Source organism: Aspergillus tanneri (assembly GCF_003426965.1).
Source record: "Aspergillus tanneri strain NIH1004 chromosome Unknown AapTan_1_pilon_pilon_pilon, whole genome shotgun sequence".
Classification (NCBI taxonomy): Eukaryota; Fungi; Ascomycota; class Eurotiomycetes; order Eurotiales; family Aspergillaceae; genus Aspergillus; species Aspergillus tanneri.
In genome coordinates, this window is record NW_022984628.1 from 4,607,373 (window position 1) to 5,611,102 (window position 1,003,730).

General features: G+C 46.6%; 316 protein-coding genes and 4 non-coding genes across 320 annotated transcripts; 162 read left to right on the top strand and 158 right to left on the bottom strand.

Moving 5' to 3' along the window:
• Positions 1 to 645: 645 nt before the first annotated feature.
• Positions 646 to 3,175, top strand: ATNIH1004_003496 (uncharacterized protein; the record flags this gene model as incomplete). Its single annotated transcript, XM_033568173.1, has 8 exons — positions 646 to 889; positions 990 to 1,123; positions 1,325 to 1,423; positions 1,490 to 1,647; positions 1,694 to 1,752; positions 1,819 to 1,916; positions 2,546 to 2,631; positions 2,677 to 3,175. The coding sequence occupies 8 exons, from the start codon at positions 646 to 648 to the stop codon at positions 3,173 to 3,175; spliced, it is 1,377 nt and encodes a 458-aa protein (XP_033430168.1).
• An 855-nt stretch (positions 3,176 to 4,030) lies between these two features.
• Positions 4,031 to 4,244, bottom strand: ATNIH1004_003497 (uncharacterized protein; the record flags this gene model as incomplete). Its single annotated transcript, XM_033568174.1, has 2 exons — positions 4,031 to 4,035; positions 4,091 to 4,244. 2 exons carry the CDS (start codon positions 4,242 to 4,244, stop codon positions 4,031 to 4,033), a joined length of 159 nt encoding a protein of 52 aa, XP_033430169.1.
• A 122-nt stretch (positions 4,245 to 4,366) lies between these two features.
• ATNIH1004_003498 (uncharacterized protein) lies at positions 4,367 to 6,466 on the top strand (the record flags this gene model as incomplete). The annotated part of the gene is made up of 4 exons (XM_033568175.1): positions 4,367 to 4,594; positions 4,655 to 5,115; positions 5,181 to 6,042; positions 6,104 to 6,466. The coding sequence occupies 4 exons, from the start codon at positions 4,367 to 4,369 to the stop codon at positions 6,464 to 6,466; spliced, it is 1,914 nt and encodes a 637-aa protein (XP_033430170.1).
• Positions 6,467 to 12,542: 6,076 nt separating this feature from the next.
• Positions 12,543 to 13,433, top strand: ATNIH1004_003499 (dihydrodipicolinate synthase family protein; the record flags this gene model as incomplete). The annotated part of the gene is made up of 1 exon (XM_033568176.1): positions 12,543 to 13,433. One exon carries the CDS (start codon positions 12,543 to 12,545, stop codon positions 13,431 to 13,433), a length of 891 nt encoding a protein of 296 aa, XP_033430171.1.
• A 138-nt stretch (positions 13,434 to 13,571) lies between these two features.
• ATNIH1004_003500 (Zn(II)2Cys6 transcription factor) lies at positions 13,572 to 15,962 on the bottom strand (the record flags this gene model as incomplete). Its single annotated transcript, XM_033568177.1, has 3 exons — positions 13,572 to 14,621; positions 14,678 to 15,672; positions 15,728 to 15,962. 3 exons carry the CDS (start codon positions 15,960 to 15,962, stop codon positions 13,572 to 13,574), a joined length of 2,280 nt encoding a protein of 759 aa, XP_033430172.1.
• A 526-nt stretch (positions 15,963 to 16,488) lies between these two features.
• ATNIH1004_003501 (uncharacterized protein) lies at positions 16,489 to 17,703 on the bottom strand (the record flags this gene model as incomplete). The annotated part of the gene is made up of 5 exons (XM_033568178.1): positions 16,489 to 16,746; positions 16,796 to 17,247; positions 17,297 to 17,374; positions 17,424 to 17,629; positions 17,678 to 17,703. The coding sequence occupies 5 exons, from the start codon at positions 17,701 to 17,703 to the stop codon at positions 16,489 to 16,491; spliced, it is 1,020 nt and encodes a 339-aa protein (XP_033430173.1).
• Positions 17,704 to 18,180: 477 nt separating this feature from the next.
• HAO1 (alpha-hydroxy acid oxidase) lies at positions 18,181 to 19,620 on the top strand (the record flags this gene model as incomplete). The annotated part of the gene is made up of 9 exons (XM_033568179.1): positions 18,181 to 18,190; positions 18,243 to 18,276; positions 18,327 to 18,429; positions 18,492 to 18,726; positions 18,779 to 18,931; positions 18,981 to 19,055; positions 19,112 to 19,365; positions 19,415 to 19,491; positions 19,545 to 19,620. 9 exons carry the CDS (start codon positions 18,181 to 18,183, stop codon positions 19,618 to 19,620), a joined length of 1,017 nt encoding a protein of 338 aa, XP_033430174.1.
• A 2,416-nt stretch (positions 19,621 to 22,036) lies between these two features.
• Positions 22,037 to 23,721, top strand: ATNIH1004_003503 (putative MFS transporter; the record flags this gene model as incomplete). The annotated part of the gene is made up of 4 exons (XM_033568180.1): positions 22,037 to 22,271; positions 22,336 to 22,597; positions 22,659 to 23,303; positions 23,493 to 23,721. The coding sequence occupies 4 exons, from the start codon at positions 22,037 to 22,039 to the stop codon at positions 23,719 to 23,721; spliced, it is 1,371 nt and encodes a 456-aa protein (XP_033430175.1).
• Positions 23,722 to 24,529: 808 nt separating this feature from the next.
• ATNIH1004_003504 (zinc-dependent alcohol dehydrogenase family protein) lies at positions 24,530 to 25,804 on the bottom strand (the record flags this gene model as incomplete). Its single annotated transcript, XM_033568181.1, has 4 exons — positions 24,530 to 24,574; positions 24,631 to 25,077; positions 25,131 to 25,520; positions 25,640 to 25,804. 4 exons carry the CDS (start codon positions 25,802 to 25,804, stop codon positions 24,530 to 24,532), a joined length of 1,047 nt encoding a protein of 348 aa, XP_033430176.1.
• A 1,022-nt stretch (positions 25,805 to 26,826) lies between these two features.
• Positions 26,827 to 28,473, top strand: ATNIH1004_003505 (uncharacterized protein; the record flags this gene model as incomplete). The annotated part of the gene is made up of 4 exons (XM_033568182.1): positions 26,827 to 26,951; positions 27,007 to 27,340; positions 27,388 to 27,816; positions 27,892 to 28,473. 4 exons carry the CDS (start codon positions 26,827 to 26,829, stop codon positions 28,471 to 28,473), a joined length of 1,470 nt encoding a protein of 489 aa, XP_033430177.1.
• Positions 28,474 to 30,495: 2,022 nt separating this feature from the next.
• ATNIH1004_003506 (uncharacterized protein) lies at positions 30,496 to 32,217 on the top strand (the record flags this gene model as incomplete). Its single annotated transcript, XM_033568183.1, has 7 exons — positions 30,496 to 30,683; positions 30,746 to 31,164; positions 31,212 to 31,352; positions 31,401 to 31,615; positions 31,664 to 31,861; positions 31,936 to 32,079; positions 32,134 to 32,217. 7 exons carry the CDS (start codon positions 30,496 to 30,498, stop codon positions 32,215 to 32,217), a joined length of 1,389 nt encoding a protein of 462 aa, XP_033430178.1.
• Positions 32,218 to 32,853: 636 nt separating this feature from the next.
• Positions 32,854 to 34,418, bottom strand: ATNIH1004_003507 (uncharacterized protein; the record flags this gene model as incomplete). Its single annotated transcript, XM_033568184.1, has 5 exons — positions 32,854 to 33,184; positions 33,466 to 33,545; positions 33,611 to 33,996; positions 34,055 to 34,088; positions 34,188 to 34,418. The coding sequence occupies 5 exons, from the start codon at positions 34,416 to 34,418 to the stop codon at positions 32,854 to 32,856; spliced, it is 1,062 nt and encodes a 353-aa protein (XP_033430179.1).
• A 1,631-nt stretch (positions 34,419 to 36,049) lies between these two features.
• ATNIH1004_003508 (H-type lectin domain-containing protein) lies at positions 36,050 to 37,057 on the top strand (the record flags this gene model as incomplete). Its single annotated transcript, XM_033568185.1, has 1 exon — positions 36,050 to 37,057. One exon carries the CDS (start codon positions 36,050 to 36,052, stop codon positions 37,055 to 37,057), a length of 1,008 nt encoding a protein of 335 aa, XP_033430180.1.
• Positions 37,058 to 38,820: 1,763 nt separating this feature from the next.
• Positions 38,821 to 40,542, top strand: ATNIH1004_003509 (FAD-binding oxidoreductase; the record flags this gene model as incomplete). Its single annotated transcript, XM_033568186.1, has 1 exon — positions 38,821 to 40,542. The coding sequence occupies one exon, from the start codon at positions 38,821 to 38,823 to the stop codon at positions 40,540 to 40,542; it is 1,722 nt and encodes a 573-aa protein (XP_033430181.1).
• Positions 40,543 to 41,678: 1,136 nt separating this feature from the next.
• On the top strand, positions 41,679 to 42,028 carry ATNIH1004_003510 (uncharacterized protein; the record flags this gene model as incomplete). The annotated part of the gene is made up of 2 exons (XM_033568187.1): positions 41,679 to 41,933; positions 42,026 to 42,028. The coding sequence occupies 2 exons, from the start codon at positions 41,679 to 41,681 to the stop codon at positions 42,026 to 42,028; spliced, it is 258 nt and encodes an 85-aa protein (XP_033430182.1).
• Positions 42,029 to 44,858: 2,830 nt separating this feature from the next.
• Positions 44,859 to 46,379, top strand: ATNIH1004_003511 (FAD-dependent oxidoreductase; the record flags this gene model as incomplete). Its single annotated transcript, XM_033568188.1, has 2 exons — positions 44,859 to 45,165; positions 45,217 to 46,379. The coding sequence occupies 2 exons, from the start codon at positions 44,859 to 44,861 to the stop codon at positions 46,377 to 46,379; spliced, it is 1,470 nt and encodes a 489-aa protein (XP_033430183.1).
• Positions 46,380 to 50,239: 3,860 nt separating this feature from the next.
• ATNIH1004_003512 (uncharacterized protein) lies at positions 50,240 to 50,608 on the top strand (the record flags this gene model as incomplete). Its single annotated transcript, XM_033568189.1, has 2 exons — positions 50,240 to 50,251; positions 50,303 to 50,608. The coding sequence occupies 2 exons, from the start codon at positions 50,240 to 50,242 to the stop codon at positions 50,606 to 50,608; spliced, it is 318 nt and encodes a 105-aa protein (XP_033430184.1).
• Positions 50,609 to 52,598: 1,990 nt separating this feature from the next.
• Positions 52,599 to 53,207, top strand: ATNIH1004_003513 (uncharacterized protein; the record flags this gene model as incomplete). The annotated part of the gene is made up of 2 exons (XM_033568190.1): positions 52,599 to 52,884; positions 52,945 to 53,207. 2 exons carry the CDS (start codon positions 52,599 to 52,601, stop codon positions 53,205 to 53,207), a joined length of 549 nt encoding a protein of 182 aa, XP_033430185.1.
• Positions 53,208 to 58,313: 5,106 nt separating this feature from the next.
• On the top strand, positions 58,314 to 59,280 carry ATNIH1004_003514 (uncharacterized protein; the record flags this gene model as incomplete). Its single annotated transcript, XM_033568191.1, has 2 exons — positions 58,314 to 58,361; positions 58,432 to 59,280. The coding sequence occupies 2 exons, from the start codon at positions 58,314 to 58,316 to the stop codon at positions 59,278 to 59,280; spliced, it is 897 nt and encodes a 298-aa protein (XP_033430186.1).
• A 1,853-nt stretch (positions 59,281 to 61,133) lies between these two features.
• Positions 61,134 to 62,585, bottom strand: ATNIH1004_003515 (uncharacterized protein; the record flags this gene model as incomplete). Its single annotated transcript, XM_033568192.1, has 3 exons — positions 61,134 to 62,027; positions 62,105 to 62,481; positions 62,534 to 62,585. 3 exons carry the CDS (start codon positions 62,583 to 62,585, stop codon positions 61,134 to 61,136), a joined length of 1,323 nt encoding a protein of 440 aa, XP_033430187.1.
• Positions 62,586 to 65,726: 3,141 nt separating this feature from the next.
• ATNIH1004_003516 (putative oxalate/formate antiporter) lies at positions 65,727 to 66,995 on the top strand (the record flags this gene model as incomplete). Its single annotated transcript, XM_033568193.1, has 3 exons — positions 65,727 to 65,874; positions 65,942 to 66,034; positions 66,088 to 66,995. 3 exons carry the CDS (start codon positions 65,727 to 65,729, stop codon positions 66,993 to 66,995), a joined length of 1,149 nt encoding a protein of 382 aa, XP_033430188.1.
• A 650-nt stretch (positions 66,996 to 67,645) lies between these two features.
• ATNIH1004_003517 (oxidase ustYa family protein) lies at positions 67,646 to 68,699 on the bottom strand (the record flags this gene model as incomplete). Its single annotated transcript, XM_033568194.1, has 5 exons — positions 67,646 to 67,890; positions 67,946 to 68,045; positions 68,100 to 68,230; positions 68,286 to 68,417; positions 68,474 to 68,699. The coding sequence occupies 5 exons, from the start codon at positions 68,697 to 68,699 to the stop codon at positions 67,646 to 67,648; spliced, it is 834 nt and encodes a 277-aa protein (XP_033430189.1).
• Positions 68,700 to 71,674: 2,975 nt separating this feature from the next.
• On the bottom strand, positions 71,675 to 72,001 carry ATNIH1004_003518 (uncharacterized protein; the record flags this gene model as incomplete). The annotated part of the gene is made up of 1 exon (XM_033568195.1): positions 71,675 to 72,001. One exon carries the CDS (start codon positions 71,999 to 72,001, stop codon positions 71,675 to 71,677), a length of 327 nt encoding a protein of 108 aa, XP_033430190.1.
• Positions 72,002 to 74,619: 2,618 nt separating this feature from the next.
• Positions 74,620 to 76,017, top strand: ATNIH1004_003519 (Gfo/Idh/MocA family protein; the record flags this gene model as incomplete). The annotated part of the gene is made up of 3 exons (XM_033568196.1): positions 74,620 to 74,729; positions 74,780 to 74,913; positions 74,978 to 76,017. The coding sequence occupies 3 exons, from the start codon at positions 74,620 to 74,622 to the stop codon at positions 76,015 to 76,017; spliced, it is 1,284 nt and encodes a 427-aa protein (XP_033430191.1).
• Positions 76,018 to 77,692: 1,675 nt separating this feature from the next.
• On the top strand, positions 77,693 to 81,431 carry ATNIH1004_003520 (cation-translocating P-type ATPase; the record flags this gene model as incomplete). The annotated part of the gene is made up of 10 exons (XM_033568197.1): positions 77,693 to 77,898; positions 77,950 to 78,023; positions 78,076 to 78,615; positions 78,799 to 78,931; positions 78,986 to 79,226; positions 79,278 to 79,654; positions 79,729 to 80,052; positions 80,175 to 80,708; positions 80,763 to 81,080; positions 81,131 to 81,431. 10 exons carry the CDS (start codon positions 77,693 to 77,695, stop codon positions 81,429 to 81,431), a joined length of 3,048 nt encoding a protein of 1,015 aa, XP_033430192.1.
• Positions 81,432 to 82,026: 595 nt separating this feature from the next.
• On the top strand, positions 82,027 to 82,956 carry ATNIH1004_003521 (NmrA/HSCARG family protein; the record flags this gene model as incomplete). The annotated part of the gene is made up of 1 exon (XM_033568198.1): positions 82,027 to 82,956. One exon carries the CDS (start codon positions 82,027 to 82,029, stop codon positions 82,954 to 82,956), a length of 930 nt encoding a protein of 309 aa, XP_033430193.1.
• A 121-nt stretch (positions 82,957 to 83,077) lies between these two features.
• ATNIH1004_003522 (type I polyketide synthase) lies at positions 83,078 to 89,787 on the bottom strand (the record flags this gene model as incomplete). The annotated part of the gene is made up of 8 exons (XM_033568199.1): positions 83,078 to 84,556; positions 84,602 to 85,351; positions 85,396 to 87,578; positions 87,634 to 87,827; positions 87,880 to 88,868; positions 88,914 to 89,202; positions 89,251 to 89,459; positions 89,644 to 89,787. The coding sequence occupies 8 exons, from the start codon at positions 89,785 to 89,787 to the stop codon at positions 83,078 to 83,080; spliced, it is 6,237 nt and encodes a 2,078-aa protein (XP_033430194.1).
• Positions 89,788 to 90,173: 386 nt separating this feature from the next.
• Positions 90,174 to 90,634, bottom strand: ATNIH1004_003523 (EthD domain-containing protein; the record flags this gene model as incomplete). The annotated part of the gene is made up of 2 exons (XM_033568200.1): positions 90,174 to 90,431; positions 90,491 to 90,634. 2 exons carry the CDS (start codon positions 90,632 to 90,634, stop codon positions 90,174 to 90,176), a joined length of 402 nt encoding a protein of 133 aa, XP_033430195.1.
• A 305-nt stretch (positions 90,635 to 90,939) lies between these two features.
• ATNIH1004_003524 (FAD-dependent oxidoreductase) lies at positions 90,940 to 92,323 on the bottom strand (the record flags this gene model as incomplete). Its single annotated transcript, XM_033568201.1, has 4 exons — positions 90,940 to 91,235; positions 91,278 to 91,562; positions 91,609 to 92,197; positions 92,240 to 92,323. The coding sequence occupies 4 exons, from the start codon at positions 92,321 to 92,323 to the stop codon at positions 90,940 to 90,942; spliced, it is 1,254 nt and encodes a 417-aa protein (XP_033430196.1).
• A 221-nt stretch (positions 92,324 to 92,544) lies between these two features.
• On the top strand, positions 92,545 to 94,143 carry ATNIH1004_003525 (cytochrome P450; the record flags this gene model as incomplete). The annotated part of the gene is made up of 4 exons (XM_033568202.1): positions 92,545 to 92,589; positions 92,634 to 92,928; positions 92,974 to 93,156; positions 93,203 to 94,143. The coding sequence occupies 4 exons, from the start codon at positions 92,545 to 92,547 to the stop codon at positions 94,141 to 94,143; spliced, it is 1,464 nt and encodes a 487-aa protein (XP_033430197.1).
• Positions 94,144 to 94,318: 175 nt separating this feature from the next.
• Positions 94,319 to 94,971, bottom strand: ATNIH1004_003526 (uncharacterized protein; the record flags this gene model as incomplete). Its single annotated transcript, XM_033568203.1, has 3 exons — positions 94,319 to 94,651; positions 94,702 to 94,835; positions 94,884 to 94,971. The coding sequence occupies 3 exons, from the start codon at positions 94,969 to 94,971 to the stop codon at positions 94,319 to 94,321; spliced, it is 555 nt and encodes a 184-aa protein (XP_033430198.1).
• Positions 94,972 to 95,309: 338 nt separating this feature from the next.
• On the bottom strand, positions 95,310 to 96,416 carry ATNIH1004_003527 (iron-containing alcohol dehydrogenase; the record flags this gene model as incomplete). Its single annotated transcript, XM_033568204.1, has 1 exon — positions 95,310 to 96,416. The coding sequence occupies one exon, from the start codon at positions 96,414 to 96,416 to the stop codon at positions 95,310 to 95,312; it is 1,107 nt and encodes a 368-aa protein (XP_033430199.1).
• A 237-nt stretch (positions 96,417 to 96,653) lies between these two features.
• ATNIH1004_003528 (uncharacterized protein) lies at positions 96,654 to 98,886 on the bottom strand (the record flags this gene model as incomplete). Its single annotated transcript, XM_033568205.1, has 4 exons — positions 96,654 to 97,805; positions 97,854 to 98,463; positions 98,516 to 98,667; positions 98,716 to 98,886. 4 exons carry the CDS (start codon positions 98,884 to 98,886, stop codon positions 96,654 to 96,656), a joined length of 2,085 nt encoding a protein of 694 aa, XP_033430200.1.
• Positions 98,887 to 103,400: 4,514 nt separating this feature from the next.
• On the top strand, positions 103,401 to 107,778 carry ATNIH1004_003529 (uncharacterized protein; the record flags this gene model as incomplete). Its single annotated transcript, XM_033568206.1, has 7 exons — positions 103,401 to 104,142; positions 104,323 to 104,330; positions 104,387 to 105,203; positions 105,534 to 106,050; positions 106,103 to 106,417; positions 106,474 to 107,079; positions 107,136 to 107,778. The coding sequence occupies 7 exons, from the start codon at positions 103,401 to 103,403 to the stop codon at positions 107,776 to 107,778; spliced, it is 3,648 nt and encodes a 1,215-aa protein (XP_033430201.1).
• Positions 107,779 to 109,629: 1,851 nt separating this feature from the next.
• Positions 109,630 to 110,518, top strand: ATNIH1004_003530 (uncharacterized protein; the record flags this gene model as incomplete). Its single annotated transcript, XM_033568207.1, has 3 exons — positions 109,630 to 109,949; positions 110,009 to 110,073; positions 110,136 to 110,518. The coding sequence occupies 3 exons, from the start codon at positions 109,630 to 109,632 to the stop codon at positions 110,516 to 110,518; spliced, it is 768 nt and encodes a 255-aa protein (XP_033430202.1).
• Positions 110,519 to 112,651: 2,133 nt separating this feature from the next.
• Positions 112,652 to 113,740, top strand: ATNIH1004_003531 (uncharacterized protein; the record flags this gene model as incomplete). Its single annotated transcript, XM_033568208.1, has 4 exons — positions 112,652 to 112,756; positions 112,810 to 113,036; positions 113,089 to 113,435; positions 113,490 to 113,740. 4 exons carry the CDS (start codon positions 112,652 to 112,654, stop codon positions 113,738 to 113,740), a joined length of 930 nt encoding a protein of 309 aa, XP_033430203.1.
• Positions 113,741 to 114,343: 603 nt separating this feature from the next.
• On the bottom strand, positions 114,344 to 115,854 carry ATNIH1004_003532 (uncharacterized protein; the record flags this gene model as incomplete). Its single annotated transcript, XM_033568209.1, has 2 exons — positions 114,344 to 115,023; positions 115,086 to 115,854. 2 exons carry the CDS (start codon positions 115,852 to 115,854, stop codon positions 114,344 to 114,346), a joined length of 1,449 nt encoding a protein of 482 aa, XP_033430204.1.
• A 726-nt stretch (positions 115,855 to 116,580) lies between these two features.
• On the bottom strand, positions 116,581 to 117,725 carry ATNIH1004_003533 (Spg1/Tem1 GTP-binding protein; the record flags this gene model as incomplete). The annotated part of the gene is made up of 4 exons (XM_033568210.1): positions 116,581 to 116,679; positions 116,728 to 116,802; positions 116,851 to 117,143; positions 117,215 to 117,725. 4 exons carry the CDS (start codon positions 117,723 to 117,725, stop codon positions 116,581 to 116,583), a joined length of 978 nt encoding a protein of 325 aa, XP_033430205.1.
• Positions 117,726 to 118,429: 704 nt separating this feature from the next.
• RRB1 (ribosome biosynthesis protein RRB1) lies at positions 118,430 to 120,058 on the top strand (the record flags this gene model as incomplete). Its single annotated transcript, XM_033568211.1, has 3 exons — positions 118,430 to 118,628; positions 118,691 to 119,960; positions 120,034 to 120,058. The coding sequence occupies 3 exons, from the start codon at positions 118,430 to 118,432 to the stop codon at positions 120,056 to 120,058; spliced, it is 1,494 nt and encodes a 497-aa protein (XP_033430206.1).
• Positions 120,059 to 121,118: 1,060 nt separating this feature from the next.
• On the bottom strand, positions 121,119 to 121,829 carry NRPS5 (Nonribosomal peptide synthetases (NRPS)5 single domain, non-ribosomal peptide synthase-like protein; the record flags this gene model as incomplete). Its single annotated transcript, XM_033568212.1, has 2 exons — positions 121,119 to 121,440; positions 121,795 to 121,829. 2 exons carry the CDS (start codon positions 121,827 to 121,829, stop codon positions 121,119 to 121,121), a joined length of 357 nt encoding a protein of 118 aa, XP_033430207.1.
• A 1,420-nt stretch (positions 121,830 to 123,249) lies between these two features.
• Positions 123,250 to 123,561, top strand: ATNIH1004_003536 (uncharacterized protein; the record flags this gene model as incomplete). The annotated part of the gene is made up of 1 exon (XM_033568213.1): positions 123,250 to 123,561. The coding sequence occupies one exon, from the start codon at positions 123,250 to 123,252 to the stop codon at positions 123,559 to 123,561; it is 312 nt and encodes a 103-aa protein (XP_033430208.1).
• Positions 123,562 to 124,281: 720 nt separating this feature from the next.
• ATNIH1004_003537 (uncharacterized protein) lies at positions 124,282 to 124,722 on the bottom strand (the record flags this gene model as incomplete). The annotated part of the gene is made up of 2 exons (XM_033568214.1): positions 124,282 to 124,585; positions 124,649 to 124,722. 2 exons carry the CDS (start codon positions 124,720 to 124,722, stop codon positions 124,282 to 124,284), a joined length of 378 nt encoding a protein of 125 aa, XP_033430209.1.
• Positions 124,723 to 125,157: 435 nt separating this feature from the next.
• On the bottom strand, positions 125,158 to 125,518 carry ATNIH1004_003538 (uncharacterized protein; the record flags this gene model as incomplete). The annotated part of the gene is made up of 2 exons (XM_033568215.1): positions 125,158 to 125,377; positions 125,439 to 125,518. The coding sequence occupies 2 exons, from the start codon at positions 125,516 to 125,518 to the stop codon at positions 125,158 to 125,160; spliced, it is 300 nt and encodes a 99-aa protein (XP_033430210.1).
• A 3,685-nt stretch (positions 125,519 to 129,203) lies between these two features.
• ATNIH1004_003539 (uncharacterized protein) lies at positions 129,204 to 130,376 on the top strand (the record flags this gene model as incomplete). Its single annotated transcript, XM_033568216.1, has 2 exons — positions 129,204 to 129,386; positions 130,197 to 130,376. 2 exons carry the CDS (start codon positions 129,204 to 129,206, stop codon positions 130,374 to 130,376), a joined length of 363 nt encoding a protein of 120 aa, XP_033430211.1.
• Positions 130,377 to 131,596: 1,220 nt separating this feature from the next.
• On the top strand, positions 131,597 to 133,551 carry ATNIH1004_003540 (uncharacterized protein; the record flags this gene model as incomplete). Its single annotated transcript, XM_033568217.1, has 6 exons — positions 131,597 to 131,828; positions 131,880 to 132,280; positions 132,330 to 133,023; positions 133,073 to 133,182; positions 133,245 to 133,344; positions 133,388 to 133,551. 6 exons carry the CDS (start codon positions 131,597 to 131,599, stop codon positions 133,549 to 133,551), a joined length of 1,701 nt encoding a protein of 566 aa, XP_033430212.1.
• Positions 133,552 to 136,214: 2,663 nt separating this feature from the next.
• On the top strand, positions 136,215 to 136,868 carry ATNIH1004_003541 (uncharacterized protein; the record flags this gene model as incomplete). The annotated part of the gene is made up of 1 exon (XM_033568218.1): positions 136,215 to 136,868. One exon carries the CDS (start codon positions 136,215 to 136,217, stop codon positions 136,866 to 136,868), a length of 654 nt encoding a protein of 217 aa, XP_033430213.1.
• A 2,590-nt stretch (positions 136,869 to 139,458) lies between these two features.
• On the top strand, positions 139,459 to 141,688 carry ATNIH1004_003542 (Zn(II)2Cys6 transcription factor; the record flags this gene model as incomplete). Its single annotated transcript, XM_033568219.1, has 5 exons — positions 139,459 to 139,624; positions 139,678 to 140,896; positions 140,952 to 141,100; positions 141,158 to 141,355; positions 141,405 to 141,688. The coding sequence occupies 5 exons, from the start codon at positions 139,459 to 139,461 to the stop codon at positions 141,686 to 141,688; spliced, it is 2,016 nt and encodes a 671-aa protein (XP_033430214.1).
• Positions 141,689 to 142,104: 416 nt separating this feature from the next.
• Positions 142,105 to 144,216, bottom strand: ATNIH1004_003543 (nucleobase cation symporter-1 family protein; the record flags this gene model as incomplete). Its single annotated transcript, XM_033568220.1, has 8 exons — positions 142,105 to 142,446; positions 142,506 to 143,471; positions 143,552 to 143,568; positions 143,618 to 143,701; positions 143,759 to 143,830; positions 143,893 to 143,979; positions 144,030 to 144,096; positions 144,160 to 144,216. 8 exons carry the CDS (start codon positions 144,214 to 144,216, stop codon positions 142,105 to 142,107), a joined length of 1,692 nt encoding a protein of 563 aa, XP_033430215.1.
• A 487-nt stretch (positions 144,217 to 144,703) lies between these two features.
• Positions 144,704 to 147,910, top strand: ATNIH1004_003544 (uncharacterized protein; the record flags this gene model as incomplete). The annotated part of the gene is made up of 5 exons (XM_033568221.1): positions 144,704 to 146,838; positions 146,894 to 146,997; positions 147,051 to 147,127; positions 147,179 to 147,382; positions 147,443 to 147,910. 5 exons carry the CDS (start codon positions 144,704 to 144,706, stop codon positions 147,908 to 147,910), a joined length of 2,988 nt encoding a protein of 995 aa, XP_033430216.1.
• Positions 147,911 to 149,169: 1,259 nt separating this feature from the next.
• Positions 149,170 to 150,454, top strand: ATNIH1004_003545 (putative GPI-anchored cell wall protein Pst1; the record flags this gene model as incomplete). The annotated part of the gene is made up of 3 exons (XM_033568222.1): positions 149,170 to 149,236; positions 149,301 to 149,673; positions 149,746 to 150,454. The coding sequence occupies 3 exons, from the start codon at positions 149,170 to 149,172 to the stop codon at positions 150,452 to 150,454; spliced, it is 1,149 nt and encodes a 382-aa protein (XP_033430217.1).
• Positions 150,455 to 150,681: 227 nt separating this feature from the next.
• ATNIH1004_003546 (DUF3431 domain-containing protein) lies at positions 150,682 to 151,832 on the bottom strand (the record flags this gene model as incomplete). The annotated part of the gene is made up of 4 exons (XM_033568223.1): positions 150,682 to 150,796; positions 150,847 to 151,428; positions 151,511 to 151,652; positions 151,703 to 151,832. 4 exons carry the CDS (start codon positions 151,830 to 151,832, stop codon positions 150,682 to 150,684), a joined length of 969 nt encoding a protein of 322 aa, XP_033430218.1.
• Positions 151,833 to 162,093: 10,261 nt separating this feature from the next.
• On the bottom strand, positions 162,094 to 166,355 carry ATNIH1004_003547 (Nonribosomal peptide synthetases (NRPS); the record flags this gene model as incomplete). The annotated part of the gene is made up of 3 exons (XM_033568224.1): positions 162,094 to 165,516; positions 165,591 to 166,112; positions 166,353 to 166,355. The coding sequence occupies 3 exons, from the start codon at positions 166,353 to 166,355 to the stop codon at positions 162,094 to 162,096; spliced, it is 3,948 nt and encodes a 1,315-aa protein (XP_033430219.1).
• A 318-nt stretch (positions 166,356 to 166,673) lies between these two features.
• ATNIH1004_003548 (isopenicillin N synthase family dioxygenase) lies at positions 166,674 to 167,891 on the top strand (the record flags this gene model as incomplete). Its single annotated transcript, XM_033568225.1, has 3 exons — positions 166,674 to 166,973; positions 167,040 to 167,108; positions 167,163 to 167,891. The coding sequence occupies 3 exons, from the start codon at positions 166,674 to 166,676 to the stop codon at positions 167,889 to 167,891; spliced, it is 1,098 nt and encodes a 365-aa protein (XP_033430220.1).
• A 425-nt stretch (positions 167,892 to 168,316) lies between these two features.
• ATNIH1004_003549 (uncharacterized protein) lies at positions 168,317 to 169,624 on the top strand (the record flags this gene model as incomplete). Its single annotated transcript, XM_033568226.1, has 6 exons — positions 168,317 to 168,449; positions 168,506 to 168,642; positions 168,867 to 168,955; positions 169,026 to 169,130; positions 169,201 to 169,527; positions 169,576 to 169,624. The coding sequence occupies 6 exons, from the start codon at positions 168,317 to 168,319 to the stop codon at positions 169,622 to 169,624; spliced, it is 840 nt and encodes a 279-aa protein (XP_033430221.1).
• A 404-nt stretch (positions 169,625 to 170,028) lies between these two features.
• On the top strand, positions 170,029 to 172,445 carry ATNIH1004_003550 (uncharacterized protein; the record flags this gene model as incomplete). The annotated part of the gene is made up of 3 exons (XM_033568227.1): positions 170,029 to 170,196; positions 170,259 to 170,364; positions 171,067 to 172,445. 3 exons carry the CDS (start codon positions 170,029 to 170,031, stop codon positions 172,443 to 172,445), a joined length of 1,653 nt encoding a protein of 550 aa, XP_033430222.1.
• A 1,095-nt stretch (positions 172,446 to 173,540) lies between these two features.
• Positions 173,541 to 175,667, top strand: ATNIH1004_003551 (purple acid phosphatase family protein; the record flags this gene model as incomplete). The annotated part of the gene is made up of 4 exons (XM_033568228.1): positions 173,541 to 173,890; positions 173,980 to 174,675; positions 174,754 to 175,194; positions 175,295 to 175,667. 4 exons carry the CDS (start codon positions 173,541 to 173,543, stop codon positions 175,665 to 175,667), a joined length of 1,860 nt encoding a protein of 619 aa, XP_033430223.1.
• A 2,883-nt stretch (positions 175,668 to 178,550) lies between these two features.
• On the top strand, positions 178,551 to 180,391 carry ATNIH1004_003552 (uncharacterized protein; the record flags this gene model as incomplete). Its single annotated transcript, XM_033568229.1, has 3 exons — positions 178,551 to 179,978; positions 180,056 to 180,243; positions 180,319 to 180,391. 3 exons carry the CDS (start codon positions 178,551 to 178,553, stop codon positions 180,389 to 180,391), a joined length of 1,689 nt encoding a protein of 562 aa, XP_033430224.1.
• A 1,313-nt stretch (positions 180,392 to 181,704) lies between these two features.
• ATNIH1004_003553 (uncharacterized protein) lies at positions 181,705 to 182,237 on the bottom strand (the record flags this gene model as incomplete). Its single annotated transcript, XM_033568230.1, has 3 exons — positions 181,705 to 181,882; positions 181,935 to 182,034; positions 182,078 to 182,237. 3 exons carry the CDS (start codon positions 182,235 to 182,237, stop codon positions 181,705 to 181,707), a joined length of 438 nt encoding a protein of 145 aa, XP_033430225.1.
• A 2,070-nt stretch (positions 182,238 to 184,307) lies between these two features.
• akr1 (putative aldehyde reductase (AKR1)) lies at positions 184,308 to 185,659 on the top strand (the record flags this gene model as incomplete). The annotated part of the gene is made up of 8 exons (XM_033568231.1): positions 184,308 to 184,354; positions 184,407 to 184,494; positions 184,543 to 184,556; positions 184,604 to 184,688; positions 184,738 to 184,830; positions 184,880 to 185,074; positions 185,127 to 185,240; positions 185,306 to 185,659. 8 exons carry the CDS (start codon positions 184,308 to 184,310, stop codon positions 185,657 to 185,659), a joined length of 990 nt encoding a protein of 329 aa, XP_033430226.1.
• Positions 185,660 to 185,932: 273 nt separating this feature from the next.
• Positions 185,933 to 187,242, top strand: ATNIH1004_003555 (MDR family NADP-dependent oxidoreductase; the record flags this gene model as incomplete). Its single annotated transcript, XM_033568232.1, has 5 exons — positions 185,933 to 186,508; positions 186,586 to 186,724; positions 186,782 to 186,851; positions 186,898 to 186,955; positions 187,015 to 187,242. 5 exons carry the CDS (start codon positions 185,933 to 185,935, stop codon positions 187,240 to 187,242), a joined length of 1,071 nt encoding a protein of 356 aa, XP_033430227.1.
• Positions 187,243 to 189,719: 2,477 nt separating this feature from the next.
• On the bottom strand, positions 189,720 to 190,657 carry ATNIH1004_003556 (putative short-chain dehydrogenase/reductase; the record flags this gene model as incomplete). The annotated part of the gene is made up of 3 exons (XM_033568233.1): positions 189,720 to 189,782; positions 189,832 to 190,556; positions 190,618 to 190,657. The coding sequence occupies 3 exons, from the start codon at positions 190,655 to 190,657 to the stop codon at positions 189,720 to 189,722; spliced, it is 828 nt and encodes a 275-aa protein (XP_033430228.1).
• Positions 190,658 to 191,760: 1,103 nt separating this feature from the next.
• Positions 191,761 to 192,352, bottom strand: ATNIH1004_003557 (uncharacterized protein; the record flags this gene model as incomplete). The annotated part of the gene is made up of 2 exons (XM_033568234.1): positions 191,761 to 191,847; positions 191,924 to 192,352. 2 exons carry the CDS (start codon positions 192,350 to 192,352, stop codon positions 191,761 to 191,763), a joined length of 516 nt encoding a protein of 171 aa, XP_033430229.1.
• A 6,970-nt stretch (positions 192,353 to 199,322) lies between these two features.
• ATNIH1004_003558 (uncharacterized protein) lies at positions 199,323 to 199,685 on the top strand (the record flags this gene model as incomplete). The annotated part of the gene is made up of 1 exon (XM_033568235.1): positions 199,323 to 199,685. One exon carries the CDS (start codon positions 199,323 to 199,325, stop codon positions 199,683 to 199,685), a length of 363 nt encoding a protein of 120 aa, XP_033430230.1.
• A 3,458-nt stretch (positions 199,686 to 203,143) lies between these two features.
• On the top strand, positions 203,144 to 203,599 carry ATNIH1004_003559 (uncharacterized protein; the record flags this gene model as incomplete). The annotated part of the gene is made up of 2 exons (XM_033568236.1): positions 203,144 to 203,279; positions 203,361 to 203,599. The coding sequence occupies 2 exons, from the start codon at positions 203,144 to 203,146 to the stop codon at positions 203,597 to 203,599; spliced, it is 375 nt and encodes a 124-aa protein (XP_033430231.1).
• A 755-nt stretch (positions 203,600 to 204,354) lies between these two features.
• ATNIH1004_003560 (uncharacterized protein) lies at positions 204,355 to 204,648 on the top strand (the record flags this gene model as incomplete). The annotated part of the gene is made up of 1 exon (XM_033568237.1): positions 204,355 to 204,648. The coding sequence occupies one exon, from the start codon at positions 204,355 to 204,357 to the stop codon at positions 204,646 to 204,648; it is 294 nt and encodes a 97-aa protein (XP_033430232.1).
• Positions 204,649 to 205,411: 763 nt separating this feature from the next.
• Positions 205,412 to 206,948, bottom strand: ATNIH1004_003561 (FAD-binding oxidoreductase; the record flags this gene model as incomplete). The annotated part of the gene is made up of 3 exons (XM_033568238.1): positions 205,412 to 205,541; positions 205,593 to 206,668; positions 206,739 to 206,948. 3 exons carry the CDS (start codon positions 206,946 to 206,948, stop codon positions 205,412 to 205,414), a joined length of 1,416 nt encoding a protein of 471 aa, XP_033430233.1.
• A 708-nt stretch (positions 206,949 to 207,656) lies between these two features.
• ATNIH1004_003562 (uncharacterized protein) lies at positions 207,657 to 208,121 on the top strand (the record flags this gene model as incomplete). Its single annotated transcript, XM_033568239.1, has 1 exon — positions 207,657 to 208,121. The coding sequence occupies one exon, from the start codon at positions 207,657 to 207,659 to the stop codon at positions 208,119 to 208,121; it is 465 nt and encodes a 154-aa protein (XP_033430234.1).
• A 4,997-nt stretch (positions 208,122 to 213,118) lies between these two features.
• Positions 213,119 to 214,227, bottom strand: ATNIH1004_003563 (uncharacterized protein; the record flags this gene model as incomplete). Its single annotated transcript, XM_033568240.1, has 4 exons — positions 213,119 to 213,299; positions 213,355 to 213,780; positions 213,830 to 213,899; positions 213,948 to 214,227. 4 exons carry the CDS (start codon positions 214,225 to 214,227, stop codon positions 213,119 to 213,121), a joined length of 957 nt encoding a protein of 318 aa, XP_033430235.1.
• Positions 214,228 to 215,838: 1,611 nt separating this feature from the next.
• Positions 215,839 to 217,570, top strand: ATNIH1004_003564 (uncharacterized protein; the record flags this gene model as incomplete). Its single annotated transcript, XM_033568241.1, has 3 exons — positions 215,839 to 217,264; positions 217,318 to 217,362; positions 217,419 to 217,570. The coding sequence occupies 3 exons, from the start codon at positions 215,839 to 215,841 to the stop codon at positions 217,568 to 217,570; spliced, it is 1,623 nt and encodes a 540-aa protein (XP_033430236.1).
• Positions 217,571 to 221,416: 3,846 nt separating this feature from the next.
• Positions 221,417 to 221,886, top strand: ATNIH1004_003565 (uncharacterized protein; the record flags this gene model as incomplete). The annotated part of the gene is made up of 2 exons (XM_033568242.1): positions 221,417 to 221,597; positions 221,642 to 221,886. 2 exons carry the CDS (start codon positions 221,417 to 221,419, stop codon positions 221,884 to 221,886), a joined length of 426 nt encoding a protein of 141 aa, XP_033430237.1.
• Positions 221,887 to 224,022: 2,136 nt separating this feature from the next.
• ATNIH1004_003566 (Zn(II)2Cys6 transcription factor domain-containing protein) lies at positions 224,023 to 225,270 on the bottom strand (the record flags this gene model as incomplete). Its single annotated transcript, XM_033568243.1, has 1 exon — positions 224,023 to 225,270. One exon carries the CDS (start codon positions 225,268 to 225,270, stop codon positions 224,023 to 224,025), a length of 1,248 nt encoding a protein of 415 aa, XP_033430238.1.
• Positions 225,271 to 229,161: 3,891 nt separating this feature from the next.
• Positions 229,162 to 230,273, bottom strand: ATNIH1004_003567 (uncharacterized protein; the record flags this gene model as incomplete). The annotated part of the gene is made up of 3 exons (XM_033568244.1): positions 229,162 to 229,818; positions 229,872 to 229,938; positions 230,002 to 230,273. The coding sequence occupies 3 exons, from the start codon at positions 230,271 to 230,273 to the stop codon at positions 229,162 to 229,164; spliced, it is 996 nt and encodes a 331-aa protein (XP_033430239.1).
• Positions 230,274 to 231,396: 1,123 nt separating this feature from the next.
• On the bottom strand, positions 231,397 to 231,995 carry ATNIH1004_003568 (uncharacterized protein; the record flags this gene model as incomplete). Its single annotated transcript, XM_033568245.1, has 2 exons — positions 231,397 to 231,701; positions 231,752 to 231,995. 2 exons carry the CDS (start codon positions 231,993 to 231,995, stop codon positions 231,397 to 231,399), a joined length of 549 nt encoding a protein of 182 aa, XP_033430240.1.
• A 715-nt stretch (positions 231,996 to 232,710) lies between these two features.
• ATNIH1004_003569 (uncharacterized protein) lies at positions 232,711 to 236,499 on the top strand (the record flags this gene model as incomplete). Its single annotated transcript, XM_033568246.1, has 6 exons — positions 232,711 to 232,767; positions 232,820 to 234,315; positions 234,527 to 234,721; positions 235,015 to 235,211; positions 235,265 to 235,881; positions 235,942 to 236,499. 6 exons carry the CDS (start codon positions 232,711 to 232,713, stop codon positions 236,497 to 236,499), a joined length of 3,120 nt encoding a protein of 1,039 aa, XP_033430241.1.
• A 140-nt stretch (positions 236,500 to 236,639) lies between these two features.
• ATNIH1004_003570 (NADH:flavin oxidoreductase/NADH oxidase) lies at positions 236,640 to 237,878 on the bottom strand (the record flags this gene model as incomplete). Its single annotated transcript, XM_033568247.1, has 1 exon — positions 236,640 to 237,878. The coding sequence occupies one exon, from the start codon at positions 237,876 to 237,878 to the stop codon at positions 236,640 to 236,642; it is 1,239 nt and encodes a 412-aa protein (XP_033430242.1).
• Positions 237,879 to 238,390: 512 nt separating this feature from the next.
• Positions 238,391 to 240,389, top strand: ATNIH1004_003571 (uncharacterized protein; the record flags this gene model as incomplete). The annotated part of the gene is made up of 6 exons (XM_033568248.1): positions 238,391 to 238,682; positions 238,733 to 238,824; positions 238,886 to 239,538; positions 239,798 to 239,840; positions 239,909 to 240,206; positions 240,271 to 240,389. 6 exons carry the CDS (start codon positions 238,391 to 238,393, stop codon positions 240,387 to 240,389), a joined length of 1,497 nt encoding a protein of 498 aa, XP_033430243.1.
• A 316-nt stretch (positions 240,390 to 240,705) lies between these two features.
• Positions 240,706 to 242,490, bottom strand: ATNIH1004_003572 (uncharacterized protein; the record flags this gene model as incomplete). Its single annotated transcript, XM_033568249.1, has 5 exons — positions 240,706 to 241,554; positions 241,888 to 241,958; positions 242,016 to 242,113; positions 242,169 to 242,209; positions 242,263 to 242,490. The coding sequence occupies 5 exons, from the start codon at positions 242,488 to 242,490 to the stop codon at positions 240,706 to 240,708; spliced, it is 1,287 nt and encodes a 428-aa protein (XP_033430244.1).
• Positions 242,491 to 243,620: 1,130 nt separating this feature from the next.
• Positions 243,621 to 244,795, top strand: ATNIH1004_003573 (uncharacterized protein; the record flags this gene model as incomplete). Its single annotated transcript, XM_033568250.1, has 2 exons — positions 243,621 to 243,745; positions 243,799 to 244,795. 2 exons carry the CDS (start codon positions 243,621 to 243,623, stop codon positions 244,793 to 244,795), a joined length of 1,122 nt encoding a protein of 373 aa, XP_033430245.1.
• A 2,690-nt stretch (positions 244,796 to 247,485) lies between these two features.
• Positions 247,486 to 248,869, top strand: ATNIH1004_003574 (SMP-30/gluconolactonase/LRE family protein; the record flags this gene model as incomplete). The annotated part of the gene is made up of 3 exons (XM_033568251.1): positions 247,486 to 247,703; positions 248,124 to 248,280; positions 248,345 to 248,869. 3 exons carry the CDS (start codon positions 247,486 to 247,488, stop codon positions 248,867 to 248,869), a joined length of 900 nt encoding a protein of 299 aa, XP_033430246.1.
• A 2,327-nt stretch (positions 248,870 to 251,196) lies between these two features.
• ATNIH1004_003575 (uncharacterized protein) lies at positions 251,197 to 251,444 on the top strand (the record flags this gene model as incomplete). The annotated part of the gene is made up of 2 exons (XM_033568252.1): positions 251,197 to 251,287; positions 251,377 to 251,444. 2 exons carry the CDS (start codon positions 251,197 to 251,199, stop codon positions 251,442 to 251,444), a joined length of 159 nt encoding a protein of 52 aa, XP_033430247.1.
• A 1,515-nt stretch (positions 251,445 to 252,959) lies between these two features.
• Positions 252,960 to 253,248, bottom strand: ATNIH1004_003576 (uncharacterized protein; the record flags this gene model as incomplete). The annotated part of the gene is made up of 2 exons (XM_033568253.1): positions 252,960 to 253,060; positions 253,140 to 253,248. The coding sequence occupies 2 exons, from the start codon at positions 253,246 to 253,248 to the stop codon at positions 252,960 to 252,962; spliced, it is 210 nt and encodes a 69-aa protein (XP_033430248.1).
• Positions 253,249 to 254,833: 1,585 nt separating this feature from the next.
• Positions 254,834 to 256,321, top strand: ATNIH1004_003577 (uncharacterized protein; the record flags this gene model as incomplete). Its single annotated transcript, XM_033568254.1, has 1 exon — positions 254,834 to 256,321. The coding sequence occupies one exon, from the start codon at positions 254,834 to 254,836 to the stop codon at positions 256,319 to 256,321; it is 1,488 nt and encodes a 495-aa protein (XP_033430249.1).
• Positions 256,322 to 257,041: 720 nt separating this feature from the next.
• Positions 257,042 to 258,454, bottom strand: ATNIH1004_003578 (uncharacterized protein; the record flags this gene model as incomplete). Its single annotated transcript, XM_033568255.1, has 1 exon — positions 257,042 to 258,454. One exon carries the CDS (start codon positions 258,452 to 258,454, stop codon positions 257,042 to 257,044), a length of 1,413 nt encoding a protein of 470 aa, XP_033430250.1.
• A 785-nt stretch (positions 258,455 to 259,239) lies between these two features.
• On the top strand, positions 259,240 to 267,265 carry ATNIH1004_003579 (Type I Polyketide synthases (Type I PKS); the record flags this gene model as incomplete). The annotated part of the gene is made up of 10 exons (XM_033568256.1): positions 259,240 to 259,335; positions 259,381 to 259,634; positions 259,721 to 259,945; positions 260,045 to 260,283; positions 260,342 to 260,589; positions 260,645 to 261,131; positions 261,185 to 265,995; positions 266,053 to 266,370; positions 266,426 to 266,489; positions 266,556 to 267,265. 10 exons carry the CDS (start codon positions 259,240 to 259,242, stop codon positions 267,263 to 267,265), a joined length of 7,452 nt encoding a protein of 2,483 aa, XP_033430251.1.
• Positions 267,266 to 270,368: 3,103 nt separating this feature from the next.
• ATNIH1004_003580 (ABC transporter ATP-binding protein) lies at positions 270,369 to 273,767 on the top strand (the record flags this gene model as incomplete). The annotated part of the gene is made up of 9 exons (XM_033568257.1): positions 270,369 to 270,499; positions 270,570 to 271,176; positions 271,245 to 271,500; positions 271,546 to 271,815; positions 271,874 to 272,046; positions 272,105 to 272,260; positions 272,403 to 272,638; positions 272,709 to 273,675; positions 273,741 to 273,767. 9 exons carry the CDS (start codon positions 270,369 to 270,371, stop codon positions 273,765 to 273,767), a joined length of 2,823 nt encoding a protein of 940 aa, XP_033430252.1.
• Positions 273,768 to 275,145: 1,378 nt separating this feature from the next.
• Positions 275,146 to 275,883, bottom strand: ATNIH1004_003581 (ubiquitin carboxyl-terminal hydrolase; the record flags this gene model as incomplete). The annotated part of the gene is made up of 1 exon (XM_033568258.1): positions 275,146 to 275,883. The coding sequence occupies one exon, from the start codon at positions 275,881 to 275,883 to the stop codon at positions 275,146 to 275,148; it is 738 nt and encodes a 245-aa protein (XP_033430253.1).
• Positions 275,884 to 281,587: 5,704 nt separating this feature from the next.
• On the top strand, positions 281,588 to 282,442 carry ATNIH1004_003582 (retropepsin-like aspartic protease; the record flags this gene model as incomplete). Its single annotated transcript, XM_033568259.1, has 2 exons — positions 281,588 to 281,603; positions 281,694 to 282,442. 2 exons carry the CDS (start codon positions 281,588 to 281,590, stop codon positions 282,440 to 282,442), a joined length of 765 nt encoding a protein of 254 aa, XP_033430254.1.
• Positions 282,443 to 283,810: 1,368 nt separating this feature from the next.
• On the top strand, positions 283,811 to 284,541 carry ATNIH1004_003583 (uncharacterized protein; the record flags this gene model as incomplete). Its single annotated transcript, XM_033568260.1, has 3 exons — positions 283,811 to 283,882; positions 283,971 to 284,364; positions 284,414 to 284,541. 3 exons carry the CDS (start codon positions 283,811 to 283,813, stop codon positions 284,539 to 284,541), a joined length of 594 nt encoding a protein of 197 aa, XP_033430255.1.
• Positions 284,542 to 285,682: 1,141 nt separating this feature from the next.
• ATNIH1004_003584 (retropepsin-like aspartic protease) lies at positions 285,683 to 286,384 on the top strand (the record flags this gene model as incomplete). The annotated part of the gene is made up of 1 exon (XM_033568261.1): positions 285,683 to 286,384. One exon carries the CDS (start codon positions 285,683 to 285,685, stop codon positions 286,382 to 286,384), a length of 702 nt encoding a protein of 233 aa, XP_033430256.1.
• A 712-nt stretch (positions 286,385 to 287,096) lies between these two features.
• Positions 287,097 to 288,216, top strand: ATNIH1004_003585 (uncharacterized protein; the record flags this gene model as incomplete). Its single annotated transcript, XM_033568262.1, has 5 exons — positions 287,097 to 287,415; positions 287,530 to 287,798; positions 287,846 to 287,951; positions 288,039 to 288,087; positions 288,168 to 288,216. 5 exons carry the CDS (start codon positions 287,097 to 287,099, stop codon positions 288,214 to 288,216), a joined length of 792 nt encoding a protein of 263 aa, XP_033430257.1.
• Positions 288,217 to 290,316: 2,100 nt separating this feature from the next.
• On the top strand, positions 290,317 to 290,994 carry ATNIH1004_003586 (ankyrin repeat domain-containing protein; the record flags this gene model as incomplete). The annotated part of the gene is made up of 1 exon (XM_033568263.1): positions 290,317 to 290,994. The coding sequence occupies one exon, from the start codon at positions 290,317 to 290,319 to the stop codon at positions 290,992 to 290,994; it is 678 nt and encodes a 225-aa protein (XP_033430258.1).
• Positions 290,995 to 293,398: 2,404 nt separating this feature from the next.
• Positions 293,399 to 294,708, top strand: ATNIH1004_003587 (uncharacterized protein; the record flags this gene model as incomplete). The annotated part of the gene is made up of 2 exons (XM_033568264.1): positions 293,399 to 293,576; positions 293,663 to 294,708. 2 exons carry the CDS (start codon positions 293,399 to 293,401, stop codon positions 294,706 to 294,708), a joined length of 1,224 nt encoding a protein of 407 aa, XP_033430259.1.
• Positions 294,709 to 295,390: 682 nt separating this feature from the next.
• Positions 295,391 to 295,966, bottom strand: ATNIH1004_003588 (uncharacterized protein; the record flags this gene model as incomplete). The annotated part of the gene is made up of 2 exons (XM_033568265.1): positions 295,391 to 295,414; positions 295,679 to 295,966. The coding sequence occupies 2 exons, from the start codon at positions 295,964 to 295,966 to the stop codon at positions 295,391 to 295,393; spliced, it is 312 nt and encodes a 103-aa protein (XP_033430260.1).
• Positions 295,967 to 296,651: 685 nt separating this feature from the next.
• On the bottom strand, positions 296,652 to 298,523 carry ATNIH1004_003589 (cytochrome P450; the record flags this gene model as incomplete). Its single annotated transcript, XM_033568266.1, has 5 exons — positions 296,652 to 297,079; positions 297,134 to 297,736; positions 297,785 to 297,853; positions 297,912 to 298,128; positions 298,191 to 298,523. 5 exons carry the CDS (start codon positions 298,521 to 298,523, stop codon positions 296,652 to 296,654), a joined length of 1,650 nt encoding a protein of 549 aa, XP_033430261.1.
• A 324-nt stretch (positions 298,524 to 298,847) lies between these two features.
• Positions 298,848 to 301,257, top strand: ATNIH1004_003590 (putative C6 transcription factor; the record flags this gene model as incomplete). Its single annotated transcript, XM_033568267.1, has 3 exons — positions 298,848 to 299,133; positions 299,316 to 300,443; positions 300,494 to 301,257. 3 exons carry the CDS (start codon positions 298,848 to 298,850, stop codon positions 301,255 to 301,257), a joined length of 2,178 nt encoding a protein of 725 aa, XP_033430262.1.
• Positions 301,258 to 305,565: 4,308 nt separating this feature from the next.
• On the top strand, positions 305,566 to 305,910 carry ATNIH1004_003591 (uncharacterized protein; the record flags this gene model as incomplete). Its single annotated transcript, XM_033568268.1, has 1 exon — positions 305,566 to 305,910. One exon carries the CDS (start codon positions 305,566 to 305,568, stop codon positions 305,908 to 305,910), a length of 345 nt encoding a protein of 114 aa, XP_033430263.1.
• Positions 305,911 to 306,428: 518 nt separating this feature from the next.
• Positions 306,429 to 307,769, top strand: ATNIH1004_003592 (putative guanine deaminase; the record flags this gene model as incomplete). Its single annotated transcript, XM_033568269.1, has 1 exon — positions 306,429 to 307,769. The coding sequence occupies one exon, from the start codon at positions 306,429 to 306,431 to the stop codon at positions 307,767 to 307,769; it is 1,341 nt and encodes a 446-aa protein (XP_033430264.1).
• Positions 307,770 to 307,883: 114 nt separating this feature from the next.
• optF (small oligopeptide transporter, OPT family) lies at positions 307,884 to 310,735 on the bottom strand (the record flags this gene model as incomplete). Its single annotated transcript, XM_033568270.1, has 7 exons — positions 307,884 to 308,083; positions 308,134 to 308,403; positions 308,464 to 308,678; positions 308,725 to 310,052; positions 310,116 to 310,304; positions 310,547 to 310,615; positions 310,673 to 310,735. The coding sequence occupies 7 exons, from the start codon at positions 310,733 to 310,735 to the stop codon at positions 307,884 to 307,886; spliced, it is 2,334 nt and encodes a 777-aa protein (XP_033430265.1).
• An 816-nt stretch (positions 310,736 to 311,551) lies between these two features.
• On the top strand, positions 311,552 to 312,717 carry ATNIH1004_003594 (FAD-dependent oxidoreductase; the record flags this gene model as incomplete). The annotated part of the gene is made up of 3 exons (XM_033568271.1): positions 311,552 to 311,905; positions 311,967 to 312,364; positions 312,420 to 312,717. 3 exons carry the CDS (start codon positions 311,552 to 311,554, stop codon positions 312,715 to 312,717), a joined length of 1,050 nt encoding a protein of 349 aa, XP_033430266.1.
• A 677-nt stretch (positions 312,718 to 313,394) lies between these two features.
• On the bottom strand, positions 313,395 to 313,466 carry ATNIH1004_003595. The gene has a single exon. It is a non-coding gene; the product is annotated as a tRNA-Arg (tRNA).
• Positions 313,467 to 322,828: 9,362 nt separating this feature from the next.
• Positions 322,829 to 323,651, top strand: ATNIH1004_003596 (uncharacterized protein; the record flags this gene model as incomplete). Its single annotated transcript, XM_033568272.1, has 2 exons — positions 322,829 to 323,081; positions 323,146 to 323,651. 2 exons carry the CDS (start codon positions 322,829 to 322,831, stop codon positions 323,649 to 323,651), a joined length of 759 nt encoding a protein of 252 aa, XP_033430267.1.
• A 922-nt stretch (positions 323,652 to 324,573) lies between these two features.
• Positions 324,574 to 324,954, top strand: ATNIH1004_003597 (uncharacterized protein; the record flags this gene model as incomplete). The annotated part of the gene is made up of 1 exon (XM_033568273.1): positions 324,574 to 324,954. One exon carries the CDS (start codon positions 324,574 to 324,576, stop codon positions 324,952 to 324,954), a length of 381 nt encoding a protein of 126 aa, XP_033430268.1.
• A 382-nt stretch (positions 324,955 to 325,336) lies between these two features.
• Positions 325,337 to 325,980, bottom strand: ATNIH1004_003598 (uncharacterized protein; the record flags this gene model as incomplete). Its single annotated transcript, XM_033568274.1, has 4 exons — positions 325,337 to 325,525; positions 325,579 to 325,683; positions 325,753 to 325,862; positions 325,977 to 325,980. The coding sequence occupies 4 exons, from the start codon at positions 325,978 to 325,980 to the stop codon at positions 325,337 to 325,339; spliced, it is 408 nt and encodes a 135-aa protein (XP_033430269.1).
• Positions 325,981 to 327,739: 1,759 nt separating this feature from the next.
• On the top strand, positions 327,740 to 328,069 carry ATNIH1004_003599 (uncharacterized protein; the record flags this gene model as incomplete). Its single annotated transcript, XM_033568275.1, has 2 exons — positions 327,740 to 327,752; positions 327,804 to 328,069. The coding sequence occupies 2 exons, from the start codon at positions 327,740 to 327,742 to the stop codon at positions 328,067 to 328,069; spliced, it is 279 nt and encodes a 92-aa protein (XP_033430270.1).
• Positions 328,070 to 331,375: 3,306 nt separating this feature from the next.
• ATNIH1004_003600 (uncharacterized protein) lies at positions 331,376 to 333,541 on the top strand (the record flags this gene model as incomplete). Its single annotated transcript, XM_033568276.1, has 1 exon — positions 331,376 to 333,541. The coding sequence occupies one exon, from the start codon at positions 331,376 to 331,378 to the stop codon at positions 333,539 to 333,541; it is 2,166 nt and encodes a 721-aa protein (XP_033430271.1).
• Positions 333,542 to 335,772: 2,231 nt separating this feature from the next.
• Positions 335,773 to 337,534, top strand: ATNIH1004_003601 (sugar porter family MFS transporter; the record flags this gene model as incomplete). Its single annotated transcript, XM_033568277.1, has 4 exons — positions 335,773 to 336,074; positions 336,123 to 336,246; positions 336,302 to 336,378; positions 336,454 to 337,534. 4 exons carry the CDS (start codon positions 335,773 to 335,775, stop codon positions 337,532 to 337,534), a joined length of 1,584 nt encoding a protein of 527 aa, XP_033430272.1.
• Positions 337,535 to 339,018: 1,484 nt separating this feature from the next.
• Positions 339,019 to 340,206, top strand: ATNIH1004_003602 (uncharacterized protein; the record flags this gene model as incomplete). The annotated part of the gene is made up of 2 exons (XM_033568278.1): positions 339,019 to 339,566; positions 340,020 to 340,206. The coding sequence occupies 2 exons, from the start codon at positions 339,019 to 339,021 to the stop codon at positions 340,204 to 340,206; spliced, it is 735 nt and encodes a 244-aa protein (XP_033430273.1).
• Positions 340,207 to 340,680: 474 nt separating this feature from the next.
• Positions 340,681 to 342,138, top strand: ATNIH1004_003603 (TLC domain-containing protein; the record flags this gene model as incomplete). Its single annotated transcript, XM_033568279.1, has 3 exons — positions 340,681 to 340,806; positions 340,887 to 341,615; positions 341,668 to 342,138. 3 exons carry the CDS (start codon positions 340,681 to 340,683, stop codon positions 342,136 to 342,138), a joined length of 1,326 nt encoding a protein of 441 aa, XP_033430274.1.
• Positions 342,139 to 342,748: 610 nt separating this feature from the next.
• Positions 342,749 to 343,557, bottom strand: ATNIH1004_003604 (uncharacterized protein; the record flags this gene model as incomplete). The annotated part of the gene is made up of 3 exons (XM_033568280.1): positions 342,749 to 342,931; positions 343,012 to 343,288; positions 343,415 to 343,557. 3 exons carry the CDS (start codon positions 343,555 to 343,557, stop codon positions 342,749 to 342,751), a joined length of 603 nt encoding a protein of 200 aa, XP_033430275.1.
• A 964-nt stretch (positions 343,558 to 344,521) lies between these two features.
• On the top strand, positions 344,522 to 345,495 carry ATNIH1004_003605 (uncharacterized protein; the record flags this gene model as incomplete). The annotated part of the gene is made up of 2 exons (XM_033568281.1): positions 344,522 to 344,751; positions 344,814 to 345,495. 2 exons carry the CDS (start codon positions 344,522 to 344,524, stop codon positions 345,493 to 345,495), a joined length of 912 nt encoding a protein of 303 aa, XP_033430276.1.
• Positions 345,496 to 346,348: 853 nt separating this feature from the next.
• Positions 346,349 to 347,790, top strand: ATNIH1004_003606 (chitin deacetylase CDA6; the record flags this gene model as incomplete). The annotated part of the gene is made up of 2 exons (XM_033568282.1): positions 346,349 to 346,562; positions 346,670 to 347,790. The coding sequence occupies 2 exons, from the start codon at positions 346,349 to 346,351 to the stop codon at positions 347,788 to 347,790; spliced, it is 1,335 nt and encodes a 444-aa protein (XP_033430277.1).
• A 430-nt stretch (positions 347,791 to 348,220) lies between these two features.
• On the bottom strand, positions 348,221 to 350,299 carry ATNIH1004_003607 (uncharacterized protein; the record flags this gene model as incomplete). The annotated part of the gene is made up of 2 exons (XM_033568283.1): positions 348,221 to 349,929; positions 350,014 to 350,299. 2 exons carry the CDS (start codon positions 350,297 to 350,299, stop codon positions 348,221 to 348,223), a joined length of 1,995 nt encoding a protein of 664 aa, XP_033430278.1.
• A 217-nt stretch (positions 350,300 to 350,516) lies between these two features.
• ATNIH1004_003608 (uncharacterized protein) lies at positions 350,517 to 356,931 on the bottom strand (the record flags this gene model as incomplete). The annotated part of the gene is made up of 11 exons (XM_033568284.1): positions 350,517 to 350,894; positions 350,947 to 351,345; positions 351,396 to 351,896; positions 351,946 to 352,281; positions 352,337 to 352,570; positions 352,622 to 353,254; positions 353,315 to 353,611; positions 353,688 to 353,756; positions 353,818 to 353,929; positions 354,857 to 354,986; positions 355,269 to 356,931. The coding sequence occupies 11 exons, from the start codon at positions 356,929 to 356,931 to the stop codon at positions 350,517 to 350,519; spliced, it is 4,752 nt and encodes a 1,583-aa protein (XP_033430279.1).
• Positions 356,932 to 358,148: 1,217 nt separating this feature from the next.
• On the top strand, positions 358,149 to 363,721 carry ATNIH1004_003609 (uncharacterized protein; the record flags this gene model as incomplete). The annotated part of the gene is made up of 3 exons (XM_033568285.1): positions 358,149 to 362,512; positions 362,569 to 363,202; positions 363,362 to 363,721. 3 exons carry the CDS (start codon positions 358,149 to 358,151, stop codon positions 363,719 to 363,721), a joined length of 5,358 nt encoding a protein of 1,785 aa, XP_033430280.1.
• A 513-nt stretch (positions 363,722 to 364,234) lies between these two features.
• Positions 364,235 to 367,463, bottom strand: canA (putative cullin binding protein CanA; the record flags this gene model as incomplete). Its single annotated transcript, XM_033568286.1, has 3 exons — positions 364,235 to 364,651; positions 364,723 to 365,061; positions 365,121 to 367,463. 3 exons carry the CDS (start codon positions 367,461 to 367,463, stop codon positions 364,235 to 364,237), a joined length of 3,099 nt encoding a protein of 1,032 aa, XP_033430281.1.
• Positions 367,464 to 367,693: 230 nt separating this feature from the next.
• ATNIH1004_003611 (ribonuclease P Rpr2/Rpp21/SNM1 subunit) lies at positions 367,694 to 368,272 on the bottom strand (the record flags this gene model as incomplete). Its single annotated transcript, XM_033568287.1, has 1 exon — positions 367,694 to 368,272. The coding sequence occupies one exon, from the start codon at positions 368,270 to 368,272 to the stop codon at positions 367,694 to 367,696; it is 579 nt and encodes a 192-aa protein (XP_033430282.1).
• Positions 368,273 to 368,646: 374 nt separating this feature from the next.
• Positions 368,647 to 371,021, top strand: DBR1 (RNA lariat debranching enzyme; the record flags this gene model as incomplete). The annotated part of the gene is made up of 3 exons (XM_033568288.1): positions 368,647 to 368,700; positions 368,801 to 368,902; positions 368,955 to 371,021. The coding sequence occupies 3 exons, from the start codon at positions 368,647 to 368,649 to the stop codon at positions 371,019 to 371,021; spliced, it is 2,223 nt and encodes a 740-aa protein (XP_033430283.1).
• A 604-nt stretch (positions 371,022 to 371,625) lies between these two features.
• On the bottom strand, positions 371,626 to 375,182 carry ATNIH1004_003613 (uncharacterized protein; the record flags this gene model as incomplete). The annotated part of the gene is made up of 3 exons (XM_033568289.1): positions 371,626 to 374,425; positions 374,475 to 375,055; positions 375,123 to 375,182. 3 exons carry the CDS (start codon positions 375,180 to 375,182, stop codon positions 371,626 to 371,628), a joined length of 3,441 nt encoding a protein of 1,146 aa, XP_033430284.1.
• A 934-nt stretch (positions 375,183 to 376,116) lies between these two features.
• Positions 376,117 to 376,979, bottom strand: ATNIH1004_003614 (uncharacterized protein; the record flags this gene model as incomplete). The annotated part of the gene is made up of 2 exons (XM_033568290.1): positions 376,117 to 376,393; positions 376,651 to 376,979. The coding sequence occupies 2 exons, from the start codon at positions 376,977 to 376,979 to the stop codon at positions 376,117 to 376,119; spliced, it is 606 nt and encodes a 201-aa protein (XP_033430285.1).
• A 74-nt stretch (positions 376,980 to 377,053) lies between these two features.
• ATNIH1004_003615 (uncharacterized protein) lies at positions 377,054 to 377,386 on the bottom strand (the record flags this gene model as incomplete). The annotated part of the gene is made up of 2 exons (XM_033568291.1): positions 377,054 to 377,240; positions 377,304 to 377,386. 2 exons carry the CDS (start codon positions 377,384 to 377,386, stop codon positions 377,054 to 377,056), a joined length of 270 nt encoding a protein of 89 aa, XP_033430286.1.
• A 7,061-nt stretch (positions 377,387 to 384,447) lies between these two features.
• On the top strand, positions 384,448 to 385,900 carry zpr1 (zinc finger-containing protein ZPR1; the record flags this gene model as incomplete). The annotated part of the gene is made up of 2 exons (XM_033568292.1): positions 384,448 to 384,564; positions 384,617 to 385,900. 2 exons carry the CDS (start codon positions 384,448 to 384,450, stop codon positions 385,898 to 385,900), a joined length of 1,401 nt encoding a protein of 466 aa, XP_033430287.1.
• A 935-nt stretch (positions 385,901 to 386,835) lies between these two features.
• On the bottom strand, positions 386,836 to 387,634 carry cyp5 (putative peptidyl-prolyl cis-trans isomerase; the record flags this gene model as incomplete). Its single annotated transcript, XM_033568293.1, has 3 exons — positions 386,836 to 387,396; positions 387,482 to 387,547; positions 387,623 to 387,634. 3 exons carry the CDS (start codon positions 387,632 to 387,634, stop codon positions 386,836 to 386,838), a joined length of 639 nt encoding a protein of 212 aa, XP_033430288.1.
• A 304-nt stretch (positions 387,635 to 387,938) lies between these two features.
• On the top strand, positions 387,939 to 389,369 carry ATNIH1004_003618 (uncharacterized protein; the record flags this gene model as incomplete). Its single annotated transcript, XM_033568294.1, has 2 exons — positions 387,939 to 388,123; positions 388,208 to 389,369. 2 exons carry the CDS (start codon positions 387,939 to 387,941, stop codon positions 389,367 to 389,369), a joined length of 1,347 nt encoding a protein of 448 aa, XP_033430289.1.
• Positions 389,370 to 389,786: 417 nt separating this feature from the next.
• Positions 389,787 to 391,237, bottom strand: ATNIH1004_003619 (queuosine 5'-phosphate N-glycosylase/hydrolase; the record flags this gene model as incomplete). The annotated part of the gene is made up of 4 exons (XM_033568295.1): positions 389,787 to 390,229; positions 390,292 to 390,523; positions 390,593 to 390,747; positions 390,820 to 391,237. 4 exons carry the CDS (start codon positions 391,235 to 391,237, stop codon positions 389,787 to 389,789), a joined length of 1,248 nt encoding a protein of 415 aa, XP_033430290.1.
• Positions 391,238 to 396,078: 4,841 nt separating this feature from the next.
• On the top strand, positions 396,079 to 398,589 carry UBA2 (E1 ubiquitin-activating protein ubaB; the record flags this gene model as incomplete). The annotated part of the gene is made up of 10 exons (XM_033568296.1): positions 396,079 to 396,171; positions 396,262 to 396,432; positions 396,559 to 396,810; positions 396,864 to 396,988; positions 397,044 to 397,108; positions 397,163 to 397,442; positions 397,504 to 397,679; positions 397,743 to 397,855; positions 397,918 to 398,261; positions 398,313 to 398,589. 10 exons carry the CDS (start codon positions 396,079 to 396,081, stop codon positions 398,587 to 398,589), a joined length of 1,896 nt encoding a protein of 631 aa, XP_033430291.1.
• Positions 398,590 to 398,938: 349 nt separating this feature from the next.
• On the bottom strand, positions 398,939 to 399,930 carry ATNIH1004_003621 (SDR family NAD(P)-dependent oxidoreductase; the record flags this gene model as incomplete). The annotated part of the gene is made up of 4 exons (XM_033568297.1): positions 398,939 to 399,096; positions 399,151 to 399,204; positions 399,290 to 399,548; positions 399,610 to 399,930. The coding sequence occupies 4 exons, from the start codon at positions 399,928 to 399,930 to the stop codon at positions 398,939 to 398,941; spliced, it is 792 nt and encodes a 263-aa protein (XP_033430292.1).
• A 584-nt stretch (positions 399,931 to 400,514) lies between these two features.
• Positions 400,515 to 400,913, top strand: TCEB1 (elongin C; the record flags this gene model as incomplete). Its single annotated transcript, XM_033568298.1, has 2 exons — positions 400,515 to 400,641; positions 400,726 to 400,913. 2 exons carry the CDS (start codon positions 400,515 to 400,517, stop codon positions 400,911 to 400,913), a joined length of 315 nt encoding a protein of 104 aa, XP_033430293.1.
• Positions 400,914 to 401,484: 571 nt separating this feature from the next.
• SEN54 (tRNA-splicing endonuclease subunit SEN54 family protein) lies at positions 401,485 to 402,977 on the bottom strand (the record flags this gene model as incomplete). The annotated part of the gene is made up of 3 exons (XM_033568299.1): positions 401,485 to 401,933; positions 401,990 to 402,789; positions 402,862 to 402,977. The coding sequence occupies 3 exons, from the start codon at positions 402,975 to 402,977 to the stop codon at positions 401,485 to 401,487; spliced, it is 1,365 nt and encodes a 454-aa protein (XP_033430294.1).
• Positions 402,978 to 403,236: 259 nt separating this feature from the next.
• Positions 403,237 to 403,558, top strand: ATNIH1004_003624 (uncharacterized protein; the record flags this gene model as incomplete). The annotated part of the gene is made up of 2 exons (XM_033568300.1): positions 403,237 to 403,287; positions 403,367 to 403,558. The coding sequence occupies 2 exons, from the start codon at positions 403,237 to 403,239 to the stop codon at positions 403,556 to 403,558; spliced, it is 243 nt and encodes an 80-aa protein (XP_033430295.1).
• A 620-nt stretch (positions 403,559 to 404,178) lies between these two features.
• Positions 404,179 to 405,508, bottom strand: ATNIH1004_003625 (arrestin C-terminal domain-containing protein; the record flags this gene model as incomplete). Its single annotated transcript, XM_033568301.1, has 3 exons — positions 404,179 to 404,421; positions 404,484 to 405,368; positions 405,431 to 405,508. 3 exons carry the CDS (start codon positions 405,506 to 405,508, stop codon positions 404,179 to 404,181), a joined length of 1,206 nt encoding a protein of 401 aa, XP_033430296.1.
• Positions 405,509 to 407,024: 1,516 nt separating this feature from the next.
• ATNIH1004_003626 (putative DNA polymerase delta subunit 4) lies at positions 407,025 to 407,770 on the top strand (the record flags this gene model as incomplete). Its single annotated transcript, XM_033568302.1, has 3 exons — positions 407,025 to 407,394; positions 407,461 to 407,528; positions 407,627 to 407,770. 3 exons carry the CDS (start codon positions 407,025 to 407,027, stop codon positions 407,768 to 407,770), a joined length of 582 nt encoding a protein of 193 aa, XP_033430297.1.
• A 1,370-nt stretch (positions 407,771 to 409,140) lies between these two features.
• On the top strand, positions 409,141 to 409,823 carry ATNIH1004_003627 (uncharacterized protein; the record flags this gene model as incomplete). Its single annotated transcript, XM_033568303.1, has 3 exons — positions 409,141 to 409,221; positions 409,276 to 409,414; positions 409,480 to 409,823. 3 exons carry the CDS (start codon positions 409,141 to 409,143, stop codon positions 409,821 to 409,823), a joined length of 564 nt encoding a protein of 187 aa, XP_033430298.1.
• Positions 409,824 to 410,808: 985 nt separating this feature from the next.
• On the bottom strand, positions 410,809 to 415,652 carry ATNIH1004_003628 (putative ubiquitin-protein ligase (Asi3); the record flags this gene model as incomplete). The annotated part of the gene is made up of 5 exons (XM_033568304.1): positions 410,809 to 411,314; positions 411,370 to 411,453; positions 411,523 to 411,866; positions 412,860 to 415,141; positions 415,203 to 415,652. 5 exons carry the CDS (start codon positions 415,650 to 415,652, stop codon positions 410,809 to 410,811), a joined length of 3,666 nt encoding a protein of 1,221 aa, XP_033430299.1.
• A 681-nt stretch (positions 415,653 to 416,333) lies between these two features.
• ATNIH1004_003629 (NEDD8-activating enzyme E1 regulatory subunit) lies at positions 416,334 to 418,074 on the bottom strand (the record flags this gene model as incomplete). Its single annotated transcript, XM_033568305.1, has 2 exons — positions 416,334 to 417,632; positions 417,700 to 418,074. The coding sequence occupies 2 exons, from the start codon at positions 418,072 to 418,074 to the stop codon at positions 416,334 to 416,336; spliced, it is 1,674 nt and encodes a 557-aa protein (XP_033430300.1).
• A 650-nt stretch (positions 418,075 to 418,724) lies between these two features.
• RKI1 (ribose-5-phosphate isomerase RKI1) lies at positions 418,725 to 419,612 on the top strand (the record flags this gene model as incomplete). The annotated part of the gene is made up of 2 exons (XM_033568306.1): positions 418,725 to 419,103; positions 419,158 to 419,612. 2 exons carry the CDS (start codon positions 418,725 to 418,727, stop codon positions 419,610 to 419,612), a joined length of 834 nt encoding a protein of 277 aa, XP_033430301.1.
• Positions 419,613 to 419,820: 208 nt separating this feature from the next.
• ATNIH1004_003631 (WD40 repeat domain-containing protein) lies at positions 419,821 to 421,000 on the bottom strand (the record flags this gene model as incomplete). The annotated part of the gene is made up of 3 exons (XM_033568307.1): positions 419,821 to 420,619; positions 420,685 to 420,940; positions 420,991 to 421,000. The coding sequence occupies 3 exons, from the start codon at positions 420,998 to 421,000 to the stop codon at positions 419,821 to 419,823; spliced, it is 1,065 nt and encodes a 354-aa protein (XP_033430302.1).
• A 206-nt stretch (positions 421,001 to 421,206) lies between these two features.
• ATNIH1004_003632 (GTPase GPN2) lies at positions 421,207 to 422,376 on the top strand (the record flags this gene model as incomplete). Its single annotated transcript, XM_033568308.1, has 3 exons — positions 421,207 to 421,495; positions 421,566 to 421,666; positions 421,720 to 422,376. The coding sequence occupies 3 exons, from the start codon at positions 421,207 to 421,209 to the stop codon at positions 422,374 to 422,376; spliced, it is 1,047 nt and encodes a 348-aa protein (XP_033430303.1).
• A 131-nt stretch (positions 422,377 to 422,507) lies between these two features.
• Positions 422,508 to 423,213, bottom strand: ATNIH1004_003633 (Rpp14/Pop5 family protein; the record flags this gene model as incomplete). Its single annotated transcript, XM_033568309.1, has 2 exons — positions 422,508 to 422,875; positions 422,961 to 423,213. 2 exons carry the CDS (start codon positions 423,211 to 423,213, stop codon positions 422,508 to 422,510), a joined length of 621 nt encoding a protein of 206 aa, XP_033430304.1.
• Positions 423,214 to 424,200: 987 nt separating this feature from the next.
• Positions 424,201 to 426,404, bottom strand: ACL1 (putative ATP citrate lyase, subunit 1; the record flags this gene model as incomplete). Its single annotated transcript, XM_033568310.1, has 5 exons — positions 424,201 to 424,628; positions 424,693 to 425,788; positions 425,844 to 426,033; positions 426,086 to 426,202; positions 426,262 to 426,404. The coding sequence occupies 5 exons, from the start codon at positions 426,402 to 426,404 to the stop codon at positions 424,201 to 424,203; spliced, it is 1,974 nt and encodes a 657-aa protein (XP_033430305.1).
• Positions 426,405 to 428,648: 2,244 nt separating this feature from the next.
• Positions 428,649 to 430,164, top strand: aclA (putative ATP citrate lyase subunit (Acl); the record flags this gene model as incomplete). The annotated part of the gene is made up of 2 exons (XM_033568311.1): positions 428,649 to 429,089; positions 429,148 to 430,164. 2 exons carry the CDS (start codon positions 428,649 to 428,651, stop codon positions 430,162 to 430,164), a joined length of 1,458 nt encoding a protein of 485 aa, XP_033430306.1.
• A 2,269-nt stretch (positions 430,165 to 432,433) lies between these two features.
• Positions 432,434 to 432,852, bottom strand: ATNIH1004_003636 (RING finger protein; the record flags this gene model as incomplete). Its single annotated transcript, XM_033568312.1, has 2 exons — positions 432,434 to 432,704; positions 432,776 to 432,852. The coding sequence occupies 2 exons, from the start codon at positions 432,850 to 432,852 to the stop codon at positions 432,434 to 432,436; spliced, it is 348 nt and encodes a 115-aa protein (XP_033430307.1).
• A 266-nt stretch (positions 432,853 to 433,118) lies between these two features.
• Positions 433,119 to 434,357, bottom strand: ATNIH1004_003637 (FAM50/XAP5 family protein; the record flags this gene model as incomplete). Its single annotated transcript, XM_033568313.1, has 3 exons — positions 433,119 to 433,433; positions 433,493 to 434,060; positions 434,116 to 434,357. The coding sequence occupies 3 exons, from the start codon at positions 434,355 to 434,357 to the stop codon at positions 433,119 to 433,121; spliced, it is 1,125 nt and encodes a 374-aa protein (XP_033430308.1).
• Positions 434,358 to 434,740: 383 nt separating this feature from the next.
• On the top strand, positions 434,741 to 435,803 carry fip1 (cleavage polyadenylation factor subunit FIP1; the record flags this gene model as incomplete). The annotated part of the gene is made up of 3 exons (XM_033568314.1): positions 434,741 to 434,878; positions 434,934 to 434,986; positions 435,041 to 435,803. 3 exons carry the CDS (start codon positions 434,741 to 434,743, stop codon positions 435,801 to 435,803), a joined length of 954 nt encoding a protein of 317 aa, XP_033430309.1.
• A 741-nt stretch (positions 435,804 to 436,544) lies between these two features.
• HSP10 (GroES family chaperonin) lies at positions 436,545 to 436,981 on the top strand (the record flags this gene model as incomplete). Its single annotated transcript, XM_033568315.1, has 3 exons — positions 436,545 to 436,733; positions 436,833 to 436,891; positions 436,957 to 436,981. 3 exons carry the CDS (start codon positions 436,545 to 436,547, stop codon positions 436,979 to 436,981), a joined length of 273 nt encoding a protein of 90 aa, XP_033430310.1.
• Positions 436,982 to 439,235: 2,254 nt separating this feature from the next.
• Positions 439,236 to 440,105, bottom strand: ATNIH1004_003640 (uncharacterized protein; the record flags this gene model as incomplete). The annotated part of the gene is made up of 3 exons (XM_033568316.1): positions 439,236 to 439,253; positions 439,301 to 439,444; positions 439,503 to 440,105. The coding sequence occupies 3 exons, from the start codon at positions 440,103 to 440,105 to the stop codon at positions 439,236 to 439,238; spliced, it is 765 nt and encodes a 254-aa protein (XP_033430311.1).
• A 542-nt stretch (positions 440,106 to 440,647) lies between these two features.
• On the bottom strand, positions 440,648 to 440,735 carry ATNIH1004_003641. Its single transcript has one exon. It is a non-coding gene; the product is annotated as a tRNA-Asp (tRNA).
• Positions 440,736 to 440,885: 150 nt separating this feature from the next.
• ATNIH1004_003642 (TauD/TfdA dioxygenase family protein) lies at positions 440,886 to 442,457 on the bottom strand (the record flags this gene model as incomplete). Its single annotated transcript, XM_033568317.1, has 5 exons — positions 440,886 to 441,065; positions 441,128 to 441,568; positions 441,623 to 441,742; positions 441,799 to 442,348; positions 442,402 to 442,457. Coding segments are annotated over 5 exons (1,347 nt in total), but the record flags the coding sequence as incomplete, so codon positions are not given.
• A 903-nt stretch (positions 442,458 to 443,360) lies between these two features.
• ATNIH1004_003643 (nucleoporin FG repeat-containing protein) lies at positions 443,361 to 444,570 on the bottom strand (the record flags this gene model as incomplete). The annotated part of the gene is made up of 2 exons (XM_033568318.1): positions 443,361 to 444,312; positions 444,368 to 444,570. 2 exons carry the CDS (start codon positions 444,568 to 444,570, stop codon positions 443,361 to 443,363), a joined length of 1,155 nt encoding a protein of 384 aa, XP_033430313.1.
• A 1,922-nt stretch (positions 444,571 to 446,492) lies between these two features.
• On the top strand, positions 446,493 to 446,984 carry ATNIH1004_003644 (uncharacterized protein; the record flags this gene model as incomplete). Its single annotated transcript, XM_033568319.1, has 1 exon — positions 446,493 to 446,984. The coding sequence occupies one exon, from the start codon at positions 446,493 to 446,495 to the stop codon at positions 446,982 to 446,984; it is 492 nt and encodes a 163-aa protein (XP_033430314.1).
• A 1,070-nt stretch (positions 446,985 to 448,054) lies between these two features.
• ATNIH1004_003645 (uncharacterized protein) lies at positions 448,055 to 450,027 on the top strand (the record flags this gene model as incomplete). The annotated part of the gene is made up of 5 exons (XM_033568320.1): positions 448,055 to 448,179; positions 448,241 to 448,366; positions 448,422 to 448,514; positions 448,577 to 448,973; positions 449,029 to 450,027. The coding sequence occupies 5 exons, from the start codon at positions 448,055 to 448,057 to the stop codon at positions 450,025 to 450,027; spliced, it is 1,740 nt and encodes a 579-aa protein (XP_033430315.1).
• A 509-nt stretch (positions 450,028 to 450,536) lies between these two features.
• ATNIH1004_003646 (haloacid dehalogenase superfamily protein) lies at positions 450,537 to 451,629 on the bottom strand (the record flags this gene model as incomplete). The annotated part of the gene is made up of 3 exons (XM_033568321.1): positions 450,537 to 451,259; positions 451,385 to 451,544; positions 451,610 to 451,629. The coding sequence occupies 3 exons, from the start codon at positions 451,627 to 451,629 to the stop codon at positions 450,537 to 450,539; spliced, it is 903 nt and encodes a 300-aa protein (XP_033430316.1).
• A 253-nt stretch (positions 451,630 to 451,882) lies between these two features.
• ATNIH1004_003647 (uncharacterized protein) lies at positions 451,883 to 452,834 on the top strand (the record flags this gene model as incomplete). The annotated part of the gene is made up of 3 exons (XM_033568322.1): positions 451,883 to 451,963; positions 452,042 to 452,659; positions 452,733 to 452,834. The coding sequence occupies 3 exons, from the start codon at positions 451,883 to 451,885 to the stop codon at positions 452,832 to 452,834; spliced, it is 801 nt and encodes a 266-aa protein (XP_033430317.1).
• Positions 452,835 to 453,910: 1,076 nt separating this feature from the next.
• Positions 453,911 to 455,578, top strand: ATNIH1004_003648 (MFS transporter; the record flags this gene model as incomplete). Its single annotated transcript, XM_033568323.1, has 4 exons — positions 453,911 to 454,021; positions 454,095 to 454,115; positions 454,178 to 454,235; positions 454,425 to 455,578. 4 exons carry the CDS (start codon positions 453,911 to 453,913, stop codon positions 455,576 to 455,578), a joined length of 1,344 nt encoding a protein of 447 aa, XP_033430318.1.
• A 7,593-nt stretch (positions 455,579 to 463,171) lies between these two features.
• On the bottom strand, positions 463,172 to 464,531 carry ATNIH1004_003649 (serine/threonine-protein phosphatase; the record flags this gene model as incomplete). Its single annotated transcript, XM_033568324.1, has 6 exons — positions 463,172 to 463,244; positions 463,307 to 463,379; positions 463,443 to 463,976; positions 464,036 to 464,141; positions 464,236 to 464,277; positions 464,370 to 464,531. The coding sequence occupies 6 exons, from the start codon at positions 464,529 to 464,531 to the stop codon at positions 463,172 to 463,174; spliced, it is 990 nt and encodes a 329-aa protein (XP_033430319.1).
• A 593-nt stretch (positions 464,532 to 465,124) lies between these two features.
• ATNIH1004_003650 (proteasome inhibitor PI31 family protein) lies at positions 465,125 to 466,266 on the bottom strand (the record flags this gene model as incomplete). Its single annotated transcript, XM_033568325.1, has 2 exons — positions 465,125 to 466,017; positions 466,134 to 466,266. The coding sequence occupies 2 exons, from the start codon at positions 466,264 to 466,266 to the stop codon at positions 465,125 to 465,127; spliced, it is 1,026 nt and encodes a 341-aa protein (XP_033430320.1).
• Positions 466,267 to 467,655: 1,389 nt separating this feature from the next.
• Positions 467,656 to 469,182, top strand: ATNIH1004_003651 (uncharacterized protein; the record flags this gene model as incomplete). Its single annotated transcript, XM_033568326.1, has 4 exons — positions 467,656 to 467,769; positions 467,821 to 467,954; positions 468,007 to 468,643; positions 469,108 to 469,182. 4 exons carry the CDS (start codon positions 467,656 to 467,658, stop codon positions 469,180 to 469,182), a joined length of 960 nt encoding a protein of 319 aa, XP_033430321.1.
• A 102-nt stretch (positions 469,183 to 469,284) lies between these two features.
• On the bottom strand, positions 469,285 to 470,067 carry ATNIH1004_003652 (uncharacterized protein; the record flags this gene model as incomplete). The annotated part of the gene is made up of 2 exons (XM_033568327.1): positions 469,285 to 469,840; positions 469,886 to 470,067. The coding sequence occupies 2 exons, from the start codon at positions 470,065 to 470,067 to the stop codon at positions 469,285 to 469,287; spliced, it is 738 nt and encodes a 245-aa protein (XP_033430322.1).
• Positions 470,068 to 470,640: 573 nt separating this feature from the next.
• Positions 470,641 to 471,217, top strand: ATNIH1004_003653 (uncharacterized protein; the record flags this gene model as incomplete). The annotated part of the gene is made up of 2 exons (XM_033568328.1): positions 470,641 to 470,801; positions 470,866 to 471,217. The coding sequence occupies 2 exons, from the start codon at positions 470,641 to 470,643 to the stop codon at positions 471,215 to 471,217; spliced, it is 513 nt and encodes a 170-aa protein (XP_033430323.1).
• An 879-nt stretch (positions 471,218 to 472,096) lies between these two features.
• On the top strand, positions 472,097 to 473,368 carry ATNIH1004_003654 (phosphatidylserine decarboxylase; the record flags this gene model as incomplete). The annotated part of the gene is made up of 1 exon (XM_033568329.1): positions 472,097 to 473,368. One exon carries the CDS (start codon positions 472,097 to 472,099, stop codon positions 473,366 to 473,368), a length of 1,272 nt encoding a protein of 423 aa, XP_033430324.1.
• Positions 473,369 to 473,663: 295 nt separating this feature from the next.
• Positions 473,664 to 475,381, bottom strand: ATNIH1004_003655 (acyl-CoA dehydrogenase family protein; the record flags this gene model as incomplete). The annotated part of the gene is made up of 4 exons (XM_033568330.1): positions 473,664 to 474,000; positions 474,063 to 474,431; positions 474,495 to 474,720; positions 474,775 to 475,381. 4 exons carry the CDS (start codon positions 475,379 to 475,381, stop codon positions 473,664 to 473,666), a joined length of 1,539 nt encoding a protein of 512 aa, XP_033430325.1.
• A 3,870-nt stretch (positions 475,382 to 479,251) lies between these two features.
• Positions 479,252 to 479,718, bottom strand: ATNIH1004_003656 (hydrophobin family protein; the record flags this gene model as incomplete). Its single annotated transcript, XM_033568331.1, has 3 exons — positions 479,252 to 479,305; positions 479,352 to 479,419; positions 479,475 to 479,718. 3 exons carry the CDS (start codon positions 479,716 to 479,718, stop codon positions 479,252 to 479,254), a joined length of 366 nt encoding a protein of 121 aa, XP_033430326.1.
• Positions 479,719 to 481,306: 1,588 nt separating this feature from the next.
• Positions 481,307 to 483,948, bottom strand: ATNIH1004_003657 (NADPH oxidase family protein; the record flags this gene model as incomplete). Its single annotated transcript, XM_033568332.1, has 5 exons — positions 481,307 to 482,426; positions 483,044 to 483,070; positions 483,356 to 483,364; positions 483,421 to 483,461; positions 483,517 to 483,948. The coding sequence occupies 5 exons, from the start codon at positions 483,946 to 483,948 to the stop codon at positions 481,307 to 481,309; spliced, it is 1,629 nt and encodes a 542-aa protein (XP_033430327.1).
• A 2,095-nt stretch (positions 483,949 to 486,043) lies between these two features.
• ATNIH1004_003658 (uncharacterized protein) lies at positions 486,044 to 488,669 on the top strand (the record flags this gene model as incomplete). The annotated part of the gene is made up of 8 exons (XM_033568333.1): positions 486,044 to 486,173; positions 486,224 to 486,417; positions 486,529 to 486,535; positions 486,590 to 486,633; positions 486,706 to 486,812; positions 486,896 to 487,110; positions 487,161 to 487,323; positions 487,373 to 488,669. 8 exons carry the CDS (start codon positions 486,044 to 486,046, stop codon positions 488,667 to 488,669), a joined length of 2,157 nt encoding a protein of 718 aa, XP_033430328.1.
• Positions 488,670 to 489,718: 1,049 nt separating this feature from the next.
• On the bottom strand, positions 489,719 to 494,030 carry ATNIH1004_003659 (uncharacterized protein; the record flags this gene model as incomplete). The annotated part of the gene is made up of 6 exons (XM_033568334.1): positions 489,719 to 490,284; positions 490,332 to 491,361; positions 491,535 to 492,215; positions 492,676 to 492,889; positions 493,834 to 493,889; positions 493,938 to 494,030. 6 exons carry the CDS (start codon positions 494,028 to 494,030, stop codon positions 489,719 to 489,721), a joined length of 2,640 nt encoding a protein of 879 aa, XP_033430329.1.
• A 531-nt stretch (positions 494,031 to 494,561) lies between these two features.
• ATNIH1004_003660 (uncharacterized protein) lies at positions 494,562 to 496,020 on the bottom strand (the record flags this gene model as incomplete). Its single annotated transcript, XM_033568335.1, has 3 exons — positions 494,562 to 495,126; positions 495,147 to 495,939; positions 496,005 to 496,020. The coding sequence occupies 3 exons, from the start codon at positions 496,018 to 496,020 to the stop codon at positions 494,562 to 494,564; spliced, it is 1,374 nt and encodes a 457-aa protein (XP_033430330.1).
• Positions 496,021 to 498,627: 2,607 nt separating this feature from the next.
• On the top strand, positions 498,628 to 499,122 carry ATNIH1004_003661 (uncharacterized protein; the record flags this gene model as incomplete). Its single annotated transcript, XM_033568336.1, has 1 exon — positions 498,628 to 499,122. The coding sequence occupies one exon, from the start codon at positions 498,628 to 498,630 to the stop codon at positions 499,120 to 499,122; it is 495 nt and encodes a 164-aa protein (XP_033430331.1).
• A 4,983-nt stretch (positions 499,123 to 504,105) lies between these two features.
• ATNIH1004_003662 (sugar porter family MFS transporter) lies at positions 504,106 to 505,976 on the bottom strand (the record flags this gene model as incomplete). Its single annotated transcript, XM_033568337.1, has 5 exons — positions 504,106 to 504,500; positions 504,574 to 504,835; positions 504,886 to 505,252; positions 505,354 to 505,732; positions 505,790 to 505,976. 5 exons carry the CDS (start codon positions 505,974 to 505,976, stop codon positions 504,106 to 504,108), a joined length of 1,590 nt encoding a protein of 529 aa, XP_033430332.1.
• A 626-nt stretch (positions 505,977 to 506,602) lies between these two features.
• MFSD11 (putative MFS transporter) lies at positions 506,603 to 507,900 on the bottom strand (the record flags this gene model as incomplete). Its single annotated transcript, XM_033568338.1, has 2 exons — positions 506,603 to 507,645; positions 507,693 to 507,900. The coding sequence occupies 2 exons, from the start codon at positions 507,898 to 507,900 to the stop codon at positions 506,603 to 506,605; spliced, it is 1,251 nt and encodes a 416-aa protein (XP_033430333.1).
• A 656-nt stretch (positions 507,901 to 508,556) lies between these two features.
• Positions 508,557 to 510,743, top strand: ATNIH1004_003664 (putative glucokinase regulator family protein; the record flags this gene model as incomplete). The annotated part of the gene is made up of 4 exons (XM_033568339.1): positions 508,557 to 508,789; positions 508,871 to 509,300; positions 509,375 to 509,751; positions 509,798 to 510,743. 4 exons carry the CDS (start codon positions 508,557 to 508,559, stop codon positions 510,741 to 510,743), a joined length of 1,986 nt encoding a protein of 661 aa, XP_033430334.1.
• Positions 510,744 to 511,304: 561 nt separating this feature from the next.
• Positions 511,305 to 511,788, top strand: ATNIH1004_003665 (uncharacterized protein; the record flags this gene model as incomplete). Its single annotated transcript, XM_033568340.1, has 3 exons — positions 511,305 to 511,340; positions 511,401 to 511,482; positions 511,535 to 511,788. The coding sequence occupies 3 exons, from the start codon at positions 511,305 to 511,307 to the stop codon at positions 511,786 to 511,788; spliced, it is 372 nt and encodes a 123-aa protein (XP_033430335.1).
• Positions 511,789 to 512,624: 836 nt separating this feature from the next.
• On the top strand, positions 512,625 to 513,965 carry ATNIH1004_003666 (aspartate aminotransferase family protein; the record flags this gene model as incomplete). Its single annotated transcript, XM_033568341.1, has 1 exon — positions 512,625 to 513,965. The coding sequence occupies one exon, from the start codon at positions 512,625 to 512,627 to the stop codon at positions 513,963 to 513,965; it is 1,341 nt and encodes a 446-aa protein (XP_033430336.1).
• Positions 513,966 to 519,138: 5,173 nt separating this feature from the next.
• Positions 519,139 to 519,681, bottom strand: ATNIH1004_003667 (putative capsule associated protein; the record flags this gene model as incomplete). Its single annotated transcript, XM_033568342.1, has 1 exon — positions 519,139 to 519,681. One exon carries the CDS (start codon positions 519,679 to 519,681, stop codon positions 519,139 to 519,141), a length of 543 nt encoding a protein of 180 aa, XP_033430337.1.
• Positions 519,682 to 522,277: 2,596 nt separating this feature from the next.
• On the top strand, positions 522,278 to 523,549 carry ATNIH1004_003668 (uncharacterized protein; the record flags this gene model as incomplete). The annotated part of the gene is made up of 5 exons (XM_033568343.1): positions 522,278 to 522,298; positions 522,360 to 522,425; positions 522,492 to 522,599; positions 523,175 to 523,271; positions 523,317 to 523,549. The coding sequence occupies 5 exons, from the start codon at positions 522,278 to 522,280 to the stop codon at positions 523,547 to 523,549; spliced, it is 525 nt and encodes a 174-aa protein (XP_033430338.1).
• Positions 523,550 to 524,594: 1,045 nt separating this feature from the next.
• ATNIH1004_003669 (uncharacterized protein) lies at positions 524,595 to 525,371 on the bottom strand (the record flags this gene model as incomplete). The annotated part of the gene is made up of 5 exons (XM_033568344.1): positions 524,595 to 524,599; positions 524,661 to 524,782; positions 524,838 to 525,042; positions 525,094 to 525,309; positions 525,365 to 525,371. The coding sequence occupies 5 exons, from the start codon at positions 525,369 to 525,371 to the stop codon at positions 524,595 to 524,597; spliced, it is 555 nt and encodes a 184-aa protein (XP_033430339.1).
• Positions 525,372 to 528,458: 3,087 nt separating this feature from the next.
• Positions 528,459 to 530,242, bottom strand: ATNIH1004_003670 (uncharacterized protein; the record flags this gene model as incomplete). The annotated part of the gene is made up of 4 exons (XM_033568345.1): positions 528,459 to 528,645; positions 529,408 to 529,957; positions 530,010 to 530,093; positions 530,152 to 530,242. The coding sequence occupies 4 exons, from the start codon at positions 530,240 to 530,242 to the stop codon at positions 528,459 to 528,461; spliced, it is 912 nt and encodes a 303-aa protein (XP_033430340.1).
• Positions 530,243 to 533,180: 2,938 nt separating this feature from the next.
• Positions 533,181 to 534,227, bottom strand: ATNIH1004_003671 (uncharacterized protein; the record flags this gene model as incomplete). Its single annotated transcript, XM_033568346.1, has 1 exon — positions 533,181 to 534,227. One exon carries the CDS (start codon positions 534,225 to 534,227, stop codon positions 533,181 to 533,183), a length of 1,047 nt encoding a protein of 348 aa, XP_033430341.1.
• A 3,155-nt stretch (positions 534,228 to 537,382) lies between these two features.
• On the bottom strand, positions 537,383 to 537,799 carry ATNIH1004_003672 (uncharacterized protein; the record flags this gene model as incomplete). Its single annotated transcript, XM_033568347.1, has 1 exon — positions 537,383 to 537,799. The coding sequence occupies one exon, from the start codon at positions 537,797 to 537,799 to the stop codon at positions 537,383 to 537,385; it is 417 nt and encodes a 138-aa protein (XP_033430342.1).
• A 3,571-nt stretch (positions 537,800 to 541,370) lies between these two features.
• Positions 541,371 to 542,834, top strand: ATNIH1004_003673 (uncharacterized protein; the record flags this gene model as incomplete). The annotated part of the gene is made up of 3 exons (XM_033568348.1): positions 541,371 to 541,607; positions 541,754 to 541,899; positions 542,273 to 542,834. The coding sequence occupies 3 exons, from the start codon at positions 541,371 to 541,373 to the stop codon at positions 542,832 to 542,834; spliced, it is 945 nt and encodes a 314-aa protein (XP_033430343.1).
• Positions 542,835 to 545,768: 2,934 nt separating this feature from the next.
• ATNIH1004_003674 (uncharacterized protein) lies at positions 545,769 to 546,794 on the bottom strand (the record flags this gene model as incomplete). Its single annotated transcript, XM_033568349.1, has 1 exon — positions 545,769 to 546,794. One exon carries the CDS (start codon positions 546,792 to 546,794, stop codon positions 545,769 to 545,771), a length of 1,026 nt encoding a protein of 341 aa, XP_033430344.1.
• A 1,514-nt stretch (positions 546,795 to 548,308) lies between these two features.
• On the bottom strand, positions 548,309 to 549,721 carry ATNIH1004_003675 (ceramidase; the record flags this gene model as incomplete). Its single annotated transcript, XM_033568350.1, has 7 exons — positions 548,309 to 548,483; positions 548,588 to 548,705; positions 548,769 to 549,053; positions 549,134 to 549,277; positions 549,343 to 549,403; positions 549,479 to 549,491; positions 549,540 to 549,721. The coding sequence occupies 7 exons, from the start codon at positions 549,719 to 549,721 to the stop codon at positions 548,309 to 548,311; spliced, it is 978 nt and encodes a 325-aa protein (XP_033430345.1).
• Positions 549,722 to 551,666: 1,945 nt separating this feature from the next.
• ATNIH1004_003676 (uncharacterized protein) lies at positions 551,667 to 552,624 on the bottom strand (the record flags this gene model as incomplete). The annotated part of the gene is made up of 2 exons (XM_033568351.1): positions 551,667 to 552,252; positions 552,350 to 552,624. 2 exons carry the CDS (start codon positions 552,622 to 552,624, stop codon positions 551,667 to 551,669), a joined length of 861 nt encoding a protein of 286 aa, XP_033430346.1.
• Positions 552,625 to 556,133: 3,509 nt separating this feature from the next.
• ATNIH1004_003677 (uncharacterized protein) lies at positions 556,134 to 558,003 on the top strand (the record flags this gene model as incomplete). Its single annotated transcript, XM_033568352.1, has 6 exons — positions 556,134 to 556,447; positions 556,508 to 556,549; positions 556,606 to 556,850; positions 556,919 to 557,030; positions 557,084 to 557,792; positions 557,860 to 558,003. 6 exons carry the CDS (start codon positions 556,134 to 556,136, stop codon positions 558,001 to 558,003), a joined length of 1,566 nt encoding a protein of 521 aa, XP_033430347.1.
• A 2,027-nt stretch (positions 558,004 to 560,030) lies between these two features.
• ATNIH1004_003678 (uncharacterized protein) lies at positions 560,031 to 561,190 on the bottom strand (the record flags this gene model as incomplete). Its single annotated transcript, XM_033568353.1, has 2 exons — positions 560,031 to 560,926; positions 560,977 to 561,190. The coding sequence occupies 2 exons, from the start codon at positions 561,188 to 561,190 to the stop codon at positions 560,031 to 560,033; spliced, it is 1,110 nt and encodes a 369-aa protein (XP_033430348.1).
• A 664-nt stretch (positions 561,191 to 561,854) lies between these two features.
• ATNIH1004_003679 (uncharacterized protein) lies at positions 561,855 to 562,157 on the top strand (the record flags this gene model as incomplete). The annotated part of the gene is made up of 1 exon (XM_033568354.1): positions 561,855 to 562,157. The coding sequence occupies one exon, from the start codon at positions 561,855 to 561,857 to the stop codon at positions 562,155 to 562,157; it is 303 nt and encodes a 100-aa protein (XP_033430349.1).
• Positions 562,158 to 563,789: 1,632 nt separating this feature from the next.
• On the bottom strand, positions 563,790 to 564,251 carry ATNIH1004_003680 (uncharacterized protein; the record flags this gene model as incomplete). Its single annotated transcript, XM_033568355.1, has 1 exon — positions 563,790 to 564,251. The coding sequence occupies one exon, from the start codon at positions 564,249 to 564,251 to the stop codon at positions 563,790 to 563,792; it is 462 nt and encodes a 153-aa protein (XP_033430350.1).
• A 54-nt stretch (positions 564,252 to 564,305) lies between these two features.
• Positions 564,306 to 565,688, bottom strand: ATNIH1004_003681 (uncharacterized protein; the record flags this gene model as incomplete). Its single annotated transcript, XM_033568356.1, has 6 exons — positions 564,306 to 564,674; positions 564,721 to 565,118; positions 565,170 to 565,252; positions 565,296 to 565,409; positions 565,458 to 565,528; positions 565,590 to 565,688. The coding sequence occupies 6 exons, from the start codon at positions 565,686 to 565,688 to the stop codon at positions 564,306 to 564,308; spliced, it is 1,134 nt and encodes a 377-aa protein (XP_033430351.1).
• A 456-nt stretch (positions 565,689 to 566,144) lies between these two features.
• On the top strand, positions 566,145 to 567,335 carry ATNIH1004_003682 (uncharacterized protein; the record flags this gene model as incomplete). Its single annotated transcript, XM_033568357.1, has 4 exons — positions 566,145 to 566,303; positions 566,352 to 566,456; positions 566,513 to 566,880; positions 566,933 to 567,335. The coding sequence occupies 4 exons, from the start codon at positions 566,145 to 566,147 to the stop codon at positions 567,333 to 567,335; spliced, it is 1,035 nt and encodes a 344-aa protein (XP_033430352.1).
• A 3,544-nt stretch (positions 567,336 to 570,879) lies between these two features.
• On the bottom strand, positions 570,880 to 571,695 carry ATNIH1004_003683 (uncharacterized protein; the record flags this gene model as incomplete). The annotated part of the gene is made up of 1 exon (XM_033568358.1): positions 570,880 to 571,695. The coding sequence occupies one exon, from the start codon at positions 571,693 to 571,695 to the stop codon at positions 570,880 to 570,882; it is 816 nt and encodes a 271-aa protein (XP_033430353.1).
• Positions 571,696 to 572,476: 781 nt separating this feature from the next.
• On the top strand, positions 572,477 to 572,752 carry ATNIH1004_003684 (uncharacterized protein; the record flags this gene model as incomplete). The annotated part of the gene is made up of 2 exons (XM_033568359.1): positions 572,477 to 572,635; positions 572,684 to 572,752. The coding sequence occupies 2 exons, from the start codon at positions 572,477 to 572,479 to the stop codon at positions 572,750 to 572,752; spliced, it is 228 nt and encodes a 75-aa protein (XP_033430354.1).
• A 2,476-nt stretch (positions 572,753 to 575,228) lies between these two features.
• ATNIH1004_003685 (uncharacterized protein) lies at positions 575,229 to 575,981 on the top strand (the record flags this gene model as incomplete). Its single annotated transcript, XM_033568360.1, has 1 exon — positions 575,229 to 575,981. One exon carries the CDS (start codon positions 575,229 to 575,231, stop codon positions 575,979 to 575,981), a length of 753 nt encoding a protein of 250 aa, XP_033430355.1.
• Positions 575,982 to 578,078: 2,097 nt separating this feature from the next.
• Positions 578,079 to 578,731, top strand: ATNIH1004_003686 (uncharacterized protein; the record flags this gene model as incomplete). Its single annotated transcript, XM_033568361.1, has 2 exons — positions 578,079 to 578,152; positions 578,221 to 578,731. The coding sequence occupies 2 exons, from the start codon at positions 578,079 to 578,081 to the stop codon at positions 578,729 to 578,731; spliced, it is 585 nt and encodes a 194-aa protein (XP_033430356.1).
• A 555-nt stretch (positions 578,732 to 579,286) lies between these two features.
• On the top strand, positions 579,287 to 580,095 carry ATNIH1004_003687 (uncharacterized protein; the record flags this gene model as incomplete). The annotated part of the gene is made up of 3 exons (XM_033568362.1): positions 579,287 to 579,524; positions 579,579 to 579,867; positions 579,927 to 580,095. The coding sequence occupies 3 exons, from the start codon at positions 579,287 to 579,289 to the stop codon at positions 580,093 to 580,095; spliced, it is 696 nt and encodes a 231-aa protein (XP_033430357.1).
• A 1,108-nt stretch (positions 580,096 to 581,203) lies between these two features.
• Positions 581,204 to 582,370, bottom strand: ATNIH1004_003688 (fumarylacetoacetate hydrolase family protein; the record flags this gene model as incomplete). Its single annotated transcript, XM_033568363.1, has 5 exons — positions 581,204 to 581,367; positions 581,477 to 581,801; positions 581,865 to 581,978; positions 582,049 to 582,129; positions 582,197 to 582,370. The coding sequence occupies 5 exons, from the start codon at positions 582,368 to 582,370 to the stop codon at positions 581,204 to 581,206; spliced, it is 858 nt and encodes a 285-aa protein (XP_033430358.1).
• A 757-nt stretch (positions 582,371 to 583,127) lies between these two features.
• Positions 583,128 to 584,159, top strand: ATNIH1004_003689 (2,4,5-trihydroxytoluene oxygenase; the record flags this gene model as incomplete). The annotated part of the gene is made up of 1 exon (XM_033568364.1): positions 583,128 to 584,159. One exon carries the CDS (start codon positions 583,128 to 583,130, stop codon positions 584,157 to 584,159), a length of 1,032 nt encoding a protein of 343 aa, XP_033430359.1.
• Positions 584,160 to 585,637: 1,478 nt separating this feature from the next.
• ATNIH1004_003690 (uncharacterized protein) lies at positions 585,638 to 587,998 on the top strand (the record flags this gene model as incomplete). Its single annotated transcript, XM_033568365.1, has 6 exons — positions 585,638 to 585,851; positions 585,942 to 586,018; positions 586,073 to 586,395; positions 586,459 to 586,793; positions 586,913 to 587,504; positions 587,938 to 587,998. 6 exons carry the CDS (start codon positions 585,638 to 585,640, stop codon positions 587,996 to 587,998), a joined length of 1,602 nt encoding a protein of 533 aa, XP_033430360.1.
• A 352-nt stretch (positions 587,999 to 588,350) lies between these two features.
• On the bottom strand, positions 588,351 to 589,006 carry ATNIH1004_003691 (uncharacterized protein; the record flags this gene model as incomplete). The annotated part of the gene is made up of 2 exons (XM_033568366.1): positions 588,351 to 588,413; positions 588,680 to 589,006. The coding sequence occupies 2 exons, from the start codon at positions 589,004 to 589,006 to the stop codon at positions 588,351 to 588,353; spliced, it is 390 nt and encodes a 129-aa protein (XP_033430361.1).
• A 784-nt stretch (positions 589,007 to 589,790) lies between these two features.
• Positions 589,791 to 590,180, top strand: ATNIH1004_003692 (uncharacterized protein; the record flags this gene model as incomplete). Its single annotated transcript, XM_033568367.1, has 2 exons — positions 589,791 to 589,928; positions 589,998 to 590,180. The coding sequence occupies 2 exons, from the start codon at positions 589,791 to 589,793 to the stop codon at positions 590,178 to 590,180; spliced, it is 321 nt and encodes a 106-aa protein (XP_033430362.1).
• A 237-nt stretch (positions 590,181 to 590,417) lies between these two features.
• On the bottom strand, positions 590,418 to 591,668 carry ATNIH1004_003693 (uncharacterized protein; the record flags this gene model as incomplete). The annotated part of the gene is made up of 5 exons (XM_033568368.1): positions 590,418 to 590,466; positions 590,525 to 590,819; positions 590,871 to 590,935; positions 590,991 to 591,435; positions 591,482 to 591,668. The coding sequence occupies 5 exons, from the start codon at positions 591,666 to 591,668 to the stop codon at positions 590,418 to 590,420; spliced, it is 1,041 nt and encodes a 346-aa protein (XP_033430363.1).
• A 745-nt stretch (positions 591,669 to 592,413) lies between these two features.
• Positions 592,414 to 593,393, top strand: NAT3_1 (arylamine N-acetyltransferase family protein; the record flags this gene model as incomplete). The annotated part of the gene is made up of 3 exons (XM_033568369.1): positions 592,414 to 592,808; positions 592,857 to 592,930; positions 592,981 to 593,393. 3 exons carry the CDS (start codon positions 592,414 to 592,416, stop codon positions 593,391 to 593,393), a joined length of 882 nt encoding a protein of 293 aa, XP_033430364.1.
• A 250-nt stretch (positions 593,394 to 593,643) lies between these two features.
• PGLYRP1 (peptidoglycan recognition protein 1) lies at positions 593,644 to 594,714 on the top strand (the record flags this gene model as incomplete). The annotated part of the gene is made up of 1 exon (XM_033568370.1): positions 593,644 to 594,714. The coding sequence occupies one exon, from the start codon at positions 593,644 to 593,646 to the stop codon at positions 594,712 to 594,714; it is 1,071 nt and encodes a 356-aa protein (XP_033430365.1).
• A 152-nt stretch (positions 594,715 to 594,866) lies between these two features.
• ATNIH1004_003696 (Gfo/Idh/MocA family protein) lies at positions 594,867 to 596,423 on the bottom strand (the record flags this gene model as incomplete). The annotated part of the gene is made up of 1 exon (XM_033568371.1): positions 594,867 to 596,423. One exon carries the CDS (start codon positions 596,421 to 596,423, stop codon positions 594,867 to 594,869), a length of 1,557 nt encoding a protein of 518 aa, XP_033430366.1.
• Positions 596,424 to 596,854: 431 nt separating this feature from the next.
• ATNIH1004_003697 (uncharacterized protein) lies at positions 596,855 to 598,545 on the bottom strand (the record flags this gene model as incomplete). The annotated part of the gene is made up of 3 exons (XM_033568372.1): positions 596,855 to 597,340; positions 597,401 to 597,465; positions 597,513 to 598,545. 3 exons carry the CDS (start codon positions 598,543 to 598,545, stop codon positions 596,855 to 596,857), a joined length of 1,584 nt encoding a protein of 527 aa, XP_033430367.1.
• Positions 598,546 to 598,882: 337 nt separating this feature from the next.
• GNA1_1 (Glucosamine-phosphate N-acetyltransferase-like protein) lies at positions 598,883 to 599,469 on the top strand (the record flags this gene model as incomplete). The annotated part of the gene is made up of 2 exons (XM_033568373.1): positions 598,883 to 599,154; positions 599,220 to 599,469. The coding sequence occupies 2 exons, from the start codon at positions 598,883 to 598,885 to the stop codon at positions 599,467 to 599,469; spliced, it is 522 nt and encodes a 173-aa protein (XP_033430368.1).
• A 1,340-nt stretch (positions 599,470 to 600,809) lies between these two features.
• On the bottom strand, positions 600,810 to 603,038 carry ATNIH1004_003699 (Zn(II)2Cys6 transcription factor domain-containing protein; the record flags this gene model as incomplete). The annotated part of the gene is made up of 2 exons (XM_033568374.1): positions 600,810 to 601,001; positions 601,047 to 603,038. 2 exons carry the CDS (start codon positions 603,036 to 603,038, stop codon positions 600,810 to 600,812), a joined length of 2,184 nt encoding a protein of 727 aa, XP_033430369.1.
• Positions 603,039 to 606,965: 3,927 nt separating this feature from the next.
• ATNIH1004_003700 (uncharacterized protein) lies at positions 606,966 to 608,357 on the bottom strand (the record flags this gene model as incomplete). Its single annotated transcript, XM_033568375.1, has 1 exon — positions 606,966 to 608,357. The coding sequence occupies one exon, from the start codon at positions 608,355 to 608,357 to the stop codon at positions 606,966 to 606,968; it is 1,392 nt and encodes a 463-aa protein (XP_033430370.1).
• Positions 608,358 to 608,718: 361 nt separating this feature from the next.
• On the top strand, positions 608,719 to 609,042 carry ATNIH1004_003701 (uncharacterized protein; the record flags this gene model as incomplete). Its single annotated transcript, XM_033568376.1, has 1 exon — positions 608,719 to 609,042. One exon carries the CDS (start codon positions 608,719 to 608,721, stop codon positions 609,040 to 609,042), a length of 324 nt encoding a protein of 107 aa, XP_033430371.1.
• Positions 609,043 to 613,851: 4,809 nt separating this feature from the next.
• Positions 613,852 to 615,084, top strand: ATNIH1004_003702 (uncharacterized protein; the record flags this gene model as incomplete). The annotated part of the gene is made up of 4 exons (XM_033568377.1): positions 613,852 to 614,299; positions 614,374 to 614,540; positions 614,591 to 614,685; positions 614,748 to 615,084. 4 exons carry the CDS (start codon positions 613,852 to 613,854, stop codon positions 615,082 to 615,084), a joined length of 1,047 nt encoding a protein of 348 aa, XP_033430372.1.
• Positions 615,085 to 616,182: 1,098 nt separating this feature from the next.
• On the top strand, positions 616,183 to 616,524 carry ATNIH1004_003703 (ankyrin repeat domain-containing protein; the record flags this gene model as incomplete). Its single annotated transcript, XM_033568378.1, has 1 exon — positions 616,183 to 616,524. One exon carries the CDS (start codon positions 616,183 to 616,185, stop codon positions 616,522 to 616,524), a length of 342 nt encoding a protein of 113 aa, XP_033430373.1.
• Positions 616,525 to 617,175: 651 nt separating this feature from the next.
• On the bottom strand, positions 617,176 to 618,573 carry ATNIH1004_003704 (uncharacterized protein; the record flags this gene model as incomplete). The annotated part of the gene is made up of 4 exons (XM_033568379.1): positions 617,176 to 617,347; positions 617,395 to 617,768; positions 617,803 to 618,258; positions 618,325 to 618,573. The coding sequence occupies 4 exons, from the start codon at positions 618,571 to 618,573 to the stop codon at positions 617,176 to 617,178; spliced, it is 1,251 nt and encodes a 416-aa protein (XP_033430374.1).
• A 5,264-nt stretch (positions 618,574 to 623,837) lies between these two features.
• Positions 623,838 to 624,800, top strand: ATNIH1004_003705 (class I SAM-dependent methyltransferase; the record flags this gene model as incomplete). The annotated part of the gene is made up of 1 exon (XM_033568380.1): positions 623,838 to 624,800. One exon carries the CDS (start codon positions 623,838 to 623,840, stop codon positions 624,798 to 624,800), a length of 963 nt encoding a protein of 320 aa, XP_033430375.1.
• Positions 624,801 to 636,080: 11,280 nt separating this feature from the next.
• ATNIH1004_003706 (uncharacterized protein) lies at positions 636,081 to 637,779 on the bottom strand (the record flags this gene model as incomplete). The annotated part of the gene is made up of 5 exons (XM_033568381.1): positions 636,081 to 636,374; positions 636,499 to 636,910; positions 637,024 to 637,459; positions 637,526 to 637,562; positions 637,612 to 637,779. The coding sequence occupies 5 exons, from the start codon at positions 637,777 to 637,779 to the stop codon at positions 636,081 to 636,083; spliced, it is 1,347 nt and encodes a 448-aa protein (XP_033430376.1).
• Positions 637,780 to 638,925: 1,146 nt separating this feature from the next.
• ATNIH1004_003707 (uncharacterized protein) lies at positions 638,926 to 642,271 on the bottom strand (the record flags this gene model as incomplete). Its single annotated transcript, XM_033568382.1, has 4 exons — positions 638,926 to 639,238; positions 639,299 to 639,681; positions 639,742 to 642,156; positions 642,206 to 642,271. 4 exons carry the CDS (start codon positions 642,269 to 642,271, stop codon positions 638,926 to 638,928), a joined length of 3,177 nt encoding a protein of 1,058 aa, XP_033430377.1.
• Positions 642,272 to 643,024: 753 nt separating this feature from the next.
• On the top strand, positions 643,025 to 644,299 carry ATNIH1004_003708 (uncharacterized protein; the record flags this gene model as incomplete). The annotated part of the gene is made up of 3 exons (XM_033568383.1): positions 643,025 to 643,378; positions 643,428 to 643,511; positions 643,565 to 644,299. The coding sequence occupies 3 exons, from the start codon at positions 643,025 to 643,027 to the stop codon at positions 644,297 to 644,299; spliced, it is 1,173 nt and encodes a 390-aa protein (XP_033430378.1).
• A 434-nt stretch (positions 644,300 to 644,733) lies between these two features.
• On the bottom strand, positions 644,734 to 646,148 carry ATNIH1004_003709 (uncharacterized protein; the record flags this gene model as incomplete). The annotated part of the gene is made up of 4 exons (XM_033568384.1): positions 644,734 to 644,800; positions 644,855 to 645,615; positions 645,668 to 645,751; positions 645,810 to 646,148. The coding sequence occupies 4 exons, from the start codon at positions 646,146 to 646,148 to the stop codon at positions 644,734 to 644,736; spliced, it is 1,251 nt and encodes a 416-aa protein (XP_033430379.1).
• A 558-nt stretch (positions 646,149 to 646,706) lies between these two features.
• ATNIH1004_003710 (uncharacterized protein) lies at positions 646,707 to 648,113 on the top strand (the record flags this gene model as incomplete). The annotated part of the gene is made up of 4 exons (XM_033568385.1): positions 646,707 to 647,078; positions 647,135 to 647,218; positions 647,272 to 647,996; positions 648,056 to 648,113. The coding sequence occupies 4 exons, from the start codon at positions 646,707 to 646,709 to the stop codon at positions 648,111 to 648,113; spliced, it is 1,239 nt and encodes a 412-aa protein (XP_033430380.1).
• Positions 648,114 to 648,785: 672 nt separating this feature from the next.
• On the top strand, positions 648,786 to 650,180 carry ATNIH1004_003711 (uncharacterized protein; the record flags this gene model as incomplete). The annotated part of the gene is made up of 1 exon (XM_033568386.1): positions 648,786 to 650,180. One exon carries the CDS (start codon positions 648,786 to 648,788, stop codon positions 650,178 to 650,180), a length of 1,395 nt encoding a protein of 464 aa, XP_033430381.1.
• A 1,229-nt stretch (positions 650,181 to 651,409) lies between these two features.
• On the top strand, positions 651,410 to 652,807 carry ATNIH1004_003712 (uncharacterized protein; the record flags this gene model as incomplete). The annotated part of the gene is made up of 1 exon (XM_033568387.1): positions 651,410 to 652,807. The coding sequence occupies one exon, from the start codon at positions 651,410 to 651,412 to the stop codon at positions 652,805 to 652,807; it is 1,398 nt and encodes a 465-aa protein (XP_033430382.1).
• Positions 652,808 to 653,421: 614 nt separating this feature from the next.
• ATNIH1004_003713 (uncharacterized protein) lies at positions 653,422 to 657,085 on the top strand (the record flags this gene model as incomplete). The annotated part of the gene is made up of 4 exons (XM_033568388.1): positions 653,422 to 653,514; positions 653,585 to 656,302; positions 656,356 to 656,732; positions 656,791 to 657,085. 4 exons carry the CDS (start codon positions 653,422 to 653,424, stop codon positions 657,083 to 657,085), a joined length of 3,483 nt encoding a protein of 1,160 aa, XP_033430383.1.
• Positions 657,086 to 660,320: 3,235 nt separating this feature from the next.
• ATNIH1004_003714 (uncharacterized protein) lies at positions 660,321 to 661,565 on the bottom strand (the record flags this gene model as incomplete). Its single annotated transcript, XM_033568389.1, has 4 exons — positions 660,321 to 660,613; positions 660,679 to 661,072; positions 661,124 to 661,413; positions 661,496 to 661,565. 4 exons carry the CDS (start codon positions 661,563 to 661,565, stop codon positions 660,321 to 660,323), a joined length of 1,047 nt encoding a protein of 348 aa, XP_033430384.1.
• A 3,846-nt stretch (positions 661,566 to 665,411) lies between these two features.
• On the top strand, positions 665,412 to 666,441 carry ATNIH1004_003715 (uncharacterized protein; the record flags this gene model as incomplete). Its single annotated transcript, XM_033568390.1, has 3 exons — positions 665,412 to 665,727; positions 665,790 to 666,043; positions 666,106 to 666,441. 3 exons carry the CDS (start codon positions 665,412 to 665,414, stop codon positions 666,439 to 666,441), a joined length of 906 nt encoding a protein of 301 aa, XP_033430385.1.
• Positions 666,442 to 667,002: 561 nt separating this feature from the next.
• On the bottom strand, positions 667,003 to 674,000 carry ATNIH1004_003716 (Type I Polyketide synthases (Type I PKS); the record flags this gene model as incomplete). Its single annotated transcript, XM_033568391.1, has 9 exons — positions 667,003 to 667,974; positions 668,103 to 670,560; positions 670,620 to 671,555; positions 671,614 to 671,642; positions 671,695 to 671,976; positions 672,035 to 672,219; positions 672,278 to 672,617; positions 672,683 to 673,348; positions 673,431 to 674,000. 9 exons carry the CDS (start codon positions 673,998 to 674,000, stop codon positions 667,003 to 667,005), a joined length of 6,438 nt encoding a protein of 2,145 aa, XP_033430386.1.
• Positions 674,001 to 674,534: 534 nt separating this feature from the next.
• On the top strand, positions 674,535 to 676,147 carry ATNIH1004_003717 (uncharacterized protein; the record flags this gene model as incomplete). The annotated part of the gene is made up of 5 exons (XM_033568392.1): positions 674,535 to 675,419; positions 675,486 to 675,592; positions 675,644 to 675,833; positions 675,901 to 676,004; positions 676,063 to 676,147. 5 exons carry the CDS (start codon positions 674,535 to 674,537, stop codon positions 676,145 to 676,147), a joined length of 1,371 nt encoding a protein of 456 aa, XP_033430387.1.
• A 3,320-nt stretch (positions 676,148 to 679,467) lies between these two features.
• ATNIH1004_003718 (uncharacterized protein) lies at positions 679,468 to 680,012 on the top strand (the record flags this gene model as incomplete). The annotated part of the gene is made up of 2 exons (XM_033568393.1): positions 679,468 to 679,676; positions 679,742 to 680,012. 2 exons carry the CDS (start codon positions 679,468 to 679,470, stop codon positions 680,010 to 680,012), a joined length of 480 nt encoding a protein of 159 aa, XP_033430388.1.
• A 4,093-nt stretch (positions 680,013 to 684,105) lies between these two features.
• Positions 684,106 to 684,194, bottom strand: ATNIH1004_003719. Its single transcript has one exon. It is a non-coding gene; the product is annotated as a tRNA-Pro (tRNA).
• A 694-nt stretch (positions 684,195 to 684,888) lies between these two features.
• ATNIH1004_003720 lies at positions 684,889 to 684,977 on the top strand. Its single transcript has one exon. It is a non-coding gene; the product is annotated as a tRNA-Pro (tRNA).
• A 2,297-nt stretch (positions 684,978 to 687,274) lies between these two features.
• Positions 687,275 to 687,805, bottom strand: ATNIH1004_003721 (uncharacterized protein; the record flags this gene model as incomplete). The annotated part of the gene is made up of 1 exon (XM_033568394.1): positions 687,275 to 687,805. One exon carries the CDS (start codon positions 687,803 to 687,805, stop codon positions 687,275 to 687,277), a length of 531 nt encoding a protein of 176 aa, XP_033430389.1.
• A 2,955-nt stretch (positions 687,806 to 690,760) lies between these two features.
• ATNIH1004_003722 (putative MFS sugar transporter) lies at positions 690,761 to 692,374 on the bottom strand (the record flags this gene model as incomplete). Its single annotated transcript, XM_033568395.1, has 2 exons — positions 690,761 to 692,109; positions 692,164 to 692,374. 2 exons carry the CDS (start codon positions 692,372 to 692,374, stop codon positions 690,761 to 690,763), a joined length of 1,560 nt encoding a protein of 519 aa, XP_033430390.1.
• Positions 692,375 to 694,321: 1,947 nt separating this feature from the next.
• ATNIH1004_003723 (glycoside hydrolase family 75 protein) lies at positions 694,322 to 695,185 on the bottom strand (the record flags this gene model as incomplete). Its single annotated transcript, XM_033568396.1, has 3 exons — positions 694,322 to 694,579; positions 694,640 to 695,023; positions 695,090 to 695,185. 3 exons carry the CDS (start codon positions 695,183 to 695,185, stop codon positions 694,322 to 694,324), a joined length of 738 nt encoding a protein of 245 aa, XP_033430391.1.
• A 4,627-nt stretch (positions 695,186 to 699,812) lies between these two features.
• Positions 699,813 to 700,503, bottom strand: ATNIH1004_003724 (TNT domain-containing protein; the record flags this gene model as incomplete). Its single annotated transcript, XM_033568397.1, has 2 exons — positions 699,813 to 700,394; positions 700,444 to 700,503. The coding sequence occupies 2 exons, from the start codon at positions 700,501 to 700,503 to the stop codon at positions 699,813 to 699,815; spliced, it is 642 nt and encodes a 213-aa protein (XP_033430392.1).
• A 7,538-nt stretch (positions 700,504 to 708,041) lies between these two features.
• ATNIH1004_003725 (uncharacterized protein) lies at positions 708,042 to 708,939 on the bottom strand (the record flags this gene model as incomplete). The annotated part of the gene is made up of 3 exons (XM_033568398.1): positions 708,042 to 708,502; positions 708,568 to 708,660; positions 708,720 to 708,939. The coding sequence occupies 3 exons, from the start codon at positions 708,937 to 708,939 to the stop codon at positions 708,042 to 708,044; spliced, it is 774 nt and encodes a 257-aa protein (XP_033430393.1).
• A 1,202-nt stretch (positions 708,940 to 710,141) lies between these two features.
• ATNIH1004_003726 (uncharacterized protein) lies at positions 710,142 to 711,686 on the top strand (the record flags this gene model as incomplete). Its single annotated transcript, XM_033568399.1, has 4 exons — positions 710,142 to 710,207; positions 710,271 to 710,992; positions 711,048 to 711,064; positions 711,118 to 711,686. The coding sequence occupies 4 exons, from the start codon at positions 710,142 to 710,144 to the stop codon at positions 711,684 to 711,686; spliced, it is 1,374 nt and encodes a 457-aa protein (XP_033430394.1).
• A 438-nt stretch (positions 711,687 to 712,124) lies between these two features.
• Positions 712,125 to 712,840, bottom strand: ATNIH1004_003727 (uncharacterized protein; the record flags this gene model as incomplete). Its single annotated transcript, XM_033568400.1, has 2 exons — positions 712,125 to 712,758; positions 712,830 to 712,840. The coding sequence occupies 2 exons, from the start codon at positions 712,838 to 712,840 to the stop codon at positions 712,125 to 712,127; spliced, it is 645 nt and encodes a 214-aa protein (XP_033430395.1).
• A 921-nt stretch (positions 712,841 to 713,761) lies between these two features.
• Positions 713,762 to 714,529, top strand: ATNIH1004_003728 (uncharacterized protein; the record flags this gene model as incomplete). Its single annotated transcript, XM_033568401.1, has 1 exon — positions 713,762 to 714,529. One exon carries the CDS (start codon positions 713,762 to 713,764, stop codon positions 714,527 to 714,529), a length of 768 nt encoding a protein of 255 aa, XP_033430396.1.
• Positions 714,530 to 714,776: 247 nt separating this feature from the next.
• Positions 714,777 to 715,472, bottom strand: ATNIH1004_003729 (uncharacterized protein; the record flags this gene model as incomplete). The annotated part of the gene is made up of 1 exon (XM_033568402.1): positions 714,777 to 715,472. The coding sequence occupies one exon, from the start codon at positions 715,470 to 715,472 to the stop codon at positions 714,777 to 714,779; it is 696 nt and encodes a 231-aa protein (XP_033430397.1).
• Positions 715,473 to 717,260: 1,788 nt separating this feature from the next.
• On the bottom strand, positions 717,261 to 717,770 carry ATNIH1004_003730 (uncharacterized protein; the record flags this gene model as incomplete). The annotated part of the gene is made up of 1 exon (XM_033568403.1): positions 717,261 to 717,770. One exon carries the CDS (start codon positions 717,768 to 717,770, stop codon positions 717,261 to 717,263), a length of 510 nt encoding a protein of 169 aa, XP_033430398.1.
• A 1,260-nt stretch (positions 717,771 to 719,030) lies between these two features.
• ATNIH1004_003731 (oxidase ustYa family protein) lies at positions 719,031 to 719,907 on the top strand (the record flags this gene model as incomplete). Its single annotated transcript, XM_033568404.1, has 5 exons — positions 719,031 to 719,067; positions 719,127 to 719,255; positions 719,320 to 719,411; positions 719,506 to 719,620; positions 719,672 to 719,907. The coding sequence occupies 5 exons, from the start codon at positions 719,031 to 719,033 to the stop codon at positions 719,905 to 719,907; spliced, it is 609 nt and encodes a 202-aa protein (XP_033430399.1).
• Positions 719,908 to 724,684: 4,777 nt separating this feature from the next.
• On the bottom strand, positions 724,685 to 725,373 carry ATNIH1004_003732 (uncharacterized protein; the record flags this gene model as incomplete). The annotated part of the gene is made up of 2 exons (XM_033568405.1): positions 724,685 to 725,093; positions 725,198 to 725,373. The coding sequence occupies 2 exons, from the start codon at positions 725,371 to 725,373 to the stop codon at positions 724,685 to 724,687; spliced, it is 585 nt and encodes a 194-aa protein (XP_033430400.1).
• A 3,667-nt stretch (positions 725,374 to 729,040) lies between these two features.
• On the bottom strand, positions 729,041 to 729,808 carry ATNIH1004_003733 (GNAT family N-acetyltransferase; the record flags this gene model as incomplete). Its single annotated transcript, XM_033568406.1, has 1 exon — positions 729,041 to 729,808. One exon carries the CDS (start codon positions 729,806 to 729,808, stop codon positions 729,041 to 729,043), a length of 768 nt encoding a protein of 255 aa, XP_033430401.1.
• Positions 729,809 to 730,284: 476 nt separating this feature from the next.
• ATNIH1004_003734 (uncharacterized protein) lies at positions 730,285 to 732,808 on the bottom strand (the record flags this gene model as incomplete). Its single annotated transcript, XM_033568407.1, has 5 exons — positions 730,285 to 730,727; positions 730,800 to 730,977; positions 731,014 to 732,156; positions 732,208 to 732,679; positions 732,741 to 732,808. 5 exons carry the CDS (start codon positions 732,806 to 732,808, stop codon positions 730,285 to 730,287), a joined length of 2,304 nt encoding a protein of 767 aa, XP_033430402.1.
• Positions 732,809 to 735,732: 2,924 nt separating this feature from the next.
• ATNIH1004_003735 (uncharacterized protein) lies at positions 735,733 to 736,961 on the top strand (the record flags this gene model as incomplete). The annotated part of the gene is made up of 2 exons (XM_033568408.1): positions 735,733 to 736,100; positions 736,157 to 736,961. The coding sequence occupies 2 exons, from the start codon at positions 735,733 to 735,735 to the stop codon at positions 736,959 to 736,961; spliced, it is 1,173 nt and encodes a 390-aa protein (XP_033430403.1).
• Positions 736,962 to 739,563: 2,602 nt separating this feature from the next.
• Positions 739,564 to 740,538, bottom strand: ATNIH1004_003736 (fungal specific transcription factor domain-containing protein; the record flags this gene model as incomplete). The annotated part of the gene is made up of 4 exons (XM_033568409.1): positions 739,564 to 739,571; positions 739,750 to 740,056; positions 740,118 to 740,391; positions 740,504 to 740,538. The coding sequence occupies 4 exons, from the start codon at positions 740,536 to 740,538 to the stop codon at positions 739,564 to 739,566; spliced, it is 624 nt and encodes a 207-aa protein (XP_033430404.1).
• Positions 740,539 to 746,047: 5,509 nt separating this feature from the next.
• On the top strand, positions 746,048 to 746,586 carry ATNIH1004_003737 (uncharacterized protein; the record flags this gene model as incomplete). The annotated part of the gene is made up of 2 exons (XM_033568410.1): positions 746,048 to 746,306; positions 746,363 to 746,586. The coding sequence occupies 2 exons, from the start codon at positions 746,048 to 746,050 to the stop codon at positions 746,584 to 746,586; spliced, it is 483 nt and encodes a 160-aa protein (XP_033430405.1).
• Positions 746,587 to 749,771: 3,185 nt separating this feature from the next.
• Positions 749,772 to 754,557, bottom strand: ATNIH1004_003738 (uncharacterized protein; the record flags this gene model as incomplete). Its single annotated transcript, XM_033568411.1, has 3 exons — positions 749,772 to 752,175; positions 752,287 to 752,950; positions 753,003 to 754,557. The coding sequence occupies 3 exons, from the start codon at positions 754,555 to 754,557 to the stop codon at positions 749,772 to 749,774; spliced, it is 4,623 nt and encodes a 1,540-aa protein (XP_033430406.1).
• A 2,337-nt stretch (positions 754,558 to 756,894) lies between these two features.
• Positions 756,895 to 757,616, bottom strand: ATNIH1004_003739 (uncharacterized protein; the record flags this gene model as incomplete). The annotated part of the gene is made up of 2 exons (XM_033568412.1): positions 756,895 to 757,500; positions 757,560 to 757,616. 2 exons carry the CDS (start codon positions 757,614 to 757,616, stop codon positions 756,895 to 756,897), a joined length of 663 nt encoding a protein of 220 aa, XP_033430407.1.
• Positions 757,617 to 757,670: 54 nt separating this feature from the next.
• Positions 757,671 to 758,270, bottom strand: ATNIH1004_003740 (uncharacterized protein; the record flags this gene model as incomplete). Its single annotated transcript, XM_033568413.1, has 1 exon — positions 757,671 to 758,270. One exon carries the CDS (start codon positions 758,268 to 758,270, stop codon positions 757,671 to 757,673), a length of 600 nt encoding a protein of 199 aa, XP_033430408.1.
• Positions 758,271 to 758,425: 155 nt separating this feature from the next.
• Positions 758,426 to 758,977, bottom strand: ATNIH1004_003741 (uncharacterized protein; the record flags this gene model as incomplete). Its single annotated transcript, XM_033568414.1, has 3 exons — positions 758,426 to 758,688; positions 758,781 to 758,843; positions 758,899 to 758,977. 3 exons carry the CDS (start codon positions 758,975 to 758,977, stop codon positions 758,426 to 758,428), a joined length of 405 nt encoding a protein of 134 aa, XP_033430409.1.
• Positions 758,978 to 761,694: 2,717 nt separating this feature from the next.
• On the bottom strand, positions 761,695 to 762,286 carry ATNIH1004_003742 (uncharacterized protein; the record flags this gene model as incomplete). The annotated part of the gene is made up of 2 exons (XM_033568415.1): positions 761,695 to 762,055; positions 762,114 to 762,286. 2 exons carry the CDS (start codon positions 762,284 to 762,286, stop codon positions 761,695 to 761,697), a joined length of 534 nt encoding a protein of 177 aa, XP_033430410.1.
• A 2,283-nt stretch (positions 762,287 to 764,569) lies between these two features.
• Positions 764,570 to 765,591, top strand: ATNIH1004_003743 (P1 family peptidase; the record flags this gene model as incomplete). Its single annotated transcript, XM_033568416.1, has 2 exons — positions 764,570 to 765,131; positions 765,206 to 765,591. The coding sequence occupies 2 exons, from the start codon at positions 764,570 to 764,572 to the stop codon at positions 765,589 to 765,591; spliced, it is 948 nt and encodes a 315-aa protein (XP_033430411.1).
• A 4,616-nt stretch (positions 765,592 to 770,207) lies between these two features.
• Positions 770,208 to 770,959, bottom strand: ATNIH1004_003744 (uncharacterized protein; the record flags this gene model as incomplete). Its single annotated transcript, XM_033568417.1, has 2 exons — positions 770,208 to 770,481; positions 770,952 to 770,959. 2 exons carry the CDS (start codon positions 770,957 to 770,959, stop codon positions 770,208 to 770,210), a joined length of 282 nt encoding a protein of 93 aa, XP_033430412.1.
• Positions 770,960 to 772,986: 2,027 nt separating this feature from the next.
• On the bottom strand, positions 772,987 to 774,398 carry ATNIH1004_003745 (uncharacterized protein; the record flags this gene model as incomplete). The annotated part of the gene is made up of 3 exons (XM_033568418.1): positions 772,987 to 773,583; positions 773,721 to 774,147; positions 774,208 to 774,398. 3 exons carry the CDS (start codon positions 774,396 to 774,398, stop codon positions 772,987 to 772,989), a joined length of 1,215 nt encoding a protein of 404 aa, XP_033430413.1.
• Positions 774,399 to 779,108: 4,710 nt separating this feature from the next.
• ATNIH1004_003746 (alpha/beta fold hydrolase) lies at positions 779,109 to 779,927 on the top strand (the record flags this gene model as incomplete). Its single annotated transcript, XM_033568419.1, has 1 exon — positions 779,109 to 779,927. The coding sequence occupies one exon, from the start codon at positions 779,109 to 779,111 to the stop codon at positions 779,925 to 779,927; it is 819 nt and encodes a 272-aa protein (XP_033430414.1).
• Positions 779,928 to 785,197: 5,270 nt separating this feature from the next.
• ATNIH1004_003747 (mitochondrial 54S ribosomal protein mL38) lies at positions 785,198 to 786,014 on the top strand (the record flags this gene model as incomplete). The annotated part of the gene is made up of 2 exons (XM_033568420.1): positions 785,198 to 785,375; positions 785,440 to 786,014. The coding sequence occupies 2 exons, from the start codon at positions 785,198 to 785,200 to the stop codon at positions 786,012 to 786,014; spliced, it is 753 nt and encodes a 250-aa protein (XP_033430415.1).
• A 586-nt stretch (positions 786,015 to 786,600) lies between these two features.
• On the top strand, positions 786,601 to 788,154 carry ATNIH1004_003748 (uncharacterized protein; the record flags this gene model as incomplete). Its single annotated transcript, XM_033568421.1, has 5 exons — positions 786,601 to 786,828; positions 786,922 to 787,203; positions 787,269 to 787,319; positions 787,367 to 787,926; positions 787,989 to 788,154. The coding sequence occupies 5 exons, from the start codon at positions 786,601 to 786,603 to the stop codon at positions 788,152 to 788,154; spliced, it is 1,287 nt and encodes a 428-aa protein (XP_033430416.1).
• A 282-nt stretch (positions 788,155 to 788,436) lies between these two features.
• Positions 788,437 to 789,349, top strand: ATNIH1004_003749 (class I SAM-dependent methyltransferase; the record flags this gene model as incomplete). Its single annotated transcript, XM_033568422.1, has 2 exons — positions 788,437 to 788,565; positions 788,621 to 789,349. The coding sequence occupies 2 exons, from the start codon at positions 788,437 to 788,439 to the stop codon at positions 789,347 to 789,349; spliced, it is 858 nt and encodes a 285-aa protein (XP_033430417.1).
• Positions 789,350 to 789,418: 69 nt separating this feature from the next.
• ATNIH1004_003750 (uncharacterized protein) lies at positions 789,419 to 790,651 on the bottom strand (the record flags this gene model as incomplete). Its single annotated transcript, XM_033568423.1, has 3 exons — positions 789,419 to 789,821; positions 789,878 to 790,392; positions 790,457 to 790,651. 3 exons carry the CDS (start codon positions 790,649 to 790,651, stop codon positions 789,419 to 789,421), a joined length of 1,113 nt encoding a protein of 370 aa, XP_033430418.1.
• A 418-nt stretch (positions 790,652 to 791,069) lies between these two features.
• Positions 791,070 to 794,012, top strand: ATNIH1004_003751 (non-ribosomal peptide synthetase; the record flags this gene model as incomplete). The annotated part of the gene is made up of 1 exon (XM_033568424.1): positions 791,070 to 794,012. One exon carries the CDS (start codon positions 791,070 to 791,072, stop codon positions 794,010 to 794,012), a length of 2,943 nt encoding a protein of 980 aa, XP_033430419.1.
• Positions 794,013 to 798,694: 4,682 nt separating this feature from the next.
• Positions 798,695 to 799,152, top strand: ATNIH1004_003752 (uncharacterized protein; the record flags this gene model as incomplete). The annotated part of the gene is made up of 2 exons (XM_033568425.1): positions 798,695 to 799,036; positions 799,093 to 799,152. The coding sequence occupies 2 exons, from the start codon at positions 798,695 to 798,697 to the stop codon at positions 799,150 to 799,152; spliced, it is 402 nt and encodes a 133-aa protein (XP_033430420.1).
• A 1,107-nt stretch (positions 799,153 to 800,259) lies between these two features.
• ATNIH1004_003753 (uncharacterized protein) lies at positions 800,260 to 801,078 on the top strand (the record flags this gene model as incomplete). Its single annotated transcript, XM_033568426.1, has 1 exon — positions 800,260 to 801,078. One exon carries the CDS (start codon positions 800,260 to 800,262, stop codon positions 801,076 to 801,078), a length of 819 nt encoding a protein of 272 aa, XP_033430421.1.
• Positions 801,079 to 802,089: 1,011 nt separating this feature from the next.
• On the bottom strand, positions 802,090 to 803,613 carry ATNIH1004_003754 (phosphatidylserine decarboxylase; the record flags this gene model as incomplete). Its single annotated transcript, XM_033568427.1, has 1 exon — positions 802,090 to 803,613. One exon carries the CDS (start codon positions 803,611 to 803,613, stop codon positions 802,090 to 802,092), a length of 1,524 nt encoding a protein of 507 aa, XP_033430422.1.
• Positions 803,614 to 805,616: 2,003 nt separating this feature from the next.
• Positions 805,617 to 807,314, bottom strand: CNDP2_2 (Metallopeptidase M20; the record flags this gene model as incomplete). The annotated part of the gene is made up of 5 exons (XM_033568428.1): positions 805,617 to 805,794; positions 805,848 to 807,004; positions 807,063 to 807,130; positions 807,184 to 807,221; positions 807,283 to 807,314. 5 exons carry the CDS (start codon positions 807,312 to 807,314, stop codon positions 805,617 to 805,619), a joined length of 1,473 nt encoding a protein of 490 aa, XP_033430423.1.
• A 2,644-nt stretch (positions 807,315 to 809,958) lies between these two features.
• ATNIH1004_003756 (uncharacterized protein) lies at positions 809,959 to 810,244 on the bottom strand (the record flags this gene model as incomplete). Its single annotated transcript, XM_033568429.1, has 2 exons — positions 809,959 to 810,085; positions 810,132 to 810,244. 2 exons carry the CDS (start codon positions 810,242 to 810,244, stop codon positions 809,959 to 809,961), a joined length of 240 nt encoding a protein of 79 aa, XP_033430424.1.
• A 1,114-nt stretch (positions 810,245 to 811,358) lies between these two features.
• On the bottom strand, positions 811,359 to 813,602 carry ATNIH1004_003757 (uncharacterized protein; the record flags this gene model as incomplete). The annotated part of the gene is made up of 3 exons (XM_033568430.1): positions 811,359 to 811,808; positions 812,549 to 813,243; positions 813,572 to 813,602. 3 exons carry the CDS (start codon positions 813,600 to 813,602, stop codon positions 811,359 to 811,361), a joined length of 1,176 nt encoding a protein of 391 aa, XP_033430425.1.
• Positions 813,603 to 815,876: 2,274 nt separating this feature from the next.
• Positions 815,877 to 817,222, top strand: ATNIH1004_003758 (Gfo/Idh/MocA family protein; the record flags this gene model as incomplete). Its single annotated transcript, XM_033568431.1, has 3 exons — positions 815,877 to 815,992; positions 816,049 to 816,182; positions 816,234 to 817,222. 3 exons carry the CDS (start codon positions 815,877 to 815,879, stop codon positions 817,220 to 817,222), a joined length of 1,239 nt encoding a protein of 412 aa, XP_033430426.1.
• Positions 817,223 to 817,882: 660 nt separating this feature from the next.
• On the bottom strand, positions 817,883 to 819,731 carry ATNIH1004_003759 (FAD-binding oxidoreductase; the record flags this gene model as incomplete). Its single annotated transcript, XM_033568432.1, has 5 exons — positions 817,883 to 818,073; positions 818,338 to 818,350; positions 818,449 to 818,897; positions 818,971 to 819,500; positions 819,721 to 819,731. The coding sequence occupies 5 exons, from the start codon at positions 819,729 to 819,731 to the stop codon at positions 817,883 to 817,885; spliced, it is 1,194 nt and encodes a 397-aa protein (XP_033430427.1).
• Positions 819,732 to 824,737: 5,006 nt separating this feature from the next.
• Positions 824,738 to 825,457, bottom strand: ATNIH1004_003760 (GNAT family N-acetyltransferase; the record flags this gene model as incomplete). Its single annotated transcript, XM_033568433.1, has 1 exon — positions 824,738 to 825,457. The coding sequence occupies one exon, from the start codon at positions 825,455 to 825,457 to the stop codon at positions 824,738 to 824,740; it is 720 nt and encodes a 239-aa protein (XP_033430428.1).
• A 799-nt stretch (positions 825,458 to 826,256) lies between these two features.
• ATNIH1004_003761 (uncharacterized protein) lies at positions 826,257 to 826,691 on the top strand (the record flags this gene model as incomplete). The annotated part of the gene is made up of 2 exons (XM_033568434.1): positions 826,257 to 826,539; positions 826,606 to 826,691. The coding sequence occupies 2 exons, from the start codon at positions 826,257 to 826,259 to the stop codon at positions 826,689 to 826,691; spliced, it is 369 nt and encodes a 122-aa protein (XP_033430429.1).
• Positions 826,692 to 827,582: 891 nt separating this feature from the next.
• ATNIH1004_003762 (SDR family oxidoreductase) lies at positions 827,583 to 828,548 on the top strand (the record flags this gene model as incomplete). The annotated part of the gene is made up of 3 exons (XM_033568435.1): positions 827,583 to 828,021; positions 828,084 to 828,433; positions 828,486 to 828,548. The coding sequence occupies 3 exons, from the start codon at positions 827,583 to 827,585 to the stop codon at positions 828,546 to 828,548; spliced, it is 852 nt and encodes a 283-aa protein (XP_033430430.1).
• Positions 828,549 to 830,516: 1,968 nt separating this feature from the next.
• Positions 830,517 to 831,965, bottom strand: ATNIH1004_003763 (uncharacterized protein; the record flags this gene model as incomplete). The annotated part of the gene is made up of 1 exon (XM_033568436.1): positions 830,517 to 831,965. One exon carries the CDS (start codon positions 831,963 to 831,965, stop codon positions 830,517 to 830,519), a length of 1,449 nt encoding a protein of 482 aa, XP_033430431.1.
• Positions 831,966 to 832,763: 798 nt separating this feature from the next.
• Positions 832,764 to 834,581, bottom strand: ATNIH1004_003764 (GMC family oxidoreductase; the record flags this gene model as incomplete). The annotated part of the gene is made up of 1 exon (XM_033568437.1): positions 832,764 to 834,581. The coding sequence occupies one exon, from the start codon at positions 834,579 to 834,581 to the stop codon at positions 832,764 to 832,766; it is 1,818 nt and encodes a 605-aa protein (XP_033430432.1).
• Positions 834,582 to 839,237: 4,656 nt separating this feature from the next.
• On the bottom strand, positions 839,238 to 840,134 carry ATNIH1004_003765 (alpha/beta hydrolase; the record flags this gene model as incomplete). Its single annotated transcript, XM_033568438.1, has 3 exons — positions 839,238 to 839,585; positions 839,647 to 840,013; positions 840,061 to 840,134. 3 exons carry the CDS (start codon positions 840,132 to 840,134, stop codon positions 839,238 to 839,240), a joined length of 789 nt encoding a protein of 262 aa, XP_033430433.1.
• Positions 840,135 to 841,667: 1,533 nt separating this feature from the next.
• On the top strand, positions 841,668 to 842,062 carry ATNIH1004_003766 (uncharacterized protein; the record flags this gene model as incomplete). Its single annotated transcript, XM_033568439.1, has 2 exons — positions 841,668 to 841,728; positions 841,815 to 842,062. The coding sequence occupies 2 exons, from the start codon at positions 841,668 to 841,670 to the stop codon at positions 842,060 to 842,062; spliced, it is 309 nt and encodes a 102-aa protein (XP_033430434.1).
• A 6,432-nt stretch (positions 842,063 to 848,494) lies between these two features.
• On the bottom strand, positions 848,495 to 850,206 carry ATNIH1004_003767 (putative MFS transporter; the record flags this gene model as incomplete). Its single annotated transcript, XM_033568440.1, has 2 exons — positions 848,495 to 848,733; positions 848,790 to 850,206. 2 exons carry the CDS (start codon positions 850,204 to 850,206, stop codon positions 848,495 to 848,497), a joined length of 1,656 nt encoding a protein of 551 aa, XP_033430435.1.
• Positions 850,207 to 855,341: 5,135 nt separating this feature from the next.
• Positions 855,342 to 855,893, top strand: ATNIH1004_003768 (uncharacterized protein; the record flags this gene model as incomplete). The annotated part of the gene is made up of 1 exon (XM_033568441.1): positions 855,342 to 855,893. The coding sequence occupies one exon, from the start codon at positions 855,342 to 855,344 to the stop codon at positions 855,891 to 855,893; it is 552 nt and encodes a 183-aa protein (XP_033430436.1).
• A 341-nt stretch (positions 855,894 to 856,234) lies between these two features.
• ATNIH1004_003769 (uncharacterized protein) lies at positions 856,235 to 856,479 on the bottom strand (the record flags this gene model as incomplete). Its single annotated transcript, XM_033568442.1, has 2 exons — positions 856,235 to 856,310; positions 856,379 to 856,479. 2 exons carry the CDS (start codon positions 856,477 to 856,479, stop codon positions 856,235 to 856,237), a joined length of 177 nt encoding a protein of 58 aa, XP_033430437.1.
• A 732-nt stretch (positions 856,480 to 857,211) lies between these two features.
• On the top strand, positions 857,212 to 858,534 carry ATNIH1004_003770 (Zn(II)2Cys6 transcription factor domain-containing protein; the record flags this gene model as incomplete). Its single annotated transcript, XM_033568443.1, has 1 exon — positions 857,212 to 858,534. The coding sequence occupies one exon, from the start codon at positions 857,212 to 857,214 to the stop codon at positions 858,532 to 858,534; it is 1,323 nt and encodes a 440-aa protein (XP_033430438.1).
• A 658-nt stretch (positions 858,535 to 859,192) lies between these two features.
• ATNIH1004_003771 (cytochrome P450) lies at positions 859,193 to 860,745 on the bottom strand (the record flags this gene model as incomplete). The annotated part of the gene is made up of 4 exons (XM_033568444.1): positions 859,193 to 859,493; positions 859,541 to 859,625; positions 859,678 to 860,503; positions 860,581 to 860,745. The coding sequence occupies 4 exons, from the start codon at positions 860,743 to 860,745 to the stop codon at positions 859,193 to 859,195; spliced, it is 1,377 nt and encodes a 458-aa protein (XP_033430439.1).
• A 491-nt stretch (positions 860,746 to 861,236) lies between these two features.
• ATNIH1004_003772 (uncharacterized protein) lies at positions 861,237 to 861,908 on the bottom strand (the record flags this gene model as incomplete). Its single annotated transcript, XM_033568445.1, has 1 exon — positions 861,237 to 861,908. One exon carries the CDS (start codon positions 861,906 to 861,908, stop codon positions 861,237 to 861,239), a length of 672 nt encoding a protein of 223 aa, XP_033430440.1.
• Positions 861,909 to 865,449: 3,541 nt separating this feature from the next.
• Positions 865,450 to 867,960, top strand: ATNIH1004_003773 (uncharacterized protein; the record flags this gene model as incomplete). The annotated part of the gene is made up of 2 exons (XM_033568446.1): positions 865,450 to 865,973; positions 867,069 to 867,960. 2 exons carry the CDS (start codon positions 865,450 to 865,452, stop codon positions 867,958 to 867,960), a joined length of 1,416 nt encoding a protein of 471 aa, XP_033430441.1.
• An 820-nt stretch (positions 867,961 to 868,780) lies between these two features.
• On the bottom strand, positions 868,781 to 869,419 carry ATNIH1004_003774 (uncharacterized protein; the record flags this gene model as incomplete). The annotated part of the gene is made up of 2 exons (XM_033568447.1): positions 868,781 to 868,870; positions 868,925 to 869,419. 2 exons carry the CDS (start codon positions 869,417 to 869,419, stop codon positions 868,781 to 868,783), a joined length of 585 nt encoding a protein of 194 aa, XP_033430442.1.
• A 3,046-nt stretch (positions 869,420 to 872,465) lies between these two features.
• ATNIH1004_003775 (uncharacterized protein) lies at positions 872,466 to 874,578 on the top strand (the record flags this gene model as incomplete). Its single annotated transcript, XM_033568448.1, has 7 exons — positions 872,466 to 872,492; positions 872,548 to 872,595; positions 872,647 to 872,841; positions 872,893 to 872,955; positions 873,004 to 873,132; positions 873,621 to 874,129; positions 874,182 to 874,578. The coding sequence occupies 7 exons, from the start codon at positions 872,466 to 872,468 to the stop codon at positions 874,576 to 874,578; spliced, it is 1,368 nt and encodes a 455-aa protein (XP_033430443.1).
• A 515-nt stretch (positions 874,579 to 875,093) lies between these two features.
• Positions 875,094 to 876,786, top strand: ATNIH1004_003776 (uncharacterized protein; the record flags this gene model as incomplete). Its single annotated transcript, XM_033568449.1, has 3 exons — positions 875,094 to 875,204; positions 876,068 to 876,231; positions 876,294 to 876,786. The coding sequence occupies 3 exons, from the start codon at positions 875,094 to 875,096 to the stop codon at positions 876,784 to 876,786; spliced, it is 768 nt and encodes a 255-aa protein (XP_033430444.1).
• Positions 876,787 to 878,321: 1,535 nt separating this feature from the next.
• On the bottom strand, positions 878,322 to 879,015 carry ATNIH1004_003777 (uncharacterized protein; the record flags this gene model as incomplete). The annotated part of the gene is made up of 2 exons (XM_033568450.1): positions 878,322 to 878,580; positions 878,930 to 879,015. 2 exons carry the CDS (start codon positions 879,013 to 879,015, stop codon positions 878,322 to 878,324), a joined length of 345 nt encoding a protein of 114 aa, XP_033430445.1.
• Positions 879,016 to 882,150: 3,135 nt separating this feature from the next.
• Positions 882,151 to 883,301, bottom strand: ATNIH1004_003778 (uncharacterized protein; the record flags this gene model as incomplete). The annotated part of the gene is made up of 6 exons (XM_033568451.1): positions 882,151 to 882,332; positions 882,396 to 882,460; positions 882,519 to 882,904; positions 882,971 to 883,080; positions 883,155 to 883,221; positions 883,299 to 883,301. 6 exons carry the CDS (start codon positions 883,299 to 883,301, stop codon positions 882,151 to 882,153), a joined length of 813 nt encoding a protein of 270 aa, XP_033430446.1.
• A 2,454-nt stretch (positions 883,302 to 885,755) lies between these two features.
• On the bottom strand, positions 885,756 to 886,775 carry ATNIH1004_003779 (uncharacterized protein; the record flags this gene model as incomplete). Its single annotated transcript, XM_033568452.1, has 2 exons — positions 885,756 to 886,667; positions 886,719 to 886,775. The coding sequence occupies 2 exons, from the start codon at positions 886,773 to 886,775 to the stop codon at positions 885,756 to 885,758; spliced, it is 969 nt and encodes a 322-aa protein (XP_033430447.1).
• Positions 886,776 to 887,254: 479 nt separating this feature from the next.
• Positions 887,255 to 891,034, top strand: DEP3 (Efflux pump dep3; the record flags this gene model as incomplete). Its single annotated transcript, XM_033568453.1, has 12 exons — positions 887,255 to 887,365; positions 887,417 to 887,479; positions 887,558 to 887,923; positions 887,987 to 888,028; positions 888,089 to 888,469; positions 888,526 to 888,567; positions 888,636 to 888,795; positions 888,851 to 889,006; positions 889,069 to 889,334; positions 890,025 to 890,246; positions 890,605 to 890,715; positions 890,882 to 891,034. 12 exons carry the CDS (start codon positions 887,255 to 887,257, stop codon positions 891,032 to 891,034), a joined length of 2,073 nt encoding a protein of 690 aa, XP_033430448.1.
• Positions 891,035 to 891,631: 597 nt separating this feature from the next.
• Positions 891,632 to 892,461, bottom strand: ATNIH1004_003781 (uncharacterized protein; the record flags this gene model as incomplete). The annotated part of the gene is made up of 2 exons (XM_033568454.1): positions 891,632 to 892,330; positions 892,426 to 892,461. The coding sequence occupies 2 exons, from the start codon at positions 892,459 to 892,461 to the stop codon at positions 891,632 to 891,634; spliced, it is 735 nt and encodes a 244-aa protein (XP_033430449.1).
• A 1,347-nt stretch (positions 892,462 to 893,808) lies between these two features.
• ATNIH1004_003782 (2EXR domain-containing protein) lies at positions 893,809 to 894,456 on the bottom strand (the record flags this gene model as incomplete). Its single annotated transcript, XM_033568455.1, has 1 exon — positions 893,809 to 894,456. The coding sequence occupies one exon, from the start codon at positions 894,454 to 894,456 to the stop codon at positions 893,809 to 893,811; it is 648 nt and encodes a 215-aa protein (XP_033430450.1).
• Positions 894,457 to 894,765: 309 nt separating this feature from the next.
• Positions 894,766 to 895,137, top strand: ATNIH1004_003783 (uncharacterized protein; the record flags this gene model as incomplete). The annotated part of the gene is made up of 1 exon (XM_033568456.1): positions 894,766 to 895,137. The coding sequence occupies one exon, from the start codon at positions 894,766 to 894,768 to the stop codon at positions 895,135 to 895,137; it is 372 nt and encodes a 123-aa protein (XP_033430451.1).
• Positions 895,138 to 895,466: 329 nt separating this feature from the next.
• ATNIH1004_003784 (uncharacterized protein) lies at positions 895,467 to 897,278 on the bottom strand (the record flags this gene model as incomplete). Its single annotated transcript, XM_033568457.1, has 5 exons — positions 895,467 to 895,990; positions 896,057 to 896,564; positions 896,615 to 896,659; positions 896,726 to 896,918; positions 896,974 to 897,278. 5 exons carry the CDS (start codon positions 897,276 to 897,278, stop codon positions 895,467 to 895,469), a joined length of 1,575 nt encoding a protein of 524 aa, XP_033430452.1.
• A 743-nt stretch (positions 897,279 to 898,021) lies between these two features.
• Positions 898,022 to 899,348, bottom strand: ATNIH1004_003785 (uncharacterized protein; the record flags this gene model as incomplete). The annotated part of the gene is made up of 3 exons (XM_033568458.1): positions 898,022 to 898,524; positions 898,809 to 899,091; positions 899,169 to 899,348. The coding sequence occupies 3 exons, from the start codon at positions 899,346 to 899,348 to the stop codon at positions 898,022 to 898,024; spliced, it is 966 nt and encodes a 321-aa protein (XP_033430453.1).
• A 421-nt stretch (positions 899,349 to 899,769) lies between these two features.
• ATNIH1004_003786 (uncharacterized protein) lies at positions 899,770 to 901,985 on the top strand (the record flags this gene model as incomplete). The annotated part of the gene is made up of 5 exons (XM_033568459.1): positions 899,770 to 899,922; positions 900,004 to 900,946; positions 901,026 to 901,048; positions 901,107 to 901,539; positions 901,591 to 901,985. The coding sequence occupies 5 exons, from the start codon at positions 899,770 to 899,772 to the stop codon at positions 901,983 to 901,985; spliced, it is 1,947 nt and encodes a 648-aa protein (XP_033430454.1).
• A 1,842-nt stretch (positions 901,986 to 903,827) lies between these two features.
• On the bottom strand, positions 903,828 to 906,114 carry ATNIH1004_003787 (RTA1 domain-containing protein; the record flags this gene model as incomplete). The annotated part of the gene is made up of 5 exons (XM_033568460.1): positions 903,828 to 904,264; positions 904,319 to 904,412; positions 905,143 to 905,681; positions 905,749 to 905,841; positions 905,901 to 906,114. The coding sequence occupies 5 exons, from the start codon at positions 906,112 to 906,114 to the stop codon at positions 903,828 to 903,830; spliced, it is 1,377 nt and encodes a 458-aa protein (XP_033430455.1).
• A 5,428-nt stretch (positions 906,115 to 911,542) lies between these two features.
• On the bottom strand, positions 911,543 to 913,141 carry ATNIH1004_003788 (uncharacterized protein; the record flags this gene model as incomplete). Its single annotated transcript, XM_033568461.1, has 1 exon — positions 911,543 to 913,141. The coding sequence occupies one exon, from the start codon at positions 913,139 to 913,141 to the stop codon at positions 911,543 to 911,545; it is 1,599 nt and encodes a 532-aa protein (XP_033430456.1).
• Positions 913,142 to 917,088: 3,947 nt separating this feature from the next.
• ATNIH1004_003789 (uncharacterized protein) lies at positions 917,089 to 917,412 on the bottom strand (the record flags this gene model as incomplete). The annotated part of the gene is made up of 1 exon (XM_033568462.1): positions 917,089 to 917,412. One exon carries the CDS (start codon positions 917,410 to 917,412, stop codon positions 917,089 to 917,091), a length of 324 nt encoding a protein of 107 aa, XP_033430457.1.
• A 46-nt stretch (positions 917,413 to 917,458) lies between these two features.
• On the bottom strand, positions 917,459 to 918,664 carry ATNIH1004_003790 (uncharacterized protein; the record flags this gene model as incomplete). The annotated part of the gene is made up of 3 exons (XM_033568463.1): positions 917,459 to 918,352; positions 918,406 to 918,546; positions 918,590 to 918,664. The coding sequence occupies 3 exons, from the start codon at positions 918,662 to 918,664 to the stop codon at positions 917,459 to 917,461; spliced, it is 1,110 nt and encodes a 369-aa protein (XP_033430458.1).
• Positions 918,665 to 919,034: 370 nt separating this feature from the next.
• ATNIH1004_003791 (cytochrome P450) lies at positions 919,035 to 920,679 on the top strand (the record flags this gene model as incomplete). Its single annotated transcript, XM_033568464.1, has 3 exons — positions 919,035 to 919,151; positions 919,210 to 919,683; positions 919,744 to 920,679. The coding sequence occupies 3 exons, from the start codon at positions 919,035 to 919,037 to the stop codon at positions 920,677 to 920,679; spliced, it is 1,527 nt and encodes a 508-aa protein (XP_033430459.1).
• Positions 920,680 to 922,052: 1,373 nt separating this feature from the next.
• ATNIH1004_003792 (uncharacterized protein) lies at positions 922,053 to 923,420 on the top strand (the record flags this gene model as incomplete). The annotated part of the gene is made up of 1 exon (XM_033568465.1): positions 922,053 to 923,420. The coding sequence occupies one exon, from the start codon at positions 922,053 to 922,055 to the stop codon at positions 923,418 to 923,420; it is 1,368 nt and encodes a 455-aa protein (XP_033430460.1).
• A 561-nt stretch (positions 923,421 to 923,981) lies between these two features.
• ATNIH1004_003793 (aromatic prenyltransferase (DMATS family)) lies at positions 923,982 to 925,329 on the bottom strand (the record flags this gene model as incomplete). Its single annotated transcript, XM_033568466.1, has 2 exons — positions 923,982 to 924,120; positions 924,176 to 925,329. The coding sequence occupies 2 exons, from the start codon at positions 925,327 to 925,329 to the stop codon at positions 923,982 to 923,984; spliced, it is 1,293 nt and encodes a 430-aa protein (XP_033430461.1).
• A 1,019-nt stretch (positions 925,330 to 926,348) lies between these two features.
• Positions 926,349 to 938,087, top strand: ATNIH1004_003794 (putative Nonribosomal peptide synthetase; the record flags this gene model as incomplete). The annotated part of the gene is made up of 2 exons (XM_033568467.1): positions 926,349 to 930,890; positions 930,957 to 938,087. 2 exons carry the CDS (start codon positions 926,349 to 926,351, stop codon positions 938,085 to 938,087), a joined length of 11,673 nt encoding a protein of 3,890 aa, XP_033430462.1.
• Positions 938,088 to 939,086: 999 nt separating this feature from the next.
• Positions 939,087 to 941,960, bottom strand: ATNIH1004_003795 (uncharacterized protein; the record flags this gene model as incomplete). Its single annotated transcript, XM_033568468.1, has 5 exons — positions 939,087 to 939,544; positions 940,193 to 940,438; positions 940,528 to 941,110; positions 941,161 to 941,374; positions 941,437 to 941,960. The coding sequence occupies 5 exons, from the start codon at positions 941,958 to 941,960 to the stop codon at positions 939,087 to 939,089; spliced, it is 2,025 nt and encodes a 674-aa protein (XP_033430463.1).
• A 3,212-nt stretch (positions 941,961 to 945,172) lies between these two features.
• ATNIH1004_003796 (uncharacterized protein) lies at positions 945,173 to 946,357 on the top strand (the record flags this gene model as incomplete). Its single annotated transcript, XM_033568469.1, has 1 exon — positions 945,173 to 946,357. One exon carries the CDS (start codon positions 945,173 to 945,175, stop codon positions 946,355 to 946,357), a length of 1,185 nt encoding a protein of 394 aa, XP_033430464.1.
• Positions 946,358 to 948,324: 1,967 nt separating this feature from the next.
• Positions 948,325 to 949,439, top strand: ATNIH1004_003797 (class II aldolase/adducin domain protein; the record flags this gene model as incomplete). The annotated part of the gene is made up of 5 exons (XM_033568470.1): positions 948,325 to 948,583; positions 948,660 to 948,920; positions 948,967 to 949,099; positions 949,150 to 949,318; positions 949,365 to 949,439. The coding sequence occupies 5 exons, from the start codon at positions 948,325 to 948,327 to the stop codon at positions 949,437 to 949,439; spliced, it is 897 nt and encodes a 298-aa protein (XP_033430465.1).
• A 212-nt stretch (positions 949,440 to 949,651) lies between these two features.
• ATNIH1004_003798 (uncharacterized protein) lies at positions 949,652 to 950,107 on the bottom strand (the record flags this gene model as incomplete). Its single annotated transcript, XM_033568471.1, has 2 exons — positions 949,652 to 949,921; positions 949,976 to 950,107. The coding sequence occupies 2 exons, from the start codon at positions 950,105 to 950,107 to the stop codon at positions 949,652 to 949,654; spliced, it is 402 nt and encodes a 133-aa protein (XP_033430466.1).
• An 857-nt stretch (positions 950,108 to 950,964) lies between these two features.
• On the bottom strand, positions 950,965 to 951,641 carry ATNIH1004_003799 (uncharacterized protein; the record flags this gene model as incomplete). The annotated part of the gene is made up of 3 exons (XM_033568472.1): positions 950,965 to 951,188; positions 951,238 to 951,300; positions 951,431 to 951,641. The coding sequence occupies 3 exons, from the start codon at positions 951,639 to 951,641 to the stop codon at positions 950,965 to 950,967; spliced, it is 498 nt and encodes a 165-aa protein (XP_033430467.1).
• An 848-nt stretch (positions 951,642 to 952,489) lies between these two features.
• Positions 952,490 to 953,163, top strand: ATNIH1004_003800 (uncharacterized protein; the record flags this gene model as incomplete). Its single annotated transcript, XM_033568473.1, has 2 exons — positions 952,490 to 952,753; positions 952,813 to 953,163. The coding sequence occupies 2 exons, from the start codon at positions 952,490 to 952,492 to the stop codon at positions 953,161 to 953,163; spliced, it is 615 nt and encodes a 204-aa protein (XP_033430468.1).
• A 559-nt stretch (positions 953,164 to 953,722) lies between these two features.
• Positions 953,723 to 956,105, bottom strand: ATNIH1004_003801 (transcription factor domain-containing protein; the record flags this gene model as incomplete). The annotated part of the gene is made up of 4 exons (XM_033568474.1): positions 953,723 to 954,997; positions 955,048 to 955,747; positions 955,804 to 955,950; positions 956,020 to 956,105. The coding sequence occupies 4 exons, from the start codon at positions 956,103 to 956,105 to the stop codon at positions 953,723 to 953,725; spliced, it is 2,208 nt and encodes a 735-aa protein (XP_033430469.1).
• Positions 956,106 to 956,437: 332 nt separating this feature from the next.
• Positions 956,438 to 958,613, bottom strand: ATNIH1004_003802 (putative copper amine oxidase; the record flags this gene model as incomplete). The annotated part of the gene is made up of 4 exons (XM_033568475.1): positions 956,438 to 956,573; positions 956,624 to 957,594; positions 957,645 to 958,221; positions 958,282 to 958,613. 4 exons carry the CDS (start codon positions 958,611 to 958,613, stop codon positions 956,438 to 956,440), a joined length of 2,016 nt encoding a protein of 671 aa, XP_033430470.1.
• A 307-nt stretch (positions 958,614 to 958,920) lies between these two features.
• On the bottom strand, positions 958,921 to 960,920 carry ATNIH1004_003803 (glycosyltransferase family 31 protein; the record flags this gene model as incomplete). Its single annotated transcript, XM_033568476.1, has 3 exons — positions 958,921 to 959,280; positions 959,334 to 960,316; positions 960,899 to 960,920. The coding sequence occupies 3 exons, from the start codon at positions 960,918 to 960,920 to the stop codon at positions 958,921 to 958,923; spliced, it is 1,365 nt and encodes a 454-aa protein (XP_033430471.1).
• A 6,140-nt stretch (positions 960,921 to 967,060) lies between these two features.
• ATNIH1004_003804 (uncharacterized protein) lies at positions 967,061 to 967,619 on the bottom strand (the record flags this gene model as incomplete). Its single annotated transcript, XM_033568477.1, has 2 exons — positions 967,061 to 967,297; positions 967,617 to 967,619. The coding sequence occupies 2 exons, from the start codon at positions 967,617 to 967,619 to the stop codon at positions 967,061 to 967,063; spliced, it is 240 nt and encodes a 79-aa protein (XP_033430472.1).
• Positions 967,620 to 971,829: 4,210 nt separating this feature from the next.
• ATNIH1004_003805 (uncharacterized protein) lies at positions 971,830 to 973,567 on the bottom strand (the record flags this gene model as incomplete). Its single annotated transcript, XM_033568478.1, has 5 exons — positions 971,830 to 972,440; positions 972,501 to 972,626; positions 972,701 to 972,871; positions 972,913 to 973,336; positions 973,388 to 973,567. 5 exons carry the CDS (start codon positions 973,565 to 973,567, stop codon positions 971,830 to 971,832), a joined length of 1,512 nt encoding a protein of 503 aa, XP_033430473.1.
• Positions 973,568 to 974,267: 700 nt separating this feature from the next.
• Positions 974,268 to 975,685, bottom strand: ATNIH1004_003806 (uncharacterized protein; the record flags this gene model as incomplete). Its single annotated transcript, XM_033568479.1, has 7 exons — positions 974,268 to 974,529; positions 974,595 to 974,699; positions 974,752 to 974,826; positions 975,087 to 975,115; positions 975,173 to 975,336; positions 975,401 to 975,456; positions 975,507 to 975,685. 7 exons carry the CDS (start codon positions 975,683 to 975,685, stop codon positions 974,268 to 974,270), a joined length of 870 nt encoding a protein of 289 aa, XP_033430474.1.
• A 2,561-nt stretch (positions 975,686 to 978,246) lies between these two features.
• Positions 978,247 to 982,699, top strand: ATNIH1004_003807 (cytochrome P450; the record flags this gene model as incomplete). The annotated part of the gene is made up of 11 exons (XM_033568480.1): positions 978,247 to 978,573; positions 978,619 to 978,693; positions 978,921 to 979,442; positions 979,573 to 979,593; positions 980,535 to 980,567; positions 981,046 to 981,165; positions 981,217 to 981,333; positions 981,461 to 981,482; positions 981,645 to 982,034; positions 982,082 to 982,246; positions 982,302 to 982,699. The coding sequence occupies 11 exons, from the start codon at positions 978,247 to 978,249 to the stop codon at positions 982,697 to 982,699; spliced, it is 2,190 nt and encodes a 729-aa protein (XP_033430475.1).
• Positions 982,700 to 982,871: 172 nt separating this feature from the next.
• Positions 982,872 to 984,401, bottom strand: CAS41_3 (solute carrier 35 member; the record flags this gene model as incomplete). Its single annotated transcript, XM_033568481.1, has 8 exons — positions 982,872 to 983,213; positions 983,273 to 983,529; positions 983,590 to 983,740; positions 983,790 to 983,889; positions 983,944 to 984,060; positions 984,102 to 984,111; positions 984,174 to 984,241; positions 984,310 to 984,401. The coding sequence occupies 8 exons, from the start codon at positions 984,399 to 984,401 to the stop codon at positions 982,872 to 982,874; spliced, it is 1,137 nt and encodes a 378-aa protein (XP_033430476.1).
• A 3,877-nt stretch (positions 984,402 to 988,278) lies between these two features.
• ATNIH1004_003809 (aegerolysin family protein) lies at positions 988,279 to 988,785 on the bottom strand (the record flags this gene model as incomplete). Its single annotated transcript, XM_033568482.1, has 2 exons — positions 988,279 to 988,600; positions 988,652 to 988,785. 2 exons carry the CDS (start codon positions 988,783 to 988,785, stop codon positions 988,279 to 988,281), a joined length of 456 nt encoding a protein of 151 aa, XP_033430477.1.
• A 2,812-nt stretch (positions 988,786 to 991,597) lies between these two features.
• On the top strand, positions 991,598 to 992,063 carry ATNIH1004_003810 (uncharacterized protein; the record flags this gene model as incomplete). The annotated part of the gene is made up of 2 exons (XM_033568483.1): positions 991,598 to 991,677; positions 991,742 to 992,063. The coding sequence occupies 2 exons, from the start codon at positions 991,598 to 991,600 to the stop codon at positions 992,061 to 992,063; spliced, it is 402 nt and encodes a 133-aa protein (XP_033430478.1).
• A 1,201-nt stretch (positions 992,064 to 993,264) lies between these two features.
• On the top strand, positions 993,265 to 993,579 carry ATNIH1004_003811 (uncharacterized protein; the record flags this gene model as incomplete). The annotated part of the gene is made up of 1 exon (XM_033568484.1): positions 993,265 to 993,579. The coding sequence occupies one exon, from the start codon at positions 993,265 to 993,267 to the stop codon at positions 993,577 to 993,579; it is 315 nt and encodes a 104-aa protein (XP_033430479.1).
• Positions 993,580 to 993,676: 97 nt separating this feature from the next.
• On the top strand, positions 993,677 to 994,123 carry ATNIH1004_003812 (uncharacterized protein; the record flags this gene model as incomplete). Its single annotated transcript, XM_033568485.1, has 1 exon — positions 993,677 to 994,123. One exon carries the CDS (start codon positions 993,677 to 993,679, stop codon positions 994,121 to 994,123), a length of 447 nt encoding a protein of 148 aa, XP_033430480.1.
• A 1,897-nt stretch (positions 994,124 to 996,020) lies between these two features.
• ATNIH1004_003813 (TDT family transporter) lies at positions 996,021 to 997,245 on the top strand (the record flags this gene model as incomplete). The annotated part of the gene is made up of 5 exons (XM_033568486.1): positions 996,021 to 996,243; positions 996,306 to 996,372; positions 996,421 to 996,717; positions 996,765 to 997,053; positions 997,105 to 997,245. The coding sequence occupies 5 exons, from the start codon at positions 996,021 to 996,023 to the stop codon at positions 997,243 to 997,245; spliced, it is 1,017 nt and encodes a 338-aa protein (XP_033430481.1).
• Positions 997,246 to 999,666: 2,421 nt separating this feature from the next.
• On the top strand, positions 999,667 to 1,001,747 carry ATNIH1004_003814 (uncharacterized protein; the record flags this gene model as incomplete). Its single annotated transcript, XM_033568487.1, has 7 exons — positions 999,667 to 999,687; positions 999,969 to 1,000,094; positions 1,000,149 to 1,000,211; positions 1,000,258 to 1,000,569; positions 1,000,622 to 1,000,777; positions 1,001,167 to 1,001,427; positions 1,001,499 to 1,001,747. The coding sequence occupies 7 exons, from the start codon at positions 999,667 to 999,669 to the stop codon at positions 1,001,745 to 1,001,747; spliced, it is 1,188 nt and encodes a 395-aa protein (XP_033430482.1).
• A 32-nt stretch (positions 1,001,748 to 1,001,779) lies between these two features.
• ATNIH1004_003815 (uncharacterized protein) lies at positions 1,001,780 to 1,002,132 on the top strand (the record flags this gene model as incomplete). The annotated part of the gene is made up of 2 exons (XM_033568488.1): positions 1,001,780 to 1,001,805; positions 1,001,874 to 1,002,132. The coding sequence occupies 2 exons, from the start codon at positions 1,001,780 to 1,001,782 to the stop codon at positions 1,002,130 to 1,002,132; spliced, it is 285 nt and encodes a 94-aa protein (XP_033430483.1).
• Between the last annotated feature and the right edge of the window lie 1,598 nt (positions 1,002,133 to 1,003,730).

The following is a 1,003,730-nucleotide window of genomic DNA, read 5'->3' on the forward strand; positions in this document are numbered from 1 at the left end:
CACTACTCAGTAGGATTCTATAAGTGCCATTTGGGTCTGTGGCCGTCGTCAGCCATTCCAGTTGTAGTCTTTTTCTTAAGTGCATGTTTGCTTATTCGGTTATCTCGCAACCCTCCATATGCTCCGCTTTAAATACAAAAGCCATAAGACATGTAACTAATGATTAACCATTCATATGTAAAATAACTATAAAATTGCTTAGTATAAACTAGAAGACGGCAGATGGGCTGCCCAAAACGGCCGCAGTCGACGCCGTTTTTGGCCGTCCATCTGCCACGCCTTCCGCCACTCCCCCATGCACTTACGTCCACGCACCGCCAAGCACTGAGGGTAGACCCACCTAAACCTCATTTGTCCGCAGCGCAGTATACCTACAAGCACACTGTTCTGGAGGCCAGCCAATGCTAACATCCCATACCCTTCGCTGCGGTCTCTGAGACGCTCTAAAAATGGCCTCCTCTCCAAGTGCTTTATAAACAACGGCCGGTCCCTCGATTACCCTTATGTCCTACATTCATTTGCGTCTCTCATCTCCCGCTTTAAATCCGAAATCCTCGGCGAGGCATCGAGTACTACAGAGACCTTAAGTGAGAGTATTTTACGTCAAAAAGCCTTTTGCTGCTGGTTGCGTTGCATCTTCACCATATGGCTCGCTGCCGTCGAAATTTCGGCCCGTCATCCGACGACAGCGACTCCTCTAAACGAGAGAGCACTGAAGACAGTCAATATGGCACGGACCTGACGGAGCCTGAAGATAAGGGCTCCCAAGACAAGGACGTCAGTGATGCGGCACTTCTTTTTGCGGATAACAAGCATCCACCAGAGTACTATATCCAGCAGCTTGCGAACTTCGATGAGACCGACTACACCAAGGAGGACTATGGAAAGAGTACCACTGCCCTACTCAATCGGGTGGAAAAGAAATAGTCACAGTATGGCGTATCCATTTCCATCGTTGATACATGTTTGCCTAACTCTGGTCGCCATAGATTCTGCGCCTTTCTTTGAAAAGACCCCCGAGAGGAATTCGCACGCCTGTCGATTTCGATCATGTATACCTTCCTGGATTGGGTCCTCAATCTACGGCGTGGAAAAGATGGAAGGCGGCTCCCAGGTACAAAGTGTAAGAGTTCACTTGACACCTTTTGGAAGGTGTTTCGCCTGGTGTATGAAAAAGAAACTTCGAACAAGGTCACAAAACAAATAAACCGACAGATGCGCCGTGTACGTTCAAACAAGCCCTTCCGAGAAGCACAGAGCTATAATACAGACGATTCTTTGATATCTTATACTTGGCCCGGAGCTGATACACTATGATGTCTAGGTGATTCGACGGCTGGCCAAGAAACACAAACTGTCCACGAAGGGGCGCGACAAGCCTCCGATGGATGTCGAGGACTTAACCAAGATTGTAGAGACCACGGTTAGTACAACAAAAAAGAAGTTTGGTCATGGCCGTCATTGTATCGAACTGGCACTCTTCCTGCAGCTTGCCGGCCTAACAACCAACCGTCCTCAGGCCATTCTGAACCTACGGTATCGCCATATTCAAGTCAGCTTGCTACGTGACCCTCAAGGCGGGCCTTATCGCATTATTATCGAGTTTACTTTTGAGTTTACTAAAGAATGGCTCGGTGCAAAGGATGCGTAAGTTCGCAGTGGCTGTTTATTTTACATCTAACCTGTCCTTCAGCAACACATACATTCTCCCTGAGATCATCTTCGATCCTTGTCTAATACTGTCCCGGCACTGTATCGCAAGCTGTATGGACGCGTGACTTGCGGATTTTGCTGACCGTGCTTTTGACCGCGTTAAAGGCGAGGAAGTACTTGTTTCTGCAAGCCAGATCCCACAGCTTCGGATTCGCGATGGATGCATCGAGCTCTCCCTGCGAATTAATCCGGCACTGGATGACGTGCCCATATTCTGAATGTTAGAACAGACTCTGCAAGGTATCACCATATCTCCCGATAAGCCGCTTCCTTATTCGACGATTGAACCTTGGGTAAAGAAGATAAGGGTGATTACCGGCTTTCCGCAAGTCACGCGTCCATACAGCTTGTGATACGGTGCCGGGACAGTATTAGACAGCAGCGGTACGTTACTCCAGCATATTGGCCTTCGATGCACACCAACTAACGTGTCTTAGGATCTGTTAGTGATTCACTGCGCAATCTTATCATGCATTATACCGACACCCGCACCTTTTTGCGCTATTATCTCAGCAGAAGGATTAATAAAAACCTCCCTGCCATCATTCGCCGTCTTAACCCTGAAGACGACATCATGCGTGCCGCATGCCGGATAAGCCGGTCTATTAATCCGAATCGCCCTCAGGAATTAACTACCGCACAGTCGTCCTGAGTCAATCAAGATCCGGAAATCGCTGACTTGATTCGCCGGCGTGACGAGCTTAGTCGCCAAATGGGGCGCCCATTGTCGAATCACCATGGGACAGAGCAATACGCGATGTATAAGAAGCTGAACCAAGAGATTGCAGGTGCCAGACAGCGAGCAAGGAACGCATTACTCACTTAGATTCAGGCAAAGTACGACCGCGAGCAACCGATGCTGGAAATCAGACGTCAGCTGTCTGGATTCAACCTGGCCAAGGAGGAAAAACCTCTCAAGTGTTTAGAAGCGGTACCACTACCTTAGAAGCGACTGATTAAGAGTCTCCTCACCCTACCTCGCCCGACACTCGAAGAGGAAGTAGCTAGACGGACGGAAGCAATTGATGCCGTAGCTGCTTATGCTCTTTTCGAGGAAGGTGATACCTGCCGTCTTCCGCGCGATAAGCGTTCTTCTACAGAGCCCGCCGCCACCGGACCAGATCACGGTGTCAAAGGAGAGACGCAATTGACCCGGCCTTCTTCCCCGACGAATGACGGACTGGTATCCGCGATTCAATCTGTAATAAAGGACAAGCCCTCTAAGAAGGGTATCGGGAGGCCTCTCTTCTGTTTCATCTGTCTTGGGCAGCAGGATTTGGATATTGGAAAGCGAACGTACAAATTCTCCAGCCATGGAGATGTTACCAAGCATATTAAGCGAAAGCATCTTCGCCATATCTCCACGCAATCCGAAATAAGGTGTAATGTCTGCGACGAGCTCTTCTCGTGCAAGATGCACCTCCAACGGCACGCATTTGATATGCATGCGACCGTGACATAGCCTCGGCCTCTGCGACGATGACGTTGGCATTAGATAGATGCCGAATTCTTGCCTCGCGGTCGTCTTACATTTCTTTCTTTCCCTTCATTATGGATGTGTATGTTAGTCTCCGGTCGCGGGGCAGCTGGGACACATACATGTGTGGACAATCTTTTCATTTAGATATTCTATTAAGAAGAGTATTGCAGGCGCGTGGGAGAGCGACCTATTTGAAGTGAAAGGTTGATCATCATTCACATCATGTTATGTTCATATATCCTGGATGTCAAGGCAATCTCTCTTACTATCACCGGGATGGTTTGATTCTCCCCATTAGTCGTTCCGTCTTTGCTATCAATCCGCCGGCTATTTTTGCTTTTCTCCTTTTCCTCGGTAGTGCGTTGGAGAAATCCAATAAGTCTCCAATTGGTGCACGCGTATCATGTACCAGACACTAGCGCCGCAGCCTTGCTGCTCACACATGCTATTGGACCGCATTTAAGGGGATATGTATCCATCCAGCTGCGGTGCTAACAGCTTGGTGGGCCAGTGCTATCAATACAGCCCTCTACCCATAGCACCCACTCGATCATGGAGACTTATCTATGAAGCTGCGCATATCTCCTCAGCTAACGATTGCTGGATGTACTTTCCATCTGCTTGATCAAACACTCAGACCGCATTGATGGTACATTTAGATCTACCAGCTGACAGCCAATCAGCTAGACTTCATAAAAGTAGCTTTCATTGGCTGCGGGATCGCCTCCTTCCAGGGTGGGCCTAAGCGGCCAATGAGCTGCGGCTTACCGATGAGCCAGGTTAATTTCAATTCCGCCGTGAACAAAACATTGGTACAGAGCCTAAGCACTGGTCCCCCTACACTATGTGTTCGCTTGCCTGGACTTACTTGGTCCTTCCAGAAAGGCATCGACTTACCTGCTACCGGTGTGGCCTGCGGCCACTTTTTGTGGTGATCATGTGCGCTTGAGGCAGCCAGCAATGGGCGGGTCCCGTTGCGGGCAGGATAGCATGATTGAAGTAGGCGCTGCGGCGTATGGGCCCCGTACCGCAGCGCACCGCAGCGATTCATTTCGCCATTATGGCAAATCATAACAGAGGAGTCCTTTTCCCGCCCAAGGTAAGTGACAATGGCAAGGATTAGGGTGAGCAATCTAACATCGAAGAGAAACAGAACAGTAATGTTGGAAGGGCATGGGTAAAGAGGTGAACCCCACAAACCCAAGCAAGCTGGTCGAGCGAGGGAGGCGCAATAATTATCGGCCGGCAGCACCTGTCAGCATACAAATAAGCGCCGTCTTCTGTGTGGTCTCCAACTATTCGGGCGGCAAACCTGACCTCCATTTTCACTATCCCCTGGACATCATCATTAGCAGGATGCTTTTGAAACTCCCAATCGAGATAATCCATATTACGCTTGAGGTGTGGAAATTGACGCCCAATTTCTCGTTCACAGCTAATTTACTTACGTGCACTAACTAGTATCTGGAACGAGCTGATCTCAACAGCTTATGTCGAGTTTCAAAATACTTTTACTCCGTCACGGTTCCATTCCTATATAAATCCGTCACTCTGAAGACCGATGAAGAGGATGAGGACTTCGATGATTGGCGGAACGTTGATGCAATATTGCAAGCACCCACACATCCAATCGATCCCCTTATCCATCTACGAACAATTGAGATAAGATCACGGGCTCGCGTTGCGATCGGTTGTTTTCACAGAGATCCCTATCTGGTCAGCGAATCCGACAGTGAATCCGACAGTGAATCCGACAGTGAATCCGACAGTGAATCCGACAGTAAATCCGACAGTGAATCCGAGGACGTACCAAAAAGTATACCGAGGGCCGACCGCAGGAAGTACGGACACCTGAGCTACCCCATCAACACTCTGTTGCAGATTATTGCCAGATGTATGACGGATAAACTTGAGAGCTTTATGTACGTGCGTTCTGCGTTTTATAATCTACCGCGAGAAGAGATGATCTAATTCTGTCCTGAAATAGTTGGGACCTGGGCATGTGCGTTCCAGAGGAGCTCCTCGGTTCTTCCGGCCTTCTACTACAAAAGCAGAAAAAGCTCAAGTCTATTAGTCTCCGGACTGGTGGCTCTTGCCGCGATGAGTGCGAGGAGATTTCCTTGTCAAGATTCCGATATCTGGAGAATATATCATGGCCCAAGATAGATAATTGGGGTCACATCACTGAATTATGCTCGGCCCTAGAGCATAACTCATCTCATCTTATCCGCTTGGATGTCGGTGTGTCGAACTGGTATCTTAAGCCGCTGAATTACATGAAATGGTTTTTCGCGAATGAGATTGCAAAGATCAGTGACAGAAAACCAGGGATCGTATTTCCTACGCTCCAATATCTTTGTTTGACTAACATGGATTTCCTATCGACGCACGAAAAGCTTTCTTCTACTTTTAGTTTCGGCTCACTTCGATCCTTGAGTCTTTGCCTTTGCAAAGGTTGGGAGGAGCTCTTACACAGCATTCGCGATTCTGGTTCGACCATTTCTTTGAAATCCTTGTTGATTGAATCCGACCCCTATATGGACAACACGGAAAGCGCTCTCGCGCTTTCTAGCTTCCTCGGCGCGTTCGAAGGACTTGAAGAGTTGTATGTCTCGGTAGTGAGCTTCTCAAATCCATTGTCGATCTGGGATTCTGCACTGTGCCATAAAAGATCCTTGCGGAGGCTTGTCTATCAGCAATTATCTCATGATAGTGAACCCCTTGGCGATCCCGTGATGGCATTTACGCCATCAGAGGTGGAGAAACTGTCGGCTGATGTTTCTCAAAACCCGTTGGCTGGGCTAAATCTTGAATTTCTCGGTATTTGCTGCAATGATTTTGACATACTGGTACGCCAGACAAACTGCGTTTTCGTTAAGAGCTGCCCACTAACCACACTCCCAATCCCAGAAAGCCCTTTTGTCCTCGCCCAACATTAGGGAGAGTATTCGAGTGCTACACCTCCGAGTTCCAGGATGGCGATTTGATGACTGGGATGATAGTTTGGTCCCTCATCACTGGAGTCATGTTCCATCCTCTCTTTGTTCTTTTATGTCATGGGCATTTGGACCCGAAGGACCGCCTTTCCTTCACGTGATAGGGCACTTCTACGAGAGTCCGTCTGGAAGCCTTCGCGAAGATACATTTTTCTGCAGGGATACAGAGACCAAGGAATGCTACGGTTATTCTGGTTTCCAATATATCCAGTCAACGTCGGGCTATCTTCGTTCGTACTGCGATGCATTTGGAGCCTTTCGAAGCACGATTGACTGAGATCGAAATATCAGGTCGGAACTTTCCAGTATGTACCTTCGAGGTTGAAGAGTAAACAAGATCTCGACTCGTACGGGGATACCCAAGAGTTGCAAGATCATATGCCATGGCATTTTGTCCATAGTGCCTTAATCTCTTAACAAAGTCTCGGAAACCGACTTCGAATTTGTGGCCCACATGGGTTATGGTACATTTCCAGGTGCAGTCGGCACCTGAGCATCAAGGTAGCCTTCATTGGCTCATGCCATAGCGCCTCCGGTATCCCCTCCGCAGCGGGTGGGACCAAGCGGCCCATAAACTGTGGTTTACACCTGACTCAAAGGTTGGCATCACCAAGGTAGGATCCCGATTTTCTTCTCACAGGGCTCCATTTAATTACTTCGCCATTAATCTAAAGGATGGAACTTGGCCCATATCTTACCTTCGACGGGATAGACTATGAATGTACTCTCTGTGAGAGGGTTTTTGCTTCCAAAGATTCCCTCTACGCACACTGCAGGAACACATCCCGACACGAGTGGTGTGAGAGGTGCTGTCGAGTCTTTATTTCGTCCCATTATTCTAGATTCTTCATTCAATATAGCTTGTCCCTGTGGTGTGATGTGAAAGGGAAGTTTCCTCAGGGGGGTTGGGGCTCCTGACTGAAGAGATGGCTAGTGAGTGGACGGACCAACCACTATGTGTGCGGGGTTCGTTAATGCCCGAGCGTCTTAAGTCTTGTCGACTCTGACCACATCGCTTCAGCGGGGTCGAAAGAGAAAAACACATCCCAATCCAAGCGAGAAACCCAACACCAAGGCCCTGAAATTCATCATATTATTTCCACAGGTGGTTCTCTTGCCACAAGTATCCGAGTTCACTGGCCCATACGTTTGTGAAGCCGAGTTTACCCTTAGCTTCTGCAGCTTTCGTTTCTTCCGCAAACATGGAGACCTAAGCCGATATTCGCAACAAGCTCGGTGGTCAAGGTATGTGGATTTGCAAATACTTGCATTCAAATTAGAAGCTCACAAAGGTACCCCAAGCCTCCGAGCTTTTGGAGTGGATCCATCTGATTGAGAGTAAGTGAGCTCTTATATTTTGCTTAAGGCCTATCAGGTTAATCATTCTATTCTTAGAAAACTTCACTTCGCTGAAGAAAACAGCTTGTCGTATACGCATTGAAGAGATTGAGCCAATGTACAAGAGACCAGCTGCGTGGAGGGTTATTGTGTTTCAAACAGTATCGGAAACATACGACCTGGCCATTCACATCCATGAGGACAAAGAAGGCATGTTTCGCAGAAGCCTTAAAGATGTACTTGAGCAGGTTTTCCTAGAAAGTTGCCAGGAAGAAGCACCTTTGTAGGACACGACATTGTTATCACGATCACTACACACTGTGATCCAGAGCTAGAATTGCCAGTTGGGTTCTGACGTGCGTGACCGCCATCCGGATTCGGCCGAGTATTCACCTCGAGTATCTTAACTCGACACTTTATTGTAGCTAGATTTCCTCCTCACGCTTATTATTCGGCCCTCGGCACTCCGCCTTCTTGCACCAAGTTCATGGAGGTATTTTCGGAGGAACGCATGGCTGAAGGTGTGGTCACTGTTTATGGCTGTGATTGATAGCGGAATTCCTGTCAAATAATATGGCCATTGGTGGACCAGAATCATATGACTGGATCGGGGTAAAACCCCCCCGTGGAGCACACAACAAAATAATCAATCAAGAATAACCAAGAGAATAATCAAGAAGAGCCCAACCAGCTCAATTCATTCAAATAAGACCTTTTCACCAATCATACCCTATTTCCTCTTCGGGACTAGCCGTATATCTGACAATTCCTTACGATCAAGACTAGTACGATTGAAGTTGTCGGTCAGCTAAATACGCGTATGAGCTAGTATCACCGATCATAATCATAATATGGATCTGCATTGAAGAATGAGGTCTCTAAGGTCTCTTGTCTATCTGAATCTATCTGGGAGAGCTGGATAAAAAAGGTGAAAAACAAAGGAATAAAGTCGGACCGAGCGGATGCTGAATATTGTGTAATATTGGCCCACTTTGGTCGACAACCCTTCAACTTTTGTCCAGGTGCCATAACAAATCAGGCCTTTTCTCATATACCTTAGGCACGTTTCTCTACAATAAGGATGTTCGACGACGTGAACGCTACGTGGAGTTCGACCCCAGTACTCTTCTACAAGAGGCAGGAAAACATATTAGCCCTAGCCACGGACCCACCGCGAGCATAACCAAACTCGCCGAAGGAGGCTTCTATCGAGTATTCCTCCTGATTATGGATGATGGATTTGAGGCCGTTGTCAAAGTTCCATATCGAATAGCAGGGCCCAAGCAATACGCGACCGAGAGCGAAGCTGCCACTCTATATTATGTCCCACCCAAAGGGTATCCCTGTACTCGGGGTGTATGGGTACTCCTCTTCGGAGAGGAATCCTATCGGTGTGGAATATATCGTTATGGAGATGGCTCCAGGTATCGGTTTTAATAAAAAATTGCTTAGCATGAGCAAGTGCGAAAGACATAAAATTGTCTCCAGTTTGGTTGAAATTGAGAAACGATTTTCTGGAATGCAATTTGTATCTATTGGAAGTATTTACTTTAAGAAAGATGCCCCCCCGACTTTCAAGCACCATTGTACTCTACCAGCGCCAAAATGAACATGGCTCGGAGGCGCTTTGCATTGTCCCGACCGTGAATTACATGTTTTACTAAGGAAAACGAGCTAGCCTCGATACTTACCATGGACAGTGGGGGTTAACTCATTGCTAGATGTCATGATGTCCAGTTACTGACTTTTGACTATAGTGAATGACTCCAAGAAGTGCATAGCATCGATTCCACAGAAAGAAATCGAATGGACCCGGCGGTATGGAAAGGCGATGGAACATGAATTTTCCCATAATGATGTTTTTTCTGGGGAAAAGTCACTAAAGGATGATTTCTAATTCTAGACAAAATACTTAGCCTTGGTCCCATATCTACTTCCAAAAAGAGCTGTTAGTCTGCTTAACCGTCTAACTCTCCGTCATCCAAGTATGTTTACTTCATTGGATTTACGAAATAGCCCGACAAAATTGAGAGTTGAACCCAAATAACTTTTCATATCACCTGACTCTGGGACTGTCCTTTGTATAACTGGCAGCACAGAGTTGTCGAACTGCGTCTGCTGGTTGCAGGTTATCCCCGAGCATTCGAAAACCCAGATCCTGAACAAACTCTAACCTAATCGAACTGTCGCTTCCACAGGGTTATAAGACACTTTCAGCTGAGAAGATAGCCAATGCGGATGAACTTTATCGCTGACGACTCAAACTTTTGCTACTATCATATCTTCAACGGCCACTTGAATAAAACATATCTTGAAGCTCTTCATGACCCTATTCTTCTTCTGCTTCAGCATCTTGTAGCTGGAGCGGGTAGGCAATGGAACAGAAATTTAATTGCTTTAAAGAGGGACATTGGTCCTTATTATCGAGTATTGGCTTTATTTACAAGATACAAAGGGGTTGGTGTGTCCAGTGTAGTTCACAGAAGCTGAATCGGACGTCTTCTTTGGAGAAGAACAGCTTTGGTTTAACTTGAATAAGGTAGTGAACCCTTGGCAGGACCAAATCTGCGGGGTAAACGAAGATGGTTGGATTAGCAGTGAAAAGTCATGAAGATACTGTCCAGAAGGTTGCTGAGCTCTAAATACTCTCTTATCGCTACTGCGCAAGGAGATGATTAGAATATTCATTTGTCGGAGAAGGGTTGTTTAGCGACCATTAGGAGATTAACTAATGTATATAAAGAAGTATGGGGTTTATGTCATTCCCTCATACTAGGCTTATGTGTATCCGCTTTGATATGAACGGTAGGCATTAGGTTTTTACTCATCTTACAAGCCACCGACACTGTCGAAAATACTTATGCTGGACATGTTTATTCCAGATGGGTACAACAACTAAGAGCACGCACTGCTCGGTCTTCGGGCTCAACGAACACCGAAGGCTTCTTACAATGGACAAATCATATTCTGATATTCTTTGAACACCGCTCATGCCACTTCCGACAATATCCGTCTTCATAGAACCCCTAAAGCTTAAATAGACCTTCTCGTTCATTCATGTACCAACAACACATGGTGATTCAATATCCAAAACAGACCACCTATCATGCTAACCCTACATATCGCCTACACTGAACCCGTCAACTCCGATGATTCCATCCCGCCCCTAACGCATGAACAAGTTTGGAATGGCTTAAAGTGCAAAGTCAGACGTCCACAGGATTTCATCCCTTCCCTGACAGACTGCAAAGTGATTGAAGAAAGGGACGATGGAAATTTTGTCGTCCGGGAGGCATTGGTGGCACCAGAACTTAAGGCGTCCCCTATGGCGGGGATATCGGCCAGGGAGGAATGCAGGTTATACCCACCAACTAGAGTATGAAAGTCTCATATATTTTTTTTTCCCCTGAAAATGGAACTGTTTCAGGTCTAATCTGGTGGATAGACTTATTTTACTCTTCCAAATGAGTCTGTGGTGCAGAATATTCTGTCCGTTGTGCCCGATAATATGCTATATTTGACGTTCACGTATGATTGGAAATTTGAAAATATGGAGCCTGGAACTGAGGAGGCACGCAACATAGAGGAAAGCCATATGGATATTGCAAAGTCTTCTGTTAAAGGGACTATCCGCGCGGTGAGAGCGATGGTAGGAAAAGGGAAGTTGTGAAATTAGCATTCTGTTTATATGGCTATTATATTTGCAGCACTTGTCTATCTGATTTAAGTTTATCGTTGACACGGACTATTTTAGTCTCCTCAGAGATATGGATATTATGAATACAGCAATGCAGCATCTACAACTAGATATATTCTCATATTGCGGGCTTGATTTATCAGCGGAGTCAATGCAATATGTAGCTTCATTCTTAGTTTGCAAGAATAGTACGGCATCTATCCTTTTCTAAATTTCATAGTCAAAGGTTTCTCCCACAATCTTCTCGCTCAAATTCCACAGGCGTTCAGCCTCAACCGAATCTCTTCCGCAGCAACGAACAGTTTCAGCAGCTTGGATATTACAGTCTTGAATGTAGATACCATTATTGCCTGTTGATCATAATTGAACTTTGGCCACTAAAAGAGGAGTATTCAGCATTTATCTTACTGAAATATATTCTTACGGCAACGATAGAGGAGGTAACCTATAGCATAATTTATCTGAATCCATACATTTCCATCGCTCGGTCCATCAATTTCCTGGCCATCAATTCCGCCGCGAGGTTTCGAGTAGCAACTTTCCCCGGTTTGACAGGAGCATGAACACAGGCGGAGACATTGTTAATAAGTCAAAATGTGTCTTAGCCGTCAATCAAGTGCTACATGGACCTAGCCATCTAGTAGGTTTGTACCCCCTGTTATTGTTAGGTAGCGAGCCCAAAAATGGGTATCTGTGTCACTCCAATTTTTCAAAGCAGGATTGATTTTATTCTTAATACCTCCATAGTAACCAGGAAAACTTCATTTGCAGTAAATATTCTTGAAAGGGCATCGACAACCTGTGAAGAGGAGACTGCACCATTTACGCACTGCTAGCTTTCACACACATCCCGTATCTTAGCATCTACCAAGAATTAATTTAGCAACATGGGCATTCAACCTATCCTACACCTACTCGCCAGCTCGTTGTAAATTGCAATGAACATGTTGGGTGTCGGTAAGTACCGTCACTGAGGACATTTGACGGGGCTCCACTATGGCTACCAGGCGCTGAAATAGTACATCCCGACTAGCCATTCACGTCGCAAATGGGCCTGGGCATGACCATACTAGAATACGAATGATGTAATTATTGCAACTCGGATATAGTGATGTGGGGCAATGGAAAAAGCAAGTGATTCTTCCCCCGATACGTCCATACCCAACAGGAAAGCGGTTCCGCAATACGCGATATCACAAGTACATAAAAATGTATCTATCATTGTCCTTCATACCCTCCATCTCATCTTTCTCTTCATCTCCACAACCAATTCCACCTCTACTTTTCCTTCTTTTCCACATTTGATTCCCCCAGCGAAATGGCATTCCTACACGGCATCCTGGTGGCCTTGATCACCCCCTTCACCGACGACAAGACCAAAATCGACCAAGGGCGCCTCAAATCCCATATCGACCACCTCATCTCTGCTGGCGTGCATGGTCTAGTCCCCGGCGGTAGTACCGGCGAGTTCACCACAATGTCAGTCGCTGAGCGGAAGGAGCTCACCGAGCTTTGTGTCAAGTTCGCCGCTGGTCGTGTTCCTGTTGTGGCCGGTACGGGAAGTACTTCTACTGCTGAGGCTGTTGAGTTGGCCTCTCATGCCGCTCAGGCGGGTGCAGCTGCGCTTATGGTTGTACCGCCGTTCTATGATCCTGTGAACCTTGAGCAGCTCACTGAGCTCATGGCTGAGATTCACGGCGCCTCGAAGCTACCCATCGTGTACTACAATATCCCTTCCGCCTCGGGGTTGACACTAAGCCCGGCTGAAATCGCGGGACTGTCAAAGGTGGGCGTCAAATATCTCAAGGACACCTCGGGCAATGCCCCTGCATTTACTGAGCTGGTCTTCGGCCTATCGGACCAGATTACTGCATTTAATGGCTGGGACAGCCTTACATTCTATGGTCTGGCTGCCGGTTGCTCTGGTGGTGTTTGGGGAGCCGCCAATCTCATTCCCGATCTGGCTGTTGAACTATGGGATGCGATTTCTGTGAAGGGAGATCTGAAGCGAGGCCGTGAGCTCTGGACCAAGGCCTGGCCTATTTGCAAGTTTCTCGAATCTCACAACTATGCCGCTGCTGTCAAAACTGGTGTCGAGTTGACGGGTCAGTCTACCGGTGGGTTGCGGAAGCCATTTGCCTTGCTCAGCCCTGAGCTGCAAGCAGAGCTGAAGCAGCTGATGAAGAATGCCGGTGTCAAAACGATTTAAATGCGGGAAATGAATCTATGAGTGTTTGAACGGAAATGAATGTCATATAATGAATATAAAGACTTGCATTACCTCGTACCTCATAGCACGTAATCCACGTAAATCGCTAAAGGGAGTGGAAAGTTGAGGTAGATAGTATCAACAAAAGAGGGGCCATATTTGTCTCTCTTTTACAATATCAATCCACGTCGGCATCGGATCGCGGCGATTCGTATCCAAGTGCTCGTCCTGTTTCCTCCATAAATCCTTCATAATGTTTCTGGCCGTCTTGAATGCGGCAAATCCGCAGGTTGACTCTGCCTTATCCAACCATTGCATGATTGCCTGCCGTCTTGACGATGTGAGGGCTTCACACCCCGCAACAAAGGCAGGCCACGCGGTTCCAGGACCTGTGGCTTGATCCTGTGGCAATGCCACATTGAAGTCTGCCAGTGCCGCAATGACACTGTCGACATGACCTGCCAGAATTGCCGGGTGAGCCTGGCGTATGCGTCGATAGAAGAAAATAACAAGAGCTTCGTTCAGCGCTCGTAGCATATGCCCATGTGGCCTAGATGGGTCAACGTGTTCCGGGGCAACACCCCGGATGCGGCCGAGAACGAACGAGCAAATCATGTTCTCCAGATGGACACTGCGTTTTTGCAGCGTTTCCCATGCTTCCAGGGTGGTATTTTTATACGACCTTTGTGCAATACGAAAAGTCTCCATGACATTGGCCAGCCTTGTGGTCTGTGACAGCAAGCTGAGCCAGGTCTCTGGAATTCCATAGATCTGCTTATACAGTGTGTCAGAGAAGCTACGGGAGTCCTGAAGGTGGATATCATGGAGACCAGTCTCCCTATCCTTTGGCTCATCGATGTTCAGATCACTGTCCGCGTAATGTGCTTCCAGACGTAAGAAGTCATCGAGCCGAGGATTCCGCTCGTTTGCGGCAGGTCCATCTTGGCCGGCCATCTGGTCAGGGCGACGCCGCCGGAAATTAGAATCGAGGGCCTCGATAAATGAGTTTGAGGGATTATAGTCGTGTAAAACATACGTGCTCTCGCCGACAAGTCGCAGCCATGTGTAGACATGGTGTAGGAGGCGTGCCTTCTGAGAAATTCTGCATTTCGGCAATCCTCGCATGCGCAATATGTGTTCCGCATTTACCATGAAACCCCGTGCATGTTGCTGTTGGCCTGAAATGATCTTTGGCGGTCATTATCCTGCTGTTAAAAAGCCCAAGCTTGAAGAAGGAAGCTTACCGCATATTCTGTCAAGCAACAAATGGCCATCAACTGGTCTTTATATTTTGCCCTTTTCGGCTCCTGTGTTTCATACTTCAATGACATCTGCATATAGTCTCTAGCCTGCTGGAACATCTGGTCCGCAGCTTGCTGCCAATGTTCAATTGAGTCCACTGGGACGATGCTCGGTTTCAAAGCTAGATGAATGGCTGAGCAGGCCAGTACGCCATAGAGATTGGCTAGACGAGCATGACTAATATTCTGAGATCCGAGTATCGTAAGGTCGCTATAGGTGCCCATTGCAGATGGCATGTTGAGGATCTTCCATGGTGATTTCTCCCCCAATGGCATGGCCATCATCTGTGGAATTACGTTCTCGTGAAAATTTTTGAATAATAAGGGGGCATCAGCCAGGGGAGCCGCATCCAGTATCGTCGAGGCCATTTCGGCCGTGCTATGTGGCGGTGTCATCATCCTCATTGTGTCTCTCTGGTCCCTATCTCTCTGTACCGGACCAGCATCCCCAGCCATGCCATAGGAAGGTGCACCAAAGTTGGATTCCGGGTCAAGACCTCGAGGGTCAGAGCCAAAGCACATGTCTACGTCCAACGTGGGCGGCTGGAAGAAACCTGGCTGATCAGGACTAAGACCCAAGAGATCAGACCAATGAAGAAAATCATCTATATGCGACAGGGAGTCAATTTTTGATGACATTGGAGCAAATGCTGGCACCTCCTCCGCAGCCACGAAGTCGGAAGAAACCGTTGGAGGTGTACTAGCCAGGGCAGGCTCGGGAGTTGTTCCTTGCACTTGACTGGGCTGGACGCCCCGCGGCATCCCCTGTGGTGCAGCTGGAGCAAAATCAAGAACTGCGAACGGACCGACGACAATGTCGCCTGTGGGCGAACGGTCGGGGTCCCGCGATCTGAGATCAATCTCAGCTAAGGAAGCATTGATGGAGCCGGAAACCAGGTCCGAGCCGAGGGAAGTGCTCATGGACAGTCTGGATTGTTCTAAGACGTGAGTCAGCGGCGGGCATCAGCCGCGACCAAAACAAGAAATCATCACCTGTGTAAAGGTGCCGGCGAGTCCCATGGTGATCATCCGCATCATTGCTGCCACTGTTGCGCATCCAGCGGACTTCGTTGGAGAAGCCCTCGCAAGCAACGCCAAGAGCACGACAGGTGCGACAGGTGGGGCGTTTCTGGTCGCACTTGACATGGCGACGTCTGCAGGTGCGACAGGCTCCTAGGGTGTGGGATCGGCGGAGGCGAACTGATCCTAGAGGCCTCGAGCCCGTCATCGGGGCATTGGATAGAGGGAATATACAATTTGGAAATATGAGAAAGTGATTAATTTGGAGTGAATTGCATGAATGTGTCTGGAAGGAGAATACAGGAAGAGAAGACGTGCCGAGGGGCGGATCAGGTGATCGGAGTTAGCTACTGGATTTGGACTGGTCACGTAGAGCAACGAATTGTGATACTCATACTATTAAGTTGTGGGATGGGCCTGGATTCATCATGGAAAGTAGTAATGGATGGTATTGATCAACATCCAAAAGGCCTATTAGCAGTGAAGCTAGCGGTCTTTGAGGTTGCCGTATCGAGAAGGATTAATATATGTTGGTACTGAGCGTTCTTATCCAGCATGTTGGATTGGAACGCTTAAGAATATTTCATGTACATTAGTATTTAATTGCAACCGGTTCTATCTAAATGCGATAGGAAAAGAATATAGTATGTATATAAGACTGTCAATGAGATAATTCGAATACATGCACAAACTTAAAATCATTCTACTTCGTATCATACTAAACATGAGGTATTCTAAAGCATTCCAAGGCGACTCGCCTCAACACGCACAGTATCGGGAATCTCCTCCTCTAAAGACTTTCCTTTTGGACTCCACCCTAAAACCTGCCGAGCCCGCTGTGAGTTTTGCTGAGCGTTTGTGCCCCAGAGAATCCCGGCGTGGGCCGACAGCCTGTCTGCTTCGTCGTGGTCGAGCTCTTTTACAGACGTCGAGTCTGCCAGGCCAAGGTTGTGCACCGCCTCGGCCACTAGTTGTGAAATTCTCTTAAAGCTCTGCTCGCGTTAGCCATATCCATGTATGCTAACTCTAGATAGAACCCACCACCATGGCGTTGCCAGCAAAATAAATCCCGTTCTTGTTCCACAGATTTCCGTCCTCAGCCTGTACAGCCTTCTCAATCAACTTCACAAAAATATCGGTGATGTCTGAAATATGGACGTTGCTCCAGGTGTTCTCTCCCTTGCCCACTTGCACCGCCGTCCGGGTCTGGATAGCGACTCTGGCCAACTCAGGAATTTGTACACTGCGTTGTTTGATTACACCTCTCCCCTGACCGTAGATAATCGGAGGGAGGACAAGAGCTGTCTTGGGACCGGCCAAGTTGAGTAGAAAGTTGTCGATGGCCCGTTTGGCCGCGTTCTGGTGGATAATATCGCGAACTTCGTTGGCGCCGTCGACATCACTAAAGACCTTGTCAGTTCCTTGTCCGTAGGTGCTGTTGACAATGTCGGAGATCGAAAGGGCGCTTGCGCCGGAGACCTGGATCCAATAGCCTGGGATAGTTAGACTGCAGTATACTTCTGATGGGCAATGTATTCCCACCAGGACTGGATCCATCGCGTCTGGCTAGCCCACGGGCAATTGCTTCGACACTCTTGATATGACTCGAACTGGCAGCATCTGAATAGTGCATTAGTAGAATCCAGCATGCGATAACCGATCAACTTACGGACAATAATATCCGCCTGACGAGCCTCTTCTTCAATTAGGGATGTGGAGTCGAGGTCTCCCAGGACAACCCGGACATCAGGATAGGACTTGGATATGACCGCCACTTTTGCATCGTCCCTTAGCAGGACAGTGAGGTTGTATTCTGGGTGTGCCGATCGGAGGGCTTGTAGGACATCCCCGCCAATGTAGCCTGAGGCGCCTGTGCTGTAGCGGGATTAGCATTCATAATGTCGGATGTTTCATGCCACTCACAGAAAGATTCGTGCCGTACTAGCCATTATTTTCGAAATTGAACTAAGCAAGAGATGGTTGAATCTTGCAATGTCTTGCATTAACAAAAATCTGCTGCTGGCGATGTAATTGCCATGACGCTGGTTGATCGCAGCAAGAAGGCAGGTGATTCCGCGGGGCACACAAAGCGGGAATTCCGCGATAGGAAACCATTTCCCCCAATCTATACGTATTCTAGCGCTGGAATATTTGCCTTATTCTTTTCTTGACTGTGGGGAAGCATTATGATGATGATTATACTTCTAATTATTCATCTGTTCCGCCTAGGGCCCTTCCGTCTGAGTCTCTAAACACTTTTTAACAATATCGCATTTTCCTTCGTCCTCAACAAAACCGCCACTCTCTCAACTATTCCTTGTTAGTGGTTTAATATCATCGAAATGGCTCATCGTGGAGAAATCCTAAACAAAGATGTATCATGCATCGCGGACTTGAAGGCTTTGGGGAGTAGTAAACTTCCCACGATGGTCAGAGGTGTGTGTACCATGTCAGCAACATGGTGTCGTTTCGATGCTGACCTATACAGACTACTACAATGAAGGCGCAATGGATCTTATTACGTATGACTTCTCTCCTTCCTATAATACTGAACTGGCTTGACAATTCCCAGCCTGCGCGAGAACGAAGCCGCCTTCGACCGGTACAAAATCCTTCCCCGGATTCTGACCAATGTCGACCACATTGACATGAGCACTGAAATTCTGGATACCAAAGTATGCTTCTCTACCAAAACAAAAGAATGAACCCATACCAACCTATACTTTTTGAGTGATAGGTATCACTTCCATTCGGATTCAGCCCGGCCGCCTCGCAGAAACTCGCTCATCCTGACGGAGAATTGGCGTCGTCTCGTGCGGCCGCCAAATTCGGCATCTGTATGGGCTTATCATCCTACTCGAATTATTCCCTAGAGGATGTGGCCGTTCAAGGAATGGGTAATCCATACGTGATACAGGTGTGTGTATTACGAGATCGATCTATTACTCTCCAGCTCTTGGATCGGGCGGAAAGTACGTTTTCATTTGTGTACTAGTTGTGCTACAATAATCTAATGCACCATAGAGGTGGGATACAAGGCACTCTTCCTGTCGGTTGATGTGCCTGTGCTAGGGAAGCGATTGAATGAGTATCGCAATAACTACCAACTGCCAGAGGACATGAATTGGCCCAACATTCTTAGTTATGGCGGTGATACTTCGAATCGGACTGATTATGGTAGGTTCTCCAGGTCTATTATTTGTGGTGGAGGTGCTGACATACACAGACCCCAGTCTTGACTGGGAAAGCACGATCCCATGGCTCAGGAAACATACATCGCTGCAAATCTGGCTTAAAGGAGGTACGACCACTCCATCCTAGGGCACTATCCTTTGTATATTGACATTGCTCCGATAGTCTGCTCCCCTGCCGATGTGGAACTGGCTATCCATTACGGCATCGATGGAATCGTTGTCTCGAATCACGGTGGTCGACAACTCGACGGTATTCCCGCGACTTTAGATTCCCTTAGAGTATGTGCCCAGGTTTCCCGAGGACGGATACCGCTTGCTATTGACGGTGGCATTCGACGTGGTTCGGATATCTTTAAGGCGCTAGCACTAGGGGCGAGCTACTGTTTTGTGGGAAGAATTCCAATCTGGGGGCTTGCTGTATGTATTCATTTCGGAATAGACATTACATGCAAACTAACAAATGCAGTATAACGGGCAAGAGGGCGTAGAGCTGGCCATCAGGATTCTGCGCCAGGAGTTGAGAATCACAATGGCGCTGGCTGGGTGGGTTTCGTTCAGACATGCAGTTTAGACCATCTGCTAATCGTCGACTACAGGTGTCGATCTATTAGTGAAATCCGAGAAAGCTATCTGTCAATTTTATATCCTGATGGAAAGCTCTCAAAGTTGTAGGACTAGGTGATGTTAGACCTTCACATTTCTCATAGAAATACTAGTAAATTGCTGTACGTGTTGATCATTAGACGTAATACCAAAGCTCACTTCCAGGTCGAAGACAATTATAAACCAGCCATTATTATTATCAATTTTTTCCCCACAGTACTAGGGCTTCCATAGATCCAATGCTTCGCGTATGCAACCGGCTTGATTGCAAGGAAAACCTCGCTTATCATAACATATCTGCCTCCATCATGAACCAAACAAACCTTCTTAATGTTCTGCATCTCTAATGCTTAATCTCGCTCCATGGCTTCTTTGCCATTTGTGCTCCCTATTAACGTAATCTACAAGCGAGCATTCTACCCTACGCGTTTTCAACACACTCTTTATTTTCAAGCAGTTCCAACCAGCACTATGCCATGAAAAGCGAGCATGACATCAAGAGATTCAGTTGAAAGGAGAGAGAATGAACTTACTTGCAACATCCGATACTAAAAAGCAAGAAATATATGCTCAATTCGCGAAGCAGCACATATGTTTAATATGTTCCATACCATAATCCGCCGCTGATTGAATGGCAGTGTTAATCACGCTGAAGGAAGCGCCAACAACCATAAATTAACTCAAAATAAAGAAGATTTGCTCTCACAATAGACACTTTTCTGCAGACTAACATAGAGCAGCGCCTAACCCTCCTACGTTTAAAACATAGCCAATATCCTTTTATTAAAGTGGCTCTACAGACTACCAGTCTGTTGGCCAAGATTGGTATACAACTTTATTAAACACTATGAAGAGTTAAAGACCAGATATTTCCGATAATATAAATATCAGTGTGCCAAATACAAGGATCCTAAAATTATTAAAGAAAGTTTGATCATGCATAAATCACTATTATACCCTAATGAAAAGGGAGACGCGAACGCAGGATTGGGGAGCTTGAATTTTGTTTCTTGCATTAGAGAACTATATTAGCAGCCACTCATATGGTAAGCGTAGCCATTGTGAGATAATGAAAGATAGTATGGAGTAGATGATGACACTAATTTTAATATTAGATATGTTATCGATTGTATTCAGAATGCAATTGTATTTGCCACATGTGTATTTTCTAGTAAAGGCGTGGTGTCACAACAAATAAAATATGGAATAGATTCAATATTGAAGGAGTAGATGGTGAGATAAACTGCAAATGGCCAGAATTCTGCATCACTTTTGAAGACTGCAAGTGTGTGATTTGGACCGATAAAACCTGTTGTTTCTCTTGGCCGTCATCGTAGAGCTGTTCGAGTCTGGCAAACAGTGCTGTGTAGGAGAATTATCGGAGATTTCCTAGATGGTCTGGGTCAGTTGTTACCTCTGACCAACGAAAATGTCTGATTCACAAGCGTGGCGTAATGATATTTGGTCCCACTCACCGTTATCAATCCATCAAAAGACAACAGTTTTCTGTTGTCAAAACTACTAGATCCCGGGATGGACTATCAGTCACACGGCACCACATGATCCATCCCTCAACGAACCAGCAACAGCCATGGAGTACAGAACACCCCCAGTGATTTTAGCTACGAATACGAGGCAACCCCACTAGATCTAGTTAGGATTGGATTGTACTGTAGATACAACTATATATTTCCTCTTCCTTATGGGTCTCATAATTTGACAGGAAGGGGTGCAATGGCACGGTGTCCGACGACGAAAGCTGGGAAGAAGTTTACTACATATTAATATTATTCCGGGGTGTCAGCACATTTACTATCTAGATCGCAAATAGTCATCCTAGACTAAATGTCTTGGCTGATCTTAAGTTTTGCGGGCGCCGGCCGAGTGGCTAATTTAATGATTCTCTATCAGGGGATGGACCCGTAGAACCTATAGTATAGGCTATGAACAAAAAGGGAATCGTTGAAAGAAAGAGAAATAGGGAGGAAAGCCACGTGTTGTGGGTCATCGAGAGCCAATGGGACCAACAGGCCCCGTGGGGGCGATAGGGACAATAGGACAGTAGGGACAGTAGGGAGAGTAGGGACAGTAGGGACAGTAAGGACAATAGGGTCAACAGGGTCAACAGGGTCAATTGGCCCAAGAGGTTCAACAGTTCAATTCCTAAAAACTTAATCTAGGCACTTTTCCGCTACAGAAATTCACCGACAGCCGATTTCGGCCATATACCTTATCTTCTGATAAGATTACTGTAGACAAATTACACAAAGTCTTGGCTAAACGAAATGCAAAGCATCTTAATCGCAATGCATACACATATCATATCAAGATAACGGACGTGATAGAAAATCAATTTCCTAATATGATTCAGAATAAATGCTTTAAAGCTAAGGCTCGGGCTGGTCTCAACTCAGGTCAACATCATCTCTACGGAATTTAATTCCACGTGGAGTTCTGACTATCATTCTAAGGCATTGGAGGACAAATGTCGAGCCGCAAAGCACTTGAACATATCCCGACGAAGCCACCGCTTGACGATGACGCGAATACTAGTGTGCAGCGTTCGGAGGTTGGTCGGTCCGTGGCCATAGACCCCCGTGCCGAACGGAGTGTGGTCTCGAAGTTTGACCTCCGCATTCTTCCCGTATTAGCAGTCATGTATCTCTTCAATAGCCTTGATAAATCGAACCTTGGAAATGCCAAGACTGCTGGTCTGGAAAGTGCGTGGACTGGGTCCTATTATAGGATTGGTGTTTAGTGACTGATATGTATTTGTTTGTATAGACACCCTCCATCTACATGGTAACCAGTACAACATAATATTGAGCATCTTCTTCATTCCATATGTCTTGACGGCCCCATTTCTTGGAATTCTGGGGAAGATGTATGGTCCCAACCTTGTTTTGCCTTGCATGATGTTGTGCTTCGGCCTCTGCACACTTCTTGTCGTCGCCGTCTACAATTTCGAAGGCCTTCTCGCGATTCGATGGTTCCTGGGCATGGCGGAGAGCGCTTTCTTCCCACTCGTGATCTATTATCTAACCACGTAAGGGCTCTCGACCTGCAAGCTCATATTTAATGCTAAACAAAGATGGCGTGGCAAACAGGTTTTATCGTCGAGGAGAAATGGCAAGGCGTCTTGCCATTTTCTATGCCGCCCAGAGTATCGCTTCTGCCTTCTCAGGGCTGCTTGCTTTTGGCGTTTTCCGGATCAAGTCCGGTTCGCTAACCCCATGGCGCTACCTTTTTCTCATCGAAGGCGCTGGTACTATCGTCTTCGCCATCTTTGCAATCTGGTATTTGCCGCGGTCTGCATCTGAGGCCAGCTTTCTCACCCCATCAGAGAAAGCGCTGGCATACGAACGGATGCAGCTCGATAGTTCTTCGGTTGTCAATGAGAAGCTCAATATTCGCGAGGCATTTACCATCTTCAAACATCCTACCAGTTGGATGATTCTGGGTATCCAAGTTTGCTTGGGTGTTCCACTACAATCCGTTCAGCTCTTCTTGCCACAAATCATCAATCGACTAGGATACAGCACCGTCAAGACGAATCTCTACACGGTTGCCCCCAATGTGTCCGGGGCTATCATGCTTCTAATCTTAGCATTTCTCAGCGACTGGACCCGGTGGAGATTTCCGTTCATTGCATTGGGTTTCCTCTTCACATTCATTGGATTCATAATTTATGTCGCCATTGATGTTAGGCACGATATTAATGTTGCCTACTTTGCTTCCTTCATAATGACATGGTAAGCTAGATCCATTCTTTAACATTCTACGATTTCATTATATTTTCCACTAACCGGGCATTTAAGGGGCACATCGGCTCCATCTGTTTTGCTGGATGTTTGGTACAACAACAATATCGCGAGTGAAGGAAAACGTGTGATTTTAACCAGCATTGCTGTCCCTCTGGCTAACCTGATGGGCCTAGTCAGTTCAAATATCTTTCAGAATCAGGATGCACCAAAATATATGCCGGCTCTTATCACAACCGCTGCTTTTGGAGGAACTGGCATTGTGTTAACTCTGATTCTTGGCGCCTGGATGATAATAGACAATAAGCGACGGAATGTGAAGCAAGGCATCACCCTCAGAGCTCTGGATGTCCCAACAGAAAGGTTGAGGGAGGGTCCTGCTAACCCTGATTTCAGATGGTTCTACTAGATATATTGATTTCTAACACCGACGAATTTATATTTCCATATCATTTTATTCTTATTTCGGGATATGAGACGCAAGAAGACAGTTATTCAAGCGTTTCTAAGTAAAGGAACTGCACGATTTCTAAGAAACTTTCCAGAGATTGCATTTGCACTCTTCTGTAAGAGGGGCGTAGAGTCACTCTGAGAAACATCAAAATCAACAGCTTCTGAAACACGCGTTTCTAACGTGTCAAATACATTTTAGAGGTCTTCAGAACCCAGAGGACAGCCATGGGTCCTCCGGGTCCCCATCCATGCTGGTGGAATAATTCACGCGTTAAATAGGGAGCCAAACAAAGGTAGTATTAGCTGCCACCTATGGATTAAGAAATAAAAACTAGCAACCTAAGCGATGACGCCTCTGTTTATAGATACGGGCAATAATAGTAGAATAAATTAATTTAAAAGTGAAAGCTTTGGAACTACCTATAAAATTAAGATAGTAAATTAAGAAGCAGTCATCTGAATGGGGAATTAAAAAATGATAGTATCTACTTTAAAAAAAAAAAAAAAAAAATTAATACTGTATAAAGTAGTTCTGGGAACCAAGGCTGGAAATAGTCTGCCAACATTGTTGTGGAATTGGTTATTATAATTATAATATATAGAGTAACGGCATGTAATACTACACGAGGGATAGTATGTTAACACCTGCCTGTACAGTGTAGGACTACAGAGAATGAGAGTATACATGATGGCAGTATGAGTTTCACTAGATTTAAAATGGCGTAAATACTCTTCCTCCACGCATTCTCGTACCTCCAGCTCACTCAGTCGATCTTGATAGTTAGCTTGCCAAAGTGCTTTTGATCCCACTACACTTTAAGGTTAGCAAGGTAGTTCATTCCTAAGCAATGACCGACAGTCTTACCATGTATTCATAGGCCTCTCTGGCATGATCGAGAGAAAAGACCTTTTCATCCACCACCGGATGGATGTTGTTCGCCTCGATAGCTTGGATCATATCTTTCATCAACGCCTTGCTTCCAACATAGATGCCTCTCACAGTGCAAATGTTGCTCAGCGCACTTAGGATTGGGGGTTGGCCCTCGGCATCAGTGCCACCAACGAATCCAATAATATTAATAACACCCTCGAATTTGATGCACTTAAAACTCTGGGTGAGGGTGCCGGAACCGCCAATCTCGATGATGTGATCAATACCAACATTGTCTGGAGTTAGCGTGCGAGCGATCTCGCCCCAGTTAGGGCTCGAATTGTAGTTGATAACGTGGTCGGCCCCAAGCTCCTTCAATTTCTTAGCCTTTTCGTCCGACGACGTGGTCGCGATGACAGTGGCACCAGCCGCTTTGGCGAACTGCGTTATGGGTTAGCCTTATAGTGCCCCAGGGCCTTTAGTGGGGGCCCTACCTGCAATGCGAAGATGCTCACACCGCCAGTTCCCTGCACCAGTACTGTTTGACCAGGCTTTAAAGGTTTTAGACCATACAAGGCATTCCAGCTAGTAAGACCCGCGCATGTCAGGGTGCTCGCCTCGAGATGATTCAGATTCTTAGGACTCTTGACCACCCCATTCTCATTAAAGACTCCGTACTGACGCAGCGTACCAGGCAATATTCCCCCCAGACCAGATTGGGCCGCCGCAAAATCAATGGGGCCGTACTGGTGTTGTTGGCTGAACAAGGTAACTACGCTGTCGCCTTTGTGGAACTGGGTTACTTTAGATCCAGCCTCGATAACCTCGCCGGCGCCATCGGAGCCCGGTACCGTTGGTAGATTAATATCGAATGGGTACAATCCCTGCCGTAGAGGCCCAAATGTCAGCCATACCGTACCGTACAGCAGGCAGCACATCGTGGTGGGGGTATAGAAAAAATCGACCACTGGTCAGGATCTACTAGAAATTCGCATCAACATACCTTAGTGATTATCAGGTCACGATAATTCAGTGATACTCCATGGAACTTCACGAGAACCTCATTCTCGCCCACTTTGGGAACCGGCGCATCGCCATAGACAAGACCATCAAACCCTTTCTCCTTGCTTACTACCCTCCACTGCTTCATACTTCCAATTGTCACCATTGCTCTTGATTTATAAGCCAAAAGGATTTAAACAACAAAGGGTCGAATGAACCGGGGAATGTTTTGGTGGAGGGGCATCCAGTCCACTGAATAAGCGTCCCGTTAGTTAACTAGTGGCAGCTTGGTCTTGACGTAAGACCTCCACCTCCAAGACGATATGCTTCACAATTTAACTTTTCTCTTTAGTCAGCACCAGCTTGGTCTTCATTTACTAATATCATGCTTTAACTATTCCACTATCTCCATTCTTACTATAACTCAATTGGACACGCTGTCCCATTAGGAAAGAGTTGTTCATGGCGGGTCGCATGGTTAATTAATCCATCTATGTCAATTCTCAGAGTTGTCGATCTTGAACTACAGAACCATGGATCACTTCCCCATGCGATCCCTAATTTACAGACCCTTGATATTTCTGAGCCCATCAACCATGTAGAGTATTAGGTTCGATCCGATGAACTTGTTTTTATAGGCACTACTGTCCCTTGACAATAAACATACCCATTTCTTAAAGAGAGGAGAGTGGCCAAATGCTGTGTGAGGAGAATCAACAGTGATAAGAAGCCCGTTGCGTGGATTGGGGGGGAAATAACTACTAAACTTTGACCAAAGCCAGGGACTGATGCTAGTATTTGTGTATCTCCCTAGTTCGGTTCTGTTTCGCACAGCCGACGGTCAGTTGGACATGGTTGCATTTACGCATATGATTTTCGAGGCAGGCCTACAATAGTGGGAGACCTCCAGCCTCCACATTGTGACATCGCTGTGCATTAATAAATACACGGCATTGGCTATAGACCAGTGATTTCCTCAGGTATACACTAATTACCAAGTCTAACGACATGGGCTTTCCTTTTCGATCCACACCAACACATGGATGGCATGATATTCGGAATCAAGAGGGACCACATTGAGAATACAAGTCCGAACCCAATATGCTAGCGGCATGAACCGGCATAATATCAATAAGAAATACCAGCCTTTGATCTCTGCTACTCACAATATTCAACTCATCTATCAACATGGCTGACCTTTTCGTCGACATTGTTACTCCCAACGACCACCGCTACTCGCAGCCGACCGGCCTCTTCATCAACAACGAATTTGTTCCATCGGGCGGACAAACCATCACCTCCATCGACCCCGCGTATGTCTTCATCCTGCTACTCCTCATCCTATCTACTAACGTACGCATTCCATAGCACCGACAAGCCCATCGCCACCGTCCACGCTGCCAGCACTGGCGATGTCGACCGCGCTGTGAACGCGGCCAAGGCTGCCCTGGTCAATCCATGCTGGAAAAAGCTTCCCGCCACCGGACGCGGGCAGATGATGGCCAGACTAGCAGACCTGATTGAGAAGAACAGGGAGCTATTTGCCTCCATTGATGCGTGGGATAATGGTATGAACCCTCCAGACAGGCCTCCTCGCAGAATTCAGCTCACGAACCAGGGAAACCCTATCATGTCGCCCTCAACGAAGACCTCACCGAAGCCCTCATCGAAGCCCTCATCGAAGCCCTCACTGAAGCAATTGGTACGATTCGCTACTAAAGTGGCTGGGCCGATAAGATCTTTGGTCAGACCATTAGCACCACGCCTGAAAAGTTCGCATACACTATCCGCCAACCGGTGGGGGTTGTTGGTCAGATCATCCCGTGGAATTATCCTTTGTCTATGGCTACCTGGAAATTGGGACCTGTACTGACCTGTGGAAATACCATTGTGCTTAAGCCGGCGGAGCAAACACCACTCAGCACCCTTGTTTTGGGAAATCTGATCAAGGAGGTTGGATTCTCTCCAGGCGCGGTCAACATTACGAACGGCTACGGCCGCGAGGCTGGCGCTGCTCTAGCGTCGCACCCGTTGGTCGATAAGATCGCATTTACAGGCTCCACCATGACAGCCCGTGAAATAATAAGAATGGCTGCCGGAACTCTCAAAAACATCACCCTTGAGACTGGCGGTACATCACCACTACTGGTCTTCCCAGATGCGGACCTCGACGAAGCCGTGAAATAGTCGCATTTTGGCATCATGTCCAATCAGGGTCAAATCTGCACAGCTACATCGCGCATTTACGTTCAGAGGGACATTTTCCAGTTCTTCCTGACCAAGTTCAAAGAGGCCGTCAAGACTACCTCCAAGATCGGCGACCAGTTGGACGAGTCAATCTTCCAGGAACCACAGGTGACTCGCGCCCAGTACAAGCGTATTCTATCTTACATTGAGATGGCCAAGAGCGAAGGGGCCACGGTCGTCACTGGCGGCTCTGCCCACACTCCCGCTAACAGCAAGAATGAGAAGGGATACTTTGTCGAACCCACCGTCTTCACAGACACCACCGACTCCATGCGGATAGTCCGCGAGGAAGTCTTCGGGCCGGTAGTGGTCATTCTGTCCTTCTCAAGCGAAGAGGAATCCATCCAGCGTGCAAATAGCACAACATATGGTCTCGGTGCTGCTGTCTTCAACCTTGAGCGTGCGCACCGTGTGGCAGCGGAAATCGAGTCTGGTACGATATGGATTTACAGCAGTCAGGACTGTGATCCTCGTATTCTCTTTGGTGGTGTTAAACAAAGTGCAATCGGGAGGGAGCTGGGTGGGAGAGGCCTTGAGGCGTATAGCCAGGTAAAGACCGTTCATATCAATATGGGCAGCAGGCTGTGATGATTCTACTACTGAGCTACGAAACGGTTATAGAATAGAGTAGACAGATTTTGAAAATGTAGAGTTTTGCATACACATAGTGATAGTCATGTAGTACTTTGCACTTGCTCAGTGGCATAGCGAGGTATAGCAATGTATGAACCCAAAGTTGGGTACGGTGTTCACTAGGATATCTTGTCAGTACGTGTTAAGCTCGGACTTCAAGCACCACAGCAGCATAGATGGTTGAAGGAAAGGATATTCATAATTGATGGTGTCACGCGGGTAGTCACCAGTCACGCTTGTTTAGTTTTGTTTCTAGATCATCACACCAGTCAATGATAAGGTGGTATCTGGCTGAAAGAGATGCGCTCTACAATACAATCATAACGTCCCTAGTGACTGAAATTTGAATAATCATCCTCTATATTTACTATCAATACTAGAAGAGGATGTGCCATCCCAAGTTTGTTTCTTAGACATCTTACATATAGATACAAGTCTGATATCAGCCACATAATCCGTATACCGTGAGTGTACCTTTAAACTCAGATGGTATATAGACTCATCAGCAAAAATGCCACGGGGCTGCTATACTTACCCTCGTTCAGAGTGGAAGCATTTGGCGCCGCCTAGGTCCTTCGAACTAACCAGAACGCCATGTCTTAACTCAAGTCAGAGTAGGCGGAACAATTCGGTCATAGCAAGTCTGGACACCCGAAAAGAATTAAGTCAGTGCTATAGGATCCCAAACGAGCAATGAGAAGCGTATCAAGGCTACAACCAAATCAGCTGTTCACTCGATTAAAGGCAGGTCGTAACGAGAAGGCCCGTGGAATTCCCGCAGATAGACAATATTTCTTATCACTCACCGTCTGTATGCTGCGATCTAGGATAGTTTCGTGGCCATTGCAGTGGCGAGGGAAATCTAGAAACATCACAATCCGAAAGCTTAATCTCAGGTAGGAAGGCGATTCCGATGACCCTTAAAACGCAAAACCGATGCATCGAGGGAACCCCAGCAAATACCCCTTTTTAAAATAGAAGGAAAACCCGGAATACGTATGTTTTCATCTATATCTTAAGCTTCCGGTTGGTTAAGGGTCTTCGGAAATAAACTGAATCTCCACATATACCTTCCAGACTATTATAAACTTTCGGCAATTCCATCCATAAAAGGCCACAGGCATGGCGCTGAATCGAGTACATTCCCCAGTAGAAGCTGCCTGTTGAGTTTAGTCTTCTTCGATAGGCAATCATGAATAAAGATTGAGAAAGAGGAATATCTCTTTAAAAGTTTTCGGCAGCGCGCGGCAGGCAGGCTATGGCGAATCCAGTTTTGCCCCAGATTATCATTAATGGAATCCACAACACAGTGTGTAACAAGAACCTGGGGTCGCGGGATCTGGGGTAGAGTTTGTCAGTATCGTTATAATTCTGGCTTTCGGCTCTAACGTAATTAATGGCCAACCAGGGGATAGTGATTGGAATAACTTAAGTTTGCAACTAGCTAAGTTCAGTATGTCAGTCACAAACATACTCTATCTTAGAATGTTACAAACGCAATCCTATCACTATCTCCTATCTACCTCGAGTGTCATACTGAATCCATAGATACGACATTCCCCACCCTCTATCTGGACGGCATCTAGTTTCACTCCCACCATCCCCAGTCTTCTCCTGGTGGTTGTTGGGACTCCACTCGCCTCCATCCGCTCCGTGGCTATCTTACGTCGCTGGCTGCGATTTGCAAAACCCCATTCGCTTTGGAGCAGCCCCCTCCTCTCCTCGCAATTAACTCTGTGGCAGCTGTTTTGTTCATATCCCCCTTCCCCCCTCCTCTCTCTCTTTGATTTTCTATTCCCCCAGTGTAATATTTCGCATTCTCCAGCGTAGGCCATTCAAAAAACTTGGTTTCCTTGCCTTTCCCTATATTCTTATTCTTTATGTGTTTATTATCCTCCTTCTTAATTCGCTGTATTCTTACCTCTCGCAAAACTGCCGCGGGAAAACAGAAATAGAAAACGCACATACTATATCACTATGAATCCTCAAATCGTGGATATAACTCCTCCCACGACCAACCTTGAGACTGGCCAGGAAGAGAAGCCAGGAACCAACCATGCCTCCATTGGTATTGATGAACAGAAGGGTGAAACAACAGCCTATCGCCAAGATGTCTTTGGCGATGAAGAATTTGCAGAGGTCAAGTACAAGGTCTTGAAGTGGTGGTATGGACTCATACATTCATTCTATTGACTCTACCAGTTGACTAATTGAATTATTCTCACAGGCAATGTGGTCTACTGATGGTCGCCGAAACCATCTCGCTGGGTATTCTCTCCTTACCAGCGGCCGTGGCAGGCTTGGGCCTCATCCCTGCAACTGTGATTCTTATTTCTTTGGGTCTTTTGGCCTCGTACACCGGTTATGTGATTGGACAGTTCAAATGGAAATATCCCTACATTTCCAGCATGGCCGATGCAGGCGAAGTACTCATGGGTCGATTTGGTCGGGAGGTGCTTTTCGTTGGTCAGATGCTGTTTCTGGTCTTTCTTATGGCCAGCCATCTATTGACTTTTACGGTGGCCATGAACACTCTTACCTCACATGCCACCTGCTCCATTGTGTTTGGGATCGTTGGACTCATTATCTCCCTTCTCATTTCCCTGCCACGGACCCTGGAAAAGATGTCGTGGCTTTCGTTGGCTTGTGAGTCTTTACCGTCGGAATTCATGCGCAGACTAATTATATCTCAGCCTTCATTAGTATCTTCAGTGCGGTTCTTATTACAATGATTGCTATCGCTATTCAAAACACCGGAAGCGTTGTCAAAGCTACAGCTGAGACAAATCTAGTCACTGGTTTCACCTCAGCCCTAAACATTGCCTTGTCATATGGTAAGTCCAAACACAGAGATGGAGGCGGTACCTTCTAACAGGTCCTAGCAAGCCATAATACGTTTTTTAACATGATCGCCGAGTTGAAGGAGCCAAAAGACTTCCCCAAAGCACTCACCCTACTCCAGTGTATCGACATCTCTCTTTACCTTATTGCTGCCGTTGTCATCTACCGTTACGCTGGTGATGATGTTGCTTCCCCAGCACTTGGCTCAGCTAGTCCTTTGATGTCCAAGGTCGCCTACGGTATTGCGCTGCCAACTGTACGCTTGCCTCTCACAAAACAAAAGCTTAAAAACTAACCGATTCAGATCATTATTGCCGGTGTTATTAACGGCCACATTGCTTGTAAATCCATCTACACCCGCATATTCGCCGGTACCAATCACATGCACAAGCGAGACTTTATTGCCATTGGATCTTGGATTGGTATTGCCCTAGGTCTCTGGGTTATCGCCTGGATCATATCCGCAGCTATTCCGGTATTTAGCAGCCTTCTCAGTTTGATGGTGCGTTGCCCTAGTCTACCTACGACGAATATTCGGGAGTAAAGAAATATTATTTGCTAATTCTTAAATAACAGACAGCATTATTTGCGAGTTGGTTCAGCTTTGGCCTTCCCGGTGCATTCTGGCTGTACCTTAACAAGGGACAGTGGTTTTCTTCGCCCAAGAAGATTCTCCTTACAATTGTCAACACAATTTGTATTTGCATCGGTATCATCATGGTAAGTTCTATCTGTTCATCTAGCGCTTTAAATGCTAATTTCAGCAAACCTCAGTGTGGTCTTGGTCTCTACTCCTCCGGCAAGGCCATTCACGATGACCCCCGTAGTGCAAGTTTTTCATGCGCGAATACCGTATGAGTTTTGACAACTTTTTTTCTTTTTTCATTTAATTTTTAACTGGGTATTGTAGGATACAGTTTATTGGATTTCAACAACAAGGGCACATTGACAGCGAGGGGATTTTTAGAAATCGTTATGACCACCGTGAATATGACCTTTGTTGTATATAGAGAACCTTTGCTGCTTGTAGAGTGAGTCCGATAGAAATTAGTTGTATAGAAGTAAATACTCTATGCTAGATGTTTGAAATTGCAGTATATATTTGGCACAGGCCATTTGTATAGCATATGCTCAACTAGGATATAAAACGTCTGGGCGTATATCTTCGGGTACAACAGGTTAAGGCTGGTGAAAATAGCCACTTGTTTTATGTGTGGTGATCAGATTGGATCTGCCTTAGCCTTATGAAACTAAGGGATAGGTTAAGGGTTGCTTGTGAATTCATGATAAATTAGAGGAACCAGATACAGAAGACTATGAGGATGTAATCTAGAAAGCATAGATTTCGTTTCACTCCATTATGTATGTAATCTATCAACCTCTGGGGATTTTGCTCGTCTTTCGACTGGAGAATTGCTCTATAGGGCACAGGATAATGGACTCAGCAACAGAAAGACACAAAAAAGAAAAATAAATGTACATAACAAGTCAAATTCACGATTGGGTTGGCATTATCACACTGGCTTTGGTACTGGATGCATCCTCGCTATGCCACAAACTCGTCACCATTTTCTGTTGAGTATAGAACTGCAGACCCGGCTTTCCATAAAAAGTGTTCGCACCACCACCAGCCATACTCTTCTTGTTCCCGGTAAACGAAAACATTGGCAGGGGCACAGGGATAGGAACGTTGATTCCTTGTTGACCTGCTTCGATGTCCTTCTGGAACTTCGAGGCAATGGGTCCGGAGGTTGTGAAGACGGCAGCGCCGTTGCCGTATTCATTTGCGTTGATAAGATTGATGGCATCGTCGAGAGTTGGAACGCTGAGACACACGAGTACGGGCCCGAATATTTCTTCTTAGTGACATTTCATGTCGGGGGTGACGTCGGTGACAATTGTTGGTCCGACCTATTGGGGCAGTAAGAGCGCGTGAGTCAGTTATCCAGATATAGCATCACATAATATGATTTTATCTTTAAAGCAGGTGGCATTGAGGGTGACTCACGAAATTGCCATTCGGGTATTTCTCAGGCTTACAGCCCCTTCCATCAAGCAGAATAGTAACACCCTCTTCCTCAGCACTTGTGATCAGGTCCTCGATACGCTTCTTGCTCTCGAGTAATAACAGGCCCCAAATCTGAACCATCCTCAAACCCACCGTTGACGTTCAACTTGATCGCTCGCTCCGCGATTTCAGGAATCCATTTCCTGGTCTCACCGACGGTGACGAGTGTACTCAAAGCCATACAGCGCTGACCAGCTGCACCAAAAGCGGCGTGATTGCATTCAAAGCGTGATTCTTGTTGCAGTCAGGAAGTAGCGCAGCGTGGTTCTTAGCACTAAGGTTGGCTTGAACACGCTTGCCGTTTGCTGAGCCGCAGGTATAGATATATTCACCAGCCCGGTTACTTCCAACACTAATAGCTTTGATAGCAGGTTCATCGATGATATAGTCGACGGCCCTGGTCGTACCGTGGACGATATTGATGACACCTGGTGGGAAGGCTGCTTCTTTCGCCAATTCAGCGAGGATCATGGCTGCACCGGGGTCACGTTCGGAGGGCTTCATAATGGGGCAGTTACCGGTCACGGTAGCAATGGGAAGGCACCATAGGGGAATCATCGCAGGAAAGCCTAGGCAAATTGGTTAGTGTTGAGTTCTGTGGTTTGATTCCCTTCGGGATCAACTTACTGAATGAACAAATGGCCAGCGGTTCTCGTAGCTTCTAGTCTCCATGTCTTTAGCAACTTCTAGGACTTCACCGGTAATCTGGTTGTAATCCCGCAGGCTGTTTCAGCAACCTGTAGACCACGCAGCACATTACCTCTGGCATCAGCAATGTCTTGCCCTGTTCGAGGGTAATAGCTGCAGCCAAGCGATCCCAGTTTGCACGAATGAGATTCACAAACTTGAAGAGGATCTGTTGCCTAGCCATGATACTAGTTGCCCGCCATGCAGGAAAAGCCTTTTCGGCGGATTCCACAAGAACGTAGCTCCTCATCTGTGCTTTGTGGAACTCTCGTGACAAGGTTATTTGTTGCTGGATCATGGACATCGATCCATTGAGTTGCCTTTGAAGGAACGAATTCGTTGTTTATGAAATTTACTGTGTCAATGGGATTCGCGATAGAGTTGTGAGTTGTATGGTAATCGGTTGCTGATGTCGCGTCTAATGAAGTTGCCGGGGCGAGGTGTTTCGCAATTGCGTGGAATCTACGTGAGGGGATATGAGGTGCAACTTTCTGACCAAGGGCAGACATGATGAAAGAGGGAATAAATATTGATACTGGCCTCTATGCTGCCGCTATTCTGACCGGGGAAATACAAGCGCGGTGAGAAGCAGCTCGTAGGGGGCGGGCAAGAAGCTGAAGGAAAGCAAGCCATGGAACGAACTGTTCAACAAATAAGAAAAGCCGACAACTGGTAGGAATTGAAAAGCTTCAAAGCCCAACCGGAAGCTGGAAAGATGCTTCTTAGAGGTTTTAAAGATAAATATAACATATCGGACTCTTGGTTATCCCATCGCCGAGCGATAGCATCTATCAGCCACTTACCAGTCGGACTGCCTTTCCGGATCAGTGACGCCGGAAGGGACTACTTAAAGCAGCCACAAGACCACCCTTCGGATATGTAGGTTGCACGGGATGCAATAGACGATGGCAACAAGGTTCATTTCTGGCACAGAACGTATATGTGAATGTCAATTTTCTCTTTTATGGTCGTTGCAAAGCCTTAAAAATGGGAGAAAAGAAAACCGATGCTGCGTTACATATTATCGTCACACACCGCAGAATGGCAACTCTCACCCCTGCATTCAAGTGGGTCAGGTGAGTACATGCCAGAGCATAGTAAGGTTTAGAACAGGACTAGAGCATGCAGAATGGTAAGTAAATTTAAAGAGAGTTTGGATACGGCTAAGAGATCAAGATTTTCTGAGGCAGTCACGGGGTGCCGTGAAGCATAAAAGAGCAAGTGCTTCCGTCGCTCTTCCTGGAGAAGTGGCCCCTCTTGCGTTTGAAATGCCTATGCTTGATTTACTTCCCGATAGGGCCATTAACCGAACCACTCCAGGCTAGCCCCACGGGGTTGGTTGATGTTCAACCGATACACAAATGCTTGGCTTGAGTACCTTTTGTTTGTAACCTATCCCGCTGGCGTAAGAACGTCTGTAAATACGTCTGTGGGTTAAAGACAACTTCAGCCTAATGAAGTGTTTGGACGAGGTTACCGCCTAATGATGGAACAAAACCTATTTCCGGGCTTTAAGAGGATTCGAGTCCCCAGCACAGGAGTTGATTAATAGGTCTAACAGGCGTGCGGGGAAGAGAAGAACAAAGCGAGAGCGTTTTACTTGTATCAGGCAACCGCAGAATGCTGTCTTGGGTAGGATTGGGCATTGCTACGTAGGTCTCTACTCTGCAATAATCCGAACTGGGTATTACTTGGGTCGAATTATTGTACAGGGAAAAAGAGGGATCCGCCGGGACAACTTATAACCTATGCATTGTGCCTTGAACGGATCGTGCAGGAGTTGAGCAGCTCTTTGTCTACGACACAACCAGTCATCGAACAGATTTAACAAACCGCCAGAGTATTATAGCCGGTGAGTACATAAAGACATTTTCCAACATATCTAAACTAATATACCTTGATTATTACAGTTCCAGGGGCCTTCCTTCACCAGCTATGTCGGTTTCGTATCAAGCCAGGCAGCAGATCCCTTCGGAGCATTATACATTGATACGTCAAGGCAAATACCGGTTGGAGATCGACAATCACCCCAATCTAAAGCCTGTTAACAAAGAAGGCCGCTTGGATGTCGGTAGTTTCAGTGGTAATGCATTCATCCTGGCTCAGATCGGGGATATGGGCCGAAAGATTGGCCTCCTCAACGACTGCCTCAGGTTTGAACGCGAGGGAGAGGCGAAACCCCCGATTTACGGGCATCGGCTCGTAGTAAACGCTCCAGTCTCGATGGCCAACCGCAAAAATGCAGTTAGTAATCGCCCCGGCGACTTTCATGATAATGAAGACGATGACGACGACGACGACGACGATGATGACGACGCTACTGATAACAACAGTGCCAATGACAACAAGCCCAACGGCAGTAATCCCAATTCCAACCCCAACAGCCAACCCCTGCTGTCTAATGGCCATTTGGAAGGCCGAGTTGAAGGATTGGAGAGGCAACTTCGGCAACTCTCAACCCTAGCCCCTGATAATGGTTTGGCGCGTCGAGTCCAAGGACTGGAGGGACAGCTTCAGCGACTCTCAGTCCCGGCACCTGATGTTGGTTTAGCGCACCGCGTCCAAGAATTAGAGGGTCAGCTCCAGCGACTCTCAATCCCGGTCCCTGACAATGGTTTGCTGCGTCGAGTCGAAGAATTAGAGCGTCAAATTAGGGGTGCAGCGCGATCGGATAGCCTCCCACTTGTGGATGGTGGGTCTTACACCACCCCGTATTTACCTGGACAAAGAAGGGAGTATCGGATCAACTTTGCGATGAGATTCCAACGGCCTCCATCTGTGATAACGAGCATCTCTATGGCAGATGTAGATAGAGGCGCCAACCTTCGGTTGAGGGTCCAGGCGCAGAATGTGGATACGAACGGGTTTACGCTTTTTGTTGAAGCTTGGCATGATACTAGGCTCTACCAATGTACTGTATCCTGGGTCGCTCTTAGTAGATGATTTCAATTCAGGATCATCGTTGCTTGGACAGCAGGCAGAATTTGAGGAACTTTGCTCTCCTGGTCAAGAAGACTGGTTTTCGTAAATTATTTTCTACCCACTGAAGCAAATCTTGGGCGATACTTATCGAAAACTACTCAAACGATACAGCTTCTAACTCAAGTGCATACTAACTAGAGTCTGTACACCATAGGTATGAAATAGGGAATGAATCGGAATATTTTGAAAATAGCTTTTGATGACGCTGCTTTGCCAATATCACCCAGAAAAATGCCTATTGTTTGTTCTGGGGCGGGGGGTTTGACACTACTTCCAGACCACAAGATACGTTATGTAACAATTCAAGTTCTGCCAGGAATTATAGCAAAGAGGCGAGATACCCTATAGATAGGCGTTGGTATTACAAGAATCCATTGAGGGCTTGGGCTTTTCAATGGAGATCCACAGACTACTACCTAAAGAGCCTAATTCACTCTCATTCCCTACCTGAGAGCTGTTTTCTCGGTTGCCTTGCTCGACGACAAAAAGGTTCTTTGGCGAGATGACGAGGCCCCAATCAACTATCTCGCTCATGGGAGGACGACGTCATCCATCTGAAGGGCCGTATGTCAATATGTTCCCCTTGGCTGTTTGGAACTTATAGCCACACATATAGTCTATCATTTGGTCGAACAGTTGTCGCGGGGGATTGTATGGAGGAAAATGGGGTCGAAGGGATCATGCGCGGCCATAAAACATACTATCTACGGTTATACATGGTCCCAAGCTGGTTATACGAACCCCCCCGTCAGTTCATGATTCGGGCCATGATTGGCACGCTCGGAAGTGAGACAATTGGATATAACAACCAGACGAGGCTCAATTCGATTGTCAGTCATCAGTCACAACAGGAGGAAGGCTGGAAGGTGGCATGTCCTCAAGCATCTGAACAAACAAAGCATATCGACGGAATGTGTTAGGCGCCTGTGCATAATTCCAGCCCTTGATCGGCAACAAACATGCAGGCCATATCCGAATACTTTGGTCGGGACGTTCTGGAACGTGGTGGATTCGCCAGTGTGGGGTCTGCCAACCACCGTACAGAAATATCTGCCTAGCGCAACCTTGCCATCCAATAAAGATATCACTGTTCTCTTAATCAGGGTCTAGGATACTTCTGAGTTGTCACGAACGTATGATTGGGAACAGTTTCGGCTCAAGGGTAGTGACTACCCAACAGCGTAGTGCCTGCCCAACTCTCTTGATGGCTGTGGTATAGGCTCGACGGCATTATTATGCACTGACGAATGTTCTAGAAAATAATTTCAGCAACTCTGCATGGCAAGGCTCCGAGTCAATGCGGCGTACAAGGCCATCAGTTTGGCATGCTCAATCTACTGGCTCAACCTACTGACTCAATTACGCACAGTTCAATGTCAATCCCCCGCAATGAGCGGAATGGGCCGGCTCCAAGTACATAATAGCTACCACTGGTGACTGCTTGAGGGCTGCGAGGCGAGGTATTACTTGAATTGTCGCCGTACATGATGAATCCCAGCCCGGGTAAGCGCTTCGGAAATACATTGAAGATTTCACTAGATTTGGGCCTACAGTTCGACCAGTATAAGAACCCAGAAGTAGTATCATATCGATCCGCTTGTGTCTGCTCTTGTGTAACTCACTTAGTATCTGTCACATAGTATATGCTTCCCGTTGCACACAACTCATTACCTACCTGCCCTTAATCAATGCCCGCCTAAGTTAAAAATAAACTGTATCAAAAAATGTCGACCCTTACCGCAATTACCCGCGAGAAGATCCCATACTCCAATACGGATATTCAGCAGGTCATCAAAATATTCAGGGAAAAGAAAATCCCCATCTACGAACGGGGAGAGGATGACTATGAACGTCATATCGCGACCGCCAACACCCTCTACCGGTTTTCAACCCCCCCATGTGTGGTTCAGCCCAAGTGTGCCTGCGATGTTCGAGAAGTCATCCGGGCCGCAAGACCAAGAAAAATCCCAATCACAGTCAAGAACGGGGGCCACTCCTACTCGGGCGCCTCCACGACGAATATCGGGATCTTGATGGAACTCGGCCTAATGAACGAAGTGGCCCTCGACGTGGACTCCAGGAGCGCTACGGTCAAGGGTGGCGCACTCTGGTTTCATGTGTACAAGGAACTGGTCAGCAAACATCTCGATGGCTGGGTTATCAATGGAGGGCGCTGTCCCACCGTCGGTGTGAGTGGCTTCATGTTGGCGGGCGGCCTCTCCCCGTTTACGAGGAGCTTCGGTATGGGCTGCGACACTGTCACGCAGTTTACTGTTGTAACGGCGGAGGGGAATGAGGTGACCGTGTCAGAGCGGGACGATCCCAACTCAAATGAGGGAAGACTCTTTTGGGCCCTCCGCGGCGCTGGAAATGGGAACTTCGGCGTCGTCGTCGAGATGAAGTTTGCCCTGCAACAGCTGATGACCCCGTTTGTCGTCGCGGGGCGATATACCTGGTTTCCGGGGCGTGACGACACCGACCTGTTCCTCCCCACGATGAATAGCTTCTATACCTGGAACTGGCCGAGGGAAATGACCATCGACAGCACCTGGATTTGCGATCTTTCCAACAACAGGAGTGACCTGGCGGTTCGGTTTACAGTCTCCTACAATGGTCCCCGGCAACAGTTCAACCAGGCTATCGACAGTTGGACTCCACAGGATGCCACGCCTCAACAGGGCCGGCTGAAGGAGCAGCTAAAACAGCGATCATTACAGGAGCCGTCGTCACGCTATCTACACGAGTCGCTTGCAGCGCAGTGGATCGAGGAGACTAGAAAGGCCTTTCCGACCAACAGAGCTTACCGGATTTATACTTCCTTCGTGTTCGAGAACACCCCGGAGAAAATCGAGCCAGTCACCCGCATTATTAGAGAGTGGATGCAGATATTCAAGAGCCGGTTCGCAGGCGAGTCCGGTCAGATGGATGTCGTCTGGATTCACGCTGGAGGGGCAGCAAACGACAGGCGGCGTGAAGACATGGCTTTCCGCTGGCGCAGGTCCACCTACTACACATACGTCATGATTGAATGGGAAGAGAAGTGGCTCGAGCAGCCCATGCGAAAGTTTCTGGGCGAGTTCAAGCCCAACTTAAGCCCATACGGTATGGTCAGATGGGCCACCATCATGAATTTCCCCGACGACACACTCCAGCCAGACGCTCATGAACAGGCATATTACGGGAAGAATCGCAGCCGGTTACGCGAGATCAAGCAGATTTGGGATCCAACCAACTATTTCAATTGGTCGCAGGGTATTCGTTTGCCGGCCGAGACAAGGCGGAGAGGCTCAACCGATCAGGATAACAGCAGTCTCAAGCAAGAGCAGGTTCTGATCGCAGAGGAGGCGCTGACCGATGTCATGGCCCTACAGCAGTGGATGTCCTTCAGCCCTCCTTCCCCAACTGATCCTTATGGCAGTGGAGTTTTGCCGTCCTTGGTTTACTGATCAATGGGACTTTCTGTCTTTTGCTTCCTTGAAGCGGAATGGTACCCTCCTATAGCTTGACAATCTTGTAGCTCAATGCATTTTTTTGTATTTTTGACTTTAACCTACAGATTAGTCACTGGTTGATTGGACGAGAGCGTCCACGATACTCGTTTGAATGTAGCCTGCCCGGGGGGGTTAGCAGACGGCAACAGCTCTACATCGGCCTTAACTTCTGATTCCCGTCAGATGGGCCGTGTCTAGCTATTCTGACCTGCTATCGGCATGCATTGGAGTCAGCGCCGTGTTACTATCCCCGATATGTTCGTTGGTAAATCAAACTAGATTCCACGTTGAACGTTAACTAGTTAGTGGCCAAGTTGGTGTCGAGACCACCTTTTATGGTATAATGCACAAAGTTGCACGGTCGCTAAAGAAAGGCGCCAGATTTGGGAATTCACAGAATATAACTTGGAAAAAAGTCCCTTCACTACCTATTAAGAATAACACGAACTAGTCAGAATCAATGGGCAAGCCTAAAATCCAACTGTTTGCTACCTACCTGTTTTGCGGGTATTGTTTGAATATTCTTGACGCTCCTACGCATTCGAATAGCACAGAATAAGCCGGAGGCCCTGTGGATAGTCTGGTAAGAGCTGGCGGCGAGGTATAACTTATAAGCCAAAAACAGGCTGTAATTAAATTTGGGATTGAAATAATATAATATAAGTCTAGCTCTTAACTAGGCTTAGCCTGGGTTCACCGTGAAGAAAGACTGGTGACCACTTTTCTTGGCACTTTCCAAATATTTTTTTCTTCTTTGTGCTAACCTAATAGATGCAAAGGGATTCTCCAATTCGGCCGTCTCCGGGAAAAATTTGGGTTCGTCCCGACTGAAAACAGCTAAGAATGTAGCTGCACCCCTTGCTTGCGGCCTTCCGCAGCACACCCAATCAATGTGTTGTGGGTACATCATCAGGTACAGGTTGGTTGCAGGGATGCCAATTTAGAGTAATCTCTCTCAGACAGCATGCCATGCCCTTATATTTAAGGCATATTCCCAACAAGCCTAGGCATTATTTCACCAATTCTCAAGCTTTACAGCTCACAGCTTTCTTCAATCCATTCCTCCACTACTTATAAATCAGAGGCCCACCATGAAGTTTACTACCGCCCTCGCTCTATTCCCCCTCGCCGCCTCTGCGTGGGAGGTTACTACTGGTTACTGGAAGAGCTCTGAGACCGATGTTTGCGCAAAGGCTCTCTTGCCGAAGGGCTTCTATGTCACTATTAATGAGCTGCTTCCCGGTCAGAAAGTTTTCTTCTTTTCGGATGATGAATGCGAGGACCTGGAGTTCTCTGTTCACGAGGTGGGTGCCGTGAAGCTCGACAACAGGGTTAAGAGTTTCACAGTACTGGACTTTGAGCAAAAGCAAGACCTGAAATAAGAGAATGTAGGAACGGTGCATATTGTGCTATTGAGCATAGCTGATGGATTATACAGTGACAGAAGATCGAAGTGTATGGCATAAGAAGGTGGTACTGCTATTGTTGGTCTCTTTTTGCGCATGTATGACAACGTTTATAATCATTAGTATTATTTATTATGTCATTACCAGGATTGAAATTCTCCGGATATTTATACATAGGTTTGAGACACTGTTTTTAACCTAAGAAGTCTATAGTAAGAGTCATCCAACAGGAGCATCAGTAATATCCACCAGCCATGTAAGGCAAATCTTGCATTAAGTCGCTTGACGAACACTGCGAATACCAATATAGTATGTCGATATGAAACACCGTTAGTGCTAGCCACGGCTTTCTGCCATGCACAAATCGTTGACCTGCTTTTGAAGAACAATGCAATTCCAAGATCAAAGGTGCTGCCTGCACCAAGTTATGTTATTGAGGAGAGGAGTGAATATGGAACTCTTAATCATTCTGTTACATCCAGTGCACTAGGAAAGAGGAGAGGCATATGATTGACTTTCACTCGATAATGAGTATCTTCCAGGTGAGTTTCCTTGTGACCTATATGATGTGGAGTCCATTGTCACTGAGACAGGAACATAATGCTCCGAAATTTTGCGATAGTGACCAGGCTTCTTGAAAATTTGGCAAATGCATTCTTAAGTGGCCTGGAACAGACTTATATTAATACTCTTCCCGGCGCAACGACATTAAGCGGCTGCCAGCTCCTATACTTCTGAGAAGGGACTGTCGCTTTAATGTACAGCCCTATGGAATGATGAACCTGAAACTGTCCGAATCTTGCTCATGAAGGAAATGGCTTAGATATATCATATTTATTAAGCATTTATTTAATTTGGCTCATAAGTTCCTCTAGACCCTCAATGTAGACAACTACCAGACACCGAATGCTGCGAAAGTATCTTCGTGTGCTAACTTGGAACAAAAAGTGCGCTTCATGAGAATTTTAGTGTACATAACAGCTGTTCTACTTATCCTCAGGGTCTTGATTTTATTTCAAACATAGCCCTGAAAGAGGAATTGATGGAAGCTCATTAGCTGTGCCGGGACTGGCAATGATAATTCAAAGCAAAAGTTGTCCATAGAGAAGTAGGCGTAGCCTTCACGCGATGTGCGACATTTAGTTTCCAAGCAAAATCAAGCTATATATCGTAAGAGCAGCAGCCAATTCTAGCCAGTTAACCCTACTTCTAACAGAATACTCATCTTATAAAGCACAGAGGCACATGGCTCGGGCCTTGGAATGCAATGGAAGAGATAAATATTCAACTCTTTATCTAGTACAGAGGTACGTTCAAAATATTTTTTTGCTCTAGTAATTTTAGCGTTGTAAGCGTGTGTAAGCTTCCACCACAGTAAAATATATGGCAACAGGCTCCAAACCAACATTTCTATAAAATAGATACAAAATTGAAGCTATTTATATCACCTCTGGTAGATTATGGCGCTTGGAAAGTTTTCCCCTTAACTCGATGACCCTCCCACTCTCGTGTATTAGTTCCTGTACGGCCTTTTTTATATTTATTTTCTCCTTCTAACCTAATTACTTTCTTTATATAACAAATTAGGCATTTAATCCAACGCTGGATTTACACCTGAGGCAGATTATCCCATGCCTTATACCAGTGTTCCTTATTAGTCTTCTTGTCTCGAGAGGCACCTTTTAAAGTTGTACGCCGCTTTAGCCATGGCCAGGCAGGTTCAATTGCATTTAGGCCTGGAGAGTTGCCTGGTCTATATAGTTAGTAAGTACTTCTTAAGTAGCTGTAGAGTAGTTACCTGGCCATTGGACCAGTTTAAACCCATGAGTATTGTACACAAGGTGTTAAAAATACTGGCGATAAGCTGGTGCTCCATTCTCCACAATTATAGTATCAGGATGCTTAATCATGCAATTCTAGGCGAAAAAAAGGCAGCTTTGATAGAAGAATCTCCTAATATCTATGCCAATCTATCCCACCATTAGACTCCCGAACAAGAAGGCCTGTTTTTTTTTTTTTTTTTGTGCTTCCTTTTAGCTAACAGCCGGGAGTACGGCCGTTTCGAAGTTTTATTTTATGCATGGTAGTTTCAAGCTCCCATTCTTCCTTATAAAGGGGTTCTAGTAGTATTAACCTCCTTTTTAGATTTCCGCTTCTCTTGAGCAGTTTCTGGCGTCCAATATATAAAGGACCCTTTTTATTATAAAAAAAACGTCCCTATACTATACAATCAGACTTCCCCTTCCAACGACGCCATATACAAGACTGTTTATGAGACTTCTCTGTTTTTCTCCAGATTCGTACTGCTCCTCTTCGTTGGCTAAGAGATACTGAGCTTTTATCAGTAAAAATAAGGTTTCTAGTGTTATGTTCGATTGTTTTTTTAAAAAATAGGCAAAATTCAAGGCATAGTTTATTCTGTGCAGCATTACAACTAGTTATAATGTTAGAGTTGTATAGCTAACCAAATACGGTCAGCATCAAAATGTGCTGGAAATAGATTCACCTCATTGTGGCTTCGGAAATTACGAATATGCAGGGTGGGATACCCAGCATTAACGCTAAGATTTAAACTTTCCTCAACCTGCTATAAAAAGCAAGTGGAGGCTAGGGACTACTTACTGGTAGATCATTCTGAGTCAAGCATCCCGAAAATCAAGGAGCACCTATGCTCAGGTTCAGCCGAGACCTTGGTCCGCCCCACCTGGGTCCTCAAGTCTTCAAAATCAAGGGGGAGTTGAGAAACCCCTAGCTAAGGTTGAACATCATTGAAAAGCCCGACAATTCCCAATGCAATTCAAGTTGTCCTCATCCATGGCCTCACCGTGGTCACAAACTGTATATATATGAAAACAGTGAGCCATTATGGTATACGCTTTCTTCCTTTCTCTTCTAGCATTGTTCACAACCACTGCCGCCCTTGCTGATAAGGCCACTCTTCGCAACTGCCTGACTGCTGCCGTTGATCACGATGCCACCCTCGTGGCGCTAGACGGAGACCTTCTCTACGAACTACACGCCGTGAAGCCGTACAATCTCAACTTCCCTGTCACTCCTGCTGCAGTGACATTCCCGAAGACATCGCAGCAAGTCGCAGGGGTTGTCCGCTGCGCGAGTACCCATGGATACAAGGTGCAGGCGAAGTCAGGCGGCCACAGCTATGCCAACTATGGTATGCACCACCTTCCCTGATGAACAAACCCAGGCGTAAGCTAATGAACAGGCCTGGGCGGCACGGACGGCGCCATCGTCGCCGACCTCCGCAACATGAAACAGTTCGCCTTCGACGACACGACCAAGCAGGCCACCGTCGGCGGAGGCATGCTAAGCGGCGAACTCGACTCCCACCTCCATGCCGCTGGGAACCGCGCCATCACACACGGCACTTCCCCTCAAATCGGAATCGGCGGACATGCCACCATCGGCGGACTGGGCCCAACAGCTCGTCAGTGGGGGATGGAACTCGACCACGTGCTCGAGGCGGAAGTTGTGTTGGCCAACGGGACCATCGTGCACGTGTCATCCACGCAATACCAGGATGTTCTGTTCGCGATCAAAGGCGCAGGTGCGAGCTTCGGCGTGGTAACAGAGTTCATACTACGGACGGAAGAAGCACCGGGGCAAGCAGTCGTGTACACTTATACACTCAATCTCGGGGATGCGAAGTCCCGCGCTGCTGTCTTCAAGCAATGGCAATCGCTTATCACAGACCCGCAGCTCAGTCGAAAGTTCGCCAGTGTGTGCACGATAACGGGGCCCGCGATGGTCATCTCGGGCACTTACTTCGGCAGCGAGGCCGAGTTCAACACCTTGGGCCTGGCCGGGCGGCTTCCTGGCGTTACGAACTCAAGCACCGTTGTCTTCACGGACTGGTTGGGGCTACTTGCGCATTGGACGGAGCAGTCGCTTCTAGATTTGACAGGCGGGATTCCGGCATCGTTCTACTCCCGCTGTCTGTCATTCACGGAGAAGACACCCATCACCGAAGAAGGCATCGATCGATTATTCGAGTTCCTGGCTACCAAGCCGTCCGGGGCACTGATCTGGCTCCTGTACTTCGATCTTGAGGGGGGTGCCATCAACGATGTGCCGATGGATGCGACTGGGTACGCGCACCGCGATGTGCTCTTCTGGATGCAGTCGTATGCGGTTAGTTTGGGGCCTGTGTCCACCACGACGTACGAGTTTCTGGATGGGCTCAATGAAGTTGTAAGGGATGGGACGCCGGGGATCGGTATCGGTGTGTATCCGGGGTACGTTGATCCGAGACTGAAGAACCCGCGCGAGTCATACTGGAGCAGTAATCTGGAGAGGTTAAGTAAGATTAAGAATCACGTGGATCCGGAGGATGTGTTTCACAACCCGCAGGGAGTGCTGCCACAGTGAGGGTTGTCAGTATTTGGAATAGTGCCTTGGTGCTCTTTTAGTCTTTATTAATAGGTGTAACCCACTCCTGTAAGTATGTATAGATTGCTGGAGCAAATTAATTAGGCCCATATGGGTTAGTAGCAACAATGACACGCTCCATCCCCTTATTGCATATTTCCTCTCTTCCGCTAGATTGGGACCCCATTTGTCACCTTCCGGGGCCTACTCCTAGCTCTATGCAACTATGCTTCAAGGCAGACGCTGGACTCGGGGAAACATCGTCTTGCTGTTAGGTCGTAAACTAGATCCTTAGTGTGTCCAGTGCTCAACCAACACGGCTGTCAGTTGGCACGCATGCCAGGCAACGAAAGAACGTTGTACTCAACTTTGCCTCTCGTGTACCTGGCCAAATACAGTTGTAACTCCACAGTCGCGCCCCGAGAAGAGCAATCTTTCAGCAAAACACCAACCATCCATTCCAAATAATGCCCTGTCGATTACTGGTCCAGGAACAGTGGTTCACAGTTGCGGGTCGGCTCCGATTTGAACAACACATTCAAGTACGTAAGCTTCATGTGGATATTCACCCGTTACCTTCGATCGACCAAAGGGAATGTAGTCGCACACTAATTGTGTCTTGCGACAATAATATCCTCGGCTTCCTTCAGTGGATGTACTTGCTTAACGATCCACTCTCTCTTCTCGACGTCCAAAAACTGCGGATGCGGTCTCCGACACCGGGAGTTTTCTTCCGGGTATCCCAAATATTTCGCGACAACCCACTTCGTCCCATTGATACCCCCCTTAACAAATTCGTATTCGACGACTGCAAGCCGACGTTGCAAATCCTCCGCCTCTGCTCTTTTCCCAGAGTTATAAAGGTCGAAGATCTCCATACATGTCTAATTCATACATTAGACCATCAAGCTAACGTTTACTACAAAGCCTCACCTTTGGGTATAGATTAGCCAGACTGGTGATACATCCAACGCCGCCGGCACTTAAACACGGAACTAACCAATCACTCTGGCCCGCTAACGTGACAAATGCAGGATCCGCTGTATCCAACCCCGGGCCAAACTTGGCCGCTGTCCTGGTCACCGATGAAATCGTTCCACATGTCAATTTAGCTGCTACAATATTCGGATGTTCACCCAGAATTTCTAACATCTTCCAGTTCACATTCAACCCATTCACCATTCCCGGATAGTTATATATCACCACCGGGATCGGCGACGCGTCCGCGACCTCCTGGAAGAAAGCCACAACGGTCGCGCTGTCCAGCGCGAAATGGAAAAAAGGAGCTAACACCAGCACAAAGTTGGCTCCCGCATCCGCAGCAACCCTTGTATCCTGGATGATTGACCGTGTGCATCCACCATACGTCCCGCATGTGATTGGGAGATCTGCACGTCCTAGTCGTTTGGCAATAGAGCGTGTAAGACGGAGGAGTTTCGTCTTCTCTTCCGTACTGAGAGTCGCTGCTTCCCCATTCGCTCCGGCAATGACAATCCCATGCAGACCACTGCGAATTAGGAATTCGAGATGGCGTTCTTGCAAGTCCCAGTCCAGCGTTTGACTGTTGTCAGATTTGAACCATGTGTAGCTGGGGACGTGGACGCCTGATGGGTATGGCAGTTTAGATGACATTGTTGAATAAGAATATCGGAGGCGATCATCACGACGGTGGGCAGGATGTGCGGAGGGATGCGATGATTTGAAATGGTTATGATTGGGATTCCGTACTCTCAACTCCCAGTAGGTTTTCCTACGGGAAAAGGAGATTACCGCTTCAAAAGGGCAATTTATTCGTTGAGTTATGTCACGGCGACGGCGTTGTCTCTCAACTGGTGGCTCATTCTGGGATCCGGATCGAGATCGATCACATACAACGGTGATATAGTGGACATCGTCGGATCCAGGACGTTTTTTCGAGCGGCGTTTTACCACTGCAAAACCATTATCTCGGGCGAATCGCTGCAGGAATTGAAAGGCTTCAATTGAGGAGTCAAATTGGCATAAGGGTGGAGGAGGTGGAGGATACACGTCGGGAGGAGGATCGATCTTATCAGCTTCACTCAGCACGTTAGAATTATTCTCCAGCTCACCAGTACTGCTGCGAAGCGGAAGACTCATAATTTTTCGATATACGTCGCCCACATTGGCATGTTTAGCCGTGGAGGAGTTGGTTGAATGGAAGAGTTGTTGGTTGAATCTCTCAGAAACGGTGTTTGGACGGTAATTAGAATATACTTCCTCTTTAGGAATAGTACAATCAGGTGACTATCTCATTCCTAAAGGGGTTAAATGGCGTCATTTTAGGCCAGCTTGGGTGTCTATTGAATTGGATTCGTTAAGTATGGTGCTTCCAGTGTATTACGGGGTGATTTTTTAATAATAATTTCCAGTATAATAAAACAACTGAGAACATTTATTCATATGTCATGTTATCCATGCATAGCCCTTATACTCTGTGACTAAGGTGGAGTAAATGGTTTGGAGCGTACGAGATACTTGCTTAATCAGGTATTCACAGCCGGCTATTTACCACTTTTAGAGATGAGCTCTTCAATTATGTTTTTCTATTCTATATGAACAATTGCATATATCCACTTGTTAATAGCAATAGTATATAGTATGCATGACTTGTTAATAATATCTATCAGATTCCGAACGTTACCAGATATCCATCAGGTACGATGCCGCACACATCCTTGAATGAAAACAGCTTTTATACTAAGGTGCAGCTGAAAATGATATACTCAACGACAGAAAACCTGAAAGATAGTTTGTTATAGAACGTGAATCTAAGAAATTGATTTCACTCCAACACAACTTAGATATTTGTTCCAGCACCACATCATATCTTAGGCGTATCATCTCAATTTCATCATGTTGGGGAGTGGATCCTGTGTATCTTGTTCACTTCTATTTACAGCGACGGACATCACCTCATCCATATTGAATGGTGCTGTGCCATGAGTTATCACGCTCTGTAGAAATCATGGGAACATAAAGTAGAAAGAGTGTCGCGGTTGAACCCAGTATGGTGCTCAGACTAAGGCCTTCGCTACTATATAGGGCGTTAGATGCGACTGGTCTTCGACCAGTCGTCTTCATATGGTCAAGTGTTTTTATATCTAGTAGCGCAGAGAACCAAACCATCACGAAGAGTCAGGAAAAAGCCTATAAAATGGCAAAAAAATTGAAAGCTCGGCATGCTGCCGAAATTGGACTCGGATACGATTATTCTCTATCGACCTAACAGTGGATCAAAGCCAAAGTTCTCTAGCAAATCGGGAACCGCGTAAGAGACGTAGATTTGGCTGAGATATCTGATAGTGGGTGCAGGAAGGGACAGTTCTCGCGGAGACTTAAAACGAAGACCTTTCTTCAGCCTTTCTACATCAAACTCATGTGTATGAGTAATAGCAATGTTGTCGCTGACTTGGGCTTTTCTCGGCACTGCTCAGTCTAATGGGTACACACAGTGATGTTACTCTTCCCAGGCACGTCTCAAGTTAATAGTGGAATAATGATGGTCCTTGATCCAGGACAGTTGGAGCCTTGTAAGGTCCTTCATCTGTGTCTTGAAGTATCTCAACAAATGACCCGCACATGTGATATATTTGCATGATGAGGTCATGTGTATAACTAGGAAACTACTTAATAGAGTAGCTTAAGGCTCTTTTATATCCCTTTTCAGGGCATGTGACCACTGGTTATCACGTCAGCATTTTCTCTCTGCATTAGCTCGAGTATTAGCTTCCCCTCACCACATCTCTCAGAGAAGTCTTCACCTCCTTTCAACTACACTCTCTCTATTATACAATATAATCAAGAGTTTCATTATATCGCACAAACAGATCACTTAAATCATGTCTTGCATAGTAAGAGTATTTCTGACAGCTTGCATCCGCACGATACTGACACTACTATAGAAAGACGAGGAGGCATCGAAGGCCATCCCATCCCTGAAACACTCGCCATCGCTCAAAGGCTTCAACCACCTTGCTACCGACGGAGTGTACCGCAGTTTTAGCTCGAGTGGCGAGGTAGTAGATTATAAGCAATTAAGCCCAGCGGAAATTACAATGATGCTGGAGTTCCATGAAAAATATATGGACTTAGAGATTTTTCAGAAGACTAAGAAGAAATTTGACGGTGTGGATGGCAGAAATGTGACCGATTTGGCGCAACTGCTTCATCCAGGACCAGAAATTCGTCCTGTGAGATTTAGAGAGTGAGGACAACACAATTTTGTTGACTTCTATCTGCCTGTCTAGAAATATATGAGGATAGATCGGAATGTCCTTGATTGGTTATTGGGTGCATTGAGGACAATGTAGGCCTGCTGGCATGATAGTAAAAAGAAAAAAGCATCTCTTGTAGAATCCAGGGCCTCATAAATCATTTGGATACTCTCCGAGCGAAGTTTTAGAAGCCCCATTGTTTATAATCTGATGCCCCATATTCAACTTGTTCCGTTGTTGTTACAATGTTGATGAATTAATTAAGAAAGTCAAATGAGTCATACGTAGAAACCAGGGCTAGCCAGTTCTGGATGCTTTCTTTTAGTCCTTCAACCACTACGAGAATCAGAGTTGGGAATAAGGTTGTCACCGAACATGCAGTTAAATATCCAAGGGATTTTTTTCCCGCTTCCTCTGGGCCTATTTATATGAGCAAGAGAAAGTGTTGCTAATATATAAATTCAGAAGCCATGTCTTAGACGACTCGACAAAAACACACTCTGCGTTGGAGATCATAACCTTAAATAGAAGCTTGGTGTTTGGTCTGCGACCAAACATAGTGCCTTTTTGTGCCATGGACGTAATGGTAGAAACCAAGCACTAGTGATTGTTACAATATATGTGGTACTGGCCAAAAAAGAAAACCAGCAAAGGGGTCATGCCCGATCAGTCCGCAACTAGGGACTCCACTGGAATGTAACCTAGCGATAGTTTATTACAGGTAAGCTCTGGTGTTAGAGGGCCTCATGCCAAGCCAAACAGTGTGATATTGTAGTGACCAGCAGTAAGATGAATATTGCCACCAAGGAAACGTGACCACTGATGATGCTTGATCACTGATGATTTGGTCGATGATGATAGCTGGTCACAATAGCTGAATACTTTAGCACTCCTAATTTGCATGTAGGGCCCGCGGATGACAATACCCTTCTCACTCACTTCGTTCGTTTCAGGGCAAGCGAAACCTTTTTTTTGCGTATGCCCTTGCAGGGACGTTTACTATTATCACTTCCGCTCACTAGGTTCATTTCAGGGCATTCAAAATATCCATAAATAATAAAAATATAGCTATGCTAAAGAGTATTACTAGGTTTTCATTTTGGTTTGTATTATATGACTTTTCTTATAATGTATGTTTGCGACGATATATAATATATCCTAAGGAGTAGAACTAAGGTTAGATGCAGTTCAACTCGTATTTTGCCTTATAATTTATTATAAATATAATAAGCACTTGTGTTCACATTTTGTAGCGAAGCAAGTTTTGATTAACTTGTATAAATTTGTAGCACGATCTGCTGACAAAAAAAAAAAAAAAGAATACGATTATACGAGACACTCCTCATCAGCTCGTGAAACAGCTACCAGCACAATAGTGTAGGATATGCAATATACCAACAACCTACATATCTACTTTATCTACTTTATCTAATATATTGCTAAAATTCAATACGCAGAACTCCAAGTTGATTAGATTGTAAAAATCAGTAATATTTGTCGCCTTTAGACCAAACAGTTCTTTTAAATATTGTCTAATACCAAACTATGGATGAATCAAACAAGTGCGTAATTTAATTCAAGGAGAAAAAGAAAGCAAAAGACAATACTGAATTGTTTACTAAGATCCTACATCTGATGTGTGTAGCCAACACCATTAATGGCTGTCATGCTTTCAAGCAATGAACCTTTCGGGTAGTTCGGACGGAAGGTGGATTTCCAACGGACGATCCCTCGTGAAATGGTTACTGTTAAGGCATCCATTGGTCAAGGATAAAGGCCCGATCATTCCTAGTCTCCCTACCATGTTGCTTAGGTCCTCTGGCTGAAGACTCTGACACATCCAGCGTCGGGCCAGGACAGACTTGGTGACCCTCTAATTAAATCAGCAGGGGCGATCTTTATTTAAAGCATTGCTTTCCCCCTTCCTGATTATATGCAAAGGTAGTTATCTCTCACTTCTGCTAGATTCCTATCCGCAGAAAATATGAAACTCCTCCCAGTCTATTTGGTGGCCACCCTGGCCCTCCTTGTCTCCGCCGACAACGAGTCAACTGGCTGCTACAGCAACCCCGGCAGTATTGAAAAGGCCAATTCATACACATATCAGAGCCCGGGACATTGTTCCAAAACATGTCAGGAAAAAGGAGCACAAGTGGCAGCCCTGCATAAGGGCGCAGAATGCTGGTGTGGTGATTCCGTGCCAGCCAAGAAGTACCTCGCCTCGGACGATGAGTGCAATACTGACTGTTTGGGGTGGCCTCTTGACAAATGTAAGTTTGCCCTTGGGGTGCTTAAGGTAACGAGAGGTACTAATAGACGATATCTTCCAGGTGGTGGTGAACGCGCGTGGTCTGTCTTGAAACTCGCCGACGTAGTGGCACACGAAAGCTCCAACGCTAATTCGACTTCAACTTCGACCACGGTTGCTCGCTCTATTTCTGCCAAAACTTCGTCATCGGGTGGCTCAAGTGCTACGCCATCTGCGTCTACTGCAGAATCGGGATCAGCTTCGCAAAGTGCCATATCTAATGCGGCCTCTAGTACTTCGACCTCGGGTGCGAATCGTCGGCTCAAACTTCCATTCTTCCTCTAATTAAGGGGAGTGTGCCTTTGTGAGGTTCCCACTGTTGTTGTTTCACAGTACATTTTTATACTATAAGTAAACACAAGATTGGATTCGATATACTGGTCAAAGCAGTGTAGGAAACCCACTGGTCAATGTTGAGAATGGTGAGGAGCTAGGGAATTTACAACTCTACGTACGTTTTTAAGTGCACTTCATCCTACCTGCTAAGGAAGCACATTAAATGAGCTCTGAAGGCCCAATAACGCGCTCTGGGGTTATTTTGCTTAGAATATTTCCTCTGTGCTCGACCCGTACAGTCAGTCTTCAGCGATTTACTTGTCAGGATTGCAGTACGGGAGAAGCTGTGTCCCATGACTGCTTTCATCTGAGTTCGTAAGTTGTGGGTGGCAAGAGGGGAAGATTGAGCTTTAGGTTTCCCAACGAAGCACAGCGATAACCGTACCTATGCCTTTCTTCATAACTTTTAAGTCCTTTAGGGCAACGTCCAATAGCTCATTGAGCGGTACATATGGCAATGATAAATATTAACATTTAACTTAATCGGACACCGAGTGTCAAGCATTTTCAGGCACACAGCCCCTCCGCCAGTATTACCACCAACCACCATGAAGAAATATGAAATTAAGAGATAATAATAAAACTAGAGCTATTTAATTGGATATTTTAACTGGTTATGGCTAATTTGGCCACAGTTACTACATTTTTGGGGCCTTTGTTGTCTCTGGGATATCTCCTTCTCCTTCTGCTGCTCCTCAATTTGCTGTTAGGCTTTAAAGCCAGTAAGACTACCCCCATTTTGAATAAACTTTTTATATAGCTTTTTCTTCTTTGGCTTTTCCTGTTTCTCCTGCTTCTCCTGTGCTGCATAGAACTAATATAGTTAATATTTAACTAAAATGCCTTCCTGCATATTCTTCTTGTTATGCGTGGGGGTTGGTAACGAGCTGAATGGGGCGCTACGGTGCGAAATGGAGTGTCTATATGGGAGAGAAGATAGGACCACGTATATTGCAGAACTAATCGCTGGCCTTCAAGAGTTCAGGCCCGCGGGTGCGAATATAAACACTTCGCACCTGACTAAGCATCTTAGCTAAGGATCTAGCTATCGCGCTTCCGAGCGCTCCTAACAGATACCCGAAGGTGCCTTAGGCATCCTGGTTTTCAACAGATTCCTATTGTCAAGGGCTAAACCTCTATAACCTAATAACTAGGGTGGATACAAAAGGAATCGTCGAAGAGGAAAGAGAAGAGGAAACAGCGATGAGACGATTGCGAAGTAAGGGGGGGGAAGTCACATGATAGAGTGTACTAATCAATATACTAATCATGTGGCAGGCGAGGAGAAAGGAAACACGAGGGCTGAGGGCCCGAGTAGGCTGAGGGGCTCTAGCCCCTTACATATATACCTTGTTTTTTACAGTATTCCAGCTTTATATGCATAGCTTTAAAAATAGTTTTTTAGCAAGCCTTATTATTTATAATTTTTTACACCAGTTAATTAACAGTGCCTTGCTAATAAAAAGTTTTATTTTATATAAAAAATTTTATAGCTTTTTTTTAAAAGGTATAGTACTTTTTGCTGCTTATTTTTTTTAGCTTTTTAAATATTATTAACTATCTGGCTATTTTCTATGACTCTTTAAACTATTCCTTAGTAAAAAAATCCAGGTAATCCACAGATTTCACATTATTAGAAGTTATAGGCTGGGGGCCTATAATTTTTATAAATAAGGCTTTTACCACAAAAGTACAAAACTAAACTCCCTTGCTAGAAAATTCTTAATATTATCTTCCTTAGCCTCTTATACAGCTTCTTTAGTTAAAGGCTTTTTAGATAGTCTGTTTACTACTATGTTTTTTGTTCCCAGGATATATTGTCAAGGGTTGAACCCATAGAACCAGGCTGGTTTTCCATCGCGGGTATTACTAAGCGAATCAATCCATCGGAGGATGGATTAGTATGGATATGGATGGATTATTTGTCCATCCTTTTCCATTCCTGCCTGGGCCGCCTTACCACTTCTTGCTTAACCCCATTTTCCAGTATCTCCACACATCCACGTTTAGACTTCAATTTTTCCCTCAAGTTTTAATCTCTATTATCTGAATATGGATTCTGAAGCAGATCTGTCACTCCTTGCTCCTTCAGCAATATTAGATTCAAGCTCAGTTTAATCAACACGAAGCTGGACAGCCCTTGCGACATGGCCCATGCTCGTACAGCAGTAAACAATAACGGAATTTAAAGGTAAAACCGATTATTACTGCATTTATTTCCACCTAAATTACTATATAGTAGTCCAATTACTACTAATTTTCGAAGACATCTGAATTCAAAGCATTAGATTAAGGTTACAGAAGATCCGCGTCGGGTACAATCAGCTATACTTGATAAACTTCAGTAACTCTATAATACAGCAGATTCGTCAGGCCATGCAAGAGAAATAAATACTCAAGTCCTCCAAAAGGTCCTTAATCAAGATATTATCGATCGGGCATTGGTTTTATTAATTGTTGTACGAAACCTTTTATTCTGGATTGTTAAATGGCCAGAGTTTCATGCATTTTGTCGGGTGCTTAATCCTGAATTAGAAAATTATCTTATTACAGCTCACTCTACAGTCCCTAAGCTAATTGAATCGTCATGGCAAACATAAAAAGATATTGTACAAAAAAAGCTTTAATTAGCATTATTGGATATTCACCTTTCACTTGATATATGGACCTCTCCGAACCGGATTCTTTTTCTTGGAATTTGCGCTTATTTTGTTGATCAAGCTTAGGAAAAACTCTTAAAAGCCCTCCTTGCCCTTCGTCCAGTGATAAATTATAGTGGTGATAAGCAATTTGCTGTTCTTCTTCCAGTTCTTCAGGACTATGGGATTGTACAAAAGCTTGGCTCGATTATTTGTATAATGCCTCTTTAAATAATATGCTCTGCCGTACAGTGAGCACTTATCTTTGGAAGGAAGAGGAGATTAAATGGGATCCTGTATTTCGACAAATTCGCTGTATTGGCTATATTATTAATTTGGCTGTACAAGCTTTTCTATTTCACAATCTAATTGAAATGGATCAACTTGAGTTATATAACGAACAAGAAGCAAAAGGAGAAATAGGTGATAAGGAGAGGAAACAGTTAGCTTTTTGGATTATAGGGCCGCTGGGCAAGCTTTATAATATTATCTCACATATCCGTGGTTCGGCAAGTCGTACAAAGGAGTTTAAGGATCTAGCAGGAAGAATGATTCCACTTGATAATTGTACAAGATAGAATAGCTGGTATTAGATACTTGTTGTGGCTGATGAAAAGGCTGGATTTATTAATACCTACACAAAAAATCACTTTACCACACTCCAGGCTGACTATCTTTCTCCAAATGACTGGGAACGACTCTGTATAATCAAGTCTTTCCTTCAACCATTCCATCGAGCAACTTTAGAAACACAAGGAAATAATGCAACAATTAATCGCGTTCTCTTTACTATAGATATTCTTATTTAGTATTTTAAAAGTTCCCTTGTAAGTATGCATCTGACTTTTAATAGAATTAATATTTACTAATACTTTCTAATAGTCTGATCATACGTCTGATAAGGAGTTCTCGTCTTGGATTCAAAAGAGGTGGGAGATTTTTAATAAATACTATAGTAAAACAGACAACTTGCCTTTTTATACAGCGGCCCTTATCCTACATCCAAACCGCCGTACAAAGTATATTCGTGCTAATTGGAAAACAAAATAGCAAAAGCCTATGTTAAAAAAAAAGTCAAAAAGCTTTGGATATCTTATTAGGAGAGGGTTCCTCCTCCCACTTCTTCCTTTGTACGAAAGGAAAGCATCTTAATATCAAGATCTTGATGCTTTTGATCGGATTGCTCAAAATTTAGGAAAGTATACTCGACCAGCAAGTGAGGATAAATATAAGGACTATAGTAATGGAGATCCATATAATATTAGTAAAATATCTGCGCTTAAATAGTGGTGTTAAGATCAGCAAAGAAAACGCTGGCCTAGATTATTATCCATGGCAATAGATATTTTATCTATTCCAGCCATAGTGATGAACCAGAGCGAGTTTTTTCGGGAGCACTCGTACAATCTCATGGGAAAGGGCGCAAATTGGGCTGATACTCTTGAAAAAGTAGAATGTTTAAAGCATTGGGAACAAAATGTGCTTCAGAAGAACATGTTTAAAGGAGAAATTAATTTAATACCTTCTTTCTTTAAGTCTGCTTTTATTATTATATATAATAATACGTTTAATAACTTTAATATGGAGAGTAATGCACCGGCTGTAATAATGCCAAGCATTATGGACCTCGGGATGGATAAGGATGGATAAGAATGGATATGGAGTGTCCATACTAATCCATTCCGAGAATGGATTGAAGCGGGTATTATGTAATGGAAAACCAGCCTGCATAGAACCTACAAGATAGGTTATGTACAAGAAGGAATCGTTGAAGAAGGGAAGAAAGGAAGAAAGGAAGAGGAAACAAGCGGTAAACAAACAAGGTGGGGAGTCACGTGACATCGATCGAGGGCCAATGGGCCAAAAGGGTCAGTAGGGACAGTAGGGACAGTAGGGACAGTAGGGACAGTAGGGACAATAGGGACAATAGGGACAATAGGGACAACGGGGACAATAGGGACAATAGGGACAACGGGGACAGTAGGGACATTGGCCCGAGAGGTCAAACGGGCTCTAGCCCTTTACATATATATAGCTAAAAAATTAAATATTTAAATCCATGCAATCTATCTTGCTACTAAAAACCCTAGGAGGTCTGTGGCAGTGTGATTTAACTATATAATAAAAATAGCTATATTTACCTTTAAAGTAAAATACACTCTAAATAGATAAAGCCTAAACTTTTTTAGTATTTTTAACACTGTGTAATATTTCTTTTTTCTAGTATTATAATTAAATTCTGCAGCATTCCAGAGTCCGCTCTTAAATCTTACTGGATGCTGGCATGCTGCTTTGTCCTATTAGGTTTAGTTTATATTAATACTTCTCCCTATTCTCTACCACTATTATCACATACCACAATAATTTCCCCTACTACTTTTACAGTCCCACTTCCAAGACACCACTTCTTCTCACCATGTCGAACGACGACCGAGGATATATCCCAAAATGGGGCGAGTTGCCTGTCGAGCAATACCTAATTGCAGGTTTCCCTTACAGGCTATACTGCTCAGAAAGTTCGCTAAGTTCCGCAGAGATACTGGGACTTCGCAGCGACAGAGTCTCCCGACCAACAGCGCCTCCGGCTCATCCGGCAATTTATCGATCTGGCTGAGATACCCCGCGAATGGGATCCCGTCAATTACGGCGCACCACCGCCACGCATGCCCACGGCGGAGGAGATCGACACGGTCCTCCGTCCCTGGCGGTCGGACGAACTGCGCCAGAAAGCATGGCAAGTACTGGAATCAGGCAACGCCGCACCGATCTTTCTCCGGACGCACTATGACCCGGAGGACGACGAGAAGATGGAGGAATGGGTCGGTGCATCGGAGGAATTTGAGAACCAAGCCTGGTGGGCGTGTCTGAACGATGCAACTCTCTTCAACTTTGGCTCTGACTGGCAGCGCGTATACGACATCATGCCCGAGGTTGCGGGTCCGGTGAGCGGTGCCGGGTATCAGCGATACCTGTCACCAGAAATTGTGGAGATGTCACGAACACAATTTAAGACCTCCCTCAGCAAGACAAAGCAGAATGAGCCCGATCGGTGGAGGGAGGATCCGCATCGCTTTATCGAACTCGAGGCGGCCGACCTCCTCCGCACAGTGGCAGCAGCGTACATTCTCGTTGCGGATCAGGAGTCCTTCGAGACCGGCGGCCAATTGCGTCTGGTTTATGTGGACGGTAAGCAGAATGTTATCCGGGAGACCCGCGTCGAGGCCGATGCGCAGACTATCACGGACGTTATTATGGACTGGGATCAGTTGAATCTACCCCCGGACTTGTGGGAGGAGGGGACCATGGGTGATAGGTACCGCGTTACTGGGGATTTGGGGAGGGAGTTATATCAATTAAGCGAGGCTAATATGGCGGATCCTTGATCTGCACGTCGGAGCAGGGTGGGTGCTGCCGGATGCCATTAAAACGCACAAGGTTAGAGAAAGCTCGAGACTCAAAATGCAGTGTACCTAGAGATACCAGCGTTATGGGCTCGCTACATGTATGGTACAATACACAAGACCAAACAAGGCTAGGAACGAGAAATTAATGGGATTAAGGACAGGTTATATAACTTCCCAAAGTGGCTGAAGTAGCTTAGTGTGAGATATTTTCTCACCAAGGGACACATTGAATGTATCTGAACAGGCCGTAAAAAAGAAAATGCTACGAAATTATTTGCCTGTATTAGTTTTGTTATAAGTTACAGTGAGGTAGTTTAACAACGTAGGGCCACTGGAAGAACTGTAACAAAATAAATATTTGTACCGTATTTAGTGGTTAACCAACTGTTTTTATCCCCATCTCCCAGTCGATAGGAGTCCTGTCTTGGTTCTAGCTATGTGGACGACCCATAGAGTCTTGGCCACTGGGATTTATTTAATGGCTCCCAGAATGCCCAAAATCCTGGGATTTTCTTATTCGGGATTAGCATGATACTAGGATGCCCTTATTCCTGGGAATATCTGACCTGGAAAACACTGGCTCCTGGGTGTCTCCGTCGTTGGATACCCATGGAACTAGGATTGTGTGGTTCCTGGGAATCCATAATTCTGGATCGTCTGCCACCTGAGAACTCTTGATTCCTGCGAATATCCGACCTAGAAAACACTAGTTCCTAAGTGTCTCCGTCGTGGGATATCCATGATACTAGGCTTGTTTTGTTCCTGAGAATTCATAATTCTTGGTCGTCTGCCACCCCCCCTCCTTTATGTCCTTCCATCATTTCACAGCGTTATGTATTCTCTATTTTGATTTATTCTTGAATGCCCAAATACTCGGCCACGCAATTATTTTCCTTAGATTAAGTGAAGCATTCCTTTTACTTATCGGCGATCAACATGGCAAAAGATGCGCAATCAGTCTCTCGACACGGCCAGTCAGGTGATCACTGAGATTCAAGAGGACCTCAAACAAGCAAAAGTCCATCTAGTATATCTAGGCACTGTCACTGCTGATGTCAGGCTGCTAGATAGTCAACTATAGCTACATGATAATTGACAGCTGGACTGTAACCATATAACGAATGGTGTCCAAGTGAAAGCCACAATGTCTGAAGATAACTTTGAGTTGTCAATTTGTTCGTCACCCTGTGTAGTGGCAAACTATTCGTCAATATTGAAAATACCTTAAATACCACTCTTATGCCTCTCCTAGAGACTATGGGTTTGTAGGTGGCTGAGTGATAATTTTTGAATCAATACTATATCTAACTAATCGTATCTTTCTCCTCGCAGTTCTGCCATTTACTTTCAATAATCCTGAGATGCCTTTCACTGTGAGGTTAGAAGAGAGCCAGAAAGGGCTTTGGCCGTGAACTGATGCCCTGTACTGAGTAAAAAGGGGGTTGTTGATCATTCCCATCTGTTGTCACCGAAATGGAAATTGAATGCTTAGAATATATGTGAAATGATTAAAGCCCTGACCAAAGCAAATGCACAGGAAGGCAAGTCGGGGTTGTATATTCACCATATAGGTTAAACTCCCAATAGTTACCTACGTATCACACCTGAGTCGAACTCGAGCAACCAATGATTCGGACAGTCGCCATTCCTTTCGGCATTCGTTGGCCTATGTACTCATTGTCTTCAATCGCTGCATCTTTTATAAAGTCATTCACCTTCCATACTCCAAAACAAAATTAGATTTTCTATTTATCTATAGAGCTAGATTACAAGATCTATACCGTGGATATAACCTGCTTGGACTCTATATCCTAGAACTTGTCCCGCTAGCCTCAAAGGCCCAAAAGTTTCATAACCCTCTCATAGAATGCATCTGCCCCAGGACTCTCCATAGCTTGGATAATCCTGTTCCCGCGAACTGCACTCAGCCATCCCAGAGTATCATCATCAACCTCTGTTTCATTCACACCATTCGCCCTTTTCTCACCACGTCTATCAACCACATCCATTCCGTATGTCCATTGCCCCTCCGTTTCGACTCTTATGTCCCGTGGACTACTTAAGTTCCATGCCGTGTTATTCTCAGTCAACGCATACCACATAGGCAGCGGATCATGTAGGACAACACAAGGATCCGATGTATTTTTCTTATAAAGCCCAGTGAGATACGTATTAACCAAAGTCACAAGTGGACTACCAGCATCGAGCTTTGGCTTGATCGATTTGGAAAAGCGATCATAATCCACACAGTTAGTAAGCGTGATATCCAAAGGGAACAGCTTTACGGTGAGTTGTTTTGATAGTTTCTCGGGATACGGCCCAAGAGGGATCTTGCAATAGTTCGCTGGAGGCATGGTAGATGCTGGGTCGCGAGATGATAGGGCAAATGACCTTGCGCATGCAACTGGGTCGTAAAATGTGTTGAATTCAGCCACTGGAGACATATTCCCGGGACTGTCAATGGCTCCGCCCATTACAAGAAGTTCTTTCATTCGAAGGAGTGCTTCAGGGTCTTCTGCTGCAGCCAGCGCAATGTTCGTCATGGGACCAAGGGCAAAAACCGTGATCGTGTTCGGCGGGTTTTCTTTCAGAACACGTATTATCTCTTTGTGAGCTGGAAGTCTTGAGGCGTTAAAATAGTTGAAATATTCAGGTCTCTCCTTCGGGCTGGGCACGTCATCTTCGAAAAGCGATTTCCAAGAGTCGTCTGGTGCAAGATCAGGATGCTGCGTTGGTGTTAGGCTCTCTCCGTTTTAAAAGTCCCATTGAAAGGCCAAGGAATCATAAATGAGCTCTATCATACCAATTTGTAGAAGTTCTGTAGCCCATCGGGTCCATCTTGCAGCATGTAAGTCAGATTCGATTTCTTCCAGCACAGAAGGTATTTGGGGATGCTAAACTCACGGAATCCATCTTTTTCTATTACCACAGGTTTTCCCAGAGCATGTCCTGAGCCAAGACTAACAAGAGGTTTGAAGGATCGAAAGGCTTCAAAGCCGAGAGGCAGACCCTGTTTCTTGCGCCAGTCCATTTCCAGGGACAGGATATGAAACATTGAGATAATATTTTTCAATCCCTTTTCCACATTTACATTGCCCCAAACTGCAGTAAGTAACACAACCTCCATCACTGCCGGCAGGGCAGCCATTGCTAGTAGCATAGCTGTCATGTCATCTCCGCCTATTTGCATATGAGCTATGAACAATCAAGCGTATTACCTTAGGGAACTCACCGACATCCGTGTCAATGATGACTCGAGTCGCGGCCTGGACAGTAGCATTCATTTTAGTAATATATGTACTACGATTAGAGTCGGTTTTCTGTCCTCATAATCGGGGAAAAAAACAATTTACAAGGGAATCAGGCACTCCTAAATATATCCCGATTCTCAATGTAAATTGAAGCGTTCTACCGTACATTTACCGAGCCGTTTCTTAAGAGGAGTAGAGACTGTATCATTCTATGCCTGTTTAGGGAGGCATAGGCTACATAACCACAAAGAAGGTGCTGACCACCAGCATTATGACTACCTATCGTCCAGAACCAATGGTGGTCCTGGGTGCACTGGGCAGTACCACTCGAGTCATACAGATGGAATGGTCTGACTAAATGTTGGAAAATTTCTCCGCCGTCTGGGGGTGGAATACGGGGTATGGGGTACAGACCAATTTCCCTTTTGGGATTCGGCGAAGCTAAATCACTTCAAGGACCAAAAACGGGAAACGGAGGCTACAACAAGCTCATTCGGTTTAGCGGCTATGCCGATCGACCCTTTTTGCCCTGAAACGAACGAGGTGAGAGATGAACAGAGCTCCGGCCCGGAGTCAGGTCACCTGTGTCCTGCCCACGAGCCCTAGCCGCAAAAATCTGCCGTGTTCTCACCTTGATTTCTCGCGCCAAGCCTCGACTCTCGTTGGCGTTCAGTCACATGTTTCAATGTCATGTGACTTAGGTCTCTTTTTCAAAGTCTGCCTTGAACGATTATAGTCAAATCCATACATTCTTTGTATGGATTATACATATAAAACCAATCATTTTAGGATGCATCTTCTTAATATTATAGGTATATTCTTAACAGGAAAGACATTTTATACTGGTTTTAGTTTTATGTGTAATAAAAATGAAGGGATATATTCCTTTATTTATCCTGTTTACTGTCCTGCTGTCAAGGATAGGCTGGGAATCGGTCATGTTCGGGTCCTGAATCTTTATCGATAAGCCGGGTACACGGTAACCCAAAGCTGGAGCAGTGACTACAATGGGTCTCCCGGCCGATTCCGAATGTCTATCCGACCTGCAATCTGAGCAGAGGGATAACCCGATGTTCTTGCACTCTCACGTGCCTGCGCCTAAACAGATTTACCGCCTTGCAACAGAGCATTGCCCATCAGGGCTATGCCGAGCGAAGCTTGTATTTTTATCTTAATTACTCATTTTTGTGTTAGTAACTAATCCCTTTTGCCGACTCTATCCTCGGTCCTTTCAAGCTCCTGGACTATCTACGCCAAGAAGGTAGATACAGTACAGACCGTAATCAGCCCAGATATTATTGCATCATACAGCCACTACTGATCGAGGCTCGGTGAAATAGAAGAAGAGAGGCTCACGATCGGAATCGGCTTAATTGAAAGTTAACCCTGCGTTCATCATTCCGCATATACCTTTAACTTTCGGATGAGCAGAAAAACAAAATTAACTCTACCTCTGAAATAGAACAGCTCACTCAATATAATACTCCATATGGACAATAGATATCTCTAGTCCCCCACTTTGATGCTTTCAAATGTATCCTGTCTCGTCGGAATGTTAGAAGCCGGCCAGAAACCATGTCACTTTGCGTCCCTCGCTAAACCGTTATAGTACCGTACTCTAACCGGAATTAGGGGTTTGAAATCACGGTAAATCTTGTATAACTATTTCATACACTGTGGAAATACCAGGGATTTTAAATTCCATAGTATACAAGGTATGTATGAAAATACCGGTAAGATAAAGAGCCTGAGCTTAAGTTCTTCATTTCGTGGATTTCTTCATTTTCAGGAAAGAGAACACATACCTCCAAGATAGAATATGATATTTTTATAGTAATTATATACATACTCTACGAAAGTAATATTTAAACATAAATATTTCTTACTAACATATAGTACACTTGCTAACGTAACCGGTAATCGAGCATTCTATATAGGCGAGCCTTTGTTCGGAGCGCTCGGAAGCGCGATAGCCAAATCCTTAGCTAAGATGTTTAGTCGGGTGCAAAGTGTTTATATTCGCATCCTCCGGCCTGAACTCTTGAAGGCCAGCGATTAGTTTTGCAATATACGTGGTCTTCCCTCCCATATAGCTACTCCCTTTCGCACCATAGCGCACCATTCAGTTCGTTACCGACCCCACATATAATAGCCTTCCTGCTCTGCATCCATATAAAATGGCCAGTTTTAAACCTTAGATATCTCAGCAATGACAAACCTAGAAAAGCTGTAGTTTTGTTATTAGTATTATATTATATTACAAATCAATATATTATGTATTGGGCCTCTCAATTTCTATAATTCTTCTAATATAGCAAATACCGTCGTATTTTTGTGTATTTTATTAATTACTACTAGGATACAAGGTCCTAAATCTTATGTAAAAAATCTATTACATTTATGATACCTTAGAAAGGAGTATATATTATGACCATAAAAGAATTAAACAATAAAACCCCTATTGCTGTTGAGATATTCAGGTTATAAAAAAGACTTTTATATGAGACGTCGCTCGTCTACATGGAACGCAGCGGACGCTCGCTTACTGGTTACGTTCTATATCTACTATTTACTAGTTAATACCTATGCTTACCTTACCATATGTGCTATTACTAATATGTATACAATCAGGGTTTGCTGTTATATAATAGATACACCGTATCAACAATAATTTCGACCCCAAATTCGGGCTTGAGCAGTTTTCGGATCTTGTTCCGGCAATGGACAAGCGTCCATCGGCCATCCTCGCACAGAAGCACCATCACGTGTCTGTGAAAACCCCTCCACCACGGCAGCCCGTTTCATATTAGTTGTAAATAGTGTACTATTTTGGGTCACTGGTGTTGATGATTGCTTTGTCGTTGCATTTGTGCTTTTGACTGATAATATTTCCCCCATTTATTGATATCCACGATTTCTTAGACTTCCATCGTATTGTCCCAAGCATCTTCGCTATTAGACCAAGGCGGGTTAATGGCGAACATAGATTTAGAAGCACCCCAGCCTGTCTCGAATAACCTGCAGTCAACAAATGATTCTGTTGAGAGAAGACCCTCCACATTCCTTCAGGAACCTGTCTCCGGAGTAAGAACTGAGGAACGAAGTGAACATGAAGGAAAATACCCTGAGGGCGGCCAGCGAGCATGGCTTGTTGTTCTGGGCTCATGGTGTGCGATGATGCCTTCTATGGGGCTTTTGAATACCATTGGTGTTCTGCATGCCTGGACAGCAAGTCATCAACTCTCAGATTACTCGTCGTCCAAGCTTGGATGGATCTTCGGCGCTTTCAGCTTTTTCCTTTATTTCGGTGGCGCCCAGGTTGGTACGTAATATGTGCCAACAATATCTTTCAATGATTTTCTGAAATCTAAACCATCAATTTTTTACAGGTCCTATCTTCGATAGCCGTGGGGTGCTGCCTGTGGTACTGCCAGGATCCATTGGCTTGGTCTTAGCCGTGTTTTTCTTCGGCGAAAGCACAGGTAGCCATCACCTTCGTTCAACACCGACCTAGTCCATTTGCTAACTCGATCAGAATACTACCAGATATTTCTATCCTTCAGCGTCCTTGGTGGCATTTCCTCATGCTGCCTCTTCACCCCTGCCGTATCCGCCGTCGGCCACTGGTTTAACCTCCGCCGTGGACTCGCAACCGGCATCGCCTGCACAGCCGGTGGCCTCGGCGGCATGCTCTTTCCGCTAATCATCATATATGTGAGCCCCAAGCTCGGTTTCCCATGGGCAATGCGAATCATCGGCATCCTCTGCTTCATCCTATGCGGTTCCGCCTGCATACTACTCAAGACCCGTCTCCCACCCGATCATAAACGAGGCATGGCCATCGATCTGAAAGCCCTTTTGGATCCAAAATATGCCCTGACGACGCTTGCCGTCTGGCTCGTCGAGTTCGCGGTGTTTGTCCCATATGCCTACATTGTATCTTATGGTCTCCACGTTGGAATGGAACCGACTCTAGCCTATCTACTAACAGTGTTCTTAAGTGCGGGGGCTATACCAGGCCGAGCGTTCCCTGGTCTTCTCGCCGATCGAATGGGTAGATTCAACGTCATGTCCTTGACGGCTATAATTTGCGCGATCCTTACCTTAGCGCTATGGTATAAAGCTGTCAGTAGCAGTGCAGCAATGATAGCTTATGTGGTGCTATTTGGGTTTTGGAGCGGTGCGGCTATCAGTCTAACTCCTGTTTGTATCTCGCAGGTGTGCCGGACTGAGGATATTGGGAAGCGGAACGGCACGGCGTTTACACTGGTCAGTATTGGTACTCTGATTGGGATTCCACTGGCTGGTGCAATCCAGGAGTCTAATGGCGGGGATTATTGGGGACTGATTATATTTGCGGGGATGTTGTATCTGGCCGCGTCTGTGGCGTTTGTAGTTGCTAGAGGTGTTGCTGGTGGTTGGGGGTGGAGAGTAAAATTCTGATCGGTAGACGTCTTGTCATAGACATCTCGTCTAGTGACTGTCAGGTCAGTTATTGTGCCCTAGAAATATGCTAGGTGTACTCCAATCCCGTGTGTATATGCCTTTTGGTTGATCCCCTTGAAAACCTTCGCCCTTTCAATGATATCTGATCTGAGCGTTACCAGATTGGGGGACGTGACTACAAAAGGAAATACAGGGAATGATCAGTTAGGTAACATAGCTATTGTTAGCGCTAACCTTCATCATACAGAGGTCTGCTGCGAGTGTAGCTTGGCTGTCTTATATATTGGGCGTTTAGTAGTCCTTATATTTGTATACTATAGTCTAAAAATATATCTAATGTTGGCCTGCCTTACCCCTTTTTTTTACATATAGATTAGAAATGAATAATAAATGTAAACAAGATCATTTGTAGGCTAATTCTAAAAGAGCAAATTTAATGTTACTGTAGAGTAATACCAAACATTTAGTATTTACTCTTAACCGCGAGTTGGCTTGGGTAGCCAAACTAATTACTAATAATCCGATAATTATATTTGCGTGAGAATAATATTTTGCATAAATTGATTAATAGCGCTTACCACTATACTCTTCAGGAAGTAGGTCGCTTCTTGAAACGAAACCAACACCGTTCCTAGGCCCTGGGTTAATTAAGGAATCTCCGGATAGACCCTATCCCCACTCTCCGGTTTCTCCTGCAAAAAATCCGGAGGAGGAATTTGAGGCAGCTGATGATCTTGAGCCCATTGTCGAATCTGATCGAAATCCCTACATCGATGGCGGGTATTAAAGTCAACGAAAGGTCGTGGGTCCTCAGGCCAAACCCAAACTTGACCTAGGACTCCAACATCAACCGTGCACATGAGCTGCTGGCGAAGAATGTCTAAGCAATGCGCTGTCGGGCTAGTTAGTCTCCGTGAGAGTTAACTTATGCTGGGGAGGACACTCACAGACATGCCGACGAACAATGTAGTCATTGTTCGAGAAAGCGCCTTCGCCCCGGGAATGATAGTATTCGTAATTGTAATAGAGTGATTTACGAAGGAGGTTCTTGTTAAGAAATTAGCTTCCATAAGTGCGTACTAACATCGTGTATAGACCTACCAAACAGTGTAGGTGGTGTAAACCTTCTAGGTTTGCAGGATACCCACCCCCATATTGATCGTTTATCTTAACTTGATCTGGGGAGATTCCAGCCTTTTCTGCGTCCTCTGGAGGAACCCGCAAGGGGCGATCTTGGTACATTGTTAGGATCTGCTGTCTTATGCATTGGTCTATAGATATACTCACATTCAACTCCCAAAGATTCCCATGCTGCATCAACCTCAGGACTAGCATTGCCTCGAAAAATATTCTCTTTGAGAAATGAGCCGTTGAATTGCTGAATATGGTAGGTAATATCTTGGTCTTTCATCAAGGGGGCTACAAGGGATTGGACATCAGTGATCACGTTGCGAAAGAATTATCGGACAACCCACAGTACTGAGAAATGTGCTGAGTGCAACGACTATCCAGGTTTTGCCAGTGATAGCCAGCTACACTTCCGAATATAAAGATCAAGGAAATGGCTACGAAGTACAGAAGGGCCGTTACCCATAGAGGGCCATTCCTTGTCTTGCCTTTCTCTTTTGGCATCCGTGGGCGCGACTCTTCATCGGAAAGCAGCCCTTCAGTAGGGTCGACATCTGGAGACGATGAGATCATTTTGGGAAATTCCGAACTCCTTGTCTGATATGCACGTAAACAGGTTTCACATGAGCTATCTTTAGTCAAACAATGCACTGGTAGATAAATAATTTATTAAATTTGTAGCTCGAGTACGTGATAGGCATCTATGTAGGAAGGAATTGTCGGAAAGTTTATCCACACTCTTACATCATACAGCAGGGTTTTTTGTAAGTGCTATTTCCGAACCCAGATAAACTTTTTATTTCGATCAAATAAAATGCATATTGTGGCTGGTTCCGAAATCAAGCCTGCTGAAAACATCTTCATAAAGACGTGTGTGTTGGCTGACCTGAGTCTTGTCGTCATGGATTCTTATTCCGCATACTCCAACTTTGACAGAGACCCCGATTTCCTGACACAAAAGGTAATACAAGGACACAATTGAATTTACTGTACCAAACTAAAAATAAATGGATAATAATAGAACCCAATAGGCTTGTGTTAAGAGATAATGCAGTTTAAATTTAGAATAGAATATAGTGATCATCATGACGCACCCGTGGCCTCTCCAATCTACTCCATAGCTATTTATAGGGCCATATACGTTGATACTGTTTGCATTTCAGCAGTCAGATGAAATCTAAATCTATTATACCATCGATATCTTCTTCGGATTATTAGAACCGCCTTTATATAGGCCGCAATTTATTTGCAACCATGCGCTTTCTTGGAAATATCACGCTGCTAGCTGTTCTGCTCCTTGGCGCAAACGCACTTCCTGTTGACCAAAAGAGAGCAGAAGACTCTGGGGTAGCTAGCTATCCTAAATATAACCCTTACAAATCCTACACTCCCTACAAACGGGATGTGGAACAGGGTGAGGCTGAAGCAGACTCCGGAGTGGGTAGCTATCCTAAATACGATCCTTACAAATCCTACAATCCCTACAAGTGAAATCGTGAACGATTTTGAAGTCGATGGCCATGCAGGCTATGGAGACCACAAGCTCAATAGTCAAGGTGCCTGCAGGCCCTATACTTCTAAAAAGAGGTGGAGCAAGCATTGGACACGATGGGAGCAACGGTCGATATTAGGCTGTATTTAAATTACTATATCATATATAATTAATACAGCTCCTACAGTAGTTTGCTATTTAATCATAAAATCAATGAATTACAGTCCTTAATAATATATATTGGAAATTGCCTCTACGCATTGGATTACGGAATTTAAAGAAATGTGAGCCATAGGGCGTAAGAATATGGCTCGAGACTACCCTTTGCTTGAAAAGACTTGGTGGATGCGAGTAATAGAAAAGAGATTGACAAAGCCATTAAATAATAAAACACTATTACCCCCGGTATATTAGTATACCAATTATGCTTCAAGTCGGACACTCATCTTCCCCGCTAAGGCCTCCTTTCTCATCACTCTAATTAGGATGATTTTATTAGCTTTTTCGGTTCCTTTCATACCAGATTTTAGGATAGACCAGCAATCCAGACTACCACCCTCTGGCCATAACCGATTTTTTCCTGGCTGCTCCTCTGGTACCCCTCAATGGCGGTAAACGTTGAATCTCTCCAAGTCTCATCTTGCCTTCGGCACTGGAGGACGTGCTTGTCCAGGGCTACATGTGGCTGTAGTGAGTCTGTTCGCCGCATGCGCCAAAATTTTTTGGTTATTTGCGCGATGATGATAGATATGTACTCCTATAGAGCTTTTAGACAAGGCCTTGGACGGATCTAAGCTATTTTAAATTTGCTTTATTTCATTCTTAAAGATCTGGACCAAGAAACTCATGGAGGAATGGTAATAAGCAAGGAAATCTGGGTTCATGATTTGTGATGCTAACATCGATATCAACAGGGTTATTATTATAAATTCATCACATACTGTTTATCTAACCCGAAAAATGGAGAGTTCTGAATGACACCAGGGATCTTACAAAGTGCTTAATAGATCCTTCAGGAAAGCAATATGTGGAGGCCTGGAAGATTGGAGTTTTAATCTCAAAAGTACAGAGCAATAAGAGGCAGCAGAAGAAACAGGCCTCCTAGATAGTGCTTAGTATTATTTTCTATGCGCTGGGAGCGCCCACATCCCTGCCTCTGGATGCTGGAATGTAACACATGGTGCATTGTCATTGTCCTTGGAAAATAGCGCATGAGCTATGAGCGGGGAAGAAGGCTATAACTAGCAAAATACATGTACATTGCATATTATGCCTTGTTACCATGACCCAATGGTCAAGAATATTAGGATTTAGGAGCATATGAGCTGACCCATCGGCAACTTCCATGATACTTTTATATTAGCCACCTACCGATACTGGAAGGGGCATATAAAGCATGGTTAGCTTTACACTAATGTTCTTTATTGAGTAAATAAGAAGTAGTAATATTTATTGTTAAAGAAGCTCCTGGTGTAAGATAAGTTCTGTTGAATTTACTATTTACGTAAAATAATGTCTAGGTGATAGTGTGGCAGTGGATCGTAAAAAAGAGATGTTTCTTATACAACTTTGCAAAATCGGAACTTGGGGTTCTATCTAATTGTAAGAATATACTACAAGCTTCGTTCGTCATTGAAAAAGGGAGCATTCTACTTAATTCGAGTCTCGTCGAGTTCATCCTTTGAGGGTCTTGATCAGTCTTTTAAGAGTATTCTCCGGGCTGTGGGCGCTCATCTCAAATCCACCAGGCATAATAAGCCCCTTGACGCCCCAGCTCTCCATTCTAGTACTCTGGCGGACGTACTTGCGATACCGCGGAGCACCAGGCTGACCACATTATCGGACACGATTAAGCTGTCCGACTTGAGGAGGCCCACTTCGTCGCAAATTTTCAAAGCGCGAATATACAGGTCTTGATCCAGGAACAGGCAATCGATAGTAGTAAGCTTCCCTTCAGCATGGAGCCTCTTCAGAAAATCCGCCGCAGACCCCACCACTACCCTGACAATATCACTCAAGCTGGCCACATCAGTCAGGTTCATGACAAACGATGCAATTAGCGGGTTGAATTCCAAGCTCCAGAGTCTAAGATGGTGCTGCTTGTCTCTAGCAGCATGGCCATAGCCTCACCAAAGGAGATGGCAGAATCACCGACGTATCCACCTAGCTCGACCAGAACATTTGGTTTCTCCTTTTCCATTATCTCGCGGACTTTGTCAGCTTTGTTGCTATCGGTGTTGATGAGAAAGTCGTTCTGTGCTGCGAACTCGTCCATCACGCGGAGGATGGCCAAGGGAGAGCCTCGCAGCTCGTTTCGGGTGAAATGACGGTAGGGCCAGAAGGGCGCTTTCGCGCCCATCATGCAAATCCACGTAGTCATCATTGGCGAACTTGCGTAGAGATGGGTATTTGGTGGTGAGTTCTTCGGGAAAAGACATGGTGTTTTTTCTTACATGCCGATGGTGTCTAGCTTGAATATAATCGAAAAGTTTTGATGGTACTTCAATAGACCAAAAAGAGATGTTATAAGAATCAGCTGCAGAGCAACGCAGATATTTATAATCCCCTGCGGGGAACTTGGGCAATGCAAACACAATAGTCTTTTAATGAGTCCTAGACCTTTCATCCAATATTACTAGGTCGAGTCTGGCCTATACTATATGAGGAGAGCACGTACTAACTAGTAGGAACTTTTAACCAATCTACCTTGCCTTTACTTACAAAAATCTCATAATAGATTCAATGTTCACAATAATAAGGATAGTTGATTACTATATAAATTCACCACTAAGTCTGTCCAGTACTGAGCTTTGGACTTCAAATCAGAGGAGCTCATTGACAGATGATTGGAAATAATTTGATCCTCTTTGGTAGAGACTTATCGGGGTTCGGGATCCGATAACCCCAAGCGCTTTGGTGAGCACTTAGCGTCATCCCCCTGAATCGCTCCCATTCCTTTAGATAGTCATTGGTGAGAGAGAGCACATTGGCTACGATGGCTGAATTAGTTGATTATTGTTACTACTGTGATAAAGATCCTAAGTAGGCTACTGGGATAGCTGGTATACTGTTATTTGCCCACCACACCCGACCATGAGCTAATGATCATAACATTATCACAGTTAGGAGCGAGTCCCGGCTAGGTAGGGAAGGGGAACAATAATATTGTAGTCGTTGTTGTTACAGGGTCGTAGTTAGAGTCGCAGTAATAGGCTCAGAGCTAGTAGTAGAGGTAGTAGGGGTCGCTGTCGCTGTAAAGGTAGTTATAGCGGAAGAGATGGTACCGATCACACAATATCGCTAACCAGCTACAAGGGCGGCGCAACGGCAGTGCCGACAGCGCGACGGTACTGCTCGTCTGGTGCCCACAATGGACTGCATAAAGTGGAGTGCAATGACACCGTTGTCAAGCTGTGGCTAGAGCTCTCATTACAGAAATGGAATCATTCTGCGGCCCATATTCAACTAGCGTCAATGTTAAAGACCAAATGGACTTCATGCTAGGAAAAAAATTTGAATCAAGTGTTGCTACTAGCCTGAAGCTTCCAGCGAAATTTTCACACGGAGCGTTACGCGACAAAACTGGAATTGGGGAAGTATTGTAAGGGGCTAGAGCCCCTCAGCCTACTCGGGCCCTCAGCCCTCGTGTTTCCTTTCTCCTCGCCTGCCACATGATTAGTATATTGATTAGTACACTCTATCATGTGACTTCCCCCCCCTTACTTCGCAATCGTCTCATCGCTGTTTCCTCTTCTCTTTCCTCTTCGACGATTCCTTTTGTATCCACCCTAGTTATTAGGTTATAGAGGTTTAGCCCTTGACAAGTATACCCCATTTCATGTTTCCTGAACAGCTTGCGGAAGAAAACGGACACTTGCCACATATGTGTCGTTGGTTCCATGCATCATGGACATTGTTGCCCATGTGAATGATGTCATGTCGTTCTTTAAGGGAGTCAGTGATTGGCACTGACATGAACAAGCATCTCCTGAATAGAGCTCGAACCTCATGCTGCAGCTCCCATAATGCACTGGAGCAAATGTGCGTAGAGATGGTGGAGACTATGTACGTCGTTAATAATTCAGCAAGAGACACAGCCATGTGGCATGCAAGGACTTTAAAGTGTCAGAGGCATGAAGGTGCCTTTTAAGACAGCATGTTTATTCGATCCAAGCCGCGTATCCTTGCAGGTTACGAACGGCGAATGTGAGACGGTGAGGTGTTGATACACGTATCCATGATACGGTTAATGTAAAATACATACTAAAGGGGTTAGTGGTGATGAGGTCAGAAAGCATAGTGGTACAGATATTTGCTGAGCTCTATTGGTAGGGCGATGCTAGTATACAAGCCACGAGAGGAAGATAGAATGCTAGAAGTTTGTCAGAGAATTTACCCAGTAAAAGGATTATCAGGAGTAGATTTCATATACCTTCTCTGTCTATTTTGATAATTCACTCTATACTGTCCTCGGCTTGTATATCCCTTGATTATTATGACAATCATTCATATCCGAAGATGAAGATACAACCAGTTATATAAGTTACGAGGACGAAATTTCAATTCTCATATCAAACATAAATCCATATTAAATCATGAGTAGCCCACCGTCGACTTGCTCTCCGGCAAAAATCTGATCCATGAAATCTCCCATTTGGGAAGGGGCTAGACTTGGACGTCCCTAATCAGGAATAGCCTTGCAAGGATCGCCCAATCCGTCAGCACCTCACTGGAGGCCAATCTCTATGTCGCTTAGACATAAAAAACAGGAAACACTGTAAAGGGGCGATATTTCTCTTTATCATCCATGTGATATCAATGCGACCCTCAGAAAAGTTTATCTGACTCAGTTGGGGCTGACGCGATCGATCCAACGCGTGATTACATGACGTCATCATTATCAGAGTGCGAACGACAGCTTAAATCCCACTGCCATAATTGCAACCTACATGATCTGATTTGATTTAAAGAGTCATATAAAATCTAGAGGGAGATATCGCGATGGTTTTCGGCGTGCTGTATCGTATCTACACAGGTTTTATTAGTCCTCCACCGGTCCGGAAGCAGCGTGATCCCATACGATTCGGGCTCCTCGGAGCGTCGAATATCGCGTAAGTCCATCTTATTCTATTTCCCAAGTCCGGTATTGACATGAAGATAGCCCAATAGCCCTGATTGTCCCAGCCAAAGCACATCCAGATGTGATCATCGCTGCAGTTGCAGCCCGAGATCACAGTCGCGCAGAGGCATACGCCAAGAAACATGACATTCCTATCGTCCATTCCTCCTACGAAGGTAAGCAATATATGGCACCCTAATATAACTTCCCTTACAAGCAACATTTGTTCAATAACTACAGATCTTCTCAGCGACCCTTCAATCGACGCCATCTACATCGCCTTACCCAACAGTCTCCACTTTGAATGGGCCCTGCGCGCCGTCCGCGCCGGCAAACACGTCCTCCTGGAGAAGCCATCTTGTTCGAACGGCGAAGAAGCCCATGCACTATTCAACCACCCCTTGATCGAAGCGCCTGGTGCCCCTATTGTCCTGGAAGCATTCCACTATCGCTTCCATCCCGCATGGCAGGTATTTCTGTCCTACATCCACGGGGATCCTACCGTGGGGCCAGTGAAACATGCTCTTGCACAGCAGTATCTTCCCAAGGGAGGAGTCCCGATTACCGACATTCGCTGGCGGTATGATCTTTCCGGTGGCGCGATGATGGATTTTGGGACGTATCCTATGAACTGTCTACGTCAAATTCTGCGGGAGGAACCGAAAGAGGTAGTTGAGGCAGAAGGGAGGCGTGTGCCTTCCAGCTGTGGGTTGGACTACGACAAGCAAATTGACCAGGCAATGACGGCGACATACAGAACAGAGAGCGGTGCAACGGGAAAGCTGGTGGCTGATCTGGCTGCGTCGGGAGGCTGGCCCTTACTTCCGGCTTCGTGGACGAAATGGCTACCGGGTTTCGGCTGGCCTAAGTGCGAGGCTGAGTTGGAAGAAAAGGAAGTGAAGGGCCCGGACGGTAAAATCCGCTCCGTCAAGCGGAAGGTAACTATCTGGAATCATCTCATGCCGAGTGTGTATCACCGGATTGATGTGGATGATACGATTACAATCCGGCGTGCGGGCCTGGTTCTGAACACATGGAAGGAATCCAAACGACTCAAGGCGTATAGTTGGCCATCTGATGATGAACGAGCGATTGTCGGGAAAGAGTGGTGGCCAAGCTATCTCTATCAACTGAATGAGTTTGTGAACAAGATCAAGGGGCGCAAGGGTTCGGGCGTCTGGGTTGATGGAGATGATAGCATCAGGCAGATGGAGGCTATTGATCGAACCTACGAAAAGGCTGGGATGAGACTACGACCGACAACCAGTTTTGAGCTATGATGTTTTAATAATATTATTTATTCGGAGATTCCTTGACATTATTCTGTTCTTTGAGGCATCGGACTACTTACTGGAGTAGCAGCGGGTACATTTGATCCCACCACCCCTTCGACTGGGGCGGGCTTTTTTATATTCCAAAAGCAAGGTCTTCTTTGTCTTCTATGGCTTTCTAAACAAGATCTACGTCTTAAGTTGAACGTTCAATTTATAGACTCGAAGATAACAATTCAATGCGTACACCCCCAGTTATATGATGATTCACCCTATTGAGTTCTTACCATCGCCTCAATGCTAAAACTAGCATCTACCATAGGTCATATGTATATACGGAATTTATTCCGCATAGAATCATATTGATTTCTAATCAATCCGATGTTCATCTTGTATATAGAAACCCTCAATTTTACGGATAAGAATAATAACAATCAATCCTCTGATTTACAACAGATTGAGTAAACTGAAGCGATCTCGACACGATCACTATAATTCAGGGGAAAGTGGGGACAGAGGAACACCATATCAGCTACACGCACGTAACGTACTAAGGACCATATTTGATATCTATCTTGCCTTGAATACTATTTGATGAACACATACTCTTATCCAGCAATAGGGCCAGGTTCTCAGGGGAAATAGCACTCAGGGTGCCGAGGTGCTAACTTAGGCGCTCGGGTCGGGTCCATATATTTTTCATATCATTTCCCTCTACTTCTCTTTCACTTAGCACCCTGAACTGGAGCTGGTTATGTTGGAATATACAATATCTATTTTAGTAGCACGTAAGCAGGCGACATCTAGCTACAAAACTAAGAGAATACAATATATCTTCTTAATAGTACGTAACCAAGTTCCTCTGATTCACCTACCTGTCAAATGTAAGACCCATAGCTGGGAAGAATGCAAATTAATGACAACTCTTAGGATAATCACTCGGAGCTAAGGACCCATACCAAGAAATTCGCGTTTAGCACTGCTTGCTGCTCAATAAGTGGGCCACCCTATCACGATACCCCTTCACACTGTGTAGAACATGTCAGGCTTAGTGGCTGCAGTCGAGACACACCCGCATGCTGCCAATCGGGAATTAGCCAATGGGAACATTAATATGCACAGGCCAAGTTAGGTCAGATCTAGCAAAGTCACGTTGGCCCCACACAGCACGCAGCTGCTATTAGAGGTGGAGGCAGCAAAGCTTAACATAATTTTGCTTGTTCCTATAATTTAGAGGACTGTCAATTTGATCTTAAATTTGCCGCTGATATTTTCTTGTTTATGGTGGTGCCTAATTATTTTTTCCCCTTGCCTCCATTAGGTTGGAATATTAGACGATAAGCTCACAGCTCTTAGCTCTGAGGGAATAATGTCCAAGGTTGCATGCGAGTACCGGGAGCATTATCCTCTCTCGAGTAGAGCTCAGATGGAGCTGAGACTATATTGTGAGGGATTTTGCCCGTACGAGTGGACATCCGCGTTGAGCAGGAAATGCCGCATCAGGTGCCGCCCTAAGCTCTGGGTGTCGTAATTCGCGCACCCATCATCCACGCGACGCCATGTGTCAGTCTAATTTACACCGCATATGTGTAAAACCTATAAAGCTCAAAAACTAAGAACCAATGTCCTCCAACTTACGAAAATTTTTCTTCCAGTCCTTGGATCTCAGCTGGCGATTCAGAGGATGGATACCGATGGCAAAGCGGACCCAGCGCGGCTTCGCTGGCAGGATGCCGACGAGGAAACGGGAAATAGAGCTTCCTCGAGGACCGCTAATCTCACTCGAAAGAACTCAACTGCCTCGATAGCATCACAGTTCTCGATTCGCAGTATGAACCGCAGGACCACAGTTGATCCGTCGCTGACGCTTCCAATCCATTATCGTACCATGTCTGTGGTTTACTATATATAGTTGCCATTGGTGTCTGACCTATCTTACAGCTCCTTTGAGATCGACGAAGGCAAGGAACGGAAGCGAGCTGAGGCCGCCGAAGCTAAAGATGCCATCGCTGATGGTATGTCCATACATCTTTAGGAAGTGAGATTAAGCTGACAACTGATGTGTAGATCTTTCAAATCTCGAATGGCATATCCTATCCGCGATAGAACTTCAGAAACAATGGCAAGTCGATGCATCACAAGGATTATCTACCGAACAGGCCAAGCAACATATCAGCCAATATGGAAAAAATGCTATTTCGCATATGCCACATCCTTGGGTTTCACAAATATTGGGATACTTTTTCAAAGGGTTTGGGGCAATCCTACTGATCGGCTGCATCCTGGTGTTTATCTCGTGGAAGCCACTAGGCCAACCACCGGCAGTAGCCAACTTGGCACTGGCCATCGTTCTGTTGGCAGTGTTCTTTATACAGGCTGCTTTTAACGCGTGGCAGGACTGGTCATCTTCCAGAGTCATGGCATCTATCACAGCTATGCTCCCAGAAAGCTGCCTTGTCTTGCGAGATGGTTCCCAAAGCATGGTGCCTGCTTCAGAGGTTGTACCCGGTGATATTGTTTACCTCAAGGCGGGTAATAAACTGCCGGCGGATATCCGCTTCCTTGAAGTTTCAAATGATGCCTGCCTGGATCGTTCTATCTTGACAGGTGCGTAGCCTGCCATACGTTCCAAGAATAGTCTAACAGTCTCAGGCGAGTCACTCCCAATTAACGCGACGGTGGATTCCACAGACAACAATTATCTTGAGACACGTTGTATCGGCCTTCAAGGCACTCACTGTGTGTCAGGAAATATCCTTGGCATAGTCGTCTCTACTGGTGATTCAACAGTTTTCGGTAGGATTGCAAAATTGACAAATGAGCCCAAGACGGGATTGTCAACTCTGGAAAAGGAAATTCTCCGCTTTGTTATCCTCATTGTCCTCATCATGTTGATGATGGTGATTATCGTTATTATTGTTTGGTATTTTCTAATCCCTCCTCCTAAGCTCCGTAGAAATAACTAATCCACCCGTAGGGCTACATGGCTCCGGAAAGATCATCCTGGCTGGATCAATGTTCCTACTTTGATTGTTGATTGTGTCAGTATTGCTATCGCCTTTATTCCAGAGGGCCTCCCAATTGCTCTCACAGCAAGCTTGACTATCACCGCAGCCCTCATGAGCAAGAACAAAATCCTTTGCAAGTCGCTCAAGACAGTGGAGACTCTGGGAGCTGTGTCGGTGATCTGCTCTGATAAGACAGGCACGTTGACTAGGGTACGAATCCTAATATAGTCAAATACGTGGGGCGCAGCTGACATGTAATAGAATCAAATGTTTGCCACCGACAGTGCGGTTGGCTCTTCGTCTTTCGACCCAGCCGCGATCAAAGAGGACATGCTGGGTGTCCAACATCTACGGTCTATTGCCGCCCTTTGTAATGCAGCTGAATTTGATGCCTCCTCTGCTAATATTGACCTTTCCTCGAGACGTATCTACGGTGATGCAACTGACCAGGCTGTCTTACGATTCTCTGAAAGTCTTGGTCCTACTGATGAACTCCGTCGCAAGTGGAAAAAGACACACGAATTGCCATTTAACAGTAAGAATAAATTTATGGTGCGCACCTTAACACCGACCGATCCGGAAGTTATCCCGCTCGCCTTGTCTGCTGCCGAAGCATCGGAATTTAAGCAAGAGGACAGGTAATTAACACCCCCCACGGAGCGGGCCCCAATTATGTCAAATATACAAACTTGTAAACTGACTAAACTGCCAGATTACTCACCATTAAAGGTGCTCCTGACATTTTGATCGAACGTTGTAGTAAGACCACCGGTGTTGACGGAAGCTTATCAGCTTTGGACAGCTCGACCCTTGCAACTGTCAAAGAGCTTAAAGATCGCTGGTCTAGTGAAGGGAAGCGTGTGATCCTTCTTGCACGCAAGGTTCTTCGTGGATCCGAAGTCGGCATCATATCATCATCGCAGCAGTTTGATTCTGAGGTCCTTCGCCAGGCAGGCAGTGATTTGATCCTGGTTGGTCTTCTGGGTATTGTCGATCCACCTAGGGGGGAGATCCCTGATGTGGTGAATACCTTGAGGTGTGCAGGGATTAGGATATTCATGGTAAAATATACACCCACTTTATACTTTCTTAGATTAACCATGTTCAGGTGACCGGCGATTTCGGGCTTACAGCTTTATCAATTGCGCAACAATGCAGAATTGTAACAGCGGCGCGTGTCGACGATATCAACGCTCTACAACGATTTCCCAATCCTAGGTCCATTGAAAAAGAAGGAACTGTATCTTCGGCAATCGTTATAACGGGTGCAGACCTTACGAGTCTAAATGATCATCAATGGGATCAACTCTGTAGATATCAAGAAATTGTCTTCTCACGCACAACCCCGGAGCAAAAGCTTCGTATTGTGCGGGAATTCCGTGCAAGAGACGAAATTGTTGGCATGACCGGCGATGGAGTCAATGATGCCCCATCACTAAAAGCAGCAGACATCGGTATTGCCCTTGGAAGTGGGTCGGACATTGCTATTGAAGCGTCCGACATGGTATTATTGGACTCGCTTTCCGCCATCGTTGAAGCCGTCCAGTACGGCCGTGTGGTATTCGATAACTTGAAAAAGACAATTGTGTATCTTCTTCCTGCCGGATCCTTCTCCGAGTTCTGGCCCGTGATGGCCAGTGTGGTCTTTGGTTTGCCACAGGTTCTATCTTCCTTCCTTATGATTATCATTTGGTGAGAAATCTCCAGCCACAGTTATAAATACTAGGATACTAACCAATGAAATAGCTGTTTCACAGACTGCGCTGCTGCGACCGTTCTTGCATACGAGAAACCCGAAGCGGACGTCCTATTGCGCCCACCTCGCAAACCCAAGCGTGACCGTCTCGTCAACTGGAAACTGATCTTACACGCGTACGGTATCTACGGAATGCTAGAAACCGTTGCGTCTTTCTCCATGGCCTTCTGGTATCTTGAGCGTAACAGGATTCCCTTCTCCGCATTATGGTTTAAATTCGGAGCGCTCCCCGAAGGCATTGATCAAGACTACTACAATGCAAAGATGAACGAAGCCAGCTCGGTGTACTTTATCAACCTGGTTGTCATGTAACTCATGCTCCATCCCGGCCCATTGTCACTAAACTAACGCATGTTAGGCAATGGTTCAACCTGATGGCCGTCCGAACTCGCCGTCTATCGATCTTTCAACATCCACCCGCATTGGATAAACAGACGCAGAATCTGCTCCTTTTCCCTGCGATTCTATTTGCCCTCGTGATGGCCGTGTTTTGGCTGTACATACCATCGTTGCAGGAGGTTCTGAATACGACCAACGTCCCTGCCGAACATTACTTCCTTCCGGCTGCTTTTGGTCTCGGGATTCTTTGTCTTGATGAGATGAGAAAAGCGGGAGTGAGAAGATGGCCGAACGGGATATTGGCGAAATGTGCCTGGTGAGGAATAGATATTTCATGTAGCAGTCGATGTACATGCCTACATTTGCATGTGTTACTATACTAGTGAAGTGCGACTCATAACAGTGGAACTGCATATAATACAAATTACACTATTTTTCATATTCCAAATTGGACCTTGAATCTGGTATCACATGTGTAGGTCACCTGTTGCAGATCCAAACACCACCAAGAGAAGGACTAGTCCAGACCATTTTCGAACCACACCTATATCACATCTATGTCATTTACACAAGCATCCCCCGCTCGTTCAGCATTCTGTCAGAATAAAGCTAGTCCATATTGAGACATCATGTGAATATACTTACCCAATACTCCTCATAGAGGGGTGCTGACAATCCTTCTGAATACAACCACTTCAGACCCCCCCAATAATAAACACATTCCTACCGTGGTCACCAACCGGAGACAAGCCCCGAACGAGCTTTATCCATTGTCACTCCCTCCATCTCGGACTCCGACCTGCGAGTATACAATTTAATACGTATCTACACCTCTCGCCCTCCCACCTATTCTCTACCTACCGACCAACCTCAATATCAGCGAAGTAACTCCCCAAAAAGCAGCCACCATCCAAAATGTCCAACCTCGTCGTCATCACGAACGCAACAAGTCAACAAGGCCGCTCCGTGATCTCCGCCATCCAATCAGACCCGGTCCTTCGCAACCAGTACATACTGCGCGGAACTTCACGCGATCCGACGCAACCCGCCGCCAAGACCCTATCAACACAAGGCGTGGAGATGGTCCACGCAGATGTCACAGATACAGCCTCCCTCCGCGCAGCATTCACCAATGCACACGTCATATTCGCATGCACAATCACCACCTACAACGGGAACACCTACGAGCATGAAGTGGTGCAGGGCAGAGCCCTCGTTGACGCGGCTGTGGACATGAACGTCCCATATTACATCTTCTCCACGTTGCCGAGTATCCTGGCTGAGTCGAACGGCGCACTCACGAACGGGGTCCACTTCGATGGAAAGGAAGAGGTAGAGAGGTATATTCGGACGTTGCCGATTCGGAGCGCGTTCATCGCGCCGGGTTGCTTCATGTCGAATTTTAGTCGGTCGTTGGCCCCGAGGATGCGGGACGATGGGACCTATGCATTGTCGTTGTTTGTCCGTCCAGATACGCAGCTTCCGTTGCTTGATACGGAGGGGGATATGGGGAAGTGGGTTGCTGCGGTGCTGGCGGATTTCGAGAAATATGAAGGAAAGGTGATCTGTGCTGCGACGAGGATGTATACGATACTGGAGATCGCGGAGACGATTGGTAGGGTGGTAGGAAAGACGGTGGTTTATAATCAGATGCCGAAGGAGGTGTGGGAGGAATTTTTGCCTGAGGAGATGGGTCCTCATTTGAGTGATATGTTTCAGTTTATTCAGGATTATGGATATTTCGGTAATGGGACCCAGGAGAAGGTAGCTTGGGGGGCGCAGCAGGCGCGGGGAAAGTTGGTGACGTTTGAGGAGTATTTGAGGGCGCATCCGCTGAGTTTGTGATATATTCTACTCCGTACTGGCGGCATGATATGGAAATGGCCTACGTATGATATTTATGGCATGAATAAATTAAGTACTTTTATTTATCCAAGAGCAATATAAAGGATCGACTAATATCCCATCAATTCATCGCACGTTGGAGAAATTGCCCAAAAGCAGACATATGCTCTCCCCTCTCCATCATTGAGAAATGGTTCACCCCATCCAGAACCGTTATATGTAAGTTTGGCCTGCCAACAAGGGAAGCCCACCCATCACCACTGAAATCTTTCCGGTCATTCAACAACCAGACCATCTCACGGGGATCGTCTGGTCGAATCTCCATTTTAGGACCGTCATGACACACTCCAAGGGTTGCGTAGATAAGATGTGTCCGGACAGTGAGATTAAATGGACTAATCTTATATGCGTCCAGGAGCCGGATGAACGCATCAAAATGCGGACGCAGCCAGCTCGGCGCAGTTCCATTCGCCCCGAAAACACCAATTTCATCAAAGAAATCGTACATTCGCTGTGGAGGATTCTCAAGCCCTATTGGATTCGGAGCATCGATTAATACCAACCGAGCCGTACTCTCCCCTGCGTCAGATAGTTGTCTTGCGGCTTCGTACGCACATATGCCGCCTGCAGACCATCCGGCGAGGTAGTAGGGCCCAGTAGGTTGGCGTCGACGGATCTGCAGGATGTACTTTGCAGTGAGCTCTTCTAGGGAACAATTCATGTCATGAGGTGTCTTCATGTATGGACAATTGAGGCCGTAGGCAGCTGTGTCGGGGATTTTGGGAAGGTGAGCGTAAGATGTTGCGGAGCCAGACCCATCTGGGAAAAAGAATATTGTCTTCGATGCGGTTTTTGTGTTGCCCCAGAGAAGAACTGAGGTTGATTGGGGACCTGTTGTGGCGTCCGAGGACGGAGATACAGGTTTTGCTGGTGGTGGTGGGGGTGTGCTTTTGTCAAGACCGAGTGACTTGCCAACTTCCGAGAGATTGGGATAGTCGGCGAGAATCGTGGATGGGATGTCTACTCCCAAGGTTTCAGAAAGCGTGCTGGTGATAGTGAGACCTAGCAGTGAGTCAACACCTAGATCAGTGAACGGAGTGGCTGGTTTTATATCGCTGATCGCGACTCCTGTCTCTGATGCGATGGTCGATCGAATGGTGTCCAGGATGGAGTCACTTGAAGCCGATTCGGTCATGATGCCAGTTTCGTGGCCAGATACACTGTCACTTGTTGCTGAAGAGACCGTATTTGAAGCACCAAGGAAGTTAAGAAGGTCGTTCGGAGTAGGGTATTCAGCGAATAGGGACGATGGAACTTCGGTTCCTGTTTCTTCCTGGATTCGGCCACTTATTGTTAGCGATAACAGTGAGTCAATTCCATAGTTCGCGAAACTGTCGTTTGGGTCCATGTCATTTGCATCAACGCCGGCTTCGCTTGAGATGATACTCATTATTCGAGCTGTAGTATTGTCCGTCTTTGGAGCGATGGAATTTGCTTGCGGCTGTCTCGGGATGGCCTCATTTGTTTGCGGCACTTTTTGGCCGGCGGCTTTGGGACCGGAGAGCAACCGATCAAGCAGTCGTCGAGGAACTCCTTGGAACTACGCCAGTCAGCCTGCGTCCTTTAGACTGATAATTTTTCTCACCTGAACTCCTTCGTATAAAGCAACAACAGTATCACCTTCCAGGATATATGTGTCGCCAAGGTATGTCGACCCTTCCTCTAATTGCATCCGGTTGTATACTTGATATGTCTTCCCCCGAGTTAGGGGCACTGCACAACGCATACGATGCCATCCCTGATTAACAAACACCTGTGTGTTGCCTGGAGAAATATCGCTGTTCATATTAAGCCCAGCGATATGACCCAGACTATCTATCCAGCAAGGGTTGAAAGTGAACCCGTTCTCGTCAGTCTGGAAACATACCGTCGCTGTAGCTTCATGTTCATCTGAGTCGAGAACGACTTCTTGCATGCCCTGGTAGTCCGAACCGTATTCAACCGTTGTTGCGAAGAGTTGGTACGCTAGACGTTTTTTTAGAACATGTGCGTTGCCATGAAGTGTGCTGGCCCGAAGGGACGCAATTCGCGAGAGAATTAAGTATGTGTTTCGTTTCCAGTCAGCAAGCCAAGTCTGTCGCGGTGTAATCCGGACGGAAAATGTAGCATGTTCTGTTGTATTGCCTTCGGGACCACTGAACAGGCGGAAGGAAATGAGGTTGGCGGTCCAATCTGCAGTGGCAGAGACGTGATATAGATTTGCAGATTTGCCCTGTGAAACCAGTGGATTCTGTACTTGCATATCTGCTACGTCAAGACCAACAGATTCGTATGACATATTCGACTCTTGGATCATATATGTAGCGATTGTGAGGGCCACGTCGGCGTAAAGGGACTGATTGGTTAGCACAGAACAACAGTGAGTGTGTTTTGACTTACCGACGGACAAAGAACAGCTCCGTGCACAACATGCCCCTTCAAAATTGGCGATAGACTTGGATCGTTAATGTCAGACACAGCCGACAATGTGGAAGTCGTAGTTCCATGCTCCTGCTTCAGGATCTGCTGAACAGAAGGGGACAGGAAAAGGGAAGTTTGGCTGTCTTTGGCAGGAGCCCGACATTCGCCTTTCGTAAGACAGAAATCATTCTGATACTGGATCCAATAATTTTTCAAGTCCCATGAATATAATGGGAGTGGAAGAACCTCCTGCTGGGTCATCCATGGACGATGATACTCTGTCCAGTTGATATCTAGGCCGTTTAAAAACAGTTGTTCTAGCCCTGCGGTCAGCACCTCCCATGTATCGACATTCTTACGCAGTGATGCGACGGTGGTTGCGTCCTGGCCTAGGATTCCTTTGACCATGCCAGAGCAAACCGGATGAGATCCTATTTCTAACCACATGGTTTTTGAACTTATCAGGTTTGTTGCTTGTACTGCCTCGATTGCACCCTGGAAATTCACAGGTCGTCGACATGCCTTGGTCAGGTACTCCGCTGTCAGGGTATGGCCATCACCTGCCGGGACAGCTGCATCTAGTAAAGGCGAGATGTAGGTGATCTGTGGGGCACGGTAGCGTATATTTTGGGCCATGGTTTTAAAATCCTCGAGTATGGTATCAACCTGCGCCGAGTGAAATGCGAAAGGCACGTCTAGCATGGTGCATCCGATTCCGCGGACTGCCAATCTCTCCTTTAGAGAAGATAACTGGCGAATTGGTCCGCTAATAACGTTATTGTTGGGTTGATTGAAACAGGCAACAGCGCAGGCGCTGTCCAACTCTCCTTGGATGTTGACGATTGAGTCCCTCACAGCCAACATACCATGCGTCCTGGGCCTAACTTTCTCGGCCAGTAGTTCAGCTCGTTTACCGACAAGGTATATTACGTCCGCAGCGGAAAGAACTCCGGAAGCATACATCGCTGGATATTCGCCTAGACTGTGTCCAATGGTGGCAATGGGTTTGACTCCTAGGGATGTCCAAAAAGTGTACAGAGCCATTTGGAGGCAAACCAAGGCAAGGTGGTCCCTCATTTGATCGACATTATCCTCTGTGGATCCATATATGAGGGAAAGGAAACCTGGGAACCCCTGTCTTTCGGCAATGCTATTGAATCGCAGGAGATTGTCCCTGAAAGGCGGGATTGCATCAAATAGCTGTTTTCCCATGCCAGAGTAGAGGGTGCCCTGGCCGCTGAACACCATGACAACTGGTCGGTTACTAGCCTCCTTATGTGTTTTGGTTAGATTCTTTTCGAGGTTATTTTGGATGGAGCAAATATCCGCTCCGGACACAATGACTCGGTAAGTCTGGTGCATACGTCTGGCTGTGGTGGTATACGACAGGGATGACAACGATGTATCAGGATTGTCTGTCAGATACTGAACCAGATTCTTTATATTTCTTTCGAGAGACTTGACTGTCTTTGCTGTGACGGCAACAGTATATCGAGTCCGTGGATCCGGTACATCTGACCTGAGCTTCTCTGGTGCGTCCTCCAACAGCACTGCGGTGTTCCCACCGGCAGCACTGAAATTGTTCAGAAAAGCCAAACGTTTCTTGCCCGGATCTCGTTTCCACTCCTTTGGTTGAAATATAATATGAATGTTCCTGTCTAGTAGGTCATCCGGATATGTGTGGTTGATTTTCGTTTTAATCCCACAATGGGGTGGGATGGTACTGTGTTTCAACATCATTAAAACCTTGACCATAGAAGCCACACCGCTTGCTGATTCTGCATGCCCAATATTTGCCTTTGCAGTGCCTAAATGAAGTGGAAGATTCCTTTTAGACTCTGGCGCAAACACCGACAGCACCGACTTCATCTCCGTGGCATCTCCGGCCTGTGTGCCTGTACCATGCATCTCAACATACCCTACATCCAGGGGATCTATTCCGGAATATCGAGTAATACGATTGAACACAGCAACTTGATCTCCCTCAAATGGGCGTGTGATAGAATCAGTCCTACCGCAGTGATTTGTATATGCACCGCGGATAACGCCAAAGATAGGATCATTGTCGTACAGTGCGTCTTCAAGTCGTTTCAGGAGGACGCTACCAATGGAGTCGGACCGGCAGTACCCGTCTGCAGCATCGTCGAAGGCGTTACAGTTACCTGTTAATTCAATAAGTTTCCATCCTGTTAAGTATTGGAAAGAAGGAATGAGTACCCTTTGCGGTAAGAAAATGCCCACGATCCAGTCCACAAAAGTTATCTGGGTTAGTCAAGACATTCACGCCACCAGCCAGAGCAGTATCGCATTCTCCCCGCCAGAGATAAGCACAAGCTGTCTGAATTGCTGCAAAACTCGACGAGCATGCCGTGTCAATACTCAAGCTCGGACCACAGAATCGAAAAAAGTAACTATTCCGCCGTTCGTCAGCGAAGTCAAAGCTCCGTGATAACAAGAACATACCTCATCCGACCCGGAATGAATGCCCTATTCCCCCCCGGGATAAAATATGTATCAACATTCTGGCCACTGTTTACCTCTCTCCAGTCATCACTGGTCACGCCATAAAACACGCCAATACGGTCTTGCTGCGTACTTGCGGTAGAGTTTGGAACTAAACCGGCCATTTCAATAGCTTCATAAGCTGACATAATACCTAACCGTTGAGCGGGGTCGGTGTTTTCTGCTTCTCTGGGAGACATATTGAAAAATCTGGCATCAAAAACACCCGGCTCCTTGATGAAGCAGCCATATTTGATACGGCTTGTGTTCTTCGTTTTTCCGGTCGCATCGTAGTGCCGTTCCCAGTTGAATCTATCCGGTGGAATGGTGCGATGTACATCCCGACCTGCGAGCAGGAGGTCCCAGAATTCTTCATTTGAGGCAGCATCGGGGAACCGGCCTGAGTACCCTATTACCGCAATTTTGGAATGGGAAAAATTTCCTGATGTGGGAGTCGTGATTATTGCTGGGTTTTCGATCGAAAAGTCTGTGACAACTGTTAGGCCAGGGGAGATCTGGGATAGAGCGTTTGAGATGAAAGAGCCGCGGTATGAGATATGCCAAATTTTGCAACTTGTGAAAGCATGGTGGGCTAGTTCTGTAGCTAAGCAGTCGACTACAAGGTTGCATTGTAGGGGCCTGGTCAATGTCTCTGCAACCGCACGGCGAAGAAGATCTTCAAAGGTGAAGGAGGTATGGACCTCCCCCGACGCGGCAGATATGATTTTGACGCGCTGCACCTGCTCATACAGTGAAGGATCATGTAATTCCCCGATAATGTCTTGGCTAGGAAACAGGTGCGGGGCGTGGTATGGCAACTCAATGGGCAATAGTGAGTGTTTTAATGCCGATGACATGAGAAACTGAGGTAAGAGTCCAGGTGGTCCACTTATGGAGACGCTGCCGGTGCTGAGGGAACTGATATACAGCTGATACACACGGGGAAGATGCTGTTTGAATTAGCTTTATCCACCCATTTAGAGAGTTATGCAAACCTTTTCGGTGTTGAACTTCTCTATAAGATCCTCCGCTACGGCTTTCTCGATCCCAACGACGGCGCACCACGCCTTCTGGTCCTCATCAGGGATACACAAGTCCTCGCGGACTATCAAAGCAAGCATTGCAGTCTTCAATGCCACCAGAACGGACTCTACGGCAACGGGGAGCAACTCCGAAGGCGTGGGCGAGATGCTGATGGCCGAAGCAGCGAAGGAGCCTGTACAAGCGCCAACAAGATAGGTGCTGTCCGTGGTAGGGAAGGGCCTTGAAGCCTGACCATAATACCTACATTCTTAGTTCCGCTTCATACAGAGGAGTGTTTATGGATTATACCTCATATACTGCGCGATCTGGGTTGTGCAAAGGAGCGAAAACTTCAACGCTGGACAGGCATGGCTCTTTTCATGCTGCGCAAATAAATCGACCAATGTTGTGAAGCATGGAAACCAGTTTTGCTGATGGATTGGCAGAGTGCCAACATATCGTCGAAGGTGGTACCCAACCCGGTCAAAAAAGGCCGTCAGTATAGGGTCATCTTTGACCTGCAGAAGAGTATGCAGGGTCGTTTCGAAAGGCACAGTTTGGTCACCGAAGATAAAGACGTCCGCTGATTTAGGAGACATTGAGGTCTATTTTGTTCTTCACGTGTAAATGTACTGTACTGAAGTGGATGTTGATTGTAAGTTGTCGTCTGAATTTATCCACGGTATAAATGGCATAACTCACTATATTGTTAAGCATGCTACACATTTTTTGCAGGACATCGGGTCCCGAGAATATCTGCTTGTTGTCAAGGTTTTTCAGTGGCAGGGGATAGGGTTTGTAGTTCGGGGCCACAGGGTCCGACGAGGTTATGGTATCAGATGACATGCCAGATTCGGATTTTTGGAAATACAAATGTATGCAGAGTGTATATTGAAGGCAGGTGTATGCCGAAGGGTTCAGTAGAGGCTATTTTAATGGTAGTGGTCGTAAGTCAACTGGGTGATGCTAGACAAAAATGTTGACAGAGCGATACCGCATATTGCCCTACAATAGCTTTACTCTTATATAACCCCAAGATGTTTTGTGTCCCTTGCTATCAAAGACAAGTAGATGTTTGTAAGACCCTTATTCATCATCTCTATAGTTGACTACACCAAGAATAATATAACTCATGATGACTAAATCTCTTGCAATAAGGACAAACCCTGAACTATAAGTAAACTGATTATATCATGTAGCTACACATATCAATAACCCCAACACATAGATTGCTAGACCACCCGTCCATTAACTACAAAAGTCTCCACCCAACCAGTAAAGAACACTGTCTTCTCACTATCCGCAAAATGCTGATGATCAGGAACAATCACATCCCGATAGTACGGATCATTCCTCGCCTTCAGATAGTCCTCTATATCATGGAAAGTGATTTGCACGAGACAGTCACAGTCTGCTGTGGACTTTTGCGTCTGGGGGTTATCACCGAGCACGCGTGCAGTCATGGCTTTTGTTTCGGATGTATTATGGGTCTCGTCATTGTTAGTTTCTATTATGTATAGTCTCGTCAGATAGGTGATGGTAGACTTACAATGCTGTAGCTAACCATTCCCGACTTCGCTAAATGGTGTTTGACGACGTTGGAGTGGTGATTGCTGAGGTATTCATGGTAGGCCTCTTCGGAGAGGTCTTTTCTGCGGTACGCGCAGATTACCCAGGCATAGAGACGGGCCATTATGGAATTTGGGGTGATATTTGAGGTGTATGAGAAAGTAGAAAATCTTCGTGCACTTTTATGTCCTGGATGGGCTCACGGGGCCCGGACGCCGAAAACCTTTGTAGGGTTTGTAACTTAGGTAGTATATTATTTGTGCATATGAAAATATGGAGTCATAGATGATAGTTAGCAGTAGCATTACACACGCACTTTATATGCAGTAAAATTTATCCAATACTTTCAGATTTTTCTCAACTTCATTATGGCAATATTATTGTTGAACTTTTCAAAAACATTCAATTTCGTGTAGAATAGAACCAGCATTAAGTACCAACAGTAGTAGCCTCCGGCTTCATCCTCTCATGGCGCTCAGTATCATGTCCCTCCATAGGCCTAAACCCCTGCTTAAACACAGGGCTCTCTCGCACCTTCTCCCAATCATGCAACATATATCCATTCTCTATTGAACAAGTCACCTCGTCCCTACCACGCGGCACCATTTCTTCCTCATATGCTATAATTTCCTTTGCCAGCGTTGATTCTCCGCTCGCAACCTTTTTGATACCGTCCAGCAAATGCGACACATCACAAATACAGTGATTCAAACCTTGTCCACGGTCTATTTGGTCAGCAAGTTTCGTAGCTCTAGTAAGGAACTTACAAGGAGGCATGGGATGTGCCGCATCCCCAACCAAGGTAATTCTTCCCTCTCGATTATCCCATGGCTGAGTGATCCAGAAGCTGATATCCGCTTTATGAACCTGAGTGTCTTCTGGAATCCACGTAAACGCCGACCGGGCTGGCTCAGCCAAAGTTTCGGCTTTCTTACGGATCAAACCCAACCTTTCCTTATAGTCAGCCGGTTCTTCGGTGTCTGTGAACCACGCCATCGCTAGATGAAAGACCCATGTTTCTGGGTGGTCTACTCCGTCTGGCATACTCGATACTACGACCGTTAGACCCGCACCTATGCAACCGGGATAAAGACTCACTGGACTGAAAAGCATGGAACGACCGATCACTCAAGGCCAGATAACTAGTTGGAAAGCGCTGGCGTAGATATCTCGCTCTGTCCGCATCGTAGGACACCGTCATGTTGGTATGGAAGATCGGAAACCGACTCACGGCTGCTTTCTCGACACTTCCCATGGCGAACTCGCGCACAGTCGATCGAGGACCATCAGCTCCAATGAGGATCGACCCAGTGACGATGCTTCTGTCTTCAAACATTGCCACGACTTGGCCGTTTTCTGAGAACGCCACATCTACAAGTTTCTTCCCGTACTGGACGTCGATGCCCCCTGCACACAGCTCCCGCATTTTGCTCCGCGGTACACGGAGACCTTTAGCATAGGGGACTCCAGCCAGAAGGTTACCCGTTTCTCCATGGATAATGGGGTATTTGCCCCCGGCGTCGATGGGGATAGCAGGGTTGCATGACACCTGCGTCATGGCGGCGAAGCGGTCAGCTGGAAGGAGAGCCTCGAGACGGTCAAGAGACCAGTGGATTGCCATGGTCCATTCATTGCTACGATAGTTGAGCGAGACTTCCTTTTCGAAGATGGTGTAGCGGATACCGGCCTTTTTTCGTTAGTAGGGTCTTTTGGATTGAAGATAACGGACCTTTTTGAGCGACTGGGCCAGAATGAGGCCGGTGATTCCTGCACCAATGATAATGATATGGATATCTGGGTTTTGGAGAGCCATATTTGTTACCGGAATAAAGTGTCCTGTGTTTTTCGGTGTTGTTGTGTTTTTCTGGTGAATAAATTGGTTCTGTTCTAACCCTCTCCCGGACATCGGAGTCCGGGGGACGGGGCCTGGGTCAGGAGCCCGGATAGGCTTTGAAATCTAGCAGAACTACTGTATGCCTTTAATCAAACAATCATCAAGATTCGGCACCAACTCAAGAGAGAAAGAAGGTTGCAATGGACGAAATTTGGAGAATTATCTTTCTAGCAAGCACCACAACAGTATGTGATCTATCACTGTACACACCAATCTAACAAGTATCCAGCTGCTCCTACTAGCCCTATATCCCCTCTATAACATCTTCCTGCATCCCCTACGAAAATATCCCGGCCCAACCCTCTGGGCTGCCACTCGACTCCCATGGTGTTGGCACCAATTCCACGGCCAACTTCATCATGAAATACTGCATCTTCATGAGAAATACGGAAAGATCGTGCGCGTGGCCCCGAACGAGCTCTCGTTTACATCTGGCTCTGCATGGAAAGCTATCTACGGGCCACGCCCGGACGAAATGTCAAAAGACCCGGTGTTTTCTCTCCTCACACCTACCGGCGTGCAAAGTAGGGTTCCCTTTTACACTAGGTGGCTGATATACTAATCCGTAGACATTTTAACTGCTGATCGAGCAACGCATACAAGACAGAGACGGCTCCTTTCCCATGCCTTTTCGGAAAACGCCTTGCGAGAGCAGCATGATATTATCGAGGGATATGTGGATCAATTGATGGAGCAGCTTTCGCTGCGGTCTTCTCGGCCGGTCAACATCGTCGCATGGCTTACATACACCGGTAAATACTCTCTAGCATCGTCGTAAAAACCAGTCTAATATGATAGTATACGACATACTCCGTGATCTCTCGTTTGGTGAACACTTCACCTGTCTTGATAATGGAAAGGCAGATCTATTCGTCAGTTCGATACCCGCCATCTCAAAGGAGCTGACCTTTATCCAAATATTCAGATTCTATGGTGTCGATAAAATCCGACGACTGTTCATGCCGAAGTCAATATCCGGGGCTAGAGCGCAAAACATGGCCCGGGTGGTGGAAACAGTCACGCGAAGGACAGAACGGAATACAGACCGGAAGGACTTTCTGCATTATATCCTTGCAGCCATGGAGACAGACAAAGGCATGTCGAGGGAGGAAATGGAGGTCAATGCATTCTCATTCAGCATTGCCGGGTCGGAGTCATCTTCTACAACACTCAGCGCATTCACGTTCTATATCTGTACTCATCCTGATGTGTACAACACGTTAGTCACTGAGATAAGGGAGACGTTCGCATCGGAAAAAGAGATCGTCCTGTCAGCGGTGGCTAATCTCCCTTATTTAAATGCCGTCCAGAATGAGGTCCTCAGGATCCATCCCCCTGTTGCTATCACCCTTCCAAGGGTGACTCCTGCTGCGGGTGCCATTATTGATAACTGCTTCGTACCGGGCGGTACCACAGTGGGGGTTAATCATTTCGCGGCGTACCATGATTCGAGAAACTTCCATTGTCCGAACGACTTTCTTCCTGAGAGATGGACTGGAAGTGATCCTGTGTTCGAGAAAGATGAGAAGGAGAGCTTTCAGCCATTTTCCTTCGGACCTCGAAACTGCTTGGGACGGAATTTGGCTTGGGCAGAGCTGCGGCTGATTACGGCGAGATTACTGTATCGGTTTGATTTGAATATGATCGGATGTGAAAAGTGGGATGACCAGAAGATCTGGGGCTTTTGGGTCAAGGAACCTCTATGGGTGGAGTTGCACAACAGGGATGGATGTATTTAAGTTGTTGCTGTTAACACTGAGCAGGATAAGGAGAGAATATATTTCACCAGGTACCTAGTGTTTAATCTTCAAAACTACTGGAGGCAAATGCAGGACTAAAAAATAATTCAATTTTCGATAGTTATATCCAGAAATAAAACGCACATCCAAACTGTAGTACTAAGACCAGATTGATCTATCCCTTCTGCAGCTGATCAATATACCTTTCCCCATCCGTCTTTTCCATCTCCATCTCATCAATATCTTCCCGCAACAACGGTACCGTTGCAAACCTCCTCAACGCCTCCTTATTAATCTCCGGAGTCAACACCGTCCCATTGCCAATCAACTCCTCCAGACACTCGAAATACCGTACGAAGAACCCGGGGGTAATCGTATTCATGAATATCGCGTCCTCGTCAAACGGATTGCTAAATCTATGAGGCAACCGGATTGGAATCACGACGAACTCCCCGGCCGATGCATCTACATCATCCCGTCCGGGCGAATGGAAGCGCACTTTTCCTTTCTAATGAACCTTAGCCATTTACTGAATCAGAAAGAAAGTGAAGCGTATACTGTGACATAGAATCCCTCATCGTGCATCTCATGAAAATGGAACACGGGCCCTTCGCTATGTGGTGGGATCAGACTTTCGATCGCTGAGAGGCGGTATTGTGTGTGAGATCCATCTTCGACGACTCGGTATAGGTCTGTACAGATTAGATTAATCTTGGGGTTTCTACCAGGAAGGAACTCACATTGGCCAAGACGACGCCAGGGGGTTTGTTCTGGACGGTAATGGTGGATAGTTAGCGATCTGGCAAGTTCTTTGTCGACTCGGTCCATTTTGTCGGTGAGTTTTTTGTACTGTGGATGGTGGGTTGTTCTGGGGTATTTGAGCTGGGTTCGGCGTCCGGGATGCGAAGTGTCTACTGCCATATGTTGTATCACGAGACTCAAATTTATCATTTTGCAGTAAATAACGCGATATGACGGATTTCCAGGCTATGCTTTTATAGTCAAAAATCTGACAGATTTTAAGGTAATGTAGTATGCTCCTATAAAGAACGAGTTGTGTGATTGTCACCTGGATGGTAAGATTAATTTAATAAAAATCCAGTAGACCCGTACTACCTGGTTATTGCAAGTATTCATTATTAAGGCTATCTTTAAAATCAAGCAAGCTAAAACAATTCATCGACCAATTTTTCCATCTCCTCAACCCGTACATCATCCCCCATTGCCCTCTTCACAATCACACTCTTTTCCTCTGTCCCCACTCCCCAATCTCCCAACTTCCCGTCCAATTCCAACTCCCTCACCAGCTTCAAAATCCTCTCTCCAACAAACATCGCATCAGCAGTATCGTCCCCTGTCCTGACCCCTCCAAAACATGGAGCCAACCTAGCAATGTGCTCTGCACAGTTCTTCTCCCTTGCCTTCAGCAATACCACCTTTCCTAACGTCAAACACGATGTCGTTCCATGTGGAATCCCATACGGCGCACCAAGCGCATGTCCCAATCGATGCGACAGCCCCATCCCCCTAATCCCAGCCCCCTTGAGTCCCGAACTAGCATACGCCGCTAACATCAACCGCACTGTCACCTCCTCATCTACTGGGTGCGTCTTCGCTTGCGGCAGACCCTCCCATAACTCAGCCGCAGCCCACAGCGCCAGAACCTTCCAGGGTATTTCGCTTGCAATCGGATTATACATGCATTCCACTGCGTGGTCAAGGGCACGCATCCCTGTCCGCAGCCACAAATCCACAGGTGTGTATTTCTTATACCCCGGGTCGTAGAATATACTAGATACTCCCATCCCCGCATCTATGATTGCCTTTTTAGTCCCATTGGACGTGTAGCCCCCGCCGGGGGTACATTCTGCTGCGCTCAGAGTTGTCGGGATAGTAATGTGGGTTAGCCATACGTTGTGTGCTTCGTGGTATCGATGGGAAATGATTTTCGTTGCGTCAATGACTGATCCCCCGCCGAGGGAGATTAGGGTGTCGATGTTGCCTTTCTGAGGGAGGATTTGCTCTGCTGTGTGGTCGATGTCGCTGACGGGGGTGTGTTGGCGGATACAGGATATTGTGCCTGCGTGGTGTTTGTCCAGAAGTTTTTCGAGGTTTGGAAGTAATGGGGTTTTGCTCAGAGATTGGCCTGTTATGATGAATGCTTTGGATGTGGGTGTTGGGAGGGCGGAAAGTAAGTGTTGAGATACGCAGTTGGGTCCGTAGTGAAGACGAGGCAGAGGAGTTGGCAGCCAGATACCGGATAGAGGAGCCATTTTTGTGGTTGATTGAACATGGATGTATAGTTAGTTCGCGGTTTATCTAGTGTTGTCTGGGATTATGTCCATAAAGCTCGGAATCCGAGGTCCGATCTAGCAGCAATCGCCTAATAGGGCTATGAAACTGAGTAGATTAGATAATTAACGAATGAAATGAGTAGTTGTATGGTATCTGTCACAAATTTATGCAATAAGACTCAACAATGTACATGAAAACGATATTTTCATCGTAGGTTACATTCCCCCATCCTCTCTCCTTCTTTTCCTTCCCGGTTCCTCAAGAATCGACCAAGACAACGCATCCGTATCCTCCAACCCCTGTGATGATATTAGCATTTGAGTTAACAAATCCGGCGATGCAACACGCATAGACGGAAGCGGAGTAGGAGGTCCAAGAGACGGTGCCCCCAATGGTGATGAGACAGACAACCAGCTGTCCCATGTCAAGGAAGCGCTTGACGGAGGAGGCGGTGGTGGCCAGATTTCTGGGAGTTCAGAGTCGATGGACTCCCCACTCGATTGGTTTATGGGCGCGGATGATGTTTCTCGGGAAGTACGGATCTTGTCGATGACGTGGAGGAGTTGGGTCAGGATTGAGGAAACTCTGCGGTGGTGGTGGGATGGTGGGAGGCGAGATGTTTGCTCCGTGTAGCAGGTTGACACGCGGCCAAGGAGGTCCCTGTTGGACAGCGATTGGGTAGTAGTATCCTGTGTGACTAGTTGGTCTTCTAGGAGGAGGAAAAGCCCTGGTAAGGAGAAGGTATCTAGCGGAGTGAAGAACGGGCTGCATGGTGGTTCTGGCCCTGATGTTTCTGTCCCGGGGAGTATAGCCCGCAAAGCGTCTTGGACCTCGCGACTCTGGTCCCCATATGCTATAAGAAGTAATAGACAGCTGGTACGAGCGTCCATATGGGCCTGTGGAGACTGGGACTGCGAGCAGAACGTCAGAATCCGCGCAGATAGAAACTCCAAGACCGACACTACTCGACACACTATTGTAGGTGTTGGGCCGCATAAGACTCCACTCTCAACAGCATACTGATCCAGCTGTGTCTCAACAGGCTGCATCGACGAACTCGTATGAGCTACTCGGTAGATTTCATCCTGGATGACGGCCAGTCGCAATTGCTGTGCGTATAAGCTCTCACGCGACATGGCAGCCATCTGTCCGGTGAGGTTAAAATCCTCCCTTGGCAACCAGCAGAGTGATCCACGAGCAATGCACAGACTGCGATCGCGTGCATACAGAGCCTGCAGCACTTTGGTCGTCTCATGCGAGTTCTCGTCCAACGTGCCATGAAGACGCATGCTGCGCGCCAATAGGCATGCATTTGCGAAGATCAGCTCCGTCCAGTCCGGCGGATCCAACTGCTGTGCTGCAACGCTCTGCGCCAGTTACCTCAAGAATCACAGACAGACAAGATATAAACATACAAGCAGAATAAGGGTCTGCACATTGACCAATCTCTCCTTCGTTAACAATCTCGAGCTAACCAGCGACGCGCGGCTCGGTAGCATCGAGCGCGCAAAATCACCAAACAAGACTCCCGCGCGAGCAATCTCCAGACCCAACACTAATAACGTGATAGTCTTGAAGCAGATCGCCCACGCGTCATCCGGTTGCTTATACACACGGTCTAGCTGCGCACGCAGATGTTCCTGCTCAAACACATCTGTCTGAACGTCGACATTGTGGAGGAAATGCTCGATTGCAGCGCTCACCTGCGGTTTGGGCAGGAGAGGTACCGTCACATCGCTATATGGCGGAAATGGTTCTGTTGTAGATGCATGCACGCAGACCGATTCCAGTGAACTATCGATAGCCGCCGTGGTCCGTCCAGCTTCGCGCACGCGGCCTTGAAACCCTCGGCAAAGGGACGGCAATGACGGGAGACTCTTCCAGCGGGATTCAGGGATCGTCTCTGAGCCCATGTCTACCCGTGGCGATTGTCGCGCTGAAACAGATACCTCTGGATTATGCAGCCGACTCAGATGCGATTCAATCGAGGTCAGTCGGTCCTGCAGTCGGTCGACACTGTCACACCTGAGTAACACGGGTAAGCATGGAATACCACCTATATTTCAGCACCTCTTACAGGAGTTTTAAGTGGTTGACTCGTTTCACCGGGTTCTGGTACACACAGGGAACATCTTCGCGTTCGCAGCTGCGGCAGTGCGGGCGCTCGCGGCCACATCTGATCTTGCGTTCGCGACATCTGGTGCAGGCCAGGTCGGAGGGCTCGGGGTTCTAACATATTAGCGATGTCAAGTACTAGTACCTGTTTGGGGATCGTACCTGTTTCTCTGTTCCCATGATACCGTTGAAGGTTGATGGTATTTTGGCTTGTATGAGCCTATAGACTACTATGCACAAGATATCGGGGATTTCGGGGATGTCGGTCGAGGTGATATTGATCTGAGGCGACTCTACTATGGCCAGTGGCTGGGAGATATAATGTTGTGCCATGTTCTAGAATTGTATGGGAGCTGTCTACAAATATCTACATATGGTACGACTCGAGACCAAATATAGAAGGACTCTTTGCGGACCGATATATTCTTTGGTAGAGAGACCCCTCTCTTAACCAAGTTAAGAACAGAAACCTATTCAGGAAATTGCTACTTGCTCCAGTAGGAAGTAAATTGTAAATTTAAAAATATATTCTAGGCGGTTCAGCCTCTCAACCACTGCAGCCACTCCCGCCACCACCTCATAGCCACCACCTCCGGGGCTTCCCTGACCAATCCATTCTTACCAAAATGGAATTCTGAAGTCCCCCCACCCCCATGTTCTACAGGCGTATATTTTGTAGCCTATTTGGCTGTGAGTAGGAGGTTGAGACACGGAGTTGTGGCTAAGTCAAGTAAAAATAAACTGTCGAAATATAATCTAATTTCTCTTCAGGAAAGGACTGCACTTGTGAATAAAATAGTCCTAAGAGGCTTAGATTTAGGCGTCTTTTGCCGCCAAGAAGGGAGTTGTTTAGATAGAATGGCATGTTACATTGAGAATTGAACGGCAGAATATCACTGTGGATGTAAATGCATGTGAATTGGTTGCACCAAATAGGTACCTCTTGTAGGACAGATGGACGATACTTCACGGCCAAGGAAGTAGTTTACTGGTTGATTCCAACGTCTGTGACACATGTAAGGGCAGCTGGTTTATATTATAATTAGGTCTTCATATGGTACAGTAGGAGGAGGATACATAGTGGATACGTTAAGGATACCCAATAGAGATACATTAACATGCGAACAAGAAGTAGGGCGTATAGAAAAAACCAGGTTGATCATTGTATTGCACATGGGTCCTCGGAATCTTCATCTCTCCTTTTATTCACCTCTTCTTCATCCCCGCCTCCAAGGCAGCCATACGTGGTCCCAACCGCTCCATATCTGGCCCTTAACCAGGCAGCGTCCGGATTGCCTCCTCAGCCAGAATCGCCTCCCGCATCAAGGCAAAGTTCAATGGGACAGCACAGGAGTTACCTACTCCACAGGTGCAACTAAAGGAGCAAGAGTACTCTCCTCCTGGTAGAGAAGAGAATGCTTTGCGGATAATATTGACGCGTCAGTGTACATGTTCGTTGCGAGATAGGAATCTCATGCGTATTCTATCATCTGTCACTTAAGAACACATCATATCTCATTTCGCAGTTGCCAGCCTCTCACCTGCATCGGTACAGCTGGGCCAACATATACTTGATTTGGGTGGCCGAGGGCAAGGGTGAGAGATCTTCGAGCAATTCAGACTGCAAAGAGAGCATTGCGAAGAGCTCTCCTCATTTCAAACTGCCTAGGATGTGCACCTGGCCGTAGTAACCTGGTGATTCATCGTCACGCTCGAGTGGCTCACTAGGATCGTAATCAGCGTTGACAGCCGGCACGAAGTTGATGAAGTCACCAACGAAAGAAAATGAAGATGGACCGTATACGAGTTCCCGGTACAGTGCGCAAAGCTGGGAGAGTCGACCGCGAGGAATACTTTCTGGTTGACCTGTTTCTTCTCGTCAAATAAAGGTAGAGCAAGGTCGTGGAAATGTCTAATGGGTTAGCATCCGATCTACTCCGCACCGCAGGAAGTGGACATAATTCGCGGCGTTGATGTCCCCTCTGGAATATCCAATAACATTCCATCAAACCAAGGAAGACGCAAGTATGACTTCAGCTCACCATTTCCAGTGTTTCCCCGCCCCCAGCCATTGACATGTGCCTAGAACCTCTGCAGGAACTCGGCTCATTCCGTGTCCGTATGTGAGTATGTGAGTCGATAAATCACCAAACCCACGCTTTGCGGCCCCATTCCTCTTTCCGCCTCGCCAGGGGACTCGCCATCCACGGCTCTTTTGGGCATTGTCGCCGCCTATCTCCAAACCTCAATATGGAGTCGCTTCTAACACTCGATTTGGTCCATGCACGTCTTATACAGCGACTGCGAATTCCCCTTCTCGCGTCCTGCTCCTCTCCCTTCGAGATGTCTATAGTATTTCCTGACGGGTGTGAGCCTTCATTGGTCTATATACCATTCGCAACGCTGCTCGATACTCCTCCGCTGACCGGTCGGCAAGGCTCCCGTCCACCCCTTATATCCTTCCATCGGAAGGAGAATCATATAGTCCACGAGGGCGGAAATTTACAGCAATGCATTATACCCAGTGATGCGCCCGTCCAGTAATCATTTCATACTTGGCTTCGATATACTCGGTCCACTGCGCCATGATACTCACGCTCCCTTTGCCCTACGCCGTTCACAACTCTTTCACAATATCTCTGCCTCCACCCAGTAGTACCAGATCAAACTGAACGTATCGCGCAGGTCATTCAACACCTCTGGCTGATTCAAGTACTCAGACACCACCAAGCAGAAAGATACCATGTCAAGAGATCTTCATTCTCTAGTAAATGCGGGCTTTTTAGTATTTTCTTCAGCCTAACGGAGGTACGAGTGGTTATTCACCTCGCATTATTTTTAGCCAGACTGTTCTCAGGCATAAGAGAAAAGAGAGTCTGGTACGCCAGCTGTATTAATACAATAGGTTAGTAGAAAAAGGACTACAAAAGGAGTAAATACCTTTCGCATGAAAAAGTATAGTGTAGAGCGGTTGTTGGCTAGACCCCCAAATAGAACTTCCGCATACAAAGGAATAAAATATGCTGGTGGTGCACCAAGTCTGCACAAAGTTGTTAAACAATGCTGCAAGTGTTCTAAATATTCAAAAATATTTAAAAAATTAGGATTGTGGGAGAGAGTTGAATCTATACACAAGATAATGTGACAGTGAACAACATTGCTGTATGTCGTGTTGGGCTGATTTTTAGTCGCGTGAGTTTATTGTGCTTATATATATGTTAACAAGATCACAAGATTATATATAACATTTAACATGGAACATCCAATTAAGTTGACGATTAGTCTCCTAGCCTTTCTCCGCAGGGAGTGTTGTGATTGTCCGGTGATCAGTAATAAGTTCTCTGTACTTCGTGCCCGTTGTTTTTTAATGTAGTTAACCACCTTTGTTCACAGTCAGTCTATCGTCTCTGCCTTATGTGAGACCCGTCATCTAGTTTCTGCGCAGGGATCTGTAGCATATCCTTCTTATTACAGTTTAGGCCTCGGTAAATGGGTATCCATGGCAGAAACGCTTCACGCGGCTATACCCTGGTTTAATGAATGGGCTACAAAGGAAAGCCTCGCTTCTGTTACGTTTAGAGTTAGATTCCAAGATGAAATCTGGAGCTTCAAGCAAAAGATTAAATAATTTATGTAAAAGCAGGAGCACTAGCTTCTTGTTTCCTTTCGAAGCATCAGATAGACCAAGAATTTCCGTTCCTTACATATTATACCCACTTCTCTTTATTTTTGTTCTCTATGTGTACATTTAGCACCTGTGCTACAAGCTCAAAGAAAAAAAGGAATCTGCGTCTCTACTCAGGTATAGCGAGAAATGCTGAAAGAGATTCTGTCGAATCAAGTGCTTGGAATCGCTACTGTTCACTCGAAGATGTAGCTGAAAGGATTGAACATTGATGATCAATTATTTCATACTCATATAATTTTTAAATATAGTAGGTGTATAAATACGCAACTTCTAAAGTATTTAAAGTTAATTAGCAGGCGGTTAATAATAACTACGTATTATTGTGTTAAATCTTTGGCTTTAAATTTTATAGCTGCGACGACAGAAGAGCAAACGATGGCGCAAGATGGGACACCGTTTATTCGGCACTTATGTCCATTGAACACATAATATCTATTATTTTACTAAAAGATAATTGCCATTTGTTCTATTTGTTTCAGCATAAGTAATTATAGCTCGTCTCCAATAAGTCAATTCCCTCCTGATTACCACTTATAGCAAGAATGTACAAATCTAATCTCGCATTTTTCTTCCACCCAGAACCCTCAAGGTCTTGATCTAACCAGCCCTAAAGGTGAGGGAGGGAATAAAATGGAATGTATGTGAAGGTCCGGGACTTGGCAGACGTGAGCGTGCGACTCTTAATGCATTCCTCAGGAGATACCCCAGTGCACTTTAACATCAAATTTATCGGCAAGCAGCTACTCCAGACCATAAAATTACTGCCTTTTTGATTTCTCTACAATATAATTTTTGCTTCAGAGTGCCCTCTTTCCCGATTTTCTAGGATGCATTTTCTCGATCCTCTATCGGTTCGAGGTGTACAGCAAACGCTGTTGCCTGTTTCAAAAAGCGGCCAGGCTGGATGATGTGAGCGAGCGCGACGTAGCTGAAGCAGCTCCTACTAGGCAAAATGACAAGGATGCTACTTGGAGCGGGGGCAGGAGCCTATAGGATAGACGGTCAAGCCGCCCTTTTCTACGCTAATGCATCACCTCCTCAGGTCCAATATTTGGGGAGACTCCACGCATCGAACCGACTCTTGATGACAGCTCTCCTCTTCTTCGCCGTTTCCCCGTGGATACGCGGCTCCTGCGCCGTTTCACTGAACCCTTATCCAATGGCGGGAATAACACCCGACCAAGCGTCCAAGGTTGTGGACGATATCCGGTTAAAGAATGGCGGCATCACTGATGAAGAGAGACAGGCAACTCCGCCTGGTGTGCTAACAGCATTGAAGAACATCCAACAACAGCTATCAAAATATCTACTCCCTCGTGACGGTTTGTCGCCAGACACAGAGTTTATATTCGACATAATTGGCGCTACATCCTTGTTCAGCTATAGCTGGGCTCTCGAAAAAGGGGCGAAGCCATTTCTCACATTTACCCTGCTTGCAGACCGACTAGTGATTGAATCGAACGACGATGGATGCACTGAAAGCGATGTCAGGCTACTCTGTGAAATTAAGCCGTCGTCATCCAAGAAGACAAGCTGGATCAGTGCCGATTCTCTACGAAAGACAGTCAAGATTGCCAGTAAAGTGCACATCCAGTCCGGAGAGTTTTCCTTCTCTTTTCAACAGAAAGAAGGCGATGGCAGACTAGGGATGATAACGCCAAAAAACGAAACAAAAGAGTCACTCCCGGAAAGTGTCCGAACACGGATCACTCTTTTCCTCACTCAGTCCCAGAAATTTGCTATTCTATCCAAACACATCGAGGAGATATCAAACCGCGGATTCATGCTTTTTGAGTCCCAGTGCAATAACTTCTCGTTCAATATCAACCCACCAAACGGTGAGCCAAGCCATACAGCTCTCACAATCGAGGGGGGCAAATATAACTGTTTACTTCTTACCAGTACGTGCAACGGAAAGGTGGTTAAGGATCAATATATAGTTTTCAAGTACCCAGCCATGTCCCAGGTTGATACAATATATCTGTGTTTCCCAGTATATCCGGGGACCTTAAGGCCTTTGCTCCAGACTCAAAAAACTTATCAATTGACCGCGACGTGTGCGTTTCCTAACAGTCAATTAGACCTTAATGTGAGTTATGTATTCCACTGTCATATTAAATATAATTCAACTAACTAATTCCCTAGGTTGCTATTTGCGCACAGTTTAGGCCAGAGGAATCGAAGACAGAAGCAAATTCAAACATAAACTATTCTGCCCATGATATCTTTGAAAGGATAGCAGACGCTTTGTATCAGGCAATCAGTTCCAGTTTTCTGCGATCTTCCATGGAGTATGAGTGGGTTCAGTATATTCCGAGGCCCAGTACAACAAATCAAGATTCTCAAAAAGTAGCACAATACCTATACAAGGGACTTAAAATGGCTCCTTTATTTCAATCCCAGAATGGAACAAGGAAGATTCTATCCTCACTTGTCTACTTGTTACCTTGTCATTGTGACCAGCACAACCGGCCTTTGTTTGAAGATCTGCAAGATGATGTGTACCTCTCAACCAGATATACAGAATACATTGACTACCTGAAGCCTCTTGGTGCACGGCAAATCTCAGATAAACAACTGCTGGATAGGCTAAAGCCTTACTGGGCTGGTCCGAGTCCCCGAATTCTGCAACTCATGCTTTCTGATGATTGGCACAGCCGTGTGGCTGAATTAATCGTATCATGGCTGAAGACTGAGTCAAGGTCTTCCTTGGCAGACGAAATTCGCAAACTCCCACTTCTTCCTTTATCAGATGGGACCTTAATGCGAGCAGCGGACGTATCCGCTGCTAAGGAACCAAGGATGATTATCTTCCATACTGACACCAGTGGTGCCACCATTCCTCCGCTCTCACACTTACGTACCATCGAACCGCTGGCTACAGTAAATAAAGAGCGCCGACAGTTGTTCCGCGAACTTGGTGTTATATCCGCCTCCCCACTGCTTATATTCGAGGAGATTAGTTCGTCGGTCCATAGAGAATTTTACTGGCAATCCATGCGGGAGTCTTTGTGTACTCTCAGATATATCTATCATGCTTGTTTACAGAATCCTGGCTTGGAAATTCCTTGTTTGCTCCTCATGAAGGAATCTGGAAGTAGTATGACAATATGTCGTCCTCATTGTCCTTCGGCGAAGGAGCCAAACGATATTTATTTCAAAACAACTGGAGCCTACGGAACGCAGGAAATTGCAAATCTACTTAGAAATCCTTTTTTCAGACGACCATCGATTCATATTTTGCACCCAGAATACTACAATCCAATGCTATCTAAGATACCATTAAGCGCAGACAAATGGAAGCTATGGCTCGAAGAGAGACTTTCTATTCGCACGGTTCCTAGGATCAGACATATCCATGACCACGATCAACTTTCCCCTCTATTTCAGGAAATTAGAGATCGTTGTCCGGGCATCCTCCTTGGTGTTCTCAAGAGGCACTGGGCGGTTTATGAGAACGAAATGACACCCGCGGTTAAGTCTGCAATCAAACAAGCAGTTGTCCCAACCCTCAGTGGCAGTACGAGGCTCGATCAGACTTATTACCCATCACCTAAACTTCTGAAAATTTGCGAACAACTTCTCCAGTCAACCAAGTTATTGCCTTTTCTTACTGGCCTGGAAAGTATGGGTCTGGATATCAAGATAGACTTGAGTTTCCTGAAAATATTTGGCGTTACCTGCGATGCGACGGACGTATTCTTTCGAGGAGTATTTGAACAGCTGCATGCCATGCCAATGAGCATTAAGAGTTCCAAGATCTTTGTAATGTACGAGCTACTGGCAGAGAGGCCTGTGGATGAGATACGGTATGGTATAATCCGAACGACAGCGAAGCGTAGAAGATGCTAATCTTCATAGTTCCTTTTTTAAGTCAGGACCAACTGTATTTATCCCGAAGGACACTGGGTGCATTACTGATACGAGCCTGTGTGTCTGGGATGGCCCCCGATGGCTAAAATACATCCATGTCCTCTCTTCATACAATGAGTATGCCCAGAACTCGAAGCTGAAGCGTCTTTTCCAAAATACACTATATACTATAAAAGCGAACCATTCAACATATTGCATAGAGTTGAACTTGGGTGTTACAAAAGTTAACGTTCAACATATCCACCAAATATACAGGGGCATGTTTCAGGATGTCGAAGACACTGAAAGCTTGATGAGCCTCCGGTAAGACACATCTGTGAAGAAAACAACCGATATGTTCATGTTCTTACGCTTCTCAGCGCCAACATTGACAACGATAAATTAATATACGATCCACATTCGGAGAAGCGGTATCCTCGAGGCCAATGTATTTGGGCTCCGACACGGATTGGCAATCAAATTGGCCTCAGCGAAATTTACCCAGACTTGGAAGAGTTTTTTGTCGACAGGCTTCTTATTAAACCACCATCTCTTGACACCTACTTCTCTCAGTTGAAATCCTTATCTACTGAGAACAGCGTCAAGTACGATGACGTTATTACCGCCATTCGGAATATAAACGACTTTAATCCCACCGAGCTCGACCTGGAACCTCTGAAAGCTGTCCAGTTTCTTCCCGTTAATCGACACAATCAGTCTCTTGAGGTTAGCTATGTATCCACCGCAGAAGAGTTCTTTATCGTAGATCGTGACGGCTGGCCGGCTCTGTTCTATGAGAAAGTCCCTACACTTTCTATGTCGCTGGATGAGATTCGGGGAATAAGGCCATTTCTAAACAGCCTAGGTCTAGACAAACGATTCATATCCACAGCTGCAGTGAAGAAAACAGCAGTCTATCCTAGACCCACTGAAAGCGCTCCGGGGCTTACTCGTGAATTCAGAGAAAAGGCTAGATTGTTATGTCGGTATGCAACTTGCCCTCCCATTACTATTGTCTCCAATTCAGGCTGATCCATAGCAGGTGTGCCGTGTACTATAGCGGTGTGAAAAGTATAGCCGCTGAGGAGATATACAATATATATCGAAATGCAAGGGTTTATAAGAGCGCCTATATTGCTGCAATCTACAGCTTGCAGCTACAATCGGGTGAGCACGTTTCTGTGGATGCATACAGCAGACTACACGTGGAGTACTCCAACGAGCAACTGGATTTATTTGTACCAAGCGATGCAAATGAACGGCGCATTTGTTACTCAGGGCAGCTTCCGGAGACTCTGACGAACTACTTGCCCATAAAAAATCCAGTCGCACGAGGCACTTTTACCACTATTCTCCAACAGCCACTTGATGTTTCGAACAGCATCCTGGCAGAGGACGGCATCCCTGAACTTCCGAAGCTCGAGTTGATAAGCCCGGTAGTTGCCGAAAGTGAACACTCAGGCGATGAATCCCTGGAAGAGACGTCTTTCACGCCAACAGCTTCAATGGCCGAGTGGCATGAAAGTCATAAGAAGGCACGCGCATTAAGGGACGACTGGCTATCTAAACGATCGAATAGTAATGCTAGTACGCTAAAGGGAAGTGTTGATTCCGAGAACGGGGTCATTGATAACCTCCAGTTATCACTACGAGATCTTAAACTTCCGGGTAGTTTCGATCCATGAGATTGAGGTAGGAACAATACTATATTGGTCCTTTATTTCGTACAGAAAGATGGAAGTATGCTCAGACTGAGCATCTGATACTTTCAATAACAAAACTATTCTAAATATAGTTCTATTGTGCTCCTCTGACAGTTATTTTCCCTCCTAACTTCGATCTTGTACTGTTTCTTGGACCTTCAGCAGTGTTCACTTCGTTGCAACGCTGGCAATTAATCCAGGCCTGATTTTATTTGTTTGTTGTGGTATCTGTGGTATTAATGTAATTGTATACCATCTTCCTGAAAGGAGTTGCCAATTAAAATTAAGTGCATAATAATACCGGAAGAGAACTTACCTGTTGTGAGCACATGCAACCGTTGCAGCTAAGAGGAATAAGAAATATATACTTACAATGAAATAAACACACCAGCTCCTTTAAATTTGTAACCGAAAGGTTTGCTAACAGGTCATATGTAAGAGCAAACAGATCATACGTCATGCAGTTCGCCTCGCCGGCATGCAGACGAACATGAGATAATTAGTATTTGTGGAGCAGTATGGCGGAAACTATAGGCAGAAAATGGGAGGATCAAAAAGCCGCCTTCTATTTTTGTCTTCACAACCTCTATTTCTTGAAGTCGCTAAGCACCATGATCTATCAGTCAGCCATTCCCGCTACTTGTAAATGATTCCGAAAATTTTACTATCTTAAATCTCTTGAAGTTCTTATACTACATGGCCAGCTATATGAGTACTGCATACCAAGAGGGCAGAACTGCGCGGTTGGCTCCGACAGGTGAGCTTTAACAGTTTGGAACCTTAAAGCTAAATTGAGTCGCCCGCTGTTTCATGGAACTGTAAATCCCCCACTCTGGTATGAATCATAATGGCCATGCCAAATCAATCAGTCTTTCTTACGGAACATTCAGCAGATCGACATTAGATTTGGTTCTGTGGGTCGCCTAGTAGCCAATGCCAAGACGAGGAGTTTAATTGCCCATAATAAATCATGGGCAGGGTGGGTCTGATCTGCCATGGTCGTCAGCCAGCAGAAAAAAGTATGTCTCCCGTGATACTCTTCGGATTCGGTGATGTAGTTGAAGTTCCATGGATCTTGCGGCAATAATGTAACCTCGTGTGGATGAGAGCGAACCCCGCGGTTCCTTTCGAATATTCTTTAGAACCGCTACCGTTGAAAATTTTCTCACATCGATTCAATAGCGACTTCAATTTTTAGAAATACAAAGTACTGAACATATTCCTTCGCCTGTTGAGATATCCGTGGCTTGTTACTCTTTAGAAGCTACAATTCGCGTCTCCCATCTTCCGATACAAAGGTGGTAAATGGCGCGATGATCTGAGATATCTTTGTGGTACTAAACGTTTCTGCTGGTATTCTTGCCAGCCCTGCAATTGCTACGATGGAATTGGAGGGTAGAAGCAAAGCAATTTTTGTGGTCACCACTGTCTTCCTGTGCATTTCGTTCATTACGGTTTCTCTACGATGCTACGTACGATTGAAGTTCGTCAAAGTCTTTGGGTGGGATGACATCCTAATGGTGTGTGCAATGGTATGTAGATCATACTACTCTCCTATAAAATCAATGAGCTGGGTTAAATATTTAACTCACTAGGTGTTAAACATCTGGTTCGCGGTTTGTGGAATCGCCGGATCAGTGGCAGGACTAGGGAGGAGATTTTCAGATTTTGATCAACGCGAAGATATTCAAAGAGCTCTATTAGTATGTTATTAGCTTTCACACCCGACCCAAGAAAAAAAAAAACTCGTCGCTGATAGCTCTGAATTAGTGGTGGTGGCTTGGCCAGTGTGCCTACCCTTGGGTAGTCTCGTTTGCGAGACTATCCATTGCCATGCTCCTCCTCCGGATAACTGTTCGACGACGTGATGCCGTGGTTACATACGTGGTAATGGCGCTGACGATACTTATCGACCTTCCCTTCTGGTTTGTGTTGATACTGCAATGCTCTCCAGTACGAGAGTTTTGGGAACGGACGGGCCAGGGTCACTGCATGCACACTGATTATGTCATCGATGTGACCTACCTCTTCAGCGCAGTAGCCTGTCTATGCGATTTCACCCTCGGCCTGTATCCGATATACCTTCTCAAGGATCTACAGATGAGTAGGCGCTCAAAATGGGCATTGACTGGAATCCTTGGCCTAGGATGCATGTACGCGGATAAACCACAGCTGTTCCTATCCTGTTGTTTTGCTCTAATAGCTTCTACAGTGCAAGCGCCGCCGTTGTTATCCGCATCCCCTTTCTCAAGTTTTATAAACGTACCGATTTTCTTTGTATGTGAATCAAATAACTCTATACGGATACATTGCGGACATTACTATTAACAGGTTCGCAGATACCACATACAGTATTTCCATCACATCGAATATTGAAGCCGGCCTAGGTATCACAGCTGGGAGTCTGGTGACTCTCCGCCCTCTGTTCCATTTCTTCAGCCCAAATAGGTCAGGTAGCAGGGGCCAGTCTAGTAGCAGGGGCCAGTCTAGCAGCAGCAGAACTCGGGGATCCCATGCTAAACTGAATACTGGTGGACCTGCCTGGCTTCCGGGCATGGGATCTGCAGAACAACATGCAATCTCGACGATCGTCACGAGCCAAAATTCCCGGAATCCGAGTTGGAATGAAGAGAGTGTTGCGGATGACGGGCTAGTTCATTGTGACATTAACGTACAGAGAACTATTAACATGTCCACTGAGCGGCGAGACGAGTCGCCATAGCAGTTGTGATATGCAGCGCATAAATTGACTTACTTGGTAGGATTGATAGCCGGAATTCGTATATACGGGGGTTTACCATTGCTTATTTAATCGGTACTTAACCGGTCACGCAAGATATCTCAGCAGCCAAACCATGCCAGAGGTGCATTCCATAATGTATACTATATATAAGTCACGTTACTCCACAATATAATTCTGAATTTATGCAAGTGGTTCGCAGGGAAACTAAAGCAAAGAAAAAGTAAAGAAAAAGTGAACAAAATGTGAGTAGACAAAGAGGGAATATAAACAGATATTATAATGAGCAAAAAGAAAGGCAAAGTGAAGTAGCAAAGGCAAGGTATAAAAAAAAGATACAGTGAAAAAAGACTAAACTTCTACTATAACTGTGAGAACCTGGTCTAGATAGAATTAGAGCATTTCCTGAAACCTTGATCTACGCTGTTTGCATTTTCCTGTTGGGTCAAACTAACGAGGATCTTGTGCAAAAAGATTAAAATTGAATAACCCGTGGGTCTTCAGAGGCTTATACATAATTGCCCTTCTTCCGTTGAGTCCAAATAGGAGGTAGTAGATTGTCTGTGCCAACCGTCTGCGCAGGTGCTATAGTGCTCAAAGTCGAGCAAAAACTCGCGAAGGAAGGGTCTGTAGCTTATTGATAAATTGGCGCAGTTAACTCTGCAATAGCCATCCAGCGGTTGGGTGGTCTTCGAGGCAAAAGTCCAAAAGTCTTATTTTCCCTACAGTGACATGCGCAGTATTTACTGTTGTAACACAATTCCCCCGGCGTCCATGACACTCACTAAGAGTCCAAGTTTTTGTCGAATGGTTTTGTGTATTAATTTAATTTATTTTATTTTATTTTATTTTTTGATAGAGAAATATTTGGGATTCGGTAAGTATCCGATTACTCCTAAAACCTTGGCGAGCGGCGGCGATGGTGATTAAATACAGTTAGTTGTTACTACTGTGAAAAGACCCCTTAGTAGGCTGCCGGCGTGTAGCTCGTATAGTGTTCTTCTGCCATCCATTCCTTCCCATGAGCGAATAATCATAACACTTTTGTTGGCCTTTCTGGGTTTGACGTGCTTAAAACCATAACGTATGGAACCAAAGACATTGATGGTTTTATCATCTGAATGCCCCTAAAGAAGTGAAGAGCAGTATTACACTAGAGTAAAAAGGATACCAACCTTGGATAGGCCAGGTATATATTCTGATAGACAAGGAAACAGTTTGGACAGGTGTGATAAGGAGAAGGAAATGGAAACAAAGCTTGATTACAGAGGAGAGCTGGTAATATCTACGACCTTGTTTGCATGACTTAGATTCCGAGTGAAGGTGAGATGCTACCCAGTGACCACATATTGTTAAGTGCGACGTGTTAGGCAACACTAGTAGTTAGCATGTTATTAAATGGTCTGGTGGCATTACATGGATACAAGTGGATACACTCCGCAGTAAGATACAGTCCAGATGCATGTATGCACCTTTTAGAGTTACTTGGAACTAACATGTTGGGGATTGGGCTATTGTGTGAAAACAACCAAGACCTAGCAAATCGCATATAAATCTGCAGAATTTTAAAATTCATCCAGATCACCTGTCTTATTTCTTTCACTTGCGCAGCCCTCATCTAACGGGCCGCATACGTTGATACATGGTATGTTACTATATATATCCTTCAGAAGTACCACCTGTCCTCGAATTGGTCCTGCCCGTGAATATTTATAAACCTGATAACATAGCAAGCCAAGCACTAAATTCTTCCGTCCTCCGCTCTCCACCATCTAACTCACGGCCTCGGGATCCGCGGAGTCCGCCGAAGACAAACTCATACAAATTACTGCCTTGGGAAGCTTAAAGCCTGACAAATAAGACTTAAAAACTGACAAATAATATATAGATCCTGACAAATAGTGTCCAGAACTCCGAAGAAATTGGAATGTGCCATACTACTCCACATTCACCACCTGCTCGAACAGCACATGTAGGATTTACAGTGGGGCTGCCATTACGAGATGCGCAGCCAGGTAACTATATCAGACAATATACCTATAAATGACAACAACTCGCGCCTTTGGTCATGCCCATCTAAACTCCCTAGAGAAACCTCATTCCTCATAAGTAATCATGGGTGTTATAGCCGTCTCTGGAGGCACTGGAAGCGTTGGTAGGACAATCGTGGAAGCTCTTGTCGCTACACAGAAACATAAAGTGATTGTCCTGACCCGCGCTGTGAGTCACTACATCCTAATAATTTCCAAAGCAACTATTAATCTTTTCTGCAGGAGAGGGCTTCCAATAAGGACATCACCTATCTCCAAGTCAACTACGAAGATGTCGACGCCGCATCTGCAGTATTGGAGTCCGCGGCCGTCGACACTGTGATATCTGCATTGAGCATGATTACCGAACAGTCCAACGAGGCACAACTGAACCTGATCCAAGCAGCTAACAAGTCAAAATCGACACGACGCTTTGTGATTAGCGCTTTCGATATGTATCTCACTGAAGAGTCAGTTACTTCCCCCTCCTCAACATCTGTGTAATGTGTCTGACAGATCCAGATTTGTTGAGTTGGTCCCCCAAGCGAAATGGCAATATGCCGCTATCAGCGCTCTGGAGAAGACAGATCTTGAATACACTCGTGTTGTCAACGGTTTTTTCCTAGACTATTACGGTGTTCCACACTGGCCTTCCCATCTAAAGCCGTGGATCACCTCTATATCAGTAGCTGGCAAATGGGCCGTGATTCCAGGCGATGGGACATCAAAGGCAAATTTCATCACTACTCAAGATACAGCGAAGTTTGTGGCCCGTTTGATGGATCTGTCCAAGTGGCCTAAACTGAGCTCTATCGTTGGGGAGGCTCTCACGTTCGTAGAACTTGTCGAGATAGCAGAGAAAGTTCGAGGTATGTTCTTTCACCTGTTTTGGATCAAGGATATCGTTAATGTTGATAAAACAGGGGAGAAATTTCGCGTCATTTTTGACAGCTTGGAACACCTTGCCGGAGGAAAGATCTCGTTCCCAGAATTTCCGGAACCGGACTATGGGTTATCCCAGGATGAATTTGAGGCAGCAGTTGCGGGGATTCATTACCTGGCTGCGTCTAATGCGGCACTGGTCCCGACGGAAGATCCTTTGAATAATTACTTTCCAGATATTAAGTTGACCACTGCGCAAGAGGTTATTGAATCCTCATGGAAGGGACGGTAGTTTAGTTATTATACGCTGTGGGTTAGGCGAGACTTGCTCAGTCTACTATATTACCTATGCGATCTGTGAATATTGTGTACATCCAGCTGTCTATGGAGGATTGTCTTCCTTTGAGAGGTTCAGGCCAGAGTAGACAGAATACATGTGCTTGAGATTTATCTCTGTGATATATACGCCCCGATTTGTAAATGGGTTTGTTTGTAGATGTTCTATATCTATTTGCCGCTAGTGGTATTCTATTTAGTAGTCTGATACATGAAGTTTCTGTCGTTCATTGTTTGTGAGGTTGATAGGAGTGAAATAAGGCGAAGGTGAATAAAAAGTTGAACATCTCAAATACTTCTCCAGAAATTCAGTTTCGAGCCTACGTTGCTTTAATTGCTTTAGTTTTTATTAGTTTTCCGTGAGTGTATTTCACATTCTCATCATTAAGTACAGGACATCAGAGACGTATTTCGTCATGGGGTGAATCTCCCGATGCTCTCGCAGGCTCATCATTGACAAAATGAAATGTAATATGTCCACTACATCAACATATTACCAACTCAATATGTCCACCGATAATCACGTATGAACAATCCAACGATCATCAACAGGTCAAAATCAGCTGTAATATCTCCCCTCCATAACAATCTGATATAACGACATAGGATCCAGCACCTCATATCTGAGGACAAGCATATTGATCGTATCCCCATGGGACAAAAGCCCGTTTCTATCCAATGTCTCGACAAAAAAGCGAACTCCCGGCCGGTCGTGATGATGCGCCACCTCGTTCCAAACGTCAACCACTCCAACGCGGAACTGCAGCTTCAAGACGCTGCTCAGCCACGTAACCGAAGCAAAATCGTCTCTTCTGTCGTAGCGGAAGATGGATCCAAACCCGTGTCCGCCGTTCCAGAGCTCCATGACGCGAAGCTGCGGCATCTTGAGCGCGGCTTTTCCGGCGAGAAACAGCAATTCGTTGACACCCTCTAGGTCCATGTCAGGTTGGAAGAGATTGGATGTCAAAGCCAGTGTGAGAAGATTATCCCAGCCCCAGTTGCGGCGAATCCCGATGAAGAATGACGTGGCATCCACGATGAACCCCGCAGATAGATGTTCCAGACGCTGACTCTTTGCTGCGAGAGCGAAACCGACGGATGGGTCGATATCGCGAAAGAGTTCGTCGTGGAACTCGGCCGGTCCGTGGAACTCGTAGATGAAGTGTTCATTGAAATCCTTGAAGAGGGAGAGGCTTTTCAGGGTCTGAGGGAAGACGGTCCACAGAAGTTTTCTATTATCTATTCATCGTGACAGAGGTTAGCATGGTGGCATGTGCATGGTCAGAGCTTCTTGTACACACCTGCATCCATCACAGGCTGAGATGATCTCGAGAGCTCCCTCCAGGTCTCGTGGCGGATATAGCGAAGATTGGGTAAATGGCAGACGATCCGACTGTATGATTCTGCGGAAAACTGGCGATGCGTCTGACGACGCACGATCAGTGTGGTGACCACACCCACCATGGGCAAGGTCAGCTCAGGAAGCAGGGTCATTGGCAAGGTAAAGAGACGGATAATGGAAATGCTCCGCGTGTCTGTGACATGGGGATCGAGGCAGTTGCACTGCTCGATAGGGTCATAAGGAGCTGTGTAGGCAACTTGGAAAGCCCGGGAGCCAAACGCATCGCGATAGTCGCCAGGAGCGTGGGCACTGATTTCTAAGCTGATCCCGTTACCGTTCTCGGTGTCAGTCAGGCACCAGCGACTGAGGATGTAAAACAGATTCGAGATGGTTTCTCCGACGAGGACCTTGCTGCTGTAAATATCAGAAATCTCGTGCGAAACATAGCACTTCACGCAGTTGTAAGTCTTTAGGTTGATGCAAAGCCAGATGTGACGGATCATGCTCCTGGGACGAACGAGTCGGCTGAAGGCTCTCAAACACGCAGGTGACAGTCTAATATGGGCAAAGTTTCTCTTTTCGAAAACGTCCTGCCATTCCCGACACACACATACGTAGCAGGACAATGGCCTTTTTCCAGCGGCGGGATCCTGGAGACCAGGATCTTCCGCCAGGAGCTCCAGAATGGCCAACCGAAGCTCAGTAGGAAGGTCATTCCAGCCTGCCATTTTCTAGCGTTAGAGACAGCTAGGTGAGAGAAGTGAGGATGCGAAATGAGCGGGAACCCTGAATAAACAGAAGGAACAAGATAAAGAAATATAAACATAGAATCAACGCTACCCTGCTGCAGGTAAAGTGAACTGAAGCACAAAAAGAGACTTTTATTTGTCTAGCAACAAAGTGGGCGTGTTGTGAGGGACAGCGCCCACCTAGAGCTACATATTGACATATTTCCCAAAGCAGAGCGGATGCAAGGTTGTTCCGACTCCAGGGATAGAGGCCTGCATTCACTCACAGGTGCAGGTGGGACTGTAGGAATAATTCTGACATTTGGTTCGTCAATGTGAGCTAGATATTTTCACACGTTGAAGGAAAAGGGTTAGACAGGTTGGCCCACTTGGCATGCCCTCCGGCTTGCCCTGCCATCCATGACCGGGACATTGAAAAAGGGCACCAAGAGGATGAACAGAAACTAGAAACACAAGTGGGGAATTGAACAGAAGAAAAGAGAAAAAGAAAGTCAGTAATAAACATGAAGGAACCCTGGACGCATCCCAATGCTAAGGAAAGAAAGAAGAGACAGAATGAAATTGTAGGGTGAGCACCCAAGTTGTGGCCAATCCACCATGGTCATCCCACTGGTCTGAAGAGTATGAGAAGTTGGATCCATCGTCAACATGCCTTCGTCCAAATGTACATCATAATCGTTACCCACCTCCCCATTGCCGTCATAATTAGACATTCTTGTACAGTAGCAGTGGCTCGCCAACGTTTTCGATTTCGGGGATAGTACACTTCAGGTCGAAGGCTTTCGCCAGGACAATTTTGAAGATCTGTACGCGATTAGCGGACTATGTCGGACAACTAGAGACAATGCAAACCTTTTGCACATTGATACTGTGACTGGTACTGCTGAAGATTAAGCTCGCCTTCATTGCCCGGGCGAATCTCCTTGCCTGATCCTGGTTAGTTGCAACACTCGATCACCATCAAACACCACCTACCTGAATGGATATCTCCTCCTGATCCTCACGTGGAAAGTTGACAAAGTGGTCATATTTCGTTCCAATCAGGAATGGGATAGCCGTCTTGTTAAACCCACGACCCTGGCGGTACCATTCCTTGATGGAGTTAAGGGTACTCTTGCGCGTAAGATCGAACATGAACAGGATCGCCACAGCATCGTTGCACACGAGGGGAAGCATATTAACGAATTCGCGCTGACCACCAAGATCCCAGATCGAAAACGTGATCTCCGTATTGCGGATAGAAATTGTCTTCTCCATAAAGTTGACGCCTAACTCAATAGGTCAGCCAAAGGGCCCCGTTGCCTAGCTCTTAACATGGGGTTGGCGAGATTCCACATACCTAGCGTTTGAATGTAGTCTTCATCCCAACTCCCTTCCACGTATTTGACCATCAAACTAGTCTTCCCGATCTGCGCATCGCCAACCATTCCAACTTTAATCACCACGCTGTTTTTCGTCTGTTGGGATGATTGTTTCTGACTCGACTCTTGGGTGGGCTGCGATTGGCCCTGTCTTTCGTGACTATGGGAGAGATCCGAACTCGGTCGTGATGATGATGATGGAAGTGGCTGATGGCTTAGAGACGAAGAGAGGTTCGGTCGGGACTGATCACCATCGACGGACTGGACGTCGCGTCCCGGGGAGTGGAATTCATAGCTGTGGGATGAATAGTGGGCGCGCGAGTCGCTGCTGTACCCGTTGTTATTGTATGCCGGTCTGGCGCGAGTCTCGCCTGGAGCCATCATTTCGGTTGCGGGACCGGGGATTTCGTGCGTCTCCTGATGTTCTTGGGGGCGTTCCGGGGCGTCGGGAGGGCCAGTGGGGGGAATATGTGTCGCATCTGCGTCCATGCTGACGGGGGTGTTTTAAATGAAGGAAAGAATCTCGTTCGGGGCCTGTGGAATGTAAACATGGTCAGCTCCCGGTGGTACGGTGGAGCGGGGAGGCCGAGCCAACCGAATTCCAGGATCTGGGTCAGAGCAACGGCTCAACAAACTTCATAAAGCGTTGTTTATTAAGTTCGATATTAAGGAAAGAAATAATTTCTGCAGCGAGACTCGACAGTTAGCATGCGTACTTCAACAACGATGGGGGTCGTCCACAATAGCCACCGTGTCGGGAGGCAATGAGGAAGATTTGTTTGTATGCACCTTGCAGCCAACAAAATGTGACGTGTGACGGCCGAGTGATGGATCCACTGAAGAGGACACCACGATATAAATGAATAAACCCGCACTCCTCAACCGTTGGACAGAGCGAGTGATAGAGCAGCGAAGATGGACGAAGCTCAGCAGCCCCTTTGGAGAGAGAGCCTGAGGTCAACACAGCCGCACCTCCAAAAGTGGGTGAGGGAATTGACCGGATCGGCTCTATGCCACGATAGGTTTAGCGTTGATGCCTGCCTGCCTCGGAGAAAAGAAAAAAAAAAAAAGTTCCTGAACCCTAAGCAGCAATTTTTTTCCCGTGGAGCAGTCCTCCACCCATTTTCTTGCTGCACGACTGGCTCGTCGACGGCCCTGGAGGAAGAGTTTTGCACATCTTACATTCATTCATCATGTCCAAACGAGCCGCTGATAATTCGGACGAGCAATCTGCCGCTCTTAAGGCCGGAGAACGCCCTTTCACCGACGCCCCTCCAGACGAGGTGGGGGAGTTTGAAGATGAGTTTGAGGATGAATTCGAGAGTGAGGATGAGATCCTGGAAGCCGGTGTCGATGGACGTCCCGATGCAGAGCTGGAAGAGGAGCAGAAGGGTACGTAGATTCTACAAACGGATTGTACAGGCTTTTCTTGCTAACCCCGACTGCGACCCTAGATGCAGAGGCAATGGAGTTAGATCAACAGACATTTATTCCTGGAAGGACGAAACTCGGCCCCGGAGAAGTTCTATCTCCTGATCCATCGACATATGATATGCTACACACACTCAGCACCCCATGGCCCTGTCTCTCGTTTGACATTGTGCGTGATTCCTTGGGCGACAACCGCAGGACATACCCCGCAACAGTTTACGCGGTCGCTGGTACGCAGGCCGAGGGTGGACGATCAAAGGAGAATGAATTGATGATACTGAAGATGAGCGGATTGAGCAAGATGGACAAGGGAAATGAAACGGACTCAGAGAGCGACTCGGACGACGATGACCTCGGTGAACCCATCCTTGAGTCCAAGAGTATCCCGCTGGGCTCCACGACAAACCGAATTCGGGCACACCAGACCCCATCCCAATCGGGAGATTATAACAAACCCCCTCAAACCCTCACCGCCACCATGCTTGAGAACTCACAGGTTGTGATCCACGACGTCACCCAACATCTTGCCAGTTTCGACGTCCCTGGCACCGTGATACCCCCTTCCGCGTCGAAACCAGTATCGACACTCCGGATGCACAAGTCGGAAGGTTATGCGCTCGACTGGTCTCCGTTACAGCCATTGGGGAAGCTGCTAACGGGCGATAATGATGGATTAATTTATGTCACGACGCGCACTGAAGGAGGCGGATGGGTGACCGATACCCGACCGTTCACTGGCCATATGTCCTCCGTTGAGGAGCTACAGTGGTCTCCCAATGAGAAGAACGTCTTTGCCTCCGCTAGCAGTGATGGCAGCGTCAAGGTTTGGGATGTGCGATCCAAGTCTCGGAAGCCCGCTGTGGATGTTCAGGTGTCCACCACTGATGTGAACGTGATGACCTGGTCTAATCAAACATTCCATCTTCTCGCCACCGGTGCCGATGATGGGCAATGGGCGGTGTGGGATTTGAGACACTGGAAGCCGGATGCTTCGGCACCCTCCTCACAGATCAAGGCGTCCCCCGTAGCGGCGTTCGACTTCCATCGGGAGCCCATTACGAGTATTGAATGGCACCCGTCCGATGATAGCGTGGTTGCTGTTGGGTCTGCAGATAACACGGTTACATTGTGGGATTTGGCTGTTGAGTTAGACGAGGAGGAGAGCCGACAGGCTGGCATGTCGGACGTACCACCACAGTTGCTGTTCGTTCACTATGCCGAATCGGTCAAGGAGGTGCATTGGCAAGCTCAGATGCCTGGTACTGTAATGGCTACTGGAGCTGCCGGGTTTGGGTAGGTTCTCTTCCCCTTTCCAGCAAATATTGTTGTTGATATCTATCCATTTAATGCTAACTGACATTTATAGTATTTTTAAGACAATCAGCGTGTAGATAGAAAAAGCCACTTGGTCTCAATAATGATCATGAACTTGGGAACATATATAAGTGCTGCTGAAAAGAACTTGCCTCGGGCTGGGGACCGACATCCTTGGCAGCTCGCCGTAATTATTTTCTGGATTATATACATGCGAACTGGGGCGGAATCGATCAGCGCCTTCAATTCATGGAAAGCACAAATGGTAGCCGGTGAACAAAGAGGGATTAGCGGGGCGTCAATGGCTAGAGGGTTCTGTGAGACAAGGAGTTCGCCAGTTAATAAACTGTGCTGGTTCAAATTGGGAACACAATGCCATGATTCACTTGCTTTCCCTCCATTTATTTTTTCTAGCCTAACTATTGGCATTCGAGCTAAACACATAGGTAGCCGCCGCATCGAAAAGCCGACTGAGAGAAGTAGATTTGTGTTTGCTACTGTTGTGAACCATGGCTCGATCTAGGAGAAGAGCCTTACTTTCGGAATATAATCCGTATTGAATCGGATTAATAGGATATTACCCGATAATGATACTCATCAAGTATATATCCCTCAGGTTTACAGAAGAGAATTAGAACAACAATATAGAGAAGCATATTATATAAGATTCTTGGTTAATATCTATACAATTTCCATTATATCAGTCTTTTAGCTTTTAATGATCATGGCTGCCTAGCTCGGGGGTCTTCTACGTCCGTCAAAAAATGTCCTGTAAAATAAGCAGCTATGCAAGGCGAATCAAGGAATTTGCGTTTGAGAAATCTAGTCTATCATGTCCTGTTTCAGTATAATCTAGACTATGCACTGCCGGGACTACTCGAACTTCATCTAGCACCCCAAGAAATACTCCTGTTTCCAGGAAACCCTTTCGGACTTTCCAGTAATGATAAAGTGGCCATGTCTGGTTTTATGTAACTCTCTCTTCGGTATGATTTGTGAGGCGGCACCGGACAACTTGTGAAAGTACATATTGACTACGGTGGAGCGCTGAAATACAACATATATCGAATCAAATAATGAAGTTTGATTTCTCGATGTTGCCCCTATCCAATCCTTGCTCTTGCTCATTCATGCGTACTAGGCTCTGTCGGTCGACATTCCCGTTGTCTGTGTGGGGAACTCGTCCAGTGAATAAATCACAATATCGGGGACCAAGAACGAGGATACCGTACCCGCGAGATATTTACGAAGTCCGTCTTTGACAGATATGGATGTGACAAAAGCAACAAGTTGTCCATGAGACATGAAGGCTGATGCGCCGTCAACTTTGCCAAAGGACAGTATAGCAGGCTCGACATCTGATTCGAGGTTGATTAAGAAGCCCCTATTCTTGACCACACTGTCCCTGCGGCCGCAGAACTGTAATCCATGCTTGGTATGCTTGCCATAGTCTCCGGTTCTGTAAATCAGAGTCCCGTTCCTTTTAACAAAATTGCTGTCGGTGAGATCTGACTCATGGAAATATCCCAGTGCGAGACCTAGGGCAGAGATGCAGATTTCCCCTTCTGCGGATTCCAGACAAGCCTCGTCAAGTAAGATAACAGTACCATAGAATATTGGGAAGCCAATTGTGACAGGAGATCCAGGCAAGAGTTCTCCCGCAAGCGCTATACATGTTGACTCACTAGGCCCGTACGAGTTGTATAGCCGTCGACGGAGAGGGGACTATGCCTCGATCAAGGATGGGCTTGGGCTTTCGCCACCGAGGAAAATCTTTACACTGTATCGAAGCCCACTTGGGGGTCTAACGTACCTAGAATTCTTGGAGTCAATGGCAGAATATGGCATGTTTTGGTCGCGGCTTCAAAGGTAGACGGAGCTGCTAGAATCAGGGTTTCACCATTGCAGAGAGTGTTAAATATGACTATGGCACATACTACATGATTTAAATTAGGGGAATGCTCACATGATGGCAAGGTATACTCAAGGTCGAAGGCAACTGAACAGATAAGCAACACACTTGTGCCATGTTTGGGGTTGGAATTAAACGGTAAATTGCCTCCTTCTTTCACGCAACCAGAAATTGATCTCCGGTCTATCTTCACTCCTTTCAGTTTTCCTGTCGCACCGGATGTGAAGGTAATATATGCAATATCGTCTCCTCTATCACCAAGGTCTTTATTTTTTCGTGACTAATGGGTCACGTTACTCGTTGCTATCTCACTGAGCGATACATTCCGATGCCACAGCTGGGTATGGGTAGCAATCCTTCGGACACGCCGATGTTGATACGATGATTTGCGGGTTGATGGTTTCGAGAACAGTGTCTATTCGATCACTTCGCCACGAATTAGTGCCAATGGGCACATAAGCCCCGCGAAGCTTAAAGACAGCCAATGTTGCTGCTACCATTGCGATTGACTTTTTGGATAGAAGATGAACTGTACAGTCTGCACCCACACCGGTCAGGAGAAGCCGTTTGCTCCATATGTTGGACAGAGCATTGAGTTGAGCATATGCGACCCTTGACCAGGCCCTCTAGTTTGCAGACTGTGTTCCATCTTCAAGTGCAATTGATGACAGCCGATTTTGCAGCTGGATGAAGAAGTGGTCTGGAGAGTGGGAGTTTGGTGGGCCGTTGTAGAAGATAGCTCTATAGTGGTGTTGATGATAGTGTTGTTCATTAAAGCAATCTTCCAGTTAGTATTATCAAGCCGTAGAACTTCAAAATGAAAAATGAACTTGAGCATGCATTGTCGCTGCTTGAGCGTCCTTGTCGCAGGAGCTCAACTCTTGTCTCGAAGTATCTCCGACGTGGCTAGATTCGTCAAGCTTAGTCTACCAAAAGTTCCTAGAGATAGTGCAGGTGTTGGACAAGCTTCTTGTCACCCTGACTCCGCCCCATTTGACTTTGGTAGATGGGATTTTTTGTAAACCTTTCAAAGAACCATACATTTTGCATAAAGGAATCAGTCTGATTTGAGATTAGCTTTTACAAACAGCAAAGTCCTGTTATATGCGTGCGAATACGCGCTGGCAGATCATGTCCAGAAGCTTCAGACTTGCAGCATTTCTGAGCTAACCAAAGCCGCCGGACTGCATGAGCAAGGCCTCTTTCAGATTGTTCGGCATCTTCGCGAGATGGGCTACTTTTCTCAGGAGCCTAAAAGCGGCCAGTTGTCCAACAACCGGCTATCAAACCTCCTCCGCTGAGACCACAGGGCCACCTGGCCCAATCGGGTTGACTCTTTCTCTCGCGAGTACTACGATGTTCTCTCCCGTCTCCCAGATCAGCCGAAAGGTGATCAACCGTAAACTGCTACAGAGCTTTTTTGCAATACCGACAAGCCCATCTACCAGTATCTGGCCGAAACGGGTAGAGCTGCTGGATTCCACAAAGTCACCCGTACAGGTAGTGTCGTCGAGCCTCCTGGCCTCCTACACATGGGACGATGTAACGTCGGATACTGTGGTCGATATTGGGGTAGGAGTAGGAGACTTTATTCGCTGCTACCTGGAGAAGTTTTCCGACGCTACGGTCGCTCCATTAGAGCTTCCTTCAACTGCAGAGATTCTCTAGCAGCAATTTCCTGCCGAGGACCCCCTGACCAGTAGAATTGTTTCCATCACTGGATGAGACTTCTTCCAGGAACCAATCCTAAGTCACCTATTTATTTTCTCCATTGGATCTTGCACAGCTGGAGCAATAAGGATTGCATTGAGCTGCTTTGGTGGATTCGGGAGACCATGAATATCAAGTCAGGGGTAAGCCGAGTCTTGATTGTTGAGTTGGTCTTGTTTGACGGACGTCTGGGCCGTGGGGCTCGGTACGTAGATATCCGCATGCCGACTCAGTGTAGAAACAAAGAACGGACTCTGGAGGGGGTACCGCAAGCTGGTGGAAGAAGCTGGATTGTGGCTGAACAGGGTAGTCTCCCCTCGAGGATGTCTAACACAAGTTATTTTGCTCCACCGAGGACGTGTAGTGTAGTGTCGCCGCATACTAGTTGTAGTGGCAATGGCGTAAGAGGATTGGAATGGGAGTCGGAGTTGATGTAGGGAAGATTAGTTAGACCTTCTTTATTCCCCTGACTACGTATGCACTTTTTTTGTATATCTCTTCACCAACATACTGGTCAAAATTCCAATTTCTACAGCTAGAGATCTTCTTACAGAATGGCACTTTTGGATTAAGCTATTATCTCATATTACAATGAGCAACATCGCCACCCATTCTACAATGTTAATTAAGGTCCTTTTATCATGCTTTCTTCGAGAGTTGTGGTCCGCCCTTGATCACTCAAGCGGCCCCGGTGCATATTCTCCTAAGAATCATAGTTGCTCCTGCAAAGTACATCAAGCCCGTGAGCTTGTTGCCTTCGCGGTCTTTAATTGCTCCTTCGATAGGAAGGCCGGTCAATCCCCTAGCGCGATGACCAAGCAGAGCGCTCACGAAGCCGCCACTGATAAAACCAAAGAGTAAGGAGAACACGATAATACCGGCCAGGTACGTTTGAAAGTCCAGTGGCAGCCAGAAGGCCAACACCAAGACACCGGATAGAGTTGTCACGATGCATATGGCGTTGAATTGTCCGATGGCGTCACTAGCCCAGCCAGGCACAATTCAACCAGCCATAGATCCTGCATTGGCGATAGCCAAGGTGTACAGCGCAAAGTCCCCAAATCCATGAAGCGAAGCCATCTCCGGGAGGTAATTAAGGGGCGCAAAGAGGCCCCACATGGTAAAGATACGAACCAAAACGAAGAAAGCTCAAGGCCAATTCTTAATCCACGGACGGATACCACTGCTGGGAGCGGCATCTCTCTCTACGTGGGATCCTTTACCCAGCCGGGGGAAAGGAGACGAACAGAGAGGATTAGCAATAAGCAAAAGAATACCTTGCATTAGTGCGGTCCAACGAATAGCTGACGCGAAGCCGACCTCTTGGATCAGTTGAGGAAGTATACGTGGGTAAATGACTCCGCCTGTGTCTAACATTCGCCATCTATGAGTTAGCTTGTTTCCGACGTGTGTATCCTCACCTAGACTGCTACCCGCAAACACAATTCCGACTGCCAAACCCTTGTTAGTCGAAAACCACTGTGTCGCCTTTGCCATAGCGGGAAGAGATAGCCCAGCGACAGCCAGTCCGAAGGCGACTCCCCGTGCCAGCATTCAGAACTCGGGGCACAAGCTCAGCATGCACACTGAAAATACTGCCATAATGCTGAATGGTGGGAGCGTCTTGCGGCATCCACAAACATCAATCATTTTCCCAACGGCGGGACCGAACATGAAGAGCAGGAAGATCTGCAGGGCGGTGATCCAGGCCAAGGCAGACGAGCTTTGGTCCTTGAGCATGGTTTCCTTATAGTACAGTTGGAACACTCCGCACCTATTCTTGAAGGATCAGCCCGTTGTTATAGGATGCAGGGCAGAATGAGGTGAGAGAATACTTACGCGTTGACGTAACCGAAGGAACAAAACTGCAGCAGAAATGAGCCCGCAACACAGGCCCACGCCTTAGCACCGCCATTGGGCAGCACGAGCTCGATGCGATTGAGGCCAGGCTTGCTCCTCTTTTCCTATTGTGTTGACTGGGTGGATTGTCCGGGAGGCTTTCTAGTTAAGCATTCCGACACTGTGAAGGAGGATGTGCGTTGAGAAGCAAATACCGCCAAGGATCAGAGTTGGAAAAATACAAGGTACGAGGCATGATGAGGAAACAACTGCGGACGATTTTAAGTGGGGCCATGATAGGTCAGCTCGGGTCCAGAGGATATCCAGAAGTTCGGCCTGGATGCAGTGACGAACGATTCGTGCGAAATGAAGAGGAGGGAGAGCTAGAAGACGAGAAAAGTGGCAGTAGTGACAGAAGGTCATCCTGGATGAGTCAAATCGGGCAAGCGGCGATACATGCAGCAGCTCGGTCGAGGTGCCGGACGCATGAGCACGGCCGAAGAGGACCCGTAAAAAAGGGAACGATATAATTACTTTTTTTCTTTTTCTTTTCCTTCCTTTTCTTTCTTTTTTTTTTAGATCAATTTAATGTCCGACCCAGCCGCTCTAATATACAGCTATGCATATGTACTTGAGTTTCTAGGCACGTCGAATATTTTTCCTTTCCATTTAAGTCGCAGCCTGAGCAACTAACGTAATCCACCACGAAACCGCACAGGGATAGAGCTATAAAAAAATATATACTAATTTCCAATTATATTTGTTTTAACTTTAGAAACTAAATATTATTCAAGTCTACTATGCAGGAGTAACAGGAGAAAGAGGGCGTCCTTCAGGTTATTATTCCATGTCAGCTGCAAAGACCTTCCACCTTGCTATTTCCGATTTTTTTTACCTCGCATTTCGCCAGTACACACTCTCCAATTTCTCCGGCTACTTTTACTGGGGCACCCCATTTGTCCTTATCGCTACCCTAAATGAGAACCGTTATAGAGAAGGCTTGTGGTATCTCTGCAGTCAACATCGTAGAAGGACATTATTTGTTTTATTAGCTTCTAGATCTGATAATGCTTGAAGAATGACTGAAGGTAGCATGTCTTATGATAGAACAAAGGAGCAATATCCAAGCAGCAACTATAGACATACTGTTAGAAGAAGCTGAGAAGATTTTAATGTCTGACGCATGTATAAGAGTTAATCGCCAGAGTTACAGCAACTCTCTATATCCGAGAAACGAGGTAAACTCCCACTAGAGGATATGCGTAGCATATTATCTTATCAAGTACCTTCTAAACCCATTTATCCTGTATTTGGACATAGAAAGAAATAATAGAAAAAGAATTAAACCTACGGTCTCAATAGGTCATCTTGTCTCACTCCCTCTCCTCCACTGAGCGTAAACTCCTCAACTTGGGGCCATGTGTATGTTCTATATGTTGCCTTCTCCCAGTGAGATTATAGTATTTACCGAGCGAATGTGGTTGGGGCCCAAGCAATGAAACTGAGACTAGTAAGCGACAATGAGTACAGCATGGCAACTATAAGTGCTGTAAGATGCCTGTTGTAGTTCAATCTTGAATAAGGCTCCAGGAGTGTACCCAACTATTTGTAAGAGGAGAATACAGATCTCTTCTGCTGAGATTTCTTCCCCATCATCTGCAGGGTTCCCACCATCCTAGGAGTTGGTGAGAAGGGGGTTAAAGTTGAATAACTCAGTAGAATTTCGCTGAAGATGGTATAGCAAGTGGGTATTAGAAAATTACTTTTTGTTTTTTAGGCCAAGTTGTAAGAGTGTAGCTACTTTGACTGATTTCGCCTATACGGATAGCTGTGTTGAGGGGCAAGAATAATCAGCCTCAGCCTTGCAGGGTGTCCTGTTGAACCGGGTGGATATTCTCTAAGACTTCTTATTTATCTGGTCCACTGTAACTTCTGTGATGCATTGGTCTTTAGCATACAGCAACCTCCAGACCTTGGTAACAGAGGATAAGTTTCCGATTGGCTTCATTGCCTCGCCTTACACAAGTATGTGTGAATACTTCGAGATTCAGCAATTTTGGAGACTAGCTGAATTGAGATTATAAGAGGAGTGCCACTTGTAGCTGTCAGAATAGCTCAACTTGGCTTTGCGCCCTAAAAAGGCTTAAGCACCACTATGGCCGACTTGTCTTTCCCTCTCTATGATGTCTCGTATGAACACAATTCGTCCCACACAACCAACCATGCAGGTTCTACTCGAGGCGGCCGCCACATTCTTTGGCGCTGAGAAAGTGCCCCCAGGTCAACCAATCTTTCTCCCCTACTCTGTAGTTTTTCCAGAATATGGTAATGTGTTCCACCGCCAACATGATCACAGCCGACTCCAAGGTACTTTCCCTAAGATGATTGACGGACTTAGGGTCAATTCTATTTTGCGAGACTTCGTATTTCCATTCAGCTGGAGATGTGATCACCGGAGCTAAAGGGTTGAGGCTCTCAGAGAAAGAATGGAGCACGAAGGGGATAGCTCCTGTTGGTTGGTTGGTTGCAGTCGGAGAATAATCCGTCGACACCCCCTTTGTTCAGGAGACACCCCTAACTTCCTATTGAAGCATAAATCGTGGCTATATTCTTCGTAAGCACACTTACTTCTACTGTACCTTTAATCAGGCTACTCTATCTAGTCTAATCTAGCTAAATTTTATATAAACCTGCCCACCGCCTATTAGGGCGGAAAGAGAGAAGCTTGCAGCAAACCATACAGATATAACTTACAGACCAGGCAGGTATAGATAGATCTTACAGGCAGCCTAAGGTAGAAATTATTTTGTTACGTAATTTACTCATACTGGTTAATTTTACATTCTTGTGACTTAACTAGGTTTACAATGCTAAAGTTAGTCACGGTGCTAGCTATTGTTGGAAGCTGGGGGTGTTGTTGAACCTAGGGGGCGCTAATCGAACACTCCCCTTGCTTTTTTGCCCTGGCCTCGGTGATATGCAGGCTTCTGAATCGCCATGCGGCCGCTTACAAATGATTTTATTTCAATCAGACTGTAGGGGGTATTTCAACTACTATTATCTATTATCGAAAATGGAATAATATAGTGTTTATTATAGTTTGTGGTTTAACACTATAAATAGCAAAACACTATTATAATAATAATGGAAACAACTTACATACTCTAAGATTCAGGAATTTAACAAAACATTAGCCACGTATTGTAAAATTTCCTTGCATTTAACTATTTGCCATTTTCACGCAAGTAAACTTTGAGTCACTCCTTAAGGCCCTACGACAGCCATGTTGCTTTTTCTGCCCAAGGATACATTCCCTTGGGATCGGCCCGTATGTGCTCCATGATTTGCTCTCAGCCATTCTTGCGAGGCTTAAGGTGCACATCTACCAAGCTGAACCTCGTATCCTCAGTTTGAACCATGAAAGTGGGTCGATATTTTTGGTAAAAACTGAAATTACCTGTCCGAACTCGGGGCCAGAGAGGGCTACTAACTCGTATCTGCGTCCTGCAGCATGGCGAGCGCAGGCATGGAGAATGGTTAATTGGAGTAACCTGAGGGTTATCTCGCAAAAACAAGATACTCCAGACGGAAATCGAGATGAGCAGGGCCCCGAAGACATAAATACCTCCTCGAACCTCCTGTTTTCGTCTACATCAACAGCAAAGATCAAGCATTCAAACAACGACAACGAAGAGACACTCACTCACCCACTTACTAAATCAATCAATTAATTCTTCCTAACCTCCAAGCATACTACCAAAATGCATTTCTCCAAGATCATCACTTCAGGGCTCCTCTTCACCCTGTCTTCTGTGGCTATCGCTGCCCCAAACCCTGACCCTCTTGAGGGCCGCATTGCAGAGCTAGAGCGCCGCACCGAAGGGCTGGTCGCTCGCGCTGGTTGGACCTGTGCTTTTGGTGGCAACAAAGCGTGCCAGGCGAAGGTATGCAAACTGTAGTCCTTGCTTTGCGAAGACCAACGTTCATGACTGACTTTACTGTACTTAGTGTGTCCTCGAGGGGCATTCTGGCGGATTCTGCAATGGCGAGAAGTGAGACCTCGCCCTTCTCTAGTTGGTCCATTAAAGATGAAGGGTTATGCTGATGAACTCCTGTTTAGTGTTTGCACTTGCCACCGTGGGTAAGGGAATCAACTTTATGGGATGATTCCTCTCCGCTTGTGAGAAGGATTTCCGAGGCTGAAATCTCAGAATGGAGGAGAAGTTGTTTTGGGGATTACGGTGCTTGCACGGGGTTTGAAGTGTTTGAAGTGTTTATTCTCTTTGTCTTTCGTTTGATCTTGACTTGGAAATGAACATTAGACAAGTATATGGCAGGGCTTTGCCAGGAAATTCAACTTCCAAGCCGTTTTGTCTTTATTGTCACAAAACTTAACTCCTGTTTGTCGCCAGTTCATCCAAGGATAAGTGGTCACTAATACTCTTTTGGAGCCGTACGGGGGGGGATTCAGTCAATTATGGTACCAGACGGGGAACGTCCACAGAGAGAAAGAAAGATCCAAATCTGCGATACATAAGAGAAATCCCATTTAAAATATAACCCTCCTATTTTTAGAATGTTGTTACTATTTATTTATTAAGAGGTTAAACTTCGGAATACCATCGGGCAAGAGATGGCGACCCATTAGCAAATAGAGCTCACCTATCTGGATGATATGCTGGCTGATGACGACACTTGAATTTTCAAGCTGGACGACGTAAGGGAGCCGTTTCAGGAGCTTATATGACGGGCAGTATATAGATGTTGAGTACGACTGGGTGGCAGGCTTTAATCCTGGGCGAAAGTTTGAGCACCAGCTCTACATGGGCATGAAGCGTTGCGGCGAGTCGCCGCCTCCGGACGATATTAGGATTCAGTTCACGAAAATATCACAGGAGCAACATTCGCACGAGCTGAATGTCCCTTACGACTAGTCCTGTTTAATTTGATCTAGGGGAGTGGTGTGTTTTTGGATTATAGTTGGGAGCCATCTTTTCGTGCATTCCATCCAATGATTCTACTACAATGGATATTATTGTTCTCGAGTTATTCTCCTGTTTAAGCTACTAACTGATGGCTAGCATCGCATTCTCTGTGCCTCCAATTCGGGCTGTCCTTGTCTTGTCAGCCTCATGCGCCTGCTTGCAAGACCAAGTAGGGACTCCTTAAATTCTTTCTCTCTCTATCCCTTCCCAATTTCGGTGGCATATGCCGCCACGCATAAGAGAATGTTCTAGAATGACATGTAGACAAACAGAAGATAATAATACGATGCGAAGTTTGATTGCCTCCCCTCCAAGTTTATTGTCATTCATTGTCTTGGATGTATCTGTAAACAAGCGTTGGTAATACTAACGTTAATTGAGCAATTTTTGTAGGTAAGAAAGAAATGGCCAACATGATGGCTTCCATTATTAGACATACATAGACCAGTGTATCAATGTTCATTATATTAAATATGATGTTACCAACAACGGGTTAAGTGAGGTGGTTAGATGTGTCTTATTTGTGTCAGAAGTTGACAAACCTCATATTAACATGGGAGCCATGGCCAGTAAGAATTAAGAGCTGCGAACAGTTCTGTACTTGTGTAAATCTCAGTGGCATAGCGAAAATATGGCAATCCTTATTGTTTTTTCTCCGTACCGTTTCTCTACAGGTTCTGGGCCCGATCTGTGGCACTAAGTCTAGATAGGGCCCCTGACGGCGATCATCCTCATCGGCAACTGACGGTCAATTGCCGCTGATATTGCTGTGATTAAATGCCTGTAGAGAGGTAGCTATCCACGTAATGAAAGAGACAATAAAGAAAGTGGAGCAATCAAGATATATCACTGGTCCATATTCTTAACCTCCTTCTAGCACCATTGACTTTGAGTTGGCACGATTAAATTACAAGACTAGAACCGCCGCATCCAATCCCCGCACGGTGCGCTGCGGGGAAATCCTCCACCTTTCCAAATTTCCCCATACTTGTTCTATCTGGTGCTACACCCACGACCTTCCTCCGGCTCCCACTATAATATCCCACATCGCCACCTAAAGTTCAGGTCCTGAAAAGCAATCACACTATCTAGTCCACCCATGCAATCGTGCGTTATCGACTATTTTCCCCAGCGCTCAACGCTCAGGGTCACCTGCCCCGCAAATTGCCATGAGAATCGGACGTGGATGTGAACATTGTCGCCTTCGTCATATTCGATGCAATATCCGATCAGGAGCGTCCTCGTGTGATTCATGTGCGCGACTGGGACGGATATGTCGACTTGATCCGCTCTTCCGTTTCAAATCGGTCCGTCATGTATACCAGAAGAGCCAAGGGGCTGCGGCGAGGTTTGAACTGGACTGGGACTCGGCACAGACCTGGGTAAAGGTTCCGCAGTCCTGTAAGTGGATGTTTTTCTATTCATACCAGTGCATAAAACTGATCCCTACAGTGACATTTGTGCAAGAGTCCACAGAAGAGTCGATTGACGGTGTCGGCGGCGCTGCCGAATCTGAGGACGAGGAGCATCCCCCACATAAGAGTGCTTTGGAACCTTCATTCGGTGCTCTACCGAGATCAAGCCACTTGCCTCTCTCTAGTCTTGCGGGTCCTCCCGAGGTGACTGGAATCATCGCAGCTGAAAACTCGGGAACAGGTGAGCAACCAGCAGCGTCATCTGCTATGTCCCCACAAACCATTACCAGCATTATCTCTCCCCCCGCGTCAACAAGTACATTGACCGGGATAACCTCACCGACGAGTCCTTCAACTCCACGTTCAACCACTGCAATCTCCCTTAGCTTCCGCGAGGCATTTCTACTGCGCCTTTTTATTCAGAAGATCGCACCTTGGGTACGTTTGCCGCCGGCCATTTTTCCACCTAGCATGTCTGACCATACAGACCGATATATGCGACTTGCGTTCACATTTTAGTGCTGAGGTGCCGCGTAGAGCTCTTCAGGTGCCGATGGTCCTCAAATCCGTGCTGGCTCTCTCCGCACGCCTGGATGCCATCTTGTCCGACACAAGCGACTGGGAAGCAACTGAGTATCATGGGCAATGTTTGGAGCTGTTAATTGATACCCTTGCGAAACCGGAGGATACATACGACGATAACCTACTGATTACGGTAGTCATTCTGCGTATCTACGAGGAGTTTGAATGGGAGAATGGTGAAAATTGCCACTTCCTTGGGTCAAACAGACTGCTCAATACCATGACCAAATCAGCATCCTCCGGGGGGCTTGCAGAAGCTGTCAGCTGGCAGTTTCTACGACAAGCGATCTTTGCGTCTATTGTCCAGTGCCAGCCCATGCAGTTAGATCTTGGCAACTATGAGCGATCGGCTGTCTTTCAGCGTAAGGACGATGCCGCCTACGCCAATGTGATTGTTTTTTTTTGTGCGCGTATTATCCAACTATATTCCTGTGGACCGGGTTGTCTGGTCGATGAGGACGAATGGCATATTTTGTCAGAGAGCGTGGAAGAATGGTATCGCACGAGGCCGACCAGCTGGCAGCCGTTGCAATATAAGGCCGCAAGCCCGGAAGATAATCGGCCATTTCCTGAACTGTGGATGATGTCTGCACCTGCTGGTACGTTGGCTGGAAGTAGAGGTCCGTGTACGCATGCTAATTATGACAGCGGTGGGACTGCAATATTATCATACCTGCTGCATTCTTCTCACATCGGCTGATCGACACTGGGGAACAGTGAGCAATTATGATCTGGCGCGACTACGACGGGTAGAAGAGGTTCGTTTATTGCCTCTATTTGTTTTCTTCGTGTTGAAGAAGCACTAATAAAAACGCAATAGAACACCATCGCCTCACACATTATTCAGGTCATAGGACTATCCATCTCCAACGAGACTGTTGAGAACGCATATTTCATGGCATGTCATTTACTCGTTCGATGTATGTCTATCTCCCTTTCCTCGGCCTTGACTAATTTGTCTAGATGGATACTGTCTCCGCCATCCTGTCGTGCAACGTGGGACGTTAGAGTTTCTAAAGAGGGTTGAGAAGGTAATAGGTTGGCGTACGGCAAATGCGGTGCGAGAATTAAAAAAGCAATGGGGCGAGCTACGGGACTTAGACTTGTGGGGAGGGGACTCGGCATAATCGAATAGAATTCGAGGTCCTGTACTTGACTGCATCATACTTCTGTAGTGCTCAAGCCTCGCTACTTTTTACTCACAAAATACATCGGAACACTCCCTAACTTGATTTCTTCCACGTCGTAAAGTTTGCTCGGCTATGAAACCCAGGGATTTGGGCAAGTATGATATAGGAGAACGTCTACGGCTCCTTGGCGACAAAACGTGTCAGCTTTTAGACGATCGAGAAATTAGGAAACGTAACGGATTTACGAATTTCTTTGGGCTTGTCCTGTTTTTGTAGCCGCGCTATAGTGGCAAGAACTCCAGCCCAGTATTCCCAAGTCTGTGTGCTCACTGAAGGGAAAAGAACGGCGAAGGGGAGTCTATCGTCATAGTCTGCAGGTTGAAGCTGTTAACTACATGAGGATATCTAGTGGGAAGAGAACAATGTTGAGAAGAGAAAAAAGGAACAAAGACATAGAGACAAAAACAAAATCCAACGCTGGTAAAATAGATTGCAAGATGGGTCTTTAATATGACGAATATATGGAGACCCATTGTGCGGAGTGTGGCATGTATGCATGCACGGAGAACCGGTTGTTCTCATGAGAAATAAAAAAGAAGCATATAGATTCGCATCACTAGTCCCAAAATGGAAGCCAAGACGCAGACAGAAGATGGCCCGTGTATATGGCCAATCAAAGTGAACAAAATGCAGCTACACTCTGATTGGTCTCTGGCAGTATATCTGTGCTAGCCGTTCTTCATGGATCCATGATGCAATCTGACTACATGGGCAATACCGTAATAGGTCCTGGGTGCCAGAAATATTGCTATGTTCTCCAATATAGAAGTTCAGAAGTAAAGAGGAAGAGTTATCCAAGTGTTTGGCCATAATGTATGTCAAAGCCAAGCTTAACTTGGGTTTGGCTGAAGGCTTGTGGAGAGATATTTTATCCGGTGGGATATGATTCGAACCTGGTATGGATGGTTTCGTATAAAAGATTGCATATACGACTTCCATAGAAGACAACATGCAGCGAAGCGGGGATGCGGAGGACATAATATGATTGTCGTAGCCAATTCCGGTTCCTAGCTGATCCGGGTTTTTTCGCCCGGGGCTATGTGTCTTTTGTTGACTTGCTGGAGTTTTATTTTATTTTATTTTTCATCTCCCTCTCTTCGGGTAACAGAAAGGGAAAAATAGAGGGAATGAGAAAAAAGAAGGATGACTAGGTATGTATAGCCCTATGGAAAAATGTAGACTGCAATTCTCGCTTACACACAGAGTGGATGCCCCTACAGCTTCCATTTTCGCTGAGATTATCTATATAATATATCCCATCCTTCACTGTTTTGTTACGGATTTTTTTTTTCTGCGAGGCAGCATTCGGTAATCTCAAGAAGTGTAACAATTCGTGGTTTCAACCCCACCCTGCTCGTATTTGCATTTGGTTATGATATTGTTAGTGCGACACTCGGAGTTTGCCACAGTTCATCCTTATTCTGAGAATGCGTGGGCAGTGCATTTCTGGTCTTCAGGTTGATCGGATAATATTTCCAACATATATGTTACTTTTGGTCGTACAATCCCTCTCTGCATATTGAATTGCAGGGAGCTAAGTTGGTGTTATATTTTAATAAAGTAGAACAAATTGAATGCAAAGGTTTAGAGAATATATAGTTCAGAATACTTTGTGTAGCGCACTGAGCTAAAGGAAAATCTTAGCCTTAATCAGATTGTCAGATTGCTCATTATTAGTACGACAATCTCTCCTCTTATTGCGTCACGCCATAAAATGCTAAAATTCGAAAACTAGGCTCAGCCTAGAGGTATTTTAAAGCTCGAACTTCCGGCTTGGCTTCCTCTTTTAGTTCTTGGCATGACTATTGTATATACAATACTCGTCAGCTAACAGAAGCAAGGAATACCCTTGCGGTGATAGACTTTCTTCCTTCACGGTCCCCGCAACACATTGTTGTTTTAATGATCTGTTTCCCTCCAATTCACCATAGACTACCACCTACTGCTCACCTCCGATTGATGCTGAAAGCCCAATGCAATCCAATCGCGGGGCCATGGATATATGCCATTTACAGCTCTTAGTCCCCAAGGTGCATTATACATTTTTGACATCTCATGGAGAGGTCTACTCCCCTGCAGTATCGGGCTTCGTTTCATTCGCAACTTCTTCAATTCTGGATTCAAGGGATTGTCCCAGGGTCAATATTTACCTTGTCCGATTTTTAGGGCTCGGAAAACGAAACTCACTGGCGCGTCGTGATACTAGAAGCTGCATACAGCGACTTACAAGACGTGCCTCGACTCAAGATCATTCCAGAGTGGTGTTTGAACATGACAATTGCGCAAGTGTTGCAACAGTGATACAACACAACCTTAACCATTCTCCAATTCATCTGGAGCAAGGTCATGGAAGAGCGGTACTGGGGTATCCTTTTTTACTTCCAATGCCACTTGTTCTACCCGGATCAATGGAAATGGAGCTAGGGAGTGTCTCTTACGCAATCAAAGCGACGGTCACTTTGGCATCTGGAAGGACTGTGGACACCATGCAAGAGATAAAACTACTACATCGCCTTGTCCTTCGACACTCTGAACCAATAGATTATTTTCGACACTACCAGGACGCCAAAATGATAACAGAATTGCATCTAACACCGACTATGTCTCTGGATGAGACAGTACAGGCGGCATACTGTGCTAGATTGCTTGCTCTGCAGACGATATCACAGGGCAAAAGAAAGACTGATATCAAATATGCCGTGATTAAAAAGATCAAGTGGCAAGTAGAAGAGACAGTCAGCATAATGGCGGTCCCATATGACGCCAACTCGGAAGAAAGAACAGTGACTTGCAAAGGCAAGCATCTACATTCCCTGTGCGGAGGGAAATTGAAGGGCCGTTGGATTGCCGGCAGGGATGTGCAAGAGAAACACAAAGACATGATTGAGGTTCATTTCAATATCAGTATTCCGCAGGTAGCCAAGACAGCAGGGGGTCAGGACCTCCTTTCTTTACATGGTTTTGATGGACAGGAATGTCTTCAAATAGATGGACGCAATGAAAGAACAGCAATCAAAGTCAACCACCGGCTAAAGCTTGATATCATCACGGGAGAGGATACTTTTGATCGGACGACTGGCAAACTCGTGGATCGAAAGCCTCTGTGGAAGACCTTTCGCGCGTTCTATCCTATTTACATAGATCCAATGGTTGTGGGTGATGATATACCAGAAGGTGTCTTCAGCGCGGGTGATCCTCTTCCAATATATGAAGATGCATATATTATGCCTCCACATTATGAATCAGCATTGTGATCATGGTGTTACTATTTTATTGTTGCAACACAGACATGCAATACCAAGGCAACGTTGGAATTGCGAACTTATTTGTTGCATATACTCTGGTCATTTTTTTGCATATTTGTTCGAAGACAGCTGAGAAAGCGAATCGCATGCCCTCCGTCATGGGCCTGAGGAACTCCTGCCTACCGAGGACTCTGAAGCGAGATTGGACCACAAACCAGATGACGGTTGTTCTATCCCAACCTGCGCCCAAATGTCACAATATGACCAACGAGCAGTAAGGTCGATCTCAATACAGAGCCTGCCATAACAGAACTCCCTGGGGGTGCCACCAGACGCAAGCGGACATTGGTGTCTAAAGAGACAGCGCTCGGTCAAAGTGGTGGTACGGAAAGACGGATGATTAGTATCGGGAGTTAGTTATCCCTCAAGGTTTGGCTAAAAGAAAGACTGGCTCTTGAAAGAGGGCTTGGGTCGATTGATTCTTAGTGTGAGAGTCTGTATCCATGCTATCCTTCAAATTTTAGCTGTCAAAGTATTAGAGGTAACACTACACTGAATATATTGTACATAGCTGATTATATTATACCCTTGCTGATGCATCCACACTTCTACTATTTCTAATGAATGTTAGAGTGGACCACTTATTCCTATAGGATTACATACATCATTCTATAAACAAGATAAACTTTAACTAAATATAAAATGTACACTTACCCAGTACAACAAATCCTTCATCCTAAAGCAAATACCTATTACCCCCACCTCCCATCCTCTCCTCACAAACCAGACCCCCTCCAGTCTCCCTACACCCTCAGCCCAGTATCGGTCATACAGAAGAGCTTCTCTCTACAATCTCACCTCTCTCCTAATCAGACCAGCATACCCTGACAATCCAACGTTTGCGTCATCATCACCGTCAACATCAGCGACTGTACCCACCCCCGAATTGATAACATATCTGCGTCACTTGGTTCTTGTGAATAGCGACCCCCACCAGCAGCGTTAGTCTAGGCTGTGCCAAGGCTAATGATACTTTTCCCTAGAAAGGGAAGGAGGAAGAACGTAAAGGAGAGAATAAAAAGACAATAAAAAAGACAAAGAAGAGGCAAAGTGGCAAAGAAACTGAGCAGGTACCTCAAACACTATGGAATACTTAAAATTTAAAAGGAATGAATCGAAAGATACTGTAATACAGTTGCTGCGACATCGGTGCGTTATGTATGTTATGCATAGTTAACGTATTTGCCAAGCGAACAGAGCTTGATACCCCAGATCAGGCTGGGGCTACTGGCCCTCGCGTAGGCTTGGAAATGGCCTAAAAGCCATTATTGGCCAAGGAAGAGAGGGCACAAAGGGTTAAACTCTTCATAAGAAAGGCTCACCTTCTTATTTTCCTTCCCCAATGATTCCTTCGTGTACATATCTTGCTCGACAGGACGCAATGTCATCTAGCCCGTGGCAGCTGCCCCTCAACTGAGCGGCCCCCTCTGTATTCCATATAAAATAGAACCTTTTAGTACTTTTATATCTCCACAACCAGAAATTATAGAGTTATACCCGTTAATAAGAACATAGACATATATTATATAAGAACAAATCTTATTTTCTAAAATTTTTATACAATTTTTCTGGCCCTTAGTACTAGTGAATGAGAGGGAAGTGGTAGAACTCCGAAGGAGTGGGGAAAGGAGACACTCAGACAGCTCAGAAGTTGTGGGCCCTGACCACACAAGTTCCTGACAGGAGAGAAGACAACATTCCCCTTACGCAGGTGCGCTCCGTGGTCTGTAAGAAGGTTGTTGACTGTCTATTACCTCTTCGAACGAGGACTTAATAGTTATCCATACAAATGTCACATGCCAATCCCGTTCCTCCACTACACTAGAGTATTTTAAAATACCAAAAACACAGCTGTAATTAACAATAAAAGCCTCTCTATCTGACGTACAAAAATAGAATACTATGTTATTCTATATACTAAATTCTATACGCTCTAGAGGCTTTGCTGCTGAGATATTAAAGCACTAAAAAGTGCTATTTTATATGGAATACAGTGGTGCGGCGTTCGCTTGGCAAATACGTTTAGTCAACTACCTGTCAAATAATATGGCCGTTGGTGGACCAGAATCATGTGACCAGATCGGGGTGTTAGGGACCTACCATATTTGGTATGGTCACGTGGCCTCACTTAGTCACCCACCTAGATAGTCAGCTCGCCCGAGCCCCCGAATTGAAGAGAATTGTGCCTCGCGAACACGGGTAAAACCCCCGCGGAGCACACAACAAAATAATCAATCAAGAATAACCAAGAACAATAATCAAGAAGAGCCCAACCAGCTCAATTCATTCAAATAAGACCTTTTTACCAATCGTATTCTATTTCCTCTTCGGGACTAGCCGTATATCTGACACTAACTACGCTGTGCAGCTGCTGAGCTAAGCAAAGTTCCCCGGAGGACGACCGACTCCGGTCCGACCCGACGGGGAAGTGGATTCACTTCACGACTGCAAGTCCAGTTGAAACCCCCCATATTCTGTACCTAGCTCCCTCGAGGCCCAACAGTCGAGACTCCACTCATCCTGTGTCGGGGAATCGGCGATGCGGAACCAAAGTACATCGTCAGAGTCCTTTCCCCCTAAACCCCGCAAGTTCTACATCCAAAGTCAGTTCGGCCACCCTAGGACTCCCAGGAGTCGCAAAAATCGACCGTGCGACGCCTGCCGGAGGCGGAAAACCGCGTGCATTATTCCGGACAAGCCACCATGTAAGTTTTGGAGCCGATCATGCTGGTCTCCTGCGGCTGACCAGTGGGCGAAGGTCTATCCTGTAAGAGCAGGGGATTTGATTGCATCTCTTCGTCTGGCGCTGGTCCAACTGCCAGTAGCCCCCACCCTGGATCAGATGCGAGTGCATCAGATTCTCAGCCTCTATTCAGCGTCAACCAGGCTAGTTCAACCCCTGTGCTGCCGATTTCCAGAATCCTGAATCAGAATCTGGACCCTGGCTCGGCGTCAGTGACCGCAGATGGGTTGTTAGCTCCTACGCAGGGTATCTCGCCGCGAGACCCTGCTGCGGTCCCTGCGACCTACACTCTAGAAGACATACCGACTAAAACAGCCCATTGCATGGGTCCAACAGCCGAGCAGGACACTTATCTCTTAGACGCCTTCCGCTCCGTGATCATGAGCGAAGAAGAAGTCGATGCTGACATTATCCAAGTATACTCAGGCGACCGTGGCTCCAACGAGGATCCCGTTCATTTCCTATTACTGCAAGACGAGTTCCCCGAACATACTAACCGCGCCATGGAAGCAGCGTCGCATGGCATCGAATCCACCGTATGGCCTTATGGCCCAGATCTGGTGCGGCTTTTCTTCCGGCACATCCATCCCGTGTATCCCATTGTGTCCAAGGTGCGCTTTCTTCGCCAATATATCCGTGCCAAGGAGGAGATACCCACTTCCCTGCGAGGAGCCATATACGCGCTGGCATGTGTCTTCTGGAATTGCGATCCTTCACTACGCAATCGTCGGTCATTTGTGCAACACGAGCTTCTAGACCATGCACATTCCGCTCTTCGGCGTGAGTTGGAGTCACCCAGTCTGTTCAAGCTGCAAGCCTGTCTACTGCTACTTCACTTACGACCTCCGGAAATCGACAGCGTCGAGACACCAAGCACGTGGATCTTGACCTCGCAGGCCGTCGCCTGTGCGCAGATGATGGGTCTCCATCGAGATCCCCGACCATGGAATATCGTCTCATCGGAGAAGAAGCTTCGTAAGAAGCTTTGGTGGGCAACGTACGTTACCGACTGCTGGTCCTCTATAAGTCATGGAAATCCACCACATATCAGCGCAGACTCCTTCGATACTTCTCCTTTAGATATGGAGGACGTACGGTTCGACGAAGATGTCCCAGACGACCTGTCATCTCTCGTGGATTCCTCAGATACAAGCTTCCGGGTGGTCGATGGTGCTCGATTCATGAAAACGGTCGAAATTGCTCAATGTCTACGGACTGTTTTAGATTGCTCATTGTGAGTCAACCCTACTCGCTTTTACTTACAAAATTAAGAACTAATTGTCAAACAGCCAGATAAAACCAACTCGGGACCCTACAATACCATCCCCAAAAGCACAGCTGATCCGGGCAAGACATACATTAGTAGATTGGCTCAATCTTCTACCGCAAGCCTTGGGGGTTGGATCAGCAGGGGGGCCTTTGAACCTCCACAATAATAGTGAGTTTGAACGGATCTAATTCAGCAAAGACTATCGTGATGTTGATTTTTTTATAGTCCCCCTCCATCTATCATACTACGCAGCTCAAGTTCTCCTCTTCCGAGCCCTAATGCATCCAGCCACCAAAGAGGCACGGGTAGACCCGGAATCCAACCTACGACAATGGTTCTCTGCAGCGCTAGACGAGTTCAAGTCTTTCACTACTTTTATGGATTCTCTCTGCGGGGATGATCTGGGATGTTTCTGGCCGCGACGTAAGTTATTCCTCCTCTTTACCCTATCTATACTAATTATGTTATTTAGATACGCGATCGCAATTAATACTCTGTGGAAATTTCCTCATCTACATGTTCCTACTCGCGTACACCCCGCACGACATCGAAGCCGCATATCGATTACTAGAGAGCTTCCAACAGTCCCTACAACGTCTGGAGACCGCAGAAAGTATCGATGGGAGATTAGTTCTCCGCCCAGTCACGCTACGGATTAACTCTTTTTTCGCGCAAGCTTCGGATTTACTCAAGGGGGCGAGTTCGAGCTCAACCTCGATCGGTGTGAATGTGAATACCCCGATGACGCCTATGTAAATGAATTCGATATCACGTGAGACAATCCATTTACCCAGTACTGTAGACTACACGATGTGACTAACTTGGTTACCCCATGCTCTTAGTTAGTCATGTGCTATAGTTAGTTCTTGCGCATGTCAGAATTTAACATACCAGCGGGCACGGGCTTAGCGGGCAGAGATTCGCCGACGATTTCTATGAGAGCTGACATGCTAGGTAGCATCCTGCAGGAGGCCTGGTTTTTCCTTCCGTTGAAGAATTTGGCTACATTATAGTTATGTATGGCTTTTGTTCAAGGTTACATACATACGCACGTACATACAACATACATGTCTTTTTGAATTTCTATCGTTCTGCTTTATTATCTCAGGAGTTATATACATCGACTTTGTACATATATAGTGAACAAAATAACAAAAGCTAGGTATATCACATCACATCGCCACCGCAGTAGTTCCAGCCCCCTTGATAGACTCCTCCACACGGGAGGCAGGATAGGCATACTCGGAGATATCCAACCCCTGTGCCGGGGAAATCGTCTCCCATTTATCTTCATAGTATCTCCGGACTTCCTTGGAGGTGACATAGCTCGATACGAATTCCTGAACGCGGCTCGCGGGAAAAACGAAATGTAGCACTGTATACACAACTCCGCTGGAGAGGAACCCGTACAGGTAGTTGAGAAAGTACAGCTCGGTTGCACCATCGGAGACTTTGACTGACGTATTGACTGCCGCGATGAAACCGGGTAGACAGGGTATAACACCGACAAGCCACTGCCAAGAAAGGTTAATATCACGTGACTTACTCTATTGATCGGGCGGATAATACTTACGGCGATGAAAGCCCGATAGTTGATTCCCCATGTGTACCAGTATATACTGCTGTCGGAGCCCACGTACAGATGGTCGATGTTAATCTTCTGTCTGGCGACGAGGAGATAATGCGCGGCCATGAGGCCGGTCATAGGGGCTAGGAATACACCGTAGCTAGACAGCACCGTCAGGAAGGTCGTGGCCGTGTTGACTAACCGCCACGGATTGACGATTGGACTGAAAGCAGCGATGATATACGCGCCGCGACGGATGTTTATGTATCGAGGAAACACCGAGGCCAGATCGATCCCGCCTGAGAGAGCATTGCCGGGAATACTACTTCCGATCTGGGAGATCACCAACGCGAGACCCGCGAAGAAGAGCGCTGCACGAGTGCCCGGACTATTGTCTATCTCTAGAAGACGAACGAAAAGAGTAGGCGGATTCCACTCCGGCACGCCGCCTAGTCGTTTCTGAGTTGCGGCGGTGACGAGGATGCCGATGACGGATGTGAAGATGCTATAGAGCGGATAGGCAAAGGCTTGGCCCCATATGGCATCACTGGGACGTCGCGCCAGACGAGCATAGTCGTTCTGGTTTAGAATCCCAGCCGCGATACTTCCAATCGTCGACATGATCCCGCTGACCATCATCCAGGCGATGCTATTCGGTCCACCTGTCAGGGGTACTGTCCTATTGCTGCTTAGTGTGTCGCCAAATCCCCCAGGCCCCATGGTCGCCAGCCCCCAGATCAGCAGAACCACGAAGAAGACCAGCGTGATGGTGCTGGCGGCGTAGAAGAATTTGTCCAGACGGTGCGGCCGGATCAGCAAGGCCGGCAGACTCACGATGCAGAAAATGAAGTATGAGAGGAATTGCGCGGACGTCATGCCTGTCGAGGCTGGGATGGTATTCGGGATGTGCTGTTCATATTTGGGGTCCCACGAGAGGAGGATCAGGTAGAAGCACTGACCACCCACCCAGGCCTGAAATCCGTACCTATGAATGTGTTAGTGTTTTAAACGTTTTTCTTTTCTTTTTTGAAAAAATAGTCTAATCTCGAGACCGTGGGAACGTACCAAACTGTACACAATCAGTAGGTAATAGACAGACGAGTATACGTGACACTTACCTAGGGAAAGGAAGATTCGATTCCAAATGACAAACTGCGATCCCCACATTCCCCATACCGCACGACTGAAGACCGGAAAGCCGACTAAATCATTGATCAGTAATTGTAACGGTCAGGTTGCAGGACAGGTAGGTCGTATACTGTGGTAGTGTGCGCCAGCCAGAGAGCTCACTATGATTGCAGCCGTGGCCAGGATGTTGCCAATGATGATCGCTGAAATGAGAAATAAGAAATAAGCCTGATTCAATGTCCTGTCCCAGATTTGAAAGTATTACCGATCAATGCCTGCCACCAAGTGAGGCCCATCGGGATAAGCGCACTGCCGGTCAGATACGTCGCGATGTTGCAGTTGATCAGGAGCCCTATCCACCGTCAATGATTCCATCTTCTATATTCGGTGTATTCGTCGTACAATAATTCTGGAATGTGAGAAACGTCCAGGTGCGCCGTTTCGACTCGACGGGGCGAACATCTTCATTCTGTGTAGACCAAAAAGATCAGTCATAAATCGAAGGATCAAATGTGTCAGCGTAGCAACGTACTATCCATCGAGAGCCGTGAGATAGCTCAATGCGCTTGATTAATGTAGCCAGTCCCATTGTGACCCACTGTACGGCTCCAGCTTCCGCAATATTCAGGAACCCAGTGGAGTGGTTTTCAAATGGAGTTGGATCCACGATCAGACTATTACGTCCTTAAAAGAAATCTCTGCCCCAGGAGTAGTGGAGGTAGAAGTTTCAATAAGGTTGGCCGCGGGATTCCTGACGGACCGACGACATCGCTAGTAAAAATTCCCCTCAGCTTGATTTTTGGTGACGGCAACCCATCGGTTAATCTGCAAAGTTGACCGAGACAGATGTAAGAATCGTGTTCTTATTATTGGTTTGTGCGCCCGTTGAGGAGCATTAGTTTTCCCGTTAGCGCAAAAGTTCCCCGACCGCCGGAAAAACACCACAAGCGAGGAGATCTATACTGCGGGATCGTGCCGCGAAAGTGCCATAAGAATGGCCCTTGTGGGAAAGTGAACTTAAAACAAGGGGCATCCCGGATCACCCGACAACTTCTACGAGGACAAAACATTTAATCATGTCCTTGTATCGCATCGGAGTTGACGTCGGCGGGACCAACACCGATGCCGTCATCCTAGATCTGAGGGCTTCACACACCACTGGACGCGGCGTACTGGCTTCATACAAGACCCCAACTACGGCAGACATCACCAGCGGGATCGAGGGTGCAATCCGGGCGGTCCTTGAGGCATCAGCGGTAGACCAGGACCGCGTGTTGAGCGTCACCATTGGCACAACCCATTTCATCAATGCTCTCGTGGAAGCCGATGCAAGAAGACTGGATCGGGTCGCAGTGGTAAGACTCTGTGGCCCCTTCACGAGACAGATTCCACCCTTCTCCGACTTTCCAGTTGGCCTCCGAAGCATTCTGGACGGAGGGGTCTACTACCTCGATGGAGGTCTAGAGATTGACAGCCGGGAGATTGCCACGTTAGACGAGGTGCAGATCAGAACCACAGCAAAAGATATTGTGGCCTCGGGTATCCGTTCCGTTGCCTTAATCGGAGTTTTCTCGCCGCTCGACCATGCAGGAATCCATGAGGAGCGATGCAAGAAAATATTATCCCAGGAAGCGCCCGAGCTACGAGTGGTCTGCTCTCACGATATCGGTCCAACTGGCTTTCTGGAGAGGGAAAATGCCACCATTCTCAATGCGGCCATCCTCAGAACAGCCGACCGGGTGACTAAGAGCTTCCGCCGCGCGATGACACGCCTGAAACTCTCATGCCCCCTATATCTGTCTCAGAATGATGGGACATTGATTGAAGCGGACGCTGCCGCAGAATACCCCATCAAGACATTTGCCAGTGGACCAACCAACAGCATGACCGGCGCGGCGTTCTTGGCAGGCCTAGACCAAGTAAAAGGCGTCAGCTCGACACCGGAATCCAATGAGGTCGACGTAGAGGAACCCCAGATACTGGTAATGGACATCGGGGGAACGACGACGGATGTATGTGCGCTCCTATCTTCTGGTTTTCCTCGCCAGGCGCCAGGGTTTGTAGAGGTTGGAGGGGTCCGAACGGCATTCTCTATGCCTGAGGTGGCGTCCATCGGACTGGGTGGTGGCAGCAAGGTCGTCACGAATTCTTCGCTGTGTGACGAAGTGGCCGTCGGTCCTGCATCAGTAGGACACCTCATTCAGCAAGAAGCAAAAGTGTTTGGCGGTCAAACTTTAACAGCAACCGATATTGTCGTGGCGATGGGGAAAGCTCAAGTCGGAGATCGGGCACTCGTGCAAGACGTACCACAAGCAATCATTGAGGGGGGCTGTAACGATATAAGGAACACGCTCGAAAGTGTCGTCGAGCGCATGAAAGTATCATCGGCTCCAGTCCATCTTCTCCTGGTAGGAGGAGGCTCACTCCTTGTCACGGAAAGTCCACGGAACGTGGCCCAATGCATCCATCCGGTGCACCAAGGCGCGGCCAACGCGGTAGGTGCTGCAATCGCCAAGGTCTCTGGCAATATTGATGTTGTGGAACTGCTTGAAGGCCGTTGCGAAAAGGCTGTCGTCCAGGCCGCATGCGAGAAGGCCATCGATCTGGCAGTCTTGAAGGGGGCGTCCCGGGACAAGGTGCAGATTGTCGAGGTGAACAAAATGCCTCTACAGTACGCGAGCAATGGAGCCATCAGGCTTCAGATCCGCGCAGTAGGAGAATTGGCCATCCCCGGTGAACTGATTCCTCCCCCTTTAGTTTCCCTGGACGCCGAAGCCGCGTTCGACGAGAAGGACGAGGGCGAAAAGATCGCCGTCCGTGATGCACTCGAGTCGACCATCAAGCCATCTCTGAAAACAAACCTAGAAACATATCGACCGGAGGTGTGTAACGGTATATGGTACGTGTCTGAGATCGATCTCGAGCTGATCGCGACCGGGTGTGGCGTTCTGGGAACAGGAGGCGGCGGACCAACACATTACGAGTATCTCAAGAGTCTTCATGCACTCCGAAGCAGCGAGAAGGGAAGGATGCGCATTGTTTCACCAAAATCCCTCAGGGATACCGATATGGTCTGCTTCGGCTCCTGGTATGGCAGCCCGAGTGTGATCAATGAACGTATTGCGGGAGGAAATGAGATTTCCACGGGGATTGAAGCCCTTAGCAAGGTCTTGCCAAATACCTCCTTTGACGGGGTCTTCATTGATGAAATGTGAGATGAAAGCTCTCCCTGGATGTGGTAATTCATGACTGATCATCTGATCCAGCGGTGGCGGAAATGGAATGAGCGCGTTCCCTACCGGTGTCCATCTTGATATTCCCGTGGTAGATGGCGACGCGATGGGACGAGCATTTCCGACCATGTATCATGGTAAGCATGAGCCGACGATGTCTATCTACCTACCCACTAACCATTATCACCAGTCACATTCAGTATCTACGGTCACTCACTGGTTCCTTGCGCGTTGGCTGATGCCAAAGGCAACGTCTCCCTTGTGATGGTAAGGCGAAGCAATGCTGCTCAAATACATCTATTTGACTGACACCTCTAGAACGCCGACTCCCCTGAGCGACTTGAGAAACTCCTTCGGACTACCGCCATCGAGCTCGGACTTGGATGTGCAGTGTGTGCCAACCCGCTGTCGGGATCCGCCGTCAAGTCACACGGCGTTCCCAACACCATCTCCCTCGCGTGGTATCTTGGAAGAGCAATTCATATGGCTCGGCGGCAGAAGAGCAGTTACATCGATGCGATTGTACGTCCGATTCCACACCGCTGATGAAATGACCGAGACCGATACTGACCCCAGCTCTAGTTCGACGTCTGCGCAGGCAAACTCCTCTTCACCGGCAAGATTGTCGACGTCCGTCGACATATCGGTGATGGGTACACAATGGGAGCCGTCATTATTGGCCCTGACAATGACGATTCCGATGGGAGCTCAACTCCATCTTCGAACAGCCACATGATCATTCCATTCCAAAACGAATATCTATACGCCGCTCTCAGTGATTCTGTTGGGTCGGAGAAGTCTCAGGAGGTTGTCTGTACCGTTCCCGACTTAATATCCATTCTGGGCCAGGACGGCGAAGCGATCGGCTCCCAGGACTTGCGGTACGGACTGCGAGTCAGTGTCATTGCCTTGCCGGCTCATCCGCTCTGGAAGACCGAAAGGGGGCTGAAAGTGGGAGGTCCAGTAGGATTTGGTTTGGCAATGCCGGTGATGGGCGTGGATGACGATTTTGTCGAATCGAGGAGCGTTATTGACGAGTTTGGGATGTAATAGATCAGGCAGTTAGGTAACGATATGATATCCAATTTGGAAGTCTTTGTACAAAGTTTTCGGAATTATTCCTCAGTTGATGACTCGTAGGAGTGCTCCGTACGAGTTGATCAGACAAATTTCAAGGTGCAAATGATGAACTGTGCTGATTGACAGGTCACGATTCTAACTTTTGGGAAAAAAGAAAACCAATCTCTGCCATTCACAGTAGCAGATCAATATGCATATTTAATATCAAAAATTACGATCAATCCCTACTGAATAAATATATACTGCCAAATACAGCAGACAAAGAGCCAGGCCGAATAGCATATGAGTACAAACCTTGATTCTGCAGGTCACCTACAATTCTTACTACATCTGCAGAAATCAGCACCTTCCCCAAAGCAGTAATCCATGACAATTCAGTCTCAGACCCGCAGCTCAACTGCCCGATTCGGCCATCCGAATTGTCGATGCCTGATGAAGTGGGTAGTTCGGTCTTGGCATTCCTTTCCATCCTCATCCATTTGGTCCCCGATTTGGCAGTTAAAAATAGACGGCGACGGACAGTACTGAATAGGCCATGAGCGGGGATTGTTCTTAGGCATCTATTTTCTTGTTGTCCTCTGTAATTGAATACGAAGTCCTGATCATGCCATTATCCATGTTCGGGTCCTGCCAATGAGGGGCGTGTTTGTAGTCACGATTGTTATAGATTGTTGTTGCCTCAGTTATTATTAGACGTAGTACTGCGGAGTAACACCTGCCAGTAGTGTTATTTAATATATTTAAGCCTTTTATTTTATTGTTCCATTGATCTTTTGTCCTGTGTCGATGTGCGAGGGAGATGCGTCGGAGGATATCTGGCATCTTGGCACTTGGCACTGAGTTTTTTCCAATGAGATCCGGAGCACGGAGTCCTCCGTGCCACTGGATAAGACCATCAACACGGGTAGATAACTCTGGGTGACATAGGGCTGAGTCTATGGAGAAATCCACGGGGTTGAATACCATCTAGGCAACCTTTCAGGACGAGAAACCACCACTTCATGATTCCATAAAGTACTAGACTTATATTGACCGACGATCAAACCAGACGCTATTTCAACTAATTCCCGCCCCGAAGCAACCGGGTTTATGCTCCGCCACAACCCCAATATGTATTTATAATTTACCAGGATCTACCCAGCTATTAGACCCGCCCCCCCGCGATGGTTCATATTGCTCGAATATCCCCTTTCTCGGTCCCTTTTTCCTCCTGTCCTCAACTCTGACGAATGCTCTCGTCTTCGTTCCTATGTCTGTCCCTGGCTGCGCTCGTCGCAGCCAGTTCGGATTCAAGATGTATATACCCACAATACTGTACCTCCCTCACTAATACGAATACTAATATTATAACCTGTACCAGGCGCAGGAGATATCACCATCTCGACACAATCCGACGCAGACGCCCTCTCTAACTGCGATACGATTTACGGCCCATTAACCATTACCTCCTCTGCGCGCGGGGCCATCTCCCTCCCTAACATAGAGGGAATCAAGGGTCCGTTGACCATCAAAGACACGCAAAATCTCAACGCCGTCACGGCAAAGGATCTCGAGTCCGTATCGGGTACCGTCACAGTTACGGGAAACAAGGCCTTGACGAGTCTGGAATTCAATGACTTGGGTACCGTTGATGGAGAGCTCAAGGTGCAGGACAATGATAATCTCAAGGAGCTTAAACTCGACGGATTGGAAACTGTTAATAGGGGGTTGAAGCTCTCGGGGGATTTTACTAGGTCGGTTCTTTTTGCATTCCTATCCCCATTCCCGATCCACTATGCATTTGTAATATTAGCTAACGGGAAAAGCCTCTCCTTCTCCAATCTCGAAAATGTCCATGGCGAGTCCAACATTCAAAACAGCGGAAACTTATCATGTTCAGTTCTGGATAGACTACGCGACCAAGGCGCATTTCAAGGCTCGTACTCCTGCTCTAATAGCAAAAGCGGCTCATCCGGATTAAGCGCCGGAGCGAAAGCCGGTATCGCCATTGGCGTGATCCTGGGCGTGCTCCTTATCGTCCTGTTGGTTTGGATGTGTGCACGACGACAAAGACGACAACGTCGCGCCCAGAAGGAAGCCATTGATAACATCGCGGCCGCGGGTGCCGCCAGGACCATCGTAGACGAGGAGAAAGCCGAGCACAGGGTATCGGGGACGCCGAGTCTGCCTGAAGATTCGTCCCAGATGCAGGCTGTTAATTCTATTCCGCGGAAACCGCTGTCGCCGCCGCCGCTAGAGACTGAGGCTGGGGGAGGCTCAACGTCGCTGCCGTCGGCGTTGGTGGTGGGGGATCAGAGGGCGTCGATGGGAGCGGGGACGAACGCGCAGTCGGATCCATCGTTGTTTTTGAGACCCATGCCGAGGAGACAGCCGTCCGAGTCGGATGTGCCCATGTTGGATAGTGGGGATGTGCATGAGGCGCCGGTGCAGTCGGCCCGGGAACAGGATGCGCCGTATGAATTGGACGCGGGTCCTGTGCGAGGAACCCATCAACAAGCGATTCATCACGACTGAGTAAATTTTGATATGATACATGCATGACTACCTTAGTTACGTTGGATGATATGATACCAAGAGGCTTGCTTTGCTATGCTACCAGTCGTATCTGAACCAAATCGGTTATGGGTAGAACAGTGCTGTCTCGTAACCACGGTGTATGTTCCTTCCCGTCCCAATACCATGCCATGAAGGATATATGATATGATAATATACATCGACAATCATTAAACAATTTATACCTATTAACTCCACTGATGCTTGCCGGTGGGGGCCCGCACTGCCTGCAGTGTTTCGCCCGATGGCAACGGTCCACACCATCCGTATGTATCACAACGGCATTGCTCGTAGCGGGGGCAGCTAATCACGTTAATCTTGTTGAATAGAAAGAGGCAATAAACAAGACTTACTAGATATCCTCCATCCCAAAAACGACATGCCACACTTTTTCAAATACCCACCCCACTCCAAAACTATCCGTCAACTCCGTCTCGGCCGCCCACTTCAACATGCGCTCGTAGTCATACCGCGGCCGCTGTCGGATACGCTGCCGACTCACGGCAAACTGTCCACAGCAGACATTCCCAATATGCTCCGGCACTTTCTCCTTGCCCACGTTGAACAGTGTCTGGTACACCTGCGGGAAGTACGCACGGATATCGTCCTTTTCAATATCAATCTTGGTTGGACTCCACGGGTGCACGTTAGTCGGACAGCCGGGCTCGTGTTCGCAGCGCAGGTTGACGTAACCTTGCGCGTCCACTGCCTCGAGACGTAGATGGGGTAGTGCGGAACTCGTGCGAGGTCCAAACAGGTCATTATGCCACTGGTCACGATTCGAGTGGATGAAGATCGAGTAGTCCGGGAGATGGTCGTAGTAGTCAACCACGAAGGAAAGGTATGCGGTGGCTTCGCGACCGCGCGTGGTCCGCGGGACGAGTAGGTGAGGTTCGGGCGTGGCGTCGGTGGTGTAGACGAAGGGGGTTGTTCCACTAGGTATGAGATGTCAGTCTTGTGTCTATCTACCTATCCCAGACTTATAATCTCAGGGGTAGGGAGAAAAGTGGGTCTCACTGGTCCCTGCAGTAGTTGAGTAGCCAATTCAAATCCTCTGTCTGCGTCGCGGCCAACACGAGTCCGATTTTCGTAGAATTGGCGTAGTTGTTGGTGATTTCAGAAAGTTGTCGCATGACCTCGCCGTAGACTGGTTCCGGGCCTATTCCTATCAGCATGTTATAGGACATCGCGCCAGGTAGGCCAACGTACTACTAGGTTCTGGTTCCATTGCCCGATTCGTGTACATCATCAGAGAGAGGAGCGACGTAAGAACCAGGGCCAGACACCCTAGCCCAGCTGTACGGCGGGCAGGCCAACGGAGTACCCGCCGTTTCGACATGGTAACGGCGGCAAGCGCTCTCGCGGAGAAGCGGTGGAAGATGTGATATAAGGGGAAAGGGAAGAAAGAAACGTCAAGGAGGCTGGAGGGATGGGTGTTATGGAAAGTACAATCGACGATGCATGGGAAAAAAAGGATGGCAAGTCAGCCTGCGATATCGGTCATTTTGCTGGCGCACGAATGAATAATAAGAACGGAAACTTGATCAGCCTCATTGGGAGAATGGTCAGGGCATGGGAATGGGGAGAGAAAAAGAAGAAAAAAAAGAAAAAGAACAGGGCTCGCCAAGATTTGTGTGGGCCCAACAACGACAGGGCCTCGCGTAAGGGGCAACTGAGAGCGGCACAATTCTGGGGATTGGACTGATTGGGCTGTCTGGATTCGTCGACGGTTCCATGTGGGGAATGTTGATCGCCTAAATCGGATTAGGGGTGGGCATATCATTGGTCTAAAACCCACACAAACACTCGCTAAGCCGGGCCCCCTCCTATTAGTACGGCAAGTTACTCTGTGCTGGGTGTTAAGTGACAGATTAATGCCTTAAGATTTGGAGAGTCTGTGGGTGGTCGATGGGCATGATGTCCCGGCAACCAGGGAGAGATTATCCGCCTTCGGGCGGACTGCACTATCGACGACGGATTATCGGCGTATTCCGACGAGTGATGGTGGAGAACGGAAAGGGGCCAAAACAAGGTGTTAGACAATATGCGGAGCCAAGAGGCCAACTGTTCGTCCGCTAGCCCTGTCACCAAAAGAAGCAATCGCCAGTCGGCTACCGAGTGGAGTCTGCATGAGGAAAAAGAGATTCCCTGATTCTTCTCGCGGGTTACATAGCTCTGAATGTCAAGGGCATAGAGTACTCCGTACTTGGAGGTGTTATTTAATATTTAGAGAAAACCCGTGGCCGTTGATTTCCGATAGATCCTCAGTATATGTTCCGTGGATATAGTATCATGGCGACCAACCATGAGGTCATCCGCGGAATAGAGTTTGTTGCCCTATCTATATATAGCACAAGAGATAATTCTTACTACTACTCTATCAAAGTGTGCATACATATCTACTCCGTAATCCGTACTGCTTTAAGATATCGCACGCAGTCTTTTTACATAATCCCTATCGACAGATACTTAACTAACTAGTTAGAGCGTATTAAAGCAAGATAGATGTCCGCTAGGCCTTACGGGTCGTAAATGAGAGCCTGCACGTTGCAACTCGAAAAACCTTTCTGTATTGCTGGTGAAGAGCACTAACGGCGTCATTGCCACGTCCTCGAAAGTGTTGTGCGGTATTTCAGGTAGGTGGGCGGCCACTCGGATAACCGGGAAGCGACCGAGAGGACGAAAGTAAACGTTATCGATACATTTGGAAAGGCAGAAAATGATGGCCTATTCAATAATGTTAGCAATTATAATTTAACTATGCATTTAGACTGAGAACATATCCCTTACTAGAGAGAAAATCAGTATAGCTGCAGGGGCCAAGTTCCAGGGCTCTACTGAAAACAACTGTCAGTCTATTAGGAAAGGCGGCTCTAGAAGCAGGATTCTTTAATCCTAACTTAAAGCTGGCACTTTCACCGAAACATTGCCTGCCACCTTTTTTTTTGGGACCGACAATCAGGTGGCCGTAGTGGTTAATTGACTAGAGATTTTAGAGTTAATTGGTTCTGGCAAGGCGTGGAGAATTGTACTGTTGACTTTACTCTCCCAAGTTGTGAAGGATATTAGGAATGAGCGGAACCAGATCTTCTCTCCAAGTAGACAAAACCGGCGGTCTCTTCGAGCACATGAATATCATCTTCCTACGATTTTAGAGATTTCTAGTGGAGTGTACTATGTAATAATGCCATACAGCCACTCTGTTAGTGCCGGAAGCATCGCTTTTTAAATAAGGTCGGTTAAGTTTAAATCTTGCAGAGCCTGCCCATTGCATCACGTACAACTTAAATTAACTATAACCAAAAGTTCTCCAGTAACCATTTGCATTAAACTTCGATGTATTTGGTTGATGGTGTTGTTGAGTATCAGTGTTAGATATAACCCGCCTCTTCCGTTAATGTTCCATGATAGGTCGAGGCCAGGCTAGCGGTTAGGGCTGATCCCTTGACTGTGATCTGGAGCTGTTGTAACGATTCATTATGATGTATTATGTTGGACTCACTGGGAAGGAGTAGGTATATATTTTGTCTGATTGTCTCGATGATTCAACACCCCTAGCTCTTCCAGTTCCATTTAACAACTGTTTCTTTCCACCATATATACATACCAGTGGGCATATGTCAAAAATACAATTCTCAGCCCTCTGTTTCACTACGAATGCAACTCTTTTGTCTGCATCTAGTGCACAGTCGGCGTTACATGAAGGACGATTTAATATCTGCTAAGACACTTGCTTCGAGGACGAATTCGGTGTCCCAGAGGCTGGGTAAGTAGTTCTAAAAACCCTTTGATCTATAATCAACTAATATGATCCCAGGAGCCCCAAAACAGGTATGTTCTATCTTCTCAATGCAGCAGCGGATATATTCTGACAGATAGTGGCCTTATTGTTGGACCTGTTGTCATTATGATCAAAGCTTTAAGGCAATGGCTTGGTAGCCGGACATGTAAATCCTTAGTAGCACTTGCCTTGCAATAAAGCGTATTGAACATGCCTGCTTGCTATCCAGTTCGAAGAGAAAAAAATTTGATATTCATGGGCATATATATATATCCGCTTCAGGTAGATAATAATTGAACTTGTCGCATTTACACTGTCGGCAAAGGATAGTGTATTGATAAATATTCTTAAGAATGTGACTCGGGAATGTTGAGCTTCGACATACATTATTCATCAGAACGCATCTTATGGGAAAGACCGAATTTTCCCGACCTGCTTGTCTAAATCGTTGAAAGGCCTACTTACGCATAGTATGATTTTGAGGGTAACTGGATGCACAGCATGAAGGGTCCCTATCTCCAAGGCTAAATGTAATGTACAATGTGTCTCGAATAAGATATGCTATTCAGTGACATCTTTCAGATCACTGCAGTTTATCACCACAAGCAGCTCCATCGAAACGACGAACAGAATGAGTACTGCGACAGTGTACTAAACATCCTGTTAATTCTTGAGTCAGTCACGCACCCACTGCAGGCCAACAAATATTATGGACCTCTGGTTAGTCTCTGTTCAATAGTAGCATTCTGGAAGGCCGTTGAGGGGCGATGATAACAGTACTTTTTAATAGCTCTTGTTCACTTCGTCGTATTGAATATATAGTAACCACGTCGCATATCTATACTTTTACATTAGAGTCATTACTAGAGCGGAACCCATATATATGTCAGAGCAAGTGCTTAAAACAAGTCACTTAGAGACAGCCCCTTGAATCACACCCATTCTGCGCCAGAGTCCACACGATCAATTTTAACGAGAGCATCGAACGCCGGATCTAGCATTGGACAACAAGATGCTGAGGCCAACTCAAGCGATAGCAAGCAAGGGGAAGCTTGTCGAACCGACTTACGACCATCCTTCCAAGTTTTCTAAAATATTCTGCGGCGACAAAATTGCTTGGAGGAGGAGCTGGTGCACATTGAATCCAGCCTGGGTGGTGGTATCTTTCAAAAGAAGCTCGCATTGTGCGCATGGCTCGCTCCGAACTGTAGCGCACATATAGGCCCTGTACCTGATCGATGTGAAGTGCATATTGTCAACATGGTTGACACTAAGGGCATATCTGTTGTAGTGGTCATTGATGAATTGTATAAAACCACTATGAGCGGCTGCTATAATTACTGGACCATATCTTTCGAGAATGCGAGGGAGTTTGGAACATGATCTGGCGCTGCTCCGAGTCTTGAGTGGATTCGATGGCGGTGCGGCTATAGCCCATTGCATCTTCCCATGATACACCTTGGATGGAGATGCGGCCTAAAAGCCCCAGCAATCTGTCCCGTAGGGTTTTCTTCTACACTGCCTCAGCCCTCGAAATAACCGAGCCTTGATGTTGCCTTCCTGCCTCTAATTCCTGTAGGGAACGATTCAATGCCGATATAAGTACTTGGTAACACTCATTCGCGAACCCTCAACGGCATTTGACCTGTACTAGGGCTTTGAGTCTCTGGTGCTTGCCAAATGTTGGGATGGATATTTCATATAGGGTTTAGCAAGAACTAGAGGGAATTGATGATAACAGAGGTGGAGATTTTACGGGAGAAATTTTTCCAAAGATAGAATCAGTGGGAACCGCCATGGTCTTAGAGGCAATGCTTTTATATCTAAAGGACTAAGTAGATACGTGCCTAGTGACCAACAGCTTGAAAAACTTGCCACTTATCCCATATTAATTTACCTACTGCTTGAAACTAGTTAGATACTCCGTAGATAGATAGAATTTCCTTACGTATTGTCCGACCAAATCATCAGAGGTCATGTGTTCTGCTTCGTTTCAGCAATATTTCCCGGGCATTGTAAACAGAGGTTAAAATCGTCTCAGCCGGTATAGTAGTAGGGTATCATAGAGATTCCAAGCTATGGTTGCTTTCTAATGCTCCCTAAGGCAAAGCAATCAGTACCTGTATAGATGTGGCTGCATATTTTGCTGCTATTTTGGAGGTCTAGATATTTGCTTCTTAGGCTAATAAGTATAAGACTATGGAGCCTATGTATAGTTCATATCAATACTCAGCCCTGAATATTTGATAAGTAATATGAAAGAAACAGAATGTCAGACTGATTTGGCCCTTCAATGTACTTCTGCTCCTCCGGTGAAGTTGGATGCATTAAACTAGTGTGTCCGAAACCCTAGGATTCTGAATTTCTGTGCCAAAATTGTAGCAAATTCTACATATGTGTGGAAATGAATCGACATGTCATACATATACCCGAAATCTCGCCGCTGGTAAGATTATATTATTTCACGCATGCCTGCTAATTGGATGACTCATATGGTGTGTCATTCGCCTAAGTCTCATCCGCCTTTAGCGAGCACGTTCATTTCTTGGGTCCATGCTACAAAATGACTCCGTAGTCTAATCTACACACTGCTTGAGACCTTAGTGAGAATGTGCGTGCCAGATGCATGAACTCTGTGGCTGCAGATTTTGCGGCCTCTTCCGGGCTCAACGGTTCCCATGTCTGGGGGAACGCTGTTCTGCCAGGCCCTCCAGGAGACCACGATATCCAATCACCTTGAAGAAACTAACGGCATGCAAATATTCTGGGGCTGGGGCGAAGGCATTTAGTAGCAGTGGTGAGTGTCCCTTGGTTCCGTGGCCGGTCAGATAGTTAATCTAGTAATAGAAAGGTTACAGGTGCTCTCCAAAACTTTATGCTACAGCACGCAGATATCCGCACGTTTATTCAACATTACAAGGTGGATATCGGTATCGACGTCCAGGGAATTGTCTACAAAACGGGTTCTTAAATCCCGCTGGTGTGATTTGCTTGTTTGTAAATTATCTAAATCCTTTAATAAGTTCCCGGTAGTTCGTGAGCAGCAGGTTACAGTTGACAAATATAAGCGGAAGTGAAAAATTATAAAGCCAAGTTAGGACATGCTAATTTGATGTGTCAAGCCACATTTGGCCATCTTAATAAAGGAGAGCTTTCCAAACATCACTGTTTGTTCGCTACAAAAGAAGTTGGAACTTTTCCTGCATCAGACAATAGAAGCAAAGTGAGGTATAACAAAGCTGTCCGTGAAATGTGTAGCAAAATATAGTAATAATAAAACTAACAAATCTAAGAGAATCTAAAGTGATATAAGAACGAGCAGCCTGTGATCAACTTAAATTGTAGTTATCAGGGAAACTGGTGGATACCAAGGTAATAGGGGCCCTAGAGCACAAGTTCTTCATGCCTCCAGAGAGTTTAATAGTGATTAACACTGTACCAACCGTGCCAATTGCCATTCTTAACGCAGAGTATCAGCGCTTAATCCATGCGCTTAATGAGGCTGCTGCATTTTGCAGTTTGGAAAAGCGCGGCCACGTATTAAACGACTTAATCTCGCCGCCGGCGTACACCCTACAATAATAATTTAGGCCCTCCTGCAAGCGGCAACGGGACTCAGTGGATAGCAAGATCAGGATTGTTCTGTGCCAAGCAATTGAGATGGTGAAAATCAAGTCCCGAAAAGAGCGACTATAGATCTGCTTTATATGTGTCGGGGATCCGAAACTCTCAGGAAAATATGCAACGCCTGGTTCTCTTGCAGTTTCTACGAAAACACGTGAACCCTCCCAGGCCGGTCGAAGGGGTTAAGTGTAATATCTGTGGGAGGGAGCTGCTCCAACAGAAAGCCAATCTTTTAACTCAGGGGAGGCGACTCACGGAACAGCTGTGCGATGTCGCGATCAGGAGAGGCTAGCAGTCCAATATCAATACACCAAATTTAGGCTTGTGTCATAAAAGTAGCTTCTAAACCGAAAGTTTTGGTGATTGTTTATAATTTCCTGCTCTGGTTTATGAGCTTATCCTGCTGACCCTAGGGACGCCTTTGTTTCTTACAGTTCATTAGTAACTTATTTCATCATCCGAAGCGGCATGTCTCTCACGTGACAGTGGTCCAATATTCCGTTAATAATGATCACCCACGAGTGACTAGCGATTGTATTTCAGTAATTTACAATTCGCAGGGGTCAAAGGCCCTGCAAAGTATCACAGTTTACTATGCTAATGTATGGGTGCTGTATGAACTTACTTTTATAGTAATACCGCAGAATTATATTAAATATATGCAATGACGTCATATGTTCGTCTACCCTAATTTGCTTTCCGATACTGGAGCGGACGAGGATTTAGGCCAGCCTATTGCCATAAGGCAACCAATAAACATTGTCCCAACATTGAGAAAAAGGTTATTTCAATAGAACGTTCTAGACAGCACAACCTTCTTCTACAGTTCTACTGGCCGGGCCGCATCCGCGCCCTTCCGCAACCATGATCCATGAGGCTTGTTGAAGATCCACCTCACCGGAGTTAACTGAGGTTACGACGACTATGAAATTTAAGTTGAAAGTTGCAGACATTTCTCATGGGCATCCATTAATTACCCGTTTACCGTAGCAAACTACATCATGGTTTGGTCATTATCCCTTTGAAGACATGTAGCTGATACTAAATCCTACCCTAAGCATAATCTCTATTGTCTCGAGTAGATGTCATTTGTATGTCAGTCTCTCATTGCTCCAATGAAAACACGCAAAAGCTGGTCTTCATACCTTCTCCCGGCAGGCATACGTAAACGACTAGGGTGAACGTAGACCCAGTACCGCCGCAGTCGAGCATAAATATGCCCTTCTTCTCATGAAATGGCGAAATTTCTTCCTTCACTCACGTCAACTTTGACAATATCGCTTCAAATACATTTCCTAATTACGGTCAAGCTTCATCACAGTGGTGCAGTAACTCTATAATCCTGCAAAATGAAGTTCTCCACTGTTTTTCTGGCAACCTCCGTTGTTCTGTCTGGAGCAACCGCTAGTACACTTTGGTCAGATTTCGACTTTACCAATCAGCTTTGTTGGCAGGCCTGTTTTCCCAGTAAGCCTAGATGTCCAAATGGATGGGTAAGGGCATAATTATCTTCATTCTTCTTGGAATATTGCTAACACTTAAGCCAACAGCATGATCAGAGACATGGGGTGAGGATCAAACTCATTAACAGCATATTGCATTGTATCCCCGAGAAATCAGCTAACATAGTATCCTAGCACTGCTGGACTTGCTGCAGGACATACGACGCCAACGATGGTGATGACAACTTATCTGAGTGGCTCTAGTGGCCTGTTTTCAATCTCGCGGGTGTGATTGAGCGCCAGGAACAAAATATTGAAACAATCCTGTTTTGAAGGAGGATTGAATCTCGGTTCCAGAAAGCAGCTTGCATCTTAGTTGGTACTAGTATAAATTAATTATCCTGTGCGGAACAGTGAGCTGAGCTGTTTTCTTATAAATGTCTCTTTTCGTAACAATGCCGGAAACATTGTTTCAACCTGTCTTTCTCTAAATTTCCTCATAGCAGGTTAGTAGGCATAAATCATGACCATACTGTAACCCAGCCTTGGAGCGACATCCTGAATGTGAATTAAGCTCGTTCTTAATCAACATTCTATCCAATCCTTGTAGCACTAATGCTAAAGAAACTACTCCATCTGATCACCTAACAAATGATTCTTAGAATGAACATAAGTTAACTTTCTTGTACGAGAATCCCTTTGTGTAAAAAAGGACATGAGTAGATAGCGGCGGCACGATTGACAAAGGCAATCACTACGGTTCTGGTCAAGATATCTTTTTTGTAGGAATCTGTGATGGTATATACTTGACTGTACCAAAACCCATTTCCCGAATAGGATAGCTGGCATCATGTGACAGATTTATTTGTTTACTTCATCGCACAAACACCTGACCTCCTCTCACTCTTCCTATTTCTGCTCTCTGTTCTTAAGAGAAGCACTGTGTACTGAAAAACCAAGGACTCAGATACTCGACAAATTGAATCTCTTATAAGCCTAACGACAACTTGCACCTACCGAGGCAAGCAATGGATGAATACAAGCAACAAGACAACTTCAGTCTGGCCTAAACAGCAACAATGGCAAGCTCTCGATCAAGGTTACGAAAGAGTTCGCAAAAGGAATCTCGTGTAGCAAAGTCATCAACAAGGCAGTTAATACCGATCGAAGACGGCGTGTCTCCCAAGCCAAAGTCCAATAAACTACTCCAAACACAACCTGCGACTTTAACAAAGTTTGGTAGTTAATGGCCAGCACGAATTAATTCTCCAAGTCAATAAAAACGCCACGGGTGCAGGCGTGAAGGCAGCAAAACAGAGGACAGTCACAAGATATGCCTAATGAGCTCTGTGAGTATGCAGCAACCATACGCGGATTTCTTCCGGTACACTAGTGGCCGCTGGCTCTGGGATGAAGCGCAACACATTTGCGATCGATCTTCACTCCAGAGAGTTGCTGCAGGCAGCATTAGAGCGACCAAATATGCTGCAATCGCGAAACTGGCGGAAGGCACCTTTAAAACTTTCAGGCTTACAATGGAGTGTATACGTCAACAATCCTGTCAAATGCCATACAGCAAATAAGTAATGGATCTGAAGGGAGCTCGTCCAACAGATGAAACACCATTCATCCTTTATGAAGAGAGTCGAAGCAAGAGCCAGAGATGGACGCCCAGGGAAGTTCAAGAATAAAATGCTTCTATTTTCTACAGGCACCCTTCCATGATCTTTTACTAAATATGGGGGTTGGTGAACAGTCTGCAATGGCGCCTTCTTCCTTTTCTTCCAGCATTGACCCGGGGGGTTGAGTGTGGGGTGTAGGAGGGCTATGAATCTTATGATGGAATTGGCGGGGCCCTGGCAATATTAAAGTGCTCGAGATTCGAATACTCTGATTGTCAGGTACATTTAAACAACCTCCGGATCCTAAAGAAGCAAACCAACAGATCACCATATACTGTTAATATTTTTTTGTTGTAAAAGTCTTATTCTAACTTGGCCAAAACAGCCTGAAGATATCTCGCTTTGTAATACGGTTGAAACCTTGTTATTATAAACAGCTCCAATTCGTTGTAATACTTTAGAAAGCGGGCCAAAAAGATCAGCTGACATCAAGAGGACGCAAACAATGTGTTGAATAAAGCAGATAAAATTTTCTCTAAAGAAACCAGATCTTTCATTATTTCGACCCTCTTTTCCAGAGAAAGGTCCCTCCATATATCTTCCAATTTCACTCCAAAGGTTTCATCCATAATTATGAATTCCTTCCTGAATCTATATTCTTTTAGCAGGCAATTTAGCTATTCTCGTACGAGCGTACATATATCTGTCGCCTAAATCCTCCCCTTTCTATCTGGCTACGGCACGGTTTTTAGGATCCGCATTTATAGCTTTTATTACATGAATATAAACTTCAACACTGTACTGAATGAAGATTGTTGCTCCCCTTTTCCTGCGCCCTTGGACACAGCGAAAGATGCGACTCCTTAGGCAGTTCATTTTTAAGGCTGCCATCACGCGGCTCTTTTGTATCCCGTTCTTTTCTTCTCACCATTTGATTAGTGCCGCTTGGGAAGACTCTTAAGCCAAAATTTGCTATACTTATGAATCCCTGCATACACTTGTCGCATAGTCAAGCATGTCCCGATTCTCCTACCCTCTCTGTCACTCTGGCATACACGTTGCCGATCAGGCTTATTATTGGATGCTTTTCATAGAGGCAATGTGCTCGCATGGTGACGAGTATTGTAATGGCTATGATGATCCGAAATCCAACGAGGGGAGACACAAATTCAGAGACTGTGAGAGTATTTGTGCAGTGTCTACAAGCCTGCTGGCTAGTGCACTGGCGTCTTCCGCCCTCATGAGTCCACTGGAAGTTAGGATTTCGACTGTCAACTGGTCCTTCGTCGTAATGGAGCGGACCAATACTTGATGGGACAGGTTAATTTTCGCAGTCCACGATGAATCGGCACATAGAGCTCCGTTCAGTGAGAGGGGAATAGGCTTCTTATTTCCATCGAGATGGTTTATTATAAAACCGAGTTTCGTCCTCTGCGGCCAGTCCGTGCTGTTGGCGATAATGTCGGGAAGATCCAAGTAGCCATGGCGAGCCACTTGAGCGTATTGATCGTGTAGAGATTGACAGAGGTTTGACAAAGTTTCCGTTCGTAGCAGGCGTACCCGAAAAGGGTTGATATTGATGCAGGGTCCGAGCATTGTCTGGACGCCTTGTAAAGGAATGTCGCGAGTGTTCATAACCACACCAAACACAACATCATCCTTCTGCGCTAACTGTGCCAAGACAATGCTCAGGGTTGCGTTCATTAAAGTCGCCACTGTGAGGTCCTGGGGGGGAGCGGGCAGATTCCCACTAGCTGATTGCCTGATATCCACGGGAATGCGGTCATTACAGCTAGAGAATAAAGGAGCTGGCGACGTCATGGATGAGCCTTGGAGGTTTCCTCGCCAGAATTGGAATCCTTCCTCAGTTCTTTGTCGATTACAGGCGTATACGTATTCCGCGAATGGTGTGGCGTGTGGAAAAGTGGGTGTCGTCTTATAGCTGTTGTTATAGTAGGCAGAGATGGCTTGGAAAAGGACAGGAGAGGAGTAGCCATCATACTGGGCGTGGGAGAGACGGACCATCAACGCATGCTCTAAATCTGAGCTGGAGATCAGTGTGAACTGGACAAGAGGCTTTCCTGACAGAGGCGATGCGCTCAGGTCAATATCTAACATTGACTGGCAGAATGATTCCAAGTTTCCCTTAGTTCGAATATAATCGAAGGCGTCATCAATCTCTTTCAACACGATCTGGAAGAAGCTATCACCGAGCTTTGTGAACACGGTCCGCAAACTAGTGTGTTGGGATACCACAGCCCGGCAAGCAGCGCGAAGTCGGTATCTGTCAATTTCTCCATGCAACATAAAGCGAAATGATGAAAGCGTCCATTGAGTAAGGAAAAAAACTTGGGATTCCGTCGCAGGGATGATGTCAGCTATCATATTCTTCGATCTAGCCTTGTCCAACTCGACCGGAAGTTTGGCCATAAAACTTTCTGCGTCCACGAGGGAAAAAGGTCTACAGTTAACCGCGACGTTAATTAGCGGTCTTTTGGAAACGACATGGGCCAAATGACTCAGTTTTTGGTATTCCAGTATATCTGCCAGCGACAAGTCAAGTCCCTCAGACCGAGCGAGGGCGGCAACTCTCATCGCACTGATCGAATCACCACCCAATTGAAAGAAACCATCACCTGCTGCAATGGAGTCAGATTGCATTCCAAGTACGGATGCCCATATATGCTGTAATCGCCTTCCCGTCTCGCAGTTTGGTCCTCGTTTGCCCTCTGGCAGCTGCACTTTTCCCAGCATGTCTAGAGTCAGCGTACCACAAATATCTCGTAATTGTCGTCTGTTCTTTTTTCCGGTAGTTGTCATCGGGATCTGGTCTATTGGGACGAAAGCGCTTGGAATCATATAAGTCGGTATTCTATTGCCGAGTTCCTTTTTCAATTCAGGAAGAATCCTTTTCAGGGTAGCCTTTATATCTCCGTCCGCACGTCTGGTGCATTTTCTGGGAGCGAGAAAGGCCACGAGCAAAGGACTATGGAGTCCCTTTGGTGTAATGTCATCGACAACAATGGACATCTCAGTGTCGTGGCCCAAACTTCGCTCAATATGGTGTTCCACTTCGCCAAGCTCTACGCGCTGCCCACGAATCTTAACTTGCGCATCTTTGCGGCCAATAAAACAAATACTTCCATCGGATTCATATCGACCTAAGTCCCCTGTTTTATAGATCTGCTCCGGTGGAGTATTACTGCGAAGCTGTTGAAGCCAAAGGGGTGCGGGAATGAAAGATGCGGTTGTTTCCGTTGGGTTATTAATGTATCCTCTACCAATACTTGGGCTCTCGATCACCAACTCACCGACCGCACCCACGGGAGCCAACTTGTTATGATCGTATTGATCCACAATCCAGATGACAGATCCACTTCCATGGCCTATATTCGTATGACTGGAGAATGCGCCCATGCAATTCCGCACCGAGGATACTGTAACAGTTTCACAGGGGCCATAGGCATTAATGAGATTCACACGGTCTGCCCAAGTGGCGATGTGGAGCGGTGTCGGTGACTCGCCGCTAAGCACCAAGTGTTGAAGATAAGGGACATCACTCGGTTTCAACAGGCTGGCCACTGATGGAGTCAGACTGGCCCAATTGACCTGTTTCTGGGCCATAAACTCCACGAGGCTATTGTGGCGGTCAAATTCGGACGGTATACAGATACAGCCACCAAAAATCAAGGTATATAAAATATCGCGGTTACTGATATCAAAGACATAATTGGCAAATTGCAATACTCTTGACCGGTGATCCAACGACAGCGGTAGTCGATTTGCCATCGCCCTCAAGTAGAAGGCACCATGTTCAATGGCCACGCCCTTTGGTTTGCCTGTCGACCCAGATGTGAATGCAACGTAGACTAGATTGTTCACCCTTGCGGACGAACCAATACTTTGCTGCTCAGACCTATCGGGGTTGGAGCTAAACTCTTTTTCTGACAACGTTACTGTCCGCAGGCCCAGCTTTGCTCCTATTGCGGAAGAATTGACTGAGCAGACAATCACGTTTACATGCATATCTTCACACATGCTGGCCATTCGAGATAGCGGGTAGGAAGGATCCAAGAAAGCATAGGCTCCTCCGGCTCGAAGAACTCCAAGAAGAGCAACTACGGCGAATTTGGACTTTTCAAAGCATAATGGCACGACGGACCCTGGACCGACTCCCACTGCATGAAGACGTACAGCAAACTGAGATGACATCCAGTTCAACTCGCAGTATGACAGGATACCATCCCAGGAGTCAATGGCTGGTCTATTTGGAGCTCGAAGACATTGTTCGATTATGGCGTCATGGACACAGACCGAGTCGCGGTAAGGCAAGGCCACATTCCACTTGCTTAATTGATCGATATCATGGGCACTGCAAAGATTAAAATCACCCACTGGAGCATGAGGCTCGGCGTGAAGTAGATTCACCGCAAGTCTGAAGGTTTCGACCAAACTCAAGGCCTGCTCTTTACATATAAGAGAAGTATCGAAGTCTAGGGCTGTTATATACTCCAAATTCCCTACCTCCTCAACCTGCAAAACCATACCGATGTCCTAGAATCTGGCATTAGCGGGGACTTCGCTATAATCTATTCAGCCCCGGAGCAGAACTCTAAATTAGAACAAACCTTAAAACGCGAAGTAGATTGCGCGGCACTTTCCAGAGCAGCCAGATTCTGTACTAACGCAGTGTTGCACCTTGTGCCGTGCCTGTCCTTCAGACGACGCCAATCATCCCACAAATTTCCTTGGATCCGGGAACCACAAGTGGCATGGTTGACCATGCTTGCAAGTGATGTGGCATTGGTCAATTCGAAATCACACACACATGTTTCCACCCCGCTGTCATCGGTCTTAGCGTAAAGGAAAATAACATTCTCAGAGACAGTATATAGTCTGAGAACCATGGCCCATGCCAGCTGAAATAACAGGGACAAATCTTCCGACTGCCGAGACAGTGCAACTCCCAAATTCGAAACATAGAGCTGTCGTTCCGGGGTGATTGGCGCAGAATTCAGACGTGGGAAGAGGCAGTATCTGCCCAAATGGCCATCTTCTTCTCCATTGATCGTCATGGCACCGGTTGGGAAATAGATGGAAAGGAACGCTGACTCTAGGCAAGTTGTAACCGGGGCGATGCTGTCATCATGCTAGTATGTCATTGAGCGTTCCCTACGTCGGACGGGTGGACAGGCTCCTCTTGACCTGAAGAAGGACATAATGTGAGGTATGTTGTTCCTCCTGCTGAGGAGACAGTGGGCTACGGATGCATACGGACGAACGCATGCGGACAAACGCATGTGGACGGTATGCCTGTAGGGAGAGCCCTGACGTGTAATTCTATGTCTTAGAAAATTATTTGGGCTCCAGTTACAGCAGCATTCCCCTACCATATTGACCGAATGCGGCGCTTTTATTGCAGCAAGTACTGCGATACCACGTTCGATGAAACGGGGTCAAAATCTGCACGCTACGGTAGCCCCTGGACAGATCGGTCCAACCCACATTCCTGGCATACAAGGGCGTTCATAGCCAATTAGTCAACTGGCTGGAAAACACCAGTGAGTGACAGAAGCAAGGGGGGTGGTTATAGCAAACCACATTCAGGTCCTCTATCGTCTCTACTTATTGTAATTCAAATTATGGGTGACGGGGTCGTACAACTGAGTCTGTCTCATTAGCATCGCATCGTCCTACTCTATAACCGTACGATGGAAAGCTTCACGTCTATCCCTGTCATCGATTTCTCACTGTCCTCCTCGCCAGCGACTAAGCCGCAGTTCATCGAAAGTCTGCGAAATGCTGTTGTCAAAGTGGGGTTTTTCTACCTCAAAGGACATCCCGTTTCCGACGCCATCCAACAGGTATTACTTTACCGATCCATGGAGTTCTTTGATTTACCTCAAGAGAAAAAACTGGATCTGGCTATGGTGAATAGCAAACATTTTCTTGGCTATGTGGGCGAGACTGCCACAACGGCAGGGAAGACAGACCATCGGGAGACACTAACAGTATGTTGATAAACAAGGTCCGATTCCTGCGACTCGGTCTGATAATAACCGACTTATCTTCTACAGCTAGGCATGGACCATCCCCCTCCTCGGTCGGACGAGCCTATATATCGCAACATGCGTGGCCCGAACTTGGTATGTCTCCAATTGTTTTGAGGTATGTACGGATTTATTTAACGTACAATCTAGTGGCCCGATAATACCGAGCTCCCTGGCTTTCGGCCAGCAATCAGGAGATACATTAACGAGCTCGAGCAGCTAGCAGACACTTTCAAGATTCTAATTGCCGAAGCGCTGGACTTAGAACCAACCACCTTCACCAGGCTTTTTGACGAACAGTCCAACAGTCGGTTGATGCTAGCGAGATATACTCTTCCTTCGACCTCCCCTGACGATGACAGATTACGCTTCCAAGGCATCGGGCCACACAAGGACAGCGGCTTTCTAACCTTCCTTTTTCAAGGGACCACGCATTCGGGTCTCGAAGCACAGAATAAAACTGGCAATTGGGTTCCCATTTGCCCTCTGCCCGGGCACCTAGTTGTCAACGTCGGTCGGCAGTTGGAAGCGTTGACTAAGGGTGTTTGTCAGGCGACCACGCATCGCGTCAGTCTTCAGCGGCGACATTTCCTGGACAGCGATGGCAAAGCATTGGGGCCCCGATATTCATTTCCCTTCTTCCAGATTCTGGGACTGGATCTGAATCCCGGAGCCGCTTCGATCACAATCCCGCCTCACATTGCAGATCTTGTCAAGGATGAAAAAGTCAGATCCGATGCTGCGGCATATTTCCAGAGGTACTTCAAAGATGGGATTGGGAATGGGGTCTTTGCGATGCGGATACTCAGGCATCCCGCTGTTGCGCATAAGTGGTATCCTGGTATATTAGAATCTCTCCAGGAACAGCAGAGCCAATAAATTCCGTATTGCTGGGGTTCAATTCTAGCTTTTAGACACCTTCGCCAATTTATTTAAAAAAAAAAAAAAAATTAAAAATAGAAAGAAAGAAAGAATAATTGAAAAGGACAAAGTAATGGCAACACCATAGCAAATCAACAATTTTTAGTCTACATGTGTTGTGATTGCTGGGTGGACATAAATGAGGGTCCAAAAAGCGGCTCACGGTATACATTCCTTACCTTTTAACGGCACGCATAATTTGTTGTAAAGGTGGGGAAGGGGTTGCGTTGATAAAAGCCATCCTGATTCCAGTATTTCCCTTTTTTTACTATTTTTTTCGTCTCCTTTTGATCTCGTGTCTAGGGATAATTTATGGCTGGTTGCAGCTTTCCATCATACTGTTCAGGTTCCTTCTACATGAATATTCCCGTACACAACCCAAGATGGCTGCAACTGAACTATTAGACCTCGAGAGCAACTCGGCTGCAAGAGAGCCTGAAAGTGGTGAGCAGATTTCTGAGGGCTCTTTTGCCCCGAATCGGCCTGTCATTCTGACTGTCTTCGCAACGTTCCTGGGTAATAACTATGCCTTCCCGCAAGGAGCCCAACAGGCTACTAACACGTGGAAACAGGAGAGCTTCTTGCCAGTGCCGATGAATCGCTCATGACTGCTATGTATACTGCTATTGCCTCTGAATTTTGTAGTCTCTCGCAAGGGTCATGGCTGCTAGTCGCATACAACTTTGGATCCTGTGTCTCGTCTCCGGTGGTTAGTCGTGGTTGTCATGGTCTACTAGCACTTGGAGAGGAGGCCACTAGTTTACTAACCTATATCTGTTGTTGATCAGTGTGGCCTGCTCGGAGATCTCTTTGGACGCAAAAATGTTGTCATCTGGTCTTCCTGCTTCTTTTTGCTAGGATGTATCGCCTGGTGAGGTCTTTGTGGCATTGTCGGGCCAGAAGTGCCTGCTAACACGTTGACAGTGGAGCTAGTACATCAATGAGCCGATTAATTGCGGCAAGGGCTCTGGCTGGACTCAGCGGCGCAGGCATGGTTTCGTTAGTTTCCGTCATAATCGCTGGTAAGCGTTCTGCTGGAGGCTTCTGGATCATTCGATACACTAACATTATTACATACCTTGTTCCTCCTAGTGAAGTTGCGGTCTATCGGAGTTATACGAATGTGGTCAGCACTGTCGGACGCAGCCTGGGAGGGCCTGTTGGAGGCTTTCTGACCCAGACTGTAGGTTGGAGATGGTAAGCGTTCCTATAAGAAGGGGATAGGCCACGCAGGTTCTGGGTTTCTGACTTGCTATACATCGTGCAGGTCATTCTACGGTCAAGTGCCGTTTGTCCTCGTCTCTATTCTCATCACGGTTCGTCAAATGCCGTGTTCACTTAACCGAACCAGAGAAGGTCTTGATTCCACCAGCTCAAAATTCAAGCAGATTGATTTCCTTGGGATTGTCAGCTTCACTGCTACGATCTACTTATTCCTGGTTATGCTTCAAAATTTTGGCTCGAACGAAAGCCAACAATCTCACCAGCTCTACGTTCTTGGAGGCGCTTTGTTTGGATCTGCTACTGTCTTCTTTTCGGTGGAAGTCTTCTGGGCCACGACACCGTTGATACCATTGAATCTAATGAAAACGAGGTTTGGGAGCTACTGCATCTCGCAGCTACTGCTGACCACGGGTCGCAGTGCGGTAATGCTCCCTGCTGCCGACCAAGGAGATCGACTTCTGGGCTGACCTAATAATATAGTTCATCCCTACCACTGTTCCTTATTTTATTCGAGTATATAATGCGAGCGACCTTACCGCATCCCTAGTTAATCTAACCGCTATGGTGGGCGTACCTATTGGAGCCTACCTGGCAGGTGTCTGGATTAAGCGGTAAGTTTTTCTTCTACAGCGCCTGGTCGGATAGTGACAATTGCACATCAATGTCTCACGGTCGTTCTAACTCACACGACACTGTGTATTACAGCACTAGCCGGTACAGAACGATAGACCTCATCGCCGCTTGCGTAGTAGCATTGGTATATCTGCTCATTTTCTTCCGATGGCGGAATAGTTGTAGCACGTGGGAGGTCTTTTATCTCCTCCCATATGGCTTTGCAATGGGAGTCCTTTTTTCAACCCAATTCATAGGCATGAGTTCAGTAGCACCGACGGAGCGTGTGGGACAATGCATCGGAACATACTATCTTTTCCAGCAAATTGGCCGCATTTTAGGCCCTGTCTTCGGCCTCTCCTTGATCCAACAGGTTTTCAAAGATAGTCTGTGGAAAAGCCTGGGCTCTGTTCCCGAGAAGCAGCAGGTGAGCTTGAGATCATCCTTATAACAAACGCTAGGAACGTAGATTCTAAATATTGGCTGCAGCTCATCCAAAGCATTTTGGACAATGCGCGATTCGCTATTATGCTCCCCAAGCTGACTCAGGAGGTGGTGCGCTCGAGTTACCTGACCGGATTTCAGTTTGTCCCTCGTATGTCTAATTCTGATGTCTTTTTGCGGCAATGTGCTAATGTTCTCTGCAGTCTTTGGTCTATTGTGTACATTTATATCCCTGCCGGCGATGATACTTTATCGGGGGCGCAACTCGTAGCCCCGTGACTTAGTATTTATTAAGATTTTTATAGTAATTTATTCACATATATATCAATATACAAAAGATTGATCATTCCCCCCATATCACGAGAGGCATTGCGATGTCGGAAACGTCAATACAACAGAGCGAACACTGAAAGTCTATGCACCTGGATGCACAAATTGTGGTACTGTACCACACTAGCGGTATCTGAGGATCCCACAGAGGAAGCAGCGCTTAAGGGCACGATTTCTAGTTTCGGTGGCCAGTGAGGCCAGTGATTCAGTGCCAAAAACGCCTGCACCATACGTAGACAAACTAAAACATAATATGATGTGTAACATTCGTTGATTACCGACCTGGTGCAAGCTTGGCACTTGTTTGCGGATATTGGTGGATGAAAACGTCTACCCGGATTGATCCCAAGGAACATCATCGGCTACCGTCGTACCCCTCAAAGAGCCGTAAATTCTCCGGCTTTCCTCAGCTTATTTTATCCAATATTTACATATAATTTTTCCAGGGTGGCCAGAAAAAAAAAATAAAAATAGAGGCAGATAATGACTCACGGACAGTCCGTTCTCCTCGACTATACTTTAGAGGACCTATATTCACAAGATGGGGATGCTTCGAATCTCGTACTGGTCTTCGCCTGTCCTACTCCACATAGCCAGGGCACAGAATCAGACCCACTGTCGAAGAAATTCACATACCAATCACCTCTGGCCCCTTCCACCAACAAAGATGCTGTAGCAAGACGACGTCTACACAATATCCCGTTGAAATACGCTTTCATGGCTGGGAAATTGCCACTGGTACTTCTAGATTTGAAACCTTATGAGCATTGTCACAACCAGGGCAGATTAAGTCCACATCATCTCGATACGTTTGAGGTGCTGGGGCAACTGCACCCGTCCCAACGCCCAAACGTGACATTTGTCCGTCGTTTCGAGGATATCAGGCTGCATCCTGGCTCGAAGATTGTTGTTCTTAATCCCTTAGACCGTGTGGCACATCTACCGCATCTTGTTGACCCAGAGGTTCACTACGAGTTGCTCTCGAAGAGAGGTTTAGCTTACAGTGGACTACCGACTCCCAAAACATTCGTGATAGATACTGTGCTGGGGTCGAAGGGTGACAACAGTACCGAGATCTTAAACTGCCCCACAAAGTTGAGTGAAGAGGTCGAATGTATGATCCACCTGCTTCGTCAGCGAGAGCTACCATATATTGTCAAAGTCCCACAATCTGTGGGAGGGCTGGGGACATTGATAGTTCGAACCGAATCAGACAGACAGATGGCTGAGACAGTGTTGCGGGCTGAGTTACTCAACATGTTGCAGGATGTCAACCCATTCAACCGCCATATGTACCCATGCAGTCTAGTGGTCCAGGAGTTCGTGCCTGGAGATACTGTGGGCGTGTCCCTGTTCGTGACACAGCAGGGCCGGGCCATCTTCATCGGATGCTCAACGCAGAATCTAGATAGTTCTGGGAGATGGGCGGGAGGCCTGATGTCGTACCCCGACCAGCCGCGGCTGGAGAAGGAATATGCGGACGTCATTAGGCAGATTGCGACATATTTGCATAGTAAGGGCTACTATGGACCCGTGGGGGCTGATATCATGAAGGACCCAGCTACTGGTCGCCATTTAGTCATAGATCTGAATGTCCGTGTCACTGGGTCGTATGCTCTTGGCTGCTTGAAGAATCACTTCGGAAAACGAGGCTTGTCGCAGGGTTATATTTGTCAGTTTGGTGTCCATTGCAGTCGGCAAATGTATCTGGAGCATTTTCGAAAAGAGGTAGAGGAAGGAAGCTTGGTTCTGGCCTCGTGGACACCACATCTTCCTGATGGCTCTAGCCTGGCTGTTATATGTATAGCAGCGCCTGATCTGCTTCATCTCAAGCAGTTCGTTTCTAGAGTGGAAGCGTTCGTATTGTTGGTAAAGCCAGACGGAAACGTATCAAGCAACTAGACAATATCAAATTGAACAGCAAGCAAAGTCTCTCTGAGTCTTCTTTTCCCTTTGTGGCAAAATGTCACGATTCACGAAGTCCTCCAAATTATCTATATTCAGGAGATACAGTAGAGAGGGCTCACTTGTAACTGTACGGGAGTTATCACTAACACCTTTCAACTAATACAGGGCCAATATTGTGTGCTAGCTATACGGGAATGCAGCTGCGAAACTAGAAGAGATCCTAGGTCGTGGAGATTAAATGCTTAGCAGCAATAAAGGACAGTAATAAAAGTTAAGCTTTTAGAGATGTGGGTGTTAATAAAGAGTAATAAGCATGGAGGGGATAAGAATCTAGAACTGGTAGGCTTTGCACGAGTATTGAGCAGCGAAAATTGATATGGACATATGTACCTGAGCCCCCTGAATTTAAGAGGTTTGTGCTTCGCCAAAAAAGCCCGCACAAGGTGGGGCACTGAGTTCATAATTATTCCAAATTTTAGGCAGATAAATCACTTATCAGATATTGTTATTGAACAGAATAGACAATGGATTGTCTGATATGCACAGTATCTGAGCCGAGCTCTAACTTGGATACTTTCTCATATTCCACGTGTTATGCTGCATGTATTCAGGTAACTTTTCCAAATGGAGTTCCACCATTATTATTATAATAGACGATTTGTAAAAATGCGTATTTGTCGTCATAATGCCCCATCCAACGACATTTACCAATGCACACACTATTTCGTGACATATGTCAGGCTGCTGGACCCACCGAGCACGAATTGCCGAAAGGATAATTCCGATAGTTACTGGGGCTGGCAACCAATCAGAACACCTCATTTTAGGCACATGGTGCCAGAACACGGACACTATGTGGCTGCCTGGTACGTAAGGCGAATATTGAGTTTGCCTAGATTAATTCCCGTTGCTTGTCTGAGTCTTGGCCAATCCCGAATTGGACTATGCGCACGTGTAGATGCGATAAGCACGAGCGGACTATGCAAAGTACGAGATAAGCAAGCCGTGGAGGCTATATAAGCGGGCAGTTTCCGTGAACCGGTTTCTAAGAGTTCTAACTTATGGTCCCCAGCATTTGTCTCAACTATCATGAAGGGAGCTGCTGCATTGCTTGTCGCTCTATCCACGAGTGTGGTGAACGGTCACCCAGTCGTCGACAATCGCTACCCATATACGGGTCCTGCAGTCCCTGTGGGTGATTGGGTTGACCCAACCGTCAATGGCAACGGGAAGGGATTCCCTCGTCTAGTGGAGCCTCCGGCAGTCAAACCCGCGTCGACAAACCCGAAAAATAATGTCAATGTAATTTCGTTGTCGTATGTCCCGAACGGAATTCACATCCACTACCAAACGCCGTTTGGATTGGGCGAGGCCCCCTCGGTCAAATGGGGGAAGTACCCTAATGAGCTGCATCATATTGTCTATGGGTTCACCCACACGTATGTCGGTCTAAATCCTATTAATCAACAGCCTATTTATTTTATTTTATTTTATTTTATTTTTGGCAGGAATGCTGACCAACGTTCAGGTACGATCGGACTCCGTCTTGCGCTGAGGTCAAAGCCGTTACACAGTGCAGCCAATTCTTCCACGAGGTCCAGCTGAATCACCTGAAGCCTGGAACGACATACTACTATCAAATTCCCCCTGCCAACGGAACAACTGCGTCCGATGTTTTGAGTTTCACAACGGCCCAGGCTGCCGGTGACAAGTCCCAATTCAATGTCGCCGTGTTAAACGACATGGGATATACTAATGCTGGAGGCACGTACAAGCAGTTGGTCAAGGCTGTCAGCGAGGGAACCGCTTTCGCCTGGCACGGTGGTGACATGAGCTACGCCGATGACTGGTATTCTGGTATCCTCCCTTGTGCGGACGACTGGCCGCTTTGTTACAACGGCACCGGCACGACGCTCCCTGGCGGAGGACCGATTCCAGATGATTACAAGACACCTCTACCAGCTGGGGAAATCCCTAATCAGGGGTCACCCCGGGGCGGGGATATGAGTGTTTTGTATGAATCGAACTGGGATCTCTGGCAACAGTGGCTTGGCAATATTACCACCAAGATCCCGTATATGGTCCTGCCTGGAAACCATGAGGCTGCCTGCGCAGAGTTTGATGGAGCTGGAAACGTATTGTCTGCATACCTAGACGAAGGCATCTTAAATGGTACTCTTCCAAAGACAAATCTTACCTACTACAGTTGCCCGCCCTCCCAGAGGTAAGAACATCATCCTACCACTGCTTTAAAAAAAAGAAAAAAAAAAAAAGACCCCCCTCAATCTAATTCTATCCACAGAAACTTCACTGGTTACCAACACCGCTTCCATATGCCCGGCCATGAAACCGGCGGCGTTAGCAACTTCTGGTACTCCTTCGACTACGGGCTAGCCCACTTCGTCTCCATCGACGGCGAGACCGACTTCGCTAAGAGCCCCGAGTCCCCCTTCCAAACGAAAGTCAAAGGCGACGAAAAGCTCCCCACCGCGTCAGAAACATACATTACCAACAGTGGTCCATTCGGTGAAGTCGATGGCAGCTTCAACGAAACAAAGTCCTACGCCCAGTTCAAATGGTTAAAGAAGGACCTGGCCAAGGTCGACCGCAAAAAGACCCCCTGGGTATTTGTTATGAGTCACCGGCCCATGTACAGCTCGGCGTATTCTTCGTATCAGAAACATGTGCGCGAGGCCTTTGAAAGTGTAATGCTTGAATATGGGGTCGATGCCTATTTCTCTGGGTAAATAAATCTACTGAACCCCCTCCTTCTCTTTCTCTTCTTATCCCCATTTCCAATTCCTAAGAATTTGTCCAATGACTGATATATGGTATGGATACAGCCACATTCACTGGTACGAACGTCTCTTCCCTCTTGGTGCAAACGGGACTATCGACTCCCCATCCATTATCAACAGCCATACCTACCGCACTAATGCAGGTAAATCCATGACACACATTGTAAACGGCATGGCAGGTAACATCGAAAGCCACGCGGAGTTTAGCAAAGGCCAGCATCTCACGAATATTACGGCCGTTCTGGACAAAACCCACTACGGATTCAGTAAGCTCACTGTTGTTAATGAAACGGCCGTCAAGTGGGAGTTTATCCGTGGCGATGATGGGTCAGTGGGGGATCATCTTTTGTTGCTCAAGGGGTCTGGCTCCAGACCTGGATCTGAAGGTGGAAGGGGGGGAAGAGTATATGCAGTCTAGAGGGGTAGAAGTTTCTTCGTATGTATGTTGTATGAAGTGTGTAAATACAGTTATTTGCTGTACAGTTTAGACGGATACAATGGGCGGATCCATGACTCTGCCTTATTGAGCCACTTTGTGGGCCTCATATGATTGATATTGCATGCAAAGATTATGAGCACAAGTTACATTATCAGTGTGTCCATTGTGCAAGAATGAATTATATGTAGATGAGTGAAAGATTGACATCTGACTGGTAATATCCTGGATCCGGATTGCAGACGTGTCTTTGTGCTGGGGCATGCTTGACCCCGTTTTAGAATGTGCGGCCGTATCGATATCTAATTTTGGCCTGGTAATCATAGAACTTCTCGGGAGACGCAAAACTACGGTAGGTACGGCGAATTGGCTTATAGTTGGCTTGATGCTGGGCACTAATGGCCTTTATTTCGTCTATCGACCATCCGCCATCGAACTCCCGCTAATAGTGTATCCTTAGCAGGCCGATGCAATTCTTCGATCTCTCCGTTTTGCTCGTTCGGGAAAAATAGCAAACTCATGCCACGGTGACGTTGATGCTAGAGAACCGCAACCCTCTCATCGGATATAGGTGGACCATCGTTTCTATCCATCTTCGGTTTTAGGGATTATCGACCAATTCTTTAGCGCGATATCACATAGTTCATATCCTTCCACTATTCTATCCTTCTCCCATTTCCGCAGCGGCGTCCAGCGCCATAACAATCATTCTGGCTTCTGGATAAATCATTCTTCCCTGTATCCTTTGGACCCTGATGCAGGGACTCTTCGATACGCGCAGGAAGTTTCCCCAGATCGGACAGAATTTATTTTCATCATTGTCCTTGATACCTGGTAGATCCTTGCGGGGAGAACTGTTGAACCGGTAGTTGTACGACAAGAATTGTTCATGCCAGTATCTGTTATGTGATTCCAGGGGAAGGATACCGGGTCCACAAGGCCATTCTTGTCGGTTGGCCGCTCACCTGCCATATTACCTGCTGCAACCGATGGCTTGTGGCCTCTTTGGTAGAGGATCCCCACACTTTCCAGCAAAGTATAGGCTGCACCCTTACCACGGGACATAACTCGCAGTGCTGAACCGTAGGGCATTATGAGGGCCAATCCCCACGAGAGCTCTGATCTATGACCATTCTCTAGGTTGGCGTAGGTCATGTCTCTGAGAGTGATTTAAAATAACCTGCAGTGCTTCGGAGAATTTCACCCTGCTAAGAAGGTTCGTGATTTAGCAATCTGGTCCTAAATGGTCATTGTTCATTATTTGGCTAGGTACACTAGAGAACATGACGGGGGAATCCTCGCTGGCAGGGAACAGACTCTAGTGACTCTCGATACAGCCGATGGATGTCCTACATATGGTGGAGTGATATGCAACATTAACCAAGTCTTCGGACAAATATTCCCTGCCGTTCGAAAAAGATTTCCACGTCAACGACTGTTCCTAGATTACCCAAAAATGTAATACTCTGCGGGCTGCTTACGCAAGCTATGATGATGCGGCTGCTGGAGATGTTTAGAGGTACTCAGCAGCGTCGATTTCACCGACACCGGGCCGCAAGCATGCAGTCTCGGAGCTCTGGCATGGGCGAGACAGCGAAGCGGACACGCGTCCAGGATGCGGTAGCCCACGCATCCTTTTGTGTAATTGCTCCCTTAGCATATGCTGCTGCAATTTCGCCACTGGAATAGCCAACCACCGCTACAGGTCGAATATTAAGGGGTTTAAGGAGATCTACCATAGCTATTTAAAGGGCTGTGCACAACGGTTGTCTAAGGTCAGTTTTATTAACAGGAGATAACTTTCCATTGTTGCACAGAGCTTGAATAAGCGACCATGGGCATCCAAGGGAGATCAGATACTTGTCAGCTAAGTGGATAATTTCGGAGTACGGACGGCACGCCATGAATTCTAGACGAATTTGTGCGTACTGAGTACCTTGCCCTGTGAAAACAAAGCTGTTTTTGGCTGCTTGTGTGGATCGCACAGATTGGTTCTTCGAAGATGGTCTCGAACAGGCGAAAGAGCTTGACGAGACAAGGGTGGCAAATTGAAAGAACCATTTCACGGAATTCCTGTCACTTTAAAGCTGCAGAAAGTGTAGAATAAACTTCATTTTGCCGGGAAGATGCTGATGGAGTGGCCAAACAGCATTTTGATGAAGTAGGGGGCTATGGCGTAACATTGGGTTACGTTGCAAGGAGGAATAATATATCTAAGCAGGATTCTACCCTTGTAGCGGCGTTGTGTGCCTCAGGTGCTGTCTTCTTCTGCAAGACAACATGTACTTCTGTATAGTGCTTGTTTATGTGAAAAAGGGGTATAAAAGTTTACTCGATGGTGGGTAACGGCCGATCTTATTTCTAGGCCATGACATGTTTTCGTCGGCTTGGAAAATCCTCCGCAAGTTTATGTGAAACTACTTCCCGATAAAGCAGACCCGGTATGACCCTGTACAAATAAGTGCAAATCTGGTCGTTCCACTATATACCGCACTAGAACGCTCGAGAAGGTCTACAGTATGTCTGGAATCATTGTATGCCTTCTGGAGAGCCCATTCGTGACGATCGTTCATTGTGGAGCCTGAGACCAGTAGTCCGGTTCCTGATGCGGCTCGTCTACAAGACTGTTTCGAGAAAACTAGTGTTTCCCACAGGGAAATATGGTTCCACTTCAACGATGTTTCATCATAAGACTCAATTCAGTAGATCTTACGATGCCGTCGTGTTTGAGAAGTATCCGAATTATTTCCTACCGAATCGGAACATCGTGAGAATGCCAAGATACGCAATTTCCGAACATAAATAAAATCAGACCAGCCCGAGCCTACCCTCCGCTGTATACCCGCCACAAGCTGTACTTCAAATATGTTGCCTCGTGCCTTTGGTTTGGGTCTCCTGCTGACTCCATTCGCCGCAGCACAAGGCCTTGTCTCTGTCGGATGGGAAGTGTCCAACCCCGCTTCCTCCGGCCTGGAGGAGATTACCTTCCCCATGCGCATTAAAGCAGCCACTCATGAGGCTGGATATTATTTTTCTCAACAGTTTGGATTCGAAGGCCATTCGGACATTGGGTATACTGGGCTTCAGCCGCGTCCCGATGATGGAGGAAGAAGCGTGCTCCACGCCGTGTTCTCCAGCTTCATCCCCGAAACTACTTCCAACGACACCAACTGCCATGACGGTGCCGACGGAGGGCCGGGTGTGAGCTGCGCAGTGGACGTCTTTGGCGACTACTCGCATACCTACCACCTGCGGGTGCAGAAGGCGCATGACACCACCTGGGTGGGCACGTTGATCGACACCGTCACCAAGGAGGAAACACATATCGGGTCCTACACACTCCCCAAGAGTGTTAAGGGCATTCAGAGCAGCTATACCGGGTTCGTCGAGTGGTATGTGTGGAACTCGATGTCCGTGCATAACTGCAGCACATTGGGTGAGGTGGTGGTGGAGTTTGGTGCCCCTTTGACTTCCGCCGCTGGCCAGGGAAGGATTCACAGCGTCCACGAATATGGCGATTGCCATGGACAGCAAAACTTCCATTACAAGGACCTGGATGATGGTGTCGAGGTCACAGTTGGCTTCAAGCAACCCCCTCCGCCATTGTCCGACATCGCATTCACCATCCCATGGACCATGCCTAATATCCCATCCTCCGGCCTCGCAGACGTAACATTCCCTATCACCGTCCGCGAGGCCGATCCGGAGGGGCGATATCTGTTCAGCCAGTACTTCAACTTTGGAGATCTGTCGTACGGTGGGGCCTTGGAGTTCCAGCCTTCCTCGGCCAGCAGTCAGCTAAATTATCTTCACGCTGCATTCTACGGCTTAGTTCCCGGGACTACGACCAACGATACGAATTGCAAGCCTGACCAGTGGGGACTGGCCACTCGCTGCTCGGTTCTGTTCCGAGGAGACTATTCACACACCTACCACATGAAAGTCCATAACAGTGAAGGCAACACATGGGTCGGCACGATCGTCGACACGAAATCCGGTAAAAAGATCCACATAGGGGCCTACGATATCCCTGCTGGTGCTGGTGCTATTACTGGATCTCAGCCGGGAACGGTGCGATTGGACACTGAGAATTTTCCAGTCATCCGTAATTGCAGCGCACTAGCCCAGATCTCCGCTGTATTCGGGCTGCCATTTACCTCCGTTCGTGAGGCTGGTGCGGCGGAATTCGGATACGTACGCGCTTCAGAAGACTGTGCTGAATACAGGAGCGAGAAGAATGGCGATGGCGTGGAGGTATATGTCCGGTCCGAGGGTAAGTCGGAGGAACCGAAGGTGAGTCACTGAACACTGTCCTGCCTTAATAGAGGTATGTATGGAGCTTTGCTGGGCTACTCGCTAACTATTCGCAGGATAATACACAAGCCATTCCGAGCCCTACTCTTTCTGCACCGACTCAGACTGTTGCTACTGCCGTCAAAACAACCTCTACACAGAAAACGTCCGACCAAATGCCAGCCTGGGATGGACCGTCCCCCGACCGGAAATGGGACGGCCCTCTGCCAAATCCTGCGTGGGATGGACCTTCTTCAAACCCCAAGTGGGACGGACCCAAATATCGCGGGAATTAATCAAGTAATATATGTATGTGTGGCATGCTAAAGTTACTTTACAGCCAGGTGCATATTCTCCGACTTGCACATGGGCATCTTACCGATCAACATAATGAGATTCTCTCCGACAGCTGACATTTTGTTTTGTATTATATTATTCTACCAATGTTTCGTAATTATAGAACGAATAAAATATACTTCTTTAGGGTCTCTCTTAAACTTATATCGGCATTTTGGGAGATGCAAGGAGATGTAACGGAACGCTCTTGTTGATCTGCACGTAGTTATATCAAATAGCATACGATTGAGCCAGCCATATTTGGTGGATCAAGTCTAGACCTGGGATCTGCATGGACTCTTGCGAACCATGGGTACGTTTCTCGTGAAATAATATTATGACTAGGTTTGATTTGCTACTTCTCCGTCACTCTAACTGGTTGCTTGCTCTCCAAAATATCTTGAATCTGATGTATAAAAGCAAAGAAAGGATATTTCACCTGCCCCTTAATCTGTCCCTTATCCTCGCTCACCATGCTCAGGTATATTAGTTGCTGGCCAGACAACTCCAGATTTTGTCAGTGGTTGCTGTTCATATTTATTTCTTGCCCAGATTTATGTGTCTTGTATACTGTGCCACATGCTTAGAACGCTAAATAACATCCGCTATCTTCCTTTATATTACAGACCTATCATTGCTTCCTATCTTGGATGACACATGTCTTGTGTATCTTCCAGTTCACCTTCTAATGCTCAGTCCCGCAGTAATCTACGGACTTGCATCACACGCATTTTTCTATCTCCACCGCTGCGCGCGAGGTCGCGCGTCACCAGTTAAGCTAGAAATGGCGAGAAACTAAGCCAGATATAGTAAGACACAGAAGAATGAATCGGCATCGTGTGTGGCCGAAAAAGCTTGAGTTATTTGCAGCGTTTCTCGCTGGTAAGCGTCGCAGGGGTGGTTCTGTTCCCTTGCTCTCACTTTGTTCATTTCGGGGCATGTTGAAACCTCCATATGATTATCTACATTGGCTTCACTAGAGTCCGGGATTTTAGTTGGCTGAATGATTTGTCTATCACCACCCTTTCTATGGTGACAAGTGGTAATCGGAATACCACATACATGTGGTCCGCAATTAAGATAACTCCCTACACAGATGGCCAGTCCCTAAATCTTATATGGGATATTCCATCCCACCAGTGCTCTTATGAGTTATCTGGATGGTTTATTCCATGATAGATCGGTTTATCTCCCTACGTATCTAGTGGATACCTTTAGCTATACTCCAAAAAACCTAAAGATGTGGATGAACTCTCTTCACGGATGGTGACTTGCTTGGAGTCTCTGCTGATTCCCATTATTTATAATTAGTATATCCTCGTCTAAGACAACTGGCAAAGGTATTATTACCTCAAATTGAAGTATCACCAACCAAACCTCTCAGCTCTTCTCAAAAACCTTCAAAAACAATCTCTCCAAATACGTCCAAATCATCTCGAAACTTCTCTCGAAACTCAACATTGCGGACAATAGAGAGGACAATGGGACGAACGCTCAGGCCGGCTTTAGGGATATTGTTTATATGTTCCGGCTTCCTCCTGCGGATTGTGAATTTTTCCTCGAGTTTTCTATCGGTTCAATAACCTCCGAATTGGACATTCCATGAATGGTTTCCATCACCTTGCGAAGCAGATAGTGACTGCTCTGAAACAGTTTCTCACTAGCATTTGCTGTGATAGGGCTTCATCTTCGACCGTCTGGACGATCAGGAACTTCTCGTCTGTACAATGAATTCAGTCTTCTACAGTCGGAAAATCAGCCACATGCCGTGGAGCTTAACGACGCGAATTTTATATTCGTGTTTGGAATGAGGAACAGGCTCGCCCGCGCCATGAATATAAGCAGCTTGTCAATGCTGCTGCCCAGCTTTCTGCTTCGAATTTTATATGTGGTAGTCTGCGCCGTGAAGATGAGCGCATTCATCGTGGTGAGTATATCTCCTGTATATCGGCGGGGCTTACATTGGGAGACGTCGAGGAAGAGAAGGGAAAAAAAAGCAAAATTGAAAATAGTAAAATCATCTAATGAATTGTTCTCGCTGACCGACAAATATTATAGAAAGGTCAAAAAAAAGGGAGCAAAAAATCGAAGAAAATTAAGAAAACAGGTAAGGAAAGGGAAGGATTGGCAATTTTCTTTGTTGGCGCCTGTGTTTTATCTAGCAGCCCTGTCATATAGCCAAAAAAAACATCAGCTGGTGAGATATAAATATCTTCTTCTCTTCTAAGCTTGTAGAACTCATCGATAACTCGAAAGGATCGTAGATTTCATAGCTGGAGGTCCCCTGATAATAAGCTTCGGCAAGTAGAAGAGCCCTAGCTGGTCGGTATCGAGTTCGATTGCATATGGTTTGTATATAACGCCTTGATGCCCTTGTAAGCGACAGCTGCTGATCTTTGATGATTATAACAATGGCTGGTTAGAATAAATTTCTGCATTGACGTTAACAGAAATATTTGAAAATTGGCTGCATACAACGGATTGTTATGTTTGTTGAATCTCTAACACCCTTGCCACCAAAGCAGGTATTTGATATGGTTAAATCCATGTCAATATAATGCCGAGAACCTCAAATCCGGGAACAGTTGAGATAGAACAGTATCAGCTATGCGTGGACATGATGGTTCAGGGTCACTCGCAATGGAAATCAAACAAAATCTACTCCTAGCACGTACAATGAGTAGATATTTTGTGTTATTTAGTAGAAAGACCTATCAAAGGTATGTACAACTCCGTTATACACATCCATCAGAGTGTCGATATACTCCGTACATAATGTACTCTCGTTTATAATCAAAGCAGGTTTTGTAATAATAGGATAATCTCTGCAGGTCGTCTGCATGCTTTAGCAATCGGAAAAATATCCAGTTTGGGTTTGATGAATGGACCCTGATACTTTCTTGGCGGAACTGTGAGTTATAGACTGGATAATACATGAGATCCATCAAACTAGTAGAGAAATCCTAGATTTAAGTCGTAATATATAGTCTACAGAAATAATATTGGACCTAATCGGATAATCCATTGTTTTCAAGCTATACTAATGTAGAATACTATAGTTCAACTGCAGGATCCGAATATGTATATCTTGCTTTTCGTAATAAACTGCAATTCTCCGTATTAGATATACTGTTTGACTGGACTATATCCTGTCAAATTGATGTAGAAGTGGAAAATTGTCCTGTGATCTCAAATTAATGACATACTGCGGAATCCACAATTCCAAGGTGCAGTGCTTAATCATATCAAGCACACTGCGACGTCCAATGGGAATGCAGGGGCCACTGAGTGGACATCGGTCACGTCATAGGTGTTAGTGCAGGTTACCTGAGTTGGTCATTCTTCCATCTTGGAGATGTTATTTAACTTTGTGGATTGGCCATGGAAATGAGCCGAATATTTCCCTGGACGGGAAATAGCCAAAGTGGAAAAGAAACCGAGAGCATGATTGGATTGGGAAATTATCCGGGCGGATAAATGCGCCGACAGGTGGCTGATGTAAGCATTTACGCGGAAGGGGCCGCCGGGCATCGGAGGAATGTCGGCCGACATGACATCATCGATCGCACCAGTCAGGGGCACCATACCAGGTCCTGGAATGCATGGAAGGATCGAAGGTGACAGTAGAAGGCGTGAGATTCTCTGGTCAAGGGACGCACGGGATGGTGGCATCCGTTGGACACATAGAATGGCACCTCAACAACAACAACCGATAGGAAAGTCTGATCAGACTCGACAGGCCATCCCACGCACTGCCCCCACGGAGGGGTACCTGGCGGGGTCAAGCACTGGGAGTAAGTGGAGGAAGCCCAGAAGGGAATTACTGGCACGCAATGCAAGATTGCCTCATTAGGACCCCGCCGAAGAAATTAGGTTCAGACAGTCATTTATTGTCTGCCTTTCTCTCGTTTTCGTCTTCCTTTTCCTCGTCCTCTTCACTTCTTCTCTCATTCCACCCCCATTTACCTTCTTACCCACTCTACCACCTTAACCATGTCTCTCGGAAAGAAGTTCACCCTCAACACTGGTGCTCAGATCCCGTAAGTTCCAGGTTTCCGCAGCCCAAGTTCCCCACTCACTGACTCGAAACAGCCAGCTGGGATTTGGCACCTGGCAGTCTGCCCCCGGTGAAGTTGGCGAGGCTGTCTACCATGCCCTGAAGGCCGGTTACCGTCATTTGGTAGGTTAACCTATGTTCACGCGACGATGCATCGCTAATGAATTTCAGGATCTGGCTACCATGTAGGTTCGCGCATTTTTCCGACGACCGCAATACTGATTTCCGATAGCTACCAGAACCAGCGCGAGGTTGCCGAAGGTATCAAGCGCGCCTTCAAGGACATTCCCGGTCTTAAGCGCGAGGACCTGTTCATCGTATGCCACCTTGACCCAGCTTGAAGGACGCGCACTCACCTCGCCACAGACATCCAAGCTGTGGAACAGCCAGCACCACCCCGACGTTGTTGAGAAGTCTCTGGATAAGTGCCTTGCTGAGTTAGAGTTGGACTATCTCGATGTACGTGCCCGCTCCCTTTGGATCCTCGCGGCTTCTCTGACACCAACAGCTCTACCTCGTCCACTGGCCCGTTTCGTTCAAGACTGGCGACAACTATTTCCCTCGTATCGAGGCCAGCACCGTTGAGGGCGGTGATGTCCAGATTGAGGACAATATCAGCATCGTTGACACCTGGAAGGCCATGACTAAGCTTCCCAAGTCGAAGGCTCGCGCCGTCGGTGTCTCCAACCACAACATCGACCATGTGCGTATCTGCAGACATATACGAGGTTCAAAAGACGTACTAACCGCAACAGATTGAGGCTCTTATCAACGCAACCGGTGTTGTCCCTGCTGCCAACCAGATTGAGCGTCACCCAGTGCTTCAGAGCAATGATTTGGTGGAGTACTGCCAGAAGAAGGGCATTCACGTGACTGCCTACTCTGTATGCCTCCTATTGCGTCCACGCATTGGCGTCCCTAACAGATGATACAGGCCTTCGGTAACAATGGATACGGTGTTCCCCTGCTGATCAACCGCCCCGAGATCAAGGAGGTGGCCGACTCTGCCGCCAAGAGACTGGGTACCCCCGTGAGCGGCGCGCATGTCATCCTGGCGTGGTCCCAGGTTGGCGGCCACAGTGTCATCCCCAAGTCGATCACTCCTTCCCGTATTGCCGACAACTTCAAGGAGATCGAGCTTACTGCGGAGGAAGTGGAGAAGGTGTCTGCTCTGGGCAAGGAGCGTCGACGTTACAACACACCGTACGTGGCTAACAAGCCTCGTTGGGATATTAACATCTTCGGCGAGGAGGAGGAGAAGCCTGCTACTCACAAGGTTATTCTGTAGTAGTGCTGGTCACTGAATTGATGTTCATAGTTGGTAGAGCGGTAAACAAAATATATGATAATGAACTAGTTCTTATGTCAGACTAAAGCATTCCCCCTCACTAGCAGGGGTGAATTCTCAGCTATGGGGCGGTACAAGTACATCTTATAAATCAAGAATCCTTCTTGCTTAGAAATGCAAATAGTTATATTAAACTTCACTATCTGCAATGCCTTACCCAGATCCAAGACAGATCCTAGAACAAATACATACCACAAAATACAGAATATCAAAATGCCCACCCTAACCCACCAATGGATCCTCAACTCCAAGCCACTCGGTCTCCCCATCCTCCCCAACAAAGACATAACCGACAACTCCCCAACTCAAACCTTCAAACTAACAACCACGTTTCTCCCATCACCATCTCCCACCCAAGTCCTGATCAAAACCATCTACCTATCCAACGATCCTGCCCAACGCGGCTGGATCTCCGCAGCGGCCGACCCAGCTCGTCTATACGTCCTGCCCCTCAACGAGGGCGACACAATGGGCTCCTACGGCATCGCGGAGGTGATTTCCTCAGGGGACGTAACGCGTCTCACTGCGGGGACTCTAGTCCTCACAAAGACTAATTGGACAGAGTACTCGATCCAGGACATCGATGACTGTCATACAATTCAAACGGTGGATGGTCTCAGCCCCACACATTTTCTAGGCTCGTTTGGTCTCACAGGCGTGACGGCTTACTATGGTCTCGTGGAGGTGGTCAAGGCCACGAAGGATGATAGTGTTGTTATTAGTGGTGCGGCGGGTGCGACGGGCAGTATGGCTGTGCAGATTGCGAAGTGGATTTTGGGGTGTCGGAGGGTGAGTCTTATCCTCCTTGTACCCTTGCTTTATACGTAGACAGGATGAGTAGTGTTAATGGGTATGGTATCATATAGGTAATTGGCATCGCCGGATCTGAGGAAAAATGCCGCTGGGTGGAGTCCATCGGTGCAGATGTCTGTATAAATTATCGGAAGGAGTCATTCGAGGATGACCTAAGAAGGGAGACGGAAGGGTTTGTGGATGTTTTTTACGGTTGGTTTATTTTTCCCAATGTATGCGGAGCTGATACTAATTGCCACTTTTGTATAGATAATATTGGAGGCCGTATTCTAGACTTGATGCTGCTACGTGTGAAGAGACACGGCAGGATCGCTGCTTGGTACGTCATCTTGCCTCTATTGCTGGGAGAGGAACTAATGATGTAGCGGGACGATATCAAATTATAATAAAGATGCGGATCCAATAGGGTTGAGGAATTTCTATGTAGGTTATTACGGTTATTATACTCTGTGGTGAGTGTTGTGTTGTGCTAATATATATAGGAAATTATCTCCAACCGGATTACCGTTCATGGATTCCTGATCCTTGATTACTACCATAAAATACCCGAGACGACTGAATTGCTCGTGCAAGCATGGAAAGATGGCAAAATCAAAGTCAACGATGCAACAGAAACCGTGGTGGACGCCAAGTTTGAGGATATACCATCTGTGTGGATGAAGTTATTTGAGGGGGGGAATACGGGGAAATTGATCACGCGGATTATTTAACTCTTTAGTCACAGATTTAGGGTTAAATGAATGTGACAAGGCCGAGATTAAACACAATCAAGACCGTACTGAATGACTGGCTACAAATAATTCTCACAAAGGTTGTCAAAATCCAATTCTCCCGTAGTATTGCTCTCTCCGCGTCTGCCTTGCTTTTTCATAGTATCCCAGTTGAACACACCATTCCGGACCGACTCCAGAAGTACTCTTATAGGCTTCGAACTGCTCGTCTATTTTTGTCTGAGCGCTCTGCAGCGAAGGCATCCACTGATTTGTCCTTTAAATTTTTATGCGCCTCATTCAAGGACTGTCACTCACAGCATACCCAACACGCGTCAACCACAGCGCCTGGCATCTCTACTAGTTTATATATCAAGATGTATTGTCCTCTAGCCTTCCTATAAACATTAGACTGACTTAGACGGTGTTCTGATACATTGATAGACCAAGTAAAAGAATTGAGCATGCCGCGCCTTGCGTCTTTTATATATATTTCAATAGCTGTGCTTTGCCAAAAGATTCGAAATCCAGTATTGCACTGTACTATTTTATACCACTATATTAAAACATCATTTAAATTAGCTGAGAATCTAATAGGCAACACTTATATTCTACTCTAATGTGCCAATAGATTTACAGTCTCTCTGTATCTAACCTGGTTGAGATATTACTGATTTAAAAGTGCTATGTTGTATATATACAGTGGTGTGTCCATTTTCTGTTTATACACCGGGTAGTACTCTAGGGATCATTATAGCTGGCAGTAGCTGCATCGATTCCCACTTCAATCTTTTTATTGGTTAACTTCGTCTGTGACCTGGCTAGTCAATTCCAATGCCCCTCCTCTTATTCTGTAATTAGATATCTACTTATTTCGTTTCATCCCTTTGATTATAATGCACTAAACCTCGTTATCGCGAGATAATCAGAGAGGCCTAAATATCTCGTAATATTGAGGCCCTCGTTATATTAATCGTTTGTTATTGGTTGCTAACACGCTTGTATGTATGGAATTAAATCTTTTACTAACCTGCTATAGTTGTAAGGGCAAATCATAAACGAGAAATTATAGGACAAAGCCATCGCTACAACGACATTTTGCACGGGGAAAATAAGAAGACTCGCAATAGCGAGGGATCTCACTGAATTACATGAGAAAATAATTGGGGAAGCAAAAATCCTTTCTATATTGAGGATCTCGCAAGGCTCACTATAGCGAGATATCACTACTTCTCCACTGCCTGAAGGCTCTAAATCCAGCCGGAAGCAAGTTCTATTCTGGTTGTATTAACTCAATGTGTATTCACTCCTTCCTGTTTTACAATTCTGAGTATCCTTACAGAAATCTGCATGGCTATGGGGTAGAGCAAAGTTGCGAATGCTTATCTTCCATAGCGTACATCCCATTTGTAAATAAAATATATTTATGGACTGGGGTTTGTTTATAAATTGCTTCATCATAGATATAATCGCAGCGTTGTCTTGATTAACAGTGCTCTTAACAGGGATGGTACATGACCTTAGAGCTACTTATAACGACACTCTATCCTAAGTTCAAAATATAGGTTTCTGATAGGAAGCACACTGTAAACCAGAGGTGACAGCCGCAAAATGAATGGTAAAAATAACATAAAGAAACCTCACATAGTAATACTATTCCAAAGCTATAAAGAGGCAACTCATTCACCCTTTTCCCAAGGCAATATCAATCCTGTCAGCAGCGGTTGTTTCAAAGCGCTAGTATAAGACCAGTTCATACCGATGTAAGTACCAAGATATAATCCCTTCAAGAAACGGCAGAGACTGTTAGGAGCGCTCAGAAGCGCGATAGCCAGATCCTTAGCTAAGATGCTTAGTCAGGTGCGAAGTTTTATATCAGCATCCTCCGGCCTGAACTCTTGAAGGCCAGCGATTAGTTCTGCAATATACGTGGTTCTATCTTCCTCCCGTATAGATACTCCTATTCGCACCATAGCGTACCATTCAGCTCGTTACGGACCCCACACATAACAGAAGACACTGTACTTAGAACGAATATCTGGGGCAACTATATGATACAAATTTAACAATTACAACTCCCCATACCATATCCACAAGGCCAACCCACTGTCCAAATCTCGCTTAGGGGGGTTGCATCTGTGATTATTACTATTACTCTACTGGCCGAAATATTGGATACCTCGTCCAAGGAAGTGGAGGGTCGACTAGAGGCAGAAGATTCCAACATAAGAGAGATACTTCAGTCCTCAGAGCAATTCCGCCCGCTGTTGCGAAAGTAATCTATTCCAGTTCACTAAACTCTAAGTAAAAAGCTGTGAAATAATCAGGCAATATTTTTAAGAAATCGATATGACTAACAACAAAACAACAAAATACAGAATTTGCTAACAACCACATTATATGTGCTCCACAACATAGCACCCAAACCAGACACCATATATACAAACCAGGTACCTAACTTCCAGGCATCACAGATATCACCGTATAGTGAAGCCACCATCCACCCGAATATCCGCACCATTAATCATACCACTTGAGTCCTATTTTCGGTCAGAATCGACTTCAGGCTCCTAGAATTGGATGTCCTACCTGACAAAGAAAAACCACAGCTTCGGCAACCTCCTCAGGCAGCGCAAACTTCCCAGTTGGGACATTCTTCAAGAAAGCCTCTCTGACGGAGTCTTCTCCCCACGCCTTCTTCCCCAATGCAGTCCAAGCGATCGTGGGTGACACACTGTTCGCCGTAATGCCGCGACCGCCCCATTCGGAAGCCATACTGCGTGTTAAGCCCAGCAATGCAGCCTTGGAAGCACAGTATGCACCATGGCGGTGCAGTGCTACATGTGCCGCCTGGGACGCGACGTTAACGATTCTCGCTGGAGGTGGAGAACTCGTCGAGAATTCTGCAGCCTTTGATGCCGCAAAGTATAGTCGAGCGAATGCTTGCGAACAGAGCATTGGTCCGAGGACATTCGTGGTCAGATGCTTCACTGTCTCTTCTGGAGGTGTTTCCTCCATATCACTTAGGGATACGTATCCAGCGGTGTTGATAAGGATACTCGGGAAGACTCTCTCAGCTGGAGATGTGGACGACGGCGATGCCATTTCCTTTTCCATTGTGTTGAAAGCTATCTGGACGGAGTCTGGCGAGGTAATGTCACATTCATAGGCGCGGATTCCATCCTTGTTGAGAATACCTCCATACCCGGCTTCCAGCAATTCATCCCTTCGGACGGCCTCGAATGGGGCATACAAAATGGCTAGGCGAGCGCCCTGTTGGCTGAGCTTCTTGCCGATGCTTGATCCAAGGCCACCTGATCAAGGTTAGCGTTGTCAATTTGACAATTTGGGTAAACCCTTAAGCTGGATATATACCTAGGCCACCGGGGATAATAGCCAATCTGCGAGCAAGCATCTTTGTTATTGAGTGTGTTGAAGGAAGGACGGTGTCTCGTCTATTTAGTTCTTTGTTGGCGCTAAGATGACGTCAGCTTTTCCCCTCATTACTTGTTGTCAGAATAAAGCTAGTCCATATTGGGACATGATGTGAAGTAATAAAGTGACGTGGCTATAACTATAAGCCGTGGCTCCAAAAGAATAGGGGTAATCACAACACATTTTTTTTTTTGAACACAGAGAATGTTCAAGCTCTCATAGAATCATCCATATATTTCTGACAGTCTCCCATGATTGTGCCACATAAACTGTTTGGCCGTCAGGTAATGTTTCGTCTGCACTGCCTCTAAGCGGGTACGAGAGCGCTCCATATCTCAAGCTCATTATTACTCATGTCCCTCCATACGTGACTCCATTTCCGACATCAGAAGAGTAAGTCCTGAACCGTCTTCCCCTCACCGTCATTTTCCCCACACCCAGTTATTCAATCATACGCAGCTGTACAGTACTAACAGCGCTGCTTAGGGCCTCAGGTTGTCGTAGAGAAACCTTGTAGTAGTAGTAATAATCAATTTTGTATAACCCTCCATTATATAATCTTGACGTATAGCTAAATTGATTGGATAGGAAAATAATGAATTAATGGCGAGCATCGACTGCCATTAATTAGTGCTCACCTATTTACGAAGATTTGCAGCTAAGGCAACCATTTCTAAGTTGGCCCATTGGGCCTATATTAAACTCTAACCTTATTAAAATATCTTAATCATTTCCAACTAAAACCAATAATACCTCTACCGAGCTATCTTTGTAATACAACATAAGCACCTAAGTGGTAGAGCTGGAATGACTTATCACCTGGAGTTGGTGTTATCAGCATGTAGTCCTATAGAGGATTAAGCTCAAAAGTTTCACTAACAGGAACAAGTGAAAATACTGCCCTATACTAGCAACCCACGGGCATGAAATTGGTTGCAACCAGTACACGTGGCGGTCCGCCGCCGAAGGTGCAGAGATGTCCATGAGACGATGATAACTTGATGTTGTGAAATTGCAACCGTGGGCAACGGACAGACTAGCATCTGTAGCAGTTTGAGACGAGGCTCCAGTGTAAGGCTTTTTTCAGAAATCCGACACCGCATGATTACTAGCACGGTAGGAGCTGATAGGCGCGGGCAAGGTATTAGTCCCCAAGGAATGACTCACAGACTATATGTTGACGAATTGAACATCAGTAATAGTAAGTAGCTTCTAGGTAATCAGATGGGATCGGTCTAAAGCTTACATATTTGCTAATGACCTTCGTTAGGGCAGGGTTGAGAGCTTTCCACGGGAAGACTTTCACTTCCCTCATTAGGCTTCGTGGCTTTGGCGTTGGAAACCCCATGATTACCTCAAAAAAGTAATTGCTACTAGCTCTCGAGACTGTGAGAGGCTTGAAGCTTTCCAGGTTCCTCCGAATACGATTCTTCTCCTGCAATGTGAACCGAAAAGCAACAAGTGCTTGAAGTAGATGTATGATGTCAACACCTGTAACAAAATATTCCTTCTTATCATCCCAGTAAATGCAACTGATGCAAAAGCTATTCTGGGCATACTCTTTAAAAGCCACAGCTCTAAAATCCACGTGGATCATGTTGCCGGTTTGTGCACGGGTGAACTGAACCAAACGCCGTTTAGATTTGCATTCATCTTTGGTCCATTTCTCTGCCATTGTGTCTAAGTCCCCTTGTATATTCAAAATTACCTTTGATGTGCATGTGCATATTAAATTGACGTGGTCTGGTCCAGCCCTATTCGACCGTTGCAGGGTGGATGTTTGGAGAAGAGTGGGCAAGGGTGATGTTTGTTGGGGGCGACGATGAGCGAATGCAAACTGGGAAGATGGAGCTTCGATAGACAACTGCGTCATTGATGACATGGCTATGTATTGAGTTGAATTAGCCCTGGGCGAGGATGCCACATCATATTGTGCTGTATGCCCACCTTTGTTGGTAATGCACTGCAAATATGGCGAGGTGGTCACAGAATACAGACATGACTGGTTTATGTCCTGAGTTGGCTGGAGAGCCGACCAGTCCCTTCGCTCTAGCTCATCTGAATAGGAATGTAGTATGCTCCATGACCCGTCTGGCGGTGATGAATCGGAAGTATCTTCATATGTATAGACGCCCACTTGAATCATAGTAGGACACCCGCCTTGACTTTGCCCCACTGCTAGCTGCAAAGTCACAGTGGATAAGGGAGAGCCTGTACAGACAAATGGAGGCGCTTCCACTGAGAGTCCATACTGAAATGCAGAGCCTTGCAACTGGAAGAATTCTGGGATGCACACACACCTCATCGAGCCAAAGGCTAGATAAAAAATTGAATATGTTGGCGTGTGCAGACTATATGGGGACTGGATTTGTGCAAATACTCGCGTCCCTTCAGGTCCTTTTTGGGGGAAATATACCGTAACCTCTGGGAGCATTTGAATATTTTCGCGCAATATGGGTGCCTCTGTCTCAGTATGAAGACGGTGACACTCTGCAGCCTCTATGTAGGGAGCACCATCAGATATTTGACCTGTATGATGGGCTATACGACTGGATACTGTCGGCCCGGTCACATATGGGACCGAATTGTGACCCGCACAGAGTGCCCCGTCATCAATGTGCTGGGTTGAATTGCTATCTTTGTATAACCTCAGCAAGATTGGTTTATTGGCGGGAATGTTTATTCGACATGGCAGTCAATGGCTGACCGACTTACCGATATAGGCCATTGGTGCAGACTTCTGATAACTAGAGTTAGGCATTCCAGTTCTAACTAGTCAGGCAGATATCGAGGGCAGTGTATCGTGCGAACCTTGAGGTGACAAAATGCTATAGGATATTAATAGCAATGCCCTTGGTCGGAAGTAGGAGACGGAATGGTTGACTGGAAAGGGATATGTGAGAGGAAAATTGCCTGCGCAAGGCATTGCCAATCCGAGAAAATGTGTGATGGAGAGATAGGGCTATCGACTGCAATAGAAAAGATACAACAGAGTTCGAGTTCAGCCCGAAAGGACCAAGGTTTGACCCAGACGTCTACCGACGGCTAGATGTAACCCACGATAATCAATGCTAGGAATATCCCACCAGGTGCGGGGCTCACCTGACCGTATACGTAGAACTCAAATTGCCAACAGCTTTGGGAAAGAAACATTATTATCAGTACCTACAGGATAAGCCCTAGAGTACGTGAACGTCGGTGATCCACGCAAGAATTTCGAGCAAAATAAGTCCTGGAGATACCTGTGCAATTAAAGCTACAAAATCTGGGACTGAAAAGACAGTGGACCATCTTAGAAATATAAGCCCTTTGATGATCTGGACTACCTGTACAATGCGTGAACCGAGAGATCTATTCAAAAGGAGCCTGAATGGATTGACCAAGGGCCAGATGAAGCACCCGCGGCGAACCATCCCCGAGTCGCCAGCTGAAAGCCCTTGAGACATAGCCAGTTATTTTGGCTTCTCGAAAGTGGCGAGCATGGGCCATTGTCAACCTGACAAGTACCGCTAATCTATATTTGGTTATCTAGAATGCAAGCTTGAGTATTCCTAACTGTAGGGCCGAGATTTTATGTGCTGATGCAATTACTCATTCAGCAGATGCGACTCCTTCCCAGCAAGGGTTGTTCTGGTACAGTGGCTCTTACCCAACTAAACCCAGAGATACCGTACCACTGCTAGCTCGTTTTAACTCGCTTGTAGAGTCAGTATAATCGAACGCCCATCCGGTCCCAGACCAGATCACACCAACAGAGAGCAAACTCAAAAAGAAAGATAGAGACATGTAACCATAGTTTCTCCACCGAACTAATTCTCTTGAATTCGAAGGTTTAGCATACATATATCATAAGATTTGGGCTGATTGTAAATTGATCCGGCCGTAGTCCGCACGATCAGGAACAGTTGCAACTTCTTGGCAACGGTCTGACCAGAGTTTGATATCCACTTTGCAACAATTAAAGTTTTGTTAGTTTTCTGGGCAGTACAGTATCCAAAAAAGAAAAGTAATATTGTATTTCATCTACATAGGATACTGTCTGTAACCATTTAAGAATTGAATTTATGCATCGTTATTACTAGCTTTCTTTCTTTTGTTTCCCCCGTCATATAAAATACAGTGGCTATAGTAGTGAAGGTCTCATCAGGAGGAAAACATGGTAAGATGAGGACTACGAGGAATGTGAAAGTTCAAGGTAGTAGTAGCCTTGGCAGAATTTGGAAGGCGGTGATATTATCGTAATAAATAGCGATTTTAACAGGTAAGATATACGGCAATAGAGGTGGTGGAATACCTGGTTGCAGAGTTCATCTCATTGGCCCGCGAAAGGTTGCACTCAGATACGCTGCTCATTAGACGAAGCAGCGGCAGAAGTCCGAAAAGCGCGGCCCCACTTTCTGGTCATTGCCAAGCGGAGCTTGTCGCGGATCCATGGACCTGACTCTGAAGGCTTCATAATTTAAGCCGGCATAGCATTTAATCTAATACACACAGAAGGTCAAGGCAGCGTGGGCCCTCTTGCATCATTCATGGCTAGTGCAAACTGTACCACAGCCAAGAGCTCGATGATTAGTTTAAGCCCGGAACGGGGCCTGTTTGTGCTATTTTGAGACATGTCAAATGCTCTTTTTCACGTCTTTCGGAGGCTGTGAGCTGGAGGTCCTCTTGTTGGAGCGTGATATTATTTGTTGAATAGAAAGGCACAGTTGTATTGAGATTGATTGTTCTGGGTCACCCGAGACAGTAAGACCTAGTTCTATACGGTACGGATCTAGCCCTAATGTAGCAGTAGTGCGGTCAGGATGAAAAACAGTCAATGATAAGTACATGGCTGAGATGCTCTACTACAATGCTGGACTGGACTGGACAGGGTACCCAGTCCACAGCCCACCCAAGTGCATCCATTTTACCCTAGGAATATCAAGAGATATGACGACTAATTCGCAGCCCTTGTCGCCAACCTCTATGTCATCACCCATGTAGCATCTGGTAAGAGAAACATATCGCAGAAGTTATAACACAGAAAATAAACTTCCTTTACGAACAGCCCAGGAAATATATTCAGTGTCACAGTAACGAGGTGTAGGCTAGTGTAAGGCAGTCCCACACACTGGGAAGGATTTTGCCCTCGACAATGTTTGTTGAATTAAAATGTCCCCATGTTGACCGACAGACAGAGACAATGAATGCAAACCAGATAAGGCCAGTTGAATACTAGCACGACGGACCTACCTGCGCGGTAATGAACTACAATAGGCTTTGAGTGCGAAGGCCTAGCTGCATGGAAAGCTTGTATGCATCTCGCCTTAGAGTAAGTGAATAATCTTGCGGACCCAATTTCCATTGTCATGGAGCCATAATTTCTCTCACGTAATGAGACGCCTCTGCAAGGGTCGCTTACAGGCTTGTTTTTGTGACCAACATTTGACTCTATGCAGTAAGTTCTGGGAAGGTTTGTCGGTAAGGAACTTCTTGTACCATAATCCAAATAGACTGACTACTGTAAGTGCCTTATCGATAAAGGGTCATGGGTTCAATTCACCGTAAACAACGCCAGAATTGTCCTAGTCATTGAAAAGTATGGTACTAATATATTTTAATTTCAACTTTCTTCACACTCAAAGCTGACGCGTGGTCGTTAGGACCAACGGAAGGCTGTTTGAGAGAATTGATGACTATGCTAGGTTACTTGCAAAACTTGGAAGTATTGACAACTAGAACGGCCTAATCCATTGGCCCAAGTGCAGCAGCCATGCACCAAATTGTCCACTTTTAATGGTGACAACCTGCGGCTTCAATGGGCTATTACGTTATGTTATCATATCTGCATTGTGAATCACAAGCCTGGCCAAATTCATGGCGCTGCAAACTGAGATAAATCAATTGATCGAGGCCATAAGGAATTTGATCGACGAACACGATCTAAATCAGATCTCTTTTCTAGCAGAGCGTTTGCAGCCATATAGGATTGAGAATTATGAAGTGCCCACTAGTGACCATGTTATGGACAGAATAAGTTCTAGTTCTTGAAGGTTAGAAGCGAGAGCCATATTAAAGTCATATAGATTTAACCCACTTTGAGATGTAATCCACGGGCCGAAAATCAGGCATCGGAAACCTGCGAGAATACAAATGCCGGATCCTCCAATGTCACACTCTGCACTGGAGTATGGGATATTCCACCAGACCTAACGAAGCTAGCCGGTACCCGTCACCTCTGACCCACACCGCCTTCGCGGTATGGGTCATCCCGGGCTCAACGGTATTATGGGCTCAATGACACTTTTTACCACTACACCAATTTCTTTATCAATTTTCTCACTACCACCATGCCTGAAAACTATTCAGAAGTTGAAAATCGAATCACTAATGCTCTCAGCGCGTATTCCGATCGTGACAAGCCCCAAATCAAAGCATTGGCGCGGGAATTTGATGTTCCTTATAGACGGCTGCTTCGACGTGTTCATGGCCATAAATCTCGTTCGACACGCCCTGCTTCCAATAAAGTTCTAGATAATGCACAAGAACAGGCATTAATTAGATGGATATCTCTTCTTGATGATGCATGTGCTGCACCAACACCTGCAATGATTGAGAGGTGTGCAAATGAGATATTGGCGCGCAATGGTAAAGATCGACGTGTTGGTAAAAACTGGGTCTACAGCTTTATTAAACGCCTTCCAGAACCCTATAAATTTACCAAGCAAAAACCAAAGGAGAAGAAAAGAATAGCAGCAGAGAATATCTGTACTATTTCAATCTGGTTTGACAGGCTGGAAATACTGTTTAAACGCCATAATATTGGGCCTGGAAATATCTACAATTTTGACGAATCTGGCTTCCAGCTTGGCCAGGGAAAGTCCCAGAAAGTTGTTACAAAAAACAAGCATACTGCAGCATATGTCGGAACTGGAGGAGTAGGAGAATCAGTTACAGCAATTGAGTGTATTGCTGCAGATGGTTGGATAATGCCCCCATTCTTTCTCTTCAAGGGCCAGTACCACATGGAGCATTGGTATAGGAACCAGCCAAATCTTCCAGATAATTATTATATTGCTCCAGCTGCAAATGGCTGGACAAATAATATTATTGCTTATCAATGGCTTCAATTTTTTCATGAACAGACAAAGCATCGTGTTCAACGTGGATCTTACCGCCTGATCCTAATGGACGGCCACAAGTCCCATCTTACAGAGGATTTTGCTCGATTTTGCCACCAGAATTATATTATTCCTTGGTGCTTTCCGCCAGATCTTACACATCTTCTCCAGCCTCTGGATGGTCATCCATTTCAGGCGTATAAGCATTATTATCGGAGGGCTAATAATGCTACTGTACAGTGGGGTGGCTCTGTTAAAGAAAAGTCGGATTTTCTGCGTGATATTCATGCTATTCGAATGCAGACTTTTAAGGGTTCTACTATACGGCATGCATTTAGAAACTGCGGGATTTATCTATTAAAGCCTGATGTTATTCTCCAGCCGCTTCAAGACGCAGAATCCCCTGTTCCTGATCTGGTTGTTTATGATGGTAATGAGACAACAGAACTACCAATCTGGGGTCAAGAAGCTCAAGTAAAAGACTCAAGAAGAAGCTCAATTAGAAGCTCAACTAGAGGCTGAGCTAGAACCTCAACCAGAAACTCCACCACCTTCAAGCTCTACAACCAACTCTCCACCAACAACAATTACCAAGATGCGGCGGAGTATTGCCAAGGCACAGAAAGATCTTGCTGCACTTCAAGCACAAGCTGATGCAGCTGCAGAATCTAGCAATTTAGTTAGTATAAATACTGATAAAATTGCTGCTCGTTTTGAGCGCATTTGGCAGGGTAGTCTTACCAACACAGAACTTGGTGAACAGCGTGAAGCAGACATGACCCGTATTCTTGCCAACCAGGAGCATCACCAGGCTCGAAAAACTCGTCGCCAGGTTCGAGCAGGAGGTCCTTTATCTGTCAAAGATGCAAATAGCCTTATTCTGTCCCGTGAAATAAAAGAGGCAGAGAAAGAAAGACAACGGTGGAAGCGGAGGGCTAAGAATGCCGCGGATAAACTAGCACAGAGGGCCACAAAAGAGGGATTAGGGGATGAAAATAGGGATGAAAATAATGGCTGGGTGGCTGGAGATGATGGTCAGCCTCTATATTGTATTGATTATGGCCCAGGGAGGGAATAAATAGCTTCGACGTGGCCATGAAGGGTAAAAAGTGTCATTGAGCCCATAATACCGTTGAGCCCGGGATGACCCATACCGCGAAGGCGGTGTGGGTCAGAGGTGACGGGTATTCTGGAAGCCAGACTCGCGCGATTCCAATCTCCGATACAACAATTTTAACCAAGAAGGTCGAGGATCAGTTGTGATATTCCCACCAACAAGCCCCATTGGCTTGTGTATTACTGGCACAGAGTTCTGTCATTCACGATTAGGGAGTTCTGGCATGTCTGCAAATGGCAGCGCATATATGAACATTGCTGAAACAGTCAGGGAGCCTTGGGTGGGAAAGCTAACCGCTATATCTCAGACTGAAATATCATGGGCAGTTCGAGAGAAAATCCAGTATATGCTGTGCTTCACATCCTACCCTGTTTGAGCTGTACGTATCTAGTTCTTATTATTTCTCTATCAAACCGTAATTCATACTGATGCTTCAAACTTTCTCTGTTCCTCTCAATTTACCTCCCAAATTGATGCATTACAATGCGGAAATTTTTCCATCGGTCGACATGGCAGAAACTGGAGCTGAAAATATGCCCGAGTCTGAGCATGTTAATGGTGGCGATGCTGGTAAAATAATTGCTGTACTACCTTCTATGGAATCGCCTCCGGAAGTGAGCAGAAACGCTGCTGCGCTGATTTGGACTTCAGAAACGGATAACCGGCTTTCTACTCCAAGCACGACAGCGGACTTACAAACAGCAAGCTTATCGTTCCAACGGCGTCTAGGACTCAATTACACACCCCAGCGGGACATTCAGCAGCTGTCAATTGGCCCTAATGGCAGTTGAATGCATAACGGAATTAGCGAGCGATCGATGGCGGACACAGGAGACCTACCGGAGGCTCTGGCGGCGGGGGACTGTATCTGAGAAGACTATATCGAGTTATTGGAATCCAATTTACTGTCATGGAAAATATATGGCCTGTGGCACAAAAACCCTATCACATATGCTGGGGGAGCCGGCGTTGACAACAAGTGGCTGGAAAATATCTACTCTTGCATCTGTCAGCTTGAGATCCGAGTGTGCAATGATCCAGTGAGGAAGCGTATGGCATTGGATCTTCTACGTCTACAATACGAGGATATGTTTCGAAACTTGAAAGTAACGGACTAATGTACGCGCGGGACCTTGGCCGGTGTGGTGAAGCAAGTCGGATTATCGACTAAATTCTTAAGTGAATTCATCCTGAGTGGGATCGTTGCGACACTAAGAAAAGATTGGAATTGTGAGCAAACTTTCGCAGCAGAAAACGATATAGCAAGAGATGGGAAGTCCTGGTATCAGGTCTGGGTGCTGCTATATTAGCTATCTGCTACCTAAACTTGTCACTATGGTGTAAGGATGCCCCATATTTATTTACAAGCGGAATCTAACAATTATCGGAAGGTAGAATACTAGCATCTCCGTCCAGCAGCTTGAAGATTTCTGCTGCGTGTTCAGACAAATATACACCATATAATTCCTACCCTAAGGCTGACAGCCCCAATCGTGCTGTCTTTTCCAGGATGACGCATATGGCAAATATGATACGGAATTTTATCCTTGAGAAGCTACAATGTCTCAAATCGAAAAGCTCACTTAACGACATAGAATGGATCCATGACTGGATGAGTGAGAACATTATCTTTGGTATTGGAAGAGAGCGGAATGGCAGATTCTTGAACATAAATATGCCTGGCTAGGAAATGCACAGAGGAATTAACCCATACAGCGGAGGGGAATTCCCTTGGTGAGAGCAGGACAAGGTTAAAGTCCTTCTTGGCTGCTTCATCTTTAAGCGTTTCTTTCTTGGACACTTGTTGCGGAATGGGCTCAATTGGGTCTGAGACATGGGAGTAACGCCCTAGTTGTGTGAATCGCTTACTTGCCATATATTCTGGCATGGGCTGAACTTGCTTACCAGCCTTTAGGTCAGAACAAGTATTCCGCTAGCTTTGGGCAGTAATAGATTCCCATACAGATAAGGATGGCTAGGAATACATCCAGTTCTTTGGCGTCTACTTTCTTCAATATTCACCCCCTTTCTCAATTGCATAGAGATTTATATGCTTGACTAGAAGGGAACTATCAGACTATCAGTAAAGTGTTGCAGCCTTCTATGTAGTAGGACTACTTTTGCAGGTCTAGGTGGTGTTATTTCTAAAGGTTGAAACACGACATCTTCTGGACGTGGGATGTTGGAGTACTCAGACTATGACTGCTTCTTAGTACATTTTGCAGCACTTTTCCAAATTTCACAATGCGATATGTTACAGATTCCGTGGCAGGGATGCTATCTGAAAGAGACAAGAGGTATTTTGAGCAGTACTATTTTGCCTAGAGAGTTATAAAAAAGGTGAGGCTTTGGGGGATGAAAACTCCGCATGGTTGCCAAGACGCTAGCTGCACATTATACCTTCATAATATATCTATAATATATCAAAACAAGAACACAAGAATTGGCTGTTCGATTTCTACAAGATTGTTGAATTTCTGATACGTGCTGATATTGTTGGGGTGGTTTTCTGCAGGTCAAATCGTGACTGACTAATCAGATCGCATAGTGTGCAGCATACGCATTAAACTTAAATACACGTTACGTAGATGCTAGCGCGGTAATTAAAGGGATAGTCCTGTCCCTCGCGGCGACTATTGTTTTTTTGTCTCATCGCTCTACGCCAGATCCTTATTTCTCCATGCCATTCGCCAAGACAGACCGCAGCCTCAGTAAAAATAGCATTTCTAACCGTCAAGAGCCCAATTGTTATGAGTAACGTAGAAATTTAACCGCTTCTTCCTCTCCTCAGTAAGATCAGGCTTCATATTAGGTTTAACAGAATGAAAATCTTCTTGCCGTAGAATACACCACACAGATGTAGTAGATACCAAGAATTCAAATGCAAGGATCTCACAATATTTCTCACGTCCGTTCTGGTCCTTCCTGAATGCCTCACTGGGGGCATTTTCAGTTGGTTCAGCAACCTTTGGCCAGCTAGATTGCTGACCATTCTCAACATATTCAATAAGAATTCAGGCAACCATAGGGTTACATAAATCCTCGCTCCTTTACCTTCCTATTCCAGTATTGAATAGCATGGTAAGACATCTAGTGCTGACCTTAATTTGATCCACACTAACAACACCAGAATGTAACTAGGCAAGCGCTGGGACGCGGAACCCAGTACAATGACACTTCCCCTGCATCGTAGGCAGGCAGGTAGGGACACAATGTGAGATTGAAGCTTAACACTACCATCTGCAGGTTCAACGCTGTATATTTAAAAAGAAGTCAAAACTGGAGCTCTGAATATCTCCACGTTGCTTTTGTTAGATATTGGCCTGTCAACGTATCCAAATTAGTAGAGCGAGCTCCCCATAGAAATTAGTATGGTAATAACCTTACATGGATGTACAACCAAAACGCCACATTTAACTTTGCGCATTTGCATGAATTTAGAAACGCACCTCTGTAGTGTCCCGCTTTATTCTTGACCTAGGAAGAAAAAGGTAAAGCCCGCCCATACAACACAGTGAATGGTCACACCGGTGCTCACGGCGATTCCGGCGTCTTTGGGTATACTATCTGTATACAAAGTGGGTAACTAGGCACTAGCCGACCCACCTATATCCTCTCAGCACGACCAACCTATCATGAGACCACTAATAACCCAGAATTCCCACATCTACCTTGCTGCTTATATGGTTAGGACATGATTCACTCAGGAGTCTGGTAGGATTCATTTGACAATTTCAGTTTGTATGGAAATCTCACCCCCGATGATACCTGGAAGAGTGACCAGACATTTCAGTTGTATGCACGGAGTATTGTAATCTTGTTTTAGGTATATCTGTTTCATTTGGAGTATAATATGTAACTTACGGCCGCCCGGAAAGATTTTGGAAAGATTTATAGAACCCACCATCTATCTCAGTTCACACCCCACAGCCGCTGAACACCATGTCTAAGACAAATGCAATGACGCTAAGTGTAACAAATAGAGTTGAGGAAGTCTATTCACCAACAATAATTGGGCTGTCGTGCCGGTTAGTGGGGAATATCCTATTTTGGATCACATCACTAAGATGGATTAGCGTAACTAACGTTCTGCACTGCCTAGATGGCTGTTCCAACAACAGGACTGGAACTATATTCAGTGAGACCCACCTGCGGACTTTGGTAGGTGCGGTCTGCATACAAAAAAAATCAGTTGACCTCCATACTAACGGAGCAGATCATTCAGCTTTTGCCAGCTTATCTGACAATCATGCGCTTCATGGTTCCTTCTCTTGGCGGCGGTACTGCCCTCGTTAGCAGCGCTGTTCAAGCAACCGCTGCCAACTGGCTCTACACCAGCGATCTAGATGCAGACGGGCAAGTCACATCGCCCTGGCATTACACGAGTTCAGACACTCTATAGCTGGAGGTTACCAAGGCCCCAAGTCTCTACCATTTACCACGATATAAACCTTACCCATTGAAAGGTAAACAGCTCTGGATCCAGTTACAAGACCGGTCATTTAGTCCTATCAAAAACCCCGTTCCCAAGTACCTCCGTCGCCCAAACTACAACACGATGACTGCGACAGCATCTTTGTTGCAGGCGGATGGGTGGCAATGCATTGGAACCCGCATGTCCTTGCCGGTTTCCAGTATCTGTTCAATGCTCTTACGAAAGCTTTTGGCGGCAAGGTCTATGGCCTCAACCTGCGAGAAACCGTGACCGAGGTCCAAAATGAATGAAACCCAGGCCAAACTTCACCTGTCATGTTACTTCAGGGTGAGCTAGATAATGCCCGACATGCGACTAGCGTCTTCCGTAAACCTTCGTGGTACAATACGTGAACTTTTAACCCTGTAGATGGGCAAATGAGAATAACTACCTGTCTGACTCAATTTAATTCTTCGTAAACAATGGCATTGAATTTGGTAGTCAAGACAATATCCCATACAAGACAACCATAGAGAGCAACGCATACCAATACATGTCTGAGTATCGCAATAAGGTTCAAATCTCTATAGTTGCAGTACAAGTGCCGGATTAGGCTGCCATCAACATAAATACTAGCAAACCCTTCACAAAGGAGGAATTGGCAGATTTTGCGAATAATCGGCTAGGAGTAGATATTATTTTTGGTCACTGTCTACTCCTTGGCTCCATCAGTGAGTTTGGCTGGAGAAGGAAATGTCTATGGATATATTTTAGAATTGTGGGAAGGCTTGAAAGTAGAAAAGGAGGGTATATTACTATTAAGATCAAATGTATGGACGCTATCTCCTTCTTGGGTTGTTTTGTATTCTACGATTTATGGAATAGAAAGTTTTTGTATATTCCCTGATCAAAGGATGAGCTACCTAACCACAGAGAATATACGTATGCTCTCTCTATAGGAGTGGTCTCCATACTGATAATGGTATCAAGTAAACAAGATGATAAGGAGTGCTCAGGTTTTCTGGCTCCCGTGTATTAGCAATGACATGATTGAACGTACGCACCTGAATATTGCACAGACAGTCGGAGTCCTTGATGTGAAACCCACAGAGCTCAAAGAACAGATCAAATCTCACCTCATCTCCGAGCGTGCTGGCAAGTGGCTTCTAATTTTCGATAATGCAGATGGTATGAACATGCGGCTATTAGCTGGTGACGCAACCCTGGCTCTCCAGAACTTTCTACCTCAGAGCGAACAAGGCCACATTCTGTTCAACACCCGGAACACAGAAATTGCGGTGGAGCTATTATTATCCAATATCATTCCTATTCCAGAGTAGATAAAAAAGCTGTATTGAAATATCTGGAAAGTCATTGGAACAAGATAGTTTACAAGTAATATAACTAGTTGGTGCAACTGTCCGGAATGCAACGTCTGAGGGCAAGTTTCAATCCATGCTATATGCCTATTCACAGGACACGTAGGGTTCTTGCAATAAAGATATGGGCGGAAGAAGATCTACGGTCTTGAGTTGATGATCTTGATTTTTTAGACGCTGGGTGTCATCATGGCCTCGAACGGCGTGCATAATATGAATGTGCATGCGTAGCTTATTTGGTAGAAAATCGTGGTTGGTATGGGGGTCGGTGCGATTGCCCGCTAAGTGTATCATTACCTCAGTAGTTGCTGTTTGCTACTGTAATCTGTTCTTGCTCCTCCCTCTATATCCTGGGTTGATTTACCGCAAAGGATTATATATAGCAAGTACTGTAGAAGCTACTCTTAGAAGCTACTCTATGATCCGAGCAGATCACGCTACCGTGTTATGTTCAAACAGCGAAGGAAACATTATCTGGATCAGGCGTTGTCGCAGAGACATACCAAATAAATATACGACCATCTACATATGAAACTCTTCTATTTACTAGATCGAGTTTCGATTCATAACAATTCTCATTTGAAAGGTAGGCGAGGTCTCACGTTCCAAATCCGAGAAGGCTAATCAGGTACCAGTCCGCAACCTTGGGATATGTATTCAGTAATAACAGTAGTGGTGATATAACCACCCAGCTGTCCTATTCAAACGTTTAATTACTGATAGCTCATGATAGAGGGAACCATTCGTTGAAACGGCCATGTGGGTCCATCTGAGCCTTAAGATTTCTCAGCCGTTGGACATTCTCGCCGTACACCACGGACAACTCTTCGTCTCCATATGCGCCATTGATATAACTTGGTGAGATTAGCTTTCTCTTTACCCAAAAGTATTGTGCGACAACTCACGTGCAATTTTTAGTCAAGCCCGATGTTGATCGTAGCAAGTCGCGGGACTTCAACCCCCATTCCCTGGCTACTGCATCGAGGCGCGAGTCTACAACTGACGGTTCTACCCAGGTATTGAATTTAATCGTGCTGCGGAAAGGATAGGCGTAGTCAAGAACGTCCGTCGATTCCCGGATGGGATTACCGTTCATAATGACTACGCTCTTTACCGCTCCGGTTTGCTTGACAAATGTCTTGTATTCCTGGAACAGTTCGCGCCAGGTGGCAGGCACCATTCGTGCAAGACCAGCACCATACCGCTGCTTGCGTTGGCCTTTTGCGCAGCCCCCATCTTGAGGATCATTCCAATGATCATAGGATAGCACCCCGGCATCATCGGTCTCAGGTCCAGCCGCATAAATGGTTGAAAAGGCTTCCCTGCCTGCGCTATCTGTACCGTAATAGAAAAGGTTCGCCGTAATAGAGAAAGAAATATTGTCGCCGGACTCCGATGCTGAAAAAATCAAATTGATGGCCATCTCTGGACGGAGAATGAGAGTGTCCATTGCCTGGACGAGATCCTCAATTTTCTTCTCAGAAAATGTTAGAGTAGCCAACCAAGCACTCAAACCGGACTTGTCAACAGGGTAAGCTCGCATTGTAGCAGAGGTAACAATCCCAAAGTTTTGACCGGCACCCCGAATCGCAAACCAGAGTTCGGAATTGCTCTCGCGGCTGACCTCCAAGCGGTCTCCGGCCGGTGTAACGATATTTACGGAAATCAAATTATCAATGATAAGGCCGTAAGCTCCTACCAAATTTCCGTAGCCAGCACCTAATCCTGCGCCAAGCTGCCCGATGCAGTTACAAGTTGGCGTGGGAACAATGGTATTCCTTGCGAACGCAGCGGCCACCACATCACTGACCAATGCACCTCCTTCCAACCAGAGTTCTGTTCCCGCAGCGTTCACGCGAACATGATTCAGTTGTTCCAAATTGATGATAACTCCGCTCTTGTCCAAAGTGAAGGTAATTGAGGATCCATGGCCTCCATTTTGCGCAAGGAAGGGAATGTTTTGCTCAATGCAATATCGAACCTGGGCGAAGACAAGGAAAATTACATTTGTCCCACAGAGCGGAGTAGGAAGATGGCATATGATTACACACTGTCACAAGCACATCATCCTCCGTGGCAGGATTTACCACAGCCCCCGCGTCGGGTGCTGGAAATTCGCTCCATCGTGGAGCTCCAAGAGTGTCATAGGCGATGGACGCATCTGGAGATAATAACCCACGTAATCCTGAGAGATCTGGGCCATAACACAGGACATTACTGATAGTGAAGAAGTATAAAACAAGTACGGCCCAAGCGCTCATCTTGGTGGGCGGAGATAGTCTGGCTGGGTGGGTTTCAGATGGGGTCGTTTAGTTGTGGTGTGCAGAACGTGTGTTAGGTACAGTGTCCCCAGAGGTAAAAGTCCTGTCAGGTAGAGTATATAACAGAAATTCAACGCTCTCGGAGAAAATCCGTAAAATGATCTGAGTTATGTTGCAATAACACAGTACTGTATTACGCTTTGCGCCAAACGAATCTGCCAAGTATAATAGCTTGGGATCTAGGTTCGACGATGGTGGAGAACAATTGGCACGCGTCCATGGAGAGACAGAGTTTATACCAAACGAGGAGGAGAGAACGTTTGCACGCGAAACTCAATTTGAAGACCCAACTGGATGAGTCTAGACGAATTGCATATTCATATAGTTCACTTTAAAAACCTTGATTGGCTAGCTGCCAGATGTTGCCACCTCGCTGAGACAAATAATTATATTACATCCGGATCCACGTCATGACGTGATTAATACTGTACTCCAGGCCAGCCAGCTTATAGTTAGGATACATTCTTTTCGCTTTCATGTAATTCTTTACGATCTTCTTACTGTTTACATCTTCTCATTCACTAGAAACATCTTTACTAGATCTGCCACAAGTCTTTTGTCAAATCCTTCGGAAGGCTAAACTCGAAATCTCCAGGTTTCTATATACAACGCATCAATAATCTGGAAACCATGTTGCTGAAACATCGAATGGCACTAGTACTCGCAGTCACTGCAGCGCTTCTATCTGTCACTGCCGTTGAGGTCTCCGTAGGTGGCGAGAGCCGGAAGAGTGGAACGACACCTGAACCTGTTATCGAGGAGCTTGCTGAAGGAAGACAAGCAGAACCTATAAGTGTCCACGTCGATGGAAGCGGAAATCAGGTCCAGCTCAACTTCCGCAAGATTACAATTCCACCGAAGGGCAGCACCGGCCCACACTGTCATTACGGACAGCTCCTCGGCGTGGTGCAGAAGGGAACACTTACGCTCTACGCCCCTATTTTTTCCGAAGGAGTTCACAAATACAAGGCTGGTGAATCTGTGACGGAGGGAAGAGGATACGTGCATGAAGGACATAATGAGAGTGACACTGAGGATGTTGTGCTCTGGGTAACCTATATCACTCCTGAGGGGAAGCCTCTCGCGGAGGCTGATCTTTCCAAGTGCAACTAGAACTGCATTTAGCAAGTTAAGAATATACTTATAGCGATTGTATGAAGTTGGAAAAATACTGTATAAGGATCATGAGCTGACATGGCGCCTGTGATACGGCCACACAACGCGGGTCACGTAGCTCATTAGCTGATGATATGACCTATAACGGCTTTATGTGAATAATTGCTTTTTTCTCTACTGTTGATGTTTTCATCAAACGAGATGCTACGTTTGCGCCTCTGAAGTCGCGTGTCACAACGGATTTGAAGTTGAGGTTGTGTAAAAGTAATCAAGTAAGGGTGGAGAAAAAATAGAATACTACCCTACAGCATACGTAGGGCGCATGTCATACTACATTTAGAGCCGATCGAAGTCTTTTCACAATACCTGTCTTCTGTACATTCCTTGCAGCCACTTGATGTCAGCATTTTTAGTCCTTTATCTACAGCCTGCGGCAATGAATTGGAGCAATTTCTATGACTACCAAAGCATGAGAAATATTACTAAGCAAGACTTTTCATGTTTTGGCCTGCGTGGAATAAAGCTTTATCATGGCAGGATATTGAAAGTGCATGGAGATCTGTTGGCCTATATCCTTAGAATCGGAAAGTGGAGAATAGAACATCGTCTGGTGAGTCCTCCTATCTATTTTAAAAGCAGAATGCTGGCGGCGCATTGAAAAGCTTCCCCGGCAAGTTGGCTTTGACGTATATGATCAAAAACAAAAAATTGAATGACACTGTCATATATCTACAGAAAATATTATTCTTAAACTGTACTGTACAGGCGTTGAAAATGCCCTACAAAACGAACAGAACAAGGGCTAGTGTAGAAAACCCCTTCAGTTCAAATTGTGTACTCCAGAGCATAGTAATGCAGTCTTTTACTCTGGTATGAAGATTTAACAAGCTCGCTCGAGCCAAAAGGAAAGTGCTAATATGGCTTGCCAACACCGCTAAATAAAAAGAAAAGCTTTGCCGACAACAGGAAACGGAAGAGAAAAGACAATTAATTGAAGAACGAAAGAGGAGGGGTTTTAATAACGAGACAAGTGAGCTGGAAGCTGAGCAAAAGAGGCATCAAAAGGAGGATAAGAGATTAGCTAAGAGGCAGATCTACAGGTTCGGAATGAGTTTAAACAGATCATAAGAGGCAAGAAGGGGGCCTCTGCACCTACTGCAAGAAATCAGAAAGATACTGGTGATCAAGATTGATAGAAAAATATTCGGGATTCGGGATCCGATCATTCCTTGCGCCTTGGTGAGCGCTACTGAATCGGCATCAGGTGAAGAATGGAACCGGCTCAACACATCCCTTGATGGCAATCTTGTGCGGCTGAATCCCATGGGACATGTCTGTCATGACCCGACATTTGACCAGACAGCTTGTGATGAACTATTGTCTTTTACACGGAATAGTGGTTGGAGGTCTTCTCGGCCAGATCAGTTCCGTTCCAAATGCCAGACTCTCGTAACTCAAAACCACTTAGATAGATCCGATATAGAAGCCTTACAAGATTGGGTGTGGGAAACCAGGTCATTTGTGAATGAGACCTTTCGTCGGAAGATCACACGAAGCACTATGCAACCAAGGTCATGTTTCTCAGTCCTCAGCCACTGTGCGATCTCCTCAGTATGTTCAACAGGCCGTCCTGTTCGCCAGAAAACACAATCTGCATTTGGTGATCAAGAACACCTCTCATGACAGCGCCAGTCGTTCGGCGGCGCAGACTCGTTCCTGGTTCATACCCATTTACTCAGGAGGATTCAGTATCGCTCGGTATTCGTAGCCAAAGGTGCGACCACCACACCACCTTAGGACCTGCAGTCACTACTGGGGCTGGTGCAATGCACTGGGGGCTGTAAGAAAGAAGCCCTCAGGAGGGCTACATTGTATTGGGTGGAGAATATCCCACTGTGGGCGCTGCTGGTGGCTTTCTCCAAGGAGGAGGCGTTTCCAGCTTTCTCAGCCATCAGAGGGCACTGGCCGTCGATAATGTGCTGGAATTTCAGCTTGTGATGGCTAATATATGACTGCCAACTTCTACTGCCTCCCGGGTTGTCACCCGGCCATGCTCCGAGTACACCCTAATAATCCTATTGTGGTGTCAATTGTGTCCATTTCTGCACCTCGCACGGACAAGACCTTCTGGGAAAAAGGAGTCTCAGGCCTTTTTAAAATGTTACAGACATGTAACCACGGGAATGTCTCAGGGCAATTCATCCTTGATCCTCCGCCATCCCTTCACTGGAAGCAACCCTCACACTGTACTTCATGAACAACACCGAGGTGTCCACAGTGGGGAAGCGTATTCACAGAAATCTTCACCCCTTGTATAGCAATGGACTATCCTACAAGTTATTATTCAAATTCCTGCCCATGGTGAGCTCCGACCTTCGAATGGCACCTGACATGTATGCCGACAACTGCGGGATTCTCCAAGCATCTGTACTCGTACCCAACCAGCTCTTCACTCCCTTGAAGGACCAGTACGGATAGCTGAAACCTTCTCCAAACTCCCTCTGGGCTCCAAAGATATCCTTTTTACTAGCAACCTCGGAAGCCACGTTAATGTAGAGAGTGACACTACTTTCATGCACCCGGCGTAGCGTTCTTCGGTACAACTCGTAAATTATGTACGTGGCGTTGAACCGACCATCGATGGAAAGCGGAGGGCTTTGGACGAATTACATAGAAATGCCTATTCTGCACTTACTAGAACCGGGATTTAATTTCTCACATCTCAGTCTGGATTAAGAAGCATGTAGATAAGGGTGGACTATTCATTACTCGGTTTGGGGTGGGGAGTGAAGAGTGGGATAATGAAGGAATGTGCAGGAAGAGAGCAATGGGCTGGGTATCTCGTGGCTGGAAAGGTCACCTCCCTGGACAGTCATGAGTATAGGCTATAGTATTATGCGCAGTAGTAGAGCTTAATGCACGAAAAGCAGAGCAATTTACTAATATGAACATAGTGTATTCAGACCCATATTATAGATCTAGAGCACGTATCTATAAATACTAGAGTAAATTCCCCCTACTCTTCCTCCCCCTCCGACCGTTCATGAAGAGAAGAGAAAGGCCATTCCAAGTTCGAGGGTTCAATTCACCAGCAAGCCATCGATGGCTTGACCAAGCAACCCAAGACCCTTCCGGCTCTCCTTTTTTACAGCATCGAGGGACTGCAGCGTTGGACCCATCACTCCCATAATCTCGAGTTCTATCCCAGATGCGAAGAAATCCGAATTTTGAAAGAAAAAGCGCACCATATGGCATCCACGATTGCCCACAACAGAGTGAGTGTGGATAGGGGAAGCGCGTGAGTTGTCCACCGAAGAATTTACAAAGTACTTCCACATGGAAGCCCATCCGCTGATGCATGAACAACCATATGTCCGTCCTACAGAAGCCTTAACAAAGTCGTCCACCTGCACGCCCTGGAGGCCTAACAAAGTATGTCACCTACTATGCCCTCGATCGTAGCGCCGTCGAGCTGGCATCGACCTTACAAGCCATCCCAATCGAGGGTTTCCACCACATTCGTGTTGTCGCCCTTCACGAGACTAACGATGGATCCATTGGCTTAAGGAGACTCCAGAGATCTGTGAATTGCCGCACTGCATGCTTCTCTTCGGTCTCACGATCAGCAATTACTCCAGAGAGAATCCCGCGGCTTTCTTACGCCGGATTGCGGATCATGCTCTGACAGGGAGCGCGATCCAGAGCTCCTCCATCTTCTACTATCGATCGCTGTAAGCTTCCTACGAATGTTTTACGCGTCTATACCTGTAACGGGGTGGTGCTGTTTGCACTCCAGGCGTTAAGGTATGGCAATCGACTTCTGAGGAAAGGACACAGAGGAGGAAGGACTACAAGTCCTGGATGGGGAGGAAATTGTATCCCGATGAATGGTGCTTTCACAGTGAGAGGAACTACATCCTTGGCCGTCATGAGGCATCGTTGATTCCGCGCGGGAAGGATATCGAACTCGGGCCCCCTCTGGAGGGAGTGGTGGTCTGGCGGGAGGAGAAAGGTCGATTTGGTTGTAGCTACAAATACGACCAACAGGAATGAGAGGCGCTTTTTTCTGATGTATGTGTTTTATTGGAGAGGCAGCTACGGCCGACCGGAAGCATGACTATGATAGACATACATGTGAACAGGGGTATCAATTCAAAGTATCCTTTTAGAACCCTTTCGTAATGCAATGTAGCTAAGAGGATTCTTAGGCTAGCCGTTATTAACACGCCAGGGGAGTGCAGTACAAATACTGCTTGTATTTACTAAAGAGAAAGTTAGGAAGGTATTTTTCCTCCCAAGCGGCCGAATTAATTCTAGTATACACTCTATCTATCGTAGGACAGGCAGTGACTTCACAATATATGTAATTATACGAGTTGAAGATCTTCAAGAAGGATCACAACCACCGTCCTTTCTCAAGGCTCTCAAACAGGGAGAAGACAAGAGCGCTGCCGGAGGGTAGAGGAAGAAAAAGCAAGAATATTCAGACCAAGAAAGAGTACTGACCGAAAGGTGTACACTATCCTGTGACACTCAGCTGACATAACGATATATTAGATTATCAGAGTGACATTGCAATACCAGTCTGAGCGACTGGTATAAATTGAGACTTTACGACTCCCAAGATGTAAGAGATACTGGGATAAGGACTTATTCTCTAAGAATTCTTCAAATTGACTTTTATAGATACTACGGGCGTAGAGAAGGTTTTAAAATATCATATCGATAGTGAGGCATAGTGTACACATCTGCGCGGACAAGGGCATGTACTATAGGAACAACTAATCAGGAGCGGAAGTCGAAATACGTGCTCGTTGATAGAGCAGCCATAATTCATTACAAGATCAACCCGACCGATTCAGAAAGTACAACGAAAGGTCGGTTCGTCTATAATAAAGAAATATCATTCAGGCGTCTATGTTTTAGTCTAACTAGGATCGATTGCTCAATTAGTAGCATGCTAAGTTCGTAGAACAGAAAAGCCGGAGAAGGATTTATATAAGAGTGTAACCACCGTCCACTCTGAGGTCAGCGCCTGTGACATATTTGGAAGCATCACTGAGCAAGAAGGTCACAGGCCCCATAAGATCCTCGGGGCTTCCCATCTTGCCGGTCGGAATCAACGACGTCCATTTCTCCTTCATCTCTGGCTTTTCATCGAGGATTTTGCGTGTTCTGAGAGTATATTAACATCCACCCAATCAGTCGTTGGTCAGAGACAAGGACTCACAGTGCAGTCAGCATGTAACCTGGGCTAATACAGTTCACTCGGATGTTGTAAGGAGCCCATTCGACGGCCAGAGAGGCGGCGAGCTGGCGCACTGCTGCCTTGGCAGCGTTATAGGGAGCTTGGGGCTGAGGAACATTGACAATTGCACCGGACATACTGCCAATCATGACAATACTTCCAGGGCTCTGGCGTTCAATCAAGTGCTTTGCGACGCCAACTGCGAACAGATACGTTCCATCCACGTTAACCGCCCAGCATTTCTGCATACGGTCATACGGGTAGTGGATAGCATCGAAGTTCTCGGTAAAACCGGCAGAGGTGACCAAATTGTCAATTTTGCCGTGCTTTTCCAGCACCTCGGCGATAGCCGCATTTACTGAGTCGGGGTTGGATGCATCTGCATAGTGTGCAGTAATCGTGGGGAGCCTAGGAGTTATTAGAGTCAGATTCAACACTCCATATTCAGATTACACACTGTTCCAAGCCATTATTCTCCTGCTTGAATTGCCTCAAGAGATTCTCTGCCTGATATTCTCCTTCCTCCTCTGGCAAAACTTAGTTCCTCGTCGAATAGCTGCTATTTTCCGACCTACTATTAAGATCCACTATGGCCACGTTCGAGCCGGACATCACCAACGCCTGGGCCATTACCAGGCCCAGACCCCGAGCACCGCCTGTGATCACGCTCACGGTGTTCTCCAAGGAAAATTGAGCGAGGGTCCGCTTATAGTGCATGCCCTGCACAAACGGGGAGTGAGGCATTTTGTTCTCGACTGGAGGTTGAAACATCATATTCTCGTCGGTGCTTCTATAGTTGCCTTGCGCCCCCGGTGTCGTGGGCTCTGGGATGGCCTCGTCGGCGTGGGGAGACATAGTTGCGAGTGACAGGACGAGGGGCAGAGAGAGAGCAGAATAAGGCAGAACAAGAAAGTAAATATAGCTAAAGTGGAAGTAGACGGGACGTATGCTTCCAGGATCACTGGGGGCACCTTCTCTTCCTAAAAAGGTCTCCCGCTAGACTAATCTTTTCTTGCATCCTCCATACCCCCTTCGTCACTGGCCCAAAACGACATCGTTCCTCATCGGTTCTCTAGCAGACGGTTTGTCAGCTCTGTTATGCGAAGGTGGGGGGATTCAATTTCTACGGGTATATTACAAGGACAAGTTCCACAGAATAATACATAGTAGAGGTTAGAATTGTGGATGGGGTAAGAATAGCGAAAAAAGAAAAAAGGAAAAGAAAAAGATATGTTGATTCGAAAACGGAGTGAAAGCCGAGAAACTCCGTCGACCTCGACGGGATGGGGCAGTCGGATTGACTAAAAAGCGCCGATATTTATTGACACCAGCTGGGGGACCAGAGGATGGCAGAAATTCTTGTTAGCATGTACCCTTCCCCAGGCCGACTAATAAGGACTGCTATTCACCATTATTTTCTCCACTTATTCCATACTACAACCACATACACTGGGCCGGGTCTCGAATCCACTCTCAGAGCCCACACTCTCTCCACGGGCCTTTCGTATCGGCACTACTGTAACTTGTCTCACATGGGTCCTGTATTACCACCACAACAGCTGGATCTGTGATAGTACAGATCGAAGAGATTCCCCAATTCAGTTGCTGCGTTAGAGGAATTATGCTAATAGCTGTTAAGGATGACAAGGAAGTTTTTATTGTACTAAACCCTTTGGAGCTGCCAGGTGTCCCTTAGCTCGCTGACCACAGCTTTTCTGGTGGAGGGCAAAGTATCCTTAGAAAGGCTTCAGGGTTCCGACCACAACTTAGCCCTGTGTAAGGCCCTCTGGGTAATATGCATGACTCTAAATCCTTTAGTTTAAGCTCGCTCAAGATAGAAACAAGTGTATTTAAACCACCTTGGGCAGCACTTCGTCAGGGAATCAAATCATCTAAATGGCAACCTGGTACAATGCATCCGAGAGCCTATACCATACCATGGATGAGCCTCGTAAGCATCGATTCCGACGGCGCTTTGCATTATTCGGTCCCTCTGGCCGGGATGACGGCGACAACGACTGAGACTGGCACAAATACAATGTTCAGAGTACGGCAACCAGTACAGCCGAATCACCAGGCGGGTTCAACATGTTACGTTTTCTTGGACAGGGCTTATTTCTCTCTGGGGAAGGCCCCGCTGGTGTAATCATCAGCTGTGGGACTCCATACAATTTTCTTAAGACGTTTACTTCTAAGCTCTCATCTCTGGGGTAATTGCACGGCTATGCTGTCCGCAGTTCCCTCAGTCTGCGGTTGATTTGGACATACCCTGTCTAAGACATTAATGACATCTCTTCCACCGCTTCTCTGCTATCTGAGGCACATCACGCTCCCTTCCCTTCATTGTGGTATCCGTTGTGTTGCTTTTTGAGCTCGTCCAGTGTTTTGTGCCGTAATAGCGGGCTCGAAGAATTCGACCTTTCACCGGCTTAGTCTGGTGATCATCTGCACAACAAGTTCTTTACAATGAAGGAACAAGCGCATGTGACCGAGTCCTCGACAGGAATCCAAGCGGATGCCATTACGGAAGAGCAAGTGAACAACCCTCCCACTGACCGGAAGCAGCGTCAGTGGACCGATGACTCTCCCAGGGCGACCCTGGGAGAGTCAGATTCAGGCGAAAAAATCATTTTGACCGAAGAGGAATGTTACGAAGAGCTGGGATTTTGTTTCCCCAGGTGGAAGAAATGGATGATCATCTCTGTGATTTTCCTGGTCCAGACATCCATGAACTTCAACACCAGCTTGTATTCCAATGCCATCACCGGCATCTCGGAAGAGTTTAGCGTCAGTATGCAGGCAGCTCAGTGCGGTGCAATGATATACTTAGTGACCTATGCATTCGGCTGCGAGCTCTGGGCCCCCTGGAGCGAGGAACTCGGTCGTAAACCCATCCTGCAACTGAGTATGTTCCTGGTGAATATCTGGCAGTTGCCTGTTGCTCTCGCCCCGAATTTCGCTACCATCATGGTCGGTCGTGCGTTCGGAGGGCTAAGTTTAGCGGGTGGGTCGGTCACCTTGGGCATGGTAGCCGATCTGTGGGAGGCTGATACTCATCAGTATGCTGTCGCTTGTGTCGTGTTCTCCTCTGTGGGTGGCTCCGTCATTGGGCCTGTAGTAGGTGGATTTGTCGAGAAGTACCTGCAATGGCGATGGGCCATGTGGATCCAGCTCATCTTCGGGGGCTTTGTCCAACTCATGCACCTGTTGCTTGTTCCGGAGACTAGAACGACAATCTTGCTTGAGGTGATTGCGAAAAAGAGACGAAGAAAGGGAGAGAATGTCTACGGGCCGTACGAACTCATCTCCTGGAAGGAGCGCTTCTCCATGAAAGAGATCCTCATCACCTGGGTTCGCCCATTTCAAATGTTTCTGACAGAACCTATCGTGCTGACCCTGTCGCTACTGAGTGGGTTTAGTGACGCACTCATCTTCATGTTCATCCAGTCTTTTGAGCTGGTCTACAAACAGTGGAGATTCGACGCTTCTGCCCTGGGTCTCTCCTTCATTCCCATTCTCGTGGGCTATATGATTGCCTGGGTGTCTTTCATCCCCGCTATCTGGCGGAACGAGACTGAAAGGCAACGCAAGCCCGACGACGAACACGCGCAGTACGAGTCCCGGCTGTGGTGGCTGCTATATACGGTGCCCTGCCTACCTATTGGCCTGATCGGGTTTGCCTGGACCAGCGGCGGGCCTCCAGTGCACTGGATGGGCAGCATGGTCTTTTCGGCCCTGGTAGGCATTGCCAATTACAGCATCTACATGGCCACCATTGACTATATGGTTTGTGCCTACGGCCCTTTCTCTGCGTCGGCCACCGGTGGCAATGGGTTTTCTCGAGATATTCTCGCCGGTATCCTGACGATCCCTGCAAGGCCCTTTTTCGAAAGTATGTGTCCATGCAACAACAGGCTTGCTTATGCTGACTGGTGTTAATCACAGACATCGGTGGAGACCGTCATCTGGAGTACGCTTCAACCATTTTATGTAAGTGAAAAACTGCGGTCTGGCCATTGGTTTAATGCCCCTTCTAAATTAGACAGTCTGTATCTCCATCGTTCTGATGGCCTCGGTGTACGTGATATACTGGTACGGACCGAGGCTTCGCAAGCGCTCGCCATTTGCCCAGCAGCTTTCCCAGAGGCAAGCAGAGGGACACTCACAACGTCGACGGGCCTCCGCCGTGGCTCCATAGCGCCACGCCGGATATTACAACCTGCTTGAATCTCGGAGAACATACAGTGGGTACTATTATTCATCGATGTTCTTCCATAGTGCATACCAAATGGGGCCTTTTACTCAAGGCCAGCAGACAGCTTCTTTGGAATAGAAAAAAATGGATAGAAATATTTATCACTATAGAGGTTTTTTATTCCAGGTGTTACTTAGACCTCACATCAAATGTAAGGTCCGCGTGTGCCAGAAGCGTCGTACAGCCTGAATGGTAAACTCTTAAATTTCGGTCGTTCGCATTTTCTCTCTATAATGTGGATATTATCCCTCTAGTTTAAATTTCACATAATGCTTTAGACAAAACCGTGTCTACAACAGAACCAGGTGTCTTAAACCGCGGGTGCAAGCTCCTGCTGGGCTCTTGGGTAACGTCCAGCAAGGTCGATGCGGATCTCGATTGTGATCACAATTGTGGATGCCTGAGGGGGTGAAAGAATAATTAGTGGGGAAGGGTTTATTGGCAGACGCCAAGACGGCAAAATCGCCGTAAGCTCCGGCATCACTTTCCTTCTTTTGGTCCTCATGCTGGATCTACTTTTTCTTCTTGTCTTGCCTTTGTGGAGACTAAAAATACCAAGCCCGTCTTATATTTCTCCTTGTATACTGCAGACCTTTTGGTGGCCAACAGGAACAGAACGAAGATATTTATCAGTTATTTACCATAATTATATCGACACTTAAGACAGGTCTAGTATTACCATACTTGATCAACTGACGTCCAATCCCTATTAGAGACCTACTGTATTCCGTAACTATAGTCACGTAGCCTCTCTTAGGCATCCATCCAGATAGTTAGTCAGCTCGCCCGAGCCCCTTGAACTATTCCGAATGCCTATCCGACCTGTAACCTGGAGGAGAATGGATTCGCGAACAATCCAACCTGACGCCCGAGTCCGATTTTCATCTGCACACCGACCCGTTTAAATAACCACAACATCATCAATATAGACTATTTAGGACCGGATAAAAAGGTCAATTATACAAAAAAAAACATAAAATCATGGGGTTAGCTGGTCCACCCTTCAAGGCACCACGGCAGTAATTATACAGAGTTCTCTTCAAAACCAGTATAAGAATCAGCAAATTCTTAGCAACCAGCAGTTAAAGAAGCTTATTGGATAAGTTAACAAGCTTATTGTATGCGGCCTACCACTATCCTATAAAATATTGCGAAATTTCGCGAAGAAAATTGCTGAAAATAAATGTCACGGATTAAACCCAGTATGGTGCTCAGATTTAGGTCTTCGCTACTATATAGGGCACTAGATGCGACTGATCGACAGACAGTCGTCTTGGATCTTTAATATGGTCAAGTTGTTTTATCTCCACTAGTGCAGGGACAACCAAACCGTCACAATAAGCCTGGAAAACACTGGCTGGGCCGCTACTGGAAGAAATATTTTAATATATTTATTTTTGCTACGCCGGCAGGATTAATTCTACGTCCGAGGGAGCTACTTCTCCATATAAATATGTACAATATTTTGGACTTATAGCCAAGAAGATTAAGGACTACGGGATTAAGCCGTTAGATATATATAGCACGGGTGAGAAAGAAATTCTTTATTAAAGTACTACCAAAAGGTTAAAAAAAAATTTTCAGAACAATGCTCTAAGCAGGGAGGGTGTGATGGTTTGGTTGTCTCTGCGCTAGTAGAGATAAAGCCACTTGACCATATAAAAAGGTACAAGACGACTGATCGAAGGTCAGTCGCATCTAGCGCCATATATAGTATCTTACAGGTTCAACCTGTGACAGAGGGCTCAAAAAGCGTCTTTAAATAGTAATAAGAAGTGCATTACTGCAATTACCTGTATTTCGGCTGATGGGATTTTTTTTTACCTAGTCTTTACCAGGTCGTCTGCCGTCGCTTCATGAGAGTATGGAAGTCGGAACTGCGTACCTGGTTCTTGGTGCTCACCCTGCCACTCTATCTTTCCAAGCATCAACCTTCCGGCTTCATCTAGCACCATCGACTACTGAGTACTGAATGAAATTGACTTGTTCTTACCCTGAGTTTGCGTGCTTTACATATGGTAGCATGTCCTGCGATGGTTGATCCTCCGGCCTGACTACTTTTTTTCTAGCTGTTTCTTGAGTGTTGACTTGTTTAGTTCGTCTGTTTACTGCGCCATACTGTCTTTTGCTTTATCTACACTTTACTACCTGTCTACGAGCAACCTTGAGATCTCCAGCTTGGTCGTTTTTCGGCAGGAGCTTCAAAGAGCTGAACTTGGTTATCAGATAGTTGCGTTCTACAATCTTGTGTACGGGGTCCTACGTCAACGTGCTAGATATCGAGATCGTTTATCAAACTAGCCTCTGAACGAACTCGGGATTATCCATTAGTTTGGAATATTAATCGATCCACTGTCAATCGAGCAGTTCGGGAGTTTCCACGTTTAACAAACTACCTAATCGAAGGTCAGGAGTTCTGGAGATGGTTAGGTAGCCAGCCGACAATTGGGCAGAATCCTTTATGTTCTTGGGTCGCTCCAGCAGATCAAGATTATCCCGAGTGTCTTCAAGAGCGTCTCTGATTGAACCAGAAACCTCGTCGAATCAACCTCAGGCACCTCGTCAGCCCGGCCAGGCCAGTGAACCTTTAACTATACAGCGAGCTGCTACACCAGAGAAATTCCATCCGCTGCTTGTCTATTCTCAAGGATTTTTGTTTAACAAATATTTGTTTCCGAACAGCTAAATACTAGGAACACTGGAGACACCGTTTCTAAACCAACTGACGAAGTTTTACCAGTACTGTCGACCGTTGAACTTTGCGAGGATACCGAGCAAGACCTATATCAACTGGTTCCCATTCTACCGCGGCACCGTTAACTATTTGGCATGTCTCTATTATCCCCTACAGGTTACCAGCCCAGCGGCCCGGGTGGAAACTCTTTATCAAGTGCTATTATTTAGCACGATGGAGGTTCTATAAACGCTCTGTTACGTGTTCCTCCCGTAAACCCTACGCAGGATACCTTAGCCCAAATCTTTACTCGATACCCCAGATATATAACAGGTTGCAACGATTGGAAAGCCGTAACAACAACCAGCCCCAACTTCGTCAAGGACCTCCTGGCCCTATGGGAAATGGAACGCCTTGGCGGCCGTTGGAAGAGAGAAAATGGAATACTTTTGGCCAGGCCTCAAGGATGATGTTGCATCGAAACAGGTGAACAACCATGTTTACTACAAGGATATGAAGGTATTCGTGGATAGAGCTAAATACGTTATGGCATATAAAGGTGAGGATATGGTGAAAGCTAATCTTCAAGCCTGTTTTCGGTGATTGTCATTAAGCTGGCTCACTTCGAAGCTTTCGGAGTTTGAGAAGGAATCTTTACGATCCTTGCCGCTTGCAGAAGGTTAGTTAAGCCAACTTAGTAGACACTTTAAGCCAAACCCTTTAGAAGCTTCAAACAAGGTCTACGTTCTCCGGTATTCTTATAGAGACGTGACCGCAGGTAAATCCCACAAGCTTTAGGAAGTTATTTGTTTAGCCCGAGCTGCAGAGATTATCTTACCGTTTCAGCAAATAGCTATGATTTGGAACGCTTTATACCCCATTTTACGACAGCACGTCAGGCAAGCGACCCCAGATATGTCGAAAACAGAATTCCTGTAGGAACTTGAGCGCCAATATGGCAGAACCTGGCATCTCGAAGCCAGATCCCCAAAGGTCCTTTTATGGACAAAAGCTACTCCGCAGGCCCAAGCGCAGAAGCACTTCAAGAGGAGTAACTATCAAGGACCTCAAGCTAATGGTACGCGAAATCATGGAAAAAAATTAGCTAAGCTCTAATGTTTGGTCCCGTCCCGGATAGTGGTCGTACATTTGCAGCAACACGTCTGGATCACCTCAATTCCACCGATATCTCCTCGATCGCCCGGATTCTTGTCCTGATTGGCAGCAACGCGGACGAAGCGAAGCCATTTATCAAGGGTCAAAATGACACATGGAATGCCCTCCTGCCATATACAGGTAAATTCATCGATTTCGTGAAAAATAACCGCTAGGATCACCAGGGGCACGCACCGAAAACGACCGCCTTTCTCTTATCCTCACAGACCATTTGGTCCAGAGCCCGATTGCAGCCTATTCAGTGGAGTGTACCAAGGTCGGCATTCCCAGATGGAGATACGTTTTCAACCCAGGCTTTCCCAACGAGATTTTCCCAGACAGTGGGGTGATTCATGGTGAAGTTGCCTTTGTCTTTGGCACTAATAAGCAGGAGAATGCGACTGAGTTCGAGCTCAAAGTGAGCCAATAGTTCCGACTAAAAACGGCTTATAAAATTCGCATCTCTGTGCCACAAGACAATATATCAGCACTTCTCAGAGTCATTTCCGAGCGTTAATATAAATACTCTGGACCTAGATGTCTTTGGTTTCTAGTGTTTGTTTTACAAGTGAATCTCAGACAAGTGTTCTTCCGGCGCCTGTATCTGTGTCCAGCAAATTATTGGTATGTCTGTGCAAACTCGTCTAATACTTCAAGCTACAGTGTCATTCAGACGACTTCTTAGTCCCCGTCCAAATATTCAGGCCCACCTTCAGTCCATCTATAGTTGGAAGTTCAAATTGCAAATTTTGCTGAAACACTGCACTCCCAGGAACCGGCAAGGCCGTCAACGACTCTGTATTAGTGCAATTTACGAACTGGCACCAACGGGGGTCTTCATCGTCCTAGTTGCTGTAGACACCAGGAAAGTCCGTACCATAATTCTGACACGTCGTATCAATGATCCTAAAGAAAGTGGTCTCACGGCTATAGCCGAGGTTCTGTGATGTGAGGTTATGGCCCCAGTCATAATGGTACCGAATTTCCTGTCCCTCCTCGTCCTTTCTGGCTTGTAGAGTTTCAATTCGGGATAACGAAATAAAGCCTGGGAATTTAGCTGCACGTTAAGTCATGCAGAGCACATTGGATTGGCTTTGGTGAGAAATACGATTGGACTAGTTCGCACTTTGGAGGTCAAGTTGATCCATTGCTGCTTTACGCTTTGGAGCTATTATATAGTGGCTCTCTAGTTTTCGGGAAAGGCACTTAGAGAATTGCAGACCGAAGCAGGTTATAGATGTATTGTGATAGCTTACTAAACTGATACTGTACAGCATGCCTGAAGGTAATGTTTATTCAGCCTGCTTGAACATTCCTATTACTACAAAATAGTACCCAATATAGCTTCATTTAGCTCTCACCTTTGACTCTAAACACCAGCATGTTCCATTTGTAATTTTAACAAGCTCAAAAGTGAATACCACAGTCTTCCTTGATACCCTGAGAAACAAGGTAGTTGTGCACTTCGTCTATCTTATTCCCTGTGACTGCATGGATCGCCTAGGCAAGGGAGTTTCCGACTCTTTGTCTTCAGTATTGACCTTGGCACTGTGTTCGATAAGCAGCTTGACAGCATCAAACTGAACACGTTCACATCTTTATCAAAAGACAAATAAAGAGAAATAAAGGCAAACATACATGTTCTATCACCTACCTTTTTTTTTAAAAAAGAACTTAGTACCTGATAAACCTCACGATTACCGGCATTGAAATTAACTCACTTACTCCTCCAGTGAAATAAAATCCATGGAATGATGACAAGCAGGATCCGGCCAGGTACAAAGTCTTTCCCTATAGATCTTTCCCAGCACAAGGAGGCGCCGTAGAAGCCTTATGTATTATTCCTTGCCGGGTATATTGCTTCTTTGGCGATGAGCACGTAGCTACAGTGAGAAAATGATATCCAGCAGACGTGTCTGCCCTTGCTAAGAAATGACAAAATTTGAAGCAGCAGATTATGTAATATTATCTGCTTCTTTAACTATTCCATTGCCAACCACCTTTCCATGTCAAGTATTTCTGGTGATGTTGTAGGTTACTAAAATATGTCTTTAAAATGATTACTATTAGATAACTAACTAATATTAAGTACTATAAAGGTAGTTCTAGAAATAGATTAAGGAATTTTAGAATATTAGGACCGGAGGCCTTATTTTAACTATATACAATACAATAGAATAATCATAAATATAAGCAGTGTCTCAGTGGCTGAACCTGTAGAACCTATATGATAGGTTATGTACAAAAGGTATCGTTGAAGAAGAAAAGAAAGAGGAAAAGTGAGGAAAGCCACGCGAGTGCCAATGGGGCCAACGGGCTTGTAAGGCACGTAGGGGCATTAGGGCCATTAGGAGCAATAGGGATTGAAGGGACCATAGCATCAGTGGGGTCTACAGGGTCAACAGGGTCAGTTGGCCCGTGAGGCCAAATGGGCTCCATCCCTTTACACGGTGCTGTGGCCTCGGCTATGATTTACATGGCATGCTCGAGGTGGTTCAAGTGTGGGATCATATCCGTAGGTATATATAATTTTGCGAGCTAAGTTGGTTTCGTGGCATGGCGATTCCTACGTAAGTGACTCTATTCTCGTCATTTTGTCTTTCAGTGCTTCTATAACACCTGATGTCTTTGCATCATTCGATTCCTCAACGTCCGATTCTTTCAAAGCCGCCAAAAGTGATTCTCCTTGCTTGCCGCAGAGAAGCCCAGCTCTTCCGGAAACACTATCACAGTTTGGTTCCTTTGAGATACAACAGTCTTCAGGAAGGCCCAATGCAGACTCGACGGGTCTTATTTTGAGCTGCATGAGTTGTACAAATAATCGACCGAAGACATTTTTTGGAGATGGTACCACGAATCCTCCCAGTGAAACCTTTGGCGTTGAATGCAGGATGAAATCCCTCACAACTGGGTTGCTTGATGCCTGCTCGAGGACGTATGAAAAGATGCAATCATATATAAAGACGAGCTGCAAATAACAAGACATGGCAGTTAACGAATAAGAGATGTTCATTTGCTGTGGAAAGCCTGGAGTTCCCTGTTGCTCCCTGCGAGTGGTCATACTCCTTACGGTATTGAGGATATGCTCAAACTCTGAAATGGCCTCAAATGTGCTGGTGAGGGGGTTGAACTCCCGACTTCCGTCGCATGTCTGTCTTTGATAACTGCAGGGGCCGCTGTCCAATTTCATAACAGCTGTAATGTCCCATGATAACGACCGGAGGAGGAACAGTTGCTTGGAGAGTTTTTGTTGCAGACGTGATAGTTGGAATCCAGGATCAGAGTTTTGGTCTAGAAGGTGAAATGATTGGCGGCCGACACTTGAGTCACCAGAAGAACTCCATGTAAATGGGAAATCTGTCGCTGGCTCGGGATATTTGAGCAGAGGGTCCGGAAAGTCTTGAATATACATCTGGGGCGATCCCGACGAGAAGAGCGTCGCAGGGTCACTTCCGCTGCCCTCCAAAGAAAAGTCGGAAGGGACCTCAAAGAGGTCTTCAGATATGATTGACCCATTACCTGGGACAAACCCGGAATCGAGTGCCTTGCTACTATCCAAGCACATGGGTCGGGTGTCCTGATCCACCCGAGTGTAATTGTGTTGACCTGAAGGATTATTTCGCCCAGCAGGACGGCCTGGCGTCTTTCGCAGACTGATGATGCACTCCGCCTGAGCCTGCATACACCTCAAGCAGGGCTCGAAACCGTTCTCATCTCGCCGAATACACTTGAGCTTCTGGTTCCGGCATCGCTCACAAGCTAGACGTCGCTTCGACATCCGCTGTGAGGAGTCCGAGTGGTCTGTTGCCAGCATTTGGCTGGCAAGTAATAAGAAGTATTCAGTATATAAAATTTTCTATCTTAGGCTTATGATGTTGGAAAGGACTTCCGTAGAGGACTAATGGAGCCGAATGAGACGTAGATATAACCAACAGCGATTGAAGCCGCGCAAAATATAGGCATCTTTAATGCAGGTAGTCTTCAATGGTGGGCAAGGGACTGCAAGCAATGCAACACAAAGACATCACATCGTAATCGGTTACGGCTTACAGGAAGTGGCACTAGTTAAAACAGTGGCTTACGCGGTTGGTGAGCACTAACCTAAGATGGTAATGGCCATTAGGTAAAAGAGGGCGAAATTAACTCCTGCAGAATCACTTTCGCCTAGCACACTCGTACAGAATAACGACCATACCGGCAGAGGCGCAGCCAAGACATTATACGAACGGAAAAACGAAGATCAAAGCACGTCATTATTCTTCACAACTGAGCACTGATGCAGCAAGGCAAGCAAAATACAATGGCCAGATTGCTGCTAGAACTGGTAACGTACCCCTGCAATTACCAGTTAGGCGACCATGTGTTTTCTGCCATAAAGCTTTATTGGCCAAGCGGTCTCTCTCCCGTAGCATCTGAGCTCTGTTCGCTGGTGACAGTTGGCTAATTAAACTGCCACTCTCTACTAGATCCCGTTGTATCAAATATCAACTCATAGTGCACATACTGGCTGCTGGCAAGACGTATGAGCCGCGTTTGTCGAGCTGGCTGATTGTATAGTGCTGTCGGAGAGCAGGCGTATCGCTTGTAACATAGCAGTACGGCCCACGTATGATTTATTACCAAGCTGGTTAGTTAATTACCTATAGTTCCCGAGTCATCTATGAACAGGTTCCGACATCTACCGGTGGTAAATCAGTGAATCCATAAGGAAATCGAGCCTAACTTATTATTTACCCATAAAGGAGATTTGTGGCGTCTTTCTGCCGTATGTCGGAGCCCTGTGCAGGTTGTACATCGAACTAACTATGTATATTTATTATCTAATATAAGTGGCAGAATTTTAGTGCCTATAGTGGGCCTTTACGAAGGAAATCACCCGGTTAGACCGTAGTAGGCTAGAATACTAGCAGAAAAGAAATACAGTGAACGCCCGGGCCTTCGTTGATCTTTGGAGGGGCACGGCAAAACCCCAGTACCGGCAAAACCCCGGTACCGGCAGCATTTCATCTCCGAGAACCTTGATGGAACCGGTCCGTACCCCCTGAAAAGCAGCCTATTGATCAGCTGGTGTCAGCAAATAACGTTGCATTGCTGTCAAACTAATTTCGAGGTGATTATCTTGATTCCACTACAAGCCTACGGGGCAATATCCATTTATAGCAAGCAGTATTACAGATACCGATTTGGCCCCTTTCTTTGTTGATCTTGTGGAGCCACTCCCTCTCTACCTGGGCGGGGCACTGCACCCTGAATAAAATTTCAAGAATTACTAAAGTTGCCCAGAGATGTACTCCGATACTTGACACTTGATCAGCCCTTGGCAAATATTGGAATGCCTAGCCAGGAAAGAATATCATCCTTTGAAGTACTTCAAATAAAAGAACTGTGGATCAAATGTAACCCAATTATTTAGTCCGTGTTTAAGTCTACTATACCTGTCCTTAGTGCTGGCGGGTTCATCGATGGTAGCCTATCGTAGGGATGCCATACCAGATTTCGTCAGTGTAATGATTGGTGGAAGAATGGGAGGGATTGGAACTACTAACCCTGCTTGGGACTACTCCGTAAGGCTGTTAGCATTCCGATCGGCTAGACGGAGCTAATGTCATTATGCACTTGAGCTATACATTATCGCTGTCGGGGCACTGTAAAAGTAGATAAGCGAAGTCTATATTCCGGCGTGGTATTCAAAGGGGACATTATCTTATCAAGGTTACCGGAGGGAAGTGATTGAACGAAAGTGTTGCTGAATAACAAAATCGTTGTGTTGATGTTCTGGTGAGCGGGAACTATATAGCCACGGGCGGGAGACCCGATAGAGATCCTGAGCCGACTCCCGCGGACGCCGGAAGATTTCCTCCCGCTCCCGGAAACTTGCGTAGTCGGGGCCCAACGCCGGGCGCTCAATAAATTGAAGACATTGCTGGAGTCAAGAAGCTTCTCATCAACCTGAAAGGAATTATAACCCGATAAACTAGCATCATTACAGCCGCGAATGCAGGCATCCAGGAAATTAAATCCAAGCGGCAAATCTAAAAATTAAATAATCATAAATTCCTCTGAAAACTACTTACCACAGTGTTAAAAGTATACAATAGTCTCTATCAATATCATGGGCAGCCGTAGCTGCTTATAAGCTTTCCCACGACCTGCAAGAAAGCAACTTGAATATATTTAAATTAGTACACAGTGCCACAGTTGAACCCAGTATGGCGCTCATACTAAGGCCCTCGCTATTATGTAGGGCGCTAGATGCTATCGATCTTCGATCAGTCGTCTTGTACCTTATTATGGTCAAATGGTTTTACCTCTACTAGCGCAGAGACAACCTAAACTTCACACACTGGTTTCATAAGATACCTATCAATAAAAGAACCTACTGATTTCTTGCTCCGAGTGTTTGTAGGAATACCTCCGTAGAGAGTTTTTTGTTTCTTTGTCCGGCGTTACTTTTTTTGTTTCGCATTGTTACTTTTCTTTCCGTTTCTTTCTTTTTTTTTTTTTTTTTTTTTTTTTTTTGAAGGGTTTATGGCCTGCTGTGGCCCAGAGGGGCTGCATATCCTAATCCAAGATAACAAGGCTACCACCGTAACCATAAGGCTCAAAGTTTGCCTGCATGACATGGTATGGTATATTGTAAATAGACTACAAGGATAATTATAGTTGCAGTAGCCTGCATATCCCCTAGGCAGGGGTCAGGGTATATCCCTGCGAGCTCTTCGGATCAGATTATCGTACATGATGTACTACCGTATAAAATGTAACCATCTACACCCTCAGCTGCAGAGCTTGTGTTGTACAAGCATTTCAGCTAGAAATGATGCCTTCCATTGCCGGAGATCCTTAGATACGGTTTGATTGCTAGGATCTTCTCTTATTGCTGATATAAATAACGATACTGGATTGAATCATGCTTCTGATGTTTCTAGTATTTCTGGTACTATTGGAGCCGTGCGACAAGTATCTTGCTCCTTTTATTGTTGGTCTGATATATTTAATGATGACTGTGCTGCAACGTCTGCAAGATAGTTAATTAAAGTCCGATATATGGGATGTTATCTGCCTGGCTCATGGGGTTCTCGCATCCTGAGCTTCTGTTTGCAGCATACGCAGGTTCCAAATTTCTATATTCTTTATAAATTGATTGAGTTTATTCAATGGAACATGAAATTTATTCTACACAGCTGCTAGAGTAGTGCTATATTGTTAGGTGTGGGTGCGTCACCTAACATTACAGTGCGCCACTATAGAAGGTGCTCATGAATATCTGATCGGATATGGTGGACTTTTGGTCCAGTGGAATAGTTAAGATCCTGAGATTGGCTATAACATATATCTTCCGATAATTGCTGCTCTTTATCAAGTATTACATCTCTGGTCCGAACCACCTTATTCAATCTCGGCAGCCAAGTATAATACATAGACGGAATTATATCTTACTGGATATTTTATTTATGCTATTGGTCTGAATCGCTGAAGTCCTTCTTTTTCTGGGTTCTGAATGACCTGTAAATGATTTGCATCATATGTAGACTTTTACGTGAGCTTGCTAAGGCTTTCTATTATCCACAAAATCAAGTAAATTCACAAGTTATATCAGCTAACCACATGAGAAATTTTTTTTTGGGTTGAGAGGGAATCGTCTGAGTCTATATTGCCTCGACTGGCTTGGATAAGCTGCCCCCATTCGTTTCATAGCATTCCGTTAAAAAGTGGCCTGTAGCTCCTGCGCCATTCCACCAGAAAGCGTTGTCTGTTGCTTTTGGATAATATGGGGCAACTCATACGTCTCGTACTTCTTCAGGTACCAATTCTTCGCACTCGACTCGTCTCCATTGCTGTCCTCGAACTCGGTTGAGTCCGACGCCCGCAAGAAGTACGAGATGGAGTAGCGATCTTCGGTTTGGATTCCGCCCAGGGGCAGCACACGGTGGAGAGCAGAGCGAAGGCGCTTCCCCGAGAGGAACCGCAACGTGTCACCCACGTTGACAATGGCATGGCCTGGTCGCGGTTCAACGTACTCCCAAGTGGCATCTCCCGGCGAGAAGACTTGGAGACCCCATTGCGGCGCATATAAGATGGTGAGTGTGCCGATGTCAGTGTGCATGTTCTGACCAACTTTGCTGGGATCCTGACTGCCAGGAGGATAGTGAAGGAAATATAGGGTGCTCTTGGAGCGGCAGTCGTCACGGTGGTGCGTCTCAAGACGAGCCTCTCCCTTGAGATCCAATTCGTCCGAAATGCAGTCGAGCAAAAGCTTCGAGATGAAATGACAAGCGGCGGTGAACTGATCAAACAAGACCAGGTTGTCTTGCGCAACAGAAGGGAGCGCCCATCGGCCGTCCAGTTCGAATTTTCCAATCTAATCTTGTTGGAAACAGACATGGTAGTACCGGTAGAGGTTTAGGAGCATACCTTGAGGGCTTCAAAGCCGTCCTTGAGTGATTCAACGGCTCCCGACTGGTTACCTACAGCCTTGAATCTGATTTCAAATCCCGTAAGTCAATTGACAAGTCAAGATCAGTCGCATCGATATGAAGCTTACCCATGTGAGAGAGAAACGGTAGGCGTCTTCAGCTTAACATCTGTGGGCTGAGAAAACCATTCTTTGGTGATGCGGTCGATCTCGTATAGGTCTTTCCAGAATTTTTCGGCACCCTCACTCTGGAGGTCGAGGTAGAAAAACCCATCTTTCTCACAAGCCTTGATGAGCTTCTTCAGCTCCGCCTCATCTTTATCAAAAAGATTGGAGAACTGGATGGTGGAGAGGTCCGCGGTACGGACATTCTCATACTCCGGCGGACGACTGACCGTCATTGTGATGAATGGAGATAGTGAGCAATGAAAGTTTTGATGAGGGTGAATTTGGTGATTCAAGTGCTTGGGACTTGTTCATCTTTTATAGAACATATGCGCTCTTATATTCTTCGACATGTTGACTATCCAGTAGGTCGACAAAGTCCACATGCTCGTATAATTGCTTACATCACCCCGCCGGAGGAACAGATTTAGGATATTTTCCCAGTTTGCCGCAAGTCTTTTGCGAGATTTCTAGGCGAACGTGTTTCAACTATGTGGCGTTCGGACATGCAAGTCAGCCTGAAGCGGCCAAGAATCCCTGACGAGTGAAGTTTGTTTTCTTGACATCGTGGAGACGCTCGCAACCGGAGGATTTGCCTCGGCTAGGAAAACCCCTTCGGCGTCGGATTAAAGGACGGTGACTGGAATAGAAGAGCTTCCGATTTGTTTTGTCTTCCCTACTCCACTGCAGACTGCAAGTCTCACTTTATCTCCGAACCTCACCAGCCGCATAAGATAAACTTTTTCAGCTCATTAGCTTGGCTTGGCTTAGGCGATAACTCGGAGATATTTAGTGTTCTGTAGCAATCTCGTAATCTAAGGCTTCGGAGACAGCGTGGGTTCTGTCTAGGTCACGGCAGTATTGTTGCCTCTTCCATATTCATAGCCAGTCTGCCCCCGCACGTCAAATAGGAATCGGCAATCTCGAAGGGTCTCGTTCCGAAGAGCCATTCTCGAAGAGGAAGGTAGGGCCTGATTCGTACGTATGCTCGATCGTTCGTGGAATTGGATGTGGTGTACCTTGTAGGTGTCCTACTACACTCGGACTGGCCACAGCATTCATCGAGCTATCTGGCTCCAGCATGGCCTTGCTCAGCGCCTGCGCCTTATTGGGATATCCTCACCAACCTATGATGCTTGTAGAGCTCAATTTAGTCGTCATTTTGTGATAGAACGCAGTTGTGCAAATGTCTTTCGGACTCTCAGCCGCGTTCGTCGCAATGACATTTAACTAATTAAACACCGTGTAAGAAGCAGAAGTCACAGCACAAAAACAAGATCTTCTCAAGCTACGACTTGGGACGAATGTATAATGCTAGATTGGCACATACGAATTATCGAGTCTACCTTGTGCTTCTACTCAGTGCTGAGCGCCCGGGCCTTCAACCATAGCGATCGAAACTCCCTTCATACCATCAAACTCCCTGTAGTCTTTCATACCTAAATTCTTGTGAAAAAGATGCATCTTGTCCGTCGTCAGAAGCATCACGCGTCGAAGATGCGGCCAGCTCCGAAGCTTCTCATTCAAGATTTCGAGTACCCAGCGGCCGAGACCGGCTCCTTGATGCCCGTCCAGGATATACACATCGGTCAGGTAGGCGAACGTGACGTGATCCGTAATGACTCGGACGAGTCCGATCTGCTTGAAAGGGGGAGACGTATGGTCTGTGATACTCTTAGCCAGAAAAGGGGCCGATGCCTAGCAATTCACTTACTCGAAGGTTCGACTCCATTTGATGGCGAAGAAGACTCTATTCCATTTGATGTCCCTACGGCTGATTTTTGGTAGATGCCAAAGCAGAGTGAATTGTGTAGTGCCTCTCGAAGGGCATCTGCTGGCAAGTCCCCAGCCCACCACACCATATCTGAGCCTAGAGCGGCATTGACAGCCTCAACCTGGAGGAGCTCCGGATCTGTCGAGACCAGATAATCGCCACGATGCCAGCTTTCTGGTACCATACTGATGGAAAAATTTCAGTTCAGGGCTAAGCAATCCTTCGGCCAAACCGATGACTATGTGATGAGCATATAAATGATGCTAATGAGGGGGCATGAGGGGGGAAACCTGGAGATACACAGACAGACAAATCGACTCTGCCCCTGCTCTGAAATGTTTACAAGGCCAGGCCCGAGTGGGTCCGTAAGCGCGCATCGGAACAATGATACGAAGCCGATCGGCGTGTCGTCATGTTAACAATTTCTTTATGTACGTCACGGCAGTTCAAGGGCCTGGACCTTGACGATCGTTGCTACTACAGAGTCTCCGAAAATGGATCTCCCCGAGAACAATTGATTTGCTCGGCCCATTTTCTTACTCCAACAGATGGAGTCGCAATTATGCCGCATCCTCGTACTGAGGCTACAGTAGAATTCATTCGGAAGAAGAATTACGACACAAGTATCAAGTTGCGTCGTGGACCCTAAAAGCCCTGTTTCAAACATTCCCCTACCTTTGCAACCCTGGCGTAGAAAACCACGTAGTGAGACTCGCGGCCATCGGAACAATGTCGGTTAGCGGGGTGCATCTTGATGTACACTAGATCAATATATATATACATAAATTACGAGCACCACGTTTTCTGATCCGAGTGGTCGAATACGTCAGCCAGTGCATTACCATAAAAACACCCACTCCGTATTAGAGGCCAATCTTTAGGTCCTCATTCCGCACACAATGACGTTCCACAATAGCACTGAAGCTGACTCGTCTAGAGAAAAACAACTTGCAGAAGTAAGTATGCATACCCTTAATTTAGAGCGAAAAGCTAACAGTAATGATTTAGCTTGTGCAACTCGTGCAGAGTATCACGTCGCCAAAGGTCCATGTTCCTTCTGGGGCGTCGGAACCTAGCAGTTTAGATGGGCAAAGCTCAAGCAAGTCGACTGAGGAGTTTCAGCAGCTTCTCACCGGCTTTTCTAACGAGGGACTTGGTTCAGAGGGATTCGGCAATGCAGTCTCATTACTCAGCCAACATTCAGTCAATAACTCGTCGCCCGGCTTCTTAGGAAAATTGGTCTCTGCGCCTTCGCCGCCAGGAACTGCTGCTGATCTGTTTTTGTCTATTTTCAACAACAACGGACATGTGTGGCGTGCGTCACCGGCCCTCACAGCTGTCGAAAAGCATGTCAGCGGAGAGTTGGCCAGACTGTTCGGCCTTCGGGGCCCACACGCTGGAGGTGTCACGGTGCCAGGCGGAGCTGCCAGCAACATGCTCGCTATGTTGGTTGCTCGCAATATCCTGTCACCCGAGTCCAAGCAGCAGGGCGTCACACCTGGGAAATATGCTGTCTTCGTCTCGGACGCAGCTCATTACTCAGTGTCCAACGCGGCACAGACCGTGGGGTTGGGTAACGACTCTGTTATTAGTGTGCCTGCCTTGGATGATGGGACAATGGACGTTGACGCCCTCGAAGCTGCGGTGGATGCTGCCATTCAAAGTGGAAAAACGCCTCTATTTATTAATGCCACTGCTGGGAACACCGTGAATGGTGCCTTTGATCCCATCGATAAGATCGGCGCAATCGCAAGGAAGACGAACGCCTGGTTCCATATTGATGCCTGTTGGGGAGGAGCGGTTGCATTTTCTGGCAGTCTGAGACATCTGATCAAAGGGAGTGAACTTGCGGACAGTATTGCTTTCAACCCTCACAAGATGTTGGGTGTGCCTCTCGTGTGTGCCTTCTTGCTAACAAACGACCTGCGGACCTTTTGGCTGGCCAATAAACTCAACGCCGGATACTTGTTCCATGACAAGACGGCAGGAAAATCCGAACAATCAGCTTTGGGTCTGAATGGAGCCAAAGAAAATGACTGGAGAAACTCCAAGCTCTTGGACGATGCCCCCGAGGTGGCTGATATCCGAGACCTGGCTTCGCTGACGGTACAGTGCTCTCGGCGGTCCGACGCAACCAAGCTGTTCCTGCACTGGATCTACTATGGAACTAAGGGCATCGCCCGCGAAGTCGAGCAAGCCGTCGACAGCGCGCAGCATCTGGCCAATCTTATCAAAGCCCATCCGCGCCTAGAGTTGATCGGAGACACCGAGAAAGTTTTCGCCCAAGTTTGCTTCTATTGGATGCCGAAGGGAGAAGAAAATGGAACCTCCAGTGGAACTCGTACAGCAGCCGTCAACAGCCGCAACACTCATGTATTATACAAGCACCTTACTGAGCATGGATGGAAGATAGACTACGCGCCGGATAAGGTAAAGGGGGAGTTTATTCGAATCGCATGTAACAGATTAACGACACGACGAGGAGTTGAAGCGTTGATTTCGAGGTTGGTGCAATTGGGAGAATCCTTGGGATTGTAAATATTGTCTTTTTCTAGAAGCAGGGGCATAGAACTACTTGAATGCGACATTAGCTCAGATACACTTTTTTTGTTAATTACTCGGGTAGGGCTGTAGTAACAGTGGTCTTATATGTACTTGTTGACATGCTCCCATTTGCTACCGCGCTCCGCCCGAGTTTTTGCGAAAAGTTGCAAGTTTGCTACGTCGCATCTTGAGTGGAAAAGCCCCTTCTACCTTCCCCCTCTTCCTCCTCTCCGAAGAGGCTGTTAATGCAATCTCGCTCAACTCGAAATCCGACGGTCCCTCAGTGGATCCTCTGATGGAGTCTACGGCCAAAAATGATCCACACACTAACGTAGAACATCTGCGGGCTCTGGATGTCACTGGCGAGTAAGCTCTGTTTGTTAGTTAAAGCGCCGAGAATCAGGGGAGTCTAAGGGACCGGATGATATCTTGCATATATCACTAAGAACTCCGAAATTCCGAAATTGTGCGAGCGGCAATTCCGCCAACTAAAATAAAACCACTGGAAATTTTGGCTCACAAAGACGGTCCAATAACTATAAGTGGCCATATATTGTAATAAAAGTTCCGATTTGGGAAGTCCAAGCCACTCTCTGCTGCTCTTTCAGTTCCATGGCCCATCGGATATTGATGAGGCAAGCGGATGCGATATCACAAAGACACGAAAAGGAGGACGATTCCAATGGGGCCAGCTCCTCGGGAAATGAAGATACAATATCACCAGATTCCAAAGAATTGGACATGGGCGAGAAAGGCAATTCCGTCGCCGCGAATCCTGCTTTAAGCCACATTGTCACAAACAGCGATCGGAAACCCGCTCCACCACCGGATGGAGGCTGGAAAGCATGGCTAAGCGGTACCGTCTCTTTTCTCTATAACAAACGGTGTTGGTCTAATCGTGTGTCGTAGTACTATGCGGTCATTTTCTCTTCATGAATACCTGGGGTTTCATTAACAGCTTTGGCGTATTCCAGACGTATTACACGACACTTCTGGACAAGTCGCCTTCGGACATCTCCTGGATTGGCTCGATCCAAGTTTTCCTCAGCTTTTTTGTTGGCGCTTTCATCGGCCGCTTCATAGATGGCGGGTTTTTACGCCACGTCTTGATCAGTGGCACGGTAATAGTCACCGTCGGCATCTTCACTGCCTCGGTTTCTACCCAATATTGGCAATTGATTCTTTCTCAAGGAACATGTTGCGGCCTCGGCAGCGGCTGCCTTGTCACCCCAGCAGTATCTGTAGTCTCCACGTACTTCGAGAAGAAGCGCTCGCTAGCCATTGGTCTCGCTACGTGTGGCTCTGTAACGGGAGGGCTCGTCTTTTCTGCCATGGCAAGGCAGCTTATACCGTCTGCTGGAATTGGCTGGGCATTACGAGGCATCGGATTTGTGCAGGTGGCCACGTTACTCTCTGTCACTACCTTCATGAGACCACGATTACCACCACGCAAGGGTGACAGGCTTGTGGAGTGGGTCGCATTTAAAGAGCTGGAGTATGCATTTTTTACGGCCGGCATGTTTTTTGTATGGCCCTCGCCCTCGACACCTATTTCTCTGATTCACATGGCTGACAAAATGGCTTAGAACTTCTGGGCCGTGTTCTTCGGCTTTTACTACCTCGCTTCCTACAGCCGCGACATTATCACCCCCCACTTCTCCTACATAGACTCCCTAAACGTCCTTCTGATTCTCAACGGTGTCGGCGTAGTGGGCCGCATGATAGCAAATCACTTCGCTGACACCATGGGACCGCTAAACATGATGATACCGACTTGTCTGATAGCAGGCATTGCGCTGTTGTCGTGGATGGCCGTGCATACACCAGGCCAGCTCTACGCTTGGACAGTTGTGTACGGCATCATTGCCGGTGCCATCTTGAGCCTGTTCCCGGCCGGGCTGTCCAGCCTGACCACAGACTTGTCGAAGCGCGGCGCACGCATCGGTATGAACTTTACAGTTGTGAGTTTTGCCACGCTAACGGGAAACCCAATCGCGGGAGCGATTATTTCGGCCGATGCTGGCAAGTACATTGGGGCTCAGGTATTTATGGGCGCAAGTTTCCTACTTGGCGGGGCGTTCATCTTTGCGGCGAGATTGACCAGGCAGGGAAAGACGAAGGGCGGATGGTGGATTAAAATATAGATGGCCTCTGTCGACAGGTGATATGATGTAATTACAGAATTCTCTGGCTGTTATTTAAGAGACGTATTATTCTAGAGGTAAATTAAATATCTTCAGAATGGCCCAGTATGAAGCATCTATCCTCTATTGCTGACAGTCTATCACGAGCTCTTCTGTGCCTTCTTTCCACGACCATCAAAACTCCAGTCGATCTGAGTGGCCATCCTCACCTTCACACCTAGCTCGTTAGCAAAGGCGCGAACCAAGCCAGGGTTCTGCTGGAACCAACGTCCAGCCTGTACTGCATCAATACCAGACTGTACCACCTCCTCGGCCAGAGCCCCCGTCTTAATCCCACCAACAGCCGATACCAGTAACTTGTCGCCCACAGCTTTCTTGACTTCTTGGGCGAGATGTACCTGATAGGCAGGGCCTGCGCGAATGGCGATTGCGGATTTGGGGTGCACACCACCTGAGCTGACGTCCACCAAGTCGACACCGCAGTCAGCCAAGAGGGGCGCGAGCTGAACCGCCTGAGCAAGTGTCCAGCTCTCGGGAAATTCTTTCTTTAAGTTATCGTCGAACTCGAACCAATCCGTAGCACTAATCCGGACCAGTAGAGGCATTGTTGTCGGGATACTAGCCCGAACCACCTCACAAACTTCCAAGAGCAGTCTGACCCTGTTTTCAAAGCTCCCTCCATACTCATCCGTTCTTCGATTACTAACAGGGCTCATAAACTGGTGTAATAGATATCCATGGCCGGCGTGAATCTCGATAACATCGAAATTGGCCTTGATGGCCCTTTTCGCAGCCTCCCCGAAGTCTTTCTTCAACACCTCAATATCCTCCCTGGTCAGAGCCTTGGGAATCGTGTTGATTCCGTGCTCATGGGGGATAGCCGAAGGGCCAACGATCTCATCCGGCCATCCACCGACTTCCTTAACAGCCATAGCGTTGCCGCTCAACCAGGGAGCAACGGCACTGGCCTTTCGACCGGCGTGGGCTAATTGAACAGCTATCTTCTGACTCTGGCTGTGGGCAAACTCCGTGATGCGTTTCAATGGCTCGATATGGCCATCTTCGTAGAGACCGATATCCTGCGGTGTGATGCGGCCCACCTTCTGCACGGCGGTCGACTCCATGATTGCTAACCCCGGGCCGCGCTGGATGATTCCGCCCAAGTGCGTCAAGTGCCAATCACTGACATAGCCATCTTTGGATGAGTACTGACAGAGAGGAGCAAGGAACAGGCGGTTTGGAAACGTCACACCGCGGATGGTGATGGGGCTGAAGAGCTTCGTTGATCCCTCGATCTGCGTGCCTGCCGGAGGGTCCTGAGCTGGTGTGTAGTAGGAAATGCCTTGGGCGGCGATGTTGTCGATTATTTCCTGCGTCATGGCTGGCTTGATCTAGCGGGTGGGTTTGGCGGGAGGCTGATAGGGTTAAACAGCAGAACTACGGAAAGAGCCTTAAGTAGTCTATAGTTTTAGTTACCTAGTTATGTAACGACTGATGACAAATCGGGCATTATTAATTAACTAATTCAACTCCTAACTAGCCTACTTCACTAGCAGGTTATAGTTAGGTCTTAGGCAATTACTAATGTCTTGGAGTTAATGGAGCCACCCCTGTCGATACTCCAATACGCTCCGAGATCTACTTACTCCGATTCAAAGTCGGAGCATTAAGACATTGACCAATCGCTACAGTGTCACTTGCATATGACCCGCCTCAGTGCAGATACTGTCGCATCCGGGTTGATGTTCCTCGTCTGTCACTTATTTGCGCGATTATGCGCTCTCTCTATCTGACGTCACGTATTCGGCCGCCTGTACCCCTGAGTAAGGTTGGGTACCTCACCCTGAACACGGTCGAAAGAAAACAACCATTATCATTTCTGACCACCAAAATGTCTTGGGAAACCATAAGCGAGGAAGCTCAGGTCGCAGTGCTGGAGTCCATTCCCGCCCGTTGGCGGCTGGATCTCGACAAATACAGGTCTCTGAGGGACGTCACGAGCGTGCCCTACACAAGTGGCATCATGACTAGCGACCAGCTCAAGATTACTGAACTCTCGGCGGTCAAGATAGTAGAACGTCTTGAGTCCCGTGAGTTAAAGGCAGTGCAGGTTTTAGAGGCTTTTGCCGCCCGGGCTGCCATTGCCCATCAGCTGGCATGTCAATTGCCCTCAAAATGGTGGGGTTAGGCTAACGGACACAGGTTAACTGCCTGACCGATTGGTTCTTCGAAGATGGTCTCCAGCAGGCGAAAGAGCTCGACGAGTCTCTTGACAAGGGTGGTAGTTTGAAAGGACCATTGCACGGAGTCCCTGTCGCTTTGAAGGTACGGAAATGTAGAATATGCTTGACTTCGGCAGAATGGTGCTGATGGAGTGACCAAACAGGATTCCCATGAAGTCGCAGGCCATGCCGTGACAATGGGTTACGTTGCAAGGAGGAATAATATAGCTAAGCAGGATTCTACTCTTGTAGCAACGTTGCGTGCCGCAGGTGCTGTCTTCTTCTGCAAGACAACGATGCCTCAGTCAGGAATGGCCTTGGAGACGGTCAGCAATCTCTGGGGCCGAACTCTGAACCCATTCAATAAAGATTTGGGAGCCGGCGGTAGTTCGGGAGGGGATGCAACTTTGGTAGCCTTGAGAGGCAGTCCCATCGCCCCATCGACAGATATGGGGGGATCCATCCGTGTACCCGCCGCTTTCAACGGACTATATGGCATTCGACCTACGTCTGATCGCATACCAAAGGGTGGCATGCACAACACTAATACCGGGAATATTACGATTAAATTGTCGTGTGGACCTGTCTGCCGCTCTCTTGACGACCTTGAGTTGTTTACTAGCATCATCAATGCGCACCCGCGCAATAAATACGATGTGACCTCCGTACCAGTTCCCTGGAGAAGCCTACCTTCTCTAGACCGCAAACTCGTGATCGGAATAATGAAGTGGGATGGGGTGGTAATGCCTCATCCACCGGTACTACGGGCTCTGGAACACACCAAACAGACTCTCGAGAAGGACGGACACGAAGGCGAGTTAGCAGTTTATTCTGCAACTTAAATTGTCCCAACAAAACGCTTGTTAACCTGTTTTTTACAGTCATCGCATTCGAGCCACCTTTTGATTGCTGGGATATTAAGCAAACTACAGTAAGCATCTCGTTGAAGCAGCAAAGCTGTATCATTAATGGGGCAGCCAGTTCGATATCTACTACCAATCAGGGTCTGCTGGGTCTATGTCCACACTGGCAGCTTCTGGGGAGCCTACTATACCAGCTTTTGCTGATCTGCTCAGGGTTTTCAACACCCGGGAACACTCCGCCGCAGAAGCATTACAAGTATGTTTCTTCATTATGCCCTTGTTGACACAACCAGGCAACGAAGAGCACACTGACATACCGGACAGCTGAATCTCAAAACGAGAGCCCTCAAAGAACAGTTCGCAGATGCATGGAACGACACAGTTGGCCGCACTACCTCGGGCCGTGCCATTGATGCACTGATATTGCCCCCAGCTCCTGCAGTGGGCTACCCTCATGACTTTAATATCTACTGGGGATATACCTCGCTGTTCAACTTTCTTGATTATCCGTCTATCATCTTACCAATTGCCAACTTCAAGGTGGATCCTCAGCTAGACCGTGTAGATTCCGAATACCGACCGCTAGAAACGAATCCCTACGACAAACCCAATCATGAATTGTGTAAGTCAGCTAAGCTAGCCCCCACCCCCTACTACCGCAGTTTCTAATCAGTTGTTATTAACAGACGATCCGAATCTGTTCGCAAACCAACCGTCAACTATCCAGATCGTTGGACGACCTTTTGAGGATGAAGAAGCTATTCGAGTAGCGTCGATCCTAGATACACTTTTTAAGGCTCCATAGGTTGGATGGAGTTAGTAATGGCGGATGTGGAAATTCGCTTAATCGAGAATCACCTTTCACGTTAGGCGACACGTTTGTAGATTAAGCGTGGACTTCCCAGGTACATAGACTGTCATCTGCTTATTGATTAATCTTGTAAACATTTACCTTACCTGTAGGTGATGTGAACGTCTTGACCTCTCTTATCGACGTACTCTCAAGGTACACTGGGTGGACAAGGCAAGAGACTATCTACCTTTGTTATTGTGAGGTGGACAAGGTTTCCAACCGTCCTAGCTCGCAAGGAGCATCAATTTCTAATATTCGTGGGTCTTTTCTATAACCTATATCTAAAGTGTTTGTTCTCTTTGTCGGTCAAATCTTGATAACCTTCCCATAAGTTCTCCTGGAATGCCCCTGGAGGTACGCTTCGGTCGCGACGCTTGTTCTCTATCCAGCACCATAAAGCATAGACAGATTGGAAAAGGATGACCGCACAATAAGTTCCAAGTAGACCCTTGATGGCGGTAGGGTATCGTGGTACCTCTTCAGATAAGAACATATGAGGGCCGACGATATTTCCAACGACGAAGGAAACAAAGTAGACTCCCAGCGTTGCAGTCCGCTTTGTGTGACCTGCCACATTGACACCGGGGATTGTCCAGTTCAGTATGATGGGAGCGCCGACAAAATTCTGCATCCAACACATGGCTAAGAGGGCGTAGCGACGGTCAATAGGTATGGTTAAAAGGCCAATCAGTCCAATCATGCCAGGCAGGCAACCCAGGATAACCGAGAGGCTAAGCATGTTCTGGGACTGAGAGACATAGCCCAGTAGCAAACATCCTACTATCTCAAATGCTCCTCCTGGCGCTTGCATCAGAGACGTCCGTAGTGGGTCGAAATTCAAGCCCTTGATGATGGCCGACATGAAGTTTGTCACACCACTATTCAGAATTCCAATGCCCATTCCCGTTATGAAAAGTAGATAGCATCTACCATCGAGAAGTGCCTCTTTGATCTGATGGGTCTTGATTGCGGAATCCTTGATGCCCATCTGATTCTGTGATACTCGCCACACTGCCACGACTCGCTCATACTCGGAGAGCATCTTCGCATTGTGAGGGCCATCTGGCAGATAGGCAAGTATGACGAAACCCCACGCGATAGTCAAGATGCCAACAATCTGAAAAGAAGGAATACTTCATCAGCAATCAAGGCAATGAGCAAAATTACCCACCGAACTAACCAAGTAAATTAACTTCCAATTCGGTATTGTTAGTCCTTCAGCCATACCCGTCCCATAAGCAAGCAGAGACCCCAGAATGCTTGCAAGGCCGTTCGTGCAAAGCCAAAAAGAACTCCTCAGCGATTGTTCCTCGCGTGTCCATAACATGGAAGTGAGAAGCACCCAAGATGGCGAGATACATGCTTCAAATAAACCAAGAAAAAAGCGAATTGCAAAGAATCCACCCGCGTTGAAGACTGCAGCCTGCAACATGCAGACTGCTCCCCAGACAAACAACATTCCTCCGACCATCTTTGCAATCGGGACACGTTGCAGTAGAAAGTTCCATGGCCATGCGCCACCTGCGGTGTTTGGTTATTAGGCTTTGCCTTTCTCAAGTTGATGGATCCGTAACCTACAGAGCCAGCCGAAGTAGAGGGCACTGACAACCCAGGGATAATCATCTCCAGTCATGCGGGTATCCTTCTGAAGACCATATGCATTGGAGTAATTAAGACTAGCCCTTGTGTCAAAAATACAGTTCCTGGTAAAATTCTAGCAGTCTCACTTACGTCTGCTTGTCCAAGAACGATAGCATGTATGTTGTCATCATCTGGATGAATATCAGCATGCTGCCGCCTAGAAGTAATGTGAATTTAATCTAACCATTGGGAGAACTAAAAAATCCAGTTTTCGTCTGACTTTGACAGAATCTGCTTCTAGCTGAGCTTGGTCAAAATGCAGAGATTGCTGCAGCATATCTTGTGCCAGTTTATTGGGGCCATTTTGGGGACTCAAACGCCGGAAGAAAGATTTCTTGAGTGGTACAGTGGATGATTCTGTTCGAGTATCGCCCTTTTCGAGATTGACAGAATTGCTTTCTTTGCTATCCATGATGTTGTCGTGAGTGCTAATTAGACCCTTGGGAGAAATTATTACCGTAGGCAAAAGTTGCATGCCATCATAACACAATGCAAACTAGACAGAGACTTATAGCTAACAGCATTTTCATACAAGTGTGGGGTATTATGGCTACGATTGACAGGGCCTATTAGGCCTGACGAGTTGTAAAAGGCCAGCATAGCTGTCGGAAGATGGCCCCCGAAGTTCAAGGCCCGGCGACTTATCTCAAAGCTGTTTGAGTGATAGTTAGAAATGTATTGGCACTCTAGAAAGGACTTCCGCCGATGCACTAGCCATTGCTTCGGAGTAAACGAGAATTAGAAACGCGCCAAGTTCGGATAATCGCCCAGAAGATGAGAATCAGCAACTTATTACTCCACATTATAATCTTCCGAGTGGACTCCGAAGCACCTGACAGAAAAGCCGTCTACTTGATGCTCCAATCAACAACGCACAAGGGTCCGAGTACAAAGGACGGAAGATGGGAAATTACTTATCGATTGCTTTGAATTCAATAATCCGTGATTCGGCGCCATTTCTCTTTCATTGACGCCTGAGGGACGTTTGTATTAGTAGCCAATACTCACGTCTAAAGACCTTCGCTCACAGTTGTGCCACGAACACCTGTATCTCCCCTACCCCAGGATGGCGCTGCCAATCGACTTCATCTTTTCCCCATGGGTGGCCCTTGCTGGGCCGGCCTTCGTTCTACTGTATTACCTCGTTCCTTATTTCTGGACCTTTCGTCACTTGCGGGATATACCTGGGCCCCTCGCGGCTCAACTCTCAAACTTCTGGCTTTTGATTGTTTGTCGGGCAGGCAAGCGTTACAAATATGTTGACGAAGCCCATAAGCGATATGGTCCCATCGTCCGCATACAACCCAATCATGTCAGCATTGCTGATGAGGAGGCCATTCATACTATATACGGCCATGGGGGTGGTCTGCTAAAATCGTGAGAGAGTCCCCATTGCCTTGGCTGTACTTATGATCGCTAAGACTTCTCAGGTCCTGGTATGACGCTTCTCTCATCACTACCCGCAGTATTTTCACTTCCAGGGACCGTGCCGAACATTCCCGCAAAAGGAAAGTCGTATCCCATAGTTTTGCCCCGCAATCAATGCGAAACTTTGAACCGTTCATTCATTCGTGGTTGAAGGTCTTCCTCGAGAAGTGGGATAACATCGCGGAGAAGAACGCCGAACCTGACGGCTATGCAAATGTGGAAGGGCGCGTGTGGCTCAAGTAAGACTCACCTTGCGAAAGAGCTGGAACAGATAGTGGATTGACTTTGACAGTTACTTGGTCCTCGATATCATCGGCGATCTTGCATTTGGTGCCCCATTTGGTGTGCTTGAAGGTGCTTCAGAAGATGTCAATGTTCGCATCAGCAAAGACAAGACCATTTCTCTGCCCGTCATCACGAGCCTCACCACCCGCAGCGAAATCGCAGCGACTGTAGGGGCACTGCCTGAGCTGCGACCCTATTTGAAGTGGATTCCAGACCCTTTCTTCCATGCGGGTCTCACCGGAATGAACAACTTGCGCAGCCTAGGGAGTGCCCGCATCATTGATCGCCTGAATAACCCACCGACTGCGGACCGCCACAAGGACTTGCTTGAACGGTTGCGGGAGGGGCGAGACGACAAGGGTGAGCCTTTTGGGATGGGAGAGCTTACCGCTGAAGCTCTGACTGTGCTCATCGCGGGCACCGACACCACTAGTAGCACATTCGCCGCATTGATGTATCATGTCGTCCGAACACCTGGGGTTCTGAAAAAGCTGCAAACGGAGCTTGACTCAGCCCTTCCAGCCGACACTGTGGTGCCCTCGTATGACCAAGTTAAGACCCTTCCATATCTGGGAGCTATCATCAATGAATCTCTACGACACCACTCCTCTATCAGTCTAGGTCTTCCCCGTGAAATACCAAGAGGCAGTCAAGGTATAACCCTTAAGGGACGTTACTACCCCCCAGGTACAGTTCTGAGTGTTCCGATCTACACGGTTCACCATTTGAAGGAAGTCTGGGGTCCCGACGCAGAAGAGTTCAAGCCTGAAAGGTGGGGGAACCTCACCCCACGCCAAAAGAAGTCTTTCATCCCGTTCAGCTACGGTCCACGGGCATGCCTTGGACGTAACCTTGCGGAGATGGAATTGAGGCTGATTACGGCGACCTGGGCGAGGAGATATGATTTTGTTTTGAGAAAGGATGAAATGGAGGTGAATGAGGGATTGGCTAGGAAACCAATCGCTGTAAACGTCGGACTAAAACGGCGAGAGAGTGCAGTCTAAGTAGCCGTCCATAGAGACATCAGCATAAAAATTGTGGGATGGGGATGGAAGCCCATGGAGGCAGCACTCCTGGGGGATAGCCAACTTCTTGTGATTGCCTGGCAGACAACGCAGGGTTTTTCCCAGCTAGACAATCTTTACCAGTTTAATTGGAATTAGCCCTTCAGGAGACGTTGTAGCAACTGGACTTTACCGAGATGGATGCAGCTTGTCGTGGGCAGAAAAATATTCATCATGGGTAGTATTTTCTTGGTAAACACTCTATCCCCACCCAGATCCCAACATTACGGTGAATTGACCCGCTTCTGGATAAGACTGTTACAGATAGACGAAATTTTCCGGAGAGCGGATCGCTTATTGCATGAAGAATATATATCTAGCTGTTTCCAATATACGGACAAGTAGAATGAAAGAGAATAAATATCGCAATATAGACTAATTTATACAGACAAGGCAGGAATAAGAAGATCTAATAGATTAAGATGATGCATAAACTTATCGAACACTTAAAAGACATGATATTTCTCAATATTAGTAAAGAGTATCCTACAGTCAGCTTGAAGAAATTCACAATAACGAAGACAATTCTACTAACATGTATAAAGACTGTGATAACGTGGCTGAGGTAAAGAATATTAACAGGAATAAAGAGAACAGAATATTCTCTAACACTATATTACGAAAAAAATACAGACTTTAAAAATACAAGAAACCTTAGATACATATAACTCTCAGAGAGCGAAGAAATTCCATTATGCACGAGATGACTTATCTACAGAAAATTCTCTTTTCGTGGAGATAATCACAGATTTTTCTAAGAACTCTATAATATAAAGAAGCACGTAGCCTTATACACGTTAAAGTCGTGCGTTAATATAAATATACTATTTTTGTCTTCAAATAGAGCCATTACGTCCCCCTCCAACCTGCTTGACTCAATCATTCAATCTGTATCTGGCGGTTAACTAGCATAAGCTGGGCTGGCTTTAGATTACGTCGTAGTCTCGATCGGCAGCGCACTTCTCTTGATGCCATCTTCGATACACTATATGGCTTGGAACAATGGGTGCACATGCTGTAAAGGGTAGATGGATGGAGTCAGAGTAATCATCAGCACGTACGCGCCGCTGAACCTTCTGTTGGCATACATTCACAGTTTACATCCCTCTTAATCGGATGCAAGACCATAGCCAGGCCCTAGCTGACGGTAATTCCACAACTTTAGCCACCATGGATATAAAGACACTTCCCATACAGTGTAGAAGAGGATTCAAGACACAACCATGAATAACGCCACTCTACAATATTGGTTGCCACTGGGCTCTCCCATTTTGCCTATACTCTTCCTAATACATACAGAGGCAATTCACTGACGACCGCAAAAGCGAGCTGGATACACTGACGATATGGCAATACTCTTCTTTGGCAAACAACCCCCTGGATAACACAGCGGAAGCAGTAACATTAACTGTAGCCTTCATTGTGCGTTAGGGGCAAGACAACAGCACAACCTTCAACCTTGCGAAAACTGAGGTGAAGCAGGTTACAAGGCATAAGAATGCCGGAACTCTAATATCAAGCACCAGGACAAAGGTAATAATAATATAGCTGCGATAGTTAATTAACCATTGTTAGCACAACCAACTCAGTACCCATTGATTAGCAAGTACAGGCTCTGTTGAATTGGGGTGAGTTGGCCGGCATCATCAAACAGGTTGATAACCTCTTGAACTTGACTTGATCGCCACTCTGCCGCATGGTAAGCATATCCGATTGGTCTACCGAAGGAGGGTATTTACTACAGCATCTGGTTGTCCAAAAAGCTGTCGGCACAGGACGTCAAATATAAATCCTTCACTAGTATTATTAAAAGAAAATTTCCGGTATGATGGACTCTGGCGGTTTTCCCCATCAATTACTGTAATTTTCACTAAAACTGCGGTTAAGATGGAATTAAGCACTAGTAATTATTTATCCGATTGGGGCCCACATATCTTATTCTCCCCATTCATGACTTCATGTGCATGTATGGATTGGATAATCTCCAATTGCTCCTAGTGGGGCGCCGATATCTGTCAGAATAAAGCTAGTCCATATTTGGACATCATGTGAAATGTATATGCTCTATACCCCTAGAGGGGTTGGGCAGGACATCTTTCTGAGTACAATCAATCCAAACCTCACACTATATCGAACAATATCTCAAACGCGATCTGAGTGGGACCCGAATCCTAATTGCTCCGAGTGGAGACCTTGGCGTGTTACGTAATTGCTCCGAGAGGAACGAGGCTTCTGCAGGTTTGGAATATAACCCGCTCCATGGGAAGCTAAACACCCCCACGGGCATTGGCCAATTAGGAATTGCATCTCTGTAATTCGAGTTTAATAATCTCTCGGGAAGCGGAAATAGGGGGCGGTAGAAGTCCTACCATTTGAGTCTTGCACGTAGATTCGTTATAGTTGCCCTTGCCAAGTCGGTGTCCATGTATATTGTGTTTATATGCCAAGTCGGATTCTGGTAGCAATCGGGCCTAATGGTGTGCAATCAGTAGGGAGGTGAAATGAATTAAGCTTACACATTCATATACCTCCATTGCATACAAACGACGCATCCCCCCATACCCAACAAAGCGCTGTAGATCTCTATCCTGCAGCCTACACATTCTCTCATTGGCGTTCGTCCTGCAACAATGCGTTCTGAACCTCTCTCCATAAGCGTCCTGGGTGTCTTGCAATTGGCTACAGCTCTACTGAGTCCCTTGCCACTTGAGTTTCGGAACACGCCGGCTCAATGGGCGTACCTGTCCTACGATAACCCCTCGTTTGCCGTTATCCCAGGTCACTTTAATCGGTCTGCCTTTGTTTCGCAAACCGACAGCGTAACATCTGATCCTGAAGTAACTAAAGCGTGGGTTTTTTTTTTTTTTTTTCCAAGCTTGTTCTCTGCTTCCCTATTATCGCTCCTCGTCCTCTCTTTTTATTGTGCGAGTACTAAGAAGTCTACAGCTTACAGTATATTAACTCCACCGACTTCGTCGCGTATGACGAAAGATTCTTTGATTTAATTGGTCCCGACGCGAGGATTCGTCGGCTACATGATCTTCCCTTTCAGACCCATGAGGCGCCCTGCTATAACCCTTCGTCCAAGGAGCTCTTCTTCATTGAATGGGGACCTCCTGGGGGCGACGACGGTTCTCACGATTGGCAGTACCTCCTGAATACGGAGACTAATGAGCTACGCAAAATCACTACGAACCCCCCCCCCCATTTATAATGTTCATGGATGTGTTTTTCACAATGGAGACTATTACGTCGTTACCGACGGGAGTCATAACGAGACTGCATCGCTGAATAAGATTATTCCCGACACTCTTGAGAAGACTACCTTGCTTAACAATTTTTATGGGTTACCCTTTCAAGGGCTTAACGACCTTGATATAGACCCGGAGGGCAATTTCTGGATAACTGATGACCACTATGGCTGGGTTAGTAATGACGCTGTACACAACCAAGCTGGGATGAATACGGATACTGATATAATGTGTACAGGGAAGGGGAGTCGTAAATTTCACTCCACCCTTACTCTCGACGGTCTATTTTGTCAATGGCACTACCATGCGTCCGAGGCCATTTCACGTCACGACGTATCAGGCCAACGGTGTTGCTTTCTCCAAGGGTGGCGATGGCAAGGGTACCATTTATATTTCTAATACTGGGGCTGTGTCCCCTGATAAGAGCCATGCAGAACACCCTTACCGCCCCCGCACTATTGAAGCGTATGATGTATCATACCCAGGCGCGCTGACAAGCAGTTCTCGGCTAGTCAGTGTTCCAATCTCTTTTGTCTACGATGGTGTCAGAGCCTCTAGGAACGGGTGGATATTCGCCGGTGCGGGCAACGGGGTGGATGTGCTCGACCCTGAGACTGGGCTGGCGTTGGGGACAATTCGCGTAGGTGGAGGGAACTACGTAGCAGTCAATACAGCATTGGGAGAGAACGAGCTATGGATTGTTGGTGCAGGAGGAGTCTGGCATGTAACTGGCATTCGTGAGACGCTAGCTAGAGACTTTTAGGCTTCGGGCTGAATCTACTCACGTCCATGATTACTACTTCGACTGCCATTGCTTTCCAGAACAGGGATGGATATCTTCCCAGTAAGACCCCCTTGGATTCGATCGAACGCAGGTCGAATCCTTGCGGACCGAAATGCCACAGGGACATCAGCCTATAATATGTAATCGTCTCAATCACTAGGTTCTCACGCTTTCGTATCTAAGGTAATAAATATAATGTAGGTGTAGAGAACATCATGACTTCAGACGAGACGTCTCAGAGCACTGTAAATTATACAACGGTGGGTTCCACGCATCCCAAATGTTACCCATCCCCTTCAGCGATCCAAGTGCGTCAACTTATTGACTATCACTGAGCCATTGTATCTCTCTCCTCAGTCAGCTTCTTATTTGTGCCGTTATAAGTCCTGCGCTACTAAGCGTCCTTTCGCTCTCTGCAGACGATGATAGATTGTGAAAATATCTACCGCCATCAGAGATAGTCATGGCATATATTCCTGTCGATCTTCTACCAATTAATTGGCCTGCTCCTGTCGTGGTGACTGTTGATAACATCCTCTGCACAGTATCGAGTATATTTTATATCAGCCGTCCCCACCCCCTACTGTACTCTATTTTGTCTTCCGGCTACTACTGCGGGGGCCAGACGCTGCAAAGTACAAACCCTGGTTTATGGCGACCCAGATACGCTCCTAGCAAGTCTCTGCTCGATGGTATCTATTGAGGCCCTATTAGATGCAACAAAGATCTCGTTGTTAAATTTGCCCTGTCTATGCCTCTCCCAGACCGCCAAGCGTTTGACTTTCAAAATCTAATTGGTAACTTTTTGTCTTCTGAGAATATACTCGGGACCAAAGTTGATCGAGAAGGCGCCAATTCTTTTGCTGGGTTGAAGACAACAGTGCCAAAATATGTGCTCGTCAGACAGTTGCAGTACTTCTGCGGCTCCTTCGATCTGAGCTTGATAAAGATATTTAGTAATCTACAGGCTCTGTTATAGGGCCTGTCGTAGATGGTATCTTGGACGTTCTTCCTCTCCTTGCTAACTGGATCTTCAACTTCGCAGCACTTGCGAGCGCAGTGGTATATCGGAGAATCTACTGGTCAGCTCCTTGACATCTTGGTATGATTCCCTTGCATAATAGAGTCAATATTGAGAAGCCTAACCGTAGAGTGGTTCTCTCATAGGCGCTGTTTGTATTCTTTCTTGTCAACACTCAGTCAGCCCAACAACAAATAGTTCATATGATAAGTAAGGACTTTTGTGACAATACGACGATTGGACTGCGGAAACCCCTCTATCCATGTTCGCTGAAAGAACTACAGTGTAGTATAGTGGCATAATTGAATGGCGCCACTTTGGTTATGAAACGAGTCTAACCCAGCACATACAGACACCAGGCCTACCGTTTCAGGAATATTTTGCGGCAATCTCTATAGTAAGAGCATGTTGTAGCTCTTCTGCAGTCAATTGTCCGCCTCGCACATGTTATCTATGGCAATATCTGAATAGCCAGCTTTTGCCGATCTGGAGTCTGTCCCTGTATTCTCTCCATAGCGCCTCTATAAGCAGAGTTATACGCACTGGACCCAGTAGAAAGTTTTGATGGTGCTTCTCGAAGACGCTTCTCTTACCTCTTGCCGGTTAGAGAGTTAATATAAAGTTTGGCAAGGTATCACCTACCAATATAGACAGAGAGGTTGATTCTTGTTGACTTGATACCTAATAACCTAATCCGTATACGTCTGTCACGACTGAACAAGCGATCTGATTCTTGTAACTATCCTACTACCTGATTCTATATAACAATCTGAGTGGGCCAAAATATAGTAAGACAAAATTAATATATAAGTATTGACTGACATGATCACTAGCTCTGTAGCTTGCAATGCATCATAGCAAAATGTAGGTTAGCGGTACTCCCTGACTGACATTAATTGCGGGAGATACTACTATACTATAGGGATACGTACATCTACTCCATAGATTAGACTTGACAAAGAATATCGATTACCTGCTGGAAATAAAACATCCGCTGTTGGTCGCGGAATGCTGAATTAAGAGTTAGTAATGAGTACTTGCATTGGGCTAAGCAAGGCAATTTACGAAGAAGTGACGGCCAGGTGCCTGGTGTCAGGTTGCTTATAGGTAAAACCTGCTGAGTCAAAATAAAGCCCCTTCGTTCTCCTACCGTGCTCCTTTCATCGATATAGATAACACATCATATCCGGGCCTATCTTCCCCCTCTGAACTGTGAGATTGGACCAGAGTCGAAAATCGTTCTTGTTATCATTTCCCACCCTCCAACATCCACTGCGAAGTAACCATGGCAGCATTGAAGCATGAGAAGGGTCTATATGATGGGGAACGGTTCTACAACAAGCATTCGACCATACAGCACTCTGCTGTGGATGAATGTATCTGTTGTTACGCTCGACTTGTGACCATATAATATCCAATCCAATCTAATGCCTAACAAATGGTGCCAAACTGACCATGCCTTTAGGCAGTAGCATTACTTTAGCCGACTATGGTTGCTCCGAAGAGGCCAACTCGCAAGCGCTCACCTCTTGACAAGACGAACTTGACCAAATTGACATCATACTAGAGTGTACATCGTACAAAAGACTATGGCGCCTATCCAGCCCTGAAATCCGTCACGGTCACCTTCAACGACACCTCTTCGAACGGCTTCTCCGGCCTATGGTCCACTATCCAGTTCACTTTACTCGGACCGGGAGCAGCCTGTCTCTGTTCCCACCGCTGGTGCCCCAAAGTTTCTATAATCAGGCATTCCAGGATGAATCATTGTACATAGGTTTCTCAACCACATCCCTGCATAGGGTTCGATGTCTCCAATCGCCCGAACGGTACTGGATCTCTGAGGAGGTAATCGCTACCAACGCACACTCCGATCTGCTTGATTTTCTGGATCAACGACATCGTCAAACTTGCCCGGAGGGTCATCTGATTGTCTGTTTCTCTACTATCGGAGGGCTATCAGCAGTAGCTTCGGTCGAATCTCCCAAGGAGGGCCTGGCGGACCTCGTGGAGAAGTGCTTCGTCTCTTACGAGACAGCGACTGCATATTTACCCTGTGTAGCTGCGGAAACCGGAAGAAGTTAATCTAGCATAGAAGCAGGTGGCGCAAAATTGGATAGTTGAGTGCAGTTCCAGAAACAGATCAGACATACAACTTATGTGAAGTTTCGCGCAGTGGTGGCTAGGACATGAATTATGAGGCAGCCTTGATAGAGCTTGCTAAGGCTATCTGTGAAGCATTTCTTGCAGGTTTCCTTTGGAGGGAGGTTAACTAGAACATAATAATAAAACCATCTTGCATGGATTACTACATACGATGCTGAGAAGTCTTCTCCAGAAGCATCTGGACATCCCTTTTAGTGGTACCTTTATATTTTTCAAATTGAGGAAGATTTGACGGATAATAAAAGCAAGTTTAAACAAGAATTATATTGAATTATTGTATATTATAGTTTATACTAAATTCTGTTTAAATATCTAAGAATGCCCCAGCGACCTAGTATAATATTTTATTAAAAATATTGTTCTCTTCTAGAACTTGTTATTAAGGGAATATACTATTAATTAGATACTAAGATAAAGTCCCTTAGTTACAAGTCCATCTTCTTCGCGCTAATCAACAGAAAACAAGGCCTGTCGATCTCCTTTCACAATCCTGGTAAAAATCCAGCAGACCTCCAGGCTTTAATAATATCTCCTCCAAATCCGTGAGAGCGACGCCATTCTCAAGGAGGAAACACAGATAAGTTTAAATAGTCCGATGATGCTTACAGAGCCCTACCCCAAGCTAATAGCTAACACGAGGGCCTTCACACCTGTAGCTATTAACTAGCCAGAAATACCGTCCATTTTTATCTTGCTGCCAGCTTCCGTTATCTGCAACAGTCCAGACGGGTGCTGAACCGAGAAGATAAAATATCTATCTTGCTTCAGGGTCCTGCGGGCCTGCTTGACAAGACTATCTAGGTTCTCCAAATAGTGCATGACAAGACAGATATACACAAGATTAAAGGTACTGTCTGGAAGCTTAACATGGTCTAGACCTGCCTACTCGAACATAATGTCTTCCTGGCCTCCGTGAAGCTCCTGCGCTTTCCTCAGCATGCTTGCTGAGTTATCGATCCTGTGGACTTTGGCCGCGCCGTTATCTTTAGCCCACTGTAAGAAATGTCCGTGGCCACACCCGAGATCAAGGATTGCTTTTCCTTGGATACCGGAACTTTGCACCATTCTTCGCACTGATGGCCATTCCGGCATGAAGTCCACTCCCACGGGGGACTTTGTCATACTCGGCGGTAACTCGAGGATCATCATATAAAGCAGCCGAATTTGTCATGATGAAAAGAAGTCAGGTAGAGTATATACCCTTTGAGGAAAGTTAGGAGGAAAGAGGATACTAATGACAGACAAGAAAGACCAAAGCAAGGCATGTCAATATTGGGCCCTATAAGGACTCATTTGCCTTTATATGTAACAAAGAGGCATATTTAGAAGAAGGAATGACGGCATGACCTTCGCTCCTATATAGCGCGCTAGATGCGACTGATAGAAAGATCAGCCTTCTTGTACTTTTTATGGTGGTTTTACCTCTACTAGCGCAGAGACAACCAAACCATCGCACCTTTTTTTAATTGATAGTTGCAGTATTTGCCCTAATTTAGACACACCAATAGAGTACCTGTGTCAAGGCTGAACCCATAGGACCTATAGAATACGCTACACACAGGGGCCAATATTACTCGTTATTCAGCATCCGCACGGTCGGACTTTGTTCCTCTTTTCACCTTTTTATTCGGTTCTCCCAGATAGTTTCAGATAGGTAGAGACCTTAGAGACCTTATACTTTTCAATGCAGATCCATATTATCCTATGATCGGTGATACTAGCTCATACACGTATTCAGCTGACCGACATTTTGCCAGCTGTGGACTGTTACATGTAGGGTCCCGTAAGGGAATTAAGGATCTACGCTACAGCCTCATTAGAGAGGCTAACCGGGCCCTTAAATAATGAACAAAGAAAGTATAGGACTGAGATCAAGCAGAAAGGGCAAGCTGGGTTCTCAAAGAAGATCTTAAAAAGTGTAGGCTTATTATAAATTCTGCGATAGCAAATGAATTGCAAATTCCATGTACAAACAGTAATACAACTGCATAGCAATGAAGCACACAGAGAATATAAAATAAAACAATACAAACCAAAGGGGGGAAAAGGTAGCAAAAATAAGCCAGGCTGTCTCTCCAAGTAAATTAGAGACAAAACTAAATTACATTGCCATCGCAAATCTTCTTATCTTTAAAGTATCTTAGTCCAGAATCACTTTACAAATTAGTATGACTGGTTGAACCACTCCTCCCAGATGTGACATACCTCCAGTAAGCAAGTCCACAGCAGCATTTCTGCACCCTTCCACGAAGGTGCGCGAGACCGCCTCAGGTTTACCTTTAGTTTTTTCAGCTCATCTGCAATCGACTTCGCTCTATAATTAAAGGCTCTATCATTCAGTATGACATTCCTACGGCTGATCGATCCTAGTTCATTTTCAAGGAGCTTATCCTGCTAAATGCTAAAAAGCACTACCAACTCGGGCCTCACAGCATGCATATGCAAGGGCGGATGTGAGACATGCCCCTACACGGGAGGTAGATGCACGAGGATACAACGAATGTCAGACAGTGCATGGGAGGGTAAAACATTATTTCTCTACATGGCATGCATATGCAAGGGGAGACGTGAAATATGCCAGGCGTCGTACTTGGCAAGGAAATATAAGTACTGACAATAAACAGGGCAAGGCGACATGCTCCACCTACAACAATACAGATCAATCTCGATCTCAATCAATCGCACTGGCGGCTGACCATCAGCCACAGCCATTGAAGGATTCCATTCCTGGAAGCATCGATCCCCCTTTGGTAAACATGGCCAACGAATGGGTCGAGGCTGCTGCCCCTCTACAACCACAATCAATCCAGCTAGCACCCCTGGAGCAATATTCCCCCCGGCTATTTATTAGCGCTGTTCTGTGCTTTCACATTCCACCCTCCTCCCCCTTTTTTGCTGAAGACATCTATTCGCGGTTGCGAGTCGGCCTGAGCCGAACCCTGGTCCAGGTTCCTGTGCTGGCCGGGCGAATATACAACAGCGCCGAAGCCGATGGGAAAGCGACCATCCGAATCCACTCAAACGCGAGGGTGGAGTTTTCCTTCCGGCATTACACTAGCGGGGACCTGCTTGCGCCGTACAGCTTTGCGCGCCTGAAAGTCCAGCAGTTCCCGATTTTTAGTCCGACCTGCCTAACAATTGACCTGTTACCGGTGTCGCCAGTGGTCGCCGACGACAGCCCAGTTTTCGTGGCTCGCGCGAGTTTTATTGACGGTGGCCTCCTCCTGGCCTTCGGCGTGTCCCATGCCATCGCAGATGGGACTTCTGTCGGGATTATTCAGAAGATCTGGGCTCACCATACGCGCAATGCAAAGACGGCCATGCCCAGTGTCCTCTCTCCGTTGCCTTTTGATAAGGATCGTGCCCGGCTCTTTCACGGAAATAATCATGGTACTTTATCAGCGATGAGCCCTTGGAGAATCTGCGACCGATCCTGGAACGCGCCGCTGAGCTTAAAAACGCTCGAAACAGCCGCGGCGACACAACTGCCCCAGGATGCTAGCTGGTCCATTGGGCCCCACCGCAGCAAGGCAATCTGGTGCTTCAGTCCCGAGAAGCTGCAAGAGTTAAAGCAATGTGCATCGACCCAGGACCCTAGCCAATGGATCTCGACCTATGATGCCGTGGCGGCCTTGATCTGGCAACGAGCCGCCATCGCCCGGCGGTTGGGCAGTCGTGGGTATCTCACCGCAAGATGCTGCATCCCCGTTGATGTACGCCAGCTCCTGCACCCCCCTCTGCATTCTGAATTCGTGGGGAACGCTGTGGACACCATGTTTGCTGAGCACCCAACATCTGAGCTCAAGCGCCCAAGCCTTGACCTCTTGCCGGCGCTGGCGCAGAAGATCCATAATGCGCGACGGAACTGGCGTCTTTCCGACTGGCAGTCCCTGGTGGGAATTGTGGGCTCTCTACCGGCTCATCAAACGCTGAGCATGGACTTCTTACCCGGGGATGACCCGAGCATTGTCGTCATCGACGCGTCGAAGTTGCCCTCCTACCAGCTCGACTGGGGAGAAGGGCTGGGTTTGATCCATCATTTCCGAGCACTAGATTTAGATAGCGACGGATCCATCTCCCCGGTCTCAATCGCCTGCATACTCCCAAAGCGACCGGATGGTGGACTGGAGGTAATGACGATCTTCAGCGATGAGGTGGTGCAGACTTTGAAGGCGGACTCGAATTTCACTTCTTTTGCCGCGTACCGCTGCGGGAAGTCACCCCGTCCGATGGCGCTCTTATAAAGTTTTCTTTGATTAGGGCAACCTGTAGACGTTCTCCATATATGAGGGCTGACCATTGCATATGTCAATGTATCAGGGCTCTTTGTTCCTAGGGTATGCATTTTAGTTGTGGAAGGAGCTTCCGTCAGCCACTCCACTTTATCAGGGATTCTCTACTGGGCATGGGAAGCCATAGACAGAGAGCCAGCCATCTTACTAGCACACAGCACCGGAAGTTTCAAGGTTAAAGGGGTATCTTTCCAGTGGAGAGGGTTCTGGTTGTCTAAACCTTCCGTTGCGCGACTGACATGTGTTTGGCGAGATGCCAGTGACAGATCCTGAGTGAGAAAACCTGATATACTTCACCAGAGCTTCTAACCGGAAAATAAATATATAAACCCAGTTCACTAGTTAGGGGAGGGGGAGCGAGGTGCACTGGAGCACTTATGTAAACAGTTATATCGGAACTACTTCACATGAAGCCATTATTCTAATCCATGAAATCTAACCAAGGAAGAGCTCTATCTATACCTATTGTGATACGGGGACTATTGAATATGGTCTGAAAACAAATTGTATAATATAACTATTCTCCGCGCATTTGCTTAGTGAGATATGCTTCTCGGATGATATTTAGTACGCATTGTTAGTTCAGCTCCTAATTCACTTGGGAATAGCTCAGTGGAACAATCAGGAACATGGTTGCCCTGGTTTTTTATTGTAAAAGAGTCTCCTGCCAGATTAACTGCATCTATATTGGATATACTCTGCGAACTCCGCATCCTGTTTCAATCTCTCCGTTACTTGATCGTCAGCGGATATAAAAATCTCCAAGCCACCATCACGCAGGCGAGGGGAAATGTTAACTAGCCCATCAATCATTGGTAGCCATGGAGGACGGATTGCTCGCGGATATTCTAAATTTTTACCCCAGAAGCTGGAATAGAGGGGGACAGTTGAGATATTCGTGATTTGCAGGGCATTATGCTCAACGTGCACGCTCCGAATAACATCTCCTACACGTGGATAAGCTTGCATGGAGCATAAAAGGCTTCCTATATTATCGGGAGTCCACCAGCTAATGCTTTCCATAACAGCTGATGAGATTTGGCCAATAGCATCTGAATCGGATGAGTGGAGCTGGACAGGCGACATCAATGCCCTGCAGTCAACAATGGCGTTGCCGGGATAGTCGGGATGGAGCGGAGGGTCAAGGCGGGATCTGGCGTCACAAGTCGTGAAAAGGGCAACCTTAACGTCAAGATGCTGCGGGCACCTCGCTTTGGTATAATGGCGCCAAATAAAAGCCGAAAGAACGCTGTTTTCTGTTCCTACGGGGCTGTTTGCGCTTCTAGGCTTTGCTTTTTCCTGTAGTTCAAGGAGTTTGTTTTTGGGAATGTGCCAGCACGTTATCGTAGGAATTCCAGAGCTTTGAGAGCATCCGGGTGCTTTCACTCCATTATCCGACCCTGATGATTGAAGCATTTGCACATCTGTGAAACCTGGAAATTCACAAAGTCTGCGACGGCACCCGTGAACAGGAAACAAGGGCCAGCGCTCCAGGGCCTTGGTTGTGCATGTCTCTGACGCAGAGACGATGTGACCTTCAGAAACAGCAGTGGTTTGTCGAGACCAGATTTTCCAAAGAACAGCTACCCCGGGTCCATCGACTACCGAATGGTGGAAATTGAGTCCGAGGATCAACCCACCGCAGATGAAATTCGCTTGGACAGTGAGACAGGGAAGGCCTTGCTGAGGTAAATGTTCAAGGAGAAGAACCGACGCATCGAGCTTTGACGGGGGGAAATAGCCTCTCTCAAGTTCACTAAAATCTAAGGAGCGATTTTCAACATCTCGCAAGTTTTTGACTTGGAATGGAACGCCGGCGTCCCCTGTGATGTGTAGTTCAAGCGTGTTATGTGCGGCATTCTCCACTTCTAGGTATCCTGCGAGAAAATACATGACATCCAAAGTGTTGGCAAGACCCTGTTTTAGCTCTAATGATAGTTCTTCAACTGGAATATTTGTTTTCGTTTTGAAGAATAATAACAACGGTAGGTAGCCGCGTGGAGCGAACTGGTCGAATGGAGAGAGCTTGATAGTCTCAGGCACCAGTGGGAAGTTGGGCCGTACGTACGTTGGTTTCGTATCCATGACCGCTGAAGTAAGATGCGAAGAGACTTAGATCTGCCACCGCAGGGTTCTGTAACCCATTTCAAAGAGATATCTTTAGATGCGCAAGAAAAGAACGGGGGAAATGTTGCATGACTTGAAAGAAATGGGTAATATGCTAATCTGCGAAGGAAGTGGACACGCCGAGCGATCTCATAGGTCATCATTCGATATTAGCATTTGATCACATTGTTCCATCTTGATAAAATTTTAGCTTGATCTGCTGAAACATTCCTCAGTTGGCAATGCATTAGCATGCATGCGGATGCGTATCGAGTAATTTTTGGACGATCCAGAAATGTGGACTATTTCCCTTCCCTAACATGACCGCCCTCCTTGCGTTGGATGTTAAGCCGGAAGGTGCTTTGGTTAAACCGCCCACATTGTAGTTGGGTTTGGACTTTCACGTATCTGTTTCCTTCAGCAGGTGGCAGTTTAGAAAGACAATACTCAAGGTCAAGAGCATAAAAGCAGGCCACTTGTGTCAAACCACGTGCTAGTTGGCACCAAAGCTTCTCTACTATTTTTCTTTCCTTTACTAACAGGGTGGATTGGGAATGAATTTATCTACCATCCCAAATATATAAAGGAAGACTGGCTAGTTCCTTAATATCTTCGGGAATTCGTGGAACATGCGGCAAGAAATGCACGGCGAACGCACCGGCGGCAACAGCGATAGCTGTAGAAGTCGTTCGGAACCAATAGCAATTGTCGGCATGGGCTGTCGTTTATCAGGGATGGCAAGTAGTCCAGAAAGACTTTGGCATATGCTGATAAACGGGCTGTCCGGATGGTCCTCATCGGCTGACTCCCGGTTTGAATTGAGCTCCTTCCACCACCCGGCAACTGGGACAAGTGGTGCAGTATGTGCAGTTTTTATCAGTGAGATCTTAGCTAACTTCCGTCAGTTCAATACCAGGGGCTTGTATCTGCTCACGCAGGATGTTTCGCATTTTGATCACCAATTCTTCAAAATTAGTGCAACAGAGGCGGCTTCTATTGATCCCCAGCAAAGGCTACTGCTCGAAGTTGCGTATGAGGCATTTGAAAACGCTGGCATATCAGCGGAGGCGTTGTCTGGAACAGAGACTGGGGTATATTGCGCAATATCGAATCATGATTATGAGACTATGCAGGGTCGTGACCCTGAATTATCTCCAAGGTGAGCCACATAAACCTGTGACCGGGGCAAGATGCAGGGCAAGGTCGGGAAACCAGACACAGAGTTGACCGCGTGCAATCGAATAGGTACCGTTTCACTGGAACTGGTGCCGCCCTGGCCTCCAATCGAATCTCATATTTCTTTAATATGAATGGTCCCAGTATCACCTTTGATACGGCCTGTTCTGGAAGCCTTGTGGCGATACATGCAGCCTGCCAGGCGATTCGATATGGCGAAATCAGACAGGCGCTTGTGGGCGGCGCAAACCTGATTCTTGATCCTGAGCGCATCAGCGTGATGTCCTCAATGGAGTACGTATAATGTCGAACGTGTTGAGGTTGGCGTACAGATAAAAATTGACAATTGCATAGCGTTCTCTCCGATCACGGGCGTTGCTATGCATTTGACAGTCGCGCGGACGGCTTTGGGAGAGGTGAGGGAGTTGCTGCGATCGTCCTCAAAGTACTAGATGACGCCCTTCGGGATGGGGACACGATACATGCAGTAATCCGAGGGACTGCTGTCAATCAGGATGGTCGTACGCCAGGGATTATGGTACCATCTCACTCGGCCCAAGTCAAAATGATCTGCCGTGCCTATCAAGAGGCAGATCTCGATCCAAGATACACAACATATATTGAGGCGCATGGTATGATGTCTACGGCGGGGATTGCCCACACGGCTCTGAAATGCTGATGTCGGCGTAGGAACTGGGACGCGTATGGGCGACATGATAGAATCATCTGCAATTAACGAGGTCTTCTCTCGTGATCGCCCTGATGATTCTCCGCTGTATGTCGGCAGTGTCAAGACAAATGTCGGTCATACGGAGAGTGCAGCTGGCCTAGTAGGGCTAATTAAGACAGTCCTTGTGCTGGAAAATGGGGTTATTCCGCCAAATTTGAATTTTGGCATTGCCAATCCTGAAACTTCGCTAGATCAATTGCTCATAAAGGTTAGGATGGATGAGACTCTTTTGCCCACAGATTCCAATTTTAACTAGAAGCCAGGTACCGGAAACCTTGCATAACTGGCCGCATAATGGGGCACGGCGTGCGTCTGTCAATAGCTTCGGATATGGGGGAACGAACGCACATGCCATTCTTGAAGAAGCAGGACCTTGGAGATTTAGGGGATATGGGCAACGACAAACTTCGAATGACACGGCTGACGTCCTTAACAGTAGCACCGCCATGGGCTCAAGTAAAAGTGTGGCAGGAAGACGATTCCTTATTGCATTGACACATGCGATGGATTCCGGAATCAGCAGGTTAGCGACAAACCTGAAGAGGTATCTGTTGGGTGCTAGATCCGAACAAACAATTCTCCCAAATTTAGCCTACACTTTGGGCGAACGAAGATCCCGGTTCGATTTTCGCGTGGCTATAAGCACCGCAACGATGGACGAACTGATTAACGCCCTTGAGGATGTTATCCACGGGTCCATGCGTCCTCAGAAGGTGGTTCACGGTCTAAGAATGGCCTTTGTTTTCACTGGTGAGAGTCATGCATGACCATGATAAGGACCAAGCTAAATTAACCACGTCTAGGACAAGGAGCGCAGTGGGCTCGTATGGGCCAGAGACTCTTGGATGTTTATCCAACGTATGCTAGGGCTATTAGTAAGGCCGAGAAACATCTTAAAATGCTAGGTGCTACCTGGTCGCTTGAGTCGGAGTTGGCACGAACCTCCGCAGAGAGTCGAATAAACGAAGTCTCTATTTCACAGCCTTGTTGTACTGCGGTCCAACTGGCTCTCGTTGATTTGTTACGAGAGTGGAATATCTATCCACAGATTGTATGTGGTCACTCAAGCGGGGAAATTGCTGCTGCCTATGCTGCTGGGTTTTTGTCTTCCTTGGACGCATTACGCATCGCGTTCTACCGTGGAAGTATACTGGGTCGATTGAAGGAACAATATCCTCACATTAAAGGTGGTATGCTCGCAGTAGGTATGCCATCGGATCTGGCCCTCAAATACATATCCCAATTTGTGACGAACTCTCGTAGCGCTGAGGTTATCGTCGCTTGTATTAATAGTCCAGAGAACGTGACTTTGTCAGGGGACACGCTTGTCCTGGAAAAGATAAGAGTGAGTCTTAATCATGATGGAATATTCAACCGTCCCCTTGCTGTGGATGTTGCGTACCATTCCCATCACATGTATATGGTTCAAGAAGAGTACTTCGACGCGATAAAAGCCGTTCAGCCATTGAAGCCCAACGGCCATGTACGAATGGTTTCATCTGTGACTGGTAAAGTGTGTGAATGGTTTGAGATGGGTGGCTCGTACTGGGTTGATAACTTAACGTCGCCGGTTCGGTTTGTGGACGCTATTGAAAGCGCGCTAGCAGTGTCGTGCAATATCAAGAGCGATACTCGACATACGCTGGATATTGTTCTGGAAGTAGGTCCACATTCAACTCTCAAGGGTCCACTGCAGCAGATTTTCAAGCGGAATGCAGGTATTGCTCCTCCGCGTTACGAAACAATTCTCCTTCGGAATAGGGATGCAGTTGGAAGTGCGGTCGGAATGGCTGGACGCATTTTCACCCTCGGATGTGATGTGTGCTTTGGTAGCATTAATGATCCTTCACACAGTTCCGAAAAGAAGGTGCTAACAAAACTACCGGGGTATGACTGGGAGCATTCCAGGACTCATTGGAATGAGAGTAGGATGAGTTATCAATATCGACAACGACAGCTTCCCCGACATGATCTCCTGGGAGTACCAAGCCATGATAGCCACAGTATGGAGCAGGTGTGGCGTAATTACTTGCGATTGTCTGAAATGCCCTGGTTGTGTGGACACAAAGTTAACAATCAGATGATATTTCCTTCCAGTGCCTACATCTGTATGGTAGTGGAGGCCCTTCGTCAAACCACTATAAGGAACGGTCGTGCATGGAAAAGGGACCAGATCTGCCGCTTCAGGGAGGTCTTTGTTGAAACCGCACTTATTGTTTCCGACGCCGGCAGTGGAATTGAGATTTTGTTGACCGTGAGACCCTATATCGAGTCTGCTACTGAATTATCTCCAGACTGGAAGGAGTTCAGGGCTTTTTCGCTATCAGATACAGGGAACGCAACCTTGCATTGTCGGGGACTGGTTCTTTCACAGCCGGCGCATACCTCGAACCAGGTGGACGGCGGACGTGAGATCACTTTCCTGAGAGACGCGGACCGGAAGCAGTTTGCAGTTGAAGGACAGGGCCACCAAAGTTTTATGGGACGCGAGCAGTTCTATCGGAAACTCAGGTGTATCGGACAAGAGTATACCCCCCCGTTCGATAACCTTTTTGATATTCGCGCCGGAAAATCTGCGTCATTCTGCAAATTCAGCATCCCGGACACTAGGAAATCAATGCCTGCAGAATTCCAACAATCCCACGTCATCCATCCAGCGGTTCTGGATTCCTGCTTTCAGTTGCCTTTAGCCTCGCTTCTCTGTGCGGGAAAGGCGCATTCTGGTTTTGTGTTATCAAGCATCTCCGAAATAACTATATCTACAAACGTGAGCTCTGAACCGGGAAGCTTGCTCCGAGCCACTGCCACTGTGGAGCCATTCAGTCGCTCGAAACCACTCGCTGATGTGAAGGTCGGAAACCACGATCTAAGCAACCCCTCACTTATCAGTATTAAAGGGCTATGTTTCACGTCCGGCGGCAAATTGAACACCAAGGAGGCAAATCTTTGCTCTCGAGTCAACTGGGCTCCTGATATTACCTGTGCGCAGCCCAGAGACATTCACCAGCTCTGCTATGCAAGAGATCCAGAAGAAGTACTAATAGACCAATGGCCTCTTTACGACCGATACCTCGACATGATTATTCGTGATACTCTCCCACTGGTCTCTCCTCATGATGAAGCCTCCATGGCTCCACATTTCAGGAATTTGTTACGCTGGATGCGGTCAAGACAGTCAACATTCCCTTCTACCGCAGTCTCTAGCCTACGGGATCGAGTACAGTCGGTTCAGCCGTTCGGCACAGCAGTGGTTCAAGTTAGTGACCATTTACTAGATATTCTGCAGGGCCGTGCAGACGCACTCGACGTTCTAATGAAGAATAGCCTACTCTACCAATTTTATCAGGCGGATCACTTTCAAAGGTGTCATGCTCACCTCGCTAACTACGTATCACGGCTTCAGTTCAAGAATCCCAGTATGAGGATACTTGAAATTGGCGCCGGAACAGGCAGTGCGACGCTCTCTGTGCTAGGAGCATTAGGTCTAGGCCCTTCAGGCCATGTGGGGAACACCGTAAAAATGGACAGATTCTTCTTCACGGATATTTCGGCTGGCTTCTTTGAGAAAGCAAAGGAAGCCCTAGCTCAATGGGGCGACGCAATAGAGTTTAAAAAGCTTGACATCGAGCACTCTGTAAAGGAGCAAGGGTTCGCAGAGGGCTCATTTGACCTGGTGATCGCATCCAATGTTCTACACGCCACAAGGCGGATGTCCAACACCCTCCAAAATGTACGGAAGCTTCTGAAACCGGGTGGAAAGCTTGCCTTGGTAGAAATCACAAGCCCACATGACTTTTGGTCACTTGTTATGGGTGTCCTCCCGGGATGGTGGCTCGGCATTGACGACGGCCGAGTAGATTCTCCCCTTCTTCAATTGCCAGAGTGGCATACTCTACTCTGCGAAAATGGTTTCTCCGGTGTGGATGCTGAGATGAAAGACTATGAATCGGCATCTCATCACCAGATAAGTCTAATTGTTTCTACCGTTGTGCCCGAAACAGTTCATGTTGGTCGCATTCCTCCGATACACATCGTTTCGCGACACGAAAACAGCTCTGTGGCGGATAATTTATCAAATCTTATCAAGGTTCAGGCCCCATCATGCCAGATTCAAAAGTCTTATATAGACAATCTGGATCCTACCCCTCACAAATTATATGTGATTCTCCTCGAGATCATCACTCCTTTCCTTGCTTCTTGCACTGCACTGGACTTCCAACGACTGAAGAACCTTTTCAGTGAGGCTAGGCGAATCCTCTGGGTGACTCGAGGCGCTGCAGTAGAGGCAACTGATCCTAAAATGGCAATTATCACAGGCCTTGCACGAAGCCTCCGATCCGAGGACAAGACCCTTGAGATGATCACTCTAGATCTAGACCCATTAGCACGGTGCAGCCCTGAAGACATGGCACAGCATATCCACAGTGTCCTTGAAGGTATGTATCTTCAACCTAGTGACGAAGGTGCATCTTTGCACGAGCACGAGTACGCAATACGTAACAATAAGATTCTGATACCCCGAATTATGGAGGATGCACCCTTGGAAGAGTACGTTCGGAATCGATCGTTCAACAACGAACCACAGCGTGCGGAACTCCAGCAATTTAACCGATCCCTGCAGCTGGAGGTCGGCACCCCAGGATTGCTAGAGACACTACGCTGGGTGGAGAGCCCCACCCATAGCAGAAAACCTCTCCCGAATGAAGTCCGTGTCGAGATGGAAGTGTTTGCCCTCAACTTCAGGGACATAATGTCTGCAATGGGACAGCTGGATGCCCGGGCGGGAATGCTCTATGAAGGTGGCGGCAAGGTCGTGGAAGTTGGTGAAGGCGCCGAACAGGAGTTCCAAATTGGTGACCGAGTGTGTGTCACAAGCACCAGTAGTTTGGCAACGAGGAGCAACATAGATATTGCTTTCGTCCATCATGTGCCAGAGGGTATGTCCTTGGAAACGGCAAATGCGGTTCAGATTGCCTATGCAACCGCGCTCTATGCATTGAGAGATGTTGCGCATCTCCAAAAAGGGGAGACAATACTAATTCATTCGGCCATGGGTGCTCTTGGACAAGCCGCAATTGCCATGGCAAGATATCTCGGGGCAGGGGATATTTTTGTTACCGTTGGTAATGCTCATAAGAAGTCTTGTCTGATCCGACGTTTTGGTATACCGGAGAAGTACATTTACTCCAGTCGCGCTGTGTCTTTCAAGCATGGAATCCAGCGTCAGACCAAGGGTAGAGGGGTAGATGTGGTCCTCAATTCGCTCAGTGGTGAAGCCACCCGTGAGAGCCTGGAGTGCCTTGCCAACTTCGGGCGTTTTATCGAGGTAGGCAAGGGCCAACTGCTGTCAAACAGAAGAATGGAGCTTCAGAGCCTTGAGGGAAATAGAATCTTTGCCACAGTGGACCTCTTAAGCTGGGCAGATCACAAGCCGTCGGAAATGAAGAAACTTTGTGCAACTGTGCTCGACTTGATTCATACGCTACAGGTGCCTCTCTTAGCACCAATTACAATAAATCCAATCAGTAATCTGGTGGAAACTTTCCGATCCATGCAGACAGGGAAGCATTTGGGCAAAATTGTCTTGCAAGTAGACAGTCAGTCTCAAGGTCTAGTACGTTACTCGCATAGCGTAGACGGATATATGAGACTTCAAACTGATATTCCTCAGGTTTTACCTCCGACTCCTGTACCATGCCGGTTGAAAAGTGACTGCGCATATCTTATCGTTGGAGGACTGGGTGGCCTGGGAAGAGCAATTGTCCGACATTTCGCCAGCCTCGGTGCCAGGAATATCGTTGTCTTGTCTCGCTCTGGTGTAGCAGAAAGTGCTGAAAGGCTCCTTCTTTCCCAAGAAATGCACGAGGTCGGCATAAATCTCATGGTCCATCAAGGCAGCGTTGGCAAACTGGATGATGTCCAGAAGGTCAGAGATATTACAGGAACTATGGCTATCCGCGGCATTGTCCATGGAGCCATGCACTTACAGGTAAACTCTCCATAATTTACCTCACACTGGCTACGACTAAGGAATGTGGCATCAGGATTCCATTTTTAGAAATATGTCTCGTGCCCAATGGCAAGCGTCAATAATGCCTAAGGTCCAAGGTACCATTAATCTTGACCGAGTATTTGGAAATAGTCTCGATTTTTTTGTCATTCTCTCAAGCCTAGGGGGTATCATCGGCTCCAAGGGCCAAGCCAATTACTGCGCGGGATGCACATTCCAGGACGCTTTTGCTCGTCACCGCGCATCCCTCAGCAGACCAGTCCGTACCATTGATCTCTGCGCCATAGATTCTGAAGGCTACACCGCCGAAAATCAATTTGCCGCAGCTCATGCTATTCGCCAAGGCAGCCAGATGATGAACCTGGAGAAGCTCTTGGCGCTGCTAGACCACGCCATCTCATGGCCGCTTCCCACGGAGGCCACTACCGCACAAGTCGTTACCGGAGCTCGACTCCAAGATTCTGCGCATGTATTCGGTTCCAGTGAGGCAGATCCACGGTTTTCCCACACGTGGGAGCGTCATTCTCGCCAGAATGTCGTTAGTGATAAAGGGGATGAGGGGGATCTGTTCTCTCGCTTACAGGAGGCTTCAACCCAGCAAGACGCTCTCAACATAGTGCAACGTGCGATTATCACGAGGATATCGAAACTTCTCGACGTTCCGACGACCGATATCAACCCCAGGCAGACTGTGTCGAGCTACGGAATTGATTCCCTAGTCGCAGTGGAATTCCGAAACTGGATTCTGAAACACTTGGAGGCGAACGTACAGTCGTTTGAGCTCTTAAGTGCGTTTTCCATCCAGGAGCTGGCTCAAATAATAGTTGAGAGGTCCAAATTCGTTCCTCCTGCTATGCTTGTCGCAAAAAATTAGTCTGCTCCCCTTGGGGCCAAGCATATGCCCTAGGACCCTTTGGGTTGATTTACATTTACGGTCTGCAGGTGAATTGGTTATTTAGGGTGCAAAAACCGTAGATCGAGATCGGAGCTTGTCAGCATCCAGTAACCAGTGGAGCATTAATAACTCAACAACCAAGTACCCGGAAGAGATTTGATTTTGTCCTCCATTCCAGCGCTGATAATGTATGTTTGGTTGTCTGGAATACAAATTTGCGTTCTACAGTAACTGCAACTTACATCACTAGCGGTCGCGGTCGCGCTATGTGACCCTCATATTAGTTCTTTTGTACTGAGGCATATTGCCATATTAAAGATATTAGATGGTTAGAAGAATTAGATCGCACCGTAAGTCGTGACATGGCGTATAGCGCCAACAGGCCATTCCTACATGTATGAATTTAGTGTCAAATCAATCAAATAGAGACATCTATGGACAGATTGTTTCGCTTGGTAATTCCATGTGGAATATTGCACTGTTTGTATTATTGCCTAGTAAATAATTTGAACACGTAGAATACATACCTGGTATATTTTATATAGCCTGCATCGGCAACTTAAGAATATGCAGCATCCGTTTACTATTGCTGAAGCTACTAGTGTTCAAAGACTGGTCAGTCAGTGTAATAGTAGGTGGCCCGCGCGCCCTGCCAGCGCCAGGGGCGCAAAAAAGACGATCACGGGTAGAGTTTTCTTGGCACTTTTTCTACGGTACGGTACGGGTTTTGTCGTAGGCAGGTCCGCTCCGGAATAAGATGGTCATGGGTAGACTACTCCGGAGTAAGTCGCTTCTAACCACAATGGGCTTCTCTGTGGGGTGGACTTTATACCTATAATACACTTTACCTGTAGGGCATGTGTCTAGTAACGCTGTAGTATATAGCAAGTATAAATAATACCTTACCTGAAAAATATTATATATAAATAATGCACCCTGGTTGGTAGTTTCCTGGTCAGCCAAGATTATACACAATTATTAAATACAAATAGAAATAAAAATAAATTCTAATTAAATTACTGTGCATTACCTGTTTTACTAAAATTAAGCAAGCTACTAGTCGATGCTAAGAAAATCGTATTATGGGTACAAAAATTAATAAATATACCTCATCATGGGTGGAGAAGCCGGGTGCGGAGCTGATCATGGGTACGGAGTAGAAACATACCAGAACCATGCCGATAGTTATTCCATTCCGACCTCCACACCGATTACCAGCCCACCAGCGCCTTTGGCCGAAACGATCAGATGGAGCATGGACGATGCTACCACACTTTCACGACCCAGTTTCTTTACCACTCAACATTCCACACGCATCTCAATCGTCTTTTTTTTTTTTTTTTTTTTTTTTGGACCCATCAAAACTGAGCCCATTGCTTTTCTAGGATTCAAAATCGAAAGTTTATTTTGACTATATCATACTATCTGCGATAACTACCGCTCGGGCTGGTAAGGTAAGGACTAGTAGGAGAACTACTTAGTTTGGCAGGATACTCTGAATTAATAGATTCTACATATATGACTTCATCGAATGATACGCGATCCGGATGGAGCGACATCTTTACAGCGCATACATCCTAATCAGCGTTGCATGCCTCTGGGCAGCTCGTCCCAGTTTGGGCGAATCAGCGGCCCGCATTGCCATGCCCAAGCAGTTCGTTCCATGGATTATTGGTGTTGCGACCCTTGACACAACGATGCTTGGTATTTGGGAGATCATCCATCCTACAACGGGAGTACTGTCTTGGGTCACCACTTCTTGGCCTCTAAACGTCTTGCAGGTCTCGGCCGGTTTTGTCTACCTCTCAATCGTCGTGGCTTCGGTGTATACGGGGGCCCGATCGTTCAAAAAGACAAACTTTTTTGAAAAATAATAATAATAATAATAAAATAAAGCCCTTGCCCAGCTACTTCATGCATTAATAGTCTGAAGCTAGTTCGATGGGGGAAATCCGAGTGTCTGTATGATCACTGTTACCCAGGAAACTGCCATGCGCAACGAGGGTATATTCGAGAATCAAATAGAGGGATCCCGCACTTCAATGCATAAAGGGAAAGAAACCGAGGACATATCCAAGCCTACTACTCTGGCCACGTACCTGGTAATTTCCGATCCTTCTGCCTCGCCATTTCGCCATTATTTGTTGTCCTGTGGTGCGTGACTACTAATCAACCCTTCTCGCTGCGCAGCGAATCCTCTCCTATGGCTCGAGGGATGGCGGGATCTTTGCAATGATCGTCGGCCTAATATGTGCGGTGGGGTCTGGAATTGTACGTCGACCGGAGTCGACTCATCAGGTAGAACTTGTTAATGACCAGTTAACTCCTCGGCTAGGCTCTTCCTATTGTCAACATCATCTTTGGACGAATCGTGGGCGACTTCAATTCATATTTTACGCCCGATACGAGCTTTAATGAACATACGTTCAAATCATCTATCAACAAAAATAGGTCTGGTCTTACAATAATCGGTTTGCACACACATAAACTAAGCTCCTCGCAGTCTTTACATCGTGTACCTGTTTATCGGCAAGTTTGTGCTCACATATATTTCTATGGTTGGTGTACCACTCACTCCTCTTGAAGCATGGAGTGCCTTACATGACGGCAGATATGTTTTCGGATGATCAGTTTGCGTGCATCTGCCGCCCTACGAATAGAGTATACCAAAGCCCTATTTTCACTTCCCCTAAGCAAATTGGACGATATCTCGCTGGGTACCGTGACGACCGCGATAACAACACAGTCGAATGTCATACAACAAAGTGTCTCGGATCGACTTGCTATTCTTTTCCAGTCGGTGGCGGTGCTTATTGCATCGTATACTATCTCCTTTCGATACTCATGGGCACTGACACTTGTTGTCAGTTCAGCTATTGTCTTTCTGGCTCTCTGCTTTTGCCTGACGGTACCGTTCCTGGTTAAAAGCCAGGAATACGTAGATGAAGCCAATAATAAGCACGCTGCCATCGCGGCCGACACTTTTACCTCGATACGAACAGTGCTTTCGCTAGGCGCGGAGGGTTCGATGGTCCGAAAGCACTCCCAGTGGATTGATGAGGCCTGCAGACGCGGCTGTCGAATGTCCCTAATGAGCGGAATTTACCTTGCAGCCCTTTTCTTCACAATCCATGTTAGCTTCGTGCTGGCTTTTTGGTTCGGCTTAAGGCTTTACCGAGAAGGCCACATTGCAAGTGTTAATACTGTGATCACGTATGCTTGCCACTGCTGGACATTACCGTTGCTATTTATTTTATTTTATTTTTTCCTAACTCCAAAATAGGGTGTTATTTTCTGTCTTACTGGCAGTCACAATTATGGGAGGCATTGCGGTACCATTAATGGCTATCTCGAAAGCTGTTAGTGCCTCTGGGACGTTCTTTAGTGTGATTGACTCCGAGCGGGCCCCAATGCATGGTCTGCGCGAACCTGATGTGTCCAGTCAAGCCGATATTACTTTCAAGGATGTCACGTTTGCCTATCCTACCCGACCAAATACACCTATTCTGAAGAGGTTTAATGCACGATTCAGGTGCGGTAGAACCACCGCGATTGTCGGTCCATCGGGCTCTGGGAAGAGCACCATTATTGGATTAATTGAGAGATGGTATCTAGTTCAAGCATTTCCGGACAGTACTCTCAACCCTATACGAGGCCAGATCCTGGTAGACAACCACAATATCAACGAGCTGGAGATCAAATGGTGGCGGTCTCAAGTTAGATTAGTTCAGCAGGAGCCGTTTCTTTTCAATGACTCCATCTTTAATAATGTTGCTTTTGGACTGATAGGGTCAAAATGGGAAAATGGATCCGAGACTATGAAGATGGAGATGGTTCGCGCCGCTTGCAAGGAGGCCTTCGCTGAAGAATTCATTGAACGACTCCCCGAGGTATCTTCCCTATCTCTGGATTCTATGTCCGATCATGACGGATAGGTAGAGCTGATGTCACTTTCAAGAAATATGGTACTATAGTGGGCGAAGGGGGTATCACTCTAAGTGGTGGTCAGCGCCAAAGACTTGCCATTGCTAGAAGCATTGTCAGTCAACCGCCCATCCTAATCCTCGATGAAGCGACAAGCTCAATCGATATTCGAGGTGAAAGGATTGTACAGGCCGCTCTTAACCGCGTGTCTAAAGACCGCACCACAATCATAATAGCGCACCGTATCTCGACGGTTCTCAGAGCAGATAATATTATTGTGATGCAAGACGGTAAGTGTGTAGAATATGGTTCTCATTATGAACTCATGCACCAAGATGGGGTCTATCACAGAATGGTAAACGCGCAGCAGCTGGAGCCTCTACATGAAAATCAGGAAAGCAGATTTGATGATGTGTTCTGGTCCCAGAAGGAAGAGTTGTGGCCACAGGATTACCCAGTCGACGAGAAAAGGGAGTGCGACAATCCGGAGGTGCAGCAAACAAAAAGCAAAAGTTTCTTCCAGAGCTTAGCTGTAATCCTTTATGAGCATCGTGCTTATTGGCTTCTATTACTTATAGTCCTTATGTGCGCAGTTGGGGGTGGATGTAAGAGTCCCAGTTTATGTCACTGTCGAGTGAATTCACACTAACAGACTATACTTAGCTGGATACGCATTGCAGAGCTGGCTCTTCGCCAAGATGATACAAGTCTTCCAATTCACGGGCCAGACGCTCACAGATGCGACTAATTTCTGGGCCCTGATGTTCTTTATCCTCGCCGTCGCCATAGCTGCCATTTATTTTACTCTGGGAATCTCCTCAAATAGAATCTCTGTGGTAATCCAACCACCCTGCTCTCCCTGTTGTCATCTCGAGGCAGATAGCTAACGAAAAGGAGAATATTGGATCTACCTACGGCAAGGACTACTTTTTCAATATGTTGCAAAAGCCCGTGTCATACTATGACCGCGATGAAAACTCGTCGGGGAATCTAGCCGCCCGGCTCTCGTTAGACCCGAAACAACTGCAAGACCTGTTTGGCCCGATGGGAGTGTCTCCTATTATCTCCTTATTTAATATTATTGGATGTGTTTTCATCTCATTTTCCTTTGGATGGAAACTGGCGGCGGTTACATTTTTTTGGAGCGACACCCTTTATCCTCTTCGCTGCCTTTATGCGCATGCGCTATGAGACCCATTTTGAGTCCATGAATGCTGAAGTCTACGCTGAAAGTTCGAAGTTTGCAACGGAGGCTATCCGCGCATTTAGAACCGTTACATCCCTGACTATGGAGACTTCGATTATTAGTCGATACTCCACCTTATTGAAGGAACAAAGAAGGAAGGCATTCCGCAAGTCATGGTATGCGACATTTATTTTCGCATTATCTGACAGTATCGAGTTCGGTGCCATGGCACTTACCTTTTGGTAAGATTCTGTTTTCAGTTCTTAGACGCCGGTTTGACTGCATGAGCTCACTAGGAGCACCAAAACACAGGTATGGTGGGCAGCTTCTAGGATCAAAGGAGTATGACCCGGTTGCATTCTTCGTCGTGTACATCGCAATCATCCAAGGGGGTCAGGCAGCCGGCCAATTCCTTTCTTTTGGGCCTAACGTAGCACAGGCCAAGGCCTCCGCCAGCCGCATTCTCTCCGCTCGCCATCCAATCGAGGGACAGTTTGAGAGCCCTTCCATGGAGCGCCTGCCACATGGCCTATGTCCGTCGATTGAGTTCAGAAATGTCACCTTCCGCTACCCATCCCGCAATGTGGTGACGTTTGCCGGCCTCAACATATTCATTGAATCTGGTCAATTTGTTGCATTTGTTGGTCCTTCAGGCTGTGGCAAGTCCACGGTAATTTCCCTCCTAGAAAGATTCTATGACCCCGTCGAGGGCACTGTTCTCTTCGGTAGTCGAGACATCACCTCTATTGAACTATCATCTTACCGAAATGTCTTATCTCTTGTAGGTCAGGACCCTAAGCTCTTTGAGGGAACCATTCGGGACAATTTGCTTCTTGGTGTCCAGGACGCCAGTGACTCCCTTACTGAAGAGCGGATGATTCAGGCCTGCAGGGACGCCGAGATCCACGATTTTATCTTATCTCTTCCCGACGGCTACCAGACCAGGCTTGGTGTTAACCCGCAACACTCAATTAGTGGTGGTCAGAAGCAACGTCTCTGTATTGCCCGAGCGCTTATTCGAAACCCCCGTGTTCTTTTGCTAGACGAGGCAACGTCGAGTCTAGATTCGCAGTCCGAGAAGCTTGTACAGAAGGCCATAGAGCACTTAGCAAGTAAAAGGAGCATGACAATTATAGCTGTTTCTCACCGCCTGGCAACTATCCAAAAGGCGGATATGATTTTTGTCTTTGGTGAGGGTGTAGCCAATGAAGGGTCACGAATTCTAGAGAAAGGCTCGCATCACGAACTTCTACGCAACAAAGGCCCCTATTGGCAGATGGTATGCATAGCTACTTGCCCTGTTTGGAGGGGATGGGGGTGAAAAGAGTGCTAACCTTGTCTTAGTGTCAAGCATACGCATTGGACGCGTAATGCTTTTTAATATACGGTCGGCCATGTTCTAGTGAACTAGCCACCGTTAGTTGCTCGAGCTCTTCAGCATCTTCCACGCTGTAGTAATAAACCTTCTATAATGCTGCTTACGGAGCAATATATTATAGAGTAGAGCTCAGGGTATATCTCTATTTGGTATTAATAAACTTGACCCAATAGCCAACTGTATCTATTTACTCGAGTATTTAATCATGTTAGGTAAATAAATCCCCTACTGGGTCGAGCCTGGATTTATAACACTTCCCAGGCCCGATTCTTCTTCAAACTTTCCAACGCCACTGAATGTTAAAGTTGGAGAGCTGAAACTGCGGTTTCTAAATAGCAATAATAGGCATAAGACACTATACTATTCTCTCTTCCAATTACTACTTCAGTCACACGTTGCCCACTAGGATGCTCTATTGGAAGGATTATCGTATTATAGTCTATTCTATGATTGCAGTAAATGGCCCAACCCTTTCTAGCCCGGTTGATTTTGTTCTATATATATTCTGATCTCTTCGATTCGGCCACCCAGAAGAAAACGAAAGTTTCTTACTTGCCAATACCCACCATCCGAACTATCGCCAATTTACACCTTCAATTGGCCTTTTGGGAAATTACAAATTCAATTCTAACATAGTCTTTAGGTTAGGATGCTGTCGTCCATTCTATACCATTTTACACAATCCAGATGTCGTGGCAGCTTGGAAACAATATGTAATAGTTTACAATAACTAATTGAAACGGCTGAAATGATTTGATACTCTCTCTCCTTGCGTTACCTTCGGGTGTACGCCGAGCTACTTAAGTAGGCTTGTGACCTGTGATCCGCCGGGTCCATGTTAATGTCCAACCAGTCCGCGTACACAGATCTTCCCAGTTGGATTTCTCCCGTGGCAATGGGGTCCGTCTTCCGCACATTTTCATCCCTGAAGACGCTAACATTATATTTGGTTCCAGGTTGGAAGTTCCACCCAGAGACAATAGGGAGAATTTGTCCGTTCTTCACCACCGGCCAGTGTTATCTGGTTAGCGGTCTGTGTGGTATACAGACATCGGTGTTCGGAGAACTTACATCGGTTGCAGAGACTTCTCAGAGACGGTATCAAGAACCCCAATCACTCCCGATGATAGTTTCTGCTCAGTCAATGGAGTGACGAGCGCGGGCTTCCACATCGAGAGTGTTGATGGGATATGTTGGCTGTATTTTAGCTACACTGAGATGAGGAAGAAAAGTATATACAGGACGCGCCGTCGCGAGAAGCTGATGGGGGGCGCCAAGGCGCTAGTGCGCGAGGTGACCCCGAAGTCATGTGACTCAGCCATGTGACTTGCAGACATCAGCCATCACAGTGAGACGATTCCCAGTCAGAGCCTAAGGCCTGCGTGCCAAAGCAATGCAGCTAAAAAGAAGGTTCTCTCCTCCTCCATCCGCGTTCAACTTGATGATCCTCTTGATGCCCATGTCAAGCGCTCGCGGACTGAGAACGTCCTCGTCGTCAGCAAGACTTCCTCTCTCCAGTGGACCATTCCTCGACCCTTCAAGCTCCCAAAGCTTCCCACCGCTCTTGACAAAACTCACAAAATGCCCACCATTACGCTCAGTCGTCGGATCCGCATAGCTGTCGCCGGCCTGTTCGACCGACTTGTGAGCAAGTTCGAATGGCTCGCTGTTGTACAGCATTTCGGCGCGTTTGGTTATATCCAGCGGTATGGCGAGGCTTCGTATCGCCGCGAGATCGGAATCACGCTTGATAAAGTCGACGGCCGGACCGTTGATCAAGCTATGGAGCAGACCGATCGAGCCGCAGGCGTGGCCGATGGTCTGCTTGAACCAGATGACCGGCTCGTCAGGGCCGGAGCCAGTGTAGGGTTCTTTGTTAGCGTCTTCGGCCTTCCGACTTCGATCCCAAGCTGGTGTAAGTGGAATGATGACCAGCAGAGCCAGGGCAGGTCGAGGGATATGTGCGAGTTGTTCGGGTTCATCCAGGGAATAGACGTCGTAGAATTGGAGCTCGGACGATAGACCCAACTTCGTTGCCAATTGGTTCATTACATCGGGGTTGTTCTCTGCCATTTGCGATGAGTTTCTACTCAAAGACAAGTGGTCCATGAGGGCTTAGGTCCCTTACCAAGCATTACCCATGTCTTCTTTTCCATTTTGGGGAATCAATAGATGGAGGACGTCGAGAAGTCAGAAATGTTGGTGTGGAACGGAGAGCTTAAGGGGTATTGAAGCAACGGAGTGAGACTAAATATAGTGGGCGGTAGCTGAGGTTACGTGAGCCGCTCAGACCAACAACACCACAGTGGGCATCTCACTGACAGTTGGCAGGAAGGAGATGGTGTAGAGATTGCAGGATCTGATTCTTAGAGCTATCACAAAACAGGGCGGCTCTGCCCTAAATGGAGTCGCAGGATGAATGGTTCAGACCCACGGTTATGTGGGAAGACTTTGTAGACGCCTGAGCGCTTACAGAGACTGATCGGCCGCTCAGCTGACGCGAGTAGCAGAATGAGGGCACCAATCTCCTGTAATACCATGCGAAGGATATGCTAAAGGAAAAAAGTGGTCCTTCTGCTACTGTGTGCCATGATGATTGGTTCTTCTTGCTCTCTAGAGCCTAACAGGGTCTGACCACTTAATTACTTCTAATTACCGCATACCTTAGGGGTAATTTACTATGGAGCGTTCTTATACCGCTGGGAGCAGAAAAAAGATCGGGCACTTATTAGATCAGACCTGACAGAATTCTGCAAGAGAAAACAATATATGAAAGGATGGAGCTGCATTCCCCCCAGGCATAATTACGAATATTTTCCGCGGACAAAAGACCACGGCGCAGGAAGATGGGATGTTCTGATACATTGGCTTATTCTTATTTGGAGCCTGCTCAAGCAGCCCTCCCAACTGGAGTTGGTTGACGACCTTGAGAGCAAGCTGCAATGCTATGTTTATGACGCCGAACCTATAACAGATGACCCCACTTGCCATTTTGATGCCTTAAGTGTGCTAATCTCCTTGTATAAGATATTCTAATATAATTAGGTGCCTGCAGACATTACATTTAAACTTTTTTTTTTTTTTTTTTTTTTTTTTTTTTTTTTTGTTTTTTTTTTAAAAAAAAAAAAAATTATATATATAGTTAGTTGCTCAAAGGTTAACTTCTCTATATCTCTTTTCATGTCGAATTTGGTTGGAAGCTTCTTAAATAAAATACTAAAGCTCCTTTTACTACTATAATCTTTACTTAGATTGTACGGAACAGCTTCGCGGAATGTGGAATTTGGCCGTTTAACCCTACAATTGTTGTTCAACCCTTCTTAATGTATGTCTTAATATTACTGGCTTTGATCCTACAGGCGCAGATGCGAGTGGAGAGCTTTGAATACCCTCTCCTAGTATACTTTTTTTAAGCTTAATTAACGCACCAACCACACCCCGGAGTATACGCCGAAGCTTTGGAAAGGCTAAAGGCTATCTTCCTATGCCTACCCAGCCATCTAAGGACCCTGTAAAGCTAGAACGGCGATGTGAACGACTAACACGCTATACAGTTACTAAGTATAAAGACTCCGCACTTAAAAACACCACAATTAAGTTATTTCGAACAGTTCTGACAAAAAAAAATACTACCAAGTTAAAGCGCCAGATCTCTTCACACGGAATACTTACACTTAAGGACGCGAATCGAAAGATTTATCAACGTTCTATGGATGAGAATAGGAAGTGGGTAGCCGGCTAGATTACGGCGTGAAAATGCTAGAAAATAGCAACAAGAGCAGGAAAATGATAATTTAACACCAGAAACGTCAAAATCAGTAGCTGGAGGGGACAATAACGTTCTTTTTTTTTTTATTGATTCAGATGGGGATAGCTCTCTACGCGTGTAAATAGTCAAAATATCATGTTGGTGTTGGGACTACCTACGTACAACGCCCTTCGGCGTTGTACGTCGTCTCTGCTACAGATACGTCGTTATTCGCCTTGACCATCGATTTTGAAGTTGCAGGCGAAGGCGTTGATCATCAGACTTATTAGCAGGTTGCTATCGATGAGACAGTCGACATTAGTTTCCCATCACCAACACTGCATTGGGCTCGATATCTACAGTCCCCCAAGTGATATTTGCTCACCCAGGAAGAAATAGCCGCCGACGCCCACCAGGATCTAATTTGCTTTCTCATGCAACGGCATCGTTAGACTAGTCCCTCGGGCCATCTCATCCTCTGCTTCCCGATTGCTGGGGGGCTAGAAGCAACCGCGTCCGGCATATCTCTACGGGAGGCTCTTGCCGATCTTTCTCAGGAGGGGTTGATTTCACAAGACGCAGCGTCCGCGTTCAGGTCACCAGTAGACTTGAGAAATCCCGAGGAAGTATGTCGCGCATTGAGACAATCAGCAGACAAGTGGTCAGTGGAGCGGCACTTTGAGGCGCAAATCGAACATCCGGCATATGTGACGTTCCGAAAGCGTGCAGCCCAGAGCGATGATACTGAAGAGGCCAAGATAGTGTTTTCTCAGAGTGTGCGCGATGCATTTCTTGCCAACGTGTGTTGTGGCAGTCCTAGAGGTTGTGCGCCAGTTCCCCTTGACTGATGGTCAAGCAGTGCAGGATGACAAGTGTATCTTGGATATGCTAGGGAAGAAAATGCAGTCCCGATTCCTGCAGAAGGATCTTAGCATGCCATTCAGGAGCATGCCATTCAGGAGCACGTTTACATTTATCAGGCTGAGGAAGCTCTCGAACAGCGCTTGAGATAGCAATCACGTGGAGGCAAGTGGCATATCAGTATACCTCGCCTCCCAAAACATTAGTGAATTGTGCTCCAATAGGTGGTCATATTAGCGTCCAATGCCCCTGGTATTGCATGCCCAGTAAGTAGATTCGCAGAGCACTGCTGCGTATCCAGGGTAGAGTCCCAAGGATCTGTTGCCGTGTAGGGCCTGCATGCCCAGCTAACAGGCTCGTTATACTAGGCTCCTTCCTTTTAATGGGGAATGTAAATTTTGGCCCGTAGATCTCATGTTTCTTAGGATGACTTTGCACATTAGCAATGGAAATCTGCCTTGCTGAGCCTGTTGTCTTCCAATTACGTCGATTTCTGATCGATAAATATACAGCGAATTTCTTGGTCTTCAGCCTGCTGCTTTTGTGTCTTCTGTACAGTCCATTCACTGGTACATTTGGTAGTCCTGAAAAACTCCCAATCCCAGTTTGTAGCTGGCGCAAGACGCCTGCGCTTTAAAGAGAGAAAGCGTTACATAGCTTTGCCCATTCAGGCGACCCATAGCTAGAGGCTATGATGCCGTAAAGTCTCATTATTAGGCACATTAGTAAAATCGCCAACATCTGATTGAGGCGCTTAAAGGATGACTGGAAGGCCTGAGACTGGAAGTTATCTCCGGACAGAATGCTTTCACTATACAATGCTTCAATTCCGTTCTCGTGTATTAGATAATTGGGACGATTCCGCTCATCAGCTCAGCCACATTCGCCTAGCACAATAGGAATTGTAGCTGTATAGAGGAAGAATTAGCGATCTTTGAAGACAGTTCTGAAAGTGAGTCGGTGTCGCAGGTAAAGAGTTGCCCATCCTAGTCAAGTATATAACCAAATGTACACCAATACGCTCGGTGTCCTGTTAATCCTTGGAGGCCTCGTAGCTGAAGCACCCAATTTCGCGGGTCCCGTGGATGTGGCGCTAGGCAAAAATGATCTCGTCTTCTGTGGTGGAGATTGTAACTATCCTGAAAAACAGGCCGCGTTCGCTCAAAGGCCTTCTATTCCAAACCCCACCCGGAAGCCAGCACCACATTGCGAAGGGGGCTGGCCATGTCATTGCGACGCATAAGAGTGCATGTGACAGTTTCCAGCATATGATTCAGTTTCTGCAGTCCAGCAATATTGATTAAGAACAATATAGAATTCGACCAGGGTGAGTAGCTGATTCAGTTCTTACAGGATAAACTCAGGAGAGAATTCAGATTATCAATTCTCTCACTCTTCCTCTCAATCGATCTGCCTATCATACCTCCATTCTTGACATCACGCACTGCTCGGCATTCAGTTACTGGCCCAAAATAAACACTAAATTTATTGGCTGAACTAAAAGAAAATCCTCCACATCACAATATTGACTTACTACTATTAGTATCATCGCCAACAATCATTATACTAATAATAATATCCTCAAAATGTATACAACCAGCCGTGATTAATATGGACAGTTCTGAGCTAACCTATGCTGATCTGATCAGCAATGTATAGTCATGCCACGTTCAATCTAGTGTTTCTCACTGTGATGTCTATGATCCATCGTCTATACCTAAAATATAGGCTTCATTATGGAAAGTGGCCCATTGTGAAGACCGAGACAGAAAGTTTAGATAGCGGCCTATTCTATAAATGGGAGTATTGCAAGCCAGTACATTCCATCTAACTACGGCCAATATAGACAAGCCCGTGGTTTTGAGGGGCCAATTTTCCCACGGTACGTGTAAAGTATTAACCATAAGAAGATATAGATTAATTTTAGAAAGAGAACCAAGAACGAAAGGGCAAACAAAGAGTCCTATAACATTATATGACTAAAGGTGCGCTATGGGCAGAATGTAATCTATAGGAATATATTAGTGATTACGGGATTTAAGATGACATATCGTATTAGCATTTCAGTTGGCTGTGTTTCATATAGCCGAAGTGTGAGAAAACTAGATATAGAACAATACATGAATGGCAAAGCTATACTTTCTAGACACATTTTAAAAGAGCATGGCAAACTATTGAGCGTTATCTCCAGTCTCGTGTAATCCCTGCAACGCCTCAATTTCTCTACACAGGAAGTCCCTTTCAGACTATGAAGAAAAGAATATGGTAAGGAAAGAGCCTCTACTCCTGAGATTGTATTCCAAAAAGAGTGTAAAAAGTAAATAACAGGCCAATTAACAGGCTGTGGCTGTGCTTCCAGGCGATATATGACGGCCGCATGATGACGACACGTAAGAGACAACAGGACTCAGGGGGTTTCAATATATTATTCACTCAGCCTTGCGTTTGCTATCTGGCCACGCCACCCATGTCTGAACAAGATGTGATATACTTAGAAAGTTTCTATCCCGGGGAATTTGCCACAGATAATGACAGTAAACCGAAGAGGTCATATATACATCTCAATGTACAGTTAGGAATGAAAGAGCCTATTCATCCGTGTGAAGGATAGTTGAATAACTGTGAGAGTCTTCTAATATGAGAGTCAAAGGACTAGGTATAAAACTACAGGAACGGCGGGATGATATTCTGAAGATGAATGCTGCGTCAGAATGACTCGAGGGAGTGTGGCGTTTACTCTTGGACTCCAACAATGCCCTTGAATCTAATGTTTGACCTGTACCAGGTGAGGCGCCTGGACATGTCTACAGTCTACACGCCGTACCAATCCTTGTTTGTAGGCTCCGGTATAAATTAAAGAGCGGGGCAGATAGCTGTACAGGACTTCATTATGGAAAGGCCTTTGAGAATAGACAGAACGAGTGGGAAGGAGAGACATGACGTTCAGCACAACCCATCCCACGATGCACGTTCATTGGGCGAGTGGCATTCCTCGACTGGAGTACCGTTGGGCTCCTTTGATGCCATCACTGCCAACTTCACGCTGAGCTGGTCAACAGCAGGCGGGGCATTGAATGCCTCATAAAACTTTCCGCCCTCGAAATCGAGTAATTAGATACTCCTTATTATTCTTCTTCCATTGCCCTTTCGAGAGTCAGAAACCGAACCCCTCCTTTAGCCGCCTAGTTGCGTCAGAGGGCCATCATGTGTGCTGACGGTTGTAAGTACTAATGGACCCCGCAAAAAGCAATGAGGATAAGGCGAATTTAAAATGAAATGCTGACATCTTCCTTTGCCTACTCTGATCAAGTGACCAATGTCAGGAGGTTGATTCAGGGTCTCAGGAAGTTACCATGGCGGCTATTCCCTAAACAAAGACGCCGGCATGAAAGCAGGATTCTCGACGGCGAGCCGAAAGCCTTCGAAGAACACTCAGATCATTTCAGTGCCACAAGCATATCATACAACAAAGACACGTACACAGCAGTGAAATACTCTCCACCATCCGCGGGCTCAAGCTTCGATCCTCCATCGGTGCTCTGTCAAACGAGGACGCCGACCGACGTTTATCCAAATAGCACAGATCAAACCACTCCACTCCAAGGGGGATATGGAACAGATCCAATCAAAGAAGTCGATCCCCGTCAACGCGTGGCACTCCAAGTCTCATCGGAAGATAATGACGGCTGGGTGTTTCCCGCTTTTATAATCACGGCAGACGGCCGTAAGGAGGGAGCCCTGATGTCGTTGGACACTCAATCAGGGACAAATTTGCTAAGTGTCGAAAGGTGGAGAGATCTAGGATTAGCGCTCGAGCCATACCATGTCACTGTTCTTCCTCTGCAGAGTCGGTCCACGAACCCAGCTGGAATCGCCACCAGAGGTATTATTCGCAACGTGGATTGGCATTTCGCGGGCGGCACAGCGACGTACATGTCTGATTTCTTGGTTATTGACATGACTGAATATGATGCCATTCTCGGCCAGGTGGACATCAAGAGATATAGGCTTCTAGACCCAGGCCCTGGCCTTAGGCGCCCAGTTGAGGTTCGCGACTAGGGTTAGAGCTGCGCGACTGTGGACACTTTGTTAGTGACAGAAGAGGTCTTGATGTTGAACGCTCCAAGTCAGTATACTCTCTGGCATGTTTGGATATGTTCTCTTGCCTGCGGGAGGATTAGAACAAGGTCTTACTAGGCCTACCAATGATTGCCACAGCCTGGATGAGTATCATTTCGGCGCTCCTGGTGGTTCTGCTGCCCAGACCTATCACTGTTTCATTCACTGGTCCATATCTTATAGGGCACATGCGCCCGGTTTAATGACAATTTGCGAATCCATTGATTGACTTGGCTGCCGATCGGTTCGATCGAATATCCTCTGCATAATCCGAGTCAATAGAGCAGTCAGCCACCGCGAGGGATATCGATGATCATCTTACATGTTATGATGCATGTTATATAAAACTTCGTCGCGGCATTCCTTTGACACGTTTGTCTGTGTCTTGCGAGACATTTGGCAGGTCTTTGCACTGTCGCCTGTTACAACCGCTCTGTTGCATAAATCTGCTAGACTTTATTACTATCATACATACTAGATTCTGCATCAGATTAGATACTCCACTCTACCTCGTCTCACGTGTTTTTGCTATTTTCCACTAGGCATTTACGCAGCCGCTTCTAGGGACACAGTACAGGATAGAATGTTGTACATATTATCAATTATATTCTGTAGTTTACTGTAGGGACTCGGGGAGTCGCACTAGGTGCAACCTTCACGTCTTACAGCAGAGGTATCGCTTACTGTGTGAGTATATCGAATATCTGACTTGCCAAAGCCTCTGCTACTAGTTTCACCAACATGTCACCTTTTTTTTTTTTTTTTTTTTTGACAGTGCTGACTAGCTTTAGTTCCTGTAACACAACGGGTGTTTCCCCCATGATCTCGGACTCCCGGAATCAGATGGTTTATATGGACTAGGCATGGCAAATGGCTTGTCAAGAAAATGGTGGTATACATTGTTCGAAAATAGGTCCTAAGGGATTGAGTCGATGAAGTACTACCTGCCTGTACATGCCGTGATTTTATACACGAAGCAGTACTGGATGCTCACTTTAGTCTCGTTACGATCTACGGGTACTAACTAGCATTTCTCCCTTCAGTTATATATAAACCGCATGTTTCACGTTGACGTGCCACTTGATTCTTCCGATAATTGGAGAATCGAATTCCTTACAGGGTTGATCGAGTTGAACCGCGTGATGTCCACTTAGGGCCATATTAGGGAGGGAGGCACAAACGGAAAGTGCTTTCATGAAACCAATTTCTAATGCAGTGGTCAGCCGGGAAATTTTATGTCAGACCAACTGGTGGCGGTTGATGATCCTCTTTCTGGGTGTGACGCCATGAACTCGTCTATATGTAAAAATGCAGACGTGGAACGTCAGCACGTTTTTGGGACAGTGTTCTCCTGTAAACAGCATACTTGAAATATCCATGGTACGTACGTTATTTAATCAAGGTTCTTGCATCCATTTTTATCATGCTCTTTTTGAATGGCAAATAAGTTCTGACAGAATATCTCCAGGCAGAGCCGAGTAAAGTGGAATTATACTGTTTCGGACCGGGCGAAATCCCACTCCGTCTGAATGCAGTTATCTCTGACAGACTCGATGCGAATATTCTTACACAGTATGGACTTCAAGCATTGCAAGGTATTCAGAATGAGATCTCTCCCACCGAGAGAATGCTTTACAGCACTGAAGGTGCCAGATATACCGTCCGCGACGTGGTTAAACTCCAGATCTGGAGATCCAGAGAAGCTAGAAGTGTGAAACTTGATTTCCACATTCTGCTGAATAATGATACATTCGTGCAACGCAGTACCCATGCAATCCTCGCTGGAAACGCCTTCATGAGCAGAGCAACTGGTACGAATGGAGTTCCTGTGGCTGTGACTCGAGTCAAGGAGTTGACTGAAGGTGGGTGTGCGGTGTTATCCAATCGTAGGATTTAGCTTACTGTTTATAGAGGAAAAGAAAAAACATGAGGAAGAGGAACGACAATGGCGGGAATTTGTAGTGGAACGTGATAGAAGACGACGCGAGCGTGAGCGAAACCAGAACGACCCAAGAAATCAAACAGTGGCACCAAGATGAGAAATTTTTACCGAGTGTCTGGCAGAACTGCGACAACAGTGTTATCTGATAATTAACAATGTAACTGTGTTTAGAGGCCTGCCTAGACAGTTTGGCTTTATTTCGTGGCTATTGCCTAAAATATCCAGATCGTGTTTATTTGATGTAATTAAGCTACAGATAAATTGTGGTGAGAGAAAACTGGAATATCTTGTACGTCGTGCTACGGGATAATAAAACTCAAGGTAATGACGTTGAGCCATAGAATCTCATACATATATTCTCCGAAAGCTACACAGTGCATTGAGGGGAGGGCACATCCTGGTGGGTCCTGTACGATCCCATTATAAAAGCCATTTCGGGTTGCGTGGATATAATCAAATCGTGTAGATAAACTCAAAGGCCATGCCATCTAGAAGCAACATACTAAATCTGCATGGTTTCTATATATTAATTTGGACGTTTGAAAGACACGCCAAGGAACTAGATATGAATAGGTCTTGACAGTATTTGCCATCCAATGTCATTTGCCTGGCCGCAGAAATACATTACTACTAACAGCACGTAGGTATGGATTACGCCTCGGAACATGTCTGAGATATACGTTGTTTAGGCTAATGCTAATACCCGGGAACAACTGGCTTGGTGGCTTCACGGACTCGCGTTTCCTATGGCTGAAATAGAAGAAATCAGGGCATGATGCAGATCATCCCTCATTAACAAACAGCAAGGCTAGACTAGGCAGCGTATTGCGTAGTCAAGGAACAAATTAGCCAATATTTCCGGCGAGTAGTCGGCGAAGACTGCCGGGGCAAGACAGTGTCACCACCCTCGCGCATCGCTACTTCGTGTCTTCCACTGCAGCGCAATTTCCCGCCCTCTTTGGACACAAACGCATATGATTGTGTACTATTATCTTCTAGATACGAATCTAGAGCCATCGATAAACCGGACATTGTATTAGAAAAGGACACATTATAGAGAGGCCGAGCTGATAGCTCCTAAAGAAGGGGACGTACCATCGTGTATCCAGTGTGGATGCGGACAGACACATGGGTAAGTAGTGAGTTGGTTTTATTTCTGATTTGATATTAATAGACATGTAAATAGCAGTATCCTCCCGGGCTCTCATTTCTTACTGCGCAAATAGCTTACAGAGAAGATGCCGTGCTCGCCGTATTCACTAAAAGAAAGCATTTCATCTCTTCTACTGCGGTTTACCCCAAGGAAAAGACATCCGGAGACTGTGCAATCAATTCCTCCTACTCGTCTTACACTGCGGGATTCACCTGTCGCGGAGTCTCCTACCGTTGGGGTTCATCATTGTCATTCCACGGACAGGGCTCCAAACCAACCTCTTGAACACTCCCAAAACCCACGAATGAAAGGCTATGGCGTTTCCCCCCAAGATAGCGAGGAGTTAATAGATACCCTCCATTGCACCCTCCGCGGACACAATACCTTGCATCCTCCAGATTCATCTGAACTCCCGCCACAGTGTGACTTTATATATGACGTCATGCTTCTCGCGGATCAGAATACGTGGATACGAAGACGTATGGTGGTGGATTTCGAAACGGACATAAATATCATGAGGGAGGCAGTCTACCGGAGGATGAAATACCGTGTACAGCCATATTCGGGGGAGATAACATGGTGGAATCGACCCAACACAAAGCCACTGGGAAAACTGAAAGCTACATTGCAGATTTGTGGTCGTGGAAGGACATACTATGCTGAATTTTACGTCGTCAAGAATGCGGAGTTTGACTTGCTTCTAGGGAGACCTTCCGTGCGTGAAATTGGTCTGTATAGAGCCGATCCGGCCGTGGCAACAAGACTACGTTTATCCAACCAGCAATGAGAATCGTTCTGTACAAGACTGGGCATGTCGACATACGTTTTGCAGTGCAACCAAACATTGAAGTAGAGCAGGTAGGGAAGCTAATACGGTAGAAATAATAAATCGAAATCATTCTATCGTCTGTTTTGGTCAGCATAGGTCTGGAGGTTTGCGGGCGTCCATGTAGGGCTAATATTTGTATCATTTCAGGTCAACTATGTGTTCAAAAAGATGTGTTAATGGACCAAATTATATCCAAATACCCTCCTCTATACCGTTCGGTCATAGACCAACGCATGTCCAGTGCGTAAATCCTTGCATCCTTATCCGAGAACCTCTCATATCTCTGTTCTTTCGTTCGAGGCCTAGCTATCGGGTGATTCAGATAAGTAAAGAGTGGATTGGCACCATCAGTAATTGATGAGCTACTCAACATGAGGCAAGGTAGCACTGATACAAGGCTTAATAGTAGAGCAAATCATAGCCATTCTATGTCAAAACATGTTTCTCTCCTTCCAGCTACATAGGGCAGACATGCCCCAACACTTGGGCATCATCGGATGATGTGGCATGCGTCAATACTGAGGTGCCCAACTTACAGATCCCAACCTTGTTTGTAGTATAGATTTTAGAATTCATCTAGTGAAGAAGTGCAGAAGTCAGAATGACCGTGTTCCCACGAATTCTCATCCACAGATCTAGATCAAATACGGAGGCGCACTTATAGGGAACCATGTCAACCACAGACAATCGCAGATTAGAGGGTTACGATAAACTTGCCACACTATTCGCCTCTGATTCAGGGCTAGCATGTTTCAGGCGGTTTGATAAACTGAATGCGAAGAATCTTCTATACTATCAAGCAGAATTGGCCATCATAGAGGAAGACCTGGAAACTATCATTCAATCTGATAAGTGCCACTCATATGAGGAAAAGAAGTTCTATCCTTGCTGCGTGCGCGATCTGAAGGATTCATTGAGAGGCGAAAAAGGGGTTGACAGTTTACAATGGCGAAAGTTCCTTGAGGCGCGAGAACTGCTGAAGGAGTACAGTAAGTCATAACCAAACTGCACTTTAATTTCATAAGTGTATGTCCTCCTCGGAAATAAAAATGTTGCATTTGTTATCCGTGACTAATTCTGTTACTGGAGTTCTACTGAATCAGACAACGCATTGATCCAACATCGGGAATTAATCCACTTCAGTGCTCCTGATGAAACTGATTACAAGGTTTTCGAGCAGTGGATGATGACCCAGGAATTATGCCAGGGTGTCCGCTTTGCCAGCAAAGCAGAGATGAATGTCTACCACAAAGGCAACAAGAACGACCTGATTGCGCTTTGCAACAGGCAGGAGGGCGTAGACAACCTTACCAGGTGGATATTTGATCGACCCATAGCGTGGTTTCAGGGACGTTTGGGGGCGCATTTTGAGGTATGCTATTTTCAGCGCATTGGTACGTTTCTAATTGGTGTCTTTAGGGTGTAGAGGATACTGAACTTGGAACTGTGCGGTATAACGATCGAAGGATAAGAGCGGTTACCTACGTCGTCAGCATCTTTGCTGCTGTTATACTGCCCGTGTCATGTATGATTATCTTATACTTTATTGAGGACACAACGGCAAGACTGTTGACAATGGCGGTATACAATGTTTTATTTTCACTGTCCTTAGGCCTATTAGTGAAGGCTCGCCGGGTCGAGATATTTGCCGCTGTTACTGCGTAAGTTATTATCTGCTTTCTCTCTGTCTTTCTTTTCTCGTTACACTTGCTTCTGATTCAATGACACTAATAGCCCGCAGGTTTGCTGCCGTGCAAGTTGCCCTGATTACCAGTTCCGGAAAGTGTTGACGGTGAGATACAACAGTAAAATACGTAGAGATAGTTCTAGATGGCAATTATTGTCCCTCGAGATGAATACCAATAAGCGGATTTCCCGGTTTCGATAAGCCCTAGAATTCAAATGTAACAGGGAACTTCACTACAGGGTTCTGATATTGTCATTATGAGAATATACGTTGGCGGCATTGTATTGAGATTTCTTCTAGTTTGTGGACGGACTTCATGAATGAGCAAGTACCTCCAGTTATGCAGCTTGTGTAAGAACATTCGGCGGCATATACAGGCTTAGTCTGAGCTAGGGATTGACATGAGATATGCGGATGCAAAGGAGGAACACTCACAGAGGTAAATATAGGTACTCTTGCATTCCCTCCCCAGCTTTAACAAAATTAAAGTATAAAGCCAAGACCTACTTTCTTGGCAGGGTCGAATACGAACAGATAAACATCGTGTTGTGTCTATAGAATAGTTTTTCATGCAGATCTCAATGGCATCCATCGTCGGGAATGGCAAGGACTATTAGATATATAGCATCCGCTCTGTGCTAAGCACACGTAGCAAAAGTTCATCTAATCCAAGCCGCAGAGTATTGCAGAACTCCATTGGGCATTTCGCCTGACTACCTAATAGTCCATACGCTGCTATCCTGGCCTTATATAAGGCAATTAGTCTCAATTCAGCACGCAGACAATTTACTAACAGTTTGTACACTCAGAGCCAAATAATGCCGTGCGATTTCCTGATCGTCTGGCTACAAAACCTCTCCTACTCGATATGTCTACGCGAGAACAAGGTGGAGTTACAAGGTGGCTTAGCGTGCTTGTTCAACTCTCTGGATCTCTTTGTCTCCTCGGCATCCTTATTGTGCTTGCTTTGCGAAGACAGTGACCAGCGGTGATGAAGCACTGAGTTCTTGGAGGGTGGTAACATATATGTGACGACTAAACGGTAGCTTTGGGTCCAATTTGTATTTCTTTCTTGATGCCTCGATGGACGGACATACTGGTCCCTATATTACGTTGTATTCCGTCACAGGGGAGCTGGACAGGATGCTATCAGAGCAGAGATGGGTAAGGGAAAGTAGGCTTGCAGGTTTCAATGGTACTCCTAGATACTATCGTCCATTTTTTGATAGTATCAAAGGCGTGGAAACAAGAATCATTGAAAATAATAAGTCCGTTGCTATAAAACATTCAATTAAGAACACGAACGTCAGATCGGAAAGTTAGGTTCCTTATTACTGCAGTCTCAAAAGCTTAACGCCGCCTGTGGAACACAATCTGCTCCCTAGGTCGGCGCCTCGTTCTCATCTTGGCAACCATACCTTATCTACAATAGGATGCATACCGACTATTAAAACCACTTTGACCAATCAGAGCCCTTTCAGTCCCATTCGAAACGGTGATAGGGACACAGGAGTCAGTTAGTAATTACGACAACAGGAGCTAAGCGAAAGGTATAAAGAGCAGAAGGACGAGCGAGAGACTACCATACCTTAGCTCCCACCATATTCGCGGCCTACGACGAGCGTGAGGATCGTGCATCTAAAGACACTCGTGCCATCACTGGTTCGATCTCCGTACTTTCATTTTTCGGACTTAAACACAGTCTCGGGAGTATAATCGAGGTAGTCCTTCATTTGCCTCTAGAGCTTCTGTTGTTGGTTGGTGCATTTCTCGAGAGAGAAAACGACATCAATTATTTATGTCAGATTAACCGCCAGTTTCACGTTCTCATTAATCCATGCTTATACCGATATAAGTCACGAAGCTCAAGAGGCTCGGCACGGCTGTGGGCTGCGAAACACGGTATTGAGGCTACAGCACGGATTAGCATCTGAGAGGAGGCTCATGTTAATAAGACAGATGATTGCGGTTCAACCGCATTGTCCTGGGCTACAAGAGAAGAATATAAGGAGATCATCAAGCTGTTGCTTGAAATGGACCAGGTTGATGTGGAATTAAAAGAGTTCAATTATGGTCGGTCACCGCTATCCTGGCTTCAGAGAATGGACATGACACCGTGGTGAAGCAGTTACTTGAAACAAAACAAGTCGACATCAACTCTCGAGATTCTACTTCTGTAACCCCACTATCATATGCCGCAGAAATGGGGCATGAGACGGTGGTGATGCTTCTCCTTGAAACTGGTAGGGTAGATGTGGATTCAAGAGATTCCACCGGTTCGACGCCGCTATCCTGGGCTGCAGAGTACGGGTACGAGACAGTGGTCGAGCAGTTACTTGAAACCGGACAGGTCGACATGAACTCAAGAGGATCTAACGGTGGTCGAACGCCGCTATCTCGGGCTGCAGGAAATGGGTGTGATACTATAGTCAAGCTCTTAGTCAAAACTGGGAAGGCTGATGTGGACTCAAAAGACTCTGATGGTCGGACCCCACTATCCTGGGCTGCAGAGAATGGATACGATACGGTGGTCGAGATATTACTTGAAACCGGACAGGTTGATGTGGACTCGAAAGATTCAAGGGACACGACACCAAGGAACGGGCACGAGGCGGTAGCAAAGCTATTGCTTCAGACTGGACAAGTTGAAGTCGACTCAAAAGACCTCAAGGGTCGAACACCGTTGTTTCAGGCTGTGATAAATGGACATGAGACAGTGAAAGACCTCTTACTAATGACCAGCCGTAGCCTCGAACAGGTCCACCGGCTCCTTGCTAGTACTTTGCCTTTACATTACCGAGGGAGTTTACATAACAGCAATGCCTTCAATATCTTTGTAGTCCAATGTCAAGAGGTCATGCTTTGTGATTTCAATAAATAAAATGTCTGATTATAGAGAGTAATGAGGACGTCTGACAGATGGCCGGTGGTTTAGAGCCATGCCGAACCCCGGCAGCTCGATACGACATGAAAGAAGCGAGAATGTTGAAAACATTTCTAACATTCAATGGAAGCTGGAGGTATCTTGAGGTGCTTTAATCATATTTATGAAGGCCACCATAGCCAGAACTAACAATGGGTTGACGTAGGTGTGAACCCTCCTATCCGTTCCTCCCGACGAGGATTTTATTAACTCGCGCTAAACACACATGTAGCGCGTTGGGAAAAGCACATTTTGAGCAGCTCCTTGAGACTTTTAGGGCAGTGTTTTGGTTACTTGGGTCTAGGTAATGCAGCTTACTGTTACGGAAACACTATAATCCGCCCGACTTGGCGGTGCGGAAATATCTACCGATCCATTCTACCCCTCAATCCTTTAGTTAGTTGAACACCTCAATGAGAATATAGGGAACCGCTTAGTAGGCTCAGTTGGTTGAGATACTGCGATTCCTGGTGTTTCCACTGAATGACATCTACTTCCTAATTAGGCTAGTTGGCCTGTAGCTGATAGAATAGCTCCCTACGCCCCATTTCCCCTGAGTTCACAACACTTACATAAAGTGAGTTTATACTATTAACTATATACCCTGAAACGAACGAAGGGAGAGAATGGGAACAGCACCAACCCTATGATCCCTACACACCAAAAACTGCCGAGTTTTCACTCTGATTTCTCGCGCCAAGCCTAGCGTTTTATTGGTGTATAGTCACATGCTCATCTGGCAATAATGGAGGAGCAGCGTTTCCTCCTAAGATGAGTGCCGCTTCGTATTCTTTATACACTTTTGTGGATGGTTGGGTGTGGGAATAGTATATGTTAACTGGAAGTAGTAGTCACAAAAAGAAATGCCCATATCGCCGTGGGTATCCCAATGATAGGATATAGCCTGGCATTGGCTTTCCCGTTCTATATAAATCTCTTCCGGCTTGAGAGAATGGATGAACATTTCCGGCCCAGTGTGGGAATTGTCCCGTCGCAGGACAGGCTTTCCGACGAGGAACAGAAGATTTAGCGGAGCACGTGGAAAGGACCAGTCGGTAGTATAGAGAGTATGGACCATGGTCGTCTCGGCCTTTCTTGTCATATACGAATGAATATGTGGTTCTAATATGATCCATATAATGGTGTTTAATGGTGAGTAAGATTATGGAAGTATCACTGTGAACGTGTGCATCTCCCCTATCCTATTCGCAACAGCGGGTATCCTGCATGAAGGCTAGAGTTGCACATACTCAAGTACACAAATCCTAGAATGACCATAAGAAAACAGAGAACATACTACATCCTCGATCTAAACCTCAAACTTGAATATGTCGGGGAACTTTTCTTCCACATACTCGTCGCGGGCATAGCTGCTGGTTGTGCGAAACTCGAGAATCACAAATTACCGATGGATCAAGCCTAGAACATGGTGAAGGCGGGAATTACCATTTTAATCGCCCCGTCGGCTGTCCTCGTAGGGTGAATCGGTCTCCCTTGCCGAAAAGAATAGCTCTGCCGCAAGGAGAAGCGGGGAGATTATTTTCTTCTCAAACTTATGCCTGCATATGTGACTAACGCCGGAAGTATAGCTTCTCATTGCCATTGCTTTTTCCCTTGCTTTTATCGGTATTCGAGTGGTTTATAGCCTGATTGTTCTGTGCACAGAAGGTCGTATCTCGGTCCCACTACTGGGTAGCTCGCCATTCGTGTGCTACTGGGTTTCCTACCAGAATTAATTGCAACACTTGTACAGAGTATATATCACAATTGGAATCAAACCCCGAGAATCGGCTAAAAAAGACTAACGACTGGCAAATGGCTGCTAAGTCGGATCCCCCACTGGGTTGTTAAGCATTGGCTTAATATTTTACTTTCATTGTTCCCGTATGTCGCTCACAATTTGAAATGATGATTGAACCAAATGAAGTTGATGGCCTGAATTAAATTTCAGTGTGTTCTTTTCTTCTCTACCTGCAAAGCACATACTAACACAGTACACGCGCACTTGAGCATGGGTAAGTCACTGTTGTTGTTTGTAGGGCGTGTTGAATACGGGTACGGGGATCTTATTGGCTGGGTGGGTGACGCAATGCGGGTCAAAAAAAAAAAATAAAACCCAGAGCCAGTCATTTTTTGGTGATTTGCGGAACTCCATCAAATCTCCAATTGAAAGCCCATCAAAGTCACCAGAGATCAACCTACTGAGACAGTCAGTCGCGCCTGTGACTCACCGGTAGAAACGGACACCAGAATCGGACTAGCGGTAGTCATGTGACCGCGCCCTTTATATCCTATCCGTCTAATAACCTCATCTTCGACCTCGCCAGGTCGGTCGTTCTTTATCCTCATGAATCCTCAAGCAATGGATAAGACCATAGACCTGAGTCATGCGCTATCTGCATCCATCTGTTTAGGAAACTGCCAAAATCGGAATGCAGCCTACGTTCCTTCATACTCTACAGGCGACAAAGTCGAAGGCGTGATTTCAATCGTTTCAGACTGCGATTTACGTTTCGATAATGTGCAGATTTCTTTTGTAGGTGCGTCATTCTCGAGTATTACACAAGGCTTCCCAATCATAGTACGAGGATTCCCGTTTGCCCCTGAAGCTAAACCGTAGCAACAGGGGAGCAAAGCACGAACGTACGCAACCACCCGAATAAAGCTCACTATCGATTCCAAAATGTCACACAGAGTGTTCAGGAATCGAGGCTTCCTGATCCTCGGGTTCTGAAGAGAGGTCGGAAATATGACTTCGATTTCTCGTTCGAGGTCCTCGATTATCTACCCGCCTCTTCTTGCAATCACACAACCACTAGCCCTCTAGTAAAAGCAGCTCATCTCCAGCCTCCTCCAAGCTTTGGCGATGCTACTGTATCAGGGTTCGGTGGTAAACTGCGAGACGACTTTGCACCAGTATCGTGCAAAATTATCTATTCCATTCAGGTCAAGATAAATAGGATCAGCTTGGTCTCGTGCAAACAAGAGACCATATTCTCTAGGAGATTCAAGGTCCGAGTCAAGCCAGCACTTGACGAAAGGCCACCTTTAAATCTGGATAACTTTGGCGACGAGTACTGCTTACACGCTGAGGAGCCCGTTCGTGACAGCCGTGCAAAGGTCACACTTGGGTCACTGTCCGTAACACTGGAGCAGCCCAAGACGTTTTGGCTACCGTTACGAGACCCTGTTAGCTCGATCAGTCAGGCTGTTCGGCTATTTCTTTGCTATAGACCAGCAGATAACAACAATTCAACATTACCCAAACTGAAATCCCTGCGAGGACAAATCACGGGTACTACACTTTTCACCACCAGCTTCCATAATGATCTACCGACCAAGAAAAAGGCTATTTTCGGTCGACCGCTGAACTTCACAGAGACCGAGTTTCCATCCTTTACTCTATGCATCCCAACACCGCAGTGGACCCGTGACGAGTCAGGGTGTTATTCTGCAACGTTGCTCGTCCCGGTGACGCTGCCACACGAGAATTTCATCATAACATTTCATTCCTGTTTGATGTCACGGATGTACACCCTTCACTTCAAACTTGCTGTTCAAGGAACCTCGGCGTTCTCTTTAAGAGCTCCAGTCGACATTGTTGCGCAACGAGACTCCTCTGTGCTCCCATCCTACAACGCCTCCGTGGGCTTTATGTACGGTGCCTTATAACTTAGACTCCGTACATGATCTGATGGATCGGACTCATAATGCGTCCTAGTTCTCAACAGTGCGATACTATGTGCACTAGTCTCTACCCCAAAACCTGATTACTTACCTTAACGTTTTATTTTCAGGTGGCTTAACCCTACAAACCAACTTGTGGCAAGAGGAAGATATAGATACTTCCTTGGTCGAATCACCTTCGCCAAATCACCTCAGCCATTTATGGCACTACGACTTGACATGAGTCGACTAATTCAACATTCTTACGTAGCCACTAATACTACCAGCTGTGGCTGAGTACATATGATACCCGGCTGTTCACAGGATTATTATTATGCTCGACTAATATCGTGGTAGAATTTTTATTATTGTATATAAGGAATCAATGAAGATGAAAAGGATATATATCATCCGCCTACCCCAACTAGGCTTCATGAAGTACTACTAAATATTATCTCTACTGGGATGCTCGAATCAGAGAATCTGAAGTAGATCCACCCGCGCTAATCACATACTAAGCTTATACACATATCTTTGCTTTACTGTATGGATCACCCCTCGTCTGAAGTGTCATCATCGGTCCATCCCTGCCATAGTGAGAATCAGACTCTTGCATTAGCACTTGCTCACACTTTACTCGCATCTGCATAGTGTCCTCGGATACAAGCGCATGCTGCATGTCATAAGGCTAATCGGGAGAGTTGAACTCGTTCTATGCTTGCAACATGCATATTAGCTTGATAAACCAAAAGGTTAGTATATACAGAGAGAGAAGGGGGGAACAAACCAAAGAATAAAACCCCATAATCTCAAACCCCCTTCCGTATCCTAGCTGAAAATGCGTAAGTCCCGCCCGGGTAAATTCTCCATCAGTTCCTATTCATCCATCCGTCCGTTTATTCATTTATTCATCCATCCAGAGGAAATATCCAACACCGGCAAAACAAACACATTCCCTCCCTCGCAACAAACTTACCCCGACGGGTTCCCCATCTAGCGCCGACTTCCCCCTCCTTCGTAACACGGCGTACGTCTCGTGAGTCATGCTGTGATAGTGCGGGGTCGCGGCGTCTGCTTCGCTGTCGATCTTCCATTGGCCATCTTTTATCCAGGCGGTTGTGTCGATGGCGGAGAGGACGCCGGAGGGTGTTCGATGCGAGTCCTCGAGGACGTTGCGGTAGATGAGCACGAGGAGAGTCGAGTTGGGTGAGTGGGGGTTTTGTGGGATAAATAGGGGTTCTGGAGTTTTGGTTTTGCTGGGCATGGTATGTAAGTATACGTATGATACGGATGGTGAGTAGAGATTAAGGTGGTTCCGAGGTGTATTTATGTTTCTATCTTGGATTGCGAAATAGTAAGAGGTTCTGTGTTACCATCCATATAGCCATGCTGTTTGCTGGGTTGAGGCCCTATCGGATGATAGTGGACTCTTTTCCACTTAGATTGGCTATCTTTCCTGTGTTGACAGGAATAAGTTAATTTTTTTAATAAATTGTGGTATTTGTAAATAATAATGGATATCCAGACTTACACTTAGTATTAGTTGGCTACAAATCGTGTCAATCTCATAACTACAAGATGTTTCTGGTGTAGGACACCTGAAATGCTTAAATTCTAGGCATAAAGGCTAGTAAACTACATCCTGTGTCACTCTTTATCCCTCTCTGTGCTCCGAGTCTCCGAGTATACTAAATGAGGTGCAATGCAGGTTTATACAACGTTTTATGCATTGTTTGATGATGAAGTTAAGAAGTGGGTGAAATGAATAGTCAAAATGCATGCAATAAACAACTTAGAATGTAGTCACATTTCTACTCTCACTCCTACTGACATACATATTACGCTGTGAAAAATGTGGTAGGTGGTTATTGTAAGCTGAGCTGTTATGGGAGCATTCAGGAAAGAGAGACAACGCAGTTACAGTATACCATATAACATCAAAAACTACATCAGAGGTCCAAGGAAATCTCCTCTTCTCGTCTCCGAACCGCGATACTCCCGTTCGGATCCGCAGACAGGGAAGCACCGCTCTTTCTGGGCTGTGGTGTGAACCCTTGAGCCAACTTGAAATCGTATTTCAGCAGAACATGGCACAGGGCAATCTTGATCTCGTTTACGGCAAAGAACCTTCCAGGACAAGCATGTTTTCCATATCCAAATCCCATATGTTCGGGGGACGGTGACACCAGCTGAGATGAAGTCTCGCGGCCAGGACTATCCCGTAATTTGAGGAATCTGTAGGGGTCAAATGTATCGGGGTGGGTATAAAAATTGGGATCCCACATCCATTCACAAGAAACTACCAATATATCACCTTTGGCAATCCTTGTACCGTCTGATAGCTGGATGGCGGCCTTGGCTTGACGTCGCATGCTTGCTGGGACGGCATTAGCACTGCCCTTCGTTCACTAACTCTTGAATACAAGCTTACCAATGCCAATTGGTTTCATTCGCTGACTCTCCTTGATCACGCTGTCCATTAGCCTAAGTTTATATAGTGTCGTTCTTTTCCATCCTCCTTCTCCTATAGTAGTGATGACTTCCTCACGGAGTTCCTGAATTAAGTCTTCCTTCCCCGCAATGTCATACAGAACTTGAGTGATCAAGTCGGATGTTGTATGGATGGCTGCGAACGAGAACGACATCTGCGCAGTGGCTGCATCGTAGGGTCGCCCTTTGGCGCACTCCTCCATCCATTCCATAGCATCGTTGTAATGGTCCGGGGTTCTACCTTGCTGAATGGCCATCTCTTTGTTTCGCCGTCGCTCTTCCAGTACCGGCCGGATAATGCTATATGCTTCGGCCATGTCGTTACGGACTTTTCGACAGGAGGGAAGGAACCAAGATACAACGGGGCGCACAGGTGCTGGCCAAAGTCGTAATTCCTCCGCTGCGAGGACCGAATCGACTGTGTAGTCAATTGTGATTCGAAGCCAATCCGGGTTGCGACAGATTTTGTCACCAAGGAAAACCTTGGAGGACAACTGGGCAACGATACGAAGGATACTAGGCCGAATAGCCAGGTGATGCCAGTCTGGAGCGGTCAGTTCTTATTCTCGGCCTCTATGGTGAAAGTACCTACCACGGTTGTTAGTCCAATTGACCTGGAGGGCATCTGCTGTCTCCATGGACAGAGGCTCTGTAATCTTTCCTAAGAGCATCGATTGGTCTACGGGCAAGTTCGGGCGAAAGATAGATTGGGGCCTTACCGAGACTTGAGGTGAGTTTCATCCGCACGGCATCAAGAAATACGTTGGATGACGCAGTGCGTTCCTTGAAAACATTAAACCCCCGGATGTTGCCATGAAAGTCACTAGCAATTGCCGCATTGAAACTCAGTTCCTCAATATTCCGGATTTCGTTGGCGTACTTGGGAGACAAGACTATTTTATTTCCATTCTCGGTGACGATTCGAAATGCAGAGGTCTAGGATGCATGTTTCAAACATGTTCAGTCCCATAGTCATCCATTCCTGATTATGGTCATACTTTTGTGAGCCCATTTTTGATCAAATTGCGAGCGTCCGTCACGAATCGCTTTTTCGCGTTTGCATACTGTAATTCAAAGGGTTTTTTATCATTCACCAAGGGTAGCTGTGGTCGTGTCAAGGGGGTATAGAAGAGCGTCAGTGCGCTCAACAGCAGAACCCCCAGTAGTGGGAAGATGTCCAGATAATGGGACGCGTCAACCAGGTCAAAGAGCATGACAACGGTTTGATAGACGATGTATTGTTGTTGTAGGGATCCAGCTATGCAATGAATCGAATCCGTATAGAATATCGAAGCAGACCCTTGCCTTATAGGTTTCGATGTCGCGATCATAAAAGGCATAAAGTGAATTATGCCAGACGTAAGGAAGTATATGCCGATTACACTATGTCTGGCATGCAAGGATTAGAGCGGGGTTAGGACTATATCAGAAGGGATAGACGGTTTGATGCAGATCTCCCATACTGGTCTGAAGTCTGGTGAGCGATTTAGTGCTCCACACTTCTGCAGCGATGGCCGTTGACCTATCTAGGGCTCTCCTGTATCAATCTTTCCAGAATTCCTTTATGAGCATAGTTGTGTGCATAACGCATCTTCCGTTATTCATGATGGAGTTGAATAACGATCTGTGTAGGGTAATCTGGAGAGAAGTCAGAAATGACATCTGACCGTGAGTGCCAAGCGTCCACGTGCCCAGGCGCCAACAACCCCAGCCCAATCCATCCAATCCAAGATCCATCACCAACAACTTCAACGTGCGACGACGACGCTCGACAGAGCGAAGGGACGGGGCGTTTTCGTCTGGTGTCATCAACCACTTCCCCGCCGTACCAGATCCGTCGGTCCAACAGTCCGTCTGAATCGAACTCCGCCCGGAATGGCTTGCGGTTCGAGCCGCCTGAATCCTTGGCCTGCGACTTCCTCTGCCTCAGTTGCCTCGTTTGTGGGTGGAATCCACCATGACTAACAGGGACCCCGAGTTTCGGCATCAACTGGGCAAATTCCGTCTCGACTCTTCTCTAGCTTCCCTTCCTTCCTCGTCCTCGCAACCGCCCTTTTCCTCTTCCTCCTCCCTAGGCAATTCCCTACAATCACCACCCCATCTCTCTTCTCCCACCTCCACAGTTCATCGCAGCAAACGCGTCTCCACCGCCTGTGATTTCTGTCGCAAACGCAAGAAGAAATGTGACTTTCGCTACCCCAATTGCTCCGCATGCACACGCGCGGGCGTCCGATGTACCGTGCCACCCCCCGGTCCACAAGTCGCTAGTGCCTCCGTTCCGCGAGATCAGCTCGAGAATCTACAGAACCGAGTCCGATGGCTGGAGGAAGTCGTGCGCCGCAAAACCGGCATCCCCATTGCCGATCGTCCAACAGGGAGTGCGTTGGATGGGGAAGGGGATCCGGACTGGTGGTATCAGGTGCCAACCATGCTGATGGGCCGTAGCAGCAGCCTGTCCCGGCCGTCAACGACAACCGCGTCCAACAGCCCGGCGAGCGCGTCGACGGTGGGAACGGAGCTGCCCAATGTCGGCGAGATCTTTCGGGATCACCTTGAGCATCGACCACCATCCGTTGTCCGTCCTCCGGTCACGTCGTCTGCTCCTCGTGTCCTTCGACTCGCTTCACTGCAGGAAGCAGAGCGGGTGGCTTGTCAGTATTTCGATAGTATGGGCTATCAATATCCGTTTTTACATCGTTCGGACTTCTTTCCTCCTCTACGCCGCATCTACGCCGGCGAGACCCCTGCTCCGGAAGTCCTCTATACTTATCACATTACGATCGCCATCTCCCTATTAATTGGGGCATCGGACGAAACCCGGGCTATGGAATTCTATCGCGTGAGTCAGGAAACACTGCCAATAGCGCTGCAGAATGAGGACCTGGCTGCAGTCCGTGCTCTACTCAGCCTGGCGTTGTACACTTTATTTGCAACCAGCGGTCCTAGCGTGTGGCATGTGCTGGGCACTGCCTTGCGTCTGGCGACCAGCCTGGGTCTACACAAAGCGCGCCCTGTAGCGAGCTTGGTGGAGGAGGAAATGTCCAAACGGGTGTTCTGGAGTCTCTACAACCTGGACCGGTTGATCGCCAGTACATTGGGGCGACCGTTAGGGATAGTGGACGAGGACATCAGTGTGGGCCTGCCACGCGAGTTCAACGACGACTGGACCGAGGCGCCAGGGACCAGCGTGATGACCATTCCCGTGCAGGTTGTGCGCTTGCGTCGGATCTTCTCGCGCATCTATCGATACTGTAAGTAGCCCCGGGCTAGTGTATTCAGTTGACACCCCTAACGTAGACAGTGCATAATAATCAGCCACCTCCGGAGCCAAGTGAGGTGGCCCACATGCTGAGTCACTTTCGTCAAGAGCTAGATGACTGGCGTCGCAATGCTCCAGTGTACCCGCCGGCCCTTTTATATTCCACCAGCTACTACGACTACCTCTACGCCACGACACTGTTACTGATGTACCGTCCCAGTCCGCGGAACCCCACACCAGACGCGACCAGCATTGTCAGTTGCGGCGATGCCAGTATCCAAGTCATCCGGTCCTACTGGGACAGCTACTCTGTGGGAAAACTGAAGTGGATCTGGCTGACGCTGAGTCAGACGTATTTCGCCGGCATCACGATCTTGTGGTGTCTGAATCATGATCTGCTCGCGGTGAGAGATGGCCACCCGGCAGCTTGGCAGCCCGACGATCAAACGATGCGTCGTGCCATCCAGGCGGTGGTAGTACTCCTGGAAGAATTTGGCAAGCGACGACCGGGGGTGGAACGGCTGGCTGAGACGTTTCGACAGCAAAGCACAATGATCTTCAGTAATCTCGCATATCAACAGGAGCAGCTAGGTCAGCAGAACCAGCCACCGCCGCAGGTCCCGTCTGTATCACAACAGCCACACATCCTCGTAGCACCGCCGGTGCCGTTGGCGCCCGTTCTGGATGACGTGCTCCTCGTGGACGAGTCGGGAGCGATGCCTGTAATGGATCCTCAGTTGGCACAGCAATTGTTTTATTCGTATGATTGGTTTCAAGAGGAGATGGCTACGTATTATACCCTGTGATGGCGATTGTATATATGTTACTATACGTTCTTGTTTTCTTATAGCTTTCATCTTCTGGACACCGCCGCTTTAATAAGGGTACTAAGGGGCTTACTCGGTGAGCGCTCAGGACCTGCTAAGTAAATATTCAAGTGCTCTCTATGCAACTCACCCACCCTTTATTTTGTGCGGGTAGTTCGACGGCCATGTTTGACAAACAACCCTTAAGATTGCTCAGGTGCGTCCAACCTACCATAAAAGATAATGCAAATAGAAATTTATGGAGGCGAAGTAAATCCTAAATGGCGTACTCTGAAGCGAAGCGTACACGCTTAAGGCAACTGTAAACTAATATAAAGATAGGTTCCAACTATATGGCAGGTATTTTCCTCCTTTTTAAGGCAATTAATTCCATGGAAGCAAGATCCCATCGGCGATTACTCCTTTTATTTACTCTACTTATATTACTTTTTTTTTTTTTTTTAATTGTCTTATTCCCATTAATCTTCCATACTCGTGCCTTTCCCTGTTCGCTGACGAGACGATGGGCGAAAGAAGTTTCTTCCGACATGAAGCAAAAAGAAAGTGCATCAGGCAGTCAATAGCTATATTTTAAAACCTCTTTAAAAGAAAAACGCTATACAGAAGAGATATAGTCGGACCAATAAATTAAAAAAGTAATAATAGGAATGTATACCCCATTACTTGGGGTGGGTTATCGCACAGATGATCTTATTCTTTACGCTTGCTAACCTCACTACGCCAGATTTGTGACAGAAGAAGATTATAAACCAGTTAGATACCAGATCACTCCCAGCTGCCCAGCTCTGGATATTGTCATTATTAAAGATTTTATTCGCTTGTATAATGGTATCGTCAGGAGCACAGGACATCTTAGTTCAAATAAGCTAGGTACTGTAAGGACTACCTTGTAATATACTAAAAGGGTTTTTAGCGGCTTTTAGGAAGTAACATGTAGCAAGATTATGCAGGACAATCAATCCCACGGAGATATATTTAGTATGCAGATCCTATTTAACAAAGAGCCAGCTGGTATCATAATGTAATTAAAGTAAATTAAAAAAGCCTTAACAGCAGAGGGTAAAATTGAGCATATTAAGAAACAAAGCTTAACTTTACTAGGAATGACTTCACGGATCTCGAGTCTTTAATATGGACCCGTAATAGCCCCGCTTTTATTCCAGATCTAAAACACAGGAGTCAGAGAGGCCTTCGATATAAAGTAAAGTAATCAAGTGCTGATTTCCTTAGCTATAAGCTTTTGTTTTAACTATCCATAGTATATCGAGCTGGTGTTCTGCAGTCTGAGCTAAAATAAACCTTGGAAGGTAGCTGGTGGATCAACCAGCCAGCAATAGCTAAAGGAACGAACCCAAATTATGCGGTGTAAGTACATTTAAAGTAGGGCGCGGATCGACTGACACTTAATTAATATCAGAAACAGGATAGGGAAGGGCAGAACACGACACATGAGAGCAAGTCGGACAGTTTACATTAGTTTTGTAACTGGGTGATGCACGCTGTTGCACGCTGTGGCCCTGAAACAAAAACCGAAACGAGAAAGTGGTGGAATCTCAAAGAAATTTGAAATGCGATGAGAATGAGACGTGAATTTAAGCCTTTTGTTTTTCTGGAACGATGTGATATTATGAAGTGCCAAGACGGAATCATACAGATGTCAAGGGCTGGAGCCCGTTTGACCTCTTGGGCCTATTAGGCCTACAAGCCCTATTGTCCCTATATTCCCTCGATAATTTATCATGGAAGGGAACATCCCTCGAGCAGTACATGACGAGATACCTCAACACCGTGGATGAAGCTTACAATCAAATTTTGATCCGGAGCCCAGACAAAGTAAAAGCAAAGAAGCTGCTACATATTGTTACCGCTGCACGGTGGCCGCTGTCCTTGGCGGAGCTATCGCTGGCCATGGCGTTGAAGACAGAGGGTCAGTCCGCGAAGTATATCATGGACGAGAGAAAGCCGGTTGAACCATTTTAAGACAACATTGAGAGACCTCTACAAGCTGCTTCTGATGATCATCGATAACAAGGTTTACCCACTTCATCAGACCATGAAGGAGTTCTTGGTCCAGAAAATATCACTGTCATACAAGACTTCCTCACATGACAGCTGGAAGCATGCCCTTGCTTTAACGGAATCAAATAAAGTTCTTGCAGATATATGCATTTGGTATCTTCATGCTGCTCTGGTGGGAACTGGCTTAGACGTGCTTTAGAGATATTCAGCTTGCTATTGGCCTGCTCGTTTCCATGAAGCCTGTTTCTGCGATTATGACAAGATTGCAGTTCCTTGAAAGCAACTATGTGCAAACAGAATCCAAGATATACGAAACCTGGTCACGTATATATGACCAGCAAGTAGGGACGCTTCCGCATAATGCCAGGCCCCTTATAATGGCATATTTTCTTGGGCTTGAAGCGGTTGTCCGCCAGCTTCTTGGAACTGGTAAGTGGATATGAACTGCAAGGAGTCCAGCAATTGGACACCGCTCTTCTTGGCTGCAGCAAATGGATATGAATGTGGTAAAGCTACAGCTTGACACTGGGAAAGTGGAGGTGAACACTAGGGACTACACCATTGAGACAACGCTCGCATGGGCAGCAGATAATGGACATGAAATGTCCTAGCAATACTCAAGACATCGTAACTTTTGCTTTCAATCGGTCAGTGCTCAATATCATCTTGTTGCTTTGTACAGGAATGCGAGGATGTAATTCGTACTCCTTGTGCAATTTCCAGAGGAGATGCTGGGCATCAGGCTGTACAAAAATCAGTGATACAAATCGAATTACAAGAAAAGAAGGTGGGAATGGAAAAGCAGACCGCTCTGAATCAGTAATGCTTCTGCCCAAAACATAGTCATCTGAGTGAGAAAGAGTGGCCATGTTGGTTCTTAAATCTCGTATTTGGTCGAGCAGCTCCAAGTCCGGTGCTTGTTTGCAGATAATGATGCCACATTTCCGCGTCCTGGGTTGGATTTTTATAATATATCAATAATCCAGTATATTATACTTCGAGCACCTGCCAGAGAACAGGTTCAGAAAAACCTAATGTTAATTTCGTCATCTATATACGCGTGAAGAATGCTAACCACGGCATGTAGAAATTATTTACAACTAGTGCAACTGGTGAGAAGAAGAGCATGCCAATCAGACTGCTTCATCGCTGGTTATGTGAGGGAATTTGGGAGGGTGGCAAGATTTACTGCTATCTCTTCTCCCTAGGCGTTTAAACCTTGTTCTCCCCTAATTTGACTATAGTCCTGGTATCTGTATAGTTAGTCACAATATCCACAACACAATAACCATTTTACAGGTCGTCGTTACAAACCTTACCTACGTCAGTGCATCTCTAATCCAATGACATTCCTTTGTTTTTAATGTAGCACGGGTAAAACCCATATTCTGCATCACTCAATCAAAGCGCATAAAGAGAGTTTTTAAAGCCTGATGAGATAACAACCAGTTGGCTAAACAAGGATAAATCAAGGTAGCATCGCGGTTTTTCGACCAAGGAACCATGAAATATTGGTAGAGGGGATATCTTAACCATTATTTCAAACATCCGACTAGACTTGCTAATTCCGCGCTCTGTACTTCTGTCTACAGCACTTTGCCAATTGTTATTCTGTCCGAAATACATAGGCCTTAGCTGGCAAATCGATGCTTATATATCTGTTACTCTCCCATCTTCGAAAGCCGATGCTTTGGAGATTGTCGTTATGTTGTTATCAACGAATAAGCAGAGCGACTACCTGTCCGTACGAACGCTGAGATACCTGGCATATTGATATAGGTCGTCACGTATCCTTGATTACCCCACAAGGAAAACAGTGACGGTGAGTGTTGAAGAGAAGCATGATTTATATTTAGCCAACATTCCAGTTTGGGAAATTTCGAGAGAACTTGTGTCTCAACACTCAAAATGTAAAGGCAAAATATTCGGACAAGTCGGCTTCAACTATATGTCTCACATACATGGGCTAGCATACAACCAGGATCGTGGTCCCTCCTAAGCTTCATGGTCCCACGGGCAGGCCAGGCCTTCAGATACCCGAGGTTTGTACTCTTCTTCTGCGTTCTCCCGTGTATCGAGAGTCTGAAGACAAGCTGGTGGACCAAATCTGGTTGTATTCATAGTTACACGGCAAAGTCTTCTCACCTCCCCGGGATCGCATCTGGTGATTGTATTATAGTCTGGTTGAAGGGTGACTCTGGCATAGACAAAGGGGGATACACTAAGATAATTCTGTCACGAGGTGTGAGCCTCGACAACAGGGTAGACATGCCTGTGACCTTGTTCCACGGTCGACTCTCAAATACCCCCGCCCGGAGCTTTTCATTCAGTCAGGCTAGTTTCCAAGCCATCGGATTCAGCCCGGAGTTGAAGGTATCAGTGGAGAATGGCAAAGTTACCACAGAACCATTGGCTGGGACGGAATTACGCAAAGGGACAGAAGTCGAAGTCAATCGTCTGCGGCAAGATTTGCTGAATGATCCCAAAGAGATCGTGGAACACGTGCTGTCCGTTAAAGCACCGATTGGAGAGATTCATCAGGTTGTAGAGAATAAAGAAGGCACCATTATGGTGGAGGATCTGATGTCTGTTCGATCACGTTGTAGTGTCTAACATCTTGGGTCTTGGGGGACAGGCACACTTCAGCTCGAAAAGGATGCCAGGGATACATTAGAATCATGTTCCTATAGATCACGGCGACTGGTACTCGAAGCCATTCAACATATAGAGATTCAGCCGAGGGAGCTATATGCCGGGGCCATAGTAATGCTGGATGATGTCAAATCTCTTGAAGCGCCTCTCGTTCTTTGTAATGTGTTCCAGGACAATCATAAGCAATGGATACAGGCTGGTGCAAGGATCATTTCACAGTCGAATCCAGAAAGAGAACTCACTGAAACTGACGAGAAGTTGACCAGGATTGCACCATCTGTAGTTGAGGAGGCTAAGTAGTAAGAGTAGCTCGTAGTGATAATATGTATGGTATTCTTTTGAGAATAAGATGTTAGAAATTCTGTTTTCTCTTCCTTTCTGTATAGTTTTCATCCCGTGCCTGAATCCACGTGGGTACCCCTCATCAATTCTCCTGAACCAACTTCTCTACTTCAACCTTCCAACCTCCACCCAACACCATGGCCCACAGCTTCCACGGCACTCTCATCCACTCCATCTCCCCCTCTACCCTTGAAATCCTCGCCAACACCCTTATCGTCGTCTCGTCGTCCGGAACCATCCTTTCCATCCACCCGTCCACCGACCCGGACGACATCCCCTCGCTCCTCTCCCCCCACCACCTCACCCCATCCACCTGTCCCACGCTATTCCTCTCATCCTCTCAATTCCTCTGCCCGGGCTTCATCGACACGCACACCCATGCACCGCAATGGTCCCAACGTGGTCTCGGCCGCGGCCTACCCCTCCTCGCCTGGCTTGAAACCCTCACCTTCGCCAACGAAGCCAAATGCGCATCTCCTGACCACGCCACAAAACTCTACACCTCATGCGTCCGCGGCGGTCTCAACCAAGGCATCACCACAGCATGCTACTACGGTTCGCTGCACAAATCTGCCTCATTGATCCTCGCCCGCATCTGTCTCCAACTCGGGCAACGTGCCCTGATCGGTAAATGCAATATGAACCGCCACGCACCCTCCTGGTACACCGAGTCCTCGACCGACCAATCTCTCGTCGACACTGAGTCCTTCATCCACGAACTTCAAGCCCTCGACCCCATCCACAATCTCATCACCCCCGTGTTAACACCTCGCTTCGCCATTTCTTGCTCCCCTGATCTTCTCTCCGGACTCGGTGATCTGGCCCGGAAACACCCCCATCTCCCTATTCAAACCCATTTCAACGAATCCCGCGCCGAAATTGACTTCACGGCCTCTCTATTCCCCACCTTCACCTCGGAAACCGAGATCTACGAATCCTTCCATCTCCTCACCAACAAGTCGATTCTCGCACACGCCATATTCCTCAAACACGGGGAGCTGGACCGACTCAGACAATTGGATTGTGGCATCGCGCATTGTCCTGTCTCGAACACCTGCATGGATGAATACATGATTGCGCCGGTGCGAGAGTATCTCGATGCCGGGATCAAGGTCGGACTGGGCACTGATTGCGGCGGCGGCTACACGAGTAGTATGTTGGAGGTTATGAGACAGGCGTATTTGGTTTCCGTGGCGCGGAAGACCATCTCCCAGGGTAAGGGTGAGGCGTTGTCGGTCGATGAGGGATTTTATATGGCCACGTTGGGAGGAGCCAGGGTTGCGGGTTTGGATGCTAAAGTTGGGAATTTCGTTCCCGGAAAGGAACTGGATGCCCTGTTGGTTAGTGTGGATGTGGATGGGGTCATGGCTGATGTGGCCGAGGGAGAGAGCCGTAGAGATGTGTTTGAGAAGTTTGTTATGACCGGGGATGATCGCAATATTGTCGGGGTTTGGGTGAGAGGAAAGAGAGTCAAGTAAATAATATTACGAGGTAGATAATAATGTCATGGTGTCTCGGATATCTGTATTAGCATTATTCATGTCGTTTCTATGGTCTTCTAGTCTATTCACATATCGCTGCAATATATGCACTCACTGCCATGTCCCTATCTCGGGCCCGAAAAATCCTGATTCGGGCAGCTTCTTCCACGGAGTCCCCATCCCATCAGCCGTCTGCTTAAATACCTCATTCCCCCACCAGTGCAGCGTGCCAGCGGGAAGAATAATGCAAAAGAAGATGACCACGGTGGCTACAGCGACGCCCGAGTCCAATGCGGCAGACAGAACGTAGTCTTTTCAGGATCAGCTACGTCAGCCAGAAGGGGGGGATAAATGCACTTACTATACTTCGCCCACCAAGCCGGTTTCCGTCGCTTGATGATTCCATTGAAGATGGAGTTCACTATCCACCACGAGGAAAAGCTGATCCCCGTCGCTGGAGGGACCTGGCTCATAGCGCCGAACGCTACCGGCCATGACACATAGCTGAACTGCTTCCAGCGACGTCCCAGGAGATATGTGATGACCACAACAACAGGTCCAACTAGGAAGAACCACAGTAGATTGCCATAAATCTCACCCGAGGAAAAATTTCTCGCAGGACCGAGCGCGCCTAAGAAGTCAGTACCAAATTCTTACTTCTGTAGAAAACTAAAGTGGGAGAGTATCATACCCCATATCAGAGACGATGAGTACGTCACATGTCCATGAGGGCAACTGAATCCACCGGCTGAATCTGGTTCACAAATACCATCAACCCGAGTAATCATAAGTACGGTCACACCGCATTGCACTGCAGCGCCGATCAGCGTAGCCAGTCCCTGAGCCAGAAACAGTATGCGGGGAGGAATGTGCAGGTAGTGCGCGAGTTTCATGTCGGCAACAAACCTACCCAGTCAGAATAATTTCGATTGGTCGCCCAGGATGAACTTACTCAAGTCCTTGTGATACAGCCACATATCCATAGAACTTAAAAGCCATATTGGCAACAGGACGTCCGAGGAATGCATATCCTCCGATAAACTCTGTGATTAAGTTCAGCTGGTTGCTCGAGATATTAGTCACCGCTTTGATAATCCCAATTGGAATGAAGTAGACCGCCGGTAACAGATACGCCAGAAGCACCGCCCAAGCGGGTAAGCCCGTATGCCACACTTCATTGGTCACAATACTCAGGACAAACATCAGGAGCGTCACAACGCCAAACCACCACCATGGTACTTCGACGTACGACTGCATCAGTCGCGAATGGATATCTTTTTTGTTCCGTCCCTTCCATTGCTCCCATAGGTCTTTCCAATGGTAAAGTCCAATGTGGACAAAGATACCAGTCAGGTTCGCAAACGCGACCCCGTAAGTCACCGCATAACCCGCCGGAAGGAACATGGGGGAGTAGCTGCGGTAAGCCTCTGCATTCACCGAACCGTCTGGATTCATGACACGATTAACCTTGTAAGGTTGACCCTTATTGTCAAAGGTATTGGGGTTGAGCAGTGGCAAGTAGGCAGAATACCAGGTGTTAGTGTAGTACAAAATCGGGCAGATAATCCAGAAAAACAGAACAAATGACCCCATAACATTACACCCAGCCCAAAAAGGAACCAAAAGCGGACTTTGGTTGGCAAAGACTACTTGCGCCCAGTCAAATGTGAACACCGACATGCCTAGCCCAGTCCGCTGGCCAAACAGCTGATTGAGGACTACGTTCGTTGGCGCAATCCAGCAGATAAAGCTGAAGGTGCTCAGCGCTGTGAAGAGGTAGCCTGGAACGAAATACCAAATAGCTCCAGCGAACAAAACTAGGAGGAAGAAGCGCAGGCGTGAAATGATCCAGCCATCCGCAAGAATATTGGACCGAGAATGCAGGGTAGACAGAAGCGCAGCGTTGGATAGGACCTGTGGCCAGATCATCGTTGCGGGCCCCACGAGCCAGCGTGAGGCCATCCCAGCCAGACCAAGCCCAAACAACTGCGTGGTGATGGTGAACAGGATCTCGAAGCCACCCTTGGAGGGCATGCCATAGAACTTGACCATGGCTTCGATGACCTGGGTTGCTGCAGCCGAGCCAAACGAGACATTGGCCATAATCGTAACCAAGGCATGCTCTTTGATGTTGAAATGGCGATCCGGATTCAATCGACCCAGCGGCATCCATCGGGCCCAAGCACAGCCAACAGGGTATGCAGCCAGCTGTGCAACCAGCGCACTGATGGTGACACTAGGCTGCCGCAAGCTAAAAAACTGATTCAAACCGCTTCCAACCTATAGCCGTCAGTCTCGTCGGAGGTCTGTGCTACACAGGCCCATCTATCCAATCAGACATACTACGGTGAAGAGAAGTCCAATTATCCACATGCGAACGGTATTAATCGGTAGCAGTACATCATCCTTGGGCTGCACAGCAGCCCGTACCTCCGGGAAAGGGGAATCATCGGCTTCGTAAGGTAGGATCTCCGCGGCATCCCGGTCGCTCAGAACGGCAATGTCATGGTCTGTGCCCCGGGGGAGTGGTACCTAACAATCAACGGGGGGTTAGAATATAGTGTCTCGGGGAACCACGGGCGATCTTGACTGTTGGGCCCCTTCCACGACGGGGGTCGGGAATGGGCGGTTTCCAATGCAGTAGGGCCACCAACCACGTGGGAAGCAGGTCAACCGAAGAACGGGATAGGGGAAGGTTACAGAGCAAAACAGACAGGGCTGTGAGCAAGATTGTGATGGGGTAAGGTTGCACTGGAAAAATTGGGTCAACCCACCTGGATTGAGACGTCCCGCAGCGACTTTTCATCAGACGATAGCTCTATAGGCATCGCACATGCAGCAGGCTAGCAGGAACAAAATCGGGATTAGCATGAACCTGAATGTGGGAGAAATCGGCACACTGAGGGTTTCTGATTCCTGAATCGTGCCAGATGGTGGCGGCAGCACAGGTAGTGTGGCCCCATCAGGTTTAGTGCCTGAGCCCGTGACGCCAAGCCGCCCGATTGTCGGCACCTTCCGCTGCCACTTGCTTCTTTCTGGAATTCAAGAATACAACGAATTTGTTGCTCCCCACTTGGTGTTTGGGATTGTTCAGATCAATATGGTGACGATCTTGGACAGCTTGTGCACAACCCCTCCCTAATGCAGCAGTACAGAGTAGGTAGTCCAGACCGTCCACTACTGTGCTCCAGTGTAGACTAAGTAAATGTAGCAGGTGATTTACATCATAACCGTGGCTGTCGGAATAGCCCGCCAGATCGGTCACGCAATTGCTTCCCACGAGCCTGAGAATGAATCACTGACTCGCTGACTATCTGCGGCGGTCTGTCCAACAACCGGCTACACCTTCCTTTGATCAGAATCCGAGAAAATTATTCTAATTGTGTGTGGAAGTTGCACCAAGCGGGTTGAGCCGACGGTCGGATCTAGGCGCTTCCACCCGACAGCCATCTCGACTAGTCAACACAACAACCCAACCGTACTCCATAGAAATTCGATGGCCAGTCATCCTCCGTGAGATAAGATAGTCGTGACAAATTGTCTGTTCCGTGGGGGGATAGAACGGCCGTGGCTATGGCGTGCAGAATACCTATCGAGTGGAATCTGACAAATTGATTGGCATTGCTTCATCCTTTGATCTCTATATTTTGCCTCCTACATTTCTCATTTTGATCCTGTCTTGTTTTGTTGGTTCTCGCCTATCTAGTGACTATCCAATCTAGAGAGGGGCCTTCTGATCTGGTCTTCCAAAGTGTGGATAATACTATACACAGGCACAAATGGGGAACGACACACCCTTCGCGCAGCGCCCTGTCATCATTTTAGGCGCTGGGATTATCGGCTGTGCTACAGCACGACAGCTACTTCTCAATGGCTTTCGTGTTATACTGGTAGCGGAGTATTTACCTGGCGATCAGAACATCTTCTATGCATCCGCTTGGGCCGGAGCTGCATGGCATGCAGCTGGCGGCATCTGTCCCGAATATCAATACCTCCAGGCTGTTACTCACCGTCATCTGCTCATGATGGCCCAGGAGGATCTGGAATCTGGGGTCTGTATTGTTGATTCCCGCGAATACCTCGAGCAGCCCCCTTCCAGTTCCTCTCTCTGGGGGAAGAACGTGGTGTCCAAGGTAAGGTGGCGGACTTCAGACAAGGCGAGGGAGAATGGCCAAACACTAAACCTGAGATCAGTTTCGAGAGTTGGGCCCTGACGAATACCCCTCCAATTTTAGTTGTGGGTGGGCCTTTGACTCTCTTGTTACAGATCCTACACGACATATGCCATATCTTGGCAAGAAGATCACGTCGCTTGGTGGTCATTTTATCCGGAAGCGAGTCGAATCTCTGCAGGAGCTATACACCATGTTCCCTGAGTCGTATATCTTTATCAATGCCAGTGGACTGGGCAGCAAGTCACTCACTGATGTCCAGGACGACAAGTGTTTCCCTGAACGAGGTCAAAATGTGTTCTTGCGGACGGGCAACTGCAAAACAATGTACTTCCGCAACGGCAAAGAATATACTTACATTATTCCCCGACCACTATCCAACGGCCTTGTACTAGGAGGGGTCAAGGAAAGGGATAATGTGTACGTGGTCGAAGTTTTGCTACCTCAAATCTAACCCTTGGCTGACCATATGTAGTTCTCCTGAAGTAGACATGGAAATTGCTCGAGATGAAATCGCGCGTGCCCATCGTCTTGCCCCCGATATTATCCCGGAGAATCCCAGTGAAGATGCACTCAGCTATATTGTTGGTATCCGTCCCTCGAGGCAAGGCGGATTTCGTCTGGATTCCGAGCAAATCGGCAGTCGTATAATCCTATCTGCCTATGGCTTTGGTGGAGGTGGATATGCCTTTTCGTATGGTGTAGCCGACGCTCTTACGAAGATGGTTGAAAAGGCGGAATGTGAGAATGTGATTCTTCAAGCTGGTTCTTGAATTTTTGGACTCAAAATCGAGGGTCTTGTCGTATCTGTATTCTCTGGCTCATCTTTAGCTAGACTGAGGTTGGTCTACCTTTATGTATGGAGATACATTTGAAGAAATATTGGGTTAGCATAATTTAATACACTACATCTTTTAGCAATTAGTATGGATCTATTACTTTTCTCCAGACGGCTTAATTTGATTCACTTTTTTTATTAAATGCCCAAGCTCACACAAAAGACAAACCACCTTCCGATCTCATTCTTTCCATAAAGATAGCTTAAGCACACCAGCCCATTTAACACAAGGCCCTTCACTCCAAGTTGCATGTCTTGAATTTCTCTTCGCCTAAGGGATATATACAATGGAAGAACCACCCCCCCAAATACCTATAATGCAACCTGCGAAGCCGTGGAGATATTCCAACCTGTAATCAACATGCGTTTGTTCAAGACCGACAACACGGGAAACCCAAACATTCTTCGGCATGTAAAGCACATAAGCCAAGACCTGGAAAAGGACTTAACCAGAATTCTGACTATCAGCAGCATTCGGGTTCGCTGTCAAGTTCAGGATACGAACGAAGATCTGTAGGCTCGATGGTTTAATCTAAGGCAAAAAAATTTTTGGAAAATAAAAACCTGAAAGTAAAAAAATTGAAACATGAGAGAAACATGAAAAAGAATCTTTGACCGACGCAGGGATCGAACCTGCAATCTTTTGATTCGTAGTCAAACGCCTTGCCATTGGGCCAGCCGGCCTTTCTTGTGTTGAAAGTGAACAACTTTTGACATTATTAACCTTCTCAAAATATTGGTTTAAATCACCAGCCGCTAGCTAGTATATTACGAGGCCAAAGATTCTCTAGTGTAGTCACTTTCAAGTGCTGCTCAATGACAGGGCTTAAATGGATCCGATATACTGAGGTTCTTTTAGTATATTAAGCTCAAGATGATTCTCCTCTCTGCACAATGTACTATATAGTCGTGGGTTGCAGAATATTAAAACCCTCAAGTTGCGACGCAGGACGTCGAAAGGTTCTGTCAGCTTCTTATTTTCTGCTTCCAATTTCGTCATCTGGGTAGTGGTGGTAATCACTAGAGAAGGAGGCTTAGCCAGCCAGCGATTTTCGTTACTTCGTCTACTTTGCTTAATCGGTGACGACGGATAGACTTGATTTTCAATTCCATCGTTTTATGGTTTTTGCCAAAGTCAAATGCCGTGTGTGCTCGGGCGTACATGAGAGTGTCGACCGCTTGAAGCTGATCAAGAAGTACTTCCAACATAGCTGAATAATCAAAAGAAGGCGCATACGTTGATTGAGGTACTTATTCTGCCCGATTAGTCTTCGCAGAAGACAATTTGAGTCTGCTGCCTACTATCACCTGGACTACTTTGGTTTGTCCTCTCGTTGATAACGGCATCTGCCTCTTGAGCTTTCAATGGCTGTCAGTCCATCTTTGAATAGCTGTATTTATCGCACCCTTGAAGAGTTGTATCTGCATGTCACGGCTTTCAACGACCTCTTTGTCTGGGGACAATGAATCACACCGTAGAGCTTTCTTCCTGTATAGTGATGCGAGAATTTATGTTTGCGCGTAGATTTTTGATAGAAGCCCCTTCAGGTCTAATGTATCATTTAGATCGGCATGTAGGTAGGGAACACATGTCAGCTCTTCTTTCGTAGCCAGCTCTTTGCAGAGCAAGAAGTATTTCAAATGCAGTATACAGGTAGTTAATCCCCTTGGACATAGCAGTGCTTTTTTATACTTAAAATCGTGGCGAAAACCAGTAGGGTGAAACTATCCTCAGCCACTTAATTAGCGCTTTTGAAAGTACCAGAGTACGTTGTATATGGTCCTAGTTTCATACTTATCTCCATCAACGCAGATCGAATTAAGACATTGGAGAGCCGTATCGAATTCCTTCTTTTGTTGATTGAAACTCACGGTCCTCTGGACTAGACAACGATACTGGCAGAAACTCCGCATTGTCAAATTTAAATGTTTGAACGAAGCATTTTTCCTGGCCAGATGATATATATGAAACTGTTGCTTTGGTCTGCTACAGTCAACCAAAATTTTGGAATCAACCATGAGCTTATATGGTCCTAATCATGAGTATAAATGTTTTTTATCTTCTATGCTTGCTGAATATTTATGATTTAGACAAGGTACATCTGCTGATACAAGTCCGAAATCTGAATTTTTTTTTTTTGGCAGATGAAAGGGGCCCGTATTATTCTCTGATTGGCATTGCCTTTCTATATGTATAGCACAACGTGGCTATGATCAGGCTAAGAGCCACTCATAAAGGTTTTGTCAGAATGAGAGTCACTTAGAGCTGCACTAGGTCCCTACATATGTGAAGTATCCGTGGTTACTTTTGAATCCTTCTGGAAATATCAAATATATTAAGGAGCCACATCATAGACCGCAGCTCTAAGGCGATTATTTATGCAAGAACTGTTGCTGATGTGCTCTCTTGCCCTTGGGTGATGTAGAAGGACGTTGGAGCTTAGGTAAATATAGAGAGAAATAGTGTAAAGATGTTGTAGAATGAGGACATAGCGTACCATTTCCCTTATTTATATAGCCCAACTACAACCTGGATTAATGATTTAAACAGTGCATAGTAAAGAATGTATTGCTTATACTTTCAGTAGTAATGTCTTTATTCTTGCTCAATTGAATTTCCAAGGACAAGTAGACTAAATAAACGGCCAATATTCAATAAATCAACCCCTAGTCAATCCTCCCATAAAAAAGCTGGACATATAATTAATGTAACAGTTATTTGCTACAATCTTCCTTCTGTTCTCCCCTGTAAATGACTGGTTCTCTAAGCCTACCTTCCCTCTTGCCTCTGCTTGTTCGTTGCACTGCCGATAATAGCCATTACTCTGACTCCTCTTGTTGACAACCTGATATATGTCTCCATATAAAGAGCCTCGATCTATTATTTGTGCATAGCTTCAGCCCCCCCCCCCCCCCCCCCCCCCCCCCCCCCCCCCCCCCCCCCCACACCAGGATAAATCAAAAATTGGCTTGGATGATGAGTTATTTAACTAGAAGTCTTAGATATGGAACGTGTCAGCTTTTTTTTTTTTTTTTTTGGTCATGTCATTCTGCCACCTCTATCAATGGAGAAAAAAGTCTTTAAGGGCGCGCAGTTCAACCCTTTCTTTGGCGAAGATTATTTAATGGTGAATTAGTATTAATAATGAAGTACTCCGATCTGCGTATACAATACAAACCGCCCTAGTCCAGAGAGCGGATTTCAAACCTTATTCCAATGGTTCGGGCTCCAGCCTAAGCTGCAACCTACAGAGTATGCATGCTACATACCGCGGAAGCTCCGGAAGCTCACCTACGTTCCTTGCCATTCCCAAAATGATTCATGGGTTCCAATTAAGCAATTTCATTCTATAACGTAGACTTCTCATTCAGCCCAACGACGATTTCCCCTGTTGGTTGTTCGCTCCACACAATTGAACACCTTTGGGCAACATCGATTTACGACTGCCTCTCGCAAAGAAATAATTCAATGTCGTAACGTCCAAACCGCTGCGCGATATTCTCCAGGGGTTGACTATTCCTAAATTCCTGATATTGCACCCTCCCATCCAGAACTTCCACCTTTCAACCCTGATCAAAACCTCGTCGACTCGAGAGGATTCTTTAGCAGTTCCGACATTAAGAAGAATCCTCATTGATCAATTCGTGGGAAATCCAAGCGGCAACTCATCCCGCATTTTGATTAAAGGCACACCACGGTCACTATATATGGCTTCCAACAACGGCTCATCCGACTTGCCCCTGCGAGAGGACTCGGATAGGGATATCAATAAGGTGATTAAAAAAAGGGAAGTTGACGGCCCTGAACCAACACCTGCAGCAGAAAGAGGAAGAGGCGGTGGTGGTGGCGGAGGTGGAGGTGGAGGCGGGGGAAGAAGGGGGCGTCAAAAGAAAAGTGAAAGAATAGAGGAAAAAATTGATGAGGAAATAGATGAGGAAGTGGAAGTGGAGGGGGGTGGGGGAGGAAAGGAGAACGACAGTGCAGGGGGTCAGGGTGGAAAAATGAGAAGAAGAACCTATATAAAGAGGAGAATCAGAAGAAGCAGACGAGACAATGGTGATAATGAGAAAGAGGAAGGAGGAGGCGGCGGCGAAGGTGGTGGAAGAGGTGGAGGTGAATGGGAGATTTATCCTAAGGTCAAGTCGAAGTTGTAAAAGTATTCCTGGATGCTTGTATATATTTCCATGTTTCTGATCATAATATCGATTGGAACTTCTTTGATTCAAATGCTTCCATCAATTGTATTCGTGCCTAGTTTCTTATGGTAGACACCCCTATTTATAATAGTAAGAAGTATCTAGCCAACACATGCCCTAAAAAGAGAAAAAGGACTGCTCAGTCTCTCTCAAAAAGCCACTAAAGGAAGGAGTAACCCCTACCGCTTCTATCCTAAATCCATGTGTAGGGAGTGCCACTTGTTTTTATATAAAGATTTAGTTGCGAAATGTTGAGAATCTCGGGGAAGGAGCTATGTCGTGAGGTGCTAGGATAGCGGTGACTGGATAGTATATTGAAAACTATCGTGCGATCTAGTATCGCTTGGTGAGTATATTCTTCTATCTAGTAGAGAGAGCGTAGACAAACGCTTCCTCATGTCTACGTGTCCCTTAGCACCTGGATGTGATATATCACATCGCTGCGGGACTAGGACATATGAAGGTGCCTTAGGCATCCTGATTTCCAACACGAAACACTATTAAAACTACTGCAGATCTTAATACTGTAGTGGAGGAATTCGGGGGATTGGCACGTGACATTTGTATGGATAGCTATTATCTTAAGTCCTCGTTCGAAGAGGTAATAGACAATCAACAACCTTCTCACAGACCACGGGACGCAGTTGCGTAAAGGGAATGTTGCCTTCCCTCCTACCAGGAACTTGTGGGCTCGGGGCCCACAACTTCTGAACTGTCTAAAAGTGTCTCCTTGACCTACTCTTTCGGAGTTCTACCATTTCCCTCTCATTCAGTATCGTTATTTCCAGCGTTATCAAGGACAAAATAGCCAATTCTGTCCTGCAAGTTAAATTTGCGGATAATTGCTACCACACTCTCTGCAATATTAATGCTATGATAAGAGCCGACTAGCCAGGGGATGCTGAGTAGAAACTGATATAGCTTCCCATGTATATTAATAAAATAAACCACTAGGCTGTAGAGACTAAGGATGTTACGTGACTACCATATGTTAAAGGATATATTAACCTTTCCTTGTACTATTTTAAAAAGCTCTACAATCACACCCTTATAGCCCTCCCAATCCTTTATAATCCAATCCCGAATTGTTTTGCGAGTAGGAAGACAGCCTGCTTGTTTCAGGCTTTTATTGGCACAAAGCATTATCTCTTAAAATGCTGGGCTATCTACCTGATCAAATACAACATTATCAAAGACTATCCAGCGTGTAAGGAGCTTTTTAAATCTTTTAGGATTCAAAGAGGATATAAAAGAGTTGATAAGACGCTGTTCTAGTGGCCCATAATTAAAAAGCTGTTTAAAAATCGGAGACCGTTTTTGTATTGGCCCTTTCTCTGTAAGTTGGTGGTGTTTTTCAAGGTGCTCTATTAGGCGTTTAGTAGAGCTGTTTTTCCAGATATATCCAGTACCCTTCTGCCTAGGCTTTAATTTAAGGCAGCGCTTGCAGACAGCATACTTAATAGTTAATACCTGTTGCTGTTTCCTTAATCTTATACATCTGAGTCCATATCCATGCTCTGCGACCTAGTTTTGAGTGATAAGGAACCTGAAATCCAGGAAATAGGTCCCAGTTAAAGTTACTATAGCCAGTTTTTTCTATATTATAGGAGGTGTCAACTTCAACGGCCTCACTGCTATATTCGGATGTCCGCTAAGTCTTAGAGCTATTATCTTACTGTGAGTAGCAAATACGCTAGGTAATTGACTCTCACTATTTAGAGAGTGAGACATAATGTTAGTAGTAATAATATAGGTAGGTTATCATTAGATTTATAGGTTCTGATTAGGAGGTTGTCTAAATTAATTGTATTTAGAAAGATGTTCTGCCCAACCCCGCTATAAGGGGTATTGGGTATATATTGTCAGATATACGACTAGTCCCGAAGATGAAATAGAGTACGATTGATGAAAAGGTTTTATTTGAATGAATTAAGCTGGTTGGGCTCTTCTTGATTATTCTTCTTGGTTATTCCTGCTTGATTATTTTGTTATGTGCTCTGCGGGGTTTTTACCCCGATCCAGTCACATGATTCTGGTCCACCAACGGCCATATTATTTGACATATATTCTTATAACGTCCTAATCAGGACCAGTTACAAATCAGTTCAGTTCAGTTCAGGGCGGCCCTAAATGCCCGCCCTATTCCCATCCCTGCGCTATTAGAACTGGTTAAAGATTAAGAAGGTAGATAAGATTTACTATATCCACATTAATCGTCGAATTCTAGACCGAAAGAAGGAAGCGAAGGAGAAAATAAGGAAGCAGATTAATAAGCTAAATAATAAGGAAGCCCTTAAGCTTAAAGAATCACTACCAGAGATCATAGAGACTGGAGGTAGTGGTAAGTTTAGGGATGGAGAAGCCGTAGCACACCTACCAACACCGCTTTTCAGCGTTGTGGGTAGGCCGCACCCCAACGCAACTTCGCAGCCCAACGCAACTTTTGAAGTTATTCAGCTATTTTTCATCACCACCAACATGCCTGAGCAATATATCGAAGTGGAAAATCGTATTATTAAGGCCTGCGAAGCACTCAGGCGCTCAAAAAAACCCAACATCGCAGCTACTGCGCGTGAGTTTCAAGTGCCAGTCACGCGGCTTTGGGCACGTTTCAACGGCCGTGACTCTCGATCAACTCGTACAATCACTACTAAGCGATTAAATCAATCGCAAGAGGATGCCTTAGTTCAGTGGATTCGGCAGCTTGATTTAGTTAATCTTTCTCCCACTGCAAGCACAATTACTCAATGTGCGAATGCGGTAATCGCCCGAAACACGAAGCCAAATTAACTCCCGCCACCACCAGTTGATAAAACATAGGCTTATCGCTTTATACAGCACCTCCCTCCTGATTTAACGCTTGTTAAGCAAAAGCTAATCGAGCGTAAGCAAATAGAGGCCGAGGATATTAGAATTCTCTCTATTTGGTTTGATAAACTTCAGCCATTTGTTGAGAGAATACCACCAAAAAATATCTATAATTTTGACGAAACTGGCCTTCAAATCGGTCAAGGGAAAGCTTAGAAGGTCGTTACTAGCTCGGCATCTTGTAAAAAAGCATCAAAGATAGCTACAGGTGATGCCGGGCAAACAATTACTGTTATTAAGTATATCTCAGCAGCCGGCGAAGTACTTCCCGCATATTTTATTATTATTAAAGGGGAGCACCACTTAGAGATGTGGTATCATGACCAGCTAACTATTCCTAATAATTATCAATTCGCGCTCTCGCCAAAGGGCTACACCAATGACGAGATTGGCCTTAATTGGCTTCAGTTTTTTGATCTTCACACGAAGAAAAATGTTATTAAAAACGAGGAGCGACTTTTTTTAATAGCCATGGATCACATCTTACATATGAATTTCTACAATTTTGCAAGCAAAAAATATTATACCCTTCGCCTTTGTCCCACATACTACTTATCTTACTCAGCTACTTAACAGCAAGCTATTTCTCGCATTTAAAACAATTTCCGAAATAAAAATAACCAGGTGGTTCGGTGGGGGGGATCAGTTAACAATAAACATAATTTTTTTTGAGATATTGCAGAGGTCCGAGATAAAATATTTAAATCTCGTACAATTAGACATTCTTTTGCAGATCGAGGCATTTATCCGTGGGACTTATCAAAAGTCATCCAGCCACTTCTTAACGCAGAAGGTCTAACTCAAGACCTTAAGTGGCCTGATAGCGAGCGTAATACACCTCCACTAAGCTCTAGTCTTACAGTATCTCCAATTCTTACTCCTCGAAGCGCTTAAAAAAGTGTTGAGAAAACCAGGAAACTTCTTTAAAACAAGATTAATCCTTGGCTTAGGCGCGACTCGAGCAGCACTTTCAACGTGACCAAATCGCAGCCGAGCTTATCGCTCAAAATCAAGCTGATTTAAAGCAGCTTCTTACTCTTCCTGAGGCTTAAAAAAAGCCTAAATCAAAGCGTCATGTCCAGGCATCAGGTCCTATTAATAAATCCGACGCTACACATAAAATTTGGGAGCGAGACGAAAAAGAATCCCGGAGGGGCACCAAACGAAAGGCCGCAGTTTTGCCGCCAGCTCACGCACAAGAAGATCCCTTCGCGAATCTTATACCGGGTCAGTGGGATCCTACATATCCACAGCTTATCAACAATGCTATTTTTTTTTTTTGTAGATAGTACAGGAGAAAGCCATAGGATAGCTGAATAACTTCAAAAATTGCGTTGGGCTGCGAAGTTGCGTTGGGGTGCGGCCTACCCACAACGCCACAAGCTGAAAAGCGGTGTGGGTAGGTGTGCTACGGCAACTACTGAAGAGAAAAAGAGATCTATTGGATGTGTGAGTGAGAGAGTGCTGGGGTCAGTGACCTGAAAATATATATTTCTAGGGACCCGTAAAGTATAATGTAAATTATCAAAATTTACGGTCAATTTACCGGTAAATTATAATTGTTAATTTACGTAAATTTACACTGGCCATCCCTACCTGAGGGTTCATATGCAAAGAGGAAGCTCTATTTACCTGATCGATCCTCGATTCACAAGAGGATTTATATAATGTGGAAGGGAACGTGCGGGATGTAGGATTACCATACAGAACGATTGAAAAATTGGGCACGGGCCTAGGGGTACGTGGGAGGAATGTATTCTTATTCGGGGTACGGAGTACGCGGGAGAAATTAGGTGATATATTTTTAGTACATGCTTAGTTACAAAACTTTACGTCTATTTGTTGTTGAGATATTCGAAGCATAAAAAGTGCCATTTTTATATGTAAAGCAATTCAACCCACCCAGTTTAGCCCTAGATATAATATCTATTACGGTGATTACTGAGTTCTGGACATTCAATCTTGTTGATCAGGATGCCACAAGATGGCCCCCAAACAATAGGCTCTGTAAAAAACAATTAGCCCATGATGTCTAGCTTGACAGCCTTGCTGATTTTTTATGGATCGAGTGATGTGATTGTAGATCATAGCCGTCTTGGGACATTTCCAGCGGATCCTTTCCCTCTCTGACATGATCATAGCTATTTAACTAGAGGTTTGTGGGCTATTTATTGTGCAACTCCCCATCGAGGCACCCGGGCCTCATATTAAGACAAACATGGGCTTGAACCCAATTGGAGGAAAGAAAAAAAAGAGAAGCTGGCAAGGAGAAAATTAGAGAAACTCATAAGAATGAAACAATCCGACATGGGCCATCGCAACCCTAAAAGGACCGGCAGACAGACTAACTGGGATCATTTGCTATCCTTGCACCTAGACCATCCAATTAGGCCTACCTTGCACTGGAGCACTCATTTTACTTACTTTTTTTTCTTTTCTTTCTTTCTGTTGTGATCTCAGGGGTAAAGGGCAGATTGAAGTTGTATCAGTTACACTCACGTAGCCTACTGATGATCGGATGCCGTACAATAGATACTCTATTATGTCATTTATCTATAGACGACTATCTCACTTGCATGGACCGCTTGTTCGCTTGCCTATCTCTTACTAACAAAGAGGGGTAACATGGGGGCGGCGATCAGCCGAGCCACTAGGTCTCATAGAATTGTATCACTTTCTAAATAGTCTACTCCATAGGGGCGGGTTCTTTACGTGCACCAGTTCTAAGACTGCATCTTATCACTTAGCAACAGCCCTTACGGCTTAAATCCCAACTTCACACGCTCTGCTTCTATCTGTGTTCCCGCTGTCCATTTCTAGCTCTTTTCCCTTTTTTTTTTTTTTTTTTTTTTTTTTTTTTTTTTTTTTTTTTTAATTTTATCTTCGCATTGCACCTACCACCCTCTCAACTCTCCTCCAACCCATGCCTTTTGGGCGTCTTTATACCGCCCCTAATCTCTTCCATGAGAGAAAAACCGACAATGTACCTACTGTCACTTCTCTACGCGCTTGCCATTACCGGCTTTAGCGTCGCGGAAAAGTGCTACTGGCCAAATGGCAAGGAAGCAGAGGACAACTGGGTCCGCTGTCCGGGCCGAACACACTGCTGTGCGTCCGGGGAAGCCTGTCTCTCCAACAATCTCTGCTACGAGGCACACTTGAATATCGCATATCGCGGGGCCTGTTCCGACATTTCCTGGCCACTAAGCACCTGTCCCCGCGTATGCTACGAAGGTAAAGTGTGCAATATATATCTCCTCGCGCCAGGTTTCCGGGCCAATCTAATCGTTGAAAATAGAGGTTCCTGATCTCTGGGCGAACATGTACGCCTGCCCAAACAATACGAATCAAGTGTTCACATGCGGAAGACCTGGTGGGTGGGTGAGGGAAGTCTGTAATGATCAGATGGCTACATATACGTGGGATCCTAAGCCGACATATTCAATTGCCTATGTCGAATTGCCGTCGACTTCGGCTAATGCTTCTTCATCGGCGACTACAACCCCCGTTCCTACGAGTACATCTCGAATCAGCTCCACGAGAGCTGGAAACACGACCCCTACGTCCGAAAGACGCGGAAGCTCAGGTAATGCGGTGGCACTGGGAGCTGGTCTGGGAGTTGGGCTCGGTGTCCCTCTTCTCTTGGTCTCACTTGGGTTCCTGTTACTGTGGTCTCGGACAAGGAAACGAGCGCAGGCGCAGGCTATGACCCAGAATCCATTGATTGCTCCTGGTAAAACTGTGTACAATGCCCCGGCAAGGGAGATGGACGGGTCAGAGCGACCTCGGGAGTTGCAGGGGTGATCGATTTTTACTTTCTCTAGCTTTTGTTCAAGTTACTGGAGCAAGGATGCTTGGTATGTAATATAGTATTAATGATTTTTATGAGTGATAAACCGGTATCAAATACGATTTATCAGAGCTCAATTATCCCCCAATAACCACTGTCCTCAGAATCACCACCGATGAATCACATAGTATTACCAGCTAAATATCGTTCTAGTCCGATACCTCTACTTTCTTTTGCGCGGTTTCAGTGGACCGCAGCGAGCATTGCTTGGCAGTCTAGTATCGCATAGCCTGAACACCCCTTTGTGGCTGCATCCACAGGTGCAAACTATCAGCTCGTAGTAGTAGCACCTTTTATTCTATTAGCATCTGTAAACCTTTCAATGAAGCCTTTCATAGCGCTGAACTTACATAGCAGCTTGCCAGAGGGATCAAACGTAGAAAACCGTTCAAATGTTACACGCAACCTGGGTTGACAACGCCCTCAGGTGCAGATTTAAGTTCGAATGCTGAAGAGATGGGCTCGCTGAAAAGGTGAACGGAACGCAAATAAGTGCTTTCAGAGTCTATTGCATCTGCCCTTCAGTATATGCAGCCCACAAGGAAGGCACCGAATGACCTATGCCTTAGGACCTGGGTGTTGTAGATAGATCTCATATACTAAATACTGCTTTCAAGAGATTGATGGAAGCAAATTCCATAAAGTTATGTGACCGGTTGGTCATCCTATGATGCAAACATAATTAACTTGAGGCCATGGGACTTTTCAGTGATCAATATCCTGTTACCATTAACTCTGACCTATGATGGCTTCAGGCATAGCATATTTTTGGGCAGAGCCAGCTCGGGATGTTCTTAATCTATAACCTCAGTGAGGCAAGGCCAAGATAAGATTGTATATGGCTCCACAAAACAGAGCATCAAACGCCAACCTGCCATGGACACCCCTGCTGGTTGGCTTCCAGTCGAGCTAGTTCATGAAATCCTTCTCGAACTCGACCCAGTCAGTCTTGGAAAGCTGCATCGAGTTAATGCCCGCGATATTTGCGCGTCATGCAAGCTGCAAAGTGCGCCTCACATTTCTCTATTCGACAGCTATTTGCAGAGCTATGCCACCCCTGGTGCCGGACATGTACTGATTCTGGCCCTTTTATTTACATTCCAACAGTATCCCGCTCATGCTGTCGCTGTAGTCGTATCCGAACCCCAGCACCAATTGGCTTCTCTTGTCGTCCGATTCCACATGGATCTGTCGGAGGAAGACATCAGATCGCTTCCAAACATGCGCATTCACCGGCTGAGACATGAAGGGAATTGACAGCGTTGAATGATTGCAATTAAGCCAGGATGGAGGACAGTATCTGACTGACCCTCTCATTAAAATCCAACTCCACAACATCACTCGTAGCCTCCTTACGCCCAAACCTACCGCCACAGCACGAGCTTTGAAGCAAGACCCTTCATACAGGTTAAGATCCGACTTCGCATCAACAATGAACACACCTAGCACCAAGTTAGCATTCAAGGCTCTCTTTATAGCCGTGTACATGCCCTCGAATCCAGCCTGCCTAAGATACTCATACTTCCCAATCTGACTAGCACCAGCAACACACCCAACATACAGCGCCACGTTTTAGTAATATGATCCAGGAGTAGCTCTCTAGCCAGAATATCGCCGATCGCGATCCTTCCGCCGGGCTTCAGTAGGTGAGCAATCTCTTTAAAAACGGCCGCTTTGTCGGTAGGCGGGACCGATTGATGACACAGTTGTTGATGATGCAGTCGACGCTGGAGTCTGGCAGCGGTATGGAGTTGATATTTGCTTCGATGGATTTTGCATTGGAGAGCTCTGCTTTTTGGATATTCTTTTCGGAGAGTTCGACCATACTCTTTGTCTACTATCAGTCCTGGTCTCTGCAGAAAGAGGGCCTCAAGAACTCACTTTTGTCATATCAACGCGGATGGTCTCTCCATTAGGCCTGACTCTACGAGTCGCTAGGAGTACATCAATGCCGCTGCTGCTGCTAAGGTCCAGAACTGTCTCACCCTGCTAGAAAGTTAGAACCTTCCATTTGTCACCGTGGAAACAAATCAATCAAGGAAACAACAAACAGACCTCTTTCACATTGGCAAATCCCACCGGATTTCCACAGCACAAGCCAAGATTAGTCTTCTCTGGCAGTGAACTAAGATCTTCCGCAGTCAGACGGAGAGCGAGAGCGATGCCTTAAAAGATATGAGCAGTGATCTCGACCTACTTGAGGATGGATCCCTCTTGGGTAGGGCGCTAAATTCCACTCTGTCATAATTTTCCAACCCCATGCATATGATCTAACCCACCCATCTCCTCCTTGGCCTCAATTTACTAGGGCCCATTGAGAGCACAATTCCAGAAGACAATCCCCGACTCGAGTTTCATCCATTACTATCCATATCTCCCGATAAATTTACGGATTTCCTTCAGCAAACCAGCTGCCTCCAATTTCCCTTGAAGTCGAGTCAGATCCTCGATCCTTACTTCTTCTACCGGAGAAGGATGTAACAGACACGACCCTAATCCAGAGTTATCGAGAGATGAGTATCAAGATACAACCGTGTGCGCTGTGACCCTAGAGCTGAATTATAATACAAAAAACCTAAGCATTTGAAGCTTGATATGCGACTTCGATGCGGGTATAGGAGCGCGCGGTTTCAATGGGAAGGCTGCAGGGTCGATAACCGAAGTTTTGTTCGCTGTGCTTGATGAGTTTATAGGATGATGAAGTTTATTATTTGCAACGTATGTGATATTCGGTATACCCTAGTACACTTACACTGTTTCTAAATAGAATACATCAGCCTAACAACCCAAATACTCTGAAATAGAGTACCAAGAATAGTTTAAATATGGCCTTTCTTATTAAAAGTAGTATCGAGGAATTGTAGGTAATAGGAAAAGAGTGTACTACAGTGCTAATAGTTTATGAACATTCAAACCGTAAGGACTTAGTGCTGATTACAATCTGTGTCGGAATGCTAGATTCATGAGTCACATACAGGAGACTGCAAGTTGAAGCTTAGTAGCTCATATAACACTCTATCTTGTGGTACCTCAAGCAATACCCTATTCCTGCAAGCTAGGGCTTCCACCTTGTCGTTCCACTACAGAATGCGGGAAGGAAGAGCACAACCCCCATCACTCATATTATGTATATAAGAAAAGACAGGCATAAATATGTCATGTTTCTTAGGTACCACATGCTTGACTCCTGGTCTTTCTTCAAACACTTCAAGACAGGACCTGAAAGCCTGTGAACATCTCCTTGCCAACCACACAATCTATTGTTATGGAAGGCCGCAGGCATCAGCTAAGGAGATCACGATGTTCTTTCACAAAGTCCTCCACCATATCAAGAAAGCCCACAATCTCCGCTTTGCTAGTTCCTAGGATCAAACTCAGCAAGCCATCTGGCTATCCAGTATCCATTCCGAACAGCATAATACCAGAACAAGTCTTTCAATATCGCTTCCGCGCCATTAGGCTGCGAGACTAAGTCCTCCAACGCAGGTGATTCCATTATCTTCAATATCAGACTGCCTATAGAATCTCTTCTGCCTGCAAAGAGCTTGAAGAGCTGATTACCACTCCCGAAGTTTGGATCGATGAAGTTGCTAGATCCTACCATAACAGCGTTGCGATTTGTTTAGCTCTTGACTTAAAATTCATAGGCTTCTTTCGGGGGAGAGCCAACGTCCCTTGATGTGTTGGTACAAGTTTCTGGAGCTTCGAAAACACTTCTAAGTATATCTGCCTCTTTCCCCAGATTTTCTGTGCAGAAATTTAATCTTAATGCAGATTGTGTTATGAGACAGTGTGTGCTATGCCGCTTTTTCGACGAGCCTTCACCTGAAATATACCTACTCAATCGTCGTTCTGCTTGCTTACTAGATGATAATTTCTCTTCTTGGATATATTATCTGTGAATTTCCATCCCTTGTCCCCAATTTGAGACCTGCTAATTATGAAGCGTGGACATCGGTTTCCGAATGGGTTCTTGTTTGCTTCGATATGCCTTCGAAAATAGCTACCAGATCCTGATCGTCGACATACAACAGCATTTGAAATGGCTTTCAAGAGTATGTATATTTATACAATGAAAATAATGGGGATTCTTCTAACATCTCCAGCGGATATGCCGTTTTATCAGTACTATCAGTCCGCCGATAGGGAAAGAGGCATGCGCTTCGACAGCGCCATGGTGAGATATTTTCACAGTTCAGCCCAGTTGCCTATTGAATCAGTCTTCAACTTCGATGAGTTGAGGTATAATTCGATCATTGTAGATGTGGGAGGAGGGAGAGGTCATCATTCAATTCGAATCTTCCGTCAGTATCCGTCGAAGGGAGAAGGCTCTTATTACCAAGACAAAAAGGTCAATACCCCGGTCGTATAAGTATATAGCAGTATGTAACTATTTCGCATCGCCTGGAGTTAGGCATTGCAGTGTTCTTCCCATTTTTCCGTAGTAACTATGTCAAAGTATTCGTAGCAGTACTTCAGCTCGTTTATTTTACAGCCTGAGGCCCGGAGCGCTCCTTGATTTGGCAATCTTGAACATAATTAGACCACCGCGGGCGAGTGAGACTAATTAACATATTAGTAATCAGGATGTAGATAGTTAACTAAGGGACAAACTATAATTAAAGAGGCTAACTTACCTATTCAAGTTACAACCCCCCACCGGACAACTTCCATTAATGGGTTCCTCCCCGGGCCGATAGAAAACACTTAGTCTTTGGTGCAATAAAACAATAGGATCTTAACCATGCTGAGGGTTTCCTGAAAAGAGAGGAGCTTGTCTGACAGCATTATCTCAGCGAGACGCTGACAATCAGGCTGTGCCTTAAAAAGACAATGTGTAATATTGTTATATATAATAGCTTCCAAAGCCTTTTCTCCTAATTTTACCTGCGTCTCTACACGGCTTTTAATCCACTCTTCTCGGTATTTAGCTAACTCCTATTAAGAAGATTGGTTTTCAAGACTTGCACTTGCTTTTTTCTAAGTTTAATAGCAAATTTGGTTTCTTTATCGGCACCACTAACATCGCCATTGGGGCCGTTCTTATCCTCGCCCTTATCCTTATCCTTATTCTCCTTCTTAGTACTTGCAGTCTATTGCAGCGTTAGTTCTCGAAGCCTTTGTTCGAGTTTTTCAAGTCTTTGTTTTGTCGAATAGCATGATGTCGCTCCGCTGGCAATTATTTTGGATATCCTATTACACGGTATTTGCCCACACCTTTTAGGTATTTAATGTGGTCGAGGCGCATAGCCTCTCCTAGGAACGCATCCATGCTACTTAGAGCAGAAGAACTATCTATGTTACTTCTTCCAAAAATATTAGGATCCTTTTGGGTGAGGATCTGGCTTCTTTCCACTTCAGTTGCCACTTCTATAAACAAAGATTAGATTTATGCTGCTCCACAAACTAGATTGAAACCTACTGTCAAGTCTGTTGGCAAGGCCTCGCCTCAAAGTGTGGATTGTTATAATCTCTGGATATCCAACATTGCTAACAACTGCTCTAAATAAATAGCAGAAACACTCTCGAGTCTATGGGCTTTTGGATACTCCATTAAATCTGGTCACTATCCGTAAAACCGGTTCCTTGGCCACAGAGGGATCCCAGAGGAGCGGAGTTGGCTTGTTATAATCAGGATTCCATCTTTTTAAAGTCTCTAGTAAGTTTATGTGTAGAAAAGCGCCATCCTAGAACACAATTTCCGACAGGAAAGTAACTGGGTTATATTATAGCTTTCCATGCTCTCTCATCGCGACACGGAAGCTGGTTTTATGCTATTAGCAGATAGGTAGACTTGGGGGCTAATAAAGCGAAATATACACTGTATTCTTTGGATTATTATTATTCTTAACCCATATCTCGCTAAGACAAAAGAAAAGTTCAATCTCGCCATCTGGTCTGCGGTAGATATAGAGCTTAATATCCTATAATAAGTTAGCATATATAAAATTAAACAGAGCAAGATTAAGTAGCATACTTTGTATCTAAGTCCATGCACCTCAGCTTTACACGTGTTAGGTATAAATATGCCGATTCGGGCCACTAATAGCAGTAAATAAGAATAGCAAACGTCAACTGAACTGTATATCTGGGATAAATAAACACAGGGTCATCGTCATTCCACAGCGAGACAAGAATATTTATAAGATCACAGTGAGTAAACATGTGCTTCGCTCTTTTTTTATCTTTAATAACTCCCTTTTTAACAAGAGATTTTGTTATCCACTATTCTTAATTAGTACTCCGAGGTAGTACTTCTTCACAGGTGATAAGTCACAAACCCTGTACACATCTTAAGTGTCCTTCTTATCAAAAACTGACTTTGTCAGGCGTGTAAATCCGGCAAAGAATCACTTGGCAAAATTTAGTACAGAAGACTTCGTAGCATGCAGTGAGATCTTCCATGCGAAGAGGAAATATAAAAGTGTATAAAATCCTTTACAGTTGCAAGATCAGGTACTAGTAGTCCATTACAAAGGCCCTCATCTCGGAGCTTTTCATCCTCTTCGGATGTCCATCTAAAAGGGGAAAAAAGGGAGTGAGCAGGGCGGCCAGTATAAGCAAAAGAAATAACCATCACTTACAATATGTAAACAGACAGAACCTTGTCCTGCAGGGCGAGAGATTCATCAGAATAATGATATTCGCAACGATGCTGGTCTTGTTCTCAGTTCGCTCCTCGAATGTAGCTGTTTGCTGCTGCAACAGCTCGTCTGTCAACCCTTGCCTTACCTTCCTTATACATTGTTGTGGCGGAATCTAGGCTAATTCACTTATCCCAAGAATGCCGACAGAGGTGTAAAAAAAAAAAAAAAAAAAAAAAAAAAAAAAAAGTGTATTTTTGCAGAAATCAAAAATAAATAGGCAGCTTAGGAAAACAACACACGTTGCACAATCATACGAGGCTTCAGGGGGTGGAAGAATGAGAGGAAGAGAAGCGGACTTCGTCCAGAAGCGGTGTGGGGGGCGATGGGCCGAGTATCTTTTATGATACTGTTAGAAATCACTCCAGTTTCTTGTCCCTAGTTAGTGGTGAGTCAGAATTATGCATCTAAACCAGTAGCTAGAAGGGCGGGTGCCAGCTCGCCGTGGGTGTACTGGGCACATGGGATTTCACTTCCTCTCCGATCTACCGGTCTGATTTCACATGATGCAACAGGCTGGCCAAAAGGGGATTCTGAAACGAGGGACAGGCCCAACATTCCAATCCTTTGTTCTGTACATACCCACACTGGTAAAATTACAGGATATGGCCGCCAAGAACACATATAGTATACATTTGGTACCTGAATACATAGTAAATACTGATAAATACTGATAAATACAGCTCACCACATGTATTATACACCTGAGGCCCCCCTGTCATGTCCGCCCCGCGAGGCTCCAGGCTCTGGTCTCCTCACTTTTGCGCCTATAAAACAAATTGCCCCCTCCAACTCTCGTCATTCCCTCAATATTTTTAGAATCTATAATTTACCCCCTTCTAGGGTAGTGGTGTTCGATCTGGTTAGCTAAATGCACCGTTGCCAAGCCGTCCCGATTTGGTCTCCACCCAATTCCATCCTATCTGACGCCAGCATTCGTTGCTGTGATCACTGCTATCTTCCGTGTCTATCATCTTCTATATAATATTGCAGGCTCTACTTGGCTGGGGTAAATGGTCGAAGAACCTCAAGTAATGTCTATACAACAGCGCATCGCTGCCCTGAAACAGGCTCAGGCTGGTCAGAGTCCCGAAGACAACACCCCGCCGTTCCTGGGTTCGCAACAAATACCCCTGCCGTCGCGTCCAGCTCCATTGCAGAACCCAGCAATCAACATCCCTCCTCCTGCATATGAAGAAGCCCTACAAAAACCAGTTGCTCGACCGCCACCCCCGACAATAGCAAACGGCCAGAAACCCAAAGTTCCTCCTCCTTTACCCGCCCGAAAGGCCCCAGCGATACAAGCCCCAGCACTGCCGCCGCGCAGACCCTCAGAGATCTCCCGAAAGATTTCCTTGGAATCAGTGGCTTCAGATGTGTCGCGATCAACTTCTACAAGTGCGGGGAGGACTACAGGAACATCTGCTACCTCGGTTGACTCTGGGTCCCTTCGTGGTGTCCGAGCTCCAGCATGGGGTGAAACAGAATTACCCCCTCTACCTCCTAAAAGGCAGGATACTAAGCCCGTCAACCACCAGTTGCAATCGAGGCCAGCAACTGCGAATTCTACGAAGTCGGCGACTTCAAGCAGGAGTCGATCACGGCCTCGACCGTCACTGCCTCCTCGACGGGAGTCGACCAACAGCAACTCAACAGATGGAGGCTCTTACGCATCTCAACCGCCTCCACCATTACCATCTCGTGGAAGCAGGGATAAGTCGCCTGGTATGCATGCAGAATCCACCGTTAAACCACCGCCTAGAAAGGTTCCTCCGCCGCCACCTTCGAGTTCCGCTCTGGAGAAAATACAAAAATCTGGGTTTGGTGGAATATCTAATAGTTCCGATGCATCGGGGTGTTGTCCAAATGAGACCGCCAAACGGTCCACCTCAAACACTCTTCTTGGCAGAATAGGTTCCGGATTAGAAGGAACTGCCAAAACCCCTGAGATTCCCGAGAGACCTTCAAGTCAGCCTGCTTCAAATCCTCCTTCGAATGGAGTGCCGCCACCGGTGCCCTTGGCATCTCGCCCAGACCTCTCAAAACTCCTGGCAACCAAGCCTCGCATGTTCAATTCTGGATCCCCCGCTGCAACACCTAGCGTGCAGTGCCTGAAATGCCGTGACTTTGCGGGCCCGGACGCGCATGCGGCTCAATATCCGCGCGAATCTCTCCCAACTCATGATCTGGCCTGGTTAGCGAGAGAACTGACTGCACCATTCCCTTCCCTCACAGATAAAGCTAGGGCCCTGTTTACCTGGTTCCATCATAACATAGAGTACGATGTCCACTCATTTTTTAATAATTGCGTAAAACCGTCGACGCCCGCCGGGACACTTGCAACAGGGCTGGCAGTATGTGAAGGCTACGCTGGCCTGTTTGCTGCACTTGCAACCCACGCGGGGCTCGAAGCCATGGTAATTTCAGGTCATGGCAAGGGATTTGGCTACGAGAATCCAGCTCCAGGCTCCGGTCTACCACCTTTCGAAGCGGGACACGCATGGAATGTAGTGAGGATCGACAATGCACAGTGGAAACTGATAGATGCGTGCTGGGGCGCTGGGGTTGTCCAAGGCGCTGGGCAGCCGTATAAGAAGCTATTCAGCCCAGATATGTTCACCATGTCAAATGACGAGTTTGGGCTCCGCCACTTTCCGTCCGACCGAGGCCAATTTTACCGAGATGATGGCCGACCTGGGGTGAGTTGGGAGGAGTATATTCTGGGCAATCCGAACTCGCCATTTGGGGCGGAGCAGCCGACGATATTCACAGATGCGAAGAAACACAGCATAGGGGAGCGCTCGGTCCGCCCGGATGCCAAGCAAATATCGGTATACCACCAAGGCCCGATACGCTTCCAGTTCGGGCTTATCTGCGAACACTGGACACTGGCAAACCACAGCCGAGCCCAACCCGGGCTTTTCCTGTTGATGGTCCACGGGGCTGATGGCCAGCAGGATGATAGACTGCTTTTCACTCACGTCCGGGGCTCCGGACCGAATGGGGGGGGAGACATGTGGTATGTCGATGTCCCGAATGCTCGTGTCCTAGGTGCACCGGGGCAGAAGCTAGCAATCGCCGTTCTTACTAGCTTCGGGGATCGGAAGGATGCACGGGGCGTTACTGCGGAGGAGTATCAGCGACAAGTTGGTCGGGTGGGAATGTCATGGGCTTACGTTGCAGAGTGGGAGCTGGTGTGAAATCCCTGCTTGCTAGCAACGGTCTTGCCGGGCTTGGCCTATGTCAGTGACGCTCCCAAGTGCTTTTTTCTTTTCCTTTCTCTTTTTTGCATTGATTTGGCGGAGGCCTTTTTTTTTTTTACTCACTTGGATCCTACTCTGTAATACCCACATTGATGGATTTCCCATTACTCGCATCAGCATACGATTTTTGGCATAGGAGGCTTACTCCACACTAATGATAATGATTTACATCCCATACCACGCCTCCCTAGGACATGGGTTTCTGTATGCATGTGACACCAATGAGGTGGCACCATTTGGCTATACATTTTTTTTGATAATTTTTCTTTTAAAGAAAAACAGGGAAAAAGGAAACAATATTAATATTAGCTATTCTCCACGTAGGTTTGTATCTCTCTTTTCTCTGTTTCCCCTCCGTTAATTACTCCGGAGTAACATTTCCAGAACTAAAAGCCTCTACACCAAGATTGACTGGGGACTCCGTGCAGGCGAAATCCGGAGTGAACCCATACATATTACTCACTTTACCCCGGCAGTTCGGCGAATTTTATAAGCTATTCCGAGATAATAATCACTCAGGGCGCAGCCAAGAGAACTACAGGGGTAGAGAATCGCCAGAGAGTATCTAAGCATTGTGGCTGAATACAAATGAGAAAGAATTAAGGAGCCAAGGAAGTTAACGAGTCATTGGTAGCGAAAGAAAGAGAGTCAGGTAATTACTCCATGGTATAGTTGGATGCTCCGTGGTTTTAGCGAGATCCATTCCATGTGTAATTCCATGATATTCAGGCTAATTGGCAAGACTAAGTTGATCACTCTTTTCTCTGAACTCCATAATGGGAAGAAAGTGTTATGATTCTGAATAAGCAAATTTAAGGTCCCCTCTGATTGGTGAGATTTCCGTATTGGTGCGGGACATGAACCACGGTACGAAACATGAGTTCTCCAATCAGCGGTGACTAACTGCCATTAAGCCATTCTTGGAATTCTCTTGTTCTTTTCTTGTTCGCTCACGGACAAAAGTCGGGAACTCCATTCCATTCCCGAATGCAGCCATTAATCATACTCTGGTTAATTGCTCGGGGCTCTATCCATGATTGTTCGTCTCTCCCGATCCCTGCTCCATACGTCCACATAATGGAGTTTACAGAGTACGGAGTACAGCGCAACAGGTGATCCTGCCGGTTCAATTCATCCATTGGCCATCACCATCAGCAGTTTCCAAACTTAATGCGCGACCGGCACCATTACTCTCGTATGCTATCCAATTCTCGGCGTAGTCCGAGGTGACACCGCTGCCTCGCTGCATTGTCGGCTCGCAACGCCACCGCTGCGAAAGGAATCATGGACTGCCGATCCGCCTTTGTTCGGCCTGGTTGTGTTGGTGGGACCTCCGTGTTTATTTTGGACGGCATGTCGGTCCCATTGACGACTGTCTGTCGGCTTGGCGGCGCTAGAGTCACCCGCATCATCTGGTTTCCCCGGATCCCTCCACGGTTCCGTCGTGGCTCCTCGACCGACCCGTAGCGTAGCCCGGCTGGCCCTTTTTTTTTTTTAACTTAATCGCACTGGCTTTCTTTCTCGAATTGGTGACTTAGATTCTACCGTCCTCCATGTTGCATTCGGCTGTACCTGGAATGGGCTATTTCATTGCTATTCCGCTTCTGTGTTCCGTAATCAATAAGCCCCATGGTTCAATGATGGGTATGGGCTGACTTTTTGAGTCTGATCCCCCCACAAGATGCCCCATAATCCGCCTTCTATTTCTGATTCGGGCAGGGGCAAAAAATCACTCATCTCATGTTACAACGTCTGCACGAGTGGATCGTCAGTTGGCTGCGTGCATGCAGTGATTGGATCCCCAGTATTTACTGTCTAACCATATGCCCTCCAGTCAGCTCTGCCAGTGAAACTGCTCTTATCCCCCATGGGCCCCGTTCATCAATTTCTGGGGCGATTCGGTTAGGTACGAGGAGCTGCTGCAGCTGATTAGGTTTCTGCTATTAGGACCGGATCGGGCTGTTACCCCTAATATACGTAGTATAGACGTAGTCAGCTTTTTATTTTTATTTATTAATTTTTTGCCCCCTCTCTCGGGTCTATTACCACCGATTGGCTTCGCCCACATGTTTTAAAATCATTTCCTTCCCCTCGTGCACCCCCTTTTCCTTGACTGCTGTCTTCTTCCCCAGGAGCCTGACATAGTGAAGTTAATCTCTATCTTCGCCATGACAATCGGCAACCTCTACGCTATTGCAGCCATCGCCGTCATCGGCGGTGGTCTGTTCGGGTTTGATATCTCGTCCATGTCCGCTATCATCAGCACGAAACCTTACCTTTGCTACTTTCACCAAGGGCCTATGGAATATGATAACCATGGAGAGCAGATTTGCAAGGGCCCCTCAGCAGATGTCCAGGGTGGCATCACAGCCTCGATGGCCGGTGGCTCTTGGTTGGGTGCTTTGGTGTCTGGTTTTATTTCGGACATTCTTGGCCGGAAGAAGGCCATCATGGTGGGCTCCGTAATTTGGTAAGGCATCTTATACAATTGTACCTTTGCCCTCTAACATGTGGACAGGTGCATTGGCTCTATCCTTGTTTGTGCCTCCCAGAATATTCCAATGCTTATCGTGGGCCGTATTATCAACGGATTCAGTGTCGGAATCTGTTCCGCTCAGGTTCCGGTGTATATCACCGAACTTGTAAGAATCTCTCTCCAGGGCTTCAAATACTTGATGCTGACAACGCGCATCTTAGGCTCCCCCTACCAAGCGTGGTCGTCTGGTTGGTCTCCAGCAATGGGCAATTACTTGGGGTATTATGATCATGTTCTAGTAAGTAAATCACTTTCGTTCTCTTCCTATCGGCTCCTAACCACGTCCTCCTTGTAGTATTTCCTACGGATGTAGTTTTATTAAGGGAACCGCCTCCTTCCGGGTCCCATGGGGCCTTCAAATGATCCCCGCCATTCTTCTTTTCTTTGGAATGATCTTCTTGCCTGAGTCACCCCGTTGGTTGGCCCGCAAGGACCGCTGGGAGGAGTGCCATGCAGTTCTTACCTTGGTCCATGGCAAGGGCGATCCCACCTCGTCTTTCGTGCAGCTTGAATACGAAGAAATCAAGGGCATGTGTGAGTTCGAGCGTCACAACGCGGACGTTACCTACCTTGAACTCTTTAAGCCAAACATGATCAACCGTACCCATGTTGGTATCTTTACACAGATCTGGTCACAGATGACAGGAATGAACGTAATGATGTATTACATAACATATGTATTTGCGATGGCAGGTTTGGAAGGTAACAATCTTCTTGTATCTTCCAGCATCCAGTATGTTATCAATGTCGTCATGACCGTTCCGGCCCTAATTTGGGGTGACCGCTGGGGCCGCCGGAACACCCTTATGTTTGGTGCTATTTTCATGATGATCTGGATGTATGCCAATGCCGGTCTCATGGCTTCGTACGGTCACGCCGCTCCTCCGGGTGGCCTCGACGGTAAGGAGGCTCAATCCTGGGTTATTCGCGGGCCTCCCAGCAAGGCTGTTATTGCCTGCACCTACTTGTTTGTGGCCAGCTATGCGATTTCCTGGGGACCGGCATCTTGGGCTTATCCCCCTGAGCTGTTCCCGTTGCGAGTACGTGGCAAGGCCAACTCCCTCTGCACGTCTTCCAACTGGGCCTTCAATTTTGCTCTGAGCTACTTTGTGCCTCCTGCCTTCGTCAATATCCAGTGGAAGGTGTATGTCTTGTTCGGGGTCTTCTGTACTGCCATGTGCATTCACGTCTTCTTGATGTTTCCCGAGACCTCCGGCAAAACCCTGGAAGATGTGGAGGCCATGTTCACCGACCCTACAGGCATTCCGTTTATCGGTACACCGGCATGGAAGACGAAAAATGAGTTCTCGCGGGGAGCTGTTATTGAGCAGGCTGGCGCCGATGATGAAAAGCGGGCTGGTGTCGTGCACAGCGAGACGGCGACTAAGGCATGAGTGGATGAGAAGTATATACCCTGTATGTCATACCTTTATGTACATGTGTGAATAATTTGAATATGGAGATGACTCGCTATATTGACTTCATTTGCTTACAATTGTTAATTCTTATTTTGATCTCTGCTAGGACAGTCGATTAGCCCTTGTACCCAGTATGCCTTGTACAGTCTTGGCTTTTGTTGAGCCTACAGCCTATGAGCTATACTAATAAGAATAATGCAAGATTTATAGGGAGAGGAAGTCGTTTTACACATCATCTCCCTCACTCAGATATCTCAACCCAATTTATATTTAATTGAGTGCCGTAATGACCTGAGCAAATGATCGCCATTATTTCCACTGAACATTTATGGTTGGACTGATCTGGAATCACTAAAAGTACCCTCAAGCTTACGCCTTCTTCTCATCTACCAGTATCAGGATAAGAATAGATTTCCAGATTCCCATGGAAAGTCCTATAGACTCATTAATTGTAGGTCTCGGGTTTAGTCAGGATACTGCAATTCAAGGGTCATAAGTCCAAGACCATGTGGTCATTGCCTTGACATTGAACCAGCCCAGCTGATAGCAATGAGAGTCTCACGGTTACATCGGTATCTAGAAATGGGTTTGCATACTAAGGCTTACCATTGTGACGGTCATCCTGTATGCTGACTGTTCTATTCAGGTCAGAAATAGTATATTATTTGGCTTGATCCCTATGTGAATTTGTTTGTTCTATGATAGCTATTAAAATATATATACAATGTAGTACATTATTATATTTTTACTAGTATTTATAACAAGATTTGTACAAAGATACCAAAATAGATCCACTAAATTATGTCAAGTTTAAAGAGTTTAAGATAAATAATATCCATATTGCGATACTCGAACTCATAGACATGTCAGACGGAGTCCGGAACGATGAGAACCGTCTTTATATCCATTTGGGTAGCATGATAGCCAGAAATCCTCATTCCTCACGCTTTTCGGTTATGCAATGGATGATGGATACTGTAGCGGCGATCTTTTTTAGTGTATGGTACCTAGAGTTTATTGCTTGAGCTAGCACTAGGCAGCGGCAAAATCGAGGTTCTAGAATCTATAATCTCTTGGCTATCGTTGTTGGATGCTTGTCTCGGTATACAATGCTTGAGTCATTCATGGATCTGTTATCTCCAAGATCCAGTCGCACATATACTCGGGTAAGGACAGAGTACAGCTATTTGGAATTGAGTTTGACTCTACAAACCATGAAATACCAAATAGATTAGATTGACAATGTCAAAATAATGATTCCAATTTTAAAGCTGGTAAGCACTAGACGTAGCTCGTCTCGTAAAGCCCACCATGTGAGTCAGGCCAATGTACTCCATACTCCACATATATATAGTTCTAATTCCCACATTATCAATATTCCGATTCCCCTCACTTCCATCTCAACATCTATACCGTATCTATTACTGTCCAGTTGAATAAGTAAGCACGGTTCACTCACCATGATACCTGAATCCCATCCAACCATCGCCCTCGTCCCGATCAACCTCCACAATCCATCCGAATATAAAGAACTGCAACAACAACGAGTCATCTGCGGATGGAGCTTCTCCGATAACACCCTGAACTCTTACCGCGAAAAACAAGATCAAAAACTCAAATCCTTTTTCTGGATCACCATCGCCACTCCCGAGCCTTCCTCCACCACTGCAGACCCATCCATAATCCGAGCAGGTCATATATCTCTGGACTCTTACGCGGATCCGCCGGACCCTGAACTCGCAGCGGCGGATAGATCCGTGCTCACTATTCAGAACCTCTTCGTGCTGCACGAGTATCGCAAGGGAGGCGTTGCGCATGTCGCTATGGATATGGTGGAGGATATGGCGTCGAGGGAACCATATGGAAGTACGGACTGTCGGTTTGTCACTGTTAATACGATGAGTAAGAAATATGTGTATCAGGAAGGTCCAGAGTGGAGGGGTCTATGGGATCAAATTGGGGAGACGAGGCCCACGTTCAGTGTTCAGGACTGGTATGAGAGAAGGGGGTATGTGTTATGGAAGGAGGAAGAAAGATATGATTGTGTCGCGTTGGATGGGAGGGAAGTGAAGATAGTGGCTGCTTTCTTAAGGAAACAGGTGAGGTAGGCGTTTTATTGCTATTTCTGGATATAAGCATGTGGTTATATAATGATGTTGAGTTGAGAATCCCATTTCAGCTATATGCAATATTATAGCACCCTTGATATAATTGATACTGGAGCACTGCTCCATTGAATTTTTAGCTAGAGATACTTCCATCTCAGTAGTAATCGTTCATACACAGCGTGATGCAGAAAAGTGATCCTAATAATTAGCTATATCATCGCTACCTCTTGAAAGGTTTCGGTGCCACATCGATGTATACAAACATCGCATAAGATTTTCCTAACACAGTTTCAACATCTCGAGTAATTCGAACCAACACAAACATTCCTGTTCAAATTGAGGCATTGGATCAGAGCAAGTGAAGGTCTTGGCAAGACTATCGTTGAGCTAGTTCAACTAGTCCAGCAGGAATGCTCCTCGCCCCAGACTATGGAGCATGCCGAACTAGACCCTCGCAAGACTCGCAAGATGTTCCTATTCAAAACAGCCTCATATCCCAACCAATCCTCTAGGTCATCAAATCCAATAAATGCAGAGTGAAAGCAAGATGCCTCGGCTGTGGATCAAGGATTTCCCGATCAGACACGATGAGTGGGGTTTCTGGTGGAGTTACAACGAGGGTAGAACGCAGACAGGGACGAAAAAAAAAAAAAAAAAAACCCCTAAAGTCGAAGATGCCATCATTCAACCTCCCCCATCAACAATAACAACAACTTTCTCCTCTCCTTTGTCTCCCACTTCCCACACATTCCCTAGGGTCGAAGCACCGTTTGTTTTTCCTTTCTTTAGCCTTTTTTTTGTAATTACTATTACTTGTATTATTTCTTCAATCTCTTCGACCCTATCCTCTCCTTCCTCGTATTCGTTTCCGAGGTACTTGCCCCCCTTTTACTCCGCCGTTTGGGGAAATTAGTAACGTGTCCAGCTGTCGCAACGCGAAAATTCAAAGCGAGTGGTCGAGAGAAACAGTCGCTTCCAACTCGAACGAAGGAACGCCCTTCCGCTTCATCTACCATGGCTCGTGTACGGAGAAGATCAAGTAACTTGGGTGCCGACATTCGCGGTGACACCAGTGCCCCGGCCATGTCCACCATGAATGAGGTCAGTCCTACTGAGTTGGATGCGCCGAAATGGGATCAGGTACGAAATGCCAACTTCCCAGATATTTACCTCGTGCGATCCACTAGTTCCCTATGGTACCCCTTCGCTCACCCTGTCAGTCACTGCAGTCTCGTCCCGACAAACCCATCAAGCAATCGAAACGCCGCAGAAGTCGATCCGGTCTTCGTCGCTTTAAAGACTTGTGCTTGAAGCACACATGGGTCCTTCCACTGCTTATCATGACTGTTCTCCTCTTCCTCTACGCCGTCAATCCAACTCCATCCAATCCAATGCACAGTGCTATCTTCCTTTCGTATCCGCAGCCCCCGAAGTTTCCCGGGGGCCCGATTATGTATGGGAAAGGCACCAAGGATATCGCTTTCGTCTCATTCTATACGGTTGTTTTGTCCTTTACCCGCGAGTTCATTATGCAGCGCCTAATCCAGCCGTGGGCGGTGTATTGCGGAATTCGCGGTAAGGGCAAAACCGCACGGTTCATGGAACAAGTGTACACGGCTATCTACTTCAGCATCTTCGGCCCCTTCGGTCTGTATGTGATGAGCCGGTCCAATATCTGGTATTTCAATACCACGGCTATGTTTGAAGGGTTCCCGCATCGAGAACATGAGGCTCTGTTCAAAGCGTATTACCTACTCCAGGCTAGCTACTGGGCTCAGCAGGCTATTGTGCTGATGCTGCAGTTGGAAAAGCCCCGGAAGGATTTCAAAGAGCTCGTGGGTCACCATATCATTACCCTAGCCCTGATCGGCTTGAGCTACCGTTTCCATTTCACCTACATCGGCATCGCCGTCTATATCACGCACGATGTCTCGGACTTCTTCCTCGCGGTAAGCGTAATCAGAATCTCCGAATTATGACGAGTAAGCTAATCCGCAGCAGACCTCCAAAACCTTCAACTACCTGGATCACCCCATCACAGCCCCCTACTTTGGATTTTTTGTCATCATGTGGATCTACTGCCGACACTTCCTCAACCTCAAGATCCTCTGGGCTGTATTGACGGAATTTAGGACCGTTGGTCCTTTCGAGCTGAACTGGGAAACGCAACAGTATAAGTGCTGGATTAGTCAGTATATCACATTTGCTTTGCTCGCTAGTTTGCAGGCGGTCAACCTCTTCTGGCTCTTCTTGATCCTTCGCATCTTGAAGAACTACCTTTTCAACAGCATCGCGAAGGATGAGAGGAGCGAAGATGAGGATGAGGAAGAAATCCCCGAGCAAGAGACCAGCACCAACGCCGCTGTCGCAACCGGTACCGATGTCCCAAAAATTACTGCGCGCAACACCAGCAAGGAAAATCAGGCCCCGCAAGTTCTGGTCAACGGCGAGCCCGTCAACAAGGACTCCTGAACAAGTAAAACGAAGGATTGTATGTACGTTCTTTGTTTTACCTGGGAAGGTCCCGTTAACTTTTTTTTTTTAAAAAAAAAAAGCCTCATCTCATCCGCATAGCATAGTTGTTCATATCTAAAAGTGTTCAACAGCTGGCTATTTCTCCTTCCTTTTATGCAAATAAATGTCTGCATAGTTGCTGCCAGTGTTCATGGCGTGAGAGTTTCTTCATTGCACAATTTTTCTACATTCTGTTATATATTCGGTCATCATCGGGCGTTTCTGCATGATGCTGAATTGATATAGTGATGATCCCATGACTGAGCGATTTGTCTTTTTATCGGAAGTTGGAGAGGACACGGGGAGGATAATACGTCAGCTTTAATTATAATCACAATAATAATAGATCCGCACCGAACACTTAATCGGGGCAAATATTAAGATCTATCCCAGTTCCTGGTGCAACTAATCTGAACATGGGACAAGTGGAGGATATCAGACACCTGTCGTCGCTTGCATACAACAAAACACCAGATCCATCGCCGGCTCGATTCATGACTTTACATTCACATTCACCAGTTTACTATACGACACAATCCATCGGCCTGGGAGAAGGAACGTTGGTATGTTAAGCCTGAGGCTGTTCCGGATAAACAGCTCCCTTGGCCTTGGCTGTCTCTATCTCCGCTTCAGACTTTATATTCTCCCCCGGTTCGTTCACAAGAGGATTCGATGTGTCGGTATTGGAAATACCTTCCTGTTTCGCTGAAATACTACCAGTCGAATCGCCAGGCGCTTTCCGACTCTCATGCTAAGGTATCAAGACCGTCAGTCATTATTCTGCTCGTCGGGTATCGTATCTGTATCCGTGAACGATCAAGTTGTTCTTACCGGATCCACATTCGAGTGCGCCTCTCCCAGGGATGATCCCTGCGGTTCCTCGGGCTTGGATTCCCCTTCAGTTTTCTGCTCCGCGTCACGATCAGGTTGTGGTTCTGGTTTTACTGCTGCGGCGGGTGTTTCGGCTACATTCTGCCCCTTCTCCCCCTCTTCGACAGTCGCATGGTGCTCGTCACCGTGGAGATCATGATCATGGGGTTTCTTCTCCGGTACGGACTGAGATAAGTAGTAGATTGTGGGACCGCCCAGACCAACTGATCCCAGGAGCCTGTTACATTATGAAGTGGTTAGCTTATAGATGCTATATGGAGGGTAGTATTCGATTCGTCCCGTGTGTGGGTAGGGAATAATGTGTTTTTCTTTTGTTAAAAAAAGGGAAAGAAGGAAAATTCACCATGGTAAATCGCTCGACTTCTTCCCCTCGTGCGACTGTCCTGAGGCATACGTTCGGCGAGCAAATTGTTGTGCCGGCCCACGAGCCGTGGCCCTAACAGCTCTAATAGAGGAACGCAACATCTGGGCACGTGCGAGGAACATTGTTGACTGATTCTGAGATTTGAATGGAGTATGCAGGTGCAGAGACAGAATATTATCTATTATGTGGGAATAGCAATTGACATGGAAGGAAGGAGGAGAAGAGGAGGAGGCTGGGCGGAGATGCATGCACGTCGCATCATTGTACCGTGCCCTGCAACGGCTCGGAGTTAGAGCTGCCGGCATGGTCAGTGTGATGTAATCACGGCGTGGCGGAAGTGGCTGCTGGGGTTGGGGTTTGGCAGTGGCTGGGTATACGGAGTAGAGTACATGAAATAGATTGAGATTGAGGATTAGCGACTGTTTGCTCAGGTAGAGGAAACGTTGAATTCATCCTACAAATAGGCAATAGGTAGTACTGAACTACCTGTATTAGCTCTGCTAAAGAACTCTCATCAAAGGGACTTAGACCGAAGGGATGGGATGGGTTACTGTAGCTTGCTGGAGGGATTTAACACTGGAGCTACCATTCTCGATGTTGTCGATGAATCGGGGCGAATGATTGTCAGTATAAGGCCATTCTCGTGCCATACCTGTGGGGGTCTGTTTTGAGTTATATGTACTCTCCACGAATGCTTTATACATACCCAGTACTCGAGGCCATTCTTAGATTTATTAGAAAATCAATCATAATAACTACCTTCAGAGCATTTAATCCCAAGAATTATGTTCATTTCCATCTGCTGTTGTATCTCAACGATTTCAGAGTGAGTGTTCGGAGAGCTCCCCACTTTATTTATGCCTCAGGCACTAGTTCAGCCAGTGATCTCCAGTCAGTGATCTCGGAGTGAATAACGACGGTCCATCATCGCCAGGCACACTTGGTGACATCCTGCTTTCTTTCAGGAACCCCTTTCAATCGCTTGCTACTGTGGAGGCAAGACCTCAATCTACTCTCACCTCTTCTTATCTCCTTCATCACTCCTTCTATAATCCACCCGTCATCCGGTGCGGGGTCCCTACAATCATGGCGGACCGTCAAGCAATTCAGCAAAACCTCAACAACCAGCTCTCAAAACTGGATGACCCGGACCCGGATATGAGATATATGTCACTGAATGATTTGCTCGGGATCCTCAGTAGCCCTAGCTCCGCATACTTAGCTCATGACCAGTTCTCGGCCTCGCGCCTAGCCGACGGCCTTCTCAAAGCCCTGGATGACCAACACGGTGATGTCCAAAATCAAGCCCTGAAATGGTAAAGTTTGGGAAATTTATTTTACTTATGGTGCTTGCCTTGACTGATTCTCTCCATTCCAGTCTCGGTCCGCTCGTTGTTCGACTACCACCCGAAAGTCTTTCCTCCGTCCTCCAGAAACTGTCAGACTTGACGGCCTCCCAGACTATAGATACCTCGGTCCCCAATACCGCATTAAGAACCATCGTCATGGCACTTCCCCGTCCTCAGACCGGTCAATTACCCACCCAGGAGGCTTCCACGGCGTATGCGGCCGTTTCAAATGTTCTTATCCCTCGCTTGACCGGCCCAACAAAGTCCCACTCAACCAGGCGAGGCTCTGTCGTGAAGGGAATGTTAGAAAAGGACCCTTCCAATGGATTCAGCAGCGATGCGATCGATGTTCTTATTCAAGTCGTCACCTGCTTTGGACCGCTTCTGAGGGAAGCCGAATTGACTGCCCTCCAAAAGTCAGTGATGTCTATTATCGAGAATGACACGGCAGGCACCGTGGTTACAAAAAGGGCGCTGGCAGCTATATCCGCCATAGTTCTGCATCTCTCCGATAATCAAATTAGCTCTTTCGTGAACGATCTCTTAAACCGCTTCAATTCTCCCCAACTTAGCATCGTGCATCGCCGTCACTTGATTGCCACAATCGGCAGCATCTCAAGGAGCGCTCCAGCCAAGTTTGGTCCTCACCTTCCAATGTTGGCCCCATATGTGTTTTCGGCTGTTGGTGAGGATGAGTTGAGCCAGGTATAATGCCATTTCATTCTGTCCGAATGGCATTCGTGTTCCTAGTTTCTAATTCTTGCAGTAGTTAAACTTGCCTCCTAGTGCCCACCGCATGCAATCAGTAGCTTAGACGATGGATTAATGGAAAATGGTATGTAGCTGCTGTAGGTCTACTTAATCAGAGAGTGTTTTCTCTTACCGTATGACAGGACTTGTTGAACGAAATGTCCTTATCATTGACTGCACGCTGGACGAAAATAATGGCAATGATAGTTGATCGGATGCCTGAGTCGCATCCTTCATAGTTGATCGATTAATTGCTCCTGGTCTCAATACGCTTGTACTGCGGTCTCGGTATGTCTACTACAAATGAATAAAGCTGAGTAGCTGTGGGGATACCATAGCTATGATCTACTCTGCTTCGCGTACGTGTAAGGATTGAAAGATGTATTCTGAGCACGCGGACACTACGTCATTAAACTTTTGAAATTTAAAGGGAAGAAAGGAGGCTCGACACAATCATAAAGGTGCCTTAAACAACTGTATAGCTTACCAGGCACACCGTGGAGAAGTTGAAGACGGACATGAAAGAAGGATTGAGTGCTCCACTTGCATGCTCTTGCCAACACTGTCAGTTCATTCAGCACCGGTTCTTCCCAGCTGCTGTTACCTAGGCAGTTAGGTGTATGTCTGGTCTCGCTCCTTCCTCAAGCACCATCGGATGACCTACAACACTGCTCGGTTCTTGCTCAGTACTGTTTTCCCAACTTTCATTCCTTTTCTTCTCAGTACAGCTCTCGCTGGAAGACTTAGATTTTATACAGCCTCATATTCCCCTGCATTTTATCTTTCTCTCTTATCAAGCTGAAGCCTCCAAAAAATGTTTACCCTTCTCTTTGTTGCATTCGTTCCATTTCTGGTGGCTTCTACTGCTCCACCTACTACCTTTGATCTGTCCGCTGATAACCCAGTTTCCTACATTCTTGGCCAGCAAGAAGACAGTGCTCTTCAGGAATTGATGAATCGCAGGACCGACGGTCGCTGTGGCCCTGGCATTGGCAAGTGTCCTGATGGCTACTGCTGCTCCACTGCAGGTATGTAGCTATTATGTCTCCTTGGAACACCAATACACGGAACTCACTCAGTCTGGATAGGTTACTGCGGAAATACGAAGAACCATTGCCGTTCGCCAGATTGCCAGATCGATTTGGTCATTGTGATGCACATCAGTCCCCCGGAGGGCCACCAACAGATACCATTCCTCGTCCCAAGTTGGGGGAGGTACCGTATGGTCCGCAGACTATTCGCTCTTGCACTATCCCGGGAACTATCGCATTGACGTACGATGATGGCCCGCACCAGTACACTAGCGATCTCCTCGATATCCTTGACAAACATCACGCGAAGGCAACCTTCTTCATCACAGGTAACAATAATGGTAAAGGAGAAATAGACACAGGCGAGCAGTGGATATCGCTGGTTCAACGCATGCACAGCCAGGGTCATCAGATTGCAAGCCACACCTGGTCTCATCAGGATCTAAGCAAGATAACCGAGGACCAGCGCCGTGTTCAAATCCTGTGGAATGAAGTAGCCCTTCGTAATATTTTGGGCGGCTTCCCAACTTATATGCGTCCTCCGTACTCGAGTTGCACTCCTGAATCCGGCTGTCTGAACGATATAGGAGTGCTGGGATACCATATCATTTTGTACGACATTGACACCGAAGACTATCGCCATGATAGTCCAGATATGATCCAGGTTTCCAAAGATATCTTCGACAAAAATTTGGCTCGGGGGAAGGCGTCTGATAGCTCGTGGCTAGTCATTACTCACGATATTCACGAACAAACAGTCCACAACCTCACAGAGCACATGTTGGAGAAGCTTTCAAAGGATGGCTATCGCGCAGTGACTGTTGGCGAGTGCTTGGGCGACCCTGAAGAGTTCTGGTATCGCAACGATGACAGAGTTGAGAGCCACCTGCGCCTCAGAATGCCTTCCAATAGCTCTGGGGCCAAAATTGTTTCTCGTGATGGTGTTTGTGGCAGTGGCATTTCCTGCACTGGGTCCAGCTTTGGGCCTTGCTGTAGCAAGAACAACCGCTGCGGCAATTCCACTGCGCATTGCGGCGATGGCTGTCAACCTGATTCGGGCATGTGTTCTGGTTCTTCTAAGTCAGACAATTCACAACATAGTGGCCAGCATATACTTTCTGGTACGGGAAAAACCGCTTTGAAGTCGGGGGTTACTCGTTCGACTCCCAAGGACCTGTATGCCGCAGGCTTGATACTTGTGTCGTTGCTGATATTTCTGGCATGAGAACCCGGTTCTTTCATTTCTCATAAAACGAGCATGTTCCATATCGCTTACTAGATATTTTTCTACAAGCAGGAATAGGACTAGAGTTATTTACTAGTGAAGCAATTGCATTAGTGGTCACTCTCTTAAAGCCATTTCCTTCCACGGAATTCACTTTTGAAAGCTCTGAGGAGCGGATCACTACAATATGAAAAGAGAACAAAAAAAAGAAAAACTTGCGTAGAAGACGAGAAATGCCATAATGAAAGTTAACAATGAGACTACCATGTGAATCATGACGTGTTCCACCTTTACGCCATGCTATTTTCAAACTTTTGGATGATATACAGTACAGTGGAGCCAACAAGCTCGAGTGAGAATTGGATAAGATACACAACTAGATCTCCACTAAGGAAAGTGAAAACGGTACGACGGAAACAAGGAAGATATTTCACCTTCTAACAATCTTCAACAACGGCGAAATTCTAGCCCGTCGACTCAGGCCCACTCGGTACGGGACCTTGCTTGTAGATGAGATGGGACTGTGTTTATCTGGTCCTTTGGTGGTTATATCTGGGTTGGGATCCGTTGATGATTGGAGTGGTGTTCCAGGGGGGGGTTTACTCGGAGTCATCGGTGCGTTTGAGATGGATGTCTGCTTGGGTGGTGATTCCGAGTGGGACGATGTGTTCTGTTCTTCAGGAGATGTGATCTGAGCAGGGAGGGTATTATTCGCTTCAATGTTCGTGGTGTGATTGTCTAGTGAAAACGGATTATGAGCATCTGTATTAAGATGGGAGGATTCTTCATGTTGGTAACTGGGAGGATTATCTGGTTGTTCTGCAATGGGCTGTGGCTGATCCGATGTTTTTTTTCTTTTACGGCCGCGTTTCTTCGGGGCTTGTTCCGACTGTTGGATTGTGTTGGATGGATTCATCATGTTTTCGTCGTCTTGTCTTGTCTCGTCGGATACGTTTGCGTGAGAGGGAGACGGATTTGCTATTTCGATGTTGACTGAGAAAGGTGCTGATGTCACGTCTTGGAGTGTTGTGGGGGATGGTCGCTCATCGACCCAGATCACGTCGTCTTCGACGTCGGATTCGTAGGTTTTCTTGAGCACTACTGAGGTGGTTTTGCCGCGTTTCAACTTTTTCTTCTTGGAGTCTTTGGTGGGGTTCGTTAGCGGATTGGTTTTGTTGTCGTGGTTTTCGGCTGAGATATTTGTTGCTTTCGGTTCGGGAGCGCTGTGTTGGATAGGTGGTTGAGATGCATTGTTCTCTGCTGTGTTTAAGGTTTCATCATCTGTTTGCTTTGGCAGGGGCAGCGTATCATCTGGGTGAGTAATCTGGCTTATCCTGTCCACACTGGTTTCAGCCATCTTTTGGTTCTTAGGAGGTCGACCTGGTCTACGCTTCTCAGGTATGGACGGCTGATCAACAATCTGGTTCCCAACAGGCTGAGCAAGCTCATTCTCCTCGTCATTATCTGGAAGACTTTTCTTTGGTCGGCCTCGTTTCTTCCCCACTGGTGGGATCTCAATAGCCACGGGCAGAGAGCGTTCGTCCACACTTAGGGACTGGAGAATCTCGTCCGCGTTGACGTTGTCACTTCTGGACCTAGCAGCTTTTGCTGAGAGAATAGATGAGTTGGGCTCCGTGTCATGTGGTGATGGCGGTGCGCCTTGAATCGAGCTCCATCGCCTGGGACTCTTCTGCATCGTCTGCGTTGATATGGTTTGATAGGATTTGAGCGTTGTGTTGTTTTCAGAGTATGCACTTTCGCATGGTCGTAAGGATGACTCGAAGATGTTATATGATGTCCCTGATTGCGCACAACCATGGCTAGATAAACTGGTGCTGTGGTTTACCGGCGCAGAAATGACATGCTGATAATAATAATCGTCGGGGTTGCTATCCATACGGCCATTGTTTTGTGCGCCTAGTTGCTGTATTGACGGAAGGGAAACAGCACCTGTGTCGACAATAATATTTATTTCACGTTGAAAACCGTTTTGCCCGTCGATGAATCCATTCCTATTCTCCACTGTCTTCGAACCATCATGCTCGTCCTCGATTCTTGGACCTGACTGTGCCGAGGTATGGGCATCCTCGCCATCAAACAATTGTTGCTGTGCGAGGCCAATTTCAGTCATCATAGTTCCTGCCACATCAAGCAATCCGATCAGCCAACTGACTTCTAGTAATTAAATAAACCAAAATAGTGCCCGGGGTATTATTATCTCACCAATTGACCCGTCCCCAACACTGGCTGGTATCCATCTTTCTTCTCTCCGCTGCTGAGAGGATGATATCCCCGCTTGCGCGGCTCCCTGGGAGATGAGAAACTCGTCGAAATCGATCGCTATTTGTCGGCTACTTTCCCCGTGCAGCGGATCGTCTGACATGTCCCCATAGCTGGCATCGGGGGTATGGCTGCGATGGGCTGGCGCAGGGTGGATGCGAGATGGGCACTCCTCCAACAAGGGATCATCGTCGTCATCGGAGTCTCGGATTACGCGGTCGTAGGGCATTGGAGAGAGTTAAATAATCCCATGAATGTACGGATATTGTGATATTTGCAGTTGATGGACTTGGATTTTTGCCTTATCACTCTCTCGGCGCGCGTCGTGGGGCCTCGACGACGCGCAGGCACGTGATAAGATCTATCCACGACGAATGTATACAAAGCTGAAAGGAAGAAATCTATTAACAAAAAAGTATCGTATTATAATAACCACATATAATTCATCATTCAATTGTGCTCTGCGGTCGCATTACTCCTCTTCCGAAAAATTCGCTGATAACCCCAAATCGGTCCTTGGACCGCTGAAGCTCCCCTTTGAAAAGATCATGCTGGTCTGCGGATTCCACCTGTCTCTTCCGGATAGCTTTGATCGTGGAGTTCTGCGGAGCGCACATTGGGCACTCGGCATCTTCATCTACCTTGTTGAGACAGCGTTGATGAAAAGAATGTTTGCAGAGGAAATGAACCGTGGGGAGATCAAGTGATCCCCCACAAGACATGCATCGGCGAGCTTGAAAAACGACCGGTTTGTTGCCCAGCTGCTCTAGTTCCTTTTTCTTGCTCTCAGTTTCTGTACTATAACTAGATATCAAACGGCGGTTCTAGGAAAACAATTAGCCTGGAAGAAAACAAGGAATAAGACAAGGAACTGACCGTGGCTATGTCCTTGCGCTCGCGCTCAATATTATCACTCAAATATTTTTTCACGCGGCCCATAGTTACAAACGCGTTGTTGCTGAGGGTTTGGATAACCTGAAGAGGTGACATAAGTCCATCTTCATGGATTTTTTTGAGCACGACGTCCAGTTCTTCGCCTGCTTCTTCAAGAATCTTTGGGCTTGACGCAAAATACGATAAGGCATCCACATATAGCTGAGGTTCCTGTGGGCCATATTTCCTCAGAGCTTTGATAGCTCCTTGGGTGTCCTTGGCGGACGTAAACGATCTAAAAATATCCGAGCGAAGGCCTTCTTGCTCTCGCACTAGAGTCGAACCTTCTTGGAAGCCTGAGAGATCAGACAACAAAAGAACACTTGACGTTGAGATGGGGATCTGACAATTGTTAGAAAATCCAGAAAAACGTGGAAGCTGTGTGGTCTTACGTCTTTGCCCTCGATAAGTTGCTTAGCCTTATTCTCCCATTCTTCCTTCTCACCAGCACGCTTTTTCCGGTTAGCGGTGTCCAGGTACATCTCAAAGAGCGTTGTATAAAGATCCACTCTGTCCTCCCTGTTCAGATCATCCTGCTCTATAAGCGCCTCTAAAAATGTAATGAACTCCTGTGGATGTCCCACAAAAGCAGAAAACGCTGTCCTAGGTTTCGGGACTTCGTACTGAGGGATATGCTCGGATGTCTGGTCCTGCGCTGCTGGTGGAGGATCTGCCACCTCTGTCCGTGTGCCCCTGGCGCTCATTAGAGAAAGAGGCAGAAAGGCTGCCAGGTTCTGTAGGGTACTATTCGAATGTGCCTGAGGTTCGGCTGGGGGGACGACTTCCGTCCTTGGCTTAAACTCTCCTTTATAATACTCAATGAAAAGGTCGGTTGTCCTTTGCGGGCAATTGGACAGCAAGACGCGAGCATACTTCATAAGATAAGGGTATGTCTAATAAATTAGTATCGCACCATTGCATAATCAAGCCATATTGACGCACCAGTTCAGGTTCGAGCCTCCAGATATACTCCACTGCCTCCGCGTACTTCTTGGAGTCCTCGATCAAGATGTCAACAACCATTTCGTTTTCGCCGTACTTTGTAGCTAAATAGGCAGCTTGCTCGTAGTAGCCGCCTTGCCGACACATAGCGATCGCGGTTTCCAAATCAAACTTCAGCTCACCTGGAGCTTTAATGAACGCATCCAGCTTTCCTGTGTCTTTCAACTTTGCGTAGCAGTTCAGAAGTAAAGTTGTATGGTCAACTGTGGCTCGATCATGGTCATGCAACTCCTCGAGATACTCAATTAAATTATGAATACGCTGCGTGTCAAGGTACTATTTCCAGAGTTAGTAAATTCAATAGTAAACTACACAACACACAGAATGTCACCTTTCGAATAACTTGCGACGGCTCGGTGTTATCAATAGCTCTGAGATACTGCTGCATTGCTGTGTCATAGTCGCCCCTTTGGTACAGAAAGTCACCGTATTTGCGGTAGATTGTATTTTGCTGCAAAGCATCGACGCCTGTCTTCTGGGCGAGATTGATTGCCAGTATGTAAAGATTGCGTTGATAGAGGATTTCGAGTTTCTGTTGTAAACTCTTTTCACGATAGCGATAGATCTAACTAGGATAAGTCGTAGAACGCGATCAGGGTTGAGGGAGTATGCATACCTTTCCATCAGTGGTCAAGAGAAACAAATCCCCCCATTCGATGAATACCTTCTTCACTGAAGACACGAGAGACTCTGAATGGGCTATGAATTTGAGGTCCGTGTCCAGCAGGGTGAAGGTAGATGTCGAGAATATATCAACAGATTGATTAACGCCCAAGTTTCGCAGAGAATCTGATCTTGAAGATACAGCCTTGGGCGGGCACACCAAGGCGACATAATCTTTAAATATGTTGATTGAGCTTTTAAGGCTCTCGAAGGCATAGCTCGGACCACGTCCATGGGGCCCATACGTGTACATTGCATCTTCCCTTGCAACAAGCACATCCCCTGACTCTCTGTCTAAAGTCATACAACCAAGGGCACAACCCGTATCTTCAAGAACGCGTGCCGGCTGGCCTTGGCCCCTACCAGCGATGATCAAAGCCAAGATTCGACTTGTCGTAGAGATATAAAGCGTTGTTATTTGTCCGCTATGCACTTCCAGACCAGTGACCGGCTCTTCCGACTCGAAAACAATACGTTGTCGCGCACCGCGATCGTGGATCAAGTCGCCGCGAATAATTGTAACGGACCCGTTAGCAAACCCGATTGCGACCTGGGATAGGTCCTCCAGGGCTGTGAATGCCGATATCTGTTGAAATAGTTTCTCAGTCAGAAAGTGAGAGTACAGATTCTTGTCCGGCAAACATACAGGAAATAGTCTTCTTGCATTTTGAATCCCCGTCGTTGACAAACACCTAGGCGTCCCAGTCTTCTTCTCCGATTTATCAAGTGCCCAAACTTTTAAGATTGGTTCATTTAAAAGGTCTTCCGCTATCGTAGCAAGAAGCGATGACCCTTCAATCTGTTTGATATGCGTGATGGAGCCTGTGTCGGATGCCTTGAACGATCGAATAATCTTAAAGCTCGACGAGATGATATGAACGAAGCCATCGGTAGATCCAAGGAAGAGGTTTTCCGATCCGGTACAGAGGGATGCAATATCTGACTATCACCCAAAAAAAAAAAAAAAAAAAATACACCATTAGCATACTATGTTATTAAGTGAGAAAGGTTGCGCATACATTGAACACCGACGAGCTCTCTTCGGACAGCTTAACAGGAGAGACGTCGAAGAAGTTGAACGCTTTCCACTGCAAAGAAATACATCAGCAAATGACACGTGGCACTTTAAACAGTGTATTCGGTTCATACCGATGTTAAAGCCATTTGGTTGTGGCCCAAGCCATGGACCGATACAAGCAAGACAGGCAAACGAATGGTCTTTGGAATCTCCAGGTACGGGGATGTATGGCGGAGCTCCGCGCTAATGCTCAGAACGGTTCACCAACGTCATTGGAGACAAACATGCCAAGAACAAGTGCTTCAACGTCCAGCTAAAGGAAATTTCGAGTCGTGTATTCATTAATGACCATATTTCAACAAGGATTTATTTTGTGTGGAGGAGGGAGGAAGTAGAAACTATAAATTAAGGGATTGATCAAGCGACACCAGCTTTCTTGGTAGGTACGGCGCCTGGCCATATAAGCAGAAAATCGATACTAGAGACCACTACATAAGGTTTAGTAACTACGACCAAAATCGTTGGTTGTATAATACAAAAGAAAAAATATCTGCTGAGACAGATTAGTATCCTTGGGCTCTCCATACTTATGCATACAGAAGCAGCTGGAGCAAAGGGGGAAGAGACACGCAAAGTAAATATATATTCAGTGCCAGCTACCATATTTGGGGGTTTGCGTTACCTTCCAAAAATTACCAAGGCCGGTAGAGAGCTATAAAGACATTATGGTATACTGGAAAGTCTTAAGTTTCCTTATAGATTATATTGTATATAGGTTAGAGGTCTGAATGTCCTATCCTCTACTTCGTAAATACAGAATGATAATCAGTTTCTGGACACAAAATTCAGTACTAACAGAAACGCAATCCCCGCTATAATGCAGATGCAATGTGGAATGGTATCCATATATCCAAGATGCTCATGAAAGAAAGAAGATAAAAAAAGGAAAGAAATGTAATCGGAGGCGTAGAATAGAGGGAGAAGGGAGAACAAGCCAATTGAATAGTGAAAAGACTAGATTCACTGTTGAACACATCAAAACCTATGCCTCCGAAAACGTAGCCAGTACTTGGCCGTAGCACACATGGGCATCTCATTATATGTGGCTAACTGATCGTATCCACACCTACCCTCGCTTGCTGTCTATCACCAGTGGAGGGTGGTCCAGACCTGTAATTTCGGCATTGATCGATATCTTTATTAATATCAAAGCTCTGCTGTAGCCAGCTTCCTGCTTCGGCGATAGCTTGATTGAGATTAAAGCTCTCTGCACCCGGAAAACCCCCTTGCGCATCCTGATCTGTCGGGGGAGTCGTCCCTGTTAGGGTCATGGGCAAAGCACTGTGCTGTGTGCTGATATGGAAGGGTTGAGAGTGTATCACGGAATCTGGGTTCCTTTCAGTACCAGGTTCGGAACGTGTTTCGTTGTTTTCAGGCGATGGGGTTGACGACCCAACAAAACTGCAGGACTTTGGCTTTTTGCTGCTTGACATGCCAGTGGGAGAAAATATTAGGCCATGATTCTCCTTTTTTTCTGTACTGAAAGTGAAAGGGGTCATAGCGTCAATCATGACCTTCGTACTCATCATGTGCGCATCAACCATGCCATTTGGCCTCGGTTGATCGTTCCCTCTGTGGTCATTTGGCGTGCTAAGTCGGTAGAAAGGAATTATATTACTTGCTGTCGGTGAGGTACAATTGGAAAGTTGAGAAGCACGTCGCTTTCGCTCTGGGGTTTTGGAGTCGCGATGATAACTATCAAGGTCATTTTGAAAAGACTGCTGCGCCAAGAGTAGCGCTGCCTGCGTGGATAATTCTTGATCAGCGATAGTGTCGTCCTCAGCTTCCGAATTGACTTTTGTGATAGCTATTGAGTGTAGCGATGTCAAATAGTCGGATACTGTCGGGTTCTGCCGTACTTGTTGAGCGGATGGGAGTTTGTCACTCGTCGCCTCTTTGGACTGGTTGTTTACTGATTGAACTCTCTCCGAATGCGAGGCGGGGTCATTTTCTAAGGTATTGGAAGCGCTAGTCAATGTGACAGAGTCCTGCGGATTCTGTTCGGGCTGAACTTGGTTCTGCCTGGTGGAATCCATCGGTAGGTTTTGCTGGCGCACCGGATTTGGCTGATGCAAGATCCCAAAGCCTTTGGAAGAGGCAGAGTGGCTTGGGCCCTCCTGATTCTCCATATAGGTAGTGATGGGAGGGTCTTTATTGGTCTTTGGGCTAGTAGAACAACGTTTCTTCCGACGATACCCAAACCCGGGTAGGTGCGATGACGACGAAAGAAAGTGAAATGATCTTTCTTGGCTGGAAGATGTGGAAGAAATGGGAAGCTGACCCGTATGAGAAATTGGTCTCTTGCTACCGGGAGGGAAAGACTCGACATTTGCAACCAAGTCATCTCCTACGCGGGTCGCAGTTACAGCAGATGTTTGAGAAGTTGGCTGGTTCTGTTGATCATTGTACATTCGTTCTGATTGTTCAGTCCGGACGGTTCGAGGTTGACCTTGGACAAGGGTATGCTTGACCACAAGATTCTTTGCTCCGCAACAACGGGAGGATGTCTTCGTCGTAGGGGAAGTAGGAGGGTCGATGTCCTGGAATCCGACATGGTCCCGATCCTTCCTCAACCAGCCTCTATCCACGTCCTTGACATGAGCTGCATGCTTCGACTGCAATTTTGACCGTGTTGTTTGTTTCTTCGCCCTCGAACTGGATACTTGCGATAGCGATATTGACATCTTATTACGTGCATCTTGTCGAGTGCTAGGATTTGAAAAGAGGGCTGCCTCCTCGGAAGAACATTTCTTGATTCTTGAAGAAACGGCCGTATCTGAGTTTGGGCGAGCAGAGGACGATTTAGCATGGTGAGGTATTTGGGACTGAAGGAAACATGTCCGCTTCCGAAGGTTGGTTTCTTGTATCACCGGACTCTCAGCGCTATCTTCTCCTTTATGCATCCGCCGAGAATCCTGTTCCGTTGTATCATTGTGTCTTCTGTTTTTCCTCCAAGGATTCACCCAGTCTTGGTCAAAGGGTCCTCTTAGTGAAGCAGAGAAAATGAACAAGGGTTTGCCCTGAAGGTAAGCGTTGGCAAGCTTCTCAATCCTGCGATGCTGGGAAGCTCGACCCTCATTATCTAGCTCATCATCAGAACCGATGATATCGTCACTGTCCGAGTGTGCAGGCGGAAGCGAGCATATTTCTAGAGAGAGCGGGGAGGTGGCCCGATGAGGTGGCATCTGGGTAGAAACAGGCTGTCGTTAACGAATGGAAACTGAGTGCAGCGCGGCAACAATAGAACAGCGGCCGCATCTGAGCTGCTGAGTGGTACGGGATATGTGGCTGGGGGACCTTCATATCTTCTAGGGCAACCGCTCGATGGATGTCATGGTAAACCGACTCGATGCTCACGATAGATGATATTCGGATCGTTATCCAGCAGCTGGAAGTCACGCGAGAAAGAAAACCACTTTACACGTTCCCCGCGACGATTGCCTAGCAACGTGATGGCTTATGTAAGTACTCAACAATGAAATTAATAAACTTAGTAACTAACCTACCCAGTTGGGGCATCATACTGGATACATTAGTCGTACCAAACAGTCCATTCTGTTACATGAAGACATTCTTCATCCATGGAAAAGTAGCTGCCATCGGGTAAACCTTGCCATTGACCATGGTTGTGAGGCAGTCTTATCCGATACTATCGTTTCTTCATACCTTGCACGTGTAATGGCTAGTAGGATCATCTTCCGCAACTCCCTCGCTTCGGGTAAGGGCAAATGTAACTGTACCTACCTCTGCGTCTATATTATATTGCCAATTGAAAAGTCCTTCTGCCTAATACACCTACTTACCTTACCTACTGACGGGATGGAGACTTCGTACCTACTGAGTACCTTAACATTTGGGCATGGGTGCCAACTCATCCAAACTTACCCCAATGTATCGTATGTAACTTACAGGCCACTCGACATGAAAGCACCACAGGGTTGATGTAAGGCACAAGATGGGATAAACAAGCGTCTCTGTAGAAGGGATAAGCCTTGAAACAAAATTTCATGCGCCTGAGAGTGTTTTAATCTCCTGCCAGATAGACGGTGGCGAACTCGGTGAACCGTGGGGACAGTTGCTGGGGTTGCCCCGACCACCCGAAACTTATCGATCGGCTTCAGGTTTAATGTCCCTCAACTCCACTTTAATAACAAGGTCATACACCACTTTATACTCCGCTGCTAGCCTCTCTGCAAATATTCTGGTTTCTTTTCTTTTCTTTCTTTTTTTTTCTAAATTAGCATCACGTTTTCTTGCAGATTGTGCAGTTTCATAGTGTACGCATTCAATGCTTTGCATACATCTATTTTTAGCGTTTTCTATGTTTGTTGTATTCACTGAGGCTTTTGTGATCGCGACACGCGCCGAGCTTATTTAACTGCGGTCGCGACCATTTTACACAATGGGCAACGCACCATGGCTGGACAGCCTTTCAGACGACTGGGTATCCGTTCCAGGGACTCCAGCTAGCCCTGTTCCTGCTCGATCTATCAATCACTCTCGTCGCTCGAGCTTACAAAACTCTCCTAGTCGCATTCCTGTCCCCGCGCGTCGCTCCGTTGAACCATCCCCAACTGCAGACGGAAAGAAGAAGGTCTCGCGTCCTTGCCATTTCGTCAGAAGGGAACCGCCGACCCCAAAGACCCCCCGCACACCCAAGACGCCTTCAAAGTTGCGCTCACCAGTACCCGACAAGACTAAGAAAAGCTCGAAGCCGAATTTGCCCTCCGGGCGTAAACAACAGCAGCCCACCATGGATACTAGATCACCACTACGATCTGTATCGAACATGTCCAGCCAATCGTTACAACAGGACACTGTTCAAGTGAGGCCAAACAAGAGGAAGGATAAAGATGGGACTCCGGAATGGCGGAAGAGATTGGTCCATGGAGAACTACATCCTGGCGAACAGCGCGATTTGTTTGCTCCCATTGGACTGGAAAGTGTCTTCAAACCCCCTACTCCAGCCTCGGAGAAAACGCAGCAAGATGTAATTCCGAATATGACGCAGCCGGACAACCTGTGGGACTTCGGCGACTCCCCTGAAAGAAGCCGTGATATAAAAGCACGAAAGTCACCACTAGCACCGACAAATAACGATGATGAAGACGCTGGAGACTCCTCTGTTCGGTTTCCCGAATCCCCCATAAGGAAGTCCGAATCGCTCAACCGAGAAGATTCCAATGAGAGCCCACAATTATCACGCAATGGGACCCTAGAGATCAGAAAATGTGCAGGTAAACTTCATGCGAATGACGGTGATAATCACAGCGACTCCCACAGTGATACGCAGCTGAGAACTGCGAGTGGTATAGAGGACCTCCGCAATGAGGGCATCACACCTATTACTTTCTCTCGGACCAATACAGTCGATGGAAATGGGACATCGGAAGTCATAAAGTCAGCACTAAAGCAGGTCACCAACAAACTTGAAAAGCTCTCTATGGTACCAGGAGAGCGACCAGACTCAAGAGCAAGTGACAGCATCCTGCTCAACCAGAAAGTGACCAATGCTACCGACGCATTTCCCGAAGACGAAATGCTCGATGTTACAAGTAATTCTCTGCCTCAGGATTTATCTATGGGAACCCTGGATTATCGGGGGCGTGGAGCCTTCACAAATCTCGGTCGCGAACAATATTTTAGTGACGCTTCCTTCCAGAAAAGGCGGTTCTCCCCTCCGTCCTTTCCTTCCCAACGCCTCTCTCCATTCATCCCAGCGAATTATAGAATCCGAAGCTCTCCCCCTTTCTATCCAAGATCACACCAGATGGCTGATCCCACTACTCACCCTCGACCTTCGTCAGCTCACGTCAAAGCTTCTACGTTTGGTCACTCTGAAGCGGAAAGGAGTGAAGTCATGCCATCGTCTGGGAGCCCTTTGAAGCTTTTTGGAAACCATGACACTTTCACAAACAACAGACTGTTGCGCCGTATGAGCCAGTTTGAAGAAACATTTGGCGAATTGTCTGAGGATGACGAGCCGCTTTCACCGTCGGAGGAAGCTCGACGCAAAGGCGAAAGTAGGAGTTTTTTGAATGCTAAATATGACACTTCGGGCGATCAGTCAGTGACAGCAAGAGATCTTCCAAGGTCCCAAAATGCGGCCAATCTTCGCATCGGTCGATTTGGGGATGGCCAACTGGATGATTTTGACTTTTCCGATACTAGCCCTTATGAACCAAAATTGTTAAATTACGAAGACTCGGGGATTAATAGTCGTCCCACTTCGCAACGACGGCGACAATGGCAACATAACTCATGTAGGAATCACGGCCATGGCTCTAAAACGGACGAATCGAAGTTAATCGAAAATGTGAGACCCCTGGCTAGATCGAATACGCCATCTCAAACTGGAGCTACAAGAAGGCAGTATGCACTTTCAAACGAGACAGAGGATGGACCTGAGATGGAAAGGGCACCCAATACTCCGGCAAAAGACCCAACACCAAAGAGGCGCAGAACGTTCTTGAGATCTCATAGCTCGAGAAGAGATCATGACGCTAGCATACAAGACATCCCGGGGCAGCAAACAGACACCTTATCATTACTACAGAGAAGCCTGATGCAGCATGGCGTGAAGTGTGAGGAGAATAGTTCCTTGCTTCATACGCAATCCTCGCAACGGCCAAGAACGCCAACCCCAAGTCAAGCAAGATCATCAACAAGGAAGAGGTCGTTGCCGAGCAGGGATCTGCCACATGCTAGCTATGAACATGAGGAGTCTCCGGCGGATCAGAGTGTGCCTATGGTCAAAGTGACTGGCGTTAAGGACGAGGTTCGCAAAGGGTCTATTACGACTCAGGATTTCCTCAATGAGGCGACTAAGATAATGGATATTATTCGAGCGAAAGGTAGAGGAGCAACAGGAGGGCTGTCAAGCGTCGAAGAATCTGAAACGGAGGACAAGAACAAAAATGATAGCTTTGAAGACGAATCAACTCGGGAAGAGTTCTCTCGACCCCCGAGTCGAGAGGGTGTTGATATGAGAAAGCTCAGGGAACCGAAAGAGCCTAATCCAAGAATATTGAGTCATCTTAAAAAATTTCAAGAACACGATGACTTGGAATTTGACGTTAACGCTTCTGTTATGTCACTGCATCTCGACGACGGACAGGAAAACGACCATATTGACGATAGTGCCGGGAACAACTCATCACAAGAGACTCGTCAGCGAGAAAGAAAACTTTCAGCATTGACCACAGCTGAAGGTGATAGTCTCCCTGAGTTGTTGACTCTTAATACACAGGTATCAGGGAAAAGTCTCAGCGCTCGTTCTGTTCCTACCGGATCCTCACAGAGCTCTCACGCCAAAGGTGTTTTGTCGTCAGACCTGGTATCCCATTTAATTCCTGAGCAGGTCAACGGGTTTACGTACGACCGTTACAAGCATTTATGGATCAGGGAAAAGCCACGGCCCTCCCCTGAAAAGCCAAAGGGTGACGAAAGTGAAGACGACCCATTCAGGGACATCCCTGACCTCAGTGTCGATGAACTTCAGGAGATGATGATGTCCCCTGAAAGGGCAAAGAGCTCCTACTCTGTGGATGGCAATGCCACCAAAAGCCCGTTGAGCGCCAAAGCTGCCTCTCCAAAGTTAGAGGGGCGACCACAGACAAAGGATGGAGAGCCATCTATGAATGCCAGCTCAGTTCAGTCGAGGGTAACCCAATTTACGTCCAGTATTCCCAACTCGGGGACTGGAGCCACTTCATGGGGTTCGAGTCGACCAAGGAGTAGAGAAAGCTCCAGCGAAGTTGAGCATGAAATTCAGCTCCACGAGGGTCGTTTATCAAAGCCTCCACGACGTCAGAATGATGGCAATCACCAAGCACGTGTTGTTACTATTAGCTTTTCGTCCCCTCTTGTTTCGCAAATCGCGTACAGCGACTATGAGAGTCCTACAAAGCTTCGGCGAGAGCTGATTACAGATTCTGGGCATGGCATGAAAAGCATGGAAGATACAAACGATTTCACAAAACAGTTGCAAAATCCGCCCCTCGAAAATGACCAGCCATTCTTTCAGCGTTCTATATCCCGGATAGATGAGCGAGGCGAAGAAAAGTCTGAGAATCTGAGCTTGATACGAAGGGACCTGGAGTTTCCCGAGTCGACACCTGTTAAAAATGCCAGCGAGAGCAACTCGTTGATTCACATAAAAAACAATCTGGATATGAGTTATAGCTTTCATCTCAGTCCCCTGCCTGATTTTACTGTCGACCAGATTGACCAGTCTTTGCAACTTGAAGTGAGTTATGTGGCTCAACGCACTCATCCTACATCCTTACGCCAGGTTCATGGGACATTTGCCCTGGCGACTGAGAAACTGGTCAAACACATCACGGAGGTCCAGCCATTTGAACCCTATTGGGAATATGTCCGTCGGTTGATACTTCGCCGCAAGGGGTTGATCACATTACACAAACTTTGCGATTTTTGTCCTCGTTTAGAGGACCTGGACGTCTCGAGCAATAGTATTGGGCAACTCAGTGGAATCCCCCCAACTTTGAGGACGCTGACGATCCAACGTAATTGCCTTTCAAATCTGACCGCGTGGGGTCATTTGATTAACCTCCAGTACCTAGACGTTTCAGGAAATGAACTGGAGAGTTTGGATGGATTCAGCAGTCTTATCCACCTCCGAGAACTCAAAGCGAGCGATAACAACATCCAGAACATCAATGGTGTCTTTGAATTAGACGGTCTTTTGAGCCTGAAACTGGGGAATAATGGCCTGACGGTGATTGACTTTGAGGGGGCGGAACTGTGAGTCTTACAACCCTTCTTTAAAAGGTTTTGGATGGCTAACAGATTTTGAACAGAACTCGTCTGCAAGAGTTAGACCTCAGCCATAATCAGCTGGTGTCGCTCCGTAACCTTGACAACCTGACCTCTTTGGCTTCGCTTGATCTCAGTTCCAACCAACTTGGCAGGCTTGATCCCTCAGGGCCTCTACGTACCTTGCGGTCGCTGAAGCTATCTAGGAATAGGCTGCACAGTCTGGATGTCGGTTTCTTTCCGTCTCTGTCTCTTCTTTATGTTGATCAGAATTTCCTAACCACGATTTCCGATTTTGGTCAATGCCATAACTTGGAAGTCTTCTCTGCTCGTGAGCAAACAATATCGGATGATCTCAATTCCGGGTTCTTTGACGTTGATCTGGGTTTGGTGAAAGATATACGCAAAGTATTCCTATCTTCGAATAGGCTTTCTTTGCAAGCCCTTTCACCCTCTGCCCCACTTCTTAGTTTGCAACTTTTCGACGCCGCTTCTTGCAATATCCAGAATCTTCCTGTGGATTTTGCATCGAATTTCCCCAACATCAAAGTCCTTAACCTCAACTTCAATTCTCTCTCGAGCATAAACGAACTAGCGGGCGTTAATTGTCTTTCTCGGCTGGCAATTGCCGGAAACTGCATAGTTAGATTGAGGAGACTGTGTCAAGTCTTGAGCCGGGTAGGTAGAACTAATAAGAGAAGAATCTCCACCCTTCAGAAAGTTGATATAAGAGGAAACCCCTTAACTGTCAGGTTTTATCCCCCTGCTGTTACGGGAATTGGAAGATCGGACAATGCGAAGAAATTACGAGAGACTGAACATATTCCTTCAAATAAGTGTTGCTTTGATATCCCGCCTGTGCTGGCCGATTTTGGTCATCATGAAGAAATAGCCCATGCCACTATGGGAGAAGATGACGAAAACATTCCCAAGAAAGACTCTGACATTGATGACCCGTATACCCTTCCGCCATCTGACCCTGAAGCGGACCAGAAATATGTGTCCCTCTTGGATGAGCCAACTCGGCTCCGACGAAGGGTTTTTGAGCTTATGCTCTATGTGGGTACTGGGGGCTCTATTAAGTTCCTGGATGGGCTGGAATTGCGGCCAACTTTTGAGGGAGGGTCCGACATGGATCATGCTTGGACAAAGCTTGAGAAACTTGGCGTACTCAAAAAGAAGGTAATCACTGCTTAGGCTGAATGCGTATTGGATAGGAATTCCGGGATATCGATCTCTACGAGCTTGCTTTGCTTTGGTGATTGTTGAGGGAGCTTAGTCCGGCGATGCGCTAAGGCGTTGTGGGGAAGGGAGAAGGGGGTGAATATTTCTTTGACCCCATTTAAGATGGACGGGTTATTTTAACTGTTTGATGATGGACACTGCTGTGTAACGAATTGCATAGTCGGCGTTTGGGCATTCATGGCACTGCTGAGCGAGTCCATATTTGAGTTATACATGAGCGACCTATCTCTATTCATTCATGACATCCTTACAGCTACAAGGAATTGAAATTTGGCCTGAATTTTTATTTAGGGAATGCCTTCGGTGTAATCATGGTACGAACGCTGATCACGCATGCAGCGCACGTCAGTTTTAGAAACATAAAATCATTTTGCCCTCGCTATCGTAAATTTATCACTGCATCTTTCTGTACATGTTTCTTGACCTATCTATCACCTTGTAGATAGTAGACAAACCCAGCCGTGCCTAAAATTCCGTATCCATGCTCTTCAGCTGCGTAGTAAACGTCTTCCGGATCCATTCCATGTATGATTTCCATTTGTGATGCTCCCCAGAAGCCTCAGCATTTGGGAATGCTTTGCTCAATTCGCGGGAGATCTTAAGAACACCCATGGATGCTTCCTGTGCTTTTTCAAGGTCTTGCTTCACAGCATTATCCTTGGGTTTGAAGGACAGAACAATGCCGTAGCGCTCCGATAGGACATCAAGGTATCGCTGCGTCTCTTCTGGAGCGAGTGTGATGAGTTTGGAGGTCATAAGGTTGCAAATAGTGCGGATATCTTGCTCGTCATCGATTCCCGCTAGAATACGATCGAAAAATTCGGAAACGTGGGAAAGTGAAAATGTGGTGTCCAGGGACGCGTAGAGGGTTTCGTAGGCACTCTTTCAAGGGGTTAGCTCAATCGGGGGTTGCGCGGAAGAAGGGAAGAAAGTAGTAATTAGACTGCACCTACCTTACGTAACTCAAGACCATCATCGACCTTGTGCTTGAATGGCCCCATCTGGACTTCACGAATGAGTTCTGGTTTAATTTGTGTGTCGCCAAATACTGCCGGAAGCAGTTCATTGAGGTGCGGGAGAATGATTTCCATTTTGTTATGGATCGCTGAGTTCAAGGTCGTCAACGCAAGACGATGATTACCGAGATCACGATCACTGAGCATTTTGACTAAAAGGGGGACAATCAACGGCCGCAACACATCGTTATAGGTGTCGCTTGAGTCGGAAAGTGTGTAACGGAATGCAGAGATGACAACACCCCGAATGCCGGCATCAGTACTGGATAGGTATTCCTGATTACGAAGGGATTGATCAGTGAATGCATTACCGACAGTAAATGATCATATCCTACCTGGAAATGTGGTATGTAAGCTACGGGGTCAATCAATGCCAGTCGACCAACGCATTCCGCTCCAACAGCTCGGTTGTCTTCCTCTTCCGAAACCTGGAGAAGGGCCTGCCAGAGCTTGAGCGCAGAAGGTGCCACATCAGGCCGCACAATTTCAGGGTGTTGAAGCAATTCTTTAACGGAGTGAAGAAGCAGGTAGCTCTGAGGGTTCGACTGCTCCAGGCCACCTAAGATAGTGGGCAAATACGCTTTCACATTACCCGCAGCAGCATTGCCCAGGGACGTGGCTGAAGCCAACCGTACTTTGTCTGACTTGGAGTCGAAATGCTTAATGAACAGTTCCGGTGATAATGCACACTGTGCCCCCATGCGCAGACCAATTTCTCCCAAAATAGCAAGGGCGAGACATTTCCGCTGAGCATCTTGCGCGGTTTGTAGTTCTGTCATAAAGTCTTCCATCTTGACCCCTAACCTTGAGCCGCCGTGGACCAAAAGCGTCCCAATTGCTCTGCCGACAACGGAAGTGTCACCATTGATGCCAACATCTCTCAAAAGCTTTCCCATTAGCTCTGCTCCAGCTCCCTCTTCCCCGATAACTTTAACGAGTAGCAATAATGCCTTTAGTACGGTGCCAACCAGGGGTGAGACGACAATCAAACATAGAGCAGACACTAGACCTTCGTTGACAAGGAGCGGGGAATTTCCAGGGACGAGCTTTGCCAGGATAATTAGGGCAGGCGCAAGGAAATGGAAATCCTCAGCACTGATGAGGGGCAGAAGGGAGTCCTCCAAGTCCTTCATCGTTTTATTGTCGTAATGGGCCCTAGTATTAGGATTCATAGCGAGGCTGCGAAGAGCCTCCAAGCTGGCACCTCGGAGCACGCGGTCTGACTTGCGTAGTTGAGCACTAAGTTCGATAGTGACCTCACTGACCCACGTCGAAGGGACATCTATCTCACGGCTGCACAAGACGGCAACGTCGTCCACAGCGCGAACGGCTGCAAGCCTAGTAGTCTCATTTCTCAGACGATCAACTAAGACACTGATACCCCTTGAACGGCGGTCCAATGAGAGGAAGGTAGAACCATTCTCGCCTGAGGTCCGAGCTAAGAGCACACCAAATACATGAATAGCTCGCTGGCGAACCTCAAGGTCAGCACTCGTATCAGCAATGCGATCCTGAACCACATCATACAGCTTCTCCAACTGTGACTCGAGATCCTGGGACGTCATGGATACTCGAGGTGGCGTAAGAGCTTTCATTATCTGTTCCACAGCCCCAAGAGCTTCACTGCTAACCTTATAGTTCCTGTCTCGGACAGAGCCGATAACGCCCGGAATTAAGGCGATCAAGAAAGGCAGGAGAGCATCCGATGTGTGTGTTTCAGCAATGGCGGCAATCAGGCTCAATGTCTCGACCTGGAGGGTTCCCGCACTGACTGCCGCTCCAGCAGGGGCGGACGAGCCTCCCGAAAGGGATGATGACTTGAGGACATCCACAATTGGGTCTTCGATCTGCTGAAGATGATCAGCTAGGCCACCGTAACGAACAAGAGCCAGGCTCTTAAGCAGGACGACAATAGCCTGTTTCAAGGGGACAGAAGCCTGCTTCCACATCTTGACGACGCTTTGTACAATAATAGGCACCGAGCGAGCCAAGTCAGCCTGCGGCCCAGATTCGGGTGACGATGGGGCAACAACCGGCGTGCCAACAGCAGATGATGTACCAATACTTGGCTCAAAGTCGATCATGTTTGCATCACTATCTTGCCGTCTCCTCTTCCTCGAGTTTTTTGATCCACCAACCGACTCCAGGAAGCCACTAGACGTTATTATCATAGCACCTTCACCGGTTTTGCGAACCAGAGCCGTCATTGTGGAAACCACCTCAAGCCTCACGCTTTCTTCCCTTTCCTTGCTGAACCGGGAGATAAGGGCAGGCGCAATCTGCTGGTATAATGAGTTGTCCAATGCGCGACCCCTCCCATATGCCGAGATAACTGTGTAAAGGAGTTTCGCTGCACATCTCCGGACTTTCCAACTCATATCATCAACATCGCTGTATCCCCCATCCTCCTCGAAGTCTCCAAACTCGTCGTCATCCAGATCGGCCTCGTCGTCCTCTGAACCATCATCCTGGGTACCACCCATCTCCTCGTCTTCTTCTACATCTGCGACATTAGGGTCGTATTTGAGGTATCGAAGAGCAGACTGCACTGTGTTGGACAGGTAAGGTTGCATCTGCTGGCTGCAAGAGCTAATTAAGGCCTCCAGCGTAACGAGAGCGGTCTCGCGGAGCTCATCCTCCTGAGGGTCGTGCTCGTCATCTTGAGAATACGACGACATGGCGTCGTGGGAAATATGTATTGTATCGATATAATAGGGAGGGCGTAATCTAGTCAATAGTAGAGAGAGAATGCGGTGTCGTTGACGTGAACCGGAGCTGGAGAGCTTCAATGCTACCCCGCGCTAGACCCCAAACGATTTCGGACCAAAATCCCCCGACGGCCGGTCTTGGCATAAAACTGATTGTGAAAAGAGCAGAGAAGAAACAAACCCAAAAAAAAAAGAGATATTCACTGCTGAAGAAAATCAAAAAGATCCAAGGACGAGGAACTTGCCTGGGACTTTTGTTTAGAAGCCAGGAGAGCCTGCAATCCCCCTTGTTTTCTTGCCTTGGCTCTTTTCTTACTACTCGCGTTCTCTGCTGCCTTATTGGATTTCTCGGTCTCTACAGATTCTGGGGCCTGTTGGGGAGAAATGACCCCTGTAGATGTATTCTCTGTAACCGTACTAGGCGATCGAGGAGCTTGAGGCCGGCATGATTTCTGTCGAGCTGGCATGATGGTTCGCCGATGGCAACGAAGGCATTTGTAGACAGTGGCTCCATCAAGAGTAAATCCCTTTGCAGCGGATACACGTTTTGCTTTCTTTTTGTTGATGCGAATGGTCTTAGTGAATTCATCATTTCTCATACTACCACATGCCCCACAGGAAGCTTCTTGCTGCCTCTGGTTCAATGGCCTGCATTCAGCCAGAAAAATGTGATTATGGACAGTCATAAGATAAGCAGCTGTAGAAGGACTGCAAGCGCTTAAAGCGCCTGCAGATTCCTTGAGGAAATTCAATCGAGGGGTGTAGTCACTGAAAGGCATGCTGGCAGTGGTAGTGAACGATGGCGATTTTTTGAGAGAGATGATGAAGAGAAAGGGAGGACAGGTATAGATCGTACACTGATTATTGATTGGGCGGATCTGCTCCAAAACGGCGGCCGACCCCAACTAACTTTGTTCCTCTTCTCTCCTCGCCATCTCTATCGCTCCTTTGTCAATCTCTCTCTCCTTTTCTCCCTCTTTCTCTCTCTCTCCCATTTTGAATCTTTTCGTCTCTCCAGTACACTTGCCCCCCGGGGGCTGACTTTCTCGAAACACATCTTGACTGCATGTCTTCTCGTAGACCACTGAGCTGAAGATCCGTTCTTTAGCTAATCTCCAACATCGGTCGTCTGGCTGACTTTCTCTACAGAACAATGGAAGCGCCAACACCAAATTCTGCATCAATCAGGGTGGCTCTTGAAGGATGTGTAGGTTCTTCTTCTTCTTTGTCCCTCTTTACTCTTTTGTGCATCTCCTGAATGGATCTACTGATTCCTTGCCCTACATTAACACAATAACCTTCCCCAGGGACATGGCTGCCTCCATGATATCTACGCATCAGTCGAAAGGTCTGCTGCTTTGAAAGGTTGGGATGGCGTTGATTTAGTGATAATCGGCGGAGACTTCCAGGTGAGACGTCCAACCCAACAGCGTCCGCTCCAGTACTAACACCAAAGCTTAGGCCGTTCGCAATTCTAATGATCTTGCTTGCATGTCTGTCCCACAGAAGTACAGGGAACTAGGCGATTTCCACGAATATTACAGTGGAAAGCGTACCGCTCCGTACTTGACTATCTTTATTGGCGGCAACCATGAAGCTGGGAATCATTTATTCGAACTGTATTACGGCGGATGGGCTGCGCCTAACATTTACTACATGGGTGCAGCAAATGTGATTCGCTGTGGTCCTCTACGTATTGCTGCCATGTCCGGTATTTGGAAGGGCTATGATTACAGAAAACCGCACTTTGAAAGACTTCCCTATAACCGTGATGATATCCAAAGCATATATCATGTTAGAGAACTTGACGTTCGCAAGTTGCTCCAAATACGTACTCAAGTCGACCTGGGTCTCTCACATGACTGGCCCAAGCAAGTTGAATATTCTGGCGATTTCGAAACCCTGTTTCGTACCAAGAGAGGATTCCGTCAAGATTCACAGGACGGGAGATTAGGGAGTTTGGCAGCTAAATATGTTCTTGACCGCCTGCGCCCGGCCTATTGGTTTTCAGCTCATTTACATGTGAAATTCGTCGCCTCTATTCAGCATGGCGAATACACAATCCCGGGGAATCCAGCAAAAGGGCCGGAAACTGCTTCGGAACGTACCATCCCACAAAACTCGAATGCTTCACATTCGTTTGGTTTGGATGGTGCGACTGTCTCTTCCTTTTTATTCGGAAATGACGACCAGGAATTTCACGAGTCTCCGCGAAAACGCATTGCAGACAATGTGCTTAATAAGTCTGTGTCGATCCCCAGTGAGCAACGCCAGGACGAAGCAACTGAAACAACAGACGTTCATCCTTCGCACTCACAGCCGGGGCCTACAGAGGAACATCAAGTCCATACAGACGCGCCAGACATTAAAGTCTCGACCACAGATCAAGAAACCCTTGGAGATACACAGAGTCGGATATCAGCATGGAATAGTTTTCATACAGTCGCTGCTAAAAATGAAGCTGCTGAAAATGCACGCTACTTAAGGGAGCAAGAACAAAGTCAGGGAATCCCTCCTGATGTAAAGCACAATTTAACTTGGCGCAAGATTGATGTTGATGAAGATGGCACTGGCCGAAAGTTGACGAGCATCGAGCAAAGTGGTGGTACCGAAATCCCTGAAACCAAGAAACAGAAGATACAACACGACCCCGTAAAAAATGAGGATGAAATTGATCTGGATCTGGATAGTGACTTGGAGGACAAACCCATTAATGCCGGTGTCAACCCTGGGATACAAGCCAAACTCGAGCCCTCCAAAGAGAATATTGCGCCTCATGACGGCGATAGCAAATCATCGGACTTGCCCAAAACCGCTCAGGGGGCTGAAGCCGAAGTATCTGAAGAGTTACGCAACCAGCTCCCTGCTAGCTTCGCCCGCCCTCAGGCTGAGCTCCGCCATTATAACGAGTCGCTGCCTGATGCTATCTCAAACACAACAACTCATTTTCTCGCTCTGGACAAATGTCTTCCGAACCATGAATTTCTTCAACTAGTAGAATTTCATACTGTTTCAAATTTAGATGGAGCGCAATGTGAGCGTCCTTACCGACTGCAATACGATAAAGAGTGGCTCGCGATTAGTCGGGTCTTTGCCGACCATCTCCACTTGGGAGATCCTGAGGCTAAGACACCAGCAGACAAAGGGGATGCTATTTACAAACCGCAAATCATAGAAGCAGAGCAGTGGATTGAGGAGCATGTTGTGAAACCTGGCAAAATGACCATTCCGGAGAACTTTGAGCCAACTGCACCTTTCTACGATCCCTCGATCCCTATCACTACCGACGAGATGCCGTTCGAGTACACAAATCCCCAAACTACACAGTTCTGCGACCTAGTTGGGATTGAGAACAAATTCCACCTTAGTGATGAAGAACGCCAAGCGCGCATGGCCGCTGGCCCGCGTCCTCCGCGACCCTCTGATTTCAAGGGCCCTCGGAATCATCGTCGGGGTGGCGGTTCTGGGCCTGGGCGTGGACGAGGCGGATTCGGGCGTAATCGTGGTGGTCGTGGTAATCGTCGCTAAATTTCTGGCCGCGTCCATCCACATGCAAATAAACCTCTTGAACTCCATTCTGAACATCGGCTCTCATGATCCACGCTATCGTACGTACATGGAGGTCTTTGATTGCCGGAGTCTTCGAAACTCTCCAATTTTCACATAATTTTCCATTTGATAGGAATGCCGACTTAAATGCAAGACCCTACATGTTTAACAACGTGTTACTGGCTCATATTTACAAACAAATCGGGAGTTTCTAGTTTTAAGGGATCTGTTCAGCTTGGAATGCATTTATTTGCTTCCATCTCCTTCATGATGATGATATACAGCTTGATGAGGCGCTATTCATGTACTTATAGTCTTCTATTTCTCTACCATGTTTTATTAGGATCAGGGAGGCAGCATGGCTAATATGAATGTAATAAAAAAGTTTGCTACATTGCACCAAGTGACTCTATGTTACATTTCGTTGTTTGGTAGCTCGCTTTACATTTGTTATCCAATACGTAAAACCTAACCTTCTGTCCAATCGCAAAATAGGTGAATAGGTCCAATTTCCCAGTGTTGTTCGGACCAAGTGAATATTCTCATTTAAACTGTTTGAGGATACAACGCGAATGCCATAACCTCACTCAATCTCCTCAATCCTAGGACGAGTATCTTTGTTTTTACTTGCCAAGGGATCAATACGAAGACCAGCAAGATTATCGCCCAATTCCAGTCTTGGTTCGTTCCCATCACTCCCTCCATGGGCGCCAATTTCCCATAACAGGGACTTCTCCAGCCAAGCATCTAAGCTCTCGATAAGCACACGAATGTGGCCTCTGACAATGGTATCTGTCTCGCGGCTCTCCACGAAGGCCAATGTGCGAAGCATATAGGGTATATTTCCGATAGTTGTGGGTCCTCTAATGTTTATATTCTCAGTGCTCTGAAAACTGTTGTTTCCCCCTTCGTCGGAAAGCGAGAAGCCGAAGCCTACGCCTTTGTTCCGACGTTTTTCTTGTGCAGTATCGAGAGCCTTCAGGATATCGAGAAGCAGGCTAGCGCTTGCTCGTCTGATGATCGCGGACTCTGGCTCAGGTTCTAAGGTCAGAGTTGAAAGGGCTAGATCAACTGCTGAGGAGATAACCGAGGGGCCAAGGCCAGCAATGTTAGCTTGGACTACTGTGGCTAGAATGGATAATGCTGAGGCTCGAACGCGTAAATCATCAGGTTCCTCATCTGATGTCGCACCCGCTGCCCATGCCGAGATAATGTTTGCGGAATATGCGGCTTGCTCAGTGGACTCTGAGTCTTCATCCTCGTCTTCTTGTGCTGTTGGAATAAGCGCGGGAGAAGACAGTTTCCAGCCTTCCGGCATAGAGGGCCCTTTTTTCTGGCGCTCTTCGTGCTCCCTTTGTCGTCTTTCTTTTTCAAGTTGTTGGTTCCGAGCCTTTTGTGCTTGGGGTTTGCGTGCTCGTCGTCCGGCCACAGTTATCATGCCGTCACCTAGAACTTTTCCGATGTCTCCAGTCAAGGCTTCACCAAGGTCCTGTACGGTGAGTAATAGCGATTCGCCAATTTTTAATCTCTGGTCAAGCGTAACTGTTTCGTCTTTGTCTGTATAACGCTCAACGAGCGTCTTTATAACCGTTCGTGGATGTCGTGACGCCAATGTGCCGACGAGCTTTATGGCATTTAGGTAAATAAACTCATCGTTGGAAGCGGTTTCAGATGATTCCAGGAGGATAGAGAGGAGGAGGTTTAAGGTGGATGGGATATCAAGTACTGGCGACGCCTTCTTGACCAGATCAGAGAGAAGGGAGAATCCCTCGGCTTGTACTGGAGGAAGATCGGAATTAAGATTGGTCAGAGCTCGACGATGAGTTTCAAAATCAGAAATCTCAGATGATAATTTCTCGCGTCCTTGTTCCGCTGGGGATGCAATGTTGATTTCTAAAAGCATAGAGGCGGTCATCCCCGACTTCGCTATTGATGATGGGAGGTGTGGAATTAGTTCGTCCAGTTTTGCTTTGATACTTTCCAGGACCGGTAGATTTTCTTTTGATGCAATAAACTCTGGAGAGGCGAGAACAGTAGATAGTAAGCTGAAAACTTCCGGCAATGATTCTGCTGAATCTAACCCAGTTGTACTTTCTTCTCGCTCAGCATCCTCCGACAACACAATATTGGTCAGTGAGGAAAGAGAGATTTTCCCTGACTTTTGAGACATGGCCTTTTTTCTTTGGATATGCGAGCTGTTGAGTTCACCGTCCACAATCTGCTTGATGAGTTCGAGAACCCTGAGAGGACGGCGAGAAAGAACATCCTTGAAGTTTTCTAGAAGTGTTTCTGAAAGCTTTGCACTGACAACCTTCTTCAGTATGTCGGCCGAGCCGTCATTCTCCTGAGGGAATTGCAGCTTATTTAATGATTGGCCATCAGACGGAGATTGCGTGAGCCAATTTTCGCTCACATACAAGAAAATATCTCCAGTTCGTTCTTCCGTGCTGGGATCGGCTCCAAGCAAACTCACAAATAGCTTTGTTCGAGACTGAAGTGTATCCATCAGCCCGACAAAATTAAATGCCCCTGACGTTTTACTTTCGCGTTTCACTAGTGACACCTCATTACGTAACTTAAGAGCGTATGTCCAAGAGGGACCCCCATCCCAGAGTAGATTATCCACTAACTTCTTGAGTGGATTGGATCCCACAGATATACCAAAGTATGTCCGCAACACTGTCATAATCTTTTCGTGAAGGGTGAGGTGCTGCTGCTCCAAAGCAAAACAAGCTAAGCCCCACAGAGGAACGAGTATCGGATAAATTGCCCTCTTCACAAGCCCTGGATTCGGAGGCTGGAGGACTAAGCTTCCCAGTCTATTAACCACCAGAAAAAGCATAGATTCACTGACCAGAACTTGTTCCGGCAAGTTTTGATCTGTGCCACCTGGTGGTCTCATCCAGGATCTGGAGGAATCGTCAAGTTCTGCAGTAAGTGTCTTGAAGATAGGCTCCAAAAATATTGAATAGCCTATTGTCCCAGGGGCTCCATATTGGCGCTTGCCTAGAATCCCATTGCCGACCACATAGGCCGCAGTCTTCCTCAGATCCGGATCTTCACCATCGATCAGCGATAATAACTGCGGTGCAATTGTAGAGAAGTAGTAGACTGGATCCATCTCCTGGGGCACTGAGGATAATAAGCGAGAATTTTGCATGATTGCTTGTACGGTGAAATGAGGGCCAGTGGAAGCCTGCGCATTTGCTTCATTTCCTAGCGAGGGGCTAAATTGCGAGGCCAGAAAAAGTATTGTTTGCAAAACCCCATCATGTCGCAAAGGAATTCGCGAGAGTTGAGTAGATATTATATTTTTAAACCATGGAGCTGGATCAGCCTGAAGGAAAGTCGACAGTGTTGACAACAAAACTGGGCATGGGGTACTGCGACTACTTAGTGCAAGCATGCGTAGGCTAGATAGGTGAGACCTACTCTTCTATGACTCTCATAAATAAATTCCGATTCCATTCCTTTCTTTCATTTTGCAGGGACACTGAATTGAAGGCTAAGTCTGCGGCTGCGCTGATGATATCACTTAAAATTCGACCACGGATCACAGGTTGTATGCTAGGCCGTGCATCGAAGAGAATATCAGAAAGAGTTGACAATATATTGTCTAGAAGTAGCTCGTTTCGGGATGAGTCATGCGCGACTTTCTGTTCTTGCGCAATAACACCAGTAGGAAGCACAGAAATCATTCGCTGCTGAAGTGGTATACCCACTCCCGATGAAAGTGACGGATAGATGCCCTCCAGCGAAATCAAGTCCAGAAGTGCATGAAGCATTCGACGGCGCTTTGCATCTTCTAAGGCAGAATCCTCTGTCTTTTGGCTACTCTGGCAGAATTCTTTCGTATCATTTACAGGGGCGACAAATGCTCTATGAATGCGAGAAAGTATATCCAACGCTTTGCTGATGACTGTTTTTCGTATAGAACTGTCATCTAAGACAGCATCAGGAATGCCCTTGCCCAAGATCTCCAAAATGGAGCTTCCGCGGAACTTCTGGAGCTCCTCTTAAGTCTAGTTAGCATTGCACTATAGTATTCGGTGTTGAGATTTCCATGCCTCTTTGAAGGACAGGGCTCAAAAACTCATTTGCAGCGTTGAACGCTTCATTTAATTGTCGGATATCCCCCATGTTCTATCCGGGGTTGCGTTACTGAATTCCGAATGTCTTCATCCTGCGACCTTGATTTTCACATCGAGGCCAGGATTGGTTGGGAATATTATGTTGAATCGAAATTACGAAATAAGTGGCGATATTCGTTCCACGTGACCAAATGCACTAGCTATTTCTGGATGAACTGGGTTGACACCTCAGGCAACAACATCGCTAGAACTCACGCTCAGTGGACTGATACTAGTTGGAAAGATGAGATCCATGGATAGAGCTACCTCTTGATGACCAGATTTGTCTAACTTTTATTAAGATCTGATTTGGGTACGCTTTGCTTTGTTTGTACATGTAAAGGAATATGGTTGGTGGATATATGCTAATCTGACCGGATCCCGGAGGTGCTTACAGACGCGAGATAGTAACAGTGTCATTGCAGCCTCCTGTACTAAGACATTGCCATCCAAAGCTTCCCCCCCCCCGAGTTCTTTACAGAGCAAACGAAAGTCCATAGTAACGAATCAATAGGGCTTGTCAACAGGCCAAAAAGGCAGAATGTTTGGTCAGCTACCAAACACCAAGCTACTGTACAAGGTCATATCGTGACAGTAAATATATAATATGAGATTAATCCTGTGCACACATTGTCCAACGACGCTGGTGTTCATCGCTGATGGTGTTCGACTACTGGTTTTGTTGGTTAGACTCTGGTATTCCATTATAACCCGACCCACTAGTGCTTAGATCCTGTATTTATTAGCAAAGCGCCAGCATAGTTAAATATTTCATAGTTAGGCTCTATTAGGTTAATAGAGTTTGAATTAAATTGAAATTAGATCATCCACTAGCGCTTGGGACTGTAGCGGCTCATAGCGCGGGGCCTGGCGCCATATAAGAATAATAGAATCGGTATAGGGACCATAGGACCGTGATAAAGCCGACAGCGCTGAATTCCCAGTTAACACCGAGGCTGTGGTACATCTGAGCCGCCCAGCACCGAGCGAATGAAGACATTGGCGGCAATGGCACTGTTGGCAGATATTCCGTATACGTCGATGACGTAGTTGAGACCCTGCATAAAGATAATAAGGATGCCCATACCCATAGGGGCGCCTGCGAGAACCTGTGGCACCCAGACAATGTGTCGGCTGGAGGTCCAGCCAAACCAGAAGAGACAGACGGGGAGTAGTATGGAGGTAATCATCATGTCAACGAGTCGATCCTTGGGAACGACCCTACCATACTTAGCCAGCTTGCGGGAGAAGCGGGCCTTGGTATTGTAAATGGTAATGCAGGCACCAAACAATACGCCGGCCAAGATGCCAGCGAAGGGTAGGGCGGTGCCTCCTTCGTGGGCCCAACCGCGAACTTCGTCGAAAAATACTGGGTAGGCTTCGAAGAAAAGATAGAGGATTCAACCAGGGCAAGGTAAATCGTGACATAGACGAGGATTGGTTCGAGAAGCAGCATATAGAAGGGCTATAGCAAATACTTCTTCCCAATCTCTGCGAGCGCCGGCCGGTGCAAAGTCCGCAGGAGTGGACTGTAGGTCTCGGGAACGACGCAGAGAGCAACCAACCCGGTGAAACTCCACATGATCAGCGTGCTCCATGCAATCCAGCGCCAGCCCAGATACGAGTCCGTAATGAACCTACCTCCGATAGGACCGAGAGTAGGCCCCAGAACGTGGCTGAGCTGAAAAAAACTGTCGCCACACTGTCCCAGGTATCCGTCATCATGCCGCCAGAGACTGCCAGTGAAGAGCTGCCAGACATCAACTAGGAATCGACAGACCATAATGGTCTGCAGGTTCTTGGCCATAGCTACAGGAATCTGGAAAATAGCAAAAACGGCATAGCCAAAGAACAGTGGCAGGCGACGGTCGTAGAGGTCACTCAAGGGTGCTCCAGAGCAAAGCCAAAGACGACCAGGCCGGTACCCAGGTTCATGGCTTCGGTGGGGACGTCAAATTTCCTGGAGCTCGCTCGGGTTCCCGTCGAGAAGACGCTGGATGCAAACGTGATCCACATAGTCATGGATGATAAGGTCAATGTAATGGCCCATTTTCGCAGCTTCGAGAGACTCTGGAGGTTAGTACCTGTGTCGTCCGGCCTATCTCCTTAAACAAGGCCGTTTTCGGCCCACCCCTCTTTTGACGCATTGTTGTTTCCCTCGACAATGTCTTCGGTGTGTATACGGCCATGTTGCTCCATAGGGAGTCGTCGCATGGTAGCAGCTAATTCAAATTAGCGGGTGGTTGTGTGCGATAATAAAGTAGGAGGCATCTATAATACGTAGTGTAGCAAATTGAAAACGCGTTGTTCAGCCTCGTGGTTATGCTATTATTCCTTGAAATGAGATTTCATGGGCGACCCCCCTTTGACATGGACATGGCTTTAAACAAACCTAGGGAGCGCCTGCTATTTCCCAACTCGTGGCTAACGTATCTCATTCGCTGGATTTTACATGGGAATGCGCGAAGGATACAGCGAAAGCTACTGTCATGTTAGTATACAATTAGCCACCATATTGCAATGACTTATCACACGTTGCCTTGTTAATCTTTCAACATATCGGTAGTTAAATCAGCGGTCACTTAACTTATTCAACCGCGTTAGCAATCCACCACAGACAGATATATAACGAAGAATTTGTATAGTATTTTTAAAGGAACCATACATTGTTATAAATATTTTATATAGCTATCAATTAGTTGATTAATATACAGCTAAATTTTAATAATAATTCTTAACTGCGGCAAGCTTAGGGTTAATTATTTGCAGCGATCCTGAACCCGCGCCCAACCGCATTTGGAGTAGATCTGTCTGAAATCTGCACCAAATCCCACGGTAGCGCGAATTGAAACAAGGTGCTTTCTAAGTGAGTGTAATATTGTGAGTCCACAACGCTTTCTTATTTTTATAGTGTGGCAATTGGATCTTTGAAAACAACCTTGCTTTACATTGCGTATAGGAGCCGTGGTAAGGGTGAAAGAACACTTCAAGAAAGTTTCATGTGGTTGGTGGATGGATAATATTTAGCACTGTACTGCTGAATTTACGGAACAAGGTTGTTCAAGAGCACACACAGAGGTCTAGTAGCGCAATTCCCCTTGGATCTCGTCCGGTGAGAAGAGGACGGCGACACATATCGCATGCTAATTAAAATGGTTCTTCCCTTTAGTGGCACTGACATGGTGTGCTCAAAGAATGATACAAAACTTACCTCGCTCGGACCATGGGACTCAATGAGCTGGAATGAAATGCGATGTCGCCGCTAAATCTGGGCTGAAATGATAGACGGCATAGGTTGTACAGTCAAACAGATATTGAAGAGTAGGTTATGCCCCATTCCTGCGGCGAGGACTACCTCAGGCAGCGAACAATTCTGATGGTCAGATTGCTTGTAATAAGTTATTTAAACCCTGGTCGGCGATATTGTAATCTTAGAAAGTATTGTTTCTGCATAACTAGTTGCTTTATAGATCACCCCCAGCTGGGTGAAGTAGGTGTTCCTTTCTGTGTCCCTCCTAATAGTTTGGAGATTTACCTTCTTAACCAAGGCTGCTATGCCGACTCCTAATAGGATTGGGGAGAGTGGGGAATCCTGCAGGAGTCCTGCGTGCTAAATATTTTTTTTTAATAATATGTTCACGACTATACTTGCCTGGTAATTAGAATAAAAAGGGCAATCCACCTTCCTATTACTTCTAGGATCCGGCTTTCTCGTAGTTCGTCGGAGTAGCACCTCGTAAGCTACCTTATTATATTATTTTTTAATATTAAAGCTCACTGTTAAAGTGTGTAGGGGAAGATGGTATGTTGTGAGGTGCTAGGATAGCGGTGACTAGATAGTATATTGGAACTATCCCCATGGTGAGTATATTCTTCTACAAGAGAGAGCGTAGACAAACGCTTCCTTATATCTACGTGTCCCTTAGCCCCTGAGTGTGATATATCAGATCGCTGCAGGGCTAGGATATACTAAGCTGCTTTAGGCATCCTGATTTCCAACACTAACTAGGCTAAAATCCTTTCCTACTCTTCACGTGTTATACATGCTTTCCACCAAGATACTTAGTGTTTGACTGCAGGATTGCTGCCTTCGCACTCCGAAATGGCCGGTCAGGAGCAGTTAGTGTCGTTACCCTAAGTAAAAAGCATTGCAAATAGCGCACCTTACAGTGCTGGAAATATATTTGGTAGTAGTATGTGCTTCTGCGCACTTTTTATATATAGTTTATTTATGCATCTGGCTGTCTTGTGTCTATATTGCTGGCAGTTATGGCATCGCAGTAGCCTTTCTCGCTAATAATATATATCAGTAAATGCTGCTTGACCGCTGATTTGTATAATTTTGTAATTTAGCAGTGTCTGGGCATCCAAAAAAAAAAAAAAATCTACCATACAGCCGTGCTGTTTAGTTCTACTTAGCCACCTACCTATCTTCACCTGCACAACCGCATTTTCGTAGCTGAATATGTTGGCAAAGTCGTCTTGTAACTGTTTTTGGTTATTAAAAAATATCTGGTTTCTTGATATTATATATTTTAATAAAAAGTCATTGTTCACCCCATAGGCGCACCGCTGGGAGGGCTTTTGTCCAGTTTTAATATTCTCTGTTTAATTGTGTGATTTCAGTGATATTTTAATTAGTCCTCGGAGCTCCACCGGCTCTCAGAGGGACTCAGCTAGCTAATAAGCGGCATAATGGGTATCCAGAGTAATCATAGGTAGACCGGAGTTTGCCTGTGTTGCATTCTTAGAGGTTGGGGTCTCCTTGGTAGTACTAACTATTGATGCCCAGCTTGCGTAGAGGTTGGCTACTTGTGGTGCTTATTAGATAGGTGTTGGGTGGTTGAAGCCTAATGCTTTCCTTGAGCTCTGTAATGTCGTTGCGCACCATTTCCAGATCATGTTAGACTTCGTTCCGGCTGTGCCTGTTTGTATTGTCATTACTAAATGTTGTTTTCGTGGCTTGTAATTCTTCGAGAGTCGTTGCCAGTGCTTGCTTTACCTTAATTATTTCTGCCTGTAGCTGGGCGAGCAGCTTCTGGTGTTCGGCTTTATATCAGTGGTGCTCTATTTCCTTTTTTTTTTTAAAGCTCGTTGGCCACTTCTAAGACCTGTGTTTCAGCATCTTGTTATCCTCAGCCAGTCTGAGTACTATTTAATTGAGCTCGGTACTATTAGTTTTTTTTTTTTTCTATTTTCAGAGTGCGTTTTTATTAAAGTTGTTTTTTCTTCCTGGCTATAATGTACCGGCTTAACTCGTTGGCGGCTGGTTAACGACGTGGTGGTGCACCAGAGGTTTCGAAGATAGCACCCAACGCTTTCTTCCGTATTGACACGTTGGCCCCTCCCGCATTAGTCTTCCCCAGCACCTCCGACCTCCGAAGGCATTGCGCCTGGTGGATGGCAGACGATCACCTGTCTATTAGAATGAATTGATTAAGGATCTCACCCTTTACTATATCCTCCTCACTCGTTCCTCTTGTCTTATGATTACTTGTCAACATTTAGATGCCGCTATCCGGTAAGCGAGCTGGCCATGAAAGCGAGCTGGCCACATCTGTATTGCGTATAAACGGCACTTTTTACAGTCTTCATAACTTAACCAACTTTATGGCTATGGATGATATAGCCATGTGACTATAAGGAGGCTCTTGAAATGCCAGAGCTTACTGCCGGGGAGAAGTATAAATTAAATGGAGAGATAGAGAAGAAATCTGTATCGACTGACACATGAGAATCCTGCGGATCTTTGATTGGCCTGAATATCCTATTTCCTCAAAGCTTACCTTACTACCTAGGTACTAGGAAGTAGGATAGATGTTAGTGCGGGGATCGATCCACCTTTTTATCTCTACGGAGTAAGGCAGCAAAGCTGGCTGACCCTCCGCAAGAATACGACAATGCGTATAACGTAAGCACGTGCTACAAGACCAAAATACCAACTGGCATGGCCTGACAATATCCTATATATCCCAAGGCCACTTTTGTTAGGGTATAAAACACAATTTCTGGTCTATGGCTGAGATGTTTTTGGAACTCGGTAGAAACCGTCTCTCCCGGCTATACCCTGGTTTAAACTGACAAGATTCCTGTCCACGAGTATTCAAAGTGAAAAAAGAAAGAAAAGTAACCTGTGCTAAAATGTAGATCTATGAGCAACAACAACAACAAGAAGAAGAAGAAGAAGGAAAAAGAAGTCAGATATATCCGTTTCTATGAAATTTTGACAAATAGGAGCAAGCAACTGTGGAGTCTTCAAGCTAACTACCTAGTCAGGCTTAGCCCATACTAGTCCAGTAAAAACGTGTCGGTCAGCTGAATACGCGTATGAGCTAGTATCACTGATCATATAATTATAATATGGATCTGGATCGAAAGGATAAGGTCTCTAAGGTCTCAAACTATCTGAATCTATCTGGGAGAATTGAACAAAAGGCGAAAAAACAAAGGAATAAAGTTGGACCGAGTGCTGAATAATGGGTAAATATAACTATTGGCCCACTTTGGTCGACAAAACGCGTCGCGCCGGTCCCGTGACTCGTGTCATATTGCCAACAACACATGTCGAATTGTATACTTTCTTCTTCCATCATGCAGCAGACAGAACAGTCGTGCTCAAACGGCTTTGTATGGGCCAATATATTGCTCTTGTTTTTGACTATCGGCCAACTTGATCCTTGCTTGATAAATCCTCCTTTGGACTCGATTTCTTTGACGATCCGTCGGCGTCTTGTCAGATGCGTTCATTCATCACTTGGCCCGGCCTCCGCCTGTCGGGGCATCAACTGTACAGATTCTATCCTCTTCCTAGCTTCCCATTTTCTTCTCTTGCATTACAATGCGGCACCTGCCTTTTAGCGGCTGCGAAGAAACCTGGGAGTCTAACCCTAATGTAACCCAGTCGGTCAAATGCCACTGTGGCAGAAGTTTCGCGGTATTGCGTGGCGGAGTCACCAACTAGTTGAATCGATCCTTGAAGGACTCGAGGAGATGAACGGTTTCCGATGTCCAGAGCCTAAGATAGTAAAAGACGGTCTACCATGCGTCTAAAGTTTCTGAAAAGGACACGCGTCGGTTCACCAATGCTGGGCGTTACACGCTGATCATAATGGATGGGTTTTCTATGCTTGAACATTGGGCAGTTGGGAGCGACAGTAGGTGAAACATGTCGGGCACCCAGTTGTTGTGGGTTGTCTTTGGGATACTCTTGACGGCCATGTATGGGAATACGAACGGGGGCACAGGTGCAGGTGCGAGAATTATGCATTGCAGCTTGATCAAATCGAACACAACAATATGGTCTTCGGACTTTTGCCTACGCGCAGCCATGAAGTCGGGATGTCACATGAATCCACTCGTCAGGATCAGCCTAATATTTGATATCACCAAGGTGTTTAATCCAAATATGGTTGCAGCGAGGTTCATTTGCTTTCTATACTTAATGGCTCTTGGCCAGTGATTGCTGCCTATGCAATACCGCCAGATTCTTCGGCTTGTTGTCTCGTTCCGGCTGTTGATCAATCATGAATGCGGAATTCTGTTGCCTTTTATGTGGTTGTTGACACATTTTCCCGTTCAATAAATGTCTACAATCCCGTACATGTTTCCAACCTCGAGAAGCCTAGGCGTCTCGTACCTACTCTCCAACTCCTGATACTCAATTAATTCTCTCCTTTCAGAGGCTAGAAACCCCCAAGTCACGGCACCAGCCACCGACTTGTGCTTCTAGGGAAGATTCTGATCGACCGTGTTAACCATCTCTTTGCAACGCAGATTGCAAATAGATTGATGGGCGCCGACCCTGGCGACGAATTTTTCGTCGTCCCTCCTTCTGGGGAGAATGAAGCGGTTTTTAAGGATGTTGTTTGTCCGCTTCTGCCAATGCCCTCCTATCCTCAGATGGGGCGGAGAGGAAACAAAAACCTGTCCCCGGGGATACTGTACTACACACAGGGGCTCCTTTCAAGGCTCATTATGGCCATTGAAATGGGACCTGGGATTTTGAAATGTCATTTGTATAAGTCGGACGGCGTGCTGAAAAAGAATCGAGAGATGGAGCGCTTGCACTCAAGGTATCTGGCTGGATTGGTTCAAAATGATGAGCGTTTACTTCTCCCTATAAGGAACGTGAGACGCTTACTACTGCATGCGTTCGTGGGTTGTTACTATGCTTCATGCCGTTCAACATCCTTTTTTCTTGCGTCATACAGTGGCTTCATTTCCATGATCCTTAACGATTTCTTTCAAGTCGACATTGCTGCGATTGAAGCGAAGCCAGTTGCTCCCTCCTCCGTTATGACACTTAAGTTCTGTCCTTTGTTGATGGAATACGCTCCCGCTATACCCACTGGGATTACAATAAGTCTAATAGTGGGCATTTGCGGGACCTCTCTAAAGTGAGGATCAAAGCCTAGGCTTGTCTGCAATGCTTTTCTGTTGTCTTGTTCTTTCCAGTCGGAAACGGGCTGGTACCATCATGGACCGGTTAAGTGTATAGCGACGTGAGTATACTCTTGCTGAGATTATGAAGCAGCTTTGTGTGGCTTCGAGGAATGAGTGTTTGGGTGAAGGTGGCCATTGTATGTTCACAGGTACAAATGCCGGACGTTTGCTTGACTGGTTTCAACCCATGAACCGCCGTTTCCTCTCGTAGGGAACGGCCCTTTTTTTTCTTATAAGTTCCCCTAAGTCTGGCAATCATATGACATGGCTAACTACTCCCAAGGAACATGACAACGAACTATGGACGCGCGCTTACTTCCCGTGGATGATCAACTGTTGATGGCTATTTTGGAGAATGGTGTATGAGTCGAATTTATGACAATGTTCTTTCATTTGAAGTTAAGCTCGACCTATAGTCAGCTAGTTGTGGAATTGGCTTTGGGTCTGGATTCTACGACTTTCTAGGTAGGACAAGTGCCATAATGTCGGCGTCCCAATTGCATATAATCACCAATTCTAGTGCTCTCACCACTTTACGCCTTAGAAATACACGTATCTCGCTTTGGTTGATTTAACTATGTACGTAGTTACTAGTCATTTTTGTGGCTGACTAATAATGTCACCGCCGTTCCCCCTCCCCTAAAAAAAAAAAAAAAAAAATTGCCCCGCCGCGATAGTAGAAGGAAAAGGAACGTTCCGGTGACAACTAGATTTTGGTCTCCCCCTCATTTTTCTATCGTTTGACCGTCTAGTCGCAAAGTTTCTTTAATATCCGCTATAAGTACCGCGAACGTATTTATTAACGCTTATATTAATATTTCACATATATCACGATGTCTGCAGAAGACAATGTCGAGTCCCAGTTTCAGAAACCGGGTGACTTGGTAGAGCAAGATGATGATACGGGTGTAATGCAGCTGGAGAGTCTTTGCATGAATTGCCATGAAAATGTATGGTCATTGATGACTGGGGGGAAAGGAAGCGAACTAATGGAGAGTATAGGGATTGACCAAGCTTCTACTCCTTCGAGTGCCTTTCTTCCGTGATATTATCCTTGAGTCTTTCGAATGCGAACACTGCCATTTTAAAAACAACTCCGTCAAATCCGCCGGCCAGATCCAGGAGCAGGGATCGAAATACACACTGGATGTCGAAAATGAGGATGACCTTCAGCGACAAGTCATTCGAAGCGATGTCTCGACCTTCAAGGTTGAATCTTTGGGGATTGAGATGCCAAAGGGCGAGAGCCAACTGACGACGGTCGAAGGAGTCATTCAAAGGATCCACGAGTCTCTCTCCAGCGAGCAACCCCTGCGGAAAGAACAGGCCCCTGAACTCTACGATGCACTTGAGCCGATCATTGAAAAGCTTCAGAAGATCCTTGATAGAGAGGGTTATCCCTTCACAATTTCCCTAGATGATCCTACCGGCAATTCTTGGATTGCCCCTACTGCCAGTGACTCAGGAAACAAATACCGACGCCGTGATTACCCCCGTACCCACGAACAGAACGAAGAGCTTGGAATTACTGCCGACCCCGATGCAGTGAAAACTGAAGGCAAAACTCTGGAAAGTGCCGATGATCTTGATGACCTTGACATTGTCGATGGTCAGGTATACAGTCTCCCTTCGGAATGTCCTGGCTGCAATAAGGCATGCTTCGTCAATATGAAGAAGGTGAACATTCCGTACTTCAAGGAAGTCTATATTTGGGCTACGTCCTGCGATCACTGTGGATACCGCACCAGCGAAGTTAAGACCGGTGGTGAAGTTCCTAATAAGGGCAAGCGCATCACCCTTAAGGTCGAGGATGAAGTGGATCTTGCTCGTGATATTCTGAAATCTGACACTTGCGCGCTTCACAGTGATGAGCTGGAGGTCACTGTTCAGCCTGGCACCTTGGGGGGCCGTTTTACTACTGTCGAGGGTCTACTTACAGAGGTCCGGGACCAGCTTCATGGCCAGATATTTGACATTGATGACACTACCGGTAGTGGCGGTGACAGCATGGCGGTTTCTGACAAGGAGAAATGGGACCGCTTCTTCAGCCGTCTTGATAGTGCCATCAAAGGGGAGATGAAGTTTGTCATTACGCTGGAAGACCCAATGGCCAACAGCTACGTCCAAGATATGTGTGCCCCGGCCGTCGACCCCAAAATCACGACCGAGGAATATGAACGAACCGAAGAGGAAGAAGAAGAACTAGGCCTGAAGGACATGAAGGTTGAAGGATACGAGGCTGATGAGCAGACGAAGGATCAGCCTGTGGAGGAGCAGAAGTCATGATCCATATACCCAGAGGTTTTACCTTTTTCTGTTCTGGCTATTCCTATGAGCCTTTGTTGCTTCATGATGTGCACGATCTTCTATGTCTTCTCATACTGTAACGTCTTATGCATGCATGGTGGTACCTCTACCAACTATGCCTGATTTTACTTCCACTGATAGATATCCGATGCAGCTGTGGCTTGTTTTATGTGTTTATATGGGGTTTTTTTCATCTGGATTTTGGGGGCGGGGTGGGTTTTGGTCTTTTGGTGGCTTAGAAAAGTTTGATAAATCAATGTTTTCTAACGTGAGATAGATGCTTGTGGAATGGGTGCGGTCGATTTCCGTGCTGCTCCGAAATCTGGTGGCTATGGCAATGTTACTATCCCAAGGTTTCTACGTAATTAAACTATTCTTAAAATACAGTAATGAATGCTATTAGGTGCACCTAATGATCATCTATGCTCTATAAAAATCTATCCAAGTTGCTATATTGATAGAATTAATGACGATGAAACTAATGCCTACTTGTCTCTTAGTATATTAGCATATCTTTGCTTCTCGGCAAGTAGTACATGATTAAGAGACTCTTCGCAATATTTTGTCCCAGTTCCATTCCGTATAGTTTGGGAAAGTATAGCATTTTTGATGTCTTGGTAGGCATTTTGATGGCTATCAGCAGCCACTCGCTGGATACCGATTATCCATTGATGCTTGGAAGCTGAATTAAATCGCACAGGTCGACACGTCTGTTAGTCACGTCTTCAAGACGCCTTTCATAATCTGAATACAATGGTCTGCCAGCCAGAGCGTTCGCGATCGCTCCTATATCGACCCTTGCCATGTTGCTGAAGTCTTTTAACTTCTCGCCATGTACCTTGCCTGGAAAGTAGGATCATCCAATAGCCATTCTACTGGAGGACCAGCTGATGTGTCTAAACGAAAGAGCCAGTTCACTTCGCAAATGGATTTGCATGGATTGTCACCCTTTTGATCCGTAACGCCTCATGTTCCGTCTCACCCTCTTTCGGTTGAACAACCCTTCCCTTTTTGTCCACCTTCACATTTGCCTTTTCTAATAAACTCAACACATCGCCACCCTCGTCCTGCGCCGTCAAGTTTAACACCTTTCCGAATACAGTGCTAGCACCATCTAAATGCGGCGCCGCGGCGAATGTAATGAAGAACTGGCTTCCATTGATTGTCGTACCAGTCGCGCCCTGGGACCCAGGAGCCGTGCGGTCTTTAACAGGTCGTGACGCCATAGAGAGGATTCCGCGCGTGTTGTGTCGGAGAGCCGGGAGATGGATTTCCTGGTCTAGGGCGGCGGGGTGATAGATTGAAGTGCCTCCTTTCGGGATATCATCGAAGGGGAACATAGGTTTTGTGGATGCCGAAGTGCTAGATGCTGCTGGACCAAGGGAAATATCACCACCTTGGACCATGAAGCCCGGCATTAGACGGTGGAAGGGGGTGTCGTTGTATGCGCCGCAAGCGCAGAGTGCTAGGAAATTCTAATCAAGTAAACATGAGTATATTCCGTCTTGATGTGGCGGAAAGCTTTGGCTGGAGCAAGTCTGAATCATGATTATTACCTACCTCTGCTGTCTTCGGTACTGCCTCACAAAAGAGCTCGACTTTCACGTCGCCGTGAGTGGTATGAAGCTACAGATTATGATTAGTAAATAAGTCTATGCCAGCTGAATATTTATTTGCGTGGGAATAGTAGCTATAACTCACAGTAACAGACATGATGCCGTGCTATGAATTGCCGTATATTGGAGCCGAGAATAAATGGGGATGAGAATGAAGCTTCCAAAACCAAAACACCCGGTCACATGACAATCAGCGATATAGCGACATTCTGTTGTCGCTTTCGTAAGTAAACTTTTAGAGTCCCAATCACGCATTACGAGCTATAGAATACTGTGTTATGTGACCATGCTTAATGGGTCTTAATTTCTATTTCCATTCCCTGCTACATTCTTTCGAGCTCCACTTTTCCAGCACTACCTACTTCTTCAATCGTCTTTCCATGACAGCCTACTAGCTCAGGATGAATAACAGACCTGTCGAGCAAGCATTGGGCACCCTATTGCCCACCCATGTCAATGATTTGCCTCCAGAACTCCTCAGCTTGGCTCTCTCACTAGTTGCGCAGTCGCGGAGCTTTTCAAGTAGTCTGAAACCGGAGGAAGAAATCGCACGCCCCTACGCCTGCGCCGAAATTGCTTGCAGAAGGTAAAAAAATTATTGATACAAATCAAGTTCCTTTATCTATGCGCAAATGAAATAAAATGCTAATTATTGTTTGCAAATTTTTAGACTAAGCAGAACCCTCAAACTACCTCCTTTGCTCGGCCATCCACCATGCCCTCCACGCGCCTACAAAAAGCTCTTTGCGTTCCTTGACCGATCCCTCTCATCTAGTACAAAGCGTACTACAGGCAGATCAGCCCAAGGAACACCCTCACGAACTGGATCCGCTCCGTCAACTCCTACGAAAGAGTCTAAATCGATTCAGACGCCCTCAAAAACAGCCGCTACGCCGCGAGGTTTACAAAATACCCCCGGCAAGTCGACTCCTTTTCAAAGATCAAATACCTATATTAAGAGCCTCTCTACATCACGAACGCCAAATGTGTCGGCTAGGTTTCGTCCCAATGGCATTTCTGCCTCCACTGATATCCCTGATGCGCCTTCGTGGGTGATGGATGGCATTCGGAGTGTGTGCAAAACCTTGTCAACGCCCGCCCCACGGACGACTACCTGGTCTCGGCCTCCGATTTCACGGACACTTCCACCCCATGTTTTCACGGGCGTTTCTTCCATCTTGTACTTCTTGTCTGATAGCAAACTCGAAGAAAATCTTGATGATGAAATGCTGGAGTTCGTGGAACCCGTCGTGCTTGCTAAAGATAAGGAAAAGGACGACGATTTCAGAGAGCTCGTGAGTGCGTTGATCGTGGCTATTTATTTCCTTGTTCTTGCTCGTCGGCGGACTCCCAGCCCTTCAGCCGAAACTCAGTCGGGTGAAGAGGCGAAGAAAATGGATAAGAAGACCTTTTCGGAAATGCGACAGACCGCGCTTACAAGTCTTTGTCTTCCTTCGACGGAGCGAAGGCACCGCGATGACGTTGATCAGTGGATTGCGTTGATCATGGAGCAAAACTGGGCCAACGGGAAGGAATGGTTCGAGAATGTTCCGCGGGCAGGCGACTTGGATGGTGACGACGCGTATCTTTCAAATGCGAGTGGCGATGACGAAGAGTTGCGTGGACGTAAACGAACGAAGATGATGGGGAGAGGTCGTGCTTCTCTCTTTTCTAAAGATTCTTCCCGAGGTCTTCTACCAGGTCTCGGGACCATGATGCAGGATCGGGTGGATTATTTAAGTGAAGACCGTCAGGAGGATTATGTCGAATGGAAAGCGGATATCATGGCGCGAATCGAGCAAATGGAGAGGATTTCTCAGCCTGCTTGTTGAGTAACGATCTTGTTACACAAAATCTTTCCCGTGTTTAGATTATGCTATTTACAAGCTGGTGTGGACATGGTAGTCCGAAGTAATTTGTGATACCCTTAGAATGTCAAAAATATGAACTTTCAATTACAAAATCCGGACCTCATGATATTTCTGATATATTGTATCATTCCGCAAGGCACGAAGGCCCAAAGTGAGTCTACCTACCAGAGATAGACAAAAACGCCAGCAAACCGGCAAGTTGACGCTCCCATATGCAAAAGGCCTCAGCGCCGCCACAGAAGAAAAGCAAGGTTGGTATCACTGTCTAGAAGGATCTTTCATGCAAGGACCAACCAACCAACCATCTATCCCAATATTAAAAACAGGTTGACAAGGGTAGAGCCGGGACGGAATGGAGATCATTCAAGGGTTCTAGCTTCAGTACCAGATGCTCCTTGTCCGGTGATGGGGAATTGACTCTGCTCCATCACTCTCCAGCTCTTTCACTGTGTCATAAAGGAAAAAATCTATGAGAATGGCATTGAAGCCCGGGCCACTGGGTTCTTGCACGCCTTTCTCTGGGTGGTGTTTCTGTGTGCTGCATTTCTGCTTCTCGTCTTGCAAGGTTCCCAGATGCTGCGAAGGGTTACTTGAGTTGCCATTTGCCGGGGCTGAAGCTGTTACTAGCATAGTCTTGGTTTCTGGGTGTTGTCGTTCGATTTCTCGCCTGATCAACTCGACACACCAGATGCTTGTTGCACGCAATTCAACTTCCCAAGTTGAGCCGCTGGGGATGATCTTTTGTTTGCGGATATGAGTTTCTAGTGATGGTGAATATCTGAGACACCCAAGCTGGTGCAGCATTTGAGGGATCCGATAATCTGTGCGTATTGTTAATGACGATGATATAAAACCAAATAGTGGGACCATAGGACTGATGTACCAGCGAACATTGTAATTTTGTCAATGTCGTAGAATTCGCCGAAGCTTTCGCCGTTGAAGCAAGCCCACAGGTCAGCGATCAAAATCTGCGCCCGCTTGTATAAACGCACCCTCTTTCCCTGAAAGGTGGTTTCGTCACGGAAACAAGGGAAACTCTCTGCCAGGAGATTCACAAGAGCTACAGCTGAGTAGTTGGCGCTGTAAATGCAATTCAAAAAGCTGCCGTCAAAATCCTATGAAGCTTGACTTGTAAGCTCTGTGATCCTCTGAACGGATGTGAAATATGAAGGCTCTAGACACACCTTACAGAGGACACGGCCTGCTTCACGCAGACATTGAAGCCTCTCTTTGAGTAAAGGAATCTCTTCCTCAGTTGCAGATCTGAACACATGCTTGAGCAAAGCTTCGTTGCATTCATCCTCGTTCGTCCAGAACTTGGGGGTCGTAATTGGGATCTCTGCGAGCCTTAGCATTGGCCCATTTCGCTGAACACCAGAATCATTTTTCAACGCTAAAAAAAGAAGCTTACCTTCGTCCAAGGCTCTCTGCAGCGCAGCGACTAAACTCCAGTAGCCTGTCCATTTCGTTCCGCGATATTCGATAGCAAATCGCTTGTCATGCGATAGCTCGGACCAGAAGCTGAAATTCAGGAGATCCATGGTAAACACGAAGTCGACAGTGGCCTCATCCTTTGATTTTGGGTGCAACTTATGTTGCGACCAAGTCTGTGTGGAGTAGCCTTTCTTCAGCATCTGGCGCCATATCGATTCGGCCGCTGCTTTAACGTTGCACGGGTTCAGAGCGACGTCGATAGCATTGTCGAAAACGAATTGCGCATTCTCTAGGACCTTCGTCTCTGCTGCTCGGGGGTTCACTGGGCCTCCACCCAATCCAAGAGATTTCCGAAGAAGAGCGAGCAATTCGGGGTCAGCTTCATCGTCGGACATTTTGCTCTTGCTTGATGTTCAGATCGTGATTCAGAGAGGGCTACAGATCGAGAAAAAAAAAATAAAAATAAAAATCCTCTCGAGAATTGGATCTCAACCAATGCAGGAGAGGGGTCAACTTGTTGAATCAATTTCAAAAATCAAAGCCAGAAGAGAGAAACAATGGCTCATCTAGCGCATAGGGTCCTCCACTCAGGCAGGCACCAAGAAGAGGCCGCTTGTCGTTGATCCAAAACACTAGCAATTGTCAAATTCCGCCGCCAACCGATAGGATAGTGGGTACTAAGTATGCAGAGAAGCAATTAGACCAAATAGAGAGCGAATGTGAAAGTGTACAAAACTAGCAGAGATGTCTGATATGCAGTCAGCTGATATCAGGACTTTAACTAATTGTTTAGTCATGCTTGATGCATCTCATCAGCCCTGTTGATTTTTTTTTTTTTTTTGAAGGGGGGGGAGGTTATGTAAGCACAAACTGGCCCCAAGTTTGTGCAAGTTGTGGTGAATTGGGTTTTCAAAAAGGGGGTCAAAGTGGATTATTTCTGGATTGCTTATACTAGAGCCTATCTAGCAGCAATATTGATCTCTCTCCGTGGAAAAGGAGAAGCCTTGGTTGTTCCCTGAGAGGCATTTAAAATTCTTGCAATATATCTTGCATACAGAATATTTAGTAGTCTACTCAAATACTCAATGAAGGGGTAGGGCATTCAAAAAATCCCCCAGGGATGTCATTTACTACTTCCACTCTAACTAAAGAAGTAGAACTTTAAAATATGCAGTCTATTCATTCCCTGCTGAGGAAAAAACTATTGACGCCAAGAGTAGGCGTCAAGGTGAGTGCCGCCCGCTGCCAAGCCTGGGGTTCCGCACAGGGCGGGCGGACTAAATTCGGCCAGCCCCAAGCCTTCTCCGCCCACCGCAAGAGAACTACAACCTGATCTTTACACAGACTATGGAGCACCTCTTCCCTTCTTTAACCCACGTCTTGTGGCATCTCGATGATGCTGCTCGCTTGCTCACAACTTTCTGAGTTTCTGAAAGCAATCCGTCTGCTGTTGGCAGAGGATCGTGTTCGATTTCTCGATTTTCCTAACCTCTTAATCTAGGAAGCAAACTTTGCTGCTGCAACAACTCTGAACAAGCAAGAGCACCTAAAACAGGCGGCTAAATTACCCAGGGAGCTTACTTTCTCTTAGATAGACTTATTACAGAGCCGCTATTGGGGTAAACTTACCTTGATAAAGAAGAGGCCCATCATGATGCTCTAGAGGCTCTGGAGGAGAGTTCTGCTTAATACTGCACTGAATACTTAAGTGCCTTGAGTTTTTCCTGGATTATCTATATGAATAATGTAAAGCTGATGCAATCAAGAATGCAGATGGGGAGAATTTCCGACAAGGAGATAAATTAGTTAAGATTGGGAACAGACCGGATTTGGCCATAACATTTGAGCAACGGACACCCCTGGCTGCGCCAGTTGTGGCAGGAAGGCGATGGCAAAAACCAATGGGTTATGCAATGTTTAAAAACCCTCCGTGGATAACAGCGAATTCTGAACGCTGCGAGTCTTATGACTAAAAGCATTCCCATCTAATACACATGGCTTTTAATGCTATATCACCAGAACCGCCGTCCAAGCAAGGTGGGATATAGAGCCCCTAGATTGACCTCTGAGACCAGTGATAATAAAAGCTTCCTGGAAACCTTGAACAGATTGTGCAAGCAGTTTATTCATCTCCGATATTAGCTACCTAAGAAACAAGTACCACTTCTATGGATAGACATGTAGGAAGGGACGATTGATGCTATCTCCAAGGGAATTACAGAATGGATTCTCTAGAATATTTTCTTGTATCTGGATCACGACGCTGCAGCATTGGTTTGGGATTCGCGACGGGCAAATAACTCGTGGGTTTAGGCTGTTAACTCAGACTACGACCCAGACAAAACTCTAGTGGGTTAATGCTACCTGCGCGTTCACCTTTAGCAGCTTATTTGTAGTTTCTACGTCTCCCGGCGCTGGCACACAGATAAGCTTTCCATAGAGGACTTGTGGAAAGCGGCCCAGAAGGAGCCCAATAACAGCTCATCTGTCTTAGTAAAAGACAAAGTGCTATTTTCTAATAATTCAACCTGGGAAGCTATAACCACCCTTTAAGTAAAAAGGAATTAGCAGCCTTTTAATTCAGGGCGTATAAAATTTTATCTAGTTAGCATGTCTATTCATCAAAAAACTTTAAATCTTCCATACTGCAACAGGATATACTATAGACCACATAACTATTTACACATATTAGAAGCGGATCCAATACGGCATGCCTCTCTAGCAAGACTCCTTAACATTTACCCTTCTTCGTGTTTAGGATGGGGTTCACTTGTAGAGACAATCCAGGGAGATATTTGCTTCGTCCGCCATGTCTTGGCAATACTTTCCATCATTCTGCATCATCGATTTGCTGCAGTCATCCGGGATTCCAGTAATTATTGGACCTGGAAGTCCACTGCTTGTACTCTGTGTGACAGAAGTATTAGTGCGGCTGGCAGTGTGCGAAGCAGTGGCGGTGGTCCCTCCTCGCTGTACAAATATACCTTCGCTAACTTTATTGTCAGCAGATATCAGCAAGAGCTCCAAGAAAACGAAATAAGGATGTGAATAAATACGAACAGGCCGGAACAGTCTCCGTTCAAGGCAGGATTCTAGGAATACACATGCTTTTAACCGGGATGTCCCAATGGTTAGCAATGTTGACATGAATTAATAAAACATCGTCCAGTCTTTATGTCACATCTTGAACTCGAATCCAGACGGGCTCTTACCTTGAGGCATATGAAAATCGGTACAACCCTATTACCATACTACTTATGGCTTCGGAGTAGGGTTAGTGGACGGTGTGTAAGTGTTTAAACTGCCGATAGAAGATACAAAAACTCCCGAGTACTGAGTGCTTAACCGCCCCGTGCTGTTTGTTTTGGTGTCAACAGATATCCAGATCCATGACGAAGGTTGAAAGCAGCTGTCGTCCACAGTGGCATTTAAAATAAAGCAGGAAAATGAGGGCACCGATGTCTGTCCTGGTGGAGTTCTTGTATGCTGGGGGCACTGACATCACCAGGGACCTAACATAGATCTAGTGGCCAACAAGCATCTCAAGATTGTCATATCCCCTACTAATATCGACATTCCAGGGTATCAACTGGGACCTGGTAAATGTGTAATTGTATGCCTCCCTAATACCGTAGCATGTACCATCTTCCTTAACAGTGTAGAAATCACACTTGTAAGGCATGCACAATTTTGTCCCCTCCTCAGCAAAGTGGAGGATTCATGTTTCAAGGTTGTTAAGGTACAGCATTCTACAGTGGAGACCTGCTAGGAACAACCAATAGAATGGCAGTCATCACCTTCCGAAACCATATAAGTACTGCTACATGGCTTGGATGCTCCAGCGGCCGTCGATTGCATAGCAGTTGCTGTAGCGCTCTAAGGGACTGTCGCAGGAGGAGGCGAAGTCACCGAATAGTTAGCTGCGCCGCAGGAAGAGGTTAAGGATAAAAAGCTGGACACTATATCATCATCATAGCCCACAGGAAATCCCAGCTGTTCCTGGTATGTTCCCAGCACACAATCAGAGCAACTCTGTTTGGGACCGTCATCATTGCTTTATCCTTGGTAGTGGTATAACTAGTAAAGGTTGGGGTATTAAGGTCCTAAACAGGGCCATTTCATATGTAATACAGAGGTACCCGACTCGCTTACAGGATACGTTATATGTATATATACCATAGTGCCACATGCAGCCTAAGGAATACATCCTATCCATCCATTGTTGGAAGCGGTTGCTTATTCCATTGAATGGGTGACCGTGTGGCTGCTAACTTACGACTAAGAGCTAGCTTACATAAATGATGACTAAGCGAGGTCGAACCGGGGGGAAGGCGCCCATGCTTGGCGATATTCCAATATCCATTCATAACCACGTGATCTTGGGGGACTAGGGAATTCTGGAATATTCCTGTTCCGATGCCGAGGAGGGCCTGAGTGCCTGAGGCAAGCCAGGGCTGACGGATTCAATCAACCCACTAGCAGAACATCTGTAAGAGTAAGACGAGTGTTTGCTAACTCTTTCTTTATTCGTTTAAGGTAATAATGCTAGAGGAGGTTAGATGTGGAAAGACGATTGATGATGCAATGTATGAAGCTATGCAAACTGGTACAAACAGTTACGTAATGCTCTCTATAGTGAACTCTCGTTTGCGACTGCAGCAAACAAATTAACGAGGTACTTCTCCTTGGGGGCGTGCAACTGAAAGCTCGTATCAATCAGGTGCCTGGTCTGATTGATTTTGCAATAGTATCTGATGTGTCCAATAGATGCTGCAGGAACGAGAGAGGTTTATAGTGGATATGACCTTGGGCAATGCCTTCTGGTTGAATGGCAGACCACAAGAGAGTGGAAGAAAGAAGATGGCAAGTAGAGGGTTTCCACTGGCGACAATGCGCGTTTGAAATTACTATAAAGAACTACATAGGATTGTTGGGTTAGAAGTGCACAATGGAAAATCACAGAACAAAAAAATGTAATTTACCCTATCAAGCAAAAAAGCAAATTCTGGTTTCAAGAAATGGCTGTCGTCATTTCGGTGGCTTCGGCGCACCTTCTCTTATGCGGCTTCAGCTCCAGCAACAAAAAGAGTCTCACTTTCATCTTCCCTTCATCCTCCTTCGCTCTCCTCCCCATCTCCAATTCCTCCTTCAAGCTCCCCTTGGCATTTGGCAATGCCTTTCCACTGGTTCTAACATTCTCTACCTTTCCTTTGACTCTGTTAATCTTCGCGCAGCTATGGCGCGGGACACTTACTCCCAGCGTTCCCTCGGGACATTATCCAGGCGCATTAAAGAGGTAGCAGGCGTTCCTATGAACCTTTTCACCCATGTTTAATCTCCTTTGAACCTCTCCGGGCTCTCCGATGGGCTTAACTGGTGCGCTTCCTTTGCTGACAGCATTCTCTTTGGAATTATCTAGTCGCGTGTTCTCCTCGTAGGCGCGGGCGGCATCGGCTGCGAGCTACTCAAGAACCTCCTGCTCTCCGGGTTTGGAGAGATTCACATCATCGACCTCGATACGATCGATCTAAGCAACCTGAACCGTCAGTTTCTCTTCCGATACGAACACATCAAGAAGTCGAAAGCGTTGGTGCGCCACCCTCCATCCTCCTCCCTGCCTTCTATCTCGCGAACGCCCTGTCCTTGTCCGGCGCCCTTTTTCCACGATATTTCTTTTTTAGGAGAGAGAACTGACCTTTCTACTCGAATGATGCAGGTTGCGAAAGAAGCTGCTCACAAATTCCAGCCAAAAGCGAAGCTAAATGCCTATCATGCGAACATTAAGGATAGCCAGTTCAACGTGGATTGGTTCGCGACTTTTGATATTGTGTTTAATGCCTTAGACAATTTGGATGCCCGTCGACACGTCAACAGAATGTGTCTAGCGGCTGATGTACCGTTGATTGAAAGCGGGACGACAGGTTTTAATGGCCAAGTTCAGGTCATCAAAAAGGCAGGTTTTATTGTGGTCACGATAGATTACCGGCTCCGGTCGAGGTAACTTTTATTGACCATCAGCAGGGTGTAACGGAGTGCTACGATTGTACTTCTAAGGAAGTGCCCAAGTCATTCCCGGTTTGCACTATACGCAGCACGCCTAGCCAACCCATCCACTGCATCGTCTGGGCCAAAAGCTATCTCTTTCCGTAAGCGGCCCCAGACGTCTCTGAACCTTCCTAGATTTGTCCTAAACTTCTGCAGTGAGCTTTTTGGAATAGGTGAAGATGAGACACCAGAGCTAGATCACTCGGAAGATGCGGAAAATGGTGAGTCGTATGTTAAATTGACCCCGTGCGATTCAGCTTCTGAGTCCATTCTAGCGGAAGAGATCGCCAATCTCCGCAAGGAGGCACAAGCTCTCAAAGAAATTCGTCAGTCGATGGGATCCCCCGATTTTGCACGAAGGGTATTCGAAAAGGTTTTCATATACGATATAGACCGGCTACGCGGAATGGAGGATATGTGGAAAGTTCGCGACCCTCCAACGCCGCTGGATTTTGGAAAGCTGCAAGAGGAGTCTGCCGACATTCAGTCTGCCGTCTCCGTTGAGGATCAAAGAGTATGGTCGCTGACAGAAGATCTCGTCGTTTTCAAAGACAGGTGTGCCATACAACTCCCTTCCTCGTCCGGTCTGGCACGCATGATGCTTACTACATAATAGCTTGGATCGATTATGTAACCGTCTAAAAATTCTTCAAGAGAGAAAGACAAGCGATGTTAGGCCAGTCCTAGACTTTGACAAGGATGATGTCGACACGCTGGACTTTGTCACGGCAAGCGCTAACTTGCGGGCTTCGATATTTGGAATTGATCCAAAATCCAAGTTTGATACTAAACGTATGATATATCAATCCCATTCCCCTGGTCCAAATTTTTTACCCATGTTGATTCATTTTTCAGAGATGGCGGGTAATATTATCCCGGCGATTGCAACTACAAATGCCATGACCGCCGGCCTTTGTGTCCTCCAGGCAATGAAAGTACTAAATGGCGACTATGACAGTGCGAAGATGGTATGTGGTTCAACATTCTGGCTACTAGAGTGATATTAACTTATTCTGTCTACCAAAACCAGGTCTTCCTCGAGCGGTCGGGTGTCCGTGCGATAAATTCTGACTCTTTGAAACCTCCAAATCCCAATTGCCCAGTCTGTTCGGTTGCCCATGGCAGGTTGAAGTTTGATCCCGAATGTGCTACAGTCGGCAACCTGGTTGAAGATATTCTCCGTCTGAAATTGGGCTACGGCGAAGAATTTTCAATCAGCACTGATTTAGGCGTAGTCTATGACCCAGACCTCGAAGATAACCTTCCCAAGAAGTTGTCAGATCTTGGAGTCAAAGATGAAAGCTTCATTATCATCGTCGACGAAGAGGATGACGAACCACGGGTGAATCTCGAGCTCATTGCGGTCACTAAAAAGTAACTTAGAATCTTGCGCTGTTTATTGGGCATTTGCTAACTTATTTCTAGGTGCGAATCGTCCCCCGATGAACAGAGACCTGTCTCCCTAGACAAAGTTCCACAGATCCCCCTCAAGCCAAAGGCACCTGCACCTACTACTGATGAGCATACCAATGGTACCTTGGGTCTTAACAAACGCAAACGCGACGCCGAAGAGGCCGGTCTCAGCAACGGCAACGACCGTGCCAAACGGATGGCGAGTGTGTCAGTCGCCGATGGTGACGGAGCACGCCCCATCGTTCTGGATGAGGCTCAGGGCGGTGCTATTTTAATTGATGATGACTGAATGAAAATTGATCTAAAAGAGTACTTGTGAACCGGGCATTCTCTAATATTCTCATTCTATCATATTCAAAATTTTGTCACTATAAATTTCTCTCCCTTTTCCTTCTAAAGGCACCTTTGAAGGTCTTTGGGTCACGTTGGGTTATCTTCATTCCTCCTTTTCTCCTGTAACATACACTATGAACACGAAGAGTTTGCTCAAAATAGAACTTAGTATTTGACTTCAGTGTAAGAATGTCTGTCTCAGTAGACAGCTCCCTAAGAATTAGTATCAAGGCAAAAGATAGGGTTTAGATTCACATGCTCATCAATCGAGCTTCTTGTGTCCTCGCCCAGTAACACCATTATTCTCACACAGCACTCAATCCCCCATCAAGATTCACCACGCAATTATTAGCATACTCATTTCGAGCCAGAAACACGGCTGCATCTGCGACTTCATGAGGAAGACCAAAGCGTTGTAAAGGGATGCTGTCTTTCAGTCGAGATGTTTCACCTTGGCCAAAGTCTGGAGAAGTATAAGACGATGCCTTTAAATTTTCTAAACCTCAAAGAAACCCACCTGCAGTCATCGGCGTCTCAATGTACCCCGGAATAATAGCATTCGAACGAACGACTACATCCCTAAACGAACTCGCAGCCTCCACACACAAAGAACGTGTCAGTCCCAACAGACCAGCTTTAGAGGCGGCATATGGCACCGCCCCAGTTCCCCCCTTTGAGTGCAAGTAGGGAAGAGATGTTGATGATACATCTTGAAGTTTTGGCGGGGTCGGATTCGCCGTTGGCACTGCGGTTTCTGATTCGATTGCGGATCGAGGCGCGAAGTAGAGCGCGCGAGGTTAGCATAGCTCCCTCAAGGTTTGTGCGTAAAATGTGGGAGATTTCGACTGGTTCGGTCTTTGGAAGAATATTGGATACTGAGATTCCAGCCGCATTGACAAGAATGTCGACCGGTTGCTATTTGATATATTGTTAGATCTGTTGATATTATCTATCTAGGGATGGGAGTGGAGTTCACCATCGCCTTTTCTAACTCTCGCATCCATGACCTTGTGTCTGATACATCGCCCACGAGTAAGCTGATTCTATCTGATGTGGAAACTAATGTGCCCTGTCTTGGCTGGGGAGTTCCCGTTGCTGGGTCTTGCTTTGGGTGCTCTTCTTTTGGTATCCTGGGCTTCAGTCCGCTATTGACTGAAGATGTATAGTCATCTAGTCGAACAGCAGCATTTAGAAGTCGTTCGTAAGATCGGCCAACTATGATGATTCGTTCTGAGCCTTCTTGGAGGAATCTCTCTGCTATTGCGAACCCGATGCCGGATGTCCCACCTGTTATCATGCAAGTTCGGCCAGAGAGTTTGTTTGAAGATTTGGAAATAGGGAGCTTGTCTTTGGCTGGCGCTGATGAGATGGCCCTGTTAGATAAATGCGATGTAGGAGATGGTAAATGACGCCGAATGGGTGAAGATAGATTTTGACAGAGTAGAGATGATACTGGTGCGCCATTAAGGCAAGAACACCGTATATAACTCATTTTTATGCACAGTAGAGCTGGATATTATCTGTTCGGATGTCAACTATTGAAATGCAGGACAGGCTGCTTCGGGTCACCTTTCATTATTTAAAAACAGTATACCACAAGAGGTGAATGATTGTACTGTTATATTTTCCAGGCTGTGTGAGATACTGATATAGAGTTATAGTGAGATTCATTAAAAAAAAAAAGAAAATAGACAAAGGCCTCTGATGACATCACTGGAATCAGGACGAAGTAGAAAGTAGGCTTGATGCAGCAAACCAAACTCCATTATCGAAAGCTTCAGCACGGACCATCATCCTGAGACCACGCGCTTCTTATTCTAAGGCACCATTTTATTCTTCCTCTCAACGCGGCCCACAGTTTACTTTCTCCACATCTTGAAAATGGCTTCTTCAGCAGCCCAACAGTCCGAATACGTGACCTTAGTGTCAGGGGATGGATTCGAATTTGTCATTCCCAGAGGTACAGCGTGTGTTTCGGGTACGATACGACGCATGCTTGAGCCGTCGAGTTAGTAATTTTTTTTTTTTTGCCATCTCTCTCGTTTTTGACTATGAGATATAACAATTTTCTAACTATTGTTTTCTGGGATAGGTAAATTCTCCGAAGCCTTGACGGGTCGTTGCGTACTGGAAAATATCAGTGGGATTGTCCTAGAGAAAGTGTGCGAATATTTCTTCTACAATCTAAAGAATAAGGATCAGAGCAATGTGCCAGATATGGATATCCCACCAGAGCTGTGCTTGGAGTTGTTGATGGCGGCTGATTATCTGGATACGTAATAAGGTCGGTATACCTATCAAACCGTTTGGGACTTGCTAAGGCTGATGTCAATGGTGTCTAGGGATTATTGGCTATTGTGATGATTTATGGGAAATGAATTTGCCACGAATATTTCGAGCGAGTTGGGTTCTCTGAAAGAGTTTTCTTTCTTTCTTTCTTTTTATTTTTTACAGTGAATATATTGAGACGCTGTTGAGGCTTCCAGTGTATATTTCTTATCAGGTATTTAAGAGCAGCATAAAGTCATCAGTATCCTGAGGACAATATCGAACGGCTCTGGCTCTTCCCCTGCTGCCTAGCAGAATCGTGTCTTGCAAAGCCGCCACAGGCGTCTAGACACAAGCTTAGCCATCTGGCATCTAACATCCGACCTTACTTTATGGACGGACGTTCTAAAGAAGATGGCAGATCAGTCAAGACAAATCTCCCTTCTATTTAGTCCTCATATCCACTGTTCCATGGGTGGCAGGACCTTACTCCAGGAGAAACATGCCTCTCACTTCATGGCCCACAGGAAGCAGCATTAAATATAGATGTCAAACCCTTTGTTTGCAATGAATCGGCCAGCCCTCATCGACCTTTTGGAGCGGGCCGTGAAACCCCGCTCCTTTTGTTTCCTTTCGGTGCCTTGTCTTCATATACTTTTTCCTTTCCAAATGCCGCATCGGCAATCCGGAGATAACTCACGACCCCTTGATCCACGACGGCCATTATGACATTACGGTACCCTTGTCGCAGGCGCATATAGAGGTTACGGTTCATTCTCTCGCCCTGCGGTGGGTCCAACGGTGTACTGTCGAGTAGACTTCCTATCTGGGCCAGGGTAGGCACGGTCGTTTGTGTACGAGCGTTGACAACAGCGATTCGGAAGTCCGGAGGAGGAGGGGCAGTCTTGCGGAATGGCGTTGACGGTTTGTAGATATGGAACACGACACGGAATGGCGGGGATGTACGTGGTTGAGCGGTAAGAGCAACGGGGTCATACCAAGGGATAAAAGCTAGCTTGCGGTAGATGTCATCTGTAAGGGTTTAGAACCACCATGTCGCCCATATACAGGGGGAGAAAATAACTCACTATAGTTACGATGGATTCCAGGGCCTACGAGGGGCCCCACAGCTGTGGTATTGGATTTGTAGAACCATTCCAAGAATCGTCCATAAATCCCTGCTAACCCTGGACCTTGTCTTGACATTTCTGCAGTTTCAGGGTCCGTGCCCGTATCCGTATCATCATCATACCACCCGGGTGCTCGAATGACCGAATAACCTAAACGTTTCAGACCCGTGTAAACCGAGAACCTCTCCATCGTCAGCCCCCCGCATCCAATGAAACATGAATATGCAGCCTGCAGGCTCATCGGAATGGAAGATCCCTCTGCCTCGCATTCATCATTACAACCTGCTAACGAGGAAGGCCATCTAATATCCAAACTGCCTCTTTCCAATAGATAAAGTGCCTCCTCTGGAAGGAGCCATACTCGGTTCCACCGGTCTGTACGGCCTAAGGTCTTGAAGAATTGGCCCTTTGGATTCGGTATACAGACGCACGACTCAGACGGTACATTACCAATCCCTCCGTCTGCCTGTTTTGTCTTTTGGGCGTCCGTCTCCGCGCGGTTTTGCGGTGCATTAGCATTATCCTCCGCAATAGTGTCTATCGTTTTGGACGAGAGTAGAGACGGTGGGGGTGCCGCGCCGTCAGGTGTATAGAACCCTACAACTTTGTTTTTTGGATGATGTACTCGGGGATGTGAGAGAGCATTGTGCATAGCCTGCCGTGAGGCAGCGAGGATATCGGCTTGTAGGAGGGTGGGATTTGGTTCGAAATCTTTTTCACCGCGTTTGGGGAGACTTGTTTGAGCTGTGTCTGTGAGGCTGCAGCAATGGTCAGTAGGTGGTATATTATGATGGACAATGGTAACCAAGGAGACACTGGAAATGACTGACAATGAGATATTGTTCAACATGCGAAAGTCCTGCGTCTCATCCGACAGGTCGGTTTCGAAGTGTGCCGCGGAGTCATGGGAGGAAAGATTAATGGCAGCTTCATCATTATCTGTCATCTTGGTCGGAAAAGAGCTCTAGTGGTCTAAGTATTGTTTGGCTCGTTGGGGTGAAAGAGAAAAACAAGGCGCGATGCGCGTGACGGAAGTCTAGGAGCTGGATAGATACGCAATAAAAATCTCGTTGGCCCGAGCTTATCAGATCATCAGATCCACCCGCATCTTCTCTTCAACCCGTTCTTCCTTCCTTCACGCCTCGCAGCTTGATCGGACCAAAGGCTGGGAGAGCTTAGTCTTTTTCTTAGTTGTTGTACATATAATGTCTAATTTTACTGGTAATAAACTCAATTACAATGAGATTCTATCTCAGGTGTGTTGCACACATTCTCCACATTACCATGTCTTATCCCTCACTAGCTCTATGCCCTTTTCTAACGTCATATATTCAGATCTCCGTGAATCTCAACAATGCACTTAACACCTTCGGTCCCAGCTCCTCGCAATATCAAGCAATTCTCGAAATTCTCAAAGACAACCTTCAGAATATCGACCGCCATAGAGACTATGATGTCCCCGAATTAGACCCTGACACATTAAGCCTTGCGCTGGGGTTTTTGGAAATCGGAAATAAAGCATCCTAGAGCTCTTAAAACAAATAGGCTTCCAAAATGCAGACTCGCTATGTGCCCGAGATGACGCAAGGCAACAATTTAGGGGGAATGTGGAGTTCGCAGGCCTATGCCAACTACTTGACATGATACTGCATACGAGGCGAGAGTCCACATTTTATGAATTCAATTCATCAGATAGGAATGGTGGCTGGTATCAAGATCTGGGCTGTAAATCTTACACATTAAATTGGGGTTACACCGTTTGAAAGCCACACAGAAAATCGAGTGGCCCTTTGGCCGAAAGAAGGCTCCTTCCTGGAGCTAACCAAAGCTAACCCAAACACCCCCGATTTTCCCCCGCCAGCAAAGAAGACAAGAATCAAAGGCTATCAGAAACACCATGCAACAACCAAAAGGCAGAAAGGTTTAACTCCGGACCCATGCATTCGTAAGACATGATCAGGCTATGCTGGATAGCATGATGTAATCAGGAGTGATTGCGACGCAGTCTCCCGTCACGTGTTCCCCAGCCTCGTCTCTCTGGTGGGCTGGTATATAGATTGGGTATTGCATAGGTTCACTACGAGCGAGTGTAGGTGGGTTTGTTTATACTGGTGGCCGATTAAATGCTTGGACGTAGATAGACTCGCTCAGTCTATTAGTGGCTTCTTTTGTTTACCGACAATCGCTACGCCAAGGTGGCGCAGGGCGTTCTGATCCGTAGGCCGTACTATTGAAGGAAGCGGCAACATGGGGTTGTCAGGATTCACATGAACGGCTTCTCGAGCCGCTAGCTCGATAGCTTCCATTTCCTCTTTGCACCCGGCGTGGTCAAGAGGACAAACAACAATTGGGTGGCGAATGACAATGTCTCGTGCGGACGTTAGGTGAGCCTATGAGGTCAGAATGAGTGAGTTGTAAGCTAGAAACCGAAGAGAGAATGGGGAAGACAAACCTTTACCGTCAGATAGTATTCGATCTTATAGAGACTCGCTGTGGTTGTGAAGCCGCTAACAGCATACATAGGAAAAGCGGCTTTGCCTCTGGGTAGGATTCCTTCTGCATCTCGCATATCTTTTGCCGGGAACACAAGTCCGAGATTTGTCAAAAAACCTGACGGTGGCAGTTTCACCCCGACCGGCTCAGTTCTCTTCGTTAATGTTTTCACTTTTCTTTGTGGTTCGTCGCCTTCATGATTGAATATGATCTCCTCGTCGATCCCAATGGTGATCTTGCTTATTGTAACCTTCCTAGCCTTACTTATCCAATCCGGGTTGGGTGAAAGCTTCACGTAGACGCTCACTGGGTCAAGAGGGCCATAGGACCATCTCGGTAATGATATCCCCAACGTAACCAAGTGATCCGACACTCTTTCTGCGGACTCGGGGCGATTGTACATTCCGAATGTGGACAACGTATCATATCGAGTAATAGGTACAGGGAATGAATACTTCCTCTGCTCCGAATGTCCCTGTTGAACCATCACCACAATCTCATAGTATGTCTCCGCCGTGCGGCTAGGGAGCTGCATGCTGGCGGGGGGAACCCTCCTGGATGCATCTGGCCCCCCACGCCCGAATGGGATAAAAAGCACAAATGGCAAATCCATTGAAATGACCTCTTCGTATTCTCGACCGGCTGGACAGCGAAAGAGGAGCATTTCCTTGCCCACGGTGTCCGTGATTTCCTTCCTAGGAGGTGCCAGGCGCTTTTTGGTCATCGAATCTGCCGAAGGATGTATTGTCTCGCGCCGATGAAGCGATATTGTAATAAGTGATACGTGGACGGGAGCGGTGACGCCGACACTTGGCCTGATTTCGACTTTACCTTCAATACGCGGCTGAGGTAATGTTTAGTAGGGAGAACTGGCAGTGAACTTAGGAAAACAAGGGAGAGACTCACCATCGTCGCTGATATACCTGGGTAACCGATCAAAAAATTACCATTCGGCGGGCCCGACACTCGCACGAAGGCGGCCATGATGAGAGCGCTGTACCCGCACCACCATGGGCACGCGGCACTTGAGGGTAATGCACTCCGGGAGCTTTCCGGGCGGTAGACGACCTCGACAACCTAGATACCTTGAGAAGGTACATAGAGATCAGAGTTGACGAGCGATTGCCGCTTGATCGCGCTGCGCCGGGAGCCTTGCCTGCAGGTGCAGTAAGCGGCTCCTCGGACTCGAGCTAGGAAGGGTGAGCGAGTCGATTGGAGTACCAGCAGACCTGGACCTGCTATTCTGGAGTCAGAAGATGCAGATGTCGCAGGATCAGAAGTGGTGAAACTAGAAGCCGTTGAAATGGAGACGGGTGTCGCAAAGAGGGAACTGTTTATTACCGCCAATGTGGGGTGGTGAAAGGTGATGGGGACGCATTCGCAGCGGCTACGGCCAGCCTCGCCTCTTCTGCTGTCAGGGATCTGCAAGCAATCGGAGAATGGCCCTCTGCAAACTCCAGTTTCGACCTGGTCTGTCCGCTTAATCCCTGAAGCACGCGATTCACCCCATCCAATAAGTATTGAGGGGTTGTTCTACCGTATGTGTTGTTATCCTGCGGCCTTGTTGAGTTACAGTGTCCTTAATGATATATTACTCTCCTAGCAGGTATGATCTACAAGACCTACGTTCAACATTCCCCGCTATGAATCTCTTTTCTTTCTTTCTTTCTTTTCTTTTTTTTCTTTTGCTCGATCTTCTTTCTGTTGAGCACGAGCACTCTCAACTGTTCACATAGGGTGATCTAGACCATCCTCGAAAAGACGTGGGAATCCTGGAACGAAGGGGGTTTTGGTCCTTCGGCACATGATGGAATAGGGGATTGGACTTTCCGATCGATATTCACATCGGCAGTAGAGTGTCCAATACATGGCCTTCTGAGGTCCTGAAGTCGACGTGCGTATGTAAATGAGGCCCTTGGGTTGTCGCTAATACACGCTTTTCAAATCATCGCTACCTCCCGGTGGAGAGCCATTACAAACGAGACCCCGTGATCAAGAGCTCCTGGTATAGGCTTCTCTTTAGGGGCTAGGACCCTCCCTACTTTGGACATATAACTCTGTTGGCTCCTACAGGATTGCAAGTGAGGAGTCAAGGCACAGTAGAGATGACATATTTTTTAGTCTTGGTTCCTCAGGCATCCAGGCACCACCCCATGTATTATGTAATTTGCAGAGTGGCCGGTTGGGAGCTTTAATAGATGTATTGCTTTGCTAGAGTCTGTTGATTTCAATAAATCGTAGAGCAGTCTATAAGTTGCACCTTGACCGGCATTGTCTTCTTTGGAGCCAGCCAGCTCAGGTCTATTTGCGGTTGCCCTGTGCAACAGCCATGACATCGTCTTTCCCCACTGCCAACGGCTTAGCCAGAACTGGAATTCATCCTTCTTTCATCATTCAGGCATAGATAGGTATCCATTATACGCCGGCGAAGTGACGCCTAGATCCATCTCCTGTTCGTTCTGAAGACTCCTTCCCTGCATATCTACTCTAGTCCCCGACGATGCCTCCCACTAATCGCCGCCGAGTTAATACCACTGCCTCTTCTCGCTCAAGCCAGGCGACGCTATCATTCGGTTCCAAATCCAGAATCACCAAGCCATCTGCAACAGCCCCAGCTAAGAAATCGAAGGACCTTAACACCGTGACTACCGTCGTTCCTGAAAACACCTCTCATGATGCGGCCTCCCGGCTTCAAGACTCACCGATTATTCCCTTCGAGCCGCATGTGGCGGAGGTTGTGGTGAGAGACCAGGCAGAAACAGAGATGCAAAAACTTCTGTCGGAGGAAGATAAGAGAGCAATGAATATGACAGAGCAGGATCTACGGCACTACTGGAGCAAAGAAGAAGACAAAAGAAGGGGCCCTCGAGGTGGGTATTGGGCTGACTATTGGGATTTTGGACCGAGTTGACTAACAACTTCTTTTGAACATATAGTTCATCAAGAGGAGCTCTCATTGCATGACAAGATTTTGCGACACTTCGATCTCTCCAGTCAGTTTGGGGTATGTTTGGTCATCTTCCATTTCCTGGCTCCTAGAGCTTCTTTTTTCCTTCTTGCCTTTCCTATTCTTTTTTTTATATGATCTAACCATCAAAGTAGCCCTGTATCGGGATCCCTCGACTAAAGCGTTGGAGACGGGCAAATACGCTGAAACTCAACCCACCCCTTGAAGTACTGGCTGTACTGCTGAAGCAAACCGATGATACAAAACAGAGAGCCTATGTCGATGAACTGATGAGTTGAGGAGCTAGATACCACCTGGGTCAGAATGTGCCGTGTACGATGGCCCCTTCATGAAGGAGGGCTAGTATGGGAAGGTGCTGGCGTTGGCTTCTATAATAAGCAGGGCGTTTGGGAACTTTGTACATACCCTTTCTAATGTGATACTTTTAATCAGTATGCTGGCTCACCCCTCTATATAGGACGTGAAATTAGTTCTGTATTGCTGCATACTTTTGCATTACTGACCGTTGGATTTTCTGGCCTTCCTTGTTTCGAAAATTCTTTGAACGCCGCAGACAAGCCTGGTGGAGAGGAATCGAAGTATTGTACCAAGTAAATTAAGTAAATTGTAAAAAGTCTACGACATGTTCTAACTGGTTTGTCAAACACAACATGTGATAGCCACATCTAGCGGACACTTGATCAGGTTGCACATCTCGGATTATATATGACTGCGGGCAAAGGTTCCGATTTCCGTCCACTTTCTTAGTTGACCTTATATATAATCTATTTATAGGTACACCCTAGAGGAAACACGGGTTTCTCTTAGTGACCCAACTCAAAAGAATGAAGAAGGACAGTTTTCAAATTCGAGCTACCTTAGGTTCTGACAGGCGGGATACTACGCTCCACATGATCTGCCCGCATTGTTTTTACATGGTGGGTTTTGTATGCACACACTAGCTCTAGCCTGCAGGTGGTTAATTCGCCAGGCAGCGGTGATGTTACATTCGCACTGCGAGCCGATACGCCTCCCAGAGCTCCTATTAGCCATATATCTCGACTTCACATGGTCTATTTCTAAAATGATCGGTTTTGCCTTCTTGCGCTACAGAAAACCCTGCCAGATGCTACCAGATGTGACATCCATGTAGGTATATAACATACGGAGCGGTTGGCGTGTGGTTTCACCAAGGCAGCTGCATATCTTACTGCCATGGGGGTAGGTACTGGCTACACCTGTATCACGTCAGGGGCGGAAGTATCTCGACGCCAATGGAGGACAGAATTCCAACCTAGTAGGTTCAGCTTCACCGTCCATGTTACATAGTGCCTTTGCTTACATTTGATTGGACATTTAGGCCTTGTTTAAAAGCTGGTAGCTTTGACCATGGACGCACACATCTGTCAGTTCGACGTCAACATCGGAAAAGTCAGACGCATGTGACGCAAGAGTCAAGGATAAAAGGCGACACTGCAGCTAGAGGGAGAGGTACATAAGCCTTTCTTACGTCCATCGCGGTAAGTAGAAATCTAGATCTTTTCTCCCAACAACTTCCACTCATTACGAGCTAGGCAATCCTTCTTGAGACAATACACTCCTTTCTGACAATTCCAAAGCATATAGTTTAGTATCAAAGCCATTATAGTGATCTACCGCATCTGCGAAAATGAAACTTCCTCTCGTCTTCATTGCTGTCCTTACTGCCGGTCTCTCTAATGCCCAGCTTGGAAATATTCCTCGCTGTTCTGTGAGAGAGTCCATCAACCTACCCACGACTTGTTAAACTGATGTTTCCTCCCAGGTGAACTGCTTTGTCAATGCTCTTTCTAAAGATGGATGCTCTGAGTTGACCGACTTTTCGTGCCACTGCCAGAAGACTGGGCTTGTTGAGACTGTCACTCCTTGTGTGCGCGACGCCTGCGATCAATCAGACCAAGTCGGTGCGTGATCTTGACCTTTCCATACCATCTCACTACTTGCCAATTGATTACTTATGCTTGGGCAGCTGTCTCAAGTGCTGTTGTCCAGCAGTGTTCCCAAGCTGGCCACCCCATCTCTGTCCCACCTGTGACTACCGGGCCCAAGCAGACGTCTGGCCCTACCTCGACAGCTGGATCTACAACTTCAGGGGGTATGGGTCTTCCTACAGCTTGCTCGTCGAGTCCTGGCTCTTCTTCGCATGTCCCTTCTTCTTCTCCAGCTTCATCCTCGGCCAGTCACTCGCCAACTAGTTCTCGTTCTCAGCCGCCCGCAAGTTCCTCTGCTCTTTCGACCGGCGCGGCTTCACATAATAAGGACAACATGGTTGGCGCGGTTGTTGCTGCCGCTGCAGCTGTTTGCATGCTATAAATCCCGTCATAATCAATGTGATAGTAGATGTATCTACATGAAGTTAGGGCAGATTGTTTTGCAGCAAGCTCTCTTTCGTCGCTCGAGACTGTATGACGATGATGAGCGTTTTGGTTTTTGATTTATTTATTTTCTACACCATCCTTTTGTCACGCATTTTCTGCGTCCTTTCGGGTGTGAATTCTCAGTTAGCGGAGATTATACTGTAATCGTGGAGGACATTTATGAGTTTATGAGGTCAGATCTTCTTCATATCGCCGTCGACTCCATCCAATGGTATTTGGCGAACGACCTATTTGAAAACTTAATGCAACGTTTGAATGAAGGACGAATCCTTTCGTTTCCGTAAGTTCGCAGGATTCCTTATCATGGATCCATGTAAAGAGCCGATTGGATTAATATCCGCAGGACCCTGTTCGATTTGATTTGATTTCTCCTTTTTTTCTTAATCCTTTATTCCCTTTCCTCATAATATTCTTGATCCGGCAAAGTGAAACTCACTAGAAGCCAACCGTCCTTTCCATCCAATGGCATATCATTATTTCATCATATCATCATCATATTATAGCACTCATAGTAGCCGTAACTGCCATCATGCAAACCGCTTAAATTCTGTGACAAAGAGATCCATGGAAACACCAGTCCTGCAAACCCATATAGAAAAAATAGAGATGAAGGGATATGAACGTAAAGAAAAGTAGAGGATGATGACCAATCATTGCCTCCGCGTAACGTTTCCAGGTGAATTTGCGCTCAGATTTCTGTCCAAAACAAACAATAACAGAACCTAGCGTAGGAATTTCTACTTTCTCTTCTCTTTTTCTTTCTCACTTCCGTCAGCGTACATCCTCGTTCTTTTTCACTGAGCTGAATAAACAGAAACGAACAGTGACAGGGAGAACCCACCTGATCCAGATAAAGAGTGTCAACCGACTGGCCACCGAGTCCGTCTGTTGTCCGGTTGGCTGGCAGGCAGTCACTGTTGTTAAATGCCAGCTTCTATTGCTGTTCCCTGGTTGTCGTCATCACTATTATCTCCTCCTTCTCCTCCAACATCATCCTCGCCATCATCTTCTTCCTCGTCACTACTATTGAGACCAAACTCCCAGAAAGACCCGGCCTCGAACTCGGTAGAGCAGTCCGACTCATCTGCATCATATTCCGAATCAACAAGAAAAAACAGTTCCAGGTCAAAGTCATCGAACAGACCAAATGGACTGTTTATTCTCGCTGCGCGGCGGCCAGTGGCGGTATGGTCAATCGGGTGCACGGCGCGGTGATGAGCCCTGAGACTGGCAGTTGGTGTGCTGGCTGGATCGATGCCGTTCTGCTCAATTTCTTCCTTGTTTCCGATATCGATAGCCACGGTGGGACTATGTCCGTTTACAATGCCGTTGCTGGGAGTAGCAGTATTGGCGAGCTGGGTGTTGTCCATTGCAATGGTGGGGGTGTTCTGGTGAGTAGTAGTAGGAGCCCCATCTTGAGAATCACCTGGTATATATTAGAGGCCATGATGCTAACTGAGGAGATAGACTTGACTTCCTACCAGGATGATTGGTGTTGTTACCATTTGTGAGCTCAGTGCTTCTCGTCCCAGCAGTGCGATTATCATGGTCAGTAGCAAAGACATCTGGAGATTAGTAGTTAGCAACAGATGGTCGTAATACTGACAGCAATACAGAGACAAAATCCTTTATACCAGAGAAGTTGAGGTCGATTCCATTGGCGCGGGGATCGATTTCGATCATTTCACCAACAGCAATGTCTTCAATGTGCTCGACCTCTGCGTCAGAGTTCTCTGAGTCGTGATTTGCATTATCAGTGCGCACAAGCTGGAGATCACCGTTTACATTGACAATCCGGAAAGTGTAGACAGTGTCATCGCCGACGCTGGCATTGTAGTTGTTCACAGCGCGGGGGACTGTGGCCGACTGACTGGTTGCAGCAGATGGACGAGCGCTAGAATCATTCATCTGCAGATTCTGCGTATCTCTGTTGGTGGTAAGGCTATTTGACGACATGTCCTTACACGTAGTATGTTTTCTGTTCAGAGATGCCTTAAAAGGGTTCAAGGGTTTCTCCAAGCGAAGACTGTATGATCGTAGAACAGGGTGTGGAATAGATATAAAAACAGAGCCAGGTGCAATTATGGTTTGTGTTTATCAAAACTTAATAGAAGGCAGTATGGACAATAGAAGAAAGAAGTGAAAGAGTGAACTGGTTAAATGATTTAGTTCGAAGTGTTACTGTTATGGTGCTAGGTCACGCACAGTGAAGAAAATGGCCTCACCACAGGCACAAATCAACGCGTTGGGTGCAATTCTTCACTGCTGGAAGGGATCTCTTCTGTACTTAACGCAGGCTTATGGGTCAAGAGATCTCCTGCTATCAGGATTTGATTGTGGCATTGTTCATCTAGACTAGCAAAGTATCGTTCAGTTCCTTTCCCTCAACATTGTCTTAGCATAATAATATCTACACGCAAGGGCAAATTTGTTCCTGATGTAATTATAGTAACATACAGAATGCCCAGAATTGTTGATTCAACATACGTTGAAGTTGTTTGCAGTAAAATTATCATCATGGCGTATCTTCATGACATCTCTCGACGAAATAACACTTCTACTTCGGAAAATCTAAAGCTTTGAGAAAACGCCTTATATGAATCTGATTACAAGTAGAAAGTCTTTGCATTAGATATAAATCGGAACTATACAAAGATATAATGTCATAAGCAATATACAGTATATTCATCATGCCAACGCAATGGTAGAAGCACAATATGCAACGATAGGAGATGAAAATAAATAGACGGCCATAGTAGAGGGAGAACAAGCTGTGGATTGTCGGAACTGACTACAACTTTGAGACATTTATGGTACCCATAAACGTACAAACCCTCCAACCTCCTGTCGGCAAGTCACACAGCTTCCGAAATTATTCATAGCAAGACTCACTCGGCATTCTTCACACACGCAAAGACATCGACATGGCCAGGTAATGATCGAACGTGGATTGGTCTGGCAAATCACACACGGAGGTCCGCTGGGCCCAAGTCCTGATGCCCCAGACTCCCATGTCTGCCCGTTAGAAGGCGACGCTTGGGAGCGCCGCGAAAGGATGAGCTTTTCTAAGATTTCACTCTCGTCTTCGATGGTTGGCCTACGCTTCCCATCGCTCTGTGCCCCTGCTCTAAGCTGGGGTAGTTTCGAGGATAGCAGGATCTGTGCTCGCTCGCGTTCAACTTGCTGTTGAAACTGGCGACGGGTCAAAATGCGGCCTTCTTGCCCGGCTGACAGGTGGGCAGCCAGAATCCGCGCCTCTTCCCTGCTTTCCTGGTCCCGAGGGTCAAGGAGGCGTGTAAAAGAGCCAACGTCCATGAGTGATTCTTGAGCTGGCGAACTTTCCCGGGAAAATCCTGCCGGGAACGGGTTGGCCAACGTGGGCGTGCGACGACCATCGGATTCATCCTCCCATACTGAGTCGTTTGTAGACGTTGATATAACACTGGTCGTGTCGTCCATATCTCTAATTGAAGGAACATAGTCCGCACTATGATCTTGATTTCCCCATGAGCCACCAGCCTTCCACCAACTATAGAGTTTCTCGTCAAGCCGTCTTTCATCATCCTGTGCCCAGTTGATTGTGTTCGAACGTTCCCGTTTACGCATCTCCTTCTCCACATCGAACTCGTGGTTATCCGGCAATTCCAGCTCGTCATTATCAGTCAAAATCCAGAAATCTAAAGATTCCGTAGTGCTGCCGCTCCTCTTTTCCTGTGTATTTTTTCTACGAGGCCCGACAATCTTCTTCAGCCACTGCGGCCGCGCTGCGATCCCCAACTTACCGAGCAGTTTGTCTAAGCCGTGAGCAGTCCATCTAAGAATGAGATAAAATATTGCTCGGAAGAATGAGAACCCATGATAGCATCGAAGCGCACCTCGGAAGGCACCAACGCCGCCAGGATCTGTGTGGGAACGAAGGGACCGGGAGCCATTTCTAGGCTTCTCGATCTTCTTCTCTCGACCGTATCCGCTTTCCCACTCTGACGGTGCATGGGATATGTCAAAATTCATAGATTCAGTTTCAAACAGTGTGTCTTGGGCTCGAGTGTTCCGAGTTTGACCGAAACGGTACGTCTGTCGAGAAAACTCAATCTCCGTTAACCTGTCCTCTTCCAGCCACGTCATATTCCGAGCGACCACTCCCTTCCCTTCATTCAAGAATACTGCTTCACTGGCAGCAGTCAGGGCGGTATAGCCGATTCTTAACAGAGTGGTGTAGAAGTCCTCATGGCGGTTGAAACGAACGTTGTGTACCTGCGTTGAACCTTGCATGTTTTCATGTGCTGTTGCGAATCTTTCTCGGAGTGTCAATCGCTGAGAAGCGTCTCTTGGTAGTGAAAAGGCCGTGATAAAGAGAGCTAGCGAGTAGATAATCGCACACACGACAATGCCAAGTAAAATAAGTAGATGAGGGACAAATCCCACAATGCAGACCGTTGGAAATTTGAGTACCATACCGTCGCTTCCTACAGACGAGCCGGGGAGTAAACCCCAGGCCATCGTCGACATAAAGCAAAGTCCCCAGAAAGCGGTGTTAGCAAAACGATACCGGCTTTGCTTTCCAAAGACATCCAGAATATTCGAGGTGAGGCTGTTACAGCATGAGATTAGAGCAATCAAAAGTAATTCCGGAGTGACATTCATCCGCTCTAAGACTTGGGTCCTGCTGAGAAGATGAAGGGCGGATTGACTACTGTCACCGAGATCTTCCTTGCTCCCATTCTGCTTGGGCAAGCCAAATAAGCCCAGTCCAAGAGATTGGCTGATAGTTGATTCTGCCTCAGCAAATGCGAGTGAATGTTCAAAGATAGACATTCCGGCTTCCGTTACGACGGCTCTTCCTTGCAAAGCACACGACAGGGTTTCCACAAAATGATTCAAACAGAGCCGCAAAAATACTGGCCACAGGAGAACAAATGATCCGTGTGAATTAGTAGATGCATTAGCAGGGCGGCCCATGTTGACGGCTAGGCATGACTGCTCGTCAGTCTCCCACGGTAGTAGTGTGGATCCAAATGCATTTAAAAAGCCCCCACTCCCTGCATGGTCGAACAAAAGCCGTTTCCCGGTTGTACCGTAGCGGAGAAGTGAATAATCCGGAGATGTCTGACACCGAATGGCGCGGAGCAAGGAGATGATCTGGGACAGGAATAGAAGAATAGGAACGATTCTCAACGCTAACCGCCTGGTCCAGTCTAGGTGGAGTGGTCGTCTGGTGGATGCGTATATGGTGATCCTATTTAAAATAAGGGCCTTTAATCATTAGAATCGCGTAATCATGAACGTCCTCCAGTGCATTATGGAATGTGCTTACCACAGTGAAGCAGGCTAAGGACCACCGACTCGTCAGGTAGGAAAAGAAGCCACTAAATCGTACCACTGCCTGGAATATATCTGTGATATGATGGCTTGCATCAGCTTGGGCTACAGCATCAGCTACTCCTTCTCCGGTAGCATCAGCAGCCGTCTGCATTGCGGCAACCGCTGCATCGCCTCCTGCCCCTGTTCCAGTCGATGCTCCCCTAAAAAACGTAGCCATCTCTTGTAACCCCACCAGTCTCCCAATCCGTCTAGGTAATGTAGAAAACGCGAAAACTTCTGCCTGATAAAGACCCCGCAACGGAAGAGCGATTAGATCGCGAGTGGATGATAATAAGGAATGAGTAGTTAGGGTCGTCGTTCCGTTACTGACAGTTTGTGCGGTTAATGACGGGGCGGCAGTTTGGATATTCCGAACGTTCCCAGGGTTTTGCAAGGTAGTCATGGTTAGTTGTTATTCAGATTTGAATCAGATCACCGTCGTCAGCCCGATGAAGGAAATCCAAATTTGGAGTTCCCAGCACTGGGCAATCAAGGCGAAAGAGGTCATCCGTCTGCGGAGAATAGAATGCGGAGCAAGAAAGGAAAGAAATGGGACAAAGTATCACCAACAACGCATGAACTAGAAGAAAGGAATAGGAGCAACAAACTCCATGTGCATCGTGGCCACACATACAATGGGGTTCTGGTTAGGCAAGAAAGATCAAGCACTGCAAACCGTCGACTTTCTTTCCTGCGGAATTGTCGGGGAGTCCAACTTGTCATTCTTGGGGGGTGAAGGTGGCGCTAAACTCCATCAGGCGCACGGATCTGCACATGTCATTGACGCAATTTCATACCGACTCCACCAGAATAGACAAATTTATTCTCCTCTCACATGTATTTGAATCTATCTTCCACACATAATATCTAATATTTATAGCTTAATTTTGGAGAAGTATTTATGCATATTCCGCATACCCCATGTAGATGGTTAAGAGGTGTACATAGATGCCAAGGTGCATCTAAGATATGTGGCCACTATCATAGTAGATTTCATGGATTCATTTCATCAAAGTTAAGCTCTATGGACATGGAAAAGACACCAGCTCCCTCGTCACAATCCCCACCCAACTTCATTAAATCATTATAGCCTATACATCTCACTACTGCTTCGCACACCGTCAAAAATGCAAGTGTTATCCAAAGGCACGTACTGCCGGGTAAGTACCTTTAGTGCTTCCTGAGCGACTAGTCCTCCTGTAAGGGCGGAAATGTTGTGTAACTCGCCACCTTCGGTGCGTCGTAGCTCTTGGACGGCATCCAGGATTTGTTGGCGTGCATCATCATCAACGGTTGCTGGATCATCGCGATTGAGCGTATCGATGATACGATTGACGTGGGTACTCCACACTGTTTCATTCTCCAACAACTCGGTAAGGTTGTTCCCTTGAACTTCTGTGATGACGCTATCCAGAATTTCAAATGCGATATAAATAGGAATTCTGGATTCTGCATTGCTCAAGTTATTTCGAATCATTTTGAGCGTGTGGGCATCGTTATCTATGCGGGGAATAGCACGGCCCTTGATAACCTTGATGTGGGCGGCATTCTTGCAGAAGAGTTCAATCTCTTTAACCTGGACTTCAAGAAAGCGGCAGCCTTCCAACTGTGATTCGAGTTTCCTAACGATGTTGGTCACCTCTTCCATGTCCTTTCGCGCCTTCATTTTATAGATGTTTTGAAGAGCAACATAGTCGGCTGACTGAGCTTTCATATCGGGTAATGATCCTGATAAAGGCAACACTTTGTGCTTGTCATAGAATTCTCGGACAGCTGCTGCGATGATCCAGAAGTCGGTAGATTCTGGCTTTAGGTTCATGCATTCCTCCGTCTCGAATACTTCGCGAACCGAACTGCGCAAACTAAACGGATTTAACGCTTTCAACACTGCGGCAACCGCCTCATCGTAGTTTTCTTCGCCACCTTCAGGATTATTTGTTCGCGCGCTTGACCGTGCCATCTCCCTGAACTCAAACTTCTCCTTGTAGTTAGAAGGAACGTTTCCGTTGTGCGTTTGCTTCCACTTCTCCAGGTAATGAAGGAGTAATAATATGTACGGCACATGGCCATGCTGGTGGTCATCCATGCTGTCCAAGTTGCTGACACTAGCAGCCGCTGCAGTCAACTCTGGCCAAGGAGTGAGAAGACGGAGATCCTGTGTCGTTTCCGGATCCGGGTGTGTCTCTACAATAGGGAACAGCGCCGGGAGCTGGACAGAGAAGCTAGAGTAGAATCCGACAGAACGCACATAGATCACGGGAATATTATACTCTCTAGCAGCGCCGCAGAGAGCGTCTAGAGAAGAGCTTTTCATGGGACCCGATATCACGACCAGCTTATGCGTCGGGAGAAAGGCAGGATCCTGTAAAAGCTCTGTAACCGGCTGGCATTTCAATTTATTAGCATGAAGGTCGTTTTTGCGCATATTTTAATGGAACTACGTGATGTACCTTTTGATGGAAGCTGCCATCTACGTCGGGATTGAGTTCTCGTAACAACCGGCAGGTCTCTTCGGCTCTGGGTTTGCCCAAACTCCCTTCTTCGAGAAAGAAATTCACCCCGAGGTCTGATTCGGTGACAACAGCAGGATCAACGACGGTAAATCCTCCAATCCCCGGTAACACGAGGTTTTTGAGAGTCTCCACGCCCGCTACCCCTGATACACCGGTGTTTTGGGCGGTCCAAGGTCCGTCTGAATTCACTAGAAGGACCCAGGAGTTTTCAAGAGCTTGTTGACCACTAGTAGCCCATAAGCGTAGTTGGCGGTCATATTTTCTTTCTTTGGACGAAGGCCCACCTAGGGCATTATGGAAAGCCTCGGTCATAACGGGCGGTAGGCACAATAAGAAGCAACAAGTCGGGTGTATGAAAGAGGGTGAGGAGAATTCTGATACGTCAAGTATCCAGCAGGAGTCCCTAGCAGCACAAGGGGTACAGTCCGTATCTGGGTATGAACGATTGCCTGGTAGATGTTGCGACAACCTAGAGCGACTCCGCAAGTACTTAGACGCCCGCTAGTCACCTGACGGACCCTGCGACGGCGGCTTGAAGCGGACAAGCCAGGCTATGACGACACTGCCCCGCCTCAAGGGATTTCCTCTGCGATTATTACTTGCATGATTGTGCTGGAAGAGCGGATAAGAGAGCCCCGAGAGTTGCTGTCGGTTCATTGCATATGCCATGTCCCTTTCCACCCCTCTGTGCGGTGGTGTCCCTTTGTAAGTGGGCTAATTCTCTGGCTGAACCATTGATCTATTGGAGCTGAGGACTCCCCACACTGCCACCTGTGGTTCCTCCCCCAATTATTTGCAGCCGCTAGAGAAGTTGACCCCGGCACGGCATAGCCACCAATTAATACATTTGCAGAATCCGATTCTCCCATCTCGTTTCTCCTATTTATTCTCGCGTTCGTTCACATCCTTTTCACCTCTCCTCCTCCCGACTCCCTTCCACCATTCCTCGCCTTCAATCCACAATGGCCAGTATTGTCGAAGAAGCAAAACGCGCAGCCGGCAAGGCTGCCGTGCAGAACCACTACCCTAAGGACGCTAAATTTGTTGGAATTGGAAGCGGTTCTACAATTGTCTACGTCGTCAAAGCCATCAAGGAATCCGGGGTAGACACCTCTCTCACTAAATACGTGCCAACAGGCTTCCAATCCAAACAACTCATCGTCTCCCATGGATTGACGGCTGTGGACTTTGATTCAATCCCGGAGGGAACTATTTTGGATGTGGCCTTCGATGGTGCGGACGAAGTAGATGACGATCTAAATCTAATTAAGGGTGGTGGTGCCTGTCTGTTCCAGGAAAAAATCGTTGCTCTCCAGGCGAAGGAGTTCATCTGCGTCGCAGGTAAGTGAACTCAGTTGCGGTGAGCATAGGCCTATGAACGCTGATACTTGATAGACTCGCGCAAACTCCAGTCTCGTCTTCTTTCCAACTGGAAGTACATTCCCATCGAGGTGGCTCCCATTGCCGCGCATCGTGTTGTCTCCGCACTTAAGGAATTGGGCAGTATTGAGCCTGCAGTCCGCTTGAGCTCCGCCCCGCAGCCCAATGTTCCTACAAAAGAACCACTAAAGACTGATCAAGGGTTTTACATCATCGATGCTCCGTTCAAGACTCTGCTTACGAAAGCGGATGTGGCAGCAGGCAAGGATGGCAGTGGAAAGGATGGGGTGTGGGAGGTCGAAAAACTCTCACAGGCCATTAAGCTGATCCCTGGTGTCTTGGATGTAGGGATTTTCTCCGGTTTTACTGGTCCACAGGCCCAAGCACAGGGCGGCATCGGAGGCCAGAAGCCCATTGCGGCTTATTTTGGCATGTCTGATGGCTCAGTATCGGTAAGAAAGGCTGCTTAGATATGTTCCACGTACAGTTAAAAATTGTGTGGATGATATACGGTTAAGAGATACAATGATGATACCATTTGGAGATTAGCATAAACTTGAGTTGTTTGTGTGATCGGCAGATCATGTACTATGGAGATAAACCAGCGCAAGGCGGTTCAATATCAAGACCACGTTTCAGATCATAATGAAATTTATCATAGAAGCTGGTTATTTGCATTTATTTCGCCCCTTTCCCTTTAGCTTCCGTCTCCCCAAGTTCACGCACGTAAATGTTGACTGTGCCTCCGGCTATATCATCTTTCCCGTCTTCGAAACCGGGGCTAATAGCTATTGCCAAATACTTCCCATTGCTGCTAAAGTCTACAGCAGCAACGCTTGACGGATACTTCTGGTATTGCCTAATTCTCCTTTTCGCAACCCCATCCCAAAGGGCGACCACTCCGTCCCCACCTCCAGATGCGAAGGTGCCATGAATGGGATTGAATGAAAGCGCATTAACTGGGAAAACCACATCTACTTCATCTGATGTCTGTCGGTGGCACTTGAATGCATATTTCCGTGCTTGCGACTCCGCAGATGGGTCGAACCACTCAACTGCTACTCGTCCCTCAATGCTCGAAGAGGCATATCCTGCATCGTCGGGCATGCAGGCCACGGAGCGAGTCATGAACTTGAGACTGCTCTCCCTTCTTTGCCACGGTGCCACCTCGATCTTATTCGGAGCTGTGCCGTCCGACTGCGCTGTCAGAAGAGCCAAAGACTTCAAATCATATATATTTAAGGCGCGCGAGGCCATTGCGACGACGAGTTTTGTGGCGGTAAGAGACATGGAAAATGGCTTGGAAGGAAGAGGAATAATTGCGGGAATAGCGTTCGTGTTATCGGTACAGTGTACATGTAATGTGGAATCCCACGAAGCCGATATCACCAGGTTGTGTTCCTTGCTGTAGACAACGCTTCGAACACCTGCATCGTGGCTGCTGAGTACGGTATGCGTAGCCGATGCTACGTCAATCCTACAGAATATTAGCAACATATGCGCAGTGGCTGATACCTCAGCTGAATAATTACTGACACTCACTTCTTGACGTCCCAATCCAAACCAGCCGTGTAGATCTCATCTTCGTTTGCGCCGAAGCACACATCTAGCACCGGAGCGCGGTGCTCAAATTTTTGCAACAATTTCCCTTCCCCTACATTCCCATTCTCATCGCGCAGCTCGTATAGATAAACGTTCTTATCCCACGACGATACAACGAATCGTGTAGAATTAGATTCGGGAGAGAACTTCAAAGCCGAAATAGCGTCTGACGGAGGGGAGGTAACGGTAAATTGATCTGAAACTCCATTAGCTTGAGCCTCGATTTCCATACGGCGACGATCTTACTCGATGCCATGGTCTGGGACAAAGCACTAGATACGGCACACTGTCTGGGGTTGTTGATCGAGCGGCGTCATTGAGCCTTTGCCTTTCGGATCGTTTTCTGCCGGGTCTCGCCGCCCTAAGATATTCTGCCATCATCGGCGGCACAGAGCAGCAACTCAATTCGTCCATATCACCAGGCCCCTTCATTTTCTATACTTTCTCCTCGCGCGGCTCACCATGCCGTTTGCACAGTTGGTGATTGGCCCTCCTGGTGCGGGCAAGTCCACATACTGCAATGGGATGCATCAGTTCCTCGGAGCGATTGGCCGCAAATGTTCCATCGTGAACTTAGATCCCGCAAATGATAAGACGTCGTATCCGTGTGCGCTGGACGTCCGCGACCTTGTAACGCTGGAGGAAGTCATGAGTGAAGATCATTTAGGGCCGAATGGAGGTATTTTGTACGCGTTGGAAGAACTGGAAGAGAACTTTGACTGGTTAGAGGAGGGCCTGAAAGAACTTGGAGGTAGGCACTTTCTGATGCAATGTGCTGCAAATCCTTCCAGATTGGCTGATTGACATGCTGGATGTTACAGATGATTATATCTTGTTTGACTGTCCGGGTCAAGTTGAGATCTTCACGCATCATTCCTCGTTGCGCAACATTTTTTTCAAAATACAAAAATTGGGATATAGAGTGCGTACTCCTTCTCTCCTCACCAAGTAGCTTGCTAAACGGGACAACCACAGTTAGTTGTAATTCATTTAATTGACTCCTACAACCTCACACTGCCGTCAATGTACATATCCGCCCTCTTACTCTCTCTTCGTGCCATGCTCCAAATGGACTTACCCCACCTCAACGTTCTGACCAAGATCGATAACCTATCGAACTATGCACCCCTCCCTTTCAATTTGGATTTTTACACAGACGTGCAAGACCTTACTTACCTCCTCCCACATCTGGAAGCCGAATCGTCCCGGTTGTCACATGAGAAGTTCGGGCCTCTCAATAACGCTATCATTGACCTAGTGGAGGAGTTCGGTCTGGTATCGTTTGAGACGTTGGCTGTGGAAGACAAGAAAAGCATGATGAATCTATTACGCGTCATCGACAGAGCTAGTGGATACGTGTTTGGACCCGCTGAAGGTGCAAATGACAGTGTCTGGCAGATCGCTGTTCGCGAAGGGCTTGGGACCATGGATATTCGCGACATACAGGAACGATGGATTGATGCGAAGGACGTATATGATGAAAAGGAACTCAAAGAGCTGGAAACCGAGGCAAAAGCAAGGGAGGAAGCTGCACAAACTACGGGCAAAGGCACCGACAATATTGATGACTATGATGAATTTGCTCGAGGGCCGCTACCCGATAGTGGCGTGAAAGTCGTACGAAAATCATGACATGAAACTTGATCGTTTATATAATGTACATATGTATCATAGGGTATCTCTAAAAAATAAAATCCGTCCAATATGTGACTGATGCTTTTCACATTCAAACACCAACCCCCATCCACGACTTATCGCCGCAATCAATCATCATTTTCATCATCACTCGCCATCTCCACATCTTCTTCCATAGCTGTGGACAATCCATCTTCCTGCCCTAACTCCCGTACCAAGCCCTCTAGGACCCCTACTTCTTCCGTGTCTCGGAGCCGCACAATCTCCTTTCTCGCTCGTCGAATGGCCTCTTCCTCAGCTTTCCTCATTGTCCCGGAAACCCTTATCACGCGAAACACACACGGTCTTGTTGTAGCCGCAGCAGCACCTTTCGGCCGACAGCCATTGCCGAATCCCGGCACGCCAGACATATAAGTTAGAGCGGTCCAGACGAGACGCAAAGAAGCCCGCGGACAACGGATAATGGCGGTCGATGTAGCCGGAGACAAATATTTCACTGGAAGACATTCAATTAGCTTACCGCGCCTTGACAAAAGTAGAGCAGAAGGTAAGAGGGAAGGGGTAAATAATAGCTTGCGTACCACTAACACCACCTGCTCCAACCCCCCCGAGTCTACCTATTCCCCAATCTCCAAATATCTCCGCTACTTCCTCCCTCACCATTTTCGCAAGTAGTCCGGGTGTCAAGGCATCTGATGTGGGCGCGTGGATCTGGAGTTGCGACTGTGCTTGAGACGATAGGGTATATTTGCGTTGTGGTGTTTTTGACGGCCACGATGAAGGGTCTGGATAGAGAATATCTAGGAGAAGGTAGCGGTGTTTAACGCGAACCATTGATTCGGTTTGGTTTTTCCCTAGTCGTCGTCTTGGAGCTTTTTATCTTTTTTTTTTTTTTTTTTTTTTTTTTGTCTGGGGGTTGTTGAATATGAAAAAAGACTCGGGTATCTCCTAGGGATAGCCAAAAAAAAAAAAAAAAAAAAAAAAAAAAAAAAAAAAAAAAAGAGCCGTCAGTATTGTAGGTAGACCTTCATAAATAAATATGCAGGAACGTCAGGCGGCTGGTAATTAGTATACTAAACTGTTAGTAGGATGTGTGAATAAAGTGAGAGATCAATGTGTTCATGTCGAGATAGGTGTTTCGCCAATCGGAAGTGGGGAAGCTCGAATAGCCGTGCCACCACAGTCAGCTTCATATCTCCTCCACAAGTTACTCTACTGTTTGTACGACCCGAACCGCTTTCAGGACAATATGCAGCAGCTAGAATATGCAATAGCTGCAATTTTATAGTCTAGACTCTATTCAGAGGAATCGACCACTACTGCCAAGCAGTTCTTGAGTCTGGATGGGTGATAAATTTGGCCCCACCACCAACAACTAGGATTAGGTTGACAAAGTGCACGTGTTAAACAGTATCCGTCCAAGCTGCATTTAATGGGTGTGAAGTCATAGTAAGGACATTGTCATTATTTTGTAGAAAACACAATCTGCTGGAACTATGGCACTTAAAACATGGGCTACTAAGCCACCGTTCTATCGTAACTTATCAAAAACCAGATGCAGGCTGCACCTGCTCAATTGCGTGGAATTCGTCAACCCTATCAGCTAATCATACCACATGTGCGCACTATAGATTGTAAGTTGGGAACAGGATAATATGAAAGAAATTGGGGGAAAAGAGAACAATGCAAAACGCAAGCTATCATAACTCCAACGTCAGACAACACGACGGATTTTTACGAAATTACCAGGATCCCACTCTGGCCACTTCTTCCGTTTATAGAAAAGGAAATATCAGAGAATTAATAAATCGGTATAAATAATTAAATGTTGACCTCGACACGACCTTCCGAGCCACCCTTCTGAAGGGCAGGAAGCAGGTAGGTGATGTCATCCCACGGGTGTCGGTAAAGACCAGTGCGCAGGCGCTTCTGATCGAGGTAGTGCGCGATCAGACCCATGCTACGGCCAAGAACGAAGAGGCCGTTGAGAACGCCCATGCGCATGTAGTCCTCGACTTCCTCAGGGGAGAAGGCGCCACAGTTGCGCATGAGATCAACGAAACAGACAGCAACACAGCCGTCGACGTTCAAAATGAGATTGTCCTTCTTGGAGGTAGTGACAGTCTCAACAGCGATGGCGTAGTCAAGCAGCTTGGTGTTAGGGAAATGCTTCTTGGCGTACTCCTTGACCAGCTCCACACGTAGATCAGGGTTGTTACGAGACTTGATACGATGTCCAATACCCGGGACTATTCACGCGGTTAGTAATGTGCTTATGCTTGTATTACAGTTAGAAACTGGGGTTCTGCGTACTCAGCTTGTTCTCCTTTCTCATTCCGTCGACGAAATCACGGGGGCTAAGGCCCTTGTCGAAGGCCTTAGTGAACTCCTCAGCAGCGCCGTCGAGGGCACCACCGAAGCGAGAACCAATAGTAAGCAGACCAGAGACCAGGGCGCTGATCAAGTCCTTGCCTGCACGGGTAGTGATAATAGTGTTCATGGCACCAGAAACGGCAGGACCGTGGTCAGCGGTGAGCATAAGAACCATCTCCAAGAACTTGCTAGCATAGCTTGGCAGACGACGACGGAACCACAGCAGAGACATGACACCGCCAATGCCAATATCCTCCTTAAAGACATCAGAGATGGGCATACCAGCGTACAGAAGCTCTTGGCCACGATCATCGGAGATAGTAGAAATGAAGGCAGCGGGCTTACGAACAAGACCCAGCTCCTGGGCCCACGAGTAGTCGATGGGGATCTTGGGGGGAACAGGTTCGGGCTGAGGCTTGATGATGCCCTTCCGGACCTGTTCATCGTAGACCTCTCTCAGCACTTGAGGGAGCTCCTCGAAAGTGTCTGGAACGTAGATACCAGCCTCACGCATGGCCTTGTTCTTGTTCACAGCCGTCTCCAGTTGGGAGTTGGCCGAGGCACCGGCGTGGCCAAACTGAACCTCCGTCTTGAACATGCTGGCACAGGTACCAATAGCCCAGGCCACAATGGGCTTGGTGATAATACCCTTCTTGACAGCCTCAATAACACGGTACTCCTCAACACCACCAACCTCACCAAGCAAGAGGAGGATCTTGCACTCTGGTTCAGCTTGGTAGCGGAGCAAATGATCAATGAAAGTGGTACCAGGGTAGCGGTCTCCACCAATAGCAACACCCTCGTAGACCCCATCGGTGACTTGAGAAACTATGTTGTTCAATTCGTTTGACATACCACCGGACTTGGAGACGTAGCCGACAGATCCCTTACGGTACAGCTTAGAAGCGACAATATTGTCCATCATACCACCAGTGTTACCAATCTTGAAAGCGCCGGGCTTAATTCCCCCGACTGTAGCAGGGCCAATAATAGTGATGCCCTTCTCCTTGGCAGTCACCAGTATCTCACGAGCACGCTGTGTTTATGTTAGCTAGCTGTCATGTATACACAAGCTGAAACTGGTCACATACTCTCTCCGGAACACCCTCCGCAATGATAGCAATGGACTTAATCTGCGGACATTGCATCAATTCCATCGTGGAGCTATATACGGAGCGGGAAGAAGCGAAGTTGACAACAGTGTCAACATCGGGATGCTTGGCCATAGCCTTGGAGACATCCTGGTAGACAGGCAAAAGAGTCTCACTGGTGCCCCAGTACCTATATACCCAGTAAGCATTATTCCTGGAATGATGCGGCGTTTATGACCTACATCTTGCTCACGAATTGGCCACCGAAGGTGTAGATGATACCAGCGACGGAGGGAGTGCTGCGCTTGCAAATGAAGTCGAAGTCAAGCATACCCTGCACAGCCCGGGGCTGCATACCACTATGACGACCGTCAGAAGTTGTTCATAATCCCACCCCTCCGCTGCTCAGGGTACTCACTATACGAAGCATCGTGTCTTGTTGTGAAAAAGGGTATGGGTGAAAGGGGAGAGCACCCGGCTGGGGGGTTCGAAGCGAGTGATGTTATCGTTGGCATTGGATCCGCCATTGGCAGTGTTGACCAAAGGAGCAGAAGCGGGCATGATGGCTGATTACTCTGGCAATTCAACGTTGGTTAGCTTACTGTTAACTAATTGAAGATGGTAAAGATCTGTGAAGTATCGAGCAATTCGAAGCGATGAATTGGAAGTAGTCTTTATAGCTTGCACCAAGCCCGATAGCATACATACCTGTCAACAGAGCACTCAAAAACAAGATCCGTTAATAGAAAAAGATTAGACGTATTATTAGGGGAATAGGCAAGAAGGCACAAGGGATGAGAAGTAGATTAAGAAGCAAGTCGCGATGGTGACAGCGACCTAGCAAGAAGGGGGATGTGTAGAAGTGGGAAAGAAAGGAGGGAGATGACAGTAACCAAGGAGATTGAGAAAATAGAATTGGAGGGGGAAAGCTGGATGATGGAGTGGATTGATGGGAAAGAAATGGAGAAAGTTGAATGGAGAGGGGAAAAAAAATAATCAAATAAAAGTATAAGTAACAAACAGTATGTAATTTTTCGAAATTTGAACAAAAAAAAAAAATCCCCCGAAAAAACTAGCTAAGAGGAGGGGCAACCATATCGGGATTCTTGCGATGGGGTCAGCATTGATGGATCGCCTGTATGGTATCGTACCTTGGAAACGAGGTACAGGTCGTCTGGGTCGGCTGCAAGTTGGGGAAAGCGTCAAAGTACACGGTTGAAACTAGTAGCGGAATTGCTATAATAATAACTACGGAGTATGGGACCATTAAATAACTAGGACAATAATAGGACCCGATATTATGCTATCTTGCTAAGTCGTTTCATAGTCAAGATGGAATACTAGTCTGCTAGAAACCTACGGAGGAAGGATATGACTCCGTGATACTGCGGAGACACCAATGTCGTAACGCTCAACAAATCTAACCCCCGAGTCTCTGCTTCTTGCCTTCTGTCGTACCCAGCCAGATAAGCAGGGGCAATCCAGCTGCTGAGCGAAGATCGTACCAACCCAAAGCCCAATGAGATACACCGCCGAAGCCCTCTGGACCAGTAGAATGTCGTCGTAATCCTCGTTAAACTAGGTATCTACGAAGTAAGAAGGGAAAGGATACATACATCATCGAGACTGAAGAGGGGCGATCTGGTTGGGATAGGACAGTGAGTGCAGTGGAGCCCTTTCAATGGTGCAGGAATGGGGCTGATAACCAGCTACCAAGGCGCCACTTAGGTCTCCTCCGTGCTAAGCTGTACTGCGTAGTCTAGTTCATGGGCAGTGCTCACCGACACTAAGGGAACTGACCATCCCCGATCACGAGGTCGTTTCCGCTGAGGGACCCTAGTCGCTCAAGCCTCAGGCCTACAAATTTCCCAATTAGTCAGGCTGTTCAAAGAGAGGATTTTTCTAGAATGGTAGGGGATTTCCCATATGGCCTGCGGAAGGCTAGAGGCTGAAGATTGACATCAATGGTCAAAGTATACAAAGACCTCATTCTAGCATCTCTTGATCCTTCACCGAACCACTTTCGCTGATATTTGGACTATTGTCTCATCATGTGTGACCCGGTCGTCAACAGAACCGAATCCGAACCCAACAAAAAAAGACGCATGCCTTCCGGAGAGACCGTGAGGGCGCAAATCGGCCATCAAAGGGGGTTCAGTATTGAGGCTACAGCGTAGGGCAGATACTGAGGCCTAAATACCCGTCCCGAGAATCCCCAACATAGACAAGTTGGCAGTCTTTTAAGTCCGGCCCGCCTTTTCCCCACTGAATCTCAACGCCGCTAACCCACTTCCAGCGATGACGGTCCACTTTTAGCCCGAGCTCGGCCCTGAATAGTTGTCGATACAGGCGGTGTATCAGCTGTGGTAAGATACTGCGCCTACAATGGTCCAGGTATCCATCCGTATTCCCAAAAAAAAAAAATCACCACTCCAATTCTTCGTTGGCCTACAACTCCGTGTAGACCACCGTTAACATCCCCGACGTTCGGTCAGTTTCTTTTTTTTTTTTTTAATTAATCTCCCGTCTCTTTTCTTCCTGTTTCTCTACCTATCTTTACCTCTTGGAAAGTTAGTGATCAGTACGGCGACTACCTACTATCTTTACCGCCAAGCCCGGAAATAAAACAAAAATATTTTTGTTTTCCTCTTCTCTTTCCTTCCCCTCCAATTCCTCCTGTCCTATACTCTTAATCTGGGGTTGACTTCCCATAGCACCTTTCTCTCATCCTCACCCATCCATTAACTATTTCCTTACCTCTTCTTACTTTCGTCCTTTATTATCAGATAGTTTCGATTGTCCATCATGTCCGCCAAGTCAATCCTCGAAGCTGATGGCAAGGCCATCCTCAACTACCACCTCACTCGTGCTCCCGTCATCAAACCAACTCCTCTTCCTCCGTCTACCACTCACAACCCTCCTCCTCGTCTTGCCTCCCTCTACTTCCCAGAAGATGCTGCCGTCAAGGATGTTCTCGACCAGGCGGAGGTTCTCTACCCATGGTTGTTGACTCCTGGGTCCAAGTTCGTTGCTAAGCCCGACCAATTGATCAAGCGGCGAGGCAAGAGTGGCCTGCTGGCTCTCAACAAGACCTGGGCTGAGGCTAGGGAATGGATCGAGATTCGTGCTGGAAAGGAGATTCTGGTTGAGACTGTTACTGGCGTTCTTCGTCAGTTCCTGGTTGAGCCTTTCGTCCCTCATCCTCAAGAGACGGAGTACTACATCAACATCAATTCCGAGCGTGAGGTAAAACTATTCATGGACAAATTCAACCACAGGAACAGGACGCGCTAATATATTTTAGGGTGACTGGATCCTCTTCACCCACGAAGGTGGCGTCGATGTCGGTGATGTTGATGCCAAAGCGGAAAAACTCCTTATCCCCGTCAACTTGAAGAACTACCCCTCAAATGAGGAAATTGCTGCTGCTCTGCTGAGCAAGGTGCCCAAGGGTGTTCATAATGTCCTGGTGGACTTTATCTCTCGGCTTTATGCCGTTTACGTTGACTGCCAGTTCACCTACCTGGAAATCAACCCCCTGGTCGTCATCCCCAACGCGGACGCCACGTCTGCTGAGGTTCACTTCCTGGACTTGGCTGCCAAGCTGGACCAGACTGCCGAGTTTGAGTGCGGCACCAAGTGGGCTGTTGCCCGTAGCCCCGCCAACTTGGGCCTAGCTGCTCCCTCGAGGGATGAGAAGGTTAACATCGACGCTGGACCCCCCATGGAGTTCCCTGCTCCCTTCGGTCGTGAGCTAAGCAAGGAGGAGAAGTTCATCTCAGACATGGATGCGAAGACCGGTGCCTCTCTTAAGCTTACTGTGCTCAACTCCAATGGCCGTATCTGGACCCTTGTTGCTGGTGGTGGTGCCTCCGTTGTGTACGCTGATGCCATTGCTTCTGCTGGTTTTGTCAGTGAGCTGGCCAACTATGGTGAATACTCCGGTGCTCCCACCGAGACTCAAACCTTCAACTACGCCCGTACTGTCCTCGATTTGATGTTGCGCGCTCCCACCCACCCCGACGGCAAGGTCCTCTTTATCGGCGGTGGTATTGCCAACTTCACCAACGTCGCCTCGACCTTCAAGGGTGTCATTCGTGCTCTGCGCGAAGTTGCCCCCGTCCTGAATGAGCACAAGGTCCAGATCTGGGTTCGCCGTGCTGGTCCCAACTACCAGGAGGGACTTAAGAACATCAAGGCTGTTGGTGAGGAGTTGGGTCTCAACATGCATGTGTATGGACCTGAGATGCACGTCAGTGGTATTGTACCCCTTGCCCTCCTCGGTAAGAAGACCGATGTCAAGGAGTTTGGTGCCGCGTAAAATGAATGATTTTTTCTAGTTCTACTTAATTTAATCTTATGTGTGACTCTTTATATTCCTGAACGCATGGCATGATATGGTTCCCATTTTATTCTCCTTTTTTTTTTCTTTTTCGCTTTACATGTTTGTTTTTATTTATTGTGGGTAAAGTTCAAATGGAACGACGGGATGAGCTCGTCGATCGATATATCGGTCCAGCGAGAGGGATGTCCATTGTCCTGGAGTTGGTGTCTCTAGACTTGATTCAAACAGAGTCAACGAAGTTAGTCGTTAATACAAGATATAAATATGTCTATATATAAAAAATGATATTGCGTAAACCAGTGATCAATAAAAACAACTGAACAATAGAGTGCGAGAATCCAAGAAAGAAAAATTAACAAGCACAACTATTGTGCACGTGACACAATCCCAGCCTGAGGAGATGCAAGATCTGTGTATAGTTGAAAACCAGAAGCTCAAATAAGCTTAAGAAAAAATACCACTAAAGCCCAAAACAGGTCCACAGGAGCTACGAGCTTAATTCCCATGCACGAGTTTAAGATTTAATAAAATTAAGCTGTGTGGTGGGCTAAAAAGATTTTCACAACGGTTCTTGAACTTCCGCACGCCCGAGAGTGAAGACTCGGACGTGTGGATGCGGGCTGGAGATGGCATGGCGCACGGGACGGGCCATTGCAGATGCCAGATGCATGGGAACTTAAACAGACAAGGGGCATAGGGTGGGTAAGACAGTAGGTTAATTATAAATTAAGCCTATGTTTGATATTTATAGTCATTTGGATTGAAATGTGGTTTTGGTGCTTTTACTGTTCTGCAGGACATATCAGGTAGTGGGCATTGTGAGTTTGTCACTAGTTAGTGATAGAGAATTTCTCCAACACTACTGAATAAGTACAGATGGTTAACTTGCTGGCTAGATTGATAACCAACCTCAAGTTTTCTTCACTCAAGCTATAGTTACAGTAGTAGGACAATATGTTGGTGAGTATTGTGCATACAATAGAATGTTTTGGTGAGGCTGAATCAAAGCGGGGAAATTCCGTCGGGCGAATGGAAGTCGAGATACAGAGTAGTTAATAAGCATCTTCAGATAACATCACTCAGGTATTTGGTACTTATTAGTTGTTATTGGGTCTACTTATTTTGTACATCAAAATCCATATTCAAGAGCTAGATTCCATTTGTATGGATGCTTACTGGATGGCAAATATTTCGTCCATTTGCTGTTGCTCTAATGTGGCTATTGTGGACGTTAGGTACAGATCTTTTTCCAGCGATATATATTCCTCGATGAGTCTGCTCAGAACATCATAGAACTGCTTTGCAATGGGTCTACGAATATATTGCGCTCGAGCTCTTTAAAAAAAAAAATAAAGAGAAAAATGAAATAATAAGTTTCTAGTTTTGTATACATAAATAATATTGGTTTTATAGGGACACTAGAGTGTAGGTGTGTTGGGTGTGGTATATAGAGCTAAGGAATATCAAGCCCAACACCATCTTCCCTTTCCTATGCCTGTTCTATATTTTATATCAACTTAACCTCTTCAAAACAGGAGTCATCTGACTGTCCTGTTGAAAAAAGTTGTCATTTCAGAAGGACCCGTTGGCCGTAAACGTGTGAATGGGGATCTGCTCTTCCCAACATGACATGGCTACTCGAGAGAAGTTTCCTTGGATCTGGATCACCTCGAAATCGTTCAAATAGTACTCTATCGTTCGGTAGATACGACATGCCCGTAGCAGGACGCGAAGGGGCCGTTAGACGTGTTCGGTGTTGTGGAGTTGCATTTGGTGGATCGCCTAGAACGGTCTCAGTAATCTTTCAAAAAGAGTATAAATTAGGACATACAATTTCTTTTGTTTCCCATAGGTCGGTTGGGGGGTGGCATTGTAGTAGTATCGGGCCTTCTTGCTTTCTTTGAACTCCCAGTGCCGCTACGTTGATTCCTGTTTATCTGCTCCACCCCTTCTTGATCGACGGGGAATATATTCTGCTGACGAGAAGGTGTTTGAGGTGGTATGAATGCACCTTCTAGTTGTTCTAGTGCACACATTGGAGGGCTATTTCGAGATCCTCCAATAGTATTTAGCGCTTGGGATACAGAGTTAGATGCAGCGGTTTGCATTTCAGATCCCATAGCTTGAGATTTCCATGTTGGCATTATGGATTATCTTGTCCATTTGAGTGTTCAATGCTGAATATTTATCAGTCAGTGTTTTTGCGAGAAATTCCTGGTAGAATCTTTTCCAATCAGCATACGGATTACGAAGCTCCGTGGCGGGTTACCAAGCCGCACATCTCTTGCGTGGTTTGGTATGTCCAGAAGAGCAATGCTCGTCCCGCACATTCCATTATTGTATTTGGATCGAGGCCACTGAGCACACTAGTTTTGTAATCCTCTGTCGGGTTCAGGACGGTTGCGACAGCGTCGTCTGGGTTGATTAGGAGAGTCTGACAAGCTGGACACAGACGTTCACCGGGTATAGGACGCGACCGACTGAGGGCATCTGCACATTTCAGACAGAAAATATGTCTGTTGGAGTAAGTATATTGGGATTCCTCGGGGTAGTAGGCAACTGTTCTTGTAGATTATGAAAGACTTACGAGCAGGTAGTGACGACTGCCCTCTCCTTCAGCTGAGATCGACACTTCAGGGAGTTGCATCGCAAGAAGAAATCCATATTGAAATGCTTGATTGAGAACGTACGAGGATTGCTGCAGGGCCCTCAGGGATGTTGGTGAAAGTAAAAGGTGCCCCGTTTGGGCGAAGCCGCTGGTCAGGAGACCACCATAACCTCAACTATATGGGCCGGGGAAAGAAAGGTGAAATAGGGACAGAGGGATTGTACCTAACGGCCTGCCTAGGGACTGTCATTGTTTTCGCTCGATTAATATATAATATAGGCCATATAATTCTCTCAGAAACCCTCCGATCTTATATATTAGATTAGAAAAAGAACGTATTTCCAGCCGCATCGCGCTTTGTACAACGCATCTTTTCCTCAAACTCCGGACCAGGTTCGTATTCCCGCCACAAACTGGCGGGAAAGATATGTTTGTTCCGCTCATACCAACGTCTATCCACTACCTTGGTCAGTGTGGGGTCTTTATCAGCTCCCTCGAGCCCATTGTGGCTTTGTGTTGACAAAGGGTTGTCCGTAACACTGGCTGGGGGAGGTTTGTTGGTGTAGTCAAACAGTAATCCGCCGGTACGAGAGAAGCTAGGTACACGATTGGCAATAAAATAGTAAAGCTCGTAATGCTAAATGAAAGTCTATTAGTGTACGAGTAAGAGGATACTCTGGGGCATAAAGCACTTACATGTGGGATGATTATCTCCCCCTTCACAAGCATCAAGTCATCAACACTAACCCGAGCCCATTCACGGCGATTATCTCTACGCCCTTTGGTCGCTCCGCTGTTACCACCGACTCCCAATTCGGCACCCACTTTACGACATCGATCGAGAAACAGCCATACATGGTCCCCTTTTTTGACCTTGACGGTTCCTGCCGGTATATTTGTTCCATCATAAAAGATAAACGGGATCAGAATTTCAGTGTTCTTGACGGCGTCCTGCATCGCCAAGAATTCCTTGCGTAGCGCGTCTCGAGCCTCTGCTTCCGCCTTTATCGTTGCTTTGGTCATTGCTTTCGGAGGGGGCGGTGCATTGGGGTTTGGCGTAATTCGACGAGAAGACGGTAAAGAACCGTCATCTACAAGCGTCTTTGAAGCAGATCGCGCGATACTTAACTCGCCCGCAGTGGCGGTGGAATCGTTCCCAGTATCGTCATCTTCCTCATCATTTCCAAAGGACAGTTTGCTCTTAACAACTGGCTTCTTCTTTTTCTTCTTCTTTGGAGGCCCCTCGCTTTGTGGCGTCGAGGTACTAAGTTGTACGATTAGCGACACAATGAAGACCGGAAAACTGCGCCACGACTCACCCGTCAGTTACGTCGCTTGCTGAAGGGGTAACGCCTCTTGAGTTACCAGATGTAAGCCTCCCCAGAGACTTATCATGTGCCTCTCTTTCTTTCTGCTCTAAAACCTCCGCGCGACGTTTGCGAAAGTCGGAGAGATGAACCAGACCAACCGTCTGCGATTTTAGTAGGTCCTCTGCAGAGACAGTCTGACCAGTAAAGGATCGTGGTGTTGAGCTGTGGCTATCATTTTCTGAAGATGTCATTTTGTTGGAATTCTATGGCTTAGTCAATGAAGAGTTGCGTATCGCAAGTGCAGCTCACATGAAGAGCCATTGATGGACGTGGCACGTGACTTCGAAGAGCATTGGAGAACAAAAACTTGAGAGCGGAGGTTCCCCAAAAAAAAAAAAAGATCCTTCACCGGGTAATATAAATAATATAAATCGCAACACTTTGAAGTCTTTATATTTATTCACATACATGGAATTGCGTACTGTTCGCTTCAAAATGGTATCGCGTAGGCCAGAGACCTTCTATGAACAAACAAGCCAAACTTCCCGGCCCTTGATGCGACCTCCGCAGGATCCCATAAAAGTATTTCTTTGTGTTTTCACCTCAGTTGTATCCATCCCGAGAATCAAACATCATGGAAGAAGAGGACGACGATTTTTATGATCCTGCTGACGCAGTGCCTGTCGCGAATCCTCAAAATCCCCCAACGAATGCCACACCCCAGCAGTCAAAAGATACCGAGGAGGAAGAAATTGAAGTTGAAGAAGATGAAGTACGTCCACCATGCCTTGCTTACTTGATACGTACTAAGATCGTATCTTTTTCAGGACGAATTTAACATCATCACGGAGGCTGCCCCTGACGCTCCACCCCCGGAACTGTGAGTCGACATGCCAACAGCTCAATTTGAGAGCTCCGTCTAACGCTTGGACAGCCCACATCCCCGTCATGCCAGCCTACGATCTGAGGCTCAGCGACCCTCATCCGCAGACTCTGCCAAATCTGCTACGCCTACGGTGACTCCAAAGGTGGAATCAGTAACGCCTGTGCCTGTCAGCGCAAGACCCGCCGTGCCACAAAAGCCGGGGTCTGAATACCCCCCTGTCCACGCGTCAACAATTGATGTGAACGCAAACCCGACTCATCCCACTACTGGAAAGCCCATACTTTCGACGGATATGGATACGGATTTCCCCGAGGATGACAAGCCTTGGCGACGGCCGGGGTCGGATATTTCAGACTATTTCAATTACGGATTTGATGAATTCACCTGGGCTAGCTACGTATTAAAGCAACAGGAGCTTCGGCAGGAGGTCGGGGACCAGAAAAAACAACTGGACGATATGCAGACCTTCTTAACTATGGGACTTCCGCCGATGCCTGGGGGCCCTCAACCAGGAGGACAAGGAGCCGGCCCCGGAAGTGCGCCACCGCCGATGCCAGGCATGCCGGGCATGCCAGATATGTCTCCGGAAATGATGCAAGGTATGCTAGGCAGTATGATGGCACAAGGTCTGGATCCCTCATCTATGGATCCTATGTCATTCATGCAGCATGCTCAGGCTATGATGGGCGGACAATCCGGCGCGGGCGGCGGACAACAAGCTCAACCGGGATTTGGTGGACAAGGAGGTCAGCCTCAAATGGGATTTGGAGGTGGTTATGGCGGAGGGCGAGGGCGAGGTCGAAGATGGTAGAGGGATATGGGATCATGTTTCTGTCACGTTATAATCATTATAATGCCCTGGGTTACATTCTAGGATGTGCATTGGCTGCGTAAATTAATGTACGCCATCAGCAAAATCAAATACTTAGTCGATTGTTTTGATCACGTTCTGATTTTTAATTGCTCGGAGGAAAGGAGCTAGTTTGGAGCTTGATGGCACTCATGGCGTAGAACTACTCGCCGTTGTGCTTTAGTTGCCCATGACTATTCAGAAAAGTCTTCGAATTTAACGGTGAGCCGAGATTATCGTATCGATTTGAAGGCTTTTGAATGCAAATACAAATCCCGCGGACTAGAACTACTGCGCATCCAATACCCTCGGCAGTGGTGGAAGTTATCGGATGGTCTTGGCATTCTGGAAATTTCTCGCGGGTGGCCGAGCCCAGATCTTCTTCTTCCCCGGTCGTCCTTTTCTTCCTTTCGCTCTCCAGACCTCCATCCTTCTTTCTTCTGCCTCCTCCACTTGATTCTACGTCGATCCTCGTTCTTAGCCTTCCCGTCAAAATGGTACGTGATAATTTCCTATGCGCACGCACGAGTTTTAGTAGCTTTCGTTGGAATTTTTCATTTTTTGCTGTCTTCGTTCCTCCTTGAAAGATCAACCTTCCATTGGCAATCCAACAATGTCTTTCAGAGCAAGCTTTTAGCGTAATTGCTAATACTTTTTGTCGCTTAGTCTTTCCTTCGTAACATCAAGAACCTCACCCCTCTTATGGACCGCGTCCTGGTCCAGCGCTTCAAGCCCGAGACCAAGACTGCTTCGGGTATCTTCCTTCCTGAGAGCAGCGTCAAGGAGCAGAACGAGGCTCAAGTCCTCGCCGTTGGCCCCGGTGCCCTTGACAAGAACGGTCAGCGCCTTCCTATGGGTGTTGCTCCCGGTGACCGTGTCTTAATCCCTCAGGTATGTTGGCTGGTGTTATAGACCATGGGTTCGATGGCATGGATTCGGAGCATAGAGTCTCTGGTGTGTGAGCTGAATCTAACGAAGACTTTGTGACAGTTTGGTGGCAGCTCCATCAAGGTTGGTGAGGATGAGTACACCCTCTTCCGGGACTCTGAGTATGTTTCCTCATGTTTCTTCAGATCTTAGTCGCACCCGAAGCTGTCCACTAATATCTAAATAGGATCCTCGCCAAGATCAGGGAGTAAAGGAGTTCGAAATGAAATGACCTCCGCTTTGTCTTTCCTTCGGTCCTGGAATGAGTCTGTTCCAGTCGAAGATTTGTATTATACCATACAATTGAGCTTCCGTCACGCCCCCCGACAAAACTTAAAAATCGCCACAAAACAGAAATCCTAACGAGATCTTGGATGGAATCTGTTTCCGTTCTTGTGTTCTTGGACTAATATTTCCTTTGCATCTATCGTCTAAAGCGTGAAATAACTATTTGTTGCATTTTATTGGATGCATGTACCTTAAATCTAGCAATCACCATCTCATACGCAGGCTGCGGGATGATATGAGTATTCAGATATGATAATCTCCACTCTGTCTCTGTGTCTTATAACTGCCTAGTTTCAGCAGGTCTCGTACAGTATATCTAACCCTCATCTCACTATTGGTGCTGCAATGGGCAATGCATTTTTACATCGACCGATGCTACATCATTGCGGCAGATTTAAAATCCAATGCCCAGTCACACTACCAATCTCTCTCCACAACTGCACTGATTCTCTCTATCGCCCTCTCACCTAATAATTTTCCGAAGAGCTCTCGACGATATTCAGGAGACATCTCAATGAACCTGGAGAGCATCCCAGTCCTTTCCTCGGGAAGGCCAAGTGCTTCAGATTGGCCTTTTGTGTTCTTTCCTTGCCCTTCGTTCTTTAAGATAATAAGGACAGCCTGTGCAGCGAACGGGTTTAACCCTGCGCGCCTAAGAAATATTTCCCAGGTTGTCTCTTTCTCCATAGGAGGATTACTAACCATAACCTGTGGTTTTGGGTTCCTTGGTAAAAATAAAATGTGTCGCGGGACTTCAGCAGCCACATTGGGTAATTCGAAAGCATGTTTATGCGTCAGTGAAAGGACCCATCCTGCAAGGGCTTCTGGAGAGGTAGGAACCAAGAACGGGATAATAGTCGAGCATGAGCTCAAAGAATTGCAGAAAGCGATCAACGAAATCAAAGAGGCTCGCGTGTTTTGGTCTACCACCCACGCAGGTTTCCTACCATGGGCACTTTGACCGGGGCTTGTACCGTGGGAGATGAATAGATAGAGACACTCGTAGCGTGGAGCGAGCAGGAGGATCTGTTCCCTGAGCGGCGAGTTTATGAATTTGAGGTCGCCTTTCTGCGTTCTCCTTGGAGTATGACCTGGTAAATATAACTGGGAAATCGTTTGGGACGTTGTCAAGAGAATCCCCGTAGACGGTGAAATGATAAAATCTGCCTCTTTTGGCAGAAATTGGCTGTTATCCAGCTGGGTTGTACTCCTGAAGGCCCCCAAACCCCTAATCGTGTTTCCATAGTCCCTATAAATCACCGTAGGTGCATTATTCGCCTTTTCGATGCATTGAATGAGACGGAAGTGATTCTTCAAGAGTGCAGTTGAAATGAAGAGGAAAGAGCGTCGGCCACTTTGGCTTTGGAGCTGAGGAAATTGTTTTCCTATAAATGTTGATGTGTCATCAATATTCCCAAGTTCTTCCGTATTGCTTTGCTCTTTGACAATGTCATCTTTTGACTGGCTGCCCGCAAAAGAAGGACTTTTTGCAACATGACGCCGGTTCATGATCCTCCCCCTGGTTTCCATGAAAGATGATAGTGATCCGAGAGAGGCTTGCAGTGGCAACGAAGATATGGAGGTACTTTTCTCTTTCCTAGAAGATAGTGCACTTTGTTGAGTAGATTTCTTTCTTTTATGTGAAGTTTCCTCACTAGTGTCCCTCTTTCTGTTTTGTGGCAGAGCTTGTTCGTTGCCCAAGGGTGACAGGCGTACCGAGAGAATGTCTGTATCCCCTAGATGCTTGTTTTTTCACCGATGAATGAAGCATTCATTGAAGATTCCTCGCAAGCATCTAACTGCATTACTGAATGGCTCTGTGTTCGGATATCCAGCGATCCAACTGGACATAAAAAGCCCGCATCATTATAATGAGCTCTTCTACCATTGTCACAATAGTTGAATGGTGCTTGAGGCTGTGTGAGAGAATTTGTTGTGGGTGATTCAACAATACTCGTAGGGGTGCGTTCATTGAAGTGTAATGAGGAACAAATGCTAGATGAAACACTGGTAACATCCTGAATAAAATTCTTTGGACCATTGACTGCTCTTGTCAGCTCAGTCGTGGAGCAATGAACAAGAGGTAACTCAAGTCCAGGTTGATTTATTTCTTCAAGTCCGGGTTTAATCGGGTCTAGTTTCAAATTTCTCGTGGCATCGGAGGGACTTGATATCCAGCTATCGTGGAGACAAGTGCTATGGGAATGTGAATGGTCTAGACACTGTATACTATCCCCGCCGACCGGTTTCTCAAATCTCATAAATGACTCTGGCGAGACGGGGCTAGGTAGCATCTGCGATTTTGCATCCGACGATGGGCTCCTGCGGTATGTATCGTGGACACTGGACAGAATGAGAGGTGGAGGTTCAGGGAAAATAAGATCATCCTACATACATGGGGAGATATTTAGTGGATTTTTCATCATAGCATCAATATTAGCTTACCTGGCCGAGCCTTGTTTCACTTGAGAAAAGTTCTTCCAACTCGTAAGCCGACGGTGGACTACATTGTGCGGCATTCTGTATTAACACCAAGGAGTCTTTAGTGCAGCTGAGCTTCTCTGCCTTTATTTCTTCCATGGCTTGATTTGAGTTGCTCAGGAAGTGACTCTGGGGTTTGTCTTCCGTAGAGACCTCTAAAGGCTGTAGGTCGATGTCACTTTCGCTGTAGATTAAGGGACTCCGAGAAAGTAGCATGTCTGTATCATGGACTGCTGATAATATAGGTGTTTCCAGCCTGAGATTGTCAACATGGTCGAAATCTGGCAAGCAGTCATCCCATTTGATCTCCCCCTTTTCAGCTTGGATGATAGATGATAAGAAACGGACACCTCCTTTCCTAATATTAAGCTTTTCTTTGAAAATATTCTGCTCGGGGGAGTGTTGAATTCCCTGGAACTGTCTGTCAACAACACTGTGTTTCAGCTCGGGAATAGGAATCTCGCAACTCTCGTCGATATAGCTTTGGGGGTCGACTGCCGTGAAATTGTTAGCGATCCCGAAAAACCGAGCATATTCCAACAGACAATGGTTCTGGGGGTTCTCCATTAAGATGTGGGTATCGGTTGCAGCATGCCCAAGAGATAATAGGTATAGTTAGTGTCAAAATAGCAACAAACGACATGGTCCTAGTAATATTCAATTCCGTAGTAGTGTTCAGTCCAACCTAAATGCACGTGCACTACTTCCCTGGGCAATTAAACATTTCGAGACAAAAGATAGATCTATCAACATTGCGGACGAACGAAACCCTTCCGGTCTTCGTTATTGCCCACTATAATCGATAGGTACTCACCTATCGCATAAGAAGTAATAGCTTAAAATAAATTAATCCTATCTTTATTCAGGGGTTTGGAGTCTGTACACCTGTTCAGACATAGCTGACTCGCAATTGTTTAAAGCTGTCCATTACATCGAGCTCGGATATCTAAAGCAAAATATATATTTACAGACTTGAACGTCCAACAGCTCCTCGTATATGTCCATACGGTAAATAAATATACAAGATGAAAAATGCAAGAAAAAAGGATAAGTTAGGAATCTCTCTAAGTAGAAGGTTAAGATAAATATAAAAATCAAATATCAAATTTCTCCCCGACTGGGAGTCGAACCCAGGTCTCCCGCGCTTGTTCTCATATGAGTGACAAGCGGAAATCATGACCGTTAGACCATCGAGGAAGGAATTGAAGTATTGCTTGATGTACGCTAATATAAAACACTGTATTGAACTCATAACTATTTCAGAGTGCGATGAAAAAGAATTCCCCCCAGGTTGCTCCAACGCCAGCGTCGTATGTGTGTAAGAATAAAAAGATAGTGCTCCTAAATTCAATCATTATAGTTTGATTGGCGTGAGCCATCTTTGTTAACAGCTGGCAAGTTATAAAGTGCAATGTATTCTTCCTCCTGTGATTTTCCTGCCGGATCGAGGACAGGGCGCTCAGCATGGCAAGCTACCCGAACAGCGTGGCGACGGTGTGGAGCAAATCCATAAGAAGCGGAATGGTTCTGTTGAGAAATTGTTAGAACTTGAAGAGTCTCTTCGTTGAACCCCAGGAATTGTTACATACCGTAGTTCGATTATCCCAAATAGCCACATCATTTTCCCCCCACTGGAAGCGAGCATGAATCTCCTGCGTTGTTGCAATAACCTCGGTGAGGTATCTGATAATAGCATCACTCTCAGTCTTGGGAATCCCAACTATCTTCGTCACAAATCCAGGGTTGAAAAATAGGCTATTCCAGCCTGTAACAGGATTAGTCCGAATCAAAGGATGCTCTGTGGTGACTGGCTCGCGGCGCACAGCCCGCCCAGCAGCCCGTGTGTCGGATGCCTGCATATCTGCTGAATGGAGAGCAGTTAAGCCCTTTAGGTACGTCTGCATATACGGCGAAAGGGCATCATACGCCGCATATTGAGATGTCCAGAGGGTGTCACCACCTCCTCCCCGAGGAGGTCCCGTCAGAAGCTTCAACGAGGTGTAAGAAGGTGGTTGGACTTCGTAGGTCACCTTAGTTAAGCAGTTAACTCAAATGTACCACAAAGGTTGGGGTAGTCCTCATACATCAGAGTGCCAAAGAAAGCTGGGCGTAAACATTGCTCGTTGGTCAGTGGAGTTGTCCCCAGAGAAAATGACATGGACGTCCTCCAAGCCACCCTTCTTCGGGACAGCGGTTGTTGCATGCTAAAGGTCATTAGATGCAAGTCATTGCTGACAATCGAATGGAAGAATTCCCGTACCCTGTGCAACTTTCCGAAATGTTTCCCCAGCTCACGTTGAGCTTCAATGTCGAAATCCCCCTGGTTCCTAAACATAACGACCCCGCGGACGGCAACAAGTCGAGCTAAGTCGTTCTTTTGTGCATCTGTTAGCTTGGAGAGATTGACCCCAAGGACCTCTGTTCCGATCTTTGGCGTGTAGTCGAATATATCAGTCGCATCCTGCAATAGGTTACGAAATTTGGTATCGCCCTGGAGGCCCTTATCTTCGTATGGGGTTTCTTCTATAGGGCCCCAGTGGACATTGGGAAATGACGGTAGTAGATCATCATAGGGATAGTAACCGTGGTGTTCAATGGTAGTGCGTCCTGGCCGGTACTGAAACTTGTTGTCGCTCTTGTTGGCAGTCTCTTTTTTGGAGAGGGCAATCGGGTTGGGTGCTAGGACTGGATCCTGTAGTAAAGGTGCCATGTTGGGTTTGGATGTGCAGAAAGCCAGTGTCTTTTTCCCGTCAAAGTTCTTGAATAGAGTGAAATGGTAGTCTTGCTCGACGGCTATTTGTAGTGTGCTTCTATTATTTATGTATAAGTTATTAGTACCCTGACAGCTGAGCAAAATATATACACCACTTCCCAAAACTCGGAGGCCACAGAGATGGCACCATCGCTGGTGAAAATCACCTAACCGATAGTTAAAATGGCACTACAAGGAGTCCTAGTATAAGGAAGTTATCTATGGTTTGTAAGCTTCTATTGAGAGCCCCCAGAAGCGGTGAATCGATCACGTCATGTACTCGTTGCATGTTGGAATGTTGGTGTGGGGCGGTCCTAGGAAATTGAGTCATCTTTAAAGGTTCTCAGTTCTATGTCAATAATTCTTGATAAAGTGTCAAAGAAGCAACAAGATGGTCATGACAGGAGGGTGAGAATATTGTGGTCGACATAGTGGTTGATTGCGCTGGGATATTCCCCGTCGACAGGCTGGTATCTGTGAGAGCTTCTGATATTGCCTGGATTTGTAAGATTGGACAGCCTCAATATCAGCTGGCTGATAGACGGATTATCATGGATATCCCGTTTTTCATTATGGATCGGCCCCCAGTAGCCACCAAATACTACTCTTTGGTATGGGGCAGTATCTCGGAAATCTAAGGGTCAGTACATTGGAGAATGGAGCGCCAATGTGGGGAAAGCGGTGGATAAAAATGAACTGCGGATGATCACGCAAGGCGGCTAACTTTTGCCTTTGGCTAAGTCTATAACGAAGTTCATAGTTTACTGTACATAATAGTCGAAGATGGAGTCGCTCATTGCTTTCATTGCTAAATCATAGTTGCGGATTTTTGCAAAGGCCCTTAGCTGGATACTGTGCAAGACAGTAAGTAGATTGCGCAGAAGAGATATATTCCCCAAGACTTGACCATCGCACAGTATTTTTGGCTAAACTAAAAAATAAAACGCCTAACCTTCATCATGCTAAATCACGTAAAATATCCATCTTCCCTTTAACCATGCACACGTAAGGGGGAAGAATTGTCATAATATACAGACAAACAAGTCGGCACGCTGGAAATAAATTAAGTTTTATAGACCAAACCTCCCTTCCCCGATTGATGGCGGGCCCATAATTACCTCTTGAGCTTGTTCAGTTACTTCCCCAAGGCGACTAGCAACACCTAGAATGCCAGTCTCCACATCTCCGAGGACAGCGGCAAGGTCATTAAGAATTGTCCTGGGCGTTCCCACAGCCGTGCTATCACGACTGCGCGAGGTCACAAATTCATGGATCTGTCGCTCTAAGGTTGATTCCACACCATGTAGATGGTCTTCGATTTCCTTCAAGTTCCGAGTGTACTGTTCAAGGACAGTGCCCATTTCGTCAGAGCGCTGAGAGAAATAATCCACAAGATTGACTGGTACACCATTGACAGTGGTAGTAGTAGATGGATCACTCTCGACATCATCAGGAAGGGCCAAGGTATTCTTACGGGTCGACCGCAACGATTGTCGGTCTGACACCTTCTGGTCCTGGGCTGACCACCATACAGGCCCTCCAGCTGACTGGTACTGCAATGGCAGTTTCAGAGTATCAATCGCGCGGAAAGCGACTTGTGCTTCCGCTGCATCCCGTGCCACAAGGCTACGCAATTGATCGATATCGTGAGCATCATTTTCCAGAGCGTGCTGCATTGTCTCTAGTTTCCCCTGTACAAACTCCACATCGTTCGGAATGGTTTCGCCTTGCACCGCAATGCTGGGAATAATGTTCGCGACCTCATTGCACATCTGTATTTGAGCGAGAACTGCCGAGTCGAAGCGCTCCAGCTCTGCTTTGATTTCATCGGCGCAGCTCTCAAATTTCGTCGTCGGTAAGAGGTTACTGACATCCACTTTGACCCCAGGGACCATGGTACTCGTTGACGCGGTGGACTGTGCCGGTTGTTGAGTTGTGGTGCTCTGATTTCCAAAAAGGGACAAGGTAGGTTTCTGGGGCTGCTGTTGTTGCTGCTGCTGGTTGTTTAGAATGGACCCGCCTCTGCACCAAAGTCAGTGTTATGCGCAAAAATTTCGTAACGTGAAGGGCTACTCACAAGAGACCGCCCCCAGTGGTTGTAGAGCTTCCTAGACCGCCAAACAGTGACTTGGTCTGGGGTTGCGTGGTGTTACTTGCACCTGCAGTGCCGCCGAAAATACTACCGGTCTGTTGTTGAGCGGATGAAGCTGCTGTAGCGTTCCCTAATAGGCCCCCGCCTGCTGTGTTATTCTGCTGTTGCCCGCCTAGGCCTCCAAACATGTTTGATTCAGCTTGAGTCTGTTGGGCAGTTCCACCACCCGAGTTCCCAAAAAGACTACCCGCTGGCTTTGGCTGTGCCGCTGAATTGCCCAGATGCGCGAAGAGACTAGCTGTTGCCCCTTGTGGTGTTGACGAAGTACCTGTTTGGGTTTGCGTATTGGTACCGCCACTAGTTAAGATAATTATTGATTAGCTTGTCTCTATGCCGTCAATTTGCATAAATTGCCAATTAAACCAAGGAGGCCAAAAGAATAAAGAACATGGTTGTTTAGGGGGAACAAGGAGAATAGGTAAGAAAGGATTGCAGTGTTCGTGCAATATGTGGCAAGCGCTAGGCATATATGAAACCACTGCAAGATAATAGAATAGAAGAAACACGCAAGGCCAGAAGGTTTTGAAAGAAATGCCCTTACAGGATTGGATTCGCGGAATTGGTGTTTAAGGATAAGCCGCCTGAAGGTTTTGCGGAAAACATTCTGAATGCTGGTGGAATGCGGTCGTCCAATTCAAGGGGTGTGGGTGAGCAAAGAACCGCAGGGAAATCGCAAGACTCGAATGAGACCTACAAAGACGCGCCTGCTGGGAGATACCAGGTAATAAATGATAGAAATGTTCAACCCAGCCAGCTTGATGGAAAGCTGGTTGATCGGTTCGCTGCAGACACTTAGCTAGCTTCGGGCTAGGATTAGATAGGGAAAGATTCACCGGCCTCCGATGTTCAGCCACCATCCCGATCTAATTAAGGCAACTTTGAACAAACCTCATCCCGTTCTTGGTTGTGGTAAAACTGTATTGTTGACTGAAACCAACCATGTACGTTGCTTGCAGGTACCATCTGGATTCACACTGATATTGCCTTGCGTCGGTGAATTCGCACTGTGTGGGAATCACGGTCTCTGCAAGATAGAATTGGGGAATACTATCTGACGGTTTTACTGCTTTCAGTCTCCCCCTTTGCTAGGCTCTACCATCTGGCTCCTAGCCTAGTCGCGTGAAGATAGTCGTATGCTTAACTGGTTTACGGGGCTTTGGCAAAATTGGAGCATATTTGATATTATTTGAAACGTCTTCTGGATTGCTTTATGTTATCTATTGCTTCAATAATCCAGAGGCTATACATAAGCACTTCCTTTTATACCATACTTAGACAGCGTCTGAAATTATTATACCAGCTGTGCTAACAGCACAATGTCTCAAGAGAGAACTTCCAGCTTGGCGCCTATATGTGTGGCTGCGACACATGATGAAAATGCCTCCAAAAAAGAGTCAGGAGAACACAAACCATGCTATTCTAGTTCCAACTACGTGAAAGGTGTAGAATGGTATGGCTGTATAGGATCTTTCTTTTTTTCCGTTACATGGCTTACTTTTATACAGGTCCCCGGATGGTACCACGGTCCTGACAGATTCAGCAGATCATAATATAAGAACATATATATTGTTGGTTATCATGTGTAGACTGTCTGGACTCCAGCTCACCGTGATTTCACAGGCCGCCCGATCTTTTAGAGGAGAAGCCGTCACCGCATCAGCTGTCTCCTTACTCTGTTCTACCTTCCACAGAGCCAACTTATGCTAGCGCGATCTACCCTTTCTATTCCCTTCAAGATCCGTCTACCACGCTATTTCTCTCGTCAGTTCGAGACCATCCGATCAGGCTTGCATCTGCTCTAGCGCCTTCCACATTGGCTACCTACTCTTTGATCCATCCGACAACTGAAGCATTTATAACTCCACATTCCTTAATCTATCCTTCTGCACTGGGAGGCACACATTTCCTAACAGGTTCAGATAGCCTTATATGCCTCTTTGATGTGTCTCGTCCTGGCACAGATGGGCCGGTGGCGTGGATGCCCACCATACCTAGTAAACGTAAACAAGCGGTAGGTGGTGGAATTGGGATGAAAGGTATCATTTCAGCAATGGCCGTCAGCCCTGATGGTGATGGTGTGTTGGCTGCTGGTACTTTCTCTAGGCACGTTGGACTCTATGATTCGAACGGAACTGGTCAATCTCTGGGCACATTTAGCATTGCAAGGACCGAAGCGGACCGCTATATTGGTGGCCGAGGAGTTACTCAACTTGTTTGGAGCCCTTGTGGGAGATATCTTTACATCGCAGAAAGGAAGAGTGACGGGGTTTTAATATACGACATTCGAGTCACGGGACAGTTGCTTGGCTGGCTTGAAGGCCGTAATGCCATCACTAATCAGCGAATGAAAATTGACATAGTGCCAACTCGACAGGGCGAATCACATGAAATCTGGGCTGGAGGAACTGATGGATATATGAGACTGTGGAGAGATCCAGTGTCCTCTGCTGGACCGCGAAAGCCAGCTTGGGAATGGAAGGTTCATGATGGTGAGCAGCAACTATCCATAAATATAGAAGCCAAGTATGCTTATACTCTATAGATTCGGTCAGCAGCACTGTGCTACATCCATTGGGGAGTATTGTTGCCACAGCATCCGGGCAGAGACATTATTTAGATGATGCAGTTGGTGACAAAGAGCTTTCCCCTTGTTTTGATAATAGCTTAAGGATTTGGTCCATGCCATTTTTGGACTGCAACTTCGAAGGATGACATCAAAATAAAAGCTTGACCAAGGCGGTATCTACCAACTGCCGAGAAGATTCTCAGGCCCGTCTAAAAATTTCGTCGTGTGGTATCCACTAATAGCTGAATACGACCATAGGGATGTACAGGTTCAAGTAGCCAAAGATTGGAACCACCAGCTTTGGGGGGTTCGATCGGCTATAATATGCCGTTGCATAGCCTTCCTAATGTCAAAAATAACGCACAATATCAAGATCCCTGCAGGCCCTTTGTCTTCAGAGTATGACCAATCCGTGGAACAATCCGATTGTTTCCTATTCTGGAGCTATTGACATTAAACATCGCGTCTGACGCGCAGCCACCAGTTAAAGATGCCAACGCTGATTGGTGCGACGAGCAGAACAATAAACATGAGCCTCATCTCCCCTGGCCACAATGTGCATGATTTTACTGGCGCTAGTTGTAGAAGAGGTACTAAAAAAGGCACTAGCAACTATCCAAACAATATGCTACTTCTGGCATGCACCCTATTCTCTTGCACCCAACAGTCCACTAAGCGAGGGAATTCACACTCTGTGAATGGCTGTTTCTGCTTATTTTGGAGTTGTTGATGAATGATGCTGTTATTCATGTTTTGTTGTATTCATTTCGCCGGACAATAGAGCTGGCATTTCTATTCTTCAAGTTCTTCACAGTCCATGGGCTTTATTATTGTCTCTCTTTTCTTCTCCAGAGTATCCCCAAACATAATTTTCTTCATTTTTTTAAGTGCTTTGCCTAGGTTAACTATCTTCTGACTGTTAAACTGCCTTTGCTGCCTTTACTGCTGGTTCTCTTTGGCCGTGAAATAGTCTCATCTTTTTCTAAGCCTCGTTTTGGTGATTCTGCATACTTAAGGACTTTCTGGTGTTTTCACCATTTGCAAAGATGTCTGGATATGATGAGTGGAATGTTGCTTATGAATGGAGCTCTCTGTCACAGCTGGATCAGGCTCACGCATCTGTTCCTGATATTGGACCCGACCAGAACAGTTTCCTCCTAAATAGCGAATTGTGAGATTTCCCTTAGCAATCCAATAACCTTAGAGCTCTAACTGACATAGCATGATAGTAGCAACTGGACTGCCGATGGAGGCCATCTGAATGGAGCACGGGTTGGAGGTAATGCGCAAGCTCCGCAGAATAACATTGTGAATTATGTTCAGGGCCACGGCCTGAGCATTGGACCAAACAAAGAGCAGTATAGTACCTACTTTGATGCATTTATTGAAAAATACTGATTGTTTGATGTTTAGACTTGGTGCCTCTCTGTCTGATGTCGAGATGGTACCCAGCCCTCCTTATTTTGCACACGAAAACTCCACTGACGATGGATTTCTTGCATCTCAGTATGTTGGCTCGTCAACATTTGATAAGAAAACTCATGAGCTGATATGCTATACTCAAGCAGTTCCTTTTCTCATGAAAGAGATAACACTGAACATGCACTTGCATCGCCGACCGATAGTTTTGTGCCAGAGCCTACACCGTCCATGAACGAGAATAATTCTACGTCTTTGGTTCCAGATTTGGTTGACCTAATGGACTCTGCTGTGTCAAATCCATTTCATAATACTACGCTTTTCCGGTCTCATGAGGACGCCCGTGCTTTTTATCAGCCCAGTGAGCCACTTCCTTATGACCCAACTATTCCTCGCGCACAGGAGCAAAAGCAGGTTGTTGTGAGAGAGATGTGCAAAGCTATGCTCAGCGTCGATCATGCAACAGATAATGAGGGAATGATTCTACCATTCAAGAACGGCAAATACTCTGACGAGCGAGTCGAGGCCTGCTGCTGGCAGACTTTGGTAGGAATACCAAAGAAAGTGACGCTACTACCCACTTTGCTAATAATGCTTCTAGGAAACCGTTATTTTGCGTCAAACTACTGGTCCGCTTCTAGCGGCGTTCGAGCCCAAGGGAAAGATTCACGATGAGCCCGGCACTTTTGCTGAACGAATGACTCGCATCATCGAATGTCTTTATAGACATAAGACCGTCTGCAAGCATATCTTAGACCCTCTTTATTTGTACAACTTAGTCGACAATCCAGTAGCAGCTGAGAGGCGTGTCGAGAGCAACAAGCTCCTGAACAAACGCAAAGGACACATAATGACGGCAGGAAAAGAGGCTCTTCGAATTGGAAATCGTCGCCAGCCCCCAGCAGCCAAAAAGACCCGAAAAACCAATGCTCAGAAGGCTCCTAGAACCACTAGGAAGACAGTGTCAGCCGCAAGAAAGACAGCTGCCAGGAAGGCACCAAGGACAGGGACAGTGAACACATCCCAGAAGTCGACTAATTCAATCAAATCATCCCACTCGGACACCTCGGACTGCCCAAACGATAACACTGCGATGTTTACTCCCTCCAGCATAACTGAAACTATCCGCTCCGATACAGGCACTCACAGCAACGCAGTTGCACCTGCCGGCCATCTGAGTTCGTCCTCCTTGATTAACTCGCAGGCAATGTCCTACTACTCTCAGCCTATGGTGAGTGGAGAGTCGACATACAACGTCACTTCAAGCATGGCATACCCTGCTCGTCCTGATGGTCATCATGCATACATGTCCACCGTACAGCCCCATCGCGTGCCCGCGCCAATCTCCCATCCCATGCCTCCAGTGGATTTCATGGCTAACCCTGTCACTTCGTTTTTTTCTCCTAGCCCTGTGGCAAATATGCACGCTGTTCCAGCTGCCATGGGTGAAGGTGTAGGCAATTGCAACCAACATATGGTCCCTGCGTCTCCTGGGCAGATTCCAGTTCGTCGCGCAAGGGGTGGCGGGCGCAAACGCTCTACTGCTACAACAACAACTGACTCGGGGCATTCTTCTTTTATTGAAATGAGAAAGCGCTAGAGAAAGCGACCAACCTTGTTTACTTTCGGCAGTGACGGGTTCTAGAGCTGACGTTGCGCTTGGGGATCCTTTCTATGTGACTTTTCTCTTTTTTAAATTTGCTGCTTTCGTTTAATGCTTTTTCTTTTCCTTCTCTTCGATCTCGGTCATTTTCCCTTCGTGGCGTGGTCAGTAGGCAAAGCTTCCCTTGTCACAAAAGACACTAGTGGCTTAAAGACAGGGATATTTGCCGAATTACTCATCGTCTTCTATTTGCCTCTCCCCTCTTTTATTGATTATTTGCTTCGTTTGGTAACTTTGGGAGGAAGGAAATGGGAAGAGCTGAAGGGTCTACTACCATGCTTGATCTTCATCTGCCTTGGGGGCCACTTGACCTGGATAAGTGACCTAGATGGTTGGAAGTTCATATCTTAGGAGGAGGGATTTGGTTTTTTTTACATGGGTATCATGCCTTTTATTTCTCTTTCATGTACAATAGCAGATACTGCCATGGAGTACCGGTTTATGTTCTAACATCTGGGCAGAACTCCATCTCCGGCAGGTTGAATGCCATATCTTTCATAAGGGAAGTTCTCTAGCGTAGGAATATAATCACCCCATCCATCATGTAGCTCACCCGGTTTACCTGATCCCTTCATCCTCTCCGCGGACAACTCTTCCGCGTCCTTTTCGGGTGTAGACTTTTCCTCCTCTTTGTGCTCTCCCGTCAACCCTGCCAGTACTTCCGCCTCTCGGCCCTTATACGCTTCCAGCAGACCCGGATGCGGACACCAGACGACCCTCATCCCAGCTCTACGACCCGCCTCCACACCAGGGACCGCGTCCTCGAACACGAGGCACTCTTCCGGCTTGATCTCGACCTCCCCACGCTGGCGCAAATTCGCGTTGACGGTTTCCAGCGCAAGCAAGTAGATATCTGGTAAGGGTTTACCCCTTCCCTGACCAATTCGCTCGTCATCACCCAGTACGCGCTGAGATTCAGGGAACAGCGCGAAAAGATCCTGCAAATGGTCGGTCTTCAACTTGTAGTTACGGTAATGAGACGACGTGGCCAGAGCAATATGAACAGGCTGATCCGTGGTTTGAGTCGAAATCAATTTCGACAAGAGAGTCCTCACTCCGGGAAGAGGCTGAGAGTTCGGGAATTTTTCGGTCTGAAGGGTGGCCTGTCTGGCGGCATATTCCTCGCGAGTAATGGGAAGTTGAGCCCAGTGATGGAAGATTTTAGCGGCCTAATAGAGAGCGTATTTGATGTGTTAGGAGCGCCGGTTGATGTAGTACAGGTCATCGGGTTTCCCATTTCAAAGACGAGCTTTGCCAGGGGATTCACTGTCTGGTGCTGACGGTAGTACAATACCTCTGTCTGTGGTCGGCCCTGTAACTGCGCTTTGATTGACCATGGAAGCAAGGATTTGCCATTCTCTTGCAGAATCTGATTGGTGATCTCAGTGTAGATGTCCTCCGAGTCGATCAGGAGTCCGTCCATGTCGAAGAGACATGCCCGTATGCGGGGCAAACTGCGGGGAGTACAGATTTATTAGTGTTGATGGATTTTACGTTTCGAAGGGATTTGGAAACCTACCTCGAAGGGGTGAATGCCATGATTTCTTCAGGGAGTGTCCTCGATAGCGACAGGAATGGAAGCCCAAAAAGAGTTGACAACGCGGACGAATGGTTACTGACGAAGAGAAGGCGGGGAATGGTGCCTGAGGGAGAGGGGCCTATCAGTGTAGAGCCTAAGGTATTTTCCCCATCGGACCTGGTCGGTCGGCGGTCGGTCAATGTCCATCCCGACTCCGTGCCATCTCTCTCTCTTATTATCAAACATAACGAGACGCAATCATATACAAGGAGCATGGGCCGCTCCACAGTTACTCACAGTGATAGCGAGGAAGAGGTTTTCCACGATGCACGATTCCCCGCCAAGGAAGAAGCCGTGAGTGTTGAAGCAGCTCCTTCCGTGTCCAACCCCCGTTGCCATAGTGCTGATATGAATTATGAATCCCTGCAATAGCAACTTCTCAAGGAATCTAATTCCATCAAGGCTGAAGCAAATCAGTTATTTACAGCTGCCTGCTACGACCAGGCTATTTCCTGCTATGACCGTGCCCTAGCCTCATGCCCGAGCTACCTTGATTACGAAATTGCCGTTCTGCGGAGTAATATGTCGGCATGCTACCTAAAACTAGAAGATTGGAAGGCATCGGTGGACTCTGCGACCGCATGTATTGACTGCCTCGATAGAGTAATTCCACCATCGGCAGAAAGTGATACGGCCAGTACGAAAGACAAGCAACAGGACTCTGAATCAACCAATGCCGTGGTAGAGATCTCCGGTGATGACGACGAAGAGCAGAAGGAACTCCTACGCTTGCAGATTATGGATCAGAGAAAGCAGGATGTTATGCGGATACGAGCAAAGGCGCTAATGCGCCGTGCACGTGCGAAGTTACAGCTTGGTGGATGGGGAAACCTACAAGGTGCTGAAGAGGACTACAAACTGCTTGCTGGTATGGATAATCTTCCACCAGAAGATAAGCGCGTTGTTCAGAAGTCTCTTCTTGAGCTTCCTGTAAAGATTAACAAGGCGCGCGAGACTGAAATGGCGGAAATGATGGGCAAGCTCAAAGATGTGAGTTCCCATATGGTTGGGCTTGTTGGGCGCTCGATCAAGTGCTCTTGGATCAAGCTAACTAGGATCCCAGCTAGGAAATGGTATTCTCAAGCCATTTGGGTTGTCCACCGATAACTTCAAATTCACCCAAGATCCCAATACTGGGGGGTATAGTATGAATTTCCAATCCTGATATTAAGGCTGGAAGCTTTTTGTCGCTCCCATAATTGTGTATTCAGCAACCTTTGGTTTGAATAAAACGATTCTAAGGTACATTGGAAGCCATGGCTATTATGGTTAGTGACTGCACTTAGAGGTTCTTTGTGGATCTTCGCATCACCCCCTCGGTCCTCGATGTGGTATGCCTTTTTAATGTACCAGTCTAATCCAAAGTTATTCACAGTCCCTCGAATGTGCCTCCTAATATAGCAACATATTCACTATCTATTGATATCTGAATTGGCATTATAATTGCAACATGCCTATGAGGACTAATTTATTCAAAGTGGATCCAAAGTTTATACACTCACAAAGCATGGGTCTGTCAGCATGTATCTAGAGCTACGTACCTTGGTGCTCCTTTCTCGGAGTTGTAAGTCCGAGGAACCTGTCAATTAGAATACTGGAAAAGGTTAATAAATAGTACACATTTCTGGTTTTGAAAACGGTCCATAGGACATTCGCGCGATCTTCTAAGCCAAATCTAGGATAATTTCTTCATTGTGAAATATGTTGTTATTTATGTTGGCGTCAGATCTGCAGCCAAGGAAAATCGTTTAAATAATGAGGCGATGCCCCCATGCAGGGGAAGATTTACCCATGGAGCAAGCCATTGATGCAAGGCTTAATTTAACCATGGGATCCGTCTCCTCTATTACCAGTAATCTTATTCTGTTTCTTGTTTTAGGAATTCATCTTTTCTACAATTACGTACGGAGTGTATAAATATTTGCTAGCTGACTATTAGAATGATCGGGAACTGGTTATCATCTGCGTCTGGGCCTCTTTTAGTTGACGATTCGGGGCCCGCGGTATCCGAAAGATGATTCAACATTAACCATCGACAGGTTTTTTTCTTCCTCCACAATCTACCTACGCAGGACTGCTTTGGCGCCAATTTCAAAATATTTGGAAACTTTTACTTGGCACCGGAGAATTGACCCCTTTCTTCAGCATACTAGTTGTGGGAGCCGTTCCCACGTGACTTCATATTGGCTCACATTCCGCCAGTCTAGGGAGCCGTCCCGTTTCTCTAGGCTCCCTGTGATCATGGGGAAGCTCTGGCCTGGTCGTGGAGATGATGCAGAACCGCCCGTATTTCTTGAGTGGAGGTCATCAAAGCTTTTTATCACATTCGTGGTTGTATTTGCCGTCTTCACTGTATGCCACCAGATTGCTTGGCTCCCAAAGCGAGGTTACCAATAAGCCGTGATGCTAATGGATTCTAAAACAGGATATCTTGCTCTATGGACTAGTATGAGCCTGTATTCTGCAGCATGTTATACCCTAGCGACGGCTTGCTGATATTGGTGACAGATTGTTCCTGTAGCTCCCACGGCTTTGCGCGATCGAGTAGGTTTATCTGACAGCGAAGGTAAGTCACTATATTCTCTCCAAGTTGGCTTATCTTTATCTTTCTCAGCTAACAGGATCCATTAACTAGTACAGCGATGGACGTCCATATTATTGGCTTTATATGGAGCTTCTATGCTATCTGCTTCGCGTAAGGATCGCCCGTCCTTGAAGGTAGCGCAACACTTACTAACCGAGTACTGTGTCGCAGCTATGGCGGGCTACGTAACTGATCGAATCGAGTCCCGATGGTGGCCCCTTATGATTGGCCTGATTGCCTTGGCCGGTGCCACTGCTCTCCTCTGTGTCGGGACTAATATAGGCCTCTGGGTGGCCGGACGATTGCTCCAGGGAGCTTCTGCGGCCGTGGTGTGGACAGTAGGATGTGCCCTTTTAGTGGACTCAGTGGAAAAAGAAGAACTTGGTCAGTCTATGGGCTATATTGGTATGGGAATGACTCTTGGCATCATGGGAGGACCTCTTCTTGGAGGAGTCATCTATGAAAATGGAGGATATTATGCCGTCTTCGGGCTAGCATTTGGGTTGGTCGGACTGGACATCGTGTTCCGAATCGTCATGATCGAGAAGAAACATGCCGTCCGATGGCTCTCGCCTCTCCAGGAAAGAAAGGACAACGAATCACCTCAAGCGGCTCCTGGATGCGCGGACTCGGTTCAACCGTCACCTGCACCGCTCAAAAAGCGGCCTCTGGGAGCTTTATTTATCCTACTGGCTTCCGAGCGCATGCTGGTTTCCTTGTGGACTTATTTTATTGTTTCCATGGTCTTGACCTGCTTTGATAGCGTCCTGCCTCTCTATGTTGAGGAGACATTTGGCTGGGAGCAAACCGGCCAAGGGCTTATCTTCATTCCCTTGTCGATTCCTCATCTCCTTGATCCGTTAGTGGGATATATCATCGACACGTATGGGGAGTCCAGACGCTACCTTGCTTCAGGAGCACTCTTAGTCAGCGTTCCACTCCTTGTGGTCCTCCGATTCGTAACGCACGACTCCATGGGGCAAAAGGTACTGTTGTGTGCTCTCCTGGTGTTGATCGGACTTTGCAACGCAGTTTTGATACCGTCGATTATGGTGGAAGCTTCTTATGTAGTTCAGGCTAAGGAGGAACGGACCCCCGACATCTTTGGGAAAGGCGGTGCGATGGCCCTTGCTTATGGGCTTTTGAATTCGGCATTTTCTGCCGGTACTATCATTGGTCCTTTCTTTGCGGGATTTATTCGCCAAAGTGCGGGTTGGGGAACGATGGCGTGGGCGATAGCCATCCTTACGGGGGTGTCGACAATCCCGACCTTGCTTTGCCTGGGCGGGTTTTGGTTCAAAAGAAAGAATAATACTGATGGCTGACGAGCTGCGATATCTACGTCTCCATTAGTCCTAGTTAGATTATTATTATTGCTAGTGTCTAATACTAATGCATCCAACCCCTTCTCCACAATCTCCGAGACTCTCTTTCAGCCAAAACAAGCCCTGTGGAGATCCCGCAGGCTCCGCTGTCTGTACGCCTGACGGTTCCACAGTCTATAGACACGCACCTCAAGATCATACATATATACGTTTCTTCCTGTTTGTTTTGGTAGAAACGATATCCGCTTCATAAGGAGCATCCACCGTAAAACACGACAATATACAACTACAATAAGTGGGAAGGTATACTCATAAAATCCACGGAGTATAGGATCTCTGAAGAGAATGTGGATGATCTCGAGTCACAAAGGAAGCGCGGCATTAGCCTCGAAGATACGGCACCCACGGGAGAGTCATCAAAGCGTCGTTCCCAACAATGGGTAGATTTGCTGGTTCGCGCGTTCCTAAGACAACGAAAATCTAAAGCTAATGTTCGAGCATTGATAGCCACGATTTATATATCCTTTAATCGAGGTTGTCGTTGCCCTCATAGCTGTTAAGCCTTGCCCATGTTGTATACAGCCTTCAAGAGATTCTAGAGCTGAAGCCCCTGCTTCTCCTTCAGTATTCCGTGAATTCTAAGATAAATACTCATTTCCAAGTCTTCGTCTTCTACGCTCCCAAGCTCTTCAATTTCGATCTCCTCACTTTAATCAGGAAGAAACCCTAGAAGACAAAACTTCCTGAGCACCAGTAGTTGAAGTCCGTGTAGTCATCGCCCATGCTGCCTAGAGGTCTAACAGGTGGGAAGCATTGATCTACGGGTACGTTGGACAAGGGCACGTGTCTGTTCTGTAAGCTTAGTAGATCGAAAGAAACATAGCCCTCGTATTGATCGTAAATATGCGAGTTTCCGGAATTTCGTCAGTTTGGCATGAGAGCGCATCCTCACCGCTGCCCCTAAACCTGGCATAAGAAGGATTTCCACGTCCGGAATTATAACAGGATTGGTGTACTTCCAAAGATAAATTTGCCTGGCAAGTTGCACCATTGACGGTGAAACTTGTGGAATTCTCCCCCGGTGAATAATCATAGCCTTGAGTTATTCGCTTCTTAACCGAAGCGTTTTTGTATAAATCTTGTTTGGATTATTTGCACTTGAGGCCGGAGAAGCCGGTAATAAGCTCGGAAGACTGACGACGCTATCTGAGTGTCTTGGTTGTTCCAACCTCATCTTGCCATATGCATCGTTGAGTGGCTCCAGTTGCGGACTTCTTGCACTGGAGCCAGCACAGCTGCCTCTATTGAGGATGGCTTCTGGCGAAACGATTGGCGAAGATTCGGGAATGCTTTCAGGTGTCTCGAAGACGAAAAAAGCGTCTCGTTCCTCCCCAAGTTTCATTGTGTAATCTTGTTTGACGCCATTGACTCTGAACTTAGCACGGGTCATACTGTCAGAACGTGAGTTTGCGGATAAGAACGGGACCACAGTTTATTGTACCTTCATTTCGAATGGTTCGAGGGCGGAGAACTCCTCAAAGCGAATGTAGAAAGGGGAAACTGCAGCGATCCTGTCGCAGAATATCAATAGAAGTCTGGGAATTAAAGGTGCATCGTTCAGTTACTATCTTCCTGTTCAACAACAATGACACCGGCAGTGACAAATACAGTCCATCCATCTTCGTTCGCGTTGTTGGTACTGGCCCCCTTCCTAATCAGCAGCTATATCACCTGCTCGTGCCTATTCTCGTAGGGCAACAGAAGCGGTGTCTACCCTGTCCTGCTCATCTGGTTAACGTCCACTCCCTTATTTAGCAATAAGAACATAATGCCGTCATTTCCCTTCTCTGCTGCCCACGATAGCGGGGTCCGACCATCGTTGTCTTTAGATTCCACATCAGCACCCATATTCAGTAATAGAATCACTACTCCTTCATTTCTGGTCTTGGCAGCTTATGCGAGGAGGATCTGCCATTACTGTCTTTGGGATCTGCAGTGTGTTCCTTTATATGTAGTGTATTAATCAAGTCGGCCAGTCCAAAATATGTTGCTAGATGCACACCCTCTGTCACGTTTCTTGGGATATGCTGGATGTATTTTGAGCACCAGCCTCCTTGTTTAGAAGCTAACAGAGATTGTAATAAAGCGGATTATTTAGCAACCGTTTCTAAAACTTTTATCCACCAAGCAGATACCGGTACCAAAAGGTACGTATTGCAGACGACTGAAATTCGATTTTGCTTTGGGAATTGGCATGTTCGCTCGAAATATTCCTTTGTTGTGTAATGGAGACAAAGCCACTCTTTTGGTCCGTCGTAGTTAATCTGGCACATATAGAGCCAAGGGTATCTGCATCAGGGATGAACTTTCATTTAGACCTGTCGCGTCAACCCTGATAGCAAGAGTGTGTTGTATCTCTGCAAGAGAATATCCTCTCTTGCTGTAAGTTAGCCAAGACGAAGTCCGTAGAGCAAGGTCTTGGTACCCTTTCGGTTGGCTTCGAATCCTGTCTACCGCTTGCTTGGAGGTTTCATCTAAACGTTGTTCTCCACGAGGTAAATTGCCAATGCTATCTCAAGGTCTCCTAATGTTGGTTGACCCAGGAGGAAGTCTATATGTAGTTGTGCAAGGAAAAAAGTATGGCAGACTTTAGACAATGTATTCAAGGATCTCATTAAATAGGAAAGTTACTACACATTCCATTCGCTGCATCGACGATGCTACGTCGGACTATGCCTCTGATTTCTGGGGAACTTGATCCACAAAGCCTGGAAGCCTGGCTATTCACAAAGCATAGGATATCATCATCCTTCGCACGTATCATTTTCTGTACGGATCCTTCGCACTGTGACATGATCTCTTGTATGGGTAGCGAGTTGTGAATAGATTCAGTCCTGTGTGTGCTTGGACACGGAACAATTCGACGATTATGGTTCTCGGGATTCAAACTATAGTACACATCCTGGAGAATTGTTTGGTGACCGAAATCAATAACTCGATGATTTCGTTAATTGTTGGCCTGGCCCCTTTTTTGCTGTGATTGCCATGCAGATTCTTGATTTTCGGAGGAAAAACCTGCCGACTTTGCCGAGCTGTTTTAGAGGTCTAGGAGATATATGTAGTGTTTTGCTTCAGTTGAGATTGGTAGTTGCAATATGCATATGAAATGCCAGCATCAGATCCTTTTCCATATTTTTCTTCTCGTGGCTGATGATTGTTGAAGGTAATATGGTCTTCCGCACCTGGTATACCGGGACAGAACAAAGTCTGTTGGATTTGGCTGAGCCATTCCTGGAGCTTATATGAGTCTAGTAGCTACTGTCCAGTCCCAACTCTGGCTGAGGACCATAGTCAGTTATAGTGAGCCAATCTAGGACTCTAACCTTATGACCATCATCTACCGTTTTTCCTATTTGGGACACTTCTGCCCCTTCTTTTCAAACGGTTTTTGCGACTTGGTCGATATAATTAGCATAATGCACTGTTCATTCTTACCGAGTAAACATACACTTTTCAACAACCTCAGCTGCCACCTCTATTCTAGCAACCTCCACGGGGTGGATTACATAGGTCTTTTGTGTAGGCAGCAGCAGCAACAGCAGCGTAGGGTTGCCACCGTTTATTTTTGTGATCATCGACGTAGGCACAACTAAATGACGCATATTCGGATCTACAACGCCGGAGTGAATGAAATAAATACACAGAGACCAACTGATCTTAAACCACGCAGAACATGAGAAGCCTTTTTCGAAACTCAAAGCTAATACTGGCTATGCAAAACTGCTTTTTAGCATAGAACTCAGAGGTGCAGCAGGTAAGGGTACCACGATGATGTAAGGGCCTAAGGTGGAATATTATTTACAGGTATGAACTAATGCTACAGCTTAGATTATTTGACTTGGTCCTGCAATGTAAGGTGGCTCTGTTCACTGCCGACCTTAGACTGTAACACAAGCATAACTGCAAACTTCAGCAGCTTGTACAGTGCTTCTACTGTATCCAACGGGAATGTGAAAGCTATTTAACATGTGTGTACTATAGCCAGTTACGCATTAAAATTAGGAATGAATAGGTCGGGACTGCTATAAACAGCTATTTTCTTGATCCTTTACACTCAGTACCCTTCAGGCAAAATTCGGTCGAATTCAAAATGAATTGATTTGCTCTCAATTTGCAACATTGCAGAAAGCATTCAGTCATACTAGCCTACGCAATTACCACCTGAATGGCAAAGAGATAGGAAGTCTTCCCATATAACACTCAATATGTGTCACGTCTTGGAAAAAATATCAGACACCACTGTAATGTGCAAAGGCGGCAACGGATTCCAGGCACCATAGACAAAGCTGGCTATTTGTTGTATGTTATCTACAAGTAGCCCGATTGATATTGAAAATATATCCTGCTGCTGCACTCATTTATTTACTTGATTAAGATCACATTTATGATAGACAATTTCATTTATGTAATTTCCACTCACGACGATGGTTATGTCTAGTCTATGACACTGGTGTTTCCATAGTCAATTGTGCTCCAGCAACTGGAAAATGTGGACGGCCGCTGTATCTCCAGTAACCCTATGTATAGGTGTTTAGATAGGAGGCTATGAGATGAGCTGTCGCCTTAGAGCTTTTTTCGGTGGTGAGGAATAAGTCCGAGAAAGGCAGGTCTGGTTACATTTATTGGGGTATGATCATGTGAGGGAGTCCAAATAAGGTCTTTTCTCTCACCCTAATGAGCATCGGGCACCATTGTTGATCATTCGACCGATGTTCCCTCTAAATGCACAATTCTCGAAGCCACCTGCTAGCACACAAATAAAGCTATAAAATTACAACTAAATAAACAATATAGTAAGTAGACTTTTTGGTGTAGAATAATGGATGTAACGACGCTATATAGCTAATATTTAGTATCTCAGAGTTGCTGGGAAGCTGTATTTACCTCAACTATTTATGATAACAGGTGCCTCCATTATTTTCTTGCTTTTAATATTATCTTCCTTTTCCTTTGCCGCACATAGTAGACCATGTAGCATTTTCTTGTTTTTAGTAGCCTGCCTAATATTATTTTAAAATAATACAACGCGTGGTATCCATTTGACTGGCAAGACGTTAGGCAATTTAAAGCCCTTTTCTGCTGCAGTTTGCATTTTATCACCACGCACAAGTGCAGTGAAAGATACTAGAGCTTCAATGCTTGCACTCTATAAGCAGTTTCTATCTCGCTCATGTAACGGTGGCCTCAGCCAATGAAGCTCAGCCCTACACGGCCTAATATCCTTCCTGCACAATTGAACATTACAGGATACACAGCCAAAATAACTTGTATACAGCATTACAGGCCTTTGCCTGAGAAGCAAGAAATTTACACCAATGACACTTCTTACGCGGTGACTGCAGTTGGATGGCTTGATGGGTTCTTGGTTGCTCTTCTAAATCCTAAGGATTTTTATCTCGCTTCCCTGAAGCTGATTCCTGTAGCACTAGCTTAAAAAGATCTTCATATAACTCCTCTCGGAACTCAAGATGGGACCTCTGCTTCATGCACTGCTGCTTGTATGCTACTTTAGTAACACAATAAGCATTAATAATGGTGACATCAGGAGTCCAGAAAAATATTGGCCACCAAGAGCGTAAAAGTTTTTTTGATGAGTCTCATAGCTCGTGGCTGATTCGCCCGATCTATACCTCGCGTATGAAAGTTATAGTCGTTCATCAGTCGAGGGATTAGTAGCTCTTTTGTAGGCAAACCATTAAACGGTGGACGAGTATTCTTAGCATTTGTAGATGTAGTAGCAAGGTATTTGCGAAGACGAGAAATCCAATCACTTTCTTAATATATAGTACGTACCGTTGACATAGCAGTGGCTATATTATTATCCTGCCATGTAATACATAGCACTTTCTTGACACCAGATGGAATTCCTGATGGAATAGCATATAAAATATTCAATGTCTTGGATTCTTTAACTCTTTTAGAGATGAAAAATTTTTTGGAATGTTTTAGATGCCTTGTGTAGTTTCACATGCACCAACTCCCAGCTGTCGAAAATGATAAAACAGTGGTATAGTGGCAAAGTAGCTACCCATATACACGGTATGTATACCTTTTGTGCCTGAAAGGCAGACCTTGTTGAACGCTGTGGTACCATTGAGCGAGCCAATCAGATCCTTTTGCTTTTTAACCTCCACGAGAGACTAATGGATCTCTCATATCCACTAAGGATGTATCCTTAATCTGCAAAAGCAAAAAGCGTATATCCCTGCTTAATTGATTCTTTCGGCATCTTAAATGTACGATGCGAATAGCCAAACCCTCGGATCATAACCTTATCCAAAGGAACGGCATGCGATGGCTCCCAGTACTGCAAGCAGACAGTAAGCAACAGAGGGCTCAAGCCTATACCACCCATCTGATTAGGCTTCAGATCAAGCTTTATAGCCTCTTTTACCGCCTCAGAGTCAGGATCAGGAACATCACAGAATCGCTTAATTTGTTGGAATTGCTTTAATCCGATGAACCTGCGTGGCATATGAATTGGCTCCTTATCTCTCCAGTAGAATTCATCACTAGACGAGATACGAACCCCCGTATATATGAGAATTGCAAAGAGCACCTTAATATCATGCTATTCCCGACCAGTTTCTCCTGTACCTTTGGTCCTTGCATATTTATTGGTGTTTTTTGACAACATGATAATCAATTCCTCTGGAATAAATGAGAAGAGGCTGTAAGCACTGAGATCAGTCCCAAATGGGATTTGTGCACGAGAAGCAAAAGGCCTAGCTATCTCAAGAGGTCTAAAAACAATATCTTGCGGAGGAGGGACATCACTGAGTATTTGCGCTAAATCTAGCTCTATAGGCTTAGTTGGAAATGGAGATATAGAAGAAACAATTGATGGAGCTATGGAAGTAACTATGTAATCAGGGCACTTTGGTCCCTTTGGTCCCTTTGCAAAGGATAGCCCCATGAATCCATGAAGCGACCGTGTAGAAAGTATATATTAAACGTGTATGGCTTCATTGACCATTTAGCAAATCACAGGGGCGAGAAAATATTTCGACAAAAACGGAAAGTGCGAAGGCTGCCAGCTAAAATCCTCACCCAACTTGTTTTATAGCTTCAGTCTGCGCATGGGTCATGGTTTCCAAGAGGTTAAAAGCTGACATTGCTCAACCGGGGTATTCTATTTGTCTAGGGTAATGGCGAGTGAGGGCAATAATGATTGACATCATTTGGGGAAGCCATGTTGGCGATCCAAAGAACCAATCTACAGATATCATGATGCCCAACCAGGCTGGGCATCGTAAATACCAAGATAGGCAGCTATGAGGTCATTCGAATTACTTGGCCTTGCCAGTTGTTCACCAACAGTGGCCTAATAAAAAAAAAGAAATGAGAATCTTGCGAATGTCTTTTATTTTCATGGATGGTATCAACACGGCCAGAATTAATGGACATACAATTATCCAGGCAGGTCGCCTTTTCTGTATGCTTGTTCCAAATCCCAGGAGCCCTTTCGAAGGGTCGGAGAGCGTCATCTTGCCGGAGGTGAGAAGGTGAAAAGAAAAGTCTATCAGAGTCAGATCAGAGGAAATAATCAGGTGTACGCCTCGAGACCATGGGTTCTCCCGCACGCGGGCACGGATCAAACTGTAAGCTGTAAAATCACACGTCAGCATCAACCGTACGTAACAGGGAGCAACCGGGGGCCACACGTACAACGTATACTTCAGATGCTCATCAATTTCCATAATTGCGGCTTGGTTACCGCACCGGTAGCAGTAGTTTGGGGCTGGAAGGTAAGAAATTCGATTAGCAACGCCCAGGAGGTCATGGTTGGCCACTGCATCCATACCTGAAAAGATGGTGACTACGTTTCGATCCTGCGACCAATTATATCCCTCCATCACCAGCTGATGCGCTCGTGCAACCAGAGTCAAGCCGTTGTTGTGATTAAACGCTTCCGAGATATCCTGCCCAAATGTGTATCCAGCACCACGGGGAGATATTCCCCAGCCGCATCGATCGTCGGGATCGCTCCACAACAAGTCACACATCGGTCCTTCATGAGGAACCTCCTGAATTCGATCCAGCGACCGGATATTATCGAGTGTGTCGATCGACGGACTCAGACCGCCGTGGAGACAGAATATCTGGTTTTCAATAAGCGCGGTGAGGGGGAGATAGTCAAAAAGATCGGTGAAGTATTTCCAGACGTTGGCATTGCCGTATTTGCGCAAGCATTCGTCGTAAAAGCCGTAAACTTGCGTAATCTGGCGGGACTCATGGTTTCCTCGTAGAATAGTGATACGCTGGGGATAACGGATTTTAAGGCAGACAAGGAGCGTCACGGTCTCAACGGAGTAATAACCCCGATCGACATAGTCACCTAGAAATGATAGCAGTGAGCAAGAATGTCCTCGGAGGGTTAACAGGGACAATTCCTACCCATGAACAAGTAGTTCGTATCTGGGTTGGGCCCTCCGATGCGGAAAAGCTCCATTAGGTCGTGGAATTGGCCGTGAATATCACCACACACAGTCACTGGGCATTTCTGCAATTGCGAGTCAGCCATTTGAATCGACCGCCGGGTCTCCAAGGATCTCCAGTATTCTCAAAAACAAACACGGAAAACAAGAGAAACATACAACAGGCTGCACGTTTGACTCCTCCTGCAATACCTCTCTAGCCTGTAATAAAAAAAAAATCCATATTAGAATCGTAGCCCATCACCTCGGTCTACAATCTCCTCATATGAGCAAAATCCCAAAAGGCAACGCACTCGGTCACATAGTCTCCGAACATCCTCCTCTGCGAGTTGCTTGCAGCTCATCAAGTTTTCGATCCAACCATCCAGTGTCGGTATCGACCCAGGGTCGGTGGTAGGCGACAAATGGTGGGGCTCGGGCGACCGCGCCGCATCGATTTCCATATTGTTGTCCATTGCAGCGACGACGAACAACGATGAAGGAGGACGAGAGAGCCCTAGATTGCTGCAGTCGAGGAGGGGCAGGAAAACCAGGAGGGGATGGTCTCGTGAGGTAGGCTTTGATCTTTTCTGCTGAGAACAGTGATCCACACACTCACGGGCGTACAGGGGGGAGGGCTTGAAAACAGAATTGGGAGAATACCCAGACAAGCGGGCGACGAGAAGAAAACCCGAGGGCTGGAGTAGAGGGGAGGGATGGAGAACGGCGGATAAAACGATGGGGAAGGAGGAGGGCTGACTGTTGGTGGTGTGAAGGGGAGGTTTGCTGGCTGCCAGTTGGAATGAATCGAGCTTTGGCCGCTTTTGGGCTGCTGCCGTGCGCCACACCGGCAAAGCCACACTCCCCAGGATCGCAACCCCGCCACCTCCCTGCGCAATTTTGTGCCTTTATATGCTAATTCAAAGTTGGTAGGTATTTCAAATTAGACTTCTCGCTACTAATTATCATAGACTCGTCACATCATAGACTAATACATAAACATAATCCGTTCCAGCGTTACAGGGTGCACCAGAGATTTCCCCCACCAAACTTCTACTTAGCCGCGCGCTTAAATGATGTCACCGCCAAAACCGCCGAATCCTCCACCTGCGCCGCGTCCACCAGCTCCTCCTCCACCAAAAGGCCTGCGGCCTGGTCCGAATGGTGCATCTCCAGGTCCGACCGGATCATATCGTGCTCCAGGTGGTATCTGCGGGTCATACCCACTGTTACTTCTATCGCCACCGAATAGGGGATCATCAAAGGTTGGGTGCATTCCACCCCCTCCAGGTGCTAGGCCAGGACCGATACCACCTCTCAGAGGGTCATGGGGGCCAAGACCAGGGGGATACAGGTCTCGGTCTCCGATATTCAGGGGGTTTCTACCCCCCCAGCCAGGTGGGTATCCTCGGGGCGGTCTCTGGATCTCAAATTCGTCTTCAAACCCCGGTGGGGCGAAGTCTCCCGGAGGTACAGGCCGGCGTGGTTCTGCCGCTAAGGGATCATATAAAGGATAGGGACGAGATGGTCGAGGAATAGGGTCATCTCTCAAAGGATTGCGTGGAAGAGGCCTCTCTCGAGATTCCCGTGTGGTCTGACTAGAGACTTCGTAACCTTCTTTGTAAACTCCAGGGGCGAGCTTTTGGATAACATTGATCTTGAACAATGCTATCAAGTCATTTAAGCGCGATGGAGATATAAATACTTCGCTCAAGCGGGCTGGTGGCAAATCCGCACTAGAGGATATGGGTAGAGAGGACGGCGAGATAAAGTCATTGGCGGTAACATCAAACGACGTAGGCTTGTCATCACCTAAAGCCAGGGCCAAAATGACAGCATTGCTCCCTAGTCGATTGATTTTAAGGAGATACTGCATGGATGATCGAGGGTGAGCGTACCGGAAGGAGATGGTGTCGTTCACGTTCCATTCTGATGGCAAAGAGGGATTGTCTGAGGAGCTCGCTGCCAAACCCGACAAGCATTAGAAACGACACACACTAAGTTAGGAAGGCAATATCACAAACAGATTGTATGCTCTTCTCCAAGTCCTGCGAGTCTGAAATCGACGGCGACCATACAAGCGTGGCCGATGAGGGCGATGGCCTCGTAAGGAGATTTGAGGCTGAACTCAGTGGTCTCATCGCCCCGCAGAGCGTGATCTGCAAGTGCCAGCACATTGTCGGGGCGTAGAGCGTCTGTGTTTGTGGCCATTTTGAATGTGGAGTTGGAATGGGATAGCTGGTTAAGTTGCGTCAACCCCACTTTTCCCAAGATAATAAGTAGGTAATATCCAGACAGTAATGATGACAACAGCCTGCGGGGCCTGTCAGATTAGTCATTGGCTCGGCCGCCGAACTTTAGCGACTAAAAAATTTTCGTTATCCCGGCAATTAAATTCGCATGAAAAAAAAAAAAAAAAAAAAAAAAAAAAGGTAATCAATAGTAATAAAAAAAAATACAAAGCTATCTAATTTTTCCTTAGTTAGATTTATGAAGGATCCTTGAACTGTAAGCGCCAAGCCAACTTAAAATGTAGATTGTCGCGTGGCGAAATTAATGCGGCAACGTCCCCGGCACCATCCATCACCAATATATATATAGTTCGAGGCTTCCTCCAGCCACATTGTTCCCGGTAAGGCAAAGCCCTCAGCAGTCTCCCACAAAAGAACACATTTGTTAATTTGTAAGCTTCTGTCGAAACTTCGCTAGTATCGACGAGTCTCCAACTAACTTATGGTGATTACTATTAGTCATACCTTTGTTGGTGCGCCCTCAATTGCCAATTCGGGTAGTTTCTCCAACTCAAATCAGACTATTAATTTCCAAAAATCAAACAGCAACCTCCCAGCAAATCTGTCGCACTGCGGTATGCCACGATTGGGTGTGTTACTAGCCCTTCCAATCCACTTCAATCATGCCTAACATTTATGCAGGTCCCGCGTGCTTGACATGCAGGGAAAAATGTCGCAAGTGCGATCGGACTCGTCCTGTTTGTAACCGCTGTCTTTCGAAGGGTCTGGTGTGTGGTGGATACCCAGAAACCTTCCGTTTTTGTGGCATTGCCAGTCGCGGAAAATGGAAAGGTGCCCAGGTCCCGGTCGGACCTCGGAATACGAAGGCGAAGAAAAGTAGAGTCGTCCTACAGCAGGCCAACATACAGCCAATTCAGCGGGGATCAGCGTGTACTTCTGAATCTCCGGTGCAAACGCAAACCCTGCCAAATATAGAGAAGCCTATCGAGAATGAACCTGATCCGTCTGAAGAAATTGTACGAATTCTCAATTTGCCGGAGACAGAGACTCTCCTTTCTCACTGTAAGCTTGGCTTCAGCCTTACTGAAACCTCTCACAAGAATGAAAAAAAAAAAAAAAAAAAAAAAGAAAAAAACAATAACGTGGCTCTCTAGATGATAGCTTCATTTGTGCCCACCAGATTGCCGAGATTGGCGCTGATGTAGATAATCCCTATCGATCATATATTCTTCCATTGGCACGGAAGCAGATTGGCTTATTATATGCGGTGCTTGGGTTGTCGGCGTCTCATCTCGGACAGTTGACTGAAAATACCACGCTGCAAGTGTCTACCGCGGTAGAATATCAGATGAGAGCAATACGTGCACTGAGCAAGGAGATTCGACGAAGCCAGAACGAAACTCTGTTGGAAGATGAACAAGATGCTGTACTCGCTATAATCCAGGTTTTGCTGCTCCAGGATGTATGTATGGTACATGGGACTCTGTGTGTTTCTATCTAACACTACTCATAGATTGCTGAGACTGGCGTTTCATGCAACGGGATTCATATTACAGGGGCTATGTCTGTTTGCAAACGATTACTGATAGCCGAAGGATTAAGTGGCCACCGTCAACGGGCTGTGTTTTTCTTAGGTAACTTGGCTTGGTAGGTCGCCTGGTGATTATACAGTTTTTCTACATGGGCTTACAAATGGCAGGCTTGATATTGTACGGGCGTTTGCTGGCGCAGAGCGATTATGCTTTTCTCAGGATATCCGGGAGATGGTCGCGTGCGCGAGTGACCTTAAGTTTGAACTGGTTAACGGGTGCCCCAGGGATGTCTTTCTGATCATCGGAGGCGTTATGGAAAAGGCCAAGGAGTACGCATTAGGGTGGCTGACATGGGACGAATATCAAATTGCACTACTTCTGGCCAAGCACAAACTATATTCCTGGGATCGGAAAGGAGCTTCGTATCCGAACAGCGACTCTCGCTGGATGGCGGCGGCCGAGGCCTTTCAGTTTTCATGTATATTACGGATCTATCGACTGCTAGATCCACTAAAATCAGCCAACAGTCCAGAGATACAAGACTGCGTGACAAGAATTCTGGATGCCACCGCCCAGATTCCCAAGGATTGCTCAATTTTGGAGCTCTTAATCCTGCCACTCTTCATGGCAGGAACGGATTCGCTTTCCACGCACTCGCAGTATTATATTCTGGCACGTTTAAATGAAATTGAAAGGAGATCTGAGTTTCGAAACCCAGTACCACGAGACTTGCTGAAAAAAGTGTGGGATGCTCGGGTTGCTCTAACTTCCGAGGAGGATCGAAATGTGTCGTGGACGGAGTTCGTGAGTTGCTCTGTATACCTTATAATTTCATTGAAGATATGCTGATATTGTACAGACAAACTCACCTGAATTAGTACGACAGCATGATTATCTTATAATATAAGATATTCACTCGTGGATAGCTCTAAATGTGTTCCTTCTTCTTAGAAGTATATGGAACGACATTTGAGGTGTCGAAGAGTAAAGTATCTACTGTTTTGGCACAAAACCCAACTCAATACAACATGTAGCTTTCAACAGACAAACCATCGGGCCGATATTTCTTTCTGGATTGGCATTTTCCGCTCCATTTCCAGAAAGACGTGGGCTTGGATAAGAAAGAATTACATAAACTTTTTGTGTGCAGAAATCCCTGCTCCTATCATTGAGAATAAGGAAGGGAGGGAAAGAAGTACATATTAATAGGAAGTTGGAGCTGGCTATGTCCATAGAATATAAGGTTGCTTGCTGAGCTTCCTGTCCAGGTAATGTTCTCCATAGTTCTACAGCTGCCGAACCTGTACCTTGTCGCCCGCAAGCTTGAACCGAGACATTATTGAATATCTTTATAAGTTATAATACTGGAATTGTAATCCCAAGATAGATACCAGTTTTATCTGAACATAGCATAAATGTGAGACATCTCTGTTCTAGATACACCCCTAATGTTTTCGGACCATTGACGCCACCTTCTTGAACAACTTCAACGAGTTTGAGCAGCCCAGTATCCTCTGTGGTTGCATGCATTTTACCCCTCGCATTTGGTATAGAAAAGCAAGTAGACTGGTGATCACAATTATTTCCTGTCCATGATTCTTGGACTGGCCACGTTCAGGAAGTAGAAGCACACCTTCGCTGACGTCAGCTGGTAGCCAAACAACGAGTCCAACGTGCTGATAAATAGCCAGTACGTGAGCCTCTGGAGATAAATTTTGTGAGATCGACGGTGTAAACTCTCCTTCATAGCCTAGATCAACCAGGAGGTATCGAAAGAGGCTGTTAGGACCTGGATGGATCTGCCATTGAACGAGCCTTTCAGGACCATTCTTATGTTCTTTTAGTCGAAAGGTAAAGAAGGGATGTGGGATTTGGTACTCTCCTCGGATGCTAGGATCGAGGGGATATGATGCTTCCATGGGAATACAAACAGGATCGTTTTGTTTTTGATTGGAATGGGCTATCAGTAGAGATTGATCTCCTGCAGGGGTCGGGATGAATCTGCTGATATTAGAAAGAGAAAATTTATAGTTATAGGCTTCTTACGCATCAACTATGGCATCGTCATCTCGAAGGAGAGCTCTGCGTTCTACTTGTATGTGGACATTTTTCTCTTCGAGCGTATCCGGGTTCAAATTCACAAGATACTCAACAGGAACGTCCAAACCCTCACCACGTGGCTTTGTCATAAGCCACAACTTGAGATTATAAAGATTGCTGCCAAACATAGCATCTTGGATGGTGTTTATATGGCGATCGGAAATATCATACAAAGGTAAATGTGGTGTAAATGAGTCGTGACGAGGTACATAGAGTACTCGAGTGAGCTTGCTTGCGATGTTGCATAATAGAGGATCGGACGACAAAATGAACGCGGTTGTTTTGGGTTCTGGTAGGCACTTGGCCTGACGAGAATCGAAGCTCGGAAGAGGCGAGGATAAGCCTGAAAGACACATAGGTAGTATTCAAATGGAATGGAATTTTTAGACTGTCAGATGTAGCCACCAGTTATACGGAGCAGAGTTATATATGCCCGTCCATATTGATACGGTTCGTCACCCTCTTAGGAATGCAAGATTGACTCATTTTGCCAAGAGACAGCTGGAGTTAGTGATATGCCGTCTGAGCGTGGAAGTTCAACATTTCAATTACGTGAAGAATGCTGGAGATCGCATCTGCGGCGGGACTTGCCGTAACAGGCAAGTCGGCCAGCACGCAGGCATACGCCCACTCTATATAAAGGGAAATACGAGGTCCACAACAATTGGCCGTAATAATCCATCTCATACATTCCATCAAACATGACATCCTCCAAGGAATGGCAGAAAATGATTAATGGCGAGTTTTACTGGGCATGGGATGCGGACCTTCAGGCAAACCGTGCCCGATGCAGAGCGGCCTGTCTCAGATTCAACGAAGCAGGCCAGGTATCGAGACGTCGAAGGGTAGAACTATGGAGAGAGTGAGTGATATGTCAGGTGCTGTATCGTTTGTTTTCTACAACGTTAATGAACGAGTGTGCACAGCATCATTGGAGACACACGCCCCCTCCCACCGGTCCACGCCGATCCCGAGGAGGATGAGAATCTCTTTAACGAAACGGATCCTTACGTGGATCCCCCGATATCTGTGGATCATGGATTGAACTTCAGAGTCGGCAAAGGCACATTCTTGAATTTCAACTTGCTGGTCCTTGACACTTGTTTGATTACCATTGGTGAAAGGACACTTTTTGGTTCCAATGTCTCACTCTACGGTGCTACACACCCCATGGACCCAGCCGAGCGAGAGGATTGGAAGGACCAGAAGCAGGAAAGAAGATTAATATTGGAGACGATGTGTGGATTGGAGGCAGCGTTGTCATCTTGGCTGGGGTGACAATCGGACGAGGTAGCACTGTGGGAGCTGGCTCGGTTGTGACCAAGGTAAATACGTTGAGGGTCCTCTCGATTACAGTGGAATATCTGTGCTGATGGCAGGTGATAGGATGTACCCCCATTTCATTTTGTTGCTGGAAATCCTGCCCGGGTCATCCGGCGAATCGAGACAAGCATGGACCCAGAGCAAAATTTGCACAGAGAAGGGAGATTTTAATGAAGTGAATCTTAATACCTAGAATGTGGATGTGTTGTTTCTTCTTAGACTTCCACCAATTTGCCACTATTATTGTATTAAGAATCATATGAAGCAATACATGCCTTGGTTATTAGATCTCTTCCTATGTCCACGAACTTGTCTAAACCAAAAGGGCACCGTGATCTACTTCAATTTTTTATACGTCATATGTTAGATTTTTAAATGCGAGACAATATGTAATGATTTCATATACTGTTCCTTATCACACTCGAACTTTCCCACTGATGAAAGCCCAGCCTGTTCTACATCATCGAATTGTAATCCGCGCAACGGCGTGTCCTCCGGAACTGCTTGCTACGAGTTTCCGCGAGCATCAGACTTATCAGCAACCGTCTAATTCTACATTCCAGAAAGTCTAGACCGACTAAATAATACACATAGAATATGTGCATCCTCTCATAGGATAGGATCAGTGAGTCTCACTCCAACCCAGCCTTGTACGTCATCATGACTTTCTAAATGATGTTGCCATTGCAACTGTCTATCGTAAACAGGGCCCTTGGAAGCTGTATAAGTACGGCGTCAACGTCCTCTCAGGTTTAGATTATTCTGACATTCAAAACCAACCAACAATCAGATTGGAGCGTATTATCACATTTACGTGCAAATCTGAAAACAATCATGTCAAGATACAGCCCAATTGTTCAGGAGCTTCGCGACGAGCTACTTTGGGAAGTCGATGACCTCGAGCAGGCTGTTAAAAACGCTAGGAGATGGGACATTCCCGAGTTGGACAAGTATGGCATAATCTCGGCCAGAGGCTTCCTGGACTTTGCTGACTGGCTGGTCCGAGGCTGGGTCCCAACTGAGGCGACCCAAGGTCGGGATATCTACTACATTCTCTGTGTCTTTTATTTCATCCTGTCCCAGGAGCCGTTGGGCTCTCGTCAGACACGAATTGTCCCCAAGAACATCAATAAGCCGCTCAAGCCGCTGTCCGACTGGGTGGTCAATTTTGCGAGGGAGATAGGAAGAAGTATGGACAAACCATCCTCAATAAACGAGGCGGCCATAACGAGCTTTCGTAATTCTCCGCTCTATCGTGTCTTCGAATCCGAGGCAGATGCTCCCAATTGGAAAAGTTTTAATCGTTTCTTCTGTCGGAAGCTGGATAGCCCTCGTGAAATTGACTGCCCCGATGATGATCATGTTGTGGCTTTCCCTGCGGATTCCACATACGCTGGGGCCTACTCGATCAGCGACGAGAGTGAGGTGGTCCTCAAGCATGTCCCATGGAAGGTAAAAGATCTTCTCGGGAAATATGGCGAGACTAAGCTTCCTGATGATAACACTCGCACCTATGGGGAGATTTTTAAAGATGGACTCTGGTCCCATGTTTTCTTGAATTCCTTTGACTACCACCGCCAGCATTCTCCGGTCTCAGGAACGGTGGAGGTTATTGATGTGATCGAAGGCGCCGCCTATCTCGAAGTTCAGGTCAAGATGGACCAGCAGGTTGGCCACAATTACCTGGAGCTCTGTCGCCGGATCGGTGAACGTGAAAATAATCCATCTGGTATCATCACCCTCGCAGCCCCTGACACTCCAGGCTATCAATTCCTTCAGACGCGAGGAGTCATTATCATCAACAATGACCATCTGGGCAGGGTCGCCGTCCTGCCTATTGGAATGGCAATGGTCTCTTCTGTTAATGTGAAGAGAGAGCTGCAGGGGCAGAAAGTCAAGAAGGGTGATGAGATTTCATACTTCGCCTTCGGCGGGTCCGACTGTGTGATGATGTTCGAGCGAAGGGCGCGAGTTTCGGGCTTCCCTGATTCTGACCCAGCCTCACGAGAGCATTTCTTTTATGGGGAAAAGTTGTGCAGGGCATACTACAGAGAGGAAAGAGAGGTTAAAACTTTTGGATCCCGTTTCGGTTTGCCTTCCAGATAAAGGATGCAATTGATGAGCTGGACAGAAGTAGCTGAGAGGAACCTCATGGTATTGCGTATGTCGTTAATGTGCATTTGCTAGTGTTTACGTGCATCTTGAATTAAGTGTTGTTGACTACTACATGAGGACCACTGGTTCGGCTAGAATTTTATTTCTAGACCAAGCAGTAAAGAAGAAGAAAAATAATGTAAACAGCATGTATTACACTCTCATAACGATCCTAATAACCATGTGACTGCGACTTGGGTATCCTGCCCGAATAGGAGTCGCAACTCAACAATATATCCACAAACATCTATAACATTGCCTTGGGGAATTTCTTCATCGCCTGTCGCACTCCCAAGTCCGACAGGATTTCCTCAGTTCCTCCCAGAATAGCATCGAACTTGTAGGTCCGATGAAACATCTCGACGACTTTACCCATGCCACTCTGAGTCAATCCACGACCGCCAAAGATGTTGGTGGACATATCGGCAATCTCTTGTGCAGACCGAGTCGCGTGAGACTTCAGCAGAGCAATCGGTCCGCCTAGGTTCGAGGCCTGTTGGGCGTACGTCATATGGCACATTTGGTAAGCGATGGATTCCAACCAGGCCTGGTTAGACTCGCAGAGCGAAATCATCCGGGCGAGTCTACGATTCGATTCATGAGAAGTCAGTCTTTGCTTCAGATTGGAAAGTGGGGGAGGTAATACTTTTGTCGCATGACAGGCTGCTCGATCAATTTCTTGCCGAAGACCAGACGTTGGTTGCACCATTTCAGGCACTCTTCGACGACGGTCATGGACATACGGATCACAGCGCTGGCCATCATAAACCGTTCATGGTTGAAGTTGCTCATGATTACGATAAATCCCTTGTGCTCTTCGCCGAGTAGGTTCTCTACGGGCACTTTAACGTTCTCGAATTGCACATATGCTGTGGCTGCTGCGGTAGAGTACGAGGTCTTAATCTGCTTAGTCTCTACGCCGTCGTCGCGCGGAATTAGAAGCACAGTAAATCCCTTCTCTGTTCGGCAGCCCGTGACAAAGTAGTCAGCGAACATGCCGTTGGTGATCCACTTCCTGGTGGAATCGGTCAGTCACGGACTCTGTAGACATCGGTGGAAAGGAGTCAGTCATTCATACTTGGTACCATTGACGATGTAGTGCTTTCCATCGGGCGTCTTCTCGGCCGTCGTACGAAGTCCAGCCACATCGCTACCCGCAAATGCTTCGGTGATAGCTAAACACATCTTCTTTTTACCCGACAGAACTTCCTCGGTGACTTGCTCACGAAGAGGAGCATTGTGAAGCCACTGTTGAACAGCCGTTAAACTAATGGCCATGCCTGCCATGTTCCCATCCTGGAAGCCTGTCAACAGTTAGATATTGACTTTTCCAGGGTACAGAGATCCAGACGACGAACCTCGTGCATTACTTCTCACCATCTCCTGTGTGACGATCATGTCATGTATATAGTCGAATTCTTTCCCATCCACGGCGCCCCCGACCAAGGTTCGACCATGCAGATGCTTCCCAGGACCAAGACGCATAGCCAAAATGTTTGTTTCAGCCATACGGTCAATCAACTGCTGACTGATGTAGGTACCATCGCTCTCCTTCTCCTGAGCCTCGGGTGTGACATAGCGGCTGGTGAACTCGCGCATGGCGCGCTGCAGCCGCCGATGGCTGTCCTTGTAGTAGGGGCTTTTGAACTGCGGGCGTAGCCATAGGGGTTCTGCGTAAGGAACGGCGCTCAGACTGTCTGGTTCTGGAGTGGCGATCTCGGGCGTCTCTCCCTCGATTGTGCCGATGCAGAGGTCGTCGCGGTACTTATCCAGCACCTCCTGACGGTGAAGGTTGTAGAATTCGGCGGTGGCATCTTTACCGGCAATCTGGGAGAGGACCACGCTGCCACCGGGATGCGCGTCCAAGAAATCGGTTAGGTCATAAACTCGATGGTCGATGATACACCAGAGCGAGTCTTCGGAAGCATGTTGCGCAACCTCGGCGCGGGAGAAAGTCTTCGACATGGGGGGAATATGTGGCAGGAAGAGTCAGGAGGGTCAGTCAAGTACCATCTGGAGAGGACATGTGAGGGAAGATATAAATAGGAGCTCTCTGCTGTCGTTCACCCCATGTCTGCGTTGTTGTTGCAGAGGAACGCCAATCAGCGCGACCCCATTACGGAATTCCCGGCTGCCGAGGCAATTACCTGATCGGGAACGCCCCCGTGCCAGCCCATTTCGTCTACATACTCAACAGCGACGCGCCCGCTCGGTCCAACAATTCGGCCCACCTTGGCTCCTCTGCAGTATCAAAAGTACGTCTTTGCTTGGGGAATGGGAAGATCGCTAATCGCTTCTGTCTAGTTCGGATTTGTGCATACTATCCGGAGGTAGCCGATTCTATTCCTGCCACTCTTAAGCCATGTAAACCGAGTACGACAGTTCCAATCTTAACGCACCGTGAACATACACAGTATACCGTCCCAGGCAGAATCGCCGCCTTCAGGTCCGTGGAATTATATGGAAGCGACCTTAACACGTTGTTCCCGTCCTCAACCAGTCCCTGAATGTATACGGCCCGCCTATGGTAGCAACTGATGGACCGCACAATTCTCTGTAAAACTGCTTGACTTATTGAACCTAATCAACAGAGTAAGTGGGCCCGATGGTCTATAAGGAGATCCCGCACGGATCCAGGAGGAACCTCCGGATGATTTGTCCGGTGTGCCGAGGCGACAGATTTCACACCTGCGCACACCGACTCTATGTATCGAACACCAAAGTTTTCCTAGCACGCACTTCGAGACCATCGCACAGAAAATCGCCGAAGACACCATCAGCATACACGGTTAGCCAGTATTTCCCTCCTTGACATTTGCCAATCTCAAATCGGCCATTCGGATTGTGGAATATGTGAGTGACGCATGTCTGGAAGTTATCGGAGCGTCTATCCATACACGAGTTGTATGGGAAAGTATTTAGTGAATAGCGCTTCATATGGCCAGATCTTGCGCTTAGCAAGACTACTAGGCACACTATTCAACCAGGATATATCCTGGAAGTCCGTTAGATCAAAATTACTTAAAAGCATGGCGTTCATGCCCTCCCCAGGAGATGTGTCGTTGACATTCCACGTGGAACCGGCTGTTTGGCTACGCATTGGCTGATCGCAAGATGCAGACGCTTCCGACGTGACTCTCTCGTATGGAATCTCGGGAGCGGCGATACATCGCCGGGCAGAAATACTGTAACTTTGATATATACGCAAAAATTCAAGCGCGAAGTACCGCGATCGAGAGATAGCGCTGTCGGTAACCTCCTCTATAACTGTCGGGCAAATCCGTCCTGGAATCAAAACTGTGGCCGCTGTATACACATCTACTGCTTATTAGTTCCAAAAGAATTGTCTGATGTGCGCCAGAGAACGAACACAAGATGTTATACCACCAGGCTGGGAGTGGGCCTGACGTTCCATCGGCAGGAATATTATTGTAGATTAGCTCATTGACTCTGAGGAACCTTGACACATATCGCAGAACACTGAAGCGCGTTTTGAGGGAATCAATCATTTAGCGAACAAGCGGATCAGAAGCCACAATATCGCGAGCTATGCAATATTTTGACAATATAGGCCGAAATAAAAGCATGCGCACGTGGAACCGAGCCCCAGGGTACTTTCGATATCATCTTTGGTCAGCCGAAGGGCCTATAACACATCAGAAGTAATCAGACATGGGGAATCCTGGTAATGTACATACGGTCCATTAACACAACCGTGTCATATTTTGCGTGTGAGCTGCTGCTCTTGTGGGTTCTGGAGGCAAGCAACAGTTTGGGAAAGATGTAGGCCTGAACTTTGCGCGTCACGAATGGCTAATCCAATGACTATCCAACATTGATGTGCCAAATCCGTACTCTGTAGATATTGCGCCATGAGAAGAAGACACTGGATAAGTCCAGAGGACCTAGGATTCCAGCGGTTGAATTGCAAAGTTCTTTTGCGCGCGAGAAAATGGCATCTGCTGACGCTTCCCTCACCCGTAGAGGAATTAAATCTGCTGAGACCCCAATGCAAAGATGACATTGAAAGTGCACATTGTCATATTCTCATCCGACAGGAGGGTCTTGCCCATCCAGGTCCTCATATATTCAACTCACAGCTGGATAGTATCCACGAGCGGATACAGTGGGAAGACGGAGCACCAATAGATTTCCATGACACTATCTGCAGTCTTGCGTGGAGGCGAAACACAGTTGGGCACGGTGGATGGCCTAGCTTTTCTGCCAGAAATTAGACTGGAGGGCGCCATCCCTAGGATGGAGTCCGAAGTCCGTCAGTGTGGTGACGACATTCACTTATCCACAGCCATTTTTACCTAGCGCATAAAACTAGGGGCATGGAGCTACTAAAGACCCTGAGCCGGTGGATCCTCCTCCACTGCACCCACCATCGCATTTACCCCATCTACACGTTCTACTGCTTGTAGGACTAATTTGGGCGAGTGCTAGGATGGAATCATAGTATGCTTGCTTGCAATCGTTGCACCACCTCCTAGTGTGATGCGAGAGATACTGCATGTCGAAGGCCGTTTCCCGTTGGTAGCCGCAGAAATGTTATTTTTTATGCGCGTTGCTCCATTAGGGTGGCTAAGGGAGTATTCACAGAAGTATACTCTCCAATACGTAGGGGCGATACCGAGCACAGCGGTGAGGTATACTATATAGATTGTCAGATTGCCCAACGTTCCGTATTCAGTTACGGCTATGTCGTGTAAATTCACGTCCACGGGTCTTGCTTACTGGGGGGTATCCTGATTTCCGGTGAGCAACCCGTTTCTATACTCGTCGGGACAGAACCCGGACTCTCTAGATGTCTGATGCAACTCTCCAAAGTCGCGATGTAGCTAGATTGGACGTATTTTAGCAACTCGTTTGACCCACGAAAACATCTGCAAGGACCTACTTCTGGACGGCACCCTACTTTTCCGGCTCCCTAGTGTAGGTACATTGTACACCTTGATCTGACCTCTTGGTGCAGGGTCCACAAACTCGATGGGAAGAATGTTAGCACTACTGATGATTCATTCTGAAGAGGTCTTGGTTGCGGTGGATGACGTCGCATCGGACCTTGCAAACAAGGTATTCGTTGCAGGCCACAGCAGCCGTACGCCGTTTGGGCCATCGTCGGTCAGTGATGTCAACCCGTTGATGCCCTAATGAGAGACGGACTTGTTCATAGGGAGAAGTTATATAGGAAAGGGAGAAACTTGGAGCGAGTTGCGAAGAAGTGAGAAGGCTTGGCGCGGGATGTTCGGGTTGTGGTTCCGAGTGCAGCCTGAGGCACACTGAAAACATGTACTGGCGTGTCACTACTGCCTGTTTGGCGAATTGGACAGTATATACTTGGTGATTGAGTTTACATGTAAGTAGTTATACAATTGGATATGTACATAAAATTTCATACACCTCCCAGTATATATTTTACGTTTATGTGCGTTCACAAGAAACAATAGAGGATACCGATCTGACATCTGAATGGCTTTTCTACTAGAATTTTTTTGCTATGGCTGTCTTCCACCTTACACGAACATACCATATAGCAAAGGCGAACTGTAAAAAGAAACAACGATAATGTTCGATTGCTTTTATCATGAATACACTCGTACGAACATCGACCGAGTGTAGAAATCTATCGAACAGAAGAGCATAAGTGCAACAAGCATAGAATAATACCCTATGCACATTCATCCAGGGAAAAAAAAAAAAAAAATTATCATTCAGCCCTATCAAAGAAAACAGGGGCTGTACAATCCATCGTATCTCCATCACTGCAACCTCGAAAATCATACTCGAACAATTATCGAAGTAAGTGGTGCATAGAGTCATATCCACGGCTTAAACGCCAATGGGAACACCAATACAAGGGAGAGCCACATTAACACCGTTGTTCTATTCCGTTAGATGTGCCTTATGTACCTGGAAAGTTAACACTTACAACGTTCGGCCCGGAGTTGTCGCAGCAGGCAACGGTGTCCTGGCAGTTGCCGGGGATGAGCTCAACTACTGTATCAAGACAAGTTAGAAATTGTCATGGAAGATTACTGGATGGGGGATTTACGAGAGCTGCAACCGGTGTAGTGACCGGTGTTCAGGCCGGGGAGAACGCCGCCATCGAGAAGACCAACGAGGCTGCTATACTTGTCCTGGCTGAAGTGGGTGTCCTCGGTCTCTCCATTGCAGCAGAAGCGGTTGCCACCAGAGCATTTTGCGTACAGCTCCTGGGCTTTGTTGCCAATCTTGGGGTTACCGGGTTGGGCCAGCACAGTGGCAGCGAAGAGAGCAGCAGCGACGAAGAACTTCATGATGGTCGATCTGTTGACGGGAGGACTTTGAAGAATTGAGAATATAAGAAGATCTGAGAAAAGATGATGATGATGATGAGAATGGAAGGGACGAAGAGATTTGACGAGTGGAATTGGAGGAGCTTTTATATCTTTTGAGCTCGTTGTCTGAGACTATTGAGGGCTTCTGGCCGAGTCTATTCACATCCAAAGCACAGCATATGCTTCTGACCGCATCGAAGAAAGATCCCTTACCTGGCTAAACTGGTGACGAACTATGATCAGGATCGATGCCCGCTTGAATCAGTGACCCAGAACTCCGACCTAAGAGTGGGATACCTTTCACAGCGTTGGAAGAAGTGGCAAGCGTATAGCTGCATCTCCCCTGCAGAGTACCCCAACGTTGCTCTGCGTATCCAACGCAAGGACTCAAGCTGCTAGGATCCAGGAACAAGCTACTTTGAGCAACCCATATAGTTCTCCTGGCATAGCGATCCGAATTTCCTCTCGTAAGTGTTGTAGTGAAATTATAAACTGCTACAAAGATTCTCCAAGTGTATGATTTCAATATTAGAGAGGCTCAGTCGGAAGCAAGATCGTATCAGAGTTTACAGTGATTATTTTTCTTTTTCTTTTTCTTTTTTTTTTTTTTTTTTGTTCTGTTTTTAATCCCCGCTGCGCAGCGTCGTTAGAACGTAGGAGGATGAGGAAAGAGCTAGGAGCCAAAAATAAGGTTGATTTAGGATGACGATCGACAATGTGGCGAAGGGCCATGGAGCGCCCTCAAAGAGACCACTCTGTGTGTTCCTACCCGTTTAGTCATCGATGAGAAGAGAAATAATTGAAGCATGATTCATGCATTGATGCAGTTGCCAAGGGTGTACTGGCTTATTGGGAGAGGGAAGCATCAATCTCTACACCAGAGAGGCTGGTCTTAGCAACGGTGATGGAAGGTTATTTGGAATCTAATTCTGCATATTCCAGCCTCGTTGATCAGAGGCGTTCAGCTCATCGAAGGAGGTCTCTTGGAGAGTACTGAATATTGACCGAAGAGTTTTATCCCTTGCCAGTAGGGAGCAGTCGTAAGCAGTGAGTCTGGATCGTGGCTTTCTGCCACAGAAGAAATGGCGATGGCGCGGATGAGATTTTTAAAGTGCCAATAAACCCCACTGATATGCAGTGGTTCGCAGTAGGACATCAATAGTGCAGTTCGCTCTCGAGGTGGGAGTTGATAGGTCACAAACGTTGCAGAAGCAAGGGGTTTATAAGTAGAGTGTGATAAACATGGCTCACCCATCCAGCATAGCCAAGTTCTGCATGGGTCTGCCTTCTCTATGGCCTTACGTAGTGCTGCTACTGGTTGATCAGTATGTCGATTTCGAGCTACCCGTTATAGCCTTACATAAAACATCTCTTTTTCAAGGTCTATGCACAGTATATGTAGGTTTAGTATCTAGACTCTTGGATGATCTTTGAGGAGCATCTCTATCCACAAAAGCTCTATATTCCATCTTATGCGAAATAGAAAATGAAACCAAAGCAAAAATGGTCCACTCCCAGACACGGGATCTATACAAATATATTCAACAACATGAAGCAGGCTCTATAATTACCAGCTGAATGATTCCTCGACATATCGAATCCCTTGGTAGCCCTGCAGCATGGCCAGATGCACAGCAGATCGAGCCTCGTCTGCCATTGTGGGCGGTCCGCACACTAACACAACAGCCGAGCAATTCCTAAGTTGCGCCTCATGCGCGTGGGCGAGAATGCAAGATTGGAGGTCGGGTCGGCCTCGGTGCATTTCAAAATCCTTATCTGGTATTCTGTTATTCTGCATGGGGGAGTATGGATTGGCTGCATCCACGCTATCGCTGTTATTGCCTGTTGATGTGATGTAGAACGAAGCATGAAAGTCATATCGAGAGAGAGCTGGACTCAGCTCGACGGATGCAATCTGACGCACAAAATCTAGCTGGCGTGTTGTCCAGACTAGCTGGATGTCTTGGATGTGGGTGGTGGGCTCGCCTGGGGCAGCAGACCGATCAACGTGGTCTTGAATATACGGTAAGATTGCCGCAATTCCAGTCCCACCTGCAACAAAAAGAACTGACTCATACTTCCACAAGGGGAACTGTTCACCGTATGGACCCTCTAGGAGGATTGTTGTACTGAGGGCCCCGTCCGGACATTGCTTGCATTGTTGACGGAGAGAGCGCGTCCATCCATCATAGGGCCGAATCCAAAAGATCAATCTAAGCTGCGGCGGGGTGCTGTCTTGTGAGCATCCCTCAATGGACTGTAATTCGGAACTAGAGGCGTCAGAGAGCAGAGGAACCTGGGTGACATCTATAGACTGGTGGTCTTTTGAACCGCGTATTAACGACAAAAAAGACGGACTAGACTCCGTCTCAGATGACCAATATCCCAGGGTAAATGGATGGCTCTCCCATCCCGTAAATCGGAAAGGCTGGTATAAATAGTAAAACTGTCCGGCAGTTGGGCAGATGAATGAGGATGCAGGCATCATCTCCAGCCGAATCACATCAGCTTTCTCGTCGTAAGTGGCCAAACTGCGAGTATATTGGATTCCCTTTCCAGAATGGAAGCGGACATGGAGGTTGCAGGAAATAAGGCGAATTAAACGTAAGACTCGATCAACTCCCCAGACACCAATAACAGGCCACAAGTAAAGCCAGTATTCATGTTCTTCAAAAATAATCGTATGACTGAGAATAACACGTTAGGCAAGAGGAGATAGAGAGCAGGGCGCTACTGACTAAAAACAACCGATGAGGGCTACCACTGAAAACAGAATGTGAAGAAGGAGGAATGTTTCGTAACTTTTCCGACGAAACCAGTCCACAGCGGTAGGCAAAATAAGAAGCATCGCTGTCATTCCCTGGAAATAGATCAGATGGGCAAGATAGATAAGCCAAGCGGTGCAAGCGCATACCACTGTGCCCCATAACAAATAGGGTTTCTTAAGCTTTTTTGACGCATGTCCATCTACAAAGGATGACGCTGTGAGAAGAAGGAGATACATATTATATATAGGAGGACTTACTCTGAGTCAATAGTACAAAATATAAAATTGTATGTATCGTAGCTTGAAGAGTTGCTACCCAGGCCACGTGACGATGAAATATATTAAATGTAGCAAAACTCCAGCCGGTTGCCCAGAGAAATACGTTATTTCGACCGGCAAAGAGCCACAGCAAGGGAAGATTGGCAAATGACATTATACCTGTGCGATCGGCCACATAACGCAAGATTTGAGAGGAGATTTTGGGCCAGCTTGAAACCGGTTAACCAAAAAGAATATTTGATATGGAGTATCACTTACTAGATGTTGTCCGAGAAGACCCGATAACTGGTAATGGACAGGAAAATGCTCATACACCAGAAGAGAAAGACAACTAGAGCTTCGATGCGCGTGGGAAATGTCCAAAAAAAGAGATGTCGGCCGTGAGATGGCAACGGTGCGGGCACGATTAAATGGGTCTCGGCCCAATTATATACTCCTTGAAAAGGTATACATAGAGTGTATACTCCTCGAGACACTTTGCGGCATGTGTCGAATCGCCGGGAAAGGTCAAGTTGCTGAATCATACGATGCAGGATGCCGACGGCTAGAATGCCGGCCCAGAAGCCATACCCAGCAAAGCTGTTTCGTCAGAGCTGCCATGGAAAAGCCCCTGGGCAGGGAGGTCAGTGACCTACCCATATGCGAAATGTGTCCATGTCTCGTACTCCCAAGTATCCTACCATTAGCAACAATTAGCAATTTAGGTAGGGACCTGAATTAGAGAAACCCACAATTGTCCGATAAGTACGATCGAAATGCGACGAGGATAAGAGAACGGGAGAATCTACATGCAGAGTGCTAGGAAGTTCCTGATAGTCAACAACTCGCATGTGTGTAATCGCATCATTGGTTAAATTTTTGGCGAGCTGTTCCTGGGGGATCAGCTCTAGTTGGCCGGCTTGTTGGCAGAGGGTAGCCAATTGGGAAAGGCCTGGGGCTCGCTCTGACGGGCGGCAGTACACCTGAGAGGCGGCATAAATGGATGTGACTTTCAATGGATTCTGACAACGAGTTTCCCAGACGCCAACTGCAGAACTTCCACCAAATGTAATATAGGTATATGCAGTGTAAATGGCCTTGACGCAACGTTCATTCGGCGGGATAATGCCGGATAGAACAAGACCGGTATTCAATTGCAAGACGAGCCAGTATAGTGTACGCATGTCTGGGAGGTAAGGTATGATATGTCTAGTAGGGAGAATATCCGCCTAAGAACTGGTAGGTACATGGAGAACCCGACCGGAGCATTACGGGTGAATCGATAACACTCTTCGGTGAACCGGGCAATGAGTTTAGGGAATACTCAACTGTGTGATGTGAGAAAAGTTAGCAGCGGGGTATAAATTGGACAATCGCTAGCCAGCGAGATAAACTTGTCCCACGGACTGCGCTGTCTGGAGGAAGGTGAGAAAGTTTGAGGAAGGTGAGGAAGTTGTGAGGAGGGGGAAAATTATCAGATGATTATCAGATCAGACGGGATGGCGGGATATCAGGTTATCTAATCTGATCATCTCCGATAGCTGAGTCATCCGCCCATAATCGAATCAAGCGAGCCGAGCAATCAAGCGAGCCGAGCAAACAAGCGAGAGCCACTACATTTGTCTGTGGGCTAAATATATTTCTATTATTGTAAACATCTTCCTTCTAAATATAACAATTACTATAGTATAGTTGCATCTATATATAAATAGTATATATTGAGGATATGGTTTTCTCTAGGGCCTCCTACATTCAATGGCTCTAATAGACCAGTCACCGTTAGATTCTCCCTGCGGGACGAGACCACCGCCTTTCACCTATCAAATGTCCACACTAATTATTGCGGCGGGAGGAAAAAATCACCTGATTAGCTAGTCGGGTTTAAATTCAGGTACACAGAAACCAAACGAGTTGGCGTGAGTATGACGAAGGAGCTTGGATAAATAAAACAAGTGGTAAAACATACAAAACTTATAGAAGCCGACTATGCGCTCATGGATAAATAGAAACGTCGCCTGGAAGTGAAGCTATTATCTTATTATCATTTCTAATGTATACTGCTGATACTACTAATATAGTGTTGAAACTCCCTATCTGACTCACTATTATGGCTCTCGTAGAACTATGTTTTTGTGGGTCGAATGGTTTGTCTTGATATATATTATACTAAAAAGGATAATATTATTAACCCCAGCGCAGCCTGGAATATTAATTAAGTCTTCTAAGTATATAAGGTACAGTAACTGTTGCACACTTATACAGGTCGGAACTGCATAAGTGGTTCTCGGCGCTCACCCTAGTTCATTCGTCCATAGTTCGAGTGTTTGACCTCGTCCACCTTCAATCTTCAACTTCACACTACTTAATGAAATGACCATGTTCTTCCTCTGAGCTTTCGTGTTTACAGTAACTCTCTAAATAGCAAGATAATAACTAGTACATAGTAAAGTAACTGGAGAAGCTTTCAAGCTACCTATTATATAAGATGTTTCATAGCGAGTTAAGTATAAATTAAACAAGGGAAAGAGAAATCAGGGTGCTCTATAAGTAGTGCGATAGTATTTTCAAATTTGCTGGTGATAGACGCCTGTATGGCCAAAAGCTACTATTGCAGGCCATGGGACGTTTCATCCCGTATTCCCCGATTAGCTGGGTAGAGGCCAATCAAATCAAAGGGCTTAAGTAGAGAGTGGAGTCCAGTAGTCATAGCAAGCTTTCAAACACCCGAGGAGCGTGACCTTGATGCTTCAGAGGCTGGCTGTTCTTTAGAGTACTGCTTCATAAACTCTTCAGGGACATTTCGCCCACCTTTACTAACAGCAATGTTTACCACTTTAATAAGGACATATAAGGTAGCACAAATATATTACTCACCACGTTTTAACTACATCTAGGAATATTTAAGTTACCTATGTATAAAAAGACTCACCACAGGAATAATACTGTCTTTGTCGGACGACGATACCCCGGATCCTGTTCATTTCCCCAGACTTCTCCACCTCATGGAAGGTGGGGATCATTCGGGAGGAAAGAGGGGATCGGGGTTCCCCCTCTTCCAATAGAATTTGTCCGGGATCAGCATCCCTCCCTTCTCTGAAAGTTTCCCAATCATGCGACTCAATGGACTGCCAAAGTTTTGCCATTGTTTAACGTTATGCTGCGGATGCATGAAGTTGTACTCCTATGTAATACCTCCCCCCGCTGTATAAATACCCCGTGGATGCCACAGGAGTCAGCAAGCCTGACAAAAGCAAGCCTGGCATAACTTCCTTATAAACCATGCATAGTTATATTACCAGTCTCGTTAGCCTTGTTGGGGTTCTTTCCCTTGGTTATACTGCCGCAACACTGCAAAATATCACCAATGACTCGTATTTCTACGGCGATTCACCTCCCGTTTATCCCTCACGTAAGGTTTTCCCATTTCTCGTCGATATAATTACTGATACGTTGCCCTAGCCGAGGGCACTGGGACCGGTGAATGGGCGTTAGCCTACGAAAAAGCCAAAAAGCTGGTCGCCAGCCTTACTCCTGAAGAAAGGGTCAAGCTGACAGCTGGAGTTAATGCTGATAATAGCTGCTCAGGAAACATACCCTCTATTCCACGTTTGAACTTTCCAGGTCTTTGCGTCTCCGATGCGGGGAATGGTCTTGTAAGTGATTTGATTTCGTTTAGTTATCTCAACCTTGTTTGTCTAGATTATAGCTGACCTGTGTAGCGTGGCACAGACTATGTTATGGTTGGCCTAGTGGAATACATATAGGAGCGAGGTATAGCTCTGGGCTCTCACAAGGGAGCATCTGCTAACTTGCTATGTCATGTAGTTGGAATAAAGCTCTTTCCCGGCAAAGGGGCCTCCACATGGGTGGTGAGTTTTACAGAAAAGGTGTACATCTTCTCCTTGGGCCTGTTGTAGGGCCCATTGGGAGAATTGTTAAAGGGGGCCGTAACTGGGAAGGCTTCTCAACAGATCCCTACCTCAGTGGCGCATTGGTTTACGAAACTGTTTGTGGAATACAATCTGCAGGTGTGGGTGCGTCTACCAAGGTGTGCATTGCAATGGAAAGCCACGGACGCTTAAGAAACTAACCCACACAGCATTATATACTTAACGAACAAGAGACGTACAGAAACCCTCAGAAACTTAATGGTCTCGACATCGCTGCTATCTCATCCAATATTGATGACAAGACCATGCATGAGCTGTATCTTTGGCCATTCCAAGACGCTGTGCGAGCAGGAACTGCATCAATCATGTGCTCTTACCAAAGAATTAATAATTCATATGGATGCCAGAATAGCAAGACCCTTAATGGGCTATTGAAGACAGAGCTGGGCTTTCAGGGTGGGTCTCTTTACTTCTGGTCGTAAGGCTTTGTGACTTACCGACCACAGGATACGTGATTTCTGACTGGGGTGCCCAGCATGCTGGAATTGCTACAGCCAACGCTGGGTTGGACATGGCCATGCCATCGACGAAACTGTGGGGGCCCAAACTCACCGAAGCTATCGAAAATGGGACTATGGAAGCATCTCGTTTGGATGATATGGCAACCAGGTTCGTGAAGCGATTCGCTTCTGCGCGAGTTTTATACTGACGATGATAGAATTCTGGCAACATGGTATAAATTAAAACAAGACGTCAATTTCCCACCCTCAGGCATAGGGATGCCCAAGGACGTCAATGCAGATCACCAGGTTATCGTCGGGATAACCCCGGCGTCCAAGCAAACCCTGCTTCAGAATGCGATTGAGGGCCATGTGTTGGTCAAAAATATCAACAATGCTCTCCCCCTCCGGTCTCCCAGGTTAGTATCAGTCTTTGGCTATGACGCCAAAGGACCCGACAGCTGGAGCACCAATTTAGAGTTCTGGGGATATAGCCCCCCGATTCAAGGAAACCATACCTTATATGTTGGTGGGGGATCGGGAGCCAACTCACCCGCCTATATTAGTGCGCCCCTGGATGCCCTCCAGGCGCAAGCATCTCAGGATGGCTCATCTCTGATATGGGACATCACATCTCTGGATCCCGCTGTGAACCCCACCAGCGACACTTGCCTAGTTTTTATAAACAGCTATGCCACGGAGGGTTATGACCGGCCGGGTTTGGTAGATGAGACTAGCGATGTCTTGGTGACTAATGTAGCCAGCAAGTGCGACAGCACAGTTGTGGTTGTCCATAATGCAGGAATCCGCCTAGTAAATGCTTGGATAAATCACCAGAACGTTACCGCTGTGATATTTGCCCATCTTCCTGGGCAGGATTCAGGGAGGTCTGTGGTAGAACTACTTTACGGCAGATCAAACCCTTCGGGTAAACTCCCCTATACCGTCGCAAAGAAGGCAGAAGACTATGGACAATTACTCCATCCAATGGAGGCAAAGGAGCCATTTGGACTTTTCCCCCAAGATAATTTTAGCGAGGGGATCTTTATTGACTACCGTGCCTTCGATCAGCAGGGAATTGAGCCCCAGTTCGAATTTGGATTTGGACTATCATACACGACCTTCGACTACTCAGGCCTGCACATTGACACTGTTAGCGCGATCAACACCCCATATCCACCGCCAGCTGCAGTACAGGAGGGTGGGAACCCGCATTTATGGGATGCCTTGGTGAGGGTGAGAGTGCAGGTGAAGAATAGTGGCTCGGCGGATGGTGACGAAGTGGCTCAACTTTACGTCGGTATTCCAAATGGCCCAATCCGTCAGTTACGTGGATTTGAAAAGGCGCATATTACGACAGGTTCCACAGCAAATGTCATGTTCTCGCTGACCCGTCGTGACCTGAGTGTATGGGACACCAATGCACAACAGTGGTGGTTGCAGCCCGGTACGTATCAGGTATTTGTGGGCCGTTCCAGTCGGGATCTCCCTCTGAGGGGTCATTTTACACTCTAAGGTAGCATTACACTATGGGAAGAGGCATTTATGTGTCAATTATGCATTCTAGGCCTTCAGCTCCCTTGGCTATTGTTGAGGAAATTATAGCCGGCCAATCATTTGCTTTCCTGGCTGTCATTTTTCTTAGCTATGTTCATCGCAGTGTTAAATAGACAGGGGCACAAGTTGGTCCTTGCCTATTTTTCTTTTTCTAAGAATCTGCCGCACTCAGACAACGTTTGCTGCTACCCACTGAGGGGTTGCATGTTAGCTGCATTGTAGCGTAGCGATCTCGGTGGTGATGGTTCTCAACTCCAAATCAGCAGATCTTTGACTTCAAGTCCAACAACCATCTATCACTCTCGTTCCATCATGAAGATTAGTCTCCGCGATTTTGTTCAGCAGAATGGCTTCACTAGCCCGAATGCCGACCATTTGGGACTGGATGCTTTGATTGTCGGTGCTGGTTTCAGTGGCGTATGTTACTGCATGAACTTCGGATTGTGTGGAGTTTAAGGCGAATGGGCGACTCCCATCGACACGTTCTGGGCTTGACAATCTGCGGATTTGCGAGCTTATTCTATATGTATGATCAGAATGGCCAGACAGCCGCATTCAATGGGCCAATCTGCATAGAATTCGATCCCACAGCGGCCACAAGCCATGCCTGGAAATACCGGATTAATAAGTTATCGAATGCCACGCTCTTCCTAGCCACGAAGTCAACCTACATGGGAGGTACTTTCCCTGGGAAGCCTTTTGAGAAGTTAATTATACGGCAGGTATATCATCCTACCATGCCGAGATTCGGACGGTGCTGCAATCACTCAAAGGATTTTCCGCAGAGATGCAATAATCTTCTGGCTACAATACATTCCTATCGTTTCAACTGAATACTTGTACCTGCATCTACTCTTTTTTTTTTTTTTTTTTTAACTAGAATTTCACTTCTCCAGCACTTTCTTGAAAGTGAACATTATTATATATATAGGCCATCCATTCTCTCCTAGTACCATCGTATTCCCTACATTCTCTATGCCTGTCGCATTACAAAACATCAATAATTATTAACTAGTCATTTCATATGCTACAGAGCGCTCATGGATATCTTTTTCAAGATGCTTCTGGCATACGTCATTTTCCACCATGTGTCGAAAGAACCCATTGTCCCTTTTTATTAACTCTGCGGGAGGCCCGAATTCCACCACCTTTCCATTGTCAAGAACCAAAATTCGATCAAAGTCGACTATAGTTTGAATACGATGCGCGATAACAAGCAATGTAGTATCGTTGCAACAAGACCGAATCGATTGTTGGATGAGCTCGTCTGTTTCTTTGTCAACAGCGGACGTGGCTTCGTCAAGAATCAAAACGGCCGGTTTCGAAAGTAATGCTCGATCAAGACACAGCAACTGTCGCTGTCCATGGGATAGATTGGACCCTCCATTGGACACTGCAGTATGTAACATGCTCAAAGATGTTACCCCTTTAGCAGACCAATGGACCTGCTCTAAGGAATGCAACAACACGTCTTCGCCGAGCTCACCGAATGGGTCAAGATTGGAGCGCACGTTCCTGAAAACAGGACTGGGTTTTGAGGTATAATTGCTAATCGACTGCGTAAACATTCCAGCTTCGTTGTTGATATATCGATGCTATCTATCCAAATCTTGCCTTGACATGCCTCTAGGAACCGAAATAACGTCAGTGCTAGCGACGACTTCCCTGCACCTGTGCGGCCAACAATCCCGATGCGTTGCCGCGGCTCTACATGAAAGCTGACATTGCACAACACTGGTGGCAGGTCTTGACTGTACCCTACTGTGAGATCTTTGACGACAATCCGGCCGTCCGTAGGCCATGATAGAGGGGCGGTATCTCCCATGCCACCTTCCATGGGGAGGTTCGAATACTCCAGTATCCGTTCGATGCCATTCATATCCATCTCCAGGGTTGCGTAGGTCCGGCTCAGAGAAATCAGGGCGAAACATAAATGGTTCGTGAACACCATTGCAAAACCAGCTATGGAGCCGGTAATGTTATTTCTCCATATAACAGCGAATGCTGTCGCGGTGGAAAATAAAGCACCTAAAGCATTGACCCAAAATGTGAACCACTGATTAAATAGACAAAGATGCCATACAGCCTGTGCGTGCCGATCGATCTTGGTATGAACGGCCATATAATAATATGTACGGCGATACGCTCGGATCGTCACTATCCCCTGAAAAGCTGAGCTGAATTGTTGATATATTGGGCTTCTGGCAATACACTCGAGGCGCTTTACTTCGCGAGCTGCTGAAAGGTACAGACGAGTGTACCAGAAGGTTGCATATATTAACAACATGGCAAACGGGATCAATATCGGGCGAACTAGTACGGCGCCCATAATGACACATATGCAGTCCATGCCGGCACTGAGAAACCCCATAAAGTCGAACCCCAGCCGAGAATCCATTAGGTAGAAATCAGCCGTGAACCTATTGAGAAGACATCCTATTGGAACTGCATCGGCCCATTGTAATGGTGTTCGTAGCAAAACGTAAAGGAGCTGGCGAAAAAGGCTTTTAGATGAGCGAAGAGATATCGCAAGAGCAACATAAGTTCGCAAAGTTCCCAGTAGACACGCTGCGATTGCAAGTCCAAAATAGTTTCTTAGATAAAACCACACGTCAGAGTCGTTTTTGGTCCAGATGCTTACCCACCAGAACTATGCCAAGTCAGTTGAATCTTTTAAGTTGACATGAGGCGACTGTGAAACCTAGCTCATTCTCAAGACTCACCTGAGCTAATTGAAGAGCATTATAGGTGAGATAACACCCAGAAAGAAGATACCAATTAGACCATCCACCAGAGGATTGAACATATCGCTGAAAGAGAGACCATTGATGCGCCTTGCTCGCGAGTCTCATCTGGCACAAATTTCCTGTATCTTTCCGAATTTGTAGGCTTGGTTATGACCTGACTTTGGCCATTGTGTTGAAGAGCTGTATCATATGGAGGATGAGCAATATGTTTGCGAAAATATAGCCCGGCGGTTTTCATGTTCCTTGTTCCTTGTTCCTGTGTTTGAGAGTGTTGAGCATGACCCTCATCTCTCGTAATGCTAACATCTTCATCTCTCCCATTATCCAACCGTATCATGTAGTCAGCCTTTGCGATACATAGGCCAACATGGTGCGTAACCAAGATTCTAGTCCGTCCCTTAGCCAATTCGCCTGTCAAAGCATGATCAAACAGATGCTGAGCCGTGTGGACATCCACAGCACTGAAGATATCATCAAGAAGAAGAATACCAGCTCGGGAATAGATAGTACGTGCAAGGCTTATACGTGTCCTTTGCCCGCCACTGAGATTGATGCCGCCGGGTCCGATATCAGTCATATCACGCTCTTCAAAGTCATCGATATCGTGGACCAATGCACAAGCTCTCATAACATCCCAATATCTCTTTGGCTCAAACGGCAGTCCATAGAGGATATTATCACGTACAGTTCCGGCTTCAATCCAGGGGGTCTGGGCCACGTAGACCATCATATTATCAAGAACCCACCGTCCACAACGCTGTAGGGGGTATAAATATCTCCATAGGGAGGAGGATGCGGTCTCTGTACTTTCCCAGACACAATGTTACACTCGCCTAGTATCGCTGCCAATAAGAGGCTTTTCCCAGAACCAGTAGGACCTGAGACCAGACTCAAACCATGGGATGGGAAATTCACATTGATATCTTGCAATGTCCCCACTTTTTTGCGAGATGTAGGAGAATGGTAGGACAGAGTGGCGCTTATAAACTGGATGTTCTCTGACGCAGTCACACCTTCTTTCTCGACATTGAATCCTGAGAAATCTGCCATGCGTTTTATGCTCACGTTTGCAGCTATAGTACCAGAGAGTAGCTCGGGCAGAATTCCCAATATGAACTGAAGGTACCCCAGTATGGAAATACAGGAAATGCAATGGCTGGCGTAAGCCGTCCATATAATTTGGCATACACTCCACGGGAAATGGTTGATACCAGTACCGGACCTAGAAGATGGAGAGTCACGTATATGACTTGCCAGTTAAACGATGTCTGTTGCGCTTGCAGCTCATTATTGCGCAATTGATTGATCTTCGCCTCCCATTTTCTCTCAAGTCCTGCAAACTTCACCTGTCGAATACCCTGCAGGACCTCCGTCATAACGCCTATCTTCGTATTACGGGCCCTCATCAGGGCATTCTCCGCAGCGGAGCATCTTTTAAGACAGACAGAATGCAGTGGGAAAAGTAAACACAGGGAAAAAATTCCCGCCAGGAGGCTTTGCCATCCCAGAAGTCGACCCAGCAATATACAAGCAACGATAATCTTCATTGGCTGGAGAACACAGCTATAGAGGAACCCGGCAATTGTCGCGATTCTGGGCGCATGTATTGCTACTAAATTTGTTATATTTTGAAGCCCTATGCCACTTTCTTCCTCTTTATGACTATTAGCCAACGGCGTAAGATTCACTGTGTTGTCAAAGAGGATGGCGCAAAGCTGCTGCGTCATAGGGATGGATATTCTGCTCTGAGCAATCCAGAGTAGCCAATTCTCAAGCCATGAAGAAACCCCAATTCCTAAGCCTAATGCCAGTGCCAATCTCATAAGCGCTGCATGATGTGTCTGTTCCTTAGTTCGTGCTTCGAGTAGTAGTATCATCTCCCGTAATGCAACATGGGGCGTGAAAGCGAGCACTGCTAGAGGTACAGAGAGAATGGTCTGGTAGAGAATATGCTTTCGGTATCAGAGGAACAGCGTCTTCCAAAGCGGCCTATGAGAATCAGCAGACTCCACTCGTTTAAATGTATCCTGTAAGGTACTCGCTCGAGTCCTGCCATCTAACTCTGGAAGAGTTTCAAGGCTGATATTGGGTTCGATTCCGATCTGTCGAACAAGGGAGCAGCCCAGTGGAAACATATATGCCCAATAATTGATGACGATCCCTCTCCATCAACTAGTTTGCCATCACGGAGTCTACGTCGGCGTCGCGGGATTGAAAGACTGACTAAAATAGTTGAGACTGCCAGGATCTGGCACACATAAAGTGAAATAAAGTCTTCATTTGAGTTTTCGAGTGGAGGTATAGTGTAGAGCTCCACAGTCATGGTAACCATTAATATAGAGCAGCAAAGCGCTCCTTTCAGTCCCATGGCATACTGAGGTGTATGCAGTGGTTCCACAGCAATCATCACATACTGAGCCAACAAAACTACCTATACTAGGTCAGTGTTATTCTATAATTGAGATACTTCTTATCTTACCCAGGTAGCAAATAGCAGCCATGCTTCCAGAACGAGGTGCTCAGTGATACTGATCGCGGCACGGACGAAAGCAACTGCACTCCCAGCAAACATCAAAAGGACCAGAATCCATGGTCGTTAACCTCTCCTTGTCATACCAGTGCTATGTCTAGATATTTTGTCTAGCGTTTCGTCATCGTGGTTATGGCTCTGTCTTTGATGCACCCTTCCGCGGGAAAAAAGGTGCAAGAGAATCTCTCGTATGGCCGGGACACATAGCTGGAGCGCCAGTCCTAGACTGGTAATATGTGTGATTAGGCAGAGCGTTCTAGGCTAAGCATCGTGTGGTGGGTGTTGCATGCAGGGTTGAATCAAGGGGGTGTAAACATTGCGGCAGCCATACACTCCTGGGTAACCAGGCAGACACGTTATCTATCGATTTTATGCTTTGCATATTCGCACGGTCATGCTAGGCAGCAATATATATCATGCATATCAGGTATTATGTGTGGGCATGGCATCCACCAAAAAAAAAAAAAAATCAACTTTTCCACCTAGCTGCAGTGGATTTAATGATATAGGTGGTTCAGGTTGACGAGATATCTGGACTATGTACCAAACCATGCCTATATAAACAACCCACAATTAATCCTCCGATGTAAACACCTCGTCCCAATGTTTTTTCACTCCCTCACACACCCCTGATCTATCCTTCCACGAATCAAGCGCATGCTCCAGAGTACATGCCACCGTCTTTGTCTCCTCCCACGTCACCTTTTCAGCATCATATCCTATTCGTTGCAACGCATCCACGCTATTCGTCCAGATCCGAGTCGGCTTTCCATTATGTAGCGTCTTCTCCAGGAGGACCTCCCCTGGATTAAACTCTGGATCGTGCGCATGTATAAAGAACCCGCGAACCGACCCTGTTACGCAGTGATCTTTGACACATGGGTTTTCCTGCCTGGTCCGCTCGTAATCTTCTATTGGATCCGCCTGCAACATAGCGGGGCGGATGGTAGGCGCATGAGGATGGCTCCAGTCGACTATCGGCTCGCTGACGGTGTAGAACTCTTCCCCAATAGCCGTTGCGGCCTGGATGAATGTGTCATTGTCACCTTCACCGGGCCCACCTTGGCATAGAAGCTTGTAGTAGAACGACGGCCCGTAGTAGTTATAGTAAGTGGCCAGGAGCAAGGTCAGCCAGTGACTCTTTTAGAAACGAGTAACACTCCGGCCTCGGTGGCCGGACGCGCATTGGTAGGTGGTTCAGGTTGACGAGATATCTGGAAGTATAGTGGTGAGGCGGTATTCGTCCAGAAATCCGGCCAGGTGACCAGGCCAGTCGAGGTGAAGGACTTCGATGTTAGTAACTGTGCGGGATCATGCACCGGGATGCAGTCGGCGTCCATCCACAAAATAGATTCAAACGACGAAAAGAGTATTGCGAACGATTTGAGCTGGAAATCCTCAGTAGTGTCGTGGTAATTTCTCTCGACTGGTAGAATCTCGGAGAGAACAATGCATCGGGCATTCAGCGGCGGGAGAACCACCTCGCAGACGTACGGCTCGTACTCCTGATAATCCCGCATGAATAGTTCCACGGGCAAGGTAGATCCCGTCCGTCGCAGCATGCGTAAGGTGACCACGAAGGTAGGCATGTAGTGGCCCCCAGCTGCTGATACAATCCCCTTGGTCCCATTGCGGTAGGCGCGATAGTTGCGATTGTCGGCTATTGTGTGTATATCTAGCGTAAAGTTGTCGTGGGCATCCTGTAGAGGCTGGCAGATTTCATCAAAGTTGTACACAAGGTTTTCTCGAGGAGATTCGTAGACCGCATCAAACGGAGGCATTCCCACGGTGCCGATGACTATTGGTGAATCACATTGTGGTCTATGTTTTTCAAGGATGGCATGCAGCTCATACGCCAGCTGAGCCTCACGATCCGAAAGGAGATAGGGAGATGTCGAGGTTAAGAAGGAGCTGTTCCAAAAGAGGTATATATTGAGGAGAAACACGGTGACTATTAGGGTGATGGTAATCCTCCGGGGCGGGAGCGAGTGGAGGCAGGCCTTCTTTTTTATATACGATATGCCCTAGTCATGATCTGGAGATAGCCGCCTGGCTTCCTGAGGCTGAGTGGACATTCCAAAACGGGATCAAATGTACACCCGCGTAATTTTGGCCTATTTTTAGTGACCGTAGAAAATACATGCTTCTAGGGAATTAGGGCCTTGGCTGACAGCAAGTCCATCCCTATTATCGTGACCCGAATGATGGTCATTCGTAGTATCTGTGCGTACGAGAGATGACGGTCTATGGTATATAGCAATACGGAGAGGATCCATGGTAATATTTAGGAGACCCCAACCAGACATTGTCATTCTGAAGGAGGGCGCCCGGTAAATGCGAACCTATCGAAGATGGCCTATGCTACCTCCCAGTAGTAGGCCAGAAAATGGCACGCGGCCAGCCAATATATATATATATTAGACCAGTCCTTTGCTTGGGCGTTTTGGCGGAGCGGCGAGTGCTTACGACACAACGCTCATATCAGAGATTCAGGGGATATTACACTTAGTAGTAGGCTAGCTAAAATTAATCTCGCTATCCAATTGACTAAGGGACGGCGGCTAATACAAGCCACTTATCCTTCCTCTATTGGTGGTGTCAGGTAAATCCTAGCTCTACCCCTGCACGAAGCCCGAATATCCCACGGTCATTCCGGAGCAATCCCCTAGTGGTTTCAGTGTAACTGCCAGGAGCATCAGAGCGTTAACCTTGGTAGGAACTTACCATGATAGCTAGTTATATGCGACGAATAAAGTGCCTCGGCTACGGATGTCTATGTATATGTACTATCATTTAACCATTACTTGCTATAGGATGTTCCATCTGATGAGATATTAGTGGCGGTAAGGATCAGTAACTGACGAGAAAGTGGGTAGCTTGATCAGTCCATGTCCGTACTCCAATAAATAGTCAAGCACTCCAGCCCTCTTTCTTGCCCAACTGCAGAGTACGGAGTAACTAGTTCGGGTCTTCTTATTAGTAAGGCGGCGCAGGAGGGATCATCGGTGATCCATGGTACAGTAAAACCCGTCTAATTGCAAAACCAATATCGGTAAAGCGCTAAGTGGGTCTTAACTTCCACTTATAGGGCAGGATTTGTTGCATTTATCACAATAAGTGCAATTCTTAGTCTTTTTCTCTACTCATATACATATGCATATACAGAGTTATGATCACGTGTAGTGCTTGTGATTGGCTAGAGCCGGTTTCTATAACTGCATTCCTTCTCTAAATGCATCCAAAATGGCGTTCCGAATTGATTGCATTTAACAGGGTTTTACTGTACTAGCATGCAATTAGGAGGGGGATTTTGGCAAAATTCATTATTTATTGTCGGATATTTGGCTAGTCCTGAAGAGGAAATAGAATACGATTGGTAAAAAAATGTCTTATTTGAACGAATTTAGCTGGTTGGGCTCTTCTTGATTATATTCTTTTTGTTGTGTGCTTCGTAAGGGGTTTTACCCCGATCTAGTCACATGATTATGGTCCACCCACGGCCATATTATTTGTGTCGACAATTAACTATGGTAATATTGATTATTCAGCACCTTTCTCAGTCAAATGTTGTTGATGATCCAACATCATCGGATCGCGTATATTTCCTATATTAGTTAGTTTGCATTCTTCATTTGTTTACCTCGCCTTTATAAACGCGAGATGTTTTGGTAGTTTAGTTGAATCAGAGACCTAATTCAATGAAGGATCGATACTTGCGAATACGCGTAGTTTTATGGTTGACAATTTGACATTTATCGATTGTGACATTCAACTCAAAATTACCACTAATCAGTTAGCGCCAGCTAAATTAGCCCTACCAGTTAGAGCGCACGTCTCTTACTCTAGACGCTGGAGTGGAGATAAGCTGCATTCTATCTGCCAACCAGGCTGTAGGTTCATATTGCCTAGCTGGCGCTATATTAATGAAACTGTTCACTGCTTGTTTGCATGTGCAGCTATTCATTCACACTTGAACTAGAACTAGCAATCATTTATCTGTTTGCTGAGAGCAATTGAATTCTAAGGGCGATAAGTGCTGAAGTAAACTCTAATATTACCTGTTACGCGGGTATGTGATACTTCCTGCTCTTCTTCTTTTGCTGTGACATTTTCTCTTTTTCGGGGGGATCATTAGGGGCCGAGCAAAGGTTTCCAGCCAGGTGAGGGGCAAATATTAGTACGATCGCCGCCCTCAAATTGAACGATTTCCAGCCTAAGTCTTTCGCGCACCTTCTATCCATGAAATTATGATGCCAGTATTTGCCAACTCCCACCGACAAGCCCTCCTCTTGCTCGCTTTGCAGATTTCAATCCTTCCCAGCATACTTGCGAAGCAATGCTACTGGACTAGTGGTGAACAGGCTAACGACGAATTTGCTCCCTGTTTTCCGGACAAAGCGAATAGTGCGTGCTGTGGAATCAATAAAAAAAACGACCAACCAAATGATTTCTGCACCTCAAATGGTCTCTGTTTACCACAGGTTAGACGGTGGTCGGGCCTCTACTTATTAAATGCATGCACAGATCAGACATGGGATAGTTACGAGTGCCCTAAGATCTGTGACTTGAGCAGTCAGTATTTCGTCGGTATATGTCATCAGTGTAGTACAGAACTAACAATAGTCTCCTCTTTTTAGAAATGAGTCAAGGTACCGCCATTCATATCCTTCCGTGTCCGAACAGTACACACGGTATGAACTCTTGGTGCTGTAGTCCCAGCGGTGCCGATTGTTGCGATGACGCCTTTCAAATGGATATGGGCACCTTACTTATCCCCGCCTCGACTACTTCCTCGAATTCTACCTCAACCGCTACCGCAACTACGACCGCGACTGTAACCGCGGGCACGACTAGGATCAAGGATAGTGGCACGGAATCCAGGACAACTGCCGTCGGGGCTGCTGTGGGAGCTGCTTTGGGTGCGTGCCTCTTGGCGGCTCTCGGAACAATTTTGTTTCAACGGCGGACATACAAGAAGAAGCTGCAAGAGATGCAACAGATTCAAACTACTCCTGTTTATTATTGTGCGCACACTACTGCTGAGACTCCAAGTGAGTTGCCTTTGAATCCCAAACCCGCCGTGTTTGAGTTAGGGGAGGAACGTCAACAGGATCCAGCTGGCAGGAGTCCGTGACTGGTCCACTAGGTACAAGAGGGTATACACAGATGGCTATTTAAATGGCGAAACGTGTATAAATGGGCATTTTGTTCTTTCAATGGTCATATCCATGTGGTGTTGTATATAATATAAATCAATAAATAATAATTTGTCAAACAATGCCTCCAATTACTTGATTTTCTATTGAAAAGAGATGCTGTATAGTATAAACGCATACGCTATAGCATGCACCGGCTGACACAGCTGTAAGGTAAATCTTTAGACAGGTTAAGATAGATTTGGTGAACATAAAATGCCCATAGCTCTTAATGGTAGTGCATTATCACGGGCTAGAGAGCATTGTGTCCTGTCAAGCACAGTATGTCCACGAAGGAATTGTTGGGAAACAAAAATAAAAACGGGAGACCTTCTTATGAATAATTTAACCCATTGTGCCCTCGCTTCAGTGATCAATAATGGATTGTGCGATATGTCTCATCAGGCCGATTTCCAAGTCTGCACGAGGGCTGGTAGCCTGAGCATCCTATGTGGTATCAACCCCTCACACCAGCTTGCTTATGTCCCAGAGTATCCCACAGAAGCCTTAAGCCATTCAGTGCGCATACAAATTGTAACGGAAACAATATAATCCGCCTGACTTGGTGATGCGGAGTATCAGACGATCGATTCACCCCTGAATCCTTTAGATAGTTGAACACCTCAATGAGAATATAGGGAACCACTTAGTAGGCTCAGTTGGTTGAGATACTGCGATTCCTGGTGTTTCAACTGAATGACATCTACTTCTTAGTTAGGCCAGTTGGCCTGTAGCTAATAGAATAGCTCCCTGCGCATCACTTCCCCTGAATTTCACAACACAAATTTATGTGCTAAAGCATATGTCTCGATATCCCTCGACATGGCACCTATAAAATAACTTGAATTATGTAAGCGTAAAGGGAAGAGTCGAAGCTTTTATCAGGGCCATTCGACTGAATTGAATTGACAATTAAATGATTTGATGATCTGAATGATATCATGAAGAGCTATCTAGAGGATATTTATACTCTCATCTTGAGCTCATTTGGCCTTCATGGAATCTAGTGGAATTCTACTTCTTCTTTCCTAATTTGGTAGCCATCCGAGCAACCGTTATCATGCGTTGAAGCGTTTAAAATTTATGAATATGCAGGCAGAAAACTAGGTGGGCCCATGAGTGATCAGCAACTGAGCCAAGGTGCCATGCATACTTCACGCTGGAAGCTACGAAGTACGGTGTAGGTAGTTGTACTCTCATCACAGTTTTACGTAGGCACAACGATTTTAAGAAACCTGGCCGTTATGTGGACAATCGACTTCTAAAGACACCCTTAGTAGAGATAAGATCTCGCCGGGACCGGTGGATTTATTGGGAGACTATTACTGCGGTGACTGTTTAAAGCAGCCATTCCAAAGTGTAATAAACTCGGAGGAAGAGCTTTGGTGGGAAATGTCTTGGTATAAGGGGCTGCAATATAGGCGTACTAACTACACACGAACCAAATGGTCATATGACTGTCAAAACGTGTTCGCGAGGCACAATTCTCTTCAATTCAGGGGCTCTGGCGAGCTGACTATCTAGGTGGGTGACTAAGTGCGGCCACGTGACCATACCGAATATGGTAGGTCCCTAACAAAACGAGTTAGCGACCCGCTATCAGCCGAAGCCTTGTCCGGAAATCTACAGTCACGCATTATCTTTCGGGAACGGCAAACTCAAAACGGTGACATTCTTGAGCTTAAAAAATGTATAGTTAGGCAATCTGTTGAAGCTTAATCAGCGAGCTGAAAGAGCTTTGATTCGTCATATCCGCCAAAATACTACCAAACCATTAATTTTCTTATCTTCACCTTCAAAATCTACACACCAGCTTCATATCAACACTACGCGCAGATATCTGAAGAAAAACGAGGTCTACGCCTTTAGGCCTCGTCGGAAGCCATTTCATACAGGAGGCAAAAGAGACTGCGGCTTCAGTGGGGACTGGTAGTGTGTGATCTTTTCAGACGAGTCAAAATTTGAGCTCGGTTTTGATAGTTCGGCACCTTAGGTACGGCGTAAAAAGGGTCAAGTGTTTGAATCACAATATCTACGGCCAAGTTTCATATCAGGACGGTCAACTATAGGTGCTTAGAGTTGTATTTCATATAATCTTCGGCCAAAGCTTAAAATTCTACCGGATGGCAGTCGTATGGACAGTTTTATTATTGCAACAAGATTTTAAATGAAATTGGGCAGCCATATTATCAAGAATTGGCTGAGCTTCAAGAAGATGCAATCTGGCAAGATGACGGCGCGAGATACCAACCACACTTCAAAGGCTACAAAAGCTTATGAAGAATGCATTTCTCTTTAACAGATGGAATGGCCGCCTTCGTCACCCGATCTTAATCTAATTGAGAATCTATGGAGCCAGGTCAAGCAGCGTATATCTAGACGTTATATAATCCACTCAATTGCTGAATTGTGTGGAATTATCCAAAGGGAATGGGATGCATTCGATCAGGTTGAAATTCAACATTTATTTGAGTCTATACACAGAAGGTGCTTTTAAGTCATCAAAGCTAGGGGTGGCCATACAAAATACCCATAAAAATAAAGCTTAGATGCCTAGGAAGCGATAAATTCAATTAAAAATAAAAAGATATTTTTGATGGTGATATTGTTGATAGAAATGGAGTGGTTTTTTTTTTTTTTTTTTTTTTTTTTTTTTTTTTTTTTTTTTAATTTTAAAAAAGGGGGGTTTTTTTTTTTTTTTTTTTTTTTTTTTTTTTTTTTTTTTTGATATGAGACATTTTACCTGGGGTGGCACATAATTACCGGTAGGGTACTGTACTTGTTGGTGACATGAGGTAAGGGAATATATCCAGTCTTTTGAAATAAATCGAATGAAAAGTGTACCTCACATCTTCACGGGTCAGACTCCTGGGATATGGAACAGACTTGGTTCCCAGTACATCTCAAATAACAAACCATCGCCCTAATATTTGCCAACCAGATAAGTTTTATATTTATCCAAAATCTGAAACTGTGTTAATCCATGTGATTTCTGTGGTAGGCGCCATGGCCAGAAAAGTTACGGCCTTGACCAAATTGATGGCGCGGACCGTGGTGCCGGTTCTCCCATGCCGAATCCATAATACACAATGGTAGGCTTATTGTTAGTCTCGAAACTGTCGGTAACTGATTTTATCTGTTCAAGTTTGAGTGCGGCAAGACGCAAGACCGGAATGTGGAGGTATGATATGGCTTTTTCGGTGAGGTTTTCGATAATAGTTGCTGTAGGCTGGACTCATTGAGGCTGATGATATGTTCGACTCACTCTTGAACCAAGTACTCAATTGCATTGGTATCCATATACTGGTCTGTGTCCTTGTGTTCGTAATTTGGGGCGGAGTAATGTGCTGGACTTGTTGGAGCCCACCCGAATCGTCTGAAAGGGGGCCTGGTTTCTGGAACCGGGTGGATTCCAAACAGAGAAGCAATATTATTTGCCGCCCTTCGCAAGAAATGTGCCGATGCCGTCTACCTCCGTTTTGGAAAGTGTAAAGTATTATTAGAAAGGTGGGAGATACGTCAAGCACCATTGTACCCAGAGATACGAAGACGTGTTTCGGTGCCCCATTTATTATAACCTGAGGTGTTTCCGTTCTCATTCCTCTGTAGGTAATATACAGGGGCTATTTTCCTGAGGGTGAAGTGATTTTGATGGTCACGATCAAATAACCATATCCGTGAATCATTGCCAGTATAGCCCCAAAATGTAAGTCCTGACCACCAACAGCTGTAAAAACTTGATTGGTATCAAGGTTGTTGAGAAAGATTTTTCCGGTCTTCTTCGAAATGATCATAGCCACCGCCACCACTGCCGGGAGGTAAACTTCCAGATGAATACCCTAGAGCAATGGACAGAAACAGAAATACATGAGCAAAGTGCATATTGCCGCGAGGTCAGAGAAAAGTAGGAGTAGAATGAAAAGACTGGTTTAGTTTGTAGAGATATATTAACATGGGTAGGTAGGTGCCGGTACTTATAGCTTTTTGCCTTCTTAAACACATACCAAACTGTCAGGGCTACATTGCTTCTACGGACAATATTCCCAATTATAGCAGTGGAAAATGCCTTCTATAACGTCTCGATAGTAGAAGTAACAGTAATAGCATTCACCGCAGCCTAGTACAGAGACTCTGTATACAATAAAAATCACTTCTAAAGGTATGCACAGCCTTTTTCATCGAGTTTTCTAGACAAGAGTTCCCAACCCCTTTTTTGCGAGGCATTTACGAAATAACCTAGGAACTACACCCTTATCTAAGTCCCACAGTCGCATTCACATAAAATAATATATAACTGTTATAGTAAGGCAGAGGAGAAGTATAAGACTAGTTATAATGCTAGCCACTATGTAGCCAAATACTTGGTAATGGCAAGACGGCTTTGCTTTTTAATTTACTTATATTTATATAAAAACAGGATAAATTTTCGTTTATATTTATTACCCTTACTAGCTATCTTTTATCGGCTTTATATACAGGATTCAGGATGTCGGGTTCTTACTTTATTGAGATTGGCCCGTATAGCTCAAAGCTTCACTAGTCAAGCTGCAACAGGTTAATAGGACCTCAATCAATAGCTTAACTAATTAAATATATCAGGAGCGGGAAACAGTGTGGTACCCGCAAGTGTGGAGTGGCTGTATCATGTATCTTATTTTGTTCTCAGCAGTGCATAATTTAGCTGAAAGGGTCAGTATAAAAGTAACTACAAGAGTTTAATAGTTGTCCCTGTGATATATGCATAACCGAAGTAGCCATACTTTAGGGCCTGACCTTCTCTGTCCAATGGAATAGACTGAGAAACAGTAGGTAACAATAGGATTATAGTGGCCTTCCAAACTCAGGATTTAATTATCCATACATACAATACATGTTAAAGGGCTGTTCATGTTATCATACTTCATGTATGCAGTGTCGTCATGTTATACACCTCCATCAGCCCCTTCTAATCCATCCGTGCACGTCGGGTCCTTCCATATCTCCCTCGCCACGCGAGCTTGCACCTCTAGCTCTTCGACATCCTTATTATCACCAAAGAGCTCTGCCACCTGCTCTAGAGACTTCTGCGCTGTCTCTGGAACAAACAAGAATGAGAAGACAGTTGCCCCGACACAAAAAATACCAAAAAAAAGAAACGTGCCCCATCCAATCTTGAGAAGCATCTCCGGGACCACCACCCCAATAATGAAATTGGACAGCCAAATCATTGCCGTGGCTGCGCCGACGCCTTTCGCTCGCTTCGAGCTAGGGAAGACCTCCGCCGGTAGGACCCAAGCGAGTGGTCCATAGGATATTGCGTAGGATAGAATGTAGATATCTAGAACACAATTTAGCTACAGAATAAGCGGGATGCCAGGGTAACATACATATCAGTACAACGCAAAACCAACCTGCCGCTTCATGGGAGGGCCAATCTTCGCTGAAACGACCCATCAGTCCTGCCATTACTAGATGTGGAATTGCCACGAGGATTCCCCCCAGGACAGCGAGCTTTCGACGGCCGATACGGTCCAAAAGTATGAGAATCGGAATACCACCGATAAGTTGACAGACGTTAACTAAACCCGAAAGAATGAAAGACATGTCACTGCTCTGCCCCAGTGCTTCGAAAAAGGTCGGTGCATAGTATACGAATGCGTTTATTCCTGAAAACTATTAGATAGTCAGATATAGTCCTTCAGTTCAGTAATTAGGCTACATACTTGCTGGAAAAATGGAATGGCCAGGGCTACTGCTGTTCGTCGAATATATTTAGGTTGAAAAAGTCCAATCCACTGCTGCAAGCCAGTAATCCATGGTTTGGACTCATAACTGGGATACTCGCGCGCAAGAATTTCGTTCTGAAAGCGGACTTCAGACAGAATACCCTTCCACTCAAGCTGCACCTGCTCATCACGAGAGGGGCGCTGACGTAGCTTAGCCAGAGCTGAAAGGCTATCATATTTACGTCCCTTCATAGCGAGCCATCGGGGAGAGAAAGGGAAAAAGTGGATTGCACAGCCGACAACTAAGGCAGGGAAAATCTGTAGTAGAAAAGGCAGTCGAAAGGCCCAATCGCTGGGGATCGATCTATTGGAAATATTAGAGGAATCATTACATTGGGAGAGTATAGAAAAATGACCTTGTCCCATAAGTAATCCAGTATGCCACGATTGCTCCAATGACGATACTGATAGATCCCATTACAAGAAGAGCGCCTCGCCAAGCGGGGGGGTGCAATTTCCGAGATATACAACGGGCTTCCCATGGCTAGGGTGCCTACACCAATGCCGCCGATGAATCTTCCGGCAACCAGAGAGTTGTAGTTCAATGCGGCTGTTTGGATAACAGCACCCACAACGAAGAATACTGTGGCGACTGTCAGGCCCCATTTACGGGACATCCGGTCAGCAATCGAAGGCAGGAATAAACAACCAACGAAGGCCCCGAGCTCCAACATCGCCGTCATAAACCCCACATGGAATCCATACCGTGGGTTATCGGGATGTGTCTCGGGGTATTGGCTCCGGAATTGGGACATTACTAGAATTAGAGAGATAACCCCCTGGTCTGAAGATCAACACAATCCGGTTAGTTCTCATTTTTGGGTTGGAAGATTCGACGTACCATAACCAAAGGAAAATCCACCGAAAGATGCTAGTAGTGCTGCTCCAAACACATATGGAGAGCGCAGGATATCCCGCAGCTCTCCGTTGTCGTACTTTACCGGAGTGGTCAATAGAGCTAAGGCGTTTCCGCCAGCAAATTCATCATGGTCAGTAAACGGTTTGTCGATTGTCTTTTTTGAGTCCATTGAGATGTTTGTGATTGTATACTTTGTTGCCGCAAATTAGCTACCAAATACGTAGCATTTAAACAAGTCAGAGAAAAGAGTGACCGCAATCAGATATATATAGTGTAAATGTAGAGTGCAGCCTAAATGAGTATTTTTCTCCGCAATTTTGCTACTGATCTCCACTTTTACCCCAAGCTGCGCAATCCGGGGATTTCCCCTTAGAACATTGAGTTTGAGAGAGTCATATATGACTGGTCCATTTTCGCGGAGGAATTTACCAACCTCAGCCATTACCCAATTAGACAGTTTTCCCTATGGGGTGGTACCACCAACCAGAAGCGTCAATTGCAGAATCAACCTCAGGCTATATGCTACGAAGCTGTTCTTGGTAATAAGCTATTCTGTTTTTGAGATGGCTGACAGCTAGAAGATGTTAATAGTGATGTAGAGAGATGTGGGGTAAGGACACCCCGCATTGGCCAAATGGCATTTAGCGTGGGTAGAAACAAGGACAGGAAGAGCAACTACGAAGTCTGAATTTTGCAGAAAACGTGCAACAAATTGGTCAACTATCATTAGCTCAAACGATAACGCCTATACAGAGATCCAAAGTCTAACAATAAGCAAATTATCAGCGTGCTGTATTACTCCCCAGATATTGTTTTATCATCCCTTGGCTCTGGCTGCGTACTAGTAAGAGTGACGGCAAGAACCGACGGAATAGCAATAACCAAAGCCCCCATACAAAGACCCCAATCCATAGCGAACTGAGTCATCGGGGCTTTACCAATTGCGTTAATCCGCCAGGCCATTGCCCCTCCTGCGGCCTGGAAGGTCTTATATGACCCCACGAGAATAGCAGCGACGGCAGGGGAGTTGGACTGGGCCCCCATAAGCCAGTAGCAGAATGATTGCCAGAATGCATCGTATGAACCATAAAAGATATATAGAAAGATCGGCCCTACGGAGATAGAGCTCTCAGTATAGTCAATATCTTGTTTCAGACCCAGTTCTTGCCGTCGGGTTGACCATTTTTGAAATGCATATCCGCCACCCCAGATTGCCATGCCAGTCACGAAGAGGAATAACCATCCGAGTCGGGCTCGGGTGGGACGAGTAAGCTGGGGCATGTCAAGCATGAAACCCATGATCAGACCTCCGAACATCTGGGCGATCCAATAAAGCGCTCCATTAAGCGACCGGGAACGGATGTTGAAGGTTTTCCCATTGACTTCATTTTGCTGGTAGGAATAGAACACATTGGCACAGAAGAATAGCGGAAGCATGCACAGAACTCGCCAGTGGGACATGATGCGAACGGTTCGAACGCTGACTTTTTTCCAGTTCTTTTCCTCTTCTGTCGGCGCTTGCAGCTGCACTGTCCGGATTGATGATGGTGGACAAATGAAGATACCGATCAGCCATCCGACCGCCATGATGATCAATAGTGCAATGTACGTGGCGTTGGATACGGTGCCACTTTGCGAATGATAGTTGAGTGCGAAGCTTGCTAAGGAGCCAACTCCACCACCCAGGTTGAATACGATCCAAAACGTAGCGATAGCGCGACCTTTTTGAGATTCAGGAATATAGGTTGTCATGATGGCGCCTTGAGCCACCCAGAGGAATGATGCGCCGACACCTAAAATAGCACCCGCTGCGATAACAAAAGCCCCGTTGCTGGTGGCTGGATTATATTAGCATACAAATACGGAAAATTATGGGATGCCCTACCGTTGAAGCACAAAAGACTCCCGGAGTACAAAGGATACGTCCATCCTCCTATCAATAAACAGACACGAGGACCAACACGGTCAAAGATGGGCCCGACTACGAACAAAGCTGTTCCGGCTGTCGCAGAGAGCAGAGCAACGTTGGCATTCGCAGCTACCGTCTGGTCTACCTGTCCGGAGCCACCCAGACCGGTGAGAGCATTATACATCTGGATAGACGGTTAGGAGTGACTAATATTGGGACAATTCGATACCCACTCCCGGACAACAAAAGCATATAAAACTAATGAGGAGTATCTGAAACCAGGAATTGGTATACAGTCCACGTATTGCGCTTGAACGTTGGTTTCTCTCCATTTCCATCATGGGAGTAACTGTCCGATTATTAGAATCATTTGCCATGTCAAAATAGATCAATGAGCCGAAGACAAGAGTGAAAGCAGTCAGAAGGACCACCGTTTGGAGCTTATTGTTGGGTGGACGCGCCACATTTATTCGATCCTGATCGGCGAAGTACCACTACCATTGGGGAAATGTTATGTGGTAGAACTGATTGGGACTCATCAGCACTAACAGGGTCCGTTGATATTTGGTGTTAGATATGTCTTGGATATAATTGGTGTATCGGCAGGAAAGGATGCTTCGAAAGATGCTTGATTGGAGGCCCAAGTATCAGACGGAATGTGCTTCTCCACAGAACTCGAAGCGAACTGCTGATGCATAACACGATACGACCTTGCGAAGTAACCCCCACGTGGAGAGACGGATCGGATGAGTGGAAACTCGATCAAACGTGCAGTTAAGTACCACTAAATTTCTCTTCTTATGCAACGGTAAAAGTAAGCTGCTACTTGGAAATAGCACCATGGATCTAGAGGGCTTGTCACAGCTGCAGACCGAAGCGGTCAATCCGCGAACGCGACAGATCGACCAGATGTCAACTCTGGAATTGTGCACGGTCATCAACCACGAGGATCAACATGTTGCTTCTAGCGTTGCATCTTTCATTCCTCAAATAGCCCAGGCTATTGATGCGCTTACGCCTCGCGTGCGTCGAGGGGGACGAGTGATCTATGTTGGCGCGGGCACCAGTGGACGGTCAGTCTAGCGCATGTTTCAATTCCACAGCCTCGTACTTCAAAAAAGAAAATATGATGACGAATGATTAGCGTGACTCAGATTGGGAATCCTCGATGCGTCAGAAATCCCGCCGACTTTTGCCGCTCCGCCGTCTCAATTCATAGGCTTGATTGCGGGGGGTGACGCCGCTATTCGGCGGGCTCAGGAGGGTGCGGAGGATAGTATTGCATCAGGGGAGGCTGATATGATCGCTCTCAATTTACGATCGGATCTCGACAGTGTGATTGGCATCGCTGCCTCGGGGCGCACTCCCTATGTGCTTGGATGTTTGGCATCAGCGAAGAAAACCGGTTGTCTCACGTTGGGTGTTGCTTGCGCCTCACCGTCAGCAATGAATCTCAGCGGAAATGTTGATTTCATGATCTCCCCTCTGCCTGGACCGGAGGTTGTTACGGGAAGTACTCGACTGAAGGCTGGAACTGCCACCAAATTAGTACTGAATATGTTGAGCACCGGCACCATGATCCGCGTCGGTAAAACATACGGAAATCTGGCAAGTCTCCCTATCTCAGTACCGCTGACGTCAACTGACCAATTGGCTAGATGGTGGATCTCGTTGCATCAAACGAAAAGCTAAAACAACGGTCGCGCAATATACTCCGTCGACTAAGTAAGACATGCGATCTAATGAAAAATGCCGACCTGGACAATCTGCTTGATCAGTGTCAGCGAAGTGTCAAATTGGCCCTCTTAGTCGCGGAAACCGGACTCTCTGTAGAGCAATGTCGGTGCGATCTCGAGTCTGCGAATGGGGTACTAGCAAAGGCCTTGAAGAAGTCCACAACACAGACAGAGAATGACTATATCAACGGTAGACAGTTTGCCCTCTGCATCGATGGCGGTGGAAGCAAATGTGCTGCCGTGATCATAGACCAGACAGGAACGATCATCGGGCGTGGGAGGTCTGGACCATGTAATTTGTAAGTACCGAATTATAGGGTGTGGGACTTATACTGACTGTCGCAGGACGGATGGCCGCAGTATGCAAGAGGTCATAAGCAATCTGGTTACCGCAACCCAGAGTGCCATGGATGAATGCAAGAAGGATCAAACAGTCGCAGCATGTTCCCCTGGTGTAGCATCTCTACAGGGATGTTTCAAGACCGCCTGGATTGGACTAGCGGGCATGGACCGGAGCGGATATCGAGAAGAGCTATTACCGTTACTTCGTGAGAAGTTTGGACTGCATTCCCCTGGTTCTCTTCGTCTAAGCAATGATGTGGACCTGTTGGCTGCACTCATGTCTCAACGTCCAGAAACCAGATCCGTTATTATTCTAATTGCTGGCACAGGTAGCGTAGCAATGCGTTATCATCGGGACAGCTCCGGGGGGGCCACTCGCGTCGCTCGTTCAGGCGGCTGGGGGCACATCTTGGGCGATGAAGGAGGCGGATATGCGATCGGACAGCAGGGAATCAAACTTACTCTGGCATGTCTCGAGGAAAGAAGGCTCGGGATATGTGAGGAGCGTCTTGGGGAGTTTGAGGATGCGATTCTTCGACAACTTGGATGTCTCGTTCCCGACCCTAATTGCATTGATCTTGTCAGTCAACTTTTGGCTCAGAACCAGCGACCGAGTACCAAATCTCAGATTGCAGCTGCCGCGGAAGCGGTTCTGTCTGTGGCAAAACATAGTGAAAAAGCGATGATGATCCTGCATGACCAGGTTCGTCATTTGGTGGATCATACGCTTGGACGACTTCTTCATCCTCAATGTGCTGGATTTGTGTCCGACGAGGAAACCGGACTGGTTCTCTCAGGGGGAATTTTTAGCCATCCGACATACCGGGAACTCTTCTTGGAGAGACTGTCTGTGAAAAGGGTGAGTTTCGCCTATGTGGAGCGAGTTGAAGATGCTGCCTTGACTGGTGCTATTTCTTTGATGTCAAAACCGCCAGGACTTTCGCCATAAAAAATAGAATAAGAATAGAACTTTAGACTTTTTCAATAGCCTTCTACTTTATAGGAATCTTAACATGCTGTATTAATTTGATTTATTATATTTTTCTACAGAGTCTTGTGGGGCGTGCCATAGACAGATATTTTATTTCATGAAGGCAACGAAGCCAGTACAGTGCATAGCCGTACTGCTCGGTGATTATGCATTATAAACAAAAACAAACTTCTGTTTGGCTATTGTCTGAAGTTTGTGGTAGTGTCTCTGCAAATAAACATTAGGATCTTGTCTTACTACTTACTTATCCTGCTTTTTAAATATTGATGCCTTATCTAGATAAGTATAGCAACTGAGAGTGCAGCCAGAATGACAATCACATCGTCAACGTAACGCGGGACAACAGTGAACGCAATGTAACGACAAATCCCAATTCACAGCTCCTGCTTCAAGCACTTTTGGATTTGCTTACTTTTCTTTCCTCGTCTCACTTCGTTTCCCATCCATTTTTCATAACCCCGCTATCAACAATCACCGCTCCGTTTTCATATCCAAACAAAGCGATCGAGAGTTGACGATATGCCGATGAACTGGAACTCTGAAGCTGATGCAAAGGTAAGTAACATCCTACCCCTTTTTAACGGATGACTGACATGTCTCTCGCGAGGGAAATAGCTCTTCCTTGGAGTTTTGGCTCAGTTCGATGGTTCTAAGCCCAAGCTGGATTTTGAGAAGCTTGCCCAGTACATGGGATCTGGTATGTATTCATCAAAGTTCCCGTGAAGGCCAGAATGCAGTTGACGAAATAGATTGTACTGCCTGTGCCGTCCAGAATAGAGTCGTTCGTCTACGCAGGATGGTCGAGTCGGCAGACTCTTCCACCACTCCTACCAGCACTCCTTCCAGCACTCCCCGCAAGCGTAAGGGAGCTGCCGCTCCCAAGACGCCGACCAAGAAGAGCAAAGTGGTGGAGAATACTGCCGATGAAAGTGATAACGAGAAGATTCTCCTCAAGGCTATGATTAAGAAGGAGATTGACGGCGACTCCAAGGATGATGCGTAGGTGGGATCTGGAGAGCTCCATGTATTGGTCTCGTAGAACTTGGTGAGATTAGTTGTTGTTCTTGATTGGAAGATAGGGTGTTGGACAGTTAAGGTGTTGTTCAATAACAGGTCCAAGTTAGAATTTTTTTGAGTATAGCGATGCGCAGAGCGATATCTGAACGAAGGATCGTAAGCCTCTTCAACAGGAGAGCACAGCGTAGCCTGAAACCATATGCTGATGCCCAGTGTACTGTCACCCCTTCAAATAGAACAATCTAAGAAATGTAAGTTAATACCAATAGTCTATGTCGCCTTCTTTAACGTGTCGATGTTCAAGATGCTTATGGCGTTTCTCGTCTACCTTTTCTCTCTATATGAACAAGATAGGCTCCCTTGATAAGAAGATTGAGACCTTCATTATCATGATTATCCTCCTCCTCGATCGACATCGCCATGTCATTTCTTTCATCGATCCACTCGTACATTCAAACAAGTCGTATTAACTGTCCTGACATCGAAAACTCCTCCGTCCACATATCCTCATCTTCCGATTCAAGAAACCTTGAGGTATATCAACTGCGGACTCTACGTCGAAATATACGAGAAAACCCACAGCAAATGTGTTGGTGCCAGTCCCCGGCGGGAAGTTAACACACTTTGCCGGCGGAAACAAAGCAACCCACACTCATTATGCGAATGAGGTACAGAAGGTGAAAATATCGCTCCCGCCTTACCTGAATAATTACCGGCGGGGAATGTGCACAGAGACTTCAACTCCATGGACAGAGCGCTATAAGAGACATGGTCGCACTCTATTCCACCAGCCTCTTAACCGTCCACACAACATCCCTCACCATGGCATCTGATATGAAATCTTTCTGGTACAAAGCCGATCGGTATCTGGCGTCCACTGGGGTGCCATACTCTCCCGTAGTGATATGCAAGACCCAAGGTACTCGGCTTTATGCGACCGACAATCGCCAGATCCTAGACTTCACTTCGGGCCAGATGAGTTCGCTCCTCGGCCATTCCCATCCGGAGATTGTCGATGCTGTAAGAAAGTCAGTCAATGAACTAGACCATCTCCTCAGCAACATGATCACGCAGCCCGTGGTAGATCTAGCCGAACGACTTGCTAGTCTACTCCCAGCACCCCTCGAGAAGTCCTTTTTCCTCAACACAGGGTCTGAGACCATCGAGGCTGCCATCAAAATGGCCAAGATATATACTGGAAAATTCGAAATTGTCGCCCTCTCCGCCAGCTACCACGGCCTCACGCAGGGTGCCGGTTCTGCGACCTACTCGGCTGGCCGTCGGAACGGAGGCCCGTCGATGCCAGGTCAACTGGCCTTTCCGGCTCCATATGCGTATCGCGCGCCGTTTCGCAAGGCGGATGGCTCCTATGACTGGGAAACAGAGCTCGAGTTCGGGTGGGCACTTATTGATCGACAGAGTGTGGGCTCGTTGGCCGCCTTGGTCATGGAACCAATCCTCTCCACCGGTGGCATTCTAGATCTACCCAAGGGGTATCTGAGGCGTATGAGCGAGAAATGCAAGGAACGTGGGATGCTCCTTATTCTCGATGAGGCCCAGACAGGACTAGGCCGCACAGGGCAGATGTTCGCCTTTGAAAACGATGAGGTCGTGCCTGATATCCTGGCACTTTCGAAAACACTTGGTTGTGGTCTCCCGTTGGCTTCGGTTAGTACCACAGCGGAGATCGAGAGGGGATGCAGAGAGGCTGGCTTCCTGTGGCTCACTACTCATCTGAATGACCCGTTGACAGCGGCTGTGGGGAACAAAGTGCTTGAGGTGGTGGAACGAGACAGTCTATGCCAACATGCAGCGGAACTTGGCAAACAGCTGCGCGAAGGCTTACTGAAGCTTCAGGTGAAATACTGGTGTATTGGTGACGTTCGTGGGCGTGGTCTCCTACAAGGTATCGAGATCATTTCCGATCCTCAGACAAAGGCACCAGGTTCGGAGTTGGGCCAGCAGGTTTCCGACCGCGCGATGGATCGTGGCCTGTCTTGCAATGTGGTAAATCTGCCAGGAATGGGAGGAGTCTTTCGACTCGCACCTCCACTCACAGTGAAACCGGCGGAGATTGAGGAGGGATTGAAGATTTTGGACGAAGCGTTTGAATATGTACTTAATACCCTCCCCAGCGGTGAAATCAGCAGTAAAGCTGAATGACTTCATACGGAATGATATTCTATATATCTATCCATACCCAAAGGAGAAATCTAAATTCTATGTGAACTAAATAACAGAATATTCCAGGTCTTTTGTCTCTATGGCCATAATACCCTCAGGGAACATATGCTACATCTGATCCTCTTCTTCTGGCCCGGGAATGTGGTATCGGATGGATAGCTTCCTTTACTTAAGCGAGCACCAACCCGGAGGCAACCAAGGCAATCATTATCTCTGTGTAAATAACTAGATATATCAAATAGTGATTACCCTATGCACCAGAAATATACCGGTACGGTTGTGCAGGAAGATCTGGTAGATAGTGATGATTCCAAATGCAAGAACTTGGGCTGGCATCCACTTCTCCGGTCCGATCTATTCTTTGTTAATTCTGCCGAGAGAAATTGGAAAGGGAAACATACACTTTGAAGAAGACTCGAAGGAATCTCCAGTACAATGATCCCCAGGAACATCGATTGATTCCTCGTGTTATTGTATTCTGGTTTACCTACATTCACTTTGCCGCAGTCGCCAATTCTATATGATCGCGGTCCTTAATTTTTCTCTTTGCTTCACCTACAGTGAGAGAACCGTTTATAGAAATTTTCGATACTGATCTGGTGCACGGCATATCCTTTTCCGGCCCGGGGTGGTGTTGATAGCCAACAGGCCATTTACTTGTGATCACACTATTGAGGAGCTTTTCACGATAGCGCAGGATGAGATATCCAGGCTCACGTCATCCGTGATGAGCTACCAGCGTCGCCACTATGATATGCAACTTATAAGAGCCAAGATGCGGCTGATGCGGCGTGACGTTGCTCTTCGTTGAAGCTCCATGCCAGGAATCCCCCGAGTAGCATGGTAGGATGGAGAAACAGAATCCTTTTCAAAATCTGAATGCACGTACTGTGGTGTATTATATCGTCCTTCACGAGGAATGATGCGCACTTGTGATAGGCCATCTGCTGCATGGGGAGAAAGGTCAGATTTCCTGCCCTATTTGGATACCGGCCACGTTGGCCACTGAAAGTGATACTTCAGCTGACGGACCCCCAAAGTTGACGGACTGGTTATTGCTCGTCGTAAACTAATATAGCCATCTCATTCCTTGATGTCGAAATTACAAGTGACTCACCGTAAGCGCCATATTACCATCGCCTGGAGCACTGCCTACGGACAATATTGTAATAATGTCTACGGGGGAGCAGCGAAAAAAAGTTTGATGCCAGACGTGCTCCGTTGCCCAGTTAAGTGCGCTTTATCTTTGCAGACAAACTCCAGCGAACTCACATCGAATTGACCCAGGAGAAGGTTACAGGCCGTGACTCCGCTTGCGCCGGTCGTACACACGGGGCAGGCTAAATGATAGGTCCATAGGAGTTTCAGTTGGGTAAAGGGTTTGCTGAGCTGTATTGTTTCGACAGCCCGGTTCGATCACCTGTATATTCTATTACGCCGTTAGTGTATCGACGCATACCAAGTGAGGTGAGACCCGCTAGTGTTAAAAAGAAATTTAATAAAAGCTCACATCGTAGGATATCACAAGCTCGCTTACTGATGTCTTCTACTTAGCGACTGAAACTGCCCTTTTCTAGACAGTTACCATGATACTATGGCTGCCACAGCCATGCACGGCTCTAATCTAAACAGCGGCGAAACGTCTTTACCTAACCCCTTCTCGTACCTGACAAACCCCAAAGCTTCCACCCTAGAGTCTTTTATTGGTATGACGCAACTATGTTGCTCATTCTCGTGGTAAACCGGCTGAATGATGCGATGTGTAGGTGGAACGATTCCATGATTTTGTCACAAATACCACTACGCCACAAAAAGTAGCACTATATCAATTTGTGCGTATACTCGTATATCTGCGTAGTCTGACAGATTATCATTTAAGTGATCTAGCATCGAGATTTTGTCCTTGGACAACTACTTCTATACAGAAAATACATTTTTTTGCCCAGCAGCAGGAATAGACTGAAGGGTATTTTGAAGAGACTTGGAGTATGATCAGACTCGGTAGTATGAGGAGAACTGGGATTGGGAATGGACTTTCGGCAGCCAGCCGGCACTAGAACGAGTCAAAGTCCTATTGTCCCATACGTAGGTGCCTGAAAATTTTAAAGTTTACGTGCATTGCGTTCAGGGCAGAACAAATCTGGAGAAAAGGGAAATTTGAGCTCGCTGATCACCCGCTTATCACCCCAAAAAATTATGGAACGAGGCTTTATAGAGGCCACTTGTCTCAGAAAGGATAATAGTCCTGCTTGGTACACACCGGGTATTTCAGCTGGGTCTTCGTCCTAATTTTAAACGGGGACGGCTCAACTTTTGAACGATTAAAAGGACCTATAGCCTGCTACCGGTAACCAGAGAATTACCCCAAGCTGCATTAGTAATGCTTGCGTAGGACATCTCCATTCCAACAAGTATTCATGGTTATCACAGGATATTTTATTGACGAGGATTGGAATTATCGTTAGACTCTCCTTGGTTTTGTTCAGCAGCATCAAATCACCCACCAGGTGCTTGCAATCACAATATATAATGCATCCAATAATAACAATATGATGTCAAGCATTCAGGATTCTGTCCACTCGCTCGACCTGAGCAGTGATATAATTAGTGATTAGCTGAGTTCCAAGCATTGCTCATGCTATTCAACTCAGTTTGAACCAACTCCTAGGCAAAATGAAAGCGAACCCAAAGAATGAAACCATAGAGACAAGCTGGTTAGAAGCTTAATTCCAATCATTTCGGGCAAGGGAGCAGAGCAAATGGATTGTTGATACTTTAAACAAGGTTATATATATATTTACCTTCTTTTCTTATTCTATTAACAACTTTACTAGATTCGAAACCTAGCAATATACATCAACGCTAGCCCTCGGCGCCGAGAAGTGTTCTACAATCTCCAACCTGGATCACCAAAACTTGATGCAAAAACTCGGTGGAATTCAACATTTCTTATCTCTCAACGGGCAAATGGCCTACAGTCCACTTTAATAAATTCTGCCCGGAGTATGAAGTTTAACACATTATTCTTAATCAAGAACAGTGGCGCCTGATCGAGTATCTTCTTTGAATTACCCAGCCATTCTTTACATTTACGACCCCTCTATCCAATACCAAGGATATAACTATTTATATTATTTTTGGGATATACAACAGGCTCTTTGATAATCTTGAATTTCGGACAGCCAGCTAAACATAAAGGCTACCTTGGAAGCAATTAATGCCTATAGCTCTTGACGCTGCATGAAAACTTGCTTTCTATTGCGCCAACATAATCAGGTGCATGGTGACCTTTTGCAGTTGGTACTGTACTCGATCCTGCAAATAAGATTCAGTTCTTCTTGATTAAGGAACGGGAAACTAGCGTGAGAGGCATTGTTAAATCTCCCAGGCTTACTTTGAGCCATATAAACAATGTCTATCCTCTACCCAAGCATTATTAAGTACTCAGTAATCCACAATACAGAGATCAGAGGTTGAGATTCTGGATTTGTGTACAAAGCCTCGCTAATTAAACCAATCTAACGAGGTTGCTCAGCATCTCGAGAGTGGTAAGTGAGGATTATATCCTTGTTTAATTTAAACTATTTTAATAGATACTGTCTCAGTGGCAACACGCATATTCTAGAAGGAGATATACCTGGCCCTCTGGCACGTTGCCTGGGATGTCCTCTCAATTCCTGCAACTAGTGTAGGTTTTGAAAGCCTTTTTAATTCCGCTCGTGATGTATCACTATCGCCATGTCTCATTGAAAGCTACTACGATCCAGGATCTCACGATGTATAAGTGTATGTTAAGATTCGACGTCGAGGGAGAACAGCTGGCGTTTATTGATGAGTATCTCTTAGCAGAAGAGGCAGAGGCGGTAGCTGAAGAAAAAGATACATAACTAGTGGATAAATTAAATCCGATTAGTGATGATAACGAGCGTGATTAGGATTTACACTTGTTGAGAACCAGACTGCTCCGCAGGGAGTTTCCCAACGTGCCATAGTCAAGATACGAAAAAGACATGCATGTAGGCCAGAGACTAGGACCAAGAACCTGTTAAATCAGATAATGAAGCAGAATTTCCACTACCTGGATCCATACTTGAGGCGAGTAGCTCTCAATTGCGTGCTTCCGGTAGGGTTCGAAAGCGTTTTCAAAGGAAGGATGATGTATGGGCATACCATTACGTCTTTAATAGAGATAAATTCATGCAAATCACGCTTTAAATAGCACTTACTTCTTATCTACACCTTGTATCTGCATATGCTATATAAATGTAAGCCTAGTACCAAAAAATACGGCCCACAATATCCTTTCTCGCGCCTATAGTCCCTCTTATCTCTACTGTCCCCGTTGTCCCATTTGTCACTGCTGTCCCGGTTAGCCCCATTACCCTATTATATAGGTTCATGAACCCTTGACACACAAACGCATAAATAGTTGTCAAAGTTGACGGATAAATACAGTTATTACATACAAATCAAAACAGTGCTACTCTTTGTGGTGTATCGTTATTTTTTGACAATAATGCATATCAACAGGATATCCACGGTTGCGGCGGTATGGATGATTCAGCGGCTTAGTGGCGAATCCGCCCGCCGGGGGGCCCGTGCGCTCAGCAACTTCAAATATCCTGTATATACCGCCGGCAGCTTTTAGGAGACGGCGCGCCTTTTCCCAGTACAGTCGTAAAGGGCTAGAGCTCGTTTAGAGAATGAGCACACAATCCCCTGATTGTAGGTCCTCCCCGAAATGCGCTGCTTCTTGACGCTTGCGTTCACTCTATTATTCTCCCAATCTTTGGCAAGGTATCACCACCTGCAGTTGTGGACCCTGGTGAGCCCAAATGGGTCGATTCATCATTAACAAGCAACGAGAAGGAGTGGTCGTCTTGCGCAGCAGAGATAAAGTGAAGTAAGACCCTGGTGAAAATAAGGAGTAATTAGTAGTCAGATGTGTTATTACAAGGCCGAAACAAGAAAGTGATAAGCTGTTCTGAATTATTTTTAAAGATCACTTGCCTTTAGGGAACGCAACAAACTGAATGAAATGAAGGACCTATCTAGCAAATTTAAATGAACATGATATATTAAAAGATCCGCTGCGAAGGTCATTAAACCTGAAATCGTAATGTAAACCCAACACCACAATTGTATATACCGCTCATCGAAGATCATCCGCATATCCGAGGATTTCCCGGCAGTCATCACAAATAAGTGCGTACTCCAGGAGCAGTCGGTACATGTACACTTGCATATCCTCCTTCCGTAGAACTTTCTCTGCCCAATGTTTGCCATCCATCGCGACCTTCTTAGCTACAGCGTCGTGCCCGGCATGATTGCCGTATCCGAGGAGATATTCCATAATACCGTATATATCCATGAATGTTGTGTCCATGGGGATGAAATGCGCCCATGGGATTAGGCGCGAGTCGTGCCATTCGTTGTAGATTGTGGCCTTGATCGGAAGCGAGGTCGACTGGAGAAAAGCTCGATACCCGCCACTGAATGAGTTACCGTCGATATCCGGAAAGTACTTGTTCTGGTATTGAGGCTTCATTGGTACCATAGGGAAAACTTCAAAATATGGGTCACTGTATGACATTGAGATCCCGGAGTTGGGGTAGCATTGCAACCCAGTGAAGCCGACATCGGTTATTTGGCGAGTAATTTGGGAAGCTTGCCACTGCGGCCGATGCCAAATCATAGTACTCAAAATCAGGAAGCCGGAAATCGACAAAATCTAATTACCCTTTCCGAGCTGTCCAGACCGACGTCGCATTCATCATTGAAAGGAAGCGGTGTCTGGAATCCAGTCCAGGTCTTTTCTCTGTTCCTCCCCCCTGATGCTACTCCGCGCCGGAAGAAGATGTCCTGCTTATGGGCCCAGTCCCCCCCATGATTATCTTTTCCACCAGAGTACAACTCCTCATCTGCCCAATACATTGCAGGGGGGATGAGGATATCGTTATTAATTGGAAGTTTCGATCCCCCAAATAGTGGAAATAGCTTATGAGTCGTCCTAATAGTGGTCGGCTTAATAAAAGAGCCATGCAAAGCCTGGAGCTCAGGCCGGATACAAGGGTCTTTTGACAGTGTCCAGTTCTTGATATATCCATCTTGTGATAAACGAACATAGTTATAGAACTCCGTTAAGAACTATTGAGAAGTATCTTCCTGACTTGGATATGCCTCTTAACGGGATGGATGAGCCTCGCATAATTGTCCCGTGAGAGGATCTTGCCCAACACGTTAGGAAGGACCACACATCCCGACGCGTCCTAAATCCGAAACGTGTTGTGTCGGAATATATGACCCTTCCCGACCTGAATACGGAAGAGCAGGAGCCATATGACCCTGGGTTCACGAATGGAGACAGGGAGCCTTACTGGCATTCAGCAAGAGTCGCCTGTCCGTCTGACGGCCCTTCTCGCAATAGCGATATTGCAAGCGTGGACTTCGCCAATCCCCAAGCCAAGCTTCCATCTATCCCGCCGGGGTGCCTCCTATTGGTAGAGCCGTATGGTTTCGTACTATAATGCGAGGGCTAAAGCCACTGGCTTGTCGGCGCAACTCCCGTGGCTTGATCCCCAATATGATACATCATGATAGATCTGATCGAAGAGTTCCTCTATCATTAAAGCTCCTTTGTCTTTTGCGAACCGGTGCCATTCCGCGAATCCAGGTGGAGGGTGGCGACCGCGGCGGCGACGGTACAGCTCGGCCGCATTCTCAAGCGAGTCGCTTCTGGCAAGTAGGTCCGCCATTGCCTGTCGGCCGCGACAATAAGTGATCGATCGGATGTACGGGGGCAGGATTACGATGAAATCCCCATGCTGCGGTGAGGGGTCCTAGACATGTAGAGGTAGATGGCACTGAGGTGATGATAGAATGACGAGCAGTCTAGTCAGGACGTTGAGTCAGATTTGACAGCCGTCAAATGAAACTTCCGAGGCCGCAAAGCAACATCTTTCGGCGAGCGGCGTGGCAGAAAGGCCAGAAGACCGCGATATTGATTAGCGTCAATTTACATTAGATAATTCGTAGCCGTTCTATCAGAAGAACAAGAGGAATAGGTATAAAAGCAAAAAACTAAAAAACAAATAAATAAATAAATAAACTGCTGCAGACTGTAAGGAGCAGAAAATATTATAGAAGAATCTGTATAGTGGGTTGTTTTGTAGAGATGCGCACTTAACAGAGAATAAACGCAGAGGATGGGATGGGGTGAGATACAAGGGAACAAATCTTTCGCAGCAGATTTAATAGAGGAATTGGCACAACCCTCGTGGGCCTGCCACTGTGGATCTCCCAGGGTCCCATATCCTGTAGTACCTGGCAGGCTACCAAGGTGACTCCCTAGGTACGTACGCTGTACCAGTACCAACCGGGATGAGATAAATAGGAGTGAAGTGGGCCACTCACCCTAAATGAACGTGCTCCGCGCCAATCTAATTTTATTGCCTACCTACCAGTCACCTGCTATATGTACCTAATATTACGAAAGACACCAACTACGTACTAGGTACCTAGGGAGTAGACAGCTTAAAGCCGCCTAGATCTCAGTCACATTCTTACCCATATGAACTTTTACTACAGAAAAGGGGAGCGAAATAATAATATTCAACCGATATCTTGAGGTAACCGTCGTAGAAGGAGATTCCATATCTTGTTTGGACTTCGCAACGCAAGTGCATGGATCGATAGACTAAGGAAGATCTCGGGAGGAAAATGGAAGCACCATGATAAATAATACGGCGTACTGGTCCGTAAGCGTGCGTGTTATTCGGTGGAAAATCACTGGGACCTTAAAACTTCCTAGGCAATCAGAGATTTTCAAGCTACAAGGCTAGCGTCCATAAGTGAATACTATCTTACCCACGCTAAACTACCAAACTAATATGTAGTTAGTGATTTATTTATTGCTTCAAGCCCGATCATCATCAAGGTTACCTTCTCTGTATAAGTGCACGAAGAAATTGTGCTTGTGGCGTAGTTTCAGGGCCGACCCGACGTAGCTGAGATCCACCAATATTAACATTTGAGTAAAATAGTACAGGGTAACTACAATACAGTAATTAGTGCCATAATTGGGTTATACTGTATTATAAATAGTCTTCGTACTTGTGGCGAGACTACAGACGAGGTGAAAGTGGGCTCGCCTAGCCGCTGGGAAGCTAAACCACTTTCAGGTGGTCAGGTGACGACCCGCCTACACACCCACAAATTTTTGGCTTAGCGGTTATTTTTCATTTCCTTTCATAACAAATTGTCGATTCCACGCGCCCGCCTGGCTGTCAACAATGGCGGATCTCTCGAAAGAGGTAAGATAATGGCATGAAATCAGTTTAATACTGGTCGGAGAGTAATATTTACCTTATTTAGCCCTGCTACAAGGCGTATCTGCACAAGGGAGCGAAGGGAGAAATTGACTGGCCTGAGTATAATGAGGTAAGTTTTCACCACATTTTACCAGTTCTTAACTAGTATAATACTGATATCCTACTTTTAATTTAGGAGACATTTGAGGTCGATGACGGTGATGGTAATACAAAGACTATAACTGGGGTGGTGATTTACCCTCGGGAAGTGTTCTGTCGTGTAGAGGATTGCCCTTCAGGTTCTGTGAGTATATCAGTTAGATATCAGTTAGCAACTAGTTACTAACTAGTATTCTGAAACACCATGGATCTACAACCAATCTTCGCAAGCATGTTTCGCGTCATGGGATTATGGTTAAACCGGGCTCCGACGGGAAGATTAGTCTTGCAATGTACTCTAAGACCAAGAGTAGGAAAAATATCTGACTGGTTATACACTAGTTACTAACTGGTTATAGAGTGGTATCTTTCTCTTTTTCCAGATGATACTTTTAAGTCGCAAAAGCGGATGTCTACTACGGTCAATACTACACCTAAGAAAAAGCAGGTTATTAATCTTACGAAGTATAATAATAGTCTATTACTAGTTTTATACTATTATACTAATTGTATTAAGTAGTTCATCTCCAACTGTTATTACTATACCAGCAGGTGGAATTGATGAGGAGCAGTAAGCTACTAGTACCCTGCTAACTAGCTACTAGTAACTAATTAATACAGACATGATGATTCTTCGCCCCTGAGCTCCCACTCTTGATGGATAATGAGGTATGTGATTAGTTAGTAACTGGTTATATACTAGTAGCTAACTAGTATTAGCCTGATCATGATGCTATTCGTCGTTATGCTCGCTTGCATCATGGAAAGCGTTCCCCATGTGGTGTCTGCCGAAAGAGAAACAGTGGGCTTGGAATTAGTATGTTATAAATACAGGTTTAATACTAGTAGCTAACTAGTTTAGAATGTGGCCAACGCCCCTACTGTGAACACTGGAACTTGTTCAAGGTCACCTCATCTATTAACGGTAAGGGCGTTGACCAGTCTGGTACCAGTAGCAAACCAGTTCCTGACCAGTCACACAATGCTGAAAGTGACGATGGTGAGGAGGGTGCTGCAGGTGATACTGAATGTCATGGCGACAAAGAGTCTGAGGGCCCTGATGATGCAGATGCAGATGCAGATGGGGGGGGATGAGTAAGGGCTATTAGTTTCTAACTAGTTACTAACCAGTCAGCCACTTTATAAGCACTAATGTTGCAATTTGCCTGCTTGGGAACTGGCTGCAAGCTAGTTGGTTTATTCAGAAATAAGTTAAATACATGGATTTTAATAGCTACTGCCAAATAGCTAGCTGAGAGCTAGTTGTTGTTATTTAGAATATCAAAACCTTCGAGGTTATATAGTATACTTAAAATAATAACAAGCATATTATAAAATATATATCATAAGAATTTTCCCTACTAGTTATAAACCAGTAAATAACTGGTTCTATACCAGCCACCCACTCCCTGATGTGATTATATTTATATATAGTTAATATACACGGTACTTAATAATACACTATATAAATTTCTATTCCTCTAATTAAAAGACCATATTTGTTAGATATTCGGAAATTGACTAGATGGGCCCCTGACTAGTTCAATATCTGTAGGAGATGTAGCCTGTGCCTGGTTCACTTGTGGCTGACTCATAATAGCCTGCGTAGAGACCTGAAGAGGTGATAATACAGGTTCAGTACTAGTATATAACTGGTTAGGGACCAGTCCTATACTAGTAGGCCCTTGGTTTAGCAGGACACTTGGGTCTAGCCTCCCATTTGCCACTAGGCTTGTCAATAACTGATACCGCTCTAGCTGGGCTCGTTGCTGTAGCAAAAGTAAATCTGCTTGTTGTTGCTGACGAGATATTTCGGCACTATTAAGCATTGCTCGCTGATGAAGAGATGAAGAAGTACTAGTACTACTATAAGGACTAAAACTAGTTAGTAACTGGTAAATAACTAGTATTGTACTAGTACCTTGAATTTCTTGATTGCCTGTTTCGGGGCTGTTGTCTGCGCCCTCGTCCACGTGGTGATCTTCTGCCTTGAGAGCTCGAATAATTTTCTGGACGAGGAGACCCTGAAGATGAGACTCTTTGAGATTGTGATAGTTCGTTAGCAGTCTCAATAGTCTCATTTGCACGTTCTGTAGGGTGCTGCTGTCTTTGATGAGATTGTGATCTCTCCCGCTCACGTTTACGCTCTAATAGTATACTAATAAGTAACTAGTATATAATTAATTAATGACCGGTATTTACTTACGACCTCTTCTTAAACTCTCTGCGAATAGGTCTGACCCACTTCGCTTAGAATAAGAATGCCGAATTCCATAGAGATCTCGAGTATCATATTGTGCCATGTCTCGCTTATCAAGGTGATAGCCACTATATACTAGTTAGGTACCAGTTAGGTACTAATATAAAACTAGTAGTTACTTACGTTTGTACCGCCTTCACAATACTTAAAGCTCTTCCCATTGCTAGCCCCTTCTCATGAGTTTGCTCTGCTGCATTAGTATGAGCTGTAGCTTCATCAAAGTCTTCAGAATCCATGCGAGAGCGGGATTTATTAAGTCCTGCAGCTATAACTGGGTCAGCTTTATGAAGAGCCCAACCCTCCTGTTTTGATTCAGGATCAGCAGTATCTGTGAACTAGTTAATAACTAGTATTTTACTAGTAGGGAACTAGTACTTACGTAGTAGATGCTGGACCAGCTCAATATAATCCTCCTCACTCTCACAGTCTAGTAAAGCCATCATTCGCTTGAAAAGCTCTGTATGCTGTTGACATTTTCCAACAACCTCTTCAACTCCACGTAGAAAGTGAATACGACAGAAGATCATAACATGCTCAACATGCCACTGCCAATCTTCATTACTATTAGAAAGGGTTTGCAGAAAATAGCCAAGTCCTAGAAAGGTACTAGTTAATAACTAGTTAATAACTGGATTTAAACTAATACTTACCTTCCATTTGTCCTCTGTCCATATCAGCAATAATACTCCGAATTCCTGAGCCATGAAGATATTTAAATCTTAAAGGCTGTCCTGTTACCTGTTCAAGAAGCTGAGATACTTTAGTAAATATTATTTGATACCCTTCAGCATCTTGACGATTGATAAAAAACACGAAGTAAAGTAACAACTAGATTTAACTGGTTAGTACTAGTTATTTACTAGTAATATACTAGTTATATACTAGTAGTAGGGTACCTTACTCTTTCCATGATCTCGTGACATGATCGCAAATACAACCTCTTTAAGGTTATTTGAACGTAGTCGCTTCCATCCCATATCTATCTCAAATGAAGAGAGACAGATTGAAGAAGATGGAGTTGTGAGTCCAGGGCACATATTATTATAATAGTATCCCCATCTTGAAAGACCTCTCGAACATAGTCCTAATTAGTTAGCAAATGGTTCCAAACTAGTTTTATACTAATAATATACTTTTATTTCTGGCCTTCGGTTTCTCATCCACTGTAAGCCCATAAGGCCCTGTCCTTCTGGGTATAGAATAAGCTTTGCTTTTTGAATAATAAGAGCAAAGCGATCCATATTCACAAAGCTTTGATGAAGATCAGTAATATGATTAACATCATATCTCTGGCATAGAGCTTGGAGCTCTGGACTGCGCAGAAATGAAGCTAGAAATTAGTTAGTTACTAGTTAGAAACTAGTTGTATACTAGTAAGTAATAGAGTATACTTACACAGTGTTAGGTCTGGATTTTGCAGACTTTGGATCAATTCTCTAATATCTGCAATAAGCTCTGGTGGTGCTTTTTATTGGTGGTGGAGGAGGATGCTCATGGCTTTCCATGTGATGTTAGGAGTATATAAGGGCATTCATGGAGATTCTTTGGAACGATAAGATTAAACACCACTTTACAACCCAAATGGATAAGCTTTTGAGGTCCGGATGGGTGATCAAAACCTGTTGTACTAGTAAGTAAGTAGTATAATACTAGTAGTATACTAATAGCTACTTACCACAATCATCTTTTCGTGTTATATTTGCATCCATTACTCCACACTCCTCAATATTATCATGGACACGCTGGTTAATCAGACTGACTAGTAGATCAATATCTGTATTATTAGAAAATTCAAGATTTTTGATCATATGGTCATCTATGTTAGGCCCGGATTGACGATTAATACAAGCAAGAACACGTGAACGTGTTCCTGAGGGAGGTTGATACTGGTTAAAACCAGTTAGAAACCAGTGTAAAACTATTATTAAAAGACTTACCTGCTCAGACATAGTGATAACTACTGGCCGACAGGTTGAATTCTGTTGGCGGCATATAGTTCCACGACGAAATGCTTTTAAAATACCATAGTACTTCCTAATATATATTAGTACAGTATCCTGTTAAAGAGTGCAACTGGTAGAAAACTAATATATAACTAGTATATAACCGGTACTATACCTATATGCCTGTTTCCTTTTTTCATTCCCCTATTAGTTCAACACTTCTTCGGAGTGCTTGTAGTGTAGACCATAGCTCATTATCTACCTTGTAGTGATGAAACTCTTTGATTCTTGATGGAAGATAGGGACAGATCTGTAATCCACGGCAAAAATACTTTGCTCGCCAGGCCCTAACACCAAGAAAAGGACATGTTGTCTCTACATCACGGTAATGCTGCTTTGTTGCATACTGAACCTAGTATATCAGTTAGCTACCAGTGGTATACTAGTTCCTTACCAGTACTACCTTTTGAAAAGTCTGTACTGGAGCATTCTTCAATTTTTGAGGATCTACAGGGATAATATATGTATATCCCTGCTCATTGCTTTGAGGATATTCTGGTACATCAAGTGCATACTCCATTTTATAACTAATCAGTGGTGTCTGATGTCCATTTGTAAGATAGCGTGGAAAATCTCCCTTAGTACTAGTTAGTAACTGGTATATAACTAGTACCATACTGATAGTGTACCTACCGATGCAATTTCATTTGCTAGATCTTCAAGTGTTGACTCTAGTGGGGCATCCTCTTGCTGGGGACTTCAGTTGAGAGTCCATCCTGTAGATTCAAGACAAGCTCCATGGTGATTAGTCAAATACTGGTATAAAACTGGTTACCAAGATTCAAAAATGTTTTGAAAGATGGTAAGAGGAATGAAAGAGAAAAGAGCCACTAAACCCAAAAATATTTCCCTCATAGGTGGGTCCTCACATGACCTCTAAAAATGGTTTAGCTTCCCAGCGGCTTGGCAGACCCACCTTCATCCCGTCTGCTCCCTGTACTTGTGGCCGCGGGCCGGAGCCTTAATCGTGGGTGGCTAGCGCCGAACCAAACTTTCCTTCCATCCTAACTACTGCTTATGTATCTATTGCATACGATTCGATATCCTGCTTCCTTTATACCGTTACAAATCCCACATTCAACAAATTTTTTCTTTTTTTGTTTGGTGGCTTATGTATACTCCTTCCTAGCTGTACCTAAAACTTCGATCCCCTTTCTATCCAGATAGATCCATATTTTACCATATCATATAAATTTTCATTTTGTCCAGGCAGTTTGGCAACTGAGATTTTAACTGGAAGATAGAAAGCCGCCGGAAGTATCTAAGCAGGAAATCTAGTAACATATAAATAAGAGAAGGTGTGACAGGTGAGTTCTAAGATACAAGAGAATAATAAATAATTTAGGAATAGCGCCATTGAGATTGTCAGTGATTAGGAAATCTTCAACTGGTCCTTTCTGACGACGGCAGTGTATTAGTCTTAGCGGGCTGATTGGGTCCTGCTTTGTTCTTCCGGCATCTCAACTCTAGGGCCCGACTCTACTGGCATATCAAATACATTATGGCTCAAGTCTCCTGGCACCTCAGGCCTTGAATGGTTTCGCTCATCGAGCATTTCATAAGCCAAAGGACCTTGCTCTCCCTGGAGCTCACTTGGGTGGGAATTAGCAAACTTCTGATGTGTCAGTCGGGGCTCCATCCACTCCGTGCCTGGTTTTGCCCTGTGTCGTCGCATAAAAGTAACGCTAGAGCACAAACCAAAGCTGCACCGGTAACGGAACCCCCGACTGCTCCAGCTATGCTACCGCCGGATAACGAGCCTCCGTGAGAATCGTCTTTCGCTGAGTCTGGGGTTGATTTTGATGAACCAGAGGGGACTGAGTCCGTGCTCGTCGTAGGCCTTACGGAGCGTTTGCTGAATAAAGTCTTTCAGTGAAGAGCTGTTAAACCCGTGTTCCGGTTCGGTTATGGTTGCGCCGCCAGTTTCACTTTCAAATGGTTAGCTGGACCAGCTGGCAGCAGAAATCGTAGGGTATTGGAGAGATGCAATTAAAATCATGAAATCGACAGACCTGCCACCAATCACGCTGTAAATTTTAGTGGGAATCATGTGCTCCCTACTATTACCTGCGTTGAAATTTGTCATCCATGAAAGGGTGCTCAGGTCGAATGTACCCAAGCTATTACTGAGCTTAGAGCTATCACAATTTCGCGACTGTGGGTAAAATTCATTTCCTTGGTAGGTATGATTCCTCCAACAACTAACATGGTATTTTTTCTAGGCGTCACACACTTGTGTTTAATGCGAATAGTATTATCATCGTAGACTTGAATCTATCGGAATGAAGGCAACGATAAGACATATATATTCCCGTCAGACTTTTTAGTCGTCGATGACATACCACCGAATATATAGCTGCTATAATTAGCTTATATTAAAGAGAAAAAAAAAAAAAAAAAAAAAAAAAAAATTCACTTAAGGACTTACATGGAGTAGGATAATAGATCCTGAGCCGCGGTAACAACACTGCAGCCTGACATTCGCCACCTTGGAATATCGCCCGATGTTTGTTGTGTATACCATGTCTGCTTCGCAGTATCGAACACACTAACATACTCCATCGAGTTCTGCAGCAGTCAGCCATAGGGTATAAGGTTAGTTAATGAACGGATAAATAAGATACCTGGTTCGTAGCATTCATTTGGTTGCTCGCCAAGAATGAAAGCTTTTCCCCAACAGGATGCGTTACCCACCAAAGGCAGCTATAACACCTTTGTCGCCGACAGATTCAATAAGGCCCACGTATCCGGCTCCGATTGTTCCATAATTGTTTATAGCAGATGTGGAATAATTAGTCCATTCCAAATTAGCCATGTTTAGGGAAATAAGCCCAGACACTATGTACACATCCGCTCCTGGTGTCCCGGCAAAGCTGGGGTTCCCAGCCGGGTGAAGGATGCCAGATAGGTAGTAGGCTTTTTTATCGACTGAGGACCGCATCGACCCTCCTTCGCTAAGTCTTACAAGGGGAACGCCCCAAAACCCGGTGTTAGTCCAGTTATTGACTGCGATAATATATCTCCAAGTTCCGAGGGGTGGTACTGGGGGGCCACCCCAGTCACTAACGTAGCCGCCGTAGAAATAAAGATTTTCACCGTCAGACCAGGAGGCTCCATTATTTATCGTGGGTGGATATTTATCCGGATGTGATGCGTTATAGGGCTTTGAAATGTAGTTGAATAGGTCAGAATCTGAGTTCTTCCATGACTTGGAAAGGTCGACAGTTTCAAGATCGTAGACTAGTTAATGTCGGTCAAAATTCTCAAGGAATAACAGGGTCGGAAGACAAACTTGCTTTCGTGGTGATGGTCCCATTTGGTAAGAGAGTATGCATTTCACCGCCATCGATAAAGAGTGTGTCGTTATTGATAACCGCTGGGAAGTTTAATATGTTAGTCCAGGAGACATGAGAGACCTGGTTATTGTTACGCACCCGTGTTGAAGAGGTGAGTACAATTTGACAGGGCGAGGGTAGTCCGGAAAAACATAAACAACAAAAGTAGAATAAAAAGAACTCCCGCCATATTAAACGTTGCTAACCAGACGACTATAAAGAGTTGACTTATTAGGCATTGGAAGTTATGCGTTTGATGGGAACATACCCTCCGAGAGTAACGTAGTCATACATTTGGAACTTCGAAATTACTGGGGATGGGAATCAGAAAGTTGCAGATATGTAAGCACATAAAATTAGAGGGGCACACACAGCATCGACGAGAAACCAGGCGATAAAAGCTACCGCTATAAGCATGGGTGTCATTCCGATACAGAGCAGACTAAGTCGAGAGGAGGAAGGAGAGCTCTCTTTAGTTGTGGGTAATGAAAGCTGGTACCATTGGTCCAGGGACATACTAAAACGCCCAAATCCTGCGGCGAACGGCCCGCTTGCACGATGCATTGGCCCTGGTTCTACTGTAATTTTCACGGGGTGCTAATTTTTATGGCGTGGGCCAATACTTTCCAGCAAGGAACGGGACTGGCGCTTTCTTTCATTGCATGGGATTAGCAAACATGATCCTAAGTACTTGGTAGGGTGCTCAAATAATATAACAGCAACATATGTAAGCGCTGCTGCTCAAATATCTGGCTCTATCTGGCTTTATATATTATGCGTTCAGAGTCGTTTTGGGACCGAAGCATACACTAACTCATGTCGATCTTAGTAGAGAAACACAGGACCGACTGTTAGCCCAGAAATAGTACTATGTACTGTCAATAAAATTTTCTTATCACTCACCCCCAAAAGGTGCCATGATCCCAGTTCGAGCGTTGTTGTGATATTTGTTGTAATTCGGCAATTTTCTATATTGTCACATACCCCGTACTCAGAGTATCGTAATCACATCACAAATGTCGATCGACCATGGAAAGCTATGAAGATCAACAGTACTTAGTGGTGAGCCGACGAAGGAGATTTCAAATCTGGCACAGTTCATGACCAACATGCTCAGTTGTAGAGTGCCTTTTCTAGCTCCGGCCAGGATTCTGTACGGCGTCGTTTATCTTCGGATTGATGCGCTTAAATGTCGTCAAGGAAGGCAAATCAAGAGGAGGGGATTCGGCTAATCGAGGAGCGGTCAATTGGCTGTTTATACGTCTCTTCAAACCACCTAGAAAGAGATGCCAGAGAAAGATAAGGCTTTAAATGAGTTGAGCGCGTAGGGCAGCCTTCTGGCTATTTGAAATAGCTCGACGCGTCCTCTTAACCATCTTTAAAGCAAAGTATGATGTCTGAATAAGCAATTTTGTGACTTCGATATAGGCAAATTTATATAGGAAAAGGCGAAAAACTAAGCAAAGATCTTGTATCGGGGGTTAAGCATATTAATATGGAAAATCAAATTAGACACCGTGTTCCTTTGCTTATACCGGAGTTTTGCTTAAATGGGTGCTGCTTATATAGGGTTTTACTGTAGTTACCAAAATACTTCGCTTTATAAAGGCGAGGTAAACAAACGAAGAATATAAGCCAACTAATATAGGAAATATAAGCGATCCGATGCTGTTGTATCATCAACAACATTTGACTGAGAAAGGTGCTGAATAATCAATATTACCATAATTGTCGACATAAACCATTTCCCCATATCTATATTAAGAAACTACTGATATAGATTGTTCAATCCCATGTGATTTCTGCGTTCATGTGAGGATGTCTGTGCGTTTTTGCGCCTGCTTGCTTACGCGTTTTGGGCACCGCTGTCACTTGTCCGCACCCTGCTCTTTACCAGGATTGGTTAAAAAGCTGTTCTTACTACAGTATCCTGCTACCCTCCACGGAGGTAGATAGCTGGTGCTGCCACCGCGGCTATAGGTTATTATCTTACTTACCACCGCTTGAGCTGGCTATACAGTCTCTATTAGACCGGTATTAGGGTTGTCTATCTTTTATAAGTTATCGGCTAAATAATCTATTCGCCTTCTCCGCCATTGGCAACACCGACAAAATTGTTTATTTTCAATATATATATAGTCCTAGAGGGCCGCATCTACCACCGTTTGCTAGATATGGCAGATCCTGGTCATAGCATGCATTTGTTCTATGGCGAGACGGTACGTGGTCTGCGATCGAGTGTTAGGCATCGAACGATATACTACATAGAATCCGCAATTTGGTTACTTAGGTTAATCCCTACGTGTGGAATTTGGAATGTGCTATTAGTTAAGTCCCGGACTAGAAAGCACCCCTTGCCGTCGATTTTTTTATCCTACCTATAGGTGGAGAGCTCGCTGTAGTTATTACCGTGGAAAATCTCCGCCAAGTGGCTCCGCCGTAGTTTATTCTAACTTTATCTTGCTACTATAAGCCGCTCCAATACCTGCTCCTCTTTGCACACGGTACTCCGGGCTGGGGGTTTCTTAATAATTCCCAGCAAAACCTGCTCTGAATCAATCAATCAATTATTTCATAAATCATCAAATTGCTCATATATATGAGCTTCGTCATGATCTATCTGCAGGTTAGAGATAATTTTTGAGCGTGATCAGATCTGTATCTGTTCGAAGATATCTGCAGATATTTGCCGAGCTCTAGTATAAACAAACTGAAGGTCATAGTTAATGGTTGGAAATCTCTGTATAGTAACGTACTAACCTAAGTTTTATTTTAAAATTCCATCACCATCTACAAGGAAATTAGGAATAGAGAGGGAAGAGGGAAGAAATGAAAAGTAGAGAGCTATATATGACCACCTCTACTCCGTCGATGCTGACCTTGGCCAGAGAGACCCTGGGTCGTCGTCACAGCTAAAATATCCTTGCTTCAATGTATCGGAACATATCGAGGATGATTCTCATAAATAATACAGAGCGAAGCCTTTCTCTCCTCTGCTGTAGCCGCTTCCTGGAGAGCAGGCCCGTGGCCTTTACACAATATCTTCGTTCCAACGGCAAACATGATAGCCCCACTCCACGTACCCTGCCTTGATAATTAAAGGGAAGTTGAAGGTCGCTCTGGGGTACTCACCGTCCTCGGAATGCGTCCATTTCCACACAATGCTCTGCAGCCGCTCCCTTCGCGGTCGAGAGCCTTGGCCCCGTCGTTTGCTCAGCCCTTGAGCACCCCTTGGCCATCGGCATGCTATTCGCGGGGCACCTCTTAATATTGCACGGCACATTGCACGACGTGTTACCTCCGACACAGGGAGAGAGTAAGGGGTATTTAGTCAGGCAGGTAGGCTTCCCCGTCAGGACAGGACTACCTCCCGGCTGCACCGTGATAGTGACCTGATTATCGTACCATGCGCAATCAGTATTGTCGACGCACGACGGCCCGATGCAGGGTCCAGAACTGCAGCTCTCCAGGAGGGTCCTAATACACCCACCACCCTTGTTGCAGTTGGAGCCCGAACATCCCCCGCCCCGGTTACATTTGGCTCCCGAGCAGCCGCCGCCAGAGACACAGTAATCGCCCGAGCAGTGTCCCCCTTCCATGCAATTCTCACCAGAACCCACCTCCCCCCGGGGGATGGATTTTGGGCTCGTACTGTCCCCGCCGCGTGTGCTGCTAGGTCCTGTATAGTCTCCACCGTGTAAACAGTCGTTGTTGGTGCAATCTGGCCCCTTTGTGCAGCCGTTACCGGTGCAGTCGTTGACCCCCAGATCCGGCGTGGGGGTGAGAGAGTTGTCGTTGCCAGGGATTTTGGTGGGTGCCGGGATTATGGGTGTGATAAATAACGGCGGGCTGTAGCCTACAGTGGACAACCAGGTGGTAAAGAATAGACAACCCCATGGGTCGCTGCTGGTGGTGGTGGTGATGGGTGGAAGACCAACCAAGGTTGATATTAATAACGGACGATTAACTTCGCCAGGCGGCGAAGTAATCATCCTCCCTGAAGGCACCTGAATCCTACTGGGCTTGTACGTGTTAACAGTTACGCTCTCTATTTTCGAGGAGGCAATGGTAAACTGCTGGTAGTTAACCTCGGAAATGAGGAAAATGGTAAACACGACGGTAGTGCTAAGCAAGCCTTTGGTCACAAGTATAAAAGTAGTGTATACAGTGTGCATTACCGTTATATAAGCAGGGACGCCTGGATAAGATTAGTGCAGCCAACAGGAGCGTTAATAACTAGGTTGAACTAGTCTTACATTATATTGTCAAAGACATTACAGAGGTCTGTTCAAAATATTTTTTCGTGCTAGTAATTTTAGCGTTGTAAGACTGTGTAAGCTCCCACCATAGTAAAATATATGGGAACAGGCTCGAAATCAACTTTCTATAAAATAGATACAAAATTGAAGCTATTTATGTCAACTCTGGTAAATCCTGGCACCTAAAAATTTTCCCCTAGACCCGATGACCCTCCCACTCTCGTGTATTAGTTCCTGTACAACCTTTTTTATATTTATTTCCTCCTTCCAATCTAATCACATCCTTTACATGACGAATTGGGCGTTCAATACAACGCTGGATTTGCTCCTGAGGCAGATTATCCTATGCCTTATACCATTGTTTCTCCATAGTCTTCTATCTCGAAAGGCACCTCTTGAAGTCGTACGCCGCTTTAGCCATGGCCAGGCAGGTTTAATTGCATTTAGTTCTGGAGAGTTGCCTGGTCTAAATAGTTAGTAAGGACCTCTTGAGTAGTTGTAGAGTATTTACCTAGCCATTGAATCGGTTTAATCCCATGAGTATTGTACACAAGCTGTTAAAAGTAATAGTGATAAGCTGGTGCTCCATCCTTTACAATTATAGTATCAGGATACTTACGCATGCAATTCTGAGCAAAAGGAAAAAGCTTGGGTAGAAAAATCTTCTTCCAATATCTATACCAATTTATCCCACTGTGTGCTTCTATTTTAGCGGACAGCCAGGAGTACAGCCGTTTCAAAGTTTTATTCTTTGCATGGGAGTTTCAAGCTCCTATTCCTCATTATAAAAAGGTTCTAGTTCCTTATTTAAAGTATTAACCTCTTTCTTAGATTTCCTTTCTCTTGAGTAGTTTCTGGATTCCAAATATGATAAACATCGGAATTCGCGATCCGATGACTCCTAGCGCCTTGGAGAGCGCTCCTAAATCGCTTCCATTCCTTTAGATAGTAGAGAATAAAAGAGGGAGAAAGAAAGAGAGCACCCGGTTGGTGAGCGCGTTGGTTGCGCAGTCAATACATTTATTACCGTTATTCTTCCTCGTAGGCTACCGGCGTGTAGCTGGTATAGTCTTCTGCCACCCATTCCTGAGCAAATGATCATAACAAAATATATAAAGGTGTAGCGGGCAGGACCCGCAAACGCTCGAGCCCGTATACCAGGCACTCGCGAGGTTGTGTAGAACTTGTTGGAGTATAAAGCCATAAGGGCGCCTGCTGTAAAGTGCTAGAGCCCGTTTGACCTCTCGGGCCAATGTCCCTATTATCCCTGTTGTCCCTACTGTCCCCGTTGTCCCTATTGTCCCTACTGTCCCCGTTGTCCCTACTGTCCCTACTGTCCCTACTGACCCTATTGGCCCATTGGCCCTCGATCAATGTCACGTGACTTCCCACCTTGTTTGTTTACCGCTTGTTTCCTCTTCCCTTCTTCCTTTCTTCCCTTCTTCAACGATTCCTTCTTGTACATAACCTATCTTGTAGGTTCTATGGGTTCAGCCCATGACACCTGCTTCCTGTTCGACCCTGCTTAGTCATCATTTATGTAAGCTAGTTCTTAACAACGTAACCGGAAAGCGAGCGAGCCATAAAAGCGAGCGAGCCACCTCCGTATTGCATATAAAATGTCACTTTTTACAGCCTTAGTATCTCAGCCAATCTTATAGCTACGGCGTAGTATTAAGTCCTTCTTATTAAATGCATGCAGTAGAACATATCTGTATTTTATTCAGAATTTTCAGAATTTTTTTCTTCACTATAATACAGGACAATCCCTAGTACAACTGTATTTAATCCCCTCTTTATGTAATATATAGCACCACTTACATTATAAGCTTCGAGGTTTAATATCTGCTTGTACACTATTATGTCAGTCTGGATTCCAAATTCTAGGCTGTATTGACAGGTTGTTGTTGAAATGCTAAGATCACAAAAAGTGCCAGTTTGTATGTAATACGGAGGTGCTCGCTCGCTTTCATGGCTCGCTCGCTTTCCGGTTACGTTAACTACCCATTCAATAGAACAAGCAATCGCTTACAACACTCTAGTGCCCCCCCCCCCAACTACAATAACTAGTACTGATGACTTAGTAACAAATTTACCTGTAGTGTTATATTGAGATTGATCGCGAAAAACTAAACAAGAACTATTCTAAGTATATCATATATGATAATGCGTGCCCTTATATCCTTCCTGTCAGTAGTCAGCATACCATCCGTATACCTTTTGTAGTGTCCATTATGGTAGATTCGTATACCATTCCACTACCACCTGTTGTAGTTTCCATGGCAGAGATCACGTGCTCAGTTGTGTCCTGATCGGCATGTGCTGCTCAGTGGGGCGGTGTATGAGCGAACTGTGAGGTGGCGGCCCCACATTCCGTGTCTGCCCTTAACTAGTTGATGTGTAGGGGTCCATAACACCTTGCTCAAAGGCCAATAGGCCATCGTGACATCTTCGCCACAAAGACCTAAAAATGGGTCTGATTACTACTTCTGTAAACACGCATATGACAGGTTCAGAGGTGGGCGGGAGGCTCTCCACCAATGCAGATCATACTAATAAAATATAGTACGGTTACATCGGGCACGATTAGTACCCACTGGTGCCTTATTACAGCGTAATGCGGGAGATTGCGCATGTTTAGTTTCCTGTACAGTGGCTCCGTTAATCTCGGAGTAGGCCGGAGGCGTCCAACGAGAGCGACCCAGGGATCGCTGAGACCTGGTTGATTCAGGCACGGGCCATAGACTAAGTGCACAGCAGTAATAGTAATTTTGGACCAAATGAATCACCTTCTTCTTCCATTATAGACCAAGTCCTGCCTAGTGCTGTTAGGGACCTCACTCTCATTTTCATTGGCATGTTGATAGTGGGTCAGAAATTATACTTTTGATTGTTCGATACATCTAAGTTTCGAAGGCGAAGGCATGATAACAGGAGATACAGGATATAGAGTAGACCGCACAAAAAACAGCAGTGAGGTAGTATGAAACCGCCCCCCAACCAAAATAAAGTTCCTTAACCATTGCCTTATCATTCCACTTGCCTCGCAAGGCAGCCTAGACCGGATGTTTCTATCGGTATCTGGATGTTGAAGAGCCACTTAGTCTATGGCGTTTCTTTCTAAGGCACTTTACAATCTGTATAGAAGCAATTACCACGAGCAGGAGTGCCAGTTGGTACGGGAAATGAAGAACCTCGGTGGTAGCACCTTTCATCGAGCGTAGAATCTCGCCATGGGACCTATCCACCTGTAGATATGTGGCATCTGGGCGTGTCGAATGTGCATCATGAAGGTTTTTACGCGGAGTGTTGTCGATGACACGGTGAAATACGGGGTTTTGCTTATCAATACCCGTAATCGGTGGCTGATGTTCTGTATTTTGTATGGGTTGATCACTTTGAGATTTTTCTTCAAGCCATCGTTCGAAATCGTTCTTGGGTCTCCATTTCTGCAGGAAGCGTGACCTTTCTCCAAGCACTCCATCCATTTTGTAGTGCAGTGCAGTGTACGACCCCTAACTGGACTTCGCTGCAAGGTCTAAAAGTTAGCCTTCGGGATTTAGGTAATAGAAACATAACACTTACTGGTTCAGTTGGTGTATATTATATAAATTTTGCAAGCAGCTCGCAGTTTTGGAGAGCAAATGCAGGTCATATGTACTAAACTCTTAAGCTCACGCTGAATCGCGTCACTGCGCACAGAGGCTAAGGTCCGAGGATGGTTCGGGGATGTCCGAGGATGTCCGAGGATGTTGCTTGCGTTAGATGACCAATACAAATTGGGTCCATAGCATGGGTAGATGAACTTGATGTTATCCTGTTGGGTTGGTCGGACCATTTAAATAATTGGTTGTATAGAGTAGGGGTCACCTGGGTGTCGCGCTAACAAGCATAGACATGTGATTCTCATCTTGGTGCAGTAATAGTTCCTCCGAGTGGCCTTATTTTCCCGCCAGGGGGCTAAGCCTGGCATTCGCGCCCATCAAGATTGGACGAAGAGAATATCCTTACGGATAGGATAATTATTTCAGCGCAGGGGATGAGGCACCAATGCAGAAGCGAAATTGGTTGAGGGTTTCCTGTATGTACAAGTTAGTAGGATCCTAATTCACTATTTCCGTCGTTAAGCATTTTGTATCTCTTGGTGTCTTTAGGTTGAAGTCCATTTGACCCTTGTATGAAGAACTCAATATAGTACCAAAAAAATTCATGCATATCAAGCATGGCATATGTAGGGTCTCTATACATTATGGTGTTGTCCCTATCAAGTAAAGAGCTTTCTATCTCTTGTATTTTATTGCGAACATACACATCAACATCCTTATCGGAGATCAAACGCCACCATTTCTGGTGAATAGACTTGAAATTCTTCAGGTGACCCTTATTAACCTACATGGGTTTCTGGTTCTAAATGTGTTACAGCTCCTGTCAAAACGTCTTGCGATCGACTCTATGGGCCAAGTTAAAGAAATTTTGCTCGGGTTGGGGTGCATAAAATCTGCTCGGTGTGTCGAGAATAGAGACGTAGTAGTTAAACAGTGTCTTGGAGGGCGAAAGGAAGAAAAAGGCCGCATTCATGTAATTGTGTGCCACATAGAATTCTTCTCCAGGAACCGGATATAGGCCTACTCTACCCACCAATTATAAAGTCCGGAGAGCATATACATTTTCGGTAGAGGCAGGTGAATGCTATTATTTACGCCCTCTCGAGGGGACAAAGGCTGTTGCATAGCAGTACAAGAGTCTTCGAAGATATCGTTCTAAATATTGGAGAATAATCGTATCAGTGTCCATAAACATGATCTTTCTCATAATCCGTAATCTTGCACAAGTTCAACTTTGCAAGGGCATCGATCCAACAACTCCATTTAGGCTTAATCCTTTCTAGTTCAAGGATTTCCGCTGGAAGAATACTAGCAGCCTCTCTTGTAGGAACACTCCATTGTTCTTGAGGTGGTTTGTATTAGCCGCTCTGGTCAATTGTGGGCTAATGTGCGAAAGCCGGTTGATGTTAATTTGGCTAGCCTACTGCTTAGTCCGATATTCGTTGAATCCCCCCAGATAAATTTTCGATTATAAGCGCTCCGTCGCTACGCCAAAGCGCCCGAGAAAAAGACTATTTATATGTTTTGTTGGCTGGTGTCGCGCCACCGTCCAGCCTACCGCTACCCAATTTTTTATAAGTTCACATAAACAAAGCGCCTCTCCTTTCCCATAGCCCTATGGGATATGCCTCTGCCGATGTAGCTGTGGACCAACATGTAAGCAATGCCGTCTGCTGCCTCACGTAAGTAATGGCTGGCACTGTTCATTCGTTTTGATTTGATTATTTAATCTCGGAATTGACAGGTATTATGAATACACCACCATGGTTGCAGAAAACGGTAACGCTGTTTATGTTGGATGCATAAGGATGTTTCCATCATCAAGTTCTACCATTGTCACTGTCCGCCAAGACCCTTCCAAAAGCACCAGATTACCGCCCATTTGACCATGTGCGCACAGTCGATTTTGATTCAACTTCTGTCCACAGATTCAAGACTTTTTGTCACCGCGACCACGACTCTAGAATCTTCATTACAAGGGGTACAAATCCTACACCTACCTCAACGACAATGACATCCATAAGCACCCAGCCCTCAATAAATTTGATGGAGTCTAAAAATACCGGAGCAAGTGGACTGCCAACGGGGGCTGGAATCAAAGTAGGGGTGGGTGTCGGTGTAGGCGGACTTGGCGTATTTGCGGCTATCTGGTTCTTGCGTCGACGTAAAGCAAATAAACCTAATCCCCATGGAAATTCCATACAGTGGTCTGCATATGCATACTATGGCGGAACCGACGGAACCGACACAGGTGCGAAAATTGAGTACAGATGGGATGGGCTTCCACTCTAACTTGACTCAACAGCGGATCATATTGACAACACTCGACATGGCTTAACGGTTAAGCTTTCGTTTCCCTAAGTCTGTTCTACATATACCCTTGCTTTGCTTGCATTCGACTGCGGGAACTGTTCTGGATGAGTCCATTGGTTCTCTCTTCAATCGTTTGCAATAATTCATGTTTCAGGTACACTGAGTTCAATTTCGCTCTAACCGTGTTCACGTTATTCTAGACATGTATACGATGCCAATGTTCGACTTTATAACTACTTATTTCCTGTGTGTACGGATAGGAGAACGATTGTACTTATTTGATATGAAATAATTTGTGAGTAAATCTCCTCTTATAGGCTTCTATGTGCCATGCTGATGCTGGCACTGCCCGAGCTGAGACTGCTTGTGGAGTGTAGAATATAGACCTTAATATTGGCAAGTTCACTGCCATTATTTCTACGCCTCGAGTATTTTTTTTATTTTTTTTTTTTTTGTTTCTTTTCCTCTTCTTTTTTGGCTTTTAGCTAACTGTTGCATCTCCTAAAAGTAAGACCATGTCTTAAATGTAGTGAACGTTGGAGCTGCAGCATCAATGAACCCAACAGTTATAAGTGCTTGAGGTGATCTACCCCCTGAGTGCGTCCCTGGTATAAAACATAGCGCCAATGTATAAAATAAGATAAATCTGCCTAGAGTATGGCTTTTTAATAGGTTGAACAAGGGGCCAAAAATGCGAAAGCGCTTCCAAGTAGCCAACTAGCCAGCGATACATACATGTAATCTGTTATTATTATTGTGCTTTCGGAAGTGAAGGAAAGGTAGAGGCGCCGGTGTCTCCCGGACACTGCCGTGGATTAATAGGTTGTCCATCCCCTCTGCGTCCGCCTACGAAGTATTATTATGAACCCTGCACAGACCCACCTTCGTTCGCTCGAAATTACGAGATAGTTAAGACGATCTTTCGGACCACCCCAACGATTGGAAGGATGTGCGGACTGTCAGCCAAGCACATCTAACCGCTGCAGCTAATCATAGCAATTGGCACGGGGGTACTTTTGAATGGATTAGAGCATCGCCTCAGCCTCATAGAGACGGGCGCTAACTCCAGGACCACGACCAGGGTATATCGTTTATAAAAAGAGCATTTCCATTCCCATTCCCTCCCTATCTCCATGTCACAATGTTGAAAATTACAGAGTATAGCTCGCGCGGGTATCGCCTACGCTGGAAAACGCCCAAGACACTGACAGTCACCCTGTTCCTTTTCCTCATCGCGTACCTCCTTTGGACCAGCCCCATCTCGGTTTCGACATCTCCAGATCTCCTGCCTGATGACCAGGCGCAGCTTGGACATCAACTGTATGCCCTCTTTGAGAAACATAGACCGCAATGTGATTCCCCAAGAATGCACAGTTCTGTAGGAATACGTCGGTTTGACGCCAACCAGGAAGCTCCCCGAGAAAACTACATTGACAATGCCGACGAGATCTACAAACCTTTACAGGCTGCCCACGATGGGTTACGCAGGATATGAGCGTCCTGGCTGATAATCGCATCTATCAGGCCTACCAATCTGGAACTAAGGGGATTGTTTCGGCGGCCGGCGGTCGCTACCTACCTACCTTCGTGGTCACCCTGCGTATACTGCGAAGAACAGGATCCACCTTGCCTGTAGAGCTATTCTTACGGGATTATCTTGAATACGAGCCGTATGTCTGCGAGGTGGTTCTCCCGCGCTTGAATGCTCGCTGCATTGTTCTCTCGGAGATTCTACCTGTCGAAAATGACAATTCCCATTATTCCATTAAGCATTACCAGATTAAATCATTCGCGATCCTCTTTTCCTCGTTCGAGACAGTTATATGGATGGACGCCGATTGCATCCCGCTACATAATCCTGCACAGTTACTAACATCCAAACCCTTTACCTCGACCGGTCTAGTCACATGGCCAGACTTCTGGGCGAATACTGCCTCGCCACTATACTTCCAGATATCCCGTCAAGCGGAACCATCTACCACTGCCCGCCAGTCCACTGAAGCCGGCGTGTTGCTTATCTCCAAAAAAAAAAACTCACTGGAGGACTCTGCTCCTAGCAGCATACTATAACTACTACGGGCCCTCGTTCTATTACCCGCTCCTCGGCCAGGGCGGGCCTGGTGAAGGTGACAAGGACACGTTTCTCCAAGCTGCGACAGCTGTTGGGGAAAATTTCTACACAGTCAGCGAGCCGGTAGCTGACTTGGGTCATCCAGACGAGTCGGGCAGGGGAATTATCGGCGCTGCTATGTTGCAGGCAGATCCGATAGAAGATTATGCGCTGACTAGCCAGGGTAAATGGCGTGTTAAGGACCCTTCTGTGGCGGAGCCGGTTCGCGGATTTTTTGTACATGCGTACGGTCCAAAGTTTAACGCAGCAGAAGACATCCTGGGGGAGAAGGCGCATTACAAGGGAAATCCGAGTCGGGTCTGGACGGCGGGCAAGGATGCATCAATTTTAGCAGGATATGATGCTGAAAAGGCAGCGTGGGAAGAAGCGAAGACTGTGGCATGTACGTTGGAACATGCGTTCGATACGTGGAAGGACAAGTCGGGAGTTTGCGAGAGGATGCGGAGACATTGGGAGGCGGTTTTTGCACCATAAAATTAGTTGTTGGCATGTTGTACCTATGGGAATAGCTTTGTCCATAGGAGTGATGTTTCACTAGTGCTCATTATCTAAATCCACTGCAGGTTGGTGGTAGACGTTGCTTCTCTTAAGTGAGTGTTTATTATTGGAGAGACAGCCATACACACAGAACTGTACCTAATATAGTAAACATACACAACATTATGTTTGTATCTGTAGCAACAGGGGTGTATTGCTGGCTTTGCTCAATGTGATGCTGCCCATCATACTACGGAATATGCCTCGTGACCCGGAAACGTAGGGCTGTCGCAATGTTCACAGCCACTTGATTTGACACTTATCAAACACCAAACAAATGATGCCTAGTTTAGAGACGCTCTGCTTCATCACACATATCTCTGGCCTAGGATTAATCCTCCAACTATGTATCCCGGCAATTTGAGAGATTCTCGTACATTTTTCTTCCCTCCGAAGGATACGTCAAGTTGGGAGCCACAGCCACGATGACGAGACGCCAGTCAGGTTATTTGGACACAGCACAGGAGCAACGAGAAGAGTTCAGCGATCCTGGATCCTACTTCTCTTGACGACTGCTGGAAGTGCAGTGACATTCGTTCATTCCGCGATCAGTATCCACAAAGAGCTCACTCTAGAATCATGGCTGCTATTTGCAACTAGGTTAAGTGAATCAGACGCTCTATTATTAAGTGTTATTGACTCCGTAGAGGTGACACGGCCCTAAATCTAGAAAGAACGAAACGAGATCTATTCAGAATGTAGGGCTACTCCTGTCCGAAACATCTAAAGGAACTACCTATAGAGGTGGCGGGCAGATTGAAACTGTGTGGTGCGTGACCACATGATCAACATAGGGAGAAGCATGAAGGAGTCTGGGATTCGGGAGGTACGGAGACACCCAGGAACTAGGCTAAATACATATCGACTAAGACAGTGCAGGCTGGCACCCGGACCAGAGGGATAACCGGACGTTCCGACATATGGACTGGGAGGTCAGGTGATCTAGGATCCTCTTCGAGCGTTTTTTGGGTAGGGGGGAGGACGCAGTAGTGTTTGCTATGTTCAGTTTACTAGAAAACGCGCTTGTTTTATCTGGCTAACACTGTCCACCTAGTCACATAGGTTAACGCTGTGTATGGGTACAAGGGATATATGCCAAATGATAGGGGGACTTATAAGTTGATAGGTAGAGAGAGTGTGTATCTATAGTATAGCTCTTAGAACTTTACCCCTCCTGGTAGTAGTAGCCTTTTCAAGCTTAATTAAAACCAAGTGCAAACTTCAAATCTATAAACAAGTGCGTGCAACCAATTCAGGGAATCTTTATGGAACCAAAGTTGGCTTTGTTCAGTTAAATATATACTACCTAAACCCTTTGTATACAGGTTATTAATTTGGTTCTCTTGCTGTCCCATGTCTCACTGTGTTTCCAGGAAAGCCAAAATTCGTAGAAATCCTCATAATCCTCCTCTGATGGCAACGGCATTGGCTCCGAATATTTGTCATTATCATCATAGAAAATTTATAGCTCCTCCGGAGGAGAAATTGGTCGCTCGTCACTTTCTCTATAGCCTTGCTCCGTGGCTAATTATTATAACCAGAACTAATTCCGGCGGCTGTGAAGATGGTACTTATAGTAAGCATACTTATTGCCTAGTCTCTACCGCATTGCGAACCTGCTTCAGGCTTGGGAATTGCCCCTGTGATGCGGCGTCTGCGAGGCTAAGGACTCCTCTTACCAAGTGTGGAAGGGCATTGCTAACAGGACAAGCGAGATGTAGTGATCCGATGCTAGGTGGAAAAGCCTGGACCAGGAGCCGCGAAGCTGCAGGCGAACCTGCCAAGGACCACCTGTATAACTCTCTTGGTTTAAAAAATAAGTATTCCAGAGCAGTGAAATTTTAAAAGGTTAAGGTGTTGTGGACCAATCCCGCAGTCGAAGGTCGAGGTGCAGCAATTTAAGGGTTGCGCAGTGTTTGCTGAGATACTTCACAGTATTAAATAGCTGGAAATTATCTCTGCTATTAAGCATTGGGTAACATTGTTCGGGTTGCATAGGATAACAAGTAGCCTTGTAGATTAAGGTGTGTAGACTGTTACATAAAGAAATAGGGCCTTTAAGATCCTCTTTACTAAATCTACTGTAAGTAATACAAAGGGTCTTAAGATTTGGCAGGAAAGAAAATAAATTCCAGCGCCCAATGCCACCACACATGTGGAGATAAGCGTCTCCAGGCATGTATAAAGTTTAAAAATGGCAAGCATATATATATCCAGTCTACGCAGGTATGGTATAATTGCCTTGCCAAGGCATGCAGAGAAATCTTAATGGTTTTAAAAAGCAGGCACGGAATACCGGCCGCCTATAAATCTAACAAGAAAACACTGTTAATTGGAAATACGTGGACTTGAAGGCTATAGTGTTCTAGGTTAGGTAATTCAGTAAGTAATATAGTAACTAGATTACTACTTAATGTAATTCCTAGTGCATGCGTGCTTTTCAAAGCATTTTCCAAGCCTCCTTATTATTAATATATTCCAGCAAGTATGGGTTGACATAATTCTCTTTACAAGTATGGCAGGTCTTATCGCTGTGTTACTGCCCGCATAAAAAAGAAGTCGGCCACCCCTAAGTATATTATAGAGCGCCACGAGTCACCATATCCAGGTGTTCAAAAGTCGAGCTGTAACTTTAACGTAAACAAGTAACCCACTAAAAGGTGGAATTTCCCCCTTAGACCCTCTAGCGAGGTAACCAAAGTTTTGGGCGTTATCTTTGGTGGACATTATCAATTCAAAATCCTTCTCCGTAACTATTCCCTGGGATATTGGAAAGCAGAAATAGAAGTGTTGCTCGGAAGATATAATTTATAATTCAGATTTTCTATAATACTTAACCAAATTTATCTATTCATTCAACAGATAGCACATTCAATAATCCTCTGATTCATCGCTGAATGCAGCTTCATCATCATCATCATCTTCTTCTTCTTCCTCCTCCCACTCCTCATCATCAAAATCATCATCAGACTCAGCATTTAACATCTTATCGTACATCTCCTGCATCAATTCTTTTATCGCCTGTTCATGCCCCTCCTTCAGCTGGAACAGATCCAACAAGAGCTTCTTAGGCTCCCACTTCGTTGCATCAAACTCCTCCATCTCATACAAAGCTTCGGGAAGATGCGTAGCAAAGAAAGCCAACACCATAGTCGCCACACCCATAACGTGCTCCACAGAAAGTGAGATACTGGCCTCATCATGATCCAGCCTCTTTGCAAGAAGAGCGGCATCACGCGTCTGGATCAGCTCGACCAAATCTGTCTTCGGAATGATGACGTCCCCGTCACAAGCACAAGCCTTGATCAATTCGATTGTGTCGTCCCAGTCAAGGGTATGGCGCTCACACAGGAGCGCAAGTAACAGGAAAGTAGGACATTTATTATGAGCATTCTTTCCCAAAAGAACCATAGAGAAAGCATCAGCCTCCGCTTCCAGTCGTCCGTTGAATGGTTTCCAGAACTCCCTGTGCCAGGGATCGGAGACCTTAGAAGAAGAGTGTCGTTTGGCCTCTTGCATTACTTGATCGGGCAGGTATTTTTCATACCGGGTGAAGGTCCACATGTTCCAGAGATTGTCGAGTTCTTCGCCCAGTTTGGTCTTGGTCGCCAGGTCGAAGGACAGCCTCGGTGGGTCGCTGTTCTCTCTAAGGCTGTTTTCATAGTCGGTGATGCTTAATTTGGCGCATTCGCGGTCTTCTTTATCGCTACTTTCAGCGAGGGTGTTGCATGCATCTCTATAGGAGAGAAGTCTGTCGTGTTCCGCCTCTGATACTTTGAAGTGAGAGAGTGTAGTCATGGAGTCCACGTAGCATATTCGCTCCTTGATCTCTTTATTCGTGGCTTTGGAGATCTCCACGAATGGGCGCGGGGGTGCCAGGTAGCGAAGGGGATTCATTTTCGTATATTGGATTTGATTTCTGATGTGTTTGGAAGCTCTTCATGATAAGGAAAATTTCTGACCATGAAGGCAATTCTCAATTGTGGGGCTCCCGTAGCACTCTAGTATTGGACTGATGATCTACTCTACCATCAGAATAATAAAGCTAGTCCATATTGGGACATCGCATGAAACAGTCAAGCGAAGTGGCGAGAGTATGGTGGGGAGCTTCCCAGCCCTAGCACCCTGCCCTAATTATCTTATCCCAATACGGTCTGCATGCAAACCACATAAACATCATGTAAATGTGTTTAGCTGAACGCGACGTCCAAGGCATGGTCATCACGGAAAACATAGGATACTGCATCGTGCCTCTGTTTCAATAATATTATTCTCCTGACCCTGATGGGTAAGGCTCGACATCATATGGCGTTAGACTTATTAAGCCCGTTCTCGAAAAATGCGCTGAGCGCGTTCGCAGACATTGAATTTCTTCTTCACCCTAGAATAATTAATTTACAAGCACTGCTTTCTCTTGTGAGTCTTCTACGGTCCCAATGTGAACACCTTCCTCGTCTATTTATCTTGATATCTAATACCTAGAAAGGCCTTCAAGGGCAAATAACCACCTGGAAGAATTGCAGAAGCTTTAGTTCAGGCTCGGAAATGACAACTGCACCTCCATGCACAGGGTCTACCAGGTGGTCCTTTTTAGCTCCTAACGATCTATAACATCCTAACTATCCTACTGACTATGTGGGAGCCCTTTCAACTAGCTCAACAAGTAGCACAATCCTCACCGATGTCAAGGATGTAGTTTGAGTCTTGATCACTATGGATGAGGATACGAGCAGACCATGCGCTGTTACACGGTAAAGCTGGTCACTGATAATATTCCTCGAACTCTGGCTGACACCTCGAGGCTCCTATCCAGAGACTCACTCCCCGCCATATCAGTACTCTCATCCAGCGTAATTAGGGACCCCGGAGCTCTTAGCGATGTGGAGTTGCTGTAGACGCTCCAACAGCTACTAGAAGGGTAAACAAGGGGACTTTTTCAAACCCCCTCGAGGCACTGGGGCGCCGTTTTGGATTTTGTGATAACGGTTGTAATGGGTGCGGACCTGTCTACAGACCCGGATTTTACTGCTGGTTTGTTGCTGTCTATGGATTCAAGTCTGAGTGGAAATCTAGTGAACTTCAGTAGTGCCAAGTGACGGCACTGTGGATTTTTATGTTTTGGAAGCAGCATCCACAGGTATGATGGATAGTGACTTCCCTAGTGTGTAACGGACCTTACAATCATCCACGACGAAAAAAAAAAAAAAAAAATAAAGGGAAGAAGAAGAAGGAGAATAAAAGGAAAAAGAGCAAGGGAAAAAGGCAGAGCAAGAACAAATTAAAAGAGCATCGAAGTATGGTCAAGATACTAGATTAGAGAGCATCAAAATTCGAGGAAAATCGCTCCAAACCAATTCACTACCACGAAACTCTCTGCTTCTGAGATGTCAGGGAGCGAATGCTTATTCAATTCAGTGCTGTTTTTTGTGCGTCACAGTGGACGCTGTCCCTGCAAATATTGACCGAGAAGCCCATGGAGCAGGCCAGGCAAACAAGCTTTCAATGTCCTGGAGATCCTCACCAGATACTAGGTGATCAATCAACGCGATGAAAATGTAGGCACCAATTCCGGTGAACGTGTGCCACCTGCTTCCGATTAGTTTCATCCTCCTATAGACGGGAAATAAAAAATAAAAAAAAAAAAAAAAAAAAAAAAAATATTAACAGAAGAACGTAGGGCCAGAACATACCACCCGTGAAGCTCGAGTAGCCACGCCCATGGAAGTCCAACTGCCGCCCGTGTTGTTCTGAGCCAGTCGCACAGCCAACCATCCAGCAGCCAGACGGAGTATCCGAGATGGAAAATGACTTTGTTAGAATCAGCCCCTCCAATCATACATGTACTTTATGTGGAGGGATTAATTAACGTACATGCCCCAAATCGAACCATACCCCATACTTGTTGCCTAATCGCTGAATTTTCCGGCGTGCGGAGCTTGACGAGCTGCATAGTTCGGATTCCGATAATCGCGACACTACCGACAAAGAATATAGCGTGCAGGATTAACTCGTCCGTTGATACATGGTATATTACTATTCCAGTGAGAGCTGGATATAGCACGAGACCCGCAATGAAGGAGTCCCTGCGTCGAGAATTGACGGTTAAGACGCGGTGCAGGACAGGAGTGGTCGCAAAGAGCATAGACAGGTCATCCACTAAGAAAAAATACCATTTTAGCGAACGGACTTCTGGTTCAAAAGAAACCAGTAATTGACAGGGGGTATGCGAGACCTACGCATTTGGGTGTGGTACTGGAGGCTGGCATGGTAGATGGCCGAACATACTCCGACAGTCATCAAACCCCAGTAAGGGAGGACGCGAATGAAACCGGTGTTGGATTTCTGTCGCAGCTTGTAGAGCCCATAGATCGCGTAGAACACTGGGGAGAAGGGTTGTGAGTAGGATCTCCTAATAAAGAATGCAGGTTACCACGTCGCTGCCTACCGTAGACTAGGTTGGTTAAGGTGTTGATGAATTCGGCGACGTATCTTGTCACTACGTAGTCCTACCCAGTACACAATGTTAGCTGTATGTGCATTACCAGGCAAATTGATCTCGGGTTAATTATCATGATCACTACCTTCTCACAAAAGCTGATGCGAGATTAGCTTGACGCCTATGGATTAATTCGCATAACTAACTTAGCTTTCGAGCTTGGTAGCCCCCAAAAGGGGTCGATCGGAGAGTCTGAGGTCATACTTGGATGCTGATGAGTTGCGACAAACTTGGAAATGTGGCAAAGAATAGGAGTGTCAGCAAGACAAACAAAGTACAGCCAGGGTAGATCGGGTGTCGGGCGATCGGAGACGGAAGCCGATACCATGTTGTTGTCTCCGCCAACCGTGGCCTTTTTCTATCACGCAATGGCGGGATTCCCTCGTCTTGCTTACCGTCAAGGAAACCTTTTCGTCCGCAAGGAAAGACCTGATTCATCATGTCTAGCACACACAGAGGGATCCGCCCGGGGATATTCGCTTCTATCCCGTCGGTCTCTCCATCTCCATGTGCGCCTTCACGGTTGCATTAGGGACAACGATCTTTCCGATCGCTCTTCCGGTACCGTAGGTCATCACGTGACGACCGTCCCCATCTGGCGACCGATTTCTAGGTACACCGACTTTTGAATCGTAGATTTTAAACCATCACAACTCAGTCAATATGGACCCTATCAATGCGGCTTTAGCGGTATGTATAAAAACCAACTAAATCTTAACAACCAGCAGACCAAAGAGCTTATAAAATGTATAAATAAGCTATCTAGCCGTGGCCTATATCCCTCATGTGGGATGCTTCGAAATTTCGTAAGAAAATTACTGGAGTTAAGCCTGGAAAGAACTGGCCCGGCCGTTTTCTAAAGAGGCATCAAGAGGAGCTCCTTTACCGCTATACCACTGCTATAGATTCTTCACACAAACGGGCGGATTCTGCATACAAATATACCAGAATATGACATACAGGCAGAGAATATATATAATATAGATAAGAAAGGATTCCTAATTGGAGTGCTTTCTAAAGGTAAGAGGATCTTCTCTAACAGTAATATAAAAAGGATGGCCTTAAACAACGCCTACAGGATAGTAATCAGGAGTGGATTACTACAATTGCCTGTATCTGTGCAGATAAGACCTCACTGTCTCCTGGCTTAATATACCAAGCGTGATGATCCTATACACCTTGGTAAAATGGATAGATTCTATCTAAGGTGGCGATCTAACGAAACATCGAACGTAGAGAAGGAAGGAAGAAAGAATTCTATTATACAGGAAATGTGGGAAATCCCTACATTATAGGATTAACAGTAAATAAAGCAGACTTGGTGCCTCAGGCATGGTTCGACCTAGGCCCTGACACCAAGCAAGTTCTGGCAAGATACAGGATTCATGGCTTCAAGGCTTTAATACTATAGATTATTAGGCGTTCTTTGCCTCTTCTTTATCTGGCTGGATAAATGATGAAATAGGATTTGCATGGCCTTGAGATATTTTTGACCGGGAGCCAAAAGACAAAGCCAGGAGGTGTTAGCGCCTTTTAATACTAGATGGCTATAACTCTCACATTTCTATGAAGTTTATTAACTTCTGTGAAGCTAATAAGATATATTTAATAACCTATCCACCTTATTCTACCCATACACTGCAACCGCTTGATGTCAGTATCTTTGGCCCGTTGTCTATGCTTATAGAATAAGTTGGAGGCATTTCTACATGCCTGCCAGGGCCTAAGCCATATTACCAAACGGGATTTCTTCAGGCTATTCTGGCCAAGCTGGAATGCGGCATTATCAACTGAAAATATTAAAAGTACATGGAAATCTGTTGGTATTTGGCTCTGGGATCCAGAGGTTGTTTTTGAGACGCTTTACTAGGGAGGAGGACTATCGTATTCGGTGCGCAGCTGGCTCGCCGACATCAGCTTCCCGCATATCGACCTGGCCTCTGCGACGGGTGTCTGGCCGAGCTGGGGTTCTGGACCTCATGGGCAGTGGTCAGACAGCAGGTGGTGTCGACGCTGCAGGCGCTAAGGGCACAGAACGAGGGATACGTAAGCACTTCTGCATATAATTCCGATGACTGTATTTGTCCATGTAGCTTGTTCATATAGCTTTCAATCTAACTAATTCATAAATTTAAGTTTAAAGTTAGTGTTCCCACCAATGGGGTATCAATACGGACAATTAAAAAAAAAAAAACCATATCTATACATCGACCACAGAACCGCAGTTATACTAAGAGAATCATGTACCATCCCATGATAAATATAAACATTCACTAATCATCCCAGTCCAGAACCGCCGAATCAACCTGGGTGTGTGTCTCTGGACCACGATTATCCGTCCATGAAACCCTTGATGCACTCTCTTTGACTCCGCTATTGAGATCGCAGTTTATAGGCTGTCCCTGGATATAATTCTGATAGGAATACACGACGCCACTGCATAGATTGTTGAACGGTACCTCCGCCTTTTTCCCCCCGAATGCAGCCGCTATGGCGTAGTTGAGGGTTGCACATGCTTTAATGCACTCCTGCAGACTTTCCAGCCCCTTCAACTGTCCAAGCTTGATAATCTGCGGGTTATTGAATGACATACTATCTGGGATATTCTGGTAACAGTGGATCTTGTACTTCAGAGTGCGATTATTGACAGTGAACGGACTTGAATTATCTGCGGGGTTGTTAGGAGTGTAGTACTGATTATCCGTGCCATTACAGCCGGAGTTTAGGAGACCGTAGGGCTTCGTGCTGGTAGGATTTACGCTGGTGCTGGTGGCCGTGCCTGTTAACGAGGTGGAGAGATCTCGAACGGTGTTGGTAGGACTGTTGGTCTCGACAGGGATCGAAGATGGGGCAGAGTGGCTACACAAATATCACACGGAGCATTATTAGCAATCAAGAAAGCAATTATCTCCGGAAAGAAAATATCGAGAAATAAATACTCCGTATATTAGTGTACCTTTTCTGACTCGCTAAACCACCACCAACGCCTCCCCCGATTCCCGCCGCAATGAGCAACGCCATGATTAACAGGAGAATCCAGAATATCTTTGGCGTCAGTCCGCAGATCCTTTGTTTTCCTTCTTGCACGGCTCTATCCGCAGCTATCGCGTTCTGTGGCCAGCTGGCAGGCCGGTATGCGATCTTCTGAGTGTTCTCTATATTAATAGCTTCAATACCTCGATAGGGAACTACCTCTGGAGCCGAGCTAGAGATTTCGTCTTGATGCTCCATTAGAAGTCGAATCAGGTTTTATTTAACCGTCGGTGAGACTTAGTATTACACAGTCGTCCAACATGAAAGTAAAAAGGCTAATTTTCTTTAAACAGGCAAAAAAGAAACAACAACAAAAAAAAAAAGGGCGTAAACTGTTAGTTTGCTGCCTACTATGGCATCTCCATAACTGAATAGGCTGAGTCCGAGAATGGTATAGAATATAGGGAGTGGATTATCTGAACCCTTCGAGAGAGCGGCTACAACCTTTATTAAGGCATTCTGAGGCAGACTAGGGAAGAGGGATGCCGATCAGTCCCTGATTATTTTAATGGAGACGTAAAATTGTCTGGCGCTAACAGGTAAATTCTTATTCGAACATATTCTTAAAGCGCTGCGCCGGTTCACGATCTTATGCAGACTAATTATTAGAGGGCTAATCTCCACTCAAGTCGACTGTTATACCCAGCGCTGGCCATGTTAGCTTTGGTTGGCTTTTTAATATATTAGTTTCTGCTTGATTTGAGTGTTAATAAGACAGCGGCCTGTCTTAATAAGTATAAGTAAGCGGCAGGGCTGTGATAGGGTTAAATAAGATGAAATTAATTATTTTCTGTTTAGCCCGGGATGTTAAAGCTAGTAGGCAAGCATGTTGTATTGGATACTCTGTATGCAGGGGGCTGTATTTAGTGTGTATACTAGACCCTTACTATAATAATACCTATAATTTTATCCGACGATCATTCCTTATCCCATTAACTAGTATGACAAGGGTTGTTCGTTGCTGTCACTAACAAGGGGAATGCGAAGAGCGTGATCGTTAACTCCGCTATTGAATTAATGTATTGATTGGTAATACCGGGTATTATTATAAGATTTCCAGCCTGTGTCTGATATTATTCAGCGTCGAGACAATTAATATGAAGTCCTGTCTGTTTACAGAATATAACTGTATTCGGACTGGTCAGTTACTAACATTAGAAATAGTGAGCTGCTGAGAATAAATATTCCCAGAGGCACAGAAGAAACGAGTCCGAATTAGCTTCAAACCCCAGTCTACCGAAGCTATACCAAAGGTATTGATGGACCTCTATTTAATATTAATAATCTTCGTTCCTGGCGCACATATAGTCTACCTTCTGGCCTCAGGAAATAGGTACTTGACTAGTTCTAGGATTACCCGTTTCCGCGAGCAAAGTTCTAAGTAAATAACTAAAATAGCTTTGTATTAGTGAATAGTTCTTTTATCCTTTCTCTTTAAACTTTTCATTTATAAATAAAAGAGGTGATGTACCTTAGATTAAGAGGATCGTTCATATCTTTCCACCCGACAATACCCTAAGGAAGGTCGATGATGGGACAGTTCCTGTCAGCTCAGCTATTATTTTCTGCATCTTTGGGCCGAAGATATTCCAAAGATGGTGCTTAATTGAGTGAAAGTATTTCCTCTGCAATTTCAAGATCACTACGTACCTTTTAGCGCAGCTAACCTCGAGTGAATGCGAAGGATCCATACAGGTATGTGATGATTCTGGGGTCTAAAGTCGGTGCTTTGCGTGCTCATACATATGGGTATTCCTCGAGTGAATCCTTACACTTAGTTCTGCAAGCAGAAAACTGGCAGAAGATTGAAAGGCTCCTCAAGCATGTTGTTTCCGATATTTATAGTAAAAAGACCAAAAAATTGAGTTCTATAATACACTGCCTCTCTACAGAGAGTATTCTGCTTAAACTGCACTGTGAAGGCCTCGAAAATGCCCTCCAGAATGAGCAGAAGAGAAGAAAGCGTGGAAAGCCTCTTATATTTAATTTACGTGCCCCAGAAGATGGCTACGCAGTATTCTATTCTCCTAGGAAAATCCAGCAAGCTCGGGATCTTTAAATGGAAAAAGAGAAGGTAATACAGCTTGCTAAGGCTTTAAAAGAGAAAAGATCCTCCGGTAGCAGGAAAAGGAAGAGAAACAACGCTTAGTTAAAAAAAGAAAGAGAATTAGGGCATCTAATAGGGAGTCGCGTATCCAGGAAGCAGAGCAAAAAAGACACCAAAAGACAGAGAAGCGCCTGGCTAAAGAGGCAGATTTACAGCTTTAAAATAACTTCAAACGGGTTAAAAGAGGCAAGGAGAAACCTTCCAGGCCATCTACCGTTAAAGATCAGGAGGATATTGTTGAACCAGCTGCTGATGTTATTGAAGAGGCCCCTCTGGCAGTCAATCGTCGAGGAAGGCAAATCCGGCTACCACAACGCTTTCGGGATAATTAAAAAACCTTGACAACTTCTTTATGACTCTTATTTTATTCCCTTAAAATATCTCTGCATAAAAGTTTATGTGGCTCTAAAGCTTCAATTCCTGACTTAGATGTTGCTGTGAAATCGGTCGTCAGATGGGGACGGTCGTCGCGTGGTGACCTACGGTAGGGAATGGTGCCCTAAACCTACTGGTAGATGCTTCCAATGGAAGCAGACGATAAAAAGTAATCTGGACGCGTCTACCATCCAATATATCTGGGCCAGCTCGGTCTACTTACTGCTGTGCGTGCTGAGCCAGCCGCTCGCCTCCAGCTTGTGTAATATTTTCTGTCGGTTCATCTTTTGTATGGGATGTATGTGTATATTTGGCATCGGTGCAGCTCTCGTTGGCGCGACGCTGAACGTCAATGTCCTTATTGTCGGCCAGGCTACCTTGTCCTTCAATACATGTTTTGACTACTGCGTAGAGTTGAAGGAGAAAATCGAGCGCAGTAAGATAAATTGTTCGGAACGATAGCTCCACAGGATGCCACAAGTTCGTCACTTCTACTTATTCACGGACATACTTTTAATGTTCCTCTCGGAAAGTGCCGACCAACAGTTGGGCTAGTTTAATACCATACGCCTAGAAAAAAGGGTAGCTTGTGACAAACACCAGACAATAACTCGAAATAAATTCAAGACTTTACGGCTCACGTCAATATCCTGACGGAAGGGTTCTGTTACAATCACTGGTGAGTGTCCTCTTCTGCACCTAGGTGTGCGGTGGGCAACGGGAGACATATTTTGGGGAATTGCGAGTAGTCCCTTATTCTGTGCCTTAATTGGGCCCTATGCCGACTTGTCTACCGTTTCTCCGTTGGAACTGCTTGCACGTATCCGGAAGCGAGGATTGAAATCGGGAGGGAACATGGAGAAAGCCGACTGTCAGTAAAAATAGTAACAGCTGCACTTCGAGTTTATCTGTAAAATACAACCCCAACCAGCTAATTCATGGTCAGGTGTGCAAGACCGGGACTGGGCTGTAGAGCGCTGGATAGTACCTGATTGGGAAAATTATCTACTGACCCTAGTGGGCCAATAAGGAAATCAACCAACATAGCCTCAATTTAACAACCTCAACTTATGATCCTGTCCTTGCAAATCCAAATAAGGCCCTGCGCTTCTGGGGCTGTGCTATACTTTTAAAATCAATGTTCCTATATGCCGCTCAAAGTATAAGAAGTCTGCTCTACACTTAGACAGGCACACTTCACTTAACATCTCGAGAACACCCAAAAATGCACCGCTCATACTTAAATTTTATATTACAGGCCATAGCCACTCTACCCGTGGCTCAAGCAGCCCAAATCCACTGGTCCGGCCCATGCGGCTTGAAAGATGAGTCTGCGCCTATGATCTGCGGCACCCTAGAAGTTCCTCTCGACTACACCGACCCACAGCCTAACAGGACCCTGACCCTCGATCTGGCCAAGGTAGCAGCCAAAAATCCATCAAAAAAAGGCGAGATGAAGGAGCCGATCCTTTTTAATTTCGGCGGTCCAGGAGAAGACAGCCTCTCGAGTATGGCGGTATTAGGGGCTCAATTGCAAGCGTATGGTTTTAGAACTACCCTACGTACTACATAGCATATGCTTACATGATGTATCACTAGGACACTTGGAGGGGACTTTGATCTGATCACGTTTAATACCAGGTTTGATTCCTCAAAATCGACCCTTGTCTGAGTGCTCATAGATGCGAATTATGCAGAGGCGTCGGTAAAACCTTACCATTCCTATGCTCTGAAAACGAACAAGAATTCGCCCTCCTTCAATTTAACCACGGTACGGCGTCGAAAGGAGCACTGAACCACATGTGGAATCAGAGTGCTGTGATGGTGGAAAAATGTTACCAAAACAACAGACAGACTGGTGAATTGCTCGGAACAGCGTTTGTTGCAAGGGATATAATGCAGGTTGTTGATGCACTTGGTCTGGAGAAGTTGAACTACTGGGGTGAGAATGCATGCCTAGTATCCATCCATGTATACGTTTGCGAAACATATACTTATATTAATTACCAGGCTTCTCCTACGGAACCGTCCTGGGCGCCACTACTGTATCCATGTTCCCGAATCGTATGGGGAAAGTAGTCTTAGATGGGGTGCAGAATGCGCATGAATATCTGCATGGATAGTATGCTGTCTAGCCAGACTCTATGTAATACATGTAATACTAATTCAATGCAGTGACTCGCAAATGTCCCTCGACACTGACAAAGTCTTTTACGGCTTCTGTGCGGGCTGTCTCGCCGCACCGAGTCTCTGTCCTCTTGCGAAGAGATACAATTTTCCCTCCGAAATGGAAGCAGACATCCACAATTTCCTTGAAACACTCAAAGTTTATCCCATAGAGATCCCTGGCGCTGGTGTAATTACCTACGATATGGTCAAGTCGATAATTCTGGGTCAACTGTATGGTACAAACCTGTGGCCAGAATTATCGACCCTTTTGGATTTTGCCATACTTAGGAATGTGACCGGTCTTATGTCGATTTTTGGTGATAAGTTATCTTCAGACAGAGGTAGTTCTAATGCTGCCGCTGCCGAAGAAAATAAAGTGAAAACCCGCAATCCAACCATACTTGAATCCCTCTTGAGCATCCGCTGCTCCGACAAGATACCCCGATCTTCAAACCTTCAGCAGCTCGCTCCGGTCCTCTACGACTCTTGGTCCCTCAGCAATATAGGAGGTGACTTCAACGACTTTATAGAAGTGCCGTGTGCGCAGTGGAAACTAGCAGCCAAGGAGCGATACACCGGTGACTTTAACGTTAAAACACCCCATCCTATACTATTAATCGGGAATACGTTTGACCCCGTTACGCCGTTGGCCTCTGCGTATAATGTGAGTTGGGGGCTTGAAGACAGTGTGGTGCTAGAGCATCATGGATACGGGGTACGTTTTTTTTGTTCTGATGGATACGGTGTTCAATTCTAGTGTCTTAGTGGCTAATAATACGTAGCATTCGTCTCTCGGTCAGTTCTCTCTCTGCACGGCAAATACTGTCCGGAGGTATTTTGAGGATGGGACCCTGCCTCCTCCTGGGAAGATCTGTGAGCCTAGTTTGCAGACCTTTACAACAAAAACGTGGGAGAATGTCATATAGGGTATTACATTTGTTAATTTACTATACTTTAAACTGGATAGGATTCAATAGATTTCAGGGTTTAGCATATATGCGCAACACATAGTTTATCACCCGCAACTCGTCCAGGTTGTTGATTCTCTATACATACTCGAATCTATGGTCCTGGGATGGAATAAAAAACCTAGATTCAGGTATCATGAGAGTGTATTGTATTATAAAAGAGTAAACTATGACTCCCCTCTTCGCTAAAAACTTTCCTAACTACACGACTATCCTAGAGTCTTCGGAATGAGAAGGTATTACTCTAGAATTTGATATATGTAGTTAAATACAATATGTATACCAGCTAGAAAGCAGGCAAATATGATCTGGTATGATATTTAGAACATCCATAGGATAAAATAAATGCCTCTACCCACACTATACAGGGCCTCTTTCTAGTTTCTCAGCCGGTTAGATTGGCTCGGTCCTCTCGTAAAATATCACCACACTGCAAGTGTCAAAAGATATCCGGAATAAAAGATCAAATGCTATATTCTGCCAATAACTTCCATATTGAACCGATTACAGATCCAAGCTTCCTTAGTAGTTTTTGCACTCGAACATAGAGCAATACCCGTGACGCCCAGCACCTCATTTCGAGGCTCGGCCCTTCCTTGCCGAATTGGCGCGGCACGCTGATAATTGGAGGGTCGCCAGCGACGAACTCACACTTCTACACAGTGCTGGTGACTAGTAGCCTTCAGGTGAAGCTAAGACGAGTTCACGATTCACTTACTTTCCGCGATCATCTCGAATACATCATTTCAAATAGATAGCGAAGAGGACGTCCCGCTTTAAGACGTGGGGAAATGCATGGCTCTCCTGTATTATACGGTCAAACCTCGCAGTGACCATATCCTCCACGCAGGGAGGTGGGCGCGAGTTCCATTCCAGGATTCTGTCGCGGTCAAAAGGGCCGCAGAGTGATAACTGCGAGGCAGTCATGGAACTGGCTCAGGTCGAGAACTGCTGAGTGACATGCTCGAATTGCCTGTTGAGATGAAGAATGAAGCGATGGCCGATATAAACCCCGCTATAAGATGTCTTGAGCTAAGAACACCCATTCTTCGTCGTTAGCGAGAAATGAGGTGTCAAAGATGACTGATTCGAGCCAAACCCCTCTGTGTGGTGACTTGTAGCAATTAGGCTGACATGTAGGCGGTGGATGTTGTTCTCAGACGCTTGGCCAAACAAGGTCTATCTATACGGAGTAGCGAGATCGAGTTGACACATTGACATATTATCAGATAATGGACTAGACGACCCATATCGGAAGTGCGTTTATAAGTCTTTCATGCGGATTACTTTTACTGTGTTTTTCGATATCGACTCTTCCTTCATGAATAAATACCCAATTCTGACCAGGATCGTAGTACCGTTATATATTATTAAGATTTAACATTTCCAAACACTTTGTAGAGTAGAAGCCCATATGATGTAGATTTACTTATGTGGCCTATTTCTTGTGTCAGAGAAACATCATCCTAAATGTATATTGTGTTATACAGAATATTTCTTAAGATTGTAATTCAATGGTAGTGTTGCTAGTGTGCATAGATAAAAAAATGTAGAGAGTGAAAATATTTTTACGGAAGGAATAAATTGGACATTCTTAAAGAGCAGATTACTGAAAGTACATACAATGCTATAACCAGGGCCTTATGGCTATAGAACAGAATATCTACCGATCCATACGCTATAGATCTATAAGACAACCGTACATAGCTTCAACTTTCTGGAGTAGACAATTTCTGGTAAGGTTGCTGACTATATTAATATTTATAAATTGAGGTCACCACAGCCAGGTCTATCGCCAGCAGTTAGGGGAAGGTTTCATGTGGAGATACATCTAATATCACGGCGTATCCTGTCGGTCATGAAATACTCCATTATACTGCTTATGAGACGTAATTTCTTCAAATGTTTGCCTTCATTCATCGATTATCCTGTCTACTTGCGAACACTGACATAGAAAGGCCAATCCAAAATCATGCTCATGATACCTACTCGGCATTCAACTCGCCATATTTTAACACGAGACCACACTTTTTGTCGGACTCGGTGAATTTCACTCCATTAATCCTTTGCTGGAATTCTTCTTGCATGCACCCTAGGAAACCAAGAAGACGATGGCGATTTAGTAATGCATTGTTGGTATTCAAAGGCAATTCTACCAGACTGATAGCCAGAAATTGCCAGTCTACAGACTCCTCCGAACGCAGGATCTGGTCCACCTCCAACAACAACGCCGTGCGACATCGTGCCTTCCAGTACGCATCGGGCAACGTCCACCGGAAGGCCCAGAGCATATAATGGGTATCCCGGCCGCGCATCGGCCGGGTGGTATCACTCAGGATGAGATCGGCGATGAACATGGCGATTTCCACCGGGACACGACCAATTGGATGGTCCGGAGGCAGGCGCTTCATCGGAGGAGGAGTCTTCCGGGCCATCTTCAATCGTACCTGGATCTCTGGAACCCAGACCGGATTGGCAGTGGCCCAGTCAACTTCGACGTCCCAGCGCGCAGCTCGGTATTTGACCAGTCGTGGAATCGGGGTCCAATGTACCCCCTGACCGTGACGCCAGAAGCTGCTCAGCGTCTGTAAGAGATAACTCAGGTTCTGTTCCACCACTTGCGTGCTCATCATTTGTCGTAGAAGCACCCAGCACGGCATGTGCATCGGATACGCCCATCCCCGGCGTTTCCCCGAGGGGGTGTATTTATCCGCCTGGAGATCTCCCGGTTCGTATTCTCGGGATCGTGGCCATATGAATGATGCTGACGCGCCGAGTCGGACGTCTTGGGTATTGTAGGGAACACGGTATCGATGGCGTTGTTTGTTCAGGGATTGCGTGATTCCCGATACATGAAGCGAACCGTCGGGGTCGTGCAGGACTATATTCTATGATTAGCGACAGATCTAATTCGAGGATACAAAGACCAACTGATGCGGTAGAAAGACATAGCCAGACTGGGAACTGTAGAATAGTCGGCTTGTTCTAGCTCCTCAGCTGTTATCTTTTGTCCTGTTCGTGGCACCAAGATGTGGCTCCATTCCTTCCAGTCTTCGGGCCGCGAGAACTGGATCGGCGAGCCGCATATGACACAGTTGGTCAGTCCTTGTCGAGTGGTCAGGATGGCGTCTTGTTTCTTCCCCATGATTGCGAATATTGTTGATAGGAGAAGATGAGGGACTCACGACGGTTGAGATGGTTGGCCCTGTGTGATGTCACTATGAGTCGGATGTGGCTCAGCCACGGTTAGGATTAAGTTGTAGTTGCATCAATTATTGACCGATTGTTATTTTATTCAAAGAAGATCTATCCAATATATACGATGTCCATTATAGGGGTAATGTTAACGACCTAAGGCTTGCCTCTGCCCTTTCCTCGTCCGCTCCTGGAGTCCTGTCTACCCTGACTATTCCGATGAGTCCCGCTACTTTGATTGGGGTGGTTGTTGTATTAGTCTTCTTTTCTGTCTTCTGTTCCTGCTTTCTCCTCCCGGCCCTGTTTGGTAGCAGAGGTGCTCGTAGTGGCAGATGCAGGCCTTCAACATTAGGGAGCAACACCTTCCAAGGCGTGCACTGAGGATACTTGAGGTCCGGAGTAACGGGATCTTTCACCCGAATGAAGCGGAAATTCATTCCCTTAGGCCCAGTAAAACCATTGCAATCTCAATCACAACCCTCCGTCCCTTCCAGATTATTTTTTCCACAGGGGTTTAGGATGCGTGCCTGTTTGGCCTCTGTCCTGCCGGTAGCAAACCATGCAACAGCGACAGGCTGTGGCGTCTTCCATTTAATGTCTGGTCCCGATGAGCCATGCGATATCGCGGCGAGGCCATGACATCTCCGCAGACTCCGTCGCGTCGATGCTGGTATATGGTATCTTCAGCTGTTTTATACTTGGCGGAGTCTGGGTTTTCTCCTTTCCTATTGCTTCTGGAACAGTACGACGAGCGTGGACCTGTCAGTCTTTACGTCGACAAGTTTGCGCGCCTCCTTGCGACATTCGTCGAGTGCGTTCATAACGTCTGGCGCATTGCTCTTCAGAATGTTGAACGAACCAAATCTATGCCTGTTGGGTGCTTCTTCGCGTCGTCAACCAGCTCCTGGCTCTCGTAGATATCGTCGCTGCGCCTTTCATGCTGCTCGAGAGGATGAATTCATTTCCTACCTTGAGGGCTGTCATCACGGCAAGTCTCTTGGCCGTGTCGCCGGGGAATCATCTCTTGATACTCGGCTTGAACCATTCCTTCGAGTTAAACGTCGAAGATCTGCACTTTGTCGTGGAAAGTGATTACAGAGCCATACACGACTGCGGCCTTTCCATCTCCTATATTAATGTCTTGTTTCTTGATGCCGAGGTTTGCAGGAGTCGAAGGGGTTACCCTGGGGTAAAGCGGTTGCCAGGGCCGCCAGTAAATAGGCGGGGAGAAAGAATGATTTGGGGATGATCTTTTCGTTAGGTAAGAGAGTCCACTATAATTAGGGTTAATGACTGAAATAAGGAAAATAAATGAAGTGATGGATCGACTGTTCAAATAATAACTGCACAGAGAACGACTATTTAAAGAATGACTGATAATGAATGAATGAATGTGTACTCTCAACATGGGTTCACCATCGTATTTACACTTACTTCCTCAGATCAAACTTCCTGTTCTACAGTAAAACCCCTATACAAGCAGCGCCTGATATAAGCGAAAACTCCGGTTTGAGCAAATAAAAACGCCATCTAATTTGATTTCCCATACAATTTGCTTAACCCCCCGATACAAAATCATTGCTTAGTTCTTCAGCTTTTCCCATACAAAGTTGCTAATAACGGGATACAGTGGGGATATATAATCCAATTGTATTAGTTTATTTAGTCATACGACTAAATATACCTGTTAGAACTTCTGGCTGCACCTTCTCAGTCAGCATATGTACGTAACTATTTAGCCTAGTTTGTAGGTGCGTCCGTACCCCTGAATCCCAGCCTGCTTCATGCTTCCAGTAGTGGCGTCCATTCCCGGGCGTAGCCTGCCCCTTGGGAAATATATATCTTCCACGCAAATATGTCTTTGCAACATAGTATAGGACATGCATAAAATTTATTTTAGAAAATAGGCATATAGTGCTATAAAGGCTATAGATTAATATAATTCTTTTTAAAGAGAATATAGAATGATGGCTGAGAAAAATCAAAATTTCACCTTTAAGCAAACATGCGGCATAAGCAAATTTTGAGCTGTTCTGCTTTCTTTGCTTATATAGGGGTTTTACTGTACTATACTTCATGCATACCTCGGAAGATATCCAGGGTCCCGATATGGGGGCCGTTGCCTGTCGCCGAATTAGCGCGACGCCAACGGATCCCGTTCACTGTCCGCTGCAGAATTCGGGCACCACTTATAACTACTCTGGATATGGTAGAAGCTAATAGGAGGATGCTAGGATACTCTGACATTAGGGTTGGAACCTCGTTCAAGATGATCTGCAGTATATGTGATCCTTGTTCCTTTAAATAGCATATAACAAAGGCTATTGATCTCTATATTGACAGTTATCATTGACTAGGAACACCATGCAAATAGAAAAAGAAGGGGCCAAAAGGTGGAAGGGACAAAAGTTGGATCCATAATGTAAAATTTTCTTCAGAGCTCCCAATATAAATTCTCCTGATAACTTTCCCCAGAGCAATCCATCTCAATCGTCGGTCATTCTGCTTTTGATCTCTCAATAATCCAAATCCATTCCCCAAAGGAAAAATCAACGAGACCAAATCCCCGACGACGAAAGCGTCACCTCCATCACCGGCCCCTGATACACTTTCCGAGCCCGAAACATATAATACAACACAGCCAAGATCACAGTGCCACCAGTGCCCACCACGCTAAAGTTCATGTTCGTCTTGTTCACTGGGATCTGAGTGGGCCAGAAACTGAAAAACACCACAATTATCATATACACCACGGCGAACGAGTTGATCATCACCCCCCAGATCCCTGGCACATGGAACGGCCCCCATACCAGCGGTGCACCGGGGACATTGACTGTCTCGTCTGTGGAGTCGTGTACGCGGGAGATGGACCCCGTGCAGCGGCGGTAGAGGAGCAGCGTGCCCACGGTTAGGTAGGAGAGATAGAGTCCGGACACCGCCATGGAGAGGACTCCGTTCAGTGCTACGCTGGATCCGATGTTGATCAAACCCAGTAGGGCCGAGATCGTCATCGTGAGCAGGATGGAGTGTGTGGGGAGACAGGTCTTACTTGATACCTACTTCTATTAGTTCAGGTAAATAGTAGAAGACATAAGGAAGCGTACTCGACTCCAGATCCGCCACCCCGGAATGCCTCGATCTCGCGCAAACGACCAAAACTGGCGCGACGTGGCGGCCAACATGCCAATCACGGAACAGACGGCGATGATTAGCAGAATAGAGGACATTCCCACTGCACCTGACACCGAGTCCGCCGCCTGGTAGAAGATCTCCATGAAGGGGAAGCCCGTCGGGGAATTGAGCGCCGCGTCGACATCGCCCATGCAGAACAAGGTCGCAATCAACATGCTAAATCCCAGTGTTCCGTTGATCAACACGCTCATAAGAATAGCCCGTGGGATGATCACCGAGGCGTTGCTCACTTCTTCGGCCATCTATTCTTGTTATTGACGAGTCTTTGCCTACCCAGGGGGGACTTACATGCACGGCGGCATCGCCACCAGCAAAAGAGAAGACGCATCCGGTCATGCCGACGAAGAAAGAGATGCCGTCGGCTGGCATATTGCCACCGTTGTGGAACTCTTTGAACACCTCATGGGCGGATTTGTGGTTCGCCATGTAAGTCAGGGGAATCAGCACGCCGAAGAAGCCCAAGACATGCACAACCAACACCAATGTCTCTAACCGTGGTAGCAATTTACCCCCAGCCAGATTGATCGCCAGAGCCAGTGTTACCGCAGCCCAGAGGATCAATGTCCCATGCCAGGGATGCGGATTATAGTTGGAATAGGCCATGATGGCGACACCCTGGATCTCGGTGCCGCATAAGTACGAGGCAGAGGCAAAAGCCGCCTGCCATCCGATGACGGTGAGCCAGCCTGGGATTAGCTGTTAGATGTCATTAATGGGAGCTAGGAATGAAGATATACCAGTCATGTAGCTTAGGAACTTCATCATGTGCGACGGAGCCAACATGGCGCACCAGTGGTACTGGCCACCGGATGTGGGAGCCCTACTCCATTAGATGTATCCTGAACATTAAACAGATCACATACATAGACGCCATCTCGGAGAGAACCACAAAGCAGCAGGCTGTGCCAATCCACACCAGGATATACGAATACACAGCACCGGCCGATCCACCATTTTGCAGTGGGATCACGAACGTCCTCGGCTGTCAGTATCATAGCAAATCGACAGTGTATCAGGTAGATTACCCTAATAGTCCCTCCCAGGTCGCCAGAATAGTGCAGCTGAAACCAAGGATAGAGAGGATGCCAAACGTTCGCTGTACCGTTATTATTACCACGGAGCTTACGCCAAGTTTCGGCCCAGGATTTCAAACACACCTTCAGCACTGGCTTCTTGCCCAATCGCACCAGCTCATGATGATCGCGATCCTTGGCCGAAGTCTCGCGACTAGCGGGGTCCAATTCGTATGAAGCCATCCTGCGAATTCAAGGTGACAAGAAACAAAAGGTCCTGCCATCCTCTTATTCAAAAATTTCTCGCCTCCACCCGAGAATAACCACCCCTGTCAGAGAAACGTTACATCCAACGTGGCATGGTCCGACAGAAAAAAATTTACCAACTAGAGAGGGATGCCATGGCGACGATCCACGCTTAGACCGACGCGAAAGCCAGGATCGTGCCGTTCTCGGCCGCTCTAAATCGACGCCGTCGCCGTTAGTCTGCCTGTCATGCACGACGGACCAATAAATGCAATAGACATCTCCTCTGTGACACGCGGATTTTGTCAGACATACAAGGATCTTAAATGAGGGGGTAAGAGCACGCGAGTTTGCACACGAGTCTGCACCAATATGCCCTGACTCCTGTGAACTCCGTATGTCCTGTGTCACAACACTGGTCGGAATGCATAATGCCCTGAATAACTGAACAGCATGGGACGATTCGATCCAGACAGTCGAAATCCCGCGGTCAATGCGACGACCTGGTCATTGCTGGTGGCCTCATGGCTCAGTGTCCTGTCGCGGCTGATCAGCAAGTATCGCACCGTCCGTCGCTTCACCGGCGATGATTATCTGATCGTTGTATCGGCGGTAGGCTTCCTGGCCTAGAATGGAGAATGTGACGGATAACAGGCATAGATCCTTTGCACGGCGCAGTCCATCGCGGTGTCTATTATGGTGGCCAATGGATACGGGAGTCACGTCGGGGATGTTTCGCTTGGACGTTTCGAGGCGTTGATGAAGGTTATCTCTTTCCTATCTTCTGTGTTCATCTTTTGGTCCATCCCTAATATGCGCAGGCCCAGTATGCCGCTAGTCTGTTATACATCTCCAGCCTCTACCTATCCAAACTGTCGCTGTGCGACTTCATCTGTAACCTCTCCCCGAAGTCCCGCGACCATCGGTTCGCTACTGTCGTGCAGTCCATGACCACCCTCTGGGCCATAACCTCGCTCTTCGGCACGGCCTTCCAGTGTCCACCTCGCCGGACGTGGGACTATCGCCAGGGGGGATGTATCAATCTGATCGCGTGGCAATACTTTTTCTGCACGGCGAATCTAGTGACGGATCTGGGCTTGATCGCACAGGCACTCTTCTTGATTGTAAGATTGCACGCGCCCGTCAAGAAACGATGTCTTTTCGCGACTATCTTTCTCACCCGTATCCTGTAAGCGGAACCCTATCCAGAGACACCCTGGGAGAGGGGAACTGATGAACAGGGTTCTCGGTGCCATCATCGCTGAACTGGTCCTTATTCAGGATCTGACGCAGCTACCGGATCCTACATATGATTACTGCTACAACACGGTTACTATGCAGTTGGTACAGTGCGCCAGCATAGTTACAGCCTGCTGGGGCCAGTTGAAACCGTTCCTGAACCAGATGAAGTCCAACGGCATGCGCATCCCGGGCGCTGAATATCCCCCTGACAAGTCATCGCAGTCTCGCTCGCAGGGACGCAGTGAGCCCACGGGAGATGCGCACGATCTCATCCCGATTCCCCCTGGGCAGGGTAATCTCACTACTGTGTCTACCGGGTGGGACGCACGGAGTCAGTCCAGTCAGGTAGGGATGATTCGCGAGACGAGGACTTGGGTGGTGACCGATTCGAGTAGTTTATGATTGTGCATGTTACGTTATGTCTAAGTAAATGGAATATTATCTGCTGTATTCAAGAATTCCTGCACAGGTGTTTCGCTCCGCCACCAAAATTGGTGAAGTTGAACACACCGCGAATTTCAACAATTTTACCACATTTCGAGCGCGAGGCCTGTTTGTTTAGGTTATTGGACGCGTTTTTGAGATTTTTCACATTGCCTGATTAGTAAACGTTAAAATTAATATACCATATCCGCAAGATTATTCTAATAATACGCGTGAACCTCCGCTCCTCGTCACTCACCGTGGCCTGCCTTACCATACAGTTGCCTTAATTATCTGGCTTATTCTCCTTCGCAGGAGATCATCTGGCGTAGTGTTGGTATTGGGAATAATTTGTCGAACAGTGTATAATTATCAGAACGGTATAATCTAATATGGAAGTGTTTGGAAGCCTCGATTCCGCTCACTGGAAGGTTCTCATAAGCTCTCTAAATAAGACGAAGGATGCACTATTTAAATACCTCTTTCATGAAGGTTGGAGACAGCAGGCAGAAATGGTATATAGCTATATTATAAGAGGGTTTTTCACAATATCAAGAACGCTGAAAACACGTGAATGGTCACGCAAAGCGCCTAAGCGGATATCACTAAGCCGTAGCGAGGCACCACGGCATTATCTTAATAATATACGACGTTTCTCAGCCGAGAAATTGGTATTTGTAGATAAGTTATTTTTTAAGAAAAATAGGGTTGGAGAGATCATGGATACACCCTTATCAGTAATAAAGTACGATATTCAGCTGTTTTACACTGGAGCAATAAGGAGTATCTGTTCTGCTGTAACTTTAAATGGATAGCTTCTTTGCACTGGCGTAGAGCAAGGTTATTTTAACGCGGACAATTTTTTCAATAATATAAGCTGTTCCATGGTGGTGATTCTTGATAATGTCTTAATACATAATGGTCAGCGAGTTACTGCAGCAGCTGAGGCAGCCAGTTATTTACTACGTTTCTACCACCATATTCGCCTGAATATAATCAATCTAGTTGACGTTTTCAGTATTAAAACTGTGGATAAAGTGGAATTGGGTATTCCTACGAGAGAGTGCGGATCATACGAAGAATTTCTTGAATTGGCTATTAGAGAGTGTCACTGTGATTAATATGCAAGCAACACTTCGGGCATTCAGGTAGAAAGGGTGTATATATTGAAGAGAAAGATCTTGTACAGTTCCAGTGTTATATGGAGTGAGATGAAGAAAAAGTAGGTATTGTTTACTGAGAGGTTGGATTTAAATATTTCTCGCAATAGTTCCTTATTCTTTATATCGGACAGACACCCATTTCCCCCAAGGTATATCCCAGCCTTCGTAAATTATATATGGTATAATATGATTCGGCGTGTTTTTGTTGTTATTATCCCTTTACGGAGGCATTATCATATGTGGATCTTGTATAGCTTCAAAAATAGACGCGCTTGACAACTAATATTGGATGAATTGGTCAAAATGCCATGAAATAGTTGAACTTCGCGTTGTGTTCTCAACTTGCGCAAATTTTGGCGGTGGGGCGAAACACGAGTGCGAGAATTTTTGAACACGGCAGATATTATGGGTGCAGATATTGAGAGTATCAGCTCCAGAAATATAACACCAGGCTTAATAATATATTTTAAAGGGATTTACAGCCACTGACTTACATAAATCAAAATTAATTAAGTACCTCTTTTATTTACTCGTCCTTATACATACGGCGTATAGATTTGGGCATCTACTCACATCCTTAGCACCAATATTTATCAGACCTTTAGCATTGGAGTTGCTTAATTTCCAGTCACTTCCGAGTAAGTTTTAGTGTTTAAATAAAATACAGCATACTAATTAACCAATCTGACTTCAACTTGTCCTCCTGATCTCAAACATCACCTGCGACCCAACAAAACACACTCCAAAGTTAGAGGAAGAAACCAAATCTCCGAAACTACAGCCCAGAACGCGCATCACCAACGCGTTCCAATCGTCCAGCTGCACAGCAAAGCCCAGCATATTTGCAATAACCATCAGCATAATATTCCCCGCAACACCAATAACAGCAAGCCATAGATATGTGGTCGGTCCTGCCACTAGCTAGCAGGAAAGCTTTCCAGCGAAGCTTTCCGGAAGAAAATTAAAGTGATAAGCCATCGCCACAGAACCAGTCGGAACTTCACACGATGCCATGCTGCAACGACTGTAAATATCACTAAGGGTTTACCAGTATGCCTGGCATAGGCGTAGATACCTCTACGGCAAGGACAAGACGCTACAGGGTATTGGACATCATACATCGTACGTGATCCGATGTAATTACCGCCGAGAGGCACGTACATGTACCAATGTATGCACCGATGAAGGTGCCAGGTATGCCCTGACGGAGTAGCTGTTGAATAAACAACGGGCCATGTTCTCCGGTTTCTCGATGCCGTCAATCATGGCCAAGAGAGGGAAAAATCGCCACAGGACGAGGAACTACAACCAAGTGAATTGCAGGCTAAACATGGCGAGGAAACTGAGCTGGCTAGGGCTGTAGAGAGTCTAATCTGGTGATGTCAATACCGCTGTGGTGTAGTTGTGGCGCACGAAGATTTATTGATACAAATACATATACCAGCGCAATGAATATAAAGATTTCCACGCATACGGAGTACATAACAGTTTTAATATCCCCAGTAGCATCCATATAATATGCATTGAGGTGACAATTGGAATTGTTCGTCTGATCCTGTACATATCATTTTAGTCAGCTTTGAGCTCTCGAGTCATCAAATTAGGCCTTGAATCTCAAGGATGGTAGAACCAATTATCAGACCATTACAGAGCACAAATCATTCATACTAATTCCAACTCGAAGCTATGGGTCAACCTTCTTAACAAAAAAAAAAATGCGATGGATAATCAGGTCATAGAAAAAGGTCAATATCGTGAACATTACACCCGGCTCCAGCTCAAGGTTGTCTATCCAGAATCTGTCTGTTTGAAATAAGTATCTTTAAATGTATAAAGAGCTTGAGCCCCAAAAGCCCTCCTTGTCCAACAGAATTGTGATCAGGCGACATACACCCTCGAACGAGAAGGATGATATAGAAGCGGTATTGCCAGCGCAGAAAACTGCCGAGTGGAAAACAAGGATATATAAGATATACGATGACTTTGTTAAGTCTTCCATCAATATTAGAAAATTTTAATGGCATAAGCTGGATAAGATAGCTTCTATGCTTGATTTTTAGTTAGAAAATAGATTTCAAAATCATCAAGATAGCTGTGCTGCGGTAAGGAATGAATTCATATAAGGTTAACTATTCAAAATAAAGTCAAGAGTAGTATGAAGTAGTAAATGTATCTATATCTATATAAACGCAACTAGAATCAAAATTGTTTTACAATGGCTCAAAGACCCAGAAAAGAAGCTATAGTCATTCGAGATCCAGTACATATAGGTACCTATGTACTCTGTACATGATATAGATAAAATACCTATGGAGTATACAATATCCTCACAGTATATACGTATCAAACAGCACATAACTCTATGGCTTCACCCAGATACCCGCAAACAGCGGTTTGTCCCCGTCGTTATAAGCACTGAGAGTGCGCAGAGCATACCCCTTCTTGAGGAGGGCATCAAACTCCTTCTGGAATGCGGCGGCGTTAAGTCCATGATGCGCCACCCACGGTCCAGACGAAGACTTCTCGAAGATAGCAGCATAATACACCTCGCCATCGACCTCGTATCCGTCGACGTGCACAGGACGGTATCCCTTCTTGACGAAATCGTCAAAGGTGCTCTGGTACTGGGAGGCTGTCAGGTTCCCACGCGACTCCCACGCCGTGGAATTATCATCAGATTTCTCCCACACGGCGGCATAGCGCGCCTCGTGGGACACTTCGTATCCGCTGATGTGCGTCATGCGGTATCCCTCGTCCCTGTAGGCGTTGAAGTACTTTTGCGTGCCCTTGGTAGACATGCCGTGACGGGAGGCCCAGGGTCCAACGGGCGACTTGTCCCAGATAGCCGCGTAATAGTCCGTTCCGTTGACGGTGTATCCATTCACCTGCACAACATGGTATCCCTGGTTGAGGTAGTCTTCGAATTTAGCATGGTATTGATCAGAGGTCAGGCCAGAGTGCGAGCGCCACGCCGGAGAGGGCTTCTGTTCGAAGATGACGGCGAAGGCGGGCTCATCGTCTTGCACGTAGCCGTCCACAGAGGTCAGTCGGTATCCCTGCGACACGAGCTCGTCAAATCGTTTCTGATATGCGTTGGTGGAGAGGCCGGCATAAGCGCGCCAAAGATTGGCTTGGGCGCAGACAGCGGAGGCGAGGGTCAACAGTGCGAGTTTCATTTTGAAACTTAAGGAGTGTATATAGTTAAGGAATGTTAAAAGAATGTTAAGGAGTGTAGGCAAAGAATGTAGGATGAATGAAGAATTAGAAATGATCAGCTATTTATTGTCATGTATTATATTAACACGAGCTCGTATTAGGGCTCGTATTTCTCCACACACGCTCCGCAGACTCGTGAAATGCAGCCCTTCGCGGACGGAAAATATTACGGTCGATTTCTAAATTTATCGAGATCTGCAAGGTAAATGCTTTCGGTTACATCAGCCGGTGAGCAAGGACATTATTGATGATATGCGCGACGGATCGATTGCATGCATTGCTGTAGATTTCGGACCTCGTGGAGTATCCGTATGTTTGGGTGCCTGGATTCTGACTTCTTACACCATTCCATCCTTCTATATTCCTAATGGGAAATGTGCGTACAAATTTTTGTCAAACATGCCGTTAGGTGACTATGTGACTTCTATCCGCTGTCTTTGACTATACTTTATCCAGTCGACACAAAAGATACGACCCAAGACTGTACAGCGTGAAAAGAAACGGCAATGATAAACACTCCAGTAGAGATCGCCATTCGTATTTTGCGAGATTGATAGATATATTGGAGAAGACACGAGAAATACCTCATCAATTCCACACAATTGATGTCTAGGCAGGGGGAGCAGAATACATAAATAGCCTCTATTCTCCTCATCAGACAGATTCATCATCAGTCCCAATCACTACTCAATCAATCGATAAACCAATCCATCGATCATTCTATCAATCAAATCTATCAAAATGAAGGTCTCTGCTATTATTGTCTCTGCTCTCTTCTCTCTGTCCGCCTACGCTGCGGCCGTGGACACCGAGCTCGAGGCGCGCACTCTGCAGGCTCGCAGCTGCGGCATTGACGATGTCTGCTTCGGTACCGGCGGTGGTGATCTCTGCAATGACCGCGTATGTTAATCACTGATCCAGTTAGGAGGATTAATCTAACTGTCACAGTGCAAGAAATGCAAGGGCGACAGCGGATACTACAAGAAGGGAGAATGTGGTGGACTCGGCTGGCAGTGAGTATTACGGTCAATACCAGATGAACTGAGCTGACTATGTAGACGCTGTTACTGCCTTTACCATTAGACTATTCTGGTTTCTTCCTGTGATAGTGAGAGTTATCCACAGAAAATCAATTGATTTGTGATATGTTTTTTGATATGATATTTTCGTAGACAGTAGCCTATTAGACATCACTAGAGATTCCATAACCAGATTTTAGAATATACTGCCCCTCAATCCCCGTCATATCTCTCTTGCATTCTCTTCCTCTATCATGCTTATTGCCGGCTGAATAGGATGTCCCACTAGTCCTCGTCCATTCATCTGCCAGCGCGTATACGCCGCGTGGACGTATTCCCCCATGAGCGATCCGCGTCGGAGGCTCGCCGTATGCGTAATTCTGCCAGCACTGGCGCCATTGCATGCCACTGGATATGTGTCTGTGAATGCCAGGTATATGCCTTCAGCCCATCGTTCGTTAGCAACAGACTAAAAAATCTCAATGCCTCAACAGTCGAAGAGATTTGGTCTCCCTGGTCGGCCGAAAGATCTGCCCTTGCAGTGCCCGGAGGATAATATACAAGCAACCAGGTGAGCGCCATCATCTGGTGGGCTATTATTGTAGATAAAAAAGGAAGGGACTGTCAGTACTGAAGAAGCGCACATACTGTGTGTCTAGCTGATGTTTCGGACGCCCTGATAACGCTGCGCGATCGGTTCCAGAGGGAATGGGTGATGTGTGGTTCAGCTGCCAGGACACTTGCAATATATGACGTCGGCTCAAACAGAACGTCATATCCGTTGCGCTATCTCTCTCTGCAGTGACTCGGTCATATCCGCAGTGATATCATTGTCGTTGATATTGCACGGCAGCTGTGTATCAAAAGTTGACGGACCGCCGTGTGATTCACAGGTGCGGCGATCTAGCAGACGGAGATCCTCTATCGAATGTATTAGTACTAATAGTCGGGCCTTGTCGTCATGAATTATCTTTAAAAAGAAATGTGCATTCTTGGAGGCTGGTATCAAGTCAGTAATTTACCTCGTGAATGGAGAAATGAAGTCAGTGATAGTGGATAGACAATTAATAAAATTGGCCTACGTTGGCCTTAAAAGGTCTTTATTCATGTAACTACTGGCCGTTCTACTGGTCAACACCTACTGTTTGTTCTTGATGCACATGGAAGTCATTTATTGCCTTAATATGATGATATCTGCCAGCGGAATAATATTATACCAATCTGCATGCCTGCACACTTATCACATAGTCTTTAACTGCTGATGTTAGTTGCCTTGGGCCGCTAAAATACAAGTGCGGACGGTTGAAAAAGGCACAGCTTGGTTTCGACCATTATTGATAAGCTCGATTTTAAAGGTTTTCCGCAAGGTGCAACAAGACCTTTACTACTAGCAATATTAGTAGTGCTTCGCAGTAACTAGACTTGTTTCTTTCAATCCTGAGGGTGTGATTTCGCAGCTTAATATATTGCGTAAACACTTACAGGCTGCAGACCACATCGTACATCTACTGCTACTTCAGCAACAACAACCCCACATAATACCAAAACATTGAAAAGCAGGAAACTGTAATCTAAAAATTGCTAAGATCACGTATACAGAACCCTGAATCGCCTGTTGAAGTCACTAAATTAGCTGGTAAAACGGGCCGAGCGCGCTATGAATAAGGTGACTATTTTAAGGCATGAAATTGAGCAATATAAAGCTCCGAATAAAAGAAAGACTAAGAAAAAGAAGCTCTCTACTAAATAGATTTCTTCTAAGGCAGGCAGCTCAGTAAATGAAGGAATCTTATACAAAGCAGGAATTCTACTTCTGAAGCTATATCTACTATACTAACAGATCAGCGTGTACGCGCCGCACGGCAGTGTTCTGGCTGCAGTATTCAGGGTTATGTAACTAATAGTTGCCCTAATTGTGATATTAATTAAGTTCTATATAGAAATGCAGGTTTGGGATGTTTGCATGGCCTACTTTTCTACCGATCATGTGAGGTGGCCCTCTCCTACGTGGACTAACCATAGTTTATTGCGCGTTTTCGCAAATTAACCCATTTCGGCTGGTGTTCCTGTTTCCTGAAAGTCCGAAATTTAACCTCCAGAATCACTGATTGTGGTTACAGATGTGACTCGGGGGGAGAAGAAGGCAGTAAGCTCATCGAACAGCTGCACGCAACCAGTTGCCTAATGTAGGGAACGATATATCATTGATATCCTAGATCGATAACTACCTGGGGGTGTGAACCCCGCACATTAGGCAACCACCTAAGATGCAGATCATTACTTTATCAGTTACTTTACACGGAGTGGTGACGCGGAGAGCAGTCGCCGCGGATCGGCCGTTCGCGTCGAAGTTGGGTTTCTTGCATACAGATGACGTCATTCAATGCATCGGGAGGACAAAGTATATAAGCATCTGCTTTTCTCTTGTCCTAATAAATTAGCAACCTACCCCACTTCCATCGTTGCCATTCCCAATGGCTGGCCGACTTCAAGGAAAAGTAGCCCTTGTCACGGGCGCATCTCGAGGAATTGGCCGCGCTACCGCACTGGCTCTTGCCAAAGAAGGCGCCAGAGTTGTGGTCAACTACGTTTCATCCGCCGCAGCTGCAGAAGAGGTGGTGGCGGAAATCGGCTCAGACGATGCAATATCTGTTAAAGCAGATGTTTCTAAACTGGACGACATACGAAAATTGATCGATCAGACAGTAGAGAGATTCAGCAAGATTGATATTCTTGTCCTTAATGCAGGATTGCTTTGGCAGGCAGGAGACCTCATGAGCATCACGGAAGACAATTTTGACCGGCTTTTCGCTGCCAACGTTCGCGGGCCTCTCTTCACCGTCCAAGCAGCTGCTCCTCATATTCCAGATGGAGGACGTGTTCTTCTTTTTTCAACTTCATTGGCCGGATTCAGCATGATCACTCCAAATTACCTCCTCTATACAGCGACGAAGGGAGCAGTGGAGCAGATGACTCGTGTCCTGGCCAAGGACCTCGGACGTAGGGGGATTACCGTCAACACCATCTCACCTGGACCCATCGGAACTGATGCTTATTTTGTGGGTAAAACAGAACAGATGGTCCAGATGCAGAGCAATATGGCACCGGCAGGACGGTTGGGAAAGCCAGAGGAGGTGGCAAATGTCATCGCCTTTATCTCCAGCGATGACAGTCAATGGGTAAACGGGCAGACTTTGAGGATTAATGGTGGTATGACAGTTGGCTGATGGAAGCTTGATTTGTCCTCGAGGGTCGGTTACTAAGCTTCACATGAATGTTTCAGTTTTTTGAACATGTTTGACGAGAGCAAGTGACTCCGAAGGTGGTTGTACTTTGGTTAAATGTTGCAATAATCACCAAAATTTGCATCCTATAGGAAGTTTCGAGATGAATCTTTTTCGAATACTCCCAAACCACTGTTGAACCGCGAGATTCTTCAGGAATCATGTGCGTAAGCTCCCCACCCCTTTCCAAGGGGCTCGGAATTGGCGATAAAATGGCCGGGGAGCGCACGGTAGCGACTGACAGGGGATGTGCGACCCCTTGGTCATAGATTTACAACTTTTCCAACAGGTGACACTTTGAAATGAGGTACTCTTCTGCCAGTGTGAGATCTTCAAGAGCTACAAGGTAGTGTTAACACTGTTACATTAACCAAGTTCTTGGCTGAGAACTTGGGGATATTCCTTGAACTAGGAGGCATGACATGAGTAACACAGGCTCCACAGGTCCCGATATTTGCCACAACTGTCGAGGACACTCTCCAACACGCGCAGTATTAGATCACCGTTGGCAAGTCAGTTAAGGCCTGTAGCACAGACTAGCAGCATTCCGCAGGAGCAACACAGATCTCTGGAAGCTGTGGCAATCTCTTTTGCATAACTGGCCACCGATGCTCGTATATAAGAAGGGGAGAGCACTGGTGCGAAAGCGTTTTGAAGCAGCAACTCGGTCCTCACACTGGAGGTGTAGTCAATTTAGAGCCTGATGAATAACATCTCTTACCCTATCAGAGTTAATAGTCCTTGATCTATTCGTTCTTGGGCCCTGCGGAGGATGAGAGGCTCGTTTCTGGGCAGCAGGCTATAGGATCAAGTTGGATGAGGGTTTGATGGCCAAAGTTGCCTGGGTAGCTGCCAGAGAGGTGACCTACTTGGTGCGAAGGAACGTCATAAAGCCTAAGAGTGCATGATGTAGACTTGATCATACGTTCACGTGAAGGAATAGTGGCAGAAGAACAATATGCCAGCTGCACGCCAGTAGTCTACTTCAGGATCAAGAGGATAATAATATCGACTGTTTCGACCACCGTAGCTGACGTGCTCTCTCCGATGTACAATCTATCTAATAAATGGAAACGATTCAGGGGATGATGCTCAGCGAGCAGGCTCGCCAATATCGGATCCTGAATCCCGATATCTCTCTATCAAAATCTAAGCACATTTAAGGTGCAGGAAAAGGTGTAAGAAGAGATAGGTCTTTGTCAAGCTCCATATTTGCAAAATACTAAGTAATGATGAAATCTGTAACTGAAAAAAAGGTGAAAAACAAAGGAACAAAGCCGGACCGGGCGGATGCTGAATAATGAGTAATATTGGCCCACTCTGGTCGATACTAAAAATGGATTGACCCGCTTAGTACCACCCAAATGGCAAACCAACCTGCTTGGTAAGCCCGCTTGGTACTCTCCAGTAACAACAGTTTGGACATAGTCTGATACTAGGTTAGGAAGATTCTGGGGCCCTCGGAGGATATTCTATCAGTCTAGAAATTTCTACTCTGTTTCTACTATTCCTGAGATAGCACAAAGGGGGTTCAATTACTCCGGAGTACGTCCACAGTTGCAAACGTTAACAATGATTGCAAACTTCAGACCCGTGGTCATTCTTCTCGATCGACAAGTCAGATCTTCAGACGAATGGAACGGCACATGGTGAGCTCATATTATTGGATACACTGAAGCTTGTCCCCGCTGCCCTAAAGACCTTTTACCAATTCGGTTCAGAGTTGATTTTAAGGTTACTGTCCGCGTACAATAATTCATTGACATGGAGGATATCGATGAGCTGCCAACCCGTCTTTAAGAAAGTTAATCCAGAAACGTACAATGTCGCCACTCTGCCCCGTCCCCCCGCTCACCTCACCAACTCATTCCGCCCGACTTTTCCATGATCCAACTTCACTGAGACACTTAGCTTTGTTTGTCCCACTCCTTATACTTTTTTTTTTTTTTTAATTCCTCATAGGCCCTCCAAGTCGTTGACGCTCGAATGCAAGCGACACACAGGAAAGATGGGGATGAGGGCGCCCAAAATTCAGCCCCAATGAGCAGTACGGAGGCACAAGATGGGTCGTCAGCCGCCGCACAAGACAAACGAAGGGCACAACTAAGAGCCGCGTATGTTTCATCTCGTCTATGTGTAGTAAATCACGACTCCTGACTCCCACTAACTAGCACATTGGCAGTCAGCAGGCCTACCGTGAGCGACAGGAGCAACGTCTTCTCCGTCTAAACCAGACGATTGGCAACCTAGAAGAAACGAATACCGATCTGCACGCGAACAATAAACAACTCGAGCTGGAGATTGCGAAAGTTGCGGCAGAGAATGAGGTGCTCCTTGCAACGTTCAATAGCACCGCCTCGGCTACGGACGGCCCTGTACCAGAGGTTGAATTGGCTACAACTACACCCCTGGAGGCTTCCCGTGTAACCCACGATTCGGATTCGATGCTAAGTCGTCCACGGGACCACCCAGTCCATCGGCTCACTAAGAGCGAGACAGGCGAAAAGCTTTTAGATAAAGCGGCTGCCTGGGATATGATTCAGAATCATGAATTATTTAAAGAGGGTTTGGTAGACATCGACGGTGTTCGGCAAAAGTTGGAAGGCGTTGCGCAGTGCGGCGGTGAGGGTGTTGTATTTGAAGAAGGCCGAATACGGAGGGCGATTGAGGAGAGTCTTATCAGCGACTCGTAGTTGCAAGGCTTGGCTTGTATACATTGGCTGCCTGTTGCATGATGTATCTGTAGTATGTGTTCAATAAAAATCTTGTGTAAAGAATATCCCTGGGATGGGAACCGCAGGGCAGGAAGGTGACTGAGGGTTACTAGGCCGACGATTTTAAGCAATTAGACGCAATTGTTTGAATGAACTTCCTAATAACTTAAGATATTTCTTGATTTCCCGTGCCTCTTACTTCGTAGTGAAATATACCAAGCTAGTAATAAACGGGGTGGTTTAAGTTTCGAGAGTATGGGACTGCGCAACAGGGTAGTTCGAGTCTTGTTCTTCCAAGCCAGAATGAAGTTATATTATAAATCAAAGTGATTTGTAAGAATAACTAGTAAGTTATAAATGTATGATGTAATAGTGTCATTTAGGTACAACGATCCCGATTGCGTCATGTCTGTTTGGGGATATAAAGTTGGCGACCATCAGTCCTAGACTGACTCCTTGTAATGATTAAATACTGAAAATCGAAGTGCCAAGGACACGATCAACGTGCGATTAATTAATTAGATCATCCCCAAAATGTCCAAGCCTGTTGTGCTTATCCTCGGAGCTGGCGCCAATGTAGGCACAGCCGTGGCCCGCAAATTTAGCCAAGATGGGTATCAGGTCGCAGTTTCTGCTCGTCGCATTGCAAACGGCATCTCACCTGAGGGGTATATCACGATTCAAGCCGACCTGTCTGAGAAAACGGCAGTTCCTCAAATTTTCGAGAAAGTGAAATCTGCGGCCGGAATCCCCAGTGTTGTTATCTACAATGGTAAAGCCCAGGGACATTGATGCAGAAGTAGCGCTAATTATTTCTGTCTTCAAGCGGCAACTTTCACTCCTCCACCCTCCAACGCTCCACTTTCACTTTCCCCGGAAGCCCTGGATCGTGACATCTGGGTTAATACTCACAGCGCAATCATTGCCGCTGATCACGCAGTCCGGGGTTTTGAGCAGCTCCCGGAGACTGCAACGAAAACATTTATCTATACTGGAAACTGGCTGAATAAGACTATTTCCGCGTCCAGTGCTCTTCTCACTTTAGGGGTTGGCAAGGCAGCAAGTGCCTACTGGATTGGCTCGGCGAATCAGACTTACTCTCAGAAGGGATACAGGTAGGCATACCGGACTCTCTGTGTCAACGACCAGGAATAAGACTAACTATTCATATTAGGTTTTACTATGCTGATCAGCGTACACCGGAGGGAACATCAATGCGAACTGGCGTTGATGGTGAGGCCCATGCCGAATTTTTTAAGCAGCTTGCCGACTGGCAGGACCCTTCCGTGCCGTGGCTTGCTACTTTTGTCAAGGGGAAAGGATACGTTAATTTTTCGCCTTGATATTCCCCGTTATGTAGTGCAATAAATTCTATCTTAGGCTTTGTATTGGTTCAAGCTCTGGGCCATTTAACATAATGGGAGTGGCACAGTGCGACGCTTGGTACTCTTCATCTCAACCACGCACACCCCCAACAGTCGTATTGAACAAGCAATTGTGGATTTAAAATCGCAGAATCTGCCTAAATATACTGCCAGTAGTAGGAAATATAACCTAGACAAAAGCACACTGTGGCACCGCTACAACAGGAAAACTGGCTCAATTCAGGGCGCCAACTCGAAATAAAGCTAGAAACTCACCAGCGCCCAGGAAGATGTTCCTGTCCAGCATCTAAATAAACTTGATGACCGGGGACCGCACCCAGGATTGAAGAATTCCGGGCTTTAGGCACGCATTTCCAGAATCTGATGTCCATCGCTTCGATTCACTCAGCGACTGCAAGGGACACTATTAGCGCGGGATATATTTCAAGCATGGGCGAGTCGAGATAACTGTCGATATCTGACACTTTCGAATTTCCTGGAATGTCTTGAACATTCGACTACGATAGGACCGCACTTCGAGACAGGCCATTTGTGACCCTTGCAAAATCCCGGGTAGGAGCTAAGGAAGCTCATGTTGAGTTTATTATGTACAAAGATAACTATAAACACCGTGTTCTTATGAATACAAAGGGACGAGACGAAACTACCGACGTGATATCATATGATACAGTTATTTATTTTACCCGCAGATGTCCGCAGATTATCAACAAATACATTATTCCAAACTTAAATGAATAAATCATAGATCAGATATTGAAATTATCTGATTTGCAGATATTTGTGCTATGCTCTAAATACTTCATCCATTGGTCGTTGCAGGGAATGTTACAACAATAATAATAAATTTATTGTCGCCGAACAACTTTACAAGTACTAGCTTATATCTTCAACAAAATGCGAATTTAGCTGGTCGGGATAGGTAAAGCCTGCTCCACTGTGACTTTGAAACTTCAAGAGCATAGAAAAGAACTCCCAAGAGGAATCAGCTCCAATCATCCTGTAGCATACTTCGTGTACATCGTTTGATATAAGTATTAGTGACCGCTTCAACAACGAACTACGCAGGCTACTTCCCTTCGGGAAACAGAATGCGATTCTTCAGGACACCAATGTTTGTGATTTCAACCTCTACAATGTCTTCATGGTTCAAAGGCTGCTTAGGCTTCCTGAAATAGCCCACTCCCTTAGGAGTTCCCGTCATGACCGCCGTAAAAGCAGGGATGGTGGTGCCTAGATGATCGAAGTCTCGTTAGCAAGTCATGATTTAGAAGAGACGGCTGCAACAGAGATTCTGCTTTCAGCCAGGCGGAGGAAGGCTGAGATGTGCCAAACTACTTACCTTGGCTCATGAAACTCAAGATTTTAGCGGGCGAGCTAATCATGTCCTCCTTCAGGTCCGCATTCTGCACAACCTGTCCGTTGACGCGCGTTATCAGCTTGATTCTCTCGCCCTTCGCGAAATCATCCGCGCTGGTCAAGACCGGTCCTATGGGCGCGAATTTGTCAAATGCCTTGGCGTAGAAAAATTGGCCACCACTATTTTCACGCAGCTGGAAAAAACGACAGGTCAGATCATTGCCTGCGGTATAGCCGAGGATAATTGACTCTGCCTCCTCAGGGGAGACGTCGCGACACTCTTTTGAGGTCACGAAAACAAGTTCGCCCTGTGTAACCTTCGTGTTAATCCCATGCAATTCTGAAGATCAAATCCAAACAAAGTGGCGTACCTCCCAATCTGGAAAGCCCGAAGCGCAGCCTTTACTCATTGGAATATCCTCTTCTGGTGCAGCAAGAGCGCCAGCAGGCTTGGACCAGAGAGGTGGATATTTTGGTATATTGAGCTCCAAGTTGACTATGTCAGTACTTTTGTCCCCTTGTTTATCCATGTGGCTCCTCTAATGATTGACTTACGCTTGCCTCTTCTGCATGGCTTTTGAAGTTTAGTCCGACACAGTAGATGGGGAGATTGTTTCGGGGAAGGGGAGGTAGAAGCTGTTCTTGATGTCAGATCACTTAACGTCCCATAATAGCACGACAGTGTGGGATTGCTGCGGTATACATTCTGAAATATGGCAGTCACTTGATCTTTACCCTCTTGCAGGTCTTCAAAAGATCGGTAAGCGGCAAGGGAAGAACCTTGTGATGGAATATTGGGGGATGTATTTCCTAAATTGGCGAAGAACTGTTCGCCGTCGGGGGATTCGAAACTGATCAAGTGAGAAAAGGCGCTCATATTGAAGAGATTAACCGTGAAAATGTACTTACAAGAAAAAGGCTTGAGTCTAGGGAGCACAGGTAGGGAATTTTATCGTTAAACAGAATGACCTACCCAGAGTCCTCGTCACGAATCTAGAGGGCTATGTACGATATTGGTGGGGCTGCTGTTGTCTCAGAAGCAAGTTAAGCAGGGAGATATATTGCCCCACGCCTAAATTGTGGAGAGAAAATGGGGCAACCGATAATGTAATGATTTTCAATCAGGTCCAGTCCTATGCAAGGCCCCCGCACGCAGCCCAAGATTTTCTTAGCAACGAAGCTTATTTCTCGAAAATAAATCTGAATTTGTCAGCGTAGTGTCAGCATATTGTCAGCTAATCAACCTTGTTTACCTATGCCGCAAGTTCGTCGATCAAATCGATCTGGTTGCGCTTCCCCACCTCCCCGGCCTTACGTGGCAAAGTCTACATTTAGCACGCAATATCAGCTCTCATTTGACGCAACCGATGGACTGAATGAATCCACAATCCTTCCCGCACTTGCCCGGATGATCGACGCGCCAAATGTTTTCCAAGATGGACGTCACCGGAGGAAACTGGTCGATGGATTGGGGCTTGCCACCCTTCTCTGAGCTTGAATATGTATAAATGTATCCCACGATCTCGTTGGCTCTTTACGAGGAGTGATAGTTCCGAGCAAGTCAGTTCGTTTGAATATTGTATGAGCAGTTTAGTATACCAACACCAGTCTATTTCGTGAATATTTGTCTCGAAATGAGTATCCCGGACGTGGAAAACCATCCCAACAAGGTCCAGCTCACCCGCTTGAGCCATTTCTATTTCGAACACCCAGATCTCCAGAAATTTAGAGACTTTGCGAAGGACTTTGGGTTTGTTGAGGCTGCGAATAAAGGCGACACTATCTATTATCGCGGATATGGCAAGGAGCCGTACGTCTATGTGGCCTCAAAAAGCCAGACTGGAAAGCCTCGCTTCTTAGGCGGGGCATTTGTCGCTAAAGATGCCGAAAATTTCCAAAAAGCTGTCAACCTACCGGGTGCGACTGTTACGGATCTAACTGATGCGCCCGGGGGCGGACAAAGAGTGACCTTTGCCCGGCCTAATGGCACCTTCTTTCATGTGGTGTATGGGCAGAAAGAGCGGGAGATCAACCCATTGCAGGGCCCCCCTTCGGCCACACATGAGCTCCAAGGCCCCATCAACATGCCTTTTGAGAAGGCGCGCAAGGGCCAGTTCCAACGATACCACCCAGGGCCAGCATTGGTGCACAAAGCCGGCCATTTTGGCTACGTGTGTAAAGAATTCGACGATGAGCTTGAGTTCTATACCTCAAACTTCAACTTTGTCCATTCCGATGTGCTATCAGATCCCAAGTCCCCTGATATAGATGTGATGACATTCATGCACCTCGATCTCGGCAAGGACTATTCAGATCATCATTCCTTATTCCTGAAACGGGCTGATCCCGAGGCTGGTAAGACTTACATCCATCACAGCTCGTACGAGGTGGCGGATTTTGATACCCAGTTACTCGGCCACGAGTGGCTGGCTCAGCATGGCTGGAAGCCTGCATGGGGAGTCGGTAGACATATTCTTGGGAGTCAGATCTTTGATTATTGGCACGATGCAAGTGGTTTCAAGATAGAGCACTATGCTGATGGAGATGTTGTGAACAATGATAATCCCACCCACCGGGAGGTCGCTGGTCCCATGTCAGTTTGGGGACCCGAGTACCCAAAGGACTTTTTAGTGGATGCGACATTGTCTGATGAATTCTTTCCATAGTATAAGGCAACTTTTCTGCCGTTTATTTTTTAATTTTAATGGATAGTTAGTTCGTGATTTTAATTCATTACCGCTCTGCTTATCTGCAATACTTCTGGTTACGATGTGGCTCAAATATCTGCCTTTAGCGTGCATGTAAGAAGGCTTTCCTGGTACGATGTGTACGAATTACAAACAAATCCTGTTGCGGATCTTCAATTTATGACCGTGGGTCGAGCTTTTCCCAACACACTTCAGGATGGCGATCACATTGAAGTATTTGTTGTTTGCCCTTGGGGCTGGCTACCTAGCATAAAATCTGCCTGGCAAGTCTCGATCCTATAAATTGCGCTCTATAGCCTCGCAAAGACGAGTAATGGCCAGTGGTTAGAGTACGACCGATTAAAACGTCATTAATGCACTAGTTTCTTTGGTTTCTATGGGTACTACGTCCATTCGAAAACAGTATCAATCCTAGGTCAGCAGATTGTAAGCCCTAGACTGTAATATCAACTGTACTTGAGAATCTCATGAGACTATCAATGACAAAAACTTCTGTCTCTTACCTTCTACTCTGTGGCGTTGTTGCCTGGTAATTTTACCTCCAACTTTGGCCTTCAGCCTGGTTAGCATTCAGCGGCCCGCTTAATCAAAGCTTAGTAGAGTATGACTGGAATCCTTGTAATGCCTGTTTGTGAATAATGGTACATTCAAGCTGACGGCAAATGAAACCTTACCACAAGGCCAAACAGATGTGTCCAGGCGACCAAACACCGTGGTAATGGATTAACAGTACTTTTGTCTGTTAGACACATGCAGTAAGGTAATCACCGTGTTGGCCTATTAGCTTCTTGAAGTGAAATTTATGAGCAAGGCCTCCACAACTGCAGATATCGGTAATCATGCCTAATCCACTGGTCAACTGCAGATCAAGGTTGATTCCTTGATTATAAGATTATTTATAATCGACATGCCGATCCCACAATCCTAAATAAATGTAACATTGACGGCGCGGTGGGGCGGAAATGAAGTTTAGTGGCGTAATGGACCAATCACATTCCGCTAACCTACACGGAGTATTCCTGCGTAGCTTTCAAAAAGACGTAGAGAAATACAGGAGGCGAATAATAGATCGAAGTCCTTCCTGTGGTTCTTGACTTTCCCCTCCATTTTAGCACCAAAATTCAGTTTCACGTTAGGATCGGCCTCTGATGTCAACTAGCAAAGAGTTTGTGTCTGTGGCCGTGAGTAGCCACTCAGTAGGGAATCTGACGTAGGCTAGCCTACTTTTAGCAGCTTGTAGCAGAGATATAAGAGTTGAGCAGACCATAGAGCTACAACATTGTATATCCAAAGCATTTAACTCCTTCTCTTTTACTACACACTCCCGTGTTATAACGCAGTAAGTGCACTTCCTTGAACAGTATCCCGAGCCAACGATCTTTCTATGAGATGTGGCATATTAGAAGTATGCCAATTAATCATGCAAAGGACCGACAATGGAAGATACAGTTCACAAAGTGCCAGTATTGGTAGTTGGTGGTGGTCCAGTTGGGCTACTGACTGCCTGGCAGCTTGCGCGCAATGGCATTCACTGCATGCTTGTCGAGCGCAATTTCACAACAACCCGTTCCCCGAAGATGGATATCACCAACTGTCGCTCCATGGAACTACTGAGGTACATGGGCCTTGCTGATAAGCTCATAGCGCAAGGTAGGAGGGCCCGTAGGTCCTACTGTTAAGCACAACTCCCGGACCATCTGCAAGATCTTTCCAACAGGACGAGAAATAACATTTAAGAAGCTGTTGCCCAGGATATCTCATTTGATGTTATTATCAGCACTGGTCTGGGTGAAAAGGGAGAGAAGTTAGCGACATGGGTACGTGGTCTTGCAAATTCACGAGTTGTATGTTAGTATTGTTGACTTCCTCAGGATCTCCCCTCTCCAAATGAATGGCGGTCGACTATCAAGCAGAAGAACGACGGCTCCATGCCGCGCGAGCCGTACCAACGCTGCTCCCAAGCAATTTTTGAAGCCTGGCTCAAACGCTGCATTGACGATCATCCCTACATAGAATCATGTTTTGGATTGAAGTTTGAATCGCTTCAAGAAAGGGATGATGAGGTGATTAGCAAGCTCGTGGATGCCACTACTGGGCAGCACCACACCGTCATGAGCAAATATGTAGTGGGCTGCGACGGAGCTGGCAGTTCTGTGAGAAGGAGCATTGAAGTGAAGCTCACTGGAGTTCCAGTGTAAGGCGACCCAAATACGAATACTCAAGAGTGTTGCTAACTTCATCCACCCCCTATAAATAGTCCCAGAAGGATATACTTGGTTCACTTCAAGTCTCGAGATCTGAACAGGCTGCACAAGCAGGGCCGGTTCTGGCACATTTTCTTCACGAGTGGTGCTACCATAATCAGCCAAGATGAAGTAGACACCTGGACGATCCATATGAATATACCTGACGATGTCGATACCGATACCATAGACCCAGAAGATATAATTTTCCGTGGACTGGGGGGCAATGGTGAACCATACCCTATTAAAATCGATAAAATTTTACTTCATAATGCCTGGAGGCCGCATCTGGCAGTTGCAGACTCCTATCGAACTGCGAAGGGTAGGGTGTTTCTGGCGGGTGATTCCGGTACGTCCGCATGAGTTCAACTCCATTTGCCCTAGCGTTGTTCATTGGCTCCTTCTTGTGGAAATATTAGGATATCAGACATAGGTTAGCTCGGTCGCTGACAAACTGGCTCACTACAGCTCATCAGAATATTCCTACAGGTGGATATGGCATGAACACGGGGTTGGGGGATGCGTTTGACATTGGCTGGAAGCTAGCTGCAGTCCTGAATGGGCATGGAGGAGAGCATTTGCTCGCGTCATATGAGGCGGAGCGACGCCCGGTGGCACTTCGGAATGTGGAGCGCTCAGCTGTACATGCAAGAGTTCACAGTACATACCGGGGTTGGGTGGCCGCCAAGGGAAACGAAAGTGTCGTCTCAGAAACCGAAGAAGCACGTAAGCTGAAAAAAGACATAACTGACTTCGTCCGAGAGCAAGACGGTGAGAACAAGGAGCACGGCATTGAAATGGGATATCACTTTCCTAATTCTCCCGTCGTTACGCGTGATGCCAAGACCAGAGAGGATGAGAAGGCATCCGAATGGCCAGCGCGGGTTTATACTCCATCTACAGCACCTGGGAGGCGCGCTCCACACGTCTACCTACGCGACAATGAAATCAGCATCCATGACCTGTTCGGGAAGGACTACACCATCATTGATCTCACTCTGGGCGGGGAAATTTCCAGGGCTTTTGAGGAAGCTGCATTGAGGCTCAAGATTCCGCTAAAGTGTGTACATTTGCCCAATGAAGCCCACTTAAAAGATGTCTGGCGATGCAGTGTGGTCCTTGTACGACCAGATGGCTTTGTCAGCTGGAGGAGCGAAGAGCAGGACGGAGAACACTTAGTCCCGAATGACTATATTGAGAATATTTTACTTACTGCTGTTGGACAACGCTCTGCAGTATAACTGATGGGCGAGGTATGTCTTAGAGATCGTACTTTTGACTTTCTGAAGAAAATATTTCTGCGAACTACGTTTGTTATTTTTGTTATGAATATGGCTAGAGCGCTCGGTATGGAATAATGATCATCTTGTAGCACGGGCTCGCCTTGTTATATGCATAATATATCTCCGGTTTTGTATGATACCTGATTCGCTCATTCGCTTTCTACTACTCAGTTCTCTCTGTTCTAATTCAGTTACCCTAACAAGCCGTAGGTTCGCTACAATTTTCATACTGATCCTCGCGACACCCTCGTACGCCGAGGTGGTGCCTTGACGAGTTGACGGGAAACTCATGATCTTTCGCAACTTTTGTATAATTAATCATTTCTTCTAAGATCAATCATTCTATCTCTCCAAGTGCTGCTTCAATTGAACCCGTATTGGTGGCGTTGTATTTTTTTGAAATATATCTAAAAAAGTTGATGTACAGATAAAATCAGGTCGGGTGATCAGTACGGCACGTTAAGACATATAGAAAGCCACCAATGAGTGTACAGAATGCTGGCATTTGCAGATTTCCATTCTCCAGAACCAAGCCCAACCCCGCATCCCCAGGCGAGTGACAATAATATAAGCCTCGAACCCAACCTGGATACTCAATGAGATTCTGGATCTCGTAAACAGAGTTACATCGAATTACTAATCTTCCGAGTCGAGGCACCATACTGAGGAGATGACCAAGCATGGTTCTAGAACTTGTCATCAGCATCTGTATTGATGTCCGAAGATATATATAATGGATGAGAAACATCCTTTATATCATCCAAATATATCCACTCTAACCAATTGACCATCCATAATTATGGCGCCACTCTGTCCACCATCTCACGTCCTAGAGACCTGTCTCTACGTGAGCGATGTGCATGCCTCCTCGCAGTTCTACCAGCGGGCCTTTAACATCGAGCCCTTCTCTGAAAACGTGGGTTTCTCCGTCTGTCGGATGTAGCCAACTTACAGAGTTGATGAACAGGAACGGAGTGCCGGTTTCGCCCTTGGTGACACCACCCTGCTCCTCTTCGGGTTGGGAAAAACTACTACCGACATCAATACGCCGAACGGGGTGATACCTTGCCATGGACCCAGCCCGTCGATTCTTTCTCAGTTTCGTTCTAACGACGAGGGGTCTCCCCGTCTGCGACAGCATGTCTGTCTGGCTGTCCGAGATCCGGAAGAGGTGACGCAGTGGAAGACACACTTGAAGACACAGGGGGTTCCGATCACTAGTCAGATGAATTGGGAACGAGGTGGTAAGAGTGTGTATTTTGAGGATCCGGATGGCCATGTTTTGGAGATTGGGTCTCGTGGTCTCTGGCCTCATTATTAAACAGACTATTCCTGTGTCATGACTCATGTTGATCACCAGGTGGTTGGACTTGGAACAGACTTGTTATGTCATGTATATCTCTATCTATACATATTGTGATCTGTTTCCTCTTCATCGGTGTTTGCTGTGGTAACCCAGGGGATAGGAGAGAACCATATGTACTATAAGGCTGAGCTCCTTACAGTGGACCTAACACGAGATGATAGATATGACGATCACCTTGGTAGTCTTGCCCAACTCTGCTGACTCTGTCGCTCATACGGCTAGCGAATACGATCAGTCATCTCTCTTGTGCCTACTAACTATAGGGTGGACATGTGAATATATAAGGTTCCTTTGTGAACAGCTCTCACAGCTCATCAAAACAATGGCTCACCGGGACTACAATAAAATGGCTCGTGGTCCTTCCACTCCTGACTCACGCAGAAGTCTCCTATTATGAAGACTTTGACAACCGTCCCGACACGATCCGAACCGGCAACTACAGACCCCTAACCACCTTCTTCGCGTGACCAGCGTCCTGCAACAAAGTCCACACGCGCGCCGAGCATGGGTTGCTCACCCTTGTTCAGGGCTACGCGGGGCCCTACTGTAATGAATGCTGTCCGGAGGGTTGGCGTTTCTTCTTGTACTTCAGTCCTGGAATGTGTCGGTCTGGTTATCGCGCCTCCACGCTGCTTATATCGTCGCAACGACATGGCTACCAATATCTGTTGTCCAAGTTAGGCTCATATATGCTTATATGGCTGGTAGTGAAGTTGAATGTGTGGGCCAGGGGAGCCGTACGCGACCTTTCAACAACCCGTCCCTTATAACCTACGTCGATGCTACGCTTTCCACTCAGAAGACTTTGTACGGTATTTGTACCACGCCTATTCAGGTGCGCTTCAAGGCAGCAGAGTCTACAATCGTGCTCGTGCCCACTGAGTCGTTTGAATTACTGTGAGAGGGCGGGTTGAGTGCGCGCGACAAGATCGGTATCGGCATTGGAGGCCCGGCGGCGGTAGCCATGCTGGCGACGGTGGGATTTTGGGGTTTCAGATGGTGGAAGGTCAGGATCGAGAGGGAGGAATCTATGTTATTGGATGATGGTTCTCCTCCGGCGTATCCGGCGGAGTCTACTAGCAAGTGAGATAAGATATTCGTGTTATATATATTCATGAATCTATAAGGTACATTAGGAACGTGATATAATGTAATACTGACTGGGGCCAGGTAGATGAATTTGTTGGCTTTACTCCCTGGAAGAACCATGTCACTATTGATTAGAGACTTTTCTATATCATAGACAACAATGCACTCCAATCTGCGGATACCTTAATGATTGCACTAGAATAGGTGTCTATGCCAACAGCCTAGTCGCTGAATGCTACTGAATCGACGACGGCGCATGTCTATTCAAAGGCTGCGTGTCCACACTAGAACATATCAGCACAGTGACCTACATCCATAACAATTCAATAGCCATGGACCTACTCGACTCTAGCGGAATCATATTCCAGCTCGATCTCCGTCTGCACCGTAATATCCTTCAGATTACCCAGTTCCCGACTCTCCTGGACACTCCAGACTCCCTCCGAAGACGCACTGGGACCGAAATCCCCTCGACCGGACCGATCCGTACCGGTCGGACCTAATTGGATACGCGTCCCCTGGGAACTGGTCATCGACCAGAATCGAGGGAAAAGGCCACGGATAATAGGGAGACAGGAAACTAACAGACCCACGGACGGTTCGACGTGCGTCCATAGAGTAGCCTCGTAAATGGTCCCTACATGGGTTAGCTCGGCCGAAGAAGGGAAACGAAGGAAGGAAGCGGTACAAGTAGTATCAGTCGGGTCGATATAGAACAGGACGACGATGCGGTAGATACTGGCGAAACAGACACTGTCGCAGATAAGCTTAGACAACTCTGAAGGGACAGGTTCACGAGATGACCTACAAGCCACCGAGAGCAAAGACCCCATTCAAGGCGAGTTTCTCCCGCCAGGAGCGATGCAAGCTCCAGATCATAGGCACCGGACAGCCCAGAATGATAAACTCCATGACGACGTTAAAAGACTGGTTGACGATTATGTATCGCCGTCCATCGAAGCAATCCCCCTCTACTGTCTTATCCCAGAAAGCCCGTAGGGGTCGACACTGCAGAGCGCATGCTAGGAAGATGGCTGATGCCCATGCGGCCATCAGACAGTTCAACCAGAAGGTAACGCGCATGAAGGTAGGCGTCGTGAAGATGCGACGATAGAAACAAACGATGGATATTTTGACGGCGGGAGTGAGCACGAAGTAGGTGAATTGATTGGCGAGGAAGATCTTGTAGAATGTCTGGAGAGTCGTCGTGTCGAGCGTCGATTCGTGATACCCATTGCCTCCGATGACACACCCTGCGTCGTCAGTTCAATCCCTCATCTAGAGACAGATGATGTATACATAAAATCAATTCCACCAGCATTCCTAGCATCAACAACGTCGACGCCACGCAGAGATAATCATCCACGCCGAATCCCGCTCGTCGCTTGACGCGAGCTATCAGTCGCAGGAAAGTACTGATCACCGACAGGCCGACGAGAACCGACACAATCGTGATCATTCGCTTTCCTCTGGGACTGGGACTCATCGTGGCGGCATTTCTGTCTGACGAACGAAAGTCAGATGAGGGGCGTCTTCAGTATATAGCGCCATGGTGGTCAGTCTTGCGCCAATGAATGCGGCCAAGATTTCATTAGCCTTGTGGCGGATTGGAAATTTCTGCATCTTCCGGTTGGCTCCTTGTTTATGTAGACATTATATTGTAGCTTCATGGCCTGTAGATGTGGAGTTGTTGAAAGCCACTACTTGGTAGAGGGGAGGTTCATGGCCAATAATGGTATCGTAGCGTAGATAGCAGGAGAAGTGTCTTAAATATTAACACCTATATTCTCTTAGTTTTGGCGGGGTGGATAGAGGCTACTTAGTCACTGTCTCAGTCACTCCCACTAGTGCTGATGCTGTATATTACATGCAGGGTCTCACTCGTTGATTTAGTGCTGACGGTTCCACCGCCGATAAATTAATGCAGAACCTGGCCCGTCTACGGAGTATGGTCGTACAATACGGTGCCATCGTGTCCTTGGCATGAACTGACGCTTAAATTGCCAACCCCTGCTTGAGATGACCGTTAGTATGCATTTAAGTACTCACTAGACTGAACCATAGAAGCTGATGATATAGACATTCCATTATAATGTACCGTCATATATGTATAGATCCATAGGGTCTGCAAGGATCTTGATGTGCAGGTCAGCGATGAGTCATACGGGTATATAAGTACATCGAACGGTATCCACCCATGAATCTACCTAAAATCTTCATGAGCTGTCAAAATGGAATCCCCTTATTCCATTGCCCAATTGACGGGATATCTCGAGTGTCTCTCGTTGCCATCTAGCTATGCAAAATATATCCAATCGCCAGAGTCATTCCCCAAGACCGAGACGGCGCTGACCGTTCTATTCCAATGTCAGATCACTCGATTTCCATATGAAAATCTCAGCGTGCATGCTTCCACTACCGGTGACCCTCCGCCCCTGGCTGCCCATGCACTGTACGAGAAAATGCTCGGGACCAGCGGAGGTCCCACTGGACGAGGGGGATATTGTCTAGAAGTGAATCTACTTTTCTACTATGTTCTTCTGGGTTTGGGTTTCTCCGTGTACGTTACGGGAGTCCGGAATCGAGACCGACAGGATGGAGTGCCCGTGGGAAATTACCGAGGATGGTGAGACCGATCTTTCCAGTCACAGACTGGGTTCTAATGCATGATTAGGATCCATATCGTGAACATCGTCCAGTTGCCAACAGGTAGTCGATATCTTCTAGATGCCGCATTCGGAGGCGATGGTCCTACACGCCCTTTGCCTTTAACTCCCGGGAGAGCGTTTAAAATCTAGGAACACAGGAGGTCCGTCTAATTCGCGACCGACTCCCCCTGCAGACGCGCAGTGACCAGCCATACTGGATCTACCAGTATCGCAACGGCGCGGACATGGACTGGAAGGCGCTCTACTGCTTTTCCGAGCTGGAATGGTTCCCGGAGGACTTCGACGTTATCAATCGATACGCGACGTGGGATGCCCTCGGACGGGGGAACGTCGTGGTTGTGAAATTCATGCGGAATGACGGGAACACGAACATGGATCCAGATCCCCAGCCGACGGAGTCCGAGGTGCAGATAGTGGGAAAATTGATGCTGGTGAACGGGGAGCTGAAGCAGAACCTGGGGGGGAGAACGCAAGTGATTGAGAGGTTTGACGAATCCCGACGAACAGAAGTCTTGCGGGAACGATTCTCAATGCAAATATGAAGAACACGAGGATATCTATCTTGGCGCGATCTATATTTGTCGTTTTGTGGGAATTGAAACCCTAACCGGTCGCAATGTTGTTTCGTGTTGCTCCACACGATGGAAATCTTCATGTCGATCGCTCAATACGAGAGATATTCTCTCCACTATAGAATACGAGCGAGCAGAATACGAGAGTGGTATACAATTAATATAAATATCTCTTGGAACACCCTTCTATGCATCTACTTCATTCGCTACGATTATCACAATGGCAGGAACATCCAGGGCAATGACCCTCCTCGTTACCATCCTGGCCTATCTGGCCCTGATCCCCAGTGTCGCTGGTATGGACTTCGTCTCTCGCAAAGGATGGAACGCCCGCGCACCCAAAGAAGCCTACACACCCATCACGAATCCCAAGGGCGTCAAGGTCCACTACCTGGGAACGATGTTCACCGGACGCAAACACTCGGAATGTGCCGCGTACATGCGCTCCGTGCAGGATGAGCATATGGACGACTCGCCCGAAAATTACTTCGACATCGCCTATAGTCTGGCAGTCTGCGAGCACGGGTATGTCTACGACGGGCGCGGCAAGGGACATCGCAGCGGCGCCAACGGTAACCAGCAGTTGAACAACGATCACTACGCGGTGCTGGCCTTCCTGGCCAAGTACGGCGTCAACAAGCCCACTGATGACCAGATCATGGGTATCCAGGACGCTATTGCGTATCTGCGTCGTGCGGGCGCCGGAAACGAGATCAAGGGCCACAAGGACGGATATAACACCGAATGTCCCGGAAAGCCTCTCTACAAGCTGGTTACCGATGGGTCACTTGAGCCGGGTAAACTCTGGGATGGCGGATCTCATGTTGTCAAGAAGGGAGAAGACCTGGATGGTATCAGCAAGAAGTATAACGTGCCAAAGAGGCATATCATCACCGCGAACGGGCTTAAGAAGCCATACGATCTGAAGACGGGGCAGAAACTCACCATCCCTGCGCGAGGTGTGCCTCTGGGCAAGAATGCATCCGCCAATGGTGAGAGCGAGGGTGGCAGCGGTGATGACAAGAAAATGCAGCCCTTCCCCGGTGCCGAATGGTTCAAGTCGAAGCCGAAGAGTGCGGTCGTCACTGCCATGGGAAAGCGACTGGTGGAGGAGGATTGCAATCGGTATTCCAAGGATGGACCCGGGGCGCAGTGGAACGACGAACATGTGGCGTCGTATAAGTGCTGGCAGAAGAAACTGGGATTTACTGGCGCCGCGGCGGATGGACTGCCGGGGAAAGCTACCTGGGAGGTGTTGAAGGTGCCTCACACTGAAGCTATTGGCAAGTAGTATGACTGAGCTGCGAGCAGTCAATCATGTTCTCAAATACGGAGGTTTGGTGCCTTAGGAATACCAAGTAAGAAAAAGTGACATAGATTGGATATCCATGTAAAATAAGACAAAATTTGCATCCTCGATATGAGCTTTATATGAACGTTTATTCAGGTAGATAAAGTCTTCTCCCACCACGAAAGCCACTGAATGACTTTCTCTTCACGCCGTGCCTCCTCCGCAGCAAACACCAGAAAATGGCCTCGAATGATATCTTCCAGTGTACATCCAACATATCGAAGTTGGGCATCCAAAGTCTGACAGCCATGGTTTTCTACTGCATCCACTGCAGTAACAAACGCACGCACAAGGCCATAATCCCCTCCTCCATGGGACCGTTTCTCATCGATCGGTTGTCGCGGCACATCCACGACGGACGTAGTCTGCGTCAGGAAATCAAAGTACTTGATCATATGGCTATCGTACGTCAACTCGCCACAACTCCCGTACACCCTCCCTCGACGTTCGCATTCCTTCTCGGTGTTGGCAATCATATGCAGAACGGCCGTCTTGCCCGGTCGCGGCGGATTCGACGAGGTGTCTTCGTCCCAGGTAATGGTCACGTACTGATCGTCGCAGACGGTATTGTCGCTTTCGTAGACACATCTTCCATACCATGGACGAGACGCGATGATCGCATCTGGAGTGGTGGATCGGTCATAATCTTCCGACAGTTTATCGAGCAGTTTCTTGCGACCTGCGTCTACCCCCGATACTCGTATAACGTCCTCGATGTCATAAACGATATGGTCTAGCCAGTGGTAGTCGCCTTTTGCAAGTCGGTTGTCTTCGTATATCTGGACGGCACTATACTGACAGTTTCGCTCCATGGGGCAGGAGATACAGTTTGTCGCGGTCCCGGCTGTAAGCGGCTTTCTGGACAGGCGAAATTGATTCCGAGATCCCATTGAGGAGACGGATCGAGGTAGATGACTGCTCTGCCGTGAAATATCATCCGATGGAGGGGAAGATAGCATCCAGAGCAGAAAGTCAATGTCGTGTGAACATTTCGTCAACAGCGAGCCATCACCGTTGGGAGTCTGACGTCGCCAGTGTCCGCGCACAAAGCTATGAGGGAAATGCTCCCAGCCGACGGGTTCCACATGTTCGATCGAGAGGATATCACCGATCACTCTATCCGTGAGTAAGAGTTTGCGCAGCAGCAAATTATGTGGGCTATATCGTAGGACGTGACCAATAGAGAAGATCTTGGTCTGATCGTGATCGCGATCCTGTCCAGCAGCAGAAGGAGCAAAGGCACGATAGATAGAAAGACAATCGGCGAGGGAAGTCGCCAGGGGCTTTTCACACATAATATGCAGTTGCATCGGTGCAAGGGCGCGCATGATCTCGACATGGGTCTCGTCGAGAGTACAGACAAACACACCGTCGACTCCTTCCGGTACGGACTCGCCCAGGGCCTGGCGATGACGTCGGTCTGTTTCCCACGTCAGCCAGGCTTTCCAATCTGAAAATTCTTGACCCTCTGTCGGCCCTTCGTTTACATTCCAGATGTAGGTCTCTCCGAAGACCTGTCGGCGGAATGGGACGGGCTCTGCGACCGCGTGGATCTTGGCCGTGGTGGTTTCTTTGATGGGTTCGGCGTAGCAGTGACCTCGCTGGCCGGCGCCAATAACCAGGAATTTGAGCTGCTTGGGCGATATCATTGTTAGGTTTTTGTCTGTCTGATACGCTTTCTTCGATTTCTCTCTCGGATACCACACTTTTATAAAAGTCATGAATACTAACTTGCGGGGTAAGCCAGACGCACAAGCTGTGCAACGTTAGCATTGACTCTGACTAGAGAACTAAGTAATATCGGTTAATTTAGGGAATACTATGGACCTAATCATAAGTACTCCTCTCGTGGCTGCATCATGAGACTCGACTACGAATGATTTTGGTTGTGATTAGTTTACTATTCACTACCTTGTACCACTCTAGTGACTAGTTAAGTTCTTATGGAAGAGTTGAAATGATAAACACAAAAGACTGTTAAAAAAACTTAAATAAAGCAACTAGTCCGCCATAACTATCATAAATAATTTAAGCGATACAAGTTATCTAGCAAAGGCAAGACGCTTATCCGATATCAATATTAAACGTCCTCCCTCGGCCGGAGAAGATTATATTTAGCAAACTCGCGTGCCGGCACCTTCCGATCGAACAAGATATCCAACTCCTCAAAAGTCCGTCCCCGACTCTCGGGAATGCGCCACCAACACCAAAAGCAGCAGACCAGGCTGATGCCCCCGAACAGGAACCCCGTCTTGCCGCGCCAGTTGGCCTCGTCACTGTTCAGCATATAGGGCATGGCCACGGTGAAGACAATGTTGGCCATCGCCTGAATGGCCGTCGCGATGGCAATGGTCCGGCCACGAAGCCGGGTCGATGAGATCTCGGCCATGATCACGAAGCAGATGGGTCCCACGGTCATCTGGTACAAGAAGGTCCAGATGTCCATCAAGGATGCTTGTGCCCAGACGGCCCCGGAGATATCACGCCCGATGTCGAGGAAGCCGATGACGAACAGAATCAGGGTCAGGACCAGCATTCCGGTGTTGTAGATGGCACGACGGCCGAACTATCGGAAGTTAGTGGGGATGGGTTGCAAGCATTAAGATGTTTAAGAAGGAAAGCTTACGTAGGACATCAATGGCCAGGAAATACATGTCCCGACGAAACCCAATGCTGTGTTACCAACACCCACTGTTTCGTATTAGCGGTGTTGTATATACTAGGAAGTGGGAACGTACTGTTAAAGGCATCCGAGGACTCAAGGCCGGCTCTCTCGAAGAAATAGGTCGAATACCCAATAAGTGGATTGCCCCCAATGATCTGAATCACATATACCATGACGGAGATCTCCGTGCGTCGGAGATTCACGCCCCGGAAGCAATCCGCATACGAGGTATTAGCTTCAATCTCCCGCTCGAGCATATCGGTCTCTTCAATCATCACCAACATGCCTTCGATATCGGGACGGTTCTTGCGCGAGGACAGATGTAGGAGCGCGGCTCTGGCATCATCGTTTCTGTCCTGTCGAATAAGCCAGTATGGGCTCTCTGGGGCAAATGGGAGACCGACAAGGAGCACCGTCGGCCAAACCCATTGGATGGCAAAGGGAATCTTGTACGCCCATTCATCTAATCTACTCTCCATCCCTGCTGCACAGCCTTGCGCCACGAACTGCCCAATGACGAAGGCCAGGTTGACGGAGGCCGTGAGGACTCCACGGAGGGCCAAAGGACAGATCTCCGAGGCATAGGTGGGAGCAATGACGACGAAGAAACCATAGGAAAGACCTCCGAGGATCTCACCCGCGCACAGGGAGCTGAGAGACGTCGAAAAGAATTGCAGGAAAATAAAAGAAATGGACCAGACACAGCAAGCTGCCAGGGTCAGCTTGCGGCCGAACTTTTCCAGAGGCCAACCGCACGCCATGGCTCCAAGAATCTGACCGATCGGATTGCCCATTCCCAAGGCCGTCTGCCATCGCGCAGGGATAATGTAGGATTCTTCGTGCAGATATCCATAGTGAGTCTGAAAGGCCGGGAGAGCGTAGAAGGAGTTGATTATTTGGGCGTCGAAACCGGCCGTGATGACGGCTATACAGAAAAACATCGACCAGAAGACGGCCAAGGGGTATTGTCGCACGGCATTCCAGAAGCCTAACTCATGTTCAGCCTTGATAACGTGGTGGGCGAAATTGATGTTGATTGCATCTCCTTGTTTAATGCCTTGGTGGGATATGATAGGAGAATTTTGCTTTGCTTGATCATCTTCCATAATTGTCTCTCTTCTTTCTTAAATATATATATATATATATATTATATTATTATTATTCCTGGGTTTATTTCATGATATATATAGTGTAGAAATAGAAATTTCCGAGAAAATGGTGACACCATGATTAAGGATTGCATTCCCCCATCGAGTAGCAGCTTCCCCGCATTCTGTTGGAACCAGCCAACTTTAATCCCGTCCACTTCTTGATTTCTTTGTTGACTTTCATTTCCCTCGTTTTTGGAACCAACGGTTACCGTGTCCTTACTTATAACTACGACTTAACTTATCATCACCCAATACTTTCACTTCTTTGAACGTACGCCAGATAAAATAAACCATGTCACTCTTCCCGCCTTCCCTGATCTCGCCCGATGTCTCGACCTCCCTCCCACCGCCTTACACGATTCGGCCCTTGGAACGGGAGGACTACACTCGTGGATTCCTGGACTGTCTATCAGACTTGACCTGGGTAGGGGGATATAGCGAAAAGGAGTTTTACGAACGGTACGATTGGTTGGCCACCAGCGGCAAGGATTGGTATTATAACGTGGTGATCGACGATGGACAACGCATTGTCGGGACGGCTACGATGATAGTGGAACGAAAATTGTACCTCTCTTCTTCTATTTCTATTTCTACTTCTATTTTTCTGTACCTTGATCTAATTTTTCTAGTATTCACAATCGCGGTATCATCGGACACATCGAGGAAGTGGTCGTCTCCAAAGATCAACAAGGCAAGAGATTAGGTATAAAGTTGATTCAAGCCATCGACTCCATCGCCGTGAATCTTGGCTGCTACAAGACGATTCTCGACACTGCCGAACGGAATGCAGGATTCTATGCCAAATGTGGCTACGAGAGAGCCGGAGTGGAAATGTCGCATTATTATGAACCGTTTACGGAGCAATACAAGCGGGGATAGAAAAATCTTGCCTCCCCTGTCCTTATCGATGTGTTTTCTGCCTATTAGATAAGACTGGGTTACCTTTACAGAGTATATAACTATTAGAGTAATTAGAGGAATTCATATTGAATAATACGACTATGCTCGATCTTTGCCCCTCCTAGATAAGATAACTAAGATAACTAGAGCTAGTTAGATATCTTTAAATTATCTAATTAACTTTGTTTTATTTATAATCGTCTCTATTTTATTATTTAATTCTTTTCTGTCCGTAGCCACTATATTAGTTACCTTTTTCAAAATCCTAATTTTATAATATATTAGTGTAGTACTGTAGGCCCTCTCATGTATCGGATCCAAACAAAGACCCCTTGGCTATGAACTGCACTGCTATAGGCTAGAGTCATTATCTAGTAATATATTTGCAAAGACATCAGTTCAGTTCAAATTGCATACTAAAGAACCGCACGTTGACTAATCCATAACCCCTTCCTCGATCAGCGAGGCGACCCTGCCACCATGCAACGTGTCTTTGAACCCGTTGACGTCGGGACCTAAAAATACGAAGAAGATGAGATCTGGTCCTGTCTTCTGCGGACCGCGATTCTCCAGTCCAGGAAGGGACCCGTCAGAATACCCTTGTGCATGACGGCCAGCATGTGAGGGATGGTGCTGGGCGTGCTGGTGGTTTAGGAGAAGAAGCCGTCGAAAGAGTCATCTTTCTTCAGTCGGTAGAGCACAGGGATTGGCTGGTATGCACTGGAGGGATCCAAATAGGGACGGGCACAAGGCTGGTAGGTGAAGAAGTCCCGGTCAGAGGGTTTGATGGGGATGGTGGTGGCTAACTGGACGAAACTCATTTTATTTCTTTACTTGCCGTTCTTTACTGTCGGTCAGCTGAATGCGTGCATGTGCTAGTACCACCAATCTTATGAATAAAATGGATCTGCATTGAAAATTATAAGGTCTCTAGCTATCTGAATCTATCTGGGAGAACTGAAAGAGGTGAAAACAAAGGAACAAATTCGGATCACGCGGATCTAAATAATGAATATTAATATTGACCCACTCTGGTCGAGATTTTCTTTTCTATGCGGCTTTTCTTTATTGATACTGTTCTCCGCGCGTTCCAAGTGTCCATTCCGCGGTTCCGCGGTTCCGCGGCATCCGATGGGATTATAATGCAAGGGGTTTTATTGCATAAGTCCATCACATCTATCGAGTTCACCGCTGTTATATTAACTGTTTATAACAAGCTTTATATATTGTAGATATGCGTGAAGCGAATTATAGTAGACTATAGAATAATTATTAATTCAATGCATAATTATACTCTGTGCTCCCATCATTCAACGCTACTATTCTCTGTTCAGTCGGCCTGGAAACGTCACCAGACTATCCTGCAGTCCTCGCAACGCCTGCAGACAGGTTTCCAGTCCCGACGTCATCTGCGATGCCCGATCCATGTCCATCTCTTGCATCGATTCGTTAACCTCCTCCGTGAACGCCCGCGCTGCCAGGGTATATGCTTGCGCTAGGAGTGATGGATCCTACATAGTCAGCACGATTTATAAGAAAAAAGAAAGAAAGCTCACCGGATGAGACCCGATATCCATAATGGACGCCTTCAACCCCCCGGTCCCCTGGAACCCAGGACGCGACACCCCGTAGCAGGTGGAAGCCACGATCGATACCTGCGTGGCACTGGCGAGGCGTTGCTGTTTGCGGTACGATCGCGTCGATTGCAATGCCTCCAATAGCGCCACTAATCCCTCCTCCCCCTCCGGGTTTGGCAGACGCTCTAGATCAAATTCAATGCGCTGGGCCACGTCGCAGAATAAAAGAATCGGCAGGTTGGCATCATTCGAACATAGAGAGACCATGCGCCATAATTCCCCCCGGAGCTGCTGCAAGGCCCCTTTCATCATTTCGTCCAAGGCCCCAAACGTCGCTCGCCAGATCTCGATCAGCGACACCGCCGCCTCGTATCGTTGGTGCACCTCCCCGTAATTGACTGGTGCTCGCTCCGCCTCCCATGCCACGGTCAAGTCCGCCAGAGACTTCCAGAGCAGCACCACCACCGATCCAGACAGTCGCAGCATCGCGATAAAGTCGTCATCGGCCAACCCGTGGCACCACCTCGTCGTGAACGGCTGTCGGATGGTCTGGGCCCGCGTTATCACGGAGTCCTCCAGCTCGTGCAGCAGCAGCAGCTGTTCCGGTGACCCACAGTTTGACCCTCTCATGGTACTCACCGTTACGGAGTGCACGATTGTCGTTAACCATTCTGTGGCGCCGATCAACTCGCCGATCTGGTCCATTGTCTCGTTGGGTAGATCCCGCAGGTGGTCGGCCGTGGTTACACTTACACGTGCCCTCGCACAGAGAGTCTGCAGACGTCGGAGGCCTTCCGCGCGTGCGTAGATAGCATCCTCCTGGGGCGCGTCGCGCGTCGCACTGGACGGGGGTGGTAGGATACAGCCGAAAATGAACAGGGATAAGGCGATACGAAACGAGCGCACGGCGGAGATATTACCAAATACCATAGTTTTGGCTTTTTGCCAGGCTGCAACTGCAATGTCATGGCTGAGTGGATTACCCTCTGGGGTTGGGGCGGTTGTGGCGAATTGCGCGGCGATGGCGATGGCGGCCCAGCGGTAGGTCTCGGTGATGGAGACGTTGCGCTGAGAGGTGACTCGCGGTTGGAAGAGCGCGTCCAGCACGCTGGCTGTGCGGAAGATATACGGTGCCACGCCTGTAGAAACAGCGTCCAGGTCCCAACATCCCTTGATCCACGCGGTGGCGGTGTCCCAGTAGCTCGATAGCTGAAGATTCTTGCGTAGAGGCACCCAGGCGGCTACGCCTAGCGAGTAGGAGGGCGGCATGCAGCCGTGGAAGAGACATTCAGAGAGCGGTAAATCGTAGACATCGACGTAGAGGTTAAACTGCTGGACACCTACCTCGCGCGCCGTCACTTTTCGGGTCAGATCTGCATCGGTTGTGCACACCGACTCGAGTACGTCTAGTAACTTGCGATCGGGTGTCTTCTCACAACGGTCCACAATGCCATGGTCGGGAAGGTTGTCCTTCTCTCCATGCTTGGGGAGATAGGAGACGGCGTTGGCGCGTTTCTTGTCCAGCAGGGAGGATCGTTTCCCCGCCAGCCAGGCCACGGTACATTCTAATCCGCGGATCTTACAGGTGGAGCAACTGGTCGAGGGTTTCTTATTGTAGATGGTGACATTCGGGGGCAGACGACAGGCCTTTTTCGAGAAGCGGCATTGGTCGCAGGTGTGATTCTGCCGACGCGGTTGACGCGGTCGACATTCTTCTTGGAATTTTGTGGGATTGACAGCATGATTGGGTAGAATTATATCGTTCTGGGGGAAAGGAGCTGCTGATAGACGAGAGGATTCGGTTGGGAGGGCAGGAAATGCCTGGCCTTCGGGAAGCTGGAGCGGCTCGTTGGAGAGAAGTGTGTGGAAGAAGAATAGATCGGGGAGGTTTCCCTCAGTATATTCTGGCGGTGGAGCCAGATCATTAAGGGCATACGGGTTGAAAATGTAGTCACTTAAAAGGGGATCCATTGTTCCGTGAGTAGATAAACAAGTCGTAAAATGACGGAGGATACCGCGATGTATCTAAGGTGGCAAGTTGAAAATGCGGAGATGACGGATCTCCATGCCCCGTTTCTTAGGGTTTCCATATTCTACGTAGTTAGTTATTAGCATCCATCTCTGCGGTCAAATCAAATGGAAGGGTTTAGACAAAAGCTGCATCTGGTCAGTCGTTCGATGTAAGAATAACCGACTCCCTCGGTTGGATCGACCTTAACGGAACCCAGAACCGAGATTCATCTGTGTACTTAGAACAGTGATGTATCACTAGTTGACTATATGTCGCTCCACCACACTATTCAGGATCAGCTTACATATGGCCCAACGTTCGGCTCTGGGTTTCGGCCTCTTTCCACTGACCTTCATGCCGGTGGGCTTAAGTTGGGACCTAACTGTGACCAACCAACCCTTGGAGCCAGAGCAATTGAACCAACCATATGGACCCAGATACTCAGTGGTAATTTTGGCTAGGCACCTCTTTGAAATGCCGCAGTCCCCCTCCCTACTACCAAGCACCCAAACACTATTATCTGCACAAAATCATACTGCCCTTCGCCGAAAGACTGGCAAACAAACTGTCCTCCTCGTCCACAGCGCTTTCGCCACTGTAACCGACTGGGAAGAGGCAGCGTCACAGCTGGCCCAATCCTATCATATTTAGCCCGAGACCTACGGAGCAAAAAACTACGGGCGCCAAGATGATTGCCCTTCTCCTTGTAGTATACGTGACGTCCACGCTGCCGAAAGGTGGTGGGGCACTGGAAGGCACGAATACAATCCCATATCGTATGATATGGGATCCCACAGCAGTGCTCTAGGAGACTTTGGTAGACACTAAGTTAAATAGCGGTCTGCTACCTCAAGTAGCAGACCAGGGATTAGAGAAGATAACTTCGGCAATACAATCCTTCGCCAGACTTGAGGGAATTCCTCCAGTCCGCCCCAGGGCCCGTCCTTCCCCTATTCGACTGTTCCTACAGCTTATAGCGTTATACAATCTCGCCCAGCCCCCTACCTAACCGGCCGTGTGATGAGCGATATTGCATTTAGGCATTCTTTTTTTATTAGTGCTGTTCCCTTTTAATAATACCGTTAATATAATTTGGAAACACTTTTTAGAATTACCTGTCTTAGTTTAACTACTGTAGGTCACCACGTGACGACCGTCCCCATCTGGCGACCGATTTCTAGGTACACTGACTTTTGTGTTGTAGATTTTAAACCATCACAGCTCAGTCAATATGGACCCTATCAAAGCCACTTTAGTAGAAATAGAATCCTTAAAGCCAGGCCAATCGATTAATTACACTAAAGTTGCGAAAACTCACAATATAAGCTGAATAACTCTATTAAGGCATCACTGCGGGGTACAGCGCTCTAGAGAAGAGTAGTATAAAAGCCAACAAAATCTTAACAACCAGCAAACCAAAAAGCTTATAAAATGTATAAATAAGCTATCTAGCCATGGTCTATGTTCTTTATGTGAGATGCTTCGAAATTTTGTTAAGGAAATTACTAGAATTAAGCCTGGAAAGAACTAGCCCGGCCGCTTTTTAAAAAAATATTAAGAGGAGCTTCTTTACTAATATATCACTGCAATGGATTCTTCACGCAAACGGGCGGATTCTGCATATAAATATACCTTATATTTTAAGTTGTTAGCTAAAAAGATCCAAGAATATAATATACAGGCAGAGAATATGTATAATATAGATAAGAAAGGATTCTTAGAGTACTTTCTAAAGGCAAGAGGATATTCTCTAAGTAGTAATATAAAAGGGATGGCCTCAAACAACGCCTACAGAATAGTAATCAGAAGTGGATTACTGCAATTGCCTGTATCTGTGTAGATAAAACCTTACTATCTCCTGGCTTAATATACCAAGCAAGTTCTGGTAAGATACAGGATTTATAGCTTTAAGGCTTTAATACTATAAATTACCAGGCTTTCTTTGCTTCTTCTTCATCTGGCTGGATAAATAATGAAATAGGTTTTGCATGGCTTTAAAATATTTTTAACCAGGAGACAAAAGACAAAGCTAGGAGGCATTGGCGTTTTTTAATACTAGATAGCTATAACTCTTATATTACTATAGAGTTTATTAACTTCTATAATGCTAATAAGATTTATTTAATAATTTATCCGCCTTGTTCTACCTATACACTGCAACCGCTTGATGTTAGTATCTTTGGCCCGTTGTTTATAACTTATAGTAATAAGTTAGAGGCATTTTTATATAACTACCAGGGCCTAAGCCATATTACCAAACAGGATTTCTTCAGGTTATTCTGGCTAAGCTGGAATGCGGCTTTATTACAGAAAATATTAAAAGTGCATGGAAATCTGTTGGTATTTAGCCCTGGGATCTAGAAATTGTTTTAAGACGCTTTATTAAGGAGAAGGACCAAAGGTCTTTTTTAAGTAAATCCTCACACTTAGTTCTACAAGCAGAAGATTAGCGGAAGATTGAAAGTCTTCTTAAGCATGTTATTTCTAATATTTATAATAAAAAAACTAAAAGATTAAGTTCTACAATGCACCACCTTTTTACAAAGAGTATTCTGCTTAAACTGCGCTGTGAAGGCCTCGAAAATACCCTTTAGAATAAGTAGGAAAAGAGAAAGCATGGAAATTTTTTTATATTTAATCTACATGCCCCAGAAGATGGCTACGCAGTATTTTATTCTCCTAGGAAAATCCAGCGAGCTCGGGATCTTTAAATAGAAAAAGAGAAGACAATACAGCTTGCTAAGGCTTTAAAAGAGAAAAAAAGGATCCGCTGGCAGCAAGAAAAGGAAGAGAAACAGCACTTAGTTAAAGAAAGAAAAAGAATCAGGACATCTAATAGAGAGTTGCGTATCCAGGAAGTAGAGCAAAAAAATACCAAAAGGCAGAGAAGCGCCTGGCTAAAGAGGTAGATTTACAGCTCTAAAATAACTTTAAACAGGTTAAAAGAGGCAAGGAGAAACCTTCTAGGCCCTCTACCACTAAAGATTAGGAGGATATTGTTTAACCAGCTGCTGATGTTATTAAAAAGGCCCCTCTGGCAGTTAATCATTAAGGAAGGGAAATCTGGCTACCATAATATTTTCGGGACAATTAAAAAACCTTGATAGCTTCCTTATGACTCTAATTTTAATCCCTCAAAAAATCTTTGTATAATCTAAATTGTATGTGGCTCTAAAGCTTCAATTCCTGACTTGGTTGTTGGTGTGAAATCGGTCGTCCGATGGGGACGGTCGTCACATGGTGACCTACGGTAACTGTTAAGTAATAATACAGTATTTCATACCTGGTTCGACTTGTGATTATAATAGACAAATGCCAAGCTAATTTCTGGAGCGGGTAAATTAATCTTTAGATAGTTAATAGTAACTAACCTGTAGTAGGTCTTAGCAATTAATATAATCACCTAAAACAACAGAGGTAAATATTTCGCGCTTACGATAGAACTGTCTTGCCGACACCAGCTAAGCATCAGACTTGTACACGATCGGATGGATCGCTGCTCTACCCATTGAGCGAGCCGCAGCAACGGCGATGCTTAATGAGCGCCATGATAAGCCGTGCGGGTTTGTTCAGCACTAAGCGGACACAAATTCATATACCTGGAGCAAGATGGGCGAGCATAATGTCGTAATTGCGTCACTTCCCGCCGGGCGTCCGCTAACCACCTCTGCCACGCTGCAGCGGTTTTCATTTTATAGGACATAAACAACTACAAGACCATGATCAAAATAAGAACTACATATCGCGATCGGGGGAAATCCAGGACGGACAGAATAGTATATGTATAATAACCCGACAATATTGCACAAGCCATACAGACGGTCAAATAAGCTAGTATCAGTTGACCCAAATCCCAATTCACTGGAGATACATACATATACACTCAATCAAGTTGTCTCCCCAACAATGCTGGGCAGCAACTGGTGTGTGTAATTCCACAGAGCGCCCGCATGATGCGAGAGAAAGGCCGCCCCCGTATACCACGTGTTCCGATGGCCCTGCAGTCCCTCGAGATCATGATAGAACCCATTCCGGATAGCATCAGCAGGAACGGTCAGTTGGAACGGGGTGTGGCTGTCGCAAGCCAAGAACCGAGTCTTGTCAGTAGTGAAGATATTGAGCCCCTTGCGGACATGGGCGATGGATCGGAGAATATCGGATTTGGCGTCCTCCTGGGAGACAGCATTCGGCCCGCCGTACCATCCCGCGAAGATCCCGTCGACCGGGGTGGGATTGAGGTTATACATACCGGGCAGAGGCGGAATCTTGAAGGTGCTGTGGCTGGAGGGCCGCACATTCTGGAAGCTGTAGCCCACGGGCAGACCGGTGTCGGTGACCACGAAGACGTACCACGCGCTGTTGTCGAACTGTTGGAAGATGGACTCCTCTTGCGAGTCCAGGCCCAATGGCTGCATGTTCTCGATCTTGGGCGGCATGGTCACCACCACCTTGGAGGCGACGACCAGCTTCTTGCCATTGGGCGTCTGGACGACCAGCTTGACCTTTTCGCCCTCGGTGCGCTGGGCGGCGCTCACCGTGCTGGAGACTAGGGCATCTGAGCCTAGCTCCTCCAGGGCCTTGTCGTAAATCTCATGGTTGTTCAATCGTGCGGTGGTGAGAAGCCCCTGTTCCAGCCCTTCCACAAATGGTTGGTCCACCGCTTTGAGTATGTACACGGTCGGCTGTTCCAGGATATCGCCACAGCCCCAGGAGTACTCCCAGATGGTAAAGGCAATGTCCTGCAGTGAGTACTTAGTGATGAAGTCTCGGAAAGGGAGGAGGAGGTCCTCGGGGACCGGGTCGGGCAGCGACCAACTGGTGGACAGATACGGGTATTTGGCCAGCTGCGCAATGTATGCCAAGAAGTCAAAGGATGCGTTAAATTTAGGGAAATTCTGGCCCGTTTGGAAATCCACAAAGACCTGATGTTCGGCATCAAAGGTGTACTCAGTCAGCGGGACGTCGAATCGGGCGAAGAAGTCGCGAACCACTGAGTAGTTGGAGTAGCTGCGCACGCCGTAGTCGATCTTGGTGCCTGTTTTGGGATCCGTATAGGTATTCGTGTGGCCCCCCAGCACCGATTCCTTCTCCACCACCACCACTGTTTGTCCGCGATCTTTGAGGTTGATGGTAGCGTAGGTGCCCGTGGATCCTCCCCCAATGATGCACACATCGCGGGAGATTACATCCTCCGGCGCATAGTTGCTGGTGTCAAACTGGTCGGCTAGGGCGGCACCTACTAGGGTGGCGGCCATCCACAATGCCGAACTGAATAGCATTTTCACTTAGATCTGTGGAAATGGAAGAGGAAATCCTATGGTTGAGATGGTGAATGAGGTTACCCAAGGGTACCGCGGTTGGCTTTATAGGTTTAGGCATACACATCCTAGTCGGTGAACGCATCATGGATTCAATAGTTTCCCACCTTGATTCGAAATGGACCCTTTCTCGACATATGGTTTCTTTTTTAATATTAACGGAGGATCGACCCCTTTATACGACAGCGGGGACCATCCTTCAGTACAACTACCTTCCCTTTTGAACTCCATTATCCCGAGGATAAAAGCGACTATTAGCAATCCCCTCTAGCCCTAGGACTGATTACGGCTTACGCTTACCCCCCACTCCTTGCCCCTTTGCATGGTCGCCCGTCCTGAGTCACATTTTCGCCCTAATTATGCCGCGGCCACAATCGGCCGGGCCGTAGCGGAGGTCCTGTGTCACTTGGAGGAAACACGAAATCAGGCGGTGTTTGTCCAAGACCTCGTGACCACCCAGCAGAGGATGCTGGCTATTGCACAGAAGGTTGCACCGGATCGTAAATGGGCCTCGACAGATGTGAGCACCGGTGACACGGAGACCATGGCGCGGGATAACTATGCCAACGGGATGGTCGATCTGGAAGCCTCGATGAGATTCTTTTGCCGCTCGGTCTTTGGGGAGGGATACAGGGGAGATTTCTAGGAGGTGGACAATAATCTGCTCGGCATTCCGTTGAGGACGGACGCTGATCTAGAGGAGTTAATCCGGGGAGTGCTGTCCGATAGCGTCTAGTGCTTAATTCGGCCATCTGATGACCGCTGTGTTATGATCGACCTATTCGCTTCAATATAATGACCAGTCATGATATACTTTTATAACATGGTGACTGTCATAACTTAGACGTCAGTCTTTCAAAGTGTTATCTATAACTTTAAAATCTACTGCCACTTTCAAGATCACAAGCGTCGGATTATATTTCATGTCTATGGGCTGTTGTGGAACTACAGTAGGTCAGAGGAATTGGCATTGAATAGAGTGAACTAAGCCATTGAATTGGATGAGCGAACTTAGTATACAGGAATTTCGTCCGTGGGAAGTGTTGTGAAAACCTCGATGGGGTTCACGGAGCACAGGGGAAATGGGGGATAGGGCAGGAGAATGTCACGGCGTAAGCATGGTGGAACAACTGGATTTCTATTTTGACGAAGACATCGCTTGAAGAACTCGTAAACAGAGCGACGCGAGGTCAGAGCTGTACTATCTACAGGCGGCGAGGGGCGGCAGAGAACCCGAATCCTGACACTACATGGATGAGTTCCTGTCAGATATACCACTACGTAGACCACAAAAAGTAGCGCTGTTTTAATTTGCATGTAATAATGGTATATCTGCCTATTCTAACGCACCCCCTCAGCATGTGTGTATTTTACAAACATGCTGGACCTTTTATTCTGCTAGTCTAGCCATCTGGGTCTAGTTCCTTAGAAGGTAAAGTGGTCGTGGTCATAACAGGACTCGAACGCTCAGCCACAAGAGCGAATGAGACTTAATTGTCAGCTATACGGCTAATCCCGAAGAGGAAATAGAGTACGATTGGTAAAAAGGTCTTATTTGAATGAATTGAGCTGGGTTTTGGCTCTTCTTGATTATTCTTCTTGGTCGTTGTTTTCGTTGTGTGCTCCGCGGGCTTTACCCCGTGTTCGCGAGGCACAATTCTCTTCAATTCAGGGGCTCGGGAGAGCTGACTAACGTAATCGGCCACCGAGCTGGGTGGACCACCGAGCTGGGCGGTCTCCCACCAAACTGCGCACCCATACAAAGAGGCCTTTTAAATTAAGTAATATCTCAACAAAATAAACTAATTTCATGGTATAATTAAGATGACATTATTTACTAGGACACTTGAGTCTATTATGACCTTGTATACCACAATTACTGCAGGTTGGTGGCCTTCGTGGTGCTTTTAAACTCTGCTTTAGTATCTCTTCTTGCTCAAGCGCTTTTTGCTGTCCTTTTTTCCCTGTTAGGCTTCCTCCACTTTGTATAAAGATTCGAGGTGCTGTATCCCTCTCGTTTTAATAATTATTACCTTCCTGAAGCTAACGAAGTGCCTGTTTTGCTAAAAAAGTATTTTGCATTGTAACCTCTGCACTTTTAATAATCTTATCCATAGCTTGCTGTACAACAGTTGGAGAGGTGAATAATTTGTCTCGAAGGCGCTGAATTCGCTTTTTCTATTACTCTAGTTAATGTAGATTTGCAGGGGTCTTTCTAATTTTAAAAGACTTATTACTATGTGCCGTAGATGGTGGAGTTGGTGTTTTAAGCTAAATATCAAGCTTTAAAAGAACAGTCTCTGGTTGTAGTGAAACAAGACTGGTTGCTTTAAAGCCACTTTGAATATTTAATGATGATAGAGCTTGGTGATGAATTAAAGAATAGATAGCTAAAAAGTCTGGTTTTTTAATAAAGTGGATTCCTTTCTGCATTATCTCTGCAATCTTTTGGCTATAAAGGTACTTTAATGGTGAGAAGCAGCTCATATCTAGTAACTGTAAAAGGTGAGAAGAATAAGGAGGTAAATAAAAAGGAATAATCCTTTTATCTGTACAGAATTTATTAAACTCTGCTGTAGCATGGCTACTATGTCCATCCATAACTAAAAGGTGGTATCTCCCAACTGTACGTGGCGCTGTATACAGATTAAAGCAATTTTGTAGCCAATCTAAGCCTAGATTGTTATTCGTCCATCCATTCTTGCTCGTAGAAATGCGATAGTCTTTTGGTATATTTTTATACCACTAAGATTGGTGATTCTCACCGGCAAGAATAATCTGCGGTGGTAATACCCATCCGGTTGCATTAATTCAATAATAGCAGTAACCCACTCCCTATTTCCAGGCTGAACTGCTTTGCTTTGCTTTGTCTTGTCTCTAACCACAGACTATTTTTGCAGTTAATATAACACCTATTTGAAACCCTGTCTTATCCATATTGTAAATATCTTCAGTACAGATCCCATATTTTTGTATAGTATCCCGGAACCGCTGGAACTACTCCTAGATAAGCTTTGGACTTTCACACTTTGCCCGTTAATAACTGTACTTTCGGGTATATTTTAAGCTGATATCAGGATGGCGCTTAATAAATCTTGATACCTAGTGGTTTCTAATAACTAAGGTAGATTGGGTTCGCGCAGAGAGAAGCAGCTGAGCTAGATAGCGTACAGTTAATATCCGGGGAGGTAGGCCACAACGATCCATATCAATAATCCATAAGATAAGAGTTAATTCTTCCGTATTTGTTAATTTTCGACTATTAGCAACTAATTCCTTGCGACAGGTAGTGCCATTCAAACGCGTTATCAAGGTGCTCGGAGGGACATTAAATACCTTAGCTACAGCAGTTTTAGATTTAAAAAGGCCTCGCTTATAAGCATCTATAGCCAATTGTAAACGGCCTTCTTTTGAACTATCGGCCATAGCTCTGTGGTTGGAGATAATAATAATATTTTGAATAGCTTCGTGGTAAGCGCGTTGTTTGGTGGGGGACCGCCCAGCTCGGTGGTCCACCCAGCTCGGTGGCCGATTACGTTAAGGATCTGGCTATCGCGCTTCTGGGTGCTCCTAACAAAGTTCCTGCAATATATGGGGTAGATAATTAGAATCCTAGTCTGCCTTGATTATTTATTACCTGAAAATTTAATCATAGCCTGCCGAGCCTCCTAGGAGAGCCATTGAGGACGTTGAGCTTTGCTCTCCAGATATTTTGATTTGCACTTATGGACGAGGCTTATTGTAAGTATAATATTCCCTTGACCAGATGGCTTATTACCGCTAGAGTGGATACATCGCTCGCGTGATCTTTTGGTGATTACTAAAATGTTGGAGTAGACGTAAAGGCAGTGTACCTCAGAAAGTAGGGGAGAGAGGGAAGTGGACATACGCATTACTGACGGTTGCGTGGTGAAACCGCCCCATCGGTACCAAGAGTTGTGTTAGCGTGGGGTAGTTCAGTAGGATGATACTGCCACTCTTGTCCTTCGTATTCTGCATTCGAGATGTTGTAGCTTATTTCGCCCCCAACTACTTGGCATTGTAACGAATTGAAGGAGCATCTGCGCTGTACCTGTAAGAATTCTGATTGCACTTATTTTAAGTTTTTCGCCGAATAATAGATTGAAAGAATCAAGAAACAACTTAATTCCCGCCAGTAGTTCCATCAGTACTTGAATAAATACTAGCCATAAGATGATTGCTAAGGGATTCATATTATAGCCAAGCTTAGGATCTTAACTATTCCACTGGACTGAAAGACCACTATATCTAATCCCAAAGGGTCAGATATCCTTGAGCAGCTTATATAGTAGCGCATTGTAATGTTAGGTGACGCACCACACCTAACAATTCTATCCCAAATAAGGCTGGGAATGTCGTCACGCTTATAATCGAGATCTGCAAAAAGAGGGCTATGCAATTTCGGAAATGTGGGATTTTCGGGATCTGTGGGGAACAACGTCCCAGATTGCATGCTCAGGGTCACTCTTTAGAGTTTGGATAGCATCGTGTTTGACTGGCTAGGAAGATTTAGAATACTACTCCGGAGCCGAGTGCCGCTTAACCTGTCCATTCAAATCACTAACAAAATCCAATACCGGGCAAATGCTACCGCTGACAGAACCTTCAGCGGTTAACTTTACATAAAGTTATGCAGCGATGACATTATTTCTCGCGCTATACTGAAGTAGGCATAGTACCATGTGAAAGGAACAAACTGGCGTAGCTGTGTCTCTATAAGTATTCGGCTCAGTAGGGGACATCCTTCAGCTCGTGGACGTTAGCCTAAAGGCTAAAAATCCTTCCTTGGGAGAATTCTTCTTTTCTAGCCCAATAACTTTTACATGAATGTGGATCATACCATGTCCGGTCACTGATAATGGCTACCGGAGAAATCTTTCATTCGAGCTATGGTATACACTGAGATATCAATATAGGGAAAATATCCAGCAACTCTCGACTAGTAAATATGCCCCAGAAAATAAGAGAGATGCAGTCGATCTCTACAAGGAAATGTTATAAGGCTAATCCGAAAGGCCCACTCAATGATCCTTTACATTAGGGGCTTATGTTGAAACAACTCAGCCTTGTTGCCGTTCTGGCCCCCTTTGACTACCTTCCTATTCCACCCAAGCGCTGCATATTCGATCCACCTGAGGCTATACTCATTAGGGGTTCCTAATTTCAATTCATGAATAACGTGCAAGGAACCCAGATTTCAGGCCCCCCATCCTTACCATATTGGTTGTAGCTTTCGATCTTTCATTCCTTTCGACCCTTGGCCACACGGTCGTCGGGAGTAGACACTGGCAAGGTGATAGACAGGAAACATCTATAAAGTGCCATCTTCCCTGTAGAAAGACCTGAAACCACCATCAGTTCCAGCATTCATTCTTTGGCCTGCACCGCTTTCTGCCCATTCATTTCTAATACTCCTTTGCTCTATCCATCCACCATGTGGCCTTCCCTGGTAACTGCGGTTGTCGTCGCAGCAGCGGCATTCCAGCCACTGACCTCAGCCTCTCCTTTGAATAATGATGCTATTCTCCGCCGCGATACTTATCAACCCAAGACGGTGAACGTCACTATGAAGGGCTTGTACAAGTACAGCTTGCTTCAGGAAGTTCATAACCCGAACAACACCGATGCATCCTTTGAAAGGACGATCGACACCTCCTACGAGATTACCCGGTCTACTTTCTTGGAGCACACATCCTCTGAGACCAAAACAGAATCCCACACTACAAATGTTGGGTTTGAGGCAGGCGCATCGTACGGGATCGTTGAAGCCAAGGTCAGCGCGAGCAGCGAAACTTCTTCCCAGTTGGAAACTGCGTTTTCCAGCTTGCAACGCATCTCGACCGAGGAAACTATCAAGGAAACAAAGTCGACCAAGCAATCTTGTGAGCGATCGATATTTCTCCTTCTATTGCTTCTTCTCCTCCTCCTCCTCTTTTGTACTGACTGCGTCAACCAGTTACCATCGGCAAGGGCGATACGTATACAATTTATGAACGGATCTTCACTGCCCCTGGAATCAATGTCCACACCAATGCTGTTGTCGCCGGTCCCAACAAGCCAAAAGAGACCGAGATCGAATACACTGTGACTCTACAGGAAAACCGCTTCCTCAAAGATATCAAGGTGAGCCGTCTTAAATTTGTATTCACATGGGACTCTCCTAATCGAAATAGGTCCAATATGGAGATAACGAATTTTCCGAACCCCAGGATGCAATCAAACTGGTTGGAAATGCCAAGGCCGATGTCAACAAAGGCTTTGGTGGAAAGTAAGTCTCTCTTAGTTATTGCTGTTATCCAGGTACCGTATACTTGCTAATTTATTTTATAGATATGTCTGGCTGGTACCTGTCTGGACTAACAAGGTCTCGGAAGCCTGCTCCAACGTCGGGATCGTTATTCAAAAGGATGTTGTGGAGGGCCACGATGATCTTGCTGCCGGTGCCGGTGGGAAATTCCGATTCCTGTTCCCTCAGGTGCAGGACAACAACTCCAACAAGATCACCGACATTCAGCTCTATCGCTCATCAGATGGGTTGACGGCCGATGCGCTTTCCAAAATGGGCTTCCAGGGAATGTCGGATGATATCAACAAAGGCCGGAAGGGTGATTATCTTTACCTCTTGTGGAAGACGGTTGATGTTGATCATACTACTGTTCGCCTTTGAGCGGGATCATAATACCTAGAGCTAGCATTATGCATGTTTCGGAAGAATATCGTGGACGAGTTGCGTTCAGGTATTACCAGGACATCCAAGCAGCGTCACCGAGACTGTTTTGGCAGTCTACTTGGGCTCATTTCGCTTAAAGTTGGAGAGTTTCTTAGATATTATCTAATACACCTTCTAGAGAGTAGATGTTACTACTAGACTATCGTATACATTTCTTCTGAGCCGGTAATCACTGGTATATACAGTATATATCCAGTCCTAATGCATAGTAGTGTGCGCAGGATGAAAGACGAATCTCTAACAGCGATGCTAACCGATTCCGTTATAGAGTGCTCTGTAGGAGTCCACTAACTAGCATTCCTCTACCCTGGAATCCTTTTATACACTCTGTTGTTTTAAATAAACAGCTGACATGTCTCTTTTTCAGCTTCCTCGGTCCTCGACCCTATCCATATATATTAGCAGACCACCCCGTGCTCACAAAAGACATCAATGCATTATGTCAGACATGCACCCACATGCACAAGGTAATAAAGGAATGTCTTTACCAACGCGAGATACGAAACCATTCAAGTGCAGTACTTCTCTGGGCCGCCTCTAACGGAAAGGAGCCCTCCTAAAAGCAGGAGTAGATATTTAAACCGCATGGACAAAAAGAGACCCTTTTCTTCGTAGCAGCATGGGAGACACAGGAAACAATGGTGCGATAACTACTTGGTGATAAACGCACCAGCAGGAACACCAAAGACCGACACGGCCCTACCCCGCTCTATGCCGCGGTGAGGAACTGCGACGCGGGAATAGTCAAGACGCTATTGGACAGAAAGCCAATAGCGAGGTAGCCGCCGGTGTTGGGCATACGCCGTTATTGTTGGTTGCAGTGAATGGAGATGTTGGGACCGCGATGTTGCTGCTGAGATATGGCGCGGACCCTGAGTCCACCATTACTACAGGTCAGACACCACTAGTAAATGCGGCGCAACCGGGCCAGTGAGAATCTTGAAGTTGCTGCCGGACTTTGGGGTGGGTCAGAATGCAAAGAGTGGATGTCAGACGTCAGCGTTATCATATTCTGCGTGGAATGGATCAATCGAAATGGTGGAGTCGCTTCTCGGTCGTGGCGCTGGTCCAAATGCAGAGGGGCAGAGGCGAACAGCACTCTCGTGGGCTGTGGAAAAGGGCAATTCGCAAATTGCAATCACGCTTCATGATGTTGGTACGGACCTTGATTCAAGCGTCAGGATAGGTAATCGAACTCGGCTGTCTTTCGCAGCGGAGAATGGACATGAGAAGGTGGTGAAAATGCTCCGTGGTCATGGTGCAGATCCAGATTCCAAGAGTCCGTTCGGGTGTTCGCTGCTATTTGTGCCCAAGCATGGACATCTGAATCTGGTCCAGCTACTGGTCGAGAAAGGAGGTGATATTAATATCCGATGATCTTATGAGGAATACACAGTTGCATTGGCAGCCGAGCGTGGTCATCTCCAGGTGGTCAGTGTATTGCTCGAGAAAGGAGCAAATCCAAACCTGAGGGATGATTTCGATAAAACTCTACTATTCCGAGCAATATCAAACTAGCATGAAGCTGTGGCCCGACTGCTGCTGGAATACACTGTGGAAGAATAACGTTGTAGAGTTGGGAATGAATATCAAAGGAAGGAAACATAATTGTATGAGGTTGTTATGAAACTGAGGTCAATGCAAAGCAGAAGAACGGATTGTCTGTGAAATCTGGTTTCTAAGGGCACATATGTACAGATCATCCTAATCTCTCAGGCTGGAAGGGGTGGCCTTTCTTTGAGGAACGAGCCAGTCTGGGCGTTAATATAGCTGCTAGTACTCTAGTTAATATTCCTATTACTGCTACTAAAATAATGACTGTGACGGCCAGGGCAATCAAGTCAATGTCCTCACTTTTACAGCAATGAATCTAAGAGAAACCTTGACGGAGCACGCCCATACCATCTAGAAACCAATAAAGAGAAGGACTACTATATCACAAGTAGCAATAGTTGTCGACTTCTACACGGATTCGAAGGTAGAGTTACTATATAATGATTCATTCGTGCTATATAGGATTCACATAATCTATCCAAGAAACTCAAACTCCAACAAAGACTGGAACGCCCCAGCCTCTGTTCCTGACGTGACGCCTGCCAGGTGGAATCCCCCAGGTTTCACCTGCTCGAATATGGACTCCAAATCCGCCACGCTGCGTTCATGAGCGTTGTGCGCAGCCAGCATGAACATATCCTCGATCCTGCGTTTGTTAGCCTTGAGTTAACTACAGAAATAAAAGTCACTCACCGGATCATTTTCCTAGCGAGCGTGTTTAGTCTTTGTGCCGGCGGCGCTGGAAGAATCCCTTCACTGATAAGAACCCGAGCACCCCGTTTCAGCGCCGGGAGGAGAGCAGAGAGGATCCTGACTGAATCCGCATCATTCCAATCATGTAAAATGTGTCGGAAGATATAGATATCAGCATTGTGAACGGGCTGGGGCGTGAAGAAATCGTGTTTCATGAACGTGGTCCGCGACAGCAAGGAGGAATCGTCCTTGGAGTCAGCCACGGCATGGCGCCCCATCTCTAATGCAGACAGGTTACTATCCTGCACAATGAACGTTGCTGACGGCATGAGCGGCGCCAGAGACTGCAGAGTATGTCCGCTCGATCCTCCAACCTGAGACACGTCAGTCTAAGGAAATATATCTGACGGACCACAGCGGGGTGTTGACGCGTCCGGCCAGATACTCGTGGTATTTCTTCGTCAGGTCTGCGTTACCCTGGAAATAATCGAACAGGGGCTGATCGGTCTGGTAGGCGATATTGAACGCAGCGTGCGCGGCATTCTCCGGATCGTCCCGCTTCTGCACCACATACTCGTGCGTCTTCATCAGGATACCTCCCAGGAACTCCGTGCCGAAATGTACAATGTTGACCAGGTGCGGAGTGCGTGCTAAGGCTGCCGAGGTGGCCGAATGGCAGATGATATTGGGGGACTCCTCGACGAATATCCCATTGGCGATTGAATACCGCAGTACGCGAGCTAGGAGAGACTCGGAGACGCGTGTTGCCATGGACAACTCGGAGATAGAGATCGAGGACCCGAGAGGAACCTTCTGGGGCAGTTTTAATCTGGTGATGAGGTCCAGATGGGCTGTGTCTGCCACCTGTCAGGGACCCAGGGCGTGAGCCTCATTCTGTAAGTTCAGAGGATTGATGGCACTATGACTGACCGACCAAGCCAATGTCAAGACCTGCTCCGTTTGTCCTCTCACCAGCCGACACAGGTCCTGCGCGGCGTCGAGAATCCCACTACGAGCTTCTCGCAGGGCTTTCCCCGTAGGAGTGTCGGCTTCTGTAGCGAAATCACCATAACTTGCCTCGTCTAGGGTGGGAGCAGCAAGGCCTTGCTCGTGAAGCAATGACGATAGTTTGAAGGCCTGCTTCGTGATGGTCAATGTGAGACTCTCTATGGATGCCATGGTTATTACTGATAAACTCGTAAGGTGCAATGGACCCTGCGTGCCTTGTATATGTTTCCATGTTCTATAGTCGCAGACCTGGTGACGTCATCATAGTTTGGCAAAATAAACTGCCTAGCATTGAGATAGGACACGGGGATCGATATCAACGGTGTCTTGAACACGAGAGCAGAAATACACCGAACGCCGAACGTATTACTTGTCATTTAAGGGCATATAAAATAAAATAGCCAGCGAATCTAATCCCACTGACAACCGGACAGTTCCTCCGGAAGATAAGCAGGAATTCTGTTCCGGTGCTAGCTAGATTAGAATGCCAGTCTCTTGACTCCGTATCTTGCACAGAGTCAAGCCATACCTGAACTGGACTTTGGTCTGCATCCCTGTCAAGCCTCAGCTAAACTGACTCCGTAGAAACAAGGACCGTTGCGGATAGCACCACCTTTCCCAAACGGGCAATAAGCGCACAAAGGGTATACGAGAAGACCACGAATGACAACAGGGACTAGCCGTGCCCAGACCACTCCGCCCCAAAAACACTAGTCCTGAATGGTACACTTCATAATAATCGTACTGCCTACAAGTCGGAGAAACTTGGCGACTGCTGGAAACCTCGAAATGGATTTCTTGGACAGCTGTCCATTCATCCGGATGACCCGTCGGTTGCTGCACGGAGTACCATCTGACGAGTTCTCGATGAGCACTGGAATTATTACAATTCAGGGATTATTTAGCTGACTATAGGGTACCTCTCTTTAACCCCGTTCTTCTCCTTATGCGGATTCTTAGTGGGGAAAAAACCTAAATATACAGTCCAATGAGTAATGTAATTAGGCCTGAGAGAAAAATGTAGACATTAGGGAGTCAAGTCGCATATTGTCCAGGAGCACGAATTTTGGACTGTTTATTACGTACACTGTCTCAAGAAAGTCGCCGGTACAACCACGACATCGGTGGCATTATCTAATGGGGCAAAAATACTATACCCAGCAGCTAACCATGCTGTATTTGTTTCGTGGAATGTAGCGATGGACACGGAAAACCGGTTTTTCTGCCAGCTGCTTCTTAATAGTTGTACTATCAGGTGAATAGAGTCGGACGGTCAATATTCCCGTCGTGAATACACCTGTAGTTGACTGAGCAATACTCAGCCTGAATGAAAACCAAGTGGAGCAAGTGTTCTCAAACTTCGTATTGCTAATTTATCATCTAAGTACACATAAAATAGAGAACAAGAATAAGATTCAATATAGCGTCTGATCTGCGCTACATTCTTCGAGAACAAGGGAGATGTGTGAAAGAAAAAAAGGCTGGGACTTCGCGATATGCAGCAAGGTGTTACCCTGAGAATTGTTTGTCGCATTCCTCTCCCAGGTATAGATTGTGTGGTCCTAAACCTTTGTGCTGGCCTCCAGTTGGTTACATCCATCCTGTAATTTATATGTCTGGTCTGCGTCAGAACCACAAGAGGGCGTCTGGTGATCATCCGACAATACAAACTTCTCCCCATGTTGTGCCAATTCTTTCATTCTGTCGTTCATAGCGTCCAACTGCCGGGCGGATGTGCCGATCGCGAGGGTCATCAGGAAGCCATTTGACCAAGTACGGACTCTCGAGCGTTCCGTGTCCCTCCCAATGATGGTGTAAAATTTGGTCCCAAATCGTGGTCTGCGACAGCACTAGGCGATGTAGCGAGAAACGGCTGCGCGACGCTAGGGTTTCCCCCTTACTAGAAGCCATTTAGCCCCAGTAGAAACAAATCAATGCGCAGCTTATACACGCGTTCCTAGTTAAAAGCAGAGGATAGGGAATAAAAGCTATTAGGGATGCAAATAAAGTTTGGCAGATGAGAATGATAAGAAGGGGGAGAACGGAGACGGCGGATCTCTATAGAGACAGTGTTAAAGAAGAAAATGACATTGTTCATGTTTAGTAATGATTATTAATCTCCACACCAGGATTAGAAATCAACGACAGTAGACAAAAATGCTGCCAAATTCCTGCTGCGAACTGCTTGCTAATTCAGTATTGTTCAGGTTGCATATAAATAACGATGCCCTGTAACTTTAAGCTATGCCAAGACTTGCGGGGCGCTGGTCAATCATGGCTAAGTTCACACGGGCCGTCGATCGGTTCCCGTCGAATAGGGAAAAATCGCGAAGTGACCACACTCGGGGGCAGTTTACCCTACTTGTAATACCAGATTAAAAAGGGGGGGGAATCTTTGTTCCTCTTTGGCCGCAAGAAGGGGTTTTGGCTACTTGGCAATATGGTTTCCTGCCAATTTTCCGCTGACTTTCGCCATCAGAAATCGTCCCATGTAGAACCTTGAATACTGACAACATATTCTACGATTATTAGGAACAGCACATATAATATCAGATACATCCTGAAAACTACACAGTCTGTAAATTATTAATTCTACCTAGTTAGTCCCTGTCTGTAGCCTCGCCGCCAAGCAAACAAACAAGGGAATTAAGATAAGGAACGAACAGTGACTAGAATGTAATTAATTCATCTTGTTGCTTATGTACAACATCTCTCACTAAAGTATTCGTGCTTGCTATAATCCACCATAGACGCATACATAAGCTTAAGCTTTGAGAGCGCTCGAGCCATCAGCACTGTCACTTGGAACGCTTGCTCCTCTTCTGGTACTTCGAAGCAGCCAATGTGGACCGTGTTCGTATTTAGACCGCGCAATTCACGACCACTATTAAGGTCAGCATTTGCGCACCCAGGCGGGGACGGATATTGTTCCCATAGAGGGCCTGGCATGGACCGCTGTGACGTGGGTTGTTGATCGCGGATCAGTAACTGACATCAGAATAGTGTGCGAAGACCCATCGCAAACATCAACACCGTCACACTCTCACGATCATTCTTACAGACAGGGCAACGCCACAATCGTTGCCACAGTACTCGACTCTCTTCCGTTACTTGTAGTATAATTGGGACCGACACTGCATGGTATCTGACCTGGATTTTTCGCAAGTGAGCTAGAATTTGAGCCGCCTGGTCAAGACATGCACAATTTTCCAAGACACTAAAGCTATCGGACTCAAGCCGATAGAGTGTGTTCTTATCTGTCGGGGCCAGGGGTGCGCCTTGAGCAACGTGATGCCTCATTTCAGTGAAAGACGCGTTCACCATTGGTGACAAATTTGACGCATGCAATTCCGAGCAGAAGTCATCGTGGCCCTACAAACGTTTTCATTACTTGTCAGTCAGCCAAGAAAGAGATATCTTGTCGGTTTGATGCCGATTTATGTGCCATCCCAGGGGATATACAAGTGTGTCCAGCTCGAGGATACTCAGTTGGGTCTGCGCCTCCAAACTAGCGAAAATATCGCTAGGCTGCTCCCACGAGAATCCAGACACTGTCTATATTGAAGTTCTCATTATTGTCCTTATGTATCGGGATCCCTCCTCTAAAATACTCCTGAATACATTATCCCCGTGGAGTATGGACATCGCGGTGTCCTTCCCATTTAAATTAATTTCTGCTCCTATAATAGCCCCTGTTGTTCTTAGTTCCTCCGTTGCCATTCTTTGCCCTCTCCCTCTGAGGGGTCTTTTTATTCTTTTCTACCATACGAGGATATCATCCTTGAATACTGGTGCACAGCGGGACAGAGGCGCCTGTTTTCTCCGTTCTTCGTGGCTCAAGTTGGGGCCAAGTACCTAAACCCTGGGCCAGAGTCATCCATTGTCTTGACAACGGGTACGTCGTCTGAGAAACCGATTGCCGGATGGCCCGTGGTGTCGTCGTATTCTGCGAGCCTGAAGGGGTTGACGGGGAATCTAGTACTGGATTTGAAGCTGGTCAGAGTAAATATGTCAATCCTGTTTTTGTGAAGACGGAGATCTGGGGACATCAGATGGAGGAGGCGCGGAATTGTCTGTTTGACTGAATTAAAACGAGTACTCCCTTGCAGAAGATTGGATCCGCTGAGGAAGTTGCGGAGACCAATTCGGGAATGAAGCTGTGAGTTGGATTTTGAATGGGTTTAGTGTTCTACAACACAGATGAATATTCGTCCGTAATATTTGTTGTATATGGTCTGCTAGAAGCCTTATATATGAATATGGTGTCTTTCCTCGATTCGTGCATACTGAAAGGCCCTTACCGTGTTGCGGACTGTACGGGGATCCAAAGTCCTTAAGCCGTTTCCCATCTGTGATTTCTAATACTATAGATGTCTTGTTAAGGTATGTGATGGATTTCCAATTTATCTTTCGATGATCACCGCATCGTCAGGGAAGCTCGAGTCAAGGCACAGTTCATGGTTGCCCGCTCTGACCAGCTTATACCAATTGGATGTGCGTGGAGACATTCGATCTGCTTGTTGAGTTCTGAGTTCCGGATTGGATTAGATCGCCTGCAGGGATAATAATGTCGCTGTCAGGTAATTTTTGGCTGAGTGTTATCAGTGTCGGAAACGCAAACGACACGAAGATGATGCCGATACTGCGACGTGCTGTTTTTGCAGCCGTAGCTGCATAGGAACTGTGCTGTGACTCTCAACGGTTATCAATGAAGCGTTTCCAAGTACTTTTCTGCTCGGGACGGTGCAGGAGGGTATCTGGTTCTAAGTGTCTGTTCAAGGCCATGAGATAGGGTATATCTGGTTTCATGATGAAATTATGAAATGTCCAAATCATATGTAGCCTTCACAATATAGATAGTAAAGCTCAGTAATTAACCCTGACGTTAGTGCAATCTCATAGTACATGCTTTTAAACTACTAGGGCAAGTAACGATTTTATGTAGGAAATACCAAGGAAACAACGTAAAAAAAATAATGAATCAGAAAAATAGAATGAGTTGATACAAGAAATATATCCATTAACGGCAGTATTATTTTTATTATTATTATTCAATCAATTTTAATGTCCTTACCAAGTCTCCTTCGTCATGAAAGATGGAGAAATATATAAATCTACATAGTGGGAGGCACGCCAGATCCATCTTAGCTGGAAATCACTAGATACAAAGTACTGGTTACAGAGACTGGTATTATTTGCATAATTCACAACTCTAGAATAGGCAATATAGGTACACTCTCTACTATACGTCTTCAATGAGCTCTATCCCAATGTTCTGGAATCTACAACCCTAATCGATAAGCAGGATGCAACCTCAGGCTCGCTAACCACGGTCAACTCGACTAGTCGAGTCTAGTTAGTCCTCTCGGCCTGTTGATGCCTTACGCAGCAAAGAGAACGTCCCCGCTTCCTTTCTTCAACATAGCTCATCCATCATGCCATCCTCTTCAGTTGTCTACCAATCAATCGAGGTCGACCCCGACGAAACCTCAATCGACTCTTCCAGCACCTCTCTCGCCTCCTCCATCTTCAAATACCAATATCGCCATGGTCGGCGCTACGCCAGCGCCCGCAACGGCAATTATCTCTTCCCCAATGACGACCCCGAACAGGACCGACTCAACATGGTCCACCACACCTACTTCCGCATCCTGAACGACAGACTGTTCCTCTGCCCCATTGACCTCACCAACAAGCGAGTCCTCGACATTGGCACCGGAACCGGTGCCTGGGCCATCGATGTCGGCGATAGGTATCCCTCCGCTGAGTCCATCACAGGAGTAGATATCAGTCCTATCCAGCCGTCCTGGGTACCGCCCAACGTGAAATTCTACATCGATGATGTAGAGGCAGACTGGGTCGGCCAAACGTACGACTTTATCCACTGTCGGTACATGGCCGGTTCGATCAGCGACTGGCCACGGCTAGTAAGACAATGTTATAACAATCTCAAGCCGGGCGGGTGGATCGAATTCCACGAAACAGCAAATGTGATGTACTCCGAGGATGGGAGTTTGGATGCCAATGGCCCCATTATGACGATGATGAACGGGTTGATGCTCGCTTGTGATATGATCGGGCAGACGATGGATCCGGCACCCAAGATTAAGGGATGGGTAGAAGACGCTGGGTTTGTAAATGTGACAGAGCAACGGTTCAAGTTGCCGGTTGGGAGTTGGCCGCGTGATGAGCGGCTCAAGGAATGTGGCAGTTTATTGAGGGTGAACTTTGTGGAGGGCGTGGATGCCTTCACCGCTGCGCTGTATACGGAAGTCCTGGGGTGGAAGAGAGAAGAGGTGCTGGTTTTGAATGAGCAGGTTAGGAAGGAAGCCGTGGATGGCAGCGTGCATGCGATATTCGATTTTTTGGTGATTATCGCACAGAAACCTGCTCAATAGCTGCGGTGTGTCTATTTTTGTATATACTGGATGTACATAGAAAACTCTATAGTAGCGACCTAGTTAACAACCATTCGTTAACCAGTTCACAACTAGTCGCTAACTTAATATATACCAGGGTGGCAAGCTAACATCTGTCTGGTATGCATGGTATCGGGGATAACCATTTGTTAATTAGCTCCTAGCCAGTTACCAACTAACTAAAGGTTCTTCTCAGAGTATCATAACCAGCCATGTCCCAGCACAGCAGACAGCAGGGAGTAAAAACTACTAGTTATGAACTAGTCACAAAGAAAGGCGAAAATGGGGGCGAGACGGTTCAAGAGAATTGTAATGTATTGAAAAAGAGAGGGCGAGTCAGCTGGAGAAATAGACGGCTGCCACCCACTCTGCCGCTTATTTCCTAGGAATTTGCCAATGGTCGTCGCAGGCTGATAACTGCGGATAAGCGGCAATTCTTTGTGTATTCAGAGTCGTACTGTCCCCGCCATCCCGGGATTCTTTGGCTTGGTACTGTGGCAGAAATTTGTGCTAAAAGTGAGCCAGGCGGAACCGGCTGTCTACTATATTGTGGTTGCTCTAAGCGTGGTCCATAAGGACGCCGAGATAAAAGGAATAATACTGGCAGATGGGTCACTAGAGAATAACCAGTGGCAATGGGTTTGTGCTTGAGCAATTAGGACGCTCTTTCAGCCTTTTAACTTAAACTTACAATTCCCTGTTAAAGAGGTTATTCTGGTGTCTACTTTTTGTTATACAGGAATTGCTGCAGGGACAGTATAACAATGCATTTAAATATTTTTAAAGTGGCCTACGCATCCTGAAAGAATTACAGGCCCATGAGCAGCGAAGCATCGACTTTGAACGTGGATAAATATCTGGTGGCTGCCTTTGCGCATCTGGATATTTAATCCGTGCAGTTCGGCGTCAGGAGCGCCCTACTGTGCATTGACCAGGGAATCGAGATCAGATGGCCATGTTGGTAATTAGTACTGTCCAAGAGGGATGCTAGGCCTTTAATATTACTGCTAGTGTTGTTTTCGCTTTCTGGAAAAGTGCTAATTGATATCGGATGCGTAGATCGCCGATGGGTATAGCTCCTTGGATCTGACAGAACACAACTTCTATCCCAGACAAACCATGTGAAATGCTATTTCATCATTTCTGTGAAAAGGCTGTGCCAGACTTAGGAGCATATATGCTTCATCTACTGATGGGCAGACGCCTGCAAGAATAGACCTAAATGCAGATGGTCGCCACAGGTCATTAGGCGAGTCTCAAAACTCGCCTGTAAAGAGTGGGTCATTGTGAATAGACACACAAGAATAGTTACAGTGGTAGCCTGCACATCGCTTGTTCGCGAGAGGTTGGGTTAAATGAAGCCATCTATCTATACATTCATCCAAGTGTACACATTATCAATGATTTTCATTCTCTTAGTCGGTCGGGGCGAGGTAATCAACAAAAGGCCATCCGTCTCCCGCGGTTTCTATACTTTCAGACTGGCGAACTTTGTCTCTCAATGTCTGTTCTACTAGCGTAGAACCGTTTTGGTATCCATTCAACGCCGCCAACTGGATCGAGATCACAGGTATTATGGTACGAGCTTGGGCTACCATCAGATAGGTGCGTGACATTTTGTTCTGAGAACAGCTCAGACTGTGCTCTATTTGGAGTATTGGTAACACGCCGCTCGACATTGGAACAGTTCTCCCTTTCTTGCTTTTCGTTGGAGCAGGGATATCTTTCAGCATAGACGCTTTTGGCGGTGGCCCCCACCGGGATACCTGGACTCAGCATCTGAATTATTCGTTGTTCATATGCAGATGCAATATGTGGAATATCCCTTCCAGAATAGAGTCAGTTTCAAGCACAGCACTCTGCTATGTCGGATATGATGTCGGAAATGATGGAGACGTACTCCTTTTCTTTTATACCTTGAATCGGATAGGCCCCAACTGTCGCGGTGCAATTTTCCCAAACATCTGGAACATCTTTAGGTATATTTCTCTTAAATTGTATATTCCAAGACAGTAAATGTGCTGCTGAAGTTTCTGGTGAGACTCTCTTAGCGTTGGAACGTTGCAGCTGCTGTGGCTTCGCATTTGAGTGACCCCCACAACTTTTCAATCCTACTTCGCTTGACGGCATATTGTTCGAAGTAGTTACAGTAAAACTGTGCGTAATAAAGGAATGGCGAGCAACCGCTCTTTCATGAATTCTTTTGTCCCAGAAAGAGTTGCCATGCGAACGCGGGGCCGTATGGGCCACTAGTGGCTGCAGTGTGCCCAATAATCAAGGAAGTTGCTCAAGGCCGTAGTAGTAACAAGGAATTTTGCATAGGCTATTTCTTTAATCGGACACGACAGTGATATGACAATTCTGACCCTGGCGAAGCCCTGAATATATGCACTTGCGTCCTTTGTTCTAGTACGTCGAGGTCAGAAAATTATCCTGGGTCTAGTACGCCGATATTAATGACTCTACTACGTAGATCTTAAAAGCTTGTAGAAGTCTTTGAACCTATTGTTTACATCACGGGCAGGGCAAAAACATCATCCCTTGCGTCGCAGATGAATGCCGCTTCAAGGCTTGATACCTAGGAATGACAATAGTTTTTCTGCTATTAACCTCTTCTAGGGTCAATTATTCAAGGGAACGTAAGTAAAACTTTAATTGGTAGCCATCATTGTCTCGTTCATCCAACTCAAGCAAGGGGTGGTATGCCCGCTCAGCAAGAGGAATGGCGAATGCCATGGAATCCTTGCTACGGATATCTTTACGCAGAGATTATTTTTTGTTTTCCTAGGGCTATTCGGATCTAGAGCCTAAGCTTGGGCCAATGTTTCAAACCAGTCCTTGTGATCGTGGAATGAAATATTTCTGCACGAGACTATGGTAGGTTGAATGTGCTGGATTTTATTGATTTTATCTACTGTTCAGGAGGAACACTATAAGCGAACACATACATGCTCGAAATTCCTGTGTAGGGGATTGGGGTGGTTTATGGCACCGAGGATCATCTAGCTCCGCGACGCATATATTCCTTCCCTCTCTATAACGGTGTTAAGTCCTGGTGGCGCCCAAAGCTGTTAAACACAAGGATAAAACTTCCAGCCGTGATCTTGAAAACCCATACCTTTACACTCCTCCAAACATCGACAACGGCGGATTAAGATGCTACCCTTTCTCGACTAAAACGTCCTCTAGGGGAAAAAGACCATGTAGCCGTACCTTAGTCATGTCCAGTTACTGTGTATACTCCCTATTACATATGCAATTTGCGATCGAACCGTTCTTTCTTACTATTTTAAGGTTATTTTTCTCTGTCTCCGATACACAGCTCCCGTGCCCCTGGAATGATGCAACATGAACTTTACTCCTTACGGTGGGCCAAAAATATATAATCCCCTTTGATGTACCCGGGCCTGAATGGCTTAAAGTCACTGAAAATCTACCTATATTCCTTTAGTTGGCTATTATTAGTTTTAAGTCCTATTCTTGAACACTATTACTACCGGCACAAAGCAACTCGGTACTCTTATTTTCTCTATTGCTAGTGTAGCATTATTTAGTGGTGTAATTGCGCACAAGGACGGTTGCTATGAGATTAAAAACTTCGGACACAAGAAAAATAATTGCGGTTATTGTCTTCCAGGGTTCGAATTTATCCCAAAGGGCATTTCCTGTGACTCTAAGGTCCAGTGCTGCATTGGTGACTGCTGTCCACGCTATTGAGCGAATAGACAATTCAGCCTTATTCCACGCTTCTAGGCATCAACAATCAGACAAATTAACCAACTGGAGGAAATACTGAAACGGATGGGTTCCCAGTCGTGAACTTCCTGTTGAGTTGGCTAGGGTTAGGATAGGATTCTTACATATATATGCTGTGTGCTAACAGAATTGTTCTCTGGTTCTTCGTGAATGCCAAGTTGTACGATTGCTATATGTGTTGATGTGGTACCAACGGTCTAGCACGTCTTTAACAGTAGGCTACTGGCAATCTCGCATACCCACCAAGTGTATGCTTTAAGATACTACTTCATGGAGCATTAAATCTTTTCCTTGCAGCTGCCCGGCAATTTTGTGATCTTTTGGATTGCACGATAGAGATGTATGGTTAGTCACCGTCGTTTAGCTGCGATACACGATAAACTTTATGTGTTTGATGCCGACGGGCATTCGTGCCGAGAATAGCGCAATTAATGATGATGACAGCAGCCAAGGAAGAGTGCTGTCGCACTTACTTTTAAGCTGATGCTTTCAAGCTTCTTCCCCGGCCCCATAAAAGAATAGCACTACTAGTTTGTAATTTTTTATCAGTAAATACTCTGCCTCCGCATGGCTTTCTAGGAGAACACTATGATCGAACGTCTCAGCATCCCCTCAGTGGAGACTTTCCTGTATGTTTCATTATGTGGATTAGCAGTGTTCGATAGTCATTCATTAATTCGACACCTCGTAATGCTCGTGCATGATTAAGAGATAACTTTATGAGCGAATGAATATCAGAGCATGGAACGTCAGGTCTAGTCTGAGCCAAATTGTAGGCGACTAGCCTCGTCATGACGAGCGGCTTGAACTTCTTTTGGACTTCATTGGATGGTAACGGGTCAGGCAACACAGAATTCAGCTAGCAGGAATGTTTTGTATACATCATTACGAATGGTCGTGGATCTTTCCGTTGCTTTCTCGCGATAGGGCTTTCATCACTAATGTAACTAATCTTTTGAGACGAACCCCAAATCGTAGATAGGTAATTTGTCAAGGGTGACGGGAGCTCTACAAGAATGTGAATCTTTAAGTATCGGTTCCTACCGACATAGCTATCAAGTGTTACCACTTTCATGAGCTTCTGTGTCAAGGTTACTATTCCCACTTTGCGTTTCGAGGTTGACAGCGTGACTAATCCCTTTTTTGGTGAGTTACGCGCAAGGGAACATAAGTTCATTACTGATCGGCGCCCATAGTTAACAGAATTAGGAAGATATAATATTCAGTTTTAAACGCAGAGCTTTAGATAATATGCTGAGCATATAACTATATCTTATTGTATTTAAGAGGAATATTATTTTGATCTCGACTTGAAGGGTAATATGATCAGTTCCCTCGTTTCTTCTACTCCCTTGTAGCCAGCAACTCCGATACAGAAAGCCCTCTGGTCCTGTATCATCAAGACCTGTGCTGTTCGATGCGATTGTCTCTCCAGATACTCACCACGCCGTAGTTCCAGGTGCTGTAATAAATGGTACTGAGTATGTAGTTCCTGGTACCTGGCCAGATGGAGGTCCAGAGTAGATTGGACCCGATGAGTGAAGATGCCGTTGCAATCGCACTTCTTTGCACAGTGCATACGTATGCCATTCAAGGATATTATTTTATATTATAATATATACATCCCTCGCTCTATTAACATTATACGACAATTATGGACAGCTTTTATACTGCACTATTTAATATATAGGGAATGTAGGGGCTTTAATAGCGGCTTGCTTGGGGTATGGTAGAGTATAATGGAGTAAGAAAGAAGAGCCTTTCGACGTGACCATTATTTTGTTTGCCATTTCCGCATCAAAAGCCAGGTATTTCAAGCCTCCTCATACTCCTCTTCTTCCTCCTCCTCCTCCTCCCTTTTTTTTTTTTTTTTTTTTTTTTTTTTTTTAATTGTGTGGTTGTTTCTCACATGTAAGGCAGAGTCCCATCTATAGGGTATGGAGAGTTTGCGCTTACGATATTCAAAGGTGGGGTGAAGAACATAGAGCGACTGGAGGCTAACTCCTGCTGTGTCATGCCGTTTTCGGGAAGATAAAAGCTAAACTTTTCTATAGAGCGATTTCAGTTTTATCCAGCTGAGTGTGGAATTAATCTCACGCTCGACTCGCACAAATATATACTCTCAACGCGGTGAAACGGGACAGCAACAAACCTGGGTGGAGGGTAAGTCCCACAGTTTTTAAATCGGCTGGGCAATGCTACCGTAACTCGCATACCTATTGTACCTATCCGAGCAACTTAGTGGTAATCTTAAGCTCTGAGCTTATAGTTATGTATAATAACTAGTCTACATCACAAAGGAAAAGAAAAGCCCATCCACAACAGTAACATTTCCTCCTCTTTGTACGATAGGCCTAGAGCTCTCGGGAGTTTGTCCGTTACATTTTATCTCAAGGCTCTGTATCCTCTCCGCCCATTATAGAATTTTTTATTTCTCCAACATATGGATTAATTCTTGTACCTCTCTTGCGTTCTAGATTATATCAGGCGTTCTAAAAATTACCGCTACTACTGTTCTTGAAGCTTTCTTTTTCTTTTTATTTTGCTTTTTTCTTTTGTGGTGGGCCTCGCGCCGCATTAGATATCAACTCCAGAAAACAACACGTTGAACCGTCAATTTAATTTCAATTTTTGGCGTTATTACGGAAATCCAACCCTCTGCTAACTATGGGAAAAGGTCTTATGGGCGGCTCCTACAAGATTCCTGTCTCTTTGGTGTTCACCTTATCTACTCTAAGCCAACGCACAGTGCTTCCCAAATGATTTTTGTCTTTCTCAATCTCCCAAGTCAAGCTACCCTACACAGCGCCACTAGAGCTGTTATTGCTTTTCCACGGAGCATATTAAAGGTATTGAACCAATCTTTCAGTCATGCTAAATGGTTTTCACACTTACCGACATCTGGACAAATCGCACAGACCTCTGTTATTCTTTGTCGTCTACAGGATATATGCATAGGCGAAAGAGAAGCCCACCATATAGCATAATATAGCAAGACCGCTACTTTTCAGCTCCTGGTGGCTCCAAAATTCCTAAACATGTGATAAATTTTCATACTTCCATCCAACGCTCGCCACCTCCACCAGGTGAAGCTCTCGTCCCAAAGGGGACCACTGTTTCTGCTCTAAACTCCAGCGATAAAATATTGACACACAGGTACGGGAAGGGGTTTGGCCTGGAGGAACTGGAATAAGATATAAGATCCATCGAGAAGACGCATATCTTTCCTCCCCAGAGACGGGAACCCGAACCAAGCCGGTGGCCTGGTGCCTGTTTGGGGGATAATCATACGCAGCAGCAGGATCATCAATCTCCCCAGAGAAGCACATAGGAACTTGTGCCTGTGCTCAGTTGAACAGCACTCCATGGTCCAGAGGCAGGAGATATTGGCGAGCACACCGAACGAAGCCGAACGAGATACCGATCCATGGATGAAGCAATCGATTGTACAAAAGAGTTCAGGGAAATCTGTGAGACCCGCTATAAGTCCACTGTCGAGAGGACGGTGCCCATCTAGGATGCCTGTTACTCCTATCTATTCCAAGGCTGTTCACTTTGATTGGCCCTTAGAACACGTCCGATATTTGCTGCGGTGGGATAAGCCACGAGGAATAAGCGCTGTAACTTCGCCGGCATTTAGAGGAGCACAATTGTGAATGGGAATTCGCACGTTGAAGAATCTGTTGGACATATGTTCTTCTGTAAGCGAAATCTGAGATATTAATCTTCCAAATTTCCGTGGGATAAGTTGATGCGTATTTACGCTCAGTAATGTCCTCTGGAGGAAAAAAGAAAAGGAAATTGCTTATCGTGTTGTGGGGGAGTCCTCCATTGTGATGATATAGCTGAATGACTGACCTTCAGCCCAGAATAGCCTTTACTAGGGCTCGTCCATTATGCGAACCTTCTTCATCAACTGAAGCTGCGACCCTTCAATAGGTTGAAGCTTTGCGTGCCGGCAACTATGTCAGCTACGCCGTCGATGTCTCATCGAGCAATGTGTGGTTGCCGCTATTGCCTCTGCTGGAGTGCTGGCATCTGACTTCCACGATAATACTATCAGATTATGAGACATGTCAAAGGGCGTCACACCACAAACCCTACTGTACTATTTATGCTTTTGTCCTGAGCCTTCATGGCTAGCATCAATGTCGTCAGATGCTACCGTAAAAATTTAGAGCCTAGCAACAGGAGATATTTTAGACACCCTTATATTTATCAGATGGTGGAGGTATGGTTTACCTGCAACCCCATAATCCTCCAGCCGGTCGAAAGTTGGCCATGCTCACTCGAGGCACCGTAATGCTTAGAAATTCAAACTGAGCAGCAAACATTTGGGAATAGTGATAAGATGGCATCTACTATTCGTCAGCGGATGGGAAAGCTTTTGGCAGAGCCGGAGACTTCCCAACTTTTTCACTTGGTAGATCTCCTCTTCGGATATAAAAAGCACCTGTTAGTATTAATGTATCCCTTTCTAGAATAACCAGCTAGTCTCCCAAATTAATACATAAATATTTTTATATATAAGGCTAGAAAAAAAAGGTTACCAAAGTCGGACAAGCTACCCATTGCAGGCCAGGATAGAGTAAACCGAAACTTCATCGCTTTTACCACCCCTACCTACCAGAAGGTGGGGGAACATGCGGAGAATGCCCCAGCCCTCCAAAGATAGGCGCGAGCTCAGATCACTTCGTGTGTCATGCCCATGTATTTACTATGTTGATGCGCTGCTGCACGTTGCATACTGGACTGGCTTGTCTATAACCCTATGTAGTTTATTGGGAAAGATAGATGGATTGAGCTTTGTTTATCATAACCTAATGTATACGTCCTGAGTATCATCTCATATTTGTCCTCAGGCCAGCAAGCCACTGCAAGGCCTCCTGCAACGCCTAAACTACTAATGCTGATGACAGGGATTCAGCCACCGGTTGTAGGGATGTCACCCAGAATGCTCAGGAATGCTCTAGTAGCATTCTTGGTAACAAGTATGTTAGTTTTATTCCTCGGTATTTCAAGCAGATCTGGTTTAAGAGAGCAACTTGCGTGTTTATATTTAAGCATAAATTTTCCCGTTTTAGAGTTGGTTATTCTATTCTTTATGCTTATTCTAGCCTAAAGACGCACATATTTACTATGCGGCAGTCTTTGCCGTTTATCTTCTTATCCTGCTTATTCAATTGCCCCACAGCTAAAATGCGGTACCTTACTATCTTTGCTTTTATTATTAGCGCTACACTAGCAATTTCTATGGAAGATCTGACTGGGCAAAATTCCTGCAAGGCTAGAGGAGAAACTTGTCAGCTTTCCATTATTGGCAGTAGTAATTGTTGCAATAACTGGGGCTGCCGTCTCCGATATGATTATGATACACGCATCAACAGGTTCATGTGCTGTGAGGGAGATGGATCTGCTGGAGTAAGTAATGCTTTGATAGACGACCAGTATGATCAGTCATATACTAATATATCCAATTCTACAAGTACAATGTAAGTGCTAGTGATCGCTACCTAATGCCTGTGCACACACTAAATCTTAGTGCCGAAAGGAGTAAGGAAACGACGATAACCATGCTCGAAGCTGAAGTTGTATCTACGGAGGATTATCTTCCAAGGTTCAACGGACACAAGTATATTTGAGGACCTATGAAGCAGCTTCTACAGCACTGTAGTAGACAGCCCGAACCAAAGGCTGTTCTCATAGATAACGTATCTTCCACCATACGAGGCGAATTAATGCGGTAGAATATAAGGGGAGTAATTAATTGCTCAGAGCCCTTCACCATATTGCTGGAAGGGCATAAGGTAATTGTGACCTGGTAAGATTAGACATAAGGAAAAATTCAAAATGCAAGGAAAGTGGGATAAGGTTGGACGAATTGAGCTTCATCGAATGGGTATGTTATGTCTTGTAATTTAGTAGTAAATGGATCCTGATTTAACAGACTGTTACCTGTTAGATATACGGCTAGTCCCCAAGAGGAAATAGAGTACGATTGTTAAAAAGGTCTTATTTGAATGAATTGAGCTGGTTGGGCTCTTCTTGATTATTCTCTTGGTTATTCTTGATGATTATTTTGTTGTGCGCTCCGCGGGGGTTTTACCCTGATCTAGTAACATGATTCTGGTCCACCAACGGCCATATTATTTGACATTACCCAAGTTAAAGATATCCCCTATATATGTGGCTACAGGTCACTTGTGCACTAGTTAAAGGTCAAGTGACATTTTTGGGTCGCCCGACCTATTCCGAATGCCTAACCGACCTGTAACCTGCCTATACTGCCACGCTCACCGCTCCCCCGCAACAAACATAGCAAATAGAACAAACAACAAACGACCCCGCACCGATCCTCACACCAATTCGGAAAACAAGAGAAGACAAAGTTTTAATCCAATTCTAGCAGACAGGAGTGAATGTGAAAGGATATCTAGTGCCAGAGAGCCGAGAAGTTGGTATTTATGACCGGCTTGAGCATGAGTTAGACTGAGTTCAATATGTGTCAGGAATACGATATTAGAAACTAGTATCCAAATTTTTTTTTGTTCATTTTTTTTCGTTTTGATTTCTCTATAATCTCCCCATTGAAAGAACGCTGAACAAGAAGGTAGATACTATAAATATGACAGTGATATTGCTCTTCATGCGGGGTGTAGCCACTCTCCTGTGAAGACAAGGCTAGGCCATGGGAGCTTTGGGGCTCTCTAGAAAATTGGTGTTGCTCCTAGGAACACCAACACTGCTCCCAAGGGCTAATTATGCAGTTCCGTGGGAGAAGCTGGCTATAGGAGTAGATGTGTGCCTTCTAGGTGACCAGTTATATGTCACCTATTCACGTGCAGCTCAACAAGAAGGTCCTTTCTTGTTCTTAAACATAGCCTAAATGTCGGAACCAACTCATTGCCAACGTCTGTCCAGATAACGGAAAACTCATGCACTTGTTTAAAAGAGTGATCAGAATAAGATCTGCCAATCCAGAGAATCTGAGCTGCTGTAGTAGACAGCATGTCCTGCATACTCTACTGCTCCGAACGTTGACCAGCAGTAAAAGGGATCGCGATTAGCACCCGCCATTAGTTAACCATGATTGGGTCAAGGTTACTCCTTTGTCCACTTTGGAGTGACATTGGCATTCTGCCCCTGAAAGCCTGTGATGGATGTTGAGCACATCGGTAGATTAGTGACCTAGCAGATCATGAGAAACACAGCTAACTAAGCAAGCAAGTACGTAGCTATCTACGAGGATCTTCGAAGAGGATGTCCTTTACTTTAGCCACTTTGGGTCCGGAAAGAAGTTCAGAAAGGTCACAATTATCTAAGAACAAGTAGGTTCACTCAGGACACTAACGATGGAAGATATTCCATGCAATAATACCGTGACTAACTGGCTGAGCTGCGGTCACATTCTTTAACTCTTTGTGCCGTACTTGCATTCTCAGCTTCTTATTAACTTTAGGGACAGTACCATCTCTTCATTTTGCCTCTTAGTGCCCTTCTCATTTATCTCATCACTCTCTGATTGCCGCTTGCAGTTTTGATCTCGCACTTCCGTTCTTCCATGATCTGATGGACCTGAATAAGGGTGAGGACCCGCTCTGTAGAGAGGATGCGCCTTTTCAGCTTATTCTTCTCAGATTTGGCTGCTATTACCTTGGTCAGCTCTATGCTGTCCTCCTGCAAGATGGTAAATTCAGCACTCTTTCGGACTACTGCCTTGCACCCTTTGTCTGACACCTTGCGAGATGAGCTGTTTTCACTTGCATAGTTCTCAATGTGTTCCTCTAACCTGTGGCACTATTCTAACAGTTTTGCGTATTATTGTGGAGTCTGCAGTTGCATTGCATGTTGACCCTCAGAAGTTGTAGGTGGCACTTCTAAAAAATAGGTAAAATTCTATTTAAGTTGCTCTTGGATATACAGCCGGCTGCATTTGTTGTAGCTCAACCGTGACCTCTTCCAATACTTGAATCCCTTGTGAGATACTCCTGTTGTCTTCCAGATCCAGGGTGCGGGTAACATGGCTATAATGTTGGTTGCCGGAGCCGTCTTGAATCGTCCATGGCTCTCGGAGCTCAGTGGATTCTGTCGGTCTGGTGTTCCGAGAGTTATCGCTATTGGACCTTAAACCGGAGAATCGTAACACCCGGGCAAGTTTTTCACTTAAAATAGACGCGAGAATGACTCGCATTGTTGGGAGACAGCTGCAGACAATGCCAATAGAAACCTCGACAATAGACCATATGACTCCGCGGGCGTAGTCGTACGTGACGTCCCAATTCCCAAGGACGAGCATGGAAGAGATCAGCCGGATAAGGGAGACGGCGCAGTCACTAAGGAGAAATAAGTACATTCGACCAAACAGACAGCCTTTCTTTCTTTCTTTTTTCTTCTTCTTTCATTTCTTTTTCGTAGTAGGCGGGGGGAATAAAGTGGGAGCTCTTACAAGAGACCTAGGGCAAAGATCAAGATCAGAGCGACTTTCTGTGCTGTAGGCAGCTGCAGCTTCCATAATTTGGGAATTGGCATTAGCCAAACAGTCAGACTTGTAGTGATGTTGACGATTGCATATCCAATGGCAAATTGTTTGAAAGGGAGACATTTCCCCTGACCTGTCCAAAACGCACTAATCGGGCGGCAGTTGAAGATTCCCAAGAAGGTCATAATGATTGTCCATATACTAATTAGTGCACCCATTACGTATACTACCACAATCAACCGTGATGATATAAAGATGCGTTTATAAAGCAACAGAAGTGAGAGTTTGACCATAGGCGGAGCGAGGATATAGAAGATCTGGAAATAATACAACAGCTTGAGGAATGTAGAGACATCAGCTTCTGGGACAACAGCCCTGTGTGCCCCAAGTCCATGTGCCCTAACTAAATGACATAGGAAGGTCGTTAGCGATCGACGCCAGCAAGTTCGTTGCTCTGAGGAACGCTTACAGGCCACGAACAGAGCGTATAGCACCAAGTCGAGGCTCTAGATCACGGTCAGTCCCAGTCCCGAACTATGACTGACTTACACTTACCAGTGCAACAAGAATAGTCCAGTCATCCGCCGCGAGAGACAGCTTCCCGAGCCTTCTCGCCATAAACCTTCCGATGACAGCGAGTGTAGCCAGTCCAATGAAGATGCTATTCGCAACCCACAGAGACACCCCTTGATCCTTGTACATGGAAGCATTGTCGGTCGGCATTGAAGTGTTATCTTGAATTGGCCTACAGAAACCCCCAGCAGAGCCTACCAACCTGTTCAAACATTGTTATGAAGAAGGCATTGGTCTGAACGGGCAGAAAAAGGATACATGAGAATAGAATAGGCCGGTGCGTCGCTTAGTATTATCGACCCATGAAATTGCTCGTTTGATACATGGTTTGTTTAGAGTTTTGATCTTCGAGGGTAATGGTCCTGTGGCCATTCGATGACGAATGATGTGGACCGTCAGTATCATAAGGCGGCGAACAGGCGCGCATCTATGGTTCACCGGTTGACCTGAAAATTAGCTTGTGCCGTGAGGAGTCAAGACCAGCTTGTTGCAGTCCAGCCTCCCGCTGTTACTTTAGCGTTACGACTAGTAATGTCTAACCAAGTGCCCGAAGCCACTATGCTATGTAGCTTGGGCTCTACTGCTATTCGTCATACTTGTAAGGATGATTAATCGGCCACAATTTTGAGTGAAAAGCAAGAACTATGACTAAGACTCTACCCCGGTTGAAGGCGAAACTCTCGTTTATGTAATCCATTATGTTTGGAGGCTTGCACCATGCTCGGGCCCCACAGTTAACGGTTCAGGACGCCTACTAGCGGTAGGACTGATTTGGATTGCGGACAAGTGAGGACGAGTGAAGACTGCTTCTCTAAATTGTCAGATAACTCTATACCATAAAAAGTAGCGCTGTTATAATTTGGATGTAGTACTAGTATAGCGGCCTATTCTGACACAAATATAGGTTAGCATGTGGAGCTTTTGCTGTGCACCAAGCTCATTGACTACTGCTTAACACAAAACCATTAGACATCGACTATTTTGAAAACGATTCATACATCGTGCGGCGCAGTTGTATGCGTGGGAATAGTGGGCAGGAAAGGGGTTCGGTGGAAATAGCAATCAGGAGATAAGCAGATAGATCAGGACACAGAATGGCAGATATAAAAGGAGACATGTTTCTCAAGCCTCACTTGATCTTAGTTACCGAATACAACTCAAGCTCTTTGCTTCTAGAAATCTGTACCCATTGTCTGCCAATCTTATTCTTACTCTGTCGCATATTATGGCAACTGTCCCGAGGTCCATCCGCCATCTACACATATTTAGGTAGCCACGCCTCCTGACAGCCATCCCCTAGGTATTTCTAGGGGGTTCTTGTCTTTTCCGACTAGGAATAAGGTCCCATAACGTTCCTGTGGCCCTGAGTATCCTCTCGACAAGTCTGTCCGGAACAAGACGTATTAAAAAGCCAAGAGGGATACACAAAGCCCCTAAAACCACGGAATATGCCCATTGTGCGCCACTCAGAGTTACGATTGAAAATGCCCGGCCACCGACAAACATGATGAGGATTTGTATGCCGATCATGAGGACATTGATGGCGATAAAGAGCCAGTTGTGAAGCACCCCCTCGAAGATATTTATGGACTTTTCCAATTGTCGGTTACTGTTCGATCATGAGGATATGACCTTCCAGGAATAAACACAATAAAACCGGAATACGTACTTGTAGATATTAAAAATTTGGAGCCACACGTAGGTGTTGAAGACCGCTGTCTGTAGTTGCTGCTTTTCATGTTCAGTATGGTAGGAGAAGATAGCCGAGCCGGCGAAATGCAAGACAAGAGTAACTGCCAATTGATAAATCGATTGACCGACTATCATCTTCCATAGGGGCGCAGGAATCAGACGAGCGTTTTTCGGCTCTGGCTTGCGGTTCAAAATACGCTCTGTCGGGGGATCCGTTGCGAGAGCCAAAGCCGCCAGTGTGTCTTGAAAGAGGTTCACCCACATAAGCTGAACTGCAGTGAGGACCGATCGTTCCTCGGAGCTAGCGATGGCAGAAACAAATGCAAGGCCTACAGAGGTAATGGTAATTGTAATTTGGAACTGGGGAGAAAACCTGTTAATTTTGAGGTCGAAACTCCAAGAAGTAGCTTCGTTTCTTACCTGTAGAAACCTTTTAACAGCATCGCCCACTGCCCTCCCCCACATAACTGCTTTCACAATTGATGAAAAGTTATCGTCCATTAGGACAATGGATGATGCCTCTCGCGCAATTTCTGTGCCGGAGATTCCCATGGAAAAGCCAACGTCCGCTGTTGCCAGGGCTGGAGCATCATTGGTTCCATCGCCAGTGACAGCAACTACCCTTCCTGCCTCCTGCAGCCGCGCAACCAATGTCCTTTTATCGTCGGGCAGAGATCTTGCGAGGACTTTGAGGTGCGGGATGAGGTCGGTTTGCTGGGACTGGCTGAGTTGTCGGAATTCGTGGCCTTCCATCACTACATCATCTGGATCAACGAGTATCCCGCATTCTGTGGCAATTGCTCTTGCGGTCAAAGCATTGTCTCCTGTAACCATGCGAACAGCTACTCCAGCTTTGAGGCAAGCCCTTACCGCATCCTCAGCGCCATTGCGGAGTGGATCCCGGATACCAAAGACAGCCAGGAAAGTTAGATCTGCAAAGAAATCCTCAAATTTGATATCCTCAGTAAGGGGCCAGTTATGCAAGTCGCGGAAGCAGAGGCCGATTGTTCGTAATGATTTCGTGGCGTACCGTGCGATTGCTTGCTGGAGAGACTGAGTAATAGTCTCTGTTATGGGAATGGTGGCTAGTCCCCCGGCTGGACTCTCAACAACTCTTGTACACTTTCTTAAGAGTACCTCCGGTGCCCCTTTTACATACACCCGATATCGCCCATCCTCTTGCTGAACCACAGTGAGCATACATTGGCGAGAGGCGTCAAATGGAAACAATTCTACAATCTTCACATTGGCGCGTTCGACATCTACAGGTCCCATCCCAAGGTGGCTCCGACAAAATTGCAAAAGGGCTGCTTCGGTGTTCGAACCAAGGAACGATGAAGCTTCACCGGAGGAATCGCTTTCGACCGCTGTTGTGTTTGTTACAATTGACTCCTTTAGAATAATTCTGGTATCGTCGGGGAGACTCTGGATATACTCTGTAGCCAACGTCTTGTCATCTCCATTGGTTGTAGCCCCATATGGAGCTGCTAGCTGTCTCTCGAATTCAGAATTATCCCCGAAACAACCCGAGACAACGATCATTTTGTTTTGGGTTAAAGTTCCAGTCTTGTCGGAACAAATGTCTGTGGCATTGCCCATCGTCTCGCATGCTCGTAACAGACGAACTAGGTTGTTGTCTTTCAGCATCCTCGTCGTTGCAAAAGCCAGAGCAAGTGTGACTGTGAGAGGGAGGCCCTCTGGAACCGCAATGACCAGGACTGTTAGGGCCGTGATAAAGATGTTCAGAAACGATTGGCCCTTTTCTGCTGGAGTTTGACTGCTACTGCGGAGCCCGACTAGGAATCTGATGAATAAAATCACAAACAGCAGGAGCGAAATGATGACACCAAATCGCGCAATGTACTTGGCAAGGGTGTTCAATCTCAACTGCAACGGGGTGAAGTCGGGTTCTTCATCCAGGGAGAGGATTATTTTTCCATGAGTCGAGCGTAGGCCAGTCGCCAGAACAAGGAAGCTTCCCACGCCTTCCGTAACTTTCGTGCCAGAGATAAGGAATGGATCCATATGCTGACAATCTCGCCCGTCTTGAAAAGCGCTAAACACCTCATTCCCTGGATGCTTGGCCTGCGGCTCCGTCTCTCCCGTAGCGGATGACTCGTCGCATTGTACACGATGGCCCTGGATGAGGATTCCATCCGCTGGAATCACATCGCCAGGATCGATAAGGACGACATCACCGACCATCAAGTCGTAGATGGGGACCTCCTGAGATCGTGCAGAGCGGATCACCTTCACATCGCGGTCTTGTTTCTTTCGGTTCAACTTCTGGAACTTGCGCTGTTTCTGGTAGTCATTGGTAGTGCTGACCAGCACGATAATCACAACCGCCACGAGGATTGCCACGCCCTCCACCCATTCGACGGGCGGGTTTCCGGGGCCGTGCCGAGTTGCAAAAGTCTGATACAATCCCAACGCCAGAGATATAATGGCAGCGCCCGTAAGGAGGAATAGGACATGGTCGTTATATGCCATCCATAACAATTGCAGAATGGTCGGCGGTTTTCTCAGTGGCAAGTGGTTATCCCCAAAGACTTGCTTTCTCATCGCAAACGCATCGTTTTGTCGATCTGTCTGCAGCGCGATACCCCATTCTCTGGCATCTAGACTCTTGGGAACTGTCTCGTCCATGCTCAATCCGCCTCTCGCATCGGTATGCAGCCCTTTTGCGAGCCCAATAATTCCCTGGCAGTTAAAAAAGTCCGTGAGACTCCTCGAACTGATTAGATTGCTTAACCGGTCGGGAGAAAATGCGAATTCACGAGTCGTGAGTACATCTTGAGACACCAGTTCTTCGGGTTCCTTCGGCTCGACATTCTTATGGCAATGTTAGCCTGGAACACTCGCATTGCATCGTCCGGCCTACCATTTTGATCCCCGGACTGAGGTAGCGCGGGGCAGCGTCTGATATGAAGCTGCCATTTTTCTCCATGAGAACAATCCCCTCCTTATAGGAGAAAGAATGAATCTACTATGTAGGCCATCGAAGGGGGCGGGGGACTCGTAGTGGCAGTGAAGTGTCAATAGTCAGGAGTGCAGCGTGGCTGCGCAAAATTACTGGATAACCCTATGCATTACAGCAATAATACCATAAATACAATGTCTCTAAAGCTACTCCGTAAACGTAGACGGGTCCTGGCGCCAATCTAATCCCATACGAATTACTATAACTGCAAAAGGAGGTAAGATTGACTGACAGGCAGTAACCGCTTAGATATTATAGTTAGAGGAAGAAAAACTGAAACCTACGTCTGTCCAGAGAATAATTCATGGAGTCATTGTAGATTTACAGCCTCTAGGAGATTTATCAAACAAGTTAGGACGGAATATTAATTCGGTTCCGAAATATTGGATCAGCGATAGTAGGATCGCACTTGGGGAAATAGGAATTCAAATACGTAACCCCTATTTGTATATATCTATTTAAGGAAGAACATTATTAATTAGTACCTTGCGCTTAACATTTGAGACGATTGGATAGAAAGACAGACTGCTCCGTGCCAAGGGGAAAAATGAATAATAAAAATAACGTAGGATCGTCCCATGTTCGGGTACGTGACCGTACCGTACTGTCTGGTCTGTGTAATATTACCCTTCTCGATGTACGCCGATATTGATATGACTTCGACATGTCCCCCACCGTGCCAGGTTATTATTCCGACCATATATCATATCCTGATCAATAATGCCGCCCTCCAACCGAGAAGACCGTTTCCCGGAGGAGACAGAACCTCTCCTCGATCGAGAGAGCAGCAGTCAGCCCATTCCTCGCCGTTGCGAGAGCTTCGGCTTGTCCTATCGAGGAACCATGACAGCCCTGCGTTTTGGTTGCTCGTACTTGCCCTGGATATTCCTCCCCCTAGGTAGCATAGCAAGGCTACTGCATTGGAATGATCTGTGGATCTTCCTCTTCAACCTTTTAGCCATCCCTTCGCTTTCCGCAGTAATCTCCTCATCCTCGGATGAGCTGGCTGATTACCTTGGAGAATTGGCGGGGGGATTGATCAATGCGACCTTTGGCAATGCCGTGGAATTGACTGTAAGCCATCCAAGAAGCATGACTGAGGAATATATTACTGACAAGGTAGGCCGGTGTACTGGCTCTAGTCTATGGCGATATACTATTCGCGCAATCTGTTATGATCGGAAGTATTCTGTCCGATGTCCTCCTGGTTAGGAGATTTTCTACGATTTCACACCACAATCCGATTAACTATCATATTAGGTGTTCGGCTGCTGCCTCGTGTCTGCGTCTTATAATAAAGATGTTCTGTACTTCAACACTGCCGTGGCCCAGTCCCTATCCTCGTTGATGACCATCACCGCTGTCACAATCATACTTCCCACAGCCTTATACTCGACATTCCCCTCCGCGAACCTCGAAGACACAATAATCTCCTTCTCCCGCAGCACATCTATAGTCCTGCTTGCCCTCTACGTTGGATACCTCTACTTCCATCTAGGAACCCACAAACACCTCTTCGAGTCCCAGAAGCCTGACGACTCCAACGAAAGTCCCCGTCATGGAACACCGCACTCCACCTACATCACCTCTACCCTGAAACTCGTCGCCGCCGCTATTGTAACCGTTATCTGTACTCGTTTTCTTTTTGAAAGCATCCACGGTACAACCAAGGTCACCGGGCTAACCAAAACCTTCATTGCTGTGATCCTTATCCCGATTGCAAGCAACAGCCCCGAAGGAACGGCTGTGATCGCCGCGGCCCAGGTTGGCGACGTCGACAGCGCAATCGGAGTCATCGTCAATAGCACTCTGCAAATTGGTCTCTTTGTGATTCCCTTCCTGGTGATTCTGGGATGGATGATCTATCAGCCTATGACGCTGTATTTTGAGACTTCTCACACGGTAATCCTGTTTCTTTCTATTATTGTTGTGAATCATCTGCTTCAGGATGGGAGGTATACCTATATCCACGGGGTGATGTTGGTAGCTTTGTGAGTGAATCCTCTCTCTTAATTAAGGAAAAGTTATGGACTGATGCCTTGTTTGTTTAAAGGTATTTTATTCTCGTCAGCACTTTTTATGCATACTGAGGCGTGCAATATTATGTCTATATCAAGGGGGGTTTACTAAACGAAACGGCTTCGGTTGGTCTGTTTTAGAAACGGACATTGAAGAGTCGCCCACTGCATGCAGCCCTCACTGGTGCAAGGGCAAAAATAAGTTTGATTTAACTATAACCATTATACTGTATATAAAGTTTCAAATCGGGATACTAATAACTATTATTCCAGCAAGGCTACTTAGTTTGTTCTACCAGTAGAAATACAAGGCAAGAGGACATCTTTGCGTCTGAGATTGAGACAGCAATGTAACATTTGCAATCCAAGGGTCATCCACTAATGTACCATCCGATAGTAGTATAGATAAGATCAATGAAATGGAACTTTTTCCGGCGCCGCTGGACGCATATAAAAGGAAAGCGTAGCAATCAAATACCTAAAAGAAATTCAAATTAGCTCGATACTTTAGAGGCAAAAACTGTCCACTCACGTTCCCATTAGCATAAGTCCCTCAAAATAATTCGTTTCCCCATTGTGCATCATGCCACTCGTCACCATAATACTGATAAAAAACACAGTCGCCTCAAATGGATCAAAATTCAGACTCATGGGTAAATCGAAGGTCCATCCTAGGAAAACCAAGAACGGCGCAATGAGCAATGTCAACCGCAAAATACTGCTGATAACTGCCCTGATACCCAGCTCTACTTTATTCGTCCGACACATCGCTATGATGGTAAGATATTTTGTGGAGTTACCCATCACGGGTATAAGAACCAGATTAGTGAATGCCTTGCTGAATCCTGAAGCTTGGCAAAATCCATTCACGCTGCCGACAACATAGTAGCCGCAGATGAGAACGCATGAGCTGGCAACTAGAAGAATAATAGATGGACGAAAGCGCTCAAAAATAGGATATCGCTCTGGTGGAGTGGCGTCCTGATTGGGAACGGTCCGGGGGGGTTCTGGATAAAGCACCGTGTCGAAAAGAGAGGTATGGGTGCGAAGTCGAAAAAGGAGAAATACAAAGAGAAGCGTAAATAGGACAACTGCCGCCGTGTGGGAGATGAGTACAATGTCGCTTTCGTCATTGGCTTCGGAGTTGAAGGAGGAGAACATGGCAATGATAGTGGGGATAATCAACGAAATAGACACTACCATCAGGAGCGAGGAAAGGATGCTCGTTAGCGTTAGGTCAAACCTGAGTTTCTTCTTGTCGTATCCCGCGACGAAAAGACAACCACCTAGAACCTTCGCATAACATTAGTTAAGGGCCAGGGCTACACACGACCGGGGACTTTACCAGTAACAAGTAGCAGAGAGTGCTGCCGAGCAGAACCGACTGGGACATTCGAACTTGCTGTTGCTTCACTGCAATCAGTCCAACCTCAAGATATGTCAGTGTATTGAGATTATTCTGTGATATGAAATCGGTGACCTCATACAATTAGTTCGATTGTATTCCCTAGACTTGCTTTGAGCAGCTCGTCAACCACCTGCCCTAAACTGGCGTACTGCTGACTGAGAGCGAGGTTTGTCCATGAAATCAGAGGGATAATGGCCACGAGGTTTGACAAAAATACCACCTCATCGGCCCATTGAAGACTGCCTGTGACTATGCCGATTGGCACAAAGATCAAGAGCACTTGCAGATAGCTGTAACATATCTTTTTGGTTACAGCGTGGTAGGGATGCCACGAATTTTGCCTAAGAGGCCGTGGGGGGGAGTTTAAAAAAGAGACAGGTCCGTTTTCTGGACAATGGGTTTCAGGTGCTTCTGACATGCTCCTGGATTCTCTATCCATCCGGATAGATGGAGATGCAAAGGTGCAAGAAGCACGGCTCAGACAGTCACCAAAGCCATCGTTCAAGGTAGGATTGTTTCTTGCTGGTGGGACAGGCGGGGTGTCGTATGGTACCATCCGTGTAATATTACATCATATACGGTATTGGCCCCGTTCGTCCTTGCACTTCAGCCTATTCCAGCCCTACTGAACCCCTGACTAGCCTCAAAGACTACAATTGGATCTCGATCAGCCCTACAGCAAGGCTGTGGACCCCAGTGGAGACCCTAACTCTCCTTGAATTGCGTCTGTATTTAGGCAGCCATATAATTTGCAGCGTCCAATCAGTGCGAGAATAAAAAACCAATTTGTTTGGCAGGTGCTCATTGCATCGAACTGACAGCTTTGGTGGCGAGCGTGTGATAGAGTGAGCAAGAGTGATTGAGAGAACACCGGAAGACCAACTACAAGCCCCCTCTCCCGTTTAAAGACTATTGGAAGCTGGGGACGATGGAAATGACTTCCCATGGTGAGAATCAACCTCGTCTCCGCCATTCAATGCGTTCAACAAGATCACCATCTCAGCTGGCCGAAAGTGCACCGTTTCCGGATGAAGTAGACGATGCTCGGCCTTCAGTTTCCCCAGCTGCGAAGCAGAATCTCCAAGCTGTCGACCTTAATTCAGCTTGGGCTGCAGTCAGGACAACCCTGTTCAGTAGCTATACCAATTTACTGCTGCCCACTGTCTTCTTGGGGATTTTAGCCGGAGCTCAAAAATGGAATGATTCCGCGGTCTTCATCCTGAATTTCTTGGCCATCCTCCCCCTCGCATCATTGCTGTCATTCTCAACGGAAGAGCTGGCAAAAAGTGTGGGGGAGACGGTGGGCGGATTAATCAATGCCACTTTTGGGAATGCATTGGAAATGATCGTGAGAAACTCAATGCGAATTACTCAACAGCCTGAGAAAGAGCTGACAATCTCCAGGTGGGCGCGACGGCGGTCAACAAGGGAGAACTGCATATCGTGCAGTCCAGCATGATCGGAAGCGTGCTGTCTGGAAATATCCTGGTACCCGAATTCCTACTAAAATTACGCTGTGGTGACTACTAATCTGCATACAGATCCTCGGATCTTGCTTTTTATTCGGTGGATACAACACTGAAACTGTGACCTTCAGCGTGGACGTAAGCCAGATCATGTCTTCATTGATGATCGTGACTTCCTCGTCTCTGATTATCCCATCCGCTTTGTACTCCACCACGGTGTCCCGATCGGACGAAGTGGAAACGGGCGTCTTGGATCTCTCCCGAGGAGCAGCCACCATTCTCCTCGTGTTCTATCTCGTTTTCCTCTACTTCCAACTCAAGAGCCATGCAGATCTATTCGTTACTGGCGACGATGGGGACGATGAGGTTAGTGAGGTGCAGTTGGGCCCGTGGTCGGCCACTTTGGTTCTCATTCTTGCAACCCTGGGGGTGACTGTCTGTTCCGACAGCCTGGTCGACAGCGTGGACGGGATCGTAGAAGCATGGGGTATAAGCCGTGCTTTTATAGGTCTTATCATCGTCCCGATCGTTGGCAATGCAGGTGAATTCAGCACGACCGTGAATGCCGCCATGAAAGGCAAGATGGGTTTAGCAATTGGAGTGATTGTGGGTAGTACTTTACAGATTGCGCTATTTGTGACTCCATTCATGGTCATCTGGGGGTGGATTATTGGACGACCTATGTCGCTCCATTTCAACACCTTCGAGATTGCAGTCTTCTCCCTGGCCGTGGTGATGACGAACTGTCTGATGCGGAAGGGACAATCAAATTACTATGAGGGTTTCTTATTGATGGGAATGTATGTGTCCGGTCTCCTTTACTCAGGTACTGAATGCTAACTATGCGAACCGAAATTAGGTATTTGATTCTAGCTATTGCGTTCTATGTGCACCCAGACCAAAGCGTCATTTCCTAGGGAAATGAGTAGAGGTGTTATGGAAGGACATGAGGTTTACATAATTATTTCACGTAAGTTATCTTTAAGATAAGTAATATAGTGGTAAAATTTTGACTAGGAATAGAGAAATGTATTTCTCGGCCGCGTGGCTGTATTCGATCGAACAGGGCTGCCTACACCTAGTGGTTGGAGGAATGACACAGTAACGGTGACTTCCCCCCACCACTTCAGAATCTCTGGGTAGTGATTATAATTAGCGTTACTGAATGATTACGACTATCTTTCCGACCCCATCCACCGCCATTTGGCCTGTTTCAAAGTTAGTGGAATCCACTTGCGCCGTGTGACATGTATGTAATGTAGCATGGACATGCCTTACGGTGCTCATTAAGAGTAGGCCATTTCTTTGCTATTTTTAAGCTCAGCCCTATTTTGCTTGGCTGTATTAAGAATATTAATTCTTCGTTCACGAATCTTGGTATCGTGGTTGCCGTATACTCTTTTAGTTCAGTCTTCTCCATTGTAATTGACTTTCAACCTTACTGGAATTTCCCATGGAGAGAGAATAAGAGCAGACGAAAACCTTGAGCAGTTGGCCAAGAAAGACATTGAGGTTGTGCAATAAAGACGGGAAAGTCACACATTATCCAAACCTACTCTCCAAGAAACCCCCCCGCCGTCTTCGTCTCGATGGACACTCCTCAGCCCGAAGCCTCAACTTCTCTGGAAACAATGCATGTCAACGTCAACTCAGGAGAGGCCTCTTCAAGCTCTATATCTACTCTCCGTCTTGATTCCGTAACGCTTATTCGACATCGACATCGATACCGGCACCGTTGGATTCCATCGCAGCAATATAGGCTGAGAAACAGCCTCCTTGCAGCGGTCGGATACCTCGAGCTTGCCAACGCGGGAGACTTTCCGGCAAACGTCTGGAATGAAGTTCCTGTTCCCCTATATGCGGCCATACTAATGGGATTCGGCGGCACACTCGCTCTCATCATGTCATATTTTGCCTTCAAAGATGCTCGTCTGAGTTGGCGAAATCTCTGCCTTCTTCGCGAGGAGCGATACAATTTGATTGTTCAGCAAGGGGCAGCAGATCCTGAGAAATGTCACGAGAACGGCTGCGTGGACGTAAAGAGCATCCACAGCCAACTAGAGATTAATCTAAGAGAGATGGGAACGGAGATCGTCGATCGCGTTGGAATGGATATTCTACTGGGGTGGGGAGCCATCATGGTCGGAATCGGTACTCTCATGGCAATCGGTGGTGCTAATCGCAAGGTCTGGTTCGCTAGTAACCTCTTGTCCGGGTATATTGGCAACTCCCCTGCCGCGATATACGGGTTGGTCAATATGCTCTGGTCCACGTATATTTGGACCCGAGCTGACCGCCACGGGATCGCGGCAAAGAAGGAACTGGACATCGACACCGTCGAACGGTATCTCACACCGCGTCTTCGACACATTAAACTACATGCTTTTGTCAATGGTATTACAGGAATGGTTGCTGGTATGGCATCCCTCGTGACAGCGACTCGATGGTGGGGTTACGTTGTTCTGGTACCGTGTATTATCTCCTCGGTATGGTGCAATTATTTCTGGCGGAGAGCCATTGGCTACGAGCGGCCTTTCCTGCAGCATCAGATGAGACTATCGAAATCATCCTTACTCTGTGCTCTACAGGCTTGTTCTTCCACGCGGCAGGCCCTTGAGGAAGTAAAGTCGTCGACATCAGGTCGCTCAACAGCAGAAACAGCGTCAACCGCTCTTTGCAAACTAATCTCGGATCCTACATCCCTCGCTCAAGTCCTGGAATTTATTGTGGACAACGATCTTCTCGAAGACTTCTGTATAAGGATGCTGCAGAACGAACAACTAGCTACAGAGCTCTTCCAACTGGCCGATGCCGAGGCCGTGACCATCTCTGCTGAGCAGCTGCTAAAGGCCGATTCCCGGTATACGTCGCAGGTCCTGGAGATTGCGACACAATGCGTCGTGGACCTTGGCCAGCAACATTTTCTGTATCGAGAGCGGTTCTTGATAGAAACACTGGGTGTTATTTGTGTAGAGAAAAATTAATAGTTGTATAATATTTTATAATTAACTGGAAAGAGGGTCTGCATCTACCCCTGGACTATCTTGCCCAGATAATCAATACACAAGTATATCTACGAGAATATAATCTTGTCTTTATCGCACAAGTAACACTGGAAGGGTCCAGCGCCATGAAGCGTATAAACTAGAGGAATCTTTTTTTAGATTTCCTGTTCGACAGATCCAGTAGTCGAGGACCAAGGAGTACTAATATGTTTATCATAATTAAAAGAAGTAGATTAAGTGTAAGAAAACGCGGGTAAGGCTGATACGCCATACAAACTAGTAGTTCGCGTAAGCAACTAGTCGTAATGTAACTAATTTAGTGCGTAGGGCTGTATTGTCAATAGGGAGTGGACTGTCCAACAAATAATCGTGAGGGATCTTGTCATTGGGTTGCATCGTGCTAGAGAGGTCCAGTGGGTGGGTAGTCGACACATACGGAGTTGCTCGGTTAAACATCTGGTCTGATGAAGGAATCTGATGACAACACTTATTCCATATCAGTACTCCATACTATTATCCCGATCTCTCCTGGGGGATCAGGATTTTGCTGGGGCCGCCCGGTGACTGACTGGCTTCCTTCATTTAACTCCAGGCAGCACAATTTCTGCTACAGGGCAATACTGGGGTGGGGTGGATTGGGCGCTAGACCCTCAGGAATTGCTTAGTATGGTAGTCCCCATTGAATATTAATAATATCTGTACCAAACTGCATCCAATTTGAGTTCCTCGCAAGTCGATACTTAACTGTCTCCGTGTCAGTCGAGGGTGGTCGTAGTCCGATAGGTAGTTAGACAAACACGACGCGTCACGCCAAAAGCAAAAAGCAAATAAATACGACCGACGCCGCGTGATGTCATGTACCATCAGAATAATCACAAGGCTGGAGGGATTTCTCTTCGGGGTTTCCGTATAGGCCCGAGTCTCGCAAGTGGATCGGTAGGGGTACTGAAAACAGACGGCAACCCTGTGGATGTACCTAATTATCTGAAAGGCAAGCGTAATTCAAACACGCCCAGGACCTGATATAACCGACCAAGGTTCCGGTCTTAGTGTATTGTTTAGTACTGGAGTAAGTTACTCCGTACCCATGCTTATAGAAACCGTACAGGACCGTACCTCGTACTTTGTAGATAGTACCAAAGTTAATCTGCATTGTCTCTCGCTCCAATTTCCTATCTCTTCCACCTCTCATCCTCGATCGTTCATTTATGGGGACCAGTTCACCCGAATCCTTTCTAGACGCAGTGTATCGTCTCGCCGCAACCTACACCAGTCGAGGTTCAACCACAGAGGCGACTCAGCTTCGCGATGTGGCCGACACGGCCAAAGAAAAGGCCGCAGCAGGTGGGGCAGGGGGGGCTGCGGTCCTGGAGGATCTCGGTGCCTTGGTCAAGACATATCTGGAAAGCGCCCGGTGGAATATTGCGATAGACCTCGGAGTACTCGTGCTCAATGCGCGAAAAGCCCTTCTCGGAGAGAAAGATCCTTCGACTTTGACGGCAATGAGTAACCTGGCCTCCGCGTACTGGGGCCAAGGGCGCTGGAAAGAGGCTGCGAATATCGGTCATCGGGTGACGGATCTGAGGCGCCGTACTCTCGGTGATGAGCATCCGCAGACACTGACTTCTATGTCGAATCTTGCTTCAACGTACAGTCGACAGGGTCAATGGAGGGACGCGGAAATATTGCAGGTTAAGGTTCTTGAGGTACGAGTGAAAACACTCGGAAGGGACCACCCTTCGACGATGACGTCGATGGGTAATCTCGCAGTCACCTATGGGAACCTTGGTCGTTACGCCGATGAAGAAAAACTAGAACGGCATTTAATCGAGCTCGGTGAAGCGAAGCTCGGTGCGATGGATGGTTCCGTCCTCACATGGAAGTCAAATTTGGCAGAAACATACCGTGAGCAGGGTCGGCTGGAGAGTGCGAACAGACTGCATCTATTGGTTTTCAATGCTAGGAAAGACACCCTCGGAATACAGCACCCACTCACATTGACGTCGATGGCCAACTTGGCGTCGACTTATCGACAACAGGGCCGCTGGGAAGAAGCCGAGCATCTTGAGAATTGTGTGGTGAAAACAAGCGAGGCGGTTCTGGGGCGAGACCATCCGCAGACCCTCATGGCAGTCGGTAATCTAGCCTCGACCTATTGTAGGCAAGGGCGGTTACGTGATGCCGCCGGTCTCTGGACCAGGGTGGTAGCCCTGATGAAGACGGTTCTCGGGGACCATCATCCAGACACACTCACGGCGATGGCCGACCTGGCGGTGACATATCAGCGCCAGGGACAGCTGAGCGACGCCGAAACCTTAATGATCCAGACGCTGAACGGTATGAAGGCGACCCTCGGACAAGAACACCCGCATACACTTACTGCCATGGCCAACTTGGGAATGATATACCAGTCTCAGGGAAGATGGGAGGAGGCTGGAGACCTGGCTGAACAGGTGTATGCGGGCCGGAGGAAAATACTGGGGGAAGAGCATTCGGATACTGCTCTTGCTCTGGAAGATTTGATGAGGATCGCGCGAGTGGAAGCAGCAGACAGGACCATGCAGGCGTCAGAGCACCCCAGCAATTTGATTCTGATCCATCAATGAGATTGAGCATCCATACGGGGAGTCATTATCTTCTTCTTTCTCTCTCACTATCATTTGTCTCAGTCTTCAGCCTTCCGGATTTAGTGGAAGGGTGGTGGGCGACCCCAGAGGGTGAATGTACATAGAGTTTAACATAAGGATGTCTAAGGGAAGGTACTCAAGGAGAAAAGGCTTGAATGAGGTCGAAATAAAGTTGCGCCTGACTTGATCGACGTGGGGAACTAGATTTGGAGGCCTGGTTGTACATATCGAGTTCGCCAAGGGAACGTGGATTTCTGCAGAATCTGACGAGACAAATGGAATGATAAAGATACCCCAATCTGTATGCAGCTGTACCCAGTCACGAATTATCCACCAACCGAAATAGCAATTATTTAAATGAACCAGTGTGTGAATGATCAGTCCATCCGACCTGCACATACTAGCCTGACTTTTGCACAGCCCCCTTGCCAAGCCTTCAAGCTTTTATTTACAATTTATTTAGTCTTTGGAATGCTGGTGTGGACACTATTTAGCCGCCCGTCTCACCCTTTTTCCCCTCGTAGAAACCGGGTTGAATTCTGTTCTGGATAGCTATGACAATATTGTAATCCTGACTGAGCTTCTGCCTCCCCATGGCCTCCCCAAACGTAAGTTCGGATCCATCTCGCACTGGACCGCAACCAGCTCCCAAAATTACAGTGGACTTGGTCGATGTCCTTGTAGGTGTAAGTCCACCCGGCCAATATCTCATAGATTGAAGATTCTCCTGACAATTCTCTGGCTTTGTTCCCGCAGAACGAAGATGATGCCAGTCTCGGCGCCAGCGTGTCCGACATTTCGCCCCGAACTTGCTCGGCTCCTACGCTTGCCATTCTGTCATCAGACCTGGAGCCTCAGGGGACATCGCCCAACTCTCTGCACAATCTTCGTCCGCCATCACGCTCGTCGTGGGAATGTTCGGCGACTCAGTATTCATCTACAGATGGGCCCTCCAGGACCCTCTCTGGCGCAACGACCTTCAGTAATATGTCTAACCTAAATGCTAGTTTCTCGGTGTCGCAATGCGCCTCGGGTTCCCACGAAGCTATATTTTCGGTATCTGTGGAGACGCTCGAGAAATTACTAGAGCAAAGAACTATCGCCGACTTCGATGCATTAGGTGGATTACGTGGTCTAGCGAACTCATTACTGACGGATTGTCACTCTGGGATTGCGGCTGACACTGATTCGGTGACATCGGATGGATCTCTTCCAAATATAGCCAGTCATACAGAAAGGAGGCGCGTCTTCGGGGAGAATCATCTGTTGGAAACAAAATCGAAGACATTTCTTTACCTCTTGTGGCTCAACTTCAATGACACGGTCTTGTTGCTCCTATCTGCAGTGGCGGTCGTTTCGCTGGCCCTGGGCTTGTATCAAACCTTTGGGCAACCACACAAACCTGGGCAGCCGAAGGTTGAATGGGTTGATAGCGTTACGATACTCACAGCCGTTCTAATTGTGGTTGTGGTAGGGGCTCTTAATGACTATCAGAAGGAAAAGCAGTTTGCAAAGCTCAATAGAAAGGTCTGTTACAAACCATGGACCACGTCTACAAAGACTGACTCCCACGAGCAGAAGGCAGACCGCATGGTCAAGGCAATTCGATCAGGTAGGTCTATAGAAATATCCATCCATGAGGTTATGGCTGGGGATATCCTGCACGTTGAACCGGGAGACGTGCTACCCGCTGACGGAGTCCTTGTCTCTGGTCACAACGTTTGCTGTGATGAGTCGACTGTTACTGGAGAATCGAACCCAAAAAGAAAGACACCAGCACATTTAATAACGGACCTCTTGCGTCCAATCACACCTGATGATGACCCGGATCCGTTCATGATTTCAGGTACAAAGGTCCTGGAGGGACTTGGCACCTATCTTGCGACCGGCGTTGGTCTTCACAGTATCAATGGAAAGCTCATGATGTCCATAACCAATGAGGAGCCGCGTCCCACTCCCTTACAGGTGAAGCTAACTGCCGTTGCCAACCAGATTGCTACGGCAGGCGTATCTGTGGCAGTATTTCTCTTTCTGGCCCTCTTTATCAAATTCCTTTGGGGGGTAGGGTGGAGCCAAGGCTTGCCATCAGACGGCAATCTGTATGTGCATACCCTCCTACGCATAACCATTGTGTCTATCACCGTGGTTGTCATCGCCGTTCCCGAAGGCTTGCCGCTGGCCGTAACCCTGGCCCTTGCTTTTACGGTGACCCGGATGCTGAAAGATAAGAATCTGGTCCGGGTGCTCAGTGCCTGCGAGACAATGGGAGGTGCTACCAGTATATTCTGTGATAAGACCGGGACCCTCACCACAAACCGCATGACTGTCGTGGGTGGACTCCTTGGGACAAAGCATCAATTTGGAGCGAAGCTCTTATCTCGTGATACTCAACTTGTCTACCCTCACGGCCTGTCTGAACTCCACGCTATATCAACAAACAAGTTGATTTCTCTTCTGTCAGAAGAGGTCCGATATACTCTATCGCAGTCGATTGTCATAAACTCAACTGCGTTTGAGAGTGAAGAAAACGGCAGACCAACATTCGTCGGGTCAAGGACCGAAAGTGCCTTGTTGTCCTTTGCGCGAGAAAGACTCGGAATTGGACCTGTGGCAGTGGAACGGACAAACGCCCAAATCACCCAGGTTATTCCCTTCGACTCGAGCAGAAAGTACATGGTCTCCGTGGTGAACCTCGGAGGCGTCTTCCGAATGTATATGAAAGGTGCTCCCGAAGTTCTACTCGCGAAGTGTTCTCGTATAGTCAAGGACGCAACCTCAGATCTAGACCAAACCGCCCCTGTGAATGATTACTATGACTTGCTAAGCCAGGCCATGCATCATTACAGCGACCAAGCTTTGCGGATGATTGGCCTTGCGTATCAGGACTTCCCGGCTTATCCTCCTCCGGGGGTGGGAAGAATCGACGATGAGCCCGGACAGACTATCATAGACGACGCTCTACAAGATATGATATTTCTTGGAATTTTCTGTATTCAGGATCCACTGCGGCCAGGGGTAGAAGAAGCGGTCGCCAAGTGTCAATACGCAGGGGTGACGGTGCGAATGGTCACTGGAGATAATATCGGAACCGCCACGACCATTGCAAAGAAGTGCGGCATTCTGGAACCGCATAGTGTCGTCCTTGAAGGACCTGCATTTCGCATGCTCTCGAAAACCGAAATGTATCAGGTCATTCCACGACTTCGTGTCCTTGCCCGGTCGAGCCCCGAGGATAAGAGAGTTTTAGTCATGCGAGCAAAGGAATTGGGCGAAACAGTGGCAGTAACGGGGGACGGGACAAATGACGGGCCGGCTCTCAGGATGGCAGATATTGGGTTCTCGATGGGCATGTCGGGCTCTGAGATTGCGCGAGAAGCATCTTCTATTATTTTGATGGAAGATGAGTTCTCATCGATCGTCAAGGCTATTGAGTGGGGAAGGGCAGTCAACGACTCTGTTAAGAAGTTTCTGCAGGTTGGCATCCCTATCCCTCTATGACCCTCTTCTTTGCACTAATACTATCCCAGTTTCAATTGACCGTCAATATCACTGCTGTAACCCTTACCTGTGTCTCTGCCATAGCTAGTGAAAGGGAAGAGCCAATCCTTACACCCGTGCAACTGTTGTGGGTGAATCTGATTATGGATACGTTCGCTGCTCTCGCTTTAGCCACCGACCCTCCCGCACCAAGTGTGCTCGACAGGAAACCACAACCAAAGACCGCACCGTTGGTCACAATAGAGATGTGGAAGATGATAATCGGCCAGTCCGTCTACCAACTGGCGGTGGTTCTGGCGTTGAACTTCGCCGGTAGCAAGATCATTCAGGACATTGGCACCGAAGATAGCCTTAAAACACTTGTGTTCAACACATACGTTTGGATGCAGTTTTTTAATCAGTACAAGTAAGAAATTCCTGTCAAATATTTGCAGAATTATTTTCTAATCCATGATATTAACCAGCAACCGCCGTCTCGATAGCAACCTCAATGTTTTTGAGGGCATTTTGACGAACTGGTATTTCATCGGCATCAATGTGATTACTATTATAGGCCAAATATCAATAATTTCCTTTGGGGGCAATACCCTTTCCGCCGTCCGTCTTTCCCCTATACAGTGGGTGATCTCGCTTGTTCTTGGAGCGTTGAGTCTAATGGCTGGTGTCATCGTGCGCCTGATTCCCAATGAACTGCTACGAAGTATTTCGGCTAAGTTGGGAAGTATATGCCTAAGTGAGGAAGAGGACGATAGATTCTAGACTATTTCAGAAGTATGATAGACTGATCTACTCTAACTAATGACATAATATTTATATAGCACAATGTACCAGGTATCAAAATTAGCAGCAGCATAATTGGACAGAATTATCAACCATTTTTGGATTTAGCCTGATAATGCCGAAGTCATGAATTTTGAGTATAATTCGAAGATCTGTCAAAAGATGCTTAGCTTTTTGGTCGAGTCGCCCAGACTGAGCGAAAACCTCAACAAATCTGACATGCCTGCAATAAGAATATATTGGCTGCTCCCAGCTCGCTACAAAAAAAAAAAAAAATAGATATGAAGAGCACCATGCTAAAATGTTTCTACACCTGAACAAAGGCTGGAATTTAAAATACACTTCAAACAAAGAATAAGAAACCCAGGCAGGATTCTACATACTCTGACACTCTGCAATGCATATAATCATTCCTCATGTTATAAAAATAGTGAAAGAGTCAATACCCACACCCGTCAATTTACCCTCTGATGCTGAGGCATTGATGATACCTCCTTCATGAGAACGGGGGCCGCAGCTATCGAATGTAAGGTTTCATTTTCTATTTCGAGATATGAGTAGGATGAAAATAGATGGAACTTACGGAATGTCTCTCCAACTTCGCACCTCCAGTTCTTCCACGCGACGGCCGTCTCATTCGCGATGACCGTCTGCTGGCCGATGATACAGATCCACTGTCCATGGTAAGTGCCGCTACCAGGGATCTGCACAACAGGGGGTCTTGGAATAGTGAAATTGTTAGCATTCCATGATCACATAGAACAGTGACTGAGTTGTGAGTATAAGTAAAGTTGAACATGAAATAAAGAAACCTACGAGGGCCCTGCCTATACTGCTGACTGAATGAGCCATCGGGCCAAGTATTGAATTTGATGAGCTAGAGGCGGAGTGATGAATGTCAGTCAACTTTTCAAGAAACATACTACAAAAAAGCCCAGCAGTAGGAAGATAAAGAGTAGTACTTTCATACTTCCTCAATGATTTGATAGTACCCACTCGGAGCAATGAAGTTGAATGTCCGAGTCGCTCCAGGAACAAAATCCCGGCCACTAGTGCTGGGAGGAACTAAACTACTTCGGAACATTATATTCAGAAATTCAAGCAACAATAACAATAAGTTGATTTTATTGTGCACACGTAAAAAATCGAGAGACTGACATGATCCCATTATTCCCCGTACATCGCCGGCCGGGGCGCCAATCACGCCGAAGGAGGTTAGATTCTTGAACGTGGTTCCCGTCGGACATTTGCAGGGCCTGTCTATCATGCTGCAGGGAGATAGGCGGGGCGCAGCAGTAAACCAGCAGCAACGGCAGGGGATATCCATGCACACAGAGCAATGCACCAATGCGTAAATTTTGAGAATAACATTGCTCAGGCTTGAAACTGACACCTTTCACGGATTCTATTCTGTATGCTCACAGATACGTATGTTCGGTGTCCTTACATACTAGCAGTTCGGCTCCTTATACTGGGTTCAGAACCTACACGAAGGCGTTGATTACTTGCTCTTCAAGAGTTGACATTCATCTCCTGCCCGGAATTATTACTCTGATCTCGTAACCTTTGCAGTCCGACCCGTGGCGCACGCCACGTGAGGGTATGCTTGGCCTTCTAGATTCGGGGGCGAAAAGACGGGGTGGTGCAATCTTTACTCGTGTCAGACTGGAACATCCCCTGTCAGAGACACTAAAATTAGCTGTTGTCTCAGTCTCGGTTAGGATTAAGGCTTCTGTCTCCACGTGGAAATGGAACGGGGCCGTTCAAGTTCTCGTAGCCTAGTGTTAGGTGTGGGTGCGTCACCTAGCATTACAGTGCGCTACCATATAAGGCGCTCAGGAATATCTGATCCATAGTGGTCTTTTGGTCCAGTGGAATAGTTAAGATCCTGAGCTTGGCTATAACACCTAGAAACCGAGTCCCAGGCATGGTTAGATCTACCTGGGGCTTGAAATCAGTCTAAGAAGGGTACCACGCGCTTGCAAACCGTTCCTCCACGGACAATATTTTCTTTTTCTGAATGCAGAATCAACTTTACTTGTCTTATGCCGGCTTAGAGACTCCGCCCCATTCCCCTCAACCTTCAGAACTGGATGAATTCCGGGGTACGCCTCTGTGAAATGCCTAAATGAAGGCCAAATAAGGTTGATACATCGGATACCAAGCCACCAGCTCTTCAGCTGCTCGTATAACAGGGAAACAACCGCAAGGGAGCGACTCAGGCGGTCGGTAGACAAAATGCCCGTCTTCACCAGGGGTGGCGTACAGAGACAATGCCATACTACTCCTTACTTTTGTACTAAGGGAGGGGGGGTTGGATCGGATCTTAATTGAGAACGGTTCCTTACTCAGGAGCAATCTCGTACCAGTTCTCAGCTAACAAATACATAACTTCACCTACTAGTGCCACTTGAAAATACGGCTAAATTGATAGAAAATCAACATTTATAGCTAGATGCACTATTATAATCAGTTTTATAGTGCACACAGGAAGATATGTACTACATCATCGTTCGTTTTCCTTTCAAACTGATGATTGGGCTTTTGCTGAGAGTTCCTTTTCGGGTGTTGCTTAGGACTATCGGTCGTTGAGGATGCGCGTTGGGGATGCTGATCAAAATATATCGTCTCAGTTGACTAAATTTGCTCAGACAATGGAGACGGTAACTGCAAATTATACTTTGGCTCTATCTTATTATTTTACCTCGGCTCCATTTTTCGTTTTTTTGTACCTGCACTTGTGCTTGGTTATTAGCGTCATGCTGAGATGAGCCATGCCAATCCTCTCCAAGGGAGGTCTAAACGGTGTCTCGTTATCTGTCTCCGCAGCTGGAGCAGGGTTCCTGGACGGAGATGGGGATAAGCTGATGCCAAGCATCGCAACTCTGACATGAGAGAAATCTATGTTCGGAGCATCATCCAGACTTTCTCAAATCAATACCTAAAAAACAGACCTTTCGGACTAACTTTTGACTAGTGGAGCACTGGCTGAGCCCGGAACAACTTACTGAAAACCACGAAGAATTTATTTTATTCCAGGCGGGACTGGACTTCTGCATCGGGATATAGAGGCATAAACTTATTATAGATCATATTTATTTGACAATCATGTTATTTTTTTCGATATATACTAACTGGGAGTAACAACTCAATCAAACATTGTCGCCTGCTCTATATAAAGTGAAGAATTTAAGGTCTAGAAATGGAGAGGCATCTATTCGTCAGTTTTGAACACGGCGGAAATTGAAAGTTCGGTCACAGCCTGAAATATCGCTCCGAGGTTATCATTTGAACACACCACTTGAATGGTTACCTTTCGCTGGGTGGAGCTTGACTTTGATTGATCCCGTAAGTTTGAGTCCGGTAATGATGAGCTACCACGGCTCGTGGCGGTAGGAACCTGTGTCGCTCCCAGCCGTAAATCGTCATGGGTGAGTGGTGATGGGAATGCACGGTCGAGATCCATCTGGAGGAGGGTTGGGAATGTTTCAGAGCAGGTTCCTGGTTCTATATCAAAATTAGATACATCCATGCACCGATCAATCATCGTGGGCGCCCGGATTCATACGTACCACTTTGCTGAAATAGGCACCCCATTGGCTCGTTATCGAAGTCGCTCGGTGGGCCATAGATGGGTGAATGCGATAGCGAATGCGAGATCATCGGCATGAGCTCCTCTGGTGCAGTCGATATAGGACAGAGATCCTGGTCGCTGCTACCCCAGGACTCTAGGCCCAGCTGTCGATTCTGCTCACGCGATTTGAGCATCTCCTGCTGATAGTCAAACTGCAGGGGCACCTCTGAACCGCCTATCTGAATAGCAGGGTCACTGCCATTCTTTAGCCGGCGTTGCAGGACGTGATACCGATTTTTTGCCGAGAGACTCGTTCGTCGAGGAAAGTATAGTGAAACAAGCTGTTGCCAGAAATGGCCGTGCTTCGTGACACCTTGGAGGAGTAATTCATCCTGTTGACGTTAGATGTCCTGTGGGATGTTATGGGAATAAGGCCGACCAACCTCTTGCGGTGTCCATGGACTGTGATCGATCTCTGGATTAATGGCATGGCTCCATCGTTTCGAGCACTGATCAGGCAATCTGCTTCCCACGACACTTGCGGCGATGGCCCATTTCGTGCCGTGCTGCTTAATCGCTTTTATCAGACGTTCATCCTCGGCCTCAGTCCACGGCCCTTTATTGACCTTGGCCGCTGTTGTCCCATACCACCGTTTGCGACAGTCTTTATTGGTTCTCCCTGGTAAAAACGCTGCTATCTCATGCCAACTGATGTTCCTTCCACTTGCCTGTGCTACACACAACACGTCAGTATCCAGACGTCAACAGTTAAGCGTCATCCTTCCTGGCAACTACTAGGAAGGAGGAGATCAAACCTTTTCCAACTTCTCGACGTAGAATCATGTCCTCTTCAGTTGTCCAATTGCGACGTGGGCGGATCATCATGAGTGTGATTCAAAGCGTGTCGTGTTGGATCGCAGTGGAAAAATCTTCCTCTTCAAGTAGCCTCTTATTTACATGCAGTCACAAATAGGAATTTTCTTCTTTTTCCTACGGACAGTCCCACATTACCGGCTGAGGTTTAGCGGATGCACTATTGCAGCAGACATAGTCTGATACAATGTTAAGGGGATCGAAAATCATTCAAAGGATCGGGCGAAGACGGATTAGCTTCCTGCAGGCTGCATCCCATCCCTGACACTTCGTGTTGAATGCTGCCATTCGCTTGCAGTCGCGTGTAGTCACCATTATATCATGAGGCTCTGAGAACAGGACGGTGATTTGTTCGCTTTTATATACAGAGAAACAGTGGCAATGATTCAGACTGCAACTAGTGTGCGGGTCGTTGTAGGTCGAGTCGCATTCCATATTTCTCTGTTGGTGCAATCAGCACACTAGTGGCTGCAGGAGACGGGGAGCCTGTCTTACAGCGGGATCTGGATCCCTTCCTTAATTGGTGGGCTCCTTCGATAGAATTACTGCTAAATGAAACTCAATCTATCATATCAGCGCGTCGGGCCTAAGCCAGGGTACTTAATTTTGGACACGCGCGAAAGCCAGTCACTAACCACCACCACATAGGAGGAAGTAACCGGAAAGCGAAGGAGCCATGTAAGCGAGCGAGCCACCTCTGTATGCATATAAAATGGCACTTTTTGTCATCTCAATGTCTCAACAACATATCAATAGGGCCTAGAATTTATAATCTGAGCTGATAAATAGAACGTAAACAGATATTAGGTCTAGAAGCTTATAATATAAGTACTCCTTTATATTACATTATAAAGGTCTTTAATACAGCAGCATTTAAAATAATTTTGCAATACTGGCTAGAAAACTACTTTAAAATCTAAATAAAATTGACAAAAACTCTATTGTATATGTTTAATTGGTAGGAATCAACTCTGTAGTATATTTAGCATATTTGTTGAGATATTAAGATTGTAAAAGAGTGCCATTTTATATGCAATACAGAGATGGCTCGATCGCTTTCCGGTTTCGTATTTCTAGTGCTTATCTCATACTGGGAGGAGAATGGGGCTAGGTCTGTGGCACCGCTACGTTTCGTTTCAACCTCACAACAAACATTATCCCCTCGGATACTCCCAAAATCTCACAGGTGTTCCCCTCTTTTCGCCTAGACATTGCTACCACGTGTCTTTGTTATTAGTGCTTATCTCGTATGGGGAAAGCAAACGAGGGACATCCCTGGAGTACTCATGTAGCCTATCAGAAGCACGAAGTTCAGTCGACGGAGCGTTGTTCCAAGATAGGTCCTTGTAAGCGACAGTGTCCTGATTCCTGAACTGTTGAGCGGCCGGCCTAAATCTGCCTCGTCATTACTTGGTGTCACCCAATGAGAAGTGGCCCTTTTCCTAGATCTGCGAATTCCTTCACGTCATATCTGCGGAGGAATCAATAGTCGCCTGTACGGAGGTGGGCCTGTCGGAGGTACCAGTCATACCTTGGGAGTATTGGAATTAAGGTTAGGCCGAGTAATCTAGAACATAAATTTCGCCTGACAAATATAACGTTAAGCTACATAGCTCTAGTCAAACGGGAGGGAGGACTGGATGTACAAGTACGAAGACAATAATCTACTGTGCACATAAGGAAGATATGCTGTATTTCAGTCCAGTCTATACCATGTATGCCGTACCGCCAAGCTTCGATAGATTACTGTTAGATTTTATATGTCTAATGATATAAGAGCCTGAATTATCTCTGTATCCTTATTCTCTTTGGTTGACTCCTATCCTTCGGAGTCAGCCACGTCACTTGGCTATTTCACATGATGTCCCAATATGGACTAGCTTTATTCTGACCATTACTAGAACCACTCTACTGCCCCAGCCCCGAATTTAATATGATGAAACGCCTTGGCGAGATCCTTTTTGTTATACGGAAGTTCGATTTATCAAGATATATATAGTCCTTGACGGTGTACGGCTGAGAAAATTACATAATATTTTACCATTCCCATGGGAAGATAGTTTTCGTATATTACCTGCATAACATTTTCCGACCCCGTACTTCTGAAGTACTGCACTACTCTGTATGGAGTAGGTGATATTCTCTGACACATATTTGCTATTGGACTCATGTGGTGGCTGGCATGCACACAGAGACTTACTTCCGATCACGGGATCCTTCAATATAAAGAGCTATGGAAGACCACATGACTCAACTTTCGTCATACTCTTTACACAGAGCCTAAAAGTCACTGTAGAGAGGATTGTAAAGGTACTGGTGAATGCCCCAGGCTGGATATAGCAGATAAAGATATATATTAGCTAGTGTATATTATGCACCTCTCACACTTTATAGGTATCTAGACAATGTGTATAACAAATCAAGAACGATAGCTTATCAATGGTTATTATATGATGTGTACATCGCCGGTATCCGATAGGTGCCTTGACAATATTTGCAACGTGACCTGCATTGCAATGCAACGGTGCTTAAAACACATTTTACTTATCTTATTCATTTCTGATGATGATGTAGTGTTTATATATATATTTAAAAAAAAAAAAAAAAAAAAGGCCAGCTTTCTCACGGCTATCCCGGGGAACAGCAGAGGGGCATCGGGGTGAATTGGGTCTTGGCGTCAGCGTTTCTCCTGAGCGAGATTACCGAGTTTCCCCACGCCTTTATGCAAATGCAAAAGACTGTGTTTAAATTAAGCGAGACGGCTAGAATATCTTGTTCATGGAACGGTTGAGAGGTAGTCCGAGTCGATCGAGGACAGGCAGGATACGGCCTTGAGGAGAATGAAATATATCATGTATGTCAAATGTATTATACTGCTTTCGGTATTTACTAGTGCAAACTAGATATAGTGGCTGTAGGCCTCGATAGAATTATATGACTACGGAGTAGAAATTATGTCAGGCACAGATAATTAACTTAGTTAGCACACAGACTTACTGTTAGGTGTGGGTGCGTCACCTAACATTACAGTGCGCTACTATATAAGGCGCTCAGGAATATCTGATCCTCATTGGGATCAGATATAGTGGTCTTTTGGTCCAGTGGAATAGTTAAGATCCTGAGCTTGGCTATAACACTTACTAAAATTAAACCTGTACAGAGTATGAAAAAATAACATCCAGATTACCTTAAGTTTAATTGTTCATTACTTATCACCCACATCCAATACCTTATGTGGGTCGGTCCGTCCCGTTCTATATATATATTGACAGGTCTCAAAGAACAAAATGATATGATAGTGAAGAAGCGCTGTGTGTCCCTCAATCTTCAAGGTATTTTCAGAATATTCCGAATAGACTACTGTGTACATCAGATATCGTTATTGTTATGATTATTCTCTCAATAGAAGGAATGGTGGGCAGATGAATGCTATACGAGCCGAACGCCATGGCCTGCTTAGGATCTTTATCACGATGGTAACAACAATCAACTGATTCAACCACCGTAGCCAACTCCCCCGACGTACACTCTATCTAAGGGGATGGAAACGATTCAGGGGGATGGCGCGGAGGGCTAGCCAAGACGCTAGGTGTTATTGGATCCCGAATCCCGATATTTTTCTATCAGTTATTGGCTTCTCCCCGTGCATAGGTACCGATAATGTCAGAGTAAGCTCTGTCACCTGCAATGGTTGGTCTGACTAGCCTTTCTCTTCTGCGGCGCAGTCAACATGCATGATGCACCTGACCAACAAAGACATAAGGCTGTTTCGCAGGACCTAAAGAACATCATCCCCCGCTTTGACTATCTCACCAATCCCCTAAAGCTCCGGTTAGCCGAGCGCACACAAGTAACGGCATGAAATCTCCACAGCCCGCAACAGTCTACGACGTGGATGAGGATGACAATCCCATCCTGCAGAGCACAATATCCGCAACTCGAATGACCCCAACAACACCGAATTCATCCCCCTACAGTAGTAGAACCAGAAGCAGTCCCCCAACACCCCAGAAATGCATCTTTGGCAAGTCCATTTGCAGAGGTCCGATCGAGGAGATGGTGAAGGTCTGCAAGCAGGACCCACACCCCTTCACTATTTTCACCAGAAGTCCCGATACGAGTTTGGAACGCAATGAAATCCAGGGATATCAATTTAGAAAGGTTTTTTTCAGGGGTACATGCTCGATCTACCTACTGTTATAAGAGCGAACAAGGGTACTAAGCGTGAAACTACAGATGAAAATGAAATTTTAAATCCTGAGGCGATTTATGACCGGGGGCGAGATGTTCGACTGACGGCTTTCATATCCAAGAAGGACGAAGGGCACCCAGACCCCAGGATATACGTAGAGCAGCGTATTTATGAAGGCAGACAAGAGAAGATCATGGGCCATGAACTTGTATTTGGGGGGAAAATTCAATTCGATGTCGAGTACGTATTTCCGGCTTGTGGGGACGAAAAGCGTGATCTGCGCCTTCAAATCAAATCAGTAAGATATTCATTCATAGTTGGATAGAGATCGCAGGGTAGAACATGCTAAGCCACATCCAGCTTGAACAGGAACTCTTCCACAGCTACATGCGGCACGCAAAATACTATGGCTACGATGTCATAGACCATGTCGAGATTCACGGAGATCAGATTGCTCAAGGCCTGACGTATCCGCTTCAGCATAATAAGGTAAAAGTGCCTAATCAGATTTGCCTTAATGCCGAAGATCTTCAAATTCTTTTAGATGCAAAGCGAAACAAGTTGTCGCCGGGTGGTGTTTTATATGGCGAAGAGATAGAGCTCCTTCAGCTACACTTCACCGGCCTCGGAGTGTGTGCGAAGGACGGATCACATACGGGGGACCTTTACGTTCGAGTTATCTACAGATCATGCTAGGCAAGATGTTTTCTTAGGTGCGAGATGTAAGGTTCCAGTGTAAGAAGATGAGATCGTCGCCATGTTTTTGTATTTAAATGAGATTAACAACACAGATCCTTCAAAGCTAGCAACAGAGCTCTCTAGCTCCTATTGAAATTTCTTAGCTGCTCCAAGGGTTATAATAGGTGGGTATAGAAGTGCACGGGACGGCCGTAGAATACGTTTAGTACCAGCCACCCATTCAATAATATAAGCAATCACTTCCAACACTGCTTCGTGCAAGTCTTCTACAATATCAAGTGAAAGAACCAATTTCTATCTGTCGGTTCTAAGGCTCTTCTTAAGGCTGAGCGCATCCGCAAAAATGATCTCTAAATCACTTCATTTTCCAGGAAAGACGAGCTTTCTGTTGTCCCTTTTTTCCAATTACATTCAGATACTAGACCAGTATATAATTTGAATACAAACTTGAATCTATGAATTAGTCTACCTCGCACGGACAGCCCTGAACGCAAATTTAAACAGATATAGTCTACTTCTATTCACGAGAAAGGAAAGCTCTAACTGATAACCTAGATTCTAGGGACGTGAATCTACCGCCTGTAACTCGCCGCAAGCGTGACGGATTGCCTCGGAAACCACATCGATATTGACCGGGTCGAAAACCTCGAAATGATTTCCAGGGATATCCACCCATGGGACAGCCGAGCGAGTCACTGTTTCCCAACCCATCACAGCCGTCTTCGGGTCTGAGCGATCTTGGAGCCAGGGATTCTCGATCCATTCTGGATTCGCGAGGTCTTTCCATCCCTGACTCGAGCGCAAGAGAAACACGCGGGGCACCGGGCGCGTCTCGGGCGGGGCCGGAGTAAAGGCACCAAGGAGGCTGGCACAGGCTCTAAAGTGACGCCGGGTCAGAGACCGGATCGCCTGGGCAGTCTCCGCCACGGCGGGTTTAGCGGCACCTGTCACCGCGTCGATGATGCGCGACGACAGCGGTTGATGATGGACCGGAGGAGGGGAATCAATCAGGATCGTGCCAACAACGCTATATCCCTGGTCTATCAGCCGGCGGGCGACTTCAAAGGCAACCACACCGCCAAACGACCAGCCTCCCAGCAAGTATGGCCCGGCGGCGGTGGCCGTGACCTCCCGGGCATATGCGTCGGCCATCTCCCCCAGACTAACCCACCCGTCGAAAGGATCTAAGAATTTGGGATCATGCAGCGCGTACACGGGTCGGTCCAACGAACGGAGGCGATGATAATGAGCACAAATACCACTGCCATCGTGGATCAGAAACAGAGGGGAGCGGGGCACACCAGTCGATTGCACGATTTCCGGCTGTTGATACAGGTGGAGGATCTGGGACACCTTGTCGATGGTGCTGGGGCTGAATAATACCTGCGAGTCGGCAGAACCCGCATTGATGGGGGTTGGGACAACCGTAGGGTTGGTCGAATCCGACGAATATGCTGTATCCAGAGACGAGACTGAGGAAGAGGAGGAAGAATGATCTTGTAACTGGGCTTGATGATCGTGTCCTAGGATCTAGAATAGAGGTATACATGAGATAATGGTTGCAATATTGAAGAATAACAACGGAGATATATGGACAGAAAGAAAGGAAACTATTTCTTGGACTCTTCTACCGATTACACCATTTGCAGGGCACCTACCAGCTTCTCAACATCACCGACCGTGCGACATTCGGAGAGCTCCGTGTACGATAGATCGCTGTTAAGGCCGATCTTCAACAGGCTGGACTCTAGTTCGAAGATCATAAGCGAATCGATGCCCAACGCTGCTAACTCAGAACTGGAGGTGATGCTATTCATGTCCCCACCGCATGTCTCAGCAATAATGGCACGGGTGAGCATCTGAATGTCACCACCTAAATCTATAGGAGAGCCCTCGCTAGGCGGCGTCCCTGGTTCTGAGCTGGGGGGTGTCTGAAGTTCTGAGATGGGGGGCGTCTCTACACCCTGGAGGCCGCCGCAGAGTCTCTCCACGTCCCCAACGGTGGAGCATTTCGCCAATGCTGAGATATCAAACTGAGCGTAGATTGGCAACAGCTGCGCTTCGAGCTCAATCATCAACAGGGAATCGAATCCAAGTGCCTCCAGATTCGAGTCGGCCGACAGAGACGCTGGATCCACGGCACATGTCTGAGCGATGAGGTTCCTAACGGCCCCTTTCGGCGGAGACGAGGCGACGGGCGGGAGTGGCCGAACATCCGCAACATTGGGACGAGTGATTGTCGACGGTGCCTGACGGATGGGTGCGGTAGTCCTGGCTCTCGACAGGTTTGACGTTCCCTGCCCTCTCTTCGAGGCGATACTGAACGCCTGGCGAACTTTCTCCAATTGGACGCACTGAAACACCATTCCCTTGAAAGCAGCCATTATTCCGCGCTCATCCATAGCTTGGACATCCGCCACAATGACACCCTCGGCTGGTAAGGAGATCATGGTGCAGTGGACATCGAACTGACCCCCAGACAAGGCCGGTTCACGGAGGACGATTGCGGACGCCACTTCCTTGCAGATTCCTGCCTCACTGGCCCCGATGGAGAGGTTGGCCACGAACCCAGCCACATGCAGCAGGACGTCCATGAAGACGGAGTTGGCCTTGGCCGGGGCCGACGGAGTGCCGGAGTATTTGCAACACGCATACGCTTCCCCGCCGTCGGGACTAATGCGAATGTACTGCGCCTGTTGGTATAACGCCGAATACGTGACCACCCGTGTGAATACATTCTCGTAGAGGGCCTTGGTTGAGAACGTTTCTAGGATGGCGTTTGGCTCTGGATGCACGAATCGGTCGATCGAACGATGCATCAGGTGCGCCTTTCGGGTGTATTTCTGCTCTATCGCTCTCCGGTCCTTGCGCCTGAGGTGGCCCTTGCAGTGCGCGCTGCGGTGATTGGGGTTCGAGGCATCGGGGATGGACGAGATCTCAAACTTCCAATCCTGACCGACTGGAACCATCTCAATGCGGACCGCAGCAGTGGACTGGCTCGTGTAGAGCAAAGGACCGACGTATGATATGTCCACCAGGGACCACGCGTACCCCGCTGTACTATCCGGATCTATGTCATTTATGGCTGATAATGCCATCTGGTGGTACACCGAAGCCGGACAGAGGGCATGATCACACACCACATGGCCAGTGATGAACTCTTTGAGAGATTGGATGCATGTCTCATAGATAGCGGTAAAGCCATTGGATTCGCACGCTCTTTGAACCGTCCGGCCAAGGAAGACATTGCTGGACACTGGATCCAGAATTTGATCGGCCAGGACTGTCTGCCGTTCCCCGGTTTCGTGTGGATATGACACCACATACTCTGATTGGAAAAAGGGCAACCCGGGGAGGTTTACAAGACGAGCGGGATCTTGGAATGTAAACGCTTGACGCCAGTCGATCGACTCCGCAGTCCGATAGAAATGGCTCAGGAGCTGTGATAACGTGGAAGAGGGCGAAACTCCCTTCCTCAGGCAGGGCAACAGAGTCGCCGAAGGGGTAGGGACCTGCGCAGCGATCATTGGCAGAAGCGAGGCGTGCGGTCCAACTTCCACCCAGTGGGCCGTCGCTGAGTGCGCGTCCGCAGCCAAAAAGTCCTTCAGCCCCTGCTGAAACGCCACGGTTTCGCGGGAATGACGTGTGAAATACCCTGGTGTGAACACCTTCTCTCCCTCCCTCACGGTACGCCCCAGGACATTTGAGATCACTGGCACAGAGGGCGACCGCAGGGGCACCGTGCTGGCGTACTCCTCCAACTCGGGCAGGATGGCGTCCATCGCTTCGGTATGGTATGCCAGGGGTACATCGAGTAGTTTGCTCTTACCCTTGCCAGCGCTAGTAATGTCCTGCTTGAAGGCCTGCAGCTGCGAAACGGGGCCCCCAACTACGCAGTCGGTGGGACTGTTGTCGCAGGCGATGCTCAGTTGTCCAAAGCGATCGTCGCTTTCAATCATCGACTGCACATCGGAGGACCCGATATTGACGGCCAGCATCGAGGTCTTCTGTGGTTCGCAGTGAGTCATCATGAGTTGAGCACGACGAGCCACCAGAAGACAACCGCTTGCAACATCCAATACCCCGGCCGTCACCAAGGCCGCATACTCACCAAGGCTGTTATGAGATATTAGTATTATCATACAAAGGCAAGGGGTCAACGCTTGACAGCATACCTGTGCCCAATAACTGCGCTCGGTCGAATCTTCCAGGAGATTAGAAGCTGAGCCAAGGCAACCTCGAGTGCATATATTGCCGATTGGAACGACTGAAGCTGCACGGTACTATTACCGCTCGGTTGGTCCGCCACTTGAGGGCTAATGACATCTAGACAGCCGGGAAAACCATTCTCCCTCAGGATCTGATCACAACGGTGCACAGTTTTGGCGAAGACGGGGTAGATGGACATGAGCTCATGGCCCATCCCCAGATACTGCGACCCTTGTCCCGAGAAGACAAAGACTATCTGAGGCTGGGGGACATTGGAAATATGGTGAGGCTCGGCAGTCTCGAGGTTTCTGATCAGTGTTTGAACCGAATCCGCGGTAACCGACAGGCGGACATTGTAGAGTTGGCGGCGCGCAGTCATAGTGTAACAGATATCCGCCAGGGACAAGGAGGATCCTGTAGCGAGGGAACCAGCCAAGCTGGCAATCAGGTCTTCACGAAGTTTCAGGAGGACTTTAGCGTTCTTTGCCGACAGACCCAGAACATACGACTGGCTCTCATCCTGGGCGATGCAATGGACAGGAGCGATGTACTCCTGCAGGATCATCGCTGCATTTGAGCCCGCGGCGCCGAAGTTGTTGATGAGCGCCAGTCGTGCCTGGTCTCCTGTGGGATTCCACCGAGCGCCATCTCGGCTAATCACTGCTCCATCCTTCCCTAAATCCTCAATCTTGGGATTCAACGTCTTTAGAGAAATTTGCGGTGGGATCTTGCCGTATCGCATCATGAGGATGGTCTTGGCCAGGGCGGCTGCTCCGGATGCCGCCTCACAATGGCCAATATTGGCTTTGATGGACGTAAAATACACTGTATTCCGGGCATCACGGCCGCTGCAGAATGCGTTCCGCAGACTTTCAACCTCATTCGGGTCGCCTGCTTGGGTCCTGGACAATCGTCAGTGAAGGCGACATATAAACACTAATTACCTTACTAAGTACTTACCCTGTCCCATGTGTTTCAACAACGGTAATCTGCCACCCCCGATTAATACATAAATTTGGAACGAGGAGTATATAGACGTACCTGATGTGGATGAATCTTGGTTTTGTGGCACAGCCGCTGAAAGAGCTGCTCCTGTGTCGGGGCGTGAGGATGGGTAATCGAATGGGCATTTCCACTCTGGTTCACTTCCACCCCTTTGATAACGGCGTGGATCCGATCACCTTCAACCAGTGCGTCGCGCATCTTCTTGACGACGAAGACGCCACAGCCTTCAGAACGGGAATAACCGTCCGCGGACGCATCAAATGCTTTGCACTGGCCGGTGGGACTGAGGAAATGCGCGCGATCAAGACCGAGATACATCTGCAAGCAATCAGTGCGTGGAAACAAATGGAACATCTGCAGAAAAGAAGTTACATACATCCGGACTTGATATCACGTTGACGCCGCCAACCAGCGCCGCTCGACAGTCGCCAGCAGCCAATGCTCGTACAGCCTGGTGAAGCGCCACCATGGACGACGAGCATGCGGTATCCAACGTCATCGATGGGCCGCTCCAGCCGAAGTAGTAAGAGATCCGGCCACTCTGGAAAGCACGAAGGGTTCCTGCGAAGGCTAATGAGCCACCAACCCCAGAGTACAGGACATAAGAACGGGTACAAACCTGGACTGTAGTAGACGTCAATCTCCGGGCGGAGGTTATCGGTGTAGTCGAGGGTCGCGTTGCCGATAAAGCATCCAAAGGTGTCACGGGCAAACGACGGAGTGGAATCGGGAACGTATCCCGCATTTTCAAGGGCGCGATATGCCGTCTGCAGCAACACACGCTGCTGCGGATCGATTGACCGAGCCTCCCGCGGAGAGATATCAAAAAGATCATTGTCGAACAGGAACGGGTTCTTCAAGAAGTTGCCGTATCGGGTGTTTATTGACCGTTTGGCCCGGCTGCCATGCTCGTCCTTTTTCCCAAAGAAGTCATCCACGTGGAATCGAGAGGCAGGAATCTGGTGTGCCAGGTCATTAGTATTAAGGTATCTGCATTCCATCTTCGCATCTCTGGACTACTTACCTCCGTACAGGAATCAACGCCATTGCAAAGATTCTCCCATAGCTCGTCCTCGTCCTGTGCGCCGGGTAGTTCAACATCCATGCCTACGATGGCTATGTCATCTAAGGAGATACGAGATCCTTCGCTTGCGGGCATGCGGGATACTCCCATGGCCGAGACATCTCGAATCTCCACCCATGTTGGCATCGGCCGGAGCGACTTCGACATGCCATATCCGGGACCAAAGTTTAAAATTTGGCACGGTCTGGAATCCACGGACTTCTGAAGATCAGACAGCATGGCATCTTGGACGGACACCCAGTCCACCGGCTCCAGGAGGATCATTTCCAAGAGAAGAGCAACCAACTGTCCCAGGGTGGCAGGGCCATCTAAGTCGCCAACACAGTCCACAGGCGCCCCGGCAACTGTAGAAAAGAACGGTACCACCAGAGTAATGGGTACGTTCCACTGCGAAGACAACTCCTGTTCCACACTATTCATTGTTTGCTGGAAGACGTCAAACAATCGATCACGATTATGGTACAAGGTGAGCACATTTGTCGGGCGCGTCCTACAGTGGGAAGGGAGTTTCTCGTGGATGAATTGTGCCAGTTGATCTCCTCTCCCACTCAGTGTCACGCACGTGGGTGACATTTTGGCGCTGACGTACACGGGGGCATCAGAATTCTGTTCAATAGATCAGCATAATCCGTACCTCTGTTGCTTCTCCTGTTCATCCTACAAGGAAGAGGAGGACTTAATCACGTACTCTTCCATTGTCCGCTGGTCTTGTGATATCATCGGAAAAATTGTCCACTACGACGCTCCACGGCAAACTCGTAGAGCTGTTACCGCGAGTGGCCTGTGCCCTGCGATATGTTTCGGAGTTTATACCAACCCATAGAGCAACTTGGAATAGGTCCTGTGCTCGCTGAAGAAATTGGACAAGGCTGTGAGTGGATGCGATTGCTGCTGCAGGCAACACGCCGACACAAAAGCCAGCTACCCCTCGCAGGTGAGATAACTCCCGAGACTGTCGCAGATATCGGACAATCTGGACTAGATAAATGGTTGTATGCTGGAGGACAACGCTCTGATGATAGCTTGGAGGGGGGCGCAAAAGTGTCTCGGGCTCTGTGAAGTCGTCTAAATCGATCGCATCAACGGCAAGGCGGCCTTGCCTCATGGCTGTAGCAATTTGTGTCCGGAAGCATGCGTGACATGCCTGCAGAATGATCTGGGACTCAGGTAGAGAAGCATCTTGGATTGCCGTGTCTAAGGTGACCTGAGAGAACAGCGACTCAGATCCAAGTCCGGCGAATACTGCCACGTAGTCCATGTTGAAGGACAGAATGTAAGCCTGGTAGTTTAAGATTGCTCAAATGGAATGAGTGGTATGTCCACATTGGTTAAATAGCTACCAGTGACAATGGAGCCTCGGCGACTTTGGAATCCTGCATGGCTATCACTAGCCACAATCCACACATGGCGTCGACAGTATCGGACGAATGGAACAATAGGCCGTTATGCAACGGAGAACACCATGGCGATCTGAACGCCCTATGGCTGTATAGAGGAGCGAAACTCCGTCATCAAGTCGACGGGCATAGCATTGTGGGTAAAATTGCCTATTTTTGGGTACGCCACGCGCGAAGCATGGATTGCCGTAATACGAGCCCCGATATCAACCACTCGGCGGATACTACGGGGCTTCTTTTCTGTCGGGAATTGCGTGCAGTCCTAATATTCCCGAATCGGACTGAGTCTTACGCCGCATGCCGTCTGGACATGCAATTCCCGTCCGGTCATATATCACACTTCCACCACTGTCGCGCCCTAGTATAGGGTCGTATTCATCCTTCGATTTCCCACCATGGCTGCTCCCGAGATCCAGAACGGTGACCAGTCCGTTGGCTTCCAATTGCACCTGGTCATCGTTGGGGCCGGGCTCGCCGGACTGGCTGCTGCTATCAGTGCCCGCCTGGAGGGCCATCGCGTTACGCTGCTCGAGCGAGCCGACCAGTTAGTGGAGGTGGGTGCTGGGCTACAAGTCACCCCCAATGCCACTCGCCTGTTCCATCGCTGGGGGGTATTCGATGAGCTGCGCTCCAAAGCCGCCGTCCCGTCCTATCTGGCGGTGCGACGGTACGACGGTAGTCGTCTACTAGCCTACGAGGATCGATTCCAGGAGAAGATCATTCAGAGCTACGACGCGCCATTCTGGGACCTCCATCGCGCGGATCTACAACTAGCGCTGGTGCATCGCGCCCAGTCCCTCGGCGTCAACATCCGCCTCGGTGCGGACGTGGCGGAGGTTGACCCCCAGCGCATCATTGTGACCACCAAGAGTGGCGAGAGGGTGCAAGGGGATCTCATCTTGGGGGCCGACGGTCTATGGTCGCGCACGCGAAATGTCTTGGTGCAGCCACCGTTGATGCCGAAGCCCACGGGTGATCTTGCATACCGCATCATCCTTGACCTGGAGGATATCAAGGATCCGGAGCTACAGAAGTTAGTATCGAACCCGTCCGTGAATTTCTGGGTCGGTCCACACTCTCATGTAGTGGGCTACTCCGTGCGACAAGGCCGCACATACAATCTGGTCCTTCTGCGTCCCGATGATCTGCCAAAGGATGTCCCTCGGGCTTCAGCCAACGTGGAGGAAATGCGAAGCCTCTTTGAGAACTGGGATCCTACGTGGGTTGAGCATCCCTATGCGCGACTGTCCACTACTAATCGGAATAATATTGCAGCCTACGTAGGTTACTGGAATGCGTGAGTAAGGTGGAGAAATGGCGACTAATGAACAGTAATTATGCCCCAGCTCTTCACTTTGAAACAGTGTGGAATAGGATGCATTTCTGATGCTTTTTTGCGATTAGTTTCCACTCTCGACACCTGGGCGAACAGTGAGGGCACCTTTCTACTGGCGTGAGTCCTACACTGTACTCTTTGGATTTTCTTGCTGATACTTGAGCCTAGCGGCGATGCATGTCATCCGATGCTTCCATACCTTGCACAAGGCGCCAATTCCTCCCTAGAGGACGGTGCCGTCCTCGGTCGGTTGCTCAAATACGTGACTAGTCGTGAGAAGCTTCCCTCGGCGCTCGAGATGTATCAGCAGCTGCGAAAGTCTCGAGGGGAGACCATCGCAAAGGAAGCATTAGAACAGGTTGGTTTGGTTTAATCCCAGTCCATGTCTCGAGTCAATGGGTATGCAGTCCTAATGGGCGGTTTAGAGAGCTTCATTTCATATGGAAGACGGCCCTCTGCAGGAGGAGCGCGATGCCATATTCCTGGAAAACCTAGGCAAAGTGCCCGATTGCCAATTTCCGAGCCGTTGGTAAGAGAAGTCGCTTTGATCCATGACCCTGTCAAACTAACCAGTATTTCCATCTTAGGACTTGCCCTTCTGTACAGCCCTGGCTGTATGGCTACGACGCTGTGGCCGAGGCAGATAAGGCTTACAAAGCGCATCCTTTTTAAAATGATTTACAAATGGGACGGGGGAGATACGCAAGAGACATGCAAATCAACATCAATTTAGGAAGAAACTGTACATTTAGAAATATTATTCAAATAACACCCATTGCCATGCTGTGACTCTCTCCAAGGCTGTTGTACCACAATAATCCAGGAAATGTGTGTTTTGTTTCACATCCACATATGGCAGATCATTCGAACATTCCTGTGCATCTGCTTGATAGGCCGCAGACTTCGATACTCGTCAACAACAACTAGCCCTTCTCATCCAGGTACTGGCACGGGCAAAACATAAGCATTAGGGATGATCGGGAAACCGGTATGGGCCTCGTGTTCGGTGCCCTAGAGTCACTACATCCACTTCTGGTGCAGGATTCTGCGCTAAATGTGCGCCACTTTAGCTCATTTTACTCAAATTTTGGGGGCCTTCCCATGGTAATTTCCAACTCGAGGCTAGTGCATGGGATACACCAGTTCCTCATACTCTGCATCGCCATCCAGCGCTTTTTTTTTTTTTTATCTCGCCGGGAACGGCAGCAACCTACTCCTGCACAGTGTCGGTGCATAATCAACGAATTAGCACGGTAGCGATCTCCAGAGTTAATTTCATTGATTAGTCTAATAAAGTGCTCCAGTTCAGAACGTGGAACCTCTCGAAATCTCGTCGTTCCATACCCGAGTCACATCTTTAATCTCCGGATCAAAAAACTAAGCGTCACTCCAGTAAACGCCGCCGGTGAAACGAGATTCGTGAAGGCCCAGTCGGGTGGAGATCAGGAGAATCAAGTTCATGGAGAATCGCCAGCCAAGATTCTAATCCCAATCGGGTCAATATGAAGTGGATTTCCGGTCACCGCAGTGCATTTTCTCGGGGTAGAAGATCCGCCACTTATCATTGCCGGTTCGCTATTGTCAGCCCTAAGGAGCGCGATGGTGGATGTCGTTATCTTGGTCCTATGCACTGAGACCAACCCCCGGTGGCTGGGATGCAGCAGATAGTGAAAAGAACCTCATGACCGAATAGCCATTTCCAGCCAAAGGCGGCCATAAGGATGAATGACGGCAAACCCACCCACACTAGTGCCGGCTGGCCGTCTTCCTATCAATTCGTATCTGCCGTAGCTTACCACCATGGAGAGTGTCCTGGAAGAGGAATGGATTCTCATCCAGGCCGATTACGATGAAGATGTTGGTTTGATTGGATGTCAGTGCATCATCACAACTAGAGCGCCGAAAATTTCCGTGTCTTTATTTGTCCGAGAAGGTTTTCGGGGTGTATACTGCCAACTGATAAGCCAGAAAATCTCATAGACTTTTGGAAATATGAGGGCAAGAATTGATTCGCTATGGGTTTGTGCAAGCTCCACTCGGACATCAAAGCCCTTGAACCTCCTGTTCTGATGGAATGGTTTACCTAGTATTTTAGTTATTTCAGAAACGCTATTGTCGAAAATACTCTAGACTTGTATGTCTGCCAGAACTCCGGTCAATCTCAATACTCTAAATTCACCGTGGGCCAGCTGCCACATTTTGGCTACATTCAGCTCCTCAAGACCTGATATTTGTCAAGACAGGTCCTCATCAGATAGGATATTAGCGGAACTGGTGGCTCGCGTTGCGACTGCTCCCCATGACTCCCCATCGTTAGATGTTGATTCTGTCCCCGCATTTGCTGAGGCGGCCAATGCAATTTCTATTCCCTGAGACACGAAACTCTTTGACCATATCCAGCGTGATACTGGAGAGAGTGACAGCAAGTCATCTCGGCTCAGTGTCTGTCTCCGCGGCTTTCATGCTGCAAACCGTTGCTGCTATTCAATAGATCGGCTAGTTTAACGACAGAGACATGGACAGACCGTGTATTATAGCTGAAAAAACTTCGACGGCTACTTTGTGCCCAGGTGAAATTGTCATCTGCGAGGGCGATGGATCCGGAGGCTTGAATCGATAGTGGGCAAGAGGAAGCTCCCCTCGTTCCGTATCACATCTCTAGGTCAGATCTCTATATCCCCTTGAATCAAATGGCCGGCGTATGCTGAGTGGGTTGAACAAGTTTGGCCGTATGCTCGTCACCGGACTCATCGAGCCCCGGTGTTGGAGACCCTGGATCATCCCGAGGATGGTGCGGCCTATGGTAGGCAGGGACCATTCATTACCATTTCCTGCCTCCAGATAGCACTGAGGATATGGTAGTAATCATCTCGGATGTTATGCTTAACTCCTAGCTAAAGAGCTGTTGAGGAATTGTTGCAGATTATTTATATGTAGTTCGTAACAATACCTCTTCCATCAGCCCGATCAAATATTACTCCAATACCGGTATGGTATGTGTAATGATGATCTTTTCGACTAAGAGGAACAGACGGATCCTATTGAACGTCGAGTTCTTCATATTCCGCTTTCATTTTGCTTTTTTATCCCACTTCTTCTAAGATGACGCTGCTGACATGAGTCTAAGAGACTTGCAATGTTTGTCTCCTCGTAGCCGGTTCACTGAGGTGTGACTCTGGACCATTCGGCGGCAGGATCAGTGGCAGTGCAGAGGCGCATACGGCCAGCAAGAGCCCGTGTGTTGGATCCTAGAGGGACTGCAATTGCAATTATAGAAACACGCCCCAATGTTGCTTACCTGTTTCGAATAAATGGTTTATCCTGGCCCTGAAGATCAACTCTTCCAATTCCTTCCTATTTATCTGTCCCATTCAGGAATCTGGGCATGCAATATCTCCCTAAAAACCCATACTAAGACATCTGCGTGCAGCCTCGTTACTCTATTATTAGATATTCGAATTATTCATTTCTATGTCTGTATAGTATGTTTGTTTTAGTGATGATCTCTCGTCCGGGCCTAAGGCAACCCATCCACAGGCGGACGCAAACAAAAGCAATATTTCCAACATCTTTCGTGCAGATCATCATCCATTTAAGGGAAAGCTAGTACAATCCATGCAGATCAATGTGTTGGATAAGCCAACAGGTGTTCGATCGAATAACCTTAACAAGCGGTGTGTTCATCCATTCTGAGACATCTGCGCAAGACTGGATAGAATATTGATGTTGATTTCAGCTCCCTGAGCAAGCAATTGATTTCATTTTGCTTTTTCCTGTCTCACTTTTTTTTTGATTGACATATTTTTAGCACTCTATGAGAGCGACAAAATGTTGTCCTGCCAGACATGCAACGGAGTTCGAAATATAAAAGGCGTCGTCCGATGCCACACATCCCCCCCATTCAACAATAATTCGAATCCAGCAGTCAACTACTAGATCGATTACGCACCGTCTTCTACTTACCTTTGCAAACCAAGAGTCGATTCTTCAAAATGAAATTCCTTACCGCTGCTACCCTCCTCACTATTGCCAGCTCCACCGTTGCAGCTCCGGCACTCGTTAAGGATGTCCAGCCCCTGCAAATCAAGGATCTCAACATGAGGTACAACAAGGGCATCAGTATGGTACAGGTTAATTTTGACCTGTATGACCCGAACAACCAGGACCACAACGCCAACTCATTTCACTGCGCTGTTAACTTGTACGTAGCCACTTCAATCCATGGGCTCTCCTGCCTTGATGGAAAATACTAATCATGTTGAAAAGGGAACCCAACCGCCCTGAGAACAGAAACATCGACAAGCCTTGCGACAACACTCAGTACGACTTTGGCTTCCCGAGCGATGTGAAGAACATCCGGGATGTGAACTTAAAGATTAGGAACCTTGGCGCCAGTCCGTTCTGGGGGGCAAGGGCGATCTCAGCCGAAGTCCCTGGATCTTCCTGGCAATGCTATGATAACAACACCATTCCAGCCAGCCCGTACACGTCTTGCAGCTGGGCAGGTATCATGGAGTTTGATGTCTCCGCCGAGTAGTGGGTGAAGGTATTAGGCATACTAATATATTTGTCAATATTCGATCTTTTTTGGGTCATTTATCAGTTTAGAGTTAGATAGATTCGATCGAATGTCAGAAAGTACTAAAGAATACACACCTCCTTCACCAACAAACTATATATAGCTACCAGCGAAACTCCACTAGGCTAAAAATGGCACTGGCCCTAGATAGACAAATTTTTTGGTATCTATGAGTAAGTGATCATGCTATGTGAAATTAGGACTCTAAATGCAAACGTTTCTCCGGACGGGTAGTGTATTTTCACGTCTAATGGATGGCTTGTATGAAGTCTAGGATTCCCTGGATCACTCGCAATATCTGCCCATTCTATAGAGCTGAGTATTTCTCGCGATAGCCAGTGCTGCACATTTCTAATGGTGCCAACCGCGACTTGGTATTTGTCAGACATTTTTAGATTAGGGAGTCTCAGCCAAATTGCAGTGAGAACGTTCCATTCGTCCCTGTCGGGCTTCCAGGAAGCGAGATTTCGGAAGTTGAAATCGTATATATAAAACTCCACCAGATGGCCCACTGTTACTTTACTGTTGACATTCGTCCGGTTGCCCGCAGTGATTCCCAACTTGGGCAATCAAATATTGGCCAAGTTGCTCGATATCCGAATTACATATTGAGAAGCATTCAACATGCGAGCTGGTGGTCAAAGAAGAAACTATGCTCTCATAGCGTTGTCCACACGGACCTCCGACCGAATAATATCTTATGGAACGCTGAGTTGAAACGGGCCTTATTATCGACTTCCACCGATGCGTACTGGACCACTGACCAATGCACAGAACAGTTCTGTCTCTTAAGAGACGATCGTGCGAGACCGAAGGACCGGAACAAAAAAGAGTGCGTGTGGTGTGAGAGTAAAAGGCCTCGGACGTCTTAAGATTCCAGGGTGTAATAAAGAAATTTATCCTTCAGCAATCCTGTAAATTCTTTATGTACATTCTATGGGCCCTCTTTCCACACATTATTATTCCAAGGATAGGGCGGGAATATCAGACTTGACTCCCTGTGGAACAAATGATTCGGATTAACTAAACTTGGAACTTAAATTAACATGGTACCATAAGTTTAGTATGGAGAGCTTAAGCCTATGTTCAGCAACTGGAGTTCTCTTGAGACATCCAGGCGGGCTCTCCACCACGGGGACTCAATTCTTATGTCTCCTGCGTTGCTTGCGTTCTCTGCATTCTTCCTCCCTGAAAGTGACCTTCCTGCTAGAAATTCCGTCCAGAATAACTCTATCTACAATGCGGCCAATGCAGCTAAGTATCTGCACTTGAGCAGTTGACAAAGAGTGAAGTCGATTGTCGTGCAACCAACTGTCGAAAGATTGGAAAGCTAACCCTGGTACCAAATGTACAGAGATAGAGATAGAGTCATACGGTATAAATTCCGATCGGGGGCCACTCTCTATGTAATCGAATACAGCATGGTCGACCTTTGACTGCTTCCTGAATTCCGGGATAAGATGACGGAGGTTGTCAAACGCTAGTTGAAGCAGGGCGTAAGTGTTGTTCGCAAAAATATCCAATTCCACTTCTGGGCATGAGATAATTTCAGGTCCTACAGTTAGAACGTGTTAGCTAGTGTAAAGCATATAAATAGCGTCAAGGGATTTTTACTGTACATCTTGTTGACTGGACTTTGCTTGCTTCAACCCCTGCTTTCCAGAAGACACTTTGTCAAGCGTTGTTGATCAATCGGCAATTCTTTTCATAGTCGGAGCCGAGAAGTGCGAGACCACTCTTTCAAAATTGTTGGAGTTTAGGGATGAAGATGGGGGACTTTCCATTTATACGCCAGGGAGCTTAGTTGGCAACCTAGCATCTCAAAGCCAATTTTTCGCCGAAGAGCAGATTGGCTAAATGGCCCTGCAAATGAGCCGGGTTTTTCTGGGAGACTTCCGGCCTTGCCAAGCCGAAAAATCATATTAAGTGATAGCATGCCACTATATTATGTTCCTCAAGTGACCTCCTACTTAATCAAGCAAGTATGAGTCTTCCAGTGGTGGTCATACTTGGTGGCATTGTGTGGCGGAACTATGGAACCGTCGACCAATATTGGGTGAAAGCGGGTAAGGCAGTTCGCGCCGTAGTAGGTATTAAGGGACTGTAAATTTTAGATTCCCGAGGTGCATTTCGTATTTGTTTCCTTCGGTGGCAGATGAAAAGAAAGGGAAGGCAGCCAATGGCGTTATGTTAGAAGGGTTTCTAGACGAGCGGATATTGGTTGGATTCTCACTTAAGCTTTATAAAAGATATCGTTGTGATATACCCTGCCCTATTCGTACCATCGGAGGACTTAGGCTTGTCCTTTGGATAGAGAAATTCACTTGTTGAATACCAAGCGAATATAGATAAAAGGCCGGGAATATCATCCATCCCACTGTGGTATTGGGTGAGGAAAGATTCTAACTCTGGGGAGCCCTGTTAAAGTTTAGAAACCTGGCCCTTCAAGTGGGAAGGCCACCCTTGTGACTGTTATAGTTCCACTCCCAGCAGCTTGGACTCAAGATTTAGATTGATAAATCTAGTATTTTATGCACTGCAACTCAAGGCACCTACTGAGAGCTCTAGTATAGTATCTAAGGCTTCCGATTGTAATCTTTACAGCATGGGGGAAGTATACTGAAGCAGGAGGAAGTAATTATATTATCTCATGGACGTTTTATTTACGTGATTATAAAGTTGCAAATAGGCCAGATATCTATATAGTTATCTGTACACCTTTGCATCCCCGCAATATTAGGTGCAATGTATGGTCAGGCAACTATTCCAAAATTCTTCTCTATGGGAACAAACTGGGGATCCACTTTATGTTGTAGTTTCCTACATGCTATATCCTGGCCTAGCTCCTTGACTTTATTTCCCTTCAGGATCAGACCTTGAGCCATTGTCTTCTGATGCTCTATTATATGATTATATCCTGTAGCATGGACTTCAGCAACAGGGTTGTTTTTTCTAAATCTTGAAGATCGCTATTGTAAATATTAGTTTAAAACTGCTGATAAAGCTTGTTCATTGGCACACAGGCCTTCTTAGCGCCATTAAATAAATATTCTTTACTTTCCTTTAAGTGGGTATGAGTAGCTATCAGTCTTAGAATAGGGATTTACCAGATTTTCCGCCATCTCCTGTCCTTGACAACTTCCAAAGCTTGTGGAATATCTCTTGTGAACCATAATATTACTCGTATTCGCAAGTATCGATCCTTCATTGAATTAGGTCTCTGATTCAACTAAACTACCAAAACATCTCGCGTTTATAAAGGCGATGTAACATTGTAAACAAATGGAGAATGTGAACTAACTAATATAGGAAATATACGCGATCTGATGATGTTGTAGCCTGTCATCGAACAACATTTGACCCAGAAAGGTGCTGAATAATTGTCAGATATACGGCTAATCCCGAAGAGGAAATAGAGTACGATTGGTAAAAAGGTCTTATTTAAATGAATTGAGCTGGTTGGGCTCTTCTTGATTATTCTTCTTGGTTCTTCTTGATTGATTATTTTGTTGTGTGCTCCACGGGGGTTTTACCCCGATCCAGTCACATGATTCTGGTCCACCAACGGCCATATTATTTGACAATAATCAATAATACCATTAAAAGTTAACTTAGTTAGTATACACACTTAGTTATTAACTGGTTATTGTCGACATACCCAGGGTACCAAAGCCCTCAGCCGGGATCTCTCTATAGGCGAGATTGACCTCCCAGTTAGTCCAAATATATAATCTGAACACATAAATATCGAAAAACGCAAGTAAAAAGCTGTATTCATTGATCGCCAGAAGACTATCTGATGACCTGAAGAGAGGAAACAACATATCAGAGGGGGAAGTAATCACCGGGCAGTGCGCCGCGGCAGTATCTGGGCCACTTTCATCGAAAACTACCATGGGGTGTCCGGTATTGTTTCGCTCCATGTCCGGCTACATTGTGAAGAAACTTCATGATTAATTTTATTTCGTCAAAGAACAAATACATCTATTGCATGACTGCTGTATGAAATAAAAAGGGTATGTATGAATGAGGAAAAAAAAAAAATGTAAAGGGCCCGAACCGCGATTCGAACGCGGGACCTCTCGCATTTAAGGTATTAACTATCCCGAAGCGAGAATCATACCTCTAGACCATCCGGGCGTATATTAAATTTTTCTTCGCCAGAATGCTTCCATAGACCATTCAAACACTTTCAGCCTAAATCACCTCTGTATGTTTCCTTTCAATAACTAAAGCTTACAATTGGTTTTGAACACTATGAGGTAAGTAACAAGTATGGCATGGCATGATCATTGAGTGAATATTTACAATTAAACCCACTGTCTAGCTATGTAGAGATCCAGGAGAAGCTACGCGAGTCCAGTACACTATAGAACCAAGTGGCACTGTGGCAGTTAAAAAAATGGAATCTAAGGAGCACTCTTAAGATATCATTTAAGAGCCTGATTATCGGGCCATGGAACAAAGGTAGAGGAGCAGAAATTTTCCCGAGTGCTGGGATATTAATCAAAATTGCTGCAGCTTTATTTGGCCTGTGTGATGGTTTGGTTGTCTCTGCGCTAGTAGAGATAAAACCACTTGACCATATAAAAAGGTACAAGATGACTGATCGAAGATCAGTCGCATCTAGCGCCCTATAAAGGAGCGAAGGCCATGCCTGAGCAATACATTGGGTTCAACCCTTGACAGCCTGTCGGTTAACTTAACTTTATCTAGATGGGTGACTAAGAGAGGCCGCTAGACCATAACTAGTTACACTAACATTATACGAAAATCATGTGACTTTGAATGACTGCAGATATAAAGCAGTTTTCTGGAAATTTATTACATCATAGCCCGGATGGTCTAGAGGTATGATTCTCGCTTCGGGATAATAAATACCTTAAATGCGAGAGGTCCCGCGTTCGAATCGCGGTTCGGGCCTCCTTCCCTTTTTTCGTTCATATATTATATATATATGGCTATTTTTGCTTCATTGCATCTATCTGGATAGATAATGAATAGCATCAATCCACAGTGACCGAAAATGCACCGTGTATCCAGTCTACATGAGAGGATCTTCTGCTAAAAGCGGTTTGATATCACTCATAAGCCAGGGGGTTATTGTAAAGTCCCGCCTGATCAGAAATAACCTAAGGAAGATGTAAATAGCGGTCCGCTTCTGTTCTATATATGTTTTGGTACTAATATTTTAAACCTACCTGTTCTATTTGACCCCCCAAAGTATGTAAGAAATTGCCCTTCGTTCTCTCCAAAACAGTCACAATGCGCTTGCGATTACGCAGGACACTGCGGTTTCAATCCCATAATATAAACGTTTCCAGTTGCACTCCAATGTCCCGGAATTATTGATTCCTCATCCTCCGCCATCATCTCGTGGTAAGCATATGTCGCCAGTATGAGGCTGGGTGAGCGTGTGCCCAATGAGGAAATGCCTACATTAGTAGCCGAACCTCTCGCGCGGCGCCGAGGAAACTAATGAGTATCGGGGTCAGCTCTGGAGGCAAGTAGATTCCCGCGGCACTGAACTCTGGTCGAAGCACCCTGGAAGAGACACTCCACAACCTAAGTCCCCACTACCCGGTAGCGCAAGCTTTTGATGGAAAGACCTCTAAAGACCAAGTACTGCCTTTTCCACGCAGGGGACACATCTTTTTTAAGATTTTCCGCAGCAGATAGCCTCCTACATAGAAAAAAAATTTCTATAATGCAATCATCTCTTAGTACAATGGTGTTGGTGGTAGTGGTGGTGGTGGTGAATTCATACATCTCTCAGGAGGTATCGCAAAATTCTATCTTGAGCACCAGGTGGAATTTTGCTGTTTTCGCAAATCTTTTGTCTCATGTTGTACGATAATGTAACCACAAAACCATGCCTTCAACTTATAATGTCTCGAAATTCAATTTTCACAGTTGTAGAAGTACTTTACTGGGCCCGTGTTATGAAGTTGTGTGATCAATCGCTATATCATCTGTTTACGACACAAACCTTGATTTCAAAGCTTGGAAATTCGGAAACTAGCTGATTCTGCGAGTTCCCCGGCTGGAAACCCTGCAAAAGTATGTTCCCAGATTGATGTAAGTGATAAGTGTCGGCCCGACAAATATTACCTCTAGTACAAATTTGGTTGCCTAGAATAAAAATTCTCATTAAATTATAAAACTGTTTAAAGTCCTTCCTTGGGTGTAGTCAAAAAGCGTAAAGTGATAACACCATTTTCCTGAGCTACTTGATCGTTGGGTTCATGTAAAGGGCTGGAGCCCGTTTGGCCTCTCGAGCTAATTGTCCCTATTGTCCCTATTGTCCCTACAGGCCGTTTTGGCCCCATTGGCCCTCGATGTTAAGAGACCTACTGTATTCGGTATGGTCACATGGCCTCTCTTAGTCACCCTTCTAGATAACTAGTTGTCAGATATACGGCTAGTCCCGAAGAGGAAATAGAGTACGATTGGTAAAAAGGTCTTGTTTGAATGAATTGAGCTGGTTGGGCTCTTCTTGATTATTCTTCTTGGTTATTCTTTTTTTGATTATTTTGTTGTGTGCTCCGTGGGGGTTTTACCCGGATCTGGTCACATGATTCTGGTCCCTATGAGCCCTAGAATTGAAAATCGTGCCTCGCGAACATACTACTACTCCACACAGGTGTCACGATTAGACTTGTTAGGCCCGGCCCAACCCGCCAAGATATGGGCTGGGTTGTCCGATGCAATACCCGGTATGGGCGGGGTTACTTTTCCTGCGTGGCTGGCCTACGGGTTAACGGGTTAGCCCATGGGTTGCCAAGAGATAAAATACAGTAAATATATTACTGTATTAAGAGACTGTATTCTATCAAGAATGTACATCATTGCCTCATTATGAAATGATCTACAGCATTACGGGTGGTTCATATACTATTAGTATACATAATAAATCTCACGTCATCTCGATATGTTGCTGTTAAGCTATCAAGGTGCAACCGATCATACAACCAGCCCGCACACCGCCTTTGCCCGCTATGTAATCAGTACATAACGTTCACCTACAGCGGTTCGACCTCTACACTACGGAATATCGGTACGAGCATCGTCTCCTATTGGCATGGTGTCCATCGAACAACCCGAAGAAGACCACACCGTGGATAAAGTGCTTTGACTCTAGCTAGCCTTTTTGCTAGGTCACTACACCCACTCTATGAATTTAACTAGGATTCCTATTGCAAGGTTAATGTCTTCCATGCCTAAACCTCAATCTCAACCCTAGAACCTTCTCCCGATGCTTCCCGCTCTTCTTCTACCAGTAGCTCTTTGACATGCACATTTAGCCAATACTTTCTAAGCACCACGGCGTCAATGTTCCTGCTCCCTGAAATTACACCAAGACAGTTCTCCGACCCACACTCGCACCGGAACGGTTGCACCATAAACCATTCCGTGCTGGGATAGAAGAAGGTTAACTCGTCACCCACAAACAACGGTCTCTTTGCTGCTACACGGACCTCACACTTTGCCATGTCGAATTCAAGAGTTGGGGAGCAAGAGTGATTGCAATAAACCAGATCTGAATTCAGCTCGATGTTCGACCTCTTTCCAGTCTGAACTGAAGTGTACGTCTTGCAAGCAACAGGAATTGCGCTTGTGATTTTTGCAAATAGAGCACCAGCTGGCAATGCCACGAGGGAGTGGGCCCTGGATTTGTATGGCGCTCCCTTGACGACCAGGATAGAATCTGGGTGACTTGGTTGCGTCCAAGTTGGAACGAACTCGGTCATGGCGATTGATTTTGTATGGTGCCTAACTTCGGGAGGTTAGAAACCGTAGTCTCGTAAGGGAGTAAGCATGGGACTATATTACCTTGGTGTTCAACAAAATGTTCTCTGTTCCCATTCAAATGCTTCGAAATTTGCAAAGTAACTTCACTGTGCATCGAGCTTATACCGCGTTGAAGACAGTACTTGTTTACAACGGGGAAGTGCTTGATCCGTCGAATTTATAGCCCGGGCGATGCTGTTATGACTGCTGAGTACTGTTCGTTTTGCTAATTTGTATGCACATAGAAGCAGGTTTACAAATGCCACCAACAGCCCCTTGCGGGCAACATACTACAAATGTCCAGGCAGGTATGAAAGAAATATTGTCCGCCTTTTTAACTCAAGGCCAGCTTTCAGCCTTGGCCGCAATCAAAGTGGAGCAGCGCAAAACGTAAGGAATTCTGTTTTTGTCGATTTGGCCCCTTCTTCCTCGGGAATGTTTCTTTTCAAACATTTCCATAAGTACCTATAGTTAATAATGCAGCTATGGACTTGAAGGCCAGACCCCCTAGATAGAATCCAAGGTTCACCGAAGGCGCAGGCTTCAATTAGGTCCCATACCATACAGTGATCGATCCAGCACTCAGCTGCTCAAATCCCTACATTCCATCTCCTGTATCACATTATCGGCCAGCATATTTGCGATAACCCAGTGAAAATATACAAAATTTGGACACCATAATGCATATGAACTTACCGCAACAGCCTCTTCTAATGATAGTGTCATTCCTGCTATCTGTCTTGTGCCACTCAAGGTTCTGCATCAACAAGCGACAGTGATCTTATGGAGTCAGAAAAGCAAATTCTACTCTCCATATTGGACCAATTGCCCCCCTCGTGGCACCTGGCATAAGACCTCACAGGAACCGTGATTGCATGAGTGTTATCACCCTTGATTTTGCTCGAATCTACGCAGCTTATTGTTCCTGGGCTGTAAATGTTGGGCTCGTTGCATCCTGGTCTGACAAGTGTAACAAGCTTTCTCAATTTCAATTTAATGCTGTATACCGTGGGTTTGGGCGTTGTTTGAAGGATATAGAAATCAAGATATTCCTAAAGAGAGAAGCGCAACATCCAAACATATAATGGCAATGTTAACTGCTGTCAACTTGTATAGGGTCGGGATGCGCTTTGCCCCTGTAGGATTCTGGCTGTTTCGTAGATATAGATCCCAGATAACAGGATTTCTTGCCAAGACCAAGACAACTGCAGCCTTTCCATAATGCTACAGCCGCCAGCGAATTGAGTGGCGCTGTAAAGTTTATCTGTCGTAAGTCATTAGAATAACGCATACAAAATTACAATACAGTGCCTTGCTAACATGGTGGATTTGGAAGCAAACCAACGCAGCAGGTCACACGGATACCTATGGAAGAATTATGTATATCTCCAATCATTAAAGGCCAGATTCCACTCTTAGTTCCTTACAAACTTCCAGATCAATCCGTTCGCAGAGCCAAGAAAATGTCTTGACGATCGCCTCCTGCTTGAGAGCCCATTTCAATATACAGGAGCTATTTGAAGATTTTCTCGCGAGAAGCCCATCGAAAGTATGTATTTCCCAAATGATCAACATTTCATAGTATGATACTCTCTTCTTAGCCACCTTTATCATTAGCACTGAGGGTATCTCACCTCGCTTTTGGTCTCTCCGCCAACGCTATTTCTCACGGTGAATCGTCGTCCAAATCTCTGGCACCTTCCAAGGATCGTGTAAGGCATATAGCTCATCAGAACATTCGTGTTCCTTAGACTCCTGTGGGCATTCACGGCGTAGGTCACCAGTCATAGTCGCCCGATCATTTCATTCTTTTTCTTCAGTATACTTCCCGCGAAGGAAGTATGGAGTGTACCTGCCGAAGCTCCTTTGTCTCTTCTGCAGCGTCTGGGAAAAAGGCCCCAAGTGCTCCTAGATTAAATTAATGTCTAGCATGCTTGCTATTAGCACCTAACAGCGCTCATGCATGGCATATCCAAAGGGATCGTACTGCGGACAGCAGTAGCTATGTCTGTCTGGTGGGTTCCATGGAAGCCTCACAGTAGCGTTATGGAGCCCTCCAGGGATTCCCCAGCAACATCCCATCTCGATCCAGGGGAAGTTGTAACAATTCAAGACAATGTGGTGTTGCTAATCCAACTCCTGTTACGTTAAACGTGTGACAGGCCCCCCCTGCGTGACTATATTACTACGGAGGGTGATCAGCGGCTCACGTCCTTGCAGCCTACGTGCATAGTAGGAGCCCATGGCTCAGAAGAAATGGTTTCACTTCCACGGTAGTGAAAAGTAGAGCCTAGTGATATCGGAAGGATGTCCCTCCACGCACTCCTGTCGACGCATCTGGGCTTGCCAGTCGGCGTTTTCCTCGAAGACCCTAATAGACTGCCGGTGTAAGGGATAAGTATTCGTCTTCGCCATGAATCCGATCCCCACAGAGTGCATAGAAAGATTCTGGGGAATATGAAGCTGCGGAAGGCTTTCAGGGGTTCCATTTTTGTGTTCTCCAGTTCTAGGATGGGAGGGATATGGTTCGTCAAGGGAGAAGAGTGATCGAGAGGCCTCGGCGTCGTCATAGAGTCAGAGTGACGACACAGAAAAGCTACATGGAGATAAATATTGAACACTTCCATCTCTACAGAAATACCGATTGGATGAAAACGTACTGGGCGATTTTTATTTTGAATGGTTGGAACATGCCTTTGGAATACATAGATATTTATGCATCTCTCATCATGGCACTGGTTTGGTGGGCTGTTCATCACTCCATTCAACATAAAGTCCCAGACACCTGCTCATTCCAATGTATGCAAACAGTGCTCATTCACAGAGCAAGGCGACACAGTATTCCGAAACAGACCCAAGGGTGCCCCAAGCTTTATCACAACATCAATTCATCCAGTCAGTATCGTCTCTCTTGCCTACTCCTTCATATCATTAGCATTATTGTCGCTGGAGACGGTGTCCTCGCCCCTATCGGAGCACGCCTGGACCACCTGCAACTTGCCCATGGAACGAGCCACCCGAACGGGGTCGAATATAGACTTCGACTGTGCGAAGATCTCGTCGATCTCCTCCAACGAGCGACCCTTGGTCTCGGGGAAGAAAAAATATACACATGGAACGATGGCGGCATTGATGGCTGCGAAGATAATGTAATACTGATTCGAGATAGTGGCAAAGCCAACCGGGGTCACCTGTGCCAGCAGGAAGTTGAACGTCCACACTGTGGCGGTAGAAACGGCGCTGACGGCAGCGCGTATCTGGAGGGGCGCCATTTCCGCGGCATAGAGGAAAGTCAGGCCCGAGTAACCGACGGTGAAGATAAACTGAAAGACGTAGAGGAAGATGACGGCCACGACTAGGGCGCCTGTGTTGTTGTTGGTGGAGGTCGTGCCGGCCAGAATCGCCATGGAGACCGACATGGCTCCGGCACTCCATAACATCAGAGGGCGCCGGCCGAGACGGTCGATGGTGAAAAAGGCCAGGAAGCCACCGAATGGCTGAGTTAGACCCATTGCGGCCGCCAGAATGCGGGCTGGCACCGCATCCATGCCGAGATACTGCTCGAAGATGGTCGTTGCGTAGTAGGTGATCAGGTTCACTCCGCACATTTGCTGGAACATCTGACCGGTGGCGGCCAGGTACGCGCGATGAAAAAGGCGCTGCTCCCCCATCGTGAACATATCACGCCAGGATCCGGATCCGGCGTGGGCCAGAGAGGTGTCAATATCGTGGATGCTGTTGGTAATCGTATCCGACTCGCATTCAAGATCTTGCAGTGCGGCAAGAACCGTCCGGGCTTCCTCGCGTCGACCCTTCTTGATGAGCCAGCGGGGAGATTCGGGGAGCATTGTGATAAAAATCATGGCCGTAAGCGACAGGACAACCTGGAAGGCCAGAGGGAACCTCCAGGATACGGAGTTGTTCTTGACGAAGTAAAAACCCAGGTCAATCCACAGGGCGCTGGTGACCCCCACTCCCACGAATATCCCATCAGTCACCACGTTGGACCCTCGCTTATGCGCCGGGGAAATTTCCGACTGCCAGACGGGGACTGTCGCCACGCACCCTCCTGTACCGAGACCGAGAATCAGCCTCGCCACGATGAACTGGGCGAACTGGAAGGATGAGGCCATAAGGACGGCACCGATGATGGACACCAGGTTTGTAATGAAGATGACTCTTCGCCGTCCCAGGAGATCACCCAGGTAAACGCATGACAAGGCACCGAAGATTCCTCCGACGGTGTACAGCGCAATGACGGTGCCTGTTGCGATGCGTCAGAAATATTCTTGTAACGCTATCCAATGCAATCACTGACCTTGGATTTGCGAGTTCTCATGCTGCTTCCCCGCGCCGGCGTGGATGGTGTCCATTCTTGGGAACTGATTGTTGAACGACTCGAGGGTCAAAAGACCGCCGGCGACGCTCATATTGTAGCCGTAACAGGTGAAGGTTGGGCCTACGACCAGCATGACGGCGGCTCGGAGCAGTGCATTGCCCCGCAGACCAAGGTATGGCTTCGTTCCCATGGTGAAGCTGGTGTCGTGCGATGAAGGAATCATGCAACACGAGAGGAACAATATGAAGTTGTGAGGAGAATCTCAAAGATTACGGTCATCGCAGCTCCGTATGTGCTTTTATGACGTTCGCTCTTCAGAGCTAAGTCCAGACCCATCGGAGGTAGGCATATAACTGTGCACATTTTCGGTAATCGCCGCCTAGCGCTGATACATAAAGCTCGCCGATGGAGTGGCGTCTGGGGAATCCCAGACATCTCATTGCCCGTGGCGGCCGCAGCGTGGGGAGGATCTGCCTTTGTTATAGTTTCTCCCCGCTTTTTCCACCCGGTTTCCAACAGGTCGACTTTCGGGCCCGGCCGATGTTGGTCCTTCTCGTGATTTCGACAATTTGGTTAGTAGCCGGAACTGCTGTGTCTCATGGTCGAAGGGATAAACGCTGCCATTCGATCTGGAATATAAGGCCCAAGAGCTTCTGACACGAGTGGGAATTTTAGAGAGAGACAGATCGCCGATGACAGCTTCAACCTATGCGGATGCGCCCGGTCCTTTGTTCAGTAACAGAGGCTGCGGTTGTGGAAATCACTCACGATTGATTTTCGCTTATTCCTTACCCATGCTTATGTACAATAGCATCTAGAAGTAATTAGCTCAAAATCAATGCCACCCTGTGTGCAAAGCACTCCCACACCTTCTAGTAGTTAGTGTGTGTATAGACTAGGGTTCCGAGATATGCATTACCTCATGTGTCTTTAAAACATGTCCATGCTTGTTTCCGTTTATGCATAAGTCGTCATTCGGCCTTGAGTCTACCTCGGCATTCAGGCCACGTATCCTGGTTCGAAATAGGCAATGATCTGTGGAAGGCACATTATATAATCCTCTATGCACTCACTAACTAACTAGTTAGTAATTCCCTACCCAATATGGAGTACACAGTATTCCAAGGGACTGCGTTTCTCCGGCAGTTGTTTGTCGGCACTTGGGAAAGGTACCGAGTCCCTCTTCGGCTTCTGTTCGCTACATGTGTACGGGGTGGAAAGGATGTCCGCTGTTAGAGCAGAGGCGACCTCTTGTCCGAGATTGCGGTCAGTGACTTCTTCAATACATCCTGAGCAGTAATTAAAGGTATTACACGTCTCAAAGTGAGGATTTAGTAGATATCAGACCAGTTAGATTTAAATCAATGCCCCACCCGATCCTGGTACTTTATAGAACGTAGCCTCCACTTCTCTTAGTACAACGGGATATTCCACTGGGGTGAAATTCAGAATCATATAGGCTGAAGTCCGCTTCGTTATTTTAGGGTTTTATATATTTCTTATGCCCTTGGTTAACTTCCACTGCTGTTTAAGATTGTTCAAGGCTATGTGTACGTATATAGTACAAAGACGGGATAAAGAAATGCGGTTCTTATGATTTACATATTTAGCCAATCTGCTAATGGTTTTAAACTGGTTGCATCTATATATCCTTACTAGTGCATGTGCAATGCCTTCATAATAGGAGTCATTGAGTTGTGAGCTGTTCTATGTTCCTTCGGGCCTTGTTACTATAGAGAAGAACCGCATAGCCTCGATTCTGGAGAGTTAAAAATTAGATTTGTAACAATACTCTAATATTATAGTCGAGATCTTCGCCTACGTCTTTCTACTGTATTGTCTTTACCTTCGAAACCTAGGGAGAACCCGATCTATGCTGCTGCTCAGACTAGGTAGTAGAGATTAAGGCCATGGACAACTTTGTCCAAACAAACTTTCTATGTTTAAGCTGCTTGCCCTCTAACATTAGCATTAATAGATCCTTTACGTTTCCTTTACATACCATAGAATCTAAACTACTTGACTGGAAACAACGTAGAATATGTGCTGTTCATATCTGACCTAAGCTTGACAATTTCAGATATATGGTGTGATGCACGCCGTGGCAAGCCGCTGGCTGTACAAAAAGACCAACAATCTAAGCTTTGAGACCTTCAACCAGCTGATCACCCAACTTCCTGATGCTCTCCTCAAACTCTTTGGTGCTATTTGCCTTCCACTTGGCGCTCTTTCCGGGAACTGCGTCCTTGCCCTTGAAGCCAATGTACAAAACATCATTCGCAGTGTGGCCACTGTCTCCAGATGGATCCTCTTCGGGAAAGCAAAGCTCTGCCATCGAAAGAGATGATTCTCCTGTGGAAGTATGGCCATTGGTATCACCCCAGATACCATAGAACTATGGATTCATTCAAAGTATCAGCCGTGTACTGGCAGCGCGCGTAAAGTGGACACATACCAGTTTGTTGTTGCACACAACTGCCATCACACTGAGTGGCTCCATTCCGTGGTCTCTCGGATCAAACCTGTCATCGGGAGAATCCTTGTTCTCATTGCCGAATACCACGTACGGGTGAATGTTTGCATCTAGGTCTTCAATTCCAAATTCCTTCAGGTCATCCATGAAGGCGGTTTCGCTACGGCCTGAATGGTCGTCAGAACACTTGCCGGCGTGTCTGTTCGCTCCATCGCAGTCGATATCCATGTCCACGTATTGACCCCCATGCTCGGATGAATGCAGGTAGATAGCATTATGGATATCACCGCAGTAGGTGAAGGTATGTCCATCATGGTCATGGCCGTTGTCGAAGCCCACGGACAATTCGTCGGAACATTTTCCACTCTGACGTAAAGCACGGTGTTACTCAAAGAGATCCATGAATAAAGTGGAGAGACTGAAGCGACCTACCTTGTGCTTTTCATAGATCTGCTTCAGGTTGTCAGGCACATCGTACGCGGCGGCACCAGTGGCCAGGGCAACGGCTGCAATTTCCGAGAAACGCATTTTGCTAAGTCGATGATGATCTTTGCAATGGAACAATGATTTCTGTTGCTTTCCTCCGTACGGTTGACATTCTTTTATACCTGGACCACGCGAGCATATCCCCTAAGCGCTCTAGGAGTCGGCTGCTACATCAGGGGCCAGACAATACATAGCCCCCCAAACTAGTCCACACTCCAAGGCCACACCGAAGGAATCGTCCCCGCAATCACCCCATTCGGCGTTCGTGAGTCCCTTAAGGGGAATGGTGATGCCTCACCCTGGCTAAACTAGGAACTCGGCCCTGAGTTTCATCCGTACGCTAATCCTTGTCTTGCTGGGGGCTGGAATTTAGCGTCCACCGGGCAATCCGGAGTTTCCGCAGATAATCAGATCAACAAATCTGGGATTGGCCCTGTGACCCGCTATTTGGCACAGGCAAAAAGAACCAACTAGGATGAAATTTGACCGTGTAAACTGCGGCAAGCTCGACGCGAGGTTAGTATGTTCTGCACAGCGTCACAGGCAATTCCCAACTCGCTCTTCAGGACGGGGTCGCGGATGATTTTCTGACCCGCCCGTCCCCGCAGTATACAAATCGCGGGTTCTGATATAGCTCCGACGGCTATCAATCAGGCCCCATCGCTGCCAGGATGCTCTTGGCGCTGGCGTGTCGATCTCAGAACAGGAAATCTCCATGTTGGTCCTGCTTTACCCTATCAGGACGAAGATTTTAAGTCCGACCGATTTGCCTGAGTGTGCATGACTGTACGGGAATGCGATCTATTCATCCCATTCCGGACTCCCGGATGATCAGCTACAGTGGGATCAACTAAGTAGTGTGGAAGGCTTCTTTAACTTTCTTAACAGCAAAACATATATTTGATAGGTTAGTGGCACATCTCATAGAATGTCAAACAAGCACTCACACTTGGATAGCCCACTGCTTGGAGGTGGGCCGTTCCTGATCAGCTCTCGCTCAGCTGCGACATTATTTGCTTGGCGACAGTTCCAGGAGTTGACTTGCCAAGAGTCACAGTGATCCTGAAGGTTTCTAGTAGAGTAGATGAGCCCGGCGAGTGCGACACTAGTTATAAAATAAACCTCTTGACATGCGGCAGGTGTTGCCTTACATCTTCTTTGTTGCATTGGTCTGTTGACATATGCTAACAGTCTCCGCTCTCGTGTTCTAAAGGTTTCCATCTTTTAGTTAGATGGCATGTTAAGGCAGTGAATATAAGACCGCAAACTCTATTTCCACTATATGTGCTGGGGATAGTAGGCGATTTGGACAGGTGTTCAAGCAAACAAAATTTCTTTGGACTCCCAATATTTTGCTAATACTCTGGGAGAGGACAGCATGTAGAAAGAATATTCGGTAAAAATGAAAGCGTACTTGTACAATTACAATAATTAATATGGGATGTCTATAGAATGCAGCACCGGAATCCCGTGGAACAGCCAGAAGCACCGCAAACAGATATTTTTTCTATGCACTTTGGTAAAGGAAGGCATGGATAACTCAACAATAATAGAACATAGTTACGGTATGAAGCTTCAGATGCGTGGCTACTCGTGCTAGACAAATCGAAAGAATTACTAGATTAATGATGCTTACTGTAGTATGTATAAAGCTGCGAAATGTAGGCTGTGGAAAATACGCAGGCCTTGATAACCATATTCAGAGTGTAATTTGTCAGGTAATCCATACCCAGCTATTATGCTGGGCACTCTCAACTATAGGCCCCAAAATAACAGGCCAATTTATGATCAGTTATATTCAAAATGTGGAAAGACCTATCGTAAATTTTGGGTAGCCGGGACGCTACCCTGAGTGGAATAACACTGTTATCCCTATTTCTTGCTAGGTGGTCAGGGGGTGGCGTGCTGTCCACCGGGCAATATAAGATGTTTAGATCTCCTAGAAACAAATCTATTGTTAGAATTACCTGGCTGGCCGTTTTTTTTTTTTTTTTTTTTTCGTAACGTCATTAAGTTTGATAGCCACCGAATCAAGAGAGATCAGTCCAACATAGTTGCTCTTCGTAAGTAGCTTTGGGTGGCTCCTCTTCCACTCCTTTACTACCCTCATGGCCATTTCCCACTTGAACTTCGGAAGAGCTTCTGAAAATCGTAACTTGATATCTTCTTGACCACACCTCTACCATATTCCTACAGGTCGTGCAGAGGAGTCGAACTAAATCCGGATCTCCTGTTACACTACCGAATCAAGTGCAGAGTATAATAACAAGATTTGCTTCTAAGGAATCCTCATTTGTATACTCTGTGCACTGCATCTCCGGCGTTCGGAGAGGTATCACGTTACACCCATCAACGCTCCTCACGCTGAGTACGGTACAGGCTTTTTTGTGAAACTCTAGGAGCTCTTGCAGACTACCAGAATGGTAGAACTCCTTGGCCTACGTAATAAATAGATTTGGGGCATTCACTAACGGTTCTAAGCACATCTGTCTATTGCTGCAAGTATGCCCCTTGATCATGGCTTGCAGTGGGCCCTTGAATTATATTTCTCTGTACTGACAGTGTTGATTTTGTGATTGTGACCTTGCTGATAATTAGCTACCGAATCTCACAGTTTGCAGTATTCTGTAGCCACATAACAGGTCGTACTGCTTCTGGCCTTGGGATGATCCCACTCCAGGCTTTTTCTCTCTGGCATTCTATTTCTAAGAATAGACTTATGTCATTCTCAACCTACTTCTACAAGAGCAGTAGTTCATGGAATATTCTACTACTGTATTGCTATCATTTTTTGCCGTCTTTAGTCTGAGATCACTGTTTATAGGAAAAGTAAGGATATATTGCATGTTCAGAAGACACTACATTACTTAGACAAGCATGACATGCTCTATCAATTCTTCCCCATTATCGATCATTAGACAAACGCCCATAATTGAAAGTATTCTACTCGAACTGAACAATTATGTAGAATAAACGTATAGCGAATAATTGATATAATCTGGCAAATTCTCTGGTACTGATTACTAGCATAGAAGCCAGTTGAAAATACGACATTCTGAATCTGCTATACCTCATTTTATCCTCATCTCTCAGTATTTGACTAGGACGCTTTCCTATGTATCCGGATTCAAATGCCTACATACAAAGGGCTGATCCTAGTGTTAACACCTTTTGGTGTTCTAAGGGCCTTCTTTCTCCTGCGTCCTTATATGTAACATAAGTGGCACAATCTCACGTCTTCATTCCTTGTATAACCTGCGAAACTGATAGTACATTATAGCATGGCATTTATAGTTACAGATTCTGCAAGTGGTTGGCTATGAAAATTTTGGCTATATATTTACTAACGTTTTGCCGCTTCCTAATTTATTTAGTATAAGATTTTGAAACAAGGGCCGTCAATTGATTGCTACAACAGTGAAGGAATAAAACGTATTCTAGAGGGCTGAGCTATTTTAGCACAGCCTCGCCTACTCTTGAAGTCGGAGCACCCCTCCGGTGATTTATCTGTATATACTGTTCAGCACGCGACTCTGTCTGAAGTACCAGCTTGACGATGGCAGATCACATTATGACGGAGAAGCTTCATAGCTGAAACGCTGTGCAAAAGATGACTCAGTTCTCCATTACACTGCATATCCCTAGTGCCCTATTCTTACTGGGTGTCTAGATGCCAAGGTGAACCTCTTCCCAGTGAGAATACCAGCTCGGTCAACATAATCTAATAAGCCTAGTTTCTAAAATATCATGCAACAATGATGGCACCAAGGAGATAGAGCTGAACATGCGCCAGCTCCTCCAAGATTGACCGAGAACCATGAAATTCTGGAAGGACAGAGGGACCCAGGCTACCGTATGATTTAAACGATAGGTGACTAAGTGGTACTATTAACTTTTGATATCCTAGGAGCAGGCGAGTGTTTGGCATTCGCGTGTCCATCGTAGGTGATTCATTTGTGGTTTTTATGTGCACCATTATGTGACAGTCGAGGTTTGTGTTAATATGGTTCTCGCATGTCGGAGCTAATTCTGTGGACTATGTTGTTTCTTTCTACCCAATTCGATCTGCTTAATGACGAAGGTATAAGGCCCCTCATCCATCGACCATCGGCAACTATTTAGTTCTTCAGAATTATCCTATTCAACATCCATACCACCCCAATCTGAGAGCGCCGATGTTTTAGATCTATCTGTTACGAAACCGGATGGATGACAATTCGGAGCCTATCAGCTTAGAGATAGTCGATCGACTTATTGGACCTCCAATGCAGGATATAATTGCCTTTGTTAGATCTGGATTAATTCAAAAGTGGTTCACACAAGCACAGGAACTGGGCAAAACTGTCACCAAGCATGATCTTTTCATGGCCTGGTTAATCGACAAGGTCAAACTACAAGCATCGTCACAAGAACCTATATTTTCTGATCTAAGAAGGCATATTATAAATCAGGCTGTATTAGTATACAATCTGTATGCAAATTGCCTCTGTTCGCGTAGATTTGTGTATAATAATTAGTCTGCTGGTAAAAAAAAAGGAAAAAAAAGCCTTTGGAGAACGGATAATCTCCGAGTGGTTCAAATTAGGCAATCCTCACGACGACCTGAAGACGGAACTTAGCTGGCTATTCCAACTTTCAGTTTCATTTAGTCAATTTCTTATCTTACGACTTATACAACACATTTCTTCTTCGCGACCAGTTCTAGATATCTCCCTTCGAGTTGCTTCAAACCACTTTCCTGATGGAACTGCAAGCCGTAGCCATTTTGCCCAAACCAGGGCGCAATCGGCCCACCCGTGATGTTGAAGCTTTCCTTGACCACCCACACCCAGTAGTTATACTGCGGACTATCGGGATATTTGTTCAAGTTACTCGGGGGGATAGATCGCCACGAGAACGGGGTATCTCTCGGCGCCAGGTACCCTCCGTATTTCGATCCAAACCGATCGAGCTCCATTCCTTCCGGGAGAGTGTAGGTCGTTGTGACCGGCTTGCCTTCGGTGTCTAACAGTGCGCCGTCCATTTCCGGGTAGATATATTTATTGCCGCTCGGGGCGAATTTATCAAGGAAGGCCTTCGGACAGTACGTTCCAAGGGGACTATATCCCTCGAATAGACTGGACCATTCATCGTCGTTCGCCGCAGTAAGGACACTGGGTCCTAGGAACTTATTGTTGCACAATGAGTCTGTGGAACCCGTGCTGGGGACTCCCTCGCAAGGGTCTATGCCGCATTTCTCGACGAGAGTATCCTGGAAGTCTATTAATAGTGTGTATAAGTGTCGATGTAGTGAAGGGTACCTTAACGTCCTGGCAGTAGGCACCGAATGGGAGCAAGAGCAGAGCGAGAATTGCGTACATTCTGAGGCCTTTCAAGCAACACGTGCTGCAATTCAAACCACCACTCTGAAAATTGGACAGCGGGATCTAACTGATTTATACCCTGTGATGATGCATATTCTTCATCTTCGTACACTTCGGTGGGTCTGCTACCTCGCGTGGGTTATTCAATATGAAGGGTCATACGGGAAGAACAACCTCCTTTTTGCAGGGGTATCATGTACCCCCGGCGAGGGCGATATAATATTTTGCTGCTGGATTCTGGGCGCATTCAATAACATCAATTAGACAAGAGTAGTTGCAGGGGGCTAGAGCGGGTTTTACATAATATGGTGGTATAGAGACATCGTATGTCTCTAATTAATGCCCCTAAAGTCTTGGAGCGGAGCCGTATTTGAGCATATAATCATATAATGGCTAGTTCAGCAGCAGCCAAGACTTGGCTACCAAGCCGATTGACAGAATATTTTGAAAAACCTCGGCGCTGCATGAAGGGAAGTGTAGTATGAAGCATGGAATCATATACTCCACAGACCATAAGATCTTCCAAAACACAGGATGGTTCAGGGAATATGTAACAGAAGGTTGTTCTCCATTACTAGGTAGCCAGAGCTATTATTTTATTTTTACAATTCTTTCTGCTTCCCATTCCACAGTGGAGTCCAGCGGCCGGACTATTAATTTAAGATACGCCGTACGCTGCCAACAAACCGGTAAGTGGGGCCATAGGTAACGGCTTAACGACCATACGAGCTCATCAGCCCACTATGTTTCCACTAAAAGAGGCTTGGAAATTATACCAATGGCTGAGTGAAAAGACATTGTGTCAGATCTATCAGCAGACAACGATGATGGATAAAAGTATGCAGATGCAGGAAGAGGAAAAGAGAGGCTAGAAAGAGGACGAGAAGGCCGCAAAACAAGCTTCTGCACAGCCTCAAATGATATAAACAGGCTAATAGAGGTAATAATAAAGTTATAGAGCCAACTGAAGGAAGATATGAGAAAATTAAGGAAGAATTGGAAGAAGTGTATAGTACAATAAAGAGTCAAGGACAAATATGGCGTCCACAGCGATTCTGCGGCTCTAAAAATTAGTCAAATAGCTTCACTATAACTGCATTTGACTATACCAAGAAATTTAGTCATTTAATGTTTTCGTTGTGGCTTTATAGCTTCATTTCTACTCCAGTGGTTGACCGAAAATCAGAGCAGGCATCAGGTGATCGGGTACGGTACCGCCTACCGAGTGAGGAAGAACTTTTAGCGCTGCATATTCCTGTAGAGCAGTAGGGCTTTTTCTTTTTGAGACTACAGATGAGGTGAAAGTGGGCTCGCCTAGCCGCTGGGAAGCTAAACCACTTTCAGATAGTCAGGTGACGACCCGCCTACACACCAACAATTTTTGGCTTAGCGGTCATTTTATAAGTAGTTGAATACTGGTATAAAACTGGTTATCAAGACTCAAAATGTTTTGAAAGATGGTAAGAGGAATGAAAGAAAAGCACCACTAAACCCAAAAATATTTGTTGCATAGGTGGGTCCTCACATGACCTCTAAAAATGGTTTAGCCTACTAGAGGCTTGGCAGACCCACCTTCATCCCGTCTGCTCCTGGCCTGAGGTATTAGGAATTACGAACCGTTATTAGATTCGTTATGATTCTGTAGCATAGTGTGGGGCCTAGCTTCGGCTGCGTGGTGGTGCAGCCTACGAGGGGATAAAAGAGTCGGTGCTCAGGGATAGTTCATACACCAACAACAATCATGTCTACAGTTGCTAGGCGAGAAGGTCACGGTGCCGCTGCTAAAGACAAGTATGTAAAAGACTGCAGAATCAGGTATAGACAATTTAGTAGTTTCTGTTTTATTATTTTTACCTTTACTCTCTGCCTCTTCATCCATATAAGACTCTAACGTCTGGAATGAAATCAGATAGTGGTTACAAAATACCTCAATCTTTTCGCGTGACTCTCGGGCGGCTATGTCCTCAGCAGTTAGTGGGTGCATGGAGAGCGCTGGGCTACATCCATGACATCCTCCGTGGCATTTCGCACATCCAGCCACCAGATGTTGCGGTGGTGACATTTTGGGACTGGCAGAAGAAGTGCGTGAACCGGGGGGCGTCATTCTCTCGGATCATTGTAAAATTGTATCTCTTTTAAAAATTAGGAATTACCATTTGAGGCATGTTTATGACATGGAGACGTAGATATTGGAAAGACTGGTCAATGAAACATTGAGCCCAAGGTAAAAAGTGTCAATTATCAAGAATAAATGTTGTTTGTCTCCGTGTAGATGTGCCAGGCAGGCCTGCATATGGAAAGAAGATGGACGCATGGGCAAAGGTATGGGGGGAAACGGTCATTTTTACTATTTTCTTCTGTCTGCACCTTGCGGGGCTTAATGGATAGTATGAAGGGGAAAAAAGTAGGTCTTGGCCGGTGCTGGCAGCTGGACACTCGTTTAGCCCGATGTACAAAGAGTCCGCCAGACTAGCAGCCTTAACTAACTATTACTTAACCATATTATTGCCCTAGCAGGTGTAGTGAATGTGATTCTAGTCCTATTAGGAAATAGATGGTGTCGGTGTGCCACCCGCCGATAAAATGGTAACATCTTTTATCTAATTCCATTAATTTTAGTTAGTTAACTATTATTATTCGAGCAAATTAGTATACACACCCTTGTATAGAAATAGCTAACGGTGTGGGTAGGAATTTTAGCCTGAATTTGTTCTGTTCTTAGTACCAAATTTTTTTTTTTTTTTTTTTTTTTTTTTTTTTTTTGGCTTATAATCCTACCCAATATGATCTAATCTATAGGGCCTCCCTCCGTCCACATCAATCAACAAGAGAAAAAATGACACTATTGTTCTGTACGAAGTTATGCGAGCGCTATTTTGCTGTCTGGTTCGTCCAGATAATAGGTGGAACGCTTGGCTGCCGCTCTGATTGGCTGGATGTACGTGGAAAGAGGAGAATGTTCGTGAGACAGATAATGTATATTTAGTACAGGAATGAGGACGAAAAACTGTTGAATGAATTAAAGCGGAAGGTACAGCACCCCGATCCAAGCATTCTCTTCTATATGACGCTCAATGGTCAGGCCCCAGAATATCGTCCGAGCCGGCATTTTACAAAGTAAATATGAATATGCATTTACAAGAAATAAGCAAAAAGAAAGAGCCTCTACTCCCTATTATATGGAGAGGAAAGTAACGGCTTTGTTCGCTACAGTATACCATTTATATTGGGCCCTTATCCAATCGGATCAACCGTTAAAACCACATATTGAACATTTGAGTACTCAGTAGCGGCAACTTAACGATTTTCGGCAGGAATTGAATGCTCAACGTCAGTACTAAACCAATATTCGACAAGATCTCGACGCTCAGCAACGAGAACTAGACGGTTTTCGACAAGATCTAGCAATGATACCACGACTTACGGCGGGAATTAGATGCTTAGAGGCACCCTTGCAATCTTTGGCAAATAGATCTGTACAGTCGACAGCCTCGAATGCATCGATGTTTGCTTTTATTTCTTGCTTGTAGGAAACGACTTGGAATTGCGAAATTAGCCGAAAAGATGAAGGCGTGTGATCAGCCTTACAGAAGACTGGCTGAACATGACAGGATTAAGGGCACTTATTGATTTGTGATAATTGTGCAACCTCACCTGAAGTGATGCGTGTCGCTTGTAGATGCTGTAAATGAGTACTTCGTCACTCATCTCAGGTCCTGGAAGGATGGGAGACGCTGGCCGCGAATACTGTTCTACATTTAGTTGATGTGTGGTACATGCTAGCTATAAGAGATTATTGAAACGAACTGCTTACATCACAAATATGACTCACACATACATCTTATAATCATGTACAGTTGAACCTGATGGCAAAGACTAGCTTTATCCTGCTCTCAGTGCGGGCGAGTCCTGCGTGCATCTAGCCTCAGCTAAAGTCGGCGCATGCAAGGGAAGCGAATCGTGCGTTGCTCTCGTGTCCACTCTCATATCTCGCTCGATCCTCTAGTGATAGTTGCTTTAGTAGAAAGCCAGACAAGTTCAGTTGCTTCAGAACAGGAGTGGAGGCGGCGCAATGCCATACATATGTCTTTATAATATGAGGATGATCGATCATTCCTTCAGCGGCTCTGAGAAATCGTGACCGGTAATGTTGTTAGTCAATTGAGGACAGTGACGGAACCACACTGCAATTACATCTAGGCAGCACACTTGTCGACCCGGTCAGCAGGTGAGGCGCATATGCTCTGCAGGCTGCGGAGGCATCAGGAAACGCAATATTCTGATTCGAGTCCATTTTGCTGTGCCGTTTTCGTAATTAAATCCTGCGCATGGTGGCAATAGAGTATCACGATATTCTCACTTGACGAGATGCGTCTGATTGTGGTGAGCACCAGCTAATTACTGCATGCAGTCCAGTCACAAAGAGGGTATATAGATATGCGAGGGCTAGCCAATCAGTGGGGATCAGCAAGTCCGTTGTAAGATACACAGATATGCCCCTCCGACTCGGATAAATTTCTCTAACCTTACATTGCGTTCAACTTCGACTCCATCGAAGCGCTCTTACGCTGCGTGCAATTCGGAACCCACGCTGGATTCCGGGCTATCGGACAACGATGCGCGAAGATCGACGACGGAACAGGCTAACATGTTAAGAACTATTCCGCAATGGTATTCACTGCTCCATTTTTGAGACATTACCCTGACATCGGCGCCACTCGTCTCTGCCGGTGCCGTATTTTCATGGTTTTCCGCTGTTTGCTCAGCCTTGAACGATGGCTATTCGCCTCAGACCGTCGTACAGATGTAGAGTGTTCATCTATGAACGCCCAACATGAAATAGTGCGCCAAGGCAAATCGCCACTGCTCTTGGCGAAGCTGAAGGTTTTTGTTCAAAGGAGTCGGCTTTTCAAGACTTCACATAGACAAAGTACCACGGCTTTTGACGAATTCTTTCGCCTATTGTACCGTTATTTAACTATGCTTAGCTATAATTGTATTTATTCGCAGCCTTCTTCACGCCTAGAGAGTGTTGAAGAGTTCATATCTGCTATACCAGCTACACCGGCAGCCTACTAAAGGGGTTCTTTTCACAGTAGTAACCATCAACTGTATTAATCACTATCGCCGATAATTATCTAAAAGGCGGATGACGCTGAGTGCTCGCCAAGGAGCTAGAAGTGATCGGATCCCGAATCCTGAATATTCTCTATCAATAGCGTTGTCTGTCTTCCCGTCGAGATGCGATGATACAATATTTACCTGTGATAACGTAGAACACTAAGAATATCAACTTTTCCAGCAATGTCTCAGCTCGTAACATATAGCCAATGTCAAATACCATGCTGCTTGCCACTTCCCCGCTCTTATTGCACAACCAAGATGCTAAGGTACTTCGAATGTCGCAAGCAGATGGCATAAGCGCTCGCAAACATGCACACTCCGGTAAAGATGATGACCCAACGATAGGACATCGATGATGGAGTTTCGGTTGACGTTTCGGTTGACTTTAAGTTGGAAATAAGTTGGAAACTAGAAACCCTCCAACAGGTCCGCCAAGCACATTTCCGATACCTTTATGAAGCGAAGCAAGCTGAAGACAATTGGTCCTGCTGTCACGTCGATTATGGAGGTGCTCATCCTCCACTGGATGGCAGTAAACCTTGCTCCGAAGAACCGGAACACAATGGCAAAGATAATCAAGACTGGGAGCGACCTAGCTAGTCTCCACACAGTGAGACAACCAATTGTTGCAACCATGGCTGACAGCAAGCCAAAATGTCAAGTAATATGTTGTGATCAGATAGCAGACCGAAGACAAACTGATCCCGGACTTGACAAACGCTCATCAGCGCGAGGAGACGTGCGCTGCTCTTGTCGCCGAGTCTTAGGGATGATGAATAAGGGCTAGGTACAGAGAAGGAAAAAAGTACCCAAATACTTGCACTAGGTTTGAAGCCGCGTACACGTAGAATAGATGACTCTGAAAAAAGTCCCGTTAATTTTGGGGCACTGTCTCGCTCTGAGGGCGACAAATGGCTCTTCAAGAGAGTAATTAACGGTCCCGTGAGCAACGCGAAGCCACGGCCATAGTGCGAAGCGTCGTTCTGTATCCGTACTTTGCCAAAAGTGCTTGCAGCGCCAAAGGCATAACGGACACTGAGTAGACACCGGAGGCACCGGAAAGAATACCGTAAGCCATTCCACGACGCGCGATCTAGTAATTATTTACCATGCTGAGGATGAGGCAGTAGATTATGAGGAAACCAAGACCATATGCCACACCTTGTGCAAGGACAAGTACTTCTAAGTGGATACAAAAGACCCTGAGACGAGTACGGTAATACAATCGGCCCTGAGAGACAGGTTAGCAGTTTATGTCTTGACCTCCTAGTAAGTTATGAGACGTACAGCCGACCCAAATAATCTGCCACTGACACCGCTAATAGGGCTGAATAAAAGGCATGATGACTGGTGCTCCGAGATAACCGAGTCCGGATGCCATGTTAACTACCCACAATGGAAATATAGCGATTATTGGCAAGTTCTGGAATTTTGGAGTAGTAGTCCTGAAAGACACTCAAAGAAAGGGGGAAGCCTATGTAAAAGTTCTATCAACCTCATTTATATAAAGTCGACTCGTGATAGGAATTTATCCCATTGCAATGCCTCAAACAAAAAGGCAGCGCAGAGCAGCCTCCAAGCAACAGATCCTCCATCTATGGGCGCAAGCCCTTGTTCCGTTCACCTGCCATTCGTTGGCTCGTCCTCTACATTCTGCGGTTGTAGTGATGCTCTTTCAAGGCTGAAGTAGTTGTGACTGACTGGGGTAGCGCGACGGTCACTAACTCGGTGTTACTCATCACGAATGTTTTAAGAAACAGGTAACGAGGAGAGCTGATATAACAATTGCAAGCCTTTTAGGCTTCCATCCCGATCATGGAACTGTCAGATATACCACTACACCACAAGAAGTACGCTGTATCAATTTATGCGTAGTACTGGTATATCTGCCAATTCTGACAGGAGCCTAGATCACCGCTAGCGGGCTTTACAGCTCTTTCTCGAACCACGCTGAGCTAACTTCGAACCACGTTCAGCTGGAATCCGAGATTAGAGTAACGACTGGACCTGGACCGTATGCTGTTACCGAGGCCCGCGTCGGTCATCTCATTCAGCTTGTCGTAAGTGGTGCTAACATTTTCCTTTCAAGGGGTTATCTAAACTTTGAGAACACTCGATAAGTCGTTCAAAGAAATTTATAAAGTAACTCGGACATTCTAAATCTTCCAATTAAGTTATAGTATGTGAGGGACCACAAGACTCTACTGTACCAATGGTGCGTTGTATTTAATTGAAATTTCATAACTGGGACCTGAGCTCCTCCAGCGGCACGTTCTCATTACGTAGATATCGCTATGCCACTTTCAGGGAACCTTGCCTGTCTCCGAACTTCGATGAACAATAACGAATGCCTATCCAGCGGCACTAAACAAACTCCTCCAGACCTCTCAAGAAAGGGGTCATCAAAGCTTTCAACCTCCGAAGCGCTCGGCATCTCCATCATCGCTGTATCGGAAGCTCTCGGCCCATGCAAACACGTCCTCAAATCTTCGACATTGATGAATACTTCCAATCCCATCCACCCCATCTCCCGGCTTCATCCCGTCAAAGCGTGACCGGAATGGTTCCAGGTTTGAATCAGCCGCGCACATAATAGACTGGCGGAGATAATCATAACAGTGCAGCGTATGGCCTGACGGCTGACGAATTTGCCCCTGTAGCGCCTTTGAATACTCTTCAAAGATGAGATACTGTAGTAGATTAGGGGAGAACACCACATGGGCTAGAATATGGCATGAGCTCACGAGGCAGTGAAGCTGATGGAAGACAGCCACGCAGAATCGGCCTGACCCATCTGTGTTCACATTCTGGATAAAGTCTGGGATGACTCCCAACTCCTTCACCTTGTCTATTTGAATGTATCCCATTCCTCCTGGTACAAACCATTATTCACCTGCAAGTACGAAGTGGTCCTGCGGTAGGGGTTAATAAACATACTTGGAAACAATTGCATCCACATGTCCCTGGTGTCATTGCTGTGGTAGATTGTATAGGTAGTGTCAGGGTTATAGGATTTCAGAATCGGACCGACTGCCCGGGAAGGGATTAACAATGCCACTTGAAATACTCGGGAAAGAAAACAGACTCACGTGGCGGAGCCTTCAAGCCTGGGAGCATTGAAGTGCCATACTCAATTAACGACTGTGAGAAAAGGATGTAGTGCAGCGAAATTGCCACAGTTATCGAAATTGCGAAGCTGAGCAGCACTGTCAGGAAGACCACACATTTCAGTGGCCATTGCCGTTTCTTTCTGGGCCCAGAGTTTCCTCGAAGTAGAGGTTCGTCAAAATCAGTGTCCATCATAGTCATTGAGCAGAATGAGGACTTTCTGAAATGATGAGTGTAGGACGGGATACTAGTTGGTAGCCAACTACGAGAAGGTTAGGGTTGTTCGCAGTGCCTCCGCATTTTGCTGGCCACAGTTTGGCTTCCCATGTTTTCTCTAAGCAGATTCATAATCGGGTATCTTCTGATTCATAATTATGGTGGCAAACTTGGATCCTGTTGTGGCCATCCATTCCGTCTCTGATCCATTGGTGCAAAACTTCTGCAGCATGGGTTCCAGATGCACTATAGCCGTTCTTGGTATTTATTTTGTACGGTATGCATATACTGTACATACAACTATTTTTGTACTGCAAATACGCAATACGGAGATGTAGGATTTGGTTGGACTCGATACAGACAAGTATGCAGTCAGCATCCTTTGAAGCTAGCCGGGAACAGGGAAGGATCCTTAGCTTAAATCACGCCATTTAGTGTGGCCTGGGATATGATGTCAGCTGGAGAGGATTGACTATTCTTGTTAGCCCCCCATCTGACTGCTGGCCTTTCAGCGTACCACATGCATCCTCTAGTGGTGATTGAACTATGCAGGATCTTCGGCTTTAGGAAGATGCAAGCATTTCGGTCCCACATGCGAGCCGCTTCAAATCCCTATGAAAGGCGAGTTTTAAGCCCCACTTATATCTACTTCGGTTATGCAGCTAAACAGGGACTGACGTTGCATCTGCATGCATGCTGGGGCTGTCGAACGGCTCACGAGATGCGGTTGCGGAGTTTGTACCATGTAGTTTGCTATGTGCAGTTTCCGATGTGGAGTCTACATCTGATCCGATGACACGTCATCCTCAACCATGACGTTCTGCTTCTAGTTACCTCTTACTTCCAGAATTCGGCTACTACAAGTTGAGTGATAGAGGTGCGGGGTATTGGCGGGCGATCTGAGAAACGAGAAAGTCTTCGGGATAGTAGATGATGAACTTAAACATAGTTGGTCAGTGCTGTTACTAAGAGATATGAACTCCATTTCTATCTCTCATTGATCTCAATTTCATGGCATGTTGTCTTGAACGCCTTGAACAGTTACCGATTCCAAATCAATAATAGAACTCATACAAACGGGTTGACCAGTAGCGAGAATGCCTCTGTCTGCATATAGCTTGTTAGGCTCAACCTGTAGCTTCGCTGGGTAAGAAGTTTCCTGACTTCTGTACTGGCTGTGCCTACGCATGTTCGTCCTGACCGGCATTGCTAGTCTTCAGGTCATATGGGCTGTCTACTTTGCCCATGGAACAGTGCGTGATCCCAAAATAGTGGCTGCTAGATCTGGTTATCAACTGAGCTTATAACTTCCGCAGGCCCATCTCCTCAGCCTTGGCTTCAGCAAGTCTTCCAGTGCCCTGACTCTGATGGCTGGGCCATTGTGCGGTGTTGTCGTTCAGCCGTATATAGGAGGGCTTAGTGACACATATCGCTGCTCTTGGGGACGACGTCGTCCATTCATCTTTTTTGGTGTCGTCGGGGTTTCTCTGTCAATCAATCTCTTTGCAAGCTTAGTGGACGCCCACATATACTTGGAGGGGTGGTTCCAACTGGAACCTACAAGCTCCCGATGGATAGTCAAGCTCCTTGCGGTACTCTTGGTATATACCTTAAATATCTCTGTTCAGCCGGTACAGAACGGCCTGAGGGCTCTAGTGGTGGAGACTCACTCTGCCCATGAGCAGATTCAAGTCAATGTCTGGACCAGCTATATGATTGCTGGTGGTAATATTATTGGGTATTGTATGGGCACTGGCCCAGCCATAAGCCTCCTTTCATGGTTAGCCATGACTGAATTCCAAATGTTATGTATTTTGGCGTCTATTTTGCTCACATTGACAACGGTGGTGACATGCCTGTTCACCACTGAATACAACACACTTCTTACCATCGAGCCATGCCCCACCGAACACGCTTTAAGCCCACTGAAACACGTATTCCAGGAGGTTCAGAGGCTGCCGTATCTGATTAGCAAAGTATGCCGTGTGCAGGTTCTAGCATGGCTTGCCTGGTTTACATTTCTTTATTACCAGACACTGTGAGTATAGGTGGGTGCATGTTCAAGTTTCTATACTAACCTATCTCCTGTCTAGATATGTTAATGAGCTTTGTACTATGCATTGTTCCCTTGTACCACTGAATAGTCTACTAATTATTATCTAGACACCGGAGGTACAGTAAACACTGACTCAGGCATTAAGATAGGTTCTTTAACTGGTCTTCTATTTGCCATCACAAGTCTTATCTCGTCACTTATAATTTCCATTCTCCTTTGCTCAAAAACCGAATCTGAGACCGAAAAACCCGCCAGGAACCAACGCTTCGCGGAGACAACAAGAATGTGGCGTTTTGGTCACATATTCTTTGCTGCTGCAATGCTCAGCACGACAATGATAAGAAACTGGGTCCAAGCCACTATCCTAGTGGCTCTTGTTGGGATCCCGTGGTCGATATCCTCAATTGCACCATACAGCCTGATCGGAACTGAGCTTGCAGCAAGGAGGAATTTCGAAGCCCAAGAGGACCCGGAAAGCTTGCATCGTCTCCGTGAACAACAGGCCGGGACAATCATGAGCATCCACAATGTTGCAATTTCTGCACCCCAAATAATTGCGGCCGCTATAAGTAGCGGCGTGTTTTGGCTGTGTTATCTGCTAGGTGTTGAGGATAGTACGGTATGGGTGCTGAGATTGGGCGGCTGTGCTGCACTGGGGGCTGCATTCATGTTATAAGAAATAAATCCATGTTATGCCGTATTATATAAATGGTCGTCTATACACCGTGTGTTCCTTCGGATACCGAAGAGAAAGTCAAGGGAATCCTGAGTCTGTTTTGACATCCTTACATTTAGGGAGTTCATGTATTTACTTACCCGCAACGGAATTGTTTTTAGAGGTTATATAAAACTCTGCTAGAGATCTAAAGTGGTAAGGATACTTCTGGGAAACTACATAGTGTTTACACAAGCGCGGCAAGCTCTTAAGTCTACCAGGACAAGCGTATCAGAACAATCTCCATTAATGTTTAAGGAAATGGAAACAATAACTTTATAAGTTTCAAGTATCAAATTTGAATCCCATATATCCCCTCAAATAAGAGAAGGCACTGTTCGCCAGCTAGGAATAGCCATAGCATTCCCATCCAAAGGGCTAAAAAAGGAAAAAATCGTCTCAAGAATAGGTAGACCCATTTAACCCCACTCCAGACATAATAGTCTGCTCCCTATCATGCACTCTCATGACCTCTTCACAGTGCGTAACATGGCCATACGCAGCCTCTATATTCATCTTACTAAACAAGAACCCAGGACGCAATTGCTTCCGCCAGCGATAAGTACAATGAGCAACGTGCCAGTCCCAGGTCGTAAAGAATGGAAGATTACTGTCTGGTAGCAAGGAAAGCTCCTTCATAGTCAATTCTTGTGTCCTGTTCTCGTCTGCCCAGTAGTACCATTTGCCGTTGGGCCCGGGGCCCATTCTGTCAAATTCGGCACTAAGCTCATCGTCCCGGCAGGCTGCCGGGAGCCAGGCGGCGGACATGGTGTCGTATTTGCAACCTTTGCTGACTGCTTCGGTTGTAGAGCTACCGCACTCGCAATTGATGGGCTGCTGAGATTGAATGTACCTAACAGTTTGAAGGAGGAGGCTGATGACGCCATAGATCGCGAGAGTGATGTAGAGGATTGTTTTGAACCGGTGGAGGAAGATCTTCCATCGCTGGCGTCGAGGAAGAGGTGTTTCATGGTCGAGATCGGAGGCGTCCCGGAGGAGGCTCTCACTTGAGGTGTCACGCTCGTCGTGTGGACTGCGAAGATTCGGTTAGTCGGACGAGTAGAGTAGGCGAACAGAAAACGGGCTGGATACCATTCTTTGTACTGGAAATTCATTTTGACAGCCAATAATAAAACCACAGATAATTAATGTAGGATAGAATTAGAGCACGATATTTGACTCCTATGCTCTGCTGGAAATATTTGAAGCTCTCATATATTGCTTGGTCTAGGCGGTAGCTCAGAGAGTGGAAAAGCCCGAGCAAAAAAATGAAAAGACAAAGATTGGCCTGCTATGGATGAGGGGAAGTGCTGACGACTTGCATGGGTGCAGCCTGATATCGGCCTTATCTCATTTGGTATATTGCGAAGAGTCTAGATCGGGGTTGATGACTTGAATCCTGCGCCGGATCTGCAGCCGGGTCTTAGATCCCGCCGGTGTTTGACCTTACGTGTATGTAGCCTACATAGTCTAGTCTGGTATTTAATGTGAAGACAGTGACGCTTGTATTTTAATTATCATCGGTAATTAATTATACTGGTACATGATGCCGCATACCCTATCTTAATCCTTCGAGCTTGTCTCCAATAGTTTCACGACAGAACTGCGGAAATCCGCCTGAAACGTGCCCATTAAGATGCCACAACCAATGCGTGTCACCAGTAAATCACTTTTACTCCGCACAATAATATCTCACATGGACAGTTTGATCTGCATGGTATTACTCCTTCGGGCATCAGCAATTCCACTTCTGGGGTCAACTTCATCGATCCCCGGGATTCTCTCGGTGAACAATGGTTGTGAAATGTTTCAGTGAAATCTGCGCAATTGTGTTCGCAAAGGGGGCCCCGGTCCAAGCCGCTGAGCAGGAAGCCAGAAAGTAGATTGCTGAGGGCTAAGTGTTGGCATATTCACTATGCTGTGTATCTCTTCTATGCTTCTATACTACTTCCCCGGAAAGTATCGCACTCGAGCATTACGATCAATTTTTACTCTTTTGTCTTTCATATACCGCCACTACTTTTGGCCACTTATTCATGGCATCTCAGTGGGCCGACCCGAGATACAAATTCCTCAATTGGCATGATACCTTGCCAGATATTGAGGAGGACGCGTCATCCGATGCCAGGTCAGAACGATGTCCGTACTCAACTAAGACAACTACTAGACCTAGCCTCAGTAAGCTGGCAACTGCCACCGTACTGGGATGCATGGTTTTAACAATTCTCGCAATCAGCATAATCACACTAGTACGGCAGATGGAATTTGAGAACAAAATATCTCCATTGATATCACACAATTCATCCATCAATTCACCACCAGCGTATCAACCGATGCGCAAAAGACCATGTGGACAAGCAGCGCATGAAGCTCGGGCGGCAGGATGCAAATTCGATGTCCTTAGAGCTGCCTGGCTGCCCCGAGAATGTAGCGATGATGAGCTGCATGCAGTAGCAATCAGTGACGCTCCCTGGCAGTTTTATCGAAATACTTCGGCATTCGTATACCGTCAAGGCCACTGGTGGCCGACAGGGGATGAAATGGTGCCTATAAGCGGGTATGAGGAGCTGAGCGAGCAACGCCATATCGCTTGGGCCAGTCGTCGGTATCATATCGCACATTGCATGTATACGTGGAAGATGATGGCACGGGCAGTGGAGAGTGGGAGAAGAATGGATTCTACACTGAGGGCATTTCATCATATTTCGCATTGCGCGGATACAGTGTACGAGTTTATGGAGGAGAGGGAGACTCCGTTCGAGTTGGTTATGACTCCGGTTAAGATTGCATATCCAGACTGCTGACATAGGGGTTGGGACTAATGGCGAGGTGTAATTTGTGTTTTCATCTGTATCATGGATATAATTCCTTCTAGGTCAATTTTTGTTCTTTTTCCAGGTTAATTCTGGCCTTGGCTTGGTATTCATACACGAAAGTGGCTAGAAATGTGATGGTCGAACACATTGTAGACATTCCTGAAAACTCTGAATATACAATAACTCAGCATGTACATCTAGCGTGGTTGCCAATTATATAGATCAGGCAACATTCCTATGTCATTATATCTGAGTTAAGGCCCGCCGAAGACCGTGTGTTGATCTCCTGTAGAGGTCGACAGCTTTGAAAGACCTCGGCGCAATGTTTAACATGGTATTCCCCCTCAAAGCTCTTCTCAATCATCACCTTCCCAGACTTGCGCGCGCGCGATTCCTTCTTCCAGTAAAACAGGCAGTGTGCGAGGTGCCATTCATGAGTCGTCCAGAACGCTGCCTCATCGCCCTTCTTCTCCGCCAGCTGCGCTACCTCCTCCAGAGTCATCGTTCGGTTGCCACTCTGGTCCGTATAATATGCCCATGCCCCATCCTGGCCAGGACCTGCGTGATTAAATTCGTCGATTAACTCATCGTCACGGCATATAGATGGAAGCCACGAGGTTGCCATCGGATCATATTTGCAGCCTTTCTCCAGCGCCTCTTTGATGGAGCTCCCACAGTTGCAATCCTGCTGTGTGAACCAAGGATAGCGAGGAGGAGCCAAAAGCAAGATAAGTTCGGCTCCTAACAAGAATGGAAATAGTACCAATGCCCCGATGGTTACTATTTTTCTCCTGGAGACGGAATGTGAATGAGCTTGAGGCGGGAGGTAGTGAGCTTCTTCTTCCATCTCAGAAAGAATCTGGTACCCCGTTTTCTCCTGTTTGGAGTACTGTGTTCGATACCTTTTTGGGAAGAATAGGGAGACAATCATCTTTGCGAGACGTGAAATTCTTCGAGTCAGCAATTCCATATGCCGGTATACCTAGACTTAGACGTACCAAGAAGGGTTGGAAGACCATTCTTTTCTTTTTGCTTTGTACAGGTAGAAACAAAGGACCAGAAGAGTCAGGCGAAGGCTAACAGTGGATTCCCTTCGTTCAGGATCATACTCTACGGAAAAGGAGGAGGAGCAAACCTTCGGACTGGTGACACTTCTTTCCCGGACTGGGGTCTGCTTGGAGACTACACATTCCCGGCTCCTTGTCTTTCCCCTGTCAAGTCCAACGTACAAAGTCATTTTTGCTCAAGGACTCACAGCAGCGGAGCCTGGATCAGCCCCCTCGCCTGTAGGGCATGGGATTTTGTTTTCGGATACTCTTTGTATACAGGATGTATACACTGTAAACTGTGTAATACCTCGTACGGTACTGTATGTATGTATTATAAATTTCAGTATTTTTATGCAGTTGTAGGGAACAGGGCATAATCCCCGTGCTATCTTCGCATCTTGAAGCAGCAGGGATACTCCATTATTGGTAGGTGGGGTAGAAGGTTTGCTATTCATCCAACGGCTAGACTCGCAGCTAAGAGACGAGAAGCACCCTGGATCGCCTTGATTACCCCTCTTCAGCCCTGCAGCTTAGCAGCTTAGCTTGGCAATCGCATCGAACTGCACGGCTTTGCCCTAATGAGTTCTTACTGCAGGCTAAGTCGCAAGGAATCGGACATATCATCACAGCTAGTCTGGAAGAAGAGGATAGAAATGATCCAATAGTGGCATGCGATGATTAAGCTTATGGCTCATAGTTACAGGTAAAAAAAAAAAAAAAAAGGCAAAGCATTTTCGCCAAGAGAGACTAAGAATCGTAGATCCTAGTATGTGGATTTCATTCCTTCCAGTGAAGACCATCAAGCCAAAATGCCAGAACAAGTGCAGGTGCACACTACTTGATGTAAGCTCGATTATGCTCCACAAACCCGAGTGAAGCGGGAAAGGCTCGAGGTTCACACGGAGTAACCCCGCTGCCCCTCATTCTCGCTCCTGCAGGATAATGCTCCATCGTACGTCTGTATACCACTTCAGGAAATGTTGACGAGAAACTGGGTTTCGACCCAAGGATTTTTGAGTCTGGCAATTTGGGCACCTAACCTCGCGACTAAACTGCAGGAGAGCTGTAAGTCGGAAAACGGACATCTAGTAGATTCATTCTTGACTGTTGTGCCAGATCATAATCGGTTGCAGTCAGAAAGATGATGTCGACAAAAGAAATCAGACCCGGGAGAGAACTGTGTGGCAAGTCTTCTCAGGCCGCGGACGCGGGGAAATAAGTTAAGAATCATAATATTCGGGGATCTATGAAAGTTCATTCAAAGATTCGTTAGTGAATACGAACAAGGAAGGTAGTGGCATTGCAATACGTAGGTCACTCATTATTCAGCTAGATAGGATCTTTGTAGGAGGTATTAGAATATAGCTTTTTCTATGGGTAGTGGAGTTGGACAAGCAGCAGTTAATCTCATAAAGTCTGATACTCTGACTAACATAGTACTTCACGGCTATCAACATTGACCATGAAGGAGAGTAAAGACAAATTCGCAGTTGTCTCTTCAATCTCCTCCCATATAAATCGTCAACATGAGGAGTACCCTCCCAAAACCCAGATTCCATACTCGCAGTACCATTCAATTCACATTTCCAGCTATCCAGATCACAGGAGACGCAAGCAATACATCCTTCGATATTCTCTAGCATGGCACGACCACTGGTAAGGGAACGTCTTTAGTTGTCGGCATCTCCGGCAAGGCCAATACCAGGGTAGATATTGGTACGCTTCTCATGATCATCGCCAGCAAGCCCAATCCCTGGGTAAATATTGGTGCGCTTCTCAAGGTCATCACCCGCAAGACCAATGCCGGGATAGATATTGGTACGTTTCTCAAGATCATCACCCGCAAGCCCAATCCCTGGGTAAATATTGGTGCGCTTGTCAAGATCATCACCCGCAAGACCAATCCCTGGGTAAATATTGGTGCGTTTCTCAAGGTCATCGCCAGCAAGACCAATGCCGGGATAGATATTGGTGCGCTTCTCATGATCATCGCCAGCAAGACCAATACCAGGATAGATATTTGTGCGCTTCTCAAGGTCATCTCCAGCAAGACCAATGCCAGGGTAGATGTTTGTGGGAGATCTGGATATAATTGAGTCATGAGAGCCTTCATGGGCAATTGGGGCCGCAAACCCAAAGGCGAAGAGAATGGAGACAGTAAAATAACGCATACTAATCATTTTGAATGGAGACGTGCTCTGAGAGAAGAGACTGGGCTTGATGATAATAATATAATGGTCAAGATATCGAAGTTATCAGAGGAACGGTACTATGATGACCAGACCGACAAAAACTCGTATATATACCAGGCTATCGAAGATGCCCTTAGACCAGGCCTGACAAATCTTGGCAGACGAATTCTGTTCTGTCAAGGCAACCTGTTATGTGTCCCTAACTCGGGGTCTTCCCAGACTATCCATCTGGATCCTTTTCATGTTCTTGCCCCATCTCCTTGTCAACCCAGTGCTGTCCGGGGCCATTGAGGTATTTTTCTTATTGGATCATGCTCCTCACAACGATAGAGCTGGCCCGCATAATAGTCCTTGACTTGAGCGCGAGAAGGTAGTGGTGTACAACGTAAACTTCACATCTTTCGGAGATAGTTACACTCAAAAATCGAATAAATTGAAAAAGACGCATTGGTAAATACCTAGTGCATAATACACACATAATACCATGACATATCAAAACAATACAGGCTGTTCTTATCTATATCCTGATGACGAAGATCATACAAACCAGCATGCATTTGCATTCATATTACAATGAATCCCAAGTGCCATGGATATAATTTTCAGCCCCACAGCTGATGCAAGCGTCTATTCCGTGAAATCCGGTTTGCTCATATGTCAACCACTACTGTAACAGAATCCTTCAGATTTTCAGAATCCAACCGGAGCTCAGGCAAGAGAACAATCCCCGATATACCCCTCATTTCAATGCCTCAACTGCGACGTGCATCCAGGATGTAACGTCCGGAGACTTCCCGTTCTTGGATGTGTTGGGGCTATCATGGCTCGCGAAAGGCATGCAGATCAAGATGAGGGTCCTGTGTTCAGATGCTGACACCCATTATTTTTTCGAGTCTTTGGTAGCTTTCTCGGATATAACCTGTGCATAGGACGTGAGACTGAGGTGTTAGCTAGAGCCAGATATCCCACCTTGTTCACTTATCACCATACATACAATCATTTCTATTATGTTTGAGATTGACGGCCAGTCATACTCAAAAATAGGGGGTGGAAAAGACAGAGAGTTTGGATTCACTAGATGAAGAGTCCCGTTCCACTGACGGCTTGCTCAATGGCAGCCCAATATTGTCCCGGAAACGTTGGCTTCAGAGAGCTAAGAACACCAGGGTTCTTCTTGGTGTTGTAGTGTGTGGCCTTATTGGAACTCATATTCTGGCCGTACTCTTTGGTCTGAAGCTACGTCCGAATATGGACGAACTCTGTCTGTACCACACTTCTGCGTACTGTATGTTTTTGGACGATCCTGAGCAAACTGCACCAGCCACTGACAACCGGTAACAACAGCACCGGTATTGAAAGAAATCAACCCTGAATTGGAGTTAGTTCAGTTCAACGGGACTCTGGGATATCCCTCCGAGTTTACTGGGGACCCGAGTCCTGAACTGGATGCGGTATGGGACAAATGGGGATATGGTAGGTGACATCATGGAATTTCTCCGTCCGAAAGGTACAGGATGGCTAATGCAAGTGGCGCCAGTCAAATACGCAAGTATCCCCCCTGAGGAGTTCCTAAAGCTGCCCGGCGCAGATCCAGACGCAGCGCGACTCACCCCTGAGTATGGGGGGAGGGTACATTGGCTTCTTAGAGATTAGCCACCAGCTGCATGTGAGTAGCTTTGCTTAAGTGGCAACGGAGTATCATACCGTGGGCTGACACCTCCAGTGCCTGAACATGATGCGGCAAGCTATGCACCAGGACTACTATAATAACCCTGAGTTCCCCGAGCAAAGGGCTCCTGTTTTCACTGATAGACCGTTCACAGTCAAGATGCATCTACGTATGAAATCGAACAAAGCCAATGGGCAGTTACAGCGCTAATATTTGACAGAGCACTGCGTTGAGATCTTACGCCAGAATATTATGTGCAATGCCGACGTCGGTATAATCCCTCACGAGTGGGTGACCCAAACTCCAGATCCATTTGCCAACTTCAACACCTGGCACAAGTGTCGCGACCTGAAGAGTGTAGAGAAGTGGATTCACGAGCACGAGATCCCAACCCCCCCGGACGGGAGTGACCTGCCGATTCCGCTCGATTCGAGGATCTTTCCTACTTTGCCGTAGCAGGAATTGATTTTGGTGCATCAGATAGTTATTTTTACTACCATGTTCCGACGTTATTGAGGACGGCTTAGAGATTCTCCTTTAACAATAGTGATCCGTATGCTTTTCAGGCTGATCACCTAAGTAGGGAAAACGTAGAAACAGAAGCCTGATTCCATTGTTTCTGCTCGCTGGGGAGAACATACCGGTGCACCAGTCTATGAAATATTAAAGTCTACATTTATCTTGCGTTATAGCTCAGACACTAATGACGTAGACATATCCAGGCTGCTATATATCTGCCCATCTCCTCATTCGTTCGGTTTAAATTTTCTCGTTCCTCAAAAACCTGCAGTGCTCATATTTTCTATTATTGCCTCGGAGCTCAGCACATCATGTCTAGCCAGCTGGAAAAGGTCCAGTCCGAAAGTGACCAGACTCAAGAGAATGAATCCTTACTAGCACATCCAGACTACAGAGAGTCTTCAATTCGCCTCCTGAGACGGCCACTCCTGCTTTCAATCCCATTCATCTGCGCCTGCATCTTGCTCCTCGTTGATATCTCCATCCGATTGAACGCTACCACAAGTTGCACTATTGAACCTTAAGTATGCATCCTCTCAGCTCGTCTCGCAATCGTTTCCAAGCTCCGAGAGTCTTTTTAACCCTCAAGCAAATACTAGCATACTTCGACCGCCACATCAACAACAAGTACATCACCCACCATTTCACAGACGAAGTAAACTCACCTTTTCGCTCGGCCTCCTCCGAAGGCCAAGCAGCGTGGGATGAAGTCATGAGAGGTACGAGTCCATACCTCTAGCACTACTGGAAATACCGCCCAATATACCATCGTGTATAGTAACATAGTTATACGTAGTTGAATTTTTTCGAATGACTAAGAGCGAATTATCCGCCATTGGTGCGCCTGACTCCTCCGTCAAATTGTCCAAGTCCAGAGGTGGAGGATACCTAGCTAACTTGGCTGTTTTTCACCAACTCCACTGCGTGGTGAGTATTTGCCCCCAGTTTTAGTTATGGGTCAGCCCTATTGATGATGTGGTACTGGGAGCAGAGAATCCTCTGGGAAGCAACTAGAATGGAATACTTCGCTCCCCGGGAACCTGTCTTTTACGGAGAGGAGTCGGAGGAGAAGATACACGAGCATTTGGGTACTTCTCTCTTCTCTACCTGTCTCCCACTCATCTACGTACCGCTTGGATTACTACTCACGATTGTGGATATCCTGAAAGAGCTATGCTAAGGAGATACAGATCATTGCGCGGATATCGTGCGCCAGGCGCTCATGTGTCATGCTGACACGAATATTATTTCTTGGGGGTATCCAATTGAGGGCTCAACAATGCTGCGGCCGAATTACAGTCTTCCGAGGACTTGTCGGGATTACGATAGTATCATCGCGTGGGGCAGGGAGAATGAGATTCATTATCCTTAACTCTCTCCTCTCCCTCTCTCGGATATTGATTGGGTGTCGTATGGGGGTCAGTTTGTTCAACAGCGCCTCAGTAAAAGTCCCGAGTGTGCCTTACCAATTTGATTGACTAGAAAGTAAATACAAATTCGGAACTTGTTTTACAACGAGCTTCCATAATATGACTGGTGGGTATGTATATAACACCTGTAGTTACTAGGTCGATTAAACTTGGGAAATTTGACCTTACTAGATCCCTTCTTGTAAGAGCATCTAGCCAGGGAACAAACCATGACTATTCATCCTTTCCCTTTGGGGTTGCCAATATTCATGCATCCCACTGTTGCTACATGGTGTCGGGAGAGATAGGGGGATGTAGGGATTAACTTCCCCGCTTTCCCACAGGGCTTCTATACGGCCTTGGTTTTATTTTGATACATAGATATTCAATACATCAAAATATGTTGGAAGTGGGTCCAATTAAAATGCTACTGCGCGTGATGGGACGACCACTATATAGCACGGGAGTATTTTTAATACGGCTAATAAACTTTGGGTCATTCTATAGTTAACGGCACTAGGGGGAAGGCACCTTTGTCTGACCTATTATTGGATGGTAAGGTGAGTGTTCTGTCTATAAAACAGCCTTCAGTGCCCTGTTTCGATATTGCATTTATCCTTGCTTATCTTTTGATATATTTTCCTTCAGGCAACAGCTACACTTTGAACAGATATTTAATAGGAAGCCTACCATGGTTCGTCAAATGTCCATACGTTTTTTACAATTTTGCTAAATTCTACTGTTCAAGGCCCCCCTGCACGAGTCTATTATTCGCCTTCCAGCCCAGTTGGCGTTAAATGGTTTACAGGTACGAGGACTGGGAATAGTGGCTTGTGAGAGTACGAGCCTTCGGCTTAATCTCAGCCCCGAAGCCAAATCCCTCGTGGATATTTGCCAGGCTCTCCGGAAAAGCAGATTCCGCAGTGTGGACATAAGTCGCCTGTCAGAGAACAAACTCCTCCATGAGTACGCTGAATTTTTTCTGGAAAAACTTTCGTATGATGGGCTTCTTATGCTGTCTCTCCTTACTTGGCACTTTGACGCGTCACTTCATAACTTTTCGACAGCGGCCCTGCCTCCTCGAGAACTTCTGAAATTTTTCTCTCGACCAACAGGGAATATTAAGCAACTGTGCGAGATTCTTTGGGGCCGATACATTCTATTTTCAGAGCAGGCATTGACGCTAGGGGATTTTAAAGCCAACTTCAAGAGACTTGTGGGTTTTCTTGAGCGTGGATTTGGTTTATACTTTTTCAGATTTTCTCAGTAGATGGAGAGCAATCTCAGTGCAGTATACTACAGTATGTAAGCGTCACTTTATAATAATAAAAATCAAGCGTCTAGATATTCTTTTACTATACTTTTCCTATGAGTGTATAATATCCTATTTCATTTTTAATAACTTTACAACTTCATTTCTTTTGCTGGATACTATACCTTGCATGTACCCATACAGGTCGGCAAAAAAACGAAAATAATACTAAGTTGCAAATGCGTGATTATAATCCATAGTTAAATTTTTTTAACCGTCAGTGCACATATTTACACTATTTTACTCCATTTCACACTAGGCACAGGACGATGGGGGTAAGAGATGCTCATCTGCAATGTACCCTGTGAGACAGATTTATAAACAATGCTCTCCTTGCCTTGGTCTTATACACCAATGCCTTTCTGTTTCTATATCGTAATATGGGTACTATACGCTGGACCAAGCGCTGATTGACGTATACTTTCAGTTTGAATGTCCTGCCCAACAACTATCTCTGATAATTCGCTTATCAAGAGGATAAGGCCGGCAGATAGGGTGGTTCGGCCAGTAACCCAAATAGACTTGCCAAGGGTGACGTGCGTACTACCGATCAAGCCGGGTCCATCTACACGAAGCGCAGTGTAGACAGCCTGGGAGAAGTTCAGGGGAGTGAAGGTTGTTTTATACGTGCGGAGGAGGGTGAATGTTCCAATCTAGTTAATACAATTAGTGGAATTCCATTACTAGTCAAACGACCACAGCCTTACGCCTTTGTATAGTAGATCCCGGACAGGAATAAGGTGCACATCAATCCCATTTTTTGGGATGACGACGCCCGTGCCATCTGGTCGTATCTTACTCTCCCTTGGTAGAGGAAGCGTCCCATCCAGCCAGTTATTTATCTGTGGAATAAGTGTAAGTATTTTAGCTTCCACTTTCTTATTATCTAGGACGTGCAGATGATGTGAACAGTTGCTCCAGCCTTTAGCAACTGGTTCTGTCGGGATATATCCCCCCTGTCAGAACAAACTAGTGGTGACATACTGCTAGCCACTGATGGATAACATCCCTTGCTTGGTGTACGCATTCTTGCGTTGGGCTGCGGCTCCGGTGTTGTAACCGCCGAGGCCGGCGCGTGATCCAGGGGTGTTTTCCAACTAGACTGAGAAAGAACATCTATCTATATAAATTAATTAACTTTTGCTTTTTCAAGCATACATGCTGTCCACTTAACTGTGTACGCAGTACCCTAGCTGGTGATACCAACAGGTTCCCTGCTGGATCGCAATTTACAGTATCAATGCTGATCTTCTGTGAGCGGACCGACTGATGGGCGACGGGTTGTTTTTGGTGATAAGGATCAACGTTATATGTATTTGTATTTACTGTTAGGATTATTTCGCGCGGTCTTCGCTTAGAAATGCATTTATCAATGTTGTGATTTTTATTTATATCTCCAAACATGAAGATTTATATACAAGGTAAATATTAGATTAATTGGAAATCAAAGCGACAACCTTTCTAAGGAATTAGACACGATACCCACACTGGCCTCAACAGCTTTTGTTTTTGATGACTCGACCTTTATTTCTTTTTTTTATATATTGTCACGGTTTCCTCCACATATCCCTTCCTCAGTGGTCATCGTTGCGAGTGATCGATGCATGAACAAGGAATATCAGTTCGTGCCCCCGACATAGATCTCACCATTTGCCGTGTTTTTTTACAAGTATGATGCCATTCCACCGCAAACATTAACAGTCTCGTAATTAGTTCCGAATCCTCTTATCTCCGGAATAATCCGGTAGTAAAAGTTAGCCGCATGTCCAGTCTTAGCAAAACTAATAAGGTTATCCATCTTGTGCTTGGCGTTGTCCGCATAGACAGCCCATGTAGCAGCCCCCGCCAGTGCCATAGACTTTTAATGGGCTTGGGTGAGCTTCGATCTCTCCCTGGTAGTGAACGAGATCTTGAACCCAGGTTTGTCAAATCGCTTTTTCAAACCAAATCCTCCAGTGCTATTCGCACCAGAATCCCCTCCTGCAAGGGGCAGTTAAAGAACGGTGTCGCCGTTTTTATAGTGATTGGCGATGATATCGTACTTCGGCGAGTCCTCAAGGGCGAAACCAGTAATCTGGAATCTGTGGATTGGTAAAGGCTCGCCCTGGCGTCTAGCCAAGGGAGCAGTATCCGAGGAAATCGAGAGAGGAGCGAGATTTTCGTAGGAGATATTATCACTACTGGACAGCATAGTCTCCCACAGCCGGAAATAGTCCTGGGAAACATCGACGTGACGCTTACCCGGTAGACCTTCGGGAACAGATCCAGAGTAGTGGGCGGCAGCAACATAGGCCAAGAGTAGACCGTCTGAAATAATATAAGATAGTTCCTCACATCTACTGCCACCGGTATATTCACAGACTTGTCGAGCAAGACGCGAGCCCATTATGATATAGACAACCCTAGAAATTATTAGTCTCTTAAAAATTATCGGGGATCAAGGGGAGAGCATGCGCCTTACGTAAATTTGCTAGTACTAATAAAACGAATTGTTTGATTATCTCACAGACCCTGGTATCCCTCTGCTCTAGAATCGCCAGGGGGCTCGTCAGCCGGATTAGGAGATCGGATCTCAAGACTGATATCTGAAGGAAGTTCAGTAACATCCACTGTAGTAGTAGATGCCGCTAAAGTAACTTGACTTGTAGCCAGAAGAAAGAGAAGAAAGATTGAGAACTTCATGCTGATGCTTTAGGACGGTTGTTGCGACTAAAGAGATTATTTTTTGGGGGGGTTCGCTACTCAATATTTATAGCTGTATGTCGATATTTAGCGTTGGACGTTACTCTGTAGAGCGTACCCGACTTTGATTATACGATTTGCACGTGAGACATAATATAATGGCTATCCACAAAAGAATGGACTATTGAACTACTGGTGCTTTTAGTAAGTAAAATCCCTGTCTCCATGTGGAGTCGAGAATCAGAATAATCAAAACACAGGAACAGTTGATAGTGGATAGCTTCCTACGAACCTTTGCAACGCTAGCCGAAAGGAAGGGGGGTGGGGGTTAGTGTTAGTCTTCGTACATAAATACCTCACGTAGCCGGTGGTCTTCTATTTATCTACCATTGATTCCTGAGAGCAACTGTTCCACACAGCCTATTCTTCCTTTCTTCGAGCGGTGCTAATATGTTCTACTGTCGGATGGCTTGAAATGGGCACCAATGAAAAAACCACTACGTTAATTTCTCACCCTTCCTCTTCGCCAACACCTTCGCGAACTGTTACTGTTCTTCGGAATATCGTACAAAGTCCGCGGACGTAAGTGCGGTCCTATATATTAATGCTCTAAGATGTCTGAAGCTAACTTTTTAGCTTACCGTTTATCGCACTGATTACTCCACTTGTGCGATGGTTTTGGAATTACATGGGATGGCGTAACGGAGGAGAGGTGTCCCTATTGCTGAATCACGGACTACTAATACTGTATTTTATTATATCGCAGTATGTTCGCAGGTACGGTTAATAGATTAGAAGGCAATAATTTACTATAGTAAATAACAAATTTTCATCTGCCCACCTTAATTATCTGTGCTGGAAAGAAGCTTCAACATCCTGTGTTTGAGATCCTTGCCTGACCGAGTTCGCTAAAAGTCTGCGATACAGGGTTTGGTGAGACAATTCTCCCATAGTCTATGTCACTTGTCATCGCTACCTACCCAAGGCAAAATAAAAGGCCTAAATCCATGCATCCTCCACCCAGATGGTACTGCGTTAGTGCTTTCTAGGGGGAGGTGCGAGCAATACACCTTACAGAAAACTCCGAAACTGCAATATTATTATAGATACCCACTTTGCCCTACATGGCGTAGGGCTGGTCTGTGTACGGAGTAGTGCCATAGTTAACAGTCCACACCGCAGTCATACTTAAGTTAGCATGTGCCGATGTTCACATATTTGCAGGAGGCTTTCCCTATACTGCTAATGCTGTCCGTGGGTTTGTAATGTACTAGCTCCACTTCTGGACCGTCCCACACCGTATGGTCTTTTCTTATAATCACTATTAGGATAATCCACTGAGCCATTCCGGATAACCGAACACGCGCTAAACAAAGCCGTTAATTAAGCCACCCTCCGGACTTGGCAAACGCGACGCTAGCGTCTCGCTAAGCTCCTTCAAAATATAAGGTTACATTACCACAGACCAATAGGCAAGATCTAAAATCTGCCTTTGTTCGGTCCTATTCCCGGTTGGTCCTACAGCGTGGTGGATTCCTACTCTGTAGTGGATTCCTACTCTCTAGTGAGTTCCTACTCTGGAGTCGGTCCCTACTCTGAAGTGGAGTCCTACTCTGAGGTAGATGCCTGCTCCCCAGTGGGTGCCTACCCTCTCGTGGTTTCCTACTATCCAGTCGGTCCCTACTCTGTAGTAGGTCCCTACCCTCTAGTAGGTTCCTTCCCTGTGGCGGATTTCTACTCTGTAGTAGGTACCTAGTCACCAGTCTGTTCCTCCTCTGTATTGGGTTCCTGCTCTTCAGTCGGTTCTTGTGATGAATATAGGATCGGCCCGAAGGATTACCCGAAGTATCGGCAAGGTCCTCGCTTATATGTCTTCCCACAGACAAATTCCTGTATACTAACTAAGTTCGCTCATCCAATTCAATGGCTTAGTTCACTTTATTCAATATCAATTCCTCTGACCTACTGTAGATTCACAACAGTTCCTACTCTCCAGTCGGTCCCCACTCTGTAGTCGGTCTCTACTTTGTAGTTGGTCTCTACTCTGCAGTCGGTCCCTACTTTGCAGTCGGTTCCTCGGTTCCTACTGGAAGTCCCTCTAGTCTGATATTAGCCCGACAGGTGACTGCCCTACCAAGAACACCAACCTTATTTGTTATCGATTTTCTCAAGCACATACTTGGAGGGATGTTGAAATGAGAGAGTTATAGCCAGATTGATTGAAGTTGATTGACTCAAGGAGTTATCTGTTACACGGGCGGGATGCCTTATATATCTGTTCCCTATCCCTGGCCATGACTCTCTCATTTCAACACACGGGATAGCCATAATAGGACTAACATTGTCATAATAAGCAAGGTACAAGGCAGAATACGACCTACACCGTAGGATATATGTCTCGTTGCATGTATCTGAGGAGCTGTGAGCCCGTGCTTGGACGCAGGGAAATAGAACCGCCTTCACAAGTCTGGTTCTGTCTTGGGACTGTGGTCTTGAGACCAACCGAGACATGTGACTTCTCTGCCAAGACCCTCTTGCTTATGTATCCCCATCGCGACTGTGCCAAATCTCTTGCGGAGAGGAAATTTTATGTAGTTTCTGTCGAATTGGAACTAGACGAGCTACCCTCCTTGCAACTAAAGAATACTGGGGCATTGTGAATTCTTACGATAGTCGACATAGGGCAGCAGACGTGCGAAGGTTGCAGTTTGGAGAGGGCTCCCGGGGAACCAGATGCGTGCTGTTGCCGGACGAGGCCCGCAGGCACATAAAGGCTTCGGCTTGGAGAGGGTCATGGCCGAACGAGGACTGCAGACTAGAAGAGGGTCATAGTGAGGATACTCCTGCCTTAAAAGATCGTCCAGATACATACGGACTGGTGTGTAACGATGCGAACGATGCTGATCACCCGCGATCACCCCAGGGTGACCTCACCAATAGCATGTTTGGACGATCAAGAACTGGTGCACAGTGCGCCGGTGTTTTGCATTGACCCTAGTTAGGTACCTCCACTCATCTGTGCCGTCTTAGCCGAAGCGAAGCCTGGACAGGACCTTTACTCTAGGCACCTTGACCGGCATAAAAGAGGTTACCTATCTGGCGGGCAAAAGCATCGTAATCTCTACTCCTGAATTTCACTTGTTTATCCTTTTGAAGTATATATTGGCACTTATTTTTTACGTTTGATGCATACTTAGCCGCTTCCAGGCCTTTCCTCCTCTGAAGGTAATTGTCAGAGGTGGGCAGACCGCTGGGAAGGGAAATTCCCATCCCATGGGGACTCCCTTCCCGAAAGTCTTGGCAAGGGAAGGGAAACTTCTGGGATTCTATCTTTACTGTTACCAACACCTCAGCCCGCACAATATAGGAAGCAGCAGAATCTCAGTATTTCAAACGCGTAGGTATTATGTTTGTTCATGTATGTTCCAGCAACAGCTGATACATCAGAATATCCATATATCTGGGGATAGCCCTCAATGGTTCCAAGGAGAATTTACAATTATTGTCTCTTTAGGATATCTTATAGTTCGTAGACATGAAATACATCTCGAGTATCGACAGAGGGTAAACATCCCATAAATCTAAATTGGTGCTTACCAATTGCGCCCAGTTGATATATAGCTCAACGCCACCCTTTCAAGCCATGTCTGTATTCCATAAAACAAGTTTATTCCTGGCTAACGTGAGGTACCCTCTTCATATACCGAAACATATAATGCCCCCACCTCCCCTCATTATCCGACGAGGGCGCAGGAGCATACTGATCCAAGTCGATATCGAGTGTGCCAATGGTTTCAAATCCATGTTTCCCATACATTCGCCACGCATCCGCCGACGAGTGTACCCACATGAAGACTCCTGCTGCATCTGCTCTGTCTGTGCCCCACTGCAAGAGCGCGGATCCTACTCCTTGCGACTGCCATTTGGGCGCCACACAGAGGGAGATGACAAACATACACCTGGCGCCGTCCGGCATAAGTTTGTCCATCCAGTCTTTTAGATCTGCGTCCGTCATGGTTTCTAGCTGCTTGATTGGATCATCCTCAATGGCGTCTGTTTCTGCCTTGACCAGGTTATTTGTTGCAGGTATTTTCTTCCCTTCTGCAGGAGGTTCCGGAGCGGTTTTTACCGTTGGAATCACGACACCAGGACGTATGTCTGCAATTTGTTCATTTGTGAATCCTCGAAAGCCCCATGATACCCAGCCTGCAATTTCGCCAGACACATTGTCCACTGCTTTTAGGAGGACAATATTCGGCGATGTCGCTTGCCGGGGTATGTCTGCTGCCATTGATTTCTCCAGATTGTATGGATCTTTTCCGAGGCCTTTCATTTGAGTATGGCGATCGGTGAGGAAAGAATCGCCGCTTACTTTGCCGAGGACCGGGGCGTCTAGAGGGGAGGCCAGTTGGATAGAGAACTCAGTGGCTGCCATTGTGCTTGTTGTCTTGTTGTTGTGCCAGTAGTAGTCATAGAGGGAGAAGATGTGAGACTTGGTGGGGAAGTTGAATAGCCGGGATTACGTCTGTCATCGACACCCCGCGCGGGGTGATTAATATTCGATTCAGACACTTGGAAAAAAGAAAAAGAAAATAAGACCGATGTCAATACTGCATTGAGATACGTCACATTGCACCACATTACGTAGTGCTGTATGTACTGTCCTTCTTGTCCTAATCCTGGTTAGAGTATCTAATAGGGCTCTTGTACATTGATGTCTACAAATAATTAAATACTCTACGTCCCACTCTAAAGGCAACAAGAAAACCCTGCAACTGTCAGGGTCAGGTCAACAGCCTGGAGTGCCTACTTCCGTCCGGTTGGCGCAGTGCGATTGTGCGCCATATGCGCACTCACAAGATGTCCTGCTTGCACAGCAACTCAGTTCCCCTGCCAGAACAGCAGCTGCCACTATCCGGACAGCTGACGGGAATTAGTCCCCGGATCCGAAGCATGGGCGCCACAAATGCCCAGCATGTCAAGCATGGCGGATTGCGCTTCGAGGATGGTGCCGCCGCCGATAGTGCCCACCTCGACGGACGGCACTAAGACAGAGACGTGTAGATTTCCATTGACACTGATGATATCATTAACAAAGGCTAATACGAGACTCAGAAGGGAGGCAGCATACATCTTCATTATAGTGATACAGCTGGAGCTCTCCACGTTCTGCGCCGGATCCTGGCCGGTGGCTAAGAACACGGCAGCGACGAGGTTGGTGGCATGCGCGTTGAACCACCCTATACTCCCAGCTATAGCGCTGCCAGTAAGGTTCTTGGCCGTATCCATCTCTACAAGAGTCTCCACGTCTATCTTAAGCACGGAGCGCACTGCATTGCCGGGGATTGTGACCTCTGCCACCACAGACTTGCCCCGCCCGTCAACTCAGTTGATAGCGGACGACTTCCTGTCGACAAAGTAGTTACCCGTCATTGAGATGGTAGCCATGTCGTCGAATCCATTATCCCGCATTACCTGCAATGCCTTCTCGGTCCCCTTGGAGATCATGTTCATCCCCATCGCGTCTCCCGTGGTCGACTTAAACCGGACATAAAGATAGGTACCAGCTTGGGTGTTTTCAGACCTTGGAGTCGCGCAAACCGACTGGCAGAGTTAAACGCCATGGTTAGGACCTTCTACCCCGTACTCTGAATCCAGCCATGGCTTTGCCTCTGCTGCACGAGACACGAATGGGAATCCAATGCAGGGGGCACGGGTCATCCCATCGCTGTTGATCACTGTTACCGCTCCATTCCCAGGGTCAATCGCCTTGCAGCCGCGGTTGTTGCTGGCCACCAGGACGCCCTCGGTGGTCGCCATAGGGATGAAGTAGCTCTGGCCATCAATTAATATTGGACCGGCCACACCCACGGGCAAGGAGAGGTATCGAATAACGTTCTCACAGCAGGCTCCGTACACTAATTCATTGTTCAAATCCTGGTAGGGGTTTTTGGAGTTCTCCAGGCCGCTTGCAACATCCATCGTAGCTCTTGTGCGAGACACCACAGCACGACGGAGCTTAACAGCATGGGTGAAGGCCTCCAGTCGAGTCATGATGGGCTGGTCGGCCACGGTCGTCTCTAGAGCGTACCCGGGGATTTTCCCCCGGAGGCAGAGTTCGACCAGCTCTTCATCATCCAGTAATGATGCCTTCTTCTCCTTCACTATAAGCTCCAGTTCCTCGATTATCCGTTTGCTAATAGGACGGTTGGGCTGTAGACTTGGTTTGTAGGCAGATTTTGCAATCGCTATTGAGGTCTCAGCAGATTTCTTGGTTTCGCGAATATTCCTGTGCGCGGCGTTCATGAGATAGCTGTTCAGAAACAGGCTCACACCGAGAGCCACGATCACCCCCTTGCAGACAACTGGGTCTTCCAGTGAGGAGAGTATGCCACCAAGGACATGACTACCCAGCACGTCATTCAGGAGCAGCGTCATGTACTGAATATCCTGTCGGCCTCCACATGGTACGACAGGTGATTGCATTACATACTTGATCGGGGGCAACACGGTCACACCCGTCTCAATGCTACTAACTCTGGCCGTGACATAGATATCATTGAGGCCATTAGCGGCCACTTTAAAGGGATTAATGGGACCAGGGGTGAAGAGACTGGAAGTCCTAAAGAGCGGCAGGACAGCGTTCAACCCTCCCATGACACGGAATGAGAGGGACGACAACTGCAGTACATTGAACAGGACGAAACCGCTGATCATATAAAGCTTCAGTTTGGACACATCCTCTGCCTGTATCTTGTACCCAAAGATGCGGAAGCTCCACTCCTGGCTGTTGGCATCCATCCCATCACCATTGGTAGCGCCCTGCTAGGCTACTTGACGGGGCACACAGTCATCCTCTAGAGCCTTGCGGAGATTTATGTGGTGCCGAATGCGGGTAATCTCCAGCTTCCCGCAGATAATAGTGATATACAATGTGAATAAGAGCAAGGCATCAAAGAACAGAATCCAGGCCGCGACAAAGCAGAACTGAGGGAGGCCTCCCCGGACCCGAGAGGCGGCTCCGACCGCTAGGATGGTGATTTCAATAACATAATCGCGAACAATTCGCCATCCCTCGTGCTGGGTGGCCACCTGGATATTGTCGGGAATGGATCGATGGCTAGGCAGTCTGATTAGGGAAACAGAGTTGGTGGTTTTACCGGACGAGCGGTTGAAGCGGGTCAAGGGCTCGGTGGACGCATGTAGTAAAGCTCGGGTGAGACGAACAGGTTTCTCGAATCCCACCATCACCGCTAGGAGGGGAAGGCCTTCAGAGAGAATGTGCATGCTGATGGGCACCCCGCAGCTGGTGGTGACGATTAATCCGAAGAAGAAGGCGAACAGACACGAGAGCGGCACCGACGCACCAACCAGAAGCGAGACCCGAGGCGGCGCGTCGAGATAACAGGAGACAGGAAGGTGGTCCAGCGATCATTGTCTCGGGGTCGATATTGATAGGAGGCGAGATCAAAGCAGGGGATATTGTCGATGCAATGGAAATCTCGAAACTGCCACTCTTTCTACGTGTTGTCCGATCATACTGGGGCGAACTGTGAGGGCAAGTATAATAAAGGAGGTAATTTTCTGTACCCTGTCATATTCATTATGGTGCCAGCATCGGTCCGATTTTTCCGTACTCTGTACAGGGGACAGGCGTTCCGTCACCGAATAGAACTAAAGCAGCCTGTCGCCAGAACGGGTTCGAGCATATAAGAAAAGAGCACCGGTTGGTGATATACCCACCAGTCCAGGCAACCTCCATTTCTGCCCTTTGCAGCCAGAGTACTGTCAAATACCACCACACCACAAAAGGTATCGCTGATACAATTTGGATGTAGTACTAGTGTATCTGCTTATTCTGACACACCCCCTCGGCGTATAATTATATATGTTTTGATTACACGCTGAACCTCGCAACAGGTACCTATTCTAGTTTAGCCAGCGGAATCTTGCCTAGTGGATCACTCCTCTTCGGGCTGCCATCTTGGCCTACTTCTTTAGAGAAAGTGGAAGATGATCAGACTAGGATTCGAACACTCGGCTACTATATTCTTTATATCGGATAGGCACTCTATTTCCCCTAGCGTATATGCGCCTACGCTCGTAAATCATATGGTATACTGCGATTCCTTTTTCTGTTGTTATTAACCCTTTTAGGAGGCGTTACGAGATGTGGATCTTGTATAGCTTCCAAAATTGACGCATTTGGTAACTAAAATCGGATGAATTGGTCAAAATGCGATGAAATGGTTAAACTTCGCGTTGTTTTCTCAACTTGCGAGAATTTTGGTGGTGAGGAGAAAAATGAGTGCAAGAGGTTTTAAATACGGCAGGTCTGCCTTAGAGAACGGCGAAAAAATGCCACTGCAGTCTACAGAATGTCCTTAAAAGTTTCGTGGATCTGTACCTCTCACTCCATAACAGCCTATATTTGTTAGCCTAAAATTCAGACCCGCGAGCCTTAATTTGCAGATACAATGCTTCGCGTACAATCATTTCCCCCAAATTTAAGCCATCGTGGGGTAACAGATACCTAAAAAGCTCTAGGTACTGTTGGCGGCAGGAGCTACATCTCCACTCAGACTGCCTTGGCAGCTTTGCCTTGTCCACTTGATAGGCTCTTAGACAAGCTTTTCATAGCGACACCGTTTCAAGAGGCCCAGACTAAACTTATAACTAGTATTCCATTTTCAGATCTTCAGCACGTCGGGGGAGTGACAAATTTTGATCATATAATGATCCCGTCGCCTCATGCACCTCGGGTGCTACAGCGTTCGGTCACTGCAAGGTTGCGAACTCCCAAGCTGACTGTATACCTGTATACACGCTACCCTCGTCTCCTAACATACTAATCACGCTCGAACTGGCCCTTAACCGTATTTCGGTATATCTAAAACAGATGGATCGGGGTAAAGTACGGTATAAAATCATAAATTTATATATAGTTGACACAAGCACAGCATGTGACATATTCTGCTCATATGGTCTCAGCTGGACCTTGGACCGGAAATATCTCATAACCAACATAATTTTCATGCATGAGGGCTCTCCCGAAAGACACAGAAGCCAGTACAGCACTAATCCAGCAACTTAAAAATAGCAGCCCGACTAATCTTGCTTCCCAGGTTTAGTCTTGCTTCGCTTCATTTCTGAGACTGCCCAGATCCCCGCAAAAACGTATGCATAAGCCGCTGCAGCTGCAAAAGCGCTGATCTCAACTTCAACAATACCAGGGAGATTTGTTGGGAGCTTTAACCATTGCCTCTGCACATAATCGGGGAGCAATGACAATATATTTCCGATAACAACTATTGCCGACAGGTTGACACGGTTGATTGCAATCGTATAGCCACAGATAGAATGCAGCACGGCCCACTTGCGATGCTGCTCGATTTTTCTTGCCCTCGCCATCTGAACCGTGCGGAAGAGAGTGAAAAGGAACACAGGTGCGTAGATCCATAACCCCCCTGTGAAAGTAGGCCATATGAATGGGGGGATCCATACACCTCTAACTGTAAGTGCATGAATATGGAAGACATTCTCGTGCGTGTAGGTGAGGTCACGTAATAGAAACACCATTCCACTCAGTGACTGAATCAGGGAGACCGAAAGAGCTATGTACCCATTAACGCGATGCAAGTTCATATGCTCTTTACGAAGGCTGTCAAGATGTTGAAGTGGTATTGATATGCACCATATAAATGCTGGGGCAGCGTGCAATCCTTGGTAGAGCCAGAGCGGCGCTGTCTGGAGTCTGTGATTTATAAAATTAATGCCAGACTGCTGAAAGGTTAATTTTACACGGTATGATACTCAGGGAGTTGCCGTACCTCTGCTTGCCTGTAGTTTGAGAGAACTCCCAAGTGAGACCTATTCCAATATTTAGGCACACCAGTGAAAGCCATTACAGCATAAACAATTAGTATCGCACTCAGCGGGATAGCGAGTCTGAGTGAGAGTCTGGGTCGTGCGGTTTGAGGATTCATCATGGCGTTATTACTACACCAGCGTCGTAATGTCATTGCAAACTAGGCTTATTTATATTAGAAGTAATTGCGAATTTTGAGGAGTGGCATATTTTCGCTCTAAATCACATGCGGGGTAATCAGCTGTCTATCTCGGCATGTGGGGGCGAAGCGGAACAAGGCGTATCTATAGAGCATACGCAACAGGCTCAGATTTTCTAATCCAATTTGACTTTTTAGTGTCTCGTAATCATTAAAGGGCTTTAGCCCTCGGCTTCACTTATAACGGGGTCATGTGTATGACCAGTTGTGCTTCAGCAGTTTCTCTAATTTAAAGGGCAGACGCCCAACTGAATGGCCAGCCTGCATTTCAGCATCAAGGCCTCTATTCATTATGGCGTCCTATTACCTTCCTCGACATAGCCAGCTGGCTAGAAGCGTCCTTTATACAGTTAGCATCCTGGGCTTTTTTGCTTTACTTGTCTTCCCCATTAGCACCGGCCTGTTCTCTGAATCTCTAAGTTTAGCTCGCCAGCACCGCATTGGGTCCAGATCTCTCCCATATAACACTGTTTTGTCCGGTTGGGAAAGGCTTGATGACGCTTTAAATGGATTTACAACATTCTTCTACGATCTAAGCGAAGGTGCTGCAGCCGACACTACCTTACTGCTCGTACCTTTTGTAGGATCTGCAATAGGTATCTTGGTGTTGGGGATGGTTGAGAGCAGAAGAAGTGGCAATATAGGCAAGCTGCCATCCTTGTGAGTTCATCCGTTGCTGTAGGGTCATAGAGAGGTCGGCTAATCCCTCGCTGAAGTTTTACGACAATGGCGATGCTCGGACAGCTCCTTGGCCTAGGTTTTGTCAGCCCCGCATTTCTCGGCCTCTGTTTAGAGCAACAAGGCGCAGGGCTCACTAGCCGTGATATCGCTATTGATCCTGAGAAATCGTACACAATTCCTTTAACTATCGTCCTGGGATTTGGAATTCCATCACTTCTAGCTGCACTTCCAGCACCGTCACTTATTTCAGTCGATCTGAAAGTTCAATTCGTCCGCATCTGGGAAATATTTCCCATTGCCATCTATTTGGTCCGTAGACTCCTTCAAATCGGGGAGTGTACGTTCCGCACTAAAGTGAGACAGGGAAGACCACCCTTCAGCATCCCTCACGGGGTGTATGCTTTTGGTTTTGTTTGTAGCGCTCTTTCCTATGTCTACTTTTGGAGCATATCTTTGACTGCTTATTTTGTGCCTTTCCTCTTTCGCTCTCACATCGCACTTGCGTTGGATCCAGTGCACCTAGTGCGACTGGTGAACCCTTTTGTAACAAACGTGACCATGCCATCTCTGTCTGAGGGAATACTGCAGTTTGTTCAGTGGGATCTAGCTCTTATCAGCATAGCTCACCTCATCTGGGCTCTAGCATTAAGGCTACGTCAACTGCCTAACTATCCTGGCAGAATCTCTACGAAGAGTATTGTCGCAAGAGCAATTCTCTGTGCTGTTATTCTAGGGCCAGTAAGTTCGGCGATTTTAATGGTTTGGGAACGTGATGTTGAAGTTTTGGGCAATGAAGCGCGTCTCTCGCGAGAAGCAGCGATAAAGAAGAGGGATCCTTGATAACTCTAAATAGATTCTATGATATTCGTAATTATGGTCTACTTTCAGCAAAATCAGAACTATCATAGAACAGAAGTTGAGAAACGGGTAATCTAGACGCTAATTGGCATCGAAACCTGATCGATGAGAAGCAAACCAGATGTCCTGCAGCAGGTCGATGCTAGATGAACCATTGTGGCAGTATCTAGCACTCTAGTGATAGGTTTCGGTCAAAGCTTCACTCTTTGCTAAAAGTTTATTCCTGGGGATTGTTGATGAGGTGCAGTGAACGACAGGCTAATGGAGTACAGAGGCCATCTTACAGGCAGGTGCGAGGTCGGTCAAGATGACCGCAAACGACACCACCTCCATGTTTCCAGCTAGTATTTGCATACCTGTCAGATATATATAGGTGTAATTCTATATGAGCCTGAATATTCTCTATATTTGTTGTGATGTGTGTTGTCATTACCTCTCTTTTTCTGATGGCACGGCTTATATATATTGGATATACTGCCATGCATGGGCGGCTGCCCCCGGTACGACCTCGCTGTGTATAGAACATATTAGTTAGTTAGTAGTTGCCACCTGGCACCCTTTCAATACAATGCACAATCGCTTCCAACATCTTCCCAATTGCTCGTGACCTTCTATAATTGTCGGAATATCGGGCTATCCCTCTGCTCCGGGTGCCGGTTTGCACTCTCTTAGTCAGTATCTATATGCAAATTCACTCGTTATTTAGCCTACTTCACGGGTGCCTCCGTACCCCCGAATCCCAGAACATGAGCGCCTGCCCCCGGTTCGAATGATACAGTCTTTGACCAGCTCATGCTGTTTTGCATATCATACAAAGTTAACCCGAAGTTAACCCACCAAATACAGTATTTGGTTCGCGTTGTCGCGAGTAATCGCGAGAGAGTATATTGAGGCCTAACAGTGTCACACTATTACTCCTTTAAATGGGGTCCCATTTGTTATGGATGCCCTGCGATGATAATTCCTAGATAGTTTGTGTTCTCAGCTACTGCTTGTTTGGTCAGCCTTTGTATCAGGTTTTTTAATATCACTAATTCATCAATTAATCATGAATGCTTAATCCGTTCAACTACATCTCTGAGAAGGTTCCAAATGAATAATAGCGTTTGATCAAGCACTTACTTGAGTGGAATCGCGTTCTGCCCTTGCCAAATATCAGTAGAGACACACATTCGTTTCCCCCCAATCTTTTTTTTTTTTTTTTGGTCTCCCAACACAGGGACTTTCACGAAAAGAACACGATGAGCATTCTTCACGGAGACCAGAGAACAGTTTTAGTTAGACTGTGCATAATTATAATATTCCATATTGCAAAACCTGTACCGCCGACAGAGCATCAGTGGGAAATATGCCACAGATCCCAGTTCTTGCGGCGCTTGTACTCAAAATATATTTGCTTGATAATTGCTGCTTATTTTACCAATGCTAAAGTTGTGTATCGAGCTACGCCCACAGAGGGGACGGTAGCAACTCTACGTCGCCGAATACCCAATCATCCAACCAATCCAGAGTATTGATTGTTGGGTTCTGTTCTGGAGCATTGAACTCGCAATCAGAAACTTCTGAAAGGAGCCCTTCTCTCCTAGCTACCCCCTTTAGTACCTGAAAGCCTTTGTTAGCGGATGATGTTGCCCCTTGGAAAACAGCCCTCTTTACGCCCTCTTCATCTAAACCAGTCTCCAGAGAGTCTAGGTGACTCAAACAGGCTGTAAGGAAGCAGTGGCTCTTTACGGAGGTATCTCCGGAGTGGACGCGTTCGAGAGTCCACGTCACTGCCTCTTCGAGATAGATACGTAAAGAGGGATTGTCCATGAGGGGATGACTCGTGCTAGGCTGATCCATTTCTTGATGGATGAGCTCAACAGCGATAGTGGCTATGGCCTGAAGCAGGATAGTATGAAAAATGCCAGTGCCATTTGTAGTAAGGCGTCTGAAGTCAATTATGCCATCTAAAGTTTTGGGTTGAACAGCTGTATGCCAGACGTGCATAATTCTTGCAGATGTATCAAGGCAGACTTTTCTAGAATAGTAGAACCTAGGGTCGCGAATCTTGTTTACGACAACTGGTTGATGCAGTGCCTGAAAGAAACGAAGGACTAACATTTCTGCCATTGGCATATGGAGCATTACAAGCGCAGAGCTGTTTGGCCCATTTTGGCTGGTATTGAGCGACAAAAGAGTCTGCTTTAAAACTCGGTAGGCATCTGTGAGCTCCGAATTGAGGCTGAGGACTACGTCATATGATTCGCTACCGTGAAAGTTGTTGATGTGCCCTAGCAAGCCTTGCCGAAGATGGAGCGACTTCAGAAGCGCAATTTGGATAGAGGTTTGTGTCAGAACATCGGGCGCGTTTTTGAGCAGCGTTTGATGATTAGCCGGCCCCTCCGTGAGCTGGCTATCATCAACATTCGAAGAGGTGACGCACCGGCCTCAAACGAACATTGTAAGTTTAACTCAAGTATAGAGGCCCAAAGTCGCCGCCGCATCTCTGCTTGGTACACTGTCATCGCGGGCAGATGTTTTGGGTCCCGATGCAGGCCTATATGCATAGCCATCCTGACTAACGACCCAGTCGTGATCCAACTTAGATCACTGCCAACCCCACAAGTTAATTTAGCAAGGGCCAGCAGACACATTATTTGGATGCCTGTGATTGCCATTCTACTCTTCCCGGGTAGCATGAGCCATAGCTGAGCTTCATGGATCCATCGCATTGCTGTAGATCTCATCACAAAAACATCATCATAAACTATAGATCCGAGAGCCATACAAAGCTGGAGCTGGATAATGAATCCTTCGCTGACCGAGCTGGGATCCTGTCTGTACTTTTCGTAATGGCAGCGGAAGGTTGGGATGTGGAGAATGCGGAAGGTGCCTTCGAAATTCCGCACGTAGTGATCGACAAGCAGATCAGTGACATCCCGAGCGGGAATATGCCTGCCAAGATCGGTTGACGATAGCGATTGGACACGGTTCCCTTTGATCTCACGAGCTAAGGACTTCAGGTTTGCTAAAACTTGATACAGTTCATCTTTCTCAAGCTCAGAGCGTTTGAGGAGAGAAAGTTCGACGGCTAGCTGTGCGCACTAAATGAGCCATTTCGCATTTCAAAATATCAAATCGTAGGGGAAATCTTACGAGCTGTATCAAGTTAGACCAATGACTTCGGCCAAAGTACCGCGTCTTGGATACTACGCCAGTGCTGCGTACAGGTGTTCCATGTTCCAGCCGTTCGAGGTTACCGTCTCCAACACTGCATTTGGAGATGTTGTGGGCAAGCTTCTGTTCTAGATCACGGACTTTGGCAATCAGCCAGTCGACACTGGCTGCATCAGAAGGCTGAGTGTTCGGACTGAAACCTCTAGATGGGCTGTGGTTTAAGGCGACTCCATTGTCTTGCGAGGCTATAACCCTATTGGATGAAGTTAATTGTGGGAGAAGGTTTGTGCTGCTTAGTCCCCTAGTTTGGGACGGCAGGGCTCCATTCGCTTGGGAATGCGGAAGATGCACAGGAGCATATGTACAGCTTGGGCTCCCCGCCTTCCTGCAGGGTCCGCATGGCGACGTTCGATCGCACCTAATCTTTCGCCTTCGGCACTGGTGGCAAGCGAGCGGCGGTCTTCTGCGTTTCTTCGGCCTCTCTGACGGGGCACAGTCCGCCATGGCCAGAAAATGTTTTGATATATGCGATGTCTTGAAAATGATGCGCAACCTGTAGGGAGCGGGAAATTGCAATTATGTATGTCGGGTTGTGGAGAAAATACCGAAGGCGAGAGTGTTAAAATGCCGACGTAATGGAATTTCCCGCAAACTTAATTTCTTTTTTTAGTATTTCACCGGAGATTTTGCGGTAGTTCTGCACTAGTGTCCTTCCCCAGGCTTTGTCGACCCATTTAAAGCAGGGGGAACCATGACGACACTCTGTCACCCATTAACCTCTTTCGTGGGATTTCCTTTGAGGCACCGACGAATAGCGGTGCTCGATGCACAGACTCTGTTAGCACTATGAAAGCGAACTTCAATCGTATTGGTAATGACGCGCCCTCGTGTAAGTCCGAATATAAATGTCTAGCATTCGGCAAGCTACTGACAGTGACGTACAAATGTTAATTTCTGGCCTCGCTGATGCGCCAACTTCGTGAACCATGTGATGGCAGACAGATCAGATAGATAAAATAATATTGAGTTCTATATCGAGAGTTCTAAAAATAGGGGGGAAAGGAAGAAGGTAAAAGGGCTTTGTCATGGGAGCGAGAATATGGTGGAAGCTTCCCAAGCCCTGTGCCCTCAGGTGTCACTGCGTTGAGCTGTACGCGATGTCTCAGGTAAGGTTATCACAACCGATTCATTTGCTTTCTGCCGGGAGATTGCCAGGCTGGTTTATCTCTCTTATCCTAATACCCGAAAACAAAACTCATCCTAGTGGGCAGAAAATCACACATCCTTGACAAAATTTTGCTAGAACCTTTTTGATGTTGCGCTGAGATCTGGAAAATCGGCGATTGGATGAGGAATTTACCGACCCAAATCATGTGTCCAAAATTTGTGCGGCATCGACTGGCCGAGACACGTCTACTACCTGGAAGCATGCTGATGGTTGAACGCCGCTAGATGAAGATGGAAGAAGGCAACGAGTATGAAGCCTTGACCATTTCCTCCAGTGTTATCGGATTTGTGCCGCCATAATGTGCGAAAGGTCTGACTCAGGTGAACCATACGAAAATATAAATATCTAGTTTCGTCCCTCCTTTTTATGAGGCTCGCTACTTATCCATATTTACAGTGCCTAGGGCATGGGCTGATCTCAGACCTACGCAGCCATTCACTCACAGCTCCAGACGCAGCTGCTTTAGACCTTAACATGATGGCAAGCGACCTCCATGCTCTTTCTGGGCTGCTGCAGGCTGCTGCAGATAGTATCCACAGGAACCATTCCTCAACTAAGACGTCAGACAGGGAGCTCACCAACATAGCAGAGTCTACAGCGGGGCTGCTTAGGGCTATCAAGCCTGCTGACCCCTTGGACACTCGATAAGCTCGGTTCAGTTCACGGCAGTTCGTCTGTTAATTGACCGGCAAGACTTTGAGGCTATCCTAACAAATACTACTGTGCTCCGAAATGCAGCCATCGCTAGTGCCGATGCTTCAAAAGCATGACTGAGACAAGCAACTAGACACATTTTCGTCACTGGACTCGGACGAAAGGATGTCTACACTGGACTACCCCTGTCGCTGCATGCATGTAGAGAGGTGCCTTGCCCTACGTTAAATTTATCCTGGAACCTACTGTTAATTTAGTAAGAACTTTACTGCGTTAATTAGTCAGAGACGGGCTTGAAATGGTTCCCCAAATGGCTATAATTATGGACCCCCGTAAGCGGATGTTCAACAGTTATGTTGCCCAAGTTAAAAGATGGGAAGTTGAGGCCTTCCTCATATTCTGGCAACAGGGTGGACTCAGTCATTGGCTTAGGGGACAAAGTCGATAGACATGACAGATGAATATTGTAAAGCTGTTGAAAACTTTTTACTCCTAGGAGCTCCTAGGGGGTACTGTACAAGCTAACTTCAGTCCACAGATTTTTGCTGTGAAGGCGAAGACCTCTAAATCATTAAAACATATCCCTCAGCAAAAGAAAAGAGAAGGAAAGGATCATCTAAGGTTACTTACGCACCCGCTCAATGTTTACGGTACAGAGGAAATGTACCAGCGGGCATTGACAGGTCACGAGAAAGCACTAGGTCCTAATCGTACGTCCACATTGGAAACACTGAGGAATCTTGGGAATCTCTACTTTCATCAGGACAAGCTGAAGGAGGCAAAGGAGACGTGTCAGCGAGCACTGTGCAAATCTTTTGTCTCATGTAGTACGATCATATGACCACAAAAACACACCTTCAACTTATAACATCTCGAAATTCAATTTTGACAGTTGTAGGAGTACTTTACTGGTCCCGTGTTTCGTTGCGTGATGAATTGCCATTTGCCATATAATATATTTATGACACAAACCTTGATTTCAAAACTGGGAAACTCAGAAACTAGCTGATTTGCGAGTTCACTAGCTAGAAACCCTGCAAAAGCTTGTTCCCAGATTGATATAAGTGATGAGTTTCGGCCTGAAATATGCCTCTAGTACAAAGTTGGTTGCTAGAATAAAAATTCTCGTTATAAAATCGGTTTAAATGCCTTCCTTGGGTGTAGTCAAATAGCATAAAATGATAACACCTACGGGCCCTACTGGCCGTCGACCCACAAGACGTGACTCTCATTTTCCTCTTTCTTTCTTCCCTTCTTCAAACATACCTTTTTGTACATAGCCTATTATGTAGGTTCTATGGGTTCAGCCCATGACAGTTCACCTTGGGGCCAGGAAATCAGCTCACATTCATGTCTAACCACTCAATATTTCTCACAGGTCCATAGCTTTACTGTATGTCACTGGTTGCGAGGCGTTGCTTTATTTCTTTCTTCTCCCCTCCCCCGCCTTTTTTTTCCTTTCTCAGCCTTGGGTGTAGCCCTTCCTTCTAAACGTCCAAGTCTTGGTCTCTGTTTTAATATTATTTTTTCCCACTGGTTGTAAAAGACAATCTGATTGATGACCACCTATCGTCTCATGATGTAAAACATCAAGTGCATAGTGGTGTATATGTCCTTTTGGAGAAGGACTCGAATATCACCTAAGATGGAGTTGAGAGCAGAGGCAGAATCTAAGGTAGTACAATGTACGTCCTTTGTACGTCGATATAACTTGAGATTAGGTGATCTTAGGAAGTTATTCTAAGCTATTCCGATATTCCCCACTAATTCGCATTCCTTATGGCTGAATTCCAGATTGACTTATGTATACTTCTATGGGGCACCAGAATATACGTATCAGCCAGAATTATGAAGCTGATTTTACTGTGCGACATTCTCATTGAAATTATGTAGTCTTACGAAAAATTTTTGCGGTCTTAATTGAATGAGGGCCAGAAATTATCTAATCCAATAATTTGCACTATTTGGAAACCTATATGGCAATGATAAATGTAGCCTATATTTCGCAAACTGGGCCTCACGTAAAAAAGGCCTGCATATATTCCAAGTCCATATCAAATTAAGCGATCAAAGATTGATCCTACTCTGAAGATTGCTCTGGGTTACTCCAACACCGCTCCCTGAGTACTCCGAGTGCTCAGCACACGCACTCCAGCACTTGCCCCACGCTCCCGGATCATTCCCGGAGTAAAAAGCGGCACTAAGTCCGGCCGGAAACAGAAAGAATATGGCCCAAGGTTTCCGCAGCAAAAGAGTGCGGTAGTAATTATGGCATCGACCAAGGTGGGCCAATAGTACTCATTATTCAGCATCCGCTCGGTCCGACTTTGTTCCTTTGTTTGTTTTTCACCTTTTTATCCAGCTCCCCAGATAGATTCAGATAGTTAGAGACCTCAAGAGACCTTATCCTTTTCAATGCAGATCCATATTATTATATGATCGGTGATACTGGCTCATACGCGTATTCAGCTGACCGACGTATGGTTGTAGTATGTTTGTATGTAGCCCGGATCATGTGACAAAAGTGGGGGTCAAAAATCTGAGAACACGTAGCCAACAACATAATAAGAAGAATGAATGCAATTAAGAACTGAATCGAAAAAAACGGATCAGCCCAAGAACTGCATATTTTAGACCTTTTTACAAGTCGTATTCTCTTTCCTATTCCGGAGTAACCGAATATCTGACAATTACACTAATTCCATTATTGCTGTTGACATAGCGCTAATCTATTCCCTCTTGAGAAATAGTCTCTTCTATATCAGAATCGTTGCTAAATGTTCATATAACTGAATGTAGGGAGGATGTACAGTGCTAGAACACGATGTTAGGTACATTAAATGTGGACATAGTCAATACGAGTATACTGATAGTATATTTACTCGACGTAGATGCATTCTGCGCATTCTCTAATCCGACAGAAGCTAGTTTAAAGGGTTGTCAATCATGTATGAATGATAGTATCTAACTTTTTCCCGGATCCATGGCATGTCTACCGTGTTCTATTTCATATACGTGCATTCGGGACAGGAGACGAACTGCTGGACATTTATTATCAGACTAGATATTGTATTCTGAGATCTGGAAATGGCTCACAATCGCGAAGAGGAATGTGGCCAAAGGTATCACTTTTGGACCTATTTCGGGTTATCTACATGATGTCTCATGTAGATCTGTATGTCCTTGGATGCCGAGATAATTGGTTCCATTTCCGTGGAAGTCAGAGATTCGTAAAGTGAGAAGATATAATGGCCATCAGGTGACCCACATAACTAAATCTAATACACACAACATACAATCAAAATAATAGGAAGCCAGGAAAATGTGAGATATCTGAGCTATTTATGACAGATAATGCAACAGAAATAGACCACAAAGGAACACTATTCCAAGTAATGGCGCCGCTATTGCTAGTAGCACAAGAAGTTAGTTGACCTGTTCGAGCACCTAAATCTTAAAACGATCATTTTTCTGCCTTGTATTTTATTCTTTTCTGGACTTTATATTCTGACCTCACATGTCTTGTGAGTACTTTGCCTAGTATCTTCCAATCTCTAAACACAGCTTGCCACATTCTCTAGTCTGTCTAGTGTGCCTCGGTCGATGACGTCTATTCGTATTTATGTCTACTATGAATAGAGCTACCTTGATTTCCATATATGCATTACCTAAGTAGATCCACACCATAAATTAGTTATTGAACCTAAGTATGCAGTAGCGCAGATACAAGCTTTGCTTTTTCGCCAGATGCTCGCATCTCACCCTTACACCAGTGTGATCTCACCGCCGTCTCCTGCATTCTCATTGGTGGCACCTGGCTGATCATCGTGGCGGTGCTTGTCGATTATTGGCAACAACGGAAGGTTCCGACTTGGACCTTGCTCTTTTAATACAGTATGATGTGTCAGAAGATCCGGGGGTTGACTTTATAAATATTCCCTTTACCTACTCCCAGCGACCTTTGGTCTGCCCCGAATTTGCCTGCAGAAACATAAGAATCGTCGTCGTTATCACTCCAACGATCAAAATGTTTATCTCTCAGCCCTTCTTGTGCGCACTAGTTTTGGGCTCCGTGGTCGCCGCAGTGGACGTCGACATCAACGATGTCCCCTCCCAATGTCGGCAGATCTGTGATCCAGTGGCGAGTCTAACTGCCTCCTGCGACCGCAAAAACCAGGATGACACCCAGGAACTCGACTGCATCTGCAAGGATTCCAAAGCGCCCACCAGCATCCCGTTGTGCGAGGCCTGCATTGCGCAGAATAGCCGTGATGGACATGATAACGGTAAATCTCCTCCATTCGGTTGTTTCTTGCAAATAAATAATCGAACCATGTGTTAGATGCCAACGATCTCGTGCGATCATGTTCATTTTCAACCACGTCTTACAACCCAACCTCCTCAGTCACTGCAACAGCAACTGCCACCACCAATAGAGTTACCGGAACCTCAACTAGTCCCTCCACCACTACAACATCGGGCTCCGCCGCTGACGTCACTTCCCAATCTACGCTGGGACTTGTGGGCTCCGCGTTAATAAGCTTATTTGCTCTCTTGGGAGTTTAATAAAACTTGAGGCACAGATGTTGGTGTTGTTGTTGCGAAATTGGTTATTAAGAGCGTGTCGAGTGCAGATATTAATTGTGGACTTGGTGTTTTGCAACCTGGACATGTCAAATACCCTGGTGAACACAGACCCTACTTAAAAGGCTGGCACATATTGAGTTTAGTATCTTGATGAATTGGCTCTCGAGCTGTAGGCAGACTGATTCTACAAGCTCACTCCTACGTACTTTTAATTTCTCTCCATTCTCATTTATTCTATCCTTTTCGGGTTTTTATTTTAAAAAATGAATCTCCCCGTCGTCCTGTTTCTTCACTGGTTGATCACGTCAGCATCAGACGCTTTTATTGTTCCATTTGCCACTCTGGTAGTGCTCCATGATCTTCCCTCTCATATTGCAGAGTCTGAAGTTTAGTCGCTCGTCTAGTACATCCTTAGGAATATAGGCACTTTCATTAACTCATCTACTCTTAAATGATTAGGCATTAGTTACCAGTGGGAAGGGAATCCCCGCAGGCTTGAATAACCTTCTGACGTAATGTGGTTCTTGGCACTATGCCAAGATAAAGCTGTTAGCTAGAGCTCTCCTGCTCTTACCAACTGCTCTGGAAATTCAGTTTTATGTTTCTTGGGAGAAGAATGTTGTCGACTATAAAAATACGCGTATTCGCAAGTATGGATCCTCCATAGAATTAGGTCTCTGATTCAACTAAACCACCAAAACATCTCGCTTTATAAAGACGAGGTAAACAAACGAAGAATGTAAACTAACTAATATAGGAAATATAGGCGATCCGATAATGTTGTGGGCGGAGGGAAAATCGTGCGGGTGCGAGGGCTCTTTTGACGCAATTACGTAGTCGGGATATCGATAAATCACCACACAATCTTCTGAGGCGCCAGAAAATGAGTTATCTGAAGCACTATTCTTTACAGGTACGCAAGGAGATCGTGGTATACCTTCACAAATTTTTTATATTAGGCAATATTCGTTGATTTATTCCATATATATATATTTTTTGCATTGAAATGTAGCTGAACTCCGCACTGCGAAAAGTGGAGGGAGGCTGTGCGACGGGTAAATAATTTCAGGACTAGCCGTAGTCGATACGAAACCCTGCCAAGGGATTAAATTTAATCTCAAATTCTTTCTCAGATTGTCCTGGATGCTGCTTTACATTCTTAATTTCACGTTAAGCTTGCTAACCTCTTTCTTCCCAGACTCACTCTGGCTTATCCAATACTGTCAATTATTAGTTAGTCAGTGCCATAGCCGCCTTGTAAATGTCCAAAACATCTCTACCCGGCTTTGGTTAGATATCCTCACTATCTAAGTTTAAAAAAATCGTCCTTGCTGGGGCCGCTGGAGAAACCAGACTCGTTTCTAAACGCGTTTAATGCAAATACTTCGCTAAACACATTGTGTGGATCCGTGGCTGGGTTTTCCATATACCGTTGTGTTGTTATACTCGGCTCGCTTTTGTGAGTCTTTGAGCAATTTATAGGCCTATGCCATCTCTGAATACCGCAATTAGTTAGCGGGGTTGCCCTGAGTCGTCGAGTAGAGTGTCAACGAATAGAGATGTGCTGTCGTGGTCTTACTTTGCGTGCTAACTCCGCGTCGTCGAACTTATTATGATCTGGCGTGTTGTGAAAGCGCAAGTTCTCGATAGGCGGCGCAGATATCTTTATCTCGCAGTAGTCTTGATCAGAGCAGTTGTGAATTCTTGTTACCGCCTCCCGCTGTATCAAGGTATACTGCCCTCCACTGTGAATCTTTATACCTGGGCTGTTGGCGAAATCATTAATATTTAATATTTTCAGGCATGCGTGTGTCTCCATCTGGGTTATATAACACTGCAGAATAGGAGCTCCAACATAAACACCATTTCATGACATACTAACCCGCATCAGGATAGTGTACGACTGGTGATAGCCTATTCCACGTATAGTTAACGTAATGGGATAAGTGGTACAACGCGCCAAGTTCTGCAGCAATTCTGGTGACACGTGCTGTCGCACACGGATGCCCTGAAACGGTATGGAAATCTGGAAATGGTTCGTGAGATATAATTGTTGAAGTGCTGCAGAAGAGGTTGTACAGGAAAGTTTGAGGAGTCATTTTGTTATTGGCTGCCAAGTATAGGATATGTATCAGAAGTTTATTTCCGGGTGACGTCCAGTGCCAGTTTACCATCTTAATCGATCTGGCAAGGGAAAGCGAAGAAGGCCAGTTTGATTCCGATCTCTAGTGTTCTTCCAGGAATGTCTCCATGTCCAGCTCGGGTTGAATTCAACGGTGAAAACTCGTTCAATATACTCTCATATGTTCATAATCTTCCTTGGTATCTTATTTCGGTCGACTCCCGTGTAATTCAGAGCGATTCTGAGTATGCGACTCTGCCTGAGCGTGCAGTACTGCCGACCATCAAAGAGCATGTTGCTGCCTGTCAAGCGGCATTAAGCCCCCATCGTGGAGACCATCCTGTTTTGCATTTAGTTTTGGGGCCGCAGCGTGCGCATGTCACCAGTTTGCATTCTAGGTAGCCAAACGTACGGTAGCGGTACTTCTCAGGTCGACATCTCACTATATTGCCGAACTTTACTATATGGTCTTGGTGGGTTCTTCAGCTTTAATTTACAACAGACCGACTAGGAATATTAGCACTTTTGAAAGGAACCTCGAACACTTTGAAATGAAAGGGAATGGCCAGGAGTATGGGGTATATTTAGTAACAGTAAATCCTAATTAAACAGAGGGTATATGACTCTGGCTGGGTTGAGGATCACAAGGCAGCGATACCGTTATTCTATAAGTTCGTATCAAACTGACCATTGTACTGAAAAGGTGTCCAGACACCGATTTAGGCATGATACGGTATTTTTTTTCTGGTTGACAGTTCGAGAAACTAGACCCTCTCTATGTTTCATATTGTCTCTTTGCCACAAGATACACTTGCAGATAGAAGAGATCACTGAGGCCTCAGAAGGTTCAACAACGTATCTGAATCAAACCGCTTCTCGTTTGTTATGAATATAGGATCAGCCCGAGGGATTACCGGTATCCGAAGGACCGGCGAAGTCCTCATTTATATGTCTTCCCACAGACGAATTCCCGTATACTAACTAAGTACGCTCATACAATTCAATGGCTTAGTTCTCTCTATTTAATATTAAGTTCCCTGACCTACAATTGGTTTACAACATCCTTGATAATACCCGAGCCAGCTTTATGCAGCAACCGGATCACTTCTTCCAATGCAAGATCACTTTTGGAGGTTCCACCTGGAACAGTCCTTTGCAGCAATGCATCCGCTAGGGGTGTGTGGCCCTCGTTGCTTTGAATCTGATTGTTTGCCCCGTTGTCCAGAAGCATTTGGACAGCGAATAGGTTGCCCCTCGCAGCGGCGATGTGCAAAGCAGTTCGGCCGCTATTATCAGTAGCATTGATAATGTCATGTGATATTTCAATGACAGAATAAAAGAGACCCACACAATCCCGGTTGCTTGCTGCGCGATGTAGGAATGTCTGTCCTTGTGGATCTCTTTTATCCAATGTGTGTGTCAAGATCAACTCGACAGTATTTTTAAAGCCTCCATGAAACGCCAGCTCAAGCGCGGTATTTCCCAGAGCATTCTCCGCGAAGCTATTGGCCTTCATTTCTAAGAGCAACCGCGTAGACTCGTGATTTCCTCCTCTGGCAGCGAGATGCAATGGCGTGTTGCCGCAGTAATCTGTGGCCTCAGTATCAATTCCTCTGTTCAGTATAGCCTTCGCAATATCCGCAAATCCATCCCTGGCAGCATAGTGTAGGGCTACTCGGCCACGGTTGTCGGCCTGAGAAACTTCACCGCCATATTCAAGGAGCATCTGGAACAATGCTAAACCCGCTTGCATTCCATAATGCAGCGCCGTTTTACCATCGTTATCTCTCTGGGTTGTATCACCTCCGAATTTAAGCAATGCTTGGACTGATGTCATACGCCCCACTCTAGCTGCATAGTGCAGTGGTGTTTCACCATGGTTATCCTTCAGGGATATATCAGCACCATGCTTTAGAAGCAGGTAGATTTTTGAGACGTCCCGTCCCCTAGCAGCATAGTGTAGAGCTGTCTCGCCATGGTTATCCCTCTGGTACGTTTGAGCTCCATTTTCAAGCAGGCTTTTGAGTATTACAGTATCTCTTCCCCTAACCGCATAATGGAGGGCCGTTCGACCGTGGGAATCTGCTTCAGAGATATCCGCTCTATGTTCCAGAAGCACTAGAGCTAACAAGGGCTCTCTGTCTTTGACTGCGTAGTGAAGAGATGTTTCACCATAGTTGTCTTTCTGGTCAGCATTAGCTCCATTTTCAAGAAGGCTTTTGATTATTGAAATATGTTTTTCCCTAACAGCATAATGGAGAGCCGTTCGACCACGAGAATCTGATTGAGATATATCCGCTCTATGCTCGAGAAGCATTAAAACCATCAAAAGATCCCTGCGTTTGACGGCATAGTGAATAGCTGCTAACCCATAACTATCTGCATAGGATGTATCAACTCCATTCTCAAGTAACCCCTGAACTATTGAGATGTAGCTCCTTCTTACGGCGTGCTGGAGAGCTTGCGTACTGTCGATATCTGACTGGTAGACATCTAGATCCCACTTAGAGGGCTTTTTGAATGCTGAACCTTGTCCACTATCAGATGTCAGATGCAAGAAAAGACAAACACTGGGCATATTAGTCTTAGCGAAGTGATAAAACAGCATATCACGGATGTTTAGGTTTTCAAGATCTGACGCCCAAAATATGGCTGCGTTTGTGTCATGCCGATTTACCAGGTTCCAAAACGTGTCCTCGTTGCCGTTGTTGAAAGCTGCGAGAACATCCGGTGCTTCTACCTCCAGCAGCAAGCTTTGAAGTTCCGACGACTTGTAAGTCCTGGCCCAGACAGGAGCGAGATACAAATCTCCTCGTAGCTTATCTCTCAGCTTGCCATTCTCTCGATAGCACACACAGAGGTCGTAAAGTGTCGCAACTGTGGCAGGATGAGATTCCCCAGCCGAAGTGGTGTAGTATCTCCAGACAATCTCTCTATACACCTCTTCCTTGTCGGTTCGAGCGATGTCTTTGTAGTATGTGGCAAGCGCTGCAGCATGTTGAAGAGTCTCGCTGTCTCTAGGACCAAAGAGATTGAGTGCTTCTTCGTACCGCATTAAGATTTCCCACTCTCCATCTTCTACCTCAGTAGTTTCATTTAATTCTTCGGGAGTACTTTTGGTCGATCGTTGAGTTAAAATGGCACGCTGGAAATCCCTCTCTCGTCGTGCATGTATCTCACGAGCCTCACGAAGGGAAGCAGATGCTCGTACCATGATATCGTCCTTTTCGGCCATGCCTGGGTCGCAGTGATGGGTCACTGACACATATTTTTCAATGGCATTGTCAACATATCCTAGCTTGAAATCCACATCTGCAGCATCGAGAAGCTCGACCAATTGTTCTTGAGTTCTAGGCCATCGGCTGCCTTCAGTTACAAGGCGATACTGTAAGCCGGCTTCCCAGAGGTCTCTGGCTTTCTGAAGCTCCCCCTTTAGACGGCAAATCCTGGCATAGGGTGGTGCTATCGAACCAAATAGCATGAAATATCTTCCATGCGGCGGTTGAAGCATATATTGTGGAACCGTCGCTAGGAATATATTAAGGATGGTAACTAACCTGTGGCTATGGCTCCTCATGTTCTCATAATCTTTCATAATGCCATTTGTGAGGCATGCCTTGCCATTGAGCAAGAGTGCAGCAGCTACATTCTCCACCATATCCTGTCTGGGTATTTTGGCTCGAATAAAAGACTGTATTAGATCGTGGATGACAATCGTATCAATTATGTTATCTGACGAATTACGGATGAACTTAACAAGCCCTGTGCTCTCAAGTTCTCCGAGTACTGCTGACAGCCTGCTGATCTGACCTGATAGGTGTTTCAACCAGGATATTACGCCAAGAGATTGGCCATCGGACATTTCTGGAGGATAGGTGGAAATGTTATCCTGATCTAGAACAGCGCCAGAAAGTACGCTGAACGGAACATGCCCCGGGCCAAGGAAAACAGTTAAGTAAAGAAGTTTGAGCGAATCGGGACTCCGCTTGCCCAGGGCGTCATGTAACATGTCAAATACCGCCCAGAGAGTCAGTCCTTTCTCGTAAGTTCCAATATACCTTCTGGTATGTGCTTTCAGAGTTTCGTTTAAAAATTTGGTTTCGAATCGCTGCTTGTACTCGTGTATTGAAATAAGGCCGTACGACAAAAAAGAACCAGCTTGCTCTAGAGCAAGAGGCAAACCGTTAAGTTTACGAGAAATGTTTTTGGCTGTTGTGCTGGCTAAATCCGTGTAAGTAAAATCATAAAAAACATGTAAAATGGATCCACTCACTAAAATAATCTGTTGATTTGATATTGGCACATCGCAGGATAATCTCAGAGCCAGTATGGTCATCAACACCTTGTAAATGAATGCCAGGGAAGTCCAAACGCGAGTGTAGATGACATGAAGTCGTCACCAATAAAATATGACCGTGATTGCACGAGGGCAGATACTTTCTAACATCAAAGACCCCATTCCAACTCCAATCGGCATCGCTAACGTACGGTATATCGTCAAAAATGATGATCCATGAGTAATTCGAATCTTGCTCTAGCCACTCCAGCACCCTTTCAACGGCCGGTTTTGTAGGGCAAAAGTCAGATGGCATAAGCGACGATATTAGCTCAAACGAGTCGTCAATCAGGGATGTAGATGATGCATTAACCCATAAAACGGACTGATAAGAATCTCTCTTGCCAGCAATGTAGTGAATTGCTAACTGTGTCTTCCCACATCCACTAAGTCCCCAGATAACAAGAGATTTTGTACCTCTTCCTGGGGAGTTTAAGCATTCCTGAATCCGCCGCAGCTCGCCTTGGCGTCCAAACATCTTTGTCCTTGGTATTGGAATCTTCATTTTAACGTTTCCTGGATGTTGCCGATAGCGAAATCTGCTAGGAATGGAGGAACGTAGAAGCTCTTTTGCGTAGGCGGCCGCTGTTGCTGCTGCATAATTCTGCCACATTTTTCCCTTGTGAGAGTCTGCATAGTCACAAATTCCTCGGATCACAAGGCACGGAAAGTGGTCCATCAAACCTGCGGCTTCCATATCGTAGCATAATATTCCCAACCTCTCCGTGAGTCGGTCGCGCGTTTGCGCATCTCTCATCACCTGATTCGCAGACGCGATGAGACCATAATGGATTTGCGGCAGTATCGACTCCCGTTGGATGCGAGCTACTCTTTTCAATGGATCGCATTCGCACTCACAGGAAGAGGTAGGAGGTCCTTGGTGAGGGTAGGATGACTGAAAGAGAGTATCTCGATCCTGTCCGGGATAGATAAAAAATGACCTCATGGAAGGATACATCTCTGCGCCCTTCGCCAAGTGGAAAGATATATTGTTTTGCCCCATGATATGGTTTGCCTGGAGATGAGAAACCGCTTTTAAGAGAACCTCCGGTGGCTTATTCAAAACCCCAGTCTGATAGAAGACACCGTCTGCTAATGTCTTTCCGAAATCATACTGTACGACACCCCCAAAATGAGCCGTTGGTTTACTTACAACAATATCTCCAAGGCGAACATCCACTGATCCATTGGGTGCACCACCGCCAATCCCAACCATGAGTCCGAATTTGATAGAGGGAAATGTGGATCGCATTTGCATCGCTGCCACCGTAGCAGATGTCTGACCATATATGCCGGAAGGGAGACAGGCAAGGACGATATTATGGCCTGCAATTTCCCCCAGGCAGTAGACATTATTATCGTTTTCTCGTATGGGAAGTGGAACATGTGTATCATCAAGCATCGCCTTCGTAGCCGCCATCTCAAGTGGCAAGGCGCTGATCCAGCCTACTGTGTAATCATGGTGCATAAACTTTTTCCTCGTGCTTGACATTGTGCCAAACTTTTAGGAGAACAGGTATCACTATACTATCCTCGAATTCGATGGTTTTGGGGATAACAATAATACTCCACAGTGTGTGGTCTCGGGTTGTCCAGATGACAAAGCTGAACCAACTCCGAAGCAGCCCCCGCTTGGATATGCAGGGCTACCTCAGCTATGATTATCCTTGTATGTCTATCATACAGGAACCCCTGTCGTGGCCATTTGCCATTAGTTCTGTTCTTGTGGGTCCCCTGGTAGGCGACTACGAAGCCTTTGAATTGCTTCTGCAAAGTTCAACACAGCACTTCCAGAACTGTCTTTGGCAGAGCTGCTAGAAGCATTTTGAGCTTTCCCTTCCGGCATGAGTGATATGTCCCCAATCTCTCTCCACATTCACACCTATTGCCATCCCGGAAACCGAAAAATTTTAAATGAATTGCAACCCAGGAGTGGCCAGCTCGTAGCTGGGTTACATAGCCGGTAAGCTCAGTTTCTTGGTACTGAATTATACCACCGCCGTGTGTGGATGGAGGATAGTTTGGTGTCGATTTGACGGAGGTGCGCACTTTTTGGCTGTTTCCCATTCATCGCAGCAGTCTTCAAGTGTCTGCTTGTGGATGGATGCTTTCTGCTTTGACACAAAGCGGCAGGAAAGGTATGCTCTATCTGGGTTAGTTGACATTTAGCTCGGCAATCTGTCGTTCTAGGTCACGACAGCGTCCAGAGATCCATGGAAGGCGAAGCGCTACTCCACGGCTCCGACCGCCGACCTCCAAAGCTGTATGCAGGAAGCCTGGGTTATTCGTTGACCTGACTTCTCTGATGGCGTCCTGATTGCTTGTAGGGTCGACTTGCTGCCACATAGGATATGGGCGGTGTTTTTTTCCTGATATCCCTGGTGATACGCTTAGGGATGCTACGGTTCGGATCAAGTCGTAATAGAAGAATATGAACAAAGTCACGAACAATCTTTGCATACTTTGTCTACAGTGTAAAAGTGTATTTATTGATGATGGAGGGTAAAGGGGGCACAAAACATGCCAATGGTGTCTGCAGCCAACGAGAACAGACTATGAGGATATGATGGGGGTTGAACCGCGCGAATAGCAGGGTAGGAGTGTGAAAAAGGCCACGTCAGCAATTCAGATTTGTGGAGTGAAAATTAGAGGGCCTCAGGTCCCTACAAGGAGATATGGGCGCAAAACCCGATGAGGTAAAAAAAAGCGGGTGAAGACAGACATAACACAACTGTGATTCACTGGTGGTTACCCACCTATCACTATGCACCTGGCGCGTGAAATACTGGTTTGTGCGGTCAATACCACGATAACCGCGCTCCGCTCTGTTCTGAGTTCCTTTGGTCGCTAGCTGGGAACATAAAGCAGATCATTGGCCTGCTGCCACGCCTGCTGAGACCAGCTGGTCCGAATGGTACCTCCTAGCTTCTGTCAGATAGTCGGTCAGCCCCGAATAAGAAAGAGAATACGATTTGTAGTACGTCTTAAATGATCAGTTCTTGAGCTTTTGAGCTCTTCTTAATTATTCTGATGATTATATGATGCTTATCTTGCTTATGTTGATTGTGTACGGAGCCTTATTTTACCCCTCTTCAGCCACATGATCCTGCCCACGTACAGCCATTCTATCTGACAGTAAACAAGGCCCTCTATACGCAACCAACATAATCAAGACAAAAATAATCAGAATAATCATCTTAAGAACCAATGTAATCAAAAAGAGCTCAAAAACTCAAGAACTGATTAGTTTAAACGTTTTATGAATCGTATCCTCGCTATTGGGGACAGACCGAATATCTGACATAAGTTTATCTGATCCGTAGCAAGATCGTCGTGTGGATTTGGGGGATATATCTTTTACTACCCTCTCTTCCGTCTAGAGTCTATAGGCTCTAAGCCCTGAAAGCCGTCATCTTCAATGACTGACACCTTGATGTTATGGGCTCTCGTTCAACAGGTCGTCATAATTTTCAATTCGAGTCAAAATTGCATCACAAAAATCGATTCCTCTAGCAGTGATGAACCAGCGCCGAACCGACTACTAACTAGACGTCAGACACATTTCCATACTCAACAACATAAATCGCCTTTCACGCGAAGGTCATCAGCAGACAGTCGAGAGTAGTCATCATTAATCGACACCCCGATATATATATCCGCCCGTCCCAGTACATCTACCATTTTGAACAAATCATATTAATATTGCAAACACTGCAGCTTATTGATTTATCTATTATTACCATACCTGAACAAACCCCAGCCGCCTTAAAAATAACCAAAACTAGTGTATCCTCACAAAACCCCTTCTAAATCACTCAACTAAACCAAATCACTCCTCAAGAACAACCATCCCCAACCGTCCCGCAACCTCACTCATGCCCACCCCCCGCCAAACCTGCGTATCATCGGGACAAACCTCCAAATCGGGGTCCGGATCCCCGGATGCATCCCAGTCCGCCATGTAGAAGTAAACTCCGGCCTCGGAGACAAACTTCGCGCGATCGAGCACAACTGCGAACACGCGAAAGGACGTGCGGAGTGTTCTTTGTGCTGCGATGAGAGTATCTTCGGGTTGTTGGAGGGTGATGCGGTGTGCGGTGGGGGGTTGTACGTCGCCTGCGGAGAAGGTGTGCATGGCGCCGATGGGGAAGGGATTTTCTTGGTCCCCGTCTTGGGTTTGATGGGATAGAACTTCGATTTGGGCGGTGCGGATGGAGAACCAGGAGGGGGATCCTGGGATGGAGAATTTGAGAGTGAGGGCTTTGTTAGCCGGGAGGTGGGAGACAATTAATGCTATAAAAAGGCGGGCTGTGCTTTCTAGGAGGGAGGGCCCCGCTGTGTCGCGGAGGTGGCTGAGAAACGGCGCATAGATAAGGTATTGAATATCGGGGTTGTTTCCCCTGGTGACTGTTACAATGTCGGCATCCTGGGAAACCTGGAATGCTGGATCAGGAGAGAAGCCGCCAAGTGAAGTTTTTTGGCCTAGCTGGTCACAGATCTGCTCTTCTGATGGGGATTCAAGTTAGGAGGCTCGCCCTCGTCCACGTTCATGGCATATTGTAGCCCAGGGCGACAGGCGTTGAAGAAGATATTATTTATAATGATCTAGCCGATATCAATCTGGCACATGAGGCGCTCGATGGACAACTCGAATGCCTCTGGCGAGAGATCGCCGGAATCAGATAAACACTGCGCGTCGTCAAAATCGCTGTGCGCGCTGGAAAACAAGTGGTTAAAGTAGAGCAAGTCCGGGCTTTTGCCCTCCTTAGCAAGCTCATCCCAGTCCTTAACATAGCCCAGCCGGTAACTGTGCGATCGCAGCAGAACACAAAACCCAACGGGCGTGTCGTCGCTAGGACGGAAGAATTGGGGAATCAGCGGGGGTTGATTCTCAACCCCCGACCGGTGTTGCTGCTTGCGGTGGGCGATTTCGCGGCGGTTATGCTCAATACAGGCGAAGGCGTCGGGCGCGCAGAATAAATAAACCTTGAACAAAGGCTTAAGCTCTTCATTCATGAAACTGTGCATCAGGTATTCCCGGAGCTGTTGGTGGTCTGCGTCCAAGGAGACGAGGCTGTAGACCTGGATGGGGACCAGGTGGCTGGGGTCTGGAGTGAAGTCGGGCTCGACGATCTGCTCGAGCACCACGCGGTGACCCAGATGGTCGGGGTAGGTGCGCACCTGCTGCCAGCCTTCCTCGGACATGATGACTGACTTGGGGGTATGAAGTATGAAGAGTGGAAGGAAGGGAAGGGATGAAATGAAGAAATGCAGACTTTAAGTAACTAGTTAACACAACCGGGATGTAGTACGTAATCAAATTGATGCCGGAAATTTGCTCGAACATTGGTTAACGTAGTCTAGCACCGATCCTCGTCCATAGTGAACATGCCATGGAAAGAACCCTTGGCCATCTCCACAATGGTGGCCTTGATGGCAGTAAACTCGGTCTGCAGGAGAATAGGATTTCTTCCGTCCCCTAGCAGAGCTCCCAAGACTTGCTTCGCCTCGTCTTCACGGCCCTTAAGGATAACCAACGTGGAGATCAGGAAGAAGCAAGACAAAGGCCAGAATAATGGCAGCGACGAAAATCTGGAAAGCCAATGGGAAAGGCCAAGCATCGCTAGGTTGCAAAGAGCAAGCCGAAATCAATCCTGTAGCTGATAGTAATGCCGCAAGTAATTATAGCGCCTTCGATCATGACCAATTGACTACGATGTTTGGACATGCAGCATTCGGACTGCCAGATTGGCGCTGTTGACGTGTTCATGCCGTTTCCTGTCGGTACGCGATTAGCTGAGTATATTATTTGCCCGCGCTTCTGAGGACTCACCGAAACCTGTGACTAAGCGTCCAACGATCAGCTCGTGTAGGTGGAACGCGGTGCACTGCAACAGAGCTCCAACAACCATGACGAATGAACCAAGGAAGATAGTCTCGCGCCGACTCAGCCATTACCAACCAAGATAGTTAGAATAGATCCGGAGAAGCATCGCAAGTGGTAAGGGGCGACGACAATACCTACGCCCATGTGGCCAGCTAATGGCTATGTTCTACTGCCACAGACACTGAGAGCACAACTTACCTTAATGAGTGGACTGTGTATGACTCTCTGACTCGGTGAGATGGTTGTATTATTCACCATTGAGCGAAATCGTAAGAAAGTATTTGATGAAGGAATCAAGGGTCAGAAGGCCACCAGTGACACCCTGACCATAACCGAATAGAAAAAAAATCCATGCCGGCTATAAGCCCTATATCGATTTGCAGCTTGCTGCCCTGGAGCCCCAAGTATCTGCGAGCCATCTCGGAAGCACATGTGCCGGATCCCTTCCGGCAAGTTTGATACGATTCCCTAACGGGGATGAGAACTCTTAGGAGAAATTACTATGGAACGGGTTCATGCGACGATGAGTGCAAAAATCCTTGTGGATATAAAGAGAAACTGGAGGGAGAAGAGTAATTGAAGCAGGGAAGGGAACTGAAAGAAAAGAGGGATCTGGGAAGCGATAACAACAGGCAAAAGGACGGGGCTTTTTTTAAAGCGACCAGAAGTGAGCAATTAGACTAAAGAGTGATACGATGGATGTGATTTCATAGTAAATATAGGTTCCGGACGGGAGGGGCTGAAGTATCCCACGGTCTCCTCAGGACATTGGGACAGTTGAGTGGTTCAGTACTTTGCCCAAAACTGCGAATGGGAGGGCAACCGAAATAATTGAGTACTGTTACTTCCATCCAACTGGGCAATTTTGGGTATCGCAAACTTTCAAAGAGTCTGAGATTGTTCCCACGCTTGGACTACACTTGTTGCTTCGCACAGACACCATCGCATCCATGTCAATCTGAGTTTCGGCGATGGTGGTAGCCTGATCTGAACAATCGGAAGGAGGCCCGAACGGTCTCTTTCCTCTTCGGATGTTTATCCAAATAAATTATTTTCTCCCACAGGTTCACAATCAATCATAGTGGAGTTTTCTCGGAGATGGGAAAGATCTTATCGTCATACTCCGCTCACATGACATATGTTGATATGTTATAGTGCCACGTTGTCTCCTTGAGAATCCCTAGATGCTTTTTCATGAATCTGGGAGAGTCTCCAGGTTTTGTGGAAAGAGTGCCTAGTATTCAGAGTCATGCTCTTGCTTCGGCAATGAGATACATTTATGTGTTTCTGGGATTTCTTATTTTCATAATGAAATATGTTGTTCACTGTTTGTTGTGCATTGAGCTTAGTACCGTTATTTGTGAGCTTCTACTTTACTAGAATTAACATCGTTATGTATCTTTTAGTTCTGTACACCATCAATCAATTGGAGAAAGAGCAAGCGGTAAATCAACTTCTTTTGCCCCTTTTTTCCATGTAGGTGGGGTAGCTAAAAATTAAACTGAGGCAACATTATGTCAATAAAGAAAAATATAGTATTATGCCTGAATTGGCGTCATGGCGCCTTTTTAGTGCAGAGGTGCTGTTGACACATTGTCAGAGCTATCTACGACAGTGATCTTTCCAATTTTCAGGGATTTGTATTGCTGCATGTGACAACGCGAGCATTTATTCATTATCTATCACTGATGGTGCCGACCTTGTATCGACGACGACAAACTCACAAGCTCCACCCTCTCTGCTGTCCCGGCTAGATTTTTGCCTAAGCGATGAAAACCATGACGATTATATTGATAGAATGTGTCAGAGTCAACTGCACCATAGGAAAGTATGACTATTAGACACAGACAATCAAAGCTATGGCACAGCCCCACAAAATTTGATAATAAAATTCGACGTGCCTTAGCTTTCTGTCCAAGCAGCCCTGCCTGAGGCAGTCTTCGCTGAATGAGGGGAGCGAGGGGCCAGTTGATAAGGTAATGATCTGCATCCTAGGTGGTTGCCTAATGTACGGGTTCACACCCTCCAACCTCTTTCCTGTATTCTAGAGAGAGCGAGTCAACCATCCAAAGTATGGTAGTTATCGTGGTCCAGGGTATCAATGATATATCGTTCCCTACATTAGGCAACTGGCTGCGCACAGCTGTCGATGAGCTTACTGCCTTCTTCCTCCCCGAGTCACACCACCAGTCATTGACGTTTGGAGCGGCCAGAAATACTTTGCGGTATTTGACATGGTTGGAGCGAGAGCATCGGCGATGTCATGCATATGCGCTGCACTCATTGGGCCTAGTGTTCCATGGTCATACAAAGAGGATGGACCAATGGTAGGCAGCAGACGGAGGGTTCTACGCTGTCAACAGTCGGACTATTCATGCCCTAATGCAGCCTCGTCTCACTCACATCAACAACAGCCACCCTAGTCGTTTAATACCATGTTGGACTCATATACATGAAATTAGCTGCGGGGAGGACAGGAGGTATTGTAACGTTCAGATAGGCTCTAAAATGATGACGACTTTCATTTATCCAGATACTTCACTGTACGTGATATGCAGGCAAGGGTTATTTCTCTCCAGTTTAGTCAATTTTTGCTTGTAGTGGCCGCGAAGGGTTCTGCATATTATTATTCTAGGCTTATTCTGTAGCCGAGCCTCGTAGCAACCCCAGGGCCTCCTCTTTTTGTAGATCTTTCCTCCTAATCTCATTGTCTCTTCCCCTTTCTCCTCCCGCTTACGATTGTTATATTTTGGGGTTATCCCTCACCCATCCACCATCATGGCATCCGAAGCGCGTCCGTTCGGATGGGCTCTGCGCAGGAATGGTTCCTGCCTGGCAGATCTCGAGGTCGACTGCGGGATAACGGTAGATCCGTTTCACGTCTGCTGTCCAAGCGGCTCCTTCTGCCCGACAGATAAAAATGTCGCCTGTTGCCCGTCCGAACCTAAGTGCCACGATGCGCTCCATGCCAAGCCGGTATGTGCCAATAGCACCTGGGATCTGTATATTAATGGCGATTACTTCTGCTGCGAGCAGGGAACCACAGCATTCGCGAAGGACGGTGGATCCGATGGATGTGGCATTCCCGGATATCATCTGCAGCCTTGGGAGCACAAATTGTCAATAATTGCTTCTGCTTCGGGCAAGTCATCGCTTGCTACTCAAGAAATATTTGACATGCATTCATCTCACTGACTGTCTGGTTTTTGATCGCAGCATCGAGCTCGACGATATCAACCCCAACATCAACCTCCACTTTCACATTCCACTCATCGGGCACAGGTACCCCTGCGCAGGTGACAAGCAACTCATCAAATACAAACATTGGCGCCATTGCTGGGGGTGTCGTGGGCGGAGTGGTAGGCACCGCGATTATTGCGGGCTTATTGGGTTTCTTGATCCGTCGATCACGACGTCAGCAACAATCACCTAAACTTCAAACTCAACTAAAACCAATGCAACTCATGCAACCATGGCAGCGTTATCAAGCCCGAGCCGAGCTGGACAACAACCGTGTGGTAGAATTGGAAAACACCCGGGGCAGCCAGCCGCAGGTGGAGCTGCCATAGAGGGTTAGAATCAAGACTAACCAGCATTCAATATCCAATGATATCTTTAAAAATACAACCCCCGATGATATTGGCAAGGGCTTAAATATATCGCTATAAGTTAGATACCTATCTCGGTCTGGAACTCAAGGTGGGAGTTGCGGGTGACTGAGTCAGGAGCTGGGTAACAAAGGGGATGCAGGGATATATGTGGTGAGAGTAGCTCGATGTGTAAAAGCTGTTACAGCCAGGTGTGGATTGGAAAATTATGTACGAAATGGAATTATGCTCTATCTTCAGGTTTGACAATCATTCTGGTACACCAAATTTAGTGTCCGCATACTACACATGGAAGAGAGCCACACCTGCGTCCACCGACGAGGAAGGAAATTAGATAGTACAGTAGACAACTGAGAGGAATGAAAAACTAGGTGAACGAAATAGGAGACGATACTACAGAAGATGCCCGAGCACCCCAATGGGAAGACAGTTGTTGATTCAGAATGAGGAGAAAGCTACTCCATAACAGGCTAATTTGTTTCAGCAAAATGTCAGATCGCTTCTGTATGCTGCTGCAATCACTCGACCAGATGTACCACGTACGGTGATAAAATAATCCGAACGTTCGTGGAATCCATCACAGAAAAAGTTGGATGGGGTTGTTGAACGTGCAATCCGCTCGAAACATTTGGCGACAAAATATTCGAGACCGGAGAAGGTGAGGTTTTTATGCGTTCAAGTGATGTGGCTTATGGAGAGACTGAAAGCCGCAAAGCACAGAAGGATACTTAAGCGAACTATTTGGAGGTCGAATCTACCAGAAGGACAGCAAAAAGAATACAGTCACGACGGCGACCCCAAAGGCTTAGCTTTTGGCACTATTCGAAGCAGGAAATCAGACCTACATTCTGATGGAAGCCGCTGTTCAGCGCAATCGGACTGAAAATAGCACATGATATCAGTATAGGGTGCGATGACCATAGACCTTATGAGTCACCGTTCGGACGAGGCTGACATATTTTACATATTCACCATCATTAGCTTCGTCGGGGAGTTCAAGCTCAACGCATACGAATCAATTGGATCCCAATATCTAGGGCGACAGCTGACGTGTTGACTAAGATTTTATAACGTCAGAGTATGAGTCTTTTGTTAAGATGTTAGGATTGGTTAACATTTCGGGCACCATCGGTTGACTTAGGCTGTCTATAAGCCCTGGAGGAGTGATTCAACCGGACAAATACTGCTAATCTAGACTTGACTATATAGAATTTGCATTCTATATAAGTTGCAAATTACAGAGCTATGACCACTACTTTTGATCCTAATATTACTTATGCACTGGAGCAGATTGATATTTAGGAGATATTAGTGGTTAGAGGCTTGCAAGAATCAGGTAGTTATTCGATCATGACATATATACGAATTTGGTGTCAAGTCGACGTTGTATTCATATGAATATCGGCCTTCCAAATAAAATGTTAGCAGAGATTTGCATTTTGCAAGTTAAGTGTGAATGCGGATAGGATTTCCAATCCTTCACAGAGTGGTTTTCTGGACTTATACAGTAGGTTACATGCGCAAACTGCACTATTGAGGATTATCCCTCTGCCAATTCCGCACCAGGATATGAATCTTGAGCGTTAGCCCGCCGTTGTACGGGACTTCACATTCTTTAGCTTTTACGCAGCCTTGTCTGGATTGCATCACCAGTGCTTCATTATGGACTAGTCTGCTCGTATCTCGCTTAGTATTTATTACTTTAGCTAACTATTGCTCCATATCTGATAAAGTAATATCTGCAAATTAGGTGGGTTGCCAAATGTGCGGGGTTCACACCCTCGAGTACTGCCCCTTTTTCTGTATTCTAGAGGCCGCGAGTCAACATCAAATAACATGGTAGTTATCGTGGTCTAGGATATCAATATATCGTTCCCTATATTAGGCAGCTGGTTCCGTGCAGCTGTTCGATGAGCTTACCCCCGAGTCACATCAATATCTACTAAGAATATCTACCTCTGTGTCATCTTATGGTAACTAAGATCCATTGTCAACTTGGGAGAGAGACAATGATAGATACCAACACAAACGCTCCTCCAACTCGACCTCGTGTCCGGGATCTTCTGCCAAAACTTCACCTTGGTCGTCACCGCCCTGGGTTACTAAACTCTCTCACTGATGTCCCTGGTGTATTAGTCCATACTGAATCCATACACCGACCGTCTACAAATACCAGCCATGCGATCAATACAGGCATAACCACGATTCTGCCCCGTCGGGATTGGTTCAATTATGGTTGTTATGCAGGCTACTTTCGCTTTAACGGCTCTGGTGAGATGACTGGCTCTCACTGGTTGGATGAGACTGGTCTACTTAACTCGCCTATCATACTGACCAACTCTTTCTCTGTGGGTGCATGTTACACAGGTATTTATGAATATGCTGTTCGCGAATACAGAGATAAGGAAAGTGGCCTGGTGGATTGGTTCCTGCTCCCGGTGGTGGCCGAGACATGTGACTTATATCTGAATGATATTGGTGCCATGGTTGTCACACCAGATATGGTGGTACGAGGAATCGACCAAGCTAACGCCGACTTTGTAAAGGAAGGTAATACAGGAGGAGGAACGGGTATGGTCTGCCAAGGATTCAAAGGAGGCACTGGCATGCCAGCCGTATTATTGATGGCCTGGTGTTTGGCGCAGAGGTAATGTATACAGTTGCTGCTTTGGTCCAGGCAAATTATGGTGCTAAAAGGGACCTTCACTTTGGTGGAGTTCCAGTTGGGCGCCTAATCGCCGAACAAGACGCGATCGCCACTGCTGAAGAAGAATCGCAAAGGGAGGATGCAAGAAAAGCCAAGGATGGAAGTATTATTGTGGTAATCGCAACGGACGCGCCGCTCCATCCTACCCAGCTTCAGCGTTTGGCTAAAAGAGCTACTGTGGGTCTATCGCGTGTAGGTGGATGGGGATCTAATAGCTCGGGGGATATCTTTATTGCCTTCAGTACTGCCGAGAAGATTCCCCGAGCTCCAGATTTCAGCTGGAAACCAAGAGTCGAACAGAATATTGCTGTGGTGCAGATGTGACAATTAATGCCTTGTTCGAAGGTGCGGCAGATGCTACTGAGGAGGCCATCTATAATGCATTAATAGGGGCAGAGGATATGGAAGGTCCGCGAGGTAAATATTCCAAAGCTTTGAATCATGTAAAACTGCAAACCATCATGGAAAAGTACCTCTAGCGACATACATGTCTATTAGGAGTAAAGATTTATCCATGCGGACAGGATATTCAGAGACATCTAGGGTCCCAATTCTTCGGGTCTGAGCCGTAAGTATCCTAGCATGATAGCGAAGGGTGTAGCTGTCGATATCGGCGGAGATTTGTCACCCTAGAGTAGTTGCTTCCCTGCGAGGAGGTCACCCTAGGCTCGGCCTTCCAGGCATGTCACCACTCTTATGATATCCTAATATTACCGATCCTACAGTGCTGTCCAAATCTGATAGGCAAGCGTCGTCAATTGGTGGGCATAACATTGACGGTTCCTAGTGTACGTGGGTTGGCGTCCTTTCTCGAGAATCACTCCGATGCTCTTGTATATAAACCCTCAATTCTATAGATAAGAGAAATGGTAACAAATAATTTTCCTCTGATCTATAACGTTCCCACAGTGATATGATCTTGCGGTTGAAACTTTGGTTATGGACCTCACAGAATACCTAGGAATCCGCTGCACATATCCCTTTTGTTGAGCTGATTTACCAGTAGCCGCATGTGACGCCCCGTCAACCCCTTAAAGCATGTATTGAGTTGTCATAGCTTAATTGGTTAGCGATAACAGGCATGTTGAATACCTGTTTCTACGCAAAATTAATTACTAATAGTCCTACTTCCAAGACACAAGCTGAACTGTACGTGCATATAGGTGACCCTGGCCGCTCTCAGCCACCAATAGAGTAGGTCTCCTACCAGATCGCTTGGAAAGGGAAGACAAAAGAGGGGAGAGCGGCATGTTTGTTGTCTTGAGTGTTTAGGCGGAGGAGGTGATGGACATCATGCGAACTACCCGTCGACTCCGACAAGTAATGCAATCCACTTAGGAGGGATGTGTTGTAACAAGAGGAATTCTCCATGTTTATTATCAAAAACTTTAAAATTTTATGCGCAAGGTGAGCACCAGATAGATTTCCAATTAACCAGATCCTAGAATCTATTCCATGTATGAAGCTCTGTTGTTTACTTGATTAAGCCTCGACTCTCAACAATATCCAGGACTACTTAGGTAGTAGCTCGAGGTTTGCACGGTCCTCGAGTTATGAATAGATATATCTCTCTTTATGCGTATGAGTTGGTTTCTGAGTAATGCTGTTTAGCCCTAAATTTATTGAGTCTTTTGTATGCAATTGTTCGGGGCAAAATAGTGGTTCGTTCAGCCTACATTGATAACCGATTTGAAGTGCAAAAAATGGATAATTAATATCTACCCGTTGAAATTTCACAATTTAAGTGATCCAGTAGTATTGCACTTCTTCGAGCGTTTAATCTGGGCACGCTTTCGTTAACGTACTTCACAAGGAGCTGGACGCACAAGCAACCCGTACACCCTGTACATAATCGCATATAAATTAGCACTTTTTATGACAGTAGTATCTCAACAACAACATAAGTAGTAACAAATAAATAGTCCCTAATATGTAAATAATTTAAAATGCTCTCTACATTTTAATTTATATTTTAACATTTTCTGAGCCTAGAATACAGAATTGTTTTAAATATCACTGTATTTAAAGAATTTTTTTTTTTTTTTTTTTTTTTTTTAAAAAAAAAAAAAAATATAAACAATTAGATATCCTATAATGCTATAGGCCTAGTGTCTATATATTATTCTATATATATATTTCAGGCCATCTTGACATGTTGTTATTAAGATAACACAGAACATAAAAAGTGCTATCTTGTATACAATTACAGGATGTCCGGGCCACGTGTGTCCGGCTCGCTTGTGGAATACGTTAATTAAACAGGCAGTGGGGCATCCCAACTCGCCCAATATTACAGGCCAAACTTGTCGGGCTTTTAGGTACGATGCCGTGATCCGTTTCCGGATAGCATAATTACTGCTCCCAGAAAGTGGCTCCATGCCTGTGACCATGCTGTCGGAGGATGAAGTAGATTGCGAGCGGAATGGAGACTCCTGTGTGGTGAGTCTTGCTAAGAGGTTTTAATTTAGAGGTCCGTACAAATATTCAAAGGCTCTGCGCAGCTAGAGACATTACCCAAGAAATGTTTTTGCATCCGGGCTCATAACCTGTTGTGATTCAGAGGAAGATTAGTTATTCTATTCTCATCTAGAGACTTAAGGGTTTATATACAGAGTGAACATCAGATTGATTTCCAATCAATCAAGTTCTAGAATCTATTGTGAAGCTCTTCTACCAGACAGAGCCTTATTCATAAACAAGAGCAGGATTTGTGATATTTTAGGCTGAGCTGAGGGCACAGCTTAATGCTGAGATTAGGGCAGAATTTTGCTCTGAATTTGACACTGTGTTCGATGCTAGGTTTGACGTCGGATTCGACGCTGGATGCAATAAAGTATCTGACACAGGATCTGGTAAAGGGCCTGGTAAGATATTGTCCCTGAATCTGAAGAACCAAGAGCCTCTGATAGATCGTCGCGCACCCAATTTTGATGCAGAATACTCTCCATCTCCTCGTTTTCCTCAAGAAGAATATCTTGAGCGACAGCAGGGGGTGGGTCTGCACGAAACTGTCGTTTATTTATCTCTACATAAAGCAGCTTCTCAACACGGTGCGGTCAAGGCGATTCCGGAGGTTTGTATGCTGCAAATTCATTCGCAAGAAAGCTCTCTCTGCCGCTGCAAATTAGCAACGGTAGTACACAGACGACGAACAAAAGGAGCAAGGATAGGAGCAGATTCTGCCTATTTAGTAGAAGTTAGCGGCTATTTGATATTTTAAAGCTTTGACATAATGCTTCCTACCAGAAAAGAGATGGGGTTTTGGCTCCCCAACATACGGCATTACAAAAGGTACCTGTTTTTTGCCGGAATACAAGAAATTTATACCAAGCAGAGGAGCTTCCATCTTCGCTTCGAAATGGTCTTAGAGCACCTACTACATGGTGTTGTGCACTGTCGTCAAGATTGCCAGGAACGTTGCTGGATCAAGATGATATGCTACCCAATGAAGTGGCTCTAGTTAACGTAGTATTCGATTCTGCCAACCAGTGCCATCTAGGTAAGAGTAAGAATCATCTTAAAGGATGTTTGAGCAGCCAGCATTCGCAGGCTTTCGTGCAGGGCTAGCCACCGTTGTGCTACCTCCATAATTGACGAATCCTGGGCTTCAGTTTCTTTCTGAGCAATATGCAGAGGCTGTAGTATCTTTGTTAGCTCCTTTAGCTCCCACCAAAATGCATGTGATTCAGCTATTCTAATCACATCTTTTCCATTTGCAGGAGCAATAAACCCTACTCACAAATTACTTCCTGAAAACTATAAAGAGAAGTAAGCATGACGTATTGCCCATCGCGTAATAACAAAGCAATTAGTGGCTTTCTAAGCCCCCATTTCTCAACTTGTTTTGCTTGCAGCCTTACATATTCAAGAGGAGATTGATGAAGATCACAATATCCAGAGAGTTGACTTAATCTTTGTTGCTTTAGGGATCTTTGATGCAATAGGGTCAAGAATGTCCTTCCTAATCAGCTGCAGACCATGTGAGTTGGAACCATAAAGGCTTCCTAAGCTTTGGTTTGTCTGACAGGATTTGCCATACCGACTTCATAAAACAGCTGGTATCTGTTGAATGGAATTAACTGTTTTCCAGTCACTAACATTATCGAGCTCTGAAAGAAGGTCTTGAAGCATAAACCATGATTTCCTGGGTGTAGTAATAGTCATTACAATAACCCGTTAAGATTGGATATACGAGGTTTCATCTACAGTAACATTTAGAAACTGGCTCCTCTGTACCTCGTTATAAGATTCCTCTAGCAGGTCATTGGCAATTCGATGGCGGAAGGGATTTGATATACAGGATTTAGTGCATGGATGAAGTCTCGCAGCTCTGGTTGCTCTAAGAGGCTGAAAGGTCTGGCTCCTGTAAAACACACCTGGTCTAGCAGACGGTCAATACTTCTTGTTGGATTAGAAGAAGGGAAACTTAACGATTCCACTCGCTTTCCAGTAGTATTCCCGGAGTCCATAAGGCTTGTGCTTTGGTACATTTCTTTGCATGCACTCTCTGGCGTGTTGTGTTTTTTTGCTCCAACTTTGAAGCACCCAAGGCATTTAGCTTGCGGGACTTAGCGAAAATCAATAAAAACACAGCATATAGATATAAATTTACTTTTGATGCTCTATATTATTTCAAAGCACTTTTGGGACCTATAATGAATCTTGCTCAGAAGAATCTTCAGCCATGCTGATGCTAGAACTACTGACTTAAATTCCTACCCATCAAAGATATATATTTCATAATAATTGCTATCAGTACTACAGGCATCTTCTCAAGATGTCGCTGTAAATGTTCACGCAACGAAAAGAACAGCTGCGACTGAACACATGAACTGACACAGTCTTCCCTCAAACCGTTTGTGGTAGTCTAGCACAGCATTCTTAATATCATCAACCTCCCTCCTAAACAACTTCACCGTCATAGAGCCAATTTCCCGGAATTAAAAGGGAGGCACCATCCGATTGCTATGGCCGTAGGCCTCTTCGCGAGCAGACTTGAGGCCGCCCATCTGTGCATCAATGACCGCGTCCGCTTCGGATAGAAGGTCCTTGCCTTTGCGTAGATTGCCAATCCACTCCTTTAGCTTTACGCGGTGCTCCTCATGCTTCCCAGTTTTGATATTCTCACCCTTAGTGTGGAATTCGGTTAATTGATCGATATTGGCCTTGGGCTGGGGATTTTTTGCATCTCCATCACATAGCATGCTGTCCAACCTATCACACTATTCCGTTAGTATTTATTTGCCTGAAATCTGGGATACTATTTAGACAAACTGACTCAAATTCATCATCATGGCCATTTTTGTAGCAGGCAAGAACTGTGACTAGCTTGTATAAGTCTCCCTGATCTGATCTTTAAAATCATGGTAAATAGTAGCGCGGTATAATAGCTGTTAGCATCTTGGGACTCTTTTCAGGCTCACTCCGGGTGTGTGCATCCTTAGCGTAGGAAAATACATCATGTATGGCACGCAGTGGCATTGGAACGATACCATGCAGTCATCGGAAACATATGCTCTTTCTCCGGCAGTGCCACACCTGGCAGTTCTTATTTTGACATGATTAATTGTAATGGACTCGGCTCCTTTCTTCCCGCGGTGTGGTTTCCAGCTTGTCCCCTGTTAAGCACCGTTCATAATCAGTACACCGGTAGGCCACAGAAGGAGATTAGTTATTAGACTTACAAAGTCATGCGCCACTTCGGCCGCGGCCTTGCCAGCTCAGTGTGTACCAAGCTTAATCTCCTTGCCATTCAAGATATACTCTCCCGAGACCTGGCCCCCAATGCCACTCGTGGTTGTATGTTCAGTGGTGAAGCTGGTTTTGCAGGCCACCTGTAGAGGCCAGAGTATAATTATTAAGCACGAATGAAAGACCTTGGTTTTGTATTTTTAATGTTCAGGATTTTGTCTAGAGTGCTGATGTTTAGCGTTTTGCCCTTGCATAGTATTATAATATCTTCAAGAAACGCGATTTATTGCTATAGACGTTATGTACCGTGACTAGTGGGCTGTTATAATAACAACATTTTCTGGATAAATGTTATCAATTTAAATTGTATACACTGTACGTCCTGTACTGTATATCGTCTACTCTATAAACTCGCTTTGTGCAACTAAACTTGTTTTATCAAGAACTGTGTGTACGTACATATAACGAGGTGAAATAGTATTACTTAAAAGCTTGCAGTACCCATAAATGGGGCGACTGGGCGCTTTACAACGGAACTTGGCGGCACTTTAAAACCCCACCGCTACAAAAGGACACAAGTACATACCAACTTAAAAAAGAAAAATTTCCAGACACATAAGAAAACGCCAAGAGCTCGTGAAGTTGTTTTGATTAGCACCCGCTAGGCACCAATATTCAGTGTAAGACGTGTATATATGGAACATCCGTGGGTCGCATAGTCATCATCTGGTTGCAAATAAACCCCAGCGCAATTAAACTCCCCGGCTGCACAACTTACTGTCGGGCACGAAGGGTCGTTGGATGTTACTGAGATCTTATGGCGGGTAAATTCTGCATCGCGGTTCATGTTGATGTAGGAAATGTCCCAGTATACTGTAGGGTCAGATCTGGTATATTCGAACTGCAATATATTGCTTAGACTTGGGTCAGTGGCAAGCTTGATTGATATGCCACCATCGTTTCGGCTCCTCCACGGTTTGAAATAGAATTTATCCTTAGGAATAGTGATTATCGGGCCGGCAGTCTCAGCGACGGACCAAGCGTAAATGGTATTATTTAGATAATTTGCAACTATGACTCCGCCAGGTCGAGAAAATTGATCCAGGGCGACCCTGTCATGTAACGGCCAGATCTGCCCAGCAGCAATAGCAAGTGAAGGTGCAGTGAAAAAACAGACCAAACCTGGGAACATAGCTTATCTCTCTTCTTTCTCTGTCTGGTTATCAACAAAAAAGGCCAGTGATATGTACCTCAAATATAGGAATAATATTTCTTGGTGTGGCGCCACTGTTGGCATTATAGGCATGGTCTACTTATATATGATGGAATGCTGCTGTTACGTAGCGTATATTGCGGGTTAAAAAATGGATCCTTTTACTCATATCTTATAAGTTATTATGTGTACTAAATAATTAAGTATGTATACAATGTGCACCATTCAAAATAAAGCAATCGTAGAAGGATAGTCATTTATGTATCTATACGTTGCTTATTATAATTTCTCCATTCTATCACCTGTGGGATGCTATTATTTTAAACTACAGCAGACTCTCTGCTTGAGGTTAATTACAACTAGAATGTGAGGACCTGTGAAATCGTCGCCGAAAACGACCGCTACTGAGGCCATAAACGGCCGCATTTCCACCCGTAACTCCCATCTTCTAGTTAAGTCATGGTGTTGGCGCTCAACTTCAGTCTGTCTCAATTCACGACCAAAACGACGCCGAAAATGGCCTCCTTCGCGGCCAAATCCAGCTACCCTCCAAATTCGACCGGCCAGGCCAGGAGAAAAAGTACTAGTCAGCTGAGAGCTATAGTTCATCTCGCCAGTCTCCGGCAGGTTCTTTTTGTTCTTGCTAATGTATCCCTCGGCTGACTGCGGTTCAACTATTCTTGTATAAAGGATCATCCCTTTCACGTTAGCTCGATTACCTCAAACCGCTCATCCGCAGCCCTAATCAAACCTGATATACCAGGAATCCTGCGCCGTAGGCATAATAGAATAGACGACCTCGCTCCAGCAACCTGCTACCCCTCCACCGGCGGACCCAGCACAAAACTAAACTCTTTCAAATGCGGCGAAGCCTTCCATCTTGCAAAAAGCTGCCTATTCTCCACCAAGATCCGCCGTAGCATCTTTCCCCTCTCCTCTGCATCAGGCCATACCCCCTCCCATATCCTCACATATGGCTCCATGACCCCTAAGGCCTCCCTCAGCCACAATCCGGCCCTTTCCTCCTTAATCCGACCACTCTGCACCATTCCCGTCTCCAGCTCCTGAAGAAGATCTTCCCTTTCTAGCCCTGTTTTCACTGCAGCCCGCATCACCCCAAGTAATATATGTGACCGCACTGCAAGGTCTAACTTATCTAGCTCCACACCTACTGTTTCCTCTACTGCAACAGCAGCCAAAAACTCTATCTCTTCATCACTGCCAAGCTCCCCATCCCATCCTCTCCACCACGCAAACGCCCCAACCCCGCCATCTGGCCACCCACACCACGTCACCTCGCTCTTCCACATTCCATCCTTCACATCCGGCTCAACAACCCCATTCTGTTCCCAGCTTGCCTCCCACAGCTGCACCGAGTACTTCCCTTCCCACTCATACACATCATATAACCCCTGCGCCACAAGTATCCCGAGCAGTTCTCATTCCACCTTGTTGGGGACGGCGCCTCAGATCTGGTCCGTGCGCTAAAGTAACGGGCCCCCATATACTCCAGCCAGAAGCGTGCTTGCGTCTTTGAGTAGGGCCGCACGCTCGGGTGCCCCTTACGCAGGCGGTTAATGGTTGCCTCGAGCGTGCTGAGGGCTATATCGGTGAGAGTCACGAGGGGAAGTAGGGGTTGTCTAAGGTATGTATATGCGACATTATAGGCCCAGCGGGGGAGTTTCGTGGCATGTGGGCCACCGCCGACGTGAGATTGCTTGCGAATCGGTAGATCCAGCGGGTTATCTGAGTCCGGTAGATCTTGGAGGTCAGGAAGGCGGTAGAAGCGGGCTGTGATGTTCTGTTTTAAGAATGGCTCCGAATAATAGGCGCGCCAGGCGGAGGGATGTAGGAGTGCGTGGTGTTCAGTGTAGAAAGTATCAAATTCATCAACGGAGGGGAAGATGCCTTCGATTTGGTCGGAGGAGCGATAGATGCCTGCTGCGATCTGGGCTAGGTAGAATAGATCCAGGGTGCTGTGTTTGTGATGGTTAGTATAGTAGTTTTTAGGTGGGGATGGATGGTAGCTAACTAACCGATTGAACTTCAACTCGCCCTCGCCGAATGACCATCCGTGCGCGTGCAGTTTCTCGATAACATCAAATACACCCATACCAGTCCACAGCACCTCATCCATATGGATAAATGCTATCCGTAACACTTGATCATGGCTATTGACAGGCACCACGCCGTTTTCGACGTCGGTGAGGAATTTCTGAGCGCTCATGGCAAGCCTCCAAAAAGGGCAGAATGAAATGTGGGAAGTAGAACTGTAGAAGTATGCGTTATATCAGAGATGGATGTGACTAACCCTTTTGGGTATAGCACGTTTTCACCACCTGATATTGAGTTGAGAAAAACAATTCAGGATTCAAAATGCCAGAGCAAAATCCCAGGGGTTCGAAGGGACTCTTATATTTAATTCTGGGAGTTGATCGAGCCACACCTCTCTCTCGGGGCTTGTAGCTCGGCGTGGTCTAAAAAAACCTCGGCGTGGGCTAACGTGCTTTACCGCCAGACGATCCACGCCGCCTGACGATCCAGCTCTCGATCGAAATCCACCACAGAAATGAAACCACAACACCACATACAAATAAAAGCATACTTAGCTTTTTTGGTGTATTAAAGGTGAGGTCCTAGTAAAGCATATACAAAATTTAAGTATCCCGGAAGCAGTGTGGGAGGTGTACCAACCTCCCACTACGGCTTGTTGCTGTGGGGGCCTCTTTAACAACTTTGGCGGCCTCACCACTAGTATCTTCCTGGATTTAAGGATTTAAAGCAGTATTTCGCTTCTTCCGACCCTTCTTGACCTTTTTAATATTATTTTAAAGCTGCTGCTCCGCCTCCTTGGCCAGGCAAGCCTTTTCTTTTTTATACTTTTCCTACTCCTCCTTCTCCAGGCGCTGTTGCCTCTTAAATATCTTTATTTTTTTGTTCTCTTCCTTCTGGCGCTGTTTCTCTTCTTTGGCCTGTTGTTAAAGAAGTTTTACCTGCTTTTTTAAAGCTTTATTAGCTGCCTTGGCTGCCTCCTTCTCTGCCTGGAGGTCTCGAGATCTCTAGATTTTTATTAAAGAGTAGAATATAGCACCACTGTTCTCTAAAAAAAATAAGTTATTTAATTGCATGCCTTTTTTATATAGGTGCTTCTTTTTTTTATTTACCAAGGTATTTTTAAGGCCCTGGGCATGGATTTTAAGAAAGGAGTTCTTTATAGTAAGCTGCTAAAAGTATCCAAGAATAATTCTGGTTTTCCTGTTATAAATATTAGTAACTATAGTTTTAAAAAGCCTTTTTATCTATTACTAATCTTTATGCGCCAGTATAGAGCATGCAGAGCCACTAGACAAAGGCCTAGAGCTAACCTCGCATGTAAAGTGCTTTAAAACCTGTGCTAGATCCTATGGTTATATACCAACACTCCTCCATGCCGATTTGATATTTTGCTTGGATAAAGTGGTCCCCCAGGTATTCCAAAAAAAGCGGAAGAAATCCCTCTTTATAATAAAGGTCAGGCCCTGCGCGGTAAATAAATACTCGTCTAGTTAGTTACTATATACATTGGCCAACGGTCCAAAAATACAAATATTAAACGGCTGTAGAGAATATATTAAATAAGAAGGATATATTGCTATAAGGATTTTATTAGCTTTATAAAAATTAAGAAACCTCCTTGTGACATGAGATCCATGGCTATTAAGCAGGAGAAGCCTCCAAGGCCTCCCTGCTTTGGCCTTGGTTTTAGGATTAAAAATATCTCAAAGCCACGCAAAACCCACGTTGTTGTTGGTCCAGCCGGTTGGTAAAGAGGTAAAAAAACAATCCTGTGTACAAGGATTATAATCTTAAAGCCATAAGTCCTGTAAATCTCCCGAAACAGCTTAATATATTAGACCTAGAGGCAGCGAGGTCTGATCAGCGCAAATATAGGTAATTACAGTAATCCAGTCCCTGTTCCTATCCTGGATATATTATACGGAGCGATCTCTTTTATATTTTAGCTTTAAAAAGATTCTCTTGCTTTTAAAAATAATTCTAATAAAAAATCCTTTCTTATTTATATTATACATATTTTCTAGTTGGATCTCGTATTCCTCCATCTTTCTGGCTAATTTTTAGAAGTACAGCATGTATTTCCATGCCAAATCTGCTGCCTTGTAGTTGTGGTCGATACTGGTTGTATGGCAACGGGTAAGCTTTTTCTTGTAGGCATGAATGGGGCGGCCGGGCCGCTGGTATCCTAGCCTTGTTCTATAGATTTTCTAGGCAAAATTGCGAAGCATCTTATGCGTAAGATAAAGGCCATGTTCTGATAGTTTATTAATATATTTTATAAGCTCTTTGGCCTGCTTGTTAGAGAGCAGTTGCTGGCTTTTATATTAGTTTGCTTTTGTGCCTTAAATCCCTTAGTGTCTTCTTGCAAGAGTTATGCAGTTAACACCAAACTTTTTAGTAATATTGCGGTAAGAGAACAATTCTCTAGGCTTTATAGATTTAATCTCTGCTAACACTGCCTCGATAGAATCCATATTAGTGGTGTTGTGGTGGTTTGAAGACGTTAAGTAAATGTCAGTGTAGATGTAGGTGGATCGTCAGGGGGTGTGGACCATCAGGCAGTAAAGTACGTTAGGTAATTAGTAATATTCCTTTATACGCATGCAAATAGATACTTTTTTTCTCCACAGTCGCGGATTAGTGGGGAATATTAATATATACACGCTTGCAGACTAATTAACCGCCCGAGCACCTACCACAGCAAACACCCAGAAATACGCGCCGCAGAATCCCTAGGAGTTTTAATAGAAATCTAAATATCATACTAAACAGCCAGATCTAAAGGATTCCAAGCCATTAAAGGATTCTATTTACTTAAATAGTAGAAAACCACGCAAATTATGCCCCGTTTGTAAAAAAAAGGACCTCATAATAAAGGTTAAACAATATATCCGCCACAACCTCCCTGTGCGAACACGGGCCCTGAGATAGTACAAACCGCCGTGAGAATATAATAGAGTGGCGTCATTGGAAGTCTCATTCAACAAATTCCTATACTTTTCACCCTCAGAGAAAGATGGCTCCGGTGCATTCAGCTACATTCGCGCGACATCCTGTCCATTCTGCCGTGACGGGCTTGAGAGATGGCACAGAATACTCCTCAGCCCCAGTACCAAGAGCCCGAATGGTCTGAAACAATGCATCTCTAATTGCATTCTCAGGGCAACTCTGTCGACCCACATGCCACCTTTAACGCCCGGGTCTTGCAGCGTACTCTGCTGCTGTTCAGTTATGGTGGACGGACGCGAGTTGCACAATATATCGCGGATGATGGAGACGGTCAGCACAGCGCGGAGATCCTAGTTTTGCGATGTCGGGCTAATATGGAAGGAAAACAGCCTTGGCGACAACAGGAACCTTGACAACATGAAGCTGAACGGCGTATACTGGGGAGGTCTTAGCTTTTTTTAAAGAACTTTGGATGCTGTTACATCACGGTTTGTATAATAAAAGCATGGTATGCCAGATGGATAAAAGGCATCTGATGTCACATACAGGCGGGAGGCACTAATGTCCTGGTTTAGAAATGCGAAGGCCCCTGGCGGTGTGATGCACCCGATGTGGCATAGATGCGAAATACGAGAAGTTAAATATAATGGAAACTTGGGTTGCATTCCGGTTAAAGTGCCTTCCGTGGCATTTATTTCGGTATACATGGATTGGAACCTAATCTCGAATTAAAATTCATTGGAATCGGTGAAAAGGACGATAAAAGCACAGCACTGCAAACGTAGGATCATTATCAAAGGGATGAACTTCCCCCCAACTCCCCCCGTACTTCGTTCTGTTGTAGTTGTATAGTCGTTGATACCGGTAAGTTACACGTAATAAAAGATGTTGCATAGTTAGATACATAGCTGAGCTGATAGGATAGTGTTTGCCGTGTCTTTCTTAATTACCCTGAATAAATCGTCATGAAACACATCTCAGTATGAGAGAACGGCTACTAAAAAAGTATGACGAATAATTAAGAGCTGTGATCTTAACTATTTTTATTTTTGTTTAGACAGAGATAATGGACGTTATGAGTCACATACACCGGCTTGGCGTCTGTTGTGAACTCAGGGGAAATGGGGCGTAGGGAGCTATTCTATCAGCTACAGGCCAACTAGCCTAACTGGGAAGTAGATGTCCTTCTGTGGAAACACCAGGAATCACAGTATCTCAACCAACTGAGTCTCTTGCATTCCTATCTGCGTGCTCAACTAACTAAAGGATTGAGGGGTAGAATGGATCGGTAGATATTTCCGCACCGCCAAGTCGGGCGGATTATAGTGTTTCCGTAACAGCGTCCATAAGCATGATAGCGGTCATTTTTCTGGTCGGCAATTGCTTGTTTTAACTGTGAAAGCGAGCTGCGTTACCCTCCCGATTTCTATGCATCATAGCAACTCAACCGCTCAGATAAATGCATTCCTATACGTAGACCTGCGCCCGATTTCACACCAAACAATGGTGTCAAAAATGAAGCTTTAAAGCTACATAACAATGTCAAATTATATAAAGTTCTCTGTGTATAAAATTAGCCGTGTTATACTCAACCACTCATATTCATAATTTGAATAATAATAAAGATCATATCTCTTCAATCTACGCATAACCTGCACTACTTATGTTCGTGGGAGCTTGCTTGAGGGCTGAATAATCACCGCTCGAATTGTGTTGAATAATCAACTTAGGAACGCGTAGGTAACTGTTCTTTCCAACACTGCTTTATCACAACTACCGGAAATGCCGAGGTACTTCGTATTTGTGGTGACGTTGACCCACCATACTTAAGTGAGCTTCATTAGGTCGACTTCGACGGTGCCTTAACAAACTTGAAAACCTGAATGCTTGCCTAATAATCATATCACTGGAGCCTGTTTTCCCGCCAAACCAGATGGCTGAAGATCAGAAGATGAGATCAGTGTCAACTCGAGTCGGTAATATATCGTATACAGTTAGTGGTGAAGGCCGGCCGGTAGTCCTCCTGCATGCTACACTCCACGACAGCCACGACTTCGACCCTATTATATTTCGACTAGCAGAACATTATCAAACAATCGCCGTTGACTGGCCATGGCATGGCAATACAAAAGGGTCAGATATTGCCGCTACATGTGCAAAACCAAGCGCTATCCTGTTTGCGGATGTCCTGGAGGACTTCGTTGCTGCGCTCGACCTACCTCCCGCGATTCTAATTGGAAACTCAGTGGGTGGTTTTGCAGCAGCAAGACTAGCAATTACCAATCCAAATCGTGTTTATGCGTTAGTCTTGGTGAACACCGGCGGTTTCACCTCATGGAATTTGTTTAGCCGATCTTTTTGTTACATTATGGGGTTTAAAGCAGTGGCACGCATCGTTCTGCCGTATATTATCTCTCAATACATGAATGCCCAGACCCCCAACGATATGGCAATCTCGCAGAAAGCTAGAACTCGAGCCCAAAGCAGAGAAGGGTCAACTCTGGCTGCGACTCTCTGGCGCAGCTTTCTGGATAATGGCCACGACATTCGAGCTCAGGCAATAGCTATCAAAAAACCGACATTGATTATTTGGGGAACTAAAGATATTTTCCCAGTCACTACTGCTTATAACGCACAAAACTCTATACCAGGATCGAACCTAAAACTCTTTGACGCGGGGCATGTCGTTTTTTCTTCCAAACCTGAGGAGTTTCTTAATGTTTTGGACCAATTTCTGCAATCGATTCGTTAGCCGAACCAGTAATTGACTGGATTGCCCTTGGAGGCTGGGCTTACCTATTCTCGAGCCGGCGTTGTTAGTCGGAATAGCCCTCGGAGGACTGATTTGACTGCGGATTAGTGTGAAGCATTAAAAAATGCTTTAACTAACTGGGATATATAAATGCCTTAGGGTGATAGATCAGGTATGATAAGGTAGCTCCATATTTGCCAAGGTGAATCATGGCTTGTCATTGTATTGCTTATGGCATTACGCTGACAAGAAAAGCCCACCATTTGCCTTGTAAGTTTTGTGTTAGTCAGCACCTGCTCGGTCATTTAAAGTCATTCATTTTATGCCACCATATTTTATCATTCCAATTGAACACTATTTCATACGTATTTAGTCTTGAATATTTGCTTAACTTAGAAGAATCAGACTCTCATAGATCTTTGGAGTTGATACTAGCCGCTCTTCCTGCGGGAAGAGTCAGTCTCCTGTGAAGATCTGGCTAGGCCATGGGAACTTTCGGGCTCTCTATAAGTTAATAGTAAGCTCCCAAGATTTGATTATATAATCTTATGAGAGAAGTTGGTAACGTAATCGGTAAGCGAGCGCCGCATGAAAGCGAGCGCCGCACTTCTGTACGCCATATAAAATGGCACTCTTTGAAACCTTAATATCTCAACCACCAGTAGATATAGAACATCTTTATAAGACAATAACATATATATGGATTCTAAAAGGTATTTTCATGTTTTTAAATAGCTTTCTTGCTTTTTAAATACTAGGACAACTAAAATATAAAAAATACAGTTGTAATTTATCTTATCTGGAGAAATATTCATTCCTAAAATTTCTCTGCTTAATATATATATATACGTTATTATATTATACTGTATATTAAATTTTATGCCCTCTAGGTGCTTTATTGTTGAGATATTAGACTCTCAAAAAGTGTCATTTTATATGGAATAGAGAGGTGCAGCGCTCGCTTTCATGCGGCGCTCGCTTACCGATTACGTTAACCTCTACTGGGGTGTTACTGGAGTGGAAGTCCCCATCCTACTCAGTTCCCATGTCGACCCCTAGACTGACAAGGAAAGTGAGTGGGCATTTCCCGTTCCCTATGAAGTGCACAGTATCTGTATAGACAGGTGTGTGAGAGCACTGAGCGGGCATTCTCTATCTGGAGCACCATGCATAGCCTACTAGTGCTTAGACATTGGTTGTTCACTGCGATGTCCAACCAGAACTAGCGCTGATAATCCTGACTGTTTTGGTCAGACAATTACTTGTTATGTTTATCATATGTTACTGTAGCTACGTTACTGTAGCCTGATGGGGCTAGCCGGTACTGAGATTTATGGAAGCTTCACCCTTGCATGGGTGTGTGAACACATAGTCAGATCTGGATTCGACTGTCCATGAAAAAGTATAGAATATACTATATCGCCAAGTGACTTGTGCTGCTTATCAGTCTTCATGCTCCTGCCAAAGATGAGTGCAAGGAGATACTGGACTGAGGACGAGGATACCATCCTGCGTCAAGAAGCTCGCAGTGTAAGTAATTCGATCCGACCACCACGTACCTTCCTATTCCCTGCATCAATAATGACAATGCTTGGCGACAGTGGGGAGCCTCGGGGAGGTAAAGCACTGGAATCGCATTGCCTCGAAACTGCCCGGAAGAACTAATAAAGACTGCAGTAAATGATGGACGAAAGTTAGCAGAAACGTGAATAAAGGATCCTGGAGTGCTGAAGAGGATGGTATATTACGGGTAGCCGTGGGACACCATGGATATTGGTTCGTAATTCTTTCTACATCTACATCTACGGGCATATGACGAACAATGTACATCAGTTGGACACTAATTGCGGAGACAGTCAAGACCAGACACACAGACCGTAAGCATAAATATCCCTATCTTTGTTGCTTCCTTTTGCTTTTCCCCAGAGTTTGCTAACCGCGATAGGATGTGCCAAACGTTGGTGCCAGAGCGTCTTCTGGCCGCGGTGAAAGCTCAAGGAAGATGCTCGAGGGTCATTAGCGAAACCGAATTTCCTCAGAGGTCTCCGACAGATCTCAAAAGTCGGTCAGTAGCTCTTATCGGGGACGAGAGGGCGCTGAATTCCCGAAATGTTAAAGCTCTAACAGAGTCTTTAGAAGGACAGATACATGATCATTCAGCGAAAAATAAAGCAGGATAAAGACATACAGCCCATACTTCCAGGACCAACTGTCTTCCTGTGTTCCCACTCGATCAATACTGCCAGGCCAGCATGAACATCTGTTTGCTTCCGCTCATACCCAAAACAGTCACACCAGCCAGATGGGTCTAACTTGATAATTCTTGACCTTCTGACCCAGCAGACAACGCCACGTTTATGGTTCAAGGACCTGTCTACAGCACTAAAAGGCTTTGGGCTTCAACCAATTGATGATGATCAATATCTCTTCTCAGACCAGCATTTAGTTGTGATGTTTTATGTTGATGATATTATTATCGTCAACTTGCCAAATTCGCGAGCAAGAACAGGCAAACCATGTGAAGAGAGCTCTCGAAAGGCGCTACGAACTGCGAGATATGGGATAGACAGAATGGTTCCTAGAAATTCGCGTTATTGGAGGTAGTACAGAAAGAAAGTTATGGCTATGCCAGGATGCATATATCGATCAAATGGCTGCTTGATATCACCTAAAGGATTTAAGTCGGTATTCCAAAACGCCCATGGAGTTGAGGCGTCACTACTCGCCCAATCGGGAACAGGCTACAGATGGTTAAATTTATCATTATCAACAAAAGATAGGATCCTCGCTCTATCCAGCAATTATTTGGAGGCCGGATGTTGAGCGTCCCGTTAATAACTTAAACTCGCTGAATTCATAACAAATCCATGAGATGCACACTTTGAAGCAATTAATCATGTGGTTGCAAATCTTTACTCTACACGTTTCTACACCATTGAGCACTCAGGCAATCAGAACCATTTAGTTAAATAGGACGATATCTTTATCTGCGCAAGCGATGCTTCATTTGCTGATTATTATGACCGCAAGAGCACCGAAGGATTCCTTTGCATGCTCTACGGAGGTCCAATTGATTTGAAAGCATCGAAACAGCGTACGGTGACTACTTCCACTACCGAAGCTGAGCTTCTCGCGATTTCAGCAGCTGCGAAGATATTATATTGGTGGAAGCGCGTGTTTAGTGCAATTGAGTTTGATCCTGAGCACGATATCTCAATTAAATGAGACAATCGCCAGACAATTGAGTTGTTGACCAAGGAAGAGCCTTAACTACGTGCAAAATTACGCCATGTTGGATATTCATGGAATGTGGCTGCGTCAATAGGTTCAGAATAAAGGCACCAAACTCGACTGGGTTCCAACTGACGAGCTGCCCGCTGATGGGATAACAAAGGCTTTATCGGCTCAAAGGCACTAAGAATTTATCAAGATGCTTGGTTTAACTGATGTGAAAAGCCTTTCCTTGCGTAGTTAGGCAATATTTTGGTTTTCATGCGACATTCAACTATCCATGACCTCGGAAGCTGCTGAGGGGGTGTGTCGACAACTATGGTAATACTGATTATTCAGCCCCTTTCTTAGTCAAATGGTTGATAATACAACATCATTATATCACGTATATTTCCTATATGAGTTATTTCACATTCTTCGATTGTTTACCTCGCCCTTTATAAACGCGAGATGTTTTGGTAGTTTAGTTGAATCAGAGACCTAATTCAATGAAGGATAGATACTTGCGAATACGCGTAATTTTGTAGTCGACATTAAGATATTTAGATCGCATAAAGCGTCATTTTGTATGCAATACGGAGATGGCTCGCTTTCCAGTTACATTAATTCAATAAACCCTTGCCGGAAGCTGTAAAATAGGAGTAGCACGGCGTCCCACCCCTAGAACGATGCCACCCACGTGTAACCTGTCCTGTTGATCTTGCTCAGGCTGCTCAGATCTGCTCAGTAAGTCAAAAACGGCGAGGGCTGAGCACTAAAACTGAAAGGGACAGATAAAGAGGTCTCTAGAAATTACCTAACTAGCTAACTGTTCCACCACTGGTTCACTATTCCAGTATTTGTTTTACCTGTAGAAGGGCTATCGGAGAAATTACTTCTCCCAACTATAACCGAGGTGTAAGCTACAAAAGTCTTCTATCTTTTATGTTGGAAACCAGGATGCCTAAGGCCTCTTTGATCCTAGTCCCGCAGCGACCTGATATATCACACTCAGGGGCGAAGGGACACGTAGCAATAAGGAAGCGTTTGTCTACGCTCACTCTCTCGAAGGTAGAACAACATACTCACCATGTGATACTAGATCACACGATAGTTTGAATATACTATCTAGTCACCGCTATCCTAGAACCTCACGAGTCACGACGTACTCTTTTCCCCTACACACCTTCAACACTTTACACAGATGTCAAAAGCCTTCCGGACTGGCTTATTCATACCGTTGGTTTTAATTAGATTACAGTACAGAAGCTATGCGAGAGAAATAAAGACAATTAAGAAGCAAAGAATATATCATGCAACCCTATTCCATTGTAGGTCTAGGCTCTCCGGCAAGGGCTTTGATAAAGTAGGACTCCGACGGGTTCCGGCAACGTAGTATCAGAGAAGTAGAGGTACTACGTGAGGGGTAATTCGGCAGAGGACAATACAAAAGATAAAAGGGGATGAAGGAAAGTCCAGGGTTATAATAAGGATCTACGGTGAAATTGTAGCAAGAAATATGCCCCTGGTATATTAATATGTTCTGTCGGCTGGCGTCGGCATCGTGGGTTAAAATTACCGCACACAGGATTGAACGGATGGATTGCTATACCGGAGTTCTATGCTTCCTGGTTATAAATGCATAGGTAAACAAGAAAACAACATCAAGGATGGATATATGGCAAAATAAGGGGTTAAGGCAGTTCCGCTGCACCGTCGATTTCTCCGACCGTTATAACCAACCTGCTCACGTAGGATCGGTCCGAGCCCCTGATACTATAAGTCTAGCGATATTAGCTTGATCCCTTCAAGGCGTATCCACTAACGTCTCAACCGCTCCTGTTGTGGCCGAACATTCTTGGCGGCCACAATTTCCCCGCGTCCAGTAATTCCTGAGCACGATTCTGGAACGCGGATGGGTCTCAGTCCACAATGTAGGAACAGCGTGGATAGCCGGACTGTTTCTTTGTCTGTTATTTAAACCAGCAGGGTCTATCCATCCGTCCTCGTCTCTTGTTCCTGTTTCTCAGGATTGAGATAGCGCCAGAATCATCCCCAGGATGCGTTTTTCCACTGTGTTCTCCGCGCTGGCGATCACTGCGACAGCAACAGCAACGGCGTCGACTGTGCCCGCGGAACTATTTTCCATTGGACAGCCTTCGGAGGCTCTTAAAGTGTCATATCATGTTGGCTCGAGCACCGTGAGTATCAGTCCGGGCCAATCTTTAAACTCTACAGGTGCGAATTACATCCTTTCATCTACGGATCTGCTGCGCGAGTAGCTTCTGACCCAAACAAACAGTCACACATGAGGCGCCCCATCTGCACCTGAAGGACATGGACCTCGGCAGTGATGGTCCCTACGTGTTGCTCATGGTGGATCCGACCACTAACAAGACGAATCCATTATCTGTGGCATTGCATGCGCTCGTCTCCAATCTGATGACAAACGACAGTAGCGGGAATGTGATCGCTAAGTATGTCTACCCACAGCCGAGGGAGGGGCCTGCGCACAACTACACCTTGTTTCTATTCAAGCAACCTGCCAGCTTTGTCGTCTCCGAGCAATACCACTCCTTCCTGGAGACGAAGGAGACGCCCCTGAACCGGCTGAACTTTCCTCTGGTGAATTTCCTGAAACAGATGGATTTAGGAAAGCCCGTCGCTGCCAACTACTTCCGCGAGGCGGCGGAAAGCAGTTCCAGTTCGACAAAGACGACCAAGACGACAGGCACGGCCGATGCAACGGTCAGTAGCACGGGCTCGGCTAGCGCCAGTGCGAGTAGTGGGGCGGCGGGTCGGTCATTCAGAGAGACCAATGGGTTTTCTTATCTAGCGAGCTCGCTAGTGGGAGCCATGATTGCTGCAGTTTTATAGTTGGGTTCTTGGAGCTTGTAATGGGTTAGTGGACAGACATGGCGCCATAGGATGTGGACTACATCGCTCGGAGTAGCTGGCAGAGTAGTATGGCCGTGTCCGTTTTCATGTATATTATATTTTTCATTTATTACAATGATGAAGAGAGTCCCAGCGATGAACTCGTATCGTGCACGCTAGGCTGATGGGGCCACGCTCGTCCCGAAAGCTTGACAGGGTCGGTTTGTCCAGTTCCGGCAATTTCTTGGACAATCAATCAATCACCTGGAATGGTCGTAGAAGATCAGACGGAGTACGGAGTACAGAGTGCCGAGCATTTATTAGTGGAGCAGATAGGCCGCTAAAATCTTACCATTAGACTCAGTATGTTGCATTAGGATAATTATTCGCATTTTTCGATGGACAGAACGCACTACTTCGTATCAACCTGTCTCGGAGGAATGGATCCTTCGTAGTATGGTCAGCAGTTGGTGGTATCCGAATTGAGGCAATTGCATGAGTAGAGCAGCATCAAGATAATTTTTTATCCCTTAGTGAGAGAGTTCTCTGAAGTCCGTCCACATTGCCTCCCTGTCCGACTGTAGAAATGGATTCTCGCATCGAAGCCCTTGCTACAACCATCGCCGACTCGGCTCGCACGCTACGAACCCTGCTGGCCCAACATGGCCTGGAGGAACCATCCTTTGCAGCCGACTGTCCTTGGACACCTCTGCCTTCTGCCCTGGACAAGGCCCGCAACGCCGTCCTTGATGCGGCCTGTGAAATCCAGGATCTCTTACTGGACCCGGCGGACCTCTTACGGTCTTATGCTAGTGTATGACATTTTATTTTATTTCGCATGTTTATTTACTTATTTTTGCCATGTTTTGCCCTTGACACCTCCACCCCCTGACTAACGGAGACGTAGCACGCCCATCTAATATCCCTGCATTTTATCCAGCAGTTCGATATCGCCCAGATCGTTCCCGCGACTGGACCGATATCCTTTGGCGAAATTGCCCGCCAATGCAACGGGGTACCTGAGGCGGACGTGCGCCGCCTATTGCGCCACGCGATGACGATCCGGGTGTTCGACGAACCGGTCGAGGGCCAGGTCTCGCACACGCGTGCAAGCATGCTTCTTCGGACGGAAGGTATCGACGGCTGGGTCGGCTCGACTTGCGAGAACAGCTGGCCCGCTTCGACCAAGGTAAGGCATCTCCACCTTCTTCTACTCTCTATCGATGTAGATGTAACATTGACACCAATGGGTAGACAGTAGAGGCACTAAAGCGGTATCCTGGCTCCGAAGAGCCCAGTCAATCGGTATACCCCTCCCGCTTGGAACCTAGTGCGAGCCCTAACAGGAACAGGGATTTGCCCTCGCGAACAACGGCCTTGCACTGTATGAGGTAATAGCCCAGTCCCCTTCGCGCGCAGCCACCTTCGCAGCTAGTAAGCGCGGACACGCATCAGGGGCAGGGTTGTCGCCACAGACCTTCGTCGCCGCCTACCACGACATGTTCACTGCTCTGCGCGCGGGCGCGGTGTTCGTGGATATCGGCGGCGCCCACGGCCACATTAGCTTCGCGCTGGCGGACGCCTACCCTCATCTACGGTACGTTGTACAGGATCTCCCGGCGGTGGTGGCACGCGCACGCAAAAATAGTCGTCCTAGTAGTAGTGGATTTAGTACACTGGGAGACACAGGACGTGTTGAGTTCATGGAACATGATTTCTTCCGGACACAGCCTGTACGGGACGCGGCGGTTTACTATCTTCGCCATATCTTGCATAACTGGGGGGATCGGTATGCGATTAAGATTCTGAAGCATTTGACGCCGGCAATGGGGGCCGGATCGCGGGTCTTGATTCATGAATATTGTCTAGAGAAGCCGTGGGAGGTGCCGATGTGGAGGAGGAGATTGGTTAGGTATGTTTCTCTCTCAGTCCCTTTTTTTTTTTTTTTTTTAATATTGCCGTCTAATGACGTAGTGCTATGGACATTGGCATGCTCCAGCTCCTTAATGCCCGCGAGCGCGACGAGCAGCAGTGGAAGGCTCTCCTGAGGGAGGCAGATGCACGGTATCAGTGGATCGGAGTGCAGCGACCTGAGGGCAGTGCGCTAGCGATTATCGAGGTGGGATGGCTTGATCACTAATTTGAGGAACCATGCCGAGGCGTGTACGGCTAGAGATCCACAAGGAATGCCAGTGCAACGATATGCAAGCTGACGTGGATGGATTCCGGATTCGAATGCTTAGCATCGCATCAATTCCTAGCCAATTGTTAGTGGCCGAGAGTGGCCAACGAACCAAGACGAACAGGCCGCAACTGATCTGAGTAAGCACTAGTAAAGAACTAACTAGGAGAGGGAGATGTAATTAATAGTTCTGTATAACCTGAAATACTCGAAAAACTCACCTCTCATTACTTGCTCATCATGGCGACCGACAGCCGTCCCGGATGGTACCAAGAAGGCGTCCAGAGCATCAACCCAGAAGCCCAACTTCTACTACAAACCTACAGTGGGCTTTCCGCTGACGAGGTCCTTCCTCATGTCCTGGCGCTGGTAATCGATCCCAACATCTCATATACCCAAACCTAGTACTATAATAACATCATAGTACAAATCCCAGCGCGACAAAGCCTTCCAAATCTTCCCCTACCCGTGCATCGGGCAGATGCGATTCCTGAACTTCAACCTCTCGCACCTCGCCTTCTACCCTCGCATCCTGAAACACCTGCAATCCGACCCGACCGCCGGCTTCCTCGACGCAGGCTGCTGCATCGGCCAGGAGATCCGCAGTCTCGCGCACGCAGGCATCCCAGGCTCCCAACTATATGGCTTCGATCTGGAGCCCGGGTTCTTCGATCTTGGATACCAACTGTTCCGTGACCAGGGCAGACTACATGCCACCCTGGTGGCGGGGGATCTAGGCCTCGAGGAAAACCAGTATGTGGCCAGCGAGCTGGTCAAAACATTGACCGGAAAAATCGACATCGTCTGGGCCGGGTCATTGCTGCATTTCTGGGACTACGAGGGCCAGGTAGACGCGACGGTGAGGCTGGTCAGGATGTGTCGCGACCGGAAGGGGGTGGTTGTCTGCGGGCGTCAGATGGGCAGCCTCTTTGCAGGCATGTATACGCTGACGGGACTCATGGAGAAAGAGCACTATCGACATAACGTGCAGAGTCTGAAGGGATTGTGGTTCGACGTGGCGGCCAGGACACAGACCAAGTGGGAGGTCGAGGCGCAGTTGGAGGTCGGCGAGACAACCACGTCCACCAAGGACCTGTCCTTTTCCGATGCGAATGCGCGAGTGGTCTGGTGGTGTGCTACGCGGGTGGAATAGATATTTTCATTAATGAATACAGACGCTGCGGAATTATTACTCATATAGATAGCATATACCTAAATATTGCTATTGTACATCCACATCCATCCTGACCAGAATCCCATTCATCGGCACCAACGGCATCCCTCCTTGCTCTTCTGACGCACAACTCGTGCTTAATTGTCCTGTCCGCAGTTGTTCTGTGCTGCTGGACGGCTCCGGCCGTCGCATCATCGTCGAGGGACGGCCTCCCGTGGGCGACCGGGCGTAGACGTATGCGTCCGAGATTGACCGACTGTGCTTCTTCCGGGACTCACGGAAGGCGAGTCGCACGCGCGATACAATGGGCACCGCTGTGGCGCAGACGATCGCCACGTTCAGCTGCACGACGTCTAGGAGTTCAAACGGGCTCGCGGCGTAGGTGAAGTCGGAGTGGAGGTCGGTGGCGAGGTAGAGGACGACGACGCGGGCGATGGCGGAGGCGACGGCACTTTCTCGTTAATATACACACACATGGATATATACACATATATATAAGGGACATACATAAACCCCACGGAGAAAACGATCATTAGTCCCGCCTTCCGGGCAAGAGGCATCTGCAGTGTAGCGATCGTAGCGATCGGGAGGATCATGATGGCAATATCCGACACCAGATCGAGGATCAGCGGCACCGCGTCGGCCGTGGTGCTGTTATGACAGGTGCCCTTCATGGTCGAGTCCGGATTGAATCTTTCCCAGTAGTAGCTGGCGGGCACACAAGAGAGAATATAGGACAAGGTGGATCCGATGGCCCAGAGGATGACATATGCCAGGTTAGCCCACCAGAAGATGCGCATACCCAGTTGTTGCACGATGAACAGACGGCGATAGTAGAGCAGCAGGGCCACTTTAGTGCCCAGCATCGACGGGCCATTGAACGAGGCAGTGAGCCAGACACAGAGAAAGATCCATTTCAGACTGTGCAGCGAGGGGTCCTCCGCTTCGACGCGAAAGAGATGCAGTCCGAGGCCATAATGCACGGCCACTATGGTCGCTATAGATACGATATTGGCGAAGAGCTGTCAATCAATATTATCAGTCACGATGATGTGTGGGTTGATGTCTGGGCGATTAGTGACATACTAGGGCCATCATCAGCCAGTAGTCCTCGGGCATAGGGCGCTTTTGGAAGCGCCACTGAGCCCAGCAACGCAGCACCACGCCTAAATTCCCCAGAACGAGCATGGTAATGCTCAATCCAAGAACCAGCGGCTGTAGGGACTGCGACCAATCTGCATGAGAGGCAGTCCCAGGGGTGGGGGACATCGAGGACGACATTGCGGATGGGCAGCTTCAGCTTCAGCAGTCAACCCTAAGCGGGGCATGGAGTATTAAATAATAATATTAATAGGACTAGTAATAGTAGCAGTATTATTATATAAATAATAATACACGATTACGAGGTAGGGTCGCCCCCATGCACAGACGCTGATCCGCATCTGCAGCTAAACAAAAGAAATGCACATTTCCCCTCCCTGGAATCCCGATCGTTAGAGCTTGTCACCGGATAAGCCTTTCTTCTGGTAGTCAGCATTGCCCCCCACTCTTCGGTGCTGGCCGGAGAGAGAGAAAAAATAGCAGAAGAATGAGAAGTTAAAAAAAGATCTCCATGATTCCGGCCGTCGGTCAACTTATATGTATCAATTGTGCCCAGCTTTCGACCCGGATAAAAGTACATACATTACCACACTTCAGAATGTTGGCCAATCCGTCTCTTCCTAGTCAACCCCAATCCCTGCAAGGGGCGCATCTCGCCTGGACCCCCCAGAAGGACGTCGACCAAATCTCCTCCCTGTCCACTGCCCCCGCAGCCAGTTTGCTAGATGCCCTGCAACGAGCTGCTGCCTCCCCCGCTGGCATTATCTTCTACGACTCTTCGGGGTCTCCAGGGGCATCGGAAATTTACGGACGTCGCTGCACCTACCAGGCGCTGCTCGACCAGGCCCGGACGGACTCCGTCTGGTTGCAGTCGACGGTGCCGGACCTGCGTCGCGACACCGTTGTCCTCTTGCACTTCGACTCACATGCCGAGAATATCTTCTGGTTCTGGGCTGTCACCGTCGCCGGTTATCTGCCCTGTATCCTGCCCAAATTGGCGGTTCAGACCGATCAGCGTGTCGCTCAGGCCCAGCATATCCTCCATCTGCTGAATGGTCCCGTTATTCTCACGAACGACCGTATGGCCTGTGCCTTTGCGGGCGTTGATCCCCCGCGGCTGTATCGTGTCGATCAGCATCTCCACTCTTGTGGCCCCTTGTCGTCGTCGCCGTCTTCCTCCTCTCCGTTCATCCGCAATCAGCGCGACGATGACCTCGGAGCATTGATGCTCACGTCCGGCAGTACCGGCTTTTCCAAAGCCGTGTGCCTGCGCCAGCCCCAGATGCTGGCCGCGGCGGCGGGCAAGGCAGCCCACTGTGGTGCCACACCCGGCGACGTCTTCCTGAGCTGGATCGCGCTGGACCACGTGGTGAACCTGGTGGAGATGCATCTCCAGGCCTTATTGCTGAAGGCGGAGCAGGTCCACATCGCTACCGACGAGGTCCTGGCCGAACCACGACGCTTCCTCGACCTGGTCGACCGCCATCGCGTGTCGCTCAGCTTCGCCCCGAACTTCTTTTTGTCCCGCCTGTGTGAGCGCGTGTGTCATCCGCCCGACGGCGACCCAACGCCTGAACCCCCGACCTGGGACTTATCTTGCCTGCGATGCGTCTTCTCAGGTGGCGAGCCAACCGTCCGCCAGATGGCTCTGGAGCTGACGCAAGCCCTACAGCCTTACGGCGCACAGCCTTTTATCCGAGCGGGCTACGGGCTGACGGAGTCCTGCGCAGGCATGGCCTGGGACCTGAGCGATGGTTCCGTAGAAGACATCCAAACTGGGTCCGGCGAGTTTCTGAGCTGTGGGAGACCCATCCCTGGAGCGCTCATGCGAATTGTGCGCGACGACAGCGAGAACCCCGAGGAAGTGGACGTAAACGAGTCGGGGATGCTGCAGCTGACCGGGCCTATCATCTTCAACCGCTACTATCGCGATCCAGAGGCGACAGCTGCAGCCTTCACGTCCGATGGATGGTTTATTACAGGGGACATGGCCTGTCAGGACGAACACGGCCGGCTATTCATCACCGGCCGCGTCAAAGACACGCTACTCGTGAATGGACTCACCATCTCCTCGGTCGAGGTCGAGCACAGTCTGGAACAGGCCAGCATCCCCGGCCTCACCCGCAGCTATACCATCGTCTTCCCCTACCGACCGACCGGCGCACACACCGAGTCCTACTGTGTGGTCTATCTGCCGTCCTTCGCCCCGGACGACGCTGCCGCGCGCGCCCACACCACCGACGCCATCGAGCGCATCGCCAGCCTTGTTGTGCACGTCAAACCAGCTGCTGTGCTGCCTCTTCCACTCCCCCGTTTCGACAAGACCTCGCTGGGGAAACTGTCGCGTGCTCACTTCCGCCGCGCCTTCGAGACCGGCCTGTTCGATGAGGACCGCAGCTTCCATGAGGCCCAGCTACAGGCCTACCGCAAGGCCCATCGTCATGGGCCCTCGTCGGCCACCGAACACACCGTCCTTGCCCTTGTGTGCGCCCATCTTGCCGCCGACCCGGCCCAGGTCAGCACCACCTCCAACCTGTTCCATCTGGGCCTGTCCTCACTCGACTTCTACGCCCTGACCCAGCAGCTGCAGCACACCCTCCAGACCCGATTTACTGTGCCGGATCTCCTCGCCGACCCGACCGTCGCCGGCGTAGCCCGCCGAGTCGACTCTGCCCCTAGTCATACCTCTCCCTCTCCCTCTCCCTCCTACGACCCCGTCGTGCCCCTACAACGAAACGGCAACCGTCCACCGCTCTGGCTCGTCCATCCCGCCTCCGGCAACGTGCTTATCTTCACAGCATTGGCGCGCGCCTTCCACGACCGCCCGATCTACGCCTTCCGCTCGCGGGGTGTCCAGCGCGGCGAGGCGCTTTTCCCCAGCGCATCCTCCATGGCGGCAACCTACCACGCCGCGATGAAACGCACACAGCCGACGGGCCCATACGCGCTAGCAGGCTACTCGCTCGGGAGCAGCATTGCCTTCGAGATTGCCAAACGGCTCGAATCCAACGGCGACGAGGTCCGATTCCTCGGAGCTCTGGACGGCCCACCAGATATCGGGGCGCTTGTAGGCAATCTAACATGGACAGAGGCACTAGTCATGCTGGCGTACTTCTACGAACTGATTCCCGAGTCGCTGTCGCGGGTCCTACAGCCTCAGCTGGCGACGGTGGCGCCCGACACAGCGATGGATGTCATTCTGCAGCATGCGGACGCGACGAGACGGGCGGTGCTGCAGCTGGATAGGGACGAGTTGGCTCATGTCACGAACGTCACTGCCGGGTTTTCACGCATTGCGAGGGATTATCATCCCGCGGGGAAGGTCAGTAAGATGGATATTTTTGTTGTGGATCCACTGTCGAGTATCACGGATTCGAAGAGGGAGTGGGTCGATCGGTATTTGGGGGAGTGGAAGGGCTTGGTATCTGGCGATGTGGTGTTTCATTATTGTGAGGGGAAACATGCAGAGATGCTTGGGGAGAAGTATGTGAATGGCGTACAGAGGATGCTGAGAAGAGTGTTGGAGGAGAGGGGGCTGTAGACAGAGGCAGTTAGGGTTAGGAAATAGAATTCAATATAATGGCATGTTGTTACCCAAAGCTCACTCTCTCTTGCCTATTGCGGCGGGCTCAAGATTTTTAGGCTTATCGTATTTACTCATTGTAAGGAGCGGCAAGAGATATATAAACACGAACCAGGTTGAACAAGTACGGCCCGTGACTGGCCCATTTCCGTATAAATATCCCATTTACAAGGCATCTTGGTAGGTTGAATACGAGCATACTTGGCTTGGCAGGCAGCACAGCCTTACCCTGATGATCAATTACCAAGTTAAGGCACTTAACCTTGGCAACCTGCATAAGCATGCAGAGTATTAAGTTTCAGCAACATCTTCTTTCTCCTGGCGGTACCTTCTGGGCTGCAGAATCGGATGAATGCCGCCGTAGAGAAAATGGACTACCCTCAGAGCGCCAAGAAAAGCCAATTCCTCAAGGCATTCTTGTATTTGGAATTTCTTAATGCCTGGTTCTGCCTCTATATTGCTCCCTTGGCTATTCTAGCAGGTTTGTTGGGTGAGTTTCGAACAATGATCTATAGCGCACCGCGTATTCTTCAACCTCCATACAATCCCTGGATCCGAGCTGGGACGAACACGCCGTTTATACCTGTATGTATTTCTGTCTCACTCGTTCTCCAGGCCCCCCCTCCTCGTTGTCATACCCTGTTTCTTATGGACTTTTGTACACTAATGATTTCGTGGTAAAGGTATGCCTGGCTCTCGGATGGTTGCTCTTCACATGGGTCCCTCACCACTGGTACTGGCGAACCAAACGTCCCTGGTGGTTTGTTGTCGCGGTTGTCAAATTCCTAATCACAGCCGCGTTTATTTTGCCGATTTACGTTGAATCCAAGTATCTGCCACGACCCCTGAATTCGTGTCAGAATGAGCAGTTCTGGCCGGACCGCAACCACGTGCCGTATGGTTCGCTATCGATGTATTTACTAATTTCCGGTTCATATGCAAAGAATGGGGCCTATGTGAGCTCTTGCGAAAAGTTGTTAGCGCTATGGAGGTACCAGATTGCTATGTGGTATGTCTAAATAGTTTCTCTGCTTGGAAACGTCCGTTACTGAAACGCATACTCTAGTATACTTGTTGCCGTTTCCGCCCTCTCAGCAACGGGAATATTTGTTTTCTTCGACCGACTGGAGTTCAGGGATGAAGTCGCAGAGAAATGGTCATGTTGCTCTTAAATCCGCCCCACGATTATATATTTATTTCGCAGTGAGATATAGAGTTACCGAGACTTATGTTGTCAGGGAATATGCACAGTATATATGATTTTAGGGGGACCAATATCAGCTTCTAGCATAGAGAGATTTTGCGTACTCAGTGCAAGGTTATTGCCTTCTATTTATTTGATAGCAGCCATTTAGACTTCTACGGGCTGAATTTGCTCCTCTCCCCGCTCCCTTCGCTCGTCGTCTGCAAAACCCTGTTGCTAATTCTGCTGCAGCTGAGAGCTTTTTCGCAGATGAATCTACAACATACAAAATCGCGGAATTGCCCTGAGCCTCACGACATGTTCGGATAGTACTTACTAAATTGGACAGAAGACACTGTTTGTGGGAAGGCCATAAATGAATAATTTTGGGCTGGTTTTAGGCTTTTCTTCATTATATTAATGACGATGATGGTTGTCCTTATTATCATGTTCTTTCGCTTGTTGAGTGCCTTTTGATCCCTCCTTAGTCAGATGATCCTGGCCACGTATAGCCATATTCTTTGACGTACTTCAACTCCACTAGTAATTAGCTAAGGAGCTGTGTTGACTTCGAAGTTTCCCGGATCAAGCCTTTGGGCTGCTTTAATATTCGACTAGGCAACAGGACCCTCATTTCTATTACTTCTCCTCTTTAACTTTTTTTGTTACTTTACTGGATAGAAAGGAAAGTCTGTATGGATTTAAAAATAGTAGTAAGCATTAGTCCGACTGTTAGGTGTGGGTGCGTCACCTAACATTACAGTGCGCTACTATATAAGGTGCTCAGGAATATCGGATCTTATATAGTGGTCTTTTGGTCCAGTGGAAAGTTAAGATCTTGAGCCTGGCTATAACACCGACTCTCGGTTTCTTTTCTGTCCTTCCACATTTAATTGTTTTCACTCCCTTGGACATTAATGTACATTTAGTTCGAAATTCAGGTGCATATAAGCTTCATGAAAGAATTTCATGTGATTAGTGATTAACATGACCAACCAAGACGTTTTGGCAAGCTAGATCGGGACATCGCGTTTGTTTGTCGTGGCGCCGGCGAACATGCTGTTCAAAGCTAGAATCTCGGTACACAGCTGTTCTCGTATACCAGACAGGAATCAAAAGATGTACTGCCTTGTGTTTAATCTGATGTGTCGTCGTTTATATAGGGTATTGTTCATCCATGTCAAGGTAGACTGGTTGGAATGCAGTATTCGAAGGGGATATTCACAGTCGTCCCAACATGTGAGACTGCGTCAACCGCTGCTGTCATCCGAGAGTTGGGAAGGCAAATATAGAGTAAAAGTCTGGTGCAGGACGACCGCAAAGGTGGCACCGGACGCCCACAAAAGGCGCAGCTCTTGCACAGTAGTTTAAAATCGACTCTGGTGCACCGGTGCCGCTTTTATGGCTGTCCTGCCTGTTTGGGCCGAGTCCTGCCCCATCGGGTCTGCTATGGTTCTCTACGGAAAGGTTCCGACTGACTCGGGCTAGCTTGACTTCCATATTGGGAAAATAGCTGTTGCCTCTTCGAAGTGAGTCGACCCTGGCCGCTTTACCGCCATTTCTTCGCCTTCTTCCGCCCACGACTTGGTGGGCCTATGGAGACCCCGTCGGTGAAACCAACATTTCACGAAAGCTCCGCGTTGCCTTCTAGAACGATTCGGGGAGGTCTTAATACGGCCCGGCATCCATCCACCTTCACAGCCACCAGTATTTCGATCGTTGTTACCATTTGGCCTTCCAGCAAATCTGTGAGGTCTTATTGGCTCCGCTTAACTGTAATCTTGCCCATTCCAGCGTTTCCTTCACTCGCGAAGGTCCCCTCGCTAACTACGCCGTAGTCGGAGTCCCGCTTCTGAGATGTTTGCAAGGCTGACGGTTGCTGATGAGCCGGCCCCCTCGCGGAGATTTGAGGGATCACAACGAAAACTAGGAGTCTGAATGTTTCCCTAACCCCGACGAGGCGTCTAATCGGGGATACAGTTCACCCTCCTTTTTCCTTCCAGGTAGATATAGGGGGAACCCTTTACAATATTATGCAATGTTGCTCCGGGCTCGTGGCAATCTTTCTGGTTAGAGAATTCAACCCTTTTCTAAAGAGTGGGTGATTACCAGTCATCCCGGACGGAATCTGTGTCTATGACCGTATCGTATTGCGTCGTGGTATACTACAACCAATCAGTTGGATTTCTTTCTGACAGTGAGTGGCAAGCATCCAGCCCTCCGGAATATGTGCTCCGTCTCGTTTTACTGAAAAGGCTTACGGGATGTAGCTGCGGGTTTCACAGCGTCCAAAGAGTATAAAACGGGCATCTCCCAACAGGTAGAGAGAGGTAGGCTGCAGCGATATGCAGCCTTTCCCCTTGTTCACCATCCCCCCTTGCACTGCTTCCAAACCCCACTAATACCCTATACAACCCATCGTAGGCTGTTCCCAAGTGCTAAATTTGATTCAATTGATTCATTGTGAGATACAATTCTTCAGTCGCCCAGGGAGGACTAAAGTATGTCCCGGATTCGTTTTCGTGCACCACAAACCCCTTTTTCCCATCAGCAAAAGCTGTTGTCACTTACCTGTCACAGTACTAAACAAACCGAGAGCGCTCAGCCTCAGACATCATCTCTACCTAACATACAACTTACAAATTACTACTTACCCTAGAAACCACTTACTGTGGTCTCAGGATGATCCGCTACCTTCAGGCAGTGCACAACCCGGGTTAACTACTGTAAATGTTAACGTCGGTTCGGCTCTGGATAATACGGATACAAATATAGCTACAGAGAAGGAAGGAAGTCTTTCTGTAGGCTTGACGTTCGAGTCACTGAGACATGATGCCTTAAGGGGACCAGAGGGGACCCGAGAGTTTATATGTGCTGCATTCATCTTCATCAAAGCCCCTGTTCAACAGTCGTGAAACACCGCCTGAGCCTGCCACTGCAGGGTACATACAGACCATCTCACAGCCAGTACCCATGTTTGGAAGATATCGAAAATGGGAAGTCCACTACGCACAGGCGTGAAGATCGTACAAGTCTTGATGTGCCAACCAGTCCAGAGCGACGAGACCAAAGTCTCAGAACCTGTAAGTTGTCCGGCTGATTATCCTGTTGCGGCATGCTGATTTGAAATAATGCGAATAGCAAATGGTGAACCCTTCCAAGACACTGGAGTACATTTTCAGGGCAACAAGAGATTGTCCTATACCGACCCTTAGCACTTGAGACTATCACAGGGATTTGCTTTGGACGGTCTGCATCATACTTTGAGTATGAAGGATTTGCTAGTCCAATTCTTGAGGCAATAGAATCACCTGTTGCCTGGTTCATGGTGTTTAAACACTTTGCACTAGCTCATCAAATAATTTTATGTATTCTAGAGTGGTTGGGGTTGACTCTGTTTCCTAAAGGTAGAGCTTTTGCACGACTGCGGAAGGTAGGCTTATCAAAGGGGGGAAAGATGAACACTGATTCCACTGCACAGATGCTCTCTGATAAGATCATTGGGATAAATGTGAATCTTGATCTGCTGAATCAGTATTTGCACCTTATTGTCTATCATGCATTGATTAGCCTAGAGGAGCTTGATACTTCCATCCCTTCCCATGCAAGTCTCTTGGAGGCAGCCGTATCAATGGTCATTGTGCGAACGGATACAACAGCTGCAACACTTGCACTTGGCACATATCAAGTCCTGTGCAAACCAGATATTTATACAAAACTCAAAGAGAAGCTTCTGAATGCATGGCCAGACTTTGAGCAACGACCTAGAGCGGCCGACTTGGAAAGGCTTCCTTACTTGGTATGGCATTCCTTGAAAGCTAAATAAGATTATGAACATTGAAAGAAGGCACACAGACCGCCGTCATCAAGGAGGCTCTTCGAATGGCTCCTACGACCATATTAGAAACTCCGTGAGTAGTTCCCCCACAAGGGGCTATTATCGGGGGAATGCATATTCACAGTGGAGTAAGCTGGTACCTAAGCTTATGAAAGTCTGATTCATCGCTAATAATTGACAGACAATTGTGAGCATGGGAACTTTATTCGCGATGTAACATGAACACACCTTTTCCAACGCATACGAATATAATCCCGATCGATGGTTGAGGGGTCAAGCCAAAGCGCTTGATAGATACATTGTGCCATTTCCTAAAGGCCCGCGAAGCTGTCTAGGAGTTGAGTACGTGGGTGTTATTGCTCACAACAGCCTCGAAAATTAACCTGTTCATTGGTAGTCTGGCATTGTGCGAGTTGTATCTCGCCTTTGCGAATTTATTCCGGCGCTTCGACCTTTGTTGATGGCACCATGTCTTCAGTTCTGACTGTTGTCACTTAAACCTCAGAACTAATTTTTCCTAGAGTTTGTGTGATTGTCGAACCAGATTCTATCTCCAAGTCCGAACTTATCTCGCGCAACATCGATTTTGCATAGCTCAGCAATATATCACGAACATGGTTTTCGACGACGATGCGCTCTTAGTTCTCGAGACCTTGTTCACTGCTAATTGGCCGAAGGCTGAATCGTCTAGCATCCTCTTCAAGCGCAACCAGGGGAGTAAACAATTGTGCTCGGGCTTCCGCAGCTGGCTGGAGGGAGTTGCACACAGAATTGTAGATTTTTCGCTAGGTCCAAAGCTAGAGTGTCCTTAAAAACAAACATTGATAACCAAAAATAAATACTCGACGCTTTGAAACCAGCATCTAGCCTCGACATAGTGTATCTACGCATCCTCATTGTCCGCATATTGCTTCGATCTTATTATCTCCGATCCGACGAACATGGCTTATACGGTAAGATACATAACACACCGACTAACCACGAGTTATGGTTGGTTACTTGTCTGCTGCGCGGGTCGGAGTTATGCTCAGCTTAGCTGGCCTTAAATGGCCCGGACTTCCGTTGGATTTAGTATAAATACAGCCTGCATTATCCTTTAAACAAGACTCTTGGTTACCACTCATTCATTTGGAATATTTAAGAAATCAGTGCCTATTAAATACCACTGTTGAAATATTTTCAAGATGCGTTTCGCTCCCCAAATGTCGCTAGTCCTGCCTATGGCAATACACGGCATCTTGACCATCCCAGGGGTAACGGCACACTGCTCGGATGGACTTGTGAACGTTGTCTTTAACTCGCATTACAAACTATCTCAATTCTCTCAGATGCCTGGCGCTTCTAATTGGCTCACGTTCGCTTTTGGAACTCAGCCTAAGCAAATCCCAATGTTGGGCAACGACAAGGACGCTGTTGATAAGGCCATCGCGGCGGTTAATGGCCCAAATCCACCGGACTACTTGCTCACATTCAACGAGCCCGACAATGATTACAAGACGGGCAAAGTGATATTGCATCCCAAAGATGCCGCTGATCTTATTAAACCATTGTTGAAGTCACCTGGAAACCATACAAAATTCATCGCACCAGTGCCGGCCCACCAAATGAGCACCTGGCTTACTGATTTCTACAACGAATGCCAGTGCCGAGACTTCTTCGCTGCACACAACGTCCATATCTATCGACCGACCGTCGAGGAAGCCAAAGCCGAAATAAACGCTTTCCGCGAGAAGTACAACGATAAGCCTTTGTGGATTACCGAGATTGCACCGGGTCAATCTACACCACGTTGTCCGAAGACGATTCCCTGGGACAAGTCGATCAAGTTCATGCAAGAAATATACGCCTGGGGACAATCAACTGAATGGATTCACAAGATATTTTGGAACTCGGGTAATCAGATCAACTGTAATGATACCAATGTGGCTGCCTCTTATCTGCTTGATTACAAGGATAAGCCGACGCCACTACTGGATCCTTTCAATCACTTGACTTGTTCGTGAAGATATCTGCATCCGTCTAGACTGGTGAACGGCCGACGCCAGATGATCCCACTTTCTGCTGAACTATTTCTTTACTTCTTGAGTCCCGTTTCGGATTTTCGTTCGACAATGTTCCCCTAGTAGAGTCATTCTTTTGGAACCTTTTGTATGATTCTCTTGTTGGGTGGAGTATTCCGCTACTTTTGCTATGTTAAGCCGCCTGGTTTCTGTTTGTTCTTTTATTCTTCATCTACCTCAAATACACTCCTTCAACAGTCGTTCCTTTAAACCTCCCCCCTGACGGGCATCGCAGGACTGTATACAACATCTCTTGTGGCATGCAGTTCAAAAAAGGAAGAATGCGCTTCGTCATTTCTCCATCCTTTTAAAGTTACGTATTTTCTGTGCTGAACAAATTATTCCCTGCTTCTAGATTTACTGGTCAGCCGTAACAGTCTACTAGATGTAGCTTATATACAATAATATATCTGAATAGCCTACCACTTCGTAAATTTTCCCGGCGATACACACCGATATGAACTCCACTTGATGAGGAGAACGTCCATTCTCTAGCAGACCTTAGTACCCATTCTTGTGACAAAAATATAAACAGAATAAATGATATAAAATGACAGGCAAAAAAAAAAGAAAAGAAAAGAAAAGACCAAACCCGGTCAAGTGATGAACAGCTATCTCATTAGGTCAGTTTTTAAGGGCTTTTGGGGTATGGATTCATCGATATTGCAACGTCTTCGTTTGCTTTCAGCGCCTCATCTTTTTAATCGCCTCTTGGCCTTTGCTTACGTATATATTTCAATAACCGATCTAGACATATCTCCTAGAGGAACACTAGCGGAACAGTGGGCAAGAAAAGATCAGTTGCATTTCATGGCTAACAATGAAGCATTGCACGCAGGCAATGGGCTAAAGGGTAATTTCGTAGGACGATAGACTACAAAGCATGATCTTGTCAAGTACCTCCAGAGGTTGCTTCGTTCGGAGAACCAATCCCACACCATTGCATGTCGCTCATTACTTCCACTCGGCCAACTTTTCTCTGATGTGCAACTTGGTCTTGCCAGCTTCGAGATCATCCCGGTAGGTAGGTCGTTTCTGGAAGACAGTCACGATATCAGAGCCGCCGAATTGGAAGTACGAAATATTTTGTCCTTTCTCCAAACATTGTCCTTCTGTCACAGTGAGGACGACCGAAGATACCTGGGCCATTCCAATGGGCAAAACCGCAACCAGGCCATGGTCCACGGATTTTTTATTGCCCTGGCTATCATAGCTAGTGTCAATCACAACGAGGCCACGAGTTTGGCACCATTGGTAACCAGCGCGGTCGGGTGCAGTGATACCAACGTTAGGTTTCGGACCGTTGGCACTAGGTTGCTCAGACTGATTTTTTTCAAGATTATTATTCGACCTGTAGAGTGCGAGAAGATCCTCTTGGCTCTTGGAATTGGTTTTCTTCTCAAGATTCGTACTGTTGACGAATCGTCTCTGTAGTTCCTCGGGACTGATCACAATATCCCGCTCGGGGGAGATGGTGGTTTTGCCATCCTCGGTTGTGGACTGGACGACTTGAAGGTAAACTTGTTCTTGGATATTCTTTGCTAGGACCACTTTTCCCTCCACAGGGGTGTGCTGACGGTGGTAATCGCTCGGCCCAAGGAAGGCATGCGTGAAGCTCCCGTTGTCAAATGTTGTATCCCCATCGATGGCTCGGACCAAGTCTTTAATGGACCAATTAATACCCTTGATTTTGATAGACACCTCGGCAGATTCTAAATCGGCCGGATCGATATGAACAATCCCATTGTTAATGTCCCAGTGGCCGTTAAATACCGAATCAGCGCCCTGGACAATGACTTTGTCATCACCCTTTCCATCAAGTGGGCGGGAGTAGTCGATATCGGCCCATTCTCGTGAAAACCATTGATTGAATGATTTCCAACCTCCTTCGGGGGTTTTCCACTGCGTGTAGCGATCTCCCTTGTCGTACTTGGTGCCTTTGTCAGCATCACCAGGGCCTTGGCCATATTTGTGACTGGTGTAGAGACTCCAAATATTTCCAACTGACTCTGGTGTGGACATGTACTCCCCCAATCGTCGTGCATATGCAACAAGCCAATAAGAAAGCCATCTCAAATCGGTATCGGTGAATTCTGGCGCGATTGGAGTCTGAAGGTCGCTGAGTTCCTGCTGGTTGAATGGCCAGTAGAACACAAGGATCTTTCTCAGGACTTCGTCTCCTTGGGAGCTGACTGTAGGAGTCCACTCAACGAGATCGTCAGCAAATTTGAGATAGCCATCCAGATCCGTGATGTGCTCAGCCTCCATTTCTCTTTCGCCCTGAGCAATTGCGGTTGCAATGGCCAAGTTGAATAATGCTAATCTATCGACCTTGAGTGGAACCTCTTCGTTCTTCGTTTTTTCATTATTTATAATCGGGGTCCGCCGATTGATGAAATCAATCAGGTCCTGTATAATGGCATGCTTGGGCTTGTAGGTAATGGGTTTATGGATGTCGAAGCCTCTGGACGCAGTCATGAGGGGCAAATACATGGAAAAAATTCCTGGATAAAGAGAAGTAAAAATGTCACGGGGAAAGAAATTGGATGATGGATGTAATGTTTAAGTCAGGGTCACAGAACAAGCCCCGAAGTGAGTAGACTTTTATAGAAAATATTGACTATCAATAGTGTCTCCAGGCCTGTGGTCACGTCACAACTACGGCATCATCTCTTCCGGATGATCATCCTATTCTCCAAGCGTCTCGCCCATGGATGGTGAGAATCAAGGTAACATGTTATGTCGATCACACCATCCTCATCCGCTGAGTGACTGGCATCTAGATCATTGTCTCCATAGATGAAGTGGTCATATGGACTCGCACGAAAGGCTAGCATATCATGGCTGTAATAGTCGTTGGGTCATGATGCAGCTGCTGACGACGACCTCGGATTGAGCCATTTTCCTTTCTTGCACAGACGGTAATAGATGCAACAGGTAAGTCTAACACTGCCATTGTGACTAGCTCTCTGCGATGCTAATGCGGCGTCGGCAACACATTAAGGCAGACACGCATTGCAGTTGGGCGGGGAAGCTGCAGTACTTTCAACCCGCGGAAGCCACAATTTAAAATCGACCAAGAAAGGAAAGGTAGACATTAGGGTTGTTTGCAGGGATTTTCTTGTATTTTCGTACGTCTTTCACAACATGAGGAGTAGGAAATATTGAGGAGTTGTTGGCGGGCGTGTATGTATTGTTATGCATTTAGTGTAGCAGTTCGAACACCTGTAGTGTGGAGCTTGACTCTCGAAAGTTATCAGCAGCCTGTTCCCCGGTACTAACAGTAAACAATGATCGACTGGTTCTAGACAATGAAATAAACGCGAAGATCAGGAAAGAGAGGAGAAGGTTGACCAAGGATGATCCAAAGGATGAGGTTTCCTCGCTTCTCGATTTCTCTTTTTGGCTAAGGCCACCTGGATCCACATTCACTGCTTCAGCTTCAACATGCCCAATTACTATAGTACGGTGAAACAACAAACGGTATCGAGAAGAAAATGAGGTGAAACAAAGGGAACGTCAATATGTAGCCGTATTGGAACAAATTTTTCCAAGTTTCTCGCCAATTCTCCCATGGAGATGAAGGCTTGCATATCCCCGCTTCACCACTGAATGCAAAGCTGCCTTGGCAATTACAGCTTCAGTTTCCAGACCAGCGACATCCTCAGCGTATCGATTGATCTGCATGTTCCCCGCTGATAGATCAATGGACCTGTGAAGAGCCGGCGTGTAGACCTTGTCCTCACCTGCAGGTGATCAAACAAGACAAACAGTACTGTATTGGATGAATCATCGTTTTATGCACACAGATCAGGTAAAGTGTGAAAGTTTTATGGAATTTTATAAAAATGAGGGTCGATAAGGGTCTGGGCGAGATCTGCTGGCGTGACACTGTTGATCGTCCGGTGTCTGAGTGACCCCGCCAGCAGACCTTAGAGTGGAATGGCAACTCGAAAGGCGGGACTTGCAGTTGGAGAAGCTGAACTGTTGATCTAATGCACCACGATAAGTCCGGTGGAATGTTCACCATCGTGGCTTGAGCTGAATGAGCTGAAACTCATCGACTCTCCGATTTCTGATGCGGGCTGCGAATTGGGCAATACTTGCAGCGCCAAATAGAGGGTATGCTGTCATATCCTTGTCGATTTGGGAGAGACTTTTACGACTTTCTATGATGGTGTTCGAGGGGCCCACGGTGAGGATGAAGAGTGGAACGCTCAACCAAATTGTCTTGGTCGTCACAATCTCTACATTGTATCTCTATAAACAAGACAAATCGCAGTGCTTCGAAACAACAATGGTCTCCATGCAAGAATGAGATCCTTGAATCAAATATAGCTTAACAGAGTAGTCATAGAAAGTTATTGTATCATGTATCCAAAATCAATCAGTTCAATTCGTCATTTCTATTACTATCTGGTGCAAAATACCTATGGAAGGCATCCAGACTACAAGCCCAAAATCCAGACACAAAACACCGCTTAAGCTTTTTCAGCGAAGTAGTGCCAGTAGGCACCAAACAACTTGGTTCCCTCGATGTAGTTTCTTCTGTCGATTTTCTCGTTGGGCCCATGAGGTCCGTCATCCGACGCACCCACGGGGAGCAACAGAAGACTCTTTTCTCCTAGAATCTTTTGGAGATACAATGCAACACCGATACTTTGAACATCAGTAAACTGTAGTTTCAATTGATCTTTCAGTAGGGAACTCACCTTCCACCCTCTCGGGTATAGTCTGGATCAGTTTTGTAAACAGCCTTGGTGGCTTTGGCAGCAGCTTCGAAATTGGGGTCCTCGATTTTCGTCCACCAGTATGGAGTGGTTTCGGGTGATAATCCTATTTTCATTTCACATTTACTGCCCAGCTTTTTGAATTCCTCTTGGAGATATTCTGTCACCTTCTTGTTGACTGTGTCACCATCCATTCTTGGCACGGTTCTGATGGAGAACGCGCCTGTCACCTTGTTCGGGATTGCTGTGCCTGGGTCGTCGCTTGAATCCGCGCCATTGATCCCGTGGATCGAGAGCGACGGATATCTCCATCGGTGCATAAGAATGTCAGTTGGGTTCTCGTAGAGTGGCACTCTCCTGTCGCCAATTGCGTCGGTGAAATCTTTCAACTCGAAACGAATGTTTTTGTACAGTTCCTCCTCTTCTACGGTGAGCTCTTCTACCTGGTCATTGATTCCGGGTATCAGAATTTTCCCCTTGTTATCAACTAATTTCGAAAAAAGACTAAAGAGGTCTGTCATGGGCTCGGCAATAGCACCCCCGTAGATGCCGCTATGGAGCTGCTTAGGGGCGCCCGTGATGGTGACTCTGAAGTAGTTGATACCTCGAAGTCCATAGGTCAGACATGGGTATTTGGTGGTAATCCAGTAATTGTCGGCAATAACGCCTCCATCCACGCTTTTGAAGATATCATTGCCATGTTCGTCAAGAAATTTAGTGAATCCCTCTGACGAGCTTTCTTCCATGCCTTCAAAGCAAAAGATGAGATTGACAGGAATTTCAATTCCGGCCTTCTTGTGGGCTTCGATAGCATTCAGCCATCCCAGAACCGGTCCCTTATCATCAGTAGAGCCCCGTCCATATAGCCGCTCCTCCCCACTGGGGCCTTGTTTGGTCAGCTTAAAGGCCGGGTGTTCAGGCGACCAACCGGTCAACTCTGGCTGGACATCATAGTGACCGTAGATGAGAAGGGTTTTCTTGCCATTATGAATACTATTCTTCGGGGGGTACCACGCAACAAGAATCGGGGGCAGATCGAGGTCTGGGTCTGTTGGCTTCTTTTTCTGTTGCTTTCCCATGCAGAATGGTTCTACATCCGCACCAAGTTTGCCCAGCTCTTCCTCCAGGAACTTTTCCATCTAGAAAACATGTCAGCTTTTCGTGCACTGCAAGTCTGCTCAGACATTAAATACATACTGCTACTACATTTGGGCGGTTTTCAGCCTCACTCGAAACTGACTTGTAGGAGATAGCCGTGCCCAGTCCTAGAGTAGAAATGAGATATGAGTTCAATTTTCACGCAAATAGAATCACTTACTCCTGTTAATGAACTCGTCATCTGCTCGCTTATCGACCCTGACACGCATATGTTAGTGAACAAGGCACATTTAATTTGGAATTAGCTTGGGCCACAAACTCATCATAAAACTTCTTCAAGTCTTCAGACATAATTGTCCAAGGTAAAAGGCTAGTAACCTATAGTGCCCGAATAGATAGCAATGTAGAATACTAGAGTAGCGACCAACTCGAGGACCTTGAGAATTTGACGGTATATATATACATACTTGGGGGCTTATCCTTCTCCTGCGGCGTACAATCTCGAACTTTGTGCCTGTCGGAGATACATTTGTTTTGCCTTTCTCATGATATCATTCTTCTGTTAATTACTAAATCCACTTGCAAATCGCAGCATGTGCGAAATGCCGGTTCTGTTTCGGTCAACTTGTGCATTCTGGATGCAACTACAGCGTGTCGCTCTTGTTCAGTTAGAGTTTAGAATGAGTGGCCGATCCATGTACTGCTCGACAGAAGTCATTCACGCCTGATAGAGTCCCCGCGTCAGCTTTGATTTGCACACATGCTATTCGCTTGCTCCTTGCTGCGGAGACTCCCTCTCTATTTTTGTATGGCGCATTCAACCCCAAGAGCTGACTGCACGTAAGAGTCATGAATATTGTGGGTCTTTTCGAATCAATACCACCTTGCCCGTGCATAGGAGATGGAAGCAAGGGCTGCGTTGGCTTTGCATGTTTAAAACGTAGGATAGAGGAAACGAGGATGGGAAAGCTTCAATACAGACGTGCCCGGTCTTTGTCCTTTGAAAATGCCAGATGTTAGAAATTAGATTGGCTGTCAGTGTAGACGCGATCCACATGTTGGTTCAGCTGAGGTTGAGCTGTCATCACTGCGGATGCAATCTGCGCGCCATGTACTTTTTACATGAAAATTAGGCCTCGAACCTGAACCTGGAACCTGATTTGCATAATTCTGCCAAGTGTTTTCCTTTTATGGATGCATAAAATGATGATTCATCATGATTTTGCACTGTAATTTACCGCTGTTTCGGTCATCACATCCATGAATAGCGTAATGTAGCCATACATTGTGAAACTATATGAAATACGTCTGTAAATTGAACATCTAGCGTAGGAAACGTAATATCTAGTCAGAATTAGTGGCCTCAATGGACCACAGCTGCTCGTAGAGATGAATAATGAAAACAAGGAATGGTTCTGGAGAAAAGAGGGGTAAATTTTTGTGAACTGTGGCAGTGTCGCCAAGTAGTGGGGTTGTGAGTAAACTAGAAGATCGGGATTTCCGATAGGCTAGATATGCCATTCCGAACCTCCGGAACAGGGGAGGATCGACTCTGGAATGTGGAGCTGATGCGGCCCGACACGTTGACAACCGAGCGGGGAATTGGGTGATCGATGCAAGAACTTGCTTTTTCTGTATGTGATATGTGTTTTTCTTGATCAACAGTCCAAAGAAGTCAAGCAAGGTCGGTCATCCATGCTGTTGAAGGCGGAGGAGGGAAAGAAGTGATGTTAAAACCTGCACTGAAGTGCATATGTACGGACTACTACTCCGAACAATATTGCAAAGCATTATCAAATATTTTTTGGCATTCATGCATAGACACGTCAGCACATAGAGTGTGAATGCTCTGCAAAGTGATACTGGTGTCATAAATTGCAGCTCCCTATGACCTGTAAGGACCTCCTCACAAGCAAGATCAGGGCACCGTGTCTGGCGGTTATGGTACCGGCGGACATGACGCTCGAAGCTTGAATCTCGGCCAAATGGCTGCTCCCGGATACCAAAAAGGAGGGAAAGAGACACCATCTCCGAGCTAATTCAGCATAGCTTTTCCCACGTAGAGCGGTGTTCATCTATATCGGAGCAGGCTGGTGCGAGTCAATGAGCGGAGCCGACGTTTGCGACTTGGTCCGACGCGTGAGACCGTGTCAACCACAGCGGCCCTGTACTGCGTTTCTTCTCGTTCTGAGGAAGGAGTAAACCGAAGTAGAAGCGAGAACGCATGACCCTGTTCTGGAGGGATAGAATCTCTCGTATATTGTCGCTTTGACTCCATGGGCAATCCATGGATCTGGCGCAATACGTCTTGGACAGGTTGCCCTTCGTTTAAACGAGCTCGGATACTTTCTTTCATCGCACATCGAGAGGCTTGATGAGCTGTATGATACTTGTTTCTTCATCGAAGCGCTTTCTCATATATTTCCGTACCTGTCCCGTTGGCGAACGACCCAAATTGCAATTGTACTCGCAGTTTGGCTCGGTTCCAAAGATTTTTGCACAATTGGACTTCAGACTGGAATTCTGCTTCCCTCTCTTGGGATGAATCGAGTTCCACTGACCGCCGCAGGTTGATTGACTGGCTCTGCCCTCTCACCATCCAGATGTCGTCTTTCTGCTGTTAGCGACCACGCCAAATTGCGCTAACGTCCACTGGGAAATAATTTGGAGAGTAGCTGTCCTGATAGACAGAACCTGATGCATGTTGCAGAAGCAAATTCTGCTGCGCCTCACTGATTTCACCTCAGGCCCGTTAGGAGAAGCACACTGGATGACTGGAGACACACGTTAGGGTTCTTACTGCTGCTATTGATGGCTTCTCTGGCACCTCGCCAGAACCAATAAAAGGTAATAGGGAGATCAAACCTGGCCAGCTCACCGAGCCGCTTTAACCACAAATTCAGGGCCCCAGCTGAGGTATCGAAGAGCCTTGCGTCTGGCTCCGCTGGCCGAAGTTGAGGCGAAGCCGCATCTGGAGTATTTGTAATGCGTATAGCTATCTTGCAGAACTGACGTGAACGTGTTGGAAAGCCAGTTTGCACAGCAGGAGGCCCAGTAAGAGTGTCTTCGTGTAAAGCAAACGGCATGGCTCACTGGGAATCTCGGGGATTCCCAATGTCGAGCTAGATTCTGTCAGAACCAATAGTAGGGCGATTGATCGCCACTCACTTCAGCTTTTTCTTTCCTCTGTAACGTTTGGTCTTGAGAGGTTTGATCTCTAGGACCATATGAGGCCGTTCTCGTCCAGTGGAGAATGTCACCGCCACGTCCTCGTGACGCATGCTGACCAGTGAGCGAGTTGCAGGGGATGGGTGCCATGTCTCACATTGACTCTTAAGAATGTGAATACCCTAGTTACTAAATTGCACATTATCTACAGAGTTGCCCTCTTGACGAGTCTCACATGTAGCTTAGAAATTCTGCTGGTGCAGTGCTAATCATGTGTTAAATAAACTTAGAGATCCATGCAGAGATGTGTGTGATTATTCTGTATTTCCCTTGTCTTCTATGGCTTCATACTTCTTATAATATATTCCAGTGCCCTTCGCTCACTGGATGAGCTGGGGCGTGACGGTCCCTAGCCCTGCCCAACGATCACCTTGTACGAGACTTGTGATGTAGGCGTGCGACTGTAGGAACAGTTTTCTGTTTACTACTCTGGTCTTCTGTCATTGACGATATATCGGCCCATGATATATTATTCCCACCAAAGCCTTGTCGTTTGGGAATAGGTCACCCTCCACCCGCCACCACCTGGCATAAAATTCAATCAGTGTTTGACAAGGCTGCCATATTAACAGTTTTTAAATAGCTTTCGCATGGTACAAGATCCCATCGACCTCAGATTCGGGCACGATAGTGATACTGGGTGCATGATCCTTGTTTACGTGTTTCTAATCATGACACTTGCTCTTTTCACTACCCACACATTAATGGATCTATTGTAGCTGCTAACGTTGTGTAAGGATGCAGACCCTGCTTATATCTAGACTCAATTGAAGTACTATCGAACGCATTATTATAGAGATGTGAAAGGGACACAATTATTTGTAAAGACAGGCGCAGACAGGCACAAATAACACTGTTACCAGAACCAATATTGTTATGTGTGGGGTCAGTTACGAGCTGAATGATGCGCTATATACGAATGGGAGTATATATATGGGAGGGAAGATAGGACAACGTATATTGCAGAACTAATCGCTGACCTTCAAGAGTTCAGGCCCGAAGGTGCAAATATAAAACACTTCGCACCTGACTAAGCATCTTAGCTAAGGATCTGGCTGTCGTGCTTCTCAGAGCTCCTAACAAATGTTCAGGTTGTGAGGGGTTTCCGTGGAGTAATAAGGAGGAAATGCATCCCTCTAGTTCTTCGTCTCAGAGTGTGGCGGTGAATCACGGTACCGGTCTTTTGGCCTCCGTTTCTGCTTTCTCTTTATTTCCTTTGTTTCTCTCGTAGAAAAGGCCGTTTAAATGTTGGGGAGGAGGTATATCGGTTTTCCCCGGAATCAGATCACCGTATGTCTCCCAGAGCGGAATCGCCCACTCCCAATAGTCTTTTCTAGTGGCCTTTTCCCATTTTGCTTCATAGCCAAAAACACCTAGGCGCGAGTGCACGTGAGATTCGTTGGGATTAATGTCGACTCGAAGAACATGAACCCGCGCAACTTCTTCATTCTTATACGGACGCCGAGTATTCTCCCATTGTCCTGGGAGCATTCCCTGAACAATTTTCTTTAGCGCCCATACCTTTTCATTCTTTTCATCCTTCTCCGTGATCTCTTCCTGGCAATGGGCAGGATCTTCGAAGGAGAGCTGATGGGCAATTCCATTGATTACAGCGGACTGGAAAGTAAACCCATGAGCAAATGGTGTATAGCCACAGTAGTAGCTATACACTTTACTGGCTGTAATCGTTACCGGAAGCCCACAGTCTCCAATACGTCTTGCGACATTGTCAGGAATGTAGCCGTGAGCATACAAGACATCATTTTTCCCTTGCGGAGAAGGTATGATTCCGCCAACCAAGTGGATTACATCCGGGTAATTTTTTCCAGACTCGGGAGGAAATATGAAATCTAAAATATGGGTGTGTTTATAACTTTTTCGGCTATCTCTGGGCAATAGCAATCTTGTCCAATCAAAGGATGTTAGCAAACGTTTTTATTATTTATATATTTATTTTATTTTTATATTGAATTAGAAAGATAAGAAAGTCTATCGTTACCTCCGTGGATTTTAATGTCTGGTTCATAGCCCACACAGTTGTTTGCTTCCGTCGTTTTGTCTGGTCGTTAGACTAGGCTTCACGATTTAAGGGCTCCTTCAAGAAGATAGAAACACTATTGACTGAAGAGAGTTGTGTTATATTAGTAGGCAAGGACAGGAGACAAGAATCTGAGAACAGTTCTATATTTATATTCTGGGCTGATTAGTTATGAAATTTTTAAATAGTACTTTGTTATTAACAACTAATCTCCTCTTATGCATGCATGACCTATCCGGGATACCTTGTTAGGTTAGCCGCCTTCCACTTTCACAACTCAACTACTAGATACATGAAAATTTCACAATATTGCACTCACCCCCTGGTAGCTTCCGCTTGTCTTGTGGTCCATACAAGGGAAAATGTTCATATCCGCAGAGACGAGTACCAACCATGATGCCACTAACTTGAACGCGGCATCATTGATAAGGGAGCTTTGATGTGCTTGGCTTGGGTCTCCAGATCGAAAGGGCGACTCAGCATTGTCCGCAATAGCGCAACTCCAACGATATAGTGAGGAGAGGCGATTGCTGAGTTGAGACAACTGCGAAATGCAGACGTCAGGACTATTCTTGTCGCCTATCATGTCACTGCCGCTGTCGGTTGTTGTCTTGACGAGTTCGCTCCATAGACAGGAGCAATCACCATTCTCCCATGGCAAGAGACCTGGTACTGTGTCGAGAAAAGCCAAGCCGGCGTCCATCTGCTGGCTGGTGAGGTTAAATATGCTTGATGTCCAGTCCTGCTCATTGCCATCTCTCTCCATTTCGTGCAAATTCGACTGCGAAACGCATGACCACATGGCGATTGAGTTATCCACTGATACTGGGAAAACTGAACCCAGATTCGCTGTGCCATGCAAGTCCATGTTTGAGTCTGCACCTGATCTTGCATTGGTATCCGTGTCGGGGGTGGGTTTGGCTTTTTTACCGGTACCGTGTGATATTTCCGTCGCAACCGTGGCGTCGTAATCGGAATTTTTTGCGGTGGTGGCCCTGAGATTGACATTGAAATCTGCGTTGGATGTATTAACGTGGGGGTTTTAGCCGAGGCCGGTCCCGCCGTACAGTTGGAGGTGGAGGATTGGATGAGTCTGAGGATAGGTCGGCCAAGCGATACATACTAGGGGCGGCCTTTGGGCAAGCTAGAGCTATACACGCATTGGGCGCCTTGGCGGAGGCACCGAATACAGGCACCCGTGTCACTATTGCCCGAACGGGTGCATCGCAGCTTCTGTCCGTGACATCGATCACACGATTGTCGCCGGGGAGGCGTTAATTGTTGCCATTATGATGTATGTATTGGAGAGGAAAAAAAGATGGAATGGGGTACCTAGGGGAACGATTTAAAGTATTCAGACCACTTATATCCATGGTGTCAGAGGCTGCTAGGTTATCAAATTACGGAAGTACAAGCTGTCGAATTATCTGAAGCGAATCTCCCAGTTCGACACTTGTAATGTAAGGAAGCGGTTTAACTGTCTGTTGCTTGTAAAATTGATATGAATTCCGTACTCCGTACATTTCAACGCCCGATGTAACCTGACCAGAGACGCTACGGCAGATATCGGGAGCCCGGGAGGTTAAGATCAATGAGGCTAAAGCTAGTCTACAGTAACTAAGGCGGCAGCAGATATCTCAGGAATCAGGTCACCTTGAGGTGGGGCAAATGTCGTGTCAGGTCTCCAGGCCTAATTAGGCGATCTACCGGGCCAACCGACCGAGCACGTTGTAGTTTATAAAATATTTTGAGCTAAAATATTACCCTCTAATTATATAGGGATTAGCCCTGCTAGAGTGGAGCCGCCCTCTCTTCTACCTCATCTGATTCCCCCCCGCGAAAAAAAAAAAAGTAGTTCACCGGGTAAAACGGCCGGCTGGAGCGTGGACGCGTACTTCTTCAAAGAAAGCAGGCCCCAGATTGCAACCCAGAAAGAAATCGGAACATTCAATTTCAGCTTGTTTGTAATTAGACCCATTCGTGTCATTTACAACATGAAACCAACATATAAATCGGAAGAAGAGCTTATTCCAAACGCTGTGCAGGTTTACGAGGAAAGAAACCATTCTGAGACATGCCCAAAGGTAGCTCGACTCGCACGAGAATTTGGAGACAAAACTACAATCGCCTCAGGGCCAGGATCAACAGTCGAGATAGTAAATGTACGCGTCAGCCACTTAATCTACGACTCGTCTCTACTATCAGTTAACCAACACGATTCTACAAAAGAGTTATACGAATTCTTCAACGCCATCACCACGGGTCTCCGAAAACTGGCCGTATTGATTTATGCAGCAACATAAATCATGCTTTGCGAGAAAACACTGGGCGAATGACATGGATCATAGCGAGGGAGATTCCACAGAGGGACAGCAATCGTCACCTCCAATGGACCAGGTCATCCGTAGGGCGAGGTCAGAAAGTTGCATCTAGGGCAGATTCGACGATATATTGAATCCTAGAACAGGAGAGACAGGAGAGACAAAGAGAGAGAGAGGGTCTGCCAGGCGGCGACGCAAGTGACAGCCAGTGAGCCGTCTTCATTGCTTCTGCTTCCCTACGAGAACGCGGCTCACATTGACAGAATATTTGCCTCAAGCCACATAAAGTTTACATGATATTGGCATTTTTTATGTGAAAAAACTGAGAGGTTTCGGTGTGGCCTGAAGAAACCCGCCCTACAGTGTTCCTTTCTTCTAGAGAAAAAAAAAATTATCGTGTATCCCACTATTTTAGTATTATTTGGAAAGGGTAACAAGTAGGAAGATACTTATCCAGGCAGGTACCTTCAACTACTTTAAAATGAGCACCAAAACTTCTCGCCGACTGGTAAAGGAGGTAAGGTCTCTAGAGTCTTTTCAACAGAAGGAGAAATATCAGTACTAGACATCTTTTTTTGGTTTAATGGAAAAGTATTCAAGAGGTAATTAATAAGCATTTCTTAAGTTTTATTTGTGCTCTAAAATAAAATAAATTACTAGTTTATATGGGGTGTAAAACAAATCATTCTAATCTAAGATTAGGGCTCATAAATATAGACTATCCCTTTTTAGGACTCCCGAGTCCCGGCCGTGTGTGGCCTAAGACATACTGTGGCCGAAACTCTTTACAGCATCGCCCGCGGGACGGAACGAGCGGGTTTCAGGTCAACCCTTAATCAGCTGGGATGGAGTCGATCTTGTGGAGACCAGATCTTTTCTTGGCTTTTGTGGTCTCGCGACGGATTGAACTATTATAACGGAATAAGCAAACTGTACTGAGTACTCCGTAAGCACTTCGTTGATCGCGATATGACTGTGTGATGTATCATGGCATTCCCCTAGCGCAATGGTAATAATGGTTACCGTATTTTCGCTTGAAAGTTACCCAAGGTGATCCTGGCCAGCTATCTTAGGCTACAAGGTACAGTTCCAATTATCCATCCATACCCAATCCCGATGGTCTAGCACGAAAGTCGGCGGTTACTGACTCAGCAAATGCCCGTTCAGGTCGTCACTCTTATCTAGTATTTTCCTTCCCCGCATCCGTCGTCGACCTTAACCAACCCGCAGCCGGAGCATGTTATATTAGCAGTAAGGTGAGTTAATGAAGGTATCATCTTTATTGCTAGGTGTACTGATGTACTGACTCTGTGAGCGAGCAACATCATGGGATCTCTGGTATCCATGGTCGGTCGAATCTACCAGGCGTTCAGTCCGCCGCAACAGCCTGCCAAGCGTGGAGATGCTCTCAAATTTGGCATATTAGGAGCTGCCAACATCGCGTATGTGAGGGTTATCTACATGCTCGAGGACTAAGCCCATTGACATATAAATGCAGACCCCTTGCTCTAATTACTCCATCCAAGTCTCATCCAGAAGTCATTGTTCAGGCGGTGTCGGCTCGCGATCGTGAGAAGGCGGAGGCTTTTGCTAAATCTCACAGCATTCCCGAAGTCAGAGACTCATACGAGGGTGAGTTATCGCCAACGGCAAAGCCGACTGACTGCCTGCTGATGCGACTAGATATTCTCAACGACCCCAACATCGACTGTGTCTTCATCCCCCTTCCAAACAGCCTCCATTATGAATGGGCAGTCCGTGCCATTCGCGCCGGCAAGCATGTCCTACTTGAGAAGCCTTCTGTCTCAAACTCGACGGAGGCGGAGGTCCTATTCAACCTGCCTGAGTTGTCTCAGCCCGATGGGCCCGTCCTACTGGAAGCTTTCCACAGTCGCTTCTTCCCGGCCTGGTCGTACTTCCGCTCTTTGATCAACCCGGCCAATGTTGCACACGTGAACGCTGTCTCAATGATTCCTTGGTGGGGAACCAGCAAGGACGACATCCACTTCAACCACAAGCTGTCGGGTGGTAGTATGATGGCGATGGGGACTTACAATTTTGCCGCGCTGCGGCTGTTCTTTGATGCTGAGCCTGAGGAATGTCTCAGCTGCCAGGTGCACGCTTACACCGATGGGATCCATAACAAATGTGACTATGACTTCCAAGCTAAATTTCGTTTCCCAAACGGCGGGATTGGTGAGGCAACGAGTACTTTGAAAGGGCCCACGTACTGGACGCCATCTCATGTCACCGTAACCAACAAGGAGATCATCGTGGCGGATGAGAGCCTCCCTGAATCGCAGCTCAAGGCTCAACGTCGAGAGCTGACTCTCCACGGCTTTGTGCACGGGGTCTTCTGGCATCGGATCGATATCAAAGATGTTTATGAGATCCGCAGCCGAGACACGGGCAAGGTATTCCGGAGGTGGGAGGAGAAAACCTACCACAAAGCATACACTTTTAAGGAAGCAGGTGGTGAATTTGCGGACCTCCCCGGTGAACCATATTGGATGTCTTATCGACACCAGTTGGAACAATTCGTCAATCGTGTCAAGGGCCGGAAAACTCAACACTGGATCAGTGGAACCGACTCCATCGCCCAGATGAAGATGTTGGACATGGCGTATGGAAAGAGTGGACTCGGTCCCCGACCCACCAGTTCGTTTAAATAGTCTACTGCCGAAGACTTTCATGACCAAGGACAACTTCGGTTGTTTCCGTTGTTTGTACATGACCTGGGTCTTGTAACGATTGTTCTGGAGTACTTAATTGTGGTAACCCACTGGTTCTATTTAAAGCTTTACCTTCCTGATTACACTTTATGTTTTGTAACTTACTCTATTTGAACTGTCTGGTATCAGCTATGCTCGACCACAAAATAGGAGTGGCAATTTTTATCCTAAGATGCGTACTTCTCCAGTAACGAGCAAACCCCAGGCATGGAAAAAGGCACACATATTTATCTTGATCAAGACTCAGTGAAAGAAGCAACTAGCCAAGAGTCTCATAATGGTAGTAACTAGGCTTGTTTCGTTCACCAGCAGCAGCCTGATTCCGTGCGAAAGCGCCTAGCAAACAGGTCCCTGGTCTACACTCAGGGCCAAATCTTATGGACGACGTTGGCTCTACCAATTTAGGATCAAAGGGAAGGCGACACTAGTGAATGGTACCTTGGATGCATGCAACTGTATAAGGCTGTATAATAGTGAGGATAGGAAGAAAAGGTTGGAATATAGAGAAGTCGACATAGTAAAGACGAAGAGATCAAATTTATCCCCTTTCTCTTCCCATCTTAAGCGGCCAAATGGCATATGATTCTCGATGCCCAACTCTTACGCAAAGAGTTTGAAGCCCCCAGGAAGCCCTTTCTGAAACAGCTCATTGGGATCATACCGCTTACCGACAGCGATAAGATGAGCCTTGTTTGCCTCTCCATAACTACTAAACGGGTCCTGGGACTTGTCTGCATAGTTCAGATACTTGAAAGGTATATATAGAGTCCAGCTCTCTGCAAGATCGCCACCTGTGCATTGACCATGGTCCGGAGGCCATTCAGAGCTGTGTTGTCATCCGATGCATGGTCATAAGCGACCGTAACGAGTCCAATCACAATGTCTGTCTCGCCGGCTGCCTGACCAAGGGAGTTTGTGCCGTTCGTGACAGGTTGAGGCTGAACCAAGTATTGGACTTGCAGTCCCTCAATCCCAGCCAATGAATTGCATCCATCTTTCCATATCCTGAAGAGTCGTCTGTATATCGTCGCATTAGCATTCTTGAAGGAGCATACGAACTCGGTTACACTGGTCAATTAGTAAGCTTAAGCCCAAACACAAGGCATGGACTCCATACCGATTCAACCTTGATGGGAATCTCCAAATTTAGTCACCATACCACTCACGTTATTGAAGCCCAAGTTGTCAAAAATCGGGGACGGCAAGGACGTAAACGGCTGATAAACAGGGGGATTGGCGACTGGTTTCGTATAGAAAAGAAAGTTCCCAATAGAGAAGCTGCCGTCCTCGAAGTTAAGAATAACCGCCATGTCTGCTGCACTGTCGAAGTTGGTGGGATCCATAAAATTGCTGAAATCTTGGGCTTGGTGGTCCACGATACTGTCTGTATAGTTAAACAGAATCATGCCTCCCCACATAAGCCCCTGTGGAAAGGTCGCGAGGTCAAAGCGGGTGACTATTCCGAAGTTGTTCGAGCCGCCCTTGAGAGCAAGCCAGAGGTCGTAGTTGGAGCTTGCGCTCGCATAGATGACTGATCCATTCGCAAGAACCACCTCGTATCCGTATATGTTATCACAAGAGAACCCGTGCTCCCGCGACAGAAAGTTCAAACCTCCTGAAAGGGGGATAGTAAGTAAGTGCTCTTCGTTCAGAGATTTCTATAGTAGGGAAACACGAGGCTCACTAACCTCTGGTCGTGAATCCACCGACCCCGATTCCTGGAACTCGTCCTCCCATCACTGAGAGATTATGTGGCACAAGCCGGGGATAAAAATCACTGAAGATACTGCCGCCACCTACGGAGGCAATTTTATGGTCGTCACTAAGAGCCAGGGAGTTCATAGAACGCATGTCCACTGTAACGCTCCCATTAATATTTGCCGCTCCGGTGAACAGGGTGTGACCCCCACCCCTGACGGCAAATTGAGGCAGCGACCACTTCGTAGTGGCATTTACGCTGACGAGCTGGACAAATTCTGAAACTTCAGCCGTGGTACTTGGCCTGAAGATGCAGCTGGGCCTCAGGGCTCTCTCGAATCCGGAGTAATAGGATGACACTGACGCAGTGTAGGCCAAGTCGTCTGAGTACGAGACTCGGCCTGGGATCTGGTAATTGAGGATATCACAGATATTACTACTGGCAAACACAACTGTGGCCAGGGGAAGCAACCCCAGAAGTTGGATAAGCGGTTTAATAAGCCAGGACATGAGAGCCGTACTTGTTACCGTAGCGTTTAGGAATTTTGAGAGTAGAATTATTGTCTATCACGATACGATAATATATTATTCCATATGAATTTGTAATTGCAAAGTGACCCCTTAGGCCTGATGTCTGAGCAATCTCGCTTTGATGAGTCATTAATGACCGAAGAGCAACACCTATTCTTAGGAATATTGCCGAGTCCGCCGAAAACCATGACCTGATTCGGGGCTCTTACACTGTGGGCATGCAGTCAGAACCACTATGGCTTGTGTCACACTATTGTACATTCAAGTGGCCCTAACTGCTAGGTATACATTACTGCACCAGCTGTGGCCAGCTCCATAGCTGGTTGGATATTAGATGGACAGTCGCGACTAATCCCAGCCTGTGTGAAATGGCAGGGGCGTTGTCAGTGCACGAAGAAAAAAGATAAAGAATATAAAGCTAGTACCCGCAATTAGCCCTATTAAGAATGCAGTTCACGCCTGGAGTGATGTCAAATATGGCTGTACGTGGCCAGGATTTCTGTGATGACGAGGAGTAAAACAAAGTTTCGTAAACACGACCAAGATAAGCAACACAAGAATCATTATACAAATCAGTATAATCAAGAAGAGCTTTATCAGCTTAAATCATTTCAGACTGTCTTACCAATAGTACTCTATTTCCTATTCGGAATCGACCGAATATCCGACAAGCGGCTCGAACTGCGCCAATGAGGCCCTGCAGCGGTACGTTAGTATTCAATCAAAGAGCTTCAGTCTATTGACCTCCCCCTATCTACAGTGCTCTCTACTGCTCTCCACTTCTCTATAACTCGTGTTGCTCCTTAGTTCAAGGGACAGCCCATTGGCGTCCAAAAGATTGAAAATGTCAGAGCATATTCGTGATATGAAAAAAAAAAAAACTTAATTATTATTAGCAACATTTTAGAATCCATTTGTTCTGCCTTCATTGGCTTCTGTATAATATGACTGTAGTTGTCGGGGAGGTGCTTAATAAAGCTATTGGCCCAGTTCTAACTGAACGTTTCTTAACTGCCATTGACACTCATTGAATTGATTAAGGAAGTCCATTTTATTTAGCACACTTTCATATAAGGAGCTGGTCTTAAACCATATTAATAAAGACCGGGTTCTTGAGAAGATTACCTTTCAACTACGTACACCAACACCACCATGGTTGAAAGTTCAATCTCCTCTGCTTTTCAAACATCTCACAACTCTCGTCAGCTTAATCACAAGCCCGCAAACTACAAAGAAGTCTTCAAAAGAAAAGAACTCTTTCTAGCAGTCCAGTCTCATTTTCAACATCTTGAAAAGGCAGCGCAGATGGCAATGGATACAAACCTACTTCGAGAAGAAATAAAGGCTGTACGGGAAGAGAACAAGCGGTGAAAAAAAAAAAAAAAAAAGAGCAAAGAGGCAAGCTACTATCGGGACTGAAATCTTTTGATTACTGCAAGTTGGTCAGGATTGTGTTGAGCAGATTGATGAGCAGCTAGATATGCAGCTTAATGAGTAGCTTAATGGGGCTATATCTATACCTCGCCCGCGAGGTCCACCACGCTGTGGTGGTTGTGGGACTATTGGACATACTATAAGAAGTTGCCTAGTAAATAACTATTTAATTTTGTTTTTCAATTAGTATAGTTCAGTGATGTTGGTAGTTGAAAAGCTTTAAATTCCTTGTGTTGCAGTGGAAGTGGATGGGACGGCCGTGAAGTACGTTAACTAGTAGCGGCCACCCGGCCACACATTCAATAGAATAAGCAATCGCTTCCAACATTATCTTAAATCCTCGTTCGAAGAGGTAATAGACAATTAACAACCTTCTTACAGACCACGGAGCACACCTGCGTAAGGGGAATGTTGTCTTCTCTCCTACCGGGAACTTGTGGGCTCAGAGCCCACAACTTCTGAGCTGTCTAAGAGTGCCTACTTGACCTACTCCTTCGAAGTTCTACTACCATTTCCCTCTCATTCACTATTATTATTATTATTCCATATTATAGAGCATTTTTCAGTCAGAGACTATGCATGCTCTACCTACCACCCCTGGGTGGTAGGATTTGAACTAACAAACAGATACGTACATAGTGGGTAAAATCAAACATGAATAAGCAGTATGACATTCTAGGAGTAGGGAGGACCTTATAAAAGGGGTTAAACCATGAGAAATTCCAATTCTTTTTGCTGTTTTTGCTGTTTTTCCTTTTTTCTTTTGTTTTTGTTTTCCTTAGGGATCCAGGAGCCACTTTCTAGTGGCGATCCCGGTTTCCTTCAGGAATTTGACCAGTTGTTCTTGCCCTGCTTTCTTCGTAAACAGATAAGGCAGATTTCGGTCTTTTTTGTCTAGGGTCTCTATAGACCCTTTTCTAATATCCCTAAATGCCTGGCACTGAAAAAGTAGGTAGTGCGGAGTTTGGCGCTTGTCACTGCGGCACGATGTGCATATATCACTATCATAGTTAGGTGTTCGAACTAGATAGGATCTGAAATAGCCATGCCCTGGCTTTAGCTGGATAATGGTTGACCAGGTCTGCTTGGGAAGCTTTAGGGGGCTCGGTTTCCATGAAGCCGTGGAATTAAAGCCCTTATATTAATCACCCCATTGCATTTTATAAGCTTCGGCCTAGGTGCCACTATTATAATACCTAGATATAAGCTACTGCTAATGGCGATACACCTTAAGCTAATATACATTTATAAAGCACCTATATTAACCGACAACCGCGTCTGTCCTGTCAAGCCAGTATTAATGATTCCCGATGCTAGGCATTTTCAGAGCTTCGGCCTAGGCGCCATGATTATAAAGCCTAGATATAAGCTGCTGCTATTAGATGGAGCTTGGTATTTTCAGGGTCCCGGCCTAGATGCCATGATTATAGAATCTAGATATAGACCTCTACTGTCAGCTTAATCCTTATTCTGATATTTCTCATTAGCATTGGAACGCGAGGCGGAACGCGTGGTGAGACGCGCCGGGGACACGGTAGTACCCCCTTTCCCCATGAAAGTGAGGGAGCGCAGCGGAAAGAGCGAAGAAGAAAAGGAAGCGAAGAAGAAAAGTCTCTCATTCACTATATTACTCTGAAGTTTATTAACTCCTATAATATAAATAGGATTTTTTTAGCTATTTATCCACCTTATTTAACATATAATTTTAGGCCCTTAATATTAGATTTTTCAGTCCTTTTTTTTATATATATAATATTAAACTGGAGCAATTTATGCATAAATATCAAGGATTAAGCTATATTACAGGGAATTCATACTCTATACTGCGTCTCTTAGTATACGGCGCCGAATTTTTTATGGCGTCACTCTCTCTGCGGCCTCTCAGTATACGGCGCCGAGTTTTCTGTGCGTCACTCTCTATGCGGTGTCACTCAGTATTCGGCACCGAACTTTTTGCGGCGCCACTCTCTATACAGGGCCACATTTTACACGGCAGCGGTGTACTTTCATCGAACTGAATTGTATTGTACAAATGACACTCTGAAGGAAAGGTGGTGAGGTTTGTCTTCTCTAGCTTAGGGGAAAAAAAGATAGCCCAATATCGGGGGTGGGAGACTCTGAATGCTTGGCTACTGGTAATGCTTGGTTACCAGCTATTGTTGTTACTGGTTATGGTTGGTTACTGGTGATACTAAGGGTAGGTAACATAAAAGGATTGACTGGTCAAGTCCAAGCTCTTGCAAGAGGTGCTCCTCGCTAGCCGGCATGGTTAAATTAGGAGTCGATATGAAGGGCGCTTATTAAGGGTACTTAATATTCAAGTGGTTATAAAAGCAAATATTGATAATATTAAGCATGTAGCACAAGGTAAGCATACATTTAATAAAGCATAGAAAAGTATGGTAGGTCACAGAGCATTGAAATTCCTATAAAATTGGAAACCGCCCAACTACCACGGATTTAGCAAACATAGGAAAAGTGGTGCTTCACAGGGCATCTAAAACCCCGTAAAAATAGAAACCACAGGACAGCACGGCATAGAAACCGTGGTGTCACAGGGCATTGAGATCCCTATAAAATTGGAAACCACAGGACAGCCACGGATTTAGCAAGCATAGGTAAAACAAGCATAGGAAAAGTATGGTGCGTCACAGGGCATCTTAAGCCCTGTAAAGATAGAAACCATGGCAAGCTGCTATACAACATTAAAATGACACCAAATAGGCCAATGCTACAGGGCCTGCTGCAGCAAAGGAACAGGAAGATATTAATAAAAAAAGTGGAAGAAGTGGAAGAGGCACCTATTACTGTAAATACGCATGGAAGACAAATAAAGCTTTCCCAGCGATTCCGTAACACCAAAAATTAACTATATAGCTTCGTTGTTGGAAATCAGGATGCCTAAGGCACCTTCGGATATCCTAGACCCGCAGCGATCTGATATATCACACTCAGGGGCTAAGCGATACGTAGACATAAGGAAGCGTTAGTCTACGCTCACTCTTAGAGATAAAACAACATACTCACCATGCGATACTAGATCGCACGATAGTTTCAATATACTATCTAGTCACCGCTATCCTAGCGCCTCACAACATACCTTCTTCCTAGGCTGGCCGATGGGAGGGATTCGGGATCGCGGGGGTCTGGTCCCGTCCCATATTCCCATGGGATCCTGGGGGTTGTCCCGAACCCCGTCTCAAGAAATTGGGAAGGGATTCCCCTTTCATGGGAAATCGGGATGGGATAATTAATCCCTTTGCCAAAATTTAATAATATGAGTCCCATTTCCCGTCCCATTTCCTAACCTAAGATCCCGACTCCCATCCACTTCCTAATAGGGTATAGTATAAAAATCTATATAGTATAAAATTGAGAAATATTACTAGAAAAAAGCTAAAATCTATGGCTTGGCCTGAAATTTCTAGAGAAATCAAGTTGCAAGTATCTTCTAACTACTTTTGTGAAGGACTGGAGCCCGTTTGACCTCTCGGGCTAATGTCCCTATCATACCTGTTGTCCCTGTTGTCCCTATTTCCTACTGTCCCTACTGTCCCTTTTCCCATTGGCCCTCGATCCGTGTCACGTGACTTTCACCTTTTTTTTTACCACTTATTTTCCTCTTCCTTTATTCCCTTCTTCAACGATTCCGTTTTGTGCATAACCTATCCTATAGGTTCTACGGGTTCAGCCCTGACAACTTCAGCAACATCAACAGTATTGTACTATGGTAGTATAACAAACCAAGGCTACTAGATACATCTTCAAGGAAGAGGTCTATAAGTCTACGACTTAATGGCTAGATGTAAGGTCTTCAAGCTCCTTCCTGATTTCTACCAATCCTTTCTTCTGCCTTCCCTCCGCATCAAAATTAGCCTCCCGGAGCCAGAGTTCCAAAGCCTTCTTGATATTCTTCTGTTCCCATTCCTCCTTTAGGATCGAATACCATGCCGTATCTCTACTCCTGCCTTTCAAAACCATATGCTGCCGAAAGACGCCCTCAAACGAGAACCCAAGCCTCACAGCCGCATTTTGCGATGCCTGATTCAAGGCATTGCACTTCCATTCCACACGACGGTACCCAAGGATCTCGACTGCATACTGTATAAGGAGGTAGACTGCCTCCGTTGCGCCGGTCGTTCGCTGCAGTGCCGGAGAGAATAGTACACTACCGATCTCGACCCTCAGGTGCTCGGGAACAATGTTCATGAGTGAGAGCTGGCCCAAAACACGACCCGTAGAGGAATCCTGGATAGCGAAAAAGCATGGATCTGTCAACTTAGACTTGGCGGTTACTGCGCTGCGGAATGCCTCGATGTCGTTCCATGGACCATCCAGCATGTAGGTCCAGAGTGAGGCTATGGTCGCGTCGTTTCCCCCGACAAGGGGGAAAAGATGGTCTGCATGCTCAGGACGGAGGTTGATCAAGCGGACTGTGCGTCCTTCGAGCACCGCGGCGGATGATGGTCTCAGTGCTGTGGGCTGGGAGACTGGTGGGCCTAGTGGAGTCATAGTGGTTATAAGTTATGGATAACTCAAGGAGTAGTGTAGAATGTTCTGGCCCAGATAATAAGAGAGAACGTGGAAGAGTGGCATTCTGTTATATTGAGCAGTTGATACTCCAATGAGTCATAAATGGCATCGCATTCCGAGACTAACGATAATGTGGGGAAGGGAAATTTGTCTTTGGCCCCAGGATATCCAACCAACATGGTTATTATCGTTTATTATTGGATATTAACAAAATTAACACCAGAGTATTCTTCATCCTTGCGTGGTATGCCCTAGCCTACGGAAATCTTAGACATCGTAGTTCCACCCGACCTTTACACTGAGGTTGTATTTGGGCTCGTTTGCGCAGAGGGTAGAAACGCAAATCGTTTCGTCATTCCATTTGCAGTTGAAATTGAATACAGCCACAAGCACTTCCCATCCTACATTAAAATCATAGTATTATATTTGTCTCTTAGAAGTGCAGTATATTTTGTCTTTTATGGTTGCCTACGTTAGAATACACTCTTCTTAAATTCGGAAGGTTACGCTGTTGGCTCAAGTGAATTTTGCCAGAAAATACTAAACATATAGTGTCAGCCACCAGGTCTCCAAAATCTTCAATGATTGCGTTGTTGTTCTCGAGCCTGCAAACAAGAGACTCTTTTTTGAGATTAGGGCTCCTCCCTGATGCCCCGCGCCGGTGAATGATGCCAGATATAAAGGGCAGTGGTTCCCTTCTCTGTCCACTGATCAAATTTCCTTGCGAGAACAGATCATTTATCGCTACAATCAGGATAACCTTTCCCATCCCATCACCATGGCCAGCAAGGACACATTCTACGCTCACAACACCAACCTTTGGGACCTCACCCATCCAGCGGACGGCCTCCCCTCGACGACTATGCCCCTCGCGTTCCACGTACCCCAAGTGATAGATCTCCAAGCACTAGTTGATCTGCTCGCAAACCCAGTAAATGCAAAGAATGATCTGTCGGTTGCCGCACTCAGCGACGAAGAGCGCGAGTCTGTCTGCCACCGGTGGCTCACCATGAATGACCTTTTGAATTATATGAAATTTATCACCCTCGACACTAGGGGTGGTTAGGAAGAGCCTGTTGGCATCACAGGGCTGGGTTGTATCGGCACTGTAGATAACAGTTCTAAAGATGAGTCTATCGGAGCGGGCACCGCGGGGGGGGGCCATGGAGAATCCCGACCGCAGGAAGAAAAGGGTTTAGTACGGAGGCCTTAAAAGACCGTTACTGACTACGGCCTTAAGGAGCTGGGGTTAGCAGAAGTCAAAGTCAGAACTCCTTCGTGTAATACTGCTATGAAGAGATTGATTGAGGCCAGTTGGATCCACATAGATCCTAAGATGGAAAAGAAAGGCGATCGGTTTGGAAACGACCTGCTGTGGCGGATTAACTATGAGAATTGGTCAACTTTAAGACACACAAGTTATTTATCTTGTGAGCTGTTATAATTATTATCACAGGGGACTATACTACAGCCCATGGTTACAGGTAGAGCTCTACCTTGCATAAGTAGTGCTGTGTTGCGTTGTATCAAGTTATGACCGTCTCTTATGCTTAGAATGAACAAAGAAGGTACCATTTAGGCATACCACACACTGCCAAAAGTGACAAACGAGAAAACTGGATTGTCGCATTCGATATACTTAACATGATAGTTCCTAACATATTTTCTATCCTTATTACCGGTACTTACATGCGAGAAATTGCTCTACCGCACTATAGGATTTTTACGGGGAGAGTTAGCCTCTCTTGTCAAAGCGTCTCGAAAGAAGCTTCTGGATGTGAGATGATGTAAACTGAGGAAAATGATAAGCTTAAAACGACGAAATCAGCATTAAAACTTAGCGTAGGGTAGAGAGAAGGACGTGACATGATTGAAATAATGAGATGAGCTTAAGCGAAGCGCGGAGATAAAAAGTGAGGTAGGATTAGTGTGTCGAATATTCCTAATAATTAAAACTATATTAGTTGCGATGCTTTAGATACCAATTGTAGAACTATGACGTGACACTCTTGCTTGCCTTCCGCATGCAGTAACTGTCCCAACACCAACTTCGTTCTTCCCGGGTCTCCCACCTCCACACACACAACCCATCACTATCATCAATATGGCCTCTAAAAAATCAGTCCTCATTACTGGCTGCAGTGACAACGGCATCGGCTCTGGCCTTGCCCTCGTCTTTAAGCAACGGAACTATCATGTCTTCGCGACTGCTCGCAGCCCAGCAAAAATGACCTTGTTGCAAGACACCCCCGATGTTACCCTGCTAACTCTTGATGTATGCAATCAGGACCACATTGCCGCTGCAGCTGAAGCCGTATCCAAACATACTGGCGGCACACTGGACTGCCTGATCAACAATGCGGGCCATAACCATTACATGCCGATTCTCGATGAGAACTTAGATGAAGCGAGGCAGCTGTACGAGACGAATGTATTCGGTCCGGTGGCATTAACGCAGGCATTTGCTCCATCTCTAATAAAGGCTCGCGGGACTGTTGTCTTTATCACTTCTATCGCGGGGCATCTTAATTCTCCTTACATGGGTACTCTACCAGGTCCTGTATCCAATTCATAACAAGAACTAACTTTGATATTGGAATATCAGGTGTCTATGCTGCATCCAAGCGCTCGTTGGAACTCATCGCCGAGACGCTTCGTCTGGAACTGGCCCCTTTTCACGTCCAAGTGCTTTCCATCGTCACTGGCGCAGTGAAAACAATGGCCCAGAGTCACTTCGGTGACTTTCAGCTGCCTGATACGTCGCTGTACAAGCCGATTGAAGACAAGATTGCTGCCCACGCCCGTGGGGAGGATGGCAGAGAAAGGACCGAGTTGATGACACACTGCAGAAAGGTCGTCGAGGAAATAATCCGTGGCGCCTCGGGGAAGATTTGGTGTGGGTCTTATGCTGGGTTGGTCAAGTTCGCGACTAGCTTTGTGCCGGGGTCCTATCTTGTAGGTTCTCTGCTGCCATGATTAATATATATGGATTCTAATATGAAGGAAGGATAAAAACGTTTGTCGAGGCAAGGGGCTGGATGTGTTGGCAGCAAAGAATAAGGTCGAGTGATGAAAGTATGGAAGACTGCTTAGTGGTTCACCAGAATGGCCACCCAGGGAGAGTAGACAGCTAATCATTTGTATGGTTGATCGCTCGATGATAGTGGAAATTGTGTATTCTTTCATGGAGTGTGGAAAAATATCTATTCCTAAATCACTGTAACTTATTTGTGCAACAACAGCAATGCCCCAGCTTAAGCTCTGACGACGTTGAAGCCCGTAAAATCCAGCAGAACAGCTCGAGTGTCTTGAGAATAAGCACATACATCTCCCGGATAATTCACAGGCTCCTAGAATTTCCCAGGAATACTACCACACGTATAGGGGAACTGAATGATTGTAAAGAGTGTGATGTTGGCGAGTTTCTGGATCCTGGCTTTCCATTACCGCGCAACCTCAGGGGTCGGATCGATATATTTGATGCTTTGACGCTCCAACAGTTTCACTGCGTTTGCAATCCAACGGCCTTAAATCTCAATAAAGGTTGGGCCATTGTTGAGCAGCGTTGGACTATATAGACAGTACAGACGGAACATATTCGGGTATGTACTGAAGTGATGCCGGCGTAGGTGAGGGCCCAGGATCTCCACGCATCCAGAAGGGTCGTGCCATGAATGCTGCGCAAGCCCATGCTCGTCATGCCTTCAGTAGGAAATCGAACCTAGTGACGATGCAAGTCACATCTAGCTCATATTCGATTCCATCGTGGAGCCTGATGCCTTTTTCGTTAAATTCAGCAAAGCCATTGTCTTTGATATTGACCATTTCCACATTCGGTCTATTAAATGGTCCAAAATAGGTATGCTCTAAGCAGGATCGCTTCGCTCGTAAGGGTACGGCGGCTCTAATGGTACGAGGAGCTCTTGATTCTTGGGATCTTGAATCTGATCCACACTTTCTTCCTCTAGAAATCATAGACGACCAGGTTCAACTTTCGATCAAATCGATAGTCTCTATAGTTAGCAACCAAGTACCGGAATTCACCATCAGACCGCAGCTAGTTTAGAAACGCCTCTCTTTCTTTGGAGGACTTGCTCCATGATCAAAATATCGGCGCAGATTCACGTAACTGGCATAATTGGTGGACCACGTAGTAAGAAATAGTACAAATAGTAACTAACTACGGGGCAGATATTGGTTTACATAGTTGCTTATGCAGGAATACTTTATTAGAAGGGATCTACTGTGCACCGTATTTTGTATGTAAAGTACATACCTTGGAGCGGACCCTCGTAGGGCTGATGCCAGAGTAAGTAAATAGGAAAGTTTTGGGATAATCCTGTTCCAAAATATCTAGATTTCAATTCCCCCGCCACTGAATAAGCTAGTCAGCTCTACATCAGATTCTTCCAGGGCCTACTAGGCACCAGAAATTGGTTGTGACAAAAAACCTGGAGTGAGTATCTACTTTTTAAAGCATTTCTATTTAGACTGTACGAAGAGCTTTATCATATTTCATTGCTATAAAGTCGTAGAGCTTGATAGGTCGCTGTACCGGCATCAAGGTTGTAATAAGCTGTCGTTGCGAAAGGATATGTGACAGAAGAAGTTTGGTGTCGCATTTTCTGCTTGCCCTTCATCGCTTGAGTTATCTGTATTAATAAGATTGTGTAGAATTTGGGACTTAGTTGACAGCAAAGAAGTATCCTCTCTACTTGTTCTAATCTGCTTAGATATGGAAGCCTCTATAATCTCTAGGCGGGAAATCTTTCTTCCTGGTCAATCAACACAGAGTAATAATATTAGGAGACAGAATGACTAGGAGAAAACACCAAATAAATTTCAGGTCTTCTATAAACAAACATATCTAGATAAGCCAGATAGATCGAGTTCTAGCACCATAGTAAGAAAACAGCGAGAATGAAATGGCAAAGATCATACGAAGATGTTTAGCCACGACGAGGAGACGAAGCCAGAAAAAAAAAAAAAAAAAGGAAAGGAATGTGTAAAGGCCCAATACTATCTAGCCCTCACTATACTATAGATTGAGTGCAGCCCGACAACGGTCAATACCGAGCTGATTCACTAAGAACTCATTCACGAATTGACAGTTAGGATCCTGACGCTCCTGGATCTGCAGGAACTGAGGCAGCTTGGGGAAGACAGACAACGTGTGTTTGGGGTCGTTGGGCGACATCTTGTTCCAATGGGAGCGAGCATTGTACAAGGCACCAAACTCCTCCTGGAACTCATAGGCAAATTCCTGGTTATTGTATAACGTGTCCCAATGGTTTACAGATTGTATCCAGTCAATCTCAAGAATGCCAAAGACACCGCTGCTGTCCGAGTCAAGGTTATATGTATTTGCAGGAGACATATATGAATCATCGCCCTTGAGAGCACGGAGCTGGAAGATCATCTTTTGGTTCTCGAAGCCCTTCATTCTTGGGGTCTGCGCCTGCTGGAACTTGGTGTAGTTAACAGCGGCATCCACGAAGTGCTCCATTGGGAAGAAGTGTTCAATCTCAGCGTAAAATTGGCTTGAGCAGATACCCTGAGGAGGGGCGGATACTGCATCACTCGTCTCATCATAGCAAATATAGTCTTTGATGCAGTCACCACAACCATTGGCACAGTAGTTGAGAGTGCAGTTGCCGGTACCAGTGTAGTTGGTTTGTTCCCACCAGCTGGCAAAGAAAGTAGGTTCAATTATCCAGTCCTCAGCTTCAGCATCCCAATTGAAGTGAGGACCCCAGACAGTCATGCGGTCATGCTCCTTATACAGGTCCGCGATTTCAGTGTAAAGCTGATTATAGTCGGTGGTAGCATTCAGCACCTTGGTGGTCTTCTTCAAGAAGTGGGTCGGTTGAACCTTGAGGGTAACCTCGGTGATCAGACCAAGGGCACCAAGATTAACCCGGAAAGCCTTCAGCTCTTCAGGGTTGCTGTATTCATTGATCGACTTGAGATTGCCGCGGGCATCCACAACACGGAGGGCAACGACCTGCGTTGCCATGTTGGTGATCTCCTGTCCAGTGCCGTGAGTACCAGTACTGATAGCACCGACAATGTTCTGGACGCGCATGGCGCCGAGGTAGTCGAAGGAGAGGTTGTGGTTTTTCAGCTCATTTACCAGATCATAGACATCCCAGCCAGCACCGACGGTGACGGTCATGTCCTTGTTGATCTGAAGCTTTTTCAAGTTTGCAAGGCTGACAATGTGAGAGGTTCTGTTTGTGGCGCCCTTGTTGATGCAGGTCGTCAAGTTTCCAAAGCCGTGGCCATTTCCAACGACCTTGATGTGGGACTGCTCAGGGAACTCCTCTTTCAAAAATCTGACAACCTCGGCTTCATCCGCCGGAGCAATAAATGTATCAGACTGGCAGCCGACCTCATACTGCCAGTTGAACCAGTGGTATGCCGAGCCAAATGTTGTGTTCAGCAGCAATAACAAAAGAGGCAACCGCATACCTCTGAGGGGAACCATTTGGAAAAAAGGAGCCTGTACCCGACGGGACACCAGTTAGCTCCTGAACCTGGTAGAAGAATGCAATGGTAAGATTAAAAAACTCCCAGTGGTAGTACCTTTATCTGCCTGAGCCTGTTGAGTAGAGAATGTTCTGTGTGTCAAAAGACTGATGTCTATAAATTGAATGGGAAGAAAGACCCATTATATAGGCAAGTCAGTTATATAGGCTAGTCCTATAGTACTCTAAAAACATTAAGCCTCATGGTATGCAGTGATCGGCAGACTCAGTTCTTCTCTGGTTCTGTCCGTCTCACCCTGGCGGGATTGCCCCTGTCACAGGTAAACATACTTGGTTGCTTGGCTGAAACTTTAAAAAATTAGACGTCTCATCTTGGTATTCACCGGTCTCTATTTTTGACTCATTGCCATGAGTGGGTCCTTGAGCGTTAAGATTAGTGTGGACTTAGTAATATTTGTTCTAGCCCTTGTCCACCCACCACGGGAAGAGTCTTCATTTGCTGTCTCGACGTTTATGTAGATCTTGTTGTCCTGGCTTTATGGCCGCGTTTCGCTGGCCCCACATGCGCGTGGCGGAATTTCATCAGTTACAGGTTCTCTGTCTAGATATCTAGTATATGGTTTTACATATTGTAATATTTAACTATGAAACGTATAACATAGAATAGGCGATGTCGAGCACGAACATGTGCTATCGACTAATCAAACAGTGCAGATGAACTAGGCTTACTTCTGAAGCTCACATCGAATCACAAGCTGACGACAAAGTATATTGATTGTTGCAACGACGTAAGCCCGTCAGTTCTTGGAGTAGTCTGCCAAGATGGCATCAGCAATCTTCAGAGCCATACCGTAGAAAACGGTCATGACGTGCGACGACACTTGAGTCGGAGGGATGGAGCCATCAATGACACGAAGACCTTCAACATCATAAACTCGGGCGGCGGAGTCCACAACACCTCCCAATTCCCTAGCCATCATTGAGCATGAACTCACCCCGTGCCAATTGGCGCGGAAATTTTTCTTGACATAATCTGACCATTGCTCCAAGGTGGCGTCATAGGGTAGTTGATCGCCAGGCATGTTCTCTCCCGCATAGTATTTCTTCATATCACCGGAGTTGGAAAGCTCACGGGCTAGCTTCGAGGCAGCGGCTTGGCCAAGCACATCGAATTCGTTGATGAAGAACTTGGGATCGTTGGCGTAGCGGTGGAGATAAGGATCGCTTGCAAGTATATGTACAGAACCGCGAGTAAAGGGAATAAGGTCCCACAAGTCAAAGTTGATCTTCCCCATGGTGTCCAGAAAAAGCTCCGCGAAGGCAACATCTTCGTTGAGAAGCCAATCGCGGTAGTTCTCGTACTGGATCTTGAGAGCCGTCACATTGTGGAAACCGCCATTGAGAACGGTTTCCTCCGCCCATTGGTCAAGTTTGGAGTTGAGTAGCACGGCAGCCTGAGAGGCAAAGTCACCAAAGGTTTCGTTGAAAGAGGCAAAGTAGATTGCTTGACCCTGACCGTCACCAGAGGCCTGAGCATTTGAGCGAACAGTAGTAGTCGTTTGGTCCTGCATATTGAGTCCAACGGGGAGATCCACAATCTGCTCAACCCCAGCAGCTTCAAGGGTATCCTCCAAGCCAATACCAGACCACTCTAGAATTAAAGGTGAGATTGCAGATCCAGCTGCAAGTAATACCTCATGCTTTACAGACACGTTAAAATTTACATTCCTGTGCGTGCCATAGTTCACACCAGTAGCCTTAATTCCGGATTCAGTCTTGTTGAGTAGGACTTTTCCCACCATCTGACCAGTCAATACTTTGAGGTTTGGGCGCTTGTGGTTTGGAAGAAGCCATTCACGTGCTGCGTCTGACCGAATCTGGTCCTCGTGTACAGCATTCGGGATCATGGAGACCCCGCGAGGGTGGCCACAATGGAAGTCCTCTTGAGTTGGAACGCCACGCTCCGATACAGTGTTCATGAGGGCTCTCATAATAGGAGACCAGGGTTTGCTGTTATCACGAGGTCCTGCGTGTACAGTACCATTTGTTCCATGACAGGAAGGATCATAAAAGTGGCCAGCTGCAACTTGGGCCTCATCTGGAGGGCGAGAGTTTTCGGCTTTCTTCATGTATTTGACAAGATTCTCCCAATTCCAGCCCTCGTTGCCAAAGACTTTCTCCCATGAGTCAATTTGAACTTTGTCTGGGCGGGTCCAGGAACCGCCGTTGATTAAGGTCGACCCTCCCAGGCCGTTTCCGGACCTGATCAATTCCGTGCGATTGTTGATTGCAAGGGGGACAGTTTGGTATGCTTGGTCCACATTCGTGCCAAAGATCTCACCATAGGCATTCAAATCTTCGATAATTGCTCCACTGTTAGACTCATAGAAGCCTTTTTCAATGATCAGAACCTCGATATTGGGATTCTCCGTCAATTTGGTTGCAACAGTCAGGCCCGTCAAGCCTCCCCCAGCAATGACATAGTCGAAGGTTTTTCCAGAGACCTCCTTGGGATCAGTAAGAAGACTAGACTGCACGTCGAATTGTTTATCAAGTGCGTAGTCCCTGGCCGCAGCGAAGGTGAATAAAATGGAACTGAAGATTGCAGACTTCATATTGAAAGAGATATTGTTAGGGAACAAAGCGCAAGAAGAAACAAAGGAATCAAAGAATGAGTTACTTGGATTTTTCTCAGGTAGACATAAATGAAACCATTGAGCCTTCTTGTGCGGTCTTTTACAGGGTCTATATATAGCAGGTTGTACTACAATTGATGTTTCGGCATAGCACCAGAGATGCTCATTTCTGCTCCTAGAATCCTGAGTATACCATACACTATTTACGGCAAACTACAGCAAACTACTACCTCCCATGATGAATCTCAAAACATCTTGGTGGACTCCGTGCCAAGAAATTGTCCAGTCTTACGGAGTATCTTAAATACATCGAAACATCTTACTAGGATACGGAGTAGGCGTAGACTTATCGCAATCTATCGCAAACAGTCTCCTAACCCTGGCGTTAGCGCATTTTTACTGCTACAGATCAAACTAAAATAAATGCATTAGCATTGAAAACGCCCATAAGAGAAAGAATCTAATGAGGAAATAAGTTACATAAATTACCAAAAAGACCGCTAAAATAAATTAGCGGCCGGGTTGGGGGATAGCCTCAAACACTAGGTAGTAATAATAGAGTTAGAAGGTGTCACGTCATAATTCAGACGTTCCTGACCAGCAACAGAGTATATTTCCCATTTGTGCCGGTTAATCCTATTTGTAAGCGCCGCTTTGGTCGTCCGGTGAATTAAGCAAATGTTTCTAACAGAAAAGTTTGACTAGTTGTTTCCCTGGTCACATCACCGCCTTGGCAGGTTTTGTTGAACTCATAATAGGACAAAGCGGAATGCCAATTTTAACTGATCATGACCCCTAAATCATAGACTTATTTTCACACAATAGGTAGCGGTAGGAGACCTAGAGATTACATACATCAAATGGCTTGGTAAATCGCCTCGTGGGAAATGCCAAAGAAACAAGTGTATTATCAGGTTCAAATAGGGATAAAAAGCAAGTCAATTAATGTCTCCTGTTTAATGAAAGAATGTAATACATAGTTCATGAGATCAGATAGGATAGATCCCCCTGTGGTACTCTAGCTCCAACTTAATTTTCAGATTTCGTAGAACCAGGGCATAATTGATGTAGGTTTCCGAACCCTAATTCTTTTTATTGGTCCATATTCACTCATCCACTCATACTTTGAGATAATTGGAAATTATGTTATGGTTAATGCTAATACTGTATAAGTTAACTAGACCTACTGGAGACAGAGTATATGGGCCATTTACATCATTGGCTACTGAATGACAGGCAGATTAAGAGTAGAGTGGAATATCATCGGTCTCCAGCATAATTTATTCCTTAAAGTACTAGGTTAAATATATCCAATGGAAACATATCGCCTCCTAACCGTTATCCTTATGGAGCTTATTATCGAAATCCATATAAAGAACGAGGGAAATGACTGGTGGTTTAACAAGATCCGGTGTGTTTCACAATATAAACTAAAATGCCATTCGGAACACATATACACGACACTAGCTTCGAGCCGCATACTCTGCCGTGGATCCCTATAAGGTTCGAAGGCATGGACCATAGATAGTGACCCCACCAGCGCAAAGACGAATAAAATATTTTAACTTCAGAGTGTTTTGAGATTAGGTTATCAGGGTTGGGCACCTAAGTGGGTAATAAAGTTCACTACTGAGTACCTTGCAAGAGATAGGCTAACCGTTGGGACAGATTCGGGATCCCGGAAGGGTTCAAGTCCCGTTCCACAATCCCAGTGGGAATTAAATTTTGATTCCCATCCCGTGCCAAGCCTTTCGGGAAGGGATTCCAAGTATATGGGATCTGGATGCGATGTTCTCATTCCCATATACCTAAGAATTCTCGTCCCGTTTGTATCATGTAGCCCCATCTTGGCATGGGATGGGATATTCTCTTCCCAAAAATTTTAAAAAAATCGTCCCGATTTTAAGGGAATCCCATCCCGATTTCCCATGGGAAATTCCCTTCCCAAGCGGTCAGCCTAGCATGAAATGCCAGTAGTACCGATAGATGAGAGGAAATACTGAGCCACTACGTCAACTCCCCTGACTCTGGACAGTCCCAGCATTCGTTGCCAAGATTTCCGGGACGTGGCATTACGCGAGATAGTCTTCTTCTACAAGGGCATAGGTAGCGTCCATAAGGCAGTGCTGAATCCGGCAAAGTATATAGACTAGATATAGAGATGGAATTGACCGCTTGTTCCGGCCAGTCAAGCCAGGTAACGCTGCTTATGAGGTCAACTTAGCAGCATTAGACCATGCTAGATTTGCTGCATTCAAATGCCGTCTGCCTTACATTTTCCTTTGTGGTCTCCTTATCCTTCCTGGTGTCTTTGATAACTCTTTCGATAAGATAAGCTGCCTAATCCTAGTACCCTGTTTGGTCTTCTAGCGGACCGTCCATATCCCTCCTTTGATTCTATCCTCTTACCACCAATTGACGGTCAATACAACAGTGTTAATGAAACTGTACAGGCTGTCAAGCATTTTGCAGCTTACAACCACTTTGCTGTTATTGAGAAGGCTTCTACAAAGGACTTAAAGACTGGAGAGAAGCGTGCGATATATATTTATTGTAACTTAGGAAAGAAACACAAGAGCGAAAGCAAGGGCCATAGGAGAGTCTCTACAAGGAAACTTGATTGTTCGTTTAAAATATCTGTGTCGCAGCGTGATGGAGTATTCACTCTAAGCGTTTTAAATAAATAGTATTCTCATTCTCTAACCAGTGATATCTCAGCACATCCAACCCTCCGCCGGGCAGAGGCTTCTTGCTAGGGGCGATGAGATTCATTCAAAGTTTAAATCAGATCCCTGATTATCTCCATTAAGAGGACACCGGTTGCGGTATAAAACTTGAGGATCTTTATAGCTTTAAACTCCTACATAAGGAATTCCTTGACGGACGAATACAATACAAACCCTTCTTACCACTGTCAAAGACTCGGGCAAGTGGTTAATGGAATGCCATCAAGATATAAACAATCGTGTTACAGATTTATTCTGTATGCATAAGCAAACACTACAGCTCCTTGCGAAGCAACCATATATCCTATGGACTGTACCTATAAAGAGCAGCCGCTATAAAATGCCGCCACTGAGTATTACTGGAATGACTGCGACAAATCGAAACATTTTTATTGTATTTGCATTTATTACTAGCGAGCAGAACAGCTCATTTTTCCGTGTTATCCAGTGGATGAAAAGCGTCTACGAGAGATTGCAAACAGGATGGAATGGAAAAGAGAAGATAACTGCTCCTAAAACGGTTATTGTTGATAAGAATGGGGCCTTGATCAACGTTATACAAGTAATGTGGCTATAGACAAAGTTCTTATTGGTATCTGGCATATAAATAAGAATATCATCAGTGACGCAAAGCCTCTGATTAGAAGGCCTCGCTTAAAGATAAGGAGCTTGATCATGCAGATATAAATGCATTTAAAGAGCGCCTGGATGAGGATTGGAAGAAGATGCTTAAGCTTGGTACCATGTTTAACCGTAGTCACTATTATTTTTCTATATATATATATACGTAAGAAATAATACGTTGTCTGTAAATATATTTTTATATACAGTGGCTTACTCCCCCTTTCGCAGTTATGTAGCTAACTATGTAACTTGTCGAATATTCGGCTAGTACCAAATAGGGAAGAAGATACGGTTTTTGGAAAGGTCTTAAATTGAGTATATTGAGCTGGTTGGACTCTTCTTAATTATATCGATGATTATGATGATGATTATAATTGTTGTTCTTGTTATCATGCTCTTTCGCTCGTTGAGGGCATTTTTGACCCCTCCTCAGTCACATGATCCTGGCCACGTACAGCCATATTATTTGAACAACTTGCAATGTAATATTCGACCAAGGCTGGATAGGAATATGAAAGGCACGCGAAAGGATTACATCTGATCATGGCAGGGGTATAGATGAGGGGTTAGAGAGGGGAATTGTAAAGGTAACTTACATACATAGTATTCTAGTATTTCATTCTACTTAAGACTTACTACTTCACCCCGTAGTAATTGTGTAGATTCAGACTGGGGCGGGTAATGGGCTAAAAAGGAACTTTGGAAGGAGAAAGCAATATTATAACTTCGTCAATGGAGTAAATCTAAACAAAGAACTTTTGTCCGCAGAATATACCAACTGGGGCTACACTAGGCAGGCCGTTGGGAAGGGAAAACTTGGGATTTCCTTCCCGAATGGGACCGGGACGGGAACGGGACCTATTTCAGGAAATTTATGGGAATTAGGGATTTTAGGAATATCCCATTCCCTAGATCAGGATTCCCTCTAATTTCTATTCGGGAATGGGATGGGAAGTGGGACCGAACTTATAGATGGGAAGGGAATGGGATTATCCCGATTACTGGGAAAATCCCACGGGAGATTCCCTTTATTTTAATCACATGATAAATAACTACTTTATGTTACTTCACATAGCATATTTCTCATTTTTATACTATATAAATTTTTAGAATATAGCCTATTAGGGAGTGGAATATGGGACGGGACTGAAACTCGCCCGGGATCCCGAATCCCGTCCCAACGGTCATCCTAGGCCGCCGCTACACGGAGAGATTCGGAACAGTATTATTAATTAACGTCCTATGGAAATAAAAACCAAAATTAGATATACAAATAAAACAAGCATCATCCCTGTACTTTTCCAGCAAATTCCCTCACCTTCTCGACCAGTCCAGATGTCCAGCTGAGATGAGGTGAGTGACCTGCCGGCGCATAATAAACAGTAAATGGTTTACTGCTCTGACTCTGCAACGAGACCATCCCTTCTTGATACGCCTTGGGCAATGTCAGGTCGTTTTCCAGCACCACATACGCGCAAGGTAGGGCTGAATACGGGTCGTTGGTTAGTTTAGTGGTCATGATAGGTGAGGCTGTTAATGTAGATGCCCATTTCGACGCAGTATCTGCGTCAAGGTCGTTGAACATAAACCGAGGTGCATCGACAATTGTCCCTAGGCCGTCTACGCCAAATTTCTACCTCTTGTCAGCTGACATCCTTGTCCATATATTAATACTAGGCAGATAGATAACTTACATGGAATCGCATAAACGGTGGAGTAATGATATTCCCATCCTTTGGCTGGAAGAAACTATGAACGGATTCACCCACAGGGATAATAAACGCTCCGAAGTAGAACAGACCAATGATCCCCCCGGGTTTACCCTCTAACTGACGAACTTTGGCATGGAGCTCTGGCACGGCCACCTGGGTGGCCACCCAGCCACCTGAGGAATGTCCGACCAAGAGGACCAACTTGCCATCATTAACAAGCATGTGGAGAATCTGCATGACCGTGCTCACGTCCTCTGTGTCACTTGGGTACCCGCCAGTGGGAGGCTCTCGGTTGAAGTCAGGATCATTAATGTCACCCACGTTTAAATTGTTAAGATCGCAGGTTGGTCTTTGCGGGCAGTAAGCGTCAATTCCCTGCGCCTTTAATGCTTGGACAAATGGCCCATAGGGGCCGGCGTGTGGTACGAGCCGTGGCAGACCACGACGGCAAGGTCTTTGGTAGTTGTCATGGTTGAGTTGTAGGTGGAACTGCAGGTCTGGTAAGGTGGAAAGGGGAACATAAAAGGGTTGGAATGAGCAAACAGTTGTTAATTTCTTTAAATCTTAGTAGGGAAGACAAAGGCTTGTTGAAATGGAAGAGAGGATAAAGGCGCTGAATTCGGCCCCCAAGTTCGGCCCCCAGTTTTACAGGGAGGAGCCTGCCGTAATTTATGCGCCTGCATGCTTACTCTCATACACAGTCTTACTATTCCTTATTTAGTTATAAAGTAACTGGTAAGGGAGCCGGACATGTAAGCCAGTCGGATACCACTGTATGCCATATTACATGCCACATTCAAAGATCATAATATCTCAACAACAACATATCGAGATGGCTTGAATTTATTTCATAGACTGATATAATGGACTATACATAGATAGTAAACCAAGAACTGTGTATAGTGTATGTTTCTGTATATTACAATATAAGGATTTTAAATACAGTTGTATTTAAGCCAGTTCTGTATTATAGGCCAGGCTGGGAATAATTTATAAAATTAAATAAAAAAAAGAAATCATGTACTATTGTGGTGGAGGAATTCGGGGTATTGGCACGTGACAGTTGTATAGATAGCTATTATCTTAAGTCCTCGTTCAAAGTGGTAATAAGAAAAAACAACAACCTTCTCACAGACCACGGGAGGCAGTTGCGTAGAAGGAATGTTGTCTTCTCTTTGGTTGCCGGGAACTTGTGGGCTCGGGGCCCACAACTTCTGAACTCTCTAAGAGTGTTTCCTTGACCTACTCTTTCGGAGTTCTACCATTTCCCTCTCATTCACTACGTATATAATATATAGGACTTAGCTTCAGTATTATATTTTTAATAGTGGCTGTGATATTACGGTTCTAAAAAATACAATTTAGTTGTCAGGGACTGAACCGTAGAACCTATGAGATAGGCTATTGTTGAATTATTTGGGGGGTCTGAAGTGATTGTATTCAGAAGGATGTTCTGCCCAACCCCTCTATGAGAGGTATTGGGAATATATTTCACATGATGTCCCAATCTAGACTAGTTTATTCTGACAGTTATGTACAAAAAGGAATCGTTGAAGAAGGGAAGAAAGGAAGAGGATAATGAGTGGTAAACAAACAAGGTGGAAGGTCACGTGACATGGATCGAGGGCCGATAGGCCAAAGGTGCCAACAGGGCCAAAAGGGAGAGTAGGGACAGTAGGGATAATAGGGACAATAGGGGCAATAGAGAAAACAGGGATAATAGGGACATTGGCACGAGAGGTCAAATGGGCTCCAGCCCTTTACACTAGTATGGCATACAGCGGTGTCCGGCTGGCTTACATATCTGGCTCGCTTACCGGTTACGTTAGCTACAGTGCAAAGTTATTTATATTGTTGTGAAAACCTCGATGGGGTTCACGGTGCACAGGGGAAATGGGGAATAGAGCATGAGAAGCTATACCAGCTACACACACATAGCCTACTAAGGAGCGTATATATTCAACTAGATATATATTCAACGTCTCATCTAGATGCCACACTCTATGTGTATTCCTTCAACTGGGATAAGGGATTCGGCGATTGACAACGTTGTGCGCAGCCAAGGTGCTAGGAAGGAATCAGTCCGAATACCATTTCTTCAACAGATATGAAGGTTATCTCCACACTTCTAATATATTTCGTACGTTCAGCCAAGGCGTCGGCTGCCACCCGTGGCCAAGCCCTTGATCACCAGAATCATGATACCTTCTTGAAGTACCAGTCGACGCTGAAGGCGTTGGATATTCTCGCACTGTACTATAATCTGGAACCTGACTATAAGTGTCGTGATATGGAACAGAGCATGGCCCACCATCGTGACCCAAATATCCTGCTTCGCCTTGACGCTGCCACTCTCGCGGACTTTAAGCAGGATAAGGAAGTTGTTTCCATTAATTAGCAGATTACAAAATTAACGGAGGAGATTGCAGGGCTCCCAGATAAACATCCAGGTCTCGCATCAGAGCGAGCCCAGCTCTATTCAAGAAAGAGAAAGAAGCTCCACGCTAAGCGCTGTGAATTTATTAATAAGTGGTGGGATGCTTCCTATGATAAGTACATTGCTGGGAATAAATTCACAGAGCGCGACACTACGTGTCTTTTTGACATTTACCGCAAGTACATGCCAGAAAGAGCACGTTTGGGGGAGAACTTGTTTAAAAAAGCCACCCTTGACAGTGACATTGGAAGACAATGCTTAGTCGATGCAGTGAGTCTCTGTACATTAACTAAGCGGGTGGCGTATTATCCCGGCATGAGCCCTGTGGATGGAAAATGTCTATTTTGTTCCAGGGAGATGTCTAGGTTTGTCTAGAGTCTATTTGTAGTGCCATTATTTATTAGCTAACATATATTAGTTTTTATCTTCAAGGACAATTAAAGCATATTTTGCAATATCAAAGAAAGTCAATAAAAGCTGCACCCTACCAGCAGCGCTATAAAAACGGCAAACAAGCTTATCACTGTGTTTAACTGAGCTTTGCTCAGTTTTGTTACTTGTGTGCCGAGTTTATTAAAGATGAAGCAAATTGGGTCCTGCATTGCCAGACTTATTTGGAGACACTGCAGCCTCGATGTGGACTTTTGACATTCCGTTACACGCTGGTAGCGGCTGGGCTTTTGTCCTTTCTACCTTGGAGACCAAATTAAAAGGGCAGACGAACGGTTCCAGCAATGGCTTAATAAAGCCACGCTCTTAAATCACATCGATAAACACATGAAGTTATTACCGGAAGAAAAAGTATCATGTCCTTATCCCTGCTGCTATAACAAGTAATATACGGGGGCACCCGGTCTTCGCCGCCACTTCTTTGATGTGCATTCTATCGAAGAGCCTTGTTCCAATTGCGTTGCTAGGAAGAGACGGTGGGATGAATTATCAAAGCCCACAGAACCGGGCCAGCGAGATGCAGACAATATAGATAACAATAACAGGAATGAATTCATGTTTGATATCTAATACTTAGCAGGGAATTTAGAACCACATTGATAGCTGAGATTTGTTTTAGCCCCATGCTATCCTGGTATATGTCAACTAATATTAAATCAACTTCACCTACAAATTGCTGGATTTACAAATTGCGAAATTAAAGCGTGTCCTATGCACTTACATTAATTCTGATTATCTAAAAAGATTAAGATAAATAACGCATGCGGTCTTATGCCTTCTCAGAACAAGATGTCGCACGCCTATCTGATGGTAGCCCAGGATCATACTATAATATATGCGAACTTGATCCAGTTGCGGGCGTTAAATGGATACAACTCGAGGTTCTACGCTAGTAGAACAGACAAAGTTCTCCGGTATGAAAAAAATGGAAACTGGGAGAAGGATGTTCTTTTGTTGATTAACTAGCCCTGACTAAAAGGAAATCACTAACACTTTACAACTTAGATAACATATGGATGGCTTTATTTATCTCGACCTCTCGCAAACAATCGCAGGCACCCACAACTTTAACTCATCTTTCGAAACACGTAGATTATAATAAAATATACTATGTCCTACCAACACATACAAAATAAGACTTCCCGTCCGCTCAGCCGTACTCAAGCCACGTGAATATGCCAGTCAATCCTCGAAGAGCCATAGGATCCAATGTTATTGTGAAACCGCGGCGAGCAGGGTCTTGGACTGGGTGTTAATGATATGGTTGCTCACTCTCTAACGAGTAGCACCGGTAGCACCAGGGTGGTGCTGCTGCTAACACCAGAAAGGAAAGACAGGAGCACCAGGGGGTGTTGCGGGACACTGGGTTGTCCTCATATCACAACTTTTCTCTCAAAATGTCTTACGACTAAGCATAGATTCTGAAGGAAACACCGTTGGGTCTCGAATTCAATACCGCTTTTCAGGCCTACTCTCCCACATTCAAACACTTTAAGATTCTCCTACCATGTCGGGTTCAAGATCGGAAAGGGTTCTCCCTCAGCCAACAGCTTTAGATGCTGTTAATTTCTTTAGCTTGCCTATCGAAGCTCGCAATAATATTTACAAACGAGTGCTCGCCGTGCCACACCCACTCTATCTTTTTCAGGACCCAGGATCTCCAATAGAGAATTTTGCGCCCGAAAAACCCTATGGATGGATTGCATTGTTATACACCAATCGACAGATATCCGATGAGGCCAGAGCAGTTCTATATAGTACGAATCAATTTACCCTCCAGGAAGCAACGCAGCGCCAAGGCAGGTTCCTAAAATCCTCCCTAAACTGCATCGGCCCTGTGAATGCAGGTTTACTGTCCCATATATGCATCGACTTTCCGGCCACTAAGAGGATAGTGGGTCAATTAGGAGAAATTAGGATCAGAGAAGATGACTTGCAGAGTTTGCAGCTTCTCCAAAAAGAGTGCCCCAACTTGAAAACACTGGAAACCTTCATTTATGGCCAAAATTCCAGCGACCTGATTAAAGAGGACCAGATCAATACCAAGTTCGGTCGAGAGATATTGTTGAAAATTAATGCGCAGTTCAGAGGCATCGCTTCCCTGAACAAGATCATTGTAAGAGTTTACAGCGGATCTCCAGCCCGTTCGGTAAGAGATTTTCTGCAAGGGCTTGGTTGGTTTGTCTTGCTCGGCGATAGATAGGTCTGCCCTAGCGCAGCTAAAGTGGGAAACGAAGGGCAGCCTCTGTTCTACTAGACAAATAATTTGAACTATATAGAAAAAGCCTGTGGAAACTTGGATTTCTGAAGCATAGTATAAAGTGGTGGTAATATATAGCGCAGGTCGTGCATGAAATTTATTTTCAACTCCCTCTACGAATCCATTTATTGTATGAATGAGCGACGAATATAGGAAGTGTACTAGTCAATTCGTGAGCCTCCACATCAGTCCACTACTGTAGGTATTGGAGACTTACGGAAACACTATAATCCGCCCGACTTGGCGGTGCGGAGTATCTGACGATCGTTCAACCCCTGAATCCTTTAGATAGTTGAGCACCCAAGATCTGGAGCTGAGCACCTAGATAGGAATGCAAGAGACTCAGTTGGTTGAGATACTGTGATTCCTGGTGTTTCCACTGAATGACATCTACTTCCTAATTAGGCTAGTTGGCCTGTAGTTGATAGAATAGCTCCCTACGCCCCATTTCCCCCTGAGTTCCACAACAGAGACAAAGATCATGTTCAGGTTAGAACATCGCGGTCTGCAATGTCTTAGTCAGCATCTGTATGTAACTAGTTAACTAAGTTAGGTTAACAGGGATGTACTAGGAGTATCTATGTGACCTGTAACCTGATGTACTACCAGGTGATGTTGCCTGCTAATGTGAAAAAAGTTCTGCTGGAAAACACCAGGTAAAATGCCCTTCAGCTCAAATTCACCCTATCCCTCGTAACACCGCCGAAGGATATAATGGATTCTACTATACCTGTCTGACACATACGACCATAGGGTGTGGAAAATAGGGCTTCCCGTCCGCTCAGCCGTACTCAAAACACACGCCGGCAGTTTAGTAGTTGGGTGGGTGACCACCAGCGAATCCCTGCTGTTGTATGTTAATATTTTTTTCACTATTTGATTGTTAGTTGTTGTTGTGGAATTCAGGGGAAGGGTGTGATGAATCTACTAGGCCGGGTAGATCAACTGATCAGCTAGGTAAGATAGTAGAAAAGAATATCACTATATCTTATACCAAGATATATTAAGAAACTAATCCTTGATCTCTTCTCCTTCGAATAGATCAAGAGAATATAGGACACCCATAGGTAAGATAACGATACAGTCAATGAGATCATGACAATACATCAATACGTCATTAAGATACTACCATAGCTTTGCGTCACATTCAGCTTATCGATAAGGATTCAGTACCCGAGCTTGACCGATTCTCGGCCTATCCTTCACAGGAAGGGAAATTCCCATATAGGAAATAGAACGAGAAACAGGACATAATTTTTAAAATAAGAGGGAATGGGAATATCCCTTCCCAAATCCCATAGAATAGGAATCCCTTCCCGAATAGCTTGGCATGGGAAGGGAATTAAAATGTAATTCCCATTGGGAATATGGGACGGGACTTGAACCCTTTCGGGATCCCGAATCCCTCGAACGGTCAGCTTAGTTCACAACTACAAAAGGTAACTAAGGCTCATGTCAATTATATAATCTGTGATACTAGCTCATACGCGTATTTAGCTGACCGACAGTTTCCTACAGTTTGTAAGGACCACGCGTGTCATTTTAGACTATTTTGCATCGTTTGTATCCCACATCACCCACTAATACTCATCCATCTTGAGTGGTTAAAGTACTAAGTATCCTTATATATGTGGGATATAAATAAAATTTAATTCGCTTGTTATTGTATCTCTGCCTCTCCAATTACTGTTGTCAGCACATTCCTTGCTTCTTCGCGCGCGCTTCAGTAGCACAGTATCATCTTCCTTACTGCCCCGTGCTTTGCTTTCAGATTCACTGGCTACCAAAGTAGCATTAGACGTTGCCACTACCGCCACTGCACACAGCAATTTGCAATCGAAACTGCCTCCCTGGCGCTTCGTTCTGGACTTCTCCAGTCTTCCTAAATTTAGTACTGTCTACTTCAACGGATCTTCATCTGAATCGAATCATTGACGTCTGCTACACGAGGGAGATATTACCATGGCGCTTCGAAAGCACTAAATGATTATATCTGGTATCAAGATTTTCGGCGTGCATGATCTATTAATAGCTCTCATATCGGAATCTCTGCTTGCCAGCAATATCGTTGGAGTACTAGACGTTTTTAACGTCCGCCCGTTTCATTTACCGCTAAGTGAGTCAGATAATGCTGGTGTTAGGAGCGCTCGGAAGCGCGATAGCTAGATCCTTAGCTAAGATGCTTAGTCAGGTGCGAAGTGTTTATATTCGCACCCGCGGGCCTGAACTCTTGAAGGCCAGCGATTAGTTCTGCAATATACGTGGCTCTATCTTCTCTCCTATATAGACACTCCCTTTCGCACCGTAGCGCCCCATTCAGCTCGTTACCGACCCCCCACGCATAACAGCTGGACCAGAAAACGCTAAAACAACCACTATACTACTAGAACTGTGTATTTCTATCATCAGTACAATATTATAAATAGCACGTAGTTCCCATGGGTATTCCAGTATCATCAGTATCCGGTCAGCTCAGTCTTTCATCAATTTTATATTTATCCTAGCTTGCTTAGTATCGCATCTAATACAATTTGTACATTTCTTTGTCCTGAAATTGCCCAGCTTCTGATATAGACCTGGAAAGGTAAGTGATATGCAGAAGGAAAGGACTTATCTGTATCTTGGATTGACTACTGACTGACCTCATTTCTTAAGGAAAAACACCATGTGTTCTTCAAATCTTCATCCCCCGGCAGAAATACGCGCAGCTGCAAGGGAGGTTGGAAATGCACTTGCTCGTTGTGAGATATCTTTGTGTTTGAGTTATTTTGATGAATATTAGGTCTGCTTTTTTTTGCGCCAAATCAAAATGTTATATTTAGTGTTGAAAATACCGCTCGACCACAAAAAGGTGCCATAGTTTGTTTCACACGTATTTTCATGTTGTTACATCCAGGTTGACAATTATCAAATCAACAGTTCCGAATTTCACCGTACCTAGCTGGATCGGGAACCATTGCTCTCCCTGAACAATAGCTCCTGGTAGACCATCCATCCATGCTCTGTTTTCTCAAAACACTTTGGCATTCTCCTCGCTGTCCACAAATGTTTGAACTGCAGTGGCCCGCAGTGGCTGGCCCCCTTCTACCCTGACACTTTCGGTTTCGGCTGCGATTCAAATAGTTGCATAGGATTTCGCGAACCCGTCCGGAGTTTTCATCCTCGATGGGCACAGGCCATTGGAGTACGTAGGTAGTGGATGCTCAGCCTGATGCAGATATTTAGCAAAAGGTGAATAATAAGATACGCAGGGGTCATCTATTGTGAGGGCACGTGAATAGCATTCGTGACTGGGCAAAGATGGCATTGACAAATGCTCTTTACGCCGAGGAAGAATACACTTTTCGAGATAAATAAATGACAGTGGATTAGGAGTTATCATCAAAACACTTTTCTGATTCGAACTCAATCTCACCCTCATGTGCTTCACTAGGTTTATTTTGACGAATGTCGTCCGTCGCCGGGTTTAAAGCGCCACAAAAATCTTCAAGGGTCATCGGCGCTTCCGAGTAACACAGTTCGAACGAGGTTCTGTAAGAGAATGCACATCAAAAAAGTGCCGCCGAAGGCCTACTACTCCACTATATTGCTTCTTCTGACAAAATGGATGTGGGCAATGAAGCGTTTTCGCCGACTGCTGCGGCCCCAAATGATCGACAATGCGGTTGAAGTTATACAGCAGCTCAAGCAGCAGCAGCCGCCTGGATGAACAGCCTCTCCCACTTCATGCCAAACGTCGCCAGCAACGTAACGGCCCCCGCCACAATCGAGAGGATATAGGTCTGGTCGATGGCTGTCACGATGGCCGCCAGGACGCGCACCTTCGTGCCCGACTCCAGGTCCTGCACAAAAGTCGAGCCTGTTCCCGAGATGGCGTCGATGATAGTGGACCGCGCCTCGTGGGGCAGTTCCCAGCCAATTCCTAAACATGTCAGTGAATATCACAACCCAGATGGGGAAACAAATAAATAGCCTTACTCTTTGCCGCCTCGTTGACAAAAACACACTGCGCAATCACCAGGGCAAAGGTCAGCCCGTTTAATTGCGCCGTCGTCGTGAACACCACCGCCGCCGGCACCTTCTCGGCCGCGACCTTGGCCTGTGCCACAGCGTGTCCCAGCTGGAGATACATGCCCGACCCCAACCCGATCAGCGCGCTGAAGCCATAGATGGTGCCCGCGCTCGTCGTTGCCTTCACCGCGTACATCAGCGCGGAGCCCACCAGACAAAGCGCGCCACCCATGATGTACCACGGGATATAGTATCCGATGCGGGAGGTCAAGAAGCCACCAATAACGCAGCTGAAAACAAGCAGGCAGACAAACGGCAGCAGACGCACGCCTGACTGCAGCGACTCGTCTGAGGCCGTGAACTGGAAGTACAACGGGATGATGTAGGTGGGCACCGTGACGCAGACACCGGCGCAGGAGCCGCAGATGAACAGCAGGTTCATGAGCGGCCGGCGCCACTCGACCAGCTCGACGGGGAACAACCGCGTCGACTCCGTTGTGAAGATACAGTAGGTCTGCTGGATGCCGAACAGGATAAATAGCACGCCGCCCAGCACCAGCGCCACGATGATGCCCGGGGCGCTCCACGGGTACATAGCGCCGGCGAAGTTGACACCGATGACGCCGGCGGCAAAGGCCCCCATGAGGATGGAAGAACCTACGAGATCCAGCTTCTTGATGCGCTCGAGGGTGGGAGTCTTGTTGGTCTGTGGGTGCAGCGATGGGAGCAGGAATATGTACACGGGGGTGAAGAGCCCTCCAACACACAGGTTGATGTAGAAAGACCAACGCCAACCAGCGGCGCTGTCGGTGAAGGCGCCGCCAATTATGGGGCCCAAGACAGTGCCCGCGCCCCAGGTCAGGCCCATGGCACTGATATACATGGGCCGCTCGCGCATCGAGGTTAGCCGTGGAATAAAATTCATGACGCCGACATACTGCCCGACGCCGCCGATGCCGCAGACGACGCGCCCTCCGATCAGCATGTTCATGGAGTTGGCGGCACCGCAAACAGCCGAGCCAGCCATAAAGATGGCGATGGAGAAGATGTACATCCATTTAATATTAAAGTAGTTAAAGATTTGCAGCCAGGTGAGGACTGTGGCGCTGGAGGCCATGACGAAGGCGACGCCGGACCAGGCGAGCTTGTCCACGCCGTTGAGCGAGTGGATGATGGCCGGCTGGATGTTGGCGACGATGGTGTTATCGAGGGCAAATAGAAAGGTCGAGCTGTAGATGGCCAGCACGACAGCCACCCAGAGAGCACCGTGCACGTTGCGTGGGCTGGCTTCCAGCTTGTCGTCCGACTCGAGGTTACTGCTGCTGCTGCTGGCGCGCTTCTCTGGGTCGTCGAGGGATGCTTTGTCGTATGTTTCTGTAGACATGACGCCAGACGGATTAACGGGTGTATGGTGTAAGGACTATGAGGATTGCAGGATTGTAATGGTTATGTGGGATGGTTTAGATGCAATTTTGGCTTCAGGGCAGTTAATATAATAGTGGATGTCCTCAACACTCAGAAATCTTGTCGATCCCACATAGGCTGACAAATGGTTTGAAATCGCATCTCGAGTGCAACAATAGAAAGAAAATGGTCGACCATTATAATCAAATCCGAAAAGTCGTCGAGCTGGAAGCATGATCCAACTCGTGTCGGTGGCTTTTGTAGGTTGCTTAAAGGCCGAGATCGACCCGACCTGAGATTGGATCTCACGACCTGCGTGGATCCATGTCCCTGATTATACCAATCAGGGTTATCAGGATATGTATTTGTGCTATTAACTAACTATTCCATGGCATTTCTAATGTTGGGAAGCTCTCTTGCAGCGAAAGTTGTTCAGCCCTAAAAACCCCCCGAGTTCTCGGGTGGTTTTGAAGCGTTTCCCAAGACTTGCTGACAAGCCCTACCCAAATTATCCCACAGTTCCAGCTCTATGTTTATTATAAATTTATTATTATTAGAAATGTATCGTTGCTAGAATCTATTGTTAGTAAACTATCCAGTCCTAATAATTATCCCCCTACATGTATATATACTCTGAGTAGTATCCTATATTAAAATCGCTGCCTTCCAGCACATCACCCTGCGACCATGGCCCATAGACTATTTCACGAGCTCGAGACCATTCTGCGAGGCATTCAAGATGTCGAATCCCCACGGGAGCCGATTCCTGTGTGGGTGGCCAAATCTGTTACCCCGGTTTTTATGGGCGTCGCTATCCTGACGACACTGCCCTCCCCTGGTCCCACGCGCGTTGTTGTCGGACTGACGGCCTTCACCAGCCTGTGGCTCTACGTACTGACCCATTGGGTCGCTGGTCCCGTGTTCTTTATGGATGCCATCTTCATGATCTCCATCACCGCGCGCTGGATGCTCCTCTTCCTCGCGGAGACGCCCGAAGCCGACTATGTTCAAACCAGTGAGACCCGCACAATGCTCGAGGACGGCAAATCCCAGCGACCGTGGTATCGGCGGATGTTCAACAAGGCCAAATGGAGCGTGGAGCTGTGGTCCTGCTGGCGCGGTCAGGGATGGGATTTTGCAGACAAGCATCTCGGCAAGGGCGCAGAGCAGATGCAGCCCCGACTGTACTTCCGTCCCTTCCCCAAGATCAAGATCGGTATTTCTGTCGCTAACTTCTTTTGCAGGGAATTCCTTATTGCAAACGCCGGTCGAGTCCTGCTCGACCAACTTGTGTCGGACCTCGTACTGCAGCACGCCTTCTGCGCCCTCTGGCCCGTCCTCGCCGACCCTACCACCCCTGTTCCATTTAATTCCCTCCCTCTCGTCCATCGCCACCTCCTTGTTCTGTTTCAGCTGGCACGCGATGCTCTGATGCTGGATGCTGAATACCGCAAAGCCTCCCTGCTCTTTGTAGGCCTGCACCTGTCCACCCCAGACCGCTTCCCCGGCCTCTTCGGTAATCCGCTTGACCTCTACACGGTGCGCAACTTCTGGGGCCGTGTCTGGCATCAGATCTTCCGACACATGTTCACGCGGTGGGGGAACATCGTGGCGAATATTATCGGGGCCCACAAGGGCACCCTGCTCTACAAGTATTCCAAGCTGTACGCTGGCTTTGTCCTCTCAGGATTCCTGCACTATGCGTGTGCCCTGATGATCCCGTCGCCGGGCTATGGATGGGGCATGTTCTGGCAGATGCCGGCCTATGCGGCAGTGATCACGGTGGAGGATCTACTCAAGTACTATGGGAAGAAGGCAGGGGTGCAGAATAGTGGTATATTCAGTTCTTCCTCCCTCTTATTATAGTAGTCAAGTAACTGAAGATGGCAGCGGTCGTTCGGGTCCTGGGCTATGTCTGGACGGCGTATTGGATGACACTTATCTATGCCTTGCCGGTTGGGTTTGTATCTGATATCGGGGGATTTACGGGGGTATGTTCTACATACGCTTAGTTATACCAGATGTAGGCCGAAGGAGAACATACTTCACAAGAGATGATAGAACGGGCAGGACATGTAGTTCTCTTAGTTTTGTTCGACTTGATGAGATCTCTAGTATTTCTCACACAACGCTTTTTGGTAAAGCTTTCAATATCTCCTACCATATGCCAGCATGTCTATATATATAAAGCCTATGGCTTATATCTCTGGTACTTTATATAAACGTTGGATATTTTCTACGCTCGTGGTAGCACCATCGCCAACTTGCACACTGCAAACGCATTACCGAAGCCAGTGGTAATGTCTCGCAGATCTGGCAGCTCGTCCGATGGTGCAAAGACTGTTCTATTTATCAGAGCCATACCCCTCCGCTACGCGCAACTGGACAGAGCCAGGCGGTTTACCAGCCCGAGCAGAAAGCCCGCCTGCTCAAGGAGGTATTCTCCTCTCCCCCGCCAACGGCCGACCTCAGCGACCAGATTCGAATACCGTCCTATTGCACTCCTTAACAACACTGAAAAGGTTATGGAGACCGTTATCGCTAACCGCATGGGATTCCTTACCGAGGAGCACTACCTACTCCCCGGCAATTATTTCGGTGGCCACCGCGGCCGGGGGACCGAAACAGCACTGCACACAGTTACGGAAATCGTTCACTCTAGGTGGAAGCAAGGCCTCATCGCCACAGCCCTCTTCCTTAACATCTCTGGGGCCTTCGACAACGTTCCCCATGCACGGCTGCTGCATAATCTGCGCAAGCACCGGGTCTCTGAAGCGATCGTTCCGTGGATTGTCTCCTTACTGCATGATAGATATACAACGCTCGAGCTCCCTGAGTACAGCACGCCGCGGGAGAAGATGTCCACCGACATCCCTCAAGGATCCCCTTTGTCCCCCATTCTTTACCTGCTTTAAAACGCTGGTCTAATGGGTGACAGTAACACCTGCAATATCGGTTACCACGATGCTTGTAGTGGGTTCTTCTGAAGAAGAGAACTGCGGTTGTCTCGAAAGAAGTGTCCAGTCCTGCCTCCAATGGGCCCAAACGCACGCCTCAGTCTTTGCCCCGGAGAAATTCGCACTAGTCCACTTTAATCGTCCAGACGCACGCGATTCCTCCACCCTTGAGACCAATATTAAGTCAACGACACTGTGCTTCGTCCACAGCAGGGGGCAAAACTACTGGGCATGGTGCTAGATCGGCATCTCGACTTCCACATCCACCTTGATAAGGTAGAGAATGCCTCCAACGGTCTTCAGGCGATTTCATCTCTTGGACGTTCAAAATGGGGCCTTGCCGTTAAGGAGAAACGCATGATCTATAACATGTGCATTGCTCCGCTGGCCCTATACGACTCGTCTGTCCGGCAATATCCACGTCTCCATGGCCGCAAGAAAGCGCACGATAAACAAGTTCAAGTTCTGACAGCCATCCAGAGACGAGCCGGACACATTGTAACAGGTGCCTTTCAAAGAGTCAGCTGTTGCACTAGACCTCCCGTCTCACGCCAGGCATATATGGGCCGCGAAACCACTGACACAGTGCCTGCCGCAGAGCTTGCAGGCATTGTCTTGGCCCGGGCTCGTGAAGACCCGCGCTTCTATGAAGCCGTGGAGGTGTATACCGACAACCAAAGTGCGCTCCGCTCCCTGCAACGCCCGTCACAAACATCCGGCCGGTACCTGGTCTGGGAAATCGTCACGTTTCTGGAGGAACGACGCGCAGAATGTTGGGACACGGTTCTACTGGATCCCCGGCGCATATGGGGGTCCTCGGGAATGAATTTGCCTACGACCAGGCCAAACGGCCACAGGATGGCGACCTCTGTGCCGCAGTCGATGAGGGCGCAAGGCAAAGACCTTAGACGGCTGCCTCCGTTTGCACTGAAGTTTGCCGTGGATCTATGGATTAGTGAAACTGGAAGGGAAAGATGGAATCGTAGAGCTTATTGGTTTCAATCGTCTTCAACCTTTCTATTTTAGACAACAGAGGCTAGTCAATTATCATTGCGTTTTTAAGCTCTTCATTACTCGTAGCCATACTGGCTTACCTCATTAGGTCGATACCTAATCGTACTCACTGGGATTTATTAAGTCACTTCAGGAGATTTCTCAGTTGCTGGCTGCAATGTTCGACAAAAATGCATTCTGAGCAATACGTCCAAATCGGATCATTAGACCCTCATTGAGGATGCTGTTCCACCGTCAACTACACCCCATAGACAATCCAGCACACCTTTAGCGACCATAACTAAATCCTTCAGATAGTTTTATGTCGTGTGTTTGCTAGAATACAGCACAGTATTCTCCAACGATCAGGAGATAGCTTTTTGCAATTTGCAAACATCTAACGAATATTTTTGCATGAATAACTAATACCGAATAATACCGGATATCTACGCGATAACCACTGACAAATAACCAATAGTTCACTAACTAATCAAGTATTGGTAAAATTAATAATCACTCTTCCATACTGTAAAACGCCCCGATCGGCTCATTTCCCTTTTCGGGTGTTATACCATTCAGTCACTTCTTAGAAATCCGCTGAAGGGAGAAATACCAAAAAGATGGATAAAACTCCCAGTCGGTCAGAGAACTTGAGCACCTGCTGCGACACCTGCAAAACCGCCCCCCAAAAAAAATCCTCCGTTTTCACCTGTTGGTTCAAAACCCGACGAGAAACCATGTGCTTTCCCCATAACCTTTCGCCATCATGACCAATGCCTCACGCGATAAAAGAGCCCCCCAGACCCATCACCATGGGCATCATCAATAACTGCTACCCCACAATGTCGCCTTGGTTGGAATACCTCGCATACTTGACCTACTATGGTGGACTAGCATGGCTGGGATATCATTCCCTCTGGTCAGTTGCCCTGCTGCCATTAGACGTCCTTAGAACTGGGCGTTTTGCAGATGGCACGCGGCTGATTCGTCGATATACCCCAATTGTGGCCGTGGACCGGAAACTCGTCTCAGCTGTGATCTTCTACAACGGGCTATTGGATGGCGGCGACACCGTGAATCGTCTCCTGCTCGTGGATGTACATCTCACCATGCAGGCCATGGCCTTGTGCATCCTCGTCCCTCCAGGATCCCCACAGTTTGGAGCATGGCCAATCAATTCTACGGCGCCGCCTTCATTTACCCTGTCTACCTGCTCCACTACACGATCGCCAACAATTCCAAAACACTGACCCCCCCGCGGAATAATCCACGTATGACTATCGCACTGCTCATCAGTGCCGTCACCTGCGTGATCATGCCCTTCACCTTCCTGTTTCCCGCCTTTGTTCGGTGCAGCGTTGCGCGACGCCAGCGCGCCATTGCGCTTTACCGGTTTGCACCGCTCGTGCTGGCCTTGGTCCAGTGGGGCGGGGAGCAGCTGCCGCTGGAGCAGCTCGTCGCGTCCCCCATGTCCGAATCGGTACCGTATGTCGTGGTTGGGGTCGCCGCAGCAGTGGGGCATCTGTATGCGCTGCTGGGCGCCGCGGCACTCGGGACAGTCCGACAGGTGTACCTGCCCAGTCCGGCACCCCCTACATCGCCTGTCGCCGTGCTCCCCAAGGCCGCTCGCGAATTCCTTCAGTACGACGTACATGTTCTCGTCGCCGCATTTCTACCCTTCGCTTACCACCTGCTGGCACCGGTGGTATCCATTTAGACCTGCTGCAATCTAATATCCAGTGACGCATGAGCTGTTTTTCCTTTTTTTTTTTTTTCCTTCTCTTCTCCTTTTTCTGTTTTCTTTTCTTTTTTTTTTTTTTTTTTTTTTTTTTCCCTTTTTTTTTTTTTTTTTTTTTTTTTTTTTTTTTTTTTTTTTTTCCCCACATGAGTGCATTTTGTAGCGCCGTCTGACATGCAGGAGGCGATCCGCTCGACGCCACGGTGGAATTATTATTATTATGTACTCTATAGTATTCGTAACCTCACTGTCGGGATTTGATAATCCCGACAAGAGGCTTCTGACGTGGGCTGTGTCCCAGTCTCCCTCCGGCCCCAATCTCAAGTCTCCTGCATACCCGCCACCGAACTGACATTTTTCACGGCAAGACGGTCCTCGTCTACCCTCATGGCCGGTCTACATGTGAATGAATCGATTCGACCTCGATAATACAGGAGCGAGTCTGGAACTGGATCGAAACATACTTGCGTCCTGCCACGCAGGGTTGAAGGGCGAGTGATGAGTTGGTCTTCAACGGCAGCAACAACTCTCCATCACCCGCTCTATCTTGGAGAGTCTCAAACATGTTTGTTCTCTTGTTAGCAGTAGCATTCCATGAGAAACAACAGCCGGTGGGTTCCTGGGCTCACCCGCCTATAACCTGACCTATGATTGCTGGTTGGCGAATCTCCTGATGCAGAAACATGCTGCGATGCCTGGGGTACCAAATCTCAATTCAATTCCACATCCCTGTCGGCATCTTGTCTTGCGTAGCATCGCGTTGCATTAACACGACAGAACTTTAAACCTATCTAGATATGGCCCATGCATGATGTACGGAAGGATTCAGAGGATGCCTCTTCCGAAAGTTAAAAATCGGGGTTCAACCGTTTGGACCGGACAAGGAGGCGTCGAGGTAAGCATCTGGAAGGTAAGACGATGGATGGACTTACCTAGTATTTATGTCGTAAACAACAAGTGGACGGGCCGGTTGTGGAGATAATCAGCTATTAGACCACCCTAAGAGGATTCTTCTGTAGTTATTAGTTCTTCTTCACTTTATCTTCTAGCCAGGACCTGGAGACCTCGTCTTTCTTCCATCGCTCCTGGGTCCAGATAGTGGACTACGAGAACAATCGGGTCCGATATTTATCTATTGTATCTTCTTGTCATCAGTCTGCATCCTCAGGCAGAGATCCACCCAAAGGGGAAGAATTGCTGAGTCATCCCAATATCTCCCCAGTCGTTCCAAAAATTCAGCTTCGAATCGAACCACGTTCCCTCTGGCCTTATCCCCATCAACAGCGGATCAAACAACATGAGCCCCACGCCGTCATCTCTATCTCCACCATACCAACTTCCCCATCCCAAATTCCGTCCCCTCTCTCAACAAGACGTTCACACCAGCTGGGAAAGACTGCGCCGCTCGTGCGATGCCTGTCAGATAGCTAAGGTCAAGTGCAGCCAGCATAAGCCCTCCTGTCATCGTTGCATACGGCATGGCCAGCCCTGTGTTTACAGCCCGCAACGCCGCACTGGACGCCCCCGCAAGAAAGCATCGCAGAAACACGACCCTCCCGAAGCCATCAATAACAATGACCCCGATGTCACAGCAGTGTCCACCGACCCTCGTGCTCAAGCAACGGGCGCCTCCTTCCCTGGGACCCCAGACCTGGTGATGGCCGATGTTGCGGATGACCCCCAGTTCCTGCCAATGGGCCCGCAGGGGAATGGCGTGGATGGAAGGGATGGGTTCATGCAGCCCTCGCTGGAGGCCCTCTTAGAGGCCTCCCTCCCCAATAGTGGCGGCGGCAATAAGCCCTCTGGATCGCCTGGCATCATCGCTCGTCCGCTCCCCACCCACGACCAGAACAATAACCCCTACAATCCTCCCGCCAATGACGACATCCATAATCTGATCTCCAACACATCGCCCCACGCCTTGGGGGACTGGTCGCTCTTCATTCACGACTTTGATCTGCCCGTCGTGATGCCGTCCTCGTCCCAGGTGCTCGATCTCGATCAAATACCCGCCCTGGATATGGGCACCTCCAGTTCCAGCAGCGAATGTGGCGACTGCGGTGCCAGATGCTACACCATACTCCTGCGGCAGCTGCTGTTCCTTCGCCAATCTATCCCTGAGTCAAATCGGCCCTCGATCGACGTGATCCTCCAGGTAGAGCGACAGGTGCGGACTTTGCTCGATCGCATTGTCGGATGCGTCTCCTGTCTCAGCAACCGCTCCTCGGTGCTCCTGCTATCAGTCATCACTGAGCGCGTTGTGCAGATGCTTGACTGGATCATCGAAGAGAAGACCTTGCTGGACACGGAGAACGCCCGTTCCACCCGACGCGCCCTCGGCACCCATGCCCTCGCCGCCGGCAGTGGGGTGGAGCGGAAACACGTGTGCCGCATTCCCTTACGTGTGGGGGAGCTGCTGATGGACGAGGACAGCAAGCAATACTTCCTCAAGCACCTCATCCTTATGCGCATGAAGGACCTGGCGGCCAAGATGCAGGATACCCGACGGACCACGGCCACCCGCCCCAATGACTGCATTTACCGCTCAGCCGATCTAGTCATGGTTGAGTCACTGAACCGCCTGGATTATCTGCGGGGCCAGGTCCGCTTATGGGAGTGAAGGGGGCCTAGCAAGCTTGGACCGGGTGCGTTCCACATGCATTCTGTATTGTTATGCACGACTGGATACCCACTGCCTAGTGTTTCATTATCGCGATGATGAATCAAGTTAGTCGATCCCTACAAGCTCTCCTTCTCAAATTTTTTGGTTTCATGGACTGTTCCCTGCTCGATGCTCTGCTTTCAGAACCCGAAGAAGTTCCCTTTCGTCGGTTACTAATGTACTTTGGGACGGCAACGTGTGGGAACTGCTCTACTGGTCAAAGCTACCTTGGGAGTCCGACTGGTAAATTGTTTTCATTGTCCTCTTCCCTAGCTGCTCCTGGTGGTATTTCCAGCAGAATGCAATGCCATTGATGTTTTCTCTTATTCCTCGTCTCTGTTCAAAACCATATTTCGGTGCCTTACTTTCCCGCTCGGCCTATCAGGTTCGCAATGCCGTCTGGTGTCGTCTTCCATTGCTGGTGCGTGTCCAGGGAATTCTCCAGTTCCTCGTTCCATGTATCCTGGACCAGGGATGCGTGATGCGGACTGCGGGGCGTAATGGTGGCGGTGAACGGTTTCAGACATACAATGAAGCCTGGTCGCATGTCATTCTTATCGATCGGGATGGGGCTCCCATCTGCATCGGTCGCCTGGGTGGTGTTGAAGGCCCAAAGCTAGTGCGAGACCACCAGGAACAGGCTCCGTTCGGCAAGATGTTGCCCTGGACAGATCCCTCGGCCCGCTCCGAACGTGAAGAGAAGCTGGTCATTGCCATTGTAGCCAGCATTGGGTTTTCCGTCCCATCGTTCGGGGAGGAACTCCTGCGGTTTGGGGAAGAGGGCCGGATCGTTGTGAATGGCGTACGAGTTCATGATGAGGCCGGTATCCTTGGCGATCTCGTACGGGCCCCACTGAACAGGTGCGCTGGTGGCGCGGGGCAGGGATAGCGGTACCGCCGTGATCCATCGCTGGCTCCTGGAGGATGGTCAATGGCATGACCTTCTCCGAAATGCTGTCCTTACTCTTGGATGACCTGTCGCACATAAGGCAGCCTGTCTGCGTCACTGTCTGTCGGGAGTCGATCGCGACCCACCACCCGGTCAATTTCTGCAGCGTGTCAGCATCTTATCCGGAAGTAGTGTGGTGACCTTTTCCCCACCTTCCTGGGCCTTCCTTTGGGCATCCTGGTTGAGGGCCATGGCTGCCACCCAGTTGATCAGGCTAGATGCCGTCGTGTCGGTAGTTCCGGTTAGGAGATGGTGACCAATCTCCGCACCTTCAATTTCCGTGACCCCGGGCCAACCCTGCTTCAGTTTCTCCTGGATGGCATGGTTGAACGACGGCAGCGCTTCGCCATGACTGGTGCGTTGCAAGACATCAGTGTAATTCCGCCAGATGAGGTCCCGATGCTTGGCCGCGATGTCGCGGGCTTTCTTGCAGACGGGAAAGACCCACTCGGGGAGGGCCCACAGGAACGCCCATGAGTCCAAAAAGGCGCCGGTCACGCCCGTCTCTGACAGGTCGTACAGATCCTGGATGGTTTCCTTGATGCGTGGGTCGGTCGGGCTGGGGATGCGGCAGCCGTTGACCATGGTCATGGCCACGCTATTGCTGTAGCGCTCGATATGCTCACGCCATCTGTTGGGGGTCTGTAGCAGGTCAAAGAGTAGCTGGCGGGTCTCAAGCTCCTGGTACGGCATGTACTGCTTGGCAGCACTGCCGTTCAGGACTGTCTGCCACATCTTGCGGGCATGGCGCCACTTCTCGCCGTTCATCAAGCCCGGGAAGTAGCCGTCGCGCATCAGCAGCTGGAACCGTGAGGGTGGTCGCGACTGGGAACTTGCCCCCTGCTTGATGAAAATGTCACGCACCTCCTGCAGCCCGCTCACAACCACATGCGCCGTGTCTCCTAGCATGATGCTATACACGGGACCGTACTTCTTTGCCCACTTAGTGTACTGGTACTGCGGGAAGAACAAATCCAGCTGCAATGGTCAGTCGACTGGCTGACGGACCGACTCACTCCCCGGTTCAACCCACGTGTGTCGGTGCTGGATCATACCTGTTTCATGTTTCCCCAAATGGCCTCCGTAGGCGGCCCGGCGGGGAGGCTTTTGGGACGGGAGCCAACCTTGCGAATTTGCTTGGTGAGGTACAGTACGAGGGCCAGGCTGGCCGTCGCTAGGAATAGGAGGCCGGGTGAGAGCCCGAAAATGAGCAATGGCATGGTCGACGATGTCCTATTGAACTTGAGAGCTGTAGAATTGGCAGGAAATGAATGTTTGGTTCGGACATGTCAGCTTGTAGAATCTCATTTATAGAATTTATATACAACAATTTCCCATCCGGGCTCAGAGATTGCCATGATCTGGTCAAATCTTGCCGACTCCCACCATTGTGCCACGAAAGTGTAGATCGACATGTGTATAAAAACGGCCCGAGATATGACCGACTCTCCTGACACCCGACGGGGGGTTCTTAGTCAGATCAACCCGACGATGGATTCTTTCCCAGCAGTCGAATGGTCATTTAACGTACATTGCAAGGAGAAGGCGAAAAGAGGAGGGAAAAGTTGTCGATCGGACTATTATATAGACACCCATTCCAACCATAGCATAAGGAATCTAAGCCGTTTGACCAAAAAAGCGACAAATTTAGTGCTTTAGCTTCGTTCTCACGCTGGGTTTAACTTATCACATATCATATCCTATACATAACTTATTCCGAAAACAACTTCCCCAACAGTGCCAGCACCCTCGACAGCGTCCCACTGACGGGCCCGTCAGCCTCCCGCCCGTACAGTGCCGCCGTCTGCGGCACTGACGACGCAGCCACTGGGTCGAGGTCAAAGAGCCCATTGATCGCTGCAGTGGCAATAGCATTTGCATTCGCATTCCCGTTCCCTGCACGCGTCGGGGTGCTGGTGTCCTGACCTTCGCGCAGATACACAGTGCGCAGCAGGGCGCTGAGATTGGTCAACACAGTGTAGACGATCCGGCGGGCGAGCAGGCCCTCCTCCTCGTCATCCAGGGTTAGTTGTCCCAGCGCCATGAGGGTTTTTGTGCAGGTCCAGGAGGCCGTGGTCGGGGAGCAGCCGGCATTGGAACGGGAGCTGGGCGGTGTGGCGGCCGCTAGGGGCTGGGGCGTGTCTTGGTCCGTGAGGTTGTAGGCGACGCAGGCGGATTGGCAGAGGGATAAGGTGAATTCCGAAAGTAGGACGATAGAACTCACCAGCGTGGGGTGCGGGTGTTTGCAGGATTCGATAGATTGGCTGGCATCGTGGAGGGGCTGGGTCAAGGACGGGATGAGGCTGAAGAGGAATGTGGGTTGGGACTTTTGTGGGAGGAGGGACAGGAGGGATTGGATGTGGTGGGGACAGGGACAGGGCATGTTATGATGTTATGCCACTTGTAGCTTCATTTATCCCAGTGGGTTGAGATAGGGATGGGACTGAGATTAATCGACGATTAGAAATAATTCACGTCAATCGATGGACTGCGAGAGCGCGTTTATTATGATTGATTTATATTGTGGGAAGTAGACTGGCAATATTGCTTAAGGTGGGGAGAATCAGAAACCCGTAAGAGACAAGACAAGGACAGAGAATGTGATATGCATGAAGGATTCGGACCGTTGTCCCAGAGCGATCATTTTCAGCCTACTTTGGACCAATCCGAACCCAATACGAATACACATTCCTGGTTTCAAAACTGCGAAAAGGTGCTACCGATGACTAGCGATAAACCCACATGAGGCGGGTCCTAGTCATTGCTAAACATGGATAAGGAAAAATAAAATACGGCAAATACAACAGAATACATGTAGAAATACAAAGAGAAATATAAATGAAAAAATAAATTAATAAAAACAAAGAAGGTTTCTATTAGATAAATGCCGAGATGGCTACCGATACTTTTGGGGGTATATTATTTACATAGTCTAGGAAAAAACAGTGTTTTCTATTCAAATTAGTACTACTCGGTCAAAGCGACCCTTTGGGTGTTGGGCCGCCACCGCTCAGTGCCATTTTTAAGTTTCACATATTTAACTTCAATTATTCAACTTCCCCAATACTATTGACTGAGAGGGAAATGGTAGGACTCCAAAGGAGTAGGTCAAGGAGATACTCTTAAACAGTTCGGAGGTTGTGGGCCCTGAGCCCACAAGTTCCTGGTAGGAGAGAAGACGACATTCTCTTTACGCAACTGCGCTCCGTGGTCTGCATGTTGCAGGCTACGCCTGTATATTGCTCGGCTTCGCCCTCGCCACAATCGGCGCACATGATTGGTCCGCTTATTTGCAGTCACATGACGCATCGTAGTATGAGAACGCACACTCCCCATTACTTTCTCCCTCCCAGCGATTCCTCTTTGTGTATATCTAGTCATTAGATATCAAGGTATTTCGCCCCTTTACACTGCAAGAAGGTTGTTGATTGTCTATTTCCTCTTTGAACGAGGACCTAAGATAATAGTTATCCATACAACTGTCACGTGCCAATCCCCCGAGTTCCTCCACTACACTATCAAACAAAATAGGCTTTATATCCCTTCCTGAGTAGCAAAAGCATCATTCTGCACTAGCACCAGGCGCGGTGCTGGCAGATGTTGCTGTTGCTGTGACGGTCAGGCAATATGATTTTACTGGTACTATCTAACGAAAATTTCAAGCGTAGAGAGGAGGAAGAAAGTCGTAAACACTAAACAAACTGGATACAAACAACACAAACAGACCACGTGGTGCACCCATCATCTTAGGGACCTACCATATTCGGTATGGTCACGTGGCCTCACATGGTCACCCATCTAGATAGTCAGCTCGCCCGAGCCCCCTGAAATGAAGAGAATTGTGCCTCGCGAACATTAGTCACCCATCTAGGTAGTCAGCTCGCCTCCTTGAATTCAAGATAATTGTGCCTCGCGAACAATCTCTTCGAGGTTGTGGGCCCCGGGCCCACTACTTGTCCTTGCCGTGACAGTATTATGGTTTCAACTTGGATCGGTTAAAGTTGCTCAAGCGAGCACTAGATCCGCAAACTGTTTTAGACTTTCCTCAGGGACTTGCTCATGGTTAAAGGTACTATGAAATCACTGGAAATCCACGTCAAAGAGAAGGGAAGGAGAAGAGAAGGAAAGCACTTAAAATTACTTTTGTAAATAAGAAAACAACACAATATATAATAAGTAATGCACACAGACAAGACAAAGAATAGTACAACATAATTCAGAACGAAGAGTGGAGTAACTAAAGGGGCTAAAACAGCCTGCAATTAAACAAGTCTCAGGAACCCAATTGTGGTTCTCCATAAGTTTATATACTTGAGAAGTTTATATACTACTATGGTAATGTTATATCAAATCTTATAAACACTTAGAAGTACACCCTTGAATGCTGATTTAGTTCTTGGATTGACCTTGCCTTACTGACCAGTACAAATTACGCCCTCAAGTGCTTAGGGAAGCCAGGCCGAGAGGACCAACCGTTGTCTGTCCTTGTGATACCTACTGAGTAAAGACATCGCTGGATTCATCATGAAACTGTGTTAGGTCTAACCCATGACAAGACCGGTTTTGAAGAACAGTTCTCATATTCAGCTGCGCATTCCAGGGGTCCAACGAAGTGAGTTCGTTCCTTCTATACCAATGTCAGTTTTCCCTTAATGACTGCAAGCTCCAAAACCCTTAATGACATCTCCAAGACACTACTCTACCTGCTGGATAGAAGCTATGGGTATAGCGAAGGGAAATACAATCCTCTCCAGTCCGCATTGATTGCAGAAGAGAAGGTAGATAGCCATCATGTAATCGCAGCCGATAACAGCCCATAATATGGTGAGTTAACTCTGTACCCTGCAATCCACCGTAACCGGGAGTTTAACGTTCTCTCCTAGCATATATATTATTAATTAGCAAGCAGTAAGTTACTTGATTAAAAAATTACTTAATTAGGAAACAGAAATCTCGGTGTCCCGTTCCGAACTTCCGAAACTATATGGCATGGATTTTAATCCCGAAATTAATTTAGAAAGAAAACTCTAGGATGTATTTATTGAAACGGTACGACAGGTTCAAGTTTGAGAAGGAAGGAAAAGCATTTGAACTGGTCGAGACGGGAGGCAAGAAATCTTAGGTCCTGCTCGCTGGTGTCAATTCAAAGATCTCATGATGGGATGTTAAGAAGTTATTGTAGTGGATTAAATATAGAAACTGCCTAATGAAAAATCTAATACCATTAATTACCAGTATTAACACTCTGAAATATGGTCACTCATATAATCAGACCTCTGCCATGCACACGTCAAGCGCGCCGGTACTTTCCATGATGTCAGTGTAAAATCATCAATACAAGTGAAGAACGTAATCCCTTTGCCAGCATAGCCGAAGACCATGCCAACTACCCAGCCCTTATTCGTGCGGTTCAGCGCTCCAGAATCTCCTTGCCGTAAGCGAGGCGACTGTTACGGCCTGTTGCAGTGTGTTCGATCGTGGTTACCTTGAGTTAAAGGTATAAAAGCAGCTTAAACCCTGCTTGGAATATGGAAGAACTATTATTTTTTAATATTCTTCAAGGATACACTGTCCTAAATAGGAAAGTATAAGCTATTCTTTATTATTATTATATGCCTACCATATCTCTCACTCGTTTAATATAACTTTTCCCCATATACCATTATCCCTTTATTATATTATTAAGGAATAGTGTTCACAACCAATTTCCTCTAAGCTAATTCTAAATAGGAATAGCCCTCTTATATTAATGATCTTTGTTGATGATATAATAATATTATATCATTGAAAACTTTATGAAAGGTGCAAATCAGTCCACCGTAAACTAAGCTATACGACTGTCAGAGGGCTCGAATAATCGTTTTCAATACGAGTATAAAAGACAGACACTTAACTACAGAACAAACACAGTGGAATACATCAACATGTTCTCAACTCTAGCTTTATGCTCCCTAAGCATTCTCTCCACCTTTACCACCACAGCAGCTCTCCAGTTTCCCCCGGTAGACCTGGGCTACGCAACACACGTCCCAACATATATTAACACCACTGAATCGGGTACTCGAATCGGTCTGTACAACAACATCCGCTTTGCCCAACAACCTACTAGTTCCCTGCGGTTCCGAAAACCACATACCCCCCCGCCGTCCCAACACGGTATCCAAGATGGCAGGGATAGGCTGTTCTCTAGCGACTGTGTCAGTGCGGCGCCGCCGCAGGTTCTATTCCCAACAATAAATGGCTCCGCATGGGGACAGGAAGATTGCCTCTTCTTAAACGTGTGGGTGCCGGAGGGCGTTCGGCCAGGGGATAATGTACCGGTGATTCACTGGTTGCATGGAAGTGCGTATGCGTTTGGAAGTAAAGATCTGTTTAATGCGATGGGGTTGATGGATTTAATTAAGAGGAGGGAGGATCGGTTTATTTTTGTGGCGAGCAATTACTCCCCGTATGTTAGTTTGGTTCCGTAGGGTCGTTGGTTTTCTATTGGTTTTCTAATATTCTGGGACAGCCCAATCTATGCCCGCCCTCCAAAGAGGTTAGTTAGGGAGCCAGGGCGCTAGTGATACCCTTAGCGATACTTCTAGCACACATGATGATAGATGCAGTTCCTTGCACAGCCTGTTCTCGGAACTAGACACGGGTTGTGCGAGTATCTTTTTGGACCCAACAGAAGTTCAGTGTGATGGAATTATTCCAGAACAAACTTGCCTGGATAGCACTGCTGATTGCTTTGGCCATTGTGAAATACCTCAAAGAGACCAAGTTGCTTCTGACATTCAATTTCACAATGGTGATTCTTTAGACGGACAGGATTCCTATCACTCTATTGTTGATAATTATGGGATTGCTCCTATTCCTGCCCTACCTTCCGTGGAGGGTTTGCAGGCTGCGCCAAATCCAGTTCCTGACGTTGAATTTCCATTTCCACTGCCAAATCTAACTCCTGCTCATGACGCCGATGAGCTATACTGCGCTGAATGCCGTCCTACATGCGCTGGTCATCTGGATATATGTACCAGCAGTTCCAGGCAGGAAATGAATTTTCCCTTAGATGGTAAGGCTTGTTATATCCTCTCTTAAGCCCCGCCTTGTACTATCTTTATCTGTCGTCTGTTCCTAATGGTCTTCATCGATGTACAGAAAGAGATACGGATATGCGGGATAGTGTTGAACTGGTCCCAAATTCTATTAAATACTCTACTATCGCCGCGATTCCGGAATCGGGACGAAATGGCCTTCAACCGGATGAGTGGAACTTGCCGTCTGACACAGGCTTACTGCTGGACCAGGAGCCCAGCTGCACTTCTGGTTTCATAAATATTGCCGACATGGAAGGCCAATAGTTAGACGATTCAACAAACCGCTTTTATTTTAATTCTACTATTCAAGACCAGGACATTGTCTCTGAATCTAGCGGTAACGCATGATGGGATCTGCACCTTAGAGCTAATTCTGCAACTGCTTCTCTTCAACATGACACTCAGGTTGACATGCATGATGAAGCTCCAAGTATTATAACTGTAACTAACAGTCTTCACAGAGATCCCGATGTTCAGGATCTAAATGGACAGACTGAGGAGACAGCCCACAGTGGCGTGAATAGAGAGCCCTGTCTTTCGTATCAGGATGGTAGGGATGGTTCGAATTCACCTACAGAGGACCACACGACCAATACCTGGGAGCACAATGTCTGTGAGGTACGGAACCCAGAACATCCTCGCCTGCGGCCTCTGCAGAAGTATGTTGAGTTTTCACATGTTGAGATACGCAATCCCGCAAGAGAAATAGGGTGTATAGTTGACGCTATCGAGGAAATGTCCAGCGGGAAAGCTAAATGCAATAACAACGCGGTGTTAGCCGGTGGGCCGTGGTGCTTGGAGGGCACAACTTTGTCTGCCGATATCCGGGAGGTCGAGCGAACACCTGTCTTTGTGGGATATTCTACCTTTCGAGTACTGGATGGCCAACTTTTCCAATCTATTACGCTGGCCCAGGGCCACGTTAGACTCCCGTCTGCAAGGAAGCCCAGCAACCCACCCCGCAAAGCAAAAAAACGACAAGGCGGCGATACGAAAAGGGCAAGAAAGGCCTGTCAGGCGCTACCTGCTGCCACCAACCATGGTAGCCTTTCACATGAGCAGAAACAGGGGCTTGTGCGCCTGAGAGAAGAAGGACTTACGTGGAACGAAATTGCCAGCAGGTTTCCTGGTAGGAAAAAGGGTACACTCCAGGCTGCTTATTATAGTTGGGTAAAGAGCACCCACGGTCTAAGCACTCAACTTCTTCACCACAACGGGCGCCGTCCGGCAGCTTCAGATAAGCAATCATGCAGGGCGACTGAACAGACCACTCTCTCCGTCCGTTCCTGGAATCCACCGAAGAGAGTAGTCAAAAACCCGCGATACTCTTTTCGACCGAGATGTATTCCATGACATCAGTGAAGGATAGTTTAGTGGATGATTAGTCTCAACTTGATTAGTTTTTCCATTGAATATGGTAAGAAATAATATAGTAGCTCTATATAGATGCCAAAGGGGAAATTACCCCCACCCACATTAATATAATAGTGCAAGAGGCAAGTAATTTATTATGTTTTGCAGCTTATCCATATATGTTCCCTTTTAATTACGATTAATGGTTTGTCCGTGCGCACGAACTCAGACCTCTGGTACATATAATTATCAAAGTGAGAATCAAATGTCTTTCATGCTTATTAAATATGTTCTGTTTAATAGTCAATCGGCTTCCCTGTTAATCCAATAGAAAACGTAATTGACTCTTATATGTTAAATGCAAATATGGGTAATTTTGAATATATGGAGGGTTACCAGGAAGATACCTGAAGTCTCCTCAAACATATTCGCAACATATGCTCATATGCGAATGGGTTTATTAATAGAATACAGACATACTAGCTCGCAATACAGCCCCAACCCATCCAGAACTAGCGATGGAGTGGTCTAGGTGTCTAGCCTTAATAGTAGATTATATACGTCTAATCAATCCAAAGGCAGACAAGCTATAATAACCAACCCAAAGTTTGGGGGGTCAATATTTTCACTCGCTTTATTCTAACCATATTTGCAGCCTGTAGCTGTATGCTCAATTCCATTTAATTCAAAGTTCCATTGACCCGTTGCAGCCTGACCTTGCCCCTGTGACAGTATGACCATCTTAGATGCAGTGCCGTTTTTATTCGAAAAGTATATTATAGGCGAATCTAGTTTGGGGAATTAGGATAACTAACAAACATTAAAGGGCTCTAACCGCCTTATCGCCAAGCTGACGTCTGGCTTCCTTGCCAGCCTCATCCAGTTCATGTTCCTCTTTGCCAGCCAGGGCCTTGTGACTATGCGATTAGATCCTATTCACCAAGAAGGCTGTTCTTGAACTCACTGCGTCATTCTGCCAGCGCTGGAGCATGATGCTTAAAGTGTGAGGATTATCTAGGGCTTCTGGCGTCGAATCGAGGTAGATTGCAAACAAATTCCACTCTTGCGAATCGCCAGGCCCATCACTCTCGTACGGTGCGAGATACGTAAGGAGATTCTTGTACTTGATCAATAACATGCCTTCCGGTCTCGCCAGATTACGGTATTCTGCGGACCCTGCCTTACATAGCAAAGCTTCAAAGTCCGCACTCAGACGATCCGATTTATCGTAGACAGCATTGCGCTTATCCATCCATTTTCCATGAGTCACTTTCCATTCCAGAACGAGTCGTTCGACTCCTCCGGGTACAAGGTAGTTGCCTCTTAGAACACGATCCGCCTTAAGGCTCCGAAACTTCCAGGTGCTGCGGGTCAATGGCTGAATTCGATCTAGGAAGTCTGCTTCGGAAAAATTCGCAATTTTCTCGAAACAGTGTATATGGTAATAGTCTGAAGACATCGTTATGTATCATATTCCCCATCAAGGAGCGCTAATAGGCTGGCTATTTAGGACTCACCTGCTGTTGACCTGTACCAGCTGCCGTAACTTATTGCAGGGTTTAATAAAAGACGTAATTCGCCGGGCCATATGTTATTACCACAGATAGGAAGTTTACATTTGGCAGTTCTTCCAGAGTCAGGTGCCATCTCAATAAAGAATAAAGGTTGAGTTTGTGGCGTATGGGATAGGGGATCGCCAGATTCTAGGCCGAGCCCAAGATGCCGACGGAGTCGCCTTCTCTTAATTTTCAAGATATCATCATGTCGATCAGTTATATCGCCACGAGATATTCCAGTAGCCATAGTATCGCACATGGTAGACCGAATAAAGTGTAAGAGTGAAAAATTGTGAGACAGAATACTTTTATATATATTATTTCCGGGGGAAAGATCGCGAGAGTTTGTTAATACAGTAAAGAGTCACTTTGCTCAGCAAGACGACAATGCAGGGCAAATAGTCAGGAAATACTGTTTAAGGGAGTGCAACGTGAAAAAGTAGAAATATCTATTTGCTAGGCAAGGAGAGTTTATATACAGCACTTATACTCTCTCGCCTCACGGTGTTGCTCCGTAATCGAATCTAACTGTCAAATAATATGGCTGTGGGTGGACCAGAATCATGTGACTGGATAGGGGTAAAACCCCGCGGAGCACACAACAAAAACAACAGAATAATTACTATAATCAAGATGAGCCCAACCCAGCTCAATTTATTCAAATAAGACCTTTTTACCAATCGTACTCTATTTCCTCTTCGGGACTAGCCGTATATCTAACACTAACTAATAGCCCGAAGGAGCTTAGCTTATCTCCCGTAGTAGCCTTTCTAACGTAATCGAACACCGAGCGTCCGATTTTTTTCCCGCAGCATCACCAACAATTGCAAATTACTCTACACTATCCACATTATGTACATATCAAATGGAGGATAATTCTTATGGTAGGAGAATTCTCCCGGCTCTTAATGCGATTCAAAAAGGTAATTTTTATCTACCCCAAAGGCAGCAGCAGCATTTGATGTCAATGAACGAACCCTCCGAAGACTTCTTAAGGTGTCCCTGCACACGCAGATACAGGAGCAAACTGCAAAAAAACTATCAGAAACTGAAGAACCTACCCTATCAGCATGGATTCTTGATATGTACCAACGTGGCTTGTGTCCAGCGCCAAAGATTGTTGAATATTTAGCAGGATTACTATTCTCTGCACGGCTATCCTCCTCCGAGCCATCTCTAGCCCCCCTTGGTCAGAAATGGGTAAACCGGTTTGTTAAGCGTCATCCAGAGCTTTGCTCTAAATATAATGGGAAGTATAACTATCAACGCGCAAGATGTGAAGATCCAGAGCTTATTCGGGACTGGTTTAGGCTCTTTACTGAGACCCGACAGAAACACCAAGCTCACTGGTGTTCCTCAATTCCACATGATTTTCAGATTAGTCTAAGTGAGAATGGATGGACAACAAATGAGCTTGGTTTTAAATGCTTCAGAGGTTTTTGAAAAGCATACAGTTTTAAAAACCAAGGGACAATACCATTTGTTAATTTTTGATGGCCATTCTAGCCATGTAACTGCAGAATTTGATAAATTCTGTACAGGGAGAAAGATTATTTCTCTTTACATGCCTCCAAATTCTTCACATCTTTTACAACCACTGGATGTGAGCTGCTTTGCTCCATTAAAAAAGATATATGGCCAGAATATTGCAGAGATGATGCAGGGAGGGGTTCACTCAATCTGCAAGAATGATTTTTTATGTTTCTAATTTCTCTATCCCATAGATCATCAACGTGCACTATCACTCTCTAATATCCAGAGTGGATTTACAGCAACTGGGTTAATCCCTCTTAATCCACAGAGAGTACTTTTAAAGCTTTATAGTAAGCGGCAAACAAAAACACCAACACCTCCGTCTACAGCCCATAGTAATAAATCATTTAGCCCAAGGAAGACACCAGCAGATCTCTACCAACTGAAGCAGCAAAAGAAGCGAATTAAATGCCTCCAATCTAAGCAAAATAAGATATCCCCGTCGACAATCACGCAGGCAGTTGACAAGATGATTATGCAGAGATTAGCATGCATAGGGAAGTTCTAGTACAATATAAGGTACATTAGCTTCGGATATTCCAGCAAAAAAAAGAAAAAAGGAAAGAAAGCACCTCGAAAATGCAGAGCGCGAGTCTTCCAGCATAAAGATTGCTCAAAGAAGCTTCGCTTATCTCCAGTAGTAGCCTTTCCTAAATATGTCCTAGCTTTATGTTTCAAGAAACTTAAAAGTCACTCAGGATGAAGACCAGAAGCACAAGCTTAATCCAACTCGTCCATCAGGCCAACAATGTAACACCGTGGAAGATGAAGTCGAAATTTGAATTATGCAGCCCCTCCCAATCTGCAAGTTATAATCTCCGAAGTCACGAATGGGAACGCTCTGGAATTGGAATATCAGTGGGTTTTAGAGAAATGCTAGTACATACAGTACTAATATGCATGGCATAGTGTGGTTTTGACCTTTGCTTGAGACATACATTATTAGATCCACGTGTCAATCATGGTGTATACAGCAAAATTCACAGCTGTTCGCTTTAGTCCATGAGGTGAACTCATGATTTGTCCGTACAGCATGATTAAGGGGAATGGCGTATAGACTGTAAGCTTTTAATGTTAAAGTGTCTTTATTTTTCACCAGAGGTATTATTTACTGTAACTCAACTTCTGCTCTTCGTTCAACAACCATGGATTTCTGTTTTTAACTTTCTGGAACACTATATTTAGCTCAACTTCACGTCCCCTTATAGCAGTTTCAGTACCCTAGTAAAAGAAGACTACGTCTCTCTGTTTTTAAAATACTGTACTCCCTCTAAACTACGTATCCTCTTTTGTATCGCTCATCTGCTGTCTTCCAACTACCCTGGCTTGCTTCAATGATTTTATTATTCCTCTGGAGACTCTCACTGACTCACTTGTGGATTTTATACATTATTCTTGTAGGTTGCTCCCTCCAAAATGATCTATCTTACGATTAGCCTCCAGGTGGGTAACCCCCTTATCCCCTATTTCCATTCACTCACCATACGCCGTGAAGCAGATGTTGCCAGATAATACGAAAGTCCAACCAGAACATGTTATTGAGGATGTAAGTAGACCCCCTTAACGTCTCCTGCATTTAGTGCTCACTCAAGACCAGATAACCAACCGAGTTGGCAAAGAGTTACGGTTTCAACGATCACTGAAGTTTTTAGAAATTGTCGATGTACTGAGGCGAACCAAGAAAGGAGGATATATCAGGTCGTACACAGTACAGAAGGGTCAAGAGATCATGTCTTCCCTGCAACAGTGTTGTCCGCTCCAAGAGATCTATTATATCAAGATCGGTATCAAGGTGTGTCTGATGTCCGTGACCTGAGCCAGTAGCTGACAACACTTCTGGCAGGAATTGTATACGGATAATAACCGAGTGGACCCCATAACGTTGCAGAAGGAAGAGGCTGCAGATGTCAGTAGACCCCTAAAATGTCTAAAAGAAATGCTCACATCCTCCCAGTGCGCTATACGTCTGGGCGAAACGTTGGAGAAAGTCCGCACGCTGAAGAGGTCTCAGGTTGTCCAAGTGTTTGATGGCGCTGTAAAAGCAGGCTTTGTGCAATCATTTACAATGCCTCCAGTCCAAACAGTGGGCAAAAACGTCTTTTCACTGTCGTCAGGTGGCCATCTTGTCTAGTCCACTCCTTTTTCTCTCATCCGTGACCGGTCTAACCGTGTGATATTACTGTAGGAGATTATAGCCTACCCATGGATCCTGTACAAGGCATACCATCTCATTCTCCAACTGTTCACTTACCACTGAGCTATGCGAGTGGAATAGATACCCTTCACACGATTGCTGACACAGAGACAACAACAGTGTCTCCCTTCGAGATCCAAGTTGATACTTCCAATTACCCGAAACCGGTTACCAATGGTGCTAACTCTACACCCTCCGTTGCCCTTGGCTCCACAGGAAGGAGAAACCAAAGAAGTTCAAAAAGATGTCGGATTAAAAAATCAGACGACATGATAATACCGGCAGATAGCGTGATGCAGATGGGTGGCAGGTTTGAAGAAAAAAAAGAGGGCAGAATATTTAGAGATGACAAAGCTAATAACATGGTGGGGAGAAAGGGGGAACTCGATGGTGAAACACTTCGGAGGATTCTCTCAGCCGGATCTTACTTGATCAGCCAAGATTCTCCTGGGACGTTAAGACTGCTCTTGGATAGTTGGCTTACAAATGAGTCAAACGGCATACATGCTCTTGGTCCTTCTCCATGGAGGGGTGTTCAGGGAGCCGCAGATTATATGAAGACACTGGAGGACATCAAGTTCGCTCGGTCAGTTGGTGGACGTATCTCACGCCTGCTCTTTTTCCTGAACTATATGGAGCTTACGAAGCAAGAGCAAGAAGCCCACTTCCAAAAACACTTACCAGAGGTCAAGAGCATTGTAATTGGCCGGATTGCTGATGCGTACTATGGCAGTCCTGGCCAACGCACAACCTCGCAGCCGGACAATAAGGTCAAGCACGATAAGGTCAACGGTTATGTGCGTTGGGCCCGATGGTGGTGGAAACTTGCAGGGACGCTTGGTATTGGCGTTGTATTGGTTTGTGACCGCCAACTAATGTCGGCAATGTGGGCTTCTTTGATCCCCGATGATGTGATAGCCCTGATTAACCCCCTGTAGGACGTCTGGCAAGTTCACGAATTCCACGATTGATGCCTTTGTCACGTATGCCATCTATACGCGTCCAGGAACTGTTCGCTTACTGAAGTTATTGGAGCCAGCTGCCCGACAACTAATGTTTGGACACGTTTCGTCCGGTCTCATTGATGCCATTCGGAATGACGAATTTGGTCTTCTAGGACGGACTCAGCTCTCTAATACATATGCTGAAGATGGGAAAGCGTTAACCCGTAAGCAGGTGGATAGTAGCTGGCCGACAATCGATTCTGAGCAAGCGGCATTAGATAAAGTAACTGAAGTTTTGAAGTTGGTCCCCCACGATGAGGATAAATCTCTTCTGGATCTAAACAGTGATTGCACCACCTCCTTTGATAATCGTGGCTTTAACCTATCGTGATATAACCTTTCTGCTTACAGACGCATGTGTTTACGACTGCGCCAAGAAGTTTTCCTGTTCTTTGCTTTGTTTTCTAATTCCCTGTCTCTTGAGCTATTTGGCTCACCTATGAGCTTGTATTTGTTGTGAATTAGAGGAGATTGTCTTGCTGTACTGTAAAACTGAAGATTTATATACACATGATGAATATCGGATTATCCTACTAATCCGGTTCCATAGAGTAGTGATAGGGGTATCCCGCATATCGCCTTCAGGCGAGGGGTCGGGGTATGAATCAAAAAAAAAAAAAAAATCAGATTGTAGGGGCTGCAAGGTAGGTACATAGTTGTCATTGTTAATGACAAATTTAATAGGGCGAGTTGTGTGTCAACTAATAGTTTGTGGCAATGATTTGTTAGAACTGGTAACCGTGCACGCACCACCACCCTTCCGGGTGTTGGTGCTCCCGGCCTCAACGGTCCTCCCGTCTCAACGGCCCCTTTTTCTCTACTTTTTTACTCTACAAGAGGACCACCATGGCAGAGGCATATCAAGAAGTCGAAAAGCGCATTACCGAGGCCTGCGATTCTATTAAAGGCCAAAAAAAGCCGAATTTCGCGTGTTTAGCCCGTGATTTTAACGTGCCAGTACGTCGACTACGAGCTCGCTATAATGGTCGTCAATCTCGTTCGACTCGCCATCAAGCAACCAGAAGGCTTAGTGAGGCACAAGAGCTTGCAGTTATTTAGTGGATTCGGCGGCTTGATTCAATATTTATTTCACCCACTGCGAGTATGATTACAGACTGTGCGAACCAGATTTTAAAGCAAAACGCGACTGACGCGGAATCAACGCGGGTAGGTAAAAACTGGGTATATGATTTTATCGCGCGACTTTCAGACGATTTATTATATATAAAGCAAAAGCCGATCGATAAGAATCGCCTACAAGCAGAAGATCTTGGTGACATCGCGCATTGGTTCGATCTACTTAGCCATTTCCTTAAAAATATCGGTCCAAGCAATATTTATAACTTCGACGAGACCGGGCTACAAATCGGGCAAGCAAAACCACAAAAGGTTGTTACGGCAAATCGTGAGCGAGCTTCAAATATTGCAGGTGGTGGTATATCAGAGTCAGTTTCTGCAGTTGAATTTATTACAGCAACAGGCGAGAAATTCCCACCTTTTTTTATTGTAAAAGGCAAACAGTACCTCGAATCATGGTTCCCCGAGGAGCTACCAGATAACTACGTTATTTCAAAATCACCTAGTGGCTATATTACAGACGAGATTGCAGTCCAGTGGCTTGATTATTTTAATCAGTGAACAAAAAATCGCGTGGGTAGAGGTCAATATCGCCTACTTTTAATGGACGGTCACGGATCCTATCAAACCTATGAATTCCTAAATTATGTGAAGAAAAACATATTATTGTATTTCCATTCTTGCCTTATACAACACACTTTGCTCAGCCACTTGATAACAAGCCATTTCTCACATATAAACAGAAATTCAAGGTACTTAATAATTATATTATCCGATATGGTGGTGACACCTCAGATAAGCGAAGCTTTTTCCGCAACATCGCACAAGCTCGCGAAGACGCCTTTCAAGGATCTAAATTCGTGAATCATTTAAAAATTGCGGAATTTGGCCTTTTAATCCTGATCAAGTTCTTAAAAAACTTGAAGCAAAAGTCGACCCAATCCCTAATCTTAAGATCTATGGTGATAGCGAAAACAAGACTCCTCCACTAGAAGTATCAAGTCCACTCGATTCACCATCGCGAACACCTAGAAGCACACAGCGAAGTATTAACAAGATTTACAAGTATCTTGACTCTGAAAACAAAATCACACCAGGCTTTCAACGTCGGATTAAACGAGCGCTTACCCGAAGTATTGCAACCTCAAATCTCCTTCCTGTTCAACGTGAGCTTACAACAGCTATCGGCTATAAAGAACAACGTGAGCAGCCTAAAACAAGGCAACAGATCTCATCTACCGGTGCATTAGAATCTCGTCACGCAAAACGCAAAATTAAGGATAGGGCAGCTCAAGAAAGGCTTACTCAGGCACGTCGGGAGAAGAAACAAGCAGATAAACAGGCCGAGCAACAACTTAAAAACGAGGAGGAGCTTGCGAAAAAGAGATCAGGTGAAATACTACCTCCTGACAATCCTGTTGATTTACTTTTTTGGTATGATACGGTCGGGGATCCTGTATAATAGACCAAATAGTTTAAAAAGGACCGTTGAGACCGGGAGGACCGTTGAGGCCGGGAGCACCAACACCCGGAAGGGTGGTGGTGCGTGCACGGTTACTGGTCTAAACTTTATCAGACAGTAGCGTATCTCCAGTCATACGCTAATCCATTTGTGGTTTGTATGGAGATAATGTTTGCCGGAATTTTAATGATGTCGAAAGTAAGATGTCACATAATTACTGTAGTGTATCACTTGCAGTGGTGAAGCCCTGTAGACTTTATGATTCGTCGTGGGGTCGACCACAGAAGCCATACCCTACTATCAGGTTCATGGTAAGCAACTTAATCCATATCTTTACATGATCAAATCAGAAAATAAATCGTTCAGGCTAAGGGTCGAACCTGCACCGTCAAGAAAACGAGCCGGCGCCTCCATCTATGAGTCTCCACACTCCTTGCACGTATGCTGGTTATCACGCGTGATATGCTATGCTTATCATGGAATAGCGTTTCGGGTGCATCAACCTTCATAGACTTGTTGTGAACCGAGTTCAAGAGGGCTTTATCTACGGAACAAGTTCCGTATAAAATTGGATTAATAGGATATTTACCCGAATAATCCGATATTCATCATGTATATAAACCCTCAAGTTTACAAAAGGGAATAGTACTGTAACAACAATCAATCTTCCTCTGAACTCGACAGACTAGAATAGACCTGCACTCTTCTGAGAGCAGCTTCTATAATGTGATGGATTCAGGGAAAGATACACTTGTTTGCAAAACCTCTGTCGGTTGTCTTATACTCTTTTACTTGTTTCTCAACATATGTTAGGCCAGAACCGGTTAGGTTCCTTAAGTTTTACCAATCAATCATAATTTGCCAAGCCGGAATCATCTGAAGCGTAACCATATTTGGATACATTTAAGGTTCAGGAAAGCATGAAAGAGGATGAGATACCGGCATAGGTTTTGCAAACAACTGTAGCATTTGAAAGGAGACAAGGCGTAGGTTGAGCAATATCTTGCCTGAATAGTTACAGGAAAACGGGGAAGTCTCAGGGGGTTAAAAACCTCGCATGCTTGCCAAGGTGCCAGCTATATTGTACCAGCTATACGCCATATCTTCAACACTATTATATCCTGTTCAATAGGTCCAATAGTACTACAGATGTAACTGACTGCAGGAAAGCCATCAAGGCCCTTATCTTACTGCCACTTTCGTGATATTTGTCCCCAGAATAGAGAGCATAAGATAGCCACAGCAGTTGCGTTGGTGAGCAGGTAGTTAGTATTTAGATCAGACGAATTAAACCACTGTGCTTTGGATAGTGTAATATGTAGTGCTAGGCGACACCGGTTCTTTTTAACATTGTGGAAGCTACAGTATAAAAAAGAAAGAAAATCGCAAATCGTTGTTGTTGAGCAATTCATGGCCGAAGAAACCCAAGTAATTCATCCGAGCAAGACCATAGCAACAGTATATCGTGGCACTCGCATACTAAACATAGCTATTATCTACCCAACAGGGCAACGCCAAACTCGATTGCTAGACTGCTACTCAGGAGTAAAGTAATCTGGCCGTCGCCTCGGTCGACAGGACCTTCGAACCTGCCCCATCTCTCGCACCCCTGTCTCAATAATAGTTTCATCCAAGGCACCTACTATGTTGTTGTCGGTCAGAGTATCTGTCGAGGCAGACTCGGGATCAGGCAGTGAAGGATATAGTAGCGTTGACTGTGACGAAGCGCCTGGCACCTCTGCTGAAGGTTCAGAGCTCTCTAGGTAGATGGCATCAAATGGCCCCTTTCCATGGCTATATAAAATATTAGAAATTGAACCATGAAAACATTTAATAGTTAAACAGCAAGCACTCACCAGTATGCACACATGTGGTGCATAGATTGATGTCGCCCTGAAAGCCAATGTCGCACGCAGCCCAGGTGATAGTCATACGAACACCTGTCACAGGTAATAATAACTCTCTCTGTGGGGTTATCCACCATGCAGGTTGTACAGCTCACTTTGGAGATGCTTCGACTGCGGAAGCTACGTAGAATAATATAATCCGTCCGTCCATGGGAAGTCGGCACAGCGAGTGACGCAAGTCGAGATGGTGAGACCTTAAATGGAATCTGATTTTCTTCCAATGCTTCGATGCTCACCTCTTGAATTCGACCTGGGTGTGGGGCAGCGTATGGGGACTTTGAAATGGTTCGGTCTCCGTTGTAAGGTCAATAACCTCGGGCATGGCGGGAGTTCTTGGCCTTGGCGTACCGAACAAGGCTGTTCCTTCAAGTGGAGAGGAGTAAAGTGCCGAGTTGGAAATACTCAACATCCCTTGTTGTTAAGAACTCCAGATGCGATCTAACCACTTTTTGTTACCTGGATATGTTGAGCCTGATGCTATCTCTTGCAAAGGAGCAGACGCGCAATATTTAATAAGGAAGTATAGATATTGTTTGCATCAAAAGGGCCACTCCCCAGATGTTCTAGGGCATCCCAGGACATATTGCGACGATCTTGTGAGACACAGTTTTAACAAGGTTTCTTTTTATTTGTGGTGCCGATGCAGGTCCCGTGCTCGCGAGGGTCCTCGATACCACAGATAGCCAGTGGTTGCCATTGCTGAGCCATTGATTGGAGAGTAGGATTCTGAAGAGATATGATTAGAGGGTTGTATCCAGTACCAACAAGAGGATATGTGATAGTGAATAATAATAGATATTAGATCCTGAAGAGAAAAGAGCACTCTTATAGTTGTGTGTGGATACTAGCTAAGTAATGGTAAAGTTACAGTTATTTGTTTTCTCACTAAGAATTTAGTTCATGGAATTTGAATGCATATGGTATGTACAGTATACAGCGGGCTAAAATATTTAACGGCTGAATTCTACATGCCATTCCGGTCCGGCTTGCACTCAACCGTGCTCTTATGTGTCGGGGGACGTGATGGAAATTAATATAATCTACAGATGCCTCACTCAGCCCATTATAAAGGTATTGTACCTACTTGACTATACCAGAGCAAAGACAGTGTCAAGCAGCAATATAACTCGGCCCCTATCCTATATCAGCGGTACGGTACTGGTAATGACTCACATCACTTATACAAAGCCAACCCCAGGTTGTCAACCAACTCTTCCAAACCACCACTTCGATCGAGCCTAACCGTACCATCCTCTGGTTCCTGATTGCTTGTATTGTGGTATAGCTGCATTTCCAGACTTTTCCCCCTTTAACAGCTTCTTCTGCCCTCTAATCAGTTTTTGGTGCCGTTTAAAGGTGTAGGGTACTGTAGGGGAATTTTTTAAGGATGCCCTCAAACTATTTTTATATGGCCGTCTGCTGTAAATATCTCGAAATATCTATGTACACATTATACTGTAATGGGTCCCCAGCGATGGCCAGACACTTTGTGGTGCTGGGGACGAGTACTCAAGCAGTTTGCGGTGGTGCTGCTTGAGGAAACCAAGATCTGCCCAAAAGGAGATAAAAATGGTTGTGTGGGATAGTTGGACGCAAATCCCAACGCGTCCGTGAAAATTCTGACAAGCAGCCAACAACAAACAATTACGAATAGCCAAGATGCTGTGTTCCCAGCTTGCCTCGTTACAGAATAGATGGATGGATGGATTTCATTTACCCTGACCTCTCGCCAAAGCGATATACAGGCTACCTCAACTATATATATCTCTGTATGTACATTTAGAGTGCACGACTTCCTGAAAAACAAACTTAGAGCCTTGTCAAGGCCTGTCGTGGCCTAATTGCCGCTCCCATTGTTAGGCTGCCCTCTTGGCGCGCGACTTCGGAACCGTTATAACACCTCTGCGAAGTTCAAGACGGCCTTGACCGTCTGGGCTCGGCCTCGCTACAGTACAATCGATGAACTGAAGAAGTCTGCTGGTCTCTTGTCTATGCGGCGACTAGATTTGTTCTGTGGTCTATATTGTTGCCGATAGTCGAGTGAATTAAATTTTAACCGATGCGCTTTTGCCTCCACCCAACCGTACCAGCGACGATGAAGAATAGCTAAGGCTTGCCTAGTGGCCTTATCTTGCTGGATCAACTCAATGGTTACCTCGCAAGCCCCGAAATAGTGGGAGACTTCTAGACCTCCTCTGCCTCGGTTTACCGCGACATCTTCACTAGGGGCAACCCACCTCCAACATTACTCCCCGACTTCTGCTTCCTGCCTCGTGATGATAAGGCTATATTTACAATAGTTCCGACAAATAAGATACTTCGATGCTTGTTTCTCCATCTTTCCAACTGTCCGCCCGTGGTCCTAATGGTGCAACTGCAGTTAAAACCGCATAAATCCTTCCAATGTGGTCTCTGAGGGTTTGTATAATTGCTTATTCGCCTTTTAATGGTCTACAATGGTTAGAAAAGTAAAATGATATGGTGTGTGATGTGGTGTTATGCTTGATATCTTTAACTTAAGATAACGTGGAATAGTATCACCACCCTTACTAGGGTGGCTGCAATGGTTTCTTGGAAACATCTCTTTAAGTGACCCATGAATTTCATACGGTTTTTGTTCTTATTTTATGTTTTGTTTTTTGTTCTCTGCTTGTTCTGCTCGTTCCTGTTTCCTTATTAAGAAAGCTACCAAAACCGCAGTCCAGAGGGGCTGCAGAACGGAACCAGAGGCAAAGAGGCCACCACAGTCCCCTAAGACGAGGCTCTAAGTTCGTCCACATGAAATGGAATAATGTAACTACACAAACTCAAGGATTAGTTATAGTTAACGTGCATATCGCCTAAGGCGAGTGGTCAGCGTATAAATACAGGTGGAAAACCATTCATTGCGCGTTATTAATTCTTAAAGCCAAGATTCATGGATCCTACATTCTCGAGGAACAGATCTGTTGATTTACGCTGTAATGGGCCCAAGCGAAAAAAAAGAAAAAAAAGGAAAAGGAAAAGAGATTATCAAGCCTTTCTTAGAGATTCTCAGATGGATTGTCCCATTCGATCTGGGGTATGATTTCTCAGCTGCCAGATCTTCTATCTCGCCTGTGATGACCCAGAACACCTTGGTGAAATGGATGGATTATATCTAAGGTGGCGATCCAACGAAACATCAAACATAAAGAAGGAAGGAAGGAAGAATTCTATCGTACAGGAAATGTGGGAAAATCTCTACGTTGTTGGATCAACAGTGAATAAAGCAGTCGGTGACTCAGGCAGATTCGACCTAGGCCCTGACAAATGTCATCAACCCGAGTCTTGTGGAGCGAGAACACACGAAGCAGGTGTGGCTATTTGTAAAGGCGTATATCATGCAGTTCCTAGAGGTTATATCTCGCCGCAAATACATGTAGGTAGAAAACCATCTATTAATCTTATGGCTCCAAAGGCTTATGGTCGGCCGCGCCTAAGACCACCCCGTGCGCTGCAAAAGTAGTGCTGAACTACTAGCCTCGGTGGCTTGATCACTCCGATCCGGCTGACTTCCAGGGAAAACTCGTTGTAAAGCCCGTAATGTGGGGATGCTACCCGCAATGATACCCGCGGAAGCTTCAACATAAGACCAGATGATTATATTGCCGCCTGCGTCTGCACAAGCTGGAAATCAGCATAGGTTGGTGGAGTGTAATCTACGGGCAATTAGAGACTCACATAGAGGTTCAGAGCGGCTAGGCGCTTGGAGATACGGGATGCGAATGATCACAGCAAAGCTTGCACTGGGTTTCCCAAAGATATCAGCATGTTAAGATAAATTCACAACGCTTGGTAACGCACACACAAGCAATTCCAAAAAGACCTATCAAGCCATATTTGCAGGCTTTAGCCATTTGAAGGTTCCACACTATAAATACTGGTAGAAGTCCAATGGTAAAATCAGAGGTCGCAGCGACAGCGCTGTACGCATAAGTAACATTAATAATAATGGCGGCCTTAAGGCACATTTCATCCGCGGTTGTCGTGTTCCAGAAATGGGAAACTGGACGGCATTGGAAGGTAGTGAAGAAGAAAAAGACCAGCCCTGCCAAGATGGAGAATGCCATCACGAAGCACAGGAACATTCGATGGACCTGGTTGATGGTAATACGCCATACACAGATGCAAATTGAGGCCTTTGCTAACACGCAAGCGGTCACATAAAAGTCCTGACCGAGCCACCAAAACTGGTGTAATCTCGACTTGTTAGACCCACTGGTAGGTTGCTGATGACTGCATAAGTAGACACTTACCAACCTAGCAAGCCGGAGGTTAAGTTCTTGTGAAGTTAAATCGCCCATTTTCCTTCCTGTACCGCATATCGCGCCGCCGATAGTGGTCGTGGTAATGCGACGAGCATTATCTTTATATAATGGGTTTTAGCTAAGGCCGTAGACTGGCTTCATTTCTTATTGGCAGGTAACCGGTCTCACCTACCGTCGCTGCCACCATTAGGCCGTCGTCCCATCCAAACGATTTCACAATGCGCAGGCGCACATAGCACCTAAGGCAAACGATCACAATAGAGAACCCACAAAGTATGGAAGAAATAATAATAATTGTTAAACTCTTGTTTCTCACCATAGTGAAATGGACACTGGAAAGTGAGAACGAAGATAGTGAGAAATAACAGTTATCGGCTGTTTTGCGGATATTATACTGTAGGGTTAAGGAGAGACCAAAGCAATACCAGTAAACTAGTGGAATATGAAACTTGATCCTGTTGGACTTGGGTTCCGGTTTTGGACACTGCCTTCCACAGAATGTCGCGACTCTTATACAGGACTTGAATAACTGTTCCTTTTATAGAAACTTTCAAGTCACAGGGTCAAAGCTATACCTATAGAAATATTAATATAGAGTACTCTCCAGTACTCTCCTCCTAGTTCCATAGCAGCCCCACAGCGACGGAACTAAAATGAAACTGAAAAAAGAAATGAATGTACGCCATGGCACTGTACTGGGAAAAGAGCTCTTATCTCTGCAGAGGTCTCTTATAACATCTAGACTTTAAATCAGTCTCCACTCGGCCCGTTCTTCATTGGCAGGGCGACTAAGGTTTGAAGACAGTGCCACATGCTTATTTGGAATAGATACTGCCAACTCACGAACGCGGTCCATAGGAGGATAAAAAATCTAAGATAATCCAGCCTCTCTAATAGAATATTCTGATGATAATTAGATAAAAGGGAGTGAGCGGCCCGCGGTTCAAAAAACATTATGGTTAGTTTGATAAACAAATTATATACAAATGTTAATGGAAAGCACCTACTTTCTATCTACCTTGAATCCGTACGAATATGTTTCCCTCATACTACGGCAAGCTATTAATTAGGTCCTCTCCACAACATCGCATTTTTCAGTTTGTCCTTTTACCGCTGGAACGCGATACTCGGCCCACCCTTCCGGGCATGTGGAGGGGATGGAAGATGAGTTCTTCAAGCCACGCAACGCCACACTATCAGGGTAATCAACACAAGTACAAAACGGTCAGGACAAGGTGTGGCGACATGGCATGCGATGAAAAACGATCCCTAGAAAGCGCCACATCCCTTGTTCCATGCTCATCATTACAGTTACTGGTTGCCCTGGTGGACCAACACGCTGGGAAGGAGGAATAGAACGAGGCTGGACGAAATCAAGATCCGTGGTTGAGACAACTGCTTTTGCATGGTATGTTACATCATTGACTCATGTCGGGCCGAATAGCAGTAGAAGGAAAGAAAAACGAAAATTGAACTCTCGGCAACCATCTCATAATCTTTAAAATCCTCGGTTTCAAATTTTCTCAGTATCAAACAGATTGCAGCAGGAAACAGATGTCTTCGTTATTTAACAAGTGCCCAAATTGCAACAGAAAAACTTCCAGAAGTCTGTTTTGTTCTACAGCATGTCGCTCCTCCCTGTGTGCACAGCAACATACCTCTACAGAATTACCTACTTCATCGTCACCAGTCAACCAAACTCCTCCTACATTGCGATCATCTCATACGTTTTCCTTATGCAATCAGAATAGTATGGGACAGGAAATTTCTGGAATGGGAGAGCAGATGTACGACACAGAGAGGGAGCCACTTGCTGCTGAAAATGAGCTCAAAAAGTACGAAGATTATTTCGACAAGGACCGGGCTTGGCAACAATAAAACAAGTAAACTTCTCCTTAGCCAAGCGCCGTACATACTCCTCTTTATAATATGCAAGATCTCGTGTTGTATTAATTACTGCAGGTGGCGAAGAAGTGGCGGTTCTGGCTAATTATTATTTATATTAGAATATTGCTGTAGGTTAAGATATTATAATAGGTTACAAGGTTTTTTGTTATATTTCTTAGCATACTTCCGCGATTTCATCGCGTAGAGGTATTGCAATTTAATCACGAATTAACTTAGTAATCTAACAAATAAAATTAGTATTTATACTGGTTAGTAGTGTTACTATATTAATATTATTATCTCCGGCTTCCTTTATAGGATCGGAGGTTGGTAAAGGGCTGCCTTCTTGCTCTATAAAAGGGCCAGCAGTGGTTAAAGCTGGTGTTACTAATAAAGGATTCTGCAGTGCAGTTATTTTAGCCTTTTCTTTTAAAACTTTTAGAGGCATCGCAGTAATAATACTCTATTAAACTAGAAGACGGCAGATGGGCTGCCCAAAACGGCTGCAGTCGACCGTTTTTGGCCGTCAACCTGCTAGGCTTTCCGCCACTCCTCCGTGCACTTATGTCTACGCACCGCCAAGTACCGATGGTAGACGTACCTAAACCTTAGTTATCCGCAGCGCAGTAACATGGCAGGTCTTCGCAAGGATGACTTGTGTGAGCAGACACGAGACAGCATCCGCGAGAGTATGAGAAAATGTGGCGAAAGCCAGGATAGATAGGTCTGGGGCTAGATCGGTGTTAGGCCACCCTGCGCCAAAGGCTACGCCGAAGGAAGGCCGTGTTATCGAAAACAACAATTCAAATTAGCGATCCGCATTCCTTCCTGGGATCTATACTATTCGCCCCTGATCGCGATCTCGAGGTTCTCTGCTTAAGGCATTCTAGTCCTCATCCTCATCACCAGGCGGCGGATCATCCTCCAAATCCTCCCTGGTCCAGTAATACACCTCACGATCCCCTGCATTCCCAGCAGCCACGACATAGTCCGGACCAAGCTCACCCTCGTCGAAAACCTCCATTGGAGGAATTGCCTGAAACCGCTCTAGTGAAACTTGAGTTAATCTATCCTCATCAACAAGAATCCGGCCCTGCATCGTAACCCTCCCCCTTGCATCGAGATAAGCGAGCAAGAAGTGGTCGGTCTCAAAGGTCTCTTTATCCGCAATCAAGATGTAGCTCCTTGATACAAGATGTAAGAAACTCCGCGCGGCAGTATTCTCTTTAACGAGAATATTTAAGTCACTTCTCCACGATGGGTTCGACCGCTTGACCGCGTTCAACCGGTCTTTAAAACGAGAGTAGAACCGATTATCCACGCGCCAGTCTTTTCGGCGTACCCACTGGTCGTCTTGAAAAAGACGGGCAGCAATTTCTGGTATGATCTCGAGCACCTGTTGCCAGGGACCGGTTCCAAAATTAAAAACAGCGGGATTATCCAGAATCGCCCAATCCGCGTCATCTTCGAAGAACTCCGAGAGTGTTGCCCAACTCTTCACGCGCTCATCATCCTTAGGATTATACCACGTTCTTAGCAGAACTGGATTATTACCACTTGTATTAGTATAAGCCTCCCAAACGCGCCAGGCTCGTCGACGTATATCATCAGACCGCCAGGGGCGTAAGATTATAGATATTTCTTCTTCGGTCGGAACACGGACGGGTTGAGCGTCTGGGTTGGTACCACCACGTGTTGGGTCCCAGTCTGCGTTGAAGTGGTCAATGTTTAGAAATTGCTTGACTAGGCGCGCGCGCTGCGTGGATGGTTGTTCGGTAGAAGCGGGGTTCCAGGATTCCTGTGGTTTATATGTGAATAACAGGATTAGATTCTAGAAGGAGAGTCTTACAATTAGATATTGTTCGACGGGGAGCTGGCCCCATGAGGGGAGATAGTCGAGTGCCATGTTTTTGGAAAGAGATTGGGCAGAGAATTAGCAGATGTCTGGAGAACGCGGCTCACATTGACAGAATATTTGCCTCAGGCCACATAAGTTTATGTGGCCTGGGCATTTATATGTGGCCTGAAGAAACGCGATGTGGCCGAAACTCTATTTACTGTTCATGCCACAGCATCGTTCCCCACGAACGAGGCTAAATACATAACAGATGCTGACTAAGACAGTGCAGACCGGCATCCGGAGCAGAGGGATATCCCGATGTTCCAACAAGGATGCGCTTACACGGAGTTGAGGCGGCCGACCGGCGCCAAGACACGGAGTTGGAGCGGCCGTTCGAAGCCCTAACTGACGTTTTGGGACACCTATATAATTAGATAGAAGTAGCAACGCCCTCGTGGAGGATTCTTCCATTTGTATTTTTATATTTTCATTTTTTAACCATTCTGCTATAGCTTCTTTTTTACTGCCTTCATCATATGCCGGTCATGGATGTAGATCCAGAAAAACAAGGCAGCAATGGCAACGTTGCCAGCACCGACTCCAGCGAGAATGTCGTCCCCAAAGAGACATCGCCTCGTCCGATTCATGGATGGAAGGTACAGCTTGGCTGGCGACGAGTACGAGAGTGATAGCTAATTTTACTGTAGTGGGCCATTGCGTATGCCTCAATGATCTCGACTACCTTTCTCTTCGCGTTGGACAATACTATCGTTGGTCCCCATATCCCCCATCCCAGCTCCTTATGTTGAAATGCCCCAATGATAAACAGCTAACCTATACTCACGCAGGTCGCCGACATCCGACCTGTGATTCTCGACTTATTCGGTGAGGTGTCGCTTCTTCCATGGATCGGCGTCGGGTTTGCGCTCGGCACCATGTGCGTCCTGCCATGGGGCAAGGTGTACGGAGTCTTCAACGTCAAATATGTCTATCTATTCAATATAGCACTGTTTGAAATTGGAAGCGCGGTGTGTGGCGCCGCTCCGAATATGACTGCCCTTGTGGTTGGCCGTGTCATCGCCGGGGTGGGCGGATCTGGGATGTACTCGGGGACCCTGAGCTTTGTGGCCATGTTGACCTCGCTGAAAGAGCGACCAATCTATATGGCTGGCAGCACCGTCATCTGGGGAATCGGAAGTGTTCTTGGCCCAGTGGTACGTTTTTCCATCATTGAACTCCATTTGCAGCGTGATTGACAACGGCGATCGAAAATATAGGTCGGCGGTGCGTTTGCAGATAGTTCTGCGACCTGGCGATGGGTAAGTTACCATCATTTTCGATATAAAATAGTGCATTTTGACTCATGTCTATCTTTCCAGGCATTTTACATCAATCTCCCGATCGGAGCTGTCTTCGCCCCATCCTATCTCTTCCTGATCCCCAGCGTGGACCCAAAGCCGGGCAAAACTTTGGCAGAAAAGTGTCGCATGGTGGACTGGATCATGACGACTACGTTCCTTGCTGGATCTGCCTGCCTGGTTATGGCTATCACGTTTGGTGGCACGCTGTATGCATGGAGCTCCGGCAACGAGATTGCGCTCTGGGTTGTAGCCGGGGTCCTTCTACTCGTCTGTATTGTCGTGGCAAAATTCCATCCAGGTGTTGATAAGGGCAACCGGCTCTATCCAGCGCATTTTCTCAAACGGCCTATCTTGATCAACCTTCAGGTGCAGATGTTCCTGGTGTCCGGTATTGTGCTGGTCTGTACTACCCTACCACAATTAAGAGAGAGCTGCTTGATACTAACTGGACATAGGCTATGACTTATTATATTCAGTTGTTCTTCCAGTTTATCCGGGTTTGTGGCTTCCTTTCTTGAAAGTGTCTCCTTGGTGCGAAACTGACTGATCGGTTGCTCGCCGGTAGGGAGATGGCCCCTTGGATGCAGGCGTTCGGCTCCTCCCTTTCATCATCTCCATGGTCGTCTTCGCCCTGGCCAACGGAGCATTCATGCCGAAACTGCCATATATCCTTCCATGGCATCTTATTGGCAGTGCACTTGTGGTTGTCGGGACAGCATTAATGTGTCAGTGTCCTCCATCATGCCAAGGGGAAAACAGCTGATAAAGAGGGAAACGCAGATACCGCGGACCTCACCACGTTCAACGCTAGAATCTATGGATACTGTATCCTAGTCGGTGCTGGATCAGGCTGCTATGTGGTCGCCGGGTTCCCCATTGTACAGTCTCTTGTTGCACTAAAGGATATACCGAATGCCGTGGGTGCAATGGCTATTTGTAACAAGCCCCGAGTTCGTCTATTTTAGAATCTATGCTAACACTCTGTTCTATATTTGTAGCTCAAGATCTCGGTATGGTCATCTTCCTTGCTATGGCAGGTTCGATCTATCAGAATCTCGCCTTGCAAAAAGTGACCCAGGCAATGCCGGCACTAAGTGCAGCTGATATCACCAATCTCGTCGCCGGTACTAGTAGCCGGACGTATAAAGCACTGTCGGAATCGGAGCGAGCTTTGGTGACGCCGCAGATTACGGAGGCGATGAGCAACGTATGGTTGTTCTTGGTAGCTGGGACATTGAGCTTCGTCCTGACTCCTGCTTTATGGGTAAGTAACGAAGCCTTTAGGAAAACACATAGACTAACTTGTGGATTGTGCAGAAAACCAGAATGAACGGAGCAAACGCTGTTACTAAAGGGGCATGAAACTTGTCACTGACCAGAAGAGACAATGTGCATTTTGAACCACTTTAATTAGCCACACATTAATCGATTATCCATAGGCGGGCCAAACGAGAAAGCAATGAATATCAATTTGGAAAGACATTATGCGTCATTGAGCAACAGCTTAGCAAACATAGATACGATGTAACTCTTGCACTTTGTGCTACCCTTTCATAGGTTTTCATGCCTGGAATATGTGGAAAGTCAACAGGCGCTACTGATAGCCTACACACGAACGAACAGAATACAGATACTGTGCGGCAGCTGAAACTGTAATTCTCTATCTATGCCAATGTCTCATGACTCATCCATTTACTAGCGAGTCTGGACCTCCACCGTTAAGCCTGCCCGGTATAAGGGTGATGTTTATAACCTCTTTCCATACGTGGAAATCGTCTCCTTGTTTGCCTTTATGCGGTAGACTTGCCAGCAAATACTCGCTCTCCGACGGCATATTTGGCTGCCATGTCGTGCCATGCTATCTCTCTCGGCTTTGACCAAGTGCGAAGCCTACATCTGGCCAGCAGGTGGTCATCTACGGGTGAAAAACGCCTAACAGTTGCTCTTGTGATAGAGGCCATTGAGAATTGAAAATCATGATGCGTGGTCCGTTCTGTTCGCCCGCACGCTATCGGTGAATTGGCCGTATGAAGCTGCCGGCTATCTTCTGTGGACAGGGAATAATAGGCATCTGGCCATCAATCCTGTCTTTGAGAGACACTTGATGAGTCTGAACAACTGGACTTTGGGCCGAGAGTTTGCTGTGGCCTATCCAAGCCTGGCTGACGCAGCCAAAGTTCGAGACAGTCCTTGATACTTCAGTCCCTTGTCTCACTGAATGTCTTCATGACGGAAAGTGACCCTTGCACATTTTGTGAGTTATAAAATATTGATCCTTGCCAACTGAGTAAAAGCTCCCAAAAGAGCCTAGGGGCGACAAGCATGCTTGTGTCACGTTGTTGTCTTTGTCCTATTACCCTCCCGAGCTGACTGGGGATTGCGGCTCTCACCACTACCTTTGCTGTCTAGCATCTACTCATCCTATATAAGCTTCATATAAATAGAGGACCCACAACACGTCGACAACTCGGATGAGACGAGTAGGACCGACGCAAGTTCGGACCACTCAAGCCGTGTATATTGACAAAGCATAGCAGATCCAGGGACTCAAGTTGGACATGCGCGAAATAGAGCAAGAGATGGAATCTGCGAAGTCTCCAGTCACTCAGCTGGGTTACGATCATGAACAGTGTGAGAAAGAAAGAGTACGTTTTATTGCATGTATCCGATAACATGTTTCGGCTATCGCTGTGCAGGCCGGACTCGAGAGGGAAAGACCGAAAAGAAGACAGTTCCTACAAAGCATAGAGCAAGCTGGCCGACTTTGAGAGCTAACTATCTGATCACGGACATGGTATCAAGCGAGATCAGGGGTATGTGGGAACCGAAATGGTCAAAACCATTAGCGATGCGTTCATCGATTCCCTCCTCCGCATCGGATGCGCCGGGCAGGTCTCCTTGGACAAGATGGACGACGAACCGGGTCCAGATGAGCAATCCAGCGGCAGTCACTTCAACCAATAGTCGACACAAATCTATGTCAAGCTCTGCGAGCACCAGAGACTTTTCGCTACTAAATTCGCACCGACCCTCTGGGGGCGAGCAGGCCGTCAGCACAATTTTCTACCTCATGGCGCTTCGGTCGCTCTCTGCGTCACCGTTCTGCGTTCGTCGACGAAATCAACCGTACCCTATCTATACTACGCCTATGGCGTGGAAAATTCTATCAACGTGTTACATCGAAGAACGCCATACTAGTACTTGGTTTAACCTATCCTGGCCCGCCCTCTATTGCAAGTCCTCCATTGCAATGCCATTGTACCGGATGTCCAACCAATCTCCGGCGCTGGGACCCTGGCGACATTTAGAAATCTAACAAGAGCTGCCAAGGATGCGTACAATAAGGGGGGTGCGTAGACTGTAACTCATGAGATGCGTCCAGGAAGATACTTATATATCCCATGTTGGTTGGACAATTAATCAACCTTTGGGCCATTTCGACCACGGACTTTTAGCCTCTCGCATTCTAAAAAATTGCGAAGCTCCTAGGTTATAAAGGAAATGAGATAAGAAACAAGGTGACCCGGTAATCTCGCCAGAGAATACGAGAGCCAATACTCCCTACAGGCTTTTTAAAACATATTCGAAAATCTCATCTGGCTTGGGAACAGCGGCTTTCCCATTCTGGATGTCTGTACCCAGACGGACAAGCACATCAAAGAGCTTCCGTGGCTCCAATTCTCTTCTAGTTGTGCTCTGCAACCGGCCGATGAACCTATTGAGCTCATCTCCAAAGACTTTCTGCTCTGCGCCACCTAGGACATATCGAATCTCTGGTACATTTGATATGGATGCAGCGTAGCACTGGATTATCGCTTTAACCTGTCGATTTCCCCCCCAAAGGCGCCGCAGCCCGAAAGTCCAATAGTGACAAAGGAGTAGGGTTTCCGGATATTCCTGTAACAATGTGAGCAGAACGCGGTGTAGGCCTTCATCAATTCCCGATCTAGATAGCCTGGCATAAGGTCCGGAATGTTCTCTCCACCGTGGATGAGTGCGGTCAACAAGGTCCAATTCCAGGGCGTTCATGAATAGCATGACCCGGTTGCGCCAGTCAGCTGACGATGGCCTTGGCCTGCCATGCAATATTTCGTCCAAGGAGGCCCATCTGCCATGTCCTTTAGTAGTAACGATTGCTTCGGCACCCTGGCAGATGAGGACCTGGCGGTCCTTCAGAGGGGGCGCTAGCAGTGTCACTGGGTACGCCTCGGGGGAAATAACCACATGAAGCTCCTCTTGAGGGGTATAAAATTCCACTGTCTAGTTCGGAGGCCACTATGGCTTCGAAATATGTGAATAGTGCGGTTAGATACGCCTGCACAGCACCCTGGTGCATTACCCCTGCAACTGAGTACCAAGGCGACAGATTGACGAAGGACTCTGTCTGCCATGGATGGGGCGGCAGGGAGCACAAGAATTGGTGTACGAACAAACATACGGCCTGCCTTCTGCTTAAAATAAGAAAAGCGAGGGGATGGGCCAGATTATTTTTATAGACTTTATAAGCTGCACAAATATTAGCTCCGTGCTTAAGCCTCCAAGTTTATATGCAATATCCATGAATCCTTTCGCCACATCGTCGAAAGCCTCAAGGAACACACAAAAAGATGCGACAAAATTAAGCACAGGCGTGCTATCTCCGACCTTTATTTCTCCCAACCACTTAACAGCATCTTGCACGTCCCGTAAGTCCTTCCTGTCTCGATCGACCTACTAATGCATATGACAGACCTCCATATCTATTACCCACCACTCCCTCAGATCACCACGGCGTGATTACCACAGGGTGGCACCCAAATAGGAAGTGCTAATTGTTTCTGGTTTTTCGGCACATCCGCAAATTTCATCTACTATATGTCCAATCCTGCGCAAGTACTGGTTTAACTGAATACCATTGTCCGGACCTGTGCTAGAGTAGAATGCTTGTATCCTGCATAGCCGGTCATACAAGATCTTAGTATGCCTTCCGGGAGAGCTGCATCAATCGCCTATGTATATTTACCAAAAGGATCTTGTAAAACCGGATTGTTTCTTGCCAGTTTTGTTTTTTCTCGCATATTACCCCACGTTGCGGATCCTGCGCACCGACTTGGCCAGATGGGCGGATCTGGCTGACAGCCCTCCTGAGTTGGGTGCTGACTTGCTGTCTTGGCTTTTGGAGTCGTAGGTTCTCTCTGTCATTTATTGTCCATCCATTTGCTGGCTGAATTTTGTCTTGAGGGTCGATCACGTAAACTGTAGAGCTTCGTATCGGAATAAATTTCGTACAGGAATCAGATTGATTGGAAATCAATATAATGTTCATCTTGAATATTAACTATCAACTTTACTGAACAGAACAATAGCGATCAATCTTTCTCTGAAATACAACACTAGCTATTGACCAAACATGCTCAATAGGCCTTGCCATTTGCACTTGAGCAATCTTCGTGGACTATTCGTTATCGTTATCAGGCCGTAGCACCGAGCTATTAAGAACTTCGTCATTATCGGGAGTTAGGGATTTTAGTCTCCAGGCTTGTACTAGCACTACCCAACTCATCTAACCTGTTGCAGAGCTCGTGACGAAGTCCCAGGCGAACAATCGGCCAGATTGAGGATTAGGTTACCACCCAACAGAGCTCTCCCCAACAACATCAAGGATTGTGAAGGAACTGGGTCTTCCAAGGGCGAAATGTAAGGATGTACTAAATAGCATCATCAAAGGAGCAAATGGCCGAAGAACAAGCCGATATGTCCTATTTTACATCCTCTGTATTTATGGTGATAACTCCTAGGATCTTTCCTTCATAAGATTCCACCTTAACACGAGGGACAGTCCAGCCTCCACTATCCCGCGCATATTCCATCAATGCATCCTTGAGCATGATAACAATGTCACCATGTTCTATCTCCAGCTGGTTAGACAGTCGATGTGGCTGGCAGGACATCAAAGGAAATATGACGAAAACAACTTCCTTTAACTGTTTCATACCGCAAAGGCTCCTCATAGTATACGAGCAAAAGCTCTTATAATCTCTGACATCGATGCTGAGCCAGCAAAGGGTCGCCTGCTCCGTTTCATCTAAATATGCGAGTAGACTTTCGTCCAGGCGCACTATGTCGTACTCTGGGGATAAGTATATGCACCGATGCGGCGCGTATTCAGTTCGAAACAACGGTAAGTACAGGCGCTTGGCAACGTTTCGGGCTTCATGGTTGACCTGCAATTGGGCTGGGTTGATTAGGCTGGCGCGAAAGCAGTGCACGTAGCGTTTCCCGGAATTCGGATGGACGTGTCGATCACATGAGACATAGATAACTCGATCGTCCAAGACAGAAAGGTGCCATATGTTCAGGCGGATCTCGGTCGGCAGCGATGAAAAGAGGGTAAAAATAGAAGGCATTTTTAAGATGGCACGAAAGTGCTCCAAAATTATAAAAGAGTGTTTAGAAGTGCAAATCGAGAATAAGCCCGTCAGCCTATGTCAGATCTGATTTAGCGCGTTTATGCAGCTAATTGTCCCACTCACTAACATAATCGGTAAGCGAGGGACAGTCAAACATTTCCTCTTCTACTGTCTGAAATTTTGTCATCTACAGCTCATCTACGGTGGGAGATAAGAGAAGTGTTGAGACTGAGATACGGAGATATTCTTAGGAGGAAGACCCAGTGATGTTTTACCAATCAGTCAACCAGTCGATAAAACAGGGTCATGGAAGCATATCCTGACACTTTGTACGTAGGCTCCTACTTGATGCTGGGGATCCGTCGTCTCACTACCGTTGATATACCTTTGGTCTGTAGACGCGTATCGAGACTGGTTTATTCGCCAGTTAAAGGCACTTTTAACGTCGAAGCGATTAGCGAGACCACCTTCGACCGCAACCTTGCCCGTTCAATTGCATTTGTTAGAACGAGCAGTGCTTGCTCTGTGTTGCGTCCTGGGCGGCCGCCGAACAGTGTGTTTGGGAGGAGTTTGCGCGTTTCGGCCCAGTATGACAGGCGTCTTACCATATTGGCCTCCAGCAGTTTCCCTAAGGTGTTCAAGAGGGAGATCCGTCGGTACGCGCCAGGCACCGCGTAATCGGATTTGCCTAGTTTAAGAGGCACCAGACCTGGCCGGAATGGGTGGGACCGGAGCGACAGCAAGAAGAATCTCGCTTGCACTTGGCTGCCCAGTCTTGGTGCGTGACAGGGTCTTTCATAGTTTTGGAGACTTGCTTCGAATATTGAACTATGTCAATTTGTGGATGATGTACTGCATTAATAGGTAGGAGTGATACAACTCCACAGGGTCAAATCTAGTATAGAAAGGTACATAATACAATAAGTAGGATACGAAATAAATCTAAAATATTAGGACTATCAATAATCACCACTTCTAGAAACATCTCTAATAAGCTAAAGAAGCTCCTAGCCAGTCTTAAACTTGGCTGGTCCCGCCCACCGTCTCATTTTCTTTCCACAGACTTGCAACAACAAGATAATCAGGAACGCGAAGACAACAATTCCAGTCATGGTGCCAAACTGGCGTATCGCTCCCAGCTTATTCGCCCACTCCACCATGAAGTAGCTGACGATGAAGCCCCCCGTGGTGCGTCCAAAGTTAATCCAGGCGGCAACTTCGCCGCTTGCCTCGGGATAACTGTCCAGGACATAGGCATTAATCGCCACTGTCATAATCATGATGCCAAAGACGTAGAGCCCCCAGCCCAGCGCTGCCAGCATATAGTGGTAAGCGCCCTCGAGAGCAAAACCCAGTAAAATGAGCCCGGCGATCATGAATGGTGTAGCCACCCAGATGGCTAGAAGACGTGCCTCGGGCTCCAGGCGGCCTTGGTTGCGGCGCGCCGCCATAGAGGCCAGCATATCGTGCAGCCAGTGGCCAGCGAGTTCTCCGAGAAGGGCGGCTACAACAGGAGTGAAGTAGAAGAACCCTAGATACAACGTTGGATATCAGAGAAATATCGGAGTCGATATCTTGACAAGAGAATTGGACTAACCGATCTGCTTCGGGCCAAACCCATACAACGGACCCAGAAAAATGGACAGGGTCGTATTAATCCCAACGACCCAGGCGAAGGTCAGAAGGTAGTATACCGTAGAGAGGAATACAACAGGTTTTAGAATAATAGTTATCGGACGCATAATCGCGTCTTTGGGGCTATTCTTAATATATCCGGTCCTCCACTGCTGAACGCCCAGCATACGCAGAAACCGGGAGCCGCTAAGAATAGGTGGAATCTTTGCCTGGCCGTCGGATACCATGTCCGGCTGTGCCGTCTTCCGGTCGTAGTAGGTCTCATCGACAAAAATGATGATCGCCATGAGACACAGGCCGGTTTCGATGCTGTAGACCCCAAAGGCCCATTGCCATATCTGGGTGTTGATAATAAAGGCGGCAAATAACGGCCCCAGATAGGGTGAGAGCACGATAAAGCCGGACCAGATGTTAATTTTACGTGCTTGTTCATGGAAGAAAAACATGTCCTTAATAAACATGAGGCCACCCTGCACTTGCGTTAGCAGAGGTCGTCGAGAATATACGGAGAGTAACTGACTCCCTGCGTAACGGTGGAGAAGAAGCCGTTTAGAATCCGGGCCGCCTATACCGTTAGTATCCATGTATATATGTATATATATATATATATTTCATTTCGAACGCCACATACCATAAACGACTCAAACGATTGGGCACCCGCACACCAGATGGCTGTCACCAGGGCCAGCAGCGCAAACCAGAAAAGCACCGGATAGCGACCAAAATACGCAGCCAGGGCGACGACAAAGGGCCCACCTGCCCCCAGCATAAACACATTACCGACCTGAGAGTGGTTGACATGGTCCTGGGTCATGTTCCATTCCCTGTTGCCATCGGTCAAGGGTTGGTTGTAGACAATTCGGGGATGGTCCAACTTACGTAGCCTGTGGAATGAGAGTCACCGCTCCCGTGGCGCTTCCATAGTCGGGTAAGAAGGCCGTGACCGAGATAATAATAAGGATCAAGTGTTTGCGGAACGAGGGCCAGTTGAGAGGATCATTGGGGGAGTCGCTGGGTTGTGGAATGAGCACGATGCGGCCATCATCGGTGGTGCGCAGGTCGCGATTCTGGGCCACTGCTGTGTCCAGAGTGTAGCCATCGCGCTCGCCGATTTCCTCCAAATCCACCGCGGGCTGACCCTTTTCGGGGTCCGTTGTCGAGTCGGGGGAGGGAGCGATATTCATGATGATAAGATCCTAGGTAGACAGTGAGAAGTCTGAGGAGAGAAAAAAAAAAAAAGGAAGAAGAGGAAGAGTGGGAAAGAGAAAGAGAGATGAAACACATATTGTGAAAACGCTCAAGAGTGGTTGTAAATTGTCGGTATATCTTGGCGCATATAGCCCGCCATGAGGGGATTCTCGCGACACTAGCATGTGGCCGCTTCGGGGCATGGTTACAAACGTGCCATTGTATGGTTGCAGGGGTTGTCTATTTTGGTGGGCTCAATGAGAGACATCTGGACTGGATTTCCTCGAAAAAAAGAAATCACCGGATTAACCACAGTTCGCCGACGGTGACTGGGATTGTTGCAGCGACAGGGATTGAAAGGAGCAAGATGCAGATGGCGCACCAGGCAGACATTTTGATTTGATATCGGCTGCAGGGCTACCCACCGCTATGACCTGGTCGTGGAGACTGTGCGAAATACACTGGATCGACTATTAAGTGGATTCATAACGGCCGGGGAAACGCCTCTGGCTCGAAGGGATCTGGTGTTTAGTGCGAGACCGGGCCAAATAGTGGATGCATAGTGGCGGTTAGCGAATGTAACGGATCAGGGGATAAAATATATCGCATTTTTTTTATTGGTTGCTTGGCTACGAGTATTAATAATTGTTGACTAGACGTTATAGGCTATCCTACATTGATTGGCTTTTGCAGCAAATAATGGAACCCTAATAACTGATCTATGCATGTAGCCTGCACCTCATCTGGGCCGGTCGGTTTCATCCAAGTCCACCCCCTGGACATGGATCTCGGTTGTCTTGACAATTCCTTGACCGGGAGGAGGGAGTGGACCTGGATCGCCCGGAATAAACCGATCCTCACTGCTACCATCGCCGGTCTCGTGCTCGGTGGTGGCTCGCTTCGTCGCGCCTGGATAATTGTCCAACATGTAGGACACCTCTTTATTGCGACTCCCGAACTGCGCGTAACCGTGGTTGCGCATGTATTGCCGGCTCGAATATCCCTTCTGACTGGAGCCGGCGTTGCGATGGGTCGAGCGGCGGGCGACGGTGATGTTAAATAAAGGAGTGATGGCGGGGATACAGGCGGCGATGATGATGAGGTACTGCTCGATGGCTATCCATATGGTTAGATCGACCGTGTTCCAGGAGTAGTCGTTGCGTTTCGACAGGGAGGCGAGGTTGATGCTCTTGATGATGGCGGCAATCATGGCACTGGAGATGTCAGACTCCATATTCAAGACTGTTTGTGAACATTATAGGACGCACACGACCCCCAGAGACAATAGAAAGCCCAGGCCGACTTTCACCTTGCGGGCCATCTGTAAACCGTAGATTGTGGTGAGGGGATAGATGGCCAGGACGAGATCGGAGACGGCCGAGAAGGCTGACGGTCAGCGCGTTTCCCATTACCAGGAGAAATGTATGCAATACAGCCTTGAAAAAATGCGTAGTTCCTCTGCACCGTTGGGTCCCAACAGGACCCTTCCTCCAAGGTTGGATTCCATAACCGCGCCGTTGGCGTACACTGTCCGTAGATGGTATATACGCAGACAGTATTGACGATGGTCAGCAGCAACATGCCCGCCACCATGGCAGGTTTGTGGTGTTTTACCTTGCGGATGATGCGCAGAAGAAACATTGCGACCGACACCTTTCCCCAGTTCGTGGACATGACGTGGAATCCCTGAGACAGCCAGTTGTACTTGGTCGCCATGAGGCGCTGATGGTCGGCCAGGTCTACCATATGTCGACCGGTGCCGTAGTGGGCGCTGACGGTGGCCAGGGAACTGTTCATGGCGGCGCAGATCTATAAGATTCATAGTTGGTCAGTTCATTTTGTATCTTTTCTCTCTGTTATGCAATATATATCAGTGATGATAGTACCATGGCCAATACGAGAAAGGCATCATCCCACCCCAGGGACCGGATAATGCGTGCTCGAGCATACAAGCGCAGGACACAGAGAATCAAAGAAACCCCAAAGAACGGCCATGAAACGGCATCGATGACCCAGCTGCGATTAGCACCCTCCAGATTAGACCGTGGGAGGGCCATGGCCGGCATGATGCGCACGAAGAGAAGTCCAGTGGGAAGTATGATAATCGTAACAATTCCTATCCATAGTGTGGATGGAGGACAAAGGAATGATACATCGTTCGGACCAGACAAGTGGCATGGTTCGGCGCCCAGGATGGGAATCCTGGACTGGGTTCGCCGAGAGTCCATGCAACGTTATCACTTTATTTGGATATTATTTATTAATATCGACCAGGCTAACTATCATTATTATATGCCCTACGGAGTGGACATCTCCACCGCGGAAATACACGGTTGCTTAACTGACCCGCTGCGAACCACTAATAGAGAGAATCGAGCGGCACACCGCAGGGATCATTCGGTGGGCATTTCATTCCGACCTAGATTTAATTCCACGAGGAATATTCGTTGCCTCCTTTTAATCCCTTCCATCCATTTTGCTTTCTTCATGACTCTGATCACCCAGCACGCAGCGTCCCATCGGGGTCTGCGCGTTTTGCGCTCCTTTGTGCCTCCCCTTCCCCGACATTCGCCTCCATTTCCCTCTAAGGATCCCCCTCCAAACGATGGCATCGAGAGACGCGAAGTTGTCGTAGTCGGTGTATGTTCCTCCTTCTACGCTCGCGTGCCTATATATATATATATATATATACATAAGGTATACTGAGAATTAAATCACCAGGCCGGCCCAGCAGGCCTTATGCTCACCGCCCTCTTGTCTCGATATGGCCTCTCCGACGACTCGCTACTCTGTATTGACCAGAAGCCCGGTATCCTCCAATCCGGCCAGGCGGATGGAATCCAACCGCGCACCCTGGAAGTCTTCAAGACGCTGGGCCTGGCCGACGAGATCCTTACCGATGGCTGCAAGATGTACGAAGTCGCGTTCTGGAACCCCGTGGAGGACGACGGGACGGCCCGCGCCCCTGGGAAATCCATCGAACGCACGTCGATCAGCTCGGATATCACGGTGGCGACGCGCTTCCCGTTCGAGGTGACCATACATCAAGGCCGGGTCGAGCGCATCCTGGAGGACGACTTGTCGCGGTACTCCCCGCGAGGCGTCCAATGGTCGACGGCCCTGGTGGATGTGCACATCGACGAGGAGGGAGACGCCGAATTCCCGGTCGTCGCCTGTCTGTCGGCTAATGGGGAGCGACGGACAGTCCGAGCAAAGCACCTGGTGGGCGCAGACGGAGCACACTCGGTGGTGCGCCAGGCGATGCGCGTTCCTCTGCAGGGTGAATCCACCGATCACATCTGGGGAGTGGCCGATTTTGTCGCCGAGACGAATTTCCCGGATATTAGGCGGCGCACGGCGATCCACTCGCGCGCTGGGTCCGTCATGGTCATCCCGCGGGAGCGCATCGCTACGGGAGAGTATCTGACGCGTCTGTATGTGCAAGTTCCCGGTGCCGTGACGGAGGATTCACGCGAGCGGCGCGCGCAGGTGACGCTTAAAGGCATCCTGCAGCAGGCGCAGGAGGCCATGTTCCCATACTACGTGCGTCCACGCGATGGATCCGTGGACTGGTGGGCAGCGTATCAGATTGGACAGCGCGTGGCCACGACCTTTGACGTTCGCGACTCGACAGGGGTTCCGCGTATCTTGATTGCGGGGGATGGTGAGTGACAATTATTCCCTTGGTACTACACTATCCATGATCGAAAAAAGAAAGAAAAGGAAATACTGACTGCTTGGAGCGTGTCATACCCACAGCCCAAAGGTAAGCAGAGCACAATCTCATGTCAGAGTTACTATATTTACAAGGATGACCCGACAAGGCCGGCCAAGGCATGAATGTGTCCATGATGGATTCGTACAACCTCGCCTGGAAACTGGCTCTCTCTGTGCAAGGCCTCGCCGCTGATGGTGCGCAACTCCTGCGCAGCTACCACGAGGAGCGATACACCGTGGCACAGGAGCTCATCGAATTTGACCGTACCTTCTCGTCCATGTTCTCGGGCAAAATTGGCGAGTCAAACGGCGGTGAGACATTGTCGCATGACCAGTTTCTGGAAGTCTTCAATCGGGGGAATGGCTTCACCAGCGGATGCGGCATCGAATATGGCCCAAGCACTGTTGTCGACCAGGAGGATGCGGGCCTCTTGTGTGAACCGATGGATTATCTGGGGGGCATGCTGAGACCCGGACGACGACTATTGAATGTCACCGTAAAGCGACACGCGGACGGATCACCCAGGGACCTGCAAGATGGTAGGTTGACTCCCTTCCGGCTGTCAAATGAGGCGTTTCCTGACCAAACAGACTTATTCTCGGGCCGATTTCACCTTCTAATCTTTGCATCCACCGATCTCCTCTCACCAGTGGGTCTCTCGGCGTCGATAATCAACGCCATGTATCACCGCGTGCTTCCTAGTTTCTCCCCGGGGCTGATTGAGCTGACCGTCCTTCATCCGCGGTTATCTCGACCCTTTGACTGGGAGGATGTGCCGGGGGCCATCAAGCAAGGAGCGGAAATGCGCTTCTATAATGGTGTCGACCAGCAGGATGCGTATGCCATATACGGTGTTCCCCAGGATAGGGGTATTCTCGCCATCGTCCGACCCGATGGTTGCGTAGGAGTATTGGCAAAATTGGAGGATCCGGATCGAGTAGCTTCATACTTACGGGGCTGTTTGCGTATGGTAAAGGCTGAATGAATGCATACTTGGGAAACATAACGATTGGCCTTACATAAATAGTTGACGTAGTCGATTGACTGGCTTCGTTGGTTCAGCTGGATTTGGTTATAATTAGTGACCGTAGTAGGTATTTATTATTATTTTTTTTTTAAATCTACTTTTTAATACCGAGCATTTCCTGTTATGGCAGGATGTTCCAAGTTGTATTTTCGCTCCTATATCACAGGCCTGTGACGCTGGATTGGTCGGCGTCGACCGTGTGATGGTCAGCTCCGAACCTATTCTAAGGGGAGTATTTGAATGGTATGGGAGTGCAATCTCGCTCATCACACGGCCGGTTAGGTAGGGGACTGAACGAGGTAGTATAACACCATGAGCCGTAGGGACAGTCGAGTATGGGAAGGGGGCCCCAGGGCCGCCATCGAAGGCGGCCCTGGGGAGGGCTTAGGAAGTTCTCTTGAGTCTTGCGAAGGAGTGTATTGCCTAAGCTTCTTCTTGAAGTCCTCTCTGGTCTGCTACCTTAAGTAGCAGACCGCTATTTAACCTAGTGTCTACCGATGGCTTACAGCGCACTGCCGTAGGATCCCACATCGTACGATATGGGATCGTATGATCTTCGGAGTGCCTACGTGTTGTAGCCATATTCGTAAGGCACTATCGTCTTAGTCATCCCCCGGGATGACAGGAGGATACTGGGCTTCTGCTGCTCCTCTCTCCTCTCTCCTGCTCTGAGCAGGTTACAGGTCCTGTGAATACACAGGTCATGTCAGTTTCGGGGCACCCGGCCGCTTGAACAAGGACGGATCACCTGTAACCTGCTGGGGTTTTTTTTTTTAACTATCTAAATATCCGCATCGCGTCTTGAGCATAACACTCTTAAGGCACATAAAAAATCAAAAATAGACCACCAAGCTCTTTCTTTGGTGAATAAGTTTGGCAATTTCAATGTTGAATAATAATTGCTCGACAGGGGAAGAAAACATAGCATTCTTCTCCAACCATCATTAAAGGTCCACTCTCCACTAAGCGCACCCCAACTCCTTCTTCAGGGTTAATCATGTCATTTTTGATCCAGGTCATGTGGTTCCAGTAGTCTGCCTGTGTGCCGTCGCCATCGACTGTCGCATTCGCCAAAAATTTAGCATTTCCCTGTGGAGGAGGTTTATAAACATCTGGGCACTGTTTACAGGGGAAATCGCTACGATCAGCTGCAAGTGGGGAGTTGTTAAAAGAGTATTTGCTGTAGGGAATAGGATTTAACATTAAAATATAAGCATCAATCAGTGCAATTGCCAAAGTGGTAGTGGCTACGAGACCTTTATTTTATTTAGGTACATCTTGTGATAGAGGTTGGCTTATAAAGGGCAATATATCTCTCTCTATTAATACGTAATGTATGGTCAGTTGAGAAATGTTAAAGTCCAGTTCAAGGGCTCTGATACCAAAATGGTCTAGATATTTAAAGATTGAATATTTGAATTAGGTAAGATAAAATATTGGCTTTACTAAGGTAAGCTTTTACCAAGGGAGCAGCTGCCTTTGCTATATAACACGACAATCGCACTAAATAGATCCCCTGGAGTTGATTAGAGGAGGAAGAATGCTCTCCATAATTCTTAACATACATGATAGTAAGTCTATGGGCCGTAATTATTGAGAGGGGCGCAAGCAAACCTAGAGCTGATTCCAGTGGTCTTCCCTTATTCTGGAATACCTACGAAGAAGAACCTGACCAAGACTTGCCATTTCTTCGACTTGACCTCCTTCACACTCATCAAGAGCGTCAATAAAGAACATTAAACTTTGTTTATCAAGGCTGATTATTGCGCTCCGCAGCAAGTCCTTGAGTACCCTTGCTTGTCACTCAGGATGTTCGCTCGAATTCACAATAGTCTCGTGCATTTTACTTTCCTCGTCCTTGCGTTCTAGGGAGTCGAATATTTCAAGGCTCGGCGGCATGTTCATGAGCTGAAAAAGCAAGGAGCGATACAACCCAGTAGTTGACCGCTCCAGAACATCGCCTCGGGCGTTGAAGAAGAATGGAATGACTGCATTTGCTTTGTCTTTTGTTGCCTGAGTATAGGAAAAATGCATTAGGGTCGACTTCCTAGCACCAGGCTTTCTTATTATCCATAAAAATCCAGGATGTTCAATGGCCTTTTCCGAATCAAGCCAGTGTAGATAGTCGGAGTTTGTTGACAACCACTGGCATGTTTTCGCATAGGTCGCTTTAATTCCTGAGCGGTGGACATCAATTTGTTCAAACTTTAAAGACTCCATGAGTTGTCTTTGGTGGTCTAGATACGGCTCTCAGCAAGATAAGATCTATACCAGAGCTGGATAACACCAACCAGTCTTATCTGAACTTTGGGTCTCTGTAGCCTCAATGGCCGGTATGACGGAAAGAAGTTCTTTAGCATACGCCGCTGCTGTGGCCGCTGCATACTCTTGTCAGTGCTCGTTTTATGGGAATCTGAATAAACGCAAACTCCGCGTATGACAAGACTCGGAAAGCTGTCCTATTAAACAAACTCCCCACAGTGTCCCAGTTAGTAAATGTTTGAATCGACAATCGACAATCGACAACCATTGGAATATACAGCCTGTCCTGAAAAAGCTCTCACGAGCACCACATTAAATAGCCCGAATAAGACAGTACAGCGGTATTTTTTTCCTATTTTGGCCTGTGAATATGTTGCTGTTGTCGTTTTGTTATCCTTCCTTTCTTGGTTAATATATTTTTTTTCTTTTTCAATACACAATGCCTTGCAAGAATTTCTATAGGCACATACAAACCTTCCCTACTCAATCATACGCCATCAACAGCTTCAATCCAACCAAAAGTGCCTACTACGACGACAGTCGCAACAACCCAGACGGCTCCCCATAACGACACACCATTGATATCAGCTCTATCGATAGTTCTCGCGACCTGCACAATGTGTCTAATGCGAGTTGTACAAAATATATTTAGTATCAATAGAATATCTTTGACCATGCGTGAACAAATTCAACCCGCTTGCAACATATCAATCAGGAAAGACAACGCAATTTTAGAACTTGATCGGAAGAGTATTAAAAAATAAACAGGAAAGATGTATAGACTGGTCCAAGCAACAGAGAGGAGAAGAATCCGATTACCGAAGCTCTACATCAGCCGAAAAAGTAAGCTCACGTTAGAATTCAATCGAGACATCCACCAGCCCGGATGGAAGATATTGAAGATGGCAACGCAAAGAACCATCATAGCCCCGTCAAGGGCAATAAAATACCGTTCCATGGTAATCAGATATCCGGACCATCCCTCGGACAGTTCGATGGTTCGGTAGATGCTACGAACGTAGATACAGAGTACGGAGAATACTATGGCGCCGAATAGGGGGTAGATGGATACACTGGTGGAGGGTAGGAGTCGATGCAGAATCACGCGACGTACAAAGTCCGCAGCGCAGGCAACAAAGACGGTAATGGAGAACATCTGGAAGACGATACCGGCGACCATGATGTGGGTGCCTGGGGCGGTGTCGCCGCCGACTTTGTCCGCTTCAGAGGAAGCCATTCCACCGCCGATGGCTTGGATGACTAGAGAGATGACGTCGCAGGTGCAGAAGATCCAGAGATAAAGGTTCGGGCTTAGGATGGAGGATTCGCGGCCTAGGACCTGGATAAAGCGGCCGAGAAGGAGGTAGATCCCCGCTGTGAAAAAGGTCGGGGCTATGGAAGTCTCTTAGCATGCGAAACTTGGGGTTGACAACTAGCACTCTCGCTGCTGTTGGCTCACCGATGATCAGGGTCGAAATCTGCATCAGAAACGCAGTCATGTTGTAGGGGCATTGGGTAGACCATGTACGTCCCGCCCAGCCTAGAATCTCCGCTGCAGGGCCAAGTCAACTTCCGCTCATCGAAAATGCGTTTCGGTTGAAGGATCCATACTCAGACATCCGATGCTAAACACAGCACACCAGTAATTCCTTTTCCAGGCGAGCTGCACTGTATGGACGATCATCGAGAGCCCGAACAGGACCAAGAATACAATGCCTGCGACCAGCGACGGCTGATATCCGTAAGGGGTTTCTACACCGGGAATAAGGGCATGGCAGCCTTTGTTCAGCTCCAACCGCTGTTCCTCCGTCAATCCGTTCGGCATGTCGATAAGAAGCACAGGAGTCACAGTTTGCTGGGTGAAATCTGGACTGCAAAATAGTGTGAAAGCCGAAGTGGAGAGACCATGATAGATTTTTATGAATGAAAAGAATAAGCTGCTCCACAAGGGAAATAAACTCTTGGATAAGCCGACCTACTAATTAGTCTAGTTCAGTGGGACAAAAATGTGTTCGCCCCTCCAACCTGACCAGGTATCAGGTCACGCTGAGGGGCAAAGGTCGTGTGGGCGACTAAACCTAATTTAGCAATCATCACTGCTAGTATCGTCAATAACTCGGAAATTATTGTTTCTCATGTATGATCATGCCAGAGGTTGATATCCTGTCTCTAGCGAAGTGGAGTTCATTTACAGATAGGGTACCGGTAATGACAGTAGCCAAGAGTCTAGTGCCTTATTTCTGTCAATATATACTAGTGCCGTAGAAGGCTTAAATACAGTAAATATCACTGGTCTCACACAAACTAGTCTCCTTCTTTCAATTCCCACTACCAACAAGTTGAATGTCGGTCAGCTGAATAAGTGTATGAGCTAGTATCACCGATCATATAAGAATATGGATCTGCATTGAAGAATGAAGTCTCTAAGGTCTCTATCTATCTGAATCTATCTGGGAGAGCTGGATAAAAAGGTGAAAAACAAAGGAATAAAGTCGGACCGAGCGGATGCTGAATAATGAGTAGTATTGGCCCCACTTTGGTCGACAGGAAGCTTCTATGTCTCACCGCCTGGCAGATCTGGGTAAACTGTCAACTGTCATCTTCCTGTTCCTTGGCAGCCGACCCGAAAACCTGTCAGAATAAACTAGTCCAGATTGGGACATCATGTGAATATATATACCCAATACTCCTCATAAGGGTTTGGGTACACAATCCTTCTGAATACAACCACTTCAGACCCCAAATAATCAAACAAAACCGTAAATGTTGTTTGGCCTGCCTCCTGAATTATTACTGTTGATATATCAGAATGTTAGCTACCTGTATTCGCAGACATCATAGTATACTGATATGCCATAATAGCTAGAGAACTGCGATTTGTGGGCATTATTTAATACCTCAAAGGGTGTACGGCACAATGCTGCCAGGACTCTTTTTTAACTAGTTGAAATCGATCTTGCGCCAGGCAACTTTCCCGAGTCCCTGAACGAAAGGCCCCTACCAGCAACAAGAATTTTCCAACTCTTAGGCGAGTGGCTGCTACTTGTTCAAGAGATCCGCATATTTTACTACCGAGCTGTGGAGCCCTGCATGCTAAACTTGCTGAGTCGATTCCCTAATATATAGTAGTGCAGGTAAGGCTTTTAGGATTACCTCTTCACTATTATACTGCGTATTAATGCCAACAAACCATTAGTCTCGATACTAAGAGAAGTGATAAGAGCACACATAGTTTAAGGCGGCAGCTTAGTAAACAGCCAGCCCTTTAAGAATGGTTTCTAACACTATTCCTTGTTCCTGGCCACTTCTCCCATCATTCCAGTCGCTGCGGGCGCTTGAAATAGAATATTTATTAAGTGGTACTCTAGTGGTGCCCGCCGTACCAGCTCTCTTGAATTTTAATATTCATTTCAATTTCAGCTTGTACTGAGATAAGGTAAATGCGTGGGACTGGGACTGCACTGTTCTTATGGCCTTTTCAATGCTACCAAGAACTTCCAGACTGGCTATTTCTCACCTGCAGCTTGGTAACTTGATTTTCCATGGGAAACCACAATCTCTAAAGATCTTGGAAGTAATACAGTTAGAGGGTGAGTTGAGCAACGAGTTGAGCGACATTCTCCGTGCAATTAGAGTAGGGCTGGAACAAATTATCGTGAATAACTCGTGGGCTACGTGCCGAGCCCTAAATATCAAGCTATTTCCATTAAAAAGATCCATCTGTATAAGTCGACCGGATTCTTCCCTTTTCTTCTTACGAACAAACTCTCTGCCTTGGAAGAAATTACCTGGGAACGTCCCTTCCGGGGAGAGCGTCCCTTGTTTAAGGAACTCAATGCCATTCGCAGTAGTTTTCCAAATAATAAAAATAATTAGGCAAGCATTATACAACTAACTAATAGTAATAGATCTCTGACTCTATTCTTGGATTTGGCGAGACGGTATCTGATCGACTATTTCGAGTCCTTCTGGAACTTATAGGCTACCCCTATAGGCCACTCAGAGAAACCTAAATAACAGCCAGTTAGCTAAGGCTTTTGTAAATATAAGGTCAACAGGTTACAGTAGCTATGGAAATGAACATGTTCTATACCGGACAAGGCTACAGTGCATAGCCTAGTCCAATTCACTCTATCCTATCTCCTTTCACACGCAGATCAAGTGTCTAATACCCATGTCATTTCAGACTAATTTTGGCTTCCGGGTGAACTTAGACAGTTTCTCTAGAGGCGAAACTGCATTCTGTTGAGAGTGGCTCACATTACAGTACATACAGTATACTGTAAGCCAAATACCCTCTTTACTTTTCACACTTGTGCTCTACGTTCCCTCCCGGCCCTTTAGTTTTTTTTTTTTTTTTTTTTTTTTTTTTTTTTTTTTGAATGTTCAAAATGCTAAAGGAATGGATAATTGAGTACGTGATATGCCGGTAAAATGAAAACCATCTGTCCTTCAATCCCTAATAGAGGGCCTTCAAAGTCAGTGCACTAGGGCAGGTTACCACAATTAATCAACAACCTAGTGCCAGAATTTGCAGGGCAGATAAGACTTCATCAGGCTGCCGGCAGTAGCTGCACTAATAATCCGTAGATAGACAAGTCAAAATGGGCGCCCCATTTCTGATATGATTTTTAATTAAAGGAACGAATAATATTCAGCCTTGCACTTTCCAATTCTTGCTAGGCCTTGCCGTATGTCCGGGATCCATGAATCCTTGGGTGCTTTCCAATTTGCTGCGACTTCAAAATCGGCCAATCCATTACGAGGATACAAGCTAAAGTTCTATTCTTGTAGATCTCCTAATGTAGAGTTCCCTTCGCTGTCATCGCTTGAGATTAGACGGATTGCAATGTCTCCCAGCATAATTTTGTGGCATCCGGTATTTTCATGCGATATCACCAGAAATACCAAAAATCAAATTGTTCCACTCCATGTTCTCAGCGTCGATTATTTCGCCTTCCGATGGGTAAACAGAGGTCGAAAAGCCCGTATCCGAGAATGATTCAGGCCCGTGAGCCAATACTGACCCAGTGAATATGTTCAATAGAGCTGGGAATGAATTAACTCTGTCAACGTATTGAACTCAATGGTAAAATACACACTGACTGTCTGTTGAAACCGGCTGACTGGTCGTGACTAGGAGTATGTGCTGATGATTTTCAACATCTTCTCCGTAGTGCTCGACCACAAACAAGACCTCAAAACATTTAGAGCCCATGGGCAGCTCTATAGCAGGGATAGAAGCTCCAATAGCCATTTGATAAGAGGAGAGGAACGTGTTACGCCTTGATGCAAAACCGGTGCAAATATTCATACTCTTCAACTCTCTCCAAATCCCTAATCACGGGATATGCTAAAACTTCATTTGTAAAGATACTCCAAAAGCCACAGTACAGGCTGGTGTATTGAATGGTAATCAGGTTTTTAATGTCAGCATATTTTACATGGCCTGTAAACCTGCATACATGTGCATCCTTCTGCCACGTGGATATATCTCATGAACCCACCAAAGATCGTTCCAGTGATCACGTCAATTATCCTCCACAGCACAAATGGCTCCTAATCTAGCACTATCCAAACTAGAGTTCATCAAGTTATAATCTTGAGCAATGAGCTTACCCCATCCCAAATTACAAGAGCTGCTGGCTGCAACCCAAGCACTATTACTCGGCATGTCACCAATATAAATATATTTAGTAGTGTGAAAGTGCCTCCAAATAACGGAGGACGTCCACAGAGTCTCATACCCACTATGATCAAAGCACTCTGTGACCATCTTCTTGAAAAACCTCACTTATACCTTGATGAGATGACTATTTTTCTATATGATGAGTTTAAAGTGGAAGTACCACCAAGCAACATAAGCCATACACTCAAGCGTGAGCATTGGTCTAAAAATAAGGCCAAATATCAAGCAAGGGAGCGAAATGCATATTTACGTGATGCATACTTTATTTTATTTCGGACTTCAGTATCACCTTGTTTATGTGGATGAGTCTGGGTGTGACAAGAGGATAGGATTTAGAAGAACAAGCTGGTATCCACTTGGTAGTGTGCCTATTTAAACGGCCAAGTTTCATCGTAATCAGCGTGGGACATAGTAAAGAGCTGACCACAGGCCAACACCCTCACGCGTTCCAAGAGACATAATAGTAACTCTTTAGGTGTTATTTTGGAAGTAGGAGCAAACGAGGTGAGAGGAGAACATACAAGTTATCCCACCGGCTGAAGGATCAGTCGTGAAATGTGGGGAATTGCGTCTTGTCAGGTCTACAGCCTTTCAAGCGGTTGGATTCCAATATATACCATCAAGACACCCGGAGTCAATCCCATGGACCACCGCCGCTCGGTGATCGACCAAGCAACCAGCCTGCACCCTTGAACCATCGTGGGCTCGTGTTGGTATGGGTGCGTCACCTAACATTACAGTGCGCTACTATATAAGGCGCTCAGGAATGGGGATCAGATATAGTGGTCTTTTGGTCAAGTGGAATAGTTAAGATCCTGAGCTTGGCTATAACAACAGACTACAAACAAACAAGCTTAGTGCAAGGTTATGCCCGAATTGGGGGGTTTAGCTACTATAATATTATTAAATAAACCTCTTTTATTTTTCTAAAAAAGGTTTGTGTTGGAAGACTTGTTTACTTAGTATTAACAGGACTTTAACATGGTTATCGCCCAGGAGAGGAGCCCGTCGAAGGACGATGTCCGGTTAACGGCTGTAGCTAAATAATAAAATAATAAAATCCACAAATAACAGAGCCAATTTCTTTTTCTCCGTACATAGGGACTCCAGTACTTATTAAATATGCATTATAATATCCCAGCTTAACACTGTAAGAGACATAAGGATGTTAGTAACTAATACTAACTCGACATCTAACGGATGCTGAATAGTTTACTCCGCATTTGAGAATTCTCCAAAGGATTCTATCAAAGGATGTGTTCGGAGAATACGGCCTAGCAAATACGAAACACTGTGGAAAACAAGCGATGCGAAGGAAACAGGTTTATTGGCATCATCCCCGGCATCGACTTCCGGTAGTCAGTGCATCAATCTGTGGAACACGACGACGGGCTGAGATACAGCAACTTCTTTCTTTTTTTCCCTCCTCTTCTATTCCCACGCTAACAGTGTGATAGAGCTTCCATAAAACTCTTGAACTGGTCGACAAAGTCAGCAGCTGTGCCAATGGAGCCTCTATTAACCAAAATAGGAATAACAATAATCAAACCCAGAACTTATTTCATCAGGCAAAGCTCTCCCTACAAGCATATGACGACGCAACCTTTTCATCTCCTCCCTGGTACACGGACACAAGCGGCCATGGACAAAGATTTCTCTCCCTGCTCAAGTCTGTTGTTTTTGCCATTAAAGTCTCCGGCACAACACCGTTCTCAACCCACTCCACTACTGTATCTAAATCATCAGTAGGAGCAGGCCCACTCCCGCTATAACAGGAATAAATCCCCACTCCCGGAGCCTCAAAGTGTCGATAAAAGTCTCTCACCGCAGTATCCAGCGCTTCAACGCGTCGATAGTATTGTCGAGTTCCCTTTGGCGGGATCCCAGCATCAATAAGCCCATGCCAAGAGATCATTTTCCCTCCTGCGTTCTTGAAAGCAGATAGATCGGGGTCATCTGTTGCTATTATTGATGAATATTTCTGGTTGGATCGATAGAAGATATTATCAAGGTCTACATGGCTCAAATTTGTGAGGTCTCTGGATGGATTTTGCTCGACGAAGAGGTTAATCCAATCTAAAGCCATGGCAGACGGGACACCTGTGCAGTCGGACGCTGAAGCACTGCAAGATGTATTGGCCACCCCTGAGAGATTAGTGCCGGGCTCAAAACCATGCCAGAGGAAAGAGCCGTTAACAGATCTGGGACCCTCCCATATCTTCTGAACGATGGTAGTATCTTCCTCAGTAATTTCAATTGGCACACCATTGCAGTTCACAGATTGGCCGACCAGAGATGCAGGGTCGAATTGGCATAGATCAGCAGCGCCAATGACCCCGTCAACCACACCGTCGAGATCATCACACGCATCAACAGCTGCAGTGGTAATTGTATCCATGACACACTGCGGAGGGAACCTGCTCAGCTGGTTCATGACGAATTGCGGCCAGAACAACCCGACAGTAAAACTTGGCCAGTTGATGGCTGGGGCAGCAGCTACGATCCCATCAAACGCATCGGGGTATCGCTGAGCGAGCATTAGCCCCTGTCTCCCACCGGTGCCACATCCGTTCCAGTATGAGTGGTGAGCGGGTTGGCCGTAGAAGCTGTGTGTGACCTGCTTGCCTACAACTGATGCGTCGTTTAATGCCACTGAAGCGAAATCCTGTAAGAGATAGAGGTTCACTTCGTTCAAGGCATTGAGTGACCACGATTTAGAACTCCGAGATTCATGGAACCACGACTCCGCATTTGTATTGTTGACCCTATGGCCGCCATCAGTTGCCACGACAGAATAATTAGCCGCCACTGCTGCTGCAAGAATTGAATCAATGGGTCTCGTGGCATAGCGCCCTCCTCCTGAGCCTTGGAGCCGTCCATTCCAATTCTGCAAGGGAAGCCAGATGGTGACATGGATCGTGTCGTTCCAGCCCGGATGGGTGTAAGAGATGGTCACATTGCAGAAGTCAATTGAGAAATTATCACCAACATAGTTTGTTACTGGTGCTGCAGAGAGACTGAGGATTTCAGCTTCTGGCAAAGTCGGGGATGATATGACAGATGATGAGCAATTTCCGTTCTGAGTGTAATGGCCTGAGCCGCCCGACAATAGGGCTGTGGTATAGGCAGAGAATGAGATCAGTCCCAGAATATAAAATAACATCGCGATATATCTTATGGAGGTGAATACCGAGTGCGCAAATAAAGTACTTGTCATGGTAGTCGCAGACCCCTCAATTTATAGAAAATTGGGCATTCCAGAATAGAGTTAAGGTTTAGCTTTCGGGACATTTTAACTTTAAGGACCCTTCCAGTCATCAACATCGGACCAATATTTGGATGAAACTGGGGATTGGCCTCTGTTTCATTTCCCTGAAACGAACGAAGTGAGAGAAAGGGTCCCCTCCTCCAACACACCGTGTTCCTCGAACTGGCTAGATTCGCTCCTCCCGGTGTGATGTATCCCTTGGCATGCGCTAGCATTCCCTCTTTTATGATTATTGGTTCTTCCCGTCTCATCTTGTCCTCATCCATGTACTGTATTCAGTGGGCTATGCTACGACGATCAAGTTTGGTTTACAAGGGGCCAGGGTATGATTTTCGAACGAGTGGGTCATGTCGTACTCAGGCGGGCCAGGCACAGAAGAGACTTTCTGGACTTCGGATAAATTTTGCGAACATTGTCTACTGGCCAAGTTGTCTGCTCAGAGAATAAACCGTTTGGTCTTTGGGTAGGCTTTGGCTATGACAAGTTCGGCAATCGCATTTCCATATCAATCCTAACAACATCCATTTCTTTAGAGGAGCACTTCGGCTTCAATGTACTCCTCGCTCAGAACAAGCTTGGCAAGAATTAATAAAGTCCAGATGAATAATCCGAAATTCGAATTTTTCGAAACAATTTCTTGGCATTATGATCAATGCGTGTATGGAATCAAAGAGGATTTAATTTAACTAACCACCCCTCGAGTTTCGCCTCCGAAATATTACTCCTTTGCCAGCGTTTTAGACATTATATTCTCTCAATATTTTCAGCTGGTAGTTGTGCCTTTCCAATGAGATTGTACGACGTGCCCCTGAAAAAACTCGCTCAGTTTCATTGCTCATTGCTGGAATTGACAGGACGTCAATTGCCAAGTGTGATGGTTTGGTTGTCTGTGCTCTAGTAGAGAGAAAACCACTTGACCATATAAAAAGTTACAAGACAGAGAGATCTGCAAGATCTAGTCGAAGAAAGTGCAGTTGTCCATGACAGTTCGATACACTCTCCCGGAGGATTGAAATGGATTTACTGGCTTTTTCCTTGCTCGGTCCAGCAATGTACACCTTACCGCCATGTTGAAAGAGAATTTTGGTGAGCTCATATCCTATCCGTGAGTAGCCTCCTGTCACGATAAAGACCTAGCATTTATTAAATTATATTGCACTGTCATGTACGCCGTGTGCGTGCCCTACCCTGCCAGACTGATCACTCAGATTCTGTCCCGTTAGTGTTGGTGCTGGTATCCACAGCGACTGTGCTAGAAAGCTTGAGGCCATATCACGCGAGATGATATTATAGTGGGATATTGGACGAATGACACTAAGGTCCGGCAATGGAAAACCCAGGAATCCTGTACTTATACTCTAGGGTGATACATAGATCGAAGACCGACACAAGGACGGGCATACCGCTCATAATAGTACTATGACAGTACGATACCAGACTACTGCAATACAGAATACCATTGCCAGATGATTCCTGATCTACTACATAGATGTGCAAGTTACGCCAACATCCAAGCTTCTTTACATGGACATAGAGTCTTGCCCGGCGAAATTTATATATCGTACATCGGTATATAAGTCTTAACGTGCTAGCTGCTAGCTAAATGACAGCCCTCAACTGGTTTAATACGATGGTAGGTGGATCTGAACTACAGCTGCATTATTAGCCATATTAGGTGTACTGCACGTCTAAATGAGAGTAATAATACGTCATGAGACCGGGGATGCAAAACTGGGTAGTAGACCAGTTATTTGCACCTATTAACTATGACGTTGTGAGTTGTGTTAAATCGGCAGAATATCTGATTTGCTGCCTCACAATTAGTTAATGTAAACTACCTGGGCCCCTATCTTTGATATTTCTTCAAAGCTGCCTCTTTCGCCGCTCACTTCATCTCCTGCGCGCATGACCTCCAGCGACTAGGCCATGCACCCTGTTCCTGGCACTCCTAACAAGCACCAGCATCAGAATACTTGGCTCTCTTCCTCTCACCTTGGCGGAAGCCTGGCATTTGTGAAATTACAGTATCTTTTCCATGGAATTATTTCCTTCCGTTTACACTGCTCAAGGTTACGCTTTTTGATGGATTGATAAGTGACTAAGTACAACACTCTCTATTACATTACTCATTAACGTGCAAAACTGACCTTTACACACGATGACTACTCGGCCGCATAGACCTGTGCTACATTAGCACAATTATCAGACCATGTAGTTATTTCACGAGAATGTCTATGGAGAGTTGTTTCAGGAGCTTGAAATTCTGTCCTGCTTATCGTCCAGACTAAATTTAAGAAGGGGGAGAACTTACTTCGACCGGAGTATATAACAGTAGTAGTATTCATACGCTGACCCTCACCTTCGACAATATGTAGGACCCTACTATCGCTATCTCTCTATACCTATGTACCGTGATCCATTAATTAACGACGACTTTGGAGCCTCGTCAAAGCCTGTGGAGATCTAAGTGCCGGGTGCTCTGTTCTGCCGCCCTTGTAGCGCGAGGCTTGAAACCTCTAAGATGCCTCTGCAAAGTCTGGTACTACACCTAAGGTACTGCTGCATTGCATGGTATATTGCAATTTACCGTCCTTACCTTTCAGTCTTCCTCCCAGCATATCTGAAATATTATTAAGGGTACTTCCAATTTCCCTCCGTAGCTCCTATCACTGACGCTTTAATCTTGGGCAGTCGACTAGGACATAAACCACTGCTTTTTTATTCCCTCATTCGAATCTATTATCTTCCCGGAAGCGGTGTCGCTTGCCTCTGTTGCTAGCTATACGTGGGGGTCTAGAGTTGCGTGAGCAGGTAAGCTTGGATCTGTGGGAGCGAGCTGTATATTTTCCGGGTGTGGATTAAAGGCAGACTTATATTAACCTCACCGAAATTGCAGGTCCTTTATTCTTGCTCCCATTTTTTTCAAGTCCTGCTGCGAATAAATCCCTTCTCCCGCGAAAGAAGATATTAAAATGGTTGTGATTTAACTAGGCCAACTTCTCCCTTGGCTAGGCGGTCCGCTGTATTATTTCCGAGGTCATCCCAATGTCCTGGGACCCACTGGAGACGCAAGGGCATCTCACGCGCCTTCAGATTGTAAGATGACCTGGATGATTCATTGTCCAGACTTGTTCCAGGAGTTTGCTATTTCCTACATTTGTCAATGGTTGAACCCAATGTATTACTCAGGCATGACCTTCGCTCCTACATAGGGCGCTAGATGCGACTGATCGAAGATCAGGCCGGCTGCTCTCGGAGTGATGCAGGACGTTGGAATGTAGGAGATAAGACCACACTGTTCAACCGTGTCACTGGCTTTGTTGAAATGCCCTGCATGGAAGAGATTAGAGCACTGGGTAAGCAGCCTGATGGGCCAGCATTGTTGGCAGCCATCTCCGAATTTTTGTTGGTACAAAGTGAAGACAAATTGGTTCGTGCTGTGACCAGGACAGCTGAGACGGTCTGACGAGTCAAGGACAGGTAGCCTTGTTTAGATGACGTCTCAACGAGATAACAAAGTGGTTCGCGAAGTCGAGTCAACAGTAGCTTCAACTAGACAACGGGACTTCAGTCAACGAGGCAACAAGATACTCCACGAAGCTAAGGCGCCCTTGACCTATTCGGCGGAACAGCGACTCATTGAGAACAATCTTAGGAAGAAAGCTGCTTATTATTATTAACTAACTGAGGAGATAGGCACGTCTTATACTGCGCGCGTTTGATCTAAATCACCCCTTACAAGCGCGTAACCCCACTACAATACCTATACTACTACTATCACTACTACTAATAACAGAGATAATACTTATAGCAATGAAATTAACGATGTAATTTCGTCATTTTTAGGCTCTCTCAAAACGAATCGCAAATCCATACACCACCTCCCCAATGTTCGGGTTATCATATAAGGGAAAGTGTTTCATGAGAACCTGCTTCCAACCCTTAGGAACGCCAAACTCCTCCAGCGTGGAAATATGATTGAAATTGGTACACAGTTCTCCGTTACGCTTCTTCATATTTTCAATGTATGTGTCACTGAGATCCTCATGGATCGCAGTCACCGACTTCCTGGCAACCATGAACATGCGAGCCAAACACGCGGTCAAGTGAACGGGGTCCAGGAATTGAAATGCCGCGAAACAAACCACATGGTCGAAATCAGTCATGCGCTAGTTGTCAATTAGTGACCAAGCTATGGATGAAAACGTATGTTCAGGAAATTGGGGAACTTGCCATTATGAATTCGTCCATCGGCCCTATCAAGAGTGGCTTCTCGTAGTGATCCTGGATGTATGAGGATCGGGTCATCCCAGCGGAGACATCGATGCCGGAGATTTTTGCGGAGACGCCATGCTCGTGCAGGATAGCTCCAAATTCACCGTTTCCACACGCGAGATCCAGGACCGTGCCGGAGAAATCGTAGTCTCGGCTCAGGTCTTCCTGCATCCGACTTAGCCCGGTGTTGGCCCGAGCAGCATGATAGCGAGGGGCAAAGCCGTCATAAACCCCTGCTAGGTGTTGGTTCCGATCGTGGTCCTGACCCGAGCGCATTTGTTTACTAGTGACCAGCATGTCAAAGAATGCCATATGTCCGCCGGGAAACTCCTCTTCGATCACCACATCCTCGTATGTGGTATACTTTTCTCCGTAAAATGCGCGAGGAGTGCAAAGGCGACCCTCCATGTATATCTCAGCCTCTGCTTTTAGCGAAGTCTCTACACGCACAAAACCACTGCCAGATGCTTTCAACACATCCAACGCAATTGACTTCAGGATGGACTGCAGGGAGGCTTCCGTGACCCAATTGAAGTCCGCCGATGCTTCATGTAAACCTTTTCGATCGAGACTCACGGAGGTGGTGCACTGGGCTGGAGTAAAAACCATAGTTTCTAGGCCCATTTCCATGGCAAGACAAACCCACTGCTTGCCCTTGAGAAGTTCGGGGTCCAATCCATGAGTCTTTGTCAGGATTCGGACGGTACGACTTTCTTCCCTCGCGTCGGTGGTGTGAGTGAAGCACGAGCTGTTGAGAAGTATGATATCTTTCGCCTCGAGATATCTCGTGATCGCTGCCACTCTCGAAACATCATCCCCCGACTCTGCCACCTACTCATAGCTGATCAGTGAGATTTTCGTTCTCCGGGGTTTGCTGTGCGAACCATATAATTCAGAAACATGTCATATCCATCTTTGCAGATTTCATCGATCTCTACTTCCGCACTGTATTTGCTGATGTAACAGGTTTTGAACTGATGACGAGTTTGAGGTATGTAGCGACTGAGATCGACTGCACTTGGTCCCTGTTCAGGCGGAGAAAGTCAGTCTGTGTCTAGAAGAAAATACAGTAAAGGAATGGTAGTAGCCGGCATCACTTGCCTCCTCCACATCTCCGCGTAAAACCAGGAGGCAGATTTTCATGATGTAGAGCAAGTTCGGTGACAGTGCAGAACTGGCGGTGGATCGAACCTCTGAAGAACGCTGTGAAAGGTGAACACTCAACACTCGCGGTGATACCGCCAGAACGAAAGGTAGATAAATGGGATGATAGGGAAGGACTTAAAGATAAGTTATAGTGTAAGCGAGAGACATTTTGCTGCATATGCACGGCGGCCCAATAGGCAAGGCATCCGATCCATGCCTGCATTTATTGTTTGTCCTGCGTTTCTTCCACTTCACATGCAAATTGGTGGCAAACTCTACAACACATAAAAGGCTTGCTCTCAACATTCTCCCGGAAATTCCTTTGATTATTGGATTTACGTCTTACCGTTGGCCTGAACTACCCAAAATGAGCCGATTTGCCAGCGAGATAGTACGCCACGCATTCTACAATACAGGCAGCCCCGATGCGGACAGTCTCTCACTCAGCAAGGCCATGACAACGGTCTTGTTGATAGGGGTTACGGTGGGTAGCCAGTGTCAATTCCGATAAAGGCATAATTCAAGCTAACTGATCTGGCCAGTACTGCATGCTCGTCGGCATCTACCGGCTCACGCTCCATCCGCTCGCAAAGTATCCCGGACCGAAACTGGCAGCAGTGACACGTCTGTGGCACTCGTACCACCTATGCACGGGAGACATCGTTTCAGCCCTTTCGCAGGCACACGAAACATACGGACCAGTGTTGCGGATTGCTCCAGACGAGGTGCTCTTCACCTCCAGTCGTGCATGGGATGACATTTACGGCGCGCGCCCCGGGAAGCCCGAGATGGACAAGGACACCCCCCTCTACAAGGGCCCGACTGCGCCTCATTCAATCGTGACGGTAGACGGTGACCTTCATCGCTTTTACCGCCGTCTGCTCGCCAAGGGCTTCTCGGATGCTGCGCTGAGAGAGCAGGAGCCAGTGATTCAACGAAACATCAATCTATTGGTAGAGAAGCTGCAAGTGGAAGTAGCGGCAGGTAAGACACCTGAAATGACGGCTTGGTTTAACGTAAGTCTCCGAAACTCACTGAACAAAGAAGCCCGCAGCTGACCGAGTGAATTGCCCTAGTACGCGACATTTGACCTGATCGGGGAGCTTGCATTCGGCGAGACCTACGGTTGCCTCGAGAACTCGCACTACCACCCCTGGGTGGAAATGATTCTCGAGGTGATGAAACTCCGCGCCATGACGCACGCCGTAGGGTACTATCCATGGATATTCCACATCCTGATGTGGTTCGTCCCCAAGTCCCTGCGCGACAAATTCGTAACCCACCGGAAGTACACCCATGACAAAGTGCAGCGTCGAATGGACCGAAAGATCCACTACAAGGACCTGACAACCAATCTGTTCGATCCACAGAATGGGCTCGAGCGATACGAGATTGACGGGAATTGCTCCACCCTCATCATCGCCGGCAGCGAAACGACGGCCACGGCTCTCAGTGCAACACTATACTTCCTGACACAGAACGTAAACGCCAAGCGCAAAGTGATCAGCGAAATTCGAAGCACCTTCAACAGCGTTGGAGACATCAACTCGATCAGCGTGAATCAGCTGAAGTATCTGAACGCGTGCATGAACGAGGCGCTCCGGATCTTCCCTCCCGGTCCCGCGGTCTTTCCGCGCCGTGTCCCTCGGGGTGGCGATTTTATCGACGGACATTGGATCCCTGGTGGCACACAAGTCGGCATCGCGCACTTCTGCATCAATCGCTGCAGCCGGAACTTTGTCGATCCACACAGTTTCATCCCTGAACGATGGCTCGGGGATCCCACGTACCAGACCGACGATCGCCACGCCGTGCAGGCGTTCAGCTACGGTCCTCGAAACTGCATTGCTCATAACCTCGCCCGATTGGAGATGCGTCTGGTCCTGGCTCGGCTGATCTGGGAGTTTGATTGGGAACTCGCTCCTGGATCGGAAAAGTGGGAAGAGGCGTTAGTCTTCAATGTCTGGAGTACGAAGCCGTTGAAGATCAAATTTACTTCAGTGACACGCTGAAGTCGGGGAGAGAGGTTGATGGTCAAGACGGTCTTACCGTTTGTTTAGCCAGTCTTTCATCACTAGTAAAATAGCATCGCCTCTGCGTTGTGTCTCCGGTGTCTCCTGTATCAGAATATCATAGCTGTTCTTAAGATTACTTCCCGATCTACAAAGGGCCCCTGAAATGGAATCACCTCAAGCATGGCCCTTTCTTTCTTAATTATTGATTTTCGCAGTTCTCTACTTCTTAATCTTCCTGCTTATATCTAATTGGCTTCCGATAGGGTATATCCCGAGTGCAAAACGTTGAAAGGGAGACATATAGTATCTTTGCAAGGCAAGTGGATTGAAGGGCATCTACCACGCACTCCCCGATTCCTGATAGTTCGAACTGCAGACTGCTAGCATGGACGAGGGCTGGCTCAGGTCCAACATGAGCAGACCGTCACGAACCTCACAGCTCGTGGGCCCTCATACGCAATGTAACACTGTTGATTACATGAGAGGGGCGACCATCAAAATTATCAGGCCGGAATCCATGTATGCAGATGCAATGTGATGTACGTGGCCGGCTGAATCCGACCTCACCAGGCAACGATCCATATCCTTGCATTTCAGCTACGGAGTAGCTCAGGTGCAATGCGACGTATGTATGCATCGTATGATCGGGTCCGATATATGCAAGCTAGTAAAGGTGCAGAAGCCCCCTGCTAGACTAATGAAAACGGCACGATGGAAGAGACTGAAGGCAACTGAGAGCACGTGAATGTAACATATCTCAAGCACCTTAACCTTAATAGTGCGTTTGCATGATCCTATCGACACGCACAGGTCACATCTGGCCATAAACTCCTAGCCAAGCCGCTAGCTATATGCACGTCGTATATTATCGTAGATCTAGAACTGTATTTTTTTACGTAATCCAAATACGATCTGCTGCAGCCAAGAAAGTGGGAATCTCCATGTACAGTATCTCCATCCACTGGGCTGTGATCAACACTCCATTTTTCAGCTCGAAGTAGTTTTCAATATGGATGAGAGAAGACGGGCAATGCGCTACGGCATGCGGTCTCAAAGCATTGGCGTAAGAGATGCTCACGGTGAAACTCCAGTGGCAAAGGCTCTTTCTGCAAATGTGATCCGAAGAGCTAGTGACTAGCCGTGGAGACCGGCGCTGCCCTGGGTTCCCAAGACGCCAAAGCCTTGCGGGCCGGGGATCTCAATCAAGCAAAGTCCAAAGTCGGCCAGGAACAATTTCGGGAGTCAGAAGCTTCAAACTCAAGATGGCGCGCAAACATTGAGTGGTCGTCTGTTGCTTTTAAACCGGCAGTGTTTGCGCATTGGGCTGTATTCTGGCCTGTTCAACTTTTTTTTTTTCTCCCAATCTCAAGATGGCAGCCAGAATTGCGAGCTTCCTTGGTCTTTCCAGCGTCGTCTGTCTCAGTCTGGCAAATGCGATTGTCGCCCGCGACACCATCTCCCGCGATGTGATCATTCTTGGCGGTGGCAGCTCGGGGACATATGCCGCGATTCGTCTCAAGGATCAAGGCAAGACCGTCGCCGTTGTTGAACGCAACGACTATCTGGGCGGTCACGGCGAAACCTACTACACTGAAGACAATACGCCTCTTAACTTTGGTGTGGAAGGATTCTTCAACACGACCGTGACTCGCAACTATCTCGAGCGGCTTCAAGTGCCCTATGGGCGCCGCAACCCTGCTCCCGCGCACGAGGACTACCTAAACCTCAACACGGGGCAAAGGACAGAATACCCGGCAGGCCAGCTCCAGGACAGGGAAGCATTCGCGAAATGGGTCGATGCCATCTCTCAGTTTGGCTTCCTGGACGACGGTGTCTATCGAATCCCAGAACCGGTGCCAGAGGATCTCATCAGTCCTTTCGCGGACTTCGTAAAGAAGTACCATCTCGAGGATGCCGTGTATGCCATCTTCTCTCACACTTCCGGCGATGTCTTGGACATGATCACCCTCTACGTCATCCAATATATCGGGGTCCCCCACGCCGCCGCCTTGAACGAGGGCTACGTCCGTCCCATCGAAGGTATCGCTGCTCTGTACAAGAGCGCCGGCAAAGAACTCGGCAGCGACGTCCTCTTGGAAACGACTCCCGAGTCCATTCAGCGCTCTGAGGATGGCGTCGAAGTCACCGTGCGCAGTGCCGACGGGACTACAACGCTCCTTAAGGGCAAGCAACTGCTAGTCACCATTCCGCCCCTCTTAGACAATCTGCACGGCTTCCCGCTAAGCGAACAAGAATCCCACATCTTCTCCAAATGGCAGTATCACCAATACTGGGCCGCGCTCATCAACGACACCGGTCTCCCCAACGACGTGAACCTGGTCAACGTTGACACGGAGCGCCCGTATGGTGTCCCCGAGGAACCATTCATCTGGCGCCTGGATACCCACTGGGCTCCTGGCTACCACAACATCAAGCTAGTCGGTGGGTCCGAGTTCGGAGAGGCCGAGGCGAAGGCATACATGTATGAGAAGCTCGAGCGTCTCCATGCCGAGGGAACATACTCTACGCACAAGCCTGAGATCGTCAAGTTTGCAAGCCACACCCCTGTTACCATGTTCGTTTCGGCGGAGGAAATCCGCGGAGGGTTCTATCGGCAGCTGTATGAGCTCCAGGGGCAGAACAGCACATTCTGGACGGGCGCTACTTGGGCGTCGGATTACTCGACCTTGCTTTGGGGGTATACGGATGAGGTTCTCGAGCAGATGGCTTCTTCCTAGTCCTTACCCTGGGTATCTGCCTACCTCCTGATTACGTACAGTTCTACGATGGCGGTTGCACCTTGATTGTTGTTTAGGAAGGTCTCGCACAATTGCAGTATCTAGAGCAAGTGAATACATACTATTTATTTCGTCCTGCGGTTTTTTTGGAAGCACTCTTTGTTTTACAGATTGGGCGAGTAAAGTACACGAATAATTGCATTAGTTTTGGAAGTTCGCAAATATAGCTTGTAGATCCCTTGGCGATAAGTAGCGCTGAAAGTTGACCCTTGTCGTCTTTTATGGACAGCGTGGCAACAAGGGCCTACCGGTGCTTATACGGACAAGAAATAGAAATTAGCGACAGAGAGCAAAATCAAGATTTTAATGAAAGTTTAAGAAAGAACAGATTGCTTGGTTTTTCTTATTTCTACCTAACCATAATCTCGTTGGATTTTTAATGCCTCTATGCAGGGTAAGGACATAATTCGCAGCTACGAGTAACCGAAACAAAATTATATAACGCATTTAATGGGTCCACATAAATGGATCCACGTAAACTGCTCTTAATAATTACGTCCCTCATGGCACATGCTTCCCTCCTGCAGCACTGAAGGCCTCGAAAGTATGGAGGTAGACACTCATGTACGGTTTCTTTCCCTTATAGGAGAATGAGATCCACGCTTGTAGATGATTTGCGGTGCCCAGGTCCACATCCGGACTGCGGATGGAGATCAGTATCATTCATTCATTAATTCACGGATACAAAGACTTACTAGTACGCGGCCAGATCCGATGGATAGCTTTTAGCCAAGCCTCCCCACCCTCTGCGCTCAAAGAAGGTAGCCAGTCCCTCCGCGATGGCTTTGTCGTTCCTCCCAAATGCAGGGAAATAGATCTGTGGCTCGGGAAGCGGGCTTTTCGGGGACAATGTGAAATTGATGATGAAGGGAAGCTGCTCCTGTGGTGAGGTACCAGGCTCGTAAAAGCAGTCTGGCAGTGGACACAGACCCTCCGTGACGGGCAATAGCTGCCACAGCTCCCTGAGCGCCTGCAGTCCATCCAGTGTCTCTGGATCGTTCCGTCGCCCGTTCAAAGTCCAGATCCCTTCGATGGAGGCCAGGTCCAGCTGGCGTTCCATACAGTAGACTTTGATCCGCGACTCGGATGGGTTGACCAAATCACACGAGAGAAAGTGGCCGATGAGGGTTGGAGCCCGCTCAGCTATAAACTCCTCAAGGATTGCCAGTGGCGTGGCGACTTTACCCTCCTTGTCAGCGGCCTTGATTGCGTCAAACATGAGCTTTTCTTTCGGCGTCCCGGTCGCGATCGACTTCATCCGGGGGTAGATGTAGGTTTTCAAGACAATATCCCCGGATGGTTCCAGATCGGCCGCCAGTTTGTTCTGAGTCTTGAAGACGGGGATTGGAAGATTTCCATCGTGGAGACGTTGAGCCTCCTCGTCGGAAATGACCAGTGCGTTGGTAAAATGATCAAACCACTCCAGGTCAAGCCGCGGAACCATGGCCTTTAGGTCCTTGAGAACAGGCCTGATGGCCTGGGTGTTGAATGGGTCCTCCTGCGTTCCCGTTAGGGGACCGAGGGGCTCGAAGGCGAACCGCAACAACGATTTAGAGTAATTGAAGCTCAGCTCGAAGGGGAGTCCGAAGCGCGTCAGATGGCTTTTCCAGTGCATGGGCTGGCCCTTTTCGGGATACGGACCCAACGCCGGGATGATGACCTCGCGGTGGATGCAGAGGAACTTGTACTGTGCGTGAACGTCGTAGTTGGCTCCGGCCATCATGGCGGCAAACATCGGGGCCGTGCTATACCACCATTTTGCGTGGTTCCTGTTAGAGAGGTTCAGGGCTTGATTGAGCACGTGGAAGGGCTTTGGCAGCTGTGTTGCTGGTTTCCTGGAGATTTCCATCTTTCAGAACTCTGGTTACTGGCTTCTAGTATGGGTTCGGAGACAAAGATAAGGGGAGCTCAAAGGAATACTACCCTGGTTGTTCTGGTCAGGTCATAGCAAGATATTCATCACCTTCTTGGGGCCATCGCCCTCACTGTGCGTTTGTGATAGCGGCCGCATGACGCAAGCAATACGAGCCCTGATGCATGCGGTGCCACGTCTGTCACGTAACCGAGGAGCAACCTGGAAGTTTTGCGCAGGGGTCAGTTAGTTAGATGTAACTGTGTTTCTTGAAGACCCAATCTGATATGCATTGAAAACTGATGGCTGGCTGAGGTCCACATTCTATCCTCTGCAAGGGTTCAAGGACGAGAGCAATTGAGTGCACCATAGTTTTGTTGTGGGGCGGTCCATTTGACCCACTGAGACAAATTAAGTAGACGTATGAATGGCAGAAGCACAACGCGCAGCATGCAATCTATTGCAATATTGCAAGGAGCATGTGATAATTCTAGACCAAGTTTTCTCGTACATGCCAAGCAGTAAGTCCCTGATCGGCGTGATCTATCCTAGCCGCCAGGTGGCCATCTACACGATGTAGCATCCCGAAATGGCCGATGCCCCGACTGGAAGAGACTAATTGGGAGATTGGTCTGATACGCCGATCGAAGGAGCTGAATAGAGAACAAGTTTCCTGTGGCGACCAGGAAATCGCTACCGCTTGTTTGAGCTGAAATAGTGGGAACAAGAAAAATTTACCACAAGGGACATTGAGCGCCACGCACCCAAGACTGTTATGGTTAGTAGACTCAGAGTACACAATGGATCGGCTTGTCAAGCGCAGTGGAGTAACAATTGCTGTTCAATGGGGCTGAATTCCGTAATGATAGGGATAAGGCTCGAAGGTTACATGTATATACATCACTTACTCTTGCTGTAGTCATTCGGACATTCCTGTTACTGAGGCCGCCGTTATTGTTCAATACCCTTGCTGGAAATAAATTTTATTTTGTTGATGTAAAGTCCATCTCGCTGCCATGAAGACGCCAATTGCTGTTGTCGGGACTGCCTGCCGATTTCCAGGCGATGTAGCGTCGCCTTCGCAGCTTTGGGAGCTATTATCCAACCCTAAGGATGTCTTGAGGGATCTAGATCCTGAACGATTAAACCTCTCCGGCTTTCACCATCAGCATGGGGAGCATCATGGCGCTACAGATGTCCCGAATAAGTCCTACGTACTGGACGACGATGTTCATCACTTTGATGCTGCCTTCTTCAACATCAGTGCGGCTGAGGCAGAGGCAATGGATCCACAACAACGGCTCTTACTCGAGACGACATACGAGGCGCTCGAAGCTGCGGGATATACATTGAAACAGATGCGCGGCTCGTCCACATCGGTCTTTGTTGGCGCGATGACTTCGGACTATCATGACATTCAAGCTCGGGATTTGGACACAATCAGCCGATGGCATGCAACGGGCACATCGCCGAGTATTCTCTCAAACCGTGTCTCGTACTTCTTCGACCTGAGAGGGCCATCAATGACTATCAATACTGCATGTTCCAGCTCACTGGTGGCATTGCACCAAGCGGTCCAGAGCCTCCGCAACGGCGATTGCACGACAGCAATTGTAGGTGGCGTCAACCTCTTGCTCGACCCTGAGACCTACATCAGTCACTCAAACCTACACATGCTGTCTCCAACATCAAGATGTCGCATGTGGGATAGGGATGCTGACGGGTACGCCCGAGGCGAAGGGTGCGCTGCCGTCGTGATCAAGACCCTGGATCAGGCGCTGAAAGATGGCGACGATGTAGAGTGCATCATTCGGCAGACCGCGGTCAACTCTGACGGCCGATCCGCAGGAATTACCATGCCCAATTCGGAGGCCCAGGCGACGTTAATCCGCCAGACCTATGAACGCTGTGGGCTGGATCCGGTTCGGGACCGATGCCAATATTTCGAATGCCATGGGACTGGAACACAGGCTGGAGATCCCGTAGAGGCACAGGCAATCCAGCAGACATTCTACCCAAAGAGCGTCGTGTTTAGCCCAGAGGACAAACTGTATGTGGGAAGTATCAAGACCCTAATCGGCCACCTGGAGGGTTGTGCGGGTCTCGCGGGCGTGATGAAAGCTATTCTGTGCATCAAGAATAGGACCATCACGCCAAACATGCTTTTTGACAATCTCAATCCAAATATCGCTCCATTCTACGACCATCTCAGTGTTCCAACAAGCACTATGCCATGGCCATCCGTTGCCCCTGGCTGTCCGTTGAGGGCGAGCGTGAATTCCTTCGGTTTTGGAGGGACCAACGCTCATGCCATCATTGAGAGCTACGTTCCACACCAATCGCAAAAACAAGTCGGTTACTGCAAAGAGTCGATGCATAAGAAAGACGTCATGCCGGGCCCATTCGTATTCTCAGCACACACTCAGGATTCCCTATACTCGAACATCGAGCAAATAGCCCGATATGTCAAAAACAACGAAGCATTGGACCTGGGTGATTTGGCCTGGACCCTCGCCAAAAGAACCGCCTTACCCTTCAAGGTCTCCATCACTGCATTAAGCAGAGAGGAGCTTGTCGGGGATTTAGACAAGGTTGTTGAGGAATACAAAGCTAACAAAGGGAGCGAACATATCCCTTTTCCACGGAAGTATGCACCCGAACCACAATGGATCATGGGCATTTTCACAGGACAAGGCGCACAATGGGCTCAAATGGGGCACGACATCCTACGTGTGTCTCCGATCTTCCGCAAGTCTATCGAGCGGTGTGAGCGTGCTCTAGCAAACCTTCGTGACGGCCCCTCGTGGTCCCTTCAGGTAGAGCTTCTGGCAGACAAACCCTCGTCACGCCTCTCTAATCCAGCAGTAAGTCAGCCGATAACAACGGCAATTGAAATAGCCGTCTACGATCTTCTTTGTGCGTGTGGAATCAGTCTCGATGCGGTTGTTGGCCACTCATCCGGCGAAATAGTGGCCGCCTATGCGCTTGATATCATTTCGGCAGAGGATGCCATGAAGATAGCCTATTACCGTGGGTTGCACACTAAGCCGGTTCAATCAGGTGGCATGCTAGCCGTTGGTCTTGCATTCCCCGACGCGAGTGAATTGTGTTCTCAACCATCTTTTTCTGGGAAAATCGTGGTGGCAGCAAGCAATGGGCCCGCCAGCACGACGTTATCGGGCGATTACGATACAATCCTCGAAGCCAAGGCACTTCTAGACCGTAAGAAAATATTCGCAAGGGTGTTACAGGTTGATGTGGCGTACCACTCACACCATATGGTGCCCTGTAGTGCAGCATATCTAGAATCCTTGAAGGCATGCAACATCCAAGTGCGAACACCCAGGAGCGGCTGCACATGGATTTCAAGCGTGACAGGGAGCAGTGCAATACTGAAAAAAGATATCCAAAGGTTCGCCGATATTTACTGGGTCGATAACATGGTCAAACCTGTCCTCTTCTCTCAGGCACTGGAGAGGTCAATTAGTGACGGCCAAAAGCTCGGTGCGTGTATCGAGATCGGACCTCATCCGGCTCTCCGTGGTCCAGTCTTGGATACGTTGAAGCCCAAAGTGAGTTCAGGTGTTCTTTATACCTCGTTACTTCACAGAGGGCAAAATGATCTCAAGGCTGCCTCGACCGCCGTCGGTTGCCTCTGGGAACTGATGTCTGAACGTTTGGACCTTGGGCAGTTTCTCCAAGCTTTTGGAAAGCAACCCTTGCAACTGACAAAAGGATTACCAGCATACTCCTGGGACCATAGGAAGAGATACTGGAGAGAGTCTCGCGTGTCCCGAAGATACCGTCTTGGTGGTACGCAATTGCACCCGCTATTGGGCCGGCGATCTACCAGCGAATTAACAAACGAGATGTGTTGGAGGAATATTCTGCACTTGGAGGAGATGCCTTGGGCCCAAGGACACAAGCACGAAGGCCAAGAGTTGCTTCTAGCTGCCTTTTACTTTTCTTCTCTGGTAGCAGCTGCTAGCTCTGCGGCTGCAAGCCAATGCCTTGCGTTACTCGAGGTCAATAATTTCGTTGTCATAGAACCATTAATCTTGGAAGAACATAGTCATGGGATAGAATACATCACGACAGTACGATTCCATGACAAAAATTCCGAGAAAATGTCGGATGCCAGACTCGATGCCGAAGCTTCCTGCCATGCGTGCCATAGTGACGGATCAACTTTAACCAAGTTATGCACTGCACGCCTAACACTTTATCTTAGCGAAGCTCTCCGTGATGGTGATGACCAGTTACCCCCAAGGGAAAAGCGGCACCGCCTTCTAGCACCTGTAGATGTCGCTGATCTGTACCACTCATTTGAACAAGCTGGCATTAGCTATTCCGGACCCTTTCGAAGCATAACCTCGATCGAGCGCTCCCTGGACCAAGCCACTGCTTCTGCATCTTGGGCTGCCGATACAATTATCTCCGGATCCCTACTTCACCCGGCTATGCTAGAGGCATCATTCCAGGCTATGATGTGTGCCTTTGCCTCGCCGTTCAGCAAGGGAATGTGGACTTCGTTTCACGCAAAAGAGATTCGTCGAGCTCTTGTTAATCCTAACCTTGCTTTGAAGAATTTTTCATGCGAAATCGACGCATTTGTGACTGCAGTAGACAAGGGTGAAATAGAAGGCGACGTGTCGTTGTACAATCCAGATGGAAACACTATGGTGCAAATCGAGGGCTTGGTCATGAAGAGTGCCCCTCAAACCGACACTTCAAGTGACCGTAACATGTTCGCACACGTGGTGTGGGAGAGCGACCCTTTTGGGTATTCGTTGGTATCTTCCTATCACAGCCTAGAGGAGGAGGTGCTGGCGAGAGATGCGGCAGATATGATCGCCTTATACTATTTTCGAAAAACACTGGATGAGATTGATCCACTCGAATCTGCAAGGTTTATGCCTCACCACCAGCTCTTGTACCGTGAGATTAGCCGCATTGCTGTTGATGGCAAGGGCTCTGAGTACTCTATTGTTCAGCCAAATCAGTCCCAAATGTCTGAGGAGAGCATCCTGGCAATGGTCGACAAGTCTGCAGGGATCGTGGATCTTCAGTCAATCCATTCACTCGGTAAGGCCTTGCCAGCGATCCTGCGAGGAGAAGTAGACCCTCTTGACATGCCGAATGGGGCTGGCATCCTCGAGCGCTTATCTCATACTGATGGAATCCTGTCTGCACTGAACAGAGACATCTGTTGTATTGTCAAGCGTATTGTACACAAGCATCCCCACATGGAGGTCCTGGAGCTTGGTGCTGGCACCGGTGTGGTCACCCAGCGAATACTGGAAGCTCTTGATGACAAGTATACTTCTTATTGCTTGAGCAGCGCGACTCCAGAATTGCTCAACCAGACAGTGGGCAGGCTCTCAACTCAGCACCGCAACCTAGTTTTCAAGGTGATTGATCTGACCACTGTCGTTGCTGCTGAATGTGGCAGTGACAAGTATGACATGGTAATCGCTGCCAATCCGCTCCATGCAACCGAAGAATCCACCAGCCTCTTCGAAAGTTGCCGTGCAATGCTAAAGCCCGGTGGTTACTTTGTATTCGTTAGAGTCACCGGGAGAATGCCGATGTCGTTGTTGTGTACTTATGGATTGTTTCCCCAGTGGTGGCAAGGGTACGACCAAGATGCCCAGGCTTGGCTGGACATGTCATCCGTTAGATGCGACGCACAGCTCCGCTCTACGGGTTTTTCCGGAATCGACCATATCTTTCATGGTTCGATGCATCCAGATGTGGGTGGTCTCTCAGTATTGGTCACACAGGCAGTGGATGATACTGTGGTGATGCTTCGAGAGCCGATGAATTCGACCGGCCTGGCGCCGCTTACTGAGACTGTGGTGTTCCTTGGGGGCAAGACACTGCTAGTATCACGCCTTCTCCATAGTATTCAGAGAATTCTCGCTGCATCAGGTACTGCAACCGCAATAGTGAGAGACATTGACCAATTGGACCTGAAGGGCCTCACGAAGGAACATTCAATCATCTCCCTGGTGGAGCTTGACGAGCCATTCTTCTCCAGAGGCCTCTTCCACGAAAGGCTCCTGGCCTTCAAAGAGCTTGTGGAAAGGTCCAAGCACGTCCTTTGGCTGACCGCTGGACATATGTCAAGTACAAGTGTGGCGGTTGGAAGAGCGATGAGATCAAAAGAGGGAGACAATATCAACCTCCAATTTCTAGATTTGTCGACGGTGGAAAACATGTCGCCTTCCACTGTAGTTGAGGTCTTCCTACGCCTCACATGGTCTTTCGTGCCGGCGTTGACGGACGGGCAAACACTTTGGACAAATGAACCCGAATTACACTGGGACGGATGCACGCTACGTATTCCACGACTGGTTCGGGATCACAGGCGAAATAAACGATACAATTCCAGGCATCGGGAACTTCGTCCAACTGCTTATCCCTCCCAGAAACCAGTGCTTGTCCCGGCAATGAGCCAGGTTTCGGCCAGCTCGGTACATGTTCAGGTCAGATATTCCTTCCTTCTTTGCACGGATATGTATCTCTGGCTTGGAAGTCGTGTCGATGGAAAGGGAAATGTTGTCGGCATTTCTGAGCATATCTCATCAGTTGTCCAAGTAAGGCCTGAGAATGTTCATAATCTAGTTGACGGAGACGACTTAAGCCCAGACGCTTTGCGAGCTACTGCTAGCTTCAGTTTAGCAAACCTGCTGTTGAAGTCACTATCTGGACCTATACTTCTTTATGAGCCTGATGAGTTACTTGCGGCTGCTGTCGAGCAAGCGCGCGAGGCTCAGCACACTGTGTATTTTATCACTTCGAAGTGCACCGATTCAAAGAAAGGGTGGATAGCAGTCCACCCTCATGCATCGCGGCGCATGATTGAGCGAGCGCTGCCGAGAGATGTGTCGGTGTTTGTCGATTTATCTTCCTCTTGCGACGATCATGTAGTGACTATACTTCGCAATATCTATTCTGAAGCTCGGATCCAGACTGTGGAATTATATCGTCGTGTATTATTTGCAAACCTTGGACAGCTTATCGCAGATACCTATGCTCAAGCTTGTACCAGGTTGGCGACTCTTCCACGCGTGGTCCCGGAAGTTACTTCTTTAGCAGAGACCCCATCAAACAGTCCATCGGTCACTTGTCCCAAGGTGGTGGACTGGACAAGCCTTGCTCCAATAGCGAGCCAGAGTGAGGTCCTAGGGGCCACAACCATGTTCTCCTCGAGCGGAACCTACTGGATGATTGATATGGCAACACCGCTTGGATTGTCAATTCTGACATGGATGGCGAGAAACGGGGCACGGACATTTGTTCTTGCCAGCAGAAACCCGCGCGTACACGAGGCTTGGCTCGAGGAAATGTCTCGTCTGGGAGCTACTGTGAAGCTCTTGAAGATGGATGCTTCAAACAAAAAGTCCGTTCTGTCGGCTTTCGCTAAAATCAAGGAGATTTTACCACCCATTGTCGGTGTCTGCTATGCTCCCTTGGCTCTGTCCGACGAAGGGTTTGAATATACTATCGAAGACGAGCGAGGTCTTGTCACGAGTGCAAAAATCAACACAGCAACGTATCTCGACGAATTGTTCCCGGAACCAACACTAAACTTCTTCGTGATATTGACATCCCTTGTCTCTGTTATCGGAACTCCAAAGCAGGCAGAATATCATGCTTCAGCGCTGTTCATGACCGGTCTCATTCAACAGCGTAGGCAGAGAGGCCTGGTGGGGTCTATATTAGCCCTGGGTATGGTTGTCGATGCTGGATACTTTGCCAAGCAAGGCAGGAAGGTGATTCAGCGCATGATGCACGATGGACATGCGCCTCTGTGCGAGTCCGATTTACATCACGCCTTTGGTGAAGTGGTAGCTGCTGGAGCACCTGGGTCCCAAGAGAATCCCGAGATATTCATTGGCCTGCAGATGATAGACCGCCAGATTGACCAGGATGGTGAATCCTCGTGGCCCTCAAATCCTCTGCTTTCTCACTTCACTACCTATGGCGCTCGAGCCAAACAGGGGCAATCTGTGAAACAGGAGGATTCATCCTCCATCCTTCCCCCTGAGCATCAGCCTCAAGAATCGGAGCCAAGACAAAATGCATATGAGACGCTGCTGGAGCGTTTATCGAAGAAGGTCGAGTCAATGCTCCGGCTTCCACCTCAAACATTGGATGTGCATACCCCACTTCTGGACCTGGGTTGTGACTCACTTTTGGCTGTGGATATTCAGACATGGTTTACAAAAGAGCTTGATATCTACATTGCTCCCATGGATGCACTACAAGGCACTGTCGCAGGGTTGTGCGAGAAAGCCATCCCACAGCCTGATGCTCAAGTTCTAGTGCCGCAGAAGGAAGACCAGCCTGCCGACGAGATCGATTTCACAGACCTCGCGACAACTGCATCCAACTCGGAACACAACAGCTCAGTACAAGACTTATCGCTCGATATCATTAGTTCAGAGTCATCATGTGTCCTATGCCCTTCTGACTCTGGATTTGAACAGGGACAAAGTGTCATAGAGCCAAGGTTTACACGGGTTGAGAAGATGTCTCCTCATCAATCGCAGATCTGGTTCGCCGGCCATTGGATGAAGGACCCTAGCCAGTACAACGTCGTCATATCTTACAATCTTCAAGGGAACTTTATGCTCGAGAAGTTCAAAGGAGCCCTGGAACAGGCCGTCTCCCGGCACGAGTCCGTACGGACTGCCTTCTTTTCGGATCCCAACAGTGGCGACCTTCTTCAGGGTGTCTTGAAAATGCCACCACCCTTCTTCGAGCATGTCACGGCTTCTGGCGCTGCCTCTGTGTCAAGGGAGTTTGACAAACTTGCGTCTCATCAATGGCGGCTGGAGCAAGGTGAAGTCATGCGCGTTACAGTGGTGTCTGTTGGACAGGACCAGCACACGGTCATATTTGGATACCATCACATTGTCATGGACGGAGCTAGCTGGTCTACATTCCTACATGATTTGAAGTGTTTCTATGAGGGGAGCCCACCACGCGAGGTTGCGCAATACGTTGACTATTCGCTGATGCTGAATCGCGACATCGAGAATGGAACCTTTGCAAAGGAGCTAGAGTACTGGAAATGTGAGCTTTCACCACCTCCAGAAGTGATGCCTGTCCTTCCTCTCGCCAAGGAGAAGACCCGGGCGCCAACAGATAATTTCAAGGTGCACACAGCGACGCGGCATGTTAGCATCGAAGTCGCGGACAGGATCAAACAAGCGAGTCGCAGTCTCCGAGGCACGCCGTTTCATTTCTACCTTGCAACATTGCAGGTCTTCCTTGCCGGATTGCTCAAGGTCGAAAATCTATGCATCGGTATGAGCGACGCGAATCGCAAACACCAGCAGTTCATCGGCACGGTCGGCTATTTTCTGAACATGTTGCCTCTCAGGTTCCACGTCCAGCAAACGGACAGCTTTGCCCAAGTATTCCAGAAGACATCTACGAAGGTTCTCACTGCGATTTCGAATTCCTCAGTTCCCTCCAACTTGGTCGTGGACGCGCTCAATATCCCGCGAGCGTCGAATGTCACGCCTCTCTTTCAGGTTGCCATAAACTACCGCGTAGGGGAGATTACGAGAATGTCGGTTGATGACTTTGACCTCAATTACGATAGAAGTGTGATGGGCAACGCACCATATGATATGTCCTTCCACGTCACGCCGTGTGCGAACGGCTCCTGTATTGTGGAACTTAACTGTCGTGATTATTTGTATTCACCCCAAGCCACGGAATGGATCATGGATGAATACATCCAGTTACTTGAGATCCTATCCTCGGATCCTTCGCAGTCTATTCAGGGCAGTCTTTCCTCTGCATCTCCGATCAATGAGGATGGTCTCTCTGTTCAACGCGGTCCACGGCTGGGCCACGGCTGGCCTGAAACTCTGTCTCAAAGGTTCCAAAATATGACTGATCAATATGGCGACAGGATCGCCGTCACTGATGAGACAGGAGAATTCACCTACTTGCAACTGAATGAGCGTAGCACCCTTATCGGAGAAGCTGTCCTCCAGAGGGGAGTCACATCCGGAGACAAAGTCGCAGTCTTGTGCCACCCGTCAGTCAGCTTAGTGGCGAGCATGCTCGCGGTTCTCCACGTTGGAGCTGTTTACGTGCCCCTTGATCTGAGCCTCCCCTCAGCAAGACATAGGGCTATGATCGAGGCTTCTGCAGTGAAAGCGATCATTTGCTCGTCTTCCACAGCCCAGGAAGCCTCGGAACTAGGGGTTGACACCGTCATCAACGCGTCTGAAGTGGTTGGCACTCGAGTCTCGTCCATGAGAACGTTCAAAGACGTCCCAAATGGCGGTTCCCTGTCCATCTTACTTTACACAAGCGGCTCAACGGGACAGCCCAAGGGAGTCTGTCTGCCTCAAGGTGGTTTCATCAACTACCTTGCCGCCAAGCAGAAAGAGCTCGGTCTGGATAGCTCGACAGTGGTCCTACAGCAAAGCTCCCTAGGATTCGACATGGGCCTCGCACAGACTCTCAATGCTATTATGAACGGTGGCAAGCTTGTCATTGTACCTCAGGAAATTCGAAGGGATTCGGTCGAGATTGCAAAGATCATCCGCGACCACAAGATTAGCTTCACTCTAGCTACTCCATCCGAGTACCTTGTCATGCTCCAGCACGGTCGCAAATACCTCCATGACTACACTGGCTGGCGGCACGCGTGTCTGGGTGGTGAGCCTTTCACGGACCAGCTCAAACGGGAGTTCGCTCGACTGGGAGCGAACTGCCCTGTGGTGCAGGACTCCTACGGTGTGACGGAGATATCCGCGTGTACGACGTTTGAGACGATGTCTGCATCACAACTTGAAGGAGCACGCAGCGTTGGAAGAACAATCGCAAACACCTCTCTGTACATAGTGGACGCAGACTGCAACCTCGTTCCCACTGGAGAGGTAGGGGAAATTTGTGTCAGCGGTGCCGGGATTGCATTGGGGTACCTGAATGAGGAGCAGACCAGGTTGAAATTCGTGGACGATCCATATGCTCTACCCGAAGATATAGCCAGAGGATGGACCCGAATGTACCGTACCGGTGACAAAGCCCAATTGCTTGAGGATAATTCTCTAATTCTCCTGGGTCGGATGGACGGAAACACAGAGATTAAGCTTCGCGGACTTCGTATTGATCTCGAAGACGTGGCTTCCACAATGGTAAACTGCCACTCGAATCTGCTCTCGTCAGCGATTGTGTGTGTCAAGAGCCAAGGGGATTCAGAATGTCTTGTCGCATTTGTTGCCCTGAACCCTGGACAAACTGCTAGTCCTGCCGAGCTACAGCATCTCGCCAGCAATCTTCCCTTGCCACAGTACATGCACCCTGCAGCAGTCATCTGTCTGAACGAGCTACCCCGAAATGCGAATGGAAAGATTGATCGAAAACAGATAGAGGCCATGCCATGGACGGCGCCAATCACCACGGCCGAACCTGCAAAACGACTAACCTTGGACGAAGGTGAGCTCAAGCTTCTTTGGCAGAATCTCCTTCCTGGTAAGCAAATCCAGCCTGAGTCTGACTTTTTCCTCCTTGGGGGAAATTCTCTACTGCTGGTCAAATTGCAAGGCGCTATCCGCACCTCCATCGGCGTTTCGCTCACGCTTCGGGAGCTGTACGGTGCCAGTACACTGGCACTGATGGCGCTCAAAGTCAAGGCGCGAAAAGCCGAAGCACCTTCAACGTCGATCAACTGGCTGGCGGAAACAGCAATACCGCAGAATATCCTCGAGCATGTGGTCCCAACGCCAAACACCATGCCACCCAAAAATTATCAAGGATCAGGCTGTGAAATCCTCCTAACTGGGTCGACAAGTTTTCTTGGGAGGGTCTTGGTGCAGGTTCTCGTCCAGATGCCCGAAGTGCACGGAGTGCATTGCATCGCCGTGGAAAAGGAGCAAGAACACGTGCTGCCCACCAGTGACAAAATATCCCTGTATTACGGCACCCTTCTTGATCCAATGCTCGGTTTGTCTACCACAGAATGGGCGTCCCTGCAGTCCTGCATCGACGTAGTGATCCACGGCGGTTCCAACGGTCACTGTCTCAACACTTACAACTCCTTGAAAAGCCCGAACCTTGGCTCTACCCATCGCCTTGCCCAATTTGCCCTACAGTCCCAGATTCCGCTACACTATATCTCTTCGGGGCGAGTCATTCTCCAGTCCGGAAAGACATCCCTCGGGCCCGTCTCCGTGTCTATGCACCCTCCTCCCCTCGACGGGTCCGACGGCCTCACCGCAACAAAATGGGCAAGCGAGGTGTTCCTCGAGCGTTTCACCGAGCAGACCGGTGCAAACATCAGTATCCACCGCCCCTGCACGCCAATCGGCGATAAAGCTCCTGCCTCTGACGCACTGAACTCTCTCCTACGCTTCTCTGCCACTCTCGGTGCGACACCCCGCCTGACAAGAATGGAGGGATACTTGGATTTTCAGAAAGTAGAGATCGTCGCTGAGGAAATCGCCACCCTAGTGACCTCAAGGTTCACCAGACCCTCCACTCCTCAATCGTTTACAACATCCGGAGTGTCCTTTTTCCATCACTCCAGCAAGGTCAAGATTCCCGTGAAGAGCTTCAGAGAATACATGGAGAAAGTACACGGTCGACCGTTCCAAGAGCTCAATTTGCGGGATTGGAGCTCTCTGGCACTGGAACGAGGCATTGAACCCCTTATTCCGAGCTTTTTGGAAGCCGTGGACGACAACCAGGACACAGTGCGATATCCGTATCTGGGTGAATGACCAAGTATTGGGCCTTCGTTGATAGGTAGCTGTTATGTGTGGGGTCGGTAACGAGCTGAATGGGGCGCTACGGTGCGAAAGGGAGTGTCTATATGGGAGGGAAGATAAGACCACGTATATTGCATAACTAATCGCTGGCCTTCAAGAATTCAGGCCCGATAAACACTTCGCACCTGACTAAGCATCTTAGCTAAGGATCTAGCTATCGCGCTTCTGAGCGCTCCTAACAAGGGCACACCAAGACCCTGTATAACTAGCGAAACAGGATACAAGCATCTACTCTAGCTTAGCTTTAAATTATATCCAGTTAAACCAATACTTGCGCAGGATTAGATAAATAGTAGATAAATCCTGTAACCATATAAAGAACTATAAGCAGTTTAATACCTTTTTAAGCATAAAATAGGAATAAAAGCGAGGTGATCTAAGAAGGGTGATAGGCAACTAATACAGGAATCTATTATATATATTAGGAGGTTGATCGAAACAGAAGGACTTACAGGACAAGAAATCAACCCGGGAAAGGGCTGGAGACCGAATATAGAAGTAGTTAAGGCTGTGATACAATTCGCTATAGCCACAAGGCGCTTAGAACACAAGAAACAGGGCAACAGAATATAACTATGTAATTAGATGACCCAACACACTCGTCAAGGAGGTTACATGCAGCCTCAGGCTGCACACAGCTGGAGTAATAAAAAATAAATAACAAATGACGGCCATTAAAAGCCCGATGACAAAAATGACAGCATCCCTAATACCTGCAGATCTCTGTACCGAGCTCTAGACTGCATGCGATATAATAGATCTCTAATCCGAACATATCTAAGCAAGGAACTGTCTCAAATACGTGGCAATCTCATGCAACTGGATTTACTAGTTAGTGCTCTATCCATCAAACTTCATAAAGGAACAAACATGAATCGGTTTAGGTAGGAAAGAAGTCGCAGTTGCCGCTGCTGCAACATGCCATATTCGGCCATAGCTTCGGTATCTGATTTATTCCAGCACTCCGCCACAAAGGCAAAGGCGGTATTGATGGGGGACTACACGCTCGCCGGGTATTTGCAAGCTGCGAAATAAAAGCAGATACTCCTCTAAAGGCTGCTCGTAGATGAACTCGCTATCAATTTGCAAGGGTGCCCCGATCCCGAAAAACACGGATTGCATCCGCAGATGCAAGAAAGCCTCGAGCACACATTGCCCGATCGACGAGACGCACACGCCCGAGACACGCCTCTTGACCTTCAGTTCATTTAGATTCTGTAATCCACCGAGGATGTGCGCACATGCATTATCATAGCCCCCACAGAGTAGCTCGCATGTGATAAACAGCTGACAGCAAATCAAGATCACTTCCTTCAGCTTTGGCTCCTGTGATATACGACACTTATTCGGCAAGGCGCCTGTCCGCGCAGATTGCTCCAGCGCAAACCGGTGCCAGGTTTTCGGCACATCTTGCCATGTTGTAGCATACCGATTTTCTCCTGGGCTTGATTGATTGCACCCAGTGCAACCACAATATGATGAACAGCAGGGTCGCTGTAGCTCATCTGGAGGATCAAACGCTACAAGAGGGGCGAGGCATAGAGGCATAGAACCGGACTAAGTGGGGGATGGAATCGATGTTGGAAGTGAGAAAGGCATCGGACTTCGTCTGACGTTACCACCCAACCTAGCCCTGTAGCAATCCGCGGGGGTATCGAGGACCCTGTAGCGGCCTTTCTGGATGTGCTCCCGCGAGGCAGCCGTTGCAACTCGTATCCGCAAGTACGGTCAGTGAAGGTGCAGTTCTGACTAGCAACAGGCGACCCATCGCATTTGACATGACGTGCGCTGCACAGAGCATTAACCAGGAGCCTATTTTGATATCGTTATGCTCACGGACAGGGGCGACAGCCTGTCCTGGATCTCTTCGCGAATGCTTTAGTTGCGTAATGGTCATGGTTCACTATAATAATATTGGGGGCTATATACCGGATTAAACCATAGTGCTACGTGTGGAATGTACTCAACTGTTCATAACTTTTAATCCAGTCATCTCCAGTATGAATTGTACTGTATTCAGTTACCTTATAAACCACCACTGTACTTCCACTAAGCACCATTCGCCGGGTTATCCATAATGGCAAGCAATTTCTCACAAACACCGCTAGTAACCCATGGATCACGTCGCACATCCAGTCCTGTCTCCGTGATCCATGTGACTTCGGAGTTGGGGCCATACACAGGGAAATCGGACGGCGCACTCGCATTGCGCCCCGCGATGAACCGCAGCAGAGATGCCTGGATTTGCTGAGCAGCCGGGACGCTAGCCACTGGGGTCGTCGTGTTATCGACAAAGAAGGTATCTGTCAAAGGAGAATTAGTAGGAAGTACATAGTAAATAATGTAAAATGATGGTTAATAATGTTGGACAACCCACAATTTATATCCTCACCATGAGTGGCCGGAGGAATAGCCATGACATAGCGACGAGCCTTTTCTGCGTATGCGGCGGCAATGCTTTGGGAATGGCAAGCATACAAGAGAGATGTAGCCCAATCCCAAGCAAGTTGCTGAGGCCTTGACGGGGGGAAGGGAAACAAGGCTTGTATCTGTTGGACAGTCTGATTGTCAGCTGTGGGGAAGGCAGTGCGGACTAGGTCTCCAAATGCAGCAGGCATATTATCATCAGCAACGAGTGTCATTCCGTCGTGTGCCATATTGCCAACTAGTAGTTGGCGTAGTGGCTTGCGGCGCGTCGTACTGCTGTTCTGGAGGAGTATCATCGGTCCGTCCGGGATATATACCCCGTCCGGTGACGGGGCGAAGCCAATACCTGGACCAAAGGAACCGCCGCCAGTTCCGGTGGGGACTTCACTTATGAGATAATTGTTGGCGGTTGAAAGCACCTCTGGTGGAGCGAAGCGCAAACATTGCAGGGAGGAGCAGTTGGTGGCACTCAATACCTCTTCATATATTTGTTGCCTTCGTGCGGTGACATTCCGGCGCGGCATCACCGCTGGGGAGGAGATGAGAGCCTACTCTGTGTTATACATATTGATAAGGGTTGCAGACTAAGTCATCTCACTTGAGAGAACGGTAACTCGTTTCTGTTCGCAACGAGAAGATAATTCAAGATTCCGGCACCTGAACTCTGTCCCATGGCTGTAATCCTATCCGGATCACCACCGAATTTGGCAATGTACTTTTTCGTCCACCGAAGAGCTGCTTCGCCGTCATGAAGGCCGATATTGCTGTCCATGTCTTCGTATGGGGATGACATCCATCCATAGAGTCCAAGTCTATTTCACCAAATCAAAGTCAGCCAATCCATCGACATTTTAAGGACCGTCGATAATAAGACCTATAGTTACTAGCAACAAAAATGAATTTCTCATCTTGACTTTTCAAAGCATTGAACAGTCCGGTAGAGTTCATCCAGCTAAGTTGAATATTATCCTTACTCCCAAAAGCATAGGCACCGCCATACAACCAATGGATCACAGGGACATTATCGCCCTCATTGACGCCCTCGGGTACCTGTACATTCAAGAAAAGACAGTCCTCCTGGCCCCAGAAGGTACCATTGAAGCCTGGAAATGGTGCCACTGATGGGACACTGTTCACGCACTCAGTGGATTGATACTCATCTCCATGAATGACGCCCTCGTGGTAGGGGGGAGGGGTTTGGGGTTTGCGAAAGCGTAGATCTCCAGTTGGAGCTTGGGCGAAACGAATGTTGTTGTAGTTGGCTATTTGGAGACCGGATGAAGTCGTGTTGATGAATGTAGGTGCGTGTGTAGCGTATCCCAGGTTGATGTATGGGAAGGCTGTGTTTAACGGAGTTGCTGTGGTTATGGGGAGGAGAAATGGTAGGATGAGCAGCATGTTGAGAGTCGCTGTTTGCTGCACGTTTTCTGCGAGAAGACGCTAGTGGTTGAAGTCCATCTAGAACAGCAGCGCCTCTGTGAATATATCTGCTTGTAGCTCCCCGAATATCATAACAACGGTAGTACTTTAGCACTTATACGAGCATACGACCTTCGTATGGAACCTTGCAACACCATTGGTGGGCGGGTTGACCCACTCAAGAACGAGCATCGTACGGATTACGAATTAATTGGTCATATCTCATAGTCATTAAGGTAATAAAGTGGCTATTTCATTGTCTGACTTCATTTCAGACTGCCTTTCCAGTCCGTCATTACCGGCGTGTTCTGGCTGCTAATTGGACCGCCTGTTATGACCGTCCTCTTCACTCACCCCTTAGGTGTTCGCATGATTGTGCCTATAATGTCGAAATCTGTGGTGGAATGAACTTACGAATGGGCAAGGCGCATTATTGACTAAAAGATACTGGCCTTAACAATTGGCTATTTCGGCAATCCACCAGCGATCCACTTGATACTAATCGCTACTGTCTGTGTGGACTCTTTGCTCAATGAAGTAGCAACAAGAGCTCTATTCTTGCCCCTATCTTCAATCACCACGTGCAATGGAATTCTGGGTGTTGTTGCCCTATGTTCTCTTATATGATTGATGTCCCTCCGCCCCGGTCAACCTCAAGGTGGACGGCAACTCCTTCCTTGTCCAGCAAAGGTGCTTATTGCTTCGACGTTTTCGTTTTCTGCAGCTAACATCAAGGGGTTCTGCCAACTATATCTTGGTGATTGATATCAGCCCCCTCGCGCTTCGAGACTTCGGTTACAAAGGAATTTTTTCCTCCTATGATTCGGGGCTTGAGTGCGCTGAATTGGACAGCCCAAGGGCTCAATGGTAGTTAACGTCAATCTTGGGCACTCGCAGCAGCCGAAGGGCACAGTGGTCATTCTCTCGCGCCAGCAAGCAGATGAGAAGGGCCACACAATCTTCCGCTCGACTGTTGAATTCTACGTGCTCATCACACAAAAACTTTCAACATTGCCAAGTCCCCTTATGGACCCAATTGTTAAAAGAAAGTAATCATATACGCCTTTTGAACTTTAATTAGGGTTTGCCCTGGAGCCAGTGAGTAGCTTCATCGCAGCTGGATTCCTACCACTCTTTACCGCGAAACAAAGCGGAGTTTGGCCTTCGAATTTGCCCACATTTACGTCAATATCACAGCATCGGAAGGAAGCGTGCTGAGCGGGAACGAATGACTATTAGATGCCGAATAAGACGATGGTGTCTGCCCCAGGTAGTTGGTGGCATTTATATTATGCCACTTTCATGGAGGAGGATCCTCATCATGTAGGATCCATCCTTTTATTTGGGAGTGATATGGAGTAAGGTATGCCCGGTTTCATCTCTTGCGTTCACATCTAACCCTGGCAGGCCAATGAAATGTACCGCCTCCCGGGAAACTCGTCGAAATTCGGGCGAGGTACATCCCTATAATCACACGATTTTTTTGAGCTAATTTCTTTCGATGCACTTTCTCGTAAGATTGATTGTTATAAGGATCTGACGGGATGCGCTGTTATATATGCCTTGGTGATATCTTATAATCAGTGAATTTCACATACTACAGCGCTAGGTCGCGCAAGCTCTAGGTTCAGTGGGAGACTGCATGCATGTCTGATGAATCAAATAGAATAAAGTGCTGAATCTGATTTTGATCCGTCCTGTAAACATATTAATGTCTTGTAGAAACCCAGGCAAACAACTGACACCTAAACTAAGAAACTGTTAATCATGGCTAAGACAGCCAAGTTATTTCAAGTGTCCAAGTCAAGATAAATTCTAAGCACCATTCTTTCCCCCAATTGATGACGAAGCAGTCTCCCTACTAGGACCATAGGACATCAGTCTGTGGTAGGCAATATTTAACGTATGGCCAAGAGATTCGAAGGCAAAATCCCCATGAACGTGGCGCAGCGAGAAAGGAAACGTAGCGTTGCAAGCTCCTGTTAGATGAATCTCAGGAGATAAATATGGTTCTCTATTTAGACGGGAGTGAGAATAATTGTCATAACTTCTTATACCCGTAACTGATTTACCACCGAGTACGCCTTCGGTCGTAGATCGTTCTAAACCGGTATATATTTCAACTAAACAATGTCAATCTTGATATATATATAACCAGCGCATAAATCTTCCACACGAACGATTTGGATGGCTAGCTGCCTAATTTGATGTATGTACTGGGCTTGGCATGTTTCTGCAGGAAACGACATTCCGCTGAGCCTATAAATGATCACGTAAAATTTTAAAGTCAGTTCCGTTTACGAAACTCGTGACGGTTGAGTAATAATAGAGCTTGGGCATATAAAACATCTACAAGGTGTCTGAGGCAGGAGTGTCGCGGAATATACCCGTTCTGGAACAGAAGCGTTCTAGAATATGTGACGAAATTCTTGGCTGCCTTGATTTTTCTTCCGACTACATAGTTCCGTGGCTTTGCAAATGAAAGTGCGGCAGAAATTGCAAGACCATTGGTAGTAAGGTTGACTTAGGCGGGTTTGGAAAGCGGGGATCCACCCTTGACACAATGCCAGGTGTTAGTGTTGAATTAACAGGTCGGGCAAAGTCCGTGTACAGTTCCTGTCAGCGGAAAAATCCCAGCGGAAAAATCCCGCTGATACCCGACGGCACCCTTCCTCAGCCGTCAGCACCTTAGCTATGCTGCACTAGTCATTACAGATAATTATCGAGTGCTGTAGTAGCTGAGGCCATGCCTTTCGTTTGTAAATCACTGCTCAAATACTCGCAGGACCATGCTGCTGTATATCCAGCACCAGGCATCGTGAATCAAGGCTATGATGAACGTATCTGCCTGCCTTTGAGATTTATCAACACGGCACCATGACGTGCACAGTTTCGGGTTGGCCAAGTAATATTCTCAGCAGAACCTCCTTGGCAAGACAATCCTTTCTCGGCGCATCGAAAACATGAGGTGTATGGTGTCAGTTTATTTACACTGGACAGGGCCCTGGGTCCTGCAATGATAATAGTGGGCCATTATTCACAGTCTCTGCGGTGGCTGTACCTCGCACGTTTGATGCTCTTTTCTATATAAGCTTGTCTGTTCATCTTTATGCTGGAGTTTTATTTATCTCTACTATTAACAATTCTATCCTACGTCTCTGTTACGAAGTACATGCTATCGATTCCCCAAGATGAAAAAAGACTTCGTTGGGTGGATACTATCCACTGCCTTGTTTAGCTCTTTGGGAGCGTCAAATACCCTTCCGTCAAACAGAAGTATTGTTGTCGATGAAGCCCCTGAATTCGTCCGTCCATACGTCCTCCCGAAATACAAGGGCCATGGAATTAGGCTCACGAAGTCGGGCCAAACAATTCGCTTCTCTATCACTGCCAACTCGTCTGACGGCGCCTTCTCTCTTGTCCAACACAACGGCAAACCTTCAGGCTGGTTATCAGCACGACCACACACCCACGGGGTGACACACGAGCATCTGTACTGCTCTCGAGGTCGCTGTCAACTCTGGGGTTTGCAGAATGTCACCGACGCCAGCCACGAGGCCCGCGTCGCTACACCAGGGGATTACGGTAATATCCCTCCAGGCACTATCCACACTTTCCAGCTGGTTGATCCCGACTCCCAACTGACCCATGCCTTCCACCCCGGTGGATTCGAAAATCTCTTTAATGTCTTCAGCCAAGGAGACCACGATACTCACAGCATCAGCACGCCCTATATCCCCCTTACTGATGATTCTTCCCCATTTGGACCTATGACACCCAAGGAATACAACCTCCTCGTTTCGCTAGACCTTTTCGCTGCCCCAGAGGAAGAGTATATCCCGAGACGTGACTTTGTAAACGGCACCGCCGGAGATGGAGAAACCAAACAACCCTGGCACGATGGACCCAATACCCTACCTGATGACTCGACAACCCCCTATTTTATTGCTAAGGACTACGGCCCAAAATATCTTAACACCGACATCGGCTACAAGGTCATCCAGCCTCTAACAACAGCCAAACAAACAGAGGGAAATTTCACCATGGGAACTATTATCATGTCGCCTAAGATGGCAAATGAGACTATCTCCAGGGCGATATTACCACATCATTTCGCGCTGCAGATGGAGGAAGGACAACTTTCGTTCCAGGTACAGGGCTATCCCAGGGTGCATCTATTGCATGGTGATGTAGCGTTCGTCCCTGCCAGTACACCGTTTTCGTACTATGCTACTATACCCTATACCAAGTTTATGTATATGAATGCGGGCGGTAAAGGGCTGGATTATCAGTTGTTGAGCAGGAGCGTGCCGTGGGAATTCCCGGCTTATCCTACATATGCTGGCTTCAAGCCTAACGGGACTAAGATTGGGTGAGGATGATGGATACTGCTCAATACCAGTGTATTGTATTGTACTTTATGGGATATAGAAGCCAGTTTGGTGTGTTGTAATTTAGACCGGTATTGCTAGATTATTAGAAGAGTGTGGATTTACTCATCAGATTGATCTTGATATTTAGGAATAAGGAGTGATGTTATGCGTGGGGTCGGTAACGAGCTGAATAGTGTGCAATGGTACGAATGGGAGTATCTATCTGGGAGGGAAGATAGGACGTATATTGCAGAACTAATCGCTGGCCTTCAACAGTTCATGCGCAAAAAACAATTTACATGGCCGTTGGTTAGATGATAGATCACCGTACATTGTTTCTCACCCATTATTTTTGGATCTTCTCTAGTTGCTAGTTCATTTATCCAGGCGATTAACTTTCGTTTCGGTGCTTTATATGTATGCACAATATATTAGCAAAGACTACAGTCGGAAGTAAGGAGAATCAAGAAAGTAACAGTAACAGTTGACCAGAAAAAAAGAAAGGTTATTTCAAGCAGAGCTAGGATGAATACATTTGGGAACGAAATCCAAGCAATACACAGAAGCTATCTGCCTGGCTTATTGCAAAGTGATCCGTTTAATACTGTCACTATACTCTCCCCATTAAGGAGCATTTCATAAGTAATAGAACCTTATGTTAGGAAGACCTACTCATAGTCTTCAGAGAACAGGCAATGACATTTGCACAATATGAAGAGACTGGGGCATACGCAGATTCATCTATCATACATTACACGTTAGTGCTTATTCAGAGAGAGAATAAAGAGAAACTAACCAGGTATGTCAAGGACGAACACAATTTGTAGACGTTATCTCCATGAGAAAGAAGACTACCACAGCACAGGATTGAACGTTGCGTGCTGAGGTCTCCTACTCCGTGACCCAGCTCTTTGCTTCTCCCATCGTCTTAACATCTCTGGCCCGTCCATTCGTAATGTAGGGTCGAATAAAGCGAAGGGCATAGAAAAGTGCGAAGTTTATTAATCCTACTGAGGATAGCTGGGGAAAAGCCAGGATATAGATTAAGAACCACGGATGTGATTTGGATCAAAGGATAAGTTATAACTAAGATGTGATTGAATTTAGGATGAATAAAGATTTGAGAGCAGTCTGGAATAATACGCCTACACATAGGTTTACAGGATCAGATATTCTCCACTTATAGAAATCAGTTAATTCTAAGATAGTGCTGCTCATATATTCCAGCATTAATAGGGGATGGATTAGTTAACTGTTAGTTGAAATAAATATCAAACAACGCGTCTATTCTGAAGTTCCGATGGGATCAGCCAACAGGAACCCACAGAGGGTCATTGATTCATGAAGCTCAATTATACAAACAAGCAAATATAAAGCAGCCTACCATGCTCGTCCCCGTCTGCCTATACTTCTCTACCTCAGCTGAGCGTGGGCTTTGTTCCTACCCAGCGGTAAATGTCTAAAAGTAAGATCTATCTATTAAATCGGCTGTAGAACAAGCAATAGTTGAAAAGCTCCAGCAAGTTCTATTGGAACAAGAAAATTATCGGCGTCGAACAGAGAATAATATTAGCCAAGAAAAAGACATCTCGACACTTTACAGTACGTAAGATGGAGGAAGTTTAAGTGTCGATAAAACACTACATTAAGAATTCGTAGATTTCTACTGGGCCAAAATTAAATTAAAATATATAGTAGAATGTGTTACCGTAAATAGCGAACATAAATACTCAGTACCGACTTTGTTAAAGGATATCATGACGTCAGATTCATGGATTAAGTAGGAATATCTGATAACATCACAATCTTGAATCTATCCCATAATATCACTGGTGTATTCTATCTCATATCACTATCTGCGCCCTCTGTCGACATGCCCCACACCCCGCATTCCATACTGTTGATAAATAAGCGTCTACCATCACTCAACCCACCTACGTCTAACACTCACCTGAACACTGATCATCAAAATGTCCACTACTACCATCACACAACCTGCTCGCCACACTATCGTCGCTGAAGATACCATTCCCCCAGCAGAGAACAGCCCCGTCTTCCAGGCTTTGGCCCGCGGAGACCAACATGGAAAGCTGAAGTTGCGTGGGATCCCCTCCTTCGACGACCCGTATGCAAAACGACAGTGGGTGCGTGAGCATATGGCAGGGGCGTTTCGATTTTTCGGAAAACAGGGATACGGTGAGGGCGTGTCGGGACATATTTCTGTTCGAGGTTGGATCCCATCACTACCGACACTTTCCAAGGCACTCCGGAATTTTTAGATTAGGAAAAACTGATCTGAGGTTAGATCCGGTTCTACCCGGCCACTTCTGGATGAATCCGTTTGCGAAACACTTCTCGCTGATCAAGGCGTCGGATCTCGTCTTGGTTGATGCGAACGGATATGTTGTAGAAGGTGGGAACCAGGCCATTATCAACGAGGCTGGGTTCATGATCCACTCCGAGGTGCACCGTGCCAGACCGGAGGTGATGGCCGTAGCTCACACGCATGGGGTTTATGGGAAGACGTGGAGTGCATTTGGGAAGCCAATTGAAATGATCACGCAGGGTGAATGTCTCGCCAGTTTCACGTGAAACGCAGCTGATGATTGCAGATGCGTGCAATTTCTATGGTAAGTTGAGCGTGTATGAGGAACATGGAGGCATTGCGCTGGCCCAGGATGAAGGGAAAGCGATTGCCAATGCGCTAGGAAAGGATAATATTGCATGTATCTTACAGAATCATGGGTACGTGCTTGCAGCCTCGCTATCGGTTTGATAAGTATTAATATTGATAGATTGATTACCGTCGGGTCGACGGTTGATGAGGCTGCATTCCTCTTCTACAGCTTGGATAAAGCATGCCATTCCCAGTTGATGGCCGAAGGTGCTGCTGCGAATGGCGTTCCTAAGAAGATCATCCAGGACGATGTGGCTCAGTTTACGGCCAACTCTGTCCAGGACCCGGTAAGACTTCCGAGAGTGTGTATGAGATTGTATTGACATTTTGTAGCATAATTTCTACCTCGAATTCCAGCCGGAATTTGAGCTGGTCGTGGAGGAATCTGGAGGAAGGTTGCTGCAGTAGATGAGAATCAGATAGTAAATGAACTGATTCATGATATATTTGGGATATAATAGTCATACGTACTGGGCCATTGCCCGTTAGGAAAATCAAACATACAAAATATTCACAAAGAATATACAAGTAGATATCACGCTCGGCCTGCCGTAAAAAGAAAAACAGATCAAATGACATCGCCTCCCAACTCATTCCGTAGATAGACCCCATGGATCAGTCTAGGTAAACCTCACCCTAGCACCATTGCATCTTCCAAACCCTCCCAGACCCGCAGCTTCTTCTTCCGTGGCAAAGCCATGTATTTGTCCCAGAATCTTCTCGTTCTGAAAGATCATCACATCAACACGTTCAAATAAATCCGGATGTTGAGCTAGGATTTCCTGGGCCTCGCTTCGTGTTTCGGCCATAACGTCCGGTGCGAATTTCCCAGCGAACAACTTTGCGAAGCAGGCGCTATATTTCTCGTAGGAGTCTCGGTCGAGGGTTTCCTACGAAGACAGAGTTAACAATGATATTTTCCAGAGATTCCATTAGGGATGCACCTTGATATCCGCGCTGAGATCAATACTTGGAACCCACCACTTTGCACTAGTCTTGAAATCTGACTCGGGATTCTGCTCTTGTATGATGTCGATGCGTTGCGACATGCGAGCGATTTGTTCCTCGCGGGTCATTTCGTGGTTTCTGTTTTGTAGCGTTGAAGACTCCATGTCGCTCGTGTGTTAGGCTGCAGCTGGCAGTAATTAAGTGAAGCTGATAGGTCTTAATAAATATATATTTAGGTAGCATCTCAGTTGGACGTTAAGTACTGTCATCGGAGTCCACAGTGTTTATGCTCCGAAATGACAGAACCGTATCTACCCCGCAATCGCATCTGAGCTATGCTCATAATCTTCCTCCTGAATGGTCAAGTTTCATCCCCTGTTGGATGGCGTCGTAATGGTGGTGTTTCATCTGGTGCTAGTCCGAGAGGTGGCCTGTTGATTGCATTAGTCTCTTGGCGGATATCAGACTCATTTAACTGGATTTGCATTCCTCCGACTAAGACATTGTTTTGATTTCATGTGCTTTTCATATTAAGTGGGTTTGGTCAATTCTAGCCCTGGTGCTATTGCTGCTCTCGTGGATAAGCTTCTATCTATGTATGCACCCCACTCCAATATACCACGTTGCAATTAGCAATACATAGCTAGTTAGCTGGTTACCTGTTTGTTCCCTGATGTCAATTCTCCAGAAGGACCCCCTATCACCTCAACCAAGCTCCGCGTTCCATTCTCGCCTCACCGTACCTTCAAGGCCATCGTATACTGATTCCCATCGCAAGCGCTTTGACGGTTCGAAGTTGCATGAAAGACGTTCCAAATTTGAGAGCCATCGGGACTTGTAAAAAATCTAAACAATGTATCACTCGCCTGACTAGCCCCACAAGTTCCATATTAAAAGGACGCATTATGTGCAGTACCGTAGGTCCCATTCGCAGATATGAACAAAGAGCCACGTGTTTCCATCGTGGTAGAGCGGCGCGGGACCCTCATTGACTGGGGCGTCGACTCTTTCCCATTTCTCGAGCGGCTGCGAGGGATATGTTCGTCGGGGGAGTTTTGAGTGTAGCGATGTAGAGCGATTGAATCCCGTCTGCCATGCACGACCACACGAAGTAGTTCCTCGAGTTGATCGCCAGGACCGCGCCATCTATACCCCATTCGGACGTGAGTTGACCGAGATATTCGTATGTGTCCCAGGGGTTAGAACCGTCTTGTCACTTGTTAGTTACTGCTATACTAGATGGATAGAGGTACCTTACAGGGCGTTGGAACGCTGGTTGTCGAGAGTGTCGCTGCTTCCGGCGGTGTAGTACAGGTGTCATCTATGTATGTTAGATATCTATATTATCCAGATTGGTAGTACTAACGACCCATCTATCTCATGGATCTCAGGTGCCCAGGCACTGCAGCATCGAGAGGGAGTGTCATCGCCCCAGACAACTTTGTTTTTACCGGTCTTTAAACCCTCCAGCGTGGTGGCCCGAGTGATTTGCACGTTACTCCAAGCAGTGGTCGTCAGGTAGTAGTGCCCTTCTACGTAGACAACAAACGGATCGCTTCCATTGGGGTCTTTCAATGGATTGGTGAAGGTACCCGTATGTGCAGCGCGCAGTAACAAGGCAGATAGGAGAAGCTGAAGAAGACTGTGGAATGGTGGAACCATCTTAACAATTGTTCGATTACATGCATGCTTCCTGTGTCAGGAAATCTAAATATGATATACCTTGATCCCAATATAAACATGACGTCAGTGCAGATACAATTGGTGGAAAGTCTCTTGCAGAAAACAGCCAAAATGCTTGTCCTTGTTGGAGATCTGTGAATGCCGAGAAGTAAAATATCAGCGTCAGTCGGTTAATTGCATCCTGACGTGTTTAGCGGATGTGACATGTCGGATCAGTTGATGCCTACAACGATCCGCTGGCTTCTCCACGGGAAATCTCCCGTTCGACTGACGGTGGGGTTCGGTAGTTTCCTGCAGCTAGATAGATGTGCCGGATGTGTTATCCTTTTTATGCTATTTTATATCTTGTACCTAGTTAGATATTGAATAGGAAGATCCTTCATGGCACTGTTAAGTAATTATTGGCTCATGAGAGTTCTCGCGAATTAATTGATAAGGGGGGGCCGGGGGGAGAAGGATTCAACAGAACATCCACTGAATCGGATTATGCTCCGTGTCGACTTAAGCCATCGAATGCGTGGGTGTTTGGGCAGCCTTAAATCTTCTTGTTGGAGAAAAAGGATCAGTAAAATTAACCGAGAGAACATGTAGTACTACAGGCCTTCCATCCATTCTGAGACACTGCGTTGCTTAATAGTTTAGTAAATACACATAACTCCTAGCTCTCCACCGGATACAACGTTTCCAAGCTTATAATCTCCAGGCCTCCGCAGGACCAGTTAATTCCACAAATGGGATTCCTGGTGGAATCCAGCCCTCTTCAGAATCAACGCATATAAAAGGCAACCAGAGATACTGGTCCGCAAACCAACTCATACCATTTCATCATGCATATTTTTCTATCCCTAATATCCATTTCTCTATCAGCTCTAGTCCACGGCTATGTAAATCCAGGCATCTGCTCCGGAGCATGCAACGTCCACGATCCAGGTCTGATCCAGCGAGAGTCCGACGGTGTCTACTTCCGCTTCTCAACAGGCAACAATATCTCATATGCATCTTCCTCATCCATCGAAGGACCATGGGAAGTACTCGGGCCCATGCTCCCGAATGGTTCATCGATTGATTTAGACGGTCGTGACGACCTCTGGGTACCCTCTACCTTCCCTTCCAGATAAATACTCCGCATACAAACCTCTAATCAATCCAGGCCCCAGACGTCCAGCTCATCAATGGCGTCTACCACGTCTACTACTCTGTCTCGGTCTTCGGATCCCAGAACTCGGCCATCGGCCTCGCCACGTCTGATACCATGGATGCGGGCACATGGACGGAGCATGGCGCCACAGGTATTCGATCTGACTCGTCTAAGTCCTATAATGCCATTGATGCAAATCTCTTCAACGATGGAGTATTTTACTTGAATTTTGGCTCCTTCTGGACTGACATCTACCAGGTGGAGATGGACTCCACCGCTATGAAGGTGTCGTCCTCGGCATATAATATCGTATATGATCCTAATGGAGACCACGCCGTTGAGGGTGCGTTTCTGTATAAATAGGGAGGGTATTACTATTTGTTCTTCTCAGAGGGGATTTGCTGTGGATATGATCGGGGTCGTTGGGCGCAGGGAGAGGAGTATAAGATTAGAGTGTGTCGATCGAGTAGTCCGACAGGTGGGTTTGTGAGTTTCCCTTTTTGCTTTTCTTCTTTTCTTGTCTTTTTTCGATTAAGTGAGAGAAAGATCAGCTTATGGGTAGGTGGGTCCTAATGATATCGCGTGCACGAATGGAGGGGGAACGATTGTACTGGAAAGTCAGGAGAATATTTATGGACCTGGAGAACAGTATGTTCACCTTATGAGAGACAGTGAAGATAAGGCTAACTGGCCAGGGGCGTGTTCACTGACCCTGAAAAAGGTCCTGTCCTGTACTATCACTAGGTCGATACGAGAATTGGCTATGGAGATGGTCAGAAATTCCTTGGATGGAACACTATCGATTTCTCAAGCGGCTGGCCTGTTGTTTAGCTCGAGTATGGATAAAATTTAAGTTATATATATTCAGTGCACTATATGAACCATTTTACGGCTTCAATGCAGAGAGCAGTATTTAGCTACGCTAGAGTAAACCAGCCATGACCTTCGTCAATGCTTCTTCCTCCGCCTGGAATGCAATCCCCTCGGTTCCTGTCTCCGTAGCCAGCCCGTCATTCGGTCCCGTTCGAGGATCAAAGTATAAACCACCCGCTAGTTCAAAGAAACTGGTGAGGTCCTCGCAGCTATTATCATTTCGAGCATGATCGTCGGTCATCGTAGGTGCAGGGGAGAAGGACCAGAGAGATGCCGCTACCTGCGGAGTGGGTGTCGCAGATGCAGGATTCTGCTGCTGCTGATTCGGTTGTGAGACGGGGTTGGCCGAAGGAGTAGCCGTTGGTAATGAAGCTGACTGGGCAATTCGATGCTGTTGAGAGTGTTTTCGTTCTCGTTGATGGCATGGTACGTCTCGTCCCGGTGGCAGATTCAGCCTGATCAGCTTCAAGCTCCGGATAATCTTCTGTAACCGTCTAGAAGTCCGGGCCCTGGTCGACGATTTCCGAACCATGTTGACCGCCGCGTAGAATTCCGGACGACACACCTGACTAAATTGTGAAGGAGCATGTAACACAGCTAGGAATAGTGCCGCCAGGGCCGAAATAAGGAAGTAATTGAACGGCTCTGGACGCTGGAAATAGATCTCCGAAATCCGTGAGAAGTAGTCCAGCATGTGGACGGTGCTCTTAGCCGTTTCGACGGCAACCGAAGCCCCAGAGACATTGGTCTCGATGCTCTCTCCAGATAGCAAGTTCTGTCGGTACACGAGGATACGAAGTTGATTTGCCTGGAGGGCAAGCAGAACCTGTAGCATCATCACGTTGTCTGTTTGAGGGGCAGAGCCTGATCCACGCTCCGATGGATCGAAACGTAACTCCCGCGGAATCGACTGAATCCATTGCTGGACTTGGAAGTCGAGATAGGAGCAATAATCCGAAGTGGCGGAACGAGAGCGACTGCGCCATCCCACTACAAGTCCCCAGATCTTCGTGCTCAATCGCGAATATGTAATCATGCAGGTCAGGTACGGCGTGGAATCGCCCGGCTCAGGAAGATTAGTGTCCATGTCTGAGTCCTGGATGGCGAACGGTAACCCAGTACCAAATGACCATTTTCTGTCCAGTACGTAAATACACCAGAATAACCGGCTAGCCCATCTCCACTGCAGTTCTCCGGGGAACACTCCTCCTGTTCTCAGCCATGTCTCTTGACAATGTAGACCGAGCTGCATGGATCCACGGACAGCCATCCCGATGAGACGCCAGGAGATAACCTCGTCATCACGGTACGAGTGGAATATCGACTGCACCTCACATTAGCAGACATTCATCACAGACCACCCGACTAACGAACCAATAAAGTTAAAATGAGTAGTTCCTTCATATCAACCTCCGCGATCTTCAACCGCCCCGCAAACCGATCCTCAACACTATCAGCTAAAAATGCCGCGCGTTCGCTGCGTCCATGCGATTCCACTAACAACGCCGTAGCCAGGATAATCTTCAACACTTCGACATCTCGCGCAAAGAACCAGTCCTGTTCCACGGCAACAGGGGACGCGGGTCCCGGCCGACCATCAGTCCGATAATACTCCGCCACATACGCACGTACACTATCCAGATCAACACACGGGTACATCAGCCCAACGCTATTCTCATACGCCGTCACCAGTCGCAGCGCCTCCGTCAATCCCAACCATCCCAGCGGATCGCTCGACATCGCCTCTGTATCCGACTGCGCGACAGGACTAGCCGCTGCAGTGGACGCGAAGTCATCCCCATCGCTATCGTCGACAGACTTTTGACGTGCCATGAGACCGAACTCTGCGCTCGTGGGGCCAACATACGACGGCGACTGAGGCCGGTTCATAATCCGCTGTAGACCAGCATTATTCGACGGCGTGGAGATAGTTGATCCGGAGGTGGGAATGGCGCTGTTCGCAACGCTTCCACTAGATGAGGATTCCAACCGGCGTATACGAGCGGCCATCACGCGCATCTCATGCCGAAGCGTTTCAATCTGGTAGTCGACTGTTCGGAATCGAGTCGAGAGTCTATCGTGACGTCAATGATGATAAACCAAAATTCTGCCCCGGGATTATTTAAATACCCATCATCCTTGGACTCTCCTACAGATTCCACAGCGTTACTCGTCGCATGCGCATTCGGCGTGTACACACATTCTATATCGTCGCGCGCACATCGTGCACAGATTGGATCTCCGCTGCATTTAAGTTTCCTTCGCTTGCACTCGTTACTAGAATTTCATTAGTTTGCACAGTTGCGAGCCATGGATATGCAGGGATCGGGAAGCTACAGCACTTACCAGGCAACCTGGGTGTATTTGGCTCGTTTTTTGCTCCGAGGCAGTTCCGACGCGTGTCCACCTCGTTTTGGCGTGCCGATGTCCATATGGTAGGTCTGACTGGGGCCATAAAATGGATTATATTACTCCATAATGCGAGCAAAGCTCCACTGGATAGCAATTTCCGAGGGTCTAATCAGTGCAGGTTGAATGCAACGTGGCGGAGGAGTTTCAGATTCCGAAGATCCGAGGTCGGATGCGGAAACGCCCCGCTTATCTTTCTTGTACCGGTATCTTATCGTGGTCACTATCGTTATCGTGGCTGAACTGTTCCGAGTGATAGATATCTATCATTCTCGATATGTACAATATCGCTTGCAAATCTCAATGTACAGTCGTAAATCATAGTGTAAATTACAAAAATCGCCAAGGTAGTCCTCTACATATGTGCATTGCGACAGCATTCCCCGCCAACCACCTTGGATGCGGCGTTCTTGTCCGACGGCACATCCAGCGCTGGGTTCGCCGTGAAGAAATCCGAAGGTCGGATCATGAGCTGGAAAGTCTCAACAGGCCTGTCTAATGTTACAATCATAGTAGATTCATGCATGTATGGAGAACTTACATCACAGGCCAATCTTCCACGCGCGGGTTGTGTGTGATTCCGAAGCAACTCCACACCACCACGTCCGTGTCGTCCACTGAATCTCCGCGTCGAACCGCATCCGATACTCCGCCAATCTCCTGCTGACTTTGCAGTGTGTACCGTCCTCCGGCGTACAGCTCCCAGTCGCGGTACTTGGTCACCCAGACATGGTGCTGCGCGAACTGAGCGCGCTTGGCCTGGATCGAGTTGGGGTCTGCTAGCAGTAGCTGCGTTGCTAGAGGAATGAATTTGTAGGCTACTGGCTTGCCGCTGATCGGGTTGATGCGATGCGGGTTGACCATTTTGATTGTCCTGTTCAACTCCGGAGCGGCGTCTAACCATCCTGCACGCTGAATAGTGTCGTTCGTCACCTGGTAGAAGTTGCCGTTGGGATTGGTGACTTCGTTCATAGGCACGGGGTGCGATTCCTCCACGACGACGGAGTTATCGCTACCATCAACGGCAGGGTCGATGCGAACGCAGAAGATGTGTTGATGATTCTGGGCCAAAACACCTCCACTGACCACGTTGCCGTATTCGCTGACCTTGCCGGCGTCGATGTTGACCACGTTCAGGATACCAGTTGCGCGCGACTCCACGGTGATGCCACCTGCAAGGTCGAACTTGTAGGCAAACACGTACTCGTAGTTGGCCAGCGTGATGATAAATTGCACGATTAGTTCCCGGTTGCGGGTCACCACGGCGCGACCGGTGCGCCAATTGGAGTGTTTCCAGCCGATTCCGTTATCCTCCTCGTGCAAGCAGATGGCATTCGGTAGCTTCTTTGCCGTGCCGTCCGACTGAGTCACGAAGGCGTCGAAGTACTTGATGACACCCAAGCAATCGCACCCAATAGACAGATTATTCGCCATGTTTCCACCACCGCCGTCACCGAAGTCGAAGGCCTGCTTACGGTGGAATGGAGGACGGGGGTCGGCATATGGCACGGTCTGCATTGGTTAGCATGGATTCATCAATACTGATAAGAGGCAGTTCGTACCATCTCACTGATAGCCAACCGGTACATGACACTACGTCCATCATACCAAACATCATGAATAGTGGCTCCTTCACGGGGATTGAAGCCAACGCGGAATCTCCACTTCTGCCACTCGACCAGCGATTCGTTTGTAACCCGGAATGACGGCCCTTCAGGTTGTACCACGTTCAACGGCTTCAGATCCTTCCGTGTGCCTTGGGGCAGCAGTTCCGGTACATAATCAGATGCTTTGCAGTGTCCGATAATATCCCTCTTGAATGTCTGGTCATGTAGACCTTCTCCCTTGCCTCCCGTAGCGGGACGATCAACCCGGATGATTTCCTGGGTGTGCGCATCCATTACAGGGATAACAGGCAGAGGGTAGGAGTAGAAATTGGCATCGTCATTCTTCTTGCTTGCGTCTCGAGCAAAACACAAACCCTGGAAGTATCGTCGGTTCTCATCGGAGTAGTCCAATCCACCGTATGGCCAAGGCTCGATGACAACTTCGAAGCCTTCAGGAAGGTCGAACTCCGCTAGAGCTTGTTTGAACAGAGGGGAGGCAAAGCATCGCTCCACGAGGATGTCAAATTCGCTCCTATGACATGTTAGTTAGTCTTTCTCAGGGTATTTCGCCCCGACGTTGACTCAGACATACAGTGTGAGGGCTGCGTGATTTGGTTTCGCCACAACCTTGTGCTTGACACATTTTCGGTTTTCCACGTCAATTACGGCCTCTTCGTATGATGGGATCTTATCGGACCCAATAATACGGTACTGACACAGGGCCATGCGCGCAGGACGAGGGGTAGTCGGGCTTAGACGACCTGCGTGCTCTAGCGCGAGAAATTCACTCAGTTGGACCTTGGGAGGTTCCAACAAGTAGATCTCGTGAAAGTCAATGACGGTGTTGGGATGACATGAGACGACAACATCGCGGGCGATGTTGGTCTCCTCCTCCGTGAGGATTGCAAGCGGATGGGGGGCCATTATCTGCAGTGAATTATGTTTATGGTAGGTATATTCTGGCAGATCGAGACGTCCTCTACTTCCTTATGTACTATCGGGGGCGTATTTCTTGCCGAATTAGGAAAGTCCTTGCGAGGACCAAGCTCGGAATCTGGTTCCGCTGGGCGAATGAAAAGGCGACGGAATTACTCCGTACAGTATAAAATCATAATGAGCTTTCCCCCAACGCGGGGTTGCTCCAGGTTTAACGACTGTATCCATATTAATCCATTTGTGTTATTGGTATCATATGTAAAGCGTCTATCATCGTTCCCTTCACTCATCCGTTCTAAAATATTCGCGTTGTGCTTGGTTTCACCCACAATGGCTTCTCGCAGGGGTGAGTAGCTCTCCAGTTCTTGAGTTTCTCAAGGTCCCAACCAGCAGATAGCTGCACGTCTGCAGTCGCGGGCTTTGCCGTTCCGAGTCGCATGGTTGGTACAAAGACACAGTGCCCTGCATGGTCGTAGGTGTATGAGCGACAGGCGGTGTGCTTATGGCATGCTTCCCGACAGTTCTCGACGGACTTGTGAGCCGCTGACTCCGGGGGTTCCTGGAATCCGCCCCAATCTCCATTATCCCAGTCATTTTGACGCTCCATGGTCCCTAATTTCAAGTATTCAAACAAATCGGCGTATAGTAAAGGTTTCTACACAGTCTAGTCAGTCGTTTATGATTCAATCGAAATGTACCACTACATACCTCTCGATCCCGTTTATGCTCCCATTTCACCAACGCCTCCATATCTGCCAGCAACGACTTATGCATGCTGATAACAGGCTGACACCAATATGCATTGTCGAATGGGATCCCGTGGAGAGGATGAGGGTTAAACATAGGCCAAAGCCCTGACAGCTGCACTCCTCTCTCATGCAGTGCCCACCCCAGTACCGAATCCCCGCAAGGATCAGCCTTCAGCAGCTCTTCATACCGCTTGCTCAACGGCGACTCGATATATTCGCCATGCGACCCGATTTTCCGAGCAACCAACTTGTCAATTGCAGCTGCCGAAAGTACGAATCCTGCCCCACCATAGGCAAAAAAAGTTCTCTTGCCGCGGTCTTCTTTCCCCGGTGACGGGGATCCAAAGTACAAAGGAACTGACGGATCAAAGTGGTCCAGAAGACGGAACAAATTATCCCATACAAAGTAGGTATCAGACTCGAGGAAGACAAACCATTCGGCAGTCGGGTTCATTTCATACGAGAATTCAACCATGGGGAGGAACTTAAAGCGATCGAGTCGCCAACCTTGGGCCGCATCGATTGACTTACCCCTCTGCATCAAATCGTATGCTTGAAAGTCCTCGGAGCTCTCATGGTATGATCCCGGCAGTGTGGCAAGAATATCATATACATGGTGTCCGTTCAGCTCGGACCGGCGGTCGGAAACGATAATAAGGTTCGAGATGCACCGAGTGACTGTCGAAGTCTGGGTCGTCAGGCGATCCATCGGCTCCGAGGATCCGATCTTCAAAACTACTTGAATGCGTGAGAGAAGGTGAGTGGGGAATGTGTCGCAGATATTATCATTCTTAACGTTGAGTTTCGCAGCGGTGTCCGGGCGCCTGAAGCGAGTGGAGGTCTCCCAGTCCCAATAATCGGTCTCATTCTCTATTTGACTGAAGACATTATGATAAAATGAGGGTGAATCTAGCGACGAGTCGCCCAGCCCGAGATGCAGTACTGAAATAAAATGACCAGCAGCGCCACCACAACCAGAACGCCCGTAGTTTTGCGTACTATCATTATACACTCTGTATCGACCAAGACGACACACTGCGTAGGTAGAGCTTAAAAATTCAAAGCACTAACAGGCCACTGGCAAAATATTGACGACCTAAGAAAAATGAAATCCAAAAATCAGAATTTTCTAGGGTATCACCGCTACCAAAATTTGGCCAGCTCAAAAAAGATAGTATCCATACATCAGCAATGAGAAGAAAATGTTGAGAACAGTCCATGGGATGACACAGGCAGCAGAATCAACGGATAAGAATAATCAATATAAGAAATAGCTCATATGCATGCCGTGACGGGATTGACAGCGGGAAAAATAAAAGCTCTCCATCGGAGGCCGATCAGGGTAATGTACTAAGGCAGAACGAGGTGGGGAAACAAACCATGGGACTACATTCACATTTGGAATTGCTTATCTTTAAATAGTTAACCTGACGAACTGCTTTTTGTTATTCAATTACCCCTAAAACAGTCTATGGTTGTGGATATAATATTTCTCCACCTCTATCCTGTGGTGGCTCCAATTACCTACTCTGTACAAGATCGGCATGTAACTGATAGGCTCTGTCTTACTATTGGTTACACTCCTTCCTATCAGCCAATCGCTGTATTTCTTCAGACACCTGCACAGCAAATTGCTTGTTCGATCCATCCAATCGCATCATACTCAGCTAGGATAAGTTGCAGATAGCCGTACGGAGTAATACTACGTGATCCTCTGTTAGGAGCGCTCGGAAGCGCGATAGCTAGATCCTTAGCTAAGATGCTTAGTCAGGTGCGAAGTGTTTATATTCGCACCCGCGGGCCTGAACTCTTGAAGGCCAGCGATTAGTTCTGCAATATACGTGGCTCTATCTTCTCTCCTATATAGACACTCCCTTTCGCACCGTAGCGCCCCATTCAGCTCGTTACCGACCCCCACGCATAACAGTTCTAATCGCTCACCCCAACGGTAACCCGCTGAAAGGAGCACTATGGCACCTCGACGCGTGCAGCGTGCTGGCTCCCAAGTCACCCGAAACACCGAGAATTCTGTCAACCCCGTCTCAGAGAATACCGCATCTATCCAAGCACAACCTGATGCTTCGATGAATCCGGGCCCAGCTGAAGAAACAGTTGAGGAAACAGCTGTGTTGCAAGGCGATAGCCCTCGAAAAGGGGCTACTGGGTCCACAACAACAAACGATTCTTCATCGGATAATGAATTTGCCGAACTCCGGGACCAGATACGCCAACAAAAGCAGGAACTCAAGAGATTACGCATGGAAAATAAAAGGAGGGCATTGCAAGAGCTTATCGATTATGAGAAACGCATCCAAGAAAACCGAAGTGCAACAATTTCGCGGCCAGAATCCAATATAAGCACACCCGACCATGGAAATACCAAGAAACCGCACCCCAGCCTATGCCAGAGCCCACGCACGCATTGAAACCGCCAGCACCCCAGCACATGTCTCGGAATACATGGGAAAGAACATGCAGGAATATCAGACATTTATCGCACGCATGGAAACCCATTTCGAACGAAATCGCTACTACTTTACTAATGATACGACGAAAGTGGTGGAAGGTACGGCACATCTATGCGCAACATTTATCCGCCTATGGAGGCAACACGAGGAGGAAGTCGCCGATAAACCTACCTGGGAGGACTTTCGCAAATTTCTACTACGCCAATTAAACGACCCTGTTAACCTGCGAAGAGATGCGAGCCAACGCTACCATGACGCCAGACAACAGGATCACCAAAACGTGCGGGAATTCGCAGCTTACCTTAACCAATGGGAAGTTCAGCTCCCAGAAGCATACACAGAAAATCAACGAAAGGATCACCTCCGGACAAGAGTCAAGCAAGACCTGCGACATGAAGCGCTTAAATACCCCAACGAACCAGAGACATATGAAGGCTATATCGCCCACCTCCAAACAATTGAAGATTCCATACCGGGTCGACGCAAGGAAATATCGCAAGCGAAGAATAGGAGAAGCCAACACAGCTTAGCTATGCGACACCGGACGACGACCCCAGGCAACACGGAAAGACAACAACCTTCCAGTCAACGGGGCCCAGACAAGCCATGGAGAGGCAACAATCGCGCCTTTAGAGGAAACTCTAATAGGTCCCAAGGTCATAAGCGACAGCAGTCGCATAACCCTGATATTGAATGCTATGTCTGCGGAGAAAAGGGACATATTGCGCCTCAATGTCCCAAACGTGCGAGAAGGGACGACAACCAGGCAAAAACTAGGTGGCCCAGTGATGCGAGCAGCTGCGGCTCTGGGCCTAGAGGAAGAAAATCCAAAAGATAATGCCATTGAGACTATGGTTGAGCTGCAAGCACAAGAGCGCACTATTCCAACTTGTGCGTTAATCGACTCGGGGTGTCAAGCCCTTCTTATCAGCCGAAGGTTCGCAGATGCGCACCTCCCGGAGCCTGCAATAGGCCCGCGGAGGATAGTGGCCCTAGATGGTCACCGCATCCGTTGCTACGGACGCTACAGGCTGAGGGCAACCACCCAAGATTGCCACGGTGTTCGTAGAACGATTGAAAGAACATTCGATGTGGTTGATATGGACCATTATGATGCGATTCTAGGATACCCTTGGTTGAGAGAGGCGAACCCAAACGTCGACTGGGAACTAGGAACATGGGAATACCGGAAAATACCTCCGGAGAAAGAAGTCGAGATAATCAACGAAGCAGAGGTGAATCGCACTTTAAGAGAGGGAAAACAAGTCTACGCAGCGTACGTATCCACAACCGAAAATAACCAGGTCGAAATCCGTGTGGGTTCTGCGACAATCGGCGAAGGAGTGCGAATACCCGCAATCTACAAGGAGTTCGAAGATGTCTTTTCGGAGGAAAATGCAGGGATTCTACCTGCGCATGCAGACCACGACCATGCAATTGATATACAACCGGGAAAGGAACCCCCATACCGACCAATTTACCCCTTGTCCGAAAGTGAGCTCGCAGTTCTGCGCAGATATATTGAAGCAGCGCTAGAAAAGGGATGGATTCGTCCCTCGAAAAGCCCAGCTGGCGCACCTATTATCTTTGTACCGAAGTCCGACGGAACACTGCGACTCTGTGTGGATTACCGCGGTTTGAACGAGATTACTGTCAAAAATCGTTACCCCTTACCACTTGTTAGCGAGACTATGGATCGCTTGGCTGGCGCTAAGATATATACCAAACTTGACCTGAGAGACGCGTATCACCGCATCCGAATTAAAAAGGGGATGAATGGAAAACTGCATTTCGCACAAGATATGGTCACTTCGAATACACTGTCATGCCATTCGGGCTAGCCAACGCCCCAGCTACGTTCCAGTCCTATATTAATCGCGCATTAAGCAACCTACTAGACCATTGCTGTGTTGTTTATCTGGATGACATTCTTATATACTCGCAGAGTGAGGAGGAACATGTTGAGCATGTTACCGCAGTTTTGGAGAGACTGCGACAATTCGGGCTATACGCCAAGCTGAGCAAATGCTCATTTCATGTGAAAAGTGTGGAATACCTGGGATTTATCATCACGCCTTCGGGCATTCAGATGGAGGAAAGCCGTGTGGCTACCATCCAGGCTTGGCCGGAGCCAACAACCGTGCGAGAGATCATGATATTCCTGGGATTTGCAAATTTTTACAGGCGTTTTATTGAGGGTTATTCCCGCATTGCATTGCCGCTGACCCAGCTCACCCGAGGGGAGCAAGGGGGAGGAGCAAAAGGCAATGGTTCTTGAACCAGCGCCTTGAGCTGCCTGAGGACGCAAGAGTTGCGTTTAATAAACTAAAAGTGCGTTTTCGAGCGCACCATTGCTATCTCATTATGACCCTAGGAATAGGACCAGGGTAGAGACAGATGCGTCTGGTTTCGCTATAAGTGCGATAATCTCCCAATTACAGGATGATAACGAGTGGCATCCTGTGGCATTTTTCTCACGAAAGATGACCGATTCTGAACGCAGGTATGATACGCATGACCAAGAGTTGTTAGCGATCATTGAAGCATTCAAAGTTTGGCGACATTACCTCGAAGGGAGCGGGGAGCCAATAGTGGTGAAGTCTGACCATGCCAACCTAAGCGGTTTCATGCGGCCCACATTGAAGCGGCTTAATGGACGTCAGGCGAGATGGGTCGAGTTGCTGAGCGCGTTCGATTTTCATATTGAGCACCGACCTGGGGTAAAGAACCCTGCAGATGCGCCAAGTAGAAGGCCAGATTATCTGCCGAGCGCAGATGAAGTAAGTGATGCGTCACTGCTTCCCACATTGCGATCAAAGTTGAAATTGGCCATGGGCAAGAGTCATTGGGATGACGCACCCAATGAGTTAAAACCGCATGGGCGGGAATAATGGCGCTGGACACCGAAGGCGGGTCCAAACAATTAAATAAAATGAGCTCTGATGCGCATATCTCCATGGGGAGTATGCATGCCCACGTGGATAAGAACGCACCCGTGGATGAGGACTGTGCTGCCGGCGTTACCAGAATTCTAGACACCTGGGTGCCACGGATCTATGTCCGCAAGGTTATTGGATCCGAATCAGCTTACTCCAGCATTGAGGAGTCCATGGTGGACTATTTGTGCAAATTGCACCAAGAGAATCGCGAGGTACGCGATATTAAGCGAAAAGTTGATCGCAAGCTGGGGACTATGGCAGTCCGGCCTGGGGAATTGGCGAAAATGGCCTACTCAGGTACCAAGGTCGCGTTTATGTACCCAGAATTCCTGCGGTAACACATGAAATTATGAAAGCAAATCATGATGATCCTCAGGGAGGACATTTTAGAGGAAAACGCACCTTGGAAGCCGTCGAACGCAAATACTATTGGCATGGTATGCGTGGCGATGTGCTGGATTATGTGAAAACCTGCGATATTTGTCAAAGAATTCAAGTGCATAGACACGCACCTTATGGCAAGCTGGAGCCTTTGCCGGTGCCAGAGCAGCCTGGGGAAGTGCTGACTCTTGATTTTTTATTACTGGACTACCGCCCAGTTCACCGAGTATATCTGCCAGCCCAGGGGCACAGAGAGTTATGATGCGATATTAGTGGTTGTGGATGCCCTAACAAAGTTCGCACTTTATATTCCTTGCAATAAGGATATCTCGGCGCCAGAACTCGCACATTTGGTTTATCAAAAGGTGGTACCCATGTTTGGTAATCCAAAGCGATGGGTGTCGGACAGGGGCTCGCTGTTTACCAGTAGCTACTGGTCGACACTGTGCTATTGCCTAGGATCGAAGCGGAAACTGTCTACTGCGTTTCATCCGCAGACAGATGGTCAGACAGAACGCCAAAACCAAACATTAGAGTATTACCTGCGAGCCTATGCGAGTTTCTTGCAAGATGATTGGGTTGACTGGCTGCCAATGGCACAAGTTACATATAATGCTGCGATTCATTCATCCACAAAGACAAGCCCACATGAAGCATTGATGGGCTTCGTCCCTAGCCTGAGAATCAATGTCGATCCTGATCCCACTGGCCATGCGCCAGCAGCGTTGGAGCGCGCAACACAGCTCAAGGAAAAGCGATCCTTGGTCAAGGATGCGCTTGAAAAGGCGCAAAAAGCCATGGCAAGGCAATATAATAAGCGTCGGATCGACAGACAATTCAAGATTGGTGATCAAGTCATGCTACGGGCGAAGAATGTCTCTACAGTGCGACCTAATGCGAAATTAGACCACCGCCAGCTAGGCCCATTTTCCATTATTGATGCATGGGGAAACCAATCGTACAAGCTTCAGCTACCACCAAAATATCGCCGTCTGCATCCCGTTTTCCACGTGTCTTTGTTGGAGCCATACCATGAACGACCGGGTCAATGGAGCCGACCCCGCCAATACCAATTAATGGCGAAGAGGGTGGGAAGTTGATCAAATTCTGGAGGAAAAACGCGACAAGAGTGGTAACATAAGCTATTTGGTGCGATGGAAGGGCTATCCACCTGATGACGATACCTGGGAACCAAGATCGCACGTCGAAGACACTGAAGCCCTGGACATCTGGCTTACTAATACAGCACCTGTTACCCGACGACGTACGCGCTACATGGCTAAAGGAAAATAGCATTCTATTTAACTAAGACAAGATGGCGCAACGGCCCAATAACACCGACCTCCCACCCAAAGAGACAACTCAACCCTTGAAGGGGAAAGGACCGCATCAACAAAACGACCCAGGCGACTGGGAGTCGCAGGAACGGGAGCCATGGGCGAATGCGATGGAGTGCGTTCAGGGACAGGCACAGATGTACTGCTATCCACGCGTGGTATTCGAGGTTTTCGAACCGCACGTCTATACTCCCTTACCAGCCCAGCCGCCCTCTCCTGCGCAGCAGGGCGACGAGACTGGGGAAGTCCAACAAACGTGCGATGTTCAGTAACCATAGAAACAGCCAAAGGACCAGCGGCAACCTCCGGAGCGACACAAAGGGTGTCGCTGGCCAGTACAATAAACACAGTTTAAACGACCTGGCAAGAAAACACACGCTGACGCAGCATCTCGCTCCAAACGAACAAGGCAACGGTGGCACCAGGGACTACCCCCTGGGCCAAAGGCAAACCATTCGTATCAACATGGACCGGCGCAGGGGTAGTCTGCACCTGGACGACCGAAGCCGCCGATGGAGACAAAGGGGCGATGAAACTTTCGCACAAATTAGCAATATTACCTTACATAAACGCACCGGACTTACCAGACACGTCCGGAGAGGGCGATTCGACTCCGTCCGGCTCCGCCGAAGCAGGAGAGGATGGAAATCCCTCCCATTCCGGCGAAACCGAGCGGGGCGCAGGTGTGAAAACGACATCGTCTTCAGAGGATGAACGAGGACGAACTCCACGGAGAAGGCGACGGCGTCGTGGGGCGGATTCTCCCGATGGAGGCGACGAAGCTTTGCGGCGAGCCATCTGCGAAAACACCCATATTAGTAAGCTCAAAACATGCGAGAAAGCGCTGGAGGAGCCGTTACCCTTATTAGCTGAGGCAGAAGAGTGCGCACGTACCGCAAGAAGTTTGGTGGTTTGAGAAGAGAAGAGGAGAAGAAAAAAGAGAAGAGAGAGAGAGGAAGCAAAAAGCTCAGCGTCAACAACAGAACTAAGCTCAAACGGGCGAAAAACTGCAGTGAATGAAGCAGAACTGTTGCCATGGAGCGACTACCTGCGAAAACACACCTACACTCACCCAAGCTCCAAGACATCGTACCAAACATCGATCAACCGCACAAACCATTATGGGAAGGACTCAAGGGATTGGAATCTATAACACATTACCCATCATAACGCATATATTCATACTACAGTCTTTAAGGCTTCGAGGGCGAAGCCTCTTGGAGGGGAAGATAGTGTTAGGAGCGCTCGGAAGCGCGATAGCTAGATCCTTAGCTAAGATGCTTAGTCAGGTGCGAAGTGTTTATATTCGCACCCGCGGGCCTGAACTCTTGAAGGCCAGCGATTAGTTCTGCAATATACGTGGCTCTATCTTCTCTCCTATATAGACACTCCCTTTCGCACCGTAGCGCCCCATTCAGCTCGTTACCGACCCCCACGCATAACATCCTCAAGACTTCAATTCGATCCTCTATATCATGAGACTATGAATACCAATAGGTTCGCTTCATTATTTTATTACTACGTACTCCGCATGACTTATTTACATTCAATCCAACGCCTAAGCTGTTGCCAGTATCTGCTGTTTCCTGAGGCTGTGTACTTGCTGAACCCAGTAAATTGATAGCGATTGGTCCTTGGCATGACACATTGGCATTTACCTCCGTTCCTGGACTTGTGGGTCTAGAAAGATTTTTTTTTTTTTTTTTTTTTTTACGTAACTACGTCCTTTTAACGTGACCAACCACCGAGCTGCGCAGACCACCGAGCTACACGCCTCTGTCTGCGTATAAATTAGCACTTTTATGACCCTTAATTGTCAGGGGCTGAACCCGTAGAACTCATAAGATAGGCTATGTACAAAAAGGAATCAAGGAAGAAAGTGGAAAATGAAAAGTCACGTGATATGGGTCCTCGAGGGCCATGGGGCCAAAAGGGCCAAAAGGGCCCCGTAGGGACAGGACAATAGGGGACAAAGGGGACAACGGGGTAATTAGCCCGAGAGGTCAAAAGGAGCTCCAGCCCTTTACATTAATATTTTAACAACATAGAGTATAATAAAAATAGAAATATTCCTTGATATATGAATATTTTAGAATGCTAATAAAATTTAATTAGAATTTTTGTGAAGGATAGGCCGAGAATCGGCCAGGCTCCAGTCCTGAATCCTTATCGATAAGCCGAGTGACGCAAAGCTATGGTAGTATCTTAATGACGCGTTGATGTATTGTCATGATCTCATGGACTGTATCGTTACCTTATCTGTGGGCGTTCTATATATTATCTTGATCTATTCGAAGAAGAGATCAAAGATTAGTTTTTAATATATCTTGGCATAAGATATAGTGATATTTCCTTCTACTATCTTACCTAGCTGACCTGTTGGTTGATCTACCCGGCCAAGTAGATTTATCACAATTTTTAAGATTTTTATAGACATATAATACAAGATTATTTTAAATGCCACTGTATTTAAATGTATTTTTTGACATTGTAACGGGCTGGAGCCCATTTGACCTCTCGGGCCAATATCCCTATTATCCTTATTGTCCCTGCTGTCCCTACTGTCCGCTTTTGGTGACCTTTGGGCCATCGGCCCTGGATCCATATCACGTGATTTTCAACGTTGTTTGTTTACCGCTCATCTTCCTCTTCCTTTCTTCCCTTCTTCAACGATTCCTTTTTGTACATAACCTATCCCATAGGTTCTACGGGTTCAGCCCCTGACAGAAATATAATGAACTGGAAATCCTACAAGGATCCAGGCTTAGTATATATATATATGCCATTGTATTATTATATATGATAGATTTAGGCCCTATTGACATGTTAAGATATTAGGCTTATAAAAAGTGCTATTATATATGTAATTCCTTGGATGATATGAAGGTAATCTTAGGCATAGCCTTTAATGGATGACGCGTAATAATACCTGCCTATGGTCTAAAATGCCTCATATACAAGAAAAAGTACCACGAAACCTGAGTTATAAAGACCCTGAATCGCGTGCTCTCCACTGTAGAAGCCCACCAGATCTTGCATAATAATTAATCTGAAGTGTTTAGAGGTAAAATTCTTAACGCAGGTAAGAAAAGTGCCCATGTTATTTCGGCGAATATTAAGTGACACTTTGGAGAGAGACAGGACCTAGGACGTCGACTTGGTTCGAGTTCGAAAATTACAGCAACTTAATGCCACCCCAACAGGGTCAACCAGTTGTGAAACTATTAGTTAAGGGGTTTGGGTCTGTGATTATCACAATCAGACTTTTGGCTGAGATTTTGAACAATACGCCCGAGGAGGTTGAAGATCGACTACGCTTAGAAGATAGCGGCATCGAAACGGCCCTTCAGGCTTCAGAGCAGTTCCGCCAACTCGTGGAAAATGGAACTATACCAACTTATTAAACTCCTGCTGTTTTCTGTCTTGGCGGTTGGGGTGTGCAGCACCAGCGAAGCCCTATATTGCGACAAGGTAGTGGCCAACGTTTAGGATAGTGGAGAGAGTGGCATAGAGTGTTTTCTAGAAATGATCGACTCTGGAAATGCCACTGTGCCTGTTGCCGTAGGCCAGAGTGAGGAGCCAGTTGAGGACTTGACTGACCGATCTGACGAAGAGATTGACTCCCCAGCTGGGCCATAACTTGTGCGAATCAGGTTCCCAATTATGCCAGTGTTAGTGGGCTCTGTTCCCGCACCGTTTTAAGAACGATAACATTGTCACCGGCTAGCGCAGTCAATGTCAGATGTTATGTGTACAACTCGCTCCGATACCAGCGGTGATAATACAAATGTCGGCTGTTCCTAACCAGTCATTGACTGTAACCCCACTGGTAATGCATCAAATGAAAGGGTTTCTTTTAGCCTGCAGAGACATCACTCCCGACGTATATATTATGCTAGGCGGCAATACCCACAGCTAACTGCATAACTGTTTAGTCCAAGCAGGCTCGATGAGGATGACGCGACTGGTGCGGCCGGACTGATCGATATCCGTTTTTAACATAGCCAAGACATGATCACGATTATTGGGGCACTACCCAAGTCCCAAAATGATCGGTAAACCATGCTTGTAGACCCTTGCTTTCTCCCTCCTTTTTTCTTCTGAAAAAGGAAATGTAAGAGAAAGGAGTAATAACATCTCCCATACGGAATCAGTCAACAAACGCCGATTATCCCTGACGTCCAGGAACGCGCGTGATGGGCTGTGTCGGGCGATTACCCATCGAGCACAGCAATGCCGAGGTTAGCCTGAGGGTCGATCACGAGGGGAGGCGGGGGAATTCGACAAAATCAACTTCGTTCGTGTATCCAGGTCTGGACCTTTGTGGAAGCGGCAGGAATGGGACAAAATGTGAAGGAAACCGTGCAAAGTGCGTGGTAGATGGGGCTAGTACGTGTACGGACAAATAGTGACTCGTACAGACAGCCATGGTGACATCGCCTCTCAAGGCCACGTCATTTCTGGGGTCATCGGTCTGCCTGAAGGGTGCAGTGTTAGGCAGCAGCGCGGTTAGCTGCGGCGTGAGTGAGCTCGCAGGAGTGGAAAGGGGACGTTTGGGAAGGAGAAGTGTGTTGAACTGGTCGGGAGAGGGAGCGAGATTCTTATAGAAATCTCAAAAGCGGCGAGTGGGACTGAGAGGTGGCGCTGGGTGGGGTGATTGGCTCAGGCTGCTCCGTGAACGCTCACTGCCCACTCAGTGAGCAGACTGCGGCGCTCAAGGCCTGCTCCAGGCTCACTCAGTGATGCGCCTGACCTGATCGGGCAGTGTTACCACCAACGAGATTACACTAATAGTCTCTAAAGTATTATGTGTTATATTGGGCTTAGTTTTATGGCCGAGTGTAAAGTTGTAAGCCGCTAAATCAGGATAGAGATGAGACATAAAATGTCAAAGACGCTCAGAGAGGCCTAGGTAAAATTAAGTCAAGCTTCTGACTATTTCCTGCCATTCATGTGTCACTTAAGCTTCATTTCGTTTCCAAAACTAGATAGTAATTATAAGGAGTGCTTAGGGCAGTGCATCATCCCTGTAATGCACTAGCTGTGGGTTACAACGCAACAATGTTACGCAAGACCTATAAAAGACAGATTAAAAGCAGACCCTGACTAAACTATGCAGCCCATAGTTAATGGATCTAAAAAAAAAAAAAAAAAAAAAAAATGTATTGAGACTGCACTGCGCACAAGACACGCGTTCTGCAGATCATCCAGCCAGTGGGTCTAGACTCCATATGGTAGCAGACGCTTTCCAGGCACAAAGTACAGAGTATAATTCCGTATTCTTATAGTCAACGATTATTCCCAATCTTCCAGTCTCACATTGTAGTCTCCTACTTCGTCAACTGCTGGGCTCCCGTTTTCGTCTCTGTGTATTCGGTCCTCAGCTTCAGTTGCTTCATAAAAGCGCTCGCTATCATCGCAATCCCCGCGATGCAGGTATACATAATAAGCATATTCCTGATACTCCATACAAAAGCGTCCTGCACTGCATGACGCTGCACTGGGTCCTGTATGGTCTTGCCGATGTCCACATGTGCCGCTGCTTGCCTACCGGATAAGGCCTGGCGGACAGGTTCGCTGACACCTGCGTCAATCAGGAAGGACTGTCGTGTTGTCATGCTTTTCTGGAATACTTCACCACCCAGTACAATGGACAATGATGTGGCTAGGTTCCGGAAGAAACCCAATGTCGCCGTTGCTGTTGCCGTGTCGGCCTGGCTGACGGTGTTTTGAACCGCGATCATGGGTAACTGGAATAAAAATGCAATGCCGATGCCGCTGGCGATTTGGAACCCGATAATACTGGCTATGGGTGTGTCAGTTTGGAGGCTGATGAATAGTCCTGTTCCCATCGTCATGATTATAACTCCAGCCCAGATGATCTCCTTGTATCGACCTGTCTGCCGGATCAGAATACCAACTATGATATCCATGGTCGCTTCTATGACCATAGTTAGTAGGATTAGAATACCACTTCGCAGAGGCGAGGCTTGCTTCACACTTTGGAAGTACAGCGGGAGGTAATACTTCACGCCCATGGAGACCATGCTGTGCGCCGATGCAGCCAAAAAGGCCGCGTTATTGGACCAGTTCTTGAACAAGCCGAGTAGCATCAGGGGATACTTGGCTAGACGTTTTCACTGAAGAGGAAGAACGCGATCATGAGTGTTCCAACCACAATCAAGCAGATAACCTTCGGACTGTTCCAGGGGAATATTGCGCCGCCGAAGTCTAATCCGAGAAGGAGAAGGGTAACACCGAAAATGGAGAACGTGCCAAACCAGTCCACAGCTTTAACTCCATCGCTTAGCTTCGTGCGAGGGTTATGCACGTCCAAGAAAAAAATTAAAAGAGCAAACGCAAATCCACAGACTGGCAGATTAATCCAGAAACACCACCGCCAACTGACATACTGTGTGAATGCACCCCAATTAGTGGTCCAGTCGACCCTGCGACTGCCCACATCACGCCGAGTAAGCCGAGAAACAATGCTCGGTTGCGCATACTGAAGACGTCCGAGATTGTAATCGTCACCATCTGGCCTAGGCCACCGGCTGCCGTGCCCTGTAGCGCTCGCGCAGTGATGAGCATCGCCATGCTTGTACTCATCGCTGCGATTATACTAGCTGCGGCGAAGATGGCAACTCCTGATAGGAGGGCAAGCTTGCGACCCCAAATATCGCTGCATTTCGCCCAGAGTGGACCGGCCGCGGTGTTGGCCAGCAAGTACGCACCACCGATCCATGTGTAGCCCGAGGCGGAGTGCAGAGAGGCGGATATCGTTGGGATGGATGTTGCAATGATAGTTTGATCGAATGCTGCGACGAAGAGAACGAGCTAGAGGGTTTAGTCACTTGGGCCATTGTGGCTCGGACTGGGGTGCTGTACATAGATTGCGACTAGGATAGCGGCGAGACGGAGCTTTGTGCGGAATTTTAGGTGTTCTGGGAGATCATGAGCCTCGACGGGGCTCTCATTAGGGGAGATCTCTTGGGATGGTCCAGCATCTACCTCAATAGCGTGGATGACTGTGATACTGTCCGCTGGCGCTCGATTTTGCTCCGCCATTTCTAGTAGAAGTTGCTTTCTTCAAGATGGAAAAGAAAAGAGATACAACTACATAGATAAGGAATTTAAGTATCTCATCATAACGCTGTTAGCCGTCATGCTGCGCGCCCTTCCAACGACATCACGCCATAAAACTACAGAGGGTTCGGGGGCTACATCGGGCCGCAGTTAAATAACGCATATAGGAGACGCAGGAGAGACTGTTTAAAAGATCTGTCTGGAAAAAGATGCCCAACGGAATAACAGTTTCACCAATTGATATGGCCTAATAAGCGCTATTGTTTGCTATGCAATCAATCAGGTATTTGAAAGTTCAGTATCCGGAGTACGCCGAGATGATCGCCAGTCCCTACCACATAACTAGAAACCAATTGTCCATCTTTTGTTTTCATTTCATTTTATTTTAATTTTTTAATTTTTTTTTGGACGGAGCGTCTTACTTTATTTTTACCTTATTTTGACCGAGATAACCACGAGTATATTCCATAGTCATAAAGATACATAAGAAAAATATTTGCAACTCTAAAACAATATATCCAGGTCTATTCCAATCACAAATACCGCACCCAATGCCAAATATGTGGCAGCTAATGCGAGATGTAAAAAAAAAAAAAAAAAAAAAATTATTCACACCACAAGCAGACATCATCTATTCATTCTCGACCCATCCAACCGAGTCAGAAGCTCACTATTCGCTTGTTCATCTGCCATTGTTTCCGGGGTAACTCAAATGTCGACGTGATGCGACCGTATGACATCCCTCCAAGCTGACCCCCAAGGGACGCAGCTTGTCAAGATCAATGTGGCTACCCTCCTTGTTGATCGCGTCCTCCTGAACCCAAAACCGAGTTCCCTTGATAAGCACCAACGAAGCAATACTCATGCCGGGTTGTACATGATCGGTGAATTCCTTGATGTCGACCACTTTGCCCTCGATCGAGAACACAGATCCTGGACCCTGGCTGGTTTGACGGTCGTGGTGGGCGCCTTATAAAGGCCTAATATGTCCCATTCCGACACCCCATACGGCGCATCGATCGACGCCACATTCACGGCCACGATCATGTTCTCCGAAACCGTGTTGAGGACACATTCTCCCGTTTCTTTCAGATTCCGATACGTATCCTTGCCTCTGCCCAGTCAGGACGAAAACCCAACAATAAACATTGGCGGATCGTGATTACGGATTTAATTCTGTTCCGGCAGCGCATTTATAGGACTTTTTGTCGGTTCCGCGACCCGAGGCTCGGGTCCACCACCTGATGGTGAGTTAATAGCCATCGATTTATACGTGCTATGCCAATGCGATCTCAAGATGATTCCCTGAGGTATTTAATTATATTCTTCCAGTTCATGGACTGTAGGATAAGGTTCATTGCATGGGCTGCTTCTCCACCGTTTATTTACTTGGATTCAGGAAACAGCAAAGCTGGACAAATATATGCACAGTAGGGATCCACAGCACAAGCACTAATACTATCAAATGCTTAGAGAAACTCAGAGCCATCAGAAGAATCACGAAAGTGCTTCGCGAATAGCAGAAGCAAACTAATTACCGTTAGCATATTAAACGACAATCAGACTTGTAAATTCTCGAGAACACACCGGAATAATCTGGGCTTTCTCAACATCCCAAACACCACTTGTTGTATATACATCACTCATCATCATCTCCTGGACATCTTCCAAGCTGCGTCCGGTATAAATGAGCATACTACCCTTGAACGACATCGACTGTCCCTCCATGGGATGAGACTCAAGCATAGCCCCTATCTAGTGTTAGCTACTGGTAATATTAATCTTCACCGAAGAAGAAAAGAGGGGGAAATTCACCGCCTACGACAAGTTTTCCAGATGCTACAAGTCCTTTCGCTGCTTCGAGGTGTTTCCTGTGCATTATTATTCAAAGCTGGCAGTAGACGATAGACAGGGCACTCACGGTCGAACCTGTTTCCGTATCTCAATAGAATTGGGCTTGTCGGGAACAATACAAAGAAACTCCTTTCGTGCTTCTGATGCTATACTGCGATGACCAGCCCGACTCCAGGGCACTGGCTGGAACGCGTTTCGGAGAGAGGTGAGGCGGAAGATAGAGCGAGAAGCCATTTGAATAGACATAGTGTGCTGTTGAGGACTAGAATGGAGATACACTACTCCAGGTTTTAATTCTGAACAGGCTGCGTGGTCATGTGTCCAGATACGATGTGGGAATGCAAGTAGACCTGTCAGAATTAGAGTTGCAGTGGGGGAACCAGAGCCGAATAAAATGATTGGCTATGAGGGGGAATTGACCAATCAATTAATCTGTGTTGTGCCTTATCTCCACAATCCAGCTCTTTGTTATTTAAGATATCTATCTTTCATTGCTAATTTGTAGAGAGCGACTGAGCATGTTGATATTGTTGAAAGCGTCCCATAGCCGAATCCACCTGAAAGAGAAAAGAAGGGTTAATATTCAAATGTAGTGATTCGCTGCCGTGCATACAGAGTCTTGTCAGAATAGTCCAGATCGGGACATTATGTGAAATATATATACTCAATATCTCTCAGAGGGGTTGGGCAGAACAATTTCCTGCACACAGTCAATCCAGACCTCCCACTATGTAGAACAAGTCATTGCTCCTGAGCTTGAAGTCGCGCTGTCAAATCACCCATTAATCTACCAAGCAATGGATGATTATTACTCGACTTCCTTTGGACTTGACTAGTTCCGCTGATACATAACTAGGAGATGTGAACAAAAATGGGGGTAATACTTCTGCTATTTGGCTACTGGATATTAAGGAGCAGCATTCACAGCCTAGTTAGGACATCATTGCTCTAAGAAATTCAATTTATTGATTATGCATGACAATTCACCTGGCCGTTATTCCGTTCATTTATTCTCTATTATTTACATTCAACTTCCTTTCCCTTATAAATTGCTCCTACCTGCTCCTAACTCTAACCGTCCTTCCTGCCCGCATATAACCTCTTGCTTACCTCTACACCATTTATTATCTTATTTATATGATATTCAATCCGGAATACACCTCCGCATTAAGCAATACATCTTTTCAATAATTCAGAGATTTACCTGGCTAATTAGTAGCCTTGATCACTTTTTGGAATTTATTTGGTATGCCTTTCTATTCTGCGGGTTCCCTTCCATAACAATTACATGACTAGGTTGCTAAATATCAAATTGTCCTGGCACCAGAATCTATGATGTTGCCTGCAGCATCTCATCTGAAAATTGTCGTGCAATACAGTATCCTTCCGCGAAATGGTGACTTTTTGGCATATTCTCTTCTTCAGGATGCAGCCTATTCAATCACCCCATGCTTTATCGAATGGGTTTATCGGAACTAGAGAATATATCTCATATTATGAGAGAGCTGAGACCGTTCTAATTATCAAATTCGCCTGCCCAGCTCAGAGTGCAGTATCCACACTGTTCTGTACAACTTTTCTCATGCACTGTGTGAGTGTTGGCCTCCGTATGGGCGGTTTTGGTCTATCAGCTCCGGACTCTTTTAGAATATAGGTCACACAAGGTGCCTGATGAATTTTCCATTCCTCGAATACCAAGCAAGGAATTGGACGGCCGACTATATTTGTCGAAGATTCGTTCCGTCATATAAATGGAACCGGCGTGATCCTCGACGAAATTAAAACACAAACGAACCAAGAATACTTTGACCTGCTTTGGAGGAACAATAGCATTCTTGAGTGCCAAACTCACACAAGTTGTCGACAGCCAAAGTCAAACACATCTCGATTAAGTATCTTGACACAATCCACACCTCAGTGATTCCAAAATAAATCGGTGTGCCTGAGTCACTCAGTCAACTCAGAGAAGATGCTCAACATTGGATATGGACTAGCAATCAACAGACGAGGATTGTTCTCATTATTCACGTCAGCATGGCAGGGATGGTCGGGTAAAGAAACTTTGGGAGTTACAGCATAACAACATTTGTCTACAAAAAGCACCAACAGATCTGTATTAACACTAATTTTGTATTTGGTCTAATTATATTGTCTAAGTATTCAGATACACTGAAAGGCATTATACACGACCAGCTCCTACCAATGCTTCAAGAGATAACTTAGACAAGCTTGTCTTTTAAAGACTATGTACATTTATTGTTGAAGCTTCCTATATGACTATCTATTATGGCTTCACTAGGAGCCTGGTTTTCGGTTGGTTGAATGGTCTTGTCTTGACATCTACTATTATAAACTTTCCATATATATAGTCTAGTTGCTCTTTTTAGGCAATTTTTCTGGGTTTTCTGTAGACACTTACTATAACTATAGAATGAAATGAATCCGGGGCATCCCAGTCCGGACAGTTGACCGACCATCGGCGAGAGGATATGCGGGGATTGGTGATGTTCCACATGGACATGCCATGCACGGTGTAGATTCAGATGGATACTAATTTATCATGGATCTTTGTCTTATAATAATATACGGTGTGGATGAACTCAGCGCCTCGCTTCCAGATATCGCGTCTGTTTGGCAACCCACGTGGGACGGCTTGTCGCGTCGAGTGGTGAAAGTCCCGGACTAGTGTCCCCAGTCACATCGCCTCCTTTACCGTCGACAAACTCCGAAGTAGGCAGTCTAGAGGATGATATCCAGATAAAACGGGGACATCTGCCATGTCTTCCATCTATCAGGGCTTGGTGGACATGTTTTCTCTCTTTCTTGCCTTTTTGGCCTCGAGGCCAGCTCTAGCTTCCAGGGATACCTTTTATCCCCCTCTGAACCACACCACCTACATCACCGACACCTCGCTAGGACCGTATGGTGGCATCTACACCGCGCCTGAGGATCATGCCAGCCCACACTCGCATGACGATGTCTACAATTACTGCTCCATGCCCCATCCACGCGCAGAAACCTACTCTCTGCCAAGTCCGGTCGCGAACAACTCCGTCTCGGCGCGTCTGGTCTATCTGGAGTATCTGCAACGTCACCAACGTCGCACACCGTACAATATCCTGCCTGGCGGCGAGGTATTTTCTCCATATCTTAGACAAAACATTCACTAATTACCACAGAACCAGCCTTACAACTGCGACAAAGTCCACGCTCATCTGTACGCCGCTCCAGCTCATGGTGTTTCCCCTGCGCAGGTCTACGGGCAGGCCTACTCAGACCCTACCAATCCATTCTTAGACTCGTACGTTAACGGGTCATGCCAATACCCCCAACTCACCATCGGGGGCCTACTTGATGGCTATCAACACGGTCGGGATCTTCGCGCCGTCTACGGCGACAAGCTAGGCTTGATCCCATCGTCGCTGAACCATCACACGGACAAAAAATCTGGCTACGCACCAGTTCCTCACCATTAACGCAGAGCTCCGCGGGTGGAGTCCTTCGTGGGATCTGGCCACACCATAAAGGTTCTATCTCGCTACATCAGCAGGCCTCTGGTATCGACACGGTCGATCGTGGGTTTCCCTGTGCTGCGCAGAGTTCACTGCTGTCAACGATCCAATCGTCCCCGGAATGGAAGGAGCATCTGTCTGTGACGCAGTCGCTGCGGAATCGTCTCGCTGTGCTCTTTGATGCCAATACATCAAGCTGGATGTCTACCTTCGATCACTTCGCCGATAACTTTCAGGCACGTCTTTGTAATGGATACGAGCTGCCCTGTCAGTTGGACGGCTCTGGATGCGCAACAATGGACGATGCGTACACGGTCTTCCGTGCCGGTGACTGGGAATGGAATTACTGGTGGCGATATAATGCCAACGCGACGAGATATATCCAGCTTGTAGAGGGGCTGTTCATCGGTGAGATAGTGCGGAAGCTGGAGGTGGTGCAGCGGCGGAATTCCGAACTGGTGTATAGCCATACTTTTGTTCATGATGGGGATGTGGGTCCTATTTTGGGTGCGTTGGGGAGTAAACGCACTTAGGTGGCCTGGTATGGCGTCAAATATCGCTATAGAAGTTTGGTATGTTTCGATTATACCTCTTTTTCTTCCAGGTACTGACTTTCCACAGGGAGACATCGACGTCGGAACTGTACGTTCGAGTCTTATATAGCGGACGTGCGGTGCAAACTATACATGGAACAATGGACTGGATTCCTTTATCTAGACTGCTTGATATCCTGAGGGTGTTCATACCGGAGGATATTATCTCCATGTGTAAAAGCATGAACAGCCCGCTATATAATGCTACTTATTTGAAGAAATAAAATCAATCCACGCAGCAATAACAGTAAACCCCATCTGAACAGCACTGTGGGTAATTCCCATGACAGCAGACAGCATGAGAGCAAGGCGGTGAGCATGTATAACAGCCTTATTAGAGTCAGCAGCTCAGATCCTCTCCAGCAACAGTTGAGTATATTCAACACACGGGTATTATCTGCCTCGAGAGCCGTCTGGCCCATATCCAGAGCGTGAACCACGGGGTCTTTTTTCGACATCCCTGCTGCGGCTGCGCTGGTCAGATCCATGATTCAGGTAGGGACGGGGTTTATACATCTTGTTTGGCGGTGATCGAGCACCCAGGTCGATACAAGGGGAAGGCAAAGTGTTACGATATAGACTGGCTTCATGATGGGTATGGTGGTTATGAGTGGGGGCGTATTGTCGAGTCATCTCGCCTTGTTTATATATTAGATGGGTTCTAGAAGTCATCTGCGGGTGTCATCTGAGTTGGTTGGTCAGGTGGTAGTTTCGTTCATCTGATCATGCATCATTCCAATCAGTTGTCAGTTTGGTATGGATTGTCAATGGTTAGTTATAGAAGACTAAGCTTATTTATTTTTATTTTATTGGACTTAGCTAGTCTGATAAAGCTAAGAGCATTAGTTCCACGGCTATTATCATTTTAATCTAATTAAACCTACAAAATTCTAAGACCAAGCCACTGACTAATTATGCAGGTCAGTATACGGGCTATATATTTACGGTCTTCAGCATTTGAACTGCATAACCCAATCTACTACAACATAGCTCCGTACTCTAGCCAACCCTACTGAGCCTTCTGTGAGTTTTTTTATTCTTATTTTTTTGTTATTATTATTTTCTCACTCCGTGAACCAGAATTTCACATGATTTGCCTTACGGTTCTCGTAACTCCGCGGGGTCCCGAACGGGTTTAGTATCATGAATAATGAAAGAATATATCGGTTGAGCATCCATCCCTTGCAGACAGAATGGGCAAAATTAAAAATTCCTATGACTTGTAATGTTGAATACATACCTTAATGGATTCCAAATGATTTGGATCTAATCGTGGCTTTGACTATTTTAATATTTTAAATAAATACCGGTCGTCATATCCTAGTTCCTTAGACTATGCAATACAATATGGACCCCGAACTCCCAGAGGATCTGTTCTTTGACACACCCCTGAACACACCGACTACCCACAAGACCACATCTTTGGGATTCCCAGGGAGTAATAAAAGGTTACGGAGCGATCACAGTTCTACTAGGACTAGTCCTATTCCTCTCACTGCAGTGGTTACAAACGTCCAACCTTCCAACCATCAATGCCTACCCCGGGGACTTCAGGAAGAAAAAAGCGCGAGCAGTATTTCTTTCAGACGCGAAAAACCTCCTTCAGGAGGGAGCAAAAAAGGTATGGTACATGCTAGTTATTGCTATTACTACGGGAACTAATGATATGCAGTTCAACGGCCCGTTCCGTATCATCACCACTCTTGGATCTCGAGTTATACTTCCCGAGTCTTGGACTTTATGGGTGAAGAATTGTCCGGATCTTGACCATCCTCAGCTTGTTCGCGATGTGAGTGAGATGAATATAGGCGCGTTGTCCATGCTCATTATGATAGGAGTATTTTGTTAATATTCCCGGGATGGATGGGAATAGGGCCATCCATGGTCCAAGTCATATACTCATTGACGTGGTTAAGACGAAGTTGAATCAGAGTAGTCGTATGTTCAACATTCACACCTACCTGGGTTTTCACTTAAAGTGTACAGATTGCCGGATTATGCACGACAATATATCCGAAATTCTTGAAAAGACGTGGACGAAGGGCACTAGTATGCCTCCTAACCATATACCTCGATTTTATTCCTATTAATATTGTCCAGACTGGCACCCCATAGACTTCCCCCAGGACATGATCCATTTCATCGCCCGCATATCATCATGTATCTTCGTCGGACCTGAGCTATCTCGCAACCCAGAATGGCAAGACATTATCGTCAACTACACCCTCACATTCTTCTACAGCGTGCGCGCTCTGCGCCACTGGCCCGGCTTCCTTCGTCCTGTCATCCACTGGGTAGTACCCGAATGCCGCAGAGCACGGTACCAAGTCCGTCGAGCCCATGACATCCTCACCCCTGTCTTGGAGAGCCGAGCAGCGATGAAACAAGCCGCAAATGCCGAAAATTGCAGTTTGAAATTCGACGATAGTATCGAATGGATGGAGGAGGTAGCCAGAGGTCGGTCTTTCGACCCCGTAGCTGCGCAGTTGGGTATGGCAATGGGTGCATTGCATACTACGACGGAGCTTATTAAACAGACTATCTTGGATATATGTATGCATTCGGGGAGCTGATCCAGACCCTACGAGAGGAAATTATGAATGCGGTCGGGGAAAGTGGATGGACGACAGCGGGATTGTTCAAGATGAAGCTACTTGATAGTGTCATCAAGGAGACTCAACGGCTGAAACCTGGTGCTCTAGGTGATTCTTTCCCTCTTTCCCTATGTCTATTGAAATGTGACGGCTAATTATCTAGTGAACCTTGAGCGCAAAACTATTAATAAGGTCACTCTCCCGAACGGTATGGTTCTTCCCTGCGGCACCAGCGTCGCAGTGGAATGTACCACCTGGTCAGACGCAGAGACGTATCCCTCTCCTGAGAGGTACGATGGATATAGATTTTTGAAAATGCGAGAGCAGGGCGATACCACGGCGGTTCTATCGTCAACTAGTCCCAAACATGTCGCGTTTGGGATCGGACGGTCGATTTGTCCTGGGAGATTCCTCGCAGCCAACGAGGCTAAGATTGTGGTGGCTAAGATCTTACTTGATTATGATATTCGACTGGAGGAGGGGTATCAGCCTTACGTGGTTCATTATGGTTTTGAGATGTTGAGCGATCCATCGGCGAGGGTGGAGGTTAGGAGGCGTTGAATGATGAAGTACGATCTGGAAGGATGAAAAAAATAATAATAAACCAAAAAAAATTCTATTCTAGTACAACTCTCCTAGCTCATCCTAAAGTAGCACATAGAATGCGACAGAATCACTATTATAAGGCCCTGATGGCGAATGCCTACATCTAGTCCATTGTCGGTAACACTACCTATGCAGTAGTACTGATAGCACCAAACCCAGAAATACCCCCAGGGCTCGCAGCACACAAAACCAAGAGACCAGCACACGCAACAGCGGCCAAAACAACCAACTTGCTCTTGACCGGGTTATTCCGTTGATAATCAACCATCTGCAACCGCACATCCGTCGTCAGCGACTTTATTTTCTCCGCACCCAGCTTGTAGTACACCAATCCAGCCAGAGCAATCGAGTACCCGAAGAATTGTTGCATAGTGACGGGGTCCAGGAATATGACCATGGATGCTACTACGAGAAGGATATCCTTGAGGATACCTGCCATTGTAAGGACGACGGCGGAGGTTTTGCCGATCTAACGGATGAGTTAGTGGTGGTTCCTGTGTCTATAAAAAAGAGTTAGGTGATTCTTACCAAGAGTACAACGGCTACGTTGAGAAGGAAAGCTACCAGGGCGTTTGCGATGAGAGTGACAACGCCGAGGGAATTTATATCACCCATGGTTAGTCGAGGGAGCTCCATGAAGTACATGACTAGACCATTGGCTACGGCGCATGCAGGCGCGAAGTAGTACACTGATACCAATGGGTCCATTTTAAATTCGGCAGAGCTGAGAAGACGCTGGACCATGACTAGACGTAGGGCCTCGAAGATGATTCCACCGATTTGGACTGCAGTGTGTTAGATGTGAACATGCGTCTGATCTCCATAGAAGGGGGGAGGGGTCGTACTGAGAAACCCGAAAACATCGAACTTGATCTCACCAAAGGAAGCGATCACAACACCCACAACAATTAAGAAGACGTTGCCGAGGGTGCGCAGATTGGGCGGTGCAATGCCGAATGCCCATGTTGCTAGAAGAGTGGCGACAGCATTGGTAGCCTGAGGGACTTAGCTTCTGTTTTGTTACTTTATTTACTTCGTGGCTGACCTTGAGCATCTGAATGAATGATACACTCAGATAGAGGTAGGCAAGGTTGCCACAAATCAGACTCAAACTGAACATGAGACCAATTGGTACAATTGCTTTCCTACTCGGTATACACACATCAGCAATGGATGTGACCTGCCAACATACTACCTACATGTACTTAATTGGTGTCATAGGGATCTTGTGTCGCGAGTCCAGCGTGGAAGTGAAATGGGCAAGAACCTGGGTCATTCCGTTGCGAAAGCCATGTGCCATGTTGTCAAGAACAGCGCTGGACGGTCAGTTGCTTAATCAAGTAGCAGCAGAGCGGACTCACGGAAATCTACAAACGTAGAGTTAGTTCTTGGTTCAATACATGGGATTAAGTATGTAGACCGTTCTCACCGAATTTGGCACTCGCAAGAACCCATTTATTAAACAGGATGACGCTCGAACTCAGCCCAATCCACAATCTAGTGACCTTAGTTCAGTATACCGATTCCTAGCTTCGCTGATCGGGCGAGGGTGCCAGAGCACGCACATGATGTAGAACGCGGGATGAAGCACATTGCTTTGAGGAGCATTGGCAGCGGTTCCGCTCTCGAGCTTCCGATCATCCTGCGACGAACCCATGGTGGTCGGATCTGACGATTGTCGATAAGGAGGGGCAGAATAGATGGCGAGATGCAAGGCAGCTCATCGCAGGTAAAGATGACACGAGCATTTTATACCCAGCAGGCTGATCGGCAAGGTACACACGTCAACCCGGGATCGGTGGTGCCGCTAAGGCTTGTTTGATCTTCAAAATGGCCGGGATTGGAGTACGTCACCACGTCTTAACTCGTGCAGTTTAGCGCCCAGTCCCTGAATTCATTCCAGGGTCGAAAGCCCCATCTCCCTTTTCATCATCCTGCGACATCCTCTTTAAAGTTGATATAGACCCACGAAACGCAGTGGTTGGTCTGGCTTACTCGATGTGTTTGCAGATAGCAGTGCACAGCGAAGTGAGTAGAATAGAAACAGGTGGCTATGCTTAGGGCATTTGTGACCAGTGGTCTTCACCCTGGATTCATCCAAAGAAGCCACGAAATTTCCACTGAGACATCCTAAATAATTCCCAACATCATAGATCTTACCCAGTGCTCTATCCCGTGTAGATTAAAATAGGCATAGACTTCATTAGCCTCAATGTTAATGCCAGGAATAGCTCGACTTGTTTTGTCTCCAATGCCTTATCACACCACAAGCCGTTTGTTGGCTTTCCGTCCCATTCTTAGTGCAAAACTCTCGAGCGAGCATCTCTCCGTGGTCATGGGTAGTTATATGCTTTGGTGCGCAATACACTGTGTTTAAGTTAATAAACTGCAATTTATTTAAATTGCTGGACCATTAAGTTGTACGCCGGCGGCGATCTAATCCTTCCTACTTTAAGTAAAAACATCACTGATATATATATATACAGAACACATGTCGGCTAACATAGAAGAATAGTTATAACTATAATAGAAATATGCAAGAAAGACGCCTATTACAGTTAATTAATTATCTTTTTAGTCTGGGAATGGGCCTTATCCCCACGTCTAGTAACTAATGGAAATAAGTCTGGTAATAGAGATAGACAGACTCTGTGATTGTGCATGGGATATTGCTGCAGTAAATAGTTAATATTAATCGGGTGATGTTTATATAATTACTGTACTATATTAATAGGATATGCTTTTAACCTAGTAAGATAGTTAGCCTTATAGGGATATATACTAAAATTATTTACTTAAGTTATATAAAAGCCTTGTAATATACAGTTTGGGAGTAACTAAGTGTGCAGCGTGAGCTAGAGCAACCAAAAAACAGGCTTGCTTAAGAAAAATAAAGATATGCCTTATACTATACTGTATGTATATTAATATGTTATAGTAAATATATCTACTAATATGCTGATTATTGTGCCGTAGCAGCATTTGCAGTCAGGTGCTGATAATAATATAAACGTATCAGTGACTTTCGCTCCTCTTTTCCAGGCTGGCGGCTGCCCTTAAATCTCGTTTAATCTTGTAAGCTTATTTTTAAGCTACTAAGTTTACAGTACATGTTTACTTACATACAATTATATACATTTATAAACAGGTATAGTAGTATTAATACCCAGCTAATATAAACATGCACAATAGCGGCATTGGATGGGGATATTTACTAAGTCCGAACCCTTGACAATCCCGGCCGTGCAAAGCCGGTATGTAGAAATGGTGCTCAAAGTAAAAAAAATACCTTTTTTTATAACATAGTTACGTCGGCCGGCACATGGCTCCTGCTAGCCGGATATCTGGTCTTTCCAGGGACCTTTACCTCTTTGCACGATTCTGCTGTGGTTGGGGAAATAGCGACCCATAGCCACACCGGCTCCTGAGGTAGTGAACGTTTATTCCTCTGGTATTTGTGAGACTTGTCAGAGCAGGCTGTTTATGGAAACTACGCAGGAGGAGGAGCCTAATGGAACAGATAATGCACGGCAACTTAACTAAGTCTAACTGGCGGGTGAGATAGATGATACAGCGTACGAGCTCGAGCACTAAATGCTGCACCAGCACTTTTAGCGTGAGAACAAATTGGGTAGGGTTAATGCTGTATCCGCAGCCAAGGCTGAACTGATTTTCAGAGCTTATCCTTTATGCTAATAATGCGCAATTTTCTGTACTGGTTGTACCTAAGATGATTATTTTAAAAACCGATGAGTTTTGGTACTGTAAGAGGAGCTCGTGTATTCACGTCTCTTTCCAATCCAAGGGGTATCCGTGCCAGTGCTATTTGGTAGCCTACAACTTCCCTGCGCATTCTTTTTATAATGGTATTACTGAGATTGTTCATCTAACGTTCATGGGTTACGCCGGAAGGACCCTTGCAAGGCAGCAGGATCTCGATCGCCATCGAGTAGTTCGACTAGCTGAGAAGTCCTTACAGGCAATCCACAATCTAGGCGTGCTTCATAGTGATCCAATACCCGGAAATATGATCTGGGACGAGAAAAGTAGTCGGGTGACGTTTATTGATTTTGAGCGGGCAACGCTGCAAACCCGACGAATACCACTAGGGGGGAATTTCACCTAATCAGAAACGCAAGCGGGAAGTCTGCCTCTGGGAGAAGAGTCCAAGCTCGCGAAGCGGCGCATGAGACATGGTTTATGATGATGTGTTGAAGATAACTATAAGTCTATGACTCATTTAGTTGTGTTGTATGATAAAAGATCTCAATGCTTCCCTCTGGGAGTAGCACTGCCAAATGAACAGACAGTACGCAGAAAAATAAGGCAGAAGACCGGCAAAAGTCAGCGCGTTGATCAACGTCGAAAAGCGATATCTTGCAGACCAAAATGCGCTTTCTGTTTTGCTGAGGCAATGTCACTTCGCTTCCTGCGCTAGCCTATAGAAGGTTAATCATTTTTCCCGCCAACCAATCTGGCTTTTCTGAGGAGAGGTGAACTATTTATAAGATTATCAAATAGGGAGAAAAGGCACCCTTGTGGACGTTACGTTCAAAACCATGGCCAGTATCTATACAGATTGTGTTGCGAAGTTTTCCTTATCAACGGGCGACCTAACATTCTTAGTAGCCTCATCCGGTCGCCAGATTGCTGGTCAATGCGCTTCCGACACCCACCTCTGGATCTGACAATGTTCCGATAAGAGTGAGACATCTCGGAAACATACATACTGGCTTAGGTTCGGAACCTGGCGATCGTCCTTGCCCTAACCCACCTAGAGTTATGCGGCTCTTCTTTGTCGAGGTTGCTCCACACTCTCATAAGAGGGCCAGATGGTAATTTATCTGTTGAAGAAATGGTATTCGGACCGATTCCTTCCTAGGCCTTGGCTACGCACAACGTTGTCAATCGCCGAATCCCCTATCCCAGTTGAAGACCAGGGAGTGTGGCATCTAGTTGAGACGTTGGATATATATCTAGTTGAATATATACGCTCCTTAGCAGGCTACGTGCGTGTAGCTGGTATAGCTTCTCCTGCTCTATTCCCCATTTTCCCCTGTGCACCGTGAACCCCATCGAGGTTTTCACAACATTATGATTTACAGTATATTCAGCCCGGCTTGTGCATACACCAGGATTGGATGGTTTCATTTACCCTGACCCCTGGCCTCAGCGATATACAGGCTATTACACACACAGCTTCTAACACACTCTACTTAAACTTTCAAGGATAAGGGAATTAATGTTACCTATAACGCGCATGCCATTGGTCCTTGCCATGTTCGACAAACTACTTCGCGGCTCACTTGGAATAACAGGATCGCTGACAGCCAGTAATAAGTACCAGAAGCATTCCGGTGCCGCCTAATACTTACAGCGTTAATTAATAAGACCCACAACGAGTCTCTGCATTTGCAATGAATGTTTTACTCGGAAGCGGTGGGAATATCTTATACTTGATTTTCTCTTGCGTCTGGTCAGTTCGAGTAAAGCATCACGCCACCACCGTGCCACCTCTTTTACTCGTGCTCTTTCTAGTATTTAGAAACAATGACATCCACATGCCCTAGCGCACCGTTCTTCCGGTTCCAAGCTTTCACAGTTACACCATAATCGTCCTCTTCTAGGTCGCGGAGTTGGAAATCGTTGGTCTTTTCCCCCCATGGGCAGAGCCAGTAGAGAGTACATATTTTCGTGTCACCATCCTTCAGATCGATAGTTCCTTCAGTACCGGACGCAGCATGCGCGCGGCCAGCCGCAGCAATGTTCCCTGTTTTGTTAGGCTGAATATCAAGCTTGTTTATGTCGCTGGCAGGAACCTCATTGTCCTGGTCGTTTCCGTCGTAGAATTTGCCCCTAGCAGAATTAGTACTGTATGTGCTACAGGCACATTAGAACATTGCATACCACTTGAGTTTTGCGTTCTTGACAGATATGGGTTGATTCCTGATTTTGTTCTTCACGCGGATAACGACCCATTGCGCTTCAGCCACGATCTCGGGATTTTCCCCGTTACCCTGAGTGGAAGCTCCGGAACCCATCGCAGTGGCAAAAATTTAAATAGAACAAAGTAAATGGATTTGTTATAAGCACCAATACAAATTATGGAATATAGTATGTCGCGTTTACTTGGGGGTTCCAAAAGCTTGTAAAAAATGGTCCTTGTTCCTCTTTAAATATCCCCCTGTGATGGCTAATACAAGGGACTCCAAGCGACTAGGAGTGAAATACTACCCCCGTTTGCGGAACTGTTCTTGGCATTGCGGACCTAACCTACTAGAATCTAATTATCATAACAACCCGACTAGTGTTACACAAGCATTCTTTCACCTCCACGTTCACAGTGAGGTAGGCACGCTTGCAGCATTCATACTGATCGTCAATATGCGGCTGGCTGACCTTGTTTAATTCGGAAAGAATGGGATGACGTTCAGAATGTAGTTACAACAATACTTTTCCGAAAGCCACCGTTGCATCGCCCTTGGAAAATTTTTTTTTTTTTTTTTTTTTTTTAAAACAAAAAAAAGCTTTTCAGCTTCAAAACTACAATTGACTACTGCCAAAGTATCTTGGCTCGGCCGAATCTGAGACCAAAACAATGTTGTCGCCCGTTTCCTCCAGCGTAAATGCCGACAGGAATGGGGAATTCGTTGCCCAGTAGGCTGGTTTATCCGGACGAGGCTGCCCGGCATATAGTTACTAACAACTTGAACTTACCCAGTCAAATTTATTAAAGGTTGGCTTGAGCCAAACCCTCGTACTAGAAAACAACTCCATGACATAGACGGACAATGTTGTACGAGTAATATTTTCGCTCGATTCTAGATTTCAAGAGGTGTCTCCGGGATGTCTACCCAGTACCGTTAATATTGTGGCTGATGATTCATGGACTCGTGAAGGGTTGAAGCGATGAAAGCGGAAACAACATGGATGGCGAGTAAATTCAGGCAGTAATTGTCATTTCCCGGAGATACATGTCAGCCAGGCCTTACAGCGGCTCTAAAGAGCCGTTTACATGACACGCGATAGGAGAGTAAAGGAGTCGTCCCGTAATCCAACCAACCACGAAATTCGATCCATTACACTGAAACTATGGAGATGGCTAGTTCACTACATTGTGCGTCAGGTCTCGAAGGGACGTATCAAGATGCAGCAGTGAGAAGATAGGACTTGTTATGGCCTAGGAAACGGAGATGGAAACGAAACCAAATCAACTCTATTCGATACCTTCGAGAATACTAAGCATGGAGAGGAAAGGAAGAGGATCGAGATAAGCAATAGGGTAGATATCCTCATATACTACCACGCTCCATCGTTCCCCACGACCAAACATAGTAGATAGAACATATAACGAACAAGCAAACTGACATGGCAAAACCGTCTGCGCAAACCGTCACTGCGCCGGTTGCCACAGGACTAACAGTGTGAAGACTAGCTACCCACCATTTGCCATGTAAGCATTGAAAAGCTAGGAGACCGAAATCATGAATATAGCAATTTACTACCAGGTTACTGGGATGGAATTCGGGCTGGGACTACCACCTAGCTATCAACATAGGCGCATACACAAAAAGGAGAAGATATTTTACAGTAATTAAAATAATGAAAGACATTCTAATATGAACCGAATTGGCATTATGGCTAGCCACAGGAGCTTTGCAATGTAGATAGTTGTGTCACGACATATTCTCGTCTTCGATGTATTGCATCACCACCTAGTACTAATGCAGCTATTAATTGGCTGATTCTGCATGGGGTACTGTGCAAGATCCATGGCTTACCAAATGAAAATACTAACCGAATAGGCACAGTAGTTAGGGTAAGAAACCGCTTGCGGTTACGGATTCCACATTTTGGCTAGTCACAGAGAGCTTTGTGGTTTTAGATGGTCTATGTCATATTCTAGTTTTCGATGTACTGCGTCACCACTTAGTATGAATGCAGCTATGAATTAGTTGACTTTACAACTATACTCAGCCGAGACCTTTTTAGCGAATGCTTTTAGCGTCAGGTGCCGTGATGCATCTGCTCTATCTGCTGCATAACGCCAGTGATGATGTCAAGGCAAACACGCTACAAATAAGTTAAACCTTCTTTGTTAGGTAGGTAGCCGATTACGATCGTCTTAATGTCCAGGAATAGGCCTTCGTAGTATCTTGTGAATTATCTTATACTTGAGGCTTGATTGCTTCTGATACTATAAGAACACACGCAAGGATAAGTGTACATGCGAACGGAAGCGATCTACATAAGACTTACCCATGGTATTGCTAACTTCAAGGGAATATTGGCCGCTTTGGGAGCAGAGCTTTAGCAATAGAAGTTTAACTCTTGACCGCGCATCCCGGCACCCGCGATTGATCCAGCGTCCCTGAGTTGTAGATTGTCGGTGTCCTCACATAGGCGGCAAACAACCGGTGGGTACTCCTCGATTTAATCTGATCAGCTAGCGCGGGGAAAGCCCTCGTGCATTAAACGCAGGCTTACTTTCTACCTCCAAAGAAACTGCCATGGAGAGAGCAGGTGTCAAGTTATCATACATGGCGTCACCTCTTGAATAAATGGTGGGCTTCCATAGTACCCCAGTGGCACTACAAACTCATCGAATCGTACTCCACTTTCTGTCTCCTTGCATGATGCCAACAGTTCCATTGCACTATGGCTCCTCTGTCAGAATATTGTCGAACTTATAATAGTAGCTGGTCAGCCTTTGCTCGGTAATTGTTTGCTGGAGCATTCACAGTTTGACCTTAATATAAGTAAGTCTACGGTGCCCTTTATACATTCTTGTCATCTCGCTGCGGTAGCTAGTATTGCTCGGTATTACCCAGAACCCGAGGCTACCCATCCAAAATGTACGCACAAGATGGCACGATCAGAATTGTGAACAATAATGGCGAGAGCATCCTGATCGCGAGGGCAGATGCACAGCCGTATGTAGCACCTTCCATTACTACCCAGCACTGGGGCTTGCCTTTTAACATGTTAAAATCACAGCGGAAAATTTCACGAGGCGGGCGACAAAGAGAAGGAAATCCCTCCCCGTGATCTTAATGACACAGAGATCAAGAGCAATGACGAATTCACCGTGAATTTCTGCGGCCGCGACTCGGAACCTACTGATACAAAAGGTACCCTTGATCTTACTGATCTAGATGATGACTGCATCGCTACTCTCTCTTGGAAGGTACCTTTCTGGTCGAAAACGAATACATTTCAGGTGCAAAACATCAGATCCGGCTATACTGTGACTGCGGATGGCTACAACAGGACTGGTAGCGGACTTGGTACTGCAGTAGTAAAGGTCGTCAAAGGTTAAAACGGGAGTTTGGCTTCAATTATCTACCATTTCCCACAAAGCTTGGGCAGAGTTAGTCGCACTTCTGTGTATATTGTTAATCTGTACACTATCTCGAAGGATGATTGTGTCAGATAACAGATAGTCACAAACCTTTAGTTTCTCTCAGTACATGCCATTATTATAATGTTTTGAAATACTTAAAACCTCTACGAATTGAGAGAAAGGGACCAGAACCACCCCCGATAGTCCTACTCGCCAAAGCCCGCTTCGCCTTTTCCCTCATTACTATAAACGCTAATAGAAGCACATTTTCAACTGTCCCTTTTCTTTTTTTCCCCCAGAACACAGCTCTTTTATATGATTTGCTGATCGTTTCAGAGCCACAGCGTGCGACAGAGAGCGTCACCAACGCCCTATCCCAGATAAAGTATCTAGTGGATCGATCTATTGAGAGAGAAAGTCCCGGTGAAATGTTAATAACCCTTCTGTGTAATATAATATGATTTTTCGGCCAAATTAGAACACCACTCAAGGATTTCCGCTCGCGCAATGGATGACCATGATATCATTATATAATCACCAGTTTAGGGGCCATAACTAATAGCCAACGACGATGATACCGTGCTCCAGGAGAGCGTCTGAAGTAACGACTTTCCATCGCCCCACATTTACATTTCTGAATGCAACGTCTATGACAAATTCATCGTCTCACTAAGTTATATGACGAATTAGTTGCGATATATTCTTGGAATTGTGTCTAGCTGAAGTACGTGTTCTTATGGCATGCAGGAAGTGTAATGGTCATCACTTGCACATGTTCACCTAAGGTCCTGCAAGCCATCCGAGTAACAGACGGGTTTGTGGAGCTTTTCTCTGGTTCACTTTCTAATTTTTACGTGCCTTTCTTTACTTTTGTTTTAAACTTTTTGTCTTAAACTTTTTCTCATAAAGAGAATGATTATATAGGAAACCTAATCTGCATTTAGTTCTATTCGCTCTACTATGTACTATAAGTATCCTAATATTGATTTCGACTTGGCGCCGTCTAAAACTAATTTGGACTCTGGACAAGTCAACACATATTTGCAATAATTTAGTGGTCTGAGGTATGAAAGCAAAAGGCCCGTTAAGCAAAACGTAAATAATGCATTATATAATAGAGAGACTGACAAGGATAATAGGTCATAGTTATCAATAGCTTGCTGGATCCCTTTTCATAATGCTTTTAAAGCTATGTCTCATTCATATAATACCCTTTGCTTTCTTGCTGGCCGGCAGCTGCTCTGGTGAGAGTATTCTCGAGCAGACTGTGTTGCAAAGCGATAGCCGACGACCGATATATCTCATTGCCCACCGCGTTTTGCATGCCAGTGCGGTCCCACAAGCTCTCAGTGACGGTGCCAATGCACTTGAGGTGGATGTGGCACCCTATAATGGGGTCTGGTATGCGTGGCATGCTGACAAGAATACACCTTGGGATAGGCCACAGGATACCGTGGAAAATTGTTTAGCGCTGTTGCCGCGCGCAGCATAAAGATGGGAAGCCAATTACTTTTCTCTGGCTGGACATTAAGCACCCAGGCCATTGTTCTTCGGCAGGCAATGAGTGTATCATCACAGAGCTACAGCAAATGGCACAAAAGAAATTGAAGTCCGTTGGTGTCCGAGTTCTCTATGGCTTCAGCCTGGACCATTCTAACAGCGGAGCCTGGGAGACCATTGCTAAGAATTTGACGGCAAATGAAGCGATGGGCCTAAACGCCCGGGCTCAATCGGCCATCGATACATTCTCTAGTAAACAGAATAAAAATATGATCCCTTCACATCAGAGGGTTATAGACTTCGGGTTTTCGGCTCTCTGGTTGCCTCGTATCATGGATTGCCACAACGATAGAAGGAATTGGGGGAAGTATAGCGGCGTCTGCTATGAACTAAGTGCAGCATCCAAGGAGCGCGATCGTGCTAAAACCAAGGAGGCCCAGGATTGGAAAAGGTCTTTGGCTGGACAATTACAGATAAAGAGGAAAACACCGACACTGCGGGAACCTTACTGGGATTCGCGAAGGTTGATGGCTTAATCTACGGCGAAGTACTCTCGCATTACCGAGACAATGAAAGCAATCGTATTGCCATACGAGAGATCAAGAAATGGCTATGGAATAACTCCAAAACACACCGTGCGGCAGGCCAAGGAGATAGCCCTTGGTAACAGTTGTCGCAACTGTGAAATGGTCCGCTATTGTTTGGTGGTAAGCTTTCAGGGGTTCTGAGCAAGGGATGGTTGATTTGTGTAATATAAGGAGACTACAAAAACCATCGCCATGTGTGTGACGTCCTGCCGCCGGAATGTAAATCTACCAAGAAGTATGACATTACCAGCCGTGCACTCCATGTTTCTGATTCCTTAGGTGGATCATTGCTGCGTGAAACGGATTTAAAGTGAATAATGTTTGTTTCCCTTCAATCTAAAACCTACATCCAATTAACGGTTCGAGAAAGGGACATGCAATAAAGGATGTGCAAATCCTGACTTGACATTAACACCGATATTTAAGCATGCATCCATAAAGTACGCTTATTACCAATTTTGATGCAGATCTAAGTTGCACGCTGCGAAGGACCCCATGGTTTGAGGTTCTCCAATTACGTAAACTGTGGTGTTCAGCATATCGAATATGCGTGATAGTTTTGGTAGGCCATTATTTTTGAACAAATCCATTGTATGAAGGAAAGTTTGTTGAATATTTTGGATATACATAGTTTGTTTAATAATTGTTACAAGGTCTTTTGTCGCATTTCCCAGCGCACTTCCGCGATTTTATCGCGCAAAGGTATTGCTATTTAATCACGAATTAACTTAGTAATCTAACAAATAAGATTAGTATTTATACTGGTTGGTAGTGTTACTATATTAATATTGTTATCTCTGGCTTCCTTTATAGGATTAGATATTAGTTAAGGGCTGCCTTCTTACTCTATAAAAGGGCCATTAGCAGTTAAAGCTGGTGTTACTAATAAGGGGGGAGTCTGCGGTGCAGTTATTTTATCCTTTCCTTTGGAGGTTTTTGGAGGCATCGCGGTGGTGATACTACAATAATTATCGCAACTGGTAGCGAATCTAGGGGTAAATCCGCATTAGAAGTAAACAATGAATCAGTAAATAATAATTTAACCCCCCCTTAGAACATGCAATAGGGTGGAATAACGATATAAAAGAAACAGCAGGTAGATTAGTGCTAGCCGAAGCGATTCCGTATATTTTTTATAAACAAAATGGTCTTCGTTTAGCTTGAATTGAGGGGTCATAACCTGTTGGAAGCGATTGCTTGTTCTATTGAACGGGTGGCCGGGTCGCCGCCAGGTTACAGTGTTGCTAAAAGCGAGCTTACATAAATGATGACTAAGCGAGGTCGAAACCGGGGCAGGCGCCCATGCTTGGCAATATGCTCCAACATTAGTTAGTCCCCATCTAGATAAGCTAGACAGCTTGCCCGAGCCCCTGCTACTGGCGTGTAGCTGGTATACTGTACTTCTGCCACACATTCCTTCCCCTGAGCGAATAATCATAACATAACGCATTGTGGATGTGTTAATGTGTAAGACATATGACGATAGACAGAGAGTTAATAGTGTCAATGCTGGTGTTAGTCGATAGAAACTTAGATCTGAAGTCGCCAGAGATGTGGTGATGTTTTCAAGTGGGCTTGGCGGATCGGATTCCTCTCGGCCGAGCCGGCCGTCATATTCTCCCTATATTCAATGATTCGAATATTCCTTTCCTATTCTACTCTCACTCTAGAATAACTACAATGAACGCGACTAATTCTAACATCCGCGGGGACCAACGGTCTCATATTTTCGCAAATACACGGCAGGATGGCGGCGTGTGATCAGCAATTTCAGTCCATCGTATGACCTCATCGCATCCATGTTGAAGCGCATCTATTAACGGCTCGCAGATGGTTCTCAACCACAATGGGGACCGGAATTGTTGGCATTCTCTTCCACATTATTCCGTTTGAATATGCAGCGTTGGACTACATGGCCGTTATTTTCTTCGTCCTGAATGCCATCCTCTTCGCCACCGTCTTCTCCATGTCCATCCTGCGATATGCGCTCTACCCCGAGATCTGGGGCGTAATGATCCAAGATCCCGTCAATTCACTTTTCTCGCTACTTGTCCCATGGGGCTCGCCACGTTGATTGAGATGTGGGTGTTTATCTGCGTGCCAAGGTGGGGTGATTGGGCGCGTACGACAGCCTGGGCACTGTGGATTGTCGACGCGGTTGCTGCTGCGTCAGTGACGGTATCGTTATCTTTTGTCCTGTTAGTTTTCCCACCGATGGTATTCATAAGATCCTAACATATGCCTAGCATATCACAGAGCCATGTCACCTCGCTGGAGCGCATCACGGCCCTCCAATTACTCCCGATTGCTGCAACGATTGTTGCTTCTGGAGCCAGTGCGGAAGTAGCTGATATTTTGCCAGACCCTTACCCCGCCAAGGGGACAATGATTGCATCCTATGTGCTCTGGGGAATGGCGACACCCATGGCAATGATGGTTTTGGTTATTTACTATCAGCGACTGGCCGTCCATAAGCCCCCATCGCGGGAGACAATTGTGAGCTGCTTTCTGCCTCTTGGGCCGTTAGGATTTGGTGGATTCAGGTAACTGTCAGTCCATATGAATAGGTATTGATACTGACTACGCACAGCATTCTCTATCTTGGGAAGGTTGCTCGGAAGCTACTTGGAGAGTCTAATACTTTGGATCCACTAGTCGGACATATAGCCTATATATTCGGCATCTTGATATCACTGCTCATGTGGGCTTTTGGTCTCATTTGGCTGGTGTTTGCGCTGGCTACTATTTATTATAGCTCGCCGTTTCCTTTCAATATGGGCTGGTGGGGATTTACTTTTCCGCTGGGTGTGTATGCAGCCAATACCATGCTATTGGGCGTAGAGATGGATTTGATGTTTTTAAGATCTGTGGGACGGTATGTATCTCCTGTCTATTGGTCTATGCAATAATATAGGTCTGACTGCTTGAAGGTTCTAGCTGCTGCTGTGGTAATGCTGTGGCTGGTGGTTGCCAGCCGGACTGCACGTGGAGCATGGCAGGGTAGTTTGTTTCACGCTCCTTGTCTGCAGAACCTTAAATCCAAGGCAGAGGATGAAGCTATCACGGATTGATCGGCATATAGATATATACTGAATCCGGAGTTTTCATATCTCGATTTAGCTGGCCGGATAGATAGAAGTGCAAATACTCTAGAACAGCAGTGGACAGAGCTAGCCCGGTATTCTAAACTAGTGGAGTATTTCTTACATATAATATTAAAAACCAATAATAGTAATGTGGTTTCCATTTGCTATATATAGAGTAAAAGAAGCAGTATATATTCCTTAGAATATGCCCCAGTATCTGGGTGGACCCTCCTTCCGGGATTCTGCATTTATCCACTGTAAATATTCGTGAGTACAACCCTAGGAACCTATTATAATAGGTATGTTTAGAGGACATACTTACGCCGATCTATTTTAGCATGCGTAAAAGTCCTCCTCGCCTGGGTTGGTCATTTCCATTCTTTGTAGACATTTCCACAACTCATAGAATGGGTAGGCGAACAACGTACGACTTCATTTTTTACTCCCCGCATACTGTGTATATATAACGTCGAAATTTTGTTGTCTACTCTTAAATAATATACTCTGCAGGCACTTAATGGCCAATAAATTTCACAAACTGATCAGGTAAATAATATTACACGGACGTGCTAGATATTATAGATATGTATAAATCCCAGAAAACGAGGTGGTGCCAATTTAGTAGAAGTCGCCTAGCATATGTCAGCATCTACAAGGACGTTAAAGCATATTAAATTTTAAGCAGTAAGTTTAGTATCTATTTTAGCAACGGAATTTAACAGTTCGTTTAAATTTTTAATTGCTTGCATTATTATAAGCCAGACGCCCGTACCAGCAATCCAAATCCATTATGTCGACTATAATAAGCACCAGCAAGTCTAGCACAGTAGTGCTGATTCACAGTTGGTGCGAAATAAAAGATTTTTTCTTGCTGATCCTAGCATGCTCTTGAAATTACTCTGATAATCAGTTCTTTCCATTGACAGCAATAATTTTCGGCTCAACCAAACTCAGTAGGAATCCTAGGTCAGCGTTTATTATAACCAGAATGATAAGCAAAAGCAGCCCGTGGCATGTCTCCGCTATAGCTAGTGACTTGTAACAGAATTTATCTATGCGTCAGAATATGTAACTTTTCGAGGGCTGCAGTGATTTACTGGCTCGAGTATTCTGCTGCTGCAACCCCTTGCAGAGGAATCAAGTCTATCTGCAGCTCAGTCTTCATGCTTATACAAACCCTACATATCTCATCCCCTTTAGTTTACTGACAGTGCCAATTGAATGATGCCTTTCTAGGCTCCCTGGGGGTTGGGGGACTATATCGGAACTCTCTCTGTGTTCTCTATTTATACCTGCATGTATCCCTCTGGGCATAAATCCCTACCCCTACATACCAGAATAGCATACCTCTTTCAAGTTCATTCTCTCCTCTTTTTAGTTTTATTACTTCCTTGGATCAAGTGACTCTGTCCCAGCCACCTCCAATTCCTGCAAATCATGGCCATTCAAAGGGCATTGGATGCAGTCAAACCAGAGAGTCACAAACAGTACAACGGCTCTGGCAAGCAAATGTTGGAGCCTCGTTCCCCGTTCTTGAAGATTACCATTGTGCAGTCAAAGCTCCAATGCTTACGAAGAACAACGTACCCTATATTACCGTTCTCCAAATATTGACACTGAACCCAAACCCAACTGCATCGACTGATTTCGCCGAAAGCTGTATCCTTCGGGTCAAATGCAAGCCAACATCCCTTGACACCCCTGCCAATTGCAAAAATACAGTCACCGGCCACTTTCTAGACGATCTTGAAGCAACCCCGAAAGCTGTATGGGGCTGTTGCTATTGGTAAAACAGTCAGGTTTTATCGCTTTGACGGCCAGGAGTCACCCTGACAGAAAAATTAGCGCCACTTCAAAGCGACCCTTCAGATTTGAGTAACCCAATGGCCTGGTCGAGTTGTGCGGCTGATGGATTTTGTGAAACTGAATGGACGGCAATGGGCAGGGAGTTAACGTTGATGTTAGAGCTGGAGATGATTCAGGATGTCATCAGAGCTTCTCCGGGCTTTCGACAATCCGACCTCCGCAATTGGAAGCAGGGATATAGAATCCAGCAGCAGATCTAACAGCCTCCCAATCACTCCATTTTTCTCGATGATTACGCCCAATCTAGTCCGGCACACGCAAAGCTGCACCAACTCCAGTACAGTCGGCTACACAGCCAATCCGGAGGGTATCCTCCAGCCACTAACCTCGTATCGCAGCCTCGCATCATCTTGGCTGTCATTCTTGCTCTAAATGGCCCCGGGAAATAGAGGAAGCGATTGGAAGTAAGTAGGTGGGTATCTCACTGCTCAGACTGCCCGTCACACGATCTAGATTTACACTCCAGTCTTGCAGTTGACGAGGTCTCTGACTTTCTTATCTTCTGACAACACTGGATGCTGTTTTGTATCCATCGTCGTGATGTCGCGCGCATCCATCATGGTAAAGTATCCTGTTCTGTACTTGATTGTAAACTGCTAAGTGAGAAGAATATTGGAGAACATGAGTACCCCTTCCTAGAGGAAGTCTTTACACCTGCTGAGCAACCCAAGATCAGTAAAGGCGTTCTTCGTCCACTGTTTACTATTCTTTTTTAACATCTCAGCTTTGTGTTCGTCCACGGCCTCAACCCACGTGGGAGAAATGACCATCCGTTCGAGACCTGGACCCATCAAAATGGCACCTTCTGGCCCAGAGATCTCCTTCCCCATGACATTCCCCAGGCGCGCATCTTCATCTATGGATATAATTCCAACATTACGAACCCGCAGACTATGTCGACTGCGGGTGTCAAGGATCATGCTAATACTCTATTGAACTTGTTGGATATGGAGCGAAGTCCGCAGTTGGTATCTATCATCTCTGTTCTCTTCGGTATGTTGTGCATGCTAACAGAACGTTAGAACGTCCGACTCCCCAAGATCATCTTCATCGGCCATAGTCTAGGCGGATTGGTGATTAAACAGGTTTGTGTCATGCAATTCCAATGTATATCATCTAATGTCAACTTAGGCCCTGCTCAACGCCCAAGAAGACCCTAAGTATACCGCCATCCGAACTGGAACCTCCGGCCTCGTCTTCTTCGGCTGTCCGCATCACGGCACCAAAGGCGTCGAACTGGGCAAGATCGCAGCCAAAGTTGCCCGGTTCGTATCCAAAGGCCATGCCAGCAACGATCTGTTAGATTGTTTGGAACATAATTCGCTGTTTACCCGACAGATGAGCGTGCGTTTCTCGCACCAGCTGGAGGATTATAAAGTTGTCAGCTTCATCGAGGGAAAGGAGGTGTTGCTTGGTGGTTCGGGGCCAGCGTCCATCAGTCACGTTCGTATATCCTCTCCCAATGCTGTGGATCACTCAAACTCAATCAACACAGCTAGTCGTCGACGAAGAATCTGCCGTCCTGGGCCTCCCCGGTCAGCGTGAGACCCGCCTCAAACTCGACGCAGATCACTCGCAGATGTGCAAGGTTGGCTCCCGCGGACCGATGTACAAGCTCATCAAAGGAAACATCAAACAGATCGCAGATTCAGTCCTCGTTGCCGAGCAGGGATACATCCTGCAACCGTCGACGACGTCGCGTCTACCTCCCCTGTGCCTCCCCGGATGCATCTCAACAGCAGCGCATCCTACCCTCTCAGTCGATCGCCAGCACCGACTGCCCAACGAGTCATCGGAACGCTTTTTGTCGCTGTCGATAACGATCCCCGCTCCATGCAGGCCGCAGAGCAAAAGAATAATTGGCAGTGGGATAAAGCTCGAGATATAGAATATGCCATCTTCCAGGAACATCTACGGACTCTAGGTCCAGATCACCCACAGCACGTTACTGGTCGGATATAACCTCGCGGAGATCGACCTGCGGTCGAGTACCTTAACAAGGCGACAGAGTGGTGTGAATGGGTCTCGAATAACACCCAGCGCGTATTCGACCGACGACATCCTCTCGCCATGAAAGCCGAGAGTCTCATGGGTGAAATTCTCTGCCACAAGGGCAAATACCAGGAAGGCGAGTCGGTATGCGCCAACGTCCTGGCCAGGCAGCAGATGACCATCGGCGAAGACGATCTCGATACGCTGGAAACCCGCCGAAGACTCGCCGAGGCGTATGGCTGTCTCGGTCGTCGCGAGGAAGGCGTCGCTGCGGCTGAGAAACGTGCCGCACGGCTGCAGCATCTCCTGGTGAGAACCACATCCAGGCACTGGCTGCAGTGCTCTGTACCGCTGAGCTCGTCGTCTCGAACCATACCCAGACCGAGGTGGAGAGAGCCGCCGCAAGATTTAACCCGCAGACACAGACAGCCGTTGATGAAATCTCCAAGGTCTCCCGCGAATTGCACAATCTTCTCGGTCCCCGACACCCACTCACCATCTGGGGGCTACGCATCCTCGGCGCCAGTCAGATGCAGGCCAGCGCCAGCATCACCGAGCCCTCGGAGACGCTGCGACGCGCGCTCGCCAGCGCAGAGGAGTATCTGGGTGCGGACCACCCGAGACTATGAACATCGTGGCGCACATGGGCATGATGTATGCAATGCAGGGCGGCATGGCCAGGTTTTCGTATGGCGCTTCTGGATCTAATGCCGAAATAGCAGTGCCTTGGCTCCAACGGTATCTGACCTGGGCAGAACATCGGCTGGGACGAGCCATCCCGATGTACAGGGCACGCTCTCCATGTTGGCCATGATGTATATGACTAGACAGCAGTATCCGCAGGCGCAGGGCTACTTCGATCGACTTCTCGCTTCGTATGATGAGTCAGGCACCGAGTTACCGGAGAATGTACGCACGATGGCGGAACTATGTCGGATGAATACACGGTTCCTGGAACCGCAAAGAGGATCAAGTCTCCAGGGATTGTTGAAGTCGTTTCAAAGACAGATATAGGTGATGATCCATGCTATTGAATATTACACTATCGACGATTTCCCGATTATCCTATTCCCAATTCTCTAATTCGACCATTTCTCCGACACATTCTTTCTACATCAACCAGTCAGCTACTTGCAAAGTCAGGGACCGATCTAAATACCCAATGAGACTCTCGAATTTTCGCACACTGCATCTGTGATCTTCTCATTGACATCGCGCGTCTATTTCGGATCGATTTTTCCTTCCGAACTTTTCTCTCCTGGGCATATAGAGCTGCGCTTGTTAATAGCTCCGTTGAATCATGGGAGGGCTAGTTACCCTTTGTCCAGATAGTCCTTGTGATTGCCACCTCTTGCGTGGGTTCATCCTCGCTGGCAGGATTCGGCTTTGTTTCTGCCGAAGAGTTTTGCAACTAGGCAGATAAGCATTTCCATGATTTATTGGTGGATCGCAGATTGCGGGGGATCGGGTAAGGGAAATAAGGGAGGGGCATAGGTAGTCCTAGATTTGCGATATAATCTACTCTTTTATCCTGGTTTCTGGAAACGTTGTTTACATTCATAAACTCTTAGCATTCTTTCACTGCTATGTGAGTATTTTCTTGCCATGCAGTGATGAGCAAAGAGTGAGTGAGTACTGTCAGTCAGGGGAGGCAGTTATATGCCGCCACAGGATTTTCACATCCATGGTCCACCCGAAAAGGAAGAATAAAGTGAAAATTGGCATTGCCAAGCGGACTCCGCGGGACTTGCCCAATTGAATGGGATTGGCCCACGATCTGACCATCCTCCCTGGTGTGGCTAGGCTACAAGATACGTATCCATGGATTGATCAGGGTTTGATGACCCTGGGTAGTTGATCGATTATAGGATATTAATTATATTGATTCTACATCCCATCCAGTGTTGTATACTATTTAATGGCAGTAGCAGTAATATCCAGTACAGACTATACGGTGCAGGCACAATTCTTTCTCTTAAAGAAGTTATGAAATTATGCAAATGATGAAAGTCATCTTCCGTTACCGGTTCGTGGGGCAAAAAAAAAAAAGGGCTGCCCAAAGATCAGAAAAAGGACTGAAATAACAAAATTAGGGGCCTGGGGCCGAATTTCAGTCTTTCTGAACTGACAATCGCTTCGGAGATGTCTCATCTCTTATCCAGCCACACTGCGCCATAGAAGAGGAGAAATTGCTGCCTATTAAAGCACCCCCTCAGGCGTCCCCCATAGCGCCTTGTTGTCCCTGGATCATCAGTCAGCCACGATTGTCCTGTACAACCACAGCGAATACGAGCAATCCCATGCTAACCTTCAATAATCATGTTGCCTACAGCCCTATGCCACTGCCGGACTCGATTGGGGTCACGATTGGGATTTATCTCCACCGGCACCGTATCTTCGTTCCTTTCGTTCCGGATTAGTCCCACGCCATCCGACGCTATGGACAGACTGTACCAACGGTGGATCCGTGGTTCCTTGGGATAAAATAAATAATAATGTCTCGTCCGTTCTTGACTCGGCTGAAGTTTCATAGATCTCCATACCCAGGACCGCCCAATGATCCTCTTCTGTCCTTTGCGGCAGCTGGTCTGTCCAGCGCCGCCTCTCTCCCT